The sequence below is a fragment of the Stegostoma tigrinum genome, chromosome 6 (genome assembly GCF_030684315.1).
Source record: "Stegostoma tigrinum isolate sSteTig4 chromosome 6, sSteTig4.hap1, whole genome shotgun sequence".
Lineage (NCBI taxonomy): Eukaryota > Metazoa > Chordata > Chondrichthyes > Orectolobiformes > Stegostomatidae > Stegostoma > Stegostoma tigrinum.
In genome coordinates this window covers 94,916,062-95,954,397 of record NC_081359.1, presented here as the reverse complement: position 1 = coordinate 95,954,397, position 1,038,336 = coordinate 94,916,062, and the positions used below count along the sequence as shown (strand labels likewise).

General features: G+C 42.1%; 2 protein-coding genes across 3 annotated transcripts; one reads left to right on the top strand and one right to left on the bottom strand.

The window, feature by feature from the left end:
- Nucleotides 1-63,977: 63,977 nt before the first annotated feature.
- Nucleotides 63,978-179,392, bottom strand: gabra5 (gamma-aminobutyric acid type A receptor subunit alpha5). The gene is made up of 10 exons (XM_048532664.2): nucleotides 178,969-179,392; nucleotides 178,219-178,393; nucleotides 176,648-176,769; nucleotides 175,649-175,716; nucleotides 175,343-175,563; nucleotides 136,148-136,230; nucleotides 99,566-99,709; nucleotides 88,169-88,321; nucleotides 74,968-75,179; nucleotides 63,978-64,518 (listed from the first exon to the last, which is right to left on the bottom strand). The coding sequence occupies exons 1-10, from the start codon at nucleotides 179,225-179,227 to the stop codon at nucleotides 64,225-64,227; spliced, it is 1,731 nt and encodes a 576-aa protein (XP_048388621.2). The 5' UTR covers nucleotides 179,228-179,392; the 3' UTR covers nucleotides 63,978-64,224.
- On the top strand, nucleotides 96,623-607,776 carry gabrb3 (gamma-aminobutyric acid type A receptor subunit beta3). Of its 2 annotated transcripts, XM_059646784.1 has the most exons (10): nucleotides 96,623-96,995; nucleotides 246,782-246,829; nucleotides 300,013-300,104; nucleotides 300,233-300,300; nucleotides 508,109-508,329; nucleotides 528,736-528,818; nucleotides 540,369-540,506; nucleotides 556,222-556,374; nucleotides 576,480-576,724; nucleotides 606,412-607,776. In XM_059646784.1, exons 1-10 carry the CDS (start codon nucleotides 96,895-96,897, stop codon nucleotides 606,760-606,762), a joined length of 1,500 nt encoding a protein of 499 aa, XP_059502767.1. In that variant the 5' UTR covers nucleotides 96,623-96,894; the 3' UTR covers nucleotides 606,763-607,776. The 2 variants fall into 2 exon arrangements, with proteins under 2 accessions (XP_059502767.1, XP_048389087.1); XM_048533130.2 differs by lacking the exons at nucleotides 96,623-96,995; nucleotides 246,782-246,829 and adding an exon at nucleotides 298,934-299,916.
- Nucleotides 607,777-1,038,336: the final 430,560 nt, after the last annotated feature.

The window sequence follows — 1,038,336 nt, the reverse complement described above, 5'->3', positions numbered from 1 at the left end:
TGCTTTCCTTCATTGGACAGGGTACTGAGTACAAGAGTTGGCAGGACATGTTGCAGTTGTATAGGACTTTGGTTCGGCCACATTTGGAATACTGTGTACAGTTCTGGCTGCCACATTACCAAAAGGATGTGGATGCTTTGAAGAGGGTGCAGAGGAGGTTCACCAGGATGTTGTCTGGTATGGAGGGTGCTAGCTATGTAGAGAGGTTGAATAGATTAGGATTATTTTCATTAGAAAGATGGAGATTGAGGGGGGACCTGATTGAGGTCTACAAAATCATGAGAGGTATAGACAGGGCGGATAGCAAGAAGCTTTTTCCCAGAGTGGGGGACTCAATTACTAGGGGTCATGAGTTTAAAGTGAGAGGAAGAAAGTTTAAGGGAGATATGCGTGGAAAGTTCTTTATACAGAGGGTGGTGGGCGCCTGGAACGCGTTGCCAGCGGAGGTGGTAGATGCAGACACATTAGCATCTTTTAAGATATATTGGACAGGTACATGGATGGGCAGGGAGCAAATGGACACAGACCGTTAGAAAATAGATGACAGTTTATACAGAGGATCTTGATCGGCGCAGGCTTGGAGGGCTGAAGGGCCTGTTCCTGTGCTGTAGGTTTCTTTGTTCTTTGTTCGTTGATCCTCTGAGGTTTCTTAACAACTGTTTCAACTTGCCTGGCTACCTTCAGAGAATTATCCAAGTGTATCCTGAACCCCCTCTGCTCCTGCACTCACCTCAATTTTGTACCATTGAGCCTGTATGGTCTCTCTGTGTTTCGTTAACCAAAACACACTTCCTCTCATTTTTTAATTTATTCACTAATGGGACATGAGCATCGTTGGCTGGGCCAGCATTTATTTCCCAACATTAGTTGCCCTTGAGAAGGTGACAGTGAACTGCCTTCTTGAACTGATGGAGTCCAGTTGATTTGCGATGCTGTTAGGGATTCCAAGATTTTGGCCCAGCAACAGTAAAGGAGCAGTGATACATTGAGATAACAAGGTGTAGAGCTGGATGAACACAGCAGGCCAAACAGCATCAGGGGAACAGGAAAGATGACGTTTCAGGCCTGGACGCTTCTTCAGGAATTGGAGGAGGGGAAAGGGGTTCTGAAATAAATAGGGAGAGAGGTGGAGGTGGATAGAAGATGGATAGGGGAGAAGATAAGTGGAGAGGAGACTGACCGATCAAAGAGGCAGGGATGGAGCCAGTAAAAGTGAGTGTAGGTGGAGAGGTAGGGAGGAGATAGGTCAGTCCAGGGAGGACAGACAGGTCAAGGGGGCGTGATGAAGTTAGTAGGTAGGAGATGGGGGTGGGGCTTGAGGTGGGAGGAGGGGCCAGGTGGGAGGAACGATAGGTTAGGGAGACGGGGACGAGCTGGGCTGGTTTTGGGATGCAGTAGGGGGAGGGGAGATTTTGAAGCTTGCAAAGTCCAGATTGATATCATTGGGCTGCAGGGTTCCCAAGCAGAATATGAGTTGCTGTTCCTGCAACCTCCAGGTAGCATCATTGTGGCACTGCAGAAGGACCAGGATGGACATGTCGTCTACGGAATGGGAGGGGGAGTTGAAATGGTTCGCGACTGGGAGGTGCAGTTGTTTATTGCGAACCAAGCGTAGGTATTCTGCAAAGTGGCCCCCAAGCCTCCGCTTGGTTTCCCCATGTAGAGGACGCCACAACGGGAGCAGCAGATGCAGTAAACCACATTAGCAGATTTGAATGTGAACATCTGCTTGATGTGGAAAGACTTCTTGGGGCCTGGGATGGGGGTGAGGGGGTATGTGTAGGGGCAGGTGTAGCACCTTCTGTGGTTGCAGGGAAAAGTGCCGGGTGAGGTGGGGCTGGAGATAAGTGTGGAGCGGAGAAGGGAGTCATGGACAGAGTGGTCCATCCGGAAGGCAGATAAGGGTGGGGAGCAAAAAATGTCTTTGGTGGTGGGGTCGGATTGCAGATGGTGGAAGTGTCGGAGGATGATGCATTGGATCCAGAGGTTGGTGGGGTGGTATGTGAGGACAAGGGGGATTCTTTTTTGGTTTTTATTGAGGGGAGAGGGTGTGCGGGATGGGATGTGGGAAATGCAGGAGACATGGTTGAGGGCCAATACATCCATTGAGGGGGTGAAGTTATGGTCCTTGGAAAACGAGGACATCTGAGATGTACGGGAGTGGAATGCCTTATCCTGGGAGCAGATGCGGTGGAGGCTGAGGAGTTGGGAATAGGGGATGGCATTTTTGCAGGAAGGTGGGTGGGAGGTGGTGTATTCTAGGTAGCTGTGGGAGTCGGTGGGCTTGAAATGGATTTCTGTTTCCACATAACAAAGTGTAGAGCTGGATGAGCAGAGCAGGCCAAGCAGCATCTCAGGAGTATATCCTGGTTCCATTGTACAAAGTCCAATTGGAGTGTGCCTTGTTTTCTGGACTAGTGATAGCTGCAGTAGTAAAGAAATTACCTGTGGATGAAATTGCGACATATGTGGCCAACAGAGAACCCCCTTTTCATTCTACTAGGTTTAGTCAATTGGAATTGCTTTATGATCACGAGATTATAGAGTCACAGTCATAGAGTCATACAGCACAGAAACAGACCCTTTGACTCAACTAATCCATACTGACCATGTTCCCAAACTTAAACTAATCCCATTTTCCTGCATTTGGCCAATATCTCTCCAAACTTAATCCAATGCTGAAAAATTGCCAAGATAACAAAGTGTGGAGCTGGATGAACACAGCAGGCCAAGCAGCATCTTAGGAGCACAAAAGCTGACGTTTCGGTTGCAATGGTAGTAGATTCACCAACTTTAGGTACATTTACGTCGTGATTGGATAAGCATATGGACGTACATGGAATAGTGTAGGTTAGATGGGCTTCAGATCGGTATGACAGGTCGGCACAACATCGAGGGCCGAAGAGCCTGTACTGTGCTGTAATGTTCTATGTTCTATGTTCAAACTTCCCTCAATAGACTTATTTATTTACCCTCAATAGACTTATTTATTTAATATATTGTCAGTTGTATCTAGATACAGTGAAAATTAGATGTTGATAAAAGTTGATTAGGAAGAAGTTTCCAAACCAACCTGGCAAGTTTTCAAAGATAATGGGAACTGCAGATGCTGGAGAATCCAAGATTACAAAGTGTGGAGCTGGATGAACACAGCAGGCCAAGAAGCAACTTAGGAGCACAAAAGCTGATGTTTTGGGCCGAGACCCTTCATCAGACCCTTTTTAACTGATGAAGGGTCTAGGCCCGAAACGTCAGCTTTTGTGCTCCTGAGCTGCTGCTTGGTCTGCTGTGTTCATCCAGCTCCACACTTTGTTATCTTGGCAAGTTTTCAGCATTGGGTTAAGTGTTTCTGGAAAGACTCACAGGAATGTGCAAGGTAGCAGAAAAATATTTGAAAATTTCATAAGTAAAAATGAAAAATGGGCAGGTAGACATTCAGATGGAGACAGAGAGGTCCACGAAGGAGAGAGAGGTATTAGAGATGGTCCAGGTGAATTTATGATTGAAGTGGAAGGTGTCAGTGAAGTGGATGAACTGTTTGAGCTCCTTGTTGGAGCACAAGGTGGCGCCGATACAGCCATCAATGTAACGGAGGAAGAGGCGGGGGATGGGGCCAGTGTAGGTGTGGAAGAGGGACTGTTCCACATAACCTCCAAAGAGGCAGGCATAGCTTGGGCCCATGCAGGCACGCATGGCCACCCTCTTTGTCTGTAGGAAGTGAGAGGAATCGAAAGAGAAGTTGTTGAGGGTGAGGATGAGTTCAGCTAGGCGGATGAGGGTGTCAGTGGAGGGGGTCTGGTCGGGCCTGTGGGACAGGAAGAAGGGGAGGGCCTTTAGGCCATCTGCATGGGGAATGTAGGTGTATAAGGGACAGGACGTCCATGGTGAAAATGAGGTGTTGGGGGCCAGGGAATTGGAAGTTCTGGAGAAGGTGGAGGGCATGGGTGGTGTCACGGACGTAGGTGGGGAGTTCCTGGACCAAGGGGGAGAAAATGGAATCCAGATAGGTGGAGATGAGTTTGGTGGGGTTGGAGCAGGTGGAGACAATGGATCGACCAGGGCAGTCAGGTTTGTGGATTTTGGGAAGGAGATAGAAGCAGGCAGTGTGAGGTTGGGGAACAATGAGGTTAGAGGCTGTGAGTGGGAGGTCACCTGAAATGATGAGGTTGTGGATGGTTTGGGAAATGATGGTTTGCTGTTCTGGGGCGGGGTCATGATCAAGGGGGCAGTAGGAGGTGGTGTTGGAGAGTAGGAGTCTGGCCTCGACAATGTAGAGGTCAGGGCGCCATACTACTACTGCGCCTTCCTCATCTGTGGGTTTTATGGTGAGGTTGGGATTGGAGCAGAGGGAGCAGAGGGCTGCATTTTGGATGGTGAGTGGCTTAGAGGGGATTTTCAGGTGGCGGTGTCCCCTAGTATTTGCTGTCCTTGTCCTTCTGGATGGAAGTAGTTGTGGATTTGAAAGATGCTGTCTAAGGATCTTTGGTGAATGTCTGCAGTGCATCTTATAGATGTTACACTGCTTCATCTACCAGGTGTCTGCCCAATTGGCCAACTTGTCAATGTTTCTTTGAAATGTCAGTGTTGCTCAGAGTTATCCTCATGATTCACTATTCTCCCCAGCTTAGTATTGTCTGCACATTTAGAGATTTTACCCTCAGCACCCATCTCCAAATCATTTTAAACAAATTAGAAAAGGCAAAGTTCTCAACACCAATCCTTAGCGAACACCACTTTCAACTTGTCTCCAATCTGAGAAATGCCCATCTATCCCTCCCCGCTGTTTTCTATCTTTTAGCCAACTTCTAATCCACTGCCAAGAACTTATCAAATCCCCAAACTTTTCTAATTTGCTAACCAACTAGCAATGTGGCACTGCATCAAATGCTTTCCGAAAGCCAAGCATAGAACATCCACAGCACTGCTTTCATCCACTGCTTGTATCACCTTGCCAAAGAGTTCAATTAAGTTTATCAGACATGACCTGCCCTTGGCAAAGCCATTTGACTATTTAGTATTAATTTATTCTTATCTGAGTGTATGTTTATCATACCCCACATAATGGCCTCCATCAGTTTTGATGTCGAGTTGACAGACCTGTAGTTTCCAGGTTTATCCTTTGCCCCTTTCTTAAATAATCCCCTATTCCCAGAACTAAAGCTGTGTTTAGAGAGGCCCAGAAAATTTCTGTCAACTGCTCTGCAATTTGCTCCTTTACCTCTGTCAGTAATCAAGGATGTATCCCATCGAGCCTAACAACTTATTTGCCTGAGTGCTGCCAGCTTTTTCAGTATCTTTTCTTTACCCATTATTATACTGCTCAATTGCTTAACACCCACATTTCAACTCGGCCATTATCTCAATTTTCTAATTTGGTAAATACAGAAACAAAGCATTCATTAGGACCTCTGTCATGCCCTTTGCTTCAGTGAGTAGCTTACTCTGATTGGTCCTTGTGGTCTCCACTCTACCTTTCATCTTTTACTATTAATGTGTTAGAAGAATATTTTACTGTTTGTTTTAGTGCAGCCTGCCATCCTTTCCTCATGGATCGTCCTAACCTTCCCTATTCTAACCTTAGGTACATGCCTGCGTTTGAGATACTCTTCCTGATTCCTAATGCTTTATTATTCTGCAATGTGTCAAATGCCCCTTTTTGCTCTTTATTTACTCATCAGTATTGTTACTTATTCAGGATACTCTAACTTTGGATATCCTGTATTTATTTTTCATGGGTATGTACTGAGCATGAACCCTATTCATCTCTCTTTTGAAAGTCTTCCATTTTCAGCGAACGGTTTAACCACCAAAATGTGTTTCCAATGAACCAGCTGCAATTCCACTTTAAGATCCCTAAAATCTGCCCCTTTCCTGTCTGGGAGTTTGATCCTTGACAAATTTTTATCCTGGTCCAAATTAATATTGAACTTTATTATGATCGCTATTTCCCAAACTCCCCCAATCTGACATTTGCCACTTGGCCTGTGTCGGTTCCTAGGACCAGATCCTCCCCAGTAGGACTGAAATATACTGTTCCTGAAAGTTCTCCTGCGTACATTGCGGGAGCTTTTTCCTTTCCATGCTCCACGCTTTAACTTTTTTCCCATTCAACCCTTAGGTAACTGAAATCACCAATTATCAAAGCCCTACTTGTCGTGCATATTTCTATAATGTGCCTACAAATACTCTCTTCTACTTTCTACTATTTGGAAGTTGATAATAAATACCCAACTAGTTCACTGCTCCTTTCTTCTTTTTCACCTGCAATCATATAGATTTTAGTTCAGAAACTGCAACTCCTTCAATGGTTATGATACAATATTTGAACAAGACTGCTACATCTCTTTTTTTTTAACCCACCCTGTATCAACTAAAAGTTTTATAGCCTGGAATGTAAAGTATCCAACCCTGTTCTGATTTGAGCCACATTTCTATCAATGTTGGGATGCCATACAAAGAACAAAGAACAAAGAAAATTACAGCACAGGAACAGCCCCTTCGGCCCTCCAAGCCTGCACCAATCGAAATCCTCTGTCTACACCTGTCATCTATTTTCTAGGATCTGTATCCCTTTGCTCCCCGCCCATCCATGTCCAGATACATCTTAAAAGATACTCTCGTGTCTGGGTCTACCACCTCCACTGGCAACACATTCCAGGCACCCACCACCCTCTGCGTAACTCCCAGAGCAATTTCTGTTCCCACATCTCCAGGGCAGGAGACGGAGAGAAGTCAGCTTGATGCTTCCCATGGAGATTCTGTTAATATTGAGCTTTAAAGAAACTAAGTCTGTAAACGTAGAAAAACTCAAGGTAATTGGGAAGAGTGATATGATTTGTCAAAGGCAAGTTGTGCTTAATTAGTTTTTTGGAATTCTTTCGAGGAATCACGTGCACTGTGAAGGACAGTCTGTGGATGTGCCAAACTTGAAGGTCCAGTATGCATTTGACTGCCACATCAAAGTTTATTATGCAAAATAAAAACTCATCATGTAGGAGGTAGCATGTTAGCATGATAAGAGGTTAGCTAACTGACAGGATACAACATGCGCATGAGTGGTCTTTTGCCTGATTGGCAGGATTTGATAAGTGGAGGAGTCCTGCAAAGATTTGTGTTGGCCCCTCATTTCTTTTTATATTTTATGTCAGCTTCTTAGAGGAGGGGAACGAAAGCATGGCAAAAAGAAAAATCACAAACAACAAGATAGCATTAAAACAATGTTAGAAAACATAACAAAGTTGTAACGGATTTAGATAGTTTGAGAAATTAGGTGAAAATCTGGCAGTTTGAGTACAATGTGGGAAAATGTGACTTTGTTGACATTGGCAGGAAGAATAAAACGGCAGAGTATTATTTAAAATGAAGAACAACTGCACAATTCTGAGGTCCACTGGGATTTAATTGTTCTGGTGCATGAATCTTAAGAAGTTGGTCCACAGGAACAGAAGGGAATCAGGAAGGCAGGTAGGAGAATTCTGTTTCTATGAGAGGTGCTGAATATAAATATGAGGATATTATGCTTCAGTTTATATCAAAGATTGTTGAGACACTTCGAATACCATGTGCCATTTGGTCTCCTTATTTAAGTAAGGACGCAGATAGATTGGTGATGTTTCAGAGGAGATTTACGAGATTGTTTTCTCAGATAAGCAAGGTGTCTTAGGAGGATGGATTAGGCAGTCTGGGATTGTTTCTACTGCAGTTTGGAAAGAGTGCAGCGTGGCTTGCTTGATCACAAATGGTATCAGAGATACTAGAATACACCTCCTCCCACCCACCCTCCTGCAAAAATTCCATCCCCTATTCCCAATTCCTCCGCCTCCGCCGCATCTGCTCCCACGATAAGACATTCCACTCCCGCACATCCCAGATGTCCAAGTTCTTTAAGGACCGCAACTTTCCCCCCACGGTGATCGAGAACGCCCTTGACCGCGTCTCCCGCATTTCCCGCGACACATCCCTCACACCCCGCCCCCGCCACAACCGCCCATAGAAGATCCCCCTCGTTCTCACACACCACCCTACCAACCTCCGGATACAACGCATTATCCTCCGACACTTCCGCCATTTACAATCCGACCCCACCACCCAAGACATTTTTCCATCCCCTCCCCTGTCTGCTTTCCGGAGAGACCACTCTCTCCGTGACTCCCTTGTTCGCTCCACACTGCCCTCCAACCCCACCACACCCGGCAGCTTCCCCTGCAAGCGCAGGAAGTGCTACACTTGTCCCCACACCTCCTCCCTCACCCCCATCCCAGGCCCCAAGATGACATTCCACATTAAGCAGAGGTTCACCTGCACATCTGCCAATGTGGTATACTGCATCCACTGTACCCAGTGTGGCTTCCTCTACATTGGGGAAACCAAGCGGAGGCTTGGGGACCGCTTTGCAGAACACCTCCGCTCAGTTCGCAACAAACAACTGCACCTCCCAGTCGCAAACCATTTCCACTCCCCCTCCCATTCTCTTGATGACATGTCCATCATGGGCCTCCTGCACTGCCACAATGATGCCACCCGAAGGTTGCAGGAACAGCAACTCATATTCCGCCTGGGAACCCTGCAGCCATATGGTATCAATGTGGACTTCACCAGTTTCAAAATCTCCCCTTCCCCTACTGCATCCCTAAACCAGCCCAGTTCATCCCCTCCCCCCACTGCACCACACAACCAGCCCAGCTCTTCCCCCCCACCCACTGCATCCCAAAACCAGTCCAACCTGTCTCTGCCTCCCTAACCGGTTCTTCCTCTCATCCATCCCTTCCTCCCACCCCAAGCCGCACCCCCAGCTACCTACTAACCTCATCCCACCTCCTTGACCTGTCCGTCTCCCCTGGACTGACCTATCCCCTCCCTACCTCCCCACCTACACTCTCTCCACCTATCTTCTTTACTCTCCATCTTTGGTCCGCCTCCCCCTCTCTCCCTATTTATTCCAGTTCCCTCCCCCCATCCCCCTCTCTGATGAAGGGTCTAGGCCCGAAACGTCAGCTTTTGTGCTCCTGAGATGCTGCTTGGCCTGCTGTGTTCATCCAGCCTCACATTTTATTATCTTGATCACAAATGGTCTTGACAAGGTGGATATAGAAAGGATGTTTCCTCCTGTGGGTCAGTCCAGAAGGAGAGGACGCCGTTTTAAAATGAGAGGCTGCCTTTTTAGGATCAAGGCGTAGAGCATTTTTTTTCTCTTGAAGAGTTGTGCAACTTTGGAATTCTCTGACTCAGAAAGTGGAGGAAGATACTTATTGGCTTATTGTTAAGTCAGACAAGGATAGAGTCTTGCTAGGCAGAGATAATAAAAGGTTATCAAGAGCAAATGGGAATGCAGAATTTTAAACATAAGCAGTTCAGTTATAATCTTAGTATTGAGTCTTGGAGTTGTACAGCACAGAAATAGATGGTCCAACTCATTCGCGCTGACCAGATGTTGTTAAACTGGTCTCGTCCCATTTGCCAACATTTGATTCATATCCCTCTAAACCCTTCCTATTCACATACCCATTCTAGTTGCCTTTTTAATGTTGTAATCAAACCAGCCTCCATCACCTTCTTTGGCAGCTCATTCCACACACACTCACCACTTTGTGTGGAAAAGTGCTCCTCCGGTCCCTTTTAAATCTTTTCGCTCTCACTTTAAACCTATGCCCTTTTGTTTTGGACTCCCTTACCCTGGTGAAAAGACCTTGGCTACTCACCCTATCCATGTTCTTCATGATTTTATAAACTTCTTTAAGATCAGCCTTCAGTCTTCAACATCCCAGCAAGAAAAGTCCCAGCCTATTCAGCCTCTCTCTATAGCTCAAACCTTCTAATTCTGGCAACATCATTATTGAATGATTGAACAGGCTCAAAGGGCCGAATGAACTACTTCTACTCCTGTTTCATATGTTGGTATCTTTGTAAAAGGAGACTTAGATGCTTAGAAATACTAAGACACAGAAAGACACCAAATGACTCATTATGGCTAACCTAGCTGAAAGAAAAGCAAAATAGCCAAATCTCACTTTAGAGCTTATTAAATACGATGATGTTTTCAACCTTGTAACATTCTTACAGGCAGTGAAGTCCAGACCCCTCACCACTCTCTGGGTGTAAAATATTCTTCTCAACTCCACTCTAATCATTGAACTATCATTGTAATCATTAATGATTATCTTTCGGTCATCAAAGTGCTCAACGAAAAAGCTTGATTCAGAGAATCTGTGATAACAAGGTATAGAGCTGGATGAACACAGGCAGCATCAGAGGAGCAGGAAAGTTGACGTTTTGGGTCTGGACCCTTCCTCAGAAATGGGGGAGGGGAAGGGGATTCTGAAATAAATAGGGAGAGAGGGAGGCAGATAGAAGATCCGTAAAGGAGTAGATAACGAAAAAGCTTGCCTTTATTACCAACACTTGCGTTGCCCTCAAGCCCTGCTTTTAGATCGTTCTACATTCTTAAGTTGGAATATTGACGATAATATTGTCCAGTCATGGGCTGCATTGGAGGTTCACCTCCTGATGTTATTGTTGCTGCCCTGATTAGTTCTCCCACATTGATTTGATTGATTCAATTTATTGTCACGTGTATCTAAATACAGTGTTTGCGAGCTTTGTTTGCGAGCAGTACAGGCAGATCATAGTAAGCATGTACATATAAGTCATACAGTGAAACAAAAAACTTGGACAGATTAAGGCATTCAGGTTACACTGCAGAGGACGTGCGCAAGGCAAGGTCAACATTATTTGAAGTTAGGGAGTCTACTAATTTCATTAGCCTCATGTGGCCCGGAGAGACTTCTCATGGAGGCTCATAATTTATCCAAACTCTTTGAAAGTTAATTGAATGGATCAAGGAGCATAATTTACAGGAACATAGGAATGTGAACCATTCCAACTCATTGTAGCTTGTACTATTTAATGTCATCACAGCTGATTTGCATCTTAATTTCACTTTCCCACCTAAAATCCAAAACTTTTGATATCCTTTGCTAGCAAAGGCCTATTGACTTAAAATTAATAGTTGAGTTGATATTCATTGTTCTGAGAGAGTTCTGTACTTCTGGTGCTCTCTACATGAAGATGCACTGCCTAATATCTTTCGCAAATAGCTGCCTCTTGGGGTTAGATGATTTATTTGGCACATATCCAGGACACTTCGCCCACAGGGCTGTGCAAGCTCAGTCATTGAGTTCGTTGACATTCAAGACAGAGATCAATGTACTACTAGATACTAATTTCATCGACAGCTGTGAAGATAGGAAAAGGCAATGATGGATAATCGGCCATGATCTATAATGTTGGAGCAGGCTCAAAGTCTGCTCCTGCTCTTGTGGTCCTCATGTTAACCTCAATGCCAGCTACAGTTTTTAATAACAATCAGCTGAAACAAAATCTAACTACTCAGAATGAGCACAGTTCTGTTTTAGATCTAAGTAACAGCTGCAATAACAGCAGATTCATCACTGCAGCCATTCCAAACTTGCTGGTGTGTTGGCAGGTGCGATGAATGTGCAAGTTATTATTCACATAGTGACCAGCTGATTGGCTTCTCCCATGTTGAGTTGTATTGGCATTTCTAAGAGAGTCTTGTGATGTGGTGATAGTGTCCCTGCCATCTGAGCCATGAAACCCAAGTTCAAGTCCCACCAGCTCTTGATGTGTATGTGGACATTGTGGGACATGTTGATCAGAAACTACCTGCATTGGAGTTTCTGCAGATTAGTTATGCTTTGAAAGCTGTTCTTACCATCACCAGATTTAAACGTCTCTTGGCACAATCAAGTTGGTGTGCTGTGGGATGAGCTGCCTGAGTAAAGCCCTTTACATGGACACAATCACTGAGTGACCTCTCTCTAGTGTGACTGCATTTGAGATCAAGGAGATCATTTCTGTCGACGAAACTCTGCTTACAGTCATAACATGATCAACTGTTGTGTTGTGAGATAGGATGGAGAAAATAAATCACATGGAACAGGTATATGAACGGGAGAGGCAATTGCCTCGTGGTATTATAAATGGACGATTAATCCAGAAACTCAGCTCATGTTTTGGGGACCTGGGTTTGAAACCCCTGTGGCAGTTGGTGAAATTTGAAATGAAAAAAGACTGGAATTAAGAATCTACTGATGACATGAAACCAAAGTAAGTTGTTCCATTTGTTTCACTAATGTCGTTCAAGCAACAAAATCTGCCGATCTCACATAGTCTGACCAACGATTGATTCCTGACCTGCTGCAATGTGGATGACTCTCAAGTACCCTCTGAAATGGCCTAGCAAGCCACTACAGTTGTACCAATCGCTATAAAGTCTCAACAGAGAAATGAAATTGGACAGACTACCTGGCATTGACTGAGGCATTGGAAAAGACAATGATGGAAACAACCCTGTCTACCCTTCAAAGTTCTCCTGACTAACATCTGGGGCCTAGTGCCAAAATTGGGAGAGCTAAATCATGGACTAGTCAAGCAACAGCCTGACATACTCCTACCCGTACAATCATATCTTACAGACAATTTCCCAGTTACCACCATCACCATCCAGGGATACGTCCTGTCCCATCGGCAGGATAGACCCAGAACAGGTGGTCGCATGGTGGTATAGAGTCAGCAGAGATTTGCCCCAGGAGCCCTTAACATTAACTCTGGGTATCATGAAACGTCATGCCTTTAGTTGAAAAATGGTTAAGGAAATCTCTTGCTGATTACTATATACCATTCTCCCTCAGCTGATGAGCAGTATTCCTCCACGTTGACTAACACTTGTATGAAGCGCTGAGGATGGGAAGGGCACAAAATGTACTCTGGGTGGGGGATTTCAATGTCTACCACCTCAGCAGCAGTACTACTGATCATGCTTTTTAGGTCCTAATGCAGCTAGACTGGCTCTGCGGCAAGTGGTGAGGGAATCAACAAGAGGGAAAAACATACATGGCCTCATCCTTACCAATCTGCCAGCTGCAGCTGCATCTGTTTATGACAGTATTAGCAAGTGTGACCACCGCACAGTACTTGTAGAGGCAAGGCCCAATATCACATTGAAAATAGCCTCCACTGTGTTGTGTGTCATTATCAGCATCCAGGACAAAGCAGCCAGTTTAACTGGCATTGCATCCACAAGCATCCACTCCTTTGACCATCGACACTCAGTAGCAGCAGTGTGTACTATCTCTCAGGTGCACTACAGAAATTCACCAAAGATCTTCAAACAGGACCTTCCAAATCCAACAACCTCTTCCATCTAGAAGGACAAGGACAGCAGATACGTGGGAACACCGCCACCTGCAAGTTCTCCTCCAAGCCACTCATTGTCGTGATTTGGAAATATATCACCATTCCTTCACTGTTGCTGAGTCAACATCCTGGAATCCCCTTACTAAGTGCATTGTGGGTCTACCTACAGCAGGTGGACTGCAGCGGTTCAAGAAGGCAGCTCACCACCACCTTCTCAAGGGAAATGAGGAATGGGCAATAAATACTGGCCGGTCAATGTCATCCACTTCCAACGAGCGATTTAAAAAAGGCATCCCTCCAGTCTGATTATGTTGAGATATTTTGAGTTTAGATGGAAAAATGAACCCTTCCCCATGTTCTCTGTTGTGTCGTTGTCCTTCTGTCTTTGGATGATCAGTTGAAGTTGAGGCCACTCATGGAGCATGTTTCTCTGGACTGTGAACAATGCAATGTGTTCCAGAAACTCCATTGTTTTAATGACAATGGGCCAGATTCTCCCCTATTCAAAACTCACCCACTAGCAGAGTGTTAAAACCAGACCCAATATCTTCATATATGAAATATATAGCTGTTACTCATTTTTAACTTGTTTTGGATGGGAGTCTGAGTGAGAAGACAAGTGTGCAAAGCAAAATGAGCATGAAGCCTGCCACTTAGAGTTTAAGGCAAGGACTATTTTAACTTCAAGGTCTTTCTTCAGTTCACCACTCAGCTGTATGATTGAAATGGACAGAAAGAATGCGCTAGCTGGTGGTGAGCAAGTCAAAGTCATGGGGAGACAGGGGCAACTCTAGCAAAGGAGGGATAAGTATTAAAGTGAAGGGAGGGAGCAAGTGAACAATGTTTTGCATGTGATGAGTGAACCTGGCATTGCAAAAACCCAAATATCCCTTTTGGGCATAAAAAGAATTCAACAAAGTTCCTGCCTCACCTTCTCTCAGAGCAAGTTGTTAAAGTGTGACTTGGGAGGGTGGGGAGGTGTTTGTGTATTGAAAGTTACATCACAGGAGCCTCAAGCCACAGGTCAGCTCAATCAACTGAAGGAAAAGGAAAAGAAAGAGACTTGAGCAAAAATTGAACCTTGTTTTTCACAGCAGCTTTAACTGCACACTTTCCTCTTCATACACCTGGCTGACGTACTGAAAATGCCTTGTTTGCCAATGTTATTGTTAGTATTTGCTGATGTGTATGCAATGCACCTGGTGATCTCTTGATGATGTATTAATTTGAGGGCAATTAAAAATAGTAGAGATACATAATAAAGTATTTGCCAAACCATTTTTCCCTTCCAGCATTGCAGACAAATGCCCTGGTCTGGACATTGTTGGACTATGGAGATTATCAATAAACTTAGTGTTTGGCCTAAATCTTTCTCCCCCTATAAATAAGCAAAGCTGTAAACTTACAAAATCTCCAAATGCGCGAAATTCAGTATTATTTGTGGTAATTGCAAGTGAACTTGGGGTTAATAATTCTTCTCATGACCGATTCCATTCAAGTTTTTCTTTGTGTTATACAATCCTGTCTAAGCAGAATCCTTTTCTGTCTGATAATAGGTGGTGCCTCCCACTAAACAGATAAGAAAATTAATCTCTGAGGACTTCTCACTTCAGTGGCCTCTCTGCCCCTTCATTTGCCTCAAGTAATTATATGGACCCATTCTTAGCTTTTACTTTCATGGTTCATTTCACCTGCTACACCTCAGATCATCTTAGGTGTCCATCTGGGAGCTTGCTGTCAGCTTTTTGCAGCTTACATTATTTTGATTGGTTCATAATTGGCAGAAGGAATTTACAATTGATAAGAAGGCAGTCGGTGATTACTAATCATCTCACAGTGCTCAAATTGAGTCAGCTTGTTTGACTCATTTGTTTTTCTTAATAAATTCAGCCTTTACATGCATAAAACTGAATCTAAACCTATCACTTTTTGGGTCAGGGTTCCTGTAGGGAAAACAAAAACCAACAAAACTGCGGATGCTGGAAGTCAGAAGCAAAAACAGAAATTGGTCAAAAGGCTTAACACATCTAGCAGCCTATGTGGCGAGAAATCATTTTGGGTTATTTCATCCTTCCTCAGAACTGATGGTAGCCAGGAAAAGGTTAGTTTTGTGCAGAAGATAGGGCAGGGGTAAGGAGTAAACAATTGGTGGAGATGGAGCTCATAGAGAGTGAGAGCAGTTGGATAGACAAAGGAGAGGGTAAAGCTCAGCCTAGTAGGATGAATAGCTGCTAATGGGGACAATTAGTAACCGTGGTTGGTGTGTAATAGCAGACCATGTGAGAACAGGGCCCAGTGTGTAGGGGTTGGAGTAAGGAAATGGATGAAGATACTTCATGGTCTAAAATTGTTGAACTCAGTATTGAGTCCAGAAGGTTGTAGAGTTCCCAAGCGGAAAATGAAACACTGCTCTTCTAATTTGTGCTGAACTTTGCTGGAGCACTAGATTAGATTCCCTACAACGTGGAAACAGGTCCTTTGGCCCAACAAGTCCACACTGCCCCTTAAAGCATCCCCCCCATACCCAACCCCCTATAACCAACACACCCCTGAACACTATGGGCAATTTAGCATGACTGATCCTCCTAGTCTGCACGTCTTTGGACTGTGGGAGGAAACTGGAGCACTTGGAGGAAACCCACGCAGACACGGGAGAATGTGCAAACTCCACACAGGCAGTCTGGAGTTGAACCTGGGTCCCTGGTACTGTGACACTGCAGTGCTAACCACTGAGCCAATGTGCTGCCGCCCGAACCGGTTTATCACAGTGTCGGAAGGGAATCACACATTCAGCTCATCTGCTAAGACACCAGCAAGTTCACAAGTAATTACAGTGATTGGATTTTGTTGCTTATTCCAACATCAGAATTGTTGCTAACTGATAAAGAGAAGGTACTGGATATCCTTAAAACTAGCAATCTAGTGGCTTATTATAATGGAACCAAAGATACTGAAAGGTGTGAGAGTGGTGCCAGAGGACTAGTGAATTGCAAATGTCATGTCCTCGTTTAAAAAGATGGTGGAAAAGTGAGTCTACCAACTACAGGTCAACTGGTGAAACTTCAACAGTTGGGAAATTCCTAGGAATGGGTTTGGGTCAAAATTAACAGTCATGTGGACAATAACAGAGGAGAGTTAGCGAGGCTTTTGTCAGGGAAAACCCCCTTTAACTGCAGTAAGCCTGAGATGGAGATGTTGACCAGGGAACAGCGGGGTGTGATAAACAACTGAAGTCCAGGATCTTTTAGGTAAGCAGAACGTAGGTGCTCTGCAAAGCATTCACCCAGTCTACACTTCGTTTCGTCAATGTAAAGGAGACCACATTGTCAACTGTGACTTCAGTAGATTAGATTAAGTGAAGTGCAGGTAAATCTCTGCTTCCCATGGTAGGTGTGTTTGGGCCCTTGGATAACGAGGAGGATGGAAGTAAACAGGCAGGCATTAAACCTTCTGCAATTGCAGGGGGATGTGCCATGGGGCTGTTGGGAGGATGTTGTGAATGAATGAAGAGTGGACCAGGGTGTCCCAGATGGAATGGTCTTTGCGGAAGGCTGACGAGGGAAGGGAAGGGAATATGTGTCCGGCAGTGTCATCCTCTGGAGGTGGCAAAAATGATGGCTAATGACTTTCTAGCTGTGGGATTGTATGTGAGGACAAGTGGGACTGGAATGCTGTTGTGGGTAGGAGGGAGTGGGTGAGGGTGGCAGTGCGGAAAATGTGTTGGATTCAGCTGTCAGCTTTGGTGCTGGGGAACCCTTGGTTGAGGAAAAAAGTGGGTATTTTGGAGGTGATGAAGATGGTGGCACTGGGAGAATGGAATAGAGCCTTTACAGAAAGCAGGGTGTGAGGATATATCAAAAACAGAAATTGATGGAAAAGCTCAGCAGGTCTGGCAGCATCTGTAAAGAAAGAATCAGAGTTAATGTTTCAGGTCCTGTGACCCTTCCTCAGAACTCACTGGACCCAAAACCTTAACTCTAACTTTTTCTTCACAGATGCTGCCAGACCTGCAGAACATTTACAGCAACTTCTGTTTTTAAATTGTTCCTGATTTACAGCATCTGCAGTTCTTTTGTTTCTCTTCTGTGAGGATGTACTGTCAGGTTACTGTTGGAGTCGGTTGGCTTGTAATGGATATTGGCGGCCAGCCTATCCCCGGAATGGATACAGAGGAAAGGAAAGGAAGAGTCAAAGATGGACCAGGTGAATGTGACAGCAGGATGGAAATTGGAGGGGATTTTGTTAAATGTTTCGAATTCAGGATGAGAGAGGGAAACAGCATCAATGATATCATCAATATATTGGAGAAAGAGTTGTGTGTAGGGCCAGAATAGGAGTGTAACAAGAAATGTTCCTCGCACTCCATGAAGAGACAGGTGTAACTGGGACCCATGCTAGCAGTCATGGCGACTTCTCTGAGCTGAACAAAGTGAAAGGAGTTAAAAGAGAAGTTGTTGAGGGTGAGGATGAGCTCAGCCAAGCGGAGAAAGGTGATGGTGGGTGGGGTTGGCTCAAGCCTTTGCTCCAGGAAGACCCCTAAGACCATCCTGGTGGGGGATGGGTGTGTCAAGGGATTGCACATCCACAGTGAAGAGGGTGTGGCTGGAGACTGCAAACTAGAAATTCCGAAACTGGCATCAAGCGTCAGAGGAATCGTGGAAGTAAGTGGGAAGGAACTAGACAAGAGGAGAAAAGGTAGAGTGAAGGTAGGAAGAGATGAGTTCTGTGGAGCATGAGCAAGCAGAAACAATGGCTCAACTCAGACAGTCCTGTTTGTGGATTTTGGAAAGGAGGTAGAAATGAGCTGTGCAGGGTTGGGGGCTATGAATTTGAAGGCAATGGGGTGTGAAGGGGGGAGATCACCAGATGAAATGAGGTTCTTGACCATTGTGGACACAATAGCCTGATGTTCCATGGTGGTGCCCTGGTCTAGTGGGAGATAGGAGGAGGTAGACAACTGGCATTCAACCTATGCAATGCAGAGGCCAATCCACCAGACAACAGCAGCACCACCCTTGGCTTGATTACAAAGTAAGGGTTAGACCTGAGAGCAGAGAGCGTAGTTCCAGCAGGACAAGCTTTCTGCCTGCCCTTCCAAAGCTACCTGAACAATGGTCTCATGAATGGTAGAGCAGACCCAATAGGCTGAATAGCCTACCACTGCTCCTATATCCTACGGTCTTACTGCTGAGCCAGAGTTCATTCTTGATACACATTGCCACAAGTAGAAATGTCCCTTTCCCCACTGCATTGACTGGCCAGCATCCTCAGCGGAGACGAAGACCTCCAAACAAGAACAATTGCCTGTCTTTGATGAGGCAAAACCTTCTTTGCTCTGCAGAAGAACCAAAACTAGAGGCCATATTTTTAAGGTGAGAGGAGAAAGAGTTATAAAGAACCTGAGGGGCAATCTTTTTGCATGGAGGGTGCTTTGAATGTGGAATGAACTGCCTGAGGAAGTTGCTGATGCATGTACAGTTACAATATTTAAAAGACATTTGACAGGGACATGAGTAGGGAAGGTTAAGAGGGATATGGGCCAAACTCACGCAAGCAGGACTAGTTTAGTTTGGGAAACGTGGTCAACATAGATGAGTTGGAATGAAGGTTATGTTTCTTTGCTGTATGACTCTATAACTTACTGGGCATTTTCAGTGCTCCCAGCTCTTAGCCTGACTTCTATTTGTCGGCCCTATGAGACAGTGTCATGTGTTGTGTTAATTATCAACCCACTTACCCTGCCATGTGATGATGTGACGAGGTCTGCTCAGTTACAGTCTCAGCAAGGCTCAGAGGAAGGAAATCTAGAGTGGGGAGATAAGGTAGCAGCCAGCTTTCTCCAGCACTTTGTGTTTTTATCTCATATCTCCTGACTGTTCCGTGTTTTGCTTTTATTTTAACTGTAGGCCCAACTACCTGCCCTCATTTTCTGATTTTGGGGCAGGCCCACAGATTTTTGGGCAGGCATACAGTGAAAGTTCCAGTTGTAGTATTCCTACAATGTAGAACCAGGCCTTTCTGCCCATTGAGTCCACACTGACCCTCTGAAAATCATCCAAACTAGATCCAACACCCTACCGTATCCCTGCAACCCTGCATTTCGCTATGGCTAATCCATCTACACTATAGATTTTCAATTAGGTTGCGAATTCCTTTTACTGACGTTACTTATTTATTTTTCCATGAGATGAGTGCATTACTGGTAAGGCCATTTGTTGCCCATTCATTGAATTGAGTGGCATTGGACATTTAAGAATAAACAACATTATTGAGGGCCTGGAGTTACCTGGAAACCAAATCACATTAGGGGCTGTTGATTTTCTTCCCCAAAGGGCATTTCGAAAGCAAATGGATTCATATGACAAATGATGATAATTTCCTGAGCTCTCTTACTGAGGCTTGTCTTCAAGTACATAGTTTATGAACAAATTTAAATTCTACCAGCTGCTGTGGTGGGATCTGAACACCTTCCCCTGGAGCATTAGCCTGGGCTTTTTGATTACTAGCATAGTGACTTAACAAATTAAGTCATGGCCTCCCTAGGTTTCCTCCGGGTGCTCCGGTTTCCTCCCACAGTCCAAAGATGTGCAGGCTAGGTAGATTGGCCATGCTTTATTTGCCCGTACTGTTCAGATGCGTGTGGGTTATAGGGGGATGGGTCGGGGTAGGATGCTCCAAGGGTCGGTGTGGACTTGTTGGGCCGAAGGGCTTGTTTCCACACTGTAGGGATTCTATAATTCTATGATACCATGATTCTCCCATTCTTCCAGCTGGTCTAAATCTGCAAATGAAGTTAAGTTGTTAAGCCATGAACCTTAAATTTTATAATTTGTGATTTTAAATTATATTAGCCTGCAAACATTTATCTGATTGTTAAGATTTAATGGGGAAAATGTCCCATAATCGTGCCCCACTGTTTCTGAAGCCACCCTAAAAGGATAAGTTGCAAGGAGACCACCCAGGTGACCAATTTGCCTGATTGGAATAAAATAAATCCACAGTAGGTTTTGCAGTACAGAAAATTAATTCTATTTATTGTAAATCTATTTTCCACATTCTATGTCCCATAGCACACAACTTTAACGTAAAGCAGAGAAATTAAAGGTTTATAATTTACTACTCTACAACTTCAACCATACCCCTGCAAAAAACTTCAAATATCATATTCTCTGAAGCACAAATCACTTTGACAATAAACAAATGGTTAGACAAAGATGGCTAGGAATATGGTCCCAGAGGATATTATAACGGCAGAAGTCAAAATGCAGTGTGAAATCTGACTTGATAAAACCAATACCATAAAATGTGATCAAACAGGGTGATCTTTCACTGAAACACACATTACAATGCTGTCTATTTGGCTCTAAGAATAAAATAGTTTATGTGTAAGAAATTAAAATCATTAGTATAAAGAAAATTATTAAAAATAAAATTTTGAAACACTTAATGAAATACATTCCTATTAATCCCAAAATCACTCCTTTACAATACTCACACTAGATAAAATTGCATTCTCTATCTCATCTACAGAGCTTTAATTTAACTGTAACTTCAATTTCCAATTTTGAGAATCTGATAGCTTCCTCCTATAAGCTTTCATACAACTGTTTTTCAGACTTCAAATAACTATTTTGGGTTGATAGCCAAACGCTTCTGGTCTGGAACTTTCAACTGAGCTGCTTACACTGATGTAACCTGTTTCCTAACAATTTTAAACTATCTCCTATTATCCAGAGAAACTGCTTTCCACATTGATCTGCAGCCTAGACATCTTCACAAACAAAAACAATTTTTTTTCAAAAAGAAACACAATTTTTGGAACCATCTTAACTGAAAGCCTAATGAACTACAATATTGATTTTGCTCATCTGTGAAGTCTCCCAATTTAACAATAAACAATTTCCCTTTGGCCTCCTACAACCTTTCTCAGTTTATTTTTAAACAAGAAATCACCATAACTACAGAAATATTCACAAGTTAATCATTAAACCCTTTCAGATGAAAGCGCATGTACCAATAGCCCAAAACCAAGCCTTAAAATAAATGCTGTTTAAAATATAGACAATTTACAAACCTCATATCACAGTATGGACAGAGCAAACAAAATTTTGAAGATCACAAGTTCTGATTTCAAGACAGTGTTAAACTGTCTCACTTGGCTTTGTTTATTTCAGCAGTAATGTCACGCTGCTGTCTGTTGCACAGTGATTATTCTTTGATTCAATCATTGATCGCCCGCTTGGTTCGCAATAAACAATTGCACCTCCCAGTCGCGAACCATTTTAACTCCCCCTCCCATTCCTTAGATGACATGTTCATCCTGGGCGTCCTGCAGTGCCACAATGATGCCACCCGAAGGTTGCAGGAAGAGCAATTCATATTCCGCTTGAGAGTCCTGCAGCCCAATGGTATCAACGTGGACTTCACAAGCTTCAAAGTCTCCCCTCCCCCACTGTATCACAAAACCAGCCCCGCTCGACCCTCCCCCCACTGCATCATAAAACCAGCCCAGCTCATCCCTGCCTCCCTAACCTGTTCTTCCTCTCACCTATCCCCTCCTCCCACCTCAAGCCACACTTCCATTTCCCACCTATTAACCTCATCCTGCCTCCTTGACCTGTCCGTCCTCCCCGGACTGACCTATCCCCTCCCTACCTCCCCCACCTATACTCTCCTCTCTACCTATCTTCTCCTCTATCTATCTTCAGTCCGCCTCCCCCTCGCTCCCTATCTATTTCAGAACTGTCTCCCCATTCCCCTCTCTGATGAAGGGTCTAGGCCAAAAACATCAGCTTTTGTACTCCTAAAATGCTGCCTGGCCTGCTGTGTTCATCCAGCTCCACACTTCGTTATCTTGGATTCTCCAGCATCTGCAGTTCCCATTATCATTGATTGTGTAGCCCCAGTTTTATTGTTACAACTCTTTCTCTTAAGTGACAAGACAGAGAGAGACAGAGAGAGAGGAGGTGGTGGAGAAAAATGCTTTCAGGTTGAATGCTCCAAATATTTCTCACTCTGTTAATCTGGCCCCTACAGCTTTTTAACATTCTGCAGCTCAACCAGAGGGCTATCAATAGGCACAGTGTACTTAACGCAAAAGACACATGATGCCACTCAGTCTCATTGTTACCCTTAGACTTTAGAAAGCAACATTTTATTGTGCAGCTCAAAAATATGCAGTACTTGATACTCAAGTTTGAAAACTCTCCAGGGATTTAGTTATATAGCAGTCCAATTCCATTTCCTATGTGGTTTCTTACGTAGAAACATAGAATTAGGAGCAGGCATAGGCCATTTAACCTGTGAAATCTGCTCCACCATTCAATATGGTCATGGTTGATTCTCCCATTCACTACCTTGTTCCTGCCTTCTCCACATGCCCATTGATTCCTTTAGTCCTCCGTCTCAATCTCATGAATAGTAGCTTCTAGCATCTAACATCTTAGAATTTGGCTATTCATGCACAAAAATATTAAATCTTAATCATATTAATGAAATATTCCTTTGCTTGTTGTTTTACCAAACTAGGTTAAGACCTGTATTGCAGCAACGCACATTATTTAATATAGTTCATACCCATTTGCCTTTGTTAATATTACAAATCTGAATTGCAAAATATATTTGCTAAAATATGTTAGGTTCAATATTCTAAAACCAATTTCTTTTGTTTCACTTGGTCCACATTTACTTAGATCATGTCAGAACCGATTCATACTAATCTATTCACTTTGAATCCAGATGCTGCTTGGCCTGCTGTGTTCATCCAGCCTCACATTTTATTATCTTGGAATCTCCAGCATCTGCAGTTCCCATTATCTCTGATACTTTGAATCCAGAGCCTACAATATTTGGTCAAACAAAGTTCAAACTTAATTTTGACCAAACTTGACTCCTGACTTACCTTTTTTTTTGGAAACTCCATTACACTTTCTGTGAAGAAATACTTCCTGACATGATGAGGATATTGTTAAAGCCACTTTTAGAATACTGGGTGCAATTCTGGTCTCCCTGCTGCAGGAAATACATTATGAAACTTGAAAGGGTTCAGAAGAGATTTACAAGGAAGTTGCCAGGTTTGGAGTGTTTGAGTTATTGGGAGGAGCTGAACAGTTTGGTACTATTTTCCATGGAATGTTAGAAGCTGAGAGGTGATATTATAGAAGTTTACAAAATTATGAGGAGCATGGATAGGGTGAACAGCCAAGGTTTTTTCTCTGAGGGTAGGGAAGTCCAAAACTATAGGACATGGGTTTAAGGTGAGAAGAAAAGGTTTAAAAGGGACCTAAGGGGCAACTTCTTCATGAAAAGCATGATGTGTGTATGGAATGAGCTGCCAGAGGAGGCTGGTACAATTACAACATTTAAAAAGAATCTGGATGGGTATATAAATAGGAAGGGTTTATAAGGATAAGGATCAAATGCTGGAAAATGTGATATTAATTCACAATATCTGGTTGGAATAGATGAGTTGGACCAAAAGGTCTGTTTCCATGACGTACAACTCAATAACTCTATGATAGAAGGTTCCAGACCCAAAACGTCAGCTTTCCTGCTCCTCTGATGCTGATTGGCCTGCTGTGTTCATCCAGTTCTGCACCTTGTTATCTCAGATTCTCCATTACGGGCAGTTCCTACTATCTCTGAATCAATGACTCTATGACTGGCTGCCGTATGGTTCTCTCTCCATTATTCTAAATCCTACCACCAGAAGAAACAAGTTCACTATCCAGCTAAACAAATTGTGGCACAGTGGTACCATCCCTACGCCTAATTACCTTAGAGGTAGGCATTGAGATGGGAGCAATCATTAGACAATTACAGACAGACCATTTGTAGGATTTTCTAAGAGAGAGAAAAGCTAAAAGCAAGAGGACTTGATGGTTCACTGCACAGGAATGCAAGTAAGAGCTCATACTCAGATTGAAATTATCACATTCATTAGGATTGATTAGGAAAATTGATTAAATTTTTTTTAAAAATCTAATCATCTTAAACAGTTTCCTGGGCCGAGGTACCTGATTCTTAAGGATGTGAACAGAGGGACGTGCATGTTTTCTGCTTTAAAGACAATAAATGATTGTCAGGAATTATTGTTGTTTTTCAAGGTCCCAAAAATTTGAGGGACTGAGATGGTGGAAAACAGGCACATCACCAATAGAATTCTGGAGAGAAAATTTCATCCCTCGGAATCATTTTCTTTATTCTTTCATGGCATGTGGATGTTGCTGCCAGCAGTTGTTGTCAATCCCTAACTACCTTTGAAATGAGTGGCTTGATAGGGCAATTAAGAGTCAACCATTTTGTGTAGGCTTGGAACCATGTAACCAGGCAGAGTAAGGTGGCACATTTTCTTCTCTGAGGCAGACTTGAGAACCAGATGAGTTATTACAGAAATTGAAGAGAGGTTCAAGGCCACCATCACTGGTACTAGCTTTCAAGTCGAGACATTTTTATTTCACCTATTTTTCCGAACCACCCTATTCAGAGATATTATTACACGCCTCTGGATCAGTTAGGACTTGAACCTAGACCTCTCGGTCCAGGGGCAGGGACACTAACACTGCACCACAAGAGAGCCCTGATCAATTCCAGACTTATTCATTGAATTTAAATTCTATTGAATGACGCCGTGAGCTGAACCTATGTCCTCAGGCCTTTAGCCTGCACCTCTGAATTTGCCCTGGTTAACTGCGCAATGTTACTACTAGAAGGGAAGGATGCAGATGGGCCTTGTCCTGTTTCCTCAGCTTTCATCATGCCCTGCCAAATCAGTGTGGAGTGTTTGGGAGGGCATTAAAATCATTACACATGCAACTTGAGAGCTAGCATGAGTTCCTTTAAGGCACTTGAAAAGACTTTAGAGCCTTTCCAGAGGGAGTTAACTGACGCAGAGATCTTGTGAGGTAAATTAAACCATATACCAGATTTTCTGAGCAGTGACAATTTCATACAGATTACGACTTTGTTCCTTTCTTTACAAAAAGAGAGATCTCTGCAGTTCTTACGACCTCTGCATTTCTGAGTGGAGATTCCAGTCAGAGCTTCTTTAGCAATGTAAAGCCTTACTTTCATTCTTTTAAAGCATGAGAAGACAAACCATTGCTCCTTTACACAGCATTCTGAATGTATATGTCCAGACAATCACTTTGACAGTTGCTGTCAAATGATAAGATCATAAAGTATATGTGATGTTAGGGTGCCAGGAGGGTAGGGTTGCAGATGTCTAGAGGGCTAGGATGCCAGGTAAGTAGTGTGCCAGGTGGATAAGTTGCCAGGCCACCAAGTAAATTTGTGCCTGCTGGGTAGGGTGCTAGATGAGTGCAGAGCAGAGGGAACGAAGGCAGGCTTGGTTCCAGAATAGCATTTTGTGCAGAGCAGGAGACAGAGGGTCTGGTCTGGTAGTGGGAAGAGGGGGTTTGGAAGTGGAGCAAGTGAAAGATTGTCATTTCATAGGTAGTGACAGGTCAGTGTTTGGGAGATATATGTGGTCTGAGAGCAACGCAGTTAAGGGTGTGCGAGTTAAGTGTGGAGACAGTTAAATGGTTACTCAGGAGCTACACATTATAGTTAATAACCTGATGTAATAACTTTTGCTCAGTAATTATTTACTTGATTTCATTGGAATCCTCATTCTCCAGTTTAAATGGATGCATTTGGAGGATACAAGACATAGATGAATTTCCCAGTGGAAAATTAAATTTCCTTCAGAGTCTGTATCATGCACAATTCATGGCTATGCTGCAATAAAGACTATCATGCTATGGGAAGACCTGGGAAGATTATTTTGATATCGTCTTTATGTTCTTTGAAAGATGCTTAAAGTTAGCACCAGCTTTCCACCAGTATATGGAATTAAGCCACAGATCAGCCATGATCTCATTGAATAACGAACAGGCTCAAGAGGCTGAACAGCTTACTCCTGTTCCTAATTGGAATATGTTATATGCATCATATTTAATATGAATCAGAACGTGAAAGAGGGTGAACAAGAAATTTTGCAAGATAATGCAACTTAATTGATAATGCTACAAATGCAAAGTTTATAAAATGGTTATTATTTGAACCATTGTCTTTAATGTAGGAGGAAATTAATAACATATGATCTGACATCTCCCTTCACACTGGGTTAGGATGACGTTGATGCTAATCGATTAAATAGAAGACCAAATTATTTTATTGGGCAGTCGGCACTTGATGTCCATATCTATAGACAATAGCAAATGCATACATATATACAGTCATTATGACAATCACTATGTTGCTGTCCTTCAAATTCTAGGAAGGTTTGAAAACGTCTGGTTGCTCACATTCATATTTTAATCTGCATATTCGTTTCAAAGATAGAGTATAGTTTGGTTTTAATACCGAGCAACTTCCCTACTTGAATACAAGGCACATTGATTCATGATACCTTAGAGGTAGGCTTTGAGATGGGAGCAATCATTTGACAATTTCAGACAGACCATTTGTAGAATTTCCTCAGAGAGAGAAAAGTGAAAAGCAAGAGGACGTGATGGTTCACTGCTCAGGAATTCAAATAAGAACTCGTACTTGGATTAAAATTGTCACTCCATTAAAGTGAGGCTGGAAGATTTGCCCAGGTGGACCAGAGGGAGAAACCCCAAAGAAAAACCTCATCATGAAAGATAGATCTGGGGTTAAACGCTACCAGCATGGGAATGGAAAAGAATGAAAGTCACCCTTTTGTAGCTAAGAATCATTTTAAACTCATTCTGGATAAATTGAATGTGTATTGAAGGGACAGTGTAAAACATTATTATAAAGTGGAATTTGTGGCTGTATTGTAGTGGAAAAGAACTATTTGCTAGTTTAAAGTATAAGCAGGCCTAAACAAATTGTGTTTAGTCTGTTGGTCTGTTTGCTTGTTACAAATTAAAATGCCTAAGACTTGAAATCTTCTTGATATTCTTTCAGCAGTTGACTGCAAGCTTGAATTTCAGTTTAAAATTAATATTCTCTACAGAAATTGTAAAAGTGAGCTAGAGAAACACTTTGAGCTAAATGTTACAAATATTTGCAGCTATTTATTGTTTCTCAATTAAAATTTCACAAAAGAATGATAATGGTTTCTTCCAGCCTGTGGATCCCTATGGTGTCACCATCTTTGTATCATGTATCATTTTGTTCTTCAGCCACAATTTGAGGAGCATTTATAAACCTGTAGAGGATGCAAGCAGCCAAGTGGTAGCTCTGCACAGTAATCAGTTGAACTCAATTACTGAATTAATTGTACTTATTCCAAACTGAGCACACATTCCATATGGGAGCCCATCATTTTGTCAACAGCTGCATTAATACTTGCGGTTAAAACATGAAGTGGTAAGAATGTGAATTTCTCCAGAAGTTTTATTATTATCGTTCAAATGTACAAGGTTCTCTTCTTGTCCACACGTAATTTATATTTGTAAAAGTCTTCTGGTCAATAGTTAAAAATCTACCTTGGTTTTGTAGCTGATCGTCATTATTGTTGCGTGTAGTGCCTTTTGATAAATTCCTGCATGCAGAGCATTGCTCAAAGATAGGAGTGGAAAACATAAATTTTCATCTTTCTACCATACCGCTTAGAGATTGGAATTCACATTCAAAACGAAACACTGCTCTTCGGCCACAGTCAGCTGCTGTTTTCACAGAAATAAGCAACCCCCTTCGTTCTGCCTGAAAAATTGCAAACTTTTGTTAAATTAAATTCTATTTTTTGTTAATGCACTTACTCCACTTGCTTAAGCCTTCCTATACATTGGTAAAAATTCCACATTGTCAGCTATTTCTATGATTTGATACAATTTTCAAATTTCAATACCCTATTAGTTTTGAGTCCAAATTATTTCTGTACTTGGTAAAGAACGGTGGTCCCAGCACAGCCTGTCGTGAGAGTGTGACCAGCAAGCGTGTGCCATCGCTGGGAGTTGAGCCAACTGTGGGAGATTAGGCAAGTGGGGAGGAAGGCATTGCTGTGTCTTGTTCCAGCCATTTTTGCAAGGGACTGCTTTGTGGTTGAGGTGCTGCTAGTTTGATCTAATTGTGGGCCTACATGAATACCAGGCTTTGTTGAGGAGGAGTGAGCAGCAACAAGGCAAGGGTGACAACATTTTTTTTTCGCCTAATTCTGGCAGTTATTAAAGGGGCTGAGATGGCAATCACTGGAGTGGTATGCTCCACCCATCAGATGTGGGAGATCAAGGAACAGTCAACTGTCCCTGCTGACTGGGTCTCGCTGCAGCTCCTCTTAGACCACATGGATCGGTTGGAGCGGCAGTTGTAGTAGTAGAGAGTTGTTGCTTGGACTGAAGGTCTCTGACCAATGGTGTGCCATAAGGATCGGCACTGGGGCCACTGTTATTCATCACTTATATAGACGATCTGCATGAGAATACAGGATGCATGATTACTAAGTTTGCAGATGACACCAAAATCGGTGGTAAGTTGGATGGTGAGGAAGCTTATCTAAGAGTATAATGGGATCTTGGTCGATCAGGCCAGTGGGCAGAGGAATGGCAGATGGTGTTTAATTTTGAAAAGTGTGAGATGTTGCATTTTGGTGAGGCAAACCAGGGCAGGACTTACACATTTAACACAGGGCCCTGCGATGTTTTGTCAAAAAGAGAGACCTAGAGGTGCAGGTACGTAGTCCCTTGAAAGTGGTGCACAGACAAACTGGGTGGTGAAGAAGGCATTTAACATGCTTGCCTTCATCAGTCAGAGCATTGAATGCAGGAGTTGGGATGATGATCGAGAGTAACCTGAAGGGTGGTAATTGGTCAAGTTTGATTTATCCTCCTTTTTGTTTAACAGACATACCTTGGAAATTGTCCATATTGTTGGGTAGATGCCAACGTTGCAACAGCATTGGAAGAGCTTGGCTAGGAGAGTGCTGCGTAGTGGAGCACAAGTGTTCGGTACTGTTGCCAGAATGTTGACTGTAGTCTTTTAAGTGTCTACTGCCTCCTATTGTTTCTTGACATCATGTGGAATAATAGAATTGGCTGAAGACTGGCACCTGTGATATAGAGACCACTGGATGAGGCAGAGATGCATCTTCTACATGGCTGTTCTGGCTAAAGATTCTTGAGAATGCTTCATCCTTACCTTTTGCACTGATGTGTTGAACTCTACCATCATTGAGCTTCCAGCTTGTCACTTGCTCCTCTGGCCCTCCATCATGGACACCAGTCACCAACATCTAAGGGCATGATCCCTGGGCAGCAATTGTATAGAACATAGGACGACACAGCACGGTAATAGGCCCTTCAGCCCATCATGTCTGTGCCAACCCTACTGCCATTACAAATTAATCCCATTTGCCTGCATTAGATTTGTATTCCTCTATCTCTTGCCTGTTCATGTGTCTGTCTAAATGCCCCTTAAATGTGGTTAATGAAATTGCTTCTACCAGTTCCCCTGGAAACATGTTCCAGGCATCTACCACCCTCTGCATAAATTATTTCCTCACACTCCTTCCTCAAACTTTTCCCTTTTCACCTTGAACGTATGCTTCCTGGTATTAAAAATTTCCACCCTGGAAAAAATATTCCAACTATCCAGTCTATCTGTGGCTGTAATAATTTTACATAGCTCGCTCGCGTTGCCACCTCAGTCTCCAAGACTGTAATGAAAACAATTCATGTTTGTCCAACCTCTCCAATTCAGGCAACATTTCGGTACACCTCTTTTGCCCTCTCCAAAGCTTCGACATCCTTCCTATGATGTGATGACCAGAATGGCACAAAGCACTCCCGATGTGGCTGACCTAAATTCTTATAGAGCTGCAACACGGCTTGTTAACACATGCTTCCCCTGACTGATGACGGCAAACATGTCATGTGCCTTCTTAACCACCTTCTTCACATGGATTGTCATTTTCAGGGAGCTGTAGACTTGGACCCCAAGATCCCGTTGTATATCAAGACTCTTAAGGGACCTGCCATTAACTGTATACTTTCCTCGTGCATTTTGACCTCCGAGAATGCATCACTTCACACTTCTCTGGATTAGGCTCCACCCGCTATTTCTCGGCCTATTTTTTCAACTAATCTATATCCTGCTGCATCCTTTGATTACCTTCCTCACTATTCACAAATAGGCCAATATTTGTGACATATGCAAACTTATCAATCAGACAACCTATATTTTCATCTCCCTCATTTATTTGTATATATTACATACAATAGGGGTCCCAGCACTGGTCCTTGTGGAACACCATGAGTCAGACATCTCTAGTCAGCAAAAACTCATCTCTGCAACTACTTTCTGTCCACTATGACCCAAGCCTTTTTTTTATCCAATTTACAAACTTATGGATCCCATGCAACCTAATCTTTTGGACCACCCTATCATGAGGGGCCTTGTCAAATGGTAAAGTCCACATAGACAAATCCAGTGTTCTACCCTCATCATTAATCTTTGTCCCTTCTTCAAAAAACTGAACCAAGTTTGTCATCCAAGGCCGCCCCAGCTTAAAGCCAAGTTGACTATCCATAATAAGTTTATTCTTCATCAAATGTGAGTACGTCCTGTCTCTAAGAATCTTCTTCATAATTTCCCTACCACTGAAGTAAGGCTTACTTGCCTATCATGTCCTGCATTATCACTGTTGTCCTTCTTAAGCAAAGGAACAACATTGGCTTTTCCCCAGTCTTATGGGTCTTTGCCTTTGACCAAAGAGGCTACAAAGATCTTTGTCAAAGCCCCAACAATTTCTTCCCTTACCTCTTTCAGAATTCTGGGATAGATCCCATTGGGTCCTGGTTACATTTTGATCTTAATGTTTTCCATGACACCCAATATCTCCTCCTTCTTAATATTGGATATAGAATATCAACATACCCATCTCTAGTCTTGCCATCATCCATGTCCTTCTGTTTGGTGAATATTGATACAAAGTCCTCATTAAGGGCCTCATCCACATTCTCTGGTTACAAACATAAAAGGAAATATGATGTGTCTGTTGCCCTTGAATGGACCTTCCCTTTCCCTACTTACCGTCTTATTCCAAATATTTGTTCAAAAAGCCTGAGGATTCTCCTTTATCTTTCTTGCCAAGGACACTTCACGGCTCCTTTTAGACATTCTAATTTCTTGCTTAAGTTAATTTCTGCTTCCTTTATTCCCCTCAACATCTTGTTTGATTTCAGTCTTCTAAACCTAACATATGCTTCTTTTTTCCTTTTTGCCCTTACCATGTTTATATTTCATCCTCACAGTCCTGGTTCTAAATTCAGATGAACTGGCCTTTAAAAGATTCCCACATATCAGATGTGGATGTACCCCAAACAGTTACATCCAATCTAATTTCTCCAGTTCCTGTCTAATGCCATTGTGATTATCCTTCCCCATTTCACGCTTTCACCCAAGAGCCAGTCTTACCCTTATCCATAATATTCTTAGAACTTATGGAATTATGAACACTGTCCACAAAATGTTCTCCCACTGAAAATTCATTAACCTGGACAGGCTCATTCTCCAACATAAGGTCTAGTACAGCTTCCTCTCTAGTTGGACTATCTACATATTGTCTCAAGAAACTCATCTGAGGTTGACCTATCTAAATCCATGGCACTAAGGGATTCTCAGCCAACCTTGGGCAAGTTAAAATCACTCACGACAACAATCTTATTGTTTTCTTTATTTCCCTGATCTGCTTGCATCTGTTCCTCTGTCTTCTGCTGGCTATTCCCCACCACAATGATTGCGCTTTTCTTATTCTTGAACTCCCCACTTATCTCATTGCTGGAAGAACCATCCAAGATGTTCTCTCTCAGTGCAACTGCAACATTCCCTTTATTGATAAAGCAACTCCCTTTATTGATAAAGCAACTCACCCATCCATTTTACATTTGTCTCTGTCTGGTCTAAAACATGTAAACCCTGGAACACTGAACTGGCAGTCCTGCCCTTCTCTCAGCCAAGTTTCTATGATGGCTACAACATGTACTAATCTAGCTCCAAGCTCATCTGCTTTACCTGCGATACTCCTTGCATTAATGTAAATACACCTCAGATGGTCAGCCCATCATGTTTATTAACCTGGCCCTGTCTGTTCTCCCTATTAGAAATACTCACCCTTTCCACAGGAATTGGAAACAGACATTACCAGCTTCTCTGTACCCTGATGGCATATCTCCAATCCATTTACAATATGGTTCTAAAACAAACACTGAACCCGAAATGTTAACTCTGATCTTCTCTTCACAGATACTGCCAAACCTGCTGAGCTTTTCTCGCAACTTCTGTTTTTGTTCCTGATTTACAGCATCCACAGTTCCTTTGGTTTTTACACAATATGGTTCTGCTGTTCTGCTCTTGGAACACACCAACATCTTTCATTGCCATATTGCTGCTGGACACATTGTGCACTCATTGATTGGACGAGGGTGCTTGCTGTCTTCACACTCTCTTACTCGCTTGGCACCTACTTCAATGCTTTGCACATACCTCTGCCTTGTCTTTTATTGCTTTTCACCCTCAGTCAGAGTCTAAAAGCTCACAGTACTCACTAAGAGCTCCTATCTTGCCTTGTTGTTTAGTGCAGACACAAAACCATGCAGGTTGTCAGGCTTGCCAGCAGTCATCAGTCACTGTGCTATGCCAATATCACACCTAAAACATGTGCCAGGATCTTAGTGCGGATAGCATGCTGTGCATCGACCAAATAGCTCTGTCACAAAGTCTAAGGGGAGCAGCCCTCAGTGAAGTCAATGGAGACGCCCTTCAGTCAGGGCTCATGGCACAGGAAATCAAGGGCTGCTGCACATGTCTGCCCAGGAGATTGGGCACAGGAAAGCTCCTGTCTGGGGAAGTCATGGTCAGGATTCTCTCTTTGTAATGGGTGAACAGATGAAAATCAGTCACCCCACCTGCTGTCTTGACTGTTTTTGCCCTATTGTCAACCTTTTACTCCTCGATTGAGATGAAACAGGGACTGTTGAGATTAAAGTGATTAGCTCAGCTATTAGTGCTAGTGCAGGCAGGGAAATGTGGCACAGTTTCCCGGGTGAGGGAGTTAACAGAACAGAGGGATGTAGAGTTAGTCGTATGAAAGGGTTTAGGTGAGTATGAATGAGTGATGAAATATATTGCCAGCAATGGAGGGAATGGTAGACTGTGAGCCTTGGTGGAAGTGTGTACAGGAGAACAGATAGAGCCGGTGGGAGGTAGCAAACTGAGGGTGGTGGCACTCACCCTCATGGAACTGAGAAGGTCATTTACATTCTTGTAGCGTTTCTGGATATTTCTTTGGACAATGGTTTCTGCAGTAGGAGGCATCCTCAGACCAGGCTAGCAACATTGGGTGCCTGGTCTCTTCTGCTGGTCCTGAGGGAAGAAGTTGGTTCTCTTCTGCATTACCCCACCCAATCAGACCTCCAGGTCCCTGTCTGCAAAGCAGATACTCGTCCCCTTTGTCTGTCACATCAGGAACCATTTACCTGGGCCATGCAGGAAAACAGTGGGCTGACAGGATCTAACCTGGTGATGGATGGCTGAGCTTTAAAATGGTAGTGGTACTGAAATCTCTGGAAGACAAGTACTCCTGCTTGTGACAAGTACACAATATATCCAGCAGGACATGAATGGGCTGTGATGCAGAGTGATGAAACACGCTTGAGAAGATAGTGTGTGAAATCTCACTTGTCCTCATGGAGAGAGAGCATCTGTGAAAATTGACGCAGCTGAATTCCGGGAAAATTCAGTCCAGTATTCCCTTATTTGTTGGGTTTGATACTACTATTGCTACTACCTTTCTAGTGTGCTTGAATATTGGTGAATACAATCCATTTGGATCTCTGCTTGTGCGTTCATTAACTTTAGCTGGTTCGATAGTAACGTCATTCTTTTCTGTTGTAATTTCCTTCTGCTTTGATTGTCATTTTATTCGCCCCTTCAGCAGGAATTGATGCATTATCTATTCAAAATAATCTTTCTTCAACATCTCCTCAGTATAATATGAGTTTATCTTGTTTATCCTTTGTGATGTTATACCTTTGTTAATTCTTTTTTTGCTTCTTACATACCTACGGAATATTAACTCTTGTTTTAGAATCTAACATCTTCATTTAATCATGTGCACATTGCCTTCTCACTTACATTTTAAACTGTTGTCCTGAACTCATTGACCTGGATTTCATGTTGACGATAATGGGCCTGACCCCTATCTGTCAAACATTAGCACGTGCAGACCGTTCCCATTGACATTCAGATGGCACAAGGCTTGAGGTGGGACTTCTACTCTCAGTAACAGGAAGTCCCACCTCAAACAGAAGTCAGCAGCTGTTCAGACACACAGTGCCCCCTGGATCAGTGGTCACTGCTGGTAATGCGGCAAGGCATACAGAAAGACATTAAAAGATAATAAAATGTGAGGCTGGATGAACACAGCAGGCCAAGCAGCATCTCAGGAGCACAAAAGCTGACGTTTCGGGCCTAGACCCTTCATCAGAGAGGGGGATGGGGAGAGGGAACTGGAATAAATAGGGAGAGAGGGGGAGGCGGACCGAAGATGGAGAGTCAGGAAGATAGGTGGAGAGAGTATAGGTGGGGAGGTAGGGAGGGGATAGGTCAGTCCAGGGAAGACGGACAGGTCAAGGAGGTGGGATGAGGTTAGTAGGTAGATGAGGGTGCGGCTTGGGGTGGGAGGAAGGGATGGGTGAGAGGAAGAACCGGTTAGGGAGGCAGAGACAGGTTGGACTGGTTTTGGGATGCAGTGGGTGGGGGGGAAGAGCTGGGCTGGTTGTGTGGTGCAGTGGGGGGTGGGGACGAACTGGGCTGGTTTAGGGATGCAGTAGGGGAAGGGGAGATTTTGAAACTGGTGAAGTCCACATTGATACCATATGGCTGCAGGGTTCCCAGGCGGAATATGAGTTGCTGTTCCTGCAACCTTCGGGTGGCATCATTGTGGCAGTGCAGGAGGCCCATGATGGACATGTCATCTAGAGAATGGGAAGGGGAGTGGAAATGGTTTGTGACTGGGAGGTGCAGTTGCCTGTTGCGAACTGAGCGGAGGTGTTCTGCAAAGCGGTCCCCAAGCCTCCGCTTGGTTTCCCCAATGTAGAGGAAGCCGCACTGGGTACAGTGGATGCAGTACCCGGTGTGGCTTCCTCTACATTGGGGAAACCAAGCGGAGGCTTGGGGGCCACTTTGCAGAACACCTCCGCTCAGTTCGCAACAAACAATTGCACCTCCCAGTCGCAAACCATTTCCACTCCCCCTCCCATTCTCTAGATGACATGTCCATCATGGGCCTCCTGCACTGCCACAATGATGCCACCCACAGGTTGCAGGAACAGCAACTCATATTCCGCCTGGGAACCCTGCAGCCATATGGTATCAATGTGGACTTCACCAGTTTCAAAATCTCCCCTTCCCCTACTGCATCCCTAAACCAGCAGTTCGTCCCCTCCCCCCACTGCACCACACAACCAGCCCAGCTCTTCCCCCCCACCCACTGCATCCCAAAACCAGTCCAACCTGTCTCTGCCTCCCTAACCGGTTCTTCCTCTCACCCATCCCTTCCTCCCACCCCAAGCCGCACCCCCATCTACCTACTAACCTCATCCCACCTCCTTGACCTGTCTGTCTTCCCTGGACTGACCTATCCCCTCCCTACCTCCCCACCTATACTCTCTCCACCTATCTTCTTTACTCTCCATCTTCGGTCCGCCTCCTCCTCTCTCCCTATTTATTCCAGTTCCCTCTCCCCATCCCCCTCTCTGATGAAGGGTCTATGCCCGAAACGTCAGCTTTTGTGCTCCTGAGATGCTGCTTGGCCTGCTGTGTTCATCCAGCCTCACATTTTATTATCCTAGAATTTCATCTGTTAGTTTTTTCAAACAGCCATATTAATGTGTAATGCTGCCTTAAATGTAGTGTAAACTTGCACCTTCAAAATCTTTGGCAGTCTCACAGTATCTGACCAGTATCCACAGAATCCAGCTAGACTATAGTGCACATTTCTGGAATCCACATCACGGGTGGGATGTAGTTGCACTGAAGAGGGTGTAGAGGAGATTTGCTGGGATGGATTGTCCAGGCTGGCAAGTTTTAGTTATGCAGAGAAATTGGGGATAGACTGGGGTTGTTTTCCTTGGAGCAGAGCAGATTGAGAATGACCATGATTGAGATGTATAAAATTATGTGGGGGCAATAGATAAAGTAAATCAGAAGAAATGTTTCCTCTTGGAGGAAGGATCAATGATGAGGGGAGTAGAATTAAGGGAAGGAGCAGGACGTTTAAAGGTTATGTGAGGATTTTTTATTTTAACCCAGAGAATGGTGGGAATCTGGAACTCACTGCCTATAAGGGTGGAAGAGCAGAAATCCTCTTGACACTTAAGAAATATTCAGAAGTACCCTAATGATGCTAAGGCATACAAGGCAATGGACCAAGTGTTGGAAAGGGGGTTTTGAATAGTTAAGTGGATGTTTTTGACGGCAGAGTTAATGGGCTGAAGGACCTTTTCTGTAGTGTTAACCTCTACTTTTGCAGTTATTTTCTTTACAAGAATCCACCACCTTTATGTTATGAACTTTGACATGAATGAAGTCACATGGGCAATGAAAGCACATGTCACATTTCTGAAAGATTTTGAGGTATGACTGCCCTATCACATGCATTTTCCAGCTCTTGCTCTGTAGCACCGAGCATTGCAAATTATGAGCAGCATTTATTGCAGGGTTTGCGGTGTGGTGGGGGGGCGCAGCAGCAGAGTATTCTTGGCTGTCTGATGAGTCAGTGGAAGTCCTGCATTACCTTGTGTTGAGAAGTCACCCTAGATTAAGTGCCTGTCAACAGGCTGAAGTAGACAGGAGTGAGCATTTCCTGGGATTAAGGGTGCCTAGGCATAAACCTCACTGACTGTGAGTTCCCAGACAATCAGAGATCAGTAGCTGTGCATTGCAAGCAGCCTTGTCAATTAATGCAGTCACACAGTAAGGCAGCTTGCCCTGGTCATCAGTCCTCAGTCAAGGAACCATGCTGCTGCATCGCTCTCACACTCTGTATGCTAGCAGCTCACACAGTAAACATTCTACACATGGAGTGAGCATGTCTTGAAATCTTAGGGGAGTGGTCCTCACTGAAGTCCAGGAAGGCACCATCAATGAAGGGTCTCAGTATAGTAGAATAAGGGAATTGGCAATGGACAATTCAACGTGTTCTTGGTCAGTGGGTCCAGAGACCAGGGTGTTCTCGGTCAGGGGGTCCATGCCTCTGCAGCCTGGGGGTGGGGGGTTACATTCAGACCTGTGGCTCCCAGGCAGGCAGTCCAGTTAGGAGGAAATGGCGTAACAGTTTGGAGCTGGAGGAACACAGCAGGCCGGGCAGCACCAGAGGAGCAGGAAAGCTGACATTTCGGATTGTGACGCTTCTTCAGAAAAATGGGTCCTGACCCGAAACGTCAGCTTCCCTGTTCCTGTGATGCTGCCTGGCCTGCTGTGTCCCTCCAGCTCCACACTGTGTTATCACAGACTCCCACATTGGCAGTTCTTACTACCCCTGGGAGGAGATGGCATGGAGTGAATGTGACCAGGGAGATGTACAGCCACAGGGGTCTTGGCCCTTCTCACTCAGGGGGGTCTGGTCAGATCACTAAAGGAGTGGGCTACAGTCAGCCTGTAGGACCTGTCATACAAATTAAGGAGAAAGACATTGAGGGTTGTGCCAAGTGTCTGCCTTTGTGGGAAGGAAACTGGGCAAGCCGTTCTTGTGGAAAAGTGCAACAGTATCTGCAATGGGGGATTTGTTAAAGCACAGATGGGAACATGCAGAAGGAGTATACATCCAGGGTCAGAAGCATCCTGGCCTCATGTAGGGGACAGTGTTTGACCATACCATTATGTTCCCTCATATGGGAGGACCCAATGGAAAAGACAAACAGATACAGGCTATTGTCACTAGGTTGGGTGGGGGGTGTAGGGAGGGGTGTAGTCTATGGGGTTCAGGGGAAGGATTACAAAGAAAGGGATTTGTATTGTTGAGGTGAAGTCTGACGAACGCTCACTGTCTCCTTCCATCAAGCTGGAAATCAAAAGTGTGCATCGGGGGAGAAAATGGGCAAGTGACTCAACCTGTGAGGGGGTGGGGGGAGTTGCCGCAAGAACTGGGTGGCAAGCTCTGACCAGTCTGCCAGGCTCTGGTGGCCTGGCCCCCTCTGATGAACCTCTCAGAGGAGGACTCCTCTGCACTATCCCCTCCACTAGAAACTCCAGCACTCTGTGAGAGAACAGTAATGCCATCTTCCCTTTCTCCAACATCTTCAGATTCTGTCCTTAATCAAGCAGAGCAATGTCAGAATATCAGTGCTCCTCTGCCTCCATTGCAAGCTTTTTAAATACAAAGTGTGAGAATCTCCTTTGCATCCACTTCTGCATGATCACTCCTTGTTGTAATGTAATGACCAGAACTGCACACAATACAGCACTGTTATTGCATTAAAATCCTGGACTGCCCTTCTAATCACGCTATGGTGGATAAACGTATATCCCAAAGACTGCAGCATTTCAAGAAGGCAGCTCACCACCACCTCCTTCAAGACTGTTATGGATCAGGAACAAATGCTGGCCCAGCCAGCAATGCCCACATCCCATGAATGATAAAATATTTACTTGCGCTATGGTTTAACTAGGGTTCACTTACAAAGACACAAACAGTTGATAGAGGAAAAGAAATGGGCTATTTAGCCCCTTGAATTTGCTCCACCATTAAATAAGATCATTACTGGCCTAATTGTACCCTCAAATTGACATTCCTATAACCTTTCATCCACAAGCTTTCCAAAAATCTATCTATGTTGGTGTTAAAAATATTCAACGACTCTACTTCCACCACCTTTTTAGGCAGAGTTCCAATGACTCACAAACGTCTGATAGAGAAAATGAATGATTCATCTCTGTCTAAAAGGGCTATCCTTTACTTTTAAGCAGTGTCTCCCAATTATTCATAGAATCCATACAGTGTGGAAGCAGGCCATTTGGTCTATAGAGCCCACACTGACTCTCTGAAGAGCCCAGAACCACACCGCCCTACCCTGACCCTGTAACCTCTCCATTTCCCAAGGCTAATCCACCTAGCCTATACATCCCTCGACACTATGGGAAATTTAGCATGGCCAATTCACCTAACTTGCGCATCTTTGGACTGTGGGAGGAAGCTGGAAACCCTGGAGGAAACCCACATGGGTACTGAATCTGCAAACTCCGCATATACGCTTGCCCAAGGGTGGAATTGAAGCCGGGTTCCTGGCACTGTGAGTGAACAGTGCTAATCACTGAGCCACTGTGTCATCCCCAGCCCCCAATTTGTGATTCTTCCATACGGGGCAACATCCTCTCCACATCAACTTTGCCAAGATCTCGCAGGATGCTTCAATCAAGTCGCATTTTGCTTTTTTAAAACTCCAGCAATACAGCCTAGTCTGTATAATGTTACCTCACCTGACAACAACCCCTCCTAGCCATTGGGACTGGTAAATCTTCTTGGGCTGCTTCCAATGTATTTATAACCTTCCTGGATGTAGTACTCCAGATGTGCGCCCATCAGTGCCCCGTATAACTGAAGCATAATCTCCCTACTGTTGAAAACTGTTCCCTTTGTCATTATTGATAATATTTTGTTCGGCTCTTAATTAATTGCTGCATAAGCACATCAACCTTTTGTAATTCATGACACGAGGACAACCATTCCCCTGTACCTCAAAGCTCTTGCTTTCTTTTTTAAATAATATGCTTCTTCTTTAATCTACCTGCCAAAGTGAACAATTTCACATTTTCTAACATTATATTCTGTTTGCCAGAATGTTACCCATTCACTTAATCTGTCTTGTTCTTGCTTCCTTATGTCTTCTACATGACTTATTTGACAAAACATATTTGTGTATTGGCAGTTTTGGCACCCATACCTTTCATCCATTCATCCAGACATTTATATAAGCCATTCGTATGAATTATAAACATTTGTGTTTCCAGAACTGATTTCTGTGGCACACCACTCATCATGTTACATGAACCAGAAAAAGACATGTTTAGGCCTAGTCTCTGCTCCATATTAGCCAGCCAATTTTCTATCTATGCCAGTATGCTGGTCCCTACTCAATGACTTTTTACCTTCTATAATAACATTGATGTGACCCTTTTCCATATGCCTTCTGGAAATCTAAATGCATTACGTCCAATGACTAGCCTTTATTCATAGCACGTGTTACTTCCATAAAGAATTCCTATAGATTGGCTAAACACGATTTGCCTTAGACAAAACTATGTTGACTCTGAAAGCTCTGAACTTTTCTGAGTGTCCTGGTATAATTTCTTTCATAATTCCTTCTAATAGTTTTCCAATGTTGACCAAACTAGCTTGTAGCTTTCTGCTTTCTGTCTCCCATTATCTTGAACAAAGGAGTTGCTATCTTCCTTTCTAATGGCACCTTCCCTGAATCTAGGGAGTGCAGGAAAATTAAAATTGATGCATCAATTATTTCACTGGCCATTTCTTTTAACAGCCTAGAATGAATTTCATCAGGGTCTGGTCATCCTGCGTCTGCAATAATTAACTTAGTACCATGTCTTTTGTGATTGTAATTTTCATCATTGTTTTCTTTTTATTTTATTTCTTGATTTATAACTACTTGTACCATCTATAGTGAATACTGATGCAAAACACTTGTTTGATATGTGCACCATCTCTATTTTCCATCAGTAGTTCTCCAGACTCATTCTGGCTCAGACTAATGCTCATTTGTTTCCTGTCTTTTATAAGTATTTTTAGAAACTCTTACCATCTGCTTTTACATTTCCAGCCAACTTTCCCTCATATTCTATTTTTCTCTTTTTTTCAGTCATTATTTTCTTTTGTTTATTTTCTATTCAATCTTCTGATGTGCCATTTGCATTTGCACAATTATATGCTTTTCTTTAAGTTTGATGCTGTCTTTAACCTTTCTAGTTAACCATGGATGGAATGTCCATCCCCTGGAATTCTTCTTAGTCATTGTAATGTATAAATTCTGAGTGTTCTTATTACTGGAAATGTCTGCCTCTGCATCTCTTTTGAGGTTGTAATTAGCTAATACTGTTTAGTTAGCTAGGCCTTTCATGCCTTCATAATTGCTCTTATTTGAACTAAAATATATAGTCTCTGATCCATCTTCTCTTACTCAAACTGAATGAAAAATTCAAGCATGTTATGGTCACTGCTACCTCAGGACACCTTCATAATTAGATTATTAATTAATCTACCTCATTGCACAATACTAGGTCTAGTCCAACCTGCTCCCTGGTTGCCTCCAGTTCTCAAACTATCCTAAAAATATTCTATGAGCTTTGTATCCAGACCACCTTTGCCCATTTGACTTTTTCAATCTAATTGCAGATTAAAATGTCCCATAACTACCGGCATACCTTTCTGACAAGCTGTCATTATTTATTCCTTTATGCTGCACATGACTGTGTGGTTGCAGTTGGGGGCCTATACACCACTGCCATTAGAGACTATTTGTGCTTTTCAGTTGTCATCTTACCCAAACCACCTCTCTGCCCTGGTTCCCTGCCTACTCAGCTAAACAACTATTAACAAACAGAGCCACCCTGCCACCTTTGCCCAGCTTCCTGTCCTGCTAGTGCAAGCTCTAACATTCAATGCCTCAACTAATAAAGGAAAGTATCATCTGTGGCCTTGGCCATTCTATCTACCTGTCCTACTACCTTCAGGGATCTGTTGGTGTGCATTCCAAGATCTCCCTGTTTCTGCACACTTACCTTTTACTTCTTGTTTCAATTACAATTTGTTTTGATACTTTAAAATCAAGAAATTGATAGCTTACAATCTCATCCTTTGGTGCAAACTTTATCATCCTTCCATTTAATAGAATTATTAAAATTTAAAACCATTTCTCAATAACATTTAGAAAGAAAAAGAGTTTTTGGCCATAGGCAGGAAGTCACATGGAAGCGTGCACCTAAATTTCTAGGATGTTCTCCTGGTCAATGAGGTGCTGCATCAAATTTGTGGACTCCTCACAATTAGCGCCATAATTAACCAATTTTTTTTTCATCCCTTTTAAAACAAATTACGAACTAAAACATTGACAAATGCTTGCCTTTTAATTTAAAAGCAGGACTGTTTTAAAGATGCTGTGAATGGTACCTTGGAAAATGCGTCAGTGTTGAAATGAGTACTGTAATACTGAAATGTTTGAAATGTTTTATAACGATGGCTTCAATGATGCATTACTTTGATAGCAAGTGTTAAGAATTACATACAGCTGAGATTATAACACTGCTGTGAGAACCCAGGCATTTTAAGAAACATTTGGCATTTTGAGGAGCTAAACTAATTGGACGTGCGAAAAAGACCCTTAAAGACACAAAGCACTAGGAGTTGAAATCCAAGGAAGTCATACATCGCTGGCACTGTTTTTATTAATCTACTTGGCTTCATTTTCAATCAGTTTGATACAAAGCACCAGATAAGGAACAAGATCAGTGAAACACAAATGAAGTGGAAAGCAATGAATCTTAAGTGCAGTAGTATATAAGAAGGAAATAGCCGTGTGATAACAATTATGTGGTTAACAATGACAGCTATAATTCTACTGTGGGACTCTGCCTTTGTATGTACAAAGCAAGAACATAGAAGCATGGTCTTACCTCGCTGGAGAGAAATATCAAAGGGAATCTTACAATATGCAAATTGCATGCTACAACATACTGTTCAAAGATGCTGCATTGGTTTTGAAGCTTACTGAGACATCCTGAATATATGAGAAAAGCAAAACATTAAAAACCTCAGCTACTTAAAACCTTAAAATAGAAAGTAAAACAAAATGCACACCAGGCACCATAGGTGAAGAGAGTACCAGAGCTAATATTTCAGATCAATGACTTTTCATTGGATGACCCTGATATGGTGTTTGTTAGCTAGCTTTGATATACATGAATTGCTCTGAAGTTTGTGTTTTATGAGGAGAGTTGGGCAGCATGTACTGATGCATAATGGTTAATGGTTGTGTTAAGAAAGCAGACTGGCGGAAATATTGTGATCATATTAACAGTTCATATCATGGATGTAAGTTTGCTTGCTGAGTTGGAAGGTTTGTTTTCAGACGTTTCATCACCATTCTAGGTAACATCATCAGTGAGCCTCCGACGAAGAACTGGTGTTATGTCCCGCTTTCTATTTATGTGTTTAGGTTTCCTTGGGTTGGTGATGTCATTTCCTGTGTTGGTGATGTCATTTCCTGTTCTTTTTCTCAGAGGGTGGTAGATGGGCTCCAAGTCAATGTGTTTGTTGATGGAGTTCCAGTTGGAATGCCATGCTTCGAGGAATTCTCGTGCGTGTCTCTGTTTGGCTTGTCCCTAGGATGGATGTGTTGTCCCAACCAAAGTGGTGTCCTTCCTCATCTGTATGTAAGGATATGAGTGATAGTGGGTCATGTCTTTTTGTGGCTAGTTGATGTTCGTGTATCCTAGTGGCTAGCTTTCTGCCTGTTTGTCCAATGTAGTGTTTGTCACAGTTCTTGCAAGGTTTTTTGTAAATCACGTTTGTTTTGCTTGTTGTCTGTATAGGGTCTTTTAAGTTCATTAGCTGCTGTTTTAGTGTGTTGGTGGGTTTGTGGGCTACCATGATGTGATACACTGAAACAGCAGCTAATGAACTTAAAAGACCCTATACAGACAACAAGCAAAACAAACGTGATTTACAAAAAACCTTGCAAGAACTGTGACAAACACTACATTGGACAAACAGGCAGAAAGCTAGCCACCAGGATACACGAACATCAACTAGCCACAAAACAGCATGACCCACTATCACTCATATCCTTACATACAGATGAGGAAGGACACCACTTTGGTTGGGACAACACATCCATCCTAGGGACAAGCCAAACAGAGACACGCACGAGAATTCCTCGAAGCATGGCATTCCAACTGGAACTCCATCAACAAACACATTGACTTGGAGCCCATCTACCACCCTCTGAGAAAAAGAACAGGAAATGACATCACCAACACAGGAAATGACATCACCAACCCAAGGAAACCTAAACACATAAATAGAAAGCGAGACATAACACCAGCGCTTCGTCGGAGGCTCACTGATGATGTTAACTAGGATGGTGATGAAACGTCTGAAAACGAACCTTCCAGCTCAGTGAGCAAACTTACATCCAGAACCTCAACCTGAGCTACAAATCTTCCCAAAACTTGCTAGTTCATATGATATATTTCAGTCTGAAATATATTACCTCAACTTATATTGAGTCGCAAAAATGATGTCATCTTTGAGCAGTACCATGATTTATGAACATTGATATGGTTTTGTCCTGACAAAATTCTTCTTGTCACCTACGATGGAATAAGTCTTCCCTGCTGTTATTAGACTTCCAAATGGACCTTTCAAATTTTAAATTTAATTTTGATCTCACCATCTGTGCACCTGTTCTGCAGCCATAACATTGTATTGCTCTCTCGCCCCTAATGTGCTTTGCACTGTATGATCTGCTTCGCAGAACAAAACTTTTCACTGTACCTATGCACATGTGGCCATAATAATGAATCAACTCAAAAACCAAAACAAAGCCTGCAGCAATCATCGTACTCATGTACCCAGACAACCAGTTCTACTGACTTTTTTTCTTCTAATGGTTAATATGCTAAACCAACATCCTCTATGCTGTACTCTCAGCCAGCTTTCATCACACTGCCATCATTTTGTTCCTTGCACTGAGCTTTGTAAACAACATCTTGCCTGCAGCTCTTGACATCAGAGGATTTGCCACCTCCATGAAATAAACACATTTGTTCCAGGATTCCAGAGCATAATCAGTTTTGTTTGGGAAATCAGTCAGGGCATTACATTGTCAACTTTAAGATCAAGGACTGAGATGATATTTATTGTTCACGTTTATTCCGATGCTTTTCATTTCAAACCTTGTCACTTCTGCAACGTTCTGAGCTGAGAAGAGGTCTGAGCTTTGCATAGCAGCTGATATTGAACATTCTTTGATTCCCCCCCTATGGATGTTGCTATGGTGCTGTGGTGCTTTATTTAGAATGGGTTTGAGCAGCTGAAATTTCTGCTTTCACCAAGCCTGCATGCACCTGATCTCTTATAGTACATTATACTGATGTTGCAAACATAAAAACGCCAAGGCTTATATCATCCATCACAACATGAAAACTGTCAATCAAGTTCAAAAGTGTCCTATCTTGTGTCATCACATTTGGAATGACATTCCTTGTAAAATCTTCAGGTAATATGAGAATGTTGTGAAATTTTTAAAAATGTGAATTGGAGTGGGACCTCACTGACCTAAACATGTCATTTAATTGAAGCTCATACATGTTTCTAATGCATACCTCCAACATGATATGCATTAAAAGATGAGGTATGCAGCAAGTTGGAGGTCAGTTTTTGTTTTATTTACTCTTGGGATGTGGGCCAGTCCCTAATGCCCTTGAGAAGGTCGAGGTGAACTTCTTCTTAAACGCTGTCATGTGCTGTCGGCAGACCCACAATCTCCTTAAGGAGGGAATGCCAGGATTTTCCAGTGACAAAGAAGGAATGGCAATAGATTTCTAAGTCAGGTGGTGGTATTCCCATGTATCTGCTGCCCTTGCCCTTCTAGATGGAAAATGATTGTGGGTTTGGATGATGCTGTGGAAGGGTCTTTGGTGAATATCCGTTCTTTAAAAGGTGTTACCCACATTCATTGCAGGTGATTAGGCTGTGTTTGAATAAAGAATTTAGAAAATACACACAGGCGTAGCGGATAATTTGGAAGTCAAATGGCATGTTATCTTCTTTTGCAAGGGGCTTAAGAATACAAGGTCGAAGATGTCTTGCGACAATTGAATGGGATTTTCATGAGATCACACTTGAAATGTACTTTTATTTTTGGAAGAGTATATTTGCGTTGAAGCCAGATCAACAAAATTTCACTAGAATGGCCTTTTTGGTGAGATGGTAGGTCAATGACGAAAGATTGAGTAAATTGGGTGTATATTCTCTGAAGGTTAGAGGAATGAGAACTGGTCTTATTGAAATATACAAGATTCTGAAGCAATTGATTGGCTAGAAGCTAGAGATATGTCCCTTGCCTGGGGAATCTAGAACTTGACTATTGTCGAAGGATGTGGCTCAATCATTGAGGAGTGAAGCTTCTTCACTCATCAGTTGTGAATATTTTGGAAATTTCTAACCCAGAGGGTTGTAGATGGTCCACTATTGAATATACTGAAGACTGACCTACGGAGACTTTAGTGTCTCTCTGAACTAAGAAACAAAAGCATTTAGTTGGAGGAGATTTCAGCTCATCACTGAATGTTATACAAGAAGTCTGATAATTTAGAGAAATTTGTGCAGAATCCCCAAAATAGGAGGTTATGCTCCAAACACAATCTTAGCAAGACCAGGCCCAGTTGTAAATCTATGTTGTAAATTTTGGAATCCAGCCCAATGGCAGGCTCAGTGACAACCTGGGATGATATTATTGTACCATTCATTATTACAAGATTGCTGTCTCCCATTCTGACAACTCCCATCATTCCACAATAACCTTTCTTTCTTTAGCAAATCTGACCGCTTTTCATGGGTTTGTGCTAATTCCTTCCAAGATTTGACTGTAAAATGTCACTAGTACTTCAGCTGGGTAAACTTGTAAAGAGGTGAAGAATTCAATGCATGCTATTTCGGCCTACATTTATAGTTTCCCATTACAGATGTGAAATCAGGGCTTTACGCACACTGTGTTTGGGACTACTTGCAGTCTCAAGATACTCTCCACCTTTGTGTAAAGTACAGCTTTTCAAATTGAAATTACATATTATAAGCAAAGTGCACATTCTGGGACATTGTTCTACATAATCATGGAAGAGTTATAATTTAGCTGTTAAGCTCAGATCTGTGTTATGTTTGAAGATTATGATTGTGACCAGAAAATATACGGAAAAGTTTATGACTAAAAGAAAGAAAACACTTTGCAGTTAGTGTTCTGAATTCTACGATGGCACATACTGTAAAACCTTTTACTATTTGCATATTAAGTGCCATGAATGGCAGCACGTTACCAGATCCCGGTAAATTTCCGCAAATCTCATTGTGTTTGGTGTAATAAGATCAAAAATTCTGTTTGTTACTGAACTGCCAAGTGGAAGAACTGATTCTTACTTATAACGCAGCAGAAAATTTGGACAGCTACGAAAATGGACGAAGGATTCACAACTCATTTTTAGCCTGTGGCTGTTTAAAGTGCATAAAATTTATACTGTTCACTAATCCTAATTCCGGTCATGTGTAACCTGGTGTAGAACTTGCTGCTGGGTGGCTGAGTAGGGCTAGAATCGCTTAAAACTAGCCTGCACTGGTTAAAGCATATAGGCACCTCTTGAAAGTGAGATGCAGTCTACCAGCAGTTGCATTGGGAGGTAATGGAAGGAGAGTTAATAAGCAGGAAGAACCTTGAAAAATGGCATAAAGGCACGAAAAAGACTTGGCAAGATTTTTTTTTCCCTCAGGTCCCCTCCAGGATGAGATTGAGCTGGCAACGTGTGTATGTAGCTTTCATGGTCAATGCCAACACTTGAGTCCCAAGGAACAGAAAGCAGCATTGTAAGAAGTTTAATAACCACAAACGTGCCTTCACCTGTCTTTTCCATATAAATGAAGGAACAGCTACACACACATATTCCGTTACCTGCACCCTCTTCACTCACTTATAGTATCAAACACAATTCATGCACAACATTTGTAGCCTCACCTCACCCTCACACACTGTTCCAAGCCTCACACTCACATCTCACAACTTGTACACCATCCAGCAATTGAACTGAGAGAGGCATGAAACCTTGCCTTCTGACACACGGTTTTTTTTTTAAATCCAACAGGTAAAGTCGCCATAGTTACAGAGACCTTAGGGGTGCTCTCTCATTAGAGAGAGATGACTGGTGGTGAGTTTAACCTAGGAGTCACCATGCCTCAGGAATATATCTGATTTGTATCCCAGCCATCTCACTTTTGAAAATTTCCTCAAAGGATCCACCAAGATAGTGATGAACTTCTATGTCCATTAAATTTGGACCATGCACCACATTGATTATTGCCCTTTTTTCCAGTTCAGCATCTCGAACAATGACTCTTCATTATTCCAATGAAGTTGAAAGTTGTGACAGTATAATCAAAAGCATCTGTGAAAGGATAATTAAATAGCCTCATTTGTAGATTGCGTTTTGGGGTCTGTGACCTTGATCTCTGGACTTATGTTCAGATATTTGCTGGGAATATGTTGAAATTGGCATTTAAAGAGTTGAAGTAAAAACATGAATCAGTACCATGGTTGAATTAAGTCCACCAAGTAATCTGCCTTATTCGCAAACTTAATCCAATGAAAAATTATTTACTTAGGGCCAACATTGTAGCGTTTACTCTTCCAGAAATGTAGAACAAGGAGCCACTGGTACTTTACAGAGTTCAAGTTTGATTGACATTGAACCAAGCATCAATTTAACCGCAACATCCCTATTCTGTGGATCATGACTTGGGACACAGGTTGTGGGTCAATTTGGCCAATCAGGCCCTTAGCCTTCAGAAGTTGAGGTTCTCCTTCTTGTGATCCTCCTGCCAGTCATTCTATGTCTGGGTGTTCAATACAAATTTTTCCTTGAATGCGTTATTCAGCAGAATGCTGTATACACATTTGATTTCCTCAGTTTCTGACTGTCCGCAGGTTCTTATTTCTATTTTTGTAACGTTTGCAACTAGAAACCAGTTATTTAGACTCTGTCTTTGGTGAATTCAATGAGTCAGCTTTACAGCAGTTTCTCTCATTTTGGTCAAACTATTTCCAGGTGACAAATTAGATCATGGCTGAATCTGCCAACTACGATGGATGTAAAAGATCCCACAGCACTATTTAAGAAGAGCAGATGGGTTAATCCACCATCTTGGCCAATATTTATCCCTCAGTCTATATTGAACTTATCGTTATCATATTGCTTTTTATGGGAACTTGCTGCATGCATATTTGCTGTTCCATTTTCCACTGTATCACAGTGACCATACTTCAAAAGTATTTCATTGACTGAAATGCTTTGAGACAACAGATGTTTGTGGAGACATATACATGGAAATGTTTATTTCTTTGTTAATGATTAAAAGTGCTGCATGGTTATTTTTTGTTGTAACCTATATATTCCTCCATTCACTATCAGTCCCAAATGAATCTACATATATTTTTGTTCTGATTGGACTTACTCCGTAAGAGTGACTGTTGATTAGCTGTGTGTGCTTCAACCTGTTATGCTCTCCTACCATACAGTGTTTCAAGTTCATTTATTCATTTATCTCATGCAGTGCAAAGGTGCTTCAAGCAATCGGGAATATCCTGATTGAATGGAATATTGACCCTTATTTCAAGGTGGTTGGAATATAAGAGTAGGGAAGACTTACTGCAACTTTCATGGTGCTGGTGGGACTACATCTGGACTGCTGTGAGCAGTTTTGGTCCACTGATTTAAAGAAAGATATATTATTTCATTGGAGGCAGTTTGGAGATGGTTTACTAGGACGATACTTAGTATGGAGGGATTGCCTATAACAGCAAAGGCTAAAGAGGTTGGGACTCTACTCATTGGAATTTAAAAGAATGAGAGGTGATCTTTCTGAGACATATAGGATTCTTAAGGCACTTGACTGGATGAATGTTGAGAGATGTTTCCCCTCCTGAGGGAATCTAGAACCAAGAGGCATAATCTCAGAATAAAGGGGTGCCAATTTAAGACTGAGATAAGGAGGAATTTCTTCCTTCAAACAGTTGAGAGTTTTTGGAACTCCTGTGGGGAAGATTCCCTGTATATTTTTAAAGCTAACATAGATTCTTGATCAATGATTGGATCAAGAGTTACAGGGAAAGGGCAGGAAAGTGGATGTGAGGAGGTGTTGGATTAGCTATCATTCAATTGAATAGCAGAACAGGCTCAAGGGCTGAATAGCCGACTTCAGTTCCTGCTACTTACAGTCATGACTCCCAGGCTGACATCATGCTCCCTAAGTCTTACACAATCCTTACTATGCAAAAGGAACAAAGTTGATACAAAGAGACTTGAGTCCTTTAATACTGAAGTATGTTTTCAGTGGTCAATTAATATATCAACAATTCGATATCACATATTGTGATTGTCTTGTTCTCTGCTGTGCACGACTTGTGTTCCATCTGGCATACTATGAATCTACTGGCTTTTTGGCATTGACCTCTTAGCAGGTATGGAATTAATAGCTTTAGTTTATTAGAAAAGAAAGTTTATAATATGAGTGCTTCTCTGAGTATTCTTATGAGCCAGGAATGGTTTCATTAGCAACCTCCACAAAGCAATACCAATAGTAGCTGCAATATAGTTAGTAACTCCATTTGCAACATTTGCTTGAGTTTTATCATCTGTAGTCACTTTGAAGGTCAATCTAAAATAATTATCACAATCTATCTACAGATTGTGCAGAATAAAGTTGGAATGTATGGAAGAGTTTTGCCCTTCTTTTAGTTAATATCAAAATTTATAGAGAACTCAATAGAGCTCAGCCTTAAGGCAAATGACGCGATGATGAGTTTTCCTACTCAGTGGTCTGAAACGTTTGTATCAAATTAATCCAAACAAGGTAACAGCTTATTCCTCAATTGCCAAAGGGATAAAACTTGAAAATTGCACAGCAAATAAGATTGTGCATGCTGTGTTGGTACAGCTTACTTCCTCATTTAACAGCAGCGACATAGAAAAGCCACATCCTTCATGCTATTGTTCTCAATTGTTCTCAATAAATCTGGGCAGAAATACAGACGGAAAATATGCTACTCCCATTGTTGTCTTTTTTGCTGTTCTAATTGAATGCACAGGCAAAGATTTTCTCCGTACAATGACGTTCAACAAAATTGGAATCCTGAATCATTACAAAGAAAATCTTCTTCCATGCTATTTTTAACATTTGCAGTGACCAAATGCAGGTTAATTCAAATAATCTGTACAGGTTTTGAGCAGCTTAATCTTTTATTTCTTCTTTTTCGCTGCTGCTACAATTTTTGAGCATTTCCTTTTTCAATTTCCAGCATTTAGATCCCTTATTATACTAGATGCCTTCATTTCATGTTTAGTGCTTTAATTCTGCTGCTGATTCCAAATGCTCTGCAGGTCCACGTTAAAATAGTTACAGGCCAAACATCTTTAGAGCTGACTCTTCTTCTAACACAACACTAACCCTCCTCCCCCCCAACAAAAGTTTATCATCAGTTCTCTATTTCTTCCTCAATGACATAGAAGCCTTTCATGACCCGTCCACTATAAAACATAGAACTGTATAGCACAGGAATAGGTCTTCTGGCCCATGATCTTGTGCCAAACATGACATCAAATTAAATGTACCTTCCATTCCTTGTACATGCATGTGTTTATCTAAAAGTCCTTTAAACTCCCCCATTGCATCTGCCTCCACCATCAAACCTGGCAGTGCATTCCATTCTCCTACCACTCTCCATGTAAACAAAACTTGCCCCTCACATTTCCTTTGATTTTTCCCATCTCACCTTAAATTCACGTGCCCTAGCATGTCCCAGAAGGGTCTGAGGAAAGGTCACTCAACCCAAAATGTTAATCTCTGATTTCTGTCCACAGCTGCTGCTGGACCGACCGAGCTTTTCCAGGAAATTCTGTTTTGTAACTAATTGTTCAACCTGATTTAGACCAACATGATTACTTGTTAACACCCACCCTTAAATGAAAATCTGCAAAGGCAGCTCAAATCCCTGCTCAGTAAACATCTCGGGCTGAACCCAACACTTTGCACCCTGGTAACTGTTGTGACATCTCATCCACTTCCCAATTCTATCTCCATAAAATCACCTACCTCCAACCCAACCTGTACCCATATGCCACTGAATCCTCATCGAAGTATTTTTCTCCACTTGCGCATTCAATTAATGGACTGCCTCGTGCCTTCACTTCCAGTCCCCGAGAAGCTTCAGCTCAGTCAATACAGTGCTGTCTATGTCCTATCTCACTCATTTCATTCAATTCTTATGACCATTCTTATTGACAAACATTAGGACCTGCTTCCACAATTACTTGAAGTTAATCCCCTGCCCCCACCACTTCACATCTTTAAATCTTTCTGTGAGATGTTTCTTAGTTATTTTTTGCCTCTGTGACTTCTTTTAGCACTGACCTACCAGGGCCTAAATTCCTCTGATCTGTCTTTTTCTGCCTTACCTCCTTAATTTTCCCCAATATTAATCATTGTGCTGTCAACCATTCAAAAGCAACAGTCTGAAATTCCTTCCATAAACTCTTCCATATCACCCTTTTCCTTTAAGACTTTCTAGGAACTTGGCTAAGGCTTTAGCTATGGCTCCTAATAACTCCTTCTTCTTTCACATCCATTTTCTCCTTGACAGCTCTGTGAAATATGTTTGGGATTTATTCTACAGTAAAGATGCTATGAAACTGTGTTGTCTACCCACCAAAGAGCCTCCATTGGTGGTCGATGGCAAGGTCATCATCCAATCTTCTCACCATTACGGACGTAATCAGGATGGAAGGGGGGCGATTTCAGGATCCTCAACCTCCTGCCTGACTAAATTCCAACCCCCAAACACACAATGATGGGGGGGGGGTGCGGTGAAAGGGCATTATATTCCATCTTTGGAAAGCCACAAAGGGGACAGAAGCTTGAAACTCTCATCCATTATTGGGATCTGTTGCTGGATCAATTTCAAACTTGACACCTGAGATTGATCATTTCCTTTAAGAGCATAGAGGCGAACAGCACAGAAATAAACCTTTTTGTCCTAGTTGTCCGTGCAGACCAGGTTTTCCAACCTAAAATAGTTCAATTTGCCTGCTTTTGGCCTTAATCCCTCTAAATCTTTCCTATTCATGTACCTGTCCAAATGTCTTTTAAATGTTGTAATTGTATCTGCCTGTACCATTGCCTCAGGCAGTTCTTTCCATATACCTTCTACATGAAAATGTTGCCCCTTAGGTTCATTTTAAATATTTCCTCTCCCACCTTAAACCTATTCCTCTAGTTCCCCCTAACCTAGGGAAAAAAACTTTAGCTTTTCACCTTATCCATGTCCCTCATGTGGTCCCCCTATAAGGTTACTCCTCAATCTCCTACACTCCAGTGGAAAAATTCCCAGCATCACCTTATAACTCAAACCTTTCAGTCCCAATGACATCCTCATAAATATTTTCTGTATCCTTTCCAGCTGAGACGGGGATGAGCCAGGATGGTTTTGGGTAGTGTGGTCCACATCAAGCAGAGGTTCACCTGCACATCTGCTAATGTGGTCAACTGCATCCGCTGTACCCGCTGTGGCCTCCTTGACATCAGGGAAACCAAACGGAGGCTTGGGGACTGCTTTGCAGAACACCTACGCTTGGTTCGCAATAAACAGCTGCTCCTCCCAGTCGCAAACCATTTCAGCTCCCCCTCCCATTCCTCAGACGATATATCCATCCTGGGCCTCCTGCAGTGCCACAATGATGCCACCCGAAGGTTGCAGGAACAGCAACTCATATTCCGCTTGGGAACCCTGCTGCCAAATGGTATCAATGTGGATTTCACAAGCTTCAAAATCTCCCCTTCCCCCTACCGCATCCCAAAACCAGCCCAGCTCGTCCCCGCTTCCCTAAACTGTCCTTCTTCCCACCTCAAGCCCCACCCCATCTACTACCTACTAACCTCATCCCGCCCCCTTGACCTGTCTGTCCTCCCTGGGCTGACCTATCTTCTCAATACCTCCCCACCTACACTCACCTTTACTGGCTCCATTCCCACTTCCTTAACTTGTCTGTCTCCTCTCCACCTATCTTCTCCTGTATCCATCTTCAATCATCCTCCCCCTCTCTCCCTATTTATTTCAGAACCCTCTTCCCCTCCCCCATTTCTGATGAAGGCTCTAGGCCCGAAACGTCAGCTTTCCTGCTCCCAAGATGCTGCTTGGCCTGCTGTGTTCATCCAGCTCCACACCTTGTTTCTACAGAGCATTAGCCTGGATCTCTGGATCACTAGCCCATTTATGTTATCACTATGCTACTCCCTCCACAGCTTGAATGGCATAATAGGTTTGACCGGCTAAGTAGCCCAGTTCCCTTCTTATGACTCAGCAAGGTATTTTTTCGTGGAAGAAGGCTGCCCACTATGTGGGGAGATAACAAGGTCCTGTAGCAGCACTCCCATATCATGCTCAGTCACAGTAGAGATCAATTGGCAGTGTTGTAAATACAGAGTGGAGATAATTGAGAGAGAGGCTTAGGGAGATAACACAGTAAAGGAGTGTGTTCTTAATTTTGTTTAACCAGGCCACTCTTTTCAAAATTGCCTGTTCCCCAGGGCCCAAAGTCAGCAGCATGAGTAGTTAGTGTTCTGGCTGTGGCATTGCTTCAGATTCTCACAGACACAATGCATTTTACAACCATCACATGCTGCTGATCCGATATGTAGTTGCTCAGATGTATCCACTTTGATGATTCAGATAGCTACGATCAAGAGGGGATATGTGGTGAGGTACATATGTGAAGCAGGGCAACTGGTAGTGGAAGTAGGGGAAGGAACCAAACTGGAGTGACATCCAACCTTGGATGTATCTTCCTGGTTGGTACCAGAAATTCAATAGAAAGGAACTTGTTAAGGAGCAGAAGCATTAAAATGAATGTTAATAACATATCATATGAAATGCTGATGTCTTTCATTTGGAGTCATACACAAACCATTCTGTAAAGGACATGAGTGAAACAGGTGGATTTCCTTTTTTTAAAAAATACAATAATTTTACAGATCTGTGTGTGCAATCTTAGTGCAGAAGTATTTAAGGAATTCAAAAATCTGTAGCTGTATTTGGTAACTCCATCAGTAAACTCTTTATGCTGAATGTAAGAAGTAAATTCAGGAATCAGGAGACTTTAAAGGTAGGCTTCCGCTTCAAAGTAACAGAAGGTGCCAATACTTGCTCATCTTAAAGGGATTTTTGATTACGAGGTCATGGCAGAGAAACATGCATAAATTAGGTTGCAGTCTGCAGAGTCGAACGGGGGTCTCTGAACTGGCAGGCAGGGGGAGCTAACCAGCAGGGTAGGATCAGAAATGCTGACTGAAACTCATGAACAAGGATAAAGAGATGCAAAGCCACAATCAGCCCAAGAGGCCTTACTGATGAGTTGTAATCTGTTACCTTGGTTGCCTTTACTACTGAAGCAGGACAAAAGGAGTGCAAGATTAAGTAATAAAATGCATTCACTGTATCCTGTCACCAAGGAGAATCACCAGGGAAACCAATAATTCCATTTTTACCAAACACAAGAAAGAAATTGTTGTTCTTTATGTCAATGTAATCCCAAAAATTTATTCTGCAAAGCTGCAAATTAAGGGTGAAAATTGACAGACATCAACCGTAGTTGAGGTAAAGATGTTTAAAATTATGAGCTGTTGTCCATGGAATGACAATGCAGTGATCGATGATGCAGTTAAAAACTTGCACGAATAACCTGCTAATCAGTGATGAATGTTCAACTTTCTTTCTGCTTACAAGTTATCAGCAATCATTTCTTCGTATGCATCCCCCCCCAACTTTAAATGGTTGAAGTTAAAACCTGGGTTGACTTATTCCAGATGGAACAAATATGCAGGCTGGGGCACACAGCTATAATTTAAGTGTCATGAGGCTACAGAAGGCCTAGCTGTGCTAACTGGATGGTTCCTCTACTCATTGTTTTCTTTCATATTTATTTTCCACATAAGGTGTGAATACTGCTTTTCTTATACATTTTGTTTCTTATTTATTCGTCACAAGATGTGAAGGTTTCTGGCTGCATCAGTATGTACATATGTATTTAGCTTTTGAAGGTAGTGGTGAGCTGCCTTCTCAATATTCTCCAGCCCCGGGATGTAGGTATGCCCAATGTGTTGTCAGGAAGAGAGTTTTACAATTCAGTGACAGCAAAAGAATGGCAGTATAGAGTCGTCAAGATGGTCCGTAGCATGGACGGAAACTTAAAGGTTATGGTGTTTCTAACCTACTGTTGTCATACTAGCTTGTAGATGTTGCAGATTTTGTAGCTGCGGTTGAATGAGTTGATGAGTTACTGCATTGCATCATATACATGGTACACACTGCTGCGACTGTGCTTCAATGGTAGAGGAGTTGAATGTGTAAAGTCATGGATGTGCTGCCAATCATGTGAGCTGCTTTATCTTGGATAGTATGAGCTTCCTATGTGATGTTCAAGCTGTGTGCAGCAGTGTTGGCTCATAATGGCCTGGATTTTCTGAGGAATAGCAATCACAGGTGCATTGCTGCACTGCTCCCATTTGTTTGCATTAGGAGAGAACTCCGCATTTCTCATTGGCAATTCCAATCCTGGCTGCAGAATATACTTGAAATCTAACATTTTCCTCAGAGTACAGAATAGACAAGGGAAGCCAAACCAAGCCGCTTTATAATGGCTGTAAATTTCCAACAGCAAAACTTTAATACCTCCTGCCAAAAAGAATGTATGTAGATAAACGTTGGATGAGGGTGTGTTTTGGGTGGTAGGGCAATAAATGCAATAGCGCAGTTGGGTAAGGTGCCATGTTACTGATGGAGTTCTTAGGCTAATTCAGGGTTGAGGGGGATATTGGGTCTGGTTCCAAAGGAGGCAAAGTCTCAGCTCTTGGGAAGGGCTATGCCAACTAGTCGGGGAGGAGGACCAGATCAGGCAAGGAGGAGAGGTTGGATCTGGCAGGTTTAGGGGCGTTGGGTCTGCGTAGAGGAGTTCACATGTTTGGTAGGGAGTGGAGAGAGACAGCAGGGGCAGGTCAGGTCCAGACCGGAGAGGAGGGCCACGTTCAGCTCCAAGAAAGGGTGTCAGGTCTGGTGCTGAGAGGTTGAGTATCGGATCCAGTGGGAGAATGGGTTGTCAGGCTCTGGTTGGAAAAGAGGATGGTCATATTCAGCCGGCAGGGAAGAGGTTGAGTCCAACAGAGAGTTTGGAAGGGTTGGCTGGATCAGGTCTGGAGTTGGGTTGTCAGGCTGGTCAATGGGAAAGTAATTGCTGGGTTTAGGGAGCTGTCATGCTCGACAAGGGAGTGTCAGGTACTGGAGGAGGCGGGTATCTGGTACAGGACTGGGTGGGTGTTGGGTTCAGTAGGGTCTGGGTGTGGGGTTCAGGAGAGGTGGATTTTCAGCTGCAGTAGGGGGCATGTATCAGGTACAGCAAGGGATTAAGTGGCAGGTAAAGGAGGTGGTGGGGATGGGGTTCAGAAGGGAGTGGGTGTCAAGTACAGTGAGGGGGTTTCAGGTACAGTGGGGGGGGGGCATGTCAGGTGCGGGAGAGGTGGCTATCAGGAATAATAAGGTGACGGGTATTAGGTAAAATGAGGGAGTGGATATCAGGTGTAGGAGGGCATTAGTGTCAGATATTGTGAGAAAATGAGATGTTGGGTCTGATGGAATGGTGGAGGTGTGTTGCCTTGGAGGAATCAATAATTGTCAGGGGATGAGGGAGTCCTAGATGTAGTTGGATAGAGAGTGGCGAGTTGTGAGGTTTAGTACTTAGGCAGGAGGTAGAGCAGATCTTAAAGCATCTAACTTTTCCTAGATAACCATAAGCTTAACTGAAGTGGAGACCTCGGAATCTCTGACTTTACTACATTATTATGGAGGGTTCCAGCCGCAGGGAAATTGCAATTGGAATCTTCAATTTCCTGGGTAGATCCCACTGAGTCTGCTGCACATGGGATTCTGCACGGTCCTGATGCACATCTCCAGTCTCTGCTGCTCTAATAACAGTTTGGTCCTGGGAATGTATGGGCCAATAAGTTTGGGCAAATTGAGACTTCCATCATCCTTCTGACTTGTGGCTCACGGCATTGAACATGACACTGCCCCCTCGTACCCAATTTCTCCTCTCCCTGCCAGACCTGACACTCACTCCGCTACCATCTGGTACACCCTTGTCCGCCAGACCAGACCGATCTAGAGAGTTAGGAGTTGCCTTACCTGCTGCAGAATTCCCAACCTCTGATCTGTGCTACACAATCAAATTTACACAGGCTAAACTCGCAATGTTCAGGCCAGTTTGTTCTGGCGAGATTGTTCATGTCACCGCTTTTAATAACGTCATTAATCCTTTTATTTTAAACACTCATTAAAATAGCAGTTACCTGTCATTTTATGTTGAAACATTCATAAATAAAATTACAGGCAATTCATACCATTAATACAAAATTGTGTTCATTGGCTTTTCAAATGATCCTGGATTAATAGCGAAAACATAAAACTAAGAAATGTGACAAGTTTATTCTCTTTGGTCAAAGTGGAGCTTAAAAAATATCTCTGCCTCTCTGGCAGTTTAATCTTTGTTCCTAATTCCATAATCCTGGACTGTGGCAATACTTACTTAGTTCACTCAATCATCAGCGTTTGGTCCATATAATTGAAAGGAATTCTTCATCACTTTTGATTGTAAGTGAATCCACATTGTTATATTAAATGTGGCATGTTTGTTTGCATTGCTAGTTTTCAGCAAGCCAACATGAAAAGAAAACCTTTTACACTGCATGTGGTATTGCATAAACACCAACCAAAGAAAGAAATGTAGGCTTTACTGCAGTGGCCAGTACAGATTGCATGTAATAAACAGAATGGATCAAACAAATGAACAAACCTCCAGATAACTCAAGGATCAACTCAAGGTATAAATAAGGAAAATGTGTATATTGGCAACATCCAGCCCTCTGTATCTGTGGTTCCACCCTACGTGTTCACCAATAGGCCACACTTTACTCCAAACAGTGGTTAGGTTGAAGATATTATCTTTGGCACCCATCACTGGGCCAAAATTGATGTTCTTTCCCTTGTCACAGCCTTGCATTGAAATAAGATTTTTCACAGCTTCAGCACTCTTGAAATTCTCTTCCCACATTCTCTGCATGACAATGATCGCTCACATGCTTATAGCATCTGACACCTCAGCACCTGCTCAGCCCATCTGCGGGCTCATCCTGCCCTTTGTCTGTAAATTTATTCAGTTGTATGACCCTTTGTTCCTCCTGGGAAAGAAAACCCTTCCTTCCAGCACTGGCATCTCTGATTTCAGCCATCGAGATTGTAATTTCTGGACTTATCATTAAATTTTTACATTTCTCTCCTTTTTTCAGATATTCCTTCAGGCCCCTGTTTGGCCAAGCTTATAAACAGCCCTTTTATTACTTTCTTCTTTGGCTTAGCATGATCCTTTTCCCCGATTTAATAAAACACCTTGTAATACTTTCTCCACATTAGAGTGCCGCATAAATCTGAGGCTTAGTCTTTATTTTTGGACCAATTTTGAGGAGAGATTTCAAAATGTTTACTCGGTGTGTGTCAGAGTTAGGCTTCATGATATATTTTATCCATGCACAAGGCAGTAGGAAATAGTATTTTATGATTCCTGTTGTTCAGTCTATTGTGGTGTACGATCATCCACAAATTGAATATGTTTTTAATGAACTTATTTTTCTTAATGATCGAAATGCACTTTCAGTCAATGCCCATAAGCTTGCTTTGCACAACTTCAGTTGCTGGAGAATGGACACTGCTGAGAATGCATTCTCCTGCACAGGTTGGTGATCCTAAGGACGATTGTAGAATTGGCACTGAAGCCAAAAGGCGAGAACAATTTGGGAGTGACAGCAATGGGATAGAAAATGTCTTATGATGGTCTTATCACATTCAAGAAGATCCAACTATGAAAATGTTTACCTGTTTGGTCCAGGTAAGCTAAAACCAGTTATTTTTTGTTTTGCAGATACAAATACTTTTATTGAGGCAAAGCAAGACAATACAATTCTACACTGCTACCATTCATAAAAATGACCACAGATTTCAAAAGCATTAATGATGCTGCTTTATGAAGCTTACATTCATGACTGCAACCTTTTAATCAGCCTCTCTCACCCTCATTAGACTGTGGTAGGATTCAACTACCAATATAGAGCAGGGTATTCCTAATTAGTGCTACTCATTACCATTTTTACCGCTAAACAACTGGACGAGTTTTGTGGCCTATTTGGGACAATTCCATGATCAAAAGATCCTGGAGAATTGTGGACCTGCAGTGTTTGATTTTGATCTAATGCATTGTCCCTGTTGGGAACTAGTTTTACAGTGTAATTGTCATCATTCGTAATATACACATGTCAAATACAAACAACCGGGGAAGTGGTTTGTAAATCAATCATCAGATATTCACTAAGCATGTAGAAATATCATTGAGCTTTGCTACAGAAGGTAGTTAATCAGCAGAGCTGTAGACTAATGTTTGTAAGGACTGAGTCAAGGAAAGAGCTTTGACATTGTCTCCTGCTCTTTGAAAGTATAGCTCTCAGTGGGGACTGTCATGCAATCCTCCTTGCCATTTAATGCAAATTTCAGAAGCTAATAATAGCACTAATGCCTCCGTCTTAAAAGTGAAATCACAGACCAATGGTGTATACACACGGACATTACTCATCATTTAACTGACTCTTGGTGAAAAAGAATTTCAGTTGGAGTTGTCAATGATCTTTGTCATTTTGTTCTAAACAATTTTGTGTTTCTCAGTAGTGGGAAGGGTGAACAGGGAGAAAATAGTCAGCACAGGCAAATTTTTTACCATTTTAAAAAAATCCAAGATTATTATCAAATGGGTTACACATTTCTGCTGTAAAATAAATACACAACAGCAACACAGGGAGCTAAGATCTGCAAAAACAAGTGACTGGTGTGGTGTGCAAAAAAACCTGCTCCTGGTTGGTGTGTCCATCAATAACATTTTAGGGGAACTTAGTCTGTTCAGTTTAATAGTCTTTAGTACTTGTAGCTTGGATTTCTAAGGTTGAAGGGAAATGAAAAAGATAAAAAAAAACTGACAAATAGTTTTACTTGTGAAGCAGGAGAGGTTGAAGTGATTGGAACCCTGATGTCTGACTCAACTCATCCGATTCCTAATCCACAACTCCTCCTCTATTTCCTAGCTGCCCTGTGGTCTCCCAGCCCTCTCTAATCCCCAACCCCTTCACAATTCCCAATTCACTCTCTGACTTCTAACTCCATATCTGACTCATCCGATTCCTAATCCACAACTCCTCCTCTATTTCCTAGCTGCCCTGTGGTCTCCCAGCCCTCTCTAATCCCCAACCCCTTCACAATTCCCAATTCACTCTCTGACTTCTAACTCCATATCTGACCCCTACCTCCTTCTCTGATCCCCAGTTCCCTTTCTGATTGTCAATTCATAATCTGACTTGCAATTTTCCCTTTAAAACTCGATACTTGTCCATTTTCTAATTCCCTTTCTGATCTCCACATATCTCCACCCTTCCTAACCCCACTGATATCAGGCCCCAGGGTGGATTGCCTGTTCCCTTGATAGCCAACAACTATGATGTCTGATTCAGATCCCTTGTCTGATCCTCACCAATGCCATAACCCTACTGTCCACATTCCAACCAAGAGTCAGCCAGGGTCTCAATCTAGCTTTGACAGCTGAGAAAACAATGCAATAAATTCAAAAGTTGTCCTGCTGTTAAATTCCTCAGGAACTACCAAAACCCCATATTTCTAGATCTTAGGGCTGTTAAATCTGTATCCGTATCTCTCCCTGTCTCCACTGACACCTTTCCCATTTTACAGGTATGTTTTTGGGCAAGTTGATCTGTAAGTGAGCATTTTCGCAACCAGCTTTGTTCTAGGGACTCCAAACTTAATTCTAAACAACATTGATTAAAATAATTCTAAACAGTTCTGAGGAAGGGTCACCGGACCCGAAACATTAACTATGTTTTCTCCTCCACAGATGCTGCCAGACCTGCTGAGCTTATCCAGCAACTTTGTTTTTGTGCATTGATTAAACTAACATTGATTTCAATTTCAAACAAGCCCCCTAAATGGGTAATATAATTCAAGCTTAAAATCTTATCCTGAACTTTCAACTCAAATTCAATGAGACATTATGTGTATTCACAATGCAATGCACCAACTTGCTGAAACATCTGAGAAAATACAGTAGAAATTGATAACATCTACCATGTAAAAGAACATGGGGAGGAGGTGCGTGACAACATAATTACCTTTCCATTCTCTTTCAAATCATACACCACCTTACTTAGTTATAAATCAGCTTCACAAAAATAATTATGGATAAGCCACAAAATTCCTAAGTAATCTGTAAGTTCCTGTATTATAAATGAGGAGAATTGGTGACACAGTGGGTAATGTGCAGACACAGCAGATACATAGAGAGTTAAGATCTTTAAAGCAGGTAGCTGGTGGAATAGGCAACTAAGCTACTCTCAGGTGGTAGGTTATCACTAACAGATTTTAAGGAGGCTTAATGTCTCCACTTTATGATTTCCTTGCTAAGCTTAAGACACTAAGCCCTTTTAAATTATATTAGGATAAAGTCACCACCCGAGACTGGATTTGTTGCCCATCTCAGTAGCTATCTGCCTTTGAAGATAGTAATTCTCCACATATCTACTGTCTGGTGTAAGTTAGGAGACAACTGTTTCCAAGCAAAGTACTTGTCTACATTTTCAGTGACTGCCTCATTTTAGTTAACAAAACTCCATAAAATTCACACCTGACTGATTGCAAGCTCCTCCTATTTCTACAGCCAATTCACACCCAACTGTGGGAGATTCTAGGACCAGACGGCATAATGTCAGTGTAAGGGGATGCACATTTAAGACAGAGATGAGCAGGAATTTATTCCATGGAATTCTTGACTGCAAATGGCTGGATTACGTTGGCGCCAGAAGCATGGGGTGCTGTTCCAGCTGGGATGAATATCACGGACTAGTAGCTGGACTTGCCTTTGGGAAAAGAACTGGAGAGGTGAATCATGAATATTAGACCATATTTAATGCGCTTACCTCCACCAGGTTTCTTCCGTGGTCTGTTCTGTGTGCTGATTGATGTTAAGGTACAGTTTTTGGTTTTGAATGTACCGTAGTGTCCTGCCTAAGAAGCATTCTTTTATTAATTCACCTGAGAAGTGAATTTGTTTATGTGAAGAACATCAATAAGTGCTACATTTGGCTCAAGAACAGAACCCAATTAGCATTATTAAAGACAGGGCACCTCACTGGTCCGTGTGGGACATTCCTGCACAAAACAAAGAAAATTGATATATTTCTTATATGGCCAAACTTCAAATGCACTTCAACCAAAGCAAAATATCGTGGATGATGGAATGTTGAAATAAAAGCCAGAAATGCTCAGCAGGTCTGATAGCATCTGTGCAGACAATGCTGAAAGTATATTTCTGTTTCACCCCTGACAGCTGCTGCCAAACGTGATGAACACATCTAGCATTTTCTGCTTTCATTGAAGAACAGTATTTTATTGGCTTTAAAGCACTTTGGGGAGGGCTGGCATCATGAAAAGCATACTAAAAATGACAATCAGTCTTTTCCCTTTATTGCAACAAAGTCCAATCAGTGTACATTTTTGTTCAGTGTAATAGTTAGGAGCAGGAATCTGTCTTATTTCCTCCCTGCCACCTCCTTTGTAACACTGAAAGCATCAAACCAATTGTAACACTAAAACTGCTGTCTAGCTGAAATAATCTAACTCATAACAGAAACCATCTCTTGGAAGCAGTGGTAAAAATTAGCAGTTTCATAGCTGATGCATCCCGCTAGTATCTTTAGAGACCATTATAAAGTACAAAATAAGCCACAAAATAACACTGTAAGCTATTTACAGTACTTTATTTTCAACCTGCATACAGAAGAAATTGACTTCAATATTGTTCTTTAATTGCAGCATTCTTAAATTGTTGTGCCCTTTGTTCGCATTTAAATATAGAAATTGTCAAAGCAAATCTGACATAATCTGTTTATGACATGCAAAGAATATGAAAAAAGTCTTAAAATCTTAAAATCTTCTCTGTTAACTTTGATGCCTATGAATATGGTGAAAGTACAGTGTACTGTACAGTTAATCTCCTGAATGTTTAATTTGGAACAGTGTCTACTTTTATAACCGGATCTCTGTTCAAATATGTTGCCCAGTAAACTAAATTAAATATTCCAAAAAGAACAGGAAACACAACCCGGGCCATTTTGTCAATCTTACTGACGCTGTTGTAAGACTTCTTACTTTCAATTGCCCTTTCCTCAGCCCTCATTTGCACAGCTGTACTCTTTGAAATACTTGGGATGACAGGGTCCTTTGTAATGTTGGGGGTGTAGGTCATTCCTCCAATTGCATAAGCATTGTTCATATTCTTTACCAAGGCTTCTTTTTTCTGTAAAACAGCATAAGTTCTTATTAATTACAAACGCTGCTACTGTATGGTTATAAACATCTTGTGTCTCACGCGAGGAGCTGTCTTAAATACCTCAGGTGTTACAATTTAAGTGCCCTGCCTCAGGCATCATGCTTGACTTCTAATATAGGCATAATATGTGCACTAATTAACCCAAATTGAGTAAAGCAGCAGTAAATCACACCTGAAACAGCAGGCAGTATACCAATCGGCAAATACCAATTGCAAAATGGAAGAATAGAGTGTCACATCAGACAACAAATAGCCTAAGCTATATAAAAAAAACTTGCTGGAAGGAGAAGGCTTCATAAACATTTCCATCCTAAACAATTATGCCGTCCAGCATAACAGTGTGGTACAAAAGAAAAAGTTGAAGCAGTAGCATCCATCTTCATCCAGAAGCCCCCATTGGATAATCCATCTTGGCTTCCTCCTGAGGTCCTCAGCAGCATAGATGCAACTCTTCAGCCAATGCAATTCACTCCAAGAGATGGCTAAAGGCACTGGACACTGCAAAGGCTACGGGTCTCCACAAAATTCTCAGAGCAGTACTGAAGACTTTTGTTCCAAAACTTGCCCCACGCTTAAGTCAGGCTGTTCCAGCACAGCCATAACCCTGGAAACTATCTGCCAATGTGAAAAAATTGCCCAGGTATGTCCTGTTCATGAAAGGCAGGATAGATCTAAGCAGACTGATTACAACTCAGTAAGTCCTCTCTCGATTATCAGTTGAACGAAGGAGGGGCCATCAATGTTGCTATCAAGTGACAGTGGATCAGCAACAAATTGTTTACTAACACTCAGTAAGACAGGTAAGAGTGTCTTCTCTCTTCCATTAAGAACTATCCTGAGAATGACAAAGGTTCTGCTCTGTTGACCAATGGTGCCAGTATGAGGTCGAAACCATATTATAACTGAAGGTGCACAAGCAGTAGCTAGCTCATTTTAGTAGTGACAGTAATCAGTCAGCTCTGACCCAGTGGGAAAAACCACTTAAAAGGCAAACATTCTTGGGAATGAACAGGCTGGTTAAACTGGAGCTCCATTTGAAGTATAAAAGACAACCAGGCCTGTATGTCTCAATTGCCAATTTACCTTTCCTTCCTGAACATCGGAGGAAGTGGCCTGTGGGGTGAGGGGTTTGGTGGATTCAATAAGCCAGACACAGGCAAGACGTTGTGGGGTGTTTAGCCTGCCAAAAATAAAAAGAATAAAAACTGGAGCTTTGTTTCTGAATGACCACCTATGATCACTATTTGTGCCTAAAGATTGTACACAGGGTCCAATAACTGATATTAGGTTGAAGCAGATTTGTGAAGGATGACTTTGATTCGTTGACAAATTATTGATCCATCTCAAAATGTCATCACTAAGATCTTATGGGACATCAATGGTGTCAAATTACTTCCCCCAGTAGTTCACTGCTGGGCCCCTGTTATTTTCAAGAAAAGTCACTTGGTTAAAGAGAGTTGAAAGAATTATGAAATTTCCAACAAAATGTTATTTCACAGCAGCAATTTTATGTGAGTAAAATATTTCTGATTGTACCATCCATTGTGAGTCTCTGTTCTCTATGAGCATAAGGAATTGAATCCATGCCGACATCAAAATTATCAGCATCAGCCATGTGAACAGAGTTAGCAAGGGATTTGAGTCACTTGAAGTGCCGACAGCTTTCAAAAGCTCTAAAATTGCACAGAATTTCTCAGAAACATCCATTGAGATCAGCTGCATTCCGAACAAAACAGTAGAGGGGTGTGGGAGGATTTTGTTTGTATCAGCTTGGTCTGTGTTTCTGGCTACAATCCATCATTCATGGTAACTCTAAAATTGATGTAAACTTTTCATAGAATAACTAAAATACATTAAAAAATTAAAAGGATTTTTTTTCCAAACTATTTGGCTGGACAATCAATAAGGGGTTAGATATGGTTCTTAGGGCCAAAGGGATCAAAGAGTATGGGGAGAAAATAGGGATAGGAGAGTGAGTTGGATGATCAGACATAATCATATAGAATGCACAGTGGCTCAGTGGTTAGCACTGCTACCTCACAGTGCCAGGGACCTAAGTTTGATTTCACCCCTGGGCGACTATTTCTGTGGAATTTGCACATTCTCCCTGTGTCTGTGTGGGTTTAATTTGTATGCTCTGGCATCCTCCCACAGTCCAAAGATGTGCAGGCTCGGTGGATTGACCATGCTAAATTGCCTGTAGCGTCTAGGGATGTGCAAGTTAGATTGATTAGCCATGGGAAATGCAGGATTGCAGGGATAGGGTAGTGGAATAGATGTTAGTGGGATGCTCTTCAGAGGGTTGGTATTGGCTCAATGGGCTGAATGTCCTGCTTCCACACTGTAAGGGTTCTAATGGTGCTGAAAAGTTGATGTTCTATGTTTCTAATCGTGCAGGGTTATGGGCAAAGAACTGGAGTGTGGGAGTAATCAGAGAGTACTTTCAGTGAGCTGTCAAAGGCATGATGGATCAAATAGTCACCTTTGTATTCTGCTTGATTCTATAAAGTGCTTGTTGCACTCTGCATTTCTGAAAATTATTTGTCAGTTAACATATTTTGTTCTTGAGTATTGATGAAAGATGTATTTCATCAAAACCTTTCAAATTGCATTTATCTGGGGAATTTGCAAGAAGTACCATTATAATGAGAAGACAAAATTTTTATACTTTATGCAAACATACTACTCACATGGATTTGGTTGGCAAGTGCACTCTGATTGATAGAGAAAGTGTCATGTATCAAATGAAGTAATAATAAAATCACCATAGTCCCACCCTCTCTTTGGAGAGAGATGGTGGCTGATGACCTAACCCGACAATCACCACACTGTAAATAATGGGAGAGGTTGGGAAGGGATATCACTTATGGTCACCTCAGCTGATGCAGGAATTAAACCCATGATGTTGAGATCAGTCTTCATATCAAATAGACATCCAGTCTACTGAGCTAATCGACTGACACAACACATAGATGATGATTAACCTGTAAATTGTCAAGTTTTGTTTAAAAGTTAAAGTGGCAGGTTAATTTGGATTCATCAAAACAATGTCCTGAGAAATGAATCAGAGAATGGCAGAAATATGTTTTAAGTTGAAATAGTCATGCAGTGTGCATTCATGTTCTTACTGTCTATTAATCTATGTAGATTCCAGGGTGCGCAAATTTGTTTTTCTTTTATTCATTCACAGGATGAGGGCATTGCTGGCCAGGCAGCATATATTGCCCATTCCTAATTGCCCAGAGGGACATTAAGAGTCAATCACATTGCTGTTGGTCTGGAGTCACATGAAGGCCAGACCAAGTAAGGATGGCAGTTTCCTTTCCTAAAGGACATTAGTGGCCCAGATGTATTTTTCCCGACAATCAGCAACGGATTCATGGTCATCAATAGACTCTTAATTCCAGATATTTATTGAATTCAAATTTCACCATCTACCGTGGCAGGATTCGAACCCAGGTCAATGACAATGTTTAGTTGCCAAGGTCATTCTTAGCACACAAAGAACAACTCAGCAAAAATTGCCTAATCATCGAATCACACCTAATGTTGGACACTTGCATTGAGTTTTGTCAGCATGGATTGGTTGAATACAATAAGTACCATGCTCATTGTGAACAGCTAAAGGGATATGCTGTTTGATATGATCCACCAGTCTTTGGACTGAGAGGCTCCTATACCTGAGATCATACCAGCACTGGAATTCATATACCACATTTACTCACATGTGAGAGAGGCACAAAGTGTTTTTGTCGTGATACAGAATCTGTTGGGTGGCAAACACCCCTTGTGTTGCTATTGCACATCACAACACGAAACAGCCAGCTTTGCCTGCTGCTCAGATATTTTACCTGAAGGGTAATGAGAGGTAGTCTGTGCAGTGTACTGTGAGAAACGATCAAATCAGATTAGCCATTATCCCACAGGTTGGTTTGATGAAAGCTATTCTAACATTAAGCTTGCACAGTGAACAAATGTCTTGGATCTTAATTATGAGGTTGCTAATAGGGTCAATCTTATTGCATTAGGAATGTCAATGTGCATATTGCCCAGTGAGGGTAGGCTTGTGATAGATACTGGTACATCACACCAAAGTCATGATGGACCTAAGGCTAACAGCTTTGGTCTTGAAAAGTACCCAGTCTACCTCTGATTACTCTGGATGGGTAAGGTATCTTAGAAGTGATGCAGTAATGCCAAGTGATCCTGAGTGAGCTAAGAATTATGCTGACAACCAATTTAAAATTGTTAGCCAGCATTACCAGTGTGCAGTACTTTGCAGACAGAAAGAATATGGATAAACATTGAGGAAGGGTCACTGGGCGTGAAACATTAAATCTGATTTCTCTCCACAGATGCTGCCAGACCTGATGAGCTTTTGCAGCAAGTTCTGTGTTTGTACAAACATTGTGTCCAGTTCAACTTTACAAAACAGGTGATGGCTATGCTGTCATTCATTAATCATGGCAATACCTTGACCAATCAGAGTCAACCTGCGTAAATCACATTTAACCAAGAATTAGCATTTAACTGTCATCATTATCTAACTAGTGGTTTTTTCATGGCAACATATCTACCAATCAGAGTCCACTTGCCAAAAAAAACCTGACATTCTCTTCTAATGTAATAAATGTAGATTGTTTTCCTACTAAATTGGTATTTTTTGCAAACAGCCCAGATGAATACCAGATAAAAAGCTTTGGCAATATCTGTCTTGTTTCAGTAATATTCACACTCTGTACTATCAAATAACTACTTGTATATGCTGTTCTAAGTCCATAAGAAATAGGAAGAAGAGTAGGCTATTCACATACACTGTCATTCAGTAGGATCTTGGCTGATCCAACAGTCTTGCCCACTTTTCTATCCTTTCCCCAAAAGCCTTGATTGCCCCACTGATCAAAGTCTATCTCAGATTCTTTATTCAATGATTCAAGAAGGAACAACAATGAACAAACCTCTTTCTCCCTGTGTGCAGTATTTTAAAACTTCTCCAATGAGTCAACATGTTCGTAACAAGAATTGGCAATGTGATAAATTATTCACAATTAATCATATCTGTGTTTCACATGTTACATTAATAGAAGAAGAATTTCTTGAAGGCTTGTCATCTTTGACTGCCTTATGGCCCAAAGGATCACATTTTATATTCTCTGATTGAATTTATTCAAATGCAGAACTCTCAATCTTTGCCATATACCGACGTGGCACAATGGAGGGAAATATAATGGTCTCAGAAACTGTAAATAAACTTTAAGCTAACATTAGGTTGTCAAAATTAGTGGTCTTAAAATTTGTAAGTAATTTCAAATGCATTGTTGAAGAAATAATGCTTCATAATAATTGCTGCACTGATTCCACTGAGGTTGATGCCCAAACCAAAGGGTAAAAATGACTGTTGGCAATTTTCGGATACGACTGCTTAACACGCGTGCTCTCTCATATATTTCTGCAGGACTATAATCTGAGTTGGTTGCTCTAAACAGATTAATGACCCTGTTAAAAGAGCAAAGCGATCAATTTGATGTGTGCATCAGAGGTTGTACAATAACATTGGAGACATCAATTTAAAGTTCCTAACCTCTAACAGGCCACTCATTACTACTGCTTCTTTTAATGGGCAGCATCACAGAAACTCTCTCTGACTCTAAAAGTGCAGTAAATTGAATTAGTGCAGGTTAGCAGTTGTTGGTCAGCATAGGCATGGTGGGCTGAAGAGCTTGTTTCTATGCCGTATGAGTCTGTGACATTAAACCTGAAATATAACTGAGAGTTAGCCAAATCTGACTGGAATGAAAGACAGATCAAAAAAAAATCTGGTCTTGTGAAAGGAAATTTAAAGTAAATTTAAATTGTTGGGAACAAGAAGGCAAGTTCAGTTTTTAGTTTAAAGTGTATAGAAGTTATGCATTAGAATTAGAAAGAAATGTCACTTAAACAGACGCTAAATTAGATTCTTTCACAAGTGCGGAGAAACTGAAGGCTTTCTTTTATTTAAAAAAAATGTTCACGAGATGTAGGCATCACTAGCTAGGATGGCATTTATTGTCCATTCTTAATCACATTGGAAAAGGTAATGGTACGCTGCCTTCTTGAACACCTGCAGTTCTTGGAGTGTGTGGGACACGCAGTGTTAATTGGGAGGGATTTAAGAGCTTCTGAACCAGTGACTGTAAAGGAACAGCAAATAGTTCCAAGTCAGGATGGTATACAACTTGAAGGGAACTTGCAGGTAGTGATGTTCCCATGCACATGCTGCTTCTGCCCTAAGAGACTGTAGAAGTTGGGGTTTGGAAGGAGCTATTGAAAGAGGCTTGGTCAATCACTGCAGTGATTAATAATACACATCAATCTCGTAGGTAATACATACTGCTGCTTCTGTGCCTCAGTATGGAAGGGTATGAATTTGGATAAGTGTGGTTCCAGTGATGTGGCCTGCTTGGTCATGGATGTTATTGAGCTTCTTCACTGTTGTTGAAGCTGCACACCTCCAGGCAAATGGACAGCATTCCATCAGACTCCTGGTTTGTTCCTTGTAAGGGGTGGACAAGCGCTGGAGATACAAGACGTGAGTTAGTTTCCACAGAGTTTCTGGCCTCTGACCTGCTCTTGTAATATAAGTATTGTAAGCAGACCCATTTCAATTTCTAGTGAATGGTAACCCCCAGGATGTTGATGATGTGTGGTTAGATGGCGATAATGCGACTGAATGTCAAGAGATGCTAGTTCGGTTCTCTCTCTCTGGAGATGATCAGGGTCTAGCATTTGGGAGGCACAAATGCGGATCAGAAAATAGAATGAACTCCTTATAAAATTTGGCTTATTGATTGGTTTACTGATGGCTGTTTCCTCTCTTTAAAAAATTATTTTGTTTTGAACTTTTGTCTGCTTCGTCATCAGGAAGATTAAGCGAATGCCTCCCTCATTTATACTGAACAAGTTTTATGTATAAAAGAGGTACTTTAGCTGATCATGCAATAAATCTATAGTAGTTAAATGCAACCACAAGAGGGATGTGATATGTTTAATTAAATCTAGCAGCTACATTATCTTCAAATTGACTTTGTTGCTATCAGTAACTCAAATTTATAATTGCATTTTCCACAAGTGTTGGAAATGGCACTGAAACAATTTTTTTTTGCCCTACATGATATTTTTAAGTTACAGTTTTCTGTAGAGAGGTATTCTGATCCAATTTAGTATGAACATATGTGGCCATCTCCTTCCTAATGCCTATATACATGCAATACATAGCTGTTTCTGCTGAAGCCACTCAAGAGTCATTCAGCAAGTTACCTTCCATTTCACAGACAGGTTAGAACCACAGGAGCATGCAGTAGTCCATACACTTAACAAACTAGTCTGTACAGTGCTCCTTGGTAAACTCCTTCCAGGGAAGAAATTCCTCCTCACCTCATGTCTTAATTGGGCAACCCCTTACTCTGAGATTGAACCCTTATACACTTCCAAGAGGGGAAACAATCTTTCTGCATCTATTCTGTCAAAACCCCTAGCAATCTCATATGTTTCAATTCTTCATTCTTTTAAACTCCAAGAAATACAACACAGCCTAATCAATCTTCCTTTATATTAAAAATGTCCATAGCCAGGGTCAACCTAGTGAACCTTGACTGGATTGTATCCAATGCCAGTTTATCTTTCCTTCCATAAGGGGATCAAAAAAATTCAGTCTTCTAGGTGTAGCCTAACTGGTGTCTCGTATAGTTTTAGCAAGTCCTCCCTATTTTTATATGCCATTCTGTTTCAAATAAAGACTAACTTTCTATTTGCCTTCTGTATCATCCACAGAACATGTGCACCATTTTTTTGTGATTTATGAGTTCTTCATGATTTAAAAACTGAGAAAGAATTGCATTCTCCAAATGACGAAGCAATAACATTAGCTTGTCTTTTTTTTTGCAAGAGTAAGCAACAAATTGCAGCGATAACTGAAAGCATCAGAACTTCACTTAACAGCTGAGATATTTTACTCAACAAGAAGTGAGAATTCCATGCTGGGGCAAATTATATTTCTTCCAAACTCTTGCTACATTTGAAATGAACCTCAGTTGGTGGTAATCATAAATTAATAGCCCTCACTGTACAAAGCACTGTGCAAAATCTCTATTACAACATTGATATGAATGTCTTGAGGGATAAATTGCACAGTTATCCTTGAACTAACATTATGAAAACATATTCATTGTTCATTTATCCCATTTAGTTTGTAATCCTTGTCGTGTGCAATTAGCTGTTGTATTTGCCTACGTTACAATGGTGAATTCATTTAAAAAGTACTCTATTGGCTGTGAAGAACTTTTGGGATGTCATCATCATAGAATCCCTACAGAGTGGAAACAGGCCCATTGCCCAACAAGTCCACACCAACTCTCAGAGCATCCCATCTAGACCCATGCCCCTATCACCCACTGAATCGACACATCCCTGAACACTATGTGTAATTTAGTACGGCCAATCCACTTTGCCTGCACATCTTTGGACTGTGGGAGGAAACCAGAGCACCCGGAGGAAACTGACGCAGACACAGGGAGAATGTGCAAACTCCACACAGACAGTCACCCAAGGGTGGAAATGAACCCAGTTCCCTGGCACTGTGAGGCAGCAATGTTAACTACTGAGCCACTGTGCTGCCCTAAAATGAGTAAAGACAGTACATATCAGGCATTTTCTGAAGAAGGGTCTAGATCCAAAACGTCAGCTTTCCTGCTGCTCTGATGCTGCTTGGCCTGCTGAGTCCATCCAGCTCTACACCTTGTTACCCCACATATCAGGCAACTTTTTTCCTGAAGTAGATAATTGTTTTGTCAATAGGTTTATCTTTTTTTATTGGTTCAGCATAAAAACTGTCAGAGGAAAAAAAAGTGCACTTCTTTCTCAGATGCTGTCATACTTTCACCACTTAAAGCCTTGATTTTTGCCATAATGGAGAACGTCACTGCTATTTTAAGAAATAATTGAGTACGTTATCTCAATGACATACTGAAAATTGCTTTTAAAGATTCAATTAAAATAGATTGTTCACTGTTGCTCATTGGTGTTTATTGATATTAGTCTGAGTGTTTTCATGAATGAATTATTGATGCATGACTAATTTCACAACCATTCACTATCACAGTCGGATGCCTGCAATATTTTAGTGTTATGAGCAGCAATAAATGATTATAGACCTTTCAGTGTAAGATTGGGAATTCTAATGCTTACTTTGAACAACTGTGTGCATGAATTAATATATTCCTGTTGGTAGGGTTTATTTAGTTAAAGGAATGTAAGTGTAAGTTTTATGAATGATGCTTTTCAATATAGTGAAGTCTGCAATAGACACATAGAGCTTCATTTTGACTCACCTCTGCCTGGGTTACTGAGGTGTGCCCATAGAATTTCATAGGCTGTCATGATAGATAGAAGGGAAAATGATGGTGGTCATGTGTTGGCATGACTTGGCACTAAATTGTCATAGGACCCGAGAAAAACACATTGGAGTGCAGCATGGAGCATGTGGGGCTATGGGTTGGCATGGATACACCATGGGGAGTGTGTAGGAGGGTGGAGGTGTGAGGAAGAAAGTTTTAATGGATGTAGTTATGTTTTTATGAAACCTCATCTCAAGCTCTTCCACACAACCCCACCAACAGCTTTTGTTCTCATCTGGGGTCACACATCCTTCTTCTCAGTATAGCCCATCATCCAAAATGCAAATTCAACCTCTTGGCCACCTTTCCTGGCTCAGATTTGCAGACCCAGGTAATGAGGTGGCTCCACACTCACGATGCACAAGGCAATCTAAGCCCAATGTTTGCAGCCAACCTGCAAGCTGTGGATAAGCTGAGAACAAAACAAAACTCACCTTAATTTGCTATATCTCTCTTTCTGAATTTGCAGTTCTCTCATCAATAGGGTGACATGGTGGCTCTTGGGTTAACACTGCTGCCTCGTAGCACTGGGGACCCAGGTTTGATTCCACTCTCAGGTGACTGTCTGTGTGGAGTTTGCATGTTCTCTCTGTGTCAACATGTGTTACCTCCAGGTGGTCCATTTCCTCCCATAGCCCAAAGATGTGCAAGTTAGGTATATTGGCCATGCTAAATTGCCCTTGTGTCCATGGATGTGCTGGCTAAGTTGATAGACTGTGGTGAATGCGGCGGTTATGGGGATGTGGTGGGTCTGCATGTGAGGATCTTTGGAAGATCAGTAGGCTGAATGGCCTTTATCTGTACCATAGGAAGTTTACTGCCTTAACCATAACATCCTTATTGTTTTGATTGCTCGTGTACCAAGACTGGGCAATCTCTCCCTGTCCTGCCTGAAGCCCATTCTCTTGCTCAATACTAATCCTCCAGACCCTAGCCTGTGTGTGATCTTCAAGTACTGTGTAAGTAACAGATTGAAAATTCTTACCTTAGATTGAAAAGCTTCATATGCTTTTTTCCCATCCCATGCCCAGCTTCGTTTGGTGAAGTAATTTACTGTTGCAAATTCAATCAGAGCAGAAAAGACAAATGCGTAACACACAGCGATGAACCAGTCCATCGCAGTGGCGTAAGCTACTTTTGGCAGAGAATTCCGTGCACTAATGCTCAATGTTGTCATTGTCAGCACTGTGGTTACACCTGAAGAGAAAGAACAGAGGGTAATATCAACCACAACCACCTGCATTTAATGACACTTTTAACATAACAAAATGCACCAAGTTCCTTCATGTGTTGAAGTCATCAGACAATATTTGACACTGAGCCACAAAACAATTTAATTGCAGTTCAGTAGATAAAGAGTAGAGATAAATCAAAACATTTGGATCTTTCACTGTCAAATTCAGAATTATTAACAAAGATGAAAAATACATTTTTAACAACAAAGTCTCAATTATTTTGCCAGTTTTCTCCCCTCTCTTCATGGAAAATAGTGTTGATTGCTGTTGTTGACTCGATCAGATACCCTCAAAGTATTTTAAGAGGGTAGCTTAGACCCTAACTTTTCCTTTTCTCAATGCAAATGGAAAGTGTTTGTCCAGATGCAATGCGACTGGTCAAGACTACTCAACATTAACAAAAACACAATTTATTTAAATACAACAGTTAAAAAATACATCAAAAAGAAAGAGGAATTTCAAATAACAACTCTAATAGAAAACGTAACAGAAGAATACATACGGTAAGTATAGTAACCACCTATAAACACAGCCCTTAGCAATAAAAGACCATTCAGGAGAGATTCTCACATGCAGTTTTCCAATCAAGGAGGGAAAAAAGAAACATAAAGAGAAAATTCAAAGAAAGTAGTAGCTAGGAAAAATTCACGGAAGCTTCCAACTCTGCTGTGATCCCAGTAGCTTATAATGTTACTGAAATAACCAAACTCAGAAATCAGGATCTGTGAGAGCTGGCCACACCTATGAACCCAAGCCCTCCCAAGCTGTTTACTAAAGCAGTATACAGGAACCAGCTTGTTGGTTCCGCCTTACAACCTCTCTTCAAAAAATAACCAGAACAAAATAAACTGTTAAAGTGACAGCATTGTCACAATTTCTTCCCAGAGTTTCATTGGCATCAATTTCACTCCCAGCCCTTACCCAGGGCAACAAAGTGTTGATGACAGATTCCTCAATCTCAGGTTTTATTGCCACTCAACCAATCAGTCCCCTCCTTATCAGATGTCCATACAGAGGCCTTCCAATAGCAGAATTCACAGAAAGGAGGTCTTCAGGTTAAGAATGGCATTCCTGAGAACGTTCATAAGTTAATTTGAGTGCAAGTTGGAGCATAATACCGTGTACTATAAAATGTCAGTTTGTAATTATGAGCAAACTATTACACATTGGAACCTTAAAATTAAAAGTAATATGGGGTCTCATTTATAACTCTGAGTGTTCATAAGATGGGGCACCATAGAACAACCTAAGCTGATGGCACTAACAGATGACAAACTCAATGTTAAAGTGGGATTGAACCTGGGATGTCCTTGGTCAGTGCTACTTAGCTGATATTTGGGTTAACTCAGTGCCCCATCAGACAACTTGAAAGTATTGTTTTTAAAATGCAAACTGAAAACATCATTAAATATATACCAGAACTCATAGGCATTTGTTTTATGATGTTGATTCATCTGGGTAAACAGTATTCTACACTGTTGCCATGACTAAAGCTACCAATCATTTTAGGTATGGAAATACGCTTTAAGTCACTAAACACAGAAAAAAAAATTTTGTTCTGTTTCCAAAAGATAATTTTTATCCTTTAGTACAAATTGAAACTTAACTGTTCACTTTTTTTTAAACTGCAACGAAATTTTGTCTGAGGGATGCCAAAGGATTAATTCTACGATGCAACTTTGGAATATTACACATGGTTCAGTAATTTCCATTTAAAATAATTTGTTTGGATGATATATACATTGATAATTAAATTGGCTTTATCCTGATAAGGATGTTAGACAAAGTTTACTTTCTAAACATAGAATTCTTTTTTTCTCAACAACTTGCATTTATACATAGTCTTTAATATAGTAAACTGTGCACTATGTAATACAGTACTTGAACAGTGCTGGAAAGGACGGACAAGTTGTCAAAGCATTTAGTCTTACACTCATCAAGACAAAGACAAGAATACTAAATTTCAAACAATTATAACAATTTACACTACAGGATGAAATGGTACTGATTAATTGGCACTTCTATATGTTTTGAAGAGAGTGTAAGACAAAAAGTTTCAGCAACATATCTCTCCTTTCAGCAATATCATGAAATAGCTCATGAAATTCAAATGTCAACACACTGAGCAGTAACAAAGCAAGTATGAGATTCTGCAGAGAACATCCAGTGATTGAAATGTGGTGGAGATTTTGGTCACTTAAAGCTAAGTCTGATCATTGATTGATATTAACATTTCTTGGCACAATGGTCCGAGATTTCACATACAGTTGCTAATTTCTCCTGGATCCATGAAAGAGAACTGCCACTGAACACAATCACTGTCGGCTTGACATTCTGGCACAGCTGCCAATAGTTGTCCTAAATCCAGGACAGCAATGTGGATTTAACATTACTGGTCTGTGCTCACCTTCTGAATCAAAGCAAACAAAAGCTGCAGTGTAGTTCCAACAATAAGCACACAAAAGTTTCTGAGTTCCATTTATGCTATGCAAGCATTTGATAGAAATAGCATTATGTGTATCTGGGAATTGCTTCTATATAGCAGGGTAGGATTCAAAGTAATAGTGATCATAAACACACTGCCATTTGAGGCATGTTAGGACATTTCCTGAACTACTTATTAGATTAACAGGCAAACTACAAGATATAGGGTTTTAGTTAAGTTTGTGTGTCACTTGTATTAAAGATGGATTATCTATATTTATTATTTTAAAATTGCTTATCATGTTTGAATGTATTTGTACAGAACAAAAATAATTCAGGAATCTTACACTCGGAAAGCAGCTGCATTCAGTCAGAGCATGTCTCAGCAACATTTCTGCAAACTGTAGCCTATGGTCTGGCTCACTTTTATTGTAGTTACAGTGCTCTACTTGGAGTTCAGGCTCTCAGAACTATGTTCAGAAGACCCTAAATATCTCAGTATGCTTATTCTATGAGGTTTTGTACCCCAGTAAATAATCTTCTTACCTTTGGACGACAAGATCCAGGTTCAAATCTCCCTCCAGGCCAATGCCCAGAGAAGGACTATCCATTCAAATAAAAGCAAAATACTGTGGATGCTAGAAATCTGAAGAAAACACAGAGACTGCTGGAGAAACTCAGCAGGCAGATTAGGTCTGAAGAAGAGTCATACAAGACTCAAATCATGAGCTCTCTCTATCTCTCTCTCCCCACAGATCTGCCTGGCATGCAGATTTTCTCTTGAATTTTCTATGTTAGTTAAAGGAGTATCCATGACGGGTTCAAACAGATTGACAATCAGAGATAATGGGAACTGCAGATGCTGGAGAATTCCAAGATAATAAAATGTGAGGCTGGATGAACACAGCAGGCCAAGCAGCATCTCAGGAGCACAAAAGCTGACGTTTCGGGCCTAGACCCTTCATCAGAGAGGGGGAGGGGAGAGGGAACTGGAATAAATAGGGAGAGAGGGGGAGGCGGACCGAAGATGGAGAGTCAGGAAGATAGGTGGAGAGAGTACAGGTGGGGAGGTAGGGAGGGGATAGGTCAGTCCAGGGAAGACGGACAGGTCAAGGAGGTGGGATGAGGTTAGTAGGTAGATGGGGGTGCGGCTTGGGGTGGGAGGAAGGGATGGGTGAGAGGAAGAACCGGTTAGGGAGGCAGAGACAGGTTGGACTGGTTTTGGGATGCAGTGGGTGGGGGGGAAGAGCTGGGCTGGTTGTGTGGTGCAGTGGGGGGAGGGGACGAACTGGGCTGGTTTAGGGATGCAGTAGGGGAAGGGGAGATTTTGAAACTGGTGAAGTCCACATTGATACCATTAGACTGCAGGGTTCCCAGGCGGAATATGAGTTGCTGTTCCTGCAACCTTCGGGTGGCGTCATTGTGGCAGTGCAGGAGGCCCATGATGGACATGTCATCAAGAGAATGGGAGGGGGAGTGGAAATGGTTTGCGACTGGGAGGTGCAGTTGTTTATTGCGAACTGAGCGGAGGTGTTCTGCAAAGCGGTCTCCAAGCCTCCGCTTGGTTTCCCCAATGTAGAGGAAGCCACACATTGACGATCAGTTTGATGATTCCCCACTATTCCCTTAAGTGGGGACAAATGGGTATATGAACATGGCAACCAGGTAGCTCAAGATTGCTGAGGCACAGTAATATATTGAAATGCCAGTTGGATAAAAGTGATTTTCCTTACAAGAAAAAAATGGAGGGAGCTCAGGCAGGATCCTTTACAAATTATACACTGGCCTATCTGATTTTCAAGTATAGACTGATCTCTGGGGAGACCCATTAACAACTTCCACATTTCACTTTGTGATGAGGAGAGAGGTGTTGAAAGTCAGGGCTGCAGTAATAGGAAAAAAAAATGCAGAGGAAGACAGTACCATTGGGAGCAATTAGGGTTACCTGCCCTTAACTTATTTTAATTTTGTTTTAAGAGTGGCAGTTTTATCATATGGTACTAATAATTCAAAGTATTGTACATCTTTCTGAAGAATGGTCTGAATAATGATGAGGGTTGTAGCAGACAGTGTTAAGGCTGGAATATTTTCTTGTACTCATTCATGGGATTGAGATATTGCTGGCAGCTTGTGCATTCAGTGCTCATCTCTGAATGCCCTTGAACTGAATGGATAGCTCGGGTATTTCATGGGGTAGTTTAGCGTCGACTGCATTTCACTGGTTCTTTATTCATTCATTGGTTGTGTGTGTTGCTGGCTAGGCCAACATTTATTGCCTGACCCTAACTACCCCAGAGGAGGTGATGGTGACCTGCCTTCCAGATTGCTATGAGATGTAGGGCCTCACACACTGTTGTTTGAAAGGGACTTCTGGGACTGTGGCCCAGTGAAGAAGTTGTGAGGATGCTCTTGAGTCAAAGGTAGACTGGGGAAGGACAGCAGATTTCTTTTACCAAAGGACATTCATGGACCTGATAGGGATTTGCAACAACTGATGACAGTTCCACAATCTACACCAGTGTGACATGGAAGAGGACCACAAAGGTGTCAGGTAAGTCTTTCACCAGTCCAGCCATAGATAGCGCACAGAGACAGCATTGCCCACAAAACAAAATGCTACAAAGGAAATATCAAATGAGCATGAGGGACATTGTAACAGAAGTATAACTAACGCTGGCAGTACCTGTCTTTCACCTCCCAACATACGCCCATCAGAGTAGAGGTTTAATGGGCACTGACAGAGAAGAGGAAGAAGATGGGGGCTAGCTAGCCCAAGAAGAAGCAATGAGGTATATTTAAGGAGGGCCTCCAAGAGTGGGATGCCATCTGGATGGAAGAAAAAAAAGATTGTAACGGACCAGGGCCAGCGATGGAGTTATGTTGCCCATTTTCCTGCATTGGGCAAAAGGAATTAAATCTTAAGGTGAGGTGATAATTTCAGGGCACTATTAATGAGATGAACTTCAAATGCCAAATAAGTTTTAATCAATTGAATTTAACATTTCACCACTGGCCACTTTGGAAAATGAATCCATGTCCCCAGGGCGTTAGTGTGGGCCTTTGAATCAGTGATATCCAGTGACAACACCACTGTCGTCCCACAGGCAAAGAACAGTAAACTGGAGTCAGCAACAAAATTAGTAAATGCTGCCATATTTTCTTTGCAGTTATTTTATAATGAAGCCTCAATTGTTCATCTGACCTCAGTGAAGTGGATTTCAAACTGATGGAAGTTCTCTACACTCACGAGCTTTTTCATTTGGAGCAGCGCTACTCAGATGCTGGTGGACAAAAATGCATAGCACATTGCTGCCTATAATTTCATATCTAGCATCTAATTATTGAGCATTTAATCTCATGCTAAAAGCTACAAAGATTCCCAGTGTATGGTGCTGGAAATGTCACATCAGAACTTTCTTCTGAGACTGGAGACTAAACCAGAAAGGATCAGGATTTACTCAGTGTATCAGAATCATAATGAGTAGGTTTACAATGGCTGTATACCAGGTGTATAGATGGCCTCCTACTCCATCATGCACATAGAATAGTGGAATTTATTTTACATTTGATCGTTGCTTGATATAAATGACAATGGGTCATATTGATAGACTTGGGAATAATTTCCCATTGGTGTAAATAATTTTCGGATAAACATGAGTAATGAGAAGGGTATCTCACCACCAGTGGATATGAGAAAGTTATATCTCTTGGGTGTCAAACATCTCCTGGTATTATCACAATAATCAAAACTCGCTATAATCATTAATAACTTTCTGGTATCTGAATTTCTCAAATATTCAAATGTATCTTAACATTTTTTCAGTTCTGCAAGCATTCATTGAACAGAAAAAAAAGACAAAAAAATGGCATTGTGATTATTGTCCCTTATTGTTTGTCAAAATCAACAGATGTTCAACATCAGAAGTGATTAAGTCAGGCTGGATAGGCTGGAACTGTTTTCTCTGGAGCATGGGAGTTTGAGGTGCCTGATACAACTTTATAAAATCACAAGGGCTATAGTTAGGGTTAAAGGCCGGTGTGTCTTCCCTAGGATGGAGGATTTCAAAAGGGGCACATTTTGAAGGAAGAGAGGAGAGAGATTTTAAAAAGACATGAGGTGCAAATTTATTATGTAGAGGGTGGTTTGAGTGTAGAGTGAACTTCCTGAAGAGGTGGTGCATGTGGATACTATTTACAACATTTAGAAGACGTTTGGATAAGTTCATGAATAGGAAATGTTTAGAGGGATATGGGCCATGAGCAGGCAGCTGGGGGTAGCTTAGTTTGAGATTATGTTCGGCATGGTCTGGTTGGACCAAAAGGTCTGTTTCCAAGCTGTGTGACTCCATGACTCTCTATGTGATCCTTTCACTTAGCTCTCAAAAGACAGTTTGACTTCATAATGAATAAATACCAGTTCTCAGCCATGCATGAAACAGGAATAGCCTGTCTCTGCCTCTGCTGTCATAGAAATCCTCAGGAACTGTCAGGCCAAAAGAGGGCATTTCTGCCCCACTCCTTTACTGAGTAGAAAATATGGCACTTAGCTGAATGGGTTAATATGATATTAATTTATCTTTCTTTGGTGTTGTCACCATGCACCCAGAGACAGATAACATTGGGAGATTAATTGTATTATTGCTCTAAGCGACATTACTGCAATTCAAAGTTGTTGGCTGCTCTCCATCAAAAATAATTGAGTTTCATAGCCGTACAGTTCCATATTATTGAAAAGCCTGCATCTTCAAAAAGATTAATAAATAAAATGAAAAGTTAACGATTTAAACAGCTTTAGAGTTTAATCAAAATTAAACTCTTTCTGATATTCTTTGCACGTCAACATCTTTGCAAAATATTGCAAACTTTTTGAAAAACCTCATTCTTCATAACAGTTATAACTACAGAAAAACAGCAACTTAATTGCTGTTTAAGCAAAGTAATGGTGATGTCAGACATAAATCTGCTAATTAATCATGTTCACTGCTGCACCTTGATATTTAATGTTTAACATCAAATATTAAAGTTCAAAGATTTCAGATTTATATTTTTGCTTCAACAATTAACATAAGTTTTATCTCATCTTTGCCAATATAATTCTGTTAGCAAAAGTACAGATTACTGTCAGTTAAATACTGAGACTCCTTGAATTACAAACTTAGCTGTTGTCTTCAGCATGATTACTACTTATGCTACACCTCAAGGATACCAGCATGAACTCAATTTTTTTCTCTCTTCTGCCATCTTAATTTAAGGACCATAGGCATCTTGCCCAAAATCTTCCCTCACTGCCCTTAATGCCATGGTGCTTTCCAAGATATGTCTTTCAGAATACTGTCCACTGTTTTGGAAACCTACTCCAAAAGATCTTCATAAGATTTAGGGGCAGTCACAGGCCACTCAGCCCATTGATTCTGCTTTGCCATTCAATTGTATCATGGCTGATCTGATAACCTCAACTCCAATTTCCTTCTTTTTCCCCTTAACATTTAATTCTCTTACGGATTAATTTAGGTGCAACACTGCTACTCAGTTTTACACTGACAGTTGGTACAGAAAATAACAGCTGGAGAACATAATGTACTTGGACTGTAATAAAATTACTTCTGACCACAGTTGATGAATTTTCTTGGGGTTTTTCCTGCACCTCCTTTGTGCACGTTATCAGGATTTCAGCTGAACTCCTTCCAATGATACAGCAGCAGAGCCAGGTAATGCTATAGGGAAATGTACCCAATGCGTATTCCATTATGATCATGCCCAATTCTGTTGTCAGTTATCATCTGTATATATTCACCTTCCACCTGACAGTGATAAGACCCTTCATGGCTGTTCCTTTCCAGAGAGAAGGCTACTTGCGAGTAGAAGCCGAGGCTATGTAAGTATCTCGGAACAGTTGAGACATGTGGTTGAAGTAAAGGGGCTGAAGAGTGATGGTTTAAATCAGACACTTTATATAAGAATCTCTGCACATGTACTTTGGCTAGTTGGGCCACTTCCTTCAATGTTTGAATCTCTATGCCATAATATGTGATTCATCCATTCTCAATTTGCCTCAGATGACAACAGCTATCTCATTATAAATCCAGGCCCACAGGTGATCAAGGTGATAATTTTTCACATATATCTTTAGGAGTATGTTAAAAATTTTGTAAACTTGGAAACAAATGGATTTGAGATTTGAAAAAAGACAAGGTCCAGGCTTCAAAGAATTAGCTGGATCAACGACAAAAGCATGAGTATTAACTAAATTGTATTGAGATAAGGAATCAAAGGATCAATGGCATCCATCAAAAGTGATAAATGGAAACCACTGACCAGAAGTTCAAATTGCATTAATACAGTTTGTCTTGAAGCACTGAAATGATTAATACATAATGACACAGAGGAAGGTGAGATGCTAAGCCAATTATGTTTGTGTCAGTGGATTAGTGCACAAATAATTTCCTAAGCAATTGTGTCCAGTTTCATCCAGGCATTCAGTTGCAATTTCAAGCAGAAGCCATATATTTTCCCAGTAGCTTGAATAGAGAGTTGAAGGGTGATCTAGCCAAATTAACTGGGATCTTCTATTAAATAAACTGCATATGTCATTGAAAGAACCTAGGGTTGACATATGCATGTATCAAAATGCATTATAGTACGATGAAGGGAGATCAAAATAACGGTGGTACAATGTAGACTGATGTTAAATTTTGCTATCCTACAGTAACAATCTCTCTGCACTTGCAGAAGTTTACGATTGGTATTGTAGAAAATCACTCTTCCATGAAATCTTCATACTTGTATGTTCTCAATTATCGCTTATATTTTAATGTTGAATAACTCGTGCATGAAATCTATTCTGCTTGCTACATGGGCGTGCAGTCACAGAAGGATCATAACAAGAAAGGTACATACTTTGAATTTGGAGGAGTTATTTTATGCTACACTGGGTCAGCACATATTGCAAAGCTTAATGTTCCAACCACATGAAAAGGTGTGATTCAGCAGAAATCAACACTTCTGATAAAATGACAATTTTTCATATGAAAGCCAAGATGCTAATGCCTAGATTTTGTACTACTGATGTTGTTTACACCTGAAAAAATAGATGGGGGATTTTATACACAAATAGAAATAAACTATTTCTGATATATAAAAAAATTAAGATCCACTAATTCATATATCTTCAGGTACAGTTGAGCGTTGGGTAGAACATTTAATGTTTGTAAGTAGGGAAAATAGTGTGTGGTCCCTTTAAAAGATGATGTGTTTTTTTAGGCTTGGGGATTTAAAACAAAAGCCTGCAGGTAGCAGCAGGTACACAGAAAGTCCTCGAAATTGAAACATTGTATAAACATTGTACACTGCTAGCAGGCAAAGTGGCATTTTTACCAAGACAGCAGGTTTTTGGAATTTAGCCAATTAATCTAAACCAGGCTCTAGATACCAAAACCCAATTAGATTTAAATCTGATGGTTTTGGCAAACTAGAACAAGTCCTATTGTAGGAAATTTATAGGTGATTAACGGTATAAAAGAAGAGGGCATTAGAAAATCAGTGTGAGAGTCAACTGTCATCTCCCAAGTGAACAGCTCTCAGCTTTAAAATAAAAATCATTGACTTTCACAGAATTCTCTAAGCTCTCAGAAAACCATTATCTAAAGTTACAGCGGCATTCTTAGCTAATATTCCTGACACAAGAATTTGACAGAGAAAGGCATTGCTGACTGAGGATCAGTAAAGAGGGTAAAAAAACTTACTCTGGCTTTAATTTTGAAAGACTATGTTTTAATTTACTTTTCTTATTACTTTAGTTTATATAAGTGGGAATTATATTTATTGAAACAGCATATCATTAGACTCTTGTTTGATTTAGGAATAGTTAGTAGTTAGGGGGGAATTGTTCGTTTTGTTAGTAGTTATGTTAATTGTTTTACTGTTAGAGATAGATAAATGAAATTTTATTGGTCGATTACAGATTAAGTGAAAACATTTTACTTCGTTTAACCACTCCTTTATAACAGATTTGGAAGCAGAGAATTGAGAGGCAGGTTATACCACTTTTCACATTTACTTTAACAGATTATGAGATGACATGAGCTTCTCTTTCAGTTTTAATTATCAGAGAGGTGTTGACCTCCCCTTTGAAGCAGTATACATTCAGGAAAAGTGCAGGCAGTATACTCACGACCAGAGTAACAGAAAAATGAATGACTAAAACTTTAAAAACAAGCAGTTATGGTTTGTAAGCCCATTAGTTGCCATTGTCAAGCCTGAAAAAGGAAGTGGCAAACAAAAATAAGTCAGGCAGTCACAGATTTGTTGCAGAGGAAGGCCATTCAGCCCACCATGTCTGCAATTGCACTCTAAGCATTTTGACTTAGTGTCAATCTCCTGCCTTTTCCCAGTAACTCTGCACATCATTCCAATTGGGAAAGAATAGAAAACCCACTGGATGGCTTGAAGTGAAGTGAACAGCATTGTACCCAATTGCTGTTTGATGGCTGCTAAGGTGCAGAGTGACTGTGTCTTTGTATAGACCTGAAAATGGACAAAATTGGCCTTCAAGCCTCTGAGGCATCTGCTGCCATCTCCAAAGCTAGGGCTGCTACATACATGCAAGGAGGTGGAGCCAGGTTTCAAGCCACAACTGATCATTGCTATTGATGCCCGACCAAGCTGTCTGTCGCTTGGCATCTACATGTTCAATTCCAGCAGGAGGAACAATTCTGTATCTGACTTCCTCATATATACACCAGAGTTTAGGTTTGCAATCTACAAAATATGTTTTCCAGGGATCACTGCTAAATGAACGTGCCTGGACTCAAAGTTATTGCTGTATCAATTGTTCCAAATTCCTGTGGAAGCAGGCAGTAGTGAATCAACAATACAGTAATAAATTTGCAGCTAAATTTTTGTCTATAATGCCTGCCCAGAACCAGCTTAGAGTGAGATAAACGCAAAATACTGCAGATGCTGAAGATCCTAAATAAAAACAGAAAGTCCTGAAATACTCAACATTCTGGCCATATCAGTGGAGAAACACCATTGACCCTTTGATTTCAATATGACTTTTCTACAGAACTTTTACTTCAATTTTGCCAAAGAGTTATTGGTGTTGAAGAATTGGCTCTGTTTCTATCTACACATGTTCCGAAACTGGCTGAGTTTCTCAGCAGCTCCTATTTTAATTCAGTTCAGTGACATCTGGGTCTATTCCTCTGACACCTTCACCTCTTTTTCCATTCTAAGTCACATGCCAACTTTACTTTCTGAGATATCCTCTTTCCTGTCTTTCATCTGTGGCAGTAACACATTATCCAGAACATTTCAGGATGTTCCAATCTGATGAAAGGTCATCGCTCCGAAATATTACCTCTTTTAATCTCTTTATAGGCCTTACTTGATATGTTGAGTATTTTCACCTTATTTTATTGATTTCATTTCAGATTTTCAGCATCCACAGTATCTGGTATTATTAAGTTACTATTAAAAAAGACAATTGGTAGCACAGAACATGAGTATTGCTGAAAAAGGCAATTGTACTAAAGATTTTCATCTTACACACATCTGGGTAGATTGCAAGAATAACAATTTTAAAGGAAAACGGACACTTACACTGTTGAAATGATGGCTTTCCCTTTAAATTGGTATTCTTGCAGAATGACCTGATAAGTGCAGGACAAAAAGCTTCAACATAGGGGTAGTAGGAACTGCAGATGCTGGAGAATCTGATATAACAAGGTGTAGAGCTGGATGAACATTTTGAGCCTAGACCCTTCTTCAGAAAATCTAAAGAAGGGTCTAGGCCTGAAATGTCAGCTTTCCTGCTCCTCTGATGCTGCTTGGCCAGCTGTGTTCATCCAGCTCTACACCTTGTTATCTCAAAAAACTTCAACATATGTCTCTTTGCAGAAATTCTTATGATGGTTTGTGATTTCAATCTTTAGCTTGCCTCCGCTTTCCCTGCCTCAAATTTCTCCACTATAATCTTCCTTAAAGCCCTTTATATAAATGTCACTTCCCATTTTCACTGCAATGCCCCAAGCTTGCGATTTCCCATGGCCTATTTAACATTGTCTCGGGAGAAGAGTAACAGAAATATGAACTAAGATTGGAGGGAGTGATGAAATTTCATGGATCGCAACAATCAGGGGAGGTGATGCGAACTTCCTTAATCCGTTGTTCAAAGAAATGCTGGAAATACATTTTTACATTTTTATACCTACATTACAAATAGCGGATCAAAGAAGTGTCATCCTAAAATGAACTAGATGGAGTGAATGATCTCATCAAATAAGACTCAGGAAATAACACTGGTCACCAAAGTAAGCATCAACTCCTTACCCTTCTCACCTTATCTAATCTCTATAGGATGATCTGTCAAAAGGAAATGAAGAATGCAGTGAAATTATTTTGCTAGGCTATCAGTTGGGAAAAGCAACCTTCTTGCTCAACAGATTACAAATTACTGCCGTTTGAAATGCAGCACGTTTTACATTAATACTTTAATCTCAAATTGAAGGAAAATGTATTTAAACTCACCAAACACTGTTCTGGCTGGAACAGATTCTCTGTTCAACCAAAATGACATCTGGGATAAGATAACAGTCATAATGCAGGGGAGATAGGTTTGAATGACAAAATAACCGATTTTTCTCTTCAAATGGAAATGTGCTGTCATTATTACATATTCACCTGTGACAAATAAAGGGAACAATGCAAGACAGAAATCATGGATTAGAAAGGCGTTGGCATTAAAAATGGGATTGTTCAAAATAAGTTTTTGACATACATTTCATATAAGGAATGCAAGATTCATCATTCATATCATATGTTCACTGAATTTATTTGCTCATCAGACTCGTCATAGTGATTTTCATTGGCCAGTGATGACTATCCAAACTGATTCATGATTAATCTGTATCACCTGTACATGTCCTGCCATGGATTACTGAATTGTATTTATTATCCGCTTGACTTATGAAATCAAGTGATTGAATTAACTATGAAGGAATACTGCATAAAGTAATGCTCATTTTCTCAGTGCAGAAAATAGTCCTACATCAATGGCTGCAGAAATGGCCACAGTTTGTCAGCACGTCCACTTTTTATCTGAAGTACAAAACAATCGAGATTAGAACAGAATTAAGGTGCATTTGAATTAGATTTTGCTTAGCATTGGGTTTCATGAAGTATGACAGGGAAATAAGTGAAAAAGACAGTTTTCTTTATTCTAAAATCACACTCCCATAATCTTATTCAGTTGAAGACAAAACATCGAATGCTGTCAAGGGGTTAGACACTGTTCTTTGGGATTAAGGGATCAAAGGATAGGGAGAGAAGAAGGGAACAGGGTATTGAGTTAGATGATCAGCCATGACCGTATTGAATGGCAGATTAGGCTTGAAGGGCTGAATGGCCTACTGCTATTCCTATTCTATATGTTTCCATTCTAAGAGGCATTCACTGGCCACCTACTTCACAAGGATTGAATGTTTGCACAATAGCTAGTCTATACCAAGTATAAGAAATGTTTGGAGCAATATGGCCAAGTGCAGGCAGATGGGATTTGTTGAGTTTGGGATTCTGGTTGGCATAGACTGGTTGGACCAAAGGGCCTGTTTCCATATTGCATGACACTATGAATATGTATCAAAATAGCCTCAAGGAAGTATCAGCCAGTAGTGAGACAGATGATATTATTTCTGCCTTCTTGCACTCTCCTTTAACTTTTAGCTCCTGGAACCGTATTATTCAGCTCAGAAGCGAATGGTAACCAGTTGAAAAGTCACCCCAAGAGGTGCTGTCAACTTGTTCATATTGGTACTGGTCCAGTTCTTGGAGGCACAGGATAACTCCACCCCATTGTTGATACATTCAATTTTACTTTAGAATTCTGACAAGTTTCAGGCACCAGGGTTTGCATTTTGGCTATCAAGAGATGATGAACCAGAGTTAGTTCAAGTATTATTCAATAAACAAGCTGGATAAATAACATTGATGCTTAACTTGCTCAGATCATAAGGTAAAGTAATTTAGAACTGAATACCTTTCTGTAGAAACAGTCTTGAGTAGCACGTACATGGAGCTTTCATTTTAGCTATCAATACAATTACCATGGAGTCAACACTGGGAGTTGTGTGGTGCTCAAAATGTGTACAAGTGGTCATCTCTCATAGCCAGAACCTGCACATGGCGTCTTCTAATATGGACGGGCTGTTATACTACAATTGCTACATGCTTCTTTCTGACCAGAAAGCGCTTCCATTTTTAACACAGAGGTTTTCAAAAGGATTTGCACATTTATAGTTGACCCGTTTGACCACATTATGACACACCTTTGCTGGCCATCAAGAATGGAGGTGGGGCTCAGAGCTGACAGTTCAGAGACTGGGTCTGATGGTGGTAGAGGATGGCCAGGTTCTCAAAGCAGCCGTGAAAACAAACGTTGCGTTGATCACCAGACCAAAAATGTCAAAGTGCAAATATCCTCACGTTGCGTGGATGCAATGTGGTCAGATGCTTGCCAAGTAAGCAAACTGCCTGGTCAACTGTGTCTGTTTAAATTTATATTACAGCAATGTCACTGCACATTCTGCAGAAGCTGGTTTGTATACCAGCCCTGTAACGCTCTGGGCACTTTTTGTTTCCAACCTGGAAAACACACAATGTATGAATAGATGAGGAAGAAATGCTTGACTTCAGGAAATGGTGCATCGCTTCATCTTTTTCAACCTTAATAAATAATAATCACTTCCTTTGTGCAATTACCCCAATGATAAGGTCAAGTGAGAGTGGCTGCCCCGAACATCAAGGCAACATTTGAGCAAGTACAGAATCAAGGAAACTGAGCAGGACTGGAGTCATTGCAAATCAAAGGAAAACTGGAGTTATACCTTGCACAGACCAAGATGGGTGTGGTTGTTGGAGGTTGTTACCTCAGACCCAGGACATCTCTGCAAGAGTTCCTCAGGATAGTGTCCTTGGCCGAACCACCTTCGGTTTCTTCATCAATGATCTTCTCTCCATGATAAGGTTAGAAGTGGGACTGTTCACCGATGTCACACAATGTTCAGAAATATTTGAGACTCATCAGACTCTGAAGCAGTCCATCTCCATATTTAGCAAGACATCAGGATTCCAGTTGCTTGCCACTTCAACACATCACGGTGTTCCCATGCCAACATTTCTGTCGAAGTCATGCTGTAGTGTTCCAGCCAAGCTTGAGGAACCACACCTAATTTTCTACTTGGGTGCCTTTTGGCCATCAGAACTCAGGACCAAGTTTAACAATTTCAGAGCATGAACACCTCCTTCCATGAGTACTACCTACCCCGGTAAGTCCAGTTCCCAGTATAAAATGGGTTTCTTTCGGCACAACCCCAATCCACTTTCAATTACTTGTAGCCCCCATTGTCACCTATCTAGCCTCTCTTCTTGTCTGGTTTACTGTCAACAATCCCCTTGTGTGTCTAGGATAATAAGGTGTAGAGCTGGAGGAACACAGCAAGCCAAGCAGCGTCCGAGGAGCAGGAAAGCTGACATTTCGGGCCCAGATGCTTCTTCACCCGTTTCTTCTCTTTCTTTCTCTCTCTCTGTCTTTTTCATCTCCACCTATCCACTCGCTCCTTTTCCTCCTACCCATCCATCAACAGCATATGTACCTTCTCCAAGCTGCTACTAGTACTGAAGAAAGGTCACTCAAACCATTTCTCTGTTTTGTTCTTCTTACAGACGCTGCCTGATCTACTGAGTTTCTCCAACAATTTCTGTTTTTTTTCCATGTTTCAGATTGCAGTTCTTTGTTTGGTTTTACATCTTTCATCATTCTCCTTGGCAAGATGTAAGTTATTTCATTTGAACAAGTAGATATGATTTGGGAAAGGAATGAATCATTTGTGTACATGTGCAAATATGGCTTAAAACTGCACATTAAATGATCTGAGAAAAAACTTACTTAAAAAGGACATGCATAAAATTACATCTCTCACTTAAGGAGATGACAGAATGCCAATTTGGCGACTAACGAGCATTACATATTATGTAATTTATAACAATCTATACATTAGCACAAGTTAACATTTTGACATAATAAGCAGCATTTAAGAAAAAAATGAACACTTAGTAGAATGCACAGACTTTACACATTGCTCATATGTTTGAAAGGCCATTTTCGTCTCTGTAGCAAATAGTACCCGAGCCCTGGATTTGCAATATTCCATAGACTTTAATTACAAGTTAGTTTTACGCTGATTTCTATACAATACCATATCATATCTATATCTTTGTTTATAAGTATTTACATCTATCATATTTACAAAGTTATATCTTTTTTATTCTTAAACTATTCAAAATGGTGCCAGATTGTGGCGACAGTTGAAGATTTTCACTGGATTTTCCTGTATTACTCACTGTAAAATGAAAGTGACAATAAATCATTTAATTCAATTTGCATTTTGATATGAATCAGACTGCATCAGTTTTAACGTAAACAGTTCAAAATGGGAAGTCACACGCTGTAGTGAGTAGCATCCCTGCCCTTGACCCAGAAGCTCCGTTTATGTCCCTCTTCACTTCCGTGTGTGACCAACCTATAAATCCTTTCAACAAATGTCAATGGCAAACAAAAAGAGCAGAAGTGACTCCAGGTCAGATAATGTCACGTCAAGAAACTTAGACTGTCAACCATCACCATTCATACCTCCAGACTGCAACATATATGTTGCCAGAGAAACTCTGATTCTTTGTGGATCCTTCCAGTTCTGAAGAAGATTCCCTAGACCTGAAATATTGACTCTGCTTTCTCTCCACAGATGCTACCAGACCTGCTGAGTTTTCCCAGCGATTTCTGATTTTGTTTCTGATTGCTTCGGGGTTCAGCTGACTGAATAGCTGGAGTGGATCAGATTGGTGCCAACAGCACCAGGGTAAATTTGGGACCACTATCATTTCCTACCCATGATGGAAGACATGGCAGTATGGTTTTGACATCCCTTTGGGCAAAAGAACTGCTAAAGAATGTTTCTCTTTCTTGGCATCTTTTTAACTTAGATAAAGTATGACTGTTATAATTTGAAAACTTACTTTTAATTTTAGTTACGATACCGAGGATCATCTAACTTATTCTGAAGTTTGCCCGACAATACATCTTGTTGTTTTCATTGCTAAATGTTAAAGGGGACCAAATTTGATTTATTGGGAAGGATGTGCAAGGTATTTAGAGACAATAACCAAAGCCCTCGATTCTTCAAAATCACCAAGAGTGGGTCAGGCTGTAAACAGATATGTTTTAAATTATCTCCAAGGTACTAGAGATTTGAGATTTCAAGAATAGCTAATCAGCATTTCTGTCTAGCATAAAAAGTCTGTGATTCATATTGGCATGGAAATGGATTTCTTTCATGGGAAAGGTTTCTAAGACTTCCCTGAAAACTCATAGGCACAGGTGGTCAGTAAGAATTCAGGGTAGGGGAAACAAGTATAAGTAACTGGCGTTCATTTTGGGTGAATGCAAGTGGGAGCTAATGCTCAGATTGGAGAAAATAAATCATGAAGAGTTAAAATGAGGCTGAAAGAGCTGCCAGGTATACAAGGGGAAGAAACACTGGGAGAAAATCCTCATCGTAAAATACATTTCTAAGGTTAAAAGTTCCCAGGCTGAGAAAAACAAAGAGCAGATGTAAGTCCTTGAGAACTAAGAATCATATTGAATCAATTCCAGGCAAACTGAATATCCACTTAAAGCATTTGGTAAAATACACCTGTGATGCATATGTGTATTGCATTTCAGTTGTGCTGAAAGGAAAAGCGTTGTTCTGTGATACAAAGTCTAAGTTTCCGACAAAAATAGTGTTTAATTGATGTGCTTTTCATCTTATCTTACTATAAAAATCTTAAAGTATGAAACTTGACACATTATCCCTTCAGTTGTTGACTGGAAGAATGGTCTTTTTTTAAATGTCTTTACAAAGATTATAATATTTCATAAATTTCCTTTTAACTGTTAATCAATTTTATTGCTGAAATATGACCTGCACTAAACAGAATTAGGGAGGGTCCTTTAGCCAGGTCTGAAAACAATTCTTGGTTGTCAAAGGGCTAAGGTTATCAAGTGTGAAATTTGGCAACATTGATTTGTGCCCAGTTATCCTGCATCATAACCTGAACACCATCCACCTTAGCTCAGCATCTGGAGGAAACTGAAAATGAAACATTTGTATTTTAATAATTGAGTGGTAACTACAAGCAATTAACATGCATTGACTGACTAAACAGATTGTGCAACTAGTAATGGGATAACAAATGGAATATTTTAACTTGAAACAGTTGCATTGTATTATCAATCAATGTGATTTTAAATTAATGGCCTATGTTGTTTTATCCACACGATAAGAAATGTGTTAACAATAAATGTACTGATACAGTAGACCTGGTAAATTATTGAACTGATACTCAAAAAACATAGTTGGTGAAGGCTGTTGTGGTATTATAATAGTGTCCATACCGCTGAGCTAGGAGGCCTGAGCTCAAGTCTCACCTGCTCCAGAGGTATGCAATAACATCTGTCTGAACAGGTTGATTAGAAAATATCTCAAAACCATAACTGGTTGGGAAACAAAGCATTTTTTTTCATAAATGAGAAGAAGAAAAAGATACACATGTATCGATCATGGAAGTACTCGGATTAATCCCAGGACTGTGTTTGTTTCAGTTACTGACAAGGCAGAACAACTACTGACCTTAGGAGCTAAACAGTGTTCAAATATTCTCATTCCTGATTGCTTTCTAAGAATGATCACCACACAACACCCTATTTTAATTGAGGGCAGAATTGAGGTAATGACTTTGAAGGAGTGAGAACGTCAGTTTAAATGTGAAAAATAATCAGTCTTGAAATAGTCATATTGAGATGCAATCTAATAATCATGCATGTGCTATGTAGTGAACAGTGTGCATCTGTCACTCAGTGATGCAGATAGTCATCAATCAATGTTGTTTAATTAATTAATGTTTCCTTTTCAATTTGGTACTCTTGCATCAGTCTTAATGCAAGAGCCTGTCTTTTTTTTTCAGCAATACTCAGATACATAGACAATGTATCCATCCAATTTCAACAAAAGGAATACATTAATTTTCATCAGTGAAATAATATTAGCAGCCATATACTTTGAATTGGGAGTGTTCTAACTGATTTCTTTATCTAGTCACCCCAATTCTGTTCTGATAGATTTGAAATCACTTCATTTCACTTTGCTGTGCAAATTTCTTAACCTAGTTTCTTGTCCAGCACCTACATAAACCAAGCTTAACCTTACCGTGTGAGGTCTTACCACTATGCACTGGGCTGGCTGTCCCAAATTTGGAGTTTTCAGATAATGTTTACCCCGACTTCTGTCATCCACTCATCCTGGCACTGTCTGGTTCTACCTCTGCAGCAGACTGGTTCATTAAATAAATAGGGTCTTCAGATCATGTTTTTCCACCTGACTGAATATCCAGCTTGAGAGATAGTAGGAACTGCATATGCTGGAGAATCTGAGAAAACAAGGTGTAGAGCTGGATGAACACTGCAGGCCAAGCAGCATCAGAGGAGCGGGAAAGCTGGTGTTTCAGGTCTGGACCCTTCTTCAGAAATCACTGATGAAGGGTCGAGGCCCAAAACGTCAGCGTTCCTGCTCCTCTGATGCTGCTTGGCCTGCTGTGTTCATCCAGCTCTACACCTTGTTATCTCGAATGTCCAGCTTGTCCTTGCCTTGTGGGGTTCAAGCTGTGCTCCAAGCCATCTTATTGGAGAGAATACTTAGGGGACTTCATAGATATTGACTTGCTCATCAAACCGGCATGGCCTAGCAATGAAGCAATAAAGCTCCATACTACGTGATAACAAAGTGTGTAGCTGGATGAACACAGCAGGCCAAACAGCATCTCAGGAGTGCAAAAGCTGACATTTTGAGCCTAGACCCTTCATCATTTTTTTCTGATGAAGGGTCTAGGCCCGAAATGTCAGCTTTTGTGCTCCTAAGATGCTGCTTGGCCTGCTGTGTTCATCCAGCTACACACTTCATTATCTTGGATTCTCCAGCATCTGCAGTTCCCATTATCCCTGCACTACTTGAGTTCACTTGTCAACCAGGATGCCATACAACAATTAAACAACAATTTAAGAATTAATTATGTTGAACTATACAATTTGGTCTTTTATCATACCTTTTCACAGGTATAAAAATAGGTGTTTGTTAATGTAGAATCTAGGGTACTCAAAAAACATATTCTGCGGAGGGTTCTAGTCTTGCAATCATCCTGACAGTTCACAAGAATACCAATTAAGGGGAACAGCAACTGAGGCACAGGGACAGAAAAGACCAAATTAGTAAGACTTATTTTAAATGGGGCTGAGAAAGTTAATCTGGAAGCGCCGAGATACGATGGAACTATCTTACTTTGGAGCCGGTTAAAGTCCGGATATCAACAAGGCGCAAAGAAAACTCATCTTTATCTGGCTTCCGCCACCTCCATTCGCTCCAGAATTAAGTTCACTCTTGACTCCTAGGTTGGTTCATTGGACAGAGTCCCACTTCTCAAACTGCAACCAGAGTGTAGAATTAACTGTCCTGCAACAGGTGACAATCCAGCTGTCAGTACGCCACAGTTCCACCTAAGATCAGCTATATGCACCAGAACAGATTTTAACGCGCGTTCTTTTTAACATAGTTTTGCACTGCTGTTTAACTCTTTCTGCAAGTTCAGGAAGAAAAGTCAAATAAAAATCAGTACTTAAGACAGAAATGGACGAAAACAGTTATTCATAAAATGTTGAGTCAGTGCTTCAGTTGTGTAATGTCAATGGACATAACTTATCTATGTCCGTAAAAGAGCTCACGGCGGCTGCTCTCTGTTGGAAAGCCGATTTTTATTCGCCTACTAATCCCTCATTGCAATCTGCATCCAGCAGTGTGTCACATCCACTCTGCCCTGATTCCTGTGGACCGTATACAGCGCCTGTCGTGTCAGTCGAAGGTTTTTTTTCTGGCCCTGTGGAGTATTCTTATCAAATAAAAAATAGGACACAAGTTCACGACTTGTATTTGCGATCCACGGCCCATTGAGACATCACGGGAACGCCACAATGTGGAAGGGCCACACGATGTGAGGTGAAAATGTGTCAAATATCTCGTCTCCTTGGGCCATGTGGCCGCCAGCCGGTTGCCTGCTGTCCTTTTTGAACGTGTTATTGCCAGAGAGAGGGGTACAGATCGCCAAGCAGCACCATGTCAGAAGCACTGGGTCTCCTGGTGAGCATCCTGTTGCTGAAAGTCAATGGGGAAATACCATTCGCTGCAGAAAACAACGCGGCCATGATCGTCAATTGGTGAGTCCCAGTTTGAAGTGTGCGAACATCTACTTGAACTCGCAGGTCTGCACTGTAGTGTAGTGCGATGTTGCTCGGAATAAACGATGGGAGGTGGGGGCTTTCATTCATTCATTGTGGGTTGCCATGGAACAATACATTGTAGACCAGCGGATACTGTAGCCTGCCTTGAGCCGTCAATGCCCTCAGTGATAAATCAAAGGTCTCACTCAACCTTTTCCTCAGAACATTTCAGGAGTGCTAGAATATCGAAACAGGAAGTGACTCTGTCGGGCACCCTAAATCGGGGGGAGGGGGGGAGATGGTGGGCGAGAGCAAGAACAATTCTCAATTACCTTAACGGTGCAAATTAACCTGGTGCCATAAACACAGCACCACGAAAATGCAGAGGCAGTCCATTCGGCCCCCCGCGTCTGTGACAGCTCTCCAAATAGGCAACTCACTTAGTGACAGGCATTTTTGAATCAGACTGTGTGTATATATACTCTTTGAAGAAAGGAAGCAGAAAACGCCACGAGATGTAAGTTTTGCCTTGGTTAATATTTTCAGCGTTTGTGATTTTATTTTCAAATGCTCTCGTCCGATTTGCCTCTTTTGTGTACTCTTCAAATAATTTCTGGAGTTCTGTGAGGATCTTTGTGAGCGTTTCTGCCTATCACTGAAATTATGAAGCGATTTACGCCCCGTTTTAACAAGTGGGGGCGGGGGGGAAGCAATCCTCTAATACCACGCGTCTTTACGCAATACGGAAAAAAAGCATCTCGGTGTAATCCGAAAGGCAGATTGGAGTGCAACGCACTTCCGAGCAAATGAAGGATACAGCGCTTCCTGCAGGCAAACTCTCACACCTAGATACTCCCTCATGATGCGGGTGGCTGGATGATTCAGTGTGGGCTCCTTTCTTAACTTTCTTCAAACCCATGTTTCTTTTTCCAACTGCCAAGGAATCAGACGTACCCACCCTAAATTCTCAGAATCACTGCAAATAGCTTTCTTTTGACCCTGTGGAATATTCTTTCATGAGACTATCAAATAACAAGACACACAATGTCACGAGTTGTATTTGCGCTCCACGGCCCATTGAAAACACTATGGGAGAGCCACAATGTGGAAGGACCACCCTCCCAGCAGTGTTTTCCGTATATGTCCACGCACGCGTGTGCAAAAATTGATTCATTCAATGCAAAAAAAATCTGACGTATTAGTTTGCATGTTGACCATTTACCCTTAGAAATAAGTCAATGAGCACTATCGTTGTTTTGGTCAACGACAGTACGTCCGGACCTTAGGGAATTCTCCACAGCTCGAAGGCGAACCAATGCGTTGTGCAGCAAAGTAATTTCAATAAAATCCTAATTGTTAAACCTTAATCCCAAATCCTTGGTGGAGTTCTGTGACCGGCCCTAGCAGCAGATTTCAAATCATCGACGCGGATAAAACAACTACCTTCGGCATAATTAGTGAATCTGCTGCGTTGGAGTAGCGCCAGTCTGTTCTGCGGGGGGCGGGGAAATCCAGTGCGGCCATAACAGTTGCCGGCCCCATGTGTGTGAAATTTCACAGCCAGCAGCCAATCAGAGCGGACTGTTTGACTGGGTACGACGTCGTGCGAAGCCAATGTTTAGCTGCGTGATCTATATCGTGTGGACCAATGGGCGACTTACCCCATGATCGGAAACCTCCTTGGTCTGAAAGCACCAACTCATGGAGACACTGTTTCTGGATCAGTCAGGGTAGCTGTATCCAGCTTTCATTCACCACCAGCTGTGTCCTGAGGGAATTGCAATTTGTTACTGACTGAAAACCAGCTAGTATGTTTCAGCTCGGAATACAGCTTATACTATGAAATGGTTTCATAAGGAAGGTAGCGTACATTTTACAAACGAAGAGCAAGCCAGCAGTTGTTGGACATTGGAACAAATGAGCACCGTTGATAGGATCAGTAACCTTAATTATGTGAAAGCAAAAATACTGTGAATGCTGGAAAATCTCAGACATAATAAAAGGTGCTGGAGAAACTCAGCAGGTTTTGCAGCAGATTTATTTGCTTACAACATTGTTTAGTAAAGCAGCCACATCGGAAGATACATGCCCAGAAAAAGTCATATTAGATTCAAAGCCAGAAGTCACACGACACTAGGTTATAGACAAACAGGTTTATTTGAAATCACAAGCTTTCGGACTGTCAGGTGATGAAGGGGCTATGCTCCGAAAGCTTGTGATTTCAAATACTTTTGGACTATAACCTAGTGTCGTGTGACTTCCGACTTTTTCCACCCCAGTCCAACACCGGCACCTCCACATCATGGATTAAAAATCTTAATTCTGTTTCTCTCTTTACAGATGCTGCCAGAGCTGTTAAGTTCCTCTAACACTTCCTGTTTTTACTTTCAACTGTGTGGTCCTTTCTCCACAGAGTAGTCTCCTCGCTATTAGAACCTGAAATTTATGGGCACTTATAACATAGTAATAAGTAAATGACCCACTGAAATTTTTTCTAAAAATCTTGAGTTAAAGTGTAGCAGTTATCTCATACCTTTGAGCAAAAGTAGGTGAAAATCTAAACTGACCTGTGTTTGAAGGGATAAGTTCACTACCCACAGTTTGACCTAATAAATCGTACTGATTTAGACGCGATCCATCTTCTGCCACGACCACCGATTTGTGAGTTTCGTTCGTCCATGTGTAAATAACTTCTGAGGTCGGATAAGCATCTATTGGGAATATGAGAGATTTGATATGTTAGTCAAACCGTCGCTCCTGCAGCCTGATGGAGTTTGTTTGGGCTGTGATTTTCCTCGCAGTGTCCTGCTATTTGAAACAAGTAGATTCAGTAACAGGATTTGCATTGTTACATTAGCAACATGGGTTCCCAAACCCACCAACTCACCAACGTGAGAGGTGGCTGCAACTGGCAATACTTCACAGCCAAATAAAATCCATCTCCAGTGGATCCCTGTACAGTGGTGAGTGGTGGGAAGGGGGCCATGGGTAAAGGTTTGCCCTGGGATGAGGGGGTTTGGTGAGACGGTCAGACATGAAGACAGAGGGTGACCTTCAGCAGCTCACTTCCAAAAATCTGGTCCAAAAGTTTGGCACTGAGTACCCAACAATGATCGATCGCCTTATGAGGCCCCAGACAAGCCTCTTGGTTGCGGCTTTGCAGCCTTCAAGAAGTTTGAGAGAGCTCAGTTAGTTTCATTACATCCTTGAGCCACCAATAAATTCTGATGGGATCAGGGATAACTAATTTCAAATAGTGCATGTAGTTTCAGAATGAAAGGCCAAAATGTATCGGTGCAGACTTGGAGGCTGAAAGGCCTGTTGCTGTGCTGTATTATTCTTTGTTCTTTTCTATGAATGAGGCAAATTGACATCCTGCTCCTCTGGACAAGATTCCAGTATCAAACTCATTGGGGAAAGTCTGTTCCAAGTGAAAGTGAACCAAGAGGCCCAGGTTCAAGTCTTATCTGCCCTAGAAGTGAATAATGACACCTCTGAACAGGTTGATTTGGGAATTTTTGAAAGCTCATTGTGCCCCAGACTTAATTGGGGATAGTTTCCTGATGGCAGGAATCTGATCCGAGTGCTCCGATCCAATTCTACAACTTGCAACTCTGCACCTTCCACCCCCACCCCCTGTCATCATGCCCATTTTGAAAGGCTCCATATTTATCTGTTTACAATCTCCAGTGGTTAAAAATGATGACGATCAGTAAACAATGAGCATCTCCAATGACAGTGAACCTAAATAAACCCTGTTTGCTTTCGAGCAGGGAGGCTGAGACCACACCCCATTGTGGTGTAAAAGATGCATAGACAGCATGGATAGAAAGCAGCTATGCCCCTTAGATGAAGGTTCAACAATGTGGAGGTGTAATTTTAAGGTGTGGGACAAAGGGAAATTTAGAGAGGATCTGAGGAAAAACAGTTACACCCAGACTATGGTGGAAATCTGAAATGCAATGCTTGGGAGGGTAGTAGAAGCTGGAAATCTGACAGTCTTTAAATGTACTTGGGTGAGCACTCATAACATTCAGGGCTATGGGCAAAATGCCGGAAGCTGGGACGAGTGTAGATTCAGATTAGTTTTTTTTTGTTACAGACTAGATCCACTGAAGGGCCTTCTGTACTCTATGATTCAACGATTCTATATATTTCCTTGACATTGAGCAGCTTCAGCATTGCTGAATCACTTCAACATTAACACCCTGTGGGTTACTGTTGACCAGAAAATTTACTGAACCTATAACATATATATTGTGATGACAAGATGATGTCAGATGCTGTGAATTCTCTGGTGAGTAATCTGTTTTTGGACTCCCCAGAGCCTGTCCCCGTACGACACACAAGCCAAGAGTGTGTGGTGGAATGCTCTCCATTTACCTAGATGACTACAGCTCCAAAAACATGCACAAAGTTTGAGGCTATTGAAGACATAGCAGCTTGAATGACACCTTATTCACCATCTTCAACATTCACTCCCTCTACAACTAGCACGCAGTGGCAGCAGTGTGTATCATTTACAAGATGCACTGCAGTAAGTCACCAGGCTCCCTCTGACAGCACCTTCAAAATCTGTGTCCAGAAACATAGGAACAGCAACTGTTGCTAACTGTTCTCCACGTCACTCATCAAACTGACTTGGAACTCTATCACCATTCTTTCATTGTTGCTGAGCCAAAATCTGGGAACTCTGTTGCCAACAGCTCCATTGGTTATACCTACACCAGTCTGATTGCACCAGTTCAAGAAGGCAGCTCAGCACCACATTCCCAAGAACAACTAGAGATGAGCAATGTATCTGAGTCTTGCCAGCAATTTTCACATCTCAAAAACGAGAAAATAAATATTATGCCACTTCAATTAGCTATTCAGAGTTCATTTCTTGTGCACAGGTCCAATGTTTTGAAATGTATCTGCACAGTCCAAACTCACATTACTATTCAACATGTTTGACATGACACACCTCAGGGGTCAGTGGGAAATGATCTTTTTGACCTGAAGTAAGGACATCACATTACACTTCACGTTTCCTCAATTTGGTAAACTAGTAGGGAATTGATCCAATTGTAGACATTGTTGGTGATGCTGTTAAGATACATTCATTCATATAGCTAGTCATTATATGAATAAATGTAGTGAACATGAATACATTTTTGTTGAATGTACAAACCTGTCAAGGAGCTATTGTGATGTCATGGGAGTATTCCTACTGCTGGGCCAGAAGGTCTGCATCGCAGTCCCACCCTGAAATTGAGATATCTCATAACATGGCCGAACAGGTTGATTAATTAGCTTTTCTTTTTTAATGTCTGTTACAGAGCCATAAATGCTGCACACTGCTTCTCACAATCCTTGCCTAATTTTGCTTCAGCATCACTGGGGAGGCAATGTGTAGTGGTAATGTCCCTGGAATTGTAATCCAGAACCTCCAGCTCATGTTCTGGTGAAAAGGTTCAAATCCTGCCATGGCAGATGATAAAATTTGAATTCAGTGACAATTCGGAATTAAAATCTAGCCTAATGCTACCATGTAACCCATTGCCTAATACCATGAAATCCCATCTCGCCCATGAATGTCTTTTAGGGAAGGAAACCAGCCATCCTTACCTGATGTGGCGTGACTCCAAACCAGCCACACCCACGTCCCTTAAAGAAATTGATTTCACTCAACATTCCCTGTGAACACATGGACCCTGAGGCAGCAGAGTAATACTTCTTCTTCATTATGTGTTCATGGGATGTGGATGTCACTGACTTGGGCAGCAGTGACAGCCCATCCCAAGTTGCCTTGTAGAGGGCGGTGGTGAGCTGCCTCCATGAACTGCTGCAGTTCAGCTGCAGTTCATAGGATTTTGGGATGCTCACGGTTTCTTAGGGAGGGAGTTCCAGGATTTTTGACCGAATGATAGTAAAGAAACAGGGACACAGTTCCAAGACCTCCTCAGGGTCCCTGTTAAATCTTTTTATTCTCACCTTAAACCTGTGCCCGCTTGTCTTGGACTCCCTTCCTCTGGTGAAAAGACCTTGGAGGGGAGCTTGCAGGTGGTGATATTCCTGTGAATCTGATACCTGTGAATCTGTGATAATAAAGTGTGAAGCTGGATGAACACAGCAGGCCAAGCAGCATCTCAGGAGCACAAAAGCAGACGTTTTGGGCCTAGACCCTTCATCAGAGAGGGGGATGGGGTGAGGGTTCTGGAATAAATAGGGAGAGAGGGGGAGGCGGACCGAAGATGGAGAGAAAAGAAGATAGGTGGAGAGGAGAGTATAGGTGGGGAGGTAGGGAGGGGATAGGTCAGTCGAGGGAAGACGGACAGGTCAAGGAGGTGGGATGAGGTTAGTAGGTAGGAGATGGAGGTGCGGCTTGGGGTGGGAGGAAGGGATGGGTGAGAGGAAGAACAGGTTAGGGAGGCAGAGACAGGTTGGACTGGTTTTGGGATGCAGTGGGTGGAGGGGAAGAGCTGGGCTGTTTGTGTGGTGCAGTGGGGGGAGGGGATGAACTGGGCTGGCTTTGGGATGCGGTGGGGAAGGGGAGATTTTGAAGCTGGTGAAGTCCACATTGATGTCATTGGGCTGCAGGGTTCCCAAGCGGAATATGAGTTGCACCACTGCACCACACAACCAGCCCAGCTCTTCCCCTCCACCCACTGCATCCCAAAACCAGTCCAACCTGTCTCTGCCTCCCTAACCTGTTCTTCCTCTCATCCATCCCTTCCTCCCACACCAAGCTGCACCTTCATCTCCTACCTACTAACCTCATCCCACCTCCTTGACCTGTCCGTCTTCCCTGGACTGACCTATCCCCTCCCTACCTCCCCACCTATACTCTTCTCTCCACCTATCTTCTTTTCTCTCCATCTTCGGTCCGCCTCCCCCTCTCTCCCTATTTATTCCAGAACCCTCACCCCATCCCCCTCTCTGATGAAGGGTCTAGGCCCGAAACGTCAGCTTTTGTGCTCCTGAGATGCTGCTGGGCTTGCTGTGTTCATCCAGCCTCACATTTTATTATCTTGGATTCTCCAGCATCTGCAGTTCCCATTATCCCTGTGAATCTGTGAACTGGAGAATGCCTTTGAAAGCCTGAAGGACTAGGATTTTCATTCCTGTGAGGCGTTGTGCACTTAGCACTGATTTCTGCAATCTCCCACTTCTCTGTTGCCATTGTAAGAACACTGCAGTAACAGCCTTAAAATATACTTGTATGTATGATACATCTTGTGTGATACTGACGTTTCTTTTACACTGAAAACAATGACGGTGTTTTAATATCTGAGAAGTGTGATAAATCATTTAATTGTGTTTATCACTAGCTTGCTTCTCTTATATTACAGGGGATACATACTGTGGTTCCACAAGGTGTTAAGAAGCTGCTTCAATATTTAATATTTCTTCAAAGACTTGAGTATTGAAGGATTGTGGAAAAATGGATTGATTTTAAATTGTACACAACAATCTGAATTAGGTTTTTTAAAACAGTCACTGAAAGGCCTTTGGAAATTGACGATGTTCTATTGAGACTTATTGGAAGCATATGACATATAAACTCTGTGTTTATTGGAGATCCTCTGTTGAGGCTGTTGGACTAATATATGGCTTTCTGTTTGGAATTCTTTGAGGAAAGCCAGCCAAAGGACAATCTGTTCTGCTAGTGTCTCCTGTTACTGAAACATGTTGGCTGTGAAACATGATTGTTCTGGATAAGTATCTGGAACAACCTCTCAATATTCTGGTTCCTGAGCACGCTTTGTCGGACAAGATTTGTAGAAGTAATCATGAGTGATTAGTGATATGATCATCAGATCAACACTCTAGAAGATTCTATGCCTTTTCATAGTTACCTTCAAGAATGCCACCCATTGGCCAGAAAGATTTTTTTTAAGTGAATCCCTACAGAGAGAAATCCATTTCTTCCTCCCCTGTACCTGAAGTGCATTCAGATTATTTTGAAGAACAAATGTTTTATCAACAAATTGCATATGTTAATCAATTTGGCATCTTTGTTCAATGGGTTTTATTTCATAATAAATCAATTATTTTGTGCTCATTGAAAAAAAATTTGATGGATCTTTTCTTTCTAAGTATAATATCGAGAAATTATTTGACTTATTATATCAAGGCTTGAGTAAAATATTGTTGTTACCTTGGAACAATTGGAGTGAGAACAACAACACACTCAATCCATCTCGGTTATAACAATGGAAAATGCCATTTTAAAATCAGTGAACCCGAAAGCCCACAGGTCTTAGTGAATTTGAAATAGCCAGCAATTAACGGAGATGCAATTTGAAATGGTACCCTCTTGAATCTTGGGAGAGATTTGTCTTCTGCAGTGGTGCAGACAATGGAAATAATACCGGACACTGTGCATAACTTGTGTCAGATACTGCACCACCTCTTTTGGGCCAGTACATGGAATAAATTTCTATTCCAGATTGCATTTCCCATTATTGCCCTTCTTTACTTTTCTATAGGGACAGGCAGTTCTTGAATTTATCCCCTTACAAACCAATATTAGGAATAACGGCAGGATGAGGAGATAGTGATGTCTACTCTCCTACATAGATGCAATACAACCCTGGCAGTTCTTTTCTGTGATTTTCCTGCCAGTATATAGGACCTAGATTGATTGGAGCCAGTTGAAATTGATTCTTGCTCTTCTAAAGTGAAAATCATCTGTTTGGTGTGACTCTGGTGAGTAGTTAGGCCTTTTCTATTCTTAAACTTTAACAGAGTATAAAACTGGGGGATAAAGTTAATCAAGCATAGAAAAGGGAACATAAATAAGTGAATAATATAAAGAATTAAAAATCATTATGGATGGCAGGACAGGTGATGTATCAAGTCTGCAGCTTGTGGGAACACCTGGATACCATTCTGACCCAGGACAAATATGTCTGCAATAAGTGTTTGAAGGCAGAGCAGCGCCTTCTCAGAGTTTATGAGCTGCAGGCTGAATTACAGACACCGTTAAGCATTAGAGATGGGGAGAGTGGCCTGGATTCTTTGTCCTACTTAGAGTAGGGGAGGCGATGGCCTAGTGGTATTATTGCTGGACTGTTAATCCAGAGACCCAGATAACGTTTGAGGGGCCCAGGTTTGAATCTGACCACTGCAGTTGGTGGAATTTGAATTCAATAACAAAACATCTGGAATTAAGAATCCAATGACAGCCATGAATCCAATGTTGTTTGTCAGGAAAATCTCATCTGGTTCACTAATGTCCTTTCAGGAAGGAAAGTGACTTCCTGACCTGGTCAGGCCTACATTTAACTCCAAACCCACAGCAATGTAGTTGACTCTGAACTGCCCTCTGGGCAATTAAGGATGGACAATAAATGCTGCCTAGCCAGTGATACCCTCATCCAGTTAATGAGAATAAAGAGAAAAAAAAGGCTGTTTGATTTTTTCTCAGTGGTCAGGGACGCGAATGCAAATAAGAGCTGTAGTTGTCTAAAAGGCCTGAGGTTTTCCCAGCCTGTTTGGCTGACATTAGGGCTCGGGGTGTTGCTTGTCTGGTGGCAGGAAAGAAACGTCCAGTAGGAGGAGGGCGATCTAGTAGTCAGGGTCCATATCCAGTGAATAAGTAGAACTAGGAAAGCGGTTCTGTACAGCAAATATGAACAGCCGAGTCCTAAATAAGGATCAGAACCTCAAAAGCATAAAGTTAGAGAGCAGAGTATGAATGTCAGAGACTGCAGTCCCGAGATGATGATTCCAATTCAAAGGCTACTGGAACTAATAGGGAAAGTGAGGCTGTGCCATTGGAGCATGCTACATCTGAACCACATGGGTAGGTGCACTTGAAAACTGCATAAGAAGGGAATATAGATTGTTTTTAACTAAATAATGGGGTAAGGGATCAAATGTGGAAAGATGTGGTATGTCAAAGAGTAGAGACAGACAAGGCAGGAAGATAGTGACATAGGAATTGATTCAGATCATGGCAGGAAGAGACAGAGAGGAACAGAACAAGGAATTTTCCATCAAGACAGACGTTACAAAGATAACAAAAAGACAAACCTCAGGGCTTGGTATACACACTCAAACAAATAAATGTGATCTGGTAGCCACTATGGAAATAGGGCTGCAGGAAGTCAAGGATTAGGTCCTGAGTGTTGAGGACTATATAATATTCAAGAAAAATAGGAAGTTAATCAATTACTGTTAATCAAAGGTGGCATTTGTGCAATAATTAGAGAGGACTTTGGTTCAGGAGACCAGGATGTTGAATCAGCCTGGTTGGAAATGAGAAACCGCAGGGCAAAGAAGCCACTAGTGGGAGTATTCTGCAAGGCACCTAACACTTATTAAAATGTAGGGCAAAGTATACAAGATAAAATATTGGGTGCTTGTGATAACAGGATTGGAAAAATTACTGGTGATTGTAAATGGGGGAAATCAGATTGGGAATAGCAGCCAAGATGAGAAGTTCATAGAACCATAGGAAATATGCAACATATGCAATATGATTCAGCCATCATGTCCATGCCGATCCAAAGATACCCTGATGCACTCTCGAATCCTATCTTCCTGCACATGGCCCACAGGCCTGCAGCTTACTGCATTTAAGGTGTAAATCCAGGTACATTTTAAAAGAGTTTAGTGTCTCGGCCTCCATAACAAACTCAGGTAGCAAATTCCAGTCACCCACCACACACTGCGTAAAAATGGTTTTCCTCACACCCCTTGATCCATCTGTTACTTATCTTTAATCTATGACTGCTGGTTTTTGAACTCTCAGCCAAGGGAAACGGGTTCCTCCTGTCTACTCTATCTCTACCCCTGACAGTTTTTTATACCTCAATCATGTCACCCTTCAGTTTTCTCTATTCCAAGGAAAACTACCCAGACTCTCCAATCTCTCCTCGTGGCTACAATTCTCCAGCCCTGGCCACATTCTAGTAATATTTCTCCACACTTTCTCCAAAGTAATTATTTCCTTTTTGTAATATGGTGACTAGAACTGCACACAGTACTCCAGTTGTGGCCTCACTGGTGTCTAACACAGGTTCATCATTATATTTCTACCTATGAATTCTGTACCTCTGCCAATAAAGGGTAGCATTCCATATCCTTCTTTACAGCCTTTTCTACTGATACTTTTAGGACCTCAGTAAATGCAAGTCAAGCTCTCTCACTTTGTCTACCCCTCTCAGTATATTCCTATTTGTTATGAATTCCTTTTTTACTGTTTGACCTTCCCAAATGCATGATCTCACACATATCAAAGTTGAATTCCATCTGCCAGTTTCCTTCCCACTCCACCAACCCATCAGTATCAATTTGGCGCTTGTAGCTATCCTCTACATATCCACTACATGGCCAATTTATGTGTTTTCTACAAATTTTCTATTTGTGACCCCACATTCAAGTCTAGACTGTTAATGTACAAAACAAACAGCAGGGTTCTTAACACAGAGCCCTGCGAAACACCACTTGAAACAGCTTCCCATTTACAATGGCAGTCATAACCATCAACCATTACCCTTTGTTTCCCATTACTAAGCCAACCTCAGATTCAATTCAACACATTACCCTTTATCCCATGGGGTTATTTTTATCTTTCTGACCAGACTGCCATGAGGGGCCTTGTCAAATGCCTTACTAAAATCCATGTAGACAACATCCACTGCAGCACCCACATCGATCCTCTTTGTCACTTCTTCAAACAATTCCATCAAATTTGTAATGCATCGCCTTCCCTTGACAAAACCACACTGACTATTCCTGACTCGTCCATGCCTTTCTCAGTAACAGTTTATCCAGTCTCTCAATAATGATTCGAACAATATGTCCACCACCAAAATAGGATTAACTGGACAATAATTGTTTGGCATTTCCTTTGTACCCTTTTTAAACAACATTAGAACTACATTTGCAGTTCTCCAGTTCTCCAGCACCTCACCTGAGTCTAGTTTGGAAAATAATGCTCAGAGTAACTGCTATTTCCTCCCTGAACTCCATCAATATCTTAGGCCCTGGTGACTTATCCATTTCCAGGATTCTACCTCCTCTAACACTTCTTCTCTTTTCATGATTATTTTATTCACTATTTCACACTGCTCCTCCTGGATTACTATATGCACATCATTCTTTTCCTTTGTGAATATGGAGACAAAAAAGAATTCATTTAAAATTCTTCTGATATCCTCTACAACTTCACACAAGTTCCCTTGTTCATCTCCGATAGGTTCCTTTTCTTCCCTAACTTTCCTTTTGCTCTCTATATACTGGTAAAACATCATTGGCGTTTCCCTTATATTGCTGGCTAATATCTTTTCAGTCTCTCTCTTTGATTTCCTTTTTTTTAAACTTTATCCGTTACTTTCTATACTCCTCAAGGCTATCTGCAGTCTTGAGATTTTTGTGACTATCAAAATATTTCTTTTTCTGTTTAATCTTCCCCTGTATTTTTCTAGACAACTATGGGAATCTAGATTTGGCAGTATGATTCTTATTTTTGGAGGGGATATGTCCGTTTTGAGTCTGAGGGATCTCACTTTTTAGTGCCTCCCACTGTTTATTACTTTTTTTTGTTTAGCAGACCTGTTCAGTCCACTTCAACAAAATCACTTCTTAGGCAAATTTTACAAAACTTTCTCCAGTTAAGAGCTTTTGTGACTGATTTATCTCTTATCCTTTTCAATAATAGTACTAAATCTAACTGAATTTTGATCACAATCCCTATAGTTGCCCACAGTCACTTCACCCTCTTGTTCATCTTCATTTTCCAAAACTAAATCCAGAATTGCTTCTCCTCTCAATTAGCTTGACATGAATCCCCTTAAAAGCTGAAAGAACAGAGAATGCTGTAAATCTGGAACAAAAACAGAAGTTGCTGGGAAAGCTTAGCAGGTTTGACAGCATCTGTGAAGAAAAAGTCAGAGTTAACGTTTTGGGTCTGGTGACCCTTCCTCAGAACTTCTACGATGCTGCCATGAATGCCCCTTATATTGTTTGCACCCCAGTTGACATTGGGTTAGTTAAAGACTTCTACTACTATTGCCCTATTATTCATACAGGCAGGAATTTCTTCTATCTTCCTGTCACTGTTTGAGGGTCTGTCGTGACTAGTCTTGTGACTATCCCTTTGTTAATTCTGAAGGCCAACCCTTAAAGCTTCAGTTGTTAAACTATTTAGTATCACTTAGAACAACTGCGATTGATGCTTTAACCAATACTGCTCCCCCTCCTTTTTTTTGTCACTCACTCTAGACTGTCTATATTCAGGGATTTTGAGATGCCAATTTTGCTCCTCCTTTAGCAAGGTTTCCATTATAGCAACAACATTGTGCTAACCTTGTGTCTATCTGTGTCCTTTGTTCATTTGCATAGTTTGTAATATTCCTTACATTTAAATATGAACAATTCAACAATGTCAATCCTTTTTCTTTTGTCTTTCCCAGTCACTGACAACGTCACTAACTAATGTTCTACTTCCTGTTTCATGATCTGCATCATCTAAGCTCACATATCAGTTTCCTCCCTCCCACACTACACACCCCCTCCCCTGCATCCCTGGCCCCAACCCTGCCACACTAAATTAAAACCTCACCAATGGAAGCTTCAATGGTCTTGACAAGGTAGGTAAGGAAAGGATGTTTGCAATTGTCTGTCAACTGTATAAAATTAGGACACACCTTTTCAGGAAGGATAACCTTGCAGAGAGTTGTGTTATTTGGGAACCTTTAGCCCCAGGCAGCAGTGGAGGTAAAATCATCAAATATTTTTAAGACAGAGGTGGATTGAGATAAATTTCTTGCCTTGCATAAAATTGTTGGTATGAGATAGGAATGTGGAATTTGAAATGTAAACAGATCAGCCACAATCTTGTTACGTCGCAGAGCAGGTTCAAGGGGCTTAATGGCCGACGTAGAGTCATACAGCATAGAAACAGGCCCTTCGGTCCAACTCATCCATGCTGACCAGATATCCTAAATATCGTCCCATTTACCAGCATTTGACCCATATCCGTCCAAACCCTTCCTATTCATATACTCATCCATATGGCTTTTAAAAGTTGTAATTGCACCAGCCTCCACCACTTTTTCTGGCAGCTCATTCCATACATGCACGACCCTCTCCATGAAAAAGTTGCCCCTTCAGCCCCTTTTAAATCTTTCCCCCTCACCTTAAAACCATACCCTCTAGCTTTGGACTCCCCCACCCTGGGGTAAAGACCTTGGCTATTCACCCTATCCTGGCTCCTCATGAATTTATAAACTTCTTTAAGGTTATCTCTCAGCCTCCGGCACACCAGGGAAAGTACCCCAGCTTATTCAGACTCTCCCTAGAGCTGAAACCCTCTAACTTTGGTAACATCCTTGTAAATCTTTTCTGAAGCCTTTCTAGTTTCACAACATCCGTCCAATAGCAAGGAGACTAGAATTGTGCACAGTATTCTAAAGGTGCCTAACCAATGTCCTGTACAGCCTTACAACTCCTATACTCAATGCACTGATTATCAAAGGCAAGTATACCTAACTGATTGCATACATTCATATGTGTATCCCTGAACTGACACCACGAAAACAGGTTGTCTAAAAATTGCTCCTTTGGAGGTTGCCACAAATTGGCTGATCACATTTCCTGCATTAGAACGGTGACTCCAAGTATCAAGCTCTTCACTGGCTGTATAATACTTTGAGACATCAGTCATATTCTACTTATTCTATCTATCTATCATCTGCAATACTTTCTGACCAGGGAGAAGAAAACTGTGCAGAAATTCAACAACATAATTCCAATTGCAGTTTGATATTACCAATAGCTGACAGAATAATCAGCTCTTTGCTAACTTTGGACAGCAAAAAACAAAAAAAAAAATTGGCTTATAAAGATTCACGGTGGTCAAAACCCTGTGAACTTTTGGACTCTGCATTTCACTAATTGCACTTATACAACATTGTGTATTAAAAACAATTTGTTCTCACAATTTTGATTCATCATGACTTCATCTGATTAACATCTTACTTCACAGCCCAAATAATACTTTGCTTGTGCCTTATATCGAGGCATCAAGATTTCAAGCAACTGCTGTTCGTCAGGCAAACACAGCAGTGAGACAGTTGACCAGTCAAGCTATTTCCCTGCTGATGCTGCTGGGGGTTGAAACACAAATCAGAGTCACTGGAGAAAACCTCACTCCATTTTGAGATGCACCAGGGATGTTTTGTGTCCAAGGGAACCATCAAGAGCAAGCATACCAGACCACTAAAATAAAAGCCAAACTCTGTTGCTGCTGAAAAACTGTTTTTTTGAAATTCATTCACCGGATGAGGGTGTTGCTAGCTATGCCAGCATTTATTGCCTATTCCCAATTGCTCAGATGGCAGTCAAGAGTCAACCTCATTGTTGTAGGTCTGGAGTCACATGTAGGCCAGGCCAAGTAAGGAAGGCAAGATTTCCCTTCTTGAAGGACATTAGTGAAGCAGATGGGTATTTTTTTCTCCCCTGACAATTAGCAATGGATTCATGGTCGTCATTAGACTCTTAATTCCAGATTTTTTTTTTGAATTCAAATTCCACCATCTGCCATAGCTGGATTTGAACCCAGGTCTCCAGAACATTACTGTGTCTCTGGATTAACTGGATTAAAGTCTCCCCTTACATCTGTAAGAACAATGAATGCTGAAAATACTCAGCGGGACTGACAACAGTTGTGGCCAAAGAAACAGATGTTATGGTCTGATTTTGTTCTTTTGCCAGAGGTTTCGAAGCCCCGCTGCTGGGTGACAGCCAGCCCAGCATTTGCCAATATCAAGACTGTTGTCCAAGTGAGGACAGGGTCTTGGTTCCCAGCCCTCCAGCCAAACCATTAAACGGCCCCTAGTGGGGGCCACTGTTAATTCTACAAGATGGAAGAGAAGGACCCTACATGTCAAGACCTCTGCCAAAGACCAGTGTTTGTTCTTACAGCACTCTCGGAACAGGCATTCAGGCACTGGGATTTGGCGGAGAGAGCTGTGTTCCACCAGAGTGTCCATCAGGAGTCACTAGACCCTCTGTGGGTCATGGAGCAGCCATAAAATGATGGATCCTTCCCCTAACAGCTTCCTAGGATGGTTGCCAAGATTTACCTGGTAGTCTCTCCACATGCCAAACTGTCCTGAAGTAGCCAAAATACTAATGGGAGTGAGAAGTGACACTCAATTTGGCACTTAATTGGCTCAATTTGTTGCCCAGGCAGTGGCCACCCCACAAAAGTGGTTGGCAGAATGTGACAATGGTGGCAAGATATCAGGCTCCCAAACCTAAAATCTTCCCCTGACATATTCCCAGCCCATCACTCCAGGACTGGGAAAATTCAGATGATCTTTTCAGATCCATGACTTTCATCAGAACTGAAATGTAGAAACTGAATTAGACCATCGGGCCTGCCAGTAGCTACAGTAATAGCTTCGACCTGTTTTACCCACAGTTTCCCTATAACCCTTTATGCCATTAAAAAACAAACATTTTTCAATCTCTACTTTAAATGTACTCGAAGATTGAACTTCCACAGCTCTTTGATGTGCAGAATGCCCAAAGATTCACCATCCTCTGAGTAAAACAAATTCTCCTATTCATGGTCCTAAATGGAATCCCCATTATTGTTAAATTTTGACCCCTAGTTCTAGACATCTAGGGAGGGAAAACATCTTATTTGCTTCAAACCTGTTGATCCCTTGAAGTAGCTTTTTGTTTTTGATGAGACTGCTTCACATTCTTTAAAACTTGAACAAATCCATGCCTATTTGCACAGTCTATCTCATTGGATAGTCCTGCTGCTCTGTGAACCTTGGTTGTATTCTATCAGCAATATTATCTTTGCTGAAATAAGGAGACACAAACTGCACACATTGTACTCAAATCCCCTTCCAATCGAGGCTAATATTCCGTTAGCTTTCCTCATAGATTACTGCGATTATTTGTTAGCCCTTAGTGACTTATTGACAAGGAAACCTAGGTCCCTCTGTACATCTACACTTTAAGATCTCTCACCACTTTAGAAAAAGTTGGAGAGATAATATGTTTCAAGCATGGATGCAGGCGTCACATCCATTTTCAATTGTGCTGAGAAAACCCATCTGGTTCACTAATGTCCTTTCGGAAAGGATACTGCCATCCTTACCTGGTCTGGCCAACATGTGAATCCAGACCCACTACAATTTGGTGACTCCCAACAGCCATCTGGGCAATTTGAGTTGGGCAATAAGTGCTGGCCCAGCCAGTGACGCACTCATCCTGTGAATGAATAAAAAAAAGGAATCGTTGGATGCGTATGTTTTGTGCTGATCCTGCAACGCTAAAAGCAGAGATGATCAACTGAAATTATAGAAGGCAATTGTTGAGTCCAGGAGGCTGTCACGTTTCAAATTCAAAAGTGAATTTCTGTTCAGCTTCAATTGATTTTTACTGAAACAAATTAGCAAGCCAAAGACAGAAAGGTCAACATAGAAGTGTGTTAGAGAATTCAAATGACAGGTCACTGAACGTGTGGGATTATGCTTGCACACTGAGCAGAGGTATGCCGCAAAGCAGTCACTCAATGTGTGTTTGGTTCCTTCGGTTTCGATCAATGAATAGTGGTGCTTACAGTTCACACAGCGACACCACGTTGCTGTGGCTGCATGTACTTTTACAGCCAGGTTGAGGTCAGTTGCTGTGAATAATGATTCCAGAGTCTTAGACGTTGGTTCCACCACATGGCTCTCTCGGAATCTCTCCTGTCTTTAAGTCTACCAATGGCATCTGTTGAAAGATTTACAGGTTGATTCTCAAATCATTTGGTCATATTCATTTTCCTTGGCCGTTAAGTACTAGAGTGGACCTCGAACCCGGACCTTATGGCTTGCAGGGAGATACATTATGACTGTGCCAGAGACTACCATGAGCGGTGATTACATTAATCATCATTTAAGGTTTATGTTTATCACTGTTTCATCTAAAATGACTATTTGGGGTATTTTAGGGTGACACAGGAAGAGGTAAAAGGGCAGGTGTTTCATCTTCTGTGCTTCCTCTTATTCATTGATGGGATGTCAGTGTTGCTGACTCACCTAGCATTTATGGCCCAACCCAGTTGCGCTTGAGAAGATGGTGATGAGCTGCCTTCTTGACTGCTGCAGTCCATGTTCTGTAGGTAGACAGTACCAGTAGGACAGAGTTCCAGGATTTTGACCCAACAACACTGATGGCCTGGTGATATATTTCCAAGTCAGGATGGTGAATGGCTTGGAGGAAAGTTTGAAGGTTGTGGAGTTCCCATGTATTTTCTGCCCTTGTCATAAGGTGAGTTAGTCCCTGTATTCTACCAAGTGTTTCACTGTTGTAGAAACCACAATATTTATCTGGCTTGTCCAGTTCACTTCCTGGTGAATGGTAACCTGTATGATGTTGGTAACTGGGGTTTCAGCAATTGTATTATTACGATTGAATGACAAGGACAATGGTTGGATTCTGACTTGTTGGAGATGATAATTGCCTGGCACTTGGGTGGCAGTCATGTGATTTGCTACTTGTCAGCCCATGCCTGGATATTGTCCAGGACTGCTTCTATATCTGTGGAATCGTGAATGGTATTGAATACTGCAATCATCAGTAAACATTCCCACTTCTCACCTTATGATGAAGGGAAGGTCTTAGATGGTTGGACTTGGACATTACCCTGAGGAACTCCAACAGAGATGTCCTCCAACAATAACCATCCTCCTAGGTGCAAGGTATGGGTCCAACACACAGAGAGTTTAACCCCTGGTTCCCATTGCATCTAGTTTAACTAGGGCTCCTTGATACTATAACCAGTTAAACGCAGTTTTGATTTCAAGGGTGTTTACTCTCACCTCACCTGGATTTTAGCTTGCTTGTCAATATTTGAACTAAAGCTTTAATGAGGTCTGGAACTGAGTGGCCCTGGTAAAGCCCAAACTGTGCCTCTGCAAGCAGGTTATTGCCACAAAAGTGCTACTTGATAACACTGTTCATAACACCGTCCATCGCTTTACAATACAGAAAAGTGCCCGGGAAGGGTATGGAGCGTTGGAGTTGATAGTCAAGGAGAGATGAGGTTTTTGCAGAAGGGATGACCCCCTTCGGAATATTGATAGTAGATAAGATGTGCTTTCTGATGCTGGAGGTGGCAAAATGTTGGAAAATGATCCTTTTTAAGTGGCAGCTAGTGTAGAAGAAGGTGAGAACAAGGAGAACCCCGTACTGGTTCAGGAAATGTGGGGGTGTTGATAAAGCAGAAGTGTGAAGTGAAAAAGGTAGCCTTAAAGGGCCTGCCGCTTATGATGGGAAGGGTATTGTTGAAAAATAAATATTATGTGTGTACATATATACTATATGCATTATCACATTGGAGATGAGGGAGACAGAGGAAGTTACAAATGGGATAGTTTCCTTTTGGGGTAGGATGTGATGAAGTATGATCAGGGTTGCTTGCAACATTTTCTATTCAAATTTCGCATTTTAGTTCAAAGGCTTATTGGAAGGGCAGTAATTCTAAAAACACTGTATTCTCCAAATGTCACATTTAAATGGTATTGTGTGACTGGCCCATAAAAATGATGAAAAGGAGGAAAATCTGCTAAAAGGCAAAAGTAAATGGAGAATATAAGAACATAAAACCAAAAAAAGTCTATTAAGTTGCTTATTCATTTTTGCAGTATAACTACTTGCTATGACAATGTGCCACTTGTCCTCATGTTTAGGGAACACTCCTGTTCTGAAGAGTGAACAGTTCTGATAGCCAATTGTATTTAAGTCCACTGTTACATTGTATTAACCCATGTCATCTCAGTGCTGAAGGTGATATAGTCAACAATTAATTCAAAATCAATGACTGCTTGAAGTAAAGACTGAATTATCCAGTCTTTCAAATTAAGGAACACAGATAATGCATACACTGAAAACATTTTGTGACAAAAACATTGTTTGATTTGACTGATCTGTTGACATAATTAAAAGGACGAGACTGGATATTGCACAGTGAAACATTTACATATAACTGGGAGGTCTAGCTGATTTGGATCCAGACATCTGTTGGCATCAGCAGTGTTAGAACAAAGGCTCTCTCACTGCACAACAGAATAAGTAGCTTGGATATTGAGAATGTAAAAATAATTTTGCCATATTTGTCATTCTACATGCAGTCTCTCCTCTCTAGACACCTTTTCTTTAAACTTTTCTTTCGGCAGCTCCAACACAATTATGAGCTGCGAGATTCAAAAAGAAGCATCAAAGGCAGTTACTGAGCCAGCTTGAGTGAGGTGGAGTTTGAACAACTTAAGCAGCGCAGCTGAAATTTTCCACAATTATTTACTGTTGCAATTGGAGTGTGCTTACCAACTAATTGGCGTCACAACAGAAGCATCTGAGTTTAAAATATCCCTCATTTGGTGGGGATATGATGTGGAACTGAATCTCACAGAATCTGAAAGCTTCCAATTCCATAATCAGCCTGACTAGCTGATTTCAATCAAGGAAACATTGGACAGATTTTTCCAGCTTCAAGTGAACTGGGCAATGGCAAGTTTAGAAAGATCTGATTCTCAAAATGAACAGAAAGAATTCCAATCATCCTCTTAAGGTGTCAACAGCGAGTTCTGGGTCTCATGAAGAAGTGGCACGCTCCTTCCATACAGCTGCATCTCATTATTAGCTACAGTCACTTCATTAATGCTCAGTTTATAATTCTCCTATCCATGCCAAGAAACTAGATGACACCAGTTTCTCACTTGGAAGTCATAGAGCCGTAGAGTCACACAGCAGAGAAACAGATCCTTTGATCCAACTCATCTGTTCTGACCAGACATACCAATCTAACATAGACCCATTTGTCAGCTTTTGGCCCATATCCGTCTAACTCTTCTTATTCATACACCTATCTAGATGCCTTTTAAATGTTGTAATTATACCTGCTTTCACCACCTCCTGTGGCAACTCATTGCATAAACACACCACCTTCTACAAAAAAAATTACCCCTCAGGTCCTTTTTAAATCTTTCCCCTTTCACCTTAAACCTATGCCCTAGTTTTGGATTCCCCAACCGAGTAAAAAGGCCATGGTTATTCATCCTATCCATGCTCCTCATGCTTTATAAACCTCTATAAGGTCACCCCTCAAGATTAGTGTAGTCAGATTGTTATTGATAGCATGGACATGATAGATCAAATGGCCTTTCTAGTGTGCTGAAAAGCCTAAGAGTCTGAATGTTGTTGGAGCCAATCTACCATCCTCTGAGAAAAAGAACAGGAAATGACATCACCGATGCAGGAAATGACATCACCAACCCTAGGAAACCTAAACAGATAAATAGAAAGCGGGACAAAACATCAGCACTTCATTGGAGGCTCACTGATGATGTTACCTAGAATGGTGACGAAACGTCTGAAAACTAACCTTCCCGCTCAGCTAGCAAACTCACATCCAGAGTCTGAATGTTGTTATGCGATTCTATCTGTGTGACTACTTGGTTATACTAATAATCTGTTTTACAGAAATCTTTAAATAAATGATTGAAACTTTCTGTTCACAAAAACATTCACAACATATTGATAATGATGGGATAGTGTCAGGGGAGGGACTTAGATTAGTTCACAGGTCAGCACAACATCGAGGGCTGAAGGGCCTGTTCTGCGCTGTTTTGTTCTATGTTCTATAATTTATTGAATTTCAATTAGATTACTCTGTTCATATATCACACTGAACACATCTGCTTTGGAGGTTTAACTACAAATGATTTTCCTGATATACATGTTGGAATACTGCTATCATCTTCCACTGTACACAGCATCTCACATGAATAGCACAGACTGCACATATTGGTAATTAAGGCATAAATTAACCTAGTACTGAAAATGACCTAGAAATAATGGGAACTTTTCTGATGAAGGGTCTAGGCTCAAAATGTCAGCTTTTGTGCTCCTAAGATCCTGCTTGGCCTGCTGTGTTCATCCAGATCTACACTTTGTTATCACTGAAAATGACCCAAAGTGTTCATAGAATCAATTCTAGGAAATACCAAACACCTTAGAGTGAGCTCAAGCGCAACCTAATCTCTTGCCTTGGATTACCCAATTTTTCTTCGCCTTCTGAACTCTTCAATGAGATTACTGCCTTTTAATCCCTTGCAGGCATGAGTTATTTCTTTTATAATCTTGGAAGGAGCAGACTCTCTTGCTTTGAAACCCAGTCACAGTGTGCCACAACCATGCTTTTCAAATGATCTCACAGAGTAATTATTGCCCATCATGAATTGTCTGTTAAATATTATTGGCTGCATTCTGCAACTTGATCTAAGTACTGTCTCTATACTCATCTGCAAAGTAGAAATTTCCATTCACTTGCCTGTTTAATTGGAAAGGTCACAGAGATGAATGGTTCATACTGATAGTGGGAAGAAGAAAGCTTAGGTTTATAACATTCAGGACACCCCAGAGACTTCTGCAATTAATTCTTTTTAAAGTATTCACAGGATGAGGGCATTGCTGGCTAGGCCAGCATTTATTGCCCAACCTGAACTTTCCAGAGGGCAGTTAAGAGTCAACCACATAACTGTAGGTATAGAGTCACATGTAGGCCAGACCAGGTAAGGATGGCAGTTTCCTCCCTAAAGGGCATTAGTGAACCAGATGGGTTTTTCTGACAATCAATATTAGACTCATGGCCATTATTAGACTCTTAATTCCAGAATTGTATTGAATTCAAATTCCACCATCTGCCATGGCAGGAATTGTACCCAGGTCCCCAGAAACTTTTGCTGAATTTTCCCTTTTGTAATGTAACAGCCAATTTGCACACAGCAGTGTCCCACAAACAGCAATGACATAAATGACCATACAGTATTGCTTTAGTGACATTGGCTGAGTGATAAAGGCATATAGTATTTTTCATGATCTTAGGATGTCCTATAGAACTTGTAAACAAATGAAATACTTTTGAATTATTGTCATGATTGCAATGAGGAAAAAATTGTGAAAAAGTGATGCACAACAAGCTCACACAAAGATCAATTTGATAAGGACTAGCTAAGTTGCTTTTTGTGATCTTTGTAGAAGTTTATATATTGGCCAGAATGCTCACTAAGCCTAGAAAATCAGAATGGCACATTAGTAAGCCCAGGATTCTCAAAATTCTACTGTTTATTACAAGCCTTAATTGTCTTTACATAGACACTGCACAGATCAGCAAACTTTCTAATTTTTGCAATTGGATTTCCTCCTACTTGTTTGTAAAGAATCAGGAGACAGTGTGATAGATTTTTTAACATGCAACAAGTGCACAAATTGGTAATGAGCAATGGAAACAAAAATTGGGTGGGTTCAACAATAGGCAGTCAATCCACAACATTAGTGTTACCCTAAAGAGCAGGTTAAGAATCTTCCCTGTGCTGAGACATAATGGCAGGATGCAATCTCACCTATACAATATAGCGGATTGTCCCAAGCATTTTTCACATTGTTTTATAAACCACACTGTTTTTCAGATGTGATAGGACATCTGAAAGGTCCTGTTCACGTTCCCTGGTTGGTGCAAGCAATCCCATAGCACTATTTCAAGGAAAAGCATGGAGTTGTCCCCATAACCTGTCCAAAATTAATTTACAATTAACATCACAAGGGAAGATTGTGGCCATTGTTGCATTACTGTTTGTAGGATTTTGTTCTGTGCAAACTGGTTCCCAAGTCTCTTATATTACGATGGTGGCTACCCTTCAAAGTACTTACTTGGCTGAAAAATGGCTGTAAAAGACACTATATAAAACCAAGATTTGCTTTTATAACAATAATGTGCTATCAACAAGATATTATAGAGCAAGTATGACTGAAAATAATTGTGGCACTTTAATATATCACAAGTTGTATAGTTTTACTGGATGTCCAATTTCCCAGGGTAAATTGGAGCCCAGCACATGTGCTGTTTTTTATTTACTGCTTCTGTCTCATTATATGCTCCGTGAACGTAGTGCATAAGAAAATGAATAGCTCATCTGGCCCCTCATTCTGCCATTTACTATGATCATTGGCTGATCTTTTACCTCAACTGCTTTCCCACTATATTCCCATAATATTGAATATTTATCCTCCAAAAATGTATTGAACTCTGTCTTGAATGTATTCAATGACGTCATCCACAGCTTTCCAGCATAAAGAATTCTAAAAAGCCACAATCAGCCAATTGAAGAAATTTATCTTATCTCATTCCTAAAAGGTGCCTCCTCCTCACTTATACTTTCTGTTTGAAGAGAAATGTTCACAATAATCTTCAATTTTCTCCTCTCTCTGTCTTGTTTTTACATGTTGCTTTGTGACTTATTTCTTTCTCCTTTACTCTCAGGTGTGTAGTAGAGTATATGATGGCTGTTTGCGAGGGGATTGCACTGGAATTCTGTGAAGTTTTAAGTCATGGTTAATAATGGTGAAGGGTCACTAATCGCTTACTGTTTAAGGAGAGGATTTGTTCTTTGAATTGCTTGCAGTCCTAAAGATAGAATAGGAGGCCAGTGAGATTTGTTTTCCTTTAAAGCGCTTACAGTGCTATAAAGGAACTCACAGTGATGACAACTGAACCTGAGGGACTAGTGGAGTGCAGAATAGGGGCGTGAGGATGAGTTAACAGAGAAGGTCAAGCTGACAGGAAAGTCAGGGACCAGGTTTAAGTTAATGAATTACTGAGAGAAGAAAATGTAGTGACACAGTTCTGTGAATAAACATTATACATTTTTCAGCTGGATAATGGGAGCCGCTGTTACAATTTAATTAACTTGTCTTCTTGCCTCTAGTTTTGACTTAAAATAAACAAAGTTTCACTGTGCAATTTTTCAGAAACTGTGCTTGCTTCAAGTTTATTAAAAGTAAAAAAAAAGTTGAATTTGTATGATGTTTTTTAATGATCTTGGGGCAGTCTAAAGTACTTGATCGCTAATTGAGCACTTCTGACGTGTAGTCACCATTGTAATGTGGGAAATACAGCAGCCATGTGTTTGTTTCAGATCTCCAGCATTCATTGTCTTTGTTTTAATTTAATGCGAAACATAACTTGCACTTAGTCAACTCTCTCTGTGATCATAACCAGATAATTTATTGTAATGATGTTGGTTGATGGATACTATGAGCAAGATGTCCAGGAAAATTCCTCTGCTGCCCTTCAGATAATATTGTGATAACTTTTACTTTCACCTAGGACAGCACAAAGTGGCTTCAGATTACTGCCTATTTGAAAAGGCACCTCTGTTAGTATAACATTCAATTTAACATTGAAGTATGAGTCCATATTTTGGTTCTCAAGTCTTTAGGATGGGTCTTGAAGTCATGACATTCTAAATTGGGGTGGTGCCACTAGCTACATTTGACAACTAAATTACAAGTGAATCTTTCACTCAAAGGTGTTTGTAAAACAGGAGCATTGAAATTTAGGCCATGCAAGTCTGTTGTACTAGGCTCATTGAATCCGTACAGTGTGGAAGCAGGCTATTCAGCCCATTGCATCCATACAGCTAATCCAGCTAGCCTGCACTCTGGACTCTATGTGTAATTCAGGGGAGGCGATGGCCGAGTGGCATTATCGCTGGACTGTTAATCCAGAGACCCAGATAATGTTCTGGGGACCTGGTTCAGATCCTGCCATGGCAGATGGTGGAGTCTGAATGCAATAAATATCTGGAATTAAGGATCTAATGATGACCATGAATCCAATGTGAAGTGTCAGTAAAAACCCATCTGGTTCACTACTGTCTCATAGGGAAGGAAACTGCCATCCTCATCTGGTCAGGCCTACACGTGACTCCAGATCCATAGCAATGTGGTTAATGCTTAACTGCCTTCTGGGCAATTAGGGATGGGTAATAAATTCTGCCTAGCCAGCGATGCCCTCATCCCATGAATGAATAAAGAATATCATGGCCAATCTACCTAAACTGTACATCTTTAGACTGTGGGAGGAAACTGGAGCACACAGAGGAAACCCACACAGACATGGGGAGGATGTAAAACTCCACCCATACCTGAGGTTGGAATTGAACCCAGGTCTCTGGCATTATGAGGCAGCAGTGCTAACCACTGTGCTGCCCATAATCATTAGATTAAGGCTGATCTTTACTTAAGTTTCATTTAGCAGCTTTAGTGCCTATCCATTGGCCACTTGACCTGTTAAGAACTCTAGCAGTGTTGCTTTCGAAAATTTCAGTGAAACTACCATCCATAGAGATAGAGTTGAAAGGTAATCAGAGAATGAAGATTTTAGATTATAAGCATATCTTCCATGATCTTCTAGAAAAGTACTGCAGGCTCAAGTATGTTTTTCATTGAAAAGCATGCTACCACTCCTAAATCACATGAGTTTGAGGCCACTGTATACAACCAAATGATTTCACCGCCATATGGAAAAGGTTATGAGTTGCAATTCCAGCCTCGACTCATTCAACTCATTGAGCCTCATTCATTAAAGGTACAGCAGATAAACAGGCTATTGGGTCCAACTGATGTATGGTGGCCTAATACTCCATATGAGTCCCAATTTGTGAATGAAGTATCGTGCAGGCATATGAAGAAAGAAGTAGGTGTATGATAAAGAGAAGGCAACAGATTATCAAACAGAATTTCTGTAACAAATATTCTCAATGTGATGCTTCTGACAAATTCTGTACCATTACCTAAATAATTAAACCACATGCAATTAGTCAACTGTTTGAAATTTGCTCATTTTCACCAGCCTTTAAGCATTAAAACTAAAATGTAGTAAATTACTTGCCACTTATGTGAAGGTTTTGCAGCTTATTGAATGAAAACTCTTAATTGACAATTTATTTGACAACTTATCATTGATGTTATTGGAAATACTATCCAACTGTTATGCTGATGTTAGATAGGATTTCCTGAACTGTTCAGAGCTGCACCTGGAATTATTATTATGCCAGCATCAGCAGTATTTTGATTTTCTAAATAATGGTCCTGGCTGACAAAGAGCAATTGCATCCAAAAGGGGGAATGCAATCTGGGGGCATTTAGCAGAACAGTTTGGTGATCTGTCACAAAATTTCTGGAAGACCTTTGTGTACATCTGTAAACGTCTGTAGTATTAGCAACTGTTTTTAATGGCTGACAATGTTACAGGTTATTCAATTATCAAAGGAGTTCTGAAATAATTTGATACAAGTCTTAGCCAATGTTTCTAGCATTTGGTAGTGATTAGGAATAATCCTGGACATATAGTTTCCTCATTGAGCCCAAATATGGCACTCTTACAGCTGTCACAGCTGATTTTGAACAAAAGACCTGCCAAGCCTGACACCTTAATATGATTTTGGCTGAGGAATGTACCCAATGAGGTAGTGGAAGCTCAAAGGTTTGATACAATAGAAGACATAGGAGCTTGGCCTGCTGTGTTCATCCAGCTCTACACCTTGTGCTCTCAGATTCTCCAGCACCTTCCTACTATCTCTGAAACGGTTTTACATAATAGCTCCTTTTGCACTTGTAAAGCAAGACCGTCACCTATTCACTGTTGCAACATGTGCTCTGTTGTTGTCTCCATGTAATTACCTATGTGTGTTCAGAATATTGAGAACAAAAGAACATAGGGAATAGGAGCAGGAGTAGGCTATCTGGCCTCTCGAGCCTGCTCCACCATTCAATAAGCTCATGGCTTATCTTTTTAGTGGACTCCGCTCTACTTACCCACCTGCTCCAATAACCCTTAGTTCCTTTACTGATCAAAACTCTTTCTATCTTTGCTTTAAAAACATTCACAGAGGCCACCTCAATGTGTCACTGGGGCAGATATTTCCAAAGAATCACAAGACTTTGGGAGAAGAAGTTCCTCCTCAGCTCAGTCCTAAATCTGCTGCCCCTTATTTTGAGGCTCTACCCCCTACTTCTAGCTTCATCTGCCAGTGGAAACAACCTCCCTGCTTCTATATTATCTATTCCCTTCATAGTGTTATATGATTCTATAAAATTCGCCCTCATTCTCCTAAATTCCAATGAGATAATCCCAGTCTACTCAATCTCTTCTCATAAGCCAACCCTCTCATCTTCGAGAAGTCACCATAAATATATTCTGTGAGAGGTCTATCATTATCTTGCCAGGCCTGTGATTCCTTTTAACAGTATTGAATCACTTCAATATTTACTGCTTTATCATCAAAGTTAATTGTACTGCTGAAGTTGAGAAACAATCAAATATAGGAAAATGAATTTGCTTACCTATTGTATTAATTCACAGGCTAATGGCATTCAAATCCATTATTTTAATTAAAATTATATTTTCTATTGCTGCTTGGTCAAAAGAATAATCAGAAAGATTTGCTCAAAGAATATTTTTTATTCTGCTGATTTCTGTATTTCTGATCCCACTTCTTCTCCAATGAGCAATAGAAGAAAAGATAATCTTTCAGAAAAAAATAAACAGAGTCCTATGCAGCAAGTCATGCATTGACTAAACATGAGAGATTATTATTTCAGACCATCACACTGGTGTCATCCAAATGTTAACTGTGGTAAATGCCCTTTGACTTTACTGTAGACGTCCATTAGTTTATGTTATCTCTTCCAATTTTCAATATTTATAATTTTTTTGTGTGAAGTTGCTTTTTTAAACTTAATCTTCGCAGCCAGTGAACTTTTAATCTCAGAACTGTCCTTTGCAATGACGCTTTTCTAGTGAAAGCTACACTAATCTTCCAGCCCAGTTTTAACTCCCACTAATTTAGTCTTAAACGATAATGTAACCTATAACTTACATTTCTGCATGATATACCACAAGTGTGTTGCTGGCTATAGATGCACTCCCTCTCCCCAATTCTGAAAGGCTAACCCTTTTCTGTAAGTTTTGACTGATATATCTGTATATGAATCACTTGAACCATATATCCAGGTAGAAATGCTGATTAATTATCATTGAGACCCAGAGTCACAGAAGAATTAACATAGTGCAGAAGAAGGCAATTTTGTCCATCATACCTGTATTAACTCTATTATCCAGTATGGTATGAGATAACAGAGATAATCTCCAGCTTTTTGCCATATTCTTGCACACCATAACCATCTAAAGAAACATTCAATGTCCTTTTGAATGCCTCAATTGAATCAACTTCCACCAAAATTCAAGATAGTGTGACAACTTGCTGTGTGAAAAAGTTTTTTTCTCATATCGCCCGGGATTCATTTGCACAAAAAACAATATAGCACAGGATCGGGCTATTCGGCCCTCCAAGCCTGCACTGACACATTTTCTCTTCCATACTAAAACATAGTCTTCCCTTACAGAGAATCTGCATTCCCCTAATTCCTTCCAATTCATGTACTCATCCAGGTGCTTCATGAATGCAGCTTTTGTGTCTGCTTCCACCACCTCCACTGGCAGCCCATTCCAGGCACTCGTGTTTGTGTGATAAACCTGGCACGCGCATCTGTTTTAAACTCCCTCCTCCCGCACATTGCACCTGTGTCCCCCAGTAATTGATCCCTCCACCCTGGGAAAAAGCCTCATGCTTTCTACTCTGTTCATGCCATTCACAATCTTATAAACTTCTATCAGGTGGCCTCTCAACCTCCCGCATGCCAATGAAAAGAAATCCAGCCTATCCAACATTTCTTCGTTGCCAAAATCCCCCATAACAGGCAATATCCTGGTAAAAATTTTTAGTACCCTCTCAAAAGCATCCACATGCTTCTGGTTAATAAAATGTGAGGCTGGATGAACACAGCAGGCCCAGCAGCATCTCAGGAGCACAAAAGCTGACGTTTCGGGCCTAGACCCTTCATCAGAGAGGGGAATGGGGTGAGGGTTCTGGAATAAATAGGGAGAGAGGGGGAGGCGGACCGAAGATGGAGAGAAAAGAAGACAGGTGGAGAGGAGAGTATAGGTGGGGAGGTAGGGAGGGGATAGGTCAGTCCAGGGAAGACGGACAGGTCAAGGAGGTGGGATGAGGTTAGTAGGTAGGAGATGGAGGTGCGGCTTGGGGTGGGAGGAAGGGATGGGTGAGAGGAAGAACAGGTTAGGGAGGCAGAGACAGGCTGGGCTGGTTTTGGGATGCAGTGGGTGGAGGGGAAGAGCTGGGCTGGTTGTGTAGTGCAGTGGTTCTGGTAGTGTGGCAACAAGAACTGTACACAACATTCCAAGTGTAGCCTATCTAAAGTTCTGTAAAGCTGCCACCTAACTTGCCTACTCTTGTACTCAATGCCTCTTCTAATGAAGGTAAGCATGCTTTACACTTTTTTTAAGCTACCTTACCTACCTGTCCCGCCACCTTCCATGATCTATAGGCTTGCACATCCAGATCCTTCTGCATTTTAATACTCTAAAGGGCTCTGCCATTCACCGTATAATTTCCACCTGTACTTGACCTTCCAAAATGCTCGTCTCACATTTGAGCACGTTAAACTTCAACTGGTAACATTTTAAATCTATCACCTCATGTTCTTGATAACACAGCGTGGAGCTGGAGGAACACACCAGGCCAGGCAGCATCAGAGCTACAGGAAAGCTGACGTTTTGGGTTGGGACCCTTCATCAGAAAACTCTGCTCCTCTGATGCTGCCTGGCCCGCTGTGTTCCTCCAGCCCCACACTGTGTTATCTCAGACTCCAGCATTGACAGTTCTTATCATCTTTGATTAGATTATAACCTCATGTGCTTGGTTCTTTTATAACTGGAAACAGTTTCAACACTGTCTCGCCTACTCATGATCTTGAAAAATTCAATTAGATATCCTGTCAGCCTTTTTCTCTTCAAGGAGAAAAATCCCAACTTCTTCAATCTATCCACGTGGAAGTAAATGGACAGTTCAAAGCACAAATGTGTACAACCTAAAATTTTGAATATTCTTCTGCTTTGGAGGCTCACTTTATCCACTAGTGAAACACATGATACTGCCATTGTTTCCAAGCATAAATACCTTGTACTTTCTTGCTAGTAAAATAAGCTGGGATCTGTTAACAACCAAGCCACCCAGACTTGTTGGCAGGCAGATTTCAGAATGGATCACATTATCCACTTCATTCTAATTTTAAAGACCACTCCCCACCCAAAGCAGTCTTTTTACCATCATAATTGTAACATCAGTAATCACATCAAGCACGTCTAATAATTTAAAAGGCACAATTGTCAATCAAAATACGAGCTTCCAGACCTTTCAAACTTCAGCCTTTGTAATGGGGTCATCAGTCCTTTGGAGATGTCATCAATCAACTTGACTGAAACTGTAATAATAATGGCTTTTTTTTTCAAGATACACTAGATGACCTGACAATCAATGCACTCCAGCACCGTGAGTTTGTTTTGACTGTGACTCCTGCAGCCTTTAAAGGATTGCGGATTTAAATAACTTTAGATAAGCACTTTCAAACAAATGCTTCAAGAACATTTACATCTCCTTCTTATGTCTTTGACTCCCACATGGTAGTTAAGGCCCCAGGAAAGGCTAATTGTGGCCTTTGTGAACTCAGTACTATTTGCAAATCACCCACTGGATTCATGTTTGTGCTGGTGCACACCCTTTGCCTGATAAAATTTTATCAGCCAAAAATGGGATAGAACATTTTCATCAGCGTCATTCCTATTTCCTGTTTTTAATGGTCTACAGGTTCATTCCTGCTCAAATTCGATCTCACTAGATCAATACACTCCGGACTAGGGAAACTGTACCTCCCGGGTTAAAGCCTTCTCTGAAAGGTGTATGTTGGAATTATACTTAATCCCGTTTAACACCAGAGAAAGTAGAACCATTTTAGTTGATGTTTCTTCATAGGATAGTGCTGTCAGCCCAAGAAACAATCTTGTACCATTGTAACATTGTGTCTTAGGTAAGAGAATCAAAACTATAGACAATAATCAGGTTGTGGTCTCACCAAAACCCAGTTGTAAATATGTGGTTAAAAGAGTGGTGTGGCATGCAAGAGTTTCAAATCTTGTAAAAAAATTGCAAAAAAAGCCTTCCTTCATCTTATGCTATAATCCCCCTTTCAATAACAGCTAATCTGCCATTTGCCTTCCTAATTGCTTGCTACATCTCTCTGCTAATCTTCTATGATTCGCATACAATAACACAGAGACGTTTCTAAAAATGTAGTAAATTTTCATATTTTGAAAAAAATACGCTTTCTGCTCTTCATACCAAAGTGGATAATTTCGTCCTTCTCCACATTGTACTCATCTGCCAGCTTCTTTCTTGACCTCTGATTCAGTCCAAAGGCCGTTGCAAACCAAATGTGCCCACAACTTACTTTTGTATCTTGCTTTGTATTGTTAAAAAACTTGGCTATATTATACTCCATTCTTTCATCCAAACCATTTGTATAGATTTTAAAAACTGAGGCGCCAGCACAGCTGACCCAGCACTAGAATCACAAGTCATCCTGAAAATGAGCTTTTTTTATTCCTCTCTGTTCTCTGTCTATTGACCAATCCTCTACCTATATTAATATACTGTATTATCTAAAACTTATTAGCACTAATATAGTTCAGCACATGGCATTTTATTTCAATGCCTTCTGGAAAGCTAAATATATTATGTCCATCAATTCTGTCTTTAACCAACAAGTTATCCCCTCAAAAAATCCAAATAGATATACCAAATATGATTCTATTTCATCATATGGTGTCGACCACCCTGCAACTTTAAACTCATGCGTCACACACCTCTCTTTTAACCACATATTTGAAAATGCAATCAGTTTATCCCTAGACCAGTTTGAAGGTGACTCAGTTGGTTACACAGTGATGATAGCACCTGAAGCTCTGCTTTGTAATGTGGCTCTGAGTTCCTTGAATTTTTTCAGCAATAACAGTCACTGGTTCAACTTAAGTAACTTTTTTCCTTTGGAGATCTCAATAAGTAGAACACTCCTCATCCAAGGTTTTCACCAGCAACAAGGAAATGCCCAGAACTTTGCCACTCAGCTAGCAGAATTGCTCGGAATAACAGAATTGTTCTGGTGCAGGAGGAAGCTATTTTGTCCATCGCACCTGCAAAAGCCCTTCAATCGAGCATCACACCCAAGTGCCCATCTCCTGCTTTTTCCCAATATCATTGGACACCATTTCTGTCCAAATAATAAGTGCAATCCAGCTTTCAGGTCTCCCGATCCTGTCTACAGAGAGCAGTATCAATCCCTCTGACTGTATGGTCCTCTATTCGTACCACATTCCCCTTTAGAGACATGAATGGTATCTGGTACTACTGGACAGAGGTCTATTTCATAGAATCTCTACGGTGTGCAAGCAGGCCATTCAGCCCCTCGAGTCACACCAACTCTCCAAACGCATTCCACTCTCTGGCTGAAGAAATGTCTCCTCATTTCCATTCTAAATTGACCCTCTCTAATTCCAAGGCTATGCTCACAAGTCCTAGTCTCCCCACCTAACGGAAACAACTTCTCAGTGCCCACCCTTTCTAAGCTATGCATTATCTTGTAAGTTTCTATTAGATCTCCCCTCAACCTTCTAAACTCTAATGAACACAATCCCAGGATCTTCAGCCGTTCATCGTATGTTAGGCCTACCATTCCAGGGATCATCCGTGTGAATCTCCGCTGGTCTTGCTCCAGTATCAGTATGTCCTTCCTGAGGTGTGGGGTCCAAAATTGCCACCATATTCTAAATGGAACCAAACTAGATCTTTATAAAGTCTCAGAAGCACATTGCTGCTTTTTTATTCCAACCCTCTTGAGATAAATGCCAACATTACATTTGCTTTCTTAATCACGGACTCTACCTGCAAGTTAACCTTGAGAGAATCCTGGACTAGCACTCCCAGATCCCTCTGTACTTCGACTTTATGAATTTTCTCACCATTTAGAAAATAGTCCATGCCTGTACTCTTTTTTCCTGCAAGTGCAAGACCTCGCATTTGCTCATGTTGAATTTCATCAGCCATTTCCTGAACCACTCTCTAAACTGTCTAAATCTTTCTGCAGCCTCCCCACCTCCTCAGTACTACCTGCCTGTCCATCTAACTTCGTATCATCGGCAAACTTCACCAAAATGCCCCCAGTCCCTTCATCCAGATCATTAATATATAAAGTGAACAGCTGCGGCCCCAACACGGAACCCTGCGGGACACCACTTGTCACCGGTTGCCATTCCAAAAAAGAGCCTTTTGTCCCAACTCTCTGCCTTCTGTCAGACAGCCAATCCTCAATCCATGCCAGTAGCTCACCTCAAACACCATGGGCCCTCACCTTACTCAGCAGCCTCCCGTGAGGCACCTTATCAAAGGCCTTTTGGAAGTCTAGATAGATAACATGCACTGGGTTTCCCCGGTCTAACATACTTGTTACCTCTTCAAAGAATTCTAACAGGCTTGTCAGGCACAACCTCCCCTTACTAAATCTATGCTGACTTATTCTAATCTGACCCTGCACTTCCAAGAATTTAGAAATCTCATCCTTAACGATGGATTCTCGAATTTTACCATCAACCGAGGTCAGGCTAATCAGCCTATAATTCTCCATCTTTTGCTTTGATCCTTTCTTCATCAAGCGGGTTACAACAGCGATTTTCAAATCATCTGGGACTTTCCCTGACTCCAGTGACTTTTGAAAGATCACAACCAACACCTCCGCTATTTCCTCGGCCACCTCCCACCTCCCGCAGTCACATAATCTGACTAAATCTGAATCATTACTTAATTTAAGTAAATTTTAAAAAATTCCACATAACTTTCTCCTACATTAATGAACTGCATTGGGTGGAATCCTGTGGCCTCTCCATTGAGAACTTGCTCTGAAGCTACATTTACTGTGTCGAAGGGCGGCAGTTGTGGATTCTACCACCTCCCTGCCTCCACCATAACTAACTCCATGTACAAAGACTAGGTTAGACTTCCTGCACTTCTGCCACTTGTGGTCCATGAATAGGCAACTGATGCCCTCTGACAGGCCTTATCCCACTTCTGCTGGAATTAACCCACTGGCAGTACTGCACATGTTGGGGGGAGGGTTTTGAAGACGGTGGGGTGTGTTGCTCTTGCGGGGAGCACAAAAGCAAATCCTGGTATGTTTACTTATGGCCTCCTGGGGACAGAGACTTTGTATCTGATTGAAGAACTTGGAATTGGGGTGTTGGGGGGTAACTGGAATCATGGAGTGGCAGGGGGAGGGGAGAGGAGATGGGAGAGGTTTGATGCACTTGCTGAAAGCCCCTGCCCTTGCTGCCAACACCCCCTATCCACAGACCCTCTTTCTCAATCACTAACTTGCACTCTGTCTCCTCCTCAATTCAAGTGAGTGCAGCATTGACCTCTTTATTGGCACACGTGGCTGCCTCTATCATACTATTCTCCCTTGCTACAGATATAGCACTCTCTCTAGACTGCTATCTAATCATCTCACTTTGTTTTTAATATTTAATTAGCATTTTATATAATTAAGTAACCTAGTTTATTTCACTTTTTTAAGCATATGCAATTAATTTAACTGGTTTTAATTATTAAGTAAATGGAAGATTATTTATAAGTCTCTGGCTTGAAATATTTATGGTGTCAATTTTATACAAACAATTACGAATGTTGAAGTCAGAAAAGAGATCTATCTTCATCAAATTCCCAGTCTTGTTTTCAACTTCCCATTGCGTTATGATGAATTTGCAAAATGTAATCACTCTGCACAAACGTTTCTTTATATATTGCAGCTTTTCCTTATTCTTCTGCAGTCCTTTGGCTTATTCATCTGAAATGTTTCTTCACATCCCTTTAGTATAATCTTGTACTGACACTTTTACCCCACAGCCCTATGCCATTATTGTGGGGAAATCAAGGCTCATCGTGCTTTCTCACTCATCCTTTTCAGATGTTCTTGTGTTCTTTGCCACTTAGATGGCAGCAGATGCATGAGACTGCCATCATTTGCAAGTTCCCCTCCAAGCCACACATCATCCTGTCTGGAAATATGCCGCTATTCCTTCATTATTGCTGGATTAAAACTCCAGAACTCCCTTCGTCACAGCACTGTGGGTGTCCCTACACACCAAAGACTGCAACAGTTCAAGAATACAGCTCACCACCACCTTCTCCAGCGCAGTTGGGGACGGGCAGTGTATACTGGCAAGTGTGCTACATCCCCTGAGCAAATAAAAATATGTAAAAGTAGCCCCGTCTCCTTACTTCCTGCACCTTCACTTTTCTCATAATCTACAGATTAAAATTCAATCTTCTAAACTTTGTGTAGCTTTCTCATCATTACAAAATCAAATTGAGCCCATGGATTTTGCCAGAGTGGAATCTGTCAGGGATACAACAGAAATCCAAATTGTGCAGGGAGTTCGTGGAGTCCGTGAAGAGAGGTTTATTACGCCCCATTCTTTCTGGGCCCAGGGATTAAAAGCCAAAAAAAGAGTTGGATAGTGTTGAACTTTCGACCTATATTTGTTCCTCAAACAACAAAAGCAGGACTGATTCAGCAGTCAATTATCTTTTTGCTGTTTGTGGGACTTTACTGGATATACGTCTGTGTTTGTGGTTGTGTTTGAATATATATATCATCACTGAACCGGACATCAACAATCACCTATTGGCTGTGAGGTAGATAGGGAAAATCCTGAAGATCCTAAAGGTTCAAAATAAATTTCTTTGTGAAGTCGTCAGCGTACCTTTGCTCACACTTGTTGTCTAACTCGAAGGACAAAATAGCCCCCTTCTATGCTACAAAAGGAATTTAAAAAGTAATTTGTCTGATTTGTGGCATTATGCAACATTATAAGCAGTTGCTTTAAAAACAAAAGAATAGAAATTTGTTTCAGGAGCAAGCACAAATCAATTACGGATCAAATACTGGATCAGGTGTCTGGTCCTGATATTCCATTTCCATTGTAACCACTGAAAGTAAATACTGGGCATGTTGTTTGGAAATGCAAATTGATTTGAAACAAACCATTTTGCATCATCTTTCAAGAAGGATCTCTACTGCAGGTTCATTGTTCATTGATTTTTGTCTTAGTTTACCCAATGCTCTGCAAGATTTCTCAGCAGAAACATAGAGCAGGAATGGGCCATTCAGAACGATCAAGGCAAATTCTTTATTCTAACAGCAAATTTCTACTTTCCCTTTGCTGCCTGAATGAGAAACTTCCAATAGAAATGTATGTGGTCGACATTCACCAATGCAACATCCATTGAAAAATGATGCTTTTATCCACCCTTTAGATGAGTAGCCCTGGGTGGTGACAAGTGAAAATGCAAACAGCGAGCAGGAGTAGGCCATTCAGCCTCTCGAGCCTGCTGCGCCATTCAATGAGATTGTGGCCAATCTGATTGTAACCTTAAATCCATATTCTTGCATTGCCTACCTTTCAACCCCTTGCCGATCATGAATCTCTCCACCCCTGCTTAAAATTTATTCAACGATACTGCCTGAATAATCCTATCTGAAAAGGAGTTCCAAAAACTTTCAACTCTCACGGATATTTTTTTGCCTTATCTGTTTCAAATAAGCAACCTGAAATTTTGAAACAGTGATCTCTAGTTCTTGATTCTCCCACAAGAGATATTGTCTTTTAGTCATGACTCTGACAAGACCTCAGGATCTTATATGTTTCAATCGTATTGCCTCTCACTCTCCTGTACTCCAATACATAGAAGCTTAGCTCGTCCAGCCTTTCCTCATAAGATAACTCACCCATTTCGGGAATTAGTCTGGTAAACCTCCTCTGAACTGTAACCAAAACATTTACATCCTTCCTCAAACAAGATAACTATTACAGTGCATAGTAATTCCATGGTGGGTCTCACCAGTACTCTGTGTAACTGAGGCATAATCTCCTTGCTTTTGTATTCACGCAATGAATGATAGTATTCTATTAACTTACCTAATTACTTGCTGCACCTGTGTACTAAACTTTTGTGATTTCGGCACTGGAACACCCAGAACCCTCTTCGTTTCAGACTTTTGCAGTCACTGACCATTTAGATATTGCACTTTGTTTTTGTCTACCCAAAAGATAACTTCACATCTTCCAACATTATACTTGATAGGACTTTTCAACTCACCCAAACTATCCATAGCCCTTTGCAGCATCCTTATTTCCTCTTCACAACTTATTTCCAGACCAATCTTTGTGTCTTCAGCACATTTGGTAACCATACCTTCTGTCCCTTCATCCAATCTATTTGTATAAATTGCAAAACATTTAAATTCCCAGTTCCAATTGTTATATCATACCAGTTATTACATCCTGCCTAACTGAAAAAGATCCATTTATGCCTACTCTCTGCTTCCCACTAGCCAGCCAACTTTGATCCATGCCATCCATCGTGAGTGTTATTTTTAACAATAACATTTGAATGGGCACTTTGATTTTAAGGCATTTGATGGAGTGAGTCTACTGAGTTCACTTTATCCTCAGAGAACTCCAGTGGACTTTCTTTTATTATTCATTCATGGGATGTGGGCATCATGAGCTCAGCAGGGATTTAATGCCCTTTGTGCTTTGAGGGCAGTTAAGAGTTGACCATAATGATTATGGATCTGGAGTCACATGTAGGCCAAACCAGATTTCCTTCCCTTAAGGACATTAGTGAACCAGATAGTCTTGTTTTTACAGCAATTGAAAATAGCTACATGGCTACCATTCGGTCAGCTTTTTATTCCATATTTTTATTGAATTCAAATTTAACCATTTGCCATGGTAGGATTCCAACACACATCTCCAAACTCATTAGCTTGGAGTTCTGGATTACAGGTCCAGTGACCTTATCACTACACTGCTGTCTTCCTATAAAAAATGTTTAAACCTGATTGCCCTTTCACAAAATCTTGTCAGCTTTGCTTGAATACCTTGACCTTATCCAAGTACAATAGCTTCTTGAATAATAGCTTCTAACATTTTCCCGATGATGAATATTAAGCTAAGTGGCCTGTAGTTTCCTCCTTTCTTTCTCCCTTTCTTTACATTTGTTATCCTCTAGTCAAACGGAACCTGCCCCAAATTGAAGGAGGTTTGGAAAATGAAAACTGACACATCAACTATTTCACCGGCCATATCTTTCAAGAGACCTAAATTGAGTTCAAAGAACTTCACGAAGGAGGTTCGCCTCACTCTAATTTCGGTCATGAAAGTCTCCACCCCCGATCTTTACAACCATGGCACAAAGCAGTTAACAATCTGCTCCTGATGCTTGCCGATGTTATTCTGTTGTGTTTTCAACAACAATTTCAAATGCACTTACAGCTTCCAAATTTAAGGGGGCAGGCATGAACATCCATTGGAAAATCTTCAAGTTGCATAGGACACTCGGCAGAAATGGTTAACCTGTAAAACAGAACATAAAATCCTAATAATGTTCCATTCAATCCAGAAAAAATCCTTTAGTCACTTGGATGATAATGTCATTTGAATGTAATAACGTGAATGAAAATAATCAGTAATTCACTGACTCATTCATCTACAGCATTAATGAGGATTTAGCACCCGATCGGATGTCCTTTTAACCAATAGCCAAATGTAAAGTAACATGGTTAATACAGTAATTACAAATTAAGATGTAATACCAAAGTGTTGAGGAATTTCTTTCTTCATTATTGTGTTGGCCGTGATGAATGATAAATGAGGTTTTAAAATGGGTTAGGGAACCAAGCAAAAATGAAAATGAGAACCAAATGCTTTAATTAATTAAATATTCCCTTTCTCAGCATCAAATTTACTGGGTCATTATTTGTTACTTTCCAGATTAGATATGACAGATTTACTCAAAGTCAAAGCTGAGTTTGTCTTCAAGTTGACTGTTATGAGTTTTGAATCTAGTTCGTTCTCTTAGTGAATACATGTAACCTCATACAAATAAATTACACAGTCTGGGAGGAAATTGGATTGAATCCGAGTCGAGCTGGTCCTGATCTTACAGCAAGGAAACTGCAATGATGGTGAGCTTGGGGTGGATACAGGGCTAAAACTTTGCTCTGGATCATCGTCCGTTCAAGTGCAGGATCACTAAATCCATTGTTAAATCTACCGGCTTTGAGTATACACTTCGCTGCATTGCCTCTCCATCCCATGTACACTGGCTTTAATGCAAATAATTGTAAACGTAAATTACATTCAATGCACTCGAACTTTGGTGGATTTTTAAAGAAACAACATTCTTGAATGATGGGTGACCCACGAACTGCGCGGGCCCAAAGACATTTTCTGCATAAAGTTATTCTGGTGCTTGTATGTAGATTTCCCAAATGTTTACATTTTTCCTTAAATTGGTGAGAAACTGCTGACTGCTGTATTCTCCAGAAGGCTGCTCACTCATTACAGGGAGACAATTGGCTATTGTTTACCCTGCAGATCATCGTGCCTCAGGCCAGGGAGAGGTTGAGGAGAAGGAACTCTATGGCAATCTCAGCTGATACAGGAATTGAACCTGCACCGCATAAAAGAGCCCTCTGCCCAATTGAGCCAACCAACCCCAATGCAAAAAGGCTCTATCCATGATTTAAATCACTTGCAGTCCCTTGAAATCAGCTTATATACGGGTTGTGAATTCGAGCTGTCATTTGAAGAGCTGATTATTACAATAATCCATTTTCAGCAATAGTCATCACGGTGCACTAGGTACTGCTTTAACATATTTAAAGCACACTTTTCAAGAAGGGTCTAGGCCCGAAACGTCAGCTTTCCTGCTCCCCTAATGCTGCTTGAACATCGAACATCGAACATTACAGCACAGTACAGGCCCTTTGGCCCTCGATGTTGTGCCGACCTGTCATACCGATCTGAAGCCCATCTAACCTACGCTATTCCATGTACGTCCATATGCTTGTCCAATGACGACTTAAATGTACCTAAAGTTGGCAAATCTACTACCGTTGCAGGCAAAGCGTCCCATTCCCTTACTACTCTCTGAGTAAAGAAACTACCTCTGACATCTGTCCTATATCTTTCACCCCTCAATTTAAAGCAATGCCCCCTCATGCTCGCCGTCACCATCCTAGGAAAAAGGATCTCCCTATCCACCCTATCTAACCCTCTGATTATTTTATATGTTTCAATCACTCGCACCCACAAGAGGAGACATTCTCCCCACATCCCACATTCAGGATCTGATACGCTTCGATCAAATCTCCACTGAACTCCAGGGGGAACAGGGCCTGCTGTGTTCATCCAGCTCTACACCTGGTTATCTCTTGTTAAAATACAACTTGGGTCTCTGCATGTTCTGCATTTACCAATTTGCAAATAAACTTAAGAAAACTCGAATAGCGAGCATGGCATGGTTTTGAACATAACCATGTAAAAATAGCAACAGAAGGCGATCAGGGCAAACTGACCTCACCAACCGATCCAAATGCTACCTCACTCTCAGCAATCCATTCACCCATCAACTTACTCACTCCTAACCCCGTCATGCAATCTCCAATCAACACAACACACTCACCCATCTTCTTACCTCACCCACCTATTCATTCAGGCACTGTCTAAGCTATTCACTCACCCATTCCATAATGAGTTTCCTGCTAGGCAATGAGGAATTGTCAATGAAGGGGGATTGTTGCTTGTTAAATGCCTGGTTGGTTTTTGATGCAGGTAGGGAGGTGTTCTGAGCAAAATAAATCAGCAGCATTAAGCGTATGTAGGATTTGTGGCGTCAGGCTCAGGGTGGTGACATTAATATTTAGCTTTCTATATTATCATATTTGCCAAACAAGCCAACGTTGAGGAAACATTGAGAAAACCAGAGTAGTTACCTGGTGAATTCTGCTTGCCAATTGTTCCAAAGGACCTCTTTGTTGGGCACTGCACATCAACATCTCAAGGCATGGTCCATGGGCACTGGCCATAGTCACATCACGTCGACAGATACTGGCATTCAAAATGTGCCAATGTCTGTGACATATTTCCAATCCACATACAGGATGTTTCTGCAATGCTGCCCCTACAGCTGCACCAGCAACTATCATTGTCATGCTGCAGGGAGGGCACTTTGTGCCCAGGGTCAAGCAACCAGCTGATGGACCAGACCAGACTGCAGCGCCAAACTGTTTGCTCGCTACCATTAGTATATAGTCTGTGTGAGCGTTCCTATTTTGAATTGTCTTGCCCTTTTGCATTTTGCTCCCTCGGCCATAGATAGAAGGCTCACATCACATCTGTCTTGCCTTGGCATTTAGCACAGACACAAACAAAAGAAGTCTGCCACAGATGTCAGCAGGACTCAATCAATTCAAGATGGTCTTTACAGTTAAAACACTGGTATAAGGATTCAGAAGCTATACTCCAGCTTCACAAAGCTTTGGTTAGACCCCATAGAGTACTGAGAGCTGATCTGGACACTGTACCTCAGGAAAGATACATTGCCTTGAAGGAAGTCAGCATAGAAAAATGATACCTGGACTTCAGGGTTTAAGTTATGAAGAGAGGCTGAACAAATTGGACCTCTTTTCTATAGAATGTTGAATGCTAAGGGGTGATCTGACTGAAGTCTTCAAGTTATGAACGGGAAAAGACAAGATAGATAAAGATAAATTATTTCTGCTGGTTTGGGAGAATAGAATTTGGACACGTAACTGTATATTTTGGACACCTACACTTCACAAGGATCTCTCAAAGCACAATTTGCTGGCCAATATTATGAGGACTTAAACCTTCAATCTGTGAAGAATTGGGAATTTGTTTGTCTTCTTTTCTCAAATAAACTGGAAAATTGATTTGCAAAGCTTTTAATACCAGGCAAATTATGCTTTTCATTTGATTTTAATATGGCACTATTTTTGTGCTCCGTACTGCCCAAAGACAAAATGCACTGTGTGTCCTTTTGTTACGATGATACCTTTGTTGATGCTTCGAAAAGGAAACTAACTTGGGTTAAAAATTAAAGTGAACATCTTGACAGTGAACTGCTTGTAATTGGAATAAGGCACCTGTGTGGATCTGAAGGGAAATTGGACCTCAGACCTCATCTAAATTGACTAGGCAGGTTGTCATAGGCAGAGACATTGTACAGCCTGGAGGTGGGGAGGAAGGCCTGAGGAATTAGAGAGAGAAAATTCTGGAAATGCTCAGCCAGTCAGGAAGTTTTTTTGGAGATAGAAAAAGAATTTGTTCGATAGGTTGGTCATCTTTTCATCTTTTCATCAGAGGGAAGTCTTAGGGTCTGAACTTAGAGGCAATTGGAAATATGGTCCAACAATGAGAAATATCACAGGATTTAAAAACAGGAAAGAAGGATGCAATTTCACATAATTTCACTTCCATGCAGAGGAGATTCACCAGGATGTTGCCTGGGATAGAAAATCTCAGTAATGAGGAGATACTGGATAGATTGTGTTTGTTTTCCTTGGAGCAGTGGAGGCTGAATGGGGAATCTGATTGAGGTATACAAAATTATGAGAAGCATATAGACAGAGTAGATTGTGAGAATCTCTTCCCCAACCCCATGGTGAATGTGTCTAAGACTAAGGGACATAAGTTTAAGGTGAGGAGTAAGTGATTTAGAGAAGATATGAGAAAATTAACTTTTACTTAAAGAGCGATGGAAATCTGGTCTGTCAACCAAGGATATGAGCCACGTGCAGGTAAATGGGATGTGTGGTTTGGTGTTTGTTGGGTTAGCATAGACATGGTAGGCTGAAGGGACTGTTTCTGTGCCATATAATTATGAATCTAAGAAAGGTCCAAGGGCACAGAATCAGTCCAACAAATGGAGGACATTTTGCGAGTACTGAAGGATCAGTGTCGTGATACAAAACCAATTTAAAGGGGTTTGGGTTATGAGAGCAATTTGCATAATATTGTTTGTATTGCCTACAGTTTAGAAACTTGGGTGATCTAAACAAATGATTCAATGAGAGATTCAATGATCATGGAGAAACTACTTACTCCACTTAAGATCACAGAACAAGGAAGCACAATTGTAAAATTGGAGCAAGGCAATCGCAAGTGAAAACAGAAAGCACTTTTTCACACAGCAAGTGGAGCAAACACTGAATTCTGTCTTTGAAGAGGCTGTGAATGGTGGATCAATTGAAATTGTCCAGTCTGTGATGACTTGATTTTTATGACGTGAGATTATCAAGGGATGCATCAAAGGCAGATCACTGGAATGAAGGTAGATTCAGTTCTGACCTAATTGGGATTGGAGTCCTATGACCAAACAAGTGTGAGGGGCTAATTAGCCTCCTTCTGTCTCTGCGTTCTTATGTTCTCATCTCAACTTCTAATTGCAATATAAATACCTTTGCTGGTCCAGTTCTGAAGTCACTTAGATCACTTCACTGGCTAAGTTTCTTACCATTTGTTTAAAGTGTCCACTGTTTTGTGTTTTACTATGAGATGTGTGTCATGGAAAAACTGCATAACAAGAGTGTTAAATACATCACACCGTCTTGAAGACTGTTGTTATACATAACTAGGATAATTAGGAACAGGAAAACGTCTCATGAAACTTGTACTTTTTTATATAGACAGCTCACCAATCAATTCCTCACTGCTCTTTCTAAAAAGGCATCCAACAGTGCCATCAAACATTTCTCTTGCATTGTCACTTCAACAGACTCTGCTGGTAACATTTCTTAACTGGTAGCCTTTAGATGAAAAAGGTCTCCAACTCTTCATTTAATACTCCAAACCCTCTCTCATGTCTTTTGGTATTTGAACTCTGTACCATAGGAGGTAATGTGCCAGGATCAGTTTTATTAAGTCTCTGTACAATGTTCCATTCAGTCAGTAGAAACAAGGTGAAATAAATCCACAGAGGCTGGTATCCTGTCTCCAAGTCACCCTTTATTTACACATACGTTATACTTGCCAATGGTCCTGCTTCCTCAGAGTAAACTGAACCCTGACACTCCTGTTTATATCTGTCAGCCAGGGTTCCCTGAAAGGGCCAGGTTAACAGCCACAATCAGGGAACTCATTCTATGATGTCCACCTAGCTGACCTAGTTACAATCACTGCACAAGGTACATCATATGTTACTTTTTGTATTCTATGAACAGTTGACAGTATTTTCAGATGTCACTGAGTATTTCAAAGAGGGAGTGATGTCTTGTTTATGTGGCAAAGAAGCATTGCCACAGTTGGTCAAGTCCTTGAGGCAGTAGCATTTCAGATATTGTCACTTGGTCTGTGTCTCACACTTTATTACTGCTCTTTAACATCCCCACATTCAACATTTGTGGTATTATTTCTTGATGTAGCTACGTGTCTTCAAATGTGGTTATTATTCTTCTGAGTCACATAGGCTTCAGCCTGCTGCTGTCTCTGCACTCCATTATGTTACCTGTGATTTCAATCTGTTTAATCTCATTGCTCACATAGCAATCTATCAAATGCATTTACAGAAAGTACTTGCAAGCCTTGAAGCTGCCCCTTTATGGGAATGGCAGATGATAGATACAAAGACTGTTCAAAAGAACATGGGGTATTTCAATGAAACATAAAAAATTGTCTGTAATGCTGTGGCCTGATGAAAGTCAGATCACTTTGTTTGCTCTTGAAAGTAAAATAAATGACAGATACTTCTTACATTTCAACTTACAACATGGATCTGAGATGTGTAGGAAATTCTTGCAAGATATTTTGTGAAAGTTGACATATTTCTAGGTTCTGACAGCTTTACTGTGGTCAGGCCATAATTTGCTTTACAAATAGATTCAATACTATCTACCTTGAGTTAAACTGCACTTCACAAATTTTCAAAGTTTTGATGTGGCAGGTTGTTGGAAGTATGAGCTGAAAACAGTGCAGTGAGGAAATCCAGGAATCTCGGATCTGAGCAAAGGGCGAAGGCAGCTACACACGTTCGTAACTGGCAAATGGAAAGGAAGTGTAGAATAAAATGGGCAAATACACTACCAAACCAAGAATGGAAAGAAATCTGACAAAAGCAATAATAAGATTGGAGTTTTAAGATAATAGAAGTCAGAAAGGTGAGGGGGTAATATTACAGTTTTAAAATCTCTAGAAACAATTAAAATGTAAAATAATAAGTCTCACGTTTATTATAGTTAACCATTAGTTTTTGGCAGTAAATGTTTTTTAAAATTTGTCAAAGAATGTGAGTATCATTGGCTAGGCCAACATTTACTGTCCATAGCAAACAGGCCTGAGAAGGTGGTGATAAGCTGCAACCTTGAACTGCTGCAATTCTTATGGTGTAATGAGGTCAGGAGGAAGGTATAGACGGTCTGATTAACAAGTTTGCAAATGACCCTAAGATTGGTGGAGTAGCAGATAGTGAAGGGGACTGTTGGAGAATGCCGCAGAATATAGATAGATTGGAGATAATAAAATGTGAGGCTGGATGAACACAGCGGGCCAAGCAGCATCTCAGGAGCACAAAAGCTGACGTTTCGGGCCTAGACTCTTCATCAGAAATGGCAGGTGGAGTTCAGTCCAGGCAACTGCAAGATGATGCATTTTGGAAGATCCACTTCAAGAGCGAACTGTACGGTAAATGGAAAAGCCCTGGGGATAATTGATACCCAGAGAGATCTGGGTGTTCAGGTCCATTGTACCCTGAAAGTGGCAACGCAGGTCAATAGGGTGGTCAAGAAGACATCTGGCATGCTTTCCTTCATCAGACAGGGTATTGAGTACAAGAGTTGGCAGGTCATGTTACAATTGTATAGGACTTTGGTTCGACCGCATTTGGAACACTGCGTACAGTTCTGGTCGCCACATTACCAAAAGGATGTGGATGCTTTGGAGAGGATGCAGAGGAGGTTCAACAGGATGTTGCCTGGTATGGAGGGTACTAGCTATGAAGAGAGGTTGAGTAGATTGGGGTTATTTACATTAGAAAGACGGAGATTGAGGGGGGACCTGATTGAGGTCTACAAAATCATGAGGAGTATAGACAGAGTGGATAGCAAGAAGATTTTTTCGAGATTGGAGGACTCAATTACGAGGGGTCATGATTTCAAGGTGAGAGGGGAAAAGTTTAAGGGAGATATGCATGAAAGCTCTTTACGCAGAGGGTGGTGGGTGCCTGGAACACGTTGCCAGCGGAGGTGGTAGAGTTGGGCACAATAGTATCTTTAAAGATGTATCTAAACAGATACATGAATGAGCCGGGAGCAGAGGGATACAGATCCTTGGAAAATAGGCGACAGGTTTAAATAGAGGATCTGGATCGGTGCAGGCTTGGAGGGCCAAAGGGTGTGTTCCTGTGCTGTAATTTTCTTTGTTCTATATTCTTTGTGTAGGTAGACCCACAGAGCTGTTAGGATGTGGGTTCCAGCATATTGACCCAGTTACAGCGAAAACATTTCCAGTCAGGACTGTGTGTGGCTGAAAGGGACCTTGCAAGTGGCTGTGTTCAAATAATCTGTGCCATTGTCCTCCTAGGTGGTGGAGGACTTGTTCGCGGAAAGTACTGCCTGAGGAGTGTGGGTTTATTGCTGTAATACACCTTGAAATGGGCCACACAGTGCTGCCATTGGGGTTTTTTTAGAGAAGGGAGTGAATGCTCAAGGTGGTGGATGGGGTGCCAGTCAAGCAGATTGCTTGTCCCGGATGGCATCGAGCTTCTTGAGTGCTTTTGGAGATGCACCCACTGAGATAATTGGTCAGTAATCTGCCAGACTGCTGACTTGTGCCTTGTAGGTGGTGGTTTGAATGTGGGGGAAACATTGCAGAGTGTCCGCCTCTGACTTGCTTTTGTAGCTAAAGTAATTTTATACGGTCAGTCCAGTCCAGTTTCCCACTCGCTGATTTCTATTGGATTCAGTTTTGGTTGGGCTCCTTGATACCACTGCAGTTAACACCTCACACATTGTTAAAAGGATGCTCAGACTGGAAGTAATCTGATTTAACTCGCTGTGATGACTTTAGCTTGTGCATGTTGTTGAACAAATCTGACATCTTCAGACTGTTCAATAATTTTCGAGTTAATAGTTAATGACAACGAGATGTTGTTTTTGTGAAGTTTAACAGAGGACTGGGGCAACTTGGACATTATTTTTAGATTTCTGAATTTCGCTGTCTCCCTGCACCTGTTGTAATTTGCTGGGACATTTATGGATAAACAAAGGCAAGTGCTGTTGGCATCGCTGCTCTTTTAGCAGCAGACTATGTGCCAATAATGTTTTAGCTGGTGCACTGTTACTGTGTCCTGATGCATTCTGCCACCTAGTGGCATTTTCAGAGATCCACAATCATGTCAATGTTCATGTCAAGGTAGTATCAGAGATAATGGGAACTGCAGATGCTGGAGATTCCAAGATAATAAAATGTGAGGCTGGATGAACACAGCAGGCCAAGCAGCATCTCAGGAGCACAAAAGCTGACGTTTCGGGCCTAGACCCTTCATCAGAGAAGGTGCTTGTTTTTGAGGTAAGACAATTCTCCCATTGGCCCTGTTGGCCTTGCCGGCACCTGCCCTCTCCGCACCATCCCTGACATTACGTACTCTTATAGTAACCAGTGCTGGGGGCAGTCATATCTTTCAGTACCAGGATTGTAGAACAGTGTATCCTGAGAAAGAGCCAATCAGCACAACTTGCAGTGGAGCGTCAAGATTAATTGCGTAATTAATGCAAAGGAATCTCAGAATTAGAATCTAACATTTTAATGCTCACACAAACATAAGAATAGAACAGTCATTTACGTGGCATCACATCATATTGTTAAAATATTGTTACACTGTTATGGTGGTGTTATGGGTATAGGGTGGGATAGTGTTTGGAGGTCTGACTCTTGATATCCCAGAATCCCAGCCACTGTGAGATTCCCCATTTTGTTTGATTTTATGCTAAAAGAAACTAAAAACATAAGAAATAGGAGCTGGATTAAACAATACAGTGCCTAGAACTTGCTTCATCACGTAGTTCATTTGTGAGTGATCTTTTTCCCGGTGCTTCACCTGTTCGCCTTCTCTCCATGTCCCATGATTTCTTGAGGCTTTGAAAATCTGTCTGTCTTAGCCATACACGAATTCTATGATGGCTCATACACATCTGGTGTAGAGATTTCGAAAGATTCAAAGCACTTTGAACAGAGGAATTTCTCCTCATCTTTTTAACTGATCTACCCCTCATCCTGAGACTTTGTCTTATGTTCTAGATTCCTCAACCAGAAGAAATCTTCTCTCATTGTCTACCCTGTCTAGCCCCTTCAGAACCTTATATTTTTCAGTAAGATCACCCCTCATGCTTTCAAACGCAAGAAAGAACAGGTCCAGGCTATCATCATCTCTCATCCCAGGAATCAATGTAGTGAATTGGCTCCAAAACAAGTATATATTTCCTTGAATGTGGAGACCTAAACTGAGCTTAGTGCTCTAAGTTTGTAAAGAATAGAATTTACAGGCTGGAATGTCACAGTGACAGTATAGTTTGAACATGATATGTAAAGCACGGGTGAAACCATATCTATGGCAGAGAATGTAATAGTAAAAATGCAGCGAAGAAAACATCCTTTGTTTGTACAGACAAAATGCCAAATTTCGAACTATTGAAACAATTTTCCCTACAAGAGAAAAGGGTGGGATTAGATGGCAAGTCATCTCTGATATGCCAAGGTGTTCCAGTTTCCTCCCACTGCCCAAGGATGTGCAGGTTAGGTTGATTGGCCATGCTATTCTATGAACAATCCATATTCAAAAATCACGCAACACCAGGTTATAGTCCAAAAGGTTTATTTGAAAACACAACCTTTCCGAGCTCAGTTCCTTCTTCAGGTGCAATGTGAAAGAGAGGGTATAGGACACAGAATTTATAAGCAGAAAAGTAATAACCCTAAAACTGGCTGCCTCTTGTCAAATCTTCAATCAGTTAGGAAGGACACTACTGATTAACATGCAAAATCTAGAATCCTTTCTTGTCATTGTCCAGAGATAATTAAAGGTCTTATCAATGTATACAATGTATAACTGCCTGGACTGGAGGGCAGGTCTTACGAGGAAAAGTTGAGGGAGCTAGGGCTTTTTTCATTGGAGCGAAGAAGGATGAGAGGTGACTTGATAGAGGTGTACAAGATGATGAGAGGCATAGATAGAGTGGATAGTGAGACACTTTTTCCCAGGGCAGAAATGACTAATATGAGGGGGCATAATTTTAAGGAGATTGGAGGAAGGTATAGGGGAGATGACAGAGGTCAGTTCTTTACACAGAGAGTGGTGGGCGTGTGGAATGTGCTGCCGGCAGTGATAGTGGAGTCAGATACTTTGGAGACTTTTAAGCAACTGTTGAATAGGCACATGATGAAGATAGTAAAAGGTAGGGTGTCCAGCGTAGATTGATATTAGTAGGATAATAGGTTGGCACAACATTGTGGGCCGAAGGGCCTATACTGTGCTGTACTGTTCTATGTTCTCTGTTCTATGTATACAAGAGGTGACATCTCAGGTCAGATAATGCATTTTAGGTGTGATTGGTCTTGCTTAGAATCTGTCTATGTTTTAAACTGGTGTCAGTTTTTTTTGAGCAAAACAGAATGTATCTGCAAACATCTTGGGTGAAGTAATTCATGTGTGTGTGTGTGTGTGTGTGTGTGTGTGTGTTTGTGTGAGTGGAGACAGAGAGAAGGAGAGAGAATGTGTGATGTGTATGTGTGTGCTTGAGAGTGTGTGAGGGAGTGTATGTGTGTGTCTTAGTTTGAGAGCGTATATGTGTGAGAGTGTGTGTGTGTGTGTATGAGAGTGTGTGTATGCGAGAGAGGGCTGTGTTGTGTGTATGTGTGTGAATCTGTGTGTCGGAGTATATAGTGTGGTGGGGTCACCAGTAGTGAAACATGTCACCTCATGTATACATTGATAAAACCTTTAAATATCTCAGGACAATGACTTGAAAGGAATCTGGATTTTGCAATTTAATCAGTAGCCTCCTTCCTAATGGACTAAAGATTCAACAAGAAGTGGATAGTTTTAGGTTTGTTACCTTTCTGTTTATAAATTCTGTGTCTTATGTGTCTCTTTTTCATTTTATGCCTGAGGAAGGAGCTGAACTATGAACGCTTGTGCTTTCAAATAAACCTGTTGGACTATGACCTGGTGTCATGTGATTTTTGACCTTGTCCACCCCGGTGCAACACTGGCATATCCACATCAAGAAAAATTAATGTAAGGTAGTCAGTGGAGCAGGTAATGCAACCCATTTGCGCTTACAAGAAGCATCTTACATTCACACAGAAGAACCTGTTGCGCACAAACGAAAGGAACACATTCAAGGCCTTGATAATAAAATGTGAGGCTGGATGAACACAGCAGGCCAAGCAGCATCTCAGGAGCACAAAAGCTGACGTTTCAGGCCTGGACCCTTCATCAGACCCTCTGATGAAGGGTCCAGGCCCGAAACATCAGCTTTTGTGCTCCTGAGATGCTGCTTGGCCTGCTGTGTTCATCCAGCCTTACATTTTATTATCTTGGAATTCTCCAGCATCTGCAGTTCCCATTATCTCACATTCAAGGCCTTTATTGAAGTGTCACGTTCTTCTGTGCGAATGTAAGTTGCTTCAAGTGCAAATGCGTTGCATTACCTGCTCCACTGACTACCTTAAATAGATTGTTTTTAGAATAGCATGGCCAATCCACATAACCTTCACATCCTTGGACTGTGAGAGGAAACCCATGCAGACACGGGGAGAAACTGCAAATTCCATACAGACCCATCACCGGAAGGGGGAATCATACCCAGGTCCTGGACGCTGTGAGGCAGCAGTGCTAACCATTGAGCCACCGTGCCAACCTACTTGGTGCAGCTATTAATGTACTCAGGATTATGAACAAGTCCTGCCCGATCATTGAATCACATGCAACAGTGAACGTGTTGTTTTCGGTTTTGCAAGTGTGGATTGGTGAGTGCAGTCCTTTCTCTGCTTATTACGAACAACTGAAGATCTATGTTTCTTGATTTGACCAACCAAATACTGAAACAAACCTGCACTGACATGCTGCTCGTCACAACTAAAACCCCCTACCCTTCTGGGGACCGTATCCATCTATTCCCATCCTATTCATGTATTTGTCAAGATGCCCTTTAAAAGTCACTATTGTATCTGCTTCCACTACCTCCCCTGGCAGCAAGTTCCAGGCACCCACCACTCTCTGTATAAAAAACTTGCCTCATACACTACCTTTAAACCTTGCCCCTCGCACCTTAAACCTAGTGCCCCTAGAAGCTGACCCTTCCACCCTGGTAGAAAGCATCTGACTGTCCACTCTATCCATGTCCTTCATAATCTTGTTAGACCTCTATCAAGTCACCACTCAACCTCTGTTGTTTCAGTGAGAACAACCCAAGTTTCTCCAACCTCTTCACATAGCTAACATCCACCATACCAGGAACATCCTGGTAAATCTTTTCTGTACCCTCCCCAAAGCCACCACATCCTTCTGGTAATGTGGCGATCAGAATTGAACAAAATATTCCAAATGCAGCCTAACTAAGAGTCTATAAAGCTGCAACATTACCTGCCAATTTTTAAACAAGTGCCCCAGCCAATGAAGGTAAGCATGCCATATGCCTTGTTGATGACCTTCTCCACCTGCATTGCCACCTTCAGCGACCTGTATACCTGTACACTCAGATCGCTCTGCCTATCAGTTCTCTTAAGTGTTCTGCCATTTACTATATATTTTCCATCTGGATTAGACCTTCCAAAATGCATTACATCACATTTTTTCAGATTAAACTCTATTTGCCATCTTTCTGCCCAAGTCACCAACCGATCTATATCCTGCTTTATCCTTTGACGGTCCTCATCCTTCTCTGCATTTCCACCAACATTTGTATCATCGGCAAACTGACTAATCAGACCAGTTACATTCTCCTCCAAATCATTTATATATATTACAAACAGCAAAGGTCCCAACACTGATCCCTGAGGAATGCCACGAGTCACAGCCCTCCATTCAGAAACACATCCTCCCACTGCTACCCTCTGTTTCTATGACTGAGCCAGTTTTATTATTCATCTTGCAAGCTCACCTCTGTCCCCGTGCAACTTTACCTTCTCCATCAGCCTGCCATGATGGACCTTGTCAAAGGCCCTACTGAAGTCCATGTAGACAACATCTGCTGCCCTACCCTCATCAATCATCTTCGTCACTTCCTCAATAAACTCAACCAAGTTAGTGAGACACGGACTCCCCTTCACAAATCCACGTTGTCTCTCACTAATAGGCCCACTTATTTCCAAGTGGGAGTAAATCCTGTCTCGAAGAATCCTTTCCAATAATTTCCCTACGACTGATGTAAAACTCATCAGCCTGTAATTAACGGTATTATCCTTGTCACCCTTCTTAAACAAAGGAATAATATTCGCTATTCTCCAATCCTCTTGGACCTCCCCTTTAGCCAGTGAGGATATAAAGATTTCCCTCAAGGCCCCAGCAGTTTCCTCCCTTGCCTCCCTCAGTATTTTGGTATATATCCCTTCAGGCCCTGCAGGCTTGTCTGCCTTAATGTTTTTCAAGACCCTCAATACCTCCCTTTTGATCTCAATATGACCAAAACTATCCACCCCTTCCCCAAACTCATCATCCACCAAGTCCTTATCTACAGTGAGTACTGACGCAAAGTACTCAAATAATACCTTGCTCACTGGTTCCACACAAATTACCTTCCCTGTCCTTGAGTGGACCAACCCTCTGCCCAACTATCCTCTTGCTCTTTATATATGTATAAACAGCCTTGGGATTTTCCTTGATCCTGTTGGCCAATGACTTTTAATGACCCCTTTTAGCCCTCCTGACTCCTTGCTTAAGTTTCTTACGACTTTCCTTGTATTCCACCCTTGCTTTGTGTGTTCCCAGCTTCCTGGCCTTGATAAATGCTTCCTGTTTCTTTTTGTTTCAGCTCACAATAGCTCTCATTATCCAAGGTTCCCTAAATTTGCCATATTTATTCTTCATCCTTACAGGAATGTGCCAGTCCTGAGTTCCAAGCAACTTACACTTGAAAGTCTCCCACATACCAGATGTTGATTTGCTCTCAAACATCTGCCTCCAATTTACATTCTTCAGTTTCTGTCTAATATTGTTGCATTTAGCCTTCTCCCAATTTAGCATCTTCACCTGACAACTGCACTTATGTTTATCCATCAGTACCTTAAAGTTTACTGAATTATGATCACTGTTCCCGAGCTGCTCCCCTACTGAGATGTTGACCACCTGGCCAGGCTCATTCCCCAATACTAGGTCCAGTACGGAATATCTACATACTGTTTCAAGAAGACCTCCTGGATGCTCCTTACAAACTCTGCCCCAACCATGACCCAAGCACCAAGTAAGTCCCAGGCAATATATGGGAAGTTAAAATCATCCATGTCAACAACCCTCTTACTTTTGCATCTTAAACCTGCCTACATATCTGTTCTTCTATCTCCTTCTGGCTGTTGGAGGCCAATAGTAAACCCCAAACATTGTGATTGCACCTTTCCTGTTCCTGAGCTCTACCCATATTGCTTCGCTACATAAGCCGTCCGAGGTGTCCTCCCACAGTACAATGATATTCTCCTTAACAAGTATTGCAACTCCCCCACCCCTTTTATATCCCTCTCTATCCCGCCTGAAACATCTGTATCCAGGAATGTTAAGCTACCAATCCTGTCCCTCCCTTAAAGTTTCTGTAACAGCAACATCACAGTTCCAAATAGTTCCATAGTTCCAGCTCAATAATATAATTGGCAGAAAGTCTTTTTAGACTGACTGTACTGTATCTTCCTGTTACCCTTGTAGCAGCATACTCCTTGGCCAACCATTGTCAGTATGCCAACCAATTATTACAGTTGTCTGAAACTTGGTATTCTTGCTTTTGTCCAGATAAGTGCAAAGCAAAAAGATAAGCAATGTGTCTCTCTCCTTTCAACAAGTTTCAAATTCTCTTCAGCTTTCTTTACAAAGAACCTTTAACATAGTAAAACATCCCAAGCTGATACACAGGACAGAATTCAAGACTGAGAAACACTAGGGTGGACAACAAGAGGTTCGGTTGAGGAGATGGGCTAGTGGTTCGTCTGAAAGGAGGAAAGTGAGGAAGAGAGGCGGGGGAAAGCTTCTGCGCCAAAGCAGCTGATGCAATGGCTGTTTCTGCTGGAGGGTTGTAAACCTGGGAAATGGAAGTCAGAATTGGAGCAGCACATATATCAGAGGATTGTGGGGCATGAGAAAAGCAAGGCCAACAAAGAGATTTGTAAACAAGGATGAGAATTTTCAGATCAAGGTGTTGTAATTTAAGTGAGCTGATGGAGATGAAGAGCACAGGGATGATGAGTGAATGTAGCAAACAAAGATATGGACATCAGATTTAGGGTCTCTTTAAAGTTACAGGTGTATAATCTAAAACTAGCAACGCAGTGTTGAACTTTAAACTAAAAAAACACGAGGGATAATACACAAAGCACATATTGCAGTAAGAAAGATATAGGTTGAAAATTTATACCAAAATCATAAGTAGAAACTTTATACTGAAAGTATGTGGGTTGATACCAGGATGCCAGCTGAAGTCACACATCCTCTATCATGTATTACCTGAAAAATGAACTACAATGTTAGCAAAAACAGAGCCATTTGTGTTATGTGATTATACTGCCACCTATTGGATTTTCTGTTTGGTTAACTATAAGCTTTAAGAATGTTCTATAGTACAATTCGTTGACCATCCAAAGAATTGTTCAAACAAATGTACCTGCGAGATTTGTTTTAGCCTCTAGTGACCTTGACAATTTATATATGCATAAGACTTTGCAATCAATACTGAATATAAATGGTCATTCATTTTATCATTCGACACTAGAATGTAGGGAACTGCACTTGTGTTGCAAGACATTTGGTCTCAGTTTATTTAGAAAGTTATGGTTATTCTAATATTCCAGTGAATGAATAATACCATCAGAGACATGCTGTGTGAAATCACCAGAATTAGGAAACAAAGTTAGTTTTTGAAGCTTTCAGGTGACTCAAAGACTCTGGTATGAGAAGTTCGGAGGTAATATGTTATTTAAATGCCTGGGAAAATTGAAAGCCTGATGCTTCCTTGGCAGTTTTTGAAATAATGGGTTAGATGGACCCTTCCTCAATAAGGTAGAAAATCTCCCGGTGAGAGAGGGAAATGTTTCTGATCAATGCTTAATCAACATTAACATGAAAACCACCAGATTATTTGGTCATTATAATTTTGATTTTTATGGCAACTTATTGTGCACAAATTGGGCACTGTGTTTCTTTGCAACAACAGCTTTACTTAAAAATCCATCTGATAGCTGCAAACTTCTTTGGCACAAAATGTTTTTGAATGGTGCAATATAAATGTAAGTCTGCTTCTTCCTTAACCTGTTATAAAGTCATAGAGTCATACAGCATAGAGTGTTTTGTTCAAATCATCCATGCCATTCAAGATGCCGAAATGAAACTAGTCCCACTTGCCTGCATTTGGCCCATATCCCTCTAAACCTTTCCTGTTCATGTATTTTTCCAAATGTCTTTTAAAATGTTTTAACTAGACCTGCATCCACCATTTCCTCTGGCAGTTCATTTCACATACGAACCAAGCTCTGTGTGAAAAAGCTGCCTGTCAGGTCCCTTTTCAACGTTTCTCCCCTCATCTTAAAAATATGCCCTCTAGTTTTGAACTCCCCTAACTCAGGAAAAGACCTTTGCTGTTCAGTTTATTTATGCCCTTCATGATTTTAGAAACCTCAATAAATTGAGACAGCTTTCAAGGGAAATAGAACTTAGGATCAAGGAGGCGTTGGGAAAACGTCAGATCTTTGCAATCATTAGAAATATGACGCCATTTGTAGTTTTGCTTAGGGGTTTCATTTGTACACCTCTGAAGCTTATTCAGTTTATAGATTGGACCCCACCTCCAAGTCCTTTTGGAAATGAAGCTTAGGAAATTGATTTTGGATCGAATGCTAGACCACGTGATGAAAATCAAAATACTGCAGGTGCTGGAAATCTGAAATAAAAGCAGAAGAGCTTGAATATGCTCAGCTAATCTAGAGTCATATGTACAAAGGGCTAGGTGGTGTTCACAATCCAACCTGTTCAAATATGGCCCCATCATGTTTTCTTGCAATCATCATCTTAAATAATGGAAGGCATTGTCGACAGTGCTATGAAACAGCTTGTGCAAATAATCTGCTCACCGACATTCAGTTCAGTTTGGGCTAACAGGGCCACTTGACTTATTACAACATTTAGCTAAATCTTTTTACTCTTAATCAATTCAGAAGGGCTGGTTTGTGGCAACAGTTGAAGCTTACATGATTGTAAAGAATGGCAGAGCAGGCTCCAAGGGCCGAATGGCCTCCTCTGCTCCAATCTTCGATGTTTCTACGTTTTCACTGTATTTTACGGCATTGTTCATTGTCGAGTACAAGTGACAATTAATCATGATTCATTCATTCAAACTCTGCTCCAAACACAGACAAAAGTATTGGATGTGAGAGGTGAGATTGACTGCAACCTTAATGTCAAGGACATTTGACCAGGAATGGAACCTCATGGTTCCATGGAATCAGGGGGAAAGCTGTCTACTGGCTGGAGTCATTCTTAGCAGAAAGGAAGAGAGTTGTGTTTATTGAAAATTGGTCACCTTGCCCTCCAAGACATCACTGCAGGAGTTCTTCAGGGCAGTATCTGAGGCCCACCATTTGTGCCTGCTTCATAAACTATCTTCCCTCTAGTATAAAATCAGATGGTTGCTGATTATTGCAAAGCTTTCAGTTCTATTCATATTTCAGATGAAGCAATCCATGTTTATAAACAGCAAGATTTGGGCACCGCCCAGGTTTTGGCTAATAAGGGGTAAAGTAGCCTTCACCATTTCTGCCACCTCCTGCACTATGTCACTACCAAACCCATCTTCCTTTCCCCAACACTGTCACCATTCTCTCCATGATACCTTGGCCCACTGCTCTGTTACTTCAAGTGCTCCCTCACTCCCATATGCCAGAGATCATTCACAGACCAAATCCCCCTGCACGTTTATATTTTTTAAAGAAAGAAAAGCTTTGCATTGATACAGCAATGCACACAGCCTCAGGATTACCCAAAACATTTCATAATAATTAATTACTTTTGAGTTGTATCCACTTCTGGAATATGGAGAAAGAAGCAGCGTTTTACTTTGCACAGAAAAGGTACATTACCCAATTCAGTTGTTTTAATAATGATGATTGTGGTATAAATATTGGCCAGGACAATCTTACCATTCTCGCAATCATCGTCATAAATAATAGAAGGCATTGTCGACTGTGCTATGAAACAGCTTGTGCAAATCATCTGCTCACTGACATTCAGTTCAGTTTGGGCTAACAGCCCACCTCCCTTACAATTGTTTTAATGGCGTTAGGAAATCTTTTACACTTCATCCAAGAGATGACAATCCTGGCACGGCAGCCTCAGAAAGATTTCAATCTCAAGCTTTTGAGTGGAACTTAACTTCATGGCCTTTCAACCCAGAGGTCAGATTTCTATTGGTCTGTCAAGGCAAATGTCAGATAACACAACTCCTGTCCATGTTCTTTTAGAAAACTCAGCTACTTGTGCATAATTAACTGAATATAAAGCCTCTTGCACAAATATGCCATCTTGAGTACTTTATTCTTCTGCTGATTAGCAGTTGCAGCTGATGTCATGGTGTTCATAGATCATAGAATCACTATGGATCACTGTGGGAACAGGCCCTTCGGCCCAACAAGTACACACCAATCCTTGGAGCTTCCCACCCAGACCCATCCCCCGATAACCTACCTAAGCTACACATCCCTGAACACTATGGGTAATTTACCGTGGCCATTCCAACTAACCTGCACATCTTTGGACTGTGGGAGGAAACTGGAGCACCCGGAGGAAACCCATGCAGACACGGGGAGAATATGCAAACTCCACACACAGTCGCCTGAGGGTGGAATCGAATCGGGGTCCCTAGCGCTGTGAGCCAGCAGTGCTATTGTGTAGGTACCTCCTGCTACCCTTATCAAATAGCCATTCTTTGTATGCCACCCTCGGAGATAACAAACTACATAAAACATAGAGATAGCTACATGGTGTCTTGGTATTTTTTGCAGTGTTTCCTCATGATCTTGTGCTGAAACATTGCAGGAACAATTAGAAAACTCGGCGTAAGTTCTATTCCATTATCATTTTTGTTTGAACTGTGGTTACCTTATACTCACAGCTGCAAGAGCTGACCCTTTTTTGTGAGGTTATTTTCAGTGCAGGAGCTGATTTTGCCAATTTCTTGGAGGAGTAATTAGTGTTTTTACAAGTTTTTGTTTTGTTTTTGGAACACTTTAAAACAAAATGATCGAAAACAATGACGCTTAAAACGAGAGGGAAAAGAGAAAACAGGAAATTTGGGAGAGACTGTGTGGGAGGTTGGAGAATGGCTCTGGAGTTCAGCAAAGAAAACAAGCAGTGAACTTTCACAACTGACTGCCTGTGAAAGTACAAGCATCTTTAAACTGGAGTTTAGTCCAAGAAAAACTAACAGTGAAATTTCACAGCTGACTTTGGTGAGATCTCATTATCGGAGCTACACACAGATGGGAGTATCAGCAGCTAAGTATTTGTTTTCAAGACTTATAAAATGTATGAACCTGTTTTTTTTTTGTAAATCTACAATAATGAGTAGGTTGAAGGTATTTTAGTTTATGCTTTACAGAAATCTGTCTCTTGATTAGTTTAGAAATATAAAACATGGGTATTAATTATCCCTGGAACAGTGTTTTCAGAGCAGAAAGATTGTGCTATTTTCTGGATCTGTAGATAAAGGGGCAGAGATGGCCTTCGGTAGTGTGATGTGCTCTTCTTGTTGGTTGTGGGAGATTGGGGAGAATTTCAATGCTCTCGATGCTTATGTTTACAGGAAGTGTGCTTGGCTGTGAAACCTATAGAGCGGCAGTCAGAGGCAATGAGGAATTTATAGGAGCCGAGGGTGTGATGGATGGCAGTTGTAGGAAGGGAGAAAAATTGCAGGTAGTGCAGGAGTCTCCTGTGGCTATCCCCATCTCAGACAAGGATGCAGTTTTGAAAAATGTAGGGAGTGATGGACTCTCAGTGGAATGTAGCACTGACGCCTAGGTTTCTGGTGCCGAGACTGATTCTACTGTAATGACGCGTATCTCAGGGTCCACGTGATTGATTGTGATGGGGACTGTCTTGTCAGGGGCACAGATAGACGTTTCTGTGGCTGAAAACAAGACAGGATGGTGTGTGGCCTACCTGGTGCCTGGGTTAAAGAAGCCTCAGAGAGGGCACAGAACTTTCTCAAAAGGGAGAGTCAACAACAGGAGGTCACTGTACATGTTGGTACCAATTACATAGGAAGAGAAGGGGATGAGGTTCTGAAGAGAGAATATAGGAAATTAGGCAGGAGGTTAAAATGCAAGTCCTTGACGATAGTAATATCTGGATTACTGCTGGTGCCATGTGCTAGTGACAGCAGGGGTAAGAGTACAGATGCATGCAAATAAAATTCACCAGAGAGGAGAAGAGAAGAACAAACAAACAAACAACTCCCATTCCTGGATGTCATGGTAGAGCACAAGACGAAAAGGGAACTGCAAACGAAAACACACTGAAAAGCCAGACACACACAGACCAGGTATGAAGCTTCAACAGTAACCATCCCAGCACACACAAACGAAGCTGTGTGTGAACACTATTTAAAAGAGCAACAACACACTGCAGCAACATGGAACTACACCAAGAGGAGGAGGAATACCTCTTCCAAGTGTTCAAGGCTAATGGATATCCAAAGAACTGGGTCAGGAGATGCCTACAGGAACAGCATCAGAAAGATTCTACAAGCCCCAAAACACTCATCAACTACCCGACATCAGGAACTCGTCAGAACTCACCATTGGGGTGAGGCTTCCATTGGGGATCAGAGTGGCACACAAGCCCACATCAACCCTACAACAAGTGCTCACCCGAGCTAAAGACCCACACCCTGCCATGGACAGGACCAATGTCATCTACAAGATCCCCTGAGAGACTGTGAGAAACCCTACATCGGACAAACAAGAAGGAAACTAACAACACGAGGACATGAACACCAACTGGCCACAAAAAGACATGACCAATACTCACTCATCTCAAACCACAAGGACAAGGAGAACCACCACTTCAACTGGGACAATACAAAGACCCTAGGACAGGCTAGGCAGAGACAAGCATGAGAATTCCTGGAAACATGGTACTCCATGAAGCAGGCTATATATAAACACATTGAACATGTACATATACATTCCACTACGGAGGAAACCCGGAAGTGAGGCAATCCATCGCATCGGACCCCAGAGTTTAAAAGCCAGGCGGGAAAACACACCAACGCTTCATCAGAGGCTGCACTGAGGATGTTGCCAAGCATGGTAACAAAACGTCTGCGGAACAACAAACCAGCTCGGCGAGCCAACCAACCTCGAAGATAGGATTGTAATGGTAGGGGATGTTAACTTTCCAAACATAGACTGGGAATGCTATAATGTTAAGGGCTTCGAAGGAAAGGAATTTGTTAAATGTGTACAAGAAAATTTTCTTAATCAGTCTGTGGATGTACCTACCAGCGAAGGTGCAAAACATGACCTTGGGAAATACAACAGGCCAAGTGACTGACGTGTCAGAGGGGGAGCACTTTGGTTCCAGTGATCATAATTCTATTGGTTTGAAAATAGTTATGGAAAAGGATAGACTTGACCTACAGCTTAAAGTTATAAATTGGAGTAAGGTCAATTTTGACTGCATTAGGCAAGAACTTTCAAATCTTAGGGGAGACTATTCACAAGTAAATGGATGGTTTGAAAGTAGGAGGTCTTCAAAAATGAGATAATAAGAATTCAGGGGAAATATGTTCCTCTCAGTGTGAAGGGTAAGGTTGGTAGGTGTACGGAATACTGGATGACTTGAGAAATTGATGCTCTGGTTAAGAAAAAGAACGAGGCATACGGCAGGTAGAGACAGCTGGGATCAAATGAATCCATCGAAGAGGAGGAGGGCAGTAGGAATATATTCAGGAGGGAAATCAGGAGGTCCAAAAGGAGACATGAGATAGCTTTGGAAAACAGGGTTATTGAGGGTCCAAAGAGATTCAACAAATACATTAAGGGCAAAAAATAGTAACTAGGCAGAGCATGGGCCCCCTAAAAGATCAACAAGGCCATCTGTGTTTAGAATTGCATGAGATGGTTAAAATACTAAACAAGTATTTAGTGTCAGTATTTACTGTGGACAAGAATATGGAAGCCAGACAGCTTATGAAATAAAAAGAGATATCTTGAAAAGTGTTCATATTGCAGAGGAGGATCTGCTGGATGTTTTAATACACATAAAAGTGGATAAATCCCTGGGACCTGATCAGGTGTATCCCAAAACTTTGTGAGAAGTGAAGGAAGACCTTGCTGGGCACTTTGCTGAGATGTTTGTATCATAAATGGCTGGTTGAAGTGCCAGAAGACTGGAGGGTGGCTAATGTGTTGCCATTACAAAGAACAAAGAACAAAGAAAATTACAGCCCTTCGGCCCTCCAAGCCTGCGCCGATGAAGATCCTCTGTCTAACCTGCCATCTATTTTCTAAGGATCTGTGTCCATTTGCTCCCTGCCCATCCATGTACCTGTCCAAATATATCCTAAAAGACACTAACGTGTCTGCGTCTACCACCTTCGCTGGCAACGCGTTCCAGGCACCCACCACCCTCTGCGTAAAGAACTTTCCACGCATATCTCCCTTAAACTTTCCTCCTCTCACTTTGAACTCATGACCCCTAGTAATTGAATCCCCCACTCTGGGAAAAAAGCTTTTTGCTATCCACCCTGTCTATACCCCTCATGATTTTGTAGACCTCAATCAGGTCCCCCCTCAATCTCCGTCTTTCTAATGAAAATAATCCTAATCGACTCAACCTCTCTTCATAGCTAGCACCCTCCATACCAGGCAACATCCTGCTAAGAAAGGTGGTAAAGAAAAGCCAAGGAACTATAGACCAGTGACCCTGACACCAGTGGTTGGTATGTTGTTGGACGGTATTCCGAAGGACAAGACTTACATGTATTTGGAAAGGCAAGTACTGATCAGGAATAAAAAAAAACAGAAGTTGCTGGAAAAGCTCAGCAGATCTAGCAGTATTCGTGAAGAAAAAATCAGAATTAATGTTTCAGTTCTGGTGACCCTTCCTCCAAATTTCGTCAAGTTACCGGACCCGAAACCTTATCTCTGAGTTTTTCTCGCAACTTCTGTTTTTGCTCCTGATTTACAGCATCCGCAGTTCTTCCGGTTTTTACTAATTGGGTAGAATCAACATGGCTTTGTGCATGGGAAATTGTGTCTCACTAACATAATTGAGTTTTTTGAAGATGTGACGAAGAAGATTGATGAAAGCAGAGAGATGGGCATTGTCTATGTGGACTTCAGCAAGGCATTCAACAAGGTCCCATATGGTAGACTGCTTAGCAAGGTTAAATCAGATGGAATCCAGGGAGAGCTAGCCATTTAATACAAAATTTGCTTGAACGTAGCAGACAAAGAGTGGTGGTAAAGGGTTGTTTTTCGGACTGGAGGTCTGTGACCAGAGGGGTGCTGCAAGGTTCAGTGCGGGGACCACTGCTTTTTCTCACTTATATAAATGGTTTGAAAATGAATATTAGAGGTATGATTAGTAAGTTTGAAGATGACACCAAACTTGGTGGTGTATTGGACAGGTAAGCAGAGTGCAATGTGACGTGTTGCATTTTGGTAAGGCAGCACCATATCTGGTCAAGTAGCAAATGACATTGCATTTAAATCAACCTTTGAAAACTCAAAAAAAACACCCTCCAAAAACTGGGTTTGGCTTATACAGCTTCAAGCTCCTATCAGTCACCACACAGGGCCTATCTATGTGGGCATGTCTTAAACTGTTGTGCATCTTTGCAACCCAGCCCATGTTGCCTGCTTCATCCCTTGCACTCAGTTGCAAAGTACTGATAAGCAAAGTGTGCACTTTTTTGGATTAACAAAAATGGGGCTGACTACTAAAATAATGATATCACATCATGACCGAAGAAAGGGATTGACTTTTATACCAATTATCTACAAAAATATGTCCTGGAGCTGTGAAAATGACGTTGTTAGCTTTATATGAAAAAAAAGATAGAAAATAGAAGGACAAGTAGGCCATTTGGCCCTTTCAACCCCTTCTGCCATTCAATATGATCATGGAAGATCATCTTAGTCAGCATCCTCTTCTCACTTTCTTTCCATTATCTTTGATACTTTCAGCTCTAAGAGGTTTATCTTTTTTTCTTGAAAACATTCAATGTTTTGGCCTCAACTGCTTTCTGTGGCAGAAAATTCCACAGAGTCACCACTTGGGATGAGGAAACTTCTCTTAATCTCAGTCTTAAATGGCTAACTAGTATTCTTAAAATGTGTCGTCTTCACCGCCTGCTACACCTGCATACTTACTTGTGGCAACAAGGACCTAAGTCTGATTGCACCTCTTCCTCTCCCAATCAATTACCATTCAAATAATAATTTTCCATTCTGTTTTTGTTGACGAAGTGGATATTAGACATCATCTACCATGCATTTCCCTGCTCACTCAGCTTATCTACATCACACTGAGGCAGAGTAGCCCCCCTCATAGTTCACCCTCACAACCAGCTTTGTATCATCTGCAAACTTTGAGATATTATAGTTAGTTTCCTCTTCTAAATCATTAATATGTATCTATTGTGAACAGCTGGGTTCCAAGCTCTGATCCCTGTGGTATCCCCAATCACCTACTGCCACTTGAAAAAAGATCTATTTACTCTTAGATAATAAAATGTGAGGCTGGATGAACACAGCAGGCCAAGCAGCATCTCAGGAGCACGAAAGCTGACATTTCGGGCCTAGACCCTTCATCAGAGAACGTCAGCTTTTGTGCTCCTGAGATGCTGCTTGGCCTGCTGAGTTCATCCAGCCTCACATTTTATTATCTTGGATTCTCCAGCATCTGCAGTTCCCATTATCTCTCTCCATTTACTCTTACTGTTTAATTCCTGTCTACTCGCCAGTTATTTATCTATGTCAATACACTGCCTTAATCCCACATACTCAAATTTTACATACTAATCTCATTTATGGGACCTTATAGAAAGCCTTCTGAAAGTCTAAGTAAACCAAGTCCACTGGCTTTCTCTTATCAATTCTACCAGTTACATCCTTGAAAAATTTCAGTAGATTTGTCATGCATGTTTTCCCTTTTATATAGCCATGCTGACTTTGTCTGACCCTGTCAGTAGACCCCTCTAAGTACTTTGCGGTTAGATCACTTACATGGACTTCAGCATTTTCTTACTACCAATGTCAGGCAAACTGGTCTATAATCCCCTGTTTGTTCTCTACCTCTGTTTTTAAATAGGGTTGTGAAAATTAGGTACTTCTAATCTGTAAGAATTGTCCGAGAGTTTATAGAACCTTGAAAGATGACCACCAGTGCATCCACTAGATTATTTCCCCAACACCATTTCCCTACCAACATGATTTCCTTCAGTTACTCACTGTCACTAGATCCTATGTTCCCCAACATTTTCGGAGCATTATTTTGGTCCTCCATTATGGATACAAACCAAAGCATGTATTTAAATAGTCTACCACCTCTTTGTTTCCCATTATTACGTTCCTGTTTGTGATGTAAGGGACTTAAATTTGTCTTCGCTCTTTTTTCTCTTCACTTATTTTTAGAAACTTCTACATTCAGTTTGTACGATCCTCACAAGCTGACTCACATTCTCGATGTTCCCCCTCTTAATCAATCCCTTTGTCCTCCTTTGTCAAAATCTAAACTACTCCCCATCTTTAGAACATAGAACATAGAACATTACAGCACAGTACAGGCCCTTCGGCCCTCGATGTTGTGCCGACCTGTCATACCGATCTCAAGCCCATCAAACCTACACTATTCCATGTACGTCCATATGCTTGTCCAATGATGACTTAAATGTACCTAAAGTTGGCGAATCTACTACCATTGCAGGCAAAGCATTCCATTCCCTTACTACTCTGAGTAAAGAAACTACCTCTGACATCTGTCCTATATCTTTCACCCCTCAATTTAAAGCTATGCCCCCTCGTGCTCGCCGTCACCATCCTAGCAAAAACGCTCTCCCTATCTACCCTATCTAACCCTCTGATTATTTTATATGTTTCGATTAAGTCACCTCTCAACCTTCTTCTCTCTAATGAAAACAGCCTCAAGTCCCTCAGCCTTTCCTCGTAAGACCTTCCCTCCATACCAGGCAACATCCTAGTAAATCTCCTCTGCACCCTTTCCAAAGCTTCCACATCCTTCTTATAATGCGGTGACCAGAACTGTACACAATACTCAAAGCGTGGCCGCACCAGAGTTTTGTACAGCTTCACCATAACCTCTTGGTTCCGGAACTCAATCCCTCTATTAATAAAAGCTAAAACACTGTATGCCTTCTTAACAGCCCTGTCAACCTGGGTGGCAACTTTCAAGGATTTGTGTACATGGACACCGAGATCTCTCTGCTCATCTACACTGCTAAGAATCTTACCATTAGCCCTGTACTTTGCCTTCCGGTTACTCCTACCAAAGTGCATCACCTCACACTTGTCTGCATTAAACTCAATTTGCCACCTCTCAGCCCAGCTCTGCAGCTTATCTATGTCTGTCTGCAACCTACAGCATCCTTCGTCACTATCCACAACTCCACCAACCTTAGTGTCTTCTGCAAATTTACTAACCCATCCTTCTACGCCCTCATCCAGGTCATTTATAAAAATGACAAACAGCAGTGGACCCAACACCGACCCTTGCGGTACACCACTAGTAACTGGTCTCCAGGATGAACATTTCCCATCAACTACCACCCTCTGTCTTCTTTCAGCAAGCCAATTTCTGATCCAAACTGCTATATCTCCCACAATTCCATTCCTCCGCATTTTGTACAATAGCCTATTGTGGGGAACCTTATCGAACGCCTTGCTGAAATCCATATACACCACATCAACCGGTTTACTCTCAGCTACCTGTTTGGTCACCTTCTCAAAGAACTCAATAAGGTTTGTGAGGCATGACCTTCCCTTCACAAAACCGTGCTGACTACCCCTAATCAATTTATTCTTTTCTAGATGATTATAAATCCTATCCCTTATAACCTTTTCCAACACTTTACCAACAACTGAGGTAAGGCTCATTGGTCTATAATTACCAGGGTTGTCTCTCCTCCCCTTCTTGAACAGCTGAACCACATTTGCTATCCTCCAGTCATCTGGCACTATTCCTGTAGACAATGACAAGTTAAAGATCAATGCCAAAGGCTCGGCAATCTCCTCCCTGGCTTCCCAGAGGATCTGAGGATAAATCCAATCTGGCCCAGGAGACTTATCTATCTTCACCCTCTGAAGGATTTCTAATACCTCTTCCTTATGAACTTCCATCCCACCTAGTCTAGTAGCCTGTATCTCAGTATTCTCCTTGACAACATTGTCATTTTCTAGAGTGAATACTGTTGAAAAATATTCATTTAGCGCTTCCCCTATCTCCTCTGACTCCACACACAACTTACCACTACTATCCTTGATTGGGCTTAATCTTACTTTCGTCATTCTTTTATCCCTTAAATACCTATAGAAAGCCTTCGGGTTTACCCTAATCCTATCCGCCAACAACTTCTCATGTCTCCTCCTGGCTCTTCTGAGCTCTCTCTTTAGGTCTTTCCTGGCTACCTCGTAGCCCTCAAGTGCCCTAACTGAGCCTTCACATCTCATCCTAACATAAGCTGCCTTCTTCCTCTTGACCAGAGATTCCACCTCCTTCGTAAACCACGGCTCCCGCACTCTACAGCTTCCTCCCTGCCTGACAGGTACATACTTATCTTGGACACACAGGAGCTTTTCCTTGAATAAGCTCCACATTTCTAATGTGCCCATCCCCTGCAGTTTCCTTCCCCATCCTATGCTCCCTAAATCTTGCCTAATCTCATCGTAATTGCCTTTCCCCCTGCTATAACTCTTGCCCAGTGGTATACACCTATCCCTTTCCATCACTAAAGTAAACATAACAGAATTGTGATCGCTATCACCAAAGTGCTCACCTACTTCCAAATCTAACACCTGGCCAGGCTCATTACCCAGTACCAAATCTAATGTGGCTTTGCCCCTTCTTGGCCGATCTACATACTGTGTCAGGAAGCCCTCCTGCACACACTAGACAAAAACTAACCCATCTATAGTACTCGAACTATAGTGTTCCCTGTCAATATTTGGAAAGTTGAAGTCCCCCATGACAACTACCCTGTCTCTCTCACTCCTATCGAGAATCATCTTTGCTATCCTTTCCTCTACATCTCTGGAACTATTTGGAGGCCTATAGAAAACTCCCAACAGGATGATCTCTCCTTTCCTGTTTCTAACCTCAGCCCCTACTACCTCAGTTGATGAGTCACCAAACATCCTTTCTGCAACTGTAATACTTTAGTTCTGCAGCATCTTTTGTCCTTCCTTATATCAAATACTATCCATAATTTTTTTTGTTAGCCATGGCTGGGTCACCTCTCCCATTTTATTGCTGTACCAGATAGGAATAATTGTTGCGGTTCAGCCATGCACTCTTTAAATGCCTATCCATCTTTATCCCCTTCAGTAACACCTCCAGTTTATCATAGCCAGCTTGCACCTTATACCATTGTAGTTTCCTCATCAATTTAGATTTAGAAGCAACTCCATCTTAGTGAAGAATTATCTATATTATGTTCACTATTCCCCAAGGGGTCTCACATAGCCAGTGTGCCATTTATTCCTTTTTTACTACCCAATACCCAGTCCAGAATGGCCTGTTCTTTTATTTGTTCCTTAGTATACTGATTCAGAGAACCGTCCTATACACAATCCAGGAATTCTTCCTCGGCAGTGTTGTTACTGATCGGATTCTTCCAATCTATATGCAGATTAACGTCACTCACAATTACAGCTCTAGCTTTGTTGTTTGTATCTTTAATTTCCTGTTTAAAACCCTCTCTAACATTAGCACTACACTACTAGCATTTTCTGTTCCTTTTTGCATCTAAACCCTATCTATACAAATTCCATTTTACAGGAATTATGTATTAAGTTTGACCTTAACCCAAATATTACTGCATTTCCTTTTTTTTTCATCATATTCCCAAAAATTGAATATCTTTGATATTCGGTTACCATCCTTGGTCACCCTGTAGTCATGTCTCTGCAATCCCAACCATATCATACCATATTGTATTTGTTTGTCCAAGTAATTCATCCATTTTGTTGTGAATGCTTTGCATATTAAAGAACAAGGCCTTAAGGCTTGTCTTTTTAACGTTCTTAGTCCTGGCTTGACATATAGCATGATCAATGGTAATTCCAAACGCTTTCGATTAAAACACATATAAATAAAACAAAAGTACATCTCGGCTGTCCATGTTCTCCCCATTCCACCTTCTTTCATTTTTTAATACTTCTAATTAATATCCTACTGTTTCTATGATGTTGCAATGTTATTACGATTTAACCTATTTTATTACACTCAGTTCCCTGTGTCTATCTTGAACAAACCCATTAGTCTCCAATTGGCTTGATACCAACTTGGCAGACTTCCGAGTCTGAATATTAAGATAGCCAGGATTGTTGTTTCAAAATTGCTAAATGCTATTATTGTTGAAATTCTCTTGTGCGATGACTGCAGCCCAATCATGTCTGAAGAATATTCGTGGTAAACTCATGCTGGCTGATTTTTCTGTGCTGTATATTCTAGATGCTACAGTCTAAAACAAAATAGAAAGTTTCTTGCAGACCATGAGATATCCGCAATTCAGGTATCAAAAGAAAGCTATAATGGGATAGAATCTACACTGAGTTCTCCGATTGTTCTTGCAATGCAAGATCATGGATAAACACTGCACAAAAAACAAGGTTTTATGACTGTTTCTATGTTTCATGTGGTTTGTTAGCTCAGAGGGTGGCACATATAGTCATAGAGTTATACAGCACCGAGAGACCTTTCAGTCCAACTCGTTCGTGCCGGTCAGATATCCCAAATAAAACTAATCCCATTTGCCAGCTTTTGGTCCATATCCCTCTAAACCCTTTCCATTTATGTCCCCATCAAGATGTCTTTTAAATGTTTTAATTGCACTAGCCTCCACCGCTTCCTCTGGCAGCTCATTGCATACCCTCACCACCCTCTGTGTGAAAATGTTGCCTTTTAGGTCTCTTTTAAATCTTTCCCATCTCACTTTAAACCTATGCCCTCTAGTTTTGAACTCCCTTACCCGAGGGAAAAGACCTTGGCTATTCACTCTATCCAGGCCCCTCGTGATTTAATAAACCTCTATAAGGCCACCCCTCAGCCTGTGATGCTCCAGAGAAAATAACCCCAGACTATTCAGCCTCTCCCTATAGCTCAAAGCCTCCAGTCAAGGCAACATCCTTGTAAATCATTTGTGCATCCTTTCAAGTTTAACAACACCTTTCTCATAGCAGGGAGACCAGAATTGAATGCTGTGTTCTTTGGGTGGATTAAAACTTTGCTCTCAATAGATGGTTTGTCTCAGGAGAGAACAATTGCCAAATCTATCTTGAAGGAAAAGCAAAACAGGACACAACGTTTAACACTGTTGCAGGCAGTGCATTTCTTATGCAGCCTCCCTGTTTTCTTGTGATAGTTCCATTCTCCTAGTCTGCTATAACCTCAGGCAGGAACCAACATATGTGGCTTAAATTTCTCTTTGGCTGAAACAAAAGGAGCGTCTGCATTTTCAATTGTGCAACCCATTGACCAGCTGCAAAACCAGAATTCTTTAATTCACAACCATGTCATGCATGTTAACTTCAAACTCAATGTTTAAGAGAAATGCATATTTTGATTGGAAAAATGAAGCATGCATTTCCTTAAATGTCAATGCGGATGGTGCAAGAGTATTCTTTGCCTGTGAGTCACCTGAAGCCTCATAGAAAGTGCTCTTAGCATCCTAGTCCCATATAAATGAGGTTTAAGGCCCAGTATCAAATTGGCCATGTCCCCATGTGTTCTGATGCCATGACTGTTTTCAATGTTGGCGTGAAACAGCTTTGAGACAACTTTTTTTTTCTGTGTTCAACTCTTGCTTTCTGGTTGGTTTAATTTTCTTGGTTTACATTATTGCTGCTTATTTTGTTTATAGTTTGTTGATAGCCCATAAACTGTAGATCATCCAATCTCTGTCTGTGTCCTCACTCACACCAGGTCCCTTTCAAATAAAATTCACTGCTGAGTGGCAGAACCTCACGAGCTTAAGAAATATGTCCGAAACTGAAAGCAACTTCTGAATTGCAAGTCGGTAATGCATGTAATGCAAGAGCTAAATAGTCGCTTAAGAAAATGCACATTGGGTTTTTTTTTGCCAGTTTGCTGCTAATATTTTGTCCTTGCATTTTGTTAATTAATTACTTGCAACCGACTACCTCCAAGCAATCTTTAAGGTGACTATTTTCTTTTCTTGCAGCTTACATTTCTGTATGGGATGAAGCTATGCTGGCTGATTCAAGCATGCCAACATAATACATTTGTAATGAAGTCCATTGCTCTATTTTAATGGTGACGTTAACACATTTATTTTCAAGCCATTATGATGGCAGACAAAAGAGTTTTCAGATGAACATGTTAAATATTTATGCACTAAAAGCAAACAGTGCAATTTCACTGTGTATGCAATTTTTCCAGATCATGGGTTTTCCATTTTATCTTCTAAAAGTGGGTTGTTTAAAGACTGTTCCTCTGTATCACAAGAAGGCTTCCCTATGTCTTTCCCAGCTAACTTTTAACATTTTTTTCTGGAGATGTGGAGAGTCCTTGACACTGATCCGGCTCCCTCAGAGCCAGCTCTCAGAGTGAACTGGATGACTGACACTCATGTTCTTATCTGTCAGCCAGGGCTCCCTGATTGGACCAGCTTAACAGCCCCAATCAGGGAGCTGATATTCTTTGAGGTCCACCTTGCTGACATTGTTATAATCACTACAATTTCAAAGCCATTCTCCCCATGTTCTCCTCCCATACTATTTGGTTATTCTATCTTTTCTGGTATCCTTGCTTTCTAGGAGCTAGGCCACAGACTTCCATTGGACTGATTCCTGCTTAAGCAGAAAGTACTGCAGCATTTTCCAATTGCTGCTGCTCAATGGCTGACCAGGAATCTCTCCTGCTTTTAATACTGTCATGAGGTGCATTTCAAGGATTTACAGGCTGACAATACTTTACACTTTGGCCACTTTAGAAGCACATATTTAATGGTGCATAATACTGGAGTGGGATCCCAATACAGAGATTCTGATAACAGGTAGGAACACTACCATTGCACAGTAAGGCTCACTCAGTTACTCTGTATAAAAGAGAAAATGATGGAATTTGTACTGCAACTTTTGTAACCACAGACCATCCCAAAGTACTGCACAGGCAAGTCAGGGTGGATAGGAAGCAGCTGTTCCCTTTAGTGGAACAGTCAATGATAAAGCGACTCATATTAAAGTGAAAAGCAGGAGGATTAGAGCGGATATGAGGAACTTTGTTTTACCCAGAGGCTGGTAGGAATCTGAAATGTATTGTCTGGGAGGTTGGTTGAGGTAGAAAAACTCACACTTCTTACAAAGTACTTGGATGAGCATGTGAAATGTCATAACATTCAATGCTATGGACCAGTCCTAGTGTAGGCTTCAAGCAGATTTTGTCGGTGTGGACTCAAAGGGCAAAGGCCGTCTTCTGTACTGTAGGATTCTGTGATTCGATAAAGTGGTTTTAACGTGCAGCCATTTTTGTGACATGGCAATTTCAGGTGGTGCAGTTCTGTCTCTAGGCATAGTCACTCAGAACCCAAGGCTAAATGCCCCATGGCAGATGGTAAAATTGAAAAGTAACCATTGTCATGAAAATCCACTTGATTCACTAATGTTCTTTAGGGAAGAAAAACTACCATTCCTAGCTGATCTGGCCTACAGACAGACAGAAATGTGATTGATTCTTAACTGCCCGAGTAAAGAACCAAGGGCAATTAAAGATGGTCAACAAAAGCTGGTCTTGCCAGCAATACCCATATCCCCGACAGATAATTAAAGAATAATGCAACAGGCAGTTTGTGCAAAGCAAACTCCCTGAATCAGCAATTTGATATTGACTAATCTGTTGTTATTTATCATTTGTTTACGGAATGCTTGTGCCACTGGCTAGGCTAGTATTTATTGCCCATCCCTAATTGCCTTGGGGATAGATAAGCATATTGCTGTGGGTTTGGAGTCACATTTAGGCACATTCACATCCTTCCATGTAAGGATGGCAGATTTCCTCCATTAAAGGTTAGTAGTGAACTAGATGGGTTTTTGCAACAATTGACAATGGTTTCATGGGAATGGTTAGGCTAGCCTTTTTCCAAATTCCTGACTTTAATGGAATTCAAATTTCACCATCTGCCATCCTGACACCATGATTGATGCAAATCCCTTTTCCCCAGATTATTAGCTTGGGATTTGGATTACTACTTCAGTGGCATCACCACAACGCCACCTTTTCTATTTGTTTAATGGATAAATATTGGCCAGGCATGGGGGGCATCTTCCCGGCGCTTCTTTGTGCAAGTGCCATGCAATCTTTTATGGCAATGTGAGAGGGCAGCCGGGTTTTGATTTAATGTTGCACCAGAAGGTGGTTCTAGAAACTATGCCACATGCCCTCAGTAATGAAATGGAGCATTAGCTTTGAAGGTTATGATCAAGTCCTGAAGCTGGATTTGAACCCACACTTTCTGATTCAAAGGAAGTGTATTATCACTGAACCTACAGCTTACTGTGTCTAGTCCCTGCTATATCAGTGCTAGACCTGCAGCACATTTAATGTCTGAAAAATTTTATACACCAATAAGGAGTGTATTTTTATTACCATGAAACTTCCTCTTTCTCGCTCTCAGTTCTGATGCAAAGGAAGGTGACACTTGTAGAACTTGCTTGGAACTCAGTTGCTGTAAATAGACTGAGGTCATATTGAAATGCAGCTACAATGTGAAGATCACACCTGTACCAATGATAACAGGACCCCAGGGACCAACATGATCAGTAAGTTATATATAGTGAGATTCTACATATAAACCACCTTTAGCACTGACCATAATTCATTCTTTGACTTTGTGGCTTACTGCTTATTATCTGGATTGGCATAGGAAAAATAGATCACATATACTGAATCTTCATAATGTATTTTGTTTGTAATAGATGCAAAAACACAATTTAGCTATGTTAATTGAATAAGGAAGCAAAAATGTAATTTTAACAGCGCACTCTATTCATTAATGACTTATTTCTTCTGGGATGTTTCAAAATGGCTGTATTACAACACCAATTTGCACTTATATTAGAGCCTTGGCACAAAACTTTATAAACCAAAATTTGGCATCAACCCACATAAGAGGATATTAGGATAGTTGACTGAAAGCTTTGTCAAATATATATGTTTTAAGAAGAATTTTAAAGGAAGAAAATCAGCTGAAGAGCTGTCAGGAGGGAATATAGGAACTTACAGGCTCAAGTGCAGAAGGCAGAATTAAAAATGGATAAACAATGAAAAGAAAACAAAACTATCCAGAAACATATAAACTACACAATTTGTCGATAATTACTCATAAATATGAACTTTGTTTCAATATACAGACTGTCAAAATTGATTTTCTTATTGGCCATATTTTTGAAACAGCGAAAAATAGCCTAAGGTAGGACAATTTAAAATTTGAATGATCAAGTGGCCAACATTGGAGGAGCGCAGAAATCTAAGTGTTGTATGCCAAATGAAATTACTGAGACAAGGAGGAGTGACCCCACAGACAAATTGAGATAAAGGACGTAAATCTTAAAATGAACGACATGCGGGGTAATCTGTTACAAATATAGCCAACTTGACAATTTTGCCAGAATATAAGACCTCAGGACCTGAACTCTCTCTCCTTTCACACAACTTAGTCGAACACTGCTGCTTTTGGGACCAGATTAGCACTACAAATGACTCTTCCTTTGAATTTTTGATCCCCATGAAATTACTCACTGACTGCCATCCTCATGTCCTGCCCTGATGCACTTCTTGCCTCCACATTCCTGAATTTGAGGACAGGAAACCTGAATGTACCTCACGCTTGATTGACAGATTTTTGGATTGAACATTTCATGCAATATTTATTTGGTACTATGGGCTAACCATATTACCATGCTTCCATGCTTCCGATGACAACACTTGTCCAATATCTTGGGCATAGATAGGACTGTGGGATTTGGAACACATGCTGATTAAACATGATTTTAGGTGTGATGGAACAATTGCCAATTGCCTCCTGTTCCTGGTTCAAATATTTCCATATCCAGCTTTTTGTCTTGACTCCATATTGGTATGTAACTCCTTCAATGGTACTGTGCTTACAAGGCTTATCTCCTTTGTAAATATCTATTGTTCACTGTCCTGATCACTTAACTACATTTTCTTGGTTGATTCTTATAGTATAGTCTATGGTACTCAGCCTTCCCCTGTAAACTGCTGGTACCATCCTTTGTATAGAAAGATCCCAGCCTCCACCATGAAACTAATGCCTCTTACCCAATCATTCTACTCCGCAACACATCAGATCCTCTATCTCTGTTAATGGAGAGATCTAACCGTCTACTTTGGTAGATGGAAATAGAGCCAGGTATCATCAGGGTGCCGTACATCAATGAAAGGAAGATATTAAGAAGGTTAAAGTGTAGGGTTAGGAGAAAAAGTCACTTTCAGAACCATTCAGTTTTGCAAACTATTTCTTTAACATTCAGTCTTGGATGACCCTTTATATGTTTACAAGATCTAAATCATTTTCTTTAACTCCTTCCAAAGATCTACTCTTACCTTCAACTCTCCATTACCTCCCTGAACATCTGTTCCCCATTTAATCTTGGACTGGGTGTGAGAAGCTGGATACAATCCATCACATTTACTTCCCTCCATATCTACAGCATCATGCAGCTACTCCCTTTCCTCTCATAGATTGCTGCTAAAGCTGTTAGCTATGCTTTCCTTTCCCCATTTTCGTCCTGCCAAGTCCCTTCAAAGGTTACGGCCTTTCTGCCCAAATTTTGGCACCCATATTTTGCCCCACTGACCTATTACTCGAATCTTCAGTTGGGTCTTCCAACCTTTAGTATGCTGAATTCAAAACCTTTATTCTGTTTTCAAGTCCCCCACTCCACTGTATTTGTGCAACCTCCAAGAGCGCCTCGTTCCAACTATGAACATACAAACAAGGAACAAGTGTACCCAGCCCTTTGAGCTTGCTCCTCCATTCAATGGAATCATGGCTGATCTGATTTTAATGTTAATCCTACATTCCAGCATACCCCAATGAATAATTTGTCCCCTTGGCAATCAAGAGTCTATCTAGCTCTGCTTTGAAAAATTCATGAAGATTCAGCACCCATAGTGTTTGAGGAATGGCATTAACCATCTAAAAGAAAAAGAAATTTTATGGTCTTTGATCCTATAACTCTGGTTTACTATGTGTCCCCTTTCTTTTAGTCCATCTATAGAAAACTGGACATTTGGGGAGAACTCCCTCTTTGGCCCAGGAGTTAAATTCATGCCCAGGATATATAAACCAGATACTACAAGCTGTCAAACAAAGCTACAGCTACTGTTCAAGATGATGAACCAAGCCTGGTTTCTGTTGGAGATATAATGTATCTCACATTATCTCACAAATGCCTTTTTTGCCAATCAAGACTTTTGCAGCATAGTCACTTCTGTAAAGTATGAAACAATATAGTTAATTTGCACACAATAAGCTCCCACAGACAACTCTGTGAGAAGTAGCAAGGTCAATGTTGTAAAGTAAGAAATAACTCTGATCATTCATGCACAGAAAGCTTTCATAGACAAGTGTAATTAATATTGTATGGAGAGAAATAACCCTGTTAAATTGTACACAATAAGCTCCCACAGAGAGGTATGCAATAATAACCAGATAAGCTGTATTTATGATGCTGTTTTGGGGGTAACCATGGAATCTTCCATCTCCAGCTTTGAGGACAGAGTCTGAAATCATACGACACCGGGTTATAGTTTAAGAGGTTTATTTGAAAACTCAAGCCTTCGGACCCTCAGTCCTTCTTTGGGTGTTAGTGAGAGAGGTAGTATCAGACACAGAATTTATATGTAAAAGATCAAATGTTCGCACTGTTAATGAGATTGTACTAAACAAACCTAAGATGCTGTTGAATCTTTAATCAGTTAGAAGGTTTTAATTTATTAATATGTGTATGTAAATCCCCAAATTCTTTTCAAGTCAAGTTGAAAAGAATTTGGGGATTTACATACACATATTGATCAATTAAAATCTTCTAACTGATTGAAGATTCAACAGCATTTTTGGTTTGTTTAATACATCTTCATCAACGACATGTACCTTTGATCTTTTAGTTATAAATTCTTTGTCTGATACTACCTCCCTCACTAACACCCGAAGAAGGACTGAGGGTCCGAAAGCTTGAGTTTTCAAATAAACCTGGTGTGATTTCTGACCTTGTCCACCCCAGTCCAACACCGGCATCTCCACACCTTTGAGGACAAGTAGGATCTTGGTTAACACCATATCTGAAAGAGCATCTCTGACCATGCAGCACTGTCTCAGCACAGGACAAGGATTATTAAGGAATAGTATTTGTGTTGATAACACTCCTTTAAACTGCCCCTATTAAAAATATTCCAGAGATACTGGGTGAAATTTGAAACATATTGTGTCAAGGAACGTTTATTAAAAATGTGCAAGCAAGACATCTGGTGGTAACTAGTGGTTACAGCATCTGTTCGTTCAGAGACAAAGAAAAAGCAGGGTCTGAGAATAAACCCCAGAAAGGCAAACATCTCTGCCTTTGTATTGACAGAGCGAGTGTTAACATTCTTTTTTTAATTGCAGTGCCCTAGGAGCACTTGAAATCTAATTTGCAGTCTTGGGTAGCATTTTAAATCACTATTTCAAAATATAATCTGAAAGCATTAATTGCAAATACCTGAGCTAATTATTTAACAAAGGGCTAAATCGAATTTTACTTCCCACAATTAATCTTAGTTACTCTAGTGTTAATAATGCAGGATTTAAAAAAAACATGAAACCTGGATGGAAACAAGCCTTATTAAACCGTATTTAAATTACTTTGTCTGTGAGTAAATAAATAGTGATAACACAACCTATCAAATAGTAGTTCTTAACAGACTCAATGAGGGCTTCTGAAATTCATTACATTTATCCAATTTAATAAAAGATAATACATTTAAGATGATCTTTAACTGCATTATTGTAAAATGTTCATTTAAATATTACTATAAAAACAAATTAATGTAATCAGAAAGAAAAGAAATTTCATTCCTGGTGTATGTTGCTAAGACAATGATTTATATAAATCATTTGAGAACAGAAACCCACCAGTACTTTAAATATTGAGTAATTACCTCATGGTATAGAGCAAAGTACCATCCTCCACCAGCCGGAGTAACTTGTTAGGGGTGGTCATGTTGTGAGCTACGGATTTCTTGCCATTGTGAAAGAAGGTGTCTGGCGTCCAGATCTTACTGGCTAGCATGTTATTGAGAGACAGCAGCTGCATCGGTCCCTTAAACTTCAGGCGCTCATCCTTCCAGCTTTGGCGGAAGAATACGTCTATCGTATACTCCTGTCAGGGAGCAGCAGGCACTGGTTGAGATGGTGACTGTTGGAAATGTGAATCCAGATTTGTCGAAACATTTCTGATCACTTACCATTTCAGTGTCTGAGACTGGGCCAAAACTCGTAACGTAGATATCCGTTTTAACCTCCGTGATCCTTTCTGCAAAAAAAGAATCAAGGAAATAATCGGCCAACTCGTTCTATTTGTTAGCATTCGAATGCCATAAGATGCTCACCAGTATTTTAGGAGCATCTTTTTTCTAAGCACACTGGTGTCTCTTTTCTAACAGAAAAAAAACAATTAGCTCATGACCATAAGAATTAGGAGCAGAATTCAGCCCATCGAGTCTACCTCCCCACTCAATTAGTTCATGGCCGATCTACTAACCCTCAACTCCACTTTCCAAGCCCTCTTTCCTCACAAACCTTACTGACTGAAAATTTATCTATCTCAGCCTTGAATATGATGATTCGGCCTCAACAGACCTCTGTGGTGGAGAATTCCACAGATTGACTGCCCTCAAGGATTGAAACAAAATCCTCCTCATCTCTTGCGTTAAACCTGCGACGCCTTATTCCGAGATTATATCCTCTGGTTGGAGACCCACCAGCAAAGTGGAAACAAACTTTCTGCACCTACCTTGTCCAGTCCTCTAAGAAACTTGTATTTTTTTTTACTAAGGTGGCCTCTCATTCTTTCAAATGAATGTTGACCCTTCAGAAAGCAGGCCGCTCAATCTCCCAGTCTATTTGTTTGGGACACTTTTCCAATGTGTCCCTCGCTCTTGCTTTTCTCCACTCCAAGGCCCAGAAAGGTATTTTCAAGTATCTATTAACCCTTAGGAAGAATTCTACTTCCACCGCCCTTCTCGGCCCTTCAATTCTGACCAGCTGATCAATGGATCAGAACTCCTCACTCCCTCCTTCTCACATTGACTTCCGAGACAGTGATGTTTCTTTCTGCTCTAGTCTTTTCATGACCATTTGTTCTAATATGAGTGGCCTATGTATTTGGAGAGAAAGAGGAACAGCTAGACCGTTGGATTTGAGAACGACTAGCCCTGGGGAAAACGGCAGGCCCATGAACTCACCTCCTAGTCCTGGCCGCAGTCTGTTATCGTACCCGTCCAGCAGACCATCCAAGATTCGGGTGAAGATGGTGATATTATCATTGGTGTGTTGCTTCGGCGCTGGAGAGACGCTCTGGGACAAGCTGGGAAGCAGGTTTCATTTTACATGCAAAGGTTAAAATCGGTTTCGAAGCTTTATATTTCCTATTAACTTGATAAAGCATTTTAGCAGGGTACACGTACCCAATGGTATGACTCACTGCCCTAAGCGCGGACTCAGGCAGAAATGCTGCTGAACTAACTTCATGGAAACTGCACTCACCTCCCTGTCATTTGTAAAATCAACGTACATTCTCGCTTCAGAGCAGAAAGAGTTAACTTGGCCAGCATTCCAACAACCACCTCTTGGGTTTACTCCCGTTCCCTGGCTTTTATATAAATGATTTGGATGTGAATTCAGGAGGTGTGGTTAGTAAGTTTGCAGATGACACCAAAACTGGAGGTGTAAGCAAAGAAGGTTACCTCAGAGTACCACGGTGGGCCAATGCGCCCGGTGTGGCAGATAGAATTTAATTTAGATAAATGTGAGGTGCTGCATTTTGGAAAGGCAAATCAGGGCTGGAGTTATATACTTAATGGCGAGGTGCTAGGGAATATTGCTGAACAAAGAGACCTTGGAGTGCAGTTTCGTACAATAGCTTGAAAGTAGAGTCCTATGTGGATAGGATAGCGAAGGCGGCATTTGGTCTGTTCGCCTTTATTGGTCAGTGCATTGAGTATAGGAGTTAGGTCATGTTATGGCTACACTGGACATTGGTTAGGCCACTTTTGGAATACTGTGTGCAATTCTGGTCTCCCTGCTGTAGGAAGGATGTTGTGAAACTTGAAAGGCCTCCAGAAAAGAATTACAAGGATGTTGTCAGGGATGGAGGGTCTCAGCTATAGGGAGAGGCTGAATAAGCTGGGGCTATTTTCCCTGGAGGGTCGGAGGTTGAGGGCATTCCTGTTGTTAGACTAAAAGGGCTTCACAATCATGTAGCGCCCCTTTAATGTGCATGGTATTAATGAGTATCACAGTAATTGAAGTATTTTGGGGAGAAAAGAAATCGGAAACTACACTTAACACTAACTGTAGCGTAATCAAAATCATCTCGTTGATACCACCCGGTATATATCACAGAGGGTGAGTTTTACTTGGAAGGCTTTTAGTTGAAAGAGGCTAAACAACAGCTGAGATGTGTAGTCCAGTGGTAATAATCCTAGGCAGCTGTCACTATTGGTTCATTGGAGCGCAGGTTCAGAAGGTGGAAATACCCCTGAACTAGCCAGAATGTGCATGCTTGCTGCCCTCAGGCTGTACCGTTTCACCTCGTGTTCTGAGGAAGGATCAATGGACAGGTCTGCCAGACCTGCTGAGCTTTATATTCCAGCAATTTCTCTTTCCGTCTCACTTCAGCTGATGGCTACCAACTGCTTTCCTACAGCGCACGCCCCCCCCCCAAACCCCCCCCCAACCCCTCCCTCACCACCATACCCCCCCCCCCCAAACCCCCCCAGCTCCGCGACTCTTGACAAGCCACCGGCCAACTCACCTCGGGCGCCAGGTCAGGCTCGACACAAGGAGCAAGCACAGCTTGCTGAATCCTTCCAACCTCCCACTGTCCATGGCCACAGGTGAAAGACCCCAAATCCCGACTGGACGCTTGACAGGCCGCCCCCTCTCTCTCTCTCTCTCTCTAGATCCGATCAGCGCTGAACAAACCTGAGCTGAACAAACGCAATGGAGACTGTGATCAGTATGTCCCAGCCGAGGCGCTGACCCAGCAGAATCTATTACCTCAAATAGAGTAGGGGTGGAGGGGGAGGGGGGTGTGCACGCCTCATTTAAAGACCATCCATGTGGTGCCTCGCGTGGATTAGAGTCAGATTATAGCAACAACAAAAAAATACAGACCGTGTTAGTTGTCTGCTTAATGTGACTGTTTTCGTTTTAGCTACCATTCAGGGGCGTAGCACGATATGGACTAACACAAGGGACTGGAAAATACGCAACAATGACCCCAGCAAAGTGTTATTTTAGATACCAGTAGTTACACAATAGACACTCCAGCCTTTGGCATGAATTTCCAGTATATTAGGTGCCTAATAAAACCCCCACTACACACACACACACACACACACACACACCATCCTCCACACCGTCCGATCACTTATATCTATGTTTAGATACTTTTCCTAGTAGATCTGAGTGGACATGGCATTTCATATAATATGTGGAGACGGTGTCAAATGTGTATCTTATAAACGCACCACCCTCCCAGTGTGCTTCAAAGTTCAACTACCTTCAGTCACTTGGAGCTGTCCGTTCAGCACCAGTCCCTCAGGGGAGCTCGCCCAGGCTGCAGCTGGAACCGTCTCTCCGTGCTTCCCCTGGATTGCTCGGCTCGGGCTTTTCCTGCCGGCTGCTTTCACCATCGGGGCTCCGGGAGGGAGGAGGAACCGCGGCCCGTGTCCCTGCGCTCGCCGCCGGCTCCGCTCTAAGCCTGGGTGGAGAGCTGGAGAGCGTCCGCGCCCTCTGGGATCTCCCGGGTAGCCAATCATGTCCTCGCAGTTGGACCGGGGCTGGGCTTCACACACGAAACGGATAAAGCAATGCAGTTGGTAGAGGAAAGCGGCGAATGGGATGGGGCTTGGGCAGTGGGAGTTAGTGGGGGTTGGAAATGGGAGGTCTGTGGCAAAGTGAGTGGAGGAGGTAACCTTGGAAAGTCTTATATTAATAATGCACGGAACGACTGCACACAGAGGTGGAAAAGAGGAGTTTGCACAGGGCTGCTATTGTCCTGTAGAGTCGTCGACTTTTACCGGGAAGTGTGTTAGCTAACCTGTGACCAATCCACAGGGCACTGGCGGTATAGAGAGAGAGAAAGGCTGCACCCGCCTGTAATTCCTGGCCTCACAGAATCAATAGATGGTTCACAGCGCGGAAAGCGGCCATTCGTCCCGCAGTCTCTGCGCTGACTCTCCACAGGAACAAACTAGCTGATACCTACCCCCACCCCGTTCTAAACCACCCGGTCTTCTCCGGTAACCCCTTACACATCCCCGCTCCCCTTGTCTGTGAACAGCTCCTTTTTCCCAAGCTGTAACCTCACCGGACGAAAGTGGACTCTGGATTCATTAACTTGACGATTCCGGGAATATGACTTCGGAATCTTGACCGGGACAGCCGACGGATAATGGACTCAATTAAACCCTGATTGATTTGATGCATATTTATCCAGTGGCAGTGATGTACTCGAGGTATTGTAAATAACTCTAGAGGAGAAACTTGACTAAGAGAATAGGGAATGTATATAGAAACCAGATTGTAGGACGTTGTAAACGGCGAGAGATTGCAAGAAACTTGGCTCCGCGAAAATTATACACTGTTGTATAAACGACAGTTTTAAACAAGAGCACACGATTTAATATAGCTAAATGGAGAATTTGCGGCAGAACCGAGGCTGTGAGCGTGCGACTGTTTCCTGGGGAAACTGCCTGTGAAACAGTTAGGCTTGTAGAGATACTGCTAGAACCTGCATGTTTAGAATTAGTTGGGAACTAGATTGATGTGAAGATGCTGGTGTCGGACTGGAGTAGACCGGGTCAGAAGTCACATCACGCCAGGTTATAGTCCAACAGGTTTATTTGAAATCACGAGTTTTCTAAGCACTGCTCCTTCTTCAGATGATCAGAATCAGGAATTAGATTGTATACGCTGGGGGTATGTAGAGTCAACCGGTAAAGGTCCCATCATGGAGCGAACGCATTCCCTATTCTCCTGAACGTTAACGACTACTCTAATATCATAGCTGGGTCAGACTGTGAGAACTTAGTCCAGTCTGTAAGGGAAACCGAGTGGAGATCTCCACGGACATGTACTCCCTCGGCAGTGACGCTTTTCAGGAAGGGATAAATGAACAGGATTGATGGTTCAAGTCTCTCTGCCAGGCGAATGAATATTGTTTGTACAGAGAATGTGTCAAGTGGAAGAGATTGACAAATGTAAACCGGCACCCTCAAGGCAATAAAATCTGCAGTGGAGCGGATACTGCAAGGAATCGATGGAACTGTGGAGGGGAAATGGGCTACGTGAAGACTTATGCCTGTGATCATGCACGTCCATACTAAACTGTTCCGAAATTCACCAGTTTAGTATTATGATCTTCGTCTATAACAATCAATACGGCCTTTGTCTTGTCCTTAAGAGGAATTTGGAGTACAATAATTTTCATGTTCGCCTGGCCTCTTCCTGACTCAGAGGCCAGTGCTATGTTATGTCCCAATGCCACTTCAGCTTAAATCAGACACGTTGGCCAGCAATCGATCTTGTAAATGTTCACTCTGCAAGGCTTTCTTAAATTCCCACACCAAGAAAATAAATAGCTTCAAATCTGAACTAGATAGGGGAGAACAAGAAGTAATTTCAGTAAAGGACCTGATTTTTGTCATGCACTCACATTCGGAAGTGACCTTCTTTGTTGACTCCGCGCACGCGTGTTGATTTGTAGGTGCTGCGCTGAAGGACTTGGAGTCATAAATTAGATTCTTCACTGTACAACCTTTCGTTCCCTTCATGTCCGTCAGAGGGTGATAAAATCAGCACCCGATTTTGATCCATTCAATCCTCCACCCCTACCAAACGCTGGCTGGATCAAATCCTTGGAATTACTTCCTTATTGGCATTGGGGGTCTACATAGGGCACATGGAGTGCAGTAGTCCAAGACGGTAGGTCACCATCACCTTCTCAAGGGAATCTAGTAATGGACAACGAATACTGGCCTAACCAGCAACACCCACTTCCCATTTTTTTTAATTGTATAGAGTTAAAATAAGGCCAACTTGATACCTTCAATTACTTAATTAAATATCAAAGACTCAACCATCTCTTGCGTTATCACACTCCATTCTTCCTGGGACAGTTCTGCTCAGTATTTCCTCCGTTACAATTCACCCTCAGCACTGTCTCCTAGAGGCTTGGTTCCTTTTGGGAGCAATTACTGCAGATGCTGGAAACTGTACTGAAAACAAAACAAAAAGGCTGGAAATCACAGGAGGTCTCAGGCAGCATCCATGGAGAGACAGTAAGCTAGTGTTGGGAGTCTAGATGACTCTTTGTCAGAGCTGATGAAGACTCATATAGATTCGCTTGCTATCGTTCCAAGGATGCCGCCTGACCACTGTGATTTCCAGCTTTTTTTTATTTTCAGCTTAGCTCCTTTTCTTCACTGTGAATCAATCTGGGAAGTTCATCTGAGTTGCATCACTGCTTTGACATTGGGAAAAGCCATGAAACATATCTTACAATCTCAGATCTGATACAACTAACAATTATTTTCTTATTGTCAATTCTATTACAAGCCTGCACTGTCTCTGTCTACACTGTGACCCTTATTGTTCTTGACTTATCCAAGTCACTGTGAACATTTAAATCTGAACTTTGTTCACCTTTGTCCCTGTTAGATTCCAGTGGGCTGACCAATATGGACCTATTGCATCAGTACCATTTGAAATTAAGTCTTGGGCCATTACATCTAACTCCGTCTGTCTGTCTTTTCCAAGAACTCAAAGCTCTGCCATCCATGGAGCTTGTCATTTTAACTGTGAACAACGAGTTACAGGTTATTCTATTAAGATCTTATCTTGGGTTCATCTACCATTATTTCTTTATTTATCTCTTTCTGGTTACTATTGTGACCGTCAGCGCTGGGCTGCAACTTAGACCTTGACATATTTTCTGCCTGCAGTAGTAGAACATTGCCTGGGACATGATTCTATTTAACCTGGCACTTTTTTTGAACCATTAATATGCTATTGAAGATGGCCTTTTGGGTGTTATAACCTTCTGTAGAAACAGTTCAACAAGTGCCTTGTCTCTATGGTCCTGCAATGTGTTCCTCCTTCAGATAATGATTCAATTCACTTAATTGGCCAAGCCTCCACTACACTTGCAGGCAGTACATTCCACACCTTAGCTACTTGCTGAATGTAAATGTTTTTTTTTCCTGATGACATCATAGCTTTTTTGCCAAATACCTTAAATCTGTGTACTCAGAGTTCTTAATCATTCCACCATCTACTCTGTTCAGATCCCTCACGGTTCTGAATCGCTTTCTCAAATATCCTTTTAACCTTCTCCTCTCCAAGAACAGTCCAAACATCTCCTGCCTCACTTTGCACCTGAAGTTCCTCATCCCTGGAACCATTCTTGTGAAGCTTTTCTGCAACTTCTTCAATGCTTTCACATCCTTCTTAATATACATGCCTGGAAATAGGCAGAATATTCCAATAATAGATGAACCAGCATTTTATATGGTTTTAACTTCATTAATTAATAAAGCCCACAATACTGTGTGGTTTACTAATTTGTCCCTCAACCTGCAATGATTAATGCACAGAACCACCAAAGTCCCACTGCTGCTGCACTCCCTTCAGAGTTTTATATTGTCCTCCTGTTTGTTTCCTACTGAAAGGAATTACTTCACATTTCTCTGGATTAAATTTAAGACACCGCTTTTTGCCCATTCCACCAACCTGTTTATAGCCTATGAGACTAGATTAATTAAGGATATCTGGTCAGCATGGATGGTTTAGACCAAAGGGTCTGTTTCCATGCTGTACAACTCTATGACTCCACTGAAATTCTATATTCCAACCGCTAGATACACAATACTTTTGAGTTTTGTGTCATCTACACATTTTGAAATTGTGTCCTGTACACCAAGGTCAAGGTTGCTTATATATTGGGAGGTGCATTGTTTTTAACAGCAATCACTGGCCAACTTCACTATAAATCTTGCTGTGCCTGAAAAATAACATCTGATCATCACAATGCTGATTTTTACAACCTAATGATTTAATTTCTATTTTTTGACACTTTTATCCCATGAGCAATAGATGTCTTCACAAATCTGCTGTGCAGCCTTTTATTAAATGTCTGGTGTAGATGGAAGAAGGTTTTGTAAGTGGCAGACAGGTTTGTAAGGAGGTTTGGTGGCACCGTAAGTAGTGTCCTTGCCTGTGGGCCAGAAGCTCTTGGTTTGAATGCCACATTAGGATGTAATCAAGTAGTGTCCTTGCCTGTGGGCCAGAAGCTCTTGGTTTGAATGCCACATTAGGATGTAATCACCGTCGAAGGTGAGATGATAAAAATGGCCAAACTGGTCACTGTGAGCCTGTAAATCGTTCCAATAGGGCTGATGGCAGGTGCTAATTCTTGGAGATTATCTTGGGCAACGATTTGGCAGAAGCAATACAATGAAAGTCCATGATTCAGACCAGCAGATTTTGAGTTCATCTGTAGACATTTTTAAACTGGTCAATAGTTTTGTGAGACTGAAGACTCTTGGATTCTATTGAATGGAGTTTCATGGTATTTGAAAGCCAGAGCAGTGGATTGGTTTCTCCCCAGTTCCTGGACACAGATGTGGACAACCATAGAGAATACACTTTGGGACCATTCTGAATAAATACACCAGGTTAGGAATTCTTACTGCAGGAATGTTGGCTTTGGCTTTGCTTCGGGTGTGAAATACGTTTTGGAGATTTTGTTACTCTATAATGTAGAATACAGAATTGACCACTTCCAATCAGTTTGGAAAATGGAACAATTTGCTTTTAGCATGTGTTTGTATAACAACTAATGAAAAGAAAACAAAAACAACACAGTGGCCCTTTCCAGATAGAATTCACAGCAAATACGTCAATTTGTCACGATTGAAAACCCCAGTGTTTACCAATGTCACTGATGTTCCACAGGATTTTGCTATCTCTTATCAGTGATGTCAGACATCTCCCAGGGCTGTTTGCATTTTTGGTGCTTCTACCAATCTTCTTATGGTGCAGAATTTGTCTTCAGCTGTTTCCCTTAATGGTTCATCTAAATAACAAATGCAGAAAGCAGTTATCATTGTGGTAAATCTTTTAACGTTTTATACCAAGTCATAAACTGAAATAGTACACCCAACCCATCTGTTGTTTTTGGCTTTTGCTGCAAAATAAAGACACATTTTGTCAAGGCATTTTGTCTTGCACTCATCAGGGCAATTTGCAAGAATTCGCAATGCTTGCAAATCGCCCTGATAAATGCAAGACAAAATGTTTGTAGAACATATCTTTTTTTCCAGCCATAGTCAAGCGCTGTACTAGTAATTCAATCATTTTTTGTTTGTTTTTTCTCAACTTCAGTCACTGACAAGAATTGTTCTGGTCGCACATTATTACATGTTGATACATGAATTTTGTGTGGGAATGATAACCAGAGCTGTTAACATTACAGACTAAAAGACTTTCAACCAGGATTAAAGTCATAAAATCACAAAATCATATAGTACAAAAGAGGCCCTTGGTTCATCAAGTCTTCACCACCAAAAAATCTGCTTTAAATCTACACAAGTTCCATCTTCCAGCACTTGGCCCATAGCCTCGAATGTTCTGACATTTTATGTTGTTCATCGAAGTACTTTTTTAAAAAAAGATTGTGAGGTTTCCCACCTCAACTACCCTCCCAGGCAGTGCATTCCAGATTCCCAACACCCTGAAGCCCCTCTAAATCTCCTGTCTTTCATCTTAAAATTATGCCTTCTTGATATTGACCTTTCAACTGAGAGGCACAGTTGCTTTCTTTCCACCCTGCCCATGCTCCTCATGTTCTTATATACCTCACTCAGGTCCCCCTCCATATCACCTCCAGCCTTCACTGCTCTAAATAAAACTACTCAGCCTGTGGAATCTCTCTTTTCATACCCAAGACACTCTATCCCAGCTAGATATTAGCTCCGTTGTTTTTGAAGTGGTAACACATTTTCCAGGGTGGGGTGTCCAGAATTAAATGGGGTTCGTTTAAGGTGAGAGAGGAAAGATTTAAAAGGGACCTAAGGGGCAACCTTTAGACACAGAGGGTGGTTCATGTATAGCATGAGCTACAAGAGGAAGTGGTGTAGGTCGATACATTCACAACATTTAAAAGGCATCTCGGATGGGTATGTGAGTAGGAAGGGTTTAGAGGGACGTGGGCCAAATGCTGGCAAATGGGAGTAGATTATTTTCGGATAGCTAGTTAGCTTGAAAGAATTGACCGGCGGATCTGTTTCCATGCTGTTTAGCTGTATGACGCAGGTTTTTATTTTTACAAAAAGAAAAGTTTCACCATTTCAGATTGAGATTGACTTCGCCCCAGTCTGACACCCAGCGAGGATTACCTTCTGTACAATAACGTAAACTCAGAGATCGCGGTTAAAGTTGCTGTGTCTCGCGGGACCTGCCGTTGAGCATAGAGTTGGCAACAATATAGAATAACTGACTAACGGTTTGCTTGCTTTCCTGCTTTTCACACGCGGCAACTTTTAAAAAAATTCGATTTGAAAAAGAAATGTTTGAACCTATTATTTCCATTAGAGGGAGCGCTAAGTCTCTGAATTAGATTGATCAGAGCATCCAGGCTTGAGGAAAGGAAAGTTACGTTAACAGTTCCAGGCTTGACTTGTGTTAAATGATGCTTAACAGTAAAATGCTGGGGAACAGCAGCGATGCAACTTAATTCTGCCATACGGCTCGCTGATGACAGCAACGCTCATTCCGTTCTCTGAAAAGACGTCCTCATGTACTCTATTTTTTTAAAATAGACTTTTAAATGCATAGATCAAAATGTTTCGGACAAATGCATTCTTCTTAACATCCCGCTGAAAAGGATCGTTTCTCCATCTTTATGCTGCCGGCAGTAACTTTTTAATGAGGCAAACTTGGTTCATTTTACTGGGGACCCCCAGGTTATTTCATGCGTACGGAATGCATTGTGGAGCTGAGGGAACACAGCAGGCCAGGCAGCGTCACAGGAAGCAGGAGAGTCGATGTTTACCCGAAACGTCAGCTTTCCTGCTCCACTGATGCTGCCTGGCCTGCTGTGTTCCCCCAACTCCACGCTGTGTTCACTCTGACTCAGCATCTGCAGTTCTTGCTATCTCCGATGCGGAATGCACTGTCATGTGCCACTGCTTTCTCTGTACAATAGGAATCTGCAATGTTATGAATCGCCAGGTTCATACATGATGTGATATCTGCATTACAATGCAGTAATCCTCGACTGTGTGTCCATTTGCAATACATTGCTTCGCCTGTGTTTCAGGCGGACTTGGAGATTTGCGAGTGGCCTTAATGTTAATTTACCTCCCAACAGTGTGAATAGCTAGCCTCGTTTGCTTTTCACTTTCCAACATCGCTGGAGGAATTTCAAACCATTCTCCTCCTTTGCCTGGGCAATTTGCTGACTCCGCCTGGTTTGGGCTGACCACAATGTTAGACCATCTAATGGGGCTTTCTACCATTGTGCCATGATGCTAAACAGCAGTTAGGATTTTGTTGACTTTGCAATTTGTGTGTGTGTTTTAATGTAGGCTACTTTCCGAACTTGAGCGTCAGGAGCCTAAATGTCTCTTTAAAAAATTAAGCTGAGCGCTGGCGCCGGATCTCACAGCCTCTCTGCCTCAATTTCTAGGCTGTGAACTAACTATCCAGTCCCCAATCTCCTTCAGTTCCCTTTTTCCAGAAGGAAATATCGGCCTGGTGTTGTGTACTTTCATATGGAACTCCAGTATGACGTTCATTTCCAAGTTTAATTTTGCTTTGCTTATGTTACTTTGTGTTTACGGACCACCTGACTAACCGGCTCAGGGCCAAAATAACAGGCACTGTGCTCAGAACAGCAAATCCCACAAGGCCCGTAGACTCTGCTCAGGTGCGCAAAGCTCCCAGCCACAGTGGCTGTGCCCAATGTAGTTGAATTCACAGAATGGCGCCGTTCCGATTAGCCCAGACAGCAGTTAAGAGTCAACGGTATTGCTGTGTGTGGAGTCACATGTATGCCAGACCAGGTAAGGAAGGTAGTTTTCCTCCGTAAAAGAGTGCAGATTTACGTTGACAATTGGCAATGCTTTCATGGTCATCCTTAGACACTTAATTCCAGATTTTTATTGAATTCAAATTCCTCCGGATTCAAATCCAGATCCCCAGTACATAATCTGAACAAACCACGAGGACATGACCTCGCCCTGACAGAACGTAAAGAGCTCCCTAGAGCTTTTCCTGCATTCATGACACTACAACATCACTGACATTTGCTTGAGTACTTTCTGATTAGACAAACAAAATTCTAGGTCATTTGGAATGGCATCCAGAAATCATTCACTTTGGCATTAATTGACATTGTTCTGATAATTAGATACACCTAACCACAGATTCCAAGTCTTTTCCATCTCTGACACATAGAGACATTCTGTAGCCTCCTGACTGTTGTTTATTTCAGGCTGTAAACTCGAAGCAATAAGAATGACCTTCTTTCAAATTCATGCCTTAAGTTGAAAAACATAAAAGTCTTTTTTCACCATCTACAGAGTGACATTATAACTTATTATAGCCAATTTCTGTGTCACATTTTATTTTCATTATTTTACAGAGAAAAATCCATCTATTCCAGTCTGAAATTTAATAATAGACTGGACTCAACATAATTGCCCAGTCCAAAGCAATGAGGTAAGTTAACTAGAGCTTCACCTTCTTCGGTCACTGACAGCATGCCTTTATCAATCATTTCAAACGCAGATAGTACAGATATTCATTTTCAAATTATTCTTTTTATCCTTCTTTCTCAAATACATGGTGAGCTTCCATGTGCTTTTCTTGTCTCTTTTCCTTGAATCCCACTCCTCAGCATTGAGTTTGTTGTATTTCATTTTGAATCCATGGCTCTGACAAATTGAAGGAATTTATAAATAAAACAAAGAACTGCGGATGCTGGAACAGAAACAAAAACAGAAATTGCTGGCAATTCATCAGTTTTGATGATGTCACTGGACTTGAAATACGAACTCTGCTTTCTCCCCATAGATGTTGCCAGACTTACTGGGTTTTGCCAGCCATTTCTGTTCTTATTTCTCCTCTGCAAGTCCGTATCCCTCAGTTTTTAAAGGCCTTTCAACCATTTTTAAAATATTGTCCTCTGATGCTGTCCAATTTCCTTTAAGTTTAAAACACAATATAAGCCCTTTATGTCTGAAGCATGACCACCCACTTTGAAACACTGCTATACTTTTCTACATCAGTCATTTTGCCATGGATTCAATGTGATTAGCTGCTCCCTCAATAAACTTCATATCTCTTGGGAACTTGGAGGTGATTTTATCTTCCAGTTATGTAGATGTATGTAAAGAGGTGCAGTCAATGTTGTGGGGTAGTTCCTTATTATTGGACAGAGAGTGCTTCTCATTGTGTTAGTTAGCTGAATTATGTCACATACCACCAGATGTTCTAAGTGTCCTCAATCGGCAAGCAATTATGTAGCTCAATACTCCATTATTTAGGCTATAAACTACAGGAGAACGGACACTACTTGTTACAAATATCAAATCTTTGACATTAAAAATGATTTTAAAATGAACTATATCCAAAAATAAAGCCATTTTTCTCAGGGGGTAGTGGCAAAGTGGTAACCAGGCACCCAGGCTGTCATTCTGCTTACATGGTTCTGAATCACAGAATAGCAGATAGTGAAATTTGCATTCATCAAAACTCAACTTTAAAGCTAGTCTAATAGCAGCCATATTACCCCTAAAACAATTGTACAACTATAGGAATGGAGATCTGATCCTAGAATCCCTACAGTACAGAAGCAGGCCATTTGGCCCATTGAGTCTGCTGCAATCTTTTGAAGAGCATCCTGCCCTGACCCACTTCCCCCAACCTTATTTTCTGTAACCCTGATCTTTCCATAATTAATCCACCTAACCTACACATCCCTGGACACTATGGGCAATTTAGCATGGCCAATCCAGCTCACCTGCACTTCTTTGCACTGTAGAAAGAAACCAGAGCACCTGGAGGAAACCAATACAGGCATCGAGAGAACATGCAAACTTCACACAGACAGTCACCCAAGGATGGTATTGACTATGGGTCCCTGGCTCTATGAGCTATCATGCTGTCATGATATCCTTACAAAGTTTGACGTACATGTGACTCACTCTTAACTGTCCCTCTGAAATGGCCCAGCAAACAATTCAATTCAGGAATAGCTAGGGATGCTTTCCCGGCCAGTGATGCCCACATCTACTGTAAGATTAAAAAAAGTGTACTATATTTCAGCTGGTCAGCTCATGTTCAAAGCAGTGACTGCCACACAGGAACAGCCATCAAATAAGTAGACATTGGAAATGGTCTGAGTAGATGAATGGCTCTACTTGCTGCATGATCTGTTAACTGAATGTTGCTCCAGGAACAATGGTACAAATCAATTTAGACAGATGGAGGTCCTCAGTGTACAACGTAATGTGCCTTCTCTACACCTCAAGCAAGCGTCCAAGGGAAACCAATTTGAAGAAAGAAAGAATCCCATAAAGCATCCATCATAGAGAAAAATGCATTTTGTGACATTGAATGTGAAGCATTGGGACCTAGTCTGTGTGCCCACTAATGGACTCAATAAGAGACGAGGCAGCTATTGATTTTCTTGCCTCTGTGGCTGAAGTCACAAAGAAACTGAAGCTGCAGCCTATTAGCCTCTCATCCACTAAGTAGGGATCCATTACAGTTGATGAAAAGAGAAAGTGAGCTGTTAAGCAAAAGCAGTGGGTCTTTAATGCAGTGCCTGAAGTTTCTTAGGAACAGTTGGCAGTACATCGTAATTTACTTCAGCAGTGACTGTGTCATAAGACTAAAGGGCTCTGAGTCAGAAAGTCATGCATTCAAGCCCAACTCCATGACCTGAGCACTGATCTAAATTGGAAAATAAGATTAGTTTGGGAATGACTGCAGGACATCTATTAATTTTAGTATTTACTGTTTGTTTTATTGATTAATAATCAGTTGTGTATTATTACTCAACAAAAAATTAACAAATTAAGTTCATTAATCATGTATTATGTCCATATCCATAAATCTAGTAAGTGCTGGATTCTTGGTCATTCTCTGTCATAGTATGTGTCTTTTGCAGGAATATTGGATTCTGAAGGGGATATAAAACAATTGTTCCTGAGTTTATTTACTAGAGGTGTGTTTCAAAGAATTGTGTATCTCCAGACTCTGGTTTCCCATCTGCGAAATTTACTGGGGAAAATATCACAGGTCAGCATTGTGTAATGTCCTAACATGAACACCAGACAAGTAATGAGAGTACGATAGTGAGAAGTCTGTTGTATAACTGCCTCATAGACTCATTGTCTGACAAATAGAAACTTGCTTTGCTACAGGAATATTGTAAGATACTTAAATGACTTTCATACCCTAATCCACTTATTGACCCCATCTGTCCCTTACCTCCCATTTGTAGCAGAATGGAAAATCTATTTAATACTAACACTGGAAGCGTAAGGAAATGTGGGGATTTTTCAACTTAGAGAAATGTAATTTAACTGCAAAACATTAACAGTAAGGCAGTGAAATGTCAGGTCTCAATCTCACACATTTGTTTTGTGGACTGAATGTGTCATCACATGTGCTGAGGTTACATTTCTTTTAGGTGTTTAATCTGCTCGCTTGAAATTCGTGGATGCCTTTCTAAATAATTAGAAAGATTATAGGCAATTTTAAGGCCTACCAAAAACCTTTACAATAGCTAGGCACCAATTCTGAATCTGGTGGACAAGTTATAGATGCAGGTAGCCCACTGGGTTCCCTTTCTGAAGAAGGGATAATCACCATTCTCAGGTTAGTGAGTGGTTAATTTATTAAGAGTGCTATTTGTGAACCTTTTGCAGATTTAGCTGCTGGGACTTGAAGTTTGTTAAAGTAATTTGTGAGTCATCGGGGTGTTTTGATCAGAGGCTTCTGACAAACGTCTGATTGTTGGTATGCCAGTCAGTAGCACTCTCACCTCTGAGTCACAGTGATCTGAGACACATGTGCCCCTGCTAGACTCACACACTAAAAATCAAGGTTGGCACTCCAATGCAGTCCTGAGGCAGAGCTGCACAGTTAGAAGTGCCAGTTTTTGCATGAGGTGCTAAATGAAGTCTGTACTTGTCTGATCAGGTGGATGTCACAGATCCCGCTGCATGATATTGAAGAAGAACAGGAAGGTTCTCAACAGGGTTCTGGCTAATCTTTAACCTTCAATCTATATCACTAAAGAAACGAGTTATCTGCTTAATACCACAATATAATAACAATGACTGTACGTCAAAAGTATCTGACTGGCTGTAAAACACTTTTGAGATGTCCAGTGGTTGTGAAAAGCGTGAGATAAATACAAGAAACACAATCATAAACTTATGGAAATAGTCAGCAGGCCAGGCAGCATCTCTAGAGAGAAAGCAGAGTTAATTTTTCAAGTCCAGTGAGCCTTCTTCAGAACTGCTTCCACCAAACATGGAGCATCATTGGCTATACACTAAGCTGTGTGTAGTCTACTATGGGAGCCTGCACTTTACATGAATTGACCAATTTGTCTAACCAGAGTACAACAACCTGCAGTCTGTCACAATTGGGTTGAATTCTGATGGGATTTGAGTGGTTAGATGCTGAATGGATGTTTCTCCCTATGAAAAATTCTAGGGTCTGGGGGAGCAATTTCAAAATAAGGGGCCTTTCACTTATCTTGGATGTCAGGAGGAATTTCGTCTTCAAAGTGTCAAAGGTCTTTGAAATTCTTTTCTACTGACAACAGTGGGCCATTTTATGTATTCCAGAAAGAGTTGTCAAGATTTAGATTTACAGGGGGAACAAGGATTATGGGATGGGGCACAGCAGGAAAATGGAGTTTAAGGAAACAACCAGATTAACCATTATCTTACTGAATGATAAGACAAGACCTGAGGTCTGTTCCTCCTCTGACTTGTAAAAATTTTCATGATTCTGTGAATTATTTCAGTTTGATACCAGAATTGGAACTGGGTTGGGAATCAGAGGAAGCAGGCGTACAATTTCGCGCCAGCATTGCTAAGCACTTAAGAAAGAACAAGAATAAAGAACAAAGAAAATTACATCACAGGTACAGGCCCTTCAGTCCTCCAAGCCTGCGCCAATCGAGATCCTCTGTCTAACCTGTCATCTATTTTCTAAGGGTCTGTGTCCTTTTGCTCCCTGCCCATCCATGTACCTGTCCAGATGTATCTGAAAAGACGCTAACGTGTCTACCACCTCCGCTGCAACGCGTTCCAGGCACCCACCACCCTCTGCGTAAATAACTTTCCACGCATATCTCCCTTAAACTTTCCTCCTCTCACTTTGAACTCATGACCCCTAGTAATTGAGTCCCCCACTCTGGGAAAGAGCTTCTTGTTATTCACCCTGTTTATATCCCTCATGATTTTGTAGACCTCAATCAGGTCCCCCCTCAATCTCCGTCTTTCTAATGAAAATTATCCTAATCTACTCAACCTTTCTTCATAGCTAGCACCCTCCATACCAGACAACATCCTGGTGAACCTCCTCTGCACCCTCTCCAAAGCATCCACATCCTTTTGGTAAGGTGGTGACTAGGACTGTACACAGTACTCTAAATGTGGCCAAACCAAAGTCCTATACAACTGCAACATGTCCTGCCAACTCTTGTACTCGATACCCCATCCGATGAAGGAAAGCATGCCATATGCCTTCTTGACCACCCTATTGACCTGTGTTGCCACCTTCAGGGAACAATGGACCTGAACACCCAGATCTCTCTGTTCATCAATTTTCCCTAGGACTTTTCCATTTACTGTATAGTTCACCCTTGAATTAGATCTTCCAAAATGCATCAGCTCGCATTTGACCGGATTGAACTCCATCTGCCATTTATCTGCCCAACTCTCCAATCTGTCTATGTTCTGCTATAATCTCTGACAATCCCCTTCACTATCTGCCACTCCACCAATCTTAGTGTCATCTGCAAACTTGCTGATCAGACCACCTACACCTTCCTCCAAATCATTTACGTATATCACAAACAACAGTGGTCCCAGCACAGATCCCTGTGGATCACCCCTAGTCACAGGTCTCCAATTTGAGAAACTCCCTTCTATTACTACTCTCTGTCTCCTGTTGTCTAGCCAGTTTTTTATCCATCGAGCTAGCACACCCTGGACCCCATGTGACTTCACTTTCTCCATCAGCCTGCCATGGGGAACCTTATCAAACGCCCTACTGAAGCCCATGTATATGACATCTACAGCCTTTCTCTCATCAATCACCTTTGTCACGTCCTCAAAGAATTCTATTAAGTTGGTAAGACATGATCTTCCCTGAACAAAACCATGTTGCCTGTCGCTGATAAAGACAGTTGAACTTCTAACTTTATTTCTTAATTTTTCTACGTAATGCTAAGAAGGAGTGTAATGCTGAACTTTTAACTTTCTTTCTTTATTCTTCTACTTTGAACCTAACATTTTGTACCTAGGTAACTTTGCACCTAAGATGGCACTGGGAATGACGACATTGTATAGTTTTAACTATACTCATGTACTTGAGTACACATGACAAATAGTATCTAATTCCAATTCTAGCTCTATTCTTATATGATTACGTAAGAAACAGGAGAGAGAATAGACCATTTGGTTCCTCGAGCTTGCCCTGCCAGTCAATATTATCATGGCTCAATTCACCTTCCATGCCAGTTCCATAATGCCCTTAACTCCACACAATCTACCCACCTCCTCTTTAAATAATGTCGCCTGCATAACTCTTTGGGGCAGAAGTCCAGACTTGAGAGAGGACTCATGCCGCCTCCTAGGTGCCAGTGTGAGTTGTGTGAGTTGGTACACCAGCAGTCCTGCAGATCTATAGGAGAGGAGATTGTGTGAGTGCTTTGCTATCTTTGAAACCCCTATTATGATAAATAAGTTGCAAAGTTGTAGATTTATTCAAAATCTTGGTATGCATCCATTGCTTCAGAGAATGATTGTTAGTGACCAAATTGCATTGAGGTTACCATGTCCTTATTCTGGCACACTTGTGCTTATTGTATCACCTGGTACTGATCCCTCCAAGTTATTGTCTATTAGGGGAGCCAATCGCCTAGTGGTGTTATGGCTGGACTGTTAATCCAGAGACCCAGTTAATGTTCTGGGCACCCGGGTTTAATTCCCATCAAGGCAGATCGTGGTATTTGAATTCAGTACAAATGTGGTATTAAGAGTTTAATGATGACTGTGAATCCATTGTCTGTTGGAAAAATCCTTCTCGATCACTAATGTCATTTAGAGAAGGAAAGTGTCAACTTTACTTCGTCTGGCTTACCTGTGACTCCAGACCCAATGTGTTTAACTAGTAATTGCCATCAAGTCAATGGTCCTGTGAATGAATAAAAAAGGTGGCATGAGAAGCTAGTCTCAGAGCTGGTTCTAAGAAGCTTACTGATGAGTAATGGTGCATCTTAATGTCTTCTTCTGCCTCAGAGCACATGAGGATGTGGAAAGAGAAAGTAGAGAATACGGTTAGCAAATGGAGGCAATGGTATTAGAAAGACATCTTATCACCACCTGTTAAAGTCACTCAGGGATTGGACAATAAATGGTGGTCCAGCCTATGAAGCACACATCCCCTAAATGAATTATTAAAAATAATGTCAGCATCAAATAGTTGCTCAATGTGGAACCTCGGATGTGTACATGAGAGGTAATTTAAAGTGTGAGCAGTGTCAGCTTCTGAGCTTGCATGTGCCATAAGGAGGTGGAATGCTGGTGGGTTATACAGCGATTTGAGGAAAGTGAAACTTGGTGAATCATGATGTTCATTGGTACTGTTACACTAAAGCAGTGTAAGGCTGTGCTGACAATAATGAGACTGTGCATGGGCACCTTGCCTTAACAGCTCAGATTGGGTCATTGAGTTATTAGTCATTGGTTTGGTTGTTAGCACAGCCACTGCTGAGTCAGAAGGTTGTGGGTTCATGTACCACCCAGAGATGAGTACACAGAATCCTGGGCTGGCACTCAAGTGCCGTGTGGCAGCACCAAGAGAATGATGATATCTTTCAGTTATCTTTGAGCTGAGTCATCAATCCATGGTCTGGTCTGTTCTCTCAGGTGGATATGAAAAAAAACTAAGGCAGTATTTAGAGTCTTATCCCTGATGATCTAGCCAAAATTTATTCCTGAATTAACATCACAGAATATATTATCCGATCATTATAGTGCTGCAGTTTGTGGGACATGCTGTCTGTAATTTTACTGATGTCTTTTTTGCATTACAACAGTGATTCCACTTTGACAACACTTTCAGATATCTACTAGTTGTAAGCTAAACTATAAAAATGCAAGTCTTCCTTACTTTTACATCCACCACTGCTTCCAGGTTCAAAAGGTGAAGTTTTGGACATTGACAAAGTTATGACCAAGGAGGAACACACAGCCTTCCTCTCGTCCCATTACTCCATGGGTTATAACATAAATTTAATTGTTTTATCCAGTTCTTGCTATGGCCAATTATACGCTTCCCCTTTTTTAAAAATTAGACTTAAAAATATCCATCAACCGCGTTTCTTTAACAATCAAAAGTTGTCATAAAACAAAACTCGTTCAACTAAGTTGCAAAGCTGATGAACTGAGAAACAAAAGTAAAAATGCTTGCTCCGCTAAATCAACCAAAATGCATACATACACCAAGTAAAGGGGAAGAAATTGATTTCTCTCTGCAACTCCTTTTTAAGAGATCACAAAGCCAAGATTCATCCTCTACAACAGATCGCCTATTGAAGTGTTGATGCAACTCAGACTGACAGCTCCCCTATTAATTTTAGAACAAGGACTAGCCTGAATGGGGTTTGTGCTTCTCACTGACATAATGCCTATTTTGGAATTAATTGAAAAATCCCAATAAATTTTCAAAAAATGTATGTTTTTATCTGACATATCAATGTGAAGTGTATTTCTGAAACATAGCAAGGTAGTAACAAGGGGCTGATGAAAGATTGGACAAAATTGTGCAAAGAAATGTCAGTCTTAAAGGATAGTTGTGTAATTAATGTTAATACAGGAGATATTTCTGATTGTGATTTTGAAGGAAAATGTTGTTTCGAGAGAGAGAATAGAAAACACTTAAATGCAATAAAATCATGGGTTTCACTCAGGTTTGATCCTCGACATACGGCAACAAAACAGGAGATAAAGGTTTGACAGCAAATTTAAGGAGCAATAGATCAATGTTGCTTTGTTATGTTAGTGAATTTCAACTGTCCTTTTATTAAATATTCTGGTGTTCGAGGTGGCTGGCATTTTTATTGGTTTGTAGTGAAAGGAGATTTTTTTAAACAGAGTGCAAAGTTATGAATGGAAGACCATTTTAGCCTAAACTACCGTCATACAGGATTCTTTGGTTCAATGTGATGGATGAATGTGTTTTGAAATTCCACACCTTGACACGCAGGGTATGAAGGGTCATGGGGATGGGAGGAGGGACATAGCTTGACTCAGAGAGCAGGATGCATGAAAGGACATAGTTTGGCATGGAAAGTGTGGATGGTAGAGAAGTATAGTTGGAATGGATATCATGAGCGGCCATTGGAACGTGTGGAGGAGTGTGGCTTAGCGTGTTGGTCAGGATTAAGAACTTGTGAATTTATCTGTCAAAAGGCAGTCTCATGCAGACTATAATTAACAGCAGTTCTGAGAAGCAGTGAGCTGTGAGTCCATTAGAGGCTGCCTCAAGTCCATGAAACTTAGTATTTGGCTACCGTGACAATGGAGCTAGCCGAAGAGGGATCACAGGGTGCAGGCTGTCAAAATGAACCGGACCACACTCGTGACGGTGCAGTAGGGAGAATTGAAAAATCTGGGAGTGGATCAGGATTCTTGGAATCGGGTTCTGACTGCAATTAGCACCTCTCCCCATGTGTTGCTGATGCAATGAAAAGTGAGTCGGATAGTGATGATTTGTGGATAAATATTGGCCAGGAAACTGGGGTCAGTTCCCGTGCTGCTTTCCAAAGTAGTGGCTTGGGATCTTTTATGTTCAACTGAAAAGGGAGATGGGGCCTCAGTTTTACCCTTCGTACAAAAGGCAGCTCGTCCAATAATGCAACCCCCCGCCATCCCACACCACCCCACACTAGCACTACAGTGGGATATCAGCCTTCATTTTAGTGCTGAAGTCCTGGAATGGAACTCGAATCTAGAAACCTGTGATTCAAGGTAAGTGCAGAACCAACCGCTCCACTTTGACACAGCAGATGAGAAAGCTTTCTCAAGACCCAGAAAGTGTTTGATAAAACATTTTTAAGCTGTTGATTGAAAAGAAAAATTTCATGGAATTATAGGAATATTAGTTCATTCAAAGGTATTTATTTGGAATTATAGAAATAAAGTATTGGCAATAACAGGAGGAGGTCTGATTTGGAGCAGCTGCGAGTGGAGATTTACAGCATTTTGTACATGTACCATCATTATTTATTTCCATAAGTAGTCCATGAAGAGTGTTGTGGTTGGTTCGCTCACCGAGCTGGTTCATTAGTTCTCAGACATTTCATTAACCTGCTGGGTAACATCATCAGTGCAGCCTCCAATGAAGCACAATTACATTTTTCCACCTGATATTTAAACTCTGGGGTCCTTTCGAATTGGTTACCTCATTTCCAGTTTTTCTTCACAGTGGTGTATATATAGGGCCTAATTCTACATGTTTAGTGATGGCCTTCTTAGTGGAGAACCAAGCCTCTAGAAATTCCCATGCTTGTCTCTGGTCTGTCCTAGGATCCTGATGATGATCTTGACCCTATCCTCCAATCTGTCTGTAAAGGAAACCAGGACAAAACAGCACTTAAAGCCACAGCATCATCACAAATGCTATTGACGGTTAGATTCCAATATGTTACAGATTGCCTAGTGCTTGAATGGCACAAATATAACTGTTACTTACAACTCAAGCCTAAGTATTGCTGAGGCCTAGTTGCATAAAGGCACAGACTCTTTCTGTATCTGAGGAGTGGCACATGATATTGAACATTGTACAATCATCAGCAATGAAGGGAATGTGAAACATCAAGCTCAAGGATGGTTCACCCTTAAGTCACTTTACCTTGAAGACGTCCTGTAGGGGTGCTCTGGAACTGAGAACATTGACCTCCAGCCAATCCATCTGGTGGAAAGTTTAAAGCCACATTCACACTGATTTCAATATTACTTGGATTCTTTGATGCTAAACTCTGTCCTTGATGGGAAGGCTATTGTTGACTGTCACTTTCTCAGTATCTAGAGTCCAGCTCTTTTATTCATGTTTGACCCAAGGTTGTAATGATATCTGGAGTTGAGTAGCATTGACAGACCACATGCTGCTCATCAGGGAACGGGTCAGTGCTATGTAAGTACAGCTTCATTGCTGCAGTGCAAACTTCCATCACTCTGATGATTGAGAATAAACTGCTGAGTGGCAATTGACCAGTTTGAGGTCATCCTGCTTTTACAAAGAGCAAAGAGCAGAACAGCACAGAAACATGCCCGTTAGCCCACTGAGACTGCGCTGACCTATGATGCCTTTGTAAATGAAATATCTACACAGAGGCTGGTATTCTGTCATTAAATCACCCTTTATTTACATGTGCACAATATATAGGCTCTGACCAACCAGCTCAGAGCCAGTCCCTAGAATGAGGAGACTCTTTGAATCTCCTGTCAGCCATGACTCCCTGAGTCACCCAGGTTAACAATCCCAATCAAGGATCACATAGTCAAAGGGATCCACGTGGCCCTCATTCCCTCATTACAATCCTGCTGCACCCCCACCACACCCACCATCCCCCCAAGCCCAGGGGTGTAGGCTTATTTTTTATCTTGTAGCTTCTCCTGGGACATTTTCACTGCGGGTCCGGTTCCTTTGACTCAGACTCGGAAACAGGCAGCATTTACCAGACCGTAGCCAACTTCTTCTGCCTGGAGCATCTCGGGAAAGACTCATCCTCTTCTTCTGGTGGTAACAGTATCAAAACTGCAACTGCTTGGGCTCTGAGGTTTCTTCCATGCTAGATAGAAGGGGAGACTTTCTTAAAGCTTTTCTGGCTATTCTGCGAGCCCAGGTATGTCTAATTCCTGCCCCGCTTGCGAGGTGGTAGCTTTCAGGTGACCTATATTTTTGTTCAGGACCACCTCACCCACCCAAACTTTGTATTTCAGGGGTCTTGACCTGAAGTCGGCTTCACCTTGTACCCATGCAGGGCCATTTCCATGGTTTCAACATCAAATTTTGTTCCCTGAAGTAACCTGTCTCTTTCGCTTCATGGAGGCATGTGACCAGCATTGGCATGAATGCTGCTTCACCCTCCCCTGCTCCAGATCTGGGAATATCAAGTTTCACCTGGTGTTGAGAGTTCTCCACAAATTCAACTCTGCAGGACCTACCCCTGTTGTTGTGTGAGGGGTGGTCTTACAATCAAATAAGAACCAGGACAGTTGGTATACAGTGACAATGACGTTGACAATTGATAATGGGAACTGCAGATGCTGGAGAATCCAAGATAATAAAATGTGAGGCTGGATGAACACAGCAGGCCCAGCAACAAACTATTCCCACTCCCCCTCCCATTCTTTAGATGACATGTCCATCATGGGTCTCCTGCAGTGCCACAATGATGCCATCCGAAGGTTGCAGGAACAGCAACTCATATTCTGCTTGGGAACCCTGCAGCCCAATGGTATCAATGTGGACTTCACCAGCTTCAAAATCTCCCCTTCCCCACCGCATCCCAAAACCAGCCCAGTTCGTCCCCTCCCCTCACTGCACCATACAACCAGCCCAGCTCTTCCCCTCCACCCACTGCATCCCAAAACCAGTCCAGCCTGTCTCTGCCTCCCTAACCTGTTCTTCCTCTCACCCATCCCTTCCTCCCACCCCAAGCCGCACCCCCATCTCCAACCTACTAACCTCATCCCCCCTCCTTGACCTGTCCGTCTTCCCTGGACTGACCTATCCCCTCCCTACCTCCCCACCTATACTCTCCTCTCCACCTATCTTCTTTTCTCTCCATCTTCGTCCGCCTCCCCCTCTCTCCCTATTTATTCCAGAACCCTCACCCCATCCCCCTCTCTGATGAAGGGTCTAGGCCCGAAACGTCAGCTTTTGTGCTCCTGGGATGCTGCTGGGCCTGCTGTGTTCATCCAGCCTCACATTTTATTATCTAGGTGGTTTCTTTGAGCCTGCTTTCAACATTTGGACTGCTCTTTCCACCTGAAAATTGGATTATGGATGGTATGGAGATGCCCAAATGTGCCAAATGCCATTCGACTTTAGAAAATATGCAAAATCTTTGTTAGTGAATTACATCCCATTGTCTTTGTATCGCAAACAATGCTCACAGCTTTTCAGTCATCATCTCTAAGTTGGCCGAATGAAGTCTACGCATGTCCAAAAGGGCATCCACAATGACCAAAAACGTTGAGCCCTTGGAAGGGCTGGCAAAATGAAAGTGTAACCAAGCTCAGGGCATACCTGGCCATTCCCACAAAAGTGGGAGAGCTGCTGGCAGTGACTTTTGCCCTTGTTGGCACTCTGGGCAGTGCCCCACCAATGTAGCTATATCAACATCCAAACATGTCCACCAAACATAGCTTCTTGCCAACATTTTGGAAATTCCTGGTTGACCCTGGTGGCGTATGTGGCAGCGTTCCTTGTTTGGGACAATCACTCTTGCTCGCCATAGTAAACTGCCATCCCCTATGGTGATCTGATCACATCAGGTCCGAAAGGATTTCAAGTCCATTTGTAATGGCCCTTTTGTTTACTCATCATCATCAGCTGTTTTAATTTTGTCAGGATGGGATATTTTGTATCCGTAATTGAATGTTGTCAGTGGTAACCAGAAGGTGTCCAGAAAGTTTAAAACTAGAATGGACTGTTCCAGGAGAGGCACGACCGGTGGAGTATCTGCTAGCGGGAGGCAACTCAAGGCATCCGCATTTGCCACTTGGCCCTGAGACGGTGTTCCAATCGGTAATTGTACAAGGACCCACCACTGAATTTGACCAGAAGTTATGGGTGACTCAGCCTGGTCTTCTTCAAGTAGTCTTAGAAAGGGTTTGTGGTCTGTTACTATTGCAAAATTACATCTATAAAGGCATTAGTGGACTTTCCAAGGTGTGGTCTGTCCTGGATACCAGCCTATGAGTTCTCTTACGCAAGTCAGGCTTCTTAAGACTCCTTAACAGTCTTGAGTCTGCATACCAGCAGTAACTGCGATGGCTTGCTGGCCCAGATCTTGAAGAACTTCTTAGCCTTTGGCCGAGGCTTGGCTTTGCTTTGGGGTTTTGATGTGGGCTGACCAAGCGTCCCTTTGCTCAGGATACACACCGTCTGAGGCTCTGTGATTGCCCACACACTCAAGTGGTGTTTCCCAAGTTCAGTTGGAGAGGTGAGGATGCCCAATTGCATTGGGATGCCCTGTTACCGACAAGTCCCACTTGTTGCATTTTCAGTTGTACTGCCTGTATGAAGTCCAGTTGGGCTTCAGCTAGTAGGCAGTTTTGCTTGGTTATGTCATTAATCCCACATACCAAATGGCCTCTCAGCATCTCATTCAGGGTTAACTCAAAAGCACATGCCTCTGCCAGTTATCTTAACCTCATCAAAAATCCTGATGTGGATTCCACTGGTTTGCGAACTGCTAAACAAAATGGATAACATCTCAGAATTAGAGGCGTCATAAGATTCTTTAACCAAATTGGTCAACTAGAATTATGGAATCATAGAAAGGTTGAAAGGTTACTCTTGGAGGGTTTTGGTGTCTGGTGCCTCAGGGAAGGTTATAGTCCTAATAACAAAATAATGCTGCAAGTTTGCAAGCTGTCAGAAGGATTACTCATTGCTTTTCATCTTCGCCAGTGTCATTTATCTGGGGAAAAATTACCCCATTTTTCCATATTATGGGTACAGTCTTTAATGACGAGATCAAACAAGTCAAGATTTGCAAATAAAGGCTTGATGCCAGAAATTCTTACCCCAAATTAAAGACGACTGTTGTGAGAGAATTTTCTTCAGGCATATACTGTTTTGTCTGGTCACCACTGAAATAACTGCATGCCTGGTATCCCATCATAAAATCACCCTCTATTTAAAGATAGTAATAACTGCCAATGCTGGACTCAGAGATAATACAGTGTGGAGCTGGAGGAACATGGCAGGCCTGGCAGCATCAGAGGAGCAGGAAAGTTGACATAATGATTGAAAGATGTGAAGTTAGGTGGATTAGCTAAGGTAATTTACCCATAGTGTCTCAGGTGCAAAATACAGGGATAGGTGGGTTGGGGTGGGAATGCTCTTTGGAGGGGCAGTATGGACTCAATTGGCTGAATGGCCTGCTTGTATACTGTAAGAATTCTATGAAATCTCACTCCTACACTCTTTTCTTGAGTAAAGAAGGGGAGCATGTTAAACACTTTCTTCACCACCCTGTATACACATGATGGAACTCTTTCTATTAGACAATACTACCCAGGGCACTGCCATTAACTATGTAAGTCCTGTCCTTGTTCATTTTCCTAAAATGAAATACATCACATTTTTCCAAACTAGACCATTGGCCCGATTGATCAAGATTCCTTGATAATTTTACATAACCCATTTTGGTGTCATCTCCCAACTTACTAATCACAGCTCTTAAATTCTCATGCAAATCCCTCCTTTGTCCTTGAGTGGACCAATCCTTTCACTAGTTACCCACTTACTTCATATATACAAGTAAAACACCTTGGGATTTTCCTTAATCCTATTTGCCAAAGGTATTTCATGGGCTTTTTAGGCCTCCCAATTCCTTGTTTGAGTTCTTTCCTGCTATCTTTGTATTCTTCGAGATCTTTGTATTCTTCGATAGCTTTGTCTGTCTTCAGTTGCTAAACCTTACATATACTTCATTTCTCTTTTTGACTAAAATCTCAATGAGAGAGTGGGGGACTCAATTACTAGGGGTCATGAGTTTAAAGTGGGAGGAGGAAAGTTTAAGGGAGATATGCGTGGAAAGTTCTTTACACAGAGGGTGGTGGGTACCTGGAACACGTTGCCGGCGGAGGTGGTAGATGCAGACACGTTTGCGTATTTTAAGATATATCTGGACAGGTACATGGATGGGCAGGGAGCAAATGGACACAGACCGTTAGAAAATAGATGACAGGTTAGACAGAGGATCTTGATCGGTGCAGGCTTGAAGGGCCAAAGGGCCTGTTCCTGTGCTGTAGGTTTCTTTGTTTCAATTTCAATTGTCATCTAAAGTTCCCGAGGTAATGGTAACCATCCAACATTATTTTGACATTGTTGTAGCCTTTTAAAAAGGCACTTGGCAAAGTTCTGGGGGCGAGGACTCTTCCAGGTTCACTGGGTATATTTCTAGCTAGTTGTAATGTCGATAAATTATGGCCTTCTCAAGCTTAATTGGCTCAACTAGACAGAGAGGAATTTCCAAAAAAGGAAAATATTGACAAACAAAACATTGCTGGAAGGATTTTTATATGGCAAAGATAAATGTACTAACAGCTCTGAGAAGATGAATGAAGTTGCGCAATGAGGCTGGTTTAAAGATGCAATTAAAGCTTATGTAATTTGATTTGAGAAAACTTACCTTGTGTCTAGTTTTTGTGAGCTGGCTGGAGTGCAGAATCACTATTAGCCATCCTCAGCAACTATGATGGCTCTAAAACACAGCATTGTAAATCAGAAAAGCCAGGCCTCATCATCAGTCTGCACTGATTCAGTCAATGTGCCAATTTTGGTGTTTCTTGCCTTTGAAACTTTATCATTAAGTATTTAGTTAGGTTAGTTTCTCCTGAGTGCTTTTGCGTATGGGCATGCATTCCTGAAGATAGCATGCTGGGGGTGTGGTGTCCATATACTTTATTAATTTTCACACCAACAGTCCACACATGAATAATAGCTGCTTATGTAAAGTGACAATGGTGATATGTGTGCTGAAGTGTGCCTTTGAGGAAAAGGAGCAAGTGGGGAATAACGTGAGATGTAGACAGAATTACAGAATGACAGTGTTGTTATCATGTAGAGGAAGCTATTCAGTTTGTCTACCTTAGCTCTGTGAGCATTTTAACTTAATGCCAAACTCTTGCCTTTTTTCCTGTAACATTGCACATCATTTTGATTTAAGTAAACTTCCCTCTTGAATGCTTCAATTGAATCAGTTTCCACCACACTTCCAGACAGTGCAGTACATAACCTCAACTATTCAAAGTGAGAAAAAGGTTTAGTATTAACTCACATTCACTTCTTTTGCGAAACACTTGAAAAATGGTTCTATGTCCATTTATGAGAGGGATAAGTCTCTCCCTATCTTCTGTGTCCAGACCTTCATGATTTTGAAAGCTTCTATCAAATCTCCCCTTTCCATGCAAAATAATCCCAACTTCTCCAATCTTTCTTCTTAACTATGTGTCAACTGTGGAACAATTTTGTAAACCCTTTTTGCACTCTTCTCATTGCATACCTGTCCTTACTATAGCATGGTAGCAGAACTGTACACAAAGCTCCAGCTAAAGTCTAACCAATGTCTTCTATAAGTTCTCCATAACCTCCTTGCCCTTGTGCTATATCCCTCTATTAATGAAACCTAGCACACTGTATGCTTGATGAACAGCTCTTAACTAACTGTCTTGCCACTTTGACTGACTTGTCCACATGTCCACCATGTCTGCCTGCTCCTGCACACCTGCTGCAATAGCAATGTTGATTTCATTTGGTTTATCCATATTCTTTGTGCCATAGCGTAACAGCTTACTCTTCTCCACACTAAACCTCATCTACCATCATCTGCCCACTCCAGTGACATGTCAGTAGCTCTTTGAATTTCAATATTGCAATACTCCAAAGATTGTGTCATCTAGTAACATGCAAATTGCTCCTGCATACCAAGACATAAATCATTTATATCAGGAAAAGCAAGGTTGCCATAACGACCCTTGAGGAACTTAATTCCAAACCTTCTTCCGGCCTGAAAAATATCCTTTAACCAATACTCTCCTTTTTTTCTAACCCCCAGCCTAGTTTGTATCCATGTTGCTGTGAACCCTTTTATTCCATGCGCGATAACTTTTAACAGAAGTCTGTTGTGGTACTTCATTGAATGCCTTTTAGAAGGCCATGTACACTATATTAACAGCTTTTCCATCGTTAACCCTGACTGTTATCACTACAAAAATTCCAACAAGTTAATTAGACATAATTTCTGTTACCAAATCCATCCTAACTTTTCTGAAGCAATCAATACTTTTCCATCTGATGTAAGGTGTGATTTACATGTACGTTAATATCGTTTACTTTCGAGTTTAGAATTTGAACTTCTGGCATGTGGTTTTATCTCTATGTGTATTAGGGTGTTTAATAATTAGCTTGTCAGTTTTGCTGGAGCGATTATTTTTCTAAACGAGTAATGGAGATAGAGGGCACCTGTAGTGACATGGGAATTTGTTTTCATTGTGATACTTTCACAGTCAAAGTAACCAAACACTTTAAAACATTCACATGCATTCACTTGAGATGAATCTGGAGTTATTTTGTTTACACTTAAGGGAAAACCTCATTGGTTGGAAAGCATTTGGTTTCATTTCTCAGATGCCCTGTTAAATGTAAGAACAGTTTCTGCTGGAGAAAACAGTTAGTTCATAACAACTAAGAAATAGGCTGTCTTAGTGAAAGAGTTTCAGTCTGAATGTTCCAGGGCAGAAATATTTGCTCAGAACCCTGAAGGAGTTATTTGAAGATAAAAAAAAATCTAAGCTCAGTTTTGTGAAGAGGCCATCAAACTCCCAAAACCGGAACAAAAAGAAACAAACCTATAGATGCAGAGATAATGGGAACTGCAGATGCTGGAGAATTCCAAGATAATAAAATGTGAGGCTGGATGAACACAGCAGGCCAAGCAGCATCTCAGGAGCACAAAAGCTGACGTTTCGGGCCTAGACCCTTCATCAGAGAGGGGGATGGGGAGAGGGAACTGGAATAAATAGGGAGAGAGGGGGAGGCGGACCGAAGATGGAGAGTAAAGAAGATAGGTGGAGAGAGTATAGGTGGGGAGGCAGGGAGGGGATAGGTCAGTCCAGGGAAGACGGACAGGTCAAGGAGGTGGGATGAGGTTAGTAGGTAGCTGGGGGTGCGGCTTGGGGTGGGAGGAAGGGATGGGTGAGAGGAAGAACCGGTTAGGGAGGCAGAGACAGGTTGGACTGGTTTTGGGATGCAGTGGGTGGGGGGGAAGAGCTGGGCTGGTTGTGTGGTGCAGTGGGGGGAGGGGACGAACTGGGCTGGTTTAGGGATGCAGTAGGGGAAGGGGAGATTTTGAAACTGGTGAAGTCCACATTGATACCATATGGCTGCAGGGTTCCCAGGCGGAATGTGAGTTGCTGTTCCTGCAACCTTCGGGTGGCATCATTGTGGCAGTGCAGGAGGCCCATGATGGACATGTCATCTAGAAACTGGGAGGGGGAGTGGAAATGGTTGGCGACTGGGAGGTGCAGTTGTTTGTTGCGAACTGAGCGGAGGTGTTCTGCAAAGCGGTCCCCAAGCCTCCGCTTGGTTTCCCCAATGTAGAGGAAGCCGCACCGGGTACAGTGGATGCAGTATACCACATTGGCAGATGTGCAGGTGAACCTCTGCTTAATGTGGAATGTCATCTTGGGGCCTGGGATAGGGGTGAGGGAGGAGGTGTGGGGACAAGTGTAGCATTTCCTGCGGTTGCAGGGGAAGGTGCCGGGTGTGGTGGGGTTGGAGGGCAGTGTGGAGCGAACAAGGGAGTCACGGAGAGAGTGGTCTCTCCGGAAAGCAGACAGGAGGGGATGGAAAAATGTCTTGGGTGGTGGGGTCGGATTGTAAATGGCAGAAGTGTCGGAGGATGATGCGTTGTATCCGGAGGTTGGTAGGGTGGTGTGTGAGAACGAGGGGGATCCTCTTGGGGCGGTTGTGGCGGGGGCGGGGTGTGAGGGATGTGTTGCGGGAAATACGGGAGACGCGGTCAAGGGGATTCTCGATCACTGTGGGGGGAAAGTTGCGGCCCTTAAAGAACTTGGACATCTGGGATGTGCGGGAGTGGAATGTCTTATCGTGGGAGCAGATGCGGCGGGGGCGGAGGAATTGGGAATAGGGGATGGAATTTTTGCAGGAGGGTGGGTGGGAGGAGGTGTATTCTAGGTAGCTGTGGGAGTTGGTGGGCTTGAAATGGACATCAGTTACAAGCTGGTTGCCTGAGATGGAGACTGAGAGGTCCAGGAAGGTGAGGGATGTGCTGGAGATGGCCCAGGTGAACTGAAGGTTGGGGTGGAAGGTGTTGGTGAAGTGGATGAACTGTTCGAGCTCCTCTGGGGAGCAAGGGGCGGCGCCGATACAGTCATCAATGTACCGGAGGAAGAGGTGGGGTTTGGGGCCTGTGTAGGTGCGGAAGAGGGACTGTTCCACGTAACCTACAAAGAGGCAGGCATAGCTGGGGCCCATGCGGGTGCCCATGGCCACCCCCTTAGTCTGTAGGAAGTGGGAGGAGTCAAAAGAGAAGTTGTTGAGTGTGAGGACGAGTTCAGCTAGGCGGATGAGAGTGTCGGTGGAGGGGGACTGGTCGGGCCTGCGGGACAGGAAGAAGCGGAGGGCCTTGAGGCCATCTCCATGCGGAATGCAGGTGTACAGGGACTGGACGTCCATGGTGAATATGAGGTGTTGGGGGCCAGGGAATTGGAAGTCCTGGAGGAGGTGGAGGGCGTGGGTGGTGTCACGGACGTAGGTGGGGAGTTCCTGGACCAAAGGGGAGAAAATGGAGTCCAGATAGGTGGAGATGAGTTCGGTGGGGCAGGAGCAGGCTGAGATGATGGGTCGACCAGGGCAGGCAGGTTTGTGGATTTTGGGAAGGAGATAGAAACGGGCCGTGCGGGGTTGGGGAACAATGAGGTTGGAGGCTGTGGGTGGGAGGTCCCCTGAGGTGATGAGGTTGTGAATGGTGTTGGAGATGATGGTTTGGTGCTCGGGTGTGGGGTCATGATCGATGAGGCGGTAGGAGGTGGTGTCGGAGAGTTGGCGTCTGGCCTCGGCGACGTAGAGGTCAGTGCGCCATACTACCACTGCGCTACCCTTGTCTGCGGGTTTGATGGTGAGGTTGGGGTTGGAGCGGAGGGAGCGGAGGGCTGCCCGTTCTGCGGGGGAGAGGTTGGAGTGGGTGAGAGGGGTGGAGAGGTTGAGGCGGTTAATGTCTCGACTTATAGATGGGGAACAAAACTTTGGTTTTTGAGTACAATGGAATTATGGAATTGTGATAGATGGCATGGTATTTTTAATATGTATTTTGAAATCTTTCAAATTGTGATATGTGTAAACAGCCTAGTTTATTCTATTTTGTTTTAGTTTCTTTTGCATAATAAGCATTTCTTTTATTTTGAGAAAGCAAATCCGTTGCATTTTGTGTTTATGTCTCAATAAAATACCAACTCCTAAATAAAAAAGAGCAGAATATTATCTATCAAGCCAACTGTCAGTCTGGGATCTAACTTGCTCAGTAATGATATGAGCTGGAATCATAAGGGGGGATTTTTAAGGATTTTAATTCACTATAATTAAGAATGAGTTGCATCTTCCTTTTTAAAGGAATGACTACATAGTGGTTCTGGCTCAAAAACCGTTTTGTGATGGTGAAGATTATGGAATGGGTTTTGAAAATACCTTTGAATGCTGCTAAGATTTTCCTGGAGTGGAAGATATAACAGTGGATTATTTGAAATTGTTGTCTAAAGGTAAACTGTGAAAGTTAGGAGATAAATTGAAGGAATACATGAAAGCAGGATTTTGTCAGGATGGGATGCTTTGAGTGATAACTTCACTATAGATGGAATGATGGAAAACCTGAAATTGAGTTGTCACAACTGGAATTAGCTAAGATACACTTAGAAATAAAAACAAACATTGACATAGAGAAAGAAGAAATATGAAAAGACCTGAGCTAGAAGGAAAATTGAGCTCAGAAAACTTGAAATGTAAGGAGAGGAACATGCAAAATAGAGAAAGATGGAAAGTAAGGTAAAAGCAAAGCAGGCAGAGATGGAATTTTAAAAAGAGCAGAACTTGAATTTCAAAGCGATAGGAAACTTAGACAAGAGGCGTTGGTCAAACAAAGGCTCAGAGTAAAGAGGAAAGAAGATGTACTGGTATGGAGGATGATTGTCTGATTCCAGAGGGTTTTAAATTTAACCAAGAATCAACGCGTAACCAATAAAAATCCCTGAACATGGAGTCAGAAGGTATTTGCCTCCTTTGAGAGGAGCATAGCATAAAGATGTTTGGAGCTTTATGCTTCAGACTTTTTTGATGGATACAGCTATGATGATGTAAACTTATTCATCAGAATGGCAGTCTGCAGAGTATAAAACTGTCAAAAGGACAGTGCTTAATACCTTAAGCTTGTGCTTGAAGCTCATCAATGAAAATTTAGAACTGCAGAAAGATATGTAATTAGACATTAATTAGGTCAGATAGTGGGGAAACCACAGCCCTCTATTAGACCAGTACCTTTACTTCTGATACCAGCAGGGTCTTAAATGATTGTGTAGAACCCCTACCTAAAACCAGGAATGGAAATCAACATGTTTTAATGAGTATTGATGTTTTCACTCTATTTCCTGAAGTATACCTTTTGGAAAAATTCAGTAATAGTGATAGTGGAAAAAGTCATTCACCTTTTTGTAAGATATAGAATACTTAAATGAACACAACCAGACCAAGGGACCAATTAAATATTATGAATAAAAATAAATTATGACTAGCTAGATTTAAGCAAATCACATCTTCTGTTAATCACGCACAACCTCATAGGAAAGCTAACATCAAACTTTGAAGACCATGATTAAACATTATTGTTAAGCAAGTCCTAATGATTGGAATAAGATAATTATTTTGTTATTGCTTGGCATCAGGCACTCCTAATGACTCCACAGGCTTTAGTCCTTTTAAATTAATATATGGATTTGAAGTGAGAGGGCCGAAATTGAAGGATGCTTAATAAGTAATGTTGATGTTTGAAATTTTGTTGCTGGAGTCAAGTTGTTGTTGCATTTCTCTGGGGAACCATTAAAGATAAGGTTCACTGAACGTTACCAAAACAAAAAGAAACTCACTGACTTTCATTGTGTAGTAAACATATTTTATAAGAGAAAGAATGAGTGAGTGTGCCATGTTAGAACATAGAACATAGAACAGTACAGCACAGAACAGGCCCTTCAGCCTACAATGTTGTGCCGACCATTGATCCTCATGTATGCACCCTCAAATTTCTGTGACCATATGCATGTCCAGCAGTCTCTTAAATGACCCCAATGACCTTGCTTCCACAACTGCTGCTGGCAACGCATTCCATGCTCTCACAACTCTCTGTGTAAAGAACCCGCCTCTGTGTAAAGATCCCCTCCATACTTTCCACCAACCAGCTTAAAACTATGACCCCTCATGCTAGCCATTTCTGCACTGGGAAATAGTCTCTGGCTATCAACTCTATCTATGCCTCTCATTATCTTGTATACCTCAATTAGGTCCCTTCTCCTCCTCCTTTTCTCCAATGAAAAAAGTCCGAGCTCAGTCAACCTCTCTTCATAAGATAAGCCCTCCAGTCCAGGCAGCATCCTGGTAAACCTCCTCTGAACCCTCTCCAAAGCATCCACATCTTTCCTATAATAGGGCGCCCAGAACTAGACGCAGTATTCCAAGTGCGGTCTAACCAAAGTTTTATAGAGCCGCAACAAGATCTCACGACTCTTAAACTCAATCCCCCTGTTAATGAAAGCCAAAACACCATATGCTTTCTTAACAACCCTGTCCACTTGGGTGGCCATTTTAAGGGATCTATGTATCTGCTCACCAAGATCCCTCTGTTCCTCCACACTGCCAAGAATCCTATCCTTAATCCTGTACTCAGCTTTCAAATTCGACCTTCCAAAATGCATCACCTCGCATTTATCCAGGTTGAACTCCATCTGCCACCTCTCAGCCCAGCTCTGCATCCTGTCAATGTCCCGCTGCAGCCTACAACAGCCCTCTATACTGTCAACGACACCTCCAACCTTTGTGTCGTCGGCAAACTTGCTGACCCATCCTTCAATCCCCTCATCCAAGTCATTAATAAAAATTACAAACAGTAGAGGCCCAAGGACAGAGCCCTGTGGAACCCCACTCACCACTGACTTCCAGGCAGAATATTTTCCTTCTACTACCACTCGCTGTCTTCTGTTGGCCAGCCAATTCTGTATCCAAGCAGCTAAGTTCCCCTGTATCCCATTCCTCCTGACCTTCTGAATGAGCCTACCATGGGGAACCTTATCAAATGCCTTACTGAAGTCCATATACACCACATCCACAGCTCGACCCTCATCAACTTTTCTAGTCACACCCTCAAAAAACTCGATAAGGTTTTTGTGAGGCATGACCTACCCCTCACAAAACCGTGTTGACTGTATTTGATCAAGCCATACTCTTCCAGATGGTCATAAATCCTATCCCTCAGAATCCTTTCTAACATCTTGCAGATGACAGACGTGAGACTTAATGGTCTGTAATTGCCGGGGATTTCCCTATTTCCTTTCTTGAAGAGAGGAATTACATTTGCCTCTCTCCAGTCCTCAGGTACAACTCCAGTGGAGAGCGAGGATGCAAAGATCTTCGCAAGTGGTGAAGCAATTGCATTTCTCGCTTCCCAAAGCAGCCCAAAGTTGAAGGTATATTGTGGCAGGGATGATAGTCAAAACAAAACCACATACACATATGTTGGTGAATGAGAACAAGTGGAGAATAGATCAAAATATGAAAGTCCAAAGTGTAACACTCTATAATCAGATTAGATAGCATGGAGGTTTTTAAAGGGTTAGATGGAATCATGTCTTATTTTCCAGAAAACAGTTGCATTGGCTTATGAGGGCTTTTACAGAATTATAAGCTGGTTTCTGGAATCAACCAGGAAAATCAGTTTCGGCTATTCATGATTTTCATATGGATTCCGTCTTACCCTTTAAATAGTATATTTACAGACTCAACTGAGAGATTATAGCTCAAGTGAGGTAGAGATTAACTTCATGATGGGCAATGACATTTTTGAACACAATCATAGTAACTGGAGCTCAACTATTGTGATGGTACCAAAAACAGATGGGTCACAAAGATCACAACAGTAACATGGTACCAAAACATAGATTTATGTCTTATTCCAACATTGGAATACACAATTCATTACCCGAATCAACTTGCGAAAATGATATTGGCAAGTTCCATTGATTGACACAGCCAGAGAAATATCTACACTTGTCATCTTAGATGGACTTTAGTAGTGCAAAGTCAGGCTATTGGGAATGAAACATGCTCCAGCAGCAATTTAACTCTTCAAATAATTGAAGGACTACTATCTACACTGATAATTTGATTGTTTTTACATAGCTTCGCTAAATTGTTTGAATGGTCATAAGCAGCCAAGTGGTTATAGTTTTTTAACAGTGAATTTGTCAAAGCAGAAGTGACTTACTTGGGCCAAGACCATGTAGCACCTAGAAATGTGAAATTATGGGCTGGATTTTTCCAAGCCAAGGATGAAATGTGAAGTTTTGTATTATAGAACATAGAACATTACAGCACAGTACAGTCCCTTCGGCCCTCAATGTTGTGCTGACCTGTCATATCGATCTCAAGCCCATCTAACCTACACTATTCCATGTACGCCCATATGCTTATGTTGGGATGGATAGATTTTATCATAAATCTGTCCCAAACTTTAACACCTACATTGCCCCTGAAAGAAATTCATTGAAGAAAAGCAGAAAATTTGAATGGATGCAAGAGTTTTAGGGTATCTGTGAATACTTCAAAGTGCTATTCATAATTGGACCTGTTTTAGCCATGACAAACTGTGAGAAGCCTTTCAAATTGGCTATTGATGCCAGTAACATCAATGTAGGACTGTTTTTACTGTAAGATGATAAGGTGGACATCAAAAGGCTTATAATTATTTTTAAAAGAAACTGACAGCATATGAACAAAAATATTCAACAGTTCAGAAGGAGACATTGAGTCTTGTATTGGCTCTACATCATTTTGAAATATACATCACTCACGATTTGGATAATACTGTTCCTTACACAGATGACAGTACTTTGATTTTCTTGAAATGATTTGGGACAAGAATTATCATGAGCTCAATAGAGCTTAATTTGTCATCAGTATAATTTTAAAATTGTTCATGTGCATGGAAAACAAAATGTTATAGTGGGCGCTTCATCAAGACCATGGAGGAAGGACACCAAGTGACATGGCTCTCAAGAACGTGGTTGCTATGCACCTCATTATATGCAGCAGTAGTAGATTCGCCAACTTTAGGTACATTTAAGTCGTCATTGGACAAGCATATGGACGTACATGGAATAGTGTAGGTTAGATGGGCTTGAGATCGGTATGACAGGTCGGCACAATATCGAGGGCCGAAGGGCCTGTACTGTGCTGTAATGTTCTATGTTCTATGTTCTATGTTCATTATATGTTCAATGTCACTGCTGTTAATATGACATAAAAATAATGTTGAGATTTATTTGTGTGGAAAATGAAAATGGTTCTTAAAGAGACATTTTCATCCTTCTTTGAGCAGGTGTGATTCATATTTATTAACATAAGTTAATTTTGAGTTTGGATTTTGATCTGTGACAATCAGCGAGTATAATAAATTATTTGTTTGTATTCCTGGAGTCATGATTTATAGAAAAACTTTGACTGAAGGCTCTCGGGTAATGATAAGAATTTATATGTATTGTGAGAGTTTGTGATGAGATAAAACTAATATTAAAAGATGTAGCATGGTTTCACTTGAGAAGAATGATGGCTTTTATATTTGCTCAGAGGAAAATCCATTGCTTTTGGTTGATCCCAGTTGTAGTTAGATAAAAGATCAGTTTTGTCTGATAAAGGAGTTTGTTCAGAACAGTTAGGAAATGGGTTACTTCAATATGGGTGTTTTAATTTAAAAACTCCAAACCCATAAATATTTGGTTAGAATCCTGAAAGGATTAGAATAGCATAGAATTAGCCTTTACTGTCACATATACTTAATGAGTACAGTGAAAGTCCATATGTCACTACTGACAGCACAACCTTAGGTACAAAGTACCTAGGTACAGCTCCTTTAGTTACAAGATCTAAGAAAATAGAGAAGTAAAATGATTAGCATTGCAGAAATAAAAGCCCAGAACCACGGTCTTGCAACCCAGACCACGCTGGCACCTTGCATCCAGTACACGCTAGGCCCTGGCTCCAGATTGTGCCAAGCTTCACCTTGAGGATCAAGAGGCTGGGAGATCACTGCAGACCACCAGACCAGGCTGAGGATGCTACACTAAACGGGAGGCTGCCTGGAAAGCTGCCATGCTATGCCAGTTGGTGGGCACGCCATGCTGCAGGCAGCTACAGGAGAGGGCAAGCCTAAGCTCAGTTGTGTGAATCAAACTTTCAAACTTGGTAATTGAAGCAAACAGTTAAGAACCTAAGAACTAGGAGCACAGGATGCAATTCAGCTATCTTGATCCTCCCTGTCATTTGATATGATCATGGCTGATTTCACTTTGATTTCATCTGTTCTTTTTTACCTACTGTCCATAACCCTTCAACCTATTACTAATTAAAAGCCTGTGCATTCCATAAATACAATGAATGTTCCAGCATTATCGCATTCTGGGTTAGTGAATTTCAAAAATTCAGTATTGGTTTACATGGCCCTTCTCTACATCTCTGTTTTGAAACAGCTACTGTTATGGACCAGGCCAACCACGCACCCCCTGCCCATCCCCCGCAAAAATGTCATGTCAAGGTGATAGGCTAGACCCTAACTTGTTCTTACCTTAAAGACAAGTGTCAGGAACCTTCTGAAGAAGGGCCTCGACATGAAACGTCAAACTTCCCTGCTTGGCCTGCTGTGTTCATCCAGTTTCACACCGTGTTATGTCATGAATTGTATTCTGGATGCAATTCCATTGGTCAAACTCCCAGGTTTGAAGCAAAAAAAACTTCAGTCATACACTATAGTGAAAATACAATAAAAGAAAGAAATATTGGAATAACTTAACATAATAATAATAGACTATTTAACTACTAAACAGCAATTGTTCCAATATAGTAACATCCCATAACCCCACCCTTGGCAAAGCATCTGATCTGAGACTCCAGTGACTGTCTCCACAGTGTAGTTTTTGTTGTGATGTTACTCTTTGCTTTGTGCTGGACTCCCAATCTTGTGCTTCAGTCTATCCTGTCAAAAGACCTGACAAGCAATGAACCAAAAAAAACAAGCAAAACACACCTCTTCCCCTCTGAACCGAATTCCCACACTACTCCAAAGTCCCCAAAACACATACTCACTTGGGTTGTGCCTCAGTCTGGAGGTGATTTCTCCTTCCTGACCATGTGATGCTTGTTGATTGACAACAGTATCCTGGAGTTTTGGATTACTGGTCTAGTGACCTTGCTACCACTTCCCCTTATCCTGCAGAACAAGTCCTGAGTTCTACTACTGTCATTATGCTAGGAACATCATTTTTGCTGTATCTACTGCTTTGTGTTTTGATACTCTGTTTTGATGATGGGAACGTCAGAAAGCCGCATTGGGTCATCCAAAGGGTGGAATTGAAGGAGTGCAGAAAGGTGGTTCCAAATAGACCCATACAGTCATAGAAATGTATAGCATGGAAACAGACCTTTTGGTCCAACTAGTCCATGCCAAACAGATTTCCTAAATAAACCTAGTCCCATTTGCTAACATTTGGCCCAAATCCCTCTAAATCTTTCCTGTTCATGGACCCAACTATTCCTATTCATGTACCAACGCACAGCCTTGTCTTTTGTGCTGCTATACTGGATGGCCACAGCAGAGATGATAGAGGTATTTGCGGACGCTCCTTTCCTGGAGAAGGGGCATGTAAACCAATGCTGAATACTCTCTTCAGGCCAGTGCTACAATACAGAGTACTGTCAACACCAGGATGAAACAAAATAATACAATTGAGAATATAATAATGTTGTCACGTAAGGTCAGAATGTCTTATAACTGGCATATAGTCTCTCAGTAACTACAAATGAGAAGCTAATTTTAGCAACTGTAGCATTCTATTTTATTTCAATAAAATTTCATGAGAGTTATGAAATGTGAAATCTGCACTAATGTTTTTGAGCTATATCTAGTTGGAAGCTGACATTCTGAGAATTGAGCCAGTCAACCATTCAAAATGAGTTCTCATCTGGAAATCGATCTTGCCTTTGTTTAAATTAGGCAACAAAAGGCAGCTGATATTAAGCTATGTATCCACCAATAGGCAGACACTACTCCAGCTGGGACAATTAGAGTTCCAGAAAATTGGTCAACAAAGCAAGAGAAAACATTATGGGGCAAGCCTTCTGATGTACGAGCCTCAGACACCCAAGGAAAATCCCCATGGAAATTTATCCTGTGTGCACTTTGAACATCAGACTGTCAACATGTCCAGTCAAGCATTAGCTTCCCTGTGAAGATTGCTATTTTTAAGCTTTTTCATTGTAACACCTTGTAATCATGAAACAAATGTTACATACAGGAAAAAAATCAAATATGTGAATGGAATTAAGTTTAGAAAAGGAACTTGTGCTCCGGGCAGGTACTGATGTGATGGTATTGCCACTGGCTAACAATGTACAACCCCAGGTTAATGTTCCAGGGAGATAGGGTTCGATCTCACCATGGCAAGAGGGTGAAGTTTGAGTTCAGGAAAGTTTGGAAATAGTAGCTAGTTTAAAAATTAAAAATCTGGATTCCTACTGCAGTGTGCCTTCCTTACATGGGCTAGCCTACAAGGATTGCATTGGGAGCATATGATGGTGGTTATGTGGATGGACGTTCATCTCGAATTCAAACCTAACAGTAAGACTGCAAACACTTTGATTCAACTCTGACGATGACCAGGAATAAAACTGACCAGAAAATGTGGTTTGTTGAGGTGTCCAGAAGTAATGGTTTTGATTTTCCTAATTTATGGTTGAAGGGAATTTTCAGTCATATGGAGTTGGGTGTCAGACAGTATGATGCTTCAGAGATACTGGAAGTATTTAGAGTGATCTTGTGAGATGGAGCTGAGTGTTATCAGATTCCTGATGTGTTTTCAGTGTTATTGCTGAGGTGGAGCATCTAGCTAAGAAACGGAAGTGGGCTAAGGAACTATCCATGGGGAGCCCTGTTTTTACAGTCTAACAAGGAGTATGTATTTCCATACTAATGGCTGAGGTGGCAGTATGGAAATGGGAAAGAAGCCAATCCCGTTTTTTTCTATTCTGGTTATAATTCAATAGGAATAAAATTAAGAAAATTCAGCTGGATGACAGAAGGGAGATATTAGAAGAGAATAATATGGTCAGTTGTTACAAAGGTTGTAGATAGGTCAAAATGAATGAGATGGGACTACGGTCACAGTCTCTAATTAGGTCAGTTATGAGATTGTAGACATGCTTGCCGAGCCTGAGATGCCCGAGATGCAAATCTTCTCAAAAACTTTAGGTCATTTATGATTTTGGTAAGATCCATTTTGGTGTCAGAATTAAAGCAAAACTATAAAGTTGTGGAAATGATGGGTGCAAGTTTGAGAAGAAACAACAGATTTGAGGACTATAGAAAGAGTTTGGAGTTGGTGTGGTATTTTGCAAGATCAGCTTTGTTGATTAACATTAGATTACATAGGATTTAATTCATAGATGAGATCTGAAATTTCTCATTTTTCTGAATATCATTCTGATTGTAATGATGTACATTGCAATGATGGTAATGTAATCGCATTGATTACATTACCGCATAGTTTAAGACTTTTAATTCTCTCTGCTGACAGTGAGATATTTTTGAGGCAAGTGATTCATTGTTGCTGTCACTTCTTATGATAATTTCTTCCATTTTCTCTCTGGAATGCATCTTTTCCTATTGTTTCCTCTAGTCAGTGACACTTTTTAAGAGAAGCTTGTTTTTTAAAGTATCAATGTTCTTCATCTCACAGCCTGCTAAAGTGAAAGAAGCTTCACTTCAGCAGAAAAAAAACAACAAAAAGTCAAAACATTTATTAAATGGGGAAGGATTGGGAAGTGGAGGTGTCCAGAGGGTCTTGGGCATCTACGCTCATGAATCAATTAAAGTTAGCATGTAGGTGCCACAGGCAACAGGGAAGGCCAATGGCACGCAGGCCTTCTTGCAAGGGGATTTGAGTATAGGAGTAAAGATGTACTGTTGCAGGTGTATAGAGTCTTGGTGAGATCTCTCTTGGAATACTGTGTCTAATTTTAGTCTTGTTATTTAAGGAAGGATATATTTACTGTACAGGAGTGCAATGGATGTTCATCAGGTCAGTCCCTGGGTTGGCAGGATTGTTTTATGAGGAGAGATTGAGGTAAATGGATCTAGAACATAGAACATAGAACATTACAGCACAGTACAGGCCCTTCGGCCCTCGATGTTGTGCCGACCTGTCATACCGACCTCTAGCCCATCTAACCTACACTATTCCATGTACATCCATGTGCTTATCCAGTGACGACTTAAATGTACCTAAAGTTGGTGAATCTACTACCGTTGCAGGCAAAGCGTTCCATTCCCTTACTACTCTCTGAGTAAAGAAACTATCTCTGATATCTGTCCTATATCTTTCACCCTTCAATTTAAAGCTATGCCCCCTTGTGCTTGCCGTCACCATCCTCAAAAGGCCTCTCAAGTCTTGAGGAATGACAGGAGACCTTATTGACACTTGGTAAGTTTTTTCCTGAGTGGATATGGATCCAATTTTTCAATATTATATAAATTACAATATTTGGGGCAGCATGATGGATCAATGGTTGGCATTTCTGCCTCACAGTGCCAGGAACCTGGGTTTGATTCCAGCCTCAGGTGACTGTGTGTATGGAGTTGGCACATTCTCCCTGTGTCTATGATAATAAAATGTGAGGCTGGATGAACACAGCAGGCCCAGCAGCATCTCAGGAGCACAAAAGCTGACGCTTCGGGCCTAGACCCCTCACCAGAGAGCTTTTGTGCTCCTGAGATGCTGCTTGGCCTGCTGTGTTCATCCAGCTCCACACTTTGTTATCTTGGATTCTCCAGCATCTGCAGTTCCCGTTATCTCTCCCTGTGTCTATGTTGGTTTCCTCTGGGTGGATTGACCATGCTAAATTGCCCATTGTGTTCAGCAATGTGTAGAATAGGTGGATTATGGGAGATGGGTCTGGGTGGGGTGCTGTGAGGGTCAGGGTGGATTTGTTGGGCCACGGGGCCTGATTCCACACTGTAGGGATTCTATCTAATTTCCTCTGGCTGTTGATAATAAAATGAGGGGAGATAGTCTTGGTAAGAGGTAGGACATTTGAGACTGAGGTGAAGAGGAATTTCTGCACTCGGAGGGTAGTGATTATTTTGGAATCCTCTACCTCAGAGAGCTATGGAATTTTAATCACTGATTGAGGTCAAGAGAGTAACCAATGGGATTGTAGAAACTAATTGCATTGGGAGATATGGAGATCATGTGGAAAGTGTAATCGAGGTAGATAATTAGAAATATCTAATTGAATAATTGAACAGGTTCAATGGGCTGAATAGCCTTCTTCTGTTGTCAGCTGGCAACTGTAGATATTACCTGTATAATAGGAATTCACCATGCTTATTGGAACTTGAAGAAGCAAATCTAAATTTTAATGATCTGAATGAGTCTGACTCATCAACCCATTGTTGGAGCAGACTCCAAAGGAACCTCCTTCATTTTCGATCAGTTGATGAAGATATTAGCTTGGCATTTTAAAACATCCCATTGATTAAAATTGGAGAAGTGATGAGGGCAGCACTAACAAAACCCTTGAGAAATGCATTCCCTCTACTAATGTCAGTCCCTCTAAAAGAGGGGAGTGCTTGCCATAGAGTGCAACCTCTGGCAAGAACCTAAGCATGAAATCATCCAATATGGAGAGGCTGTTGAGCAGGAGGTACTAGACTTTTGAGTTTTGGCTGACCAAGAAACGTTGAGAGAATTCTGTGGTAAGCAGGCCTTGCATTTCTCCTGCAGACTCTCACCAACTGGTTGTCTCTTCATGGCTTCTATGCTTTCCTTGTTCTCGAGAGCATTGGACATCTCACTTTCACTCTTTTCAGTCCCTTTCATCTCTAGTTTTCTCTGACTCTCTGCAATCTCATTAGTTACACCGTTTATACATTCATACTAAATAAAGTTCTCTGGTGTAATGTTTCTGTCAAGTTTCCAGTTCTCTGCTGATGTCAGAGTTGTATCATTGTTGCATTGGATGCAATTCAGAGATCACTTGTTTAATTGCAGAAGTGAAATGCTTACTTTATGAAGAGAGACTGAGCAGTTTTGTTCTGTACTCACTAGAGTTCAGAAGAATAAAATGAGATCTCATTGTGGTATATAACGTGCTAAAGGAGATTGGCAAAGTAAATGTAGAGCAGACATTTCCCCTTGTGGGACAATCTAAAATGGGAGGTGATAGTATTGTGCTAAGGGGTGGCAGATATATAACAGAAATGAGGAATTACTTCTCTCAAGGGGCTGTGAATCGGTGATATTCAGTACCCCAGATTGCAGTGGAAACTGGGACAATGAGTAAATTTAAAGAGCAAATAGGCAGGTTTGTAACTTGAGATAATAGGAACTGCAGATGCCCTAGAATCCGAGATAACAAGGTGTGGAGCTGAATGAACACAGCAGGCCAAGCAGCATCTTAGGATCAATGTGGATTTCACAAGTTTCAAAATCTCCCCTCCCCCCAGCACATCCCAAAACCAGCCTAACTTGTCCCCACCTCCCTGATCTGTTCTTCTTCTCACCTATCCCCTCCTGCCACCTCAAGCTGCACCCCCATTTCCTACCTACTAACCTTGGCCTGTCTGTCCTCCCTGGACTGACCTATCTCCTCTCTACCTCCTCACCTTCGCTGGCTCCATCCCCACCTCTTTCACTTGTCTGTCTCCTCTCCACCTATCTTCTCCTCTATCCATCTCCAATCCACCTCTCCCTCTCTCCCTATTTATTTCAGAACCCTCTTCCCCTCCCCCATTTCTGATGAAAGGTCTAGGCCCGAAACGTCAGCTTTCCTGCTCCTAAGATGCTGCTTGGCCCACTGAGTTCATCGAGCTCCATACCTTGTTCTCTAGATGTTTAACTCGTATTGGATTAAAGGGTTACCAGGAACGGGCAGGGAAATGGAGTTGAAGCTGAGATTAGATCATACATGATCGTATTATAAGGTGGAAGAGGCTGAAGGGGCTGAATTGCCTACTTCAGGTCCTTGTTCTTATCTGATTGCCATCCCATTACACTAGCCTCACACATGTCCAATGGCTGGGGGTGCGGTGATGCCAGTTAGCTGAAATTTCAGAAGAAGGCTCCAGACCCAAAATGGTAGCTTTCCTGCTCCTTTGATGCTGCTTGGCCTGCAGTGTTCATCCAGCTCTACAACTTGTCACGTTGTGACATGGGTTCAAATCTCATGTTGAAGAAAGCTAAATTCAATAACCATCTGGAATTTTAAAAACCAAACGAGTCTAATGGCAACCATGTAACTACTGTTGTTACAAAAACCCATCTGGTTCACGAACGTCCTTTAGGGAAGGAAATCTGCTGTTTTTACCAGTTATGGCCAAATGTGAATCCAGACCCACAACAAAGTGATTGACTCTTATCTGCACTGTAGTCAATTAGGGACCAGGCAGCAAATGCTTGTCTAGCTTGCAGCACCCACATTCCATGTACAAATGTATCAGGGGAGGCTACATGCAGAAAGAGAAGAAATCGCTATTGTAAGAAATCATGCAATTGGTCTAAGAAGGAAGAGGTTGGAATAAAGATGTAGCAATGATCTGGGCCAGGATTGTCTCTTATTTCCTGCTTTACATATCAATAGTGAACCATTCAGTGAGCGATGTGACCAGAGGCTTCATTTTTCCACCAATTAAGTGATTGGCAAGGGGACTTCTGCTCCAAATTAGGATGTGGTCTGGCTCCAACAGCTGCTGGCTGAAATGGAGGACTTGCAGCTCAGCAACGTCAGCAGCATCTCCACTTGTGGAGAACATTGCGAACAGTGCACCTCCAGGATGTGACTTGAAAAGGGGTAAGTGGGATTGGGGTACTGAAGGGTTGGTAGGTTGTTAGACCCCTGTTATCAGGATGGCATCTCAGTAGACAGGTAGTCCTACTGCTTTGGGGACAGCTACGATGCTCAGGGAAGGAGGTGGAGGATCTGCTGCGGGCCAAGGAGAAACTAAAATAGAATGGAATGATATCAAGTTTCACCAGCCATTCATCGCAAGTGGTATTGGGGCCCCCAACATGGGCAAAATGCAACTAGGAAGTGCCCTTTAATTGGCACAATTGGGATTTAGGCTTTTTTGTTCATTCTTGCATGTGATGTGGGTGTCTTTGGCAAGGCCAGATTTTTTTGCCCTTCCTAGTAGTTGATTGTCCTACTATGCCATTTCAAAGGGCATTTAGGAGACAATCATATTGTTGTAGGCCAGACCATATTACAACAGCAAATTTCTTTCCCAAAAGTATATTGGTGAATCTGATGTGTTTTTTTTTCAATGACCATTGACCATGCTCATCTATCATTAAATTCATCATCTACTGTGTAGGATTCAAACTCATACTCCAGTACATTAGTCTGAGGCTCTGGGTTACTGGTCCAGTGACATTGTCACTGTACCATGACCATAACCGCCATCTTTTGGCCTAATGGCCTAAATGTTTTGGGGCAAGTATAACAAATGCCTTACCACGCTTTCCTGCCTCATGGTCAGCTTCAAGTGGGCTGGTAAAAGTCCATAAAAGTACAGTCAAATCAGTCATTCTGATGAATATAGCACCACTTGCTATCACATATTTACATGAACAATACTGGTTTCATATAATATTTGAATTTACTTTTACAAAAGGAATAAATGTTGGATTTGTAAATGGAGAGACATTTCAAGGATTACAGCAGTTTTTGCCTTTTTTGTGGATGGTATTACTGTGCTGTCAGCTTGCAGAATCATTTGCATCAAGACATTTCTAATACTGGTGGGACCTCCCACCCACAGCCTCCAACCTCATTGTTCCCCAACCCCGCACGGCCCGTTTCTATCTCCTTCCCAAAATCCACAAACCTGCCTGCCCTGGTCGACCCATCGTCTCAGCCTGCTCCTGCCCCACCGAACTCATCTCCACCTATCTGGACTCCATTTTCTCCCCTTTGGTCCAGGAACTCCCCACCTATGTCCGTGACACCACCCACGCCCTCCACCTCCTCCAGGACTTCCAATTCCCTGGCCCCCAACACCTCATATTCACCATGGACGTCCAGTCCCTGTACACCTGCATTCCGCATGGAGATGGCCTCAAGGCCCTCCGCTTCTTCCTGTCCCGCAGGCCCGACCAGGCCCCCTCCACCGACACTCTCATCCGCCTAGCGGAACTCGTCCTCACACTCAACAACTTCTCTTTTGACTCCTCCCACTTCCTACAGACTAAGGGGGTGGCCATGGGCACCCGCATGGGCCCCAGCTATGCCTGCCTCTTTGTAGGTTACGTGGAACAGTCCATCTTCCGCACCTACACAGGCCCCAAACCCCACCTCGTCCTCCGGTACATTGATGACTGTATCGGCGCCGCCTCTTGCTCCCCAGAGGAGCTCGAACAGTTCATCCACTTCACCAACACCTTCCACCCCAACCTTCAGTTCACCTGGGCCATCTCCAGCACATCCCTCACCTTCCTGGACCTCTCAGTCTCCATCTCAGGCAACCAGCTTGTAACTGATGTCCATTTCAAGCCCACCGACTCCCACAGCTACCTAGAATACACCTCCTCCCACCCACCCTCCTGCAAAAATTCCATCCCCTATTCCCAATTCCTCCGCCTCCGCCGCATCTGCTCCCACGATAAGACATTCCACTCCCGCACATCCCAGATGTCCAAGTTCTTCAAGGACCGCAACTTCCCCCCCACGGTGATTGAGAACGCCCTTGACCGCGTCTCCCGCATTTCCCGCGACACATCCCTCACACCCCGCCCCCGCCACAACCGCCCCAAGAGGATCCCCCTCGTTCTCACACACCACCCTACCAACCTCCGGATACAACGCATTATCCTCCGACACTTCCGCCATTTACAATCCGACCCCACCACCCAAGACATTTTTCCATCCCCACCCCTGTCTGCTTTCCGGAGAGACCACTCTCTCCGTGACTCCCTTGTTCGCTCCACACTGCCCTCCAACCCCACCACACCCGGCACCTTCCCCTGCAACCGCAGGAAATGCTACACTTGTCCCCACACCTCCTCCCTCACCCCCATCCCAGGCCCCAAGATGACATTCCACATTAAGCAGAGGTTCACCTGCACATCTGCCAATGTGGTATACTGCATCCACTGTACCCGGTGCGGCTTTCTCTACATTGGGGAAACCAAGCGGAGGCTTGGGGACCGCTTTGCAGAACACCTCCGCTCAGTTCGCAACAAACAACTGCACCTCCCAGTCGCAAACCATTTCCGCTCCCCCTCCCATTCTCTTGATGACATGTCCATCATGGGCCTCCTGCACTGCCACAATGATGCCACCCGAAGGTTGCAGGAACAGCAACTCATATTCCGCCTGGGAACCCTGCAGCCATATGGTATCAATGTGGACTTCACCAGTTTCAAAATCTCCCCTTCCCCCACTGCATCCCTAAACCAGCCCAGTTCATCCCCTCCCCCCACTGCACCACACAACCAGCCCAGCTCTTCCCCCCCACCCACTGCATCCCAAAACCAGTCCAACCTGTCTCTGCCTCCCTAACTGGTTCTTCCTCTCACCCATCCCTTCCTCCCACCCCAAGCCGCACCCCCAGCTACCTACTAACCTCATCCCACCTCCTTGACCTGTCCGTCTTCCCTGGACTGACCTATCCCCTCCCTACCTCCCCACCCACACCTTCTCCACCTATCTTCTTTACTCTCCATCTTCGGTCCGCCTCCCCCTCTCTCCCTATTTATTCCAGTTCCCTCCCCCCATCCCCCTCTCTGATGAAGGGTCTAGGCCCGAAACGTCAGCTTTTGTGCTCCTGAGATGCTGCTTGGCCTGCTGTGTTCATCCAGCCTCACATTTTATTATCTTGGAATCTCCAGCATCTGCAGTTCCCATTATCTCTCATTTCTAATACTGCTGTCAGTTTGTGAACTTCAAAATTCTGGGTTTTAATGCAACTCAATTGATTACCATTGATTTCGGCTAGTGTTGTTTTTAATTGATTCAGTGCTTATTTTAAATACAATTTGTCGGAGATCAGCAAAGTGAGAAATATACTGCAGCCTCAGTTGAAGGGTCTAGGCCCGAAACGTCAGCTTTTGTGCTCCTGAGATGCTGCTTGGCCTGCTGTGTTCATCCAGCCTCACATTTTATTATCTTGGAATCTCCAGCATCTGCAGTTCCCATTATCTCTGCAGCCTCAGTGAGATGGGTTCAAAAGATAACTTTAAAAAGAGGCATCTCACTGCTCGCAGAGGCCTTCTGGTACCTATGGTTAATTAGCAGATCTCAATTAGGGCAAGAGATTGAAATATGGAAACATGAGAGATAGGAGCAAGAGTAAGTCATTTGGCCCCTCCAACCTGTATTGTCATTCAGCATGATCATGAGTAATCATCAAGCTCAATACCCAAATCCCATCCTCGTGACAATCCCTCATCCCTTTAGCTGAAACAACTATACCTACCTCTTTCTTGAAAACACATAATATTTTGGCCTCAACCACATTCAGTGGTAGTGAATTCCACAGCTACCCATCTCGGTCCTAAACAGTTTACTCCTTTATCCTTAAACCATGACCTCTGGTTTTGTACTCACCCACCATCAGCAGCATCTTTCCTTCATCTAATCTGTCTAGCCCTGTTCAAATTTTATAGGTTTCTATGAGATACTCCTCATTCTTCTCAACTCCAGTGAATACAAGATGGCCAATGAGTACAAATAAAATGACTATTATTATAAATAATATAGAAATATTATAAATCAACCTGCTCAGGCAATGCCTCTGGAATAGATAGGAATTGAACCCAGACCTTGTAGCTTAGAGGTAAGCATGATATCACTATGTCATAAGATCTCTGGATCTAATGTTGTGTACTCACGAATGTTGTTGAATCACCCCTGATGGAAAGTAAGCAAAGCTGGATGCTAGGTCTCTGATAATTCAGAGACCATTCAGCAGTGAACCAGCCACCCTGTGCCTCTTGCAAACCAGTCAAAATATTTACAAGAGGGAAAGCTGAGACAAAACCTTTCAATGAACAACTTGATTGACCCTGTGAACAAAAATAATGAAACTGCTTTGCCAGTTTTCCCTCTGCTTCATGTTTGTCTGTCAGTGTTACAAGAGAGTTTATAAAGTGTTGAAAGTTTTAAAGATTAGAGTTTACTTAGTTTACTTTACCTGTGGCTGAATGTAATTACCTGCAATAAATAGTGATTCTTATTCAGTATAGAAATCTGGTCTGCGCTTTCTGTCAACCTGAACCTAAATGTCAGGGGATTTTACATGACCCTTTTAAAAACTTCAACTTTTGCGATGACTGCAGGAGTAGCAGGCTTGATTTCGAGCACACTACCCAGTCAGTCATGACACTAATGATGACAGAGTGATGCCCCCCAGAGTCTGCCTGTTGTCAGCTGATGTTGAAGGCATACAATGCAAATGCATTCAACGTATCAGTTAGTATAGTACTGGTTGATCCTGAATCAAGAAAATGTTGAGTATCAAAGTTCTTCACTTTTAAGTTAATTGACCGAAAATTCTAAGATGGGTAAACGTCCTCTGTTGTAGGGCCAACAACAATGACTTGACCAAGACATTGTGTCATTTTCTAACATTACGAATCTGCCACAGTGAACACATTGAACATGCCCTGATAGTAAATCCTATTGTTTGTCTTGCCTTCTCACAGCCCCAGCACTTCAAAATGATGGTTTCTGCTGTTTCCCCAATTTTGGGGGACCTCTTGTCCATCGAGACAATCATCTTTGAGCCTCGTCAACCTATGGGTTCGGACTGAGCTGGAAATGCATTGAATCATTTAATGGATACATTTTTCACTTGGCTTCCTGCCTGGTAAACAGGACCACTTGCTCTAACATTATGTCTTATTTGGACTGCAAAATAATCAAAGTTTGCCATTGAGGACTCTGACCACCATTCTGTCTTGAACACGCTCATCTATCAACATGCCTTAACCACATGTACAGGCTAATCTATATAAATCATTAATAAAGAATTCTGCCAATTCCCCTGGCTTCTAGACTGTTGATTGAAGTGAATGTGTTTAATAGTGAGGTTCTTCTTGGGACTGAAGTAAGAATTGAACATTGTAAAGCATGTCAGAATATCTGCTGAGCTTTTAAAAACAGTTTGCAGAACAGGGATGTCAATGGGCCCATTGCATTATGTAGGAAATCTGTTGGTGTTTCAAGTCGATACCTGGGACAAGTCTGTACTTGTGGAAATCTATTTTCCCTAACTCCCATTTACATTCCTGCTGAATCCTTTGATGAAATTGAAAGTTTAGAGAAGAACTAGGGACTAGTCAACTGGTGCAAAAATGCTGCTACTCCAGAATTGGCCTAATTTTGATCTCAATCCTGTAAGCCTTTGTCTACTTTACTCAATTTAGAGTTTTCAAATTTCTGCACGAAGAAACATTTCTCAAGATTTTTGCCCTATGGCTGCTGAAGCTTGCATTGTGATTTTTCAGATTCTTCGGAGGAAAGCAACACCAAGCTTTGCATATTGTTCCCAGTGCTGCTGCCATGTTCTACAATGGGTTCTTTCGGTCTTTGTTCACTCTCAGGTCACACTTCTAGCTCTGTAATAAGCAATGTTTATTGACAGCCTATTTATGATAGTAAGGTGACACAGCATCATGTTTTTTATAATAGAAGTTCCAACCTCCTAGCACGATATGAGTGCCTGATTACTGAGGGCATAATTCCATCACAGTTTACATCAAAGGCTCATCTACATATTAATTAAGTCATATCTCTACAGAATACACAAAACTAGAGTGGTTACATGTGGATATATAAGACAGATGACTTGCATTTATCTGACACCTTATGTTTGCTCAGGATGTTGCAAAACAAGCATGGCCAGCTGTAATCTTTTTAAATATATTCACTGTTGTACTGTAGGGCAGCAACGCTGTCAATTTTTACATAGCAAGATCTCAGAAATAGCAATGTGATCATAATCAGGTATTATGTTTCAGCTAAGCCGGTTCATTGCATAAAAGCTACTCTTTCACGAGGTATGAATATCACTGGCAAGTTACTTTGTTATTTGTTAAAATGTCAACTAGGACAGTGGAATAAATCTGCTGTTTTTCTTTGAAGAGACCTATGGAATCTTTAAGGCATTCAGCTGAGAGGCCAGATGTGATCACAGCTTACTATCTATCCCAAAGCTCTCCCTTTGTACTGAGCGCAACTACAAATCTTGGCTCTTGAGAGAAGAAATTCTGTTAGCTGCATTTCCAGTGTTTGATCATTGGGTGGCAGCCTAGTCAACGGGGGAACTCTTTTTGGTCAGCTCTTGCTATGTGGGCAACGGATTAATTCAACTGAAAGCAATCAAGTCTCCTTTCACCCTACATTGCAAAAATGAAGATACTACACATTTCATAAATTCTAAACAAATCATTTGATTGAAATACATCACAGAAGATTTATTAATTCATCCGCGTTCCTTTCCAAATACAGCAAGGTTTTATTTATAAATCAATTTTCCATTCCTTGGCTGGCTTTGCAGAATGCACCACCCACACACAACAAAGGATGCCACATGATCAACACATTTTGTACTGCAGCCATCCATCTCACAGATTTTTACTACTAACTATTCAAACTCATGCTTTCTCTCCCCACGGGTGGCCTGATTAATATTAAAGTAATTCCACCGTCCAAACAAGCGATTCCATTACCTTCCACTCAAGATCTCACAAGAGGGTTTTCAGGAAATATCACTGAATATAGAGGTTTCACTTATATAAAGAAGATAACATAATGGAATCCTCTGGAATTTTTGTTCTCTGAGGAGAGATCAGATTCCTCTATTCTGTCTTGAATATTTGATGTAGGATGTAAACAGCTGTCAGCATCACTGATTGCATTTTGAAACTTGCACCACTCATCAGAGATTCATAGAATAGCACGGCACAGAAGGAGGCCATTCCACCTGTTAATTCTGTACCCACTTTCTGCAGAGGTAGTCCAGCCAATCTCACTCCTCCACTCTTCCCTCATACGACTGCAATTTTCTCCAGTCCAAGTACTTTTCTAATTTCCTTTTGAGGATTATGATTGAATTTGTAACCACCTTCATCTTATCGGACAAAAATTCCAAGCCTTAACCATGTGAATGGCATTGCAGCCTAACAGCACCAGGGGCTCCAGGTTCAATTCCACCCTCAGGTCACTGTCTATGTGGACTTTGCGTGTTCTTCTGTGTCTGTGTGAGTTTCCTCTCATAGTCCAAGGATGAGCAGCTTAGGTAAATTGACCACGTTAAATTGTCCGTACTGTTCAAGAATATGCAGGCTAGGTGAATTAGCCAGGGAAAATGCAGGGTTACAGGGATCGGGTGGGTCTGGCTGGGATGCTCTTTGGTGCGTTAGTGTGGACATGTTTCCACACTGTAGGGATTCTATGATTGACTTGCTAGAGCATGAAAGCAGTTTTCCTTAGTTCCTCTTTGATAATTTTGTGAACCAGGAATGCATGAGGAAAGTAAATATTTAAATACTACTGAATTTATAAAATTTCATTTCCTTATCTTTTATAATGGCACTGCTTTATCAATTCAAATATGCTCAGTTGTGGGTGGGCAGAATTTGTCTGGCACATGCATGTTCATGAGGGTACAGAAATCATGCAAAATTCATGTAGGACCTAAATAGCCTGGTTCGTGAGAGTAGCCACCTGACTGGCACTTATTGGTTGGGGTAGAGAGGGTGCGGCTGTGGGAATTCAAGCAGTTGAAGGCAAACTGCATCAATTTTCAGAGAAGAATGAAATTTACTGAAGAGAGGAGTGAATGCAAATTGTGTAGACCTAGCTCCTGTTTTAACAGTGCTCTGGAATCCCTGTTCTGGCATGACAGATGCAAAGAGAGCTTCCTGTTTCTCCCACACTGGCAAGGGTGGAGGAGGGTGACAATTGGTGGGATCTTAGACCCTCTGCCTGAAATTGAACAGGACTAGCCACATGAACACTACAAGAGCAGGTCAGAGATTAGGCATCATGTAATGAGTAACTCACTCCCCTGATTACCAGATTGTGGCCGCCTACAAGGCTCAAGCCAGGAGTGTGATGGAATATTATCCACTTACCTGGACTGAGTTGATTGGTTTGAGCTCTAGGGAAAGGCTGAATAGGCTGGGGCTATTTTTCCTGGAGTGTTGGAGGTTGGGACATTACCTTAAAGAGGTTGAGAAGTCATCAGGGGCATGGATAGGATGAATAGACAAGGCCATTTCCCCAGGGTAGTGGAGTCCAAAAGTAGAGGGCATTGGTTTAAAATGAGAGGGGAAAGATTTAAAAGGGACCTAAGGGCTTAACTTTTCATGCAGGGGTTTGTGTGTGTGCAGAGTGAACTGCCAGAGAGAGTGCTGGAGGCAGGTACAATTACAACATTCAAAAGACATCTGGACAGTTACATGAATAGGAAGGATTTAGAGGGATATGGACCAAATGCTGGCAAATGGGACTAAGTTAATTTAGGATATCCGGTCAGTGTGCACAAGTCGGACCAAGGGGTCTGTTTCTGTGCTATACAACTCCATGCCTTTGAGAGCAACTTCAACCATGGTCAAAAATAGCCGGCTCCATTGGTAGCACATCCACTACCGACGCTCAGCAGCAGCAAGGTGTAGGAGATGCACTGCAGAAATTCTACAAACTTCCTTAAACAGCGCCCTGTAAAACCACAATCTCTCCCACCCAGAAAGACAAAAGCAGCAGATGCATGGGAACACCACCAACTGTCAAACCCACACCATCCTAAGTTTGAATTTCATTGCCATACCCTCACTGCCACTTGGTCAAAATCCTCAAACACTCTCCATGACAGCATTGTGAGCATGTCTTCATCACATGGACTGCAGCAGTTCAAGGAGACAGGTCACCACCATATTCTCCAGGGCAATCAGGGATGGGCAAAAATTGCTGACCCAGCTAGTGGTGCCAACCTACTGTGAATGATGAAAAAAACAGTCGATGGAAGTCGAATCCGGAAATATGTTTTAAAAGCAGATTGACAGTTGCTTGAAATGGAGGAATCTTCTGGATACAGGGTAAAAACAAAAGGTGGTGAGACAAAGTACATTTTCATTTTCAAAGAAACAGCGTGGATGATGGACCGAATAGACCCTTTCTGTGCTATATGGATCCCTAATTTATATGAAACTGTATGAAGAAGAACAAGAGGCATCTTTTGGGAACCTGGTTAATGTTAGTCCCACAATTGAATCCCATTTAAACTGATATCTTGTTGTTTGTCTCTACGCTGTTTGTGGGATCTTGCTGTGCATATATTGCAATCTTGGCTGCTGCATTTCCCACCGTTTCAGCAGTGACTATGCTTGAAAAGCATTTTATTTTCTGTGAAGCAGTTAAGGCTATCCTGAGGGATTGGAATTATCCGTTTGCCAGTTATTCCTTTTTATACTGTGTCCCTTCCCTGCATTTCCAGGACAGCTGTCACATTAGAAAGAACCCGATTTAGAATTGCAGCACCAACTGCATCAGCGTGTCAATCATATTTCCTTACCAGCTACTATAATGGCCTGAGTGTGACTGCTAAATCGGTGTCAATTAATGGGCAATGATAGTCCAATTTTATTCATTGGAGCTGTAACCATTCTGAATTGAAAATCATGTCTATTTCATGCTCCTGTCCTTCCATTCAGAGTGGCACCCCCAGGAGACACTGATAGAAAATCATGGACTATTCACCTGCAATTTGCTCCCTGAGTGCCTCCCTCCCAGTAGGAGAACAAAATCAACCCTTTAGCACTGTGCATCCATCTAAGTGTAGCTTTCCATTCTATGAACCACATACTCAGCTTCTCAAAGTGAATCAACAATGCTCTCATCTACTGTTGCATCCAGTCCCAGTGGCATTCTGAGTGCAAGGAAGACCTTTAGAATTAAGCCTATGTTTGTCACACGGACACAGGAGTTGGGAATAAAATGGAATGAGGACAATATGTGGGGGACCAATTTTAACAACTGCTTTCAACTAGTCAGTGTGGAAATGCAACCCAATTTTTTGACATTCAGATTTACTTTAACTCTATTACTCCCCATTTAAATCTGTGTTCTCAGTCTGCATGCCATGTAAGGAAGTATCATTTTTCTAAACCAGGACAATGGTTTCAAGAATTGTAGAGTTGTAGAGTGATAAGTTAGATGTTCTTTTAACAGGATGAATTCACTCAAATATTCTAGCCAAATATCATTTTCCTTATCACCCCACTTAGCCTTTAAAATTATCTTTTAGCATATATGTCATTGCCTTTTACAATAACTTTTCTTCAACAATAAGTCCTAATAATCTATACCACATTCTAACCATCCTCTGTGAGAAGAATTCGTTTTGCCCCGAACTTATCTTGAGTAATTTGGATTATCTAGAATTAGTCACCTTTCATTATTGCCTCACTGATAAATAAGATCAATCTAGGATGAGATAACAGGTGTAGAGCTGGATGAACACAGCATGCCAAGCAGCATCAGAGGAGCAGGAAAGCTGATGTTTCAGGTCGAGACCCTTCAACAGAAAAACAATCTAGGATGACTTACCTTGCTATTGCCCTTCTCAATCTGAGGGCCAATGATGAAGTACTCTCTTAATTGTTGAAGGAGTTCTAATTTCTCAATTCTATCTTTCTAATTGCAACCCTTCATCCTTGAGTTTAAAGTTGTGGACAACATGTTCATGGCTCCTTCCTCAATGGAAGGGATTGTTGTATAATGGCTCATGGTCAGTATACATTGAAGAAACATGCTCATGATATCATAATGGTTCATAGCAGGTAACCTGAGGGTATAACCATCTTATACTCCAGCTTACTTCAGGTTACTGGCAGCATGACACTAAACTAGAAGCATGTTCCTCTGTTGTAAACTAATAGCTTAAAATCAGCTCAAACATTTGTATCTGCGAAATGTAATGTTTGCATGTAATAGTTAGCAGTAAAAGACAACTTTGGATTTTTAATACCACAATATCCATGTCTGATTTCTTATCATAAGATAACACAAGCATTGCTGCGTCAGGTAAAATTTGCCATTGGAGGCAAACTCACACTGTCCAGGTAATTTGTTTTTGAGATCTACCAACCCATACACAGCACTGTGACAGAAGTGGGTTCATAGGTTCAAGTTCAAAAGGTAGTTATTATGGAGAAACTGGTGGATAATCTCCTGTACATGAAAAGAACTCAATTTGTACACCTGGTTCATTTATACCTTCAAAAGGGGACAATGGTTCACTATCAGACTGGTATGGTCCCTACACTCCACCATGTTGGGATGAGCACTGGCACAAGTGGGCTGCACCAGAGAAGTGACAAGAGCTGATTTGAGGCACAAGGGTACATTTTGACTTTGTAAATCCGCTGAACACTCCTCTAGTTTGAAGAGGCATTTTTCACTTAATTTCCAATCAGCTTTTTAGAGCAGAAATGTCATGCTTTTCATGTACAGGAGATTATCTGCCAGTTTCTCCATAATAACTACCTTTTGAACTTGAATGCATTTTTCTTAAAGACCTACAATATCAAATGATTTGTCCATACTTGTAATATTTTTGTAGCACATTAGAACTGTGATCATTTTCCAAACTAAAATAATCAACTCATCACAAGCTTTAAGTGTGTCTGTCGCAAGTGTATATAGTTGCAAAAAATAGTTATGACAGAATTTGTCACTCAATATAAATTCTTTCATACCAACATCAGTGAGTGACTGAAATTAGTTGAATCTTCAATCTCAACTAAGTCTTAAAATGACCTGGTGCCTTTCCAACTGTGATGACATATAGATGCTGTTTCCCACTCTCAGGAAAAGGCCCCTTCAGAAAAGAAGATCATGAAGTCTTATCCAACCTGCACAACTTTGCAAAGTGATTCTACTTTAAGCATGACTTACTTCTTTTTCCCTCAAGCTAAGACTATTTTTCCGGAACACTTACCTCTGTGTCAAATATAAAAATGTCTTATGTCACAGAATCACCTTCTTGCAAGTCGCTGCTACATCAGACTTTTGTCCATTTGATGAGCAAACTAAATCTTGAACCCTAAAATCTATTGATCCTGCGATATGGATGGATGTCCAGGAATAGCAAGGAAAGGTGCCAGTAAATTTCAACTATTCTCCATCTCATTACTAACTGATGCAGTTGAGGTCTTGGACGTATACAGAGATGACATCAGTTCCTATTTCTAAATAGGAGCTTTATTCACAAGTTCTTCTGAAATGTTTGATCTCTCATGTTTTCAGTTTTACAACTTCCGTTTCGCTTCTGGTTTTCTGTAACTACACCACTTAGGTGTGCCTACACTAGGCTTGACCAACAGCACAGAGAACAGAGAAGAATCAATGGGCACACATAATTAAGTACCGCACTGTTGAATAACAGCACAGTACACTGGAAATGCCACTGGAATTATTGAGTCATGTAATCCATGGTGAAGTAGAATCCAGAAAAGCTTTCAATATTACACAAATACTGTAAGCGACTAATCCTCACTTCTACTACACTTTGCAGTGCAATTTATGTATGATTAAATGACATTGTTGTGACAACCATCTACATTTGTAATCTAGCGCTGTCGAATCCGAAGCCCCAGCAGCAGAACAGGAGAAGGAAGCAAGCTGTCCATTTGGCCAAAAGTCATTCGCTCATGCATTTGTATCACTACTTGGTCCTTTTGAAGTCCTCTATGACTCACATAATACTACCTCCGCAAGCTCATTACCATAATCCTTTGGAACTGGTGCCTGCTTCAAGTGCTGGTGTCTGAAGCAGGTGGTGTTATAATTCTTAATGCTGTGAGGTGCTGCTTAATTCTTTGGCTCTTGGGTTATTGGCTCAATCTTGCAGCAATCCTACAAAGCATAAAAGGAACATATGTTGCAATGTTGGCTGCAAGGGAGTATTTCAAACAGTGCTTACTTACAAATTGACTGCCATGTGATTGTGTTATGCCTGAGTGAGTGAGTAGGAGGATAGGATGTAGCGACGGAAGAACAGTTCTTGCCTTCAGCATATGGGAAATTTCTGATTTTACCTTTTGCCACTCCCTAGATGGTGTTGTAGCCATGAATGTCCAGTGAGGCCTCCTTATCTTATGGATGAGCCTCATTTTGCAACCCTTCCCCTGTAGTTGTTTGGTCCTATTAAGTTTTAGTTATCAGCGATAAGAGTCCACAGAGCTGAGCCTGTTTTCCTTAGAGCAGAGAAAGTTAGGGGAAAATTAAACAGAGGTGTTCAGCATTTTAAAAGGTTTTGACAGGCTAGGTAGAGAGAAGGTGCTTGCCCTTCCAGGGCAGCTGACAATCAGGGGATATAAATTGATGATAATTGTCAAAAGAATCAGAGAGGAATTTTTTTTAACAGAGTGTGTTAACATGCATTATCTGAAATGGTTATGGAGACTGAATCAGCATAAACGTACATATGGAATTGGATATCAACTTGAAAAGCAAGAATAAGCATGGCTATCAGACGAAAACAGGGCAGTGGGACTAATTGGATAACTCTTTCAGAGTTCTGGCATCGTCATGACGGTGCAAATTACTTCCTTCTGTGCTGTAAGATTCAATGAATTCGTCCTGCCAAGAGCTATGTCGTTTTAAGGTTTCAGAGATTTCGAAAGCTCATATAGTGACTGCACATTTTAGATTCATTCTGGAGCCAGAAAAAGATGGATGCGCATGAAGAGTAATGCCACCAGCCTGTAATTGCGTTGGTAATGGTGCAGTGAAGGCACATTAAATTGGTCCTGGAGATGAGGGAGTTAAACTTGATGAAAACCTGAATAAATTCGGCCTACGTTCTCAGGAATTTAGAATTGATTTCATTGAAGCAGACAAGTATAACAGGACCTTCAGCAGCAGGTGTCAGCCGTAAGGAGGACATTGAATGAGGAAGCTCAGCAAGTCTCCAGAACTTTCACCAGTAGGTGATGACAGTGAGGGAGGGCAGCTTGTACAGTTGAATGGACTCTTGCTGGAAAAGAAAGATTGCCATTGGTGGAGAGAAAATCAGTGAGAAGGGAGAGGAGCCAAGCAAAAGAATTACTCAGATCAGTGTAACGCATGCAAGTTATTTCATGTACATAGTGTAAATAGTTTCCTTTTTATCTTTAATTTGCCTTTCTGTTTGTAATGACCTGATACCAGTGGAATAAAGACTCCCTACTTTATGATCTTTGGGTTGTCTGTATGTTTAAATCTAATGTTGCAAAGACTCTGAAAAGGCTTGATAGAGTTGATGCTGGGGGATTGTTTCCACTGGTTGGGAAACCTAAATGACAGGCAAACAGTCTCAATCTTAAGAGAATATCCTTCACGACCGAGTGAAGTAATTTCTCCTCATCTTAGAGGAATGTGAATCTTTGGGATTTTCTACCACAAAGGGTCATGGTTGCTCCATTATTGAATACATTTAAGACTGGATTGATAGTTTTTGTCTTTTTGAGAATGAAGGGGTTATTGGGAGTGGGCACATAAATGAAGTGGAACAAAAGCAGAAGTTGCTGGAAAAGCTCAGCAGGTCTGGGAAAACTGTGGCAAGAAAACAGAATCAATGTTTCGGGTCTAGGGACCCTTCTTCACCCTCCTTCAATGTTCTGGAGAAAGGTCACTGGATGCAAAATGCTAACTCTGCTTTCTCTCCACAGATACCGCCAGACCTACTGAATTTATCCAGCAATTTATATTGTTGTTTCGTTTTTTTCTTAGAATGACAGATGTATTGTTGTAAATGTATCTTAAGTGGCTGTCCAATTTTGACATGGATATTTGAGCTATAGCACATTCTAAGGTAAGATCAGAAGTAATCCAGTTGACCTTCAAGGTTGCTCTACCATTCAATGAGATAACAGCTGATCTCCTACCTTTTCATAGAATGTGCATATTAGTTGATTCCATTCATATCCAAATAAAATTAAACTGTGTTGAATATATTGCTCCTTCTTCCTCACCTCTGCACCCAGACAGCAAAGACATCCTGTCCTCACTCACCCTGTGTCCTTTCCTCACCCCAATGGTCCTAATTTCTAGTAAAGGTCTAATGCTGATCTTCCCCAAAGGAGGCAACATGCAGTTCTGGCCCATCATTACAACAGGTGGGCGAGGCCACCATTGTCAATATTAGATTCTGCCTAAAGTTGTCTCTGATGGTAAAGGAGGTTCTCTGCTGGTATCTTGTTTGCAGATTTGGCATCGCTTTGGAGCAATTGCAGCTACATGTCTCTGTGTTAAATTCCTACTTGCAGCTGGTATCATTAATTGCATTGATTGTCCACACTATTCATGATGGATGGTGAGGGTTTTTGTGTCTCTTTTGGTAGCATCCAGAATCAGAGCTTTGTGCACCCTGTTAGTCTCTTGACATGAGTGGCCTCCTCATGATAGTACACACTTGGGGATACAATACTCTTTCATCCTGCCAGAGATGGCCTGGGAGACCAGGGAGGCCTGCTTTTTTTGATTAGCATGAGCAACCTAGGCATGTTTGCACTTGAAAGTGTGGATTCTAGATGACTTTTCTTTCCATGGGATGCTCAATCTGATTTGCTTTGCCTGCTTTGGTTTTGATTGATTTGATTTGATAACTTGTGTTTGATAACTTCGATGAGCTGTAGGAAAATCACTGAGTTACATAACCGCTGCAGATTGAACATAATATGTGACTTTAGGCAATTAAAGCCACATTACTCAGCATCTTGGGCAGGCGATGGCCTAGTCATATTATTACTGGACTTTTAATCCAGAAACCCAAGTAATGTCCAAGGGATCCAAGTTTGAATCCTGCCACGGCAGATGGTGGAATTTGAATTCAATAAATGTCTGGAGTTAGATTTAATCTGGAATTAAGAGTCTAATGATGACCGTGAATTGGTTGACGATTGCTTGGGGAAAAAAAACCCATCTGGCCCATTCATGTTCTTTAGGAAGGAAACTGTTATCCTTGCCTGGTCTGGCCTACATGTGGCTCTAGACCCACAACAGTGTGTTTGACTCTGAACTGCCCTCTACGCAATTAGGGATGGGCAATAAATGCTGCCCAGCCAGCGATACCCTCATCCCATGAATGAATTTTAAAAAAGCCTCTTTCAAAGTGATTTTCAAAGCAGGGGAAATTTCTGTCTTGGTCCATCAGGACGACTTATTCTCTTTTCTTCCCACCTCTCTTGCCAATTCAAGATTGTCTCTGACAACTTCTACTGTTCTCTGAAACTACCCTTGGATTTACATTGAGTTTCATTGTGTATTTATAACATATTCAAATAAGTTTAATGTCAACCCTGCATGTTCTTAGCTCAGATGAAAATGTGTCCTTTCAAAGTGGTTATCACTGGGAAGCAACCTCCTCCATATGGTGTGGGGTGAGTTGTGGAAGGGTCACTGATAGATTAACCCTGATCTGTTTACATTAAATCATCATTTTTCTTTTTTCGATTCTTTGCCCAGGTTTTAAAATACGCCTCCCTTTTGCACCCCCATAGAGAAGCCTTATCAGCTCAGTGACACAACCACTTCCCTACCACGTACGATGGCATGAGTGGAATATTTGTGTGATCGTGTCACTTAAAGGGAAATGGCCAATTTAAAGAGGAATAAAGTAAACACGTAAGGTTACGGTTTTGAAAATGTTTGGAGGGGTTAGGGTTAGCCTCTCGCAGAAGCCAGCCCAACAATGTGAGCATTTTCAATCAAGGGAGAGAACTGTGAAGTACAGGCAAAAACACTGGGAAAAGGAAGGCATTCAGCAAATGTCCAGATGGACTGCAAGACTTTATTCTTGGATCCAAGAACGTCACTGAGACGTATTCTCCCACCTGCACCATTAAAGGCATGTACGTGGTTCACTTAGATCAGAATCAGGACTTGTCCTTTGTTATTTTTAGTAGCGACCTAAACATAGGTGCTGGGGACACAATCTCCAGGCTTGCAGATGGCCTGAAGATTTGTGAACTGAACAGGCTGGTACCTCATCAGATGTGAAGCACACGGAATGTTTTACTGAATTTGCAAAACCTGTTTCCAGCAGGGCGCAGACAGATCACATCACCACCTCACTGCTTGAGTAAAATGCGCACAAGCAAAGACAATACTCTTTATCTACCAGAGTGTCATGTTGTTCAGTTTGTGGTACTGCCCTGGATGTAAATGCAGCTGATTTACTTTGCTGCATGAGGGTTACTCCAAGTCCTCCGTTGCTAGCATCACACTGCAAGGTAACTTCATCCTTGATATTTTAATGTCTCAGCATAAATGCTGCTGTCACTAGTTGTTTGATTCCAGCAAAAAGCTGCTCTGTGTCCCACTACCAGAGTATGTCATAGCAGTGAGCTCGCATAGAAATTCACATTTTGATGGAAAAATATGCAAGCATTTTGAGAAGTAATGCACAAACCCAGTGAATTGTCGCAAGCTTTTACATCTATTGGTCACTCTATGCCTGCTAAATCTTGTCAGGATCCAGGCAAAAGCCTTGAAATGTTTGGACATGGCCCATTGATGTCTTTAGATTAGAATCCCTACAGTGTGGAAACAGGCCCTTCGGCCCAACAAGACCACACCGCCCCTTGAAGCATCCCACCCAGACCCATCCCCCTATAACCCACACACCCCTGAACACTACGGGCAATTTAGCATGGCCAATCCACCTAGTCTGCACATCTTTGGACTGTGGGACGAAACCTGAGCACCCGGAGGACACCCACGCAGACACGGGGAGAATGTGCAAACGCCGCACAGACAGTCTCCCGAGGCTGGAATCGAACCCATAGCATCATTTTCTAATTTAGCTCCAGTTTCACCTGAAAACTCTCTCTAGAAGTCATAGTAAATTCTGATTTTGGTCTCTGATGTCTACGTCCATCATATCTCCTTACCTAAAAGGTGAGCAGGCTATCCACCATGGGCACCACTGTAGCAAGATCACTGACTATCTCGTGCTGTCTGCAATGGCACTTTTCCAGAGCAGTGGATATGCCAAATGGCATGCACAGCCATCTGTACCTTCCAAAAGGCATCCAGAATGTAATTATAAAGCTGTCACTTCCATCCAACTTCACATGCCAGTAACCATCGTGTCTAGCTAAGAAAAGACCTCTACCTTGACAGGTTGTGGCAAATGCCTTCAACTTTGGCATGGGATAGTGACAGCCCTTTGGTTTATTGGGCTCCTTTGGATCCTTTTCTTCCTTTTTTTTGTCTGCAACTGTGCTGTTATTTCTGTCTGTAGGCACTGTTACTTCCTTCATTATCTCTTTTCTTTCCAGCTTTTGTATCTCGTCTTTCAGGCTGGACTTGAGAGCAGCTGGAATTCCCATCAGCATGTGCTCGGTTGCTGTCACACTCTTATCTACTTAGAGATGATGTTCACCAGAAGGGGTCCAAGATTTGTGAAAAAATTTTGTAATCTTTTCAGATGTGTTCAGCAATGAGTTGCTTGGTGGCTGGGGAATTGCTGCAAATCTGTTCTGGCACATTAAAAGTTAATAACCTTTTGACGTACTCTTTTTTAAATTCACGCATGGCATTTGAGCATCACTGGCTGGGCCAGAATTTATTGCTGATTCCCAGTTGCCCTGGAGAAGGTGGTGGTGAGCCGCCATCTTGAACTGCAACATTCATTCGATATAGATATACGTACAATTCCTCTAAGAAGGAAGTTACAACATTTTAACCCAAAGACACTGAAGGAATGGTGATATATTTCCAAGCCAAGATGGTGAATTGATTAAGAGTGAGGCTTACAGATAGTGGTGTTCACATATATCTGTTGATCTTGTCCTTCTGGATGAACATAATCATGGGTTCGGAAAGTCCAGTCTAAGGAGCCTTGGACAATTTCTGCAGTGTATCTTGTACACACTGCTGCTACCGAGTGATGGAGGGTGTAAATATTGTGGATGGCGTGCCAATCAAGCGAACTGTTTTGTCCTGGATAGTGTCAAGTTTCTTGAGTGTTGTTGGAGATACAATCATCCAGGCAAGTGAGAATATTCCATCACACTCCTGGCTTGTACCTTGTGGATGGTAGACATGTTTGGGGAATCAGGAAATAGGTTACTCACTGCAGGAAAGTGCTGAACATTGTACAATCATCAGCAAACCTCCCCATTTCTCACCTTATATTGTAGGCAAGGCCATTTATATAGTAGCTAAAGATATTTGGACCTTGGACACTACACTGAAGACCTCCTGCAGAGATGCCCTGAAGCTGAGATAATTGACATCCAAAAACCATGTTCTTTTGTACCAGGTGTGACTCTTACCACAGAGAGTTTATCCCCAGTGCTCATTGACCCCAGTTTTATTTAGGGATCCTTGATGCTACATGCAGTTGTCTACAGCCTGAATGTTAAGGGCAGTCACTCTCCCCTCACCTCCTGAACTCTCTACTTTTATTCATATTTGAACTGAGACAGTAATGAGGCCACATGATGAGTGACCCCAGCAAAGCCCAAAATGGGCAAAGTGATCAGGGCTTTTGCTAAGTAAATGCAGCTTAATAGCAGTTGATGACCCCTTCTTTACTGATGGAGAAAAGACTGTTGGACAATAATTGGCCAGGTTGGATTCATCCTGCTTTCATATACAGGGCATACCTGAAAAATTTTCTACGCTGGTAGATGCCAGCATTATGGCTTCACTGGAACCACTTAGCTAGTGATATGGTAAGTTTTGGACTACAGTCTCCAGACTGTTGGCAGATTATCATCATGGCCCATAGCCTTTGCAATATCCAGTGCTTCCAGTGATTTCTTCACATCATGTGGAATGAATAGAATTGGCTGAAGATTGGCATCTATGATGCTGGGCACTACTGGAGGAGGCCAAGATAAATCATCCACTCAATACTTGAGACTGAAGTTGTTACAAATACTTCATCCTTGTCTTTTCCACTGATGTGCTGGATACCCCCACCTTGAAGACGGGGTTATTTGTGGAGCCTCTTCCTTTTCCAGTGCATTGCTTAATTGTCCACCACCATTCATGATTGGATGGTTTGATGGTTGCAGAAACATTTAGCTCAGTCTATTACTTGCTGCTTATGCTGTTTGGCATGCAAGCTATCGTATCGGATAACAGTACCAGGTTATTGACACCACATTTTTAGATAGTGCCCTCTTGTACTCTCCATTGAGCCAGCGTCCATCCCCTGGCTTGATGAACCAACTGAGTTGACATCCATTTTCTGTATCTCCAGATCTTCATTCTTGCCATGACACTGGGTTTTCAGCTTTGTTTGTCCTCTTGGAATGAGTGTTATTCTACCATAAAGACTCAACCCCTTACCTTTTAGGTCACCAGTCTTGAGCCACTTAGCAGAGATCTGCTCATCTCATGATGTTGGGCCAAGCATCAGCGTCTATTTCATACTTCAGTTTATTTGATGATCTCCTTCTGCAGTCATTGTTCCAACTGTCACAAGTCATTTATCACTTTAGATCCAACAATGTCAACCTGCTGTAAGGTGCATAGTAAATCATCAGCTAACATCTCTCCAGCAGACACCTCGATAAGCTTATTTTGACTAAAGCTTCAAAACTTCAAAAATAATGTTCAATCAAAGTTTCAAGTTAAGCACTCTCATGTCTAGTAATTCAGCTTCTTGCAGTTTGAACACTGTTTTTCCCACACTGGATATGTGACCTTTTCTATGGTGTGATGTCTTCTACAACATTTACATCCTGTCCTCTGCTTTGAATTTTCCGTGGCTTTTCCGCAAATATTTCTTCTTTTTTCTCAATCTGATGCTTCATTCCATATAGAATGTCTCCCAGTGTAATGCAAAGGCTGATATGTTCTTTCATTGGTATGCAATGCCTGATGATTGACAACCTCAGATAGTCTGTATTTCTAGATAGTTTTCTTGAGTGTAAGTTTCTTCTCTCTCAGCTGACATGCTCTCATGGCAGGATTTTTTGTTCTTGAGGCAATCTTATCAGTGTGGTCACAGACTGATCAATTGTCTGCCTTTCTTCCTAAGCTCTGATGTTGGACAAATACCATGCATAAGTAATGTTACTTTGTGATTTAAGTGCACGTTTTAAAGCCTGAACAATCTCTGGCTTTTTTTGCCCCTCAGTGAGATTTAGGCCACAGAACTGCTTATTTTGTACACATTACATTCTTTACATATTATATATAGCTCTTTCCACAGCACAGAATGCTTATATGGTCAGGTTTTTAAGATTATTTGTTGCTATTTCATAATTTTTTCACGAGATTGAAAAGATTCCAATTCTGTGTCGTATCTCCTTTCATTTCCACGTGCAAAAATGCATTACCATTTTGAATCATTTAGAGTTTAGAGTTGCAGACTGTGGGCTTTTACTTCTCCCTTGCTATTTCTTTCACTGGTTGGGTCTATTAGAGCTCTAAAAGACTGTACATTTTCAGCTACACCACACAGACTACGTGTTTCAAGTGATGTGTGTTTGCTGGTTGCTTGCATGCAGTTCTGGTTGCCATCCTATAGGAAGGGTGTGAAGGCTTTGGATGGGGCGTAAAACAGGTTTACCGGATCCTGTGTGGATTGAATTGTATTACCTATAAGGAGAGTTCGGACTAACTTGGATTGTTTCTGCTCAAGCATTGGAGGCTGAGGGGAGAACTGATATAAGTGTATAAAATTATGAGAGGCATGGATAGGGTCAATTGTTGGGCTTTTTTTTTCCAAGGTGGAAATATCTAATACCAAGGAACATAGGTTTAAGGTGAGTGGAGAGAAGTTTAAGGAGATGTGCAAGAAAAATATTTTACACAGAGGGTGGTTGATGCTAGATCATGCTGCCAGGTGAAGTGTAGAAGCAGATGTTTTAGCAAAATTTAAGAGGATTTAGACAGACACATGGACAGGCAGGGAATAAAGTGATATGGACCATGTGCAGGCAGATGGGATTAGTTGAGAATGGCATCATGGTTGGCACACACATGGTGGGCCAGAGGGCCTGTTCCTGTGCTGTACTGTTCTATATTCTCTGTTCAAATGGTCTCACAGACTGCACAAAAAATACTTAAAACATGACTGTGAGAAACTAGCCAGTACACTAAGGTTTTGCCTACAAGTATGTTTGGAGAATTGCACTTTCTATTTGTCCACCAGCCATGTGCTATCTAACCTACATTAGCTCCCAGAGTCTTCAGATAATCTCCTCCTGAACCTTTCTGTCTGTCCATTTCTCCATTCTAAGCAGCTCCTTAAAACCTCCTTCTTTATTGAGTGTTAGATGAAGCCTACCCAATAATTTTATTTTAAATTTTGTTGATATATGCTTAACTGTGTAACCTCAGGATGTTTTCCAGCGTTAAGTAGCGTATATCAGTAAGGTGTTAAGCAATTGAGTCAACAATAACTTGTATTTGTATAGCTCCTCTAATGCAGCAAAAATGTTGCAAGGTGTTTCAGACCAGCATTACCAAACAAAGTCTGACTCAAAACTGACCAAGGAGACAATAAGGCAGGTAACCAAAAGTTTGTTCAGAGCTAGATCTTGTTCTGGTCAAAGCTAAGTGCTTCTAAAAGAAAGAATGAAAGGAAGAGAGACAGGGAGGTTCAGGGAGGGAATTTCAGAGCTCTGGACCTTGGCAGCTGAAGGCATGACTACCAATCATGGAATGCTGCAGAGACCGGAATTGAAGAGCATGAATATCTCGGTTTGCTGAAGCACATTATGAAAAAAGAATTTGGTTCAAATCAAGTTTTGTGAATTTCATTTGTTCTTAAAGCTGAAACGATATAAGGATGTTTCAGAGTTTTCTATTATTAACAGACACAAAATTGCCTAACAGCAGATTTGCACTCTTTTCAGGTTCTCTTTTAATCTATTCTACAATATGGGATAGTGAGACTGTTTGTTTGTGACACAAAAATATTCAACATATTTCACGCTAAGAAGTGACTGAAGGGTTTTCCAATGTTTACTGGGTGAGGATTTCAATGTGTGGATTTCACCGTGACCTAGTGTTTCCTACCTCAGCACTGCTGTTGTAAGAGAGATAAGTACCAGTGGGTGCCACTGAATAGCTATTTCAACAGCTGTGCAGCAGAGGTTTGGGAGGGAGCCATTATTTGGTCATTTGGCCAAAAAAATGCTTTGGGTCTACATATCATCCTATGTTTGAGGGATCAAAACTTGAGGTGAAGCAGCCATGGGTGGGTGGGCCTGCATAATTGATGGAGAAGGATGGCTATCCTGTTCCCACTCGTGGAATGATCCCAATTAAGTCATTGACAGGAGTGAGCAGACTTGGCGAAACTGCTCACTGGCCACCGAGGTAACTAGTGAGCCACTTAAAGATAAATATCCATTAGTGATCTGGAATGTAGTGCAGATTCAGGCATTCTCCCAGTTTGCACAAGTCTTCTGTGCTTCCTGTAGGCCATGGGATGGATTTCTTGGTGACCTGCTGAGAAGGTGGGTTCCACCTTCCAAAAAAAAACTACTAGGTCTCAACTAAGAGACTGAGCATTGGAAAGGGCTGAACCTGTTGAGAGAGATCCCTTGCCCTTGTATTCAACTCCCTCACTTCCCCTTGTCCTTGCTGGCTTACCCTTTTCTGTGCTCCCCATCTTGCTCTCAGTCACATATGACTTGGGTCATTCATCAATCCTAGGCCCCAGTAAATCAGTCACTGCTCTCTACTGATTGGCCAACAGTTAGGCCTTCAGCAGATAGGACTGTGGTTCGAACTCCCTTGGAAGTCCCAGTGCTGGCTAGTGCTTGACAGAAGCCCTGCATGACAAACACTAAATGCAATCCAATGTTTCAGACCAGAAAAGAAGTTAATTAGCTAGCTACAGTTGACAGTTTTGTATGGAGAATATCTTTCAGAAACACTAAACATTTTTTTTCATTTTCCATCAGGAATGCGATGGATGGAAACAAGAAAATATTTGCAATATATGACACAAGGTGAGTACTTTTTTTGAACAACTTAACTAAGTGTCTTTATAGTTACAAATGGGACGAAGAGATCAATTCTTAATAGAATATCTCAAATCTACAACTTGTTATTTTATGTGCTGTCTTGGGAGTTCTATTTTTAAACATGTTCACTTTCAATAACATAAGATATTGACTATAGTACACAAATGACTGAAATATAACACATTTTCAGATAAATTGGAAATAAAGAAGAGGTTTCCATGTTTAATAATTGTGATCCATCGATTATTAAATAAAATGGAATGGATTTTGCTCTTCAGGTGGAGGCGTTTGATGAGGCACATTTATTTATCACACAGGTTGACAGAAACTACTCATGATTTTCCACCCAGTCATTCTAACAGATGGAAAACTGCGAGCAGTTTGTGTTATTTGCAGCATTTGTGACGAGTGCTATTTCACACTTTGCTCTTACGCCGTTGCGCTAGGGAAGAAAATCTGCCCCTATACAGCATTTATGCATTAAAACATTTTGTGTCTTTTTTTTTAATATTGCTGCACAGCCAATGCAATCATTTTGATCACTTCTTTCACAGCCACTCAAAAGAAACAGAGATCAGGAGTATATTTTCAATTGCCCTCTCAGCTGACGTTGTAGATATGCAATCCATGATCTGCCCCATTTTCATTTTCAGATTTTGGTAGAAATTAGAATTTGGAGAGTGGTGAGTTTGGTTGTATAATGGATTTTCAAAATGTTTACAAATGCCAGGTGGCAAGTTGAGAATCTAATACATAAGCGGAAGACTGCGGATGCTGGAATAAAAACGTAAAATGCTGAACATATTCAGAAGGCCAGGTGGCACCTGTTACAAGTTAAAAACAGAGTCAAAGAACACAAACTCGCCTGTGGGCTTTAAGATTCTTTCCACCATGGTCAAATAGATGTTAGGCACCTAAGCTGTGTGGGAAAATCATTGTCAGGCAGGCTCACAAACAAATTAAGGATGGCATGAGGGCTTTTGCAATGGGAGTAAACAGGAAACTGCTCAGCACCAAGGAAGCAACTGACTGGCTTGTAGGTAAAAGAAAGGAATTGTGCAAAAGTATAGATTAAAAATCGAGGGATTGGAACCTTGTCCAAGTGATAGGTACATCACGCCACCGCATCCCAAAACCAGCCCAGTTCGTCCCCTCCCCCCACTGCATCCCAAAACCAGCCCAGCCTGTCTCTGCCTCCCTAACCTGTCCTTCCGCTCACCCAGCCCTTCCTCCCACCCCAAGCCGCACCTCCATTTCCCACCTACCACCTCATTCCGCCTTCTAGACCTGTCCGTCTTCCCTGGACTGACCTATCCCCTCCCTACCTCTCCACCCATACTCTCCTCTCCACCTATCTTCTCCTCTATCCATCCTCGATCCGCCTCCCCCTCTCTCCCTATTTATTTCAGAACCCTCTACCCATCCCCCTCTCTGATGAAGGGTCTAGGCCCAAAAGGTCAGCTTTTGTGCTCCTGAGATGCTGATTGGCCTGCTGTGTTCATCCAGCTCCACACTTTGTTATCCAAGTGATAGGTGATCAGCTCTAACACATTATCACACAAAAAGTGACAAATCTACCGAAGATTGAGACCACTACAACTTGAAGGAATGCTCTCAATTGCTTCGAGAAGTGCTTTAAATGTTAAGAGTTGTATTTGAAAATAAATTATGTTTTCTTATGCCAAGATATGTGAGCAGCTAGCCTCAGCTCTTTTAAACTGTACAGAGTTGCAAAGATTTAAAATGCCTCAATCCACTGGGGATTATTTAACGTTCTGGCTGAAATTACATCAATGATACTTCCCTACCACAACAGTCCTTTAAAAGCTGCGGTATAAGAATGAGGCTTTGAAAATAACCAGCAATGACTTAAAGTTTAACTTTTGGTGTAGATCCTCCTTTTTGTACCTTGATTCTGTTGCTCTTTCTGTGGCATAACAACATGACAGACAATGTTCAACTTATGAAGCAACATTTGATTTGTGGAAATTTTGTATTCTCAGACAAAATGCAATTGATTACACTAAAGGAATGTATGCCGAAACATTTTTCAATAAGTATTAGTTCAAGACTGTTGGGTAATTAAATGAATAAATGAATTAAAGCTCAGCCAAACACAAATGTTTTATAAATCACATAACACAGAATATGGCAAAAGTTTATTATTCCCGTCTGACCATAATTATCATCATTTATATGACCTTATTGGTGATTCATAAATGAAGAGAAAAAGGCTTCAACAACATAGTAATTATCAAACAAAAATCCTCCGACAGGCAGGAAAATGCCCATGCATATGAAAAATTATACCAATTAAACTGCACCCATGCTTTCAGCATTGTGGCAGCAATCCATATAAAGCTGACGTCATTTATTGTCATTGAGTGCATCTGTTTAATTAGATATCAGCGATATTTCAACAAAATCAGTATCATTTTCTCCTATATTCACTTCTAAAGCACTGTGCAGTTCCGTACAATATTAAAATGCAACACAAAAAGCTCATAAGAGGTTGACGTAAAATTTACATTTTCTGCTTTGATTCTATTGTGTCTCTGGCTATTAGGAGGAAAGGAAAAATCCACACCTTATTTCTGACTTATAATGATTTCAACTAGAAAAAGAGCAAGATCAGTGGGTTGGAATCCAAAATATGATTAAACTATTGTTTAGAGAAAAAATATAGATGATATTATGTTTTTATATTGTTATGCCATTGCTGCATTAGCATCTGCATTTTACTATTACGAAGAAACACAGGTGGAAGAAGAAATTCAAAGGTACCTGTGAGACCAAAGCGAGATAGGAAAAATCAAGCAGTTGATGACACAAAACCTGGATTTTAGAACTATTGTACTTTGTAAGAAGAAGCAAAAGAAAACATGATAGGATTAGGTTGTGACTTTGTGCAATTACATATAACTAGTGATAGTTAACCTGCATTGCTTATTTTACATCTTTCCAATTTGTTGAAGTCAATGGAAATATCTCACATTTCCCAATGTACTGACAGAACTGATGAAAGCTCATTGACCTGACAAATAGTTATGGCAATTCAAGCATGCTAGTTTTCTGGTTCCTTCCTGCTTCTGCTGGATAATTCCAGAGGTGTAGTGGTGGGAGATTTGGAATTCACTTTTCTTCATATTTGTAAGAATTTTGAAATTAATAAAAGATTTGCACTTACAGAACATTTCTTATCTTCAAGAAATCACTCAGAATGCCTCTCAGACTAAACTTTTGTAACTCATGCTCTCTCAGAGCAATCTTGCCATTCTCGATCACACTATTAGCAACATATTCGTTTGGAATATTGTGAACTTTTTCATATAGTAACAGTGACTATTTAAGTAAACCATTGGCTGTATAAATGTTTGGGACATCCTAAAAGTTGGTTAAGTTCAGATCTAAATGCAGGCTACCATTTTCCCTTAACCTTTGTTGACACAGATCAGAAGCTAGGGATCTTGCAGCAAATAACTCACCCGCTGACTCCCCAGTACTTGTCCAGCATTGGCAAGGCTCAAGTCAGGAGTATGTTGGAATACTCCCGACTTGTTTAGATGAGTGTACCTCCAAAAACACTCAAGTAGCTTGACACCACCCAAGGCAAAGCAGCCCACTAGACTGGCACCAAATCCATAAGCATCCATTCCTTCAATCACCAATACTCATTTCCGACCGTTGTTATTATCTACATGATGCACTGCAAAAATTCTCCAAGGCTCTTAAGATAGTGCTTTCCAAACACACAACCACTCCCATCTAGAAGAACAAAGACAGCAGATACATGGGAACACCACCACCTGCAAGTTCCCTTCCAAAATTACTCACCATCCTGACTTGGAAACATATCGCTGCTCCTTCACTGTTTTAGAGTCAAATTCCCAGAATTTCCTCACTAAGGGTGTTGTAACCCAAAACACAGTACATGTACTGCAGTGATTCAACAAGGCAGCTCATCACCAACTTCTAAAAGGCAACTCAGGACGGATGACAAATGTTGGCCCAGCCAGAGATGTCCTCATCGCACAAATAAATTTAAAAGTAAGTGGGGTCAGCTCATGATGTGCTGGAAGCCCCTGTGGGTTGGTTTTGGGCAAGGAGGGTCATCCCCCTTTGTAGTCAGCATTGTCTATTGGAGGCACCTTCCCACATCCTCCCTGAGGTCACCACCCCCCAAACCCTTAGCCCTTGCCTGACCTCTTGCATCTGTCTGTCAGATTCCCTCACCATGCCCCAGAGGGTGGGACTGCCTGCAGTCCAGCAGTGGCCTTCACTCCTGGCTGGTTATGTTTGGACTACAGTGTTCCAGACCATCCTAAGAAAGGAGTAGTCTTTTCACCATTAAATAATCAATGTTGCTCCAGTATTACATTGCTGTGGGTAGCTTTTGGGATTGTCAGTGAACATTCCCACCTCTAATTTTTTGGTAGGGCATTGAGGTTTGAGAACAGCAAGGTTACTTAAAATCCAGTCCATTAGCCCTGTTTCCAGACACCTGACCTGCTGAGTATTTCCAGCATTCCCTATCATTATTTATGGCTGCCACTTACAGCAGAGTGTATTAGCAAAGAAAATTCCCTGGACCCACGTGCACTTTTGTCTCTTTCACACTGGTGGTGTGTTCAGGAAAGTAATCTTCATGGTTGCATTTGATTGGGTTGATTACCCTATGGGCTGAATCCCCCCATGCTTTGGTTAAGTGTCTCTTTGGGGGAGTTTCACTAAAGATCTGTGAACATAGAACGTAGAATGCTAGAGTCCAGTACAGGACCTTCAGCCCTCGATGTTACGCCGATCTGTGAAACCAAACTGAAGCCCATCTAACCTACACTGTTCCATTTATCATCCATATGTTTATCCACTGACCATTTAAATGCCCTTAAAGTTGTCGAGTCTACTACTGTTCCAGGCAGGGTATTCCATGCCCTTACTACTTTCTGAGTAAAGAACCTACCTCTGACATCCGTCCTATATCTGTCATCACTCAATTTAAAGCTATGTCCCCTCATGCTAGCCATTGCCATCCGAGGAAAAAGGCTCTCACTGTCCACCCTATCTAATCCTCTGATCATCATGTATGTCTCTATTAGGTCACCTCTTAACCTTTATCTCTCTAATGAAAACAGCCTCAAGCCCCTCAGCCTTTCCTCATAAGACCTTCCCTCCATACCAGGCAACATCCTGGTAAATTTCCTCTGCACCATTTCCAATGCTTCCACATCCTTCCTATAAAGCGGTGAACAGAACTGTATGAAATACTCCAAGTGTGGATGCACCAGAGTTTTGTACAGCTGCAACATGACCTCACGGCTCCCAAAATCAATCCCTCTACTTCTAAAACCTAACACACCGTACACCTTCTTAACAACCCTATCAACCTGGGTGGCAACTTTCAGGGATCTATGTACATGGACACCCAGATCTCTGTGCTCATCCACACTACCAAGAATCTTACCATTAGCCCAGTATTCTGTATTCCTGTTACTCCTTCCAAAGTGAATCACCTCACACCTTTCCACATTAAACTCCATTTTCCACTTGTCAGCCCATCTCTGCAGCTTATCTCTATCCCTCTGTAACCTGCAACATCCTTCCACACTATCCACAACTCCACCGACTTTAGTGCCATCTGCAAATTTACTAATCCATCCTTCTACACCCTCATCCAGGTCATTTAGATTGGATTCCCTACAATGTGGAAACAGGCCCTTTGGCCCATCAAGTCCACGCCATCCTTTGGAGCATCTCACCCAGACCCATCCCCCTATAACCCACACACCCATGAACACTACGGGCAATTTAGCATGGCCAATCCGCCTAGCCCGCACATCTTTGGACTGTGGGAGGAAACTGGAGTACCCGGAGGAAACCCACGCAGACATGAGGAGAATGTGCAAACTCCACACAGATAGTCGCCCGAGGCTGGAATCGAACTTGGGTCCCTGGCGCTGTGCGGCTGCAGTGCTAACTACTGAGCCACTGTGCCGCCCCAAAAATTTATAAAAATGATAAACAGCAGTGGCCCCAAAACAGATCCTTGTGGTACACCACTAGTAACTGAACTCCAGGATGAACATTTCCCATCAATCACCGCGCTCTGTCTTTTTCCAGCTAACCAATTTCTGATCCAAGCCACTTTCAATCCCATGACTCTATCTTTTAAGCAATAGCCTACCGTGGGGAACTTTATTAAATGCCTTACTGAAATCCATATATACCACATCAATGGGTTTACCCTCATCTACCTGTTTAGTCACCTTCTCAAAGAACTCAATAAGGTTTGTGAGGCACGACCTACCCTTCACAAAACCGTGTTGACTATCCCTAATCAAATTATTCCTTTCGAAATGATTATAAATCCTATCTCTTATAATCCTTTCCAACACTTTACCCACAACCAACGTAAGAGCCATTCGTCTGTAATTACCAGCATTGCCCCTCCTCCCCTTCTTGAACAAGGGGACAACATTTGCTATCCTCCAGTCTTCTGGCACTATTCCTGAAGATAATGATGACATAAAGATCAAAGCCAAAGGCTCTGCAGTCTGTGTGCATGGCAACTTTTCTCTCTCAATCTCCTGCTGCTCACTTTATGAATTTTGTAGTTGAATTCCATGCTGCCTTTCGTGTTGGTTTTGAGGTGGAAATCTTGCAGCTGCTGTGATTTTTCAGTTTTGATGTCCCAGGTGCAATATTTAAACTCCAGACAAGTGTTAATTCAAAGCTGCAGATGAGGAACTACTATTCAAAGTCTGTAGCATGACCCATTATTATAGACAGGATGACTAAGGAAGGTAAATTGACGTTAATATGTCCTGCTGAGTGGGATGGTGGAGAGAAGGGTCATCCTCTTTCCTCTGGACCACCAAAGGACACTAGACTAGACTACGACAGCCACCCGGGTCATTGTGGTGCCCACTGTGAGAACTCAGCAATGCAGAAAGATGGTCAATGGCCTCCTGCACTCTGTAACAGTTCGTGTCATCATCTTCTCTCTGCCACCTCACGTTCACTAACTGTGTCAATGCACACCCTTTCCACCAAAGCTAGTAGTTTGCCACTCTCTATGCATGCAAAACCTTCAATGACATTAAGGTGGACAAGTCCCCAGGTCTGGATGGGATCTATCCCAGGGTTCTGAGGGAAATGAGAGAGGAAATAGCTGGGGCCTTAACAGATATCTTTGCAGCATCCTCAGACACGGGTGAGGTCCTGGAGGACTGGAGACTTGCTAATGTTGTCCCCTTGATTAAGAAGGGCAGCAAAGATAATCCAGGTAATTATCGACCGGTGAGCCTGACGTCAGTGGTAGGGAAGCTACTGGAGAAGATACTGAGGGATAGGATCTATTCCCATTTAGAAGAAAATGGGCTTATCAGTGATAGGCGACATGGTTTTGTGCAGGGAAGTTCATGTCTTACCAACTTAATAGAATTCTTTGAGGACCTGACAAAGTTGATTGATGAGGGAAAGGCTGTAGATGTCATATACATGGACTTCAGTAAGGTGTTTGATAAGGTTCCCCATGGCAGGATGATGGAGAAAGTGAAGTCACATGGGGTCCAGGGTGTGCTAGCTAGATGGATAAAAAACTGGCTAGGCAACAGGAGACAGAGTAGTAGTAGTAGTAGAAGGGAGCTTCTCAAATTGGAGACCTGTGACCAGTGGTGTTCCACAGGGATCTGTGCTGGGACCACTGTTGTTTGTGATATACGTAAATGATTTGAAGGAAGGTGTGGGTGGTCTGATCAGCAAATTTGCTGATGACACTAAGATCGGTGGAGTAGCAGATAGTGAAAGGGACCGTCAGCGATTACAGCAGAATATAGATAGACTGGAGAGTTGGGCAGATAAATGGCAGATGGAGTTCAATCCGGGCAAATGCGAGGTGATGCATTTTGGAAGATCTAATTCAAAGGTGAACTATACAGTAAATGGAAAAGTCCTGGGAAAATTGATGAACAAAGAGATCTGGGTGTTCAGGTCCATTGTTCCCTGAAGTCAACGCAAGTCAATAGGGTGGTCAAAAAGGCATATGGCATGCTTTCCTTAATTGGATGGGGTATTGAGTACAAGAGTTGGCAGGACATGTTGCAGTTGTATAGGACTTTGGTTCGACCACATTTGGAGTACTGTGTACAGTCCTGGTCGCCACATTACCAAAAGGACGTGGATGCTTTGGAGAGGGTGCAGAGGCGGTTCACCAGGATGTTGTCTGGTATGGAGGGCACTAGCTATGAAGAGAGGTTGAGTAGATTTGGATTATTTTCATTAGAAAGACGGAGATTGAGGGGGGTCCTGATTGAGGTCGACAAAATCATCAGGGGTATAGACAGGGTGGATAGCAAGAAGCTTTTTCCCAGAGTGGGGGACTCAATTACTAGGGGCCATGAGTTCAAAGTGAGAGGAGGAAAGGTTAAGGGAGACATGCGTGGAGAGTTCTTTACTCAGAGGGTGGTGGATGCCTGGAACGCGTTGCCAGTGGAGGTGGTAGACGCAGACACGTTAGCGTCTTTTAAGATATATTGGACAGGTACATGGATGGGCAGGGAGCAAATGGACACAGACCGTTAGAAAATAGATGACAGGCTAGACAGAGGATCTTGATCGGCATAGGCTTGGAGGGCCGAAGGGCCTGTTCCTGTGCTGTAGGGTTCTTTGTTCTTTGTTTCAATGTCTCACACCCACCTCACCCTCACAAACTATTCAACCTTCTAGCCCTCTGCACTTCCTACATACTGCCTGGGCATACCTCATAGTCATTCCTATTCCCTCGCCACTGCCACCAACAACTCTTTCATCACTTTTATTTCACTCCATTACTCCAATCACTAGGGTGGTCGTGACCTGTGTAAAAGCCCTGTCTCCCACAGTACCCTGTGCTCTCTCATGATATGTCATATCAAAATAATGATATGTTGTACTTGGAGTTGATCCCTTTGACAGTCATTATCCCCGCTGTGTCCCCAAACAATGGTTCTAATCCCCATACTTGATTTTACACTTTTTTCCAAACACAACATGGACTAATCCCCAACAACATCCTGTCGCATTTAGCATCTGAATTCTCAGGACTGACTGTTGACAAACCCCTAACTGAGATCAGGCAACATCCTTGACTGGTTACGAAGGCTTGGGGACTGCTTTGCAGAACACCTACGCTCGGTTCGCACTAAACAACTGCACCTCCCAGTTGCGAACCATTTCAACTCCCCCTCGCATTCCTTAGATGACATGTCCATCCTGGGCCTCCTGCAGTGCCATAATGATGTCACCTGAGGTTGCAGGAACAGCAACTCGTATTCCGCTTGGGAACCCTGCAGCCCAATGGTATCAATGTGAATTTCACCAGCTTCAAAATCTAGCCCCCCCCACCACTGCATCCCAAAACCAGCCCAGCTTGCCCCCGCCTCCCTAACCTGTTCCTCCTCTCACCTATCCCCTCCTCCACCTCAAGCCGCACCTCCATCTCCTACCTACTAACCTCATCCCACCCCCTTGACTTGTCTGTCCTCCCTGGACTGACCTATCTCCTCCCTACCTCCCCATCTCCACTCACCTCTACAGGCTCCATCCCCACCTCTTAGACTTGTCTGTCTCCTCTCCACCTATCTTCTCCTCTATCCATCTTTGGCCTGCCTCCCCCTCTCTCCCTATTTATGTCAGAACCCTCTCCACATACCCCTTTTCTGATGAAGGGCCTAGGCCCGAAACGTCAGCTTTTGTGCTCCTAAAATGCTGCTTGGCCTGCTGTGTTCATCCAGCTCCACGCTTTTGTTACCTCGGATTCTCCAGCATCTGCAGTTCCCATTATCTCAGATACAACATCCTTGACTGACTGGTTCCTGCACCTGACTGACTATGGTATCTTTTTAATTGACTAAGTACTAGTCTCTTACTCCACTCAGAGATGACCATTTGGCTGAAACGCATACCTGTGTTTGTCATGGAGGCTGCTGGCGCAGGCTGTGGGTATGACAATGAAGTATCATGTTTGCATAAAGCAGCATGCCCAATCCCTTCACTGTTCTGTGCTGAAAACCATGGCAACCTGCCTGGCTTTTTGTCTCTGCTAAATGGAGCAGACATGCTTTAAGCCTCAAACTAAGTGAAAAGTGAGTGAGCAGTAAAAAAGCAAGCTAAGAACCTTAAGATACACCCTGTGCAGATGTAGGAGAAAGATCCAAGTAGCCGCCTGCAGAACATCCTGGCAGGACCTTTGCAATAGAAGGTGTCATCAAGCTCTAAAGTGTTTGTTGAAGTGCTGAAGTGTCTTCTGAATTAGTCCAAGATTGGCCATGGTGATGCTGGTGTTTTGCAACTGCCAACTGCCAGGAACAAAGTTTGGGTGTGCTGTCTGCACATGGAGCACACTATGAGATCTTGGTGAAAATGGAAGTTATGGAAAATAACCCAGTAGGCTTCATCTACTAGTGAACCATTCTGAATTTCAAGTCAGCACCCACCGTCAACAACACCACCAACAAGTTTCTCACCACCTTCTTGGGGAATCATGAATTGTACAGAAATGAGGCAAAAATGATCTAATAATGAGAAGCAATTTCATGAAATAAAGCCCATGGAACTTAATAGTAATATTTTCACCTAGCCGTTGAAAATTTAAAGACTGAATTGGACTTTTGTTACCTGACGTTGAGAATCTCATTTTTCCATTTCTTGCTATATTTATGGAGTTGTTGAGTCATACAGTATGAAAACAGATCCTTTGGTCCAACTCATCCAAGTTTCCCAAACAAAACTAATCCTACTTGCCTGCATTTGGCCCATATCCCTCTAAACCTTTTCTGTTTTGCACTTATTCAAATGTCTTTTAAATGTTATGACTGTACCAGCATCTACCATTTCCTCTGGCACTTCATTCCGTGTACAAACCAGCCTTTTGTGTGAAAAAGTTGCCTCCCAGGATCCATTTAAATCTTTCTCCCTTCACCTTAAAGATATGCTCCATAGTTTTGAACTCCTTCACCTTAGGGAAAAGACCTTTGTTATTCACCCTATGTATACCCCTCACGATGTTATAAATCTCTATAAGGTCTCCCCTCAATCTCCTACACTCTAGTGTAAAAAGTCCCAGCCTATCCAGCTTCTCCTTACACCTCAAACCTTCCAGTCCCAGCAGCACCTGGTAAAACTTTTTTGAACGCTTGCCAACTTAATGGTTTCCTCCTTATCATAGGGCAACCAGAACTGTACACAGTACTCCAAAAGTGGCCTCACCAGCATCCTGTACAACCTCAACATGACGCGTCAGCTCCTAAACTCAATGGTGTGAGCAATGAAAACAAATGTGCTAAATGCCTTCTTAACGACCCTATCTACCAGTGACGCAACTTTCAACGGACCTTCTACCTGAACCCCTCGGTCTCTCTGTTCAGCAACACCACCCAGGCCCCTTACCATTTACTGTATAAGTCATGCCCTTGTTCATTTTACCAAAATGCAATACCTCGCATTTATCCAAATTAAATTCCATCTGCCACTCTTTGTTAACTGGCCCAATTGGTGAAGATCCCTTTGTAATCTTAAATAGCCTTCTTCACAGTCCACTATAACACCAATTCTTCCAAATTTCTTGCAATTGCATATAGATTCTCAAGGGGTTGGAAAACTCTGCCACACTTGTACTCCCATGATCTTCCTTGACTTTAGAGACTGTAGAATAAATATCCTATTAGACTGTGATTTCTGTAATTAGCTGCTAAATCCTTGAACAATAAATAGGTGCTGCTCTGTGCAGTGGTACACTGTAGAATTAATTGACATAGATTTCACTGTTTGTTTAATAAAAGGTAGAAAATACTAGCCTGCAATTTGCATTTGAAATTACAGCAAAATTGTCAACCAGCATTCACCATTGTTCCTCCGTGGAAATGGACAGTAACTTCTGGAGTCTGTCTGTGGACAGAATAACACTGAAATCCTGAACTTTTGGCCAGCGATTTTACATTTGTATAGAAAGTGCAGAAAATGCAATGTGAAAGCATCCCAGGTTGAAATTGATGGAATTTAGTTGTTGAGAACTTCCATTTCTTTCAAAGTCACTTGTGAAAGTAATACCTTGTTGAATGAGGTGCAACTAGGTTTTTAACAATGTATTCAATGTATAATTATTACTAACCACTTTCATTGGCTTGGATATTACTGAATTTTATATGTGGATAATATCAATTTTCTCCATAATGACAACAAAATTGTCCATTATTTTAGAAGTCTGTCTTCACTTCAGTTCATACTTCAACCAAAATGATTTTAAAATAAAGTGACCATAGCCCTGGAGAACCATACTGCTCTGTATGAGTAAATAGAGACTAGGGTTGGTGATTTGACTTGAGGGTTGCCACAACTCAGACAAAAAGCAAGGCTGAGAAGGTGGGTGACCTCAGCTGGAGTGGGGATAGTTTAATTCACAATGTGAAAATGTGAAATAAGGGGGAAGGATATTAAGTGTTTCTAACCACCTGGTCTATTGTGTGTGAAAATTTCAATACGTTTGTCTTTTTTATCTGCTTAATGGCATCTCTGCCACTATATACCAAGACACTGCCTCAATTTGTGCCTGGATCTTTTCTCCTGGGTCACGAGATGAAAATCAGGGCATTAACCAGCACTGCAAATCCACCCCAGGTGAAAGTGTTCAGGACAGTTGGATTTTCATTGTAAGGTGACAGTGTTACCTGGGATGCTAGTCAGGCAACCCTGTATCAAGAGCAGAGACTGCCGCTTATAGAGGTAGATTATGGAGACAACTTTTCTTGGTGCATTGGCAATATTTTGAAGTCTAATGAAAACAGAATGAAAGACTAAATATCCCTCCACACTCCCCCTATACTACTTGACACATAACCCATGCCCCATCCATGCCAATCTGTGGTCCCCCTTCCTCCCCACCAATGCCAACCCTCTCCCCATCCCCTCATCCCCATTGTCATTAATACTTGATGCAACTTTGTGCCATCTCCTGACAACCCATGCATCCACCAAGTACCCTTTGCCTTTACACCTACCTACCATGTGCACTCACCATAGGCAGACCTCATGTGGAACTGAGGAATTTTGTTTTTCAGCCAAAAATACTAATTGTTTGTTCTAGTCTTCACAATATTGGAAATAAATAAAAAATATTCATAATCATTCATGTCCTTTCCCCTAAATAAAACCTTATTACAACAAACACTTCATTCTGGTTCACAATCCTTTCTAACAACAAGTATTGAAATTCATAGTCCCACATCAAAGAGTTTAAATTTTCTTTTTCAACCAAACTGAGAAATTGCAGATTGCCTGCTGTGATAATAGATAGCTATGATACCTATCATTCAGAGCTAATTCAGTAATGGAATTGGTCAGCTTATGTGAACAGATGGAGTAAACAACAAGTAATCATATATTTAACACAAGATCATTTTTCAAAAGTTTAAAGGGCAGAACATTGACATGTTTTGATGGCTTGACAGCTAACTTTAATAGGATCTCTACTTTTGACAGATGCTTCTGACAGTTTTGACAATTCATTTCGGTAAGTCTAGTAACAATTCCATTCAGCTTTACATGATTTTATGCACTTTTTGCATATGTATACCTATTTATAACAATTCCAAAAGGCAACTTGCCTCCCCCAAAGGGAACTAAACTTCCACCAAAGGAGCATCTCAAAAGATGCCAAAGGTCCAGATCCAGAAGTACACCACAACTCTAAATAAGTTTCATAAGTTGAGACCTTATTTTACCATACCTAATCTACACACTTCAATTCACAAGCCAAGGCTTTCAAAATTTTACTTCAATGAAGGCAGCTGACGATTTGAAGGGTAGCTGCATCTGTAAAGTGCAAGTATATGAAATACACTCCACCCCTGTAAAAATGGCAATTGCCACATTCACTGATAGGATTACAACAGTCAACCATGATACCAGATTTAAATTGCTATTGGAAAATGGAAACTGAAGGATTACAAAATATCTGTTGAGTGCCCCTGTTTGTCACTGATGGCAAAATCCAAGCCAGTACGTTACATTTATTGCACAAAATGTTAAAATTGAACGTGACCCAACTTACAACAAATAGTTGTCGGAAAGTGCAGCTTGAGCATTATTGCTAAATGCTCCATACAGACTTTTTTTTGGCTTATGTCTTCCTGAACCCTTCAAATGGGTTCTTCAATTGGATTTTGGATTTTGAATTTTCCTGGATTTTGCACATCCATCCTCGAATGCATGGAACTGAGAAAGTTTTTGAATCTTCAAAAACCCTAAAAAGAAAACAGATTTTGAAACTAAAACAGACTCTGGGACTAAACCAGAGCACTATTTCAAAAATGCCCAGCTTTTGGACAATTCCATTTTCTGGACAGTCAGATTTTGGACGTTCAACCTGTAGTCTGCTCAAACTGTCGACCCTGACATGCCATTTAATTGGATTATGGCTGAGCTGTATCACAATTCCACTTTACTTTCGATCCGTAACCCTTGAACCCTTTAGTTCATAAAACTCTGCTGGTCTCAGACTTGAAGGTTTTAATTGACGCAGTGCCTTTAACTTTTGAGAAGTCCAGATTTCCGATGCAATTTGTGTGGAAATAATGTGAAATGGTTACAAACCAAATGAGATTACTTCCAACTTGGAGACTGTATCCCCTTGTTTCCCACAACATGATAGCATTTCTTTGTATCAATCCAGTTGTGGCGTTTATGTATTTTAACTGTCACCTCCCAAATATCTAAACTTAAGTGAATACAAATAAATTAAGCTTATGCAATCTGTCCTGAAACTTTCACCCTCTTAAGATGCTTTACCATTCTGATGAATTCACTTTGAACCCCTTCCAGAGTGTTTGTCTTTTTTTCCAGCATGTTTCCTGCCTGAAAGTCAGCATGAATGAAGCTTTGATCACTGTGGGTGTCGTGATTGGAACTATGGCTGGGTGGATCTTATTGATGGAGAGATTCTTGAATGTAGTTGCTAACCTGGCCAACTAGGGAGCCCTTGCTGATAGATGTGAACGGAAGATTCAAAAGGTCTCCTCGGTCTGGGGACTGACTTTGAGTTGGTCACATCCCATGTGCAGTGCACATGTAAGTAAATGATGACCTGGTGACAGGATGCTGGCCTCTGTGCAGAATTTCAAAAGAGTTTCTGTGCAAGTAATTGACTCAGAAACTTATAACAAGTAAAACAAAACAGGCAACAAGTCATCAAGAATTACAAAGGTCTTCAGAAGAAGATGATGAAGGATGGAACAAAACACATGCTTTGAATTTAAAGTTTGGGCTACAATGAGGTCAGGAACAGAGTCTGAAAATTTCCAGTTCAGTCAGTATGCCAGTTTTACAATCCCATTCCTGATCTTTCCCATTTTGACTAACATGGATTTGGGAGATTGAAGGCAATGCTGACGACCGTTGTGAAGTGGGTTGATAATTTGAGCATTAATAGCCCAGGATGAAGGAGTCAGGCTGGGATTTTCCAGATGGCTGCCAGTTTTCCAACATATATGGGCCAGTTTGACTATATGGAGGTAGTCCAGAGGTCCAATGCTCCAGGCAGGTGTACAGACCCTTCCTGCTTGCATGGGTGCAGGTCCAGTTGTTGGGTATACTATGGTGGGATCCTGCTTCCTACAGTGATTGCCTGGCGATCCCTATACCTTTTGTGGCATCTTCAAAAGAAAACTGATAGAGCATTAGGGTTAGTGTTAGGAATTGGGTAACCCTCACCTCCATGTTGAATGGAGCTAGTTATTCCTTTGATGTCAAAAATCCTCTGGCTTTGAGAAACTACTTGCTACCGTTATGGACAGAGAAACCCGTCTCCAATTAAGGGATTCCCTGGTCAACATCCTAAAGAGTGAGTCTCCCGTAGATTCTGTCCTCGCTCCTAGTTCCTGCCCAGAGTAGAAAATTTATGTCCTGAGAATCAGCAAGTTAGACACTGCTAATATAGTTAGTTTTTCTGATTACTTTTCCTCCATGGGTCAAGTTTCAGAATGTTACACATTTAACAAGTCAGATAATGAAATTTAGGATGCAAGGATAGATTAGCACAGTGGCAGCTATTGGGAGATTCACTTTAGAGGAATTACCTTCAAAATAAATAGTGAAATGAAGCATGATGCCATTACGAATGAAGTGAAAATAAGCAAGATACTAAGTCAGGTGTGACATCAAAATAATTGAGGAAGTGAGTGAAGTAAACTGCTTTATTTTAAATAATATATCAATATCTGAAATCTATTTGCTCCCGTTAGAACCTGGCAAAGGTCATTCTATATCATGTTTTCTGATACTTTTAAATGTATTTCATATTGAATACTTAACTTTGGCTTTTTAAATGCCCTTCTTATTACATTATTTCCTGAAGCCAACCGTTACAAAAGACAGATTTAAATTGAAACAAGAAAAAATTTTAATGATTAACTGTCAGGATCTAAATATGTTTTGAATTTACCACATAGTGCAACAAAGGAAAATATGCAGTCTAAATTACCTCCCACCCCAACAAAAATTATCTGGCTGACTGCTGATCTGTTCTTGCGTCACCTCTCCCCTTCCCCATCCCCTCCACCACTAACTGGGATGTGCTGGCTTCAGCACAAGACACCTCATGGCTCATAGTCTGTCACACCAAGCCAAGAGATGGCAATGGAGCACTTTTTTGACACTTGCAGCTCATCAGGAACATATAGAGGAAAGGTGAAGCTGAAAATGGCATCTATTGTTCAGACACCACTGATAAAGTGCCTCAGTGACACAAGTGATATTTTCCATTCCAGGTTATTGCTTGGCCAACAAATTTGCTCTGAATTTTTGGTTAAGATTTAGCAATGAGAAAGAATTAAATGGAAATTCAGCCTTTTGCTATCATGAATAAAATTAAAATAACACCACTGAAAAATTCTCACTTTTGTTATGATCCTGGGCCTGACCATCACTGATGGTTCTAGCTTGGAACCAAGAAGCAAATACTGCTTGTGGGTTTCCTTCACCCTCGCTCACAGCTTTATGGATCTATTAGTGGCACACAGCTTCTTCCAGGATGTTCCTGGGCATTTCCCTAACTCCACCAGTTAGCTGTCTACTAATTCCTAGAGCTAGGTATTCCTCTGATGTCAAAAAAACCTTTGGCCTTGAGAAACTTCCTGCCACCCTTATAGACAGAGAAGCCTGTCTCCAATTAAGGGATTCCCTGGTCAAGATCCTAAAGAGTGACTGTCCCGTAGATTTGGCCCTAGCTCCTGGTTCCTGCCCAGAGGAGAAAATTTATGTCCTTAGAATCAGCAAGGTTAGAGAGTCTTAGGGCTGCTAAAATAGTTAGTCTTTCTGATGACTTTTCCTCTGTGGGCCAAGTTTCAGAATGTTACACATTTAACAGACCAGATAATGATATTTAGGACATGAAGATAGATTAGCACAGTGGTGATGATTGGGAGTTTCACTTGAGAGGAATTAGCTTCAAAATAAATAGTGAAACGAAGCATGATACCATTACAAATGAAGTAAAAACAAGCAAGATATTAAGACAGTCAGGTGTGACATCAAAATAATTGAGAAAATGAGTAAAATAAACTGCTTTATTTTAAATAATGTATCAATATCTGCAATCTAATTGCTCCCATTAGAACCTGGCAAAGGTACTTGGCACATGGTATCAGCCTAGTGAACCTTCTCTGGACTCTAATGCCAGAATATCTTTCTTTAGATAATGGGTTCAAAACTGTTCATCTTTTTCCAGTTGTGGTTTGATTAGTGCTATTACATAGTGCTGAGGAAGGGCCACCGGACCTGAAATGTTAACTCTGTTTATTCCTTCATAGATGCTGCCAGACCTGCTGAGCTTTTCCAGCAGCTTCTGCTTTTGTACTAATTCCTAGACCTTATCCCTGAGTGCTAACTGCACAGAGCCACAGAGCTTCTCTTAACTCGTCATGGAGCCCCCACAGACAATCTGTGTAGTTTAGCTGCTGTCTCAACAGTACAATGAACTGCTGATCTTCTAATGTATGGTTTGATTCCATATCTCTCTCTCTCATGTGTCCACTCACTGCAGAAGTCATACATTCAGCACAGTGACTCTGCTCTGCCATTCAGTATGATCATAGCTTATCAGATAATCTTCAACTTCACTTTCCTGCCTTTTTCCCCAAAACCCTTGATTCCCATGCTGATTAAAATTCTATCTCAGGCTTGACTATAATTAGCTTCAACCTAGTCCTCACAGCCCTGAACAGTAAGGAATTCCGCAGATTCGCTATCCTTTAAGAGAGGAAGTTTCTCCTTATATCTGTTTTAAATGTGTGACTCCTTATTCTGAGATTATGCCCTCTGGTCCTAGATTCTCCCACAGGAGATACAACTGCTCTGTCAAATCCTTTAAGAATTTAGTATGTTTCAGTGAGACCTCCGCTTATTCTATATTCTACACAAGTACAGGCCCAGTCTACTCAATCTTTCCACACAAGACAGACCCTCAACGCATGGTATCAGCCTAGCAAACCTTCTCTGGACTCTAATTCCAGAATATCTTTCTTTAGATAAGGGGTTCAAAACTGTTCATCATATTCTAGTTGTGGCCTGATTCATGCTGTTATATATTTTTAATAAAACCTCTCTACTTTTTACACTGAAGAAAGTTTCCGTTATGAAACTTCAGCTTTCCTGCTCTTCTGATGCTGCCTGGCCTGCTGTGTTCCTCCAGCTCCACACTGTGTTATCTCTGACTCCAGCATCTGCAGTTCTTGCTATCCCAGCATTCCATTTGCCTTCTTTATTATTCACTCAACTTGGCTGCGAGCTTTTTGTGATTCGTGAATGAGGACTCCCAAATTCTCCTGTTCTGCAGCTTTTTGCAGTCTTTCTCCATTTAAATAATGCTCAGCTCCTCTATACTTTCTGTTAAGTTGCATCACCTCACATTTCCCTACATTATGCTCCATCTGCCAAACCTTTGCCCACTAGCTTAATTTGTCCATATCCCTATAAAAGCTCTTTATGTTATCCTTGCCACTTGCCTTCTCATCTGTTTTAGTGTAAACTTTGGTCACAGTACATTCTCTTTCCTCATCCAAATAATGTATAAATTTTGCCTAACTTTGATACCTGTGGCACACCTCTTGTTACAAGTTGCCATCCTCAAACTGCCCCTCTTATCCCAACTCTGTCTCCTATTAGCTAGCCAATCCTCTATCCATATTAATGAATTACCTCCAACACCATGGGATCTTATCCAGTTAAGTAACCTAATGTGTGGTCCCTTATTAAACGTTCTCTGAAAGTCCAGTTGTATTACATTTACTGTTCTGCCTTCATCCAGCTTGTTATCTCCTCAAAGAATTCTAATAAATTTGCCAGGCTCGTCAGAGAAAGTGCACTAATTTGACCCCTGGTATGAAGGGATTGTCTTTAAACAGTTGGGACTTGACTCATTGGACTTTAGAAGGATGAGAGATGATCTGATTGAAACATAAATGATTTTTAGGGGTCTTAACCGGATAAATGTGGAGGGGATATTTCCCCTTATGGGAGTCTAGGACCAAAGCGCAATGTCTCAGAATTAAGGAGCTCCAGTCTAAGACCAAGGTGAAGATGAATTTATTCTCTCCGAGGGTTGTGAGTCTTTGGAACTCTTTGCCAAAGGGAGCTGTGGGTGCAGAGTTCTCCTGTATGTTTAAGGCTGAGATAGCTAGATTCTCTCTCAGTAGGGGAATCAATAGTTGCAGGGAAAGACCATGGAAGTGACGTGAGGAGTTTTGGATCAACTGCAACCCTGTTGAACGGCACAGCACTCTTGAAGGTTGATCTGCTTACTCCTGCCTATTAGTCCCTATTAGTTCCTCTCATACTTTACCTTTACGATATTCTTCAGTGACCCACAAACTGTCCTGAGTAACCTATTGAAAACTTACAGTAAGCTTCGAGCATAAATGAAGATTGCCAACATTTTGAAACAGTTAGATATAGCACCCTTGGAATTAATTGTACTCTGAAGGTTACATTCTCATGGAAGGTTGGAAATAAGAGTCATAGAATCATAGAATCGTATAGCACGGAAACAGACCTTTCGATCCAACCTGTCCAAGCTGATCACATTCCCTCGTCGCACCTGCCTCTGCATGGCTCTTGTTCCACCAAACCTACTTTTCTAAATTAATGATAATAAAATGTGAGGCTGGATGAACACAGCAGGCCAAGCAGCATCTCAGGAGCACAAAAGCTGACGTTTCGGGCCTAGACCCTTCATCAGAGAGGGGGATGGGGGGAGGGAACTGGAATAAATAGGGAGAGAGGGGGAGGCGGACCGAAGATGGAGAGTAAAGAAGATAGGTGGAGAGGGTGTAGGTGGGGAGGTAGGGAGGGGATAGGTCAGTCCAGGGAAGACGGACAGGTCAAGGAGGTGGGATGAGGTTAGTAGGTAGCTGGGGGTGCGGCTTGGGGTGGGAGGAAGGGATGGGTGAGAGGAAGAACCGGTTAGGGAGGCAGAGACAGGTTGGACTGGTTTTGGGATGCAGTGGGTGGGGGGGAAGAGCTGGGCTGGTTGTGTGGTGCAGTGGGGGGAGGGGATGAACTGGGCTGGTTTAGGGATGCAGTGGGGGAAGGGGAGATTTTGAAACTGGTGAAGTCCACATTGATACCATATGGCTGCAGGGTTCCCAGGCGGAATATGAGTTGCTGTTCCTGCAATCTTCGGGTGGCATCATTGTGGCAGTGCAGGAGGCCCATGATGGACATGTCATCAAGAGAATGGGAGGGGGAGTGGAAATGGTTTGCGACTGGGAGGTGCAGTCACCTGCACCTCCCAGTCGCAAACCATTTCCACTCCCCCTCCCATTCTCTTGATGACATGTCCATCATGGGCCTCCTGCACTGCCACAATGATGCCACCCAAAGGTTGCAGGAACAGCAACTCATATTCCGCCTGGGAACCCTGCAGCCATATGGTATCAATGTGGACTTCACCAGTTTCAAAATCTCCCCTTCCCCCACTGCATCCCTAAACCAGCCCAGTTCATCCCCTCCCCCCACTGCACCACACAACCAGCCCAGCTCTTCCCCCCCACCCACTGCATCCCAAAACCAGTCCAACCTGTCTCTGCCTCCCTAACCGGTTCTTCCTCTCACCCATCCCTTCCTCCCACCCCAAGCCGCACCCCCAGCTACCTACTAACCTCATCCCACCTCCTTGACCTGTCCGTCTTCCCTGGACTGACCTATCCCCTCCCTACCTCCCCACCTACACCCTCTCCACCTATCTTCTTTACTCTCCATCTTCGGTCCGCCTCCCCCTCTCTCCCTATTTATTCCAGTTCCCTCCCCCCATCCCCCTCTCTGATGAAGGGTCTAGGCCCGAAACGTCAGCTTTTGTGCTCCTGAGATGCTGCTTGGCCTGCTGTGTTCATCCAGCCTCACATTTTATTATCTTGGAATCTCCAGCATCTGCAGTTCCCATTATCTCTGCTACTTTTCTAAATGTCTTTTAAACATTGTAACATCTATAACATTCTCTGACAGTTCATTCCACGCACAATCCACTATTTGTTTAAAAAGGTTGCCCCTCATGTCCTTTTTAAATATTTCTCCTCTCACATTAAAAATACGCCCCCTTGTTTTGAACACCCCCACCATAGGAAAAAGACGCTTGTCATTCACTTTACCTATGCCTCTCATGATTTTAAAAAACCTAGGTAAGGTCATCCCTCAACCTCCGACACTGCAGTGAGAAAAGTCCCAGCCCTTCCAATCAATTTTTATATCTCAAACCTTCCATTTCTGGCAACATCCTGGTAAATCTTTTCTGAACCCCCTCTAGTTTAACATTATCCTTCCTATAACAGAATGACCAGAACTGGACTCAGTTACTCCAGAAGAGGCCTCACCAACATCCTGTACGACCTTAATGTGACATCCCAACAACTATACTCAGTAGTCTGAGCTATGAAGGCAAGCATGCTAAATGCCTTCTCAACCACTCCGTTTCCCCATCTTGCAAATTCAAAGAATTATGTAGCTGAATCCCTTGGTCTCTCTGTTGTACAACACTAGCCAGGGCCTTGTTTGTCTGACCAAATGCAATTCCTTATGTTTATCCAAATTAAGCTCCATCAGCCAGTCCTCAGCCCATTGACCCAGTTGATCAAGATCTCTCTGTAATCTTAGACAACCTGTCCACAATACCGTCAATTTTGGTGTCATCTGCAAAATTACTAACTATATACTCATCCAAATCATTTGTATAAATGACAAACAAAAGTGGACCGAATACCGATCTCTGTGGAACACCGCTGGTCACAGGTCTCAATCCAAGACATAACCTTCCACCACCACTGTCTATCCCCTACCATAATGACAATTTTGTATCAAATTAGCAAGCTTTTTCCCATTAGAGTGGCGTGGAAGATGAGGCAGTCAGGAGGAGAGCCATTTGCATAGTTCATCCCCCTTTGATTTGGGCTAACACCAGAGTTATTTGTGTAGTGGGTCCAGTTGAGTTTCTGGTTAATGTCGACCTCAGGAAGTTGATGTTGAGGTTTGCAGCTGTAGTGGTGTGGCTCAAAGTTATGTTTGTGGGGTGATGGAGTTATGATCCCTTGTTGGAGATGGTGATCGACCAACATTAGTGAACAAAGTTGATTCTTGCTACTTACCAGACCAAACCTGGGTGTTATGAAGTGCTGCTGCACAAAGATGTAAATTGCTTCATCTTCTGAGGAACCATGTGCTTTTACAATTTCTGGATCTTACAAAGGCAAAGGAAATTAATCCTTTGCAAGCCCAATAGCCATCAACAATGAACAAGAATCATTACTAACCTCTTCTACCCAAGGTCATCTTGCACTGAAACTTAGAAGAGAAATGAAGAAAGTCTCTGTTTTTCATCCCTCATTTTCAAGCAAGTTCTGAGCTCATCATGGAAGACCATCAAAATATTGCTGTAAATGGAAAGCTGGGAGAGAAGCACTTGTATGTCATATCTTGGAGATATAACAGTGCTGGACAGCAACAAAAGTTCTAATCCATTTGCCTTCTTATTCAAGATGATGAAAAGTGCACATTAGCACCGGAACAAAGCCACTAACATCATCGGTGAAAATAAACATTGTGACTTCACGAAAAACAGCTTGAATTGACACTCACAATGCTGTGTTTGACACAAGAGCAAATACTGTAGATACTGAAGCTGAAATTTTTAAAAAAATCAGAAAAGGCTGCAAAGACTTAGCTGTCTGGCACTATCTATGCAGAAAGAAACAACTAAAATTGTGATGAATGTTCATCAATCTGAGCATTTCTACCATTTTTGATTTTCATCACAATTCTGCCTTCAATTTTGTTTGAGCCTGTTCCCTTGATTTCCCCTGTGCTGCACAAGACCAATCATACTTCAGAGAACAATTAACATTTTATTTTAACAAATCAAAATCCAAAGCCTCATCCTTCCTGACAATTAATTCCACTTGTTACTTTTAAGCAATTTCTTCCATTCTTAATATTGATAATATGCTTTTTAGTGCCAGTTTAGCTAAATTCCAATTGTAGGAATTCATAACTAATTTTCTCTAAAGTCAGCAACTATATTATTTTGATGCAATTTCTCCCAATGTCTACCGCGTAATTTAACTGTTGTATTAATGTATGATTGTAAAATGTCTTTACAAAATTGTTGAACTCCTCACTTTTGTACATTATCAAAGACTAGTCTTCAAACTGCATTCAAAGGTAGAAATTCTGTTGGCCAAGGAAGCACAATAATGCATTTATTTCCTCAGCATGTCCATAAAGCATCTTACTAATATTTTATAGATGTACCATGGAAAGCATCCTATCTGGATGCATCACAGCGTGGTATGGCAACTGCTCTTCCCAAGACCACAAGAAACTACAAAGAGTCATTAACACAGCCTAGTCCATCACAAACCAGCGTTCCATCCACCGATTTCATCTATACTTCCCGCTGCCTCGGGAAAACAGCCAATATAATCAAAGATAACTGTCCCGCCCTATTCCATCTGAATACAAATACAAACAACTTCACCCCTGCTATTATCAGACTTTTGAACGGACCTCTCAAATGGTAATTCTAATCTCTCACTCTGCACCTTCTGTGTGGCCATAACACAATACTCTGCACTCTGTTCTGCTATCTCATGCACTTTGTATGCTGTGGTCTGCTTGTAGATCAAGCAAAACAATATTTTTCACTGTAGCTTGGAACATATGATAGTAATAAATCAACCAAAATCAAATATTTGGGGCCTAACTAAATTTTTGTGATCAAATCCCATTTTAATTGAATGGGTTTTGGCTGGGCATGGGTCCTTGTGACCCTTTGCAAGACCAGATTTCAGGTAATAGGACTGTTTTCTAAATTTGCTGTTTTGTTTTTGTCTTCTACTTCCATGTTTCCAAGATTTTCAATGATTTTCTCATTTCCCATCTTATATCTTGCCTTTTTCCACAATTTTCCAAACTTTTTCCACACACCCACTCTCCCTGTGCTTTATAGAGGACCAACATTCTCCCAGATATTGCGTTTTGCAATTGGCTCAGTCTCTCCCAGATTGCATGCAATATACTTGGGCATGCTCCCTCCCAGATTAATTTCATTATACATGGCCCACTCTCGCCCTGAACCCTCTTGAATAAAACAAATCCCCTTCAGGAAGTAAGGAGAGAAAGTGTCAGAAACGAAGAGAATGACAGTTAAAACAGAAGAGTAAGGCTGCATCAGAAGACAAAGTGAAAATAAACTACATTAAGGAAATAGTATCATGGAAAAGATCTGAGGCCAGTAAGAAGTAACAGAAGTCAATGGAAAGTGAAGGAAACCAGCTCAAGAGAAAAGACAAATGAAAAAGGTGAAAGTGAGCAAAAGTGCTGTGGGCACTTGGAGAGTAGCTTGGCTCTTATGAATGAATGTGTAGGTAAATTTACTTCAGTTCTATAGTAGTCTAGAGGTTGGAAAGGGACAAAGCAATAGAGATGGATCATTGTGAAGTAGTTGGGAAAGAAAGAAAGACAGACCTGCATTTATATAGGACAAGTCACAATCTCATGTCAGCTCAATGTGCTTTACAACCAATGGAACATTACTGAAATGTTGTAAATGTTGTAAAAAAGGACATGCAGTTGCTAATTTTTTCATATTGCAAGCTTACACAATGAGTAGTGTGATAAAAACCAGATAATCTTTTTTTTAATCAGAACAGTGTCAACATTTTCAGTCCAGTGACTGTTTGTCAGTTCCGTTCATGGAGTCATAGAGTCATAGAGATGTACAGCGTGGAAACAGATCCATCGGTTCAACTCGTCCATGCTGACCAGATATCCTCGATAAATCTAGTCCCATTTACCAGCATTTGGCCCACGTTCTTCTAAACCCTTCCTATTCATATATCCATCCAGCATGCCTTTTCAATGTTGTAATTGTACCAGCCTGCACCACTTCCTCTGGCAATTCATTCCATACACGCATCACCCTTTGCCTGAAAAAGTTGCCCCTTAGATCTCTTTTAAATCATTTCCCTCTCACCTCAAATCTGCGCTCTCTGGTTTTGAACTCCCCCACACCAGGAAATAAGACCTTATCTATTCACCCTATCTATGCTTCTCATGAGTTAAAAACCTCTGTAATGTCACTCTTCAGCCTCTGACATTCCAGGGAAAATAGCCCTAGTTTATTCAGCCTCTCCCCATACCTCAAACCCTCTACCCCTGGCAGCACCCTTGTAAATGTTTCTGAAACATTTCAAGTTTCACAACATCCTTCCTTCAGCAGGGTGACCAGAATTACACACAGTATTCCAAAAGCAGCTTAACCAATGTTCTGAGATAATGGGAACTGCAGATGCTGGAGAATCCAAGATAACAAAGTGTGAAGCTGGATGAACACAGCAGGCCAAGCAGCATCTCAGGAGCACAAAAGCTGACATTTCAGGCCTAGACCCTTCATCAGAGAGGGGCATGGGAGAGGGTTCTGGAATAAATAGGGAGAAAAGGGAAGGCGGACTGAAGATGGAGAGAAAAGAAGATAGGTGGAGAGGAGAGTATAGGTGGGGAGGTAGGGAGGGGATAGGTCAGTCCAGGAAAGATGGACAGGTCAAGGAGGCAGGATGCGGTTAGTAGGTAGGAAATGGAGGTGCGGCTTGAGATGGGAGGAGGGGATAGGTGAGAGGAAGAACAGTTTAGGGAGGCGGGGACAAAGCCCAGCCAGAACACCTCGGCTCGGTTCGCAATAAACAACTGCACCTCCCAGTTGCGAACCATTTTAACTCCCCCTCCCATTCCTTAGACGACATGTCCATCATCGGCCTCCTGAAGTGCCACAATGATGCCACCCGAAGGTTGCGGGAACAGCGACTCATATTCCGCTTGGGAACCCTGTATCCCAATGGTATCAATGTGGACTTCACAAGCTTCAAAATCTCCCCTTCCCCCACCGCATCCCAAAACCAGCCCAGCTCATCCCCTCCCCCCACTGCATCCCAAAACCAGCCCAGCTCGTCCCTGCCTCCCTAACCTGTTCTTTCTCTCACCTATCCCCTCCTCCCACCTCAAGCTGCACCTCCATTTCCTACCTACTAACCTCATCCCACCTCCTTGACCTGTCCGTCTTCCCTGGACTAACCTATCCCCTCCTTACCTCCCCACCTACACTCTCCTCTCGACCTATCTTCTTTTCTCTCCATCTTCGGTCCGCCTCCACCTCTCTCCCTATTTATTCCAGAACCCTCTCCCCCTCTCTGATTGAGGGTCTAGGCCCGAAATGTCAGTTTTTGTGCTCCTGAGATGCTGCTTGGCCTGCTGTGTTCATCCAGCTTCACACTTTGTTAACCAATGTTTTGTACAGCTGCAACATGACCTCCTAACTCCTGACAGCCTTTTTCACTATCTATCTACAACTCCACTTTCAAAGAACCATGAACCTACACTCCAAGATCCTTTGTTCAGCAATCCTCACCAGGACCTTCCCATTACGTGTAAAAGTCTTGGCTGATTTGTCTTCCAAAATTCAGCACCTCACATTTATCTAATTTAAACTCTATCTGCCACTCCTCGGCCCATCAGCCCATCTGATCAAGATGTGGTCGTACCCTGAGGTAACCTTCTTCGCTGTCTGCTACATCTCAGATTTTGGTGTCATCTGCAAACTTGCTAACCACACCCGCTGTGTTCACATCCAAACCATTTATACAAATGATGAAAAGCAGTGGGCCCACGAAGCGATCCTTGTGGGCTCAGAAACCTTCAGTCTGATTTCTCTCTCTGGATGCCCAACTTGCCGTGCTTCTCCAGCACTCAGTTTTGGTTTAGATTTCCAGCATCTACAATTTTTTGTTGCTTGTAATCTATTTCACTGGCTGGTAAAGGAGTAAGTATTTCTCAGAAATTAACAGATACCTTCTTGGAGTATGAGAGAAGGAAAGTGACAGAGAGAGAGGAAGAGAGAGAGACACCTCTTAATGGAAAGTTTGCTATATCTGGCTCTGTTGAGAAGGAGACTGCACTCTGTATTACATGCTATCAAACATTGTATTCTCTGGTTATCACAAGTAATCTGATAGCATACTCACTGCGAATGTATAAACAGTCAATACAGCAGAGGTTGTAAAAATTGTAAATCAATGTTGCAGGTCTGCAAAATATTTCTAATTGTCTTTATCATTTCTTCATTATGGCATCACCCTTGTCCCTCCCTTGAATTAAAACTTTAAAACAAGTGTCACCTCTAAATTTTAATGGTCCTGTTGTATGGAACTCAATCCAGCAAAACTGTTTGAGCCAGCTTCTAAATTGGATCATTCATACTCATTTGCACTGTGCCTTCTTATTTAACTAATTTGATGAGAACAGACAATCTAGAAATCTGAAACTCCGTCTGATTTTTAGGCTGCTGGTATTGATCACTCCATTCAGAGGCTCAGTTCCTAAAACCTGCTTCAAGTCAAATCATTACATCTTTATCATAAATCATTTTACTGTCATTTATCAGCATAACTGAAGAAAAGGTGCAAAAACATTTAAGGCCAATCAAATTTGCAAGGTGTGAAGAATATTTGATCAAAAGATTAAATTGGCTCCGTAGAAAATTAGAAGCTAGGAGCAGGAATAGGCCAATGAGCCATTTGAGATAACAAAGTGCAGAGCTGGATGAACACAGCAGGCCAAGCAGCATCTTAGGAGCACAAAAGCTAACGTTTCAGGCCTAGAGCCTTCGTCGGACCCTTTCTGATGAAGGGTCTAGGCCCAAAATATCAGCTTTTGTGCTCCTCTGATGCTGCTTGGCCTGCTGTGTTCATCCAGCTCTGCACTTTGTTATCTCAGATTTTCCAGCATCTGCAGCTCCCATTATCTCTGGTAGAATGAGCCATTTGAACCTGCTCCACCATTCAATATGATCACGGCTAATCTTCTATCTCTTTGTCATATTCCCACTTTCTTCCTATACTCCTCCATGTGAAAATAAATTGTTGGAAACTTACTATAAGTGGACTATGCTCTTAACAGGATATCTTTGGAGAGTGAATATCGTTGATTTAAGACATTGAAAGAGGATATTGTGATTCTGAATTAAAATTATTAATACAGTGATCCTGTAGTCACGTGATTTCACTGTAATCTTTATCCTCATTTCCTGAAGCTGCTATATTTTGCAGACTAGGTCTACCACTAAAACATCACCTAACCAGTGATTATTCAAATGGAGATGTAGACAATGGATGTCACTTAGTGTTGTAGCTGTGCTCAATCCTGCCTTCACTTGTTATGTGGTCAAGTGTCATTTATACCGTAGGTCACTTATTAATAATCATGAGTTGGATTCCTTGGTTGATTATAATGCCTCACTCATTCTTGTGTTGTTATATCCCAAAATGAAAGATTGAACTTTAAAGCTGCATTACCGATGTCCACATTCAGTATCCAGTTGTGACTGTGCCAATGGAAACATCAAGAGACTCTTTTTCAGAGCACAGGAACATAGGAACAGGAGGAGAACATTCAGCCCCTGTCCCACCATTCAGTGAGATCGTGGCTGACATGGCACTTATACATGCCTTTGGCCCATCTCACTTGAACTTTTGCTTAACAAAAATTCACATTCCTCAGACTTAAAATTAACATCTGACCCAGCATGCATTGTCATTTGTGGAAGAGCGTTCCAAACATCTACTACCCTTTGCTTGTAGAAGTGCTTCCTAACATCTTTCCTGACTGGTCAGTCCCTAATTCTCATACTACGCCTGTAGTTCTAGAATCCCCCAACTAGTAAAAGTAATCTCCTAACTCAACCCTGTCTTTTTCTGTTAACATAGTGAAGACTTCAATTACTGTACCACTGAATGTTTTAAATTCTAGAGAAATCAGGCTTAATTTGTATAATATCTCCCCATAACTTAACCCCTGAAGTCGAAGAAATCCTGATCAGAGCTTAGTTCCTCAACTTTCTACATATTACTTTGTTTAGGGGATGCAGGGGGACAAAGTAGACCCATCACCACAATGCTGGTTGATCACCCTACTCTGTCTCGGCCACCAAGCATTGTGAGACTTGGAAGTGTTTCCACAGTCAGATGTCCTAACAGCCTGAAGCTTTACCACTTATCCAGGCAGTGGGACCACTGCTGATACACACTTCACCAGTGCTTTTGTTCTTCTGTGGTCAACAAGCCCTAGAATAGGCTTGGAACCCAAAGATTTTGGCTCAGAGATGTTTCTTCCTCAGCCAAAAAAAACAAGCGTTCCTGATCAGAATTAAATAATGCATTTCCAAAAACAATTTGAATTAAGATACTTTCCATGTTCTATTGCAATACTCAAACTTTGTATTGTATATTTTACTTCACATGGGTAGTTATTCTAAGGCACTGCTAAAATAGCATAAAATTGGATGTGAGCTGCTTTAGAACAATGAAAGCTTTTCACTGCATGTAAAATGAGTTACAATGCTGCAAAAACAGAACTACCTTATAGTTGGCTTGTCCTTTTTATGTCATGATATTATACAGCAAGCACAAAGACACTTGTAGTGACGTTAACAGCAAACATTCCTCATTGGAAATCAACAATGTATGCTTCCTAGACCTTCCCGGTATTGAATATTAGAACAATGAGGAGTGGCTGAACAGGCAGGGGCTATTTCGCTGGAGTGTCAGAGGCTGGGTTCAGACATTTCAGAGGTTTATAAAATCATACAGAGGATGGAGAGGGTGAATAGCCAAGGTCTTTTTCGCAGGATTGGGGAATCCAAAACTAAAGGGTATAGGTTTAAGGTGAGAGAGGAAAGATTTAAAAGGAACCTAAGGGGCAACTTTTTCATGCAGATTGTGGTGCATGAATGAAATGAGCTGCTGGAGGAAGTGGTGGAGGCTGGTACAAATACAACATTTAAATAGGTATATGAACAGGAAAGTTTTAGAGGGATAGAGACCAAATGCTGACAAATAAGACTAGATTTATTTAGGATTTCTAGTCGGCATGGATGAGTTGGATGGAAGGATTTATTTCCATGCTGTACATCCCTATGAATCTTTGACTCAACATAATAGCATGCCTCTGGGACAGGTGAGACTTGAACTAGCTACATCGTGCAGTTAATTGGAATTTAATTACACTGGAGAAGGAAGTGTACACCTTACGAATGGCTTAGAAATTTCTTGTCTCAGGCCATTGTTAAATGTCTCCTTGCCAACAGTAAGTAAACTGTAATCAGCCTGACTGTGAAATGGATTACATTGCATTTCATTAATTTTGACTTTTTTGTCATATGTTTGCTGAAAGTGGATAAACCCTGAAATGCAGAAACATGAGATTGAAATATTACTATGGACCTGGACTGGATGGCTGGATAGGACTGGGAGGGGGATGGAGGAGAGGGCAGGCAAATCACAAAACCCCTTCTCACTGTGATCACGGCATTGATCAGTGACAATGACTCTGATCAAAACATTGGGTGTTTTTAACTCCTGGATCTTCTCTGCTTGATGCCAGCTTGTGGGGTATAACCAAAACTTTGGGTGAAATGAGGCTGCTCACCAGCAGCAAAAGGTAGCCTGGCAGTAAAGATGGTGACAGGCATCCAAGGGTGAGTCTGGGGGATGTTAATAGGGTGGGTGGCTTTGCATGTGTGGAGGGTGGATAGATGCATGGTTCACATTGCAATTATGGCCTGTTGCCATCATCAAGCCCCATTCTGCAACATTTTGACATGGACCCATGGCAGTTTCAAGTTGCTGGTCCTGCCATATAAGTGCTTGTTAAAAGTGAGTACAGAAGGTATCCAGGCAGAACAGAAGTTGTTGAGTCAATTTTAACTGCTCTCCACTGGGTATTGAGCTTAAAATAGCTGCTTTATTTTGTATTTCCCTTGCTTTTGCAATCATGAAAATAGAATTGTGCAAGCTAATGATAATGATTTATTGTTTGCTGAGGATAGAGTTTCCTTATCCCTTTCCTCAACAGCAGACTACCGATGTCAAAACCTGCAGTAATGCCGTCTCTGAAACCTTTAATACCAGTCTGTGATTGTGACAATACAATGCAGGCACACTAGGGAATTACAAAGCAGCTTCCACTTTCCCTTTTCTTTTGCTACTCCCAAGATGAAAACAGGGATTTTTTAAATACCAGCTTACACAAAGATCACAAAATATAATTAACAAATAATTAGTTGACACATTGTTGTTACAAATAACAGAGCTTGTTCTCAACATTCTAAATATGACTGGCCCTTACTTTTAAAAAAGAGCATAATTAAGTATTAAATTTAAAAGTCCTGTTAGTCATAAAGGCCTTATAATTACAGAAATAATAAAATAAAACCATACATGTTGTATTGTATTTTAACAGAGATGTTAACCCATTCATAAGAAGTCTTCAATAGAACAGCTGACAAAGGATTTAAGTGTGATTTTGGCATGTGTACTCTAATCTTTACACAGTCAAACTTCACTTCTACTCTCATCAGCAAATTTGTGTCAGTGAATCTGTTTAGTTGGCCAAGCACATCAATAAAGATGTTCATTAAAAGAAAACACAAGGCGACATGGTGGCTCAGCGGTTAGCATCCCTGCCTCACAGGACTAGGGACCTGGATTCAATTCGATTCTCAGGCAACCATCTTAGTGGAATTTGCACATTCTGCCTGTGTTTGTGTGGGTTTCCTCCCACAGTCCATAGATGTGCAGGTTAGATGGATTGGCAATGCGAAATCGCCCACAATGTCCAGGAATGTGCAAACTAGGAGAGAGTTAAAAAGAAAGAAGCTAGGTGAATGAGCTGTGAGGAAATACAGCATTTCAACTGGGAAGTCATTGGCTGCGTGGGATACTCTGTGGTTGGTTGATGTGGATTCAATGGGCCAAATGGCCTGCTTCATGCTGAAAGGAGCCTATTATTCCATGACTGACGGTAGGAAATTTACAAAATGAAAATATCCCTCATGTTTGTGACCTGCTCGCTTCAATAGGAGTTATCTGCTGTTGTCTTTACCTCAATGTTGGCTGTAGTCCCCATGTTTGCCATTGTAGCTGTTAATGGTATTATGAACAGGTGAGGAAGGGTGAATATGGTTCCCTCTTTTCAACTTCCTCATTTGATCAGAACAATTAAAATTATTTTCTAGCACAATGTGATATCTTAAAATGTAGTTAACTAGTTTACAGAGCTTATTTCCTCAAGGTTTTCTTAACGGAGGAACTGACAATTTTAGTACTTACTAACCCTGGAAAATAATAAAGGCATGAAGTTAATTTGACACACACTCAAAATTTAAAGGGGATAGTGTCTTGTACAAAGGAAATAAAACGATATACTGTTTGGATCCCTAGTGTTGTTAACTTCATAGTAAAAAAAGACAATCGGTATTCAACATCCACAATCTGATGCTGATGCCTGAGACATTTTGTGGACTAAAAATGGCCTTAAAAAGCGACAAATACTGACCTTTGTTAAATTGACCAATTTCAATTAAGCTCATGAAGCTATCAGTAAACATTAATCAATATGAGATGAAATTAACATCATTACAAATGGCACTGAAACATAGATCCATATCACCTCAGATGATTTATACCTTTCTGCAAGTTATACATTAGGCTTAAAGTTGACCACAGATCATCCATCTTGAAAAAGGATAATGGAAATAGACTCTGGAATCCACACGGAACTGTATTCCTCAGCTGCTTTTCAGCAGCAGACAGAAACAAGGTAACATGCATTTGTCAGCAAGATCTGATAGATTGTCTCTGCCTCTTTCAATATCAAAGCCGGTGTCCAGTGGGAAAAAAAAGTGGAAAAATAGCTTGGCTCGTAATAAACAACTGTACCTAGCAGTGGTGAACCATGTCAACTCCCCCTCCCATTCCTTAGACGATATATCCATCCTGGGCCTCCTGCAGGGTCACAATGATGCCACCCGAAGGTTGCAGGAACAGCAACTCATATTCCGCTTGGGAACCCAGCAGCCCAATGTTATCAATGTGGATTTCACAAGCTTCAAAATCTCCCCTTCCCCCACTGCATCCCAAAACCAGCCCAGCTCAGCCCCGTCTCCCTAACCTGTTCTTCCTCTCACCTGTTCCCTCCTCCCACCTCAAGCCACACTCCCATTTCCGACCTATTAACCTCATCCCGCCTCCTTGACCTGTCCGCTCTACCCTCTCCCCCCCACACCACCTACAATCACCTCTACAAGCTCCATCCCTGCCCTTTTAACTTGTCTGTCTCCTCTCCACCTATCTTCTCCTCTATCCATCTTCGATCTGCTTTCCCCTCTCTCCCTATTTATTTCAGAGCCCTCTCTCCCTCCTCCTTTGCTGATGAAGGGTCTAGGTCCGAAATGTCAGCTTTTGTGCTCCTAAGATGCTGCTTGACCTGCTGTGTTCATCCAGCCTCACATTTTATTATCTTGGAAAAATAGCTATTCATTGAGAACTGAAAGATATCTGATCTGACTTTCTCATTGTTGAACAAACAAGGTAACAGCTAAACAGTCAATCTCACAGCTCAAAGAATCTTAAAAAAAAAACTCAGACTTAAATTGCCTTAACCTTCTTCTGTGTGGTAGACAACCCCCACTTGCTATTTGAACTTAATACCCATGTTTATCTGTTTGTTTGATGTCGTATTTTACTTTTTCTTTGAGGATAGTAATTAGTAAAATTAGACTTTCTTTCACTCAACTAACTACATTTTAATTGGATGTATGATAGCTGCTTGCCAATAGAAATGTTGTGAGCAACCAAGGTAGAGTTAACAAGAAAGAAACTGATTCTTCCTCCTCGCTTGTTTATATTAGAGTGTCCACAAGCCATAAGGCTTTAACCTGAGACCATAGATGGCGAGCAATGTCTTGGATTAATAGCAGCCATGAATAGTACAAACATTTAAGTTTGCATTGGCCAAATGTTTCTCTTCAATTTACATTGTCACTGGGTATTTTGATCTTCCCGAAAGACAGGGACAGAGAAAGTTGCAAATCCCCACTTCCCAGATCTGCAAAATTTAGTTTCTAGAAATACAAGCTGGTTTTGTGTATTCTGGCTGTGGCAGTTTCTTCAAGTTGTTTAATTATAGGCAATGCTCTATCGCTGGTATGTGAATCTCTGCATAAAGTTAATAAAACAAAATAGGAAATAAAGGTTCTTCATACTGTCTGCCTTAGTTCATCTGATGTCAGTTCATCTGGTAAATACATGGCTGAGTGATTGCTGTTTTAAGCCAAAGATCATTCATTCTACTTTCAATTGATGAGAGTCCTATGTGCAAAAAGATAGAATTTGAAAATTGACAGCTGATTTTTTTATCACAATCATGACAATGGTATGTTACTTATGTTGTTAAAATGCACTGGTGAGAGATATTGTTAACTAGAGACTGGCATCGGAGGTGAGGTACTCTTATGGTATAGTTGTAGTGCCCCTACCTCTGAGCTAGGAGGTCAAGTCCCACTTGCCCCAGAGGTGTATAATAACATCTCTGAACACATTGATTTGAAAAACGTCAGGAACATGAGATGATAGAGTAGTTGTGAGGTTGTTGAGCTCTAATGCTGAAGACCAGATTACTAATTATTTGATGTAAGTTCAAATCCACTATGGCCACCAGTGAATTAAAGTAAATCACTTCTGTGAAAGAAAGTAGGTGCAAATTACTGCTTGACAGAAGCAAAGTGAGGCTTAGTGGAGAAGGAGACTGTCCCTTTGTTTGGTTTCATTGCCAATTCTAGCTTTTCAGCTGACAATTATGGCAGGGGGTACATACCAAATGAGAAAAATGTGACCAATGTATCAAAGATGCATTCATGAAATGCCATGAGTCATGTTCTTTTGTCGAAAAAATAGGTTGAAACTGAGGCATGAATCTGAATCATAAGCAATACAAATTCATGTAGCTGGTGGAATAGACAGCTCATGCTGTTGGGTTGACTAGAGTCAAGGAATGTGATGGATGCCACAAAAGTAGGATGAATTTCACCAATGGAACCAATGCGTCAATGGGCTGTAGTGACGCGGTGGTGATGTCCCTACTTCTGAACTGGAAGGCCTGGGTTCAAGTCCTACCTGATCCTTAGGTGTACCATAACATCTCTGAACTGATTGTCAAGAAGTGCCTAAGAACTTATGTAAGATAACAAAGTGTGGAGCTGAATGAACACAGCAGGCCAAGCAGCATCTCAGAAGCACAAAAGCTGATGTTTTGGGCCTAGACCCTTCAGAGAGGATGGGTGAAGGGTCTAGGACCGAAACGTCAGCTTTTGTGCTCCTGAGATGCTGCTTGGCCTGCTGTGTTCGTCCAGCTCCACACTTTGTTAACTTGGATCCTCCAGCATCTGCAGTTCCCATTATCCCTAAGAACTTGTGTGTTGTGTGTCAATGGATGTCAAACTCTTGGCCACAGCCATCTAGATCTTCAACAGTGTGGTGCTCAACTCCAACAGAACATGTGCTGTGGTATGTCAAGTTGGTGGTGGGCATCATTGCAAAGTGATTTCCATTTGGATGGAAGTTAACGCGGGGCTCCAAAATCTGCCTTGGGAACCACAATCCCCCAATGTGAGTGGAAATCCCCGCCCTGCTACTTCACCGTGGATAAAAGCCTTTATGTATTAGCTGCTGTTGAACATCCTTCACTTCTTGTGCCAGTTTGCAGCACCTCTTTTATTAATTGAATAGGCTATTTCTCAACATTTGATTGAGTTTCAAACATATACTCCTGATCTTTGGGCTCCAGGTAGTCAGATCGAGGACCAGACCACTTCACTGCTGATCTTTTGATTGGTCAGCAACACACCCCTGATAAGATCATACAGATCGCCAAAGTGTGATCACTCACCTCCAACTTTCAAAATATTCAGCAAAACCTCCATTGGAATAACAAACTCGATCCATATATTTCCTGCTTCCCTTCAATAAACAGTGCTGTCAGTTTCCAGCAAAAGTAATTAAATTATATTTTTATTGCATTCCCCACTAATTTAGGATCATATTTATCGAACCATAGAACAATGACAGTCTGTTATTCCAATTATTTATTTATAGCAGATTTTTTTCAGCTGCTCTATCAATAATTTCTTACAAATCACCCTTCCCTATTTCAATTGTACATTTGTAATGAATGTCATTCTTGTTCATTCATGGATCATTTCAAAGTGTATTTCAAACATAAGTGTTATAATCAACAATGTTAGTGTTGAGGCAGAGGCTGTAATTGATAAAATCAGATCACAAATTTGTAGCATTGAAGTTGTACCATTTGGACATACCTTGCTTAGAGTGACTTGGGGTTGACAGATCTAAGTTGAACAGCTGGGTCTATCTCATTCTCGAGGCCTGGCGTAGGGAACTGCACAAAACTCCACTTTATAAAATGATGGTTCCGTTTTAAATTGAATAGTGAGCTGTGAGACAATTGACTATCTGCTCGTATTAAAACAGGATTAAAATTATGTTTAAGAAGTTTGCAGGTGAACTGCCTGAGAATATTGAAAAGATTGATGAGTACTAACTGCAGTTACACTGCAATGAGTACAAAGGTTAACTCCTGGAAGTGGTCTCACACCACCAAGCTAGGTTTGCTTCGAGAGCCTTCACGCCTGAATTACACACCACAGTTTTGCATCAATACAATGCGAAAACCAATTTACACTGATGCAAACTGTGCAGTAGAACTGGTCTGCAAGGTATTTCATTTCAGTAAAGCAACCATTGAGATATCCTCTCAGTTTGATTTCAAAATAACTTCCCCAGTGTCACAACAGTCTTCCTATTGATTGAAAAGCAACTTAACCACCAAAGGGGTTTCAATTTCTCTATGGACTATTTTTGGTGATGTGGGTAACACATCTATATTAAATTCCTGTCAGTGCTATTTTAACACGTCAGCCTAATGATGGCATTTACATATTACTCAAAGGCATAGAAATCAAATGTGTTAAGCACAATTGAAGAGCTGCACATACAGGATTTTAACCATTTCGCTAATGAATTGACTTCATTGCTTTTTATGTTTTATACACGCTTTATTGTGCTGTTTCTTTTCAGCTGCATATGTATATCTAGGTTTCACAATCTATTTAAAATGTAAGAGCTTCCCTTATCACAAGTCAAGTATTATTTGTTTTTCCAGTTTATGAGTTGCTCATTTTATCTTCTATACGCTTTATATAGCACTTGTCGGGGCTTGAGGACTGGCGGAGGAATGGGGAGAAGAGAGTGGTGGGATGTTGGTGGCATCATGGCATTATCACTAGATTACTCACTGAGAGACTAGCTATGTTCTAGGGAACTGGATTCAAACCCCAACGTAGCAGATGGTGGTATTTGAATTCAAGAAAAAATTTGGAAATAAGACACTGATGATGACCGTGAAACAGTTGTCAATTGTCATTGAAAATCCATATGATTCATTAATGCCCTTTAGTGAAGGAAAGTGTCATTCTTACCTTGCCCGGCCTACATGTGACTCCATACCCACAACAATGTAGTTGGCTCTTAACTGCCCTCTGGCAATAAGTGCTGGCCTAGCCAGTGACACCCACATTCCATGATTGGAATGTGTCAGTTCTTACCAAACTTCACTTAGTAACAAAGAGATTGCTGAAACATATGTTACTGTGTTTTTCCCTCTGTCTATTTTCTCATTTATTCATTTCGAGACTCTGACTCATGTTTAGGTGTAGTTGTATGCCTGCATTTCATCCTCTGTTAGTCTGCAAAGTACTCATTTTTCATTTGTGAACAGAAGCAGATGGTGTTGGTATTTAAACCTATTGCACATTTTTGCCGAGGCTATCCCTTATCCAGTACATTGTGTGTACTTACACAGGTCACTAGAAAGCAACCCTAGATGATCTTCTCCATTGCCCAGGAGCACCATGGTTAATTATGGTACTTCTATCACCACCCTGATAAGCAAAGATAATTGCTGACAATGTGAATCAATCCTGGCACAAACTTGGCCTCTATACTTCAATTCTTTAGTAACTGAGCTGCATTCTATTAATATTCTATTAAATATGTAATATTTCAAATTTTTCATCAGTTATCAACAGCTGGTTCCAAGCAAGTACATACATTAACACATTACAATACTCTTGGTAGCTTTGGAACAAACTATGGCCAATTATTGTGAGTCTAAAGTGCCTATAAAAATGCACTTTTAGAAACCATTCAAATAAGTTAGTTGCAAACACCAATCTAACACTTCTTGTTTAATGCAGTTTGAAAAGAGCAGAACATATTTGACACCAATTAAATAAAAGGTTTGGATGCTGTGATGCATTTTTATTAATGATTATATGGATTCCGTGAAAATAAAAAATCCATAAAGTTGAGAACTGCCCTGCATGTAGGCTATTTGCTGCTTATGCATGCCCATAAACGTATCAATAAAATTTAAATAAATGGAAAATGCCAGACTCTTCAGAGGCTTAACAATAGCAACAATGACCAAAATTAAATTACTTTATCAAGCAAATGTACTGTAAAAAGAATTGATTGTAATGTGTAAGAAAAAATAAAGTAATATTGATTAATATAATTTTACATCTGAACTGAAACCTGGTAGCAATAGCATCCACTTTAAATGCAGATCTTGAAATTGAGTTTTTGTTTTAGCATTTGTCCCTGCCTGAAATGGAATGAATAAAAAGCAGTTGTATTTTGGCCAGATATTCTTGCAGCATTTGAGGGATCAGGTAAGTTAGCACTAGTGCTTGCATCTGCACCATATCTGTGGTTGAGAATCTTTGTCACAGATAGGTCCTCAGCCAATTTGGGTTAATATGTCAGTCAAGATCATCTTATAGCACACTGAGTAGTGAGTTAAAAGGTTGCAGGTTCAAGATCCTTTAAAGAGCTTAAGCATACAATCTAGGCTGACACTTCAATAAAATACTGAATGGCTGTTGTATTATCCTTTAGATAAGAAGTTAAACCAAATACATCTTGAAAATCTGTGGCATTTTTTGAATTAGAAGACGTTTACTCTAATGTTCTGGCCAATGCCCTTCTTTGCACACCATGAGTAAAAGTACGCTGAGCAGTTGGGAAAGTTTCATTTGTTATTTTACAGTGGAATATAACTGAACTTCATCATAGAATTCCTGCAGTGTTGAAACAAGCCCTTCAGCCCAACAAGTCTACACTGACCTGTCCACCTCATCCACACATCCCTGAACACTATGGGCAATTTAGCATGGCCAAACCAGCGAGCCTGCACATCTTTGGACTGCAGCAGGAAACCAAAGCACCCAGAGGAAACCCACACACACACAGGGAGAATGAGCAAACTCCACACAGTCAGTTGCCCAGTGGCAGCATCAAGCCTGGGACACTGGTGTTGTGAAGCAGCAGAAAAATAAATATGTTCAAATATGTTTTTTTCTTTAATTATTTCATGGGCATCACTGGCTGGCCAGAATTTATTGCCTGTCCTGAGTTGCCCTTGAGAAGTTGGGAGTGAGCTGCCTTTTTGAACCACTGCAGTTGTGAAAATGAAAGGTGGACGAGATAGTAAGCTGGAAGGGTGTAAAATAACTAACACTTTTATGGATCTATCACAAAACACAATTGATCAGCTACCCATTGGGACACAAACTGTTTCACTGCCCAAGGACTGTAGCGCAATTGTTAAAATTACATGAAGCAGTTGCACTCATTTGTTGTCATGATAAGAATTATGAGACTAAAGGAAATAAATCAAGTAAATCATTGTTAAAATAGAATCTTCTGAATTCCCTTTCACTAGATCAAATTTTTAAGTGTGAAGAAGGCTTGCAAATGAAATGGGAAAAACACCATTGATGGCCTTTGTGTTGCTGTTCACAAAATCAACTTCACTGTGGAGGGCTATTTTGAAAAAAATGTTGGTTTGAAAACCAGATCAAACACCTGAAAATACAAAAGGTACAGAAGTGTGATTAATCTATACTGAGAACAATGGTTATTTGAAAGATTAATGCAGTTTACAATTATACATACTGTTATCGAATACCCAAGAGAGCCCAGATATTGAAAGTCATATGTTTTCAAATTAGACAGTTGACTATTAAGCTCCCTGGAGGTTACAATCACAGCACAATTTGGAAAATGGGCAGATGAGCAATGAATTGGATTTAATCGAGGGTAATGTAACATTATACTGTGCACATTCTTACTAAAAATAACAAATATGATTACGAACAGTATTAAATTATAAATAAGGTGTCAAACTAACTATCTATAGTCAGAATTGAAAAATGTGTTACCACAATGTAGGACAACAATTTCAAAGCCAAACAAACTGTTGGACAACATAATATCTACAGAACATAAGTTAAAACTAATGACATTGAAACCGTATAAGGCAGAAGTGGCACAGTGGTCCACAAGAAGATTACTTTGTACGATTAGATGCAGACAGCAAAGATGGACAACAAAGATTTCACAGATAAGGTGGTCACGTGATGAGGAGAGTCTGAATAACTAATTTTTTCCTCAGTGCAAAATTAATTTGTAATATGATTCTGGCTAGTTACTTAGTGTTAGAGCAGGATGTGTGAAGTAAATAAGTTAACAGTTAAGGAAGATGAAATAAGGAATAATTCAACTGTGCTTGGGATGGAGGAATCTGGCTCAGCTAAGCAATCAAAGATAATATTTCATGATTGATCTGAGTTGAAAGATATGACTTTGTATAAGAAATGAAAAGACCAGACTGTGTCTTGAAACTGAAACTGACCTACAAAACAAGATATTCTTTGAAAAATTTCCTTTGATTCCGTTGTTCTTAATGCCTTGTCTCTATGTGTTTTATTAAGTTAATTTTTAATTATGTTTAAGGATCATGGATCTGGAATATAACATGTGATTATTCTTTGATTATGAACCTGTTGCTCAACCAGTTATTTGGTTGTAACGAGGATTAAGACTTAGGCCCAGCCAACTAATGTTTGTTACCAAAAGGTTTACACTTTCTAGCAATGTCTCTGAATGGTGATTGGCAATGAGTAGTATGATGTATTAATTACAAATACTTTCCAATCAACATGTTCAATGATGTTATTACACGCCTCTGAACTAAGTAGAGTTAGAACCAAACATCCTGGCTCACAGGACATTACCATTGAGCCACAACACCAAGCAGATTTGTTAATTGTTTTCATTAACAGTAGTGTACTTAGGTGGAAAGCATTAAATGGCTAGTTAGAATCAGAGTCATGGAGGTGTTCAACATGAAAACAGACCCTTCCGTCCAACTCATCCATGCTGACCAGGTATTGATCTAGTCCTATTTGCCAGCAATTGCACCATATCCTTTTAAACCTTCCTATTTGTTTCCTATCCAGATGCCTTTTAAATGTTGCAATTGTATCAGCCTCCACCACTTCCTCTGGCAGCCCATTCCATACACGGGCCATTCTCTGCCTGAAAAAGTTGTCCCTTAGATCCCTTTTAAGTCTTTACCCTCTCACCTTAAACCTAATCTCTCTAGTTTTGGACTCCCCTACCCTGGGGAAAAAACTTCAGCTATTCAACCTTTCAAAACTCCTCCTGATTTTATAAGTATCCATAAGGTCACTCCTCGGCCTCCAACATTCCAGGGAAAACAGCCCAGCCTGTTAAGCCTCTCTCTATAGCTCAAACCGTCCAACCATGGCAGCATCCTTGAGATTTTTTTCTGAAATCTTCCAAATTTCACAACATCTTCCCTATAGCAGGCAGACCAGAGTTGAATGCAGTATTCCAAAAGTGGCATAACCAATGTCCTGTATTGCTGCAACATGACCTCCCAACTCTTATACTCAATGCATTGACCAGAGTAGGCAAGCATACCTGGGACTCTACTTTCAAACAACTGTGAACCTGCATTCTAAGGTCTCCTTGTTTGGCAACACTCCCCAGGACCTTACCATTAAGTGTATAAGCCCTGAGCTGTTCTGCCTTTCCAAAATATCACTACACAACAGGCTTTTCACAGTCAATGAGAACTGCAGAGCCTGGACAGCATCATCCTTTCTTCCCCCTCCTCCGACCCCAACACAATCAAATTCCAATTTCAATTTTGCAAGTTTGTTTTGAAGATTTTGATACTTGCTATCATGTCCCTTTAAGGGCTGTCACTTGAACTGGGTTTAAATAACATACAGAGATATTTCCTGGCCAAGCAGCCATTACTAGATCCAGGCAGCAGTCCACAGAGGTTTTTTTCAGACCTGGCTGCATGTCTCTCTGTCTGCACTTGGGTGTTCTTGGAGTGGAAACATGTGGAGCCCATTTGTAAACTTGAAACTTTCTGTGACAATGGCTGGAGATTCCCTTTACTCATTCACTGGTGTGGGTTTTGCGTGCTTGGCTGGAACTTCTCAACCATTCCTAATTGTCCATGAGAAGATGATGGTGAACTGGCTTATCAAACTACTTCACCCCTTGGGACACAGTGGCAGTATTGACAGCATGGGATTTCCAAGATTTTGACACAGTAACAGTGAAGGAATAGAGGTTTGGACCCAAACCTTGATGATATGTGCCTTGGAGGGGGTAAGGGGGAGGGATCTTGTAGGTGTTCCCATGCATCTGGTGCCCTTTTACATGTAATTGTAATGGTCATGGGTTGGAAGATGCTGTTTGAAGCAGGCTTGGTAAATTATTGCAGTGCATCTGGTAGACAGCACACTGCTGCCATTATTAATTGATGGTGAAGTGAGTGAGTACTGAATGTGTTGGACGGGCTGCCCAATCAAGTGGACTGCTTTGTCCCATAACTTTAAAACATGCTATCCCATAACTCTAAAAACTATTTGTTACTGTTAGGAGAACTATAAACTGACAAGAAGCTTAATTTAAATTAGTTTTATATTTTTTCAATTTTACTTTTTTTTGCTCTGACTTTTTTACTTCCATTTTGAAAGTGTAGTTTCCAGAAATCTGAATAGCTTTCTAAATATCTTTGTAAGTAAAACCTTATTTAATGCTAAGCTATCTCATGCACTCCCTAAGAGCAGCTTCTCACCACACAATAAACTATTTTTCATGCTTAGCCATTCCCTGCGCACCACACTCTTTTTAAGCTACCTGCTTCCTCTTTCACAGATAACACAGTGTGGAGCTAGAGAAGCACCGCAGGCCAGGCAGCATCAGAGGAGCAGGAAAGCTGATGTTTCTTCTGAAGAAGGTCCTGATCCGAAACATCAACTTTCCTGCTCCTCTGATGCTTCCTGACCTGCTGTGCTCCTCCAGCTCCACACTGTGTTATGTCTGACTCCAGCGTTGGCAGTTCTAACGATCTCTGTTTCCTCTTTCAATACTGTTTTCAGAATGAAGCCATTCTCCACTCTTTGTTCTATTTTTAAATGTACAGCCTCCTTTTTCAGCAGATGTTCCAAATGAAGCCATTCCCCACTCACCATGTTCTTTTAAAACTTGCTGCCAACTCTTTTCAGCAATGTTCACTATTAAGCCACTCCCTGAACACCACACTGTTTTTACAATTGCTGACCCCTCTTTGAGCACTGTATTCTAATGAAGCTACTGTCATTCACCAAGCTCTTTTTAATCTTGCGTCCTCCTCTTTAAGCACTGTATTAAGTACTAAGCAACTCCCTACTCTTCACTCTCTTTTAAAACTTGCTTTCTTCTCTTTCAGCACTGTACTCAGAATTAAGCCACACCCCACTGTCTATGTTACTTTTACATTTGCTGCTTTCTGTAAATGCTGAGTTCAAAATGAAGTCACTCCTCAGTCTTTTTCTTTTTGAAGAAGGGGCCAGACCCGAAACATCAGCCTTCCTGCTCCTCTCATGCTGCTTGGCCTGCTGAGTTCATCCAGTTCTACACCTTGTTTACTCTTCAGTCTTTGTTCTCTGTTTAAACTGGTTGTTTCATCTCTTTGCACAGTATTCTGAATGAAGGCACTCCACTCCCCAGGCTTTTTTGCAATTTTGCTGCCTCACCTCTAGGTGCTATGCTCTGAATGAAGCCACTCTTTTTGTTGTCTTCTTTCTCGGTGCTGAGTTCAGAAGCCTTGTCCCTTGGCATTGCTTTCTGTTCTAAAGTGTCTGAAGAGACACTTACTGACAGTGGAGGTGAGTGTAGCTAGGAGATGTATCCCTGTAATGTTTCAAAGTGAATAAATTTACCCAAGTAAAGAATGGCTTTAGATTTGTCCATCACCATCTGATTAGGAGGAAAAATTGATGAATTTGCACCAGGTAGCCCAGGGAGGGCAACTGAAGACTAATGTTTCTTTGCCAGTTTTTTTTTGTGTGTGGAAGAAATGTCGTTATAATTGGGGTAGTTAGAGATATTTAGTTGTCAGTTATGAGGAATTCCACTCCTATTGCATCATCAAGACACCAGCAACTTAGAAATCAGACACAAGACATTGATTAACGTTTATCTGAGTTATGTCAGCACTGGTATCGAGATCGATAATAATTTGATAAGCAAGTTACTTGATTAATCTTTGTGAAATTTCTCAGAATATGCTTAGCTTCTTGGATAAATTGTGAACACTGAGAATAAGATTTCTTCTACAATTATACAAAAATAACATTGATCTGTCAAAGCAAACATCATATCCTAACCTTAAGAATGAAAGGTAATGCAGTGTGCTTTTTGGAGTCTATGCATTCAGTGTCTGTTCTAAGTTGAGTGCACCATAACCAAGTATAAGACACCTCGGTGAAAATTACATAAATGATATGAAACTATACATATTGATTTAGTGTATTTCAAGCAGGAACAAAATAATCTGAACATTATTTCAATAGAGTTTATTGTTGGAGTCTTATTGTTTTGCGTATGTGATCTGTAAAGCTCTTGGTGGCAGCATGGAGAAGGTTTCTGAAGTGATATTGTATCGTCTGTGAATAGCATTGTGTTTTAAAAGTAGCTCTGGAAGCATACAATGAAGCAGATGTGATAATTTGTCAAGAGGGCCTAAGGCAGTAGAAACTAAATGTAGTTTGTACTGTTCCAAGAGGCTTCAATAATAATAAAAGGAAAACTCATAGCTTAAGTAACTGAAATGATGAATGTCAAGTAGAATTTAATATGAAGAAGTGTAAAGTAATGTATAGGGTCCTATAATGTGGATCCGGTGCAAAACTGCCAGACCATCACTCTACAACCTCATTTTCTTTACCTATGCCTAAATGAATTGACATTGTAATATTTAGCAAAATAATTCCATTATATTTTTCACACTAAGAATGCCATTGACACAAGCAAAGTTTGAATGTTAGGTTTCAGTAACAGTCAAAAGACTGCAAGCTCTGATGAGAATGTCCCCAGTTCTTTTTTGCAATGTGGAGTGCTATATTTCTTTGGAAAACTAATTATTAGTTATCTTTTGATGTCTTCTAAAATTTATTGGGTGTTGGAAGCTGGCTGACCAAAAGATACATAGTGGACCTGAGGTCTGCAATCCCATTAGGAGGAGCTTTCATCACTGAGACAAAAGTGAACCTCAGGTACCAAGAATCACATTAATAGTTATTTAGATATAATTTTTATCTAGCCTAACCAGACAACTGAAGGTATTAGATCTGATCAACTTTGCTTTTGATACTCTGCTTCATTTTACTTGAAACTGAAAATGAGCATTTGGCTCAATCCCACGAAGGGAAGGGGGACGTTGGATTAAAACTTCCTCATTCATTCTGAAGCAATACATGATTCTAAAAAGTGCATTAAGAAATAGGCTAAATCAGAAATGGTATTTGATCAAAGCAGGGTAATAATTAAAAAAGGAAAAGTAAATTCTGTTGTAAAAGAAGATAAAACAAAATAGCCATATATATGTAAATTTTTACCAAATACATCTGTCAGACATTGCACTTCAAATACCATACTTATGCCCAGGTAATAGGCTGACCTCTCCATAATGAGATGATGTAAGAAGCTCTCCACCTCATGGAATTGCCAATAATATCAATTTAACTAGTTCCATCCTGTGCATATTTATAGCGTCTCTCCATGGTGAATGCCCAAGCAGTTGCCTTAAAACTCTGAATACAACAGCATACATTGCTGTAGCATTTTTAGTGTTCTAAAATGTTCTGTTATCAGCTGAGCGTCAAAATTATGCTGCAAGCTCCAGTTTATTATGAGAAATGACAAAAACAGACACACCTTACTTCATTTCTCTGCCTGAAGGCAGCATAGTGATTGCAATGAGGTCAGCCAGGTGGGATCATGGATTGTGACTTAAAAACCAAAAAAAAACCTGCACATACTGTAAATCAGGAATAAAATTGTAAGTTGGTGGAAAAGCTCAGTAGGCCTGGTAGCATCTGTGGAGAAAAATCAGACTTAACATTTCAGGTCTGGTTCTGAAGAAGGGTCACCAGACCTGAAACTTTAACTCTGCTTTTTCTGCACAGATACTGCCAGAACTGCTGAGCTTTGTCAGCAACTTCTGTTTTTGCTTGTGATAGAATATGAGTTCTCTGATTGGGGCTGTTAATCTGGTCCAGTCAGACTTGGTAACAGGATACCGACTTCTGTGGAATTGTTTCAGGCAGATACAACCCACACCAATACAACCTTCACCACGGCAGATCTCAAATCCACCATGGCCAGAATGAAAAGCTGTTGGCACTAATCTGTTCCAACTAATTCTTCAAGGAATCTAAGTTGCTGTGAACATGCATGTTGTAGTCTGGAGACATGAATAATGATGTAGGTGATGCAGGCAGCTTCAACTTTCCTTCCTTCATGGGGCTAACCGCTCTTAGCAGCTGCCACTGGCATACGTGAGAAGGATTTGACGCATTTTATGCATATCTTCCTCAGCCATCGAATCCTGAAGTGGGACTTAACCCAAAGGCTCTGGTCCAGAGGTCAGATGGTACCCATTGCACCACAAGACCTCTGGGACAATATCCTGCATGTAAACATTCCTGCATTTGCATTATCTTCCTTCTGAAAATATGTTGAGGCAGAAGCAAACCTCAATAAGGGACAATGAAATTCTTGCATTTTTATTCACTAAATTAATTTTACTTGAAAATGGGTTTACTAGTTTGACTTTCTCTCCTTCTAGCCAAGTGCGGCTCTGAAATATATCCAGTAAGATAACTTTAATATCTTGTTAGAACGGTATTACAGTTATCAGATAATGCATTACTTTGGCCTAAACAAGATTATCCAGATGTATTCATTCAAGAATTATATTCAGCATAAATATGAAGCTTATGGGAACTTGTGAACGTTATTGTTATCTTTCCTTGTGAAATAAAATACTCATTTTGATATATGTCTGATCCAAATTGTCTTGAGTCTGTAAAATGCTAAATGTAATTCCATTGTCTCAACCCTTCACAATACTCATGTCAAGAGCTCCACAGTGATCACATTTTTTTAATCAAAGCTTCAGTTCTGACTTTCTAAGCCAGCAGTGCTTCAAAAATCTGGAGAATTATATGCATTCTTCAATCATGGAATATTCATAGGAGGATAGATGACATTACAAAGATAAAGCACAGGAACAGTATGTTTGAGGGCTCTAGTATCGATGAACATGAAAAAAAAGCTGTTCTTCCCAAGTCTGATTAAGCAATGCCTACACAATAATTTCAAAATCTCAACCAAAAAACAATGTAGGTTCAGGATTGTATGCTGTAAATTCTCCAAGTTTTAACATGTCGTAAGAGTAAAAAAAAATTGTATTGTCTCTAATGTGTATTTTATAGACATGAAATGGTGAAAGTTTCACAAGTAGTCTCCCAGAATACAAAGGTTGTAGAAAGAATACATTGTTAATGGTCTTAGTGCAGTTTGAAGATCATAGTATTGGTGCTGTGAAACCCTTAGTTACAAGCAAATTAGAGAAGCAAGTGATGTAATTGAATGATTTAATTTACATGTATTCAATTGTAGTCAAACCAAACATCCAGTTGTATAGAAGAATCAGGGTTTAGTTTGTCAAGTCCCAAGTTTGGGCTTCTTCTGGCACACTGTTAGTATTCTACATTTGGGGTAAGAGGCTTGTGCTTCAGTCCCACCTACTCCAGAGGTGTGCAAGAATATCTCTGAACTGCTTTATAATAAAATATCTATTTTGTTCAATCAAAAAACTTACGAACTAATAATTCCCTCAGTGAGAGAAAAGAGTAAAAAACATTTTGTTTTTCATTTTAAAATTATGACAACCAATGATTTAAATCATTTAATTAAACAATGTGTTATGTGTAAAACTTTCAAGAGAGGAAGCTAAAAATTGATTTCACAGGCAGTGAAACATTTAATAGGCTGTTCTTGAGCTGAAATAAATCAATCCTTCTTCAATTTTATTTAGGAGTTTCCCAGTAAAAGCTGTTAATACTTTAAACATTATTTAATAATTCCAGTTTGTGGTCAGAGATTTTGTTAATGATGCCTCCACATTCAATGTTAAACTCTCAGTAGTGACTGCCTGACGATCCCAAAAATTTGATATAAAATTGCAGGGAATTAATTATGAGAATGAAGTTGCTGATCATTGTCCAATTATCTGCCTTTAAATCGATGGGGTTTGTCACAAATACTTCATTTACACAATCCTGAATTTTTATGCTGTAACAGTGTGTAACAACATATTTGACACAGCAAATTTGTAATATTGACAGTAATAAGGGGGATTGTAGAATAGATTTGAGATAATGGGAACGGCAGATGCTGGAGAATCCGAGATAACAAAGTGTGAAGGTGGATGAACACAGCCGGCCAAGCAGCATCTCAGGAGCACAAAAGCTGATGTTTTGGGCCTAGACCCTTCATCAGACATCAACTTTTGTGCTCCTGAGATGCTGCTTGGCCGGCTGTGTTCATCCAGCTTCACACTTTGTTATTGCAGAATAGGTTCAATGGGATTATGAGAAACTGTGTTGGAGATAATTATATGAGTTAGAGAAGATGCAATCTTGGAACTTGCTGCCTCAGAAAGTTGTGGAGGTGTGGTCAATAAATATTTCAAGGTGAAGTTTGGTAGATTCTTGTCAGACAAAGGAATCAAAAATTACCAGGAGTGGTTGGGAAAATAGAATTTGGAACATAAATGGATCAGCCATGATTTTAATGAATGACAGAGCAGGTTTGGCCATTTGTATGTTCGTATGTATGTATCTTCAAGACATGATGAGTAGAGTGTGGTTTGGGGCACCACAAGAATTTAGGGCAAGCATTCCAGGTACTAGTTATATTGTATGTTGTGGGAAGCACAATACATTAAACAGGTTTGTAGTTTAAGAGTAGGGAAGTAGTTTGTGGCATGATATGTAGGGTGGTGTGGTTGTCTTATGATCAAAGGCGAAACCCATTGGGACTGTACTCACTGGAGTTTAGAACAATGAAAGGTGATCTGATTTAAAAAAACACAGGATCCTTAAGAGGCTGGACAGGTTAAATACTGAGAGGATGTTTCCCCTCATGAGACAGTCTAGGACCTGACAGCATAGTCTCAGAATAAAGGGACACCAATTTAAGATTGAGATGAGGAAGAAATTCTTGTCAGAATGTTTTTCAAACTCTCTGCCACAGAGACCTGTAGGGACCAAGCCCTTGTATATATTTAAGACTGAGATAGATACTTGATCCGTGAGGGAATGGAGGGCTATGGATGAGAATCAGAGAGTGGACATGAGGAATGTCAGACCAGCCATGATCCTATTGAATGGCAGAGCAGTCTCGAGGGGCTGAAAGCCTACCCCTGTTCCTGTTTCTTATGGTCATATACATGGACAGGCATTCATTAAAGATGTTCAATGAGCAAACTTTTAGAACATGAAGATACATATAGTTTTATGTTCTGGTGATATAGCTCATAATCTGGTGATATTGTTCATGTTTGGGTGATAACTTGCAGCTGAATGAAACTTATTGTTTGAAAAACCTTTGTGAACAACATGATCCAGGCAAAGGATTTGTTTTACAGTTAAGGAGATTTCCACATTTGTGTTTCTTTTTAAAAGGGGACAGAAAGGAATAAAGTATTTGATAGAACGAAGTGGAGGAGGAATGGAGGACACCAATAAAGCATCAAAGAATGATTGATGTACATAAGGATGACTGTTTTCACAAAATATACTCAAATTGATGCAGGAGGGGAAAAAATGATGAATGTTGACCTGAGTTAGCACAGTGACCTCTTTAGATTAAGTCACTTCTATCATGATGCTGGAATAATATTCAGTTTATAATAAATCAATAACAATGCTTCGCTTCTCAAATGGATTGCGTTAGGAACTGAGAGAAAAGCGGCAGTACAGAGACAGCTCGATGTCACTTCTCATGAGCTCTTTCTCATGTGCGGGTTAATTCGCTCGTCCCCACCAAACAAAACAAATATATTATTAAATTCACCTTCAAAGCTGGATACACTTTCCCGTGCTTTCGACATCCCGTTCTTTTTCCTTTTTGTTTGTACTACGGGACGTTTTGGGTCTCTGTATCCACGGAGGGCTGGGGTTTGGTTGTTTTCATGATTGGTCTCATCCGAAGCCAGTTTAGGGGCGGCTAACCCGGTGGGCTTAAGGGTTCGCCTTTTTCGCCTCAGAGCGACCCCTCTCTCTTGCGGCTGTCGGACTGGGCCGGGAGCTCTCCGCTTGAGCCAGGCTCCGAGCTGGAGATAAGATAGTTGCTTGTACTTGCCTCGATCACCTGCCAGTGCACGGTTCAGTCGGACGGAGCTGCACACAGCTCGGGAACCGGGTACAAGCCAGTCTTTCAGTGAGAATTGTCGACAGTGAGTAACGGTGAAGCTCGGCTGGCAAGAATGACAATAAACCCGCACCTTAGGAAAGCCTCTCAGTCAACTTTCTAAATGGCTAGCACTTAGATATTAAACAAAATCGAACAAATGCTGTAATTAAAAAAAAAGGAAAGCCGAAGTATTTTCGCATGATTGCAAACATAAGCGAAGATTGGGAACTTGAAACGTCAGTTCAAATCTTTATGCGATAGCATTGTATTAAGTTGTTTTAAACTCAAATTCCTTGCTGGCTATTCAGGTTATTAATTATTTATGAGTGTTAATCCCAAACTGAGGGTAGTGGGTGCCCGCTTTGTGAGCACTGCGAAGGTGTGGGTTGGTGCTTTGAGCTATGTGTTGGCAGCTGAAGATGGTAGGACTCAAAATTAAATTAAAAAGCAGAGAGGGCTGGGGAAACTGAGCGGCGCTTTCAGCGGAGGGAGAAATAGGGGAAATACAAGAAGAATCAAAACTCGGAATGTTAACTCTATTTCTCTCTCCACGGACCTGCTAAATTTCTCCTGGCTTTCTGAGAAGCAGATTTTACCCCTAGATGAGAACGGTGATCTAACGTGGTCACTCTTTCTCCAAACCCACCCAACACCACTAACCCCTCCCCACGCTTATCCAGATCTCCTGCTAGCCCTTTTCCCTGGGCTACTTCCCGGCCCTGAAGAGCTGAGGTCTCGCCGGGTCTCCCTCCCCGATCAGGCCGGCAGACAGCTCCTGGCCTCCCGGGGTAGGAGAGACTGACTCTCCTCCCCGGACCAACCCACCCACCTCCGCCTCCAGCTGCTTGGTTGGTGGCTGGAGCTGTCAATCTGAGAGTCGCTACAATCACATGCGAGGCTGGAGCCGAGTATTTTAATCCTATGGCCCCTTCATAGACTTGACATTTTTGGTGCTGTGTGCCAAGCCTTTGAATTTCCAGGAACTCGTGTCCAACCCGTGTGCGCGCATCAGAGGCAGAGAGGACAGAGAGAGAGAGAGAGAAAGAGAGGCAGCTGGCTGTGTAGGAGAGACAGAGAGAGAGAGAAAGAGACAGCCCTTTCCTGCAACAATCTATGGGTTTGTGGTGGGGGCGGGGGGAAGCTGGGGATGGCAACGCATTGGATGTGTTACCACATTGTGCCTGTCTCCATTGCTTTAGCGCCGAGTCTGTGGGAATGATGCGTTGACTGTGAGCACTGTCCACGTCTCCATCCTGATTCCACCAACCCCCACCCCCCCCCCCCAGCCAACCCTCAATCCCATCCTGGTCTTGTTTGTCTGTTTTGTAGGTGAGTGTTGGAGAGCGCGGGGGGATGAAATTCTTCAGCCCAAAAGCTGTCCCCTGAATAAGGCAACGCGTGGAGATGTGAATTTCGAGTGAGTGAGTGAAAAAGAAATATCAGAAGAAAGAGAGAGAGAGGGAGAGAGTGGGTGGTGGGGAGAAAAGCGTGCTGCAGCCGCCTAGCAAGCAGGGCTTTGACAAAATGCACCCATCCTTGAAGGATCACTAGATTTTACTCGGAAGAATTAACTGCGTCGTGTGCAGATAGAAGGGAACATTGAAATAACCCACAGCGCCGAGATAAATTCTTGTGGGCTTTTGTTTTTGATGTTGTTGTTGCTCTCCTGTGATCATTTCCGAGCTATGTTACTGGACGGGTGAATGTGTGGTCTGCAATTTCCGCCGATGCTTTGGGACTTGAGGGTTATTCCGCACCGTGCCACACATTTGCCATTTTAACCCACGGACTAGTTGCGAAGCCAAACAACCGAGGAATGTGGAAATATCAGAGAAAGCGATACTTTGGTATTCTGTCAGCGCCCGTAGTGTTGGTGGCTGTAGTCTGCTGTGCCCAGAGGTAAGACCCCTCAGCCGCGGATCCTGTGCTTGAGTCTGATGTTTGCAATGGACAAAAAAAACACTTTCTCTCCTCCACCTTGTGTTTTGTTTCCAGCGTCAATGAGCCCGGAAACATGTCGTTTGTGAAGGAGACAGTGGATAACCTGCTGAGGGGCTATGACATTCGCCTGAGACCAGATTTTGGAGGTAGGCATTCTGTACTCAATCCGTAAATTTCCATGCACCCCTCCCCCTCAATCTTCCTCACAATCTATGTTTTTTAAAAAAATGTGGCAAGAGTTTTAACTCGCCACTCTGGTTTCCACACACTCCAGGTCCACCAGTCAGTGTCGGGATGAACATAGATGTCGCTAGCATTGACCAGGTGTCTGAAGTTAACATGGTGAGTGATCATTGTTTTGTCTACATTCAATGGACGGTTCGAACCCACGTTGGCTGTATTTCAGTTATTAGTCATACATCTGTGAGGATGCACTGGCAAGATATTCCGAACTAGGGGTCGACTTTAATGATGCTGTTGGGTCATGGAGTAATGATTCCCTCCCTGCCTCTATAGATGCGGCGTGTCATCGATTATTGGGGAAAGTCCCCCTCCCCTTTACGCGGCGACTGTAGGTTTATCGTTGGGCTGCACTGGGAAGCAGCAGTATCGCGTAGATTGGAGAGCCAGGGGTTGGTGCCATCTGCCGGCTACCTCTCCACCGAGATTACGCAAACACTCGTGGCTGTGCAATCCCATAGCCAAAGGGTAAAGTATCCTGAAAGTGCGATTCTTTCTCTCTCTCTCTCTCTAGACGTAAACTGCTGGTGTAGTTGATTGTGAGGGAGATTCGTGGCACTTCGCTGTCCGAGGTGCTGAATCTGCGCTAGTAAGGGATTTGTGTGAATTTCTTGGAGAGAGGAGGGTGTGGAGGGTATGTTATCATCCAGTAACTGTATCTTCCATTTCAAGGAGCTCAGCTCTTAAAATATTTAATATGACAAATCAATTGAACACAGCAATAGCAATGCATAAAATGTAAACGAATTAATAGAACCATCAATCTAAGAGTAGAAGTAGCCATTCAGCAATCGAATCTACTCTGTCATTCAATGAGATTGTGGCTGACCTGACAATCTTCAACTCCACTTTGCTTCCTTTTCCTCATAATTCTGATTCCCTTCAATGATTAAATATCTCGCTGCCAATCTCAGCCTCCAATGTGCTTATGCCCCAGCTTAGAAAAACAAGATGCGGTCCTTGTGGTTCCCCAATAAAGTGAGATGTAAATTAGGGAGATTGGAGTTCTGTTGATATCTAACTTGGTATGTATTTTGTCAGATATAGTATTGCAGTTCATCGTTTTTGTTAATCAACCCATCTGAAATTGAAATAATTGTCCAACAAAGAAAACTTACCAAAATATGCGTTAAATGTAATTATTCCTCTCTGTGAATCCTCACAAGTATGAGTTGCCAGCTCTAATGTATTTGAATTATTTTTCTAAACAATAATTTATTTACATTCAGTGCTACAGGCAATTTGAATCCTCGGGAGAGTACAGTTGTATAGTTAGGGTCATTCTTGAAATTTCCTCCTCAACATCGTTAATGTGTGTGTCTTTACAGCACTGATTGGCTACCTTGGCCATCATTATAGATGAATTCAATCCTTTCCTTATCCAATGTGCACTTCAGTGGAGAATATTGAGTGACAATCAGGAGTTGGAGTCATGGCCAATTAACCACTTTAACAGTTTGTAAAATAAAACTAAGGAAGGAAATGTATTTATAAAATACTTTTCATGAAACCGAGGTATTCTGAAGTGAAATAAGCACTTCAAAACTGTAGTCACCATTGTGATGTCAGATCATGTTGCATTCTTCCTTTCCCTGTTTGCTTCCTTCCTCACACTTCCCATTACAATAAAATCACCCAACCCAGCATTGACCAGACATGGAGCCTATGAGCTTTCTGATCTATGAGGCTCATGGAATCACTAAAAGAGCTCACTAAAGCTTCATGGAAACTAATTAATCTAGTCTGACACACTCCACACTTGTGTTAAAAAAAATATGATTTTATCTTTTATAAAAGCTGAAAGAACTTTGAATGTTGTAAATCAGGAACAAACACAGAAGTTGCTGGAAAAGCTCAGCAGGTCTGGCAGCATCTATGAAGAAAAAAATCAGAGTTAATGTTTGGGTCTCGTGACCCTCTTTGTTTTGCTATGATTCAAAAGGTCAAGGGTAGTGGGTTTATGGGTCATTTTCCATGTAATAGCATTGTATAGCCTTTCTTAAGCTACTGAGATATCATTGGCTCTTTCATAGAATTTTGGTGTCCTCAAGATTCGGGTCAATTGGCAAAGTTGTTGTTATCAGACTATAGGGAAAAAGCAGTATTGGTGTTCATTTCTCGGGATATTAAAATAATGGGTGAAACCAAACTAGAACAACCACAGGACTAAAAGTGGGCCATTCAGTCTCCCACACCTGTTTTCCACTCAATCAGATCATGCACAACCTAACTCTCAATCTATTTATTAACCTTTGCTCTAAACCTACGGAAACACCTACCTTAAAAAAGTCTATCATTTTCATTGTTGAAAATATGATTGAGCTAGCATCTAATGGAAAGCAAGTTCCAAAATTCTGCCACCCTTTGCAAATTGCAGAATTCCATTAGCCTTACTGAGGAAAATTCAGCTTCCTGACTTCATTCATAATGTGCTTATTAGTAACACTGAAGCCCACGGAATTAAATAGACAATAACTATTTGTGTATGGAATTGGATTAGAGATGGAAAACAAAGAATAGTAGCGAACAGTTGAACAGTCTGGGTGTGTGCTTTATTTATGGTTCTTGACTCATGGGGCCTAATTTCAACTGAGTTACAATTTCATCAACTAATTTTGACCAGCACTTTCCCCTACTAATTAGTTTAAAGCATCCCCCACCATCCTAATTCCTCTTCTGGATAGGATGAGCAAGTTTCCATTTGAGTGGAAGTCATTCGTCATTCACCTAGACATCCCAGTGTCTCAGGAATCTGAAGACCTGCCTTCTGTATAATGTTTCCAATTGTATGTAGTATATAAAGTGAATAAATGGATCTTTTGACACAAACAGTCCATTCTGGAATAATATAACATTTGAACATTCTCCAATTTTCGTCTCCTCTAAATCTATCATCCTAATTTTCCAGCCTTATCTTCCTAACTTTCCCTTAAAAGCATTTATCCATTTCAACCACTCCCTGTGGTAGAGAGTTCCATATTCTACCATTCTTTGAGTACAAGAGTCCCTCTTGAGTTCCATATTTGATTTATTGGTTGATAACTTATATTGATGGCCTCTAGATAAGCAGAAATAATTCCTCTGTGTACAGATAATTATTTGTACTACCATAAAACCACTCATATTTCTTAAGACTTACGTTAGTTCTTCCAACAGGCTTCTTTATTCAGGAAGGAGAAGGCCAAGCATGTTCATTCCTCCAAGACATGTATTTCCAAGTGATTCAAAATGATCCTTACAAATCTTCTCTGCACTCTTGCCAGTACGTCTCGACCTTCTTGATAATATGCTGACTAGAACTGTAAACAGGATGAAGTGGAGTCTAAACAAGGTTGGGTACCGTTTGAGCATAAATTCCCTACTTTTCAGTTCCAATCCTGCACAAAAATAAGCTTGACACAGTTTGCTATCATATAATGGCCTTGTTAAGTTAAAATTTTGCTTAACTTCAGTGGGTTGTCACTCCCTTGACTCCAGCAAAGGCCTCTGCTGTGGAGGGGGTGGGGGTGTTGTTCTATAACACTCATTGCGTGGAACTGAGAGCCACTGTCCAAAGCCACCGGCCTTCCTGACTGACCTGAAGCCGGTTGCGGCGCACCACCAGCAGAGTAAATGCACCTGGCAATAGCTGTGCCCATATGAGGGGTGCTACCAGCAGAAAAGACTCACCAAACCCTAACGTATTGGACTTATGCCAGTATTTAGCCTTAGTTGGATTTGACCACCTGCATTGTGCTGTAATCACAAGCAATCCAACTCCGAGAAGACACTGTCCCAATGAGCCGTTGGCCAGCACTGGCCTCACACCATCCCTGGGCTAACCTTGGTCTTGGGTATCTGGATCCCTTGGCATCATCAGACAAAGGCCTTCTATGCGGCACACTTCCTGCCCCTGTCAGGTGAGCGGGGATTCAGCTGTTCACTCGCAGTTACGGGGAAAACTCTTGTTAGTTTCTTTTCCTCCATTTGGGGTGGCATGTTGGTTCAGTGGTTAGCACTGCTACCGCCGCCCTCCACACCCCCCCTCCAGGGACCAGGGTTCAATTTCAGCCTTGGGTGACTGTCTGCGTGGAGTTTGCACACTCTCCCTGTGTCTGTGTGGGTTTTCTCCCGCAGTCCAAAGATCGACAGGTTAGGTGGATTGGCCGTGTAAAATTTCTCATTGTGTCCAGTGATGTGTAGGTTAGGTAGATTAACCATGGGTAATACAAGGGATAAGATAGGGGTGTGAGTCTAGGCAGGATGCTCTTCAGAGAGTCAGTGCGGACCTGTTGGGCTGAATAGCTTGCTTCCACAATGTAGGATTTACAGACTACCCCCACCCTCGACTTACACCTTCCAAATAATAAATCATCACCCGAAGCATACTATTGTGTTGAACCTCATTTCTCAATTCTGTGTACTTTATTAATACCCTCATCAATTTGTTGCAGTTTCTCTCAGTGATAACTTAGTTTCATCCACAAATTTTGAAATTCCATTTGTGATTCTGAAGTCCGAATCAGTACTCTAAATTGTGAACAGTCGTCCTTCTGATCCTTGTGGATTACTGCTTCCCAGCCAATTCCACTTTGGAAAATTGACATTTGCTTTTACTCTCCAAATTCTATATTGAAGCCAGCTAGCAGTACATTTTGCTGTAAGTCCCTTAATTCTGCCTTCTCCAACCCCATTTATTAATCTATTATAAGGCAGCATATTGAAGGTTTTTTGATGCATGGACATATGACATCATCCAAAGAACTATGTTATATTCTTTCTGTTATCCCTCAAAAAAATTCAATAGAGTTAGTCAAGTAAGATTTACCATTTTTGAAATTTATGTTGATTAGTTATCATTTCAATTTTAGTTTTGAGATGTTCCTCTAGTCTGTCTTAAGGTGGAGAGAGATTCCATTACTTTTCCTACACCTAGATATAGAGCTGACTGGTCTCTAATTCCCTGGGTATGTCCCTCTTTTTATAAATAGGAATTACATTAGCTATTCACCCGTATTCTGGCTCTACACCTTTTCCTAATGAATTATTAACTCTGTGTAGTAATATCGCTGCTATCTTTCCATAGATTCCTTTTAAATGTATTGAGCTAATCTATTCAGAATTCATCGTCTTTCAGTTTGATTAGTTCATTCAATACATTTGAATTTTAAAATGATTTACATACACTTATTTCATTACACATCTCATCATTCAGTTAGAACATTTCTAACTGTTCAATCAGCATAGTTAACACCAAAGTAAAATAATCAGTTACTTTTTCTGCCAGCTCTTTATCATTACTTGAGCATCCTTCATTCTATGCCCTAATGATCCTATTTCTATTCCAACTTTTCATTTATCAATATCCTGTCATTTTTCTTTTCATTTTTTGGTTTATGATTCTTGATCATTTTATTTGATAGTTCCTCTCCATTTTCCTTCTTATCTTTTCAATATCTTGGCCTGTGCACATTAAGAGATTATTTCTGTCCTAGTACACGAAAGCACTCATGTAAGTTTTCTAACCTTAGACTCAAAAATGTGCAAAATAATCCTAACATGAAGTTGCCTGAACTCTGACACTTGATGAAGCGGTAAAAACCTGTTTGAAAATGGACTCCTCTGCTCTCTTTGTAATTAGTGAGTGTCTCATTCTGAACCTTCTGAACCTTATCCTTTATTCATCTATGAGTCCCACTAGTTCTTTCACTTCATATAAAATATATTTTCCTGAACCACGTTAAGCGCTATTTTAGATAAGATCTAGGAGCAGAATTAAGCCATTCACCCCATCAAGTCTACTCTGCCATTTGATCATTGCTGATATGTTTCTCAAACCCGTTTTCTTGCCTTTTCCCTGTAAACTTTGAACCCATTAGCAATCAGAACCTGTCTATCTCTGTCTTAAAGACACTCTGTGACTTAGCCTCAGTTTTTCCCATTATCTTTTGTATATGTATTTCTGCATCATTGTTTGCCAAATATTTTGTTCAACTTATTTTCCTAAATTTTTTGTCGTCACTTCAAAATTAGCCTTTCTCAATTTATAAATCTCTCGTTCACCATGCTTTTGCCTTTTTGTGTAATCTTCCTAGAGCATGTTATATTCTGCTCATTATTGACCAGATGCTGTCTTACTTGTTCATCTTTTATTATCTTTATTTCAGTTTCATTACTGGATCCAGAAGGAGGTCTTCCCTGTTGCACTTTCGCAAATTGGTTTAAAAATACACATTGTAGGAAATACATTCCCTTGTCACATTTGCTTACTTCTATGTCCAAATTAATTTCAAGTTACTCAAAATTGTTCACAATTGCTATTTTACAATCTTCCACCCTTTTATTCTATTTCATCTATTTCTTCATATTTCCTACTCCACTTTGTAGTTTTAGGTGATTTCTAGTCTAAACCTCTCATTCTGATTGATCCTGTATTTTTTTTATCTCTATCTATGTGGACTTTGTTTTTGTCCTGAAGGTTGCTGTGCCCCTATTCCCTCCTGCCATTATGTTAACCTCAACTTGGTCACCTCCCTTTTAGTTTATCTTTCTAAATATGTAATATTTTGCAATGTTTTCTGAAGCTATTACATGTTGACAGTCTCTCCATGACAAACTTTTTCTCACTGTCTGGTCAAGAATGTGGCACTGGACAAAATCTAGAGCTAACTGTTCATCATTAAGGAGATACTTCACCTCCTTAATGATGGAGACAGTTCATCTCCCTAATCAAGAATGTAACTGCTGGGAACCGTTTGCAAAGTGCGAATCTGGTTCTATCTGTGTTACTAATTTGCACATGCCTTCTCTATTTGGCATCCCATTCTGAAACCTTTTGTATTTGCTCCTTGACCTTCTGAACGTTGCCTTTGGGAAGCCCCATTCTTTTCAGGATGTTGGATAATATCTGCAGAAGTACTCATCCAGCTATATAGCTCCCTACAATCAGCACTGTTTAATTACCTGTACTGATTCCCTGTCTGTAGCTACTTGCTATACTTGGCTGATGTTGACTCTGTGTTTTTAGCCTGACTGTTATAGCCTGTGTCACTGTTATTTAATTAGGGATTCTTGGTGTGAGAAGTCCAGCTCCCCTGTTGGTTTCTTGTGTACCCTCACCTGTCATCTCCTATCCTGTATGTTACTGGTCGCTCTCACTGACTTTTCTACTCCTAGCAGCCTATGGTTCATCTTCTAGAACAGCAACTGCAGAAACCCTTCTCCTACCCAAATATAGCAGAGTGTGTTAGGTTGACTTATATCAAATAAATAAAGAAGGAAAGGTGTTGTTATATCTATTCGAGGCCACAAGCTGTTCAGGTGTTATGTTCAATAAGATCCATATGTTATTCTGATTATGCAGTGGCAAAGTAATGTTGGGTGTTGCCACTTTGAGTTTGAAGCTCACTGAAGTGCTTGTGCATTGCTATCTTTAATTAAGATCTTTGCTTCCTTTTTTGGCAAAGTTTGACTGTCACCAACCATATAACATCTCGTCATGTGGCGCAGTTTGCAACAGATAAAACTATACCTGCAAAAGATAGGTATCACATTGTAGTTATGACACTGCTCTGGAGATCACAGTTACTGACTAGTGTAATGCTGATTAGCTGTTGCACAGCTTGATTTACTGTATAGCTTCTGTTAAAATCAGGAAAATCTACCACTGTGAAAACAGAAATAGTAACAAAGTGTGTGAATTATCACTTCAAGGCACAACAATTTATTTTAAACAGTGAAAGTAACTCCATAACCATTGGGTAATATCAGTGAAATATGACAGTCTATAATACATCACCCCGGGATTTGTAAGATGTTTGACCAAGGACCCATTCTTCCATTGCTCTAAAAGGTAGAAATGGGGACTTAAGAGAAATGTGAATAACATACTTTTCATTCTTTGTGATACTTCTGAGCCAAAAACAAATCATAGGTTGTGTGATTTTAAATGTACAGATCTTATGATGGTTGTACCTTGATGTAACAACATGCTACTGTCTTCTTGTTGTAATGCTTACACAATTGACATTTGATAGCCTGCATAGTATGCATGTTCTATTGCTTTCAAATAAAGATAGTGAGTCTCTGATTTCTCCTCATTGTTGGTGAAATGAATTTGATGTGTTCTGTTGGTTTCTTCAATTTTTATGAGCTTAGATAGAGAATTAAAACAACACTATGATTGTTGTCTTTGAATCACTCATTCAATTATTGGAAAGAAAAGGTAGAAAGTAGAATTGCTAAGCTACACTTTCTCCTGTGACAATTTAAGCCTAAATAAATTATACTTTTATTTGAATTTTCATTGTTGGATGTGGAATTACAATGTCCAGTACTTCACAGCTGAGCAGTAAAGGATTAATTTTCTTGGGATGTGCTACTCTGCCAGTGCTCCTTCCTGTCTTTTGAATGTGTCACCAACTGAGGCACTGATTGCCTTCTCAGGCAGAAACAAAAGATGCCATGAGATTACTTGGAAAAATAGTGAGGGAATCTCCCTGATATCTTGGCCATCTCAACTAATAGGTTTTTATAAGTCAATATCTGGTCGTTATTTCTTTGATGTATATGGACCTTTCAAACCCTGATGTGCATAATTTGGTTGTCACATTTCCAAAACAAAAAAAAAGACCACACTTTAAAAAGCCTTTTGTTGGACTGGGACAATCTGGGATCATGAAAGACACCATGTAAATATAATTATTTATTTTCCTTTCTCTCTAAGGGAAATTTGTCTTGCGATACCTTTGAAATGAATTGTAGAACATGTAGTAACGTAATCAGTGCCATAATACTATCATTACTTTATTAGTTGGGTCTTCTGCAACTGATTCAGTATTTTTAATTTGAATAAAAGGTAACAAAAAATAGAACTTCATTGAAACATTTCATGCTGTGTCAGAGACAATGTCTGAAATAGAACTTGCTGCAGCAACCAACATTTCATTTTACAGCAGTCATGACATTAGAGAAGATGCCTGGAAAACAGTCCGTTTCTTCAATAATGCCCCTTTTAGAATGCACATGATCAGCTACAGAATACATTTAATATTAATCATAGCATGTCTTTTTAATCGTACTGCATATTTTCCAAAATTACAGTGGCACAATTGTAAAGCAACTTACATCTGAATGCCGTGTTTTGAAACTGTGACGTTAATGCAACAAGTAATGCTCAAAGATGTAATAATTTGTAATCAGATCTACTGCTGATGCTGCAGTGGGTTAGAATAATGTAATCTCTCTTTTGGGCCCTAGACTGGAAACTATCCCAGAGAGACAGACATGCTGGAAGTTGCTTGCCTCAGAACTCTGTAGAATACTCAAAAGAAAATGACCCTGTGCTATCCATTTGTCAGATTCTCCAATCCTTGTAGCCTCTGTGGCGGCCATCCTTTGACAGATAGTGTATGTTTTCAGTTCACTTTGCACTGCAATGAAGCAGAGTCATTATTCCAGATGAGAGGCAAAAGCTGCCAAAGTATTGCATTGTAATGTGATCCACTTACAATGTTGCAAAGTAATGTTAGTTCACTAACATTCTGAGCATTTTTAAACCTATATTTGAATGATGAATATGTATTGTCTTGCATTTACCTGCTACACTGGGGAAAAATCCGATCGTTCTTTGATGCCATATAATATCCATGAAGGTAAAGTGTTCTGTAAAGAGAGGGGATCTTTATGCCACATTTCAAGCTCTGAATGCTTACAGAAAATTGATAAGTATAAGTTCACTGAAGCTTCTGGGTTTTTTGGATTCTTACTGAGTTTGAGCACAAAGCTTACTGTTCCAATTCATTAATTGCTGAAGAGAAATCTGAAAAAATAAAACTTAACATTGCAACAGCATGCCTGTTTCTCTGGGATAGTTTCCAGTCTAGGGCCCAAAAGAGAGATTACATTATTCTAACCCACTGCAGCATCGGCAGTAGATCTAATAATGGGAACTGCAGATGCTGGAGAATCCAAGATAACAAAGTGTGGAGCTGGGTGAACACAGCAGGCCAAGCAGCATCTCAGGAGCACAAAAACTGACATTTCGGGCCTAGACCCTTCATCAGAGAGGGGGATGGGGAGAGGGAACTGGAATAAATAAGGAGAGAGGGGGAGGCGGACCGAAGATGGAGAGAAAAGAAGATAGGTAGAGAGGAGAGTATAGGTGAGGAGGTAGGGAGGGGATAGGTCAGTCCAGGGAAGATGGACAGGTCAAGGAGGTGAGATGAGGTGGTAGGTAGGAAATGGAGGTGTGGCTGGAGGTGGGAGGAAGGGATGGGTGAGAGGAAGAACAGGTTAGAAGCTTGTGAAGCTTCAAAATCTCCCCTTCCCCCACTGCATCTCAAAACCAGCCCAGCTCGTCCCCTCCCCTCACCACATCCCAAAACCAGCCCAGCCTGTCTCTGCTTCCCTAACCTGTTCTTCCTCTCACCCATCCCTTCCTCCCGCCTCAAGCCACACCTCCATTTCCTACCTACCACCTTATCCCGCCTCCTTGACCTGTCCATCTTCCCTGGACTGACCTATCCCCTCCCTACCTCCTCACCTATACTTTCCTCTCTACTTATCTTGTTTTCTCTCCATCTTCGGTCTGCCTCCCCTTCTCTCCCTATTTATTCCAGTTCCCTCTCCCCATCCCCCTCTCTGATGAAGGGTCTAGGCCCGAAATGTCAGCTTTTGTGCTCCTGAGATGCTGCTTGGCCTGCTGTGTTCATCCAGCTCCACACTATGTTATCTTAACATTGCAATCTTGTTTTAAAAATGTTAGCCGTTGCTCATTAATGATATCTTGAGATTATGTCCATCTATATTTTCCTACTTCTACATATTAATGCCTGATATCAATACTGAAAGATTTACAATGAGACTTATGAGGAATTGCACAGGAGAGACAATTTCTCCTTTAAGATATTGTATCTTTAAGACCAATTCAAAATCACCACTATTACACAACCTAATGTTACCTAAAAAATCAATACAATCACATAAGTATTGTTTCGAGAAATAGCCATACATTCAACCACAACTGCACAATCAGTCCTTGTTTTATTCTTTAAGGTGTGGGTATCTCTGGCAAGGCAAGCATTTGTCAGCCATCCGTATGTGCCCCGATCATTTCAGACGGCAATTGACAGTCAACTACTTTACTAACAATCTTGAGTTATATGTTGGCCATATTAAGAACACTGGCCAATTTCCTTCCCTAAAGTGCATTGCTCTTGCAGCATTTTCAAATTCTCAGGGTGCTTGGGAAGCCTATGCATCTCTGTTTATGCAATAGCAATGCTTTGGCCAATCAGAGCCCATTTTGCCAATTTTTCCTGTGGTAGAAATTGTCACAATTGTTTAAAATCTGACATTCCTGTATTCATCCTAATGAATGCAAAATGGAAAGCTTAGCAACATGGCTCTGTATTCAGCAATTTACAAAACAAGATTACTTCTTTATATTTTAGTTTGGTAAAGTCATGAAATAAACCAATGCTTTTTCGCCATTGACCTCTTCTCAGTCTCTAAACATGTGCTTGCAATTTCTGCCAAGAAAGTTGAGCTGCAAAATGCTGTCTCCTACGTGGATTCAAGATGCTATACCATTATAAATTCTTAAAACTTTATTTTCCAGTAGCCAGTGATAGAACAAGGCACACTAAAGAGAAAATTATTGAATTTATATATACCATTAATTGGAAAATCTGTAAAATTATGTTTCTTTGTCAATGCATTAGACAGTATGGAAGGAAGTTTAACTCAACTTTACCTGGTAGCCTGAAAGGATGTGTGGATAGTGAGTATCATGTGCCAATGCTTACCACTCTGTAATTGCTTACTGCACATTTAGTGCTTTTTGAATACCATACACTAGTCAGGTGCTTTTATAATTAGAAGCATAGGAACAGGAGTGGGCTATTGAGCCCCTGCACTCTGTTCCACTGCTCAGTTCGCTCAGTGCTGATCTGTACCTTAATTCCATTCACCTTCAGTGGTGCTGCAACCCATAATAATCCTGCATAACAAAAATCTATCAACAACAATTCTGAACTGTTTAACTCATACGCAACAGCTTGCTGGCGCAGATTTCCAGATTCCGAGCACCGATTGTTAGAAAATCCTTTGTCATTACCCTGGATACCCAAGTACTAATGTTAAGGTTATTCTCTTTTGTTCTGGACTGTCCACAAGAGGAAGTGTTTTATTTCAATTTATCCAATTAAATCCTTTAATCCTGCTAAACATCTCAATAAGACAATAGGAAGTTGTTCCCTTCAGTTAGAGTGCAGTCGGTATCTGATCACAGTAGAAGTACCAGGTAGCTGTCATAATGTAATCATCTGCAGGAATCAAAATTTCTTTAACTTTTCCATTCTCCTGAGATGGTTAAGGATGGCCTTTTGGAGATAGGAATCTTCTAATCCCACTGCTTGATAGCTCAGATAAACCCAAGCCAGGACACCACATGGGTTATCACTGAAGATACTAGATGAAAAATTTCAGGGGCCTGAATAGGGGCTGTGTGCATAACGTGCTGGAGGATGCCTCCCTCACCATTGTAGATTATATTACACAGGAATGCTGTCCTGAGGAGACAAGACTACAAGACAATACATTATTTAACAGGGAACCATTGAGCAAAGGCAAGGAACAATTAGTGGATAGAAAGCTATCACAATACTTTGTCATCAGAAATGCAAGGGATGAATTGCTCACTGGTTCAATCCCTTCCTCTGCAAACTGAAACAATAGCCATTTGAGTTGACAGTGCTTGTGACCTCATTAATCACTCCTATCATCCTGCATTGTACAACATTGAAACTGTTGATCCAATGCTTACCTTGATAACTTATCAATTTGGCAGACGTATCAGCTGTTCGATAAACACGCTGTTCCTCGAGTGATGCCAATGAAACTTAGTTGATTTTCCAACTCTCCAGGCTTACTGAGAGAGGCTGTTTCTGGCATCTTGATCCCAATTTTTGTGAAAAAAAATGTCCTTCCTGGTGTGAACCTCTGTCAGCAACATCTCCAGTGTTTCATATGAGAAGCTGAGTGCAGTGTTGCGGATTCAGTGACCTCACAAGATCATCAATGAGTTCCTTGTTTCCCTATTCTTAGGTTGGTACCTACCCATGATCCATGTCCCCTTCTCTACGCATTGACAGAATTACCATTGCAGAATTATATCCCTCACCACCAATCACATGTGGCTGCTACAATTTGGAGACATCAGTGAATCAATTTAATATGAGATGGAGGATGCAGACAAGATATTTCAATACATTGCCCACCTTCTGCAGTCTGTAAATTTGTGAGCATTACAACTTTCAATACTTTTGGCATTTTGGTGTGCAGTGTGTTTATAAAACAATTTAGGAGTTGGCTCAATTGATAAGACATTCAGGTAATATTTTAAATATTGTACATATATTTTAAACATTTTAAATCCATTTTCATAAAACCCATCTAGTTCACTGATATGTTTTAGCGGAGGAAATCCTCTGTTTTTACCTGGTCTGCCCTACATATGATTCCAAACCTAAAGTGGTTGACTCTTAGCTGCCCTCCAAAGTGACCTAGCAAGCCATTGAGTTCATGGCTAAATAGGTATGGGCAACAAATGCTGGTCTTGCCTGCACACCCACATCCTATGAAAGAATAAAAAAAAGTGAATGGTTTTATAATTAGCTATAGCTGAACAATACAAATAAATCCTTCTCATCCCATGTTCATAATTGTAATTGTAAGGAAAGAAAAGAATGGACTGCAAGACCCAGTGCCAGTAGCTCACCAAAATGACATCGTCAACAAGATATATGATCCATTTTAACTGAGGAAATTATTGGCACATGTTTAGCAAATTGCATGCCAATCTTATCAAGAGGCCTTTAAGACCATTTCTGGCAAGCATTCGAAGCCAACATATTTAAAAGGTGCTGTACCTCTTAAAGCGGGGTTGTGCTCACTAAGTTCAATTACTGCACTTGGGTCTACACGATATTGGACGTTATTCAGTGCCCACCACGACAGAGAGCAGCTTTCAATTTCACATTTATCAATTGAATTTGAACTCCACAAGTTGCTATGAAGTAATTTGAATCCATGACCCCAATGCAATAGCTGGATATTCTTGATTACTAGTCCAATAACAGTACCACAACACTACTGTCTTCCATCAAACAGGTTTAAAATGTTTTTTGAGTTAATGAATTAGGAAAGTCTTTACATTATCCAGCAGTTCTATTTTGGATACAATAAACCTATGGGGACAGAGTCCTTGTGTATATTGAGGATTGAGATAATTAGTTTCTTGACTAGTGGAGGAATTAAGGATTATGGGCAAAGGGCAGGAAAGTAGACATGAGGAATGTCTGATTAGCCATGATTCTGTTGATTGGCAGAGCAGATTCAAGGACCCGAATGGCCTACTCCCATTCCAATTTATTATGGTCTTATTGCTTGTAGTGCCTATCGGCTTCAGTTTTTCTGAAAACAGGGATCCCTGATATCTTTCTCATTGTAAGAAAGTAATCGTCATTCATGGAATCATCAAAGACTTAATTAAGCATTGTCTATATTTCTCTGTTTGATTTCGAATTCTTGAAAGCATGTTTGTGCGTGTTATTCTTCTTGCTTTCAATGAACAAGGGAGACGCTTTGTTATACCATCCAATTGCTTCACCATCTTAACCTCACACTCGATTTCTGTATGCAATTCCTCACTGTTACGGCATCAGGAAATTGAAAAATAACGATGCTGCATGGAGAAGATGAACAGCTGGTCTCCTTATGTTCCTAGAAATTTATTCTGCAACAAAAAATATTCTTTATTTGCTTTCTAATCTGCAGCAAGTTAAGTTGATGTGACAGTAGAGGATCCACAATGAGTTTTGTTGTACATAGCCGGAGAACACTATCACAGAAAGTTAACAAAGAGATAAAGCAAGCACTTAGGGAAGCAAGTGAGATTTTAGTCTTTATTATCAAGGATTTGGAGTATATGTGCAAGGGAGTCTGTTTTACCACCCTTTGGAGTGCTGTGAGCAATTTCAGGCACCTTATTTGAAGAGGGTATTGTTGCTTTAGGTCATGTGCAGTGAAGGCTCTTTGGACTGGTGTATTGGATTAAGGAGTTGTCTTATGAGAAGCACCATGCCTCAGTGGTTAGTACTGTTGCCTCACAGCTCCAAGGACCCAGGTGTGTGGGTTGACTATGTGGAGTTTGCATGTTTACCTTGTGCCTGTTCCTCCGAGTATTCTGGTTTCCTCCTACAGTCTGAAAAAGTACAAGTTAAATGGATTGGCAATGTAAAATTGCCCTGCAGCGTTCATGGGAGTGTAGGCTAGGTGTGTTAGCTATTGGTAACTGCAGGATTACAGGGATAGGGTGGGATGGTCTTCGCAAGGTCAGTGCATATTCAATGGACTGAATGGTTTGTATCTGCACTGTAGGGTTTCCATGAGGGAATGAGTAGACTAGGCCTGTCTTGTCTTGAGTTAAGAATAGGAGGTGATCTCACTGAAGTGTAAAACATTTCGAAGGAGCTTTGGTGGAATAAAAACTGAAGCAATGTACCATGTAGGCATGCTCCAGAGAATTTGAATGCTCAATGGTTGAGCATATTAATAATCAATACATTTTGGATACCAAGGGAATCAGGGTTTATTGCTAGAGTGTGGGAAGATAAATTGTTATGGTAGTAGATCAATTATGATTTTATTGAAAGGTACAGTGGATTTGAAGGGCTGAACGGATGACTCCTGCTCCTTTCTCTTACAAGGTACTGCTTGTGGAGACATATGGTAGGAGCAGATGGAGCTTAGTGATGGTGTTCAACGTGCTGTGATTGCTCTCTCATATTCTATGTGAGAGTTTGGACATGTATATTAGTCACGTGAGTGAAATACTATTGAAGAAAGTTAAAGCAAAAGAAGAAAATTGACAATAATCTTGATAAAGGAAAAGCATAATAGGATATCACAATGATTACTTGGTTGAGAGGATACAGAGGCCAGTGGTATATCAACGTTTGTTCATAAGCTGTCTTTTGAAACAGTGAGCAACTGTAATATTGATACTCCTTCAAAGGCAGCATTTTATATCAGGATCAATTAAGGAATGTTTATCTTAGATTTAAGATGTGGAAGAATTTTGCAACTTCAGTTAACGTGGTTTTGATTAGGAAGGATTTAATTGTTTTAAAATGGTGTGCTCATGATCCTTTGAAACAGGCAGTGAAAATAAGTTGAAGAGAATGAGATGTCATTCCTGTGTAAGGAGGGGGTTGCAGGGCACAATGAAAAACACTGAGAAAGGGACAATTGATTCAAGAGGGCTAAGACTCTGGTCCTTTTCTGCGTGCTAATAGATCAGATTCATTCTGTGAGCATCTTTTCCTTGATGGAAGGAAATAGAGCCCTTTGGAGAAATTATGGTTTCACTAATCTCTTGCTGACACTGTGGCTGTAAGCAGGTGAACCCCAGAGTTTGTATCCTTATCATTTCAAGTACAAGATGACCCTGTGGCAAATTATCTTCCAAGTAATAACAAGAGTGTCATAAAAGAAAAATGCTTTACACGCTTTAATGCAGTTCTGCATGCTCATGTTAATTAAACTGTAATGAATATTTTTACAATGATTAGCAGTTAATTTGATCACTCAGATTGTATTCACCTCTATCACTCTGATTTTTTTTCTGCCTTGTTGGAACTTTTAAGGCACAAGATGCATTTATTTTTAATTATGGAAAAGACTTCACTAGTTTGGTATAATTATAGACATTAGTTAATGGACAATTACATTTTGTTAATAGTACTGTATAGCAATTAGGTAAATCATGTGTTTAATTTAGCAGACAGATGTTTTCTCGTCATTTTGTGAACAATCAATAGAGTTTTATATGTAGGCTCAGAAAGCAACGAGCAGCCCCAATTGTTCAATCAGGTTGGCATTCATAATGCAAAAATGTGTCTTGCATTTATCTAGTACCTATCATGACCTCAAGACACCCTGAAGCGCTTTACAGCTTGAGTGCTATAATGTAGGAAATTCAATCATTTGTTCATTCATTCGAATTCTACCCCAAGGCAAGTCCGTACTTTGGTGATGCTTCAACCGAAGCCACTTTCTCTGCAGTTCTTTTTGTCACACACTGCTGTCCACTCACACGGGAAATATGGCAGCACACAGCCTGCTCACACAAAAAGCAATGTAGAAATAACCAAACAATTTATTGATTTTGGTTGACCGATAAATATTGGAACAGAACATTTGAAAATTCCCCAGCTTTTCTTCAACTAATGCCATGAACTCTTCCACCTCACATCTTAAAATGAGGAGGAGTCTCAATGTATCATTTGATTTAAAAGATGACATCTCTGACAAGTACCAATCCACTGTAAGGAAAACTATTCACATTAAAGAAATCAATGTCACACAATCAGAAATTATTTATTCAGGTGCTAAGTTACAGCACAGACATTTAGAAATTGAGCTTTGCAGTGTGTTTTAGTGCATTTTTCAATTTTACATCAGTGGAAGTCACATAGTATCAAACTGCAGCAGAATCAATAAGAATACACTTAAGCAAGAGATGTGAGTTCATCTTACACCGTGAGTTTAATCCTGCTGTATTATTTGAGTACAGATTTGAGCAGGTGTCGATAGAGAACAGCATAGTAATATGGCTTCAGTCTGACAATACTCCCTCAAATACCACAGACAACAGCCTAACGCTTCACCCTATAGTGTCAACTGAGGCCCAGTTGGTAGTATTCTTGCCTGTGAGTCAGAAACATAGGAGTTCAAGTTCCAGCTCAACAACATAAGCACAGAATTAAAGCTGTGGCCCTCATGCATTGTTGAGGGGGTGCTGCTGTAATTTTTCAATGAGCTTGAATCAATGTACCGTAAACCCCATTGAGCTTTTAACAGAAGTGTCCATGTCATTGCATTGAAATATACATTTTTGTGCATTTTGACCATGTTCTACCATTTAAAAAGGTCAAGTCTGATAATTCCACATACCTGCCCAATCCCCAATAACCTTTCATCTTCTCACTTATTAAGAATGTATCCACCTCTGCCTTTTAAATATTCAAAAATTCTACTTCCTTCACCTTTAGAGAGACAGATTGTTTTGAACTCTTATAAGCCTCTGAGAGAGGACAAAATCACCTCAACTTTGTCTTAAATGGGTGACCCCCCCCTTATTTTTAAGCAGTGGTGCATGTGTGCGTATTCATGCCTTTCTCTCTGGAGACCCACTCACATCCACAGCTCTCTAGCATTTACACGCAGTGAGCTTCCATTATACTGCAGCAGGTAACATTGCACCAAATTTAATGCCTTGGAATATTGCAAAGTCTTGGAAAGACATTCTTTGTAAATGAAAATTCTTAAGAATATAATAACATTTTTTCAATAGTAGGTGCTCCTATACGCAAACCATTTGGAGAGGCAGGGTGAGATGCAAGAAATTCATTCATGGCCACCAGTATTGAAACTAAAAACTGGGTGAAAATGCACCTCCATCCCCCTTGCTTTTATCGTCCACCGTCCCCCATCAGAGCCTGCCTGATGCTATATTCAAGTTTGCCTTTAAATGGGAGAAGGCTTGTTTCTATGTGACACATGTAAGGCTCCTTATATTTGCCTGTTGTTGTGAAGCTATTGCAAGACTTCAGCATCAGTTATATCAGCTGCTGAGCTGTCTAACCCAGTGGCCCATAATGGAACCTCTGCAGGCCCTCAAAAGCCAGGTCAGGACATTCTGAATTTTTACTTTTGTGAGCTTAATCTGCAGGTAGCTGCCCGAAGTCATAACCACTAGACCCCCACTCCCTATAATCCTCCCATAAAGATTCAACCTGCCAGCTAGTCCAGAGTACGATGGAGAGAAATGATAAGTTATTGCCCATAATTTAAAAACAAAATCAGTGAATCACTTGCTACTGGTTCAAAGCGGGTGAAGAGATTTCAGTGGTAATTTTACTGAATGATGGGAACTTTTGGATCTACCTTCTGTGTCATGGTGTGCTGCTGGTTTACTTATGAAACAGTAAAGTACCACTACCTATTGAACGGTGAGTTGACGTCAGTATTAACAAATTATTCACACTTCCACAAGGGCTCCCTTTTATGCCGATTCAGAAGAAATGGAACAAGCCTTCCTATTCACTGTTTCAGTCCCATGACTGACCCTAAAACATAGCACTTAGATCTAAGTAATCCCTGCCAATGAATGTATTTAAAAATGGATGAAAAACATAAACAAAATACATAAAGTGTTTGTTAGGCTCCAGCCAGAGGGCTGGATGCAGTTCTGATAATTATATTTTAAGAAGGTAGTAACCGCACTAGAGGGGGGAAAGAAAAGTCTGATGATCCTATTGCTAGGTTTGGAGAATTTTAGCAATGAGGGAACGTTAGAGAAACTGCACTTGTTTTCTTTGGTACAAAGGAGTCTGGAAGCAGTGCTGCAGAAAGGGGAGAGGGCAATTTAGAGAAAAACACTGATTTCTTTCATTCTCCTCACCCTCTGTCTCCAGCAGTTGGTGGCAATGGTGATGGCAAGTGCTCAGGAAGGGAACTAAGCAGTTTTCTGGGACCCCTACCGGCTGGCAGTTGATGGTGAAGGAGGGCAGCTGGAGCTGGACTCTCACTGAAAAAGAAAAGGCGTCTTCATTGCAGTCATGTCTGACTGGAAAAGGGAGTAGGCAGCCAAAGGAGTTCCTTAGCCCAAATAAACCCCCATGTATGTGGTGTAAATAGTTCTGGTTTGTCCTTTCTTTCTCTTGTTTGTAATGACATGATGCCAGTGGAATAAGGAATTTCTGCCTTTGATATTTGGGCCACCCTCGTGTTCAAGTCAAAATCAGAAATTGCTGGGAACTCCCAGGAAGACTGGCAGCATTTATGGAGAGAAAGCAGAGTTAACATTTTGGGCTCAGTGACCCTTCTTCAGAACCCTTCTCCAGTTTTCCCAGAAATTTCTGTTTTTATTTTTGATTTCCAGCATCTGCCGTCCTTTTGTGTTTTTACCTTGTATTCATGTGTCTTGTTTCAATAAGCAGATTTAACCTGCTTTGATTTTGAATAGAAAATAGTGTATTTCCCAAACATAATTTGTGAAGTCATTTTTAAAAAATAACACATGCAGCAAACTGGATTAAAATAAGAAGTGTTACTCATTCTCATTCAAACTCAAGGTGGTCTTTATGATTTCATATGAAAGAAAGAAGAAGAACGAGTTTACAGCTATGAATATTAAAACCCAAAAAATTTAGATGTTAATTCACACGAATCACAATTACCATGATGGTTCTTTTACTCGGGAGTTAAAATTTAAGATACATCCAGACGGCTGAATGCAAATTGTCTGCTCTGATTTTGAGGAGATTTTGATTTGAGGCAAACTTAGCAATCAGCGCACAGTACTGAGATAACAATGTGTAGAACTGAATGAATATAGCAGGTCAAGCAGCAACAGAGGAACAGGAAGGCTGGTGCTACCTAGACCTCCAGAAAATTTTCTTCCTGCTCCTCTGAAGCTGCTTGGCCTGCTGTGTTCATCCAACTCTGCACCTTGTTATCTCAGATTCTCCAGCATCTGCAGTACCTACTATCTCTGGAACAATTTTAACCCCGGCCCACAGTACTGCTTGCTTTGACTGGGTCGTAGATCGACTCAATGTTTTCTGCCACAGAGAGTTGTGGAAGCTCAGTGTTTCAGTATATTGATAAATATTTGATTGTTAATGGCATAAGGGTTTATAGGGATAATGTGGTTAAAAGACATTGAAACGCTTGATCAACCATTATCATATTAAGTAGGGGAGCAGGGTACTTAGGATCATCTGGTCCTCAGCAGACTGTCCAAGATCCTAAAAAAAACATAGATTAAAACATTCAAAAGACTGGAGGGTCATGTGACAGGTCCATTAGTGAGTCAATTTCTAGTTATCAATTAGATTCTCTCCACTGGCTCTTACATTTTATTGGCTGAATGCCAATTGCTTCTTTTTTTTTGGAGGTGTTTTTATAGTATCTTCCCAAAGCTGCCTCAACAATTATCCATATACCCCCATCGTATCCCTTACATTCGCTTCTAGCCCCATCTTACCACATGCTGTTCCCAGAACAACTTTTCACTTGTCCTGGAATTGACTGGCATTCCTAGTGCTGGCACCATCTTTAGAAGCACTTGCAGACACAGGCTGCCGGTATAGAGCTGGCTTTTGCTGCTCATGACATCTGCCCCTGGACAAGAGAGAGACCGGAAAATGTAACACCCTGCTTTGCCGACAACGAGCTCTGGATGCTATGAGGAATAGACAGCATGTTCTGTTCCTGCATCAGCAGAGGATGACATGCCACCAGATCTGGTCAAAGATTGCCAGCCAAGGCAGTGCAATCTCAACTATCTGGAGGAATGCACACCAATGTAGGAAGTAGGTCAGTGTCTTTCTGCACTTCAGCAGCTTATGTGCTACAGTCTTCTCCCTGCCAGCACACACTTAGTCTGTTGCTGCTCCCGTACTTGCCTCACACCAAGACTCATGCTTTACCACTCTCCTTATTGTCTTCACCATCTTCTCTTGCTTATTGTCACCAACTCCAATTCCCAAAGCCACTAAACCTGTGTACTCTAAGCACTTACTTATCATTCAGGTCATCTCTACATCTGCACCAAAAATAACAGCTACGCCACCCATTTTCATTTCCCTTATGACCTTCATCTCTCTCAGTTCATGAGAAAAAAAATCGCCCACGTACAGGGCAGAAAGATGGACGGTAGCTACCTAATTTTTGACTCCTCAGCCTTGGATAGAGAGTATCCATACTCTGATGCCCCAAGCAGGTGCCTGAACATGACCATTTCTCTATATTGGTATCAGAGGCTGCTTTTACTTCCTGTGCCAAGACCATCTGAACGAAAGCCAGCAGGCTTGATTTGACAGAAGACTGCAAACACGTATCCACTCTGACTTTCAATGACAATAATTCTTAATCTCTAGCTTATTTGTAGCATTTAGTAAGATAGGAAGCTAAATATGAATTAAGAATTTAACAAATTATATCCCCTTTGGTTGTCAACTCACAGCTGCCCAGTAAGAAACCTTGTGACTCAACAAATGCGTAATCGATGCTACAAGATGCTCTTGATTTCGAGATAAAAACTTAAGAACTAGTAGTAACTTGCAGAATTAAGCCATACAACCCCTCAAGCTGCTCATATTACATCAACAGAACCTCATTCCTCATTCTACTCATATTGTTGGTATCTAGAGGGACCAAGACAACTGGGTCTTTCCTTTCCCACTCCAAGTTTGTCTGTAGCCCAGATGAGATATCCTGAACCCCGTCACCAGGTAGGCATCACAGCCTTTGGGACTCAATTATAGTATCAGAGAATAGTATCTATTTCCCCAATTATGCTATCTGGAAGATACTTACATAGAAGTGGAATTGGGACTGTGCTGGATTATGTTCTTTTTTCCAATAACGCAGATCTGATGGGCTGAATTGCCCCATTCTGGGCTTTGTATTTTTATAGTCCTATGATCTGCAACACTTTAAAAAGAAGGTAGTTGATCTTAAATCACTTCCAAACCTCTTGAATAGAGTGCATTACTATTTGCTGTTGTAAAATTTTAATCACTACATTTTATTCATGTCAAGTCAGTCGGAGGTTTCCATGTGGGATTGCGACTATTGATAATTCCTTTATATTTAAAATCTAATTTATTTTGCCAAAGTGGTGATTTGATTTGTTGCATACAGACAGGTTAGTGGGGGCCCAGTTATAGGCTTGCTTTCTTTTGAGTCGTAATTTTCCGAGTTCAAGTCCAACTTTTTTAGGATTTAAGTGCAGAATTCATGGCGTAAAGCTACACCTTTGGATGTGGATGACATTTAAATCTAGTTGTAAAAAATACTGTCCTCTTAGTTGATCAAGAAAGGTCCCATGGAACTATTTAGAGGAAGAGCAGAGCACTTACTCCTGTGTACTGGCCAGTATTTTATCCCTGAATCAATATCTTTGAAAACAGATTATCTGGTCATTATCACTTTGCAGTTCTGGGAATTACTGTGTGCAAATTAGCTGCAGCAATTCCTACAATTATAATAAGGACTGCACTTCAGAAAGTACTTAATTAGCTGCAAAATGATTGGTGATGCTTGGTGATTGTGAGAAGATATATATAAATGCAAGTCTCGCCCTTTTCACTCAAAGCTGTGACATCATTTACTCCTCTCATTCTTCCCTCTCCTCTTACAACAGATTTTAAACCTGGTCTCAATAGAACATCCCTTCATTAGCCCCATCTTCCCTGCATCATTTTACAATTGGATGTTGCTCTGCATTGTGGCCTTCACTCTCACTGTGTGTCTTCACATAGAACAATAAAAGAGCTCTGCATGAAGTCATTTAATCTTCTATAGTTACTGGTTGACTCAACATTCAGCTTTCCATAGGGTCTCCACCTTGTGAGGAAGGCAAAAGTCAATGTAACGTATCCTTACTAAATTATCAATGTCAAAAAGACAGAGGTTTAATATTTATGCTGTACTGTGTCATATGTCCAAGGGTCTTGCCCTGCCTGAATAGAGAGCTGCCAGGGAAATTCCAGGTATACAACGGACCAGATCCTCCCTCATGCCCAATAATGAGCAAACTGTGCCTAAACCGCAAACCCCACACCCCCAACCCCCAATTTGCAGTCAGTGCCTCATTTAACTGCCAGGGGTGGCTCCCCTAGATCCCCTCTCTTCTCTGTGCAAATTACAGCTCCTGCCTACCAGCCAGGCTGCCCAACTAGGTTGGCAATCAGGGAGGAATCCTTATTCCTTGATCTAAATATGGCATCAGCATGACTACTTGTCCCTGGACTTGCATCATCTACTATTAAGCTCGTTCACACTCTTTCCACTTGCCAAGTAATATCAAAGTCAGCAAATCTATGCACACCCAACTTGGTGACCCTCTGGGGAATGGGCAGACATATGAAACTTGATTGATTTTAGTTAGGTCCAATGATCTGCTTTTGTCTCACTGCGCTGTATCTTCTGCCAGGTAAGAACTTAGTTGGATGGACCATATTTTCTCACTAAGTAAAAGGAGAGAGGATACCTGGTTTTATCAAAAGGTGGAATTATATAAAACTATTGGCAATTGAGAAGGCTGATATTGATACTATTGATACTTTCATATTTCAAACTGTCTATTAATTTGCTTTACCTCTTTGTCAAGTAAGTCAAATTGTATGTTTGCTCTGACTAAGCTCCCTATGGTCTATGTGCCCTTGTTCGCTGTGATCTGCCTGTACTGCTCGCAGAACAAAACTTTTCACTGCACTTCGGTACATATGACAACAATAAATCAAATCAATCTTGTTATCATCATAAACCAGCAATTTTGCTGTTAATTAATTAAGAATTTTAAAAACAGATTTTTATATTCCAGTCAAGCCAAGTTACCATAATCTTAATGGACCATAGTGCTGCTCTCTCATGCGAGTCATCTTAGTAACCTCAGAGGACTCTCCCTCTCAGTCTCTCCTTTCGCCTGAGGTGTGGTGACCTTCAGGTTAAACCACCATCAGTCATCTCTCTCCATTCTAAACCTAATATAGTTATCCTATCTAATTATTCATATTGTGATCTGAGTGAAGCATTTATATTTACATTGTGGTCAGTGGATTAATGGGACTTTGGAGAGATTTCATGTACTCCTCCAACCTGGGTCATAAAAAACACAGACACGAACAGAGTTCAGGATCAAAAATCTTATCTGGAGCCACTGCTGATGGTACAGTTGTAGTAGGAATGTGAGTGACAGTCACGAGATTTTGTTCAGCTTCCTTTGCTAGCTGATGTGTGATATCTATCAATTTGTGAGACTGTGAACTAAAATTCAACTTAGATATTTCATTGTATAAAATTGAAACATGATTCCTTCAAAGCAGCAGTCTGTCTTTTTCTGGAAAGTTTGAAGCTTCACTCATCAACCTTAAATAAAGCCAAGAAGAGCCATTGCGAATTAAAAGGAACGGCTGGCAATTTGGCAGGGTGGCTGTGGCACAAACATATCCTTTTTGTTAAATCCAACGGGGAATGAACACTGGAATTTCGTAAAGCAGGTGAGGGCATCAAATGATTTGCAGATGTTGGTGGATATTGACCTGAGGAAGACAGGCAAGTGAGGGAAAGAGGGAATCAGCTCCTGAAATCCTGTCTACACAATAAAGCAAGTAATAAAGCATGAAGTTTCCATTTTAGGCAGTAAGGTCCCATTTGAACCTTTGTTTACCATAAAACTCCTGAAGGAACTGATTGCATCACAAACAGTGCATTCAGCCATTAATTGATTTTTTTGAAGGAGCTCAAAGACATCCTGAGGCCCTCAAATTGTACAGGCAATAGGCCTAATGCCAGTTTCAGCTGCATGCACTGCTCACACAATTAGTGGCCCTATCCAAACAGCCAATCTAAATATTGCAAACAGCCCATTTTACACCACCTGCCAGAATGGACCTCTGGGGACGGTTGATGCTTATAAAATAGATGTCAGCCATAGTTTAGTAATTGGCAATCTTAACTCTGAGACAGAAGGTTCAAGCCCCACTCCAGACCCTAAATGCACAAGTCTGGGTTGTCACTACAGTGCAGAACTGAGAGAGTGCTATATTTTCAGAAATGCTGCCTTTAGGATATGTCTGCCTGCCTGCCCTTCTCAGGTGACATAAAGATGGCCCTGTGGCAACTTATCCCTCCATCAAAAATAAAATAAATAATTTATTGTCACCTTGCTGTTTATGTTGTGCAAAAGTTGCCTTTCCGACTTGAAAACTCTGACAATATGGCAGAAGAAGGGTCTATTTTTCTGAAGAAAGGTCTAGGCCTGAAACATCAGCTTTTTTGCTCCTCTGAGGCCGCTTGGCCTGCTGCGTTCATCCAGCTCTACGCCTTGTTATCTCACTATATAGCAGAAGTAATCTATTCAAACCCATGGTCACAAAAGCGAATTTATAAAAGTGGTTCTTTTTCTCATTACCCATGATTCAATTTCTAACCATGTATCTTATTCTTGTCATTCTTCAGATCTCCTTGATCTTATTTGATTACCCTTTCTATTATTTCACCATCCTGTGTTTTCCACTCAAGCACTTCAGCTGATCACTTTCTTTCCTTTTTAGATACTTTGCTTTATACCTTTTGCCTTTCCAGTCTTCAGACTTGGAGGCCTACTGGTTACCCTGAAATGCCCACTTGTAAATGCTGCGGGCTGCAGGGCCCTCAGACTTGTGCTTCAGTTCCCACCTCCAGTGGAAAAGAAGCCTGAGTTTAACTATGCCTTTATGGTTCCTGAACTGACACATTTGACCAGACTTAACCAGGTGGAGTGCTTTTTGGTTGCACTCTGCACTCCCAGTGCCCTAAGCAAATGGGGTTAGAAGACTATCAGGCCCTTATTCCTGAAAAATATGATACTTGTTCCCAAAAGGCAGCTGGAAAAAAACTTATTTATGTACAACTATCAGACATATAAAAGAAACGAAAGCCTTAGTTTAGTCAGTATACCAGGACTATATGGTGAGGTGATGGTACAGTGGTAAGGCAGCTAGCCTAGTGATGTCGAACCCCAGGCTGATGTCCTCGGGAGATTGGTTTAAATCCCAGCATAGTGGAATTTATTTGTAAAAAATATGCACTAGCCAGGTGGTGACAATGTAACAAGGTCGCTCCTTCAAGAAAAAAGAGCTGGCAGTCTAATGTCCTCAGGGAAGGAAATTTGCATTCATTATCTGGTCTGGCCAACATGTGACTCCAGACACAAGGCAATGCGGTTGACTCTGAAATGGCTGAGTGTGCTGCTCGGTTCAAGAGCAATTAGAATATGAGCAACAAATTGCCATGTTGCTAGTGACACCCACATCCCATGAAATAAGAAGGGACTAATGTATTCATCCCAACAGTATGAAATAATTGCTAAGCAATTTACAATGCCTGCAGCACTTTGTAAATCATTGGACAACTCTGAAGAAGAAGAAAAAAAGATTAAGAGGATTCTTTTTATATGTGTGTAAGCAGAGTGCAAAGAAAGAAAATGAAACCTTAGGAGGATCTGAGAATATTTCTGCCTCGCAGCAAATTTTCAATGATGGCCCCTAAAGAGAGATGCAGCAAAAATCTTCTTATCAAATTCTGAGCAAGACAGGACCTGTTGCTGGGGATTATTTTTGACAGACCAACTGGATTGGCTTTACCAGTATAGATTTTCTGGAGTTATCTGATAAGATATTGTTGCAGGCCCTGCTTGATTTTCTCAGGAAAAAACAATTGATCAGCCCAAGTCTTATTTGCAGATGCTCCTATTAAAATCTAGCAGTTTGACTACTAAAGGAGACCTGTACATGCATGCTGCTATATTTAACAGAGGCTCCTGATTTGAACTGATTTCAGCAGGAGCATTGGCTAATTACCACAACTATCCTGGACACTCCTGGGTTAGTGATGAAGGCAGGCTCCAGACTGCACAAGGACTTAGCATTTGGAGAAAAACATCCTGATGTGGCGCAATTGCCTAAAAATGGGTAATCCTAAATTGGCAGTCTCTTCAGCGTTTTGATTGATTTGAAATCCATGGAATAAATAGTTGCTCCAGTCTTTGGCAGGAACATTATCAAATGTGTCACCACCTAAACCGACGGTGGGAGTTGAGCCTGTGAGGGCAGACAAGTGGCGGGATGCCGCAGGATCTATTTTACTTGGGGAGGAGTGGGTGTTTGGGGTAATGGTGTGGCAATTAACCAGCGGCCACTTAATGAATTGAGGCTGGCAACTCACTTCGCAGTATTGCCTACCTAGTCAGTTGGCTGTAAACGTGGCAGACTTAACAAGTGCCACTCATAGAGGCCGCTGTTGCTTTGGCAAGAAGAGGACGCCTCTTTGCTGAGGAAAATTACATATTTATGTTTGCTGTGTTGGTGCCAGTCAGCTATCGGTGTTCAGGAATAGAAATGCCCTGTAACAGTGATGCTGGAGCCATTGGACCTGCCCATGGAATGGTCCCTAGCTTCCACAAATGTCTCCCACCTCAGGCTCCAGCTGGTAAGCCAGCAGAGTTTTTAATGTGTAGCGGTGGTCCCTTCCAATGCTGGTAGTATGTTGAAGAGAGAGTTGTCTCTGACTTGGTTTAAGTAGATAATAGGTGGCTGTGGTGCTAAGATCCCAACTGCTACCAATGTCCCATGCATTGAGAAAAATTTGCTGTCCCTTCTGAAACCTACTGTCATCTGTTTACATGTTCTCCAGCGTCTCACCCAATCTCCAGCGAGCTGGTAAAATATAGCCCTCCTATAGTGTCAAGATCTATCCTGCTGTCTCTTCCCATGTTTGTAAGGTGGATATGATTATTCCTTCTACAACTCATTTGCCTAAGTACCTTGAGATGAAATGAGAAGTAATTTGGAAGAGTTTTTTAAAATCTTGATTTCTAAACTATAAATGTCATGTCTGAATGCATTTATTCTTAGTGACAGAATCAAACAGCCTTATAAGTAACACAATACAGAAAGTGCTGGAGGCATTCAACAGGTCTGGTGGCATCTGTGGAAAGGGTTAGAGTTTTGAGTCCAGTGACATTTTCTCGGAATGGGCTGCTGCCAGAGCTGTCGATTTTCTCAAGCACTTTCTGTTTTTGTTTCAAATCTCCAGCATCTGAGGTTCTTTGGCTTTTTTGTACTTTTCTGTGTAAGTGCGAAACTATTGGCTGAAAGCTTTCCTGAGCAGCTGCCAGATTGAAAGCATGCAGGAGGTCATGGATAGTTGAGCCAGATATCAGCAGCTAATTATTGATATGCCAGCTAGCCTGCTGCATTGTAAGGCACAGGAGAACAATTTCTCCCAAACAGCGTTTGAACTCGCTCTGCCAGCTTTTGAACTCAAAAGCACACTAATGCATTTCAAACCTAAGCTGGGCATTTAAAATTACAGCTTACTCTACAAGGGATTGATTGTATCGGTATCAAGAAAATGTGAACTCTTTTACGCCAAGTGACTGCTACTATTAATAGGTGTGACTTCTAAGAGATTATTCAAACGGAAGCCAGTGTTCGATTGGGGAACAGAGCTAAATATTAACTGTTGGAATTCTACGTCAGTAAGTGCAAGGTCATGCTTTCTGGTTGAAAAAACCACTCTCGTCTGTAATCCTACTCAGAGTGAACACAGGCTTGGTTCTGTGGAGGAGAAAAGGGTTTAAGCGTACATTTAAGGCAACACCTCAGGTTGATGAGCTTAAAAATGCGTTAGAAGAGCTCCAGACTTTACAGAGAAAGATCGACTAAAGAAGCCAAAAGGTGGCCATGAACTTATTCTTTTTGTTTAGTTCAATGGCCAAAACCAAGTCTAACCCACATGGCCACAATCTTCATCATGGGAAGTTCAAAGAGGCAGACTCCAATCTAACCAAGCCAGATCAGAGATTTGGAACATATGCTGTTGGGACTAAGTTAATCCATACTGGCCATCCAGATAATTGCTCTCATCACAGCAGTAGCTAGCCAGTTGGGAACAAAGACATGATGATGCTACACTGAGAAACATTTCTTCCCACAGATTTTGGGATTTGGCATGGAGTCCAACATTTGGGATGTGATCAGTGAAGTTGTGAAGACAGAACAACAGTTTGAGAGACTGATTACAACTGATAATCAGTGATTTGCACAAAGTTGCATCACTACAGATTAAACATTCATTTTGGATGGATTAGCTTCTACCAATGTCTCACCCATTGTCTTAGTTCCTTGTATCTAACCTCCTCTTTAAAAAGGAATGTGTAGTTATATAGAAACCAGCATCCTTCAGTGCCTCACCCACCCTTCCACATGTAGATGAGAATATGGGATCAATGGATTATTTAGCTGGCATCTCATTTAGCTGATTTCTGAACTAATCTTACCTGATGTCCCACATTTGCACTTTCCAATATGAGTCACTGGACAATCGTTTGGAAGAGGAATTTTTGTGGATCTTCTCACCTGCTCAAGTGGCTCTGAAGTCCATCTGCAACTCTTGGAAATGATTACTTAGCACAGCATTGCACAGAAATGAAGACTAGAACTCCTCTACTTGGCTTGTCAGAGAATTACATATATGGCAGAAGGAGACCATTTAGCCCATCTTGCCTTTGTCATTCCTTTGCAAGAGCTACCCAAAAATAATCCCATCCACCTGTCTATTGCCCCTGGCACCGCAAACACTTGCTTGTCAAATATTTAAATCTCTTTATGGAAATTATTGTTACATTTTCTGCCATGCATTTTTAGGCCAAGCATTCCAGGGGAGATAGGGAAGAATTTCTCCATAGCAAAAGCGATGTACGAAGAAAGACCTATTTTTAAAGGGGCCTCCTACTTTAAGGCCTGTCACATTGCTGATACTGCATGCAATTGTGAGCTGAAAAATTATCAGCTGAAAAATTGAATTTCCCAACATTTCTTTAGCCATGAACCACTGTGTATCTGTGGTGGTACATTGCAAAGAAAAGTTGTTCCTATTCAGTCATTGAATGAATCAGGCAGGAAACAACGAGAAAAAATAAATGGGTCATTTTTTGAGTTGCAACCAATGACTAGTGTAGTACCGCTGGAACATTATTCAGACCTCAGTTTTTCACCACATATATTAATGATTCAGGTGAGGGAAGATTTGTAATATCTCTAAGTTTACAGATGACCCACAGCTGGGTGGAAGGGTGAGAAATGAGAGGATGTAGAGATCTTTCAGTGTAATTTGGACAAGCTGAGGGGGCAAATGCATAGGAGATGAAATATAATGTGCATAACTGTGAGGTTCAAATAGATTCTCCCTTCATCCTTGTAAATTCCTTTGAGTACAGACTCACAGTGCTCAACTGCTCCTTATATGACAAGTCCTTCCTCCCTAGGATCATTCTTGTAAACCTCCTCTGGACAGCCTCCAATGTTAGCACATCTTTCCTTTGATATTGGGCCCAAAACTGCTCATAACATTCAAATACGGTCTGACTAGAGCTTCATATAGTCTCAGCAGTATATCCCTTCTCTTGCATTCTAGTCCTCTTGAATTGAATGTCAACATAGCCTTCCTAAATGCCAACTGAACCTGTTAACCTTAAGGTTAATTGAGACTCCCAAGTCCATTCATGCTTGAGATTTTGAAAACATTTCCCTGTTTAGAAAATAGAGTCATATGGCTCTATTCTTCCGACCAGAATGTACAACCTTTCGCTTTGCCAAATTCTATTCTATCTGCCACTTCTTTGCCCATTATTTTTTCTGGTCCAGCTCCTTTGCTCCCTGAAACTGACCTATTCTTCCACCTATCTTTGTGTCATCTACAAATTTGGTAACAAACTTGGTTTGTCCAGATCATTAATGTAAAATATGAATAGTTGTTGTCCCAGTACTGGAACTCTACTAGTCACAGGCTGACATCTTGAAGAAGACCCTTTATCCCTACTCACTACCTCTGGCAGTCAGCTAATCTTTGTTCCATGCCAGTACCTTGCCTCTAACACCATGGGCTTTTATCTTATTTAGTAGCTTCCTGTGCGGCACCTTGTTGAAGCCCTTCTGGAAATCCAAATAGAACGCGTCTACTGTCTCTCCTTTGTCTAACTTGCTCAACACCTTCTCAAAGAAGCTGTCAAAATTGGGTCATTAAGTGTATTCAAGGTTGAGATAGACAATTTTTTAATCAATATGGGAACAAGAGATATGGCAACAAGGAAGAAGAAGTGGAGTTAAGGATTATCAGATCAGCCATGATCTCATTGAATGGTGCACCATATTCCATAGGCTGAAAGGTCTATTTCTGCTCCTATGTCTTCAAGCCATATTTAAACATTAAGACCATTAGGCCATAAGATAGATGACCATTCAGCCCATCAAGTCTCCTGTGCCATTCAATCATGGCCAATATGTTTCTCAACCCCATTCTCCTGTCTTCTCCCTGAAACCCTTGATCCCCTTACTAATCAAGAACCTATGTGTCTTTATCTAAAATACACTAAATGACCTGGCCTCCTCAGTATTCTGTGGCAATGACTTCCACAGATTAACCATATTCTGGCTGAAGAAATTCTTATCTTAGTTCTTAAGGGTCATCCATTCACTCTGAGGCCTCACTTCATGAGGCTCTACTAGAAGAAAACATCATCTCAATGTTCACTCTACCCTGGCCTCTTAGCATTCTGTAAGTTTCACTGAAATGCTCCTTCATCCTTCTAAGTTCCATCAAATATAGATCCGGTATCCTCATCCATTCATCTTATGATAACCCCTTCATCCCCGTGATCATTCTTGTCAACTTCCTCTGGACCCCTTCCAATACTAGTTCATATTTTCTTAGATACAGGGCCCAAAACTGCTCACAATATTCCAAATACATTCTGACCAGAGTCTTGTGCAGCCTCAGTGGCACATCTGTCTTCTTGTATTCTGGCTGTCTTAAAGTAAACATTGAGCAAGAAAACCAAACAGTTTTTAAATTTTTATCTTCATTAATAGCATAACATTATTTTGTTGAAAACTCAAAATATTTGTCACCAGAAATCCAGAAACTTTCCTTCCTAATTTTCTTAAAGTGGTACAGTAATTTAAGCCATCTTTACCCAATGGTTTTTGTTTTACCTTTAGCTGTGGAAGCGTCGACAAGGCTGAGCTTCATGAAATATATACATGATGGCTTGCAAATCCACATAGATTGACTAAAAAAAGTTGACAAGAAAAATACAATAAATCGGAAAGTGCTTTAAGGGGCTTCCAATTTTTAGGAGCAGTCATATGTTTGCACATTCGCTACTTCATGAATTCTAGGAAGTTCCACTTTCTTGTGTACAGTGCTGCTCCTGCCGAGCAAGTTTTTTGTGGCTACTGTGGGAAATTATAACAGCAAGATTTACTCTTTATCATTATCTTTACTTGAATGGCAAAAGTATTTAGAATACTTAAAGATCTAGGTCACCTTTCACATCCAATAATTTTTTTGGAGAAAGAAGAGTTGTTTTTCACTCTTCAGTTTAGTGTAATCAGAAAATAAACCATGAACTTTCTCTGTAATATTTATGTGAGTGCTATTCATGTTGTTATAATAATATTGCAAATGTGTTTATGGAAAGATATACCTCTTTAGAAGTATTGACAAACTAACTTCTCCTGCTGTTGGGTCTAATTGGATGAACACAGTAAATATTTCAGGTACATGGTGGCACAGTGGTTAGCACTGCAGCCTCACAGCACTAGGGACCCAGGTTTGATTCCAGCCTCGGGTGACTGTCTGCGGAGTTTGCACATTCTCCCCATGTCTGTGTGGGTTTCCTCCCACAGTCCAAAGATGTGCAGGCTAGGTGGATTGGCCATGCTAAATTGCCTGTAGTGTTCAGGGGTGTGTGGGTTATAGGGGGGTGGGTCTGGGTGGGATGCTGGAAGGGGCGGTGTGGACTTGTTGGGCCGAAGGGCCTGTTTCCACACTGTAGGGAATCTAATCTATTCTCGGCTTAACTTGAATAGTCTCTTTTCTTGGCTACCTTTGATTAACAATGTTTGTCAGTTGCAAGCCCAAACATAACTGAGAAATTGCTAGCATTATATAAGCACTTCCTTATGGGAAATCATTGCAAAATATTCCTTAAACATTCCACTGATGATCTGCACAATGATGATTAGTGCATTTGAGAAGCAATGAGCAATCATCAGACAAGATGTCCTGAGCAATTGTTTGCAGTTGGGTCACTGTTAAGGGTTCAATACTTTGGCCGAAAATCCTTTGCTTTGGGAGGCATGAAATATTAGTTAGTGTTCTTGTTCTTTATAGCTATCAATTGACCCTGTCTGGAAATGGGATGTTTACTCCTCTAGAAAGGGGTCAGTTTGATTGCCAATATATGTTTCAGAATAATGATAATGATGCAGCTTGGATTCTCATTCTGGCAAGAATGGGACCTCTCACCTTCACTTGGGTCCTGAGGGTGCATGTCAAAACTAACTACTACCTCTACAAGCAGCATCAGAGGAGCAGAAAAGCTGACATTTAGGGTCTGGAGCCCATCTGCAGTTCCTACTATTTCAGTATATAATGGACCTGCTTCTGTTAAAAGGAAAACAAAGTACTTGCAGTTATATATCATCTTTAACATATGCATGATGTCCCTCTGCTAATGAAGCATGTATCCTTTCTCAACTGGAAATGTAGCACCCACAAACAGCCACGTGTAATCATCAGACAATTTGTGTGTGTGATATTGATTGAGAGATACATATTGTACAAGACAATAAGTATAATCGACGTGCTTTTTTTTTGCTTATGTCTCTGGTGTGAGACTTAAACTGCAACCCCTGGCTCAAGAAGCAAGGTTGCTACCAGCTGAGGCACACTGATTCTCTCATTTTGTCAAGGATTCAACTGCAGTTTTCAAATCCAAATGTAATCTAAAGTCTTCATTGTCTTTTGATATGACATGGTTGGATAAGTTTTATCAGCCTTCTATTCACATCCAACTCCTTTGAAATGTAATGTAAATATTTATACTTTAGGGTTACTGGTGTTATTACTTTAGAGACACAAAGTTGTGATTCAATTTGGGCTCAATATGTTATGATAACATAAGCCTTTAACCTCCTGAAACATCCGTTCGATAGAGAATGCAATCATAACCTAGCAAACCTAACAGCGCAGGATTTAAAGTGTAACTGCATTTCCTGCCAAATTAAACACTTAACCTGTGATATGCTGTAAATACACAGTGTAAGGACATGAAAGACCTTTACATGAGTAACTCCATTATGTTTTACTGGCTTAAAAATATAAGTTCGCGCTCAGCAACAATGAAAACCAGTCAGTTATGAAGAGTTCCATCTTATTTATTACCCATGTTATGAAACATAAACACTGAAATGCCTTTCACATGCACTTTATAATAAATGGCATTAGAAAGGATTCAGCTGTTTATCACCCTTCCCGCTGACCAATCGCAATAACCTCCTACCTGCATCCACCTACTACCATCCCACCTACCTTCCCTCAGCCCCACCCTCCTCCCTCTATTTACTTCTGGGCTCTCCTCCCGAACTCTGTCCTGATGAAGTATTTCCTATCCCTCAGATGCTTTCTGACCTGCTGTGCTTTTCCAGCTTCACATCTATTGACTCTGGCTTCCGGCATCTGCAGTCCTTACTGTCTCCAAGTCACTGACAGTCAGGCATGTTTGGGTTCTCCCCACTTTTGACTAACACTGGTTTTATGCTAATATTTATGCAACATATTCATGGATTTCAAATGGTAATGCAAATATGCCTAGCAAATGCATAGAACTCAACATTCAATCTTATGTGCGCAGATCTCTTGATGACAAATTATGTACATATTCTATTTCAGTCAAATTAAAATTGAGTTGAACTTTCAATCTGTACATACTGTGGCTCATCTTCACACTATTAGATCAGTCATTGCTCCAAAAAATATACCACCCAGGCCAGTAAGCCTTTGTAAAGGAGAGGCAATGGCAGTATAATACGTTGTGGTTTTATCACTCGAATGTTAACTGAGAGACCCAGATAATGTTCTGGAGACAAGGGTTTGAGTCCCACCATGGTAGATGGTGGAATTTGAATTCATAAAACATCTGGAACCAGAAGTTTAATGATGACCATAAATCTATTGCCAATTGTTGCAAAAAACCATCTGGTTCACTCATAACCTTTCGGGAAGGCAACTGACGTTCTTTCCTGGTCCGGCCCACATGTGACTCCAAGCCTACAGCAATATAGTTGACTCTTAACTGCTCTCTGGGCAATAAGAGAATCCCGCTCATCCTCACATACCAACCCACCAACCTCCAGATACAACCTCCGGATCATCCTCCAACACTTCCGCCATCTACAATCTGACCCCACCACCCAGGACATTTTTCCATCCCCACCCTTGTTTGCCTTCCAGAGAGACCACTCTCTCCGTGACTCCCTTGTTCGCTCCACACCCCCCTCCAACCCCACCACACCCGACACCTTCCCCTGCAATTGCAGGAAGTGCTACACTTGCCCCCACACCTCCTCCCTCAGCCCCATCCCAGGCCCCAAGATGACTTTCCATATTAAGCAGATGTTAACCTGCACATCTTCCAATATATATACTGTATCCACTGTACCCGGTGTGGCTTCCTCTACATTGGGGAAACCAATCAGAGGCTTGGGGACTGCTTTGCAGAACACCTCTGCTCGGTTCGCAACAAACAACTGCACCTCCCAGTTGTGAACCATTTCCACTCCCCCTCCCATTCTTTAGATGACATGTCCATCATGGGCCTCCTGTAGTGCCACAATGATGCCACCTGAAGGTTGCAGGAACAGCAACTCATATTCCGCTTGGGGACCCTGCATCCCAATGGTGTCAATGTGGACTTCACAAGCTTCAAAATCTCCCCCTCTCCCACTGCTTCCCAAAACCAGCCCAGCTTGTCCCCGCCTCCATAACCTGTTCCTTCTCTCACCTATTCTCTCCTCCCACCTCAAGCCGCACCTCCATTTCCTACGTACCAACCTCATCCCACCTCTTTGACCTGTCCGTCCTCCCCGGACTGAACTATCCCCTGCCTTCCTCCTCACCTGTACTCTCCTCTCCACCTATCTTCTCCTCTATCCATCTTCAGTCCGCCTCCCCCTCTCTCCCTATTTATTCCAGAACCCTCTCCCCATCCTCCTCTCTGATGAAGGGTCTAGGCCCGAAACATCAGCTTTTGTGCTCCTGAGATGCTGCTTGGCCTGCTGTGTTCATCCAGCTTCACACTTTGTTATCGGGCAATAACTGCTGCCTGCCTGTGACACTCTCATCTTGTGAATGAATAAAGAAAATTAAAAGTCTTGTGGTGAGGAACAGAATTGTCCCATTTTAAAACACCACATTGTAGAAATAAATACTCAAGACCAAAAATGACTCATTGAAATATTCTAGAAGTAGTGCATAGCCTTACTAATTATTTTACATTCTGACTATCTGAATAAGTGATTCCCTGGGACTAAAATGTTGAAGCTTTGTTATTCTCAATTGCAATTATTAGGTGATCAGTCGTGTTGATTCGTTTAAAATCATCATTAATAGTAAAGGCAAGGCCTTTTGATGTTTGGTCTGTGTGGGTTAGTGGAGTCTGCAGTGATACTGATCGATTTTATTATCAATGCAAACAATCAGAACATTTTACTCTATAAAGTGCATCCAACCTTTATTAGAATTGCAGTTTGTAACCAGTTAAACCACAGCACTTTGATTCAAAGTTCTGGAGCTCCCTTTCCATTTGCACTGTGATGTACCTATTTAAACTTGGCTGCAGCTTACCAAGACAACTGATCATCATGTCTCTACTTAACAGCATTTGAGGAAGGGCGATAAATGTCGGCCAAGCTAGTGCTGTCCACTTCCCATGAACAAATTTTTAAAATTAGACTAATAAAGAATTTGCCATGCTAAGTGACTTCAAGTTAAGCCAATATGACAACCCTGTTTGAATTCAAATTGGTGTGAAATCTTCATGTCATTGAGGGTGAGGTTTAAGTTCACCTGCAGATTTCAGCCTTGGTCCTAATAGGCTTTATGTTAATATCATTATTTTGTTTCAAATGAATTTATCAGATACATACTGTCGAGACAGACAATCAGAAGTAAAATTAGTCATGCACTGGGCATTTGCAGCAACAACGTTTGATATGAATAAAAACTGAAAATACTGGAGAAACTCAGCAGGCCTGGCAGCATCTGTGGAAAGAGAAACAGAGTAAAATTCTTCAGAAGGAGAGTCACATCACATTCAAAATGTTAATTTTGTTTTTCCTTAGATGCTGCCAGACATGCTCAATTTCTCCAGCACTTTCTGTTTTTATTTCAGATTTTTAGCACCCACAGTATTTTTCTTGTAATAACACAAATTAATAGATGCATTAACAGATTAATGCATTGCATTGTGGTGGAGTCATGTCGATTTTCCATGAATAGTGCCTCCTTTATCCATGTGGACAGATTGGAACCATTGGAGTAACGGCTATCCCATTCTGTTCCAGCCCCAGTACCTTGAGTGTGTCTCAGACAATGTTTGCACCCCTTTGATTATCCCCACCGTGATGTTAACTATGGCATGTTCTAATTCACTCACTGACAACATTTTGGCATGAAATCATCTCTGGAGGACCAGGAAGCTAATGAATAGCGCTCTAAGCCAAATGCAAACCAATTCTGGGCAAATGAACTATTGATGATTGGCACATCAGCTGCCCCTCTGTTTACATTTTATCAATAGGACTCTGCAGTTCCAAATTTGAAAAAAGCTGAGACGAGTATTTTGATTGATGTACTTGGCTTGCACACTGTATTGCCTTACCTTCCCTTCCCATTGGAACAAATGTTGATCCTTGATAAGTGCTAATGTCAAGAATTATTTCCTGAGTAAGAGGGATTACAAGTTTCTTGTAAGTGGCATGTCACTGCACTCCACACTTCCATCTACCATCAGGTACCTCTTCACAGCAGCCTGATATATGGAGTCACAGAGTCAAGAAGTCATACAGTGGTGGTGCCATTCCACATCATTATACCAAAATTTATCTGGAGGTAAATGTTACTGACTCTGTACATTTTACACAATCCACACGTACCTTTAGATTCAGAATAATTCTATTAAAGCTGCCAATTTTGATACTTTTCACCATTTGATTCTCCTATGCAAATAATTCAGAAAGCAAAATGCGACCAGCTTGGAATGGTCAGCGGGAAGGGTGGAGCAGATTGGTGAGTAGTAGAATAGACAGGTTAGGTCAATTCAGGAAGATGAGGAGGAGGTGGAGGGCTAAGCATGGGATAAGGCTAGTGGTGGAAGGATTTTGAAGCTGGTAAAGTCAATATTGAGGCCATTAGGCTGTAAGCTCCCAAGGCAAAATATCAGATGTTGTTCAAGATAATAAAATGTGAGGCTGGATGAACACAGCAGGCCCAGCAGCTTCTCAGGAGCACAAAAGCTGACGGTTCGGGCCTAGACCCTTCATCAGAGAGGGGGATGGGGAGAGGGAACTGGAATAAATAGGGAGAGAGGGGGAGGCGGACCAAAGATGGAGAGAAAAGAAGATAGGTAGAGAGGAGAGTATAGGTGGGGAGGTAGGGAGGGGATAGGTCAGTCCAGGGAAGATGGACAGGTCAAGGAGGCGGGATGAGGTTGGTAGGTAGGAAATGGAGGTGTGGCTTGAGGTGGAAGGAAGGGATGGGTGAGAGGAAGAACAGGTTAGGGAAGCAGAGACAGGCTGGACTGGTTTTGGGATGCAGTGGGGGGAGGGGACGAGCTGGGCTGCTTTTGGGATGCAGTGGGGGGAGGGGACGAGCTGGGCTGCATTTAGGATGCAGTGGGGGGAGGGGACGAACTGGGCTGGTTTTGGGATGCAGTGGGGGAAGAGGAGATTTTGAAGCTTGTGATATCCACATTGATACCATTGGGCTGCAGGGTTCCCAAGTGGAATATGAGTTGCTGTTCTCCTTGACCTGTCCATCCTCCCCGGACCGACCCATCCCCTCCCCACCTCCCCACCCACACTCCCCCCTCCACCCATCCCGCCCTCCCTCCATCTTCGGTGACCACATCAGATGTTGTTCTTCCAGTTTATGTTTGACCTCACTCTAACAGCTGAGGAGAACAAGGATGGACATGTCACCAGGGGAGTAGGAGAGGGTGTTAAAATGGATGGCAACTGGAAGGTCACATTGGTTGGTTTATGAAGAGTGCAGATGCTCCAAGAACTGGCCCCGAGTCTGTGTTTAGTCTCTCCAACATAGAGGAGACCACATCGGCAGCAATGGATTCAATAGATCAGATTGAATGACATGCTAGTGAATCTCAGGTGGATCCAAAAGGATTGTTTGGGGCCTTGGATGGTGGTGAGAAGGGAGATATAGAGGTAGTGTTGTACCTTGATGGCTGGCTGTCAAAACACTTATTAATTAATTGAGATTTCAGATTTTGACAGAGTTCCCACTGCGAGTTTGTAAAAATGGTACCCTCGGGAATTATTGATGGTTGAAATGAAATTAAACTTTTAAGGTTCCATAAAATTACCTCTTTCCCAGTTCTTAATGGCAGAGCTAGCCCTCAGCACAATAGCCTGTGTGTGTCCATGCCTGGCTAAAATTGTGATCAAGATAGTAAATGGTTGTCTTTGAAATAGCCGTGTGAGTGAATTCTTCACTGATATAGTGCCCTTCAGGAGCACCTTGTAACCTGTCAATACCATCCTGTGTGTCAGTAAGGATCAAAGCAGCATTGCAAGGAAGCATAAGTACAGCATAAATCCTGGCAGATGGGCTGAATGGTCTCTTTCTGTCCTTTAAAATCATTCTGCAAATTCATAATCATCTTTGCTTTTAATCATGGAATGATACTTGTGCTAAATGCAGCTACCTTGGTATGGGTCCTTTTGGAGGTTTGCAAGGATCTGAACAAACTAGATAGTAGCTTATGTCATAATTTCCCATCTTTTGTGGCATGCACAGAGCTGGAAGAACTCAGGAAATTCTGTAATTGTTCTTGACCACTGAGGCCTTGTTTAGGTCTTCCATCCAATCACCATTGATAAGAATCATGGGAAATCATGCCTGCACAGAAACATATGTCATCCAAGGCTCAGTGCATTGCATGAATTTCAGAGGGCTCTGTATTAAACTGCTTTTCCATGAGACACGTGCCGTGGTGTTGCAAGTAAAGTGGAGCAAATGCAGGATGCTGTGAGCCATAAATACCTCCATGTATGAACAAGCAGTGGAGCAAAAATCTGGGATACACTCAAATGATAAGTTTTAGAAAGATGCCACTTTCTTCCATTCATCTCATTTCCCAGTCAGAAAGACATATGAGGAGCTTTGATGGACTGTCCAGCATACAAAGTTAAAAAAAATAGATATGGTGTGTGTATTTTAGCCCAATCTGAATGTGTAGCATTAGAGCAGATTTGCCAATGTATGTTGGCAAGTTTCTTTGCTTTCTGATGAGTTGGCAAGCTGCTAATCAGACATGAGTATTAGATTTTTGAGCTTTGCTGCATATATAAACATATAGGTTTGAAGTTATTTTCTTCCACCCTCACAACAAATTTCATTCCGTAGCCACACTATATTCGTCGTCCTGGCTACTGTCTTTGACTGCAAATTGTGCAGACTAACTAGTGGAGAGTTGGGCTTCCAAACCCATACCTGCTCCACTACATCAGCAACTAATTCCATCTGGGTAACATTGCCTGTCTCTGCCCGTTGCTGCAGTGTATTTGTTGTTGAAGCATTACTCAATCCTTTTTTAGTTCCTTTATTATAGTGGATGTGACTGGTTAGGTCAACATTTTTTTCCCATCACAAATTGCCTGTGAGTGGAATGGCTTGTTAGGCCTTTGCAGAGGGTAGTTAAGAATCAACAACATTGCTGTGAAGTCAGATACAAGCTAGATTGGGTAAGGACAGCAGATTTCCATCCCGAAAAGGCATTAAGCAACATTATGCCAGCTTTTAATTCCAAGATAATAAAGTGTGAAGCTGGATGAACACAGCAGGCCAAGCAGCATCTCAGAAGCACAAAAGTTGACGTTTCGGGCCTAGACCCTTCATCAGAGAGGGGGATGGGGTGAGGGTTCTGGAATAAATAGGGAGAGAGGGGGAGGCGGATCGAAGATGGAGAGAAAAGAAGATAGGTGGAGAGGAGAGTATAGGTGGGGAGGTTGAATGCAGATTTTACCATCTGTCATGGTGGGATTTGAACGCCTATCACCGGAACATTATACTAGGGTCCTTGATTACTAATTCAGTGGCATTGCCACTGTCCTACCGTCTTCCCATTGTTACCACGAGCTATGATCCAGCCCCCCACTTTTCAGCCACGGTAAATGTAATATCACAGAATCATACAGAATGGGAGAGACCCTTCAGCCCATCAAAACTGCATTGAAGATCATCCAAAGTTCACCTGGATAACTACATTAATTCCCAGTTAAACTATGATCTGATTTTTAAATTCTTGTCTTTGCTTAAGGGACATGATTTTAATCTTCCCTGTCTCTGTAAGCTTTACCACCCCAACGGAGAGATCTTTGTTCTTTCAATTCTGCCCACTTTGAGCATTCCTAGTTTTAAACAGTCTGCCTTTTGCAGCCATGTCTTCAACAGCCTTGACCATGAGTTCTAAAGTGTCTTTCCTGAAGCACCTCATGCTGTCTCCTTTCTCTCCTCCTGCCACTTTGATAGCTTTTGTCATCTGCTGTCCTATCCAATGTGACTCAGTATCAGGTTTTGAATTGTAATGCTCCCATAAAGTATTTTGAAGTGTTTAAATCCATATCATGCTTGCTGTGAGAAACACCAGTCCCTTGATAGTGGCATATTCATCCCCAGTCTCAAAGGCATATGAAAAGGTGTGATCTTCAACATGTCACACATGGTCTTTACTTTCAGTAAGTATCATGCAGTTGCGCATTTTGAAAAAAAAAATTCTTATTTGCAAGTCTCATAATGAAAAAGGAAATTTAATCAGTTTGATTTTCTAAGGGATGAGCTAGTGTGTCTGATTATTCTAGCCTAATTTAATCACTGCAATCAAAGCATTTTGCACTGCCAAAATAACTGGTAATGCTCATTTATCTTCCTTCTTACAGAAGTACAAGCTTACCTTGGAGGTCATAAATGAGCACCAACAACACTTGGCTCAATTTTCTTTTCCAGTGAGGTTACTCTGCATCTGTCACACTTACAACAAAACTCCGTAATCCTGATTTAGGATAAACCCCCAATAGACTCTTCATTCTGGAGATGGGCAGGTGCTAACTGCCCGAGAAACTGTGTTGCCTGGTGCTGAGGAAGGTTGTTTAAAATGCCCCCTGGTCAGTTACAATAAAAACAGGAAGTCCCTTTACGTCTCATACTGCCTCCTACCCAACTTACTATTCGTGCCATCTGTGCTAAAGCCATACTATCTCATTGTTTCCATCCCTTCTTATGGCCTCTTAAACCGTCTCTGCAAACTGTGCCTCTACCTCCCACATGGCTGTTCATAACCTTGATGCTAAGTCATGTCTACCTCTGACCCCGACCGACCATCCTATGCTCTTATACCCTCCATGCCAACTCATTCTGCATCCATTATGTAAAGACCTGAGAAGTCAGTGTGATGAAATAAAATTATTCATAGCACATCAGCCAAGATAGTAAGCATTTGATTAGCATAGTTAGACAGTCAATCAATGAGGTGAATTAAAAGGCCTCCCACAGTGATAATGGTAGTTTGTTGATGCAGCTAAACAGCCTTAATGCAGTAAGACCTGGACAATACCCAGGCTTGGGCTGAAAAGTGGCAAGTAACATTCATACCACACAAGGGGCATCTCCGTCTGACTATTGCTCTTGTAATTCATTGCCATTATTATTTATCATACCCAGATTATCAACAGTCTGTGGGCTCTGATTGACCAGAAACTAAATTGGACTCACCATTTTAGTAAAGTGGCTAGAAGAGCAGAGCAGAGACTAGGAATTCTGCAGCAGGTAATTCACTTCCTGACTCCCCAGAGCCTGCCCACCATCTACAAAGCACAAGTTAGAAGTGTGATGGAATACTTCCAACTTGCCTGGATGAATGAAGCTTGAACAACACTCAAGAAGCTTGACAGCATGCAGGACAAAGCAGCCCGCTTGATTAGCATTGCATCCACAAGGATCCACTCCATCGACCACCAAAGCTCATTAGCTGCTGTACGTATTATCTTAAAGACACATTACAGAAATTCACCAAGGATCCAAAGGTAGCACCTTCCAAACTCATGACCACTAGAAGGACACGGGCAGCAGATACAAGGGAAATCCAGCACCTGCAAGTCCCCTGTAAGTCATTCACTTTCTTGACTTTGAACAACATCACTGTCTTTCTTCATTGCCACTGGGTCAAAATCCTGGAACTCCTTCTCTAATTACATTCTGCGCCTATCTAAACCAAAAGGACTGCGATGGTTCAAGAAGTAGCTCACCAAGACCTTCTTTAGGAATGGACAGTAATTGTCAGTCAGGCCAGCGATACCTACAGCCCATGAATTAGTCAGCCTGGGTTGGTGCCTAAATTAGTGTCAACCTGGATTTTGTCCTCCGGTTTCTGGATTGGGAATTGTATCCACAATTCGCTGACTCAGAATGCAGACTAATTCATGCAGCAGCAAATGACTTGAGAAGGTTACTGCTTAAAAAAAACTGATACATCATAAGACATAGGAGCAGAAGTAAGCCATTCAGCACATTGAGTTTGTCTGCCATTCAGTGAGATCATGACTGATCAGATAGTCCTCAAATTCAGAGATAACAAGGTGTAGAGCTGGATGAACACAGCAGGCCAAGCAGCATCAGAGGAGCAAGAAGGCTGATGTTTCAGGCCTAGACCCTGCTCCTCTGATGCTGCTTGGCCTGCTGTGTTCGTCCAGCTCCACACGTTGTTATCTCAGATTCTCCAGCATCTGCAGTTCCCATTATCTCTGATACAATGTCCCAGCCTCAACTGCCCTCTGTGGTAAAGAATTCCAAGGATTCCCTACCTTCCGAGAGAATAAGTTCACTTAGTCTATGAGTTAAATGGGTGATTCCTTCTTCTGAGTTTATGTCCTCTGGTCCTCGACTTTTCCACCAAGTGAAACAACCTCTCTATAATCTACCCGGTCAAGTACCTCGGAGTCAAATTTAAGCTGAATCTCAAAAGTAACCTATTTCTTCATTGTGTCAAACAGTGACAAATACAACCTACTGACCGACAGTTGGTATTTTCTTGCTAATGGCTTCACAGCTGATGATCTCCTAGCTGCCAAATATTTGCTGTCCTGTACAACAGCCAAATGATGCATATTCTTGTTGAAATTCCTTTTAATCTTTTGACAAAGGAACAGCTTACCACCTTCTTTGACATCAACAAATTTTGAACATCAGAGCCTTTTATCTCCTTCAGTAATTCAGCTAATTAGGACACTGAACAAAGAAGGCCATTGATTGTGGATCTGTGCTCAATAAGACAGTCTCCATTATAAGTAACAATATCTCCCTTCCTCTGTGGTATCCTCACCTTCTGAGAGTTGCTCATATCATTGTAGGGTAAGGTGATTATGCAGGCATCAAGAACTACCTCAAACACAGCAGGAATTGAACTGATGTGTTTTGAATTCTCCTGCACTAACTCTAGCCAGTAAAGTAAACAGACCCCCTGGCTATGACTTCAGTAATTGTGCTGGGTTTCCATGTGGTAGGAAGTTGAAGATAAGCCAGACATCTTGCTACTGATGGTTTATTCAGCCATTCCACATGCATGAAATTATCGAATGTGAACAGGATGGGACTTGACTATGATCAAATACTCTCTGTAAAAATTTTCAGTAACACAAAATAGCAAATGTAGGGAAAAGGTTGTTGCTATGGAAGCCAAATTCCAAATGAGTCTCATTTTAGCGAATCGTAGAATCCTTACAAAATAAAGCAGGCCATTGAGTCCACACTGACCAAATGAGTGAAGAAAGTTGAGGGAAAGTGAATGGGGTGGGTATTTCATGATTTGTTTCAGGGAGATATGACATCAAATGATGACTTAACTAAGTGACAGTATTTTCTATCTTCCTCAAATGGCGGAGCATTATTCAATTGGGACAAAGCCATACATATGACCATAAGATGCAGGACAGAAGTAGGCCACCCAGGCAATTGAGTCTGCTGCACCACTCATTAAGATCATAGCTGTCTGATAATCCTCAACTCCATTTTCCTCTCTTTTCGCCATAACCCTTGATGCCTTTACTGATTGAAATCTGTTATCAAGGTCCATGATTTGATCTCTCAAGCTTCACTGAGCTTCTTGATTTCAACTCAGTCAACCATTGATGCAGTAAAATTAGTCTTAGCAACCTTGAATGATAAGCCTATCCATGATTGCTTTTCTAGATTGCTCTCCAAATTATTCCTGGTAGATTGTCTTTAGTTCAGGAGTTTAATTCTATTCATCTTCTATGGTTTGCCACATTAATGTATCAGAAAGCAATCAGGCCTGGGATACCAACTCTCTATTACAGCCAATATATGCAGGAGTAGAGAAAGTTAGGGTCTTTTTTTTAATTTCTCACACATCATGTTCACCAAGTTTCACCTCTTCTTTTTCAAGGTTGCTACTACTATACCCAGTTATAGTTCAATGCCGGCTCAATACCCTACAGTACCATTGGTTGTTATTCATGACATATTGTCATTGCATCATTTACAGCATAAAAGGAGGCTAATCAGCCCATCAAGCTTGTGATCGCTTTCTGAAAATCCATTTCCCCTCTCTATATGCTTAATCTTGCAAATTTATTTCCTGCAAGTGTCTGCCCAGGTTCCTTTTGGAATCATTGATTGCTTCCAGCAACTCATGTGACTTGACAGTGAAAGTTAGCCAGATATTCAATAACAGGAAATGGATCTTAGAATCATAAAGTACAGAAAAGGCTCTTTGGCCCATTGAATCTACACTAACAATAAACTACGCTAAATCTACACTGGTCCCACTTTACAGCAATTAGCCCATGGCCTTAAATATTATGATATTTCACATGCTGGTTCTCGTATTTTATAAAGGTTGTGAGATATCCTGCCTTAACTCTCCTCCCAAGCAGTGCATTCTGGATTCCTACCACCTACTGTACGAAAAGATATTTCCTCAAATCCTGTCTCAGGCTCCTGCCTTTCACCTTACAATTATGCCACCTTGTTATTTGTCCTTCAACCAAGGGGAACAGCTACATTCTGTCCACCCTACCCTGCCCCACATAATCTTATACAATCAATCAGGTGCCCTGTCAGCCTTCTTGCTCCAAAGAAAACAACCCAAGCTTATCCAGCCTCTCTTCAGAGCGAAAATTATCTACACCAGGCAACACCCTGATGTATTTCCCCTGCACCCCAACCAGTGCAATCATATTCTTCCTCTGGTGCAGTGACCAGAATTGCACACATTACTCCAGCTGTGGCTAACCAAAGCTTTGTAGTGCTCCAATGTAACCTCCCTGTTCTAAAAACCTATGACACTAGCTGTAGTCACGTCCAGTACAGTTTATTTTCAACATGCCCAGATTCTGAATTGAGAACACAGAGGCGCTGAGGCCAGTTGTAGCATTACTAACACTGTTCTGATGGATCTCAGATAGCTCACCCCATTTCAACTCAACTCCCTGCCCCCCCCCAACCTATTGATTAGGTTCTCCATTCATAGTGGCTGTTATTGTGCAGGCAAATGTTTCAACATCAGTTTTTTGTCTGAAATAAAGGAGGAGGACACCAATTTTGTTTCATTTAGTCTGTTGCAAGTCTATCCTTGTTAGCAGTTACACCAGTATTAACAGAAAAAAAAACTCAATGTTTAATTTTTTTCTCAAGTGTCACAGGTGAAGTGTCAACCCAGAAAGAAAGCTTGGAGAGAATCAATATGCAGTCAGAAATAATTTTTCTTCACTGCTATTTATTTGATATTAATTCAGGTTAACAATGTCAGTTGTCAGACATAGAGACCTTACAACCCCATATGCCAAGGGTTATAGATTTTGTGGCAGCACTGAGTCTGTTAAAGTTGAGAAGGGCACATCTTGAAGTCCTATCTATGCTGCCACTGTGCTGTTGGTAGCACTGTAGCCTCTGGGTCAGAGTGTTATGTGTTCAAGGCCCATTACAGAGAACTGAGCACAAGATCCACCCTGACACCCCAGTGCATTATCGAGGGAATGCTGCAGAGTCAATGTTGTGATGTTAAACTGGAAGCCTTTTTGCTTTCTGTTAAGTGTGATGTAAAAGATTCCAAGACGGTCTTCTGACAAGAGTAAGAAAGTTACCTCCATGTCCTAATCATCCTGGGTTGGCCCTGTGGTCAGTGGTCAGCACCGCTGCCTCACATTGCCAGGGTCCAGGCTTGATTCTAGCATCAAGTGACTGTCTGTGTGGAGTTTGTATGTTCTCCTCATGTCTGCATGGTCTTCCTCCAGGTGCTCCAGTTTTCTCCCACAGTCCAAAGACGTGCGGTTTAGGAGGATTGGCCATACTAAATGCCCAGAGTGTTGAGGGATGTGCAGTTTCAGTGTGAGTTACGGGAAAAGTAGGGTAACAGGGAAAGGATACCGGGGGGTGGGCTGGGTGAGATGCACTTTGGTGGGTTGGAATGGACATGATGGGCTAAATGGCTTGCTTCCAAACTGAGCGGATTCCTTTCATTTATCACTTAAACACTGTGAAGGAAAGAATCATTATCGTTCGTGGGAATTTGCTAAGCACTGGTTTGGTTACTGTGTTTCCTGCAGCCCAACAGTGCATCTGCTTCCAGAATGTGTGATTAACTGTGAAGCGTTTAGGGGATGTCCTGAAATTGTAAAAAGGTAGGCTGTATGTGAATGGAAGTCTTTCTTTGAACAAATACTTCTCACTCTCGAAAAGGAACACCTGCTGCAGGAGGTAGAACCAATCCCATTTAAACCAAGGTAATGACACATTGTATTTATGAGTATTGAGTCAATGACTGCGCTGCAGACCCATGGCTGGCCAAACCCATGTCAGTTAGAGGCTTTGTAACCATTACAGAGAGGAGGCACTCAGTCATCAAGATTGTATTGAAAGCCTGGTCTCCAAGGTGAAGGGAAACTGTGAAATCCACTTGTGTCACTTCGTCCCTCTTCATTGTGTTTTTTGTGAAGCTCATCCTCTATTGTATGTAGCAGTTTATTAACAGCACATCACGCGGTCAATCCCCACAATAAAGCAAACCCTTGTCTGTAGAAATTAGTTTTCTTGGCTGCCTCCTCTGACAAGTCAGACAAGATTTAGCTGTCAAACTGAAGCGAGCAGCACATTTTCTGCCAGTGACAAGAATCAATACAGTTTGTAGAAGAAGAATGGAACCATTGGAGATAAAAGGGAAAATTCTGATGCCATTACCCCTGCCAGCCAAACTGAGACTTATTAAGACAAGCCTGCATAATTTTATATTTTAACCAGTCAAAGTAGAAGCAGACTTCATTTGCTCTGAATGCTATTTGTGCCATGAGACCATCATTGTAACAGGAGACTCGGCAGGTCTGAATGATTGTAAGTGTAATGGGATTTTTTTTTGGAAACTTTTCATTATCGTATGGTGAGTGTTTGCACAGGGGATTGCATTGTACTGCAGAAAACAAAAGGACAAAAATGCTGGAAACAAGATTGAGTTACTGTGCATTTTCATTACTCATACAAGTTTCATGGGATGTAACTTTTGGGGTGGGAACACCACCTCTCCTCCAAAACTGTAACTTATTAGCCTTTAATTTCACCAGCCCCCAAGATGCTGACTGAGCTTTTGCATATTTTGCTCTTATGCTTTGCCAATTTTTGCTTTGCAATTTTGCTCCTCGTTTAACATGTAAAAATGTGGTATTAGAAATGAGAAAGTCTAGACTGAGCACAACATGTGTTACTTTTATCTTACTCCTGGGATTAAACATCACAAACTATTTTCAACAGAGTGCTTGCTTCACTCAGAAGAAAAATGATTTTGCCCTTCTCGCCCATTAATTACAGAGAGCAGTTGTAAGTATTTAAGAGGCTTTATTGCTTCCTAGAGAAGTTTTCAGCTGAACTCCATCCTGGATGAGGCTTGCCTTCTTTTGCAGCATAAGATCAAATGTACATTAAAATTCCTGCCTTAAACTCGCTTGGGGAGGAAGTTAAATATGAGAAATTGACTCACTCAGTGATACAGAGCCATCAATATGTGACTTTTTCACTTGTTTCATAGAAATACAGAAAATGTAAGGCACAGAAGGAAGCCATTTGGCTCATCATGCATGTGCTAGTTCAACTAGTGTTTTCTAATCTAATCTCACTTTCCAATTCTTGGGTGATAGCCCAGTGAAATGAAAATTCATGCATGTTTTGAATTCCATGGGAGTCTCTGTTTTGACAACCTTTTTCAAATAGTGAGTTCGAGGCCTCCATCACATTCTGTGATCAACCTTTTCTCCTGTCAATTGCTTTAAATCTGTGTAGGCTGGTTACAGACTTGCCTGCCAAGAGTGACCATCATTCCTATCAAAAGCCTTCAGAAATAGGAGCAGGAACAGGCCCTTCAGCCCTTCAAGTCTGCTTTGTCATCCAACAAGATCATGGCTGATCTGGCCCAGGCCTTAACACATCTGTAGTGCTCGAGTCATCAACTCCCTGATATTTCAGAAAAAATTCATCTCCCTGCTCTTCAAATACTTTCAGCATTTGATGTAACCTCTACAATGCTTTTGGGTAGAGAGTTCCAGACACTCACTGTGATGTCAGAGATAGTTTCTTTACTCAGAGAGTAGTAAGGGAATGGAACGCTTTGCCTGCAACGGTAGTAGATTCGCCAACTTTAGGTACATTTAAGTCGTCATTGGATAAGCATATGGATGTACATGGAATAGTGTAGGTTAGATGGGCTTCAGAATGGTATGGCAGGTTGGCACAACTTCGAGGGCCGAAGTGCCTGTACTGTGCTGTAATGTTCTATGTTCTATGTCCTCTGGAAGAAGAAATGCCTGTGTGTATCAATTTTAAACGAGTGCTTCAATAAGTGCCCTCCCCATTCTTCTGAACTAGAATGAATGAAGTCTTGAAATATTTAACAGTTCTTGATAAGTCAACACCTTCACTCCAGGAATCAGCCTAGGAGGCCCCTCCTAACTTTCTACCCCTTAATTAAATCTCCCTTCAGTCTCCACATACCAAAGAAATAACCCAGTCTATCCAGTATTTATTCTAGGGTAATATTTTCCATTCTTAGTGAAATCCTGTTGGTGGCTTACTACACCCATTGTAATTTGACAACATCTTTTTTGTAATGTCATAGCCACAACTGAACACCTCACCCCAGTTGTGGCCTGATCCTGTTTTACACCTGTTATATAATATAAGTCTCATCTAAACAGCCCTGCCGAGTCTTCACCATTCCCCCAGACCTCCCACTGATTGAGGATGAACGGTCAGTTCTCTGTAAAGGGCTCACCTTTGTCCCCCACCACCCACACATCAACAAATACCAGTCACGCTTGGGCATAGAGCAGTTTTTCCGCTGCCTAGCCTGTACCTACACAGGCCCTAAACCCCACCTCTTCCTCCCTTACATTGATGACTATATCGGCGCCACTTTGTGCTCCCACGAGAAGCTCGAACAGTTCATCCACTTCACCAACACCTTCCACCCCAACCTTAAGTTCACCTGGGCCATCTCTGATACCTCTCTCTCCATCTTCGGCCCTTCTGTCTCCATCTCCGGCAACCATCTAGAAACCGATATCCATTTCAAGCCCACTGACTCCCACAGCTACCGAGAAGACACCTCCTCGCATCCACCTTCCTGTAAAAATGCCATCCCCTATTCCCAATTCCTTCACCTCTGTCATATCCGCTTCCAGGATGAGGCATTCCACTCACGTACATCTCAGATGTCCTCATTTTTCAAGGACCACAATTTCCCCCCCGTCAGTGGTTGAGGACGCCCTCGACCGTGTCTCCAGCATTTCCTGCAACTCATTTCTCACATCCCCTCCCCTCAATAACAACCAAAACAGAATCCCCCTTGTCCTCATGTACCACCCCACCAACCTTCGGATCCAACACATCATCCTCCGACACTTCCACCATCTGCAATCCGACTCCACCACTAAAGACATTTTTCCCTCCCCATCCTTGTGGTGCTGGCTCGAAGGGCCGAGTGGCCTACTCCAGCACCTATTGTCGATTGTCTTATCTGCCTTCCGGAGGGACCACTCTCTCCATGACTCCCTTGTCTGCTCCACATTCCCCTCCAGCCCCACCAGACCCAGCACTTTCCCCTGCAATCACAGGAAGTGCTACACCTGCCCCTTCACCTTCCCCCTCACATCCATTCCAGGCCCAAAGAAGACTTTCCTCATCAACCAGATATTCATCTGCACATCTGCTAATGTGTATACTGTACCCGCAGTTCCTGTTGTGGCCTCCTCGACATCCGGGAAACCAAGTGGAGGCTTGGGGATTGCTTTGCAGAATACCTATGCTTGGTACATACTGAATAACTGCACCTCCCAGTTGTGAACCATTTCAACTCGCCCTCCCATTCCACAGACAACATATCCATCCTGGGCCTCCTGCAGTGCCACAACGATGCTACCCGGAGGTTGCAGGAACAGCAACTCATATTCCGCTTAGGAATCCTGCAGCCCAACGGTATCAATGTGGACTTCACAAGGTTCAAGATCTCCCCTCCACCTACCGCATCACAAAACCAGCCCAGCTTGTTCCCGCCTCCCTAACCTGTCCTTCCTCCCACCTATCCCCTCCTCCCACCTCAAGCCCCATACCATCTCCTACCTACTAACCTCACCCCGTCCCCTTGAACTGTCCATCTTCCCCGGACTGACCTATCTCCTCCCTACCTCCCCACCTACACTCACCTTTACTGGCTCCATCCTCACCTTTTTCTCCACTTATCTTCTCCTGTATCCATCTTCAACCTGCCTCGCCCTCTCTCCCTATTTATTTCAGATCCCCCTTTCCCCTTCCCCAGTTCTCGAAAAGGGTCTAGGCCCAAAACATCAGCCTTCCTGCTCCTCTGATGCTGCTTGGCCTGCTTTGTTCATCCAGCTGTATATCTTGTGATCTCAGATTCTCCAGCATGTGCAGTTCCTACCATATCTAGGAAAATATTTCAACTGTCTACTAATTTATCTTAATCACTCTTTGCTGAGGACTTCAGAAATCAATGAGCATGCACACATAAGAACAGAACAGGAATGAGCCATTTGCTTCTTCAAGACGGCACCATTCAATACGATCATGATTGATCTGGTTGTGGTCTCAGCTCTTTACTCCTATCTACACCACATCATCTTTGACTCATTTGTTTTTCAAAAATCAATCCAATCCTGCCTTCACTAAACTTACAGACCCAACTTCTACTAACTCCTGGGGAAAGAGAATTGTACTCTCACTCCAAGGTGACTGTTCTTTTACACTTTTCAGAATGTGAGCAGTTATTGTCTCCTTCCTTCTCTTATTTCCCCTCACCAAATGTATTGCCTCTCACTTTTCAGGAATGAGCAAAAACAAAGTTGCTGTTAAAGCTCAGCAGGTCTAGCAGCATCTGCGAAGGAGAAGACAAGAGTTAACGTATTGGGTCCGGTGACCCTTCCTCAGAACTCAGGAATGAAATCTATTTGCCATTTTTCCACACACACAGCTATTACGTTCATATCTTTCTGCAGCCTAAAGCCTCCTTCCTCACTCACAATGTCTAATCTAATTTTTGTATCATCTGCAAACTCCTGGTTTTCGTCTTCAAACAGATTGGATCCAACTTGTTATGTTTCCTTGCTAAAAACTTATCCCACCGGCTTTGCGAAAATCATAACCTTAACTTCAACCATCACCTGACCCTCCTTATTGCCTCTCTTGAAATTAAGTTCACCAGAACATGACTTCCACTTAACATATCTACAGTGACTGCTCTTATTAATTAACTGCTTTCTAAACAGTGTCTTATTCTATCCCTCCAGAGTTTTTTCCAATCATTTTCCCATCTCCAATGTTACATTGAATGGCCTGTTATTAGTTAGGCTGCTTCTTCTACTTTTCTGAACTAAAAGTATCAGTTTATCCGCAAATTTTGGAAAGAACTATAGTGGAATGAAACAGTTGGATGCAAGGGTAACACTCACCTTATTGTGCATGTGCTGGCACTTTGACTGTTCCGCCTGCTTTCATGCTTTTTCTCCATAATGTAGTTGTTTCTTCCATTCTGACTATATCAAACTCCTTTTAGGAGTTACTTTTGAATTTTCTTCCTCACCCTTTTCAAGCTGTGCATTCCAGATTGCAACAACTTGCTGAATTAAAAACTAGTCTCTGCATCTTCCCTTGGATGTTTTCTTGGTCCGCTCAAAAAGCTAATAGAGCTGGTTCTGATATAATGTTCTGATCACTCTTGAGTGATCTCACGTTATAAGAAAATTGTACAATAGCCACGACATTTGAAATGATGGGGACAGAATCGCGTTCCAGTCAATACAGAGAAAGTTTGTGTTCTACAAATAGCGTTCCATAATTCTTCAATCTCATTAAATCCAATTTGCATTGAAAAAAACTGAAGAATTGTTATGCGATTTGTGAACTCCAGATAACCAAAGAAAGACTTGCATTTCATGAGACATTCAAAGATGGTTTACAACCAATGAAATATTTTTGAATAACAGTCACAGTTGCAATGTTGGAATGACTTCAGTTTACGTACATCATAATCTCCCCAATAACAGTGTTAGAATAATGCCTTGTTTTATTGATCCTGCCAGTGAATAAATATTGGTCCAAAAGTTAGGTAAAAACCTCTTTCACTTCCTCCAAATCATATCATGGGATCACCAGCAGGAGCAGACCTTTCCCCGTGGGATGCAGGACCTCACAATTAGTGTCAATTGGAGGCCATAAACTTGGGAAGCAGTCACCCACTTCTGTTTTTGGCTTTGGCTGAGGAAGAGCCAACCTACCAATTGAACAGAGTGCATGTGGTCTGCCTAAGCTGAAGGTCCAATGGAGGGCCTCCAGCTTGAAACCAGATGCCATGATAGATAAGTACGGGAGAGAGCACCTGAGCTGGTAGCAGCCTTCTCCAACTTCTGAACGTATAAAACAAAGAAAGGCTTTTATTCCCCCAGCTGGGCCACCATTGTCAGGTATGGGGACTCCTTCCACAGTGGGGCCTGCAGCTACAGGTAGAACGAGACAGGAAAGGAAGCTCTCTGAGCCTGCCAGGAAATTTACCATTTCCTTTATCAAGAGCACTTATGCTCCTGCTGCTGGGAAGACACGTCCAAGCATCTAACTTGTTCTCCTGCAGCCTCCAGGAGCCTTGAAACTGTCCAGAGAACCCTCATTCAGTCCTCCAAAAATGGGCCTTGATAGGCCTTTCACTGTGTTAATTATTTGAAAGATAGCACTACCTCTGTCTCCCAAACTGTGATAAAATTGTCCAGGATGGGACAAAGCCAGTGAACCAGTGCACGTTGGCAGGGCACTGTTTAACACCTGATTCCACCTATGTCAAAATCTTGACCCTCACTTTAAAGCCAGTAAGTACCTCCAACAGTGTAGCTCTCCTGCAGTACCTCACTGGACTGTCAGCCTCCATTGTGTGCTGCAGACTCTGGAGCGAGACTGGAATCCACAGCTTCATGTGGAAGCCCAATTGTACACACTGAACCTTGGCTAAAATGCAGCAAAGAAGATATTGCATAACTGTGGTGCCTTATTACAAGGTGCACGTTGTATGACTACTAGAAATCCTCAGCAGATGCATAACTCTGGTTGAAAATGAACTTGTTTACAAATGTATCAAATTTATTGTGCTAATGCTTTTACTTCTGATTGGTAGAGTAGCTCTGATGTGCAACTGGAGCCCCAGACGTTAAAAAATTGCCAAGAGCGTGAATATAGGTCCAATTCCAGTGCTGACACCACTTAGGACAGTTCATTAAAAAGCATCGGTGTAATACTCCTTAGTTCATTTATCTCACTTTAGTGGAAGGAACTACCCTCCAGTGAATATCTCAAGTGTAAGTATTTATTGAGGGGTTTATCAAAATTGGAGAGTCGTTTTCTATCTGCAGTTATGGCAAGTCATTTAGCCACTTAAACAAAGATGGTTAGAGTCTAAGATACATGAACCAGCTGTAGTATGTTTCTTATAAAATTGGCTATAACAGCAGTTACAGCCAGACCTTGAATCAGTGGCACCTACAGAATACTGCTGCCAGGTAAAACTATTGCTGAGTCAGACACTTGGAGAAGTGTGACAGGAGTGCGAGTGACTCACTTAATCTTTAGACCTAAGGGTCTTTGGTCTGCATGTTACTCAATTACATAGGTGAAATGGGGAATTTGCCATGTTGGGGTCATTTTTTTTAAATATGCTGTTCCAATAGAAAGTTACAGATAGCAGGAACTGCAGATGCTGGAAAATCTGAGATAACAAGGTGTAGAGCTGGATGAACACAGCAGGCCACGCAACATCAGAGGAACAGGAAGGCTGATGTTTTGAGAAAAAAAGGGTCCCTTCTGAAGAAGGGTCTAGGCGCAAAACATCAGCATTCCTGTTCTTCTGATGCTGCTTGGCCTGCTGTGTTCATCCAGCTCTACACCTTGTTATCCCAATAGAAAGCTAATTGGGTTGGTTGGCCATTTTATATTCAACAGATTTTATGGCACTTTGCTAACAGTAAAGCATATAAACCGAGAGTGTCATTATGTAAGAACATAAAGAAAAGGAGCAGGAGTAGGCCATGTGGTCGCCCGAGCTAGCTCCGCCATTCAATAAGATCGTGGCTGATCTTCTCGTGGACTCAGCTCCGTTTACTCACCATAACCCTTAATTCCTTGACTGCACAAAAATCTATCTACCTTTGCCTTAAAAACATTCAACATGTTAGCCTCAACTGCTTCACTGTGCAGGGAATTCCACAGTATCACAACCCTTTGGGTGAAGAGGTTCCTCCTCAGCTCAATCCTACATCTGCTCTCCCTTATTTTGAGGCTATGTCCCCTAGTTCTGGTTTCACCCACCAGTGGAAACAACTTCCCTGCTTTTATCTTATCTATTCCCTTCATAATTTTAAAGGTTTCCTTAGGATCCCCTCCTCATTCTTCTAAATTGCAGTGAGTATAGTCCCAGTCGAGTCAATCTCTCCTCATAAGCAAACTTTCTCAATTCTGGAATCAACCTAGTGAATCTCCTGTGCACCCCCTTTATTTTATTTGTTAGTTCATGGGATTTGGGCATCACTGGTCAGACTCTCATTTATTGCCCACCCATAATTGGCTTTGAGAAGTTGGTGCTGAGTCGCCTTCTTGAACTGCTTCAGTCTGTGTGCTGTAGATAATACAACAGTGCCATAGAGGAGGGAGTTTGGAGATATTGATGGGTCAGATCCACTCCTTTCTAACTCAACAGACATGGATAAATTTGGACCCATTTTCTTTTCAAGGTTGGTACTGAAATGTTGGGCGTTTGTTTTGAATCATAGTTGGCATGGTTATTTTTCCCCTTGATACTGCTTAAGACAATATGGCATCACATGTATCGCATTGCAGTGGACATAAAGTTTCTCAGTTCAAGGGTCAATAGCAAGGGGACATAATTTTAAAGTGAAAGGCAGGGTGTTAAGTGGGGAGTTGACAAAAATATTTTCACCCACTGCGTGGGAGCTTAGAATCAAAGAGTCTCTACAGTGCAGAAAGAGGCCATTCATCCCAGTGAGTCTGCAGCATACCCTCCAAAGTTCATACCATCCAAACACAGGCCTCTACCTTAACCTATAAGCCTGAATTTCCCATGGCTAATTTACCTAGCCTGCACATCTTTGTGACTGTTGGAGGAAACAACACCTGGCTTAAACCCACACTGACACAGGGAGAAGGTGCAAACCCCACACAGACAGCTACCCAAAGCTCTAATTGAACCTGAATCTTTGATGCGGTGAGGTGACAGTGCTAACCACTGAACTACTGTACCATCAGGTAAACCTCACAACCATTGAAAAACACTTGGGTGATCACTTGAAGTACCATTACATTAAAGGCTATGGCCCTAGTGCAAGAAAGGGGAGACTTGAGAAAGTATTAGAATATTTTGGCATCTTGAACTGCTGCAGTCTGTGTGCTATAGATACAATAACAGTGCCATAGAGGAGGGAGTTTGAAGATATTGATGGGTCAGATCCACTCCTTTCTAACGCAACAGGTTTGATGGACCAAAGGGCCTTTCCTATACTGCATGGCACTCCCTAAGGTTATACCCACCAAGTACCCTTGCAATGAGGCAATAATAGTTTGAATTTAGCCCTGTTAGAAAAAGTATCACTGTCAGTGTGACTCCATGTCTAAAGAGGAACAGTTTAGATTTTTCAGTTTTACTTTGATGGTGTTTGTGTACACCTGTCAAAACAACGTTTGTGTGATAATGTGAGTGACAGTGTGCAAGGCAAAGAGTAAACCCACTCTATTTATATTATTGAGCTGAAAAATATCGACAGTCAGGGCAGCAGCTGAGCCAAAAGAAGCCAAGCTCACTGTGTAGTCTGCAATGTACGATGTTACATTGCTGTTAGTTTTCCTTGCAGATTGCTCTCAGTGCAATGAGTCTCGAATAAACTATTCTAATGATGTGACTTGATGGGCCTTATAATTAACGTCGCAAACAAATTGAATTCCACGGTGGAAGAGTATCTGTCATTAAAAAATACCATTAAACACAAATTTGTCCATCAAAAATTATGATATAGGCTCATAGACAGTAATTTTGACTTCAGGCAATAGGGCATATTAAGATTTTTAAATTCAGTTGTGGGATATGTGCATTGTTGGCTCAGCCAGCATTTATTTCCCATACCTAGTAGGACTCAATGAATGCCAGGACACTAGGAAGCACAGATGAACAGAGGAATGTCAGGGTGCTTATCCACAGATCCCTGAAGGTGGCACAGCAGATTAATGAGGTTGTTCGTAGGCACAAGGGACACTTGCTTTATCAGTCGAGGCATAGATTCTAAAAGCAGGGAGGTTATGTTGGAGCTGCACAGAACAGCTGGAGTACCGTGTACAGTTCTAGTCACTGTGCATTAAGAAGGCTGTGATTTCACTGGAGAATGTGCAGAGGAGATACATAGAACATAGAACATAGAACAGTACAGCACAGAACAGGCCCTTCAGCCCACAATGTTGTGCCGACCATTGATCCTCATGTATGCACCCTCAAATTTCTGTGACCATATACATGTCCAGCAGTCTCTTAAATGACCCCAATGACCTTGCTTCCACAACTGCTGCTGGCAACGCATTCCATGCTCTCACAACTCTCTGCGTAAAGAACCTGCCTCTGACATCCCCTCTATACTTTCCACCAACCAGCTTAAAACTATGACCCCTCGTGCTAGCCATTTCTGCCCTGGGAAATAGTCTCTGGCTATCAACTCTATCTATGCCTCTCATTATCTTGTATACCTCAATTAGGTCCCCTCTCCTCCTCCTTTTCTCCAATGAAAAGAGACCGAGCTCAGTCAACCTCTCTTCATAAGATAAGCCCTCCAGTCCAGGCAGCATCCTGTAAACCTCCTCTGAACCCTCTCCAAAGCATCCACATCTTTCCTATAATAGGGCGCCCAGAACTGGACGCAGTATTCCAAGTGCGGTCTAACCAAAGTTTTATAGAGCTGCAACAAGATCTCACGACTCTTAAACTCAATCCCCCTGTTAATGAAAGCCAAAACACCATATGCTTTCTTAACAACCCTGTCCACTTGGGTGGCCATTTTAAGGGATCTATGTATCTGCACACCAAGATCCCTCTGTTCCTCCACGCTGCCAAGAATCCTATCCTTAATCCTGTACTCAGCTTTCAAATTCGACCTTCCAAAATGCATCACCTCGCATTTATCCAGGTTGAACTCCATCTGCCACCTCTCAGCCCAGCTCTGCATCCTGTCAATGTCCCGCTGCAGCCTACAACAGCCCTCTACACTGTCAACGACACCTCCGACCTTTGTGTCGTCTGCAAACTTGCTGACCCATCCTTCAATCCCCTCGTCCAAGTCATTAATAAAAATTACAAACAGTAGAGGCCCAAGGACAGAGCCCTGTGGAACTCCACTCACCACTGACTTCCAGGCAGAATATTTTCCTTCTACAACCACTCGCTGTCTTCTGTTGGCCAGCCAATTCTGTATCCAAGCAGCTAAGTTCCCCTGTATCCCATTCCTCCTGACCTTCTGAATGAGCCTACCATGGGGAACCTTATCAAATGCCTTACTGAAGTCCATATACACCACATCCACAGCTCGACCCTCATCAACTTTTCTAGTCACATCCTCAAAAAACTCGATAAGGTTTGTAAGGCATGACCTGCCCCTCACAAAGCCGTGTTGACTGTATTTGATCAAGCCATGCTCTTCCAGATGGTCATAAATCTTATCCCTCAGAATCCTTTCTAACACCTTGCAGACGACAGACGTGAGACTTAACGGTCTATAATTGCCGGGGATTTCCCTATTTCCTTTCTTGAAGAGAGGAATTACATTTGCCTCTCTCCAGTCCTCAGGTACGACTCCAGTGGAGAGCGAGGATGCAAAGATCTTCGCAAGTGGCGAAGCAATTGCATTTCTCGCTTCCCAAAGCAGCCGAGGACAAATCTGATCCGGGCCTGGCGACTTGTCAATCTTAATGTTTGACAAAATTTTCAGCACATCAGCTTCGTCTATCTCTATCCATTCCAGCATGCACACCTGCTCGTCAAAGGTTTCATTCACTACAAAGTTCGTTTCTTTCGTAAAGACAGAAGCAAAAAACTCATTTAGGGCTTCCCCTACCTCCTCAGGCTCCACACACAAGTTCCCTATGCTATCCCTGATCGGCCCTACTCTTTCTTTGACCATTCTCTTATTCCTCACGTAAGTGTAAAATGCCTTTGTGTTTTCCCGGATTCCTTCTGCCAAGCCTTTCTCGTGCCCCCTCCTGGCTCTCCTCAGACCATTTTTGAGCTCCTTCCTTGCCTGCATGTAATCCTCTCTAGCTGAACTTGACCCTAGCTTCCTCCACCTTATGTAAGCTACCTTCTTCCTTTTCACTAGAAGCTCCACCGCTCTCGTCATCCAAGGTTCCCTAATCTTACCCCTTCTTGCCTGTCTCAGAGGGACATATTTACTCATCACTCCCAACAACTGTTCCTTAAACCGTCTCCACATGTCGATAGTTCCCTTACCATGGAACAACTGCTCCCAGTCCATGCTTCCTAACTCATGTCTAATCGCATCATAGTTTCCTCTTCCCCAATTAAATATCCTCCCATTCTGCCTAATCCTCTCCTTCTCCATAGCTATGTAGAATGTGAGGCAGTTATGGTCACTATCACCAAAATGCTCTCCCACCACAAGATCTGATACCTGCCCTGGCTCGTTTCCGAGCACCAAGTCTAGAATGGCCTCTCCCCTCGTCGGCCTGTCAACGTACTGCGTTAGGAAACCCTCCTGAACACACCTTACAAAAACTGCTCCATTCAAATCTTCTGCTCGATGGAGGTTCCAATCAATATTAGGAAAGTTAAAGTCACCCATTACAACAACCCTACTGCGTGCACACTTTTCCAAAATCTGTTGACCTATGCTTTCTTCAATCTCCCTGCTGCTATTGGGGGGCCTGTAGTAAACCCCTAACGAGGTGACTACTCCCTTGCTGTTCCTAATTTCCACCCATACTGACTCAGTAGGCAGATCTTCCTCGACAAAGGAATCAGGAAGTTGCCTGGGATGGAGCAGTTCCGCTATTAAAAGAGATTGGATAGGCTTGAGTTGTTTTCTTCAGAGCAGAGAAGATTGAGGGGGGAACCTGTCTGACGATTGATAAGACGATGAGGGACATGGACAGTCTGAAAAAAAGCAGCTGTTGAAGGGTTAATAACAAGGGGGCACACTTTTAAGGTGAAAGATAGGAGGCTTAGAGAAGACTTGTGGAAATATACTTTTCATCCAGACGTGATAAGAGTCTGGAATGCGCTGCCTGGGAAGTAACCTTAAAACTGTTAAAAGGTATGTAGATGAACAATTGAAGTGATGTTCATCACTATAGGTTTAGTGCTGGAAAGTGTGGATTTAATGTTTTTTTGATAGTTTACAGTCTTAAGGTGCTGAAGGTCTTCTGTATGATTCTCTGAGTCTATGTGCCCTAAAAGAAATGGTGGGCTGCCATTTTAAACTACTGCAGTGCATGCGGTATAACGACACCCACAGTGCTACTGGGAAGGGAGTTCCAGGGTTTTGACCTGGCGATGGTGAAGGAACAACAATGCAGTTCATAGCCAGGACCTTTTGTAGCTTGGCAGGAAACTTCTAGCTGGTAGCTTTCTCCTGCATCTGTTTCCTTTATTCTTCCAGGAATTAAGGCTGATGGGTTTGGAAGGTGCTGTCTAAGAAACCTTGGCAAGTTGCTGCAGTGCCATCTTGTAGATCGCATGCAAAGCCGCTCTTTGTCGGTGGTGAAGCATGGGAATGCTTGGAGTGATATTGGATCAACCACCAGTTATTCATCTCTGCTGATATTTATTTCCAGAGATGTATAATGGGTAGCTGATCCAATAATGTGCATTAGACACTATCCTCCAATGACACAATGATACAGATATTTTTCTGCTGTGTTGGAATGATATCAAGGTGCAGTCACACTTTTCCGTACTGGAATGAAGAAAGTTATTATATTTCATTAAAATTTTAATAGGAATACTGAGTACTCTGTACATTTGAAATTTGCAGTATGGTCTGCATTCAAATGCAGATCCCAGCAGTACCAAGAGACCTAAATAACCTACCGACTTCCCACATGCTTATGTATTACTCAGTATTAATAGGCAGGATCTTCTGGATAATTATACTGGGAAGTGCCTTCCAATTCTTAATCAGAAGGCTAAGTAAGATTTATAATGTTTCCAAAGCTCCAGGCACAACATATTTTAGTTTGTGCAGCTGCAAGGCATAGCTAATAAATTTAAAATGTAATCTTCAGTGAAGTTTTTGTTCAAAAAGAATGTATCAAGAGTGGCAAAATTACCATGGAAATAACTGTCAAATCAAGGTATTGTAGAAAAACCTTGAGCAGTTTAACTGCAATGCTCTTCTTGATTAATCTGCTTTGTTTAATGAGTATGTGAAACCTGGGTGTCCTATAAACACAATAAGTGGTTACCTTTTCTTTTGGAAAGATTTTTTTCTCTGCTAATCCCTCCATTGATGTAAGATCCCGTCGTGCTCTGAGGTAACCTTCTTCGCTGTCCATTATACCTCCAATTTTGGTGTCATCTGCAAACCTACTAATCATAACGGTCATGTTCAAGCAAGATTTTCGGGCTAATGTCGACCAGACTGGACTAAATGCATTCAGTATGTTGCAGCTGGATTAATACTGCATCACATCAAGCTGGAGCTCCAGATTCCTCCCACAGTCCAAAGATATGCAGGTTAGATGGATTGGCCTTGCTAAATTGCCCGTAGTGTCCAGGGATATGTAGTCTTGGTGGATTAGCCATGGGAAATTTAGCATTACAGGTTTAGGGTAGGGGGTAGATCTGGGAGTGAAGCTCTTTGGAGGGTCATTATGGATTTGATGGACTGAATGGCTTGCTTCCACACTGTAAGGGATTCTATGTTCCTTTTGTTTGCAGAGGACAGGTGCCTTTGAATAAACGTTCCAGGGAGTATAAGTGGAGCCTGGCTGATATTCTTATTGTTGGTTGTCAGTGTATTTGGGACTGTTGGAGATATAGTTGAGACCATTTTCACACTGCCGCCTGGTAGCCAGAGTAGCAACTACTTCATGGAAAATAATTGCTTACGGGAGCAAATTGTCATCCTTTGAATGAACTATAACAACCACTAACATGAAATTGTAACTAAAAAATATTGGCAACGGGAAATTGGAATGGAAGTGGGTACAAATGTTGGCACCAGATATGTATCAATTAAAAGCTTGACTGCATCTCCATCTAAAATTTGTTTTCATTGGGCCTCATGCTAAGCTTATCATGCCAGGCATTTTCAATGGTATCTGTCGCCAGTAACCCTGGACAGACGTATAATTGAAATAGCACCTCAGAACCACTGAGAATCTCGCATGTGGCAAAATATTTCTCCCTCTTTTTGGATACTATTCTGGAAAGAAATACTGATAAACACATTTGGAACATGAAACAAAACGGTAAGACATTTCAGGATTCAAATGGTCGCTTAAACTACAAGAGCAGCGCTTAAATGATTTGTCAGCATCAACTCAATCTGTTATACCCTTGACAATATTGCTGCCTTTGCCATTCCTTAACATCTGTGCAGATTGTCATAACTCCCAGAGCTCATACTTGAGGTAATCCTATCTGACATATTCAAATTTCCTGTGCTTTCCCTGTCGGGAAGCTATTTACTCATTGCTGATTCCACTTCGTGCTGTTTCTGATCAATTGCCTGAATGCCCATTCCTCAAATACAAGATAAATTTTGATGATCTAGTTTGAGTGCTGTCCCCTATACTTGTTTCCCTTCCAGGGAGCAGAAATGTCCTAACTGCTGATCCCCTAAATCCTCTCAAGGGATTGCTCCAGCTGTGAAAGAAGATTTTGTGTACAGGTCCCTCAGTTGCAAAGAGAATGGTGTCATGACGGTGTGACTGGACAAGAGATCCAGAGGCCAAATTAGTCCTCTGAGGACATATGTTCAATCTCCATTATGGCAGCTAGTGGAATTTAAATAAGCCGGGAATTGAAAGAAATGATAACCACAAATCTATCATCAATTGCTTTATAAACCAATTTGTTTTACTAATGTCCTTTAGGAAACAAAATCTGTCACGCTTGCCTAGTTTGACCTGTAATTGACTCTTGGAGACAGTCAGGACTGCAGATGCTGGAAGCTAGAGTCAGTACATATGGGCCTGGAAAAGTGCAGCAGATCAGACAGCATTTGAAGAGCAGGAAAGTCAACGTTTTGGGCTGAAACCGTTCACCAGGAGTCTTAATTGCCTCTGATATTAAACCTAGCAAGCCATTCAGTTCAAGGGCAGTTAGAAACAGGTAACGCATGCTGGTCAGGAAAGTGGCACCCACATCCCAAGACAGATGTAATATTGATTTTTATTCTTATTCGCTCATGGGATGTAGGTGTTATTGACTTGTCAGCATTTATTGTCTGCCCCTAGCTACCCCTGAGAACATGATGGTGAGCTGTCTTCTTGAACCGCTGCAGTCCACGTGCTTAGGTTGACCCACAATGCCCTTGAGGAGGAAAGCCCAGGATTGTGACCCAGCTACAGGGAGGAAATGGCAATATATTTTCAAGTCAGCATGGTGAATGGATTGAAGATTGCCGGTGGTGGTGAAACCATGCATCTGCTACCCTTGTCCTTCCAAATGGAAGTGGTCATGGGTTTGGAAGGTGTTGTCTGAGGATCTTTGGTGAATTTCTGCAGTGCATCTTAAAGATAGTGCAGACTGCTGCTACTGAGCTTCGGTAGTGGATGGCATGGATGCTCGTGGGTGTGGTGCGAATGAAATGGACTGCTTTCGTCTGGATGGTGTCAAGCTTCTTGAGTGCTGTGGGGGCTGCAGTCATCCAGGCAAGTGGGGAGTATTCTATCACATTCCTGACTTGTGTCTTGTAGATGGTGGACAGTTTTGGGAAGTCAGGATGTGAGTTACTTGGTGCAATATTCCAAGCCTCTGGCCTGCTGTTGTAGCCACTGTTTTTATGTGGTAAGCCCACTTGAGTTTCTGGTCAGTGGTAACCCCAGGAATGTTGATAAAGAGAGATTCAGTGATGATAACACCATTAAATGGTTACACAATAGTTAGATTGTCTGTTATTGGAGATGGTCATTGCCTGATATTTGTACGGCACGAATGTTATTTGCCAGCTGTCAGTCCAAGCCTGGATGTTGTCCAGAATCATAGAACCATAAAATCACTCCTGTGTTGAAGTAGGGTATTTGGCGCATCGAGTCCATACCGCCCCTTCAAAGATCACCTTGCACAGACCTACCCCCTACCCCATCCCTATACTTGTGCATTTCCTGATATCCTTGGGCACTATGGGCAAATTAGCATGGTCAATCCACCTAACCTATACTTCTTTGGACTGTAGTTTTGCAGAACTGGTAGTTTTACATAATCCTGATGCCTGCATCTCACCATCACACTCACATGCTATGATTTCAGTCAGCCAGGAAGTGGTGACCAAATGTTCTTTCAGATATTTTCCAATGACTCTGTCGAGAGATACTCCTGGAGCAGGTGGGATTTGGATCTAGGCCTTCTGGCCCAAAGCTAGGGGAACTACCACTGAACCAAATGAACATTTCTGAGAATCTTTTAACCGTGCTGTCAACAACTATGGTAGTTGTTTCAGCTTGCTCAGCATTTTGTAGACAGCCAGTTGCTGAATGTTGCTATCTGTGAATAGAGCACCTGCAGTTGGCTTGCATGAGAAGAGGACACAGCATTAATCAGCAAGGTTATAACAAATCTCCATAGTTATCCTCCATTGTTTATTCTAAGCTAACAATGCAATGATGCACCTCAATCCAATGAATGTTTCCCTCAGGCAGATATCAAATTCATGACCGACGTATCAGCCCGTATGTCCAATAATTTAATCTCCATCCTTACATTATAGAGCAGTGTGGCTTCACAGAAAAATCTCATTACTCAATTTTCCAATGCGTAAGAGAAAAAATAACTTGTGTTTTGTGCCCTGTGGACACAAGCTTTGCAGAGTACTTTCACAGCTGATGACGTACTTTTGAAGTAAAGGCAAAAATGCTGGAAGCACTCAACTGGTCTGGCAACATTTGTAGAGAGAAAAAGAGAAATTTACTTAATGTTTTAGGTCAATAATTTGACCTGAAATAGTAACTCAGTTTCTCTCTGCCACAGATGCTGCTGGGCCTGCTGAAGGTTTATAGAATTTTTCATTTTTATTTCAGATTTCCAGCAGCTGCAATATTTTCCTACGCAGAGTAGTCGATAAGGTTGTGCAGAAAGAGGAGCAGACAACTGTACAAAGAAAGCGCCCAATAAACAAGGCTATGATAAAAACAAGAAAATACCATGTGTTGCGTTGATAAATGTTGGCCAAGACACAAGGGATAACATGTTTGCTCTTCTTCAGAGTAGTGTGCTGGGATCTTCATAACCACCTGAAAGAGCAGATGAGGTTTTTGTTTAATGACCCATCTAAAAGCCAGCACCTCCAATAGAGCAGCAATGGAACTGCAGCCTAGATTCTTTGTACTTAATTCTTCCAACATGGGACATGAAACCACAAACTTTTAACAAGAGTGCTACCAGCTGAGCCGCTTATGGCTGTTACACGCACTTTCTGTGTGCCTGAAAGGACCAGACTTCTATTGGAATGGTTTCTAATGGTGTTGGTACGCCTTCAGTTGTAAATTAGAATAAAATTTGTTGTACGTGTTAATGAACAGTGAATAATCGAATGAGTTGGGCGATTGCCTGGGGAAAAAAAAAAATTTGCAGAGCTTCAGGGTGAGGGTAAGGATGGGTTGTGCTAACTTGAATATGGAGGGCTGAATGGCCTCCTCTGTGCTTAACACAAAACACAATGACAGCATGATTGTGGAGAGTAGTATATATGGAACAGATTAGTTCCAACCGTTTTGACCTTGAAAGATAGAGCAAGATAAGACCGTCAATTAAAGCTGCCATTTGTTAATGTGTAGATTGAGAGAGCAGCTTATAGAGCATATGGTACCCTAGGCTTTGTTAAAAGGGCTGTTGCAGGAGCAAAAAAGTTATGTTGAACACTAGTTTGGCCTGGACTGGAGTATTGCTTTCAGTTCAGGGTGTTGCACTTCAGAGAGGATGTGAAGGTATCACAGAAACTGCAGAAGAGATTTGCAAGAATGGACCTATGGATGCCAGATTTCAGTTCTGAAAGCAAATAAGAGAAGTGAGACTCTTTTCCTTGGAAAAGAGAAAGCTAAGTGGAGATCAGAGTAAAGCATTTAAAATTGTGGAAGTCTAGACGGTGTACGTAGAGAGAAAACATTCCCACTCATAAGAGAATTAGAGGGCATCAGTTTAAACTAATTTGTGAAAGAAGCAAAAATGATGTGAGGAAAATCTTCCTACAGCAAATGGTTAGAGTCTGGAATGCACAAATTTAGTGAGTGATGAAGGCAGGTTTAATCGATGCATTCACAAGGGAGTTTGAGGATTATTTGAAATGGAAGAAATACTCAGACCTCTGGCAGATAAAGGCACTCATTGGGATGATCATTCAAAAAGTAGGCTCTATAGGAAGTTTGCATTACTTTGGGATGCAGTCTGGCACCTGGTGAATTGTCTGCCCCATAGATAAATTGTCGATTTTACATGTAAATTTATTGTTTTGGTGAACTGCACAGTTTTTATGTGTTTCCCATTGCGAGGTTTATTTACTATGTGAGCTGTGGTGACCAAACCTTTTTGCTTTCGCATCGTTTTTCTAGCATTGGGTGGATTTCTTGTCTTGTATAGTTGTCCCTTTCGATGAAGATCTCTAAGCAACACTACGGGATTACTCAATGTAGCTGACTGATTTTTTCGCATGTTGCCATTCCTCCCTGGAAATTACCCCATGCTTCGTCAGCATGACATGAGGTCCCCGCCTCTACATTCCAGTGCCTAGGTAGACCTTGAAGTTGTAGAACTGTACTGACATTGCTGGAAAATTGATAGGAAGGTGGATTCTGCCAGTGCATTTTCTACATTAGTTTGATGGATCAAGAACAATTGTTGTAACTCACTGTATATTTAGCGCACACTTCAGTTCAAATTTCACTGTTCATCCTCTATTATATAGACATGGAGCTATTTGCTACTCCATTTAGAAACAGTGTGGATTGTGGACATGGAAATTTATGCTGGTCACAAAGAAGCATAATTCATGTTTAAACTAGTTGAGTTTACAATTTTTTAGTTATGGTCAGGAGTTTTATTTAATAGATAATCTAAGAAAGAAATGTTTACTTTCATGTCACACCTTCTATTATGCTTCGACCCTGGACAACATTCCCCAATTTATTAAGTTTCAGACTATCCAAAACTGTTAAGCTCCTGGGTGAGAGAGGACAAATTGGCTCCCCTTCTTTATTCATCTGCCCCTTTGGTTGGTTGCAATGAAATTAATTTGAAAAGCATTCCTTCCATTTTACTTACCATTTCCCAGGTGCCACTAACTCTATCTTTAAAAAGAAATAAATTTAGCCAAGACTTTCTTGACCCATCAAATAGGGAGAGTTGATTAATTACTACACCTGAGAAGAGCTACTACAGCAACACGCATGCACACAAATTAGAAAATAAAAGGTGTGTCCAAAAATATAAACATAAAAAAGGTATACAGATCTGTTTTTGAGTCATACATGAAGAATGGATAGTTGAACATTGTGGCTTTGCAGTGGAAGTTACCAGTAGCTTTGATGTTGGCAGCTGAATAGTTGGTTTCATGATCCTTAATTTTGTGGATTTGTTTAGATTCTGTAATTCTGATTCTTTTTGACTGTGACTGAATTCAATCAGCGTAAGAAATAATTCTTTTCATGGCCCTGTTTTATTTGTAACTGGTTAGTAAAACTCAAAGCAATAGAGAGCCTTTAACTGTAACACAGAGGTGACTAGGGACAGTTCTTCTACTGTGGCCATCTCAGCATGCTAACACTTGAACACTGGCTGGTACACATGACAGCATTCAGTCCGATTAGTATACTCCAGTCAAGTTGAAGCTAGCTTTTTAAATCCTGACCTTTGTTCTTCAAAGGGAAAGCTATAAAATGTGTCTGCAGTTTGAAACATATTCACAAGAATGTAGCCTGCTGAGGGTTTACCAGCCTGTGGTTATCTTTGCGGTCGCAAGGCATCGAGTCCAGTCTGTTCTAAATTGTTTCTTTCTGGAAGGGCTATTGTTTCAAGTTCCCTTCTGAGGAGTTCCTTGCACTCTTCTCAAAATCTCATTTAGGAATTACAATTTAAGATTGCCTGTAGTGCTTCGATATTCTGACCTGTAGGCATGATGGTAAAATGCTTACACCTCAAAGGAATATTGTTGCCAATGACAAGACGGTGAAACACTGAGCTCTGGAGTAGCTCATTGGTGGAATATAGCTACATTGTAATTTATCTGGGCTTGTGGAAATGCCTGGGTTAACAATAGCAGCTTGTATTTATACAGCACCTTGAACATAACCAAAAATCTCAAAACGTTTCCCAGTGACATTATCAAATATAAGCCAATGTGTCACATGAGTTAAGAACAGTATAGTTCTACAGCTTATTTAACTAATTGCACCTGTATCATAAATTTTGGTAGATTGCAAATCTATTGTGTGATTGTTCAAATTGATACTTATCAAAATAGGTGAGTTTTTGGGCATAGATCTAACGGTCAGTCTATTGCATCATAATTAAAACGTATGAATTCTTTTTGACATATCGTGAGCAGGGTAAGCTTGGAAATGGCAGGTTCCTCTTTCTTAGGTTCTCTTTATCATTGTTGGATTCTCCCTATACTTGGAAGGTTCTGCCTGTCTTTATTTATTTTAACCCATACTAAACAGGTACACAAAGGTAGTTATATAGTTTCAGTGTTATTCCAAGGCAAAGAAAAGGCAAAGTATAGGTGTGCCCAAGCCAGCAACAGGTATCGATGTAATGCTGTAATTTCCTCTGATTAGGGAATTCAGAGTTAGGTTAGCAGGTCCTGTCACTCATGTGAGGTGAATTCAACTCCAGCCAAGAATTTTAGTGGAACAGATAATCCCATTCCAAATCAAATCATCAACTTGACGAGGCAGCCGCTAATGTTGCCTTCCTAGGACGCAAGGAAGATCAACTTAAATATAGAACTTAGAACATTGAACATTACAGCGCAGTACAGGCCCTTCAGCCCTCAGTGTTGCACTGACCTGTGAAACCAAACTGAAGCCCATCTAACCAACACAATTCCATTATCATCCAATTTGTTTATCCAGCGACCATTTAAATGACCTTCAAGTTGGCGAATCTAATCCATTGCAGGCAGGGCATTCCATGCCCTTACTACTCTCTGAGTAAAGAAACTACCTCTGACATCTGTCCCATTTCTATCGCCCCTCAATTTAAAGCTATGTCCCCTCATGCTAGCCATCACCATCCGAGGAAACAGGCTCTCACTGTCCACCCTATCTAATCCTTTGATCATCTTGTATGTCTCTGTTAAGTCACGTCTTAATGTTCTTCTCTCTCAAGAAAACAGCCTCAAGTCCCTCAGCCTTTCCTCATGAGACGTTCCCTCCATACCAGGCAACATCCAGGTAAATTTCCTCTGCACCCTTTCCAATGCTTCCACATACTTCCTATAATAGGGCGACTAAAACTGTATACAATACTCCAAGTGCGGCGGCACCAGAGTTTTGTACAGCTGCAACATGACCTTATGGCTCCAAAATCCAATCCCTCTATAAAACATAACACACTGTATGCCTTCTTTACAACCCTATCAACCTGGGTGGCAACTTTCAGGGATTTATGCACATGGACACAGAGAGCTCTCTGCTCATCCACACTACCAAGAATCTTACCATTAGCCCAGTACTCTGTTTTCCTGTTACTCCTTCCAAAGTGAATCACCGCACACATTTCTGCATTAAACTCCATTTGCCACCTCTCAGCCCAGCTCTACAGCTTATCTATGTCTCTCTCTAACCTGCAACATTCTTCCACACTACCTACAACTCCACGGACTTTTGTGTCATCTGCAAATTTACTAATCCATCCTTCTATGCCCTCATCCAGGACATTTATGAAAATGACAAACAGCAGTGGCCGCAAAACAGATCCTTGCGGTACACCACTAGTAACTGAATTCCAGGATGAACATTTCCCATCAACCACCACCCTCTGTCTTCTTACAGCTAACCAATTTCTGATCCAAACCGCTAAACCACCCTCAATCCCATGCCTCCGAATTTTCTGCAATAGCCTACCATGGGGAACCTTATCAAACGCTTTACTGAAATCCATATATACCACATTGACCACCTTACCCTCATCCATCTGTTTAGTCACCCTCTCAAAGAACTCAGTAAGGTTTGTGAGGCATGACCTATCCTTCACAAAACCATGTTGGCTGTCCCTAACAAATTGTTTCTTTCTAGGTGATTATAAATCCGATCACTTATAATCATTTCCAACACTTAACCCACAACCAAAGTAAGGGTCACTGGTCTATAATTACCAGGGTTGTCTCTACTCCCCTTCTTGAACAAGGGGGCAACATTTGCTAACCTCCAGTCTTCTGGCACTATTCCATTAGCCAATGATGACATAAAGATCAAAGCCAAAGGCTCTGTAATCTCCTCCCTAGCTTCCCAGAGAATCCTAGGATAGATCCTACCTGGCCCAGGGGACTTACCTACTTTCACATTTTCCAGAATTGCTAACACCTCCCCCTTGAACCTCAATCCCATCTAGTCTATTAACCTGTATCTCAGTATTCTCCTTGACAACATTGTCTTTTTCCTTTGTGAATACCGATGAAAAATATTCATTTATTCATTTAGCACCTCTCCTATCTCTTCGGACTCCACGTACACCGTCCCACTACTGTCTTTGACTGGCCCTGATTTTACTCTAATTATTCTTATATTTCTGACATACCCATTGAAAGCTTTAGGGTTTTCCTTGATCCTACCTGCCAAAGATTTCTCAAGTCCCCTTCTGGTTCTTCTTAGCTCTCTCTTTAGGTCCTTCCTGGCTAACTTGTAACTCTCAAGCGCCCTAACTGAGCCTTCATGCCTCATCTTTACATAAGCCTCCTTCTTCCTCTTGACAAGAGATTCAACTTTAGTAACCTCACTCGGCCACTTCCCCCCGCCTGAAAGGTACATGCTTATCAAGGACATGCAGTAGCTGTTCCTTGAACAAGCTCCACATTTCAACTGTGCCCAGCCCCTGCAGTTTCCTTCCCCGTCCTATGCATCCTAAATCTTGCCTAATTGCGTCATATTTGCCTTTCCCCCAGTTGTAACTCTAGCCCTGCAGTATATTCCATCGCTAAAGGAAATGTTACCGAATTATGGACACTATCATCAAAGTGTTCACCTACCTCCAAATCTAACACTTGGCCTGGTTCATTACCCAGTACCAAATCCAATGTGACCTCGCTTCTTGATGGCCTATCTACATACTGTGTCAGGAAACACTCCTGCACACATTGGACAAGAACTGACCCATCTAAAGTACTCGAACTATAGCATTTCCAGTCAATATTTGGAAAGTTAAAGTCTCCCATAACAACTACCCCATTCCTTTCGCTCCTATCCAGATTCATCTTTGCTATCCTTTCCTCTAAATCCATGGAACTTTTCAGAGGCCTAAAGAAAACTCCCAACAGGGTGACCTCTCCTTTCCTGTTTCGAACTTCAGCCCATACTACCTCAATAGAAGAGTCCTCATCAAACATCCTTTCTACTACCGTAATACTGTCCTTGACTAACAATGCCACACCTCCCCCTCTTTTACCACCTTCCCGGATCTTACTGAAACATCTAAACCCCGGAATCTGCAACAACCATTCCTGTCCCTGCTCTATCCATGTCTCCGAAATGGCCACAACATTGAAGTCCCAGATACCAGCCCATGCTGTAAGTTCACGCAACTTATCCCAGATGATCCTGGCGTTGAAGTAGACACATTTCAAACCACCTTCCTGCCTGCCGGTACACTCCTGTGACCTTGAAACCTTATTCATAACCTCACTACTCTTCAACCTCGTGTACACTGGAGCTACAGTTCAGGTTCCCATTCTCCTGCTGAACTAGTTTAAACCGTCCCGAAGAGCAATAGCAAATTCCACCCCCCCAGCGTATTGGTATCCCTCTGGTTCAGGTGTAGACCATCCTGTTTGTAGAGGTCCCACCTACCTCAGAATGAGCCCCAATTATCCAGGTATCTGAATCCCTCTCTCCTGCACCAACCCTGTTGCCACATATTCAACTGCTCTCTCTCCCTATTTCTCACCTCACTTGCACGTGGCATGGGTAACAAGCCAGAGATAACAACTTTGTTTGTTCTAGCTCTAAGCTTCCACCCTAGCTCCTTGAATTTCTGGCTTACATCCCCATCCCTTTTCCTATGTATGTCGTAGTGCCTATGTGGACCATGGCTTGGGGCAGCTGCCCCTCCCCCGTTAGGATCCCAAAAACATGATCTGCGACATCACAGACCCTGGCACCTGGGAGGCAACATACCAACAGCGAGTCTCTCTCGTTCCCACAGAATCTCCTATCTGTCCCTTTAACTACGGAGTCTCCAATGACTAATGCTCTCCTGCTCTCCCCCCTTTCCTTCTGAGCAACAGGGACAGACTCTGCACCACAGCTTACCCCGGTAAGTCGCCCCCTCAACAGTATCCAAAACTGTATACTTGTTATTGAGGGGAACGGCCACAGGGGATCCCTGCACTGTCCGCCTGTTCTCTTTCCGTCCCCTGACTGTAACCCAGCTACCTTTTTGCTGTACCTGAGGTGTGACTACCTCCCTGTAACTCTTCTCAGTCACCCCCTCAGCCTCCCGAATGATCTGAAGTTCATCCAGCTCCAGCTTCGGTTCCCTCACGCAATTTCTGTGGAGCTGGAGTTGTGTTCAATTCCCGCAGATGAAGTCACTAATGGTGACCCTCACCTCCCACATTCTACAGGAGGAACATGCGACTGCCCTTACATCCATTCCCGCTGTTCTGAATTCCCAAAAATTGACTATTAAAACAAAATCTAGTAACTTACCAAATCGGTGCTCAAAACTATTTTTTTTCTGTAAGGGACAGTGTTGGATAATCTTGGAAACTTGCTAATCAGTGCCACTTAATCCGTGAATGCATTGAAAAAGACTGGCTAGCTAATGCTATTATTCACTGTCCAAAGAGTTGACTCCTGAGATAGACTCAACACATTGCAGCAGTTTCAGATACTGATCTCATAATCTTTAATAATCAGTGATCTGGTTAAGGCAACATTAACATTGTATCACAAATTATCTATACAACATTTTCCATGCATTAATAAACTTTCTGTATTAACTGTTCATATTCAGATTTCTGTGCTACCTGTCTATAACCGTTCATTGTTGTATATTCTGTGCTGAACTGTTAAAATTTATTACAGTAGGTTTGTAGTTCATAGTTGCTAGTGAATGTCTTGTGTGACCGATTCACAAGTACAGTTGGCCCTTTAGCCCAACTTATTAAATGTTGCAGTGTACATAAAAGAGAGAGATGACTTTGAGGTGGAAAGTGTCTACTTCACCATACTAAGATAATAAAATGTGAGGCTGGATGAACACAGCAGGCCCAGCAGCATCTCAGGAGCACAAAAGCTTGTTCCTGCCCCACCAAAACATTGTTCCCCAACCCCACACGGCCTGTTTCTATCTCCTTCCCAAAATCCACAAACCTGCCTGCCCTGGTCGACCCATTGTCTCAGCCTGTTCCTGCCCCACCGAATTCATCTCCACCTATCTGGACTCCATTTTCTCCCCTTTGGTCCAGGAACTCCCCACCTACATCCGTGACACCACCCACACTCTCCACCTCCTCCAGAACTTCCAATTCCCTGGTCCCCAACACCTCATTTTCACCATGGACGTCCAGTCCCTATACACCTGTATTCCACATGCAGATAGCCTCAAGACCCTCCGCTTCTTCCTGCCCCGCAGGCCCGACCCGTCCCCCTCCACCGACACCCTCCTCCGCCTAGCCGAACTCGTCCTCACTCTCAACAACTTCTCTTCCGATTCCTCCCACTTCCTACAGACAAAGGGGGTGGCCATGGGCACCCGCATGGGCCCCAGCTATGCCTGCCTCTTTGTAGGTTACGTGGAACAGTCCCTCTTCCACACCTACCCAGGCCCCAAACCCCACCTCTTCCTCTGTTACATTGATGACTGTATCGGCGCCGCCTCTTGCTCCCCAGAGAAGCTCGAACAGTTCATCCACTTCACCAACACCTTCCACCCCAACCTTCAGTTCACCTGGGCCATCTCCAACACATCCCTCACCTTCCTGGACCTCTCAGTCTCCATCTCAGGCAACCAGCCTGTAACTGATGTCCATTTCAAGCCCACCGACTCCCACAGCTACCTAGAATACACCTCCTCCCACCCACCCAGCTGCAAAACTCCATCCCCTATTCCCAATTCCTCCGCCTCCACCGCATCCGCTCCCACGATGAGGCATTCCACTCCCGCACATCCCAGATGTCCAAGTTCTTTAAGGACCGCAACTTTCCCCCCACAGTGGTCAAGAACGCCCTTGACCGCCTCTCCCGCATTTCCTGCCACATGTCCCTCACACCCCACCCCCGCCACAACCGCCCAAAGAGGATCCCCCTCATTCTCACACACCACCCCACCAACCTCCGGATACAACGCATCATCCTCCAACCCTTCCGCCATCTACAATCCGACCCCACCACCCAAGACATTTTTCTATCCCCACCCTTGTCTGCTTTCCGGAGAGACCACTCTCTCCGTGACTCCCTTGTTCGGTCCACACTGCCCTCCAACCCCACCACACCCGGCACCTTCCCCTGCAACCGCAGGAAGTGCTACACTTGCCCCCACACCTCCTCACTCACCCCTATCCCAGGCCCCAAGATGACTTTCCATATTAAGCAGAGGTTCACCTGCACATCTGCCAATGTGGTATAGTGTATCCATTGTACCCGGTGTGGCTTCCTCTACATTGGGGAAACCAAGCGGAGGCTTGGAGACCGCTTTGCAGAACACCTCTGCTTGGTTCGCAATAAACAACTGCACCTCCCAGGTGCGAACCATTTCCACTCCCCCTCCCATTCTTTGGATGACATGTCCATCATGGGCCTCCTGCAGTGCCACAATGATGCCACCCGAAGGTTGCAGGAACAGCAACTCATATTCCGCTTGGGAACCCTGCAGCCCAATGGTATCAATGTGGACTTCACCAGCTTCAAAATCTCCCCTTCCCCCACTGCATCCCAAAACCAGCCCAGTTCGTCCCCTCCCCCCACTGCACCACACAACCAGCCCAGCTCTTCCCCTCCACCCACTGCATCCCAAAACCAGTCCAGCCTGTGCCTGCCTCCCTAACCTGTTCTTCCTCTCGCCCATCCCTTCCTCCCACCCCAAGCCGCACCTCCATCTCCTACCTACTAACCTCATCCCACCTCCTTGACCTGTCCGTCTTCCCTGGACTGACCTATCCCCTCCCTACCTCCCCACCTATACTCTCCTCTCCACCTATCTTCTTTTCTCTCCATCTTCGGTCCGCCTCCCCCTCTCTCCTTATTTATTCCAGAACCTTCACCCCATCCCCCTCTCTGATGAAGGGTCTAGGCCCGAAACGTCAGCTTTTGTGCTCCTGAGATGCTGCTGGGCCTGCTGTGTTCATCCAGCCTCACACTTTATTATCTTAGATTCTCCAGCATCTGCAGTTCCCATTATCACTACTTCACCATACTGTCCAGTTCTGAAAGTACTGCCACTGTCTTCAGCACAGCTGAAGATAACAGCGCAGCTAACCATAATTTACTGCTAAGTTTAATCCATTGAGTCACTTGGATTTTGTTTTGGGCCGGTTTTGCCTTTCCTTCCAAAGTGGCATTTACAGGAAGAATGATTTGTTCCTCTCTCAGCTGCTGTCATTACTGAGAGACAATGACAGTCACTGTTTGCGGAATTAAAATAGCCACTGCCAGCTTGGGAAACGGGCAATGAAAAAAGGCATTTGCTGCATTTTCTAAAATGAGACATCCAGTCAAAGCATCAGGACACATCATCTAAGACATAAGCATACTTGAAAAGTACAAGAAGGAAGGCAAGTTAAATTAAGAAGTATTGATTGAATGGCATCAAGCTGACAGTACTGATAAAATATAATACTCCTTTTGCTTTTTATTTGCTAAATGTTGATGAAGTACGTCCAATCTGCTTAAAAAAGGACAAATTTAATAGGACATTTAATCATATGTAAGGTTATAAACACAGCTGATGGTAATACTGGACAAGTCAGATTTCACAGTGAAAACTGATCTTTTTAGGTCATAAGTTTTATTTCCACAATTTTGTTACCATGGTGGTCAATTGCTGAACATATTCACAAGAGGCTGCCCATGTACTTTTAACAAAAGAGCATCAATATTTATTGCACACAAAAGGAAAAGCAAGCACAAACCACTTTTCACCACTTAAGAAATATTTGAAACAGCCTTATCACAAATGTCAGAAATAAAGAATCAACTCTTTAAACCTCATCACAATCCTTACAGATACTCAAACCTCAGTGTAAGAACACCCTGTTTTCACTTTAAAGCTCCTTGTTCAGTTGACACGGATATCTGTGTTTTATTTCTAGCAAACTTCTGCATTCACACAAAGCTATTCCTTTAGTTAATATCTCACCCTGATACTATTAAACAAACTACTAACATAGGTTATTTCTTAATTGTGAGCACTTCAGCCTCCCCATTCACAGCCTTCTGTTCCTGGAACTTGAATTTTTTAGCTAATTGTAAGCCACTCTGAAATATTTTTCTTCTGTTCTGACTGTTTCGGAGACCGCTAAACAGACTGCTGCTCTGAAAGGCCTTTTCTGTCAAAACAATGGGCTCCTCTCCAGAGGAAACATGCTCGCTTAGTGACCATCTGGATGGTTCTGTCCTCCTAAATTGGATCTTGCTCCTCTCTCTGTCTTCTTGCGTGATGGGACACAATTTGAGACAACAGCCCAATGTCTGTTCCTTTTATACTCTTTGTTTTATAAAACATTGAACTACCCACCCAAGTGTTTTTATTTAAGTCTCATTTGAATACGTGTAAACATATTTCCAGACAACTGAAAACCAACAAATCTGAACTGAAACTAAGACTAGGACCTTCTCTTCCTGAGCAGAAGTAGGAATCAAGATTAAAGCTTTTCATAATGCTGTCCACTTTACAGCCCATTTTTCTCACTGGTAAGAACATATCTCAAACTTATGTCTTAGTACAAATATGTAAATCAAGAATTTTCATTTATAGTGAACTAACAATTTGCCAAATGATCAGGCTTTTTGCATGTTTATATGTTCCAACAGGGATAACAATGAAAACACGAGGCCTTGCACACAACAACATCATACATTTATTTATCCAGCATCTTTAATGTAATGAATGCTACTTCACAAGAACGTTAATAAAGAAATTAGATGCCAAGCCACATTAGAATGTATTTGGTGAGTAGACTGAAAAAAAAAGGTTGGGCTATATTTTAAGGAGTGTCTGAAAGGAGGGAAGAGAATTGGAGAGCAGAGAGATTGATGGAGTAGTTTCTTGAAATTTGGATCTTTGCATCTGAATGCATGTGGTGGAATGTTTTAAAAAACTGGAATACTCAATACTGGCATACCTCAGAGATCCCAGAAGTAGGACTATAGGCTGGTGAAAACTATAGACATAGGGAAAGGGCTATGGAAGGATTTTAAAATGCTTAAAATTAAGACATCGTCTGACTGATATACAATATGGATCAGTGGTTGGTTGGTACTTTTAACTGATTTGGGACACAGGTAGAAGAGTTTTAAACAGCCTCAAGTTCATCTGATTTCAATGGTATATCGTTCTATTCCTTTTTTTCCTCATGTGCTCATCTATGCCCTGCTTCAGTGTCTCTACTTCTCTGTGTGGTTGCAAGTTCCACATTCTAACTAGTCTTGGGATGCATATATTTCTCTCAACTTTTCCATTAGGTCTATCAGTGACCAACTTATCCCCAGGTTTGATTGCAGCTACGAGTGAAGCATTTTCTCTTGGGATACCCTATCAAACTGGCTTCATAATTTTAAACATCTCCATTAAGCCTGCCTCAGCTTTCTCTTTCCAGAAAAATGATCATTGTATACATAGACACTAATTGATTGTGGTTGCTTTCATCGGATCACAGCTCACAAACAGTTTCTCAAAGACAATAAAGCATGGGCAATCAGCTAGCCAGCAATGCAGACATGGTGTAAAGGAATTTTAAAAAATACTTCCTGAAATGTTTTATTTATTGCATGTGGTGACTATAAACATATGTTAATAGAACAGTTTGGTTGCTTCATAGAGTCATGTTGTAAACATTTGACCCTCAAATGACAACCACCTTAGGTACAACAGAATTGGCATTTCAGGGAACAGGGAGCAACAAAGGAATCATAATTGTGATCGATGTCAGAAACCTCACAGGCAGCCTCTGGCAATTTGACTGCAAATATTCATTATATTGCTCCTCTTGTCTTATTAAGCTTTGATTTCTGAAGGTTCAGTGATTAGCAAATGAGTGTGATCAGGAGCATGGTGTTGAATATGTAAAACCAGAAGCAAATGAGCATAGGTTTGAGTCAGTATTCTTGCCTTGAGGGAGTAACTGAGATTTCGACTCAAATTTCACTGAGCAAAAAGAGCTGAATACATCGATTATAACAAGGCGTAGAGCTGGATGAACACAGTAGACCAATCAGCATCAGAGGAGCAGGAAAGCTGGTGTTTCGGGTCTGGACTCTTCTTCACAAATAAGGGAGGAGAAGGGGGCTCTGAAATAAATAGAGAGAGGGTGGCGTGGTGATAGAAGATGGGTAGTGGAGTGGATAGGTGGGAGAGAAGACAGACAGGCCAAGGAGGTGGGAATGAAGCTTGTAAAAGTGTCTGTCCGTAGGAAATGGGGGTGGGTGTAGGTCAGTGAGGTGGAAGGAGAGGATAGCGAGAGGGAAGATATACATGTCAAGGAGGCAGGGATGGGGGTTGGTGCTGGTCTTGGGATGAAGTCAGGGGTGGGCAGATTTTGAAGCTTGTAAAGTCCACGTGAAGACCATTGTGTTGTAGGATTCCAAGGCAAATTATGAGGTGCTACTCCTTCAGTTTCTGGGTGGAATCGTTGTGACACTGGAGGACGCCCAGGGTTGACACGTCATCCAGGGAGTGGGAGGGGTATTAAAGTGGTTCGCGACTGAGGAGTGTTGTTTGTTGCGAACCAAGTATAGGTGCTTCACAAAGCAGTCTCCAAGCCTCCGCTTGGTCTCACCAATGTAGAGGAGGCCACATCAGAAACAGTGGACACAATAGTCTACGTGAGTGAATGTGCAGGTGAACATTTGTTTATGTGAAAGATTTTCTTGGGGCCTGGGATGGAGGTGAGGGAGGAGGTATAGGGGCAGGTGTAGCACCTCTTGCGGTTGCAGGATAAGGTGCCGGGGGTGATGGGGCTAGTGAGGAGTGTGGAGCAGACGAGGGAGTCATGGAGAGAGTGGTCCATCTGGAAGGCAGATAAGGGTGGGGAGGGAAATATATCCTTCGTAGTGGGGTCAGATTGCAGGTGGTCAAAGTGGTAGAGAATGATGCGTTTATACACACCTTTACTAGCTTCATCCCCACCTCCTTGACCTATCTGTCTTCTGTCCCACCTATCTGCTCCACTGTTCATCTTCTATCACTGCTCCCCCCCCACCCTTTCTCTATTTATTTCTGAATCCCCTTCCCCTCCCCTTTTCTGAAGGAAGGTCCAGACCTGAAACATCAGCTTTCCTGCTCCTCTGATGCTGCTTGAAAGGCTGTGTTCCTCCAGCTCCACACCGTGTTATCTCAGATTCTCCGACATCGGCAGGTCCTACTATCCCTGAATATATCGATAAATGTTTCCAGGCTGGTAACTGGAAATTGTATCTGTGTGGACCGATAGGGAGGAAAGCGTCAGGCTTGAATGTGATATCTTCTAAAGTTGAATGGGTTGATGTTGCTCATTTCCTAATTTAACATGTCATGGGGGAATGTTTTGTTGATGTGTACCTTGCGGCTGTGGCCAGAGTTAATGATTTAGAAGAAGAAGAAAAGGTGTTTCCCAGCTGATATGATTCTAAGGTTTGGCTGTGCTCTGAGATACTAGCCATCCAAAAATGAATGGCTGTATCAACAAATGTTTGTTGTACATTCAGTTGAACCTCTCCAAAGGGAGGCAGGATCAAGAATGTGAATTACCTTTGTAGAACTACAAATTCTTTTCCCCCCAGAGTACCTTACCAGGATACCAGCAGACATAGTTTTCATTTGGGATCAAAGCCGGGCTCAGGACATGGATGCCTGAAGATTCGCTGCCCGTGGAGAGTGAATTTTTTCAATGCATATGTTAATGACCACCTCCCTTCTGGAAGAAGACGCTAACTTTAGGCCAGCAGCTTTCATCAGCATTACAGCACATCTGGCAACATTTCAACCAATTAATTAAGTCCCTATTTGCCTTGCCTTTCATCTTTTTTCTATAAGCCTGCTCGTTCTCCACTGGCAGGCATGTCCTCTACAATCTGAACCTGAAAATCTCTCCCTGTGCTTCTTTTGCAATGCTCTTCTTAAAATCCCTAAAGCAAACTTCATTCATTCCATTGATTAAGTCTTGGTGAGACGCCTTGAGAAGTATGTATTTGATAAAGGCACCACTGAGGTGCAACTTGTTGGAATTGTGGCTCCCAAAACATGAAAAGCTTACTCCATGAGATCCTAGCACCCTATACTGCAGACTGAAGTCAGTAGTGGAATTCAGTGATTGGTATGATCCAGCATTATTGCTGCGCATATGCCTCTGTGTCTTTGCTAGACCCCTTGTATGTCACAGCAACATGACATCCGAGCAGCAAGTATCATCTGAGGGAACAAACTGGAATTGGTTCAACTGATTTAATTGCACATGTCTTTAATCATATAATACATTCCCTGGATGTCAAATACCCTTGAACATGCCCCTGGCAATGACATTGACAGATGTCTTGCATTTCCTTCTCTGAATTTAAACACCTTTCTTTGTGTTTGCCATTGATATTGTTGCTGCTCATAATAAAATGCCTCTCGATTGTCTTTGTCATATTGGTGAGGGACATGCTGCTACAAAACATTATCCCTTCCAACAAGATCAGATTTTGTGTTTGATAGCGGTTGTAATATTTATTCTCATTTTTATTTTAGCCTTTCTTTCTACCTGAGAGGTAAATTAATTCAGGTCGAAGTGTGAACATTCTGGCACTGTAGACCTTGTGTCCTTCACTAAATCACTCATTCTTTTTGCAAATTTAACAGTTAATGTGAACAAGCTAGTTACCCAATTCCCTCATAAAAACCAAAAAAAACTATAGATGCTGTAAATCAAAAAGAAAAACAGAAATTGCCAGAAAAGCACAGCAGGTCTGTGGAGAGAAATTAGAGTAATGTTTTGGATTGAGTGAATTTTCCACAGAACAGTTCTGAGGCAGATTGACTTGACTCAAAGCATTAATTCTGATTTCTCTCCTCTGAGCTTTTCTGGCAATTTCAGTTTTGTACCCAATTCCTTCTCTAGTTCAGGAGCAATTAGGGTAATTGCAGTGCACAAGTGAACATCTTAATTGATTGCAACTAACTGAGTATGAGGGTCTGCTCTATCTTTTTTTAATAAATATTATGTCATGGGAATTGCGCAAGGCCAGCAATTGCCACCCCTCCCCCCCACACTAAGTGCCCAAAGGGCACCACTTGCTAGACCAGCCCAGAGGGAAGTTAAGAGTCAACCATATTACTGTGGACATAGAGTCACATGTTGGCCAGACAAGACAAGGATAACAGATTTCCTTCTCTAAAGGGTATTTAGTGAATCAGATGGGTTTTTAATGCTAATGAGTTGATGCTTCCATGGTCACCATTACCTAGACCAGGTTTCAACCCCAGAACTACTAACTGACTTGAACTTCCCACCAGCAATTTTGCTGAGATTTGAGCCCCTGTTGCCAGTATGTTGGATTCAGTGACATTACCAAACACATTACCTCCCCCTCATAGGTTTGACAGCCATCTAAGTTTGTCACAGTGTCACCAAGAAGTAAAGATTAATCTCCAGGGCATGACTCTGAGCAGACTGGAAGAAAAATCATAGTAGCACCAATTAAAATTATGGGTCTTCTTATTCTCATTATCGCTGAACACTTTCATTTATTATTACTAAAAGCATCAGATTTGGAGAGTATGTACAGTTTCCATTTGGCACGGGAAGATGAAGAGCCATGAGGATGGATAAACTAATAGATTGATTGATCTTGGTATAGGAGAGGAGGGAGGTAAGGTAAAGAAACATCCAGGGAGTTATCCAACTGCAGTTGCATTAGCTTTATTGGTCACATGTGGTCAAATGAGTACTGTGAAAAGTTTACAAGTCACCACCTTTGGCACCGTCTTAGGTACAAAGGTACATAGGTACAGATTCTCAAGAACAAACACTTAAGGGAAAAAATTAGAAAAATAAAGAAATAGAAAGTCCAGCATTACAGATCATAGTTGATCAGTTGGCAATCTCAATGACACTCCTGGGTGCACTTTTACCTAAATACATTGTATGTTTGACTTAATACAAAGTGTTCAATTTTATCGAGCATAAATTATGCGCTGTGTAAAGCTATGCTTTAAAATTATACACAGAGTATTACTTGACAACTCATGGAAAGATTCTTATCAAACTTTTTCTCAATGTGAAATCTTCTGTTGACATAACTTTTTAATTGGAATTCACATTTTTCTGTTAAAATCAATTGCGGCAGCTTTTGGATCCAATTCAAACTTGGGATAATTTGCAAATTGATTGCCGCAAAGTTTTACCAATCAGCAGCATGTCCACTTACAGTCAAATGTGGTAGGTTTGTGAAGCTGTTAATGATTCAAATGTTGGTTCTTATGAAATCATTTGAATATTTAATGTGAAACTATTTGACTAATTATCCCATTAGCCAAATGGAAAAATCAAAAGCTCTCAGGGACAGAATCAAAACTTTCTTTCCACATGCAATGCTTAATATAAACAACAAACACACCCAACTCTGAACGAAATGGATGCGTGTCTGTAGCTGTAGTGATAGTATAGTGATACTCATACTATGGAAATGATGTGAAGTAGATGTTTTTCTTCAGTATTGCTAACAAAATATTTCTGTGTTGAATGTGCTTCTCGCTTATCCTGCTTCTCAATTCTACACCTGCTGTTTTCTTAGTGTGAGATTATAAGGGTAAACCAAAAATCCCATGGCTTTTCTTTATCAGAGAGTAATTTTTATTGTTGTAACACAGTCCAGTGATTGAGAAAAAGATAATCTAGAAAGAACTTTAATTTTTAATTTGCAAGTAGGAAAATTCAGCTTCTCTAGAATGGACATTTCTTTGAAACCATTCAGCTCAAATACCGACACAGCTCTAATATTGTGATAATATGATGTGGAGGTGCCGATATTGTACTGGGGTGGACAAGTCCAGAAGTTACACGACATCAGGCTATCGTCCAACAGGTTTATTTGAAATCATAAGTTTTCGGAGCGCTGCTCCTTCATTAGGTGAAATTCTAATATAACTGCATTAGTGTCAGTTCGTAAATGTTCTTATAAATGCCTTGAAAATTGCTAAACTCTGCAGTTTATTTTTCAGTACCTGAGACAACGCAAATTTCCTGCGGTAGCTGATCATTGGGCTCATTAAGTGAATTTAGGCTCGGAATGCTTTCTTGCACATTCCCGACAAGCTTTGTTCCAGCAATTACCTTTAGCCATCTAGGCTGAGTTCTGGAATTTATTATCTAAACCTCTCTGCTCCTTAACTAAAGCCAATCACTTTGACTAGGCATTTCACCACCTCACCTAAAATCTGCTTTTTTGTTAATTTGGTCTTACTTTTATCAAATGAGCCTCTTGTGAAGCACCTTGGCGCATTTATATAAAACACAATATAAATGCAAGTTGTTGCCGTGAGACTATCTGTGAATGATTCTTGTTTTTTCTATGATTGCATGACTTTAATCCAATGTATTTCCATAATATATGGGACTCTTTTTCCTCACAAGTAATAAGTTAAAAGTTACATAAACTCTAATGAGGTGATTTCTTATTTTCTGAACTTATACTAGTAATATTTGTAATGTAGTATAATTTATTTCTTATTTTTTCTATTTTTAATACTTAAGGTTTGTACCTTGACTACTTGGTACCTAACATGGTGCTGTTGTTGGTGACATTGTACACTTTTCACTGTACTCCTGTTTTTTTTTAACTTGAGTCCACGTGAAACCTCATTCTAATTCTGATTCTAATGCTAAAACATAACAAGGCTGCAGGCTAGGATGTATTTTTCTTTCCTCCTTGGATTATGAAATATGGTGAAAAGAGAGAGATGTCGCCAAAACTTTTCATCAGGATAATTGCAAGAAAGCCAAATTTCAAACAAACACGATTCAATGTTCTTGTGTTTGTCCTGATGGGTTCAAGTTGAAAAGCTTCAGCAACATAACTCCCATTTCAGCAGCATTCAATTTTATTACTGATTAGGTGTATAGTCCATCTGAGTTACTTAACATATCAATTAAAATTTTCAAAAAAAGGGAATTGTGAGCATCAATTTTAACTGGTGCTGAGGTACCATTAAGCCTTATGAATGGAGATAATCAATTATCAAAAGGAATATTGCCTACATTGTTCAGAAGTCGTGACATTTTCTACATTGTGGAGGTGCTGAGTAGGTTCTGTACTTGTTTGGGTGACTAATCTCGAACCTTGTGGATTATTGCCTAAGGTTTGGGTAGGAGGGCATATTTTAAGATTTCCTCAAGGGGCATTTTATTTTTGGTCTGAATCAAGACCAGCCTAGTTAGGAAGAAAGGACTCACTTTAAGGGGTTTACTACATGAATTAGTGCATTATTTTTGCCCTGTTGAATGAACCAATGCGGGTACTTGGAAGAGTGCTGATTACAAATTGTATTAATTGGTGAACAGTATTTGGAGACGATGTTCAGTGCTTTTCTTTGAATTCAGACCTTTACTTGCATGACCATATCCACATTGACTCAATAATCCATTAGTGGCAAATGAATGGCTGAGCAATGGTTATGTCTCTCAATGGAAGCTCAGCATTTTCTTTATCATGCTTATTGATTTGTCCAAGCTGTTTACTGTGTGTTTTCAGCTCCGTCTGTGTCATGAGGCAGAGAAATTAGAGAAAACTAAATCCATAATACTATGACTGAGGAAATTTTATAAATACTTGTAGTTTCAGTTGGCCAATAATATTAGCCTGATAGCTGTTACTGGGTTATCGAGATCATGTATCCAATGGCAGATTGTGAGAGAATTAGTTTCTTGATTCTACGTGGCCTCTATTAGGTAGACAGTTTAAAGAACTCTAAAACACATTCAGCAGAATTCCTGTGGAAGTGATAACTCTTAAACAAATAAGAATAGTCTTTTTATTCTGTGTCGTGAATGACTCTGTGCATGAGGCCACTAAAGCTAATTGGTGAAAATGTCTGGGATCAGCAGTCATTCATTCAGTTGCTACCACTGTTGCCTCTGTACAAAAAGTTTGTGAATTCAAGCCCCATTCCATGAGATTTATGTGTATAATCTCATCTGGCACTTCCTGCACAGTTTTTAAGATGAGTCGTTCAATTAAAGCCCCAACTTGCCTTTCACAAAATGTGGAATGTGGTATTTCAAAGCATTGTCCTTTGTAAAGATTTATCTCTCAACAAATAATTCAAACCAAAAGTGCGAGAGAAACTCAGCACTTCTGGTATCATCTGGAGAGAGAAAAGTCATGTTAACGTTTTGAGCCCAGTGACCGCTCAACCGGTCTGACAATCAATCAGTGGATTCAAAAAACTAACTCGTTTTTTTATCCACAGATGCTCCTGCTGAGTTTTTCCACTTTCTGTTGTGTTTTAGGGTTAAAGCATCTGTAATTCTTTGTTTTCATTTTACTGACTTAACTGGTCATTATCATGTTACTGAGTTATGAGGAAGGATCACCGGAGCTGAAACATTAACTCTGTTTTTTCTTCACAGATGCTGCCAGACCTGTTGAGCTTTTCCAGCAACTTCTGTTTTTGTTCCTGATTTACAGCATCCACAGTTCTGGTTTTTATTATCCTTTTGCTGTTGGTCGGAGCTTGCTGCATGCAATTTGGCAGTTGCTTTTCTTACCCTTCACGACTATTCATTCATGGGAAGTAGACATTGCTAGCTGAGCCTATATTCATTCCCCATTTTTAAATACCCTGGGAAGATGGATAGAGGCTGCTTCAGGGGAATGATAAGGAGTGGTGAATGGTGCTGAATGTGGTGCAATTATGAGCAAACCTTGTCAAGTTTGATGTTAGAATGGAAGGAAGATAATTGATGAAGAATTTAAAGAACGGTCACATCTCAGACTATCCTGAGGAACTCCTTCAGTGATGTTCTGGAACTAGGATAACTAACCTCCAAAAACCAGCATGAATTTCTTTTGCACTAGTCATGACTCTGAAAAATAGAGTTTTCTTGCTGATTGCCTTTGAATTCAGACTTCTAAGACTTTCTGATCTCTCGGGCAGTCACAGTTACTACACCTCTGGAGTGCAATTCTTTTGTATCTGTTTGTACCAAGGATATAATGGTGAGCTGCTCTGGCAGAATCTGAACTGACTGTCAGTGAGCAAGTTATTCCTGAGCTTTTGTTGCTTGAGAGCACTGTTGACGACCCCTTCCACCACTTTGCTGCTGATCAAGAATAGACTGTTAGTGTGATAATTAGCCAGGTTGGATTGGTTCTGCTTTTTATGTACAAGACAAACCTGGGCAATTTTCCACGTTGGATAGATGCCAGTGTTGTAGATGTACTGGAAGAGCTTGGCAAGATTCATGGGAGATTTAATCTGCATACAGACCAGAAAACTCAGATGGGCAAAGATGGCTTATTTGAGGTATTCATACAACATTTTCTGAACAGTGAAGGAAAATGATAGTCATGGTTTTACAGCTAATTATATCATAAAAAATAGCATGAGCAAAATGTGCATTGGTCCTGTCGAAAGTGAGTCTGGGAATTCATTATGGATTTGGTCTCCTTATTAAGGAAGGATGCAAATGCATTTGAAGTAATTCAAAGAATGTTACTAGATTAACACTTAGACTGGTCACTTTGTTTTATCAGGACATTTGGACAGTCCATGCTTGTAGCAATTTGAATCTGAGTAAGAGAGAACTTGATTGAAACATCAGATCCTGAAGGATATTTAAAGGATAAGAATGTGGTAAAGATATTTCCTCTGGTGGGAGAATCTAAAAAGAGGAATTGATGATTAAAAATAAGAAGTCACCCATTTAAGATAAGGATGTGAACAATCTTTGTTTCTCACAGAGGACCCTGAGTCTTAGTGGAACACTCTCAAAAAGCAATGGAAGCCAGATCATTTGAAGTCAAGGTAAATAGATTCTTGGTAAGGAAGGGGGTAAAATATTATCACAGATAGGTGGGAATATAAATATCTGCTATGATCTTATTGAATAGTGAGCAGACTTGAGGGACTAGATGCCCTACTGTTATTCCCAATTTGTACTCTTGCAGCCAATTCTGGAGCACATGTCTTCAGTATTATTGCCAAAATGTTTGCAGGACCATAGTCTTTGCAGTCCCAGCACCTTCCGTCATTGCTTGATATGATAGGGAGTGAATTGAACTCGTTGCCCAAGCTATGCCTGCCTCTGTGTAGGTTACGTGGAACAGTCCCTCTTCCACACCTACATAGGCCCCAAACCCCACACATTCCTCCGTTACATTGATGACTGTATCGGCACGGCCTCTTGCTCCCCAGAGGAGGTCGAACAGTTCATCCACTTCACCAACACCTTCCACCCCTACCTCAAGTTCACCTGGGCCATCTGCAACACATCCCTCACCTTCCCGGACCTTTCAGTATCCATCTCAGGTAGCTAGCTAGAAACTGATGTCCATTTCAAGCCCACTGACTCCCACAGCTACCTAGAGTACGCCTCCTCCCACATACCCTCCTGCAAAAATTCCATCCCCTACTCCCAATTCCTCCGCCTCCGCCGCATCTGCTCCCACGATGAGGCATTCCACTCCCGCACATCCCAGATGTCCACGTTCTTCAAGGACCGCAACTTTCCCCCGACAGTGGTCGAGAATGCCCTTCACCGCCTCTCCTGCATTTCCCGCAACACATCCCACACACCCCGCACCCGCCACAACCGCCCCAAGAGGATCCCCCTCGTTCCCACATACCACCCCACCAACCTCCGGATACAACGCATCATCCTCCGACACTTCCACCATCTATAATCCGACCCCACTACCCAAGCCATTTTTCCATCCCCACCCTTGTCTGCCTTCCGGAGAGACCACTCTCGCCGTGACTCCCTTGTCCGCTCCACACTCCCCTCCAACCCCACCACACCTGGCACCTTCCCCTGCAACCGCAGGAAGTGCTACACTTGCACCCACACCTCCTCCCTCACCCCCATCCCAGGCCCCAAGATGAATTTCCATATTAAGCAGATGTTCACCTGCACATCTGTCAATGTGGTATATTGTATCCATTGCACCCGGTGTGGCTACCTCTACATTGGGGAAACCAAGCGGAGGCTTGGAGACGGCTTTGCAGAACACCTCCGCTCAGTTCGCAAAAAACAACTGCACCTCGACTGTCACGAACCATTTTAACACCCCCTCCCATTCCTTAGATGACATGTTCATCATGGGCCTACTGCAGTGCCACAATGATACCACCCGAAGGTTTCAGGAACATCAACTCATATTCCGCTTGGGAACCCTGCAGCCCAATGGTATCAATGTGGACTTCACCAGCTTCAAAATCTCCCCTTCCCCCACTGCATCCCAAAACCAGCCCAGTTCATCTCCTCCACCCACTGCATCCCAAAACCAGTCCAACCTGTCTCTGCCTCCCTAACCTGTTCTTCCTCTCACCCATCCCTTCCTCCCACCCCAAGCTGCACCTCCATCTCCTACCTACTAACCTCATCCCACCTGCTTGATCTGCCCATCTTCCCTGGACTGACCTATCCCCTCCCTACCTCCCCACCTATACTGTCCTCTCCACCTATCTCCTTTTCTCTCCATCTTGGGTCTGCCTCCCCCTCTCTCCCTATTTATTCCAGTTCCCTCACCCCATTCCCCTCTCTGATGAAGGGTCTAGGCCCGAAACTTCAGCTTTTGTGCTCCTGAGATGCTGCTTGGCTTGCTGTGTTCATCCAGCCTCACACTTTGTTATCTTGAACTGGTTGCTTACTGGCTACTGCCATGCTGGATCATGCACTCTGCACTTCAGGTGGAAGGAAGGTGGACATTTTTCAACCTTTTCTTTTGTGCTGATGATATAGACTCAGCTGTTGTTGAGGAAAGGTATATTTGTGGAGGTTTCACCTCCTGTTAATTGTCTGATTGTTCACCGATCATTCACAGCAGATTGTGGTGGCTGAACTTGGAATGATCCATTGTTTCATCGAATTCCTTAGCCTTGACAGATGCTTGTTGCTTCTACTGTTCACCATGTAAGTCGTCTTGTGCTGTAGCTTCTCCAGGATAACATTGACTTTTTAGGCATGACTGGTGCTGTCCCTGACATGTCCTCCTGCATTCTTCATTGAAGTAAGGTCCATCTTCTGGTTTGATGGTCATGGTACAGTGGAGAGAATATGAAGTCATGAGCTTACAGTTTGTGGTTGAATATAATTCTGGTGCTGATGGGTCACAGTACTTATTCTTGCCCAATCTTCCATTGCTAGATCTGCTTGATGTCTGTCCTATTTGCCATGGTGGTAGTGCCTCAAACACAATGGAGGACATTCTCAGTGTAAAGGCAGAGCTTTGTCTCCACGACAATTGTACAGTGGTTGCTCGTACTGATGTTGTCATGTGCATATGCGTCCGCGATATGTAGGTTTGTGAGGATGAGGTCAAGTTAGTATGTTCTACCTGTCTGTTCCCTGACCACCTGCCACAGGCCCAGGTTATGCATTTAAAGATCCAGCCTTGGATGACTGTCTGTATTGAGTGTACACGTGCTCTCTATGCCTATGTGGGTTCAACCAGGTGGTCCAGTTCTCTCCCACAGTCCAAAGGCATGCAGATTAGACGGTTTGGCCATGCTAAATTTCCCTGTAGTGCCCAGGATGGTATAGTTTAAGTGGATTAGCGGTGGTAAATATGAGGTTATGGGTAGGATCGTGTCTTGATAGGCTGAATGGCCTCTATCTGCACTGTAGGGATTCTATGATTCGATGATTCTATGATGCTAACTCATCGGTCAGTGGTAGTCCTCTAAGCCTGTTTTGGTGGTGGACATTGAAGCCCCCCACCTGAGTACATTCTGCACCCTTAACACCCTCAGTGCTTCCTCCAAGTAGTCGAGGAGAAATATTGATTCACCAGCTGGGGGTCAGTGGAAGTAATCAGCAGGAGGTCTCCTTGCCCATGTTTGACCTGATGCCATGAGACTTCATGATGTCTGCAGTAAATGCTGACAACTCCCAAGGCAAGTCTATCCTCACTGTTTACACTCTTTTTATCACTTCTGCTGGCCCTGTCTTGCCAGTGGGATAGCATAACTCAGGAATTGTGATGACAGTGTCTAGGACATTGACTCTAAAGCAGGATTCATTGACTGTGACTGTGTGAGGCTGTTGTTGGATAATCTGTGAGGCAGCTTTCGTAATTGATAAGAAACGTTGACAAGGAGGACTTTGCAGTGTCAACAGGGCTGGGTTTGCCTATCTTGGTTCTGATGCCTATGCCAATGCTGTGTGGTCCATCTTGTTCCATTCCTTTGTTTAGAATTCATCGCAGTTTGGTCCGACTGAGTGGCTTGCTAAACCATTTCAGAAGCCAGTTAAGGGTCATCACATTGCTATGGATCTGGAGTCACATGTAAGCCAGCCCATGCCAGGACTGCAGATTTTCTTCCCTGAAGAAAATTAGTGAACCAGAATGGTTTTTACAAACAACCGACAATTGTTTCAGTTTCATTACTCATCCTGTGCTTCATAGCTTTGCCTATGTCTTGGCCATTCTGTATTCCTCAGAGTAAATTTGGCTCACTTATTTGGGTTGGTTGGGTTACCATGGAACCTTTTCTCCTTTTAATTATGAGTAAGTGATGCCACCATGAACTCACATTACTCTTCCTAAAACCCCTCCCCTACACATGATAATTATGTAAGTAATTAATTGTTGTGGAAGAATAAGATTGGCGTAGGGACGAAGAGTCCCTGATTGCATTATTCTCAGTAGAGAAAAGTTGCCATGACAACTGCGATGGTCTAAATAAATGAATGCAGTGCCCTGGCCAGAAGAAACAAATGAAGAACATTCACATAAAATAAAGGCAGAGATGAATGAATATTGAACTGAAAGGGGAAAAAAAACTAATATTGCAGCTTTGAGGCTTGATATTTTATTGCGTATTTTCTTGATTTGTTCTAAGACTAAGTTGAGTACAAAATCCAAACTGAGTATGTTACCAAGGAAATCCTACATTCCCAGAGGTAATGTCTTTTGGCTGAATCATTAGGACAAGACCCCATCTGTAATCTCAGGAGGATCTAATAGATTATCTAACACTATTTGAAGAGGAGCAGGGAAATTCACTTCTCATCTGGCTCAATATTTGTCCTTTAAATAGTGTATCTAAAAACACACTATCTTGGTCATTATTGCTGTTTGTGTAAGCTTGCTGTGCTCAAATTGGCTATAGCTTTTCCTGCTTTATAGTTTTACATTTGAAAAAAAGTATTTGGAGTGCCTTGAGGCTTTCTTTGCGATTGAGGATCACACATAAATGAGATTCTATTCTGAACCAGAATTGGCACATGTACATTTTCCAGTGATGATGGTGGGGTAACTTTCATGAACAGAAATCTGGTTTGGATATTTCCTTGTCTATCACAGTAGGCCTGTCATTACAACTCTAACAGGTGCCAGTACACATGCCTTCATTCTCGTCATCATTCTAATTGACAAGAGGACAGTGATTTTTGAGTTGTTCTTTTTGATCCTCATCTTCTTCCCCCTCTGCTCACAGTTGCTTTCATGGATCCACTATAACATGAGTTATCCCAACTCTGTTCATTGCAGAACTTTGCTTGATTCGAGAGTCATATTGTTTGAGGCAGTGACCTTCAAATGACAAATCAAACAAAAGTCCCTTCATTTGAACTTTAAAAGGTTGAAACGGAAAAGATCAAATAGATTGATGCTCTGCCAGGGTGATATCAACTGGACTGAAGTGGCTTCTTTAATGGAGTTAGTCAAGACAAAAATATGAATAACAGATAGAGAAAGCCTTTAGCCCCATGATTTTTTTGCGCCATTGAAATGGATCATGGCTGATCTCTAACCGACTGTTTATCTGTTTGTCTTAGATAATGTGGCCTTGACAAACAGAAATCTATTGTTTTCAGTCTTGGAATTTACTAAATTAGCATCCACACTGTTTGAGAGGGCAGAGTTCCAAAGTTCCAAATTTGTATGAAAACACGCTTCCTGATTTTGCCCCAAAATAGTCCAGCTCTAATTTTATGTGCTTTCGTTCACCAAAGAAATAATTCCTCTATAACTGTCCAATTGAATCCTTTGTGATTCCACTGAGAGTATAAAAACAAAATCAGAAACAGGAATAGAAATTGCTGGAAAAAACTCAGCATGTCTGGCAGCATCTGCGGAAGGAAATCAGTTAACGTTTCAGATCAAGTGACCTTTCCTCAGAACTCAGATTTCTTTCTGCAGGTGCTGCTAGACTTGCTGAGCTTTTCCAGCAATTTCTATTTTTGATCTATTTTTCATTGTTTGATTCACCACCCTCACGTCCTCAACTGGATAGAGGATTGGCTGGTGAATGGGTAGCAGAGGGTGGGCATAAAAAAGGCATTTTCAAAGTGGCAGAGAGTGAGGAGTGGAGTGCCACAAGGACGAATGATGGGGCCTTGTTTTTTTTACTATCTATATTAACAACTTAGATGAAAAGACAGGAAGTAAAATATCAATGTTTGCCGATGTTATAAAGTTAGATGGGAATATAAGTTTTGGCAAGGACACAGGGGGTTGTACAAAGATGTAGACAGGTTAAGTGCATGGGTAACAAGGTGACAGATGGAGCATAATGCAAACGGATGTTAGTATTCACATACGCGGTTAAAAATAGATTTTTTCTAAAGGCGTGAAACCTGTAAATGTTGGTCTTCACAAATTATTGGGTGTGTTCAAGCAAGGACTACAGAGTCAGCCTGCATGTACAGGTGGCAATTAACAGGAAATGGCATGTTGGCATTTATTTGAAAGGGGATCGAAATAAAGAAGTGTTGCTAAAATTGTACAGGATTTTGGTGCGGGCACAACTGGAGTCAAACTTGGTTTGCATAACCAAGATAGGATTGAAAACCCAATTTTTATGATCAGTTTAAGGGTCAGAAAAAGGGTATACATTCATAGCCCTCAAGGCTAAAGTCATAAAGTTTGGGTACGTACCTAAGAATGTAATGGAGTCCCTGTTTAGAATCTTACAGTTCAGAAGAACAGGAGGTGATCTCATTGAGACATATATGATTCTGGAGTGGCTTAATCGGGTAGATGCTGATGGATTGATTCTGCTGGTCAGGGAATCTAAAACAGAAGGGAACAGTCTCAAGATGAGAGGCCGATTATTTGGGGCTAAAGTGAGGTGAAAGTACTTCACTCACGGGGTTGTCATTATTGCAAATTCTTTGTGGCCAAAGGGTTATGGCTGTTCCATATATTTCAAGATGGAATAAGCTAGGGATCTCAGACAATATGGAATGTGCAGGAAAGGGAAACTGAAGCAAAAGGTCACAGTGATCATATTACACATTGAGTCATTTCTGCGGGCCCTACTTTTGCTTTTAATTCTAATGCTCTTGTGTTCATCTATGTTAGTGACCTCTTCAACTAGAAGTGTCAGACGTACCCTATAGATCTTTTACAATGCCCTTGATGTCTTCATTCAGAATTCTTTGATTTCCTTTGATCGACTGATACTGGTCAAAGAATTATCCGACAAATGATGCCGAGGCTGGACACACTGGAACTCTGCCTCTGATGTGAGTGTCTATGGGAATGTTGTACTTTGAGTGAAAGCATGATTTGTGCTACAGACAATTCCTTGGGGAAAGTAGTGAACGGGAGGGAATTCAGGCTTGGTAGATTCCATGACCTATCCTTGTGACCTGTGATCCTAGTCCCAGCGGAAGGTTTGTGAAAGTCATGTGGGGAGAGTTTGAGTGCATGAGTTTGAGCCCATCTCTGTGTTGTCAGAAAGCCCTGAAGTGATTTTATGGCCATTAATTTTCTCCGAGTGAAACCTCTACCTCATCTGAGAGGATGATCCGCCATTCAGAGCTGCTGGGAAATCATCTCACCAGGAGCTGTCTGGTCCCACCAGCACCACAGGGGAGTGGTGGCTAGGACTGGGATTGCAGCCAATCCTCAAATGATAACCATTAGGGGAGCCAGATAATGAAGTGTGGAGGGCAAACTGGAGAGGAGGAGTGTGGGAAGGAGTTTGATCTTCCTGCCAGACTGGCAGACTACAGCAAAGGAAAAGGGAGCCACCATCAGGAGGGAGAGGTGGCATGATGGGAGCAAACAGGGGCATGTCAGTCCTGGGATGGGTCGAGGTGGCTAGTGTCCCTCCATTGGGCACATGATGACTGGCTAACAGAGACACCTAAGAAATGGGTGCAGGATGCACAATTGTGGCCAAAGTGACGGTGAAAGTGAGACTCAGTAAGTCTAAGGCTAGGTCCTGGCCTGGATATCCCAAAGAAAACAAGGTCAATCTCAATGCAGGCTTTGTTGCTTCTTTTTGCAAAAGGGATTGATGGGGTCAAAATTTTAAGTGGGGCTTACCTTCCTAAGTGTTCCTCCCAATATGCTGGTGTGCCTTTACTTCATTGAGTCCCAGGTGCTCCCAGATAGTTCCATATCCTAACCATTATGTGGATAAATCAGGTTTTTCTGAACTTCATATTGAATTAATCAATAAGTGCCTTGTTCAGATTTCCCCGTTCGTGAGAGAGAGAAATAGACCATTCGGGCCCTCGAGCCTGCCCCGCCATTCAAGAAGATTATGGCTGATCTGTTTATGTTCTGAATTCTACATTTCCATCAACCACCAATAATTCTTGATTCCCAAATTACCAAAGCACGTGTAATTAATGTGTTGGCCCTAAGGATACAACAGTGCTTATGAGCAGAAGGGTTACAAATTTTACAGAACAACCTCTTGTAGGCCTTCAAGCAGTAACTCGAAGTACTGAGTGAGCATTGAGCTGGCAGGCGTGGAAAAAAAGACATTTCAATGGTTTTGTTAGTAGCTGTGGGATGTTGAAGCGGCCTCTGTTACTTTCAAGCTGATTTGAGCATTACCCAAGACTGAAGGGGAGGTTGGCTGTCTCATTAAAGAGATGTAGCTGGATACAAAGAGAAGGACCTGGAGTGAATCTAATCGGGGATCCTAAGACATGAAGTTAGAGATTTTCTACTGTTAAAAGCAATTATGTCTATCAGAAACAAATGCTGTTATATAATATTTGCAGCCCAGTACTCATTCATTTGTGGGATATAGCCAGTTTAGTAAATACATCTTGGCTTCGATTTGTATTGACTGAACTGAGAATCAGGGCTGCCCTCATTACTCTTCATTTGGCTAACATAGACAAGAAAGTGCTATTGAGAGGCACAGAAGGAGAAACCCCATTGTGAACTGTAAGCCTAAACGTGGTAGCGTTGAATTAGAACAGTCATTTATTCTTCCAACTTACTATTCACTTTCTTCACCTCCAATAGAGCTGAGCTTCAAGCCAGGAATTGAGCAGTTGGTTGACACAAAGCTGTCCATTTACCTTTAAATTCTAAGACACAATTTTCCCTTGGAAAGTGTCCAGCTTCTTGACTGCATGTGGAAATGGCTTATGAAAATAGAAGCACTTAGGAGGAATATTGGATCAAAACATTTTTTATTCTCTCCCCTTGCTGTGGGATAAGACCCAGCTTCCATTTGGCAGCTGTCCACAGTGGTAAAAGTGAATTCTATATTACTGCGCATTGCATTATCCTGAAGCCCATCCTGAGGCAAGATTTGCTACAGAATGTGGACCTCAATAAAAATAAAGAGAAGCAATGGGCAGAACTTCGCACCATCTTCTGTTGATGGTGGGTCTTGTGATGGTGAGGAACATTCAAACAGGCAGGGAGTTGGCCTCCACCCTGATCCAATCCATGACAAAGACTAGCAACAGTCCGATATTTTGATTTTTACATTAGTAGTATCCTGCATTGATACAGGTGCTTTAATGAAGGAAACAACCATGAGACCATATGAAATAGAAGCAGAATTATGCCTTTCAATTAGACATCAAAATGTTACAGAAAATTGTCATAAGAAAGGTCTGGAAAAGAAAAGGCTATTTACTCTATTGACACTGTTACAGAGTCATGGAGACACAGGGTAAAGAGTAATTGAGTTTGCTTTGCCATTCGATCATAGCTGATATGTTTCTAACCCCATTTTCCTGCCTTCTCCCTGTAACTGTAATGGGAGGTGATGGCCCAGTGGTATCATCGCTGGACTATTAATCCAGAGACCCAGATGATGTTCTGTGGTCCCATGTTTGAATCCCGCCATGGCAGATGGTGTGATTTCAATTCAGTAAAGAATCTGGAATTAAGAGTCAAACAATGACCATGACTCCATTGCTATTCATCGGGGAAAAGCCCATCTGGTTTGCTAATGTCCTTTTGGGTAGGAAACTGCCATCCTTACCTGTTCTGGCCTACAAGTGACTCCAGATCCACAGAAATGTGGTTGGGTCTTAAATTGCTTTCTGTGCAGTTTGGGATGGGCGATATATGCTGGCCTGGCCAGCGACACCTTCATCTCATAAATGAATGTAAAAAAACTCTCAATTCACTTGCTAATCAAAAACCTCTCTACATCTATGACTTCACAGCCTCCTGTGGCAATGAGTTCCACAGATTAACCACCCTCTAGCTGAAGAAATTCCTCTTCATCTCAGTTCTAAAAGGTTGTTCCTTCACTCTGATTCTGTACCCTCAAATCTTGGTATCTCCTGCTAATGGAAACATCTTCTCCACATCCACTCTATCCAGGTCTCTCAGTATTCTGTAGGTTTGAAAAACACCCGAGGGTACTTCACAGACAAGCATTGCACACCAGGACAAAGTAGAAGAGTTGACACTATGCTTGTTGGAAAATGTAGCTTTTAAGAAGGCTCTTAAAGGATGAGAGGAATGTGGAGAGTTGAAGATATTTTAGAAGAGAAAACAAAGCTTAGAGTAAATATAAACACCAGTCTGAAGGAAGGTCGATGGCATCTATTGAGTCACATCAAATTGTTTTAGAAAATTGTAATAAGAAATGTCTGGAAAAGAAAGAGTTATTTACTCTAATGAGCCTGTTGCAGAGTCATGGAGATACAGAGTCATAGAGTAATACAGCATTAAAACAGGCCCTTTGGCCCAAACTGGTCCATGCTGACCATGGTGTCCACTCAGATAGTTCCAATTGCCTGCATTTGGTCCAAACCCTTCTTATCCATGTACCAATCCAATTTTCTTTTTTAGATGTTGCTATTGTACCTGCCTCAACAACTTTGGCAGCCCATTCCATATACGCACCACCCTCTGCACGAAGAAGTTGCCCCTCAGGTCCTTCTTAAATCTTTCTCCTCTCATCTTAAACCTATGCCGTCTCGTTTTCAATTCTACGCCCTTGGGAAAAAAGATTATATGCATTCATCCTATCTATGCCCCTCATGATTTTATACATGCTCCATCCCATGTCTATACCAATTCTTATTTTTGGCATTTCCAACCATTGATCCCAAAAGGAACAATAATTTTTTCCATCAATTTCAGTCTATTCTTTTGAGAGTGAACTTCTATTGTACTTTTGTTAGGCATAGTGTATAATACCAGGCATCAGGAAATTTCAGTTAGAATTCTCCACAGAAATCTTCCAGTTTGCTTAAAAGAATATTTGAAAATATTATTCACACAGCAAGTAATTGAAATCTGGTACTTGCTCCCATGATAATTTGAGATTAAGCCAAATTAAAATGCCAAAATTGAGAATTGATATGTTTTTGTCAAGCAAGGATATTATGGTTTGTGGAAACTGTTGATGCGTATGATTTTCTATATGTTAGTTCAGGTAACATATCCATCACTCAGAGTTGTCTTCTTCTTGAGATAGATGAATTGAAAGCTATTAGTAACACTAATCATTTACTCACACTACAATATCTCAGAGAATCTCTACAGTGTGGAAAGAAGCTATTCAGCCCATTTTTCTACACTAACCTTCCAAAGAGCATTCCACCTACACCCAGCTCTCCCCAGCCTCCAACATCCTAACCCCATAACTCCACTTTTACTAGAGCTAATCCACCTAGCCTGCACATCACGGAACACTATTCCACAATTTAGCAAGGTTACTCCACCTAATCCACACATTTTCAGACTGTGGGAGGAAACTGAAGCACCCAGCAGAAACCCATACAGACATGGGGAGAATGTACAAACTCCACACATACAGTTACCAAAGGCTGGATTCGAACCCAGGTCACTGGCACTACGAGACAGAAGGGCTAACTCCTGTGCCAGTCTGGGTTTTTTGTCTGAATATTTTTATTGGCGTGCATGAATATCCAAACAGATTCCCTAACCGAAATTTGCTGATGAGTATAGGAGTGAAGTTTGACTGTGTGAAGATAAGAGTACAAATGCCACATTCACACTTAAATCCTTTGTCAGCTGTTTTATCTAAGACTTCTCATGAAATGGTTAACATCTCTGTTAAAATATAACAAAGAATTGTAAGGGTTTTGTTTTATTATTTCAATGCTTATGAAGTCTTTATGGACTAACAGGATTTTCAAATGTAATACTTATTTCTGGCTTTTTAAAATAAGGGTCAGTTTTATTTAGAATGTTGAGAACAAGCTTTGTTATTTGTAATAATGATGCCTGACAACAACACAGGCTGGAATTGAACCTGGGTCCCTGGTGCTGTGAGACAGCAGTGTTGAACACTTATATACAAAGTGTGGGATCTGCGCTTACCAATGTAAGTGTGCCGTATACACATAGTCTGGGATCTGAGCTTACTGATGTTACTGTACCTTATAAACATATGACTGACTGACTGAAGACACTACACTGACTACATAACATTGGTAAAACAACTGAAGGCAAGAGGATTATCTTAATACCTGAATGTCACATGTTGTAATGTCATGCAAATATCTTAAAGGTAAGGCCTGTGTGTTCTAAGGATTCTAAACTATAATAAAACTGAATCTAGATGAAGTTAAAATGTAAATCATGCCTTTATGGAAAAACAAAAGCAAACAGGTCTAAGAGGTAAAATAGCTTAGATTAGATTCCCTACAGTGTGGAAACAGGCCCTTCGGCCCAACAAGTCTACACCGCCCCTTGAAGCATCCCACCCAGACCCATCCCCCTATAACCCACACACCCCTGAACACTACGGGCAATTTTGCATGGCCAATCCACCTAGCCTGCATGTCTTTGGACTGTGGGAGGAAACCCACGCAGACACGGGGAGAATGTGCAAACTCCACACAGACAGTTGCCCGAGGCTGGAATCGAACCCGAGTCCCTGGCGCTGTGAGGCTGCAGTGCTCACCACTGAGCCACCGTGCTTACTTTTGTCCCTGTCTTCCAAACACAAAAAAAACTGTCCCTATAATGTTGTTTCAGATCAAAATTTGCAAGTCAGACAATGCTCAAAATTCAAGCAGTCAACTGATCCAAAATCCATCAAAAGAATTAAATTGTCTGCCAACTCTCTCTCTGTTTCTGTCTGTGTCTATCACCTCTGTCTACCATTGTCCCAACCCACACTTTTCTGTAGAGCACGGATGGAGGAAATTCAGAATGAAAAAAAGATGTTTTGAAACAAAAAGTATTTTCTAATTGAATCCAGCTTTCAACACACCAGTGGGCAGAACCTGAGGCCACACATTGCACAGGAGGAGCTGGCCCCATACTACCTTCAGCATATTCGCACAGCAGTGTCACGCAAGCTTCACTGGGGCCTGGCTTAAGTCCAACTTGTTAGCAGCTGTCTTGTCGGAAGAGGCTTCTGTTTCACCTACTAATGTATTACATTGAAATCTGCAATACATCATGAAGTTACAAGTAAAAAACATTGCAGAACAAAGTAAAAAAAACTGCCTTGTCTCAACTCTTATGTTTGGAGAGGTGGAATAGTATAGGTACCCCAGAGTCACAGCTTACAAGGCCATGGTTAGCACTAATTTGGCTTTCTGAGCCTCATGCTCGCAAAGAGACAAAGCCACATTCTTTCTCTTGCCCTCATGATGCTCATCATTTGTAGTGTACGCTGACCCAACCTCTATATATTCAAAATCAGGCTTTCGCAAAAATAAACATTACCAAAAGCTTTGTGAGTCAATTTACGAAAGAGTTGGAGACTAAATATACTTCCTTGCTGTGCCTCATTTTCAATTGCAGAATTACTCCCAACTTTGGCTCATTGTGTGGAACAGTGTGAGAAGAATGTTAAAGGTAGCTTCAGTGTTCCCAGGCTACAGCAAGAAAATCAACCATGGTTTTTGCTCTTGGTCACAATCTAGACACCATTGTTTGAAAATCTTCACATCAGATTTGATGTAGTGACAGTCAAGCTCTCGTTATTTAGGTGAGGAAATAGCCTTTAGGGCAAGGCCATTCAATATTTGTGGATCCGTATCTCAGAAGGAATTAATGCCTTCAGAAAAAAAAACAGGTGAGAAGATTGCAGAGGGAGTGAAATTCTTATTGAAGAAACTACTATAGCTGATTATAATCTTATAACACGTACAAGAGAAGGATCAGTTTCTCTCATTAAAATTACATTAAACTGGATATGGTCTATGCTGTACTTTTCATTATTAGTGAATGGCATTACCATTGACTTTTGGATTCACGTTGTTTGAAACAGAGAGCACATTTAGTTGTTGAAAAGGCTGATACAACCCTCAAAGTGACTTCCCATAAAGCCCGTGTGTTCTACATCCATTGTGTTACAGAGTGAAATTGAGTTTCGATGGTGCTGTCTTTCAGATGAGAGAGGTAGCAATGCACCCTCAGGTGACTGAAAAAGATTCCATGACACATTTGAAGAATTTTATGAGGGGCTTTCCTGGGCCTGTATTTAGCCTTCAATTGCAGTTTCAATTTAGCCATCAAAGCAGTTTGTGTGGTCATTGTCACATTGCTGCCTGTGGGGTTTTTTTCCATGCATAAATTGGTTGCTGCAATTCCTACATTAACAGTGACTTCACTTCAAAAGTACTTCATTGGCTGTAAAGCACTTTGAAATGTTGTGGTGCTAGTTAAATGCAGGATCTTTAAGGTCATGGCTCTGAAGGAATGAATTTCATGTTACATTGAGCTCCACTGATTCTGTTGCTGTCACGCATAGTTTATCAGCAGAGACAGTCAGTTCATTGCTAGAGGTCCATGGGAGTAGATTTTTTTGCACAGCTCCCATGAAACTCAATTGACACAGGATTATGGAATTGTTATGTCCCAAAAGGTGCACTTTAAGCCCATCATGTTCACACCAGCATTCTGTGCATTTTGACTCCCGTTTTTTCCCCATAAACCTGCATATGGTTCTATTCAAGCAATGATCCAATAACCTTTTAATGCTTTGATTGAACCCACTTCCAACATGCACTCAGTGTATTCCACACCTTGACCATTTACTGGGTTTACAGGATTTTCCTCACTTTGTATTTGTGTTAATGCAGAACCAGTTGAAAGCTGAGCCTTCTATTTCCTGATTCTTTTATGAGTGAGAGAAACTTCTCCCTTGGAACCTTTATGAGTTTGAAAACTTCTTTCAACTATCCCCCTCAGTCTTTCCTCTGTAAGGGAAACACACCCAACTTCTCCAATCTACATGGTAACTGAGATAATGGGAACTGCAGATGCTGGAGTATCCAAGATAATAAAGTGTGAAGCTGGATGAACACAGCAGGCCAAGCAGCATCTCAGGAGCACAAAAGCTGACGTTTCGGGCCTAGACCCTTCATCAGAAGTGTCTTATCCTTAGTTTTATTCCTCTAATGGTCTTCTGCACTCTCTCCAATGTGTTCGCATTTTTCCTTTAGTGTTGTGTCAAAAATTTGTATACATACTTCAGATGAGATCTAACCTGTATCTTATATAGGTTCAGCAAACCCTCTTTGCACTTGTGCTCTGTTGCCCTGTTAATGAAGGTTAGATGCTGCACATTTTATTAACAGCTCTCCCTACCTGTCACTTCTCATGACACATGCATGTATGCCCCATGTCTCTGTTCCTGCACACCGGTTAGAACAGAACTCGTTATTATACCTGTAGAGATAGTAGGAATTGCTGATGCTGGAGAATCTGAGATAACACGGTATCTGAAGAAGGGTCTTGACCCGAAACATCAGCTTTCCTGCTCCTCGGATGCTGCTTGGCCTGCTGTGTTCATCCAGCTCTGTACAGCATTATCTCATTATTATACCTGACTTGTCTGGAGTTGTATTCATTGTTATAATGCAATAAGCCATCTTATTAACTCAGAACAGTGCCTATTCTGTGTAGACTTGGTGATGGTGTGTGCTCTATCACTGATCATTGGACAGGCCCCATTTTCAAAGGAGGAGTGGAGACAGCAAACTGTAACACACAACCCTGACTCTGAACCACATACAGATGGAGATGTGAGATTTCACAGGGTGCCAGTAATGCTGATCAGGGTAATTCCATGCTTTGCATGTTATATATTTTGTAAATTACAGTATCTTAGTGTGGAGTAAATTGCAAAATATTTAACTTTCTATGTGGCAACTGTGGCATTGGCATTTGAATATGTCCCGAACATTGTAACAGGGTGTATATATCCCGCTGTCCCTTCTTAACAGAGGAATCTCAGATTTGGCACATTGCAGTTAGTCTTCTAATTGTGTTACAATCAGAGATAAGCCAACTTCATTTGATGGTGATCAAAAGTGAATAGTATGGTGACGATGGGAGATGATCAATTTTGCACATTAGTGTAAAGCATGCATTATCAAACTGAGCACCCATTAAACATTATCTGGATGATCCAAAGTCAAAATTGCCCCTAGTGTAATTTGAAAGTGAAATATGATTTGAGTGGCATACAGGCTATCCACATCAATCAGGGCTCAGTTTGTAACATTTTTTATTTAAAGCTGTAAGGTTGTGAGGTTAAGTCCCATTCCTTGTCCTGAGCACAAAAATGAAACCTAATGCCCCACTCTAGGCCTGCACTGTCAGAGATACCATCTTCCAGTTGAGATATTGAAAAAGACTCCATCAACCTTTGTGGGTGGATGTAAAAGACCACATTGCACAATTGCAAAGAAGAGCGATAGAGTTGTCCTGGCCAATATTTCGCCTTCAAGCCCTGTGCACCGAGTAGCTGTATGATTCGTAAATTATGATTACTAAACTTAGTTGTAAGACGCTACAGGATATACAATGATCCTGAAGAGTGCGATATAACTCCATGTCTTTCAAGTCTTGTTTTTATTGATCTGTACTGGAGGCTAGTTTGAAAGGGCAAAAGAAGTTTTTAAACAAAAATAGTTTTGTAAACTTAGGGTTGCTTAACTTTTCATTGAAGTGCTGTTTGGTGTATCAAATGAAGAACTCCTGATCAGGGCATTTTCTTTTGTGAATGCTATGATGTGAATTAATGCTCATATTTTAAGAAGCATGGACTGTTCAGCTTAACATTAGTAGCTGGGTAACAGTTATTGGAACTGTCAGGAGAAGACTTTGTCCAGTTAAAAGTTAATAGACTAGTTCATCACCGCAAAAGACACCTAAATACTTTTATTTTCATAGGTTGCACAAACAGACCAAACTTACTTCGTGACATTGGAAGACTTCCATAGGTCAGCTAGCCGTATCAGTCAGCTTGATACCAGTGCGTTCTCGTCATTTAACGATATTTATTCTCTTTAGACATTTCCATTGTGTAATCAAGTAAATGTCAGTGTTGGGTTGTAATTATTTATTTTCATTATTTAAGACTCAGATCTCAATTTTAAAATTCTCATCCTTTCTCTGGCATCTTTCACTGTTTGCCTTCCTCCCTACATCTGTAATCTCCACTGGCCTCACAACCCTCTGTGAATATCTGTACTCACCTAATTCTGGCCCCTTGAATGTCTCTGAGATTTATTGCTCCAATATGGGGTCTGAGCCTTCAACTACAGAGGCAGGAATTCTCCTCCTGAACTTCCAAGTACCACTCCTACATTCTTTAACACTCTTTAAAGCCTGCCTCTTCCTAGAAACTTTTTGATCATCGAATATCACCTTGCATTGATCTGAGATAATATAGTATCTGAAGAAGGGTCTCGACCCAAAACGTCAGCTTTCCTGCTCCTCGGATGCTGCTTGGCCTGCTGTGTTCATCCAGTTCTGTACAATGTTATCTAATTATTATACCTGATTTGTCTGGAGTTGTATTCATTGTTATAATGCAATAAGCCATCTTATTAACTCAGAGCAGTGCCTATGCTGTGTAGACTTGGTGATGGTGTATGCTTTATCGCTGATCATTGGACAGGCCCCATTTTCAAAGGAAGAGTGGAGACAGCAAACTGTAACACACAACCCTCACTCTGAACCACAGCTTTGGCTTTCTAATCCTTGACTGTTTTATTGTGTTGAAGGTCCTGTAAGGATGCAAGCTCTTGTTGGTAGTAAACCAATTAAAGTACTCAGAGATAGAAAAGCCTGACTGATAGCTTTCGATGAAGTTTTGTCGAAGGAAACTATTGTAGAGAAGCAAAATCACTGATATGGATTAATTGAGCCCATTTGCCTGTTCCTGTGCTATATGTTCTGCCAATTCCTATGAAACAGTTGCAATGCTCTTGTCTTATGAGTTGCTTAAGAGATGGGTGAAAAACATTACCAAATATGAGAGAGGCCTGTGTAGTGATTGGAACCAGATAGACCTCATTGACTATGAGGTCTCCGATTGAGAGTTGTTAACCTGGGCCAGTCAGGAGACACTGGCTAATCAATGTAAACAGAGGATTTAGAATCCCCTCAGTTCAGGGGACTGACTCCGATTTGGCTGGCCACAGCCAGTGTCCTGTGCCCAAGTTAATAGAAGGTGACTTGGTCATGGGATACTAGCCTCAGTGCAGTTATTTAGCATGCATAGTGTTGTTCGCTTCACATAAGTTCACAAAACAGAATTGTTGCAGCATAGAGGCAGCTCATTTACCTATCATTTCTGCGCTGGCTATCTAAGTCAGCAATTCGCTCATTTCCATTCTCCTCCCTTCCACCCGAAAACCTTGTGCATTCTTCCTTTCTAGAAAGCAGTCTAATTCCTTTTTGGAAAGATCAACTCCGTGGCCGTCTTAGGCAACACATTCCAGGCCTTAACAGTTGTTACGTGAAAAAGTTTCTTTTAAAGCTACTTTTGTCTCTTTTACCAAATTACTTTTAAGTGTCTACTGTCTCATTCTCAATCCCTTTGTTAGTGGGAAGAGGTTCTCCCTATCTATCGAAGCCACTCGTGATTCTCAATCCCTTTGTCAAATCTGTTAACCATCACTTCTTGAAGATAAACAATTCTAACTTTGCCAATCTATTTTAAGATCTAGAATTCCTCATCCCTGAAATCATTCTTGTGAATCTTTTCTTTCATTCCTTCCATGCCTTCACATTTTTCCTAAAATATTCCCAAAAGCCCAGAACTGAACACCAGACTCTTGTTGAAGCTGAATCAGTCTCTAGCACATGTTTAACATAATCTCCTTGCTCTTGTACTCTGCACCACGATGAATAAAGTCTATGCTGCTGCAGGTTAACAAATGAATTATGTGCTGGGTTATGCCACTCAGCTCCTCAAGCCTGCTCCACCGCATTGATTTGGTTTGCTGCAGATTTAATTTGAGAACACTGCATTGCTCTTGAATAGTATTTCACCTCCTTTCTTGTTAAGCAGATATCTACCTCTTTCTTTAAACATTCAAAGAATATGCTTCCATTACATTTTGAGGAAGTGAATTCCAAAGATTCTTAACACTATGTGAGGAAAAAATTGTCCTAATCTTTGTCTGAAATAGATGTCTCCTTCATTTTAAGCATTACCCCGGTTCTGGTTTCTCCTACAAGAGGAAACACTTTTACCACTCTACCTTGTCAAGCTGCTTTAGGACCGTAAATGTTTCAATCAAATCGTCTCTTTTCTAAACTCCACTCCTTGGAATTTTTCTCTCCTCATTGGATTGCATCAATTCTCGGGATGCTGAAATTTCCCCTCAAGTCCTTATAGCTATATCTACTATGCTTTCAAACTCTCATGTCAGCTTTACTGATTTATGTACATATTTATGCATGTCCCTCTGAGTCTGCAATAATTTTCCAATTGTATCCTTTATTTTATATTGTTTCTCCACATTTTTCCTAACTTCATATTTCTCTGCATTGGACTTCTCTACATTCTACAAACTTGTTCATTCCTTGTGAACTTCTATATTACAGTAATTGGCAGCAGTGCTTTAAATTTTCTTATCAGATGCAAACATTGAAATTGTGCTCTGTACTTCAGGATCTAGGCCATTGTTTACTTCTGCCTGGGGAACTCCACTGTTCATTTTCCTCTGGTCTGAAAAGCACCCTCCAACCACTATCCTGTGACTCAACCAAATCTATTTTCATGTTTGTACAGTTACTTTGATTCCATGAGATATAACAATGTCCATGAATGTGTTGTGTGGCACAATATCAAATACCTTTTGGAATTCCATGTACACCATATCAACTGCATCACCCTCATCAACTGTACCTTTTCAAAAAAATTCCAGCAAATTAGCTTTACATTTCCCTCCAGAATCCATGTTGGTTTTCTTTAGTTAACTTGCAATTTTCCAAATGAATATTCATTTTGACCTGAATGATCGAATGTTTCTGGGAGTTTCCACAGATCAAAATGGCACACCAATAGTTAGCAGGCTTATCTTTGGACCATTGTTGAACTAGGGTGTTACATTTGCAATATCCAATCCTGTAGCACCACTCCCCATACCTGAAGAAGACTAAAAACTTTTTGTCAGTGCCTCTGCAGTTTCCAGCCTCATTTTTATTTCTTAATTGCTTTTTGATCGTTCTTCTGAATATTTTATATTCAGCCTGACTCAATTGTATTTTCTCCTGGACATCTGTCATCACCATGCTTATTTTTCTTTATCTTAATTTCCATCTCTTCTGTCATCCAGGCTTTGTTTACCTTACATTTCCCTTTTGCAGGAATATACTTTGCCTCAATGACTTTGCGGCACTGAAAAGTTAAATATAGACATGTACTCTTCAGGGGCATTTATTGTACAAGCTACGTTTAGATGCGTATTGGTTGAGGAGTAAACTGCAGCAACCAAATCAAAGACACACATTTACTTGATGCATACGATAAAACACAGTACTTTTATTGCCCAAGCACAAATCATCACGCCTTGCATTTCAACACACCAATGATTTAGGTATAAATAATGTAAGAAGCTAAATCTTTCACATAGTACGCAATCACAGTGCAGTTTTACATATTGAAAGCATATTTCATCTCTGTTATTTAGAAATATGTGTGATACCTAAGCACTTTACTAATGCATAGAATCTTGCAGTGTAGTGAGAGGCCATTTAGTCCATGGTATCTGTGCTGTTCTTTGTCTCACACACTGCCCTTTTCATGTAACTCTGCAGGAGAAAAACCCTTCGAGATTTTATCCAGAATCCCGAGGAAAATCACTGTTGAATCACTGGGGGTTTTTACCACCCATTCAGAGGGTCAATTTTGGATCATCAAATGTGCTGCAAAAGACGAGTTTGTCTCATCTTGCATCTGAGACATTTGATGATTAGAATTGCTGGTAGAAAGCAATGGCATGAGTGTATAATCCACTGTGTTGAGGCCCCTTTTTTCAAAAAAGCTGAGAAATCAAGGTGAACGTTCAAATCACAAGTATAAATCGGTGCAACCACCACTCCCTCCCCCCATGAGTGTGAAGTCAAGACAAGCTAAATCAGCAATTGCAAATAAAAAAAATCACACAACACCAGGTTTTGGTCCAACAGGTTTATTTGAAAACATGTAAGATTTTGGAGTCTCGCTCCTTCTTTAGGTGTTAGTCAAAGAGGTGGCAGCAGACACAGAGTTTATAAGCTAAAGATCAAATCGTCATAAAACTGATATGAATGTACTGAACGGACCTAAGGTGGCTGTTAAATCTTTCCTCAGTTAGAAAGGAGATGCAGGTTTTGACTGATTAATATGCAAATCCCAGGATTCCTTTCAAGTCACTGCCTGAGATATCTAAAGGTATACCAGAGGTGAAATATCAGGCCAGACAATGCATTTTAGGTGTGAGGCCTTGTTTAGAATTTGCCTGTGTTTTAACTTTCAACCACAACACCACACAACCCTGTCACCGGAATCTCTGCAAGGCATGTCAGATCATTGACATGGATACTACCATCTCACGTATAACCTGGTGTCGTCTGGCTTCTGACTTTCTCCACCCCAGTCTGACTCTGGCACCTCCATAAAAGAAATTCCAGAGTATGAGAAATACCAGCTTGAGTTCAAAAAACAAACAGTTATTTGAAATAAAAATACAAAATTGTAAGAGAGATTAAAGTGGGATACAGTGTGTGATATTACAAGAGGAACAAGTGGAGTATGGAGGTTTGTGCAGAGAGAGCAAGGAGGAATGTTCAGTGCAATGGTTATCACTGTCAGCTCAATGGCACAAGGTTTTAATAGAAGAAAGAAAGACGGAGGCCAGATGTTAGATGTATGTGCCTTTATTTCTAAGCAACTATGCTCGACAAATCATGACCTTCTCCAGTTTCTGTTTCAAGCTCCGAGCCTGAGCTTGTGACTTGCTGTCTTTTTGTTGAACCCTGAACAAACTCGCCCCCTTCTTTTCTTGCTGGTGTTGAACCCATGAAGCAGAAGATAAGTGTTTTGACATGCAGGGAACTGGTTCACTTGACCTTAAAAGCGACTTGCATTTAAATAGCACTTTTTATAACTCAGAATGCTTTATAGCCAATGAAGTACTGTTGAAGCATTGCTGTGTATGAAACACAACCATCATATTGCACCCAAGTATTGACAGGTCACAACTTTACCTGTAGGTGGAAGGTTTGCGAATCAGAAGGCAGTCTAAGATGGGTGGCAAAAGAACTGCATGGTGAGATGAGGGAAGATAGCAAGTGTTCAGGATCTGGAATGGACTGCCTGAGAATCTAGAAGGAGATTCAATTGTGAATTTCAAACAAGAAAGGGATAAGCACCTGTCGAGAAAAGAACTGCTGGACTATGCAGAATGGGCTGGGGAGAGGGAATATCTGATTCACTGTTGCAAAGAGCCAGCCTGGACACGTGGGCCAAGTGGCCTTCTTCCTGTTCTGAAATTGTTTTATGATTCTATGATGTGAAATCATTTCAGGAATCAACAATTGTTTTGCTGGCTGGAAGTTCATCCCAGCAATTTTATTGAGTTGATGGCTCTAATTGTTTCATGAGAATATTCACATTATAAAATTATGAGCAGGCCAGTTTTTCAAGTTAAAAAAAACCTCAAAATTGAGAAAGTAGCTCCACAAAATTGGCCACCAAGACATCCTATGGGCCTCTCCCTGTGTAAGAAAACTGACCACAACTCCCATGACAGTGCAAGCATTTAATTCAGAGTAACATATGATTATACAGGACATATAACATGGAAACAAGCCATTCAGCCCATTGTTTTACTGATGAACTTGTCTAGACTTAATGTAGCCAAAAAGCCACAATTTCAACAATGTCTGACAACAACAGCAAGGCAAATAACCAGTAACGTTATTTTTGTGGGTGGTGTTTGAGAGTGGATAGTTGGTGAAGATAATAGGTGATTTGCTTCTAGATACATGGTGACGCAGTGATTAGCACTTCTGCATCACAGTATCAGGGGGCTGGGTTCAGTTCCAGCCTTGGGTGACTGTCTATGTGGCATTTGCATGTTCTCCTCATGTCTGTGTGGGTTCCTGCTGGGTTTTCTCTCACAGCCCAAAGATGTGGAGGTTAGTGGGTTGGCCATGCTAAATTGCCCATAGTGTCCAGGGATGTGCAGATTTGGTGCATCAACCATGGGAAATACAGGGTTATAAGGCTGGGATTGGGTGAGATGCTTTTCAGTGTGGACTCAATGGGCCAAAAGGCTTCTTTCTGCACTGTCGGGATTCTATACTCTTATAGAGTAAATTTGTCAGCATCACTAAGATAGTTAACACCTTCACAGCAGACACTACTATCAGGGAATCCCACAGTGGTTTCATTTTAGCAATATTGACAGAACTTGATTGTTTGAGAAATGTCAGTGGCAGGCTTTTATGGATGTAAATCCATCAGAGAAAGTGAAGGGTTAAAAGAGCTTGACGCTGTATTTTCGAGCAGAATAGCTATAAACCTAATTGCAAGGATCAGTAGTCTGAGCCATAACAGAACAGTGAGATATTGGGTTGGGAAATAAATGCAATCTATTTGAATGCTTCAAAAGATTTTTAATTAAAATGATAAATCAGAAAAGATCTTTAATTATATGTCACAGATCCTCGTTTAAATTCTGTGCACAGTACTAGCAACTCAGAAGCTTAATGCATGGCTAATAATTTTGAGGAGTTAAAATCATATATCGAGAATAATGATGAGCTCCTTTTGATATGATTAAATGTGGTTTGTTAATTGTTGTTTGCTATTTATAGGTGTGAATAAAACTTTTATAAAATGCTTTAGGCTTCATGTGCAATCACTCCAGTAGGCAGCAATCTCATCTGTTACCAAATGCTTGTTCTGTAATGACGCCCACAGAGGTATTCACTTGTGAGTTGTGTAATCAGTAACTCCGATAACTTTTACCTTTCTCCTTCAGCAGAGAGGTTGCTCTGTGACCTTCCACCCCAGCATGTTTTCAGTAAATACTCCTTTTGAAAATGACGAAAATGAGCAGACGTTGCTTCTCCAATTCTGTTAAAGCCTCAAAATGTTCTCACCCCATTCCTGTTGGTTTTTGTCACCCACAGTTTAGATGACAGGTGTGCACTTGCTTTCACACTTGATTGGCAGTATTCTCTGTGTATGCTCTCACAACGAGTGCTGGTTTGAAGCTTCCACCTCCTAAAAGTTCCATGCAATTACCTACACTGTAGTGAACAAAAACAAAGAGAGCCCACATAACTGGCTCTCCAACTGACAAAATCAGTGAACACTCAACAGGTTAAAAAAAAATCCCAAAAGATTGGTTGCAATGTTGGCTACCACCAGCTGCATCCATGTTGGAGGTAAAGCCATGTGAGACGATTTCCGCGAGCTGGTCTCATACAGTTTGCGTAAATTTATTCTGGTGAATTCACAGCCAAGTAACACTACACAGTTTGCATCAATGCAAAGCCAAAACCACTTTGCATGAATTCAGAATGTGTTGCATAATTAGCCAAAAATATTCACAGTCAAACGAGATGAACTTTTCACTTGGAATGTGAACTCGTCGTAGTAACATTTTTCTTTGCTGCTTCTTTGTTAACAAGTTTCTCTGCTTTATTTCACACTGTTCTCCATGTATGAGAATTTGGAGATAGTTGGACAAAAGTGGCGTACTGCTCAGCAAACTGAACCTTGAGCAAATGAAGCGACACGAACAACAACTTGCATTTACACAGTGCCTTTAACACAGTAAAAGCTCTTAGGCATTTGGTGGGGAAGAAATAGATTGTAAGCAGCAGGTAAAGAGTTAGAGAAAAGGATTGAAGGGATGATCTGAAAAAAAGGTCTGCACAAGGTTTTTTTTCTGGCAGGTTGGAAGCCTGGTGGGAAGAATGTTATTAATTAATTCTCAAGCTAAGGATGTGAAACCAATGAAGAATGTTGAAATAAAATTCAAGAGAATTGTTCCAGGGATAAGTGACTTCAGTTATGTGGAGAGGTTGATGAAGCTGGGACTGCTCATTTTGAATAAGAGAAGACTGAGAGGAAATTTGTTGGAGGCATTCAAAGTCATGGACAGAGTAGAATGGGAGAAATTGTTCGCACTGAAGGAAAGGCACAGAACCAGAGGTCACCCACTTAAGGTAAATAAAAAGAAAATCATCAGTGACATGAGAACATACTGTTGAATGACTAAGGTCTGGAAGGGGCTGGCTGAGAATGTAATGGGGGGAAATTTAATCATGGCTTTCAGAAGAAACTGAATAATTATCTGAAGCGGAAAAAGCTATAGAGGAATGAGTCGAGCCAAGTTCCTCTTACAGAGACTTAACAGATCAAGTGACTTCAAGTAGACTATGAAGTCTAAGATTCCACATGGATTTTGCCAGCAGCCCAGCATTTGCTGCCAACCACTGCTGTCTTTGAGTAGGTGATGGTGTGCCTTCTTCTTGAACCACTGCTATCTGTATGACAGAGTTACTCTCATGTCGTGGTCTGTCTGCTCTGGGAAAGATGTTGTGAAACTTAAAAAAGTTCAAAAAAGATTTATGATGAGGCTGCTAGAGTTAAAGTGTTTGAGCACAGGGTGAGTCTGAATAGGCTGGGACTATTTTCCCTGGAGTGTTGGAAGCTGAAGGGTGACCTTACAGAAGTTTATAAAATTATGAGGGGCATGGATAGGGTGAATAATCAAGATCTTTTCCCCAGGATAGGGGAATCCAAAACTAGAGGGCATAGGTTTAGGCTATGAGGAAAAAGATTTAATAAGGGCAACTTTTTCATGCAGAGGGTGGTGTGTATATGGAATGAACTGACAGAGGAAGTGATGGAGGCTGGTACTGTTGCTACATTTAAAAAGCACCTGAATGGATATATGAATAGAAAGGGTTTTGGATGTGAGTTTGCTCACTGAGCTGGAAGGCTCGTTTTCAGACGTTTCGCCACCATTCTAGGTAGCATCATCAGTGAGCCTCCGACGAAGCGCTGGTGTTATGTCCCGCTTTCTATTTATCTGGTTAGGTTTCCTTGGGTTGGTGATGTCATTTCCTGCGTTGGTGATGTCATTTCCTGTTCTTTTTCTCAGGGGATGGTAGATTGGCTCCAAATCAATGTGTTTGTTGATGGAGTTCTGGTTGGAATGCCATGCTTCTAGGAATTCTCGTGCGTGTCTCTGTTTGGCTTGTCCTAGGATGGATGTGTTGTCCCAATCAAAGTGGTGTCCTTCCTCATCTGTATGTAAGGATACGAGTGATAGTGGGTCATGTCGTTTTGTGGTTAGTTGATGTTCATTGAACCACTTTGGTTGGGACAACACATCCATCCTAGGACAAGCCAAACAGAGACACGCATGAGAATTCCTAGAAGCATGGCATTCCAACCGGAACTCCATCAACAAACACATTGATTTGGAGCCAATCTACCATCCCCTGAGAAAAAGAACAGGAGATGACATCACCAATGCAGGAAATGATATCACCAACCCAAGGAAACCAAACCAGATAAATAGAAAGCGGGACACAACACCAGCGCTTCGTCGGAGGCTCACTGATGATGTTACCTAGAATGGTGACGAAACGTCTAAAAATGAACCTTCCAGCTCAGCGAGCAAGCTCACATCCAGAACCTCAACCTGAGCTACTAATCTTCTCAAAACTCGCTAGGAAGGGTTTAGAGGGATATAGGCCAAATGTTGGCAGGTAAGACGAGATTAATATCGGATATGTGATCGGGATGGACAAGTTGGACCCAAAGGTATATTTCTATTCTGTACATCTCTATGACTATGTCCTCTTAGGAAACATTTTGTCTCAGTGAAAGTGAAGTGACCATGCTAGCTGGAGGTTCTGTCACAGATGGTCATGCAAAGGAAGAGTATAGTGAGACATACTTGGTAGGATGATGGATATAGAAGATATGAAGCCAGTGGTGGTTGCAGATACAGAGTGGGCACCAATGAAGGCCCAGGTGGAATCCTCAGTTTGTGCTGAATTATCTGGGTGCGCAGCAGGACTTTCCTATGAATGTGAAGAGCTGCTGTTTTTCCCAGATGTACAACCAAAGGTGGCCGCTATACTGGCATACAGTCACAATCCCAAAGCTTCACGACAAAATAATATGTACCAGTGCAGGCTCTAAACTTCAATCACTTTATCATTGGATCCCATGATTGCTTTGTCAAAGAGTCAAAAAAAAATCTTCAATCATCTCTTAGAAGAACTGAGACCACCACCTACTACATTGTTAAGCTCAGTGATAATGGGAACTTCAGATGCTGGAGAACCCAAGATAACAAAGTGTGGAGCTGGATGAACACAGCAGGCCAAGCAGCATCTCAGGAGCACAAAAGCTGACGTTTTGGGCCTAGACCTTTCATCAGAGAGCAATGATGAAGGGTCTAGGCCCGAAACGTCAGCTTTTGTGCTCCTGAGATGCTGCTTGGCCTGCTGTGTTCATCCAGCTCCACACTTTGTTATCGTTACATCTTAAAGCTCAATGGCTAAATAAAGTATTATTGGAATTTCTTTGCTGGTTTTGTCAGAGAAACTGTCTGGATGGATATCAAGATTGCTGCAAAACCTCAGCAGGTCTGGCTGCATCATTCAGATCTGGCTTGAAATGTTAACCCTGTTTTTCTCTCTACAGATGATGCCAGAGCTGCTGAGTTTCTCAAGCATTCTGTTTTTTCTTTCCTCACATTTCCAGCATCCACAATATTTTGCTACTGCCCTTGATGGATGCCTATTTTATCATCAATAATTTTGTTCATTAACCCAGAAGTGGTAGCCCGACCTTCACTTGACATTTGCTGGTGCACACCATACTGTCCAAGATTGAATCACGTAACTAGCAGTAAAGCAGAAATAGTGTATTGGATTTGACCAGTCTGTGAGGAAGAGGAAAGAATGGGGAATGTCCGCAGGAAGAAAGTTAACAGCCAGCCAATGGTTGAAGAACAAGCCGACCCCTGCAGTGTGTCCTAAAGAGTGCAGAGTGGGACGTCCCTTGGGAAGGAAATCACATTTCCTCATCATACTTCAACACACCACCAAGTTCCCTGGCTAACAATCTCTGCCCCAGGTTTGCTGTAGTGCTTCAACAAAGGTTAACACAAGCTGAACGAACAACCATCTGCATTTCTGCTTTGGAACTCCACAACCTCCCGGACTCAATATCAAGTTCAACAATTTTTGGGCTTGAGGCACCTTCTCCCATGCCCAAGCCCCAATCCCCATACACCAGGCCTTGTTATCACATGGTCTGCTATTATACACCACCCATTGTCAGCTACTAATTGTCCCCAATAATAGATATTCATTTTCCCAGGCTAATCGTTATCCACTCCTTTGTCTGTCCAACTGATCTCTGTCTCTTAGGGGTCTATTTCCACCTATCATTTACTCCTACACACGCACCGCACCCCCCCCCCCCCCGCCGACACACACACACCCCCAATCCTCTGCATAAAAAAAAACAACTTTTTCATAGCTACCATCAGTTCTGAGACTCACCGGACCTGAAACATCAACTCTGATCCCTCTCCACAGATGCTGTCAAATCTGCTAAGCTTTTACTGCAACTTCTGTTTTTGGAAAGGAAGCTACACTGATTGGCTCCATACATCCCAGTAGTGCCAGAATCTCAGTTGTGACTGCTATGGGTAATGTGGGGAAGCTTAAGGATCTCCATGGATCCCAAATATAGGCTTTGGTGTGGTTTGGAGGGTGGGGGGTGGCGGTGGGGGGGACAGTGTCATGTGTGTGGAGGTCTTTGGATTAGAGTTTTACCATCAAGAAGAGTTTGGGAATGTGTTTTGCAGGGTGGATGGGAGGAAGGATTTTGGGAGAGGGGATGTTGCTCACAGAAATGTTTAGTTTTAAAAACTATATAAGTAAGAGGGAAGCAGTTGTGTATTTTCTTCTGTAGGAATGGCAGCTGTTCCTGTTGGCTAATGAATAACCTCCAATGGTAGCACTGCCTTTCTTCCCAATTTTTTAAAAACTTTTTTTTTTAATATCTGAAAAGGACTTTTCATCTGTTTTTGAGTAGGTCAACTGACCTGTCATTATGAATGCACATATGGGTAGGCAACTGCTGATTTTGGTATCTGTCTACATCCTATTATAGGGCTGAACTCAAGAATTGCTGGGAAGGTGGATGAGCTGGACACTTGACCTATTTCAAATGCTCCCCTCTTCCACCAATTAACACATAACCAGCAGAGGTACATATCATCTAACCCTATGTCTTGCTGCAATTTTTTCTCACAAGTACCTCCCTCCCCAGTCAGGTACATTTTCTCTGGATAATAAATTCAAATTATAGTTCCTTGTAACTTTGGTTCTTCAGGGTGTTTTGCTGAATGGTTCATGGTTCCAACAGGTTTCCACTGTCCATTTGGGGTCTGCATGAATCCATTCCCTCTGATGTCACCAAAATTTCTCCAAAGTCCATGTGTGTGTTCGAATTATTCAATTTTGATTTATGTTAAGACATATCAGTCTATCGTGTGCCATTTTAAAGACGCAAAGGATATATAGAGGCATTGCCATGAGTCAGTCTTCCTGTATTAGCTCCGTTGTCTGTAATCGAGTGAGCTAGGCTCCTCAAGAAATCTAATAGGAAGATTAAATGGGGATTGAGACTCAGAGACAACAGCAGAAACATCCTTCTCACTCAGATTGTGCTTGATTTAGATTATATCAGAGTTGGCACAAAGTGTGTTGTTACATACCTTGAAGTTATACCAAAATCAGCAGATCTGAAGATCAGCCATGGAGTTTATTGGCTGGTTGATTTATTTGACTGCTGAAGTCAAACTTCTGCTGCTTCACCTTTGCTCATATGATATTGGGGGAGCGAGTTTTGAGAAGATTTGTAGCTCAGGTTGAGGTTCTGGATGTGAGTTTGCTCGCTGAGCTGGAAGGTTAGTTTTCAGATATTTCGTCACCATTCTAGGTAACATCATCAGTGAGCCTCCGACGAAGCGCTGGTGTTATGTTCTGCTTTCTATTTATTTGTTTAAGTTTCCTTGGGTTGGTGATGAGCTTTGTTAATGTCTAAATGCACTATCCTTCCACTTACTTATTTCACTCCATAAGCCATACATTCAGAAAACAACCCAAAGCAAGCCATATTACCTCTACAGCAGACACAACAAATTGATGCCACCAAAAATGCTTGGTGCACTCCAGTCCAGGCAAATCTAATAGATCTGAATTGAGCTCAAATAGATGGTGATTAGAACTAATATTTGTACAAGTGATGACAAATAAAAAAAAATTACAAGGTGTTCACTTAATGCTGCCACTCAATTGAAAAGGCAGTCTGGCAGAACTGCCTCTAGTCATTCACACCACTGTTAGACAATGAATAAGCAATGTAGTAAAATCCGAAAGAACTGTGGATGCTGTAAATCAGGAACAAAAGCAAAGTCACTGGAAAAGCGCAGCAGGTCTGGCAGCATCTGTGAAGGGAAAAACAGAGTTAACGTTTTGGGTCTGGTGACCCTTCTGAGGAACACCGAACCCAAAGCATCAACTCTGCTTTTTCCTTCACAGATGCTGCCAGACCTGCTGAGCTTTTCCAGCAACTTCGTTGTTGAACAAGCAATGTAGTGTCGTGAGGGAAAGTGAAGACTATGAGCAGTTCACTTTGGATGAAAGTGTTCTTTTTATCACATTAATGTAGGATGGTGCCAGTAACTCACACCTACAAATTCTATCACCATGCTTCTCTGAGACGCTTCCAGATTAACACTGAGCTCAAAACAGAAAGAACGTGCTGCTTCAGTTATTGCAGTGCCCATGAACCAGTCCCTATGCAATGTGTTACTATGGGAGCAGAATGAGCACATCTCATTGCCATGTTGAAATGAATGGTGTAATAATTTGAAAGTTTCCTAAGGCATGCTTATCATGTAACTAACTGGAGAGTACTGCAGAAATTGACACTGTAACTAATTGCAGAGCAGGGTTAGAGTCAGCGAACAACAAGAACAGACACATGCAGCGATTAGAACACCGTCCGTCAAGCAGACCACAAAGCCAGGTAACCACCAATAACTACATATGCACATTGGTTAAAGGCAGAAATAGCACCAATAGAACCCAGAAATTAGCGGTAGAGGGCTGAGGGAATGTTATTATAGAATAAATATTTCTACGGCATTTCCCACAAAGTACATTGCATACAGGCTCTGCTTTATGGTCACTCAGGTGGTTTTGGTTTTGTGAAATATCTTTATGAATGATCTGGTGTGAGGGGACACAAGCACATTCGAGATGGTAAAAAGCTAAAACTTCTTCATGAGAAGGCTAATCACTGAGAGATGTCGGGGAGTTGGGCAGAAAACTGCGATTGAATTTCAGTATTGAGAAATGCGACAAACTTTGCATTAAGGAAAGGAAATTCTGCAACTGCTGTATAAATTAAAATTTAAAAGATGTCTGTATGAACAAATGAAAGTGAAATGCACAGCCTGGTTAACCCTAAATTAAAGCTATTACAATGATGTTCAGTAGCAGTGTGTAAAACAAATTGCATTTCAGAAGATATGAAAGAGTCAACATGGAGCCAAACGGGGAGGTAATCTTGTTATTGTCTAACTCATCAATGAACTTACAATACAGAGTGCAGATTTGGTCACAACCGTTTTTCAAAAGCTCAGTTGAGGTTTTCGCTTTGATTGTACTGAATCGTATTTTATCAAATAATGAATACACTCAGGAAGACTTGGGTAATGTAGATTGCACACACTGCATGACAACACAACAATGTCATATTCCTTTTTACCCTCTAATTACTGGAAATTTTATCAATCAATGTGAACATACAAATTTGGAACAGAAATAGGCCATTCAGCCCTTGAACAGCATTCAATAAGATCTCAGCTGTTCTATTTCTGTTTCAAATTTCATGTTTCCATCCTCTCCCAATGACACTCGATTCCCCTACATAACAAGAATCTATCTCTGCCTTAAAAATATTCAGTGACCCACCTCCAACATCTTCTAAGGCAGAGAGTTCCAAAGTCACACAGCCCTCTGAGAGAAAAAAAAATCCCCTCAGATCTGTTCTAAAAGGATGACCTCTAATTTTTATGCAGTGCCACTTAGATATGGAGTCATTCACAAGCGGAAACATAATTTCTGTGTCCCCCTCGATAAGTCCTTTCAATATTTAAATACATCAATCAAGTCATTCCTTCTCTTCTAAATTCCAGTGGAAAAAAAGAGCCCAGTCTGTCCAACCTTTCCTCTTAAGACAACTTGCAAATTTGAGATGTTGATCAAGTAAACATCCTCTGAATAATTTCCAATGTATTTATATCCTTCCTTAAATAAAGAGGCCAAAACTACTCAGTATTTGAGATGCTGTTTCAACAATGATCTGTGAAATTGAAACATAATATCCTTACTTCTGCATTCAAATCCTTTCATCATTAAGAATAACATTCCTTTAGCCTTCTAATTATTTGCTGTGTCTGCAGACTAATGCTTTTTGACTCTTCCACTAGAACATTTGGATCTCTTTGCACCTCAGAATTCTGAAGTCATTCACCATTGAAGTAATACTCTGCTTTTTTTCATCTTTCTCCCAAAGTGAACAATTTCACATTTAGTCACATCATGCTCCATCTGCCAGATCTTTGTCGTCATTCAGTCTGTATTGGTCTGCAAATTCCTTATGCCCAGTTCATAACATGTTTTTCTGTCTATCACTGCAAAATTTACACATTTAATTGACATCCTTCCACTCTCCTTATCTGAAGTCATTTTCTAAAATGCATTCACCGACATTGCTGGTTAGGCCAGCATTTATTGCATAGTGGGCATTGCTGTGGTGTAGAGTCACATGTAGGTCAGACCAGCTAAGGACTGCAATCTCCATCCTTAAAGTACATTATTAAACCAGATGGGTCATTCCTGACAATTGACAGCAATTTTATGGTTATCATTAGACTCTTAATTCCAGGGTTCTACCTGCAGTGGTGGGATTCAAACTCAGGCCTCCACAGCATTACAACATCGCTGGATTAATGGTCTAGCAATAATACCACTAGGCCATCACCTCTCCATCTCATTGGTATAAATTGTAACAGGTTGAAGCCCAATGGGGCCACTAATCACATTGTCACAAAATCACAGGGCATCTTTCTCTAGAACTGTGAATACTAGATACATACCAGTTATGAACAGAACAGGTTTGTGCTGTTTATATGACCCAGTAGAATTGCATATATTAAGTTTCATTTTCCTTTACATTGTACAGAATACCGGGGAGAATCTGCATGGTGTAGTATTCAAAGCTTGCTGGACTAATATAAGTATTGAAGTTTTTTTATACATATTGTTCCTTGTGGTATGTAACTTTTAGAAATCCTGACTGAGGATGCAATTCATATGCTAGACTATACAGCAGCTGAAAGGCACACAAGGTACTCTGAACCTTCTGCAGTTGTGGTGCAGCAAAGTAATGTCGATATCTATTTGTACCGCAGTTTCCCGGAAGTACATTTTACATACCATATGCATGTAAGCATTTTCTGCGGTGCCACAGATGCCCTGATTTTGCTGCTTCGCATATGTAGTCCTCACTGTGTGATGACTGCATTAAACACTTTACTACACAGAACTAGTACTGAGCTCAGCTGCTCATTTTATTTAGAAATAACAAGTGTGCATGTAAATTTGACTGTAAAGACAGAGTTGCCTCCTTTCGATACTCCGCCTGTCTCCAGTATATGTTCCTCAAGTATTACATAATTTTCTGCTCAAGCAAATGTGGACATCACCAAATCGAGGTAAATTGGCCCATAAATTTCTCAATCTGAAACCGACTGATTCCTTACCAACATACTGACTGAACACTGAAGATGGAGCTGCCTGTGTTAATATTGCTTAGCAGCCAATGTTCCATCTTAATTAGAAAGTCTTCACCTCTCTAAAATGTATATCATTCCTGGAAAACTTTGGCATTTTCTTGCTCCAACATAATGTCTTTGTCTCTCAAGATGTTAAGCATCTTCCACAAATTAGATGTCTGGAGCCTGAAATAGAGTGAAATATAGGTTACACTTCTTAGAAGGTCGATTAAAACTGAAAACATGCAAGGCTGCAAGAATGCAGAGCACTTTAAGTCTGCTGCACCCTTTGGTGAAATCGTGGCAGATCTGGTCATGGCCTTAACTCTACTTTCCCGTATAATCCTTATAACCTGCAGCTTCTTTGCGTAACCAAAATCTCATAGTCTTTAAAAAAACCACTGTCACAGCCTCTGGTGAAAGAAGAATTCCACAGGCCAACAAGACTCTCAAAAAATTTTTCGCATCTCAGTCTTAAAGGGGAGGATCTTTCTTTTTTAACTAGCTCCTTCCCCCCACCCCCACCACACCCGCAGTTATAGTCATAGACTCAGAGTCTTGGAAACATAGAGGATTACAGGCTCATCATCCCAACTTGTCCATGCTACCCAGTTTTCACAACTACGTTTGCCTGTGTTTGGTCCATATCCCTACCTATCTGTCCCATCCATGTACCCAATCTCTCACAAAAAGGGACATATCCTCCTAGCATCTACCCTGTCAAGTCCCATCATTAATAGGATCACCCTTCATTCTTCTAAATCTCAATGGTTACAGGCCAACTTGTCTAACCTTTATGAATCAAAGAGATTTCTAAAATATAGGACCACTGTATCACATTTCTTTAATGGTCCAAGCAGCTCATAAATATGAGTATTTAGCATATTTGTGGCAGAGTGGTAGTGCCCCTACCTCTGAGGTTCAAATCCAACCTGCTCCAAGGGTTTATCATAATACATCTGCACAGGTTGTTTAAAGATATTTACAAATGTGAACTTTGAGATCTTCCTGCAGAATGATGGAAACAGTTTCAGTCTGTATGCAAGATAGTGTTAATGTTTTGAAGAAGGGTCACTGGATCCAAAATATTAACTCTGCTTCCTCTCCACAGATGCTAACAGAATGGTTGAGTTTTCCCAGCAATCTTTGTTTTAATTTCTGGCTTCCAGCATCCGCAGTTCTTTCTTTGTGTAGTATTAATGTGTGATTGATATTGGCTGTTCTGTACAGCCTGAGCTTATTGCAGATAAGAAATAGTGATTTGCTTTTCTATTCAGTATAATGTGATATGCCGAGACCTGAAGTCACAGCATGGTCATTTTATTGAGAGGAAATGGGTCTGATTTAGGAATGCAGAAGACTCTACTCCAGTTGAAGCAGAGAAACTGTGATAGCCACCTATGCATACCCTCTGACCGAATGAGTCAGCCACTTGAGAAACCTCAGGCAAGAAAGACACAAATCTGTGTATTCAGTCGCTCCTTTTTTTAGGTCAAACACAGGGCACACAGACTCTGAAAACACAAAACACATGCATCGGCACAACATGAAACAGAAGGGGAATGGAGAAGACCTGTGTCCAAAATGGGTATCCGCGTAGGCAAGAGAGGCACGAGTTGGAACCTCGGGCTTTCTTTAGTGGCCCCTGCAAAAATACAGGCTGGGCAGAGGGGTGTCTCTGCCTGAGCTTGGCAATTGGAGATGACAGAAAATTGCCTGCGTTCTACACTGAGCCAGCAGCTTTCTGAAGGAGTTGATCAGCACAGGATAACAAAGTGTTGGGATGGATGAACACAGCAGGCCAAACAGCGTCTTAGGAGCGCCCGAATTGTTGGCTTTTGTGCTCCTGAGATGCTGCTTGGCCTGCTGTGTTCATCCAGCTCCACATTCTGTTATCTCGGATTCGCCAGCATCTGCAGTTCCCATTACCTCTGATCAGCACAGGATTCCTGTCAATTTGCACTCGATAACAATGATCCTGCCCAGAGGTATTAGGTATAAACATCCTTATGCCTGTTTCATACCTGGGCATCGACAAACCCGCTGGTTTATGGCGTTGTTTACTCTGTGACCGGAGTGTCCAAAAAGCCCAACCTCGAGGTTTGTGAAATGCTGGACGCTTCTTTCCTCAGCCGGGTGATGAATGGCCAGAGTCACGGAGAGAGTGGTCCCTCTGGAAAGCAGACAAGGGTGGGGTGGGAAAAATGTCTTGGGCGGTGCGGTTGGATTGTAGACGGCGGAAGTGTCAGAGGATGATGCGTTGTATCCGGAGGTTGGTGGGGTGGACAGTCCGTGGTCTACAATCCGACCCCACCACCCAAGACATTTTTCCATCCCCACCCTTGTCTGCCTTCTGGAGAGACCACTCTCTTCGTGACTCCCTAGTCCGCTCCACACTCCCCTCCAACCCCACCACACCCGGCACCTTCCCCTGCAACTGCAGGAAGTGCTACACCTACCCCCACACCTCCTCCCTCACCCCTATCCCAGGCCCAAAGATGACTTTTCATGTTAAGCAGATGTTCACCTGCACATCTGCCAATGTGGTATACTGCATCCACTGTACCCGGTGTGGCTTCCTCTATATTGGGGAAACTAAGCGGAGGCTGGGGGACCGCTTTGCAGAACACCTCCGCTCGGTTCGCAATAAACAACTGCACCGCCCAGTCGCAAAACATTTCAACTCCCCCTCCCATTCCTTAGACGACATGTCCATCATGGTCCTCCTGCAGTGCCACAATGATGCCACCCAAAGGTTGCAGGAACAGCAACTCATATCCCACTTGGGAACCCTGCAGCCCAATGGTATCAATGTGGACTTCACCAGCTTCAAAATCTCCCCTTCCCCCACTGCATCCCAAAACCAGACCAGCTCGTCCCCACCTCCTGAACCTGTTCTTCCTCTCACCTATCCCTCCTCCCACCTCAAGCCGCACCTCCACTTCCTACCTACTAACCTCATCCTGCCTCCTTGACCTGTCCGTCCTCCTTGGACTGACCTACCCCCTCCCTTCCTACCCACCTATACTCTCCTCTCCGCCTATCTTCTTTTCTCTCCATCTTCGGTCTGCCTCCCCCTCTTTCCCTATTTATTCCAGAACCCTCTCCCCATCCCCCTCTCTGAAGGATCTAGGCCCGAAACTTCAGCTTTTGTGCTCCTGAGATGCTGTTTGGGCTGCTGTGTTCATCCAGCTTCACACTTTGTTATAATGGGAACTGCAGATGCTGGAGAATCTAAGATAACAAAGTGTGGATCTGGATGAACACAGCAGGCCAAGCAGCATCTTCGGAGCACAAAAGCTCACGTTTCCGGCCTACACCCTTCATCATAAATGGGGGAGGGGGAGAGGGTTCTGAAATAAATCAGGAGAGAGGGGGAGGCGGAGCGAAGATGGATACAGGAGAAGATAGGTGGAGAGGAGACAGATACGTTAAAGGGGCGGGGATGGAGCCTGTAAAGGTGAGTGTAGGTGGGGGGTTAGGGAGGGGATGGGTCAGTCCGGGGAGGACGGACAGGTCAAAGGGCGAGATGAGGTTATTCAGTAGGAAATGGGGTGGGGCTTCAGGTGGGAGGAGGGGATAGGTGGGAGGAAGAACAGGTTAGGGAGGCGGGGACAAGCTGGGCTGGTTTTGGGATGTTTGATTGAAGCTTGTGAAATCTACATTGATACCATTGGACTGCAGGGTTCCCAAGCAGAATATGAGTTGCTGTTCCTGCAACCTTCGGGTAGCATCGTTGTGGCACTGCAGGAGGCCCAGGAGGGACATATCGTCTGAGGAATGGGAGGGGGAGATTAAATGGTTCGCGACAGGGAGATGCAGTTGTTTACTGCGAACCGAGCGTAGCTGTTCTGCGAAGTGGTCCCCAAGCCTCCACTTGGTTTCCCCAATGTAGAGGAGGCCACAACGGGTACAGTGGATGCAGTATACCACATTGGCAGATGTGCAGGTGAACATCTGCTTGATGTTAAAGTCTTCTTGGGGCCTGGGATGGCGGTGATGGAGGAGATGTGGGGGCAAGTCTAGCATTTCCTGTGGTTGCAAGGGAAAGTGCCAGGTGTGGTAGGATTGGAGGGGAGGGTGGAACAGACAAGGGAGTCCCGCAGAGAGTGGTCTCTCCAGAAAGCAGATAAGGATGGGGATGGAAAAATGTCTTTGGTGATGGGGTTGGATTGCAAATAGCGGATGTGTTGGAGGATGATGCTTTGGATCTGGAGGTTGGTGGGGTGGTATGTGAGGACGAGGAGAAAGAGGGATGCCTCTTTTGGCGGTTATTACAGAGACAGTGTGTGAGGGATGATTTGTGGGAAATGCGGGAGACATGGTTGAGGGCGTTCTCGAGCACTGCAGGCGGGAAGTTTGCAGTCCTTGAAAAACAAGGACATCTGAGATGTACGGGAGTGGAATGCCTCATCCTGGGAGCAGATGCGGTGGAGGTGAAGGAATTGGGAATAGGGGATGGCATTTTTGCAGGAAGGTGGGTGGGAGGAGGTGTTTTCTGGAATAGATGTGGGAGTCGGTATGCTTGAAATGGATATCGGTTTGTAGATGGTTACCTGAGATGGAGACAGAGCGGTCCAGGAAGGTGAAAGAGGTGTTAGAGATAGTCCAGGTGAACTTGAGGTTGGGGTGGAAGGTGTTGGTGAAATGGATGAACTGTTCGAGCTACTCGTGGGAGCAAGAGGCAGCACCGATACAGTCATCAATGTAACGGAGGAAGAGATGGGGTTTAGGGCCAGTGTAGGTACGGAAGAGGGGCTGTTCCACATAACCTACAAAGAGGCAGGCATAGCTTAGGCCCATGCGGGTACCCCTGGCCACCCCCTTTGTCTGTAGGAAGTGAGGGGAATTGAAAGAGAAGAAGTTGGTGGTGAGGACCAGTTCGGCTAGGCGGATGAGGGTGTCAATCGAGGGGGACTGGTTGGGCCTGCAGGGCAGGAAGAAATGGAGGGCCTTTGGGCCATCTGTATGGGGAATGCTGGTGTATAGAGACTGGACGTCCATGGTAAAAATGAGATGTTGGGGACCGGGGAATTGGAAGTTCTGGAGGAGGAGGAGGGCGTGGGTTGTGTCACAGACATAGGCAGGGAGTTCCGGGACCAAGGGGGAGAAATTGGAGTCCAGGTAGGTGGAGATGAGTTTGGTGGGGCAGGAGCAGGCAGAGACAAAAGGTTAACTAGGGCAGGCGGGTTTGTGGATTTTGGGAAGGAGATAGTAGCGGGTGGTGCGGTGTTGGGGAACAATGAGTTTGGAGGCTGTGGGTGAGAGGTCACCTGAAGTGACGAGGTTGTGGATGGTTTGGGAGATAATCGTGTGGTGGTCGGGGGCAGGGTCAGGATCCAGGGGGCGGTAGGAGGAGGTGTTGGAGAGTTGGCGTCTGGCCTCAGCAATGTAAAGGTCAGTGCGCCATACTACAACTGCGCCTCCCTTGTCTGCGGGTTTTATGGTGAGATTGGGATTGGAGTGGAGGGCTGCATGTTCTGCGGGGGAGAGGTTGAAGTGGGTGAGAGGGGTACAGAGGTTGAGACGATTGATATGTCCAACTAGCTCTGCATCCATTTAATGACCAGTTGGCTGCTAGCAGGCTGGATTTGGCATCGCAGTGCCTCAGGTACAGGGGGTCTGTCTGCAAGAATGCCAGGCACTTAGAGGCCAACAATTCTCCAGCAGTGAAGCCTGTTGAGCTACAATTACGAAAAGAAGTGCAGAATAAACTCAGCACACTGTAGAGAGAGAGAAACAGTGATAATATTTCAAGCCAATTACTTGGAACTGAAAGGAGCTGGAAAATGGTTTTTTTTTAAATGCTGCTAACAGGGGGCGGGAGTGGATGTGGGAGGAATAAATGGAGCAACTGGTGAAGGTGTCCAGGTCCAAAAACCAAGGCATCGTTAGTGATGGTAAAGGAGTGATAGAGATGTAAAATGGGAGCCAATAGTAAACTGTGAAAAGGAGAAATCAGTCCTCTCTGTTGAAAACAAAACCAACAAGACACGGTCAAGGGAGGTATGCAACATCAGGAAGATGGAATACAGAAGGCGTGCTGCGAAGGTGTGGAACTCAATATTAAGTTCTTGGGGCAATAAAGTGTCTCAGAATCAGCCAGTTGTCCCTGAAGCACCTCAGTTGACTGAGTACAGTTGCAGTTGGGACAGGGGCAGGGCTATGGGCAGACCATGTGCTGGACTTAGCAAACCCCGTAACCCACCATCAGGCCCGGCACTGAGACAGGCATTAAATCCAGCTCCTTGCTTGACTTCCTTGGTCTTTCAAACCCAGTCGCATCAATCACTGAAAGCTGAAAAATTCGAAGTGAGTTGTGTTTTCTGTCTTTGAAGACTATATGGGAATAGCTTACTTGTTGTGTTTCCGTCACGATGGGTGTTAGCAATTAAGAAGGCGTCGATGTGTTCAAACATTTTCCCCATGATTTTAACATTTTTCACATCAATTTGATCATTGTTATTTTCACCCAGGACAACTTCAGTGGTTGTGTTGCTGCTGAGGTTTTGTGTTCTGTGTATGTTCACTCTGAGGGTGCTGGGAGTCTGGAACTGAAAGGGTGGCTAAATCAAAAACTCTCATAACATCAAACAGTATTTGCCGAACTCAGTATAAAACATATTGGAAGAGAATGTTCAGGCATGTAGTTCTTCCAGAGGAGAGCCGACTTGGCATAGTCGGGGGCTAAGACAGCACCTGAAATTGATTGAAATATAATTACAATTGAATTACCACCTCGCCACTATCCTGAGCTGGCAGATCTTGCTCCAGCACAATTCCTTGATTTCATTTCCCGATTGGAAGCAATTACTCAGCTAATAAATCGATTCGACAGTTGAAAGTGCCTTTATTGTGGAAAACAGTGTTTGCCTTTGGGATCTATTCAACGCGACCAACTGATCTCTCCTTGCGGTCAATAAACCGGTCATTACAGTATGTCAACTGATCCTGAGTCCAGGCACTGGACTAACAGTATTTCCAGGAATTCACAGCAGTTAGTCAATATGCTGTTTGGATTCTTGTACATTCCAGATATGAGCAAGTTCCATCTGCGATAAGACAGCAAGCATTATTGAATCTTTCATCAGAACCTATCAGTAAAATATTGACTGGACCCAGGTGGATGATTTAGCATTTTGTTTCCTGTGTGATTTGGCTTGCCTGGAGTGTTCCGTTATATTCTGCAATATATGCTTGTACGAACCTGTGCCTAACAGTTACAGCATCAGTTACATGCAGGTTCATTGACAAAGGAATATTCAGTGATAATAGTCTTTCACAGGGGTATTTTATTATGAATGTCTCCAAAGTAGCAACATTTGTTCTGTTTGACTGTATCCATCACCTTAAAGTTGAATGCAACTCTTTGGGCTGAATCTAATGCCATCCCCATGGTGAGTTGGCTGGCAGGGATTGCACTATTTAATCATGTAGGAAAATTGCGATTGGAGACTTGCAGCCTTCTTGCTTCTGGCATATGTGTATGACAGGTAGACCCATGGATGGCCTTCCCCATCACCAATCGAGGCTCTGAAATTGGCAATTAATGCCCTACTAATGCAACATCCCTGGGGTGGTGGGGGTGTTACCATTGATCTATATCCCTGGGATACGACAGTGAGGCTAGCAAATATGCAAATACTGTTTGTATGCTATGAGAGTTTCTGACTCAACCACCCCTTCAGGCAGTGAGTTCTAGAGTTCTGTTTCGCCCTCTGAGTGAAATAAATTCTCCTCAACTCTACTTTTAGCCTTCTACTTCTTACTTTAAATCTGGTTATTGATCCTTTTACTAATCGAACAGTTGCCTTCCTATCAATGCAACTTATGATCTTATAGAACTCCACAAGGTTCCCTTTCGACCTTCATTGCTCCAGGAAAAACAACACCACACTATCCAATGTTTTGGTGCAGCCGAGACTCTCCAGCTCAGAAGCATCTTGGTAAATTTTCTCTGCACCTCTCGAATGCAATTCTGTCCTTCCAACAATGTGGTGATCAAAACAGGATTCCAGTTGTGGCTTAACCAGCAATTTACACAATTATGGCACAACATCCTTGCTTTGTATCCTGTGCCTTAGCTATTAAAAGCATATGACCAACACATCTTCCTTAACCACCTTAACTGCCAGTCCTGCTACCTCTAGGCATCTGAAGATATGCACACCAAGATCTGTCTAATCTTCAGGACTTTGCATTGTTCTAACAATTCATAATGTAATCCCTTGCCTTGTCAGCCATCTCTTAGTGCATCACACCACACCTCACAAGCTGAATTCTCTTTGCCATTGCTTTGCCCAGCTAACCAGTCCATTGATGTCCTCCTGCAGTTTATTCACTATTCTCATCCTACCAACTTTTCTGTCACGTCTTTATCATACACACTACATTGAAGTTGAAAACATTAATGTACACCACAAACATCAAGGGTCCAGCATCTTCAAGTTCTATTTCCAGTTTCTCAGCAATTTTGTTTTCAGCACCCCACATTGACTTAGATCCCACAGGGTTTACTTTCTTGACCAGTCTCACATGAGGTACCTTATCAAGAGCCTTCACATGTAGACCACATCACGTGCATTACACTTAAACACGCTGCTGGTTTCCACCTCAAAAAAAAATCAATGAAAGTTTTAAACACAGCCCTCCTCTAACAAACTTCTGCTGATTATCCCTGGTTAATCAATGTCTTGCCAAGCGCAAATATAGTCTGTTCCTCAGAATTTTTCTTAATAACTTCCCCACCACTGCTATTAGACTGACTGGCCTTTAATTCCCTGGTCTGTCACTTCCACTCTTTTTTAAGTAATGGGAGTGTATAAATGGTCCTCCATTTATCTGATGCCTCACTGATGGTCAGTGAGGATTTGAAATTCATGCCAGAGCGGTGATAACTCCTCTCTTGCCTGTGTTTAACTCTTGATAAGGTACCTCATGTGAGACTGGTCAAGAAAGTAAACCCTGTGGGATTTAAGTCAATGTGGGGTGCTGAAAACAAAATTGCTGAGAAACTGGAAATAGAACTTGAAGATGCTGGACCCTTGATGTTTGTGGTGTACATTAATGTTTTCAACTTCAATGTAGTGTGTATGATAAAGACGTGACAGGAAAGTCGATAGAATGTGAATAGTGAATAAACTGCAGGAGGACATCAATGGACTGGTTAGCTGGGCAAAGCAATGGCAAAGAGAATTCAGCTTGTGAGGTGTGGTGTGATGCACTAAGAGATGGCTGACAAGGCAAGGGATTACATCTCACTTAAGTCTACTGATTTATCTACTTTTGATATTGCTAATTTCTCCAATACATTTCTTTCTTCATGTTAATTTCATCTAACATTTCACAGCCTTCCACCCTGATGTTTTTACCTGTGTTTTACCCATTTCCATTTTAAAGACTGATGCAAAGTATTCACTGAGAACTGAGCCCATGCCTTCCTCTATGGTCCCTAGTAGGCCCTACTCTTTGTTTAGTTGTGTCTTGTTTTCTACATATTTAATAAAATGCTTTGGTTTACCATTTATACTACTCACCAATGCTTTGCACTCTCCTTGCACTTCTAATTTCCTTCTTATGTTCTGTCCTGCACTTGTGATTGTCACTATATCCCAAGTGTTACAGAGGTCCAAGAAAGCAGCTCACCACAATCTTTTCAACAACACTAAATGTTCCCAACTGGTAATACCCATGTCTGACAATAAAAAAAAGGAAGTCTTGGATTTGGATATGATTCAAAGAACTAGCCAGATTACGAAAGAAACTGAAAGACCAGCCAGGAATCCTCTTCTGATCACTGTCTAATGATGATCCTCTTAAAAATTAAATTATGCAAACAGCAGTTGCAAACAATTGGTTATCTTACTGTCTGATTTCATACAGGAAGACATACAGTACTAGAGAGAACCTGGTGTCTACAGAGCGCTATACTAGCTCAAGTCCACAGAGTACACTTATGTGCCAGCAATTGATGAGGCTTGGGATTGGGGGCAGTGCATAGACGCGAGAAGTAGTTGGCAGACAGAAAAAAAATTGACAATGTGTATTCATGACTTAGTTAAGAGCATTAAATGTAATATCTGCAAATTTGCAAATGACACAAAGCTGGATGGGAGGGAGAACTGTGAGAATGCAGCAATGTTTCAATATGATTTGGACAAATTGAGTGTGTAGCCAAATGCATGGCAGAAGACTTTGTCCTTATTTACAGCATCATCTAAACACAAATAACTGTTTAATATCTGCTTGTTATTGCATCAGCAACCCATGGAAATCATCTTTAATTTCACCTCTGAGCTAATTTTAATTTTGTAAACTTCCATCAGATTTCTCCTAAGCCGCCTTCATGCAGTGAAGCAAGCAGGAGTGTTTTGAACCTTATTTCTTAAATACGCTGTTATTGAATTTTCACTCTAGCCTTCTATAGCTCTCGCATCTTGCCTTTCAGGGAATATCCAGAACTGCTTGCTGTGCACTTGATGTTACCTAAGCATTGCCTTGCACAAATTCAACATAACCTGCTTGTATTTATCTTCAATACCTTTACATGTAGCGTCAAGCATTCTGTTTATCTTCTTCTGAATTCCCTACCTGCACCACTTTAACTGTGTATATATTATATACAAACAGATCTTTCTGTTTTTTTTTCCAACTTCATTGAACCATGTCAATTCATTTCAACTTGTTCAAAGTCTCTGTCTATTCACATTAACTGCATATGTCATTTATTTGACCCAGGAATAATCTTATCTATTTTGTTCTGTAATCTCCTGTACCTTTCTTACTGTTTGGTAAAATTCCATATCATTAAAGAGCCTTCAGGGACATCAGTTTATAAATGACTTATGTTGGGTTAAAACCCAAAACTTGCTACCTGAAATTTCCATTAACATCGCAATGTTCCCAGGTCCCATCCCTTAAAATAACATGTAGCTTGCAAACAAATCTCCAACATATGCAATCATCAAAAAAAAAGGGTTTCCTACATTGAAACTCATTTTGAAGAGCTCTGAATTTATATCAAAACATAAATCTGAGTTTTACAGTGATTACTTTTATTTCACCATTCTCATACCTGCACAGGACATTGCACATCTTCAAAAACCATTTCACATCAGACATTTCGTACATGAAAAAGAGGCACACTTTTACAATTGAAATTTCTTGTATCAGGTTGTGCTGAATGTGCATATGTTTCTCAAAATCCTTGTACTCAATAGGTTTATGCTGATTCTAACTTTTATGCCCAGAGGAAATTTCAATGCAAATCTCAGAAGGCCGCGTCATTGTAAATGTTGGTATATCTTTGTCACACTGACAAGAAAATTCAGGCCCACTGAGTTCAACTTTCCTGATGTAAGATTCCAAATCATGGCCTCCTTTGTTAGCCTAGGAGCATTATTGCTAGTTACAGCTGCAGTAGTTTTAATTAAGGCCGAACACCACTTTAAAATATCTGCAGTGCGTGGTATTTGACAGTTTGAGCTGTGTCTTGATTAACACACATTGGGTTTGCCAAGGCAAGTTTGCTTCAGTCAGGGCTTCTGAAATTCTGCAGATACAAATAACCCACTTAATCATTCATTCAGTGAGTCAAAACTAAGTAAACAAACACCAAAAGTGTCACCAGGAAATAAAACATAACATTCTATAAAAAAAGTGATAAAGTTACTCAAACATGTGCTATCTTGAGGTGAAATGTGACAGTGGAAGGCTAGGTATGCTGACCACCACAGAACAGACAATTAGGAAACTTCTTGTGCATTGATCATGATTTTATTTGACACAGTTCTGCTGCAGCCAGGAATTCAATACAGTTGCAGTGAATAGGATTAGTCTATTATACTCCTTGATCTGTATTGTGTTGAAAGGGTGGAATGTGAATCAGCAATTGAGACTTGAAACTGCATTTTTTCATAAATCTGCAAAGAAGTTAATTAGAAGTTAAATAATGGTCGTGATCTTTTGAAGGGCAGGTCTTCTGTTTATTCCTTCACACTTCATCATCTTGTGCTTTCCTGTTCTGCTGCTCAGAGGAGACTCTCATTTTCAATTTTACTGAGCAACATAGTTAGGTGTCTAGGGGAAACGATACCTTCCAGTTGCCATCCTCATGTGTGTATTTGGAAAATGAGTCCTCTTCCCAAAGGATCCTCTGCCTGCATACTGTCCCCAGAGGTTCTAGCTGCTCCTCCCACAAATGTACCCATTCTGCTCTGATTTGTAACATTCAGTGTAGGATCCTTAGCTGTGCCTAGAGCCACTCAGGTACAACAAATCCCTGAGATCCTAATGACCCTGCTGTTCTGGTGACATGTGTTCAAGAATTGATCTATCACCATGCTTCATTTCTGTTAATGATTGGTGTCCAAGTTGCGAAGTTTAAATGGAATTGCTGATGATGAATGACAAAAGCAGATTTTATCCATAGATAAATTGTTCCAGAATGGGTAAGCCCTACTTCACCATGACACACAGAATTGCTCATCACAGTTTTAAAAAGCAAGGAAATAATTTACTTTGAAAGCTTCTTCAATAGATCTGAGCATTGGTGGTAAAACCAACATTTGTTGCTGAAACCGACAGTTGTTGTCAGTCTCCAGGTGCACTGGAACTGAATTGCTTGCGAAGTTGCTTTAAAGGGCAGCTCAGAGTCAGCCAAGGTGCTGTGGATCTGGAGTCACAAACAAGGCCAGACTAGATCAGGACAACACATTTCCTTTCATAAGGAATTTTCTTTTTAAACATGACAATTAAAACAATTGTCATTGTCACCATTACTCAAGCTAATTCCAGATTTATTCATGAATTTAACTTTCACCAGCCACCACGGGGGTGATTCAAGCCTCTGTCACCAGAGTATTAAGCTCGGGCCTATCTGTTACTAGCCCAGCAATACTACCGCTATGCTGTCACCTATGTTGGTGTGAGTGGAAAGTTGTGCGTGATAATGACACTTACAGGGATTTGGCCCATTTAAGGGGGAGTAAAGTAAAAGGTAAAGTTTTTAAAAGTCTTTGAAAAATCTCAGAAGCCAGCCCAGCGATTTGAGTGTTTTCTACCAAGGCTAAGGAACATGAAATACAGGCAAAAACACAGGGAAAAGGAAAGCTTTCAGCAAATGTCCAGGTAGGCTGCAAGACTTTATTCCAGGATCCTTTCAGTGTCATTGAGACATATTCACTTAGATAGTTCACTTAGATTGGCATCAGAACTATTATTGTTATTTTTAGTAGCAATCGAAATGTACATACCGGGGATACACTCTGCAGGTTTGCAGATGGTCTAAAGATTTGTGAAGGGAGTAGGCTGCCAGCTCATGCGATGCGCACAGATGATTCACTGAATTTGCAAAACCTGTTTCCAGCAGGGCGCAGACAGATCACATTGTCCAGGAGGTAGGAAATTCTTAAATCCCCTGGTAAGGTCAAAGAAAGAACAGTCATGATTTAATGTAAACCTGCTAGGGTAAATCTATCAGCGTCCCTTCCAGACACCATCCCCAGCCTATGTCTGACCCAGCCCACATGGAGAAGGCTACTTTCCTTTGATACCTACTTTGAAAGGACACATTTTCATTCTGGCCAGATGGAAGGTTACCATTGATCTTGTTTGATTACATAATAAATACATAACAAAGGTATCAATACATCACTAAAGACAGTGGTTCAATGTTCCCCTCGTGAAGGTGTTAAGAGAGGTAGGAAGAAGGGAAAATAATTGTGTGACTTTATCAATTGGAAGCAAAAATGGTCCACTTATTGAATTTGACATAATTAAGGCCATTGGGTACTCAATTACCAGCCACTTAGGGGCCTCTTCTCACCACTGCCCAATAGCCTGCCTTAACAGTAGTTGAGCAAAGTGGTGGGACCCAGCTGGGAAGCCAGAGTGAACTGCCTGCTGGGGTGGACAGAGTGTGGCTTCCATTTCAACCAGTGTGGTTCAGAGCAATCATAGCAGGGGGATGGGGTGTAAGATGATGGCTTCTAAAAGCTAGCTGTTTGCCCCTTCATCTCCCACTTCCATCACTCCATAAGAAAACACCTAGCTGGGGCGGCACGGTGGCTCGGTGGTTAGCACTGCAACCTCACAGCGCCAGGATCCTGGGTTGGATTCCAGCCTTGGGCAACTGTCTGTGCGGAATTTGCGTATTCTCCCCGTGTGTGCGTGGGTTTCCTCCGGGTGCTCCGGTTTCCTCCCACAGTCCAAAGATGTGCAGGCTAGGTAGATTGACCATGCTAAATTGCCCATAGTGTTCAGGAGTGTGGGGGTTATAGGGGGATGGGTCTGGGTGGGATGCTGCAAGGGGCGGTGTGGACTTGTTGGGCTGAAGGGCCTGTTCCCACACTGTAGGGAATCTAAACTAATCTAATCATCTTTCCATTTGATCTGTTGAAAAGTAGGCCTCAACCAACAGTCTTTATAAACCAGAAGGATCTTTCTAATGTTCACCGGCCATGTCTTAACAACCATTTGGTGATCCGATCAGCTTTCCTGGCAGTGGTGCTGGTGAGTTAGGTGAACCCCATATTTAGGAAAAGAAAAATTATAACCAGCATTTCCAGGGATATGAAAAAGAAAACAAACACAATTGACAGTTGTTATCTGGATGAAACCACTGATATAAGTCAAGTAGAGTGCTTCCCAGGGCACCTTCTGCTCAGGAATACCCCTTTATGCTGATCCTATTTAAGATAAGAATAAGCTGCCTCCATATGCTTTCCTACAAACCAGAGGATATAAATCATCCCAAGATGAAGAGTATTTGTCCTCCAATTCTCTCTTCCAAAATACTTAAGCATGCAGGAATATCTACTGTGATGAAACCAGCTTTGTTCTCACTGTGCTGACCAGTCATTTGCAAAAGACTTTGGCAATGGTTGACAAAGCTGCACAGTTCCACGTTCACAAGGAGTAATTTGTTGCTCATCAAAGGAGTAACACTGAGCAGTGTGGCTGCTGAAACACATGAACTCAGGCATGTCCAGCTATTCTAAAAGTTGTAATGGGGCAATGGTGATATTGTAGTATGTTGCTGGATCTGTGACCGCGACACCCTGGCTAATACTTTTGGAAACGATGTACAGCCCCTTGGTAGCAAGTGGTAGAATCTAAACTTGATTACTAATTCTAGAATTGAAAACTAGTGTGAGTAAAGAAAGCTGTGAAACTATCGTCGATTGCTGTAAAAGTCCTCACTATTCCCTTAGCTCTTTTAGGAAGAATAGTCTGAGCTGCATGTGCGTCCCGACCTAAAGCAGTGTGGTTGACTTTTAGTTGCTCACTGAAATGGCATAGCCAGCTGCTCAGTCTCAAGGGCAGTTAGGGAAGGACAACAAATGCTGGTCTTGCCAAGGATGACCACATCACAGCAAATGGGTGAAAAAGAATAATTTCTCTCCAGTTAATGAAATGGACAATTTCCTGAAAACTTAATGGAGTGCTTCTGTGATGTGAGGCACTTCCTTTTGAGTGAGATATCAGGCAACTTCAGGCAAGCTTTTCTCTTCAACATCCCTTCCAAATCCTTACAAGGGAAACTACAAACAAGAGAAGTTTATTGGCCAACTTTAGAGGCAAACATCTATTACACCTTCACAGTATCTAACAACTTATATAAGGGTAATGCACAGAAGACCATTTCAAATATTATTATCTCTGTCTGCAGTTATTTAGGACGGAGAGCTCTCAAAAAGGATGTTTCGTCTAACTTGTCTATGCTGGCATTTATGTGCCAGACTGACCTTTCAATCTTCTTCATTGAAACTCATCATCTAGATTCAATAGTCTGTACTCATTCATGTGCTGATCTAATTTGTCTTAAATGCATTATACCAGCATACAAGTTAGGCACATAATCAGGCCATTCAGCCCCTTGAAACTACTCTGCTATCAATAAGATCATAACTGATCCAATTGCTCCACATTTCTGTCTACCCTGGATAGCCTTTCATACTCCACTGCTTTTTAAAATTCACCTCTCATAATAGAATATTAAAACACTCTGCTTCTATTGCCAATTGAAAAAGAGCATTCCATAGAGGCTTCCTTTCTGAAGAGCAATTTCTGCTCATCATTGTCTGATATAGGCAACTCCTTATTTTTAAACAGTGACCGTCATCCTAGATTCTCTAACAAGAGGAAACATCCGCTCCACATCCCACCCTGTCAAGAGCCCTTAGGATCTTATGTGATTCAATCCAGTTGCCTCTTAGCTCCTCTAAATTTCAGCAGATACATGCTAGCCTGTTCAAGCTTTCCTCATAAAACAAGTACAAAGTTCTAAAAAATTAATCAAATACATCTTCTCTGAACTGCTTCCAGTGGTGTTACATGTTTTCTTAAATAAGAAAACCAATACTGTACACAGTGCCCCAAATGTACTCTTAGCTGTGCCCTGTATAACTGAAGCATAATGATACTACATCTGTGATCAATTCCCTTTAGAATAAGTGTTAATATTGCATTAGCTTTCCCAATTACTGTATTTGCATACTAACCTCATGTGATTGATGCATCAGGACACCCAGATCCCTTTGCTTCACAGATCAATCTCTTCATAATCTCTCGCCATTTGGAAAATTTTCTTCTTTTATTTTCCTGCCAAAATATAAAATTTTCCCATATTATACTGCAATTCTCAGAAATTGTTCCCTTTCACTTAAACTTTCTTTTTACATATCTTTCTGTAGCTTCCTTATATCCTCTTCCTATCCATTTATTTTGACATCAAAAGCAAATTTGACAGCTATGCAAACCAGCTCTTTATCCAAGTCATTTGTATAAATTGAAAACAGTTGAACTTGTGATACCAGGTCTCTGTACTATACTGCTTTTTGCATTTTACCAACCTTTCATGTGGCAACTTATATAATGCCTTCTGGAAATCCAGGCCCACTACATTTATTAGGTCCCCCTTATCCACAGAATGTGTCAATTTCTTCAAAGAACTCTAGTATGTTACTTAAACATGAATTCTCTTTCCCAAAGCAATTTACATGGATTGGTCATGGCAGATTATCCCATAGTATCCAGGGATGTGTAAGCTAAGGGGGTTAGCCATGAGAAATGCAGGGTTACAGGAATAGGGTGGGGTATTTGGGTCTAGGTGGGATGCTCTTTAGAGGGCCAGTGCAGACTTGATGGGCCAAGAGGCCTCTTTGCACACTGTAGGGATTCTATGATCTCTTCTTTGATAAAATTATGTCAACTCTGCCTAATTATTTGAATTTTCAAAGTATCCTGCTTTGATGCGTTTAACAATAACTTCTAACATTTTCCAAATGACAGCTGGTAAGCTAACTGCCCTGTAATTTCCTGTTTTCTGCATCCCTTTTTACATAACATAGTTACATTCACTATTTTCCAATCAAATAGAACATTGCCCAAATATAGGGTATTTTGGATAATTACAGCCAACACATCAACTATTTATTTTATGACACTTGGAGGAAGTCTGCCAGGACCCGAATACTAGTCAGACTGCAGCTCTAACAGTTTGCTAAGTATCACTTTCCTGGTGATTATAATTTTCTTGAGTTCCTACTTACTTTTCACTTCCTGATTTAACACTGTTTCTTGGATGTTACTTGTATGCTCTATAATGGAGACTGATGCCAAATACCAGTTCAGTTCATTTGCCATCTTGTTATTTTCCATTGTTAACTTTCCAGGATTATTTTCTCTAGGATCGAAGATCATGTTGTTAACTGTTTTGTTTCAAAGCATCCATAGAAAATCTTGCCATTTGTTCTTAGGCTCCTAGCTAGCTTTCTCTCATATTCTAATTTTCCCTCATTTATTTCCATCATTCTTTACTTTTTTTAAGTGAACAGTTTCCATACCTATACTTTGCATAATTAGATGCTTTTTCATTAATTTTGATATTTTCTCTAACTTTTCAAGTTAATTATGAAAGATTCCCATCAACATATCCTTTTGCAATTTTTCTTTCTCATTGAAATGTACATGTTCTGTGTTTTCTGAAATATCTCCTTAACTATCTGCCACTACATTTTAACAACCTAACCCCTAACCAAATTTACCAAATTATCTGAGCTAGTTCTGCTTTCATGTCTTCACAAGTTGCTCTTAAGTTTAAAATATGAGTGTTGGATGTACACTTCTTTGTTAAACCGAATCTAAAATTAATCAATATGCAAGTAATTAATGTTCATTCATAGACATGTCCTATTATTTGCTGCTACCTAGATACAACTCAATTATGTGACCATAAATTAAGTAGCTTGTTGCTCAATAGCAAATCTGTTTGGCTCCAGATCATATGTTCTAAGAAACATTCCCAAAAAGCATTCTTTGAACTATTCATCTCAGCTACTTTTGCTTTTTATGTTTATATTTATATTCAAATCTCCCACATGTATTGTTTGTCTTTTTGATAAGCGTTTGATGGCCTGGATTTTCCATTGACGATACAGTCATTATTCCAGTGTAGACAGGAATTGTGCATGGGGACTCTGTGCAATCCCTATAATAGAAGACTTTAAAAGAATTGCCTTGAAATATGTATATTCCCAGAAACAATTCCTCCATGCCTGGAAGCCTCTAAAAATCTGTGATGAAATTAAGTAAAGTAGTTACTGAGGAAGTTTTTGTGTAAATCCTGAGTAACCAGTTGATCCCGTACTTAACTTTCACACGTCCGACTACACCTCCCTCATGCCCGTTTACACCACACAGACTCTTACCCAACAGCCCGTGAGACTCAATTCTTCACCTCGCAGCCTTGGAACCTAACCCAACACCTCCCCACTGTCTCCACCCACACTGCTGAACCCAGCCCAATCCAACCAGCCCACAGCCCCCCAAACCTAACCTCACCTGACCCTATCTAAACCTTGCAAATTTTAAATGTCCTTCTAAGTTACCACTCTGTTTCCTTCAGGGAAAAAGATGCCCAGTTGTTTCAGCTTTTCCAGATATATATTCTATATCTTTGGTTCTGTGTCATCCGTATGTTTTCAAGTATCAAACCTGAGCATTACTTTTACTCCAAAACTTTGTTTTTTGTCATTGATTTCCAACTTCAAATCATGCTATAGATTCATTTTTATATTCCACTTACAATCGTATATTGTTGTTTGCAAAGTGAATTAAAGTATTCCATGACACTATTTGTTTTAGAATGGAGGAATCCTTCTGACATTTTCTGTAACATATCTCATTTAATTTAATGTGTGAAATCAAAACCTGCAATTACTGATCGTTCATCATCAGTTACTCTTTGTATAATCTAGTTGTGCACAAATTGTCCACACAGCTTCCTAGCTGACAGTATTGAATGTACCTTAGTAGCAGTTCATTGAATGTAAAATGTTTCAGGACATTCTGGAATTGTGATAAGGCACTCAATGTAATTGCAACTTTCTGTCTTAATGCAAGACTGGTGACTTTTTCTAACAATCACACAAAGCTCAGAATCGTGCATTAATGGGAGAAGGGGAAACAATTTGATTCATAAAGCTCATCCGTTATGGAAACTGTGCGCAGTTTTCCCTGGCCAGCAGAGACATGGCCACCTTCTGCATGATTCTATCACTGACCATATTCTCTGAAGAAACTTAATAGCATGAATCAGATTTTCCAACGATATGATAGGCAGAATTTAACGTTGACAATGATTTTGTTTTTGATGGTTTTCCAACACTACACATTAACATATTGCCTATTGGTTGGAAAGCGATCAAGACCTCACATCACGTGTGGGAAGGCTTGCCGCCTTAGGTGTCAAGTCAGGTTCTTAACTGGCCAATAGTGGGCTTTCCATTGCTTAAGGGCCAAAGGTGGAATGTCCTATTTGCTGAAAGCTGCCAAGGCCAGTGTCTCTTCGCTGTTCACCAGCACCATCAGATTGGTGGTAGCTGCTACCAGTCATGCCCTCACCCAAGATCAAGGATTACTGAAGGACCTTGGCCAGCTGAGTGATTGAGGGGTAGCATGTTACAATGGATTATGGAGGTGGATTTGGTAGCAAGGTGTGGTTGGAATGTGCGATATGGTTTTCAACCGACAGGATTATGGTTTACAGCCAGCTCCATTCCCTTTATCACAAACAATGTCTTCGAACAAAGTGCCCATCTGAAGCCTGCAGGCAACCCCTCCAAGGTTTATTTTCTGGGCTTCTTGTGTGGGAAGTTCCATACCCACCACTGCCTGGATATCACTGGTGGCTGGTTGATGCCTTAACAGGCTCATGTGTGTCTTCCTACCAAGTAATTAATTGAGAATTGGCAAGAAGGTGGTGGGGTCACTACCGACCATACAGGAGAGGGTCTTAAATTCTGTTCAGTATTCCAGAAAAATTTTTTGTGATGCTCAAATATAATTGAGAAAGATCCAGAATATCAATTGACTATGGGAAATATCCTTGTGAGAAAGCTATCAGTGTTTGACAGTCTGCAGGCATGGATCAGACTGAAATATCTATTGTTCATATGCTTTATGCAGAGTCTTCATTTGTCATTCACATCTAATTGCCCTCGAATGGTGTGAGTAGCTTGCTGGTCCATCTCAGAGGGTAGTTAAGTTGAAATCACATTACTTTGGTCCTGTCATAATGGGTAGTCCAGACAAAGATGGCAAATGTTCTTCTCTAAAGGACATTATCAAAGGAAATGGCTTTTTTACAACAATTGACAGTAGTTGTCCTGCTCACTATTACTGAGATTAGCTTTATATTTCAGATTTGAAAGTTGAACCCATGCCTTCAGGCCCGAACCTCTGGATTATTAATCCAATTACATTACCAGTATTCCACCATCTCCGAAAATAATTGCAACTTCTGGCACAGAGTTTTAGAGAAAAGTTGGAGATAAGGTGAAATGTGATGCCATTTCTTCACCATTGGCTGCAAAATCTGGGGCAATATTATCTACATTAATCTGACCAGTTACTTTCCACAGTTTGTATTTTAATGGCTCCAACTTGTCAATTCAGTGTTTAACAAGATAACAATAATGCACACTTACATAGTGCCTTTAGCAGAATCCTATGCTGTCACGTGGAGCCTTACATTAATAAAATAATGCAAAAAAGGGTGGGATGCCCTATAGAATGTTGATACAGACTCAATGGGCCAAATGGCCTCTTCTGCACAGTAAGGATTCTATGGTTCTATGTAAAATTATTAAGGCAGATCAAAGCTTCATCAGTGATTTTAAAGAAGGGCTGCACTTAAAAGGAGAAAGGAGTAATGAGGTTCAGCGAGGAACTTCCGTATCTTCTGAAAGATTTGTCATGTCACCATAACAAAGAACTTAGCAGGGAGTCATTCATGTCAATACCTTCTGAATTGTAGGTCATGAATGGATCTTAAGCTCTAGCACAGGCCAGTTGAATCAAATGGCCTGGTTCTGTGCCGTAAATTTGAAATAATTTGCATTTCACTGCCATTTTCTTTATGTTTTCTCTCAAATATCAGCTCGTTTAAAATCATGTAAGATGCATATGCGCTTTTGTAACTTCGGAATTTTAAATGTCAGAATTTGCCTCATTGTTCCACTGACTCAGTCTCGGAACAATGCTCACGCTCAGAGTTCCATATTGATTACAGCGTGCAATTCTTCACTTTATCCAAGGAATGCCATTCCCAATGAAATGTATCTCATTCTCTTTAGTTATGCAGCTGCACCACCTTACAGACTGTCACTTGTGTTGATATAATGGCCACATTGCGTACTATGCTTCAGGCTGCAGAACATGCTAAAAGCTCAAATGAGTAAATCTTTCACCTTCTGCAGCTATTTTTAGAAAATGCACAACAATTCAATCTCAGGGGTCAAGGTGAGATTGCAGAAGGGGAAGCCTGAACATTCAGAGTTACAAATAAAATGCTGTATCAAAGAATGGAGAATTCAATTTAACTCCTGCAGCAGAGAATTAATTTAAAAAGGCTTTTGAATCCAATAACATTGTCAAGGATGAATATGTATTATTTCAAATGCCTAACTATTAATACGTTATATGATTGATTATTGTGAGAAACTTCCCTATAGCCTATTTATCCTTTTTCAACTTTTTGTCTATTATGCAAAGAAGTAAAAAAATTTTTATATATGGATATATTTTGATTTTAACATAGCTCCTCTTGTGCTGCTCCTCGCTAACTCCCACTTCTATACACAATCTTCCAACTGTTATCTTTTAATTATTACATTTTGTTCAGGGCATCTTGGCATCACTGAGGTAAACAGGAGAGGTTCCCAAACCAAAAATATCAATTAATTAGGGCTAGTTTACTGAATATTTTTTAAAATGCGTGCTTTGAATCAAAGGTTATCGACCTGAAGCAGTTTTTCACCACAGATGTGCATATTCTGCTAAGTATTTCCAGTGTTCTGTCTTATTACAAATGCAGCCATGGTAGGGCAAATTCGACTTCAATTTGAAGGGTCATGGATTAATTAAGGAGAGCCAGAATGATTTTTTTAAAAGTAAATACTTCTGTGATTCTCTCAATTCTTCGATCAAACAGCAAAGAAGATTGATCAAAGTCCTGTAGTAGATGTTGTGTATGCGCAGGAACGGTTGTACTCATTGGAGTTCAGAAGTGTTGGGGGGGATCAGATTGAGGTTTATAAAATGCTGAGGGGATTGATAAGGTGCACATTAAACAGATGATCTCCCTGTGGAACTGTCGAGAACAAAAAGTTGTAGATATGGAGTGAGAGGTGGTGCGTTCAAAACTGAGATGAGGGGAATCTACTTCTCTCAGAGGTTTGTGAATCTGTGGAATTCACTGCTCCAGATTGCAATGGAGACAGAATCAATTGATACATTCAAGAAAGAAATACATATATTTCTGATGAAAAGTGAGATAAAGGGCTATGGGGTGCAGGCAGGAAAGTGGAGATCAGATTAGGATAAGATCAATCATGATCAGGTTAAATGGCAGAGCAGGTTTGAATGGCTGAATTGCCTACTCTCACTGCTAATTACTGTGTTTCCTATGCAGTTCTTAACTTCCTTGCAGGCAATGTATTAGCAAGATTCTAGAAGTTCACAATATAAAGGAGAAAGTGATTAATACAGAACCAGTCAAGTGGTAGAATGGGAGGAATAATCATGGACAGATTGAGTTTTTGTCATATAAGAAGGTGGTTTGACAGTATTGTTCTCCAGTAGCCTGTTTTGGGTGCAATACGCATGGCGATTTTTTTCTTAAATTACCTGAAGTCAAGTGTAGGGGGCATCAGTAATGAATCTGCAAAAAAATGTGGCGCAACAGAAAATAGTAGTCTGTGATGAGGACTGACAAAGGTTTGTTTCAGGATGCCTGGTAGTAGTACCTTCACCAAGTGGACAGCAGCCGTTCAAGAAGGCAGCTCACCATCGCCTTCTCAGGATTAATGAGGAATGGATAATAAATGCTGGCCCAGTCAGTGACACCCACATCACATGAATTACTTTTAAAAAACACACAGACACAATGGAAGAATGGGTGGAGAGATGACTGGTGGAGCTCAATGCAGAGAAGTGAAGTAAGTTAGGAGGACGGATGGGGGAATACCATGAAAAGCAAGAACATTAAACATGTGGATGAAGAGTAAGGCCTTGGTCAAAATTCTTGAACTCCCTCCCTCGAAACTCTGTGAGTGAAGCCCATGAACAATCAAGATTCAAGAAGAAAACTCAATACCAGGAACAGGATGAGCAACAAGTACTGATTGACAGTGATGCCTACATCCAGTGAACAATTAATGGCAGGGCAAGTTGATAAAATGATAAAATGCATATGGGCTCATGAATAAATTCACAGAATGCAAAAGCAAAGGGACTACGTGCAAACTTCATACATCTTCCGTTCAGCATATTCTGGAGCCTTGTGGGTATTTTAGCACCACATTTCATGGAAAAACATTGGAAAGATTATGGAAGAAGTTCACCCGAAAGCAAGAGGGCTGAGACTTTTGAGGAGAGAATTAAAAATGTTTGGACTGTTCTCCTTGGCACAGAGAAGATAAAGAGATGAGCAGTAGAAGTTTTCAACGTGATCGGAGACTTTGATAAGGACTTTGATAAGTGTTCACAGTTATATCCTTTAACACATTATAAGGATCCAGTAAGCACTCATGACTCAATAAGACCGCTAACAGGGGTAGAATCAGGTATTTCAAAAATAGCTGTGTATCATATTATTACTGTAGGTGATGACGATGTTGGGCGAGAATTAAGTTTAGCTTATTGGTCTGTCTTAGTTTGCTGTTTGGCCAATGATCGATATCTTCAGGGAAAACGACAAAAGCTGGAAATTACAGCAGGTTAGGCAGCATCCAAGAGAAAACAGGCTAATGTTTCGAGTATAGATGTCTCTTCATCAGAGCTGACATGCAGTGGGCAGGGGGCAGCATTTATACAGTTTGTTGGGGGGGGAGGTGGAGTGCTGGGGGAGAAAGGATGATGATAATTCAGATTAAGTGATCAGAATGTGAGAATGGCAGGACAATGATATGTCTAGCTGTTAGATTTGAAAGACATGACGGTCCCTCCGGGGTGGTGTTAGGGGCAAGAGGACATAGTGATAGAGAATATAACAAGTAAAGCTAAAAGAAAGAGTGGGAATGGGAGTTAGTTAACAATTTAAAGGAATTCTTCAGGTTAGGCTTATTCAATAGTCTGAAGCAAGCCATTTAAGTGTATGTGTGACTATATTCATGGCAATATGATAGATCGCGATTTATATCTCAGTTTGGGTCTTTTTTTGACTAGATTGACATACCACCCTTCTATAGTGGATTGCCAACTTTCCAGGGTTACCCTTGAGTCTTCAGAGATTAAGCAGGTGTCTAATGGACAGTACTGTAAACAAAATCTGAGAGAAAATCAAAAGAGTTTAAAGAAAGCTTTTTGACACTTAAACATCGGAAAACGTCAGCCCAGTTGTTTGTTTGATTGCAGGTTGGAAGTCAAGTGAGTAAAATCCTAGGAATGCAGCAAACCTGAGTTTTCCACAGCTATAGAATACATGCTGCATATGATCAGCACATGTCCCCATTATACTGTGTGTGATTTAATCACTTAGCTCTTTCACCTGCATATGACGATTGATCAAAATGTATAACTGTGTTTAAAGTCGTGTGCAATGTTCAACTTTGGAAAGCTCCTCAAATTTTATTGAAGTTTCTATTTCTTTCAGGATTCATTGGCTATCACAGTGTCAGGCAGAAATAGCAAGTGGTGAAATGTCAGATGACACATTGCATTTGTCTTCAAATGCAGTGACATGCCACATCTGAAACTAGAAAGATCTAAGTAAAAAAATTATGAGCAGCAGGTTTGTTAGAACATTATGTAGATTTTATTTGTTTTTATTGCTTCAGCACAGGATACATCTTTAGAGAAGGTGTGTCATTTTCTGAGCCCTTGGTTGATGATTGTTTATCATCCTACACAACTCTCCTACATAATTCTTGTTCTTTGCTGTATCATGTACTTCTTGGATGGAGAAACTGACTAAAATAATGCCAACCTGCAGATCACTCATCTAAGTCCTTTTATACCTGTTGCCCTAGGCAGTGAGATTTCACAATATCATGATATTCTCCTCATCCAATACCCAAATATATGCACTTTCCATCAAGAGCTAACTAGGTACTGAGAGCCCTGAATGATTTGTTCTCTTTAATCTTTTTGGCATAAATGAATTTAAGAGAATGCTTAGATGTGTATAAGGGAATACTTGATTAGCACATTAGGGAGAAAGGATTACCTTACATGGAACATACAGACCAGAATCAAGTCATTTGACCCAATCGTCATTTATGCCAGTGTTCCTTCACTATTCTCTTTGTCTAAACCTATCATCATAACCTTCTTTTGCATTTATCAAGTTTTCCCTTGCATGTATCTATACATTTCTGAAGAAATAGATGGATGGCTTTGTTGATTAATAAAAGTTAAATGTTCATTAGAAAGAGCCGAGACATAATTTTAGTCAGAGTTTTACTTCCAGTCACAGCAGAAAACTCCAACAACACAGATTACTTGTTCCCCCTGTTCCCTGGACACTTAGTCAAGCGCTCAACCAATTATCCCTTAAGCAACACTTCACCTGTTTGCCATCTCTATTTGGTCTCGGACACCCTTACCAAAAACTATTTGGGCTTTAAACTAAATGGTGGGGAGGTGGGGTCAGTTGCATGTAAAATTATGCAACAAAGCTCAGGTGGGGAGAGGGCTGGACAGAAGTTATTAAATTTTCCAAAATTAATAGGACAGAGCGTACGGAAAGGGTCAGGAATCTAGCATCAGGCACAGCAAATAAGGGGACAACTACGAGAAGCGGGGACAGTCGATGCAGGACTAAGGGAGTTGTATTTAAATATACGCAGCGTAAGAAACAAAGTAAGTTAGCTTGTGGTGCTGATTAAAATTGGCAGGTGCAATTCTGTGGGCATCAGAGAGACGTGGCTGCAAGGGGATCATGGCTGGGAAATAAATATCCAAGGAGGCACGTTCTATCGAAAGCACAGGCAGGTTTGCAGAGGGGCAAGGTTGCCTTGTTAGTCAGAAATGAAATTAAATCAATAGCAAGAAGTAGTATAGAATCTGTGTAGGTGGAGTTGAAGAACCGCAAAGGAAAAATAATCCGAATGGGAAGTATGTATAGGCCTCCTAGCAGTAGTCAGAATGTGGAGAAGAAAATAAACCTGGAGTTAGCAAAGGTATGTAAGAAAGGCACTATTACTATAATCATGGGTGACTTTAATGTTTCCCAGATGGACTGGAAAAATCAGATTCTAGCGGATCTCAAGAAAAATAATTTATTCAATTGGAACAGCTTGTGGTGGAGCTCATGCGGGAACAAGCAGTTCTGGGTCTGGCGATGTGTAATGACACAGACCTGATTAGGGAGATTAAGGTGAAAGAGCCCTTAGGGACTGTGATCACAATATGATAGAATTCACCCTGCAGTTTGAGTGGAAGAAGCTGGAATTAGATGTAATGGTGTTACAACTGAGTGATGGTAACAACAAAACTATGTGGGAGAAGCTGGCCAGAGATGATTGGGAAGAGAGCCTACCAAGGAAGAGAGTAGAGCAGCAATACCAGGAGGTTCTGGGGGGTAATTTGGAAGCCACAGCACAAAGGAAGAAGAAACATACTAAGGGAGGAAGAGGCAACCATGGCTGACCAGGGAAGTCAGCGAGACCATAAGAGCAAAAGAAACAGCATACAATGTGTTGAAAATTAGTGAGAAGCCAGAGGATTGGGAAACCATTAAAAACCAGCAGAGGATAACACAAAAAGCAATAAGAGGGAGATGATGAAATATAAGATCAAGCTAGTTAGTATTACAAAGGAAGATGTCAGTAGTATTCTTTACATGTATAACAGATAAGAAAGCAGTAAGAATAGATATCGGACCATTGAAAAGTGAGGCTGCAGAAGTGGTATTGAGGAACAAAGAAATGACAGAGGAACTGAATAGGTACTTTTCCTCAGTTTTCATACTGGAAGGCACCAGCAGCATTATCAGAATTTCAAGAGAGTCGGGCAGCACTGTGAGTCTACTGGTGTTCACTAAGGAGAAGGTGCTGGGGAAGCTGAAGGGTGTAACGCACGATGAACGGCTGAGGATCCTGGGATTGTATTGATTAGAGTTTAGAAGGTTGAGGGGAGATCTAATAGAAACTTGCAAGATAATGTATGGCTCAGAAGGGGTGGACGCTGGGAAGTTGTTTCCGTTAGGCGGGGAGACTAGGACCTGTGGGCACAGCCTTAGAATTAGAGGGGTAAATTTAAAATGGAAATGAGGAGATATTTCTTCAGCCAGAGAGTGGTGGGCCTGTGGAATTCATTGCCACGGAGCGCAGTGGAGGCCGGGACATTAAATGTCTTCAAGGCAGAGATTGATAAATTCTTGATCTCACAAGGAATCAAGGGCTAAGGGGAGAGTACAGGGAAGTGGAGTTGAAATGCCCATCCATGATTAAATGGCGGGTGGACTTGATGGGCTGAATGTCCTTACTTCAACTCCTATGTCTTATGGTCTATGGTGTGAAGGTGGATAAATCGTCTGGATCAGATGGACTGTACCCCAGAGTTCTGAAGCACTTAGCTGAGGAGATTGTAAAGGCAATGGTGGTGATTTTACAGGAATCATTGGAGTCCGGGAGGGTCCCATTTTTCTGGAAAATGTTTCATATAACACCCCTGTTTAAGGAGGGAGGGAGGCAGAAGACAGAAAAGTGTAAGACAGTTCAGTCATTGGTAAGATTTTTGAGTCCATTATTAAGAGAGAGATTGAAGATTATTTAGAAGTGTATGAACAAATAAGGATGAATCAGCATGTCTTCATCATGTGGAGATCAATTTTGACAAATCTGTTAGAATTCTTTGAGGAGGTAACAAGCAAGTTAGACAAAGGAGAGCCCTTGGACGAGATCTATTTGGAATTGCAGAAGGCCTGTAACAAGGAGCTGCATGGGAGGCTGTTCAATAAGATATGTGGCCATTGTATTATGGCAAAGTACTAGCGTAGGTAGCAAACTAGCTGACCGTCAGAGGACAGTAAGTGGGAATAAAGAGATTTATTTTCAGAATGGCAGCTTTGTGGAGTTCCACAGGGGTCAGATTTGGGACCACAATCTGGACAAAGGAACTGAGAGCATTGTGCTAAGTTCGCAGATGACACAAACATAAGTGAAGGAACAAGGCGTGTTGAGGAGGTGAAAAGGCTGCAGAACAACTTGACATGTGAGGAAAGTAGGTAAAAAAAAATGTCAGATGAATACAATGTGGGAAATATATACTTTTTTTTGTCAGAAGAATAGAGGTGTGGACAGTTTTCTAAATAGGCAAAGGTTTCTGCAACATGAAACAGAAAGGCACTTCCGAGTCTTAGTTCTTAAGGTTAACTTACAGATTCAGTTGGCAGTTAGAAAGGCAGATGTTACATTGGCATTCATTTCAAAAGGGCTGGAATGGAAGAGCAGAGATGTACTTTTGAAGCTGTTTAAGGTTCTCGTCAGACCGCGTTTGGAATATCATGAGCAGTTTTGGGATCTGTATCAAGGGAAGGACATGCTGGCAATGGAGGGTGTCAGAGGAGGTTTACAAGATGATCCCTGGGATGAAGGTCTTATGAGGAGCAGATGAGGACCCTTGGTCTGTACTTGATGGGGGTAAGAAGGATTTTTGAGCATCTGATTGAAATTTACAGAACACAGGAAGTCTGGATTGAGTGGATGTATAAAAAATATTTCCACTGGCAAGAGAGTATAGGACCTGAGGGCAACGTCTCAGAGTCAAGGGTCAACCCTTTAGAATTGAGATAAGGAGGAATTCTTTCAGCCAGTGGGTGGTTAATCTGTGGAACTCATTGCAATAGAAGGCTGTGGAGACCAAGTAATTGAGTGTCTTTCAGACCGAGATAGGTAGGCTCTTGAAGAGTAAAGGGATCTAGAGATATGAAGATAAGGCAGGAGAATGGGTTGAGAAACATATCAGCCATGATCACATGGCAGACCAAAAGTCAATGAGCCAAATGGCCTAATTCTATATCCATGGTCTCATCATGTTATTAGATAGTCACAGCATTGATAAGATTTGGTAGGAGATTCATACTGATATAAACACCAGCACTGAGTTTCTGGGCCAATGCCCTGTTTCCATGTCATAAATTGTATATGAACCAAAGTTGACTAACCTTCCATATTAAACTACCTCTTGACTGAAAGCAGTTAATTCAGTACTTCCTTGGCATAAAACTAGAGATTTATTGACTTTTATGAGCCGGTGGTATAATATTTCTTGAGATATTAGGTCAGGCCTTATTGGAGTTTAGAAGATTGTAAAGTGGTCTTATAGATTCCTCTGGGACTTGACAAAAAAGTTGTTTCCCGTTCTGGGAGATTCCAGGGGCACGCTATGCAATCTCCGAGTAAGGGGTCCAACCATTTAAGACTGGTATGCTGAGAGTTTCTTTTCTCAGAGGCTAGTGAATTTGTGGAATTTGTTTCACCTCAGAGCACTGTCAAGGCTGAACCATTCAGCATATTCAAGGCTAAGACAAGCAGATTTTTAATCAATAAGGGAATCAAGGGTTACAGGGAAACAGCAGATAATTGGAGTTTTGGAAAATGAAGTCAGCCATATCTCATTGAATGGCAGAAGCAAATTGAGGGCTGAATGGCCTAATTCTGTTGCCCTGTCTTCTGCTGTCAAAGGATGTGGCAACCAACCACTTGGCATCAAGGAGGTCTGGTCCATTCTGAAGCAAAGATCCACTGAATTTAATCTAAATCTAAAAATAAATTTGAACATTACACAACAATCACACCCCTAATCAGTGCAGCCTAACCTCATGCCAGATTTCAGCTGTTAGCTCACATTGTCAGTAAAGCTCTACATTGAATTGATGTCACGCAAAGTATTTTAGAAACAATGGGATGATTTGTTTTGTAAATATATTCCATTCGGAAAAGATTTTGCATATTTTAGTGGTCTTGGTGCATCTGGAACCCATTGGAATGACTAAATTCTGATGTAACCAGTAGAACAGTTGACATTTTGATATTGATAGAGCAGCCATCCTTCACACAATTCAAATTAAACGATCTGTCTAGTGTTGTAGATGTTGTGGCAGTATTTATAGACGGTTCTGGGGATCGTCCCAATGTCCAGGAAGACATTTTCAATTGATTCCAGCACCACAAATATTAGATTTGTTTAACTCATCTTTCATCTTGTTGCTGTTTATTGGCCTGGTGCAAACTGTCGCTTCAGCTCATTTACAAAGAGTGCTGATGGATTACTGGTGATGTGCAGTCACTGTTGTTGTACAGGCGAACACAACAAATCGCCTTCACACAGCAACATCCTCCAAGCAATCATCAGATCATAGTCTGCAAGCGATGATTGTGGTCAAAGGAGTGATGCTGGCTGAACCACCTGGGAGAACTCTGTTTTCATCTTTCCTTATTCATACATGATCTTTTATGTCCACTGAAGGGTGACACATGGATAAGACATAGTGACACGGGCATGAAGCATCTTATTCTACCTTGTCTTCTAAATGATCAGACCTTTAACAATGCCTTCATTTCCATCATCTACCTGTGCAGACTACAGTTGGAGAGTCATAGAGCTGTACAGCACAGAAACAGACTTTTCAGTCCAACTCAGCTATGTGGACCAGCTATCTTAAATTAATCTAATCTCATTTGTCTGCATTTGGCCCCTATCCCTCTAAACCCTTCCTATTCATATACCCATCCAGATGCCTTTTAAATGTTGTAATTGTACCAGCCTCCACCACTTCTTCTGGCAGTGCCAGGGTTCCAAGCACGCACCATCCTCTGGGTGAAAAGATTGCTCCTCAGATTCCTTTTAAATCTTTCCCCTCTCACTTTGAACCAATGCCTCCCAGTTTTAGACTCTTCTACTTTGGGGAAAAGGACCCTGACGATTTACCCTATCCATGACCCTCATGATTTCAATAACCACCATTAGGTTACCCCTCAGCCTCTGACACTCCAGAGAAAATTTTTGATTTCGAGTCCGTAAGATGAAAAGACCATAGGGAATCAGAAGAGGAGTAGGCCATTCTGCCCATCAAGCCTGTTCTGCCATTTAGTAGGATCATGGCTGATCCAACATTCCTCATATGTACTTTCCTGCATTTTTCCTGTAACCTTTGATTCCCCCACAGATTAAAAATCTCTCTACCTCAGCCTTAAATACACACAATGACTGCCCGCAGTGGCGGTGAAACCTATTGTGAAAAAAGCTTTAAAATAGTTTCTGCTGAGTTATACCAATTAACAAATTTATTCTTGAAACTTTAAACAAATGTGACAGGTTGCTCTGCTAATTAGCATTTTACATATGATAATGATATTGTTTTGCCTGCTGCATTTTGCATATCTGATTGTTTTTTAATGGCCAGTAGATTATTTCTAATAATTAGAAGCAGCTGCCGATGGCTGAACAGAACAGATGTTTCAAGGATTAACAGTGAGTCTGAGAGTTCACGTTTGGATTTTCAGCTAAACGCCCACATACAGCAGAGCCAGTATTCTAGCTTGAAATTATTACCTGTCTAAATGTTTTCTCAGAGACTAGCTTGTAAATATTCAACATTCAGATGTACGACACAATTGTGTGCTTAAAATCTGCTTACACAGTCTATCAAATATGCAAACCTCAGTCATCAGGGTTGTTGCTCCATAGTGCTTTTTACTCCATATTTGTTTTCTGGCAACCTCTCAATCCAACGTGTCTGGTGGGAAAATTCCTGGAGACCTTTGGCAAGGACTAAACTAATTCTGACTTGGAGTAGTAGTGATTAATGAGTATGTATTTATATGTATGCATGTGTATGTATTTGTGTAAAGCAATACACATCAGACTAATTCGATTGAGCTCTTCAATGAAATAATAGAGTGGATTGATAAAGGTTGTCTAGTTGCTGTTGTATATGTGAGCTTTCAAAAGCAATTAATCAGAATATGAACCAAATAGTATTGTGTTAATTTGGATATTTCAATGGCAAGGAGATATAGAATGCAGAGATTTGTGATAAATTGAAGTTTTTGAGCCAGAGAGAAGCAGTATATGTAGTGGGGGAACTCTCTGTCCCCTCCAAGGATTGATTTTGTAATATCTGAATGATCTGGAAGTGGATAAAGAGAGTGCTTTCAAAGCACGAGATCATCAAAAAGTCTTGGCATCCTAGTCAAAATTGTACAAGATTGTAAGAGACTTCAAAAGGACATTGTGAAACATTTGGCATATACAATTTAATGCACACAAATACAAACTTATGCAGTTTGGAAGAAAACAGCAAAAGACACTATAATGTCTACGGATGGGGATGCACAAAGTATTATTTAGAAGTGGGGGTACACAAGATCAGAGGGATATGGTGAAAATGGGGATTGGTGTCTATTCTCGAATCTTAGAAGTGGATATTTAAGCAAGTATATATTCAATTTGTAAATAGAGTTGTCGATTTCAAAACGATGTAAGCTTTGTTAACTTTTATAAATCAATGATTAGGCCTCAGCTGATGTTGCAATTTGGGCATCACAGTTTTAAAAGGATGTTGGCCTCTGGAGAGGGAGATCTACCATAATTGTTCATTCATGGGAGGAGGGCACAACATACTAGGCCAGCATTTATAACTGCCCTGAGCATCATTAAGAGTTGACCACATCGCTGTGGGCGTGGAGTCACAGGTAGGCTAGACCAGTTAAGGATGGCAGATTTCCTTCCCTAAAGGATAAAGATGGATTTTCCCGTCAATCGGCAATGGATTTATGGTCATCATTAATCTCTTAATTCCACATTCTTTGTTGGATTCAAATTCCACCATCTGCCATGGTGGGATTTGAACCTGGCACTCCAGAGCATTTGTTGAGTTTCTGAATGAATAGTCGAGCAAAAACACCACTAAGCCATTGCCACCCCAAGGCTATAGTGTTGTGAGGTGTGGGGAGGTGTCTTAATTTGGCAGACAGGATATGAGGGCGTAAGTACAGATACATAGGTTGGAATGGAAGCTATGAATAGCGTTGGGAGTCATGGGATGGCTCCAAGAGATGGCATGGGCCATCATGGAGGAAGATTTCTACTTTGTTGGCTGTGAGAGTGAGGGCTAGAGGGTTACTTTCAATCTTATCCTTTTTCTTCCAAGCTCCAGAGCAATGCCCACCTCTGTGTCTGGCACTCCTTTTGGCTCTGTCAGCACTGTTTCTGAAGCTGTGGACTTCTGTCAAGATCATTGCCCAGACAATGGAAATCTGAGCATTACAGGGCATTTTGTCCTGAGCTGGCTTCTCAGAATTGGGAATTTTTATGACTTTGGAAATCCAGGATTTTGTGTAAGGGGTAAAAATTCTTAACGGTAAGCAGAATTCGGATTAGAGACTATCATTGTCCTAAGATAATACATGGCAAAATAATCTATGGTAAAGTTAGAAGAATCACTAGAAGGTAAAACCAAAAGTGTAAGAGAATGTTACAGATTTGGATACAGTCACAAATGTGAGATTATTCTATTTTACACTCCAAGTAAATGCAAAACTGTTAATATCTGACCGTTTTCTCAAGCAGCAGTCACTAACTCTCACGTTAAAATCAGAAAAAATAAATGATTTTGGTGTTTAACATCTCACAATGTAAAGCTGAAAACAACAAAACCAGAGAGTGCTGGAATCGCACAGATCAGAAGTAGAGAGATCGACTGATGTCAGTCTTCAACATTTTGTGTTATTATTTCAGCTTTCCTGCATTTGTAGGATTTTAAAGAAGATCTAAATATGTCAGGACTGAGACATTCCAAACCTCAGTTTGAAGTATCTGTTTTGAATGGGAAATTTAAGTTGCACCAGACAGATGTATTAAATGTCAGTAATCCTGATCCTCAGCTTGTATTCATTCATTGTATTGTAACAGAACATTTTGTTTTTTTAAGAGTACAGATGCAAGGGGTTATTTTGTTAGTATGCACTCCCAGAAGGAAGAATCATTACCCGGGAGCACACACAAGTACATGCTCTATCTCTACTTCCATCTAAATGTTGCAGTAGTCAGAAATGTGATGGGGGAGCTGATGAGCATGGTCAGCAAGGTTTTGTGTGCTGAATACAAGGCTAGCTATAAAAGAGTTAGTTTTCAATCAGCTTGTTACAATGCTTCTCCATGGCAAGCGAGATTTGAGCCTGGACCTTCTGTCTCTGAGATGGGTTAATTGCCACAGCACTACAAAGTATTCTTCAAAGCTAGCTGTAGTACAGTTAATAACAGGAGTACATGGCCAGAAACTCAAGACTTCATTTACGAAAACAGAAGTTGCTGGAAAAGCTCAGCAGGTCGGGCAATATCTGTGAAGGAAAAGTCAGAGATAACATTTTGAGTCTGGTGACTCTTCCAATGGACCCAAAACATTACCCGTGATTTTTTGCTTCACAGACGCTGCCAGACCTGCTGAGCTTTCCAGTAATAAGAGATAATGGGAACTGCAGATGCTGGAGAATCCGAGATAACAAAGAGTGAAGCTGGGTGAACACAGCAGGCCAAGTGGCATCTCAGGAGCACAAAAGTGACATTTCGGGCCTAGACCCTTCATCAGAGCCTCTGATGAAGGGTCTCAGCCCGAAACGTCAGTTTTTGTGCTCCTGAGATGCTGCTTGGCCTGCTGTGGTCATCCAGCTTCACACTTTGTTATCTGACCTTTCCAGTAACTTCTGTCTTCGTTCCTGATTTGCAGCATTCGCAGTTCTTTCAGTTTTTACCCAAGACTTTGTCTTGTACTCCTTTCTCCAATCAGTGTATTTTTGTTACCAGCCAATGGTGGCTGACATGAATGGGAGAGGGAGTTATGCCGTTGGCAGATTTAATTGTGGTGTATAAAATGATGAGAGGCCAAGATGGCATGATAAGGAAGGACTTAGCCAGGGCATCACTAACTGGAGGATGTAAACTTCAAGTAATTAGCAGAAAGATTAGAGCAGAATTCAGGAGAAATGTTTTCAACCAGAGGTTCTAGAATACACAGTCTGAAAGTGTGATAGAAGCAGTAACCTTCTTTTCATTTAAAAAAAATTGCTTGGATGTGCACTTGAAAGCATCCCACAATTTCCAGAGATGGAAGCTGGCATTAGGCTGGGTTCTTTTTTGGTTTGGGCTGATGTAGTCTGTACAATTTTGCAATGAGCCACCAGCTGGTATATTCCTTTAACTATTTCCCTCTGCTTTTGTGATAATTTCTCTTGCAGCAAGGAAATGTAGTTGGGCAGGAGCTTTTGGTAATAAGGGGTAGTATGTGGGCCTACTCGCTTGTAACACTGACCCTGGTTGCTGTTGAGGTTAGCAGGCTGAGGTCTTTGACATTTGGTCTTTGGGGCACTAAGGGCATTGCATACCCACCAGAAACCAGCACATACTGTGGCTCCAATTTGAAGCAGTGCATCCTCTACTGCTCTCGCTGTCGAGACCCCACTCTCCAGAATGAAGGTCGATGTACTCTCTCTGTTGCGTCTGCTAGGTTTCTTGCAGTTCGTAAAGCAGAATAACGCTCTGTAACTGTGACTCCCTCTGTCAGCCTCACCATGTCCAACATTTCTCCATTTGTAAACATTTGCGCCCTCCTGTCGAGATGCAGAGGATACCAGTTGCAAATTATGGGAGGGGACACAACTGAGGTCTGTGGAGCACAAACAGCAAGCTCGGCTCGAATTTTACATTATGTTCCTCTTTCCCTGAGACATCCAGTGGAACCCATACCAGAACAAAAACACTTTACTAACACAAATGCTCAGCAAACTGATCACACGGAATGCACCCCATGCAACATAGTTCTTAATTAACTGCTTACAAAATGCCACACGTAACTTAACATGACATTAGTACACACTCCCAAACCTAGGTGTGCTGTGAAAATCTCAGGACAGCTCTGCTGCCACTGTAATGCTTCATGGGGTGCTATCTAGGGAGGTCCTGTGCATTGAAATATTCTTTATCCAATTATTAGACAAATAATAATTTTTTTACCAACCTTCAAAATAGACTGCAATGCAGAGGAAAAGGCTTGAATTTGCTTGGCAGTGGAGACTGAATCATAGGCCCAGATAACCTCAGTAACTGAGATAATGGGAACTGCAGATGCTGGAGATTCCAAGATAATAAAATGTGAGGCTGGATGAACACAGCAGGCCAAGCAGCATCTCAGGAGCACAAAAGCTGACGTTTCGGGCCTAGACCCTTCATCAGAGAGGGGGATGGGGGGAGGGAACTGGAATAAATAGGGAGAGAGGGGGAGGCGGACCGAAGATGGAGAGCAAAGAAGATAGGTGGAGAGGGTGTAGGTGGGGAGGTAGGGAGGGGATAGGTCAGTCCAGGGAAGACGGACAGGTCAAGGAGGTGGGATGAGGTTAGTAGGTAGCTGGGGGTGCGGCTGGGGGTGGGAGGAAGGGATGGGTGAGAGGAAGAACCGGTTAGGGAGGCAGAGACAGGTTGGACTGGTTTTGGGATGCAGTGGGTGGGGGGGAAGAGCTGGGCTGGTTGTGTGGTGCAGTGGGGGGAGGGGATGAACTGGGCTGGTTTAGGGATGCAGTGGGGGAAGGGGAGATTTTGAAACTGGTGAAGTCCACATTGATACCATATGGCTGCAGGGTTCCCAGGCGGAATATGAGTTGCTGTTCCTGCAACCTTCGGGTGGCATCATTGTGGCAGTGCAGGAGGCCCATGATGGACATGTCATCAAGAGAATGGGAGGGGGAGTGGAAATGGTTTGCGACTGGGAGGTGCAGTTGTTTGTTGCGAACTGAGCGGAGGTGTTCTGCAAAGCGGTCCCCAAGCCTCCGCTTGGTTTCCCCAATGTAGAGAAAGCCGCACCGGGTACAGTGGATGCAGTATACCACATTGGCAGATGTGCAGGTGAACCTCTGCTTAATGTGGAATGTCATCTTGGGGCCTGGGATGGGGGTGAGGGAGGAGGTGTGGGGACAAGTGTAGCATTTCCTGCGGTTGCAGGGGAAGGTGCCGGGTGTGGTGGGGTTGGAGGGCAGTGTGGAGCGAACAAGGGAGTCACGGAGAGAGTGGTCTCTCCGGAAAGCAGACAGGGGTGGGGATGGAAAAATGTCTTGGGTGGTGGGGTCGGATTGTAAATGGCGGAAGTGTCGGAGGATAATGCGTTGTATCCGGAGGTTGGTAGGGTGGTGTGTGAGAACGAGGGGGATCCTCTTGGGGCGGTTGTGGCGGGGGCGGGGTGTGAGGAATGTGTCGCGGGAAATGCGGGAGACGCGGTCAAGGGCGTTCTCAATCACCGTGGGGGGGAAGTTGCGGTCCTTAAAGAACTTGGACATCTGGGATGTGCGGGAGTGGAATGTCTTATCGTGGGAGCAGATGCGGCGGAGGCGGAGGAATTGGGAATAGGGGATGGAGTTTTTGCAGGAGGGTGGGTGGGAGGAGGTGTATTCTAGGTAGCTGTGGGAGTCGGTGGGCTTGAAATGGACATCAGTTACAAGCTGGTTGCCTGAGATGGAGACTGAGAGGTCCAGGAAGGTGAGGGATGTGCTGGAGATGGCCCAGGTGAACTGAAGGTTGGGGTGGAAGGTGTTGGTGAAGTGGATGAACTGTTCGAGCTCCTCTGGGGAGCAAGAGGCGGCGCCGATACAGTCATCAATGTACCGGAGGAAGAGGTGGGGTTTGGGGCCTGTGTAGGTGCGGAAGATGGACTGTTCCACGTAACCTACAAAGAGGCAGGCATAGCTGGGGCCCATGCGGGTGCCCATGGCCACCCCCTTAGTCTGTAGGAAGTGGGAGGAGTCAAAAGAGAAGTTGTTGAGTGTGAGGACGAGTTCCGCTAGGCGGATGAGAGTGTCGGTGGAGGGGGCCTGGTCGGGCCTGCGGGACAGGAAGAAGCGGAGGGCCTTGAGGCCATCTCCATGCGGAATGCAGGTGTACAGGGACTGGACGTCCATGGTGAATATGAGGTGTTGGGGGCCAGGGAATTGGAAGTCCTGGAGGAGGTGGAGGGCGTGGGTGGTGTCACGGACATAGGTGGGGAGTTCCTGGACCAAAGGGGAGAAAATGGAGTCCAGATAGGTGGAGATGAGTTCGGTGGGGCAGGAGCAGGCTGAGACGATGGGTCGACCAGGGCAGGCAGGTTTGTGGATTTTGGGAAGGAGATAGAAACGGGCTGTGCGGGGTTGGGGAACAATGAGGTTGGAGGCTGTGGGTGGGAGGTCCCCTGAGGTGATGAGGTCATGAATGGTGTTGGAGATGATGGTTTGGTGCTCGGGTGTGGGGTCATGATCGAGGAGGCGGTAGGAGGTGGTGTCGGAGAGTTGGCGTCTGGCCTCGGCGATGTAGAGGTCAGTACGCCATACTACCACTGCGCCACCCTTGTCTGCGGGTTTGATGGTGAGGTTGGGGTTGGAGCGGAGGGAGCGGAGGGCTGCCCGTTCTGCGGGGGAGAGGTTGGAGTGGGTGAGAGGGGTGGAGAGGTTGAGGCGGTTAATGTCTCGACGGCTCAGTAACTAATGGTTCTGCATATGAAAAGATATTTTGAACAGACAGAACATTGTTGCTGTGCGGCTTATCTCTCAAAGCTTTCTTGGTAGATTTGACTATAATGGGGACAAGTTTCCTTGAAAGGACAATGCAAAATATGGGATAGTAAATCAACAACTCCCTTCCAACTTATCCCAGTTTCACATTGATTAACTTCAATGCCCAGTTGTCCACTGCTGCACATATATACCTGATTAGCTTCTTAAAAAAGTTTCAGTAGCACGTTATTTTCCTATAAATGTAATAAAAGATACAACTCAGATCATGAAAAAGGTTCAAACTGTTATTTTCTAATTCTGAACTTGTAAGTTATTACTTTATTACTTGGTAGTTAGCACATACCATGACAGAACACAGTGATGCCTGCTTCACAAATTGTCACTATAGAACACAAACCTGGTCTAGGCCAAAACCTTTTACAGTCAAAGGTACAACATATTCCAATCATGCCCACACACTACTCTGTTGAAGGCAGCGATCTGTAGTTCTGAACTATAGCCACAGCTGCAATTAGTACACCAATATGATAACAACTGACTAATTTGTTCTGATAACTTTATTTTCAAAAAATTACAAAGTGCAAAAGGCACCCAGCTGGTCAGGCAGCATCTGTGGAGATGGTAATGTATTTCAGGCTGTTGACAATTCATTGAAGGGAAAAGAAAGACTCAAGTTTTCAATAAGCAGAGAAGCAAGAAAAGCGTGATGAGAGGGAACTGTGGTAAGTTTGTGATAGTCTGGATAAGCGTCAATGGGCGTGGAAAGAAAGTGGGAAAATGGCCTTGAGATGGGATAGCACGGTGGCTCAGTGATTAACACTGCTGCCTCACAGTGCCTGAGACCCAGGTTCGATTCCACCCTCAGCCGACTGTCCGTGTGAAGTTTGTACGTTTTCCCTGTGTCTGTGTGGGTTTTCTCTGGGTGGTGTAATTTCATCCCACTGTCATGTATGTGCAGTTTAGGTGGATTGACCATGCTAAATTGCCCATGGCGCCCAGGGATGTACAGGCCAGAGGGATTAGCCATGGGAAATGCAGAGTTATAGAGGGGGTTGAGTCTGGATGTGATGCTCTTCAGAGGGGTGGTGTGGATTTGATGGGCTGAATGGCCTGCTTCCACACTGTGGGGATTCTGGAAGATAGTGGATCAGCCATGATCGCATAGATTGATGGAGCTCAAAGGACTGAATTGTCTCCTCCCACTCCTTGTTTCAAGGACAGGGAGTCCTGACTGAACGTTGACAGGGCTGATGGTGCTCTGCAAAATGGGACAATTAGAATGACAAAGGCAGGTCTGAAAATGATAAGTGTAGATTCATTTCTAGAAAGCATCTCCAAAAATAAATGAGGCAGTTTTTAAATCTGAAACCATTGGTCTCAAAGTTGCATTTGGAAAGCTGTAAATAGCCCACATTTGCTCTTCCAGCATACTTAGAGTTTCATTCCTTTTGGCTTGCACACTATTCCATAAACACCCCACAAATTAAACTTCCAATCTGTGTTAGAACTCTTCATTGTCAAAACAATTCATCATCACTTACATTAAACTAAGCTTGAAAGACGTAAAAGTAAATTACTTTTTCACATAAGTCTTATGGGCCTTGGATGATGGGAAGAAGTGACGGAATAGGGCAGATGTTGTACCTCCTCTGCCTGAATGAGAAAGTGGGAGGAATGGGCTAGGTATGTTAGAAATGATTGGAGGATGTTGTGATGGAAACATTCCTTGAGGAATGCTGAAAAGGGAGGGGAAGATGTTTTGGGTCAGCGCTGGACTGTTAATCCAGAGACCCAGATAATATTGTGGGGACCTGAGTCTGAATCCTGCCACAACAGATGGTGGAATTTGAATTCAATGAAAGTCTGGAATTAAGAAAGTATTGATGGCCGTGAACCCATTGTTGATTGTTGGAAAAACCTGTCTGGTTCACTAATGTCCTTTAGGGAAGGTAACTGCCATCCCTACCTTGTTTGGCCTGCATGTGACTCCAGATCCATAGCAATGTGATTGACTCTTAACTGCCTCTTGGCAATTAGGGATAAACGATAAATGCTGACCTAATCAATAAAATCCTCATCCTGGGAATAAATAAAAGAACTGCCTAATGGGGCCCGGGCAGGGTGATGAGGGGAATTGGATGAACATAATTGGTGGGCCTGAAACAAGGGTAGAGGGGAGTTATTGGTTTAGGAAGAAAGGAACTCATAACAGAAGAATTGTTTTTAGCAATTTTTGGCTGAGGGATAAATCTCAGGTGAATTCCCCACCGTTCTATGAAACACTGGTATATTCTTAAGGAGAAGACCATTCATAATTGAGGAAGTAAGCTGAAGAACTAAGGTCTATAATGATGGACATTGTCAACATTGGGTAAGGAGAAAACGTACACAAATTCTCAAGGTTTAGTTCGCAGATGTGAAACTGTACAATTGAAAGCCAAGAGATAACAAGGAGTCGAGCTGGATGAACACAGCAGGCCAAGCAGCATCAGAGGAGCAGGAAGGCTGACGTTTTGGGCCTAGACCCTTCAGGCCTGAAACGTCAGCTTTCCTGGTCCTCTGATGCTGCTTGGCCTGCTGTGTTCATCCAGCTCTACACCTTGTTATCTCAGATTCTCCAGCATCTGCAGTTCCTACTATCTCTGAAACAATTGAAAGCCAAGATCTGTTTGGTTGCTACTGACATCAAATTTTACTCTCACCTGCTGTGTACCTAATAATTAAGGCTACCTTGTTGAATACTCTGCAGCTGCTACTTCTAACATTAATAGATTATAAATTATCATCCATTATTAGTCAGGCTGCCAATGATTTGACACTTGCAGAGTTACAACTCATTGAAAGTCAGCCATGACTCTTTGGGCCAATTCGAAAATCAGGTCCTTCCATCTGACAAATGGCATTCACAAGTAGCTCAGGACAAAAGAAATTGATTTTAATTGGTGAAGCATCAAGCGTGCGAGTACCTGACCTGTGATCTGAGCTGGAAGTCTTTCAGTGGGAAATTACAGCAATAACTCGCATTTATGCAGTGTTTTTAATTTAACACATGCAAAGGCTTTTCACACGGAAATTATCAGACAAAACTCGACTTCAAGTCAAATAAGCAGATATTACACCTGGTGACGAAAAGCTGGGCTGAAGAAGGGGATTTTAAGAAGCATCTTAAGGAAGGAGGTATAGATGAAAGGGTTCAGGAGGGGACTGGCATAGTCTAAATCTTAAAGGGTTGAATCTTGTCCTTTGTTCGTTGTCGGTAAGATGTATACTTGCAGACAGATTAAACATTAAACGTAACAAAAAAAGAAAAGTTGGCAGTGAATTTTATCCATGTCACAGGAGTCCCAAACTGCATTACTGACCTGGATCCACTCCTGTGCACGAGGCCAGCGAGCATACAGTTCTTGCTTCTGACGTCAATGGCCTTATTTTTGTTTGATGTGGAGGTTATCCACTGTCATCTGTAATTAGAGTAAATGGTTGCCTGTTTGACTCAGACATTAATTGTACTGCCCCTTATAAGATTAAGGCAGTTAAGGAAGAGGAATAGGCCATTCAGCCCTTCGAGCCTGTTGCTGCATTCAGTAAGATTATGGCTGATCTGTGGCCAACTGTCTGTGCAGCTGCCTTTGACCCCTCTCGCTTCATACCACTGTTTAATTTTTTAAAAAATGTCAGATTTAAAATGAATTGATCCAGCTTCCACTGCCTTTTGTGGAAGAGAGTTCCAAACATCTCCCACCCTTTGTGTATAGAACTGCTTTCCTAAATCTCTTCTGAATAGTCTGGTTCAAATTCTCAGGATATACGTCCTAGTTCTAGAATCCCTAAACAGTGGAAATCATTTATCTTTATCTACCCTTCCGTTTTTTTAAATAGCTTGAAGGCTTCGATCAGATCACCCCTTAACCTTTCAAATTTGTGAGAAAACAGGCCTGATTTGTAAAATCTCCCGTACCCTAGCCCTTGAAGTCCAGCTAGCATTCTTGCAAACCTACATTGTACTCCATCGAAGGCCAATATATCCTTCCTAAGGGGTGGCTTGCAGAACAAGAAAAAATCCTTACTTTAGAACCAGAGCTCTTTGTCTCAGGATAAAATGTAAGAAATAGGAGCAGAAGAAAGCCGTTCACACCCCAATGCATGTGTTGTCGTTCAATGTGAAAACCTTAACTGTACTTTCCAGCCTGCCCCCTCCTGATGATCTCCAATATGCGAGAGTAGGAATATCTTGCAGCAATTGTGCAGGGCCTTGGCGCGACCACATCTGAAATGTTGGATGCAATTTTAGACTCCTTATCTGAGGAATGATGCTCCGCTTATGGAGGGAGTGCAACAAAGTTTTACCAGGTTAATTCCTGGGATAGTAGAACTGACGTACAAAGAGAGATTGGATCAGTTAGGATTAGATTCATTGAAGAATGAGAGGTTGGATCTCATAAAAACCCATAAAATTTTAATAGGACAAGGCAGGGTAAATGCAGGAAGGATGTTCCCGATGATCTTTATTAGTGAGGGAATCAAGAATTACTGGGAGATTGGGGGTGAGAAACATACTAGCCATAATAAATAGCGAGCAGACTCAGTGAACTAACTGAGCTGATTCTGCTCCTTTCTGTTATGGTCTATGGACAGGAGTCACTATTTATACTGTAGGCTATTTATAACTGAGATGAGGAGAACTTTCTTCATCCAAATCACGGTGGGCCTGTGGAATTTCCTGCCACAGAAAGCAGAAGAGGCCAAAGCATTGAATATTTTCAAGAAGGAGTTAAATATATTATTTAGAGCTAAAGGGATCAAAGGGAGAAAACAGGAACAGGGTACTGGATGATTAACCATGATCATATTGAATGGCAGAACAGGCTTGAAGGGCCTGTTCCTATTTTCTATGTTTCTATAACCCTCGAATGCCTTGTCAATCAACAATATAGCTGGCTCAGCCTTGAATGTATTCAGTCATCTTGCCATCAAGTCTGTTTAAGGAAGAGAATTCCAAATGCTCTAAAAGAAACAATTCCTTATCTCCATGAAAAATCTTTGATTTGAAATGGCCCTCAGATCTTCTGGATTTCCCCTCTTGAGCAACAGCCTCTCAGCCTCTACCCGTCAAACTGCTTCAGATTCTGATGTGTTTTGATGAGATCACCTTTCATTCTTCTAAACACTGATCTGCTCAACCTTTCGTCATAACACAACGCCAGTATCCCAGGTATCATTTTCTAAACTGCTACCTTAACAACTTCATCTGTTTAAGTAAGGAGGACAAAATTGAATAAGTACAATTTCACCAATTCCCTTCAAATTTAATGAGATTTTCTCATGTCTCACTAACTTAGTTGAGTTTTTTGAGAAGTAACAAAGGGGATTCATGAGGATAGAGTGGTGGAAATGATCCATATGGATTTCGGTAAGGTGCTCAACAAGGGTCCTCATGATAGACTGCTTAGCAAAGCTAGATCACATGGAATAGAGGGAGAACTAGGTATTTGGATTCAAAACTGGCTCAAAGACAGAAGAAAAAGGTGGTGGTAGAGGGTTGCCTTTCAAACTGGAGGCCTGTGACCAGCAGTATGCCACAAGGATCAGTGCTGGCTCCACTGCATTTTGTCATTTATATAAATGATTTGGATATGAGCTAAGGAGGTATGTTTAGTATGTTTGCAGGTGACCCCAAAATTGGAGACATAGTGGACAGTGAGGAAGGTTACCTCAGAGTACAATGTGACCTTCATCAGATGGGCCAAAGGCCAAGGTGTGGCAGATGGAGTTTAATTTAGATCAATGTGAGGTGCTGCATTTTGGGAAGGCAAATGAGGGCAGGATTTATATATGTAACAGTAAGGTCCTGGGGAGTGGAGGTGAATGAAGAGAGCTTGGAGTGCAGGTTCATAGTTCCTTGAAAGCAGAGTCACAGGTAGACAGGATAGTGAAGAAGGTGTTTGGTTGGCTTGCCTTTAGCAGTCAGTGCATTGAGTATAGGAGTTGGGAGGTTATGTTGTGGCTGTATAGGACATTGGTTAGGCCACTATTGATATACTGCATGCAATTCTGGTCTCACCGCTATAGGAAGGATGTTGTGAAACTTGAAAGGGTTCAGAAAAGATCTCTAAGGATGTTCTCAGGGTTGGAAGGTTTGAGCTATAGGGAGAGGCTGAAAAGACCGAGGCTATTTTAGCTGGAGTTTTGAAGGCTGAGGGATGGCCTTTATAGAGGTTTATAAAATCATGAGGGACATGGATAGGGTAAGTAGACGAGGTCTTTTCTCTGGGGCAGGGCAGTCCAAAACTAGAGAGGAAAGATTTAAGGTGAGATGGGAAAGGTTTAAAAGGGGACCTGTTAAAGTGGAATGATCTGCCAGAGGAAATGGTGTAGGCTGGTACAATTACAACATTGAAAAGGCGTCTGGATGGAAAAATGAATTGGAAGGGTTTCGAGGGATATGGGCCAAATCAGACAAATGGGACTTAATTTATTTAGGATATCTGGCTGGCATGGACTAGTTCGACCAAAGGGTCTGTTCCCCTTCTCTATGACTCTACTGTTATGCTGTGTTCCCTTGCAATAAAAATCAACAGTCCATTTGCCATCCCAATTATTTGCTGTATCTTTATAATTTGTGTACAAGGATGCCTGGTTCCCTCTGAGCAGTGGAATTCTGAAGTCTTCCTCGATTGGCCATTTAAGATTAAGACTGATGAGAAAAATAGGATGTGAAATTTTGGAATTCCCGACTGAGAGATGTTTGATGGCTGATATGCTCAAGATTGAGGTCACTACATTTTTAGAAACTAAAGTATTGAGGGAATAGAGATAAGAGACAGGAAAGTGAAGTTTAGGTTCAAGATCAGCCATGATCTTATTGAACCTCAGATTTGAGAGACTGACTTCTGCTCAGATTTCATGTTTTAAATCCATAAGAATCTATCCTGATTTTGTTAGGGGCTGTGGGAAGCTTGAAGATTAAGATTACAAACAGCAGTGAAGAGGCCAAAAGTGAGCAGTCAGTTGTAATGATTGACCTGGAACACACTACCTATGAAGGTAGTGGAAACAGAGATAATTACTGATTTCAATAAGACCATGAAACCGTAAGACATAGGAGCAGCATTAGGCCATTTGGCCCATTGAGTCTGGCCCACCATTTGATCATCGTTCATATTTTTCCTAATCCCATTCTCCTGCCTTCTCCCCTTAACCCTTGATCCCCTTATGTATTCAAAGGGAATTAAACCAACTTTATTTTAACTCCCATCTATGTCAGATTTCCATCAGGCAGGGTAGGGTTAAAATGGACCTCAAGGATCGTGATGTCCAAGCATTTCAAGCTGTCATCTCATTTTAATGCCCTGACAGTTTTGAGACCACTTGGTCATGGTGGTTGTCATGGGGCAGTCATCTATTGAAGGATCTGAATTTTGTCACGATCAATTTTCCAGCAACCCGTAGAAAATTTCTTGTGCTTCTGTTGAAGCCTTTCATTTATTCAGTAATTTATTGTGATGCTGTAACAATTAGTTTTATCTCCACTCCTCTCCCCCAACCTTTATGACAGCTACAAGAGGACCATATACCCCAGCAGCCCCTTGCACAGCATACAGATAAATCAACCCAGTGAAATTGACTGGAAAATTACTGATCAGCTATTGGAATATTGCAAACATTTTAATTGGGCTACAGGTAGAATTTCAAAATATTATCAGTTCATTGCAAATGATTTCTCCAAAAATGTGTTAAAATTATGATAAAAGATAAACTATATATAGCATGACAAGTCTAATTAAACCAAGCTTGTATGTAGATTAAGCATTTATTTTGGTACAGTTAGACATTTGTCTGGCATTTCAAATGTTCTTAAAAAGACAGTGTGATAAACAAAAAAAATCACTTTCTCTTAAGACTGGAATATGGTACTGACCTGTAATCGACACATCAAAACCCTACTGGCTACCTTGAACCTAGCTGGCCCAACAATCCTCTTAGTAACTCTTAATAACTTAAGAAATTGTAATGACTTGCTTGCCCTTTAGGTTTGTCTCCAGCTTGTTACCTCTCCCAGCTCGCTGCTTCCACCCTGATTATCGCTATTCATGATGCCTGCAACCTCTACCAGTGCATAGTTCAGAATAAGAATTGTTTGAGGTGGTTTTCTGCCACCAATCCTCTTTTTGTCGATACTTGCCTATCCAATGATCAGTATTAGATGGCACATCACCATGGGGTCTTTAGGGAAGATGCTCTGTTCTTATTTAACGACATAGTTTACTGCATAACTGTAATAAGGAAGCCATATGCTAGTCAAATGTAATTATTAGGACTTTTGGGAGCTGTACAAATGTATTAGATACCCATCAAAGTTAGTGCGGACCTCACTGTCTCATTGCACAGAAGAATATTATGAGTTAAGCTCAAAGTAACATGAACATGAACTTATTCAGAGCTATTGCCTTATTCAAGTGCTAATTCCATCTCCAACCCTCCAAATCTCAAGTTCCCATTCTCAATTCCTTGCTGTGATCAAAATGGAGGGCAGTTCTGCCAGTTCCTATGTTAACCAGCCTGACAACTCATATGGAGTTGTAAAATTTGTAATTCTGTTAAAATGACTTATTGCAAAAGAGTTTTATTGGGACCCAGTTTCTGTCTTTACAGTAATCTTTGCTGTTTCAGAGGAAAGGGGATCTTGTCAAGCACACCCTGTGACTTCATGGTGTCCCCCATGATTTACTATGCCACCTAGATTAACATTTTCCGAAAACTTGGAGTTCAAGTGTTATTTTCTTCAACTACGTTCCTATGTATTGGAAAAACTGAAGCCCCAGTGCATAACTACAAGAAACACAAGTTGTAATATGGTGCCACAAAGGTAACATTCCCTTTATCTTTATCCCTTTTTATTTTGCTGAAGAAGCATACCAACCTAAAACGGCAGCTTTCCTGTTCCTCTGATGCTGCCTGGCCTGCTGTTTTACTGCATTTGTGTTCATTTTAATTATTTGTAGAACGTGGATGTCACTGGCTGGCCACCAGTTATTACCCATCTAATTGCTGTCACTAATTTCTCTGGAGAAAGAGGTGATGAGTTTCCCACTTGAACTTCTGTGTCCTTGCGGTGTACGACCACCCACAGTTCTGTTAGGAAAGCAGTTCCAGGACTTTAGACCCAGTGACAGTTCAGTACCAGCAATACAAGGTGTGTGGCTTAGAGGGGAACTTGTAGTTAGTGGTGTTCCCATGTATGGTGCAACCTTGACCTAAGTGGTAGGCATCGCAGGTTTGGAAGATGATATTGAATAAATGTTGGTGAATTTCTGTAGTGAATCTTGTGAATGGTACACACTGCTGCCACTGTCCATGAGCGAAGTGATGTAGAAGGTGGTGAACAGGGTGCCAATCAAGCAGTCTTCTTTGCCCTTGATGGTGTCAAGCTTCTAAAATTTTGTTGAAGTTGTACTCATCCAGACAAGTGGAAATTATTTCATCACACTTCTGACTTGTACCTTACTGATGGTGGACTGGTATTAGGGTGTTAGGAGGCAGGTTAATCCCTGCAGGATTCCTAGTCTTTGACCTTGTCTTATGGTCACAGCATTTATTTCACATTCCTAATTACCCCAAGAGCCTGGAGTCAGTCTTTCCCAGGAGGACATTAATAAACCAGACAGGATTATACAACAACTGACAGTGGCTGTTAGTCTAGGCTTTTTTTTACATCCAGTCCTTTCTTAAATTCCAGTTTCACCATCTGGTTGGCTTTTTAACCCACGCCCCAGACCATTAGCCTGAGATTCTCGGTTATAAGGCAGTACAGTCGTAACATCACTTGACAACATGTATGGGTGTACGGTGATAGGCAATGCACCAAATAAGCCATTATTAAATAAACAGGATCAGTTCAACTACTCCTTAAACATCTTTTCCCCTCGTTTTTATTGGAAACAAAAACTGGAGCAAGGTGTTCAGTTGGTGGGCAGGTTGATAACTGCGTTTAAAACTATTGTCTAAATTACAAAGTGAGTCCCAAACAGCCCAAATTGTGCTGGTGAAACAGAGCTCATTAATTTCTGATGATGCATTTCTTTCATTTCCAATAAACTGAAGTACATTAATTGTAGGTTGGGGGAGTTGCAAATAGGATTGAATCTTCAATATAATTTGTGCAAGTGCATTAGAATATTAGATACTTTAGACTAACAAAGTAGCATAATTGAGATTAAGACTGATTTATTAGTCAGAATGTGACTTGTAACGTTAAGCAGGTTGTGCTAGTTTATTGTGCAAAATCCGTAGGCTCATAAAAGTTGCAATATGTTGTCTAGATTTTCTGAACCATATTCGTTGTAGGTGTTGCTGGCTCTCACTTCACTTGGCGACCATCTGGAGGAAATGAAAGCAAAGTTAATTTGCTCAGTGGTGTTTCAACAAATGTCAGCAGAGTATGATTTTATTTGAAATAGCAGACCTATTTGTGTTGTGCAGCAGTGTGAATGTTTGCTTCCGCTGACAAAAGTCTCAGACCATGACAGCAATGGGTACAGAGATTTAACGAAACTGTTGACCTCAATAAGTAAGAACAGCCAGTTGCTATACCATGGGGAAAAAATACTGAGAAACATCAAAATAGAAGCAGGAGTAGGCCATTCAGCCCATTGAGCCAGCTCCACCGTTCAATAAGGTCATTGCTGTTCATCCAACTCAGTAACCTGTTCCCACTTTCTCCCCATATCCTTTAATCATTTCATCCCTGAGAACCACATCTAGCTCCTTCTTGAAAACATCCAATGTTTGGGCTTCAACTGCTTTCTGTAGCAGAGAATCCATTGGTTCACCATTCCCTTGGGTGAAGAAATTTCCGTTCATCTCAGCCCTAAGTGGTCTACCCCATATTCCCTTAACTGTGACCCCCTGAACTCCCGGGTCATTGGAAATATCCTTGCCTGATTAGTGCGATTAGAATTTTATAGGTTTCAGTGAGAAACCGCTCATTCTCCTACATTCCAGTGAATATAATAATAACCAATCCAATCTCTCTTGATAAGTCAGTCCTACCATTCTAGGAATCAGTTGGTAAGCCTTCAGTGTAGTCCCTCTATAGCCAGAACATTGTTCCTTAAGCAAGAAAACCAATGCAGCACACAATACACCGAGTGTGTCCTCACCATGGTCCTGTATAATGGCCAGCAAACATTCCTGCTCCTGAACTTGAATCCTATCACTATGAAGGTCAATATTCCATTTGCCTGCTACATCTGTAAGTTTACTCTCAGCAACTGGTGTACAAGAACACCCAGCTTTGACTGTACCTGCAACTTTCACAACCAATCGCCATTCAGACATTAACCTGCCTTCCTGCTTTTGCTACCAAAGTGGATAATCTAAGTTTATCCATAAAAATAATAACATGACCCAAAAGTTACATATCAGAAAAATGCCTGTTTGGTGTTCAATTCTGGTTTGGTCTAGTCACACTTACCTAATAGGACCAGAGTGTTACTCCTCCCCAGTAAAGGGCTAGGAAGAGGATTGACATAGAAACAGGTGACATGACATTGGAACCTTGCCCATCACTTACCCACCTCTACTGGTACTTTACCAGCTGTGGGGTTGCTATCAATCATGCCACCACTCCTTGGGCCAATAAAATAACTTAAGTCCATTTTGCAGTACCAAGGACTCATGGCTCATAGATGGAGGGATTCCACTAATCCTCTTTTCCAATGGCTAAAGGAACTGTCTAATTAGCAGTGGTAGAGGATAAACCATTATTGATTCTAATCAGGCAGAGGTACTTGCCTTAACAAAGACATATTTAATTGGAAGATAGTGATACATATAAGCTACATTGACCATAGTCAGAGTTACTAAGAGATAGAGATGACACATCTGTGTTCATCATGACCTTGTGCAAGTCTCTATCTATGCCTCTCATCATCTTGTACACGTGTATCAAGTCACCTCTCATCCTTCTTCGCTCCAGTGAAAAAAGGCCCTAGCTCCCTCAACCTTTCCTCAGAAGACCTGCCCTCCAGTCCAGGCAGCATCCTGGTAAATCTCCTCTGCACCCTCTCAAAAGCTTCCACATCTTTCCTATAATGAGGTGACCAGAACTGAACATAATATTCTAAGTGTGGTCTAACCAGAGTTTTATAGAGCTGCAGCATTACCTCATGGCTCTTAAATTCAATTCCCCTGCCAATGAATGCCAACAGATCGTAGGCCTTCTTTACTACCCTATCTACTTGGGTAGCAACTTTGAGGGATCTGTGGACGTGGACCCCAAGATCCCTCTGTTTGTCCATGCTGCTGAGAATCCTACCATTAACTCTGTATTCTGCATTCAAATTTGACCTTCCAAAATGAATTTGTTTATTCCACCTTTGGATTGTAGCCTTGCAAATGTTTTACGGATGTCTAAATACACCATATAGTACAGCTTCCCAAAGCCTCCATCAACTCCAATGCATCTAGTAAATGAAATGTCGCTAAAACCCCTTGATGACCTACTCAGTTAAATGCAGCCTTGATATCAAGGGCAGTAACTCTTACTTCATCGCTGGAATTCAGCTCTTTTGTTCGTGTTTGAAACAAGGCTGTAATGAGGTCAGAAACTGTGTGGCCCTGCCTCATTCCAAATTAAATATCAGTGAGCAGATTGTTACAAAGCAAGTAGTGCTTGATAGCATTATTGATGACAGCTTACATCAGTTCTCTCATGTTTGAAAGAAGACTGTTGGAGCAGTCGTTGACCAGGTCGGCTATGTGCTGTTTTTGTACATTTTCTGCAGGTGGTATATTTGGTGTTTGTGTACATTAAGAATTGAATGGATTCCACTGATGAAGCTAATTTTCTTCCTTTAAAATTGATCTGCGCTGCTTCTTGGCTTTGTCTTCATTCACATTTGAATGTTTTTCTCCAGTGCCAAATCATCTTTAACCCTAATAAGCCAGTCAAAGAATCAGCAATTCCAACAATAATTCTGTTTTTAATGAAGTCTGACTTTAAAACTCCATAGTTACATTTCTCCACTGTTCTATAAGGCTTATTAATGAAATTATTTGTGTCTTCCACTAGATGCTGAACTCATCTGTAAAATCTTGGCCTTTCAAAAATCCTATTTGTTCTGTTGTTAAACTAGTAGTCAAAAGTTCTTAGGATTTCATCAAAAGTATGTGTTGCTTCTTTTATGCTTTGGAGAGTGATATCATTAACTATAGCTCAAATGTGATATACCTTAGTATTAACTTGTTCAGCTTCTGATTTAGTGTTTGGTTTGGAAGCTATTCTGTATTCTTAAGAACTGTTTTCTCCAAGCTATTCAACTGTTGTTTTATTTGGTCCAATCCTGGAATTAAATCTTACCAATAATATAATTTCTGATGTCACTTATCCTGATGTGGTTATTTATTTCCCTTGCTTAAGAGACATTTTAATTTTGTAGTAACAGCAGTGCTGCAGTTGTTGGAGAGTTTTTTGTATGTTTTTGTAGTGACCATGGAGGATTTCCATTATTAAATTGAAGAGAGCTCGGAAATGATTAACCAAAATGCAGCCAGGAATAGAGGGCTTGAGTTACAAAGATAGGCTAGACAGGCTGGGATTTTCTTTTCCTGAAGCATAGGAGGCTGAGGGCTGACCTTGTAGAGGTTTATAAAATCATGAGGGACATAAATAAAATGAATAGCAAAGATTGTTTCCCAAGGGTGGAAGAGTTCAAAACTAGGGGGCATGCTCTTAAGGTAAGATGAGAAAGATTTAAGAAGTTCATGAGGGGCAACTTTTTTACACAGAGTGTGGTTTGTATGTGGAATGAACTGTCAGAGGAAGTGGTGCATACAGGCACAGTTACCACATTTAAAAGGCATTTGAATAAGCATATGAATAGGAAACATTTGGAGAGATGTGGATCAAACACAGGCAAATGGGATTAGTTTGGTTTAGGAACATGGTTCATGTAGTCTAATGAGACAAAAGAATCTATTTTCATGCTGTATGACTCTGACTCTAAGTACTGTGGCTACAAAAGCAGAACATGGGCTAAGGGTTCCATAGAAACTACTTCACCACCTCTTAGTTGTATATGGATGTACGCATCTCAAAAGGTGCTCAACGCACCACACACTATGACAACAGATTGGAGAATGACTTAGGAACTCAGAAGGATAAGAGATCTCACCAATGCCCTTTAATTAACGGCATAGAGGCATTGTCACTGGCCTAGGAATCCAGAACATCAGAATATGTTACTCATCAGAATATTCTGGGGGCATGTGTTCAAATCCCGCAATGGCAGATGTTGGAATTAGAATTCAATAAATTCTAGATGAGGTTTGTGCTATTGACATCCTTCCCAGGGAACGCATACCAAGTCTCAATTAGTAGGCCTTTCACTGAGGACTTACAATGATGAAATGGGCAAAAAAAAATTGTGGAGAAAATCAGGAATATTTCTGAAGAAATCTACTTCAATGTGGATTGTACCTGGACCAGATTCACTTTCCTTTACCTGTTCCACTGTTTAAAGGGGTGCTGTGAATGGAAGAAAGTACAGAAGGAACTGCATTAGTCCTAAAATTTGTGGTCACTTGCTGAGAAAGTATCCAACAAATCTGGCTGCAGCTGGGTACTATTTGCATTTAGAACTGGAATTTGTTGAGTGCCATGTCAGATAAGGGAACAAAAAAAAAATCTTTACGCATACTTGAAGTGAGTTTTAGATTTTTTGAAGATTGAAGAGGATAATTCGTATCCACCTATATTCTGGAGCAACATCCCCCATTTCCACAATACCGATGTCCTCAGAATTTCTGATAGAGTCAGCATATCTGTTAACATCCTCAAATGTAATTGTAGTAATGGAACCAAAGGTGAATCTTATTGACTATGACTTCCTTCACTAAGACTGTTAACCTGGGCTAATCAGGGATCTCTGACTGACAGACATGATCAGGGGATTCAGGGAGTCTGCTGAGTTCAGGGGCTGGCTCCAAGTTGGCTGGCACACCTATGTTCTGTCCACATGTAAATAAAGGGTGTGTCGGTGAAAGGACACAAGCCACTGCAGCTTTTTCAATAAGCATTTGATTTTCACTTTTGTCATTCATTTATAGGATGTGATGTTGCAAGCAATTATTGCCTATCTCTAGGTGCCTTTTGAAAAAGGCAGTGTGGACCTGTTTTCTTGAACCGCTGCAGTCCACGTGCTGTAGGTTGACCCACGAAGCCCTTCAGAAGGGGATTCCAAAATTTTCACCCAGTGACAGTGAAGCAAAGGTGATATGTTTCCAAGCCAGAATGGTGAGTGGCTTGGAAGGGGACATGCAAATGCCGCTGCACAGAATTCATGACACACAATGCAGCCATTCAACGCAACACTAATGGAGGTGGTGTTTATGGCTTTGTTCCGGACTCCTCGTGCATCAGAAAATGCCGGTTAAAACTCCATTGTCTATAACATATTCTGTGCTATAATGCATTGCTTTGTACAACTGTCAAAAGCTGAAATATAGACATGATTCTATTTTAAGTGCAATTACTCAGCAGAGTTCAATTGTGTAACCAATTTATTACAACTGCCTGGCCACAGAGTTCTTTTGCCCCAAGTTGCAGTGAATCTAATGCACCACAGACTCCACGATATCACCAAAAAATCTGATTTTGTTTTAATGTAGGCATTAACTTAATTTTTTAAAAAAGATCTACTTTTGGGTTCAGTCTTAATCAAATAAACTATTGCAAACCTGCATTTATTGATATTTGATGTTAAAAAAAATTAAATCAGGCATGGCCCTCCTGCATTTGCTATAATTAATTTTTCCAACATTTTAATAAAACAAAAATGAGCTATTTCTTTTAATCATTGCCTAAAACAGCAAGGTTTACAGTCCCTATTTGTATAATGCTTCTCACAGCCTTACGGCATTGCAAAGCATTACACAATATAAACACTTAGGTACAAAAGTTAAAAACCACAGATTCTGAAAATTTGTATTAAAAAGAGAAAATGCTAGAAACCCTGAGCATTTCAGGCAGAATTGGTAGAGTTAACTATGTCAGGCCACCACTTGTTCAGAGTGGAGAAATTTTTGCATGCTAGTTTTTTTTTCACTTTAAGATCCCCAGGCATTTTCGAGCAACAAACAGGAGCAAGTCAAACATTAGCGTGTGATCTAAAAACAGCAATTGTTGAGAAAGCTCAGCAGGCCTGGGAGCATCTGTGAAGAGAAATAAGAGAAACCAGTTCTGAGGAAGGGTCACTGGACCTGAAATGTTAACTCTGATTTCTCTTCACAGATGCTGACAAACCTGTTGAGCTTTTCCAACAACTTCTGTTTTTGTTTCTGATTTACAGCAACCCCAGTTCTTTTGGTTTTTAATTAATACGTGATTATTCATATTTAAGCTTTATGAATTGGAAAAATATAGTTTTCTTCAGTTTATTGAGTAAATGTTTTTCTTCTGCCCATTCAATATAAGAATATTTCCCTTAGCTTATATCACACCGTAGAACCTTCTTCTCCTGCCCTTCAAAGCACATGCCTCAATGTAACTTATGTCTTCCAATTAGACAGTTTCATCTGCTGCACTTTCTTTTCTGTATTAAATAATTCGGACTAAAACTAGGACATTCAGTCCATTGGATCGATACCAGAAATGTGAAAGAACTTATTTTAAGTTCTGGTGGGTTTGATTCAGACAGGATACGAAAATGTTAAAAATCACAAAACCAGCAAGCCTCCAACACACTCGCCTCCAGTATTAACAGAAGCCATCACAGCGTCCTTCTGCCAATCTTCCACCAATTCAATTTACTCTCCACTATATCAAGAAATGACTGAAGATACTGGATATTGCAAAGGTTATGGACCCTGACAACATTCTGGCAATAGTACTGAAGATACATGTTCCACAATTAGCTGCACTCTTAGCCAAATTGTTCAAGTACTGCTACAACACTGGCATCCACCTGACAGTGTGGAAAATTATCCAGGTACTTTGCCATCATCTTCTCAAGGGCAACTAGGGGCAGGCAGTATATGCTGGCCAGCCAACAACACCCACATCGCACAACCGAATGTCAAAACAAAACATGGTTTGAACGTGTCAGACACCAGGGATGTGTTGTGAGTGTTTGGCATGCAATCAATTCCCTCCCAGGACACAGACTGGCCACCTAAACACAATAACAAAGTTGCATGCTTCAGACATTGGGTTAGCATCACCATTCGGGGAGGTGATGGCCTCGTGGTATCATTGCTGGACTGTTAATCCAGAGAACGTTCTGGGGACTCGGGTTCCAATCCCACCATGGATGATGGTGAAATTTGAATTCAATAAATATCCGGAATTAAGAACCTAATGATGGCTGTGAATCCATTGCCGATTGTTGGAAAATCCCATCTGGTTCACTTATGCCCTTTAGGGAAGGAAATTGCCGTCCTTATCTGGTCTGGCCTACATGTGAGTTCAGACCCACAGCAATGTCATTTGGCTCTGAACTGCCTTCTGCACAATTATGGATTGGCAATAAATGCTGCTTAGCCAGCAATGCCCTCATCCCGTGAATGAATAAAGAAACTTGCAAGTTTTCTTTCAAGTCAATAGCGTCCTGGCATGGAAATTATTGCTATTTTTTCATTCACACTGGGGAAGGTCTTAGTACTCACTTCCTAACAGTAATTTGGATGTATCTACACCACACGGATTATAGCTATGCTCAAGTAGGCTCGCCATTGATCTTTACAAGCGATTCGGGATGAGTGATAGGTGCCAACCTAGGCATCAACATCCACATCCTATGAATGAATAATATAAATAATGTTCTCTATTGTCATTAACACTTGTAAATGTTTAAATGAATTAAGTCCCATAAAAGAAGGAAAGTTTAAAATTATTTTCAATGAAAATCTGAGCCTCCTCTTATTGTGTTAGCAATGAGGTACAAAGTTAAAACAGGCCCCTCCAATCCTGGCCATCTATCTCTAGAGGCCTCTTTTTACTGAATAGCCACTGCAGAACACTTCCAGTGTCTGTGTAGCAGCAGGAGTTTTATTCATTTACTTGGAAAAGGTTAAAGAGCTCATGTCCTATAGTGCATGACACAATTTCGTTTTCAAGTATCAGTCATGAGTTGACACCAGTCGTCAGCTTAAAAGCCTGTTCATAACAGAAAGTGTGGGGAAGAAATGGAAATAAAGTCTTCACAGGCAAGACAAGAAGAGTTAAAATGGGAAATTTACTCAATGTTTAGCCTGTCTGGATGCCAAGTAACATGTACTAGACAAGGAAAATTTTGTAAAGTGTCACATTTAGTTCACACAATACATTCCCTTTATTTGCCCAGGCACCTGAAGCTTTAAACTGACTTTTGTCAGCTCAACCATTCTTTTGGTCACTTCGTAAGCCTACATATTTTTGCATTCATTTAGTATTCTTGGCTGTTGCAACGTAGTTAAGAGCAAGGCTAAAATGAGGTAACAAAGTGTGAAGCTGGATGAACACAGCCGGCCAAGCAGCATCCCAGGAGCACATGCTGCTTGGCCTGCTGTGTTCATCCAGCTTCACACTTTGTTATCTTGGATTCTCCAGCATCTGCAGTTCCCATTATCTCTGGCTAAAATGAGGTGGCCAGTTTCAATCCACCAGTCTTGGTCTTGCATTCTTTTCAAATCAATCAAGCATCAGAGTTTTGCTTCAACAGAGCAGAGCAATTTTTCCAAAGTAGAGATCTGGAGATGGTCCTAGAGAACAAGACAGACAAAGACTTTTCTTCAGTCAAACTGTTATAGAGTCGTACAGCATGGAAACAGACTCTTTGGTCCAACTCCTCCATGCCAACCAAGTAAAATAATTAATTTAATCCCATTTACCAGCATCTGGCCCATGTCCTTCTAAACCCTTCCTATTCATGTGCCCATCCAGATACCTTTTAAATGTTGTAATTATGCCAGCCTCCATCACCTCCCCTCATAGCTCACTCCACACATGCACCACCCTCTGCATGAAAACGTGTCCCTTAGTCCTTTTATATCTTTCACCTCTCACCTTAAACCTGTGCCCTTAAGCTTTGGACTGCCCTACCCTGGGGAAAATACCTTGACTCCTTACCATATTCACGTCCCTCATGCCTGGCCTCTTATCTCCTTGATTACCTACCCCTTTCAAGTCCCTGTCTGTCTCTTTCTCTGGGCTCCACCTTTACCAAGGTGCTCACTTCTGCACTTCCCCATGCCCCTTCCTCCAAATTTGTCTTCAGCATAAATATGACTTTTTCCTAATTGCCTACAGTTCTGGTGAAGAGTCATCAGACGTGAAATGATATCTCCGCTTTCATCCCACAAATGCTGCCAGACCTGCTGAGGTTGGCCGGAAATTTCTATTTTTGTCACAGAGACAGAGTTGGATGAGGGCCACAGAGGGATTTTTAAGAAAGGACAAGAAATTTGAATCTGAGGTATTTCCTGTTTAGCAACCAATACAAGCCAGCAAGCACAGCAATGATGGGTGACCCTGGACTTTGTTGCAGAGGGTAATGGTGCTCAAAGGGTGAATGTTGAAAACTGCATTAAGATCCATCCAATGTGATGATGTCATACAGGCTGCAATGGAAATAAGGCAGAAGATCTTAAGGATCTGACGGAATGAAGACCCATATCCACAGATCTCATCACAGTAACAACGTCAAATAAAACTAAGATAACAAGGTGTAGAGCTGGATGAACACAGCAAGCCAAGCAGCATCAGAGGAGCAGGAAGGCTAACGTTTCTGGCCTAAACCATTCTTCAGAAATGGGGGAGGTGAAGTGGGTTCAAAAATAAACAGGGAGAGGGGGGAGGCGGATAGAAGATGGATAAGGGAGAAGATAGGTGGAGAAGAGACAGACTGATCAAAGAGGCAGGGATGGAGCCAGTAAAGGTGAGTGTAGGTAGGGAGGGAGGAGATAGGTCAGCCCAGAGAGGACGGACAGGCCAAGGGGGTGGGATGAGGTTTGGAATAAGAGATGGGGCTGGGGCTTGAGGTGGGAGGAGGCGATAGTTGGGAGGAAGGACAGGTTAAGGAGGCGGGGATGAGCTGGGCTGGTTTTGGGATGCGGTAGGGAGAGGGGAGATTTTGAAGCTTGTGAAATCCATACTGATACCATTGGGCTGCAGGGTTCCCAGGCGGAATATGAGTTGATGTTCCTACAACCTTCGGGTAGCATCGTTGTGGCACTGCAGGAGGCCCAGGATGGTCATGTCGTCTGAGGAATAGGAGGGGGAGTTGAAATGGTTCGCGACTGGGAGGTGCAGTTGTTTGTTGCGAACCGAGTGGAGGTGTTCTGCAAAGCGGTCCCCAAGCCTCCACTTGGTTTCCCCGATGTAGAGGAAGCCACAATGGGTACAGCGGATGCAGTATACCACATTGGCAGGTGTGCAGGTGAATATCTGCTTGATATGGAAAGTCTTCTTGGGGCCTGGGATGGGGGTGAGGAGGGAGGTGTAGGGGCAAGTGTAGCACTTCCTGCAATTGCAGCAAGAAGTGTTGGGTGTGGTGGAGCTTGAGGGGAGTGAGGAGCGGACAAGGGAGTCCCCACCTCCGATAATGTCCTTCCTCTCACCTATCCCCTCCTCCCACCTCAAGCCCCACCCCCATCTCCTACCTACTAACCTCATCCCGCACCCTTGACCTGCCCGTCTTCCCTTCCTCCCCACGTACACTCACCTTTACTGGCTCCAATCCCGCCTCTTTGAACTGTCTGTCTCCTCTCCACCTAACTTCTCCTCTATCCTTCTTCTATCCACCTCCCCCTCTCTCCCTATTTATTTCAGGAGCTCCTTCCTCTCCCCCATTTCTGAAGAAGGGTCGAGGCCTGAAATGACAGCCTCCCTGCTCCTCTTATGCTGCTTGGCCTGCTGTGTTCATCCAGCTGTACACCTTGTTGTCTCAGATTCTCCAGCATCTGCAATTCCTACGATCTCAAATAAACTAATGTAGCTTGAACCTAATTGCCTTCGGGCAATAAACTACATCAGTGGTGGTTGATCATCTCCCACTGTAAACCAATTAAGTCCTTAGACCCAGTCAAAGGAAGAAAGATTAGTGGCAGCGCTTCAATATCCACAAATACTGCAGACTTAGTGTGAGTTTGGTAATAGATTTTGAAAGAGTTCAACATTCTGAAGTGTGCAGAACAGACTGAAAAAGCATTCGAACATGTATAAGCTCTGAAATGGTACTGTACTCCCTGAGGTTTGATATTCACATGGATGCAATCAATATTTTGACAGATTACACAATGAGGTCCAAGTTCCAGAGTGCCCATTCTGCTCTCAGTTTTTCATGAGGAATCTGATGTTGTAATGGGTCGAGACTGGCTCAATCTTATGGACATACTGCAGTTTGCCTGCTGTCACAGTTCAAATGCTCACTTCAAAGGTTCAAGAGCACAGTCTGTGTTATGGCAACCCCCACAACCAGTAGCTCATCAGTAAGAGCCTAGAAATGAGAGAAATCACAACCAGATCTATGCCAAAAGGTCAGAATTTGTCAGAATTTCTAACACTATTTTACATGGGTGTACAGAGCCTAAGATGGATGCTTAAAAATTGTCAGATTGTTTCCTTCAGGTAAATCTAGTTTTGTTGATATCTTTCGTAAAAGCTTTCTCATACTTTTCACAGGCCACTCTAGGGTGGATTGAATCTCAAATTTACTTGCCCATGCATTGCTATCCTATGTCTTGAGAACTGCCCCATACACTGAGCAGTAAATTTACCCTCCAAAATCTACTTAGGCTACAAATATTGACACAATTCATAACCAGATACGCATTTGCTTATAAGCTCTTAGGATTTACTTCCATCTCACACTTTGAGAAATAGCACATCTGATTCTGAGTTGGTGAGCCAACAATTTAACATTCAGGCTAGGGAAAACCTGAGGCCACTGAGAAAAATCCAATATATTCCACCTGAGAGTTCAGCAAAAGCATACTCCCATGGGACACTGCTACATTTGAAATCTGTATTAGAAACCAAGAGCAGTTTTTGTTGTGTAAAGGGCTGCTGTGAAATATCAGTGTAATATCAAGAGTCCCTATAGCAGTAAATAATTCATACCAAGGATGAATGACTAATTTTCTCCTCTCGACAGTGAGCGCTCTCATAATATTCCCATTGATCTCTCATTTGTTGTTTTATTCATCAGTTCAAGGACCCATCTTTCCAGTAATATCATGTTGTTGTTGAATTGGTTCTGAGGGTTTTTTCTGCATGAGGATGATTAATATTAATGCAAAATAGGCATCTTGAGGACTAAATTAAAAGTTGGGTAATGTGTTCATGAAGTACAGTGCAACCTTAGGGACAGCACAGAGTTAAATTGGCAAAGAACACACAGAAAAGGATTCATGGGTTAGAGATTGAGAGTGTGGAATTCTCTGAAACCAAGCAGCAGCACCCTGTGTATAAATACTGGCTCCAACATGGAGCATAAAACCAGTGGAAAGGTAATGCATCACTGGTGTGTAAACTCAGTCATGCCAATCTCACACCTGATTTACCTTGGCACTGCATCTAATGGTAGGCATCTCATAGCGCCTGGCAAACATGCCTCTGAGCCACTTTTCTGGCTTTACATTCCAACAGTCCATTGCAAGTTGATGCCAGACAATTTGATAGAGCATTTGTTTAGACATGCATTACCATTTGAGCTTCAAGTATGAACTAAGTGTGTACATTTGGCACCGGGACATTAGCATTCAGCAAGAAAATCCAAGGTGCCAGGGGTGTGTGGTCTAGCTGTCAGCCAGCTCACTAATACTATGTAAAAGCCAAAAGAACTGCAGCCGCTGTAAATCAGAAACAAAAACAAAAGTTGTTGGAAAAGGTCAGCAGGCCTGGCAACATTTGTGAAAAGAAATCAGCGTGAACAATTCTGAGGAACGGTCACCAGAACTGAAACGTTAACTCTGATTTCTCTTCGCAGATGCTGCAGACCTGCTGAGCTTTTCCACCAATATCTGTTTTTGTCACTAATATTATTGGCTGTACTTCCTACATGCATGTTTCTTGTTGCTCATTAGCTTCATGTTGTGTTGAAAGCTTCAGATTTTGCTGAATACTTGTTCTACCAATCAAACATTACTGAACAGAAATAAAACAGCGTCTCTGAATTATTGTTTTCAGTCTCCAGTGGCAAATGGGACAGTTCCTACATTTGATGTCAACCAGAAAGGATCCTTATTGGTGAAGTATTCCTGATGCATTTAGATGCTCTTGATCCCAAATTGAGATCAGTTCAGAGAGGACATTAGGATAGAAAATGAAGCATGCCGGTTCTTGAATGGTCTGATTTTATTGAGGTAACAAAGTGTGGAGCAGGACGAACACAGCAGGCCAAGCAGCATCTTAGGAGCACAAAAACTGATGTTTCGGGCCTAGACCCTTCATCAGAAAAGTTGGATGGGGAGAGGGTTCCGAAATAAATAGGGAGAGAGCGGGAGGCGGACCGAAGATGGATAGAGGAGAAGATAGGTGGAGAGGAGACAGACAAGTTAAAGGGGCGGGGATGGAGCCTGTAGAGTTGAGTGTAGGTGGGGATGTAAGGAGGGGATAGGTCAGTCCGGGGAGGATGAACAGGTCAAGGGGGCGGGATGAGGTTAGTAGGTAGGAAATGGAGGTGCAGCTTAAGGTGGGAGGAGGGGATAGATGAGAGGAAGAACAGGCTAGAGAGGCGGGGACGAGCTGGGCTGGTCTTGGGATGCAGTGGGGGGAGGGGAGATTTTGAATCTTGTGAAATCCACATTGATACCATTGGGCTGCAGGGTTCTCAAGCGGAATATGAGTTGCTGTTCATGCAATCTTCGGGTGCATCGTTGTGCCACTGCAGGAGGCCCAGGACGAACATGCCGTCTAAGGAACGGGAGGGGGAGTTGAAATGGTTCGCGACTGGGAGGTGCAGTTGTTTATTGCGAACTGAGCAGAGGTGTTCTGCAAAGCGGTCCTCAAGCCTCAGTTTGGTTTCCCCAATGTAGAGGAAGCCACAATGGTTACAGTGGATGCAGTATACCACATTGACAGATGTGCAGGTGAACATCTGCTTGATGTGGAAAGTCTTCTTGGGGCCTGGGATGGGGGTGAGGGAGGAGGTGTGGGGGAAAATGTAGCACTTCCTGCGGTTGCAGGGGAAAGTGCCAGGTGTGGCAGGGTTGGAGGCAAGTGTGGAGCGGACAAGGAAGTCACGGAGAGAGTGGAGCCACCGGAAAGCAGACAAGGGCGGGGATGGAAAAATGTCTTTGATGGTGGGGTCGGATTGTAGATGGCGGAAGTGACGGAGGATGATGCGTTGTATCCGGAGGTTGGTGGGGTGGTACATGACAACGAGGGTGATTCTCTTTTGCTGGTTGTTGCGGGTTCGGGGTGTGAGGGATGAGTTGCAGGAAATGCAGGAGACATGGTTGAGGTTGTACTCGAACACTGTCGGGGGGGGGGGTGGTAAGTTGCGGTCCTTGAAAAACAAGGACATCTGAGATGTATGGGAGTGGATTGCCTCATCCTGGGAGCAGATACGGCGGAGATGAAGGAATTGGGAATAGGGGATAGAATTTTTGCAGGAAGGTCAGTGGGAAGAGGTGTATTCTAGGTAGGTGTGGAAGTCGGAGCCGCGCCTCCATTTCAGACCTACTAACCCCATCCCGCCCCCTTGATCTGTCAGTCCTCCCCGAAGTGACCTATCCCCTCCCTACCCCCATCTACACTCACCTCTACAGGCTCCATCCCTGCTCCTTTAACTTGTTTGTCTCCTCTCTACCTATCTTCTCCTCTATCCATCTTCGATCCTCCTCCCACTCTCTCCCTATTTATTTCAGAATCCTCTCCCCATCCCCCTTTTCTGGTAAAAGGTCTAAGCCCGAAACGTCAGCTTTTGTGCTCCTAAGATGCTGCTTGGCCCGCTGTGTTCATCCAGCTCCACACTTTGTTATCTCGGATTCTCCAGTATCTGCAGTTCCCATTATCTCTGATTTTATTGAGGCACTGTTTATCAGACCCCAGTGCGTAATAGCTTCACTTTATCATGTAAGCAACCATTGCCAATCTTTTCAGTAGTATAGGCTCCTGGCTAACTAAAGCCAGTAATCGGAATGCACCCTAGCCTGTAGGTGAACTAAGTAACTCATAAGGAGTTGCACAGCAGTTTGAATTCATCAAATAAACATACACATCACAACCCATTTTCACATTAAATAGAGCCTACTGGTGGTGAGTTTAACCTAAACATCACTGCACCTCAGGCAAGGGGTGAAGTAGAGAATCTTCATGGTGCCCTCAATAGTCACAGAAAGGCACGCATATTCATCTGATTTTGATCCCATCTTTTAAACATATAAGGACAAAATTAAATTCTGAGTCCCTGACCCTTATCTAATGTCCTATTTTCTGGTCACACGTTCCAGAAAGAGGCAAGGCAAAAGAAAGATAAGAGAAAAACTAGCTTAATGTTTACAAATGTAAACACTTCTACACATATCAACATGACTATGTACAAGATGATACTGTTGGTAATGACTGAGAACAGTAGGTTGCATAGCTGTGTTTAGACAGTAAAAATTCTCAAGCCATTACATACATGGTCAAACAAAATTTTCTAGTAGCCACTTTGAGAAAGTGTCGCAGATGAGCCTCAAAGCTGTATGCTTTAGAGAGTGTCATAAAGAAGGAGAGGGAACAAAGCAGTTTGAGTGGCAGAGAAGTTTCATATGCACATATGGAGCCTGGTATTATGATATTCTGCTCCAAGTATTTTGTTTTGCATTTGAGACATGTTGGCATCACTGGCCAAGTCAGAATTTGTTAGTCATTCTTTAACAACTCTGATCTTCCTCCTTGAACTACTGCAGTGCATGTACTGTCAGCTTTTGTGCTCCTGAGATGTTGCTTGGCCTGCTGTGTTCATCCAGCTCCACACTTTGTTATCTTGCAGTGCATGTAGTGCAGGTACACTCATTACACTGCGAAAGGTCCAGCTGTAGGATGTTGACGCAACAACAGTGTTTTAGTTGCAAGTCAGGATGGTGTGTGGCTTGGAATTGAACTTGCATGTGGTAGTGCTCCTATGTATCTGTTGCCTTCTGGGTGGTACAGGTTACAGTTTAGGAAGGTGCTGTTGAACAATCTTGAACAAATAGCTGCAAAGTCTGATTACATACAGCAGAAATCTCATGAAACACACTTACGACTAGTATATAGGTCAAGCATGAATGTGATTATACTGTTGTAGCATTTTTCCTGCATTTCTGTGGCATTTCTGCTGAAGTTACACTGGAAGAGGGATAGAATTCTTATAATAATTCCCATCAATATTTTTAGCCTCAGATCTAGAACAGTATCAGTAAAGGGCTCCATTTGCCACATATCTTATGTTCCAGATTGCCTTTCTTATTCATTTCATGGAAAACCTGTCATATATGTTTCTGTGAAATACTTTCTTTTATCTAATTGTATAGATTTTACATAGGCATTGTGTATATCTTATTTCATTCTTGAATATTATACAATCATGGAAATGGTAAGGGCTTTGGAGTTGTTTAGGTGTCTGCGAACTTCCTAAACACAGTTTGTAAAATGGCAAATATAAACTTTGAACAGCAATGTTAAAACGTACAGATTAAAAGGGACAGTGCAATAAGACCATAACATATAGGAGCAGAATTAGGCTATTCTTCCCTTCAAGCCTGCTTTTCAACTCAATTATGTCCGATATGTTTCTGAACCCCATTCTCCCTGTAACTGATGATCCCTTATTAATCAAGAATCTAACTATCTCCATCTTAAATACACTCATAATTTAGCCTCCACAGCCCTCTACAACAATGGGCTCGATGGATTTACCACTTTCTGACATTTCAGTTCTGAAGGGTCATCTGTTTACTCTGAGGCTGTGCCTTTGGGTTCGAGTCTCTCCTAGCAGTAGAAGCATCTTTTCTAAGCCCACTCTATCTAGGCTGCACAGTATCCTGTAAGTTTCAATGAGATCCACTCTCATCCTTCTAGACTCTGAGTACAGACCCAATATCCTCAACTGCTCTCCAATGAACAGGACCTTCATCCCCAGGATCTTTCTTGTAAACCTCCTCTAGACCCCCTCCAATGCATCCTTCCTTATAACAGGGCCCAAAATTGCTCACAATACTCCAAGTGCGATCTGACCAGAGCCTTATAAAGCCTTAACAGTACAATTCTGTTCTTGTATTTTAGCCCCCTTAAAATGAATGCTAACATTGCATTTGTCTCCCTAACCACCGATGAAACTGGATGTTAATCTTAAGAGAATCCTGAACTAGGATTCCTAAGCCCCTTTGTGCGACGTTTCTGAAGCTTTTGCCCAAGTACAAAACAGTCTACCCTTCTAATCTTCCCACCATATGCATAACCACACACTTTCCCACTTTGTATTCCATCTGCTGCTTTTTTGCCCAATCACCCATCCCGTACAAGTCCTTCTGCAGCCTCCCTGCTTTCTCAACACCATCTCCACCTACCTTTGTATCATCTGCGAACTTAACAACAATTGCCTCAGTTCCTTCATCCAGATCATTAATGTAGAACGTAAATAGTTATGGTCCCAACTCTGAACCCTGCAGAACTCTACTAGTTACTCATTGCCATCCTAAAAAAAGACCTCTTTATCACCATACTCTACCTTCTGTCAGCCAAGCCAGTACCTTGCCCCTAACACTATGGTTCGAATCTTATTCAGCAGGCGCCTGTACTGTACCTTTTCAAAGGTCTTCTGGAAATCCAAGTAGATTACATCTACTGGCTCTTGTTTGTCGAACTTACTGATTAGCTCCTCAAAGAATTTGAACAGATTAGTCAGGCATGACCTCCCCTTGATGAAGCCATGCTGACTTAGCCCTATTTTGCTATGTAGTTCCAATTACTCCACTATCTCGTCCTTAATAATGGACTTGAAAATCGTGCCAATGACCAAAGTTGGTTGAGCAATGAGAGGCAGAGATGACTGGTGAATGGCTTTTTTTTCAGAATGGAATAAGATGTACTGTGTTGCTCATTAGGAGTCAGAATTGGAAACACTTGTTTTATTTTTCCTTGTGCACAAATCATTGAAGTCAGCAATATAGGATGGGAAAGTTGTTGAAAATGTATACGGGAATCTGAGCATTATCAATGAAGTTATAGAGTTCAGAAGTAAGGAGCTTCTCACAAACCTTTATAAAGGAGTGGTTCAACCTCAAATGGAGTACGTTGTCCAATTCTGGGCATTGCACTTTACTGCAAGTCTCTGAAGCCTTTAGAGATGCTGCAGCAAAGATTTATGAGTATTTCTGAGTTTTATGAGTTCATGAGTTTGCTGAAAGAATCTTTAATTCCATAGGTGGGTTGGAGCAGCTCTGTTTGTTCTCTTTACAGAAAGCTCACAAAATATTTTGTAGAGGTTTTCAAAATCTATGTGGAGTAGATGAAAAGGAACAGTCTCACTAACAGATGAATCAAGGACAAGAGAATACCAATAGCCAAAGGAGGCATAAGGAAAAACCCTTTGTAATTAGGACCTGGAATGCATTGCTTCAGAGATTGTGCTGGAGGCACTCAGTTCTGGTTTCGAATTGAATTGGATTGTTATCTGAAGAAAAATGATGCTCAGAGCTGAAGGAAAGAATGGGAAACTGGGGCTAGCTGAATTCCTGTTAAGGAACCCAGGTTATCCAATCTGTGATGAAAGCAACTACTAGACTAAATGAGGTCCAGCCATTGGCTGTTGCGAAAATTTTATCTTATTACTGTCAGTGCAAAAAAAGTCTCAACATCAGAATGAATCAGTATACTTAAAGTGTTTATAGGCTCAGATTTAAATCTAGGTAATACCCTGCAAATCCATGACTTTCCTGCCCGAGCAAATCCCTCTGATAATGGTAATCCGATGTCTGTTCAACTTACACAATCACATTATCTCACAAAGCAAACACAGCTTGCCATTACTGACGTGATAGGCATTGAAGGAAAAGGATAATTATGTAATTTGTATGCAAACACCCAAAACAGTTTGTTTTTACTACAAATTAACGAAACGTCAAGCTGGTTAATATTTCACGACCGATGTAAGTACATGTGTTGCACAATGCTGCTGGGTGTAATTTCATCTTTAGTGTCCCTGGCATTGAACATTGTGCACTAAAGCATGTGCAGGGAATCTGCACATGGTCCCCTGTTGGTCAGTTTCATGGATGTCTGATATGTATTGCCCAAGAGCAAAGCTCTCTACTGGGAGCATTAAAGCTAAAGCTTAACCCAGGATTATTTTATGCCACATATTGTACCACCAGTACAGTTCTTAAATACAAATTGCCTAGAAATTAGTTCCCAACAAAACTTATAGTAGTGGCCCATGGGAATCACACTCTTCAGCTCTCACAACAGCACTGAAAGGGGTAATGGGAACTGCAGATGCTGGAGATTCCAAGATAATAAAATGTGAGGCTGGATGAACACAGCAGGCCAAGCAGCATCTCAGGAGCACAAAAGCTGACGTTTCGGGCCTAGACCCTTCATCAGAGAGGGGGATGGGGGGAGGGAACTGGAATAAATAGGGAGAGAGGGGGAGGCGGACCGAAGATGGAGAGTAAAGAAGATAGGTGGAGAGAGTGTAGGTGGGGAGGTAGGGAGGGGATAGGTCAGCCCAGGGAAGACGGACAGGTCAAGGAGGTGGGATGAGGTTAGTAGGTAGTGGGGGGTGCGGCTTGGGGTGGGAGGAAGGGATGGGTGAGAGGAAGAACCGGTTAGGGAGGCAGAGACAGGTTGGACTGGTTTTGGGATGTAGTGGGTGGGGGGGAAGAGCTGGGCTGGTTGTGTGGTGCAGTGGGGGGAGGGAATGAACTGGGCTGGTTTAGGGATGCAGTAGGGGAAGGGGAGATTTTGAAACTGGTGAAGTCCACATTGATACCATATGGCTGCAGGGTTCCCAGGCGGAATATGAGTTGCTGTTCCTGCAACCTTCGGGTGGCATCATTGTGGCAGTGCAGGAGGCCCATTCTCTTGATGACTGCATCCACTGTACCCGGTGCGGCTTCCTCTACATTGGGGAAACCAAGCGGAGGCTTGGGGACCGCTTTGCAGAACACCTCCGCTCAGTTCGCAACAAACAACTGCACCTCCCAGTCGCAAACCGTTTCCACTCCCCCTCCCATTCTCTTGATGACATGTCCATCATGGGCCTCCTGCACTGCCACAATGATGCCACCCGAAGGTTGCAGGAACAGCAACTCATATTCCGCCTGGGAACCCTGCAGCCATATGGTATCAATGTGGACTTCACCAGTTTCAAAATCTCCCCTTCCCCTACTGCATCCCTAAACCAGCCCAGTTCATCCCCTCCCCCCACTGCACCACACAACCAGCCCAGCTCTTCCCCCCCACCCACTACATCCCAAAACCAGTCCAACCTGTCTCTGCCTCCCTAACCGGTTCTTCCTCTCACCCATCCCTTCCTCCCACCCCAAGCCGCACCCCCCGCTACCTACTAACCTCATCCCACCTCCTTGACCTGTCCGTCTTCCCTGGACTGACCTATCCCCTCCCTACCTCCCCACCTACACTCTCTCCACCTATCTTCTTTACTCTCCATCTTCGGTCCACCTCCCCCTCTCTCCCTATTTAATCCAGTTCCCTCCCCCCATCCCCCTCTCTGATGAAGGTTCTTGGCCCGAAACGTCAGCTTTTGTGCTCCTGAGATGCTGCTTGGCCTGCTGTGTTCATCCAGCCTCACATTTTATTATCTTAGCACTGAAAGGGGACCTGGCACCCTATACATAGCAGCTTTGCAGCTTGACCATCAGGCATTTATAAAATGCTCCTTTGCAGATCAGTAAGCATTTCCTATCCGACATACCAGGGAGCCAGCCAGCAACTAGGAAGTTTGAAAATATGACCAAGAACACAAATCGGGAAGGACTTCTTTAAGAGTGTGCTTCCTCCTTCTTCTGCCTGACAGCTCGCCAGGCTGAACGTGGAGCTGGATGCTGAGTGCTATTTAGTGGCAGGCCACAGTCAGGGAGGATATCAGGCGACCGAGAATACTGGGAGCCAGTACAGCAGATACAGACTCAGAGATCACTAGGGAACAGGAAAGGAGAGATAGTGGAAAGGAACTCGAAAATATCAGAGGATGGTCAACATTGGAGAAATTAAGGATCAGTTAGAGTGTGATGCGGGGTGTGATTGTGGGGCCCGTAGAAGATCATAAGGAAGGAGGTAGACCATCGAAAGATTGTTAATGGTGTGAGGTCCAAACACCCTGCTTGTCCTGGCCCACAACCAGTGCTAGGAAAGCACTTGCCTATTGGATCTGATATTTGCTCCCTCTCTTTTAGCTTCCATATTTTCTGAGCATTGGAGAGAGTATAGAAATGATTGAGAAGAATTGTTCCAGGAATGAGAAACACCAGTTATGAAGACTGATTGAAGAAGTTGAGACTGTTGTCCTTGGAGAGAAGAAGGCTGAGAGAAGGCTTTGATGAAAAGCCATCCAGACTTAAAACTTTAGTTTACTCCCTCTCCATGGATTCTGACTGATCCACTGTGATTTCCAGCCTGTTTTGTTTTCAAGGCTGAGAGAAGATTTGACAGAGATTTTCAAAATCATGAGGACCTGGATAAAGTAGATAGAGAAAAAGTGTTCCCACTCGCAAAAAGAACAAGAATATGAGAGAATAGATTTAACGCCATCTGCAATCAAAGCAAGGGTGGTATGAGAAATTCATCTTCACACACGAAGCAGTTAAGGAATGGAATGCGCAGTCTGGAAATTTGGTTAAGACAGATCAGTTGCATTCAAGAGGACATCACATGCTTATTTGGACAGAGATAATGTACAAGGGTATGGGGAAAAGTCAGGAGTTTGACACTGGGTAATGACATTCAGCTGAAGAGCTGGTGCAAGCACAGCAGACCAAATGGCCTCCTACTGTGCAATAACAATTCTCTGAAATGGATGCTGGTTGTCTGGTTCTGAGATTGAGATTGTGTCCCTAGATCCCTTCTTGGTGAGGCAGGTCTTAGTGCCTGTAGGTTCTGTAGTTTAGTCAAATTGGTTTAACTGCAGATCATTAACATATATACTCCAAACCATAGCACTGGGGTTTTAGCTTGCTGTACTTTTATGAAAAAACAATACGAAAAACCAGTATCGAAAGCTCCAATTATTCCAGCATCTGGTTGAGGGCCAGTGCAGGTGAGGTTTTCTCTTCCACCTGGTTTCACTCCAATTCTGATTTTAAGATTGTATGTTATTGTTCTGAAGTCCACAATTTGTTGATAGAGTGTGGGATTTTCTCACAAAGCTGGGATTTGTTGACCACCCATAATTTATGAGAGGATAGTCAGAATCAAACACAGTGGTTCAGGTATCACACACAGGCAAGCCAAATAAAGATGGATTTTATTCCATTAAGGACATCAGTGAACCAACATGGGCTTCATCACCATTGATACCCAGTCACCATTAGCCTAATTTAATCTTCCAGATTTTATTTTAGTTTGAAAATTAGTGTTGGCTGTCCAGTGTGATGAGATTTGAACACAGTTCCTGTGAATATTGGCCTGGGCTTTAGTCCAGTGACATTATTGCTCCATCACCAACTCATCATTGATCTTTCTATTGAACCATATAGAAAGAAGACATTTGCTGAATCGAGGTGCACTCTCTCCAATTATCCAATTAACCCTTGTCCACTTGTCCTTTCACCAAATTGTCATGTAACTGTGGGCTTAATTTTACTCTTCTCTGCCTATGAGTTTCAAGGTGGTGATGGCAGTTGCGGTAGGTGAGCAGCTTGCCAGTTTAGCAACTAGTAAGGGTTCAATGACATAGCTACATGACCCAGTATGTGTGGCAGAGCACTCTGGGTTCTGCTTATTCAGCTTGACCTCTGAGGCAGGACCTTTTCTCTCTGAGCAGGGGAGCTGCTGATGGTGGCTAACAATCTTCAAAGCAGCCAGAGTTCCCCAAGGACCCTGCCCCACCCTGACTGATTCCACTCCATAACCTGGAACATTTTAGCTGAGTTTGGGATGCAATTGTTAGAAATGCAGGTCCCTTTAAGCCTCAACTGGAACAGCTTGGGAAGCTGATTGAGACATAGATGAATGCTTAGTGGGCTTTGTATTGGAGCTTTTGCAGAAAAGGCCTCAGCAGTAAAGCCCCTGCCTCTGAGCCAGAAAGCCTGGCTTCCATTCCCACCTCCTCCAACAATGTTTAATAACAACACTGAACAGGTGAAACCATATATATTTCTCTAAATTGTTGGCTGCCCCCGCCTTCAATTTAGTCCCCTCCCTCTCAGTCAACATTTCCCTCACCTTAAGATTCCCTTACCGGCTGTGATTGTAAATTATTCTTATAATTAGATATATGGGTGATTTGATGGTGGAGAAAAGTATTCAGAAGTGTGTAATAGCATCCCTAGATAGAAAAAGAGAAGTAAAAGTATGAACTTCCCAAGCCTCTTGAGGTGCAGTGGTAGTATTCGTACCTCTGGACCAGAAGACCTGTGTTCAAATCTCATCGGCTCCAGACATGTGGTATTACGTGCCTAAACAGGTTAATTAAAAATGTCAAGAACTGACTTCCTGAGGAAGGGGAAATAAATGAAGCTGGATCCTGGTCCTGAAAAAGTGACAGTGGTAGCTCTGCCTTCAAGGCAGAGATCGACAAATTCTTGATCTCACAAGGAATCAAGGGCTACGGGGAGAGTGCAGGGAAGTGGAGGTGAAATGCCCATCAGCCATGATTTAAATGGCAGAGTGGACTTGATGGGCCAAATGGCCTTACTTCCACTCCTATGTCTTATGGTCTTATGGATCTAAGCGGTCGGTTTACAATTGAACCTCTGTAAATTTCTGAAATCCTTTTGTTGCCTGTTTCAGCATATTGGTCTAGAACCATAGAATCCCTACAGTGTGGATACTGGCCATTCAGCCCATCAATTCCACACCAACACTTCAAAGAGCACCCCACCCAGTCCTACCCTTAGCAGTTCCCATGGCTAACCATCTCGCCTGCACATCCATCGTTGGACTGTGGAAAGAAATCCACACACAGACAATGCGCAACTCCACACAGATAGTAGCCCAAGACTGGAATCAAGCCTAATTCCCTGGCACCATGAGGCAGCTGTGCTAACCACTGACCCTCTGTGCTGTGAAACATGGGGTTGGGGGAAGAAGCGGGGGAACGAGGGAAGGGAACCTGGCACCTTATATGATTCAGCCAAGATACTTCATTTGATGATGGCAGCTTTTAGTGCTTACTGTTCTCCATTTACATTTCCTGGTTGTTTTGATGCAAGGAGAATATAATTAGATCAGCGAGAATTAAATATTACAAATCAAAGGTATTTCTTTCTTTTGGGGTCTGGGATGTTTTACACGTACAGTTGAAATAAATTTTAGCTTATCTTTAACCTCAACCCCCAAACACCCATCACCAATAAATTATATATTCTTTATTTCGACACCTGGTAGAAACCTGAAAATCAACAGGTTTTTCTTCCCATTTTGTGACTAATTAGTTCACCCAGTTAGTGCTATTAGGTCAAGATACTATTTTGCAAAAAGAAACTAATTTAGAAATTGTAGATTTTCGTGGTGAATTTGATGGTGCTGTTTGGAGCTCACTGCATTACTCAGGGTTGGCTGTGACTTGTGACTGTCAAGTATTTCCTCACAGTGTGGTGTCATTTTTCATAATACTCCTTTTGGATGTTTTAGTGCGTTAAAGATGCGACATAAATATAAATTGTTGCTGTTGGACAGGGTCAGTTGATAGGATGGGTGGAGCCTGATGAGCAGAATAAACCCCGATCTAATGGCACGTTCCTCTGCAATAAATTCTACTTAATTCTATGTGATTTTATATCATGTGCATTTTTTCTCTGCACTCATGTGGTATGCTTGATATACTTTGCTGAGGATTTGACTGCTTATGATGTACACAGGGGATCAGGGATCTGCCTCATTGTCTACTCCACATGCTGCTTCACTGGAAACAAACTGTGAGGCTTCTCTATCCTGAGGAACTATGTATGTGTGTATGTGTATGTGATTGCCTTCACTGTTCCACGCCACCTGCCACAGAGCCCCGATGGCTCTGTCCATACACACAAAATTCCCAATCTTTCCTTTTCAGTACATCTTCTTCCCCAGAGACAGAAAATTGAAAGGTGATGGGGCGTGTTGAGACCCATTAGGCTGTTCTTAGTTACTGCTCATTGAGACATGCTGTTCCTCTGATGACCATCTACAGGCCTGAGGTCTCTTTTCACAGATGTGAACTGTTTGCTGTTTCTCCCCAGGGTAGCCAACCATCATTCCTCAAAGGTAAATAATTGAGAAGCACTTGGCATAAAATAGTGACAGCTATGTTGAAGTTTAGACCAAACAAAATAACATTCGGGGAAATCTGAAATAAAAGCCGAAAACATTATTGACACAGAGCAGGCTGGACACCTCTGTGGCGAGAGGAACAGTTAGTGTATGCCATCAGATCAAGAATAGTTTTGATCAAGGTCAGAAATCACTCCACACCAGGTTATAGTCCAACGGTTTATTTGAAATCACAAGTTTTCAGAGTGCTGCTCCTTCATCAGCTCACTTCACCTGACGAAGGAGCAGCGCTGTGAAAGCTTGTGATTTCAAAAATAACTGTTGGTCCATAATATGGTGTCATGTGACTTCTGACCTTGTCCACCCCAGTCCAACATCAGCACCGCCACATCAGAGGTTCTGACCACAGTTCAGTTGCTCCCTCATCTACTCAGAATTTGTAGCATCTTTTGTATTTACTTAATGTATAAGTATATTGTTACTGCATTATCTGTACTAGGTTTTAACGGTACAGGACAGTTCACAGGACAAGGGATTAAATTTTGGAAGATGTGGTAAATCAATGAGTAGAGTCAAAGCCTAAGAGAAAGGAATAATGGAAATGATGAACTGACTTGGACATGATTAGACGAAGAGTGTGAATCTAAGAGTCGACCATCAGAAAGGACTCAGATTCACAAAGAGAATTAATGCATAAAAGACTCTGTATCTGAAAGAGGTGGAGGGGTGACTTTGTTAGTTAATGGTGGTATGAGCAGAATTCCCTCCCTAACAGCATTGTGCATTTATCAACAGCACATGGACCGCATCAGTTTAAGAGGCAGCTCATCACCACCTTCTCAAGAACAACTGGTGACAGACAATAAATCCTGGCACAGCCAGAGACATCCACATCACACAAGTGAATAAATAAAGTAGGATGGCCTGAGTTAAAGAAACTAAGAAGTGGAAACAATTTGGATAGAAATAAGAAATAACAAAGGCAAGAAGTGGGAGAGATGTACAGGCTCCTTTACTGTAACCACACAGTAGTTGAAAACAGAAATGAAGAAACAATGATAGCTCATTAGAAAAGCATGAAGATAATCATGGGATATTTTAATTTCCATATGGACTGAAAAATCAGATTGGCAAATACAATCACGATGAAGAGTTCAAGAATGTTTACAGGGTAGTTTCTGAGATCAGCATGTTCTGAAGGCGATCCAAGAACAGGATACATCAGAATGGATATTGTGTAATGAGATATGACTAATTCGTTAAAGATCTCATTCTCAGGGTGTCCCCAGGTAACAGTGACCATAAGAGGGGTACAAGTGAGTGTAGTGGCCATCCCTAAAGAGAAGGTATTGGAAGGTCCAAGATAATAAATTGTGGTGCTGGATGAACACAGCAGGCCAAGCAGCATCTCAGGAGCACAAAAGCTGATGTTTCGGGCCTAGACCCTTGATCAGAGAGGGGGATGGGGAGAGGGTTCTGGAATAAATAGGGAGAGAGGGGGAGGCGGACCGAAGATGAAGATAAAAGAAGATAGGTAAAGAGGAGAGTATAGGTGGGGAAGTAGGGAGGGGATAGATCAGTCCAGGGAAGACGGACAGGTCAATGAGGTGGGATGAGGTTAGTAGGTAGGAAATGGAGGTGCGGCTTGAGGTGGGAGGAAGGGATGGGTGAGACGAAGAACAGGTTAGGGAGGCAGAGACAGGCTGGACTGGTTTTGGGATGCAGTGGGGAGAGGGGATGAGCTGGGCTAGTTGTGTGCTGCAGTGGGGGGAGGGGATGAACTGGGCTGGTTTTGGGATGCGGTGGGGGAAGGGGAGATTTTGAAGCTGGTGAAGTCCACATTGATACCATTGGGCTGCAGGGTTCCCAAGCGGAATATGAGTTGCTGTTCCTGCAACCTTCGGGTGGCATCATTGTGGCACTGCAGGAGGCCCATGATGGACATGTCGTCTAAGGAATGGGAGGGGGAGTTAAAATGGTTTGTGACTGGGAGGTGCAGTTGTTTATTGCGAACCGAGCGGAGGTGTTCTGCAAAGCGGCCCCCAAGCCTCTGCTTGGTTTCCCCAATGTACAGGACGCCACACCGGGTACAGTGGATACAGTATACCACATTGGCAAATGTGCAGGTGAACCTCTGCTTAATATGGAATGTCATCTTGGGGCCTGGGATAGGGGTGAGGGAGGAGGTGTGGGGGCAAGTGTAGCACTTCCTGCGGTTGCAGGAGAAGGTGCTGGGTGTGGTGGGCTTGGAGGGCAGTGTGGAGCGAACAAGGGAGTCACGGAGAGAGTGGTCTCTCCGGAAAGCAGACAAGGGTGGGGGTGGAAAAATGTCTTGGGTGGTGGGGTCGGATTGTAGATGGCAGAAGTGTTGGAGGATGATGCGTTGTATCCGGAGGTTGGTGGGAGTCAGATGAACTACACCCTGAAGCCCTGAAGGAGATCGTGGAATTATGTGATCTTTCAGGAATCCCTGGAGTCAGTTTTAGAGAACCGGAAAATTGCTAATGTACCATCCCTGTTTAAGAAGTAAGGAAAGCAGTACATAGAACATAGAACATACAGGAAACTGTAGGCCAATTAGCCAGTCATCTGTCATTGGTAAGATTTTAATGTCCATTATTAAGGATAAGACTGTGGAGAACTTGGAAGTGCATAGTAAAATAGGGCTGAGTCAGCATGGGTTTGTCAAGCAGGATTCATGTCTGACCAATCTGGTACAATTCTTTGAGGAGCTAATGGCCAAGTTAAACAAAGGGGAGACAGTGGATGTAATCTGTTCAGATTTCCGGAAGGACTGTGATTAGATGCCATGCAGGAGATAATAACTCATGGTTTTAGGGGCAAGGTACTAGCATGGATATAGAATTGGTCAACTGGCAGAAGGCAGAGAGTGGGGATAGAGGGATCTTTTTCAAAATGGCAGCCAGTAACTTGTGGAGTTCTGCAGGGGTTAGTGTTAGGACTACAGTTTTTCACTTTATATGTTAATGATCTTAACAAAGGAACTGAGAGCATTATTATTAAGTTTGCAGATGACACAAAGATAGGTGGAGGTACAGGTAATGTTAAGGAAGTCGGGAGGCTGTAGAAGGATTTGGGCAGGCTAGAACAGTAGCAAAGAAGTTGCAGATGGATATGATGTGGGGAAGAATGAGGTCAGAAGGATAGAGGTGTAGAATATTCTCTAAATGGATAAAGGCTTCAGAAATCTGAAGCACAAAGGGACCCAGTGTCCTAGCTTAGGATTCTCGTAAGATTCACGCACAGGTTCGGGTGGCAGTTCGGAAGGCGAATGCAATCCAAGATAATAAAGTGTGAAGCTGGATGAACACAGCAGGCCAAGCAGCATCTTAGCTGATGAAGGGTCTAGGCCCAAAACATCAGCTTTTGTGCTCCTGAGATGCTGCTTGGCCTGCTGTGTTCATCCAGCTTCACACTTTATTATCTTGGATTCTCCAGCATCTGCAGTTCCCATTATCACGAATGCAATGTTAACATTTGTTTCAAGAACACTAGAATACAGGAGCAGAGATATACTCCTGAGGCTGTATAAGGCTCTGATCAGACTGCATTTGAAATATTGTGAGCAGTTTTGGGCCTTGTATCTAAGGAAGGATGTGATAGCATTGGAGAGGGTCCAGAGGAGCTACTTTACAACAGTAGTCCTAGGATCTTGTCATATAAGGAGCGGTTGAGGATTCTGCATCTGTACTTGATAGGGTTTAGAAGGATGAGGGAGATCTCATTGAAACTTACAGAGTACTGAGAAGTCTAGATAAAGTGGACATGGAGAAGATATTTCTACTAGTAGAACACACTAGTACCTGAGCACACAACCTCACAGTGATGGGACAACCCTTTAGGACTGAGATAAGGAGGAATTTCATAGCCAGAGGGTCATGAATCTATGGAATGCATTGCTGCAAAAGGCTATGAAGGCCAAGTCACTGAATATCTTCAAGACAGAGATAGGTAAGATCTTGATTAGTAAGAGGATCAGGATTATGGAGAGAAGACAGGAGAATGAGGGAGAGAAATATATCAGCTATGATTGAAATGTGGAGCAGAGTTGATAGGCTGAATGGTCTAATTTTGCTCCTGTATCTTATTGTCTTATATGATTTAATTTTCATTCAGTTTGATGGAGAAAGGAGTAGATCAGAGACTGATTTTTAAAAATTTAAATAAGGCCAATTATGGGGACATGAAAACAGAACTGGTTAATATGAATTAACAAAATAGATAAAGGATTGATTTATGGAGATATAGGGCAGGTATTTAAGGATATATTTCAGAATACATGGAATAGATACATTCTAATGTGAAAAATAAGTTTCAAGGATGGACCCACCATCTGTGGTCAACTGGAAATGCTACAGATAGCATCAAAGAAAAGGCAAACACCTGTGGAAAATTCAGAAGATTAGAGGGATTAGAAAAACTAAGCAAAGCTAAGCAAAAAAGAGGAAGGAAAAATTACAGTGTAAGCAAATGCTAGCCAGAAATATTAAAACTGCTCATAATATTTCCCTCCAAATATTTAAAGAAAATTAACCAAGTGAACTTATGTATGATAAATAAATAAATGGCTGATGAATTAAACAGATAGTTTACATCTATCTTTGCCATAGATGATACAAATATCATCGTAGACAGCTGTAAATCAGTAAATGGAAGGGAGAGAAAGCACAAAAAAAATCATAATCACTAAAGAAGTGAAAGTGAGTAAATTGTTGGAGCTGCAGGCTGATAAGTGCCTGCGTCCTGATGGATTCCATCATAGGTGTCTTTGAAAATGACTTAGTGAGATTGTAAGTGCCTTGGTTTTAATTTTTCAATGTGAAGATGAGGAAGGAGGCTATTAGAAGATATAAACTGGTTAAGTGAGTGGGCAAAGACATGGTAAGTGGAGTATAATGTGGAAAAATGTCCATTTTGGCAGTAAGAACAAAAATGATGCACATTGTCTAAGTGGTGAAAAATTGCAGAGCTCTGAAAAGCAGAGATATGAATTTCATTCCGCATGAATTGCAAAAGGTTATATGTAGGTATAGGGAATGGGGAAGCTAATGGAGTTAACATTTATTATAAGGGAGATTGAATACAAAAGTAGTAAGTTTCTAATTCCATTTCAGAGGGCACCATTGAGACTGCATCTGGAGCATTGCACACAGTATTTGACGCTTTATTTAAGAAAGCATCTAAATGTGTCAATGAAAGCTTAGAGAAGGCTTCCTCGACTAACACCTGGAATGGAGGTGTTGTCTTATAAGGAAACATTGAACGCTCGTTTTTTTGACTGGAGTTTAGAAGATGAGAGGTGATTTGATTGAAACCTACATGATCCCAAGGGGTCTTGACAGAGTACATGTGGAGAAGGTGTTTTCTCTTAAAGGAGAATCTAGAGATGAAGGATCTTAAAAATCAAGAGTCCCCCATATTCAAAATGGCTAAGGTGAATTTCTTCTTTTACTCAGTCGCTCATGAGACTTTGGAACTCCTTTACTCAAAAGGAGGTGGAAGCAGAATATTTGAATGTTTTGAAGGCAGTGGCAGGTAAAGCAAGGGGGTGAAAGATTATCAGAGATAGCTGGAATGTGGATTCGAGTTTGCAGCCAGATCAATTATAGAAATCAGAGCAGGCTCAAGGGGATGAATGGCTTATTGCTGTTCCTGATTCATATGTTTGCATATAACAACAGCTTGTATTTATTTTCCTGAGAACGCAGGATGGCTGTCCTATGAAGAGAGATTGAGCAAATTGAGTCAGAGTTTTGAAGAACTTTGAAGGTGATTTCATTGAAATTTCAAGAAAAATACTTAAAGGGATAAACAGGGTAGATGCACCCGAGATGTTTCCCTCATTATGGAACGTAGAACTCGGGCACAATTTAAAAATAAATGAGACGCCATTTAGGTCTGAGATGAGGAAAATGTTTGTTTATTCAGAAGGTCATGGCCCCTTGGATTTCTCAACCACAGAAGACTGTGAAGGCTCATTCTTTGAGTATGTTTGAGATAGAAATTGATAGGTTTCTGATTACAGTGGCATGCTGGGTTATGGAATGGGGTGGATGAAAGGTATTGAAATATTTGATCAGCCATGATCATGCTAAATAGTGGGATTAGTTTGATGCACTGGATGGTCTACTCCTGTTCTCATGTACTATTTAGCACCTTTTGATACAGTGAGATGTCTAAAGAGGCTTCAAAAGTTCATTAACAGATCATATCTGGCACCAAGCCAAGCAAGAAAATATTAGCCCAGAAAAGAGAGAGGATTTAGCAGTGTCTTGAGGTATGATAAAGACCCAAGAAGTTTGGGAAGGTAACACTTGAAGAAAAGCTTCAAGCGTCCAAACAGCTGAAGGCAGAGATGTCAATGGAGATACAAAAGAGATCTGAATTTGAGCAGTGCATAGAATTCAGCATACTGCAGAAGTCATGGAACTTACCCAGGCAAAGCATAGATTTTGACCTGCTAAGACCATTATTTGTTGCCACAACTAATGTACACATGATTAACATATGAAACAGGGCTACAGTAATCCCCTCAGATCTAGGCACCGGATACAATACCTTCCTTCCGATGATTGCCATCCATTTGAAAGCCTTTTTTACCTGAGAAGGAACAGTGCTCATTGAAGAAATGGATATAATGCAGTGAGATTCAGGTTCTCAACCAGACTTAAGTTTAGTTTGATACATAACATTATATTTTGCAGTAGAATTAGTATATTTCAATTTTCAGCTCTGTAATCCCTTAATTGCAACTTTGTGAACTGCATTTAACAGCCTTCCAAAGGAGGGTTTGCCAGCATAGGAAATCCTGTAAAATAACATGGTCACCAGACCCACCATCAATCAGTTGCATTTTAGTCTGCTGTAGTTTTAACAACCTGTCCATGTGCTACTTAAGTCCCTGATAAGGCCAACTAATGCCTCCCCCTACAGTCTCCATTCCCTTCCAGTTTCCTTCTACCCCTGGTCAGACTGCCCAGCCCAATGCATCCCACATCCCTGTCATAAGGACTGTTAACCTGATCCTGTCAAAAACACCTCCACTCCCACTTGCCTTTAATTCAATGTCCATGGCTCTTTGTAGTTGAATACAGAATGCTATCAATTGGCTGCCTAGATTTTAATTTATTCATTCATAGAATGTGAACGTTGCTGGCTAGGCAAAAATTTATTGCCCAACCCTAAATTCCCTTGAGAAGATGGTGGTGATCTGCTCTCTTGAAGCAATGCAAACTTTGGGTGTTTAGGAACACACAGAGTGCTGTTGGGAAGGAATTTCCAGGATTTTGACAAAGCAAGAAATGATGTATAATTCCAAGTCGGGATGGTGTGGTTGGAGCATACAACAGAAGTTACGGTTTTCCGACGCAACTGCTTCCCTGGTATTGCTAGATAATAGAGGTCATGTCATGGAAAATCTGCTGAAGGAACTTAGGTGAATTGCCACAGTGCATCTTATAGATGGTACATAGCACTGTAGTGATATATCAGTGGTTAAAATAGTGAATGTTGGAGTTTATAGATGGGATATCAACCAAGCAGGTTGCTTTGTTTGGATGGTGTTGAACCTCTTGAGTGTTAGAGCTGGCAAGTGATGAATATTGGATCATGTTTTTGAGTTGTGCCTTGTAGATGGTAGATAGTATTTGGGAGACAGGAGGTAAGTAACTCACTAAGGAATTCCTAGTCTCTGACCAGTTCCTGTAACCACTGTTTTTGACTTTGATTTGATTGATTTGATTTATTAATTGTCACCTGTACGTAGGCACAGTGAAAAGTTTTGTTTTGTGTGTAGCACAGGCAGATCATACCATACATTGATAATAGGGTGATAGAATGCTGCAAGGACTACAGAGTTACTGCTGCAAAGAAGGTGTGCAAAAGCAAGATTTATATGGCTAGTCCAATTGAGAATCTGGTCAATAGTAGCCTCCCACTTTCTCGATAGCGAGATTTTCAGCAGTTGTAATACCGATGCATGTCACATGGCAATGTAGATTGTCTCTTGATGGAGATGGTCATTGCCCCTCGTATATGTGTGACACACATGTTATTTGCCACTTATCCCCGTACAGGTCTTGCTGCTTATGAGCACAGACAGGACTTCAGTGGCCTTGGCAGAACCCAAACGAAAGGTGATAAATGCTGAGTGACTGTGACATGATAGCACTTTCGATGACATCTATCAATGTGCTCGTTATCGAGAGTAAATTGATAGCTTTGTACCAATATTCACATGTACAAACATAGGAACTAGATGGAGAAGTAAGCCATTCAGCCCCTTGAGCCTGCTCCACCATTCAACAAGATCATGGGGATGATCCATTTGTTCTTCCAGTTCCATATTCCTACCTGTCCCAGTAACCTTTCTCTAAATCCTGAAACCCCTTCTCTCACAAGAATGCATTTACCTCCACCTTAAAAGGTGCTCAATGAGTCGGCCTCCTACACCTTCTGTGCAGTGTAACAAAACTGCACAATTCTTTGACAGAAAAACTGATTATCTCCATCTCTGTTCTAAAGCCCCTAACTTTAAAACAGCGTTCCTGAAATTCATCCACAAGAGAAAAACTTCTTTTCCCATTTTCACCTTATCAGAACATTGTGTAAACTTCAATCAAGTCACCCTGTCATTCTTTTAAACTGCTGAGAAAATCAGCCCAGCCTGTCCAAACTATCCTCATAAGACAGGCCAACAATTCCAGTTATCAATCCCTCCTCTGTACTGCCACCTGAAAGAAAAGCTGCATAGTCTACCTAACAGAAGATAAAACAGATAAATGGAAAAATACATTAATTTAGTAAGTGATGAGGCAGCTTTGAGATGCATGGAGGAGCGTTGTGTAACGATATGCATCTTCTTTATTTTTGATAACTCTAGTGAGCTGACTTTAAAGGGACAAAGCACCACAGACAGGTACCAGGACAGTGGTACATATTAGGCTGAATAACAGGAGCCCAAGATGTGAAGGCCCTTCATTGCTTGGTTGGGGGCAGATAGCTATGTTCAGGTTGGGTGTGGTGGAGGCTGTGATTTCAGTCCCTGTCTCGAGTCGCAAATAATCATGGAAGAAATCATCTAGGCTGATAATATCATATGAATGTATACTATTAGATTAGATTAGATTAGATTTCCTACAGTATGGAAACAGGCCCTTCAGCCTAACAAGTCCACACTGCCACTTGAAGCATCCCACCAAGACCCATCAAGTTCACTATCTTTTGCCTCAATGAATAAGCGGTTGTAACAGCTAAAGCAGATGCAGATATCAATCTAAATGCCGGGATTTCTACTCCCTTTGTGCCGTAACCCATCAAGCTATTTCTCAGTGACGTAGAAAAGACTTGGTAGTCCTTATACTATTCAGTGGACCTCACTGTGGAAAGAAATCACCTGGGTTTCAGGATTAGATATGGCAGAAGAGATGATGATTCAACATGAATGAGTGATCCCGGGAAGATTAAATGGTTAACTTTATGATGCCATGGAATGTATTTAGTTTGTAGAAGGATCGGGCAATGTTGGTCATTGGCCACTTTTTGTATTCCATCTCATTCTTAAATTCTTTAATATGAATATCTGTTTAGAGATGTAAAATTCATCAGAGTCATCACCAGAATATTTTGCAAGGCAGGGCAACTGAATTTCTTTGAAGCTGACTGTACTGCTGAATTTCCAGTCTCATATTACATAGACAATTACATAAATTATACAAATGATTTGGCTAAGAATATGGGAGGCTTGGTTAGTATGTTTGCGAATGACACTAAAATGACTGTTATAGCGGACGATGAGGAAGGTTATCTAAAAGTACAACAGGATCTTGTTCAACTGGGCCAGTGGCCTGAAGAATGGCAGATGAAGTTTAATTCAGATGAACACATATTGTCATTTTTTGATAAAACAAAACATGGCTGTTAGTAATGGAGCCCTGGGGAGTACTGTGGAACAGAGAGACCTAGGGGTGCAGGAACATAGTTCCTTGAAAGTGGCATCTCTGGTAGACAGGGTGGTGAAAAAGGCATTTGACACACTTGCCTTCATCAGTCAAAGCATTGAGTACAGGAGCTGGGAAATCATGTTACAGCTGTACAAGACATTGGTAAGGACACAATTGGATTGCTGTGTACAATTTTGGTTGCCCTGCTGTAGGAAGGATGCAATTCAACTTGCAAGAGTGTAAAAAATATTTGTCAAGATATTACTGAGACTGGAAGGTTTGAGTTATAAGCAGAGGCTAGACAGGCTGGGACTTTTTCCCTGGAACATAGGAGGTTATAAAATATGAAGGGCATACATAAGGTGAATAGCCAGGGTCTTTCTCCTCAGATAAGGGAGTCCAAAACGAGAAAACATAGACTTAAGGTGAGAGGGGAAAGATTTAAAAGGGACTTAAGGGCAACATTTTCACACAGAGGGTGGTGCGTGAATGGAACGAGTTGCCAGAGGAAGTGGTAGAGGAGGGGACAATTACAATATTTAAAAGGCATTTGGACAGGAAAATGAAGAGGGAAGGATTAGAGGGGTATGGGCCAAAAGCAGGCAAATAGGACTAGTTTAATTTAGGAAACCTGCTCAGCATGAATGATTTGGACCGAAGGGCCTGTTTCTGTGCTGTATGACTCTTTCTTATAAGAGCAGACTGATGTTTGTTTTAAAATGACTCCCTTTTGTCACTGTCTCCAGCTCTTTACAAGACTATGCTTCAGCGCTAACAAGATGTAGCATGTTTTATTGAAGCTACAATGAAAGCATCCAAGAAGAATTATCCCAATATTGTTTTTGGTTCCATACTTTCCAGCCAGATCACTGAATCGTTACACTGATTTATATCTCAGTGTCTGTGCAGATTCTCATACATCCACATGCTCACCCCACTAAGTGCTTGCTCAGAAGGATTTTATATGGTTCATTTACTCCCATTCTATTTGTGTACAGTATCTAAAGCATGAAAGAATTCCTCAGTGAAACACTGCTGATAGCTTTTCTGTCACTTCTCTTGTAGGATTACACGATAACGATGTATTTCCAACAATACTGGAGGGACAAGAGGCTTGCTTATTCAGGGATACCTCTCAATCTGACTCTAGACAATCGAGTGGCAGATCAGCTCTGGGTGCCTGACACATACTTCCTGAACGACAAGAAATCATTTGTGCATGGTGTCACGGTGAAGAACAGAATGATCCGCCTTCATCCAGATGGAACAGTGCTTTACGGACTGAGGTTTGTGTCAGAGCTTTATTTATTGCCCTGGCAATGTGCCAATGCTTGCATGTTGGGAAGGCAGTTAATTTTCTGGCATACTGTAACCCTCACCTCAGGCTAGAGAGGGAGAATAAAACCTATAGCAAACATGCGACCTAGCCGGTACTCATTGTCTTTCACCTCTCCGGTGCCATCATCAGTCGGCTTTTGTCTGGTCAGGGCTAGTTTCTGTCTCCAGAAAGCCCCACAGTGACTGCAAATTGAAAATAGGGCAGAAATTTGCAAACACATCTCATGTAACAAGGCAGAGAGAAATTCCCCTTGCAAATAAATTAACCACTCATACTTACATTCATATATAATTCGTAGCATTTGTTGAATTCTGATTTAATTTTCTTCTGTCTTAGGAGCGTTACGTTGCTTTCTTTTCAGTCCCAGAATATTGTGGGCTTTCTTGGCCATATGCCCCAGGGCTTCTAGATGATCTGGACACAGCATATGTCAGGACAGTGCACACATGAAAGGAAAATCTTCCAGGAAAATTTCCCCCTCGCACATTAAATACCTCTGTGTCGTTCCCAACATAAAAATTTCCATTTTGTAAATCAGAGAAAAAAGGGTCCCAGTCCCAAAATGGGCACTTACAGTAATATAAAGACACAGCCAGACTGCCATTGGGGGAAAGATGAAATGTCTGTATAATTGGTTTGAAGAATTATAACGAGAAAAAATAATCTGAAATTCTGAGCTAACTAGTGGCTTCAGGGAATCATTTTGAAGGCTGTTTGCAGATTCTTCTGAGGGCAAGGGAGTTAAAGCAGTAATTACCACCAGATACGGGCCATAATTGATTTTTTTTAATAACCGAAGATAGTTTTAGCTCTCCTTGGATTTTTGCAGTTGTGTTATGGAGAGGTACTTAAAAAAAAACTGGATTTAGCAAGAATTCAGCAAAGTCCACAATAGACAAATTTCAGACCAATCCCCAAAACTGTATGATTCATAGATTTGACAGAATCACTGCCTGCCTCTCAAAAGCTATATTTTAATAAAATCAGCTCATTCCCATTTATAGATAACAAAGTGTGAAGCTGGATGAACACAGCAGGCCAAGCAGCATCTCAGGAGCACAAAAGCTGACGTTTCAGGCCTAGCTGACGTTTCGGGCCTAGACCCTTCATCAGAGTTCATCTCTGATGAAGGGTCTAGGCCCGAAACATCAGCTTTTGTGCTCCTGAGATGCTGCTTGGCCTGCTGTGTTCATCCAGCTTCACACTTTGTCATCTTGGATTCTCCAGCATCTGCAGTTCCCATTATCACTCATTCCCATTTATAGTCTAGTTTGAAATTATGTGGGCTAGATATTCACAGATTTGATTCCTAGAGCATGCTGATTTTGATGGCTTTAACAAAGATGATGATCAAGATTATACAATTGACAATTTCCATAGGATCAGGAGAGCGGGAATAATTTGTGTCTGCCTTGTGAATTCATCTGCATTTTGATTGAATTAAAATAAGTGAATCAGCATATGAATTTACCATAAAAGTGAGGAAAATATGAGCATACAACATGGATGGGAAAAAGACTTCCTAGTTCCAAATGGAAGTAGATCTGGAACACAGGGCAGCTGGAAGATACACGAACTAACTAAATGACTAAGTGACAAATCAAATTGGGAACATTGCATACATTTGAAGCTCGGAATATTCCATCACACCCCTTGAAGGGGAGATGGTGATGTAGTCATAATGTCACTGCACTATTAATCAAGGTTAAGGTTCTGGGGATCATAATCCCATCACAACAAAGTCTGAAATTTGAATTCAACAAAAGGAAATTTGGAATTACTGAAAAAAAATTGCTAGCCCAATAGTGACTGTATAAGTATTGTTGATTGCTGCAAAAGCCCATCTGGCTACCTAATATCCTTTAGGGAATGAAAGATTGCTTGCAACAACTGCGAATATATATTTTTTTTAAAAACTCTCTAATTTACCCTTTGTAACTTGGAATGGCTTTTTCATTTGGAAGTTTTACAAGTTCCTTTTAATGGACAAGCTGTGAGTTCACACCTGCCCCCTGTATTTCTAATCTGCTTCTGTTTGTGATGGCTGAATGTGAGAAGTATTACTGAGCAGAAGCTGAAAATTCTCTTTCCTGGGAATAAATTACCGACATAAATCTTCAAACAGTTTGGGATCGGTGGTTGTTGCATTATTGAAATGTCTGGCACAACATCTGGAGTCAAATCAGTTTTTGTAGTGGAAATTCATAGCCCATAGGAGTTGGCTGAAGACAGGATTCAGGGCAGTTCTAAAGATTAGAAACATGCATCCACCTAATACTGAGCTAACTTTGCTGTCAAATCTATCACTGAAGCAGTGGCGAAGACAAATTTGATTAAATTTCTCCTTTCCAGTGAGGTCATAGGCAGCCTATCAGAGCCAAGAGAGCAAAATGCTTGTTACCAACAGCAGAAACTTGTAAGTTTTTTTATTATTCATTCACGGGATGAGGATGTCACTGACAGGCAGCATTTATTGCCCATTCCTAATGGCCCAGAAGACAGTTCAGAGCCAACTGGTGTGGGTTTGGAGGAGTCACATGTAGACCAGACCAGGTAAGGATGGCAGCTTCCTTCCCTAACGGGCATTAGTGAACCAGATGGGTTTTTCCAACAATCAACAATGGATTCATGGTCATCATTAGATTCTTAATTCCAGATATTTGTTGAATTCAAATTCCACCATCTGCTGTGGTGGGATTTGAACCTGGATCCCCAGAACAATACCTGCGTCTCTGGATTAACAGCCCAGCGATAATACCACTTGGCCATTGCCTCCCCTGAATCAAAGAGTCCCTGCAGTACAGAAGCTGGCCATTTGGCCAATCTAGTCCACGCTGACCTATCCCATCCAGATGCACTCATTCCTCTACACTATTCTTGTCACCCTGCATTTCCCAAGCTAGCCTGCACATCCCTGGACATTATGGGCAATTTAGCATGTCCAATCCATCTGACCTGCACATCTTTGGACTGTGGCATGAAACTGGAGCACCCTGTGGAAATCCACACAGATGCAGAGAAAATGTGCAAACTTTACACAGATAGTCACTTGAGGGTGAAATTGAACCTGGGTCCCTGGAGCTGTGAGGCAGCAGTGCTAACCACTGAGCCACCGTGATGCCGTTTACACAGCTCCTACACCAAGGTAAAAAAGTTCTAAGTATTTTGCTGGGGAATTATCAAATAAAATGTAACATCAAACCACATGTCCAGGTAGATGACATAGAAAGTGAACTCGAGAAGCTGAGAGATTTAGAGAAGGAGTTTCAGAGCCCAGGACTTTCCCAGGGTCTGAAGGTATTGCTGCCATTAGTGGATAGTTTAAAACCAAGGCTGCACCAGAGGCCAGAATTGGAGAGGTGCACAGAGCTCGCAGCTGGAGGAGCTTTGAAAACCTGGACAGAAATTTTAAAACAGATGCATGACTGAACTGCAGGCTAATACAGATCCACGACAGATGAATGGAACTTTGTAAGAATGTCAGAAGCACAGTTTTATATATCCTAAAAACCACAGAGGGTGTAAGATATGAGACTAAAAGAATGTCAGAAGTCAGCCCTGTTACATGGGGCTTTGAAGAAGAAAGGTTCTGAAGAAAAGGCTTGAAACATTAACAATGTTGCTGTCTCCACTAATGCAGAAGGTGATTTGTATGTGGAATGAACTACCAGAGAAAGTGGTAGATGGAGGTACAATTACATTATTTAAAAGACATTTAGACACGTTCTTGAATAGGAAAGGATTAGAAGGATATGGGCCAAATGTAGGCAAGTGAGACTAGTTTAGTTTGGGAAAATTGGTCAACATAGATGAGCTGGACTGAAGGGCCTGCTTCCATGCTGTATGCCTCAACGCCACTGTGCTTCTCAAGCATATTCTCTTTTGACTTGGGACTTTACTGATTGATTTGAAAGTCCTGTGAATGACATGCTTATTGAAATGGGGATGTCATGATGAAATAAGTGTTGGAGTATAGATGATCAGTTCTGTCCCAAATGAAACTATTGCTGAAAAACTCTTTCTGGATCAGAAAATATTTCTATCTGTCAGCATGTTAAGCAAGAGGTTGAAACTAATGAAGGTCTCACTGAATATCACTCCAACAGTTTAAATTAAACTCCAAATGTGGTGAAGGGGAGATATACAGAGAAAAGTATCCCTATTGTCACCTGCAGAGCACCTTTCAGAGAACAGGCATGGATGAAGGTGAGGAACTATGGTCTTGATAAAAGGGAAGCCAGTCAAACATGACATGGATACTTTGTTTTTCACAATACAAGGCATCCCTGTGGAATTTCAGGAAGACAATGAGAAGATATATATCTGAGAATAATATGTTCAATAGCGGAGCCATGGAATATATAAAAAAGTTCATGCTTAGTTCCAAGCCCGCACATTTGTCAAATAACATGCCTCAGTGTTGATTTAGTTTAAATATTCTAACTGGAAAGTCTAACATGGAACTTGTTCCAAGTTGTGCATGTTGCATTAATACAGACGGGTACCTTAATAGCAGATTTATGTGACAGTATTTGCTATAGCAATATATACATTGCTAATTTTCAACTCACCATCAAATTCAGAATCGGTAGATAAAGATCCAGAGGAAAAAAAATGATAATGTTAAAGGTGCCTAGTATCTATCAGGCATGTCAGAGAGCATTAATTCTTTTTAACGTAAGTTTAAAGAATGGCATGAGTACGATCATGAGGGCTTGTCTTATTTCTAAAGACCAAGATGTAGAATCAGTTTGAGTAGAGAAAAGAAATCATTTGTGGGAGGACTTTATGGATCACTTAACAATAACTACATATCCACACTACATACATGGCATTCAAGCAAGTGTGATTTGAAAATTAATATTAGAAAATAAGGAAATGGCAGATGAATTGAACAGTGGACTGGTATGCTTGACCTCAGTGATTGGTAAGATTTTCGAGTCCATTATTGAGGATGAGATTATGGCGTACTTGGATGCATGATAAACCACAGCTGAGTCAACATGGTTTAATCAGAGGTAAGTCATGCCTCAGAAATCTGTTAGAATTCTTTGAGGAACTAATAAGCAAATTAGTCAAAGGAGAGCCATTGGACATGATCCATTTGGATTTCCAGAAGGCCTTTGACAAGGTGCTACCCCGGAGGCTGCTAAATAAGATGAGTGCATGGTATGAGGGGCAAGGTACTGGCATGGTTAGAGGATTGGCTGACTGGCAGATGGCAGTGATGGGGATTAAAGGATCTTTTCCAGGACAGCTGCAGACCAGAGTTCACAGGTGTCAGTTATTCATGTTATACATTAAAGATCTGGATGAAAGCATTGAGAGCATTGTTGCTAAGCGCTCAAATAACACAAAGGTACATGGTGGGCAGATAGCATTGATGAAGTGGGAAGGCTGCAGAAGGAAATGGTCAGGCAGCGAGAGTGTACAAAGAAGTAGCAGGTGGAATACAATGTGGGAAAGTGTGAGGTTATGCAGTTTGGTAAGAAGAATAGAGGCATAGACAATTTTCTAAATGGGAAAAGGCTTTGGAAATCTGAAGCACAAACAGACTTAGGAGCCTTAGTTCGTGATTCTCTTAAGATTAATGTGCAGGTTCAGTTGGCAGTTTGGAATCAAATACAACATTATCATCTATTTCCAGATGGTTTGAACATAAAAGCTTGGATATACCGCTGAGGCTGCATAAGGCTCTGGCCAGACCACGTTTGGAAAATTATGAACTGTTTTGGGTCCTGTAACTAAGGAACGATGTGATGGCATTGGAGGGCGCCCAGAAGAGATTTACAAGAATGATCCTGAGGATCTTAATGCTTCTCACAGGAGGAGCATTTGAGGACTCTGAATCTCTACTCAGTGGAATTTAGAAGGATGAGGGGAGATATCACTGCAATTTACAAAATACTGAAAGGCCTGGATAGAGTGAATGTGGAAAAGATATTCCCATTAGTAGGAAAAACTACAGCCCAAGGGCTCAGCCTCATAGTGGAGGAAAAAACCTTTAGAACTGAGACGAGGAGGAATTTCTTCAGCCAGAGTGTGGTTAATCCGTGTAATTCATTGCCACAGCAGGTTTTGGAGGAAAAATTGAAGTGTCTTTAACTCAGAGATAGAGACATACTTGATTAATAGGGGGAGCAAGGGTTATGGGAAGAAGGCACGAAAATGTGGTTGAAATACATACCAAACATGATTGATCAGCAGAGTAGACATAATGGACCAAGCTGCCTAATTCTGCTCTTATATTTTTTGGTCTTATGGTCTTTATCATAGGGCCTTAAAAGAAGTGACTAGTGGCTTAGTTGATGTGTTGCTTTTAATTTTCCAAAATCAATTTGATTCAGAGATGGTTATTTACATTAAAAGATAGCAAATGTTATTCAGAAAGGGATAGAAACAGAAATTAGGAAACCACAGGCTGATTAGCTTAACATCTGCCATCGGGAAAATGTTAGAAGCTATTATGAAAATTGTTAAAACAGGACACTCTGAAAAGTTCAAAATAGTCAGACAGTGTCAACCTGATATTTATGAATCATGTTTGACCAATCTTTTGGAATTCTTTGAGGACGTAACACAATATAAAGCTATATATAAAGGTGAATCAGTGGATATGGTTGACTTAGATCTTCCAGAAGGCAATTGATAATTGTTAAATCAAAACTTATCAGAGAAATTAAATCTTATGGTATAACAGTTAGCGTATTGGCATGGATAGAAGATTGGCCGATTAACAGGAAGCAGACCGTAGGCATAAATGGGTCTTTACCGGATGACAGGATGGAGAGAATTAGAATCGTACAGATATATAGCACAGAAACGGCCCTTTGGTCTAACTCATCCATGCCGAGCAGGTTTCCTAAACTCAGCTAGCCCTATTTGTCTGCTTTTGGCCCATATCCCTCTGACCATTTCCTATCCATGTCTGTCTAAATGTCTCCTAAATTTTGTAATTGTACCTGCCTCTACCACTTCCTCTGACAGCTTATTTCATATGCACACCACCCTCTGTCTGAAAATATTGCCGCTCAGGTCCCTTTTAAATCTTTCCCTTGTCACCTTAAACTTGTGCCCTCTAGTTTTGGACTTCCTTACCCTGGGGAAGAGACCTTGGCTATTCACCAATGTACTCGGCAGTGTGCAACAGAGTTCAGTACTAGAACCTCAAATGTTTGCAATTTATATCAATGACTTAGATGAAGGGATGGAAGGTATGGTTTGCCAGATTTTCCCATGACACAAAGACTGCACGGTATGTAATCCATGAAAATGACATAAAGAGACCTCAAAAACATATGGATATGTTAAGTGAGTGGAGAAAGATGTGGTAGAAGAAATTTATTGGAGAAGCATGTGAAATTGTCCATTTTTGCAGAAAGAACACAAAATAAGCATACGATCTAAATGGTGAGGGACTGCAGATCTTGGAGATGCTGAAGAAGCTGGGTGTCCCCATGTATCGATCACAAAAACATTAGGATGCAGGTGCAACCAGTAACTATGAAAGTTGATAGAACATTATAATTTATCGCAAGGAGAATTGAATAAAAAGTAATGACATTATGGTTCAGTTGTACAGGACACTGGTGACACCTCATCCAGAACACTGTGCACAGCATTGGTCACCTCATTGTTATGATCCCAGCTGATGTTATTACTGGTCAAATCAGGTCGCAACCTGAAACCTAACTTGATAGATTACATTTTGTCTTGTTTGATTTTAATGAAGTGGTCTCTCATTGAATCATAAGCATGCAATGCTACAGATTTTGCTTTGGAAATAAAACAGTAGTTTGTTAAGGAAAGAAATTAAGATAAAATAAAATAAACCAAACCATCTACTTATGGTACAAATTCAAACATTTTAAAACATATAGTAAAAATGTAATCTCATTAATCTCATAAAACTCCTTCTCAAATTGAAAAGATTAATATAATGCTTTTAAATAAGCCCCAAAAGATATACCAAGTAGAGTACACAAAAACATCACTCATATAGTACTCACACTAGACTGTATCTTCAGTGGGTTTGGTTTAAGTCAATTAAGTTTGCAATTTTCAGACTGGAACAGCAGATAGCTTCTCTTTGGAGCTATCACAAGGCTGGGATAAATGTACTCATCTTTAATAATCTCTTCAGGGTTCTATCCCAACACTTCAGGTCTGGGACTAAAATTAATTCTTCACCATGAGGCAGTGGCTTTCAACTGGCGTACTGTGAAAACTGTACAAGTGTGCTATGCAAACTTTGTATGAATGTGTACAAACTTTGCATTTTGCTCTGATCTGCTGAATTTCAGTTATGTATCCATTCAATTATTTTATTAAACTTCTATCTTACAAATATGAAATGTCACCTACAAAATTAAGACACCTGAACCGAGTGCAGTATGTGGAGCAGATTAAAGGACATGAATGATTAGAAATAGTTGAGTTGAGCAGATTTCGAAAATATATCTGGGATCACAGTTAAAGATGAGATAGTAGGAACTGTCGATGCTGGAGAATCTGAGATAACAAGATGTAGAGCTGGATGAGCACAGCAGGCCAAGCAGCATCAGAGAAGCAGGAAAGCTGATGTTTTGGGTCAGGACCCTTCTTCAGAAAATTTCAAACCCTTTCTGGATAAGGGTCCAGACTCGAAACGTCGGCTTTCCTGCCCCTCTGATGCTGCTTGGCCTACTCTGTTCATCCAGCTCTACACTTTGTTATCACAGTTGAAGATGGTATTTTTAGGTGGTTTTGAAATCTCAATGCATTTCATCCTCCTTTAACTTGTTGTAAGCACCACGTTGCAAACCTCTCTAAAAAGGCTGCAACCGTTGTCAATGCAAGTAAAAGTAATATTTATAAGCAATCTAATCAGCTGAAAAATGTTGGTGTGCCATGAAATTGTTTGTCTCATTGAAGTGTGCAGTATTACTAAAAAGGTTGTGAATTGTTGCTCTAGGATGGCCTCGTTCGTTGTTTAACTGTTGCAACTTAGGAAACTCAGTTTACACAGCCATCCTATTTCATGGACTTCACAGGACATTTCTGAGCTCAAAGAGAAACTGGAAGTCTCTCTCTGCCATAGGTATTTCCCTTTAGCTTGAAAAAAATCACAGGATCATGAAAGTGTTACAACACAGAATGAAGCACCTCAGCTACCTGCGCTGGTTCATTAAATGAACATCATACCTCATGCCAATCTCCTGCTATTTCCCCGCACCCTTGCACATTCTATTTCTTCAAATAACCATCCAATGCCCTTTTGAATACCTCAGCTGAACTTGTCTTCACCACACTTCTAGGCAGTGCATTCCACTTGCTAACTACTCACTGAGTCCATAAGATTATAAGACGATAAGACATAGGAGCAGAAATTAGGCCCGTTGAGTCTGCTTCAGCATTCAATCATGGCTGATACATTCCTCAACCCCATTCTCCTGCCTTCTCCCTATAATCTTTGGTCCCCTTGATTATCAAGAATCTATCTATCTCTATCTTAAATATACTCAGTGAACTGGCCTCGAAAGCCTTCTGTGGCAATGCATTCCATAGATTCACCACTATCTGGCTGAAGAAGTTTCTCCTCATTTCTGTTCTAAAGGGTGTTCCTTTTACTCTAAATCTGTGCCCTCGGGTCCTAGTCTCTCCTATCAGTGGAAACATCTTTCCCATATTCACTCTGTCTGGGCCATTCAATATTGTGTAAGTTTCAATTAGATACCCCCTCATGCTTCTAAAATTCATCGAGTATAGACCTAGAGTCCTTAAACATTCCTCAAATGTCAAGCCATTCATTCCAGGGATCATTCTCAGTCATCCGTGAATCAAAAAGTTTTTCCTTACATCACCCTTGCTTCTTTCATCTATTCTCAGAACTGAAGTTCCTCACCCCTGGAACCATTCTTGTAAACTGTTTCTGCACTCTTGGCAATGCATTCAAAACCTTTTCATAATGTGGTGCCAGAACTGCTCATATTACTCTTGTTAAAGTCTAACAATTGCCTTATAATTTGAATCCAATGTAGGCAGCACAGTGGCTCAGTGGTTAGCACTGCAACCTCACAGCACCAGGGACCCGGCTTCGATTCCAGCCTCAGGTGACTGTGTGGAATTCGCACATTCTCTCCGTGTCTGCATGGGTTTCCTCCAGGTACTTCGGTTTCTTCCCACAGTCCAAATATGCGCAGGCTAGGTGGATCGGCCATGCTAAATTGCCCGTAGTGTTCAGGGGTGTGTGGGCTATAGGGGGATGGGTCTGGGTGGGATGCTTCAAGGGGCGGTGTGGACTTGTTGGGCCAAAGGGCCTGTTTCCACACTGTAGGGAATCTAATCTAAATCAAAACAAGTTCAACATCATCTTGCCATGCCTCTATCAAAAATGCTTAGGATGCTGTATGGTTTACTTACTGATTTCTCTATCTTTCCTACCACTTCCAATGATTTTGCACATATACACCCAAATCCTTCTGCTCCTCTATCTCTCTCAGACTTGTAGCCTCTATTTTATTGTCTTTCAAATTTCTTTGTTTCAAAGTCCATGCCCTCACAATTCTCGTCATCTGTTCTACCAAATATCTGCCTACTCCACCAATTTGTCTGTGAATGGAGGTCTACACTGACATCCTCAGAGTTTACATTTTTTTCAAAGTTTTATGTCCTTTGTAAACTTTGAAATTTCCCCTGCAGACCAAGTTCTAGATAAAGTTCCAGAAATCTCAAAGAAACCTTTTGGCCCAATTATTAAACTTTCTGAGTTGTAAAACAATCCAAGATAAACAAAATAGTCCATTGTGATGCACTGAAACCAAATCACTGAAACACCAGCCCTCAAAAACTGTATAAAAGATATCACCATGTCTACAGAAATGCTTAGCTATTAATTATTAACTTAAGCCACACAGAAAACCTACAGGTTACTAACTCAAAAACCAGGTAGCAAACACATAGTAAATGACATTAAATATGTACGTTGCACAGATCACATCACATCATTTCAAGAAGCATGAAAATATGTTAGAGACAGTTCAGCAAAGATGTACAAGATTACTACCTGCTGGCCAGATTGTTGTATTTTGAGGAAATGTTGGATAGACTAGGCTGGTATTCGCTCCAGTTTAGAAGAGTCAGAATTGACTTGATGGAAACATATTAGCTCCTGAGAAATCTTGATACTTTCTCTTTGGAGATCCTTAAACTCAGGATTAAGGTCTAAAATTCAGGATCTCCTGTTGAAGTCAGAGATGAGCACCATATCCTCCAAGTTGGTTGGCCTGCAGCCCCTCAAAGGTTTTCTGCATGTTAGCTGGCATGCCGGCGCATTGGTTTCTGCTTCTGAAGCATCTACCACGCACAGACTTCAGAGGTCCACACTGCAGCAAAATGAATTAGTAAAAACACTGGGGTGAGGTGGATTGATTTCTTCCAAAAGTTTAAGAGTTTTTGAAACTATTTTTCTTTTGTTAAGCAGGTGGTTGAATGGTTAGGTAGGAATGCAGAGCTGAGGTTGCAGTAAAATTAACCATGATCTTGTTGAAATGTGGAGCGGCGAAGAGGGGCTGAATAACCTTGTTCTGCTCCTAATTTGTATGTTTGTACATATGTATGCACTGGAAGAAATAATAGGGAAAATGGGAGAAAAGCACAGTGATAATCTGAAGTGATTTTAAATTTACATATAGATTAGATCTATCAGATTGGCAATAGTAACCTGGAAGGCGAGTTCATAGAATGACAGTTTCTTAGGCAGCATGTTCTTGAATAAAAATTTCGCCGATAAAGCATAATGTAATAAATGTGAACTTGTCCACTTTAGCAGGAAGAATAAAATAAAAGTTACATTGTTTAAATGGACAGGGAATGCAGAACTCTGTAATAGAGGGATCTGGGTATCGTAATATGTGGACCCCAAAAATATTATTATAAAGACATTGCAAGTAATCAGGAAAACAAACGGGACATTGTTGTTTATTACAAGGAAACAAAATGTAAAAGTAGGAAAGCTTTGCTGCAGTGGTACAATGTGTAGGTAAGGCCACAGTGGAGTACTATGTACAGGCTTGGTCGCCTGGTTTAAGAAAAGATTAGAAACAGCGCAAAGAAAAAATAAAAAGGGAGCAGAAATAGACCATTCAGCCTCTTGAACCTGCTCCAAAGTTATTTAATTCATGGCTTATCATTTTGTGTTTTGAATTCCACATCCCTGTCTGCCCTGATCATCCTTGATTCCCCTGCCCAGCAAGAATCTGTGCATCTCTATCATAAAATATTCAATGACACCGCCTCTAGTGTCTTCTGAGGTAGAGAATTTCAAAGTCTCAGAGAGAAAGGAATTCCTTCATTATCCATCCAGAAAGGGAAGCCCCTAATGTTGAAACAGTGTCCCCTAGCTGTGGACTGACCCACAAGAGGAAACAGCCCTTCCATGACAAGATTATTTAAGATATTGTACACTTTAATCAAGTCACCCCTCTCTCTTCTAAAGTCCTGTGGAGCTGACTGCAGCCTGACTGACCTATCTTCATAAGACAACTCATTCAGGTATCAATCACCTCAGAATTCTGCATGTGTTCTCCATTCAACTAACACTCTGCTTTATCACTCCTCCTGCAGAAGTGAATAATTTCACATATTTTTAAAATCCATTTACCAGAAATTTACCAATTCCCCAGCTGGAGGGTATTCTTAAGAAGAACAGTTTGGTTCTGTAACTATTGGAGATTAGAAGATTGAAAAGTAATTACAAAATAAGAGCAAGAATAGGCCATTTGGTCGATAATAATGACCATGGGTCATTCTTCACCTCAATGCCATATTCCCACACATTCTCCCCAGACCCTTAATCCCATTTAGAATTTGAAATCTATCTCTTTCATTCACAAATATCTTCAGTGACCCGTCCTCCGCAACATCCCATGGTACAGTACCCTCTGAGTAAAGAAATTTCTCCTCATCTCAGTCCTAAATGACCTATCCTATATCCAGTCTCTGGCCCCTTGTTTGAGATCTCCCTGAATCCTATTGATTTTCTTGAAGCATACAAGGGAACTTGATGGAATAGATGATGAAGGCAGGTTTCCCTGCAAAGAAAAGACTAGAACTCAATGACAAAATATAAAAATGAGAGAACTTCCATTTAATATAGAAGTGAGGATTTTTCTTTCTGTCACAGGATTGTGTTAGACTCTAGAAATGCCTTGCTCAGAAAACAGTGGAGGCTGGATCATTAAATATTTTAAAAGTTAGGTTAGATTCTTAACTGAGAAGGAATCAAAGGGTATTGGAATTGTCAGAAAAGTAGAGGCCATCATCAAGTCAGACATTATCTTAACGCAACGGCACAGAAGGCTCAATTGGCCTACTCTGTGCCAAACTTGTATCATTGTGGGTAGGTCTAAGTTAAAACTTCACTCACTACTGAACCAAATATACAGGTTATTTTGATCAACAAAAGATACCCCAACCTGTGGATTTGCATTTAGCACACTGATTGTTACAAGCAATCTAGCATCTGCTAAAGGAAATGCAACTTGTTGCACACTTTGAAGATAGGATTACATTTTGCAGAAAACGTTTACTCTTAAGCACCAACAAGCCCATTCCAATGACTGTAGCCGTGAGTTAGTAAAAGATTGTGGCTTATAAAAAATGGGTGGGAAACAGTAATTGACGGTGATCCCTCGACTAATACCTCTGTTAGTTAGGCCACCTATCTATCACGTTTTCCTGAATGCAGTAAAGTCTGACATGTAAAGGGAGTACAAAGGGGAGTGATACTGGCCTCAAAATATTAACTCAGTTTCTCTCTCCATGGATGCTGCTAGACCTGCTGAATTTCTACAGCAGTCTCTGTGTTATTTGGAAAGGGAGTACCACCTGTTTCCAACATGAACTTTGAATTACTTCTTCTCTGCCTTTCAAATAAGGCCCATTGAGATTTTGTTAAACCTGCTGTTTCAAGAGGGAGGAAACTGACCAACAGAAATTGCACCCAGAGCATCTCCCAGCTGGAGACAACTCTTGCATTTATTTTTCAGCAAGGGAAGTCACTGCAAATCTGAGGCCTCCCTAGCTGTTTGTGCATCTCCAAATCATGGGCTAATTGTGGCAGCCCAGAAATGGAAGAGAAAATTGGATTTTGTTTACTCCTTCTTGGAGGGTGAACATTCCCGGCAAGGCCAGAATTCGTTGCGCATTCCAAATTGGAGGAGTTGGCCCTCCCACTTCCTGGACCTCATGAAGCCCATGTGCCATTCACAGTGCATTATGTAGTAACTTAGTACAATTGAGCAATTCAGCCATTGCAGGGACCTGTTGAAAATTGACTACATTGCTGTGGGATTGGTGTCACATGTAGCAAAGGCCAGTTAAGGATGGCAAATCTCAACCTCTGAAAAACAACCCACTGGTAATCCATTAGTTTCACAATCATTGATAATAGGTTAGTATGTTATTCCAACTTAATAACTCTCCCTCTCAGTTGCTATGGTGAAATTTGAGGCTCGTATGAACAAGGCATTTGCTCAAATCTTGGATGTTTTTTATTTTTTAGAAAGTTGGTATTTTTATGATGCATCGTTCACCAGTAAATGAAAATGTTAAACACACTTTTCCGGAGTACCATTATTCACATCATACATCCAAAGAGCCCAGACTCAATTACTTCTCAGCGCTGCCCTGTGTACTGTCTGTTGGTTTGAGTGTATGTAGCACAAGATAGAAGTGGTTTGAATTCTACCAGATCTTTGAATTACTAGTGCACTGAGGTCATCAGCAAGCCATTGCCTACCGTATGCCACTGTCCAATTTCTCTAGAAGCATATTCACAGCTTAATGCTGTTGCAGGTAATTCCTTTATTGTCAAGATTTAATGAAAGAACTGGATAATATTACAATAATGCAGATCAAGAACCCATGGTAATGATCAGAGAATCAGCTGAATTATATTTAAGTGCTCATTACTTTACTTAATTATTTGTACTTCTAAGAAACGCACAAACTAATACCTCTGTTAGGTTAAAGCTGCTTATTGAAAATAGCTGAATACCGTGTTATTGATGTCGTCACGCAATATGCCTTTTAAGTTAACTTCCTCGCTGTGTTCATCTTTAATGCATGATATAGCTTTAATCCATGTTCACGTATTTTTGACACAAATGTGTTTGTCTTAAATTATTTACCAATCAGAATAATATATGAGCGACTGCTTTTTTGATCCTGTCACTCAAAGCATGAGTGATACAATTTGTAGCCTGCTTCAGCCATCGTTCTCTACCTTATTATAGAAATGGGAGTTTCCCATATTGGTGCAACTTTGAAAAAATGGGACATAATTCTGGTGTCCTCAATTGTAATTAATCTTCAACCTCCTAGTACAGAATAAAACTAAAATAAGAATATTTTAACTCTATAGATTACTTCCTTTGTGCAATCTTTATTTCCAAGCACTTTCTGTTCAACCTAGCTTAATGACAGTTTTTGCAAATACACTTTTTAATACAGCCCAGGAAATGTCCCCCAGGTTGTGTTGCTGATCCTTCAATGAGGTCAGCAATCACACAACGACATGTTATATTCCAACAGGTTTAGACTAACACCTGAAGAAGGTCCAAAAGCTTGTGTTTTCAAAGAAATCTGTTGGACTATAACCTGGTATTCTGTGTCTTCTGACTTTGCCCACCCCAGTCTAACATCTGCACCTCCACATCGTGATCTCTAGATTGGCAGCACTGAAGCACTAGGAACAAGAGCCAGCTTTGTGGCTGCATGAAAGGGAAAGTTAACAAAGGTTCCTGTTTCTGGCATATTATCCAATGGATCCCTCCTGCAAGGGCGTGTCGCCATTTTAAGCTGATTTGCTGAGTCGTGGGATTGGGTGGAATGTATATTGTGCAGCCTAGCTAATGTTGCTCATCATTGATTTCAATGAAGAAATGACGTCGGAGCATAGCTTCAGTCCAATCCCAGCCGTCTCCCTAAAACCAGATTAGCTTGTAACTTCCTGCAGTATTCTCTATGGTTTATGTAACCGAAAGCTATTGACAAATTACAGAATCAGACACTACAGTTCAGTCGGCCATTCCTTGGCACCACCAAAGCTAGTTTGTGAAAAATATCAGCCTGCATCAGGTTCAGAACAAGTGACAGTGAATGTAACTACTAAGGCATAAGTCGCCATCTTCAGGGGGCAAGAGGTAAGAGAGATGCAGACATCCATCAAAGCTTTTATTGGTAAGTGGATGGAAGTTCAAGGGGGAAGTACTTTCAATACAAAGTACTCCCTCTGTGACAATGTAAAAGCCATGTAGTCATCAAACATTTATGACCATTTTAAAGCCAACCTTCAATCCAAAAATAGACCTCCTTTGTCATGGCCATTAGTGTTTCCTCATACGTCTCTCCAGCGGTGTCACTGTGGTTTTGAACCAACTGATTGACTTTAATCATATTAAGTTAATGGGGCAGCTGCACATGGGCGGAAGATTCAATTCAGGGCATAAGTACTGAGTTATGTAAGCTTTCTGTCCATTTACATGCTTTCCCAGTTCCACCTGAGAGACACACATACTGACTGATTGGGAGGCATGGTCCAGTGTACTATTGTTATAAGGACAAGATTTTTTTTAAAAAATTCATTCATGGAATGTGGCATCCCTGGCTCGGTTAGCAATTATTGTCCATTCCTAATTACATGGAGGTTACTTTGAAGTCAACTATATTACTGTGTGCCTTTGAAACACATGCACGCCAGCAGACTTCCTTCCCTAAAGGGGACTAGTGAACCAGGTGAGCTTTTGCAATAATTGACAGTGGTTATATGATGACTGTTATGTTTGATTTTAGTTCCAAATATTTATTGAATTTATGTTTCACCATCTGCTATGTTGGGTTTGAGCCTATAACCCCAGAATATGATCCTGTAACTCTGGATTACTAAACCAGTGATATTACCTCTACATATCCACCTCAAAACATGCATAAGGTCTGCTGAATCTGGCAATGGGTGTTTATGTGACCCCACAGGTTAATTCTTGACCCATGAATCTTTGGGAATATTGATTTGGAGATATTATATTCCAGCAGGATCTGGAGTGAAGAATTATACTTCCATTCTCTGCTACCACTCGGTTTCATCATTTACACATTGGAACCCAAGCATCATGTTTTAATTCCATGGAGTTAGAGCTGAAAAATAACAAAGTTACGCTAAATCTGTATCAAACATTGGTTAGATTGCACTTAGTTATGGTCACCATATTCTAAAAAATATATAGAAAAGCTGAAGAGGGGTGCAGAGAAGATTTGCAAGTCTGATACCAGAAATCTGTGAGTATACATATCAAGAAAGGATTGAGGAGTGATGTCTTCTCTTGAACTAAGCTTGGGATAATCCAATAGGAGACTTTTAAATCATGAGTATTCAGGGAGAACTTTTCCTCTTGTGATGGAAAACGTAACCAGTGGTCATCAGAATAATATAGTCACCAATAAGTTCAACAGAGAAATCAGAAAGAATTTCTTTACCCAAAAGTGATAAGGATTTTGGACGTGGATACTGTAAATGCATTTAAGAGAAAGCTAGGCATACATATGAGGGAGAAGGAAACAGATTGTTATAACATTGAGATGAGAATAGATGGGCGATGGCTGAAGAGAAGCATAAACATCATAAGGATTCGCTGAGGTGAATAACATGTTTCTCTGCTGAATATCCTATGTTAAACTATAGTCTTTCAGATCTATATGTCAGGATCAAGGGGGCACAGCTGTACTGCCACACTGTAGGGATTCTTTGAATAATCATTTTAGAGCAAATTGTGATTTAAAGACAGAAGACTTTTATCAGCTAATAAACTTCCCATTTTTCTTTAAGAAGACAAATACCAAGGACAGCTGATATACACAGCTTATATGTACAAGACAGACAGTGGGGCTAGAGCCTTTGGCTTAGGTAGGAAAATTCAACTTCAGCCTCTTAATCGTAAGGTGGACGGTTAGCATGAGCCAAATTGGGTTTACAACCACACAACTAGATTTTACAACTTCACAACGATGCTGCAAACAATCTCCATCCCCAGTTCTGGAATCTCAGGCAGTGGAGACTTGACTGTGTGTGAGGATAATACTGAATCCAAGAATGAGGTAGGACATAGGGAATCATAGAATCTCTACCATGTGGAGGCAGGTCTTTCAGCCCATCAAGTCCACACCAACCCTCTGAAGACCATCTCACCCTGACTCAAACCCCCCCCCACCCCCCCCCCCCCCCGAGTCTAACCCCATAACCTTGTATTTCCCACAGCAAATCCACCTAGCCTGCTCTCTATGCATATTTTAGCATTTTGTCACCCAAACCTTCACATCTTTTGACTGTGGGAGGAAAGTGGAGCATCCGCAGGAAATCCACGCCAACACAGGGAGAATGTGCAAACTCCACAGAGAGTCCCACAAGGCTGGAATTGAATTCAGGTCCCTGACACTGTGAGGGGCAGCGGTATTAACAACTGAGCCACCATGCCGCCCACAGAGCTGCTGTCTAAAAATGGTTTGTCCTTTATAAAGTAGAAAACTGACCTGAGTTTGTTCTAACTGGGGAATTTGAAACAAAAGGAACAATTTCAGAGGGATGAATTAGTCATTTTCATTAGATTTTTCACCACCTTGTGCGTATTGCTGTTAATCATTGTTACTGTTTGTGGGTTCTTAGACTGCAGACAGACTATTCATCCATTAGAGATAATGGGAACTGCAGATGCTGGAGAATTCCAAGATAATAAAATGTGAGGCTGGATGAACACAGCAGGCCAAGCAGCATCTCAGGAGCACAAAAGCTATTCATCCATTAGACAGGATTAACAACGATACAGCAAAGTGGGTTCTTAAAAGCAGTGAAGGTACAGGAAAGAATATTTAAGAAATTTCCTACTCCTATCTTTGACTAAACAATATACTTGTAGATTTAAAGTTCCATGTACCTTAAACTGTTGAACGCTGTCATTGGATACCTGACATCTATCCAACTTGATGAATCATTTTTTCATGACTCAGGGTCACTGCGATCCCTAAGTGATTCACCAAATTGGCAGGTGACTGAAACTACTACTTCTCAAATCTCCTGTTTTTCATGTAAAATGAAAATGCAACAGACATGATGCCTGTAGAAACACAAGTATAAATGTTCTTGCTGCCACTTTGTGGGAGCTGTTAACTTGCTGAATATAAAACCTTGCACTCAGACAGTAAGGAGACATCAATCTACAGTTCAAACCATCTTAACATGAAACAGCATCCCTGTCAGGGGAACCTAGAACACAAGAGTATGGTTTCAGGCCATGGGGACAATAAAAGCAGAAATGTCTTCATTAACAGATTGTGGATCTTTGAAACTGCTTACCCCGGAGGGCTATAGACATTCCATTGTTCGGTATATTTAAGGTTGAGATAAATACATTTTGTCGTCTCTCCGGGAATCACAGGATGTTGGTAGCGGGCAGGAAAGTTGTGACAGAGGATTAGCCATGATTGTATTGAATGGCGGAGCAGCGTTGAGGGATTGGATAGTCTTCTTTCATTCATATTTCTTATGGGCCCAAATATCCGCAATCCTCCAATTCTGGACTCCACCTAATGTTAGTCACTAACAGTCCCCATTAACAACTATTCACACTCCCAGCCAGATTGTTAGCAACCCCTCTGTCTATCCAACTGCCCTTGTCTTCGGGCTCTATCCTATCATTTACTCCCTGCCCCATCAGCCTCCCTGTTTTCTGCATACAAACTGATGTTTTCCCAGCTACTGCCAGTTCTGAGAAAGGGTCACTGGACCCGAAACATTAACTCTGATTCTTTTCTTCGCAGATACTACCAGACCTGCTGAGCTTTTCCAGCAACTTCTGTTTTTATTCTGGACAATTGAAATTGGCCGATTTTAATCACTGAGCAATTTGTGGTTGAGTCTTCAGCTGCCTAGATCCAAACCCTGGAAATTCCTTCTTAAATCTCTCTGTCTGTATTTAAGATGGTCCTTGAAAACTACTTCTTTGATCAAATTTGAGTCATCTGCTTGTTTCAGTTTCACACTTTGTTTGCCAAAGCTCCTGTAAAGCACTTGAGAGATGTTTTTAACTAGGCAAAAGGCACTATTTACATGCAAGTTGTTGTTAAGCTGATTTCAACAGAGAGTACCAGGAGGTGGAAAGCATGTTAAAGCTTCTTGGGAGCTGAGTGGGGAACAAATCTCAGAGGCGCAATGGCCAGAATTCAGAGGAATTAATACTGTGCCTTGTTAACAGATACGGGCACAGTGATTGGGGATTGAAAAGCAGCTACCATAGAGACCTTTTCTTTCTTTGCTTTGTTGCAGAATCACAACAACAGCTGCATGTATGATGGATCTGCGGAGATACCCACTGGATGAACAAAACTGCACGCTGGAAATAGAAAGCTGTGAGTACTCTCAAGAGAAACTGGCCCCGCAGCAGAAAAAATTCTCAACCACTAGCATTCTCAACCAAGCATCCAGATGTATCCCTGTCGCCTTCTCCAGCTCCCAGAAAATAGATCCATCATAATGTCATTTAACATTTTTTCTATCAATGGATAGGTGCTAGGTCGCCTTTTATTTAAATTTAAATATACATAGTGCGTGCATAGATGTCCACATGGGGAAATTACAGCCGAGAGTCAGAAAGCATTAAATGCACTATCATTTCAGTTTGATTAATCAGCAGTCTGATGCTAATCTACAATGCGCGATGAATAATGCTTAAATTTTAATCAGATTTAACCTGAATGAAGCAAACACTGGGGTGCTCTCCGTTTGCTTTATTACTCATGACATTGCATGCTCTCGAAATCCCCACCCCCAGGCCTCTGTAGAGATAATCAGGTGCTTTCAGCCTAGTACAAGCCGTTTGTGGAAATGCTTGGGTCATTCACTCCATTGTTTCAGCCCACAGTGTTAACATGTGTTTCATTCAAGTGTGGGCACAAGCAATAAAGAAACCTTAAACTGAAGAGTGGGTGACGTGGGATTCAGAAGGGGACAGGCAGCAGGTGGTGGAAAGTCACTTCAGGAATTTTGAGGTTATCATTAAATAAAAGGCCTGGATTCTTCTTTGATAGTAATAGTGAGTTGAATGCACACACAATTATTGAGTTGTAAGTAATCCAACAATTTGTGCTGAAGGAGAAACATGGCATGAATTGTAGGTTGGACTGAAATCCATGTGGATTTTGAGAGAGGAAAAGGAGACTTGGTTGAACCGTAAAACATCTTGATGGATGTTGACAGGGTGGGAATGATGGCTCCTCTTGTGGGAGATTCCAGAATTAAAGGTCACTGATTAAAAATAAGGAGTCATCCATTTGAAAAAAAGATAAAAAGTAATTTTTTTCTCGCCGAGAGGATTGTAACTCTTCGGGACCCTTTTCCTCAAAAGCAGAGTCTTTGGATATTTTTCAAGGCAGAAGGAGATGAAATCTCGACAAGCAAAGGTTTCAAAGGTTATGTGAGACAGATGGGAATATAAAACAATCAGGTTGACCATGATCTTTTTGAATGGCAGCACAGGTTTGTGGGATGAGGTGGCCTATTCCCACTGCTTATGCATATGCTTTTATACTCTCTCTCTCTCTCTCTCTCTCTCTCTCTCTCTCTCTCTCTCTCTCTGTTGTATGAAGTGAGACCTTTTTTCAGCAGCATCTTGCTTGAAGAGCACAGAGCTGAAAGTCTGAGAGAAATAAAGGAAAGAGGGAGAAAGAAAAGATAGTTCTAATGTATGATGTTGACACTTAAAATCAGCCAGCAGTCAATTCCTCTTGAACTGAGGAAAGCCGAGAGCAAGGCGCGGATCTGAGTCCCAGATATTTCTTAAAATATAGAGAGGAAATGAATGAGGCATTGCCTCAGTCATTAGCCTTGGACCTAGCTCTGGATGTTGTACATTTCAGTTGCTGCTTTCTGTGTTTGAGAGAGGTAGAGAGAGCTGGCAGAAGGAGCCTTTTTGCAGATGACTTGGATAAGCACAATGAGGAGTAGGGTCCAGCAGATTTAAAGAGGACTCTGAGGAGAGCTTTCTTATTCAAGAGGCCTCACGCTCAGACCAAATATCATGAACAGGGCTGAGCCTGGGGATCATCAGCCACTGTCTGCTCTGTTCCTCCTTTCTTCTTTCTCTTTTTACTTTTGCTGTTCTTTTCTTTCTTCTTCATTTTATTTTCTTTAAAGACTGGAGAATGGCCAGTAAAAGAATAGGCTTCCAGCAACAACTGCAGCAACACCAGGACGTGCCAGACCCACTCCCGGCCGCAGCCCTGGGTCTCCCGGCGAGCAGGGAGCAGGTCCTGGGCTGACTTCCCTGGCCCGGATGTGCAGGCTGAGCCAAGACTCCAGGCCTGCAGCTGGGCCCGGGCGTGGGATGGAGCGGGAGCGTCGGCGAAAGGGGCAACAATGGACCAGCAGCAGCGTCTCAAGGAATGCCAGATGGGGAACAGAATTCGGCCATCCTCGGGCTCATGGCTCAAGCTGAGATGCAAAGGCCATGGGAGTGGAGGCTGCAGAGGGCCAGTAACTGAGACCCCAGATCCCGTTACAGATACTCAGGAACACATTTCACAGGCTCTGGCTGATGTCAAGCAGTGACTGGAGGAGCAACAGAGGAGAGCCGAAAAGAGAGAAAGATGAACTCCATTGCAGTAAAATCTTGCGACATGTTCAGTGTTTCAAGATGGCGCTGGAGCGTGGCAACATTTTGTGTACAATATGAGAAGAACCAATTTTCACTGTTTTTTTATATCCACATGACAAATCTAAACCTTAATATATATTCAAGTTAATTGACAGTGCTGGGTCGGTGGCATGGCGGCAGTACTGGTTGGCTAATAATCCCAAATCCGAGGCTAACATTTTGGGGATATGAGTTCAAATCCTTGTCAGGCCGATGGTGAAATTTGAATTCAATTTGAAAAGAAGCCAGCTGAAAAAGCAAGTATAAGGGCAACTAATGTAAATATATCTGGATGTGAGTTTGCTCACTGAGCTGGAAGGTTAGTTTTCAGATGTTTCGTCACCATTCTAGGTAACATCATCAGTGAGCCTCCGACGAAGCGCTGGTGTTATGTCCCGCCTTCTGTTTATCTGCTTAGGTTTCCTTGGGTTAGTGATGTCATTTCCTGCATTGGTGATGTCATTTCCTGTTCTTTTTCTCAGAGGATGGTAGATTGGCTCCAAATCAATGTGTTTGTTGACGGAGTTCCGGTTGGAATGCCATGCTTCTAGGAATTCTCATGCATATCTCTGTTTGGCTTGTCCTAGGATGGATGTGTTGTCCCAATCAAAGTGGTGTCCTTCCTCATCTGTATGTAAAGATACTAGTGATAGTGGGTCATGTCTTTTTGTGGCTAGTTGATGTTCATGTATCCTGGTGGTTAGCTTTCTGCCTGTTTGCCCTAGTGTTGGCATGCAGCGCAGGTCTAGGGAATAGGCCAGGCCTGCGCCACATACAACAGTATCGAAAGCACCTGACAACCAGGTTCTTACTCGCGATGGAGAGGGACCGGAGCGTCCACCTGCCCAGCCAACCGGGTCAGGTCTGTCCTGGAGTCAGTGATTCACCCTGACCAAACCTGTGCCGTGCCGGGCAGGAAGATCGCTGAGAGCCTCGCACTCATCAGGGATACGATCGCCTACGTACAGGACAGGCGGATGGACACCTGCCTCGTCAGCCTGGACCAGGAGAAGGCCTTCGACAGGGTCTCTCATGCTTACATGAGGGACGTCCTCTCCAAATTGGGGTTCGGGGAGGGCATCCGCAATTGGATCCGGCTGCTCTACGCCAACATTGTTAGCGCAGTCTCGATCAACGGGTGGGAATCAGACAGTTTTCCTGTTAGATCTGGAGTCAGGCAGGGCTGCCTGCTCTCTCCTGCCTTGTTCGTGTGCAGTGTGGAGCCCTTTGCCGCATCCATCAGGAAGGACGTGAGCCTGAAGGGCGTGACTATCCCAGGCAGCGGAGGCCTTCAGGTCAAGACCTCCCTGTACATGGACGATGTCGCCGTCTTCTGCACCGATCGTCGGTCGGTGAGTAGACTATTGGACATCTGCGGCCAGTCTGAACTGGCCTCTGGTGCCAAAGTCAATAGGGGTAAGAGCGAGGTCATGTTCTTCAGGAACTGGGACAACCGCTCCTTCATCCCCTTCACCGTCAGGACAGACTACCTGAAGGTGCTGGGTGTTTGGTTTGGTGGAGCTGGGGCGTGCACTAAGACTTGGGAGGAGCATATCACCAAATTGAAGCAGAAGCTGGGCAGGTGGACGCTCCGGTCCCTCTCCATCGCGGGTAAGAATCTGGTTGTCAGGTGCAAGGGGCTTTCGATACTGTTATATGTGGCGCAGGCCTGGCCTATTCCCTGGACCTGTGCCGCTGCGGTCACCCGGGCCACCTTCCACTTCATTTGGAGGTCGAGGATGGACCGGGTCCGCAGGGACACCATGTACAAAGACCTGGAAAATGGGGGAAAGGGCGTACCAAACGCCACCCTCGCCCTGATGGCTACCTTTGTGTGCGGCTGCATCAAGCTGCGTGTAGATCCTCAGTATGCAAACACCAAGTGTCACTACTTACTGAGGTTCTACCTGTCCCCGGTGTTGCGAAGGATGGGCCTGGCCTCGTTGCCGCGGAACGCTCCGAGTAGTTGGTCCGTTCCATACCACCTGTCCTTCGTGGAGAAATTTTTGAAAGGAAACACCTTTGACCACAAGGCCGTCAGGCAGTGGTCAGCACGTAGTATCCTCGGGACCCTTCGGGAAAAGGAGAGGGTGGATCCCGTCGTGTGGTTCCCCACGCAGACTGCCAAAGTAGTTTGGCAGAATGCCTCATTGCCAGAACTTTCAAACAAGCACAAGGATATTGCTTGGCTGGCGGTGAGAGGGGCTCTGCCAGTGAGATCCTTTATGCATGCCCGGAATCTCTGCGCCACTGCACACTGCCCTCGAGGTGGCTGCGGGGGGAACGAGACTGTCGATCACCTCCTTCTGGAGTGTGCCTATGCACAGTGGGTCTGGAGGGGGATGCAGTGGTATTTGTCGAGGTTCGTCCTGAGCAGCTCCGTGACGCGGGACTCCGTGCTCTACGGGCTGTTTCCCGGGACGCACACCGAGACCAACATCAACTGCGCCTGGAGGACCATCAATGCGGCGAAAGACGCTCTTTGGTCTGTCCGCAACTTGTTGGTCTGCCAGCTGAAAGAACTGACCCCGACTGAGTGTTGCAGACTGGCGCACTCCAAGGTCCAGAACTACGTGCTGAGGGAAGCACTAAAGCTTGGGGCAGCCGCCGCCAGGGCGCGGTGGGGAAAGACCACGGTATGAAACCCCTCGTCCAGAATAGGAAAAAGGCCCCTATCTGGTAACTGGGCCCAGCTGGCGCCTTCCCCAACTGGTCAGGGGGCCAACGGGGACTGTGCGGGGTGACGACTGTCGGGGTGTTTTCTTTGCTTTGTTTTTTTTTGTTTTTCCTTCTTTGTTTTTTTCCTTCAGTTGGTGTATGCACCCCCTGGGTAACCCGGAGCGGCTTGCATGACTGGGTAGGTGTGTAAATATGTTTTATTTTTTGTACATCTAACGAATAAAGTATATTTTTTCAAATAAAAAAAAGTGACAAAACGTCTGAAAACTAACCTTCCAGCTCAGCGAGCAAACTCACGTCCAGAAACTCAACCTGAGCTACAAGTCTTCTCAAAACTCGCTAAGATAAATATATATCCTGTTCACCAATGACATTCAGCGAAGAAAACCTGCTGCCCTTACCTGGACTTGCCTCAATGTGACACACAAACGTAGTTTGATCTTAACTGCCTTTTGAAATGGCCTAACAAACCACGCTGGTCAAGGGAAATTCGGGATGGGCCACAGGTATAAATGATTTATGAAAACTTGCACTGTCCTGCCGTTGTGTTTGCCTGAGTGGAAACAGGCATTAGCATCCCATGAATATTGTTCAAGGGTATGAAACACACTGAAGAAAACAAGAGACGATATTCGGAATTACTACACAGTGGCTGGTATCCTGTCACCAAGTCATCCTTTGTATACATGTGCGCTATATGTGAGCTCTGATCAACCAGCTCACAGCCAATCCCTAGACTGAGGAGACCAGCTGAATCTCCTGTTTATACATATCAGCCAGGCCCCAGTAAATAACACCAATAGTCAATGAGAGACCCACTTGGCACTGGTTCCAATCACTACAATATCTAACAATATTAAATTCTAGTTCATGATAGAGATTTATGTTCCTTCAATGCTGCACAACCTCTCAAAGCCCCTGAAAGGGATTAATTGTAATGGGTTGTCTCATTCCAACAGGCATTAAGTAATTTCTTGAGATTTCTAAACATTTAATATTTAAATTCTTTCCTGACTTCTCCTTTCTGCTACTTTGAGAATCCTCACAGTGTAGGAAAAGGCGTTTTGGCCCAACAAGTCTACACCAATCCCCAGAATATCACGTCAGACCCATCCCCCTATAATCTACATATCCCTGAACACTTTGGGCAATTTAGCATGGCCAATCCACCTAGCCTTCACATCTTTGGATTATAGAACATAGAACATAGAACAGTACAGCACAGAACAGGCCCTTCAGCCCACGATGTTGTGCCCACCATTAATCCCCATGTATGCACCCTCAAATTTCTATGACCATATGCATGTCCAGCAGTCTCTTAAATGTCCCTAATGACCTTGCTTCCACAACTGCTGCTGGCAACGCATTCCATGCTCTCACAACTCTCTGTGTAAAGAACCCGCCTCTGACATCCCCTCTACACTTTCCTCCAACCAGCTTAAAACTATGACCCCTCGTGTTAGCCATTTCTGCCCTGGGAAATAGTCTCTGGCTATCAACTCTATCTATGCCTCTCATTATCTTGTATACCTCAATTAGATCCCCTCTCCTCCTCCTTTTCTCCAATGAAAAAAGTCCGAGCTCAGTCAACCTCTCTTCATAAGATAAGCCCTCCAGTCCAGGCAGCATCCTGGTAAACCTCCTCTGAACCCTCTCCAAAGCATCCACATCTTTCCTATAATAGGGCGACCAGAACTGGACGCAGTATTCCAAGTATGGTCTAACCAAAGTTTTATAGAGCTGCAACAAGGTCTCACGACTCTTAAACTCAATCCCCCTGTTAATGAAAGCCAAAACACCATATGCTTTCTTAACAACCCTGTCCACTTGGGTGGCCATTTTAAGGGATCTATGTATCTATACACCAAGATCCCTCTGTTCCTCCACACTGCCAAGAATCCTATCCTTAATCCTGTACTCAGCTTTCAATTTCGACCTTCCAGAATGCATCACCTCGCATTTATCCAGGTTGAACTCCATCTGCCACCTCTCAGCCCATCTCTGCATCCTGTCAATGTCCCGCTGCAGCCTACAACAGCCCTCTATACTGTCAACGACACCTCCGACCTTTGTGTCGTCTGCAAACTTGCTGACCCATCCTTCAATCCCCTCATCCCCTCATTATGGGAGGAAACTGGAGCACCCAGAGGAAACCCATGCAGACAGGGGGAGATAGTCAAACTTCACACAGACAGTCGCCTGAGGGTGGAATCGAACCTGGGTCCCTGGCTCTGTGAGGCTGCAGTGCTAACCACTGAGCCACCATGCTACCCAGTGGTTAGCATTTATCTTGTTCTCTTGCTCCAGTCTTTTCCCTCTTATCTCTTTATTTCTCCTTTCATTTCTAATGTGACTTTAATGCCCACTCTCTTCCTTGTGCATCAATTGTTTCTTCCTTAACACTAAATCTCAGTTCCAGAGGCAGCCAGTTGCTGATTGTGAAAATCTTTTGCCCTCTATGCCAGGACCTGGGACAGAAATCAGCACCTGGGACAGAAATCACTGGTTCTGATGTTGCTGTTGGCCTGGAGTCGCTGCTCCCAACCCTGGCACAGTGACCGCACCTCAGAGCTGAGCACTGTAACCCTTCCCCATCCATGTCCCAGCCGCAGCATGAGAACAGCCGCCCCAGCCCCAGCCCAAGGCCGAGTCCAAACACAGTGAGCCCATTTGTGTGGTGAGACCCGCTTACTGGCCCCTGATATACCTCCTTGCCTAGGCCCCAGCTCACCCTGCTCACACTTCAGCAGTTTGCTTGGTAAATATTTTCTAGGCTGACCAGTAAGGATAAACAAAATCTCACAAGTGAAACATTCCACAAGACTCCCATTCCGACAAACTCTGGGCCATTGATTAAATATTAACCCTTAGTTACTAGCAATGTCAAAAAAAAACCTCCTGTCTCCTGAGGATGGCTTTATTATGTTTGTTTTCAGCTGACTCATCAGAATCCTCAAGTTACTATTAGGATTAATGCGATTAAAGTACTCAGACATCAGGATGTGCATTTAACAGAGAGGTTTAAAGACAGGGGAATGTTTAATCCAATGGATAGCACACCTGATGCCTACCCACCTACCTCATCTCCCTGCTACAATTATATCAGTGTTGGGGGCAAGGGAACTAGAATTAGAATTAGCCTTATTGTCACATGTATTGATACGAGTACAGTGAAAATTTACAAATAGCCACTTAAAGCACCATCTTAGGTACCAAGTTACGTGGGTATGGAACCTTAACTACAAATTCTTAGGGGAAGATAAAATAGAATAATAAGGCAATAAAATGTCCAGCAATAAATTAGAAAAATAGAGAAATAAGAGTTTAGAATAAGAGTCCTTCCAATCCAGACCGTGCTGGGCTTCATCTTGAGGCCAGGAGTGCTGGGAGTCGAGAGCACGCTGAGGCCGGGAGTTCGAGTCCACGCTGGGACTGGCAGTTCTAATCCACGCTGAGGCCGGGAGTTCAAGTCCACGCTGAGGCCGGCAGTTCTAATCCACGCTGAGGCCGGGAGTACGAGTCCACGCTGAGGCCGGGAGTACGAGTCCACGCTGAGGCCGGGAGTACGAGTCCACGCTGAGGCCGGGAGTACGAGTCCACGCTGAGGCCGGGAGTACGAGTCCACGCTGAGGCCCGGAGTTCGAGTCCACGCTGAGGCCCGGAGTTCGAGTCCACGCTGAGGCTGGGAGTTCGAGTCCACGCTGAGGCTGGGAGTTCGAGTCCACGCTGAGGCTGGGAGTACAAGTCCACGCTGAGGCCGGGAGTACGAGTCCACGCTGAGCCCGGGAGTTCGAGTCCACACTGAGGCGAGGCATCCGTGCTGGCTTTCACCCCAGACATCATTGATGCCGCCCAAGGACAGGAGGTGAAAAGAATATGTAATGGTGGTACCTGTCTTCCTACTGCCAGTGGATCAATTGAGACTCTGTATGAGCAACTGATTCACACTAAGTTTTTCATCCCACTGCCACTTGGAATTGAACTGACTGCCAGATGGGATCACTCCAAGTAATCAACATGACAGCTTTCTGGCTGCAAGCCCACCTCTACCCTCACAATATGCTACACCACCGATGTTCCTCTCCATTCCCTGATCTTCCATTCCTCCAATAGTCAAAAGGATTCAGCGCAGTGCACCTTCTCATTGCCTTGCTGCAGTACCAGCTGCAGCCACTACTCCTGGTGGCGCTATCAGTGCCAGAGAGCTACTGGGCCCTCGTCTTTTAGTTGCTAATCAGCCTGTAAGTGGTTGCCAGGTAGCTGTCCTTCCCCATGTTAGGCTCTCCCACTGGAGATTTAGATGCAAGTGTGGAGATTCTACTTCCCCATTAAATTCAGCCCCAGGAACAAGCACAGAAGTTGTGGAGAAGCTCAGCAGGTCTGGTAGCATCTGTGAAGAAAAATCAGAGTTAAATTTTCGGGTCTGGTGACCCTTCCTCAGGAACAAGCTCCTTTCTGCGATTGTCGTCCAAAGTAAACTTTAACAGTTTCACAAGTTTAGCCAGCGAGTTGCTGAAGCATACAGTTCAACAAGTTTTCTGCAGAGTGTACTGGGCTGGGCTATTAACAATTCATTACCCTCAGGTTATGGAGATGAATACTGGTTGTGGGATCACGCCTGACTTTTAGCTAGTGACTCGAGCTGTAAGTTCAAGGCCAGTAGGCTAACATTGTTCAGGTTCCATCACTAATTGGGACATGAGGGAGTCCTCAGCATCGTTCACTGTTAATGAGCAAAGTCCACTTGAAAGAAGCCGATTCTAGCAAGGAATCAATGCCTTAAGGCAATAAAAAGGAGATGGGGGAGGAAAGTTACCAAGAGGATATAAACCTGCTAAACCAATCAGCAAAGCACGGTTTTATGTGGAAAAGAAACAAACATTTTAAAAAGGTGGATTTTTCCTCCGAGCTAGAAATTGAGTTGGTGCTAAAGCTGTGCCTGGACAGCATTCTGCCACTGTAGGCCAATTAACCAGATGCTGCTAGACCACCATCCAATTTAGAAGGATGCAGGGAGCTACTTGAGGATCGATGCAAAGCTTAGCTTGCAATGATTGACAAGTTAAATTTGAGGTCAAAATTGTGTCCTCGTCAGTTAACACCTCCAAAACATCTGACAAAGCAATCGCATGCAAGGGCTTATGAAAGATGTAATCTTGTTTATAATTTTCACAAACTAAAACGTAGCTGTCAGATTACCAGAGAGGTTGTGTTGTAGTTGGTTTGTACTGGCTTGGATGCATAAGGGAAAGCCTAAAAGAGTGACATTATGGAATTGTTGCCATGCAGAAGGAGGCAATTTAGGCCATCGTGTCTTGTTCTGGTATATGCACAATTTTTATTGAGATGCTTTCTCAATAATATGAGAAGGAAATTTCTTTAAAGTTGAGCAAATCTGTGCAGTCCCAATACGGTAAATTGTGCCTTGTTCCCTAAAATGAATGTAGCTCATGTTGACTAAACCCTCAACGAATGTACCAAGACAGGAAAGAAAGATTTTCGCTGGGATTAAAATGAAGTAAAGGATGGATTAGCCTGGACTATTCTAAGGGATCTCATAACACCAGTTTCAGAGGGCTCTACAATGGATGCTAGGGATCTTTGAAGAACTCAGGGATTGGTGGGTGGTTGCAAGGAAGGGTCTAGGCCTGAAACGTCAGCTTTTGTGCTCCTGAGATGCTGCTGGGCCTGCGGTGTTCATCCAGCCTCACATTTTATTATCTCAGATAAATAATGTATTTGTTATTATCTAGTATTTACGGCCCCCAATTTTGATTTTTCCACAAATCAAACCATTTTAGCTGTGTATAGCATTTTGAATGAGTTCAAATTCAGCCCATTATCTCCACACCTACCTGGTCTAACCCATTCATTCTACTTAACAATTATATCAGATCACCATTATATCTTTCCTGTTCTGAGAAAAATACCCCAACCTGTTCCATCTTTGCTGATAGCTGTCATCTTTCGGCATGAGTGCTTACGTTTTTGTGCATCCTTCAGTGGCTTTCCGTGTCCTTTTAGAGTTCTGTTCAGACTTATGTTAAATATTTAAGGCATCAGACAGTTGCAGACTCTGTTCCATTGCCAGAAAAGTTTCAGATCCTTCTGAGATGCCACAGCCATCATGTACTTTACACTGCAGTTGACCCATGGGCAGTCCATTTAAACCCATGCAGTTAAGCTGAAAACTCCTTCTCACTTGTCCGAGGATGGCATGCTTATCGCTTGACATAATGTAAATCCAACTGTTTTGAGGTAGAGGTCCACATTACATGCCTTATCCAAGATAAATCCTTATCTGAGGGCACTTCAAATGGCTGTTGGGTTATTGGAAGCTTTCACCTTTCCGGTGATAAAGAGGAGAACAGGATGTTTTGGTTGGTGCCACACCTAATCTATAAATATTCAACTCTTTGCCTGATGATACTAACCAGCAGAGTCATCCAATCCCCAGTGCTCACATCTTTCAACTGGACATCCTACCCCCTCCAAAAAAAACACAAGGCGTAATTAAGAGATGAGTCAGCTTAGGGGGTATGGAAAATGTGGCTCAAATGACTAATGCTGGCTTTGCTTTGGCTTCCAGATGGTTACACAACAGATGACATCCAGTTTTACTGGAGAGGTGGGAACGACGCTGTGACTGGAGTACATAAGATTGAATTACCACAGTTTTCGATCGTGGAGTACAGGCTGGTGTCCCGCAATGTTGTGTTTGCTACAGGTAAGCCTTGCTTTATTACAATAATATCTACTAACTTTCAGAGCTCTTGTGTTTTTTCTCCTGGAAATTTAGTGTGAGGAACAAGAGGGTTAAAATTATGTGTCTTTATTGCAGCATCTTTAACAATGGGTCAAAATAAGGCAGCCTTTTTTTATTGGTATGGGTTTCCCTCTGACCAATTTTCCTCTCTCTATTCTATTTGGCTGATGTTTGACACCCAAGATATACAAGAAAAAAAAATGCTTAATATAGGCTACCGCTTCATCAAAGGTTACAGATGATTCAGTTTCTGGTTTATGTTTCCAAATTAAACTGCAATATTAATACTCAAAAGGAGCAGATGAAGGCCATTTGGCCCCTTAAACCCCCTTTGCCATTCAATGAGATCACAGCTGATCCTCTACCTTATCACCAACTTCACTCACTTTCCCTTTACCCCGTAACTTCTTGAATATTTAGAAGTCCACCAAGTTCTGTCTTGAATGTACATGAAGCATGATCCTCCATGGTTCCCTGTGAAATAAATTAGCAAAGATTCACCATCTTCCCCATCTCGATCTTGAACATTCCACCTCCTATTCTGCAATGGTTTCGTTTGGTTCTTGATCTCCTCTGCCAGCCACAGGAAACATCACCATTCCTGCATCTAAGAGGTAAGCCCCTGTAAGAATTTTGCATGTTTTAATGAGATCACCTCTCCTCCGAAACTTGAGCGAATGTAGGCCCATTCCCCCAACCTCTTCTCATAGGACAATCTTGCCATCTCAGGAATTGAGGAACAATATTCCTTCTTATAATGCAGAGTCGCTAGTAAAGCCAACCATTCATTACCCATCTTCTGTTAAGCCTTGAGAAGGCTCTCTTGGGCCCTCCTTTAAATGACTCATGATAATGACAAAGGATGTTCACATGTGTTAGTTTCAGAAATAGAGAGAAAAGAAATAAGTTAAAATGTTCAGCATTACAGTCTTCTTAGCATGAAAATAGAAAAATAACAAAACTGAGCAATGTGCCTCCAGGTGCTCCAAGAGGGCTTGCTCTCCCCAGCACTGGATTAAGACCAGTCCGAGCACATCAGGGTTTACCATCACTCTGATGGCTTCGGACCCAAATGCCACCTCATTGCTGATCACCGCTGCTGCTACCATCCTTGACCACCACTTGCCACTGCCGCCATCTGGGCACATGCTTGGTCCCAGCCACTGCCAGGCTGTGTCGCAGTTATTGCCTCCATGGCTTCATGTCTTGAGCCGATGCTTTTTTGTTCCAGGCTGTTTGGCCTCGCACCTGGTTCACTCCCAGATGTCTTTCCCTGACTGTCAGCTTTGATTATGGATCATCCTTGAGCTCAACACCACTAATCCAGCCCTGCCTCCATAACCTTTGATTCCGTTAGCCACAAGAGCTATATCTACCTCACTCCTGAAAACTCAGAATGTTTTGGCCTCAGCAACTTTCCACGGCAGTGAATTCCACAGGCTCATTCACTCTCTGTGTGAGAAAATCTTTTTCTACTCAGCGCTGAAAGTTTTATCCCCTATCCTTAAACTATGAACCCTTGATTCTGGGCTTCCCTGATGTGAAAAAACTCAATGAATGACTATGATTATTTCACAGCCGTGCAATCTACTAAATCAGGTGATTTTAACTAATAGCAGGCTTCAGTTGGAATCTTGCTCAGTTGTGGTAGTGTGTGATCAGCCTCCTTTTAACACTGCTGCTCATTAAAATGACACTGGTCGTTTAATGAGAGTTCCTGTTCCTCTTGGAGTTGTAAAGGAGACACAAGGGAGAAAAGAAGAATTTTTGAAAGAAAGGTCTAGGCCCGAAACGTCAGCTTTCCTGCTCCTCTGATGCTGTTTGGCCTGCTGTGTTCATCCAGCTCTACACCTTGTTATCTCAGATTCTCCAGCATCTGCAATTCCTACTATCTCTGTCATTGTAGGAGCCCTCCACTGCAAATGGAAAGAAAGATCCTGTCAGCTCCTGGTGGGAACATTTAGTACCTGCCCAAAACATTGACAGCAGCTCAATTCTGTTGCCTCCCCTGAATTCTCTATTTGTGATAATCTTACATTTAAACTCCAGATTTTGGTCTTCCCATCAGAGAAAAAAAATTACCTCTCTATGTCTGCCTAATCACAATCTTGTTTTTATTTTAAAACTCTCTGTAAAGCCACCCCTCAGTTTTCATATTCCTAGAGATAAAAGCCCTAGCCTATTCAGAATCCCCTGACGGGTTTTCATGATCCCAGCTGACAATAAGATTGGATGAGGCAGATCCCTGAATGAAACTTGGCTTGATAGGTCATGAGTTGCTTTTTGTTTACCTTCTTACTGAACAATCACTGAACATGTTCACAAAAAGTTGCCAATGTACATTTAACAAAAGAACAGAAACATTTATTACCCACAAGAAAAGTAATAAATTACACCACCTTGGACAAGATCTGTTCAAATCTATATGATCTCAAGCATCAGAAAGAAGGACTAACCCCCTTTTTCCCCGAGACTTGACCTTAGACACACAAACTTCAGCTTAACTATATGCTAAAGCTTCTCATTCAGTTGGCACAGCTGTAACTGGTTTCCTTTCAGAAGATTTCTCTGCATTCACATAATGCTTCTTTGTTAATGTCTCTCTTTCAGACCATTAAAAACCTGCTAACTCATCTCACTTATTATTTAACATGGGTTCAAATAGTTGATTGGTAGTATGGAACTTAACTGTTGCTGACAAAAGTCACCATACATGGAAGCTTTATCATTTTATACTCACTGGGAAAATTTGTAAGAATACCAATTTAAGCAGACTAGTTGCCAAGTAGAACCTGATTGGTAGATACATTTCTATGGAGAATGTACCAGCTAACAATGACTGGCAATTGACTACTAGGTTTTGTTAAAATTTTGAACCAGGCAGGTTGACTCTGATTGGTCAAGGCATTGCCCTGAGAAATGAACCAGCAAATGGTTGCCACCTATTTTGGTGAGTTGAAACAGGTATAGTGCATGTTCAATCCAGTTCTATGTGCAAGTGATTATCCATCTGATCTGAGTCAAATTACAAAATCAAAGCTGCAGCAACCTACCTTGTGAAGTACTTATTAATTAAAGGGCTGTTTTGTACATTTTATCAGTTTTTTGTTTTCATGTCTCACCAATATCCACTCACATATCATCACATCTTAGCTATTTTACATTGTGAGAGTGAGTTGACTCCTTTGTATTGTATCTGAATTTGAGAAGCTGGAGAGAGGATGATCTGAAATTTAATCAAGTGATCGTTGGTACTTAAGGAGTTTCTTATTAATGGATTTGCTCCAAGGCTCTCATTTACTCAATGAGGCACAGGTACTGGGACAGTCACAGCAGTTACCTGTCACATACCTACCACCCCCTAATGCTGCAGATATGCTGCTGCTGATGAAGGTGGCCACACAGAGAAAAGAGTTGGGAAGACATAGCTACAGTTGTCTTGGCTCTAAACATGGGCTACTAAAGGGAGCATCAGAAACCATTGACCTGTGGTCTCCTGAAAGTTTCTCCTTCAGAATTTATTTCTGTTTTGTTCAATTTAGGCTTATATTCAACTAGTGATTGAGCATCAACAGCAGTGAAGCTGGCCCTGCCATCAGCATTCCTTCAAAAATTTCAATTATTCAAACACATTTCAAGATCACCTCCAGTGAATCTTCAATTTTTCTTTGCCCTTTCTGTGGCTCCTTGTATTTTTGTTGCAATGAAACTTGTGAATGGAATGATTTGCAGCTAGGAGATTAGATTTTAAGGGCGGCACAGTGGCACAGTGGATAGCACTGCTGCCTTATAGTACCAGGGACCTGGGTTTGATTCCACCCTTGGGCGACTGTCTGTGTGGAGTTTGCACATTCTCTCCATGTCTGCATGTCCCGAAGCTTAGGTTTCCTCCCACAGTTCAAAAGATATGCAGGTTAGGTAGATTGACCATGCTAAATTGCTCATAGTATCCAGTAATGTGCAGGCTACGTGGATTAGCCATGGGAAATGCAAGAATACAGGGACAATGCAAGGGGTTGGGTCTGGTTGGGATGTTCTTCAGAGCAGTTGGTGTGGATTTGATAGACCGAATGATCTGCTTCCATACCATAGGAATTCCATGATATTTGAGTGATCTGCATTCAAAGGGCTGTGATGTAATGTACACATCAATGGAAATGTGTCACTATGGAAGTCAGATCTTTGGCAGAATTATCCAGAGATCAGATTAGATGTGAAGGGATGTCGTAATGTAATTTTTTAAAAATGGGGAAAATTAAAGTGCTGCTCAACATAGGTTGACAAAAGCTCAAAAAGCCACTGGAATGGCACTACAGAGAACAAACAAAGAACAAATAACATTACAGCACAGGAACAGGCCCCTACACCAACCAAGTCGGTGCCAATTCCTCATCTTTATTTAGATCTGCTACTTCTTCCCCATGCATGGTGTCTATCACTCTGTTTGCCTCACATTCATGTGTCTATCAAGCTTTGCCCTAAACACTGCTAATGTGCCTGTTTCCACCACCTCCACAAGCAGTGCATTCCAGGCATCCACCATCCTTGGTATGAAAAATTTTCCGCACGCTTCTTCCCTAAAATTCCTTCTCACACCTTGACCCTGTGCCCTGTTGTAGCATTTATGTAATGCTTTAATGCAGTGAAACGTCCACAATATCGTACATCCACAAACGATCATCCACTCCGCCCACCACAGACACTCAATAACAGCAGTGTGTACTATCTACAAGATGTACTGAAGAGATTCACCAAAGACCCTTACACAGTGCCTTTCAAACCCATGACCACTACCATCTAGAAGGACAAGGGCAGCAGATTTTTATTTATTCACTCATGAGATGTGGGTGTCATTGGCTGGCCAGCAATTATTGCCTGTCCCTAATTTCCTTTGAACTGAATGGCTTGCTAGGCCATTTCAGAGGGCAGTTGAGAGTCAACCATATTGCTTTGGGTCTGGAGTCATATATAGGCTAGACCAGGTGATTTCCTTCCCGAAAGAATATTAGTGAACCAGATGGGTTTTTCTGACGATCCACAATGGTTTCATGGTCATCAGTAGATTCTTAATTTGAGATTATTATTGAATTCAAATTCCACCATCTGCCATGGTGGGATTCAAACCTGGTCTGCAGAACATTGACTGGGTCTCTGGATTAATAATCTAGCAATAACACCACTATGCCATCCCCTCCCTACATGGGAATACCACCACCCGCAATTTCCTTCCAAGCCATTCAGCATCCTGTCTTGGAAATTTTGGCACTGTTGCTGTGTCAAAATCCTGGAATTCCCTCCTTAATGGCATTGTGGGCCTATCTGCAATAGCTGTTCAAGAAAGCAGCGCATCACCACAAGGGGAACTTGGGGCAGGCAATAAATGCCGCCTCAGTCAACGATGCCCACACCCTGCACAAACATCCCAAGGAGCATTCGAAACAGTATAGGTTACCAGTGCTTGTAAAAGAGGGAGTTTCATTTGTTTAGGAGGTGAACAGAGAGCTCATTGGGTGCTCACTGCAATTAAAGAATTGTTCCTTGATGAGACACTGAACTAATTGGGCCTCTAATCACTAGAGTTTAGGGAGCTGAGAGGTATTCTTATGGAAACATTCAAGATTAGGAAAGTGCTCGTTAGGGTGGGATAGTGAGAAGATGCTTAGCCTTGTCGGGAAATCTGGAGGACCTTGCCACAGTTTCAGGCTCAGGTCTGAGAAGAGAAATTTTTTTCACTCAAATGGTTTGAATCTTTGAAATTCTTAAACCTTGGAGGATTTTGGTGTGTTAACACTAAGTAAGTATCAGTTTGACAAATTCTTGGTTTCTCAAGGAATTAAGGGATCGAGAACCCAGGCAAGAAAATGGAATTGAAGCTGGAGATCAACCATTACACTGAATGGAGAAGCAGGCTCACAGGACCTACTCCTGGTCTATTTCTTTTCGTAGTTCTTATGTTCTTATCTTCTTAAACAGGATTTCAAGGAATAGGGAGAGTGGAGAGACTTAGGGAAGGAATTCCAGTACTTATGGCCTTGACAGTTGAAGGTATGCCATTAATGGTGGACCAACGAGGTTTGAAGATGCAGAAGAGTTCAGAAGTGGAGGCTGTGTAGTATGGAGATGATTACAATGATAGAGAGGCCCAGTAATAATTTGTAAATGAGAAAGACAATTTAAAAATTTGTGCATTGCCACACTAAAAACCAATTTAGGTCAGCAAACACAGGGCTGAATAATTAGTGTGAGCTAAAATGCAGAGAGCAGTGTTTTGGATGAGCTCAAAGGGCTGAGGGACTAGACTGGGGGAGGTCATTAGAATTCTTGAGATGATGCTGCATAAGTGGTTGCAAAATGAGTCTATCACGCTGTGCCCCCACTACACTACTGTAAAAGAAGGTCATGTTACCAGTCACACTTATTGCAATTGCATTTGCTAGCCCTACAGCACATGATAGGAATGGTTATCTTAAGAGTAGATGGTGTAACTGTGCTTGAGGTTGTCTGTTGATGTTGATACTGCAAAAGTAATTCTTCATGGTGAGTGCCAAGTTGGTACTCCTAGGCCTGCAGATATTTTTGAAGGGATGCTCACAGAGTAGCTGGTCAGAATAATGATCACTGTGACATGCCTTGATTCAGGCTGCACCTTCAGAAACTTGGGTGTATAGCATGAATCATTAGGGTTGGGTTTTGTCGTTCATTTTCCTCTGTATATTAATGCTTTAGGATCTTTTGATTGGCTGCTGTCCATCCAACAAATCCTTTATTTCATCTGAAAAGACCATTTTAAGGGTATGTCAATATTTGTCACTCATTCTTTCAAAATATGAGCTAGCAGGCATGTGTTGAAGCAGATGAGGTTGTTTAGCATAACTTCTAGAAGATTTAATACTTAGCAGCAACGCAAGTGTATTCACAAAGATTCCATTTCCTTGTTGTTACACACTGCAAGTGGGAAAATTACCAGCGAAGAAAGGTGGGGATAATTCTCCAGGTTTCAAGTTTCAGATACATCTTTTTTGTGTAAGCATGAAAGCAGAAAATTTTGTGAGTTAAATTCTGACAACGGTTCCCAACTTCTGATCACACTGAAGCCAACATCAGTTCCCTTTATTTTATCCAGCTGACTTGATATCAGTCAAGGAGTCTTGTCTGCCAAGGAGTAATATTTCCCAAGAGTCAGTGGATCCCAGCTCAGAGGCAAATGCATGTAAAATGGAAATAATCTTGACAGAGTTCTGACAAATTTAATGGAATTCCATGCTTCTGGCATTTATTTTGATTGGCTTGACAATCATGATATTTTGAGAGCCATACAGTCAGAGAGTTAAGCAGCATGGAAGCAGATCCTTTGGTCCACCTCGTCCATGACCACTGGTTATCCGAAATTAATTTAGCCCCATTTGTCAGCATTTGGCCCATTCCAACTAAACCCTTCTTATTCATGTACCCATCCAGATGCCTTTTAAATGTTGGAATTGTACCAGCCTCCACCATCTCCTCCCGCAGCATGTTCCATATACGCACCGCCCTTTCACAGGGAAAAGACCCTAACCACACCCCTAATGATTTTAGACACCTCTGTAAGGTCGTTCCAAGCCTCCCATACTCCAGAGAAACTAGCCCTATATATTCAACCTCTCCCTATAGCTCAAGCCCTCCAACTCTGGCAACATTCTTGTGAATCTTTTCTGAACCCTGTCAAGCTTCACAAAATCTTTCCTATAACAGGGTTTGATTGTCTTTGTTTGGGTAGATTCAAGATGCATGTCATTGCAACGGCTGACGTTTTCACAGTCACCTTTAGCCAGAAATACAAAGTGGATGATGCATCTCAACCTCCTCCTGAGGGTGCCTAGATTATAGACATCAGCCTTCAATCAGTTTGGTTCAGTCTGCATAGTAACAAGTTTATTGTTAAACCTGTTGGTTATGACTATGACCCAGATAACATTCCAGCTCTAATGCTGGAGACTTATGCAGTGAAACTACTGACATCCCTCAGAAAGCCACCTGGTACAGATACAACATTGGCATCTATATGATAATCTGGAAATTCACACAGATACATTCTGTCCACTGAATTAAAATTCTGCAAGTCCCTCCCTATTAGCATGAAGCACACAATATAGAAAACATCATCTCTAAAAGCTCTCAATATCTTCTCAAAGGTCGTTAGGAATGGGCAATAAATGTTGACAGTGCCAGTGGAACCCACACTCCATGGTTTTTTTTAAAGAAACAAAGGTTGGAATAGGGTAGAACCACTCTGTTCATCAATGGTATCAACATGAGTGGAAAACATTCAAATTCTTGGGTCTATGACCAAATATAAGTCATTCCTTCATGATAGCTTGAAATTATGAATCCTATTGGCTCTTCAGCCTTTCCTTCCTTTTACCGTCAGCAGCTTTTAGAACTCAAGGTTTTTCTTTTATGATTGTGCCTCCTGACACCCTTGAAAGGCTAGCATTGTGACTGTGGAAGGTAGAGCCATAGAGTCATACAGCATGGAAACAGACCCTTCAGTCCAAACAGCCCATGCCAACCATAATCCCAAACTAGTCCCTGCTGCCTGCACTTGGCCCATATCCCTCCAAACTTTTCTTTCTCATGTACTTTTCAAATGTCTTCTGAATGTTGTCACTGAACCTGCATCCACCACTTCCTCTGGACGTTCATTCCAGACATGAACCAGTCTCTGTGTAAAATGTTACCCCTTGTGTCCTTTTTAAATCTCTCTGCCCTTACCTTAAAAATATGCTCCTTTGTCTTTAAATCCCCCACCATTCAGCTTATCTATGCCCCTCAGGATTTTATAAACCTCTATAAGGTCACCCCTCAACCTCCTATGTTCCAGTGAAAAATATCCCAGCCTAGACAGCCTCTCCCTATAACTCAGACCTCCCATTCCTGACAACATCCTGGTAAATCTTTTCTGAGCCCTCTCCAATTTAGTAACATCTTCCTGCAACAGGCTGACCAGAAATGGACACTGTACTCCAGAAGAGGCCTCATCAATGCCCTGTATAATCTCAATATGAGATCCCAACTGCAACTCAGATGTGTGCGTAATGAAGGCAAGCTGGCTAAATGCCCTCTTAGAGATAATGGGAACTGCAGATGCTGGAGAATCCAAGAAAACAAAGTGTAGAGCTGGATGAACACAGCCGGCCAAGTAGCATCTCAGGAACAGAAAAGCTGACATTTCGGGCCCGGGAAGGGTCTAAGCCCGAAACGTCAGCTTTTGTGGTGCTAAGATGCTGCTTGGCCTGCTGTGTTCATCTAGCTCTACACTTTGTTATCTCTAAATGCCCTCTACAAAGTACCCAGTCTACGTGTGATGCAAACTCCAAAACAATTACGTCCCTGAACACCTAGGTCTCTCTGTTCTAAAGCACTACTCAAAGCTCTACACTTAATTGTAGAAGTTCTGCCCTTGTTTGTTTTACCAAAATGCAATACCACCTGCTTATCCCCAGCTCATTGACCCAATCAATCAAGATCTCTTTGTAATCTCTGATAAGATATTGATTCCAGAGTTGAGGGGGTTGGCTTATGAGGAGAGACTGAATAGATTGGGATTATATTCATTAGAATTCAGAAGACTGAGGGATGATCTTATAGAAACACACAAAATTATGAAGGGAATAGAGAAGATAGATAGAAAGGATGTTCCCACAGGAAGGTGAAGCTAGGGCAAGAGGGCATAGCCTCAAGATTAGAGGGTGCAGATTTAGGACTGAATTGAGAAGGAACTTCTTCACCCAGAGGGTTGATAATCTATGGAATTCCTTGCTCAGTGAAGTAGTTGACGCTACTTCAGTAAATGTTTTTAAAGCTGAGGTAGATTTTTTTTGAACAATTAAGGAATTAAGTGATACGGTGAGAACGTGGGTAAGTGGATCTGATTCCACGAAAAGATCAACCATGATCTTATTAAATGGCGGAGCGGGCTCGAAGGGCCGAACGGCCTACTCCTGCTCCTAGTTATTATGTTCTTATAAGCTTCTTCACTGTCTGCTATACCACCAATTTCGGTGTGATCTGCAAACTTACTAACCATGTCTTCTCTAAGTCCTGCACTTACACATGCTTTGTGAAACAGCCAGTAAAAAAGAGAATGGGGCCACTTAAATAAGCACAATAACTATGAGTAAATGGGATGGAATGATATCACTGCCATGGGTCCTATGTACATATCTTGAGAGCTCTTTGGGGTCTCATTCGATAATATTTTTTTATTTTCTCATGGAATGTAGATATCCAGCATTTATTACCCATCCTTAATTGCCTAGAAGACAGACAGAAGTCAAGCACTTTGATCATAGAATCCCTACCATGTGCAAACAGGCCCTTCGACCCAACAAGTCCACACTGACCCACAGAGCATCCCACCCAGACCCATCCCCCTGTAACCCACCTAACCTACACATCCCTGAACACTATGGGCAATTTAGCATGGCCAATCTACCTAGCCTGCACATGTTTGAGCTGTGGGAAGAAACTGGAGCACCCAGAAGAAACCTGTGCAGACACAGGGAGAATGTGCAAACTCCACACAGACAGCTGCCTGAGGATAGAATTGAACCTGAGCCCATCGTACTGTGAGGCAGCTTTGCTAACCACTGTGTGACTGTGTCACCGAAGTAGAAACAGCCACATAAGCTTCCAGTCAGAACACAAAGCATTGAACTCATAGCTCGAGTTGTACAGACTTGGATTGCTGTGGGACTGGAGTGACATGTAGGCCAGATCAGGTAAAGATGGCAGGTTTCCTTCCCTAAAGGATGAAGGTAAATCAGATGGACTTTTATGACAATGAACAGTGGTCACCATTAGGCTAGCTTTTTTATTTCCAGCTTTTTTTATATTGCACATGGCTGTTACCATATGGCATGGCAGCATTCCAACACCTGTTCCTAGAACGTTATTCTGGGTGCTCTGGATTTCTAGTCCAGTGACATTATTACCATTTCCCCATTGTTTACCCATTGTTTGCCAGTCTACTTTGCCTGGGCTTTTCTATAGTGCTGGCCCTCACAACTGTTGATAGATTTGTCAATGAAATCAGAATCCATAATCCAACACTGAAATCAATCTCATACCAAAATTGGCCGAGGAAATATTTGTTTACACAAAATATAATAGGCATCCTCCTGCATTTTTCTGGAGTGCTGTTGACTTCTGAGCTATTTCATCAGAGAAGGAGTGTTCAAGACTGTAAGTGTAAATGAAAATCATGACATTTTCAACCTTCCTCAGAATGCTACCTACAGTTGAATCACATCTGGAGATGGGAGAAAATACTTTGAGGGTCAGAGAGGCGAGAAGGATCCACTCTTATTCTGGCCTTTGGCAGGGAGTCAATGAGCAGTCAGTATCCATGCAGAATGCCAGGAGATGGAAGCGGGCAACATTCCTGGAGCAACCTTTAAGGGGAATCAACAGCAAAAGCATGATAAGTGAAAAGAAATTATACCTCTCACTTGATACTGAAGTTGCACCAGGATTGTATATCCCTTCCCACCATTAGTAGATAGCAGATGAAAAATGATCGTAAATCAATTCCGCTCTCGAATCGATCTCAGTAACAACAACCCATGCAAGTAAAACTGCCTTAACAAAACAGGAAGGAACGCTAAAATTTCATGAGGGATAATTTTGAGGTTATACGTTGAAAAGAAATAGGCAGCAGCAATGCGAAGCATCTCACCTTCTCACAGCCTTGATATGAGCAAGCTAGCCTGCACAATATTGTGCTGGCTTGATGTTGGCGCATGCTCATGTCTTCCCACCCTATGGCTAACAAGATCTCGCATTTTGGACAAAAATCTGCTCAAGTAACGGAGCTAAAGCATTTGATGGTTTACAATGGCTGATCAAACAACCAATACATGCTCCAGATATTTTTCTCTTAAACTGCATGTTCCCCCTTGGAGACTTGAAGATACTGCCTTCAGCTTTCAAAAGAGCAACATGGCATGGATTGCTTAAAGGCAAAATAATGCAGATGCTAGGAATCTAAAATAAAAACAGAAAGTGCCGGAGAAACTTATCTGGCAGCATCTATGAAGAGCAAAGAGTTAATGCTTTGAGTCTAGTGTGACTCTTCTTCAGATCTCTGTTTACCTCTCCATGGATACGGCAAGACTTACTGAGCTTCTCCAGCATTTTCCATTTCTATTTTGGTATAAGTCACTTTCAAAATTTTCCTTTTGTACAATGATGTGCCTGAGATGACTCTGGCTGACATATATGTGTTGAAAGTGGCAGGACAGATTGACAGCTTGGGAATTAAAGTGGTGTCCTAGGATCCATTAATGGGGAGATCAAGTAGTAAAGCAAAGAAACTACGCAAAAAATGCCCTTTGGGTCCTCCCCCCTTTACAAAGGATGTGAAGGCAGTAGACAGAATGTAAAAAAAACACAAGAAAGTCTCCAGGGATGAAGAACTTTAGTTACTGAGGCAGATCAGAGAATTTGGGATTGTTTTCCTTAGAGAAGGAGGTGGAGAGTAGACTTGATAGAGATGTACAAAATCAGAAGTTGTCTGGTCAGAGCAGGTAAGGAGAAATTGTTTCCACAGGTGAAAGGATCAAGAGCCAGGGAGCACCGATTTATGGTAATTGGCAAAAGAAGCAATGGTGACCGGAGGAAAAATGTTTTCATTTAGTGAGTAATTAAGTTCTGGAATGCATTGCCTTTCAGCGCGATAGAAGCAGGTTCATCTGAAGAATTCAGGTGGAAATTAAATTCTGATTTGAAAGGATAAAACTTGCATGGTCATCCACAGAAAGAGAGGGGAATGGCACTAAGTCAATTGCTTCTTCACAAAACAATCTTTTCTGTGCTCCATGCCAGTCTGTACCTGTGATTGCAAACTCACCATATTAGTCAACACAAAAATACCTGAGACCTCTTTGCCACGCATTACATTAGTATGCCAACACACTGTGACCTGATTCACTGTTATTGTTTCTTTATCCAAGTAAAAGTGGTTCTCCAATAACCAGAGCTGTCAGTGCTGTGGAATCTGCCTACTAATGTTGCAGAGAGTATTCCACAGCTGTACCAGCATCAGCCAAACATAACTGCACACGGATGTGCTTGCAAATAAACAATGTTAGAGTCTGGACCAGCTCTGGAGGCTGTACGTAAATCTTGAGAAAATGGAGACCAGAAATAAGACACACGTTGTTGTCTTGAGAGATGTCAGGGAAACCACCTGTTCAGGGAGAATGAAAGCTGCCTTAGAGCTCTACAGTTAAAGTCCTCAATTTAGTGTTTCTGGAGCAGTTTGTTCACTGTCTTGATGACAGTGATGCAACTTTTCACCATAGCAACCACAGGATCCATAGCAACCCTCTCTCACCCACAGAAATCACAGCAGAAATCTAGAATGCCTGATCTAGCTGTACTTGTTGGTTTGCTTTGTTTTTCTTTCAGTAATTTCATTATTTTATTTCTTTCCTTTTCCAGCCCAGCTGGCTAATGGACAAGCAGGACAGGCTAATAAAAAAAAAGTCTTCAAAGACCTTTCACCAATCACTGTGCAATCCCAGAAAAGATGGAGCCAACACTGCAGTACTCCTGAGGGTTTAATTCCTTCTGTGATCTATTTTTAGCTCATTGGTTTGCATTAACTTCTTGCCTCAAGTATTTTAATGCAGTCTTGAACCCTTTCAAAATAAATGGGCTGACTGTGTAGAATATCATAGGCAGGAAGCTAATATCAAGCACTCTAACATCAGAACAGAGAGAATTAAACCCAAAGGAATCTGTACACTCAATAGGTCACAACCTTAGGCATCTCACCGCAATACTTGGTTTCAGTCTTCTTGCACAGTGTAAGGACCACTTCAATTAATTTCAGGGAAGAAAAATCAATTCTGTACCTCAACATACATTGATGTTATAATTATATTAACAACAGCTATTTATTTGACATTGGTTTATTGATTGCAATGAAAATACCTGTGTGGGAATATGAAAATACCTGCCCCTTCATTGGGAGTTTGCACACTTCCCCATTAAAATGAAAGCTGAAGGCAGAAGAATGCGTCCCAAATTCTTCGTGTCAATGGGCACCCTGATGGTGAAGTTTTCTTTTCAATAATTGATGCCCTTGGCCTTCCAGTTCTGTGCTTGCTGTGACAACAGTTACGCAGTAGTTTACTTTGATGGATAAAAAATGTGCGGAATTGGAAAGCATCATGTTTGCTCAGAAGTCATTTATTACAGAAAGTAGCTTTGTTCTATCTTTAAGCAGCCAAAACAATGTTTATGAATGCTTGATAATAGTTTTTATTATGTTTCCATTAATGAGATACAATGGTTAGCATTGTCCTATTCCACATGAGTAATGCTCCGCTAATGCATTTTAGGGCTCTTGCTCTGAAGTGAAGCCTCTGTGATCTTACCCCTCCATCTTTTGGCTAGCTCTGAGCCAAAGTTTTCACTATCAGTAATTCTGGCACAGATCTGATCTGATGAGCAATTCACCTTTCTTAGCCACACAACCAACATTTGTTCATTGCAATTTGGGAGTTCTTTTCCAAAACTCTCATCCTGCCAATACCCTTTTCCTAACTTGAAATGATTCCTCAACCTAGTTAGATATTTGGCCGCTTCCCCAGCTCTGCTCTGAGCGCCTGGCTATAACACAGGAACATAAGGAGGCCACTCAGCCCCTTGAGCCAGTTCTACCATTCAGGAACAAAAACAGGGATTGCTGGAAAAGCTCAGCAGGTCTGGCAGTATCTGTGGAGAGAAATCGGAATTAATGTTTCGGGTCAAGTGATGTTTCTTCAGAATCATTCAGGTGGGTCACTGCTAATGTATATAAGGATACCATCAACTCAACTTGATTCCATTATTGTCTTCTCCAGCAAAAATCCATGGTCACAGTTTTTGTAATGCTTAATTGATCCCTTTGGCCCCACATCCTGACCCCACTGCCTCAACTGAAAATAGTTCAAGCCTTTCAGGTTTGAAATAGTGTGTCATTTTTCATCATGAAAATTAATTTCTGGTGAGCTTCTGATAAGGAATTTCAGTCATAAAAAGGAATTAAGTGCTTATTGTCGATTAGGACTGTTAGTCAGGCTCACAGCATGCTGTACTTGTGTGTGCTGGAAGATACATTTTTAATACAGAAAGCCCTGTTTCTTTGCAGAGAGAGAGAGCATGTTCAGTTACTCAGGTAGCAAAATAGATGACAGATATTCTCTGGTTAATTTCTCAGGCCAATCCCTTGACTAATCAGAGCCAACTTTTCTTGTTTAAAGTGTTTAGAAAGAACACATACATGACAGTTAACTGTCAGTCATTTTACCTGGTGCATTCTCCATGGCAACACCTCTACTAATTAGACTTCAGTTGCCAACCAATCAGGACTTTTTCCTTGCAAACTGGATACATGTATTGTTTTCTCATTGATATTTCTTGTGTATTGTCCTGATGAGTATAAGATTTTTAAATAAATAACGTAGTGTGTCTTTTCAGCAATAATTTCTATACTACCAAATGAATAAATACTTGTATATATTCAGACCAGATGACACCTCCGTTCACTTTTCCTGTGGGTGTACTTTTGAGGCTACCCCAGTGAATGTAGACTGTCACTGGTTATATTTCTAATATTAAATGACATTTTCCTTATTTATTTTCCCAGGTGCGTACCCGAGGCTGTCATTGAGCTTCAGGTTAAAGAGAAACATTGGCTATTTCATTCTTCAAACATACATGCCATCCATACTGATTACAATTCTTTCCTGGGTGTCATTTTGGATCAATTATGATGCTTCAGCTGCAAGGGTTGCTTTAGGTAAGTGCTATCCGAGGATGGAAAAAAAAATGCACTTTATTTCAATAACTGCCATAGGCAGGCAGAATGAAATATATTTGCTGACATTTTAGCACGTGATTCACGGCATAATAAACAATAGAAGGCTGTGAATAGCTCTATCATGATCCTTTTAAACTGGTAACTTTTAAATGTGGAATGATTGCTCTGTAGGAGTTGCATCAACTCCTCTTTATATTGATAACTTACAGTATATTTGACATGTAATTACTAGTTCAGTCACGTTTTAACTGGTGCTCTGAAGGTTCTCAAAAGAGCGGAGCTTAACATTTTTATTCACTCATGAGATGTGAGTGTCCCTGGTGAGGCATTTATTGCCCATTGATCTGCAGAAACTGGTGAAGAACTACCTTCTTGAACCATTGCAGCCTTTGGGGTGTAGAGACATTCATAATGCTGTTAGGGAGGGAGTTCCGGGATTTCAGACCAACAGCAGCAAAGGAATGGCAATATTGTCCCAAGTCAAGATGTCGTTTAGCTTGGAAGAGAGCTTGTGGATAGTGGTGCTCACGTGCATCCGCTGCCCTAGGTCTGGGAGGTCAAGATCATAGGTTTGGAAGGAGCTGTTGAAAGCTTTTGAAAGTGCATCCAGTAGGTGGTGCATTGGCTGACACTGTGCATCTGTGATAAAAGGAGTGAATGTTGAAAGTAGTGGATGCAGTGTCAAGCAAGTGGGCTGCTTTGGCCTGGACGGTGTCAAGCTTATTCAGAATTGTTGGAGCAACAGTCATTAAGAAAGTAGGGTGTATTCCATCACACTCCTGACCTCTGCTCTGTAGGTGGTAGCCAGGGTTTGGGGAGTCAAGAAGTGAGTTGCTTGTTGCAAAATTCCCTGCCATAAATCAGTCCTTATAACTACTTTATGATTTTGGCATGTCTAGTTAAATTTCTGTTCAATGGTAGCCCCCATTAGTGAAGGAACATCAAGGGGTGGTGGTTAAGTTCTCATTTATTGGTGATTTGTCATAGCTTGGCACATGTGTGACATGAATGTTACTTAATCAGCTCTGAGGTACTCTTGGTGTTGGACATTGAATGTCCCTGCCTATAGTATGTCATGTGCCTTTTTCATCCACTGTGCTTCATTCAAATGGTGTGAAACATGGAGGAGCACTGACTCATCAACCAGAATGGTTCAGTTGACCTTAATACAACTGCCTGTTACCAGATGTTATGATGTCGGTGATCAATGTTGAGGACTCCCTGGGAAACTTCTTCCTGAATGTATGGCACTTTGCCACCACCTCTGGTAATTTCATTTTGCTGGTGGGTCAGGACATACCACGTGTAGTGATGGTGGTGTTTGGGGCATTGGCTATCAGGTATAATTCTTGAGTATGCTTATGTCAGGGTGTTGCTTGACTTGTCTGTGAACCATCCCTCCAAGGTTGACAAATGCCCCCAGATGTTGGTACGGTAGATTTTGCAGTTTTGACAGAGCTGTATGTGTCGCCTGTGCAGACGGGCCATTGGGGAAGGTTATAAAGAGTGTATTTCAACAATTCCAAATCAATAACCATAAACTCTGTTGTCAGGCCAATATTTTGAAATTAGAGGTCAGAATAGACAACCAAGAAATCTACATACCTGTGGTTGGATTGAAGAAAATTGTTTGAGGAAGGTTAATGGACATTTAAACGTGCTATTTCATCTGGAAGGGAGGTGATCAGTATCGGATGGCATGATGAGATAATATTAACAAATTCAAGATATATTGCATGTTTTGTTAAAAGAATAAAATTTATAATTGTGACTTATTATTGTGTTTTTCCATTTTCTACATTGTGTTAAAGAGGATTGTTGCCTTTCAATAGGAGGGAAGTTGTTAAATTTGAGAGAGTGCAGAAAAGATGTACAAGGATGTTGCCAGGACTGAAGGGTTTGAGCTCTAGGGAGGGGCTGAATAGGCTGGGGCTTTTTTCCCCGGAGCAATTGAGACTGAAGGGTAAACTTTAAATGAATCAGGTAATCCACTGCCTACTGAAGACCAGACGTGCAGCATTCAAGTCAGGATGACCCAGACTATTACAGGAAATCCAGGTATGAGCCCTGCAAAGCCATCAGGGAGGCCAAGAGGCAGTACGAGACCAAGCTAGGGGCCCAAACCAACTCTACAGACTCTAGCCGCCTATGGCAAAGCCTAAAAAATATTATGGGATACAAAATGGAGCAGAGCAAAATGGCGAACAAAGCCATCTCCCTCCCTGATGCGCTCAACGCTTTCTATGCTCAGTTTGAGCAGAATGCCCCTGGCATGGCAACACCTGCCCTGACAGCCCTGGACACATCTATTCCCTTGGTCACCGCTGCTGACATCAGATCAATCTTCCTTGGAGTTAACCTAAGGAAAGCAACAGGCCCGGACGGTGTCACTCAGATCCTGTGTGGACCAACTGGTGGAGGTATTCACCAACATCTTTAACCTCTCCCTCCTACAAGCCAAAGTCCCCACCTGCTTCAAGAAGATCACCATCATCCCTATAATTAAGAAAGCGCATGCAGTGTGCCTGAATGACTATCACCCAATGACTATGACCTCAATAATCATGAAGTGCTTCAAAAGGCTAGTCATGGCCCACATCAACTCTAGTCTCCCAGCCTGCCTCCATTCCCTACAGTTTGCTGACTGACATAACAGGTCCACAGCAGATGCCATGTCCCTAGCCCTGCACTCATCCCTGGAGCATCTGGATAACAAAGATACTGATGTCAGACTCCTGTTCATTGACTACAGCTCCGCCTTCAACACCATTATCCCCTCCAGACTGATCTCAAAACTCCACAACCTCAGTCTTGGCTCTACCCTCTGCAACGGATCCTCAGCTTTCTGACCCATAGGCCGCAATCAGTGAGGATAGGTAACTGCACCTCCCCCACAGTAACACTTATCATTGGAGCCTCCCAAGGATGCATCCTCAGCCCCCTACTGCACTCCCTGTAAGACCACGACTGTGTTGCCAAATTCCAAATAATTGCCATTTACAAGTTCACTGTTGACAACAGCATGGTAGGAATAATTTTGAACAACTATGCGTCAAACACAGAAGGGAGATAGAGGGCTTGGTGATGTGGTGCAAAGAGAACAACCCCTCTCTCAACATTGACAAAACTAAAGAGCTAATCATCAACTTCAGAAAGAAAGGAAGAGAACATATCCCCATTTACTTCAATAGAACTGAGTTTGAGACAGTAGAGAGCTTGGAGTAACAATAACCAGCAACCTGTCCTGGACTTCCCACATGGATGTGCACAGTCAAGAAGGCACAATAACACCTCTTCTTCCTCAGATATTTCAGGAAATTTGGCATGTCCAGAAGGACCCTGACCAACTTCTACAGATGCATAATCGATAGCATTCTGTCCGGGCGCATAACGGCCTGGTGTAACAAAAGCACTGCCCAGGACCATAAGGAACTACAGAAGGTGGTATGTGTAGCCCAGACCATCACGGAAACCAGCCTTCCATCCATGGACTCCATTTACACAGTTCACTGCTGTAGAAAGGCTGCCAGCATCATCAAAGACCCATCGCACCCTGGTAATGATCTCCTACAACCTCTTCTGCCAGGTAGAAGATACAGAAGCCTGAACACATACACCAGCAGGTTCAAGAACAGCTTCTTCCCTGCCATTATTAGACTGATGAATAGACTCTGTAGCCTCAAATAATGCTGATCTTACTAATGTTAATCTCACTTCGTACATGTCCTGTGCATTGTAACCTCTGTCCATGTCTTTTTGATCTGTAAGTCCTTACTGACTGGAATCCTTCTGCACTGCTTATAAACAAAGCTTTTCACTTTGGTACACATAACAATCAATCAAACCTTATAGAGGTTTATAAAATCATGACGGGCATGGATAGGGGTAAATAGACAAGGTCCTTTTCCTAAGGTGGGGGTGTCCAAAACTAGAGGGCATAGGTTTAAGGTGAGAGGGGAAAGATTTAAAAAGGACCTGAGGGGTAACTTTTCAATGCAGTGGGTGGTGCATGTATGGATCGAGCTACCAGAGGAAGTGATGGAGGTGGGTACAATTACACCATTTAAGAGGTACCTGAATGAGTATATTAATTGGAAGGGTTTAGAGGGATGAGGGCCAAATGCTGGCACATGAGATTGGATCAGATTGGAGTGTCTGGTCAGCATGGATGAGTTGGACAGAAGGCCTGTTTCTGTGCTGTATGAATCTATGACTCTAATTGAATGCCTTATACATTAAATCATAATATTGCTCAAAAAGGCAGCAATAGTCAAGTTTCTATACCACAAAGTGACTACATAAAACTTGATGAAACCCTACTTCCACTACTCCACCAGATCCCACATTGAGCCAGGAGGTGCATTGCTGTACTTACCTGCTCTACGTTGAGGATACCATATTTTTAAGAGCCTGTTTCTTGGTGGCAGACTATAGTGGTCCCTTTAAAGAGAATGTTCAGTGCCATTCATGACTTTTCCGATATATCCAGATAATGACCACCTCCAACAACAATGCATGTATATGCTTCCCAACTCCCCTGACATTCAATGGCAGTACTGTAGCTGAATTTTCACTACCAATTTCCTGGACATGGCCATTGACCAGAAGCTGAACTGGACTAGCATACAGGTAATAAAATGTGAGGCTGGGTGAACACAGCAGGCCCAGCAGCATCTCAGGAGCACAAAAGCTGACGTTTTGGGCCTAGACCCTTCATCAGAGAGGGGAATGGGGTGAGGGTTCTGGAATAAATAGGGAGAGAGGGGGAGGCGGCCCGAAGATGGAGAGAAAAGAAGATAGGTGGAGAGGAGAGTATAGGTGGGGAAGTAGGGAGGGGATAGGCCAGTCCAGGGAAGACGGACAGGTCAAGGAGGTGGGATGAGGTTAGTAGGTAGGAGATGAAGGTGCGGCTTGGGTGGGAGGAAGGGATGGGTGAGAGGAAGAACAGGTTAGGGAAGCAGAGACAGGCTGGACTGGTTTTGGCAGTTGGTGGAGGGGAAGAGCTGGGCTGGTTGTGTGGTGCAGTGGGGGGAGGGGATGAACTGGGCTGGTTTTGGGATGCGGTGGGGGAAGGCAAGACTTTGAAGCTGGTGAAGTCCACATTGATACCATTGGGCTGCAGGGTTCCCAAGCGGAATATGAGTTGCTGTTCCTGCAACCTTTGGGTGGCATCATTGTGGCACTGCAGGAGGCCCATGATGGACATGTCATCTGAAGAATGGGAGGGGGAGTGGAAATGGTTTGCGACTGGGAGGTGCAGTTGTTTATTGCGAACCAAGCGGAGGTATTCTGCAAAGCGGTCCCCAAGCCTCTGCTTGGTTTCCCCAGTGTAGAGGAAGCCACACCGGGTACAATGGATATAGTATACCACATTGGCAGATGTGCAGGTGAACCTCTGCTTAATATGGAATGTCATCTTGGGGCCTGGGAGAGGGGTGAGGGAGGAGGTGTGGGGGAAAGTGTAGCACTTCCTGCGGTTGCAGGGGAAGGTGCCAGGTGTGGGGCCGACGCCAACGGAACCCCGCCAACGGCCAACGCCGACGGAACCCCGCCTACGGCTGACAACCTTATTGCTCCGCCCACAATCTCCACAGCCAGCAACCCCAGAGAAGACAACCACACTGAGCCCTGCCGCATCTTCACCATCCCCCCAGACCTCCCACTGACTGAGTACAAACGGTCAGTCCTCAGCAAGGGGCTCACCTTTGTTCCCCTACAACCACACATCAATGAATACCAGTCACGGTTGGACATAGAGCAGTTTTTCCGCCGCCTTCGCCTCCATGCTTACTTCGCTAACCGGGAACCTAACCCTCCCTCCACTGACCCCTTCGCCCGCTTCCAACACAAGTCCTCCTCCTGGACACCACCCCCAGGCCTCCTACCCTCCCTCAACCTCTTCATCGCCAACTGCCGTCAAGACATTAACCGCCTCAACCTCTCCACCCCTCTCACCGACTCCAACCTCTCCCCCGCAGAACGGGCAGCCCTCCGCTCCCTCCGCTCCAACCCCAACCTCATGATCAAACCCGCAGACAAGGGAGGCGCAGGGGTAGCATAGCACACTGACCTCTACATCGCCGAGGCCAAACGCCAACTCTCCGACTCCTCCTCCTACTGCCCCCTCTATCATGACCGCACCCCTGAGCACCAAACCATCATCTCCAACACCATTCATGACCTCATCACCTCAGGGGACCTCCGACCCACAGCCTCCAACCTCATTGTTCCCCAACCCCGCACGGCCCGTTTCTATCTCCTTCCCAAAATCCACAAACCTGCCTGCCCTGGTCGACCCATTGTCTCAGCCTGTTCCTGCCCCACCGAACTCATCTCCACCTATCTGGACTCCATTTTCTGCCCTTTGGTCCAGGAACGCCCTACCTACGTCCGTGACACCACCCAAGCCCTCCACCTCCTCCAGAACGTCCAATTCCCTGGCCCCCAACATCTCATTTTCACCATGGACGTCCAGTCCCTATACACCTGTATTCCACATGCAGATGGCCTCAAGGCCCTCCGCTTCTTCCTGTCCCACAGGCCCGACCAGTCCCCCTCCACCGACACCCTCATCCATCTAGCCGAACTCGTCCTCGCCCTCAACAACTGCTCTTTTGATTCCTCCCACTTCCTACAGACAAAGGGGGTGGCCATGGGCACCCGCATGGGCCCCAGCTATGTCTGCCTCTTTGTAGGTTACATGGAACAGTCCCTCTTCCGCACCTACACAGGCCCCAAATCCCACCTCTTCCTCCATTACATTGATGACTGTATCGGCGCCGCCTCTTGCTCCCCAGAGGAGCTCGAACAGTTCATCCACTTCACCACCACCTTCCACCCCAACCTTCAGTTCACCTGGGCCATCTCCAGCACATCCCTCACTTTCCTGGACCTCTCAGTCTCCATCTCAGGAAACCAGCTTGTAACTGATGTCCATTTCAAGCCCACCGACTCCCACAGCTACCTAGAATACACCTCCTCCCACCCACCCTCCTGCAAAAATTCCATCCCCATTCCCAATTCCTCCGCCTCCGCCGCATCTGCTCCCACAATGAGTCATTCCACTCCCCCACATCCCAGATGTCCAAGTTCTTCAAGGACCGCAAACTTCCTCAAACAATGGTCGAGAACGCCCTTGACCACGTCTCCCGCATTTCCCGCAACACATCCCTCACACCCCGCCCCCACCACAACTGCCCAAAGTGGATCCCCCTCGTTCTCACACACCACCTCACCAAACTCCGGATACAACGCATCATCCTCCGACACGTCCGCCATCTACAATCCGACCCCACCACCCAAGACATTTTTCCATCCCCACCCTTGTCTGCTTTCTGGAGAGACCACTTTCTCCGTGACTCCCTTGTTTGCTCCACACTGCCCTCCAACCCCACCACACCCGGCACCTTCCCCTGCAACCGCAGGAAATGCTACACTTGCCCCCACACCTCCTCCCTCACCCCTATCCCAGGGCCCAAGATGACTTTACATATTAAGCAGAGGTTCACCTGCACATCTGCCAATGTGGTACACTGTATCCATTGTACCCGGTGTGGCTTCCTCTACATTGGGGAAACCAAGCGGAGGCTTGGGGACCGCTTTGCAGAACACCTCCGCTCGGTTCACCAGAAACAACTGCACCTCCCAGTCGCAAACCATTTCCACTCCCCCTCCCATTCTTTAGATGACATGTCCATCATGGGCCTCCTGCAGTGCCACAATGATGCCACCCAAAGGTTGCAGGAACAGCAACTCATATTCCGCTTGGGAACCCTGCAGCCCAATGGTATCAATGTGGACTTCACCAGTTTCAAAATCTCGCCTTCCCCCACCGCATCCCAAATCCTGCCCAGTTCGTCCCCTCCCCCCACTGCACCACTCAACCAGCCCAGCTCTTCCCCTCCACCCTCTGCATCCCAAAACCAGTCCAGCCTGTCTCTGCTTCCCTAACCTGTTCTTCCTCTCACCCATCCCTTCCTCCTACCCCAAGCCGCACCTCCATCTCCTACCTACTAACCTCATCCCACCTCCTTGACCTGTCCATCTTCTGTGGACTCACCTATCCTCTCCCTACTTCCCCAACTATACTCTCCTCTCCACCTATCTTCTTTTCTCTCCATCTTCGGTCCGCCTCCCCCTCTCTCCCTATTTATTCCAGAACCCTCACCCCGTTCCCCTCTCTGATGAAGGGTCTAGGCCCGAAACGTCAGCTTTTGTGCTCCTGAGATGCTGCTGGGCCTGCTGTGTTCATCCAGCCTCACATTTTATTATCTTGGATTCTCCAGCATCTGCAGTTCCCATTATCACTAGCATACAGGTATAGTGGCTGCTTGAGCAGGTCAATCGTTTGGAATTCTGTAGCAAGTAAGAATATCGGAACATAGAACTAGTAGCAGGAGTAGGCCATCCGGCCCCTCGAGCTTGCCCTGCCCTTAAATAAGATCATGGCTGATCTTTTTGAGACTCAGCTCCACCTACCTGCCTGCATACCATAACCCTTAATTCCTTTACTGTTCAAAAATTTATCTAGCTTTACCTTAAATGCATTCAGCAAGGTAGCTTCAACTGCTTCACTGGGCAGGGAATTCCACAGATTCACAACCCTTTGGGTGAAGAGGTTCCTCCTGACCTCAGTCCTACATCTGCTTCCCTTTATTTTGAGGCAATGCCCTCTGGACCAAGTTTCAACTGCTAGCGGAAACAACCTCCTTGCCTCCACTTTATCTATTCCCTTCATAATCTTATGTGTTTCTATAAAATCTCCCCTCATTCTTCTGAATTCCAATGAGTATAATCCAAGCCTACTCAGTCTGTCCTCATAATCCAACCCTCTCAACTCTGGAATCAACCGAGTGAATCTCCTCTACATTCCCTCCAGTGCTAGTATATCCTTTCTCAAGTACGGAGACCAAAACTGCATACAGTACTCCAGGTGTGGCCTCACCAACACCCTATACAGCTGCAGCATAGCCTCCCTGTTTTTAAACTCCATCCATCCAGCAATGGCAGCTAAAATTCCATTTGCCTTTTTAACTACCTACTGTACCTGCAATCCCACCTTCAGTGATTCATGCACAAGGACACCCAAGTTCCTCTGCACTGCAGTGTGCTGCAATTTTTTTTACCATTTAAAACATAGTCCATTTTGCTGTTATTCCTACTAAAATGGATGAACTCACACTTATCAACATTGTACTCCATCTGCTAGACCTTTGCCCACTCACTTAGACTATCCATATCCCTCTGCAGCCTTTCAGTGTCTTCTGCACACTTTGCTCTATCACTCATCTTAGTGTCATCTGCAAATTTTGACACACCACACTTCGTCACCAACTCCAAATCATCTATGTAAATTGTAAACAATTGCGGTCCCAACGCTGATCCCTGAGGCACACCACTAGGCACTAACTGCCAACCAGAAAAACACCCATTTACTCCTACCCTTTGTTTTATATGAGTCAACCAATCCTCTATTCATGCCAATACATTACCAGTAATACCATGCAACATTATCTCATGTCGCAGCCTTTGGTGTGGCACCTTGTCAAACGCCTTCTGGAAACCTAGATAAACCACATCCACCTACTTACTACCTGAGTAACCCACCTCCTACCTCCCAGAGTCTTTTCAAGATTTACAAAGCACATTTCAAGAGTGTGATGGAATACTTTCCATTTATATGGATGAGTGTAGCTGCAACAGGAATAAAGAAGCTCCATACTATCCAGGACAAAGTAGCATTCATGATTTTAGATATCCACTCCCTCTGCCTCCAACATACAATGGTCGTAGTGTGTACCACCTGCAAGGTGCATGCAGGAATTTGCCAAGCCTTTTGCTGTCACTTTTTAAAACTAGCAATTAGTGAGGTATGAGTTTTGTGAAGTATGGTTAAAATGTGATCTGGACTCAGTTCAAAAACAGTTATCTTCCAGTGCATAACTTTGGTAGTAGAGGATGGTTGAGTAAAAATGTAAAGTTTTGGAGTTATGATTACCAACTTGTGTTTTCTGAAAGTGAGTCCCACGACCAGTGGAAGAATTAAGTTACTACGTGAACCTGAGTTACTTCCTTATCAAAGAGGAAGCAAGCTATGATCCTGGATCTTGACCCTCTCAGAGTGGGGCGTAATGATTTAAGCATGGTTCAAGATTTGGACAAATTATTAATCCTCACAGATCAAATTTATCCAAAAGGTGATCTGTGGTCCACATCTGAGGCATAGTCAGACTTATAAAGACTGAAGATAGTAGCATGGAAGGGTATGCAATGGAAGATAGTAGGTTGTGTATAATGCTGGGAAATCGCCAAATAAAATTTCTGTAATTTCTGTTGGCATGCAAAGTTATTGGATTGTGTCAACGTATCAAGTGTGAACAGACTTCTTTTTTTAACGGAGTCAAATTTGTGGATAAACATACAGTGCTAGAACAAATATCAGGAGCATGAAACCAAATTCCTAAAAAGAGCATTCCGTTCCAACGCTAGTCATTGCACAAAGGAGGTAATCAGAAAATGCAGGACACAATGATAATAAATTGGTCAGATCAGCTAGATACAGAGCACAGACAGCAGAATGAAAGAGTTGTGACTAATAGACATGAGGACAGGAATGCTATTGACAACTGAGAGGAGAATTTAACATTTGCAAGAAGCAACTGAGTCCCAGAAATGCTCAATGTAGCCCATCAATGTTTCAGGTATGAGTCAAAATGCTATCACGCCCATGAGCTGTGTTAAATGATACAAAGTATATGAAACTAATCATCGGATGAAAACTTCAGAAGAAAAACATGGAGCTCCTGTTCAAAGATAGGGAATTATATTGAATACTAAAAGGTTCAGCCCAAGGATGATTGTGTTGCTGGCAGAGACTTTCAACTGTGCAGCATTGGGCAGTGGATGTCTGTCTATTGTATGTGGAATAGTCTTGCTGAATTGCTAACGAGATTCTAAGTACAAAGGATCAGGACAAATTGAAAAAATTTGCAAGTTTCACCAGTTTCAGATTTGGGGGTAACCACACATTAAATCTTTGAATTCAGTGGTTATACCTTGTAAAATGGCTTGAATCAACAGTTTATGAGCATGTGTGTAGTGTCCAGTGAAATATCCTTTTTGTTATTAAGTACCTCATCATTGAAAAGAGATTAAAGTGAATATGGAAAATGACAAAACTATTGTATTTGGAAAATGTGTATGTTGTATGGTCTTAGAATTGGACCACTATTGTCTACCTTTATTAGACCGTAACCTCTCCACTAAAAAAAAGTTGAAGCCTAGTTATTGATATCAGAGGGTGGAAAGTTAGAAGACATAATGTCCATTGTGTTAAAATTGTAGAGGCAATTTGCTCATGCAACTCTAAAAAGTCAAAAAATTGAGTAAAGCGTACAAGAATAAGAGATGAGGAATACAATCAGTTCATGGAAAAGATGTGATAGATGTGAGATTTGTAAAATGATATCAAAGAACACTGTTACAGCCTACAGTAATTCTGCCCTTAGCAAGAGACTCCAGTGTGGTAGTGACCATTTATATAAGTGAATGTGATAAATGAAAAATTATTTTAGTTTTACATTTTGTAGATTCAGCAACCAGATTTTGCCAGTCAATAATAATACATAATAGAAACAAGAAAATAATTGTAGGTTAAGTAATGGAAAAATGGACTGGACCACTTACACAATTTTTCACGGTTAATGGGTGGTGGGTTGGAAGGTTGCTGATGATGGATTTAGAGATATGTTTGCAAATATGAACATAATTGTTTTGAAAACATCATCAGAAGCCCTTTTAGCAATGGGGTATGTAGGAGGAACCATGCAATAATAGACAAAATTGTTCATAAAATTTTGGCAGATCATTCAAATGGTAAATTATTGTTTAGAATAGTACATAGGAAAATGGTGGGAAAATATAGTTTACATCAGTTTTTGGAAGGAATCCAAAAGTTGCATCAGTAAAAAGTGATCAGCCCTCGGCTTGGAAAGGGATTACAATTAATTTTACTTTGGCAGAGCATTTGAAAGCACAGCATTCATTTAAAGCTGATATCTCGTGAGATATAAGGTGAGGCCATCAAAACCCAGTTTGAATCAGGGTGGTAGGTTTGATATAAAAGCAAGGGACTTAAAGAATAGAGGGACCAGAGGAAGGCTATTGTTAAAGATCGGAAAAGAATAATTGTGCAACATGAGAGATAAACTGTTTGAATATACTCTTTAAGATTGCTTGGTATGGATTACGAATTTTCAGATTCTGAAGTTATAGTTATACAAAATAACAAGGAAGCAGGGCACTCGCAGACCCAAATGTTGCCACAGCTGAGAGGATCAAACCAACCACAATTGACAATTTGTCTGATGATGTACAGATCAATTATGATGGTCAATATGAGGCCATTGGCTGCAAAGGAAATCTACCAAAGTTACATATGACAAGAAGTGATTAGGCAGTGGAGTGAATATTATCAGTAGAGCAGGGAAGGTCAGTGGAAAATGTAAAAGCTGGACTGATGTATAAGATGAGGAGGTTAGGGGCACACACTGGGGACATAAAGTACAAAAATGGAAGGTAGAAAAATGCAGTACAAGGTCAAACAGTGAGTCCTAGAGTGAACATGCTCCAAGAAAGATATCATGAACCACTGGATGAAATTCTATCAGTAAAGGGGGAGACATCAACAGGATCAATCCAGAAAGAACAAGGACAAGATAGAGAATGTAAGTTAACGAGGACCAGCAGAGTTGCACAAAGGCTAGAGGACTGGATGATCAGGAAATCTCAGTAGACGTGGACAAGGTAGGAGACGAATTTCAATAAAAGACACTAAAAAGCAAGAATTTAGGATTGGAGATGAGGCAGTAAAGATCAAATGTAAATTTGTATCAACAATCTTTGTTGAAAAAAATGTTAGTCCCATTGCTATGAGTTAAAATAGGCTTCACAAAAGGAATCGCAGTGGCTTCCAGAACTGAATTGGAAGAATTGAGAAGCCTAGCTGGATAGCTGAAATGATCGGCTATCCAAACAAAGTCAGGTACCACTTTTAAAGTATTGGAGTTGAGTACAACTCCGAAAAAAATTACAAATTGAAAGATATTATTTGAGTAAAGAAAACACTGAAACAAATAAAGATGGGACATTGTGTTTTGCAATTTCCGTCACAGAGAGATACCAGCAGCATGAAACTTGTTTTAAGTAATGCTACTTGTGCAAATCTTAGTTGTTGATTCTGGGTTGTAGGACAGTCTACAGTTTGCTCTATGGGAAAGTGAGGCAAATGTTGCCCTTGAATTTGGGAAGCCAAAAAGATCAAAAGTAATAAAACATACCATAGCAGTGGAGATGCTTGCTTTTGGTGCAGTAATAGATATGGCATTTTTCTTAATTAAATTATTGGAAGAAACTCTAAAAAGAGATTCAGCAGCAATATCCATTGAATGCCACATTGATAATATGTCACTATGGGATGATACACACTCAACAAAATATGTGAATGAGAAAAGGATTGAGGATCGATATTTGCAGTTTTACAACAGGTGCTGGAGAAAGGCAAGGTCATCAAATTAAAATGTTAGCATAGCAATAGTCAGCTATCTCTTTTGTTTTGTGAAGAATGTAGCATGTTCTGAGAAACTGTTGTACATAATGGGGGAAAGATGCTTGGAAATTCAATCTTCAAAAAACATAGGAATGTCATTTTGATATGTTTTCTTTCTTTTTTACTTAAAAGGGAAAAGGTGAATCTATTATCATCTCATATGGTCTGAAGTGGTAGCTAAGACCTATTGGAATGTGGGAACACATGATGGATATATTAGCTAGGGATTATTTAATTGTGAATTGATTGTATAAGTAAGGAGAGCTAGTAATCAGTGAAGCTTAAATTTTATGTATTGTGATTAACTGAAATAGTGCTGTCAGCAAAAATATGTGATAAAAACTCCAGAGTTCAATAGCCCATCACTAAGTCAACCTTTATCTATACATGTATATTACTTTACACTGATCCAGCTTCCTCAGAGTGAACAGAACCTCTGACACTCCTATTAATATCTATCAGTCTGGGCTCCCTGATTGGGCCAGATTAACAGCCCCAATCATGGAACTCACATTCTATCAGGTCCACTTGGCTGACCTTGTTACAATCTTGGACTTGGACTCTATTTGAATGTAGTTGCTTCTATTGTATAACAACCCTGACTTGGAACAATATCACAGTTCCTTCGCTATCACTGAGTTGAAATCCTAGAACTCCTTTCTGAACAGCACTGTGAGTTTCCTTACACCAGGTGGACTTCAGTGGTTCAAGAAGGTGGTCCACCACCAACTTCTCAACGTCAACTACGGATGGACAATAAGTGCACGCCTAGCATTTGGCCTCTGTTTTGGCAGCTGCAAGGTAAATGGATAATGTATCATTAAATTTCTAGAAAGTAAGCTCTTAATTTAAGCTGACACTCCATTTGCAACTCTAATTGACTGTTGGAGGTGCCATTTCTTTGAATGAGTAATTAATCATGGCCATGCCTAGCCCCGCATGTGGGCATAAAAGATACTGCTGTATTACAACAAAAAAACTGGATAAATTCTTCCAGTGATCAAGCTAGCATTTATCCCTCAATCAACATCAGTATGTGAAAGGGACAAGTCCTTTCCCTCTGTGTCAGTTTTAAGCAAATTGCCCGTCATCCCATGAGCTGAACTATTGAACTAAACCGTAGCTTGCACTCACAGCTCTGAAGATCTCCCTTGACTGTGAATCATTTCTATCCCCAGGCATTTGCCAATATCACTTGATAACTGGCATTAAAGAGGCTGTTGAGAGCAACCTGGAGTGACACTCCATTGCATTCTCATCACAAACTGTAGTACTCCAACCTATTTTTCTCAAGATCAGATCAGCCAGAGCAGATGATGAGTAATCACAGACACAAATTCATATTCACCCACTCTTTAACTGGGGCTTCGCTGGGTTATGCAGCCTGTCGATATAGAATCATAAAAAAAGGGTAGAACAATTCAGCATAGAAGGAGGCTTTTCAGCCCATCGTGTCTATGATCATGCTTTTCAAGAGCACCAAATTAGTCCCACGTCCTCATCCTCCCCTGTTATCTCTGAAATTGAAGATTAAAGATTACAATTATGTGTCCAGAAAGATTATGTATCCACTCCCTCAATCCCCACCTCAGCATCAGACAGTGCTTTCTGCATCCTAACCACTCCTGAAAGAGAAAAAAAAGTCACATCACCTGTGATAGTAAGAACTGCTGATGCTGGAGTCAGAGATAACACAGTGTGGAGCTGGAGGAGCAACCAGGCCAGGCAGCATCAGAGGAACAGGAAAGCTGATGTTTCGGGTTGGGACCCTTCTTCAGAATTTTTAAAAAGAAACTTATCTTCTTTGTCTGAAGAAGGGTCCCAACCCAAAACGTCAGCTTTCCTGCTCCTCTGATGCTGCCTGGCCTGCTGTGTTCATCCAGCTCTACACCTTGTTCTTCCAGACCCGAAATGTTAGCTTTCCTGCTCCTCTGATGCTGCCTGGCCTGCTGTGTTCATCCAGCTCTACACCTTGTTCTTCCAGACCCGAAATGTTAGCTTTCCTGCTCCTCTGATGCTGCCTGACCTGCTGTGTTCCTCCAGCTCCACACTGTGTTAGCACATCATCTGTGATTATTTTGCTAATCTCCTGAGATCTGTGCCCTCTTGTTATCAACTCAGCAGTCTTTGGAGACAGCCTCAAAGGCATCCAAAATTTTTACACATCTCTAACAAATCTCCTCAGCCGTTTCTGCTCCAAGGAGAACTCTCACTTCTATAACTTAACCCCTCATTGAGCAAGCATTCTCGTAAATCTTTGTCTTCCAAGCCTTTGCCTGCTCCCTAATGTGCAATGCCAAGAATTGAGCATAAAATTCCAGCTACAGCCATACTACTGTAGTGTACAGATCTATTTTAGAAATTTGTTTTTGGACTCTCAGACTTTTATTTGCCAACACTTTTTTATCATATCCTATAGCCTCAAAGATTTGTGCCCACACACAACAGATGTCTCTGTTCCTCAATTCCCTTCAAAGTTATACCATATATTTTGTGTTGTTCCTCCTCATTTTTCCAGCTGAATGTGTATCACTTCAAATCTTTCTGCCTTAAATTTCATCAGTCGCCTGTCACTTCACCAGCCTCCGTATGTCTCTTGAAGTCTGGTACTCACTTCCTTAGTGAAAACAACACTTTCTAAGTCTAAGTTTTGAGTCATAGAGAATCTTAGAATCTCTACAGTGTGGAAGCAGGCCAATCAGGCATTTGGGTCTACACGAACCCTCCAAAGAACAATCCACACAGGCCTTTCCCTCTACCCGATCCCTGCCTTTTCCATGGCCATTCCACCCATCCTGGGTGATTTAAGCATGGCCAATCCTCCTAGTCTGCAGACTGTGGAAGGACGGTGCACTCATTATAAAATGGTTGTGTGCCTACTATTCAACATCAAAATTGACTGAGATCAATAGATTGGCAAACAATACCCATGCCTGAAATGTACACCTGTGGGAAGTGATGGCCCAGTGGTATTATCACTGGATTGTTTAACGCAAAGACCCAGCTAATATTCTGGAAACGTGGCTTTGAATGCCACCATCTCAGATAATGGAATTCAAATTGAATAAATATCTGGAAGTAAGATGAATTCATTGTTGACTGTCGAAAATACCCATCTGGTTCACTAATGTCCCTTAGGGAAGGAAACTGTCATCTTTACCTGGTCTGGCCTACATATGACTCCAGACCCACAGCAATGTGATTGACTCATAACTGCCCTCTGGGCAGTTATGGATGGGCAGTAAATGTTTGCTGTCCAGCAGTGCTCATATCCTGTGAATGAATAGAGGATTTAGATGCTAAACTCATTCCAGCATTTTCATTAGTGAGCTTAAATATTCATTTGGTAGGATGTCCATCAATGTTTATTTATGTCTTGAATTACCTACAGAAATTTTCAGTACTGAACAATGCAGGATGAATTGAAGCAACCCACAGACAAGGGTGGCGCAGTGGTAGTATGGCGCACTGAGTTCTACATCGCCGAGGCCAAACGCCAACTCTCCGACACCACCTCCTACCGCCTCCCGATCTTGACCCCACCCCCGAGCACCAAACCATCATCTCCAACACCATTCACGACCTCATCACCTCAGGGGACCTCCCACCCACAGCCTCCAACCTCATTGTTCCCCAACCCCGCACGGCCCGTTTCTATCTCCTTCCCAAAATCCACAAACCTGCCTGCCCTGGTCGACCCATTGTCTCAGCCTGTTCCTGCCCCACCGAACTCATCTCCACCTATCTGGACTCCATTTTCTGCCTTTTGGTCCAGGAACTCCCTACTTACGTCCGTAACACCACCCACACCCTCCACCTCCTCCAGGACTTCCAATTCCCTGGCCCCCAACACCTCATTTTCACCATGGACATCCAGTCCCTATACACCTGTATTCCGCATGCAGATGGCCTCAAGGCCCTCCGCTTCTTCCTGTCCCACAGGCCCGACCAGTCCCCCTCCACCGACACCCTCATCCGCCTAGCCGAACTCGTCCTCACCCTCAACAACTTCTCTTTTGATTCCTCCCACTTCCTACAGACTAAGAGGGTGGCCATGGGCACCCGCATGGGCCCCAGCTATGCCTGCCTCTTTGTAGGTTACGTGGAACAACACCTCTTCCGCACCTACACAGGCCCCAAATCCCACCTCTTCCTCCGTTATATTGATGACTGTATCGCCACCTCTTGCTCCCCAGAGGAGCTCGAACAGTTCATCCACTTCACCAACACCTTCCACCCCAACCTTCAGTTCACCTGGGCCATTTTCAGCACATCCCTCACCTTCCTGAACCTCTCGGTCTCCATCTCAGGCAACCAGCTTGTAACTGATGTCCATTTCAAGCCCACCGACTCCCACAGCTACCTAGAATACACCTGCTCCCACCCATCCTCCTGCAAAAATTCCATCCCCTATTCCCAATTCCTGCGCCTCCACCGCATCTGCTCCCACGATGAGGGATTCCACTCCTGCACATCCCAGATGTCCAAGTTCTTCAAGGACCGCAACTTTCCCCCCACAGTGGTCGAGAACACCCTTGACCGCGTCTCCCGCATTTCCCACAACACATCCCTCACACCCCGCCCCCGCCACAACCGCCCCAAGAGGATCCCCCTCGTTGTCACACACCACCCCACAAACCTCCGGATACAACGCATCATCCTCCAATACTTCCGCCATCTACAATCCGACCCCACCACCCAAGACATCTTTCCACCCCCACCCTTGGTCTGCTTTCCGGAGAGACCACTCTCTCCGTGACTTCCTTGTTTGCTCCACACTGCCCTCCAACCCCACCACACCCGACACCTTCCCCTACAACCGCAGGAAATGCTACACTTGCCCCCACACCTCCTCCCTCACCCCTATCCCAGGCCCCAAGATGACTTTCCATATTAAGCAGAGGTTCACCTGCTCATCTTCCAATGTGGTATACTGCATCCATTGTACCCGGTGTGGCTACCTCTACATTGGGGAAACCAAGCGGAGGCTTGGGGACCGCTTTGCAGAACTCCTCCGCTCGGTTCGCAATAAACAACTGCACCTCCCAGTCACAAACCATTTCCACTCCCCCTCCCATTCTTTAGATGACATGTCCATCATGGGCCTCCTGCAGTGCCACAATGATGCCACCCGAAGGTTGCAGGAACAGCAACTCATATTCTGCTTGGGAACCCTGCAGCCATATGGTATCAATGTGGACTTCACCAGCCTCAAAATCTCGCCTTCCCCCACCGCGTCCCAAAACCAGCCCAGTTCGTCCCCTCCCCCCACTGCACCACACAACCAGCCTAGCTCTTCCCCTCCCCCCACTGCATCCCAAAGCCAGTCCAACCTGTCTCTGCCTCCCTAACCTGTTCTTCCTCTCACCCATCCCTTCCTCCCACCCCCAGCCGCACCTCCATCTCCTACCTACTAACCTCATCCCACCTCCTTGACCTGTCCATCTTCCCTGGACTGACCTATCCCCTCCCCACCTCCCCACCTATACTGTCCTCTCCACCTATCTTCTTTTCTCTCCATCTTCGGTCCACCTCCCCCTCTCTCCCTATTTATTCCAGAACCCTCACCCCATCCCCCTCTCTGACGAAGGGTCTAGGCCCGAAACGTCAGCTTTTGTGCTCCTGAGATGCTGCTTGGCCTGCTGTGTTCATCCAGCTTCACACTTTATTATCTTGAATTGAAGCAGTGTTTGTCAAATATTTGCAATGTTTACCACGTCTGGGCTTCACCAAGAGCCTCCCTTACTGCTGTGTTGTACAATGGTTGGTAAATTATAGACTGAATGATAGAAATCCCCACTTTTGCCTGAGGGTTGGTCAATATTCAAGGAAAAGACTGTGAAAGTAATGGTTTCACTGATTGGATTGCTTCTTTTTCCAGACATAGTTCAATCCTGGTAGAGAAACTCCAAAGAAAAATGTCTTGGAAAAAGAAAAATTACCTCCATTATAGCTCATTGTGTAAATGCATCACCTTTTTGTGCAGTCTGAACATATTTGATATCCTCTGTCAGCAGTGAATTTTCTGACTTTAGATAAAACAATGAAAGAGGCATTATTTTTGACTTCTGAGACTCAGGGATTTAGGGAGTGGTCAAAAACATCAGAGTTTCTGCCTCAGATTTCTGATGACTAAGGTAATTATGACTAAGAGGTGCGATTACAAACAGAAATCAAATTTACCAATGACTTGCTCTTCAAAATTTATGAGCTGTCATTACTCATGTTCAAGCTGGAGTAGTGTATGGTGTCATTGGTTAACCAGTGCCCAATCATATCCTCCAACTATGCCAAAGCCTTTGGGATAGAAGGGGAGAAAACATGGAAGACTTTTTTTGTGCAATAGTTGAATTACATCTTGTGTCTCAATCTTTACTGAGTTTTGTTAGACCTGTCCAAAAGTGGTTTACGATTAGCAAATTTCCACCATAACACTGATGCCTAGTTTGTTTTATCCCATTTTGTATCTTTTTTCTAGGAATCACCACTGTGCTGACCATGACAACCATCAACACCCATCTTAGAGAGACCCTTCCAAAGATCCCCTATGTCAAAGCCATCGACTTGTACTTGATGGGCTGCTTTGTGTTTGTCTTCTTGGCCTTACTCGAATATGCTTTTGTCAACTACATCTTCTTTGGGAGAGGCCCACAGATGCAGAAGAAATTAGCAGAGAAAGCAACTAAAGGCAACAATGGTCGACACAAGTACGAAGGCAATAGGGTAAGAGAAAACAATATTTTCCTCTTGCGTGGGATCTGCTGCAATTATTCTTCCCTTTACTTTTCTCATTGAGTGTAACCCTGTACATTTGAAGCCAAAAGGAGCAATCCCTCACCTTTATTGTTCAGAGCAAATAGGCCTGCAATGAGAAGGATGGCTGGAAAAATTGAGTACATGGATGACTGATCAGCTGCCACAGCTGAAAGTTGATATTAATTCCCTGTAAAACATGCATGTACCTAGGGCAAAAGGTTATCTCAGAGAAAAGAAAGAGATCCAGACTTCCAGAAATACAAGTTGTTGCTGAAATAATCAAGACCTTTATAGAGGAACTGCATAAATATCAAGTTCAGATTTTGTTTTGAGGATAAAGTATGCACAGATAATTCTCATTACCAGTTTGCATTCCGAATATCTTTTAGCCTGCTTGTTCCTTACAGCTTCTACTGCAGAATCTCTCTCTTTCCTGAGTGCCCTGGCTTTTGCTGTGTACCAAACTCCAAGTAAAGAAATATTCCTTGATGTTTGACCTAAATTTACCTGTCACAGCCCAATATCCTTGCCCTTGTCATTTGCTGTCTGAAAGCATTGTTCCAGGCCAGAAACACCTCCACTATTGGATATCAGATATACTGCAATAGCATTTCTGAATGTCTCTGTCTCTGTTCAAGTCTGAAGTGCCCTGACTCATCAGGAAATTCCTTAAACTCTCTTCTGCCGGACATTGGGAATCAGCCCAGTTACTCAGTTTGTGTGTCTAGTGCTTCTTTTATGTGAGACTGAGTGGAACTCTGTGGACCTCTCACTGCAGGGATGTAAAATCCTTGTAGCATGACATCAGCAGTTTTGAAACCCCCTGGTTTATCAATGGAGCCTATCGACCTTGTAAATTTATGTAATGTTACTTGACATTGTTCAGACTCAAAATAAGTGGGAGCAGCATTAGAACTGAGCTAAGGAGGAACTTCTTCACCCAAAGGGTTGTGAAGATGTGGAATTCCCTGCCCAGTGAAACAGTCGAGGATTCCTCATTGAATGCTTTTAAAGCAAAGATTTTTGAACAGTAATTGAATTAACAATTATGGTGAGCAGGAGGAGAGGTGGAGCTGAGTCCATGAAAAGATCAACCATGATCTTGTTGAATGATGGAGCATGCTTGAGAGGCCAGATGGCCTACTCCTGTTCCTATATCTTACGTTGTGTTCTTATGTAAAAGCCGATGTGGAGATGAAGTGCAAGAATCCATCCTGCAACAGATTGAGCATACTCTGGGGAAGAGGCAATGACGTCTGGGTCATAACTGTTGCGTGCTGTGCCAAATTTCAGATTGGCAAGATAACCAGGTGGTAATTTGATGCAAATACAAAAGGTGTATAGTGGAATTAAGCTGAGCAAGCAATGGGAGACACCAAGTTTCAATGATCTAACTGGTTTAATCTCGGTCAGTGCTATCAAATGTATGAATGGTTGATTAATGCCCATTCAGTCCACTCTTGACCATCAATCATGCCCTTCAGTGTAATCCATCTTCATCTGTTTCATCAGTGATCTCCCCTCCATCACAAGACCATTACGGGGCTGTTTGCTGATAACTGCACAATGTTCAGCACCATTCATGACTCCTGAGATACTGAAATAGCCAATTTGGGCTGATAAGCAAATGACATTGATACAATACAAGTAGCAGGCAATGATCAATTTCAACAAGGGAGAATCTAGTCATCTTCTCCTGATATAAAATGTCATTACCATCACTGAATCGCAACTATCAACATCCCGGTGGTTACCATTGATGCCAGCTACGTCAATACTGTGGCTGTAAGAGCAGGTCAGCAGTAAACATTTTCATGGTAAGTAACATACCTCCTGTCCTCCCAGGACCTCTCCCCAATCAACAAGTGATAGAATGTTCTTGACCTGCCCGGATGAATGCAGCTCTCACAACAGTCAAAGCTTAATACCATGCTGCACAAAGCAACCACTTGATTGGCACATCATCAGCCACCTTCAACATTCAGTCTGTCCACCACAATGCACAATTGCCTACCATTGACATGATAAGCTACAAAAATTCACTAAAACTCCTTCAGAAACATGTTCTAAGCACATAACCTGTCCCATCTGGAAGTACAAGGGCAGCAAATGCTTGGTAATACCACAGCCTGTAAATTTCTCTCTAAACTAGGCACAACCCTGACTTGGAAATATATAACGGTTTCCTTTATTTTCAGTCGCTAAAAAACATGAACTCCCTTCTTAACACAATTACTTGTGCATCTACCTCCTCCAAATTGAATCAACTGTTCAAGAAGACAGCTCACCACAATCACCTTCTCCAGGGCAATTAGGGATGAATAATAAAAGCTCACCTAACCAGCCACAACCACAGCACATGAATCAATAAAAACATGGCTCTGTGCCAATGAATGCCACTTCCATGCCTTTTTACTCACTGTAACACCATCTTTTGATGTCAAGGCCCCAAAGCCTATGGGCATAGGTCTAGAAAATGGGTTTAGAATAGTTTGGTGGTGGTTTTTGACCGGCATGGATGCAATGGGACAACAGGCCTTTTTCTGTGTTGTGGATCTCTGTTACTCTCTGATCTTTACGGAAGCAATGAATCCTACAGGTGAAGTTGAATATGTGAGAAATGCCTATAAAGGTGTGATTCATTCTTCATTTTTAGCTGTGCTTAAAAGAAATCATTGCAATATAGGGAAATAAAAGTATCAGTCATCCAGGCCCTTCAAAGTTTCAATATTTGAAACCCACAAGCAGCTTGAACTGTTTAACTTGCCAGATATGCAAAGCCTTATGAAATTGATTTGTCAGACAGAGCTATGACAGAAGCTATAGACCAGTTGCTTTAACAAGCCAATGAAGAGGGGTCTGATATGATTGACACTCATGTTTTTACCTAACAAAGCTTTAAAGCTGTGAACAAATCACTTTTTCTTTGATGTGTTTCTTATTTCTACATTGCAATGGTGTACAATGTCACAGCAGCCCAGAACTTGCCACGCGTGAACAAACTGGCCACACATAAGAAATAGAGATAATGGGAACTGCAGATGCTGGAGATTCCAAGATAATAAAATGTGAGGCTGGATGAACACAGCAGGCAAAGCAGCATCTCAGGAGCACAAAAGCTGACGTTTCGGGCCTAGACCCTTCATCAGAGAGGGGGATGGGGGGAGGGAACTGGAATAAATAGGGAGAGAGGGGGAGGCGGACCGAAGATGGAGAGTAAAGAAGATAGGTGGAGAGAGTGTAGGTGGGGAGGTAGGGAGGGGATAGGTCAGTCCAGGGGAGACGGACAGGTCAAGGAGGTGGGATGAGGTTAGTAGGTAGCGGGGGGTGCGGCTTGGGGTGGGAGGAAGGGATGGGTGAGAGGAAGAACCGGTTAGGGAGGCAGAGACAGGTTGGACTGGTTTTGGGATGCAGTGGGTGGGGGGGAAGAGCTGGGCTGGTTGTGTGGTGCAGTGGGGGGAGGGGACGAACTGGGCTGGTTGAGGGATGCAGTAGGGGAAGGGGAGATTTTGAAACTGGTGAAGTCCACATTGATACCATATGGCTGCAGGGTTCCCAGGCGGAATATGAGTTGCTGTTCCTGCAACCTTCGGGTGGCATCATTGTGGCAGTGCAGGAGGCCCATGATGGACATGTCATCAAGAGAATGGGAGGGGGAGTGGAAATGGTTTGCGACTGGGAGGTGCAGTTGTTTATTGCGAACTGAGCGGAGGTGTTCTGCAAAGCGGTCCCCAAGCCTCCGCTTGGTTTCCCCAATGTAGAGGAAGCCACACCGGGTACAGTGGATGCAGTATACCACATTGGTAGATGTGCAGGTGAACCTCTGCTTGATGTGGAATGTCATCTTGGGGCCTGGGATGGGGGTGAGGGAGGAGGTGTGGGGACAAGTGTAGCATTTCCTGCGGTTGCAGGGGAAGGTGCCGGGTGTGGTGGGGTTGGAGGGCAGTGTGGAGCGAACAAGGGAGTCACGGAGAGAGTGGTCTCTCCGGAAAGCAGACAGGGGAGGGGATGGAAAAATGTCTTGGGTAGTGGGGTCGGATTGTAAATGGCGGAAGTGTCGGAGGATAATGCGTTGTACATAAGAAACACACATAAGTACACACATAAGAAATAGTTCCTTTTAAGATGTGTAGATGTAGACCCAATCTTGAAAGGACCATGGGTCGCTGGCAGTTGTGGAAAGCTCAATGACATATTGTCTGTCATTTGTTTCAACTTAGATTAGTGTTGTGACATTGATTCCAGACTAAACAGGCCTGTAACTTTCAGTCAGACACATCTTGTCTGTTTTGTGACTTGTGATGTTTCAATCTAATGGTACCCACCTTATCTTCAGTTTCTCTCCCATGGTAATAGAGTCAGTGTAGCGTCTTCAGTCTGGTAGCTACAAGTATGTAATATAGAATAATATCTGTAAACAACGAACCCAGACTATATGTCAGTCTGTAATACTGTAGCCATTTAAATAGTGTTATTAATAAAATTAGTGGCACCAGGTCAACAAGAACCCAACTGTCTTTGGTATGTTTCACAGATTAACATGTACAAAGCTACAAAGCTCATCATGGTAGCAGTAAGTAGACAATAAAAGCTAATTTTAACAACTAATTAGTGATAGTAATAGTCTCTAAAGGCTGAAAAGTTGATAGCAGTGTGGCAGCTGTGAAAAGTATTTTTCCTTCACAGTCATCATTCCTTATCACCTACCCAAATTCAGAGCTGAATTTGCAACTGCATCCAAGACCAAAGTGCTGCACCAAAAATTAAAAGCTGCAAGCCTGTGCTTCAAGAGTACTGTACCTCTCCCTCTCTCCAAGTAAAGCAAATGAGAGACTGCTGCTGAGCTGACTTTAAAAATGGCAGTGAAAAGCTGCTAAAAGTACAAATTCAACCGAAGAACATGTTCTTAGAGCAGAAGTCAGATTAAAAACACGGAAAAATGTATTCTGAACCTGGAAATAATTGCCTGTGTGCTGTCAGTGAATGATTTCACCATGTTCTTTTTACAAAATTGCATGAAAATAACAGAAAAGGCCTGTGTAATGTCATCACTGCTTCTTTCTTCTGGTCAATGCCACCCATTGGTGGAAACTTGAACCTTTTCAAGAAGCAGCGACTATTAAAACTGCAATAACTTTAAAAAAAGAAGCCAACAAAAAGACACAAACGCACCATCAATACACATTCTTACATTGGAATGTTTGCAACAAAAGAAAGATGAAAATTAAGCATCTAATCATGGACTGGAAGTCCGTTGATATTCTGTCAGAATGCTAGATATATAAATAAATAATCAACATTCACTTTCTTTGTCAGCCATCTACTCATCTAACATGACAGACAGTCAAAAATCTTCTCACCTTGGACACTGAAGGCTTAAGAAGAATAAAATACTGTAGTATTTCTAACCTGCAAAATACTGACAATTTTTGTTTAAGATCTTTGAAGATCAACTTAAGTCTAGAGATACTAGAACTGCCATTGCTGGAGTCTGCAACCCCTCTCATCCCTGCCTCCTTGACCTGTCCATCTTCTCTCGCACCTATCCGTTCCTCCCAACTCAATGACCAATCCCTACCACTACCTACCTGCACTCACCAATCACCATCCCACCTACCTTCCCCAGCATGACCCCCCCCATCTCTATTTCAGAGCCCCCTTCCCCTGCCCCATTTCTGAAGAAGGGCCCCGACCTGAAACGTCAGTTTTCCTGCTCCTCTGATGCTGCCTGGTCTGCTGTGTTCCTCCAGCTCCATGCTATGTTACCTTAAGGCCAGAGTCAATGTCAGGATGCACAGGCATGAAATCCTGTCACATGGAAAAAATACCAGATGAAAGAATGAACAATATTTAAGCAGATATTGTTGGATTGACACCGAGTGTGATTTCAGTAAAAATAATTTTACCAAAAGGCTAATGGAACTGCCATTACCTCTACACCCATCAGATCCTTTGGAAATATAATTCCAGAGAAGTTTAAAGAATAATGTATTGATGCACTGCAAGGAAATGGACATTGATTTGAAGAAATTGCAGCAGGTCAGTAGCAACTCCAAGTTATTGGCACTCAAGCACCTATTGAAGCCCTTTTTTGAAGGTTTTGGGCAACATCTGAATCATGTAAGAGATGTGCCATGTCTCATCCAGTAAGACAGTGTTCAATGTTTTGTGACACATGCAACCGTATTCGAGAAAAAGTCTATTAAACTAAAATGCACCAGAAATCCATTTGCCCACAAACACCCAAAATGCAATGCAATCCTGTATTGCAGCTTGTGAAAAACAGTCAAGCATGGAACAGTGCTAAAGCAGCTTTCCAAGTTGTATGTATAACAAACAAGCATATCAATGAAGTCCAAAAGCTAACTGCAGCATTATAGTTTGCAGACAGCAGCCAAACAGTATATGTGATCAGCCTGATGGAGCACATGGACACTATCAGAAAGGATGAAACACTAACTTCCATCCAAGTGATATATCCCCAAAACAATGAAGAACATGAACTATTAGCCAAAATGGACAGCTGTACCAGAACAGTTATCATCCCTTCGAGCACAGGATAAGCATTGAACATAGAACGCAGAACAGGCCCTTCTGCCCTTGATGTTGTGCCAACCTGTGAACTAATCTAAGCCCATCCCCCTATACTATCCCATCATCATCCATATGTTTATCCAAGGATTGTTTAAATGCCCCTAATGTAGCTGAGTTAACTACATTGGCAGGCAGGGCGTTCCACGCCCTTACCCTAGCTCTCTCAACCATTCCTCGTAAGACCTTCCCTCCATTCCAGGCCACATCCTGGTAAATCTCCTCTGCACCTTTTCCAATGCTTCCACATCTTTCCTGTCATGAGGCGACCAGAACTGGACACAGTACTCCAGATGTGGCCGAACCAGGCTTTTGTATAGCTGGAGCATAACTTCATGGCTCTTGAACTTAATCCCACCATTAATGAAAGCTAACACACCATACGCTTTCTTAACAACTCTATCCACCTGGATGGCAGCTTTCAGGGAACTGAGCACATGAACCTCGAGATCCCTCTGTTCCTCCACACTGCCAAGAATCTTTCCCTATACCCTGTATTCTGCTTTCAAGTTTATCCTTCCAAAATGAATGACCTCACACTTTTCAGGGTTAAACTCCATCTGCCACTTCTCAGCCTGGCTCTGCATCCTACCAATGTCCCTTTGTAACCTAGAACAGCCCTCTGCACTGTCCGCACCATGACCCACCTTCGTATCGTCTGCGAACTTACTAATCGACCCTTCCACTCTTTCATCCAAATCATTCACAAAAATCACAAATAGAAGAGGACTGAGAACGGAAGAATGTAATCTTGAAGGAAAAACAAATCCTAATTCTGCAAGGTCAATGCCACCATGTGCTAAACCATGCATGGGTTCAGGAAAAAAATACAAGAGATTGCTGCTTGAATTTGCATATCAGTGCTACATTAATAAAACCATTGATCAACTCTTCAAGTCATGTGAAACTTGTTAATTCCATCGATCTTAATAATCAAGATAACCTCACACAACATGCTTCTGTACTGGAGTGCAAGATTGTGACTGGTATTTTCCATGCTGAAGGGCACAATTACATTCCGGTGATGGACTATTTCACAAAATTACCTTTTGTGCGCAAAATCAGACTCCAGTATTGACCAGAAACTCAGCTGGACTCACCCTATAAATACAGTGGCTACAAGAACAGGTCAGAGGCTTGGAATGCTGCAGTAAATAACTCACCTCCTGACTCCCCAAACCTGTCCACTATCTATGAGGTGCAAATCGGGAGTGTGATGGAATACTCCTCACTTGCTTGGCTGATACAGCTTCAACAACACTGAAGAAGCTTGACGCCACCCAGGACAAAACAAATTCACCAAAGATCCATAGACAGCACCTTCCAAACTGATGACCACTTCCATCTAGAAGGACAAAGGCAGCAGACACATGGGAACACCACCACCTGCAAGTTATTCTCCAAGTCACCCAACGCTGTTCCCTTATCAAACTTCCCTCCCCATGGGCAACGTGCATCTACTTATGTCACACAGACTGCAGCACTTCAAGAAGGGCAGCTCACCACCACTTTCTCAAGAGCAACTAGGGATGAGCAATAAATGCTAGCCAGCCAGTGATGTCCACATCCGGAAAATATGTCCATAAAAAAGCTCACGTAACAGTTGCTGTTCTGTGAAATGCCATATTCAGCATGTTTGGCGTGCCTCAACAAATTGTGTCCAACAACAGTTGACAGTACTGCAGCCTTCTAAACATGTACAGGAAATGGGGAAATTGATATGTCACCCTTCTAATCACAGTCCATATGGAACAATCTTGCAGAACACACTGTTCATCCTGTAAAACCCATGATCATTAAATGTAACAATTTTTCGTTTTTTTTCCAAGATTATTTTGTGAAACCTAATGTCAACTCCTCTGGACAATGATTTACGTTCATCCAGAAGTTCTTGTGTGGAGAGACAGATCTACACAGTTCTTCCCTTCCACTCTCTTATTACTGGACTGAATATTCATGACACATTGTTGGAAAGAAGAGGGAAAATGATACATGAGTATGATCAAAGAGCATGCAGACAGCTGTACCAACTTGAACCAGGACAAAGTGTAAGAGTTTGGTATTTTCACGCAAGCACATGGTTTCATGGAAAGATACGTAATTATGTTTGGCCTAGATCACATACTGTATTATGAGCAATGATCAAGTCCTGTGCAGAAATACGCAGTATTTTCAAACTCTGTTATATATGCTGCCTACAGAAGATCACAAAGCACTTCAATTAGTTGTTGCGGCGAATCAAAAGAACTGCACTGACTTCTTAACAGCATTTTTCTGTACTTTCCTGGATGTAAATTTGCCCATCCGGCTGCTCCCCAATGCCCTGTGGCTACTTGAATCATTCTTCATGTTTTCTGTGCAGTTGTACTTTCATTGGTGGCAGTCAAGGCTGAGCTGAAACTGGAGGAGTTACTGGATAACACTGCAAGCATTATTAAGATACAATCATTAGCCCAGACTGCTTTAGATTTACTGGAGCTTGTTAATGATGCTCCCTCATTGCTCAGTGATGCCTCCAAGCTGGTTTTCTTAATGGAAGCTTTCACGGTTTTGATGAAAAACATTCCCAAAGAATGTCAACAAAAATGACAGAAATAAAATGGTTTCAAATAGTTTCTGATCTCCTGGAGCAGTTTAGATATTTTTAAAAGCGGGAGGGTCTCCCCATTATAAATGTGACCACCACACAGCCCTTGCAGAAACAAAGTCCAACCTTCACATTGAGAATAACCTCCATCATGTTGTGTGGCACCATCACTCTGCTGATTGGAACAAACTTTGAATGGGTCTCGTAACCCAAGACTGGGCATTCATGAGGCAGCAGTAGTAGAAAGGAACTCCAGCACCACCCGAAACCTGAAGGCCTAGTTTATCCCCCACTCAACCATTACCATCATGCCAGGGGATCAACACTGGTTCAGTGGAGAGTGCTGGAGGGCATGCCAGGAGCAGCACCGCACGCAACTAAAAGGGAGGGATCAACCTGGTGAATCTACCAAACAGGATTATGTGCATGCCGAACAGCATAAGCAGCAAGTGTAAGACAGAGCTAAGCAATCCCACAACCAAGAGATCACATCTAAGCTCTGCAGTCCCGCCACATCCAATGGTGAATGGTGGTGGACAATTAAACAACTCACTCCATAACTTACTGGAGAAGGTGATTCCACAAATATCCCCATCCTCAATGACGGAATCACCCAGCACATCAGTGCACAACATAAGGTTGAACCATTTACAGCAATCTTCAGCCAAAAGTACCAAGGTGGATGATCTATCTCAACATCCACTAATAGCCCCCAGTGTTATTGTGTTACAGTCTTCAGTCATTTCAGTTCAGTCCATGGGGATACTGGGTACTGTAAAGGTTACGGGCCCTGACAGCATTCCAGCAATAATACTGAAGGCATGTGCTCCAGAACTTGCTGCTGCACTAAGTTGTTCCAGTGCAGTTACAGTACTGGCATCTACCAGACAATGTATAAAATTGCCCAGACATGTCCTGTACATAAAAAAGGACAAATCCAACTCAGCCAGCTACTGCCCCATCAGTCTACTCTTGATGACCAGTAAAGTGATGGACCATGTCATCACTCATGTTAAAAAGCAACACCTGCCCAGCAATAACCTGCTCAGCAGTACCCGGTTCACATTCTGCCAGGGCCACTCAGCTCCTGACCTCTTTACAGCCTCAATTTAAGCAGGGACAAAAGAGCTGAATTCCAGAAGTGAGCTGAGAGTGACAGCACTTGACATCCATGCTATATTCAACCAAGTGTGGCATAAAGGAACCCTTGCAAAACTGGAATCAATGGTTATTGGGGGCAAACTACCCGCTAGTTGGAGTCATACCTGACAATTAGGAAGATGGTCATGGTTGTTGGGCATCAGTTATCTCAGCTCCAGGATATCTTTGCAGAAGTTGCTCAGGGTAGTGTCCAAGGCCCAAATATCTTCAGCTGCTTCATCAATCCTTCACAAGGACAAAAGTGGGAATGTTCACTGATGATTGCACAATGTTCAGCACTGTTCCCGACTGCTCAGATATTGAAGGAGTACATGATCAAATGCATTAAGATCTCAACAATATCCAGGCTTTTGCTGACAATTGGCAAGTGACATCTGCGCCACACAAATGCCAGACTACAACCATCTCCAATATGAGACAACCTAACTACTGCCTCTTGACGTTCAATGGTGTTACCATCACTGAATCCCTCATTATCAACATCCTGGGGTTACCACTGACCACAAACTCAACGTTGCTGAACACTGTGCAATCACCGCGCAAATGCAATGGCTACAAGAGCAGGTCAGAGGCTCGGAATACTGTGGCAAGTAACTCACCCCCTGAGTCTCCAAAGTCAGTCCATCATCTAAGTGACTCAAGATAGAATACTCCCCACTTGCCTGCATTGTTTCAGTTCCAATAACACTGAAGAAGCTTGACACCATCCAGGCCAAAACCAGCCTGCTTGATTGGCACCATATCCAATAGCATTCACTCCCTCCACCACCGATGCTCAGTAGCAGCAGTGTGTACTATCTGTAAGATGCACTGCAGGTATTCACCAAAGATCCTCAGACAGCACCTTCCAAACCCCTGACTACTTCTACCTAGAAGGACAAAGGCAGCAAATACATGGGAATAACACCACCTGAAAGTTCCCCTCCAAGCCATTCACCACCTTGATTTGGAAATATACTGCTGTTCCTTCACTGTTGTTGAGTCAAAATCATAATGGCGTTGCAGGTCAACTTACAGCAGATGGACTGCCGCAGTTCAAGGAGGCAGCTCGCCCATACCTTCTTGAAGGCAACTAGGGACCGGCCAATAAATGCTGGCTAGCCAGTAATACCCAGATCCCACAAATGAATTTTTAGAAAGTTAAAGATGCATTGTTACTTTTTTCATATCCAGATGTGATCTTATACATGCATAAACTTTGTTTTCCCATCACCAAATCTAATATCTAGAAATTTCAAGTTAAAATCCAAAGGGTAGAACAGTCAACTTCAGTCAATATATGTGTTATTGATATTCCTCATTGTACTTATTACTTCAATTAATCAATGCAGAGTTATCATTAATAAAATCTCCTGTGCTTAATGTTGTTCTTAAGCAGAGAAATTATATTTGGAGAACACTTGCCATCATTCTTTAAACTGAACAGAGATGCACTCGGGATAAATTAAACAGAGTACAATAGATAAGAATGATTGTGGAGCAATACGCCTTAATTGATACCAATGCCTTAAAATAAAGTTTTTTTTGTATCAGAGCTAAGAATACATCTCAACATCTCAATATATACCTACTGACAGAAATGTATACTGGGAATTATTTGCACAGATAAATTAATGGTGTATTCAGTTTTCAAATAATAAGGCATGTTGCTTTGACTAAGTGAGATTCATTTGAGTTTTTCTCGCTGTGAGGCCTTGCATGTTCTTTTTCTCCCTATCTCGCCTAATTCATTACTTACTACATACCATTCCCACAATAACCTGCCAATCAGCAGCTGTGTACCCAAAGACCAACATCCTTTTCACCCGTACCATTGCGATGCACATGGACGAGTACTGGCATTCTAAAGTCACGCTACCTGGTCAAGGGCATTTGAAAAAGATGTCGGAGAAAGGGAATGTGGCACCACGTTACTCTAGTGTGGCCCGCAGGTCCTGATGGAGTGGGTGGTGTAATGAAGAGACCTTGTCTCCGCAGAAGATTACCAGTGGAGGCCGTACCAGCCTGAGCTGAGCCCCCAACCCAGGTCAGCGCCATCTGTAGAGCAATGGAAGAAAGTCAATGACCTTTGCCCTTTCATCAGGGTAAATGCCCTTCACCCTGCCAACTCATTCTAAGTTCTGTGAGATATCACTCCACATAAATCCACAAACGCAATGCATGTCCGGCAAGGGAAGCTGAGTGCTTTAAATGCGGTGAGCTGGGTTACTTCAAAAGATGTTTGAAATCAGCAGCACATTCATCGCCTTTAAAATAAGGGGAAAGGTTTATCAAAGGAAATTTCCAGAAATGTGAAATATATACAGCAAGAAAAAATGTTAGTAATAAACATACAGAGCAAACAGTGAAAACAGCGTTCCTTGTTGAGATCAAAGAGAGTCAACACATACTTTGAACATCAACCCGAGGGTACAGGGATTTGAAAATTTAATTTTCTCAGAGGAGCAACCATATCAATATTGGCAGACAGCTCACCATAGTTGAATCTGTAAGAGTCAGGGCAGCTAACGTAAAACGCCAAGGTCCAGGATTTTCAAGTGCAAGTTCAAATCAATGCAAAAATGGTCATAGATGGTAAAATGTTAGTGAGACAGCCTGTATACTGAAAAATCAGAATACCTCTTAGTTAAGCATAAAGGCATGTAATCCTCTAGATCTGTTAGAGAGATGCAGTAGTTCAGAGTGAAGGTGGGAGATAATTTTCATAAGAATTTCGAAAGCTATTCAATGACTCAGTCGAACCAAAGTAGTGGTATCGTATGACTCTGCAAGAAGATCCTAACATCTGGTTGAACATTTCCAAGTGAATTCCTCATTCAAATCTCAGTTCAGTAGCAAGATTGAAAGGGAATAATGCCCCCCCCCCCCCCCCCCCCCCCAGTGACAGAACTGATTTAACAGTGCTCAGGGCTAATAACTGTTCCCCAGATCAGTGGGAGAACTGAGACTGTGTGTGGATTTCACTCATTTGGAGAAAGTAATTAGGGAAATTCGCCCTATCTTATCTGCTAGTGGTAGTTTAGCAAACTTGAGAACAAGCATGTTTTACACAAAACTGAATGCAAACATTGGGTTCAGGCAAGTACCCTTTGACCATGAGTCAAGATTTTGGGCTTTATCCAATACAGCATTTGAGTGACATTGCTTCAGGTGACTATCATTTAGGATCTATTCTGCAGCAGAGATTTAACAAAGGGCAGTGTATAGAAGTCTGGAAGGATAACAGAGAACCATTTGCCATATGTGTGACAAGAGAGGCAGTAGCCTAGTCGTATTATCACCAGACTATTAATCCAGATGTTCTGGGAAGCTGGATTCGAATCCCAACACAGCAGGTGATGGAATTTGAATTCAATAAAAACATCTAGAATTAAGAATCTACTGATGGCCAAAAACCATTGCTGATATTCAGAATAACCCATCTGACTCACCAATGTCCTTCAGGGAAGGACATCTGCCATCTTCACCTGATCTGACCTATATATGACTATGTGGTGATCGTCAATTGCCTTCTGAAAGTGTGTAGCAAGTCGCTACAGTTGTATCATTTGCTAGAAAGAGCGATAAATCAGGAAATGAGAGGAAGGAACTCAGGAAAATTGCAATCACCATAGAAGTGCTAGTGAGACAATTGTTGGCACTATAGGCTTACAAGTGCTTGGGTCCGGATGAAATTCACACTCGAGTGTTTAAAGAAGTCACTTATGCAATAACTGATCCATTGATTTTTAATTTTCCAAAACTCCATTTATTTGGGGTGATCTCGTAAGATTGGACATTAATGATGAAATTCCTTTATTCAAAAAGAGATGGAGACAGAATTCAGGAAACTACAGGCCAATTAGTATAACATCTGTCACAGTTTGAATGTTAGAAGCCATAATTAAAGAAGTTCTAATAGGGTGCTTAGAAAATTTCAAGTTGATAATTTGAAATTATCCAAACAAATCAAGCAAAGTCAACAGGGTTTTAATGAAGGGAAACATTGTTTGACAAATAGACTGGAGTTATTTGAGGAGATAGTGCACTATGGATAAAGGAGGACCGATGGATGTACTGTACTTGTATTTCTAGAAGGCATTTGATAAGATGCCACGTCCAAGGTAATTGCGGAAAACAAAAGCTCAAAATGTAAGGGTAACATATTGGGAAAAAAACATTAGCTGGCTAACAGAAAACAAAATATAAGTCTAATGAATCTTTTTTAAAGTTACCAAATTGTAACAAATAGTGTGCTAAAGTGACTTGAGCTGTTCATATAAATGATTTAGATGAAGAAACAAAAAAAATGGTTTGCCAAAGTTGCTAATAACACAATGATAGGTAAGAAAGCTGTATAAAATGATGAAGTGAGTGAGCAAAGATGTAGCAAATACAGTTTAATATGGGAAAAGAATTGTCCATCTTGTTAGGACAAATAAAAAAGAAACATACCTTTAAATGGTGAGAAATTGCAGATCTCTAAGATGCAGAGCGACCCAGGTGTCCATGTGCATGAGTCACAAGAAGGCTAGTGTGCTAGGAAACCTAATAGAACATTAGAATTTATTGCAAGGAGAATTGAATATAAAAGCAGAGAGGTTTTGCTTCCATGATAGAGCGCACTGGGGAGTCTGCATCTGGAATCCTGTACATGGTATCTTATGTACTATAATAACAGTATTCCTTACACTGTAAGCTTTCATTTTCCACAATCATCTTCTGTAAGGAATGATGTAAATGTGTTGGAGGTAGGTCAGAGAAGGTTTGCTAAACTAACCGCTGAAATGTGGAGGGGATGCTCTCTGAGGAAAAGTTGCACAGGCTTGACTTGTAGCTGCTGGATTTCAGAAGAGGAAGAAATCTCTGAAAGAAATACATAAACTCAAAGAGATATTAACAAGGTAGATGTGGAGAGGACATTTCTGCCAAAGGTAAAATCTAGACTAGGAGCCCCTGTTTAAAAATCAGGTGTCACCCATTGAAATATGAATGAAGTATTCTTTTCTTTCTCTCTTTGAGGTTCAGGAGCCTTTAAGAATTCCCATCTTGAAAAGTGGTAAAATCAGGATCCTTGAAAATTTTGAAGGCAGAGATTGATGAATACCTGGAAAGGAAATGGGTAAAAGGTTGTTGGGAATGCAGATTTGCAGTTATTCAGATCAACCATGATTTTATTAAATGGTGAAGCAGGCTCCTAATTCATATCTTTGTAAGAAAGTGAAAGAATATGAAATAAGGTAGACCAAATAAAATGGGTGGAGTTGTAGCTTAAGGAGATCTACTTGAGGTAATTATATGTAACTGATGATTTACTTGATTATATAACTCTAACGGTAGTAGGAGAAAAGACTAGAATGCACATGTGAAGAGAGAGGTCTTAGACACTACACTAGAGGGCTTCATTAAGTAGCCTGCATGATCTAAAGTGTTAGTACATCAGGAGTTAAAAGCCTCACTTAGAAATAGGAGCAAACAGCAGCAGGGACACTGTATTCTAAACCTAAGATAATCCAGATAGATACATGTAGCAGTATTGCTTTAAAGCACAAAATAACATACCTGCATAAAAATGTGCGAACTGTTATTTTTCTGAATGGTTAGCATTGATTTTCTAGTCCTAATGATCCTTGAGAAGGTGGTGATAAGCCATTTAGTTGAACAATTGGTGCAATCTATCTGGTGAATTTACACTTACAGTGTTGTTTGGGAGGACATTCAAGATTTTGACTGAGGAACGCCAAAGGTGTGGTGATATATTCCAGGTCAGGATGGTGAGCAGCTCGGAGCGGAACTTGCAGGTAGTGGTGTTCCCATGGATCTGTTGCGCTTGACCTTCTGGGTCATTAAAGTTGTGCGACTGGAATGTGCTGCCACTGGAGCTTTGGTGTGTTCATGTCGGTGATATATCCTGCTGCTACTGTGGTTGAGAAGGTAAAAGTTTAAAGTGGTGACTGGGTGTCGATCAAGCTGGCTGCTTAATTGTCCGAAATGCTTTTGATCTTCTGGAGTGTTGTTGGAATGTACTTCAGCCAGTTAAGAGGAGAGAATTCAATCAAACTCCAGGCTTGTACCTGGATGATAGATCAGTTTCAGGGAGTCAGGTGTTGAGTTACCACAGAATATATAGCCTGCACCTGTAGTTAAAATGTGCTTATGTCTGGTCAATAGCAACAGCCAAAATGTTCCCAAAAGCCATTGGAAAGGCTGCATTGTATTGCGATCACGAGAAGATTGCATTATAAGAGTGATGTGATGAGTCAGCATTTCAAAACAGCAACAGTGAAAAAGACAGTGTAATTAGACTTTTAGTGTATCAAGAGGGAGGTTGAGAGAAGCCACAATTAAAATATGACTGTAAAATGGAGAATGACGAGAAAGAGAGTTGAAAGAGCTGGAAATATATTGTTTCCTAGACAAGACATTATTCTTGAATTTTGTACAGCAGATAAAATAAAGTCTCCAAGAATGACAGCAAGATTTCCACTGAGTCTTTAAAAAAAATTCAGACAGGATTTGCCGAGAAGTGAAAAAAAGGAATATATCCTTCACACTTAAATAAAAACAGAAAATACTGGAGAAACGTAGCAGGTCTGACAGCATCTATGGAGAGAGAAACAGTGTTAATGTTTTGAATCCTGTATGACTGTACTTCAGAAGTGAAAGGGATAGAAAATGGGTTTTATGCTGTTGTTCAAGGGAAAGGACAAGTGAGTGGAACTGATGGTGAAAGTGGTCAGAGCAAAAGCAAAGACAATCTAATGGTGGTAAAGGAGAACTAGAGATGTAAGTAAAGGTGTTAATAAAGGTGTGAAAAGGAATAAAATAGGTCCTCCCTGCTGAAAGCACAGTCAAGGAGACCCAAACAAGACATGATTTATTGAGGTTATAACTCACTCGGAGATAGTAAGAACTGCCGATGCTGGAGTCTGGAGCTGGAAGAACATAACAGGCCAGGCAGCATCAGAGGAGCAGGAAAGCTGACACCTCAGGTCGGGACCCTTCTTCAGAAATTTCAGCATTTCTGAAGCAGGATCCCGACCCAAAACGTCAGCTTCCCTGCTCCTCTGATACTGCCTGGCCTGCTGTGTTCCTCCAATTCCACATGATGCTAACCATGATTTGTTGGGTCTTAGTGGTTGGTGGCGAGAAAGTTGGCTTATTGAAATCACAAGCAACTGAAAGTTCAGGGTCATTCTTATGGACAGAATGGAAGTGTTTCACATAACAGTCACTCAGTCTGCATTTGAATTTCCAGTGTGAAGACCTAAAGATTTAACTTGAGTCAACTTGAAAATCCAGATAAGTGCAAGTGAGGGGAGCATCTGAGCCATTTAGGCCACACATTTGCCTCTTGAAGAATTTAATATTTTTCCACTACTGTGGGCTCAGAAGGCCATCTTTACAGTTGTAGATTGTCCTAAAGTAGCCTTTGTTCATTATTAAAAATGTGTTTAAAATTCTGCTCCTGATTAAAGAGAGGCAAAGGGGAATAAAAATTGCTAATCCACAGGGAGTAAAGGTGTTGAGTTACTTGGTGAAATTTGTGAGCAAGGTGTCAAGACAGACTGAGAAAATGCTTAATAAGACACATGGGGCCTTAAGCGTCATGAATAGAGTCACAAAGTATTTTGGAAAGGGTACAAACACATCGGAAGCAGCTCAAAGAAGATTTACCAAGCTAATAGCTGAAATAGTCGGGTTGTCTTATGAGGAATTGTTAGACAGGCTAGGATTGTAACCATATTTTAACCTAGGGCTATATGGATACAACATTGGCTTGGTCATTGAAGACAGAGAGTAGTAGTGAAAGGGTACTTTTCAGAACGGAGATCAGTAACTCGTGTTCTGCAAGGATCAGTTCTGGGACCTTGTTGTTTGGCATATATATAAATGATGTGGAAGAAAATGTAGTAAGTGTGCAGATGACACCAGATTTGTAAAGTTGCAGGTAATGATGAGGATCGTCAAAGAACGCAGCGGGAGAAAGATAGATTGCAAATTTGGACAGAGAAATAGCAGATGGAGTTTAATCCAGTCAAACGTGTGATGATGCATTTTGGACAATCAAATTCAGATATGAATCATTTAGTAAATGGCAGAACACTTTGATGCATTAATTTACAGCAGAATCTGGGTGTACAGGTTCACAAATTCCTAGAAGTGGCAGCACAGATGGATAAAATAGTCAAGAAGGCATATGGCACGTGCGCCTTCATCGGCTGGAGCATCACATATAAAAGTTATGTTACAGTTGTATAAAACTTTAGTTCAGCCTCATTTAGAATATTGGGTGCAGTTCTGATAGCCACACTGACAGAAAGACGTGGATGCTTTGAGGGTTAGAGGGTGCAGATTAGGTTTACCAGGATGCTGCCTGGTCTGGAAGGTTTTATGTATGACGAGAGGTTGGATCAACTCAGGTTGTTTTCAATGAGAAGACAGAGGCTGAGATGCAACCTGATAGGGGTCTACAAAATTATGTCAGCCGTAGATAGGGTGGATAGTCAGAAGCTTTTTCCCATGGCGGATAGGTCAACTACAAAAAGGCAGAGGGTCAAGGTCAGAGGGGGAAAGATTAGCAGAGAAGTGCAGGGAATAAATTTTCACACAAAGGGTGAGAAAACTGGAATGCCCTACCAGTGGAGGTGATGGATGCAGGCACATTAGCAATGTTTAAGATATATCTCAATAGACACGTGAGAAGGAAGCAAACAGAGGGACAGAAATCGCATGTGGGCAATAAGTAGCAGGTCTAAATAAGGATAAGGACTCAGTGCAGGCTCAGTGGGCCGAGGGCCCTGTTCCTATGCTGTATTGTATTGTATTGAGTTATTATATTGTAAGCTCTTGAATTCTACGCCATTATTTATGAAGCCCAGAATACTGCGTGCTCTATTAACAGTTTTCTTTATCCATCCAACATTTTTTAAAGACCAATTTACACATACACAAAGGCCTGTCTGTTCCTGCACATACTTTCAAATAGTACCCTTTAATGTAAACTGTTCCTCAGTGTTTTTTTGTCGCAAATAGCACCATATTGAACTTCATTTGCTGACTGTCTGCCCATTCCACCAACTTGCCTATGCCCCTTGAAGTTCTATAGTATCCTTAAAGTTTAGTTGTCCCAAATTTCACGTAGTCTGCTAGCTTCGAAATTGGTTCTGACATGCCAAGATTGAGATCATTAATCTAAAGTCAGGAGAAACAGAGATACCAATACCAAAACTTCTTGAGCGCAATGACAAACCTTCCCTGGGCCCAAAAAATACCAACCGAATCTTGCTCATAGATTCCTTTCAGTGTGGAAACAGACCATTTTGCCCAAAATGTCCACACTGACACTCAGAGCATCCTACCCAGATCAATCCCCTATAACCCACCTAACATGCACATCTCTGAGGACATTGTGCAATTTAGCATGGCCGATCCACGTAACCTGCACATCTTTGGACTGTAGGAGGAAACCAGAGCCCCCAGAAGAGACTCTTGCAGACACAGGGAGAATGTGCAAACTCCACACAAACAGTCGCCCAAGCATGGCGTTGAACTCAGGTTCCTGGTGCTGTGATGCAGCACTTCCAACCACTGAGTCACTGTGCTGCCCTAGTCCTTAATACATTTTATATCCACTTTGCTTCTAACCCTTTATTCTATAACCAATAAGTTTCTTCAAAATTCAGTTGAGCCCACAATGTTACCTTCATCAACCCTCTCTATTACCTCTTCAAAAAACTCCAGTAAGTTCATTAGACCTGACTTTCCCTTCGCAAATCCAGAGTGCTTCTTCTGACTACATTTTTCCATGTCTCTGCCTATGACCCAACTGCCCTAACTTGACTTCCCACGGCACCAAGCTGACCACCCACTCAGTCATTTACTCACTCACTCACTCCGTCATTCACTCACTTGCTCATTCGTTCACTCAATCACACTGACTCACTCTCACTCACTCAGCTCTTCAAAGCACCTTAGAACCTTTAAAATCTTAGCTGGTGCTGAAGCCAGGAACAGACGTCCAAAACAAGGGCACAAAAAGGCAAAACATCAAATTATCTTCACAGTCAGTGTTGAGATCCTTAGCATTAGTCTCCCTGTTGACGAGGTGATCTGGACCCACATTGAACTAGTTGAATCAAAGAATATTAATAAATTATGTTTCAACAGCAAAGGTTTTGCAGCTTGAGGATGAAAAAATACAAAATAAATTATCCCAACATATGAACAATGCAATAATGTCAACAGAGTGGCATGGCGGCACAGTGGTTAGCACTGCTGCATCACAGTGCCAGGGACCCGGGTTTGATTCCAGCCTCGGGTGATTGTCTATGTGGAGTTTGCTCATTCTCCCCGTGTTTGCGTGGGTTTCTTCTGGGTGCTCGTTTCCTCCCACAGTCCAAAGATGTGCAGGCTAGGTGGATTGGGAGATGTAGATTAGGTGGGTTATAGGGAGATGGGTCTAGGTGGTATGCTCTGAGGTTTGGTGTGGACTTGTTGGGCCAAAGGGCCTGTTTCAACACTGTAGGGATTCTATATCAATCAGATAGGACTCAGTAAGTAATTCAACTATCACCTGCCCATCAGTGTTCATTTAATATTGCAGATTTAATATGCAATCAGTGGACTCTGTTTGATTGCACAGCAGTTCAATCAGGATTTGCAACTCAGTTAGGAGTTTTCAATGTGAGTAGGTACCTGCAGTGTAAGAACTCTCTGAGAGCCTTTCGTGATATTGAAGATTGCAAGCTTTCTTTTGTGGTCATCGCTATCCGAACGCTCAATATTAAACCTGGCTCTGACCATCGATGTAATTGAGATTAATGAGCTCCAAAAAAAACTGTTACGAAGTTGGGTAGAGTACTTGTGGTTTAGAAGACAGGATGTTACAATTTGTTTGTTAAATGGTAGGGGTGGGGGGGAGAGTGTGTGGTCCCTCTAAAAGATTATGTACTTTTTCTGTCTGTAAGCAGGCACAGAGAGTTCCTGAAAGTAAAATTTTGTATTAAAAGGTTTAATGATTAGAAACCCAGGCAGTAGTTTTGTTTTATTGTTAAAGCAACCAGTTTGAAAGTCAGCCAATTAATTTAAACCATGCACTCAGACACTAAAAAGAAATTAAATTTAAATCTATTCCCAATTCCTTCGCCTCCGCCGCATCTGCTCCCACGACAAGACATTCCACTCCCGCACATCCCCCAGATGTCCAAATTCTTCAAGGACCACAACTTTCCCCCCACAGTGATCGAGAACGCCCTCGACCGCGTCTCCCGTATTTCCCGCAACACGTCTCTCACACACCGCCCCCGCCACAACCGCCCAAAGAGGATCCCCCTCGTTCTCACACACCACCCCACCAACCTCCGGATACAACGCATCATCCTCCGACACTTCCGCCATCTACAATCCGACCCCACCACCCAAGACATTTTTCCATCCCCACCCCTGTTGGCTTTCCGGAGAGACCACTCTCCGTGACTCCCTTGTTTGCTCCACACTGCCCTCCAACCCCACCATACCCGGCACCTTCCCCTGCCACGGCAGGAAATGCTACACTTGCCCACACACCTCCCCCCTCACCCCTATCCCAGGCCCCAAGATGACATTCCACATTAAGCAGAGGTTCACCTGCACATCTGCCAATGTGGTATACTGCATCCACTGTACACGGTGTGGCTTCCTCTACATTGGGGAAACCAAGCGGAGGCTTGGAGACCGCTTTGCAGAACACCTCCGCTCAGTTCGCAACAAACTACTGCACCTCCCAGTCGCAAACCATTTCCACTCCCCCTCCCATTCTTTAGATGACATGTCCATCATGGGCCTCCTGCAGTGCCACAATGATGCCACCTGAAGGTTGCAGGAACAGCAACTCATATTCCGCCTGGGAACCCTGCAGCCTAATGGTATCAATGTGGACTTCACCAGTTTCAAAATCTCCCCTTCCCCAGCTGCATCCCTAAACCAGCCCAGTTCGTCCCCTCCCCCCACTGCACCACACAACCAGGCCAGCTCTTCCCCTCCACCCACTATACCCCAAAACCAGTCCAACCTGTCTCCGCCTCCCTAACCTGTTCTTCCTCTCACCCATCCCTTCCTCCCACCCCAAGCCGCACCCCCATCTACCTACTAACCTCATCCCATCTCCTTGACCTGTCCATCTTCCCTGGACTGACCTATCCCCTACCTACCTCCCCACCTATACTCTCTCCACCTATCTTCTTTTCTCTCCATCTTCGGTCCGCCTCTCCCTCTCTCCCTATTTATTCCAGAACCCCCACCCCATCCCCCTCTCTGATGAAGTGTCTAGGCCCGAAACGTCAGCTTTTGTGCTCCTGAGATGCTGCTTGGCCTGCTGTGTTCATCCAGCCTCACATTTTGTTGTCTTGGATTCTCCAGTATCTGCAGTTCCCATTATCTCTTAAATTTAAATCTGATAGTTTTGACAACCTAGGAGCAATCCTATTGTAAGAAATTGATAGCTCATCAAATGTATAAAAAAGAGGGTTTGAGAATCGGTGTGAAACAACTGTCATCTCTTAGAGTTAACAACCAGCAGCTCTAAAAAGAAAATCACTGGCTCTCACAGAATTCGAAGCTCTCAGAAAACCACCATCTGATGAAAGGTACTGTGGTACTCTTAGCTAAAATCCCGACAAAAGAGCTTGATGAAGAAAGGCATTCATGACTGAAGAACAGTGGAGGACATACCGAACATTCTCAAAGATGTATCCTGGTTCTAATTTTGAGATACTAAGTTTTAAGTTTATTTTATTAATTTGGTTTAAATAAGTGGGAACAGCATGCCATTAGAATTTTGTTTTATTCGGAAATAGTTAGTAGTTAAGGGAGAATTGTTTGGTTTGTTAGTAGTTCTGTTAATTTGTTCACTGGCAGAGTTAGATAAACAAATTGTTACCCACTGATTTAGAGTTACTGTCAGGAGTTCATTTCATTTAACCTCCCGTCTATATCAGATTTGGAGGTGAGAGGCAGGTTATATCACTTTTCACATTTCCTTTAACAGATTATGAGGTGAAGTGAGTTTCTCTGGATGTTTTGGTTTTAGTTATCAGAGGGGAGTCAACCTCTGATTCATAACAGCACTCAAAGATAATTTCTGTATCTGAGTCACTAATCTCTTAAGTATGATGCCCCCAAGGGCTTCAATAAATAATATATTGTGAAATATGAAATATAATGCATTTTTGATTATTTAAAAGATATCAATATGATAGAATTTGTTTCATTTTTAATATAGTATTCATAAAGACACAGAGCAAGATTAATGAACTGATAATGACTATTTTTTATTCTTTGGGTGTTGCTGGCTACACCAGTATTTATTGTCCATCCCTATTGCTGAGGGTCTGGAGTCACATGCAGGCAAGACCTGGTAAGAAGGATAGATTCCCTTCCCTAAAGGGCAAAGTGAACGAGATTGGTTTTTCAACGATGATTGACACTGGTTGCATAGTCATTATTAAACAAGCTTTCTATTTATTGAATTTAAATTTCACCATCTGCTATGGTGGGGTTCAAACCCAAGTCTTCAGAACACCAGCTCTGGATTACTAATTCAGTGAGTGACATTACCACGTTGCCACTGTACCACTGCACCACTGCCTGCCCTTATGGGTGTCGGTGTCAGCTGTTATGTCTTTGTTCAGCATTCCCTCTTCCCCTCAGAAAGTGGTGGATCATTTACCTGAACTAATAGTGCTCCCATGATGGTGTCAGGAAATTGCTGGAGTACTTCATCCATCACTTTAAACATTCATTTCCTCCTTTGCATGTATGGCTGGCAGCGGTTAAGTGATCCGTATGATACACAGCAAAATGGCCTTCTAAACCCACAACTCCTACCACTTTGAGGACTTGGATGGCAAGTCAGAGAGGAACAGTATGACCTGCAAGACCCCCATCAAAGTGCAAGCCATTCTGACTTGAAAATGATATTGCCGTTCTGTTGTGAAGTGAAAGGACGTGTAAAAGCACTCCAGCTGATCTTGACCAGTTTGCAGTAACCTTTCATTAACTCAGGCACATTAAGAACTGAGATAGACAAAGGAAACCAGAATTAAGAGAAAGGTCCAACTCAAGGGGAGGCAACAGGCTCAGAAATTCAACTAATGTCCTGGATTCAAATCCTGCCATGCCGGATGGTGGAATTTGAATTCAATGAAACAAACCTAAAATTAAGAACCTGCTGATCACCATGAAACCATTGTCAAGTTTCAGAAAGACCCATCTGGCTCACTGATATGCTTCTGGGAAGGAAACTTTCCATCCTCGCCTGGTCTGGCCTATGTCTGACTCTAGAGCCACAATGGTGTGGTTGATTGTCAACCACCCCCTGGGCAATTAGAGGTGCTCAATGAATGCTGTGTTCTCATCCTGTGAATAATTAAAAACAAGTCGATATATAAAACTTCATCAAGCAAGAACAATATTTATTAGATTCCATTAAAGTACTTTAATTAAACTCTATCAAACTCTATCAATCTGTCCACAGGACTCTTCAGTAAGCAGTCTTAAATCTCTAAGTAAACAATTTCAAATCTACACTGGCAATCTACTTCTGAAATATGCTTCCAAGAATTCACTGCACTCTATTCATAGGTCCCTACCACTGCACTTTGACTGAAAGGACTGGTAGTACCTGGTCAATAAAGCTGGGATAGGCTGTTCCAGAGAATTGGGGCTCCAGATCTGCCCCTTTTTGTCTGTCTTCACACACTTCTCCTGGATTGATTGGCCTGTGTCCAATACTAGCATCAAGCAGGGGCAGGAAGATCCAATGAGATGGATATTTTCCAACATTGGGAGTTCACAGAACATGGTTTCCAACCTTCAACTGTCAAGTTGTCACATTGTGCCTCTGGCCTCCCACTGATCTGGGCGCTATCAAGTTTGTGTAACTTCTTCTAACAAAGCACTGGAGGTGTAAATGACTGTCCATTCTGAAACAATGTGGTCAAACATTTCCAAATCTGAGATAACAAGGTGCAGAGCTGGATGAACATAGCAGGCCAAGCAGTATCTTAGGAGCGCAAAAGCTGATGTTTCGGGCTGAGGCCCTTCATCAGATAAGGGGGATGGGGAGAGGATTCTGAAATAAATAGGGAGAGAGGGGAAGACGGACCGAAGATGGATAGAGGAGAAGATAGGTGGAGAGGAGAGTATAGGTGGAGTGGTAGGGAGGGGATAGGTCAGTCCAGGGAGGATGGACAGGTCAAGGGGACAGGATGAGGTTAGTAGGTAGGAAATGGAGGTGTGTCTTGAGGTGGGAGGAGGGGATAGGTGAGAGGAAGAGCAGGTTAGGGAGGCCGGGCCGAACTGGGCTGGTTTCGGGATGCAGTGGGAGGAGGGGAGATTTTGAAGCTGGTGAAATCCACATTGATACCATTGGGCTGCAGAGTTCCCAAGTGGAATATGAGTTGCTGTTCCTGCAACCTTCGGGTAGCATCATTATGGCACTGCAGGAGGCCCAGGATGTACATGTCATCTAAGGAATGGCAGGGGGAGTTAAAATGGAAGACATTTTAATCTGAGTAGTATTTGATATTGACATAAGGAGGTTGCTCAGCTTCGACGCAGTGAATAACCACAGTCAGCTATATTGTAGATAGTATCGGGGGTTATCACACAATCTTGCTTGGTGCTCACCCAGATTTTAGAGGTATCTGTTTCAGATCGGCCAGTCAAGACAGTTGCGGCCATGTCCTGAAGCAAATCTCAGGATGGTGATGAAGCTTCTTGAGCATCCAAACCTTTGGAACACAATCCTGAATCACATTATGCCAAGTCAAATACTTTGGACGATGTAATGAAGAGTTCCCGGTGTCAACAGTTTTCTCAGATTGGCCTGACAACAAAAAATGTGTTGGGTCAACAGAAGGTTCCCCAAGTTGAGGTTCCTCAATTTGACAAGGTCCTACTCTATGTCATCACAAACACTGGGGAATTGTGTATGAAACAGAGCACTGCAAAATTGTCAGGTAATTGGCTCCACTTCTGAGCGTATAATGGACTAAAGGTGGTGAAGTAGCTTGAAGTGGTTAGGCCTAGGATCCTGCCCTTGTAATGACAAATAAGGGTCCCTAAAGCCAAGGAAACCTTGCCTTGTATCTTGTCACTGGAAATCTCTTGCTTTGCCAACCATTGATTTCAGTTTTACTCTTTCAATGGTAGTCTCCCTCAAAGCCAAAAGAGATTTTTCTCAGTGCCCCATTTCCTTTCATCTCATAAACCTCTATCCAGATTGAGCCAGGGACAGCACAACTGTTGAATGCATCAAGAAGCGGATTATTGATGACAAGCTGGTGCACTGATGATCCTTCCTTTGACCTTGCACTGATGATTGTGAAGAGCCCAGTAAGGAGTTAGATTTGCCTCTCTCTTTTGGCAGTGGAGAGGCTTCCCCTTTGATCGTGATCTTGCTCAGCTGCTTATCCTAGCAAAAAAAACCTTGCCGCCCTTACAAAATGGAGGAACCCCCCCATGACTTCATTGTTGCCTCAGTGTACTTACGTCTCTTTATCTGTTATTTGGCCTCCTCACTCATCCAGTATTCATTAGTTGGAACACCCTGACATATTGGACACTGCCAGCAAATTCTTACCCATTATTACTGAGTTCTGCCCACCTGCCTGATGTCCTGCCATTGGAACTTCATCCCTGACGGTGAAATCCCACACATTATTTCAGCAAGTGAGAGGTCATTCTTCAGATCAATGTCCCTAGGGCAGTGGTGGAAGCAATTAATATTGATTCATTCAAATACAAATTATCTGGTCTTACTTTGAAGACTAATATTTCACAATTCAGTACATAAATGATTTGAGACATTGAAGATGCAATGTGTAGTGTTATTGGGAGAAAAAATTCTTTACACCTCATGTTTCCTCAGCTTTCAATCATTTTAGTTTTACTCATTTCCTGCTTGGGTCTATTGTGGATGAATGGATAGAATTAATGTGTAAATTCTTATAGTTCTGGAGGTGGTGAGGCTGAAGTGAAGAAGTGTGTTTACACAGGCATGGCAGTGGTCCACAGTATCACCACTACTTTGAAGTAAGACTTGCCTGGATTGCATGCAAAACACTACTTTTCACTGTACCTTGGTACATGGCAATAAAAGATGAAATCAAATCAAACCCATGTTGAAATTATGTTTGACGTGAGAGGGAACGATCTTCCTACCTCCCCACCAATTGAGGCCCTCCAATGGCCGATTGATGACCGCTTTGGGGCCTGAATTCGCTCCTATTGCTTCTGAGATTTTTCTTGCAGTAAAAGCGCCTTTTGAACTTACCAACGCCTAGATGCAAAAAAAAAGGATGCAGCCACTTGTTGTGTGAGTGGGACCCTTGATCAAAGGGGCTCAGTCCCTGCATGGAAGGATGGCTATTTAGAGCAATCACCCCCTCATCCAATCCTATCCCTGTCACTCACACAGTATAAACCCACCCAACATCCTCGCAAATTGTTTACTATGCTCCTGTGCCCTCGCACTTTGATGTTGCTGTCCCAGGAGCTACCATGGCACCTTGTTCCCCTGACAACTTGTGCAAGGTGGGATTTCCATCTTAAGGGGACTAATTCCAAAGGACAGCCTGCCACTGTCATCAGTACTTTGGCAAATGCCCTTAGAAAATACAATGTGGGTTTCTTGCTGCCTTACAACTGGCAGGCGAGAGCTATACCACCAAGAGAAGATTGCATCCAGTGAGACAACCCCTGTATCAAAATGGAAAAAGATGAAAGACATGAACTTTTTTTTCTGACATTCTTATGATTCTGTATTTTTGGTAGGATTGCTGAGTGGGTACTGGATCAAATTTTAACCGTGTTCACATTGTTTGTTTCATTACACCCTGGTCATTGTCAGTATCTTTGTCCGGGGTGTAGGCAAGGTGGATTAGCCATGGTAGCTGTGGCTGTTAAGGGAATAGGGTAGGGGTCTGGGATCTGGGTGGGATGCTTTTCAGAGGCTCGGTGCAGACTCAATGGCTCAAATGGCCAATATCCACACCATAGGGATTCTGTGATGCTTGTGGAAGAAACTGTTAAGTGTTGACATTTTCATCTGGTCAATACATCTCGCAGTGTAATGCATCAGTTCATTCAACTAGCCAGAGGAGATGTTCTTCAAAGAATTGACACTGTTGTTGAACATTCCACTATCAAGTTGAAACGGAAAATTATGTTGTGTGATTATATGGTATTAATTCTTAATGTGTTTGAAATTCATTGACCTGTTTAATTTAAGGCCATGCTATTTAAAGCTTCAGATTAGATTCCCTACAGTGTGGAAACAGGCCCTTCGGCCCAACAAGTCCACACCACCCCTTGAAGCATCCCAGCCAGACCGATCCCCCTATAACCCACACACCCCTGAACATAATGGGCAATTTAGCATGGCCAATCCACCTAACCCACACATCTTTGGACTGTAGGAGGAAACCGGAGCACCCGGAGGAAACCCACGCAGACACGGGGAGAATGTGCAAACTCCACACAGATAGTTGCCCGAGGCGGGAATCAAACCCACGTCCCTGGTGCTATGAGGCTGCAGTGCTAACCAGTGAGCCACCGTGACGCCCCAAAGCTTTTCTCTCACAAACTACACAGGATATTCAGATACATTCCCAGTGCTTTTAGACAGCTCTGCAGTTCTGGAATGTTGAATGGTCAGGCAATTTACACCAAAGAGTGGCACTGTCTATCAGATAATGCGAACAGGTTTTGATGGACCAGTTTGAGCCAACTTAGACAACCTGTGTGCTAATTATGATGGTGTCACAAATTGCCATGGTGGGACATTTGGGCACAAGTATAAATATGAAGATCAATTTTCTTTAGCAAATTACAATGTGGATAAATGACAACATAGAGATAAAAGTAAGAGAGAAAGCATAATGACTTTGTGTACCCCTTAGAGGGTCCTCCTCAAGTTCTCTCTCCAGAAAGTATCTATTATGTCCTAAACTCAGTTATGCAGCTCTCTTTAAAGGCCTTCTCCTGTGATTTATTTCACCTGTCTATTCCTTTTGAAATCTAAAGGCTCAACCCTAATTCCTGATTTGTTTAAATTTGTGCCTTATCCCTGCATGCATTTGAGCCCTTTACTGCAATGAAATATCTGCTGGCTTGGCATTACCAATCTATCTTCGGTTATTTTCTGTGGCACCCATCATGGGTTTGCACGCCCCCAACTGTTACGCTGCATCGCTGCGTCGCATACTATCCAAACAAATATTATGACGATGTTGTGAGTTTGTCTTTGGAAAGTGTGATTAACATGTGTTCTATTTTTTTTATTTGCATTCAGGTGGATGCCCATGGAAACATCCTGCTTTCAGCCCTGGAGATTCACAATGAGGTTACAGCAACAGAGGTTACCACAAGTGTGACCGAATCTAGGAATTCAGTGATGTCCTTTGACAACTCAGGAATTCAGTACAGGAAACAAAGCACAGCTCGTGAAGGGCTAAGTCGCAGCACATTGGACAGAAATGCTGCCCAGGCCAAGAAGAACCGTTTGCGAAGAAGGTCCTCCCAGCTAAAAATTAAAATCCCCAATCTGACTGACGTTAACGCCATAGACAGGTGGTCAAGGATAGTGTTTCCGGTCATTTTTTCTCTGTTCAACTTGATCTACTGGCTGTACTACGTAAACTGATACTGAGGTACCATGTGCAAAGTACTGCGGACTCCCTTTTATTGTACAGGGTGAAACAACTGCCCAGTCATTATAGGAATGCAGAATGCAGCCCCGCAGCTATGGGAATCTTTTTGCTGTAGAACAAAAGCTGTGATAAAATGTGAGGGAAAATTTAATTTTAAAAAAATCTCAGAGAAAATGATAAATGAAGATACCCTCAAAGAGAGAGAGAATGACATTTAATAAGCCTTGAAAAAGCTTGTCATACTTTGCATGAGACCATGTCATATAAACAATGAGTTATCTGCCATATACACTAGGAATTGTAAAAATTTAGTAATTGTTTGGACCTTGCAAGAGTTGCTTTTTCTTGAAGCTTTTTTTTAGCTATTTCTAAATACAATGATCACGGCTGGTTAATATACGGTATTTAGTTAATTCTCACAGTGTTCTGCAGCATTATAGTTCAGTGTGGAACCTTGCAGTATTGTTACCAGTACATAGCACAGGATGAATGCAGAATTAATTTGGCAGTGAATGATGTTGAGTGGTTTAATCATCTTACACTCTGTATAATAATCATTGATAATTTATTCATGGGCAGAACTTGGGGATTGGTTGCTCTTCATGGTTAGACATTGTGTAAATATTCTAGTTTTAGTACTTACTTTTCATTTAATCCCATTTTCCAAACAGATATGGTAAATGCTGTAGTTTGCTCAGTGGTAACTTCATGAACATTCCTGCATACTGTTTGAATTCTTTGATGTTCCATTTAAAAAAAATAAAATGTAAAAAAAAATAAAATTGGTGATATTAGTTGACAGAACAGCAGTTTGGGACAAAGGGTTAAACAAGTGGCAGCGACTAAAAGCATTGAGCCTTCTAAGGGATTCCAAGTGCTCACTCTTCATCAGAGTCCATATCAGCTTTTGGTTTCATATCACAAGAAGATAGATTAGGAGCTGTTATGGTGCAGTGATACCTCAGAACAAAATGGTCTGGTTCAAGTCCCTCCCACCTCTGATGATGTCATAATTTGTCTGTGATGATTAAAAATAACTGCAACAGAATTGTCAAAGTGCATCCATGAATGAAGAGCACTGATTAGATTTGATAGAATTTTACAGGTTATCTTGGGTACACAAATTCCATTAGCAGTGATGTGTAATGGCATTGTCAACTGCACTGATGAAGACTTGCCCTGTTAGATGGAGTAGAATTACATTGAATCCATTGAATATGTAGAAACAGTCCATTCTGCCAAACTGATTTTCATGAGTCCTCACGCTCACCTCAGCCTATTCTTCTATGTCTTCTATCCCTTTCTACCGCACTTACTTATTCAAATTTACCTTAAATGCTCAATAGTACTATATTAGTACCGTGCCATTTTGGAAATCCCCCAAATCTTGGGCACAAGCCCTCTATGGACACCCTAGGAGATAGCTGTATGGGATGCATAAGGTGGCAAAGCAAGACAAGAGCCCATTGCCTTCCCATCGCCATGCCGTTTTCCCTGAGATGGAGAAAGTAGTGGATCACTCTCCTGCTCAGAAGTCAACTGAATTATGTAAGGGGGCAAGTAAGAACCTTTATCCACTGCTGTTGGTATTGGTGAAAGGACCCACTGCCACATGGGGAGATTGTGTAGTAATCTTGCTGCAGACTTGGTTGGGGCTCCCTGAATGCAGTCACTCTTGACCCATAGAAGCAATCCCCCTAGCTGAAATGGTCAGCTGCATGGCACCCCCTGCCCCCTATCTTCATCTGCTCCCTACTGTCCCTGCCCCATTCTATTGCTAGGGACACTTTGACCATTAACTTTGTCCCCAAACCTCACTTACCAAATTAGGATGTTCCATGGCATTGTCTTCCTGTGGGAGCAGTGCCAACAATGGAGAAAGACAAAAAAAAAGTATAACATAATTTACATTAATGCTTCATGGTAACCCTATACTGCACCAAGTGATTGAAGGCTTTAGCTGTTTTTATAAATGTCACCATTTCTGTTTCTTTTGAGATACATTGGCACCACGGGCATTAATTCTGTTTACTTCCAGCTTCTCCATTTACCTTGTCCAACATGGAGCTTTCATGCCAGTGACTAATTCCCCCAATGAGTTTTATCCGGTATGAGAACTTAGAACTAAGACCAGGAGTCAGTAATTCAACCCCTTGACCCTGCATTGCCATTTGATACAACTATATCTGATCTCATCCAAGCCTCAACTCCACTTTCCTATCTGCTCTCCATAACCCTTCAACCCATTACTAATTAAAAAATATTTCTGTCTCCTCTTTAAAGGAGAGATAACTATGAGGGCATTTCCATCTTGAGAATTTGAATGAATTAATGCATGCCAACCCTACAGAGGAAGGAAACCCTCCCACAGGATAGACCTCATGGCTGGATGGTGTATGCTGCTCCACTACTTACTAAGGGTTGGTGTGATTGGGAGTCATGGGGAATGGGTGATTGTGTGTTGGGGGGAAGGGGTGATTGGGATGATGAGGGAGGGATGATTGGGGTGATTGGGGGTGATGGGGAAGGGGTGATTTGTGTGGGGGGGAACGGTGATTGGGGTGATGAGGAAGGGGTGATTGGGGTGTTGGGGTTGGTGTGATTGGGGATGGTAGGGAAGGGGTGATTATGTATAGGGGGATCAGTGATTGGGGTGATGGGGAAGGGGTGATTGGAGTGATGAGGAAGGGGTGATTGGGGTGATGGGGTTGGTGTGATTGGGGATGGTGGGGAAGGGGTGATTGTGTATAGGGGGATCAGTGATTGGGGTGATGGGGAAGGGGTGATTGGAGTGATGGGAAAGGGTGATTTGGGTGATGGGGAAGAGGTGATTGAGGCAGTGGGGAAGGGGGTGATTGGGGATGATGGGGTTGGTGTGATTGGGGGCGGTGGGGAATGGGTGATCGTGTGTTGGAGGGAAGGGGTGATTGGGATGATGGGGAAGGGGTGGTGGGGAAGGAGTGATTGGGGTGACGGAGAAGAGGGTGATTGGGAGTGATGGGGAAGGTGTGAATAGGGGCGATTGGGGGTGGTGGGAAAGGTGTGATTAGGGGTGATGGGGAAGGGATGATTGGATGTGGGGGGGAAGGGATGAATGGGGTGATAGGGAAGGGGGTGATTGGGGGTGGTGGTGCTGCAGAGTGATGCTCAAACAGGAAACATCACAGAATTGCCAGCCCCAGCTAATGGCGAGTTGACTCCAAGAATTTACTGGGCTTAAGTTTCAGTTGAAGAACGCAGTGCGCCTCACAGTGCCAGGGACCCAGGTTCAATTCCAGCCTCTCCGCTTGTCTCTGTGGGTTTCTTCCCACAGTCCAAAGATGTGCAGGCTAGGTGGACTGGCCCGGCTAAATTGCCAGAAGTGTTCAGGGATGTGTAGATTAGGTGAGTGAGATATGGGGAAATGCAGGGGTAGGGGAATGGGTCTGGGTGGGGATACTCTTCAGAGGGGCAGTGTGGATTTGTTGGGCCAAATGGCCTGTTTCCGTACTGCAGGGATTCTATGATTCTATTATTTTCCATCAGGAAGATCAAAGTGGCATTCCCAGTTAACCAACTAATGGCAGCTCTCCATGCCTATTAGCCGTCTTGTGATGAAGGGTTGACAACCTCAGAGGATGATGTCCTGCCTCTAGGATGATAATCTGGTTATGATTTGGATAAGGTGACCTCTTTAAGACCAGAAGGCCCGAGAGCATAACCTATGTCAACCAGAGACTAATGCCTGGTGAGATAATGGGAACTGCAGATGCTGGAGAATCCAAGGTAATAAAGTGTGAAGCTGGATGAACACAGCAGGCCAGGCAGCATCTCAGGAGCACAAAAGCTTTTCGGGCCTCGATCCTTCAAGGTCTAGGAAGGGCCTAGGCCTGAAACGTCAGCTTTTGTGCTCCTGAGATGCTGCTTGGCCTGCTGTGTTCATCCAGCTTCACACTTTGTTATCACTAATGCCTGGTGCTCAGAACTGCATCCTGTGTAGCATTTGCCCACAAATATACACTTCTAAAATTCAAACCAGGTCAAATATATTGATATTACAAGAAACAAGTGGAAAATAATTAGTCTTCCTCTTGTTTAAATATTTTGTGTAATGACGTTACTCGTTTATTGGTCTTATGCCTAGCTGGTTAGCTTTGATTTCATATAGTTGTGTGAACAAAATCAACTTCATTTAGTTCAAAGTCGCTTGGCCCACCTTATTTGACAATTCTAATCTTTTCAGCACTGAATATTTTCCAACTATGCCTAAACTATTCAACTGATTAAGTAAGTCAACTCTAGTGCAAAAAAGACCTTGAATCATCAGTATTATTATTTGATTTACGCAGATGCCAGTGTGTGCAGCACTAATGATTGAAAGGTACACTGGATGGAAGATTTTTTCATTAATGGTCATTTGGTTGAACAGAACTTGAATATTGTGGAGAAAAGAGGCATGTCCTTGAAGTTTTTCTTTTGGTTTTGTATTCATCAGGACAAGCTCAAGAATGCCAAATTTCAATGAGAACAACAATTTTAATGTCACAGAGAAAAGGTGCAGATGGGTTGATAGGCGAAATCTGATTTGCTGAGTTATTACCATAGAGCAAGCACCACAGACACTATTACTCTGATGCTTTTATTGAATACATGAAAAAGTGCACAACACCTGAACATAATCCTGATCTCACAGAGTATAGGTCTCTGTTTATGAACGTGTATAACTTCTAACAAAGGTAGATTTTTTTTATCATTTAGGGGCTTTTTTTTTCTCCTCCTACATTTGGAGCTACTGAATTGTTTTTCCACAGTTAGAACAGGAAATCAATTAAGAGAGAAACAAGTATTTAACAGACCAACCCAAATTTTCAGTTCATGAGTTCAAATAGACAGAAAATGGGAATGAAGTGCCCCTGTGTCATATTCCTGCATTTGTTTCAGATTCAGAAAAAAATTGTTTTCTTCCCATTTGCATTTTGCTTGATAATTTGTGATAATCTTTTTAATTGAAAAAAGTATCTTGCATTTACAAAGTGCATTTCACAACTAACCACAGGACATTACAAAGCACTGTCCCTACCATAAAATTCTTTTGATGTGTTGTCACTGTGGTAATGAAGGAAATGTGCACCATCTAGTCCCATGAACAACAATGTTGTAAAGGCAGTTTAATTGGTTTTTGTTATATTGCTTCAGTGATAAGAACAATGGATATAGCTCCTCTACTCCTCTTTGAAAAAATAGGGCAGGTTTCTTTTCTATCCACTTGACAGGAGCTCAATTCAATGTCTCACCCAAACTTTCCACAGTGCTGCACTCTCTCTGTATCATGCTGAAGTGTCAGCCTAGATTTCTGTACTCATGCGGGACTTAAATTCACAACCCTCTGACTCAGAGGCAAGCATTGTACTAACTCAACCAGAGCAGACACATAAAGCTCTATACCTCACTTAAAGGATCTATCAGTTGGAGGAAATACTATAACATCACATGCTGAGTCTTTGAATTTGCATTTCCAATACAGATCTCTTTCGGTGTTCAATCAATGCATTTCCTCTTACATCTAATCAGCTTTGTTGAATCTATATCCAATCATTGAACCTTAACATCTTTAAAAATGAAATCCTTGAGTAAACCTGTATTGTGCTTTATCAGCACAATTGATAATTTGCAGCTAAAAGTTCAAAGTAGGTTTTTGACTCCAACTTCTTTGTGTAATGATTCCAATTTTGAATGTTTGTATCAAGCTCAGACACAGATAAAGCTTTTATTTTGAAGTCTAACATGTGAGAAGAGAAATCCTTTAGCAAGGTTGAAATATGAAGGAGGTAGAACTTGTGTCAGCTCTCTAACTTCCATTTGGTGTTAATCCTGTTCCAAAACCTTGAAGCAGTGTTATTCAGGTGGTAATGTTGTGAAAGGAGACAACAATGCAACAGACATGCACTCAGCAAGTCCAGTGGAAAGCTTTAATAGAATTCTGCCTTTGGTTGAGCAAAGGAATACAGGCAGCTAAGAAGTTCTTATAGATCATCCATCATGCCAACTTCTGTCAACTGAAGGCTCATCCTTCTGTTGGGTCTGGGTGGTAAAAGCATCAGAGTACCTTTGGGCTTTTCAACAATAACTTGCATTTATATAGCACCGCTGACATAGTTAAACTTTGCAACAGTGTTATCAAGAAAAATTAAACTGCAACAGGATCCACAAGAAGCTATCTGGTAGACCAGCCAAGGTTGTTTAGAAAAGTAGTCAGGTGCAGCCTCAAAATGCTCTTGTGGAGCAGAGAGAAGAAGCATGCCCCTACCACCTATTTACCTCCTCATCACCCCATCAACTTCACAACCTTCGCTCTCTGTTGAGATTTCTGCCATCTTTAAAATGGAACAGAACTTTGGCTGATATCCTGAAATTCCGTCTGATCCCGGATTCCATAGAACCTCAAAGTGATTCATTTCACTGACTTGGACGTTTGCAGTAAATCTTTGGACAATTTCACTCCTTTTACAGATGAAATCAACCCAAAGTATTTATAGATCGTTGAAGCATACAGTACAGAAGAGGGTCTGCAGACTGTCAATCTTCAATGACAAACACTTCTGTAAACCTACATTTGTCTCATTCTCGGTATTTAACCCGTAGCCGTGAATGTTATGTCATTACGTGTGTTCACCCAAATGCTTCTTAAAGATTGTGTGGTTTCCTCCCAGGCAGCGCATTCCAAACCCCCAACACCTTCTGGGTGAAAAACATTTCCTCAAATCCTTTCTAGACCTTCTGGCTTTCAACTTAAAATTAAGCTGTCTTGTTATTGACCCTTCAACTGAAGGGTATAGATGGCTCTCTCCACCCTGTCCGTGCCCCTCATAACCTTACGCACCTCCATCAGGTCCTCTCTCATCTATCTTGGCTCTAAAGAATACAACCTGGGCTTATAGCAGCCTCTCTTCATGGCAAGACTACTCCATCCCAGGTAACATCCTAATTGATCTCATCTACATCCCCTTCCAGTGTAATCCCATCCTTCCTATAGTCTGGTGACCAGAACTGCACACAGTATTCCAACTGCGACCTAAACAAAGGCACGTACAGATCCAACATAATGTACAGGTCCCATTTTTTATAAACTATGCCTCAACCAATAAAGGCAAGTATCCTGTATGCCTTCTTAACTACCCTATTAACCTGTCTGGTTGCCTTCAGGGATCTGTAGATACCTGAATTTTTATTTTATTTTTGTATCATTGCACTATTTGCAGAAAGCAAGTGTACCATTAAGACAATTAGATGACATAATCATGTGTTTTGTTCTGGTATAAGGACCTCTCCTTATCTTCAGTAGTCAGTACAATGGAGTCAGCGCGATACAGTCAGTATGGTGTGTAGTCATTACAGTAAGTTAAGTGTAGTGCTACAGTCATGTAATGTAATTGTAATATCAGTCAGCAAAATGATATGCAAGTCAAAAATATTATCACAGTGTAAATAGTTAATATTGTTAATAAACATCAAGGCATCGATATCAACAAGAACTCAGTCTTTGCTGTGTATGTTACATTAGCTAACATATAGGGAAGCATTGAGATCATATTATACTACCAGGGGAGTTTTACCTTTGAAACCACATCAGTCAATCTCAATTTTTTGGGGATCAAAGAAAACTTTGCAGATGTCACATTATGTGCTATTTATATATTAATGACTTGGATAATGGAAATGGATGTACTAACGCCAACCTTGCAGATGACACACAAGTAGGTGGAAGGCAAGTAGCAATGATAACAGTAGGAGCCGACAAAAGGATATAGACAGGTTAAATAAATGGTCAAATAACTTGGCAGATGCAATATATTGCAGGATAATTGAGGTTATGCGCATTGGGTGGTAGTATAGAAGAGCTGAATATTATTTAAATGAGGGAGGACGACCAAAAGTTGGAAAGCAGAGGGATTTGGGAGTTCTCCTGCCTCTATTATGAAAAAAAGAACTGGCATACAAATTCAGCAGGTAATAAGAAAGGTAAATGAGGTGTTTGTTTTTATTTCAAAAGGAATGGAGTGTCAAAGTAGGAAGGTCTTGATAAACCTGTACAAAATACTAAATGGACTACAGCTGGAACGCTGTGAGCAGTTTTAGTTCCCTTATCTAAGGAATGACATCCTCATAGGCAGTCCAGATGAGATTCACTCGGATGATTTCAGATATGGAGGGGTTTTCTCATGACGAGAAGCTGAGTAATTTGGACTTGCATATATTGCAGTTTAGAAAAATAACAGGACACCTTTTTGAAGTGTGGTATTTTTAGGGTGCTTGACATTGTAAATGCAGAAAAGTTGTTTCTCCTTGTGGGAGAGTCCAGTACCAGGCAGCATAAGCACAGAGTAAGGAATTATCCATCTAAGACAGGGATGAGGATTGTTTTTTCTCTCTCAGATGGTAGTGAACCTGTGGAATTCTTTGCCTCAGAGGTCGGCCGAGATGAGGTTATTAAGTATATTCTGGGTTGAGATTTTTAATCAGTAAGGGAATCGGATGTTATGGAGTAAAGGCAGGAAGGTGATATTGAAGATTATCATATCAGCCTCGATCTCGTTGAATAGCAAAGTAGATTCGATGAGCAAAATAGTCTACTTGTGCTCCAATGTCTTACAATCCAATGTTCTTAACACTGAAAGAGTTGTGAAGTTAGGAAATCTTTACATCAAAGAGCTATTAACGCTCATGTGCTAAATATTTTCATGATCGATGTTAATAGATTTGGCATTTTATGGAAATTAGAGGATTTGGGAACAGAGAGGGAATGCAGAGTTGAGGTAGAAGATCAGCCATGATCTTGTTGAAAGGTGGTGAAAGTTCAAAGGGCCAAGTAGTCTACTGACTACCTATGTTATATTCCTTAGAAAATCAGGTAACAGCAGCCAATATCTGTGAACATACTTAATGAATGAAATAAATATCTACATATATTTTGTATTTTCTTCTCCAAATAAAACATGTGCAGCATCGGCATCTGTAATGAAATGTAGTTTCCTCTAATCCTTCAGCTTTTATCAATGATCCCAGAACAATGTACAGCTTCACAATGAACACCAAAACTGCTGAGTGTTAATACATAAGAGCCTCTGTGGCTGTAGGTGCACATAAAAGCTTAACTTCTAGTTACCCTCAGCTTGCGCATACTACATAGGATAATATCTGGTGTACACCCTGACAGATTCCACTCTAAGCCTTTTGTAGCTTGTGTGTGTATGTTGCTGATCATGCATTCAGACCACCAGTCGAAAATTTTACACATAGACCTTGGACGTGGAGGGTGCCTATCTTAAAATATCCAGAGACAAAGTTTGTATGTGGTAACAAAGAAAATGAGTTTATTAGTAGTTAGTGCTATTTTCTTGTGAGAATGCAATGCAACATTTGTGAAACATATACAATAGGGGATATGAACTCTCACTGAATATTTATTCAAATAATAGAGCAATCTGAATGACGACTTGTAAGAAGGGTGCTGGATCTGTAAACAATATTGCAAAAAAACAGCAAACTGACAATTTATATCTTAGTTAAAATAAAACAATGATCTGTGGTTAGTGAAGATCTGAAACAAAACCAGCTATTTCTGGAGAAATGCAGCAGGTCTGTCAACAGAGTTAACATTTCAAGTCCAGTGACTGTTCTTCAGAACAAATATAACTTAAGTTGTCTCTGATGAAGGGTCTAGGCCCGAAACGTCAGCTTTTGTGCTCCTGAGATGCTGCTAGGCCTGCTGTGTTCATCCAGCTTCACATTTTATTGACTTAAGTTGTGTCCTATTGCATTGCCGATCTGAGATTTGAATACGCTTACAGTTTACAAAGCACTGAAATGCACCTTCCCGACGACTACAAATAAAATGATTTGTGGTAAAATGGGAACCGAGGACTGTCCACACTACTGTATTGGCAAAAATGGGTTACAGCTTCCCAACTAAGAAACTTTGTTTCTGCAGATAGCGGACATTTTCATTTCAGCAATGGAAACTCTATCCAGATCACTTTTAACACTGAAAAACACTAACTTGTGTTTATGCCAATGCCTGGCGCACTACATAAGGATGGAGCCATGCTCACACTTAAACTCAACACTTCAATTCCAGTTCGAATTTCAAGACAGCCATCTTTATCTGCACAACTCACCAGTACAAGGGATAGTTTAGACAAATGGAATAGATGCCCTGTAGGGAAAGCTAGGGACACAGATTAGTGGAAGGTTATTCTGCCAGGATAAGTAAAAACAGGTGAAAGGAGTTGCATGTGAAGTTTAAATATTGGCGTAAATTGATTGGTCTAAATGTCCTGTTCCTAAGTCTATATCCTCTATAGGGTATATAATTGCAAGCCACTAAGCCATCTCCCCCAGCACTGCCCAAATCCATGATCCCCACCTACTACGAGTACATGTGCAGTATACACATGAGAATGGCACCACTTTCAAGTTCACTTCCCATTTCACACAACATCCTGTCTTATTAATATATTGCTGTTCTTCATCATTTTTGGACCATGATCATGGAATGCCCTACTTATCCGGACTGTGGATACACCTTCATCAGACAGACTGCACGTATTCATGAAGACTCCCTTCAGAAGGTGGTAAGAACTACAGATGCTGGAGTCAGAGATAACACAGTGTGGAGCTAGAGGAACGCAGCAGACCAGGCAGCATCAGAGGAGCTGGAAAGCTAATGTTTTCGGTCAGGACCCTTCTTCAGAGCAGCTTACAAAGAAGCTGAAGCAGCTGAAGAAGGGTCCAGACCCAAAATGTCAGCTTTCCTGCTCCTCCAATGTTGCCTAGCCTGCTGTGTTCCTTCAGCTCCACACTATGTTAGCCTTTCAGGAGGTAACTAGTTTGCTGAAAGCATAATTACAATCGATCCATCTCTGTCCAACATGCTTAAACAGTTAGCTCAATAGCATGCCAATGGATCTTCCCAACTTTACTCCAAGACAGAAGGCTTTTCTCCAGTCACTCAAGAGCAATTGCAGATGGGTAATAAATAGTCATGTCCTGTGAATTACTAAAATGGTCCATTGCACTGTCAGCAGCTTATGTGATGGAATTAGTTTGAATTTTTGGGGCCCAATTGTTTCACCAGAATTTGTTGGAGACGACCAGACCTTAAACGTAAAGGTGATGGAAAAAAATAGCCAACTCTTCTTACCACGGAGAGTAGAGGTCCTGTCACGGTGGTTTCCTCCTTCAAGAAATCTAGGCCTGCTTCTCACAGTGGTGCAAATAAATTGGAATTGAGCATAGGCAAAATACTAACTGGAATTTGTATAATCTCATAAAGGGTTAGCAGAGGAACTTTGTGGATTATTTTCCCAATTTGACCTAGGTTTGTGCTTTTCCAAGGAGTTAATATGAATCCGTAGGAATGGCTAGTATATTGAACATACAAACTTATGAACATATGTATCAGGAGCAGTAGTGAACCATTCAGCTCCTCCGACCTGATCTGCTATTTAACTAGATCAGAACTGATTTAACTCTGATGTCAAATCAATATTCTTACCTACTCTGAATAATCTTCCAACTCTTGTTTAAAAAGAATCTATCCATCTCTGCATTGAAAATATTCAAGGATTTTGCTTCCACTGCCTTTTAAGGGACAGAACTCCAAAGATTCATGCTGCTCTGAAAAAAAATAATGTGCTTAACCTCTTTTAAATAAGGTCAAAAATCACATGGCACCAGGCCATAGTCAAACAGATTATTTTGAAAACACTAGCTTTCACAGCTCTGCTCCTTCCTCAGGTGTGGTTTAGAAATGGAGGTATATCAATACAGAATTTATACGCAGAAAGGTATTAAATAGATAACACAGACTTCAAACAGAATGAGAGTTCTAACTTCTCCCATAACAGAAAATGTATTCTCCTCACCTACACCGTCAAGAACCTTCAAGATTTTATGCTTCAGTCAAGTTGTCTCCTAACTTTTGTAAATGCAGTAGATACAAGCTTTGGCTGTCCAACCTTTACTCATTAAACAACCTATATATTCCAGGAATTGGTCTAATAGGAGATAAAAAGCAAGATGGAGAAAGGGGAAATTGTGGATGTCATTTAATTGGATTTTCAGAAGGAGTCTAGGAAGGTACCACGCATTAGATAAGAGCACATTGTGTTGGAAGTAAATTAGCATGATAGATGATTGGCTATGTAATAGAAGACAGAGAGTTTGGATAAGGGGGGCATTTTTAGGATGGTAACCCGCAACTAGTGGAGTGCCACAATGTGTGCAGGGGTCACAGTTATTTAAAATATATATTAATGACTTGGTTAAGGAAAGTAAGTACACTTTAGTCAAATTTGCAATTGACACAAAAATAGATGGGAAGGCAAGTGGTGAAGGTTGCACAAATATTGATTCTATTACTAATTTAGGATAGATTTGTTGAGGATATCTGGTCGGACTTGACAAGTTGGACTAAAGGGTCTGTTCCCATGCTATGTATTTCTATGACTCTAATTAAAAATCTGGCTGTCTGCAGAAAGGCATTAACGGGTTAGCTGAGTAAGCTAAACTAGGCAAATGAAAACAATTTGAGAAAAACTGTGAGTTTATGTACCTTGATAGGAAGAATAGAGGAGCTGAATATTGTTTCAAGGGAGAAAGACTTTGAAAGCTAAGGAACACAGGGACCTGTGAATCCTTGTCCATGAATCACTAAAAACGTTAGTTTCCAAGTTCATTGGATAATAGGGAAGGCAGATGGATTGTTGGTGTTCGTTTCAAAGGGAATGGAATAGAAAAGTAGTAAGATTTTTCTAAAACTGTACAAGGTGTTAGTCAGACCACAGTTGGAATACTGTGATTGGTTTTTGACCCCTGATCTGAGGAAAATATATAGGCAATGGAGGTAGTCCAGAGAATGTTCACCAGGCTTATCCCAGATATGGACGGATGTTCTTATGAAAGAGTTTGAATAGGTTGGGCTCCATACTCATTGCACATTAAATGGTTGAGAGGCAAATTTGTTGAAAACTACTGGAATCTTAGAGAACATGGCAGGGTAAATGTGGAAATGTTTTTACTTGTGGGAAAGCCTAGTACCAGGGCATAATCTCAGAATAAGGGATCACACATTAAAACAGAGATGAGGTGGAATTCCTTCTCTCAGTGGGTAGTGAATCAATGAAATTCTTGACTGCAGAGAGCTGTGAAGGTTGGATAAGTAGGTACATTCAAGGCTGAGACAACCAAATTTTTAATTAGTTAGAGCATGAAAGGTTAAAACAAAATGGTAGGAAAGTGGAGGTGAGAATGATCAGACTATGATCTCATTGAATGGCACAGCAGACTCAGTGGGCTGAGTGGCCTACTTCTGCTCCTGCATATTATGGTATTATAGAAATGTCAAGTCATTTCTGAAAAATTAACCTTGTTTCCCTCTGCACATATATTGCCAAAAATGTTGAACCTCTTCAGCACTTTGTGGTTTTACTTCTGATCTTCAGCATCTGCAGTATTTTGCTGTTGATCTAATAAACCTACACAGACCTGCCTCCAGCACATATATATATGCTTCCTTAACTAAGGTGACTAATACTCCAAGTACAATCTCACCAGCTCCCTGTGTAACTGAAATATAACTATTTAAGTATTCAATTCCGCTCATGTGAAATGATAGCATTCTGTTAGCTTTTCTAATTGTTTGCTGTACCTGCACGCTAATCGTTTGTGATTCATTGCAAAAGGACACCCTCGACCACTCACATATTACTTTTCATTCTTTTGATGGAAAATAGTTGTTGCTGGCAATGCCAACATTTGCTCCCATTTCCCAAATGCCCTTGACATAAGCAGCTTGCTGGCCTCTTTTAGAAGGAATTAAGACTCAAAAGCCACTTCTGCAAGCCTGAAGTTACATATAGGCCAGACTAGATGAGGATGGCAAATTTCATTCCTTAAAGGGCAAAAATGGGTTGGTGATGAGCTCATGGCCATTATTATTGAAAACAACTTTCCACTCCAGATTTTTAAAGTGGAATTCATCTGCTGACAGGTTGGAATTTGAAGCCACTTCCCAAAACTTTGAGAGGTACTCCTTATACAATACAATCTGCCACTTACTTGCATCTAAGGTTGTCCTTCCTGATTATTATGTTTCCCGTGAAAGGAGTTTGAAAAATCACAACCCAGGGAATAGGCTTTCCATGTGCCCAAAACTGTAGTTCTTGCAGAGGATTGTGTTGACATATTCTCACCGCTCAGGCCAACATCCTACCTTCACACGCTCATTTCATGCAAAGCTCAGCACCGGCGAGAACAATTTCAAAAACAATCCACTCTTAAATCAGTTACTTCAGTCACAGAGATCATGCGGCAGAGGAAGTGAAAAATGCAGAGGCTGTGATCAAGTAGAGGATTGCCAGGATAGTCTAGCGTAAGCTGTACCGTGCATCTGTATAGATGACGTGGGAATGTTGCCTGCTGAGACTGGAAATAGAGAGTGATTTATCACTCAGCAATAACATCCTTTACTTTAATAAGCAGAAAATACGTTATGAAAAATCCTGGGAGTACCGACTGTCATCGCTTATTTTCTTTTGCATCATATTTATGGTGTCCTCAACATTAATGAAGGGTGTGACATTAACATAAAATATACTTTTAATTATCATACAGATTTGAAATATAATATTGCAGATGTCTAAATATCACAGAAAGGTCAACGATTAGGTATCCTAGAGAAATAGCTTTAGCAATATGCTTGTTCCTGAGACTGAAATTACTACTTCTAATTAAACTGAAATAACAGGTTAGACTGGGGGTTGGGTTTGGGGGGCTTGCAATAGGTTCGACTCACAAAAAGGCAAATTGAGGGCTGATGTCGGAGAATTTTCACCAAAACATTGTTTTATTGCGGGTTGGGTAGTGGGTGTAGAAGACCTGGAGTTGTTTCGGGAACATTTGCGTGAGGGATTTTTTTCTGCTTCATATTTGAACTGGGATGATCATGGAGCAAATAGATTTCTTCACCAGCATCCATTGTTACACAGAATGAGGCCACTCAAGCCAACACAGTGCTCATGTTTCACACCAACATACTCCCATCCATACTTATGCTACATTGGCAAAACTAATCTGCCTTCCCTTTTCTCTCAAATGCTTTTCAAACTTCCCTTAAATTTGAATGATCTGAACAGCTCTATGTATCAGCAAATTCAACATTTCCAGCAATTTCTGGGTGAATAACACTTTACTGAATTCTTTAGTTTCTCCGTTAGCATCTTATGTTAATGGTCTTTCATTTGTCCCTCCCACGAGTGAAAATGTTTTCTCTTTAAAAACATTTCACAGTTTTAATGATGCCGATTAAGAGACTCTTCAACTTAATGTTTTTAAGAGAATAGAGGTCCAACTTGTTCATCACTTCTTCGCATAAAATTGCAGTGTTGTTATCTTCCTTGCAAACCTTTCCTTTTTACAACCTCCCGGGAGTACCACGCACAGTACTCCAGGTATGGGACAATCAACATTTCGTACAAGTTTTGTGAAACTTCTGTACTTGTGAACTCTTCAGTTTTGTTTCTGAAGGCAGCTCTTCGTCAATTATTAACTGAACCATAGAAATGTACCATAACTTTTAAACAAAAACAGAAATTACTGGGAAAACTCGGCAGGTCTTGCAGTATCTGTGGAGAGTAAACAGAGTTAACATTTTGTGAGAGAGATAGCGGGAACTTCTGATGCTGGAGAATCTGAGATAACAAAGTGTAGAGCTGGATGAACACAGCAGGCCAAGCAGCATCGGAGGAGCAGGAAATCTGACGTTTCGGTTCTGGACTCTTCTTCAGAAGAGGGGTTTGAAGAAGGCTCCAGACACAACACGTCAGCTTTCTTGCTCCTCTGATGCTTCTTGGCCTGCTGTGCTCATCCAGCTCTACACCTTGTTATCTCTTAACATTTTGTGATCTTTCTTAAGAACTTGGAATGAAGTAGAACTTGAGGGTCAAGAGAGCTCTGAGCCAGGATGAGACAATGTTGATGGAGAGAGAGGTCGAGTGTGCATATGGCAAAGCATGGTGCTTAGTGTGGATCTCAGGATGCAGCAAAAGCAGCTTTCTGAGGAGCATTGTAGATCACAAAGATGCCAGTGACCCTGGGAGGAATCAAAATACAAAAGGTGAAACTTGATCTGGAAGCTGTCACTGACGAAGGTGATGTGGTTGTGGAAGCAAGTTTCAGTATATACATTGCCAAACACCAGCAGTGACAGCAAAAATAATGATGGTGAACAAGAAAAAGCATTACAGCAGAAATCCAAGATAACAAAGTGTGAAGCTGGATGAACACAGCAGGCCAAGCAGCATCTCAGGAGCACAAAAGCTGATGTTTCAGGCCTAGACCCTTCATCAAAGATCGTGTTAGAGTGTGGAGCAGAACTTCTTCAAGTTGAGCATACTTGAAGAGCTGTGGCAGTGAATTATGTACTAAACAAGAAAACCACGAGGGGTCACTGGACCTAAAATATTAACTCAACATTTTCTCCACAGATGCAGCCAGAGTTGTTGAGATTCTCCTACAATTTTGTTTTTGTTTCTGATTTCCGGCGTTCACAATTTTTATTTCTTTTACCATAAACTTTACTTCAGCTGGGATAAGGGGGCAGGCCCTGAACCAATCTTGGCCAAAATTGGAATCGAACCCCGTGCTGTTGACAGTAAATAAGTACCTTGGCACGTTGGGGCATGCTGACACTTCAAGTACTCTGCTTAATTCTGGACATGGCCTAGCAGGAAGAAAGGGATTACACCCACCAGAAGGATACAGAGAGAATTATGAGGGTGTTGGCAGGAAATAGTGTGTTTTAACTATGAGAAAAGGCTACATTTTAATACCAGCATCCTCTTGATCTACACTGACCCACAAGATGAAACATCATTTGCATATCTACCTTCCCCCATATACCTCCCAAAACACTTCTTTTAGCTCAGCATTCATGCTCATAAAGTTGCCCTGATTTAGGTTTAAAATACTAGTCTTAGGCCCAATATTCCCCCTTTCAAACTTTCACTCTGTTTTGTGGTCGCTACAAACAAGGGATGCCTTTTTGCTGAGGTCATTAAGTGATCATATCACACTATACAATGTAAACTCTGATATAACCTGCTCCCTGGTCAGTTCCAGAATTGCTGCTCAATGAAACTAATTCAAAAGCATCACATGCACTCCTTATCCAAACGATTACTGCTAATGAGATTTTTCTGGATTACACGGAGATTACAGTCGCCCATGATTATTGTAACTTTCTCAAAAGCACCCAATATTTCTTCTTGTATGCATTGTCCCATAATTGATTATTGTTCAAAGATCTGTTGGCCACTACAAGTAGTGACTACCTTTCTACATTGGATAACCTTTATTGTCATGTGTACTCAAGTACAGAAGTACAGGAGTACAGTGAAAGGTTTTGCAATGTCTTCTCTTATGACACCATCTGAGCTACATGTACCGAGGTACAAAGCTTAATTACAAATGAGGAATAAAAAAAGAAGTTGCAATATCTCTACATTACCATATTTAAACGATGTTAAAAATAAGGCACAGCTGAAGGATTGGCATTCCAGTCAGATAAAAGACAATTCAGATAAACTTTACAGCAGCTCAGCGCAGGGGTGTCCCTGTGTGGTCTGACTACCTGTGCTATACCATTGTCCAGCAATTGTCAAACAGTTCGCTCTGTACTGGCTCTCAGCTGCTTTAAGTAAGTCCCAGGATTTCAGTCCCTGTGCCAGCCTCCAACCAGGACTGGCTCCACACGACAGCCGCTACCCTAAGACTGTCTCCGCCTGCGTCGGTCACAGCTCGAGGACTATCTCCCCCTACGTCAGTTACTGCTCTGGGATGGTCTCCACCTGCGCCAGTCACTGCTCTGGGACTGTCTCCACCCGCGTCAGTTACTGCTCTGGGACTGTCTCCACCTGCGCCAGTCACTGCTCTGGGACTGTCTCCACCTGCGTCAGTCACTGCTCTGGGACTGTCTCCACCTACGTCAGTTACTGCTCTGGGATGGTCTCCACCTGTGTCAGTCACTGCTCTGGGACAGTCCCCCTGCATCAGTCACTGCTCTGGGACTGTCTCCCCCTGCGTCAGTCACTGTTCTGGGACTGTATCCACCTGTGTCAGTTACTGCTCTGGGACTGTCTCCACCTGCGCCAGTCACTGCTCTGGGGCTGTCCCCCTGTGTCAGTCACTGCTCTGGGACTGTCCCCCTGCGTCAGTCACTGCTCTGGGACTGTCTCCACCTGAGTCAGTCACTGCTCTGGGGCTGTCCCCCTGTGTCAGTCACTGCTCTGGGACTGTCCCCCTGCGTCAGTCACTGCTCTGGGACTGTCCCCCTGTGTCAGTCACTGTTCTGGGACTGTCTCCCCCTGCATCAGTCACTGCTCTGGGACTGTCTCCACCTGCGTCAGTCACTGCTCTGGGGCTATCTCCAACTGCGTCAGTCACTGCTCTGGGACTGTCTCCACTTGCGTCAGTCACTGCTCTGGGACTGTCTCCACCTGCGTCAGTCACTGCTCTGGGGCTGTGCCCCTGTGTCAGACACTGCTCTGGGACTGTCTCCACCTGTGTCAGTCACTGCTCTGTGACTGTCTCCATCTGCGTCAGTCATTGCTCTGGGACTGTCTCCACCTGTGTCAGTCACTGCTCTGGGACTGTCTCCACCTGCGTCAGACACTGCTCTGGGACTGTCTCCACCTGCGTCAGTCACTGCTCTGGGACTGTCTCCACTTGCGTCAGTCACTGCTCTGGGGCTGTCTCCACCTGCTCCAGTCACTGCTCTGGGACTGTCCCCCTGTATGAGTCACTGCTCTGGGACTGTCCCCCTGCATCAGTCACTGCTCTGGGACTCCCTGCCCGTGTTGGCCAGAGCTCCGGTCTCTCCTCACCAGCTGCTGCTCTTGTCTCCAGGGCCAGGCAGCTCCTCCGTTCCCCAAGCACTGAAAGGGGAAGAAAACAAAGTAAGGAAGAAAAAGAAAGGAAAAGATCAGGCAGAGCAGAGGAGCTCCAGCTGGAGTGTTTTAGTCTGCCACTGTCTATTCCCCTACTATACCTCATCCCCTCCCAAACTGTTTCAGCACCTTGATATCTTGAAACAGGGGCTAATGCACAAATGCTATCCTGAATTAATAGTTGTACCCCTCCACCTTTACTGAGCCTCCTATTATTGTGAATGTTGTATTCGTTTCAATATTCAGAATCTAATCTTTGTCATTCTATCACAATGTCTCCATAAGGACTATTAGAACATTGTTATTCACTTCTATATGCATTATCAATCATTTATTTTGCAACAAATACTCCATGCATTCACGCACAGAGACTTTGCTGTTGTAACTTTGCCACCTTTGTAACATCATGTTTTATTTGTTCGTGTATTCCTCAGGTTTTCTCTTTCTATCTCTTTCCTTCCATTCTTTGAGACACATTTCCCATGTTACATTTCTATCCCTTACTTTGTCTCTATTCTTTGACATGACACAGCTTTCTGAATTTAAACCTCTTCAGCTCACTGTTTAGTTTACAGACCTCTCTGCCTCCCTCGTTATACAGTTTGTAAGAAACTGAACCCGCATTGTTCCGGCGTAGATAATTGCAATGATACAACCACTATTTCCCCATGACTGGTGTCATTGGCCCATGAACCAGAACCCACTTCCTGTGACCCAGCAAGATCTACAGATCATACTCCAACACAATCTTCAACCTCATGGCCCAGCATATCCCCCATTCTACCATTATCACCAAGCCAAGAGATCAATGCCGGTTCAATAAAAAGTGCGTGCCAGCACCAGGCATACCTATAAATGAGGTGTCAATCTGATGATGATACAAAACAGGATCACTTGCATGCCAAACAGATACAGCTAAGCAACTCCACAACCAATAGCTCAGATCTAAACCCAATAGCCCTGCAACATCTTGTTGTGAGTAGTGATTAACAAAGAAATAACTAATTTGGAGGTGAGGTTCCACAAACATCTCCATCCTCAATGATACTGCAAATGCTATGTACCCTGACAACATTCTGGCAATAGTACTGAAGACTTGTGCTCCAAAACTTGCCATACCCTGAGTAAAGCTGTTCGAGTACAACTACAACACTGGCATCTATCAACAACATGGAAAATCATGTGTTCTAGATACAAAAATAGGGCTAATTCAAACATGAAAAGTACCACTTGATCATCAGGAACGTGATTAAAAAGTTTCATTTTCTGTGCTTTAAATCAGCACATCCTGAGCAATAACCTGCTAAGTGACGCGTAATTTGGGGCCTGCTAAGGCCATCCAGATCCTGACTTCATTACAGCCTTGGCTCAAATATGGACAAAAGAGCTGAATTCCAGAGGTGAGGTGACAGTGGCAAGGCTTTATTTACTGATGGTGGCATCAAGGATTCCTCGCAAAACTGGAAATAATGGGTATCAGGGAAAACTTTTCTGCTGGTTGGAGATATATCTGGCACATAAGGAAATGATTGTTGTTGGAGATCAGTCATCTAAGCTCCAGGACATCTCTGCAGGAATTCCTCAGGATAGTGTCCTCAGCCCAATCGTCTTCAGCTACTTCATCAATGACCTTTACCCCATCATAAGATCAGAAGTGGGGATGTTCGCCGAAGATTGCAAAATATCCATCACTATTTGCGACTCCTTAGATACTAAGGCATTCCATGTCCAAATGCTACGAGATCAGGACAAATTACAGCTTGATCTGACAAGTAGCAAGTAACATTCGTGCCATACAAATGCCAGGCAACAACTGTCTCCAATAAAGACAAGCTGACCATTGCTCCCTGGTTTCAATGAATCGCCTACTATCAAAGTTCTGAAGTTTATCATTGATGAGAAATTGGACTGGAGTAGCTATCTACATACTATAGCAGGTCAGAGGCAGGGAATTCTACAGTGAGTAACTCACCCCCTGAGTCCCCAAAGCCTGATCTCCAACTATAAGGCAGAAATAAGAGTGTGATGGAATATTCACTGCATGCCTGGATGCAACATCAATAAGAGTTAAGAAACTTGACACCACCCAGATGACACTTGTTTGGCACCACATCCATAAACACGCAGTCCCAGCAGCAGATGTTGTGGCACAGCGATAATATTGTTGCCTTTGGGTGACCTCATCGGGTTCAAATCCCTCCTGCTCCAGGGATATACGATGTATCTGACAAGGTTGATGAAAGATGTTTACTTTAGGCGCTTATGTTGTGCACAGATAATGTTATTGTATCTGGGCCAGGAGGCCCGAATTCAACTCCCATTTCCCACTGACATCTCTGCATGAATCAATTAGAAATATCTGTAGCGTTAGCAGTGGCCACCTCTTCCAGTAACACTGTGGGTGCTACAGAGTTGGCAGCTAATCAGGTGGACCTGCTGCCCTTTCAAGCAGAAATTGCTACCTAGATAGAGCTGAAATCTATCTTTAAAATAATCAGTGGAGTTCTGATCATAAAATTTTGTGGGACAGCTGTTGGGATTGTGGGCAACTCCCTCCTGATCTCTTAACTGGGGGTTTGGGGACTGCAATACGATGTAACAAATAGCCCATTGTCTTCTCTCCCATCATTTTCAAACTTGTTGGCAACATTCATTACAATCTTTGGGCCTTCTCAGTGGAGAAGACATTTAAAGCCAGGGTAGAAGCTAATGGTGAAGAACCCAATTTTAGGGAGGTAAAGGAGCCTGTGGTATCAGCTCCTGTGTTGTAAAAGGTGTTGCTAAAGGTGTTGCTGCCACCACCCTCTTTAACTGTAGGAAACTCCAGGATCTACTTGGCTTCGCTTTGTACTAAGGAGGGGACGAGCTGGGCTGGTTTTGGGATGCAGTGGGGGAGAGGGAGATTTTGAAACTTGTGAAGCCCACATTGATGCCATTGGGCTGCAGGGTTCCCAAGCGGAATATGAGTTGCTGTTCCTGCAACCTTCGGGTGGCATCATTGTGACACTGCAGGAGGCCCAGGATGGACATGTCATCTAAGGAATGGGAGGGGGAGTTAAAATGGTTCGCAACTGGGAGGTGCAGTTGTTCATTGCGAACTGAACGGAGGTGTTCTGCAAAGTGGTCCCCAAGCCTCCGCTTGGTTTCCCCAATGTAGAGGAAGCCACACCGGGTACAATGGATACAATATACCACACTGGCAGATGTGCAGGTGAGCATCTGCTTGATATGGAAAGTCATCTTGGGGCCTGGGATAGGGGTGAGGGAGGAGGTGTGGGGGCAAGTGTAGCACTTCCTGCGGTTGCAGGGGAAGGTGCCGGGTGTGGTGGGGTTGGAGGGGAGTGTGGAACGGACAACACGAGCTTCAAAATCCCTCCTTCCCCCACTGCACCACACAACCAGCCCAGCTTGCCCCTCCCCCCACTGTTTCCCAAAACCAGCCCAGTTCATCCCCGCCTCCCTAACCTGTCCTTCTTCTCACCTATCCCCTCCTCCCACCTCAAGCCACACCTCCACTTCCTACCTATAACCTCCTATTCCCTCCCTACCTCCCCACCTATACTCTCGTTTCCACCTAGCTTCTCCTCTGTCCATCTCCGGTCCACCTCCCCCTCTCTCCCATTTATGTCAGAACGCTCTCCCCATCCCCCTCTATGATGAAGGGTCTAGGCCCGAAACGTCAGCTATTGTGCTCCTAAGATGCCGCTTGGCCTGCTGTGTTCATCCAGCTCCACACTTTGTTGACCCTGAGGATCAGTCATTTCAAAGAACCTGTGGTAGAGAGCAACTGATCAAAGGAGAGAGTCCAGTGGTGAAGGAGGTTGTTAGCCAGAGGACACAGATTTAAAACCATTCACAAAAGGAGTAGAACTGGCAAGAGGGAAAATTAATTTACAGCACACTTTCATGTGATTGGGAATATTCTACATGAAAGGATGGTGGCAGCATATTTAATAATAATATTCAAAAGACAATTGGATAACTACTTGAAGTGGAAACATTTGCAGGACTGTGGGGAAGGAACAACGGAGTGAGACTAATTGAATAGCTCTTTCAAAGCTCTGGCACAGACACAATGATATCCTCCTTCTGTCCTTCGTCTACAATTCAAAGAAAACAGGTTCCTGAACAGCAGTGACATTTAGAAGACTGGGGATACACAGCAGCAGCTGATACTATACAGTACCAAAGAAAAGCACAAAAGGTGTCATGAAATTCTGTGCGCAGTGAGGCCAGTCAGGGTATTGATCTCCCTTGTTCCCTGCTTCTATTCCTTTCAGAAGATCTGCCTTGAAGATTTCCTGGTCTTGTACATAGCATGGAGGTGAATCTTTCTACGTTACCCTGAAGCCAGAGTGGCATGGTGCCTCTGTTAGTATAGCTGCTTCAGAGCCAGGGACCCAGGTTTGATACCAGCCTTTGGTGACTGACTGTACGGAGTTTGCACATTCTCCCCGTGTCTGTGTGGATTTCCTCTGGGTGCTCCGGTTTCATCCCACAGTCCAATGATGTACAGTTTAGGTAGGTTGGCCATGTTAAATTACCCATTGTGTCCAGGGATGTGCAGGTTAGGGGGGGGGTGATAGCCAAGGGAAATGCAGTTTGGAAGTGACAGGTGATTTGATTGAAGTAAATAAAATCCTGAATGGCTTTGACAAAGTGGACATTAAAAGGATATTTATTATTAGAATTAAATTTTATTATCATGTATACTCAAGTACAGGGACAAAGAACTACAGTGAAAAGTTTACAATGTCAAGATGCCTGGCACCATCTTAAGTACAGAGTTCGTGAGGTACAAAATCTTGGGTACAAAGTAGAAAGATAAAGAAAGAAAGTTAAAAGTTCTAAAATACTATGCCATGGGTCTGGATCAAATCCAACACCAACAGAAAACAGTCTCTCTGAGCAGGACTGTACCTGCTCTGGGCACGCTCTCCCCAACCACAATTAAAGAAAAAGGTGAATGAAAGAGAAAATAAAAGAAAGAAAACAAGTAAAGAAGAGCAAAAAAGAGAAGAAACAACAGTGGGCAAAGCGGATAGAATGGTCATTCCCCAAACACAGAAGCCCTACTCCATTGCCATCATTTCTTCTTGTGAGTGAGTCCTGAATGGGGGCGGGCACTGTTTAAAAATTAGGAATAATCCATTTGCAAGGCATATGAGGGCAATTTGTTTTCTCCCAGAGGGTGCAATGTTTGTCTGAAAATGCCTGACAGGTTTTTATAAGGTCTGATCAAAGTGAATGCAAGAAGGCACACGTACTTTGACACAAAGTGAACTGATTAGCTGAATCTACTTTCGATATGTGCAATTGAATGAGTGAAGCTGTTAGCTTAAACTACTTCAGACATATCCAACGAGCAAGTCTCACTGTCAGCTGTCCATCAGGGACTCCTGGGTGGGGGTTGGTGCTTGGAGCTCTATCTCAGTTTCTATGGCACTTGTTTGCAAACCCTAGTCCGAAGGTGAAAGGTCCTGTGGAGCTGGGAAAAGTTCCTAATATTGATACTGTTCTGGATCTAATATTATGTGTTGTATTGCCATCTCTGAGTACTCTTCCCAAGGTGAAAGGCAGAAGGTTTTGAGGGGATTTGAGGAAAATATTTATTCACCCAGAAGATGGTGGGAATCTGGAATGCACGGCCTGGGAGGGTTTGTGAGGGTTACTGGGAGGAAACCTCACAACCTTTTAAAACTACTTGGACGATAAAACATGTTCATGTGCTGCTGCAGAACAGCCTGCTCCCATTTCAAGGAAATGTCATTGATGTTACCTTCCAGCTAAAACAGACTGCTTTTACGCTAAGATAATAAAATGTGAGGCTGGATGAACACAGCAGGCCAAGCAGCATCTCAGGAGCACAAAAGCTTTTGTGCTCCTGAGATGCTGCTTGGCCTGCTGTGTTCATCCAGCCTCACATTTTATTATCTTGGAATTCTCCAGCATCTGCAGTTCCCATTATCTCTGCTTTTACGCTAAGCCTGTTTCTCATGTATTTTCCTTCAATTGCTTGTGGGCGTGTCCAATTCACCCTTAACAATTAACCCTTAATGGGGGAGATAATGGGAACTGCAGATGCTGGAGAATCCAAGACAACAAAATGTGAGGCTGGATGAACACAGCAGGCCAGGCAGCATCTCAGGAGCACAAAAGCTGACGTTTCGGGCCTAGACCCTTCATCAGAGAGGGGGATGGGGTGAGGGTTCTGGAATAAATAGGGAGAGAGGGGGAGGCGGACCGAAGATGGAGAGTACCTACAGACTAAGGGGCTGGCCATGGGCACCCGCATGGGCCCCAGCTATGCCTGCCTCTTTGTATGTTACGTGGAACAGTCCCTCTTCCGCACCTACACAGGCCCCAAACCCCACCTCTTCCTCCGGTACATTGATGACTGTATCGGCGCCGCCTCTTGCTCCCCAGAGGAGCTCGAACAGTTCATCCACTTCACCAACACCTTCCACCCCAACCTTCAGTTCACCTGGGCCATCTCCAGCATATCCCTCACCTTCCTGGACCCCTCAGTCTCCATCTCAGGCAACCAGCTTGTAACTGATGTCCATTTCAAGCCCACCGACTCCCACAGCTACCTAGAATACACCTCCTCCCACCCACCCAGCTGCAAAATTCCATCCCCTATTCCCAATTCCTTCGCCTCCGCCGCATCTGCTCCCACGACAAGACATTCCACTCCCGCACATCCCAGATGTCCAAGTTCTTCAAGGACCGCAACTTTCCCCCCACAGTGATCGAGAACGCCCTCGACCGCGTCTCCCGTATTTCCCGCCACACGTCCCTCACACCCCGCCCCCACTACAACCGCCCAAAGAGGATCCCCCTCGTTCTCACACACCACCCCACCAACCTCCGGATACAACGCATCATCCTCCGACACTTCCGCCATCTACAATCCGAACCCACCACCCAAGACATTTTTCCATCCCCACCCCTGTCGGCTTTCCGGAGTGACCACTCTCTCCGTGACTCCCTTGTTCACTCCACACTGCCCTCCAACCCTACCACACCCGGCACCTTCCCCTGCCACGGCAGGAAATGCTACACTTGCCCCCACACCTCCCCCCTCACCCCTATCCCAGGCCCCAAGATGACATTCCACATTAAGCAGAGGTTCACCTGCACATCTGCCAATGTGGTATACTGCATCCAGTGTACCCGGTGTGGCTTCCTCTACATTGGGGAAACCAAGCGGAGGCTTGGAGACCGCTTTGCAGAACACCTCCGCTCAGTTCGCAACAAACTACTGCACCTCCCAGTTGCAAACCATTTCCACTCCCCCTCCCATTCTTTAGATGACATGTCCATCATGGGCCTCCTGCAGTGCCACAATGATGCCACCTGAAGGTTGCAGGAACAGCAACTCATATTCCGCCTGGGAACCCTGCAGCCTAATGGTATCAATGTGGACTTCACCAGTTTCAAAATCTCCCCTTCCCCAACTGCATCACTAAACCAGCCCAGTTCGTCCCCTCCCCCCACTGCACCACACAACCAGCCCAGCTCTTCCCCTCCACCCACTATACCCCAAAACCAGTCCAACCTGTCTCCGCCTCCCTAACCTGTTCTTCCTCTCACCCATCCCTTCCTCCCACCCCAAGCCGCACCCCCATCTACCTACTAACCTCATCCCATCTCCTTGACCTGTCCATCTTCCCTGGACTGACCTATCCCCTACCTACCTCCCCACCTATACTCTCTCCACCTATCTTCTTTTCTCTCCATCTTCGGTCCACCTCCCCCTCTCTCCCTATTTATTCCAGAACCCTCACCCCATCCCCCTGTCTGATGAAGGGTCTAGGCCCGAAACGTCAGCTTTTGTGCTCCTGAGATGCTGCTTGGCCTGCTGTGTTCATCCAGCCTCACATTTTGTTGTCTTGAATTAACCCTTACTGGTCTGGTTTGGAGACATCTTTTTTAAGCCTGACTCTTCAGGAGGTTCTCTAACTTTGGAATTATTTGCTTCAGAAAGCAATGAATGCAGATTCACTGAACTCTTTTAAGGAAGAGGTAGATAGATTCTGATTAGGCAAAGTATCAAAGATTATTTGGGGTAGATGGGATGCAAATCTATCAACCATAAACAAGGAATAATGCAGAACAGATTTGTCTACTCTAAACCTACACCTGTCCCACTTCTTGCTTAGTGTACTTTTAGGGCTTAGAGGTATGATTCACTCTTAGGGTACTTTTGTTCTTTGTTCTCAGCATCCTGTCCATTGCCTTGAATGAATGGTTTCCCCCAGGCTAAGCTTTCCAGATTCCCACCATCTTCTGGGTATATAAACATTTTCCTCAAATCCCCTCAAAACTTCCTGCCTTTCACCTTAAGATCTATTTCAGTTTCTATGGCACTAGTCTGTTCTCCCTATCTTTTTGACCATACAGCTAATTTTCCCTTCTTGATTAAAAATCTGTCTCAACCTTGAATATTCTTAATACTCAACAGCTCTCTGTATAAAGAATTCTAGAGATTCATTACCCTCTGAGAGAAAAAAAAGTCCTCCACAGCTTTCATGATGTGTGGTCCTTTATTCTAAGAATATGTTCTCTTGTCCTAGGCACTTCTACAAGAGTGGGAACAATTTCTCTGTGTCTACCCTAACAATCTTTTATGTTCCACTGAACTCTCCTGTTATTTTTCTAACTTCCAATGAGCACAAGCCCAACCTAATAAAACTTCTCTCATAAGAAAATCCCTGCAGATCCAAAATCAACCCAGTGAACATTCTCTGCGCTGACTTCATTGTCAGTACACCTTCCCTTACATAAGCTGCCCAAAACTGCTCACAGTCTTCCAGCTGTGGTCTGACTTGTGCCTTGAATAGATTTGACAAGACCTCCTTATTTTTAAACCCTATTCCCTCTGAAAGAAAAGCCAACAGTCTATTTGCCTTCCCTGTTATTCACTCAATTTGATCTGGCTTTTCGTAATTCATGCATGAAAATAGCCAAATTTCTGTTTTGTGGCTTTCTGCATTTAAATAATACACAATTCCTCTAGCCTCCTTGCAAAGTGCATAACCTCACATTTTCCCAGATTATAATGCACTTGCCAAATGTTTTCCCCATTCATTTAACCTGCTTATATCTCTTTGCAGACTCTGTGTCATCCACATTATTTGCCCTCCCACTTGTTCCACGTCATCAACAAGCTCATTTTTTATTATTTGAACTTTCAGCTGAAAGATAAGAATATTTTAAAAGCAATGTCTTCTGCATCCCTATTAGTCGACCTTCTGTGATATTTTGACATCTGCAATGTTATATTTGCAATCTGTACTGTTATTAATGTTGTACTAGAGTTCCAAATCGTCGCTCACCATGTTGTTTGATCTGTCCCTGCTTTTGCTCACTCTCAGGTACATTTGTTCCCTTCATTCTCTTTCAGCAAAGTGATACAAAGAAACAAAGAAACCTACAGCACAGGTACAGGCCCTTCGGCCCTCCAAGCCTGCGCTGATCAAGATCCTCTGTCTAACCTGTCATCTATTTTCTAACGGTCTGTGTCCATTTGCTCCCTGCCCATCCATGTACCTGTCCAATATATCTTAAAAGTCGCTAACGTGTCTGCGTCTACCACCTCCGCTGGCAACGCGTTCCAGGCACCCACCACCCTCTGTGTAAAGAACTTCCCACGCATATCTCCCCTAAACTTTCCGCCTCTCACTTTGAACTCATGACCCCTAGTAATTGAGTCCCCCACTCTGGGAAAAAGCTTCTTGCTATCCACCCTGCCTATATCCCTCATGATTTTGTAGACCTCAATCAGGTCCCCCCTCAATCTCCATCTTTGTAATGAAAATAATCCTAATCTACTCAACCTCTCTTCATAGCTAGTGCCTCTAAAGCACCCTCTCCAAAGCATCCACATCCTTTTGGTAATGTGGCGACTAGGACTGTACACAGTACTCCAAATGTGGCCAAACCAAAGTCCTATACAACTGCAACATGACCTGCCAACTCTTGTACTCAATACCCCGCCCAATGAAGGAAAGCATGCCATATGCCTTCTTGACCACCCTATTGACCTGTGTTGTCACCTTTAGGGAACAATGGACCTGAACACCCAGATCTCTCTGTTCATCAATTTTCTCTTGGACTTTTCCATTTACTGTATAGTTTGCCCTTGAATTTGATCGTCCAAAATGCATCACCTCGCATTTGCCTGGATTGAACTCCATCTGCCATTTATCTGCCCAACTCTCCAGTCTGTCTATATTCTGCTGTAATTTCTGATAGTCCCCCTCACTATCAGCTACTCTACCAATCTTAGTTTCATCAGCAAACTTGCTGATCAGACCACGTACACCTTCCTCCAGATTATTTACATATATCACAAACAACAGTGGTCCCAGCACAGATCCCTGTGGAACACCACTGGTTACAGGTCTCCAATTTGAGAAACTCCTTTCTACTACTACCCTCTGTCTCCTGTTGCCCAGCCAGTTTTTTATCCATCTAGCTAGCACACCCTGGATCCCATGTGACTTCACTTTCTCCATCAGCCTGCCATGGGGAACCTTATCAAACCCCTTACTGAAGTCCATGTATACGACATCTACAGTCTTTCCCTCATCAATCAACTTTGTCACGTCCTCAAAGAATTCTATTAGGTTGGTAAGACATGATCTTCCCTGTACAAAACCATGTTGCCTATCACTGATCTCCAGAACTTGCCTTATCCAGTGTGGTTGAGAAAACCACTTGGCCATCTAATAGGATGAGGCTCTTCCTAAATAAGACTTAATTTATTTGGTGTTGGCAACTATTTGCAGGTTACACTGATTTAAAAAAAATATTATTTGTGGGATGTTGGCATCATTAGCTGGGCCATATTGTCTGTATTTAATTGCCTTGAATAAGGCAGTGAGGAGCTTTCTTCATGATCTGCTGCAGTCTATTTGATGCAAGTATGTCTAAAATATTTTGGGGTATTGTAGGTTGTAGGTTTTTAACCAAGAACCATTGAAGGAACACAGGTATATCTTCTAATTCAGTTTGGCAAATGGCTTGTAGAGAAATTTGCAAGTGTTGTATTCTCATTTTACTGTTTTCCAGATGGCAGTTGTCATAGGTTTAGAAGGTGCTGTCTAGTGAATCTTGATGAATTTCTATGTAAAACTTGTAAATGGCCCACACTGCTGCTATTGTACATCAGTGGTGAAGGAAGTGGATGTTAGTATATCTAATTGACATTCAGATAGGCTACTTTGCCATGGCTGGTGTCAATCTTCTTGACTGTTATTGGACTCATCCAGGCAAGTGGGGAGTATTACATCACACTCCGGGCTTGTGCCTTGGAGATGGTTCACAGGCTTTTGGGACTCAGGGGGTGAGTTATTCTCTACAGGATTTCTAGCCTCTGATGTGCACTTACAACCACAGTATTTACATGGCTAGTAATGAATTCAAGTCCTTGTCAATGAGAACCTCCAAAAGGTTGATACTGGGGCGTTCAGTGATGGTAGTGCCATTGAATATCAAGGAGTGATGTTGACATACCCACTTGTTGGAAGTGGTCATTGCCCGGTACTTGTGTGGAATGAATATGACTGCAACTTGTCACCCTAACCTCGGTGAATTCGGAAATGGACGATTTCAGTATCTGAGTGGTCACGAATGGAGCTGAACATTGCGCAATCTTCGGCAAAGACCTCCACTTCTGACCTTATGATGGACAGAAGATCATTGATCAATCATCTGATGATGGTTGGCTTAGGCCACTACCCTGAGGAACTCCTGCAGATGTGATAAACTTTGCAAAAGTAACAATGTGAAAGACCCAGATAGCAGGTCTTACTCCTTTAAGATCCTGGGTTTCCTCACCAACAAAGTGTATTGGGTGATGATTCAGGCACTCAGCAGCATTAACTCCTTCAGACCCTTACATTTTAATACAGCAATTAAAAGTATATTTTGTGCTAATATGAGACTCTTCATTAATGCTGTGAGCACCAAAGATATTAATCAGAAGTGAAACTAACAAAGGGAACCATTTTAATGTTACTCAGAGGGTCCTTTTATACTTATATTTTCTAAACCATTACTATCTTGCATTATGCAGTTTGATCATGCTGTTTAATTCAGGGCACTTCACTTTCAAAAGGATATCAGCTTTATAAACAGTTTCGAGGAAATTTATCAGGATAGTAACAGGGATGATAACTTCTGTTATAAAGCAGGGTTACGGAAGTCCATCTTTTGGTAGAGAGATAAAGAGTAGATTTAAGAGGACATTTTCATGGTAGGAACAGTTTTGATTGATTGACAGAAACAGTTAGGTATCCAGTGAAGGGGGTGGAGTGGTTGGGCATATTAAGGGAGCATTTGTTAGGACTGGAGTGATAGATAGCAATAAAGAGAATATTTACAATCTTACTACCTGAAACTGTGCTAGAAGCAAATTTGACAACAGCTTTCAAAGGGGAATTGGATATGCACTTGGGGAGAAGGCATTTATACAACAAGGGCAAGACAGCAGTACAACAGAGAGCTCTCTTAAAGATATGTACAGATTATGTACTGTACCACTCTATACACAACACGCTATGAACAACTCACACATCATCTTCTTTAAAGATTGAAAAACCTGAAAAGAGCCATTACAAAACCAGATGCCAATCTTGGATTAAATATACCTGGTAATAATTGGACAAATACCATGAACGTCATTGACAGGACATCAATCTATTGTTAATACAGGTCTTAATTGCAGTTAAATTTTATTCTACTAAGGACACAGAAAAAAATGTCTCATCATTATTAAGCCACATGTTTTCTTCGACAATGCTGAAATCTATTTTTTGTTGAATTGGTTCTAACAATAGCCGGGCCTGATTACTTTGAGCCATGCTGGGAGAGATGCTTATTGGTGGTGCCGCTGTGGAAGGAGATGAGTTGCAAATTTGTCTCAGTCATTATTCTGAAAGTTTGCATTTGCTACAGTGCCTTTCTGAATAATATGTTAAACTGAGCACTTTTGCCTGTTAATGTTCAGTGCATCACACAGACTACCTGTAAATGCTGTTACCATGGTGCCTGCTATTTTAAAGGTCTGTCATAATTTCTTGTCACAGGATGAATTTTAAACCAGAGGAATAACAAATCTGATTAAGTAGAGTATGTAATTACCAGATTGATAAATAATCATGTAGCTTTTAAAGGGTGCTGAGGTGTTTCAGTTTTTGCTGTGCCTGTGTTTTATGGGTTTATAAAATAATCAGATGGTTTGTTTAGTTACATAATTGAAGTGAGTATTGCCCCAACCCTTTGCACGTTTTAAATGCAATTAGACATTCACACAAGATGTCTTGTTTCAAAGGTCTATTATGTAGCTTGACAAGGTCCAATCATGCAAGCAAGACAGTTCCCTGTATTTGTTACCAGAACAATAGTGCAATTAACTTCTGTCTTACAAATTCACAAAAGATTTTCCATGGAAACATTACGCAGCATGTTTCTTTCTGACGCTTTGTTCTCTGAAGCGAGGAGTCTGGCCTTACAAATCCATCACCAAAGTGTATCTCTGCACCTCCCTGAATTCAAATTAACTTAATTAATTCTTTGCACTAAATTTGAGTTTTTACTGCATTATTTACATTACCTACTTTGGATTACTAAATGAATATATCCAGACTGAAACTGTAATGTTCAATTATCATAGTCACACAATGTGTTGCAAAATTTCACATTGGTTCAAATGACCAGGATGTTATTAGGCACAAAGAAAACTGAAAAAAAAACATGGGGTGTGGAGTTTGGCAGTGGAGAATTGGACCCTGGCAATTAGGAGGAAGGAAGAGAAAGAGGAATAAAAACAGAAAGTGTTGAAGAAGCTTGGCTGGCCTGGCAACATCAATGGAGAGTAAGACCAAGATAATATTTTGAATCCAGAATGTCTTTTCTTTAGGTCTCAAGAGAAAGAAGAGTTGCTGACAAGGAATAGTGGGAGTGTAGCAATCAGGAATGAAATTGAGAAAAGGTCAGAAGATAGTGGCGAGGGGTCAGAATGTGAAAATTGGGTGGTGAAGTGAAGATTGTCAACAGATGAGTATTTCAGCTGCTTGCAGCTCACACATGCTTTAAGAAACATCTTACCTGGTTGAACTTTTAATCCAACCATTGAACATTAAATTGAAATCACACCTTAAGGGCACCATGAGAGCCTGGTTTAAATATTAAAATGGTCCCCCATACTGATGAGACAGTGAGTTTGGATTGCATTTTATGATTTTCTAACTTCAACTACTGTCTCATTCTCATATCCTAAACACTGCTGTAAATGCAATGATTGATCTTAGAGATACGTCCTTAAAAGATGTGATCATTGAATTGATCAGCATTGCATGGGAATACCTCATCAAGTGGAAAAAAAATCAATAGTATTTGGAATCTCATTTAAATGGATTATTTGGTCTGTCTATTTCGAGATTTTACATTGCTTTAAAATATGCAGTTTTGTTGAGACCTTGGTAAAGAATGAATATACAACGCACTTATTTGATTGAACCCAGGACTATTCCAGGGATGAAGACCTAAAATTGTTTTCTGAACAATATTGTCACCCTGAGGACTGCAGCAATTCAAGATAGCCGCTTCTCGAGAGCAATTAAGGATGAGCAATAAATGTTGATTTAGCCAGCAATGCCCATCTCTCGAGTCAATCATGAAAAAAAGACTTCATTAATCCTTTGAAAAATGAACAGCAACTTGATGATTGTCTGGTCAGACAACACTAGAGATTGTATTTTGTGGTATTGGTGGGGTTTAGTTTACAAGCATGGTTGAGATCAAAGCCTGAAATAAAGGATTTAGCTGCATGGTGTTTGTTGACACAACCGTGGAGAGAGCTATCTGTCTTGTCTGCTTGACAATTGACAACGTTGCCCCGGAAGTGGTCATAATACAGCATGTACAACATGACGTTAGAGCTATTGAGGCACAGTGGTAATGTCCCTACCTCCAAGCCAGTAGATTCACATTCAAGCCCCACAACACAAAGTGCAGTGTGAACAGAAAATATCGACACCATGGTGTTCCATTCTTTGCTGTCAGTGTTCCTCTATGTGGCAAGCGTGAAGATTTTGAAATTTGCTACAGTTCCCCTGGTGTTGATGCCACACTGTAGTTTTTGGCAGGAAATTGCACAATTTTGACCCAGAAGTAATAGACAAACAATGGTATATTGAGGATTGTAAGGAAATGGTGCTAAAAATCTTTGAATTGTGCTCAAAATAGTGCTTCAATAAAAGTAACCATACATTATGGAGCTGTTCATTAAACATCTTGGTGGGATACACAGAGGGAAATTAAGCTAATTAAAACCCTGAGGATGTTTATTTAAAGGAGAGCATCCATTAATAGTGATAAGATTCGTACTGAGAGAACCTCGTTAGTGAGACATATCTATGCATTGTTCTGTGTAGAACCTTTTGTTAAATGAAGATCAGGAATTGGAAGATTAAAAAGAAAGATTTGATATAATTAGTGTTATGTGCCTCCAGTATACTTTTATTTAAGATGGCTGTTAGAAATAATTGACATCAGCTGGGAGGATAATTCAGATACACGTTTGATCCAAATTAGTTAGTTTTGTGAATGTAGACTCTATTAGAAAACACTTGACGTTCATTTTGTTTGATTTTCCATATCTCTGTTGGATTATGAGAATAATGCTTTGTTTTCTCCAGTAGTCATCCCTGCCTAACAGTTGTTACAGGTTCCATTAACTACTGTAAAACATTGGCCGAAAAGGTCTCCCACTGTAACCTGGGTTCAAGTCTGCTAATCAGATATGATTACATTTAGCCGTATTCACATCAATTCAAGCAAGGTGACAGAATTCAAAATAAGCAAAGCAGCAAAATTTAAAAGTGCTCACAGGACCCTCATGTCCTCTAGTCCCAATTAGATAGGAACTAATCACACCCTGGGCAGGGAATGCTGGAGCTTCATTGAGTGCATTACATACAGCTCTCTGTATAATTGTGGATTGAAAGACCAATACATTGTTACTCCGCTCCTGACTGCAGAGTAGCAGTGTTTATGATACTTCAGGATATCTATTCATGTCATAATTAGGTTTTAACTCTTGACAAATAACACAACATTGTAACAGGATGATTTATTATTTGCCATCATAAGGCTCTATTACCTAAAAGCGAGGCACAAGTTACAAGGATGCTATCTCTGTTACTGTTCCACTGCAAGTGAGGTTCTTCACTGACGATTTTTGTTATTCAATGCCTCAGCCTCTCTCTTTCTGTTTATACTCTTTCTTGTTACAGGCACCCAGGGATTGGTTAAGCTCAGTTGGCCAGATTGTTGGTTTGTGAAGCAGTTGAGGCGAACAATGTAGGTTCAACCCTCACGCTGGCTGTGTTCGGGCTCTTTTTCTCAATCTCTCCTCTTCCCAGAAGTGTGGTGACCCTCAGATTAAATCACCACCAGTTGTCTCTCCCTCTTTCTAATGAGAAAGCAGCCCTATGATCTGGTAAGACTATAGTGACTTGATTTATCACAGTACTATGTCTTGTGAACTGTTTTCTAAGACTTAATATCGGCTCTATTATATTTGGCTGAGTAGATGAAGACATTTTGCTAAAAGTAGCTTATCAAACATGCCAGGAAGGAGTCAAATAGTTCCTGCCTTTACTTCTTCTTTGTTTGCTCAACAGATCATTCTTATAAATGATGTTGGGCACAATAATTCAGTGGGTATTCAACTGTTAAGACCCTATAGTGTAAGAGGTGCTATATTAGACAGATATTGAACTTTGTTAGCTAACAAAGAGCAAACAATACCAATAACTGGGTCTTTTTCAGGTTGGTAAACTGTTCCCAGTGGTTTATCACAGGAAACAGCACTGGCCTCAACTATTTACAAACCACACAACTTGGAAGTGAGCACTGACTCCACAGTTGCTACATGTGTAGATCAACATCAAGGTAACAAGATAAATTCTCCAATTGAGGTGGAGAATGTGCAAAAGGAGACAGATAAGTTGTGAGGGAGCATGAAAAACTGACGGATGCAATATAATGTGGGGAAAATGTGCACTTGCCCACTCTGACAGGAAGAATAGAGGAACAGTGCACAGTTTAAAAGGGTAGAGATTGGAGAACTCAGAAACACAGAGAGATTTGGGTGTCCTGTTAGATGAGTCACAAAAACGTAGTTTTCAGATACAGCAGGTGATTAGGGAGGCAAATGGGATATTGATGTTAATTGCAGACAGAATGGAATGTAAAAGTAGGAGAGGTTTACTGCAGCAGTATGGCGCCTTGGCAAGATCAAATCTGAAGTACAGTGTACAGTTTGGGGCTCCTTATTTGAAAAAGGATGCAAGTGTGTTATTAAGCAGTACAGAAAAGATTCATTTGTCTCATTCCTGAAATGAAGGGCTTACTCCATGAGGAGAGGTTGAATTTGTTGGACATTTACTCATTGAAATTTAGAAGAATACAAGATGGAGTGAAGTAAGAGGATTGCATGTGGCTCTTGCCCAGATCAAATCTGTTTTCATCCGCTTTCTTTCTTTGTTTTACTTTTGCTTTTGCTCTTTTCCTTCACCTTATTTTCCTTTTCCTTTTGGCCTTTTTCTTCATCCTTTTCTGTGGTGGGTTGGTTGGCAGCAGCATGGCAGCGAGATTGGCCGCATGTGGAGTGGCGGACCTGGCACATCCCCGCGATCAGAGGCAGCAGCAGCGAATGCATTCTCTTGCCATTTGGGGCTTGTGGCAGTCAAGTTTCTCCACCTATCGGGGCTGATGGCACCGACAACAGCAGACTCTTCAAGATGGCAGTGCTAGCAAGAGTTGGACTAGCGAGTTTTGAGAAGATTTGTAGCTCAGGTTGAGGTTCTGGATGTGAGTTTGCTCGCTGAGCTGGAAGGTTAGTTTTCAGACGTTTCGTCACCATTCTAGGTAACATCATCAGTGAGCCTCCGATGAAGCGCTGGTGTTATGTCCCGCTTTCTATTTATTATAAATAGAAAGCGGGACATAACACCAGCGCTTCGTCGGAGGCTCACTGATGATGTTACCTAGAATGGTGACGAAACGTTTAGAAAGCGGGACATAACACCAGCGCTTCATCGGAGGCTCACTGATGATGTTACCTAGAATGGTGACGAAACGTCTGAAAACTAACCTTCCAGCTCAGCGAGCAAACTCACATCCAGAAGAGTTGGACTCTTGGCTTGGCAGCAGCCTGGCCTGGAAGTGGGGCCAGGAACTCTTGGTTGCTGGGTGATTGTAGGTTCAGCAGGGTCGGCGAAGTGGATCCAGTGGTGAAGGGATGGAGTCGAAAGTGGGGTGACTCATACATTGGTGGGTCAGGTGCAGGCAGTAGTGAGGGGTGGGGGGGTCTCCCTTAAGGCTAGGTGCGAGCATGGACAGAGTCGGCAAGTCTGGATATTCTAAACATTTACTTTTTTGTTTTCATAATTTGTGCCAATGACCAATAACACTGGATAATTTATTTCTTTATTTTTCTAACTTATTTGTTTCCTAAGAATTTGATCTTAAGTACCTATTCCGAGGTACCTTTGTACCTAAGATGGCTCTGTAATGCAGTGACTGAAATCTTTACACAGTACTCATTTAAGTACCTGAGAAAATAAAGCTAATTCAATTCAATTCATTTCAATTCAAATAGGAGATGTTTATTAAAAGATATAAGATGATGAGGGGACTTGACAGTGTGTATTCTGAGAGGATGATTCCCCTTGTTGGAGAGATTGGAGCCAGGGAACACAATTTAAGATGATACTGTCCTGAATTTATGAACAGAGGAGAATTCTCTTTTTCTCAAATAGCTATTAGTCTGTAGGATTCTCTTCCCCTGAAAACACTAAAGGCTGTGTCATTGAACTTATAAATTTAGAGTTAGATAGATTGGAGATTGATAAGGGAGTCTTAGCCATCCAGCCAATTGCTACTGCCCCACTATTCTATATCAATACTTACCGCCTCCATAATATCACTTTCCCACATGATCTCTGTATCTGATCATATTCATTAGTTTTCCAGTAATTTATCAATTCTCTCATGGACCTACTCAGTGAGTTAGCTTCCACTGCAAGCTATGGTGGGTAAGCACAATGATCTGCCACATGAAGAAGTTAATCTTCATCTCAATTTTAAATGACCTGCCCCTCTCCCGAAGATTATGTACCCAGCCTCCAGAGTCAGCATATACACATTCACTCAAAATAGGAGCAGGACAAGACTATTCAGCCCTTTGAGCTCACTCTGCTGTTCAATAAGATCAAGGTGAACCTGATTGTAACCTCAGTTCCACATTTCCCTTGATAAGTTTTCACGCCCTTGTTTACCAGACTGGGACAGTCACCACCTTGTAATAATACTGTAATAATAGTACAGGCTTCAATGAGGTCTTCCTCATTCTTCTAACCTCAAGGGCATATCGATCTAGTTTTCTCTGTGATCATAGCTGATCTCAGCTCGGCCTCAATTCCACTTTCCTGCCTATACCACACAAAGCGTTACTGATTAAAGCTCTAACCATCTCCTCCTTAAACCTATTCAGTCATCCACCACAGTCTGAGGTAATGAAAGCTATAGAATCGTGACCCTTTGATATAAGTAAATACTCCCTATTTCTCTTTTAAATCTGTCACCCAGTAGCCTCAAACTATGACCTCTCATTCTAGTTTGCCACATCAGGGGAAACAAACTGTCTAGGTCTACCTTGTTAAACTCTTTTTGCCTCTTTTATAATTCAGTCAGATCTCCAAGCCATGATGCATTCTACCTGGGCATCCAAGTCATAAAAACCCAAAGAACTGCGGATGCTGTAAATCAGGAACAAAAACAAAGTTGCTGGAGAAGCTCAGCAGGTCTGGCAGCAGTGTTAACGTTTCGGGTCTGGTGACCATTCCTCCGAATGTCTGAGGTTCTGAGAAAGGGTCACCAGACCCGAAACGGTAACTCTGTCTTGTCCTTTACAGATGCTGTCAGACCTGCTGAGCTTTTCCAGTGACTTTGTTTTTGTTTATTAATATAGATTGTTGACTGTTGGAGCCCAAGGAGTGAACCCTGTTCCACCCCACTAGTTACATCTTGTAGCCAGGAAGAAGACCCATTTATCAGATCCTCTGCTTTCTGTTGCTTAGCTAATCCTCACTCTGAGCTAACATATTATCCCAACCCTATCTGATCTTACCTTGTGTATTCAGACTTGCTCTCACTTGCATCATCAACCTGGTATCTATCATATGCTGATTTTTCTGCTTATCTTACCTGTTACCTTTTCCATCATCAAGAGAAATCTGGCTTTAATTTCCTTACAGTCACCTGTGGGAAATATACCTCAATAATTGCTGAACCACCTCATGTTTGAAAGGCAACTCATTGTTCCTGTACAGATTTGCCTGCCAAGCCTTCTTTCTAAAATACCAGGGTTATGTCCACTGCCTCTGAAATTGACTGCCTGCTAATTTAATATTTTCTTATTCTGGATTTCTTATTGTCTGTTTCCATGACTAATTGAAATCTTTTGTCACAAACCCCTGTCTGAGATAACAAGGCGCAGAGCTGGATGAACACAGCAGGCCAAGCAGCATCAGAGGAGCAGGAAGGCTGAAGCTTTGGGCCTAGACCCTTCTTCAGAAATGGGGGAGGGAAGAGGGATTCTGAAATAAATAGGGAGAGAGGGGAGGCGGATAGAAGATGGAGAGTAAAGAAGATAGGTGGAGAGGAGACAGACAGGTCAAGGAGGCGGGGTTGGAGCCAGTAAAGGTGAATGTAGGTGGGGAGTTAGGGAGGGGATAGGTCAGGCGGGATGAGACTGGTAGGTAGGAGGTGGGAGTGGGGCTTAAGGTGGGAGGAGGGAATGGGTGGGAGGAAGGACAGGTTAGGGAGGTGGGGACAAGCTGGGTTGGTTTTGGGATGAGGTTGGGGGTGGGGAGATTTTGAAGCTTTTGAAGTCCACATTGATGCCCTTGAGCCGCAGGGTTCCCAAGCAAAATATGAGGCGCTGTTCCCGCAACCTTCGGGTGGCGCCGTTGTGGTGCTGCAGGAGGCCCAGGATGGGCATGTCGTCCAAGGAGTGGCAGGGGGAGTTTTAATGGTTTGTAACTGGGAGGTGCAGTTGTTTGTTGTGAACTGAGCGGAGGTGTTCCACACAGCGGTCCCCAAGCCTGATACTTAGTTTACTTGACCCACCTCCTTCCCCAGAATTAAATCCAGCAGTTCCTCCTTGCTCATTAGGCAGAAAACATAAAATTAAAAATATTCTTTTGAACACATTTAAGACTCTCTTTCCCATCACAACTTCTTTGCACAATTAATAGTTAATGTTGGATTATAGTGATTCATTGAATTGCCTCAGTAATAATTATGTTTAAACGATATATCAAGGAGCTTCCAATATTAAAGCTTTAGATTTGAAGAAATGTTTATGAATAAAACAGACACAAAGAGCCATTTTTGAACGCTTACAATCAGATTTTTCTCTGGTAATTGGTTTAGTATAACCTACAATCTATTTTTTTCAGCAACTCTGCCTACTAACTATATGCTACTTGAATTGCTAAGCAGCTCTGTAATTATCTCTATCAAAATTAATTATTTGTTTAAAAAATTGATTGTTTGTGTACTCAATGTTTAAGTTTAAGCTATAGCATTCAATGAATAGTTGTTAGTACATGAAGCATCATTCAATCCAAGATGTCAGCTAGGTGATGAACCTGCAGTGATGATTAGTCTTTCAGGAGTTTAGGGATTCCTCTTGACATATATTTGTTGAGATACTACATCATGGGGTGTGAGTGGAGGGCATGTGACTTGGAGAAAAGCTGGCAGGTGGGACCGCCTGAGAGTATTGTTCTTGTTCTTTTTGATGAAGGAAGGCACAAAAATAGAAAGCGTTGTCAACATGAGGTTGGCGAATTGGCACAATCCATGCTATAGATAGCACATGGTGTAACTATAGTGAGGATGAAGCATAATTCCCTCTCTCTTAATGAAGTTGAGTTTCTTGCATGGGCGTCATGCTGCAACAATCTGGATAAGTTGTTTGTGAGCTGTTACCCTCTTGCTTTGAACTTTCTGAGCGATGGAGAAGGATTTAGTCTCAGGACGAGCTAATTCACAGAAACACAGAACTGTTTTATTTTTGAAGACGGCTATTTGCCTCATCATGCTTGCACTGGTGCTATTATCTAACCTGACTCTGTTATCTCATGCATTCTCCTGCCTCTTTCACATAACCCCACACACCATTACTTTTCAAAGAACCATGCAATACCCTCTTGAATTATCAATTGAACCTAATTCCAGGTTGTACATTCCATACCCGAACTAGTTAGTGTGTAATAGCTTTTTCTCATATCACCCATGCTTCATTTGCACATCATTTTAATTGCTCTATCCTCATTCTTCTTTCTTTAACAAGTGGAAACAGCTTTACCCTATCCACTATGCCCAGCCCATTCATGATTTGAAAAGGGCATCTAGCAGATCTCCTCTCAGCCTCCTTGTTTCCAGAGATCACAGCCATTTGCTTCAATCTATCTGCAGAGCTGATGTTTCTCATACCAGGGGCCATTCTATTAAATTGCTTCTGCACTCTCTCTCCAGTGCATTTGCACCTTTCTTAAAATGTGGCACTCTATTCTCCAGGTGAGTTCTAACAATTGTCTTGGTCTAAGTTCAACAACATCCCCTTATTCAATGCCCCTATTAAGAAACCTGAGGCCGCCCTATGCTTTATTTACTGCTCTCTCTGCCTGTACTGCCATCTTCAATGATCTGTGCACATATACAGCCAGATCCCTCTGCTATTGTATGTTCATTAGAACTGTATGCCCATTTTGCATTGTCATTCAAATTTCTTCAGACTACAGACACTTTGCACTTGCTTGCATTGATCCTCATCTGCCAAATAACCACACATTCCACCAGCTTTTCAATGTCCATTCAGAATTCCAATCTATCCTTCTAACAATTTATAATACTTAAAAGTTTAGAGTCAAATTGTCCTGTGCACACCAAAACCTATATAATTAGTGTATATCAGGAAAAGCAAGGGTCCCAGTACTGACCCCTGTGGAACTCCACTACTAACCATCCTCCAGCCTGAAAAACATCCAAATACCATTCCATTCTGTTTTCTGTCACTCAGCAAATTTTATATCCATCTTGCAGCTGCCTCTTTTATTCCATGATCTACAACCTTTCTCTGTTGTGGGGCATTATATCAAACATCTTCTGGAAATCCTTGAATACCATGTCAAAAGTTCTACCCTCATTACCACTTTCAATTACCTGCTCAAAAAGACTCCCAGTAGCGTATTTGAATGTGATTTCCTCTTTAGAAATCAGTGACAATGCTTCACAAACAACCTGTATTTTTGCATGTCTCCCAATGCCTGCAAAGAATCCAATTTGTTGCCGAGCAGAAAGACCTTGGATTATGGGTTCATAGTTTCTTGAAAGTAGGGTTGAGGGTAACAGGATAGCAAAGAAGGCATTCGGTACAGGTGCCTTTGTTGGTCAGTGCATTGACTATCGGAGTTGGGACACTATGTCACAGTTGGGCAGGATATTTGTTAGGACACTTTTGGAATACTGCATTCCATCCTGGTCTCCCTGCAAGAGTAAAGATGTAGTGAAACTTGAAAGGGTTCAGAGAAGATTTACGTTGATGGTGCCAGGGTTGGAGGGTTTGAAATGTAGGGAGAGACTGAATAAGCCGGATCTATTTTCCCTGGAGCTTTGGAGGATGGGGTGTGAATTTATAGACTTTTATGAAATCGTGAGGGGCATGGATAGGGTGAACTGTCAAGGTCTTCTTCTCAGGGTAGGGCAGTCCAAAACCAGAGGGCATAAGTTTAAAATAAGAGGGGAAAGATTTAACAGGGGCCTGAGGGGCAACTTTTTCTCACAGAGGGTGATGCGTGCACAGAATAAGGTGCCGGAGGTAGTGACGGAGGCTGGTACAGTTAGAACATTTAAAAGGCACCTGGGTGTGTACATAAATAGGAAGGGTTTAGAGGGATATGGGCCAAATGCTGGCAAATGGGACTAGATTAATGTAGAATATTTGGTTGGCATGGATGAGTTTGATCAAAGGGGCTACTTCCATGCTATACATCTCTATGACATTAATTCCTGTCTTGTTCTTGTAGCCACAGTGCTGATGTTAACAGGAGGGGATCAGCTTTACTACTCCTCCTGTCTCCACATAAATTAATCCCAAAAGTAATGTTCTTACCCTTATTTTTTATGAGCAACCTCCAGTTATCTCCTTTGTAGAACAAACACTGCCCAACTCTTAACCAATTTTAGGCAGCATTCAGCTGATGCGCATCATTCTCCATACATTGGATACTCAATGCCTGGAGAGATCCCGCAACCCTGAATTCAATAGTTTGTGCAGTACTGAGAATGATCAGATGCGAGAGAAATGACCCATGAGATGCCTGAAGCTCATTCCAACTATTTTAGTTTCTTAACCATAAAAGGGGTAAAAATTATGAATTTGAAAAAAAGTGAAAAGTAATTGCCGTTATATGTATTTCTAAATACAATATTAGAGAAATTCACATGCCTCCCCTGCCCTGACAAAATGACCTTGGCCTTCACAATAAACATGGGATTACAGTTAAAATAATTATAAGGAATAATTCCATTCCTCATCTGTCTGTTACAAGGTAGATGTTGAGGTCCCAAAAAGCAAAGTTTGAGCTTGGCTGGACCACAGTAATGTATTTAACACTTTGTATTTTTAAATAGAAAAATAAAGGTTTAAATAAACATTTACTACTTTTGGGAACCATAAGTAAACAACATTGTTAGTGAATTTGCAGCATATTGAAAATGCCACAATGGCTTTCAACTATATATACCTTATAGAGAGGGTGTACACGTAATATTTGTATGATATAAAATAGTGAAAGTGTTGGTGTAGAAAGTTGCCATACAACACATAGTTGCTGAATGGAATGCTTATTCCATTCCTCTGTTCCTCCTCTGAGCACTACAACATTTTTAAAAAACTTATCAAATTTCCTCTGCAATGTCACAACCGGATTCGGAAACAATCTATAATCAGTTAATGCATTGCAAGAAAGAAAATTCTAGATCTCCTGCCTGGCCCCAACAATAAACTATTCCCCAAAAAACACAACGTCTAGGTGATCTGAACAACAAATATTGGCTAGTCCATCCAAAAACAGATACAATTTCCAAACATGAACGCATCAGCTACACATATGCTGTCAATATTGGAAGAAGCACAGACATGTATCGTTATAGTGTTAAGCTAACATCGATTCACTTGTGTCTAATTGCAAAACATATGGTGTGAGAGTACGTGTGTTTATTGACTGCAGGAGACAGAAATGGTTAACCTTCTCCACCATCTGTGATTTTACAGTGATGTATATGTGTCATTCTGAGGTGTGATGACATTACTAGGATGTGCTATCAGGAAGAACTGTGTAATAATTACTTCACACAGTGGGACTATCTGCAATTTAAACAATAGGTTTGTGTTATGTTACAATTTCAGGTTTATTCCCCAAGTACAGAGACCCTCTTAGCAATATTATTGTTGCCCAGACATAGCTACATTCAGAAAACAAATGTGGCTGTAAATAACTATATTATGACACAAGCTTTTGTGTAACTTTGCGTACTACAGTCTTATTTTCTACATGTACAATATGAATTGTGACACTATATAGAGTGACAGAGACAATTAAGGCACAGAATCAGCTCCACATGAGCTCTCTATGGAGTAATCCAGTTAGTTTCACTCCCCACGTTATCCATCTAGACCTGCAAGTTTATTTCCTTCAAGTTCATATGACATTTTCTTTCAAAAATTTTGATTATTTCCATTTCAAAACCGTTGTGGGCTTCCCTCCATCATAAGGTCAGAAGTGGGTATCTTCACTATAATTGCATAGCGTTCAGGATCATTCTTGACTCCTCAGATATTGAAGGCATGCTCAAATATAACATGATATGGACAATGTCCAGGCTTGACCTGTCAAGTGGCAAGTTACATTCGCATGGCACAAATGCCAGGCAATCACCATCTCCAATTAGAAATATTCTAACTATTACCCCTTGACATTCAATCGTGTTACTATCAGTGAATTCCCCATTATCCACATCCTAGGGGTTACCACTGACCAGAAAATCACCATATAAATACAGTGGCAATAAGAGTAGGGCAGAGGGGAAGAATACTGCTGCGAGTAACTCACCTCCTGACTCCCCAAAGCCTGTCCACTGTCAACAAGGCACAAACCAGGAGTGTGATGGAATACTCCCCACTTGCCTGGATGGGTGTAGCTTCAATAACACTTGAGAAACTTGACTCCATCCAGGACAAAGCAGCCCATTTGTTTGGCACTACATGCACAGGCATCCATTTCCTCCACCACTGATGTTCAGTGACAGCAGTGAGTACAATCTACAAGATGCACTGCACAAATTCATTGAAAGATCCTTACACGTAACCTACCAAAAGCATGACCATTTTCATCTCGGAAGACAAGGGCAGCAGATACACGAGAACACTACCACATGCAATATTGCCTCCAAGCCATCACCATCCTGACCTTAGAAATGTATCGCAAGTCCTTCTTTGTCGTTGGGTCAAAATCTTGGAAATCCCTCCCTAATGGCATTGTGGGTCAACCTATAGAACATTGACTGCAGCAGTTCAAAAAGGTGGCTCACTGCCACCTTCTCAAGGGCAGCTAGGGATGGGCAATAAATGTTGGACTAGCCAGTGACACCCTCATCCTACAGAGAACTAAAAAAAAAATCATGTCTAGGTCATTACTGCTCTCTGCACAAGAATGCCCTTTTGCACATTGCCCCGACACTTCTCCCCAAGAATCTGAAATTTGCAGACCCTATTCCTTCTACCATCAGTTCATGCTTTAAGCCTTGTCTACCCTTCTTTGGTTAATGCATGTAACTAATTGAGATATTACTGCCCACAAAGTGCATTTTTAAAAGTTTTTCTCCATAGCTCATGAAAATTTAACCTCAGAACCTTGATGCTTGACCTCCATCTGCGTCATTAGTACCATAAGCACCGAAACACCCTAATTCACCTGCAGAATATTCTGCACATTTTCTATGGTCTTTTAACCTGACACTACAGAGACAACACCCCATGCTGGACCCACAATGACTGTTATAAATGCCTCTCTGTCTTCCTATCTATGGAGACTCCTAAAACAACAGCATTTCTATGAGATAACAAGGTGTAGAGCTGGATGAACACAGAGAAGAAGACTCACTGCTCCTCTGATGCTGCTTGGCCCACTGTGTTCACCCAGCTCTGCACCTTGTTATCTCAAATTCTCCAGCATCTGCAGTTCCTGCTATCTCTGAAGCATTTCCAGGATTTGTTTTTCCTTTCTGTACAATCATTTTCACAGTTCTGGAGTAGATGGCTTTTTTTCTCAGAGAATTATGAATACCTCCAAGACAAGTTTGAGGAACTAGGATTCGAAAATGTTGAGAAGACTTTCCAAATAGTGTATTGAAGACATAGCTGAAGAAATGCTAAGTATTTACTAATTAGAGGTAAATTGAGGCAAACATTGAATCGACTGCATATTCATGAGAAACAAAAAGTCTCTGCCCTTTCTAAAGCTCTTCAATGCTGTTCAACAACAGGCACTTAGATGACAATGTGGAAAATTTATATCCACATGTGCAGAATAACAACGGGTCTCAATTTACACATGTAATTGCTCTAAATCAGTATTTCTTAAAAGCAATGGGCCCCACTGCTGGGGAGGCCTTTATCAGACAAGATGTTTATGAAATGTTAGTAGATTTTTGGCCAGTCCTAGCAGTATTTAGTGCTTTCTCCAGTCCTTGTTAAAAAACACACACATTCCAGCCAGCAGTCCCAGTAGACAGAGGGCTCAAAACACCCCATTGATTATTTATCTAGAGTGGCCACTTTAAGTGATATTATAGTATTGAGGTAGGAGCTTGTTGAATTCTCAACATGATTGATTTATTTCTGAAAAAGAAATGTAAGTTCTGGAAAAGCCCAGCGGGTCTAGCAACATCCGTGAAGAGAAGTCTGAGTTAATGTTTTGGGTCCGATGGCTCTCCCTCAGGTTCTGAGGAGGGGTCACTGCACCCAAAATGTTAACTGATTTCTCTTCACAGATGCAGCCAGACCTGCTGAACTTTTCCAGCAACTTCCGTTTTTGTTTCTGATTTACAGCATCCACCGTTCTTCTGATTTGCATTTGATCGATTTATAGACAATAGACAGTAGACAATAGACAATAGGTGCTGGAGTAGGCCATTCAGCCCTTTGAGCCAGCACCACCATTCATTATGATCATGGTTGATCATCCACAATCAGTATCCTGTTCCTGCCTTATCCCCATAACCCTTGATTCCACTATCTTTAAGAGCTCTGTCTATCTCTTTCTTGAAAGCATCCAGAGAGTTGGCCTCCACTGCTTTCTGGAGCAGAGCATTCCATATGTGTGATTTGTTTCTTATCACGTTTATCTTGTTATAAAATACAGTGAAAAGTATAGTACAGTGTCGCCACTCTTTGGTGCCATCATCAAATACAGAGAAATAAACCAAAACATCGGATCAAAAGGCAGAAAAATGAAGAAGTCATGAAAGTGTTCAACTTTACAGTCCTTCTTGTGAAGTGTTCCATCATGGACATTGCACTGTGGGCGTGGTGGCCAACTAAGAATCCCCTTTGCTACACCATCCTGCTGGAATGGAAATTACTACTCTTCATTGCCATCTCGGCTCCACGGACAGAACTGGCACTATCATGGTTACACACTTGATTACAAAACCGGAATTTTAAAAAGTGCAGAAATAAAGGAAACAAAACAAAAAGGAATGAGAAACATCCAGATATTAAAGATTGCAGTATGATCAAGGCTTAATATTACAACAGGCAGTCCAGTGTACTAGAAGTGCTAGTGCATTTCATGCCTTAAGACTTAGAATTTAGATGAAGGTTCAGATGTTATAAGTATCTGGGAATTTCGGTTCTAAAGTGGAGGAATATTGCTTTTAATTTACAACCCTGTGAAGGTTGGACTAGAGATTTTTTGAAGGTCAGGAAATTATTTGAGCATTTCCCTTTCTGTTTCTTTTTTCCCCCAATTTTGTCAATTCAAGCTTTTTTAAAATTCCATCTCTTTCTTCATTACCCTTCTTTTCTTCCAATTCATGTTTTATGATTTCCCCTTCTGTTTCTTTTTCCTAAAATGCAAATATTTTATCTTCATTTCAACTGAATCCCTATTAATTCCAACAGGGACATATCAATTTCAGTACCGCCCCCCCCCCGCCCACCACCAACAACTTCACTATAAATGATAAGTAATTCTTCTTTACAAGATCCTGATTCACAACTAGCAGGGTGACAAAACACCTACGATCAAACACATCCATTCGGCCAACAAATCTATGACCTCATCCACAACCCAAGCTACAAATCTTTTTCAAAAACTTTGAACTCATCGCCTATCTCCAAAGGTATATATCTGTATTTCAGTGTCACACCTTGGGTGGAATGGCAACAATCCTTATAATGCTCCAGCAAGGACACTTTTCACTCAGGAACATGCACACACATCATGGATTGGACCAGGCTGCATCTCCAGCCTGTTCACTTGCTCTCTCAGTGCTCACTCACTTTGAGCTTACCTACATCTCTGTCTTGCTCTGCCTTACCTTTTTTTCTCCTTGCCTCTCAATCAGAAATACCAGGCTCCCAGTGCCGCTGTATTGTTGTGCCATTTAGTACAGACTCAAACTAGTAATCGCATCATGGTTTTTAGCTGTTCTCAGTCAAGCTTTCAGTCAAGTGGTCCTGGCATGGTAAGACAAGGGTACTGTCCTAGTCCAGGGGCTTGGACATGGTTGGTTAGCCACTTGAGATCGTCAGAGACAAAAACCTTTCCTCACACAGCGTAAGGAGCCAAAGGTTGGGCAGCCCACTACCTATCTTGACTCTTTCTGAAGTATTGTAGGTTGTTTTCTTCCTGGAATGAGAGAGAAGCAGGTATTAAGACAGATCGAAGTTGCTGACGCGGCTATTACTTTTGGTATAGGCAGGACGGTGTGTAAATGAGAAAATGTGAGTGACTAAACAAAACTGAGATATTACAGGTGAAGCATCCCGGATTTTTTCCTGACTATGTTGTGACTAGATCTCTGGCTCTTAGAATTAGACAGGAAGAGGAAGAAATAAATGTAAGGTGATATGAAAATTGAGTTATCTGACACATTTCAAAAATTAGTTAAAATAATTGGATGATAAAGGAATGACATAGACTGTTATGTTTAATCCTTCTTTTTTAGTGGAAATGCAACACACAGATCCCGAGGTAAAACAGCTGTAAAACGTGTCTACTCAGAAATTGAATCAGAACCACATCTGTGTGTTACTACTTTAAAGACTAACTGTTAATAAAGAAGTAGGGACCACCTCAAATACAAGCTGATATGGAATCATCCAAAACAAGTAATAAGTCTATCTGAATATTTTAATGAGATTTAATGAGTGCTGATGAAATTACAATGTCAGATCATTTGGAAAATACAGACTACACTACTAAAATATATTTATCAGCTAATATCACATAAAGATGCAGTTAAATCTGAACAGACTTATTAAATGTCTCAGGAAACCTCAACCATCAATTAAACCTGCACCTCTAATGCCAGTTTTGTGCAGGATCACTGCCTAAAGACAAAGTGGGATTCAGCACTTATTATTTTTAATAGATTGCTCAATATAATTTCCAGAGGCAGTGGTCTTTGGGGAAATTATAGCAGTAATTGTAATGCAGAAGCTTTTTTACCTATTCTCCAACATATAGATTACCCCAAGAAATGCATTCAGATCAAGATTAAATACTGTTGTTACAAATAGAAACAAAGAAACCTTACAGTGTTGAAGCAGGGCAGCTAGTCCTCACCAACTCTCTAAAGAGCATCCCACCCAGAACCATCCCATTGCATCCCTCTAACCCTGCATTTTCCACCTCAAATCCATCTAGCTTGCACACTGCGGACAACTTAGCATGGCCAATCCACATAGCCTGTACATCTTTGGACAGTGGGAGGAAACTGGAGCCCCCAAAGGAAACTGACACAGACACAGGGAGAATGTGCAAACTCCTCACAGACAGTCACCCAAGAGTAGAATCTAACCCAAATATCTGGTACTGTAAGGCAGCAGCGCTAACCACTGTGCCACTGTGCTGCCCTAGAAATAATTCTAAGAAATTCTGATATTCAAAGAAACAATTAATATTTTAGGAATAAAACAGTTTACGTCTACAGCTATCATCCACAATCATAACGAGGTTTGGCAAAACAATATCAAACTTTAAAGATCACAATTAGAGTTCATTTTCTAACGATTGGGATAATGAAATTCCTTATGATTGTTTGCTTTCGGGGATGACCCTAAAGAGTCCACAGAATTCAATTCTTTTGAACTGATATACAGGCACGGGGGAAGAGTCGGCACCCGAAATTAAATAATGAAAATTTTATTAAACAAAGCTCAGAGACCATCTTTCTGATCCCAGTGTCAAATTTCAAAGAATAAGATAACTAAAGTGTGTGAGTTGACCAAAAGAATGTGAAGAGTGCTTAACACACAATGACAACTACAGCTAATAACAAGCTAAATGTTCAAAATTTCACTGCTGGTGACCAGATGTTAGTATTGTGAACCTGTCTCATGGGAACCATTAAAAGCATAGTATACTAGGTAGCTTCAAATTTTAAAAAATCTATCATATGAACTATGGACTGCATACTGCACTTACAAGGAAGAATTAGTGTGTAACGTTAATATGTTAATATAAAATGATATAATGATTTGGAAGATAGTCAGCACAAAAGTGCATTTAGTGTGGCTAAGGAAACTAGAACGAAATATAAATATTAGAGCAATTCAAGAATGAATCAGGAATTAAACTTTTAAACCCAATCCTAGATAATTTGGAGGTGCTTAAAAAGTTAGATTGAATAATGTATAATTTTCCAAAAAACTATTGAGATGACTTTGATAAGCTATCACAAATTAATTAATTGATTAGGTGTAAGTAAGCGGAGGAAAATGACTTCGGCAGTTTTTCATATTCGAGTAGTTTATCTGTCAACCCTAAAGGAATATTCTTACAGACTCAACCAAGTGAAGGAAAATATCAAATTTGTAACAAAGAACAAATGAGTGAACTGTGCATAGTAGCTGGAGCTTAATTATTGTGAAGGCGCCAAAACCAAATGGATCATAATAATTGTGTGCAGATTGTTACAAAGTCGAGGCAGCAACAAAAGTGAATTCATATCTAATTCCCTGATTGGACGATTTATTGAGAGGATTGGATAAGAACAGTTTGTTATAAAAATTGATTTATGAAAGGGAAATTGACTTGTTCAGTTGATAAATGCAGCTGACACAGCATCAGCTTTGGTAAATCAGTGCAGAGGTATGCAGTTTGAAATATTTCCAACACTTGACCAAATCGGTTGAATTTCCCAAAATGAAAGCAACTTATACGGTTCACACTGTGGGAAAAAGTCAAGGAGCACATAGAGGTGCAAAATTAATGGCTTTCTTGGATTTTCTAGTGCCTGTCACAAAACAAAATGATACACTGACATGATTGGGTTCCACTGCATGTTTGACCTGAATTGCAGCACTCCCGTGACTCCTTTGACAAGTTTGCTTTAAAACAAAGCAAAAAAAATTATAATCACACTGTCACACTACTTTTAGCTGTACCGAATTGCATTAAACATTGGGGAGACAATGACCTTGTTGTATTGTCACTAGACTGTTAATCCAGAGGTTAATCTGGGGACTTGAGTTTGAATCTAACCAAAGAAGATGGTGGAATTTGTATTCAATAAGTATCTGGAATTGACAATGACTGTGAATCCATTGTCAATTCTTGGAAAAGCCCACCTGGTTCACTACTGTTCTTTAGGGAGGAAATGGCCATCCTTACCTGATCTGGCCTAATGTGACTCCAAACCCACAGCCATGTGGTCGACTCTGAACTGACCTCTGGGCAATTAGGGATGGGCAATAAATGCTGCCTGGCCAATGAAGCCCTCATTTGTGAATGAATAAAGGAAAATAAATAACATTAGATTTGCTGCAGTATTTATCTTGCATCTTATATTCCAACTTTCAAGACGTCATCTCCCTTCCTACCTGTGTGGATAATACCAACATGGGCTACAACTACTACCTGTTCAACCTCTGCAAGAAGAATGTTCTGCAGCCACTGTGTGACTTCCTGAGCCCTCTCAGCAGGAAGGTAACAAGCCATCCTGGAGTCATATTGATGGCCACAGAAAAGCCTGACTATTCCCCTTAACTAAGAATCCGCCATCAGTACTGCCCTTCCACTCTCCTCTCCCTCCCTTATAGCTAGTGTCACAGATATGGCTCTTGCTGCACTTCGTCAAGGGATCCATCAGTCATAGCAATATGGAGGATGGAAAATTGCATTCTCACCTACCTGCTTTGCCCTACCTCGGGCTATGACTATCTCTCTGAATATGCCATTCATATAGTTCTCTACCTTACTGATGCATCTCAGTGGCTTCAGCTACTGCTCAAAATCTGCAAGCTGGAGCTCAGGTTTTTTGCAACTGAGTGAACTTCCTGCATATGTCTTCATCCAGGACATGAGAAGTATCCATGGCTCCTCACTTGTGGTTGAACTGGCAAAGTGACGATAACCAACAACCAGTCCTGGACTTCCTACATAGTTGTGGTGGTCAAGAAGGCACAACAATGCTACTTTTTCTTCAGGCAGCTCAGAAAATTTGGCATGTCCATAAGGCCCCTCACCAACCTCCCTCGATACACCATTAAAAGCAAACTGTCTGGGTGCATAACAGCCTAGTATTGGCAATGCTCTGCCCAGGACTGTAAGCAACTTCAAAAGGTGGTGTGAGCTGCCAGAACATCATGGAAGCCAACCTTCCATCCATAGACTCTGTTTACACGGCTTGCTGCCAAGGAAAGGCTGCCAACATCATCAAAAACCCATCACGGACCACTAATAATCTCCTAAACGCTGCCATCACGCAGAAGATACAGAAGCCTGAACACATGCACGAGCAGGGTCAGGTAGAGTTTCCTTTCTGGCCATTATTAAACTGATGAAGGGACCCTCTAGTCTGAAATAATGCTGATCTTGCTAACATTGATCTCAACTAGTCCATTCCCTGTGCAATGTAACCTGTATGTCTCTGTCTAAGTCTTTTCACAACCTCTGATCTATACATCCTTGCTTACTATGATCTGCCTGTGTTGCTAGTAAACAAAGCTTTTCACTGTACTTCGGTACATGTAACAATAAATTAATTAATCAATCAATCAATCAATCAATCCTGCCATGACCTAACCTTAACTTTTGAGTTACCATGCTTGAAATATGATTTCTTGTGTAATCTTACTCTGGTACAAATAGCTACAAACTGGAGATTAGTAGAAAGTAGAAATTCCTCATTCATACTCATCTCTCTCTTTGAAATGGGTAGTCTAGTGCCAATGTGATAATAAAATGTGAGGCTGGATGAACACAGCAGGCCAAGCAGCATCTCAGGAGCACAAAAGCTGACGTTTCGGGCCTAGACCCTTCATCAGAGAGGGGGATGGGGTGAGGGTTCTGGAATAAATAGGGAGAGAGGGGGAGGCAGACCGAAGATGGAGTGTAAAGAAGATAGGTGGAGAGGAGAGTATAGGTGGGGAGGTAGGGAGGGGATAGGTCAGTCCAGGGAAGACGGACAGTTCAAGGAGGTGGGATGAGGTTAGTAGGTAGGAGATGGAGGTGCGGCTTGGAGTGGGAGGAAGGGATGGGTGAGAGGAAGAACAGGTTAGGGAGGCAGAGACAGGTTGGACTGATTTTGGGATGCAGTGGGTGGAGGGGAAGAGCTGGGCTGGTTGTGTGGTGCAGTGGGGGGAGGGGATGAATTGGGCTGGTTTTGGGATGCGGTGGGGGAAGGGGAGATTTTGAAGCTGGTGAAGTCCACATTGATACCATTGGGCTGCAGGCTTCCCAAGCGGAATATGAGTTGCTGTTCCTGCAACCTTCGGGTGGCATCATTGTGGCACTGCAGGAGGCCCATGATGGACATGTCATCTAAAGAATGGGAGGGGGAGTGGAAATGGTTTGCGACTGGGAGGTGCAGTTGTTTATTGCGAACCAAGCGGAGGTGTTCTGCAAAGCGGTCCCCAAGCCTCCGCTTGGTTTCCCCAATGTAGAGGAAGCCACACCGGGTACAATGGATACAGTATACCACATTGGCAGATGTGCAGGTGAACCTCTGCTTAATATAGAAAGTCATCTTGGGGCCTGGGATAGGGGTGAGGGAGGAGGTGTGGGGGCAAGTGTAGCATTTCCTGCGGTTGCAGGGGAAGGTGCCAATCATTGTTATAAAAAAATGCTTCACTCACGTCATTTAGGGAAGGAAGTCGACCACCTTTACCTGGTCTGACCTACATGTGAATCCAGACCAACAGGAATGTCATTATCATTATCATGTTCATTATCACGTGCCCTCTGAATTGTTCTAGCAAAGCCCAAACTCAAAGACAATTATGAATGAGTAATAAATGCTGGCTGAGCCAGCGACTCTCATAACGCAGGAATAAGCAAAAAAATTTCACTGTTCAGTGGTCTTTCATTGTCAGATCATCTTTTAACTCTAACCTGAGCCTAGTCAATTGGAAGTGACATTGTCTCACTGAGTACTCACTCGTTCATTTGGAAGTGGCAGCTGATTGTCAAAGAATCCTTTCAGAATTTTGGTGTGGTGTTACTATCCTTCTTTTTTCTCTTAAAGTTTAGCTTTTGAAGCCATAAATTGAAACCAGCTTTCCATCCATCACCCTTCCGCTTTGTATGACCATGCCAGGCAAGATACTAAGATCCCTACAGTGCCTGCATCTCTGAACAATGGCCTGTGGAGTTGGATACGCACTCAGTAATAAGGGAATATTATATTATATTATATAATATAAGGGAACATTCCTCTGTATGCAGGAGGGTTCTGTTCCTGAGAACCCTTGCCAATGATGAAATTTGTGAGTGTGAAGTTCATTAAAAGTACAGGTTAAAAATCATGATGTGTCAGTTTGCCTGCGTGTGTTGGATTTTGTTTATACTCACATTTTTGGAGAAGATAGGTGAATTCTCGAGTCACGCACTTGCAGAGACAGAGGATTCACTGCTCTTCCATTGTACTAAAATGCTTCAATCAATAATATCAAGAAAATGCTTTCCATTACAAACATTGAAAACTGAGAAAACGCTTGGGCAGAGAGGTAGAGATAGGGCTCAAGGTGTCGTCTCCAAGGTATGCTGTGATATAACTGTGGCCTCGGTTGTGACCGTGTGAAGTTTGTATATTCTCCCCGTGTGTGCGTGGGTTTCCTCCGGGTGCTCCAGTTTCCTCCCACAGTCCAAAGATGTACAGGTTAGGTGAATTGGCCGTGGAAAATCGCTCATAGTGTCCAGGGATGTACAGGCTAAGTTGATTGGCCATGGGAAATACAGTGTTATTGGGATAGGAATGGGGGTTGGGTCTGGGTGGGTGGTCTTTGGAGGGGTCGGTGTTGACTCGATGGGCTGAATGGCCTACTGTGACTCTATGAATAGTTAGGGATTAAACTTTTCTGGAAGATTACAACCAGTACAACTCATACCATGAAGCTCCGTAGGCCCACCGTCATCTACGTATTGTTAATTAATGTATAAAACAAAGCTGGAATCAGGCCTGAACTCATATTCAATCATTGTAATTGATAGCAGTACTTAATATCACCACCACGAGTCACCCTTAAATAATGTGCTACACCCCTTTGAAAGCATATACCCAATGCAAGTTTATCTAGTCATACATTTTTACATTTCAGTGAACTGTTCAAACTGAGGGAAGGTATCCCTTGCACTGAATATTGTCCCCTTAGCTCCTAGCAAAGAGGTGTAGGTGAGAAAACAGGATGCAATTACCAGGGATCCTGAGCAAAGGGCCTCCATTTTATTAATCTTCAAAAGCTTAGAAATTTTATATTGAAAAATGTTTCCTTTATGAATTGAGTTGAGGCTGTCAAAGCACATTCCAGTTGAAACCCTTCCATCTAATAAATAAAGAGAAAACCTGTCTATTAATCCAAACTGATTTTAAAGCTTGACTCTACTATTAAAAGGATACTGTATCACTTCAAATGCTGCAATAAATTTAATTCATTTTGCTTAAATTATGTCACCAAATGGCTCACTCTCCATTATCTGTGCTGCTTAAGATAAAGTGTGCATTGACAATGCTAAATAAAATCAAATCATCTATGCATTACGATTTTAGAGTCATAGAATCCCGACGTTGCAGATACAGGCATCAAGTCTGTACCGACCCTCCAAACAATGTCCCACATAGACCTATTCCCACCACTTGTTACCCGACACTTCCACATAGCCTGCACAATAGGCAATTTAGCAAGTTCAGTCCGCCTAACGTGCACATCTTTGAACTGTGGGAGGAAACCAGAACACCCAGAGGAAACCCATGCAGATACAGGGAGAATATGTAAACTCCCCACAGTCACCCAATGCTGGAATCAAATCCAGATCCTGGGCATTGTGAGGCAACAGTGCAAACCACTGAATTAGCTACCACCCATGTGCAGTGAATCTCTTGGAATATTTAGTATTTTTGACTATTACTATGCACAGAACACTCTAAATAGCCACACCAAGAATGGCAGATGCTGGAAATCTTACAAAAACCATACTAAATAGCATACCTTTATTCTTACTCATATATTTGACGATAATTCACTCTCAACTATCACATAGCTGCATCATTTATCCTGCTTAATTGTGTTCCCAAAGCAGAAGATTTGCTTTCCTGTTAAAGGAATTGGGAACTCATGAACCATTAATAATATGATCCTTCCCTAGAACCTGGAATCCTTGAGGTGGCATGTTACATCCTTTAAGCATACTGTGCATTATCTGAGATGAAAAGGTGAAGGTTCTTGTTGGTAACAATGTTCTCTTTCCTCAGCAATACTTCTTCGTCAACAAGCTATTAACATGATAGACACTAGGTTCCCACTGTCAAATTGTCTTTCAGCTGCAGTGTTAATGAGCTGGGTTTCCTTTAGTTTTACAAGAATTACACAAGAGATATCAATGAACAACTTATCAACATCAAGTTCATATATACGTAGTGCAATGCCAGTAATGTGATCCTGTTGGAATTTAATTCCTTTTTCTGCTATTTTAACTTGCCCTTTGATAAAGCAGTGAGCTGACAAATTTCACATAGATCCACCAATTCATTCTCTGTTACAACTGAACAAAGCTCAATCATTTCATCTTAATTAATCACCAGAATTGTCTAGTCTTCACAGTTAAAATTCAATAGTGTTTTCTTTTTGTCTGGGTTTTTCAGGCATGTGAAGTGGTGACCTTGTATAGTTTGATTAAAGCTTTTCACATTTGTGGTGATTCCAGCAATAGTGAGGTTGGATTTCCAGTGCACTACCCTCATGAATCATGACAATTGATGGCAGCATCTTTTAACCCACATATATGAGATAGTGGCCAGCAGTGGGAATCATCGCTTTATTTAACAAGGAGGGTGGGAGGTTGAGGGGCAGCCTTATAGAAATTCATAAAATAATGAGATGTATAGATAGAGTTAATGGTAGTTGCCATTTCCTTTGAATGGGGATTTCAAGACTAAGGGGCACATTTTTAAGGTGAGAGGAGAGCGATCTAAAAAAGATATGGCGGAAAAATTCATGGTTCACCTGTACAGTGAACCTCCTGAGGATTTGAGTACGGTTACAACGTTTAAAAAGAGGAAAGGTTTGGAGGGATAAGGGCCAGGAGTGGCCAGGTTGGATTAGTTTATCTTGGGATTTTGTCCAACATGAACTGGTTGGAGGCGATGGCCTAGTGGTATTATCACTGGACTGTTGGTCCAGAGACCCAGATAATGTTCTGAGGACCCAGGTTTGAATCCCACATAGCAGATGGTGGAATTTGAATTCAATAAAAAATTTGGAATTAAGAGTCTAATGATGATCATAAATCCATTGCTGATTGTCAGGAAAAACCGATCTGGTTCACTCATGCCCTTTACGGAAGGAAACTGTGATCCTTACCTGGTTTGGTCTACATGTGACTCCAGACCCACAGCAATGTGGTTGACCCTGAACTGCCATCTGGGCAATTAGGGATGGGCAACAAATGCTGCCTGACCAGTGATGCCGTCATCCCAAGAATGAATTTTAAAAAGTGCCTGTTTCCATGCCAAATGACTCTATGATTCTACAACAACGGTGAAAAGTTCCACTGCACCTAGGGGAAGGAATTGTCAAAAGAACAAGAGAGTTTACAGCTTGAAGGTGTTGGCTGTTTAATATAATTTTTAAACAAACTTGGCCAGACACTACTTTGGAGCAGATGGGACTTGAAGCTAAGACTTCCAATCTCAAGGTAGGTACACTAATACTGCATCACAGGAGCCCTGGATTGCTTTAAGAAGTACTCACACAGTCAGCAGCTGCAAGCATTGGCAAACAGTTAGCTGGAACTGATGGAAAGACCAATAAGGGTGAAATCGCACTCCAGGCTGATGCCTTTACATCTGATCGGATAAGAAGTGAAGAAGAACTTGTGTCAGCTAATAAGAGTTTAAAAGCTCGTGCATCCTGACAATTATAAATTTCATCTGTAGTCAAGGGTCTTATTCAATGTTCATCTAGGCAACAAGCATGTTCGATTTCCTCAAGAACATTTAAAAATCTGTTGCACAAGGAGAAATGCTTTAAACTAACAGCAGTTGAGGAAATTTCAGGCTGAGGAGTCCAGAAGCAAACATGTAGTACACAAAATGAGTAGTGCTACCTAAATAAGAGGAAACAATGAGGCATGTCTACAGCAAGGGAGTCAAAGGCTATAAAAGTACAACAAAGCTCACAGGATTAATGCCTACTTTCTGTCTGCCTGTAAGTGCATTTTAAAGGGGGGTTAAAGCTTTGGCTGGTAGAATTAAATGCTGGTAGTTCCTAACTGTCATTTTGTCATTGTAATTACTTATTTGAAATAAAATAATAGTCCTAGCTAAGGTGCACAAACCTGATCAATGTTTTCTCAAACCTGATTCCAACAGACAGGGAAATTAGGGAGTTTTCATGTTTTGCGTAGTCATTAACTTCTGTGGTGACCCAGATAGCAGCGGGGCTTGGGAATCAGTGTGCTTTCTCAAATGGGTTGTAACAATATTGACAAAGTTCTACAAGCTTTTAATAAATACTTTAATCTGAGAACAAATAAAAGTCTTATAAAAAGGAGATTTAATGGAAGAGTTCAGTCTCCCGTGGAATTTGTAAATATATTCATTGGTGATATTTGCAAATTAATAGAAAATTATGATAATGCTTTGAAATCTGGATTCATAGACAATGGATAACTTGTTGGAATTCTTCATGGGTCAGTGTCAGAATTACTGGAGCCCACGAAAGATATGACATTGGACAAAACTCTTCGGATTGTGCTGGAAGTAGAAGCCAAAGTGAATCACAGGCAGATCCTGGAGGAGAAGGATAACCTTATCACGGGATAGAAGCAGATCATAAAGTGTGGAGTGATAATGGGAACTGCAGATGCTGGAGAATCCAAGATAATAAAATGTGAGGCTGGATGAACACAGCAGGCCCAGCAGCATCTCAGGAGCACAAAAGCTGACGTTTCGGGCCTAGACCCTTCATCAGAGCTCTGACGAAACGTCAGCTTTTGTGCTCCTGAGATGCTGCTGGGCCTGCTGTGTTCATCCAGCCCAATACTTTGTTATCTCGGATTCTTGGGCATCTGCAGTCCCCATTATATCTCAAAGCAGATCATTTCCATTTTACAAGGTGTAAATTCTCCAAGCACAGACATAACAAACCAAATGAAAGAATAAGTCAATCGATTACAGTGACTTAGAAGCCTCACGAATACAGCAGTGCTTAGTTAAGGTAAAAGAATGCTACATGTGTCACTTACAGAAATTGTGTAGCGGTAGGACACAGTTCGAGAGCAGCAGAAAGTCAAATGCATCCTCATACAAGGATATAAATGCAATACAATCACAAGCAATTGAAATAAAAATGCTGTACATTCTGAGGGGAAATAGTCACCCAACAAACTCAAATTTGACAGAGCCAGTTTATGTCAATTGTCAGCTCGCTAATTTTAAGTTTGATGTAGGGTGAATGTTCACTGTCTTATCAGTTCAATTACTGCACCTGAAGAAACAGCCATAACAAGCCACAGAGATTACATGATATGATCCAATTGGCAGAACTGCTGAGAATGGTAATATAAACAGTTCTTTGTCACAAAAAGACCAAGAGAACTGAGAATGTATTCATGACTGGCAATCAACATTTCACACTTCTGAGCTTGACAAAAGTGTACTGATCTCAACTTCCTTGAGATAGTTGAAAGTGGTTAACAAGATCCAAGGGACAATGTACAAAGACCATGTTGTTCCATGTTTATTTAAAGAGATGCCACTGAGGGAAAACTGACATGGACAGCTGGTTGAAGATTTCATTGGCGTTGCTTGAATTCATGGCATAACCCCGAAAACGTTTGTGCTGATAGATTCTATGTTGGTGGAAGATAGGGGTTAAGTGGTAGCAAGGTGGCATTGCAGTTAGCACAGCTGCCTGACAAGGCCAGGGTCAGGGGTCAATTCTAACCCTGGGCAGCTGTCTGTTTGGTGTTCGTATGTTTTCCCTGTCTGTGTGGGTTTCCTCCCACAGTCTAAAGATGCTCAGATTAGGTGGAATGGCCATGCTAAGTTGCCCATCGTGTCCAGGGATGTGCAAGCTGGAGGGATTAGCCATGGGAAATGCAAGGACAGGGCCAGGGTGTTGTTCTGGGGCCGATGCTCTTCAGAGGGTTGGTGCAGACTTGATGGGCCGAATGGCTTTTAACTGTGCAACAGAGATTCTATGATAAGATAATTATGTCACACTATCAATAGGAGGCAAGCCTGCAACAGTGCAGAAATGGTAGAATTGTTCTCTATTCCTAACCATACTGAGTACCCTCAGATGTCAGAAATCAGCAAAATTTGTTAGCAGAAGAAAATACAACCCACTTGAGATCGCTGCAAAATCTTTAATTGAAGCTGTCCAAACAGCAAATTCATTTGACAAATGAATTGTTATTACAGTTTCGAATTTGATGTCAGATTATGAGACGCAAATTCAAAAGGAATACTGAGCCATTCGCCTTCCAAAGCAGAATTACACATCCTAGCATTAATTCTAAGTAAGTGGCAATCCTCCAGTACTCTAGGTGTGGATGATAATACGTTGGCTACTCTAGAGCAACCATAATGGAGGGTGAATTAAGGCATCTGACCTAATCAACAAATTGAAATGAACAATTTGAACTTAGATCTATCAGCAGGCTGAGAAGAAAGATTTGCTTGCACATAATAAAGATGAGTCACTTACAACTGTGGAAGCCAAATCAACCAACCTAGGTTCAGGAAATATTCACAAAGAAGAAATTTGGAAATCCAGAATACTGCAAAAAAGAAAATACTTGCTTCCACCAAGCAACCATCTTCCCTGATTGAAATTTAGAGGATTAAATATTCCCCAAATGTTGTTATGGGGAAACTATCTGATTCAGCAGAAAGTAAATCCTCTGCAAAATATGTTCAAGAGCTTTAAATATCCCCCAGATAAGATATTGAGCCAGCTACTTGGGTTATTATCTCCTTCACAATGAACATCCAAGAGAAAAGCTCCTCTAGTGGAGATATAATATGCAGACTATGCATGGTAAAGTTCAGATTCATGGTCAAGGTCAGAATCAAAGTCAACAGTCTAGCATTCAAAGATCTATCAATCTTTCAAGTGCAAAGATAATGCATTCTGGATAAATTGTGAAATGTCATAAATGTTTGATATAGGAGATTTGTGGGAAGATGTGTTAGTGACACATGCATTTTTATGCATAAATGTGCAAAATGTAACTATGGGGAAAAACATCTTGAGAAGCGATATTATCAACTAATGATTCTCAAAGGGTGAATATTGGACACTGCATTAAACTCCACTCGATCCAATTTTGTCATGAGGCGTTTTCTCTCATGGCGTGCAAACATATATCCAGAGATCTCCTCAAAATCTTAACAACAATGTCTAATGAACCATTAAAAATCCTTTAGGTCCTTTCGACTCAGTCAACGGAAAGACAATTGAGGGCAACTTCCTTCTACCCACAAATAACACACAAACCAGCCCCACTCTTCAAAATGCAGGATCATCTGGAGAAGAGAAATCACTCCTTCATTGGCTTGCCAAGAGAAAGGAAAATGCAGCACTTTTTCAGCATTTAAAGTAATCCATTAGTTTGTGGGATGCCCTGCCGTATGTCTTATCAATGCTCCTCATAATTTTATAAACCTCTACAAAATCACCCCTAAGCATGCAATGTTTCAGGGAAAGTAGCCCTGACTTATTCAGCATCTCCCTGTAGCTCAACTCTCCAAACCCAACAACATACTTGTAAATCTTTTTCAAACCCTTTCAAGTTTAACAACATCTTTCTTTTAACAGGGACACCAGAGTTGAATGCTGCATTCCAAAATAGGTGCATAAATAGGAAGTGTTAAGAGAGATACAGACCAAACACTGGAAAATGGGACCAGATTAATTTAGGCTATCTGGTTAGCATGGACGAGTTAGACCAAAAGGTCTGTTTCTTTGCTGTAGGACTCTATGACCCTATGATTTGAAGACCCATGGCATATACTTCCTTCCCTGAGGAGATGTTATCCTTAGAATCAAGGGCAACCAATGACCCTGACTGCAAGGTCACTGATGGAGAAGTAATATTAAACATGGCCTTAGAAAAAAAGATGCTAGTTCTTCAGATGGTTTGTATCAAGTGCTATCTGCGCAGGTAGTGAGTTCAATCTTCTTCAACTCAAAAATTATCATGCAGTTCCAAAAAGGCTGGGTAATTTCACAAGGATGACAAGGCATGACAAGGCACTAATGTCAACATACAAACTCTTTCACTAATGGAACCTTTGCTCACCTCCTGACCTATTTCTGTCTTAACATTTCTTTCACAGGGAAACTCTCAAATGTAAAGGTCAACCTTTCCAAATGTTTAATCACCATCTACACTCACCGACCACGCTTTCAACTCGACCAAAGTTTGCCTTCAAAGAGATTTCATTTAAAGAGACACATTGTATTCTTAATACATGTGACAAAATCTCTTTTTGGGAGCGATCAGCTCAGCACCACCTTCTGAAAAGCAGCTCGGCATGGTTAATGAATATTGGTCAAGCCAGCGCTACCCACATCCCATGAGTGAATTTTTATAAAAGGCAGGGCTGAGTATCCAAGAGATTTGCAAATCACAAGAGTTCAGTCTTCAAAAGACCAAGGATTATTTAGCTCAGATTTCTTGTGGACAGACTGGAGACATGGTGGCTCAGCTGATAGTACTGCTGTCTCACAGCACCATGGGCCTGTGTTCAATTCCAGCCTCATCTGTGTGGAGTTTGCGTATTCTCCCTCTATCTGCATAAGTATCCTCTGGGTGCTCTGGTTCCTTCCCACAGTCCAAAGATGTAAAGGTCGGGTGGATTGGCCAGCCTGAATTGCCTGTTGTGTCCAGTATATGCAGGTTAGGTGGGTTAGCCATGGGAAATGCACGTACACAGAGATAAGGTAGAGTTTGAGTAGTACGCTCTTTGGAGGGTTGGTGTGGACTTGAAGGGCTGAATAGCCTGCCCCAACACTGTAGAGATTTATGGATTCTAAGAGTGGAAATAGTTTCAATGTATTTCATTGAGATGATGGTTGTTTGGAAGTGCTCCACTTCCACAGTTATAACACAGAATCTGAACTCAGAAATCACATGACACCAGATATTAGCCTAATAGGTTTATTTGAAATCACAAGATTTTGGTGTGGTGAGGTCTCCTGACAAAGGAGCAGCACTTCAAAAGCTTACGACCTCAAATAAACTTGTTAGGTAATAACCTGGTATCATGTGACTTCTGACTTTATCCACTCCTGTTCAACACCAGCACCTCCACATTGTGGCTACCACATAATCTGAAGACCATTCTGATGAGACAGCAAGCACAGGGCATTACTGTGGCATAAAGACTTCAGGAAAAGTGCCAGCTTTCACTGTTTCCATGTTGACTGTTGGCTCCATTATGGAAACCCCTACTTGAAGTGGAGAGTGGAAACAATGCTATCCATTCATCAACTTGACCCATTGTGTATCAGACGATAGGTCACCAGAAGATGAAGTCAGATGCTTGAATCAATATGGGAAGGGGGTCTTGCAGAACCCTCTGTGCTGCATAATCCAACATGCTGCGCTCTGTACAACTGGAGCAGGCAAAGAGTAGATGTGATGGAGGCTGACAAACTGGGGTATTAGAAACATCTTTCTAAGGAAGATGAGGACATTCAGCAGGAGGAATATTACCTTCTGAACGACAGACTTGCAGCAGTGTCAGACACTACAATCCAGACAGGACAGCATTGATGATAACAAGGTGTGGAGCTGGATGAACACAACAGGCCAAGCAGCATCTCAGGAGCACAAAAGCAGATGCTTCGGGCCTCGAACCTTCATCAGAGAGGGGGATGGGGAGAGAGAACTGGAATAAATAGGGAGAGAGGGGGAGGCGGACCGAAGATGGAGAGAAAACAAGATAGGTAGAGAGGACAGTATAGGTGAGGAGGTAGGGAGGGGATAGGTCAGCCCAGGGAAGATGGACAGGTCAAGGAGGCGGGATGAGGTGGTAGGTAGGAAATGGAGGTGCAGCTTGAGGTGGGAGGAAGGGATGGGTGAGAGGAAGAACAGGTTAGGGAAGCAGAGACAGGCTGGGCTGGTTTTGGGATGCATTGGGAGAAGGGGAGATTTTGAAGCTGTGAAGTCCACATTGATACCATTGGGCTGCAGGCTTCCCAAGCGGAATATAAGTTGCTGTTCCTGCGACCTTCGGGTGTCATCATTGTGGCACTGCAGGAGGCCCATGATGGACATGTCATCTGAGGAATGGTAGGGGGAGTTGAAATGGTTCGCGACTGGTAGGTGCAGTTGTTTATTGCGAACCGAGCGGAGGTGTTCTGCAAAGCGGTCCCCAAGCCTCTGCTTGGTTTCCCCAATGTAGAGGAAGCCACACCGTGTGCAATGGATACAATATACCACATTGGCAGATGTGCAGGTGAACATCTGCTTGATATGGAAGGTCATCTTGGGGCCTGGGATAGGTGCAACCGTAGGAAGTGCTACACTTGCCCCCACACCTCCTCCCTCACCCCTATTCCAGGCCCCAAGATGACCTTCCATATCAAGCAGATGTTCACCTGCACATCTGCCAATGTGGTATATTGTATCCATTGCACCCGGTGTGGCTTCCTCTACATTGGGGAAACCAAGCAGAGGCTTGGGGACTGCTTTGCAGAACACCTCTGCTCGGTTCGCAACAAACAACTGCACCTCCCAGTCGCGAACCATTTCAACTCCCCCTACCATTCCTCAGACGACATGTTCATCATGGGCCTCCTTTAGTGCCACAATGATGCCACCCGAAGGTTGCAGGAACAGCAACTCATATTCCACTTGGGAACCCTGCAGCCCAATGTTATCAATGTGGACTTCACAAGCTTCAAAATCTCCCCTTCCCCCACCGCATCCCAAAACCAGCCAGCTTGTCCCCTCCCCCCACTGCATCCCAAAACCAGCCCAGCCTGTCTCTGCTTCCCTGACCTGTTCTTCCTCTCACCCATCCCTTCCTCCCACCTCAAGCTGCACCTCCATTTCCTACCTACCACCTCATCCCGCCTCCTTGACCTGTCCGTCTTCCCTGGACTGACCTATCCCCTCCCTACCTCCCCACCTATACTCTCCTCTCCACCTATCTTCTTTTCTCTCCATCTTCAGTCCGCCTCCCCCTCTCTCCCTATTTATTCCAGTTCCCTCTCCCCATCCCCCTCTCTGATGAAGGGTCTAGGCCTGAAACGTCAGCTTTTGTGCTCTTGAGATGCCACTTGGCCTGCTGTGTTCATCCAGCTCCACACTTTGTTATCTTGGATTCTCCAGCATCTGCAGTTTCCATTATTCCAGGACAGAATTGACAACTGGTTCCAGTCGGGCAGAACAGGTGATCATTCATTGTAAAATTGTTGGTACTTTGACATGCAAGCAGCTCGTTTCTGTTCCAAGCGGCTAAAGCAGATTGTGACTGCTTAACTTCTGTTTAGCTTTGGTGTTCATAAAGTCATAGAGCTGTACAGCATGAAAACAGACCCTTAGGTCCAACTCGTCCTTGTCAAACAGATATCCCAAATCAACCTAATCCCATTTGCCAGCATTTGGTCCATACACCTCTAAATCATTCCTGTTCATAAAACCCATTCAGGTGCCTTTTAAATGTTGTAAATGCACCAGCCTCCACCACTTCCTCTGGAAGCTCATTCCATACACGCACAGCCCTCTGCATGAAAAAGTTACCCCTCAGGTCCTTTTTAAATCTTTCCCCTCTCACCTTAAACCAATGCCCTCCCGTTTAGGACTCATCCACCCTGGGGAAAAGACCTTGCCTATTCACTCTATCCACGCCCCTCATGATTTTATAAACCTTTATAAAGTTACCCTTCAGCTTCCAATGCTCTAGGGAAAATATCCCCTGACTATTCAGCCTCACCCCATAACTCAAACTCTGCGACCCTAGCAACATCCTTGTAAATCTTTCTTGAACCCTTTCAAATTTTGCAACATCTTCCTTTAGCAGGAGATCTGGATTGCATGCAGAAATCTAGAGGTGGCCTAACCCAATGTCCTGCACAGCCGCAACGTGACCTCCCAACTCCTATACTCAATGCATTGGCCAATAAAAGCAAGCGTACCAAATGCCTTCTTCACTATCTTGTCTACCTGCGACGCTACTTTCAAGGTTCTATGAGCCTGTACTCCAAGGTGTCTTTGCTCAGTGGCACTTGGCAGGACCTTACTATAAAATGTATAATACCTGCCCTGATTTGCCTTTCCAAAATGCAGCACCTCACATTCATCTAAATTAAACTCCATCTGCCACTCCTCAGCCCATGGGTCTATCTGATTAAGATCCCGGTGCACTCTTTTGTGAATAAAGGTGAATATTGGAACCATTTGATGTTATTCCTGTCTGTGATAGTGCCAATGTGAACAATGTGAACAAAAATGCCCAATAATTGTTGTCCAAAAGATGCTGGGCTACGGAGGGTCAGTAGAGAAAGAGTAGTGATGACATAATGGGTTGAAAGAGAGCATGTGGCTAAGGAAAAGTAAGTTGCGTGACCTGTCACTTGAAATTACAATTGGAAAGGAATGTGCAGTTGTATGTGCTAGGAAGTTTCAGCTGTGGTACTGCTGTGATTTGATAGGTATTAGTTTCTAGCTGCAGTACTACTATATTGATGGTGATAGGTTACTCCAAACTGCTATCACTTGACCAGGTGCGCAGTTGGAACTGAAAGATGGCACTTGTCCCAAGCTTACTGGGATCTCTTGGCAGTGCGGAGTACTGCCGCCTATGAGTTAGGGGGAGAATCAAGCTACCATTGTTTGAAAGGTTACCATAAAAGTGCTGTACTTAGTTAATGAGAAAACTTTTAGATAATCTTGCGACAAAACCCACTAGGGTTCATCGAGGAAAAACTCTACTTGAAAAAACTCAAAGAAACTTGGCACATTCTGTTAAGATTCTGGTAAAATTCTGTAAGACATTAGGAAATTCATCCAGCCATCCAATGCTGAATGTCGGCTCTCAAGTAGCATCTGAAAAGAAGAATAGTCTCAAAACTGGATCTGATAAAGAAATTGACATCGAGGCTGGTTTCTGTGCAAGCAAGTTGTTGCAGAAAGCAAGAATAGATTTTTGTCACATTCCTGCTGAATATTTGAAGCTAGCTACTCTCCTCTAATCCTAATCTTTTTGATCATTTGTGTTTTAATTGCTCTGTCATTGATGGACATGCCTTCAGCTGTCAAAGATCTTCACTGGGGAATCTCTTCTCTATTCATAGCGTGGAGCTGGAGGAACACAGCAGGCCAAGCAGCATCAGAGGAAGAGGAAAGCTGATGTTTCGGGTCGGGACCCTTCTTCAGGCCCTTTCCTGGCCTGCTCCTCCAGGTCTACACTGTGTTATCTCTGACTCCAGCACTGGCAGTTCTTACTATCCCTTCTCTATTCACCTCTCTATCTCCAGTTTCCCTTTTAAGAAATCCTTTGAACACGTTTAAGATTAATGTTTCTCTTTGTGGTTTGGTATGAAATGTTACTTTAAAACTTAAATCATTGAAACTATCTATTAGACTCAGAGAAAAATGTTAATAGGTAATCTTTATAGTTATACTGGACCATAGGTTTGATCTCCTGTTCAAGATCACCTACTGGTGATCATTAACCTGAGGATCACTATACCTCAGTGAGGGGACATGTTGAGAATGAGAGTCCTTTATGGTAATCTCAGATGGTGTATAAATTGAACCCATGCTGTTGGCATTACTCTGCATTGCAAGCTGCCCATCTGAGCTAATCGGCTCCATTATTATCCTAAATATGCTATAAAAGTACAAATTATTGTTAAAGTGAATAAGGTGTAATCACTTGGAGAAACTTTGAGTTAATTTCAGTTTTTAGAAGTTGGGTAACAGTATGTGAGCAGGAGATTCTTGAGCAATTTTGCTTATAAATCTAGGTGGTGATTTAGAAGATGAAAACAATGTCTTTAACTGTCAGGATTTGGACAACCTTTATTGGGAATGAATCAGAGGGCCTGATCACTTACGATTTTGACCAGCTGTCTTTGGGGCAATAAGGATCAATGGTGTTACAGGTGCAATTTTTATGGGGGGCTGATGGGGAGGAGTTACAGGAAGTTTACTGAAGGCATTTACCTTAAGGAGGCCATTCCAGTCTGTCTTAATCACCTTAAAGCCACCCTAAAATGGGTAACAAAGCCAAGAAAAATCCTCATTAAGACCTTTCAGGTTAAGCCCTTGTTTTGTTGCTACTTGCACTGAAAATACAAATTGATCTTTTTAATTATTTAAAAGATCTGATATTTTGGGTTGAAGTTGCATAATAGTAAGAATAGGATAAAAATACTCAACAAAACAGCACAAAGGAAGAGAGAATCTAAGAAAGACATTGGATACTATGGGCAGATTTTCTTTTGCATTATCTATTTTACGACATCTATTAACACATTCCTTAACAGGTGTCCACACAACACTTTTGGCAAAACCAGGATTTTTACAATTAAGGAGAGAATCAGCTGCCAACACTTTTATATACTGTATTTCAGCAAACTATTTGGCAGCTTTCCTATTAATCATTTAATTCCAGCAGCTGATAATTATCCTCTATGAGTAAAGTAAATGGGTTCAAGTAGGTTCCATCCCTACTGGCAGGTGATTGAACTGAGGAAATTCTTTGTGTAAACCAAAACCTGAGACAGGCATGTCGACAGTCCTGTTAATGTTTAATCAGAGAACCTGGCACGTTATTGTAAGAGGGGTGCATCTGTAAGAGGGATCTGATAATCTTTCTACACCATTTCACTTGACCTCTCAAATTTTACCTAACACGGTGATTTTAGCTGGGTAAACTATGGGAAGCTTACCAAAATCATGTGTGAGTAATTGTGCAATTTTAGCCAGTTAGATGATGACAGCACTCATACAGTGCCCAGAACCCTTATCACCATTACTAATCTTATTGCTACCATGCAGATAATTTATAGGTGAAATAAATAAATAAGTAGTTTCTGTCCCTTTTAAGGAAAGAGGAGAGGTAGTGGAGGACTAATTATGTGAATTTTTCACTAACTGAGTTTGCAGTGTCTTAAATACAGTGGCAGATATAGGTCTGTGTCAAACAATGCCAGGGTATTTTGTGGATAATTTAAATCTAAACCTCCTAGCGCTGTGTTACACAAGCCAGTCAATTCAATTTGTAATTTCCCCTCCATACATGTGAGGTTAAAACTACTCTCTGAATAGAACATAGAACATAGAACATAGAACAGTACAGCACAGAACAGGCCCTTCAGCCCACAATGTTGTGCCGACCATTGATCCTCATGTATGCACCCTCAAATTTCTGTGACCATATGCATGTCCAGCAGTCTCTTAAATGACCCCAGTGACCTTGCTTCCACAACTGCTGCTGGCAACGCATTCCATGCTCTCACAACTGTAAAGAACCCGCCTCTGACATCTCCTCCATACTTTCTTCCAACCAGCTTAAAACTATGATCCCTCGTGCTAGCCATTTCTGCCCTGGGAAATAGTCTCTGGCTATCAACTCTATCTAAGCCTCTCATTATCTTGTATACCTCAATTAGGTCCCCTCTCCTCCTCCTTTTCTCCAATGAAAAGAGACAGAGCTCAGTCAACCTCTCTTCATAAAATAAGCCCTCCAGTCCAGGCAGCATCCTCGTAAACCTCCTCTGAACCCTCTCCAAAGCATCCACATCTTTCCTATAATAGGGCGACCAGAACTGGACGCAGTATTCTAAGTGCGGTCTAAACAAAGTTTTATAGAGCTGCAACAAGATCTCACGACTCTTAAACTCAATCCCCCTGTTAATGAAAGCCAAAACACCATATGCTTTCTTAACAACCCTGTCCACTTGGGTGGCCATTTTAAGGGATCTATGTATCTATACACCAAGATCCCTCTGTTCCTCCACACTGCCAAGAATCCTATCCTTAATCCTGTACTCAGCTTTCAAATTCGACCTTCCAAAATGCATCACCTCGCATTTATCCAGGTTGAACTCCATCTGCCACCTCTCAGCCCATCTCTGCATCCTGTCAATGTCCCGCTGCAGCCTACAACAGCCCTCTATACTGTCAACGACACCTCCGACCTTTGTGTCGTCTGCAAACTTGCTGACCCATCCTTCAATCCCCTCATCCAAGTCATTTATAAAAATTACAAACAGTAGAGGCCCAAGGACAGAGCCCTGTGGAACCCCACTCACCACTGACTTCCAGGCAGAATATTTTCCTTCTACTACCACTCGCTGTCTTCTGTTGGCCAGCCAATTCTGTATCCAGGCAGCTAAGTTCCCCTGTATCCCATTCCTCCTGACCTTCTGAATGAGCTTACCATGGGGAACCTTATCAAATGCCTTACTGAAGTCCATATACACCACATCCACAGCTCGACCCTCATCAACTTTTCTAGTCACATCCTCAAAAAACTCGATAAGGTTTGTGAGGCATGACCTGCCCCTCACAAAGCTGTGTTGACTGTATTTGATCAAGCCATGCTCTTCCAGATGGTCATAAATCCTATCCCTCAGAATCCTTTCTAACACCTTGCAGACGACAGATGTGAGACTTACTGGTCTGTAATTGCTGGGGATTTCCCTATTTCCTTTCTTGAAGAGAGGAATTACATTTGCCTCTCTCCAGTCCTCAGGTACAACTCCATTGGAGAGCGAGGATGCAAAGATCTTCGCAAGTGGCGAAGCAATTGCATTTCTCGCTTCCCAAAGCAGCCGAGGACAAATCTGGTCCGGGCCTGGCAACTTGTCAATCTTAATGTTTGACAATATTTTCAGCACATCAGCTTCCTCTATCTCTATCCATTCCAGCATGCACACCTGCTCTTCAAAGGTTTCATTCACTACAAAGTTCATTTCTTTCGTAAAGACAGAAGCAAAAAACTCATTTAGGGCTTCCCCTACCTCCTCAGACTCCACACACAAGTTCCCTATGCTATCCCTGATCGGCCCTACTCTTTCTTTGACCATTCTCTTATTCCTCACATAAGTGTAAAATGCCTTTGTGTTTTCCCTGATTCCTTCTGCCAGGCCTTTCTCGTGCCCCCTCCTGGCTCTCCTCAGACCATTTTTGAGCTCCTTCCTTGCCTGCGTGTAATCGTCTCTAGCTGAACTTGACCCTAGCTTCCTCCACCTTATGTAAGCTACCTTCTTCCTTTTCACAAGAAGCTCCACCGCTCTCGTCATCCAAGGTCCCTTTATCTTACCCCTTCTTGCCTGTCTCAGAGGGACATATTTACTCATCACTCGCAACAACTGTTCCTTAAACAGCCTCCACATGTCTATAGTTCCCTTACCGTGGAACAATTGCTCCCAGTCCATGCTTCCTAACTCAGGTCTAATCGTGTCATAGTTTCCTCTTCCCCAATTAAATATCCTCCCATTTTGCCTAATCCTCTCCTTCTCCATAGCTATGTAGAATGTGAGGCAGTTATGGTCACTATCACCAAAATGCTCTCCCACCACAAGATCTGATACCTGCCCTGGCTCGTTTCCGAGCACCAAGTCTAGAATGGCCTCTCCCCTCGTCGGCCTGTCAACGTACTGCCTTAGGAAACCCTCCTGAACACACCTTACAAAAACAGCTCCATTCAAATCTTCTGCTCGAAGGTGGTTCCAATCAATATTAGGAAAGTTAAAGTCACCTATAATCTTTTGCATTGTCCTTTTTGTTCCCTTCATCTTTTTGACTTCATGGATTTCTGTAGCCAGAAACTGCCTTAAGTTGAAAAGTAGTAATCCTACCATAGATATTGCTCCTTGTTGGCCACTGAGAGTCTAACGGCACCAGCAGGAGGTTCCTTGTCTAACTCTTCTCCTGCAAGAAATTCCACAATGGGCTGTCTGCTGCGAGAGAGAGACAGAGAGAGACAGAGACAGAGACAGAGACAGAGAGAGCCCAATAAGTTGGGCACTTAATCTGGATCCTTCCACATTCAGAGAGACTTCACAGGTGTGATTTTCTGAGTCTCATTGCTAAGGTGTGCCTACTTAGGGTGCTCAAGTGTGAGGGCGGCAAGTTGCAAAGCTAGAAGTTACTTTTGGGTGAACTATAATTTTCTTGGTATTATGTTTTCTCCAGAATTATAAATTAACCATAAGTTCCTAGTATTCCATATTCTTTCAATTGAGATTTCACACGTACTAATCAGTCAAAAAGTGAACACAGATCAGTCGCACTGAATACAGCACCAATCCTCCCACCTGCAGAATAAGAATTACAATGCCTGCTTTTCCTTTAAATAAGCTGTGCCATGCTGAGCAGGAAGGCATAAAAGGAAGATGTTAGAATGCTTTCCAGTATGTAAAGAATACATTGTAAAGCGCCTATTGACAATCGGTAATGCCTCCTGTAAGCTGGGTAAATAGGGAGGAGGATAATAAGCAGCAGTCTGAGAGCAGACCAACTGTCTTGCCTGTTAAGGTTGCTGGGATTATGAATAACCATCACTAAACGCTTGAGACAAATACATTTTTCATTTCAGTTGAAACCGGTTGAAAATTCAGTTATTTTCTGTGAATTCAGTCAAGCTGCATTTTCTGACTCACTTAAGGTGACCCATACCAACTTAACTATTTAGCATTTTGCCATTATATTCCCGTAAAAAATTGAGCTGCACTTCAGAGTCATAGAAGTTAACTGCACAGATAAAGGCCCTTGGGCCATTTAATCTGTACTGGTCACTTTCCAATCAAATTTTCTGTAATGTTAATATTGTTTCTGATGAAGGGTCTACTCCCAAACCATTTAACCACAGTTTCCATTTTTTTTTGCAGATACCACTGGACCCCTTGTAAGTTTATGGCATTTTCTGCATTCATTTCAGGGCTCCATATTTTGTATTTCCTCCAATCACTTTGTCTATTTATGTCAAGTAAATGTTCTTGTTGTGGAACAGTAACAGTACTTGAGCCTCGGGCAACTGTCTGTGCGGAGTTTGCACATTCTCACCGTGTCTGCATGGGCTTCCTCCAGGTGCTCTGGTTTCCTCCCACAGTCCAAAGATGTACAGGCTAGGTGTATTGGCCATGCTAAATTGCCCATAGTGTTCAGGGTTGGGTGGGTTATAGGGGGACGGGTCAGGGTGGGATGTTTCAAGGGGTGGTGTGGACTTGTTGGGCCAAAGGGTCTGTTTCCACACTGTCGCGAATCTAACCTTAAAATAAAAGCACGTACTGTGTTTGCTGAGATGCTGAACATGGCTTGTGATGTTGGTTGTTCTGTTCCTCTTTGCAGTTCAGGACAGACTTTATCCACAGAGAAAACAAAACAGGAGGAATGTTGGAGCATTCACTTAATTTATGAAAAACCAAAGTCTCCCAAATAAAAATCAGAGTTAACATTTCAGGTCTGGTGACACTTCTTCAGAAAAATTCTGATTTGTTCTTCACAGATACTGCCAGACCTGCTGATATTTTTTGTCCCTGGCTTTCAATATTTTGGTGGCAGGTTTTGTGTGTCAGTGGGTATTAGTGGAATACCTTGAAGAATCCATATAGGCCAACATTTTTAGACTGGGTACATCTCATCCCTGTTGTATTTCACTGTTTAACCTCCTTGAAGAAGACAAAACAGAGATTTTCATTTTATGGTTGTGATGCCATTGTGTCACAAATCCCAGAGTTTGGCACAGAAGGTTGGAATCTTAACAAGTTCGACAGAATCCAAGGAGTTGTGAAAATAATGGTGGGGACATGATCCTGGAATTCCTAATCACATTCCTTATTGTTCTGATTTTGAGTGGAGCTATTTAAATGTTTCAGCTGGTTTAGATTGTGAGCCCATATCCTGCACTCCAACCTGGCCAGATCCATGTGGAGAATAAACATCTCCAAGTAATCTACAATTCTCAATGAGTTTGGACAATTTTTCAGAATCAAGGTTCACAATACCTAAATGGTGTCAAAGGCTGATGAGGCAACCTTTTTAAAAATGGCTATGAAAGATCTTACCCATGCCCCACAAGCCATGTTGTGCTCCTCTAACCATATCCCATGGCTCTTTATGTTCTCCATACTAAATTGTGTTACTTTATTGCCCATTTATCTATCATATGTTGAACAGAACCAATTAACCTTACAGTGACAAGAGAATGGAAAAAGTACTCACCCAATAGCACATTAAGACTTGCTGAGAGTTTAGATATCTTTTAGACTGTTAAAATAGTTGAAATCCAGGGTGTATGTTACTTGATTGATAGCTCTGTCTCTCTGATCAATGTTTACAATCGCCAGTACTAATTTACATGAGACAGAGAATTTGAATGCTAGCAGTTTCTGCTATTGATAAATTAAAGGACTTCAGTGATTTATAGCTTTATTGAGTTGTGGCAAATGGAACTTTGCTTTAAAAGGCATTAGAAAGTTATTAATTAACCATGAATGATTATTTGCTTTGAAAAGAAGTTTTCTATACTTCCTATTGTTACTATTGGGCTCATTAGTTCTGTACAATATGTTATGGGTGAATAGACAAGGAAGTGCCAAAGCTCAACATGGGTCAAATAAGGATCTATGGGTGTTTTTTGTGTGAGGAAGCATGATGGACAAAGCATAGGGAGTGAGGGATGAGGGCTGGGGTGCCTTTTTGGTATTATAGCTGGGGCAATGTCACATGACATTGAGATGGACCTTTTAAATTGTCCACTTTCGCATCCAGTAGACCCTGTGGCTGCTTCTGTCGACTTGCAAGTCAGCTGGCTCGACTTCAACCTGCAGCTGCTGCCCTGAAATGAAACTCCCATCTTGGCAGGCACTTCCTCCTGAGGAGGACGCACGAAGCAAAGAATGTTTCCAATTCCCATTAGTCGTCTCCAAGATGAAAATCCAGCTCAGAAAGCCTGAGACTCTGACAGACAGGAATTATGTTGCAATTCTGCTGTTTACAACATGTTGCATAGATACTTGGAAACCGGTTTTATTTTAATTCCTTGTAGCACACAGATGGAAGAAAAGCCAAAGGCAACTTGTAGAAATCTTCTGTTTCATGGATGATCTGAGATGCACTAATTTAAGAATCAGTACCTGAAGAAGGAGCGAGGCTCTGAAGGCTTATGGTTTCAAATAAACCTTTTGGACTATAACCTGGTGTCGCGTGATTTCTGACCTTGTCCATCTTGGTCCAACACCGGCACCTCCACATCATGGCACTAATTTAAGAGGAGGCAGGCTCAAAGGTGATTTGCAAAAGTGTACTGGATATCAGAACTGTAACTTATTATGGAATTATAGGGAAAAGGTGGGGAGTGGGACGAGGTATTTTGAACATGTATAGAGTCAGCATAGACGTAACATGTTTGATTCAGTAGTGGTTCTTACAGTTGATTGAGTACCACACAAATACATATTTCAAAGATTTATTCTGGTTATGATCAAGAATTATTATAAATTGTAAAAATGAATAAACATGCTTCCATTTTCACAATTTAAGCTAATTACTGTTGCTCTTTCAATGAGAAAAAGAAGTAAGAGACAAACTTAATTGTTTTCCCAGTTATCTACCCAAACTTTGCAAGAATAGAAAGGCAAAAGAACCTTTAGCAATAGAGCCCTAAATACCTCATTTGCATGATTTTTCCAGAGTGTCCCTGGTTCTTGTCCCTCATCTATCGCAGAAGTCACTGAACACCTGACGTAGAAAATCCACTTTAAACATTAATGTCGTAATTTCTCCAACTATTAATATGTTATTGTTCAGCATGTTGACATCGCTTTATGAATAATGAGCAAGAGGAACGTCAAAAGATTGGGCATGAATTGCACATTGCAATGTCTTCACCAGTTTCTAGGCTTTAATTTTTCCTATTAATGCTGGTGTATGAAAATGCTGATAAATGTATTTTAAGAAACTGTATTTATTGGATTATATTTGTTGATTTGATGTCCAGCTTCAATTAACAAAACCATCCGCTATTTCCATGTTTGTCCAAAGGCTCTAGTAATAAATAGAGCATTGTTAATAGGACTACATAGTTTTTTTAATGTACCTCCAGTTAACAGGTTTCTTCTGACAGGATGTAATGGGTTGTAATTGTCACATCTCCCTTGCTGAAGATTCTAATTTCCTTTCTTTACTCTTCATTTAGAATTTTCACAGCTCCACCAGGCAGCCGTGAATGACGAAATCTGTCGCCTTGTTTACTTAGATCTGCAAAGTTCAGCCAAGTTAAAACTGTACAAAATCACAGAGCACTTGTGAGTCATCATTTGGCTGATCAACAAACAAGAATTATGTGCATCTGCTCAACAATTTTATGACAGCGTTAACATTCTTCATCTCCCCATCTCAATCGCAGAACCACATCCAGGGAGATTGGTGCACAACATATGAAAGGCTGCAGGCTTTCTGAACTGTACACTTGTTCATGTTATGGGTTAAATTCAAAGATCCTGGTGTGAGCAAAATGTACAATATGTGATGTACATGAAGTGTGGGTTTGGCCTGACAAATATGAAATATGCCCGATTTCAGCTTGGTTGTGGTTCTCTTTTAACTTAGACAAACTTAGGTCGGCACAACATCGAAGGCCGAAGGACTTGTACTGTGCAGTAATGTTCTATGTTCTATATGTTCTAAACCGAAAAGCTTGCAACATTCTGAAACCACATTACAATCTGAGTCAGGATTCTAAGAATAACATTTTGTCTTTATATTGCACCTTTAACATTGTAAAAACATCCCACCTTGCTTATCTAATAAAGAAATTGGATGAGGAGTCAAAGAAGGAGATTCCAGGGCTGGCAAACAAAATCGTAGTCTAAACAATGGATCAAGGAACATCTTTAACAGGACAGGAAGGTGGAAGAGCCTCAGAAGTAAATTCTAGTGCTCCTGAGATGCTGCTTGGCCTGCTGTGTTCATCCAGCTTCACACTTTATTATCTTGGATTCTCCAGCATCTACAGTTCCTATTATCTCTAAATTCTAGGGCATTCGGCTTAGGTGGTTGAAGGTGTAATCCTTATTGGTGGGCTGAAAGCAAAGCTCAGTTTCAGAAGAATGGAGACCTTTTTAGAAGGTGTGTGAGGGTTTGTAGAGATGGAAGAAGTCTAAGACATAGGAAATTGCAAGGCCATTTAAGGTTTTGGACACACGTATTCAGTTTTACAATTTGAGGTGCTGGGAAGTTTTGAAAACCATTGCAGACATACAATGATAGAATTGATAAAGGAGAGGAACTTTGATGGAATTAATGCTTTTTCACGAGAAGAGTTGAAGTTGGTTTGGAGAGCACTGGATTGGTCAAATTCAGAGCCTAACGGATCGAAAAACTGATTTCATCAGCAACTGTAAAGGTAAATGATGTTGCAGGAATGAGCAGCCTCAGTCATGAGGAAAGATTGAAGGATTTGGGAGCGTTCTTCCTAAAACAGAAAAAGGCTGGAAAGCGATTTGATAAAGGTTTTAAGATCAAGATGATGTTGCAGGAATTCAATAGATTGTCTTTGCACTGGACAGGGTCTGGGGTCAGAACCTCTCTGTTCAGCATTTTGTAGGCTATTGCTGCCCATGTCCAGGATAAGGCCGTGACTAAGGAGTGCAATTGAATCAAGGACGAGGGGACAGAATTTGTGACAGGGCCGGTGATATTGACAAGTTTGTTGAAGGAGGAGCAAAGCTAATCAATTCAGACCATTGTACAGCTATTGTGTGATTTGCTTATTTTTTGCACAACTCATCATATATTGGAAGCACAAGTTAATAAATATCATCCAGTGGTTATCAGAAACACTGAGGGTGGAGGATATTCAGGTGCATTACCAGCGGAGGTCAGGGAGCAAAGTCATTATACACTTTACTTTTTTTTATTCTTTGGCAAGATGAGGGCATCACTGGCTAGGCCAGCATTTATCACTTAGAAGACAGTTAAGGAGCTATCACATTGCTGTGGATCTGATGTCACATGTAAGGCCAGGTAAGGATGGCAATTTCCTTCCCTAAAAGGCTTTTGTGAACCAGATGGGTTTTTCCCTAACAATCTACATGATCATCATTCAACTCTTAACTTCAGATTTTTATTAAATTCAAACCCCACCATCTACCCTGGCAGGATTCAAACCCAGGTTGCCAGAACGTTGCCTGGATATCTGGGTTAACAGTTCAGCAACAAAGCCATTGCTTCCCCTATTCCCCGCTTCCCAAAGCACAATGATCTTCTCATTTACATTTCTGCTTCTGAAGACAGGGCTCATTCTAACTATGCATCATGCTGCAAAATCATCAGCCCACATTTTGCTGTGGGAGTGATGGTGAAAAGAATGGTGTTCAACTGCTCTGAAACTTCTCGTGCTTGATTTCCTACTGGCAACAGGAAACCATTGTTGCACTTTTCCCAGGCTTTTATCCTGCCTCAGAAGTTGGGGGTTAGATGGCAGAAGGACTGGGAGAGGGAAAGGGTGGTTTTTTAAGGAGTTGCAGTTCTAGCAACCTTACCGCACTGCCACTTTTCATGAAAGTTGGCATTTGCGAGAACAATTTGTGGTCAATGAAGAGAAATGGAGGTGGGACTAACTGCGTGAGTTTGGATTCAATTTCAGTAGAACACAGCAGCCGTTACTGTGCTTGCCAGTTGGCAGAAGGAATTGAATCAAATCATTTACTGTCACGTGTATTTAATATAAAGTACAATGAAAAGTGCGTACCGTTGCCATGTATAGGTGCCACTCTCATGAACTTAAAATAAAATAAAAAATAAATAAAGATAACATAAAGAGAGTCCAACATTTCCTTCTCTACAATTTCTTGCTTTGGGCTACACCAGCCCATGCCACACTGCAGCCAGGAACCTCCTCCATGTGGAGGCGACAGTCCCACTTCAGACTTCGCGGCCCGGCCAACTCTGTTGCCATGCTGCCTCTGCTCCAGAGCCCATCAAAGCTGCCTTATTACTGAGGAGCTCCCTTTATCAGATAGGTTTGAGAGAAAACTAAGTAAAACTGAAAAAAGAGAAAGGGGAAAAAAGGAAAAAAGAAAAAGTGGATGAAAAGGAGAAGCCCAGGAACAGGAGCCCAGATCCTACCTATTCCGCGATCTTTGTGAAAGAATGAAAGAGTAATGGTGGGAGATGAAAGGCAGATAATAAATGATGTGATATGATATCATATCACACCATAGAATCATAGAGCTACACAGCATGGAAACAGAATTTTTGGCTAACTTGTCCAAGACGACCAGATATCGAATATAAATCTAGTCCCATTTGCCAGCATTTGGCCAATATCCCTCTAAACTCTTCCTATTCATATGCCCATTCAGATGCCTTTTAAGTGTAGTAATAGCATCAGCCTCTTCCACTTCCTTTGGCAACTTGTTGCATACATACACCACCGTCTGCATGAAAAGGTTACCCCTCAGGACCCTTTTAAATCTTTCCTCTCTCACCTTAAACATATGCCATCTCGTTTTGAACTCCCCTATCTCAGGCAATTTGTCCATTTACCCTGTTCATGCTCCTCACGATTTTATAAACCTCTATATGGTCACCACTCAGCCTCCAATGTTGCAGGGAAAATAGTTCCAACCCATTTCAGCCTCTCCCTATAATTCAAACCCTCCAAACGCTGATGTGATATGATATGGTATGATATGATATAAGGTTTAATATTATATTATATTTTGGGTTCGGTCACTTGTAGAAGAGACAGCGCTTGGATAAAGGAGGGGCATAGTTTCAGGGTGGTATCTAGCAGCTAGTGGTAAGCTACAGGGATCAGTCCTTAGACCACAATTATTTTGAATATGTATTTATGACTTGAATGAGCAAAGTGAATGTAGTGTGGATGAATTAGAATTAGAACTAGAATTAGATTTTATTGTCACATCTACTCAAGTACAAAAGTACAGGAGTATGGTGAAGAGCATTCAATGTCGCCACACAAGATGCCATCTTAGATACAAAATATCTATATTAATATTAATGTGTATTTATACATATTCATGATTTGGAGGAAGTAGCAAAATGTAACATCTCCAGGTTTGCAGATGATACCAAGTTGGGTGAGAAGGTGAACTGTGATGAGGATGCAGAGATCCTTCAGCATGATCTCGACAGGTTGTGAGTGGGCAAATCAAAGGTTAATTTAGATAAATATGAGGTTATTCACTTCAGAAGCAAAAACAAGAAGGCAGATTACTATCTGAATGGCTGTAAATTGGGAGAGAGGAGTGTGCAGCGGACCTGGGTGTCCTTGTGCACCAGTCGCTGAAGGTAAGCATGCAGGTGCAGCAGGTGGTAAAGAACGAAAATGGTACATTGGCCTTTTTTGCAAGAGGTTTTGAGTACAGGAGCAAGGATGTGTTGTTGTAGTTGTATAGCCTACACCAGGCCCCAGACCGTCAACCACTGACCATTCCTCACTGCACTAGGCTCCAATCTGCCAACTATTGACTATCTCGCACTGCACCACGCCCCAGTCCATTGACTACCAAACATCCCGCACCGGGCCCTAGTCCGCCCACCATTGACGATCCCACACAATGCCCCAATCCACCTACCACTGACCATCCCACACCAGGCCCCAGTCCGCCGACAACTGACCATCCCGCACCAGGCCCCAATCTGCCGACCATTAACCATCCTGCTCTGAGCCCCAGTCCATCGATCACTGACCATCCTGCACCACACTGGACCCCAGACTGCCAACAACTGACCATCCTGCACCAGGACCCAATCTGCCAACCACTGACCAGCCCACACCAGGCCCGAGTCCGTCAACCACTGACCATTCCTCACTGCACCAGGCTCCAATCCGCCAACCATTGACCATCTCGCACTGCACCAGGCCCCAGTCCATTGACCATGAACCATCCCGCACCAGCCCCTAGTCCACCAACCACTGACCATCCCGCACCAGACCCTAATCCACCAACCACTGACAATCCCGCACAAGGCCCCAGGCCTCCAACTACTGACGATCCCTCACCACACCAGGCCCCAATCTGCCAACCACTGTCCAGCCCACACCAGGCCCCAGTCCGCCAAGCACTGACCATCCCGCACTGCAACGGGTCCCAATCCGCCAACAACTGACAATCCAACACCACCCCAGGCCACAGTCCACCTACCACTGACCATCCCGCACCGCACCGGGCCTTGACCCGCCTACCATTGACCACCATGCACCACACCAGGCCCAAATTCACCAACCACTGACCATCCTGCACCGCACCAGGCCCCAGTCCCCCTACCACTGGCCATCCCACGCCACATGAGGCTCCAGTCCGCCTACCACTGACCATCCTTCACCACACCAGGCCCCAATCTGCTAACCACTGTTCATCCTGCACCACACCAGGCCCCAATCTGCCAACCACTGTTCATCCTGCACCACACCAGGCCCCAATCTGCCAACCACTGGCCATCCTGCGTCACACCCGGCCCCAATCCACCAACCACTGACCATCCCGCACCACACCAGGCCCCAATCCACCAACCACTGACCATCCCGCACCACACCAGGCCCCAATCCACCAACCACTGACCATCCTGCACTGCACTGGGCACCAGTCCCCTGACCACTGACCATCCCGCACCACACCAGGCCCCAATCCACCAACCACTGACAATCCCGCACAAGGCCCCAGGCTCTAACCACTGACTATCCCTCACCATACTAGGCCCCAATCTGCCAATCAATGACCAGTGCACCCAACGACACTCAAGAAAAAGAGAAGTGGACGGAAAGGACAAGCCCTTGGCTGAGCTTGGAAGCTGCCGACTTCGCTGCTGCCATCTTGGAAAACTTGGGAGACACAAAGAGTCTACTGAGGAACATAGACAGGTTGAAGTGATTGGGCAAAAACTTGGCAAATGGAAATGCTGTGTGAAAATGTAAGGTTATGCAAGGAGAAAGATGTCATAAGTTGCTAAACAGTATTCTTTTAGAGTTTGTAATCACAGTTACATGTTACAGACATTGACCATTTTAAGGAATGTTCAAATAGTTTATCAAGTTTAAGGAGCAGCAGTTTAAATGTGATACATTCTTTATTTTGATTAAGAAAATGTACAACCACAACAACTAGGGATATTTCGCCAATACCAGAGGATTGATAGGCTGTTGGTGCCGAGTTTGTCAGTATTGTTAATGTTGTTAAGGCAGGATCCTGCTTTCTAGCCAAAGTGTTAGGGAACTCATCCTTGTGTCTTCCTCCTCCTCTTTTGGCCCATCTTCCATTTGAAGAGGACACCTTCCTGATGAGGAATACTGCCTGAAAAGACCACCTGATCGGAGGTAGTAGGAACTGCCGATGCTGGAGAATCTGACATAACAAGGCTTAGAGCGGGATGAACGAAGCATCAGAAGATCAGGAAAGCTGCCATTTCAGGTCTGGACTCTTCTTAAGAAATGGGGGAGGGCAAGGTGACTCTGGAATAAATAGAGAGAGGAGGGAGGCGATGATGGAAGGTGGATAAAGGAGCAGATAGATAGAGAGAAGACGGACAGGTCAAGGAGGCGGGGATGGAGCCAGTAAATGCGAGTGTAGGTTGGGAGTTGGACCTGGTCAATTGAGGGAAGATGGACAGGTCAAGGAGGTGGGGACGTGCTGGGCTGGTTTTGGGATGAGTTCGGGGTGGGGAGATTTTGAAGTTTGTGAAATCCACATGGAGACCATTGGGCTTCAGGGTTTCCAAAGTGAAATATGAGGTGCTGTTCCTGCGGCCTTTGGGTGGCATCGTTGTGGCACTGGAGGAGGCCCAGGATGGACATGTTGTCCAAGCTATCAGCTTATGCTCTATCAGTCAATTGTTTGAAGGCTTATGATCAAAGATCATAGGGCAGCAACTCATGAGCTTGGATGGCCATTTCCTTTTGTCCACCTCCATTTGAAGGTTTGTTTTAATTGCTTCTAATTAAAAAACCTCAATTTTTAGAACACTGTATTCGTAATAGTAGTATGGTGCCTGATAAATCTTTTGTTTATGCTTGTAGAAGTCTAGTTATGACTGCAACACAGTTAATTGAGGACTCATGCTACACAGAAAATATTGAATATGGAATTCTAAGAGAACACAGTTCTATGGGGGTCCCTGACTTCCAACAACAAAGGATTTTATGTCCTCATGCATAATCACAAAAAGCCAGCATGCAAGATGTTTGGGTGATAGGAAGGAAAGTGGGCATTTGGCCTTTTATATCAAAGGAAACTTGTAAAACTACTCAAGACAGTGGTCAGACTGTGCCTAGGATACTGTGAATAGGGGTTTGTTCCTCTAGCCTAAGGAATGATATAATGGCAATAGGTTTATAACTATTGATGTAAACATTTGAAACTACTTCAAGTATGATTTGTGTATCTTATACACATGGGTAATGTAACTGATGATTTGTTTCTTTTCAACAGGTTTGCCCATTAGTAACTGATCTAATTAGTGTCTTATTCCTTGGAGATTATGTGTTACATCCGTGAATAATTAATTACTGTGCAAAGGCTATTCATTTAAGATGAGGTTAACATCAACAATGTAACCAAAAAAATCCCTTGCAAATACTGACATTAATAACTGGGAATGACCATATGCAATGCAGATTAGAAGTTGACGGTGTTCCTGACAAATTATGCAATTTTAAGCTGCTTGTTTCATTTTGATATGTGGATCAAGGAAGTTGAGAGTTACACATTTGAGTGGTACATGAATTATTGAGCAGAAAATTCAAAGCGATAACCTCTCACTTTCTGAGATGATCGAAATGGTATTATCACCTGGATATAACTTTAGACAGCTAGCCATAGGAGTTTTATTTGCTTTAAATGTTAAATATTGGCTATAAATATTTCTTCATAATTTCTTATGCAATCTTAATCTGAATAGCAGTTACCCAAAATTGTACCTTTAGCTTGAGTCAAAAGTGACAGAGTAAAGATAAGGAAATTATGCCATTGTCAGGCAATGATATCTGATTAAAATACAATTAATCACTTTTAATATATAAGGCTATAACTTGTGATTTTTCTATTCACTTATGGGTGTCATTGGCTGGGCCAATCTTTAATGATCATCCATGAGAAGGTGGTTAGAGATAATGGGAACTGCAGATGCTGGAGAATCCAAGATAATAAACTGTGGGGCTGGATGAACACAGCAGGCCAAACAGCGTCTTAGGAGTAAAAAGCTGACGTTTCGGGCCTAGACCCTTCATCAGAAAAGGGGGATGGGGAGAGGATTCTGAAATAAATAGGGGGAGGGGGGGGGGCGGTCTGAAGATAGATAGAGAAGATAGGTGCAGAGGTCAGTATGGGTGGGGAGGTAGGGAGGATATAGGTCAGTCCGGGGAGGATGGACAGGTCAAGGGGGCAGGATGAGGTTAGTAAGTAGGAAATGGAGGTGCGGCTTGAGGTGGGAGGAGGCGATAGGTGAGAGGAAGAACAGGTTAGGCAGGCGGGGACTAGCTGGGCTGGTCCAAGCGGAGGCTTGGGGACCGCTTTGTAGAACACCTCCGCTCGGTTCACAGTAAACAACTGCACATCCCAGTCGCGAACCATTTCAACACCCCTCCCATTCCTTAGACGGCATGTCCATCCTGGGCCTCCTGCAGTGCCACAATGATGCCACCCATAGGTTGCAGGAACAGCAACTCATATTCCGCTTCGGAACCCTGAAGCCCAATGATATCAATGTGGATTTCACCAGCTTCAAAATCTCCCGTCCCTCCACTGCGTCCCAAAACCAGCCTGGGAACCCTGCAGCCATATGGTATCAATGTGGACTTCACCAGTTTCAAAATCTCCCCTTCCCCTACTGCATCCCTCAACCATCCCCCTCTCTGATGAAGGGTCTAGGCCCGAAACGTCAGCTTTTGTGCTCCTGAGATGCTGCTTTGCCTGCTGTGTTCATCCAGTCTCACATTTTATTATGTTTTGGTAGGTGCCTTGATGTCACATTTCGTTAAATGTGACCTTAAAGTCAAAGTGTGCCACTCTCACCTCACCTCTGAAATTTAAATCTTTTGCCCTCATTTGACCCAAACCTATCGTGAGGCCAGGAGTGGAGTGGCCAGAGTGAAATCCAAACTGAGTGTCTATGAAGAAGGTACCACGTATTTTCACATACCACATCGTTAATATATTTTTGGTGGTGTTGATTTGAAGGATCAATATTGTCTAGGACACTGGGCACAATGCCCCTCTTTTTTCTTTGAAATTGTTGAATGAGTCTCCTTATAACCACCTGATAGGGCAGTTGGGCCCTCAGTAAAATGTCTCAACTGAAAGACAGCCCTTTCAAAAGTGCTGCACTCCCACAGTAGTGATTGTAACAAGGTCAGCCTGGTGAACATCATAGAATATGAGTTCCCTGATTGGGGCTGTTAATATGGTCAAATCATGGAGCCCTGACTGACAGATAGGAACAGCAGTATCAGACATCCTGTTCTCTCCAAGAGCTGGCTCTGACGGAGCTGGATCAGCGTCAAAGTCTCTCCATGTATAAATAAAGCATGACTTAGTAATGGAATACTGGCCTCCGTGGAGTTATTTTGCCATGGTACGGCACTGGAGTCTCAACTTGACATTTACGCCCATGTCCTGGACAAGGACAAATCCAAACACGCCTCAAAAAAAACCAACCATGCAGCACATTGAATACCAATGGAAACCTCATTTTGATATCAACAGATTAGTAAGGGAGCCTAAATTATATCAATGGAGATAAAAGCATATACAGTTTTGACTCAATTGTATGCTCTTGAGACTTGAGGCTTTAATCCAGAAGAACATTTTAGAGTCTAAAGATGTGAGGGAAATCATATAGGATTGAGATGAGGAGTAACATCTTCACCCAGAGACTGGTGAGCCTGTGGAATTTGCTCCAATGGAAGGTAGTTGAGGTCAAAACATTGTATAATTCCAAAAAGCACATGGGACTAACATGATCAAAGAATTTGGTGAAAAAGATGGAAGAGGCTGTTGACTTGGATGTCCAGCCATGGTCATAATGAATGGGGGATCATGCTCAAAGGCCTGAATGACCTACTCCGGCTTCTTCTTTCTGTTTCTATGTAACACAAAAGCATGGTTGCTTAGTTGTTTTCTTGAATGAAACTACCCATCGTCAATGATTAAAACGTTGCATTTGTTCCAGTCTTCATGAGAATTTAATGGATTTCAATGCATCAAGGTCACAGAGGGTCTTCCTTTCACCTCCTATCCACATTTGGAAGTTGAATTGTTTGCTCTCTCATCTCCAACTTGTGGTGGCTTTGAATTTTAACGCGGTTTCTCTTTTTTTATTCCAATGTGTAACAGTTCCAACAAGCTTTTTTTCAAAAATGATATCTTCAAATTAAAACCTCATGACACATGTTTGTCTGTTGGTTGGTACCTATTTGTAAGGCTAACTATGAGGGAGAGCCTTAATAATGTATGAGGATGAAAGTGAATTACAAAGGTGGATGGATGGACAAGGAATGGAATGTACACAGAGGAACCTTCAAGGTCCGAGGAGCTGTGTAGTGAAGGAGCTTGAGAAGCAGTGTACAGGTGTACTTCAAGATGTAGGTGAAAATCAAGATGCAGGTGAAGCTCCTGAGATGCTGCTTGGCCTGCTGTGTTCATCCAGCCTCACATTTTATTATCTTGGAATTCTCCAGCATCTGCAGTTCCCATTATCTCTGATATCACCTTTCCTGGCCTCTTAGATAATTAAACTGCAATGCACTTTGAATCCAGGAGCATGGTAGCTCATTACTTCCAATCTGGGCTGCTTTTAACCACACCTTCAATGGTTCAGCATCAAGCTTCTTGTTCCTTTAGCTGGTGAAAAGTATCTCTTCTGGCATTTCACCAATGGCAAATGTAGGGAGATGCCTAAAGAAGGAAACTGCCTTTACAATAATTCCTGTTCTCTCACACCCAAATGCAACTCTTCTAACATGTACATCTGAAGTGTCCTTCAAAGTATTGGAATTGAGTATTTTTCAACATCACATCAGCAGCCATGGATTGAATGAGGCATTTGGAAAGAAAATTATGATATGGTGGCTGAGTTAAGAGCACATTGACAACTATGCTTATCATAGCTTTAAGTTTAGATTGTGACTTTGAATGCCATATCCCAGATTTTTCCCAATTCTGCTTTGCACATTAAACCATCTTTGTGATGGACAACCACTCTAAAAACACAAGCCTAACTTAGAATTAGAATAACTTAGGATCACTATAGTGTGGAAACAGGCCCTTCGGCCCAACAAGTCTACGCCGAACCTCAGTGCATCCCAGCCAGACCCATTCCCCCATAACCCACCTAAGCTACACGTCTTGAACACTACAGGCAATTTAGCATGGTCAACCCACCTAACCTGCACATCTTTGGACTGTGGGAGGAAACTGGAGCACCCAGAGGAAACCCACGCAGGCTCAGGGAGAAAATGCAAATTCCACACAGACGAACACCCACGGCCAGGATCAAACCTGAGTTCCTGGTGCTGTGAGGCAGCAGTGCTAACCATTGTGCCACCGTGCCGCCCTAACTTGATCATCACATACTCAAATGCAGCCAAACTTTCTATAAAAACATGGGAAATAAGGCCAGGAGCTGGCCATATGTCTCCAAACACTCTCTGCCCTTCCCTTCAATAAGATTGGGGTTTTTCTTCATCATGGTGACACCTTTTCCCCAAATTGCTTAATTTAATTACTGCTATGAAAGTATCAAACTCAACCTGGAATATAGTGAATGGCTGGGCATGAAAGCCACTTGCATAAGAGAATTTGAAACATCAACAATTCTGATCGAAGAAATTCTTCTTCAACTCATTTCTCAAAGGCTGACCACTTTTCCTTGTTCTGTGCCTTCTTGCTCCAGGCTCTACAATATCTATTCTTTCACATATTCTATGAATGGCAAAGGGTTCAGTGCGATCCTCTCCTGTATTTTTTTCAAAGCCTCAGAGAATAAAGACCCATTTTACTCAAAATCATTAGAGGGTAGCCCTAGAAACAATTCTGTGAACTTTGGTCACCCCTTCTCGAAGAGATGTATATCATTCCTTAGGTAGGAGGCCTAAGCTGTAATATTCTAGGTGAGTATGTATGTGGTCAGTTGCAATTCTTCTCCTGGGAACAGCAAGTATTGAAGGTCAGACAATTTGGAGCATTCATCTGTAAAACAAATCTGTCCAATATTTCAATTCTCACTGGATTCAGGAGATTCATGCACCTGGACAAAGGCTCTGTTAAATCTCATTTATATTGTGCTGCTGGAAAGTGACTACATAAGCCTCATGACTGTCCAGGCATGTAAAGTTAGATCTAAAGTGCCCTAATCGTCTTCCTCTGAAGGTTCCAGTTGTGATTTAAGTAGTGTGCAAACATAATTACCTGTGAAACTGTAGCCAAGGTTTTAAGAATTGAATTAATTGTCAAACCAATTCAATAGGAATTTCTTCACTTACACATGTCTCAACAAATTGTGCTCAGCATGGAGCAAATATTGTCATCCTGGAACTTGATGTGAGCAAACTCCACACCTTTGACATGTTTAAATGGGTTTTCATGGCTGACTTTCTTCAATTTCAATCTCACAAGAATGTTTTTTGTTTGTTTCCAAATCATTCTGACACAGTTTCGAAAATTCATTTTATTTCTTATTTAATCCGTTGCTCCAAGGTTTTATCTTCTGATGTCCATATTTATTGCACAGATTCATCTCAATTATAATAGTTTATTTATAATTGTCTTTAGTCTTGAAATTACACTGTTCAGGAACTATCATGTGAGCACTTAAATGTGATCATCTGAATTTTTTTTTCTCCATTTATTTGTCAGTGCTGTTATTTCATCTATTTTAAACAGGTTAATGCTTCCACTGAAATAGCAGGGAGAGGAATTCTGAATGAATGCATTAAGCGTTCATAAAACAGTATCCCACGGTGTAATTTCAGGGCACTTGTATATTAGTAAAAGGATTAAGCTGGTGATGATTTGACATGCAGATATTAGAATGTACAGAGAAGAAACAGCTTGTTGCCAATTTGTGAGATAGCATGTACAATATACTGGCATAATTGAGCTTCCCAGCTCTCCAGGGGTCAGAATGACCTGTTCTTCCTGAAGCATTCTTATACTACTGATGGTTCTTTTCATATTATTTTTGAAAATATATGTTTTGTATTATCTGAAGGTGTCAGCAGCAATGATTGTTTTTCTTTTTCACTTCGAAGCCTAGAGTGTGAAGAGTCAAAACCTGGCAAGGTCAATTCTATTGCTCCACTATTGTTTAATTTTTGTGAATTAATGTAAAATTATCTACGTAGGTATTCCTGCAAAGCTATTTGCTCTTACTACCTTAAAGGTTTTGCCACTAAGATACAGGTTGTTGTTGTCATAGCATAACACCTAATCTCACATCTCTCAGAAACTAACCAATCCATTCAGATATCATAAGAACTGCTGATGCTGGAGTCAGTGACAACACAGTGTGGACCTGGATGAGAGCGGCGGACCAGGCAGCATCAGAGGAGCAGGAAAGTTGACATTTCAGGTCAGGACCCTCCTTCAGAGATGGGGATGGGGTCTGGGTAAGGGAGCTCTGAAATAAATAGAGAGAGAACGGGCAGGGCTGGGGAAGGTAGGTGGGATGGTGATAGGTGAGTGCAGACAGGTAGTGGTGGTGATTGGTCAGTGAGGTGGGAGGAGAGGATAGGTGAGAGAAAAGATGGACAAGGGTCTAGGCCCGAAACGTCAGCTTTTGTGCTCCTGAGATGCTGCTTGGCCTGCTGTGTTCATCCAGCCTCACATTTTATTATCTTGTATCAGGTTGTGTCAGGTCAAGGAAGCAGGGATGAAAGGGAGGGTTTGTCATGGGATGGGGCCAGGGATTCGGAGATTTTCTGACTGGTAAAGTCCACATTGAGACTATTGGATTCTAGGCTCCCAAGGCAGAGTATTCAGATGCTAGACTGCTCCATGATGGTCAACTCTGAAAGATACAGTCAGCTGAATCCATCAAGTAAGGCCAACGAACTGATATATGAAAGCTCAGCTCACAATCATAAAGTCTGGGGAGTTTGTTTGGAGATCTCACAGATTATTCCATCTAACCTCCTGGCAGTAGTCATTCAGAAGTAAGTTAGAGGCACTTTGAAACTGGGTACTTTTTATTTGGTGTCTATTCTAGTGTCATTTACCTATTTAAAACAGGGCCCTCTGGAATACTTTACTTCTTCCTTTAGATGTTTGATTCCTACAGATGGAGTTGATAATTACCACAACATTTTCAATTTTCTTCCATTCTTCTTATTGTCGGTTGAGTGATGAAGTTAACATAATTATGAACCTCATCGACCTGGCTTTTTAAAATAATGTTTCTTAAGCATGCACACTAGTTGAAGAAATCAAGGGCAAGGAGCATAATGTTCAGAGAAGAGTAGGACATTTGTGGGTAATGTGAGGAAGGCACATTTTCACACAAAAGATTTCTGGATATCTAGTCATCATCCCATGAAAAGGCTGTAGATGCCATGGTAATTGGAGATTGAAGCGGAGATCAATAGCTTTTGACATCAATGTATATTGTGTGTGAATCTTGTGGGATTCTGTTAAGTGATTGACCACCATGGTAACCAAATTGTAAAATTAGAACTTGTGGCCTTGGAGCCAGCTTTCACTCTGGAATTTAACCTTTCCATGATCACCATCAGCTGGGTTGGTAATAAGAGTTTTTATTATGGATTAATCATGGAACAGGGTTGTGAGGGATGGACCTAAAGTGGAGGTCCATGGGAGTTTAGTTTTAGTCTTGCGAACATTCTAAAAGGTTAGAAAACCATTTTGATTAGTATATTCAATCCAGTATTTCTAAGAAAGCACATGACACAAGTGAAATGACTAACTAAGCTACATCCAATCATATTTGCTTAATCACATGAAGGTTGGTCATGCTGACAGGAGACATTTTAATTTACAGATGAAGTCTATCAAGGGCAACCTTGGGTAATCTGTGACAAAGCCTGAGTTGATTCCGAGGATGAACAGGGTTGTCTTTTTGAGGAATAATTCAGCAGGTTCGACCTATACTTAATTGAGCTCATGTTAATAAGCAGGGGCCTTATGGCCTTAACCATGAGAATAGAGAGGATGGTTCACAGGATAGATTGCTGCAAAGATGTATGGCCTTGTTGAGGGAGCCCCAAACTAGGGGCCACATTTTTAAAAAACTGTTCTGCCTTTTTCAGACAGAAATCAGTGTGGGTTTCTTCTCTCAATAAGGTTTTAATCTGTGGAATCCTGACCATTGATTGTACTCTGTGCTGAGTTAGACAGATTTTGATCTACAAGGGAATGTCATGATTCAATTGGGAAGACTGCATCAAACATTGTACCTCATTATTCCATAAACCATCACAAATAAGTAAAAAATTAATTTAACCAACAAGACAATCAATTTATCTGGCTGACTGTTATTCAGGGCCAAAGTAATGCACACCAGCATTCAGCAAGAACAGGAGAATGAATCTATTTATTGCATACAAACTTATTCTTTCACTAAAAACAAGCAAAATATACTAAATTACTACCACAAAATCTTAAACTATACTCTCACACACGACACAAGCACAAATAAGTAAACATGTACAACTGATACAGACAAAACAGATGGCTTGACACAAGCAATGAGTAGAAGAATGTGGAAAGGGGAAAAAAAAATTCTGTGAATCAAATTTCCAGATTTCAAGAGTGAGGAAATATTCCTCACAGTTTCCTTGATTTTAGCAATGATGACAGAGCAATAATTATTCTTCAATTCAGTAGATGATCAGGTGGTCCAAAGTATTTTTATTGTACTGGAATTTTTTTTTCTTTATGTTTACAGAGAGAATGGAAAGAGATGTTTCTTGTTTGCAGGTTTTTGAATGTCTCTGACCTCATTACCCTCACAGGTACACAACAAATCTCTGTTGGACCGATGCAAAGGCTGTTACTATGCAGTCCCTTAGTTCAAAGGTTCCTACTGTAAATGTGTCTCATGATGTATCCACCTCACCACTCTGAAAATTAACAGTCATGGTGTACATCACACAAACCCACTTGATCTTCAAGTTGCAGAAAGCAAAACTACCTTTGTAACTTTTTAGCCACGTAGTTGCATCTTCCACTTTCCAGTTCAAAGTCCAAAAGGAAAATTGAGCTGTTCCTGAGAGGAGCTAATGGTTATGGGGTTTGTGTGGGCAACTCGTGTGGAGTTAGGGCCACAAACAGGACTTATTGAGTGGTGGAGCAGCCATGAGGAGTTGAATAAAAACCAAAAGAGCCGTAGATGCTGTAAATCAGGAAAAACAACAAAGTTGCTGGAAAAGCCCAGAAAGTCCGGCAGCTTCTCTGTAGGAAAAAACAGAGTTAAAGTTTCGGGTCTGGTGGCCCTTCCTCAGGACCTTCCTCAGTTGAATGTTGCACACTTGCTCCTATTCCTTACGCTCTTATCTTAAAACTGGTAATAACCTCTTTCAGGAAATCTCATTCTGTCATCAAGACTCTCCCTAGAGCAGATCTTCTCTGCCTTTGACAGCCGAGAAGATTAGAGCTTAACTAAGTTCATTATACACCTTGAATCTGCTTAGTGAGCATTCCAAAGCAGAGCTCAATAGAAACAGCAGAAGTGAAATTGGCCTTGAAATCAATGAAATTAGAACTGGATGCTTTATATATTGGGCAGACAGTCTGCTCTACCAGCTCACTGTTCAGACAGTAACAACTGAAATCTACCATAGAATGCTTTGATCACTGAATCATTTATTGCAGCAGCAAACTGAACAATGTCAAACTGAGTTGTGGACTAACCATGCCATTTCAAACCCTTCCTATTGCAGTATCCACCTGAATTCACTCAATACTCCAGATTTCTGATGTGAATAGGACCTGGTTCTATACAGAGACAGGACATATTTATTTTGATATCAAAGTATCCAGTTGACCTCATTGAATGATGAATTTGTCTTGAGGAGTCTTGTGGCCTAGCCCTCTTCTTACTTCTCAATTTCCTGTTACCTTGCCATGTATTTAAATGTTTTCATGATAAGTGCATGCACACCTAAGTTCACATGTTTTGGAAAGGATCAGAAAATCAAACAATAACAAAATGGATTTCTGCCCAAATGATACAGTTCATTACATTTGGGAGTTGTGCTCTGCACTAAGTTGAAAGCAGGCTTAGCAACAGAAATTATTTGCTATTGTACTATGCCTTTAAAAGAAATATATACTGTGCTGTTACTCGTGTAGAGAGATGCCACACAGTGGTACGAAATGGTTTGCTTCAGACAGGCAGCTGGTAACCAGTTTGGCGTTAGTCCTTTTTTTATATTAGACAAAAGAAGCATGATTGGGCAAGGTCAAGGCTCACACAGACCCGGGAAGGTTTTTAGTTTTGCTTCCAGTTGGTGAGAATGTTTCAGTCAGCTGTCTGCTGGAAGTATCTCTCTCTCTCTCTCTCTCTCTGCTGCTGCTGGAGTGAGAAAACAGCAGATGAGAATAAAACTGTTTTACTCTATTGCATGTTTGCTTAAGGGTGTGTTTGTGGGATTTTGCCTATATTGGAACAGTTGATGATTAGTGCCTGTAATGATACTATAGCTTTACGAGGTTTATTCTGTCCGGTGTTTTTATTTGAAGAGAGGTTTTGAGCCATAGATAATTAGCTGTCTGATCCAAGTTAATAAAGTAAACAACTTGTGAGGCCATGGGTAATTTTTTAAAATGGAGCATTAGAAGCAGCATGAATTGGTGGAATCAGACTCCCACAGAACCAAAGTTTTAATTTAGCTTTCAGCAATTACTGAGGCTTTGAAGCTGCTTTCCATCTTTCCCTGCTACAGCAAAAGACTTGATTTTGCTCTCTCTCTCTCTGCAATAACTTTTGCTTGATGTTCTTTCTTCCTGGGCTGGAGAAACATTGCGTGTGAAATAATCTATTTTACTGACTTTGATTTTGCCAAGGGTGTGTTCATGGGACAAAAACAAATTTGCTGGAAAAGCTCAGCAAGTCTGGCAGCAGCTGTGAAGGAAAGAACAGAGTTAATGTTTCAAGTCTGGTGACCCATCTCAGAACTCAGAACTGTTCAGATGAAGGGTCACCAGACCAGAAACGTTAACTCTGTTTTTCCTTTCACAGAGGCTGCCAGACCTGCTGAGCTTTTCCAACAATTTTGTTTTTGGTCCTGATTTACAGCATCCACAGTTCTTTCAGTTTGTACTGTGTGTATAAGGGATGTTACAGTATTGGAACAGTTGCCATTTAGTAAGTAAATAATCTATTATTCTATTAAGTTTTCCTGTAAAGTTAAAGTTGTACCAATTCTTCTTTCATTTGTTTGTATTTTAACTATAAGGTAAAATGAAGTGTGTTTTGCTTAAAACTAAGTGGTGTAACTAATCGAATTACATATAGAACATGGCAGCTTACACTTACCCATAAATAAAGATAATAGTTAGGGTCGAGGCTATCTCCTGGATATATTTGAGCGGGTTTGGTTCTGATTCATAACATGGTTAAATCATATATTATCTTTTTAATAGAGTTAAGGTCATGGCAATTCTTTCTTGTTTTTGCATTTTAACTGTGTTGCAAGAATAAAATGTGCTTTGATCAAAACCTAGTTGCGGACCAATCAAATCTCAGTTGAAAAACAACACCTTACAATTGCCTTTAAATAAGTATAAAAGTTAGGGTCGAGGCTATCTCCTTACTACATTTTGTGGGGGTAGTTCTGGTCTAGTCTGGTCATAGGGGGATAGGGCATTGAGATGCACAACACGGAAACAGACTGTTTGGTCCAACTCGTGCATGCCGACCAGATATCCTAAATTAATCTAGTCCCATTTGCTAATATTTGGCCCATATCCTTCTAAACACTTCCTTTTCATGTATCTATCCAGATGTTGGTTAAATGTGATAATTATACCAGCCTCCACCATTTCCTCTGGAGGTTCATTCCATACACGCACAGCCCTCTGCATGAAAAAGTTCCAAACACGTTCTTGACTGATTTTATTTACACCTTCCCAACAAAGAAGAAACCAGATAGGGCAATATAACAAAATGGTCAGATATTGCAATGTACAATACTCCCTCCCCAGTTATAAAAACAAGTTTTATATTAAAATGCAAAACAGTACATTGTATGTAAGTTCTCTGAGTGCTATGTGACTAAGCCATCATCAATAATGCCTGAAAATATAACAGGTTTGGTTGCTTGTTTGATGATCATCAAAACCAAAAGATATTTTGAGTATTTTATGTGCGTAAAAATATATTTTCCTTGACATCAGTATGTATTCAGCGAAAAAAATCATAGTTTCACATGAGACAATGGATAGAGCAGCATTTTATTCTTCTCCCTGCCTGCATAGTTTCAACTTAGCTGGCTAGATCCCTTCCCTTTCTACCTGAATACTTTCTTCCATTTCTATTAGCTCAGCTCTCCTCTCTCAACATGTCTGACTCTGTTAACACTGAACTTTAACTTTGATGACAAATTTCAATTCATGCTTAGGACTGTGACATTGATTGGGCAGTCTAAGTTGAAGTGTCTGAATCACTTGGTGGATTATTTCACTTTCTCCTTAAATTTCACTTTTAATCTATCACTTTTGGCTCCAGGAGAAAGCTATATTATTGAAGGTTGCTCCTTACACACTTCAAACTTGAAAGGGTTCAGAAAAGGTTTACAAGCATGTTGCCAGGGTTGGAGAGTTTGAGTGATAGGGAGAGGTTGAATAGGGTGGGGCCATTTTCCCTGGAGCATTGGAGGCTGAGGGCAAAATTACAGTGCTTTATAAAATCTTGAGAGGCATGGATATGGTGAACCCATAAGGTCTTTACCCCCAGGTAAGAGAGTGCAAAAGTAGAAAACATAGGTTTAAGGTGAGAGGGGAATGATTTAAAATTGACCTTAAGGGCAACTTTTTCATGCAGAGGATGATGCATGTATGGAATGAGCTGCTGGGGAAGCGGTGGAAGTTGGTATAATTACAATATTTAAAAGGCATCTGGATAGGTCTGTGAATAGGAATGGTTTGAAGGGATAGCAACCAAATGGGACTCAATTAATTTGGAATATCTTGTCAAGATGGACAAGTTGGACCAAAGGGTCTGTTCCAGTGCTGTACATCTCTATGACTCCTCCTTTTTGTCAGATTTTCTCTTTCAGGCAAATGATCTCCATGACATAGGCTCAGTCAATGTCCAATGTTTACTGGATAAATGAATTCATGAAGGCTCAAAACAAATACTCCAACTACCTTCCTCTCCTTATCACCTTAGTCTTTATTTCACTATCACCTTTTCACCAGCACTGAACTCTCCAGATTTCATGAATTTTCTGAAGAACGGCCTAGGCCCAAAACATCAGCATTCCTGCTCCTCTGATGCTTCTTGGCATGCTGTGTTCATCCAGATCTGTACCTTGTTATCTCCAGATTTCAAGCCTGGTATATGACTCACCTTCATGTTGACTTCTTTTATTTCACTTTGCAAATGGCATCAAGTTCAAAAACCTCTCCTAGGAACACCTTTAAACATTAGGTCAAAAGGAAAGCTGTGGGCTTATTCTGTAGCCAAACAGAAAACTGCCTAGCCTCTGTTAAAGAAAAGTATATAAATTTTTGCCTTACTTGTCACCAAGCAGTCACACTTTCACTCTCTAAGATGCTAAACCTGTTGAGTTTCTCCAACATTTTCTGTGTTAGTCACTTGATAAACTTTCTTAAATCTTTAATCTAAAACTGCTATACAGATGCCTGTATCCTCTCACCAAGTCACCCTTTATTTTCATGTGGATTCTGTCCACCAGTTCAGAGCCAGTCCCTAGAGTGAAGAAACTCTCTCAGATGCCTATTTATACCTGTCAGCCAGGGCTCCCTGATAAGCCCAAGTTAACAGCTCCAATCAGGAATCTCATGGTCAGTGATATCCACCTGGTCCTAATCCCAAATTTCTACACTTTCCATCTTGAGTAAAGGAAGCCCTTTGAAAAGACAAAAATACCAAAATTGCATGAGAATCTTGAATCTTGAAATAATTGATAATTCATTTTTTTTAAAAAAAGACAAATTCTGCTATGGGCCACAACTTTGGAATGTCCAACATAAGAAATAGGATCAGAAGGAGGCAGTTCAGCTGCTTGAGCCTGGTTCCCATTTAATTAATATGGCTGACTTCAGCTCAGCCCCAACTCCACTTTTCTGCCTGCTGTCTATTACCTAGCAATCCATTATTGATTACAAATCTGTATATCTCTTCCTTAAACTTACTCGATGCTCCAGCATCCACCACACCCTGGGGTGGTGAATCCTACACAGATTCACAACTCAGAAATGAAATATAACTTGAAAGATTCTTATCCCTATTATCTTCCAGAAAAACAGATCCTACTCTTGAGGTTTACAAATGAGGAAAGTAGGTTTTGAATATCTGACTTCACTGTTACTGTAAGTGCTGGAATTTTATCCACAGCCCTATTACTGTCATCAATCATGTGGTGTTTTTAATGTACTCTGCAACTCTTGATCCTTCTGCAAGAGAGCATAACTCTCTAATAGCAGCATCTGAGGATTCCCAGAATTCTGAACTAGTTTGAGGCCTACTATAAATTAGACCTACGCAGCTTTATCACAACCTAATTCATTAGTGTTTCTTCCAGTCTCGAATGTTCTCTTGATGTGACTGACCCTCACACATAGGCACAGCAATTTGACTAGAAATGGGGCCATTTAAATAGACAGAGGCCAAATGGCAGCACCAAAATATGAGAATCTGAAACTTTGAGCTTGGCTGCCACAACCTGTGTCTTGCTGCTACCCACTGACCCAGGAAAAGAATTTCCTTTCAATTTGCAACATTTTTTTCTGCCATTTCTAGGACTTTGGCTCACCACAGGCCTCCTTTCATGTCAGCTTTTGTTTATAAGGTTAGTTGTTTATCAGGTTCTTTGTTCATAAACTTGATTTTAAGGTCCTTTAGTTTTCCTACGAACAGAGGAAGACAGGAACAGAAGTAAACTATTCAACTCCTTAAGTCTGATCCAACATTTAATGAGATCATGGCGGTCCATGGCCTAACTTCTATACCTGCCTTTAGTCCATATCCTTTAATTTATTTGCTTAACAAAAAATTATCTTTTTCAGGTTTAAACATTTTCAGATCTAGTAACCACTGCCATTTGTGGGAGACAGTTCCAAACATCTACCACCCTTTGGATGTAGAATTGCTTCCTAACATCTCTCCCGAATAGTCTGGCCTCAAATTTTTAGACAATGCCCCTAGTTCTACAATCTCAACTAGTTGAAATAATATTGATTTACCTTTCTTTTCTTGTTAATAACATGAGAACTTTGATGAAATCACACATCAACCTTCTAATTCCTAGCAAAAACAGATCTCAATTGTACAATCTCTCCTTAAAACAGAATACCTGAAGTGCAGATATCATTCTTGTAAATGATACTTGCTCCCTACTCTCTCTAAGGCCAATATCTCCTTCCTAAGCTCTGGTGCCCAGATCTGTTTGCAGTACTCTAAGAAGGGTCTAAATAGGGTTTTGTATAACTTCTGTATCCATTCACTCTGATCTGAGAAATGGTCACTCAACCCAAAACGTTAACTCTGAATTCTCCCCACAGATGCTGCCAGACCTGCTAAGCTTCTCCAGCAATTTCTGTTTTTGTTCCATTAGCTTTCTTGATTATTTCTGCATCTGTTTGCAGCATCCTAAAAATCTATGCACCTGAACCTCCAAGTCCCTTTGAATATCCACTATATTTAATGTCATACCATCTAGAAAGTACCCCGATCTATCCATTTAGCCCAATGGATAACCATTGAGTTAACTCAGTGATGGAAGGGCCCTGCACATTGGTGCAAAAGATAAGGCTGAAGCTTTTTCAGGAATCTTTAGCCATACGTGCCACATGGATGATCCATCTCGGTCTCCTCCAGTGGTCCCCGGCATTACAGATACCATTCTTCAACTCATTTGATTCACTCCACATGATATCAAGAAATGACTGGAGATAACAAATACTGCAAAGACTATGGGCCCTGACAACATTCTGGCAATAGTACTGAAGATTCATGATTCAGAACTTACTGCTCCCCTAGCCGAGCTGTTCCAGTGCAGTTACAACACTCGCATCTACCCGACAATTTGGAAAATTACCCAGTATGTCCCAGACATAAAAAGCACGGCAAATCCAACCCGACCAATCACAGCCCCATCAGTCTACCCTCGATCATCCGTAAACTGCTGGAAGGTGAAATCAACGGCCCCACCAAGTAGCACATACTCTTGCAATAACCTGCTCAGTGAAACCTTGTTTGGCTTCCACTAGGACCACTCAGCTCCTGATCCCATTACAGCCTTGGTTCAAACATCAACAAAAGAGCTGAATTCCAGAGGTGAGGTCAAAGTGACAGCTCTTGATATCAAGGCTACACTTAACGGGAGTGGCATCACAGAGCCCCAACAAAACTGGGATCAATGAGAATCAGGTGGCAAACTCCCTTGGAATCATACCTGACACAAAGGTTGTGGTTGTTGGAGTCAGTCGTCTCAAGTCCAGGATATGTCTGCAGAAGTTCCTTAGGATAATGTCCGAGGCTCAATAATCTTCAGCTGCTTCATCAATGATCGTCCTTCAATCATCAGGTAAGAAGAGGGGATGTTCACCTCTAATTGCACAATGTTCAACAACACTCACAATTCCACAGATAGTGAAGCAGTCCATGTTCAAATGCAACAAGATCTGGACAATATCCAGGCTTGGGCTGATAAGTGGCAAGTAACATTCGTGCCACACAAATGCCAGGCTATGGTCATCAGCAATAAGACATAGTCTAAACATCTCCTCTCGACATTCAAAGGTGTTACCATCACTGAACCCCTCACTATCAACATCCTGGAGGTTATCATTGACAGAAACTCAGCTGGACTCACGATATTAACACTGTGGCTACAAGAGCTGGTCAGAAGCTTGGAATACTGCAGTGAGTAAATCACCTCCTGGCTCCTCAAAGCCTGTCCACCATCTTCAAGTCGGGAGTGTGATGTAATATTCCCCACTTGCCTGGATGAGTGCAACCCCAACAACAGTCAAGAAGCTTGACACCATCCAGGACAAAGCAGCCCGCTTGATTGGGATCACATGCGCAAGCATCATTTCCTCTACCACTGACGCTCAGAGGCAGCAGTGTGTACTACCTACAAGATGCTCTGCAGAAAATCACCAAAGGTCCTCAGACAGCACCTTCCAAACCCATGACCACTTTCATCTAGAAGGACAAGGGCAGTAGACAAATGGGAACACCACCTCCTCCAAGTTCCCCTCTAAGCCACTTGCCATTCTCACATGGGAATATATCACCGTTCCTTTACTCAGTTAAAAACCTGGAATTCCCTCCCGAATGGCATTGTGGGACAACCCACAAGTCTGTGGACTGCAGTGGTTCAAGAAGACAGCTCACCACCACCTTATCAAGGGCAAATGGGGATGGGCAAGAAATGCTGGTGAGTCAATGACACCCACATCCCACAAATTAAAAAAAAACAAATTTTGGAAGCCTATGTAAACAACATCCATAGACATTCCCCTGTCCAAATACTTAGCCACCTCTCCAAAAAAATTCAGTGAGGTTTGTCAGATATGACCTACCTGTGATGACACACACTGGCTCTCCCTGATTAACTGAAAACTTTCAGAGTGTTCAGTTGCTCCATTCTTGGGTATTGACTCGAATAATTCTCCCATCTCAGGTATTAGGCTAACTGGCTTGTAATTCCCTGGTTTTCCTCTTTTGCCCATCTTAAAAAGTAGAGTTATATATGCAATTTTCCAATCTAGAGGGATGACTCCTGTGTCCAAGCAACTCTGTAAGATAATAGTTGGGGCATCTACACTGTGCTCCCCTTCTTCCTTCAGCATCCTCAGGATTTGTTACTGCTTTATTCCATTCATTTCGTCATTACCAATGTTCATTAATTTTGTTTGTCCCTGTCCTCGATACATGATTAATTTTGTGACTTGCAGCACACCAGTCTCCATTTCTGCTGTAAATACTGAGCCAAAGTGATTATTCACATCATTTCCCCATCATCACTGACTTCATCCCCACTTTTGGCCTTTAGTGGGCCAACACGACTCCTGATGGGCCGCTTTTCCTTTTTGGAATTATAGAACTTCTTGTTTGTTTTGATATCCCTGTCAGGCCTCCTTACATAACCCCTTTCAGTTGCTCTTATAAGCAGCTATCTGGCCCTTGCTGATCCTCATCTCTTTGATTACCAAGGGCTGTTTTTGTTTCTTCAGACTGGAGTTTTCCCTCTCAGGGTGTAAACTAGTTTTGTGTTCAATTAAATGTTTCTTTGAACATCCACCACTATTCTCCAGGCATACAATCATAGAGTCATACAGTACAGAAACAGACCCTTCCATCCAACCAGCTCATGCTGACCATGTTCCCAACTAAACCAACCACAGCTGCCTGCACTTGGCCCATATCCCTTCAAACATTTCTTATTCATGTACTTATCCAACTATCATCTAAATGTTGTAACTATAACCATATCCACAACTTCCTCTGGAAGTTCATTCTCACATGAACCACTCTCATTGTAAAAAGTTCACCTCCATGCCTTTTTTAAATCATTGTCCTCTCACCCTAACAATATACCCCCTGGTCTTTCAAATCCCTCTCCAATTTAACAATATCCTCCCTATAACATGACAACAAGAACAGGAGACAGTGCTCCAGAAGAGGTCTTACCAATATGCTGTACAACCTCAACATGACATCCCAACTCCTATACTTAACAGTCTGAGCAATGAAGATAAGTGTGCTAAATGCCTTTTTAATTGTTCTGTCTACATGTGCTGCAAACTTCAAAAAATAATGCACCTGAACTCATAGATCTGTCTTTTCTGAATAACTACTCAAGACCCTACTTTTAATTGTATATGTCCTGCCCTTGCTTGTTTTACTAAAATGCAATTCTTCATATTCATCCAAATTAAACTCCATTTGCCACTCCTCGGCCCATTGACCCAATTGATAAGATCTCTTTGTAATCTTAGGTAACCTTCTTCACTGTCCACTATACCACCAAGTTCGCTGTCATTATTTTAACCATTAGCAGATTTTCTCAGTTTAATATAGACAGTCTCTAGCCCATCTCATCTCACATGTCTCTTGGGTCAATTTCTGATCTCATGCCACAGCCATAGTAGGAGAGTTTCTTTAATTCAAGAATGCCAAGTCTCACTTGGCAACAGTTTCCTTACACAGAATGCAACTTATTGTAATTTCATTTGTAGACATATCATAATAAATTAGCAAATTCCATTGGACTGGAATTTCATGAGCAATACTTACATCAAAAGCATCTGGTCCCATCAGAGAACATTTATTTTGCCTTGATAACAAAGTGTGGAGATGGATGAACACAGCAAGCCAAGCAGCATCTCAGGGGCACTGTGCCATTCATCTTATCTTTATCTTTCATGATTTTATAAACCTCTATAAAGACACCCCTCAAATTCCCACACTTGAGTAAAAAAATGTCCCAGTGTACCCAGTGGTTCCTTATAACTCAAACCCTCCATAGGCCATAGAACGTAACAGCGCAGTGCAGGCCCTTATTCCTGGCAATGTCGCTGTAAATCTCTTCTGAACCCTCTCCAATTTAATAATATCCTCCCTATAACATGACAACCAGAACAGGATACAGTGCTCCAGAAGAGGTCTGCTGTGTTCATCCAGCTCCACACTTTGTTATCTTGGATTCTCCAGCATCTGCAGTTCCCATTATCTCTGATACAATTTATTTTGCCTATATCTATTTCATGCAACCAAATGTGTCTCCTTCCTTCATGACTACACCAGTCCTTTTTGTCGAGTTTGATTACTCCTATTGTCTGCAAATATATCTTCAGTGCTATTCCTTTCCGATGTACCCATGCCGATAATTCAGATGTATCTTAATAGAGTGTGCACACATTAAGCAATCTTTTGAATCGCATAACTTCCTCAAAGTCAACTTTAGGTGTTTCAAAAATGTGACTTAATGTTCTGCAGTTCTTCAATTCTCAGACAAAATGTAACAGAGAATTCCCTGCTGGCCTTGTCAATATTTTTCTGTCTAATGCAATAAGACTAACATAAGTTCAAGTGCAAATGGGGACGGGCAAGAAATGCTGGCCAGTCAATGACACCCACATCCCACGAATTAGAAAAAAACATCTTTTGGAAGTCTACGTAAACAACATCCATAGACAACATCCTGTCCACCAATTTTATTTTCACAAATGCAGAGAGAGGCAGTAATGCAACAGAATGCTCAGCTCTTGCAATGTCCTGCATCTGTATAATGAAACTAAAAAGCAGCTTCACAATCTTCTAGTTGCATGCTAAAACTATACAAGGTGCTATGTGGATCACACATAGAATATTGTCAACAATTTTGGCCCCATTACCTAAGGAAAAATATGCTGGCATTGAATGCAATTCAGAAAAGATTCATCTGATTGATTCTGGGTATGGAAGTGTTTTCTTGTGGGGAGAGTTTGAATACATTTGGTCTGTACTCTTTGGAGTTCTGAAAAATAAGAGGTGGCGTTTTTGAAATATATCAGATTCTCAGGGGCTTGACTGCATGGATGCAGATGTTGTTTCCCCTTGTGCGAGAGTTTAGGATCAGGCAGCATAATTTCAGAGCAAGGGAGTCAGCCATCTAAAGCAGAGATGAGGAAGAATTTCTTCTCTCTGAGGCTGGTGAATCAGTGGAATCGTCATGTACGAGGCTGGTTCATTGAATTCAATTGAGGTGGAGATAGGTAAATTCATGATTAGTAGGGGAAACAAGGTTTACATAGATATGCAGGAAAATGGAGTTAAGGATTACCAGATCAACCATGATCTCATTGATTGGCAGGGCAGAGCTACCCCTATTCCAATGTCTTGAGTTTTATAAAAGATTGAAATACTACACTTAAGTCACAACATCACTGAAGTATATCTATGTCTCTTCAATTGGTCTGAGAATGTGATGTAGCCTATTTTGTGAGGTCTTTGTAGAATTAAGGTTCAAACACTTTGAGTGAGACTCCAACAGCATTCAAGTCTAGACCACGGTTGTGAAATAAGATTGCAATAGGTGATGTTCATTGAATGCTTTGTACATGTTGGGCTGAATGACCTCTTTCCATACTGTATAAACTCGATGACTCATGGCTCTATGACCAAGAATGAGCCCTTTTCTTACTTCCCTTCCTTTTACTCTTCCCTGATACCTAAAGGAATTTTGAAACAGATTTCCACCGCAAGGTATCCGCAGTTGGCTAAATATGGGCAAAGCATTCTATGTTTTCAAGCACAGAGAACATCCCTTCAGTATTGCTTCAATTTCTCTTGAATAATCTACTTTTATTATCGCAGCAATGGTAGAAGAATTGCAGAATTGCCTAAACTACTCTGAGTGTATCAGTACATTTCCCATGTGGCACCTTATTATGTTTTTGACATTTTGCTTACTTGTCATGCTCCGAGATTAAAAATAAGAACAGATGGTTTTATAATTGAGTGCGATCCACAAAGCCTGGTTGGTGTCAGAGTAATAGCTTAATAAAATGAATAACGTTTGAGTAGTTAACTTTGACAAGCTCTAAACACCATCCAAAGGCAGTTGATAAAGCTTATAAAATGTGCATCAGATGGCAAATAGAATACATAGCCGAAGATAGGAGGCATACTAGATAGGCTAGCAGAATTTCAATAAAAGACCATCTGGAGAGGAGAAAACGAAATGGATGGGTATATTGTTCATGTTGTCCATCTAAATGTTGCCAGGTATCACCCACCTATTTGATGACCGTATGGCTACAGCCCTGTTAATTAACCTAATCAAATTAGGTCTGTTTGCATCAAGTTTATAGGCTACACTTGGGCCTGGGAGGGATGTTGTTAAATCCTGCAACAATCTTTTGATGTAAAATGAAACATTACTGTTTTATTGAGATATAGGAAATGCTAGGTTTAAGGTGAGAGGGGAAAGATTTAACAGGGACCCAGGGGACAACTATTTCACACAGCGGTGGTGTGTGTATGGAAAGAACTGCCGGAGGATGTGGTGGAGGCAGTTACAGTTACAACATTTAAAAGGCATCTGGATGTGTCCATAGATAGGAAAGGTTTAGAGGGATATGAGCCAAATTCTGGCAAATGGGACTCGATTAATTTAAGATATCTAGTCGGCATGGATGAGTTGGATCAAATGTTCTATGCTGTACATCTCCGTGACTCCATGACTAATTAGGTACAATCAAGACTTCATCTCTGCCATGAATAGAGTAGAATAGTCATTTATTGTCACTTGTATTTTTACAAAAACACATTTTCCGGTGGTCATGTGATCTTACATCACTTTCAAATAATGATGCAAATGATCGTATATATGTATCCACATTAACCCTATACACTATTGTTTAGAAGTCAATTTTCAGAATTTTGAATAGCTGTGGTGCCATGTATTGTGGGCCAAAGTGGCATTCATGAGCATAAGAGCCTGACCTTGTTTTAATTTTGGCAGGCAGACTGCTGGCACCAAGAAAGCAACAGTTCCCTTCTCTTTTGCCTTGGCTATGTCCCCAGAGGGCACAAACACCGCAATTTTTTTTGTTTTCTGAGAGCAACTCCCTCTGCCCCTTACAATTTATAAAAATGAATTTCAAACTTCACATCTGATGCAATGGAGAGGAAATGTACGTATTAGTCTGCTCTTAGATTCAGGGGGAAATTTCCAATCTGATGCTCTGATGCTCTAAGCATTCATATGGCAAGAAACGAGTTTTGATACATTTTAGTTGCACCTTGTCACGCTTAGATCTGCCTAGTGGACGAGAAAATGTTACAAGTCTTATGAACAGTGGGGGGCTGAACTCATTTTGTATCTTTGCCTTCTGTTCATAAATGGCGTAGTTTAGTTTTGAAAATGTTGTGGTGTGTTTCCCAAGCCCCGAACTGTGTAGTCAATTTTTAACGTGACTCTCAGCAAACACATGTTTAAAGCAGGGGTTTAACTTATTCACACATGCAACATCAGAGTGGTCTTCACATGCAGATAAAAGCACACAGTGACAGAGGAAGGATGCAAGAGAAGGGAATACTTTGCAACAATGCATGTTAGAATCAAAAACGTCATGAATATCAGAGTCCAGTTCGGGCTCTTTTACTTCAATCTGACATTTAGGCTGAAGACATCAGTTGAAAGGGAAAAAGGTGAGACCCATACTATTTTAAAAAATACTTAACTGATGACATCAATGTGGCTATGAAGCCTGAGATAGCCAAAGTGAACTGAGATATGAGATTAGAGGGTGGATGAATAAAAATGCAGTGCAGACATTAAGGGGATATTTCAGAATGATTAAAATAAATATTTTTGTACCTTAAAAGAATCTGTAGGTAACTGAGGAAGTCAAGGAAATAATCAAAATTGAGGAAAAAGTGTAGAACTGCACAAAGATGAAGAGCTGATCAGATAATTGAATAGACAAGAAGGAATGGCAGAGAGTGACAAAAAGGGTAATCAATAGAAAGAAATTGAGGCATGAGATGTAGCTAGCTAGAAATGTAAAATAGCAATATAAGAGTTTCCACAGTCATTTAAAATAGAAAAGGAAAAGTGAATGTTGGCCCTCTAAAGAGAGATCAGAAAGTTAGTAGTAAATAGTAAGGAAATAGTGGTAAAAATAAACAAATGCTTTTGCCTTTCTCTTCACTATAGAGGTTCCAAAGATGTTCCCATAATAGGTGTAAATAATTATGGAAGGAGAGCGGAACTTAATATTACTACAATCACTAGGGAAGCGATCTCAAGAAAATAAATTGAGCTGTGGGTTGACAGGTCCTTTGATCCTAATAGGCTTCAACCCAGATGCTAAAACATGATTGTTAATGAGTGAATAGATCTGTTGGCATTAATTTTCTTAAATTCCCCAGATTCTGGAAATGTTCCATTAGACTGGAAAGAAGCAAATACAACCCCTCTAATCAAGAAGATCCCAAGGCAGAAAACAGGAACCTATAGGCCATTTCAATTAACATTTGCCATAAGGAAAGTGCTAAAATTGATTATTCAGGAGGTTTAGCTGGGTGTTACTGAAGAATGCAAGACCATGAATGAACTTTCTCAAGGTGGATGTGGAAAGTACATCTCAATTTGTGGGTCAGTCCAGAACTAGGGTGCACTGTTTAACAGTCAGGTGTCACCCTTTTAGGACAGCGATGAGAAGAACAATTTTTCTTAGAAGATTGTACAACTTTACAACTCTCTGCCTTAAAACACAGTGGAGGTTGGGGTCATTGAATATTTTTATGCTGGAGGTAGATAGATTCCTGCGAGGCAAGGGAATCAAAGGTTATCAAGGGTTGGTGGGAATGTGGAATTCAAAACACAGTTAAATCATGTAGGAGCAAATTACTGCAGATGCTGGAATCTGTACTGAAAACAACCAATGCTGGAGGTCACAGTGGGTCAGTGTCCATAGAGAGAGAGCAAATGAACATTTCAAGTCTAGATGCCTTTTCATCAGAGCTGAAGTGAACTGTGGAGAGGATAGCACTTATGCAATAGTTTGGGGTGGGAAGTGTGTGGGGTAGTGGGTGCAGGTTGCTGGTGGAGGAAAGATATTGATAGTTCAGATTAAGTGTTTGGAATGTAAGAATGGCACAACAATGGTGTGTCTCCTGCCAAACCTGAAAGGACAGACAGTCCCACTGGGTTGGGGAGAGGGGAAAGAGAGCAAGCTAAAAGAAAGAGAAGAAATGGTTCATAATTTGAAGGTGTTGAACTCAATATTAAGCCTAGATGGCTGTAAATGAGAAGAGATGTTTTTCTTCCAGTTTGTGTTGTGATTCACTGGAACCCTACAGCATGTCAAGTTCAGAAATGGGGGCATGCGATCAGGACACTGTGTTACAATGACCGTCTACAGGAAGGCCAGGGTCATGTTTGCACACAGGCCAGGCGGCTTCTGCAAAGCTGCCACCCAGTCTGCTTTTGGTTTCTTCAATATAGAGTGGGCCACATTTGGTACAGCGAAATGAAGGGGCCTTTTGCAAGGTAGAGCAAGTCTAATTTGAATATTTCTCTGAGCTGTAGACCTCCTTCCAGAATGCAGCAAAATGTATTTGAGGATGAGGAATTGGTCTGCTTTACAGGTGAATATAAGAATCTCCCAGAAACAGGTGGTAAAATATTAGCGACCAACTTGGATTCCAGCTTTCTGAGGCTCATTTAGGAGACTGACTCAAAAGTTTAGGGATAGAAATAATTAAAACCCTTTAAAATGCCGACAAGTTCTTGCCAGGTGACAGTGTGTACTGATAAGTCATTTTTGTTTAATTTTTATTCCTCTAGCAAAAACCCATTGAACACTTGAGGACATCAATTATGCATTTTAGCACCTCTGCAGGCATAATCAGTCTCAAAATATCACTTTAGTTATCAATCCATACTTGAAAATTAAAGGATGGTGCTGTCTTTGTGTTGCTGTTTTGTAATGTGTCTGTACAGGAATAGATTCAAAATTCCACAAGGGTGCTCTGAGCAGTTTTGAAGAAGGGTCACTGGACCCAAAACATTAACTCTGTGAGCTCTCCACAAGTGCTGTGACATCAGCTGATCCTTTCCTGCCTTTGTTGCTCATAGTGTGTTTGGTAGAACTTTCCTCCCAACCTTTAATATCAATGTTGTTGTAAGTCAGGGAGAGCTTTGGGATAATGAAATGTGAGGCTGGATGAACACAGCAGGCCCAGCAGCATCTCAGGAGCACAAAAGCTGATGTTTTGGGCTTAGACCCTTCATCAGAGAAGGGGATGGGGTAAGGTTTCTGGAATAAATAGGGAGAGAGGGGGAGGCGGACCGAAGATGGAGAGAAAAGAAGATAGGTGGAGACGAGAGTATAGGTGGGGAGGTAGGGAGGGGATAGGTCAGTCCAGGGAAGACGGACAGGTCAAGGAGGTGGGATGAGGTTAGTAGGTAGGAGATGGAGGTGCGGCTGGGGTAGCTTAGTTTGGGATTATTGTTGGCATGGACTGGCTGGACCAAACGGTTAGTTTCTGTGCTGTACGACTCAATGAATTTAGAATGTATTTGAAGCATTTTTCTCGCCTTCCTCTGGAACATTCATGTTTGCATCACAAACAGACCGGATGATTAAAAAGGCATTTGACACTCTTGCCTTCCTTGCTCAGTCCTTTCAGTACAGGAGTTGGGAAGTTATGTTGAGGTTGTACAGGATATTGGTGAGGCTTTTTCTGGAATACTGTGTCCTGTTCTGGTCGCCCAGTTATGTGAAGGATATTATCAAGCTGGAGAGGTTTCAGAAAAGATTTACCAGGACATTGTGGGAAATGGAAGGTTTGAGTTATAAAGAAAGGCTGGATAGGCTGGGACTTGTTTCACTGGAGTGTAGGAAGTTGAGAAGCGACCTGAGACGTTTATAAAATTATAGATAGAGTAAATGGTAGTTGTCTTTTTCCGAGGCTGGGGTATTTCAAGACTAGGGGGCACATTTCAAGGTGAAAGGAGAGAGATTCAAAAAAGACATGACAGATAATATTTTTACACAGGGGATGATTTGCAAGTAGGATGAACATCCTGAGGAAGTAGTGGATCTGGGCACAATGTTTAAAAGACATTTGGATATATGCACAAATAGGAAAAGGTTGGCAGGATATGGGCCAGTAGCAGGCAGATGGGACTAGTTTAGTTTGGGATTATGTTCAAGATGGGCTGGTTGAGCCGAATGGTCTGTTTCTGTGCTGTATGACTCCACGACTCTAGAGGAACCAGGTCCTGGCAAAGCTGACCTTTTCTTGGCTGTCTACGTAGTTGTTCAGACCATAACAGAGGACATTTTCTCCTGGCTAGGAAACCATGGCCAACAGGATCACGTTTGTGGTCAAAAAAAGTAAACTTTAATTTTTGCAACTTGAAATGTGATATTTTGAAACTCATTATGCCTGCAGAGGTGCAAAAATGTTTTATGGATGTCTTCAAGCGTTCGATGGATTTTGGCTAGCGGAATAGAAATGCACTCATTAACTAAAAAAAACTTCTCTGGGAGCGCTGTCACCTGGCTAGAACTTGTCTGCATTTTAAAGAGTTTTAATAACATCTGCCATTGAACATTTGTGCCAGTCTCCTCCCGGGGGGATGCAATGGCTTAGTGATCTTCTCGCTGGACTGTTAATCCAGAAACCAGACAATGTTCTGAGGCCCCATGTTCGAATCCCACCATGGCAGACGGTGAGAATTTATATTCAATAAATATCTGGAATTAAGGATCTAATGATAGCCATGAATCCGTTGCTGATGGTCAGAAAAATCCTTCTGATTCACTAATGTCCTTTAGGGAAGGTAACTGCCCCCCACTTACCTGGTCTGGCCTACATGTGACTCCTGACCCACAACAGTGTGGTTGCCTCTGAGCCGCCCTCTAGGCAATTACAGATGGGCAATAAATGCTATCCTAGCCAGCAATGCCCTCATCCCATGTATAAATAAACAAATGCTAGACAAGTGCAAAAGTGACAGAAGAACTGTAGTTGCCACGTGAGCGATCAAGACTCCAATTTGAGTCTGCCTCTTGAGTGAGACCTGCCCCCCTGAAGAGGCAGCTGAAAGAACAAGTGAAGCAATACACCTTCTACCTGAAAGGAAAGACCCTGACATTAAGGGTACTGATTTTACAATCCTGAATAGGGTCTCATTGCCACTTCCAGAACTCCCTTGTTAAAGAAATGAAGGATTCATGATGCATTCACCCACAGCACAGCTGTAGATAAAATGCTATCATCATCAGTACTAACATCCCAATTCTCGAATGTGAGGGGAAATTAAAGATAGGTTCTCTTCTGATCTTCTTGAAGTTCTCACTGACACCTTTAAAGAGACCCTTCTTTGAAAGAAGAAAAGTTCATTCTTCCAGGAAACTGGAATATTAAGGCTGTCCATGATCTTGAAACCTGGAGCAGAATAATTGGGAAACATAGGGAGAAAAAAGCCAATGCATTGGCACCCTCTTGCTGGAAAAGTGTGCTGAACAGTCAGAGCATTGTGTATTAGCGTTGGGACATCATGTTGCAGCTAAACAGGACATTAGTGAGGCCACTTTTAGAAGACTGGGTACAATTCTGGTCACCCCGCTAAAGGAAAGATGTTGTTAAACTAGAAAGGAGAACAGAGAACGTAGAATAGTATAGCACAGTACAGGCTTTTTGGCCCACAATGTTGTGCCGACCTATTATCCTACTAAGATCAATCTACCCTGCATACCCCGCAGTTTACTATCCTTCATGTGCCTACCCAAAAGTTGCTAAAAAGTCTCAAAGGGTTGCAGGAAAAATTGACAATGATGTTACTGAGACTGGAAGGTTTGAGTTATAAGGAGAGGCCAGATAGTCTGGGATTTCTTTCCCTGGAGTGTAGTAGGCTGAAATGTGACCTGATAGAGGTTTATAAAATCATGAGGGGCATAGATAAGGTGAATCGCTAAGGCCTTTGTCCAATGGTAAGGGAGTCCAAAATGAAAGGGCATAGGTTTAAGACGAGAGCGGAAAGATTTAAAAGAGACCTGAGGGACAACATTTTCACATAGAGGGTGGGGAGTATATGGAATGAGCTGCCAGAGGAAGTGATGGGGGTGGGGGGGTGGTAAAATAACAACATTGAAAGACATTTGGCCAGGTACATAAATAGGAAAGTTTTAGCAGGATGTGGGCCAAACACAGATGAAATGGACTAGTTCAGTTGAGGAAAATTGGTCAGCACTGAGGAGTTGGATGGAAGGATTTGTTTCTGTGCTGCCTGATCCTATGATCTTATTCTAACAAACATCATCTTCCACCAGAAGAAAAAAATACAAAGCTACACAGAAGCATCCTTCATCAAAATATTAGTACCTCCAGGATTTATTCATTGTTCAGATCAAAGATCTTAGTGATGCCCATGCCATCTATCTCATTAGGAGATTGATGCCTGCTGGACAGATTTATTTAGTGACAAGCATGCATCAAGACATCACAAGACCCAGAAAAGGCGGGGAACATCAATATTTCAACTTTCAAACAACCTGACTGATGAGGAGAATCTGAAATGACTCATCTGGAAAACCTTCACTCACCACACACAATGAAGTCAGCTTTACTAGACACCTATTCCCAGGCTATTGGGTTTGAGCATATATGAAAACCATTATGTTCACGAAAGCAAAATCAAAGGTTTTTGTTGCCAATAACAACATGTTTCTTTAAGACTGCGAGCGTCTAAATGACACCTGAAACCAGTGACACCAGTATTATATTTCCAGGAACAATTTAGCCTCAACAACATCCAGTACCATTACAGGAAATCTTTGTGCAGAGTCATCGAACATTCATTTCTGTATAACATGCACTGTTACACTTTGACAGGCGCAGCAAAGGTTTGATATATTTTGTTGCTTTGTTTCTCATTCATAACATCATGTTCCATTTATTCATTTGGTATGGGCCTGGTTTTCATTAGTTGGGAAAGCCAGCTACTTATGTCCTTTTCAGATACAATTTAACATGAAATCATCAAATTGTCACCTCACATTTCAAATATGTGGTCCAGTTGCATTGCTTTTATCCAAAACCAAGAATTGGGCTTGTGAGACGCATCTAAAAAAAACATTTTATTTCATAACAACGCTAAGCACAGATGCGCAGGAATATCAACACAAGGGAGAACTAATAGATGCATTGGTTAACAACTAAGCTTTTAGTTAATCAGTTAATGCCTAACCATACTGATGATCTAGAAGTCTTTTGGCTGGCAAAGTGAAAATGTTTGAGCAGTCTCACTCCAGGTCTGAGTGGCTATCAGTTCACACTGCAAAAATATACCTTCTGTGGTATTAAACAGCAATCTCCTCAGAGACAAGATGACTGTTAGAAATAGGGAAAAGAAAGAAATAATTTTAATGCCACATGAACTCACATGAATATGGTGAAAAGTTTACAGCTTGCCATTTATAGTGACATCTTAGGTATTGAGTAGCTAGGTACAGATACGCAAGTTCAAATTCATAAATTTGAAAAAAAATTAGAGAAATACTGAAATCAAATTTCCAACAATAAATTCAAAAAAGAGAGAAAAAAGATTTCAGAACAGCAATCCTTCCAACCCAGGCCATACCGAGCTTCACCTTGAGGCTGGAAGTGTCAGGAGTCTGAGCCCATGCTGAGGCCAGGAGTTCAAATCCATGCTGAGGCTGGGAGTTCGAGTCCATACTGAGGCTGGGAGTTTGAGTCCATGCTGCAGCCAGGAGATTGAGTCGAGGCTGACACCAGGAGTTCAAATCCATGTTGAGGCTGGGAGTTCGAGTCCACGCTACGGCCGGGAGATCGAGTTCACGCTGGGGCCTGGGCTTCGAATCCAGGCTGAGGCTGGGAGATCAAATCCATGCTGAGGTTGGGAGATCAAGTCCATGATGAGGCAGTGAGCCTGGGTTCATGCTGAGGCCGGGAGATCAAGTCCACGCTGAGGCTGGGAGTTCGAGTCCACGATGAGGCCATCAGTCTGAGTTCATGCTGAGGCTGGGAGTTCAAATCCTTGCTGAGGCCAAGAGCCCTAGTCCAAGCTGAGACCGGGAATTCGAGTCCATACTGAGGCCAAGAACCCACACTGGCTTTCACCCCAGACATCGCTATGCCGCCTGGGGATGGGAGGTAAACAGAAAAAGAAAACAGAAGTGATGAGAGAGAGAGAAAAAAGGAAAAGAAATTAACAGAGTGGATGAGCTCCACCTCAGGCGTCCTACCCCACTGCCATTTTGGAGATATTTGATGTTAGAGAAAAGTTACATCATCAGGGAATATTTTTCACATGCTGAGCCAATATTTTTTGCATCCTTAAATATGAGGGATACAAATGAATACAAGGACATAAGTAGCTGGCTTTCCCAACTAATGAAAACTGGGCACAGACCAAATGAATTCACGGGACATGATGTTATGAATGAAAAACAAAGCAACAAAATATATCAAGACCTTGCTGTGCATGTCAAAATTGTAACAGTGCATGCTATATTGAAATTAATCTTCGATGACTCTACACAAAGATTTCCTGTAACAGTACTGGGGGTTGTTGGGGTTAGATGCAAATTGGGTAGAATTCTCTTCCCAAACCTCCCCTTATACAAACATTCCTCAGCTTAATAAACCACAATATAAAATTGGAAGCAAATACTGTTGTACCACTCCTCCAGTGATCCCATGGAACTTAATCAAATATATAAGTATAGCCGGATTTCCAGCACTGCCGCGCTCAGAGCCTTTTAAAGCTCTGTCTGTTCTAATAATCAGGGATTGTTGTTTTGATCATAAAGGAAATATAAGAGAATAAAAGCCAGATACCACCCATCTTTCTTTCTCGTTCCATCTCCTTTCTCACTGAAATCAAACGTTATGCATTGCATATCACCATTATCCACACTGCATTACAAGGCATCCTGCAGACATCCTTTTCAAATTATTTTTCATGCCACTCTTCATAAGTTTGGAACAACAGTAAACCAGTGGCTGAGAACAAACCAGCACTTCATATAGTCCTTCCACATTTAAAGAAATTATTTTAAAACTGTGGATGCTGGAAATCCAAAACAAGCTGTAACTTTGTATCCCTTGCTCTGTTCAATAACCCAATGAACTTTGTGACTTTGTCTGTTATGGCCTGTTGTGATGCATGTAAAACAGAACTTTTCACCGTACATATGAGAATAATACTTCAATTCAAGTCAAAAGCAGAAATTGTTGGAGAAACTCAACAGGTCTGGTAACATCTGTGAAGAGAAGGCAGAGTTGACTTTTTGTGTCCAGTGACCCTTCTTAAGACATACACAACATAAGCACAAATACAACCCATATGCACATATCATGAAAAGGGGAATTCTTTTAAATTGCAAAGGGCAGTTTAGAGTCAACCACATTGCTGTTGATCAAGTCACATGTAGGCCAGACCAGGTAAGGATGGCAGTTTCCTTCTCTAAACGACATTAGTGAACTAGATGGGTTTTTCCAACAACACTATCTGGAAGTCAGTGGTGAGTGGGGTTCCACAGGGCTCTGTCCTTGGGTCTCTACTGTTTTTAATTTTTATTAATGACTTGGATGAGGGGATTGAAGGATGGGTCAGCAAGTTTGCAGACGACACAAAGGTCGGAGGTGTCGTTGACAGTATAGAGGGCTGTTGTAGGCTGCAGCGGGACATTGACAGGATGCAGAGATGGGCTGAGAGGTGGCAGATGGAGTTCAACCTGGATAAATGCGAGGTGATGCATTTTGGAAGGTCGAATTTGAAAGCTGAGTACAGGATTAAGGATAGGATTCTTGGCCGCGTGGAGGAACAGAGGGGTCTTGGTGTGCAGATACATAGATCCCTTAAAATGGCCACCCAAGTGGACAGGGTTGTTAAGAAAGCATATGGTGTTTTGGCTTTCATTAATAGGGGGATTGAGTTTAAGAGTCGTGAGATCTTGTTGCAGCTCTATAAAACTTTGGTTAGACCGCACTTGGAATACTGCGTCCAGTTCTGGTCGCCCTATTATAGGAAAGATGTGGATGCGTTGGAGAGGGTTCAGAGGAGGTTTACCAGGATGCTGCCTGGACTGGAGGGCTTATCTTATGAAGAGAGGTTGATTGAGCTCGGTCTCTTTTCATTGGAGAAAAGGAGGAGGAGAGGGGACCTAATTGAGGTATACAAGATAATGAGAGGCATAGATAGAGTTGACAACCAGAGACTATTTCCCAGGGCAGAAATGGCTAGCATGAGGGGTCATAGTTTTAAGCTGGTTGGAGGGAAGTATAGAGGGGATGTCAGAGGCGGGTTCTTTACACAGAGAGTTGTGAGAGCATGGAATGCGTTGCCAGCAGCAGTTGTGGAATCAAGGTCATTGGGGTCATTTAAGAGACTGCTGGACATGCATATGGTCACATGAATTTGAGGGTGCATACATGAGGATCAATGGTCGGCACAACATTGTGGGCTGAAGGGCCTGTTCTGTGCTGTACTGTTCTATGTTCTATGTTCTATATACTATATTCATAAAAGTTATCTGCATTCAAAACAGTTCTGTTCACTCTTTGCATAGAAGAAAACAAGCAACACATTGGAATTCGACATTCCCCAGAGCTTCCCTGCAGTTGCAAAACAAAAGCATATTCTACTCGTGCAGGAAATTATTTGCATTTATTTTGAGAGTTTGACAATTGAACAAACCCTCAGAATACTTCTGTAGACAGGCCTTAGCTTGCGGTCTTTCCCTACTGCACTTGGTGGCAACTGCCTCAAGCTTTACTGTGCTCCTCAGTGTGTCCTGGTCCAGAGAATGAGCCACTCTGCAACACTTGGTTGAGGTCAAGCCTTGCTCTGGAGGACCACAAGTTTTGAGAAGACCAAAGAGCATCTTTCTCTGATTTGATGGTCCTCCAGGCACAATCGATATTTGTCTCAGTGTGCATCCTGGAGAACAGCTTGTAGCACAGAGTCCTGTGTCATGGTACTGCTCAGGACAAACTTTGACCAAAGCTGCTACATCTCTCTCCAGAACTTCTATACAAATACACACTCCAGAAGGAGATCTGTGGTCATCTTTATCGCAGATCACCTCCCCCAAACCCCCGCGCCCCTGCCAACGCTCCACAACCACTCCCCTCTTGTTGCTTCAAGGGTGTATGCAGTGGTGCACAGAGTCAGGGTGTACATGAAGGATCTGACGGGCAGCGCCCTTATCATCACCAGCCAAGTTGTGCCTTGGTGCTTGTTGGAAAGTTCTGCTGATGAAGGATTCTGCAAATTACTTTCACAATCTGCGCAGGGATCTATACACCTCCTTTTCCCTTAGGGTCTTGAGGATATTAAGTACTGACCTCTCCCAGATGGTCAAAGGTGTTTTCCATGAGGGGAGGCCAGGCCAATCCTTCATAACACCAGGGACAGGTAGAACCTCAGTAAGTAGTAACCCTTGGTGCTTGTGTGCCAAGGGTCTAAATGCAGCTTGATGGAGCCACACACAAAGAAGGCCATCAGGATCAGGGCAGCATTGGGTATGCCTTTTCCCACCTATCAAGAGCCTTATGCATGATGTTCCTGAGGACACAGTCTATCTTTGACCTCCAGATAAAGTGGAAGGTGGTTCAGGTGACTGCAATGGTGCAGGTTTGAGGAATGGGCCAGAACCTACATCATGAGGAGCAACACTGTGGGTGCAAAAATGATCAGGAGAGGGAGTGGTGCTTCCATTGGCCCAGTTTCTGCCTCACCTTGGCAATACATTCCTCCTATGTTTTTTGCTGCAACACCATTTAGTCAACGTCTGTACTTTGCCTTGATATTGTGTGTCTACCTCTTCACGAATAAGTCACTTGTTTTGGAAGGTTTTTTAATGTCCATTGGACTGCGATGATTGAGAGATATTGTGAGAACAGTGCATCTCTGAACCTACTGAGGCATCTGAAGTGTTCCATTATGGTGGCAGTATTCTTTAACAAGCCTGCTAGTTTCAGGAATCCTCTGCCATTGATCATATATGTGCCTACTGTAACAAGCTTATGAAGACTGACCAGGGTAACCTTGGTCCCTCAGGAGCCTTCCTTCCAGTCTGTCTTTACCTTTAAAGAAGGTTGACATGAGGATGGCTGCTAAATGAAATCATGTTGACTACAGTCTGATAAGCAGCTACTGTACTCCAAGGTATAATGTTCTTGATTGCTGATTGCTTGAACTCCAAAGCCTTTATGTTCAGGTGAGCTGTGACACTGTATCTAATAATCCCCAAGGCCACAGGGGAGCCAACATTACTACTACAAATTTTCAAAATCCACTGACATGGCCAAGTAAGATCTCTGTATTCAATGCTGGCCATCACTTGGTGTGCCAGTGAGTAGCAAATAGGCAGATTGCAGAAAATCTCAAGAAGCAAAGCAGTTTAACGGCCATGGTGAACTGTGCTGGCTCTGTTAATAGCTACTTGAACCCCATATCCTGCATCCACCATTATTTTACCCATTGCAAGCAGGGGCCCATGCTAACCCGGTAACCCAGCAGGTATTAACGGGCGAGCAGGTGTCAAGCAAGGTTTGGAGATATCGTGTGTTCACCTGAGGCATTATCCATCCCATCCAAGTTCATAGCCCACCTAGGTAACACCATCTCTAGCCTCTCAAATCCAGCCTCCCACCACAGAAACAGAGAAAGTAGGATTGGGAGTAGGCCATTCAGCCCTTTGAGTCTGTTCCTCCATTCAACAGAATTATGGCTGATTATCCAACTCAGTACCCTGTTCCCACTTTCTGCCCATAGCCTTTTTGATCCCTTTAGCCTTAAGAACTCTATCTAATTCCTTCTTGATGTTTTATACTCAAATGCTTTCTGTGGCAGAGAATTCAACACAGCTCACCGCTCTCGAGGTGGAGAAATTTCTTGTCATGTCAGTCCTGAGTGGTTTATCCCATATCCTTTGCTCAGGACTCTCTGGTCATCAGGAACATTCTTTCTGCATTTCTGTCTAGTCCTGTTCGAATTTTATGGGTTTCCTGGTGAGACCGCCCTTCATTCTTCTAAGATTCTAAGTAACCGATTCGATTTCCCATGATAGGTCAATCCCACCATTCAGGAATCAGTCTGGCAAACCTTTGTTACACTGCATCCATCGCCAACATATCCTTCCTCAGCTAAGACCAAAATTGCACACAGTATTCTAGGCGTGGTCTCATCAAGGCGCTTTACACTTGTAGCAAGACATCCTGGTTCTTTTACATTGCGCACCCCTGCTGAAGCCTGTCGGCCGAGCCCTTCTTAAATTCTGGATTTACCTGAGATGGCCTGCAGTCCCAGTGGTGGCCAAATCCCGATAGAGATGTTGCAGGGAGAACAAATGGATTGGCTGTCAGCTCCCTAATCTCAGACATCCTCTCCAGATTGGGGAGTGGAAGTCTTGTCCTTAGCCATCACCCCGCCTGGTTGAGTGTTAGACAGATAGAGAGGAGTTGAAGACCATACAATCTATTGTGTCTCTGCAAACTCTTTGAGAGATGTATCCAATTAGCTCTGTTGAATTGCTATCTTTTCTCATTGTCTAGCAAATTTTTCCACTTGAGGTGCTAAAGCTGCTTCCATCATATTTCTAAGGTAGTACCTTCAAGATCACAGCTACTTGCCGTGCAAATTAATTTTTCATTATGTTGATTCTGTGTTTTTTACTAATTACCTTCAGTTTGTGCTGTCTATGTTCCAAACCTTTCTGCAACTCAAAACCATGCTTCCTTATTTACTTGCCATGATTTTGAACACCTCTGTTAAATCTGCACAAATGTTATTTGGTCAGTCGAGAACAATCACAATTTCTGTAGTTTTTCTGCAAAAGCAAATTATTTTAACCCTGAGACCATTGAAGTAAATCCTCTCTGTTTTTCTATCTGTGGATCTGCTTTCCCTCCTAAAGCATGGTGCCAAGAATTGGGAACCATATTCCAGCTGGGGCCAGGCCAGTGTTTTATAAAGTGTTAGCATAATTTATTTGCTTTTGTCCTTTATGCATTGAGTTATAAAATCAAAAATGTTGACTTTTTGAACAGCCTTCTCAAGATTTCTGGGCTGCACTGCCTGGGAGAATAGTAGATGCAGGCAACTGCACAATCTTTAAAAAAGTACATGGATGAACACTTGAAATGTAAGGCTATAGGCCAAGTGCGGAAAGGTTGGATGACTGCAGATAGATCAGAGTAGATTTATTGGTCTGTAGGAACTCTTCTATTTTTTTTAATTACTCAATGCCCTGTCATTCTTGAGTTGCTTATGTATGTGCATCTCCAGTCAGCTCTATTTCCACAGCCATATTCATACAATTAGTTATTTTGTGTCTCCTCAAACTTCTTATCAAAATGAATCACTTCACACTTCTCTGTGTTAAATATGATCTTTCAAATGTCACATTGCACTCTGCATGGTTAGTGGATGCTGCCACCAGGAATCCTTCTTTCTATGCTGAGACTAAGGGGCTCTTTAATTGTCAATGGTATTTAATGCACATGTGGTGATCCTTATCAAAAAAGGGCCCTTGTCTTACATGAAAAAAGATAAAGTTTGTTGCAAGGCAGCAGTTAGCACAGGTTACAGTGACCAGTTAGATGTAATTATTTAAGACCATCAGGAGTCAGGCGTGTCACCTTTGATCTCATTAGGATCTTACGTAAGACCGCCTTACTCACCACTCAAACACTGTGTGACATCATCAGATTGGTGGAGCTTATTGCAATTTTAACATTAACTCTTTCAAAATCATTCCCTTACACAATATATGTCTACCCATTGCAATCGCCTATGCTCTGCTGAAGTCATACATTAACCAGCTTCTGCTGTTACCTGTAATCTTTAAAGCTTATGTCATCCATATCCAAATTGGTGTTAATATATATGTTGGAGAGCAATGGTCCCAGTACCTATCCCTGGGGGGATTCACTTCCCTCCAGTTTGAAAGCTACTGTTCAGCTTCCTGAGCCAATTTTGCATTCAGCCCTTTAATCCCATAAGCTTCAATACTTTTCCAACAGGCCTATTGTTTTGTATTTTACCCAATTCCATTTAAAAGCCCAGTTTTCAAGTCTTCCTCCAAGGTCCCCAGAGCAGTTTCTAAGAATCTAATGCATACTTCTTGCATGTTGAGCCATTCTTCGACGTGTCACTAGATTCACATTTCAAAGGGCTCTGAGCACAACTTCTTGCAGCCTCAGTGCACCTGCCCTTTAAGAAGTGCAGCATATGTAGCACTAGGCACTCATCTTATGGATCCCACATAGAGCCAATTAATAGCAGAGGGAGCACTAGCTGAGTGCAGCCACAATTTTAAAAAGCCACCAGCATTAAAATGAATGTGCCTGGGTTAATCTCCATGCCGTTTCTTAAAGTTATTTGATTTAATACCCCACAGGCTTTAAAACCAAGGAACATGCTGCAATGTATATCTTAACAGAACAATAACTAAATTAAAGTCTCCAAAATCATTGAAAAGCCAATTGTAGATGACGCATTTAAAAGTGTTCAGCAGATCAAGGAGGTCCCTAAAGGATATGGAATCCCGAAAGGGGCTCTCACTATACAGCTGATGCAGTAACTGTAACTAAAGCACTGAGTGCAATGCAATTGAGCGAAGCAAATTTAGATTAATGACAGAGTTTGCTTTTAAGCATAGCAATTACAGTATTTGATGACTGAAGGTACAAAAAACCATGAAAGGGAAATCAGCTGACTTACACCTGTAATTTTATTGTAAGCCATGGCAAAGTTACTTGACAATGATTGGCAGCAACCATTGAGCATAGCAAGAGCAAGAAAAGACAGATTGATTTGTGGATGAGGAAATAGCGTGGAGAGGACAATCTTCAGGTATTGGGATCAGTTCAAGAGAAATGGGGACTTTTATATTCAGGAGGTATTGCATCTCAACAAGGCTGGGAACTATGTTGTAGGGTAACTATTCAGTCCAACCAGTCAATGCCGAACATAATCTCAAATTAAACTAGTCCCACCTACCTGATCTTGGCCCATATCCCTCTAAACCTTAGAAATAATGGGAGCTGCAGATGCTGGAGAATTCCAAGATAATAAAATGTGAGGCTGGATGAACACAGCAGGCCAAGCAGCATCTCAGGAGCACAAACCTTTCCTATTCATGAACATATCTAAGCATCTTTTAAATGCTGTAATTATGCCCGCATCTGCTACTTCCTCAGGGGCCTTGTGAGAAGTGGCTCCTAAACTATAGGGTTATGGATGAGCGGGGCAGGCTTTCTCTAGTTTGGGAGTGGAAAGCTGAAACATTGAGAGGAGATACAAGATGCACAGAGGGCTGTGAGAGATACACAGTAGTAGAATAAGAAATAACACATAAGTAGAAAGGATCAGATGAGAAGCAGTTGAGAGAGGGGAATGAGAGGCAAAAGAAATGGTTGATTTGTGTAAGGGGAGCATATGATCAGTACACAGTAAGAGGAAGGATCAGCCCAGGAATGTAGCTCCAAGAACCTCAACGCAGTACAGAAGGACATTCAATGATCTGACAAGAGTTGTCTAGGTCAGCTAGGTCAAACTTCAAATGGTATGTTCCCTTCCAACATCTGTAATTCCAATATCTAAGGTCATAATTTAGAGGTAAACATTTTAGGACTGAGATGAGGAGAAATTTCTTCAGCCAGAGTGGTGAGCCTGTGGAATTCAATATCACTGAAAGTAGTTGAGGCTAAAACATTGTGTGTTTTCAAGAAGAAGGTAAATATAGCACTTGTGGCAAAAGGGATCAAGCAATATAGTGGGACTGAGGGTTTAGGGTACTCAGCTAAGTGATTAGCCATGATTGTATGTGGAGGACAATAGGGATTGATGCCAGGGCCTCAGCTATTCACAATTCATTTTAATGATTTAGATGAGGGAACTAAATGTAATATCTTAAAATTTGCGGTTGATATAAAGCTGGGTGGAAAGGTGAGCTATGAGTGGGATGCAGAGATGTTGCAGTGTGGTTTGGTCAGGCTGACTGAATGAAAAAATGTAGGGCAGATGTAGAATCGTATTATAAATAGGAGATTGTCCACTTTGGTAGCAAAAGGAGGAAGGCAGATTTTTTACTTGAATGCTGTAAATTCAGAGAAGAGAACATTCAATGAGACCTGGGTGTCCTTGTGCACCAGTCACTGTTGGTAAGCACGTAGGTGCAACAGGGCAGTTCAAAAAGGATAAACTGTATGTTGGCCTTCATAGCGAGAAGTTTCAAGTACAGGATCAAGGATATCTTGCTACAAAAAGACAGCATATTGGTAAGGCCACACCTGGAAACCGTTTTGGTTTCCTAATCAGCGGAAGGATGTTTTTGCTTTAGAGGACGTGCAGTGGAGGTTCACCAAGTTGCTTCCTGAGATGACAGGACTGATGTATGAGGAGACATTGAGTCAGTTAGGAATGTATTCACTGGAGTTTAGAAGAATGAGGGACGATTTCAGAGAATCGTATAAAATTCTAACAGGACAAAATTCTAACAGATAGGTGAGATGCAGAAAAGATGTTCTAGATGGTGGGGAAGTCCAGGAGCAGGTGTCACAGTTTAAGGATAAGTGGAGTTATCTCAGAGAATCATTTAGCAGTGGAATTGTCTATTTCAGGAACCATTGAAGGCTCACTCATTTGCTTTGTTCATGGCCAAGTTAGCTAAATTTGAGAGAGAAAAGGGAATCACATGTTATGGTAGGCAAACAGGAAGGTAGAGTTGAAATCGCAACAAGGTCAGCCATGAGATAACAAGGTGTGGAGCTGGATGAACACAGCAGGCCAGGCAGCATCAGAGGAGCAGGAAGGCTGACGTTTCGGGCCTAGATCCTTCTTCAGAAATGGGGGAGAGGAAGGGATTCTGAAAGAGGCTTTGCAGTGGGGTTACAATTGTTTCAGAGATAGTAGGAACTGCAGATGCTGGAGAATCTGAGATAACAAGGTGTAGAGCTGGATGAATACAGCAGGCCAAGCAACATCAGAGGAGCAGGAAAGCCGACGTTTCTGGTCTGGACCCTTCTTCATAAACTCGATGTCAGTCATGATCCTATTGAGTGGGGAGCTTGCTGGAAAGCCTAATGGTCTGCTCCCACTTCCTGAATTCTCTGTTCCTATGACAGCAAGTTTGTACACGCACCATCCCAGATGGAGGAGAGTGGTTCCATGGAGCTTTAAACCACAGTTTCACTTTTGAATAGGAATTGCATAGTGCCCACGCAGGGCACAATTTACCCTGTTCTCGCACACTTCTTCTTCCTGGTGCTTTACTTTCTCCGCTTCCTCTTTACTTGGTGGTTTTGGGTAGTTGCTCACAATATGGTATCCTTCCACAAACACTGATATCTGCTGAGCTGAATACTTCAGGCCTCCTCCAGATCCAGGCAGAAACATTGCTTGATGATTCCGATTGTATTCTTAACAGCCCTTGTGGCAACGTGACTCAGTTTATGTACATAGATGTGGATTTCCTACTCCAATTATGAAACACACCCTGGTAAGATAGAAATCAATCTTTGACTTGGGCATGTTGCATCAAATACCAATGGCACAGAGGAATGCTGCAGAGTGGAGGATTTGTGGCTTTTGCCAGGAGAGAGTCCATTCAACTAAATAATGCAGGATCACACAGGCATGCACTGAGGGATTTGTACCCCTTTCAGTTCATGAGAATGGATGAGTTCACATCAGGCGAATGCAGGACAATGAGAGTGCAGGTGATGTTACCCTGTGACATGGAAAAGCCTGAAATTCCTTCAGAACCTGTGCCTTTGTCATTCCTAGCAAGCCAGAAAAAGATGAGAACATTTCAAATTGCATGGAGAGACTCTGTGACCTTCCGTCTGGAGTTGTGCCTGGACAAGGTGTGAGCTGTTGCTTATATCACCAGTGCCACCTTAAAAGGAGCCAAATGTATAGAAAAGTATGTGTCACATGGGAAACACAAGTGGGTTTTTCTCCCAATCTCTTTTGTAAAGCATGGACAACACAAGTGTTGGCTCCCACGAGATCCTGGGCAGATATGGTATCTTGCTGAGCACCATCATTCTCTTCTCTCTTCTGGTATACCCTGATCTACTTGCATTACTTCAATCTCCCGGTCAGGTTCAGTCTCAGAAGAAGCTTTACCAAGATTCTTCAACTCCCAACCCACCCAACACCATCGCCATATCTGAAAGTAACCTGTTTCGCAGATCAAAGTGAGGTTTTGTGCTCCTAAGATGCTGCTTGGCCTGCTGTGTTCATGCAGCTCCATACTTTGTTATCTCGGATTCTCCACCATCCGCAGTTCTAATTATCTCTGATCGCAGAGCATAGTTTTTTTTACCCCCACCTTGTTTTTTCTGCACGAGACTGAGCTTTAGTGCGAGTGGGTGGAATAAACATTGAACAAGGCTTTGCTAAATGTCAGGTAATGATCACCAAGGCTGCATGCACTGTGCAATATTTTATGCAAGTGTTTCACATTGAGGAGATGCCTAAGTGGAAGATTTTCTACTCACCAAGTGTTCAATATATTGAACACTTATCTGGCAATGCAGTCTACATCAATCATTTATCTAATTTCCACAGAAGTTTCATGGTCATGGCTGCACTTAAACCATTGTCATCAGTAAGATACCTTTGATTAACTCTGATTATAGCTATTCATAAAACCTTCATCATTGGTTATCAATCCTATTCTGTTTTAATCACTAGTTTGCACTTGATAAATCAACTTGTTGGGTTGTAATTTTCCACCCTAAGGCACCTACATGCTTATTTGTTTGATTTCTGTTCTCTAACCACAGACTCCCCTTGCTCTCCTTGGCAGTTGGCTAAGGCTAACTCTGATTGCACCATCTTGACACCATGTTTGATTCCAACATCAATTTACATTGACATATACACAACATCATTGAGACCGCCTACTTTCAGCTTCTCTCCATTGTATATTTTGGCCCTGTTTCAGTTCACCTCCTGCTGAAACCCTCACTCATGCCATTGTTACCAATAGACTTGACCATGACAATATACTTCTGGTCTGCCTCCCATATTTCACATTCCATAAACTTGTGGTCACCAAAACTCTATGAAGAGTGTCCTAACTCGCACCAATTCCTGTTTGTCCATCACCTCTGTGCTGATAGCTTATATTGGCTCCAAATTAAGAAATGCCTTGATTTTAAAACCTCATCCCCATTTTCACATCCATCAATGGCCTCACCTCTCTCACTGTGTAATATTTTCCAGATCACATCCCTCCAGGATGATCTTTCCTTAATACATACCTTAAAACTTACTGCTTTGACCAAACTTCTGGTAATCTGTCGTAATATGTGACTGAATGCGAAATTTTGTTTTATGGCACTCCCATGAATCACCTTCGGGTTTGTCCATTATGCTAGATTTTCGATATGAATAGGCTTTGTAATGTGTTGTTGTTGTTTTAATTAAGGGCCAGAAAAGTTGATTGCAATGTGCAGTGGCATTAAAATAGATTGATGAAGATGTTCTTTGATCAGAAGCAGATTAAAAACACATTTTCAATTTCATGCCGAACACTGAACAGGGAAGACCTCTGTGTACAAATACTTTGAAGAAATTGCTGCATACCATCTCCATGAATAATTATTATTGTGTTTGTCATGGAGGCAATGGGGTTGCAGGGAGGGGAAACTGAGTCATTAATTTACATTGTGAATGGTCATTGTGATCATTCGAAACACAGACAAAGTCTGGCACCTTGCAGCCACTTCCCGATGTGGCTTGAGTGGAGAGATACATATTTTATGTTTTATATTTAATGTTTTAGCAGCTTGGCATAGCAGCAAGTACCTCTGATCGTTTTGTCGAGAGGTTATCTTTATCCAACACTAACGTAACTGTTCACCACGCCTACAGCTTCAGCAGCAACCTTGGTCAATATTCCACAACCTGCTTATTGTTCGATAACAACAGCTGTAATCAAATCTGTCTAGTTCACACAAAAATATAATTGAAAAGCATATGCTCATAAAAAATGCTTTGTAATTATTTTGAGCTATTTATCAAGAAGTGTCCGAAAAGCTCTATTTAGCCGGTGCAAATTGAGAGATGTTCCTTTGTTTCAGATTCCTCTCACAAACAACCACTATGAATATGTCTGAACACAGCAGGCCAAGCAGCATCTTAGGAGCACAAAAGCTGATGTTTTCAGCTTTTTCTGATGAAGGGCCTTTTCTGATGAAGGGTCTAGGCCTGAAACGTCAGCTTTTGTGATCCTAAGATGCTGCTTGGCCTGCTGTGTTCATCCAGCTCCAAACTTTGTTATCTTGGATTCTTCAGCATCTGAAGTTCCCATTATCTCTGATCACTATGAATATGTCTGCTCCTCCATGGGTTTACAATGGGGGGAAAGGTGCATTTATGCACCAATTCCTGTATGTCATAAATCTGGATTGCTGTCCCTGTCCCACAACCGAAACATGCAGTCATGCATTCTATACGATGACTGAAGCAAAATAGAGCCATGGAATTCCTACAGTGTGGAAGCAGGCCAATTCGGCCCATTGAGTCCACGCCGACCTTCCAAATAGCGTCCAACCCAGACCCTCTTCTTGTAACTGTCTACATAACTGATTTGGAGGAAACTGTGGATGGTCTAATTAGTAAGTTGGTGCATGATACAAAGATTAGTGCAGTTGCAGATAGTGAGGAGGACTGCCAGTGAATGCAGCTGGACTCAGTCATCCAAGGCTGGAATTGAACTGGGGTCTTGACTGCTATGAGGCAGCACTGCTAGCCACTGTGCCACTGTGATGCAATATGGCAGCCTTATGTATTCATGCCAAGATCTGTAATATTTTGCTTTTTGTCCAGTGCATCAAATAACCCTCAGGATAGCAGTTCTTTCACAGTATTGTGTCAGTCTATTCCCAGTTGGCTCTCAGATCTAACACAAAAATAAGTAGGGGAGAGCAAAGCAATTGAAGTGCAAATCCTCCAGTTTAGCTACACAAATTACTTAGATCTATCAGCTTGGAATGGCCCTTGGGCTAAAGGGAAGCAGTACCTTCCAGCCAACTCCTCAGTTTAGTTACCCCAAGCAGTTCCTTTGGCTTTATTCTGAGCTCTATCAAATAGTTATCTCCTTCCTGTTGTAATTTTTTTTGCATTGTGTAGAAATTCTGAATCCCTGCTCAGCTGGATTTTTTTGAAGTGCTATTAAGTATTAGTTCTGCATTGTTGTGATGCCAAATAGCTCTCCCGCAGAGATCACCTCTCCTCAATCTCATTGTTCTTTAATAACGTGGTTGTAATTGGGTGTCCAATGTCATTTGAGAAACCCTGCAGTGCTGAAATTTTGTGATAAATCATGCTGCTACTTACTGCTTTTTGTGATGAGGTAAGTTAGTCTCACAAGGCATCCATATTCATCTCCATGAACATGTGTCGTCGTTTCTCTATACTCCATACTGTCTTCAGTGTTGTTTCTTGCACAAATATCTATTATTCTGATGCTCCAAACTTAGGAGGTTAAAGCATTACCTGAAAAAAAGCCTGTAAGCAGTTTCCATAAATAAATGGCCATTATTTAGTGATAGTATTTCTTATCTGATCACTTAGGGCCTAATCCAAAAACATTAATTGCAGACCTAATTCCTGAGGTTAATCTATCATGGCTCATTTTTTCTCATTACAGTATAAATATTCAGTAAACCACCCAAATAAAGAAGAATGATGGCAATCAGGTTGCACACTTGTAAATAATATTAACAACTTATTAACAAGCAAACAATCACCCCTTGTAAACCTCTACATTATCAAATCAATCATCATTTTCTTAAGTTATCAATATACATGATGTACAGATGATTAGGCCATTATCTTTTTAGTCAGTAGATCTGCGACTTTGCAAATCACAAATGCTGAGAAGATTTTCTGGGAGGCAATTAACGTGATAGTGTGCATGGTTAAGCCAGAGTCTGCATAACATTGCTTAGTTACTTTATTGTATCATCGAGGGCATCATTTCAGTGTTTGAGCAATTATGTTGGATAGGCCTGACCAGGAAGATTTCAATTCCAAAAATAAATCTATCTTCTGCCTGTAATTCTTGGTATCTGTGTCACTCATAGAAATGCCCCATGTGGTGGGGGCTAATTGGGGTCATTTCTATGGAGTAGCAGCTTCCCTCATCTTCTTTTATAACTTGGGTAGTAAATCACATAAAGATATTACATAAACAATGCTCACAATCACATTTCGAATGGCGTACTTACATGCTGCAAGCATTTGTAAATTTGAAAAGCCAGCTTTGTGTAAATTCAGAAATAGCGGCATTGCAGATTGGCTGTGTGAGAATTAATCACTCTCAGTTGTTCACTGTTGGATTCATATTTCTATTTTGTGAGCACTTAGCAGAGCTAACTGAAGCAAATGGCTTTCAGTAGCGTTGTGTGTATACTTATCCAACTCAACACTGCACATTTTAAACTGAATCATTTCTGTTGTAAAATGTGAATTTAGAAGATGAGGCTTTAAGGTTATCCCTTTCAACATTTTGGACTGAATTTAGTGATTTGCACCATCTAACCATTACCTTGCACACTTTGTTGCAAATAAAACAAATTAAGTCATTCCTTTAATTTATCGCAATTACTTTGGAACACAAGATTTGTTTAAGCGTAGAAAACCTCAGAATGTACAGGTATTCATACACAATGTAGGAAAGGAAAACAAATTAAGAAACAGATTACTGAAAGGCCATTTGTGATGCATTGTCACACCAAGGTATTAAAATTAGACAACGAGGCAAAATGCAAAGATGATAAGAGCAACACAATTGGTGCATGAGGAATGAAAGTTACACTGTACTTGGCCATTGTGGAAAATAATGGGGCATTTAATGATGTCTTTCACTCATTTTGACCAAACAGGTAGATGAGAGTAAACCGGTTGATGTCGGGTATATGGATTTCAGCAAGGCGTTCGATAAGGTTCCCCACAATAGGCTATTGTACAAAATGCGGAGGAATGGAATTGTGGGAGATATAGCAGTTTGGATTGGAAATTGGCTTGCTGAAAGAAGACAGAGGGTGGTAGTTGATGGGAAATGTTCATCCTGGAGACCAGTTACTAGTGGTGTACCGCAAGGGTCGGTGTTGGGTCCACTGCTGTTTGTCATTTTTATAAATGACCTGGATGAGGGCGTAGAAGGAGGAGTTAGTAAATTTGCAGACAACACCAAGATCGGTGGAGTTGTGGATAGTGACGAAGGATGCTGTAGGTTGCAGCGAGACATAGATAAGCTGCAGAGCTGGGCTGAGAGGTGGCAAATGGAGTTTTATGCAGACAAGTGTGAGGTGATGCACTTTGGTAGGAGTAACCGGAAGGCAAAGTACAGGGCTAATGGTAAGATTCTTAGCAGTGTAGATGAGCAGAGAGATCTCGGTGTCCATGTACACAGATCCTTGAAAGTTTCCACCCAGGTTGACAGGGCTGTTAAGAAGGCATACAGTGTTTTAGCTTTTATTAATAGAGGGATCGAGTTCCGGAACCAAGAGGTTATGGTAAAGTTGTACAAAACTCTGGTGCGGCCGCACTTGGAGTATTGTGTACAGTTCTGGTCATCGCATTATAAGAAGGAGGTGGAAGCTTTGGAAAAGGTGCAGAGGAGATTTACTAGAATGTTGCCTGGTATGGAGGGAAGGTCTCACGAGGAAAGGCTGAGGGACTTGAGGCTGTTTTCATTGGAGAGAAGAAGGTTGAGAGGTGACTTAATTGAAACATATAAAATAATCAGAGGGTTAGATAGGATGGATAGGGAGAGCCTTTTTCCTAGGATGGTGACGGCGAGCACGAGGGGGCATAGCTTTAAATTGAGGGGTGAAAGATATAGGACAGATGTCAGAGGTAGTTTCTTTACTCAGACAGTAGTAAGGGAATGGAACGCCTTGCCTGCAATGGTAGTAGATTCGCCAACTTTAGGTGCATTTAAGTCGTCATTGGATAAGCATATGGACGTACATGGAATAGTGTAGGTTAGATGGGCTTGAGATCGGTATGACAGGTCGGCACAACATCGAGGGCCGAAGGGCCTGTGCTGTGCTGTAATGTTCTATGTCTATGTTATTTATACCATCTGCATTAATGGCTCCACACAGATTATTCCTGGTTGAACTTTTTGGTGAAACTGTGTTGTGTAATTTTGGTAGCAAATTTATTGATATATTCAAATTAAATTTAGATAGCTGGCACTCAATGAGCAAACCAACTGTTTTCATTAAATTTAAGGAAGAAAAACATCGCATGGATTTGGTGAGAATGATCAGGGAAGTGGGATTGACTCATTACTACCAGACTCGATAGGTTGGAAGCTTTTTCTGTGCAATCTTACTCATTGATTTTAATACTGGAACCCTGCATGGCCCTGCATTGAGTTTCTGGTTACCAGCGTATGAATGGTAGCAATTTTTTTTGGGAGGAAATCTGATTTTTATTTTCCATTACTGATCCTGTGTAATTTTCTTCCGGTCTTTTTGTGGCTTGGGAATGCTTACCAATCATGCAATTTGCACACATATACCAGCTGTGGGCAAACTTTTTCTACAATTGGGGATTTTGATATAAAGTGTGTGACTTATGGATGCTTTGGTATTATTTATTTCAGGGTTTGGATTTTGAACCAGTGGCATGTGAATTTTAATCTGAGATAACAAGGTGTCGAGCTGGATGAACACAGCAGGTCAAGCTGTGTCAGAGGACCAGGAAAGCTGACATTTTGGGTCTAGGCCCTTCTTCAACAATGGGGGAGGGGAAGGATGTTCTGAAATAAATAGGGAGAGAGGGGGAGGCGGATGGAAGATGGATAAAGAAGCAGATAGGTGGCAAGGAGACAGACAGTTGAAAAAGGGAGGGATGGAGCAGTAAAGGTGAATGCAGGTGGGGAGTTAGGGTGGGGATAGGTCATTCCAGGGAGGATGGACAGGTCAAGGAGGTGGGATGATGCTGGTAGGTAGGAGATGGGGCTGGGGCTTGAGGTGTGAGGAGTGGATAGGTGAGAGGAATGACAGCCAGGTTAGGGAGGTGAGGACAAGCTGGGCTGGTGTGGGGATGCTGTCAGGGGAGGGGAGACTTTGCATTTTGTGAAACCCACATTGATACCATTGGGCTGCAGGGCTCCCAAGCAAAATATGAGGCGCTGTTCCTGCAACCTTTCGGTGGCATCGTTATGGCACAGCAGGAGACCCAGGGTGGACATGCCATCCAAGGAGTGGGAGGAGGAGTTGAAATGGTTTGTGACTGGGAGGTGCAGTCATTTGTCGCGAACCCATCATGGGTGTTCCAGAAAGCGGTCTCCAAGCCTCTGCTTGGTTTCCCCAATGTCGAAGAGGCCACATTGGGAACAGCAGATACAGTATATCACATTAGCTGATGTGCAGGTGAACATCTGTTTGATGTGGAAAGTCTTCTTGGGGCCTGGGAGGGAGATGAGTGGGTGGTGTGGGGGTAGGTGTAGCACTTCCTATGGTTGCAGAGAAAAGTGCCGGGGTGGTGGGGCTGAAGGGGGCTGTGGACTGGACAAGGGAGTCATGGGGAGAGTCGTTCCTCTGGAAGGCAGATAATGGTGGGGAGGGAAAAATATCTTTAGCCGTCGGGTTGGGTTGCAGATGGCGGAAGTGCCGGAGGATGATGCTTTGGATCCAGAGGTTGTTGGGGTGGGACGTGAGGATGAGGGGGATTCTGTTTTGGTTGTTACTGCGGGGACAAGGTCTGAGGGATGAGTTGCTGGGAATGCGGGAGATACGGTCAAGGGTGTTTTCGACCACTGTGGAGAGGAGGTTGCAGTCTTTGAAAAACAAGGACATCTGGGAGTGGAATGCCTCATCCTGGGAGCAGATGCGGCAAAGGTGAAGGAATTCGGAATAGGGGATTGCATTTTTGCAGGAAGCTGGGTGAGAGGAGGCATATTCTAGGTAGCTGTGGGAGTCAGTAGGCTAGAAATGGATATTGGTTTCCAGGTGGTAGCCAGAGATGGAAACAAAGAGGTCCCGGAAGGAGAGAGAGGTTTCGGAGATGGTCCAGGTGAACATAAGTACAATGTGGACAATCTCCAAAATCTCGTCTCCCTTGACCGCATCCCAACACCAGCCCAGATCATCCCTGCCTCCCTGACTTGGCTGTCATTCCTCCCACCTATCCACTCCTCCCAGCTCAAGCCCCCGCCCACCCATCTCCTACCTACCAGCCTCATCATGCCTCCTTGACCTGTCTCTCCTTCCACCCTAACTGCCCAACTGCACTCACCTTTATTGGCTCCATCTCTGCCTCTTTGACAGGGAGACCTGTCTGTCTCCCTCCCAACAATCTGCTCTTTTATCCATCTTTCAGCTGCCTCCCCCTCTCTCCCTAATTATTTCAGAATCCCCCATTTCTGAAAAAGGGTCTATGCCTGAAACGTCAGCTTTCCTGCTCCTCTGATGCTGCTTGGCCTGCTGTGTTCATTCAGCTCCACACCTTGTTATCTCAGATGCTCCAGCATCGGCAGTTCCTACAATCTCTGGAATTTAATCTGTTTGTACTAGGAGGTGCCATTATTAACTTGTCATTGTTTCTGAAACCATGATTTCTTCTTTTAAGAACCAAGTATGAGATAGACAGTTGCTGAGGTGATTATGGAAATTTGTTTGCATGGGAGAACTTTACAAGCTAGCACTTCGGAGCATTGACTTGCTTTCTGTTAAAAAGGATCAGGGTTTTTTTTTCTGTTTATGAACAAAAGCTTCGACCTGAAAATCTTCTGTTTTTGGTTTGCATACATTGCAGTCAATGCCCAATATATGAACAGGTTTCTCTGTAGAAAAGAGTTACTTCAGAAAAGTTGAGAAAAGGGTTACCTCAGTGCAACGTCTTTCATTCTAAGTCCCAGATGAGAAGTGTTTGGTTTACAACACAAAAGGGGTTATCTGAAGCTAAAAAGGTCAAAGTCAACTGTGTGAGTACTTCAAAAGAGGTTACCAACTCTCAACACTGGGAATGGAAAGAAACAATTAAATCAAGCCTGTAGGTGTGTTGTAAAAAGACAAATTATTTCCTGTGTTTCAGCACTGCAGCAGCGTAGTGTTGGGATATGTCTAATATTTTGCTGTGTACTTTGAAATTTTGAAAATTGTGTTATAAGTAAATAGAGATAGTAGGAACTACCGATGCTGGACTCTAAGATAACAAGGTGTAGAGCTGGATGAACACAGCATTAGAGGAGCAAGAAAGCTGATGTTTCAGGTCGGGAAAATTTTCTTTCAATTTTCTCTTTCGATTCCTCCCACTTCCTACAGACAAAGGGGGTGGCCATGGCCACCTGCATGGGCCCAAGCTATGCCTGCTTCTGTGTAGGTTATGTGGAACAGTCCCTCTTCCGCACCTACACAGGTCCCAAACCCCACCTCTTCCTCCGTTACATTGATGACTGTATCGGCACCGCCTCTTGCTCCCCAGAGGAGCTCGAACAGTTCATCCACTTCACCAACACCTTCCACCCCAGCCTCAAGTTCACCTGGGACATCTCCAACACGTCCCTCACCTTCCTGGACCTTTCAGTCTCCATCTCAGGTAACCAGCTAGAAACTGATGTCCATTTCAAGCCCAACGACTCCCATAGCTATCTAGAATACACCTCCTCCCACCCACCCTCCTGCAAAAATTCCATCCCCAATTCCTCCGCCTCTGCCGCATCTGCTCCCAGGATGAGGCATTCTACTCCTGCACATCCCAGATGTCCACGTTCGTCAAGGACCACAACCTTCCCCCACAGTTGTCGAGAACGCCCTTGACTACGTCTCTCGCATTTCCCGCAACTCATCCCTCACGCCCAGCCCCCACCACAACTGCCCCAAAAGGATCCCCCTCATTCTCACACACCACCCCACCAACCTCCGGATACAACGCATCATCCTCTGACACTTCCTCCATCTACAATCCGACCCCACCACCCAAGACATTTTTCCATCCCCACCCTTGTCTGCCTTCCAGAGAGACCACTCTCTCCATGACTCCCTTGTCCGCTCCACACTCCCCTCCAACCCCACCACACCCGACACCTTCCCCTGCAACCACAGGAAGTGCTACACTTGCCCCCACACCTACTCCCTCACCCCCATCCCAGGCCCCAAGATGACTTTCCATATTAAGCGGATGTTCACCTGCACATCTGCCAATGTGGTATGTTATATCCATTGTACCCAGTGTGGCTTCCTCTACATTGGGGAAACCAAGCGGAGGCTTGGAGACCGCTTTGCAGAACACCTCCGCTCGGTTCGCAAACCATTTCCACTCCCACTCCCATTCTTTAGACAACATGTCCATCACGGGCCTCCTGCAGTGCCACAATGATGCCACCCGAAGGTTGCAGGAACAGCAACTCATATTCCACTTGGGAGCCCTGCAGACCAATGGTATCAATGTGGACTTCACAAGCTTCAAAATCTCCCCTTCCCCCACTGCATCGCAAAACCAGCCCAGCCTGTCTCCGCCGCCCTAACCTGTTCTTCCTCTCACCCATCCCTTCCTTCCACCTCAAGCTGCACCTTCATTTCCTGCCTACTAACCTCATCCCACCTCCTTGACCTGTCCGTCTTCCCTGGACTGACCTATCCCCTCCCTACCTCCCCACCTATACTCTCCTCTCCACCTATCTTCTTTTCTCTCCATCTTCGGTCTGCCTCCCCCTCTCTCCCTATTTATTCCAGAACCGTCTCCCCATGCCCTTCTTTGATTAAGGGTCTGGGCCCGAAACGTCAACTTTTGTCCTCCTGAGGTGCTGCTTGGCCTGCTGTGTTCATCCAGCTCCACACTTTGTTATCTTGATTCGGGTCTGGACCCTTCTTCAGAAAATTATATGTCAATAGTTTAAGATAACAAGGTGTAGAGTTGGATGGGCACAGCAGACCAAACAGCATCAGAGGACCAGGGAAGCTGACTTTTCGGGACTAGACCCTTCTTCAGAAATGTAAATTTTTTTTTATTCTTCTTTAGTTTCTTTTACTTTGCATAATTAGCTTCTATTATAATGTTTGAACCAAATCAATGGGATCATATGCTTATGTTTAAGTAAAAATAGACCGCCTTGTTAAATAAAAACAAAACAAAAACATAATTTACCAAACCAGATATCAGTCTGGGATCTAACTTGCCTGATAATAACATCGGCAGGATGAAAATTAGATTTCCTTCTGTGCATCATTACAAGTATTAAAATCACAGCAGGTTTGAGAATTTGTCAAGAAAATGGAACGCCTGGAACATTCTGAAAGGTAAGCGTAAAGTGTTTTCACACCTCCAAATGTCACAATTATGTGCTGTATTGTCATGTAAATGATTGCAATGTAATGATTCATCATGTGAATCTGATCTTTCAAGATAGGTGAGCTTTACATTAACCAGCCTTGTGTATTTAATCACATGCATTACAGTGCTTTTCCAAAGGAACCATCATCATAATGCAATGAGAAAAGTTATGAAATGCCCTATCAACATGTGCTGTCATATACTTCTATGCTGATTTGGAATGGCTTTAGCTGATTGGAAAATCTTATTTTGCTCCGTTAAGTAAAAATCTGCACTTGAAAAAGTTGATCCATCGACTCCACTGCATTCTGATATTGACATTCATAACATGGGCAAAAAAACCTGAATGGAAGATTTGATTGATTACTTTTCAACTGGATATGAATATTGTTGTGCTGTGAGAATTTACATAAGGCATGATGGGATTATGTTAAATTGGCTACAGACAATTCCCCGGTTGTGAACGGGTTGTATTCCAGAGTCCATTTGCAGGTCAATTTGTAGGCAAGGTGGAACACAATGTCAGTTAATTCACAGCACTGTTTGTAACAACAGGAAATGTTCATTTCTCAGCTCTTTAAAATTACAAGCATGCATGGGATCACATTCATAAATTGAATGTCGTAAATCATAGAATTGTTAGCTTAGACTTAATGAGTAAAAACATAACCATGGTTAGTTCACTTACTCAGGCAAACACTTAAATAGAAATGCTTTCTTAAGGTAGAATGTGTGCAATAATGTGTCCAAATGATACAAACAATAAAATGCCCTGTAAAAACAAGAGACAGCAGGAACTGCAGATGCTGGAGAATCCGAGATAACAAGGTCTAGAGCTGGTTGCACACAGCAGGCCAAGCAGCATCATAGGAGCAGGAAAACTGATGTTTCGGGCCTAGGCCCTTCTTCGGAAAATTATTGGAGAGACCCCTTTTCTGAAGAAAGATCCCGACCCGAAACATCAGCTTTCCTGTCCCTTTGATGCTGCCTGGCCTGCTGAGTTCCTCCAGCTCCTCACTGTGTTATCTCTGACTCCAGCATCAGCAGCTCTTACTATCTCTGAGTGAATCTTATCATAAATTGGCTTCAGTGAAAATTTTGGCAAATTCTGTGGAGTGTTCCTCTCTGTGAGCCCAACAAGCTTAGTCGTGCTACCTTCCCAAACTCACATCATTAACAATACATCGCAACTCCCATGATGCCCCAGTTATTATATTGTCCAAGTGAGCACAGATGAAATTACTGGTTGTTTCTTTACTTTGCATAATTCCTGGAGCCAGTTTGAAACCCAGTCAAGCTCTGGTCATCCACAATTGCCCTGCACAGTTCATTTTATTTGCCCTAAACAGCGAATAATAAGCAAACTGCTTTGTTGATGGCAACCTGGAGGTCATTCTGGATAAGGGTTGTACATAGACCCAGCCTGTGGAGTGTACCCTAGGATACTGGCAGCTGATGGAGGTCTAATAACTGGAGAGCTGGAGACACCACATAACAGCTTGCACTTTCATGTCAGGAATTGTCACCATCTGGTTTCTATGCATTGGGCAGGAGAGTGAGAAATTGCACGTTAGTGTTGAGAGATGGTGTAATAACGAGGGTATTAATACAAACAAGTGCATGAAAACAGGCCACCTGCCACTCACTGATATGAATTTCATCTCACTGTCCAACAGTGGTTGGAATATAGGCTTTTATGTTCTTAATGGCAGAAAGGTCCTCAGTGCCAATGTCACTCAATTCCCTCAACTTTCCAACCACTGTCCACGTTTCTTCAGGACTGGGAAAATTCCACTCAGTGTGAAAGTTACAACTGTGTGATGCTTGTCAAGCACATGAGTGTCTGGGGATCTCACAGAGCTGATCATACAGGAAGTAACCAATCTCTGATTATCACAAGTTTTGAACACATATACAGAGAGATACCTAAATTATGTAAGGTATGCCATTCCTTTGCGACTTGCAGTGAAGCTAGACTCAGGCCAATGTGTCAGAAGTTGCATGGGCAGCATGGTGGTTCAGTGGTTAGCACAGCTGCCTCAGACAGCAGGGACCCGAGCTTGATTCCACTCTTGGGTGACTGTCTGTATGGAGTTTGCAGGTTCTCCCTGTGTCTGTATGTGCTTCCTCTGGGTGCTCCAGTTTCCTCCCACATTCCAAAGATTTGCAGGTTAGGTTGATTAGCCATGCTAAATTTCCCATAGTGTTCTGAGATGTGTAGGTTAGGTGGATTAGCCGGCGGAAACGTAGGGTTACAGGGATAGGGAAGGTGTAAGGGTCAGTGTGGATTTGCTGGGCTGAATGGCCTGTTTCCACACTTTAGGGACTCTATGATACATCTCTACCACTGGGTATCCAGGTCAGCACTGCGGATGCGAATTGGGATGAGAACACTTTATGTACCTTTCAGGGATCATGTAACCACTTTAATCTCCAGGTTGGGTTACAGACAGCAGATCTGGTTGAAAAAGGCCAGATTTTCTTTTTGTCTAAGGTAAGGCACATAATAAGGAGATTGAGGGGCATGGCTATGAAATGTGTGGAAGATTCAGCTTTGCATGTTTCATCCAGAACTGCAAAAACTTCTAAGCTTGCAGTTCAAAGTAAGACAGGAACTGGGTGAAAGAGGCTACATTTGAAGTAAGGTTAAATGAAGCTCTAGAATTTTAATATTTTATATCTTTATGAGCATTATTAATTGTAATATTAAAGTCTGAATCTTCATAATGTGGAATCATAGAATCCTTACAATGCGGAAGCAGGCCAATCAACTCATCAACTCCACACTAGCACTCTGAAGAGCATCCCACCCAGACCATTGCTAATCCCCTTGGCCTGTACATCCCCAGGCTCTATAGGCAACTTAGCATAGCCAATCTACCTAACCTGTACATCTTTGGACAGTGGGAGGAAAGCAGAGCTTGCAGAGGAAACCCACACAGACACAGGGAGAATGCGCAAACTTCATACACTCAGCCATCCAGGAATCAAACCCACGTCTCTGGGTGCTTAGAGGCAGCAGTGCTGACCACTGAGCCTCTGCCACCCTCTTTCCATTGTCAGGAATACTCGTAGCCAGAGAAATCGGGCCTGAGAGTAAATTGGACAAAGTAAATTAAATGACAGCCAGCAGTCATCAGCTACAGACAACAGTGGAAACCAAGTGCAAAGATTCAGGGGGAACCAGCTATAATGAGCTGAGGATTGTGTTTTAGAGAAGTATCAATCAGGCTTGCAGGCACTTTGATCCCCAGACAGTGCCTGAGGACGTGCACTTTACACATCCCCAGCACAACGACTGTGAAGGATGTTGCTGCGACCCCATTGAATGCTTTGAACCCTGCCCTTGACCCCATTGGTCAAAGGCCACAGAACATCCAAGAAGGTCCAGGATGAGGGGAACAAAAATGCACCCATAACTGACAGCCATCCTTTCAGTGAAGATTTGCAGCAAGACTTGTGGCAGAAGACCCAGGAGAAGATTCCCTCTGACCTGCAAAACCCATCTTTGTGGAAGAGAGCCAGCCCTACATTGGAGAGGAAGGAGATTTCATCGGCCCAGCTCAAACATGAAGATTGTGCTGGTAATAGATAGACTGAGTTAGATTGAGTATAAATATTGTGGGAGTTTGGAAATGCTCACATCCTGTTTAAAATAAGGAATATTTTGTTAATAAATTGAGTTGAACCACAAACCGAGTTCTGAGTCTCCCTTTGTCTGACGCACCGACAGGCATGATTGGGTAAAGTGTTTTTAATACATAAACTGGTCAAAGTGTCCAAAGCACAGACAACAGTCCCTTGCAGATGAATTCCAACAGGAGGATGGGCAGGTCCAGGTTCTTTTTTGCATCTCCCTCCTATCCTGGGGGAGCCTCTACTCCTCCACACTAGATAGTAATAGACCCAGGACAGTGGTGACAATAAAGAGAAAACACCAATCCCTCACAGGTCAGAGATAGTAGGAACTGCAGGTGCTGGAGAATCCGAGATAACAAGGTGTAGAGCTGAATGAACACAGCAGGCCAAGCAGCATCAGAAGAGCAGGAAAGCTGACATTTTGGGTGAAAGAAGAGTCTAGGCCCAAAACGTCCTGCTCCTCTGATGCTGCTTGGCCTGCTGCATTCATCCGGTTCTACACCTTGTTATCCTTCACAAATGCTTGGTAGAGCCAGAAACATGACCTGTATTTTGCCAAATGGACTTAGTCCTCAATTCCAGGTTGAGAATCCCGAACAGATGTGGGGGGAGGTCAGAAGCAATCTTCCTAGAGTGTTTTGGACTTCAGCACAGTGAAGGATAGGGTTGCCAACTTCTTCACAGCGTGGGCATTGCAGAGAGGCCAAACACAGGGCTGGTAATGCATGGATACAGCTTAAGAAAGAGCACAACAGGTGTCTAATACAATAACAGAAATAGAACATTCAGCCCCTCCAAGAACTCTGCCATTTGATAAGTCCAAGGCTGATCTGATTATAACCTCAAATCCTCCTGCCTAGTCCTAATCTTTAACCCCCACTGCTTAAAAAGATCCACCCCACCTCTGCCCTAAAAAATATTCAAGGCCTCTGACAGCACCACGTTTTCAGGAAATATGTTCCAAAGTGTCATGATTGTCTGAGAGAAATGTTTTTGCCTTATTTCTGTTTTAAATGGGTGGCCCCCTGATTTCTGAACAGTGGCTCCTAATTCTAGATTCTACCATGAAAGGAAACATCTCCTCCAATCCACCCTCAGGATCTTATATGTTTCAATCAAGTTGCCCCTTGTATAATTCCATGGTGATTGGAGGAAGTATAGGGGAGATGTCAGAGGTAGGATCTTTACACAGAGAGTGGTGGGTACGTGGAATGCACTGCCAGCAGGAGTAGTGGAGTCAGATACTTTAGGAACATTTAGCAACTCTTGAATAGGCACATGGATGATAGTAAAGTGTAGGGTACGCAGGTTAGTTTGATCTTAGAGTAGGATAGTAGGTCGGCACAACATTGTGGGCCTCAGGATCTGTGCGGTTCTATGTCCTATGTTCTAGCTCATCCAAACTCCAGTGAATACAGCAATTCTCGCTGTTCAGAGTCTGCCTCCAGGAATAGCTCACGGAGGTGGGAACATGTTATAAACCTGGCCCAGCACAATTCAGTTGAAGTTTTTGATGCTTCCTTTGCCCACTCCAAAGCTGCTGCTAAAAACCTGGAAACATTCAGCACAAAATTTCAACTTGATGAGCTTCCATCAGTTATAATAATGATCATGATTTTCACAAACATAAGGAGAATGTCCAGTGAAAGCTTCCATTACTTCCAATCTGCCTGGTAGGCATCAGTCTGCACTGCGGCTCACAAAGCTGGAGCTCCCCTTTGGAGTATCCCAGAGCAATTCCCTAAGAACAATAGAGAGGAAAACATAAACAAAACTAGAAATTGCTGGAAAAGTTCAGCAGGTCTGGCAGCATCTGTGGAGAGAAATCAGAGTTAACCTTTCGGTCGAGTGACCCTTCCTCAGAACTGTTCTGTTTTTGTTTCTGATTTACAATGTTCACAGGTTTTTGATTTTTATTTAGAGAGGAAAACATGATATGGGTGAAATTATTCAAGCACAAAAGAGGAGTATGAAAATCAGCTACTCTTTACTCATTGAAATTAACAGACAAGAAAATTGGGCGGAGTGTAAAGTCAGATGCCAACTTCTTTTTGCTCATAGTGCTATTGGTGAGCAATTTTAACACCCAAACCCTTATTAGTAATAAGGCCCATTTGTCATCATTCCAATGCAGAACCCAACAGCATGCTCTTTTTTTTCTATACTGCTGTGTTAGGACAATCCCATACACTAAATGCATAATATGATATTTAAATAAAAATGTTATTGCTCCTTACCTATTCCATCACATTTGAATAGTTTTGCTGAAGTGTCCTATTTTATGTCAAATACATTACAGGGCAAATCAATTGTAATTCTATCAGAATGCATTTCACCTTCTGTTTTGCTGCATCTGCCTTCACAGCATTCTATCAAAAGCCTGAATGATATTCTTTAAACTGCAGCCAGGGCTATCCCTTCACTTACCATAGCATTCCCATAGGAGGAATGTAGTTATCATCTGCTGCCATTATATCATAGAACTCGACAAAGTCTGATTAATTTATGCCAGGAACAAAAATGTCACATGGTGTTGAGGCTTTTAAGAAAAATCTATTATCCTATTTTCAGCTTACCTTGCAGACTCTAAAATGGGAAAGCTGCATATGAGCTTAAGGATTTTTAAGAGCAGGTTAAAGATGTTAGATCCAACGTCTTCCTGCCTGAGGGTAGATCGATCTGAAATTGCCATTACGTCTTCACTTCCCTTAGTCACTTCTTGCCCTGGAAATATATCCATTTAATGCTTGAACCCAAACCATATAATTATGCAGATTTTTTTTTTACATTGGAAATGGAGGCCATTCATTCCATAGTGTTATTGCTGGCCCTTTGCAGAAACTATCTAACTAGAGTAATTTCCCTGCTCTATCCCTGTAGTCCTCCATCTCATTCCTTTGCAAACAGGGAAGGTAATGGCTTAGTGACATTATTGCTGGTAAATTAATTCAGAGACCCTCGTAATGCTCACAGTCCCAACGTTCAAATGCTGGGCCATGGCAAATGTTGGAATCTTAAAATGTTCTGGAATTAAGAGTTTAATGCTGACTGTGAAAGCATTATCAGAAAACAAAAATCTGGTTCACTAATGTCCTTCAGAGAAGAAAGCTGCTGAACTTATCTGGTCCAGCCTACAGACCCACAGCAATGTGGTTGACTCTTAACTAGGGATGGCATATAAATGCTGGCCCACATCGTGGCACTATATCCTGTCAATGAATTGAAACAAAGCTACAAACCCACAGTTCTTTAACTGTTGATATTGAATTTTCATCAACCAAAATTTCAGGCAAGCCATCAGAGATCACAGTAAGTAATTGCCTTGAAAATATGTTTTCTTTATACTTCCTCCTTTTTGTTTAAATCTGTGTTCTCTGTTTTTTTGACGCTCCTGCTAAATGTGATAAAATACATTTCTTTGCACCCATTTGTTCGAAGTCGGCAGCCTTGGAATAGTGTAACACTGAGGCACAGACTGTTCCACCACTAGTTACATTTTATTCTGTCTTTTAAATAAGGACAGAACTCTTTTGGAATGTTTCAATAGGTCACTCAAAATAGCTCAAGGGACATTGAATGATAGCTGAGGCCATCTTGTCAGTGTGAGAGAGAATTGGAGATGATGTTGTGTACCTTCAGTGCTGCTATTAATAGGGTCCATGCAGCAGTGATCTGTTCAGGATAGTTAGGAGATCAAATTTGATTTGATTTGATTTATCGCTGTCATTTGTACTGAGGTACAGTGAAAGTGTTGCCTTAAGTGCTTTGCAGGCAATCGTACAATACAAGTGTATTAGGGTGACGAAACAGAGTGCAAGATATATTGTTACAGCTGCCAAGAAGGTGCAGAGAGAGATCAACATTAACATGAAAGCGATTCATTCAAAAGTCTGAAAACAGCAGAGAATAAGCTGCTCTTGAATCTGTTCGTACGCGTATGCAAACGTTTGTACCTTCTGTCCGACCAAAGAGAGTAGAGGAGAATATAACTGGGGTGGGGACGGTCTTTGATTATATTGGTTGCTTTCCCAATGCTGTTGGAAGTGTAGATGGAATCAATGGTTGGGAGGCTGGTTTGCGTGATGAACTGGACTGTGTTCACAATTCTGTAGTTTGTTTCAGTCTTTGAAGTGTAGTTGCCATACCATGCTGAGTGACGCCCAAATAGGATATTTTCGATGGTGCATGCCACATTGCCTTAATCTCCTGCGGAAGTAGAGGCCTTGCTGTGCTTTCTTGACCGTAGTATCAACATGGGTGGACCAGGACAGATTGATGGTGAGCGTCACTCCCAGGAACCTGGTGCTCTCGACCATCTTCACCTCAGGACCATGGATGCAGTCAGGGGCATGTCCTCCACTCTCTCCCTGAAATCAATCACCAGCTTCTTTGTTTTGTTGACATTGATGGAGAGATTGTTGTCTTTACACCGTGCTGCTAAGCACTCTATCTCCCTCCTATATTGTGTCTCGTTGTTGTTTGAGATCTGGCCTGTAGCCGTGGTGTCGTAAATAAATTTGTAAATGGAGTTGACGCAGAGATTGGTCACATAGTCGTGAGTGTATAAGGACTGTAGCAGGGGGTTGAGGACACAGACTTGTGGCGCACCAGTGTTGAAGATTATCATGGTGGAGATGATGTCATGGTCAGACTTAGAGTGAAGCCTTGCAGAATACAGGAAAAGAGGTTGAGTAGCTGGATGCTTATTGGTAGCAGCATAGCTGAGGAGCCGGGATCGTTCCAGTATTCAAATGCTGTACATAGCCTGGAGAAACAGTGTGATGCAGAGCCAAAGGTAGGTCAACTCAGCTACAAAATAAGATAAAGAAGGCTGGATCAAGGAGCACAGGGAAATTCAGAGCCAATGACAGATTTGTTTGGCAAAATACTGCAACTGTCCTGCTAATTATTTGCTTGGAGCAATCTCAGAAACCCTGCGAAAGTGGACTTGGAAGAAGAGATAAAACAATCAGGACATGGCTTTTGCCTTTAAACCGTTGTGAAAGTCATGACTTTATGATATTGAAGGGTGGATAAGGTTTGTATAATTGTTACAATCTTCCCATCTCCAATGTTGTAAAAGTAAAGACTGCAGCTGTCAGTGTGAGTTTAAAGAAGAAACCCCACATTCTGTCCGCTCTGTTTAGCAGTCTGTATGCGCTGCATATCAAAAAGATAAAGCATCTGGTTGGGCAGTTGCAATGAGTTGTTTTTGACTTTCTTGAAGGATAATCATTCTGTAATTATATATTCTTGTCACAGATTCAACATGTACAATTGATTCTGAGTTCACAGTTTAATTGAAACTTTAACAATGTTTTAAATGATTGCTGTCTTTAATGTAGGGTCTGAAAATAAGTATGTGTATTTTTTAAAGAGTTTAACACTTTAAGACAGTTTAACACTTTGAATAGATTGATAGGTATATGTCTTTTTTTCTCCATTATCAAATGTATGGCAGTGAGGACTTTATTGGATTATTAGAAGTTTACTTTTCCCATCGCAATATAAGTCCAGAAGTCATTCCATGGTGGATATTAGGCAAGTGGCTAACTATGTGGCCTAGCAATGAGAGAACAAGTGCCGATAAGTGGAGAAGAGTGCTGGTGGATGGAAACTGTTCCAGCCTCTGATAAAAGAAGAAGCCAAGAGTTCCCAGACCATCCTGGTGGGGATTGGAAATATAGGAGGTTTGGACATCCATGGTGAACGGGAGGTAGTCAAGGCCAGGGAACTGGAAATTGTCAATATAGTGGAGGGCATCAGAGGAGTCACAGATATAGGTGGGCAGGGTCTGGACAAGTGGAGAGGGAATGGAGTCAAAGTAGGAGAAATTCAGCTTGGTGGGGCAGGAACTGGCTGATACTTTGGGCCTACCAAGCCAGTTTGGTTTGTGGATTTTGGGAAGGAGGTAGAAGCAGGCTCTCTAGGTTGGCAGACTACAAGATTAGGTGCAGTGAGGGAAGATCTCTGGAGGTAGTGGGGTCAGTGGCAAACATGGACACAATGGCTTGATGTTCAGACGTGAGGTTATGGCTCAAGGCAGGTAGGAAGAAGTAAGATTTCGCGTTGATTCTCTGCAAGGTAAAGGTCCCTACTCCAGATTATAATGGCACTACATCTGTTGATGGGTTTGATAACAAAGTTAGGGTTGTACCTGAGAGACCAGAGTGAGGCAATATCAGAAGGGGACAGGTTAGAGCAGGTGAGAGGACCAGAGAAGTTGACATGGCCAATGTCATGCTGGCAGTTTTCAATGAAGAAATCGAGGGCAGGTAAGAGGCCAGGTCCAAGTGAGGGTTGAATACTCTATGTGAGTGAAGGGATCAGTGGAATGGGGGACGGAATTCCTGCCCCAAGAAGTTAGCATGGAGCCAGGAGCAGCAGAAAAACAGTGCAATGTTATGGTGAGCCCCAAATTCATTAAGGCTGGATTTGGGGGAACGTAAGAGTATGAATCTGAGTCCTTCACCGAGGGCAGTATGTTCAGCTTGCACTTTCCCGTAGTCGATCATTATAACACAGCGTCCTGCTCGCATGCCCACTTTCTGTCCTTGGTATGCTGCAGTGCTCCAGTGAATCACGGCGCAAACTGGAAGACAAAATCCCATCTTTGGACAAGGTACTTTACAATTTTTTTGGACTTAGTATTGAGTTCCACACCTTCAGATTGTGAACCAAATCTTGTTCCTTCCTTTTCTTTTAGCTTGACTTGTTGCATTCTCTGTCACCATGTCCTCTCCCCCCTCCTCTCACTCCAGTGAGACTATACGTTCTTTCGTGTCTAGCAGCTAGACACACTGTTGTTCTGTCATTCGTAGATTCCAATCACTTAATCTGAACTATCAGCACCTTTTCTCTCCCAACACTTGACACTCCACATGTGCATCCACCCCTCAATGCCAACAATAACACAAATGCTGTCCCCTCCACTCTTCAAGTCAGCTCTGATGAAGTGTCATCTAGCCACGAAACATTAGCTTGCTCCCTCTCCAAGGATGCTGCCTGACCTGCTGTGATCTTCAGCATTTGTTGTTTTAAGTATAAACATTGGAATGTCTTGCTCAAACTATACGATAAGACACTAATTGAATTGTGACATTATTTAAGGCAGGATACACTGGTAATAGAGATAATGGGAACTGCAGATGCTGGAGAATCCAAGATAACAAAGTGTGAAGCTGGATGAACACAGCAGGCCAAGCAGCATCTCAGGAGCACAAAAGCTGACATTTCGGGCCCAGACCCTTCATCAGAGAGGGGGATGGGGAGAGGGTTCTGAAATAAATAGGGAGAGAGGGGGAGGCAGACCGAAGATGGACAGAGGAGAAGATAGGTGGTGAGGAGAGTATAGGTGGGGAGGTAGGGAGGGGATAGGTCAGCCCGTGGAGGATGGACAGGTCAAGGAGGCGGGATAAAGTTAGTAGGTAGGAAATGGAGGTGCGGCTTGAGCTGGGAGGAGGGGATAGGTGAGAGGAAGAACAGGTTAGGGAGGTGGGGACGAGCTGGGATGGTTTTGGGATGCAGTGGGGGAGGGGGAGATTTTGAACCTTGTGAAGTCCACATTGATACCATTGGGCTGCAGGGTTCCCAAGCGGAATATGAGTTGCTGTTCCTGCAACCTTCGGGTGGCATCATTGTGGCACTGCAGGAGGCCCATGATGGACATGTCGTCTAAGGAATGGGAGGGGGATTTAAAATGGTTCGCGACTGGGAGGTGCAGTTGTTTATTGCGAACCGAGCGGAGGTGTTCTGCAAAGCGGTACTAAGCCTCCGCTTGGTTTCCCCAATGTAGAGAAAGCCACACTGGGTACAGTGGATACAGTATACCACATTGACAGATGTGCAGGTGAACCTCTGCTTGATATGGAAAGTCATCTTGGGACCTGGGATAGGGGTGAGGGAGGAGGTGTGCGGGCAAGTGTAGCACTTCCTGCGGTTGCAGGGGAAGGTCCCGGTTGTGGTGGGGTTGGAGGGGAGCGTGAAGTGGACAAGGGAGTCGCGGAGAGAGTGGTCTCTCCGGAAGGCAGACAAGGGTGGGGATGGAAAAATGTCTTGGGTGGTGGGGTCGGATTGTAGATGGCGGACGTTACGGAGGATGATGCGTTGTATCCGGAGTTTGGTGGGGTGGTATGTGAGGACGAGGGGGGTTCTCTTAGGGCAATTATTGCAGGAGCGGGTGTGAGGGATGTGTTGCAGGAAATGCAAGAGACATGGTCAAGACTGACCTATCCCCTCCCCATCTCCCCAACTATAATCTCTCCACCTATCTTCTTTTCTCTCCATCTTCGGTCCGCCTCCCCCTCTCTCCCTATTTATTCCAGTTCCCTCTCCCCATCCCCCTCTCTGATGAAGGGTCAAGGCCCGAAACGTCAGCTTTTGTGCTCCTGAGATGCTGCTTGGCCTGCTACGTTCATCCAGCTCCACACTTTGTTATCTTACACTGGTATTAGAGACAGCCCAACGAAAGTTTATCAGTTTGATTTCGGGTATGGAGGGATTTTTCTTTGAGGAGAGGGTGAATAGGTCTGGCTTGAGCTCATTGATTTTTAGAAAAGTGTAAGGAGACCATTTTGAATCATGCAACATTCCTGGGAGGCTTGGCAATGTTGATACTGAGAGGTTGTTTTCCCTTTTAGGAGAATCCAGAACCAGAGGGCATAATCTCAGTGGAAAGGATTGTTCATTTAAAACAGAGATGAGAAGGGCTTATTTCTCTTGGAAGGTTGCAAATAAGTGGAATTCTTTACCACACAGGGCTGTTGCAGGTGAATCATTAATGATATTCAAGGCTGAGCTAGACAGAATTTTAATCAGTAAGGGAATCCAGCGTTATGGGGAAAGGCAGGAAAGTGGAATTGAGGATTCCAGATTGGCCATGATCTCAGCGAAATGGTGATGGACTTGACAGGCTGGATTTCTGACTTCAGCTCTCACATTTTATGTGTGGAGGATTTTACAAGAAGATGAGGCTTTCAGCAAATAATTCTACTTTATTAAAGTAAAAATTTAATTGTCATGTTTTGTGCATAAATAGTTTGTTCTGAAGTTGCTGCATTTTGCTCATTCTTATTTACATACATGCTGCAATTGCATCAGTCAAAAAACCATCTGGTCAGCAGCGAGATATGCACTTATTGAACAGTTTGAAGAAATGAAAATGTTTAGATTCGAAAAACTGACTAATAATATTAACATATTTATTTACTTTTCAACTGTTTTTTTTCTTGCAAACCTGTACAATGATACATTTAACGATATATATATTTATATAGAACAGGGCCATTCATGCTTAAGTTGGTTCCATTAAAAAAGTATGCTGATTAAAAGCTGGGCCTAATGTGATCCTCTTTGTTAGTTGTGCAAAGAATTAAAGGGATAAGATGAAAATTATTTCTACCATGTGAATTGGAGTCCAATTCCACACATATAAAATCTAATCCCATTATTCTGCCACCTATCCTCCTTCCTCAAATGCAGCACCTACTTCATGATTAACTGATTCAGGATGCGGTAAGAACTCAGGTGCTATTGCTGACCTGCCAACTTTATAGTACTTGAATAAGTAAAAAACATCTGTGGCAATTGAAATTTACTACAGCCTCCACATGGTAAGACAATCAGGGATTGCAATTTTTACAAATGATGCTTTGATGCATTTGATGAAATCATCTGATCTTAAAGACTCCTGAAGAAGGATCTCGACCCGAAGTGTCAGCTTTCCTGCTCCTCTGATGCTTCTTGGCCACTGTGTTCATCCAGCTCTACACCTCGTTAGGTCTGATCTTCAAGACTGAGTGCCTGTGATGTTTTTGACAGTAGACAATAGACAATAGGTGCAGGAGTAGGCCATTCGGCCCCTCAAGCCAACACCACCATTCATTATGGTCATGGCTGATCATCCACAATCAGTATCCTGTTCCTGCCTTATCCCCATAACCCTTGATTCCACTATCTTTATCCATCTCTTTCTTGAAAGTATCCAGAGAATTGGCCTCCACTGCCTTCTGGGGCAGAGCATTCCATATATCCACCACTCTCTTGGTGAAGAAGTTTTTCCTCAACTCTGTTCTAAACTCTGTTCTTTTGCTCACTCGTAGTTATTTTGGAACATTAGGCTTACAGAGTTTGATTGAGGATAATTGTTTTTAAGTTTTCATTTTCTTACCAGGTCTCTCTGGAACATCTGAAAAGCACATCACTAGAATGAATTATTTTGAAATGCAAAACCCGAATACTGCAGCTTAATCAATGAGAAGATGCTTTTGCAGGCATTTGTTAAAGGTGGAATTTTGGCCAAGGCATTGAAAGGATCAGTGTATTCCATCATATATCTCCGAATGGAAACAGTGCCATTCTGGATTATACTATAGTGAAATTACAAATCTGATTGTGCCAAATGTCTCTGTTACTTTCATGTTTTCTATGGAGTTTAGCTCATCCTCCTGTTCGGCTTTTTTCAAAATTGCTTTGGCAGATGACCAAGTTTGGCTATATTGAAACCCCAAGTGGCTACTTAACTGCTGATTCAAGGATTTCTATCTGCTTCTGCCACATCAGGCAACATCAGGCAAACAACCCAAAAGTACTCATTTCATGGCCTGCTGATAGAGGAACATTGGGACATGGGAATATAGGTAGGCCATTCAACCTGTCAAGCTTGCTACATCAATAATGCCATAATGTCTAATTGAACATGTCAATGTCTTTTATCTGCATTACATCCATAAGTCTTTAACCATTGGCCATCAAAATATTATCAGAGATAATGGGAACTGCAGATGCTGGAGAATCCAAGATAATAAAATGTGAGGCTGGATGAACACAGCAGGCCAAGCAGCATCTCAGGAGCACAAAAGCTGACGTTTCGGGCCTAGACCTCTCTGATTAAGGGTCTAGGTCCGAAACATCAGCTTTTGTGCTCCTGAGATGCTGCTTGGCCTGCTGTGTTCATCCAGCCTCACGTTTTAAAATATTATCAGCCTTTATTTCAAATATACGCAAGAGGCTGAGTTTGCACAGTCCTCTTGGTTAAAGAGTTTCATAGATCGAGCTTGGTTGGCTCGCTGATCTGGTTTGTTGTTCCACAGATGTTTCTTTACCCTGCTGGGTAACATCATCAGTGCATCTGCTCGAGTTCCATTGATTCTCCAGCCTCTGAGTAAAAAGGAATTATTCTTCTCTTGGTCCTTCATGGCACTCCCTTAGATTTAATTTTTAAATTTTGTCTCCTGGCTCTAGACTCCCCAACTAAGTGGTAAAGCATCTTACTTGCATTTGTGTCTTCATATAATCATTGAATCTGTTTAGTCTATCCCTTTAAGAATTTTGGCCAAGATATTCCCACTTGTTGATCGAGAATCAGGGAGTACAATTTAAAAATAAGAGCAAAACCACTTTTGACGAAGATGAAAAGAAAGCATTTTTTTCACTCAGAGATTTGTGAACCCTTGGAATTGCCTCCCACAGAGATCAGTGAATCTGTTTGAGGGAAAGATTGATAAATTTCTGATTACCAGTAGTGTACAGGGTTATGGGGATAGGGTGAATTAAAAACATTGAAGTGTTCAATCAACCAATGACGAGGCAAGATTGACAGGTTGAATAGCTAATTCTTGTTCCTACATTCACGCCTCTCATGAGGTGTGGTGGCCTTCAGGTCTACCAATGATCTCTCTCTTCTCTAATGAGAGTGTAGCTTATGGTCCTCTAAGACTATGGCAACTCTCACTTCACATTTAATACTGTATGATTCTATGATTTGTTCTTCTGGCTTAAGGTACCTTGTAATTTTTTGGATATTGCTCATTATACTTTGCTATCTATTTACAAAGGATGGTTCAAAATAATACGTCATATTGCACAGACATACATTGTGTGTTGGTGTGTGAAAGAGTGTAAAGGGAGTAGACCTCAATACACAGTTGATGTTAAAATGGGAAGTCTTCCAGAGTACTGCTGCTTGCCAGCAATGATCAGGTTAATATTTGAGAGCAATTTGAGATATATCCTTTAGAAACCAGAGAGTGAGACAGATTTAATTTCAAGCAATGTGAAGACATTTGCGATTAGATTTAATAAATGTATAATTGTATTTTTTTAAAGTGCTGGAGTAGGCAAAGGAATGCTCCAGTTTTTTTTTAACCACAATAAAACCCCTGAGTACAACACAATGGATTTTCAATCATTCTCACAAAAAAAATCGTTGTACAATAGAGATGTATGTTCCCTGAGGTAGATGACATAAATCATGATCACATTTTGAAATAATAAAACTCACCATGTTCTTTCACTGATGAACTATTCTTGTTCTTCATCACTCTTGAAATTGCTTCTGCAGTGACTGAATGCTGTGTTGGAAGATGACTGGTGAAAATAAATAACTAACACAAAGTTTCTGTAAGAACAATAGAGTACAGGTGGGAATTGAAAGGAAAAGATTTATAATTAAACACATGTTATGACACCGTGTCTATTTGGGATTTACTGGCGAATCACCAGGTTTCCTTTATTCCTTTAACTACTTGAATTTTACCTTCCTTTCTCTTGATTTAATAGTAGAAAACCTTATTTTTAATTATATGAATATCATACATCTGCTGCATCCAAATACAGAAATCAAGGTGACATCAATTTAATGTTGTGCTTAAGCTTGAGGGAAAGGTTAATTTTCCCAATTTCTCTTCTGTTGCAATATGAATATGAAAGTAAAAAAGAAACATTAAAAAATATACTTCTGCTGAAAACAGAGAACAAACCAATCCAACACAAAGCAATAGAAAAAAGTTCAGAAGAAGGCTGAGATAACACGGTGTGAAGCTGGATGAACACAGAAGGCCTAGCAGCATCAGAGGAGCAGGAAAGTTGACGTTTCGAATCGAGGCCCTTCTTCAGAAAAATCTCGACCTGAAATGTCAACTTTCCTGCTCCTCTGATGCTGCTCGGCCTGCTGTGTTCATCCAGCTCTACACCTTGTTATCTCAGATTCTCCAGCATCAGCAGTTCCTGCTATCACAGAAGAAGGCTGTTTGGTCTATCATTCAAATCTGAAAATAACCCATCAATTAGACTGCCTTGCTCATTTCCCATAGCGCTGCTGGTCTGTTTTTTTTTAACATATAACATTTTGTTACAATCACAGTCCAGACTACAATTTTTATGTTATGACTATGGACCAGTAGCCTTGTTACTTAGGTTGTCAAGGTGTGATATCCCAAATACTTTCTAAGTGAAGAAAAGCTACAGGATTCCATAATTTTGAATAAACAATAATAAACTTTACTTTCCCAAAGTTTGAATAGCAATGTCATCTACAACATACACATATCATCGAATCATACAGCACGGAAACAGATCCTTTGATTTAACTTGTCCATGCCGACAAAGTTTCCCAAACTAAACCAGCCCCACTTTAAATCTTTAAACCTTTTAAATCTTTCTTCTCTCACCTTAAAAATGTGCCCCTTAGCTTTGAACTTCCTCATTCTAGAGAAAAGACTTTTGTTATTCACCGTACCCATGCCCCTCATGATTTTATAAATCTCTACGACATCACCACTTCACTGAAAGAAGTCCCAGTTTATCCAGCCTATCTTTATAACTCAAACCCTTCAGTCCAGGCAACATCCAGGTAAATATTTTCTGAACCCTCTCCAATTGAATGATATCCTGCCTAGAGCCAGGTGACCAGAACTGTAGTACACCAAAAGTGGCCTTACCAACATTCTGTACAACCTCAATATGATGCCCCATATTCTATACTCCATGGTCTGAGCAATAAAGGCAAGGGTGCTAAATGCCTTCTTTACCACCCTGTCTACCTGTGACTCAACTTTCAAAGAACTACGTACCTGAGCCCATAGGTCTCTTTGTTGAACAGCACTACCCATGGCCTACTATTACTTGTATAAGTTCTGCCCTTGTTTTTTTTACCAAAATGCAACAGCTTCTCACTTATCAAAATTAAACTTCTTTGCCATTCCTCAGCCCATTGGCCTAATTGATCAAGAACTCTTTGTAATTTTAGATAATCTTCTTCACTGTCAAATACCACCAATTTTGGTGGCAACGGAAAATTACCAGCCATGCCTCCTGAATTCTCATCTAAATCATTTGTGTATATGACAAACAGAAGTTGACTCAGCACTGATCCCTTTAGAACTCTGCTGGTCACAGGCCTCCAGTCCAAAAAACAAGCCTCCACCACCACCCTTTGTCTCTTATGGTCAAGCTAATCTTGTATCCAATTGGCAAGTTGAATCCCATGTGATCTAAGTTTATTATTAGTCTACCATGCAGAATCTTGTCAAAGGCTTTTCTAAAGTCAATGTAGATTATGTCTACCGCTTGTAAGCTTATTGTCTAATGTCTAGTTAGAATTGACCTGCAATAAACATAGATAATAGATACACTTTAATCAAATAATCACAGAGCTCATTGTGTGGTAAATGGGGTCAAGACAGATCCTACAGATTTCTCCCCAACACCCTTGACCCCACCCACACCCACCCAAGATGCTTCCTGCTCCTAAGATGCTGCTTGGCCTGCTGTGTTCATCCAGCTCCACACCTTATTAACACTGTGTGATGGGTGTCAAATCTCCTTCAGCTTAATAACGTATTCTAATTTCCCCTCTTTACAAAACCTAGTTTTGGAAGTGAGGGAAAAGATTTTCCTATCACAGCCTGACTCAACAGCTGCTCATGTCCTGCTAGTTCACTCTCCCAATTGGGACCATATTTTCTCACCCCCTGGATTCTGAAAACTGCGCTCTGGCATCTATTCACTGGCACAATTTCAGCTTCTGCAGACAGCTGGCCTCACCCCATCTGATACTTTTCCAATGCTTCTCCAAGCTCTCAGCGTGCTTGACTGCACAAAGCAAATCCTGCTTTTGGATGTCCTTTCCTCGTGCTGTCAGCTGCACTATTAATACAGTTAATGGCACATGGCTTTTTGCAAAACGCTACAGTTTCCAGAGCTTTCCTTTCACTCAAGAACACAAATTTGCTGCACTTCCTGGCTGCCTAGACTTGCATGCTCTAAGTGTTTGGAGGCTGCTGCAGCAGCGCCTATTAGTATGGGCCATCTTCTTACTCCTGTTAGGTAGCAGATTAACAATGAATCCAAAGATGTCAACTGCCTACAATTGATTGTTCAGTAACATTTGAGCAGTTCTGAATAGACTCTCCAAAACTTCACAACAAGATCACCCTTTTTCCTAGACGGGATTAAACATAGTTCACATTAACATATTAATTAATACCTGTCAAATGTAGCATTTATTTAGAATGCCATGTCCCCATGAATGTTACAATAGCCACGGAGAGCTGGCTTACACAATACAAATGTGTGTATATGTATTAAAAAAGATCTTAATTGCAACATAAAAACCAAAAGAACTGCAGATGCTGTAAATTAGGAACAAAACAGAAGTTGCTGGAAAAGCTCAGCAGGTCTGGCAGCATTTGTGAAGAAAAAAATTTGGAGTTAACGCTTTGGGTCCGGTAAGTTCTGAGGAAGGGTCACTGGACCCAAAACGTTAACTCTCATTTTTTTCTTCGCAGATGCTGCCAGGCCTGATGAGCTTTTCCAGCAACTTTTGTTTTTAATCACAACATGTTGAATTCTCTTTTGCAAATTACTACTAAATTTGCACCCACCACTACTTCAGAAAATGCATTTCCGATAATAACAATGGAAGTTTCCCTTATCCCCACCCCTGGTGGTTTAAATCTCAAATCAGGGGACTTTGGAGACTGACCGTCCTACCTGTAGACAGTTTCTTTCCAAAGCTTTCTATTGAAACCCCTTGTAATTTAAAACAAAACCATGCCAAGGAATCTTTACCCCCGGAACTTCAAATTGCCAAATGGTATAAGCACCGGCTATGGTGGTCCCAATAGAGATAACCCTCCACGGATCCTGTTCCACTCTACTGATAAACTGATTTTCATCAAAAAGGACTATGGATGGGTAATGTCAGCGAAAGGTTTCAAAATAGTCCAAAATAGCCAAGACTTAGATATCATTTCCACCTTGGCTAAACCTGAAAACTGAATATTATCGGTTCAAACCTCACCACAGACTTATACATGCAACTTAGCACAGTCTTTGAGATAACAAAGTGTGGAGCTGGATGAACACAGCAGGCCAAGCAGAAAAACTGATGTTCTAGGCCTGAAACATCAGCTTTTGTGCTCATGAGATGGTGCTTGGCCTGCTGTGTTCATCCAGCCCCACACTTTGTTATCTTGGATTCTCCAGCATCTGCAGTTCCCCTAATCTCTGATCACAGTGTTTGAGATGATGAGTGTGTTTAAATGAAATATACTAGCAGAGATTGTTTGGAAAAGCATCACAACATTATTGGAAAAAAAGAGGAGGGAGGAATTTTGTTCCTTAACGGTGATCCAAGGTGCTCTGAAATAGAGTGCAAATCTAGGTTTTGGTCTCGGCTAGGAACAGAATTACTCCCACCGCTTATACCTCTTTGCATTAGGCAGCTTGTGATCACTCTCAAGGCACATGAAGAATGCTCAATTAATTGGTTGGTGCGGCAACTGGCACTACTGCCTCATAGTGCCAGGAACCTGGGTTCCATTCCACCTTGGGTGATTGTGTGAAATTTGCACATTCTTCCATGTCTATGTGGGTTTCCTCTGATTGCTCTCGTTTCCTTCCACAGTCTAAAGATGTGCAGTTTAGGTGGATTGGCCATGCTAAATTACCCATAGTGCCCAGGGATGTGCAGGTTAGGTGGGTTAGCCACAGGAAAAGGAGTGTGTGTCTGTCTGGGTGGGATGTTGTTCGGAGTGGTGGGATGGGCTTCTATGGATTCTATTCTACGTCAAACACCTTAGGAATGCCCTTACTTCAGCAACTGACTGTGTGTGTGGACTTGATAAGCTAAATGGTTGGCTTATGACCACTCAAAAATCTTACGGTCCTGACCAGAATGCTTCACAGGTACTTCCTATTGATCTTGGCTCAGAAACCTATTTTGTTGTTGGTGATGTTGCAATCCTCCTTCTTTGTAATGGAGATTCTGAGCTCCTGTTCTCTGCATTGGTGCAATCTTGGGCTAAAGCGAATGGTGAGGTGATGCCATTACCAACTAAAAGAAAAGTTGCTAATCTAGGAGTGGTGGTGAAGTTCTCACTTCCTTAATCCTGGATTGGCTTTCTGAATGCTCTTCTTTTAGTTTACCAGCTTTCTCCCTGGTGGACAATGTTGAATGGCTTGTTCCCTGTTGCAGTGTAAAGTTTGTCACTGAAGCTGACTGTCCTTCTGTATTTCTGAGCTGGAACTTAAATGGGTCACATTGCCCATCAAAAGGACAGAGGGTTTATGATACTTCAAGAACTGGAGGTCTGCATCTTCAATTCTTTTTTGTTGAATGGTCTTCACTGCGGTTACATCCAGGTCAGTTCAAGTGTCAAAGCCTATGTTCTGTCTGAACCTGGTCACTTGTGCACAGATGTTCAAGGTCCATGCATGGTAGTGACTTCCAAGTCGGTGCTGGAAATGACACCAGTATGCCAATCAGTTTGTGTGTTGGCTCTCAGAGTAACTGTGTAGCTGTGCAACTTAGAGTGAACATTGGTCACAGGCCACGAACCAAGTGAGGTGAGATGCTACTATCTGACTATATCAATTTTCCATGAAAGTGATAAGGCAATGTCTATGTCCTATATGTTCCACGAAACAGCCTAGACCACTGTAGGAGATTAACACATCAAACAAAAGAGGCTGAACAGGTTGGGGATAAGTACCAACTGAAAACAAGTTGTAAATAATTGACAAGGTTAACAGTTTGTGCAAAGAGTAAGCTTGGCAAGAGATGTGGAGTAAAGGGTATTATAATAACCATATTATTAATGAACTATTATTATTAATCCTAGGAATAGCATCTGAACATGAGCAAAAATAACATAAGATTACAAGAATATGGAACCTGAATTTCTAGGGTTCAACTAATGCCCTCTCTTACCAACTTTCATGTATAGTTACGTTTTTAAAAAAGTTCTGTTATAGATGAACTACCAGAGTGCAGGCTTGATCTTGCCTCACTTACCTGGTCTGGTTTACATGAAACTCAAGAATGAAGTAATTTGGCTCACTCTTAGCTGCCCTCTGAAGAAACTTGGTAAGGCATTCAGTTCATGGTCACATGCTACATCCCATGAAAAAATAAGTCGATTATTTTTAGTATGTTGGTTAACACATTTGCATTACATTCTGCTCTCAGAACTATTTTAATGCAGTTGTATAAAATGAATAGTACAGAAAGGAACTTAAGGCCAAACATGTTAATAATTGCACTAAAACAATGAAAAAAATCCTTTACCTGTCAACATTACTGACTCAGCGCGATTTTTTATGTAAAGAATTTCAGAAGAGCTCTGGTTTGGTATAATACTGTTAAGTAAATCAACACTAAAGGAGAATCTGCCAAAATATTATGATCAAATACTCAAAGATGACTGAAACAATGTAAATTTTTTTTCTTCCTCTTTATAGTGTTAGCTCATTTTTAAATAATTTGTACTTAATCTCTAGGCGGTAGTATACATGAAAAATATCCCAGTATTTCTTGGGACCATGATATTGCATATGACATTTTATATTTAATTCATTGCCCTTTCATTTCTGCAAAATCCAATGTTAATAAACTTATCAAATGCTTGTTGAAGTCTATATTGACCTTCTCTAAACCAACAAGCACCCCTGAAAAATCATTACCTATTGTCAACAAATTTTTCGGCATTTCATTGCCTGTAGGCAACTGATGTCAACATTAGAAAAGCCTCAGAGACAAGATCACAACTAATTACAGATAAAATATGTTCTAAATGTTTTCAGCATTGAATGTTGCTCTATTTGTCGACTCAGCTTTGTGGTTTCTGCATGTGAGTGAACAAGCCAACCTTGCCTCACAGATCTTTGAGCACATAGACCATGAGGTAGTGGGATCTGAAGTGCAAGATTTGCTACTTTATTTGTCTTCTGTTGCTGCCATTCTGACTAACCATCAAGACTTTGGGATTCAAAGTGTGATGCAGCTTGATTGGCGATGTAAAGACAACATCCTTTTATTTCTGAGCTTACTAAATCTGTGGACAGAAACGAAATATGGCTGTTTTTAAATCCAGGCACTTACAAGGGCAACTGCATGTTTTAAAAGTAAGATATTTGATAACTAAGTGTGAAGCTGGATGAACACAGCAGGCCAAGCAGCATCTCAGGAGCATAAAAGCTGACGTTTCGGGCCTAGACCCTTCATCAGACCTCTGATGAAGGGTCTAGGCCCGAAACGTCAGCTTTTGTGTTCCTGAGATGCTGCTTGGCCTGCTGTGTTCATCCAGCTTCACACTTTATTATCTTGGATTCTCCAGCATCTGCAGTTCCCATTATCGCTTTCCATTTCAGTTTTTTTCCAGTAGGCCATTTTAAATTTAAAGGAAAACAGCTCCTCGTTCTTTGGGCAGATGTTAAAAGTGGATAAATCAGAGATCTTTCAGAAGTGAACCAGCTGCCCCGTGCCTCTTGTAAACTAGTGGAAACTTAAAAAAAAAGGAAGGTCACTGGTAAAATTTCAGATCAGCAAAAACCAACTGAACAGGTTTTGGGAACAAAAACTTCAGAACCATGTTTCCTGTTTTCCTTCTGCCCACCTATTTCTTATTCCATTTATTTTCATCTGCCTAAAAATGCATGAGGAAGATGTTAAAAGAGTTTAAGTTTTAATTTATAAAGTTCATTTAATTTACTTATTTACCTATAAATAGGCTCTGATTACCTGTAATAAATAATGATTTATAGTAATTCTTATGAAGCATAGAAATTTGTTCCATGCTTTGATTAACCCTGAATAAAAAAGTTAGATAGTCTGGAGATTTTAAGTATTTCTTTAAAATAAAATTACTTTTGTGATGACAACAGAAAATGTGGGGCTTGATTTCCAGTCTGCTACTTCAATGAGACATGACAATAAGTTGACATATTTTGAATGAATAATGGCAAGCTCTTCTCAGTGCTTAATGTCAATGTTTTCATGCTTCGATCAGGATTTCAGTGAGTCTTTGTAGAGTTTTCTTTGTCCTCCTCTGAAATGTTGTTTATTTAAGGATTGGAAAAGAATGAGCGCTAGTGGGAAAAATACTTTTTTTGGACATCTGGACAGGATGTTGAGGCCTTGGTATTGTTTTGACAGGAACTTTGCTGTGATGCTTGTAAAGAGGAATTCAAGAAAGTTATTAATATTTGTACAATTGCTGTTCAATTGAATTCAACGTAGTTCTCCATATTATTAATGTATGCTTTTTAACTCAGAAAACATACTGTTTAATATTCCTCTGCAAAAAGGGTTTGGGTTGCATTGTCAGCTTTTTTGTAACCTGCTATCTCTAACCTGCAAAACTAATGTAACAGAATTACCACCATTTCCAAGCCCCCCCGCCCCCCCCCCCCCCCCATAGCAATACATCCCCATTCCTTCACTGTCTCTGGTTTGAAATCCTGGAACTCTCTTCCTCACAGCACTGTGGGTATACCTAAGCCACATGGAATGCAGCGGAATGAGAAGGTGGCTCACCATTATGTTCACAAAGGCAATAAGGGACAGGAAATAAATTCAGGCCAGCAATATTCACACACTGAGACCTTAACAAAAGTATGAAGTGAAAGCCTGTGTCATGATTCATTCAGTAAACTTCTTTACTACAAGAATAGAACAATAGAATCTGCTTAATACCTTGATTGGATGATGACTTATCCGTAACATAACCTTTACCTCTAAAGTATCCAATTGATGTAGTCTCTGTTGGTGGACAGTTCCATATTTCCAATGCCCACTCACTCTCCGAAGAAGACCTTACTGACAACAGCCCTGCACTGCCTAATGCTCTAACCTTCAAGTTATATTTCCTTGCTTCCTTTTACTGGCTTCTGTGTGTTTGTTACCTCTAGGTTTCACTTTTATAACACAATCATGGCTTGCATCCTCTTCTAACTTTGAAGTCATCCAACACTCCTCTGCCCATGTGCTAACTTGCACCAAGACCCATTGACCAATCAACTGTCTGCTCACTGAACTACAGTGGCTTCCAGTTATGCAGTGTATCAGTATGAAAATTCTGTTTGCCATTTTTGAAATTCTGAATGGGTTAATTCAAAAAATAGGTGAATGAAAGAAAGTAGAATGTTATGTTTCATTTTGGGGTAAACTGAATGCAAAAATAGGGAGTTAATGCTTCAGTTATGCAGGGCATTGGTGAGACTACAACTGGAGAAATGTGTACAGTTCTGAACACCGTAGTTACAGAAGGATATTACTGTTTTGGAAGCAGTTCAGAGAAGGTTTACTAGAGTAATATCTGGAATAAGCAGGCTGCCTTATGAGGAGAAGCTACACAGCTAGACCTGTATCATCTGGAGTTTAGAAGAATCAGAGGTGAATTATTGAAATGTGTATGGTGAGATCAGAGTTACAGCCCTTGACGTCGAGCCTGCAGTCAACTGAATGTGGTATTAAGGAGCTTAAGCAAAACTGGAATCAATGAGTATCAGGGGACAAACACTCCACTGGTTAGAACCATACCTGGCACATAGGAAGATGGCCATGGTTGTTGGAGGCCAATCATTTCTGCTCCAGGATATCTGACTCTAGGTCCAACAATCTTCAGCTGCATCATCAATGACATTCCCTCCATCATAAGGTGAAAAGTGTGGACTTTTGTCAATAATTGCACCATTCGGATTTCCTCAGGTCCCGAAACAGTCTGTGTTAAAATGCAATATGATCTGGACAGTATTCAGGCTTGGGCTGGCAAGTGGCAAGTAACATTTGTGCCACACAAATGCCAGGCTATGACCATCACTCATAAGGGACAATATAACTACTACCCCATGACATTCAGTGGTGTTACCATCACTGAATCCCCCACTATCGACATCCTGGGGGTTATCATTGACCAAAATTTCAACAGGGCCCACCACATAAATATAATGGCAGCACGGTGGCTCAGCGGTTAGCACTGCAGCCTCACAGCGCCAGGGACCCGTGTTCGATTCCAACCTCGGGCAACTGTCTGTGTGGAGTTTGCACATTCTCCCCGTGTCTGTGTGGGTTTCCTCCGGGTGCTCCGTTTTCCTCCCACAGTCCAAAGATGTGCAGGCTTGGTGGATCGGCCGTACTAAATTACCCATAGTGTTCAGGGGTGTGTGGGCTACAGGGGGATGGGTCTGGGTGGGATGCTTCAAGGGGCGGTGAGGACTTGTTGGGCCAAATGGCCTGTTTCCACATTGTAGGGAATCCATTCTCAAAAGACCCAGGTTAGAGTGCCGCAAGTAACTCACCTCCTGACTCCCCACAGCCTGTCTATCATCTGAAAGGGATGAGCCTGGAGTGTGATGGGATGCTCTCTACTTATCTGGAATGGTGTAGCTCCAACAACACTCAAGAAGTTTGGTACCATCCAGGACAAAACAGCCCAATTGATTGGCACTACATCAACTAGTGTCTGCTCCCTCCACCACCAGTCAGAAGCAACAAGATGTACAGCAGAAATTCACCAAACATCCTCAGGCAGCACCTTCCAAACCCACGACCACTTCCATCTAGAAGGACAAAGGCAGAAGATGCACGGCAACACTGCCATCTTCAAATTCCCCTCCAAACCACTTGCCATCTTTATTTGGAAAAATTTCGCTATTCCTTCACTATGGTTGGGGTCAAGATCCTTCAACGCCCCTAAATAACATTGTGGGACAACAGACAGCAGGGGGACTGCAGCGGTTCAAGATGGCAGCGCACTACCACCTTCTCAAGGGCAACTAGATATGAGCAATAAATGCTGGCCAGTCAGTAAAGCCTACATGCCACAAATGCATTAAAAAATGTCCAGAGATGACATGGCTAGATATGTGTGAAAAGGGTATTTCCATTTCGGGAGAATTTAGAACTAATTTAAAAATAGAGCATTGCCTGTTTCGGACATGGGCGAGGAAACATTTTTCTCTCAGAGGGTTGACTGACTTTGGAAATCCCTTATTCCAAAGATAGTAGATGCAGAATCATTAAACGTTTTCAAGACGGAGATTGATGAACGGATAGATTCTTGATTACCAATGGGATTAAATATTAACTAGCAATATGCAAAATGCTTTTTATGTTTCATGAGTAAAATCAGATGAGCCATGATCATATTAAATGCAGAGTCAGTATGAAAGGCAGAAGCCTATTCTGTTCCTTGTTATCTGTAAATTCTTGTAAAGTGCCTTGGCATGTTTTACAGAATTAAAGGCATGATAGTCCAGAGCTAGAGGGCATAGACTTAAGATGAGAGGGGAAAGATTTAAAAGGGACCTAAGGGGCAACTTTTTCTATGCAGAGGGTGATGTTTGTATGGAATGAGCTGCCAGACGAAGTGATGGAGGCTGGTACAATTATAACATTTAGAAGGTACCTGGATGTGTAAATGAATAGGAAGGGTTCAGATGATATGGGACAAGTGCTAGCAAATTAGATTAGATTAGACTAGATTAATTTAGGACATCTGGTTGGCATGGACGAGTTGGACCGAAGGGTCTGTTTCCATGCTGAACATGTCTATTACTCTATTACTCGGTTTAAATTCAAGTTGTTGTTGCAGATGGTCTTACAAGAATGTCCATTGTTTTACTGGTTCAGTGTGACATAAATTGCAAGTTAAAAATCTCCATCTCTCGTCTTGGTTTCAGTGAGTTAAAATTGGTACTCCCTTATCTTCCACACTCCACCATCTGGAAAAATACATTTCTCCAACTTTCCTTATTTCTATAATTCTTGAACTTATTCTCCAACATGAGAGGAAAGGGATGTTATAAGGGTGCATTAAACTTTTGTAAAATAATATCACTTATAATAATTTCTGTACATTTAAACAGTGATTCCAAAAAGCTGCATGCCCATTAGGCAAGACTCCCTGCAATTTTACAAATTGCCTTTATATTCTCTTTATATTTACATATAATACTTTTATCACGTTAATGCTCTTTACCCTTTTTTGATCTTTGTATTGTTCATAATGGATGGCTCGGTTTGTCGTTCTAATTTAAAGAGTTAAAGCAGTTTGGATAAATGAAAAGTGCTCATTTGAATGAAGTGACATTTATTACAAATGAGATGCTCTGTACGTGGCATTTAAACCTTAGTGATTGAGTTATTTGACAGAAGCACATTGAATAGCTATGGAGTGCTACAACGATGAGCAATTTTGTAGATTCCCTTTATGCTGTGTATATCTTCCCTGCTCAGAGAATGGTTCATCACAAACCTCATCCTTCCTGCAGAAGAGGTTAGGTGAAGTTCAATATTCATGAAGTAAACCATATTTAGCAAGCACGATGATGCGGTTATAAAGCAGCATGCAACCTCTAAATGCTTTTTATGTTTCATAAGTTGAATAATAGCTAGAAGGGAATGTTTCAACTGTGTGGAGTTGGCACATTCGCCTCATACCTGTGCAGGTTTCCTCCGGGTGTTCCAGTCCAAAGATGTGCAGGTTAGGTGGATTAGTCATAGTAAAGGCAGGGTTTTGGAAGTAGGGTAAGAGGCTGTATCTGGGAGAGATGCTGTTTAGAGGATCAGTGCAAACTCAGTGAGTGGAATGGCCTCTTTTCACACTGTAGGGATTTTATGAAAGAATCACTCAATGGTTACAGCACAGGTGGGAGCCATTTGACCTTTCATGCTGTACTGGTTCTCAGAATAAGCAAATCACTTTGTGCTGTTCCCCAAATTTCACCCTGTAATTCTGTACATGCTTCCTTTTCAGATAACAGTTTAATTCACATTGAATGTTTCAACTGAACTTTCCTTGCCACACTGTCTGGCAGTGCTTGCAGAGCCTAACCACTTGCTCTATGAAAGAACTTTTCTTCTGAAGTGGATTTGGCTACTTTTGCCAATTATCGCAAATCTGAGTTTTCATTCTTGATCCCTTCATGAGTGGCTACTGTTTCTCCTAATCTAATCTGTCCAGAATCCTCATAATTCTGAATAACTTCATCAAAGCAGAAGAATTGATGTCAACAGGATGTTCCAACACGCTCTATGGGAAATTAGCTAATACATGAACTATTCTCACTGTTGCAGTGTAGGACTATGGCAGTCAATTTCTCATACCAAGTACACACCAAAATCAATGCAATAATGATCAGACAATTTAATGTTGTTGCTTAAGGGATACATTTGGCAAGGACACAAAGTCTAATTCAGCTGTTGTTCTTTGATTTAGTGCCATGAACACTGCAACAAGAGCAAAATAAAATTTATTTCTGCACTATTGCTAGTAAAAAAAAGTAGTAGATTATACACCCCAAGTCATTTTTGTTTGCACTGCCTTCAATGACAAAAAAAATCAGGCGAGGTGCTCTCATTGCACTACTGACGGTTCCCCACAATGTTAATAACTATTCTCAGTACCTTGTGGCGTCCTGGCCCAACTAATACTTCCATATGATCAGCAGCAGATCAATTGAACAGACATCACATACACCATTCAATAAGACCTTGGTTAATTTATAACTCAACTCCATTCAACTGCTTTAGCTTGCTATTCCTTGAGAATATTACTGAATTTTTTTTAAAAGTTCTGATATTAGGCATGAAACCTTCAAGTAATGCAACATCCACAGCCTTTGTCTGCGAGAGAATTCCAGAAATCTATTACAACTTATGTGAAAAGAGTGTTCTTGTTCATGTAGCCCTCATAAGGATGGTGCTCCACAATATGAACATTCTTGCACAGTGGTTGAGGTTGTAACTGGCATTTAGGAAGATGGTTATGGTAAGTGGAGATCAGTCAACTGAGCTCCAGAGCATCTCTGCACGAGTTCGTCGGATCAAGGTCCTCTGTCAACCATCTTCACCTGCTTCATCAATGACCTTCCCTCCATCATAAGGTCAGACATAAGATGTTTAAGCTGGTTGGAGGAAAGTATAGAGGGGATGTCAGAGGCGGGTTCTTTACACAGAGAGCTGTGAGAGCATGGAATGCGTTGCCGGCAGCAGTTGTGGAAGCAAGGTCATTGGGGTCATTTAAGAGACTGCTGGACATGCATATGGTCGCAGAAATTTGAGGGTGCATACATGAGGATCAATGGTCGGCACAACATCGTGGGCTGAAGGGCCTGTTCTGTGCTGTACTGTTCTACGTTCTATGTTCTATGTTTGCTAAAGATTACACAATGTTCAGCACCACTTGTGACTCTTCAGATACTGCAGCAGTCCATGTTCAAATGTCACAAGACTTAGACAATATCCAAACTTGGACTTGGACTAAAAAGTCACAACAAAAGGTGCACCATATAAACAGAGATAATGGGAACTGCAGGTGCTGGAGAATTCCAAGATAATAAAATGTGAGGCTGGATGAACACAGCAGGCCAAGCAGCATCTCAGGAGCACAAAAGCTGACGTTTCGGGCCTAGACCCTTCATCAGAGAGGGGGATGGGGAGAGGGAACTGGAATAAATAGGGAGAGACGGGGAGGCGGACCGAAGATGGAGAGTAAAGAAGATAAGTGGAGAGAGTATAGGTGGGGAGGTAGGGAGGGGATAGGTCAGTCCAGGGAAGACGGACAGGTCAAGGAGGTGGGATGAGGTTAGTAGGTAGATGGGGGTGCGGCTTGGGGTGGGAGGAAGGGATGGGTGAGAGGAAGAACCGGTTAGGGAGGCAGAGACAGGTTGGGCTGGTTTTGGGATGCAGTGGGTGGGGGGGAAGAGCTGGGCTGGTTGTGTGGTGCAGTGGGGGGAGGGGACGAACTGGGCTGGTTTAGGGATGCAGTAGGGGAAGGGGAGATTTTGAAACTGGTGAAGTCCACATTGATACCATATGGCTGCAGGGTTCCCAGGCGGAATATGAGTTGCTGTTCCTGCAACCTTCGGGTGGCATCATTGTGGCAGTGCAGGAGGCCCATGATGGACATGTCATCTAGAGAATGGGAGGGGGAGTGGAAATGGTTTGCGACTGGGAGGTGCAGTTGTTTGTTGCGAACTGAGCGGAGGTGTTCTGCAAAGCGGTCCCCAAGCCTCCGCTTGGTTTCCCCAATGTAGAGGAAGCTGCACCGGGTACAGTGGATGCAGTATACCACATTAGCACAACTGCCAATGTGGTATACTACATCTACTGTACCCGGTGCGGCTTCCTCAACATTGGGGAAACCAAGCGGAGGCTTGGTGACCGCTTTGCGGAACACCTCCGCTCAGTTCGCAACAAACAACTGCACCTCCCAGTCGCAAACCATTTCCACTCCCACTCCCATTCTTCAGATGACATGTCCATCATGGGCCTCCTGCACTGCCACAATGATGCCACCCGAAGGTTGCAGGAACAGCAACTCATATTCCGCCTGGGAACCCTGCAGCCTATTGAGATCAATGTGGACTTCACCAGTTTCAAAATCTCCCCTTCCCCTACTGCATCCCTAAACCAGCCCAGTTCGTCCCCTCCCCCCACTGCACCACACAACCAGCCCAGCTCTTCCCCCCCACCCACTGCATCCCAAAACCAGCCCAACCTGTCTCTGCCTCCCTAACCGGTTCTTCCTCTCACCCATCCCTTCCTCCCACCCCAAGCCGCACCCCCATCTACCTACTAACTTCATCCCACCTCCTTGACCTGTCCGTCTTTCCTGGACTGACCTATCCCCTCCCTACCTCCCCACCTATACTCTCTCCACCTATCTTCTTTACTCTCCATCTTCGGTCCGCCTCCCCCTCTCTCCCTATTTATTCCAGTTCCTTCTCCCCATCCCCCTCTCTGATGAAGGGTCTAGGCCCGAAACGTCAGCTTTTGTGCTCCTGAGATGCTGCTTGGCCTGCTGTGTTCATCCAGCCTCACATTTTATTATCGTGCACCATATAAATGCTAGGCAATGACTATCTCCAATAATAGACAATCTAATAACTGTCTCTTGACATTCAATGGTTTATCATCATTGAGTCTCCCACTGTGTACAATTTGAGGGTCACCATTGACTATGAACTGAGCTGGGGCTACCGGTCTAAATACTGTGGCTACAAGAGCAGAGTCAGAAGCCACACAACACCAGGTTATATTCCAACAGATTTGATTGAAATCATAAGCCTTCAGAGCACAGCCCCTTTGCCAGGTGAAATGAGAGAAAAGAGCATACAGACACAGAGTTTATAGGCAGAGAGATTAAGGGCAGAGACATCAAAAGATCATACAAATGGTGTGAGTGCAGTGTCAAATATTAAGTCTCTGCAGGTGACCAAGAGTGTTAGATGGTGTGAGTAAAGTGTCAACAACTGAATAACAAGCGAAGGGATGATGTATAATCCGATGAAATGAGGTAAAGAAATAATTACAAAAAAAATTAAAAATAATGTGGTGCTGGAGACAAACTAAATGACTGGTATAGACTGGTATAAATAACATGGTAGGTATAAGAGTTGCATGTCAAGGGTCTAACCAAAGTAATAAGTAATCCAAAACTGTGCAAACTAATTAAGATACAGAGGTCATCATAATTTATCAAGGTGACGGTGTCAAAACAGGACAGTGAGGAAGGTTTTCATAGAATCATAGAATCCCTACAGTGTGGAAACAGGCCCTTCGGCCCAACTAGTCCACACTGACCATTGGAGCATCCCACCCAGACCCATTCCTTATAACTCACCTAAGCTGCACATCCCTGAGCACTAAAGGCAATTTAGCATGGTCAGTCCACCTACCCTGACATCTTTGGACTGTGTGAGGAAACCAGAGCTCCTGGAGGAAACCCATGCAGACATGGGGAGAATGTGCAAACTCCATACAGTTATGCGAGGGTGGAATTGAACCCAGGTCCCCGGCAATGTGAGGCAGCAGTGCTAACCGCTGAGCCACCGTGCTGCCCATAATTCACAGATTTACAGTTTCATAGATACAGAACAGTGTAGTGGGGTCATGTAGCGTGACATGAATGCAAGATCACAGTTGAGGCTGTCTTCATGTGTACAGAACTTGGCTATCAGTTCCTGCATGGCGATTCTGTATTGTTTGTCTCAAAGTCCACCTTGGAGGATGCTTACCCGAAGATCAGAAGCTGAATGGCCTTGACTGCTGAAGTATTTCCTGACTGGTGCAGTAGAAGTCTCCTACGTGGAGACGTATGTGGAATGGGAGTGCATAGGATACTCTGAAGGTCTGGGTCAAGGGTCTTAATCAGCCTGTTGAGTTGATGGGGGTGTTCTTTGATCAGATCAGCAAGTAGTTGTCTGTAGTGTTCCTGGTTGTTCAGTTGTCAGTACGCTTCTTTGCAGTAGTCTGTTCTATGCTGTATGACGATGGCACTTTCTTTGTTCTTGATCACAACATTGTGACTAGGATTGAGAGCATAGTGCTGTGGTGTGCTTGAGTGATGTTCTACACCACTTTGTGGGCGCGGCTGATGAATTTAGTGTTAACTCATCTCCTGATCGCTTGAGCATGCATGTTGATTCGAGGGCAGCGGCCTTCTGAAAGGTCCAATTTGACTGTTTCTTCTTTGGTCACTGCACAACGGATCTCTCTGGTCAACCATTCCAGTTCATTGGGAACACTTCAGCGGTCAAGGACATTCAACCTCTGATCTTAGGGTAAATGTCCTGCAAGGCAGACTTCGAGATACGCAACAATGGAAAATTACTGAGCAGGAACTGATAGCCAAGTTTTGTACCCATGAAGGCAGCCTCAAATGTGATCATGTGTTCATGTCGTGCTATATGCGACCCCACCACACTGCTCTGTATCTGCAAAACATAAATTATTTTGACCGCTCCATCTTTATTAGTTTGTACTGATTTTGTTTACTTATTACTTAGGATAGGCCCTTGGCATGTGACTCTTATACCTGTCATGTTATTCCAGTCACTTAGTTTGTCTCCAGCAACATGTTATTTTTAATTTTTTGTAATTATCTTATTGCCTCATTTAATTGGATTATCCGTCATTCCTTTGCTCATTATTCAGCTGTTGGCACCTTACACCATCTAACACTGTTGGTCACCTGCGGAGACTTATTATTCAGCCCTCCACTCATACCATTTGTATGATCTTTAGATGCCTCTGCCCTTAATCCCTCTGCATATAAACTCTGTATCTGTGCGATCTTTTCTCTCACCTCACCTGATGAACTGGTTTTACTCTGAAGGCTTGTGATTTCAAATAAACCTATCGGACTATAACCTGATGTTGTGTGACTTCTGACTTTGTCCACCTCAACACGAGCACCTCCATATCATGGCTACAAGAGTCGGACAGATATTAGGAATACTGCAACAAGTAACTCACTTCCTGAATCCTCAAAGCCTGTTCACACCATCACCCCTAAACGACAAGGCACAAGCCAGGAGTGCAACGAAATACCCCCCGCTTGCCTGGATGAGTGCAGCCCCGACAACACTGAAGAAGCTTGTCACCATCCCAGACAAAGCTGCCCATCCACAAGCATCCACACCCTCCAAAACCCACACTCAGTAGTGTCACTGTGTACAACCTAAAAGATGCGCTGCAGAATGTCACCATTATTCCTTCGACAGCATGGTCCAAAAGCACTACCATTCTTGTCTAGGAAGACAAGGGCAGCAGATACATGGGAACACAAACACCTGCAAGTTACCCTTCAAACCTCACCATCCCGACTTGGAAATATATTGCTGTTCCTTCAGCATCGCTGTGTCAAAATCCTGGAATTCCCTCCAAATGAAATTGTGGTCTACCCACAGGAAACAGACTGCAACCTTTCAAGAAGGCAGCTCAACACCACTGTTTCAAGGGCAGCTAAGGACGGACATTACGTGTTAGCCAATCCAGCAATGTCCAGTTCCTGCAAGTGAATTAAAGAAGAACTTATACCCAAGACTGGATGGTCTATGGGTTGAAGATCCACCTTACAGAACTATTTTTTTCTGCACTAGCATTGACAGATATGCCAGTGACTTGAAAAATGAAATTGAACCCATAAATGATCATTGGATAAATAACTAATCAATTTGAGATATTCTGGTGTTGAGGAATACTGGGAATGCCACAGAACCTTTAGCACAAGAATATACTGATTAGAAAGAGTTTTAATCCCACATCCAAAATTTCATAGAACAAAGAAGATAGAACAATACAGCACAGCACAGGCCCTTCGGCCCACAATGTTGTGCTGAACTTTTACCCTAATCCTAAGGTCTATCTAACCACCACCCCTACCTTATACTATCATCCATATGTCTATCTAATAGCCACTTAAATTCCCTTAATGAAGCCGACTCCACTATCCTCTCCAGTAATGCATTCCACACCCCGACCACTCTCTGAGTAAAGGACCAACCTCTGACTTCTCCCCTACATCTACCTCCACTTATTTTAAAACTATGCACCCTCGTAATAGCTACCTCCACCCTAGGAAAAGGCCTCTGCCTGTCCACTCTATCTATACCTCTGATCATTTTGTACACCTCTATCAAGTCACCCCTCATCCTTCATCATTCTAAAGAGAAAAGCCCTAGCTCTCTCAACCTTTCTTCATAAGACATTCTCACCATTCCATGCAACATCCTGGTAAATCTCCTCTGCACCTTTTCCAAGGCTTCCACAGCTTTCCTGTAATGAGGCTACCAGAACTGGACACTATACTCCAGATGTGGCCGAACCAGGCTTTTGTATGGCTGGTGGGTGGCAGCTTTCAGGACACCGTAAACATGGACACCAAGATCCCTCCGTTCCACCACACTGCCAAGAATCTTTCCATCAACCCTGTATTCTGCTTTCAATTTTGTCCTTCCAAAATGAATCACCTCACACTTTGCAGGGTTAAAATCCATCTGCCACTTCTTAGCCCAGCTCTGCATCCTACCAATGTCCTTTTGTAACCTAGAACAGCCCTCCACACTGACCACTACTCAACCTACCTTCATATCGTATACCTTAGTATCATACACCTTCGTATTTCAGAAGGTGAAACGTAGTCACCACATTTCTAAGTATCTTATCAGTGGTTTGAACAAAATTACAATATCTTCTTTAATTTGTGGTCAAATGCTTTTCAGCAGGAAACACAATAATTTCTAAATACTTGGATCAATTCCAAAGCCACGAGCGCCAGTATACTTGACAAATGATTTAAACTTGAATGGAAAATAATGAACTGTGAAATTCAAATCATATCAAAATTCATACCCGAAGTCCATATTCACAAGTAGAAAATTGCATTGCATTCATGTTAAAAGTTCATTTAAGTGGCTCCAATAAACTGACATTGCAATAGATAGCGTTGCAGCAAAATGCACAAAATTACTTGTCTTTTGTACAGTGCCTTTCAGAACATCACAATGCACTTTGCATCTGATCAAGTATTTGAAATTATGATCGCAATATAGGAAACATTACTATACAAATGGATGAAGTGGTTTGCACCCATTGCCTGATAGTAAGGCTGAGATATCTTTTTTCAGTTATATATCTTAGTTCCCACGTCAGATTACAGCAATCACTTGAAAAAGCAAACAAAAGGGGTTTGTAAATATCAGAGATAATGGGAACTGCAGATGCTGGAGATTCCCTTGATGGTCCAAACTGGAATCTTGCTCAAAATCTACCATCAATTCTCTCCTCTGTCAACTCCGGTATTAGCACACCTTACCTAATGTTTAAGCTGACACTTTTCCTGACCACGAGGAGTCACTGAGCAGCAGCAGAAGACTCAGGTCATCCTTTTATCTCCTGGAGGAACAAACTAGAATGAGCAAATTAAAACTGAAAACAAGCACTGGGTCTGAAATGTTAACTTTGCTCTCTCTTCACCGATGCTGCTAGACTTGCTGAGCTTTCCCAGCAACTTCTGTTTTTGTGTAGAATGCGGGAATACTGTCTCGTATAAACTAACAGCTGAGTATTTGACAATATCGTTCAGCAGTCGTGAATGGTAATCTGCAAAATTTAGTACAAGATAGTTATTGTTATTATTGTGTGATGAGAAGGCTAATGACATGAGAAATTATGTATATTAAAAATAGTAGAATACCACTGCACCAGTTTACAGGAGGCTTTTAACGACTGTATGCAGTTAAAATTAAAAGTGGCAGCTTTGAAACTAAAACCTAAGTACTTTACTCAAGATATTGTATCATCTATAAAGGGGAAGGTCAGATTACTGTTGCAATGTAAAGTCTTTAAATATTCATGCAGCCTTTTTAACTTATCAGAATAATCATAGAATCCCTACAGTGTGGAAGCAGATCATTCAGCCCATAGACTCCATGTCGACCCTCCGAAGAGCATCCCACTCAGGCCCACTCCATCCCTATAACTCTGCATTTCCCATGGCTGATCCGCCAAGCTTGCACTTCCCTGAACACTAAGGGCAATTTAGCATGGTCAATCCACCGAACCTGCACATCTTTGGATTGTGGGAGGAAACCAGAGCATCCAGACGAAACCCATGCAGACACGGGGAGAATGTGCAGACTCCACACAGACAGTCGCCCGAGAGTAGCAGTATTAACCACTGACCAACGGGGTTAACCTGGGATCACTATATAAAGCAAGTATTCAGGATCATTATAAAGCGCGAAGACCATGTCATTTTATTTTTGCATTTTTTAGAAGCTTTGAGCTGAACATAGGGCATAGAACATTACAGCACAGTACAGGCCCCTCGGCCCTCGATGTTGTACCGACCTGTCATACCGATCTCAAGCCCATCGAACCTACACTATTCCATGTACGTCCATATGCTTATCCAATGACGACTTAAATGTACCTAAAGTTGGCGAATCTACTACAGTTGCAGGCAAAGCGTTCCATTCCCTTACGACTCTCTGAGTAAAGAAACTACCTCTGACATCTGTCCTATATCTTTCACCCCTCAATTTAAAGCTGTGCCCCCTCGTGCTCGCCGTCACCATCCTAGGAAAAAGGCTCTCCCTATCCATCCTATCTAACCCTCTGATTATTTTATATGTTTCAATTAAGTCACCTCTCAACCTTCTTCTCTCTAATGAAAACAGCCTCAAGTCCCTCAGCCTTTCCTCGTAAGACCTTCCCTCCATACCAGGCAACATCCTAGTAAATCTCCTCTGCACCTTTTCCAAAGCTTCCACATCCTTCTTGTAATGCGGTGACCAGAACTGTACGCAATACTCCAAGTGAGGCCGCACCAGAGTTTTGTACAGCTGCAGCATAACCTCTTGGTTCTGGAACTCGGTCTGTCTATTAATAAAAGCTAAAATTCTGTATGAGACAGAAGTGCTTTAAACCAGAGATTTACAAGCATAGCAACATGATTTGAAAGTAAGGAATTTGATACCTTTTGTGTACTGTGTTTGTATATCTGTGAGTTCCAGAAATGTGCAGGTGAACTGGAGTCAGAGATGCGTTTACAGGTAAATCTGATTGGTTTGTGGAATTTCAATGATAAAGGTCCCCTTCCTGCCAACAACAAGGCAATTGGCATTCAGGTAGCTGCATAGTATGGGCTACGAGAATGATAGAGGGAAATTTTGTCAGAGCAGAAGAGAAATCAGCAGATCTGCAGCAGCTAAATACCACCTTCTCCAGGATTTCATCACTTAGCCTCTTTCAATCTTAAGAAACTCAGTTTTCCTTTCCTTCAGCTGATGCTGCAAGTTGCAACTTTAAACTGGACGAGGCAAAGAGTTTCATAGGTGAAGCAGCCATCCGTGCGTCTTGCAAGCTAGTGGAGGCATTCAGAACAAAAGGAAGATTGTGGAGAAACATTCAGAATGATAAAAGCCAAGTCACCATGCGCACACGTGTGTATGTGTTTGCGTGTGAGAGAGTGTTTACTTCATTTTGTTTAATTGTTTACCTGTAAGTACAATTTTAATGACCTGTCACAAATAGTGAGTCTTGTTATATACAGAAGCCTTGTCTGTTCTTTTTCCATCAATCTGGAACTGAACATCAAGAATCTTGGGGATTTTGCATGTTTTTCAAAAAAGCTTTAATTTTTTGATCTCTCCAAGAATAGCGGAGCATTATTCCCAATGCACTACCTCAGTGTGTCATGACTCACCGAGTACATCAGAGAGAACTTCAAAGTTTACAACCCGCTAAGGTGACAGCACTGTCATCAAAAGGCGGAACTATTAAAGTGAGTGTGTTTAGGGGGCCAGAATTAGTGAAAACCAGACCTTGGAGGGCTATGGGGCCGTGGAGGGATTTGAAGACATACTCAGAGTACCGAAACTGGGCTAAATGGCTGACTTTAACCCTTCCGTTTTATGGTCTTATGTGTTGCTTAACTAGAACACCGAGCACAGAATTGTTGCACAGCTGGCCCTGGAGTGAGTAAGGACACCGGCAGCAAGATTTGGATAACAACTTCTGACAAAAGTGCATACCTGACATTTTTTCTCTTTGCAGGTGCAGTGCACGTTTTGATTGCTTAAACACTTGATTGAGTTTACAGGATGTTTACTAGGTTGTCTAGTGGGAGATTGCAGGAAATCCTACATATGGATGTGTATACATTTTCTCCATTTGTTTTAGGAAGACAACTTATTTTTTACACCAGCCAGTGAGACAATATCATCACTATCTATGACATTGCCATCAGTGAGTGATTTTCTTTGCTCACGCACATGCCCAGAAGGCTGACGCTAACATCTTCACAACTTATCTGTTTTCACGTGTATTTCATGAGTATCCTTCTTTAAATGAACATGTGATCGGTTTTGTTTGCGATAAAAACCAAGAAAACTATTCAAATAAAATCTGAAATCAATTGCTCGAACAAAGAACAGCGTTGTTACATATTCCGTCACTGATTCTCTGGCTGAAACGATTCATATTAGAAAGCTTGGTGATGCCTGGAATCTCTGTATTAACCAGGAAATTGCGGAAGAAATTGCAAGGAAGGATTTTCTCCAGAACCAGAGCCAGAATCTTCAGAAGGAAGAACGTTAGAAGCTAGGCCCCTTTTCCTTTAAGGCTCTGTCTTGTGATGGTTATACTGTGTTTCCTGATTCACTCTGAGGCCTTTCACTAACTAATTCTGCCAGGGACTCATTGAAAGCATTAAAATGACGTGCAGTGTCATTAATGTTCTCAAAATCCAGTGGCTCGTGCACCCAAAGCTCAAAACATATTTTAAAAGTTTTTTTAAAAATTATAATGAGCCATAACTTTTCCACGTATTAGCTGGGGCTAATAGAATGTACTTTGAATCTTGCACCCTGAGATAAGAATGTTTACCGGAGTTGCAAGATAATTTTTTTATACATGTTTTGGCTTGGTTATTACTTGGAATCAGCATCTGACACCCTGAAACCACAATCAAATGCATGTACCCAGCTCTATCCACGAAGGGCCTATATCAGATTTCCATTGAACTTCCAATTGGCTGCAATTATACTGGGGCAGTAAAAGGAACAGCAAAGAATGGAGGAAAGGACAGTGAAGTATAAAGCGATGCATTAAACCATGATCTCATTGAATGGCAGAGCACACATGATGGACTGAATGGCCTACTTCTGTTTGTGGGCATTGGGGCCTTTCTGTATATATAGTCCACACATACAGACCAAATACTCAATTAACTAGCAACCACCCAATACTCACAAACGGAGCTGCGTCAAAACACTATTCAAACAAGCCACCACACATTGCAGCAACCAATAACTACATAAAGCAGAACAGAAACACTTACATGGATTCTGCAAAAGGAATGGATACCCAAAAAGCACAATCCTCCATTACCTCCGAGACAGACCACAACAGGAAGGCACAACATGACCAGACTCACTAATCACCTTACCATACAACAAGGAGATTTCAGAGATGACCATAAGACTACTCAGACCCCTGGATAGCAGGGTAGCCCACAAACCGACAGCTGCCCTGCAACAGCTACTGACGATCATAAAGGATCCCCTATTCAAAACCAGTGAAATTGAGATCATGTAAATAATACCATACAAGGACTGTGAGAAACACTTATTGGGCCAAACTGGAAGAACACTGACAACACGGACACAGGAACGCTAAACAGCCATCAAGAGACACGGCCAATTCTCACTTGTCTCACTACACATGGACAACAAGGAACACGAAGTCGACTGGGACAACACATCCATAATAGCACAAGCCAAACAGAGAAACACCAGGGAATTCCTGGAGGCCTGGCATTCCAACCGTAACTCCAACAATAAACACATTGAATTAGATCCTGTGTACAAACCACTGAACAACAGAACCAGCAGTAATCTCAAACATCCCAGCAAACAGAAGAATGTAAATAACAAACGGGACAGAACACCAATGCTTCACCAGGGGCACACCAATGATGTTACCTAGCACAGTGATGAAACATTTGCAACCAAACCCACTGGGCCGGCAGCATGTCTGCAACCTCACCCACAACCCAAGCTACAAATCTTCTCAAAAACTTTAAAGGTGTGAACGATTATTGAGGTCAGGCCCACCATACCTAGACATAGTGCAGAAGCAGCTGCAAGCTCTGTTTGGTGTGGGAATTGTTTTACTGAGCTAGGTCCTTTTACAAATTATAAAGAAACACAATGATACAAACACAAGCCCTCTAGTCCTCATAAGATAACAAAGTGTGGAGCTGGATGAACACAGCAGGCCAAGCAGCATCTCAGGAGCACAAAAGCTGACGTTTCGGGCCTAGACCCTTCATCAGAGAGCCTGAGATGCTGCTTGGCCTGCTGTGTTCATCCAGCTTCACACTTTATTATCTTGGATTCTCCAGCATCTGCAGTTCCCATTATCTCTGATACAATTTTACCCTCTAGTCCTTAGCTCTGTATCTTCTCAGCCTGAACAAATTCTCCATGTCCCTTGTCTGTCAACTCATTCCCAGTACGACCCATAGCCTCTCATATCCCAGATGCCAACCTATGACCTTTGGCAGCGCTGACAGCTATTTGTAGATTCTATGCCAACCTGTGCCAGTCATGCCAACTCATAACTAAAAACTGCCATCATTTGACATCAAATTTCACATGAACTCACCCAGTTTCCACAAAGCGATGGCCTCAAGAGCCATGCTGAGGTCAAGTACAATAAAGTTCTAAATTTCTAAATGATGGCTTCACAATTAAAATACATTGTCATGGATAAAAACACATAAATGAATTAAATTACTTCAAGTACTTAGTCAAGTTTGAAATCAACTCTTTGTTTCATTGTTCTAGTTTAAAAAACAAAGAACAAAGAAAATTATAACACATGAACAGGCCCTTCGGACCTCCAAGCCTGTGCTGATCCAGATCTTCTATCTCAACCTGTCGCCTAATTTCCAAGGATCTGTATCCCTCTGCTCCCTGCCCATTCTTGTATCTGTCTAGACACATCTTAAATGATGCTCTCGTGCCCACCTCTACCACCTCAGCTGGCAACGCGTTCCAGGCACCCACCACCCTCTGCGTAAATAACTTTCCACGCATATCTCCCGTAAACTTTTCCCCTCTCACCTTGAAACAGTGACCCTAGTAATTGAGTCCCAAACTCTGGGAAAAAAGCTTCATGCTATCTGCCCTGTCTATGCCTGTCATGATTTTGTAGACCTCAATCAGGTTCCCCTTCAACCTCTGTCTTTATATTACTTGGCTGGTGGTAGAAGAAGTAATAAAACTTAATAGTAGTAATTAAACTCATCCATAAGTGAGAAAGTCTTGTTTGCTGCCTCATTGACTGTCTAGGATCTGAATTGACATATGACGAAAATAGATTCCAAAATCAGTCATGCAGCACTAATCCTATAAGAACAGTCCTTATGCATATGTTAACAGCCAGCTTATGAAAGTAATAACAGTCATATAGTCCCTACAGAGCAGAAAGAGGCAACTTGGCCCATCAAGCTCATACGGCCCTCTGTAGAGCATCCCACTGAGACCCATGCCCCCCCCACATCCCTGTAACCTGCTAATCCACGTAGCCTACCTATCCTTGGACACTACAGGACAATTTAACAGGGCCAATCCACCTAAGCTGCATATCTTTAAACTGTGGGAGGAAACAGGATCACCCAATGGAGACCCATGCAAATACAGCAAAAATGTGCAAACACCACACAGACAGTCACCCAAGGTTGGAAGCAAACCCAAGTCCCGATCAGTTCTGGACCTTTTCCTCTTGTCCTAGCCGTTGAGGGCAACAGTTCCAGAATTCCATTTTCTCATGGGAATAAATTATTCCTAATGATGTCATCTCTGAATGGTAGTACCCTGTCACCAAACAGAGGATGTATATTTTTATATACAGCATTAAATCCCTGAGATCCTTAGCTTTTTGAACTCTGTCTCACTCCCTCAATGGAAATTATGTTTTTCCTGAGGCAAGGAAACCAGAACTGAGAACCATTCTCTTGGTTTGATTAAACAGAGTTCATTACAATTAAAGCCAAATGTCTCTGTTCCTGTAATCACATCCTCATGCACCAAAGGCTAATATACTGTTTCCCTTCCGAATATTGTGCTGTGCCCACATACTGACCTTCAGTAACTTAATCAACAAGAACCCTTAGGTTCCTTTCGATGTCAACACATCCCAATCTCTCAACTTTTAAAAAAAAATTCTCTGACCTTCAATTCTGCCACCAAACTGGATAACCTCACACTGATCCACATTATGTTCCCTTGCCACTCACGGAGCCTATGTTAATTCCCACCAAGTCGTCTGTCATGGGCAGATTTGGAAATCTTACACATGCAAGCAGAAAGCAGTGGAGAAACTCAGCAATTCTGGCAGTATCGGTGGAGAGAGAAACAGAGTTACCATTTTGAATCTGTTATAACTTCTTTGGAACTGGAAAGTGCTAAAATTATGGTTTTTATGCTGGCTACCGAGAGGTAGAAGTGGAACAGATGGTGAGGATGGCCAAGGCAAAAACCAAAGGATTGCTAATGGTAGTAGAGAAGGAGTTTTGGATGCAAAATAAGGGTTAATGGTAGGTGTGGGTAGGTTGACTTTGCTGACATGCAAACAGGACTCTGGTGGAATGGGGCTGGGAAGAAGTGGGTGCAATAGTGAAATGGTCTGATGTTTTTATTCAAAGTTGAGTCCTGAATGTGGTATAGTACCTAAGCGCTTTCTCCAGCTTAAACTGATCTTCCCTGGAGAACTGAAGTGGTTCTAGGGCAGAAATGTTAGCATGACAGCCCACAGTCTGTGAAGTCGCAAGTAACTGGAAGATCAGGGTCATTCTTACAGACAAAGCTGGGATGTTCTGCAAAGTGGTCAAACAATGTAGAAGAGACACATTTTAACAACAAAGACAGTAGACAAGATTGAAATAAGTAAAATGATGCTTCACCTTGAAGGTGTGTTTGTGGCCTTGGATGGCGAGAAGAGAAGAAGTGAAGGGGCCAAAGGCAAACCTTCTGTAAATGGAAGGGAAGGTGCCATGATGGAGGATGAGGAAGTGTTTGGAGTGGCAGAGGAATGTATCATGGTGTCAAATAGCGTTAGTGCATGGGAATGCTTACAATGTAGGGGAGGGGAAGTTTTTATGAAAATTATCAATTCTTTAAATAATAGCCAATCCTGATTTGCCTTATTTTTCCAATCAGCCCCATCGTTCTCCTTACACATTCATTATTGCTCTTGTTCAGATTTATGCACCTAGTTTCAGATTCTGAAAATTAATGGAAACTATTACCATATTGGAGTCAATATTCCCTAAAGCCATTTTATAAAATAACAAAATTATTATCTAGCTCCTTCTCATTGTACAGTATTAGATTTGAAATAGTCTGTGCACTAGTTTGTTCCTCGGAATTCCTCCTCGTACTTTTGGTGCCCATTAGGGTTAATCAGTTTATATGGAAGTTGGAGTCACCAAACGTTATTGTGCTCCCCTTACTACATGCACCATAATTTCCTGACTTATACCCAGCCTTTCATTACCACTACATTAGACTGAAACCACTCTTTAATATCAGCACTGTCCTACCTTTTTCTCCTTTTCACCAATGTTTCCTAAATGTTGTGTTCTTTTACGTTGGGTTTTCAGTCTTGATCACACTGCTGCCATGCCTCCATAATGACAATCAATTTACAACCTTTTACTTCAACTGGAATTGCCATTTCACCCAACTTGTTGTGAATACTGCATGCATTCAGATTAAGTGCTTTTAATTTTACCCTGGTTGATTCTCAGATTTGTTTTTGCTGCTGTAATTACAGTATTTCTATTTCCTGTAACCACCTTGGTGTTTTATTCTATTTCAGTTGCCTGTTCAGTTCCCATTCGCCTGACAAACTGGATTACACAGCACTGGAAAATCACTCCACCACGCTGTTATTCCAAGTTAAGATGCAACTGATCCCCGTTACACAGGTTTCACCTTTCCCCAAACCACTACAATGCAGCAGAAATATAAAGTCTTTCCTCCTGCACTATTTTTCCAGCATTGGCCAAGTCTTTCTACTTCTGCACACATTTGTAGATAGTGATGGGAGAAATCTCTGAGATAATTACCTTTAAAGATCCTGCTTTCCAGTTTCTTGCCCAGCTCCACAGTTTCTACTATCAGCACTTAATTCCTCTTTTTACAAATGTTGTTGGTGGCATTGTAGACTGTGATCGCTGGCTCTTCATGTTCCCCTGAAATAATGTCCTGCAGCTGCTCTGTAACGTTCATGATCCTGATAGTAGGGAGGAATGAACCATGTTGGAGTCACATCTGCAGAACAACAAAAATCTAAATCTGTCAATTAGACAGGTTTCCAGTTGGTTACCTAATTTGGAGAAAATAATGATGAATGTGTTTAAAATTGCAGATGTGCAAGGAACCTGAATTTCAAGGTGTGTTGTTCAGAACTGATGCAGTCCCAAGGTGTGGTCTAACCAGAACTTTGAACAACAAGCTCCATCCTTGCCCCTTTAACTTGCCTGTCTCCTCTCCACCTATCTTCTCCTCTATCCATCTTCGATTCGCCTCCCCCCTCTCCCTATTTATTTCAGAACCCTGTCCCTTCCCCCTTTTCTGATGAAGGGTCTAGGCCTGAAACGTCAGCTTTTGTGCTCCTAAGATGCTGCTTGGCCTGCTGTGTTCATCCAGCTTTGTTAAGTCCATACTTTTCTAACTTTTTGTGTTCTGATTATCTTGAGCAAAGGTTATCATTTTGTTCCTGAGCAGAACTTTTTATGGGGTCTGTACCTAGAGCCCGAAATGCCTGTGATCCTCTGCAGTTACTGGATTCTTGCCGTCTAGAAAGCATTCTGAATTATTTTAGATTTGTGCAAAATCAGCTGATCACCAACCACTTACCACATGCCAATGAGAGCAGAAATGGGAAGATGGCACAGCTCAAAATTTGGCTGAAGAGTTGGTGTAGGAAAGAGTTGTTTAGATATTTGCATCATTGGGATCTCTACCAGAACAGGTGAGACCTATTCAAAAAGAATGGGTTGCACCTGAGCTGGTGTGTGCATGGAGGGGGTGGGGACGGGTGTGGGCGCGACGGGAGTGTGTGGTAGAATTGGGGATTTGGAGGCAGAGCAGCAGGTCAGCATTTGCGGGGAAGGTAGAACTTCATAGAAATAGCAAGCAGGCCAGTTTAATGAACAAGGCAGGACTATAAAATATGTATTGAATAAGACAGGAGGGAGAAAAGATGCAGAAGGACAGTTTAGAGTATATAGTCAAAATTAGAGCTCTTTGTACAGAGGCATGGACAGTAAGGAACAAATTAAATGAGCTGCAGGCACTGATTCAACTATGACATTGTAGCCTTTATGGAGACATGGCTGCAGGATGGTCAGGACTACAATCCGAATGTGCCAGATTGTAAGGTTGAAAGGAGAGATAGAGAAAATGGCAGAGGCAGTGTTGTAACATTATTGATGAGAAACAGATTCATGGTGAGAGAGGACAACTAAGGAAAACAACCAATGGTGGCCTTATGGGTGAAATTGAAGAACCATAAACGCATTAAAACCACAATAAGTGTCCCATAGAGACAATCTGGTAGCAGCTCAGAAGGGCTAGATTATATAATTGCTGAAATTGGGCACTATGAAGCAAAGGGAGAGTAGTATTAATGTGGGATTCTCATCCTAACGTACACAGAAAGAGACACTCAAGCACTTTCCAGAAATGTTGTGAATTTCTAGAGTGTGTCCGGGATATTTCCTACAGCAACATATCGTGGATGTGACAAAGGGACTAGCAATATTGGAACTAGTAATGAGCAATGAGCCTGATTTTAATTAGTAAACTCGTTGTTCATGAGCATTTGTCAAATAACGATCATAATATGATTGAATTTTGTGTAGCATTTATAAGAGGTAAACAAAGATCTGATACTAGAAATTTGGATTTAAGTCAGGCAGACTTACGAATGTGACAGAGACTGTCTACAGTAAACTGGGAAAGTCTGCCAAACAAACGAGGGACAATGGAAGGTATTCAAAGAAACATTTAATGATATTCAGAAGCATGAGAAGGAAATGTTCCACCTCACTAAAAGGAACAGTCATGGGCATCTAAGGAGGGAAGGGGCGGAATAAATTTAAAAGAAAAGAGTTTATAAAAGTGTAAGTCACAGGACTGATCCCACAGAAGGAGACAAACCCAAAGTGCCACAGAATGGAGAAGAGTGATTAAAAAAGATTATGAAAAGAAATTTGCAAGGCATATAAAAATAAGGGGAGATTTTGCAGTTATATAAAGGGAAAATGGCCAGTTAAGAGTATTATGGCCCATTGATAATAGTGGGGATAACGTCAATGACCCCGGGGAAATGTCAGACATGCTGAATGATCATTTTGTTTCAGCATTCAAAGCAGAAACTGAGGAATAGCTTTCTGGAAGTCTCAAAGAAATTAACAGAAGATCAGGGACAAGGTCCAAATATAAACAGCGTAAGTAAATCATTGATAATGGAATATTCGTGGAACTGAAGAGGGGCAAATACCCAGGACCTGGTGATTTCCATCCACAGGTGTTAGAAGAGGTAAGAATTCACACTGTATTTTCCCTAATCATAACCATTCAGAATTCCCTGGATTCAGGAGTTGTATCTCCGGACTGGAAACTTGCTCATGTCAGTCTACTCTTTAAGAAGGGTGACAGAGAGAAACCAGAGAATCACAGGCCAGTTAGCTTGACATCTGTGGTGGGGAAATTGTTGAAGTCTATAATCAGGGTACATGATCTCTTTGAAAAATTTCAGTTAATCACGGAAAGCCAGCATGGATTTATGAGCCTCAGCCTGGCAAACCCCAGTTTTTTTTGAAGAAGTGACATAGTTGAACAGAAGTAGTTTGATTGAGATTGTTTACATATGGACTTGCAGAAGGCTTTTAATAAACTCCCACACAAGAGTCTGTTAACTAAGGTAGAAGCCCACAGAATTGAGATCAAAATGCTGACATGAGTAGGAAACTATTTGAGTGACACAAAACAGTTGGAATAATGAGTAAGTATTCAAATTGGCAGGATGTGACTAGTGGTGTCCTGCAGGGATCTGTGTCAGGGCTTCAATTATTCACAATATTCAGCAACAACTTACATAACGGCTAAAAAGTCAAATATCCAAATGTGCTGATGACACAAAATTGAGCAACACTTTCGACAGTGTTTACAACAGCATAAGGTTTCAAGAGGATATCTTTGGACTAGGTGAGTGGGTAAAACTGGCAGACGGATTTTAATATAAGTAAGTGCGAGACATTTTTTAAAGTTAATTTACTAGCCAGGCAGTACTTATTGCCCATCCCTATTTGCCCAGAGGGCAGCTAAGAGTTAACCACATTGCTGTGGGCCTGGAATCACATGTAGGCCTGATCAGGAAAGGATGGCAGTTTCCTTCCCTAAGGGGCATTAGTGAACCAGATGGGTTTTTTTCCGATAATTGACAATGGATTCATGGCCATCATTAGACTTGTGCTTCCAGATTTATTTTATTGAATTCAAATTCCACCATCTGCCGTGACAGGATTTGAATCCTGGTTCCCAGAATTTTATCTGGGTCTCCAGATTAGCAGTGCAGCAATAATACCATGAGGCCATCCTCTCCCCATTTCAGACCAAAAAATGATAGATCAGGATATTTCTTTGAAGGCACAAAGATAAGTACTATGGATGTCCAAGTGATATGGGGGTTCATGTGCATAGCTCTTTAAACTGCCACGAACAGGTGCAGAAAATAGTCAAGAATGCTAATGGAATCCGAGCCTTTATATCTGAAAGACTGGAGTACAGCGATGCAGACATTATGTTGCAGTTTTCAAAAATCTACTTATACCCCACTTACAGTACTTGAGCAAATCTGGGCACCACACCTCAGGAAGGACATTTTCGCCCTGGAGGGAGTTCAGTGCAGGTTTACAAGGATGAAATCTAGACCTCAAGGGTTAAGTTATGAGGAGACATGAGACAAATTAGCACTAATTCTCCAGAATTTAGAAGGTTAAGGGGTGATATAATCAAGGTCTTCAGGATATTAACAGGGAAAGACAGGATAGATTTCAGATCCAGGAGGCATGGTCTAAGAATTAGGGCCAGGCCATTCAGGAGAAATGGTAGAAAGCTCTTCTGTACCCCAAGAGTTGTGAAAATTGGGAACTCTCTGTCTCAAATAGTTATACAGCTAGCGAGTTTTGAGAAGATTTGTAGCTCAGGTTGAGGTTCTGGATGTGAGTTTGCTTGCTGAGCTGGAAGGTTAGTTTTCAGACGTTTCGTCACCACTCTAGGTAACATCATCAGTGAGCCTCCGACAAAGCGCTGGTGTTATGTCCCGCTTTCTATTTATCTGGTTAGGTTTCCTTGGGTTGGTGATGTTATTTCCTGTGTTGATGATGTCATTTCCTGTTCTTTTTCTCAGGGGATGGTAGATTGGCTCCAAATCAATGTGTTTGTTGATGGAGTTTCGGTTGGAATGCCATGCTTCTAGGAATTCTCGTGCATGTCTCAGTTTGGCTTGTCCTAGGATGGATGTGTTGTCCCAATCAAAATGGTGTCCTTCCTTATCTGCAGTTATACAGCATGAAAACAGACCCTTTGGACAAACTGGTCCATGTCAACCAGAATCCCAAACTAAACTAGTCCCACCTGACTGTGTTTGGCCTGTATTCCTCAAAACATTTATCATTCATGTATGTATCCAAATATCTTTTAAATATTGTAACTGTACTCGCATCCATCAGTTCCTTTGGAAGTTCATTCCACACATGAACCACCCTCTGAATAAAAAAGTTGCGTCTCATGTTCTTTTTCAATCTTTCTCCTCTCATGTTAAATATTGAAATGGTGGTTGATGCTAACTTGTTAAATTTATATCTGAGGGAGACAAGTTTTTATTTAGCAAGGGTATCGAGTGATATAGGCCCAAGGCTGGCATGTGGAGTTAGGCAATGGCTGCTTGGTGTTATTGCTGAACTGTTAATCTAGGGACCTGGATAACATTCTGGGGATAACAAAGTGTGAAGCTGGATGAACACATCAGGCCAAGCAGCATCTCAGGAGCACAAAGGCTGACGTTTCGGGCCTAGGCCGAGATGAAGGGTATGTTCATCCAGCTTCACACTTTATTATCTTGGATTCTCTAGCATCTGCAGTTCCCATTATCTCTGTCTCATAATATGTGTTTGCATTGCAGAGCAATTTTAGCTCCTCTTGGGGATTTTCTGCTTACCGTTGTGTTTTAACCTGTGCTTTGCTGAAAAGTGCAGTAAATTTTAGGCTCTACTTAAATTGAGACCATTTTTGAGTGTCAGTTGGTGGCATTCATAGTCCTGAATTATAAAGTACTGGGTTCAATTCACACATAAGAACAAAAATCTACCTCTACACTCCTTTGCAGTAATGAGGAAGTGCTAAAATGATGGAGCTGCTGCCAACACAGATAGCTGTCAAAGATCCCGAGTCATTGTTTCAAAGCAGAGCAGGGGAGTTATTCCTGATATTCTAGCTAGTACTCTCAACACCACGGATGCTGTTTGTGAAAGGTTGCTATGTGCAAATTGGTTCCTATTTCCTACAGTACACCAGTGACATGACATCAAAGGTGTAGTCGATGTAGCAGTAATTGCAATCATTTTAATTGTTGAAAGTTTCCTGGATTCTGAAAAGGATTGGCAATTAGTGAATATAACTCCTCAATTCAAGAAATAAGGGAAACTGAAAGCATTAAACTGCAGACTAATATCTGTCATTGAGAAAATGCTAGAATCTATTATTGAAAAGGTTAAACCAGAGCACTTAGAAAATCTTAAAGTAATCAGGCAGATTTATGGATAAGAAATTGTTTTTGACTAAGCTATTAGAATTCATTAGTAAGGCACTAGCAATGTAGATGAAGGGGAACCTATATATGTGGTTCCCTTGGGTTTCTGGAAGGCATTTGACAAGGTGTCACGTTAAAGTTTACTGCACAAAGTAAAAAGCACATGGTGTAGGGTAACTGAATATTTTTAAGACTGGGTCTAATAGATTTTTGATTGACAAGGAAATCAGAGGAGTACACAGGGTATTAGGGGAGGTGATGACTCTGTTGTAGACTATTAATTCAGAAATCTGGTTTAAATTCTACCATGGCAGATTGTGAAATTTGAATTCAATAAAAATCTTGGATTAAGAATCGAATAATGACCATGAAACCATTGTGAATTGTTGAAAATACCCATCTGATTCACTAATGTCTTTTTGGGAAGGAAATCTGCCATCCTTACCTGGTCTGGCAGTGAAGAGTCAACCATTGTGGATCTGGAGTCACATGTCGTCCAGACCAGATAAGAATGGCAGTTTCCTTCCCTAAAGGACATGAGTGAATCAGATGGGTTTTTCCTGACAATCGGCAATGGATTCACGGTCATCACTAGATTCTTAATTCCAGATTTTCATTGAATTCAAATTCCACCATCTGTCATGGCAGGATTCGAAACCAGGTCCCCAGAATGTTAGTGATAATGGGAATTGCAGATGCTAGAGAATCCCAGATAACAAAGTGTGAAGCTGGATGAACACAGCAGGCCAAGCAGCATCTCAGGAGCCCCAAGAGGATCCCCCTCGTTCTCACATACCACCCCACCAAACTCCGGATACAATGTATCATCCTCCGACACTTCTGCCATCTACAATCCGACCCCACCACCCAAGACATTTTTCCATCCCCATCCTTGTCTGCCTTCCGGAGAGACCACTCTCTCTGTGACTCCCTTGTCTGCACCACACTCCCCTCCAACCCCACCACACCCGGCACCTTCCCCTGCAACCGCAGGAAGTGCTACACTTGCCCCAACACCTCCTCCCTCACCCCTATCCCAGGCCCCAAGATGACTTTCCATATTAAGCAGATGTTCACCTGCACATCTGCCAATGTAGTATACTGTATCCACTGTACCCGGTGTGGCTTTCTCTACATTGGGGAAACCAAGCGGAGGCTTGGGGACCGCTTTGCAGAACACCTCCGCTCGGTTCACAACCAACAACTGCGCCTCCCAGTTGCGAACCATTTTAACTCCCCCTCCCATTCTTTAGATGACATGTCCATCCCGGTCCTCCTGCAGTGCCACAATGATGCCACCCAAAGGTTGCAGGAACAGCAACTCATATTCCGCTTGGGAACAATGCACCCAATGGTATCAATGTGGACTTCACCAGCTTCAAAATCTCCCCTTCTCGCACCGCATCCCAAAACCAGCCTAGTTTGTCCCCTCCTCCCACTGCATCACACAACCAGCCCAGCTCATCCCCTCCCCCCACTTCATCCCAAAACCAGCCCAGCCTGTCTCTGCCTCCCTAACCTGTTCTTCCTCTCACCCATCCCTTCCTCCACCCCAAGCCGCACCTCCATTTCCTACCTACTAACCTCATCCCACCTCCTTGACCTTTCTGTCTTCCCTGGACTGACCTATCCCCTCCCTACCTCCCCACCTATACTCTCCTCTCCACCTATCTTCTTTTCTCTCCATCTTCGGTCCGCCTCCCCCTCTCTCCCTATTTAGTTCAGAACCCTCTCCCCATCCCCCTCTCTGATGAAGGGTCTAGGCCTGAAACGTCAGCTTTTGTGCTCCTGAGATGCTGCTTGGCCTGCTGTGTTCATCCAGCTTCACACTTTATTATCTTCTGAGCTGAGAATTGCCTTTTATCTAATATTTTTCATTCATCTGATTTTAAGCCTCATCCTCAAGATCATAGCTTGGCTTTGGAAAAGACAGTAAGCAGTGACCCTGAGGTACTCGATAGCTTATTGTGGATATCCCAATTGAGCTTATGTGCCCAGCAATCTTGGGACATGGTGGAAAGGCAAGATGAAGTCCCAAAAAAAAAGCAAATTCCAGTTGAATCTCAATACAGAGCACACTAAGTGAGCTAACAAAGTGTAGAGATAGATGAACGCAGCAGGTCAAGCAGCATCAGAGGCGTAGGTAAGCTGATGTTTCAGGGCTAGTGTAAGCCCGAAACATCAGCTTTCCTGCTCCTCTGAAGCTGCTTGGCCTGCTGTGTTCATCCAGCTCTACACCTTGTTATCTCAGATTCTCCAGCATCTGCAGTTCCTACTATCTCTCGCACACAAAGTGAGACAGGCTATGGGGAACTTTGCCAGCGGAGGTGGTAGGGGCAGGCACGATTGCATCATTTAAGATGTAGCTAGACAGATACATGAATGGGCAGGGAGCAGAGGGATACATATCCTTGGAAAATAGACAACAGGTTTCGATAGAGGATCTGGATCGGCGCAGGCTTGGAGGGCCGAAGGGCCTGTTCCAGTGCTGTAATTTTCTTTGTTCTTTCGTAGTCTCACTTCTTCATAATCAGATAAGGTCTGAAAACAAGCATAAAGATTTTAAAAGCAAGGCTGATTTCCTTGCAGAATGATCTCAAGCAGTTCTTTTTATTCATTCAAGGAGTGAGGGTATCAATGAAGAGGCCAGCATTGATTGTCCATCCCAGAGAGCATTTAAGAGTCAACCACAATGCTGTGGATCTGGAGTCACATGTAGTCCAGACCAGAAAAGGATGGCAATTTCCTCCCTAAAGGGCATTAATGAACCTGATCGATTTTTTTTCTCAACAATCAACAAAGGATTCATAGTCGTCTTTAGACTCTTAATTCCAGGTTTCTATTAAATTCAAATTCCTCCATAGTGGGATTTGAACCCAGGTTCCCAGAACAACACCTGGGTCGCTGGATTAACTGTCCACCGATATTATGATAGGGCTATTGCCTTTCCTAGTCCCGGGCCTGAATAACCTGCCTTTCATGGTGCCAATTAAGCAGGGGCAGCAGCAGTTTGGTTGGCTGTAGAGTGGCAGCGATAGGACCCGAATGCTGTTACTGTAAGAGGGGATAGTGTGTTGTTCACTATGGAGCTGCAGTCACTCTCCCCTCTCAAACCTTTTTGGCCACTTACTGAATCATGGCTGCCCTGTGGCCTGGCTCCATATACCTGCCTTTGGCCCATATTCTTTAACCCCTTTGCTTAACAAAAATATATTTATCACACATTTAAAATTAGCACCTGATCTCCCACCAACTGCTGATTGTGGCTGAGAATTCCAGACATCTACAACCATATGTGAGAAGAAGTGCTCCTGAATGGACTGGCCCTAACATTAGGCTATGCCCCTAGTTCTATAATTCCAAACCTGTGGAAATAGTTTATCTTTTACTACCTGATTTTTCCTTGAAGGTGTCAATTTACCACCCCTTAATCTCAAGAAAACAGGTCTCATTTGTATAATCATTCCATATAACTTAATCCTTGAAGCCCAGGTATCATTCTTGTAAACCTATGTTGTCCTCAATCCAAGACCAATATCTCCTTCCAATGTGTGGTGCCCAGATCTGCCCACAGTGCTCCAAGTGGGGTCTATCCAAGGCTTTGCACCACGTCTGCATCCTTGTATTCTCGGCCTCTAGCTTTACAGGCCACCACGTTTTTAGCTTTCTTGATGACTTTCTGCACCCATTCGTAGCATTTTAAAGATCTATGCACCTGAACCCCCGAATCTCTTTGGGCATCCACTGTATTTAACATCATACCAGATAATTCCCTGATCTATCCTCCTTTTGGTCCAAAATTCATAACCTCAGTCTTGCTTCCATCTGCCACAGGTTTGCCCGCTCATCTAGTCTATTAATGTCCCTTTGTAATTTTTTTTGCTGTCATCTACCCTGACTGCAATGCCACCCACCTTATGTCATGTGACATTGCTAATTCCCTGATATTCCTCCTTTGTCTTCTTGAAAAATGAAGGGATGTGTAATTTTCCAATCCAGAGGGTTAATGCCTGTACCTGGAGGACTCTGAGAGATTGTAGTTATGGCATTAACAATGTGCTGTTCTACTTCTGCTCATATCTTTGGATGGAAATTGTCAATGTCTTGAGATTTGTCACTCTTTAGTTTTGTTAACTTTCTCATTATCAATGTTTTAACAATTTTATTCAGTCCCTGTGTCCGATCCACTATTGATTTTTTGGCGGCTTCTGGCAAGCTAACTTCCATTTCTGCTGTAAATACTGAACCAAAGTAATTATTTGTATCATTTCCCCTCAGTCATTGACAATCTCCCATTATCAGTCTTTAGTGGGCCAACATTGCTCCTGACCAGACACTTTCCTTTTATGTAACTGTAAAACTTCTAATTGATTTTAATATCCCTCGCAAGTTTTCTTCTATGAAACATTTTTAGTAGCTCTAATAAGCTACTCTGTGGCCTTTTGATGATCTTTGTATCTGCCACACTTAGCAGGATGCAAGTTTTTTTTGAATTTCGCAAGCCCTTTCTGTTAATTTTATGCTGTCCCTTATCTGTTCAGTTTTCATGGCTGCTTTTTTTTTACAGTGAAGCACCTCACTAATCCTAGTGCAGTAACAAATAAGAGCTCAGAAATCCTCGCAATCAACGTATTACCCTGACAGCAACAGGCTGTGGTCTTTGCAGCAAGGAGCTCAGGACATGCAGCCTCTCTCCCAGCTGTCCCTCCTTGCCACCCTCTCCTCCAAGAGAGAAGAGGTGCATCGGCGAGTCTGCTCCACCATTCACTCGTGGCTGATATGTTTCTCAACCCCAGTCTCCTGCCTTCTCCCCATAACCTTGACTCCCCTTGTTAATCAAGAACCTATCCATCTTTGTCTTCAATACACTCAATAACTTGGCCTTCACAGCCATCTGCAGCAATGAGTTTCACAGATTCACCCCCGTCTTGCTGAAGTAATTCCTCCTCATCTCAGTTCTAAAGTGTTGTCCCTTCACTCAATAGGTTCCTAGTCTCTCCTATTGTGGAAACACCTTCTCTCTGATCATTCTGTCCAGGTTTCTCAATATTCATAAGTTTCAATGAGATCGCTTCTTATGTTTCTAAACTCTGTTGAGTACAACCCACAGTCCTCAACCACTGCTCTTATGACAAGCCCTTTATCCCTAGAATTGTTCTTGTAAACCTCCTCTAGACCTACTCCAATGCCAATACATCCTTCCTTCATATGGAGCCCAAAACAGTCTGGCAAAAGACTTATTCAGGCTCAGCAGCACTCTCTTATTCTTGAATGCAAGCGCTCTTGAAATGAATTCTGACATTGCATTTTACTTCCTGTAGGTGCCAACTGAATGTGAATGTTAACCTTAAGAGAATCCTAAATGAAAACTCCCTTTGTGCTTCACATTTCTGAAGCATTTCCTTACTTAGAAAATAGTCCACACCTCTACTTTTTGCACCAAAGTGCATAGCCTTACACTATCCCATGTTGTCTTCCACTTGCCATCGATTTGCCCACTCTTCTAACTTATCCAAGCCCTTCAGCACCCTCTTTGCTTCCTCAACACTTGGCAAGTTGGATCCAAAATTGGCTCAGCGACAGGAGACAGAGGGCAGTGGTAGAAAGCTGTTTGTGTGACTGGAGGCAGTGTCCAGTGGAATACCATTGGGATCAGCACTAGGTCCCTTACTGCTTGTGGTACTTATAGATGACACAGGCTAGAATGTGCTGGGACAGGCTATGATAAGTAAGCCTGTGGATAACACAAAGGTTGGCTAGGTAGTTGACAGAGAAGAAAATGGTTTTAGATTACAGGAGGACGTAAATAACATTGATCAGATGGGTAGATTAGTGGCCTGAATTTAACATTGATCAGTATAAGGTGATGCACTTTAGAAGAAGTAATAAGATAAAAGAGGTTTCATTGAATGGTAGGGGACTTGGGACTGCACAGAGGGATCTTGGAGTGTTGTCCAAAGATCCCTGAATGTGATAGAGCAGGTCAATAGAATAGTTAAGAAGGCATGTGAGACATTTACCTTTATCGGTTGAGGCGTTGATTATAAGAGTAGGGAGGTTATGCTGGGGCTGTACAGACTTTAACTAGACCACAACTGGAGCGGTGTGTGCAGTTCTGGTCACTACGCAATAAGAAGGATGTGGTTGCATTGGAGGGGCTACAGAGGACATTCATCAGGGCGTTGCCTGGGATGGAGGAGTTTAGCTATGAAAAGAGGTTGGATAAGCTCAAGTTGTTTTCCTTAGAGCAGAGAAGGTTGGGGGAGATCTGGTAGAGCTGTATAAGGTTGGGAGGGGTATGGACTGGGTGAATAGAAAGCAAATATTTTAATAAAAAGAGGGCATAATTTTAAGGTGAAAAGCAAGTTGTTTAGAAGGGATTTGAGGAAAACCTTTTCACTCGAAGGGTGATTTGTGAATGGGATGCACTGCCTGGGACGGTAGTAGAGGCAGGTAACCTCATGTGGATGAGCACTTGAAGTGTCCTAACATTTCATGCTATGGACAAAATGCTAAAACGTGCAACTGGTGTAGATTTTGTGTAGTTTTGGTTGTACAGGCTCAATGGGCTGAAAGGCCTCTTCTGTACTCTATATTTCTATGTCTATGTTCCTTTGAAGCAGATCAGGACATTATTCTAGATTAAAATACAGCTTGTTGCTGTTCAGGTTAGTGCTTTATGTCAAGTTCAAGGAGCAAGGGTCAAGCTGAAATAAGATTATTGTTATGTGTCCATTGTTACCGATAACAGCAGCAAACATTGCACACTCTGTTTTAAAATAAAATGCAATAAATATCTTGCTTACTTTCATCTCCCTCTCTGTCTCTTAAAGCTTGATTTAACCTTCGACAGTGTCAGTTCATAGCTGCAGGAGCAAACATATTGCAACTGTATGAGCACTTCAGTGACAGTCTACCAGATCGGCTCTGGACAGCTTTATTTGCCAAGGCTAAATGGGAGCTATTATCTGCAACACTGTCATGCCAAATACTGATCAGCAAATGCATAGCTGATGTGTTGATGTCGAACTCAGTGGGAGTTTCTGTATCCTGAAAACCAGCATGCAGGGAACCTAGCAATTATTAAATCAGAAAATTATAATAATCTTGTCATGCTTTTAGCAACAATTCCTGTCAGTGGAAGCAAGTGGTAGCATCAGACTGCCAGCAGAGAGCATGGATAAATGGTTTGAAGATGAAGGCACCACACTGTACCACACAGCAGATAGCTCAGTATTTACAACGAATGAATAGCATTTTGGAGATTGGATGTGGTACCCCAAAAAGATTGGGAGAGAATGTAACTCACTCAAAACTGATTATATTCCACAGTGTTAAAACCAAATCACCGTGAGGTCAAAGAAAAATGGTAAAACACATTTGTAACAGGGCCACTAGTGATAATCAAATACCTATTTGTGATTTGGAATGAGCTATCTGCTGTGTGGTACAGTGTGGTGCCTTCATCTTCAAACCATTTATCCATGCTCTCTGCTGGCAGTCTGATGCTACCACTTGCTTCCACTGACAGGAATTGTTGCTAAAAGCATGACAAGATTATTATAATTTTCTGATTTAATAATTGCTAAGTTCCCTGCATATAAGCGATAAGGACAACTTCACTCCCTTTACTGATTGAATCTCTCAGTCTCTCATCTCTTCCTATATAATTCTTTGCATCATTCCCAAACTTAGAGAGTGAGGTATTCTGATCATACCTTAATCAATAGATATTGGACAATACTGAAAACACAAATGCTGAAGATCACGGTGAGTCAGACAGTATCCATGGGGAGAAAGCAAGCTAACATTTCGAGTCTCGATGACATTTCACCAGGGAATTTGTGCCTCAGGAAGTTCTACTCAGGGTGAGAATGAGAATTTTTGCTGCAGAGCTCCAAGTCCTCATGATAGAGCAATGGCTTGGACACTCCAGTGCCAACAGCGACCTTCTGTTGCTGTTTTTTAATCATCTCCGTTCCTCTGATCCCTGGCCAGAGTTAGTGGGTTAGTGCTATTCAAAGTCTTGGATCTAGACATCTAACCAATACTAGATAGACTGACTTTACTTAAGATGAATTCAGCATCATGTTCTTTTCAATTAATCCAAACCCCTGATTTGAGAGTACCTGCTCAGCTCCAAAGTAGTCAGCAAAGCCAGAGGGCCAGGGCTCACTAAGCCCAAGAGATCTTGAGAGCCTGGCCTCATTTACAGCAAAGTCCCCAGAACCTTGCCTAAACCAGAGTTGGACAAAGGAAAGGATCAGAGAGTTGGTGGCTGGGCAGTGTTATAGGAAAAGCATAAGAATGAACACAGGCAGGACATATTAGTGTGCAGAAGAGTATGAAGGGCTTTGAGTGGTGTAGACGTGATGGTAGAGGAGGTAAGGGGGAGTGGACAGAGAAAATTTGAGGTTTGGTTTCCATGATGATGTTGACAGAGGGAGAGAGACATGAGAAGGGGAAGGACGGACGGAGGGGGAGAAATGGGAGGAGAAGAAGTGGAAGAGAAGAGGGAAATGGCAAGGAGAGGAGGAGTAGTTGGAGGGAAGATAATGGGGAAAGATGGAGAAGCGGAAGGAGTAGGAAAAGGGAAATGTGTAAGGAAGGGGTGGGATGAGCAAGGAATGGTGAAGGAGGGAGAGCTCAAAGGAAAGAGCGGAAACAGAAACGGGAAAAGGGAGAAGAGTGGGAAGGCCGATGGATCCTAGCATGGAGCAATACTGCTGCTTGTATCATGCAAGGCAGTCTGACAAAGTATGCGTAATTAAAACTAACCTTAGCCAATTCTGGTCTGTCGTTCATTCCTGCCACGACTCTCCTAAGAAACAGGATTCACTGAGAGGAAAATGCAACGTCATTCCACCAAACCTGCAGGAATGAAGTACTCTTTGATCTGTCTTCCATGAAAATCAGCAGCAGGCCATGATTTTCCTCACAACTCCTGGTAGGAATTAGGAAAATAGAATGGCCTGATTTACTCCAGTGCAAAGCCTGAAAAAAAGGTAGAATTATAGAAAAGTTACAGTACAGAAGGAGGCCATTCAGCCCATTATTTTGATGCCAGCAGAATGAACTAGTTGCCCATTCTAATCCAACTGTACAGCACCTGGCCTGCAGCTTTACTGGTTACAGTGTGTCGTGCACCAATCTCAGTTCCTTTCCAACAAATTGAGGGTTTCCACCTCAACCAGCAAACATGGCTTGTCACTTTGACACTTCAATGCCAGTTATCATCAATGACACTTCCTCCATTTCTACAAACAATTTGAACCTCGCTGTCCAGGTTGCAGGAACATGTAGCTTTCAATAGTTTTTTTCTGTCTCGGGGAATAATTTTCATATCTTTCATTTGCTGTCGGTAAAAATGACCTTGTCTGTCAGTAAAGCAGCCAATAACATAGTTTGCAACATTGCTGTAAACATTTTTATTGTGGAACTCCAATCTCCATAATTCTCTCTTTTATATGCTGATATACGATTGAGTAATGGAAGTGAAGCAAGGTACTGCATCATTGAGTCGATAGAGCAGTCTGCCCTTCAGGTGCAATCATACAGCCTCTACAGAAAGACTCATGACTCCCACTTTGGATATGTTAAATGAACAGCAGGTCAAATTCTATCTTTGCAAACAGTTCCTACTTGGGGAGTAATCCTCTGTAATCATTATGTCTGGGCAATTAGAAGTTATTTATATTTGTGATTCATTTGTAAAATATGTGCATCACTGGCATGGCTGACATTTATTGCCCAGCCCTAGTTATCCTTGTGAAGTTGGTCATGAGCCATCGTCTTGACTGAAAGCAAGTCACACGCCACTTCCACAGTGCTATTAGGGAGGGAGTTCCGGGATTTTGACCCAGCAACAATAATAGAACAGAAATACATATACATTATCCTGCATTATTCCTGGCCAATCCACCAAGCCTGAATATGCTTGGACACCACAGGCAACTTAGCATGGCCAATCCACCTATCCTGCACATTTTGGACTGTGGGAAGAAACTGCAGCACATGAAGAAAACTCAAGTGGACACAAGGAGAATGTATAAGCTCTGCCCAGGTAGTCAGCCAAGCACATAAATGAACCTAGGTCCCTGACATTGTGATGCAGCAGTGTTCACTACTGAGCCACCATGCCATCCATGTGGTGTGAATCATGGAGAAACGGGCGGTTGCAGGGGTAAAAGCAAGGACGGTTGAATAATTTTCAGAGGCCCTGTGTTTGCACCCCTCCTCAAATCCATACCTGTTATTATTCACAGATTTTGGCAATTGGAGACCTCCATCCCCGGCCCCCTCCATGGACACGTTGCCCCAGTTACTTAGTCATGAAGTCATGTAGTTCTCTTGCCCATGAGGTGTGGGGGGTTGGGAGGTGTCAGAGGTTGGGGGCAATCACAGAGGTGGTGAATTGAGACCCCTATGTGGGCTATTCATTGATCACTTAAGGGCCTAAATTGGAGATGTGTTCCGAAAGTCCCCAGTGGACCTGCTTATTGTTGGGGTGGTAAGGAAGGCCAACTGTACCTCTTGAGGGCCAATTTACCCAAATATTTACATTTGGCTCCATCTCTGTCACTAGCTCCAGGGATGGGGATATCCATCCTATTGGACTGTTCCATTAAATTTTCTGGTCAATGACAACTCCCACCACAGCTGAAAAGCATCAAGAGATTCACAAATATCTGAAGTTCCTCATGCAAATCCAATATAAGTTTGTCTTTTGCTCCTGCCACTGATAAATCTTTTGGGTGATTTGATCAAAAATTAAGTAGTGTTACCATGGTCACTAAAATCTACAAGTCATAAATTTCAACACTTTAAATAAAGTCATAAATAAATCATTACAGCCATCTGCCCAATATCTTTAAATAGCCAGGAACCTTGAAAGCCCATCCCAAAAACAGTCCAACCTGTCTCTGCCTCCCTAACCTGTTCTTCCTCTCACCCATCCCTTCCTCCCACCCCAAGCCGCACCCCCATCTCCTACCTACCAACCTCATCCCGCCTCCTTGACCCGTCCGTCTTCCCTGGACTGACCTATCCCCTCCCTACCTCCCCACCTATACTCTCCTCTCTACCTATCTTCTTTTCTCTCCATCTTCGGTCCGCCTCCCCCTCTCTCCTATTTATTCCAGAACCCTCAACCCATCCCCCTCTCTGATGAAGGGTCTAGGCCCGAAACGTCAGCTTTTGTGCTCCTGAGATGCTGCTGGGCCTGCTGTGTTCATCCAGCCTCACATTTTATTACCTTGAAAGCCCATTTGGTTATTATTATTAGGGACTCCTTTTATTATTTTTCTGCCTTTGCAGAAACATGCTGTTCACAACAGAGATAATGGGAACTGCAGATGCTGGAGAATTCCAAGATAATAAAATGGGAGGCTGGATGAACACAGCAGGCCAAGCAGCATCTCAGGAGCACAAAAGCTGACGTTTCGGACCTAGACCCTTCATCAGAGAGCATCCAGCCTCACATTTTATTATCTCTGTTCACAACAGACACTGCATTTATCAGGATCGAGTCCCTACTATAGCCAATACAAGCAAACCAGCATTGAATGCTGATAACTTTAGTGTTTAGATAGAAGAATTACAACCCTTTTATTGTCTATTCTCATCAGTGAAGAGCTGGTTCCTCCCAATAAAATATTAACTTTACGGGCTGAAGCCTTAAAGAGAGTGAGGGTTGAATTCATCATCATCCAGATCCATGATTTTTCAGAATGTGGTGTGCATGGGATGTACACATACAGTTCCCACTAGAAAGGCCAGAGTAGTGGTAATTAGATTATCCTTTGAATTAATTTGTATAAAATTTGGTTTGGAACTCTGCCAATGTTTCTCTTGAGTTTAACCTGTAAAACACTAAGCCTTGCAGATGACCAGTTCATGTTTGATCTGTGCTCCATATAGGATTACCTCACATGGACATGGTAATAGTAGGTGTCCGACAAAGTAAGATTAGTGCCCTGGTGAGATATAGAGTAGGTGCTCATCATATCGTAACACATTTCAGCCACCAATCCTTCTTATAATGTGTCTGAAGGTGGTTAACAGTTTAGAGAAGGTCAGAAGATGCACGACACCAGGTTATAGTCCAACAGGTTTATTTGAAATCAAGAGTTTCTGGAGCACCGACCACAGTCCAACACCAGTACCTCCACAACAGTGGTAGAGGATGATTGACTTGCACGTCTTAACAAGAAGAGGTATTTGTCTTAACCAGATGTAGTTTATTGCATAATAACAATAGGCACAAATTACATTGGCAAGTTAGACATAATATTGAAGACAATCAAGTAGTAATGCCAGAAATGACGCATCTGATTCCATTAGGATTGACAGCTCGATTCTTCAATTCCTCACCCAAGATGTATGATTTCATCAGGTTTGCTGAAGTATAAATAAAAACCGAAGAAAATTGCAGATGGTGGACATCAGAAACATAAACAGAAATTTCTGGAAAGGCTCAGCAGGTCTGACAACAGCTGTGGCGAGAGGTCAGAGTTACAGTTTCGGATCCAGTGACCCTTCCTTAGGACTAGCAATGTTAACTCTGATTTCTCTCCACTGTTGCTGCCAGATCTGCTGAGATTTCCAGAAATTTCTGCTTTTGTTGCTGAAACCTAATGCAGTCTCCAACATTAACCCTTTCAGAATCTTTACCTCATGCACCAGCTCACACACCTGGACACTGGGAGGTGCAGTTGTTTATTGCGAACCGAGCAGAGGTGTTCTGCAAAGTGGTCCCCAAGCCTCCGCTTGGTTTCCCCAATGTAGAGGAAGCCACAACGGGTACAGTGGATACAGTATACCACACTGGCAAATGTGCAGGTGAACATCTGCTTAATGTGGAAAGTCATATTGGGGCCTGGGATGGGGGTGAGGGAGGAGGTGTGGGGGCCAGGTGTATCCACTGTACCCATTGTGACTGCACCTCCCAGTCGCTAACTATTTTAACTTCCTCTCTCATTCCTTAGATGGCATGTTCATCCTGGGCCTCCTGCAGTGCCACTTTGATGCCACCCGAAGGCTACAGGAACAGCAACTCATATTCCGCTTGGGAACCCTGAAGCCCAGTGGTATCAACGTGGACTTCACAAGGTTCAAAATCTCCCCTTGCCCCACTGCATCCCAAAACCAGCTCAGCTCATCTCCGCCTCCCTAATCTGGTCTTCCTTGCACCTATCGCCTCCTCCCACCTCAAGCGGCACCTCCATTTCCCACCTACTAACCTCATCCCGCCCCCTTGACCTGTCCACCCTTCCCGGACTGATCTGTCCCCTCCCTACCTCCCCACCTACACTCTCCTCTCCACCTATCTTCTTTTCTTTCCATCTTCGATCCGCCTCCCCCTCTCTCCCTATTTATTCCAGAACCCTCACCCCATCCCCCTCTCTGATGAAGCGTCTAGGCCTGAAACGTCAGCTTATGTGCTCCTGAGATGCTGCTTGGCCTGCTGTGTTCATCCAGCCTCACACTTTGTTATCACTATTCAATAGTTCCTGTTGGATGTGCAAACATAGGAATACTAGAGCAGTGCGGGATAGAGCTTGATTATAATGTATCCAGCTCACTCTTAACGCTGAGGCTGACACATGAAGAGTCATAATGTGGGCTGGTGTTAAAAGATTTTGACATGAATAGAAAGGGAGTACAATAGGGAAACTTCAGAAGTGGAGGGGAATAGGATGGAAAAATGTGATTTAAAAAACCACAATGTTTTGCAAACGAAAGGGAGCAAACTTCATCACTGCACCTGAAAATCACTTATCTACCCTTATACAGAGAGCTTAAAGAAAGATCTATGGTGATGCTATTTATCTTCAATTTATGAAATGAAGATGAGATGCTTTTAAAAAATTATACAACATACATATTTTTTGAAGGGCAGTAAAATGTGATTCACTGCCAAAAATGATAGTGAATGGATTGTTTAACACTCAGTCTTACATCTCTTTGGAAACAGGGTCAAGCTGCAGGCTGCTTAATACAGTGCCAATTACATCACAGCAGAGTCCTCTGGCATGGATCCAAAATAGCAGACGACACAGATAGCAATATTTTCTTCCTCACTTCCCTTTTCAAGCAATTCTTATTTTAAATCTTTTGTTTGCAGCAGAATTACTGCGTACCAATTTGTACCTTTTATTGTTGAACTCTTTACAATCAGGGCATGAATCACTATTTATGGATCAAAGAAGTTTTTGCAGCAGATTGGTGGCAGTGTGAAGAGCCCTCCAGCACTCTATATACATTCGGGAAATTAAAATCTGTATGATAAATCAGTGTATGTCTTTCATTGCATGGCAGCAATCTATCTCAGGCCACACAGCACCATAGGAAAGTCTGTAGAGATTAAATTTATTCTTTGACTACTCTTTAGGAGCCCTACAGCGACATCAGTTAGATGACAGAAGAAAGCTTGTGCTTTGAAGTCCACAAGACAATGCTTTGCCTCTGTAAAGGAGAGTGTGGTTCATACCTGCCCTGCTTCACTCACACACACACACACTCTAAATGGTATAAAGAGACAGGCAAGCAATAGTTTTAAATTTCAATCCTCAATTTCATTAATAACTATATCTCGAGTGAAGCACAGAAACTCCCCATTGAGCCCCAAACTGTCAATGGGGTGTGTATTTTCCACATGGTCTTCACCCTGCACACATTCAACAATCTTATTAGTTTCACCTTTGATTTCTCGGTCCCAAATATATTTATCTAGCTTTCCCTTAAATGTAATGGTGCTATTCAATTACTCCCCACAATAACAAGTTTCACATCTGAACCCCTCCCTGGCTAATATTGTAAAATTCCTTGTTGGATTCATTAGTGACAGTTTTAGATCCCTTGTTCTAAATTCCTTCACAAATGAAGACAATTTCTCGATGACAACCCTATCAAATGCCTGGATAATTCAAAAGACCACAATTAGATGATCCTCAGTTTTCACTTTTCTAGAAAAAAGAGACACAGGTTGTTCTACTCTTTCTGATCCTTATAGCCTCTCAGTTCTGGTGTTACACTGGTAAAACATTTATAGCCTTTCCGTTGCTCCAGCATCCTTTCTTTAATGGAGCTATCAGAACTGCACACAACACTCCCAGTGGTAGAGATCAGAGCTGTAGGCAATATTCCAAGCGTAATCATTTCTGTTCTCTACCTCAGTGCTGAAAGCAATCTTAACGAATTTCATTTTCAGGGGTGTACAGAGGAGTTAACAAAACAAAACATCCTGTTTCATAATTTGAACCATATTTAATGCATTGAGGTGAGAAAAGGGAGCAAAATTAGACAAAGTGCAATCCACTCTATTTTCTATCGTCTTGGAATGCCAAATAGCACCAGACAACATCTGTCTCCACCAAGAGAGAACCTTACCATCGTCCCTTGCTGTTCAATGGCATTACTGTTGCTGCATGTCTCACTATCTACAGCCTGGAGTTTACCATTGACCAGAAAATGCAGCGGACAGCCATATACATACTGTCATTACAACAGCAGGTCAAAATTCTCTCTCCCCAAACCCTGTTGACCATTGACAAGGCAGAAGTCAGGAGCGTGATGGAATCTCTACTCACTTGCCTGGATGACTGCAACTTCAACAACACGCAAGAGGCTTGACATCATCCAGGACAAAGAAGCCCACTTGACTGGCATAACATCAATAATATTCACTTCATCCATTACTGACACATAGTAGCAGCAATATGTACTATCTACAAGATGCATAGCAAGAGCTCATCGTGCCTCTTCCAACAGTGTCTTCTAAATCATGCAACCTCTGCCATCTAGACTGACAATCTATAGGAATTCAACAACGTACAAGTGCCATAGAATCCCTATAGTGTGGAAACAGTCTCTTTGGCCCAACTAGCCCACACCGAACCTCGGAGCATCCTGCCCAGTCCCACCCTGCTATAAGCCAACTAATCCACACCTCCCTGAACACTACAGGCAATTTAGCATGGCCAATTCACCTAGCATGCACGTCTTTGGTCTATGGGGGGAAACCAGAGCACGCGGGGGAAATCCATGCAGACACGGGGAGAACGTGCAAACTCCACACTGACAGTTGCCCAAGGGTGGAATTGAACCCGGGCCCCTGGCGCTGTGAAGCAACAGTGCTAACCACTATGCCACTGTGCTGCCCCTATCCTGCTCCTAGACACTCAACATCTTGATTTGAAACAATATTGGCATTCCTTCAATGTCATTCTGTCAAAACCCTGAAATTTCTGTCTTAACTGTGAGTGCCTCGCCACCCTATAACTGTCAAAAAAGGCAGCTCACCACCAGCTTCTCCAGATCAGTCTGGAGTGAGGTAATAAATGGTAGCCTTGCCAGCAATGCCCACATCCCATGAATAAAAACAGTAAGGGTTCTGAGGAGGCCTAACAGGTTGGAACCAGGAGATGTGGTTTCAAAGAAAGGTGTTTCTTCTCTTAGAGAGTTGTTGGTTTTTGGAATTACCTTCTCCAGGCAGCAATAAAAGTGGGATCATTGAGTATATCCAAGGTTGAGTTAAACGGATTTCAAACTGATTAAAGAGAAAACTGTTCTGAAGTCGAAACGTTAACTGTGTTTCTCTCTCCACAGCTACTGCCAGACCTGCTGAGTTTCTCAAGCAATTTCTGTTTGTTGATCAGGAGTTTAATTGCCATGAGTGATGGTAAGGTGGGGGAATGCAGGTAGTAACACGACGCCCAAAGTAAGATCAACCATGGTTTTATTGAATAGGAGAGCAAGCCTGATTAATCAAATGGCTTACTCCTGCTCTAATTTTCTACCTACCTATGTTCTTACATTCAAATGATCTCCAATATCATTCTGACAGTTTTTACCAGGAGAAGGTTTACTCTGTAAGATGTAGAAGAGTCTTTGAACTCCAAGGAGTATCATAACATATATTTTGATGGACAGAAAGGCCTCTTCTGGACCTTATGACTCCCTGACCATGATTGTGTTAATTCAAGAATCCTGTTTCTTACAGGGGCTTTCACTATTGTTTGGTACTAAGTCATTGACAAAGCTTGGGGGCAGCAAGATGAGGGTTATATGTCCATTTCAGATCCAGATTGCCGGGTTTTTCGTGGATGGTGAGAACCATGATTGTAAAAAATGAAACTGTAAATAAAGTTTTGTGCATCAATAAAATCTATAACAATAACAAAATGTCAGTTAAATAAATCAAAGTATTTTGTCACTAAACATCATGGGGGGTGAACATCTCAGCATTGTGTTGGCAGGCTGGGAGGAAGTCAGTGCTGAGATAATCCTCATCAGGATGGATCCCCTGCTGTACACTTAATATTCCTGAACAATGCAGAGATGAAGAGATAACAAGGTGTAGAGCTGGGTGAACATAGCAGGCCAAGCAGCATCGTAGGAGCAGGAAAGCTGACGTTTCGGGCCTAGATCCCATTTTCTGATGAATGGTCTAGGCCCGCAATGCCAGCTTTCCTGCTCCTAAGGTGCTGCTTGGCCTGCTGTGCTTATCCAGCTCCACACCTTGTTATCTCAAATTCTCCAGCATCTGCGGTTCATATTATCTCTGATGCAGAGATGAAACTCGTTTCTAATCCGCCTTCTATCCACTTCCCCCTCTCTCCCTATTTATTTCAGAATTCCCTTCCCTGCCCGTATTTCTGAAAAAGAGTCTAGCTGAAACCTCAGCCTTCCTGCTCCTCTGATGCTGCTTGGCCTGCTGTGTTCATCCAACTCTACACCTTGCTATCTCTTTGTTTCTAAATATGTTATTTTTAAGTGTTTTAAAGATCCAACGTCGACTCCAGATTCAAGCTCCGTCTACAGTTTATTTTTTGTTTTGCCCTGAGTCCACCCCCAGACTCAATCAATCAAGCACAATGAGCATCAAATGTGAACAGACTCACATAATTAAATACAGAACAACGAAACACTACATTCTCACAGCATTCCCTTAAGAACTTTCCCAGATCTATGAACTGGTTTGGTCAGCCCATCTGTACACTTACATTCCTAATAATGGATGATCTTGCAAAGTTTCTGGCATTTTGTTGACTGCTTGAGATGTCTACTATGAATGCTGTCATGAGGGCTGCCTCCCTGTGGTAAACCAGGGGAAGTCATCAAAAAGGGAGGTTCGACCCCCTGTTATGGACCAGCCCAAGCCTCCTGCAAATACATCAAGAAGATAGCCTAGACTCTAACCTTTATCTTACTTAAAGTTAAGTGCAGGGTGCTGTGTTCTAATGTGGTTTAATTGGTCACACAACTCAGCTTTATGCAAAACACACCTTATTCTTACTCCCAGTTAAAATTCAAAACAATAAACGAATTGGTACAACTTTAAGTCTATTGAAAACTTAACCAAATGATAGATGATTTAACTATTTAACAACAATTGTTCCAATATAGTACTGTCCCATAAACACACCCATGGCAAAGGCAAGTTCAGTAAAATAGGTTGTCTCCCATGTGATGTTTTTCCAGTCCAGACAGACAGAACAGCAGCAGAAAATTCTGGCAGAGACACAGAACCTAAGCATTTAGCTGTAGCTGAGACAAATGTAATGGTTTGCACAGACAAAGTGAAACCACAACAGCTACTGAAAGTTAAACTGGTTCAGTGGGAGCCTCTCTCCACCCATTCATGCTGCTTTTATTTTTCCACCTTCAATATATAGCATTGTAAGGAAGCTCTTCAATAAGATTTCACACAAAATTAATCACAGGCTTCTTCGTATTTTTTTCTTGTATTAACTCTAGGGACTTAGCAAGACTGGCATTTTATGTCCATTTCCAGTTGTCTAGGGCTTGGTAGTACTGGGTCACCCAGAAGCACTACAGTCTATGTAGTATGGTGAAGTGATCATGCCCTGTTTCTGACTCAATCCTCCACAGGTACACACACTGAAAAAAAATTGCACATAGATACTTTTTAATGAAAGCTCAGATTTAAAGTATGTCAAAAAGCAACCGTTTTGTGCCGTATGATATCTTGCATTCTCAGGAGCTCTGCCACCGGAAAATGTAATGTGACCAGTCACACTGGTGTCTCTTGTCTACATGGGAATTGACATATTTGTGACCTGAGTCACAAATGTGATGTAAGCCTCACAGCCAATTGATTGGTTTAAGTTGAGTCTGTGGTGGGTTGGAAAAATCCAGCGGCACTTAATGTTTGATGTACTGAATTCACAGCCTTGGAAAGAGTCATGAAAGAATAGAATTGGCCAGTGGGTCAGCTTCAAGGATTTGGCTTAGCTCTTTTGACAGCGCTGCTTGCAAACAGAGTTAGGCCTCAGCTGGCAAGGCTGCTTAGATTTGTAGCTACAAATCCTATGGGTGCATGTTCAATGCCTCTGGTTTGATTGCATTGATTTTTCTCATTGTCTTACAAAGTTTCCTCCTCCTCCCAATCTTGGAATGCTATCGCTACCCAAAGGAATTCTCTTCCTGTCTAATTTGCTTTCTGGATATCATATATCTGTGATTAAAGTTGCAATAATGAAAACAATTGCAAATAAGTCTTTCAGTACAAAATCTACCAAACGTGAAGAGTGATGAAAATTAATGTACCAATGAAAATGAAGCTAAAGTTAGTATAAGGGAAAGTTAATTATAATACAAACGCTGGAAAATGCTGGAGAAACTCAGCAGGTCTGGAAGTAATTATGAAGAGAGAAATGCTTGTGTCCAGTATGGCTTCTTCAGAATGTTGGAAAATTCCAATGTAGACCCAAGTTCCACTCCTGAGACCTGTCAACATTCTATTGCAGTACTGACAGAGTGCCACATTATTGAAGATACTTGCAGGTAAGTGGTTAACTAAAGCCATGTCCCACCCTCTGAAACAGCATAAATTAACTCATGTCACAATTGTGAAGGAGAACTGAGTAATTTTGCCAGATGTCCTTGCCAATATCAATCCTGCAACTAATCCCACCTTAAAACAGAGGACATCATATCTGTCATTTTGTTACTTTTAGAGGCTGGATGTGCACTTTGTTGTTATCCTAAATTGCAGCAATGATTACACTAGATATGTAATAAATTGGCCATAAACTATCTTGTGATAACTTGAGGTCATGAAAGAGAGAGCATAAATTCAAGTCAATCTTTTTTTCCCCCCTTCATTAAGAAGCAACAAGTCAGCAAAGAGTAATTGTAAGTGGTGCATGTCTGAATTGATCCTTATCTGTTACCAGTCAAGATCCAAGTCAGGATGGTGTGTGTCTTTGAAGTAAGCTTACAGTTTGGCGGTATTTCCCTGAATTAGTCAATGTCTACACTACAGTGAATATAATAAATGTAATGTGGGAATGTGTGAGGTTATGCACTTTGCTTGGAAGAACAAAGGTGCAGACTATTCTTTAAATGGGGAAAGGCTTTGGAAATCTGAAGCACTAGTGGGCTTAGTTTAGGATTCTTTTAAGGTTAATGTGTAGGTTCAGTCAGCAGTAAGGAAGGCATATGCACTGTTAGCATTCATTTTGAAAGAGCTACAATGCAAGATCAGGGACGCACCAATCAAGCTACTAAGGCTCTGGTCAGACTGCATTTGAAATATTGCAACCAGTTTTGGGCCTTGTATCTGAGGAAGGATGTGCTAGCCTTGGCAGTAGTCCAGAGGAAGTTTACAAGAAAGATCCCGGGGTGAAAGACTTGTCAAATGAGGAGTAGTTGAGGACTCTAGATCTGGACTCGAAGGAGTTTAGAAAGATAAGGGTCATCTCAATGAAACATTCCACAATAAGGCTTAGCCTCAGGGTGTGAGGTGAGGAGGAATTTCATCAGCCAGAGGGTGGTGAATCTGTGGAACTCATTGCCATGTAGGCCAAGTCATTTTGTGTATTTAAGGCAGAGATAGGGTTTTGATTAATAAGGGGATCAGGCATATGGGGAGAAGGCAGGAGAAAGGGATTGAGAAACATATCAGTCATGACTGAATGGTGGTGCAGACCCAATGAGCCAAATGGCATACTACTGCCCCATATCCAATTGTCTTCTGGTCTGTCAATTGTTCTTCAACAGACATAGAATAACATGACATGGAACAAGTGGTGAAGAGCTTTGAAAATTGTAATCCCTGAAGTCACATTTAACTCATTACAGCCTTTGCAAAACATTGCAAAAGAGTTGAATTCTAGAGGTGAGGTAAGAGTGACTGCCCTTGAGTTACTGAGTGTATTTAAATAGAGATAGACAAGTTCTTGCTAGTAAGGGGATCTAAGGCTACAGGGAGGAGGAAAGAGAATGGGTTTGAGAAACATATCAGCCATGATCAAATAGTGGAACAGACCTGAAAGGCCAAATAGCCTAATTCTGCTCCAAATCTTGTGCTGTTAAGATTTTGACATCAAGATTACATTTGGCCAAGTGTGGCATGAAGCAATGCTAGTAATGCTGGAGTTAACAGGAATCTGCTGGTCGGAATCATATCTGGCACACAGGAAGATGGTCAGAGATAATGGGAACTGCAAATGCTGGAGAATCCAAGATAACAAAGTGTGGAGCTGGATGAACACAGCAGGCCAAGCAGCATCTCAGGAGCACAAAAGCTGATGTTTCGGGCCTAGACCCTTCATCAGAGAGGGGGATGGGGTGAGGGTTCTGGAATAAATAGGGAGAGAGGGGGAGGCGGACCGAAGATGGAGAGAAAAGAAGATAGGTGGAGAGGAGAGTATAGATGGGGAGATAGGGAGGGGATAGGTCAGCCCAGGGAAGACGGACAGGTGAAGGAGGTGGGATGAGGTTAGTAGGTAGGAAATGGAGGTGTGGCTTGGGGTGGGAGGAAGGGATGGGTGAGAGGAAGAACAGGTTAGGGAGGCAGAGACAGGCTGGGCTGGTTTTGGGATGCAGTGGGGGTAGGGGAAGAGCTGGGCTGGTTGTGTGGTGCAGTGGGGAGAGGGGACGAACTGGGCTGGTTTTGGGATGCGGTGGGGGAAGGGGAGATTTTGAAGCTGGTGAAGTGCGGTGGCTTGACCTGTCCGTCTTCCCTGGCTATTTGGCCTTTCAGGTCTGTTCCACTATTTGATCATGGCTGATATGTTTCTCAAACCCATTCTCTTTCCTCCTTCCTGTAGCCTTAGATCCCCTTACTAGCAAGAACTTGTCTATCTCTATTTAATGAGCCTTAAGACACTTTGTTATCTTGGATTCTCCAGCATCTGCAGTTCCCATTATCACTGCTACGGAATCAGGTCAGGCATTCAGAATGCTGAAGCAAGTAATTCACCACTTGATTCCCCAAAGACTGTCCCTTGTCTATAAGGCACAAGTCAAGATTGTGATGAATACTTCCCAATTGCTAGAATGAGTGCAGCCTCAACAACACTCAAAAAGCTTGATACCATCCAGGACAAAGTAAATTGTTTGAATTGCACCATATCCACAATCATTCAGTCACTCCTCCATTGATAGAAAGTAGCAGCTGTGTGTACTATCTACAACATGCACTGCAGAAATTTTCCAGCACCTTTCAAACCTGCAACCACTTCCATCTAGAAGAACAAGAGCAGGAGATAAGTTGGAGTTTCACCATCTTCAAGTTCCAAGCCACTCATTGTGTTCACTTGGAAATATTTCACTCTTTCACCTACATCATTAAGTCAATATCTTGAAATTCCCTCCCTTACATGTCTACCTACAGCTCATGAACCGCTGCAGTTCAAGAAAGCAGCTCACCAGCACCTTCTCAAGGGCAACTAGTGATGGGTAATAAATGCATGCCCAGCCAATAATGCCCATGTACCATATATATCCTCCACTTCACAAATACCATGTCTTGAATTGCACACAGGTCACACCCTGAAATTTTGCTTTGTCAGCACAAGCCTGTGGGAGTGCAATCTGTCAAAATTTACCCTGTGTGTGATTTGCCATTGACATTAAAACAAGTTAATAGACTGCTATTCTTGTGAATTATTGCCATTGTAAAAACACAAGTCAATATGCACTTAATTATCAGAAATCAGATGAAACAGTTTACATTGGTGAGGGTCAAAACGTATGTAACATGTAAACTGGCCCAAGATGCAATAAAATGTGCCAATAGATTGAAGTATGAATGTTTTTCTCTGTATTTAATGACCAGCCAATGGAATCGTAAGATTTAAAGATGCAGTTCTGAGTTGATTTATTGTTTTGCAGTCTATTGATTGTGGATTAGAAAAAGCATTCTTTCATTTTTAAAGGACAACTCTCCAATCCACCCCACTCCTGTAACAGCTGTATGTTAGTGAACATTCCACAACTCCACACTCAATTAGTTACACTCTGGTGTTCAAAGGAATAAGGTAAATTCCCTTGACACAAATCACTTATTAGGATTTAAATCAGCATTGATTCACTTGCGACAATCAGGAGAAAATCAATCCAAAGTTCATACGGTTAGACAGGATAGATCCCTGCCCAATTTTGTGGTCATTTTGAATGGGAAATCATCTTCTCTAATTGATTTTTGGTGAATGCCAAAGAAGTTCTCTGAGCCAAATAAAGAACATGAGAATGATATGCAGATGATTTACCATGAAGAGTTTATGTTGGATTTTTAATAAAATTAATTCATACAATATGGATGTTTCTTGTCGGACTGACGTTTATAGCCCATCCCTTGTTACCCTGAAGAAGCTGGTAGTGAGCTGCTATCTTGCACTGTTGCAATCTATGTGCTATAAGTCCATCACAAAGTTTTTGGGAAGGCAGCTCCAGGATTTTTGACTCAGCAAGCGTGAGGCAATGTCAGGACAGTTTCAGATCAGGATTGTTTGTGGCCTGGAAAGGAATTTACAAGTCCCTTTGCTCCTATGCATCTGTTGCCTTTGCCCTTCTAGGTAGTAGAAATCATGGGTTTAAATGGTGTTGACAAGCTGACCTTGGTGAGGTGCTGCAGTGCATCTTGCATATCATACACGATGCTGCTGTTGTATAAGATAAAGGTTCGGGAAGAGTTAATGTTGGAAACTGCATTTAGGTAATCTAAATCTGATGATGTCATATAATATTGGGTGAGAAAATCAGGAAAATAGCTCTGGATCTTTAAGGGAACAGATGTGCCATTAATATCTCTCAATAATTTTAGTAACAGGGTTAAAAGAGCTGATGTAACTTGTACCTAATTATGATCATGCATTAAACTAAACCTTGTTAAGAGAAGAGCCTCTTCTTGTTGAGATTCATTAGTGCTTTTCGCTAACACTAGAAATTAACCGGCCCTTAAAACCTGTCAGGGAAAGAGGAATGGTGACAGCAACATTTATTGACAATTATCTTTGTTTCTGCAGTGCGTCAGCCGTGGAGTGACCATTTGAGGTGGTGGATGGGGTGTTGATCACACAGGTTGCTTGGATGGAGTTAATGTAAATGTAAATGTCAGGAGACTACTTGACCAAGAGAATATTGCATCTTGTCCTCAATCAATGCCCACACATCTGCATATTTTGGCAAACATGGTGTGATTTTTCTCCTGTTTATCTTATCCAGATGAAGGGTAAAAGGCTGAAAGCACTGCTTCTGCTGCCACGCCAGCTCAAATCAACTGGGCCGACAGTTTTGTTAAATGCTCGGTTAAATGCTGTCCTTGTCAACTGTTCCACTGGGACACCTCCATCAACTGTTTTTGATCAGAAGAAATTGCAACAGTCCAGAAAGCTGTTGAAATACACTACTGAAACAATGCAATGGTTTATCAACCTTTCATAATAAGTCAAGCAGCCAATATATCTTACTACTTTCAACAGTACACAAATGGAGGTAGCGATATGGGAGTGTGAACAGCACAGAGAGCCAAAGATTGACATTCTTTCTTGCAGAATTTATAGCTCACATTGCTGAAAATCATAATCAATAATGGAATTATATCTGTTTGTTAAGTAACAATTCATTTAAAGCACCACATGCTTCTTGCTCGTCAAGCATATATCAAAAAGCTTCTCCAATGTTAAGTAAAGAGTATTGAGGGTGAAGAGAAATGGAAGAAAAGGGACATTGTTCGCGAGCCACATAACAAGAGTATATCAGCTGACTTGATGAAAGCACATAAACAGCTTCAATTTGCTTTTCATGGTCAATGGTAACAAATCTGTTTGTGATGTTACAAGCATTACCAGTAGTGTGCTGGATTATCTGCTCTGTCAGGTTTTATCTTTGCTCTAAAGGTGCAGGTGGACCATGACAAATGTTCAATGTTTCCAGAATACATTTGATCTATGGTCTGGCTCACACTGAATTGAATTGCTTTTTAAACATCACATGTGCTTAGCAGAGAATTTAAATATGGTATTGTTTGGAGGTACGAAAACAGAAATTGCTGGGAAAACTCAACAAGTCTGGCAGCATTTGCAGGGAGAGAATGAGCCGGAGGATGAAGTGGAATTAGAGGACAGCTCTGAGTCAGTGTGAGGTGGTGCTGATGAAGATAGTGAGGGTGTGTTAACATGACACATGGCACTGAGTTGGATCTCAGGAAGCTGCGAGAACAACTTTCTGAGGAGCGTTGTATATCAGAGAGAAATCAGAGACTCTCTGATTTGTCCCTTTTCTTCCATTTCTCTTCACCCTCAATGCTCTTTACTTAACATTGGAGAAGCTTTTTGATATATGTTTGACGAGCAAGAAGTCCAGTGACACTTCTTCAGGACTGATAGTACCATGAAGCAGCTACAATTTTGAGGTAGCAGTTTAACTCTAAACTACTGGTCTAAAATTTCACAAATTTATGATAATTCTACTCAATGAGGTTACTCTGATGTTTACATACAGCATAACCAAGATCAGAACTGTCCACAATTATGCCAGGGTATTGTTAAGAGAAATATTGACTCTTCTACATGCAAGGGTTCACAGGGTAAAGTCTGTCAGATTATATTCTACGTAAAATAATTCTGTAAAACCTTAATCATATTAAAATAGTCTAAGGTACGTCACAGGAGAGTTTCAAACAAAATTTGACACTGACTTCTCTGCGGAGATAATAGAGCAGAGGACCAAAAGCTGTTCCACCAAGGGAGGTTTAAGAATGGTCTCAAAGGAACGGAGCATCTTAGAGAGGCAGAGACAGCTACATAAGAATAAGAATAGACCATTCAGCCCCTCAACGAGTGGTGACTTTCATTCCAGAGGCAGCAGTGGTGTGGTGAGGGGTCTCATGCCTGGCCACCGGGCCCATGGCCCATGATGGGCAAAGTAACAAGAAGGATCTAAAGTTGGACACTTTATTTCTTCAATTTTATCCCTTCATATCCTATGTTTTCTTTTATTTTTCTGTGTTTTAAGTTGGTGCCGGAGAGTGGCAATTCTATACAACACTTCTAACTGTATTTTGTAACAAGATACACGTGACAATGAATAAAATCAAATAAATCAAATAAAAATTACGTTGCAGAAGTTCATGAAGTTTAGAAGCATCTTTCAATGCCATTTCCATTACCATCTCCTTGGGAATGGCAGCAGATGCATGGAAATACCAACACCTGCAAGAAACTCTCTAAGCTGACAACCATCCTGATTTGAGAATCTATTGTTGTTCCTTCAGAGTCACAGGTCAAAATCTTGGAACTCCCTCTCTAATGGCATTGTGGGTGTACTTATGCAAAATGGACTGCAGTGGTTCAAGAAGTTAGCTCACCACCCCCTTCTGACTAGGAGTGAGCTATAAGTGCTGGTCTAGCCACTTGTGCCCACATCCCATGATTGACCATTTACAAAAAACCTTTTAAATAAACATCAACATAACACTTGGCTCCACAATTTTTTGCTGTACCTTCATGTAAGTCTTCAGTGGTTTAAGAACAAGGACATCAAAATCCCTTTGATCATCAATCCACTTTCCAATCTTTTACCACTTAACAAATTCACTGCATCCTCCATCCTCCTAATAATCTCAACATATTTATTCAGATCATATTCCATCTGTCGTATTCTTGCTCATTTGCTCCGCCCAAGTCCCCTTAAACACTTTTTATATCATTCTCACAACATCCATTCTCAACTAGCTTTGTGTCACATGTAACCTTGGTCCCCAAAATCATTGACCTAGATTATGAATAGCTGGGGCTCATGTATTGCTCCTTGTGGTACTCCAGATTCACAGCCTTACAAACTGAGAATGGCCCATTTACTCTCAACCTCTGGGTCTAGTGCCGAAGCGTTAGCCTTCCTGCTCCTCTGATGCTGCTCGGCCTGCTGTGTTCATCCAGCTCTACACCTTGTTATGTCAGGTTCTCCAGCATCCACAGTTCCTACTATCTCTAAAACACATCTACAGGTTTCCCTTAAGATAGAGGCATAGATAGAGTTGATAGCCAGAGACTATTTCCCAGGGCAGAAATGGCTAGCACGAGGGGTCATAGTTTTAAGCTGGTTGGTGGAAAGTATAGAGGGGATGTCAGAGGCAGGTTCTTTACGCAGAGAGTTGTGAGAGCATGGAATGCGTTGCCAGCAGCAGTTGTGGAAGCAAGGTCATTGGGGTCATTTAAGAGACTGCTGGACATGTATATGGTCACAGAAATTTGAGGGTGCATACATGAGGATCAATGGTCGGCACAACATTGTGGGCTGAAGGGCCTGTTCTGTGCTGTACTGTTCTATGTTCTATGTTCTATAACACAGTGTGAAGCTGATGAACACAGCAGGCCAAGCAGCATCAGAGGACCAGGAAATCTTGACATTTTGGGTTGGGGCCCTTCTACAGAAAAGGTTAATTATTACAGGTTTGCCTTATTTTCTCTGCTAGTACAGTTGTCAAAAAATTCTGAAAAGATATGTCAAATATGATTTTCTTTTCATAAATCTGTGTTGATTCTGGCAACTCTAATTATTATTTTCAAAACATCTGGTAATCACATTGTGTCAATAGAGTCTTGCTTTTGTTTCTGCTAATTTCATCAGGTGAACAGAAGTGTAGTACCCTGTTCTCCCTCTCCCTCCTTTCTGAAATAATAGGTTATATTTGCAACACTCCAATCTACTGGAGGAGGTTGCGGTAGAATAATGAAACATGTGGGTTCTACCGGGACTGCTCTAGAGAGTAAGTGATCTAGGCTCAAGGCAACATTCGATTGAACATGATCAAAAAACTTCATAAAATTGAAGTTAGTGTAAGATACAGATTATCTAGCTCCTCTGGCTGAAGTCATACATAGCAGAAAGGAGGAAACTTTTCGTTCTTGGAAGTCAATCCTCTCAGCTGGAGAATATTTCGGTTGACGTTCCTCAAGGTAGACATCCTTAATTAACTTACTCAGAGATGTTAATGATATTATATTGAGCAGGTGGGTCTTGGCCCCAATTCTCCTGGTTCAGAGATACGGACACTGCTACTATGGGTTATGTACCTTTGTTTCCTTTGGATATTATCCTGGGCTAAACCATTTTCAGCTGCTTCACCAATGACCTTTACTCCATCAAAATTGAAGATGTTCACAAATGTTTGGTAGCGACTGGTTCAAGGCCACTCACACCTCCTCAGCTACCGAACCTGTCCAAGCCAATGCGCAGCAAGACCTGGACAACATTCACTTTTGCGCTGATAATTAAGTGGCAAGAACCATTCATGCAAATTCTGGGCCATGAATGCCTCCAATAAAAGAGAATCTAAATATCTCTCTTTCACATTTTACGATCACTGAACTCCCTCACCTTCAACCACATGGGAGTCATCACTGGTCTGAACTGGGCCAGCCATGCAAACGTTGCATGCACAAGAGCAGCTCAAAGGCTAGGAATCCTGCAGTGGGTAACTCACCTCCTGAGTGACTCGACTCCCCAAAGCAATCCACCATCTATGAGGCACAAGTCAAGAGTGTGATGGAATACTCTCCACCTGCCTAGATGGGTGCAGCTCCAACAACACTCAAGAGGCTTGATACGGTCTAGGACATTGCAACCTGTTTGACTGGCAAATTGCTTAAAAATGAACTACCTTCAGTATTGATGTACAGTGACAGCAGGATGTACTGCCTATAAGATGAACTGCAGCAAGCAACCAATACTCCTTTGACAGCATCTTCTTCAAAGGGCAGGACAAGCAGAAGACAGCTTCTCTAAATGAACTAGCAGAAGACGGTGTGATTAGCTAACAAATAAAGGGGAGAAGGCTGAAGAGGAATAAAAACGGAAGAGAGATGGAATAAACTTGAGTTCAGGCCAGCAACCAAATGGTCAATATGTAGACACAGGAAATTTGGATTATGTACAGGGTATAGTTCAGAAATAACAGTGGGCCTGCTCACTCATTTCCAGATGGCTTCTGTCAAACCTTTCAAACATTGCTACGTTCCAGGGCATTAATGCTACAACAAAATGTTATAACATCTAATTAATCAACTGTCAACCCACGGGCATGAAACTTGACTGGATCAATAACTTCACTAAAGGTGAAACAACTCCTCAAAGAAAATTGTCCTTTTGCCTGTGAGTAACTCCATGGTTTCGGTGAGCAAAGGTGTCGGTTTCTGCTCTGTTCTGACTTCTGATGATCTTTCTTTTGCTTAACCCTTTCGAGGTCAGTTATTATTTTCAACTTTCTACAGCAGCTGCCTAGTGAGCCATAGAATTGAGATGGAGTCAGAGAGATATGCAGCACCGTAACAGACCCCTCAGTTCAACTCATCCTTGCCGACCAGTTTTCCCAAACTAAATTAATCCCATTTGCCTGCGTTTGGCCCATTTCTAAACCTTTTCTAATCATGAACCTGTTCAAATGTCTTTTAAATGTTGTGTTGCACTTACATCTACCACTTCCTCTGGTAGTTCATTCCACACATGGACCACCCTCTGCGTGAAAAAGTTGCCCTCAGGTCCTTTTTAATTCTTCCTGCTCTCACCATAAACCTATGCCCTCTCCACTGGATTCAAAATTGATCATAGTTTCAATGTTTCTACGTTTCTAATGCCCTCCAACATCTTAGCCCAAACACTCTTTCCCTTCTCTGCCTCATTTCCTATATGAGTGCCTATTCCTCATGTTCTGCCAATGTGGTATACTGCATCCACTGTACCCGGTGTGGCTCCCTCTACATTGGGGAAACCAAGCGGAGGCTTGGGGACCGCTTTTTGCAGAATACCTCCGCTCGGTTCGCAATAAACAACTGCACCTCCCAGTCGCAAACCATTTCCACTCCCCCTCCCATTCTTCAGATGACATGTCCATCATGGGCCTCCTGCAGTGCCACAATGATGCCACCCGAAGGTTGCAGGAACAGCAACTCATATTCCGCTTGGGAACAATGCAGCCCAATGGTATCAATGTGGACTTCACCAGCTTCAAAATCTCCCCTTCCCCCACCGCATCCCAAAACCAGCCCAGTTCGTTCCCTCCCCCCACTGCACCACACAACCAGCCCAGCTCTTCCCCTCCACGCACCGCCTCCCAAAACCAGTCCAACCTGTCTCTCCCTCCCTAACCTGTTCTTCCTCTCACCCATCCCTTCCTCCCACCCCAAGCCGCACGTCCATCTCCTACCTACTAACCTCATCCCACCTCCTTGACCTGTCCGCCTTCCCTGGACTGAACTATCCCCTCCCTACCTCCCCACCTATACCCTCCTCTCCACCTATCTTCTTTTCTCTCCATCTTCTCTCCCTATTTATTCCAAAACCCTCACCCCATTCCCCTCTCTGATGAAGGGTCTAGGCCCGAAACGTCAGCTTTTGTGCTCCTGAGATGCTGCTGGGCCTGCTGTGTTCATCCAGCCTCACATTTTATTGTCTTATGTAGAAAGAGGTGTTTTGCTTCTATTCTATCCTCCTTTTCTCTCTTTTCAAACCATTTCCTCCCTCTCCTTAAACATCTTTGTGTCCAACTCAATTTCCATTACTTGATGATCCTCACCAATAGAGTAAATTAATTGACTCCAGTTATTTGTTTAGAATCGGTAGCGGACATGTGTTCCTGGTGAATACCGCCCTGCTACATTTCCTCCAATGTGGAAATTAGCAGAGAATCCTGGCTATTATCTGCTGGATAGTAAAGGTTCAGCCTTGCTATGAAACTGGCAAAGACAGATTCGATTCAGGAGTCATAATACGCCAAAAGAATGCAGTATCAGAAAAATTATTTTGTTTTTCTGTTGGATGCCATTGCGTAAAATATGAACAAAAAAATTGTCCTGCATTAATGTTTGACTCAATTGGTCAGATTTTCTCAATGCTAACTCTTCTGGATCAACAGTTTGTAGCTTCAAGCTGCACTATTGGACCTGTGCATAAATCTACATTGCAATATTGAAGGACACACTGCAGCAATGAAGGTTACAGACTTTCTCATGAGAAATTATAGTCATACTAATACATTCATACAACATGGTGACGGATCCTTTGGCCCAACTAGTCCACGCGAACCATGTTCCCAAACTAACCTAGACCCACCTGCTTGCGCTTGGCCCACATCCCTCCAAACCCTTCCTATTCCTGAATTTATATAAATGCCTTCCAAACGTTGTAATCTTACCCACATTCACCATTTCTCTGGCCATTCATTTCAAACTTGAATCACCCTCTGCGTAAAGAAACATTGTTCCTCATGCCTTTTTGAGATCTTTCTCTTCTCACCTTAAAAATATGTGCCCTAGTTTTGAACTACCCTACCCTAAGGAAAAGACCCTTGTTGGTCACCTTACCTATGCTCCTCATGATTTCATTAACCTCAATAAGGTCATCCCTCCACCTCCTATGCTCCAGAGAAAAAAGTCCCAGTCTTTCCAACCTACTTTTATATCTCGAGCCCTTCATTCCCGGCAACGTCCTGATAAATCTTCCCTGAACCCTGCCCAGTTTACGAATATCCTTCCTATAACTGGGTGTGCAGAGCTACACACATTACTCTAGATGAGGCCTCACCAACATCCTTAAACCCAATCTCTTTGTCTGCTCATGTGCATGTTTAAAAATGCAGTGCACTACTTGACATAAGAGAAAGGAGTTCTGCCAGTGCAATCGATGTCATTTATTCCAGTTCATTTATCCCATTGCTGGTTCAGGGACCTTAATGTACATACGTTGGCTTTCATATTTATCTGCTGTGACTATGCTTTGAAAGTAATTAATTATCTATGAATTGCTTTAGGCGTTCTAAGGTTCATGACAACTGAGATAAAAAAAATTCAAGCCCTTTATTTTCACCTTTCTCAATAAACAGAAAGTTAAACAAGTTACTAAGAAGAAGAGCAGAGTGCTACAGTATGGATCCATTTCATGAGTCATAGTTTTGGTATAAGATATCCAGTCATACAATAATAATGTTACCCAAATCCCTGTCACCGAAGGGCACGTTAGTTCACTGTGTAGAAATAGCTTGACAAGCATCACTCTTCTGGTAGAGTGGTACAGTTCCTACTTTAGGGCCAGGAGCTCCTGGGTTCAAGTCCAACCTGCTCCAGAGGTATATAGTAACATCTCTGAACAGGTTGATTCCAAAATGTCTAGGAATTTCCAGCTGTTGAGCAGGCCATTTGTTTAAAAATTTCTTGTGATATCTGGCAAAATGCTTTCGTTTGCGTTTGGACCTTTTAAGAACACATCCAAAGACTGGATGACGTGGAAGTACTTTTACAGACAAAGAGTTAATTTAGTATTACGTGGGACTGCAGAGATTAGGAGAACTATCCTCTTTATAAATAGAGGATAGTGTAATGAATATGTTTATTTCTTTGTATCAGGGATTATGCAGAATTTTAATCAATAAAACCCCAAAGAGCCTAAAATAAAGCATGCAGCCGTCTGCTGGAAGGTGATTCAGTTCTACCAGTGGACCTTGTTTAAAATTTATTGTTAAGAAAAGATGTTATGCCATATGGGCCAAAGTCAGGTATATGGAGGTAAACTGCAGATCAGCCATGATCTTCTTGATTGGTGGAATAAGCTTGAGGGGTTGAATGGCCTACTCATGTTTCTATGCTCCTAAGTGACTCAATCTGCCTGCACTTCCTTCCATTCCTTTCTCCAAAGAGTCTGACAGACAGCCATTGATCTGAAACATTGGATGCAATTTGTTAATGACACTAGTGGCTTTATTCTGCCCACCAGCTGGAGAAAGTCACCACCTCTATTGTGAAAGCTGGTATAAAATAATTGGCTGGCATTGGCCCTTACCCATGATTTAGGATACCAAGACTGTAAAATCATCACCCACTCTCCTACCCCAATCCCTGCTGCCCACCAGTTTGCTGGCCAGAAACCAGCAACTCTCCATTGCTCACCAGTGCCACAGGGATCAGGAGCTACTACCAATAATTCACCTGCTCAAGGCCTAAGATCTACAAAGTATCCCAGTCCATAGATGAGTACTGCCCAATGGAGGTTGAGAGGAGGAAGTGATTTACTGGCTAAATATGAGGGAGGGAGTCAGAAGAAAGCAGGTTCTCAGTAGGCCCTTCCTTTCCTGATGCTTAATTAGTATCATAATGATGGATCATATCACAGGTTCAAGTAGAATGCTTCTCACTGCTTCTCGTGTGCTTTCTTAGCATACACTCACTCAGCATCTATTTCTATGCTCACAACATCTCTGTCTTTCCTTGCTTGGCCTTGTGGTTTTGGGCTTTGCTCCTCAACCAGAGCTTAGAGATTCGCAGTAGCTTTTGTTTTGCTCCCTAGCACAGGCACAGAGCCATCTAGCTTGGAATATTCGACGGCAATGATCAATCAAATAGTGGATATCTTGCTGTACAGCACCATGCTGCATTAATCCCACGCCTGCACCATGTGCAAATGCAATACACTGCAGATATACTGAGTGTGCTTCAACCAAATGGCCATGTTGCCATGTTTAACAAAAGCAGTTCTGAGTGTGATCAAGAAAGACAGGTTGTCCGAGCATGAGCAAGTCAAAGGCAGCATCCGATGTCAGTCTCAATGTTTGGACACAGTCAGTCAGCCCCTTGGGCTGCCATGTTAAGGGTCTATATCACTTCAGTTCAGGGAGTGTGCCATGGCCAGACCTTCAGACCCAGTGCAAACATTTTGATAATCAGTCAGGGAACTGCACAGAAACATGTCAGGGTTCTGGTCAGCCATCGGGGGATGGGCCCTGGCCTGGCCTAGCCTAGTGTCGGCTAATGAAAATCAAAATAAAGTATCAGGGACTATTGTTGTTGTGAGCAAGTTGGGGAAATCAATTGTGGCAACTGGAGGAGGCATGCTGGGATGCAGAGGAGACAACAATTGTGAAGGTGGAAGTTCAGCGTACAGTCGGGGAGTGATTGGAGGACATGGCCTACTGTGAAAGGAAAGCCCAGCAATATTCACAACCATCCTGGCTTCGATGGGGCACAATGCAGTATTGATGGCTGGCATGACTATGATATAATATACAGTAGGTATTGGGGTAGAGTAACACATTTTTAGACAAGGTTCTAAGACTGTATGAAACTAAGGCCAAATATGCAGTATTGCTTTGCTCCCAAATAACAATAAGTTCATGAAGGTAAATTTGTATTTTCAATGAAGTGTCAGCCATGCCTCCTATTTGCCCTCAGAAACATTTCTTTCTGATTAATCTTTTTCTATATGAACTGTGAAGGGCACATCTTGGCTTGTAGCGCATGACCCAGTGTGGAGCTGGGCTTTCAAATTGGTGGCAGTCCCAGGAACACCAGAGAGTCCACACCTCTGATGAGAAGAAAGAAAGTATGAGCGGAATAGAATAGAGGTATGGTGCATAGGTAATGAAGTGAGTTTTGGAGATAGTGTGAGAAATTTTGTCTGGCTCATGCATAGAACCCCTCAATCAAACTCTGCAAAATTGATGCAAAGTTGCCCCTCACACTGCACATGTAGGGAACTGAACCAAAAAGAAATGGTTTAGAGTAAATAGGTGGCTGACCTTTCATTGCAAATACAAGTACACATTCAAAAATATATTGCCATTTAAGAACAAAGATTTGCCAATTGTTGGTGAGATTCAGTCCTCCCTCTCTTCTGCTGCAAAGTTGTAATGCAATAGCAAGCTTAATCGAAAGAAAGCAGGACAAAGGTCTTTCTGGTGACCTCCAAAATCAAATGCTGGCCTACAACCTTCAAATCAAACACAATTTTGCTCAATGCCATGGCCATAATGCCTCATCAACTACTGTTTGCAGAACTCAGACACCAATCTTCCTTAACTTTTATACTATTCTTTCTAATCTCCGTGCATTATTGACATCAGTGAAGTCACCAGAGTCTTACCAGACTGTTAGGCTGCTCTCCTCATTAGAGAGAGACAACTGAGGTCACTATACCTCAGGCAAGGGCAGAGAGGTTGTGAAGGATAGTCTTTCACGTAACCTCAGCCATCATGGGATTGGACTCATGCTGTTCAGCACCACACTGCTTTGCAAACCAACCATCCAGCCAACTGAGCTAAACTGAAGCCCATGTTGGATTATCACTTCTTCTTGTGTTTGGTCACCCTATAGTGAACTGAAGAGAGCCTGATTCAACCAGCATTGTTTAAAACATTGGATCTGGCAGAAAGGCATCCGCACAGAAGGATCCTTTATAATTTAACCTGGCCGTGACCAGATGAGAAGGAAGATGAATAAAGAAGAGGAACCATTTCATCCCTCAGCACCGAGGAGGGTGGCAATTTGGGGTATCCTCCTAAATCAGTAATACATTTGTGAACCTTGCTCAGGGGCCAGTTGCAAATTGAGAGTGTTGAACAATCTAGAAGCCCACAAACAAACGTGATAAGGTCTATACTTTGAATTCCCTGTGTGATGACTGCCTGACTTACCATTATTTGAACACCAGTGTTTTGGTTGTGCACAATGCATATATAATACCTTGTAATAAATGGAACTGGGTGTGGACATCATAATATTAAATAATCCAACTGACATTTATTACAACTAGCCATTAAATACAAACATTACATTCACAGATGCATTGTGTCTGGGTTGGTATTAAGTAAGTAAGGGTGGCATGGTGGTTAGCGCCACTGCCTTACAGTGCCAGGGACCTGGATTTGATTCTATCCTCAGGTGACTGTCTGTGTGGAGTTTGTACATTCTCGCTGTGTCTGCGTGGGTTTCCTCTTACACTCCAAAAATGTGCAGGTTAGCTGGATTGGACATGCTAAATTGCACGTAGTGTTCAGGGATGTGTATTTTAGGTGGATTAGTCATGGGATATGCAGGGTTATAGGGTAGAGGGGCTGGGAATCTTTTCGGAGGGTTGATGTTGACTCAATAGGCCGAATGGTGTGCTTCTGCATTGTAGGGATATTATGATTCAATCAGAAGTGATACTTGGGTAAGATGGAGTATGAGACCTTCCACTCTCAGGTCACATGCTCATGAGGCCAAATTCTATCAAATCTGTTAAAAAAAATATACTGACCACAGACTTAACACAGTCACAAAATAAAACCCTGCACTTCCGAATAGGAATGCTAGAGGATGGCCTTCTTTCTTTAGGATAAATTAGGAGGAGGTGGCAAGGTAGTAGGTGAATACGTTCCCACTCTGCATCCTCACTCTTGATTGAACACCTCAAAACATGCCTCCAGAGGGACATTAAATTCTACCCACAAGCTGTGTTGCTCTCTCCTGACCTGATGAATTTATCGAACACTATGTTTTATTACTCTTTTACTTATTTAGCTTTCCCTTTAAAAGCATTACCGCAGCCATAAAGGGAGCCCTCTGTGAGAAGTAAGATACGGAGCTGCAAGGGAAGATAAGGAAAATGGGAAGTCAGGAGCCTTTTTTCTCAAATCTCACTGAATGTAACAGGAAGACTTCGATTCGGGGAAAGGCCTTGGATGAAGTAAGCAAAATAAAAAGCAGAGAAAACAATGTTTCTGCAAGTGAAAATGAATTATGCGCTAACCTCAGAACACAACCCTCTCATTAATCGTAACCATCAACCCTTACATTCTTGTGCATTTAGCTTCAAGCATAATTATGAATAATGTTACTCCTGGAGTAATCGATAGAGCTGTCATAAAAGAAAGCACTTACAGATAGCATTAAATTATATCTTTCTGTATAGGTGAAATAATAAATATGTTTTACGAAGCCCTAAACCAATGTATGATCCTGTTCATGGAATGCAGTCAGCAAAGCTCAGAAAATCCATCCTGCTTCAGTCGGAGAAGTAATGTCACTCATAATGTCTCATAACCAATATCTTGGTTATTATGATATACATTGACACCAATCTGATTCACACTCCTGGGAGTACCCTTAAGGATGATATATCACCCAATTAAAGGTGTACTGGATCATAAGGAATCACAATTCCCGCAGCAGTTGACTCGTGAGGCAGCAATTACAAAAGTTCAGCCTGAGATGGAGTGCCTCTCACATGAAACATCACAGCACTGTTTAGGCTCAAAACTTTAACCTCAAAAGCACATGTGGAATTGGCTTAGCCCATCAGCCCCATCCCAGTTTGAAAGAATTGTCTGGGTAAATGACATAAACCAGCATATTTTTTTCAAAATAAGGAAAAATATTATACTAAGTCAAATTTCACAAATAAAATTAAAGAGGCAACATCACTTTAGTAACGCGAATGCTGCTTTATACATTGGCTGACAATACAAATAATTAGTCATAAATTTAACAGGTTTAATAATCGTTTAATGTCTTAGTTTCAACACCAAAGACAAAAAGATTATTCAGAATATATTTTTCACAAATCACATTTTTCTACCCATTTTGCAAAATTGTAAGTTTGCTTTGAAAGAGCAGAGTTGCCTGTACCTATTGCATAAGGGAAATATTATCGTACTGTGGTAGACTATGTGGACTTTCAAAGAAACTTATCTCTGGTCTTGCAAGAGATCCTTGCTGACTGCCATTCTCAATCAAAAAATGCTTATCTCTGCAAATGATGTGGGTTGCACCTTTCAGCCTGCAAAAATCTGCAGCGACAGCAGGTTCTTTGTCATTTCCTTATAGTTCAGCTGACCAGCTCCCTTCTGTTTCTCTTACACAATTAGAAAACTGCTCACTTCCTTTGATCTGCTAATACATCATCTTCTGCTCCGAGGTCAAAAGTAATGTAAATGAACAGCTAAGGACAATTACGGTTCTACACACTGTACTGGGGTTCTCCTGCTGTGGTAATTATGCTCTGCTCAGCATTCTCAAGTGCCAATCAGCAAGGAACACAAACCTCTGGATAAGCAGGTTTTTCATGACAAATTGTACAATAGAATTTCTTTTTGCTGAAACAGCTACTTTAATTTGCCAATTCTTTTCTGCACCAGTGGTTGCATAAATTGAAGGAGAATACATGTAAAGCATTTGAGTTAGATGTGAGTTTGACATGTAAAGCATGAGGGTAATAGCAAAAGCACTTGCATTGACTGCAGATGCATTTCTCAAGATATCATGCACAAATTCTGAAGTCACTTGATTTTCAGCCCAGGTTTGGCACCCAAAGAACAGATCATTTCTGGAGTTGAAGTCCAAAATCATCCATAATTATATTGAGTGGCAGAGTAGGTGAGATCTGCTGTATTGTGTACTCCTCCTATTTCTTGTGTTCCAGGCCCACACTACACTTGCAACATTGATGTAACACTGTCTATAAATGCAGACCATAATTAGGCTCACAGTGTGCTCCACAGCCAATTGGTGGAGCTGGGTGACGCTGAGAGGCAATAACTGGCTCTGCAGTACAATTGTCAGGGCTGAGAGCTACAATAACTGGGTTTGTCACTGTTCTGTCAAACAGACGAGGCCGAAGATCATCATGATGCTGATAAGTGTATAAACGGTCAATGAGAAGGTTGTAGACCTGCTCTGAGAAAATAACTTTATATTTCCAAATAAGTGTTGGAAGGCAGAAACATTCCTGTATTATAACCAATAGCTTAGCTTTAATATGTGTTAGTCTGTTTGAGAATCAAGTTCTGGTCTTATGTAGTCCATGAAAAAACTCCTCAAAATTAACAGGTAGTTAGAGGAACTGAAAGTGTTCTCAGCACCCATTGCTAGACAACTTTACATTTTCCCACATTATATTTTATTTGCCAGATCATTGTCCACTCACTGAATTTGTCTCTATTGCTTTACAACCTTCTTATATTGCATTCTCAACCTAAATTTACAATTCAAGTAGTGTCATTAAATCTTCTGTATATACTTCACTTTACAACCTAATCCAAAAGGTAAACATCTGACCTTGCAGCCCCCTGCAGATATTAGTGGACAAGATTATGTGTCCAGTTGACCGATTGAGTATCGAAACCAAAACTTTATGAGTTAGAGGTATAAAACTGCCACAAGGCAGATAAAACTAACAATGGGCTCATATTTGCAGGAAGACTTTTGTCTCCTAGAAATTTGGCTGGGCCATTTTTGGGAACCTAATGAAACTGATAAGGTCTGAGTAGAACAAGATCTTGGCACGCAGACCTCAATGCCATGCAGCAAGTGCAACAGGGGGGGATATACTTAGGTTTATGCACTATTGCCCATGCCTATTTCTGCCTGTGCTTTGGAGTGTCATCACTGAGGTGGGGCTGTCCTTGAGATTGATGAAGAAGGTTCAATTTCTGCAGTATTTTGATGTGAACCAGGTATGGTGTGGACCTTTATTCATTAACGGGATGAGGGTGTCGCTGGGTAGGAAGTATTTATTATCCATCCCTAATTGCCCAGAAGACAGTTCAGAGGCAACCACATTGCTGTGGGTCTGGAGTCACGTGTAGACCAGAGCAGGTAATGATGGTAGATTTCCTTCCCTAAAGAACTTTAGCGAACTAGATGGGTTTTTCCCCAACAATCAGCTATGGTACATTCAATATGATACATTAGATTCTTAATAGCAGATATTCTTATTAAATTCAAATTCCACCATCTGTCGTGGTGGGATTCGAGCCCAGGTCTCCAGAATGTTATCCAGGTTGCTGGATTAACAGTTCAGTGATAATACCACTAGAACATTGCCTCCACTCAGTTGGTTCAGACTGCTTCTTTGGGTGGCCCAGAGTTCTGGACCAAGGGGACTGTTTGTGGAGGTCAGAGGCAGGAATGATGTTAGCAATCTTAGGACCAGAATCAACGACGATTAAAGTGACATATCCTATTTATCATTCCATGCTGTTTAACTCTGATCTTGCTAGACATAGATTGGCACTGTATTTCCCCCAGTAGTATTGCAGCTTCAGTCTGTGCAACTGAAGAATAATTTCTTCATTCCTGGTTTCTAGCTGTTGTGAAAGTAATGTTTGCCATTCTCTTCACATTTTTGCTCATTGCTTATAATCACTTGAACCCCCTATCACAACTCTGGAATCTGAACTGCTAGCTGCAGTAGGGTGCACTGTTTTCCAAATGGCTAATAATGACTGCCATCAAGTGAGTCGTGTCCAGGCCAGATAAACGACTCACACCTATCGAGGAAGAACACTGTTATTGAGATGCTGCTTGGCCTGCTGTGGTCATCCAGCTCCACACTTTGTTATCTTGGATTCTTCAGCATCTGTAGTTCCCATTATCTCTAGAACACTGTTGTTGCTTTGATTCACTTTTATTGGCCTCTATACATGCTGATAGAAGAGGAACTTGGCTCCCGGTCCATATTGCTTTTTCAATAGCAGAAACATGTCAGTTTTTCAGCTTCATGGAGCAGGTTAAATGCAACACGTTGGAATCCTGGAAAGAAAGGGTCAGACTTGGATTTATAAAACATCTTACAAAACCACAAGTTATTCAACAGGGCTTTGCTGCCAATGCAGTGCTTTTTGAAGTGTAGCCATCATTTTCATGCAGAAAATGCAGCAGCCAACTTGCACACAGCAATGAGATTTAGTTGAATAGTAAATATCAGAACGTCCCGGCTCTACTTTATATAGCAGTAGAGTTTACCCGTATACTTGCTGATGTAAGAGAGCAAAAGGTGTTTGTGATCTACCGAAAAGAGACCACATTGACTGGGTGCAAAATGGGCAAACAATGTAGAAAAGCATTGGGTGGCACATTTTGACAAAGGGATAAGGACAAGCAATACTAAATTAGTGGCACAGTTCTAAAGAGCGTACAGGAATAGAGAAATTTACATAGGTGCCCAGATGATTGAAGGAGGTAAGAGTTTTCAAGGGAATGGTCAGCAAAGCAAATAGAATGTTTGATTTCATAAAGAGAGGTATTGGGTACAAAAACAGAGAGGATGTTGCTGAGCCTGTAATAAAATTCTGGTCAGGCCACAGCTAGATTATCACATCTAGTTCAATTCAAACACTTTCTGAAGGATGTAAGTTTGCTTGAGCGGATGTAAAGGATATTTAGCACGAGGGGGAATGTTAGTCAGAATGTTAGGTAGGAAAGATTAATGTTGTCTTTGGAGCAAAATTAGTTGAGGGGAGATTTGATAAAGTGGTACAAGATTATGATGGGTTTGGATAAGGTAGACAAGGAAAATCTGATCCATTAGCTGTTGGTACAAGGTCTAAGGGTCACAGATTTGTAATGTTGGGCAAGGGGTGAGGTGAGATGTGAGGAAGAACTACTTCATCAATCAAGTGGTGATGATCAGAAACTCACTGGGCAGATGTTCAATGCTTTCAAAACCAAATTGGTGCACCTCACAGAAATAATCTAACAAGGCTACAGGGAGAGGCTTAGGGAATGGAACAGACAGGATTACTTCAGAGACAGCTATGGGACATCTAGCCTCCTTCTGTGCTTTATGCAGCTCCATGATCTCAGGCAATCTGGCACTCCAGGGTGCACTGAAGAATCAGCTTGAACCTATGTGCTCAAGTTTCCACAGTGAGACTTGAACCCACAAGTTTGTAACTTAGAAATAAAATTATAACCTACTGAGTCAAGACATTACAACCTGAATGACTCTAAAACCAGTCGGCAAAGTTATCAGTGGAGGACAATGGTTGGTACAATCCTGACATTGCATCAAGCAGATTCACAGGGTCAGCATTCTTAAATACCTGACGAGGTTTGCTTCAAAACTTTACTGCAAAACTAATTCATTTATTTATTTGTTTGTTTTAAAACTCACGCATAGGAGCAGAATGGGTTTGCTTGTTGGCTTAATGTCTGGTTTGCAATACAGAGTCAGGCCAACAATGCAGGTTTGATTCTCACACTGGCTGATGTTACTGTAAAGGGCTTTCCTTCTCAACCTCACTTCTAACCCTCTAATGAAGCCATCACCAGTTATCCCTCCCTGATGAGAGAACAACCTGATGTTCAAGTAGGAGTGTGGTTACGTTATCTTCGGTAAAATGTAAATAAGCTAGAAAGGCACATTTTTTCAATTACAAGCTATCAAATAAAACTGATTTTCAAAATTACTGGGCAAGTCACAAAGTTTACATTCAATAAAGGCAGAGAAGGTTTGTGACAGTCTCCAGGGCTTAAGGATGCATTGACAAAACTACGAGACTACCAGGCAGGAGAGAAATGGTGCAGTCAGATTGTTGTTATCCTACCACTTATTCACTTTAATAATGATTCAGTGCAGATAGAGCGAAGATGGAGAAAACTGAAGACCCAATTTGTCAATCTGACAGCTTCCTTTCAACTTCATTAAGGAATACACTTCAACCTTAGTATCACTTGTTCAATAATCCACCCTTCATGATTACTTTTAATCCTTCTTGTGTCTGGTTATTGCAGGAATATTCTGCTCGATCAAGAAGCACTGATGAATATGATCAGCAGAATGGGCTTGGAACATAAGGTTTAATTTGCATGAGAGGAACCATTAACATTTTATATGTAAGTGGTGTCTTCAATGCATTAAAACAACTAAAGCACAGCCTGACAGGTCAGTTCAGGAAACAAGGCTAAATTACCAAGTTGGTATTCATTGTCAGCCTTCTTCTGAGCTCTCCGACATCACAGAAGCCCATCAGGAAACAATGGTCTCCACTGAATACAGAAAAGGCTACAAGTCCTGACAACAACAAAACTTTAGAATTGAGTATCACGTGCTCTCGTACTAGCTTTTGGAGTACTGTGTGCAGTTCTGATCGCCCTGTTATGGAAAAGATGTTATTAAATTGGAATGGATTCAGAAGGTAACACAGAAGATGTATTTTGAAACAATATCACAGTTTCTTCACTCCTCTGAATCGCACTTGTGGAACTCTTTTCTTAAGGGCACTGTATGATGGTTTAGACTTCATGTTCAGACCTACTTACAACATGTTGGCCATGCTTTTGGAAGTCCATTCATTTGATTAAATGTGGAAGGATCATACTGTTTTCTTTGTGTTTGTACATCATGTATAAACACTTACCTCATGGATAATACTTACATGTTAGTGAGCCCTCCTAATTGGTACCCAAGATAACCATTTTGCTCATAATTCCACTCAGCACAAAAAGAGACTTGTTTCCTCCTCTCCTGCATCTCTTGAGGTATGCTTAATCCAAGCCGTGGTTTAGTTTTCTTCTTTGTTAACGAGATATTTGCTCCCACGTGAAAAATAAAAGCAGGAGCCTCCCATTGGGACCCTTAAACATGTGCTGCCATTCAATAAGACCAAGGTTGATCTTATTGCGGCTTTAACTCCCCTTTCCTGCCTGTCCCTAATGACCATTGACCCTTCATCAATCAAAACTCTTTCTTACCCTTGAATTTATTCAATGACCCAACTTCACCCTTCTCTGGGTAGAGAATTGCAAAGGTTAATGACATTCAGAGACAAGAATTTCCTTCTCATTCCCGCTCTGAATGGCAGATCCCCTATTTCAAAACACCCTCTCAGCATCTACCCAGACAAACCAAGTCAGAATCTTTTCCTCTTGAAAACTCCAAACTGCATACACATTTTCAGAAAACATGCCCCTCAAAGTAAGAATCAAGTTTCATTGATGCAACACAGTGCGGAACTGGAGAAGCACAACAGGCCAGGCTTTATCAAAGGAGCAGGAAAGTTGACATTTCGGGTTGGGACCCTTCTTTAGCCACTGCAGTTCTTTCTTTCTCCAAGTTTCACTGGTGCCTTCTTCTTCCAGATTTGGCTCAATTTAATTGGTAATTCCTTCTTCCATCTAACCACAAAACCTGACACTTCTACCCTTATGCCAAAAACCATATGGCAGTCTGTAATCAAAACTAATCTTGGATTTATTAGGACTTCTTGCATGCTTATCATTACACTGCAAGTGTGCAGAGTGTTTTAGTAGCTGATAGCTCATTCCTGTCTATAGCAGAAGACTGGATGTATCTTCTGAACTAAGTCATAGTTCTCTGGAGGACATCCTCACTACACACCTTTAAACAGAAAAAGCACTTGACGTTTCCATCAGACAGATTTTCCCCTGTTAAATGTTGGATAAATCTATCCATTTTCTTTTAAATGCTTCATGGAAGATAAAACTTAAATATTTAAAGCAGACATTTGTTCTTCTGCTTTCTAAAACTTCAACCTGCATTAAGCCGCCTTTTCTCATCTTCTATTCACTCTTATCTTCTCCTGACTCTCATTCTGCCCTCATGCTAAACATCTGCACCTCATTCCTTTTTCTGCTTTCTCCTTCTGCTTCACCAGAAACCCTGCCATCATAATGGGCAGCACAGTGGCTTAGTGGTTAGCACTGCTGCCTTACGGCATCAGGGATCGAAATTCAACTCTAGCCTCATGCGACTGTCTGTGTGGAGTTTACACTTTCTCCCTGTGCCTGTATGGGTTTCATCTCGGTGCTCTGGTTTCTTCCCACGATCCAAAAAAGTACAGGTTACATGGATTGCCCATGCTAAATTGCCCATAGTGTACAGGTTAGGTGGAATTAGCCATTGGAACTACAGAGATGGAGTGGATCTGGGTAGAAATGCTCTTTGGAAATTCAAACTGGGCTTGATGGGCTGAATGGTTCGCTTCCACACTGTAGGGATTTTATGATAATCATCCTTGTCTCCTCTCCAACCCAATGGTTAAAGTCAGGATTATGACAGGCCCATTTTGTTTAAGTTTGGTAACTGCATGCTGTGCTTTCACTGAGTAAGGATAAGTTCACAAAGTGTTTTGGAAATCTGGCAATTAGTTCTGAGGTCAATATGGTTCTAACAGTCTCTTAGCAGTTCTGCAAAGCCTTCCCCTCTAGGTTCTCAGCCCTGGTTTGGTTAGGTTTGATGACCTTTGGCACTTTTGGAGTGGAAAAGGGAAAAAGCAGGTTTTCGTCCTCAGGGAACTGCTCAGTTTGATGTAGAAAATGAGCTGGAATGTGAAGTGAAGTGCATGGGCCACTAACCCACTTACACCTGGTAGTTAGTTCATTCCCACTGGTTGCTAGGACAGGAGCAAAGGTGATGGCGGGTGAGTAGGCTGCCTACAGTCTCAAATACATTGTTAAAATACAGACCATGCCCATCAGCTAGAAACTGCATCTCATTGGCTTTTGTGTGCTGCCAGTAGTGCTACATTTGCCGCCCCAGCGATCAATGAGTATTTCCACAATTAGTAACCTCTATTTCCCGTGTTTCTACCACCATTCTAGCATGGTCACCGTTTTAATCACCTGATCACAGAACTGCTAGCACTTGCAGACTTTGATAAGTTGGAAACTCAGGGAGCCCCAATTCTCCTAATCCATCAGCCTCATGCAATTGCCACACCCCCAGCACCAACCTCTCAGTCACCATCTGCGAACCATTAGTGTGACATTCCTCACACCTGCCTCCACTTAGTACCATTATGTGCCACTTAGCTATCTTCATTTGTGCAAACATTTGGATCAGGTTCTGTTTCAGTGACGTCCAAACTATTGTCGAAGACACGAGCAGCACTTGAAATGGTCAACAATAGCTCTATAAGCGAAGCTTCTTTAAATCTTTTGAATATCTACATTCAGACTGGTTTGGTTTTTGCCCTGGCTCTTAAATAATGCCCGTTCCCTTTCATACAATTGTATATTAGCCTAAAAATAAGCTTTGCAAAAAGTGCAATGGTTCTCTATAATTTATAAACCCTCCCCTCCCACCTCTCTCTCTCAGGGTTGAAAGATTTGCTGCAACTACTTCAGCACAAAGAAGAGGAGGATGTGGATGGAACTGCGGAACACAGGGAAGATGTGTAGGAGAGAAAAGGCAAATGTTACTAATATAGCATAACTTTGAGGTAAAGAAAGCTGACAATCTTTTACGCCTTATTCATTGGGTTCCATTTTCATACCACACATCATAATTTAATTACCTGTGTAATGCATGCATCGTGATTGCCTATCATCTGACTCATTTGCACTCGTATCAATTTGAGCAAAACTCAAAGTTTTAACTATGAGTTCTCCGAGCTTCCAAACTATGCAGTGAAACATCAGATGCATTATTTTACATAGGATCTGAGCATCACTGGTAGAGCCTGCATTTGTTACCCATCCCTCATTGTCCTTGAATATGGACCCTTCCAAGCATAGAGGAATTAAGAATCAACCAGAATGCTGTAGGTCTGGAGTCACATAAAGACCAGGCTAGGTAAAGACACCTGCTTTCCTTCCTTGAAGAACATTCGTATAATCCCTACAATGCAGTAATAAGCCATTCAGTCCATCAAATTAACACTGCTCCTCTGAGAAGCATCCCACCCAGACTCACAACACCCCCACCACCCCACCAAAATCGATGCACTTCCCATGGAGAATCCATCTAGCCTACAAATCCCTGGACACAATAGACCATTTAACATGGTCAATCCACCTAACCTGCACATCTTTGGACTGTTGGAGGAAACCAGAGGAAACCTGCGCAGGAAGAATGTGCAAACTTCACAACCACACAGACAGTCTCTCAAGCTTGAAATCAAATCCAGGTCCTGGCACTGTGAGGCTATAGTGCTAACCACTGAGCCACCGTGCTATGAATGATTGGTGGGCTTTTGTCAACAATCAATGCTAGTTTCATGAGCACCATTATTGGAACTAATTTAAATCAGAATTCATTAGTTCAATTTAAATTCCAGCAGTGGGAGTTGAACCCATGTGCTTTAAGGAAACATTAGCCACAATATCTAGATTATGGTCCAGTGATAGTGCAACATGGTTTTGCTCTAAAAGTCATACTAAATCTTTTATAATTCATTCAGTGCACAGAATAAAAGATTCAGGACAAGATTCTGAGGTTGCGCTACTTACCCTTTTGATCATTCCAGCTCTGCTAACCACATGCTCTCACCTCACACCATCACCAAACACATTTGTGCCAATCACCCAGGTGACTGCATCTGTTACAAGAATCTATGGCAAAACATGAGATGGATCCATTACTCTGCACTGAGATGGAATCAGGCTAGCATGTAATGGCACAAGGAAACAAAATCAAGACACATCAAAAGGACTAGGCTACAATGTTGTCATAATTGTGATGAATGCAGCACCACATGGTTTGATTTCCATATACACTTATGTATTTAGTCCACCCCAAATGCTTCTTTTACACAGTTCTGTGCTGAAAAAGATTTGTTTCTTAAAAGTGAGCTTAAAGTTCTTGCAACACATGGTTGGAATTTATTTTCAGGTCTCTTCCAGCTAAGATGGCATCACTCCAATTTCAAAAAAAGCCAGTTAGTATCTTTCAGATAACAACACTTCTCATATTGACTGATTCGGCCACTCTGTTTCTACCACTCTTTTTCTGCCACTCTGTTTCTGCCACTCTGTTTAGTCCACTCTGTTTCGGCCACTCTGTTTCAGCCACTCTGTTTCTGCCACTCTGTTTCAGCCACTCTGTTTCTGTCTCTCTGTTTCGGCCACTCTGTTTCCCCCACTCTGTTTCGGCAACTTTGTTTCTGTTTCTCTGTTTCTGCCAATCTGTTTCTGTCTCTCTGTTTCTGCCACTCTGATTCTGCTGCTCTCTTTCTGCCACTCTGTTTAGTCCACTCTGTTTTGGCCACTCAGTTACAGCCACTCTGTTTCTGCCCGTCTGTTTAGCCCACTCTGTTTCGGACACTCTGTTTCTGCCACTCTGTTTCTGCCACTCTGTCTCAGCCACTCTGTTTCTGCCCCTCTGTTTTGGCCCCTTTGTTTCTGCCGGTCTGTTTAGTCCACTCTGTTTCTGCCACTCTGATTCTGCTGCTGTCTTTCTGCCACTCTGTTTAGTTCACTCTGTTTCGGCCACTCAGTTACGGCCACTCTGATTCGGCGACTTTGTTTCTGTTTCTATGATTCTGCCACTCTGTTTCTACCACTCTTTTTGGCTGCTCTGTTTCTACAACAGTGTTTCGGCCACGCTGAATCTGCCACTCTGTTTCGGCCACTCTGTTTCTGCCACTCTGTTTCCGCCATTCTGTTTCTGTCTCTCTGTTTCGGCCACTTTGATTCTGCTGCTCTGTTTCTGCCACTCTGTTTAGTCCACTCTGTTTCTGCCACTCTGATTCTGCTACTCTGTTTCTGCCACTCTGTTTAGTCCACTCTGTTTCTGCCACTCTGTTTCTGCTACTCTGTTTCTGCCACTCTGTTTAATCCACTCTGTTTCTGCCCCTCTGTTTCTACTACTCTGTTTCTGCCACTCTGTTTTGTCCACTCTGTTGCGGCCACTCTGATTCTGCTGCTCTGTTTCTGCCACCCTGTTTACGCCACTCTGTTTCTGCCATGGTGTTTTGACCTCTCTGTTATTGCCATGCTGTTTCGGCCACTCTGTTTCGGCCACTCTGATTCTGCAACTCTGTTTCTGCCAGTCTGGTTACTTCACTCTGCTTCGGCCACACTGTTTCGGCCACTCAGTTTCGGCCACTCTCTTTCTGCCACGATGGTTCGGCTACTCAGTTTCGGGCACTCAGTTTTGGCTACTCTGTTTAGGCCATTCTGTGCCAGACACTCTTTTCGGCCCCTCTGTTTCTGCCAGTCTGCTTCGGCCACTCTGTTTCTGCCACTTTGTTTTGGCCCTTCTGTTTCTGGTAGTCTGATTTTGCCACTCTGTTTCGGCCACTCTGATTCTGCCACTCTATATGTGCCACTCTGTTTCTGCCACTTTGTTTCTATCACTCCATATCCGCCACTTTGTTTCTGCCAGTCTGTTTTGGCTACTCTGTTTTTGCCACTCTGATTCTGCTGCTCTGTTTCTGCCACCCTGTTTAGTCTACTCTGTTACGGCCAGTCTGTTTCAGACACTCTGATTCTGCCATTCTGTTTCAGACACTCAGTTTCTGCCACACTGTTTCTGCCATCCTGTTTCGAGCTGTCTGTCACTGCCATGCTGTTTCTGCCACTCTGTTTCCACCACTTTGTTTCGGCCACTCTGTTTCTGCCACTCTTTTTCGGACACACTGTTTCTTCCACAATGTTTTGGCCACTCTTTTCTGACTCTCTGTTTCTACCACTCTTTTTTCACCACTTTGTTTCTGTCACTCTGTTTCTGCCACTCTGTTTCTGCCACCCTGTTTACGCCACTCTGATTCTGCCACTCTGTTTTGGGTGCTCTGCTTCGGTGAGACTGGTTCTGCCACTCTGTTTCTGCCATGCTGTTTCGCCCACTCTGATTCTGCTGTTCTGTTTCTGCCAGTCTGGTTCCTCCACTCTGTTTCGGCCACTCAGTTTCGGCCACTTTCTTTCTGCCACTCTGTTTCAGCCACTCTGTTTCGGCCACTCAGTTTCGTCTACTCTGTTTAGTCCACTCTGTTACGGCCACACAGCTTCGGCCACTCTGTTTCTGCCACTCTGTTTCTGCCACTCTGTTTTAGCCACTCTGTTTCTGCCACTTTCTGCCAATCGCTTTGCCCGCTCTGTTTCTCCAACACTGTTTCGGCTATACTGTGTCTGCCACTCTGTTTCGGCACCTCTGTTTCTGTTTCTCTGTTTCTGCCATTCTGATTTTGCTGCTCTCTTTCTGCCACTCTGTTTAGTCCACTCTGTTTCGGCCACTCTGATTCTGCTACTCTGTTTCTGCCTCCCTGTTTAGTCCACTCTGTTTCAGCCACTCTATAAGCGTCACTCTGTTTCTGCCACTTTGTTTCTATCACTCCACATCCGCCACTTTGTTTCTGCCAGTCTGTTTTGGCCACGCTGTTTTAGCCATTCAGTTTCGGCTACTCTGTTTTTGCCACTCTGATTCTGCTGCTCTGTTTCTGCCACCCTGTTTCGTCTGCTCCGTTACGACCACTCTGTTTAGTCCACTCTGTTTCTTCCACTCTGTGTCAGACACTCTGTTTCTGCCACTCTGTTTCTGCCATCCTGTTTCGAGCTGTCTGTTACTGTCATGCTGTTTCTGCCACCCTGTTTTGGCCACTTTGTTTTGGCCACTCTGTTTCGGCCAGTCAGTTTCGGCCACTCTGTTTCTGCCACTCTGTTTCTGACTCTTTGTTTCTACTACTCTTTTTGTACCACTCTGTTTCTGCCACTCTATTTCTGCCATGCTATTTATGTCACTCTGATTCTGCCACTCTGTTTTGGGCACTCTGCTTCGGCAAGTCTAGTTCTGCCACTCTGTTTCTGCCATGCTGTTTCGACCTCTCTGTTATTGCCATGCTGTTTTGCCCACTCTGATTCTACTGCTCTGTTTCTGCCAGTCTGGTTACTCCACTCTGCTTCAGCCACTCTGTTTTGGCCACTCAGTTTCGGCCACTCTCTTTCTGCCACGGTGGTTCGGCCACTCTGTTTCGGCTACTCTGTTTAGGCCATTCTGTTTCAGACACTCTGTTTTTGCCCCTCTGTTTCTGCCACTTTGTTTCTACCACTCCATATCCGCCAATCTGTTTCTGCCACCCTGTTTCGTCCACTCTGATTCGGTCACTTTGTTTCTGTATCTCTGATCCTGCCACTCTTTTGTTACCATTCTATTTCAGACACTCTGTGTCTACCACTCTGCTTCAAACACAATGTTTCTGCCACTCTGTTATGGCCACTCTTTTTCTGTCACTCTGTTTCTACTACTCTATATGCGCCACTCTGTTTCTGCCACTTTGTTTCTCCCACTCCAGATCCGCCAATCTGTTCCTGCCACATTGTTTCTGTCTCTCTGTTTCGGCCACTCTGATTCTGCTTCTCTCTTTCTGCCGCTCTGTTTTGTCCACTCTGTTTTAGCCACTCTGATTCTGCTGCTCTGTTTCTGCCACTCTGTTTTGGCCCCTTTGGTCCTGCTACTGCGTTTCTATGTTCTATGTTCTATGTTCTATGTTTCGGCCACTCTGTTTCGGCCACTCTGATTCAACCATTTCGTTTCTGTATCTCTGATCCTGACACTCTTTTTCTGCCATTCTATTTCAGACACTCTGTTTCTGCCACTCTGTTTCAGACACAATGTTTCTGCCACTCTGTATGCGCCACTCTGTTTCTGCCTCATTGTTTCTACCACTCCATGTCCGCCACTCTGTTTCTGCCACTCTGTTCTGGCCTCTCTGTTCTGGCCACTCTGTTTCTGCCACCCTGTTCTGGCCACTCTGTTTCTGCCACTCTGATTCTGCCACTCTGTTCTGGCCACTCTGTTTCTGCCACCCTGTTCTGGACACTCTGTTTCTGCCACTCTGTTTCTGCCACTCTGATTCAACCACTTTGTTTCTGTGTCTCTGATCTGGCCACTCTTTTTCTGCCGTTCTATTTCAGACACCTGTTTCTGCCACTCTGTTTCGGACACAATGTTTCTGCCACTCTTTTTCGGCCACTCTGTTTCTGCCATTTTGTTTCAGACGCTCTGTTACTGCCACACTGTTTCTGCCTTGCTGTTTCAGCCACACTGTTTCTGCCAATCTGTTTCGGACACTCTTTTTCAGCCACTGTTTCTACCACTCTAAATCCGCCACTCTGATTCTTCCACTCTGATTCTGCCTCTTTGTTTCGGACACTCTGATTCTGCTGCTCTCTTTCTGCCACTCTGTTTAGCCCACTCTGTTTCAGCCACTCAATTACGGCCACTCTATTTCTGTTACTCGGTTTCACCCACTCTGTTTCAACCACTCTGTTTCTGGCACTCTGTTTGTGCCACTGTGCTCGGCCACTTTGTTTCTGTTTCTCTGATTCTGCCATTCTGTTTCTGCCACTCTTTGTGGCAACTCTGTTTCTGTTTCTCTGTTTCTGTCACTCTGTTTAGTCATCTCTGTTTCGGCCTCTCTGTTTCTGCCACTCTGTTTTGGCCCCTCTGTTTCTGTCTCTGTTTCTGACAGTCTGATTCTGCTGCTCTGTTTTTGCCACACTATTTAGTCCACTCTGTTTCGGCCACACTGTTCTGACCACTCTTTTTCGGCCACTCTGAATTTGCCACTCTGCTTCAGCCACTCGGTTTCTGCCACGCTGTTTTGGCCACACTGTTTCTGTCAATCTGTTTCGGCCACTCTGTTTCGGACAGTCTGTTTTGGACAGTCTGATTCTGCCACTCTTGTTCTGCCACTCTGTTTAGTCCACTTTGTTTCAGCCTCTCAGTTTCAGACACTCTGTTTCTGCTGCTCTGTTTCAGCCACTCTATCTCTGCCACCCTGTTTCCGCCACTCAGATTCTGCCACTCTGTTTCGGGACCTCTGTTTCTGCTGCTCTGTTTCTGTCACCCTGATTCTGCCATGCTGTTTCGGCCAAACTGTTTCTGCTAATCTCTTTCGATCACTCTGTTTTAGCCACTCTCTTCCTGCCACCCTGTTTCTGCCACTCTACTTAGGCCACTCTGTTTCTGCTAATCTCTTTCGATCACTCTGTTTTGGCCACTCTCCTCCTGCCACCCTGTTTCTGCCACTCTGTTTAGGCCACTTTGTTTCTGCCACTCAGTTTCGGCCACTCTCTTTCTGCCACGCTCTTTCTGCCACCCTGTTTCCGCCCCTCAGATTCTGCCACACTGTTTCGGACACTCTGATTCAGCCACTTAGTTTCTGCTACTCTGATTAGGTCACTCCGTTTCAGCCATTCGGTTTTTGCCAATCTGTTTCTGCCACTCTGCTTCGGCCACTCTGATTCTGACAATCTGTTTCGCGCCCTCTGTTTCTGCCACTCTGCTTCGGCCACTCTTGTTTGGTCACTCTGTTTCTGACACTTGTTTCTGCCACTCTGTTTCAGCCAGTCTTTTTCGGCCACTCAGATTCAGGCAATCTGCTTTAGCCACTCTTTCTCTGCCACTCTGTTTCTACCACACTGTTTCTGCCACTCTCTTCCTGTCCCTCTGTTTCTGTCTCTCTGTTTCTGCCGCTCTGTTCCTGCCCCTCTATTTTGGTCTCTCTGTTTCTGCCATTCTGTCTCGGACAGTCTGTTTCAGACATTCTGTTTTGTCCACTCTGATTCTGCCACGCTCTTTCTGCCGCTCTGTTTCTGCCACTCTGTTTCGACCTCTCTGATTCTGCCACTTTGTTTCCCACCCTGTGTTTCTGGCTCTCTGCTTGCCACTCTTTTTCTGCAATTCTGTTTCAAACACTCTGTTTCTGCCACTCTGTGTCAACCTCACAGTTTCTGCCAATATACTTCAGCCACTCTGTTTCTGCCACTCTGTTTCTGCCACTCTCTTCCTGCCACTCTGTTTCTGCCACTCTCTTTCTGCCACTCTGTTTCGGCCACTCTCTTTCTGCCACTCTGTTTCTGCCCCTCAGATTCTGCTCCTCTGTTTCGGACACTCTGTTTCAGCCAATCAGTTTCTGCTACTCTGTTTAGGTCACTCGGTTTCAGCCATTCAGTTTCTGCCACTCTGTTTCAGCCAGTCTTTGTCAGCCACTCTGATTCTGCCAATCTGCTTCAGCCTTTCTGTTTCTGCCACTCTCCTTCTGCCTGTCTGTTTCGGCCACTCTGCTTCTGCCACTCAGTTTCTGCCACTGTCTTTCTGCCACTCTGTTTCGGCGACTCTGTTTCTGCCATGCTGTTTCTGCCACTCTCTTTCTGCCACGCTGTTTCGGCCACTCTGTTTCTGCCGTGCTGTTTCTGCCACTCTCTTTCTGCCATGCAGTTTCTGCCACTCTCTTTCTGCCACTCGCTTTCTACCACTGTTTTGGCCACTCTGATTCTGTCACTGTTTCGTGGCCTCTGTTTCTGCCACTTGGTTTCAGCCACACTGTTTCTGCTACTCTGTTTCCACCACTCTGTTTCAGCCACTCTTTTTTATCCACTCTGCTTCTGTCAATCTGTTTCGGCCACTCTGTTTCTGCCGCTCAGTTTGGGCCGCTCTGTTTCGTCTTCTCTGTTTCTGCCACTCAGCTTCAGCCACCCTGTTTCTGCCATGCTGTTTCTGCCACTCTGTTTCTGCCACTCTGTTTCATGGCCTCTGTTTCTGCCACTCGGTTTCACCACTCTGTTTTGGCCACACTGTTGCTGCTACTCTGTTTCCACCACTCTGTTTCGGCCACTCTGTTCCTGCCATTCTGTTTCTACCACTCTGTTTTGGCCAGTCTGTTTTGCGCCCTCTGTTTCTGCCACTCTGATTCTGCCAATCTGCTTCAGCCACTCTGTATCAGCCACTCTAGTTTGACCACTCTGTTTCTGCTACCCAGCTTGCGCCACTCTGTTTCGGCCACTCTGCTCCTGTCACTCTGTTTCTGCCACACTGTTTCGGCCCCTCTGCTTCGGCCAGTTGGTTTCTGCCACACTGTTTCGGACACTCTATTTCTGCAACTCTGTTTCTGCCACTCAATTCCAGCCACTCTGTTTCTGAAACTCTGTTTCTGCCACTCAGCTTTGTCCATTCTGTTTCAGCCACTCTGTTTCTGCCACTCTGTTTCAGTCACTCTGTTTCTGCCAGCTGTTTCGGCCACTCTGTTACTGCCAATCTGTTTCGGCTGCTCTGATTCTGCCACTCTATTTTGACCTCTCTGGTTTGGACACTCTGTTTCTGCCACTGTTTGCTGCCACTCTGATTCTGCCCCTCTGTTTCAACCACTCTGTTTTGGCCACTCAGTTTCTGCTACTCTGTTTCTGCCACACTGTTTCTGCACTCTGTTTCGGCCACTCTGTTTCAGCCACTGTGTTTCTACCACTCTGTTTCTGCCACACTGTTTCTGTCTGTGTGTTTTCTCTGTTTTCTCCACTCTGTTTCAGGCACTCTCCAACTCAACTTAAGTCTGTTGAAAGATTAGTTCTTTTCCCGTCCCCACTGACACTGCCAGATCCAGAGCATACTTCCAGAATATACTGCTTTTCTTTTTTACAGCATGTATGTTACATACAGCTGCTGACACAGTGCATCAGAGGGAGAGGGAATGATTGTGGGCGGTGGTAGGTGAGGTGTTGATTAAGTGGGATGTTTTATCCTGGATGGTGCTGAGTTGCTTGTATAATAGGGAAGAACTCACACTTACGTACATTAATTGTGGCCATAAAACAGACATTGCTGGAAAAGATCAGTATGTCCCACAGTATCTGCAGAGTGAAATCAGAGTTAATGTTTCAGGTCCAGTGACTCTTCCTCAGAACTGATGGCAGCTAGGAAGAAGTTTTTTTTAAAATGCAGACGGTAAGTTCAGGGTGGGGTTAAGGAGTAAATGATAGTTGGGGCTAGAGCCCAAAGAGAGAGAAGAACAGTTGCACAGGTAAAGGAGTGGATAATAATCCAGCTAGGAGGGTGAGTAGCTACTAATGGCAACAGCGAGTGGCTAACAGTGGGTTGTGTGTAATAGCAGATTGTGTGATAACAAGGCCTGATGTGTGGCAGTGGGGTAAGGACATGGGAGAAAGTGCCTCCAGCCCTAAAATGCTCAAATGCTTGAGTCCGGAAGGTTGTTGGCCTCCCAGGCGTAAAATGGGAAAATTTGGTGTGGATCTACTCCTGTAAGAATCATTGAGTGGAAGACACAACCAATCTCATCACAAGAAGGTCCTGCCTCAGGGATCTGCAGGACAATGTAATTACTCTAATCCTAGTTCAAGTGTAGTATACCATCAGCTTACTGAGGTCCCAATGCAGAATTGGTGAATACAAAGTAATCAAGGTAATTCAAAGCCAAGTTTAACCTGTTTAACCTGAGGAGCTGCCCAGACCTAATATCAAAAGATAAAGGCTTTCAAGACCTGAGAGCCCAGGATCAGGCTTAAGGGTCTCCTGATTGGTGAGGTAGGGGAGGGTGGGTGGAGAGTCACAGTGCTGTTAGTAGAGGGGCCAAGGGAGAGACAACATAACTTGTAAGGTTCGTTTGCTGGGACGGGGAGCAGTTTTGTGTATAGAGGTACGAAATCCTGTCTCACTTGAAACCCGAGCAAGGTGGCTTTCTGCGAATACCCACCTAGCTTAGTAGCTGAATTCTACCTACCAGATTGGGATGAGTGTGCAGGAAGTCAGCATCCGGGTGAAACAGACTTAGAGGAGTATACAGCAGTCAAAAACTTTGTGAAACAGACTGAGAGATGTGCAAAGTGATTCAAAAGCACCGTGAATTAAACTGAGCAAGAGACAGGAGAAACCTATGCTTCGGAAATAGTGCAGGAGAGAACAGGGACAGCAACTCTGAGACAGGTAAGAAGGGGTAAGATTAAGGAGCCTTGGATGACGGGAACAGAGGTGCTTCTCGTCAAAAAGAAAAAGGCAGCGTACACAAGGTGGAGGAAGCAAGGGTCTAGCACAGCTTTAGAGGATTACAGCCTTGCTCGGAAGGAGCTCAAAAGTGGACTGAGGAGGGCCAGGAGGGGGCACAAAAAAGGCTTGGCAGGAGGATTAGGGAGAACCCGAAGACATTTTACTCATACGTGAGGAATAAGAGAGTGATCAGGGAGAAGGTAGGGCCGATCAGGGATAGCGTAGGGAACTTGAGCGTGGAGTCTGAGCAGGTAGGGGGAGCCCTAAATGAGTTTTTTGTTTCGGTTTTCACGAAGGAAAGGGACATTGTTGTGAATGAGAACTTTGAGGAGCAGGAAAACAGGCTTGAACGGATTGAGATTGAGGAAGTTGATGTGTTGGAAATTTTGGCAAACATTAAGATCGTTAAGTCCCCAGGGCCTGACCAGATTTATCCTAGGTTGCTCTGGGAAGCGAGAAAGGAGTTTGCTAAGCCGTGGGCGAAGGTCTTTGCTTCCTCACTCTCCACGGGAGTCGTACCAGAAGATTGGAGGGAGGCAAATATTGTTCCTCCTTTCAAGAAAGGTAATAGGGAAACCCCTGGAAATTACAGACCAGTCAGTCTTACGTCTGTGGTCAGCAAGGTTTTGGAAAGAATTCTGAGGGATAGGATTTATGACTATTTGGAAAAGCATTGCATGATTAAAGGGAGTCGGCATGGCTTTGTGAGGGGCAGGTCATGCCTTACAAATCTTATTGAGTTCTTTGAGGAAGTCACGAGACAGGTTGACGAGGGTCGAGCAGTGGGTGTGGTGTACATGGACTTCAGCAAGGCATTTGATATGGCCCCCCACGGCAGGCTCATTCATAAAGTTAGGAGGTATGGGATACAGGGTGATTTGGCTGTCTGGACTCAGAATTGGTTGGCTGACAGGAGGCAGATAGTGGTTGTAGATGGTAAGTATTCTGCCTGGAGGTCAGTGCTGAGTGGTGTCCCACAGGGCTCTGTTCTTGGGCCTCTGCTCTTTGTAGTTTTTATAAATGACTTTGATGAGGAGGTTGTGGGGTGGGTTAGTATGTTTGCTGATGGCACAAAGGTTGGAGGTGCCTTTGACAGTATCGAGGGCTATTGCAGGCTTCAGAAAGACATTGACAGAATGCAGAGCTGGGCTGAGAAATGGCAGATGGAGTTCAACCTGGATAAATGCGAAGTGATGCATTTTGGAAGGTCAGACTTAAATGCTGAATATAGGATTAAAGGCAGGATTCTCGGCAGTGTGGAGGAACAGCGGGATCTTGGTGTTCAAGTGTATAGCTCCCTCAAAGTTGCCACCCAAGTGGATAAGGTTGTTAAGAAAGCATATGGTGCTTTGGATTTCATTAACAGGGGGATCAAGTTTAAGAGCTGTGAGGTTATGCTGCAGCTCTACAAAACCCTGGTGAGACCACACTTGGAATATTGTGTCCAGTTCTGGTCGCCCTATTATAGGAAAGATGTGGAGGCTTTGGAGAGGGTGCAAAGGAGGTTTACCAGGATGCTGCCTGGACTAGAGGGCTTGTATTACGAGGAGAGGTTGACTGAGCTTGGACTTTTCTCTCTGGAGAGAAGGAGGAAGAGAGGTGACCTGATCGAGGTGTACAAGGTAATGAGAGGCATGGATAGGGTCGAAAGCCAGAGACTTTTCCCCAGGGCAGGATTGACTGCCCCAAGGGGTCATAGGTTTAAGGTGTTAGGAGGAAGGTATAGAGGAGATGTCAGAGGGAGGTTCTCCACCCAGAGAGTTATGAACACGTGGAATACTTTGCCAGTGGAAGTCGTGGAAGTGGAGTCATTAGTGACATTTAAGCGACTGCTGGACATGCACATGGACAGCAGTGAATTGAGGGGAATGTAGGTTAGGTTATTTTATTTTTGGATTCGGATTATTCCACGGCACAACATCGTGGGCTGAAGGGCCTGTACTGTGCTGCACTTTTCTATGTCTAACTTTATAAAAAAACATGTGAGAGCAAAGACAGCAGGCTCATGAACAGCAGGGCAGACAGCAGAGTCGACAGCTTCTCAAACAATATGACAGTATGAGTCAGCAGCTTTATAAAGTGAAGAACAGACCTACATGAGAAGGACCGGTGACAGGAGAAGATGAAAATAACTGCAGAGATCCCCTTCAAATTGTTTCTTCTTATGAGATCCAAAGAGTGATATCTCAGATAGATGTTTGGGAAGCATTTCTTCTGTGTATTTCAATCGTCGGTCGGTGAGTAGACTATTGGACATCTGTGGCCAGTTTGAACTGGCCTCTGGTGCCAAAGTCATTAGGGGTAAGAGCGAGGTCATGTTCTTCGGGAACTGGGACGACCGCTCCTTCATCTCCTTCACCGTCAGGACAGACTACCTGAAGGTGCTGGGTGTTTGGTTTGGTGGAGCTGGGGCGTGCACTAAGACTTGGGAGGAGCATATCACCAAATTGAAGCAGAAGCTGGGCAGGTGGACGCTCCGGTCCCTCTCCATCGCGGGTAAGAACCTGGTTGTCAGGTGCGAGGGGCTTTCGGTACTGTTGTATGTGGCGCAGGCCTGGCCTATTCCCTGGGTCTGCGCCGCTGCAGTCACCCGGGCCACCTTCCACTTCATTTGGGAGTCAAGGATGGACCGGGTCCGCAGGGACACCATGTACAAAGACCTGGAAAATGGGGGAAAGGGCGTACCGAACGCCACCCTCCCCCTTTGTGTGCGGCTGCAGCAAGATGTGCATAGATCCTCAGTATGCAAACACCAAGTGTCACTACTTACTGAGGTTCTACCTGTCCCCGGTGTTGCGAAGGATGGGCCTGGCCTCATTGCCGCGGAACGCTCCGAGTAGTTGGACCGTTCCGTACCACCTGTCCTTCGTGGAGAAATTTTTGAAAGGAAACACCTTTGACCACAAGGCCGTCAGGCAGTGGTCAGCACGTAGTCTCCTCGGGACCCTTCGGGAAAAGGAGAGGGTGGATCCCGTCGTGTGGTTCCCCACGCAGACTGCCAAAGTCGTTTGGCAGAATGCCTCATCGCCAGAACTTTCAAACAAGCACAAGGACATTGCTTGGCTGGCGGTGAGAGGGGCTCTGCCAGTGAGATCCTTTATGCATGCCCGGAATCTCTGCAGCACCGCAAGCTGCCCTCGAAGTGGCTGCGGGGGGGACGAGACTGTCGATCACCTCCTTCTGGAGTGTGTCTATGCGCAGGAGGTCTGGAGGGGGAATGCAGTGGTATTTGTCGAGGTTCGTCCCGAGCAGCTCCGTGACGCGGGACTCTGTGCTCTACGGGCTGTTTCCGGGGACGCACACCGAGACCAACATCAACTGCGCCTGGAGGACCATCAATGTGGTGAAAGACGCTCTTTGGTCTGCCCGCAACTTGTTGGTTTGCCAGCTGAAAAAACTGACCCCGACCGAGTGTTGCAGACTGGCGCACTCCAAGGTCCAGGACTACGTGCTGAGGGACGCGCTAAAGCTTGGGGCAGCCGCCACCAAGGCGCGGTGGGGAAAGACCACGGTATGAACCCCCTCGTCCAGAATAGAAAAAAGAACCCTATCTGGTAACTGAGCCCAGCTGGCGCCTTCCCCAACTGGTCAGGGGGCCAACTGGGACTGTGCGGGGTGACGACTGCCGGGGTGGTTTCTTTGCTTTGTGTTTTTTTCCTTCTTTGTTTTTTTTCCTTTAGTTGGTGTATGTCCCCCCTGGGTAACCCGGAGCAGCTTGCATGACTGGGTAGGTGTGTAAATATGTTTTATTTTGTGTACATCTTACGAATAAAGTATATTTTTCCAAATAAAAAAAAGTGACAAAACGTCTGAAAACTAACCTTCCAGCTCAGCGAGCAAACTCACATCCAGAACCTCAACCTGAGCTACAAATCTTCTCAAACCCGCTCTACCAACAGAGTGATTTCAGAAGTGTTGTTTCACTGTCAAATTTCAATCCTCTTTCCTTGGAAGAAAAAAGTTCTTAAATTAGGATTCCTGGTTTGTATCTATTCTTTCTTCCTAAATTACTGCGGCTGCAAGCTCAGAATTGTTATCCATGGCATTGGGACAGGATGATTGGAATATTACGTGTCTGCTCTGTGTGGAAATTCATACTCCTGCATTCAGATTGACTGCCTTGTTATAATTAAATATATGTTTTAAATGAGAATACTGAGATACAGGTTACTAGACTAGGTGGGATTGAGGTTCACAAGGAAGATGTATTAGAAATCCTACAGAGGGTGAAGATAGATAAGTCCCCTGGGCCTGATGGGATTTATCCTAGGATCCTCTGGGAAGCCAGGGAGGAGATTGCCGAGCCTTTGGCATTGATCTTTAACTCGTCATTGTCTACAGGAATAGTGCCAGATGACTGGAGGATAGCAAATGTGGTTCCCCTGTTCAAGAAGGGGAGTAGAGACAACCCTGGTAATTATAGACCAGTGAGCCTTACCTCAGTTGTTGGTAAAGTGTTGGAAAAGGTTATAAGAGATAGGATTTATAATCATCTAGAAAAGAATAAATTGATTAGGGAAGACCACGTCAGATTAAGGAAGTCAGCACGGTTTTGTGAAGGGTAGGTCGTGCCTCACAAACCTTATTGAGTTCTTTGAGAAGGTGACCAAACAGGTAGATGAGAGTAAACCAGTTGATGCAGTGTATATGGATTTCAGCAAGGTGTTCGACAAGGTTCCCCACAATAGGCTACAAAATGCGCAGGAATGGGATTGTGGGAGATATAGCAGTTTGGTTCGGAAATTGGATTGCTGAAAGAAGACAGAGGGTGGTAGTTGATGGGAAATGTTCATCCTGGAGACCAGTTACTAGTGGTGTACCACAAGGATTGGTGTTGGGTCCACTGCTGTTTGTCATTTTTGTAAATGACCTGGATGAGGGCGTAGAAGGATGCTTTAGTAAATTTGCAGACGATGCTGAGGTCGGTGGAGTTGTGGATAGTGACGAAGGATGCTGTAGGTTGCAGAGAGACATAGATAAGCTGCAGAGCTGGGCTGAGAGGTGGCAAATGGAGTTTAATGCAGACAAGTGTGAGGTGATGCACTTTGTTCGGAGTAACCGGAAGGCAAAGTACTGGGCTAATGGTAAGATTCTTGGTAGTGTAGATGAGCAGAGAGATCTCGGTGTCCATGTACACAGATCCTTGAAAGTTGCCACCCAGGTTGACAGGGCTGTTAAGAAGGCATACAGTGTTTTAGGTTTTATTAATAGAGGGATCGAGTTCCGGAAACAAGAGGTTATGCTGCAGCTATACAAAACTCTGGTGTGGCCGCACTTGGAGTATTGCATACAGTTCTGGTCATCGCATTATAAGAAGGATGTGCAAGCTTTGGAAAGGGTGCAGAGGAGATTTACTAAGATGTTGCCTGGTATGGAGGGAAGGTCTTACGAGGAAAGGCTGAGGGACTTGAGGCTGTTTTCGTTAGAGAGAAGAAGGTTGAGAGGTGACTTAATTGAGACCTATAAAATAATCAGAGGGTTAGATAGGTTGGGTAGGGAGAGCCTTTTTCCTAGGATGGTGATGGCAAGCACAAGGGGGCATTGCTTTAAATTGAGGGGTGAAAGATATAGGACAGATGTCAGAGGTAGTTGAAAACAGTGATTGAAATATTTCAACCCAAAATCTGTCTGAGCTTTACTCCTTTGTGACCTCTATGCTATCATCTTTGAGTTTCAGGTACTCTGTTGGGAGATGGTGGCTTAGTGGCTCGCACTGCTATCTTAAAGCACCAGGATCCTGGATTCTATTCCAGACTCAGGTAGCTGTCTGTATGGAGTTTGGACCATCTCACACAAAGATGTGTAGGCTAGATGGATTGGCCAGGATAAATTGCTCATACTGTCCAGATATGTGCAGGTGGGTGGATTAGCAGAGAAAATGCAGGGATAGAGTAGGGATGGGTATGGGTGAGATTGTCTTTGGAGCATTGGTGTGGGTTCACCAGGCCAAATGGCCTAGCTTTTTATTCTCAGTCACCTCTTAAGTTTTTTTTGTGGGAATGATTAATATCTTCACACAATAAAGTACACAGAAACTGCAGTATCTCCCCTTTCCATTCAATAAGATGGGGGAATATGCAACGTCCAGTTCTGGCCATGTTAATGCATGACTGAACTAGTCTGTGCTTGTGAAAAGATCAATTCACATTGATTCAATCTTTTAATAATGAATGGAATCTCATAGGCATTTCGGCATCATGTCCTGTGGTGAGATGTTTGGCACAATCAGATAAGAAAGCCAATGAGGCCCATCTCCATGCCAAGATGTTCTTGCTCCATCTTTTCTGCTTCTCACAAGCAGTGTGGCAAGATTCTTCTCGGCAACTCTGGCAGTGATGGATCATATGCACTATAGGCCTTTAAAGATGGTCTGTGTACACAGGATGCTGATCCTTATGTGGATGTTAGCTGGATGACGACTTGCTCTGGGAAGAGCAAATGGTAAGATGGGGTAAAATTTAAATCTGACAAACACCATAACAGTGTGGCAGGCAATTACTATGACCTTTTTCATTGAACTCACGATGAGAAATTCTCCAAAAAATGTAACATAGCTTGGACTTTTCCAAAAATTTTGAAGATCCTGCCCAATATATCACTGTTGTTTTAATTTATTTTCAACACAGGAACATTTAATGACTCCAGCTGGAATCTTCCAACCATCATTGACACTGCTCCTTTTAAGAACTTCCCACTAAGAACAATGCACAACTTGTGTCGTCATAAATAAAATATCAGTAGCAATGCCTCTGAATGACTCACTTGTAAACCTTTGACTTTATTTGCCAACAAAATGAACTGGAGATGAGTGTCAAATCAAACAGGAATGAGTCTGCATCCTAACTTGAAGTTACCTTGTTCTAAATGTTACTTTGCAGTAAGGCTGTGAGACAGTAAGAAAGGACCTCATGACCCAGAAGATATTGGAATGCAACATCGGCTCAGTGAAGCATTTAATCAAACATTGAATAAAAGGTTATAGTGTTCAATTGCTCTAATAAAAGCCTGCATTTAAATGAAAAACACTGAAATAGAAGCACAGGAATCAGTTTTCAGACTGGAATCTAAATAACACTCTCAGTTCATCATTAGTTTGTGAAACAAATTTATTAGACAGGCACGTAATTAAAACTATTAACTCCTTTATAAAGCCTGTTCAACTACAATAATGTTATTATCTATTTATGCAATTTTACATTACTACAATGAGTGCGTTGTGAAGATTACTACTTTCTTTAGTCATAAGGAGGCACCTCAATCTCACTGGTTACATTTATAGAGATCCAAAATTCTATACCATCAATATCTGCATCAGGCTACATGTAGATCTGGGTAAGGATCTTATATCTGAGCATATCAGTTGTCTGGCTCCCTTTCCAAATTAAATTCCTACGGCCATTATTATCTCCAGTGCAAAATGTTGTACAGTAATTTTAGCTCCCTGCATTAGAAACACAGCACCATCTGGAGAACAGGTGTGTTTACAACCTGGCATGCTTACGTAGGTAGTTATCATTACAATGTACAATTCCAAGCTTGATTTGTCTGCATCATTGGGAAGCATGCACATTATAGGAAAAAGTCCTAGCAGTAAAGACTCATAATTTTTGGCAAAATTATTATTTTGTTTTTGATCAGAGTTTTCATTTTTATTGATAATACAGCAAAAGTCATCACCCTAATTACACAAAGTGCACACAGGCAATTCTTGAGATTGCAAAATGTGGAGCTGGATGAACACAGCAGGCTAAGCAATATCTTAAGAGCACAAAAGCTGATGTTTCGGGCCTAGACCCTTCACGAGGCAATTCTTGATCCCTGTTTGAAGAACATTGCGTTTCAGATGTCAATCATGTTTCATGGGTTGCCCCTTCACCACAAAGTCAGAGATTGCAGTTTCAAACCCAATGATAACAACCTATATTTATATAGGACAGGATGACATAATGAAACATGCCAAGGTGCTTGATGTTTCCACTAACAACTCTGATTCTAGGTCAAATACATCAAACTGGTCACGCACAATATTTCTCTTTTCAAATGAAAATCCATATATCTTGAGAGCTCAGAATCTGACTGGCATTTATCATATATACAAACACCATTACCTATTCTGACACTTTTGCCTTACATCCGAGTTTATCAAATCCAGTAACCAATTTCCTGACTTACAAACAAAATCCTATCAGGCAAAAATCTCACAGGTACCATGTACACAGACCTCAAAGTGCTCAGGAACCAGTTGTTTTGGGCCATCTGCTCTCCTTTACTAAAGGAACAATTCTTAAACCATTAACTATGGCTTCCAACCAAGAAACTATCATATTCTGAGCTAATGAGAGTCACTCACTATCCAGCTTTTCTCCTGGAATCCCTATAGGGTAGAAGCAGTCTTTTCGGCCTATCAAGTCCACACCTACACTCCAAAAACAATCCCACACAGACCCACCGCTACCCTACCCTAAATCTGTAACCCTATATTTCCCATGGCTAATCATCTAGCCTGCACATCCCTGGACAATTTAGCTTGGGCAGTCTACTCTAAATACACACCTTTGGGTCTGTGGGAGGAAACTCACGCAGACATGGGGAGAATTTGCAAACTCCGCAGACTGGAATCGAATCTGGGTCCCTGGTGTTATGAGGCAGCAGTGCTAACCACTGAGCCACCATGGTCCCTCCAGTTATAATAAGTAATAATTCTTCTTTATGTGTTTACCACATTGCAGTTAACCATGGTAGCTTCATCCAGCACTTTGCTGCCCCTACCTGTGTCCCTGCTAATCACCTACCAGCTCACACCAGGGTCCCATTAATTCATCACTAGCTTTAAAGTCTAAAGCCTAGCTTTCCTCATCTCACGTGGAACAAAGCTACTTTATTGGAACAAATATGAAACAAAGTTTGACATTGATGCGCATAAAGAGATAATCTATAAACAGTTTGAACAGAAGTCAGTAAATAGGCTTTAACATGTAGCTTAATAGAGTACAGATTTTATACAGCATGGAAACTGGCCCTTCAATCCGTATCCTCAGAGCTGCCCAAATATTCTAAACTGATCTAGTCCCGTTTGTCAGCACTTGGCCCATATCCCTCTAAATCCTCCCTAAACATGTACCCATCCAGATGCTTTTTAAATGTTGCAATTGTACCAGCTTCCATCACTTCCTCTGGCAGCTCATTCCATACATGCTCCACTCACTGCAAGAAAATGTTGGTCCTTAGATCCCTTTTATATCTTTCCCCACTCACATTAAGCCTATGCCCTCAAGTGGTGGACTCCCCTCCCATACAAGAAAGACATTGGCTTTTCACTTATCCTCGTCCTTCATGATTTTATAAACCTCTATAAAGTCACTCCTCAGCATCCAATGCTCTGGGGAAAATAGCCCGCACCTATTCAGCCTCTCCCTATAGCTCAAACACTGCAACCCTGGCAACAACCTTATAAGTCTTTTCTGCACCCTTTCAAGTTTGACAACATCTTTCCTATAGCAGGGAGACCAGAACAATGACATAGGCTTAGTAAAATTTCAAAGCTTAGACCTGACGCAACTGAAAACATTTTTGTCAGTGATGAGTCAAAGAAAGCGAGGTTTACCAAAGAGGTCAGAGTTGGTCAACAGCAGGGATCACAAAGGGTTGCAACAGCTGGAGGAGCTTTCAGAAATGAGAAGGAACGGGGCAATAGAGGAATTTGAAAACAAGGATGAGGGTTTTAATATGCATTCTTGTTGAATTGTGACCCATGATAAGGCAAGCATGGAGCAGATGAATGCACAGAACTGGGTCAGTGCCAGAACCATAGAGTTTTAGATATATTCAAGTTTACAGAGCTTGTAATGTGGGAGACTGGGGAGAAAGGTCACTAGAATAGTAGAGTCCAGAGATACTAAAATCATCAAGACTCCAGAAGATTGAGGGTCAATTATTACCAGAACCTGACTCACCATATGACAAAACCATCCCAGCAAACCATGGCAGGAAAAATCAAGAAGGATCCTACAGAAGTACCTCCTGTTACTTTGTTTGAACTATTATCTCTGACCTTTTTCTGTTAAGTTGATGAAAATCCAGGTGTTCATGAGTTTGCACCAAACTCCACGCCGATATTTTAGGAATGGTGCTAGCTTATTTCAAGTAAGCCATTTAATCTTCATTAAAGATAGCATGATAGCCATTTTACAATAGAATTGCCCAGAAAAGTTCTCAGCTTTTGTAACTGACGGTTACATGGGAGATTAGAAACGGTCCAAGATGGCAAAGAGCGCAAGGGAACAATTTATCTCTATCACTTGCCATTAATAGATCCATAAAACATGCATGGTCATTTTAGCTAAGTTGTTGGACAGAAGAATGGAGTGACAGTGGTACTGTGATAATTCCACTGGGCTATTAATTTAATGGCCCAAACTAATGCTTTGGGAATATAGATTCAAATTCCAACATGGTAACTGATAAAATTTAAATTGAATTTGTGCACTTAGAATTAGAGTTGGTCTTAATAATGGTCATAAAACTATCAGGTACTATATGAGTACTCTCTATCTCCAAGACGAGTTAATAGCGTCCATGGAGAATCAGCCCCAATAGCCTCGCAGTCTGTTGAAGAGGTGCATATACCCACACTCTATTGTTCCAGCCTTTGGATATAAGAGCCACAGTAATTGTGACAAGAGGATGGGAAACCGGTTCACAACCCAGGTGGTCCTTCCTCACAGGAGACAGAGCAGTGCCAAGACATGCCCAGCTAGAGGAGGAACCACACACGGGCCACTCAGACGCTTCCTGTGAGGACACTCCAGAGGTGGGCCTGCCTTCCACGTCCCTCCTGCCTAACCCCTCTGTGACTCTTGAAACCTCCAACTGAGGATGTCCAGGACATCTGCACGGTCTGGACACAAACACCCTTGGGTCACCAGGCCAAACCTCCAAGGCCAATGAGCACCATTGCATCACATGCTGTGGAACCTAGAACCACGCTGCTAGCACCATTGCCTCCCAGTAAAAGGTTCTATTCTTTTCCTGGCATCTGTATCCAAAACTGCTGCCATGAATAAGTTGTTCAGGAGGGTGTGGAGTGAGGAGACATGGAGCAAAATAGGAAGCATTACTTTGACCAGGGACTAAGGAGCCCATAGATATGTGCCCCATACAGTGCATAGGTCAATGTGTAATGTCGTTTCCCTTTAAAGGAGTTCATTTCAGGGTGGGGATGTCTTGCAAGCTCCTCCCTTACAGGTCAAGAGACTTACCCCAATCACTCCGGTCACATTGCTTTTCTTCTCCAATCCAATTTGCAATATAATGGAACACAATAGCAAACACTTTTCAGACAGTGGTTATCTCTCCATGTCAATGAGGATCTGACAATGAAGGTCTGAATGTTCAGATCCTCTTCCTGCTTGCCCTTCCAATGAACCCCCAGGGTTTTAAACCTTCTTAGGTCCCCAACCAACCCCCCTACATTAGCCTGCATCTACCCTCCTTAATCCCTCAGCTCAGCCATTTTATGAAAAACGGTCTATTTGGAGAATTATTATTTTTTCTGTCACGTCATGGCTGGTTTACTTTGGTCATGTGATCTCCACTAACATCTACTATGGTCCAACAGGATGCTTCAGACCTGACGGAAAGAGGGAACAAATGATAGATACATTAATCAAATGTGAATTAAGTTTGAATTTGTTGTATGCATAGGTAGTGCGAGTAACAGGTAGAGTATAAGTTTTATGGAGTGTGCCTACTTAAATTAAGATATCAGATAAAAATGTTGACTTGTTGTACTTCAGACGATATCTGCATTTTAATGGAATTCAATAACCTCTTCCCTTGCTTTAAGTGCCTGTGTGTGCAGTCAATGGCAACCACTATACATCCATCACTTGAAACAGAGTGAATTAGGTTACTTTGTCCCTATGAATGAATCCACTGCTGAAGTGCCAGTATCAATGCAGAAAGCCAACAAAGACACAGACCTTTATCTTTACACAACATAACAAACATCCTGCTTTTGGGGGAATTTTATAACTTTACAGTTGAGTGCATAATCAGTTCAGCAAGCAGTCGTGATCAGAGATAAGGGGAACTGCAGATGCTGGAGAATCCAAGATAATAAAGTGTGAAGCTGGATGAACACAGCAGGCCAAGCAGCATCTCAGGAGCACAAAAGCTGATGTTTTGGGCATAGACCCTTCATCAGAAAAGGGGAAGGGGAGAGGCTTCTGAAATAAATAGGGAGAGAGGGGGAGGCGGACTGAAGATGGATAGAGGTGAAGATAGGTGGAGAGGAGAGTATAGGTGGGGAGGTGGGGAGGGGTTAGGTCAGTCCGGGGAGGATGGACAGGTCAAGGAGGCGGGATGAGGTTAGTAGGTGGGAAATGGAGGTGCGGCTTGAGGTGGGAGGAGGGCATAGGTGAAAGGAAGAACACGTTAGGGAGGTGGGGACGAGCTGGGCTGGTTTTGGGATGCAGTGGGGGAGGGGGAGATTTTGAAGCTATGAAAGTCCACATTGATACCATTGGGCTACACGGTTCCCAAGCGGAATATGAGTTGCTGTTCCTACAACCTTTGGGTTCATCTGCACATCTACCACTGTATCCATTGTACCCGGTGTGGCTTCCTCTACATTGGGGAAACCAAGCGGAGGCTTGGGCACCGCTTTGCAGCACACCTCCATTCGTTTTGCAATAAACAACTGCACCTCCCAGTAGCGAACCATTTTAACTCCCCCTCCCATTCCTTAGATGACATGCCCATCATGGGCCTCCTGCAGTGCCACAATGATGCCACCCGAAGGTTGCAGGAACAGGAACTCATATTCCGCTTGGGAACCCTGCAGCCCAATGGTATCAATGTGGACTTCACCAGCTTCAAAATCTCCCCCACCCCCACTGCATCACAAAACCAGACCAGCTCGTCCCCGCCTCCCTAACCTGTTCTTCCTCTCACCTATCCCCTCCTCCCACCTCAAGCCGCACCTCCATTTCCTATCTACTAACCTCATCCCGCCTCCTTGACCTGTCCGTCCGCCCCAAACTGACCCATTCCCTCTCTACCTCCCCACCTATACTCTCCTCTCCACCTATCTTCTCCTCTATCCATCTTCAGTCCGCTTCCCCCTCTCTCCCTATTTATTTCAGAACCCGCTCCCCATTCCCCTCTCTGATGAAGGGTCTAGGCCCGAAACGTCAGCTTTTGTGCTCCTGACATGCTGCTTGGCCTGCTGTGTTCATCCAGCTCCACACTTTGTTATCTCAGCAAGCAGTTGACTTGGTTTTGTCTTTTTCATGCAAGACATGCAGGAGTATTCTCCTGCTGAGTGTTTGTGAATTAATGTTTTTCCTTCTATTGAGTTTTGCATATTCCATCACAGCTTATTAATATTCAATACTGTTGAACATTGGTCTCTGAGTGCTTATTATCATGAAGATTTATTCTGCTGGACTCACCTTCAGGTAGATTAACAACATCTGTCAAAATAAATGATAGGCCTGGAGTTTTGTTGCTTAGAGGAGTATGATGATTTTTGCAGACCAAATAAATGGTTTAATTGTCAATATAGACTTTTCCTTCAGTTAAAGTATGGCATGGTCTGTGCCAGTAAGATTTGTTCCCAGAATAGCAGCAATATGGCACTTCACACGATGTAGATATGATAGGGAATGCATTTGTGATGAAATATAAATGATAACCCCAAACCCAGAGCTATTTTCTTTCCATCTAACTGAAACATATATAGCTTTGAAGTGACTGTTTCCATAGTGATGAGCCTAGAAATTTGAATGTGCTACACCTGTTAATCAATTGTGAAAACAAGCTCCAAAATGGTTGATACACATGTTGAACACCAGACAAGAATCCCGCAGGCAACCAGAGGATTAGATTAGATTCGATTACCTACACTGTGGAAACAGGCCCTTTGGCTCAACAAGTCCACACTGCCCCTTGAAGCATCCCACCCAGCCCCATCCCCCTATAACCCACACACCCCTGAACACTACAGGCAATTTAGCATGGCCAATCCATCTGGCCTGCACATCTTTGGACTGTGGGCGGAAACTGGACCACCCAGAGGAAGCCCTCACAGACACAGGGAGAATGTGCAAACTCCACACAGACAGTTGCCCGAGGCTTGAATCGAACCCAGGTCCCTGGCGCTGTGAGGCTGTAGTGCTAACCAGTGAGCCGCTGTGCCATGCCAGATACAACAGAACTATGCAGGATCATCCACTATAACACTTAAACAAGGATCACATAATTCACTCAGTAAATTAGGGTACCAACAGAAAAAGTAGATGTGTTGGGGTGTTATTTAACGTGGCCATCTCTTGTGTTTGCAGCATTGTTTCAGAATTCTCCTACTAGGTTCTTGATTGAGCCATAGGATAACAGAGTTGTTATGGCACTGAAGGAACCATATGGTCCATTGTATATGTATGGGCTATTCAAAAGTATATTAAGCATCAGCATTTTCCTCATATCCTTGGACAGTTTTCAATTCAAATTATCATTCAAAGCACTTACACGGAGTGAGTGATTAACGTTTGTTACAAGCATTTATTTTAGAGTTTGGATTTTGAACAAGTGGCATGTGGATAGTGTTCACCATATGTCCCAGAAAGCAAATCACCGAAGGCCTTCTGGTGTGTTCTGGAAGTTCATTATATTGTGCAGTATTACAACCAGAAAGCTCCTCAGATGCTGCTTGGCCTGCTGTGTTCATTCAGCTCTACACTTTGTTATCTCGGATTCTCCAGCATCTGCAGTTCCCATTATCTCTCATCATTAACTTGGCTTTGGATTTAGAATAATCAAGAATTGATTTTAGCTTTAGCACCCCCAGAGGCTTGGAAAGGTTTTGGGCAGGTTGAAGGATACCTGACTGGCGTCGTGTACACTAATAGTTTCTCCTGGAAAATAAGATTATCTAGAACGGTTAAGCAAATAAGTTACTGCAGTGTAAAGGTTGCATTTTATGAAAACTTCCAGACTAACTGTGTTTGACTGGAACTCTGCAGGTTATTAGAAAATTGGCAAAGCCTATGATCTCAGCTGTATGAATATCCCAGGGACAAAGACCGCATAGTTCACAGGACAGGAACCGAGAACCATGTAGTTAAATAAAACCTACAGATTTAATAGGAAAGGAATTTCTCTGGTTTTTGAGTAATTGTAGTATGATGCTGTTGGGGAATGGATGGTACTGTGTGTTTTAGAACCTTCCAAACAGTGTTCTAGGAAAATAGTCTGCTTTGCTTTATTCTGTTTTTACTTCTATTGCATGATAAACTTCTACTTTCATTAATAAAACCAGATCTGAAGTTTTGAATATTTCTGTTTCAATGAAAGGCCACAATGTTAAATGCGAAAAAAAAATCTATCAAGTCAAATTTCATTCTGGGATCTGAATTGTCCAGTAGTAATACCAAATCAGATAGTAACACTGCTTGAATGCCTCAATTATCTCTGCTTCCACCACAGTTCCAGGCAGTGCATTTCAGATCCAAAATCACTCATTGTGTGAGAAAGCTTTTTTTCTCACATCACATTTGCTATGTTTGCAAAATCATTTTAAATCTGTGCTGTCTGGTTTGCTTTCTTTTATGAAAGGGAATAGTTTCTCCTAATCTATTTTATCCAGATTGCTTATGACTTTTGAAATCTTGTATCAGATCTGCTCTTCTCTTTTTTGTTTCCAAGGAGTACTGCCCCAATCCCTCTAGTCTTTCTTCATAACTTTGTTTCTCATTCCTGAAACTATTTTTATAAGACTCTTCTGCACTTTCCCTTGAGCATTCATAATTTTTCAACATTGTGGTGCTCAGCATTGTACACAATGCACCAGTTGAGATCTGAAAAGTATCTTATAAACGTTCAGCACCTGTTTCTTACTCTTGTGCTCTATGTAGTTATTAGTAAAGCCTAGGATGCTGAACTACTGTATGCTCCACCTTTCCTGTCACGTTCAGTGTCCTATGCAGATATACACCTAGATCCCTCTGTTCCTACAACACCTTAAGTATTGGACTCTCTATTTTATATTGTCTGACTATGTTCTTTCTATCATAATGGATACTTGCACACTTTTCTATGTTGAATTTCATCTGCCGTCTACTTGTCCATTCCAGCAACTTGGCTATGTCCTTTTGGAGTTCTACAGTATCCTCACAGTTTACAATGCTTCCATGTTTCATGTCATGCACAAACTTTAAAATTAACCCCCACATACCAAGATCTAGATCATCAAGATAGAGAAGGAAAAGCAAGGATCCCATGATTGACCCCATCGGGCTTTCCACTACAAAACTTTGTTCAGCTCTGAAACTTGGAACTCATGTGTCTTCAGCCGATAGCACTTCCCTGTGATTATCTAGGACAATGGTTGAGTCCATCTTTCTTCTGTGTTAAACATCATACATTCCACTTAACCAAGCTGAGCTACTATACTATTTTTCCTTACTTTACTTTGGATTAATTATTTTAATCAGTTAAATTCAAGTAATAGCTACTACTTTAAAAATCAAATTTCTAATTTACAGCAATTTGAAGACAGTTCCTAATAGTAGTTTCTTAAGAATCAATGACTTTATCAATTTTCTCTGACGTCACCAGTGTTTCTTTAACTTTCCTTTGAACCTTGTATATGCCAGTCTGAACAGTTAAATTGTTTGTCTCTTTGATTCCCAGCTGAGGTTGACTCACCCTAGATTTATATCTTCCTGCATCCTCGCAAGTGTAGGTATAGCCCATGAGCTTTCTTTCTGAACTGTTCCTTTGTGCATCCAATGACTCTCTAAATCCAAGTAAGATGCTGCTTATTGTCTCTGGGGGATTGTTCACTTGCCCAAAGGTTCTTTTTTTTATTGGTTGATTTTTTCTTTGATTGCACAAAGGTTTTGAGAGTTCTAAAGTTGCTAATCTGACTGGTAATTGTTTAAAATTCCTTCATGGACAAAAGCAGAAAGTGATTATGTCAGGATTTTTTAACAAATCGAATTAGCCCATGAATATGCACATGGCTTTGCCTTGTCAGCACAGATTTCTGCTGATAGAGAAAGATTCATCTTTTGAGTTTTCAAGCTGGGGAAGATAAAGTAAGAAATCAGAGGCCAATTTATAGATAACCACTAAATAAGAATGAATAATAGCAGGCTAGATCAGATAACAATATGATTTGAAATTTATAAGAATCAATGTAACTAATGAAAGGAAAGCTATTATAGACAAGTAGAGTTCTTAACCAAGACTGTGATGTTGATGTTCAGAGAGCTGAAGTGCCATTAAACACAAGCTCCAGTTACTGCTGAAGAAATAAGCAAAGAGACTGAAAGTCAGTACTATACTGCAGGAAAGAAAGGTTTCTACCATTTCTCAAAAAGCAATTTTTTGATTAAATCATATCCTTCAAACAAAGCAAAAGAGTTATAGATGAGATGTAAAGGTTGGTGTAAGCTGGTGGCCAGGGTGTGGTTTGGAATAGAAAGTGCTGGAGTTAAACTTAAGGTCTGTGTTAGTGGTCTTTATGGGTAGGAAGTATGTTAGCATGTCATATATGTGTATGTTATGATTGAGAAGAGGACAGAAAACCTGCCACTTTCATATTCCTTAGTAAAATATTAAAATAGCCATAATTCAATTCAAGAACCATTTAAAATGGCAAGACAGAAAGCTAAAGGTTTTGTTGTGTTGATATTAGGCCTATCTATAGGGCCGAAAGAGGAGGGATATCCAATAAAGTTGGGACAGCTTTGAGAGGACTAATAGTGGAAAGGCATTAGTTTTTACTTATGTTGAACAGCAATCTGGTTTGCAAGCCTCAAGGAACAATCAGAGGACCTACAGCCAAGTCAAGCCAACAGCAGCACAGAGAGGTGCTGCTAAGGTAGGCATGTAAGTACAATGGCACTTCTAGATAACCCTCCATTGCTAGCATTGCAGTCATCTTGTGAAGAGGTTCAAACTGCTAGCGCCATTACGCTGGAGGGGAAGCCCCCCACCAGAGTAGTGACAGATATAATTGCAGAACTTCAGCAGCCCCTCCCCATGGACTCATCATTGAAGCATGAAGCCTCTGGCTCTGAATGGCTTGCCTGACAATGGTCAGCTGCCTCCAGTAAGCTGGTGACCTCTGCAGATAGCTGACAACAGGCAACACCAATGATTCGGACCCCGTATGGGGCTTTGCTTACCTTAAGTATCCATCAACCTCCAGTGAGTGGGCATGGCTGCCCCAGTTCCAATCCACCTCTGTGAAAGTCTGAGGGAGCCACCTCAATGCAACTCCCCTATTCCATACTCCCAATGCATGTCTGAAACCCCGGCTTCACGGGATCAGAAAAATTCAGTCTAATATCTCCAAGCTACACCTTGGCTCAAATGAATATAGTTCATCATCCTGTACCAGGGATAAGCAAAAAAAAAACACATTTCAGTGCTGATAATAAATAATAACAACAACTTGAATTTATGCAACATGTTTAATAATGTAAACATTTCAGATATATTTCTAATAAACCCTATTGGCATTATTTTTTTCACTACTGATTCTTGGTTATAATGCACTAACTTCCTAATTGTGATTTATTTTTAGATTTCCTTGCCATTTTGGTCTCTTCGTCCACAATGAAAATAAATTCATAGTAATCATTAAACAAGTCTGTCATCTCCTTATTTTCAATTACGGTCTCGTCTGCATTCCTTTTTATTGGGCCACTTACCAGCATCTTCTTCATATTTCAACAAAAATCTTGAAATATTAAATCTTAAATATTCCCTGCACTTTTTCATGGTCCGTCTTCACTTTTTTTATCGTGTTCTTTGCATCCCTTTGTAAATCTATCAGGCCTTTTTCTCTCGCTTTTGCATTTTTGTAGGCTTTTCACGGTTTTTTTTACTACACACATGGACCCTTTTTCCTTTTAACATAAATCTGAAACCTTGATTTCTGATTCATTGTTTTATATCCAAGCCTTGTTATCAAATTTAATCATATTGTGGTCTCAATTTGTAAGATACTCAAATTGTCAGCTAATTTTGGATTATTACTCGAGACCCAAGAAAATCGGAGCAGCGAAAGGCCATACTGTACATCAAGCTTGCTTGCCCTGCAGTTCATTAACTTCCTAAATCAGTTTCTATTAAAGTTTCACTTTTTCCCCATAATTCAGTAAAACAGAAATTATTCATCACGAAATTTAGCAACTGCCAATTCTCCAGAAAATGTGCCATTGTTAATGAGAGTCCCATAAAGAACTTCATAAAAACAACAGAAGCATTTAACCCGTTTATCTTGCTCCATCTTTCAACAAAATCGTGGTTGATTTGATTGTGGCCAAAAATATTTTCCCAGATGACCATCCCTGGTACACTGTGCTGTTTATCAATTCTACCTGTATGTGGTACTGGGTTCTATTCCTTGAAGTAGGTTGCTGCTACCAATCCTCCTGAGTCTTCATCAAAGCCTTTGTACTTTCTAAGTTTGGCTGGCTTTTCTTTCTTTTATTAGCCCACACTTCGTTCCCAAGGCTCTTACCAGCTTCTGCATGGGGTGTTGCCTTTTTTCTCTGCTTCAATAGCTGCTGTCTCTCTGTATTGATAACTGTGTTTTATCAACTGTGATCGTAGATTGGAAGGTTGCAAATGTTTATTCACTATTTAAGGAAGGAAGGAGAAGGAAAACAAAGAGCTACAGACCTGTTAGCCTGATGTCAATAATAGGGAAAATGCTAGAATCTATTATTAAAGAATGTGATTGCCAGAAGTTTAGAAAGTAATTGACTGCTTGGATTTATGTGGATTTATGAAGGTGAAATTATGTTTGACACACCTTTGGGAAAGTTTCTATCAGTGTTGATAAAGAGGATTCAATGGATGCGAGATAACAAAGTGTAGAGCTGGATGAGCACAGCAGGCCAAGCAGCATCTTAGGAGGACAAAAGCTGACGTTTTGGGCCTAGACGTCTTGGCCCGAAACGTCAGCCTTCCTGCTTCGCTGATGCTGCTTGGCCTGCTGTGTTCATCCAGCTCTACACTTTGTTATCTCTGATTATCTAGCAATCTGCAGTTCCCACTATCTCTTCAATGGATGTGGTTCATTTGGATTTTCAGATGGATTTTGATAAAGTCTCATTTTGTCAATGGTACTAAAACTGAAGTAAGAGGTGCAAGAGCAAAGGGACGGGGTTGCATATCACCATAGATTACTGACGATGGTAAGACAGGCATAGACAGCATTAATAAAGAAAACATTTTCCTGGGCTTTATTAATTGGGACGTTGCATAAGAGGTTTATGCTGAATTTATACAAGACATGTTAAAAATATGTTAACAATTCTAAACACGATATTATAGGAAGGATGTGAATGCACTGCAAGAGTGCAGAAAAGATTTGCAAAAGTGATTCCAGGGATGAGAAACTTCAGGAATGTGTATGCATTGGAAAATTTAGGACTGTCCTTCTTGAAGAGAAAAAGCCTAAAAGGGGTTTGTTTTCTTTCTCCTTCCTTTCATAAACAACGTAGTTACATTTGTAATCTTACAATCTACAGTTTGCAAAGTTGTTAGTGATCCAGATAGCGTAGATGGTGAGAAATTATTTCTACTCATAAAAGGATTAAGAACAAGAGAGGCACAGGTTTAAAGAGCTTCACAAACATGGCAAATGTGGTGTGCAAAAAAAAATTGTTTCACTCGAGTGGTTCAGGTCTGGAAAGCACTGCCTGTAGGTCTCAAGGGGCAGATTTGATTGACCTATTCAAGAGGATATTGAATAATTATTTGATTGGAAAAAGGTTTGGAGAAAAGACAAGAAAATGGCACTAAGATTTAATGTTTGTTGGAAAGCTAGGGTAGACATGATGGGTCTGCTTGATGGGCCATGCTTCAGTTTGAGCATAAAAAGACCAGTAGCGAGGCTAATAAGGCCATAATACATTGGAGCAGATGTAGGCTATTGTCTGTGCAATCTAAACAAAAACTGAAAGAATTGTAAATGCTGCAAATCAGAAATGAAAAACAGAAGGTGCTGTAAATGGTCAGTGTGTCCAGCAGCATCTGTGAAGCGAAATCCGACTTAATGTTTCAGTTCCAGTGACCTCCCACCCCGACCTCAGAACCCTTCTGCCAGACCTGCTGAGCTTTTCCAGCAAATTCCGTTTTTCATTCCCGTTGAATCTGCTGTGCGATTCAGTGAAATCGCGTCCATTCTGATAATCCTCAAAAAACCAAAAGAACTATGAGCGTGGAAATAAGAAACAAAGCAGTTTCTGAATTTCTCACAGCCCCGTGGCACCGTCCCTTACAATCTCAGAAGGAGTAATACCTGCCATTTACTCCCTCCTCAGTATCCAACGTTCCAAACACACCCTCTGCACTCAATCTGGCTGCTGTATTTGCTGCTCACAATGTGGTCACCTCTACTTTGGGAAGATGAAACGCAGACTGGGTGACTGCTTTGCAGAACACCTCCTTTCTGTCTGCAAAAATGACCCTGAGCTTCCATTTGCCAGTCACTGCAACACACCACTCTGTTCCCTGGCCACCATCTGTGTCTCATGCTTGCTGCAGTGCTCCAAAGGAGTTTTACACAGGTTGGAAGAACAGCAGAGATAGTAAGAACTGCAGATGCTGGAGAATCCGAGATAACAAGGTGTAGAGCTGGATGAACACAGCAGGCCAAGCAGCATCTCAGGAGCAGGAAAGCTGTAGTTTCAGGCCTAGACCCTCTAGGGTCCTAAGATGCTGCTTGGCCTGCTGTGTTCATCCAGCTCCACGCCTTGTTATCTTGGAAGAACAGCATCTCATTTTCTGCTTGGGAACTCTGCAGCCTTCAGGACTCAATAACCAATTTAATTAATTTTTAGGATAACAAAGTGTGGAGCTGGATGAACGCAGCAGGCCAAGCAGCATTTTAGGAGCATAAAAGCTGACATTTTGGGCCTCGACCCTTCATCAGAAAAAAAAATTTTTGGGCCTGACCACCTTCTCCGTTGTTCTCCCCCAGTCCCCACATACCAGGCCTTATCATCACATGGGCTACTACCACAACAATCCCATTGTCAGCTATTAATAGTCCCCATTAGCAGCTATTCATTCTCCCAGGCTGACCTTTACACACTTCTTTCTCTGTTTGACGATTTTTCTCTCACTTTGGGTTCTATCTCCACCTGTTTACTCGTTTCCCTCCCCCTACCCTATCTCCTAAATAAATATCAACCCTTTCTCAGCTAACATCAGTTCTGAACAAGGATCACTGGACCCAAAACAGGAACTCTGCTTTCTCTCCACAAATTCTGCCAGACCTGCTGAGTTTTTCCAGCAATTTCTGTTTTTATTTGTGATAACCCTGAACTCTACTTTCCTGCCTTTTCCCCAAAACCCTTGACTGCAGTACCATTCAAAAATCAGCGCTGAATATATTTAACCACTCAGCCTCAATAACCCAGTGCTGAAAGAATACCACTGCTTCACAGCCCTCTGAGAGAAGAAATTCCTCACTTTGCTCTGAGATTATGACTTCTAGTCGTAGACTCTCTGTATCTATCCTATCAAATCCCCAAATGTCTTTTATGTTTAAATGCAGCCATCTGTCATTCCTCTAAACTCCAATGAATATAAGCCCAATCTTCTCATCTCCTTATAAGAAAATTTCTTCATACCCACAAACTAGTGAATTTTCTCTGGTCTGTTACCAATGCTAGTATATCTTTTCTAAGTTAGGGAGACCAAAACTATTCTCAACCTTCTAAGCATTGTGCCTTGTACTGTTTTAGCAAGATTTCCCATTTTTATATTGCATTCCCTTTGAAATAACCTTTGACAATCCAATTGTCTTCCTTATTCCAGATACTAGATATCCATAGGATAGAAATGCTGGAAACACTCAGGAAGTCAGGCAATAAATGCGGAGAGGGAAATCAGAGGCAAATCAGTTTGTGGGTAGAACCTATGTCAGAAGTGAAACCTATTGAGAGATGAATGGAATCAGTAGAAATGAGAGGGAAAATTAGAGGAATATGTTCACAGGAATGTAAATTTGATGAACTATTGCCCCATTGAATGGTCCTCCTTGTCAGTAATCAAACAGTAGGAGCAATTGTAGGAGACCTGGTGATATTCACAGATCATTGTAGTCTAATAACAGAAGGCGGAGAAATCTAGGGGCATGGATTAATAGCTACTCTTTGGAGAGGCATGGTGGCTCTGTGGTTAGCACTGCTGCCTCACAGCACCAGGGTCCCAGGTTTGATTCCAGCCTCGGGCAATTGTTTGTGTGGAGTTTGCACATTTTCCCTGTGTCTGCACGGGCTTCTTCAGGCTGCTCTGGTTTCTTCTCACAGTCCAAAGATGTGAAGATTAGTTGAATTGGCCATGCTAAATTGCCCACAGGGATGTGTAGACTAGGGGGATGAGCCTGGGTGGGATGCTCCGTGGTTCAGTGTGGACTTGTTGGGCTGAAGGGCCTGTTTCCACGCTGTAGGGATTCTATGATCCATGGACTATGACTGGTGTATACTAGAAGATTTCATCACATGTTTGCCTAATTCCCAATATTCCCATCATTTTTCACCCAACAAGCCCAATGTCACGGTGCCATGCTATCCTACGCTAATTGGGAAGAGATCATAATCCTCCATAACTGACTGTAGGATTCTTGGCTCTCAGTCACAGAATCATATGGAAAGGCCATTCAGCCTGTCAAATTCACACTGACACCTTGCCAAGGTAATTCAGCTATTCCTGCTCCCCAATCCTTTCTCTTTTACCCCACAACTTTTCTTTCACTCTTTTATGACAGACTTTATCAAAAGCCTTCCGGAATTCAAAATATACCACATCCAGTGGTTCTCCCTTATGCATTCTACTCGTTATGTAATCACAAAAACTCCATTTGATTTGTTCAGCACAATTTGCCTTTCATAAATCTTTGTCCAATTCCTATTCATGCTTTCCAAATGTACTGTTATCGTATGGTTTATAGTATACTGCACTATTTTCTGTACTATTGGCATGAGGCTAACTGGCCTGCAATGCTCTTTCTTTGCCTCTCCATTCCTTTCTAATTAGTGGGGTCACGTTTGCCACACCGCGCACCCCCCCACCCCCCGCCCCGCCAATATATAGGAATTGCTCAAGAGTCTATACAGTTTTAAGCATAGAACATAGAACAGTACAGGCCCTTTGGCCCATGACGTTGTACCAATCTATTGTCCTACTAAGATCAAGCTACCCTGCATACCGTACATTTAGCTATCCTCCATGTACCTATCCAAGAGTTGTTTAAAAGTCCCTAATGTATCTGACTCCACTACCACTGCCAGCAACACATTCTATACACCACTCTCTGTCGAAGCAACTTACCTCTGACATCTCCCCTATACCTTCCTCCAATCTCCTTAAAATTATGCCTCCTCTTAACAGTCATTTCCACCCTGGGAAGAAGTCTCTGGCCATCCACTTTATCTATAACTTCCGTCATCTTGAAAACCTCTATCAAGTCACCTCTCATCCTTCTTCGCTCAAATGAATAAAGCTCCAGCTCCCTCAGCCTTTCCTCATAAGACCTGCCCTCCAGTCCAGGCAGCATCCTGGTAAATCTCCTCTGCACCCTCTCTAAAGCTTCCACATCTTTCGTGTAATGAGGTGACCAGAACTGAAAACAATATTCCAAGAGTGGTCTAACCAGAGTTCTATAGAGCTGCAGCATAACCTCACAACTCTTAAACTCAATTTCCCTGCCAATGAAAGCCAACACACCATACGCCTTCTTAACAACCTTATCAACTTGTGTAGCAAATTTGAAGGATCTATGGAAATGGACCCCAAGATCCGTATGTTCCTCCACATGGCCAAGAATCCCGCCATTAGCCCTGTATTCTGCATTCAAACTCGACCTTCCAAAATGAATCACTTCACACCTTTCCGGGTTGAATTCCATCTGCCACTTCTTTGCCCAGTTCTGCATCCTGTCAATGTGCCTTTGCAACCTACAACAGCCCTCCACGCTGTTCACAACTCCAGCAATCTTCGTGTTATCAGCAAACTTATTAATCCACTCTTCCACTTCCTCATCCAAGTCATTTATAAAGATCCAACGAGCAGAGGTCCCACAACAGATCCTTGTGGAACACCATGGGTCACCGAGCTCCGAGCTGAATACTTTCCTTTACAGAATATGACAGCCATTGTATTCAAAATTTCAGAGACGACCTACTTACATACTTAGGGATGTAGATTATCAGGCCCTGGTGATTTTCCCAGCACTATTTTCTTAACAACACTAATTTCCTTACATTCCACCATCACACTAAACCCGTGGTTCCTTAACATTTCTATGAGGTTAGTTGTGCCCTTTTTTGTGAAGACAGAACTGAAGTACATGGTTAGCATTTCAACTATTTCTTTTTGTTTAAATTCATTTTATTTACTCTTTCAAGGGTGAGGAGCATCACCTGCCATACCAGCATTGTGCATTGCTAATATCCCAGAGGGCAGTTAAGAGTCAACCACATTGATGTGAGTCTGGAGTCACTTGTAGACCACACCAGGCAAGGAAACCAGTTACATCAAGGATGTTAATGGACCAGATTTCTTTTTTCTCGGTTAATCATCAGACTCTTAATTCCAGATTTTTATTGAATTCAAATTCCACCATCTATCATTGACATTATTTTGAGAACATTATCATTATCTGGAATAATAGTCGAGCAACAATATTCACTAAGCATTGCCTCCCCTCTTTGGTTCCGATTATAATTTCCCAGGCTTAAGGAGGCAACATTTATATAGTTCAGACATATCTAGAATTGAAACACTTCTATCAAATCCTCTCTCACTCTTCTGTACATGGAGCAACCTCAGCCTCACAAATTTACCTAAAGAATTTAAGAAGTCCTTCAGCTCTGGAAACATATTTAGAAATCTTTTCTACATCCTCTCTGAAGCTTTTACATCCTTCCAAACACTAAACAGCCCATTGCCCCACTTGCAAAATTTTTAAGGCTGTTAAGTGCAATGAAGAATCCATTTTTTCTCAAATGTTCTTATGATCTCTCTCGCAGGTTTGCTCACAGCAGTCTCGTAGAGATTAATCTTTGATAGATGCCAGATTAATCCGGAGGAATGGCAACCCTAGTGGTACTGAGTGCAAACTGTCCTAATCATAGAGATAAGGCAAACTATGAGATATTGGTAGTAAGTGACTGAAAATGGGTATTAGAGTAAAAGAATCTCATAAAATGTAGGACATTGCTAGAGTGGCGAACTCCTCCTTAGCACTAATGTATCTTCCTTTAAAGAGCTGAGATACTGACAAAGCCATTAGGCCTAATGTATGAGCACACATTCAGCCAGTATCAAACAACAGCTCTCTGAGAAAAGGGCACTTATTTACTGATCAGCCAATTTGCTGTTCTGTCGCCGTTTTTCCAGGCTGTGGTTCTACGTTTTACACCTTCCAAGATAAATATGATGAGCTTTCTAAACTGAGAATGAAATGAAAGCATCAGCTGGAACAATACAATTACATTATAATGGCTGCAATTAAAACAGAATCAACTCAATCAGAAAATGACACTTACTTGAATCCTCGAAAAAAAATCATTGATTGAAAATGCACAGGGTGCTGATCGTTTGTTTATTATGTGATTCTACAGCACACAATTTTGCAAGTAAATAACAAAACTGCTTGCTTATATCAGAAGAGTATATTAATGGACAAAAGACTGCAGTTTGCAGGATGCAGGCTATTAACCATCGGGCAATGTATGGAAAATCAATTTTATTACCCTCTGTTATATTTGAATCCTGCTGTGCTAAAAAAAACAGGATAGAAGACTTGGATCATTTTTCCCTACTGATGCAAACTTTTAGCCAATCAGCAAGAATGAAGAAAAATTTAATTGGAGGCCTCCCATGCTCAGTATTTCCATTGTCTATTTATTCGGTTCGTTTCTGCCTTTTCATAAGGTTCATTGTTGCTTCACTTTTTGACAGAGGTGTGCAGCCATGTTGCATCCAGAGAAACAACAGAACAAGGAATCTGTTTACGGTTGACAGGTCTGTACCTTAGTCTGAAGCAATGAATGTTGGACTCAATGACTTTGAAACAGTCGGATTTTCTGAGGAGTACTGGATGCCACTTTGCCCTTCTTTGTTTTACAAAAGGAGAGAGAGCTCCTCATTTCTGACAGGAGATTCCAATCAGGGCACTTCTGGAAATGCGGAGCTGTCTTTCCACGCTGTTGGTTCTTCAAGGGGTTTGGATAGCTCACTTGGTTGTTTTGCAATGCGGAGTAATGCACGTAAGCATGGGTTCAATTCCCACCACTGGCTAAGATAAACATTAGGATTCTCCTCCTCAACCTCTCCCTTTTCTTGGGGCATGGTGACCCTCAGGTTAAAGCACCAGCACCATCTTGACCTCATGAAAGGGAAGCTCTATGATCTGCAAGGGCCATCCATCTTGGCCATGACTATTAGGGGAAATGAAGTGACCTTTTCACAGAAGTCAGCTGCCATATTCTGGAACGTGAAAGTCCAAAATCATTGAGAGCTACTTTCAAGGCTGCCATCATAAGCATGCTGGCTAGGTAGCGTACGAATGTGTATGTTACAAAGGGAGAGGTGAGGGGCGGGGACGGCAGTAAGGCTGAAAGGGGCATCAAGTCCAGATATAGAAAGGAGGAATGGAGGTGTTAGTCTGCAGTGTGTGAGGGGAGGGGTCTAAGGGGTGAAGGACAGCTTGATCAGCCTACAAGAGAAGTGGGTGTTGGTCCAGGACATGGAAATAAATTTTGGTTCTCCAGGGTGAAGGGAGGGTGTTGAGTCTGGAGTTTGTAAAAGGAGGTAGGTTTAGGAGCAGGTGAAGGGGGCAGTCAGGTCCCAATGGGTAACGGAGAGATAACAGGTCTTCAGCTGGTTGGCTGGGCTCTCAGGTCAGGATCTGGGGTTATAAGTGGTCTGGTGGAGAAAGTATAGTTGAAGGTGTGTAAGACCAGTTGAACAACTATGCAGGAATTAAACCATGTATTTACTATTCCAACATTTCCTGAATTACTGTGGAATCTTCAAACTCCCAGGTAATTCCTTCAGAGTCTGCTATGATGGGAATGCTGCAGTACAGCATGGAAACAGGCCCTTCGGTCTAACCTGCCCATGCCACCCAGTTTTCACAATTTAAACTAGTCCCATTGGCCTGCGTTTGGCCCATATTCCTCCATACCTATAATATCCATGTACCTGTCTAAATGTTTCTGAAATGACGAAATTGTACTCGCTTCCACCAATTTGCATTGGTATAGTGACTACTTGACCTTTGGAAAATCCAGCTTATTGTGTGCTTTGACACTTCAGTTCTGTACTGAGTATGATATGGGTTTCCATAGGCATAGGCTTTTGGCTGCATCATTGCATTTGGGCTCATTCTACCAGTTCAAGTGCATATTAGGATGTTAACTTTGCAAAAGAGAAGGAAGTGGCTGGCATCACGTACGACAGTACTTCCTTAATTTTGATCACCAAACTTTCATCAAGGAGAGATGGTGAGGTTGTTGCTTTGCCATTGGGCCAATGACCCAAATGCCAAACCCATGGTGTGGATATGGCCTCAAAACCTATCGCCACTGTAAATTCAACACAACTAATTAAATGAGGAATTGAAAGTTAGTCTCAGTAATGCTAGCCGTGAAGATATTATCATTTGTTGCAAAAATCCACTGATTCACTATTCAATGACTGGACAAAATAAGTAGGAATGTCAAAAAGTAGAACATTTCTACATACTTTACAGCCAAGAGTTATTACTTTTGTGTAGGAATGCTTGTCCTGATCTGAGTCTTTTTTCAAATGGCAAATGAAGTTAAACTGGCTAAAGTCAAAGAACAACCAGTGAAAGGGCAGCTCTGAAAGATGAGGAAATTGTGTCACGGTAGCATTACTGGACTAGCAATCTAGAACCCTAAGTTAATGTATGGAGGTGGGGAGGGGGCACAGAATGTGTTCAAATTTTATCGTGAAATTTGAATTCATTTTAAAACAAAAATGTCTAATTTATTTTTTTAAAAAGCAAGTGCAATGTCATCCATATAAACACTGTCAACTGTGGTTAAAAACACATCTGGTTCACTAATATAGCAAGAATTGCAGTTGCTGGGGTTAGAGATAACACGGTGTGAAGCTGGCGGAACACAGCAGGCCAGGCAGCATCAGAGGATCAGAAAAGCTGACATTTCGGGTCAGGGCTGTAGTTCGGAAATGGTTTTACTAATGTCCTTTAAGGTAAAAATTCCATCCTACATGCCTTGTAGGTACCTGTGACACACAGCAATGTGATTAACTCCTAACTGCCTTCTGAACACTTAGGGTTGGTCAAAAAATGCTGACCAATGAGTCGATTAACCAAAAAACAAACTGGGAGACAATTTCATAGAGACTCCTAGACTCTTGGCAGAACCCAAACACAAGGCAGAATCCATTGAGATTTGATACCTTGATGTGAGAAGCGAGTTTCATTCTGCCATGAATCTATAAACTTGAGGCTAGACTTGGTCAGCAGAATTTTGTTTTGCATTGCCAGCAATATTTAGAAGAGATTAAACTGAAAGAATCATCAAGGTCCATGAGCAAATGCAAGTAAACCGATAGCTAATGAGTGATATGGTTCACTTGACAGGTGACAGGTCAACAAGGGATTTAATACAGAGTGAAACAGATGCTGAGGTGACTCAGAAGAGACAGGTTAGTGCAGAAAATTTCATTGTCTCATTTTCTCAATAGCAGAGACAGAGATCATTGCCAAGTCAGAATCAATCCTTGAAGAATGGAGCTGAAGAAGTGATTATTTTGACTTTGTCAATAATTTGCTAACAACATTGAAGCCAATCAACACACTTCAGCACAGATTTTATTAGCAAATTGAGAAAAGGATCTCCTGACAACATTTGTAGATGTGGGCTATGCATTTCTATGAAAGCTTTCATTGAGGAGAGAAGACCAAGATTCAAGATACCATCAAGAAAAATTTGCTTGTTTCAATGGGGCAATCAAACTCTGTGAAGAAAATCCAGGAAATTAAAGTTCCTCCAGATATTACAAAGGAGCAATTGCCTGTTACAACAGAAAAAAATGTCCTCCACAGAGGAAATCCAAGAGATTAAACATTCTCCAGTTTTTATGGGCGTTTCAGACCTCATACTGTCAGGAATAGAATCAAAGTCAACATTCTTCAAACCAGAGATCAACTATCCTTACAAATTTGAAGAAGACTTATTGTGGAAGATTAATGATCCTCAGGAACACCAGCATTTGTGAAGTCAAAGAGCCTGGGAAAGTGTAGGTTGTAGTCAATTTAATTATATGAACAAATGTGTGATATTAATAATGAAAAATGGAGCAGGGGACTATTGTAAAGACCAGGAAAGCTGGTTACAGACGATAGTTTTAGTCATTTCACTTCCCACTATGATGCCAAAATTTGGCCTTGGTGGGAGATCTTAGGATCTTGAAGGAGTAAAATCTATGCTCTTCATCATCCCAACATCTCTCTAACAATCTACTATAAAAGTAGAACCTGCAACTAAACACTAAATTTTAATAAACTATTTCTGGGTCAATATAAGAGGGTTTCTAGTTATATGTGGAAGTGATTTTTGTCTACCACTGGAACAAGTTGGCACTGTAGGTCATCAGTGAGCCTCCGACGAAGCGCTGGTGTTATGTCCCGCTTTCTATTTATCTGGTTAGGTTTCCTTGGGTTGGTGATGTCATTTCCTGCATTGGTGATGCCATTTCCTGTTCTTTTTCTCAGGGGATGGCAGATTGGCTCCAAATCAATGTGTTTGTTGATGGAGTTCTGGTTGGAATGCCATGCTTCTAGGAATTATCCTGCATGTCTCTGTTTGGCTTGTCCTAGGCGAGAACTCCTAGAAGCATGGCATTCCAACCAGAACTCCATCAACAAACACATTGATTTGGAACCAATCTACCATCCCCTGAGAAAAAGCACAGGAAATGACATCACCAACCCAAGGAAACCTAACCAGATAAATAGAAAGCGGGACATAACACCAGAGCTTCGTCGGAGGCTCACTGGCGATGTTACCTAGAATGGTGACGAAACGACTGAAAACTAACCTTCCAGCTCAGCGAGCAAACTCACATCCAGAACCTCAACCTGAGCTACAAATCTTCTCAAAACTCACTGTAGATCTTTATGCTTAAAGAGGATGATGGCAGAAAACCTGTCACGTTGCAGTACAATGTCAGTTTGACAGGACATTAAAAAAGGACAGTAGCTATGGATTGACAAAGGTAGTGTTCACCTATTGAATAATGATACTCCCTTGAGCTCTATATTGTAGCTTTACCCTTTTCAACATTTGTATTGATGATTTGGATAAATTAATAGATGATTGTATGATTTCAGATAAAATTAGGATAGAATGCTCAAGACGTTTTCTAGTTGGGAGCAATAATATAGGTCGAGTAGCTGAGCTGGCAATATTGTGGCAGATATACTTCAATGTAAATTTATGCAATTTGGATCTGAGAAGGCTGGATCATGATGGAGAAAGCCTAGGAGCTCAGGTGGAGAAAGGAATTTAGATTTATATGCACACATATTTAAGTGTGTAGAAAAAACCAGTAATCAAAAAGAACCAAAAATGGCTTCAAGTGTTAGTGTACGAGAAGACATTATACAAATTTGGCCTGTTTTTTTCTAGAATTTAGAAGGTTAAGTGGTGATCTGATTGAAGTCTTCAATATATTAACAGGAAAAGACAGGGTAGATAAAAATAAACTGTTTCCATTGTTTGGGGATTCTAGAATTAGGCGGGCATAGTTTGAGGACTAGAGCCAGACCATTCAACAGAGATGTTAGGAAGCACCTCTGCACACAGTGGGTAGTAGATGCTTGGAACTCTCTTCCACAAATGGCAGTGGATTCTGGAACAGTTGTTAGTCTTAAACCTGAGATAATTTTTTTTTGTTAAACAAAAGTATTAAGGGATATGGGCAGGTATATGGCCTTAGGCACAGATCAGCCATGATCTCATTAAACAGTGGAACAGACTCAAGGGGCTGAATGGCGGAATCCTGTTCCCATGTCCCATCGTTCCTAAGAGGTTTGTGGATTGATGCATTTTATCCCAAGGAGATTGCACTTTAAGAATGAGGTAGGGGTGTGTGGTCACCTATAAAGTGGCTATGTTACTAAACTAGTCATCTGGAGGCCAGAAATTTTAGCCCAGAGATATGAGTTTAAAACCCACCATGGCACTTATGGAATTTGAATTAAAGTTAATTAGATGGAAATCTGAAATTTAAAAAAATAGTATTGGTGGCCATGACAACTGGATAATCATTAAAAAAAGACTTTTCTTGTTCACTTATGTCCTTACAGGGAAAAAAAAATCTGCAAATGTCCCCTGCTTTGGCCTTGATGTGGCTCCCTCCTGTAGCAATGTGAATGATTCTTAATTGCCATCCAGCAAGTCACATACCATCTTCTGAAGGGCTATTAGGGATTGAAAATGGATACAAGCAACACCAATGATGTGTACATTCCAACAAAAGAATTTTGAAAAGAGTGATAATCCAGTTCCATTGAACCTTGATCATTTTCCCACCTAACGCACTGCATTCAGTTTTCAGAACTGAAGCCGCACAAAAGAAATACGATTATTGGACGTGGATGAGCACGGGATAAATTCATCAGAATTATGCCATGGTTTCAGGAGAATTTAAATATTCCATTGTGGTTGATAAGGTTTCCAAAGATATGCAGTGAAAGTTAGTAAATTGACTTGAGATGCAAATTAGTCATTGTCTAATTGAATCATGCCCAGGCTCAAGGGGCTGAATGGCCTATGCCAATGTTCTTTAAGTGATTATTTTTCAAAGCAGTTAATTTCATGTAAGGCTTTCTGAGACAGCTTTGGTAATAAGATGTTCTACAAATTCAAGTCGACTTTATTCATTGTCTTCAATTGGTCATGTCCAATTTCTCTTTCATCAAAGGGGCATTGGGACCTTTTTCTTTAAATTGATGTTCAATATTTCATGCATTTTTAAGCCTTTGAAAGGGTAGATCAATTCATACACCAAAGTGACATTTACACCAGTGAGATTTATGCACTTTTTAATGTACAAGAGGAGTGTAATTTATATCCTGAGGCAATTCATATGATGGATTAACTGGTAATTTCAAGAACTCATTTAAAAAATCCAACTACCACAATACCATTTTGATGTGAGTAATACTTTCCTAGCCCAATCACTGATCACATTCAATATAAAATTTTAGTCTTTTGCAAGTTTGTCTTTACGATATGCAAGTTGCAAAAAAGCATTCACATTTTCTTACAGTCAACAAAAATAGAACCTCTTCAAAACTGACAATTATAACATTACATTTAACAAAAGAAATAGCAATTAAGTGCTTTGCGCTGACAAGAACTCTTTATTCACAGTGATCTCAAAGCAAAACAGTACCTTTTCAAACTTAATTACAGTTGCGAACAAAAATTAAAGGTCACAGTTTACAATGCTGAACGCAAATGCTGGAATGGAGTTACACAGAAGATAAACCTGACAATAACTGATAGGTAGATAAAGAGGAGTGGCAGTTATCTAACATCCCCTGTTAGTCTGAACTCTTTTTAATTGTTTATTCCATTTGCTGCAGAACTCTTCACACAGTTTCCTTCTGCATGTGCTTTGAAGTTATTTCCCAAGTTCACCTCCATACTTGTCAATTCATTATGTCATTTAAAAGGCATCAAACATCACTGCTTGAAATTCCAGTTGATAACATTATAGTTTAAGATTGCACATTTAGCTTTATTACCCTATTGTATTGCGTGTAATATTGATTCCAAATGAGTAGCATACTGGTATTCATTGCTTACTCTCCACCAATGTGGCATTTTGCTGATGGAACATTGGCAAAAAGTCACCATAGTGCACAACACAAACTATTCTAAAGGCACTCGTGGACATCAATGTGTACTGAAGTCTGATTTACACAGAAAAATTATAAGTAGAACGTCTCTTGTCAGCCTGTGGTATCAAATTATGTGGAAAATCAAGTTAAGGGGAAATGTACATTACAGATTTCCAGTGTTGGGCAGAAATTGGCAAATATTGCTTAATATTGTGACTAACATATTGAAGCTTTACCATTAAATATTCTGTGCAGTAAGTGAATATTATTGAATAACAGAGAAAAGGAACACTTACGTTGATTAAGTGTCAGATTATTGATCGTAACGATACAGAGTGGGAATCAGTAGAGTGGGAATCAGAGGAGTGATACTGACTCTCCAATTCTTTTGTAACTCAACACCTGGAATACTAACTAGCCACTCGTCTCATTGCACTTTATAGCTCATGATGTGAACCAAATTACTGCAAAATTTGTTCAGGCAACACTTATGGTTTAATTGATTATGTGAAGGAACGTTCAGGTCTTGCTGAGAGGCTTGATAACATGCTGTAAATCTGCCCCTTTTCACTCACAGTTAGCCCAGACCTAGCAGAAACTAATTAAAAGATAATTATTTTAATCTTCTGGGCCACGATTATTGCTGTTCACTTTGGTGAACCCCCAGTGTATTCCTAGAAATGCCTCCAGTCAAAATCATGATCATTAAGGCATAAATCTAACAATATTAAAATGTCCTACTACTATGATTTCAATGGCCTTGTTTCACATTCTTGTGATATTGTTATGGGGATGTCAAGAGTGAGAAATTCTGTATTATTTGTAATGAGCACGTCAATGTGGAGCTCCAGCAGAGTGAGACAAAGGCTGAGTGAGTTACTATCTGGACTGTTTGACATTTGGGTTCAAAGTGAAAATGCTGTGCAAAAGGGGGAAAAGGTGTTTTATTCGTGCTCACTGCAGGAATAAACTCTCCAGAGTGACAGGTAAGCAGGAGAGGATAAAAAGGCATGGATCAAGAGGCCAATCTGCAGTGAGACCAGTGCTAGGTGTGACATCATGCGTCCAGCATGACGCAAGTGACAGGAGAGAGGCTGTTTGTTGTTGTAGTGAGTGTAACTGCTACTTAAAGTGAACATAATATCTTAAGTTTGTGTTTAGGTCTCCAGTATTTTCAGTTCACATTTTTAAAATAAGAACTACTTAACTATTACTTATATCACTGATGTTTACATTATTACATTAAAGTATCATTGCATTAGTAAACAGCAGGGAATCTCAAATGATGAATTTATAAATCACATGAAATACAATAGTGATAGTAGGATGGTGATGTGTTGCTGCTTCAGCATGTGAAATCTGCTGGTCACCAACGTGATCCAGAATGCATACTTCTGAAGTACTTGTTTGTAGTTCAAGGAACTTTGGAACTCAGGTTCCAGCTCAACTTGGATCCAAACATCCAGGCACCACATCAAGGAAGGAAAACTTAACTAGGCATTTTGTTCCAGAGGACAATCACACTCCTCAAACTAGGCAATTCAAAATTTGTCTGTGATCAGGAAAGGAGGGTGTGACTGCAGGTATGAGTGCACAGCGGGTTATAATTGAGGAGCCTCAGCCCTTGCTGTTGTCCAACAGGTACGAGGCTCTTGCAAGCTGTGTGGGCAAGACAATGAGCAAACTGGCTGTGGCATGTCAGTACATGGAACTACTCAAATGGAAGATGTGGTATTGGTACAGGATGGTATTATAAGAGGAATAGATACCATTCTCTGCAACCATGACCTGGACTCTGAAGGCTGTGTTACCTGTCCAATGCCAGGGTTAAAGACAACGTCTTGGGCCTGGAGAAGAACAAAAGAACAAAAGAGATGTACAGCACAGGAACAGGCCCTTCAGCCCTCCAAGCTTGTGTCGATCATCATGCCCTAATTAATCTAAAAAACAAACCTTCTGCCCTTATTCAGTCTGTATCCCTCTGTTTCCTCACTATTCAGATGTGTCTTAAATGTTGCCAATGTGCCTGCTTCCACCACCTCCTCTGGCAGTGCATTCCAGGCTCCTACCACTCTCTGCGTGAAAAACTTCCCTCGTATATCTCCCTTAAACTTTCCACCTCTCTCTTGAACCTGTGCCCTCTTGTAATTGAAACTTCAACACTGGGAAAACAGCTTCTGACTATCCACCCTATCTATTCGTCTCACAATTTTGTAGAGTCTGTCAGGTCTCCCCTCAGCCACTGTATTTCCAGTGAAAGCAAATTTCGTCTTTTTAACCTTTATTCATAGCCAATGCCCTCCAGACTAGGCAACATCCTGGTGAACCTTCTCTGCACTCTCTCCAAAGCTTTCACACCATTTTGGTAGTGTGGCAAACAAAACTACACACAGTACTCCAAAAGTGACCTAACAAGGGTTTTATATTGCTGCAACATGGTTTGCCAACTCTTGTACTCCACGCCCAGGCTGATGAAGGCAAGCATGCCAAATGCCTTCTTAATCACTTTGACCACCTGTGTTGCTATTTTTAGGGAACTGTGGACCTGCATACACAGATCTGCCTGAATGTTAATATCCTAAGTGTTTTGCCATTTACAGTATGATTCACACCTAAATTTGATCCTCCAAAATGTATTGCTTTACATTTTTATGGATTAAACCCCACCTACTATTTTTGTGCCTAAATCATCAAGCTATCCATAGCCTATTGTATCCTTTCACTATTGTTGGCACTATCAGTAACTCCACCAATCTTCTTGTCACCTGCAAACTTGCTAATCAGGCCACCCACATTTTCCTCCAGATCATTTATATACACTACAAACAACTGAGGACCTAATACTGTTCCCTGTAGAACACCACTTTCCATTCTGAAAAACACCCTCCCACTCTCTGTTTTCTATGACCAAGCCAGTCTTGTATTCATCTAGCTAGCCCACGCGGAATCGCATATGATATTAATTTTTGTACCCATTTACCATGTGGGACTTTATCAAATCCCTTATTTAAGTCCATATAAACCACATCCATAGCCCTCCCCTCATCAATTATCTTCATCACCTCTTCAAAAAGTTCATTCAGGTTGGCGAGACATGACTTTCCCTGTATAAAGCCATGCTGCCTATCACTAACCAGTCCATTTTCTTCCGAATATGCATATGTCTCGTCCCTCTGTATCTTCTCCAAGAGCTTCCCCACCAGAGACATCAAGCTCATTGCTTTATAATTTCCTGGATTATCCCTGCTTCCTTTCTTAAACAAGGGAACAACATTGGCTAATCTCTCATCCTCTGGAACTTTGCCAGTAGTCAAAGAAGATGTGAGAAAGCCTGCTAATGCCCCAGCTATTTCGTGTCTTGCCTCTCATAGTAACCTGTGATAGATCCTATCTGGTCCTGGGGACTTGTCTACCTTAATGTAATTTAGGATACCTAAAACTTCTGACTTCAATGTATTGACATCTTCTTTCCCTAGTTATGTCACCACAGGTATAAAGATGAAGGCATTTAGAAAATTGAGAGAGAGCCAAACTGTCATCTGAAGGGAGAGCAAGCCCACCATCTGAGAAATTATCTCCAAGCTCTCACAAGAAATTAATAAGCTCTCAAAGAAAGCATTGTCTTATCAACCAAACGTACCATGGCTCTTTTAACTGAGTGTTTTTACAGAGAAAACATCCCTGACAGCAGATCAATGGAAGAAAGACTTGTAGCATGAGATCAGTAGACTGTTCCAGAAAACACATTCCGTGCAAACTTGGAGAGATTAAATTTTAGTTTATTGTTGTTTTATTAGTTCGGTTTACATTAGTTGGACTTATGTTTATTTGAACAGCATTCCAGTAGAATTTAGTTTAGTTAGGGAGTAGTCTGTAGTCTAAGGAGGAATTATATGGCTTGTTAATAATTCTGTTAATGTGTTCATTGTTAGGGTTAAACAAAATAATTTTTTTCTTATTATTTATAAAGTGGATTAGGGATTTTCTTTCTTCTAACCAATCTTTTAACAGATTGCAAGGGGAAAGGTGCACTTCCTTGAGTGGTTCAGGAATAATTATTAGAAGGGAGCCTCTAATTTTGTTATCACAAATTGGGGCTTGTGTTTTGGTTTAATTATCAGAGGCGTTCAGCCATTTTCCCTCTGTAACATAAGGAATAAATAGGAAAAAAGATGCTGATAGGAGTAGTCTAAATGCTTCCTAATCATAACTATATGGTGCGACAGAAAATAAATCAGGAGATAATGAGGGCATGTAACAAAGTCAGTACAATAATCATGAGTGGCTTTTATTTACATGTAGTTTGGAATAGTCAGATTTGCAAAGGTAGCCACGAGAAAGAACGAATAGGATATTTTCTGGACAGCTTCCTCAAACAATATGTGGTGGATCAAACAGGCCCTAGGCTATTTGGATCTGGTGTTGTGTATCATTGAATCATATAGTACAGAAAAGGCCCTTCAGCCCATCGGGTCTGCACCTACACTAGTCCCACTTTCCCACACTAGACCCATAAGCTTGTAATAAGGAAGGTTTAATAGGTGATGTCAGAATAAAATATCCATGAGGCAATAGTGACCATAACTTAGTAGAAATTAGCATTAGATTTGAGAGCAAAGATCCTTGATCAGATACAACTGTGTTCAACTTAACTAAGAGTAATGACAAAGGAGTGAGGGAAGGGCTGACTGGAAAGGTCTGAGAAATTAGTTTATAAGCAAAGACATTTGGCAAGTAATGGCAAATGCTTTGAGTAAATAGTTCATGGCTCATAGCAAAGATATAATCCAGTGTGGAAGAAGGATTTTAGGAAGGGGCAAGCCAATCATGATTAACCAGGGGAGTTAGAGAGAGCATCAAATTAAAAGAAGAAAACATACAATATGGCATTGTTTAGTAGAAGGCCAGGGAATTGGAATATTTTAAAAAAACAAACAAAACTTAACTGGAAAAGAGTTTGCACATTAAAACAGAACAACTGAAGAATTTCTTCTCTCAAGGGGTAATAAGCCTATAGAATTCTTAATCACAGAGAGCTGGATTGTTAATTATATTCAATTCTGAGATAGGTTTTTAATCAGTAAGGAAATCAAAGGTTATAGGGAAAAGACATGAAATTGGAGTTGAGGATTATCATATCAGCTGTGATGCCGTTTGATGGCGGAGCAGACTCAGTGGGCTGAATGGTGTACTTCTGTTTGTACATCTCATGGTCTTATTATTGTTGAGTCTGGCCTACAAATATTATACTATGCTGGATTGAGCTATTGTTTGGATGGAGGGTAGCTGTTATTCTACCCGGTCATTACACAGTGAGGAGAACAAAGGCTGATGAATCTTTTGCAGAGTTATCACTTTTTGTTTGTTAATGAAGATCTGTGATGTTGTTGCGTTTTTATACACTTTTACAAATAATATTAAATCTTACAAAATAGTCTTAACACAGTCTGGAATTTCTGGTTTAAAACGTTCCGCAAAATTAAAGAGTCCTTCTGGCTTAGACTCATAATAATGTTATTTGGTGTCCAATCAATTTTCTTTTTAACAAAGCAATTCATCAGAACATGAATTAATCTTTTACCATGCCGGTGTAAGACTGAATGAATAACATTGAAATTGAATTCTCCTGGGGTAAGACTGATGTGTAGTCACTGAACATTAACATGAAAAAATGAATGTAAGTGAGAGATTTTCATTTACCAAATATTGTTCTCCTCATGTGTCAAGTTGTCATTTTCTGGATACACAATCCTCACAGGCTCCCTTGCTCATTGATCAAATGCACAGTCTTTGCAATAGAAAATTGTCTCTTCAGATACTTCAGTCACACAGAAGATGAATGCCCATGCAAATAGCTAAGATGTAGATTAAATTATTAAATGCAAGACTGCACGTCATGGGAGTCATTTCAAGAATGATTCAAGCCACGTGGAAGGATTGGAAAGAAATACGCTTTCACTCAGAATGTTATTTTACAGAAGGAAAATCATTTGTGATATCTGGGTTTTACAGATTCAGCAACTTTTGGTTCAAGATAATATTTATACCAAGCACTTGTCCCATTTGGGCCTTTCAGCTTTATCTCACTGAAGGATTACCAGAGTATTCTGTGATGATGTGAGAAATGGATAGAGGATTAAAAATTAGATATGGCTGTTAGGCTGTTTCTTAGTACGGTTATCTGTTCTTTTATCAATAACTAGTAAACCATGAGTCATCTGACTCAGCATCTCAACAGTTACGACATGACAGATCTTGCTGCCATTGGAGAAATTGAATTGGCTTTATGAAAAACAAGTCAATGTCTCATACGCATTTTTCAAATATGTTCTTAAAGGGGCTCTTGCCTGATGAAATTGCTGAGATGTCCCAGTTTAATATGAGCAATCAGTTAACTGAAAAATCCAGATCAGTAGATGGTGTCATTTTCAAATGAAGCAATTAGGTTCTTCTAGAGCTGTTATGGGTTGCTTTACTTTGCATTCATAGAGAACAAAAAGAAGGAGCCAAATTCTCCCATGAACAGCTAAGTGTCAATTTTGGGAAGTCACATGGAGGGTTTCCCCCATACAGCCTGAGCAGATTTACTCATGCAGCTTTCCACTGCGCAACTCATCAATTACAGCACATAGTGCCACTGCAGCATTCTCATGTTACCTCGCACTTGGCAGCGGTGAAATACTTGCCAATGCCAGATGATCACACGCTGGGTGTCATATTTAAATTCCAGCTGTGCGCTTTGTCACAACAGTATTGCAATGTAAGGCATTGGTCACCTCCAAAGGGCAATATCAAAGAGCTGAGTTGTATTACAAGTGAATCATATACGAGTGAATGATCATGAGGCAAGGTTGGCGCTTTACAGGTGCCAACCTTCATGGATGGAGAGTGTAGGCTATTGCTCTCCATGGAATATGCAGCCAAGATGAAGGTTGGCAATGATCTGCAACTGCCAGGCACCAGCTCACACTTCCATATTGCAAATGGTCACAATCTAATTTCACTCCACCTCCTGGGAAAATTGAAAACTGAATAGAAATGAGGTGTAGTTGGGTTATAACGAGATGCTAATACATACAAACACATCCCCTCACTGCTCACTGTCAACATTCTCATCCAAGCATTAAAATCTTTGGTAGTAAAGAGAATTTTTTTTCTCTCACCTTCAAGAATCCAATTTCTCTGTTCTCATCGTGTTTTACTCTGCAATTCCCAAATCGGTCAAGGGATTGTAACTTCCAGCCCAGAGTGTCACTAATTTGTCCTAAAATAGGAAAGTTAGTCAGAGTTAATATTATTTGAGTCAGACGTTTGTTCTTTTTTTCTAATACTGTGCTTTCCTTGCTCAGGTCTATTTCAGCTCTATTGCAAACTACATAACTTTCAATGCAGGAAATCCCGAGGTGACATTTTCTCTGTATTATTTATGGTGCTTCATTGCGTTTCCATGGTGTTATATATTACATGGACCTGAAGTAACATTTCTGGTATACTTGAATATGGATGCATGAGAGTGCTTATTCACTTGTGTTCTTTTGTTTTAAATTCTACACAACTTTCCTGGCAGGGTTGAGCTTGTAAAATGATTAAGAAAGAGAATTATGTGTGCCTGTGTGTCAAGGAGATAGCCACCCTGATTCAAAGATGCTTCCTTAGAAAATTCATTCTAAGGGAAGTACATTATGACTGTCCATTCATTCCAGTCATACTTTTGGGAGGTTCCTGAGTGAAAATGCTTCATAGAATCCCTACAGTGTAGAAACAGGCCATTTGGCCCATTGAGTCCATACTGCATCTTCAAAAAGCATCCCACCAAGACACACCCATCCCTGTCACCCTGCACTTCCCATGACTAATCTACCTAGTTGGCATATCCTTAAACACTAAGGGCAATTTAGTATGGCCAACCTTCTAACCTGCACATCTTAGGACAGTAGGAGGAAATCTGAGCAGCTGGAAGAAACCCAGGCAGAGAACATGCAAGGTCCATGCAGATGGTTGCCTGAGGGTAGAATCAAACACAGGTCCCTGGCATTGTGAGGCTGCAGTTCTAACAACTGAGCCACCGTACCACCCACTTATGTGGCTTTAACAAGGCCAGCATAAATTTTATGCACAAAACTGTATTACAACATAGTGATATGGTTGGTGGACTGTACATAGAATAGGTCTCAAATACACCTAAACATTTGGTGCGACTGCTAAGAATTGCAAGCGTATCAAGCAGTGGAACAGCATGTTATAAACAGGGCAATGTGCTACTAGAACCAGTAGATTAAATCAAAAATTAGTAGCCCAGCCAGGTGGACAGTTAAACAATGAAAAAGAAAAGGAGGCTCCAGAATTAAACCCACACAAAATGTTGGGAGCCCTTCTTGTCACTGTCAAAGATGAAGCATTTAAAACCATGTTCAGCCAGAAGTGCTGAGTGGATAACTCACCTTGGCCTCTTCCTGAAGTCCTGCTAGCCACAGACGCTAGTCTTTAGCCAACTCAATTCATTCAATTTCATATCAAGAAGCTGAAGGCAGTGGATACAAAGGCAATGGACATTGATAGCATCCTGGCTGTATGACTGAAGGCGTGTGCTGCAGCCCTTACCCTCACCTCCCACTCACCCTAACCTTAATCAGGCTGTTAACAAGCAGTTCCAGTGATATTCAAACACCAGCATCCTATCCAGGGGAAAATTACCCAGATATGAACTGGTCGCAAAAGAAGTAAAGCAAATCCATTTGGGCCAAATACTTTCCCATTAATCACTCTCAGTTATCAGCTAAGTGGTGGAATATGCCAACAAGTGGCAGTTAACCAGCAATAACTACATTCCCTCAGCTCAGTTTGGGTTCCACTGGTCTACTTTGTTCCAGATCTTATTTCAGAATTGTTCCAAACATGGGCTGAAGAATTGAACTCCAGAAGTGAGAACAGAGTGACTGCCTTTGTCTTCACGATTAAGTATGATATTAAGGAGCACGATCAAAACTGGAAAGAATGGGAATTGGGAGAAAGCCCTTAGTTGGCTAGGAATTCTGCTCTGAGTAATTCATCTCCCACTTTCCCAACATTTGCACATTATTAGCAAAAAAGAACTCAGGATATGATGGAGTTTTCTCCAATTTTCTGAACAAGCATTGCTCCAAGAACAACCAACAATTGCATCATTATTCAGGACTAAGTAGCCTATTTAATAAGAATCCCATTCACCATCTTCAATATTCACTAGCTCTAAGTGCACAGTGGCAGCAACATATACCATATATAAGACACATTACAGCAACTCACCAAAGTATCTTTGAAGCCCACTACCTCAACCATTCAGAAGGAGAAAGTGTGATGCTACTCTGGCTTTAAGAGATGTATTTTGTCCTTTTTTGTTGAAGAGAGCTTTTGAGTTGTAGGTACTGAGCTATCTCTTTCAAGCCAATAAATTAAGCTGTTCGTGAAGTCTTGGGTTTTTTTCTTCCTTTAAGTTGGAACAACAGAAGCAGCATGAATTGGTGGAGTCAGGCTCACACAGAACCAACATTTTAGTTTAGCTTTCAGTAGCTGGTGGGATTTTAAAGTTGTTTGTGGAAGCTGCCGTACCTCTCCCCCTACCAGAACTTTCTCCTGGTATTCTGTTCTCCAGGACTGTAGAATCATTGTATATGAGATCATCCATTTTACTGAATTTGTCTTTGCCAAGCATGTGTTTATGCGTGATTGCTATATTGTAATCATTGCTGTTTAGTGGTTAAATATTCTACTATTCTGATAATTTTCCCAATAGAGCTAAAGTTATACCAATTTTTCTTCATTTGGTTTGTATTTTAACTTTGAAGTGATTGTAATGAGGTCAATCAGGTGGACCTCATAGAATATGCATTCCCTGAGTGGGACTGTTAATCTGGTCCAATCAGGGAGCCTGGGCTGACAGATCAAAACAGGAGGATCAGACATCCTACACCCTGAGAGCTGGCGCTGAGGGAGCTGGATCAACATCCAGGATTTTCCATGTGTAAATAAAAGGTCACTTGATGATAAGATATCAGTCTCTGTGGAGTTATTCCAGTGGCAAAAAGAGCAAAACATGTTCCTGAAGAAATTTGCCCACAACAGTCATTTTTGAGTTGGAGTAAGTATTTCTGGCATCATGCTGTTATTTGGGAGACTTGACTTGTTTGATCCTGCCGTTGAAGCCTGGGCCCAATATGTGGAAAAAATGCATTATTTTTTTCTGGGTAGATGAAATTGTGGCAAATAGAAAGCAATGAATAATTCTCCTGTCAGCTTGTGGAGTCACAGCCTTTTTTGGTTATTTGGAATATAACTTTCCCTGAGGTACCGGACACTAAAACTTTTCAAGATTTGATGGATTTAGTTACAGGATATTGCACCCCCAAGCCTCTTCTGATTCTGAGTCATTATTGTTTTTACTCAGTAATTCGAGAACCAGGGGAATCCTCATCAGGATTTTTGATGAAGTTAAGACAACTCTCAGAGGTATGTGACTTTGTTTAAACTCTTAATGAGATTTGGAGCAACAGGTTGGTATGCAGCGTTGATAATGTAACCATGCAAAAGCTCCTACTAACTGAAGCCCAACTGGACTTTGAGCAGGCACTACAATTGGTTTTATCATTAGAAAATGTGGCAAATGGATGAAATGAGCTGTCGGGTATTCTGATGGAAGTGGATAACTTCATCAGTTTAACAAAGTGTGGAGCTGGATGAATACAGCAGGCCGAGCAGCATCTTAAGAGCACAAAAGCTGACGTTTCAGGCCCAGACCCTTCATCAGAAAAGGATTTTTCTTTTTCTGATGAAGGGTCTAGGCCCAAAACGTCAGCCTTTGTGCTCCTGAGATGCTGCTTGGCCTGCTGTGTTCATCCAGCCCCACACTTTGTTATCTTGGATTCTCCAGCATCTGGAGTTCCCATTATCTCGGAAGTTCATCATTTTAACTGATCTTGGGAAATACCACTTGAGTGAAGGCAATTGTATAGCCTCGCACAAAACATATTCTGACCAGAGGGACTCTAGGTCAACCCGCAACAAAGCCCCAAAACAAAGCCAAGCTTTGGCCAAAGAATTAAAATTTTCTTCAGGATCAGCGTCAATAAGCCATTATAGTTGCCATTGATATGCAGACTCGAGACAGCAAAGGAGTCCCATTTGACCTAAATGAAGTAAGAGAACCCACAGGCTGGTATCTAGGAAAGTGCTCACGCTGGAAAGTTGACCTACATCTGGTTTGGGACAGTTAAATTGCTCAGCAACATCCAAATCAGAAGCAATCAAAATAAACATGTGGTTAAGTGGTCACCAGGTTCTAATGGAGGTTGACATGAGTGTGGTCATTTCAGTGATTACAGAGCCAGTCTTTAATAAAGCTCATTCTGGACTCCAACACTTAAGTTTGCATAAGGTCTTGGCTAGGCCGAGAACCTATACCAGGGAACTTTTACAGATGAGGGGTAAAACTTCAGTTCTGGTCTCTTATAAGAAACAACTGGTTTACTGTAGTAAAAGGCTTGGGCCCAAGCTTGATGAAGTGAAATTAGTTAAGAAGGATTCACCTTGATTGGCTCAACTTTTTTTGATTATAAAATGTCTGCCTGAGTGAAGCTCTAATTAAATACTTGATCTTTTCAGGAATATCTAGGGGACCATCAAAGGAGACAAGACCACCTTGTACGTTGACCAGGAAACAATTCCGTGATTCTGCAAGGCCTGGCTAGTGTCATTTGCCTTCAAGAAAAAGTAGAGACAGAAATCAGAATACTGGAAAATGAAGGATTCATCAAACCAGTCCAGTTTGCGAAATGGCCAGCACCATACACAACGATTGTGAAGCCCAACAGATCGGTTCACCTTTGTGAGGCTTTTAAACAAATGGTAAACCATTTTTTGCAGCTGGATAAATATCCAATCTCTCATATAAAGGGTTTGTACAGAAATCTAGCAGAGGAATTGTCCTTCATGAAGCTGGGCGTGACCCATGCATACATGCACTTGTGTTTAGATGAGGATTTCTAGATGTATGCTACAATTATTGCCATAAGGGTCTGTACCAATATACAAGGCTACCGTCTGGTTATTGTCAACCTGTGCAATTTATCAGTAGATGATGAAGAACATTTTACGAGATCCAGGTTACCATTTATCTAGATGATGTGCTAATAACTGGGAAGACAAAAAAGGAGCACCAGGAGAACTTTGACATAATTCTTCGATCTTTTACCAAGGCAGTTGAACACTTTAGAAGGAAAATGTGTGCTCCAGATACTCCAAGTGACCTACTTGGGCTGCAGAGTCAAGAAGACTTGGTTGCACCCATTGGAGTATTAGGTAAACCTGATCAAATGTGCTCAAGCTCCCACATCTGTGCGAGAGCTTATGTCTTTCCTTGGGTGGTGAATTTTTACAGAAAGTTCACATGTAACCTGGCCTCCATTCTGGCACCTTTGCACTAACTCTTAAAAAAAGGATCAATCTGGGAATTGAGACCGTGTCTCCCGCATTTCCCGTGACACATCCTTCACACCCTGTGCCCGCAATAACAGCCCTAAAAGAATCCCCCTCGTCCTCACAAACCACACCACCAACCTCCAGATACAATGTATCATCCTCCGACACTTCCGCCATCTACGATCCAACCCCACCACCCAAGACATTTTCCCTTACCACCCTTGTCTGCCTTCTGGAGAGATCACTGTCTCCATGACTCCCCTGTCCGATCCACACTCCCCTCCAACCCCACCACACCCGGCACCTTCCCCTGTAACCGCAGGAAGTGCTACACTTGCCCCCACACCTCCTCCTTCACCACCATCCCAGGCCCCAAGATGACTTTCCATATTAAGCAGATGTTCACCTGCACATCTGCCAATGTAGTATACTGTATCCACTGTACCCGGTGTGGCTTCCTCTACATTGGGGAAACCAAGCGGAGGCTTGGGGACCGCTTTGCAGAACACCACCGCTCGGTTCGCAATAAACAAATGCACCTCCCAGTCGCGAACCATTTTAACTCCCACTCCCATTCCTTAGATGACATGTCCATCATGGGCCTCCTGCAGTGCCACAATGATGCCAGCCGAAGGTTGCAGGAACAGCAACTCATATTCCACTTGGGAACCCTGCAGCCCAATGGTGTCAATGTGGACTTCACAAGCTTCAAAATCTCCCCCTCCCCCACTGCATCCCAAAACCAGCCCAGCTCGTCCCCACCTCCCTAACCTGTTTTGCCTCTCACCTATCCCCTCCTCCCACCTCAAGCTACACCTCCATTTCCCACCTACTAACCTCATCCCATCTCCTTGACCTGTCTGTCCTCCCCGGACTGACCTATCCCCTCCCCACATATACTCTCCTCTCCACTTATCTTCTCCTCTATCCATCTTCAGTCCACCTCCTCCTCTCTCCCTATTTATTTCAGAACCCTCTCCCATCCCCCTCGCTGATGAAGGGTCTAGGCCCAAAACGTCAGCTTTTGTGCTCCAGAGATGCTGCTTGGCCTGCTGTGTTCATCCAGCTTCACATTTTGTTATCTTGGATTCTCCAGCATCTGCAGTTCTCATTATCTCCTCTCTCAACCTGGGAAATGGTTGCGTAGCCAAGCCAAAGCTTTTAGGGAAGTGAAGAAACAGCCATCTTCTTCGAAGGTGTTGGTATAGTAGGATCCCAAGTGAGATCCGGTATTGACATGCGATGCATCCTCATATCGTGATAATATTGTCTCATAGGTGGCCCAATGAAGTGGAACGGCCAACAGCATATGCATCAGGGCTTTGGCTGATGCAGAGCATAAGTACACCCAGATAAAGAAGGAAGGTTTGGCAATCATATCTGGAGTGAGGAAGTTCCACCAATGCCTTTACAGAGGAAAGTTTGCCATAATAACAGACCACAATGCCAGGACCACTTAGAGAGGACAAGGCAGTACGGCCCATAACGTCTGGTTGAATTATATAAATACAAGTTGGAACACAACCCCTGAGGCCAAGTAGTGAATGTGGATGTATTGAGCTGCCTCCCATTGGCAGATACACCACTGCCAGAGTGTGAAATGGTTTAAAATTTCTGGACACACTTCCAGTCACAGATGACAACATCGAACTTTGGATGCAGAAAGATCCTGCCTTGTCAAAGCTGAAATAGCTGGTGATGATGAGGAAACCAAAGGGCTGTCACAACAGAACTGAAACCTTTTTGGACCCAAAGAGACCAGATCATGATAGAAGATGATACCTCAGTATAAATATGCCCTATCATTTGCATTTAATTAACAAAGCAAAAAACAAAACTTTAAAATTCAAATGCAAAGCAAATTTCAGAATGAGTAGATGGAAAATGGGTAAAACTGTGAGAAGCTGCGACAGGCTCTGTCACAACGTATGTTTCGAAGGGAAGATATTAATTTCTCCATAAGATTCAACACACTAAAATTTTGAATAAAATATTTCTTGATGCATTTGAAAAATGTTTTTTTCTCTTCTCTGTAATGTGGCTAAAGGCAAAATGCTTCCCCATGAGAAACCTATTACTGACATTCACATGAAACAAGGTTGATTCATTTCTCCCAAATGTATGGGGTTGGATTACAAGCTTCGCAGTCTTGCACTTCCCTGCTGAAGTTTGTTTTCATTTTAACTAAACTAAATTCTGTTAAACAAGACACTTGAAATTGTCATATATGATGCAAGCAATTACTCAGATTTTAAGACATGTGCGATGCTGATTGACTTTGCAAGGTAAGAAGATAGACATAAAAGAACACAAGTACATTAACTTAAATTTGTTGTAATTTTCAAGGCTTGGATGAGTTTTCAACATCTCTCAGTAATCGACTGCAAATTATTTCTCAATAACCTTGCAGCAGTGATAAGTATGATCATTACTCCTTTCATGTGGCAATTTAGTTACATCAATACCATGGAGTTCTTGAGCAAAACTACCAACAATTCTGAAATTTAATCATGCAACTTTAAAAATTTGCCGCAAATAAATAATGTCCTGATGTTAAAACTGGGGTTCTTACAAGCACTTGCTCTCATCATTATGGCTAAAGAGTAGTTTCTACAAGCTAAGTAGATTTTATGCTGCACAAATGTGTGTCCTAATGTAAGTAACAATAATGGCAATGCACTGCAAACCTTATGAAAAAAAGGCATTATAATTAATCAATGGGTAAAATCATTCCTGCTTTAAAGATTTTCAGAGATTGAGACCAAAAAGAGGTGGATAAATGTGGCCTTCCAGCTGCGTGGTCAATTAGGATGATGCCTTCTGGAAGTACCATCCAAAAGAAGGATTAATGCGCCAGGTCAGGCACCCAGTTGGCCCAGTGGGAATGCCAACAGCATTATCCCAGTGGAAGAGGTAAGCTCTGCTGAGACAGACAGGTAAATGCAAAACTTTCTGAGGGCTAAGGCGGTCTCTGTAGATGCGGGATTTTTAAAAAAATATTTGTGGCCAGGCTGTGGATGAGATTTTTCCAGACACGTTGAAGAGAAGACCCAAAGTGTCACTTTCAAAATATTTCCCCCACCAGCAAAGACATTTCTGTCGGCATGTAAGATTCTGCCCATTGTTGTGAATGGGAAATCATGCCCAGCTTTATCGAACAACCACTCAATTGTGGCATGTCACTGACTGAAAGATCAGATATAATATCAATCACATACCATTCTGACGATTCATGCAGGCTAAAACACTGATGAAATGTATTTACAGTTGTAATAATAAGGAAGCACAAAGTCACATCAGGGCAATGAAACAGCCAAATGTTTAAAATTAACAACACTAAAATCAATCCACAAAGAATACATATATAATTTCCACAAAGTTGTTTGTTGCAGTCCCACCTCAGCACATGTTTGAAAATATTATCTCAGATGGCAACACATTGGAGTAACTGATTTCCAACTTGCTACTTGTGCATTGCGATGGAATTTTGGAATAGCAAAAATTAATAAAAATTATTTATATTTCAACGCACAATCAATTGGCAAAACTAGGTTTATGCCCAGATGGCAAATTTAATGTGTGGAATAGCCTTGTAGAGGCTGTTGTTTTTTTTCTTAACAGTTTGAATATGAGAATGGGGAACAATTGGGTTATCTCTTTGAAAGAATGCAATCTTTTTGAAGATTGATCATAATGAAAGTTAACCTGTGTGCTAAAGGTCAGAAAGTCTTATGCTGGTGATATTTGTACCACTTCAGTTGCAATGATTCTCATTATGGAAGAAATTGAAACATCCATCAGCAAGAGAAATTCATATAGAATAGCAATATGAAGGATCACATGGACACTCACAGTGACTTTTATCTGTTCCTTAGCTGGTTACAATAATAGAATGAATGAGAAGTTGGCGGGTTCAAGCTCCATCCAGAACTTAAACAGGAACCTAAAATCAGCTGGTCTAATTTGATATTAAACCACAACTTGTTGATCTGAATTGGCCTCTATTGTTTTGTCTTATATTTCACACATCTCTCAGTTTACAATTTAATCCCATTTCACCCTATGTCCTTTCTGTGTCACCATAATGTCTCCAGCTCGGACTTATCTTTTACCTGCGACTTCAATATAGAATCACACAGCATGGAAGCAAACCCTTTTGTCCAACTATTCCATGGTGACCAGGTTTCCCAAACTAAAGTAGTCCCAATTATCTGTTTTTGGCCCAGACGCTTCTCAACCCGAACTATTCATGGACCTATCCAAGTGTCTTTTAAATGTTGTAACTGTACCTGCATTTACCACTTCCTCTGGTAGTTCATTCCACACATGATCCACCCTCTGTGTGAAAAAGTTGTCCCTCAGGCTCCTTTTAAATCTTTCTCCTCTCCCTTTAATATTTTTCCCTCTAGTTTTGAATTCCCCACCTTAGAAAAACAATCTTTGCTATTCACCTTCTCTGTGCCCCTTATCATTTTATAAATCTCTATAAGGCCACCCCTCAACCTCCAGTGAAAAAAGTTCCAGCCTATCCAGCCTCTCTTTATAACTCAAGACCTCCAGTTCTGGCAACATCCTGATAAATCTTTACTGCACTCTTTCTAATTTAATAATGTCCTTCCTATAGCAGGGTGACCAGAACTGTACAGAGTAGTCCAAAAGTGCTCTGTATAACCTGATGTGGAACCTCTTAGCTCTGGATGTGAGTTTGCTCACTGAGCTGGAAGGTTTGTTTTCAGACGTTTCATCACCATTCTAGGTAACATCATCAGTGAGCCTCCGACGAAGCGCTGGTGTTATGTCCCACTTTCTATTTATCTGGTTAGGTTTCCTTGGGTTGGTGATGTCATTTCCTGCGTTGGTGATGTCATTTCCTGTTCTTTTTCTCAGGGGATGGTAGATTGGCTCCAAATCAATGTGTTTGTTGATGGAGTTCCGGTTGGAATGCCATGCTTCTAGGAATTCTCGTGCATGTCTCTGTGTGGCTTGTCCTAGGATGGATGTGTTGTCCCAATCAAAGTGGTGTCCTTCCTTATCTGTACGTAAGGATACGAGTGATAGTGGGTCATGTCATTTTGTGGCTAGTTGATGTTCATGTATCCTGGTGGCTAGCTTTCTGCCAGTTTGTCCATGTAGTGTTTATCATAGTTCTTGCAAGGTATTTTGTAGATGACATTCGTTTTATTTGTAGCCTGTATAGGGTCTTTTAAGTTCATTAGCTGCTGTTTTAGTGTGTTGGTGGGTTTGTGGGCTACCCTGATGCCAAGAGGTCCGAGTAGTCTGGCAGTCATTTCGGAAATGTCTTTGATGTAGGGGAGAGTGGTTATGGTTTCTGAGCCCGTTTTGTCTGTTTGTTTGGGTGTTTGTTGCTGAGGAATCGGCGGTCTGTGTTCATAGGGGACCCATTCTTTTTGAATACGCTGTATAGGTGATTTTCCTCTGCTCTGCATAGTTCCTCTGTGCTGCAGTGTGTGGTGGCTCATTGGAATAATGTTCTAATGCAGCTTTGTTTGTAGGTGTTGGGATGGTTGCTCCTGTAGTTCAGTATTTGGTCCGTATGTGCAAGAACTGTGACTACATTGGACAAACTGGCAGAAAGCTAGCCACCAGGATACATGAATATCAACTAGCCACAAAACGACATGACCCACTATCACTCGTATCCTTACATACAGATGAGGAAGGACACCACTTTGATTGGGACAACACATCCATCCTAGGACAAGCCACACAGAGACATGCACGAGAATTCCTAGAAGCATGGCATTCCAACCGGAACTCCATCAACAAACACATTGATTTGGAGCCAATCTACCATCCCCTGTGAAAAAGAACTGGAAATGACATCACCAACACAGGAAATGACATCACCAACCCAAGGAAACCTAACCAGATAAATAGAAAGCGGGACATAACACCAGCGCTTCGTCGGAGGCTCACTGATGATGTTACCTAGAATGGTGACGAAACGTCTGAAAACGAACCTTCCAGCTCAGCGAGCAAACTCACTCCAGAGCCTCAACCTGAGCTACAAATCTTCTCAAAACTCACTAACCTCTTAGCTTTTACAGGTTTCTCATCTTGCTACACCTTGAGAGCAAAGCTTGGTGTTACATGAGAATGTTACAATTTCAGACTTGGCAGGTCAACTGTGTTCCTTCAGTAGGATCCCCAATTTAAAAGATAGGTTTTAACCCAGCTCCTGGAGATAGAGCAAATTCCCTCATTTTTGATTTTCTTCCATGTCCCTAAGTAATTGGAAGTACAACAGGAGAACAGAATGACACAGATTTAAAATGTTCTAGCATCACACTGGTTACCATCTGTAGTGACAATCACCCCTCCAATGTTATTGTAACATAATTTACACTTTCCTGCTGTTCTGATTGAATCTGTTGACTTCCTTCACCATCTCATGGCACTAGCATCTGTTGCTACTTGACAGCACCAACAAGGAGCAGAATAAAATGCGTTAGCACCAGGGAGACCAGAAGGAATTTTCACTTGCTGGCAATGATATTTCATGTGAGTAAAGAGCATTGAAAGAAGAGCCAACTCCAACTTTTAAGCTTGTTTGATGCCTTCATAGCTTTCATATAAAACTGAAGAAGTGGCCAACCATATGACATGGTCTATTATTTTCTCATCTGTCACTTTTGCACTGGAGAAAGAATTTGTATTTATAGAGCCCTTCTCATCCTTTGCGAAAAATAACATCAAAGATGTGCATATCTAGTTTGAACTTACTTGTCTGTTTTGTATGTCAGTTTTGAGGAAGTGTTAGTCGATCTGAAATGTTAACTCTGATTTCTCTCCACAGGTGGCTGCCAGAGCTGCTGAGCTTTTCCAGCAAATTGTATTTTTATACTTTTATGCTTGATTATTCCTTCTAATTTTCATAATTTATGTTGAAAGCCATATGGATACGGGCATCATTAGCTCGGCCAAAATTTACTGTCATAGAACATAGAACAATACAGCGCAGAACATGCCCTTCGGCCTTCAATGTTGCGCCGACCCGTGAGTTAATCTAAGCCCATCCCCCTACACTATCCCATCAAGATCCATATGCTTATCCAAGGACTGTTTAAATGCCCCTAGTGTGGCTGATTTCACTACATTGGCAGGCAGGGTGTTCCACGCTCTTACCACTCTCTGAGTAAAGAACCTGCCTTTGACATCTGTCTTAAAGCTATCACCCCTCAATTTGTAGCTATGCCCCCTTGCACAAGCTGACGTTATCATCCTCGGAAAAAGACTCTCACTGCCCACCCTATCTAATCCTCTGATCATCTTGAATGTCTCTATTAAATCCCCTCTTAGCCTTCTTCTCTCCAATGAGAACAGACCCAAGTCCCTCAGCCTTTCTTCATAAGGCCTTCGCTCCAGATCAGACAACACCCTGGTAAATCTCCTCTCCAACTTTTCCAATGCTTCCACATGCTTCCTGTAATGGGGTGACCAGAACTGCACGCAATATCCCAAGTGAGGCCGCACTAACGTTTTGTACAGTTGCAGCATGACATCATGGCACCTGAACTCAATCCCTCTAGCTACCAATAAAACCTAACACACCGTAAGCCTTCTTAACAGCACTATCAACCTGGGTGGCAACTTTCAGGGATCTATGTACATGGACACCAAGATCCCTCTGCACATCCACACTACCAAGAATCTTTCCAGTGATCCAGTATTCTGACTTCCTATTATTCTTCCCAAAGTGATTCACCTCACATTTATCCGCATTGAACTCCATTTGCCATCTTTCAGCCCAGTTTTGCAGTTTATCCAAGTCTCCCTGCAACCTGCAACATTCTTCCACACTGTCCACCACTCCACCGACTTTAGTGTCATCTGCAAACTTACTAATTCATCCACCAATGCCTGAGTCCAAGTCATTTATAAAAATGACAAACAGCAGTGGTCCCAAAACAGATCCTTGAGGCACACCACTACTAACCAGACTCCAGGCTGAATATTTTCCATCAACCAACACTTGTTGCCTTCTTACAGAAAGCCAGTTTCTAATCCAAACTGCTAAATCTCCCTCAATCCCATGCCTCTGTATTTTTTCCAATAGCCTACCATGTGGAACCTTATCAAAAGCTTTACTGACGTCCATGTACACCACACCAACTGCCCTACCTTTATCCATATGCTTGGTCACCTTCTCAAAAAACTCACTGAGGTTTGTGAGAAACAACCTAATGTCCATTCCTAATAGTGCAGTTGCATTGTAGGGAAACCCAGCCAGCTATTTGGAGGCAAGTTCTGGTGTATTGACTCAGCAACATTGAAGAAATGGCAAAATAATTTGAAGTCAGAGTGATGCATCGTTTGGAAGAGGAATGGTAGGTGGTGGTATTCGTATGCATTCATGACACTTGTCCTTAGAGGTGGCGGAGGACTTGGATTTGGGAGGTGCTATGGGGGGAGCCTTGTTGAGTCGCTGCAGGGCATTTTGTGGATAGTACACACTGCTGCTTCAGGTTCATCGGTTTTAAAGGGAATGAATGTTGAAGGTGACATATGGGTTGTCAACCAAATAGTCAGTTTTGTATGGATTACATCAAGCTCTTGAGAGTGTTGCCATACCTGCACTCATCTCATCCAGACTTGTGGAATATATTGCATCCCGTTCTTGACTTGTACTTTGTTTATAATGGAGAAGCATTGCGGAGTTAAGAGGTGATTTACTATAACAGAGTGTCTAGTTTCAGACCTGCTCTTGTAGTCATAGTGTTTATGTGGTTGGTCAAATTCAGTTTCTAGTCAATGGTAGCATTTAGGATATTGATAGTAGGAATTCAGTGATAGTCATGCCATTGAATGTCAAGGGGCAGTGGTTAGATTGTCTCTTGTTGGAAATGACCATTGCCTGGCATCTGTATGGCATGAGTATGTTACTTACCATTAATCAACACAATCCTGGATGTTGGTCAGGACTTGCTGCATTTCCCAGAAGGAACGGACACTAGTAAAAATAAACTCTTCATGTTTAATTATTTAAGGATGGCTCATAAAGCAAATTCTTCCAAGAACTCATGCTTTGAGATCTGGAGGCCTTGAAATAACCCATCTTGGTATTTATGGTTGAAGTATGCTGCTGTGAATCCTATTTCTTTAACTAGCTGTAAGTGTCTATTTGGTTTCCAACAGTAGAGGACCAGCCATTACCATCTTTTAACAAGAGCAGGCACATAGGATCCAGTTCAGACATTTTAATCAATCTGTTATTTAAAAACAGGGTTCCAGCTCATTGAAATTATAACAGTTAGGTGCAAGGTAAGTTAGTCAGGTGGGAAACGATGGAGCAGATGTTATCTCTAAATCGTAGTAATTTAGAGATGCAACTATTGTCCTGGGGCATGGGATAAAATCGCAACATAGGCAACTGGAATTTAAATTCAATGAATATAATCTGAATTTGAATGCTAGAATCAATGAAACCATCATCAACCTTATTAAAACTTATTTTGTTCACTAATTCCCTGTAGGAAAGGAAATCCTTCATCCTTAATTGGTCCAGTCTGTATGTGAAAAAGACCCACGGAAATGTGACTGACTCTTACCTGGTCTCTGAAATAGCCTATTATCATTCAGTGAATGGCAATACAAGTGAGCAACAAATGCTAATTTTGCTAGCAATACCCAAATTCCATATAGGAATAACTAAAATGGGTAAGGTAGAAATTGTTACCGTGACTACGACAAGGTCTATGGATGACAGTAACTCTTTCAGAAGCATGACTTACAATTGTACAAAATCCTTTCCTCTTTCTTTGATGGCATTATGATTAATTCCTTTCACCACAGTAGCACAGTGGCAGCAGTGTGTACCATTTAAATAGTGTGCTGAAGTAAGTCACCAATACTCAAGTCAACAGCACTTCTCAAATGAAAACACAGTGATGTAATGGTAATGTCACTGCACTAGTGTTCAGATCACCAATTTGCTGCTCCCGCAACATGGTTTTGAATTCCACTATGGTAGCTGGTGAAATTTGAATTCAATTTTTAAAAAGTTGGAATAAAAAATCCAGTCCAATTCAATAAAAAATGTTTATTATTTTCAAAAAGAGGAAACTAATTTAATAGCAAACTTGAAACCATTATTGTAAAATCCCATCTGGTTCACTGATGTGCTTGAGGGAAAGTAATCTGTTCTCCTTACCTGTTCTGGCCTATATGCAACATTACATCCACAATAACGTAATTGACTTTTAATTGCTCTCTGGGCAAGTAGTGATGGGAAATAAGTGCTGGCCTGGCGAGCTATGCCCGCAACATGTAAATGAATATTTAAGAAAAACACAACCTCTGCTACCAAGAAGGTAAATTTCTTTCCCAGCCGCACATGAGACTGTTGTGGAAATGTATCACTGAGAATGGGTCACATTTTTCTATTTCCTCCATGAATAGCACTTTGCGCATACTGCATCAAAAAATTGTTTTATTTTAAGAAGGCAGCTCACCTTTGCCTTTTTCAGCACATCACTGCCTCCTACAGGGACAATAAAAACTGTTTTGCCAGTCTCACATTCAATGAATGAATAACAAAAACCCATTTAATTCAGATAATAAAATGTGAGGCTGGATGAACACAGCAGGCCCAGCAGCGTCTCAGGAGCACAAAAGCTGACGTTTCGGGCCTAGACCCTTCAACAGAGAGGGGGATGGGGTGAGGGTTCTGGAATAAATAGGGAGAGAGGGGGAGGCGGACCGAAGAGGGAGAGAAAAGAAGATAGGTGGAGAGGGGAGTATAGGTGGGGAGGTAGGGAGGGGATAGGTCAGCCCAGGGACGACGGACAGGTCAAGGAGGTGGGATGAGGTTAGTAGGTAGGAAATGGACGTGCGGCTTGGGGTGGGAGGAAGGGATGGGTGAGAGGAGTTCCTGCCCCACCGAACTCATCTCCACCTATCTGGACTCCATTTTCTCCCCTTTGGTCCAGAACTCCCTACCTACGTCCGTGACACCACACACGCCCTCCACCTCCTCCAGAACTTCCAATTCCCTGGCCTCCAACACCTCATTTTCACCATGGACGTCCAGTCCCAATACACCTGCATCCCGCATGCAGATGGCATCAAGGCCCTCCATTTCTTCCTGTCCCGCAGGCCCAACCAGTTCCCCTCCACCGACACCCTCCTCCGCCTAGCCGAACTCGTCCTCACCCTCAACAACTTCTCTTTCGATTCCTCCCACTTCCTACAGACAAAGGGGGTGGCCATGGGCACCCGCATGGGCCCCAGCTATGCCTGCCTCTTTGTAGGTTACTTGGAACAGTCCCTCTTCCGCACCTACACAGGCCCCAAGCCCCACCTCTTCCTCCATTACATTGATGATTGTATTGGCGCCGCCTCTTGCTCCCCAGAGGAGCTCAAACAGTTCATCCACTTCACCAACACCTTCCACCCCAACCTTTAGTTCACCTGGGCCATCTCCAACACATCCCTCACCTTCCTGGATCTCTCAGTCTCCATCTCATCTGATGTCCATTTCAAGCCCACCGACTCCCACAGCTACCGAGAATACACCTCCTCCCACCCACCCTCCTGCAAAAATTCCATCCCCTATTCCCAATTCCTCGCCTGCGCCGCATCTGCTCCCAGGATGAGGCATTCCACTCCCGCACATCCCAGATGTCCAAGTTCTTCAAGGACCACAACATTCCCCCCACAGTGGTCGAGAACGCCCTTGACCGCGTCTCCCGCATTTCCCGCAACACATCCCTCACACCCCGCCCCCGCCACAACCGCCCAAAGAGGATCCCTCTCATTCTCACACACCACCCCACCAACCTCCGGATACAACACATCATCCTCCAACACTTCCACCATCTAAAATCCGACCCCACCACCCCAGACATTTTTCCATCCCTACCCTTGTCTGCTTTCCGGAGAGACTACTCTCTCCGTGACTCCCTTGTTTGCTCCACACTGCCCTCCAACCCCACCACACCCGGCACCTTCCCCTGCAACCGCAGGAAATGCTACACTTGCCCCGACACTTCCTCCCTCACCCCCATTCCAGGCCCCAAGATGACTTTCCATATTAAGCAGAGGTTCACCTGCACATCTGCCAATGTGGTATACTGTATCCATTGTACCCGGTGTGGCTTCCTCTACATTGGAGAAACCAAGTGGAGGCTTGGGGACCGCTTTGCAGAACACCTCCGTTCGGTTCGCAATAAACAACTGCACCTCCCAGTCGTGAACCATTTCCACTCCCCCTCCCATTCTTTAGATGACATGTCCATCATGGGCCTCCTGCAGTGCCACAATGATGCCACCCGAAGGTTGCAGGAACAGCAACTCATATTCCACTTGGGAACCCTGCATCCCAATGGTATCAATGTGGACTTCACCAGCTTCAAAATCTCCCCTTCCCCCACCGCATCTCCAAACCAGCCCAGTTCGTCCCCTCCCCCCACTGCACCACACAACCAGCCCAGCTCTTCCCCTCCACCCACTCCATCCCAAAACCAGTCCAGCCTGTCTCTGCCTCCCTAACCTGTTCTTCCTCTCACCCATCCCTTCCTCCCACCTCAAGCCGCATCTCCATCTCCTACCTACTAACCTCATCCCACCTACTTGACATGTCCGTCTTCCCTGGACTGACCTATTCCCTCCCTACCACCCCACCTATACTTCCTCTCCACCTATCTTCTTTTCTCTCCATCTTCGGTCCGCCTCCCCCCTCTTCCTATTTATTCCAGAACCCTCACCCCATCCCCCTCTCTGTTGAAGGGTCTAGGCCCGAAACGTCAGCTTTTGTGCTCCTGAGTTGCTGCTGGGCCTGCTGTGTTCATCCAGCCTCACATTTTATTATCTTGGAATTCTCCAGCATCTGCAGTTCCTATTATCACTGATACCATTTATTTCAGATGTTTGCTTAAATAGGTTAAAGCCAATGTTCGGTTCAATAAGAAAATGCTTACAAATCCATTAAGCATTTGTGTGCATATATCCCACGAGGCAAATGGGTGGCTACTAATGCAGAACTGGTTAAGATTTGCAGGCTAGTTTTCCCAAGTAAATGTTTGAGCCACATTGTTTAGTAAGCATTGGGCTCTCAATACATAGGATTTTAATATCGGCAAACCTCTTTACAGTACTTTAATGCTGGCCAGTTGACTGCTGGCTACATTCCAAAAGTAGGAAACAGTATCTCAATCTGAGTTACAGTGGACCTGCTCAGTTACAATTGCAAAAAGAAGAATTGCAAAAAAAGACTGATCTTAATAATGGACAAAGATACATAGTTAATTGAAACTAATTACTGACTGATTAATTTTCTGAGTTGCTCTGGTGATATATGCTTTTGAACCTCCTTAAGGTTCACTTTGTAAAGCTAGGCTAAGTTATTAAATGAAAGCTTTTGAAATTATAAGCCCTGACATTAGATATAGTGACATTAGCATTTGAATGGGTTTGCATCTCTCCAACACTTTAAAGAAAACTTTGGCTGAAGGTTTTATTCCATTAAAATTTCTGACAGATCAATTACATGGAAATGTGTTAAGTCCACAAATGAAAAATGCACAATGTCACTTTTTTTCACAAGTGTAATGACAGAACAAACTGGAAATATTCACCAGACATCAATCAGCAAAACAGACCTAAAAACCTTTAACACGACTGCCCTGAAAGATGGGTCTTAGAGCTCACATGTCAACTGATTAAATTAGTTTCTCAACAGAAACTGCCTGATTTGCTGAGTAAGCTCCCTTCCAAGTCAATCGTCATCCTGTCTTGGAAATACATCATCGTTGCCTTCAGCGTCGCTGTTTCAAAAATCCTGGAACACCCTTCCTAACAGTACCCTGGGTCCATCCACAGCACAGGGACTGCAATGTTTCAAGGAGGCAGCTTCCTTCTCAAGGGCAGCTCTGGATGGGCAATAAGTGTTGGTCCAGCCAGTGATGCTCACAACACATGAATATATATGTTTATTAAAAAGTTTCAACAGCTTATTTTGTCTTCTCCAAATCTGTAGCACTTACGACATGTTATTCATTGGTTCTTTTCTTCTCCTTTTGCTTGCTTCAGTTACAAGCCGGAAAAAAAATTGCAACTCATGTTGGTGAATTCAGTAAAATTCAGAATATCAGGGCACAGGTGCTTTAGACAGGACAGAGGTGGAGGAAAGAGGGGAGGGAGAGCTGCTTTTTTGATTCAGAGGAGTATCACAGCAGGAGTCAGAGATTAAAGAACTGAGGGATCATCCATCGAGGCTTTGTGAGAATTAAGAAGGAGATAGTGACATTATTGGGGTTGTACCACCAAATAGTCAAAGGGAATTAGAGAAACAAATATGCCAGGAGATGGTGCAGACATGCAGGAACAGTAGAGTTGACATAGTGGTGGATTTTAATTTTCATAACATAGACTAGGACTGCCATAGTGTTAAGGACTTGGGTGAGGTGGAATTTTTAAAATATGTTTGAGAAAGAACAAAGAACAAAGAAAATTAGAGCACAGGAACAGGCCCTTTGGCCCTCCAAGCCTGAGCTGATCCAGATCCTTTATCTAAGCCTGTCACCTATTTTCCAAAAATCTGATTCCCTCTGCTCCCTGCCCATTCATGCATCTGTCTAGATATATCTTAAATGACGCATTGCAGGCACCCACCACCCTCTGCGTAAAGAAAATTCCGTGCACATCGCCCTTAAAATTTTCCCCTCTCACCTTGAAATCATGACCCCTAGTAATTGAGACCCCCACTCTGGGAAGAAGCTTCTTGCTAATCACCCTGTCTATTCCTCTCATGATTTTGCAGACCTCAATCAGGTCCCCCCTCAACCTTCATCTTTCCAATGGAAATAATCCTAATCTACTCAATCTCTCCTCAGAGCCAGCACCCTCATACTAGGCAACATCCTGGTGAACCTCCTCGGCAACCTCTCCAAAGCATCCACATCCTCTTGGTAATGTAGCGACCAGAACTGGATGCAGTATTCCAAATGCGGTCGAATCAAAGTCAGATACAACTGTAACATAACCTGCCAACTCTTGTACTCAATACCCCATCCAATGAATGAAAGCATGCCATATACCTTCTTGATCACTCTATCCAACTGCGTTGACCATCTTCAGGGTACAATGGACCTGAACACCCAGATCTCTCTGTGCATTCATTTTCCCAGAGCTTTTCCATTTACCATATAGTTCACTCTTGAAATGGATCTTCCAAAATGCATCACCTACCATTTGCCTGGATTGAACTCCATCTGCCATTTCTCCGCCCAACTCTCCAATCTATCCATATTCTGCAGTATTCTCCGACAGTCCCATTTACTATCTGCTACTCCACCAATCTTAGTGTTATCTGCAAACTTGATAATCAGACCACCTATACCTTCCTCCAGATCATTTATATATATCACAAACAACAGTGGATCCCTGTGGAACACCACTGGTCACAGTTCTCCATTTTGAGAAATGCCCTTCCACTTCAACTCTCTGTCTCCTGTTGCCCAGAAAGTTCTCTATCCATCTAGCTAGTCCACCCCTGGACCCCATGCGACTTCACTTTCCCCACCAGCCTACTATGGGGAAGCTTATCAAAGACCTTACTGAAGCCCATGTATATGACAAATACAGCCCTTCCCTCATCTATCAACTTTGTCACTTCCTCAAAGAATTCTATTAAGTTGGTAAGATATGACCTTCTCTGCACAAAACCATGCTGCCTATCACTAATAAGACCATTTTCTTCCAAATGTAAACAGATCCTATCCTTCAGTCTCTTCTCCAGCAGCTTCCCCACCACTGACATCAGGCTCACCGGTCTATAATTACCTGGAATATCCTTGCTACCCTTCTTAAACAAGGGGACAACAATAGCAATTCTCCAGTCCTCTGCGACCTCACCCATGCTCAAGGATGCTGCAAAAATATCTGTTAAGGCCCCAGCTTTTTCCTCTCTCGCTTCCTATAGAAACCTTGGATAGATCCCATCTGGACCTGGGGACTTGTACACTCTAATGCCTTTTAGAATACCCAACAATACCCCTCCTTATGCCATCTTGACCTAGAGTGATCAAACATCTATCCCTAACCTCAACATCTGGCATATCCCTCTCCTCGGTGAATACTGACGCAAAGTATTCATTAAGAATCTCACTCATTTTCTCTGAATCCTCACATTACTTCCCTCCATTGTCCTTCAGTGGTACAACCCTTTCACCAGTTACCATCTTACTTCTTATGTATGAAGAAAAGGCTGTTGGATTTTCATTAACCCTGTTGGCTAAAGATATTTTGTGATCTTTTTTAGCTGTCTTAATTCGTCATTTCAGATTGGTCCTACTTTCCTGATATTCTTCCAAAGCTTGGTCTGTTTTCAGTCGCCCAGACCTTATGCATGCTTCCTTTTCCTCTTTGCTGGTCTCACAATTTCACTTGTCATCCATGATTCCCTAATCTTGCCCTTTCTGTCCCTCATTTTCGCAGGGACATGTGTGTTCTGCACTCTAATCAACCTGTCTTTAAAAACCTCCCACATATCAAATATGGATTTACCCTCAAACAGCTGTTCCCAATCCACATTCCCCAGCTCCTGTTGAATTTTGCTATCGGTGGCCTTCCCCCAATTGAGTACTCTTCCTTTAGGACCACTCTCGTCTTTGTCCATCAGCATTCTAAATCTTACGGAATTGTGATCACTATTCCCAAAGTAATCCCCGATTGAAACTTCAACCACCTGGCCGGGCTCATTCTCCAACACCAGGTCCAATATGGCTCCTTCCCGAGCTGGACTATTTACATACCACTCTAGTAAACACTCCCGGGTGCTCCTTACAAATTCTGCTCCATCTAAACCCCTAACCCTAAGTGAATCCCAGTCAATGTTGGGAAAATTAGAATCTCCCGTCACCACCACCCTGTTGCTCCTACATCTTTCCATAATCCGTCTACATATTTGAGCCTCTATCTCACACTCGCTGTTGGGATGCCTGTAGTAGAGCCTCAACATTGTTACCCCACCCTTCCTATTTCTGACCTCTGCCCATATTGCCTCACTGCTCAAGTCTTCCATAGTGTCCTCCTTCAGCACAGCTGTGAAACCCTCTTTGACCAGTAATGCAACTCTTCCACTCCTTTTACCTCCATCTCTATCCCGCCTGAAGAATCTATATCCTGGGATATTTAGTTGCCAGTCTTGCCCTTCCCTCAACCAAGCCTCAGTGACAGCAATAACATCATACTCCCAAAGAGTCATCCAAGGTCTAAATTCATCTTCCTCACCCACTACACTTCTCACATTAAAACAAATGCACCTCAGACCACCTGCCTCTCTGCGTTCAGCATCTGCTCTCTGCCTACTCGTTCCCTTAGTCACACTGACTTCATTATCTAGTTCCTTACAGGTTTTAGTTACTACCTCCTTATTGTCCACTAACCTCCTCATTTGGTTCCCATTCCACTGCCACATTAGTTTAAACCATCCCCAACAGCATTAGCAAAAGCAGCCCCTAGGACATTGGTTCCAGTCCTGCCCAGGTGTAGACCGTCCAATTTGTCATAGTCCCACCTCCCCCAGAACTGGTCCCAATGTCTCAAAAAGTTGAGCCCCTCCCTCCTGCACCATCTCTCAAACCACTCATTTATCCTGCCTATTCTTTCATTTCTACTGTGACTAGCATATGGCACCGGTAGCAATCCTGAGATTACAACCTCCAAGGTCCTACTTTTTAACTTGGCTCCTAACTCCCTAAAGTTTCCTCAAGCAGTATGTAGAGGGTCCTACTCTGGAAGGGGAAAAATCCAACCTACCCTTGGGAAATAGAGCAGGGAAGGTGACTGAGGTGACAGTGGGGACCAGTGATCGTAGTTCTATTAATTTTAAAATAGTTATGGAGAGGGACGAAGTGTGTCCACAGGTTCAAATACCAAATTGGGGCAAGACAATTTTGATGGATTTAGACAAGGGTTGTTTGGAGTAATTTGTTTGCAGGCCAAGGGACCTCCAGCAAGTGGGAGACCTTTAAAAGTGTGATATCTACAGTTCAAAGTCGATATGTTCCTGTGAGGGTAAAGGGCAAGGCTGGAAGGAGTAGGCAACCCTGGATGACAAGAGATATTGAGGCTTTGACCAGAAAAAAGAAGGAGGCATGTCTCAGGTACAGGCAGCTGGGATCAAAGAAATCCCTGGAGCTAAAAAGGGGATACAGAAGTTTACTGAAGAAGGAAATCAGGAGGACGAAAAGGGGGGCACAAGATAGCTTTGGCTGAGAAGATTAGGGCAAATCCAAAGAGATTCTTTAAGTATCTTAAAGGAAGAAGTATAGAGAGAGAATAGGACCTCTCAAGGACAAAGGTGGACATGTATTACAAAGTTATGTAGAGTATTCATGAATTGAAAGGCAGTAAGTTAGAATGGTCAGTAAAAAAATGATATTGAGAAAAAGAGTGCTTTAAGAGATTGTGCTTTGCCTATGCTTGGGTGTTTACAAGTATTGTGCACAGAGGGTGCCCGAATTGAAACCTTTTTATATTGAACAGCCAAGCAGCATTTTTACCAAGCCAACAAGTTTGAACTTGGCCAATAAATTTAAACCAAGCACTTAGCAATTCAAAGCCAATTGAGTTTAAAAACTGATGATGTTGACAACCTGAACTCAATCATATTATAAGAATTTGATGGGTCACTGGTGGTACATAAGAAAGGTTTATTGAATATCAAGGGAAGAGCCAACTGCAAATTGCCAACAGATAAACATCATCTAATTAATTAAAGGTACCAAATCAATTTTCTCTTAGAGTCTTCACAGAAGAAATTATGGAGAAAACATCCCTGACAGCAGAATCAGTGAAAGAAAGACATTTCTAGAAAGGCAAAGCATTCCATGAGACAGCCTGTGTGAACTTGGAGAGATTAAGGTTTAATTTATATCAGTGGGACTTGTGTACATTTGAGCAGCATTCCAGTAGAATTTAGGCCAGTTAGGGAGGAGTTAATAGTTTGGTTGGGGGGGGGGAATGTTCGGTTTGTCAGTAATCATGTTAATTTGCTCATTGGTAGGGTGAAATGAATATAGTGTTTCTTGTTATTTATTAAATGGATCAGGGATTTTCTTTGTTTTAACTACTCTTTTAACAGACTATAAGAGGAAAGGCAAGTTTCTCTGGGCATTTAAGGGTAATTATTAGAAGGGAACCTCGACTCCTGTCATAACAGATTGGAGCTTGTGTCTTGGTTTAATTATCATAGGAATTTGGCAGACTCACCCTCCACAACAAATTGGGGTCTTGACTGGGTTCTGGACAACACCCATCTGGGATCTGAACAGTATGATTCAGAGATAGTAGGAACAACCAGTGCTGGAGAACCTGAGATAACATGGTGTGAAGCTGGATGAACACAGCTGGCCAAGCAGCATCAGAGGAGCAGGAAAGTTGATGTTTCAGGTCAAGTCCCTTCTTCAGAGATTGGGGAGGGGAAAGGGATTCTGAAATAAATAGGGAGAGGGGGGAGGCGGATAGAAGATGGCTAAAAGAGAAGATGGGGTGAGAGGAGACAGGCAGGTCAAGGATGCGGGGTTAGAGCCAGTAAAGATGAATGTAGGTGGGGAGTTAGGGAGGGGATAGGTCAGTCCAGGGAGGATGGACAGGTCAAGGAGGCAGGATGAGGTTAGTGGGTAGGAGATGGGGGTGGTGCTTGAGGTGAGAGGAATGGTTAGGGAGGTGGGGACCTAACTTCCTGTTAAAAGGCCATCCCCTATTCCCAATTCCCTTGCCTCTGCCACATCTGCTCCCGAGATGAGGCATTCCACTCCCAACCATCCCAGATGCCCTCTTTTTTACAGGTCCGCAACTTCCCCTTCACAGTGATCGAAAAAGACGTCGACCGTGTCTCCCTCATTTCCCACAACTCATCCCTCACACGCCCTCCCCAGAATAATAACCAAAACAGAATCCGCCTTGTCCTCGCGTACCACCCCACCAACCTCCAAATCCAACGCATCATGCTCCAACATTTCTGCAATCTGACCCCACTATCAAAGTCATTTTTCCCTCCCCACCCTTATGTGTTTTCTGGAGGGACTACTCCCTTATCCGCTCCACATTCCCCTCCAGCCCCACCACCCTCGGCATCTTTCCCTGCAATGGAAGTATGTGCTACACCTGCCCCATACCTCCCCCCTCACCCCCAACCCAGGCCCTAAGAAGACTTTTCACATCAAACAGATGTTCACCTGCACATCTGTTAATGTGATATCTGCTGTATCTGCTGTTCCATTGTGGCCTCCTCTATATTAGGGAAACCAAGCGGAGGCTCGGGGACCGCTTTGCGGAACACCTACGTTCAGTTCACAACAAACAATTACACCTCCCAGTCACGAACCATTTCAACTCCCCCCACCACCCCACCCCCCCACCCCGACCCCCATTCCTTGGACGACATGTCCATCCTGGACCTCCTGCAGTGCCCCAATGACACCACCCGAAAGATGCAGGAACAGTGTCTCATATTTCGCTTGGGAACCCTGCAGCCCAAGGGTTTCAACGTGGACTTCACAAGCTTCAAAATCTTCTTATTTTTTCAAAATTATTTTTTCTTGGAAACATCCTAGCAGGATCAAAAATGGGAGTGATGCCCCTTGTAGTAGAAAAGCCAAAGGAAAACCAGACAACTGAGGAGTCAAAAGAAAAAAAGCCTGAAAGTTTTCCAGACTGTGTGGTGACAATTTACCACAGCCATAGGTTAAAACAACGGGGGAAAACCAAGAGAAAGATGAAAGAATTTGGGTCCAGTTAGGTGACACCCTGTTTGATGAGATGGTAAAGGAAGAACCTAAGCAGGTAGAGGATCAGGCAGAGGTGTTTAGTTCTGAAAGATTAATGGAGTTACAACAAAAAGATGAGACAATAAAAGATTTCTATCATAAAGCCTAGTCGGAAAAGGAATCAGAATGTACTCCGGCATGTTATTATCTTAAGGATAGAATCGTCAGATTAACGTGGAGACCTTGGTAAGTTAGTGCAGAGGAGAAATGAGTGAAAATTCACCAGATTGTGTTGCTAGTAGCATACGGACGGGAAGTATTGCGGGTAGCACATGAACTACCTGTAGGAGATTATCTAGGAGTGAGGAAAACTCAGGCTAAAATACAGAAGCATTTCTGTTGGCCTGGATTGCATAAGGATGTGGTTGAAGTTTGCCATACATTTCACTTGTGTCAGATGGTAGGAAAGCCACAGGCAGTAATAAAACCAGCAAGTCTGATGCCAATTCCCACATTTGAAGAACCTTTCATGATTGACTGTGTGGGTCCCCTCCTTAAAACCAAAAGTGGGAACCAACATTTGCTAACTATTGACTGACTAAGGAACAGATATTAGCTACTGCCACTCAAGGTGAGGAATTAGAATTTGAATCATTTGATTTTGATATGCCTCAAAGTAACTTAAATAATAAGGAAGTCCTCAGAGAATGGGATAGGATAGTGAGCTATGTGTCTCTGAACAGAGAACTGAATTGAAAGCTTATTGCAGTGATATGAGGACCTATGTAGGAATGGAATGGGAAGGACTAATAACATAATACATGGGAATTAAGTAGGAAATGCTGTTCTGATAAAACATCGTCCCTATAGACTTAATCCTCTTAAAGCCACACAAATAAAGAAGGAAGTGGAAGCAGCGCTCCAAGAAGATATCATCAAGCCGAGTCGACGTGAATGGTTTTTGCTGATTGTGTTAGTTCCCAAAACTGACTGCACTCAACGGTTCTGCATGGAGTTTTGGAAGGTCAACACCACAACTAAATTGGACTCATACTCAATTCCAAGGTTGCAGCATTGTGTGAAAAAGGTTGAGCAAGCCACTTACATCATGGTTACTGGCAAGTACCTTTGTCAGAGACAACAAAAGAAATTTCAACATTTGTAGGACAATTTTAAAGAAATGCACTTGGGTAGGAAGAATGCACTGCCACATTTCAAAGACTTATGAAAAGATTTGTGGCAGGGTTGGCTAATTGTGCCACCAATATAGATGACATTGTGATCTTTAGCGATTCATTGAAAGATCACATGGTACATTTGACAGAGTTCTTTGAAAGATTATGCGAGGCAAAACATGTTATAGACTTAGCAAAAACTGAATTCACGAAGGCAGAAGTGACATTCTTAGGACATAACATCGGACATGGAAGGATGACCCCAAGGAATGTGAAGACAAAGACCATCAAGGAATTTCCAAGACCATCTTTGAGAAAAGGGGGTTCAATTTTTGAGACTGAGTGGATTCTACTAGATGCTTATTCTGAACTTTAGTCGTGTGGTGGCACTGATGACTGATTTGCTGAAGAAGAATATGATATTTCAGTGGACAGAATGATGCCAGGAGGCATTTGAGAATTTAAAGGCTCTGTTAACCACAGCACCAATTTTAACCACACCAAATTTCTTGAACACCTATAAAATCTCTATCGATGCCAGCAATATAGGGTTGGAACTATGTTGATGCGGGAGGATATTGGCGGAAATGAAAGCCAATTGGTTATTTTTCAATGAAACTCAATATTTATCAGGGAAAATACTCCACCATTGAAAAAGCGTTATTGAGTCTGGTACTGGCCTTAAAACATTTTAATATTTATGTTTATGTTTACATTTTAATATTTACTATTTACAAAAAATGTTTCAGAGGCCATTGTAGATACAGATCACAACCCTCTCACCTTTTTGGAAAGATTTAAGGACAAAAATATGAGATTATTTCTTTGAAGTCTTATGTTAGACTTTTAATTTACAACTTGTACATGTTGCGAGTTTTAAAAATGTAATTGCAGGAATATTATCAAGGATTTAAAAGAAAATGTGTCGATAAGATAGAACCAGTACAATCCAATGTTATACATGTATGCAACAAAGGATGCAAAAAAAATCTGAGAATTATCTGCCAGTAAGCCTAGCATCTGTGGTAGGTAAGTTACTTGAGAAGATTCTGAAGGATAAGTTATACACACATTTGGAAAGATTGGGTTTGATTAGGAATAGTCAGCATGGCTTCATGCATGGGAGATCATGCCTCACAAATCTGTTCGGGTTCTTTGATGAAGTGACCATTAAGGCTGAGGGCAGGGCAGTAGATGTAGTCTATATGGATTCCAGTAAGTCCTTTGATAAGATTCCACATAATAGACTGCTCTGGAAGGTTGGGTTGCATGGAATCCAGGGAGACCTAGCAAACTGGATACCCAGAGATAGTAGGAACTGCAGATGCTGGAAAATCTGAGATGACAAGGTGAAGAGCTGGATGAACACAGCAGGCCAAGCAACCTCAGAGGAGCAGGAAAGCTGACGATTCAGACCTAGAGTGATAATGGGAACTGCAGATGCTGGAGAATCCAAGATAATAAAACGTGAGGCTGGATGAACACAGCAGGCCCAGCAGCATCTCAGGAGCACAAAAGCCTCTCTGATGAAGGGTCTGGGCCCGAAACATCAGCTTTTGTGCTCCTGAGATGCTGCTGGGCCTGCTGTGTTCATCCAGCCTCACATTTTATTATCTTGGATTCAGACCTAGACCCTTCTTCAGAAATCTGAATACACCTTGTTAAACTGGAAACACAATTCGCTTGATCGTAGGAAGCAGAGGGTAATCATAGAAGGATGCTTGTCAGACTGGAGACCTGTGACTCGGGTTGGTGCTGGACCCATTGCTGTTTGTTATCTATTTCGATGATTTTTATGAGAATGTACAAGGCATGATTAGTATGTTTGCGAATGATGATAAAATAAGTGGTATCATGAGGAAGGTTATCAGAAATTGCAGCAGGATCTTGATTGGCTGGGAAAGTGGGCTGAGCAAAGGTAAATGGAGTGTAATATAGATAAGTGTGAGGTGTTGCATTTTCGAAAGTCAAATAAAGATAGGAGTTTCATGATGAATGGTAGGACCTTATGGAAAGTAATGGAACAGAGGGATCTCAGAATGCGGGTGCATGGTTCACTGAGTTTGGAGTCACAGGTAGGCAGGGCAGTGAAGAGGGTGTTTGGCACACTGGCCTTCATCAGTCAGGGCATTGAGTACAGAAGTTGGGACATTATGTTGCAGTTGTACAGGACGTTGGCAAGGCCACACTTGGATTGTTGTATTAATTTTGGTTACCTTGCTGTAGGAAGGATGTTATTAAACTGGAAAGAGTGCAGAAGAAATTTACAGGGATGTTGCCAGGGATCAACGGACTAAGTTGTAGGGGGAGGTTGGGCAAGCGAGGACTTTTTTCTTTAGAGTGTAGGAGACTCAGGGGGGATCTTATAGAACTGTATAAGATTGTGAGAGGCATGGATATGGTGAATTTACTCAGTGTTTTTTCCCAGGGTTAGGGAATCGAGGATGAGAGGGCGTCAGTTTAAGGTAACAGAGGAGAGAATACATGGGAACCTGAGGGACAATTTTTTTTTACACAGAGGGTGATACGCATATAGAATTAGCTGCGGGTCCGTTAACAACATTTAAAGAGCATTTGGACAAATGCATAGATAGGAAAGGTTTAGAAGGATATGCGCCAAGTGCAGAGAAATGAGGTTAGTGTGGATGGATATTTTGGTCAGCGTGGGCTGTTTGGGCCTAAGGGCCTGTCTCTGTGCTGTAGGACTCTATGACACTATCATAGAATCCCTACAGTGTAGAGTCAGGCCATTCAGCCCATAGCAACTCTCTGTAAACATCCACCCAGGTTATCTGCCCTCCCTTATAACCATGCATTTCCTCTGGCTAATCTAAATAGCCTGCACATCCCTGGATACTATGGACAATTTAGCATGGCCAATCCACCTAACCTGCACATCTTTGGACTGTGGGAGGGAAACAAGCACTTGAAGGAAACCCACACAGAGAGCGCATGCTCCACACAGACAGTTGAATCTGGGTGCCTGACACTTTGAGGCAGCAGTGCTAACCACAGAGTCATTGAGATTCTAAAGAACAAGCACCAGAATGTTTCCTTACTTAAATTAACAGTGGTGAGTTGACAACTGTGTTCGTTTCACTCAAAAAGAGGTCGCTGACATTATTTACAGCTTCTCCTCATTCTTTAAATTCTTCCCAGCACAATGGAGAACAGTAGGACAGAGATGCCCATAGATGATGAATGAAATCGCATCATGCCCAGATGATGTACCATTAAACAAAATGAAGAGAGACAGACTCCAGAAAGCTGATTGGCAGCAGTTCATTGCTAAGGTATCTTATTGGGGCAGTGTGCACCAAAACTGTCAACAATGATTTTATTGTTCTACTTAGAGAATGATATACTTGAACATTTTTGGCATTTAATATAAATTCAATTTCAATATTTATAATACAATATAACAATGACTTATACTAAAACAAAAAAAAATTACTTTCCTTTGGAAATCCATAATAAAAAGATTAATCTGGAAATGGCATAGAACAATAATTATTGCATAACTACAATTCTGAAACAGTTCAGCCTAGAAATTTATCCCAGATAATGTTGCAGAATGTCTGAGAAATGTAAAATGCAAGATGCATTTTACTTAATTCCTGTTATATGAAGTGCCTGTTATTCAATGTTGTTTGTGCAAATTACCTTTATGAGAGTTTGCATTTAAGGAGTCTATGTGCTATGTGTATATAATGGCAATACACTGCCAGCCAGTTATTCTGTTTTGATTTTGCAAGTGCATGCATCCAGATATCAGTTGCTTATTGTAGCATCTGCTGCATAATTTATAAAGTGTTTTACTTTTTCAAATAAATTTAGCTACTAAGTTGATCAACCTTTGATAACCAATCAATTTTTAGACTATTTCCATGAACAAAGTGTCTTTGCAACCATTGGAAGTAAATATTAAAGCTGCATAAAATTTACCCCTCAAGATAAAAATCATGATGTAGAGTTGCCAGTGTTGGACCGAGTTGGACAAAGTCAAAAGTCAGATAACACCAGGTTAGAGTCCAGCAGGTTTATTTGGAAACACAAGCTTTCATGCTGCTGCTCCCAAAACTTGTGATTTCAAATCAACCTGTTGGACTAGAACCTGGTGTTGTATGACTTCTGACTCAAATTAAAAGATTTGATACTTGGGTGAATTTGATATGAAACACAATACCACAACAATCGTACATGGTTTAATCTGAGGATTTTTTTGTGATGTACAAGCATAATTCATTGCTTCTCATTGTTTTGTGTATTTGCGCTGGGCATTTGTGGTATGCTGAAATTCTCAGTCATGAAACTGTGCTCATATTCTCTAGAATAAAAACCAAATATTGCAGATGTTGGGATCCTGAAATAAAAACAGAAACTGAAATGAGCTCAAATCCTGAAGAAGAGTCATATTGGAAGCAAAATATTAACTGGAGTTTCTCCAGCACTTTCTGTTTTCATTGTTGCAATTTTTATCAAACGTGACTTTGAAAAAAGAGCAGAGCTTTTTGTTCAGATGATGGGGCAAGTCTTTGTGCTCTTCCTATACAGAGTAAAACATTGATCAGCAAACAAAACAAGATGTTGCTGGAAAATTTCAGCAGGTCTGGCTGCATCTGTGAAGAAAACAATCAGAGTTAATGTTTTGGATCCAGTGACCCATCCTCAGAACAAAGGAAGGGTCTGAGGAAGGGTGACAGGACCCGAAGTATTAACTCTGATTTCTCTTCACAGATGCTGACAGACCTGCTGAGCTTTTCCAGCAACTTCTGTTGTTGTTTCTGATTTACAGCATTCGCAGTTCTATCAATTTTTATATTGATCAGCAAACCCCTTTTCTGGTTCACCATCATTGACCAGGTCCAAATGATTTCAAAGAAAATTCCCAGAAAGCTAAGAGCCTGATTACCTGATTGATACAGTGTGTATGCTCTCCCTAACCAGGCACATATCAGTTAACTAGGCCTGAGGGACGATAACACATGTTGACGAGAAATGTACAATTAACTCAATAATACCCAACGGCTAAACAGTGCAAGCCACAAAGTAGGGTCCTTACTAATGTTTAGCCAGGAGCACTCATATGGCTTTCAGGGTTATGTGGAGGATTCATGAATCAAATGGAGAATAATTTGCATTCGTCGATAACATCCAACTTGATGATCCTCATCTCAAAAAGGAAAAGATAACCGTAAGCAATATGCTCCCATCACGTTGTTATTAAATGGCTCTCAGTTTTCTGAACTGTATTCTGCGCTAATTATACCTTTATGAGATATTGTGGCCCTTTAGTTATTCTGATATGTATAGAGATTTATTTCTCTTGTTTATTCAAAGACGAAAGAGGGTGATAAGTAATTTATACCAGAGGACCTGCATTGCAAAGTGACTACTTTTTCACATTACCTAATCTGCTTGAAATCATCATTTTCAACAGAATTGCAATAGTGTGAAATATCCTATCTATTTCATCCTTATGTTATTTGTGCTTTACAGTCTCCTCGGGCTTCAGGTGAAAAAACACTTAGATATGAAAAGTTCTGCTAATATTACTATTGATGTTCACAAAGTAGCAGAGATGGAGGTCTGTCGATTATGGAAAGCATAAATCTACAAGAAATAAACAGGATAGTACAGGAAGACCCAGGTATACACACAATAAAATGAGTAAAGTAAAGCATTAGATTACCCTGGGAGAGTATGATACTCCAAATGTTTGTGCAACAGGTAGAGTTAGGTGTTTCACTATGTAGAACTATGCAGTAGCACCGCAAGTGGCGTTTGCCACTAAAACAAAATGCTGCTGTTAAATCAAAAAGATGCTCTGCCTATCACACAAATGAATAATATGGTATGTGACTTTCAGTGTTAGTGGAATGACAGGTGTGTAGGCTGTATCTCCCAGAGACTGGCAGATTGTGCCAAATAACATATTTCTTTAGAGGTTTGCAACAATCAATGTACTGACTCACAACACAGTGTCCATTATTATATGTGATTCTATAATTGGAAAGCATTTGTTGCATAATCCTGAGTGTGAAAAGAATTACACTGATAACCAATTTAGGATTGTCAGTTAGGCTGACAGTGTAGTGTACTTGCATGGATTGAAAGCCACATATATTCAGACATTAGGGCATTGATTTTTGCAGACAGAAAGATTATTTACTTGCATAGCACCTGTATAACCTCAACAAATTAAATGATAGCCATTTTCTTGCTCATTTCTCAGGGCAAATGTCTTGGCTAATGAGAATCAACCAAATTTAAAATTTAAACAAATTCTGGCAGTTAGCTGTCAATCATCATACGTTGGCTCTTTTGTTTCGTAGAAATGTCTATACTAAACAGAATCTACTTACCATCTAAACAGATCTCTCCTCTCATGCAATATAAATGTTGGTTTTCCTCTTGAACCAGTATTTCTTTGAATACACAAAGAAAAGCTTTGACAAAATATCTCTTTTCTAAGCATCTCTTAAGTATAAATCATTTTGTCATTCCATTCATAAAATGCACATCAAATACATCTCTCATATCTCCTTTCTTCATCTGCTTCATCATAAGTTCAGAAGGGAGAACTGCACAATGTTCAGCACCATTCACGACTCCTAAGATAGTGAAGCAGTCCAGGTCCAGATTGGGGCTACCAAGTGACAAGTAAAATTTCTTGACATTCAGTGGTATTACCATCACTGGATCCCACAATATCAATATGTTGTGAGCTACTAATGACCAGAAACTAAACTCGATGAACCAGATAAATACCCTGGCTACAAGAACAGATTAGAGGCTAGAAATCTTACAGTGAGTAACTCACTTCCGGACTCCCCTAAACGCGTCTACCTTCCACAAGACACAAATCAGGAGAAAGGTAGAATATTTCCTACTTGTCTGGATGACTTCAACTCCAGCAACACTCGAGAAGTATGGCACCATGTAGGATAAAACAATCCATTTGACTAGCACCATATATACAAGCATTCACTTCATCCACAACTGACGCACAAAAGTGGCACTGATGGTCACCACAAAATGCCTGCACAAGTTCACTAAGGCAGCACCTTCCAAATGCATTATTACTGCCAGCTAGTAGGATAATGCAGCGATACGTGGGAACAGCACTACTTGCAAGTTCTCCCCAGGCCACTCACTATCCTTACTGAGAAATACATTACCGTTCATTCACTGTCGCTAGTCCAAAATCCTGGAACTTCCACCCTAATAGCATTGGAGATCTACTTACACAAAACATCCTACGGCTGTGCAAGAAGGATGTTCACCTCCACCTTCTCAAGGACAACCAGGAATGGGCAATATTTGTTGGCCGAGACCTAAGAAACAGCCCTTCGAGTTATTGAAGGGGACATGACAGTATTTTGGTAATTTCACTAAACCAGCAATCCAGAGCCTCATGCTATTATTCCACAGATAATGGGTTTGAATCCTGCCATTCAGTGGCTAAAATTTGAATTCAATTCAAATTTGGAAATAAAAGCTGGACTCATAGCAATGATATAACCATTGTTGATTGTTGCAGAGAAAAACGCAACTCGTCCTTGAATTTCTTTTTGGGAAAGAAATCAGCTATCCTGACCTGGTCTGGCCTACGTGTGATTCTAGAACCACAGCGCGGTGACTGAGCCCTGAACGCCCTTCAGGCAATTAGGGATGATCACCAACATCCTATGAATTAATATAACAAAAAAGGTCATTCCTCTGATCTATTAAATTTCCCACCTTTTCAATACTTTGATCTTAGAAGTTCAGGAGTGCAGGTCCATAATTCTTTGAAAGTGGGGTCCCAGGTAGACAGGGTAGTGAAGAAGGCATTTGTTATGCTTGCCTTTATTGGTCAGTGCATTGAGTACAGGAGGTGGGGAGGTCATTTTGCAGCTGTACAGGATATTGGTTAGGCCAATTTTGGAATACTGCATTCAATTAAGCTCTCCCTGCTGTAGGAAGGATGTCATAAAACCTGAAAAAACTCAGAAAAGACTTACAAGGAGGTTACCAGAGTTGGAGGGTTGAGACATATGGAGAGGCTGAATAAATAAAAAAAACAAAGAAAATTACAGCATAGGAATAGGCCCTTCTGCCCTCCAAGCCTGCGCTGATCCAGATCCCCTATCTAAACCTGTCGCCAAATTTTCAAGGATCTGTATCTCTCTGCTTCCTGCCAATTCATGTATCTGTAGATACATCTTAAAGAACACTATTGTGCCTGCTTCTTCCACCTCTGCTGGCAAAGCTTTCCAGGCACCCACAACACTCTGCGTAGAGAACTTTCCATGCATATCTCCCTAAACTTTTCTCCTGTCACCTTGAAATTGTGACCCCTAGTAATTGAGTCCACCACTCTAGGAAAAAGCTTCTTGCCATCCACCTCTGATGATTTTGTAGACATCACATCAGGTCCTCCCTCAAACTCTGTCTTTCTAATGTAAATAATCCTAATCTACTCAACCTCCCTTCATTGTTAGTATCCTCCATACCAGGCATCATCCTGGTGAACCTCCTTTGCACCCTCTCCAAAGCATCCACATCCTTTTGGTAATGTGATGACCAGAACTGTACGCAGTATTCCAAAATGTGCTCGAACCAAGGTCCGATACAACTGTAGCATGACCTGCCAACTCTTGTACTCAATACCCCATCCAATGAGTGAAAGCTGCCTTATGCCTTCTTGACTACTCTATTCACCTGTGTTGCCACCTTCAGGGTACAATGGACCTGAACACCCAGATCTCTCTGTGCATCAATTTTCCCCAAGGCTTTTCCATTTACCGTATAGTTCGCTCTTGAATTGGATCTTCCAAAATGCATCACCTTGCATTTGCCTGGATTGAACTCCATCTACCATTTCTCCACCCAACATTCCAACAGTCCCCTTCACTATCTACTACTCCAGCAATCTTAGTGTCATCTGCAAACTTGCTAATCAGGCCATCTATACCTTCCTCCAGATCATTTATGTATATCACAACCAAACAGTGGTCCCAACGCGGATCCCTGTGGAACACCACTGGTCACAGTTTTCCATTTTGAGAAACGCCCTTCCACTTCAACTCTCTGTCTCCTGTTGCCCAGAAAGTTCTCTATCCATCTAGCTAGCACACCCTGGACCCCATATGATTTCACTTTCTCCATCAGCCTACTATGGGGAACCTTATCAAATGCCTTACTGAAGTCCATGCATATGATATCTGCAGCCCTTCCCTCATCTATCAACTTTGTCACTTCCTCAAAGAATTCTAACAAGTTGGTAAGACATGACCTTCCCTGCACAAAGCCATGATGCCCATCACTAATAAGACCATTTTCTTCAAAATGTAAATAGATCCTATACCTCAGTATCTTCTCCAGCAGCTTCCCTACCACTGACTTCAGGCTTAACGGTCTATAATTACCTGGAATATCCTTGCTACCCTTCTTAAACAAGGGGGCAACATTAGCAATTTTCCAGTCCTCCATGGCCCCACCCATGCTCAAAGAAGCTGCAAAGATATCTGTTAAGGCCCCAGCTATTTCCTCTCTCACTTCCCTCAGTAACCTGGGATAGATGCCATCCAGACCTGCGGACTTGTCCACCCTAATGACTTTTTGAATACCCAACACTTTCCCCCCTCCTTAAGGGGACTTGACCGAGAGTAATCAAATATCTAACCCTAACCTTAACATCTGGCATGTCCCTCTCCTCATTCAACACCGACACAAAGTACTCATTAAGAGTATCACTCATTTTCTGGCTCCTCGCATAACTTCCCTCCTATGTCCTTGAGTGGGCCAATCCTTTCTGTAGTTACCCTCTTGCTCCTTCTGTATGAATAAAAAACTTTGAGATTTTCCTTCACCCTGTTTGTTAAAGATATTTCATGACCCCTTTTAGCCCTCTTAATTCGTCATTTCAGATTTGTCCTACTTTCCCAATATTCTTCCAAAGCTTGGTCTGTTTTCAGTCGCCTTGACCTTATGTATGCCCCCTTTTCCCTCTTTGCTAGTCTCACCGTTTCACCTGTCATCCATAGTTCCCTAATCTTGCCCTTTCTATCCCTCGTTTTCACAGGGACATGTGTGTTCTGCACTCTAACCGGCCTCTCTTCAAAAGTCTCCCAGTTATCAAATGTGGATTTACCCTCAAACAACTGCTACCAATCCACATTCCCCAGCTCCTGTCGAATTTTGCTATCATTGGCCTTCCCACAGTTCAGCACTCTTCCATTAGGACCGCTCTCGTCTTTGTCCATCAGTATTTTAAATCTTACAGGATTGTGATCACTCTTCCCAAAGTAATCCCCTACTGAAACTTCAACCACCTGGCCGGGCTCATTCGCCAACACCAGGTCCAGTACGGCCCCTTCCCGAGTTGGACTATTTGCATATTGCTCTAGAAAACACTCCTGGATGGTCCTACAAATTCTGCTCCATCTAAACCGCGAACACTACCTGAACGCCAGTCAATGTTGGGAAAATTAAAATCTCCCATCACCACCACCCTGTTGCTCCTACATCTTTCCATAATCTGTCTACATATTTGTGCCTCTGTCTCACACTCACTGTTGGGAGGCCTATAGGATGTTACCCCATCCTTCCTATTTCTGACCTCTGCCCATACTGCCTTACTACTTGGGTTCTCTATAGTGCCCTCCTTCAGCACAGCTGTGATATCCTCTTTGACCCGTAATGCCACTCTTCCACTCCTTTTACTTCCATCTCTATCCCGCCTGAAGCATCTATATCCTGGGATATTTAGTTGTCAGTCTTGCCCTTCCCTCAACCAAGTCTTAGTAATAGCAATGACATCCACACTCCCAGGTACTCATCCAAGGTCTAAATTCATCTTCCGCACCCACTACACTTCTCACATTAAAACAAGTGCACCTCAGACCACCTGCCCCTCTGCGTTCATCATCTGCTCTCTGCCTACTCGTTCCCTTAGCCACACTGACTTCATTATCTACTTCCTTACAGGCTTTAGTTACTACCTCCTTATTGTTCACGAACCTTCTCATTTGGTTCCCATCCCTCTGCCACATTAGTTTAAACCCTCCCCAACAGCATTAGCAAAAGTAGCCCCTAGGACATTGGTTCCAGTCCTGCCCAGGTGTAGACCATCAAATTTGTAATTGCCCCACCTCCCCCAGAACCGGTCCCAGTGTCCCAAAAGTCTAAACCCCTCCCTCCTGCACCATCTCTCAAGCCATTCGTTTATCCTGCCTATTCTTTGATTTCTACTCTGGCTCGCATATGGCACTGGTAGCAATCCTGAGATTACTACCTCTGAGGTCCTACTTTTTAACTTGGCTCCTAACTCCCTAAATTCTGCTTGTAGGACCTCATCCTTTTTTTCACCTATATCGTGGGGCCTACATGCACCACAACACCTGGCTGTTCTCCCTCCCTGTTCAGGCTGTCCTGCAGTCGATCTGAAACATCCCTGGCCTGTGCACCTGGGAGGCAATCGCATTCGGGAGTCTCGTTTTCAACCACAGAACCACCTATCTACTCCCTTTACAATCTAATCCCCCAAGACGTTAGCCCTTCCAATCTTTTTCCCTGCCTTTCTGTACAGCAGAGCCAGCCACGCTGCCATGAACCTGGTTACTGCTGCCTTCCCGGTGAGCCATCTCCCCTAACAGTATCCAAAACAGTACACCTGTTTTGGAAGGAGATGACCGCAGGGGACACCTGCACTGCCATCCTGTTACCCGTTCCCTTTCTCCCTCAGCGATCCTAATCGGCTGTGCGGCCAATTTGCTGAATGTGCTATCCACGACTTCCTCAGTATTGCGGATGCTCCAAAGTGAGTCCATCTGCAGCTCCGGAGCCGTCATGTGGTTTAACAAGAGCTGCGGCTGGGCACACTTTCTGCACGGGTAGGAGTCAGGGACATCAGCTGCATCCCTGAGCTCCCACATTGAGCAAAAAGAGCATAACACAGGTCTGGTATCTCCTGCCATTTTTACCTTTTACTAAGCTTCGGCCTACTATAATATCAAGTACGAGATAAATGAAATGAAAAAAAAAACTTTGTACCAATTCACTCTATTTATCAGCACATGATAAAAAAGAAGGAGAAACACTTATCTTATCAACACACCAGATTCTTCATTTTTGGCCAGAGGAGGAATGCGGGTGGGGGACACGATGTGTAGTGTCTTGGGTATAGCCACTGCCCAAATATATCAGTTCACTCACGTTCTGAGAGCGCAATTCGACCGGTCCCACTCAGCTCCGCTGCCGAAATGAAGAAATTACCTCCTGGCAGACCCCTGGTCCTCGCCCTCACTGTTTCTGCTGCTGCAAAAAGATAAAAATGGAGGCCGCTGATTGCGCGAGTTAAGTTTCTAACTGGGAAATTTACCTCCCAGCAGGCCCCTGGTCTTTGCTCTCACTGTTTCTGCTGCTGCAAAAAGATAAAAATGGAGGCCGCTGATTGCGCGAGTTAAGTTTCTAACTGGGAAATTTACCTCCCAGCAGGCCCCTGGTCCTTGCTGGGGCTATTTTCCCTGGAGCATCAGAGGCTGATAGGTGACCTTAAAGAAATCTATAAAATCATGAGGGCACGAAAATGGTCAACAACCAAGGTCTTTCTCCCCAGGATAGAGGAGTCCAAAACGAGATGATATCAGTTAAAGGTGAGAGGGGAAAGATTTAAAATGGATCTGGAGGGCACTGTTTTCACGCAAAGGGTGATGCATAGATATAATGAGCAGCCACGGGAGTTGGTGGAGGCTGATACAATTACAACATTTAAAAGGCTTCTGATGAGCAAATGAATAGGAAGGGTTTAGAGGGATATCGGTCAAATGCTGGCAATTGGTACTAGATTAATTTAGGATTTCTAGATGGCATGGACGAGTTGGACCAAAGTATCTGTTTCTACGCTGTATATCTCTATGACTATGACCCTGCAGTATCACAGCAATATGTAATGCGAGGGATCAAAGTGTGTTTCGAAAGAGCTTTGCACTCATTGACATTCATGGTAACCAATGAAAACGCACCTGTATGATGCCAATTATACTCAAAACGTCAGTGATATTCTGTGTGCTCAACTCAGAGCAGCCAGTGTGCAACCCAAGTAGGCCCAAAGAATGAGATAACAAGTGTAATCTCAGATCTCTCACTTCTAGTCAGATCGGCAGTCCCATCCACAGAGTAGGTCTGTATTTAAAATACCACTTACATGTAAAAGCATGAGCAAAATAGCTTTGCAATAAAAAAGGCTATAGAACTAACTCATACAATAATGCAGAAATACTTCAAAAATCCAAAAAAAAGTCCTCGTTTCTGCTTTGGCAAGTGTTGCTGGAAATTGGGGTAATTAATAACCACTAAATTTAGGTCCAGTAGTTCCTTAACGATGATAATGCACTAGATAAAATATTGCTGCACAATGTTTATCTGTTCAAAAAATGACAGGGAAATGCACTAGTGAAAATAAAAGAACTTTGAAATAGGTTCTATTAATTTGGACTGACAATATTAAACTCATTAACAATTTGAAATACTCTATTTCTCTATAATTGCTTTGCTCAAGCATATCTATTGTGAAAGTCAAAGCATTAGTCAAAATCTGAAGAAGACATATCAGTATATTAATTATTGAGATAGCTTTCTTTTGTCTCTGGTCCATTTAATTTGCTATTTGTTACTGAACAATCTTTTAAAAATTCTGTATAAAACCATGTACACACCAAAGTTCCGCAGATAAGTCAGTTTAGTGACAGGCACATGGAGATAAAGCAGGGGCATGGAATCTTTGAGGAAGTGTCTTTGTTTATTAATGCTTGAAGTCAATTGGAAAACAATAATCAGGAGAGGGGTTTAAGGTCCCGCCAATTTTCTTTAGTCTGTTCCACACTTTCGGCCAAAGCCAAAACTAGTAACATTACATTCAAATTATTTCTTCTGAACTAAAAAATCCTTTCACAATGTAATTGAAAAGGTCACTGTATATTCTTTGAAATGAGCTTTAAAATGATGACTGTAGCATTTTTATTCTGCAGTAAACACAGTATGAGACTCTAACATTTGTCTGAGTCTTGCAGTTCATTTAAGATTAAGAGAAAGGATGAATGCACTTTTTGCAGCATTGAGGTTCGTCAAGGTGTTAAATTATGTCCTTGATCTTTGTAGAACAGCTGATAAATATCAGAGATAGTAACTTTCAGGAACTGAGTGAAAGATACTTTGGGAAGAATGTTAATGTCCCCTCTCAGTAGATTTGAGGTTGGGGGTTTTGTGGGAAGTCGTAAAATTCCCCAGTTAGCCTAGCCAATAATTTCATGCCCACCTTTGACCTAGTCACAATTTTACAGATGAGGCAGACACTGGCCTGCACATTCTCACTCAACTGAGGCCCTTTAAATTTCCATTTATTGCTCAAATAAAACCCACTTCCAGGAGCTCCATGCCAAAATTTTATTGCTGTAGGTTGGAAACCGGTTAGCGGCGTGTGAATCACATTGCTCAGGCCTCCATCGCTGGCCCCACCTCTAATTTGGACAACAGCTGCCTCTCAGCTTCTGTTCTTTGTCGTCCCTTCCCTGCCTGGCTTCACCATCATAATTTTGACAACCACTTTCCCAGCTGTACCAAGCCTTTGCTTTCAAACCTACTGTGTTACCCCAGGCTGACCAGGTCCTGTGGCCTCTTGCACTGAGACTGGTCGGGCAGCTTTTCGTCGCAGCAGTGGGCATGCTCATCTACAGGCACCCATTATCCAACTAACTTTATTTACACAGTCAGTTCCACTATAGCGTGTTGCTTCAATGTGAATTAGCTGCAACGCAATTGACATATAGGGCAATGCCATTTCTAAAATACCAACTTGCATTGGCTATAATGCGATTCCATCAGTGTGTGGAGAAGTAGGCATCGACATCACGTGATCATTTCACAGGCTTTGTTGTGAACACGTTAGCCACAAAAGTGTCTCTGCATTGGCATCATGTGATCATTTACTGGGCCGAGCCATGAAGCGCTTTCTGTGAGAGCTACAGTACAACCTCCTCCCCCATCAAGTCATCTTGACATGTTTTCAAGGTAAGAAGTTACATTTACTTTTCTTTCACCATTAGACATGAATTAAACATTTATTCAAATTGTGCTATCCTTTGGAAGAGTGATCTTTGAGCAATTTTGAATGATTTTTTTGGTGGCCTGCCCCAATCCTCACTTTTCCCGTAGGCTCTGTTATTTCTATAGCGTGATTTTCTATAATGCGACATTGCACAGGAATGCAACTATTCTTCTTAACAGAAACAACAACAGGGCAATGTTTCAAAATGCTCAGATCATCTGAAATACGATGGAAGTTCATTATAGCATAGCTCAATATACCGCAAATTCACTTATAGCATGAAGGTTTTTTGGTTAATTCTTTGTTTAAGCCTTCATCTTGCTCAGCAAACATAGGAGAAAGTGAACAGTGTTAATAAAGGAGTCCACTGTGACCAGATCAAGTGATAATGTCGGGGTTTTACTTCTTGGAGCCCCCTGTATTACCCTTGTATCCTATTATGTAGGAAATTCCAGGATTTTGTCCCAAAAGCACTGAAGGAACAGTATTATATTTCCTAGCCAGGATGATGAGAGGCTTGGAAGGGAACTTGCAGGTGGTAGTGTCCCCATGCATCTGCTGCCCTTGTCCTTCTAGATGAAGAAGTCATGAGTCTGTAATGTGCTGTCTGAGGAGCCTTGTGAACTTCTGCTATGCATATTGTAGGCAGTACATACTGCTGCTACTGTGTGTGGGTGGTGAAGGGAGTGATTAATTGTCGATGTAGTGCCAATGTGATCACACACCAAATCAATGTGCCAGCAGCTCATGTGACAAACACTGCATGTACTGCAAACAGGCAAGCATACCTTAGGAAAGTAACCCTTAATGAAGTCCATAGCCACAGTCAGTCAGGGATCTTGGCACATTAAGTCAAAGGCAGACTGCAATGTCATTCCAGAGGCTTGGCCTTGGCCAAGCATGATGGGAAGGAGGCATGCAAGAGGGGTGATTTTGCCCTTGGTCAGGAGCTCTTTGGCTGCAGGGGGAGGACAGTAGATGACAACACCTTGCATGGTCACCTCATATGCCAGGTGCCAGGAGCTGGGAAGGTGGGCAGGTGTCTGTGTAAGCCCACAGGTTGAGTGGGGGCCTGAAGAGGTACAAAGCCAATGGGGTTCATGGGCAGGGCTAGCAGGAAAAGGATCTGGGTTTTTGGGGCTTGCCAGTACTTAGAGCCAGAAACTGGGGAGGTCACTGCCTGAAATGTGTGAACATGAAATAAGCCATCACACTGGCTCCGTTACTTTCAGCTACTCAGAAATTCAAGCAAACAGATGTGTTGCAACATCTATTCCCACATTTGGAAATGTGAACGCCAATATACAGTACAATGTCAATTGTGCCACCAATATACCCTTAGAAGATGATCTTTTTTCTTGCTCTCCCTCCCTATTTTAGTGAACTCCTGGGTTCCACATAGGCTGCAGGGAGGCCACTTGGCACTGGAGCCCATTGGCATTGGAAGTATGATCAAGTGACTCTGGGAGCATTTGTATCTGTATAACCCAGGCATGGTGGTGGTCTTGCCAATGGGAAGAGTGTTCTCCTCAGTCTCAACTTCAGAGGGCCTGGGACTATAAAGATGGAGGGCCTATCCATCTTGGGAGTGTCCTGAGAAAGCCCTGTGCTGCTTATCCAGCAGGGCCTCGCGTGTGATCTTCCCTTCTCCTGCCGAGGATGGAATACCTGGAGTGAAAGCCAAAATTCCCCATTCCCCTATCACCAGGCTGAGATGATGGACTGCAGTATCTAGCACATCTGAGGATGCTGGGCTTGGGTCTCCCTGTCAGCTGCCAACCTGTCCATAGAAGGAGCCAGACATCCACAAGCTTTAGGCAGCTACACCCCTGCAGCCTCTGGGAAATGAGAACAATTATGTTCCACATACCTGCCTGCTGTTCCTGTTCCTCATAGAATCCTTGCAGTGTGGAAAGAGGCCACCCAACTCTTTGAGTCTGTACACACTCTCCAAAGAGCATCCCACCCAGACCTAGTCACTGCTTACCCTATCCTCACTACCCTACAGTTCCCACGGCTAATTCTTCTAGCCTGCATGTCCCTGGACACTATGGGCAATTAAGCATGGTCAATCCACCCTAGCCTGCACATCTTTGGACTGTGGGAGGAAACCAGAGCACCCCGAGGAAACCCATGCAGACGCAGGGAGAACGTGCAGACTGCACACAGATAGACACACAAGGCTGGACTCGAGCCCAGGTCCCTGGTGCTGTGAGGCAGCAGTGTTAACCATTAAGCCACTCTGCTACCTTGTGCATGTGGTTGAAGCCTCTGACTGCTGACGCTACAGAATCCTCTCCTGCCTGGGGCTGAGAGGCTTCTTGCTCTCTGTTAGGCTCCTCCAAATGCCAATGGCCTGGAGTGTTTCTTCCTCAGACAGCTGCAGAGCTGTTGCTGTACTCTCCAGCCTGTGCTCCCAAACATTCTAAACATGGCCTTTAGACTGAGGTCTCAGTATCTGAGTTAGTGAGGAGTGCAGGAAGTGGCCTTGCCAATACTTCCTCAGAGTCCTCAGTGCTGTTCTCCCGGAATTTGAGGAGACGCTTTCTGATGGAACAGACTATTTCTGCCCCAGGGCAATGGCTATCAAACTGGTGCCTGCAAGATATAAGAGAGAGAAACTGTCACAATCATTGATTACAAGTAGTCTGCAGTGAGTGAGGCAGACACCTGGGTTAATGAGAGAGAGTTACAATGGAGTAAAGAGTGATACATTCTCAGTTGGCAGGGCTTAGATGTCTCAGCATCTCTGCTGGAGTGGTCCTGGTCTTCTCCTGCAAGAGATAGGATTCTATCTTTGTAATAAGTGAAAGCCCTGATGTCAGTCACTCGCCCAGTCTTTCAGTCCTGTTATCCCCTATAAGAACAGGGAGAGAAGGATTGAGTGAGAAGAAAGTGGCTGAAAGTGACTGGCAAAACTGTTGGTGCTGACGTAAGTGGCCGCAAGATGGTGTTGTAGCCAAGGTAAATGAGTTGGCAGCATAGAGGATTAGTGGTATGGGAGGTTTAGGGGAGACTGTGGGGATGGGAAAGTAAAGAAAGATGTGGTCGACAATAGTGAGCGTGGCAGAGTGTGAGCTTTGGTGAGAGGGCAGAGATGGAGTGAATATGAGTTACAACGAGAAAGCATAACACTTACCCTTCCAGAGCAACAATACTGCAAGCTGTTTCTCATCGCTGTTCCTCATCAATGACTGAACAGCAACTTCAGAGCAGATAGGCAGGGTCTGGAGCTTGGTCTTCTCTCCCAGTCATCTGAGAATTATAGCACCTATTCCTCCTTTTCTAGCATTTGCAGAACCATTGTCCTTCCATGAGCAATATAGCTTCTGAATGCCAGTGCTAATTCAGTCATTTTCAAGATGCCATGGTCAGGGATGCCAGCTAAATTTGGGAGGTGGTGGGGGGGGAGGGGGGATTGCTGTCTGGTGAGTGGCAATTTCTTCTGGGGATGGTGGGTGGCAGGATTGAGCTAGAACTGGGCAAGACCAGCACCATGTGGGTCTTTATTTAACAAGGCCAGCCTGTGAAGATACAGCGAGAGATCTCATTCAGCCTCAAGAGAGAACTCCACTGTGAAAGCCAACCAAGCTGACACCTAGATTAAGAAAAATTCAGCCCTGCATCATCTCACTTGTGCGGACCCTTCAAATGGAATTGTCTCCGGCTATTTTATTTTTAAGAAGGACACTTGCAATGGAATTTTACACATCCAGAAAAATGCCAGTAGTGAGGTTTGTTTCCATGTTCCATCCTTGTTTGTATCAACAGTGCATCTATTGTGGCTCATATTCTGGGAAGGGCAATACAGAATCACTTTGAAACTCTCAAAGTACGGCTGCGTTGACATGAAAGTGACTGGGAAGCGTTTGCTACCAATTGCTCAACATGTGATAACGTGTCGATCAGGATGCATCATAACTTTGTGTCCCAATGAGCAGGCAGAGCACTAACAGGATAGGAAAGAGAGGAAATCCTGCATTCTGCATTCCTTTACCATGCAGACAGCCTGCCCAAAGATCCCTGATCTCAGGTGGAAATGTTCGGTTGCATGACCACCCAGAGTATAAACTCCTCACTCTGAGGAGATGTCATATTCAAGTCAAACAACACCCCAGGATGATGAGCCCTCTTCCATCATGATCATATTGGAGATAACTAATAAGAGACAGCAATGAGCTGATGGAGTGAGCAGTCCATGCAGGATCCAGGAGTTGCTGTTTTTGCAGTGACAGAGCAGGTGCAGTCAGGAGTGTCAGTGCCAGGAGCATGTCAGGATCAAGGGATAGGAATGATCCTTGTAACCTCCTGCACACAGATCTTATGAAAGTTTGCTAAGATGGCAGACCCCTTCCTACTCTGCAATGCAGGCCTTCTGCTTTGTTGAGATAATTTGTTGATCTTGTGTAAGCCTCAAACCACTGGCTATATAGTCAACCTCAGTCAGCAGGTGAGTCATGCACACTGTTGGGATTTCAGTCAGCTCTGAGAAAATTGGATTGGAGAGTTGAAGAATCCAGCTTATTTGTTGCTCACTTACCTTAATTGGTTTTGTACCTCTCAGACCAATGCCAACAGCATGGCTTTGTTATACTCTCCAGTAAAGTGTGTAGAACTGGGAAACATTCAGGGAGCTGGTCTGATTTATGTTGTTTTTGCAACTTCCCCCTCCTTCAACATCCTACCCTCAAGCACCACACCAACTCAACTCCAAAAGCATGGGAAATGTTGGCTTTCAAGTGAAAAGAACTGGGAAGGAAAACAGATGATGCAAAGGTCCATGCAGATATTACAGCATTTCTGAGAGATAGTATCTAACCTGACTTCCCACGTGATGCGGTATCAACACTGTAGAGCATTCAATCTAATGTAATATTGAAACTGATTTCAAAGGTATTCTGATTTATGTGGAGAGAGCAGATACATCCATCAGTGTCCTCCACTTTTAATTGCTATATGGAAATGTCTATACGTACACAGGGAAACACTTATATCACATTTCCTCATTGACAGCGCACGATACAATTGGAATCATCCTCTATAAATAAGGAACTGCCTGACTCGGAACAGTATTTTAACTGGTAGACTGATAGCTGAGCTAGAATGGCAACCCAAACGTATTATCAGAGGTGCACGGTTCTTTGAGTTTTCAAATTGCTTGGCTGTCTACTTTGAAATGGTATCAATACATATTTGATATTATACTAATAGTTGAACATTAGAACTCAGTTGTGGTGCTTAGGAAGCCTAACGTTGGAGGATACTGCAAAAAGGTGAACGCAGTTTTAAATTCTAAAGAATCTTCTTGTTCGGGAATTTCAAATCCTACCTTTCTGGCATCTATTCCTAACCTATTCTCCGAGTAATGTCAGTAGCCTGTTTCACTTTTTGTTAGGTCCTGTATACTAGCCTAATGCTTCTTTGTTCTTGACCTTGTCTTAATTATTGTGAATCTTTCAGCTCACGATGTTATTTTTCTCATTCCCCAATTGCATTGAATCGATTCAAAGGTTTCAAATCTGTCAATGAACTGCCTGAATAAAAGAAAAGTTTAATTTCTGCTATTTTAACCAGCTCCTCTCAACATGACAAGTGATTTCAGATACCAGTACTGAGTCATGACTTCATTTTGAGGGAAAATTATAATAATTAGTTTGGCACCTCAAAAGCTCAGCCAGTTCCTGGAATTGGAAGGCCTGGTCATTTGGCCGTGTCTATTTTTTTCTTTGTTTTCCTTTGAGATTGTATCCTGTTGAATATCTAAATATACACAGGTAGCAACACTGAATTAAAAATGTACTCAACACATATATGGTAGTTAATCTACATGTTCCAACTGTACATAACCTTAAAAATCTGTATTTGTGTATCTCCTTTAAAAGAGAAAAGCAATCGGCAATCTCAGAAGTTTAATCAAAGAAAAGGGAATGCCAAGTTATCATAACATATGGGGTCAGGAGTTTAAATATCTTTCGCCCCAAACACCTCCATGCTGGCTGCTGTTTCTAGCAGACTGGGTGGAGAACAGTACCTTGGGAGAGGGGAGCTTTACCTTTAGCTCAAGTATGGTATTTATGGGGACGGATGCTAAGATTATTTATATTGCAACAGCTCATGAAAGGGTCCATGAATTTCAATTATTGCAGTTATAAAGTCCATTCATACATTTTTTGTCATGACAGTCAATTAGTCTGATGAATGTTATTGTTTCTTGTAATATTTGTGAAAATAAATAAACAAGTGATTTTTTAAGACACTGTTTTTAAAGATAATGACCCTGACTGAAATATAGTTCCATGGATGCTGATTATCTTCCATATTTAACTCAACTGATCTATCTTTTTATATAATTGGAGTTATACATGGAAATACACATATACATATATACCTCAGAGATTACTTTTTTATGGCATTGTATTTTAGTGAGTGTTACTTGTTAACCAGACTATAACTCATCCCATCAGCACGCGCACAGAGATGGGCACATATGAAACAAATGCAAAGTGATATATTTTCCTTAAAGTTTACCAAGGATGCTAAGAGCAGTTACGTAGTTATCCACCCCTAAAATGGTTATGATGAGAACCTGTAGTGTGGAAACAGGCCAATTGGCCCATTGAGTCCACACCAACTCTCGAAAGAGCATCCCACCCAGTCCCATCCCATCTTGCAACTTTGCACTTCCCATAGCTAATTCTCCTAGACTACATATCCCTGGACACTATAGGAAATTCAGCACAGTTAACCCACATAATCTGCACATCTTTGGACTGTGGGGGGTATCTGGAGCACCTGGAAGAAACTCACACAGACAAGGGAAGAATGCACAAACTCCACACAGACAGTCATGGAGTCGTACAGCATTGAAACAGGCCCTTTTGTCCAAACTGGTCCATGCTGACCATGGCGCCACTCAGCTAGTTCCATTTGCTCTCATTTGGTCCATATACCTCCAAACCCTTTCAACCCATGTATCTATCCAAATCTTTTTAAAATGTTTCTACTGCACCTGCCTTAACCACTTTCTCTAGCAGGCCATTCCATATATGCACCACTCTCTGTGGGAAGAAGTTGCCCCTCAAGTCCTTCTTAAAACTTTCCCCTCTCACCTTAAACCTATGCTGTCTTGTTTTCAAATCCCCACCCCTGGGAAAAATACTATTTACATTCATCCTATCTCTGTCCCTCATGATTTTATACAACTCAATAAGGTCCCTCTCATTCTCCTATGTTACAAAGAATAAAGTCTTATCCTGGCCAACATCTCCCGATAACTCAGGGCTACTAGTCCTAGCAACATTCTTGTAAATCTTCTTTGTACACTTTCCAGCTTAACTCTGTCTTTGCTCTAACAGGATAACCAAAACTGTACACAATACTCCAAGTGCAGCCTCACCAATGTCTTATTCAAGCATCTCAACTCCTATACCTCAACCGATGAACGTCAACATGCTAAATGTCTTTTTCACCACCCTGTCTGTCTGTGATGCAGTTTTCAACGAAGTATGTACTTGTACTCCTCAGTCCCTCTGTTCCACAACACTCCTCAGGGCTTTACCATTTACTATACGAGTCCTACCTTGGTTTGACTTTCCAAAGTGGAACACCTCACACTTATCTATATTGAATTGCGTTTGCTAATCCTCAGCCCATTTCCCTATCTGATCAAGAGATCCCTTTGTAATTTTGATAAGATTCCTCCTTGTCAATGATACCTCCTAATTTTGTATCATCCACAAACTTACTAATCATGTCTTATACATTCACATCCAGATCATTTATGTAAATCACAAATAACAAAGGTCCCAACACTGACCCCTGTGGCATACCAGTAGTCACAGGCCTCCAGTTTGAGAAACAATCTTCAACCAACCCCCTCTGCTTCCCACCATTGGGCCAATTTTGAATCCAATTAGCCATCTCTCCCTGGATCTCATGTGACATAACATTCATGACTAAACTGTTGTGCGGGGCCTTGTCAAAGGTCTTACTAAAGTCCATTTAGACAACATCCACTGCCCAATCCTTGTCTATTCTCTTGGTTACCTCTTCAAAAATCTCTAAAGGATTTGTCAGACATAGCTCCATTGTGCACAAATCCATGCTGACTACCTTGACTATCCAAGTTTTGGTTGAATCTGTCCCTCAGTATCCTTTCTAGTAACTGGCCTACCACTGCTGTCAGGCTCACTGGCCTGTAGTTCCTGGTTTGTCTTTGCTATCTTTCTTAAACAATGCAACAACATTGGCAACCCTCCAGTCTTCCGAAACTTCACCAGTGGCTAAAGATGAAGCAAAAATCTCTGCAAGGGAATCTTCAAATTCTTCCCTCAGAAGACGAAATGTCACCAGACCCAAAATGTTAACTCTCATTTTTCTTCACTGATGCTGCCAGTCCTGCTGAGATTTTCCAGCAATTAATGTTTTTGTTGCAGAAGATATCACAGACGCTGGCAGCAATTTTCAAATTTTCTCTGGCCGCAAGTGAGGTGCCAGAGGAAAGGAAGGCCACCAACAACGTGCTTACAGAAAAACGGAGGAAGGGCTAGGTCAGGAAATTGCAGACCAGTAAAATCTTGGTGATAGGGAAGCTATTAGAAAGAATTGTGAAAATCAGACTTTTTGTCTGCTCTTGGGGAAACGCAGATTAAGTTGGGGTGTTCAGAATGTATTCAGAATATAAGGGAAAGTTGTGGTTGGCAAATACAATTGAATTTTTGAGAAGGTAGTCGGGAGTCTTGATGATGTTAATACATTTGATGTGATCCATGTGGGCTTTCATGAGGCTTTTGATCTTGTACCTCATGTCAGGCCATTCAAGAAGGCAAAAGCCCATAGGATAAGAAAAAGTGGGATGTTGGATCCAAAATTGGCTGAAGGGCAGGAAGCCAAGCACAATGGTAGAGAGTTCACGTGTTGGGTCCAGCGACCCTGACCAGATCTGAAAAGTTAACTCTGGTTTTCTTCTTCCCACAGACGCTGCCAAACCGGCACATCTTTTGTAGCAACTTCTATTTTTGTTCCTGAATTACAATATGCACAGTTCTTTTGGTTTTTATGATGGCAGGGGTATCTTTCTATGACTAGAATTCTGTTTACAGTGAAGTTCCACAAGACTCTGTTGGCAGTCTTGCTGCTAGATTATAGAAGATCATAGAATCCCTACGGTATGGAAACAGGCCCTTCGGCCCAACAAGTCCAACAGGCTCTCAGCTATCCCACCCAGACCCATCCCCCTACAGACATATTTTAATGTTTAGGGCTTAAATGTATGGGTTATGATCAAGATGTCTGTGTACAACATGAATATTGATCATGTGGAAAGTGGTGAGTAGAATAGCTGCAATCTGCAGGAGGATATCAACAGGCGGGTCAAAAAAGTGGCGAATGGAATTTAACATGGCAAAGTGCGAGGTAATGTACTTAGCGAGGACTAACAAGGCAATGGATTATATGATGAATAGTTGGGTGCAGAAAAAGTACTGAAAGTCAGAGGTACCTTAGTATGCATATCCATAGATCCCTGAGAGAGCTGAGCAAATATATAAGGTGGTTAAGGAAGCATATTAGTCAAAGCATGGAATACAAGAGCAGGGAAGGTTATGGTATAAATGTATAAAATGCTTGTTAGGCTGCAATTGGTGTACTGCGCACAGCTTTAATAACTACATTATAGTTGGGATGTGATTGTATTAGGGAATGTGCAGAAGAGATATAGCAGGATATTATCTAGGCTGAAGGATCTGAACTATGAGGAAAGGTCGGTTAGCCTGACCTGAAATATTGAGAGCGCTTTCTTTTCACAGATGCCCCCAGGCCTCCTGAGTTTCTCCAGTAATTTCTGTTTTGGTTTCAGATTTCCCACATCCACAGCTCTTTGGGTTCTTTGGCTGGGCTGGGCTTAGTTTCCATGGAACAATGAAGGTTAAGAGGGGATTAAATAGAGGTGTTTAAGACTATTGGAGATATAGATAGGGTGGATTGGAAAACACTTTTTTTCTGTTAGTGGAGGGGTCAATAATCAGGGAACATAGATTTAAGGTAAGTGGTAACAGGCTAAGAGGACAATTGAAGAGAATACTCAGAAGCTGGTGCAAGTTTCAAACTCACTGCTTGAAAAGGTGGCCGAGCCAAAAACTTTCAAAATATTTATGGGCTGCTTAGGCATTGACTTGTATTGCCATAATCTTGAGTGTTATGGGTCAAGAGCTGGGAAGTGGAATTTCAGCAACAAGACCCTTGCTGACCAGCATGGGCACAATGGCGAAATGACCTCTTTCTGTGCTGTTTATCTTGCATATCAGATTCTCCCTCAATCATCTGCTCCTGAAACCCTGATTAATCCTGTGCTATTTCAGACCAGACTATTCCAATACACTTCTGACCAACTATCCACCATCCATCTCAGCAGAGATGAGCTCATTCAAAACTGCATGTACTCTAACTCTCAACAAATCCCATTCATCCATCACGATTGTGCTTTATGATCTTGTTTGCTCACAGTTAAGCAATATTTCATTTTTGAGATAACAAGATGTGGAGTTGGATGAACACAGCAGGTCAAGCAGCATCTTAGGAGCAGGATGTGCTGCTTGGCCTGCTGTGTCCATCCAGCTCCACACCTTGTTATCTAAGATTCTCCAGCATCTGCAGTTTGTCTTATCTCTGACAACATTTCATTTTGGAAGTTTTTATATCAGGGCATTTTCACCATGCTAACAGTGCTACTTTAAGTAGGGAACGTAATGGCCTAGTGGTATTATCACTGGACTGTTAATCCAGAGACCCAGATAATATTCTGAGGACCCTTGTTCAAATCTCACCACAGCAGATGGTGGAATTCAGAATCTGATAACGGCCATGAATCGTCAGGAAAACCTCTCTGGTTCACTATTGTTTTTGCAGTGCTTTGGTCCAGAGGTGTCAAACATCTGTAAAAACACCATTTTTCTTTAAAAAATCAGCTCAAAAATTAATCTGAATCCCAAGTCCAGAGAAAATTTTATAACAAATATTGTTTTGTACAAATTTAAGAAATAGCAGCAAAATTTATCAGCCTGAGTTCCACCCCATAAGTCTACTCTGCCAAATCCATACTTTTTATATTTTCAAGTATTGTTTCTTGAGTTGAAGGGAAAGGAACTGAAAGGTGTACACTAATTCTAATAGCAGGAGATCTCAATAGAAAACTACATATGAAAGCATGCAAAATGCCTCGTGGGTGAAGATTTGATAATTAGTAGCTTACAAGCTTTTGCAACAATGTACAATCCTGAATCACTTCTCAAGCCATCTGCCCAACAGACTGTGCAAAGGCCACAAGTTGATATTTCACTTTATTTATAAAGCATGTGAGTGATATTATAGACAAATTTACATGTAACATTTTTAACACTGATAGGCTGTAAGTGTTCCTCTGTTGGAAAGCATTGCAAAATGAAGCTTCTGTGAAAACCTTCGAAAGGAGACATCTGTGTTCCTATCCTGCTGCCATCTGCTCCCCTTCACTAGATCTATGCTGCTTTACATTGCTAGGGCTAGTTCCAAGGTAAATATTTCTCATATTAAATGCTACATTTTTAAAAATAAATTTTGGTCAACGTCATTTTCTATTTCTGTCTTCCTATGCTTTGTGTGAGACCATGATTGTATAGCCTTCTGCAAAAACCATTTCATAACCAATGACCAGGAAGGCAGCCTGGGTGAACAGACCCAGAACCACCTCTTCAAATACTTCTTAGATGCCAATGCTGCTGAGGCATTTAAGACTCTGTTAGAAAAATCACCCTCTTTCCAGTTAATGAGTTGGGTTTAATGATACAAAAGGAAACAAGTGCAGATTTACAATATCAGCACTTCTCAAAGTGCTTTACACCTGAACAGTTCATTTTTAAAGTGCAGTCATTGCTGCTAAATAGGATAAATGCAACAGACCAAAATTGTGCACAACTTCCCACAGTCAGACATGAGAGAATGACCAGTTAATTTGTCTTCCATTGTTGGTTGAAGGATATGTATTAACCAAGGCACTGCATTAGGTCTCTTGAAATTCTTCAAAAGAAACCAAACCAAAATGGTGTGTTTTCATCACTTTCTGCTAATTGGTATAAAATCAGGTTTGAGAATTTGAAAATAAAACCAGAAGAACTGTGGAAGTTGGAACCAAACAAAAATTGCTGGGAAAACTCAGCAGGTGTTGCAGCATCTGCGGAGAGAAAGAAGTTTTAACTCTTTTTCAGAACTGATTGTAGCTGGGAAAATGTTGGATTATATGCAGAAGAAGCGGTGAGGTGAGGGGAGAGAAGGTGGAGATGAAGCCCAGAGAGAGGGAGAGAAAAACAACAGCTGGACAGACAAATGAATGGGTAATGGTCAGGCTGATGGAATTAATAGTTGCTAAAGTGGACCACTAGTGGCTGACAATAGAATGGTTGTGCTAGCAGCCCATGTGATGGCAAGGCCTGGTGTGTAAGAATTGGAGGTAAGGACATGGGAGATGGTGCTTAGCCCCTAAAAGTATTGAACTTGACATTGATTTCCGAAGGCTGCAGAGTTTCCAAGCGGAAAATGAGGTCCTGTTCTTCCAACTTGCTCTGAGCTTTGCTGCAGCACTGCAGCAAGCCCAAGATTGACACGTTGACCAGGGAATTTAGCGGTGTGTTGAAGTGGCAGGTGACAGGGAGCTCAGGGTCATTTTTGGAGTCAGAATATGGTGCTCCCCATCGCAGGCTGGGTTCCAGCAAGTTTTGCAAAACCACAGCATAACTTCTGTATTCTTCTGCTCCGGCCCTCTAGGTATAAAGGCCTGCATTCCATTAGCCGTGTTGTTGTTATTTTACACTTACCCATGCATTTTAAAGATCTCTGTACCTAAACCCTTAACTCTTTAGTCATCCACAGTATTTAACTTCATACTATCCAAAAATCTATACTTTTTCAGGCCAAAATGGATAACCTCCCCCTTGTAAGTTAGGCCATAGAGGGAAAGTGGTACTTGTGGAGTTCCAACAGCTTTCATGTGCTTACGAGCCTTCAGGCACCAACACAAACCCTATCAAGTCCACTTATGAAGTGACCACTTCTGCTGTTATACACCCAGTATCTCTGGGGGAGTACGTTCTGTGCGTGATACAAGTCACGCTGTGGCCTAACTAATACCATAGGTTCCAGATTTGCACTTTGATGGAAGTCTATTTGTATTTGAACCATTGGGCATCAAACTGAAAGCTCAATCCAAGTGGCAGACAGTACAGCCAAGGAGAAAACTGTACGGTAGATTCTACAGCTTTCATTTCAAACACATTCTCGATTTATTCCTGCCTGAAATTGAGGATGAAAAATGCGAACACACGCACAGTAAGTGTTGGAAATGCTCAGCAAGCTGGCATTATTCAGAATAAGAGGACCTGTAACTGATTTGCAACTTCATTTCTTTCTTCACAGATGCTGCTGGAACAACTGAGTATTTCCAGAACTTCTTGTTTCTGTGTTCGACATTTTCGGAAAGGACAGCGTTTTTCTTTTTAAATGAAAAATCAAGCCCCCAGAACTGTCCGGCGTGGGGGGGAGGGGGGGGTTGGTGTGCGAGGGGGGGAGGGGCGGAATTTGAGCACTTAACTAAATGTTCAAGAAAATGTCACAGCAGAGATTACAGATCTGGGCTATTGTGAATGGGCAATAAATGCTGCCCTAATCAGTGACATTCTCATCCCATGAATGAATTAAAAATAGAAACACACCATTCAGCCCAACTACTTCATAACAGTGACAATGACGTGAGCAATATATGTGACCACAGAAGCAGCAGCACATTAACGTTTGAGAATAAATCCTTAATTCCTGTCTGATTCAGCTATTGCCACAGTTGACATGTTTTAATATGATTAAGCAATCCTCTTTTTTTCTGTTCTACACTCACCTAATGATGACGATCAGACTCTGCCGCATCTCTAAGCAAGGTTTAAACCGTGGAATCGCTGACAATTTTGTTTTACTAATTGCTCCACAGCTGCCGAAGGCTAAATGCAAAGATTAGCTCAGGAATTCCCACAGCAGTTTATCAATTAACACAGAAAGATCCAGGTCACACAATTTGATTTTAATGTCATTTCGGTCACTGAAGGAAGCCCCATAGAAAGAGAAGAGACCTGCTGGCTTTAATTACTCCTCTTCCCTTCACATTTGATTGTGGAATATAATTAATCTAAATTTCACTGCAGTGAGTTCCCAGTTGCAAATGTGCTTCTTACATTCATTTTGTCCACTGCAAGTGTTGGACCACTATATTTTACATGTTTGTTTTCTGTTGACAAATGGTAAGTATTAATGTTGTGACTTATAAAGCAAAAAGTACAGCATCAATAACATTCTACTGGGCATTGCTTCATTCAATGTCTTCCAGCAAACTTTGGGTCTGTAATTATTGTAGATGCCGTCACTGAGGACAGTTTTAAGAGCATAGTATTTCCTCATATCGCAAGCCCCAAGCGATTTGGGGAATAACTTGTTGACAAATTAACTTTTCTGATTGGCTTACAACTGTGACATTTTTCATCGTGCAATATTGATTATGCTTTACAATAGCCATGGTGGAGGGTTTTAGAAGCGACAGGCCAGGTTGCTCTGGTTCATCAGCAACTGAAGCGCAAGCAAAAGCTGAGCCCCAAGGAAGGATGTTGTGTATCCGTCAGACTGTAGCGAAGTCAGAAATGTGTTGATGCAGTTGCTTAAGAGTACAGTGAACAGAGTGCTTACTATTTGGATATTAACTGCTGCAAATATTCCTAAGGCCATACAATCAGATCCTGGTGACAAGCAATAAATAGTAACGAGCTTAATAACACTGCAAGGCCTCCTATGACCCTAATTCCCTTATAATTTTCTGCAAATGTCCAAAATTATTGTCTTCTGTTAAATGCTGACAATGTTATTTCTTTAAAGTGAAAATTAAACACATCCTCTGTTCCAAGATCATATAGCATCAGCCTTATGGAGTGAGTAACTACTGGTATTTTCTGTGATAGGTGGTGCTGTTAATGAGATCAGCAGAACAAGACAAAATCAGATTCAGACCATTTCCATTGCTTTCCAGTAGTCGTGCATAAAAAAATGTATATATAATTAAACAGAACATTGTAATGATATCAAGCAGGTTACAAGCAATTTAGTTTTACTCCATGTTACCATCTTAGAGTCTTGATGAGGTTATTACCTTATAATCACTTCCTGATGACCATTATTGGCCATTGCTTTGAAATTACTCACAGGCATATGAGTACTTTGCTGCTTAATGGGTTCAAATTCATTTAATCTACTTTCTTAACAGCGGCATAGACTAAGATAAATAAGTTGATGTCTCCATTGAAATGATAAAGGAATAAATACATTAACATATTGCTAAGCCAATAAGAATCTATAAATCAGTACAAATGTTGAAAGTTGTGAGAGTGAAATTGTACGTGTGTGTGCAAAATGGATCCAGCACCCCAAATATTTTGCTAAATATTGGTATTTGAATGGAGTGCATCCCACAAACAGCTGTCTGGCAAATTGGCACATTGGACAGAATCACTCCTACTGATAATGAGCTTAGAGAGTAATTAGATGGGGTGGATGCATACCTGACCATCATCGTTTTCTTGCCAGGGCACAAAGGCCAATTGTGAACCTTCCCATTTCAACTATTGTCAGTTACTGACTACTTAAGGACCTCATCCTACCACCACTGGGATTAATCCAGCCATGTGACATGCATGAGGTGAAACCTGTGAGCACTCTTGCCACTCTTCTGTGGGGAATTGGGGGATGACAGGGTGGAGGTAGGATTCAGCTTCTTCCAGTAGAAGCCACGTATCCTCATTACTGAGTTCAAAACCCACAGATCTCTGATTGACTGATATCTATCAGGTAGGCAGAATATCCACCTCCATGGATTTGCTTTCAGAGTAAGGTCCAGTGTTGGCTGCAAAATTAGCTTGTGGTTCATTTGACCTCCCCAAGAAGAAGCAGAGAGGGATTCTCATTGACTGTCTATACCCAGATGCCAGAGCAAGATTCTACCCAAAAGAACAAATATATTCCATCTGACATCTCCAGGCTACACTAGTATTACAACTCGGATTCAGCCCGGCTGATCAATGCCTATTGTCTTGATTTTGTACCATATCCCTATATGCCTATGCCCAACAAAAATCTATCAACCATAATTTGAATAGCTCCATTTAACTCCCAACTTCCATAACTTTTCAGGGTGGATTTGAGACTTAATTCTGGGGAAAAAACATTTGAGATTCATTTGGGTTTTTAAACTGGAGTAAAAATAGTCACAACAATGATGTCAAATTAAGCTAGAATGTGACTTATGAGTTAAGCTATTTTTATTTAACCTCTTTATATAACATTGCAGAATTGATGAAGCTAATTTTAGTTTAATTCTGCTCTGGTTAATTTCAGATAATGTATTTGTTTCATTATTTATACATTTTTGACAAAGGAAAGACATTTGGTGATAGGCTGTTTATTCTAACACTTTTTTTATTATACATTCCAGATAATAAGAATGAAACATTTCAGTGAAAGGTTAATAGGTTTGAATTCAAGAACTGTTTTGAGTAGCTGTTTAACACTTCTGAATTAATCTGTCCTTAGACAATTTAGTCTAAGGCTAAATCTATAAGAAATGAATGTTCATTTGAAGCTACTTTATGTTTAAAGAGATTTTCCATTTTGCCAACAAAAGTGCGGGAAGCCAACATGACAGATTTTGCATCTTTCAGACTCCTTGCACAATTGATCCTAGTGAATGCTGTGGGGTCAAAACTCACATAGATCATTTGGTTAATTTCCCAGGGGAATCCCACTTGAACAGGGTACAACATATAAATAGGAGACAAATAGCTAGCATTAGCCATTAGCCACCTTGATTACATGCTATTGACGAAGAGATTCAGCACTGCCTCTAGTGTGCCAGCATAGCCTTTGGTCACCTGAGGTCTGACAATTATCAGGTCTGACACAAAGATCACAGTTTACAGAGCTGTGTCGTCCTCTATGGCTTTGAGATGTGGACTGTCTGTGGTAGGCACCACAAGGCACTGGAGCAGTACCACTAATACTGCGCAAGATCCGCTGGGAAGAAGGATGTACCAACACCAGTGCCCTTGAGCAGGCTAACATCCTCAGCACTGAGAAACTGACCACCTTTGATCGGCTACAAAGAGCTGTCTGCGAGACTGACACGAAGATCCCCAAGTGGGGGCTCTACTCCCAACTTTAAAGTGGCAAATGAGCCAAGGATGGGCAGGGAAAGCACTTTGGTGATACCCTCAAGGCCTCGCTGCCAAAGTGCAACGTTCTCTCAGACACCCGATAATCACTGGCTTCTCAATACTGTCCAAAGTGGAAGAGGAGCATCTGGGGAGGCTTCAAGTACCTCAAGGCTTGTTGGGGGAGAAAATGGAAGCCATGCAGAAACAGCAAAAGGAGTGAGCTGCCACACCAGCTCCCGTCCCATCCCGTGATCACCTTCTACCCGACGTGTAACGGGGCCTGTGGTAGCCATATCAGTCTGCACAGTCACCTACAGACTCTCCGAGATTGGAAGAGAATCACCCTTTTTGTGCAAAGGACTGCTGATGGTAATGATTACATGCAGTACCAACATTTCTTTCGTGACTGCATGAGAAATTCAGTTGCCTTTGCAACTCAGAAATCCACAGTTATTCCCCTTTAAGTAACACTCTTCTTTTCATTCTTCCTGCTGAAGTATATAACTTCACAACTTTGCATATTATCTTCCACCTCCAGAATTCTGCCCAATGGAATGACTCACTAATTGATTTCCTATCATAACTTATTGCTATTTTTCCTGAAAGTGTCAAGATGTGAAATAAAATCAATTGGCTTTGTGAAGTGTTCTGGAGGAGTGTCACTGGACCTGTAAATGTTAATTGTGCTTTCCCTCCAAAATTGCTGCCAGACCTGCTGGGAATTCCCTCCCTACCTACGTCTGTGACACCACCCACGCCCTCCACCTCCTCCAGAACTACCAATTCCCTGGCCCCCGATACCTCATTTTAACCATGGACGTCCAGTCCCTATACACCTGTATTCCTCATGCAGATGGCCTCAAGGACCTCCGCTTCTTCCTGTCCCACAGGCCCGACCAGTCCTCCACCACCGACACCCTCGTCCGCCTAGCCAAACTCGCCCTCACCCTCAACAACTTCTCTTTCGATTCCTCCCACTTCCTACAGACATAGGGGGTGGCCATGGGCACCCACATGTGCCCCAGCTATGCCTGCCTCTTTGTAGGTTACATAGAACAGTCCCTCTTCTGCACCTACACAGGCCCCAAACCCCACCTCTTCCTCCGTTACATTGATGACTGTATCGGCGCTGCCTCTTGCTCCCCAGAGGAGCTCGAACAGTTCATCCAATTCAGCAACACCTTCCACCCCAACCTCAAGTTCACCTGGGCCATCTCCAACACATCCCTCACCTTCCTGGACCTCTCAGTCTCCATCTCAGGCAACCAGCTGGTTACTGATGTCCATTTCAAGCCCACCGACTCCCACAGCTACCTAGAATACACCTCCTCCCACCCACACTCCTGTAAAAATTCCATCCCCTATTCCCAATTCCTCCGCCTCCACCGCATCTGCTCCCAGGATGAGGCATTCCACTCCCGCACATCCCAGATGTCCAAGTTCTTCAAGGACTGCAACTTTCCCCTTGCAATGGTCAAGAACGCCCTTGATCGCGTCTCCCGCATTTCCCACAACACATCCCTCTCACCCCGCCCCCGCCACAGCCACCCCCAGAGGATCCCCCTCATTCTCACACACCACCCCACCAACCTCCAGATACAACGCATCATCCTCCGACACTTCCGCCATCTACAATCCAACCCCACCACCCAAGACATTTTTCCACCCCTACCCTTGTCTGCCTACCGGAGAGACCACTCTCTCTCCGTGACTCCCTTGTTCGCTCCACACTGCCCTCCAACCCTACCACACCCGGCACCTTCCCCTGCAACCGCAGGAAGTGCTACACTTGCCCCCCACACCACCTCCCTCACCCCCATCCCAGGTCCCAAGATGACTTTCCATATTAAGCAGAGGTTCACCTGCACATCCGCCAATGTGTTATACTGTATCCATTGTACCCAGTGTGGCTTCCTCTACATTGGGGAAACCAAGCGGAGGCTGGGGGACCACTTTGCAGAACACCTCCGCTCGCTTCACGACAAACAACTGCACCTCCCAGTCGCGAACCATTTTAACATCCCCCTCCCATTCTTCAGATGACATGTCCATCATGGGCCTCCTGCAGTGCCACAATGATGCCACCCGAAGGTTGCAGGAACAGCAACTCCTAATCTGCTTGGGAACCCTGCAGCCGAATGGTATCAATGTGGACTCCACCAGCTTCAAAATCTCCCCTTCCCCCACCGCATCCCAAAACCAGCCCAGCCTGTCTCTGCCTCCCTAACCTGTTTTTCCTCTCACCCATCCCGAACTCACATCTCAAGCCGCACCTCCATTTCCTACCTACTAACCTCATCCCACCTCCTTGACCTGTCTGTCTTCCCTAGACTGACCTATCCTCTCCCTACCACCCCACCTATACTCTCCTCTCCACCTATCTTCTTTTCTCTCCATCTTTGGTCCGCCTCCCCCTCTCTCTCTTATTTATTCTGGAATCCTCTCCCCCTCCCCCTCTCTGATGAAGGGTCTGGGCCCGAAACGTCAGCTTTTGTGCTCCTGAGATGCTGCTTGGCCTGCTGTGTTCATCCAGCTCCACACTTTGTTATCTTGTTGATTATTCTACATGTCTAACTTTGTGAGGTAAAATTTAGTTTGTTTACTTAGCACTATGAATTCTTGTGTACTTATTTCCTTAGCAAGTATCAGCTCTAGTGAAGAGCCACCTAGACTTGAAACAGAAATAGTAGAAACTGCCGATGCTGGAGAATCTAAGATAACAAGGTATAGAGCTGGATGAACACAGCAGGCCGAGCAGGAAAGCTGAGGAATGGTCTTGACCTGAAACATTAGCTTTCCTGCTCCTCTGATGCTGCATAGCCTGCTGTGTTCATCGAGCTCTAGACTTGAAATATTAGCTTGCTCTCTCTCTCCATGGATGTTGCCTGTTGCCTGACCTGCTGTGATCTCCAGCAGTTTTTGGTCACACCAGGAGTCTCAAACTTTGAGGAACGAAGTTACAGGTCTCTCACCAGCTAACATGAAATGAGTGATCTTTTCCATTATGAAACAAATGGACATACTGCCAAGTATCTCACTTCACATTATATTATTGACATGGAAACAAAGGAACACTTGGGGATCATTTGATCCTCTCCAGCTATTCAACTGCTTCGTGACTGATCTGTATTTTAAACCTATTGGTGGTTTGACCCAATTAGTTCTCAGTTTCCCTACCCAAGAAAAATCACTCAGCTCAGAAATCTCAAATTGACACCCAACATCCACAGAGTTTTTTTAGGAGAGAGACTTTTGGATTTATCCTTGGTGTGCAGAAGAAAAGGATACTTGATCCAATTGGTGTTTCTACAACAATCTTAGAGCTTCCTGTCATATTTGCTGATACCAATTTTTCTAACAAAATACTGATTTACATGTATCTTAAATTGACTTGAAATTTTCTAACTGCGATGGTGCGATTTGAATTTGTGCTCTCTTGGTAATTAGTTTGGGTCCCTTGCTTAGAACTTTTTAACTGAATTGAATCATTTATTGTCCTGTATATTCAATATAAAACTTTGTCCTGTCACAATGCATACTCACCATTTTCATTCACTTAAAATGAAACTAAATAAATAAAGATAACTAAAAGAGATTCCAATTTTTCCTTCTTCACTGCCAGAAACCCACTCCAGGCTTCACCAGCTCAGGCCATGCTGCTGCCACAGTCCTACTCTGAGCTTCACAGACTGCTCCGGGCCCCAGCAAAGCATTCTTCCCACTGAAGAGATAGCAAGAACTGCTGATGCTGGAGTCAGAGATAACAGTGTGGAGCTAGAGGAAATGAGCAGGTCAGGCAGCATCAGAGGAGCAGGAAAGCTGACCTTTTTCTAAAGAAGGGTCCTGACCTGAAATAATGTGTGAGACTGAATGAACACAGCAGGCCAAGCAGCATCTCAGGAGCACAAAAGCTGACGTTTCGGGCCTAGACCGTTCATCAGAGAGGGGGATGGGGAGAGGGAACTGGAATAAATAGGGAGAGAGGGGGAGGTGGACCGAAGATGGAGAGTAAAGAAGATAGGTGGAGAGAGTATAGGTGGGGAGCTAGGGAGGGGATAGGTCAGTCCAGGGAAGACGGACAGGTCAAGGAGGTGGGATGAGGTTAGTAGGTAGATGGGGGTGCGGCTTGGGGTGGGAGGAAGGGATGGGTGAGAGGAAGAACCGGTTAGGGAGGCAGAGACAGATTGGACTGGTTTTGGGATGCAGTGGGTGGGGGAGGAAGAGCTGGGCTGGTTGTGTGGTGCAGTGGGGGGAGGGTGCGAACTAGGCTGGTTTAGGGATGCAGTAGGGGAAGGGGAGATTTTGAAACTGGTGAAGTCCACATTGATACCATATGGCTGCAGGGTTCCCAGGCGGAATATGAGTTGCTGTTCCTGCAACCTTCGGGTGGCATCATTGTGGCAGTGCAGGACGCCCATGATGGACATGTCATCTAGAGAATGGGAGGGGGAGTGGAAATGGTTTGCGACTGGGAGGTGCAGTTGTTTGTTGCGAACTGAGCGGAGGTGTGCTGCAAAGCGGTCCCCAAGCCTCCGCTTGGTTTCCCCAATGTAGAGGAAGCCGCACCGGGTACAGTGGATGCAGTATACCACATTGGCAGATGTGCAGGTGAACCTCTGCTTAATGTGGAATGTCATCTTGGGGCCTGGGATAGGGGTGAGGGAGGAGGTGTGGGGACAAGTGTAGCATTTCCTGCGGTTGCAGGGTAAGGTGCCGGGTGTGGTGGGGTTGGAGGGCAGTGTGGAGCGAACAAGGGAGTCACGGAGAGAGTGGTCTCTCCAGAAAGCAGACAAGGGAGGGGATGGAAAAAACTCATATTCCACCTGGGAACCCTGCAGCCCAATGGTATCAATGTGGACTTCACCAGTTTCAAAATCTCCCCTTCCCCTACTGCATCCCTAAACCAGCCTAGTTCGTCCCCTCCCCCCACTGCACCACACAACCAGCCCAGCTCTTCCCCCCCACCCACTGCATCCCAAAACCAGTCCAACCTGTCTCTGCCTCCCTAACCGGCTCTTCCTCTCACCCATCCCTTCCTCCCACCCCAAGCCGCACCCCCAGCTACCTACTAACCTCATCCCACCTCCTTGACCTGTCCGTCTTCCCTGGACTGACCTATCCCCTCCCTACCTCCCCACCTATACTCTCTCCACCTATCTTCTTTACTCTCCATCTTCGGTTCGCCTCCCCCTCTCTCCCTATTTATTCCAGTTCCCTCTCCCCATCCTCCTCTCTGATGAAGGGTCTAGGCACGAAACGTCAGCTTTTGTGCTCCTGAGATGCTGCTTGGCCTGCTGTGTTCATCCAGCCTCACATTTTATTATCTTGGAATTCTCCAGCATCTGCAGTTCCCATTATCTCCTGACCTGAAACACGACTTTCCTACTCCTCTGCTGCCTGTCTTCCTACTGAAGAGCTCTCCTTACTAGATAGGTTTAAGGGAAATGTGCAGTTACCTAAACCACAATCACAGCCATATCCCTTATGTATTTGTGCATAAAAATATTGAATTTGTACATCTTCTGAAGGTCACTTATGTTGCTCTAAAAGTCTGTCTTCTTTCTTATCTTCAGTTGGTCAGGAGCGATAATGACAGGCTCAATTGGTCCGAACATGATTTTTTGAGATGGCACAGTGGTTCAGTGGTCCGCACTGCTGCCTCAATGCTAGGGAAAAAGGTTCAATTCCACTCTCGGGTGATTATCTGTGTGGAGTTTGCACATTCTCCCTGCATCTGCACGCTTTTTGTTTTGTGTTCTGGCTTTGTCCCACAGTCCAAGAGTGGGGTGGCCTTTGGATGGTTGGTGTGGACTCAATGGGCTGAATGGCCTGCTCCCACACTATATTCTATGTGTAAGGGCAACAATTGTTACGTTGTCTTCTTCACCTGACTGGAACCGTCGCAGTTTCATTCTTTAAAATAAACTGATCTGAACAGTTGTTCAGAATAAAATCAGTCTAATGTTGAAACTAATCTCAAATTTAAATATGACTACAAACTAACCATAACCTAAAATCTAATGCCAGCCTTTAAACTGTCACTACTTCTGCACCGTATTTTGAGTTGACACAATGATAGTTTGGTGATGGGAAAATGCAGAGGGTCGTGCCAGTTCAGTTCATATAAATGGCTGGGTGTTGTCATGTCTTTGCGTATTTGCTGTGGTTGTGCAATTCATTGCAATTTTTTTCTGTCAATTTGCAAATCAGCGATCCATTAATTATGGTTCCCTGTGCGCACAAAAATTGTCTGCAATTTTATTCTTATGTATGTTTGTTTCCTCTGGGGTGCTGCAGCCCCACCACATATCTTCAAGGTCTGCATTTTTTTAAGAAAGGAGATCCAGCAAATTCTGCATCTCGTAACAATATTCGATAGTAAACATGCATCTGTAAGTTTTATTTTGAAAGTATTGTGATATACCTAACTCTCAGCTTCAGGTTCCAAAGCCCTGGAGTAAATTAAAACCTAATTTATCACCCCCATCAAGAGGTTTTTTTTTGTTTTACAAACTGAGTAGTTTTGTGTATAACAGCCTATGGCCGATTTAATCTGTAACAACTGGATCACAAGCACCTCAACATCTCTCAATCAATGCCATTCTAGTATTAATGGAACAGTCAGCAACCCTGTCTTAAATAGCTGCCTGTTAATCACATGATAATGTTAACCTTCCGTGATTAAATTAGGCACTGGCATACAGTGACATTGACGTATAGCGAATTACAATTTTTATGTAAGCCACACAAAATTTGAGGTTATGAAGGCAGAACTGTCAGTGTTGAACATTATTACAACTGTGTGGCACTGACAGCAAGTCGTGCTGTCTTTATCTGCGCCTTTAAACATGAAAATACAGAAGTTTCTCTCAATGATTCCCTGTACCTCGACAGCATGTTTAATTGAAAGCCCTGCAGGTGGCAATTTTTAGAAATCGTTTGGATCAATGTGAAATTCTTATGGTTTGAGTTTACTGTAAAGCCTGTGACAAGGGGCTCTTGTGGTTTTAAGGTAGTATCCTTACCTCTCAGCTAGGATATTCAGGATGAAGCCCCATCCATTCCAGAGCATACAATGTCATTTCTGAACAGGTTGATTCGGAAAATATCTTACACACTGTCACAAAGTCAAGCCTTGTTAAATTAGGTGTTGCTGAGTGGTTAATGATGCAGTAAGCCTTCCTTAATTCTGAACAACCACTGTAGTCTTGAGAAAGTAGTTGATATTTTCTAACCGACCTGTTCAGAGAAATTATTACACCCTGTTGGAGCAGATGGGGCCTAAAACTGGACCTCTGGTTTATTTTTGTGGAATGTGATGAAAATTATACAGGTTTGAAATATAATCTTCTTCCAGATTTTTTAAAAACTATATTTAACCCTGAACAGAAATCTGACACCTATGTCCCAATCATAGTTTCACTGCATAAAATAATTAAGATATGAAATGGTGTGGTTCCAGTTATTGTTAGTACTGGAAATGTCAGATTCTGGAGTAATGTCTGACTTGTAAGACCTTAACTTTGCTTTATTTTTCACAAATAGTGGTCTGTGACTGAACACAAACATAAGAGTCTGCTACTTTTAACACAAGGAATGAAACTTTTATTAAGCTTGAAAAAAAAATGGACTATGTTACACTAGACAAAATAAAAAGGTTGGAAAAACTTCAATACAGAAAAGGATTCAAATTCACGCTCTTTTATCCAAGCAATATCCTTACAGACACTCAAGCCCCAGTGAAGTGATGTCCATACTAAAGCTCCTTGCTCACACCCAGTGTTAAATCAGTTTCCCATTGGTTAAACTCTGTGTATTTACTCAAGACTAGTTTCTTTCAGCTAGTGTCTCTCCTCAAAACCTCTAAAACAAACTACAAGTATACACTCACTATGACTTCAAAGCAAAGACAGGAGTTCAAATCTCTAAACTTATTATCCAGCAGCATTGCTCAGAATTCCCAAACTCCAGCCTGCTCACATCCCCACAGTATGTGATTGGCTGGTTTAGTTCTGTTTCTGGTCAGAGGTAACATGCAGGATATTGATAGTGGGGATTCAGTGACAGTAATGCCTTTAAATGTCCAGGATGATCATTAGTTTCTGTGTACATGGCGATGGTCACTCATTGACACTTTGTAGCTCATATGTTTAACCCCCACTTATTGGGCCAACCTGAGTGTTGTCCAGGTTTTGCTTCATATGGACAAATGCCTCTTTAACTGAGAAGTTCTGAATGGTGCTAAACATTGCACAATCATCAGTGAAGATCCCCAGTTTTGATTTTACAATGGAGAGTGTTGTTGATGAAGCAGTTAAAGATGGTTGATCCTTAGACATTACCCTGATGAACTCCTGTAGAGACGTCCTGGAGTTGAGATGATTGGTCACACACGCGCACGCACGCACACACACCCCTTCAAGTTGCATATAATTCCAACTTGTAAAGCAATTTCCTCCTGATTTCCAGGGACTTTCTTTTTGCTCGGGCTACTAAAAACAAAAAATGCTGGAAATCACAGTGGGTCAGGCAGCATCCATCAAGAGAGAGAAAGCTAGCGTTTCGAGTCTGGATGACTCTTCATCAGAGCTGACATGAAGTGTGGTGGGAGTGTGGAAGCCTGGGAAGAAAGGTTGTTGATATGTAGATTAAGTGATCGGAATGTGAGAATGGCAGAACAATGGTGTGTCGATCTGCCAGTCCAACTGAGATGGGGGGTGCAGGGGAGAGAGGATATGGTGACAGAGGATATAACAAGTAAAGCTAAAAGGAAGGGAAGGAATGGGAGTTAGTTAACGATCTGAAGGTGTTGAACTCAATACAAGGAAGAGTCACTGGACCCGAAACGTTAGCTCTGTTTTTTCCTTCACAGATGCTGCCAGACCTGCTGAACTTTTCCAGCAACTTTGTTTTTGTTCCTGATTTACAGCATCCACAGTTCTTTGGCTTTTTATTGTGTTAAACTCAATGTTAAGCCCAGGCGGCTGTAAAATGGCTAGTCTGATGATGGGGCGTTGTTTCTCCAGTTTGCGCTGTGATTCGCTAGAACATTGCAGCATGCCAAGGACAGACAACTGGGCATGTGAGCAGGATGCTCTGTTAAAATAACTCGCTATGGGAAGATCGGGGTCCTGCTTGCAAATAGACCATACATGTTCTGCAAAGCAGTGACCCAGTCTGTGTTTAGTTTCTCCAATGTAGCGTAGACCACATTGGGTGTGGCGAATACAATACGCAAGACTGGAGGAGTTACAGTTGAAATGCTGCTTCACCTGGAAAGACTGTTTAGGCCCTTGGATGTTGAGCAGAGAGATGGTGAAGGGGCAGATGTTGCATCGTCTGCGGTTACATGGGAAGATGGTGTGGGAAAGATGTTTCTTTTGGTGGCCCAGGAATGGACTTGGGTGTCCTGGAGGGCATGACCGCTGCAAAATGCAGACACAGGATATTGGCACATTATCCAGGTACATCTACAGGACTTTCAGCTTTTTTTTGTTGGAGCTTCATAAATTGATAAATCTTTCTCTTTTATGGTGAGAAGGGCAGTCCCAGATCGCGATTTTGTTTGATTTTCAAGGGGACAATGTTTGGTGATTGAAGGGGGGGGGTGTGGTTTGGTGGTGAGGCACTCTGCTGATGTTGCCTGAAATGGTGGAGAATGATCCTTTGAATGTGGAGGCTGGTGGGATTAAAAGTGAGAACAAGGGGGACCCGATCACACTGTTGTGTGTGATGAAAAGGGGCAAGAGCGTAAGCACAGATGATTGGTCAGATGTGGTTTAGGGATCTGTCAACCATAGTGGGTAGGAAACCACTGTTATGGAAGAACGAAGCCTAATCAGCAGATCTGTTCTGGTAGATGGCTTCATCTGAACAGTTATGACATAAGTGAAGGACTTGGGAGAATGAGATGGAATGTTTTCAGGATGTGGGGTGTGAAGAGCTTTGTGGAAGGCAGCTTTGGGAGTCAGGGGCTTTGTAGTGAATTGCAGTGGACAGTAAATTCCAGAGATGGAGAAATCAAGAAAAGGAAGGGAACTGTTGGAGATGGACTGTGGACCACATACAGAAGGGTGGAAGATAGGTCATCTCAATCCAGGACATCTCTGCAGAAGTTCCTCAGGGAAGTGTCTAATGTCGAAGTATCTTCAGCTGCTTCATCAATAACCTTTTTCTGCAATGTAAAGTCACATAAGGAGGTTCACTGTTGATTGTATACTGTTCAGCACCATTCAGAGCTTCAGTTAAAGAAGAGGCATATGTCCATATGAAGTAAGAACTGGACAACATCCAGCTTTACCTGATAAGTGGGAAGCAGCATTTCTGCTACAGGAATCCAGTTAATGACCATTTCCATCAAGAAAGAACCTAATCATCATCCTGGGCATTCAATGGCATTATCATCACTAAGTGCTATCAACATTCCAAGTGTTACAAGACATACAAGACCAGACGTACAAATACTACGGCGACATGAGCAGGGCAGTGGCTGGAAATTCTGGGCCAAGTAATTCATCTCCTGTCGTCACAATGTATTTCCACCAGCTAGACAGCAGGGGCCAGGAGGTCATGGAATACTCTACACTTTCCTGTATGGATACAGGTCCAACAATACTCAAGAAGTTTGTCATTCAGGGCACACTACCCTACTTGATTGGCACCATCTACCACCACCTACGTTCAATGGCTTCACCTCTGCTCAGGACCTGTAATGTGTACCATCTATAAAATGCATTACAGTAAGTCATGAGTCCTCCAACAGAACATTCCCAACCACAGCCACTACCATCTAGAAGGACAAGGGCAGCAGATATGTACAAACACTACCACCTGCAAGTCTTCCTCCAAGCCATTCATCACCCAGAGATGGAAATGTATCACAGTGCCTGTACTCAAAATCATGGCGCTCCCTTCCTAACAATACAATGAATGTTCTCACACTCCAAAATCTGCAGCAGGTCAAGAAGGCACGTTACCACCACCTCATCCAGGAAAATTGGAGATGGTAAACAATTGCAGACCATAACTAGTGAAGCCTAGATCCATTGTATATATAAATAATGTTATAGTTTGCTGTCTTTGTGATTTAAATGCTTAATTTCTAATGACATCAACAATACTGGATGGAGGAGATCCTTCTTGTTGTCATTGTCAAACTAATGTTAGTAAAGGTGAAGTCCAGGCCACAGAGGCGGGGAGTCTGCTATTGCGAATAGCTGTGAGTGCCCTCAAAATTCTGGCTGTTGGTTTCCGTTTCAGTGAGTGAGTCAACTGACAATGTTGGCCTTCACCAGGTCCCCTTGTTCTGTTTTGAAAAGTATGAACATAGCACAGCATGATGCAAGACAGCATTTGAGCTTTTCGTTCATTTGTTTTGAACGTTAGCTGACACAATGCAATTGGAGCAGCCTCAAATTTACCCAGATGCTGTTTCTCCCAGCTTCAAAATTAATCCTACATATTCATTCTGACTGTCAGTTAATATACAGAAACTGAAGAATTATCTGTTTAGATTGACAAGCATGTGCCCACTGCACTTCAACCCCTAATTGAAATGGCAAATCTACTGTTCAGATATAATTTCTCGATTCGCTTAATATGTAACTGTAGGCCACAACACTTCCATTACAGATAAATTATTATCTATGTAACTTGAAAATCTGAGCACTAATCTTCCATTGTTTTGCCCATAAGCAGGAGTGAAATGTATTGTGATCAATAGAATCCAAGGCTTCTGGTCATAAAACATCTAATCGTTGTCCATGCATTGACTAAAAGTCTTTTATTGATTGTTAAATTGTTTATTCTATCTTGTGCGAGGGAATTATCACACTCAAAATTGCTATCCATCTTGTTAAATACGAAACTAGTGTCAGGCTAGATTTGTAATTTGAAGACACTGATGACAGCAGTATCTTTCGACGAGAGAGAGCCTTGAATCATGTTTTGAATCGCACTGTTTCAAGACACTTCATTTAGTGAAGCTGGAAACCAAATGAAGTTGCAGTTTTAAAGAGTTTCACAAATAATTAGTTTTTTGTGTTTTGTCACATGTGCACACAGTGGATAATTTACCAACACTGTACTCCCAAGCAGTGACTTTCCTCTGAGAGTGCACATTAGAGATTTGGCTCCTTTGATGCACAATTTTGAAGCCTTTGTATTAATAGTCAACAAACCATTGAATGTGCATGCCCACATTTCCAAAAGGTGCTCCCAACAGCTGTTCCACAAGTGAAAACTGCTTTCTACCATCGTTTTTGATGCCTCAAGACTTCTCCCATTCATTCAACAGCCATTGCTCTTAATTTTATCCCTGCCAGACAATGTTATGGATTCCCATCACAGATACCAGCAAGTTATGTCTGCAGTCTCTGTTGCTCTGTTGGTTACTCTTTGCGTGAAGCACGAAATCCTACAATCAGTTGTAGAATTAATTCGTAAACAAATGAAGCATTTCTATCTTGTCCCACTGCCACAGGTCAACAGTGCTCAGGAGTAACTCTTCTTATTCTAACAATCAGAACGTCGAAATGGCATGCCTTCAGCATCTTGTTAATGGTCAACACCACGTGTTGCTACTGCATAGTAGAAGCATTATCAGCCTTTCACACAAACCAGTGATGTGCTATTGAATTTAGTAGGAACATATAGAAACTACAGTTGACTACTCAGTCCCTTGAGCCTGCTCCACTATTCAAAAAGATCATCAGTGATCTGTGACCTAATCTTGATATACCTACCTTTGGCCCATTTATCTGAATACCTTCGCAAAAATATTACCTACCTCTGGCTTAAAATTAACAACTGATTCTGCATCCACCATCATTTGTGGAAGGGAGTTCTAAACCTTTTGTGTATAGAAGTGCTTTCAAACTTCTCTCCTGAATGGTCTGGCCCTAATTCTGAGAATTAGGTAATTATCATACTATACTCACTGTTGTTATGTACTTCAGTGCTGGTGTGATACCAACTATGTAAGCTGTATGCACAAAGACTAGTGGATCATATCACACAGCATGTCTCTTCAGGTGATTGCAAAAGGTAAGGTACTGACCGTACTCAACCAGGCTTGGCTTGCAAAGCTTATAACACAGTCTAACATCAGATGTGATACTATAATTGGACAACACCTGTGGATAATCCTGAATGCATGAGGGATTATTCTGAAAGCCAATTTAAAATTGTCAGGCTAATAGCATGGTGTGCTTACATGTACTTTAATACAGAGGGTCCCGTTCTCTGCTGATAGAAAATTATACTCCTACTCTGAGCCTGTTTCAAGTCAACAAAATAAGTGACAACCATTTGCTGGTTCATTGATCAGGATAATGTGTCAACTTGTCAGAGTGAACTTGCCTATTTAAATTTTAAACACAGCAAAGCTGTTATCTGTCAATCTGTATAAACGGGTGCATTATGCATGGCAAAGGCTTTACCAGTCAGAGTCAATGCAAAAATAAATTTGCACTCTCCTCTCATGCAATATAAATGTTAGTTTACTCCTTGCTTTTGTATTCTTGCAAAGTGTCCTGATGAGAGCAAAACAAATAAATAAAAAGCCTCAACATAATACATAGAGTAGAGCTGCAAGAGCACAGCAGGCCAGGCAGCATCAGAGGAGCAGGCAAGTTGATGTTCGAGTCGGGACCCTTCAGAAATGGGGAAGGGAGCTCAGAAATAAATAGAAACAGGAGGGGTGGGGCTGGGGTGGGTCAATGGGATGCTGATAGGTGAGTGCAGGTAGACAGTGGTGAGGATTCCTCAGTGAGGTAGGAGGGGCGGATAGGTTGAAGAGAAGATGAATAGATTGTGTCAGGTCAAGGAGGTGGGAATAAGAGGGAAGGTTGGTCATGGAATTGGGGTGGGGAGATTTTGAAACTGGTAAAGTCCACATTGAGACCATTGGGTTGTAGCCTCCAAGGCAGAATGAGGTGCTGCTCCTCCAGTTTCCAGGTGAAACCTTTGTTTGGCACCTTGGGGGGAGGTGTCAAGGCAAGTGTAACACTTCCTGCATCTTGGGATACAGCAGAGGCAGGAGGAGTTGGGAATAGGGGATGGCCTTCTTGTAGGAAGGTAGGTGAGAGGAGGTGGTCTAGGTAGCTGTGGGAGTTGGTGGGCTTGAAATAGATATCGGTCCTACTCCTAAGATGGGGTGTTCCAATCCTGAACATCCCAGATGTCCCCTTATTTCAAGGACCGCAACATCTCCTCCACAGTGGTTGAAAATGCTCTCGACTGCATCTCTTGTGTTTCCCGCACCTCTGCCCTCACATCCCCTTTCCCCAACAAAAACAAAGACAGAATCCCCCTTGCCCTCACACATCGCCTTCCTAACCTTCGAATTCATCGTATCATTCTTTGCCACTTCCACCACCTGCAATCTGACCCCACAGCCAAAGATATATTTCCCTCCCCACCCCTATCTTCCATCTGTAGGGACCACTCTCTCCACGACTCCCTCTTCCGCTCCAAACTCCCCACTATCCGCACCCACCTCCGGCACCTTTCCCTGCAACCACAAGAATTGCTACACCTGCCCCTATACCTCCCACCTCACCCCCAACCAATGCATCAAACAAGACAGAGGCTCAGGTGCACATCCGTCAATGTGGTCTATAGAATCCACTGCTCCCGACGTGGCCTCCTCTACATCGGTGACAACAAGCAGAGGCTTGGAGACTGCTTTGTAGAGAACCTGTGCTCAGTTCACGACAAACGACAACACCTTCCAGTCGCCAACCGTTTCAACTCCCCCTCCTGTTCCCTAGGTGACATGTCCATTGTGGGCCTCCTCCACCGTCACAATGACGTGACTCAGAAACTGAATGAGCAGCACCTCATATTCCGCCTTGGGAGGCTGCAACCCAATGGTCTCAATGTGGACTTTACCAGTTCCAAAATCTCGCCACCCTCATTCCATGACCAACCCTCCCTCTCATCCCTGCCTCCCTGACCTGACACAACCTGTCCATCTTCTCTCCCACCTATCCACTCCTCCCATCTCATTGACCAATTCCCACCACTACCTCCCTGCACTCACCTATCACCGTCCCACCTACCGTCCTGAACCCCCCGCCTCCTGACTCTATAGATTTCAGAGCTTCCTTCCCCCACGCCATTTCCGAAGAAGGGTCCCAACCCAAAACTTCAGTTTTCCTGCTCTCCTGATGCTGCCTGGCCTGCTCTATTCATCCAGCTCTACACTGTGTATCTCTGACTCCAGCATTGACAGTTCTTACTATCGGTTAACATAATGTATGATTTTTTTTCTGTTCTATATACTATATTATTTACTTTCCCTAGGTTGCTATGCAAGCCCCATAATTCAAGTAGCCTTTTATAAATGTTTGAACATTGCTGTGAACTAATAATCTCATCCAAGCCCGATGTCAAGTTTCAGAATTGCAGCCTGTAGCCTCAATGCTTGGGTTTTGCCTCCAGGATGCAAACAAAAATATGCAGCTATAGAAACGCATCAAATTTTTACTAACATGGGGAACCGTAATTAATGAATCACCATTTCAGAAGCTGACGTGTAAAATCATGCCTCAAAAAAAGGTAAAACCACAGCAGACACATGAAGGGAACAGCAGATTGAAAGCCACTTTTGATTGTTGAGCACAAGGAATATTCTGATGAAAGGCCATGGACTTGCAAAATCTCTCCAACAACACTGACAATTTCCAGTCTTTTTTTTCCACTTATCATCAATGAAAAACTTCATTCTCTCTAAGGTTTGTCTTAACTCCAATCAGTGTGGTTTTCCACCATATGCTTTAAGTGCTGACTGTTTCAACTAGCCAATTTATTTTCATTAAAGGCCCATTTAGTTACCTGATTATATAATGTTTTTGTTTTCTCACTCAATAATAAATTTTAAATGCAAACTTTGTGCATGATTTTCTGATGTAATTTGAATGAAACACTGGAATAAAGTAAAGTCTATATTTGTTGTGTCAGCTATTACTTCCATGGACTCTGTTATGCCATAAGCAGCACTAATATAGATATTCCGTTCTAAATGAACCTGTTCAGATATTTCATGAGACACCTCTGAGGTCAGTGGGATTTGAACCTAGGTCCTTTGGGCCAGAGGTAGGACAATAGCATTGCACAACAAAAACCTTTTGCATTTACATAGCATCAGTACCACATCACATCTATTCCAATGTGCCTCATGCAATTAATTAATTGTTGCAGTGCATGGCATATGCCAAATGAGAACTTTTACCAGTTAAATATGTTGTCTGAAAATACAAAGATATTTTGTATCAATTTATCACTGGGTTTTTAGACACAGTCCATTAATTTACTAATGCTAATGCAGCAAAGTGCTATTGGAACATGTGTCACTCCACAGCTGTCAGCTTTTAAACTCGTTGTCCTGTCATGTCGAGCATCAACTACCTTCTAATCTCTTGGCACATAAACTCCATTCCATTCTAGTCATCTGGACTCCATTCTCCCAAGTCCTTACTACAAATATTTTCTAAGTACTGACGGATATTATGTGAACTAAGTGAAAATTTTTCAAAGACTCAAATTCTTCATAGTTTTGTGTTGAAACAGCCCAGCCTTTCAACTAAAGCATGTGGACCACCTTTCCACCTTGTGGAAACTTAAACTGGACACTTATTATGTGTAATGTTTTTGAAGCCAAAAGGAGGTTGGATGAGATCAACAAATAGTTCTTTTTAAATCTATGTGAACTGCTTTTAATGGTTTCCTTGCATATATATCATAGCAACTAAAGTCTGGAAACTTAAGAAGGCCAAACTACTGACCATTCCATAACTCAATATTTAGATACAAAATATGGAATTGCTGTCATCAATTTTATTCTTCTTATTATAAATGCTTACCTCACAACTAATATGATGTTTATGTGCACAAAATAACCTGGGCCAGAAACTCGTGGAACAGTATCAAATGATACAGTAGAGGAGACCATTCAGGCTAAAAGAAAATATCTAAAGATGTACACCAATATTTACATATTACCTTGCACCTTTCAGATTGTTGGGAGGCAACTTGTCAGTTCATCATGAGGTGGTGAAAGAAACAGGCATCTGAGAACTTTAATGAACAAGAATGCCAAAACTTCATATGTAAATGTTGACAGAGGGCTGAGCTTGAGATGAGTTAAAGTGGATGAATTCATTGTGAATGCAGGTTCATTAGGAGAAATAGACAGAAAAGTTTGGATTGAGAAAGAAAGACAAAAAGAAGGAAGGTAAGAAAAAAATTAAATCTAAGAATTTCACATTTCTAAAATCTCTAACAGTTGACTGCCTGAAGGATTGAGACTCCACAGTCTAATTGTTCTGAACCAAGGAAGTGGTTTGGCAAATTTGACGATGATCAAACAGAAACATACATTGCTTGAAAAATTCAGCAGGTCTGGCAACATCTGTGGAGAGAGAAACAGAGCTAACGTTTTGAGTCCAGTGACTCTTCGTCAGAATTTCCCCAGCCATTTCTGTTTTTGTTTCAGATCTTCAGCCTCTGCAGTTCTTTGCCTATTTTATTAACAATTATCATTTTATTAATTTTCTGCAGTTAGTTTAATGGTCAGCTAAAGGGTAAATATTACACATTATCGAAAATAATGCCAAGGTAAAGAAACAATTGTTGCCAAACAAAACACAAACTGACCTAAACTGAGCTTAAGGCTTTTGAGATTCATAACTCACCGAATATCCAGGGATGCCTAACCTGAAGAAGTTACCCTCCTCCCTCCGGACCAACCTCAGGGAATCTCTCTCCCATTGCAACTCTCTTGTAATCTCTTCGGCCTTGAAACTGCTCGCTTCCCTGGACTGACCTATCCCCTCCCTACCTCCCCACCTATACTCTCTCCACCTATCTTCTTTACTCTCCATCTTCGGTCCGCCTCCCCCCTCTCTCCCTATTTATTCCAGTTCCCTCTCCCCATCCCCCTCTCTGATGAAGGGTCTAGGCCCGAAACGTCAGCTTTTGTGCTCCTGAGATGCTGCTTGGCCTGCTGTGTTCATCCAGCCTCACATTTTATTATCTTGGAATCCTCTCTGTTTGTTGGTTTATGTGCACATGAAAAAAACGTGAGCAGCATTTGATGGCTGGTATGTTCCTGTCCAGCATTTACTGTCATACCTTACTTTGCTAGTGTCTTGTGCCCATCATATTTAACCATCATACCTTTGGCATTGCGTAACAAGTGTATGATGCATATTTTTATACTTGCATATTGGGCTACAAGAAATCTAGAATTTATTACTTTTGGATGTCAGTTTGCTGACTTCCAACCCCATTCACTAAATTCTAACTGCAGGAAGATTTCCCACTATTTACCCATGCCAGTGATTCTGCTGTGAATTGTCACCACGTGTGACTCTTCACCCTTGCCTCTCAGGATGCTCTGCAGTTGGCTTCACATCTGTGGCTGTAGAATTTCCTTATATTCACATATCGAAACTCTGATTACAATTACTCTTCCTGTCTTCCTAGTAGCTCCTTGTATGGCCAAACCATCCACTGTGTCATAGCTACCAGAAGATCAATTTCTTTCGCCTATATCACCAGAATTTAGAACTGAACAAGAGATGGAGGCTGAAATGCACTAAGGGTACTGCTACCTTACCTGCCTATTTGTCCTTAACTGCCTGGCATTTATGAAAAACCTCTCTCCCTGTATGTAATTAAACTGTGAGGCAACTATATCTATAAATGCTGTAACCACAAAAATATCAACTTATGTGGCACAGCAGTGACACCATTGCTGCTCGAGCTCTGAAAAGGAGGGCTCGAATTGTTACAGCTAGAACTATAGCATTATACTATAGTTAAAGAAGAGCCCATCATGTCTGTACTACCAAGAGAGCTGATTAAATTTCATGCACATGGTTTTGATGGGTACAGGCAGCACTCTTGAGAATGCAAATGGAATGGAATCTGCACTCCAGGGGTTAGAGAATTCCTTACCATTCCTCTATCGATTTAATAATATAACTTAAAAAGATGAAGACTCTCTAGCCACTCACTCATTTTCTTCAGTTGCTAGGTTGAAATCTGATTATCAAAAAAAAAGATAACATTAATTTCCTAGATCCTTGGACCAACCCAATTAATATTAAATTTTTTGTAATGCTGGAGTTCTGAAATATAAACGGAAAGTGCTGGAAAAACTCAGCAGGCTAGGATTGGAGAGTTTGAGCGATAGGGAGAGGTTGAATAGGCTGGGAGCCTTTTTTTCCCTGGAGCAGAGACTGAGGCGTGACCTTATAGAGGCTTATGAATCATGATGGGCATAGGTAGGGTGAATGGCCACAGTCTTACTCCAAGGGTAGGTGAGGGCATAGGTTTAAGATGAGAGGGGAAATAATTAAAAGGGACCTGAGGGGCAACATTTTCATGCACATAGTGGTACAGAGCTGCCAGAGGAGGTGATGGAGGAAGGTACAATTAGAACATTTAAAAGGCATCCGGATGGATACATGAGTAGAAAGGGGTTAGAGGGATATGGGCCAAAAGCTGACAAATGGGACTAAATCAGTTTATGATATCTGGACGATTTGGACTAAAGGGTCTATTTCTGTGCTGTATAACTCTCCGAATCTATCACTCTATCTGCAAGGAACTGTGGAGAGACAAGAACAGTAAACATTTTAAGACTGGTCTTTGGAACCCTAGCTTAAACTAAATTTCTAACTTTGGATAAAGGGAGACAAAGTTACAACTGATCAAATCACAGCTTTCACAGGATGTCACACTTTGATATTATTTTCAATTCTATCTCTCATTTCAGTAATCCTGATCTGCTTCAGACTCCTCCCAGTCTGCTTCACAGTGAACCTGACCTGTTTCACACTCCTCCTAGATTGCTTTATCATGATCCCACTATTTCACTCTGTCCCTTGTTCTGAATTACACTTCAGTTTGGTTAGGTGCAGATAGCCATTGCAGAATAACTTTACATGCATGGTCTAAATGTTCCAAATGATGAGGGTAGGAGATGTAGCAATAAAATAAAATGCACAGATTATGGTTAAAAAAGAAAACTTGTACACTAAAATGTAAAATGGTATCTGTACTTAAATTCACATAAAAGAACACAACCTTGAATTCTCTCCTTTTTCTAGTAGGGTGGCACAGTGCCTCAATGGTTAGCACTGCAGCCTCACAGCACCAGGGAGCCGGGTTTGATTCTACCCTTAAGCGACAGTCTGTGTGGAGTTTGCACATTCTCCCTGTGTCTGTGTGGGTTTCCTCCCACAGTCCAAAAGTGTGCAGGCTGGTGGATTAGCCACAGAAAATTGTCCATAGTGTTGAGGGATGTGTAAGTTATTTGGGTTATGGAGGATGGGCCTGGGTGGGATGCTCTGAGCATCAGTGTGGACTTGCTTGGCTAAAGGCCCTGTTTCTACACTGTAGGGATTCAATGATTTTCAGAATAATAGGGTGGTTATGGTAGGGGATATTAACTTTGTAAACATAGCCTGGGATTGCCATAGTGTTAAAGATGTGGAGGCTTTGGAGGGAATGCAGAAGAGGTTTACAAGGATGCTGTCTGGTTTAGAGGGAATGAACTATATAGAAGGGCTAGAAAAACCTGTATTGTTTTCTCTGAAGCCGCACAGGCTGAGGGGAGACTCGATAGAAGTCTTTAAATTTATGAGATGTATAGATGGGCTGATGCTCAGAATCTCTTTCCCAGAGTTGAAATGTCTAAAACTAAGGGAGCCTGCATTTAAGGTTAGATGGGCGAAATTCAAAGGAGATGTAAGGAGCTTTTTTTTTCACAGAGACTGGTAGAAGTCTGGAACACACTGGCCAGGGGTGGTGGTGGAGGCACACAATAGGGGCATTTAAGGGACTTTTAGATAAGCACATGAATATGCAAGGATTGGAGAGATATGGACCAAGGGCAGGCAGAAGGGATTAGCTTCATGATGTTTGTTTGTTTGGCACAACACTGCGGGCCAAAGGTCTCATACCTGTGCTGTACAATTCTATGTTCTATGTTAAACCAGCATCAATATCACCCAGAAATTTAATGAATTTGGTTCTAGGCTTATTTTTACAATATTCATAAGAAAAGCCTCCATGGCTGATAATCTCAGATTAATTAACACACACACAAAAAGATATTTACTTAACAGCATTATGTGTTTATCAAAAATAATCCATTTGACAAAAGATAATGGAAATAACAACATTTTCCTCCTTCCTTCTGAATTAATTTTTTTTTTCAGTTAACCTATTTAGCTTCTTTCTGCTTCGTCTGGTTATCTCCTTCCATTTCCATTGTCTGACAATGCTCTCATAAAATTGCTGACTGTGGCACATCTGAATTTCGCTAACCTCACCTAAGGACTGGGATTCTGAAAAATGGAATTAAAGCAAAACACTGAATACTGGAGATCTGGAACAAATACTCTATTTTTGGATTCAGGTTCTGGAAAAGAATTATACCAAACTCAAAACATCAACTCTATTTCTCTCCGAAGATGCAACAAGACCTTGTGAGTTTCTCCAGCCTCCTCTGGGACTATGAAATTGATTGGTTAGCCATAATCAAAAGCCGTGGCTAGGAAGAGTTCCGTGTTACTGGCAAACTTACAATGTCTTTGTGATATTCACTTTGTCTCTGCTTTCACATTTTTCATTGCAGTGGGAATTAGGATTATAGAGATTTACTACCATGTTCTCTCCTTGTCAGATTTCTTCCATAAGAAAACAATATAATTCACACTAACAGGTTTATCTCCAGACTTCATTAGATATCTAAAAGTACCCAACCTCTTTGCAACAATTCTAATCATGTAATTCGCCTGAGCACCTCAGTTATTTTTCACAACTTTCTGACCAGCACTGAGCTGCCAGTGTTTCATGCTTGATGTATCATGACTCATCTCCACTTCGACTTGCTTTTCTCTTAATTTTCCATTGGCGTCACAGTTTTAATAAACTAAAAATTGTCCCAAAGAGCATATTTAATCACTAACTCATAAACTGAACAACCTGATATAGACTGTGGGATGTTCTGTCAACCGGAAAATTGTCCAACCTGAGTAAAAGGGATACGTAGAAATTATGATCAATCTTGTCACCTAACAAATACTTCTGCAACCTCTCTTTAGAAATGTTATTATCCCAGCTCATGGTAATACTGGACAAGTCAGATCCCGGTGTTAAACCTGGCTTGAAAGACCATAAGTTTTATTTTTGCAATGTGTTACTCACATTCACAAGAGGCTGCTAGTGTACTTATAACGAAAAACAAAAGTTTATCACATGCAAGAAGAGGGAAAAATACACTGTTTGAAAAGATCTTATTACTAATTCCAACAATAAACATTCAATACCTTTCCCTCAATTACAACCTTACAGATACTCAAATTTCAATGAATGGTCACACTGTTTCCACTTTGAAGTTCCTTGTTTAGTTTACACACATTTACTTGATTTCTTCTGAAAAAATGTCTGCATTCACTCAATGCAAGCTCCTTTAAATTAAGGATTTTCATGACCCCCTTAGTCAAACTGCTCACACAACTCACTTACTACTCAATATGAGTTTCTTAAGCTCCTCTTCTAAGGTTTTCTGTTTCTGGAGCTTCTTAGGGGTTTTATCTCTAACCTGACTCTTCTGGGGAGCTAAACTAGGCTGCTGCTGGTACAAGCCTTCATTTTTGAAAAGAATCTGCAAAAGAGCAAAATCTTTGAATTTCTGAGTTTCTAAATGGCTCTTTCACTTTAAAGAGAAACCAATTCAGTTCTTGCCTCTATCTTGTTGCCAGGGAACAAGGCAACTTTTCCCTCTCTTTTACTGTTCACTTCAAAGACACTGAACTAGTCACCTCAAGAGTTTCTTAGAAGCCTCATCAAAAAGTATGTAAACGAACTTCAGACAACCTGGACCATTTTTCTTAACATACACAATATAAAAATACATACCAAGCTTAAAGAAATTCCTGGTTTTGTTCACTTCTGAACTCAAATTCCCAAATAATAGGAAAAATATATCATAAACTTTCATCACACGATCCATACATGTCTTTCTGCAGCACTATTCAATCCATGGAGGTTGTAGAGTGTACATCACTCCATTCTTATTTGGTACTAATTCAAACTCTTCTTACATAGGCTGAGGACTATTATCTGACACCAACACCAATGACAACCTATGAATTGCAAACCAACTTCCTGAAGCCTCAGTGGTTTTGACACCTGTCATATTGGGCATTGACTTACAAGTTAATGACCAAAGCAAGGTACTGTTTGCCTTGATGTAATAGGATGGGGTATCTTCTGATCTTCAAATATTATGATGCCAGACTAATGTTAGCTCCTGTAAAATGCAAATAAGATGTGGGCCATATGGTCTCTATATTTAAGTAGAAAATGAGAAAGTTTGCATTTTGTCTATTTAATTTGGAAATCAATACTCATATAAGCATATTGCCTAAATGCTTTATGATCCAGGCCTGTCTGATCATCGGTTATGATTCCACCGTAACTTATAGGATTTACCATTGTGCTGACACCATGATGTATGAGATGATGATCTTCAACTATCATGACAGATTATTCATGTGATATTATCTTGTAACATACAAATGAGATGTGGGTCATGTCATACTGAAGAATTGAATTAGCCTTAATTACAGCAACTGGCATCTACATATGTACAATCACTGGCACTTGAGCATCTTGGCTCAAGCTAAGCAAGTTGGATGTACCGCATCTTGCTTGAAAAGTCTACATTTAAAACAGAGAATTAGTCTATATCAGAAAAGGAGTAGGCTATTCAGCCCCTTCAGTCTGCTCAACTATTTAAAAGAGATTATGCTTGATCTGTGGCTTACATCCTGTTAGATTGTGTTCAAATAATGACTGAGATCAATGAGTGGTGAAAATAACCCCTTTATTTAGCATCTGCAGTGGCACAGTTTGAGGAGGTGACGGAATCTGAGGTACAGTTTTACCGTAGCCTCTTTGTTCACAGTTCTTACATACGTTAAAATTTTAGCACAATGTCATTGCAAAGTAGTATCTATTGTACACAAACGTTTATGTGACATGTGTCCTGGAGAAGCAGGAGATGGTTTAAGCATTTGCCACATGCTGGCTGTCACTTCTGATGGGATTAGAATGTCTGTCGAATCTGAGCTTGCATAATTAAGAGGTGTTAATCCTTTTGTCTCTAAAGTTAATAATGTTAGGAAAAATACTAGACCTATATGATCTAAACAAGTGAGAAATTATACATGTACCAAACTAAATGAAAGTACAGAAGATATTAAACTGATCTCCCGCAGCCGGGTCATGAGATTTCATTTACTATTGCTGTTTTGACCGTTCTTACACATACATTCATGCAGTTTCATGGAAACACAGTTTTGATAGTATGGTCTTTAAGGGAGGTAGTGGATCTATTTAATATGTATCTAAAAAGTACATGCTAGTGGAGGAAACTGATATCTGCAAATTATTGACGTCCCAAGATACGGTTGCTAAGGGCGAATTAATATTATAATCTTTCCATAACTTCGAGTGAGTTATGGAGACACGATGGCGAGGATAGTATTTTTCTGCATAGATTATAATATTAACACTTTTTTGCAGGGGTAGCCTTTGATACAGAAGCATGTCTAAACACTGCTTGCAGCATGGGCCAATAAGAATTAAAAGGTGTAAGGAAACAGTAATGAGTTAAAAGGAATGTTTAATTTAGTTTATAAAATGCACTACAAAAACAAGAGTAAATGGAAATCTGGTACAGTAAATGTTGTGCACTTGTGAGTGAGATAGCAAAGAGAATCATAACACATATCTCACAATCCTTAAACCTTCCTTTGGTCCTTTCCATAATACCTTAGCTCAAATTTTAAACTAATAACTCAGTCAGAACATTCTAATAAAATTAAGTAATTAGTTACTCAGGAAATATTAAACTACTGAATGCTAAGTCTAACTCCTGAGTAACTAATCAACTGATCTCAAACTTAGTTTACACATCCCCAAGACTACTTACATCAACACACCCCCCCAACCTGACCATGACCTAACAACCGCAGGAGGTGACTCCCCCCAACACCCACCCCCCCCCCCACCCGCCAATGCTGGATCTGACCACTCTCCCCTGTATTGGGGAGACTCCTTTAACCTGCTCCTGGAATGAGCACCCGTTCCTTGTCACTGGATCTAATGCCCCTTTGTTGCCACTGATCGGACCCTCATTCAGCCCTTGGTAGCTGAACTCCACCCAGCCCTAGACTGGGAAGTGCAGCTCCAGGACAAATCCAACCCGGCCAATTACCACTCCATCAGTCTCCTGTTGGTCATCCGTGAACTGCTGGAAGGTGAAATCTACAGTGCCATCAAGCAACACCTGCTCAGCAACAACCTGCTCAGTGAAGCCTAGTTTGGCTTCCACTAGGACCACTCAGCTCCTGATCCCATTACAGGCTTTGTTCAAACATGGGCAAAAGAGCTGAATTCCAGAGGTGTGTTCAGAGTGGCAGCCCTTGGTATCAAGGCTACATGTAACAGAGTGGCATCATGAAGCCCCTGGACAAAACTGGAATCAATGAGAATCAGGAGGCAAACGCTCTTGGAGTCATACCTAACACAAAGGAAGATGGTTGTGGTTGTTGGAGGTCAGTCATCTCAGCTGCAGGATACCTCTTCAGAAGTTCCTTAGGATGGTGTCCTAGGCTCAATCATCTTCAGCTGCTTCATCAATGAACATTCCTCCTTCATAATATCAGAAGTGGGAACGTTCGCTGATTGTGCAATGTTCAGCTTAATTCACAACTCCTCAGATACTGAAGCATTCCGTGTTCAAATGCAACAAGATCCAGTCAATATCCAGGCTTGGGTTGACAAGTCACAAATAACAATTGTGCCATTCAAATGCCAGACAATGACCATCTTCAAAAGGAGACAATCTAACGACTGTCCTTTGAAATTTAATGGTGTTACTGCCACTGACAATGTACTCCAGAGTCCCCACCCCAACCAACTATTCATATCCCGAGGGATAACATTAGCCAGAGATTCAATTGATTGAGCCACATAAAAACAGTGGCTAACATAGCAGAGCACAGACTAGGAATACTGCAAGGAGTAACTCACCTCCTGATTCCTCAAAGCCTGTCCACCATCAACAAGACACAAGTCAGGAGTGTGATGGAATGCTCCCTACTTACTTGGATGCATGCAGCTCCAAGAGCACTCAAGTAGGACAACATAGTGGCTCAATGGTTAGCACTGCTACCTTACAGCGCCAGTGACCAGGGTTCAATTCAACCCCTTGGCGATTGTGTGGAATTTGCACATTCTCCCTGTGTCTGCGAGGATTTCCTCCAGGTGCTCCACTTTCCTCCCACGGTCCAAAGATATGCAGCTAGGTGTATTGGCCATGCTAAATTCAATATAAAGATGTGTACATTAGTGTGTTAGCCAAAGGAAATGCAGGGCTACAGGGAAAGCTTAGAGGGCTGGGTCAGGGTGGGATATTCTTTGGAGAGCCGGCGTGGACTTGTTGGGCTGAATGATCTGTTTCCACGCTGTGTAGAGATGGTATGTATGTATGTATATATGAAGTTTGATACTGTCCTGGACAAAGCAGCCTTCTTCATTGGCACCATATCCAGAATTATCCATTCTCTCCACCATCAGTGTTCAGGACCATCTACAAGATACACTGCAGAAATACAAAAGCAGCAAATACATGGGAATGCCACCACCTGCAAGTTCCCCTCCAAGTCAGCAAACATCGTTCCTTCACTGTTGCTGGAACAAAACCCTGGAATTTCCTCCCCGAAGGGCATTATGGGTCTACCTGCAGCACACACATTGCGGTAGTTCAAGAAGGCAGCTCACCACCACCTTTTTGAGGGCAACTAGGGATGGACAATAAATACTCGTCAGCCAGAAATGCCCACATTTCAAAAAAATACAAGCATTTCTGAAATAAGATAATAAAGTGTGAAGCTGGATGAACACAGCAGGCCAAGCAGCATCTCATGAGCACAAAAGCTGACGTTTCGGGCCTAGACCCTTCATCAGAGAGGGGGATGGGGAGAGGGTTCTGGAATAAATAGGGAGAGAGGGGGAGGCGGACCTAAGATGGAGAGAAAAGAAGATAGGTGGAGAGGAGAGTATAGGTGGGGAGGTAGGGAGGGGATAGGTCAGTCCAGGGAAGATGGACAGATCAAGGAGGTGGGATGAGGTTAGTAGGTAGGAAATGGAGGTGCGGCTTGAGGTGGGAGGAAGGGATGGGTGAGAGGAAGAACAGGTTAGGGAGGCAGAGACAGGCTGGGCTGGTTTAGGGATGCAGTGGGGGAAGGGGAGATTTTGAAGCTTGTGAAGTCCACATTGATTCCAACGGGCTGCAGGGTTCCCAAGCAGAATATGAGTTGCTGTTCCTGCAACCTTCGGGTGGCATCATTGTGGCACTGCAGGAGGCCCATGATGGACATGTCATCTAAGGAATGGGAGGCGGAGTTACAGCAACTCATATTCCACTTGGGAACCCTGCAGCCCAATGGTATCAATGTGGACTTCACAAGCTTCAAAATCTCCCCTTCTCCAACTGCACCCCAAAACCAGCCCAGCTCGTCCCCGCCTCCCTAACCTGTTCTTCCTCTCACCTATCCCTTCCTCCCACCTCAAGCCGCACCTCCATTTCCTACCTACTAACCTCATCCTGCCTCCTTGACCTGTCCGTCTTCCCTGGACTGACCTATCCCCTCCCTACCTCCCCACCTATACTCTCCTCACCACCTATCTTCTTTTCTCTCCATCTTCGGTCCACCTTTCCCTCTCTCTCTATTTATTCCAGAACTCTCTCCCCATCCCCCTCTCTGATGAAGGGTCTAGGCCCAAAACGTCAGCTTTGGGCTCCTGAGATGCTGCTTGGCCTGCTGTGTTCATCCAGCTCCACGCTTTGTTATCTTGGATTCTCCAGCATCTGCAGTTCCCATTATCCCTAAACATCTCTGAATGTGTTCTAGAACATAGAACATAGGACATAGAACAGTACAGCACAGAACAGGCCCTTCAGCCCACAATGTTGTGCCGACCATTGATCCTCATGTATGCATCCTCAAATTTCTGTGACCATATGCATGTCCAGCAGTCTCTTAAATGACCCCAATGACCTTGCTTCCACAACTGCTGCTGGCAACGCATTCCATGTTCTCACAACTCTCTGTGTAAAGAAGCCGCCTCTGACATCCCCTCTATACTTTCCTCCAACCAGCTTAAAACTATGACCCCTCGTGTTAGCCATTTCTGCCCTGGGAAATAGTCTCTGGCTATCAACTCTATCTATGCCTCTCATTATCTTGTATACCTCAATTAGATCCCATCTCCTCCTCCTTTTCTCCAATGAGAAAAGTCCAAGCTCAGTCAACCTCTCTTCATAAGATAAGCCCTCCAGTCCAGGCAGCATCCTGGTAAACCTCCTCTGAACCCTCTCCAAAGCATCCACATCTTTCCTATAATAGGGCGACCAGAACTGGACGCAGTATTCCAATTGCGGTCTAACCAAAGTTTTATAGAGCTGCAACAAGATCTCACGACTCTTAAACTCAATCCCCCTGTTAATGAAAGCCAAAACACCATATGCCTTCTTAACAACCCTGTCCACTTGGGTGGCCATTTTAAGGGATCTATGTATCTGCACACCAAGATCCCTCTGTTCCTCCACACTGCCAAGAATCCTATCCTTAATCCTGTACTCAGCTTTCAAATTCGACCTTCCAAAATGCATCACCTCGCATTTATCCAGGTTGAACTCCATCTGCCACCTCTCAGCCCATTTCTGCATCCTGTCAATGTCCCGCTGCAGCCTACAACAGCCCTCTATACCGTCAACGACACCTCCAACCTTTGTGTCGTGTGCAAACTTGCTGACCCATCCTTCAATCCCCTCATCCAAGTCATTAATAAAAATTACAAACAGTAGAGGCCCAAGGACAGAGCCCTGTGGAACCCCACTCACCACTGACTTCCAGGCAGAATATTTTCCTTCTACTACCACTCGCTGCCTTCTGTTGGCCAGCCAATTCTGTATCCAGACAGCTAAGTTCCCCTGTATCCCATTCCTCCTGACCTTCTGAATGAGCCTACCATGGGGAACCTTATCAAATACCTTACTGAAGTCCATATACACCACATCCACAGCTCGACCCTCATCAACTTTTCTAGTCACATCCTCAAAGAACTCGATAAGGTTTGTGAGGCATGACCTGCCCCTCTCAAAGCCGTGTTGACTGCATTTGATCAAGCCATGCTCTTCCAGATGGTCATAAATCCTATCCCTCAGAATCCTTTCTAGCACCTTGCAGATGACAGGCCTGAGACTTACTGGTCTGTAATTGCCGGGGATTTCCCTATTTCCTTTCTTGAAGAGAGGAATTACATTTGCCTCTCTCCAGTCCTCAGGTACGACTCCAGTGGAGAGCGAGGATGCAAAGATCCTCGCAAGTGGCGAAGCAATTGCATTTCTCGCTTCCCAAAGCAGCCGAGGACAAATCTGGCCCAGGCCTGGCGACTTGTCAATCTTAATGTTTGACAAAATTTTAAGCACATCAGCTTCCTCTATCTCTATCCATTCCAGCATGCACACCTGCTCTTCAAAGGTTTCATTCACTACAAAGTTCATTTCTTTCGTAAAGACAGAAGCAAAAAACTCATTTAGGGCTTCCCCTACCTCCTCAGACTCCACACACAAGTTCCCTCTGCTATCTCTGATTGGCCCTACTCTTTCTTTGACCATTCTCTTATTCCTCACATAAGTGTAAAATGCCTTTGTGTTCTCCCTAATTCGTTCTGCCAAGCCTTTCTCGTGCCCCCTCCTGGCTCTCCTCAGACCATTTTTGAGCTCCTTCCTTGCCTGCGTGTAATCCTCTCTAGCTGAACTTGACCCTAGCTTCCTCTACCTTATGTAAGCTACCTTCTTCCTTTTCACAAGAAGCTCCACCGGTCTCGTCATCCAAGGTTCCTTTATCTTACCCCTTCTTGCCTGTCTCAGAGGGACATATTTACTCATCACTTTTATTCAGGATCCCCTGTCAGACGAGTGGAGTTCACACTTTGTGCAAAAAAAGTTGGTGAGCTGTGGGAACCAATGTGAGATTGTCACTCCTCAGACAATTAGGCCCACTTAAGCTTAATGAGTTAAACTTAATATTAGCAAAAACACCATGGTCTTATTGAGCAGAGTTGTGGGCCTGAATGGCCCGCATTTATTTCTTCTGTTCTTACAATTTACAGCAGAAAGCCTTGATACTACATTCTCTTCATTTTTTGCATGCAAAATATTTCTACAATTTCTTCTTATCATACTTTCTAGAATAATTAGTCATGACATAATTGAACACTTTACTGAGCCCTGTAATTTTGTAGGTTTCTCCAACAATTTTACCAGCAAACAATAGTGTCCCATTTGCACACATGAAGGAATTCAAGAGTAACTGAAAGACTAAAAATGAATTGGTCTCCACAAAAATTTTGATAATAACATCCTCACCTTCACAACCTGCTGACTTACAATATATAATATTGCAGTTATGACCCAATTTATCATTTGCTCCTCCTTGCTCTAGTGCTCTCTTAGCACTTCCTCATTGTCAGATATCGTCTTATAGATTCATACTCCACAGATTGATGGAGTTGGCAGTGGAGGCAGGTCAAGTCAAAATTATGGCTTTGAGTATCCGTATGATTTATAGTTGTACCTCTTTGTAGGGTCTATGGAAAATTGGAGAAATTGATCAATTTTTCATCCAGTTTTCAACCATCTCTCACCATCACCTGGCCCATTTCTGACTTCTCCTTTCCCTTCCTCGATTTCTCTGTTCCAATTTCTGGGAATAGGCTAACCATAATATCCTTTGCAAAATCCATTGATTCCCATCGTCACCTTGACTCCAACCCCTCATCTCATACCTCCATCTCCCAGTTTCTCCATCTCTGTTACACCTATTCCAATGATACCCCACCTTCTGCTGAGGTGTCTCTGACATTTTCCTCTTTTTACTCACTTTAGTGTTCCACTGACGCCTCCCACCCCACGTTCCCCCCCCCCCCCATACACACAGCCAACATTTTGACAGGTGCGTTAGCCATGACTGACATATTTCCCACGGTTCTACTCTCACCCTTTCCCTTCCCTCCTAGAAACATGAAAGCATTTCCATGTTCTCAATTACCATCCTTCAGGCTTTATCACAGGTCTACTTGCATACCAGCCTATCACCCGTGCTCTAACATTTGTTCTGGATTTTATTGTACTCGAGATCTCCCACGTTTCTGAGGATTATTTCTAAGTTGCCGTTATACAGGCAGTGCTGAGGGACAGTGTGTTTATTCAATTTATGAATGTAATTGAAATAATTCCACAGAGGCTAGTATCCAGTCACCAGGTCACCCTTCATTTACAAACAGTCCTGGATATTGATCCAGCTCCCTCAGAGCTAGCTTTCAGAGTGACGGGATGCCTGACACTTACGTTCTTATCTATCAGCCAGGGATCCCTGTTTGGACCAGATTAACAGCCCCAATCAGGGAACTCATATTCTATGAGGTCCACCTGGCTGACTTTGTCATAATACTGCAGTAATCTTCAACAGTTTCACTTGGCAACAGCTTCCTTCGATAAAACTTAACTTTCAATGTTATTCTCGTGAACTTCAGCCTCATCTGCAATGGTCTTGAAGGGCAACATTGGTTAGACATCACCTCAGAAGCACCTGGCCATTTCATAACAAGGAAACCATTTACTTTGTCCTCATTTCCTATTTTATTCACTTCCAGTCAAAAGTCTAATTGAACCTTCTGTCATGAACACTCTTTGTTAAGGTTAAGTATTCCCATTGTTCCTGACACATCTTCAATGTAATTTATTCAACTGGGTACTGTGCTATTTCATTGTGTACCTTGATATAATGTACACACACAGTGCAATCTTTCCAATTGCTCACACTTCCTCCAAATCCAACTTAGGTGTTTGAAAATATGCCACATTGTTCTTTGCATTTACTGCCAAAGCTACAAAAATATCTACTAAAATTTAAATACAAACCCAGATCTGTTGAAGCTTATGTAACATAGCACCAAGACACCACAGAGTCCATAGCAATGTGATTGTACCCCGAATGCATTGAAGGAAGAGAAACAATATCATCCCCTAATGGTAAATGTAGGTACTGCAGCACTGTTTTGCATTCTCTTGAGCAGAATAGCTCATAGCTCTGGCCAGCACAAATGACTTTTTTTGTGTGTGAACAACTATTGTTGCCTATTTATTTTTCAATATGTCAATGGATTCCTTATTGGAAGTACTGTGGCGTTTTGCTTTCTGATTTGTTATTTAATTGTCCCTTATCTTTCATAACAAGATGCAGCTGGACTGCAGATCTTGGATCCGATCTGTTTGATTGTGGGATTCCTTAGCCCCATCTATCGCTTGCTGTCTGGGGTTTTGTACCAAAATAGGGAGAGCTGCCGCAAAGTCTGACCAAGCAATTGTCTGGCATGATCGTGCACCCAGAATCATACTGTTCAAACACCACCATCACTGTCTTTGGGTTGGCCCTGTCTCAGCAGCAGGATAGACAAATCAGAGATGGTACTGTAGTGACATACAACTAAAAGGGGTAAATATTGATCCTATGAAGTCTCCTGGCATCAGGTTAAACATGCATAAGGAAATCTCTTGCTGATGAATCAGTATTCATCCATGTTGAACACCAAAGAAAGAAGCACTGAGAGCATCAAGCACACATAATGTATAATTATTGGGGTCTTTGATGCCCATTGCAAAGAGATGCTCAGTAGAATTACTACTGACTGTGCTGGCTGAGCCATTAAGAACACAGATGTGAGACTGGACCTATGGCAGTCGGTGTGCAAACGATTAAAAGTGTACACTTCTAGTTTTCTGTATTTTTCACCATGGACTTTAATGAGAAAAGGATGCTTTACATACCAACAATTGTGCAAGGGATTGCAACACATTTAGAAAGCAAATTACTGAAACTCATTGTAACCTGTGCCTATACTGCTGTTTTGCCCAAACAGTGGGGGAGGCTGTTCATAGATGAGACGGGAATCTGGGATGTGTACAAAATGAAATTTGGCTGGCAACAGGTTGTGAGTGACAAAGCCCATCAGCCTGAAACTAACTATCTGATTAGTTCCTGAGTGTGGGTGTGAATGATACTGGCAGATGCCTTTGGACTGCTGCAAAGGCAGATCCCAGTAAAATACATAAAGCCCTAATTGTATGTTTCTTGCTTTCCCACACCTGTTATTGAAAGCTGTGACTTTTAAGTAGTAACTAAGAGACTTTACAGTTAGTATATTAATTGCCTGCCCTTCCTGTGAAGTGAAAAGAACCTGAAGAAAAACTGAAGAACAGAAAATCCGGCCAAGCAAAAGGATCATTTCAGAAAACCTAGAGACGAGAGTTTCCCATTTTTATTTTCCTCGAACCATAGCACCATTCTTTTGTCCCTCTGTATGTGTGCATGTGGAAAGATCTGCAGTCCAGTCACATCTTGTCATGAAAGATAAGGGGCAATTAAATGACAAATCAGAAAGCAAAACTCCACAGTATTTCCAATAAGGAATCCATTGACATATTGAAAAACAAACAGGCAACAATAATTGTGTAGGGGTGGTTTGTAAGATGGTTAGAATTTTAACCAGTAGAATTATATGTCAACAGTTCATAGCTGTTTACCTATGGTAAAATTCTATTTGCTTTCATAGAATCCCTTCAGTGTGGAAACAGGCCCTTCAGCCCAACAAGTCCACACCGACTCTCAGAGCATCCCACCCAGACCCATCCCCCTACACCCCACCAACACATCCCTGAACACTATGGGCAATTTTTCATGGCCAATCCACCCAGCCTGCACATCTTTGGACTGTGGAAGGAAACCGGAGCACCCGGAGGAAACCCAGTCAGATGCAGGAAGAATGTGCAAACTCCACACAGAGAGTCGCCTGAGGGTGGAATCGAACCTGAGTCCCTGGCGCTGTGAGGCAGCAGAGCTAACCAATGAGCAGTCTTTTTTCAATTACAGAAGCCTGGCCTTTGATTTCTGTTAACCTAGGTGCATACAAAAGATAAACTAGGGACATTGTATTCTAATAATATCTAGTGGCAACTCTGAGAACAGAGGGGCTTGATTTTCAACACACTACATCAGTGAAGAGTAACATGGAAAAAATCTACATGACCTCATTCTTATCGATCTATCTGTTGCAGAGGCATCTGTGCATGACAGTATTGATAGGACTAACAAGATCCGATCTTCACTTTGAAGTTACCCTCTTTGTGTTTTGAAGCACAAACACTACGTAAAATGGGTTATATTTCAAATGAATCTGACAAATCGAAACTGGGCATTCATGAGGTGTTGTGGGCCATCATCAGCAGCTGAATTGTATTCAATCACATTTGGTAACCTCATGGTCTGGCATATTCCCCTACCGTACCATTTTCACAAAACAGTGGAAGTGGGGTGTCGGTCGGAGTTATTAAGCATGTTTTACTAAATAGCACAGGAAAGCATGCTAGATATAACTATAAACGAGGTGTCAACCTGGTAAAACTACAACACAGGATTATATGTGCATCAGACAGAATACACAGCACGTTATAGACAGAGTTATGCAATTCCAAAATCAATAGTTTTAAGATCTGCAGCCCTGTCCCACCCAATGTAAAGACCATAAGACATCGGTGCAGAAGTAAGTCATTCTGCCAATCGAGTTTGTTCCACCATTCAATGAGATCATGACTAATCTGACAAGCCTCAAATGCACTTCCCTGCCTTTCCCTCACAACTCTTTATTCCCTTCCAGATTAAAAAATCTGTCTGTCTCATTCTTGAATACAACACATGACCCAACTTCAATAGCCCATTGTGGTAAAGAATTCCACACATTCACTCACCTCTGAGGAAAAACGTCCTCATCTCTCTCTTAAATGTGTGGACCTATATTCCCAGATTGTACCATATGATCCTAGAGTCTCCCAAAACGATAATTAGTACTCCACATCCACCATGTCAAGCCACCTGGGAATCTCACATGTTTCAATAAGATATCCTCTCATTCTTCTAATCTCCTTTGAGCAGGAGATCAACTTATTTAATCTCCACTCAGATGAAAACCCTTCTATATACAGAATTAGCCTAGTGAACATTTGCTGGATTGCCCCCAGAGCCAATATATATGTTTAGGTAAGGGGATGAAATGTGTTCAAGTATTCCAGGTGCATTCTGACTAGTAGCTTTTATAGTTTTAGCAAGACATCATGATTTTTACATTCTATTCTCCTTTGAATTAAAAACACCGGTCTATTTGCCTGCTCTAATACCTGATGAGACAAGATGCTAGCTTTTTCAATTCATGCATCAGGACTCCCAAATCCCTCTGTGTTGCAAGTTTCTACAGTCTTTCTATATTTCAGTAATATGCATCTCTTCTATTCTTCTTGCCAAACTGCATAACCTCACATTATATTCCTTTGGTATATCCCTTTCACAAAGCCATGCTGACTCTCCTTGATTAAATCATGTATTTCTAAATGCTTTTCTTTTACAACCTTTAGAATGGACTCTAACATTTTCCCAATGTCAGATCTTAAACTAACTGATCTATAATTACTGTTTATTCCTTCTCCCTCCCTTTTTGTCAAAGGGTGTCACATCTTTAATTCTGAGGTCATTCATTAAACCCGCTACATTTTATATAACCAGATCCAAAATAGTCTAATATTTTGTCGGATTCATAGCATATTGTTCTTGGAAAGGATTTGATAAATTTTTCCTAGTGCCTACCTCTGCCAATTTGATTGTCTCAATCTAGATTAAAGTCATCCATCATTAGTGTACTGCCTTCTCAACATCTCCACATTCTTATGACAAATTCTGTGTTCCAACTGAACTGTTACTGTTAGTGTGCTAACAGACTACTCCACTCAATGTCTTCTTCACTTTATTATTTCTTATCTTCACCCAAATGGGTTCTATATCATCTGAACAAGGATCGTTTCTTCCTATCATACTTATTTTATTTTGTACCACCCACATTACTCTACTCTCTTCCTTTCCTGCCTGTCTTTTTGAAATAACACATACCTCTGAACTTTTAGTTCCCAGCTTTGCTTTCGTTGTAACATTATCTCTGTGATGGCTATATAATCATACCCATTAACCTATCTATGTACCATTAACTCATTTTTTAATGAATATGACACATAGATTTAAGTAAAGAGCCATTCATTTTGCCTTTTTAACTTTTGTTCTTATTTGCATTTTTTTCAAAATACTTGTATACTCTGTCTCTTCCTGTCCCTCTCCAGGTATCATTACCAAAACAGTTGGACTGCAATGTTACCATCTCCTTCTACTTTATATTCCCCCCTCCATTGAAACACCTCCTTCCCCCGCACCCACCCTCCCAATGCCACCATCACATTATTGTACAGCCCTAGTTATTCGACTCACAAGAATGCTGGATGCAGCACTGTTCAAGTGAAGCTTGCCTGACCAGAACAGCTCCCTTCTGCCCAATACTGGTGCCCGTGCCTCAAGAACTGAAACCCATTCCAGCCGTGCCACTCTTAAGCCACACAATTAACTCCTTGACTTTATTTACTCTGAGCCCAATTGCCAATAGCTCAGTTAGTAATTCTGAGATTCTGCCTTTTAGTTTAGCTCTCCATTGTTTAAATTTTTTTACAGCAGAATCTTCTTTCCTGTAATACCAATGTCATTATTATCATAGTTGACAATAACAACTGGATCTCTCACCTCCCAGTCCAAGTTTCTCTCCACTGCTGAGTAGATATCATCCTGGCACCTGGCAGGCCACACAGATTACCTCATAACTGTTGCAGGGACAGAGGCTCCATGAAAGCTGTACCTTTGGTCCCTCTACCTTCTTCTCTCACAATTGTACGCTCCTGTCCTTGATCACACACCAACTCTGAAGAACTTACCACCTCCTAGAGCAAAGTATCCAGGTACCATGCCCCTCCCTGGTGTGGCACAATGTTCATAACTCTAACTCCAGTTCTTCAAATTGGATCTGAAATTGTTTGAGCTGAAAGCACTAGCCAAAGGTATGTCTACATTGGTATTCCCACAATTCCAACATACATGAAAGGGGATAGGCAATTACATAATTATTTCAGAGGATGAGGGCCTACAAATAATTGTCCTTAATATTGAGGAACCTTAGCATATCAATTCAAGGGACAAGGCTGTAGGTACGTTTTTTCATCCAACTGTATCGATTGAATGGTACATCTCTGCCTCCTCCTAAGATTCGTACCATTACAGATGCTAGTCTTCAAACAATGTGATTCACTCCAGACCACTGATCCTATTGATCCTGCTCCACCATTCAATAAGATCATGGCTGATCTGACTGTACCACTAAAACCACACTTTTGACTATGCCTAAAAATCTTTCAGTCCCTGTCCGTAGCAAGAGTATGGAATTGAACTAGAAATATTCAAGTATTCTTGTTTTAGCACTTCACTATAGTTTTTTAGACAGCATCTCCATCCCACAAGCTGTCTCACCTAAAAGACATGTTGGAGATACATGGGATCATCAGCACTCATTCTTGGCTTGAAACTATACCCCTGTTTTTGCTTTCTGAGTTAAATCCTGGAAATCCCTACCTAACATTGCTATGTGCGTCCCTGTACCACAAGGAAAGTAGCGCTCTATTGAGGATAAAGTGGCAAATTGTTACAATTCCAAATGGTGTTATCGCTGGATAAGTCAGACCCCAGGTTGAAATCTGGCTGAATAGATTATAGTTTATTTTTATTTGTTTTTAATTAAACAGGCTCTCATTGAAACATAAGGATGCAAGGTTGCAAATTTGGTTTAAACACTAAAATAGAAGTTTATAAAGCAAAAGAAATGGCAGCAAAAATGTAATAAACAGACTGCCTACTTACAACACAGACTTAAACATTTTGAAACACTGTGAAATATATAATCCAATTAATCCCAAAAACATTCCTTTACAGACCCCAAAGGAAAACACACTATGTGGTACTGAAAAGCACTCCTTGTACAGTAATCACATCAGAAAATCTTTTTCTCTAACATTTGGATAGGTTCAATTGACTTTAAGTTCCAGTGTGGAAAGAAAACTCAAAGCTTCTTCCCAGAGCCTTCATACACCTGAGTTGGAAAATTCTTAGTTTCAAATAATGCCTTCAGATTTTATCCAAATAACTCCAATCAATGACTGTCTCCAACACCTTGCGCTAAAGTAATCTAGTGTTAAAAAATATAACTAGCTTCTCCCTTTCTCAGAAACGATATTACATTTGAACATTTCTGCAGAACTCTCCCAGAAGTGAAAATAACTCTGAACCTATGACCATCCTACCTTCCCCAGCCCCACCCCTTCTCGCTCTATTTATTTTGGATGCCCCTACCCCCTCCCCCATTTCTGAAGAAGGTTCCCAACCTGAAACGCCAACTTTCTTGCTCCTCTCATGCTGCCTGGCCTAATGTGTTCCTCCAGATCCATACTGTGTTATCCCGCTGAACTGGTCCATCTCCCTAAGTTATGAGTGCTTCCTCTGAGGTTAAAATAATCCAAAAAAACAGAAACATTGAGGTTTAACTGTTTATCTTGCTTGGCTGTAAACCTTCCTAAAGTAAATAAAAATGTATTAGTTCTGAAAGCTTGTCCTCACAAGCTGTTATTTAAAAAATCACCACTTCTGCTCACAAATTAAATACTCATTCCTTCAGACACATAAAAAAGGTCATTTGTGATTACTTCAAAATTCACACTTAACACAAATGATATTTAAAAACATATAAATCAGAATGTCAACATCACAAAATGTTTTAAAACTAAAATAAATTCATATGTCGATGTTTTTTTATGCTTGAGACTTTAGATCCATCCAGCGCCTGCAGAGCCTATCACAATCCCATTTCCTGACATAGGGTAATTTCCTACTTTTGAGAGACACTGGCTGTTTTCCATTAACAGCAAAGCCACTGGCAGTGCTGGTCAGTGCTGGTACTGCAAGAAAAACTGAGCCTGAAGACTGTCACTGGAGCACCCGGACAAAAATTTGTGGGAGGAAATTACTGAGGTCATTCCAGAAAACCCGGTGAGAAGGTTGTGGAGGTGAATAGTTTAAGGAAACCTTTTCAAAGGGCATGAGCTCCCTTGAGGCTGATGGATTCCTCAGCTGTGTGCAGGATGTTCTTGAAAGAGGACATTACCCAGCAACTTAATGGCAAGCAGGGTTTATCTGAGAACATCCCCAAATGATGGGGCAAACCACTTTCTATTTGTTGAGTGGAAATAGCAGTCAGATGGACGCTTTAATTGGGCATCCAATTAAGATCCCTAATTGGTCTTCCATTAGAGACTGTCCTAAATCCTTCCTGCCTTTACTTCGGAGTGCAGGGTCGGGAATTCATGAAGATTGCTGTTTTCACTCTACAAGACTTTCCCTGCATCCCAGCCCATTCCCAGGAAGGGCATCCAATACTTGAGTGTGTGTTATATGCATGCACGTGTATGTGCTTGTATGTGTCTGTCTGTGTCTGTGTCTGTGTCTGAGTTGAGTTGGCATCAGAACAAAAATTTGTCAAGTGCTCACGTGGCTTTTGGAGGTGCAGAATGAATGAGCTCTGCAAACACAATGCCAACTTGGGAATGCACGTCAGAGTTCAGTTTAGGGCATTTATGACTGGGAGAGGGAAACTTTTTATTCTTTCAAAGGACAGTGAGCATATGGAACTCTCTATCACAGACTGCAGTGGAGGCCAGCTGACTGAACACATTCAAGAAATATTTTGATACATTTTCAGATATTAAAAGCATCAGAGCGTATGGGGAAAGAACAGGAATACAGCGTTGAGATAGAGGGTCAGCCATGATCATATTGAATGGCGGAACAGGATTGAAGGACTCTTAGTTTCTATGGTTCTATGATTCCCTCAATGCAGAATGAATGCACTCCAATGCCAACCTCCTGATGATTCATTGAATTTAATTTTGTCTGAAGTAATTTGTCTTCCATAAGACCATAAGACATAGGAGTGGAAGTAAGGCCATTCGGCCCATCAAGTCCACTCCGCCATTTAATCATGGCCGATGGGCATTTCAACTCCACTTACCCGCACTCTCCCCGTAGCCCTTGATTCCTTGCGAGATCAAGAAATTATCAATCTCTGCCTTGAAGACATTTAACGTCCCATTCATTTTAATCAATAAAGAGTTTCATCTCTCTGATATGAAAATTTGCACTTTTAACTCATACTTAAGAGAATGTAGTAGCCATTCAACAACGTGCTCGCTTTACAAGTCTTTCTTGGAATTTATCATCCACATACATTTAGAGTCAAATCTCCATCAGGACTGTTACGACAATAGATTATTTGAGTCCTTTGTTAAGTAAATAATCTTGCTTACCACAAATATACAGAAGCATCACAGCAATTTATTGACACTGTTCATACTACATGAAGCACCTCATGAAGACTGAGAGTTTGGAAAGATTATCTTGTTGTAGATGTTGAGTTTTCATTTATCTATGTTACCGCACAGCCACCACATAGAAACTTATTGTCATGAATTGAATGTCAGTAATGTTGACAGCTTACTCTCCAACTTTTAAAACAATCATCAGCCTTCAATAATACTCTAGGTTTGACAGTTCAGTCTCAATTCATAGCAGCACAAAACTTTGTCTATTCTCAATGTTACATTCTCCTAATTATCAGTTCCCCATTAACATTCTTCATATTCTATAAACTGCTGTATCTTTGCTATTTAATAGGTACCCCTCAGGGACATTGAGATTGAACTGTGTGCATCCACAGCAATATCCTTCCCGATTAAATATCATGTGTTACTATTTTAACTGAAGTCAGCCCCAGGGTATATTGTAGGCAGATGTAGCCAGCAAGAACACAGAAAGCGTAAATCTGCACTCGTCCCCAAATACTTCCCTACATTATGACCAATGAGGGCAGGAGAAAAAGATAGGCAAACTGTGCAATGTTGTTTTCAACAAAAGCTATACTTAGTCTCATACTTTACACAATTACTGTTGCGCTTGATATGAAATTTCAGTAAGTTTCACGGAAAGGAGAATGTTTGGGTCTGAAACAACATTGAACAATCAGCTATTGACCAGTGAGCTCTTTGAGACAGCACTGCTGACCACTGAGCCACTGTGCCACCAAGTGCTGGAGCCTGGCTGTTTATTACATACATTAACGACTTGGATGCAAATGTTGCAGGTACACTTGGTGAATTTGCAGATGGCATGAAAATTGGTGGTGTTGATGATAGTGAGGAAGATGGTCTCTGGCCGGTGTGGCATTGACCATCTGGTAAATTAGGCACAACAATGGCAGATGGAATGTAATCCCAATAAGTGTGAGGTAATCCATTTTAGGAAGTCTAGTAAGTGAAGAATGTACACAATGAATGATAGATCCCGAGGGAGCACGAAAGGACGAAAGTTCCTTTGTGTACAAGCCTATGGATTCCTGAAGGTGTCAGCATGGGTAGACAGTGTGGCGAAAAGATATATGCGATACTTGCTTTCATTAGCTGGGGCATAAAATACAGGAACAAGGAAGTTTTTTTCCAAATTTAAAACCATTGGTTAGGCCACAGATGGAATACTGCATGCAGTTCTGATTGCCACACTATTTGAAGGACGTGATTAGACTTGAAAGGGTGCAAAGTAGATTCACCAGGGTGTTTCCCGCAATGGGAAGCCCAGTTATGAGGAGAGACTAGATTGTGTACATTCTTCATTTACTAGACTTCCTAAAATGCATTACCTCACACTTATTGGGATTGCATTCCATCTGCCATTGTTGTGCCTAATTTACCAGATGGTCAATGCCACACCGGCCAGAGACCATCTTCCTCACTATCATCAACACCACCAATTTTCACGCCATCTGCAAATTCACCAAGTGTACCTGCAACATTTGCATCCAAGTCATTAATGTATGTAATAAACAGCCAGGCTCCAGCACTTGGTGGCACAGTGGCTCAGTGGTCAGCAGTGCTGTCTCAAAGAGCTCACTGGTCAATAGCTGATTGTTCAATGTTGTTTCAGACCCAAACATTCTCCTTTCCGTGAAACTTACTGAAATTTCATATCAAGCGCAACAGTAATTGTGTAAAGTATGAGACTAAGTATAGCTTTTGTTGAAAACAACATTGCACAGTTTGCCTATCCTTTTCTCCTGCCCTCATTGGTCATAATGTAGGGAAGTGTTTGGGGACGAGTGCAGATTTACGCTTTCTGTGTTCTTGCTGGCTACATCTGTCTACATTATACCCTTGGTTTATTTTCTTTAGAACGGAAGAGGTTGCGGGGGGATTTGAGGTTTACAAAATTATTAGGGACATAGACAAAGTAGATCATGATAATTTCTTACTCATGACAGAAGTTTCTAAGACCACAGGACATAAATTTTAAGTGAGGAGCAAGTGGTTTAGAGGAGATCTGAGAAAAGTTTTTCAGGAGCATGAAAGAAATTCAAAATGTGCTGTCTGAAACATTGGTGTGGGTAGGTACTCTTGCAACATTTGAGAAGCACTCGGACAAGCATTTAAAATGCTAAAGCACAGTAGGCTATAGATCAACTGCAGGAGATTAGTGTAGATTGATGTTTGTTGAACTGCATAGACATGGTGGGCCAAATGGCTGTTTCTGTGCTGTATGACTCTGTGCCAAATGACCTCAAGCACAGGTTGCAGGTAATTGGCAACCTGCAGGGACAACATATTTACAGCAATGATATTTGTAAATAAGACACCCATCATTGATAACAGGGATTTTGTGGAGCCTTGTCCTCTTTATCTGCCTAGTGCCATTCATGTCTGATGGTGGCAGGACTGCAGAGCATCATTTTGTTTGGCATTTTCATTCTTATGTTCAACTTGTTGATGGTCTTTCTCCCTTCTATAACCTTTAGAATCCTCCTTGAATTTTGCCTTTCTCCAGCTCAAGTCTCTCATGAATTTCTTTGGACCATCATTGGTGGCTTTTTCTTCAGCATTCTAAACCCCAGACTCTGAAATTCCTTCCCTAAAATGCTCCACTATTTCCTTCCTCTTTCTCTCTATCTCTCTCTGTCTCTCCCCCTTAATGAAGGTGCTTTTTAGAAGTTACCATTTGGAACAATGTTTTGGTCCTTAATTTAATTTCTCCTTTGGCCTAATGTAAATTTTTTTTTATTATGTTATGTGTCTCTGATAACATTGAACATTTTCTCATTTTAGTGGTGTTATGTAAATGTAAGTGCCATTTAAAAGTTGTTGTTCTTGCAGTTAGACTCTGTTTCATAAATAATACATAAATATAAAGCAACTTGATACTGCTCTAATGGCTTTACTCTTTCAAGCCAGTTTATCTGCATCGAGTTGATAATGCAATCTTCTCATAGCATAGGCAGTCCCTCATATTGAGGATGACTTACTTCCACTCCAGTGTTGTGGTTCCTAAGGCGAATAAACAGTGCTATGTTGGATTTACAACCATGCCATAGTTGGGCAAGTTGGTGTATGTAGAGATGAGTAGGTGGAAGGCTCGAATTGCATACACTCCATAGAATCTATAGAATCTCTACAGTGTGGAAACAGGCCATTTAGCCCAACAAGTCCACATCGACCATTCCACCCAGACTCAACCTCTGCCCTGTAACTCTGCATTTCCCATTGGCTAATCCATCTAACCTACGCATTCCTGGACAGTATAGGCAATTTAGCATTCGTCAATCCACCTTACCTGCACATCTTTGAACTGTGGGAGGAAACAGAAGCACCCAGAGGAAACTGATGCAGACATGGAGAGAATGTGCAAACTCCACACAGACAGTTGCCCAAATGTGTATTTGAACCTGGATCCCTGGCGCTGTGAGGCTCTTATAGCATCTGTAAGTGGCCCTGGACTTGCTTTATCCCTTTGGTGAAGCTTCTCCCAATTCGGGAGTCTTAGGCAAGAGATTCCCATTGAGGCAGTGGGGATGCTGCATGTTTCATGGAGACTGAGTGAGTATTAGTAACTACTTGCTGTGACAGAGCTCAGAGTAAAGAGTATCTTTTAGGAGTCCTGTGTCAGGCATGCAGATGACAGAGGGCCTGCCTAATGCAGCTGCCTAACCATAACTATTGCCCTGATGCTGGGTATGTTGGTCTGAGAGAGAACGCTGATATCGGAGTGCCTATCCTGCCTATGGGTTTGTGGAATATTGCGCAGACATCATTAGGATATCTCCCTGGGCAATTGACATCTCCATTGTACATTATCCTGCTTTCCAATGGATTCAGAAAAGCAGATGAGCTACTGTTCCTTGGACAATGAGCTTGTTTTTTTAGATTTAAGGTCTTTCCCATCAAATACTTTGTTCCATGGACAGTTTGAGGTTATACTGGCACAGTGGAGATAATGTCGAATTACATTGTCTGCCCTCACTGAAAGGAGGCTCTCAAGTATAAGATTTAGTTCACATTGTTCAGTGGCTTGATATACATGTTGATAGGCAGGAGTTTGTGTTATGTGGTGGAAGCAGGCAGGTAAATGGACATTGTCTTCTTAAGGCCCATTCTCTTATCCATCCCATGATTTGTGGATGATACTTTGGAGCTTGGCCTGTGATTGTACGCACATGAAGCTGGCACTTGTTCTCTTCACGTCAGCAACTGAGACTTAGGTGATTTTACCAAGTCACACAAGGCTATGGGCCAAGTTCTGGAAAATGGGACCAGAATAGTTGCTTCAGAAAAAGCAGGTACTGCCAATGCTGGAGAATCTGAGATTACAAGGTGTAGAGCTGGATGAACACAGCAGGCCAAGCAGCATCAGAGGAGCAGGAAGGGTGACGTTTCAGGCTTAGACCCAATTTCTGAAGAAGGGCCTAGGCCCAAAGCATCAGCTTTCCTGCTCCTCTGATGCTACTTGGCCTGCTGTGTTCATCCAGCTCTACAGTTGCTTGGTTGTTTTTTGATGATGGGCTGAATGACCTTTTTTCTGTACTGTAGTCCTCTATGACGCTCTGGCTTCTGGATCAGAGGCAAGATAGGTTCAACAGTTTCCCACTCATCCTTTGGAGAAATCCCACTGCAGCAGGAAGCTCAGGGATATAGGATGGAGTGTTGTAGTAAGGATGATAGAAAAGAGTATTGAGATGATCATACAGCCTTGCTTGACTCCAGTTTGCCCACATATTGGATAAGTGGTGGATCTGACAATCCAGGTGGAGAAAGTTGACGATTTCCAGTGCTTGGAAAAGTTTGAAGAGGGTGCTTTACATTTCTTACTGGTTGACAGAGTAGAGGGCCTTTGTAAGATCAAGGAATGCAATGTATAGAGGTTGCTGCTGCTGTCTTCACTTTTCCTGGATTTTCTTCTCGTGAAGATCATATCCATCCATCCTAATGGATGGAATCCACGTTATGACTCCGTGTCTTTAGCCACTGGGGAAAGGGGAATGAGGAGGATTTTTGTAATGATCCTCCCTGTTTCAGACAGCAGGGAGATCTCTCTGTAGTTACCACAATCAGCCTTCACTTCTGTCTGAAAGGTGGTCTCAATTACAGAATCAAGAGATTCACTGGTTTGCTCTTCTCCTTCCAGGTGAGAGAGATGAGATCATATATTTATACTAAGAATGCTTTTCCACCTTATTTCAATATCTGAGTAAAGGTTTGATCTTGTTGGTTGTCAGTTGTTGGCTGGCCGTTTCAACCTCATGTTGGGTTGGAGCCATGCTGAGGTGGTAGGTGTGGCATGTTATCAAGGGCTCCCACATCAAGAACTGAATCTCTGTTGAGAAAAACCTTGAAGTGCTCCTCCAAAAGAGTGCTCAATCTCGCTACCTTGTCCTTGATGGTCCTAACGTAATGAGCTGATATACAAATGTTAAGACTGTGTCTCATGGAAAACAACCAATTAAATTTTATTTACAAAAATCAAGGAACATGATACAAGAGTACAGGGTAGGAGTACTGGATTTAAACAATGGCTGTGTTCATGCATTCCTACATAATGTTGACCACATTCTGCACACTACTCAGAAACCACTGCACAATCATTTCTACAAATTACTCCCTATTCGTTCAATCTGTCTTGTTGTAGTTAATGTAGAACAAAAGGCTCTTACCCAATATTAAGAGGGTCTTTAATCTCCTTCCAGTTATTAAGTCTGCATACTCTAAATATCTCTGACCACTAGAATGCTTTTAAAGTCATTAAAACCAAGGTATGAACTATTTGCTGTAAAGTGCGACTAGTGTCAATTTTGACTCGTGTCAGTTTTTGTCAATGTAATCTCAATGGGCTGAAGGATCTTTTCTGCATTGAATGATGCTAAGATTCTATCAGTTGTCTTGGGGCCTCTGAATTACCAGTTCAGCGATGTTACCAATATACCACCATCTTCCCCTGTGCACACACTAAATATTATTGTTTTATACCACTCTTGCTTGTTGACTGGCAAGTAACCAGATGTGTGACGATTCTCGTGAAAAACATGAATTGATGTCCAACAGCAGGTTGTGAAAGGGATTGTTTGCAGGATTACTTTACGTTGTAGGAATCGGAAAGTCTGGGAGTGTCTAAAATGTTTTTTGCCATGGTTTTTAGGTAAGTGGCTGGTTGAATGTATGTGAACCACAGAATAGTGTGGGCATCCAGGGCAGCAACAGGTGGTCCACTGCCTACAGTGTTTAGGACTTCCACTGATCTGCACCTCTCTATGATTTACCTCTCTCCTGTGGAGTTGCAGGTCTGTGAGCAGCAGGCTGTTACTTCCGCAGGTTCTGGAGACACTGACGTTGGTGCTGCGGGTTATCACTTGACTTCCAGATAACACAGCATGAATGATAATGTAGCAAGCAATGAATAATCGCTGAATTATATCCAACAATAAAACATTTCACTTTGAGTTTAGCAAGGCTAAGCTGATACAATGTGAGCTGTACTCCAGACCTGAGGTGTTTGATCTGAGCAGCTAATTGTTGAGACAAATGACCTACGTACCTGGCATCACATTAGCATTGAATGTGGAACAATCCTGAGTACGTTGATAGCATTTTCCAAACAGCTGAGGCTGCCCTGACATGTCTGTTAATCTCAGAGCAGGTTGGCATGTTCTGGTATAATGATTTCCATTGCTGGAAAGGAGTTCCCATCTGTATACTGTTCCATCTAGCCAGGCCTCCTGTTTCCTGCTCACAAAGTGGGATGCCAATTTCCTGTTGTCTGCCATATCCAGGGAATTTATCAGAAACTGTGCAAGGCAGCTCCAGGCTGACAGTGCTGGTCAAGGTGTGGAATGTGCTGTAACACAGTGGGAGACACGGTGGCTCAGTGGTGAGCACTGCAGCCTCACAGCACCAGGGCCCCGGGTTTGATCCCAGCCTCGGGTAACTGTCTGTGCGGAGTTTGCACATTCTCCCCGTGTCTGTGTGGGTTTCCTCCAGGTGCTCCAGTTTCCTCCCACAGTCCAAAGATGTGCAGGCTAGGTCGATCGGCCATGTTAAGTTGCCCCAAGTGTTCAGGGGTGTGTGGGTTATAGGGGGATGGATTTGGGTGGGATGCTCCAAGGGACGGTGTGGACTTGTTGGGCCAAAGAGCCTGTTTCCACACTGTAGGGAATCTAATCTAATCTAATCTAATCTAAACACATAGTCCTGGTGTAAGCAATGCTGGCCTCTCAGCAGATTCCCAGGGAGTGGCAAATGATAAGATGGAGCTAGGGCTGGATATGAGGGACACCATAGGTGTGGGAAAAGTATTAGTGTAATGGGTTTGATCAGATAATGCAAGAAATCTCATTCCGCCTCGCAGTAAGAAATCCTCCAAAAAACTCACACCTAGTGAATAAAATGTAATATTCATCCCTATACCATTTTTCTCAGTAATACACTATATATTTTCATATGCCCTTGTCATGAGTTATGCCTCTTAAACTTCCACAGCCATCTCAAGTTACTTTCAGCGTTAAGTTCTCGAAATTTACGAAACCCATAGAGCTGATGTTAAACTCCAGGATTACTTCAACATCATTAGGATTGACAAATTAACATGTTTAAATTAGAAACTTGCCTCTCCCAAGATGATATTCACATGTAGCCTTGAAGTTCAATGTCAGTTTTGGTTGACTGTAGCCTGACCTTTCCTCTAATCGAGTGTTTTTTCCTAATACAGCAGTGCTTTTGTTATCTCCTGTAAAATAGGAAATTGTTCGTAGACATCAGAATTTTCCAACAATCACTTCTTTTACAACTAACTATTATGTACAAATATCACATTCTTCAGGCACTTACATGCCTGGGCTCATATTAGGCTGGTAGGTACAACAGGAAAACATAACTCGAGTTAAGTGCCACACTTCAAATGATCAGAGGTAAGATGGAGTATGAGATCTTTATAGTTTTGGGCTAGATGCAGTGATGCAGTTTTGATATTAGGGTATAACTCTTAAAGACATAGCCCGTGAGACCACAGACCATGTGAATTTCCCAGCATGCTCACATTTTTCCCCAATATCTCCCCAGCACCTCGGTGCTCCATTTCATTGTGCACCCAGTCTCATACGCTGACCTAGTTAAAACTCTCCTTGTAAATTTCTGTTAGAGATAATAGGAACTTCAGATGCTGGAGAATCCGTAATAACAAGGTGTGGAGCTGGATAAGCACAGCAGGCCAAGCAGCATCTTAGGAGCAGGAAATCTGACTTTTCGGGCATAGGCCCAAAATGTCAGCTTTCCTGCTCCTAAGATGCTGCTTGGCCTGCTGTGTTCATCCAGCTCCATACCTTGTTATCTTGAAAATTTCTGTTCCTCTCCTTGGGAATGTTCTCTGACCTGATGTGCATTTCCAGGATTTTCTTGGCATGGTCTTAAATCAATGCAAGACCCTACCTCCACTTTTCAACCCTGTGTGCACTCAGCACATTGCAACACGCAGGAATAGAATCTTAGCCCCAATATTTTGGGGTCGCATTTGGGTCACAACTCTTCCAAGATGGCAGCAGTGTAACAGCGCTGCATTTAAGCTCCTTGTCCAGGGCATGTCTGGCTCTGTCTGCTTTCTTTGCTTCTTTTCCTTTTACTTTTGCCCTTTTTCTCCCCTGTTGCTTCGTCTCTTGTGTTTCGTTTTTCTCTTTGAAGGCCTTTCATGGCATGTTTGGTCGGGATAGATTGCATCCAGCCTCCCAAGCATGTGCAACAGCAATGGCATCAGGAGAGAGTGATCCTGCCCTGTGGCAGGGAGAAGTGAGCGAGCTGAGCAGCACGGAAGAGGGAGAGTGATCCCACACAGAGGGAGAGCGCGATCCCGTACGGGGGAAGAGAACGACCCCGTACGCAGGGGGAAGCGCGATCACGTACAGAGGAGAGAGAGCAATCCCATACGGGGGAAAGAGCGATCCCGTATGGGGGGAGAGAGCAATGCCCTACGGGGCAGAGCGTGGCCCATTGGTTCAAGGTGGCGGAACCAACATAGAAGGCCCGTCCGCTCTAGGTCAATTGCATCTCTTTTTCTTCTCTCTTCTTTTCATCTTATTTCCATTTTCTTCACCTTCGCCTTCCTGGTGTGTTGCAGGGAGGCCGGAGCAGTGTGGCAGTGGCCAGGCCATCACTCCTGGCTTCGTAGGCCCTATGCATGGATTCCTGAAATGGCAGCGGTGCATTAGCTGCAGTGATGGTGGAGCAGGGTCTCCTGGCTGTGGTAGGCCTGGAGCAGGGACCTTACATTCGCCCTGGATCTGTATTTGGACACTGGCTGATGAAGATGAACTTTATTTAAGTACTTTATTTTTATCTTTTTGTAACTCAGTATTGTGCCAGATTGTGGTGGCAGAACACTTTTCACTGTATCTCCTTAGATATATGTGACAATAAATCATTCATTCATTCATTGTTAGACGGTAAACTCGGCTGAGGATGAACAGCACTACTTGAACATTGAGATTCCAATCCATTTTAAATATTGCCTAACGGTGAAGGATGGCAAACTGAAGTGGGCTGCTCTTATTAAAAAGCAAAGTTGCTGGGGGCAGCGTGGTGGCTCTGTGGTTAGCACAGCTGCCTCTCGGTGCTGGGGACCCAGGTTCAATTTCACCCTTGGCGTGAAGTTTGTGTGTTGTCCCCGCGTCTGTGGGGTTTTTCTCTGGATGTTCCAGTTTCCTCCCACTGTCTGACCATGTGTGGGTCAGGTGGATTGACCATGCTAAATTTCCAATAGTATCCAGGGATGTGCAGGCCAGGTGGATTAGCTGTGCGAAGTACAGGGATAGGGTAAGGATGGGCTGGATCTGGATAGGCCGGTCTTTGGAGGGTTGGTGTGGATTTGAATGGTCTCTTTTTGCTCTGTAAGAAGTCTCTGATTCATGTGCATTAATATTGCTTTCCGATGCCTCTCTGTCTTCATGTTGCTCAACAAAGGAAAGTGAGACTGCTTTACGAATTAATTAGAAATAAAATGCAAAAACAGAAGATATTTTATTACTCAACTCCCTGCAATTATCCTAAATAGATTGATGCTGACATCTGCCGCTACTGGAGAACCAAGCCATGTGACTCACTACTTGGCAATGTTGCTTTCTAGTTCTCTCCTAAGGGCCACAGTATTGCTTCCACCATGAAGGAAAATTAACAAATGGGGGCAATTTGCTCCTCAAACTCCCAAATGAGTTTGAAAATCTGAATGAAGCTCCGTAAGTGATCTCACGTCAGGTTGAGGTTTTCATGGGCATGTTTGAAGAATACCTTGACATCCACTAAATTCTCCTGGGCCCCATTAAAATGATTACAAAGACTGCAGCAACCTTACTTCAAACTCACTTGATCAAAAGGGATTAACTTATTCTGAAAAATCACGCTTTTTGATGTATTAGCAATCGAATGTCTGAACAACCAAAATTGCACAAGACAAAGCAATTGAATTATTTCAGAGAAGGCTATTTTTAAGTTCATTTGTCATAGAAGAGCTGTTTTCCCAGGCCTCTGGCCATTAACGTTTGTATAAATTATCCTTATTATTGAAGAAAGGATTTTTAAGAAAGATCTATTTTTTGAGCAAAATCAAATCTTGCTGAATGTAAAAGATGTCACCCCTGTTATTAATCCATGGTAAAAAGAGGAATTCAAGAGGACATAAGGAAGTGTGAATGAATATGCAAAACAAAATGATTATTACGCTGTGTTCTTGAAACAATAAAGTTTTCTATAGCTAGATATATCATCAAGCAAAGTTTCTTTTGCACATGATACAAAAATGGCGAGCAGATTCACTTATTTCATAGTAAACTGGTTGTTTTGTTCCCAACTGATGATAATTCTAAAATGTCGGATCCCAGAGTGAAACCTGGCTTAACAGGCCATAATTAATCATTTTGAAATATGTTGGGCAGTCACTGGAAATATTCACAAGAGCCCGTAAATGCCCTTTTAACAAAAGAACTTCAAAGTTTATTACACACAAAGGGAAGAAGAAGTGTGGAATCTTCCTAGTACCTGAACATTGTGAGCAATAACAAGTAAGTTGGGAAAATAAGGCGAGATCAGAAAAATGCGACTGTCAAAGGAAAAGGTAACGTAATGTGGATCTGGAGGAACACAGCAGGCCGGGCAGCATCAGAGGAGCAGGAAAGTTGACGTTTTGGGTCGGAATCCTTTTTCAGAAATGGGAAAGGGGAAAGGGTCCACACCTAGGCTGAAAGGAGTAGGACTTATAGTGTAGTATGTTGGAATTGGAGGTTTGAAAAAGGAATCTTGCAAGCATGCTTAGTTTGAGGGGCCAGATATGCTAAAAGTGTTTCCATGGGTCTGCTGCCCTTCCCCTTCCAGGTGACAGTGGTCTTTTGTTTGGGTAGAACTATCTGAGGAATCCTGATGAATACCTGCAGTGTATTTTGTAGATGGTACACACTGCTACTACTGAGTGTTAGTAGTGGAACGAGTGGATGTTTGCAGATGTGGTGCCATCAAGCAGGCTGCCTTGTCCTAGATAGTGTCAAGCATCTTGAGTGTTGTTATACTTGCACTCATCCAGGCAAGTGGAGAGCATCTCATCTCACTCCTGACTTGTACTTTTAGATAATGGACAGATTTTGTGGAGTGAAAAATCTAGTTACTCAACGTAGGATTTCATGCCTCGGCACTGCTTTTGCATCCAAAGTTGATATTAGGAAATTCAGTGATGGTAATGCCAGTGAATGTCAAGGGGTAAAGGTTAGATTCTTCCTTGTTGAAGATAGTCATTGCCTAGTAATTGTGCGGTATGAATGACGTTTGCTTTTGTCAAAAACTGGAATATAGTCAGGGTCTTGCTGCAACTGGAATGTAATAAAAGGAGGAACTGAGTGAGATGAAAGTGGCTGACACAGCTGTTGGTGCTGGTGCAAATTGGGGAAATATGGTGAGGGTGTCTTCAGTGACCGAGAGGAGATGAAGAGTCAGTAGTTAGGGAAATGGTGTGGGTGAGAGCAATTGATGGAAGATTGTGCATGCACTTGTGAGAATGACTGACAGTAAATCTGGGTGAGAGTTAGGTGCAGCAGCAGTGATACACTGAGTGTGACAGTCTCTGAGAGAAGATGGTGACATTTAAGCTTTGGAGAGGGTGCAGAGGAGGTTCACCAGGATGTTGCCTGGTATGGAGGGCACTAGCTATGAAAAGAGGTTGAGTAGATTAGGATTATTTTCATTAGAAAGACAGAGATTGAAGGGGGACCTGATTGAGGTCTACAAAATCATGAGGGGTATAGACAGGGTGGATAGCAAGAAGCTTTTTCCCAGAGAGGGGGACTCAATTACTAGGGGTCATGAGTTCAAAGTGAGAGGAGGAAAGTTTAAGGGAGATATGCGTGGAAAGTTCTTTACACAGAGGGTGGTGGGTGCCTGGAACACGTTGTCAGCAGAGGTGGTAGATGCAGACACGTTAGCGTCTTTTAAGATATATTTGGACAGGTACGTGGATGGGCGGGGAGCAAATGGACACAGACCCTTAGAAAATAGATGACAGGTTAGACAGAGGAGCTCGATCAGCCCAGGCTTGGGGGCCAAAGGGCCTGTTCCTGTGCTGTAATTTTCTTTGTTCTTTGTTCTTTACCTTTTCAGAATGTAGAAGGTCATTAACCTTCTTGCTGAATCATAGAGTTATAGAGATATACAGCATGGAAATTGACGCTTCAGTCCAATTCTCTACATAGACCAGATTTCCCAATCTGAATGAGTCCTATTTACCAGGATTTGGCCCATATCTCTCTAAATCCATCCAGGTGCCTTTTAAATGTTGTAATTGTGCTAGCCTCCACCACATCTTCTGGCAGCCCATTCCATACATGAAACAGTTTCTGCATGAAAATGTTATCCCTCCGGTCCTTTTATATATTTTTCTCCTCCCACCTGAAATCTATGTCCTTTTAGTTTTGGACTCCCCTACCCTGGGAAAAAAAGCACCTTGGCTATTCACCTTATCCATGCCCCTCATGATTTTATAAACCCCTATAAGGCCACCCCTCAGCTTCCGATACAGCTAGGAAAATAGCCCCATACTTTTCAGCTCCTCCCTATATCTCAAACCCTCCAGTCCCAGCAACATCCTTAAAAATCTTTTCTGAGCCCCTTCAAGTGTCTAGTGCCATGTTCTCCTTTGGCAGTCCTGAAGAAAGAGGATAGTTCTTCTCTCCACTACCTTGTTCACCAGAATCTGCAGGCCCACAATAGTGCAACAGGGCATTAATATCCCTTTCCCAGCTGTGTTGTTCAGAATTGTACATCAACAGATTTGTGAATGGCAGTTCCTGGCTTGCGGGTACAGTCACATTTAGAGCTTGGGCTCCATCCACGCCTGTTGAAGGTCCCCAAATGGTTGGTACCCTTGCCATTTTGACCAATCTTGGGCAGGCTACTCCTATCAGTCATCAGAAATATGTTTTTTTTTAGCAACACTTTTGGCGCATTATCTCACTTTCCTCGCATCCACTTGCCATGACGTAGCTCAGAGTGATGAGCTTATTTTGGAAGTCTTGTGACTCAGTTCAGCTAATTGATGCTAGTGACAATTGCCTCAGAGAGGATACTGATATTGGAGCACTTATCATGCCAATGCATTTTGAGGAGGCATCACTCGTGATAATTTCCCTCGGTTTTGAGCTGTCTGCTATATATTTTCTTTATGTTTGACACGTATAGAAAAAATAACCAATGCTGACCTTAAAGAAAGCTGCCTTCACAGATCTAATGATCTTCCATGATGTTAATTTACATTTCCCGACATTAATTTCTGACTAAAATCAAGTTGTGGGGATCTTCAGGTATCCAAGGCAAACATGTGAAGTATTCTCACAGGCAGAAAATACATTCAAAGTTATAATATAATAAATTTTTAAATCCATTAAATGAAAAGAGGTATTTTTAAATCATAATGGTAACATTTAAAATCATATAAATATCTGTTTTCTAGGGCTAGAAGTAGTTATGAGTTAGTACACGATAAAAACTCAGTTGCTCTTCATTTTAACTTTTTATGAATATTAACAATCATATTATGGTGTAAAAAGGGACATTTTTATCTATTCAATGATATCTACAAGATTGCAGTCTATAGGGATTTCAACAAAATGCTCTGTGTAAAACAAGGGGAATCAGTCATAGCAACTTCTGGATTTTTTTTAGCTTTACCTGCCCACGTGTGGGTATTGGAAGTTTCTGTCACTTTCTCAGGTACAGTATTGGTAACACTGACAGTTTCACTGTCATCGTAATATCATAGTCCCACCCAGTTATGCAACAATAACATGGCTTTTTGTTCTTCAAGTTGAATCTTTCTGGCACATGTCAATCCAAACAGTTAGATGTGCAGATGGATTGAGCATGGGTAAGTCAAACTCTGCTTAGTGTCAGCATTTTCATTTTACTATACAATCACTATTTTTTATACGTGTCTGTTATATTCTCAAAACTAGCTCCAGTCACAGTTAATAGTTTTTTGCTCTGAACGACAGAGCCCACATGTTTCCAACCATCTGCTGCTAACTAATGTCAACTGAGTCCCTGAATGCAAGGTAGGCCTTCTTCCTGACTTGGGAATAAAAGCAATAAACAAGATAAATGTCAAAATATGACTGAACTGGAAATCTCCAGAAATACAGGATGGGTAATGAAGCAGATGGAAGAAGTTCTTTTTCTCATAAATCATGCTGTAAAACAAACTGTCACCGTGGTATTCCTCTATCTCAGTTTTAAGGAAGTGCTTATTTTCAGAGGTGGCAGGGTAGGGGTTGGAAAATCTTTATTTTGCGTTTACTCCCTCTAAGCAGTGCTAGGAATTTTCCAACTGCTTGGAACAGGACCTGTGTCTGCATTAGGTGCAGGCCTATTATTGCTACATTAATGAGGTGTGAGGGGATATTCACTGCTCTTCAGCTGAATATTCCTCTCAGTATGAACAATAGACACTCCATCAAATGCATTAAAAAAACCTTTCAGTTTTGAAGAAAAATCATACTTGATTCAACAGGTTAACTCTCTCTCTCTCTTTCGATTTATGCTGCCACATCTGCTGAGTTTATCCAGCATTTTCTGTGTTTTTTTTTACATAAGATCGCCGTTACGATCATGAGGAAAGGGTTTGGAAGAGAAATCTAATGTCCTCCTGTTGTGATGGTATGTTACCAGCGGTGAAAACCGCAGCCAATTGAGCAACTGAAATATCAATTTCAGGACCAGCTTCTGCACTGAGTACCACAAACATCTCAGTGTGGTCTCAGAGATAATGGGAACTGCAGATGCTGGAGAATCCAAGATAACAAAGTGTGAAGCTGGATGAACACAGCAGGCCAAGCAGCATCTCAGGAGCACAAAAGTTGACGTTTCGGGCCTAGACCCTGATGAAGTGTATTCCCAGCAGGATACATTTAGTGATCAATCCTTGGACCATATCAAAGGCAGTTCCAGAAATACAGTATGTCTGCTCACAGCTGACCCACCTCACCCACCCAGTCACTAGGGGCTATCTACCAAACATTTTGAAATTAATGTACTTTCTATTCCAGGGTAGGGGGGTGCCCTCTCCTTCAGCAACTGCCATCACTAACATGGCTATCTTGATATGCCATTGCTCAGATTGGACTGTAAGCTCAAGTGGGCATTGCCTCTGACTTTTCACCTGCTGAATTAACTTTGTGGATTATCGAAGCGGTCAACGCCTGTATTTCTAACAGGTACTCCTGTTGGACACAGATTCACATTATCACCCTAGCTAAGTAAGATCATATTTTGAAACCTGGCTTGATTGGTCATTTATTTAATTTTCTTTCAGCTTTTGCATATAATGCTTAGTCACTAAAGCATAGTTACATGAAGCTGTGGAGTTCTTTCCAAATGAAAGTATATTACATGTTAGAAAGAAAACAAATGAACAAAGCTGCATACTTATATACATACCTATCGATCTATCCGTATATCTATCAATCTATCTATCTATCTGTATCTATCCATCCATCTATATATTATGCATACAATAGTTCGAAATATCTAAACACAACCATTAAAACAAAGTTTCAATTTGTTTCACAATGCTGTCAAGTCCAGAGAAATCGTAGTTCTAACTCAGCTCTTAAGTTTTTGCTCATTTAAATTTTAAATGAGTCAATGAGATATACAGCACAGAAACAGATCTTTCGGCCCACTTCATCCATGATGACCAGTTATCCGAAATGAATCTACTCTCATTTAGCAGCATTTGATCCATATCCTTCTGAGCCCTGATATAACAAGGTGTAGAGCTGGATGAACACAGCAGGCCAAGCAGCATCAGAGGAGCAGAAAGGCTGACATTTCTGAAGAAGGGTCTAGGCCTGGAACGTCAGCCTTCCTGGTCCTCTGATCCTGCTTGGCCTGCTGTGTTCATCCAGCTCTACACCTTGTTATATCAGATTCTCCAGCATTTGCAGTTCCTACTATCTCCTTCTAAACCCTTCCTTTCTGTATACCCATCCAGATGAATTTTAAATGTTGTAATTGTAACCAGCCTCCGCCACTTCCTCTGCAGCACATTCCTTGCTTGCACCACCTTCAGTGTGAAAAGGATGCACCTTACGTTCCGTTTACATCTTTCCTCTCTCACCTTAAACCTATTCCTTCTAGTTTTGGACTCCCCTGACCTGGGGAAAAGACTTTGGCTCTTCGCCCTATCTATGCCTTTCATGATTTTAAAAGCTTCTGCAAGGTCACCCCTCCAGTACTCTGGGAAAAATAGCCCCAGCCCATTCAGCCCCTCACTAATGCTCAAACCCTCCAACCCTGGAAACATCCTTGTCAATATTTTCTGAATCCTTTCAAATTTAACAACATCTTTCCTACAACAGAGAGACCAGAATTGAACACAATATTCCATAAGTGGCCTAACCAATGTCCTGTACGGCCACATCATGACCTCCCAGCCCCAAACTCACTTAATTGACTCCTTCCAGTTACTGTTAACTGTAGAGAAAATGGGCTGTATGTTTTGCTGTGTTTTCTTGATGGATATTGAAGGCATCTGGTCCACCTTGGATGTTGGTGACAATCTTCAGCTCGTTCCTTCCGCAACAGGACTTGGGAGTGCTTGTTTCTGATCAGACTTTGCGGCGGTGAGGCCTCTGGCACCATATTTAAACCCCAGCTGTGTGCCACATCAAATGCCACTTGCCAACAACTGCCCCACAAACAGTGATCCTGCATCATTACCCCCAATGTCCATATCAGTAAGCTAGCTGGAACTGAGGTATTAGCCCAGTCAGTGTAGTGTCTCCTGTGAAACACAAAGCAAAGTATTACAGGGAGAAAGTAAATGATGTTTTGAGCTCCACAAGGACAGATGCCACCATCTTCTCTTTCCCTTCTGACAGTCATAGGATCGCTGCTCCCTTTAACTCTGCCACTGCACAGTCGGCTCACCAAGACTTGTGCATGATGACTCTCACTTTTGCCTGCATCAGATCTACTCAAGAATGCTCACACATGGATATTTTGGTGAAGATAGACAAATATCTGGAAAACTATACAACAGTGAGCTGCGGCCACCAGGAAACCACTCTGCTTTTTCTGTCAGGAATGCCACTGTCTAATTTCACAGAAGAAAAGAGGAGAATTGAAAGCTACGCAGAAATGAAGCAGGATTAGCCAGTAATAAATTGGAAATCCATCAAAATAAGATAGTTACTGCTCATTATTGAGATTCTGAACTCAGGTCTAACCATGAAGGAGAAATCAGATATCTTTCCCTCAACATCAAAACTCTGATTTTTTTTTTCACTGTATTATTCCAACCTTCTCATCATTACACCATTCCATTCAAGTTGGGGGGTAACTCTATACAATTTTACATTTCTTTTCTGAATCTAATGGCATGAACCTTTCATAATTCTTTCAACACTACCAATCTGAAGATTTGTGTCCAAAACACCTCCAGCTTGAACATTCATGTATTAGGTAGAAAAGGTACTGCTGCTATATCCACTGGCTTCTTCAGAAGTGACATCCATACTGTAAGGGGAGAAACTAAACCTTACTTCTGGACTTAACTCTTTATTTCTACTAAACACTGAGTCCTTTGCTCTGAAATCAATGCATAACCAATGGATGAAAGTGTTTGCACTGCTTGTTAAAAAGACCCAAAAGTATAAATGTTTTATTCTATTAACACTCCATTGGATTCTCCAAAGCCTTTGATTACAGCCACATGTCTTTTTGAAGCTGGTGTATTTAAGCCACTGTTCCAGAATGACGTTCTGACCCTTTTAATCAAAGCACTTTATAGCTTTAACCCACATCCATATGCTTCTCTTTTCAAAACAATCCCAATTCCAAAAGTGATAATAATATGTTTGACACCTCCTTCATTACCAAATAGCCATCAATGTTTTACTAAGCTTTCAGTGTGATGATGCGATATCTTTCATCGTATCATTTTCTTATTGCAAAAAGTAAATTCAGTTTCCTCCAGCAACATTGTCCACCACTCATTGCAGTACGCATCCCAAAAATGCAAGCTTAAGTCCAGGTGTCTTCTCAGTTGTACCAGCATCAGCTATGGTAATGGCTAGGCTTGAGTGCCCTTTGATGAGAAAGGGAACAATCTTCATCTGAGATTCACATTTCAGTTTATTATCCAGTGATTTAAAGTGTTCATGGGCATAGGAGGATATGAGCTGATAAATGCATGGCTCAGAAAGGTGGTGCAAAGGGGAAGGCTTTAGACTCCTAAGAAATTGGGGCCAGCTCTGTTACTTAAATAGAATCAGGACCATTGTCCTCATTAAAAACCAAAAGAACTGCAGATGCTGTAAATCAGAACTAAGGGTCACTGGACCCAAAATGTTAACTCTGATTCTTTCTTAACAGATGATGCCAGACCTGCTGAAATCCCAACAACTTCTGTTCTGGTTGCCAGTGTCCTCATTGGTTCATTTGCAGACTGTATCATTATGAAAGGTAAGCAGGTGCACAAAGGATTAGGGGAAGGAGATAGCACTGAGTAGTGAGATATTAGGTAAGTTCAGACTAAGAGACAATGCAATAAGGTGGATATTAGTTTAGCAGTGCAAATGCACAGTTACTTAATGTTGTGAGGTAGAGGTACAAATTGGAATGATGATACTGTTGTGTTAAGGGGAATCTGACTCAGAAAAGGTCCGATGTAATACTGAGTATTTCTCAATTTGAAGTGTTCAGGGAATTTGTAGATAAAAGTAATGGAAGTAGCTGTTTTGATTGAGGGGAATATTAAAGTGCTGGCAAAAGAGGAACATATTATTATCACTTTTGGAATTGGGATTGTTTTGAAAAGAGAAGCATATCCTTTTATCAAGGATAAAATCTACTTGGTTCGACTTAACAATAGAGTTACGGTATTGGAAGTATTTGAAAGAATGCCAACTAATGGGAAAACGTAAAGGACTAAATTTGTAAGGAAACAAGATAACATGCAAAATCTATACAGTGATGGTGATAGGGAAGTTTAACGACAGAGAGGGAGAAGAGTTTCTGAACAGTTCTAACTTGTCTATTTCCATCCTTCTGAGGGAGAAAACAATGGATTTGCTTCTTGGGAATGAAGTGGGTCAAGTCGGTTAAGATTCAGTCAGACAATATTTATGGGAAAATGATTTTGGTTCCATAACATTTGGTTAACTATGGAGAAAGAAAAGGAACAATTCAAAGTAAGCCTTCTTTAAAATTTATTTGTGGAATGTGAACATAGCCGGGTGGCCAGCATTTATTGCCCATCCCTACTTGCCTTCTTGAACCACTTCAGTCCACCTGCTGTGGCTTGACTCACAATCCAATTAGGGAAAGAATTCCAGGATTTTCACCCAGTGACAGTGAAGAAACAGCAATATATTTCTATGTCAGGATGGTGAGTGGCTTGGAGGGGAACTTGAAGGTGGCAGTGTTCCCATGTAACTGCTGCCCTTGTCCTTCTAGATGGAAGCGGTTGTGGGTTTGGAAGGTGCTATTTGAGGATCTTCCATGAATTTCTGCAGTGCAACTTGTAGATAGTAAACACTGCTGCTACTGAGTGTCGGTGGTGGAGGGAGTGGATGCATGTGGATGTAATGCCAATCAAACAGGCTGCTTTGTCCTGGATGGTATCAAGCTTCTTGAGTGTTGTTGGAGCTGCACTCACCCAGGCAGTGGGAGCATTACATCACACTCCTGACCTATGCCTTATCGATGGTGGACAGGCTTTGGAGAGTCAGGGGGTGAGTTACTCATCACAGTATTCCTAGCTCTGACCTGCTCTTGTGGCCACTGTGTTTATATGCTCAGTCCAGCTGACTTTCTGGTCAGTGATAACACCCAGGATGTTGAGGGTGGGGGATTCAGTGATAGAAACACCATGGAATGTTGAGAGGTGGTGGTTAGATTGTCTCCTATTGGTGATGGTCATAGCCTGGCATTTGCATGGCGTGAATGTATCTTACCACTTGAGAGCCCAAGCCTGGATATTGTCCAGACTTTGTTGCATTTGAGCATGGACTGCTTCAGTATTCCAGGAGTCATGAATGGCTTTGAACATTATGCAATCATCAGTGAACATCCTCACTTCTGATCTTATGATAGAGCGAAGGTCATTAATGAAGCAGCTGGAAATGATTGGGCTGAAGACACTACCCTGAGGAACTCTTGCAGAGATGTCCTAGAGCTGAGGTGACTAACCTCCAATAACCATGACCATCTTCCTGTGTGTAAGGTATGATTCCAACCACCGGAGATTTTGCCCCAATACCCACTGCTTCTAGTTTTGTTCGGGTTCTGTGATGCTATACTCAGTCAATTGTAGCCTTGATGTCTAGGGCTATCACTCTCACATCGCCTCTGAAATTCCTTTGTCCATATTCGAACCAAGACTGTAAAGAGGTCAGGAGCTGAGTGGCCCTTGCAGAACCCAAACTGGACATCACTGACTTGGCGCTACTTGATAGCACTGCTGATGACACCTTCCATCACCTTACTGATGATCGAGAGTAGACTGATGGGGCATTAATTGGCCAGGCTGGATTTGTCCTACCTTTTATGTACAAGACATATATGGGCAAGTTTCCACATTGAAGTGGAAGAAAGCCAATTTTAGTCAGGTGAGGACAAATCTGCCTCATACGTAGTATAATCAAACTTTGGCAAGTAAAACTGTACAGTGGACTTCGTGTAAAGAGGATATGGTTTAGGAAAAGGCTAGATACATTCCCACAAAACCTGGACAATAGAGTGTAAAAAGATGTAGAAAGTGGAGTGGTATTTGAAAAATGTAATGTTGATAACAAAATTGAAATCCAGACCACATAAAGAAAATTCAGAGCTGAAGTGGAAAAGGAAATCGAAGAGGTAAAAAGGGAATTAAGTGAAAGCCTAGCAGTTAGCCACTGGGGGAAGAAGACAGCTAAAAGGGGATTTACATGTTTTTGAATGACATAGTAAAACAGCAGTGAAGGAGACGTGGGGCAATTAGGGAACAAAGAGGAAATTTATTCACGGAGGCAGAGTGAATGAGTACCACTCAAGTACCACTTTGCTTCTGTACTTACCAAGGAAATTGATGCTGTCGAAGTGATAATGAAAGAGGCAGTAATTAAAACTCATTTTGGGCCAAAAAATTGATAGAGGGGAGGGATTAAAAAGGTATCAGTGATAATGGGAACTGCAGATGCTGGAGAATCCAAGATAACAAAGTGTGGAGCTGGATGAACACAGCAGGCCAAGCAGCATCTCAGGAGCACAAAAGTTGACGTTTCGGGCCTAGACCCTTCATCAGAGAGGGGGATGGGGAGAGGGAACTGGAATAAATAGGGAGAGAGGGGGAGGCGGACTGAAGATAGAGAGAAAAGAAGATAGGTGGAGAGGAGAGTATAGGTGAGGAGGTAGGGAGGGGATAGGTCAGCCCAGGGAAGATGGACAGGTCAAGGAGGTGGGATGAGGTGGAAGGCAAGAAATGGAGGTGCGGCTTGAGGTGGGAGGAAGGGATGGGTGACAGGAAGAACAGGTGAGGGAAGCAGAGACAGGCTGGGCTGGTTTTGGGATGGAGTGGGGGGAAGGGATGAGCTGGGCTAGTTGTGTGATGCAGTGGAGGGAGGGGAAGAACTGGGCTGGTTTTGGGATGCAGTGGGGGAAGAGGAGATTTTGAAGCTTGTGAAGTCTACATTGATACCATTGAGCTGCAGGGTTCCCAAGCGGAATATGAGTTGCTGTCCCTGCAACCTTCGGGTGGCATCATTGTGGCACTGCAGGAGGCCCATGATGGACATGTTGTCTGAGGAATGGGAGGGGGAGCTGAAATGGTTCGCGACTGGGAGGTGCAGTTGTTTGTTGCGAACCGAGCGGAGGTGTTCTGCAAAGCAGTCCCCAAGCCTTTGCTTGGTTTCCCCAATGTAGAGGAAGCCACACCGGGTACAATGGATACAATATACCACATTGGCAGATGTGCAGGTGAACCTCTGCTTAATATGGAAGGTCATCTTGGGGCCTGGGATAGGGGCGAGGGAGGAGGTGTGGGGGCAAGTGTAGCATTTCCTGCGGTTGCAGGGGAAGGTGCTGGGTGTGGTGGGGTTGGAGGGCAGTGTGGAGCGAACAAGGGAATCGCGGAGACAGTGGTCTCTCCAGACAAGAGTGGGCATGGAAAAATAGCTGGGGTGGTGGTGTCGGATTGTAGATGGCGGAAGTGTCGGAGGATGATACGTTGTATCCTGCACCTCGCAAATCCCGAGCCTGTCCCTGCCCCTCCCCCACCATGCACCCGCCGCCATTGACCATGAGGACACGGCCAGTGAACACACCGATGACGTCACATCCGCCACCGTCAGGCACACCACTTCCGGGACAGCAAACGCGACCGCTGCTGCAGTCACCGCCTCCACTTCCAGAACCAACACCACACACACCACCCTCACCGTTGCTGCTGCCCGCCCACCCCGCTCCGCCCACAGCCAACAGAACCCCGCCCACAGCCGACGCTGACGGAACCCTGCCCACAGCTGACGACCACATCATTCTGCCCACGGCTGACGACCTCATCGCTCTGCCCACAACCTCCACAGCCAGCAACCCCAGAGGAGGCAGCCACACTGAGCCCTGCCGCATCTTCACCATCGCCCCAGACCTCCCACTGACTGAGGTCGAACGGTCAGTCCTAAGCAAGGGGCTCACCTTTGTTCCCCTCCACCCACACATCAACGAATACCAGTCACATTTGGACATCGAGCAGTTCCTCCGCCGCCTTCGCCTCCACGCTTACTTCACTAACTGGGAGCCTAACCCTCCCTCCATTGATCCCTTCACCCTCCTCCACCACAAGTCCTCTTCCTGGACACCACCCCCAGGCCTCCTACTCTCCCTTGACCTCTTCATCTCCAACTGCCGTTGAGACATTAACCGCCTCAACCTCTCCACCCCTCTCACCCACTCCAACCTCTCCCCCGCAGAACGGGCAGCCCTCCGCTCCCCCCGCTCCAACCCCAACCTCACCATCAAACCTGCAGACAAGGGAGGCACAGTGGTGGCATGGCACACTGACCTCTACATTGCCAAGGCCAAACGCCAACTCTCCGACACCTCCTCCTACCGCCCCCTTGATCATGACCGCACCCCTGAGCACCAAACCATCATCTCCAACACCATCCATGACCCCATCACCTCAGGGGACCTCCCATCCACAGCCTGTAACCTCATTGTTCCCCAGCCCCGCACGGCCCGTTTCTATCTCCTTCCCAAAATCCACAAACCTGCCTCCCCTTGGCAATGGTCAACCCATTGTCTCAGCCTGTTCCTGCCCCACTGAACTCATCTCCACCTAACTGGACTCCATTTCCTCCCCTTTGGTCCAAGAACTCCCTACCTACGTCCGTGACACCGCCCACGCCCTCCACCTCCTCCAGGACTTCCAATTCCCTGGCCCCCAACATCTCATTTTCACCATGGACATCCAGTCCCAATACACCTGTATTCCTCATTCAGATGGCCTCAAGGACCTCCACTTCTTCCTGTCCCTACACAGGCCCTAAACCCCACCTCTTCCTCCGTTACATTGATGACTGTATCGGCACCGCCTCTTGCTCCCCAGAGGAGCTCGGACAGTTGATGCACTTTACCAACACCTTCCGCCCCAACCTCAAGTTCACCTGGGCCATCTCCAACACATCCTTCACCTTCCTGGACCTCTCAGTCTTCATCTCAGGTAACCAGCTAGGAACTGATGTCCATTTCAAGCCCACTAACTCCCACAGCTACCTACAATACCCCTCCTGCCACCCACCCTCCTGCAAAAATTCCATCCTCTATTCCCAATTCCTCTGCCTCCACCACATCTGCTCCCAGGATGAAGCATTCCACTCCTGCACATCCCAGATGTCCACGTTCTTCAAGGACCGCAACATTCCCCCCGCAGTGGTCGAGAATGCCCTTGACTGCTTCTCCCGCATTTCCCACAACACATCCCTCACACCCTGCCCCCGCCACAACCACCCCCAGAGGATCCCCCTCATTCTCACATATCACCCCACAAACCTCTGGATACAACGTACCATCCTCTGACACTTCCGCCATCTACAATCCAACCCCACCACCCAAGCTTTTTTACCATCCCCACCTTTGGCTGCCTCCCGGAGAGACCACTCTCTCCACGACTCCCTTGTCCCCTCCACACTCCCCTCCAACCCCACCACACCTGGCACCCACACTTGCCCCCACACCTGCTCCCTCACCCCCATCCCAGGCCCAAAGATGACCTTCCATATTAAGCAGATGTTCACCTGCACATCTGCCAATGTGGTATATTGTATCCATTGTACCCGGTGTGGCTTCCTCTACATTGGGGAAGCCAAGCGGTGGCTTGGGGACGGCTTTGCAGAACACCTCCGCTCGGTTCGCAACAAACTGCTGCACCTCCCAGTCGCGAACCATTTGAGCTCCCCCTCCCATTCCTCAGATGACATGTCCATCATGGGCCTCCTGCAGTGCCACAATGATGCCACCCGAAGGTTGCAGGATCAGCAATTCATATTCCGCTTGGGAGCCCTGCATCCCAATGGTATCAATGTGGACTTCACAAGCTTCAAAATCTCCCCTTCCCCCACCTCATCCCAAAACCAGCCCAGCTCTTCCCCTCCTCCCCCCAATGCATCACAAAACCTGTGCAGCTCATCCCCTCCCCCCACTGCATCCCAAAACCAGCCCAGCCTGTCCACACCTCCCTAACCTGTTCTCACTCTCACCCATCTCTTCCTCTCATGCCTAAGCCGCACCTCCATTTCCTACCTTCCACCTCACCCTGCCTCCTTGACCTGTCCATCTTCCCTGGACTGACCTATCCCCTCCCTACCTCCCCACCTATACTCTCCTCTCCACCTATCTTCTTTTCTCTCCATCTTCAGTCCGCCTCCCCCTCTCTCCCTATTTATTCCAGTTCCCTCTCCCCATCCCCCTCTCTGATGAAGGGTCTTGCCCGAAACGTCAGCTTTTGTGCTCCTGAGATGCTGCTTGGCCTGCTGTGTTCATCCAGCTCCACAGTTTGTTATCTGGGATTAAAAAGGTAGACTATTTTAAATTTTACACATCAACAGAACCAGATCAAATTCATCTGAGGGCGCTTTGACAAGTAAGGATAGAATTTGAGAAAGTATAGTTCATAACATCCCCAGACAGAGGATCAGAGCATTGAAAATATTACACCTTTATTTAAAACAGTGTGTAAATGCAGAAACTTCAAGCCAGCCTGTTTAACTTTGGTGATGGAAAAGAAAAAGATGATAATCTCACACAAATTAAACTGCCTCAAGTGCAGATGATTTAAGGAAATTGATTTTGATGAATTAAAGGTTTGCTGATTCTTTTTATAAGATTACAGAGAGGATTAATGGGGGTGATTCAGCCTATATAGAATTCCAGAATACATTTAATAAAGTGCCATATGGCAGGCTGGGCAGCAAAACTAAAGCCCATGTAAGAAAAGTAACCACTTAAATTCAAAGTTATCTGAGTGATAGGAATCAGAGAGCATTTCATACATAATAGAGATAATGGGAACTGCAGATGCTGGAGAATCCAAGATAACAAAGTGTGGAGCTGGATGAACACAGCAGGCCAAGCAGCATCTTAGGAGCACAAAAGCTGACGTTTCGGGCCCAGATCCCCATTTGATACATGTTAATTTTTTGGACTGAAGAAAATAGGTTTCCCAGGGACTGGCTCTGAAGCCATTGCTTTTCTTTTCACGTTTTAATAATTTAGACTCGGGTGACCAGAGTATTAGTTCAAAATTTATTGATGAAACAAAGCCAGGTTCCCTGAGGAAGAATGGATCTTTCATGAGATTTGTAATTCCAGTTCCCAAGTTTAAAAAAACATCCTGAACTTCTATACAATAAAAACAGAACCTGGCTAATGCAGTGACAGTAAGCTTTATCCCATTATGGGCTCAAGTGGTATCATCATTTTTGATGTGCGCAAACATGCTACGTAGAAGGAAGAATAATTATTCTTCTCGCTTTGTATTTGCCCTTGGATAGATTACAGTGAATGCTCTTCCAGCAGCTAAAAATGCCCTGTTAGTAAACTGAGGTATGCATCTAACAGGATTGATGAGGCAGTAACTTGATCCTTATTGCATTTATTTTATGAGATGTTTATTGATATTGATGGATTTATCTGCTAGACGTCCTCTAGTTATTTGATGTAAACAATATTCTGCATAGGTACATTTTTCATTCAAAATTCAGTACACAATTTCCAAACTCTCATCTTCTCAGATGTACAGTTTTGTTTAAACCTTCCCACAACCATTAAACAGTTATGAGCCTGAGAAATGTCCTTGGAATATCAAGAAAATTCTGTTTTAAGTAACCCTATTTCATAGCCTGCATTTGCCAGCAGTTCCCCTATTATTCTCTCTGTCTGTCCCAAAGGTGCTATGATGTCAGGCTACATGGACTGGCCATTGTTTAGTCCTTGAACTGTGTCCACACACCATTCATGATCTTAAGCAACTGCGAATGTCAATCCATGATCCCTTATCACATTACAGCACATTTGAAGGCTAATGAAGTGGAATTTCTTTTCCTCCAGACGGTTGTGAGTCTGAGTATCTCTTCCCCAGAGAATGATGGATATGGGGTCATTGAATATGTTTCGTATAGAGATAGATTGATTCTTGGTTAATAAGGGAGTCAAAGGCAGGAGTTACAGTCACAATCAAATCAACCATAGTCTTGTTGTTATTCATGCTGGGGCATGACAAAGGGGGCCTAATTCATATGTTCCTGTCTCAGACCATAAGGCCGAGGAGCAGATATAGGCCATTCGGCCCACTGAGTCTGCTCCACCATTCAATGACGTCATGGCTGATCTGACACACCTGTGAGTGATTAGGGGAGTTGGATGCAGCGTGCAATTTCAGTGCAGATGGGAAAATATGCTTTTGGCTTGCTTTTTTAGTTCATAGTTTGTAAGGTTATTTTTAACAGGGTAAACTGAAGCCAACATTGGAGGCCCAGCACAAAAGAAAGAGTAACATTGCTGGAAAACTATAAATTGATTGATTGACAAAAGCTACGAACTTGACTCTCTATTACAGGTCAATTTCAGATTGAAGGTAAACAGGGGAAATATTTACTGGTTACAAGCTGAAAGACCAGTAACAAATCTTTTAAAAATCAAATCAAGAACTAAATGAATAAAATGGAGATGCAGGGCCAAGCGATGTGTTATACCTGCATATGTGGGAGCTGGTGGACTCCATTGTGGGTCATAATGACCACATCTGAGGCAAATGTTTGTTTTTTGAGGAACTCCAGCTCAGAATTGATGAGCTGGAGTCTGAGCTTCGAACCGCTGTGACCAATCAGGGAGGGGGAAGTGTTACCTGGATGCTGTGTTTCAGGAGGCAGTCACACCTCTTAGATTAATGACCACGAATTCGGACAGTGGTCAGGGACAGAAGGGTGTGACTATAAGTGAGGCAAGCAGAGGGATCCAGAGGTAGTGGTGAAGGAGCCTCAGCCCTTGAGCTGTTGAGGTAAAGAGGATAAGCAAACTGACCATAGAGGTGGAGAAAAGAGAAATGTTGTTTTAGTCAAGGATAGTATAGTCAGGGGAGTAGACACTGTTCTCAGCAGCCAGGGTGGAGAGTCACGAAGGCTGTGTTGCCTACCTGGTGCCTGCATTAAGAATATCTCATCTGGGCTGCAGCATAACTTTGATTGGGAAGGGAATGATCCAGTGTTTGTGGTCCATATAAGTACCACAATAAAGGTCAAAAGAGGAAACATGGTCTGCTAAGGAAATATGAGCAGTTAGGGGCTAAAATATAAAGCAGAGCCAAAAAGATGATAATCTCCACAATAACACCTGACCCACAGGTGACTGGCACAGGGTCAACAAGATTAAAGAGGTAAATGCGTGGCTCAAAGATTTGTGTGGGAGAAGCGGGTTTGAATTCAATGGATATTGGCATCAGTACTGGGGAAGGAGAGAGCTATTCTGATTGGCGGCTGAGGCACCACCTGAGTCATGCTGGAACCAGAACCCTAGTCAATTGCATAATGTGTGTTCCAGATAGAGCCTTAAACTAAACAGCGGAGGAGCCAGGGTGGGATCAGTTGCATGGAAAATTATGGAAAAATGTTAAAGGTGGGAGTGGGCTCTGCAACGGTTACTAAAGTTTCCAGAACATGTAATAGGACAGAGAATACAACAAGGGTGAGGCATCTAACTTCAGGCACAGCGGATAAGGGGGCAACTATGAGAACGGGACAGTCAATGCAGGATGGAGGCCATTGTCCTTAAATGCACACAGTACATAAAATACGGTAAATGAGCTTGCCGCACACATTGAAATTGGTAGGTACAGTGGTGTGGGTATCACAGAGATGCGGCTGCACGGGGATCAGGGCTGGGAACTGAATATCCAAGGATGCCCATCCTATCGAAAGGACAGGCAAATGGGCAGAGGGGATGGGCTTGCTTTGTTAGTAAGGAATGACATTAAAATGGTAGCAAGAAGTAATATAGAAATGGAAGGTGCTGAATCTGTGAGGGTGGAGTTGAGAAACTATAAATGGCAAAAGAACCTGATTGGAGTTATTTACAAGCCTCCATGCAGTAGTTGGGATGTAGGACAGAAAATAAATCAGGGGATGGAAGAGGTGTGTAAGAAAGATACTATTACAGTCATCATGGGGAACCTCAATATGCAGATGGGCTGGAAAAGTCAGAGTGATAGCAGGTCCCAATAAAATAATTTTGTGGAATGTGTGAGGTGTGGCATCAAAAGTAAACGGCAGACACTACTAGAGAACAAGCAGTTTTGGATTTGGTGACATAAAATGAGGCAGATTTGATCAGGGAGCTCAAGATGAAAGAATGCCTGGGGGGTGCTGACCATAATATGTTTGGATTCACACTGCAGTTTGAGATGGGGAAGGTGGAATTAGATGTTTCTAGGAGTAATTCAGGAGGCACAAAGGAAGAAGAATCATATTCATGGGAGTTTGAGGCTACTATGTGGTGAAGATTAGTGGGAAGCCAAAGGATTGGGAAGCCTTTAAAAACTAACAGAAGATAACTCAAAAAAGTAGCAAGGAAGAGAAGATGAAATATAAAGGTAAGATAGCTAGTAATATAAAAGAAGATTGCAAGGGCTTTTTTGACAAGTATAAAGGGTAAGAGAAAGGCAAGAGTGGACATTGAGCCACTGGAAAATGAGACTTGAGAAGTAGGAGTGTGGAACTTATTGAGAAGTAGTAATGGTGGAGAAACTGAACAGGTACTTTACATCAGTTTTCACAGTGGAAAACATTAGTAGGATATCAGAACTTCAAGAGTGACAGAGGACAGGAGTGACTGTAGCAACCATCACTGAGGATAACGTGCTAGGTAGCTAAAAACTGAAAATGGATAAATCACCTGGACCAGATTGACCAGGATTCTGAAGGAGATAGCTGAAGAGATTGTGGAGGTATTAAGGGTGATCTTTCAGGAATTGCTGGAGTCATGTAAGGTCACAGATGATTGGGGAATGTCAAATATAACACTCCTGTTTAAATAGGGTGGGAGATGAAAGACAGGAAACTCTTGGCTGGTTAGCCTCACCTTGGTCAATGTAAGATTTTAGAGACCGTTATTAAGAATGAGATTACTGAGTACTTGAAAGTGCATGGTAAAATAAGGCTGAGCTAGCATGGCTTCCTGAAAGGAAAGTCATACCTGGCAAACCTGTTAGAATTCTTTGAGGAGTTAATGGGTGAGCTAGACAAAGGAGAGCCAGTGGACATAATTTATTTGGATTTCCAGAAGGCCTTACACAAGGTGCCACACGGGAGGTTGCCAAATGAGATAAAAACCCAGAATGTACGAGGCAATGTACTGGAATGCATTGATAATTGGCTGACTGACAGAATGTAGAGAGTAGGGATAAAGGGGTCTCAGGATGGCAACAGGTGATGAGTGGAGTGCTGCAGGGATCAGTATTGGGGCCACAACTATTCATATCACGCTTTAATGATCTGGACAAAGGAATTGAGGGCATTATTGCTTAGTTTGCAGATAACATGAAGATAGGCCGAGAGACAGGTAGTGTTGAGAAAAGAGGGAGGCTGCAGAAGGAGAGTTAGAAGAGTAGACAAAAAAGTGGCAGGTGGAATACATAGATTCATAGAATTATAGAATCCCTACAGTGTAGAAGCAGACCCTTCGGCCCAACAAGTCCACTCTGACTCTCAAAGCATCCCACCCAGACCCATCCCCCTTTAATATGGGAAATTGTAAGGTTACACACTTTGATGGGAGGTATAGAGGTGTAGACTATATTCTAAATGAGGAAATGCTTTGGAAAAATGAAGCAAAAGGGGCCGAGAAGTCCTAGTTCAAGATCTTCTTAAGCTTAACATGTAAGTTCAATTGGCAGTTATGAAGACAAATGCAATGTAGACATTGATTTCAAGGGGGCTAGAATACAAGAGCTAGGATGTACTACTCAGCCTGTATGCTGCTGTGGTCAGACCACATTTAGAATATCATAAGCGGTTTTGTGCCCCACATCCATGGATAGATGTGCTGGTTTTGGATGGGTTCCAGAGAAGTTCTTAAGAATGATCACAAAAATGAATAGTTTATCATTGGAGGAGCAATTGAGAACTCTGGCACTACACTCAATGCAGTTTAGAAGGATGGGAGCGTTGTATCAGTGAAACTTACAAAATACCGAGAGCCCTGGATAGAGTGGATATGGGGAAGATGTTTCCACCAGTAGGAGAGACTAGGACCCAAAGGTACAGCCTCAGGGTGAAGGGGCAAACCTTTAGAATTGAGATGAGGAAGAATTTCTTTAGCCAGAGGGTAGTTAATCTGTGGAACTCATTGACACAGAAGCCTGTGGAGGTCAAGTCATTGAGTGTCTTTAAGACAGAGACAGATGTGTTATTGACTAATAGGGGGAATCAAGGTTTATGGAGAAAAGGCAAGAGAATGGGGTTCAGAAATGTATTAGCCATGAACGGTGTAGCAGACTCAATGAGCCAAATGGCCTCATTCTGCTCCTATATTTTATGGCTTTTTGATAATTTAATTGGCTTTCTTACCTTACCCCTAACACCTTTGATTCTGTTGCAGATTAAAAATCTATCTATTTCAGCCTTTAATATATTCAATGATTCAACCTCAAAAACCCTCTGTGGTATTGAATTCCATAGCCTAATAATGATCACTGAGGGAAAAAAAATCCCTAATCATCTCTGTCTTAAATGTACAACCATTCTGAGATGATGCCTTCTGATCTTTGTTTCTCTATGCTGGAGAGTCTATCTTCCCACATCAGCACTGTCAAATCATCTAAGAATCTGGTATATTTCAATAAGATCGCCTCTCATTCTTCTATATTCCAAAGAGTACAGGCCCAATCTTCTCAGCCCCTCAATACTTGGTATCAGCCAAGTGAACCTTCTCTGGCCTGCCTCTATTGCTAGAATATCTTTCCTCAGATAAGGAGTCCAAAACTGTTCACTATTCCATTTGTGGTCCGTCTATTGCCTTGTATAGTTTTAATAAATCCTCTCTACCTTTCTACTTCATTCCTACTAAAATAAAAGCCAACATTTCATTTGCTTTCCCTGTTATCCACTGAACCTGGATGATTTTTTAAAATTTTAATTCATGGATGAGGACTCCAAAATCATTTTATTCCATAGCTTTCTGCAGTTTTTCTTCATTTGGTGATATTTAACTCCTCTAGGCCTCCTCCCAAAATGCATAGCCTCACGTTTGCCCAGATTATATTCCATTTACCAGGTTCTGCTTACTCACTTAACTTTCCATATTCCTTTACAGGCTCCTTGAGTCATCCTTACTACTTCTCTTCACTCCTATCTTTGAGTTTATCCTCAAACTCAGTTATGTTATATTCGTTTTCCTCATCCAAATCTTTGATATATTTGATGTAAATAATCGTCCTTAATAATGAATAGCATTATGGAGTTGGAAGGCTCTGAATTTTCTGAATTTAGTGGATTCTTTCAGAGGGTTTTAGACAGAAGGCTTGGAATCTTTAATTTTGGGGGTAATTCCTGTGGAGTCTCCTACATCTGGGATTATCTTTGGTGCTGACTTGCAATTGCAAACTTCACTGCTCCAACGACCACTTGGGCATTGGAGCACCTGAGGCAACTTTAGAGAGACTATGACAAAAACTTGAATTCAGATTCTACTCCTTTCTAATTCTGAACTGTTCTGCCATCAAGTCCATCTGATGTTATCATAATGATCGATACTTATGACACTCTTCAGTGTTAACTTTTTCAGACCTTTATAACACCTTTACACAACAGGAAGCTAGTCCTAGCCTCTCTCCCCATGCCCATCTGTAATGGCCAGACAGGAAGGAAAAATGGGTGCGGCTTTGAAACGTAAATTTCAAAGTCATGGAGAACTGCTGCAAGTTTGGCAGTAAATGTATACAGAAAAGCAGAGTTAAATTTTTGAGTCCAATGTTCCTTCATCAGAACTAAAATAGCTAGGGAAGGTTAATATTTATGCTGATGACGAGTGTGGAGATGGGTGTGGAGAGGGAATAGAGCACATGAAGATAGTGCCCAGACAGAGAGAGAAAAGGGAGAGAATCAATTCTCACTATCCAATTTATCCAGCAATTTACCTATATTTCATTCAGTCTAATCTATTCACCGTTCACAATGTATTCCACTACACTAGAGAGATCAAATGCTGATTGCTTTGCGGAACATCTACACTTTATCAGTGCAAATGACCCTATCTTCAGTTGCCTGCCACCGCAACATACCACGTGTTCCATGGCTAATATTTCTGTCTCAGGCCTGCTACAGTGCTCCAGCAAGGCTCAACACAAGTTAGTGTAACAATTTAGGGGTATCTGACAGCCGTCATGATACAACATTGAGCTGCATAATTTCAGAACGGGAACCACTATTTCTTGTTTGTTCCCTTTCCCCACACTCCGAGGCATGTGTTATATTATCTGCTCTAAGTAAAGCCGACATATTTTTGACCCTACACTTTTCATTAGCTCCCTACCTAGCCATTATTCCTTCTCATGGCTTATCATTGACAATCTTTTTGTTTGCCTACCCTTTCTATGTTTCACTCTCTCTGGACACCATCTCCACATACTCTAATCTCTCCTAACTTCCAACTCTAATACTGTCATCAGCATAAATATAAACTTTCCAGAGGCATTTTCGGTTCTGAGGAAGGATCATTGGACCTCAAACATTAACACGGCTCTTCTGTTAACAGATGCTGTCAGATCTGCTGCAGTTTCTTCAGCATTTTCTGTTGGTGATCCAAATTGCCAGCATCCGCAATCCTTTGATTTGGTAGGAATATGGCTCTGTTCAGGAACTCACAGTGGGCTGGCAACCTTCATCAACAGCATCAATATGTTTTATATCACAGACTCCCTACAGTGTGGAAGCAGGCCATTCGGCCCATTGACTCCACACCACTGCTCTGAAGAGCATCCTACCAACACCCAGCCCCTGACCTAATTCCCTTAACCTTTCCTTTCCCATGGCTAATCCACCCAACCTGCACATCTTTGAACTGTGGGAAGAAATCAGAGCACCTGGCGGAAACCCATGCAGACACAGGGAGAATGTACAAACTCCACACAGACAGTTGCCTGAGGCTGGAATCAAACCAAGGTCCCGTGCCCAGTGATGCAGCAGTGCTAACCACTGAACCACAGTGCCATGTTAATATGCAAGTGAATACCTAGGACAGAAACAATGCTGAAATATAAAGAACTGCAGATGTTGAAGTCAGAGATAACACAATGTGGAGCTGGAGGAACACAGCAGGCCAGGCATCAGAGGAGGAGGAAAATTGATGTTTTGTGTCACTATACTTCTTCAGAAATTTTTAACAGAAACTATACTGGTTCAATATACATATTGAGCTGCTGATGTTGTAAGTCAGGCAGTTAATGTATTCCCCATTTTGGCACTGGTCTATACAGGTTCTATTGGTCCACTGGAATTGTTATGATAGCTCATTTAAACCAGGGTCACCCCATGTCCCAGGTTTAATTCTGAGTCTGCGTTGAGCTCCTGGGTGTGAAATGACAACTGGATGTAAAATCAAATCATTCACTTTGATAAAAAGGTGCAAAATCAATTATAGTGCATTGTCACCCGTGCCACTAATGTGTCCTCAATGTGTTTTCTCATCTCTTCATGTACCCACCGGTTCCACAGCTGGGGTGGAGGGAGCTTGCTTGGTAGTGAAGCCTTTTGACAATGGAGGTTTGGTCAGGAAACTGTAGGGGCATATGTGTGTGAATGCAGCAAACAAGCTGAGGGTCTTCTTGACAAAGGGAGGTTAACCATCCAGAGCATGATCTTCCAAGGCTCAGAGAGAAACAGGAAAGATGAAGGTGGATGAGTCAGCTATCACTGGAGTGTCTTGAGTAGAGACTGCTTTGGGAGCTGTGTGCGGTTCTTCCTCCGGTTGGTGCCCTACCTCTTTGTGAGAATGGGGCAGCTGCAGCGGGTTGCCAAGTTCCCTGATCCCCCTGTCGCCCATGCTTTCAGTCCCAGTGGCCAAGACAATGGAGTATAAGTGTGTGTCCAGAACCCTTTGGCGGTGCTGGACCTGTCACTCCATGGCCACCAGCAACCCTTTCCACAGAGACAAGCAAATTCTCACATGATGGGCCAAGTGCCAGAAAACAGAATGAAAAGTGGTTTGAATTTCTCCCCAAAAGCAGTCTGGGTGACCACTTTGCAGGACATCCATACTCTACCAGGACAAACAACCCTGAGCTTCCAGTTGCCTGCCACATGAGCTCACTATTGTGTTCCCATGTCAACATTTCTGTCTCTGGCCTGCTGCTGTGTTCCAGGAAAGCTCAACATAAGCTGAAGGAACAATAATTCATCTTCCACCTTGCTACCTTACAACTTTCAGGACTCAACATTGTGTTTAATAATTCCAGAGTATGAAATCTTCCTTCCATGTGCGTTTCCTGCCAACACACCCTCAGGCCCTACTCTGTATCAGTTGTTCCCAGCACAGCCAACCTATTTTCAAATTCACACTTTTCATTAGCTCTAATTGAGCACTAATCTCCATCTTGCCTTACTATCACCAAAACACTTGTTTGCAATTCCATTTATTGCTCTGACTCTCGGCACCATCTCCATGTATTCTATTCACTCTGTCCACCTCCCAGCCCCCACCAACCCCAACCCTGTCATTAAGGTCATCAAATAACACCATTAATATCAAAAGGTCACTGATCTTAAAACGTTAACTCTGTTTTCATTCCACAGATACTGCCAGACCTGTTGAGCTTCTCTAGCATTTTCTGCTTTTATTTCAGATTTCCAGCGCCCACAGTTCTTTACTTTATTATAGATATGGTACGTAGATTTGGCCACCCCACAAATTAGAAACATTTTCTTGTATCAACTCTATGAGCACTTTTCATAAGTTGAAAAATCTCTAACAAGTACCCCTGTCTACAGCCCACTCCATCATTCTTGTTAAGTATAACCATCATGTTGAACTCAGTGTAAATCATATTTTTGTATCTTAACCAGTGCCTCTATATCCATTTTAATAATATGAAGACCATGAGTGTGCTTGGTACTTTTAAGTCTGATTTCCAGTGAATGTAATAACATCATTTTACTTTACCTTCTTCCTAATTCTATCACCCTAAGAATGAACACAAAGGTTTGTTTCCATTCCAATGGCGTTATGACCTTGTTTCATTACTTACAATAGTCTTTGTATCTGTTTTCCTAGTTTCCATTCCTCCTCAACCTGTGTTGGATTTTTATTTTCTGTGGAGTCTCTTTATTCTTCCTATCAAAATGCACCACAGCAGGCTGATTTGCATTCATTTTAAACTTCCAATTACAAGCTCATTCTGTAAGTTTATTGTCTTTGTACACTTTGTTGCAGTCTTCCTCAGTGTTAGTGACACCTCTCAATTTGGTGTCATGCACAAATTTCATTCCCTGGCATGGATGTCTCTCACCTTGCGATGCAAACCAAAAGACAATAGCTTAGTATTTATGCTTGTGTGTGCTCTCCATCTGTGCATAGCAAACTAGGAAACACACTTCCTGTGGCTCTAATATGTCAAATCTGCAGTGAAAAGATGGATTAATGAAATAAATGACAGCCCATGCTGAGAACTGTTATTGTAAAAAATTAATCATCTCATGCCTTCAATTGTAAAACAAATGACATTTTTCTTGCAGCCTGTAATTTGACAATCTATTTATATGGCTATGAAAAAAAATTGACAATCTTTTGACCTCCTGTGAATACTTGCATCATGCCACATCTGCTAAGTCACCAATATTTAGACTCTGGCTTCTCTTGTTTCGAATTTAGATCCTGACTATAGTCATGAAGGATATGAAGGAGGATGTATTCTGCTTAGTCAGTGCTACCATAACCAAAGGAAATGCAAAGCTATGCTACTAACATCTATTCTATCTCTTGCTATCGTTTGGTTGTCAATTTGTAATCAATTTCACACAGTCACCTCTGCACAAGGAACAGATTATCTTTGTAACAAATGCTCGCAGTTATTTCACTGCTGAATTTGTAAAATCATTGTTAAATTAATAACATTTCACTTGAAAACTTGCTAAATCCACTGAAGCTACATTAACGACATTGTTTCCACTGCCATACAACATTCCATGTTCTTCTTGAGAAGTGAAATGTGGTACATGCAAAATTATTCTGATGTGCAGCATCCTCTTGATTCTGAGTGGAAGGATGTGTATGTGCTCAAGCCCCACTCCTGACGTGTGAGAATAAAATCTACGCTGACAGGCTGGTACAGTATTGAGGGAGTGCAGCATGATCAATGGTGCTTTCTTTCAGATAAGGTCTACCGTCTCAGGTGGACATAATGTACCCATTTCTTACAGTAAAGGGAGTTCGCCATAATGTTGTGGACAACAGTCACTCCTGGCTGAAAGCATGACAAGTAAGAATGATCTGGGAACTTGTTGTGAATGGCACTGCCAGTAGAGATTCAATGACTACTGCCAGTATGGCACTCACGTGAGGCTTAGAATTGTCACTGGATCCTATGGCAGGAGTGATTGATGGCATTGGGAGTGGTAAGCAATGGGACTCACAAAGGAGTTGGGATGTAGATTCAAACAGATTCTGCCTCTCAATGGGCCAGGCCTCCTCCCTAATGCTGATGCTCGTGGATCAGGCACCAAGTGTTTTTGAATGAGTGATCCGACTCCCTAGGAGCCTGACAGCACACCTGACAACATTTCTTTGTCATATTCCCTGCACTGCATTGTCCCCACCCATTGCTGGGTTGATACCAGGGGCTGCATAATAAGGATATTAAGTGTGCATTGTCTACTCGAGGGTCTCGATTGGCAGAGGAGTAACAAAGCTGTCCATTGGCCTTCCCATCATAAGCATAATCCAGGTGGAGACAGAAAGGCAGTATAAGCCCTAGACCCGAAAACAAGGACTTTGGCAAGCCTTCTTTGGTTGATGACCAGCCAACAATGGTATGAGCTCCAAGACATGTACCCCACCACTGTCAACTCAGAAAATGATAGCCAGGGCCCAAGTGAAACCTTGAGGCATTTCCTATAGGCCTGATTCTGTGAGCTGCATGCGGCCTCTCATCTTTAGGGTCCAGTGAAAAGAGGCAATGGCAGCAATTGGATAGAGGTGGGAGTGTGAGGGGGCTCACGGTCCACGACTTTTAGGGATTTACCACCTCATTTTCATCCATTACAGAGGCTACATATTCAGTCTACAGAGGTAAGAGCGACAAGCTCAGAGAAAAGGCAACAAGAATAGCCATTCATCAGTGGGGGAGTTTGAAATAAAATATGGTCGAAATATTACTGTACATTAGGACTTTTCGTGTGTTGCAATCAAGACTCAAAATAGGCTTTGTTTTCTCTGCTTTAGACGTGTTGACAAGTCTGTCTAATGGCTGTATTCCACCAATATTTATAAGGATGATTAAATCAGGCATTAGTAATAAAATAGGCAAACTGAAGGGAGTTAACGTTTTGGGAACTCATCTTTCTGAGGAAGGGTCACCGGACCCAAAACATTAACTCTGTTTTCTTCTCCACAGATGCTGCCAGACCTGCTGAGCTTTTCCGGCAACTTTGTTTTTGTTCCTAATTTACAGCATCCGCAGTCCTTTTGGTTTTTAAACTGAAGGGAGATTCAATTTGTGAAAACTATCTGGTCAGGTAAAACATGAGTGTGAATTGTACATTCTGTTTTCTATCACCAATATAATTTACACACACACACCAAAATATCATCTCAGACAGTTTGCATTCGAGGTGCAGCCTTCAGATACAAGCTACATCGAATGGAAGTGATGACGTGGTGGTCTTATTATTGGACTATTAATCTGGAGACTCAGGTAATCCTGGATTAGAATACCACCTCGGCAGATGGTGGAATTTGAATTCAATAAATATCTGAAATTAAAAACCTAATGATGGCCATGAATCCATTGGTGCGAAAGACCCATCTGGTTCACTGGTGTCCCTGAGGGAAGGAAACTGCCGTCCTTACCTGGTCTGGCCTACACGTGACTCCAGACCTACAGCAATGTAGTTGACTCTTAACACCGGTGATGCCCTCATTCAGTGAATGAACTTAAAAAAACTTATTTATATCATTTTCTTAATTAAGTATGAGAATTTACTTCCCTCCTTTAAATCTGCATGTGTAATTGTGAATCATATTCATTGACCGAGGTAGCAGTCTGGGAACTGAACTGAACAATTTTTGTTTGTCCATCAGAAGAGTAGACTGCATTCAAAGCCAACCAAACAAGGTACTGGGAGTTGATTCAGGCACAAGCATGTAGACACCAGGAAGTAGATTATTCCTGCAATTACAGTGACTTTGAAAAGATTATCAGAATCTCTAAATGAAATCTCAAAACAGCATTTGTTTGTTTTTCTTAATTAGCTTTTCAGCGCAAAGCTGCTCTCTGATCCTGCTCCATTGCTGCAGTCACTTCTGAAATTATGCAAATCGGGAAAAAGATTAGCCGCCAAATTAAACAACAAACTCACCACTGAGACTTTAATGAGTCCTAATGAGGGGAAAGCAATGTAGGTAATGCTTTAGTAGTGCTCAGTAAAAATATATAATGTGACATGTGTGTTTGGCAGTCCCATTATTCATATCTGCATTGGAATGTATATCTACAGAGTCAGAATGAGATTCTACTGTGATCCTAGGTCTATGAGAAACTCTGTTTTAAGCAGAAGCTCTAATACCATCTCCCAAAAGAGGAGGCATATATATAGAAATATATATAAACCTTTTTGTTTTATAACCCACTTCACTCGTTTACAAAATTTAACTGAGTAATGAGTGTGAATATCCCAGAGGAGAAGACTTGACTCTGGGAAAGCTAATGGAATCAAGATAGAGACAGAAACAAGGGAACTAAGGTGGGGAATGGGTCTTATTTTAAAGAGTGTATGACAAAATAAGTCAAAATAAACACATAATAAAAAAGTTATTGAGACAAAACAAAAATATTTGAGGAAGAACAGGGACAAAGCAAAGCATGACTGGAAATAACGGAGAAAAATTATATTTTCTGATCCGTCATCTAATCATAACTTCAGTTACTTTCTTTTCAGGCCATTAGTTAACCACCATCCCCTGAAAAAGAAGTAATGTTATCTTCAATTCATTTAGAAAGGTGCATTCTAGTTGAACTGTGTAAAACCATTTTTCTCATGTTCCTGGGATAACAAGGTGTAGAACTGGATTAACACAGCAGGCCAAGCAGCATCAGAGAAGCAGGAGGACTGACATTTAGAGTCTAGGCCCTTCTTCAGAAATGGGGGAGGGGAAGGGGGTTCTGAAATAAATAGGGAGCGAGGGGAAGGCGGATCAAAGATGAATAGAGGAGAAGATAGGTGGAGAGGACACAGACAGATCAAAGAGGCGGGGATGGAGCCAGTAAACGTGAGTGTAGGTAGGGAGTTAGGGAGGGGATAGGTCAGTCCAGGGAGGACGGACAGGCCAAGGAGGTGGGATGAGGCTGGTAGGTGGGAAATAGTGGTGGGGCTTGCGGTGGGAGGAGTGGATAGTTGAGAGAAAGGACAGGTTAGGGAGGCGGAGACGAGCTGGGCTGGTTTTAGGATGTGGTAGGGTGAGGCGAGATTTTGAAGCTTGTGAAGTCCACATTGATACCATTAGGCGGCAGGGTTCCCAAGCGGAATATGAGTTGCTAGGGTCCTGCAACCTTCAGGTGGAGTCAGTGTGGCACTGCAGGAGGCCTAGGATAGACCTGTCGTTCAAGGAGTGGGAGAGGTATTTGAAATGGTTCGCGACTGGGAGGTGCAGTTGTTAAGACCATAAGACATAGGAGTGGAAGTAAGGCCATTCGGCCCATTACGTCCACTCCACCATTTAATCATGGCTGATGGGCATTTCAACTTCACTTACCCTCATTCTCCCCGTATCCTCAGTTCCCCACGAGATCGAGAATTTATCAATCTGCCTTGAAGACATTTTACATCCCAGCCACCACTGTGCCCCGTGGCAATGAATTCCACAGGCCCACCACTCCCTGGCTAAAGAAATGTTTCCTCATTTCCATTCTAAATTGAACCCCTCTAATTCTAAGGCTGTGCCCACGGGTCCTAGCCTCCCCACCTAATGGAAACAACTTCTCAGCGTCCACCCTTTCTAAGCCATGCATTACCTTGTAAGTTTCTATTAGATCTCCTCTCAACATTCTAAACTCTAATGAATACAATCCCAGGATCCTTAGCTGTTCATCATATGTTAGGCCTACCATTCCAGGGATCATCCGTGTGAATCTCCACTGGACACGCTCCAGTGCCAGTATGTCCTTCCTGAGGTGTGGAACCTAAAATTGGACACAGTATTCTAAATGGAGCCTAACTAGAGCTTTATAAAATCCCAGAAGCACATCGCTGCTTTTATATTCCAATCCTCTTGAGATAAATGACAACATTACGTTCGCTTTCTTAATCACTGACTTAACCTGCAAGTTAACCTTTAGAGAATCCTGGACTCGCACTCCCAGATCCCTTTGTACTTCGGCTTTATGAATTTTATGAATTTTTAAGAATGTTTGGCGCCAACTGAGTGTAGGTGTTCCACAAAGTGGTCCCCAAGACTCCGCTTGGTTTCCCTGATGTGATGGAGTCCACATCAGGAACAGCGGATACAGTATACCACATTAGCAGATGTGCAGTTGAAGATCTGTTTGATGTGGAAGGTCTTCTTAGGGCCTGAGATGGGGGAGAGGGGGCGAGGTGTAGGGACTGGTGTAGCACTTCCAGCGGTTCCAGGGAAAAGTGCTGGGGGTGGTGGGGCTGGTGAAGAGTGTAGAGCAGACTAGGGAGTAACAGACAGAGTGGTCCTATTGATTCTTTTGACAAGTGCCTCATATTGGTGACTTGTTGACTCTTCTGCCAATGGGTAAACATTTCTCTTTATCTACTCCGAAGGCACTATTGGGTCATTTGCTGTGAGTGAGAGCTCCTGAAGCACCTGAACACCTTCTACTAGGCACCACAGTAGCTCAGTGGCTAGTGCTGCTGCCTCACAGCACCAGGTATCTAGGTACGATTCCACCCTTGGGTGACTGGATCTTGTGCAATCTCCCCATCTCAATGTGGATTTCCTCTGGGTGCTCCAGTTTCCTCCCACAGTCCAAAGATATGCAGGTTCGGTGGACTGAGCATGATAATTGCCCATAGTGTCCAAGGATGTGCAGGCTCGGCGAATTAGTCATGGGGAATGAAGGGTTACAGGGCACGTTAGGGATTTAGATCTAGGTTCGATGCTCTTTAGAGATTTGATGTGGACTTGATGGACCAAATGGCCTGCGTTCATACTGTAGGGATTCTATGATACTTCTGCCACAACCAAGATTGAAAACCATAGCTTCTGAACATGGTTCTGAACTTCTGACTGCAATTATAATATACTGTTAGCCTTTTGTCCATACTCTATTGTTGTTTGAATCCTAGGAACAAACTTCATTTTCTTCTGGATAAAATCTGTTCCTCTGTCGCCTTCCAGGTTTTATTGCCACTTCTGCTGTTATCACTGCTTCCCACTGAGCCTGTATTTCTTTCAATAGAATAAAGTATACAATATATTTAGAACTTTATTTCAGCTACCTTCGAATCAACATGTACAGAGGTACACACCTCTGCAGCAGGTGGGATTTGAATCCAGGTTTCTTTGTTCAGATGTAGGACACTACCACTGTGCCACTGGACCCTTCTACAGAGCTTGTATCCTCTTCCTGTCAGCCTCCATTGGCTCAATTTAGCCTCCTCAGTTTTCTGTGGGTCACTATATTGAACTGGCCTTGATTTCATTCCACCTTACTCTGGTACCACATGAAAGACTTTTGCTTTATCGCATTTTGCTTGCTTCTTGTGGCCACTCATTCTAATCAAACTTCAGGACCTGTTGACCAACTTATAGTGGAGTGGGTGCTAATTGATTCCTCAAGTTCTGAAGGCTACTCCAATGTTGCTGCCACCTCATTTCCCTACACCTATTTGTTATAGCACCTCACTGCCACCTGCTTTGATCCTAAGGATTTAGTTTACACCATGCCCTGGATCCCAGGGCTTTAATTTTAATTTATTCTTTCATGGACTGCTGGCATCACCAGTAAAGGCAACATTTATTGCCTAGTTCCTCTTGAGAAGGTGGTGATAAACTGTCTTCTTGAGGCGCTGCTGATGATTTGATGCAGATATGCGACAATGCTGTCAGGAAAGGCGTTCGAAGATTTTCATGTAGCAATACTGAAGAAATGGCAATGTATCTCCAAGTCTGTATGCTGGGTGACGTGGACAGCAACCAGCGAGTGATAGTGCCCCAATAAATCTGCTGTCCTGGCGATCAGTTAGCTCAGTTGCAGGCCAATTGGTTTGCGATGTTAAGTAAACAGTAGAGGATCAATTTCTACACCACTGAGGTAATTATAAAGACCCTGTCTTCTCAAGTTCATCCCTTGTCGGAGGTGTGGTGGGTCTCAGGTTAAATGCATCATCCAGTCATTTCCCCCTAACGAGGCAGCAGCTTCTGGAGCTAACAAAGTGTGGAGCTGGATGAACACAGAAGGCCAAGCAGCATCTTAGGAGTACAAAAGCTGATGTTTCAGGCCTAGAACCTTCATCAGAAAAGCAAGCTTCTGGAGCTAGTGACTTTCACTTCGCGATCCACCTACTCTTCTAAAAAAGCATTAAACGTGTTGGACATTCCAGGTGGGCCACTGCAGCAAAAAGCAAAAGATCAATGCCTTCTATGGTAGTCAAGCTCATAACTTTGGAAGATGATGTTGAAATAGCCTTGATCGGTTGCTACTGTACTTCTTGTAGATGCACTGGTGCAACCCTCTGTCAGTGGTAGACTGAGTGAATGTTGGAAATGATGGATTGGATACCAATCAATTAGCTTTGACCTGGGTGGTGTGATGTTTCTTGAAGATAAATGGAGTTGCACTCATCCGGGCAAGTGGAGAATATTCTATCACACTCCTGACTTCTGCCTTGCAGACAGTGGCCAGGCTTTGGAGAGACAAGAGGTGAGTTATTCATTGCAGTATTCCTAGCCTCTGAACTATCCCTTCTAAACACTGTATTGACGTAGCTGGTCCAGTTTCATTTCAGTCCTCTGTTGTTAATATGGATTGATTTGGTACACACTAAATATTCCAGGTTTTTTTGCTGCTGGAACATTAGATTCCAGCTCTAGATTGACTGTTTGTTTGCCCTGTATCCCACTTTCAATGAGACCACTCCCAGTAATCTGCCCACCAATACTCAACCCCTCAAACAGCTACTGGACTCCCAACTGGCTGCTAATGTAAGCAGTGTTTCTTCTATCTCCTGAGTTGATTCCTCATTTAACTCCTAGCCAACATCATCTTCCATGATGCATTGGAAGGAATTAGCTTTAGTTGACGAATCGCTTATTTGTTTTCACATTTTGTAGCAGATGCAGAATTGTGTTTGAACATTGACTGAATTTAATTAACTCGAGCAAAAGAAAACCTGAGAAACAATTTCAGCTTACAGCAGTGAAAAACTCACAGCATGTTATTAATATACTGCTACTCACACAAAGTCTGACTAGATATTTTCCCTCACAGTCAGCAAATTACTATCATTTGCAATGTTTAGCATGACTTTGAATTATGTTACTTCAAGGAGGTCGTGTGTTGCTTCTTGCAGGGTAATTGCAAATACTATCAAAAAGCAACACTTGTTTTTGAACATGAATTGTACAATGCTCGTGATCTGATTTTCAATTTCCATCCGGGAAACTGAACAATCAAGAAGGCAGATCATAATTCAGGACAGGATGCTCTCAATTTGCTGCTAAATTTATCAGCAAGAAGACAATCTAATTGGTTTGATCCTTCATCCATGGGTAAATATTAGAAGTATTTTCTTTTCTGTAATGCACTAGTGTCATTTAACAGCACAAGTAGCTAATGCCATTTTTTAAAATGAAATTGACTTTGAATGTCTTCAGCTTAACCCTATACCAGATTGCTTCAGTTGACTACATTCTGTGAGTTAGAAGGTCTTTAATCAAGTGACAATTTTGGAAGCCACGTGCATAAAATATAGAGTGAATTCTGCAAAAAATATTTCCATTCTTATTGCATCTAAGGTGGCTGTACTCACAGTTACACGTATTGAACTCTACTGCCATTGTTTGATCGCTTAACATATCAAGATAAAAATCACTGTAGGTCCTGAGATACCCAACATAAAAATATCAAACACAAAGAGTACTCAATAGGGCAAGCAGTGTTCATGGTGACAGGTTTGGAGGTGGTGGGTAAGGCAGACAAGGCAGAGGGAGACAGAGTTAAGACAGTTCCTGGCTGAATGTCACCAGTGGGAAGGTTTCCAAGAGGCTGATTGGGACTTGCTCAATTAACTACACTATAGAGGCAGGCAGCCGATTGCAATTCCTAAATGCCCCAGTGAAAGAGGCAAATGCACAGCCTCCACTGCATCTTGTGCGGAGCATACCTTTGCTACATGCAGGGATTTCCAATTCAACAAAGATGGCACTGAGAACAAGGGACTGCAGAACTATACATCCCACCAATGAGGCCAAAGGCAAGAGAGATCACACTCAAAGTGCAAACATTATTGCATATTGTTTCCAATCTAAATGGCCTTAACGCCTTCAGGCCTCGAGATTATGTAAATACTTGTACAGTCACAGCTTCCAACCCACTTTTGCTGTGCTTACTAGTCCAAGCAGAAACCACTGGGGATCGGGGGAACTTGGTATGCATATCCACCAGTTGCTTAAGGTAGCAGAACAGGTAGATAAAGTCATGCCTTCTTAACCACTTCATAAACCTAAGCAGAGAGCTTAAGAGCAAGGAGGTTATGTTGGAACTGTATAAAATGTTATTCAGGCCGTGGCTAGTGAATTGTGAGCAAATTTGGAATCTGTGTTATTGGAGGGATGTGATTGCACTGGAGAGGATGCAGAGCATATTTACCAGAACGTTGTCTGGGCTGGCGAGTTTGAGTTATGAAGATAGATTGGACAGAGTGGATGTGTTTTGTTAGGAGCAGGCGAGTCTGAGATGGATATGATTGAGATGTATAAAATTATGACAGGCATAAATGGGGTAGAAGCAAGAAACATGTCCCCTTGATGGAGGGATCAATGACAGTAGATTTAATGTAAGCAGCAGGACGTTTAGAGGGCTGGCAAGGAAAAGTTCTTTT

What these genes read in the sequence shown, in the direction of transcription:
- gabrb3 (XM_059646784.1), top strand. Translation starts at nt 96,895, where the DNA reads ATGTCAGAAGCACTGGGTCTCCTGGTGAGCATCCTGTTGCTGAAAGTC. An exon ending in GCGGCCATGATCGTCAATTG is followed by an intron (nt 96,996 to 246,781) that starts GTGAGTCCCAGT and finishes ATTTTCCATCAG; the next exon opens with GAATGCGATGGATGGAAACA. An exon ending in CCTGAGACCAGATTTTGGAG is followed by an intron (nt 300,105 to 300,232) that starts GTAGGCATTCTG and finishes CACACACTCCAG; the next exon opens with GTCCACCAGTCAGTGTCGGG.
- gabra5 (XM_048532664.2), bottom strand. Translation starts at nt 179,227, where the DNA reads ATGATTGGCTACCCGGGAGATCCCAGAGGGCGCGGACGCTCTCCAGCT. An exon ending in ACTTTGCTCTATACCATGAG is followed by an intron (nt 136,231 to 175,342) that starts GTAATTACTCAA and finishes TCTGTTTTACAG; the next exon opens with GTTAACCATTTCTGCCGAGT. An exon ending in TCCAGCCAGAACAGTGTTTG is followed by an intron (nt 75,180 to 88,168) that starts GTGAGTTTAAAT and finishes CTTTCTCTTCAG; the next exon opens with GTGTAACCACAGTGCTGACA.